Source organism: Homo sapiens, chromosome 8 (assembly GCF_000001405.40).
Source record: "Homo sapiens chromosome 8, GRCh38.p14 Primary Assembly".
Lineage (NCBI taxonomy): Eukaryota > Metazoa > Chordata > Mammalia > Primates > Hominidae > Homo > Homo sapiens.
This window is the reverse complement of record NC_000008.11, coordinates 98,059,906-98,988,982: the sequence shown is the minus strand read 5'-3', so window position 1 is coordinate 98,988,982 and position 929,077 is coordinate 98,059,906. Positions and strand designations below refer to the sequence as shown.

The following is a 929,077-nucleotide window of genomic DNA, read 5'->3' as shown; positions in this document are numbered from 1 at the left end:
TCATACTGATATGGAAGAGGCAGTTTTGAGAAGTGTTAGGAATAAAGACAGCACAAACTCATAGGATTTAAAGAGAAGAGTTAAGGCGATTTCAACATTTTTGGCCTCTTGGCTAGGTGCCACATAACTGAAATGGAAAATACAGGAGAAAGAGTAAGTATGGGAGAAAATTAGTTTAGTTTTGGTTTTGCTAAAAATGAGGTGTTTTGTGCCATCTAAGCAGATATGTCCATCAGGCAATTAAATATATGTCTTGACTTAGAGGGAATGTTGGGAGCAGAGATACCTAAAGGTGATGCCTAAGGATTTAAAAATAGAAGATATCTATATAGCAAGAATGGAAATGAGGGTGGGAAGACTGACAGCACACGGGGTGAAAAAGAGAATAAAGGACAGGAGCCTGGGAATTCCAACCTTTAGGGAAAATTACAGTGATGCACTGTGAAGTACAGTGAAGTACTTCACAGTGAAATACTATGAAGAAATAACAGTGGTCTAAGGAGATCCACAATAACACGGAAGAAAGTCTGTTGCTATGTTCTGTCCTTAGGAAAACAAAATCACTGAAGGAATTCAAAGATCAAAGAAGTGTAACAACAAAACTATAAACCATCCTTCTCCACTTAACCCTTTGTCAGACACCATTCCTGGGATGCCTAGTTCAGAATGCCCACAGCCTCTTCAACAAAGGGTTTGGAATTCCTTTCTCCAACATCAATGAGGCCAACATTAATTTATGCTGCAAAGCTTCTACAGAGAAGGGAAAACTGGAATCAATTGTTCATACACATACCAAAAATCTAAAAGAGGACTATCTTGGAAGACAATCTAAGATAATACCAACCAAGTAGCTGTTGTCCCAAAGTGAATTTTATTTTTATCTGTATTACCTGGTTTGGATGCCAAGGCAGTTCTGATTTATTGGATAATTTCAAGTCTTCATCTCATTTTGGATATTTACCACCTCTATAACAACGGTTTTTTGAAAAAAAGAACTGATAAGCAAAATTTCTAGAGGCAGAAACTACCAGACTTCAAGTCATTTTTGAAGGTAATAATCAAGAAATAAAATAAAAAGGTAACTAAATATGAAGAGTCAAGATTTTCAGGAAGGCAGGAAGGGTTTTTGGGGTTTGCTATGATTAATTGGTTGATTTTTATTAGAACCTGTATGAAAGATAAAGTAACTAGAGAACAGAATTAGGAAAACAAAATACAGTAATTTTAGGAAATAACTTATGACACAAAAAGTAAATAAAGGACTGATAATATAGTCAGCAAAATCCTGATTATGAATCTGTGCAAACCAAAAGTCAAGTACTAACCTGTAGCGAGTTTGGAAACACAGTTAAAGATCTTCATTAATGATACAGTGCTGAGGAGAAGAACAGACATTCTCTTGGTTAAGAAGACGATGTAATTATACTGAAGGAAATAGAAAAACAGATGAAAAATTAACACAATTTTAAGAAGTCAGCAATCAGGTAGATTAAAATGTAAGCTAACTCAAAATTAAGCCCTAGATCTCCGTCTCCAAAAGCTGTGGTATTCAAACATCAGTTGGAAGGCTTGTTTTGTTTTGTTTTCTGTAAATGGGTGCCATAAAAATTCTGCCAGTCAGGTACTTTAAAGAGTAGGGAGGAAACTTACTTGACTTAAAAATCAGATTTTAAGAATTTCTTAAAATAGGATTGCATGGTTTCCTGCCTTCAGAACATTCATAACAACATCTGCATCTTGAGGATTTGGACAAGCATTTTCATTACTTTTGTAGATGCTCCAACAAAGCATCACACACACACACACACACACACACACACACACACACACAGGCATACACACAAACGTTTTCAAACCTGTTTTAATTACTTAGCCTTTCAAAATGAACAGATGAAAAACCAAAAGAATGAAAATAAAGTGGTGCTGAATGGGAAATCCAACTAAACAATTAAAAAAAATAATGTGCAGGAATTGGAAGCAAAACTTTTTCTTGCTCATGTGAAAAGACAGCCAAAAAACTTAAGCTGATGTTGGATTATTGCACATAAACAGTTCCTGACTCCTTCACCAAGTGAAACAAAAGTTGCCAATGTTTCTCTGTCCCTCTGCTAACATTTTGGGAAAGGTTCCCGGAAGGAAAAAAAGAATAGTAATTTAATTAAATCACACAAACACACACACATGAACACTTTTTTTCTTCTTTAGAAATAATTAAACTATTTGAACAATAATCCATTTATATAATTTTGAATTGCAAAGGCTTGAATTATCAATGTTTAAAGTAAGAAGTCTCCAATTACTATAATGGAATCACTGTTTTAGCAGAAAAACAAAAATACAAATAGTTTGAGGACAACAATATGAAGAAAGCCATAGAAATATTATAAATAAGTAAAATATAATTACCTATATAGGTCTTAAATTGTTAAATTTAAATTGTCTTTATACTTTTTATCTTCAACTGGCTGAAATTTCCCCTTCTGGGTGAAGTATCTGTTGCTAATTTTTTTAAATGCAACATAATTTTATTATCTGATATAGGATAAAATATAATCAGAGAAAATTGTATAATTCAAAGGAACTGCTATTACTCAGATAATTAAATGTCCTCTTATTACATGATTAAATATTGAATAATCCAAATTATCAGAATTCAGAATAGGGAACTCAAATTTTTCAATACCACAGAAATAACTGTCAAAGAATTACTGTGAATTTTTTAAATTTTTAATTATCCAATTATGAATTTTAACAATTTTATATACAAAAATTTATAAAATGGAAAATAGGTATAAGAAACAAAACAATGGACCAGATTTGGAGAGAAAGATCTTTCTATTTAAGAGAGCCACAGAAAATAAGAAACATAAAAAATAGATTTATAAAAAAGTAATATTTTTTAGACTATTAAGCAAAAAATGTGAAATATAAAATGACTGAAATTTATAAATCCATATTCAAGTTAAATAATATTATCAGCAACCACCATTATTAAGTGTTCACTCTGTGTCAAGCACTGTGCTGGGCATTTTATATATATACATCATCTCATTTAATCACCATAACCATGCATGAAGGGCCTCACTAACCATTTATGCGTATCAAATACTTTTAAATTTTAAAATAACATTCTTATAATTATCTCGTATTATCTTCACATTATGCTATGAAATAGACCATAGCAAAAGCAAATATTAGCCCTATGTAAATTACAGACAATAAAATGTTCAGAGAGGTTAAAATCACTGAGTTAATTAATGAAAAGAAACAAAATTAGAGTTTGTTTTCTAACTTAAAACCCTGATTCATTATACACTAGATATTATTAAAATCAGAGAGCCTTAGTGAGACTAAATTTTCGAGGAAATCATTCAAGATTAATCAGCAAGCATTCAATGAGTTTCAATATTATATAGAGCACAGAAGTATTTGTGGATACAAAAGAAATAGAGAAAAATGGGGAAAAAGAAAGGAAAAAAGTGGAAACAGAAAAGAAGGAAAAGAGGAGTCCATTGGAGAACTTAGTATCTGGCTGAGAAGAAAACATTAATTTTTAGAATAATAAGTAGTATATCATTAAGTACAAAGTAACAGTTGTGAAAATTACCTGAAATAATTTAACCCTGATCAACTCTGCTACCAATAAATTATGTATCTTTTGTTTATTTAAATTAATCAAGTCCCAGAAAATGTTTTTGAATTAACCTAATTCTTTGGCTAAACAAAACCCTATTATACAAATTACTGCTACAAAGAAAAAGGTCACCAGCTGGAGAGTAACTGGCAATCTTTGCAGAAATTTTTGTTCTGATAGAATTTGTTATCATAGAATTTTATTTCAGTTGAATTTATAAGGTGGCAAAATATTTATCAAAATCTCCACAAAGAAACTATCAATAGGTATAGATGAAAAAGTTTAAATTCATTACCATACTTAAGTTATATCAAGAAAATATTACTATGCAGAGTGGGGGAAACTTTGTACTCTTAAAAAATCAAAAAAGAAAAAATATAATTTATATACAAATAGTATTTGGCTTGGAGTACTGTTCAAAGAATGGTAATAAAAAATAAGTTAAAGCTTACAAGATATTTCTTAGAAAAAAATAACACTTAATCAAAATGCAACTTTACACACATACACTTATGTACATATAAAAGCAGTTAGGTGAAAGACACTATATGGTTCTGAGATAATAGCTTCAAGATAAATTACAGGAATAAATTCATTCTGTAAAGCCAACATTCATTCTGACTTTTAAATAGTGGCCTCTGAAAAAGATACAATTTAGCACTTAATTCTATAACTTCTTACACAGAACCAACACATTGTTACTGTGTTTTTATAAAATGTATGGTGACTTTCATAAATGTTTCATGTTCATCTTCTAATTACAATAATTTTCTTCTACTCTCTTTCAATAGCTTCACACAGCCTGCATAGATAACTGTTTTTTTCCTTATTCTCTTCTTTCTTTCTTTTTTTTTTTTCCTTTAAGATAGAGTCTCACTCTGCCACCTAGGCTGGAGTATAGTGGCATGCTCTTGGCTCACTGCAGCCTCAACCTCCTGGGCTCAAGCCATCCTCCTGCCTCAGCCTCCCGAGTAGCTGGGACTACAGGCACACAACACCACACCTGGCTAATTTTAGTATTTTTTTGTAGAGACCGGGTTTTGCTATGTTCTCCAGGCTGGTCTTGAATTCCTGGCCGCAAGTGATCCTTCCACCTTGACCACCCAAAGTGCTAAGATTATAGGCATAATCCACCACACCCAGCACAGTAACATTTCTGAAACTAGATCAAGTACAATTAAAACACTCAACAAACATTATTTGAATACCATTTATGTGCTGAGCACAGACTTAGGCAATGGAGAATAAAAAGTAAATAATACATAGTAAGTATCTTCAAAACAGAGTTTAGCTAAAGCTTTTCAAACTGCAGATTATGTCCCTTCAGGGAGTTATAAATCAATTTAGTGGGTTTCTGACATAACAATTTTAAAAGAATAAAATAAATCAGAACAGCATTTAAAAATTCTTGTGTATCACACACAGTAAGGTAAGTACTACTTCACAGAAGTTTTGTTTCAGTTACCTGTATGTGTACTGGGTCACAATGCAAAATTTCTTTCATACTGTGGGTTGCAGGCAAAAGTTTGAAAAAACCCTTGTTTAGGAAAGCACCAACAAGAAATTTTCACAAAAAGGTTCATTCTGTAAAGATTATCACAAACTGGTAACTTCAAATTTTTTAATCTAAATTAACTGTCAAGACTGAATAAACATCTTACAGAACAGGTAGTCAAGCACCAGCAATGTCTTTCTTTTGAAAAATGTTATCTTTATTTAGATCTCCTTTATTAAAATGTTCACCAGTCAATCACAATGCTATGCAGTTCCAACCAAATATTTTTACCATTAGTTAATACAACATAAAGTGAAATGAATATGATACTCCCCTAACATGCTTGAGACTCTGACGAAAGAGATTGGGGATACAGTTATAATATCCTTGATGATAATAAATTAGAAACATTATACTCTTGCATTAATCTGTAAGGGTTACAAGTTTTTTTCAATGATGGCAAACCACTTCATGTTAATCAAGGAGGGCATGGTATCAAAATATTTACATTATGAAATGCTAAGTAATTTCAACAGTTCCAACAAAAGGTTGAATAGCCAGTCATACCGCACTTTTAGAGGCTGATTCATTCCAGCTGAACATAATCTGAGTTCCATAGAGCTTGTTGTGTTTACTTAGTTTTTTAACTATTTAAAGTAAACTCTTAATTAAATCCTAAACAACTTGAAAGCAAAAGAACATACCTTATTCGGTGCTTTGCATACACACAGTGAATGTTAACTGATTACTGTTGAATGCACTGTTGGTATTAATTTATTTTGTATTTTCATTTCACCAAAATATCTGAGTCTATATTCCAGATACAGATTTAGATTTTCCAAGGAATATATCTATGCAGAGATATCTGAATATATTACCTATGCCTTTGTCATCCTTAATTAAAATGAGTGATTGTTAATGGAAATTATTTTGTCTTAGCAAACACAGAAACAGATCTAAATGACAGAATAAGAGAGTTTAAAGGTCACCTGATCCTACCTTCTTTAAAGATGAAAACTGAATCTCAGAGAGGTTCACAAGGCTGTTTAGATAATCTGTGCAGGGCTAGAACTAGAACCCAGGTCTTACAATTCCCAGTGGTATTCATCAAAGTACTTAAAAACAGGAAAATATACACAAAAATACATTTAGAGATTTATGCAGAATTAAGTTTTTGCAAATTACTATCATCATCAAGTCTCATTATTTTCTGAAAAATAATTCCTGACCACTCGAAACTGCAATACTTTCTCTCTATAGCAGTAGAAAAAGCACCAGATAGGTAACATGAAACCTGGGTTTGTGTGTAGCTTAATCACTAACTAGATGTTGGAAAAATAATTATTGAACTTTATGTTACTCATTTGTAAAACAGGGAGGGGGTGCAGGGGTAAATGATCTTTAATTTAAAGGCCCCTTCCAGATCTAAGATCCTAGCACCAATTGTCTATACCAGTTCAATTGTCTATGCTGCACATCACAGCTATCCACTGATATCCATAGGTTGCAGATAGATCTATGATCCTCATTTGAGGCAACTGTCTGGGACTCTTACCCTTAATTCCTCTCTTTTCCAGTGTCTCTTTGGTTCCTTTCTTGGGCCATCTCTTAACCCCTTGATGACTAAACTCAGTTTCCCTGTTTTGACTGTTAGTGTTCCCTAAAGAACTTGGTTTGTACAGATATTCTGGCTCTTATGCCTGGACACGTCAGAAAATACTCCCATTTCACCTGCCTCTGGCCTGGGATCTAGGGCTGAGTACCTGCCTATTTGCAGGGACACCCCACAGAGACACTATCACCTAAGTACTGGCAATTTTCCAAATACTGATTTTAAATATTTCTATTACTATATTATTTGATATTTAAATATTTTATCATTTAACTTTTTGTACATTAAGAGATTCCCAAAAGTCATGAGGTCTGATGTATTTTGGAATTTGGAAATTTTCACATTTTGAAAGGTAATATAGCACATATATTATGTAAAACATAACATTATAATCAAAAACATTAATATTTCTGCAGTGAAACATATGAATATTCTTCTTAAGTAGAATAAATGAAGACTATAGCGTCACACCAGTTCAGTCACACCAGTTCAGGTTTCTCTACCAAATGACTTAATCTCGGGTTAGATTTTACTGCCAAATACTTTATCAAAAATAAATAAGTAAATAAATTTTCAGAAATTTTTGGACTTCAGAATTATGCATAAAGGGGTTCTGGATCTAATAAATGATGTGGATCTTAGTATGACTGCTTTTCTCCTGGCTAAACTGCATCTATCACAGAGGCAGAGATTACGTATTTTAATTCTTCATATCTCTTTGCCTTACAGAATACTAAAAAAAAAAAAAAAAGTTGATGTTTGAAGAATTCTTCACTGAGTGAGTACCACATGCCATGCCAAAACTACACTCAGGAGTTGTGAGGCTTTAAAAAAAAAAAAAATGTATAATACATAGAACGTGACCTCAGGGGCTTTACAGTCTCAAGAGGAACAAAGCATAAAACAAATATTAAAATGGAAGTCTCTGATTAAGTGCCAAAATCAGTAACTCAGGCAATAAGGTTGTCAGAATTAAGAGTAGTAAGTTAAATGTGAAAAGTGTGATTTAGTTTAACAGTCAGAAGCTGTCAATATCTCACAACTGTCAAAGCTGGCATAATGATTTATAGCCTGGAAAGGAAGTAGTGTGTAATTTGGTAAGAGAATTCTATTAGTAATAAAAGGTTACATTGAAAATTCCTATAACTTTTGCTTTGGATAGTTTCAGGCACAGTTTTATTCACATTGATTCCAGAAATGGACACTCAGAGGGATGACTCCACAGGCTTAAAAATGAAGGGCCATAAGACCATGGAGAATTAGCACTACGGAACTAACCTAGATGAGACAATCTAACTCTGTGCAAAGAGGAAATTGTTTTTGACAAAATGAAATTTCAGTTCAACTTGGGTTTTTTGGTCGGTTGGGTCTACTTTGAAAGGAGTGGTAGATTCTGGTAAAATTTAGTATCTTTTTGAGCCAAGAGCAAAGCAGAGAATAATAAGACACATTCATTCAGACCATATATCATTTGTAAACCACTGAGCAACTTTAAAGATACAAGTGATCTAATAATTGGTTGTAATGTATTAAATGTATTTTTATAATAGAACTTATCTGGCATCTCTTCTATTGAAATGTTAAATATTCCTCAAAGGTGATAAATATGATTATGCCTATTTTATAAATGAAAACCTTGAACCTGGCGATATTGAATGACTAAAGGTCAATTTGATAATCAGTACCTTATAATAGGTTTTATTTATTTATTTTTAAAAAGTTATGTAGAGAAAAGATCTTACTATGTTGTCCAGGACTTGAACTGCTAGACTCAAACAATTCTCCCACCTCAGCCTCCCGAGTAGCTGGGATTATAGGCACTTGCCACCATGCTGGTGCTGTAATGGATTTTAAATAAAAGAATATTAACTCCAGCTTCACTGAATTAACCACTAACTACCAGTAAGCAACCTAGACAAAGCAATTTGAAAATTCCGTGACCTGACTTTTTTCCCAATATATATAACTACCTTTAAGCAGCCAAATAAGTCAATATAATCACATGATTTGTCCATAAAAACACTTCCTAAGCCTTACTTGTCAGTTCTTTAAGTTTCTGGAACATAAAGAAGCAGCAGTAATAAGCAAGATATCAGACAAAAAGTAAAGTCTATTCTGTTGTTTCCTATAGTATTCTCTACATAGGCTTAAAGCAGTAACATTCTAGTATGGATTTATGAACCAAGTAATAATAATCATTTGTTTTATTTAAGACAATTAATTATAACAAAGAAAAAGTATCTTTTCATTATAATCCTCTTTAGGAAGCTGCTGTCATTTGAATGTTTATCCCTTCCAGAACTACTGAAATTTAATTGCCATTGTAAAGGTATCGGGTGGTGCGGCCATTAAGAGGTGATTAAGCCATATGAGTTCTGCCCTCATGGAGGAGTTTAATACTTTTTTTTTTAAGGCTTTCAGAGGGAGGTCTCCTTTGCTGTCTCACACTCTCTTGCCCTTCCACTTCCATCATGGGATGGCATGACATGAAGACTCTCACATGTGAGCCCCTTGACCTTGGACTTCCCAGCCTCCAGAGCTATGAGAAATAAATTTCTTTTTATATCCAGCCTGTGGCATTCTGTTGCAGCAACACAAAACAGATTAAGATAGAAAACTGGTACCAAGAAGTGAGACTGTTACTAAAACAAATACCTGAAAATGTGAAAGTGGCTTTGGAACTCAGTAACAGGTAGAGGCTGGAAGAATTTAAAGGAACAGGGTGGAAAATGGCTAGATTGTCATGAATGAAGCATTAAGGGTAATTCTGGTAAGGACTAAGAAGAAGAGAAGAGCTATAGGGAAAGTCTGAAACACTTAGAGATTACTCAAGTGGTCATGATCAGAATGCTGGTAGAAATATGGACAGTAAAGCCCATTCTGATGAGGTCCCAGATGGAAATGAGGAACAAGGTATTGGAAACCCAAGTAAAGGCCATCCTTGTTATACAGTTACAAAGAACTTGGCTGAATTGTGTCCATGCCCAAGAGCTTTATGAAAGGCCTTATTTAAAAGAAATGAACTAGGATATCTAGTAAAAGAAATATCTAAGCAGCAAAGCAGTCAGTCTTCTGCATGGCTACTTTTAACCACATAGAGTAAGATGTGAGAGGAAAGAAATGATTTAAAGATGGAATTTGTAACTAAAAGAGAAACTGAGTGAAAGATTTGGAAAGCTCACAGCTTGGCCATGTTAAGAATAAAAAAGTGTGTTTTTACAGGCACAGTGGCTCATGCCTGTAATCCCAGCACTTTGGGAGGCTGAGGCGGGTGGATCACTTCAGGTCAGGAGTTCAAGACCAGCCTGGCCAACATGGTGAAACCCCGTCTCTACTAAAAACACAAAAATTAGCCAGGCGTGAGGCATGCGCCTGTGATGCCACCTACTCAGGAGGTTGAGGCTCAAGAATTGCTTGAAACTGGGAGGCAGAGGCTGCAGTGAGCCGAGATCACACCACTGCACTCCATCCTGAGTGACAGAGCAAGACTCTGTCTCAAAAAGATAATAATAAAATGAAATAAAATAAAATAAAAATTAAAAAGTGTGTTTGGGAGAGAATACTAAAAGTGTGGCCAAGGATTGTTTGCTAAAGAGATTAGTATGGATAGAAGAAAACTAGGTGCTATTCATCAAGAATGGTAGGAGAGACCCCCAAAGGCACTTCAAAGATCCTTAAGGCTGCCCCTCCATTCACAGGCCTAGATCTCTAGGAGATCAGAATAGCTTGGGGGATGGGCCCAGGGCTCAATGCCCCAGGGCAGCTAGGGACTCTGCTCCCCGCAATCCAGCACAGTGCTCTTTGGCCACCCCAGCTGTGGCTCAAGCAGGCCCAGTGTGGCTCTGGCCACCACTCCAGTAGGTGCAAGTTGTAAGCCTTGGCAGCATCCATGGGGTGTTATGTCTGCAGGCTAGCAGAATGCAACAGCTGTGGGGACATGGCTACCTCCACCTAGACTTCAAAGGATGTAGCAGACAGCCTGGGAGCCCAGGCAGAAACTTGTAGCAGAGGCAGAGCTGCTGGAGAGTATCCACTAGGGCAATGCTTACTAGAGCCATGGGAGTGTAGCAGTCCTCAAGACCTCACAACTGTAGGTCCACCTCTAGCCTGGGAAAGCTGGAGGCGTAAGACTCAAGTCTGTAAGAGCTGCTGGGTGTCTAAGCCCAGCAAAGCCGTCAGGATAATGCTGCCTGAGGTCTTGAGGGCCCAATACCCACCCTAGTGTATCCAGGATACAGGACATAGAGTCAAGCAAGATTATTCTCCAGTTTAAGATTCAATGCCGTTTTCCCTATTGGGTTTTGGACTTTCTTGAGACCAGTTATCCCTTCCTTCTTGCTATTCTTCCATTTTGGAATGGGTATGTCTATACGCTGCCTGTTCCACCTTGTATTTTGGAATTAGATAACCTGTTTTGATTTCACAGGTTCATGGGTGAAGAGAATGTACCTCGGGATGAATCATGGCTTGACTTTCACCTATATCTCATTTACATGCAAACTTGGGGCTCTGAGTTGATGCTGCAACAAGTTAGGACTTTGGGGGGTACTGGGATAGAATGAATGTACTTTGCATACGAGAAGGAATGAGTTTTGAGGTGCTAAGCGTGAACTGCTATGATTTGAATGTTTATCTCCTCCAAAACTCCTGTTGAAATTTAATTGGCAATATAATAGCATTGAGTGGTGGGGCCTGTAAGAAGTGATTAAGCCACAAAGGCTCTACCCTCATGCGTGGATTTAATGCCTTTTAAAAGGAAGGCTTTGGGGATCAGTTCTCTTTTGCACTCTCACACTCTCTTGCCTTTCCACCTTCCATCATCGGATGATGCAGCACAAAGGCCCTCACCAGATGTGAGCCGCTCGGCCTTGGACTTCCTAGCCTCAAGAGCTATAATAAATAAATTTCTTTTCCTTGTAAATTACTCAGCCTATGGTATTATGTTATAAAAACAGAAAATGGACTAAGACAAAAGCTAAATTCATTATCTGATTACAGTGAATTATGAGATATTTTTAGAAGAATTTTTTTCTATCAATTGAAAAAAGAAAACATCCTAGCTGTCCAAGTAGGAAGAAAAACCTGGCCAAGACTATTACTGGTAAAAATGAAAGGAAACCTATAAGTAATATCAGATGACATCTTCTATGGGGTTATTTTAGCAGGGATATCATCTGACATCTTCTATAAGGTTATTTGAGGTGAGTGTGACATTTTCTTAAATGAGATGATTAGGAAGTTGCCCTAAAACAGCCTTATATAATGTATAAGGCCAAGGAACATATGGATAAAGTGTTGCTGGAGAAGTGTAAATATGGCTCTTGAAGTAGTAAATGAAGGTTAAACATAAACAGCTGGTCTGGGGGAAATGAGGGGGAAAAAAAGTAAGCTGTCTGTTTCAGACTAGTGTTTCACTAACCAGTAAGTCATCTTTATCTGTTTTCTATTTCAAGTCACCTGGCCAAAATATATTGCATTTCAAAGTTTAAGGAAATAAACTTTTAAAAGTTGCTTTGATTTAGTTGAACAAACCTAAAAAGACATTCTAGGATTATGACTTTAAATTTCAAGTTGTATAGGTTTTTTCCAAAGAAAGCAGAGCTATTTTAGCTATAAATCTATCACAGTATTGGTTTTTAAAGACACACATTTTGTACTTTTATATATTAAATCTTAGACTAGAAACATCATCTCTCCCCACACAACTCTCACTTCAAAACTATATCACAACTTGTTTCTGCATTCTCTAGCTCCAAATCCAATCATTTGGTTCAGGGACACCAAGTCTCCCACGCAATTTGAAATCAAGATATTACTGGTTGCTGGTTACTCCAGTTGCACAGCAGAATCACAATTCAATTACGGTTAATTGAATTAAATGTAAGAATGAAAGCCGGACACCGTGGCTCACCCCTGTAATCCCAGCACTTTGGGAGGCTGAGGTGGGAGGATCACTGGAACCCAGGAATTCTAGACCAGCCTGGCAACATAGTGAGATCGTGTCTCTACAAAAAAATTTTTTTAATTAGCCAGGCATGGCAACACACACCTGTGGTGCTAGCTACTCAGGAGGCTGAGGTAGGAAGACCACCTAAACCCAGGAGATCAAGATCACAGTGAGCAGTGATTATGCCACTGCACTCCAGCCTGGGCAACAGAGCAAGACCCTGTATCCAAAAAAAAAAAAAGATACGAATCAAATGTCCCAACAAACTAACTACTGAATATTATTCCAAAGAGCCCATATGTAGTGCCCATTCTGCAGGGGTACAGAATAAATTTCAGTCAACAAATATCTATCTATCTATATATATATATATATCCCTGGTACACTTCTGTGAGTAGGATATATATAAAATCACTGGTGTGAAAAGTAAGAATTTTCCACTAAGACCAAATCATTACCAACTTTGGAAGCAGAATAAATGAAGCTGAAAAAAAATAAAAAAACTCCTTTTGCCTCAAATGATTTTCTACTGGTTAAAAAAACCTGATGACTTGATTTTTTAAAATCTTGCCATTAAACTGCTAATTTCTTTATAGAGTTAAAAAATAAATGTAATAACCAAATGTTAATCAGTCCTTGAAAAATATATGCAACAGTCTTGTTATAGCATACATTTCTGCTCTTTATAGTCTGGAGAAGTACTTGTAATTTGGTGAATGAATTGTTAGTCATAAAAGGTTATGCCAAAAATCCCTGTAACTTTTGCTCTATATAAGGTTAATGTTAACAGTTGCAGTAAATATAATGCCAAATGCTGAATTTTATATCATGAAGCAAAAAATTGGTTTTCTCCTACTGAAAATGATTATGAACAATATTGAGTGTATAAGTTATTTTTCTAGGGCAAATTTATATTTACTTATACATTATAAAATATATAAGCAAGTTATATGAATTCACATTGGATAGTAAATGGAGACAGTTTCGGTTTTATTCACTCAATGCCTTGTACCGTGTTAGACAAAAAAACCATCTCTGCCCACAAGAAGCTTACAGTCTAGAAGACAAGATAAAACATGTACACAAATAACTGTTACACAATTAGAATATAATGCATGCTCTAAGTATACTATAATATATTATAATAAATACACTGGAATTCCAATTACATATTGGAAGTACAGGTACTTTACCTTGTTCTGTTACTGATATGTGATCTTCTCTCAGAAATAAGCAGAAATAGTCCTCTTATATAAATCTTTATTTCAACAAAAGAATTAGAAGCAAACTTTACGAATGTGTCTGTCTTATAAGACAGTGTTTATAAAACCTTAGGATCTTTAAAAAATGGCAATCATAGGCGAGCCCTTCACAGATAGTCAAGGATTAGAATGTCTGCCTTACACCCTTCCTTTAAGTGCCTATGTCAGCATATCTAAAATTTTAAATTTTACACACACACACACACACACACACACACACACACACACACACACACACACTTTTAACAGGGGAGGGAGGCGGTGGAGGAGACCCTAACGCCCCTAAGGTCCGAATCGGGTCACTCAACTAAGAGTAGCGTCCAAAGGCAGGATGCGGTAACACCTCCACTACGAGCTTTTCCTTTTCTTTTAATTCGCCCGCGCAGCGCCTCCTGCCGGTCCCGAAGGCGCAGGGAAGGGCGGACTCCCGGGACCCTCTCCTCCTCCCGCAGGGCCCCTGGGTTGCTCGCGGAAGGCGGGAAAATGCGAGTGGCCTTCGCGCCCGACCTCGGACTCGGCGACCTGTCCCCCACCCGGAGAGGGAGCGGAGGCCCGAAACTCCCGTTCGCCCCCTCGGTTATCCCGTGTGGCCCCCGCTCCGTCTCGGGTGCGGATCCGGGATCCAGCGGCCTTGCAGTGGCCTCAACTGCGCCCACCGACGTCAGGCCCATCGCCCAGGGCCGCTCCTACCCAATCCATACCGAACGCCTCACCGAGGACGCTCCGCGGTCCGAGCACTTGTGCCGGCCGAGCCCAGCCCCGCGCCCCTGGCCTTGCCGCGCGCGCCGCGCCTTCCCTCGGTGTCCCGACCCTGGGCCTGTGGGGAGGGTCGAGCTGGATGCTCCCCAGCTGCTTCCGTGCGGACTGCCGCGAGAAGTCCCTATTTCTGCTCGGGTCTCATTGCCTCTACTTTTCCGCAGCCTCCCTGGGGACACTGGCGGTCACACTGCAGTATAGTCCCCCAGTGCGCTTATCCATGAGCAAGCGCATAGACGTGGCTCAACGGAGCGTTCACCGACTGGAGAAGCAACTCCCGGGCCCTTTCTCCCAGGGCCAGTCCGCAGAGTTGGATAGGGCTTCTCTGCGACCTGGGGCCTGCGCCATCTGTAGCCGCAGAAGCTTCCTTTCCCCGCGGCGTCGGCGGCCAGGGTTAAAGGCCCCGGCACCGGCGGTCCTGGGGACGCGCGTGCCTCGCTGAGGGAGGGGGAGGCCGCCGGCATCAGGCTCCGGCCGGGCGTCCGCTGGGCCTAAGGCCCTCGGGGAGCGGGAAGCACACGCCCAGAGTCTCGGGGCTGCCAGGGGAGGGGTGGGCACGGCGTCGCGGGCGAGGCTGTGAGGGCTGAGGGCTTGTGGGACTTCTCTAAGGGAAGTCGGCCACGTGGAGAGGCTTCATGGACACGAACTAGGCCTAGGCCTCTCATCCCTTCTCCATCACCGCCGACTTCAGCCCTTCCATCACCGCCGACTTCAGCCCTTCCCCCACCCGCGTCTTCCCAGCTTAGTCCTACTCCCGCCGAACAGCACCCGGCCTAGTTCTCCACCTTCCAGCCCCCCCATCTTGCCCTCCCTTCCCCGCCCCACGTCTCCTTGCCCTCCGCTTCCTTCTCTCTTAACCGCTCCCCTCTCACGTCTCTAACCCTCCCCTTTAGCGCTTTCTCCACTTAATCTCACTCCCCCTCGCTTGCTTGCCCCCAGGCGCCCTACTCAGGTTTGAGCGCTCACTTTGTTTGTTTGTTTGTTTGTTTGTTTGTTTTTGAGACAGGGTCTGTTGCTCGCCCAGGCTGGAGTGCAGTGGCAAGATCTCGGCTCACTGCAACCTTCTTCTCCCAGGCTCAGGCGATCCTACCACCTCAGCCTCCCGAGTAGCTGGGACTACAGGCGCGCGCCACCACGCCCAGCTAATTTTTGTATTTTTAGTAGAGACAGCGTTTCACCATGTTGGCCAGGCTAGTCTCAAACTCCGGACTTAAGTGATCCGCCCGCCTCGGCCTCCCAGAGTGCTGGGATTACAGGCGTGAACCACCGCGCCCGGCTCCTCACTCTTTTAACCTAATTGTTTCTTAGTTTATGTGGAAATAAGCTGCCTCCGCCCCGCCCCCCCACATAAGGCTAACTTCGTCTTTTTTACTCACAGTGCAAAACAGTTTCTACTACACAAAAGATGCTGCACAGGTATAGAATAAACTCTCGAAAGGAAATCGATCTCCACACGAAGACGTTTTCCTCCGTTGGTCAAGCCGAAGGCCCTCTTTGGCCGTCGGTGAAACAGGAGAGATTTCTACATTGGTTCTCAGACAAGCCTGTTCTTTCACCCGGAGATTCAGAGACTGGGCCGCGGTGCTTCTTACAGGCTGCACGGGGGTTTGTGAGCACCTGGGGGCAGCGGTCGAGGCTCGTAAAATGCCCCGGCGCGAGCAGGGCGCGCAAGCATTGGGCACGGCCTGTCTGGCTGCCCGCCCGGGCCGCGGCTGCGGGACTCAGGCAAACACCCAGGCCCGCCGGCCACGTGCCCAGAGCCCCGCCCGAGCCCCAAATCTGTGGCCCCTAAGCCATGAGCCGGCGCCGGAAAGTGAGGCAAGCGCGGCTCTCCGCAGGCTACTCCTAACCAGTTCCCGGAAGGCACTGAAGGGCGCGCCTCCAGGTTGCTCAGGCCATCTGCTGTCTACGGCAGGCGCGGCCTTGGCTTTCCCTCCAAGCCCTAGAGGAGCAGTGGTTCCGTGCAGCCCGAGGCTCCTGGTGTCCGAGAGCCTGAGGTCCTTTGGCAACCTTTCTTACCCTCCCAGGGGCAAAATATAGAGAGCCGAATCTGAGCCCTGAGCATCGACAATGTGGCCTCTTCTCTTCTTAGTGTGATAAGGTCATATGTTTTTTATAATTATATATAATGTATGTTAGATATAATAAATATACGTTTGCCAATTACCTGGGCTTGCATAGACAGAATGTATTAGCTGTGGGCGCAAGTATAGAGAGTCTCCCAAGGAAAAGATTGCAAAAACGAACTTGGAGGATTTCGGGCCAAAATACTCTTGCTTTCAGCTGCTTAAGTGGTTTTGGGCAAGTCAGTAACCTCTTTCCCTTCATCTCATTATTTACTAACTAAAGTTATTGGGTAAGGTCTATGATTCCTAAGGTATTTTCCAACTCAGAGACTCTCCCCAACAAAAAAGCTTTTTTAAAAATTCGATTAACGTTTGAATTAGTTGGTTTTGCTTTTCCTTCTTTTTAACCCTTTTTCTCTCTATTACTTTCGGAAAGAGGTAGGAAACAGCTTCAAAAGGTGAAAACATCCAGAAAGATCTGAAAAAATGGAAAAACAGAAAGTGAAGAGATCGACTAAAGTCATAAAAATGTATCCAGTTTCTCCAGTGAAAATAAAACCAAACAGAGTCTTTTAGAGCTCAGCCTCTGGTTCAGGTTTTCACAGGAATATTGAATCTCAAGTTTGTAGAGGGCAGGATGGGTATTCCACTGATAGGTCCCAATCAGACTATCTTATTATCTCCCTAGCCTAGCAAATGAAATACTCAGGGTCTTAATTGTTTGTTCCATAGAGTGTGTCTAAAACCTGTTGTGTCTTCATGTTCCTAGGGTGAGTGGTGGAACCTGGCCATAAGTAAAGTGGAAAAGAAAGGAGCGTAGGAGGAATGAGGCTTAAGGAATCTCCAGTAACGTGCCACCTTAACTCAAAGTCTCAAAGTCCTACCTTTCGCTTAGCTTCTTTTTTTTTTTTTTTTTTTTTTTTTTTTTTGAGACAGAGTCTCTCTCTGTCGCCCAGGCTGGAGTGCAATGGTGCGATCTCAGCTCACTGCAACCTCTGCTTCCCAGGTTCAAACGATTCTTCTGCCTCGGCCTCCCAAGTAGCTGGGATTACAGGTGTCCACCATCTTGCCCAGCTAATTTTTTTGTATTTTTAGTAGAGACGGGGTTTTACCATGTTGGCCAGGCTGGTCTTGAACTCTTGACCTCAAGTGATCTGCCCGCCTCGGCCTCCCAAAGTGCTAGGATTACAGGCATGAGCCACCATGCCCAGCCAGCTTCTTAGGTTCACACACAACATAGCCAAGGGTTTAAAACTCTCTTCCTGAATTCACTCCTTCATTAACCAGCAGTCTGCATTGGTTATGAGCTAGGCACTAGGGATTAGGTAATGGGGACACAATGTGGAGTAAACTTTGGGGTCCATTTACAAACTAGTGACAGAGATGTGTAGTATGAAAAGTGCTGTCACACAGCAATGCACAGGTGTCATGGGAGCATTAAACAGAAACACCAGGGTCAACATCAAGGAAAACTGTCCAGAGGAATGCCCTTGAGCTGAGCTTTAAGGAAAGAGTTGAGGGGGATTTTGGAGTTAAGGGGATGGGTAGGCACCCAAGGACATGCCTGAAGGCCCAAGGCTAGAAATAGCTTCCTTTAGAGAAGTTCAAGTAATCCTTCAAAGCAGAAACAAATGGTGCAAATGAAAAAATACAGAATTAGTGGAAAATACAGCTAAAGAGGTAGGGAGCAGCTATATGCTGAAGGGCTTAGTGTGCTGAATTTGAACTTTATCCTGAAAGCTATGGGAAGCTCTTGAAAGAATTTTAAGTGAAAAATGTATAATATGAATTTGCTTTTTAGAAAGATCATTTTGACAGTAATATTGAGGACAGATAGGAGGGTTGGGTAAATTGTAGGGAAATGAGTTAGGAGACTGTTGCAGTAATGCCTGATAGACGTGATGAGTTTGAATTTAGGCAGTGATAGTGGCTGTGGAAATGAAATTGAGGGAGGATAGGGAGAGAGGGAGAGACTGATACAAATGATAAGAAGGGAGACTTAAGATAACCTGATGACTAATTGAGTGTAAGGGATGACTGAGAATGAGTAGACGAAGATTCCCAGGCCTTGGCTTAGGTATCTAGAGATTCAGTGATGCCACTTGCTGAGAGACAGGCCAAGAGTGAAACAGAAAGATGTGTTGTTTGGGACTTACTGAGTTCATATGTCTGTGAGACATCCAATAGAGATGTCAGCAGTGATCTAGCCTGGAGGTTCAGATTTAGAAGTCACTAGCATAAAAACAGTAGCTGAAGCCCTGGGTTTGGATGAAGTCACTCAAGGAGAGTGTTCATTTGAAGAACAAACTTAGGGAACACCAATTTAACAGGTCATCAGAGGAAAAGGAACCCTTGAAGGATATTAAGAAGGAATGGCCAGAAAGGCAGAAGGAAAACATAAGGATAAGCACTATTTGGGGGATACCTATTATCTTCTAGTTAATGGCCCAGAATCTTTATATGCATTGTGTCATGGAATCCTTATAGCAACCCTAGAAGGCAGATGTTTTCAAATAAAAAACTTAAGGTATGAGAAGTTATGTAACTTGACTAGAGTATGTTCAGCCTCTGGAGTCAGATGAAACCTCGGTTCAAATTCCACCTCCCAATAGCTATAGGATATATCCAAATACTTAATTTCTCTGAGTCTCAGTTTCCTCATCTGCAAAATGGGACTAATAAAACCTATGTTTGAGAATTCTTGTGAAGATTAGATGAGATAGCATAGTGAAATGCTGGGCACAGAGTACATAACTGATGGTTATTTTCCTTAGTAATAGCCATAACCACATATCTCTATGTTAACTCGAGTTCTACCATCTATTCTTTAGCCCTTTGGCCCAAACATGGACTCCAAATTCTCATGGTGTTTAATGCACAACTCGGACCTAAGCAAGACCAAAGTATAATAATCAGACTTTACTAAAGGTTTGGGCATAGCCAGATGAGAATGAACATAGAGAAACATAAAGCTAGATAATCTGAAAGTTTATCACTTCATTTTTAGGATCCCCTGCAAGGGTACTGCCTTCTTAACTAGCCCTAGCCCCTGGGAGAAGCCATCTTTTCCATACCACCAGAGAGCATCCTCAAATAATCCATTTACCTGAAAGTCCAGCAAGAACATGATTCCAGAGGAAGTCAGGAGTTTTTGCTGAAGACCAAAACCCATCTTGCAAGATTCTATTACCTGTCAGAGGACCTGCCCCTCCCAGACAAGTGATACAGAGAATGTGCACTTTCTTCAGAAAAGGTCATGTCTACCTCTAAGGGTATGACCTTTTTATATGGCCTCAACAGTAGAGCCTTAGAACACAAAATAAGTCTAACATTCAAATAAAGGTTATACACTTTTCATTATTCCTAGAAAAGATAAGACTTCTCATCTGAATTTTTCTTAATCTTTCACGACCCTTAGGTCTTCTTTTATGGAAAAAGATGCACGCAAAGACTATAGGCCAAGTACAACAACAAGATATTACAGCAAAAGGAACCTCTCAGACTGAAGGTAGGAGAAAGATTTTGTCGGTATAATTGAGAAAAAAAACCACAGTATTTATGTTATCAAAATTAAAAGATATGGAAATGAATAAATAATTGGTTAGCGTTCACTGATGTGTTTTTAATCCTCTAATATGATTAGGTGTTTCAAAGTATAGAGACTTTTGATCATGGCTTTAGTACAATTCATGATGGCAGTTCTTTAATTTTTTTTCTTCACACTTGTTTCAAGGAATGTAGAGACATATTCTGCCCTAGGGCTTTAGTCTGTTCACCTCTAAGGTGAGGATCCTATGCAGATTTTTTGAGAGTTAGGCACACAGCTTCAGCAAGCTAGAGACTCCAAGTCATGGCCTATTTTGCCCATTATAAAAGCTATCCTCATTAACCATTATTTTAGTCACCTGTAAAACATGGACAAGATAAAATGTGTTGTTTGATTTTATTTAATTGACCCATAGCATCCATTTTTCATGGGAATTATCCTCTTTAGGTTAAGAATTTTAATGGTGGGCCACATGCGGTGGCTCACGCCTGTAATCCCAGCACTTTGGGAGGCCGAGGCGGGTGGATCACAAGGTCAAGAGATCAAGACCACCCTGGCCAACATGGTGAAACCCTGTCTCTACTAAAAATACAAAAATTAGCTGGGCGTGGTGGTGCACGCCTGTAGTCCCAGCTACTCGGGAGGCTGAGGCAGGAGAATCGCTTGAACCTGGGAGGCGGAGGTTGTAGTGAGCCGAGGTCGCGCCGGTGCACTCCAACCTGGTGACAGAGCGAGACTCCGTCTCAAAAAAAAAAAAAAAAAATTTAAGACATCCTTCAGGATGGCAATAGGTCTTCCCCCAGGTATCCCCCCAACAACAAGAAAGGATGGTTATGGTCAGGGTAGTATGGGAAATGCTGGGTTATACTGTGTTAATCAGGTTTCTTTACTGCCAGACTGTTCAGAGACATTAGTTGTTAGCATACATTGTTAAGTTTCAGATGTATTTGACTACAAAATTCCTTTTTCTCAGAGCGTCTAAAAAGAATTTTGTGTCATGGATTATGCTTTAAAAAAACCCTGCTATTTGCCATTACTATGATCATTACCAGGAGAGCATACTTCATTCGGAGAAACTCACCTGAATGTTCTCTCACCATTGAAACCACATTTACCTTCTCCAGTGAGTCTTCCTTATCCCCTCTCTTCCACCCTCACTGACAGGGGAACCTTCTACATACGTCCATAGAAGCCTACACATACCCAGATCATAGCATATTTATTTCCTTATTGATGTTTTTCTTTATTTGCCTCTTATAATAAATCAATACAACGCCTAACACACTGAGATACTCAAATATTTGTTGAATGTCTATCAAATGAATGATAAGTATTGGAAAAATATATATATATATATATATACATTTAATCAAAGAATTTCCTAGTTACAGATATGTCCTAGGGTTCTTCATAGGACACCAGGTTGTAGAAAGATAAAAAAAAAAAAAAAAAAAAAGGACACCCTCTCTGTTGACACACCCACTAGGCAAACACCTATTCCATATCCTTCTGTCCAGGCAAACTTAATCATTACCAAGAGCTCCTGTGAGTCAAACCATAGCTATATAATTCCACTGGATTGTTTCCATAAGGTTTTAACTCAAGAGAGAAAACATGACTAGAGGAAAGGAATCCTTAATTACAACTTTAAAATATGATCAAAAGCAACATTGAAGAAAAGTGTTTCCAGGGAAGAGCCGAGGATGACACCCAGTTTATAATAATTCATTTTCCCAAACCTCAGAGCATGTGATCAAAGCTGATATACATTATCTCAGTCTTGCTACCAGGGTGACTCTTTTTTTTAACTTTTTTTGAAGTTATTATTTGGATGAATAAATAGATGAGGATGTGCCAAGCCAGAGACAGTCACTAAGAGTCCTGCGGCATGATCTGTAATAATTCTTTTTTTTTTTTTTAATAAAGAAGCTGTGGCCTTTGGCAGCTTGAGATATTATCATGCAACTCAGGCCGTTTCGAATGAAGATGGGAACATAACATGTTAGAACTTGCAAGAGAAGGACAATGGAACCTCCTAATTACAGTTGGAGGAGGTTGCAGTCAGATTAGGGTTATTAGGCAAATCAATGTGATACAAGTACCCTTGACAACCTGTATGCTCAATACTGGGATAATTCAGTTAATCTGGGCCAGGTATCTAAGAGATTTATACCCAGTAAGGCTTCAGATCAAACCAGTTAATCTTCCTTCCTACCACACCATCAGAGAAGGAAATAAAACCATGAAACTTCTAGTTCCTTCTCTCTCCTCCCATAAGGTATGCTAACGTTGATTTATTGGTAATTGTTGGCAGATGTCCCTGAAAGACTGAAAATTTGCTAAATTCCTTGGCATATTTGGATGAGAGAGACGAAAACTTCCTACTCTAGAATCTGCATAAAGAAGGAATATGCAATGTATTTTTCCGAGGATCTGGTGGTGTGGTGACACCACTCCCTAAAAATTCTAAACATTTTACAAAGTCCAGCTCAAACATCTTTTCATCTCTTTATAAAAGAGGAATTCTCCCCTTCTCCCAAGTTTAGAGCTTAGAGAAAGTACAGGGCAGGACTGGGACCAATCATTGGAAGGTGCAATGAGGTGGATTTTTGATTGAACATAAGACTTCTCCAGCGTTCAGAGTTACCTAATAATGGTACCTACGACTTCACAAAATGTAAGTGCCCCTACCTTTAATAATACTGTATAAGGGATGAACAAAGACTCTTTTTTTTTTTTTTTTGAGACGGAGTCTCGCTGTGTCGCCCAGGCTGGAGTACAGTGGCACAATCTCGGCTCACTGCAAGCTCGCCTCCTGGGTTCAGGCCATTCTCCTGCCTCAGCCTCCCGAGTAGCTGGGACTACAGGCGTCCGCCACCACGCCCGGCTAATTTTTTGTATTTTTAGTAGAGATGGGGTTTCACTGTGTTAGCCAGGATGGTCTCAATCTCCTGACCTCGTGATCCGCCCGCCTCTGCCTCCCAAAGTGCAGGGATTACAGGCGTGAGCCACCGCGCCCGGCCGAACAAAGACATTTCTGAAGTTCCTTCCATTCAAAGACATTGCTATTCTTGAAACATAATAAAGATTACAAATTTAAAAATGTGCTAGCTGTTCTGACTAGCAATCCTGTGACCCATCAGCTTTGTACCTCACCTTCTTTGATAAGTAATGGTTTCTTCTTCATTGGTTCTGAAGACCTGAGAGGAAGGAGGAGATGAAAGGTAGAAAAAACAAAACAAAACACCTTTTGAGCAATGTAAACATCTTGAACTAAATATTCACCATTTTATATTTTTAGCAGAAAATGTAAAAGTTGTTCTCTGTTTACAAAAGGAAGAATTATATTGGAATGAATATTCCTTGGTCACCCAAATTGTGAGAGTCCTATAATAAGTAGAAAGCTGACGGGAATCATCATTTTACTCCACAAAACCAATTTTCTTTTTTTTTCTTTCTTTCTTTTTTTTTTTCTTTTTCTTTTTTTTTTTTTTGAGACAGAGTTTCGCTCTGTTGCCCAGGCTGGAGTGCAATGACGCGATCTTGGCTCACTGCAAGCTCCGCCTCCTGGGTTCACAACAGTCTCCTGCCTCAGCCTCCCGAGTAGCTGGGACTACAGGCACGCACCACCACACCCAGCTAATTTTTTGTGTTTTTAGTAGAGACAGCGTTTCACCGTGTTAGCCAGGATGGTCTCAATCTCCTGACCTCGTGATCCACCCGCCGCGGCCTCCCAAAGTGATGGGATTACAGGCGTGAGCCACCGTGCCTGGCCACAAAACCAATTTTCAACTGTTCTTTAATAATTGTACTCTAAGAAGGGCCTAAAAATGAATTTTTAATCTGATGTTTTTCCAATCGTGTTACTCGTGTAACAACATATATTATTTATAATATCAAAGAAAAAGAGTTTTTTAAAAACTTTAAATTGGCTCCTGACTATTTTAGGCATAGGCTAAATTCTTTTAGCCTTTAAACCCTATACTAATATATATAACTTGACTCTATCAATTGTACCTTAACTTTTTTTGTTTTTTAACATTTATTTGACACCTATTCTATTATATGCCACCATTGTGCTAGAAGCTTTTACATAATTTGTATTTGGATAGATAGCTTTTACATAATTTGTGTCTGGATCAGTAAGTTAGCAGAGGAGATTAAATTATTAGTTTATAGGAGGACTTCAGAGAATTTATAAAGTTAAGCAGTGCATGTAATAGTATCTATAATAATTATAACTATCTAGATTTCATGTTGCAGTTTATCTGTCCAACACTTATGTAAATTCCTGTAGTTTATTCTCTTTTTCTCTTTCATTGCTTTCTGTTCTTTTGTAATAGCTTACTAGCTTTATTAAGATATAATGCATATACCATAACCTTTACTAGTTTCTAACCTTTTTTGTTGTTGTTGTTTATTTGAGATGGAGTGCCAAGGCTGGAGTGCAGTGGTGCCATTTTGGCTCACTGCAACCTCCATCTCCCAGGTTTATGCAATTCTCCTGCCTCAGCCTCCTGAGTAGCTGGGATTACAGGCACCCACCACCACACCGACTAATTTTTGTATTTTTTTAGTAGACACGGGGTTCACCATGGTGGCCAGGCTGGTTTCAAATTCCTGACCTCAAATGATCCGCCTGCATTGGCCTCCCAAAGTGTTGGGATTACAGGCATGAGCCACCGCACCCGGCTCTAACCTTATTTAAATCGTAAGAGATAAACTTGATGCTAAAGAACAAAAAGAGGCCTTAACTGTAAAACAAAAATTGACAACTCAAACAGTCCATTTTCCACTAATATTTACAGTTAAGTATGTTTTTAAGAACAGATGAAAATACTTTGAGGCAAAAAGAGAAAGACAAAGTTTGAGGAGAAAATAAAGGCATCTGAAAAATAGTATAGGAAAAGTTGATGACATGCAGTATGTATATGAAGAAGGTGGAGAGTGTGGAGCCTGGATACTGAGTTTGGTTTGGTAAATATCAGAAGGGTACATCAGGGCTTTTGAGAGAGGATGGGAAAAATTAAGAGACCAGCCAAGTTAATTTGGAAACAAGCCAGGTTCACATATAATAAGCTAAAGAACTGTCTGAGAGGATAGGTAATTCAAGAAGGTGGCTAAGGAAAGTTTGCTGGAAAAGGAGCAAAGATAAAGTAGACATGCCTGAAGTTTAGCTAAAGGGAAAGAAATAACCTGTATATACTCCTGTGATACAAAACAAAAACAAGTGGCAGATAGCCTATTAGTCAAAGATTCATGTTGTATTTCTGCATTCTGTCTTTTGATTCCAGGCTAAGTGTGTGATTCACAAGGAAAACCACATTGAAAAAATGTTAGTTAACCACATTGAAAAAATGTTAGTTCAATGTGTACTAAATAATCTACTTTTAAAACCAAATGTAATTATAGGAAGATCCAGTTAAAACAACACTTTTAAAAAATTGTATGCAGAGAAGAAATAACACGTTATATTTTAATTTAAAATATGACATCTTAAATTTTACCAAATGTCCCAAGTCTAAATGGAACTAGAGTTAGTGTAATGATGATCAGATTATTTGGTATTCATTTAAAATGTTACAAAACTTAAAAATATCCAGTGGCTTTTTCACGGCAGAATTTATTTCACTTATTGTTGTTTATAAAATGAAACTGCTGTTTTTACTCAGTGGATTGGAGTCATAATATAAATTAATTCATGCCACTTTACTATAATTAGAGTATAATTAATTAACCAAATAGAAAACTTCTATTATTACATGTAATAAAAAAATTTTCAAGCTGCTTTGTTTTTTTACGGCTTTGTACCACCAACACAAGGTATCTTCACTGTTCACTACTCTTTTTATGTTGTTTCTTTTAAATAGCTAGTCAGGTTATTTTTATTACACCTGGTTAGATCAGATTGTATATTTAGGTAAATTAGTTATAATTGAGATTTCACAGATTACCAAAAATTCTGGTCATTTGTTAATGTTTAAAAATTAGTATATCTTACTTGCATTTTAAAAGTCATATACATTTATATATAGTGTGTTTTTAATAAAAAGAGAAATATAAAACTCTGCTTATTCAGATACTTTGAAAATTTTAAGATTCTTAAATAAGTAAGAAAATAAACCATTTCTTAACCTTTTTTGAATCACAGATGTCCCTGAAAATCTGACGAAAGCTAGTTTCCTCTCCCTAGGGGAAAAAAAAACACACATCTGTATACGCAAGTGAAATTTTGCTTACAATTTCACAAAGTTTATGGACTCTCTGAAGTCTGCCTATGGACCACTAAAGGTCCATGAACTCTAGGTTAAGAACTTCTGCAATAAACCCACACTTTGTTTTGGCAAGATGAAAAACGAAACTATTACAAAGTATGACTGTTTAAGCTTTCATTCTTTAGGGGCATGTATCTGAAAGGAATAATTTCTTTTTTAATCTCCCATTCCCTAAAAAAATTTGGCTCTGTTATCCCTCCTTTTTAGCCTTAAAATGAGGACCAATTTCCTTTGGGTCAAACCCCAAACTCTTAGTGTCTTGACTTTCTAAATGCTTGACAACTATAGACACTTTAATGAAATCCAAATGGGTGAAATTCAACACTTCATTCTGATGCTCTTTACAGATGTTCTTAATAAGAACACTGAAGAAGTCCTTAGAAACCTAGCTTCACACATCAACCAAGGGAAGAAAGAATTCATTGGAAAATGAAGATAATAAGTAATTCCGGATAATAAGTATCTGTATCCTGTACCAGTCAATATTGTGCACTTACAACATAAACCTGTAATCAGCTTTGTAGGGAAGTATGTGACACACAGGGTACAGTCTGCTGATGGACTCCTGGGTAGCAATAGTATTACATCATAGTACCTTCTGATGTTGGATATTTAAATTCTGCTCAGAATAATTTTTCCCCATAAGAGCTTCATTCCTACAAGCGACCATTTCTTTTTTAATAAACTCCGGAAGAAGAAGAAGCTGAAACAATCACCTTCAGCTATCATAATATTAAAATAATTATTTAAATAGAAATGAAGATAATTACTTTAAAATAAACTTTATGAATGCTAGAGTTTTGTCAGTAGAATGAATGTCATAACACCATCTAGGTAGCCTAGGTTACCATAATCATTTTGTTCTTCTACTCCCTTTATTTTCCAACAGTCGATAAAAGCTCACCTGATATCTGTCTTCAAAGCTCTGAATAGAACAGTTATGGTTTGGAAAATGATTTCCCTGAATGTTCTTTGAGGCCATCTGGAGAGAAGAGTTTGCACACTTAGATGGACATAAAAGTTTACATTAAACATGTTTACCAATGAATTCAAAACTTTGAAGGTGAAAAATACTCAATTTATCTGACAAGGTATTAGTGGTAAGGGCCCTTTTCTTACAATTTTCAAGAGTGTTAGCTTTACAGGAATGTGTGGAAGTGAGGCACATTAACCTAAAAGGGAAGATCAGCAAGAAAGGTACTCCAGATTTTGCATTAGATTAAGTCAGAGTTCTGAATTCTGATCCAGAACCTGTCACTCTTGTTTCCTACAGAGCCTTAGGCAATTTACTTCACCCCACAGCTACTCCCCCATTCATCTCTTTCTTCACCCATGAAACAAAGATAATGCTGACCTACCTAATATGAGAAGGTTGTAATTTAATGTCATGTTCAAAATATTCAACAATTTTAAAGCTATTTAGTTAAGTTTTAGTATTTGACAAATTTGTACCTATGCCAAACAGATGGCTACAAACAAGTGAGACACTGGCAATGTGCTTGTGCCTAACACCATCAATAATTAGAATAACATTAGGTTAGAGGGAGACCAGAGGAAAATAGAAGTATGTAGAAAGACAGAGAGGAAGGCAAAGTTCTAGAATTGGCTTGTACCTTGGGAAAATCACTTGACTTTTTTGCACCTCAATTTCTTCATCCTCAAATGAAATGAAATCCTCTGTATGGTCCATGTTAATATTCTGTTTAATTTTAAATTTGGTCTCTTTCTGGTAGAATGTAAGCTCCAAGGGTGTAGAGCCCTTGTGTCTCTGATGCACCAGAGTAATCCTAACATCATCAGAGTAATCCTAACATCACAGAGTAGCTACTCACTAAAAATCCAATTATTAGACATTTCCTAAAGTCCCTTTCAGCTCTAATATCTGATTCTTTTTTGAAAACGGTTTATTATGAAAATTTCCAAGTATATAGGACAGTAGAGAGACTAATATGACAAACACCCCTCTATTTATCCCTCAGCTTTTCCAAGTCTTAATTTCTATATTTGCTTCAGATATAATGAAGAAATAAAATATCATAAATACAACTGAAATCCCCCCTCAATATGTACTGGTCTCTAATTTCTTTCCTCTTTCTCTCCAAAGGTACCCACTATGCAGACTCTGGTGCTTATTATTTCCAAGAACATCTTATACTTTCACTACAGTTTTATGAACTACATGTCTCCAAAATTTATATGAATGATAGGTACTCATCATTCTGCAAATTATTTTTTTCCCATACAACATTATGTGCTTGAGATTAATCCATGCTGATACGTTTACTGCTAAACGGGTCATTTTAACTACTATATGGTGTTCTATTATGTGAATATTGATTATTTATTTACCCATTCTCATGCTAGGGGACATTGATTTTTTTTTAGTTTTTCTCTATTACAAACAATATTTCAGAGAATATTCCTGCCCATGTATCTTTCTGCAGATGTGTTTGAGTTTCTCTAGTGGAATCACTGAGTTAAAGGGATATGTATCTTTAATTTCACTGGTCTAGGCCAAATATCTGATTCACTTGCCCATATTCTTACTGAGATGGTTGGTCAAGTTATGTATTTATTTTTTCATTTTCTTTTTTTATTTTGCCCCGGGCAGGAAATGAAGTGTTAATCAAGTTGACAAGAGCATCATCTTTCTATTTCTAACCTTTTCTAGATTTAAACAGATAGAAATATGGCAGAATTCTTTTAGAAGTCAAGAAGACTAACATAAAATAAGGAGCTTTCAGATGGATCTTGATCAGAACCACATAAAAATATGGCCATGTCCTGTCATCGCATTATGAAATTTACAACACAGCACTGTCAATATGTGATGTTGCAAAAACACAGTGCCACATGGTAAACATTGCCGAGGTCTGTGAATAAATCCCTCTGAGAGCTTATGACTCTTTATGACCCAGTTCACAAATGAAATAACTTTTAGAGTAGAGAAACATTGACTTTTTAGATCAAGATAATGGGAAATGTTAAATTCTGACCCATAACACCAACTGAACTACTGTTTTAATGCTGTCCTTAAATAGGCAACATGTCTATTAGTTTAATTTGGTGTTCTAAATGCTGGATCTTATGCAATTCCTTTAGCCTTGTATTTAAGATGATCTATTTGGAAAGATAGGTTATGGGAAAACTTTCTTAGTCTCAGCCCCTGCAATTAAACAGTTTATGTTTCCTCATTCAACAAATATTAAAATATAATAAAGAATATGAAAGTATTTATATTATCTACTTAACATAGTTTTTTTCCCTATATTCATTTTCTTATTTAGATAAAAGATGTAGGGCATGAACAATGCAGTTTCACTGGGAGGTTTACCTTGGTAAAAAGACAGGAGCTATTACATTCTATCTTGTCAATGATCCATGGATAATGGGTCAGCAGGGGATTTAAGAACTGTATCTTTCAGTTCTTGCCAGAGAGATACATCAATGTGCACTGATGTGAGCTATAATATGACACACCTTGCAGAACCCTCAAAACCCTTCAGGCACTCTAAGCTGCTTTTATGAAGATACGGGACTAAAGGTTGTCAGTTAAGGATGGTATTTTGTAAATAATTTCGGTAACAGAATGATTTCCCTATTTCTCCATATTAAATTCTAATGCATAAGAATTAATCCTCAGGTTTAAAAGTCCTTAGTTTTGTTTTGATTATTTCCATTACATTAGCAGCAGATCTGTTTTTACCGATAGGGTAAAACAGACCCAATATATGCGTTGGTTTATACATACATTATTTTATATATACATTGTTTATTGTTAAGTGGGGGTGGAGGGAAGCAAGTTGAAAAATAGTATTACAGTAGATCCTATTTGTGTGTGATTGTCCAGATTAGTTGGGGTGGGAGCAGATAATAAGAAATTTACCTTATACACTTATATACTGTTTGAATATTTTAAAATAAGTATGATTGTTTTTATCATCTAAAAAATAAGTAAATTTACTTTTCAATGTAAAAATATTACTTTCAATTTACAGTCTTCTGTGTGGTCTTTAAAATTTTAAGAAAGTTTTAAGAAATTAAATTAACAGTCTTCTGTAGGGTCTTTAAAATTTTGAGAAGTTTTAAGAAAATAAATGATATGTGTTTCAAGTAGAAATCACATTGATTTTTATTGAGTTAATAAAAATTTTTATGGGACAAAAGTGATCTGATTTCTTGATATTTTCTAACTTTTGTGAAATCATCAATACTTTTCTAGAAATGCTCTTTTCTCAAAACCTTATATCTTACGAGCTAGAGAGGACCTTATAAATTGTGTAGTGCAAATTCTCATTGTACAGATGAGAAACTGGGTCTCAGAGAAGTTAACTGTCTTGTCCATAAACAGTTTCAGAGCTTAAAAAAAATAAATCCATCTCTGACCTTCACGTTTATGACTCTTTCTGTCAAAAAATGGCCTCCTCCAGCTCTAATTTTAGTGTGATGATAACATAAATAATCTAAAAGCAATGTAGTTTAGCTCTGATCCTAAAACCAGCACACATCCACACCTCAATACGTAAAGCATTACTGCAGCAAATGAATGCTGTTTGTACAAAAGCTGAAGTAAGAAGTCATTTGGTGACAATATTTTCATTAGTAAATTGAAAGAAAATTATTTTTACTCTGTGATTTTCCCATTTCAGCCAATTATTATAGTCTCTTTCATCTGCTGCTTCTTTAAATTAGGGAGCAGATCAAGAGAACAAAGAAGAATGAATGAATAAAATATCAAAGCCAAACATGTCTATTAATGAAAAAATTGAAATTTGGGACAGCAACAATAGAAAATAAAAGTACATGGGAAAGACCACGGAAGGGCAGTAAGCGTCAAAGCAGAGGAAAATTTGACAACTTCAAGGACAGTGAGTAAATAAGTAAAGAAAAGGGGGTTGAGATTTGTTTTATGTTTATTATGGTAGGCACATAGTAAATGGCTGATGGATAAGATAAAGGGAATGATGGTATCAAAGGCTAACGCAGAAGTTCTATCTCTAATACACATAAGAACTACCTGAAGTGTTTGTTTAAAATAGAGTACTTATTCTTTATCACCAGAAATTCCAATTCACCCACTGGATTAGGGAAGACACAGAAATAAGTACCTTGGGTAATTGTAATGTTCACACATGAGGAACCCTGGGTTAGAATTGTCGAAGCTCTAAAAAGAGTGAAAATATGGAACCAGGATAAAGAAACCTAGAGAAGAGAAAAGATAGGAAAAGGAGCTCTGAATGCTCATAAAAGTAACATGTGCTCATTGTGGAAGAGTTTAAAAATTTAAAAAGGAGAAGAAAAGTGTACCCTTAGTTTGTCACTCATGAAGCTGCTGTTAACATTTTGGTATATTTTCTGCTAGTCTTTGTTTCTGCTTAGTTTTTTAAAGGTTTTGTTTGTTTTATATATTTGAGATAATAGTGTCTCTGTCTTTTTATATAGTTGAGATAATACTGTCTAATACCAACATCTCCTAACACAAGGTATTTAATGGAAACTTCATTTTAAACATCTGCCTAGTATTAACAATAGCCAGTTCTCCTTTCTTTCCTGCTAACAGAACTCAGGTTTCTTCAGGTGGTCAAGGGCTTCAGGCTTAAAGGCTAACTCCATTTCCACTCATAAAAGGTGATTTTTTAATTTAGTTTAAGCCAATCATGGTACAATTCTATTCCCCTTATCAGTGATTGGCCAAGGAAGGGACAAGTGACATACTTCTGACCAATAAGATATAAGGGCAAATCTACAGGTTAGATTTGTGAAACAGATTCTTAGTTCCTTAAAAGTGATACAAGGAAGAGATAATCCCTTTTTCTGCCTATGGAATGTGTGTAAGGAGGGAGCAGTGGAGCTAGTGCTTGGTGCTGTTGCAGCCATTTTGTGGCCATAAAGGAAGTCCAGTATACACACTAAAGATGGAAGAACAGAAAAGTAGGAAGAATTGATCCTAGTTGATTGTGACACTCCAATTAATTACACATCCCTGAACCCTACTTGGAGACTTCTTGTTATGTGAGAAAATATCTCCTATTATTTAAGCCCCTTTGAGGTGGGTTTTCTGTTCTGTGCAGTAGAAAACATCCTAACGGATATAGCATGATAATTTACTTACCAATTTTCCTCTTGTGGGCTATAATATAAGGTTACTTACAATTTTTCACTATCAGTTTTTGCCTGGGATAGTTTCAAGAAAAAAAAGTTACATAGCATAGATAATAAGGTAGCTTGTGTTGGGTGAAAAAAACCAACAAGCAATAAAAAAAAAAAAAGAAACAGGAATGAACTTGAAATATCTCAGGTCATCAAAGCTGAATCATTCTGAATCTCCACACCCTTTATTGCTCATTGCTGTCAGCAGAGGTGGTTATCAGTGACAAGTTACATTATAGAAGAAAAAATTGAGAAATATAGTATCCATATAACACACTAATAAAGGCAAACACAAATAAACCCCTAAAATACAAAAGTCATTCCTGTTTGCAATGTGTTATATGGTTTCATCAATTGTTTAAATCTTTCCTTATTATAATAATATTAAAATCACTTTGGTAATAAGAAAGACAACCCATTATGCCAATACTTTTCTTTTTTTTTTTTTTTTTTTTTTTTTTTTGAGACGGAGTTTCGCTCTGTCGCCCAGGCTGGAGTGCAGTGGCGCGATCTCGACTCACTGCAAGCTCCGCCTCCCGGGTGCACGCCATTCTCCTGCCTCAGCCTCCCGTGTAGCTGGGACTACAGGCACACGCCACCATGCCCGGCTAATTTTTGTATTTTTAGTAGAGACGGGGTTTCACCGTGTTAGCCAGGATGGTCTCGATCTCCTGACCTCGTGATCCGCCCGTCTCGGCCTCCCAAAGTGCTGGGATTACAGGCGTGAGCCACCGCGCCCGGCCGCCAATACTTTTCTTGTATTAAAATTTGCTGTTGATTCTACACAGTGTTTAGTGCAAATGCATCTATTTTGTCATGTTGACGATCCTCAAGAACTAATGTTTCCCAAGTGCCTTCCAAGGGTAGGCTGCCCCTCCAGAATCAAAGTTTGGGTAAAAGTATCTGACTGAACATTATTTAAGTGAAGAGGACCAAATGCCTGGGCTAACATCAGCAGATGAACAGATGAAATTCCCAGTAACCACCTCTGGTTTTATCACTAGTGGTAGTTGGGCCTATTTATAATTTGAGATTTTAGATTTGTTGACTTTTTAAATATTTTGTTGTTCTACAGACAGATTTTAAAAATGCTTCCTCATGTAAAAAAGGGTGTGCCTGTGCAAAATAGCAATTGTAATTGCTACAATTATAAAGCACTAGTACCACAATGACCTACATTTCAAGGTTAGCATCAGTAAGAGCACCTAACACACATTCATAATTTTATATTAACAGTTGATTACAATGTAATTCGTTTCTAGAAATTATTTTTAAAACCTTACTGCATAGACTACAAAATGAGATTACAGTCACAGCTCGAGAGTAAATACCTAACTTGTGCATGAAGTTCTTCAGCACTGTGGTTATGACTTGCGATATTTCCAACTCCTGGCCGGTCTCTTGCCAGGAGCATTGATTCATGAGTTGACTGTGGTAGAGGGTGTAAGGAAAACACAGGCTAATCTAAAACTCAAATAATGACTCTTCTCTGAACCAAAAAAACCCAGCAGATCAATTTCCTAAAATACAAGATATTTTCCCTATGATGTCTCATAAATTTGTTCATTTCCTGTACACTTGGACAGTCTAAAGAAGAAGAAAACAAAACCCAGAATTTGGAGAGGAACTCACTGTTTAAAAGTTCACCTGGCTGGGCATGGTGGCTCACCCCTGTAATCTCAGCACTTTGGGAGGCCAAAGCAGGCAGGTCACTTGAGGTCAGGCATTCAAGACCAGCCTGGCCAGCATGGTGAAACCACATCTCTACGAAAAATACAAAAATTAGCCAGGCATGGTGGCAGGTGCCTGTAATCCCAGCTACTTGGGAGGCTGAGGCAAGAGAATCATTTAGAACCTGGGGGTGGAGGTTGCAGTGAGCCAAGATTGTGCCACTGCACTCCAGCCTGGGCAACGAGTGAGACTTTATCTTAAAAATAAAAATAAAAGTTCACCTAAGATCATGAAGAGTATGTAGAAAAAGTCTACCCTGACAGAAGCTAGAACCTTTCTGAGCCTAGATGAATGCTGGATTTAAGTGTCTAGATTGAGGGGAGTTGTTAAATTAGCCCTATCATAGGTTTTTAATTATCTAAGTAGCCAAGATTCCAAAAATGTGTCACTAGATATAGAAAGGCAGAAACTGATCATGAAAATCAGTGGAGCTTAGCACATGGTTTGGCATATGAGAAGCATAAAATAAGCATTTATTAAATTAATGAGTAAATAAATTAATTATAAGTAACCTTAACTTTTAAAATAGTATGTGTATCAGATGGGGAACTGCTTTCTCCACTTTCTCCTCTCTTCTTTCTCTTTCCCTTCTGATTCCCATTTCTTCCACTAAAATAAATGGGGAGGAACAGTTCTGTGGTTATACCTATCTATGTATTCCTGTAATAGGGACTTCAAGGATATGCCTGTAGCTTGATAGTGAACAAGGGTCATTCTTTGATAATTGGACTGAACCCTGTGAGATGGAACTGTAACACTTGTAGTCAGTAGGGGTGGGTGGGGCTGTGAGATTGACTATGTAGAAAAAGCCTGCAGGATTAGTGGGGCTCTAGGGACAGTCAATGTTAACTCTGCCCTAAAGTATTCAAATCTTCTGTACCAACGTGGGCAGGATCTTGAGAGAGGAGGGGCAGGGAGGTCACTGAGTTAATTCTGTACAAACAAAAGAAAGCAAACAGCTGTTTCATTCCTCTAAATAACACAAGCACATGCACTCCATACTCCATCCCTACCCCTACTCCTCAGGAAGACTTTGGGCTCATCCCACGCTGGGGAATGCATTTGTGTGAGCATTAGGCACACAGGCTGGTGAGTGGACACTTTGTTGGAGAGAATTAATCTCTGGTGAGAGATAAACATGACTTCTAGCCAGCTCCCCTGAAAACAGAGGAAGCAATTAGTCAGGAACACTTTTTGAAACCTCTTAGTAAGTTGAATTGAACAAGGTACTGTTGAGAAATTTTGAACCTAGTCCTCAAGTCTCTATCTACTTTTCTGGAAGATTCTAAGGTACAAACATAGGACATGTTGCTTGGAATCACCCTGAAAGTGAAACATGCCATCCCCACACAAATATACAAATTTTACATAAATCTGATAATGCCTTGTTTAACCTGTTATTCCATATTAAACAGTTTGTGAGAGCCTACTGTGCCACAGGTTTCTCTGTCATTCCCCCTTTAAGTTAAATCACTTTCCTTCCAGTCTCTGAATAGTACTACTCTTTATCTCCTTCCAAAGCCCTCCACTCAAATCCTACACTATACTTCAGGGTTGTCACTATACTAGAGTCATGTTCCCCGGGAACCATTTAGGAAAGGTTGAAATGTCTCAGAAGGTGATTACATGTTTGCCATGAGCTCTATACATGGAGTAACCTGCACTTCTGGCATTTTCCCAGGGACAAAGACCAACCAGTGGTGGAAACCTCACTGGTAACCCAACTCAGTTTGCTTTGCAGAGAAATCCTAACCTTCTAGAAGAAAGGATCCCCACCCTTGGAAAAAAATATTTTGTGAACATAGCTTAGTGGTTTCTCCTTTCTCCTCTTCTCTCCCGTCTTCTTGAAGGTTGTATCTTCCTGTACTCTTCTGTCGGATTTTAGACTTCTGTCCTGAAGGCAGGATAAAGTCTCTGTCTACAGTGATAAATCATAGTGTTCAAAGTCTAATGGTAAGAGAAGTTGCCCATCATAAATTGTGACAATAGGCCAAGGACTTTTCAAAAATGAAGTGGCAAGAAGCTCCCACCTCTTCTATGCTTCCTGCTTCTTCCCATCCTGTGCTTTCAAGTAGGACAGCCATGGAAGTTGCATGTTATATTAAGATATTGCATTTATCTGAAGGAATAATACGCAAGTCATTGAAATAAACAAAAGGGGATAAAACCTTAGGGGCATCAATGTTTTTAATATCTTTGAAAAACAAGCAGCCCAATTGTCTAATTCCAAAATGCCACCATATAAAAAGGGAAGGGCTGAAGTTGCAGAATGAGAATTCTGAGAAATCCTATTTTTTAAACCTAGGGATAAAGAATGTCCTTCAGTATTGAATTTTATAGAGGCAGCCCACTCTTCCAGAATCTAGAGGAAAAACAGTATTTAAATAGCAAGACACCTTTGCAGGAGTTTTGAAACAAACAAGAAAAAGTTTTATTTTGAAAATACAGTCTTTAAAGATAAAATTTGGCTTCCATTTTCCATATCTAAGTGCATCCAACAAGATCCCAAAGCAAACAAAACAACAAAACAAAGACCCACAACATTATGTACAGAGCTCTAAAATGAGCTGTGAATATCTACAAGAAACTAGCATATACTCTTTGTGAAGGGATGTAGTAGTGTGTGGCTTTCTACAGTTCTCAGTCCCCCAGAAGAAGAGTTAACTCCCTGGAGCTGCAGGTGCGGCTGCAGCAAGGGAAGAGCTGGGGTCAGTGAAGGGCTAGGGATGCGACCCCCTGGGTAGGAGACGTGGAGAGGTGTCTGGGGAGGGGAGCAGCGGCGGCACGGGACAGATCCTGGGCTTCTCTAGAAGTCCTGCCGCGGGGTGTGAGTCAGGCTGTGCCGCCGCAGATCACAGTTTCGCCTGAACACTTTGCCGCACTGCTCGCAGCTGTAGGGCTTGATGTCTGTATGGGTGAGAAGGTGAGTTTTCAGATTACTTCTCTGATTAAAGGTTCTTCCACATGTGGGACATTTGTGTGGAGATTCCTGTTCAGATGTGAAGCAAGCAAAGGATTAATCCTTCACACCACCACTGCACCCTTTTCAATAGTTTCTGTCTTATCGTTATCACAAGCGTTAACATAACACTCTCATGACAACAAAAGAGGAGACTTGCAGGAACAAATCCGTGCTCCTAATCTTCCAATCATGAAAATACACGTGCAGGCATACACAGAGGCCCGATTACACTGATAACTTCGGAGGCAGACCCGCAGCCACCTCGGTGGGCTTTGTGATTTCCAGCTCTTCACATTTCATCACCATGTCATAGGCAGGAAAAGGGGGAAGGAAAAACTCTAATCCTCTCTTAAGGAACAACATTCTCCTGGGTAATAAGGCTCCTCTTTGCTGGAAAACTAAACTATTCCTCAATGTCCTGAAAGCTACAAATTATGAGGCCCTTGGGAAAGAGAACGTATGGGATTTCACTATGCCTCCATTATCAAAATTACCTTTATTTCCTCCTAAACACGAAAGCTTTAAATGCAGGACAGATTGGATGAAAAAAATTCTAAAATTAGGATTTATGATAATCAAAGTGGCCGTTTTTTGAGAAAAATATAAAAATGCTTTATGTTAAACAAGATTAATTTTATGTATTAAAGAAATCAAGTGTTGCTTTTCCCCACCTAGAGAACTAATCTAAATAGAGCCTTTTAAGAGAAAGAGTCTGCCATTGAACACCTTTTGCAAAGCAGTAATGATAACACGAACCAGCCACTGTTTTTAAACAAGAAAACAAACTTACCTGCATGTGTAAAGTTTTGTGAACTGCTAGAGTTCTAGACTGACAAAATCCTTTCCCACACTCCTGACATTTGAAGGGTTTTTCTTTGGAATGGATGTATCTGAAAATCAATATAAGGTTTCATTGAAATAACTTTGCCCCATGGTGAAGAGTTACTTTTAGCAATTACTTAAAAGGAAGTCGTGGAAGAACAAAAGAAACAAGATTTCCATTTACGTTTTTAGATTTTTTTTTTTCCTGTGTAATTCTCTTTATGGTTAATCTCAACTAATTCTCTTCAAAATATTCACCAGCCCGCGGGCTTTATCTACACTTGATCGCCCTCTCTGGCGTATTCTGGAGCTCGAAACCCCGCTGAACGGGCCTTTCTTGGCCTCCATGGTTTTCTCTGGGATTTAAATTGGCCAAATCAGGATGTAAGGCAAGGCTGAGTTTAGAAGTGCTAATTTTAGTGAATCCCTTAACAGCCTCGCAGGATGGGTACAGAAGTCTCATCTCTGGGGAACAGCAGGTAGAGTCCAGAAAAGATACCGCTAAAAAGGTCTCCCCAACTCCTGAGAAGTTTTTACCCAATGATAACACTTACATTATTGAATGCCTTCAATTGCCTTGTATTAATGCAGAGTTTAAGGTCGCGGAAGGGAGGTGGGAGCTGTTTGTAAATTCGGTGACCTCAAGACCTCCTCCCCCTCTCAACCCACAAATACAGCTTAAAAGAAAGGTCCCCACGGCAGGCTCTGGGGCGCACCTGGGTGGAGGGTGGGGGGTGGGGGGAGGGACGAAACCCAACAGAAGTAGCCCGACTGCAGCCAGGACCGGCACCCCAGGGTACCTGGGTTCTGCCTGCACCACTCCCCACAGCACCGGGAGGAGACAGGATAACCATCCCAGGACTAAGGCCAACAGATTGTTCCTGTCCAAGACTGAGGAAAGGCCCTCCCTCATTCCAAACAAGAACGTAGCAAGAGCCGCTGGGGGAAAGAAAGGGTAGATGTTGGGAATTAGCTGAACCGGGCTGAGGAGCGTGACTGAGGGTGTATTTTAGATCACAGGGGATTATAATGACACTGGGAATGTCTATCAGGACTCGGTGTGTCCAGGACAAATTCGCTTTCCCTCTCCCAGCCATCCTCCTTGCCCGCCTCACCTGTGATCCCGCAGGTGATCTTGCCTCCGGAAGGCCTTGTGGCAGATGTCACACGTGTACGGCCTCTCGTCCGTGTGGGTCCTCTCATGGATGAGCAAATTGTAGGATTTGGTAAAGTGTCTGCCGCAAAACTTGCAGATAAACTCTTTTTTCGTTTTGGAGGGCAACCTTCCTCGAGAGGGCTTTCTGTCCGGAGTCAATTTACTGAGGCCCGAGATGGGGCTACCCAGTCCTGGGCTCAGCTTGCTCAGGTCTCCCATCTTAGGCGGATCCTCTTGCGTGGCAGCCACCGCCAAATTGGCAAAGTCAAAACGGGGCCGGTCCTTGTGCAGGGCTGGGAGGACGTGGGCAATGGCCCCCTGCTTGGGGTGGAATAGGTGGGTGGTAAAAGGCAGGGCCGGGAAGGGGAAGCGCGCGTCCACGAGGCCCTGCGCCGCCGCCATCTCCGTGATGGTGGAGCGGGTGATCTCGTGCACATTGGGATACCCCAGCGTCCAGTGGTTCATGTGCATGGTCTGTACCGCGCTGAGACCGTACAGGCCCTGCAGGTGGTCCACCGTGGCCGGGAAGGTGTTCACGGCCTGCAGGAAGGAGTAATTGGTGAGCTGCAGCGACGGGTGGAGCGGGATGGGCGCTGGCAGAGCCTTGCTCCCCATTTTCCGGGATGCTGGGGGTGCTGAGGGGACCAACCCTTTCTTCCAGGAATCAGAGGCCGGAGGGCGTGGGGCTCCGACAAAAACCCAGTGAGACAACAGCACGTAGAGAAAGCCCTAAAAATGGCAGGGAAGAGAGGGAGAGACCGTGACTATAATCCAAGGCTGCTCCTTCTGCCCTTTGGCACCTGCGCAGGTTACCACACCTAAGTCTCCCTCCCCACCCGACTCCAAGACCCCCCGAAAGCCGTGAGGGGACTGCGTGGCACCTTGGCACCTGCTCAAGTCCGCGTGCAGATCAGCCCGGGGCCAGAACAAGAAGTGCTCCACTGGCGAGCGCGTGCCCAAAGGAAAGAAAGTCGGATTCAGACTCTAGGCAGATACGGAGCGGAAGACTCCTCGGTCCCAGGAAAACGAAAGGCGGACAGCCGGGCAGCACCCAGCCCAGCCCAGCCCAGCCCAGCCCACCCTCCCCAAGCCTGTTAGGCGAAGCTCAGTCAACCGCAATGCCAATGCTAGCAGGCCGGGGCGAACCTCTGTCGCCGCTGCGCCTCGGAGCTCCTGGGAACGGTGGGTTAACGGATGGGTCGTGAGATCCCACGCGCTGCGCTGCCGCCGCGCCCTGTGGCCGCCTTTCCCGCGCTTACCCGGATGGCAAGCCGGCGTGCAAGAGCGAAGCCGGCGCGCTTCATCCTCCTGGGCCAGAGGGCCCTGGGAGGGGCTCACCTCGCCCCGCACTGACCTCGGAGGTTTTCTTTTTCCTTCCTCTGCCCTCAGCCCCATCTATCAGCGGTGACGGGCCGCAGGAAAGAAAAGTGACACCTCAGGGGCTGGATTCGGCCTAGAATCGCCCCCTCCTCCTATCCACGGGCTCTCCTCCCAACCCCCGACTAAGATCCCTTCCAGATGGTTCAGGCTCCCAGGGGGTGGGGTGGGGGCGGAGAACGTCCCTGAGGCCAGAGGAACCCCTTTTCCCAGACTGAGCGCCAAGCTCTTGGGAGGCCTGAGCTGCTTCCCGGCCTGGCACCGAGGAGCGACCCCTACATCCCTCCACCCGGGATGCCCCAGGAGACGAGAGAGGAGAGAGAAGAGAGGGGAGAGGAGAGAGGAGAGCGCTCCGGGGAGGGAGAGGAAAGGAGCTGCAGGGGAGCTGCAGTAGGCCAAGCACAGAGTGGCCCTGCTGGCTTGCAGGAACCTTGTCCGTTGGCCTGGAGGTGAGTGCGGCTGCGGTCCCACCACCAGGACGCCCGGCCTGGGCCTAAGCAGGGCGCTTCCCCTCTCTCCGTGCTCCCAATGGCAACACAGGTCTGATTTCAGACCCAGGTTCCCGGGATCACCTCACCTACATTCACAGCGGGCCCACCTTCTCCCACTACCAGCCCCTTTTTAGAAAGGAGTTCTGCCAGTTCGGGGGACCAGGGCCTTCCCTCTGAGGGCAGACCCCCAGGTGTAGGAGTCACGTTTCCCAGTCTGTGCCACCAACCGCCAAGCCTGGCATTTGAACCCAGCAGGAAGGCAGGAGAGACTCCAGCCTTCCCTTCCCACCCAACCCCTTCCTGCGTCTGACTTGTCCTCTCCAGCGCGTTATGAAGTATTGCCTATGGTTCCATCTGTGAGCAGACTTAGGGGGCTACGCTAATGACAGAGCGCTCTGGCAAGGCAGGATCTGGCTGCCTCTGCGGGGCCCACACCTTCCTCTGGAAGGGCTCGGGACAGAGATTTATTAACGAATCGCTTCTGCTTGGTGGTATGCGGTCTGGGAGTTCAGGCTAAGAGTTAATGAGAGGTGGGTAACAGTCAGAGGGTCTCAGTCAGACCATTCAACCGCAACTGCAAACCCCCATTAGTAATCAACTTTCCCACCACAAATCACGATTCATTTTTGCTCGGTGGCAAGTCTCTTAGGGAGGCAGGGGAAAAGGATTCTACTAACATTCCTGGTAATCTACCTGATTATTTCCCTTTCAATTAAAAATAATAATTTATACCTTTATTTCCTTCTCTTTGCGTAATGAGGATTTTCCAGAGATTCAAAATATTATTTTTCCCTTCGTGTTGAAAAGCAACCTCTTTCCCATAGAGAGGAAACCGAAATTATTATTTGGGTGTATTCCCAGACTAGATTTCTTAGAAATAAATACAGGAGGCAAAGCACAACTCCCACCACAGGGTGTATGCGTTGGGGAGGGGGGAGCGGGCATGTGGGGGAGTGGTGTTGGCTAAAGTACTGTTGTGACCTGTGATTTCTATACCAAAGGCACAGCGAACTCTGCCATAAAGGTTACACTGCCACAAAGTTGAGTGCCATCTTCTTTCCCTTTTCTCTGAATGGTTTATAATACAGAAATTAACGACTAATATAATTCAGGTTCATGTTAGTAAAAAAAAAAAGTGCTATTTCATAGTACCTGTTTGTTTTAATTTGTAGGGCAGATAGTTTCTTCATAGAGGAAGAGCAAACCATTGGTCCTTTTGAAACCCTTTTACAAACAGAACAACCTTAAATATCCACCAATGGCTCTTGCCACAAATAATTAGGAAGGTTAAATTTCCACACTCCCATTGAGTTGCTGGAAATGTATGTCAAAAGAAGTATTTTAAGTGAATGCAGAGATCCTAAAGTACTTTCGTTTTGTCTAGAGCTGAGCCTTGTAGTTCCCACACTCCCTTTCAGGAAATAACAGCGATCATCATCTGCTGTCATTTCTCCACCGTCCCGTTTCAGACCACTGGTTACTTTTAATCTTGCAAGGAAAGAAACTTAAACCAATGAAAAGTCATAAATATGTTGGTGGAGCTGAGGCTACTTTTCTTTCATCAGTCTTCTTCACAGGAATTTCCAGGCATGTGGAGAAATTTTGTAAAATTTACTTGACTGGCTGTCACCAAGGAAGATGTGTACACACTTATTTCAGTTCAGTGAAGCTTTCAAAACATTGGAGAAAAAAATTAAGAAGTAACTTGATAAGGAGTTTCGCTCTTTGGTAATGGTAATATTACACTGAATTATCTAAAAATAATATACAGTCAGGGTTCATCTGCTAAAACCTGTGCACTGGTATATGAGATAAATGACTGATGGTCGGATAGGTAGGCTCACTGAATTTCAGCCCAAACCACAGCAGAATTTTATATAAATTAGAGAGCTATAGACTAAGTAGATCAAAGAAGATCATTAAAAAGAAAAAAAATTGTTAAAGGACAGATTGTTAGGGCCAGACTGTATCAGGTGAATAGAGAAACGGCTGCGAAGTTCCTGCCCCTTCAGAGCGCCTCTGCCTTCCCAAGGAGTTAATTAAATTAAGATGCCTTCCGCATAATCTAGGTTCTGTTTCTCTGTGCTCCCCTTGCTCCCCCTGCGTGAGTAATTTTCTTGTTCTGCCCAGGACTGCAGTTTGTTTAGCAGAGAAAGTGGCTGTCTGCGCCCTTTCGCTTCGGGAAACGCCAGCCCCCTTTTGTTCTCGGCTAACAGGTAGGAAGACAGATCCGGGGCTCCCTCCACAAACACCTTTTCCTCGCTCCTTCTTCGTACAACTGCAACTCCTTTCTCACTTGCCGTTTCTCAGGAATCCGAGCGTTTAAGCCCCCGGGGAGTTTGCTTTTGGGCCCCCTCAGTCAGGACTAGAAGGTGGGAGGAGAATTTTAAAGCCAGCACGAGGTTGACAAATTACCGAGGACTGAACTATTTCCCTCTTGAAATGTGCCTTCAGCGTCGCTGGCTGGGCAGGCACCGGGTGTCCGGGCCCGTCCACGCTGCGCTGCCGCGGCTGCCCCGGGACAAGTCGACCCAGGCTTGCTAGGGCAGGAGCAGAAACACCATGGGATTGTGGGGTTTGATCTCAGTGTACGTAGACCAGCTTTTATAAGAAGTCTTGCTGACCGCTTAGATTAAATATCCCAAAACAAAATTAAGAAACAGTATGTAGAAATGTGTGTGGTTGGGTGTTAGCTGGGAGTCGCGTGCCAGGGACCCAAGGAAGTGAGAAATACAGTGCCCTGGGATTGCATCCCCATGATCTATTTTCACATCTGAATTTGGGGCACACCAGACCGAGAATCTGAACGCCTCTTACACCCCCAAACCCTTCCTTCCAAAGGGCAGCTACAGCCCCTTCCCAGAGCGAACACTCACCTCCCGCAGAAAGGTCAACCTGGGCAGCCGCGCTCAGACCCGGTCCAGGCAGCGAGGCGCACAGCTTGGAAAGGTCATTGAGTCCACGCCTGGCAAACTTTTTTTTCCGCGCGGAGTCGCAGGAGTCGCGGACATGATCTGGAGGACCGCGAGCAGCTAAAGCGAGAGCAGATCCACGTCTTCGTCAGAGTCTGTGGACGCGGACTGTGTAAAGACCCGGGGTGCTTGGGGCCGGCGTTCAGCGCTCGCCCAGAACCTCGCTCTTCGGCGAACCTCTCGCTGTCGACTCCCGGTGAGGTCGGAGCCCACAGCCTTGCAGGGCCATCACCCTCCAGCAGCAAGCACGCCGAGCTCCGTCCCCGCCCGCGTCCCTCCCCAGGCTGCCCCAGGCCGGGAGTCTTGGGCTTTAGTAGCGGCCCCGCCTCCCCTTCGGGCGGGCGTCCCGCCGCCGCGCGGGGCCCTCAGCGCCCTGGCTCCGCCTCCGCGCCCGGCGTCTGCTAATGGTCCACTCTGTTTACTTCTGTTTGGATAGCAACTGAGTCTTAAAGGCACAGGTTTGCTCGAGGTTTCCCTGTTATAGAGACGCAGCCGTAGGTGACTCAGTTCAAAACTCACACACAAACACAATACCCACCCCCTTTCTTCTCGTTGCCACTTTTCCTTATACCATTAGAAACTCAACAACTGCTTCTCTGCCTCTCAAAGACTCCACAGAGAATCCCAAAGGGCATTTAGTATTTTTATTTGGTTCGCTCGCCGGCTTAATTTGCACATCTTAACACATTCAATACAACTACCTTCACCGTAAAGTAAAATAATTCAGGTCTAGACTGCATTCTCCAGCATAAATCACTCTTTCCCCAATTTTAAACAGTTTTGTACATACTTTTGGTCAATTATGACTACATGTGTAGTCTGCTTTCGCCTGCTGTTTTCTAAACGAAGTTTGTTTACAGAGGTGGCAATTGACTAATTTAGTAATTATTGCAAAGACGCGTGGAATGCCCCAGGAGAAATTTCTTCCAATATTTAAGCTTTAATCGGCAAATGTTCATTTCATACGCAGTAAACCAACTTGGTTAAAACAGTGGGCATCTGCAACCCATTGGCAAAGAATAAAGAATCCATCTGGAATTGGTGAAGAACAATCATTTTTAAAATTTAGGAAAATGCGATTCTAGTTTTTCAAAACATTTACATCTTCATTCCCAGCAAAAATTGAGTTCAATGTTCAGTCTCCAGGAAAGTTAATAGAATTCAAAGTGCAGTGATACATTTTTCAGGTCCTTCTAAAGGTTTGGTCTTGTGTGAGTGTAACTGCAAAAAGCACTTCAACCTCTCTGGAATAGGGGTGACCGAGTGACAGGAAGGGAATGATACACACCCATTTTAAGCAGCTTCTTTTCAGATGTGATTTGCGTGATCAACACTAAGCAAAAACGCCCTTCGTCCCAGACGAGTTGCCAGAGGGGATCTGTGTTACTCCACGGCAAGCCCGCACTTTGAGGACGTAGATCTTCAACCAAGAGGCTGTACAATTCAAAAGTGTTCCGTCGAAAGATGGTTTTGAATGAGACGCCCCAAAGGACAATTCAAAAAATCTCAATCGTGCGGGGAAGTAGATAAATACAAGCAGAGGCTAAAAACTGTCAAAAGGTTAAGCAGTAATTGGGGAGTCAAGCAGAAGCTCCCAGATATTATTTTATTAAGATAAAATTCTTTCTATTTTATTTATGCCGAGGTGGAGAGAATTTTTCGTTCCTTTGGTAAAACATAACAGGGGTCGCAGATTTTTTTTCTGTCTTTCCAATTTTAAGTTCGCAAAGATTAAAAAGTGAGCTTGAAACGGAGATTCGAGTGTTTAATATCCTGCAGTACTTAACTGCTTCAAAGTAGATTTGACACACAGAATGGAAGCAGCAGAATGCCTAAGCATTCAGATTTTTTTTTTTTTTAACGTTTTGCCTGGTGGGTCCCATAGGGGTGCTTTCATTTTAGAGCTCAGTCCTGAGCCTCAGCTGCGGGATGCCTGCGGTCCTCTCTCTCCAACTGCCTCATTCCTCCTGCAGCTTTTCTCAGTTTGGGAGATTTGGAGGGAGCTTTCTCTTCCTTCAGACTCCCCAAGCCTCCCACTCACGGGGTGGTGACCTGAAGAGCGTTCCTACGCTTCGCACTTCCTTTTCATCAAAGGGGAGGCAACTCCCCAGCAGCGGGCTTCACACCTTTCCCGCCCTTAAGTATGTGTACGTTGGGTGCAGAACCGTTTGGTTTTCCCGAGGGGTAGGCAGAATTTCCAACCCCACGAGCTGCTCCCTCTTTCCGCAAACCTCCTAACCCCGGGGTTTTTCCATAAATGTGTTTACTTCGTCCACGCCAGCCTGCGAAGTTCCAAAATGGAGTCTGGGCCACGCCGGCGTTCTGGGCACGACTACGGTCTCTTGAAAAGGTAGGGAAGAGTCGGCGAGCTCCAGCTTTGGGGGATGCCGCGTGGCCCGGCCGCGCCTAGGCCGCCTGCTGGCCCTGCCGCCTCGATGGGCAGGTGCGCGCCGAACGCGGGGAGCGGCCCGGAGGCTGAGCGCAGCGCAGCACCGTCCGCGGGCCCTCCTGGGCCACCTCTGCGCCCACTGGGGGCTGACCCTTGTGTTTCTCCAGGCTCAGACCCAGCCAGCCCCTCGTCCCGGCCGGCGTCTAGGGCGCAGGCATTGCGGGGCCCACCCAAGAGCAGGTCACCCGCCAGGCTCGCCGCCCGCCCCCAGCAGCCCTCGGCGCAGAAAGGCCACGCGGCCCACGGGCGAGTTGTGGGTTTCGGGTGTGCGGAGAGGGAAGTCCCGGAGTCTGCAGTGGCCCGGCTGTGCCCCCGAGGCTGTCTCCGCGGAGCCGTTCCATTCCTGCCGCGGCCCCGGGGACCTGAGCTGCTGGCTGGCTCTGAAATTTCCGCTGACCCGGTCATCTGCTGTCCTCGCGGCTCTGGACTTGCGACACCAAGGACGCTCTCAGGGAAATGGCTAACTGACGAGGGGCGCGCGAGCAGCGGCTGCCTGAACCCCAACCGCTGCAAGTTTACGCCCCGGGAGGCCGGGATGAAGGCCAGGGACAGGAAACGCGGAGGAGGAGGTGGAGGAGGAGGGGGCGCGCAGCGCAGGCCCCTGCCCCCCGGCCCACCCAGGAGGCTCTGCCAGCTAAGCAGCGAGCAGGTGTCAGACACAGACTTCCCTGGAGTTGACTCTCAGCCTCTCCCACTCGGACCGCGCGCCTCTCCCACTCGGACTCGGATCCTCGAAACTTTTAATCTTTAAAGAATACAATGTGAAAACCTTATCTTTTTCCAGGGATCCCAGCCACTACCTCCGGGGACTCGCCTCCCTTCTCCTCAGCCTTCCACTGCCTCTGCGGGGCGGGGACCTTTTGCATTTGAACTTCCCGCACTGTTGGCCGTTTTTCGCCAGAGCCTGGAGGAGTAGGGAGCTTGGCTCTGCTCAGGGTGCGTGCACCCTGGCCCTGGAGTAGCAAGGACGCCTGGGGAACCCAGAGGAGGATTGCGTGTACTAGGCCGAGTCGAGGGTGCGGAGACAAGGGCAAAAGGCTAAGAATTTTATCTTTTAAAACAGCGCGTCAGCGCCCGTGCTCTCAGCAGGGCTGAGGTGGGAAAGCGCAGCCGCGGGCTGCAGTCCGCAGCCGGCGGGAAGGGCCGCAGCGCCCCCTGGAGGCACCGGCCGAGCTCTGCGTGGCGCGGGCTGAGGGGGCGGCCACACCGGTGGTGGGCTCCGCTGCGTGAGGGCTTGGCCAACAGCTGCCCCGCCGGCCCAGCGGCTCCCTGTACCTGGGCCCGAGCCCCTTTGCTGCAGAGAAAGAGTCGCGTGTGCGGTAGGGGTCCTGTGGAGAGGGCCTGGGCCTATTCTCAGGGCCAATAAGCTTCTCCACACCCACCGTCGGGTCCTTTGTGGGAGCCCCACATGGTGTCCCCCACCCCAGAGCCTTTTCTCCTGGTGGGTTTCTGAGACGGATTTTTCGGACCCACGACGCCACTCCGGGCTGCCCTGACTTCCCCAGAGGAGGAGAAAGATACCAGTTCTGACCCCAGCGCAGGGAGTTCGCAGGCGGTCGCGTGCGGGGCGGCGCAGATTCCAAGGCCGGGGACCTTGTCCGGGCGGGAGATGCAGAGGGGTTTCCCAGGGGACCGCGTGCAGACAGGCTGCCCCACTCCCACGGATGGCGCGGGGGCCTTCCCGCGTCTGCGGGAGCTGAGGGTCGTTCCTCACTGCAGGAACCCCGCCACCCGGAATCGGGCCGGGCCAGCCAGCCGCAGGCACCCTTCCGGCCACCAGCCTGCGAGGCACTGAGTCACAGGGAAGGGGAGCTCAGTGGGAAGGCCGAGCACGGGGTCTCAGGGCAAGTTGCGTGGCCGTGGCCGTGGTGGTCTAGCCTGGGGACAGAAACCTCCTTGAGCCCAGGTCCAGCCCGGGTTTGGATTTCCCAGCTGAGGCCCTCGGCTGCCGCAGCGGCGGAGCCCAGAGCCGGCGCAAGGCCACCCAGGCCACCGTCAGCCCCTCGCTAGTCGCAAGATGCCTCCGCGACCCTGGAGCGTGAGGATGGTCCCGGGGGAGGAGCGGGCGGAAGGGCGCACCGGCTCCTGCACAAGCTGGATACGGCTCGGGCTCCGCGGTCTCCAGGCCCGCGCCGCACGCCGAGGGGGTAGGAGCGGGCTCCCGGGGCGGCGCGCGGGCACAGAGCGTGCTTTCGCCTTCCGGTGACTCCAGGGAAGGGGATCTCCTGCAGTTTGCCTCGTCGGAGAGAGCCAGGCTAACGCCCATGATCCCGCGTCCAAGGCTGCTTCGAATTCATGGTGCTTTTCGAACCAAGCGCTTCAGTGTCCGTGACAAGGAAGACCAGGTTTACCGATGACATCGCAGTGAAGGACAGGCCCCAGACACATCCGGGGAGAGGGGGGCTCTCCGCACCGGGCCCCTCTGGGAAGGCCCCAACCGCCCAGGGCGGGACTGGCCCGGCTGTCGTGCTCAACGTGGGTAGACGATGGATGACAGAAAAGAACATCCTCGGAAAAGACTAGGGCACGGTCTGCAAACCTATATTTTTATTAGGCTTTCATATTGTGTGTGTTTTTCAACGCACTTGCCAACGCTTAAACTTTGGGAAAATTCAAACGGAAATCTTGATTTCCGATGACCTCCGTTCCTACGCGGCAGTGAGTTGGCTGGAGCTGAGCAGCGCTACCCTCCCGTCTCCAGACTTGTTTTTAAAAGGCCGGCTGAAGATTGCCTTGGACGTTCCATTTCTCACTGCAGATTTCGTTTCCCTGGGACGCTGGGATAGGTCCGAGTTACCCTCTAGAGCAGCGGTTCTTAAAGTGTGGTCCAACAGCATTCGCATCATCTGGAACTTGTTAGAAATGCAAACTCTCTGGCCTCACCTACTAAGTCAGAAACTGGGAGTGGGGCCTGGCAATCTGTGTTTGAGCAAGCCCTCCAGGTGATTCTGATGCATGGTAAAGTTTGAGAACCACTAACCTAGATCAGATTGACATTGGGGTCCATCGCGGGCGGGCGCGATTTATCTTTCCCGCGCGTGCTCTCTCTCCTCCTCCGTCCCTACCTCTTCCTTCTTCCTTCACTCGAGAGAATGCACGCATAAACGCATCTGCTTTAGGCAGCTTATTCATTCATTCACTCGCTCACTTATTTCTCATTCATCAGACTTTCCAAAGGCACCTTCAAGTACTTGGAAACGAGCTTAGGATACCTAGGGGAACAAGGCTGTACCCCTCCCCGCAAGGAGTCGGCATAAGATGGTGGGGAGAGCAATGGAGAAAAAGTGCGGGTGCCTTCTTTCACGGCCAGTTGTTGTTAATTAGTATTATCTAATACTAGATCTGACTGATTTCCGGAAATGTCGCACCTCATTTTACAGTTTCTAACTATTTGTAACACTTGCCTGCCTTCCTTGTCCGTGCCGATGTCATTCTTTTATTTTCATCACATTTTAGGGATTCTGTGTGTCTACTGCACACCTTCCACACACATCTTGACACACATTGCCCACACCTTGCCAACCCTCCCTGCAGTAGGTCAGAGTGCATGACACTGGGGGTGAGGGAGTGTCAAAATCCGAGGGACCACGGGTGGGCCAGGGCTCAGAGTCTCTGTGCCCCTGGATTACCCTGAGGCTGGGCAGGAGGGTCTGAGGACAGCTGGAACTGACTCACATGTTCCCCTCACCCACTTGGTGCACACTGGCTCCCACCCTGCTTCCTGCTGCCTCAATCTGCCTAGCTCTCCACCTTCAAGTGCATCCAGCATTGGCGTCCTGATTTGTCACCTTAAGATGGAATCAAGTCCCTTTGCTTTTCTTGAGGGAGTATAAAATAGTCTCCCTTCTCCCCCAACTAAAAATCTGAATGACACTGGCACTTTCTAGTCTTCTTATGCCAAGTCAACTTCCCTTATGATTGTTCACTTTGCACTTTCTCTCTAGGACCTTCACTTGAACTTCTCTCCTCGGCCAAAGAGCTGCCTCCACTGGACCATTTGCTTCCCTCCAGGATTTTCTAGTTTTGGGCAGTGAACAATAGAAGGCACTTTGCCTCCCCAAAATCCCGTCTAACTGGAAGCCTCTTGTCATCATCTATTTTCAAGTTTTTTTAGTTTTTTTTTTTAAGCTTTAATTTTAGTGAGTCAGTGCAGGGAAGCCACTGAAAACGCATATAAACAAAAATGAATTTTCATACTGACCATAGTCATAAATTGTACAAAAGTATTCATCATCTCCACTTTGACAAAGGGTTGCTATTTTCAAATGACCTTTTCTTATGGGGATTCTCAAAATATAAGATGTTACAGTGGTCAGGAATGTGGTAATCTCTTTACTACCAGTGATTCTATTTCTTAACAGAATTTTGCTTCCCAGTGCAGATGGTTTGATATAGTAACATTCAAAGCAGCCAGCCCTTAGGAAATGCCAAGGCCAATATTTGAATGCAGATACAAGTTTTAACAAAGGAAAATGTAGTATATCCTTGTAGCTGTTTGCCTGTGAATATTCCCCTGGAGGGCTAATACACTATTCTTGAATCTAATCCAAGTCAAGCCAACTCTAAAAATCCTGTGAAGTACCGACTAATAAGGCACATACAATTCCTTTTCAACAGTTTTCTTGAGTGTCTACTATGTACCAGGTAAGAGGCAATTGTGCTATTGTTTGAAACCTTGAACTTTCATCCTGACTTGGGGGTAGAAGTGAGGACAAGGAAGGTGGAATTTTAAGGTTGGATCCCCTTGGTTTTGTTAAATTGTTAAAGTATTTGTATTTAATGGCAATCTTTAAAACATTTATTGAATTCTGTCTTACATTTTTAGTCATTTTTATAAGTCAAGGAGAGAAAATCAATGTTTAAGCCAGCCCATTTATTAGAAAGTGAATGCCAGCACAGGCTTAACTTCTGGCTTTCCAACTGGAAGACAACATTTTATAATGATGTTATTTCACTTCATGCCAGGTGATAATTCCACTGTAGCTTCATTGTGATTGGTGACCATAGCTCACTCAAGCTGATTCTCACTTCCTGACTGTAAGGAGCCACAGAGAAAAAACAAATCATTCTTCTTCTGGCACCCTTGCTGGAGGAGGAGTAAGGGAAGAGGCAGACGGCTAGATTGGCCCCATCCTCATAGTTTTTTGGGAGAATTTGGAGCAGGACCAGCTCAGATCAAAGTTTCAAAGAATACTGGTCTTATAAGAAGTGATGAGCTCTGTTATCTTTGCCTCTGAGCCCAAAACACAGAAAACTTCAATGGATCTGGAGACATACCAGTATGAGAAGCCCCCCTCCACTCTTTACAGTGTCTGCTCATACTGCTTGTCTTAGCCACATACTTCACTTTTCAGTCACCAAACCCCTCTTCCCTTGTCCTTTCCCCCATACCATCCCTGGCCCATGCTTTGCAAGTGGGCTTGCCTCCAGGAATCAAACTGGGTGGATGCTATGATGTCAGAACACCAGGCAGCAGTGTTTCTAACGTGTTAGACCATGGTTGTCTTTTTCTTTTCCTGGAAAAGTACACTAAGTGCAAGTTGTCTCCCAGGCCATGAGGCACACATCCAAATGCCCTACGTGGTGGGCCCGCCCAGGCCCAGGAGAGTGTGGAGAACAAGTGTGTCATATGGGTGTGTTCACTAGTCCTGCTCCCCCTCTGTCTCATCATTGACCACATTCTCTTGACAAGCCATATGGCCTGGGAGTGACCTGGAATATATTAAGGGCATTGGTTTGTAGAACACTTGCAGAGCAAGGGAGCAATAGCAGAGTGGTATTTTAGAGTTGGTAATTCATTTAATGTACATTTATTGAGGATGTTTGGTATGGTAGGCCTTGTGGTAGGTACTGGGAACGCAATAATGAATTTGGAGCTATGGTCTACTGGGAAGATGTACAAGTAAATAGGCAATTATGATATCGTATGCATCAGAAACCCTGGATCCAAGATCCCTAGTTAATAGCTCTATTATGTTGGGCAAGTCATGTTGCTTGTTGAACCCTCTGTGTCTGAATCTGCAAATTAAGGATATTCTGAGGGTTAAATAACATGGATGCAGGCCAGGCATGGTGGCTCACGCCTGTAATCCCAGCACTTTGGGAGGCTGAGGTAGGTGGATCACAAGCTTAGGAGATCGAGACCATCCTGGCTAACACAGTGAAACCCTGTCTCTACTGAAAATGCAAAAACAAAATTAGCTGGTGTGGTGGCGGGCACCTGTAGTCCCACTACTTGGGAGGCTGAAGTGGGAGAATGGCATGAACCCGGGAGGTGGAGCTTGCAGTGAGCCAATATTGGGCCACTGCACTCCAGCCTGGGCGACAGAGTGAGACTCCACCTCAAAAAAAAATAAATAAATAAAAACAAAAATAAATAAATAAATAACATGGATCCATATTAATGCTCTTAGTAGTTATGACTTTTTCTTACCCATTAACATGAACTGACCTTACAAAATTATTCCTCCTATCCATGTAAGAAGTTGGAGAGAAAACCAAGGGGAAGAAATTTGACTCAATACCTATTATCTGGTTATCAAGAGTATACAATTTAAGCTGTTGGAACAAATGTTAGAGAAAAAGTTACTCATCTGCTTTGACAGTAAGACTTTTACCAAGAGAAAATGTCTACATTTTCATTTTTTACTGAAAAGTAGGAATACAGTACCATGCATTATATTATAATCTTGTTTTAATTGCAATTAGAGAATACATGGAGTGAATCTATAATGAATAGGTTGTTTTAAGCTTCTAAGTTATTATTTTGGATGCTATTCTCTAATGAAATAATGATGCAATTAATTTGGGGATACTATTGATGTATGAGGCCTTGAGGAAGGAGATTGTATTAAAATACAATTGAGCTGTGTGTATCAGAAAATCCAAATTAACATGGGTTTAAACAACAGAGAAGTTGACTTCTCCCACATAAATATAGACAAGCCAGCATCAATATGGTGGATAGCTTCTTCATTATCAGGTACTTGGGCTCATTCTATCATGTGTTTTCACCAACTTCAAGCCATGACTCTTACTTTATGGTCCAAGATAGCTGCATTCTGACCCACAGCAAGAAGGAAGGCATGAAGGAGGGCAAGCCCCCCACCCCCACCTCTAAGGAGACTCCACAGAAAGCAGAACCTAGTCACCAGGCATATCTAGCTGCAACGGAGGCTAGGAAATGTAGTCTTTACTCTGGGTAGCCATGTGCCCAGTTTAAATTCAGACTTCTATTACTAAAGAAAAGGAGAATGGATATAGGGAGACAACCAACAGTTTTAGCCATAGGATGTCTAGGCTTGTGCTTTGCTCTTTATATATGTCATGTTATTTTATTTTATTTTATTTTATTTTATTTTTGAGACGGCGTCTCGCTCTGTTGCCCAGGCTGGAGTGCAGTGGCACAATCTCAGCTCATTGCAACTTCCACCTCCTGGGTTCAAGCTTATTCTCCTGCCTCAGCCTCCCGAGTAGCTGGGATTACAGGAGCATGCCACCACACCTGGCTGATTTTTGTATTTTTAGTAGAGACGGGGTTTCACCATGTTGGCCAGGCTGGTCTCGAACTCCTGACCTCAGGTGGTCCATCCACCTTGGCTTCCCAAAGTGCTGGGATTACAGGTATGAGTCACCGTGCCCGGCCTACATATGTCATCTTATATGTGTTGGCACCATAATCACTGTCATTGGTTCTACATCGTTTTCACTGACACCTTTGCTGCTTTTATGGTTTTAAGCACTATATGCATTGGCAGGATTCTACTTTGGAACCCCTGAGCATATTGCCACTACTTGCCCCTTTTTGTTCACTCTTAGTTGTGGCTTCCGATATGCAGCTTTCTTCTTAGAGTGGGGAGGTGTGAACAAAGAAGGTGGGTCGGACTTGGAAAAGAGAGGTTTCAGGAACCTGGCTGGGGATTGTTGGGGAAGGCCACTTGTACCACATGGCAGCATTCCTTTTGTCAGATATGTACTAGGTGTCAGGTGGGCCTAGTGACTGGGTCTTCTGCAGCAGGACTTCATTTTTTCCTTGGAAGATGGAATAGGAAATGAAACAAAACAGTACATACTAGTGGAAAAGTCCCTGTACTGAAGCCCTGGATTCTTCCTGGCTCTGTTGCCATATAAAGCAGACTTGGTCGGCAACTGCTAAAGGCAGGAATGGCCTTTTTATTAATATAACCTCATAGTCAGAGGCTGCAGAAAAAAATGTGCAGCTTGGGTTCCCCAGAGGGGCAGAGTCAAAACTGCAAGCAGACCCCACACACAGCAGGGAAGGCCCTGCTCAGCCAGAGCCCAAGGACAATCTCTAAAGATAAGTGTGGAGAGACTTAATTACCATTTAAAATTGTCCTGGCCTGACCTCTCTGCCTGGTGGGTTAACTTTGCTTCTGAGCCTTGTCCTGTGTTAATACTTACAGGCTCTATTCTCTCTTCCAAGTCTAGAAGTATATTTAGTAACATAGGTATGGAAGGAGGGTGGCAGGAAGGGCCTAGAGCTCCCCAATCTCACCTGGAATCACTCTTCAGGATGCTGCTTGGCTTGGGGCAAGTTTGAGTATGGAGGTTACATGCAGGGTGTTGATGCCAATATATGGGGAGAGGGATTATTTCCCTGCAAAAACATCTGGAGTGACACTGAAGACATACTTATATACAATTTACATGAGCCCCAAGGGCTTCCCATGCCTGAGAGAATTGGATAGATAGTTCCTATTACACATTTATTTCCTTAAAGGAGATATTTTATATTCTACCCTGTAATTCAATTCTTTTGACTCCCCACTCTGCTAAAAAGAAAAAGGACATATAGTCCAAACAATTTTTAAAATACATTTCCCCCTCCAAATAGTAAATGTGCACAATTTGTGCAGATTTACACACATCTGTAAGCTATGCCTTGTTTATGCCAGTGCTTACAATATTTTAAAAATAAAGGATAATGTTTTTCGGTCTGTATACAATAGTATTTTCTTTTATCAACTCCCCACATACAAATGTATTTCGCTTTTTTAGGGTGTTATTACATGTCTAAATAGTAATGTACACAACTGATACATAGGAAGGACACATATGTTTTACAACAAACATACCAAAGGATGTAAAATACTCATGCTGACTCTTTAGAATACAATACCTAATAACCTGCAGAGTTAGAAAAGGCCATGTAACTTGGTCTGACCCCATTCTATGTGTTGGAGTTAGAGGATTTAGGATCATGGAATGTAGTTTAGAGACGATATAACCCAGGTCTCTCATTTTACCTATGTGGCCACAGAGGCTCAGGAGGAAAGTAATTTCCTCAAACTAGCTGACTTTTCCACAGCACAGACCTGGGGCTACTGATTTCAGGCAAAAGGCTCTTTCTCTTATGACCAGGTAACAGTCTAGATTGAAGCTGGAATTTGGCTCTGGGAAAAAGTGGTGACTTGATTCCAGCAGAGTAATTGGCTGTATCAATAGCCTCTGAGTATCAGAATTCCATTCAACCCCAGCTGTCCTCCCAGGGCCTAACTTTTCGAAGTATGGCTGGAGGACCAGGAGCATTGGCCTCACCTGGGGGCTGTTTAGTAATGCAGCAGACCTCCTGAATGAGAATCTGAATTTTAACAAGATAGTTCCCTTGGTGATATGCCTATAGACTAAATTTGGAAACAACTACTCCAGGCCACTGTGCCTCTATTGCCAGATAATTTCCTTAAAGCCCTTTTAAATCACTTTCCTCTGATTCATTAAACACCTACAATGGCTTCCTATTGCTTATCTCTTCCTATCCAAATGTTTTTGAAAGTCGAGTGTTTATCTACTAAACCTGGGGAGTACTGTTTCCCTGGTTATATACTTGACTTGCTCTAGAGCTAGACCTGGGAATCCAGCTATTGATATTTAAAGACCTCCTCCAATGACTAGCCTTCATGGGTCCTTAAATTGGCTGTTTGAGAACTATTGATCCAAAATGTTGCTTAGGAATAACTAAGAATAGATAAATCTTAGAAAACAGTAAGCATTACTCCCAACTACCTTGTTTTTCTTAGATGCCAAATCATAAAAACTGTTTTCCTACTCATAGTATTTTCTCTTATTTTTTTTTCCCCTTTCATTGGCTTCTCACTTGCTCCCAATCTGAGATGATAAACTCTGCATGATTCCCAAATTATCTCTTCCATTTTCCACTGTTAATTATTGTTACCATCAGGAGTGAACTATCCTGGAGGCCTGTTTAGATCAATTGGGGATCCAGGCATTTCGTTGATCTGGCTTCGGTATCTGACTACCAGAATTTATTTGGATTATCTGGTTTGCTAACTGCAAGTCTCCACTTACCTCATCATTTCATTAAAGTACCACCCAAAATTGTGCTTTGGTTAAAAGGAACAACATTCCTGGAGCAAGAGGGACCATTCATTAGTGAAGGCGAAATCAATTAAGGAGCTCTATCTTTTAGAGTAAAAGAAAGTATACTTAACCACAGTTGGGGCTCTTAAGTTGCACTGACATATCCAGGAAAGGAGATTGTTGTGTATTCCAGAGTCATCTAGTACAGCATGATTGTTTTTGTTCTGACAGGGCTCCTTTCTTACAAGGCAATGATTTAGGGCGGGGCCAGTCAGCAAAGTTTTTTGTACTTAACAAAAATGGCTGTTATCAAAAGCCAGTGCCTCTCCTGGCTGTTCACTGTTACCTCATTACAACCATGATGTTATCTGCTGGGTATCTGGGTTTACCACTGACCACAGCAGAGGCTTGGACATTATTTGCTCAAATGATTTTCTTCTCCTCTTCCTTTTGTTTTAATTATGTGCATGAGGGATCAGGCTGGCGCAGGCCGGGTCGGGGTAGGAGTGGTTATTCCACAGAGCACAATGTGTACTTTTTCAGCATTCTACTTACTTCCATAAAGTAGACTTTATGAGCTGTGTGCTTGCATTTTTGTTTTCTGACTTATTGTTCTCTATCCTACAATTGTTCTATTAATTTGATAGTATATGGTTTCAGCCAAACATTTGTTCCAAATTCTGCCAGATTAAGGGGAAGTTTCCAGACAAAACACTGCCCAGGGGCCTTCCTATACAAGCAGAACTACTTCAGCTCATCCCTTGGCCACTGCACTATCTCCTTGGAAGTCTTCAGGAGTGGAGTGGGGTCAGTGGTTGCACTTGAGCTCAGCCGATTTCAAGGATACCTCATCTCTCTGTGGCAGGGCACATCCACAGGCAATTCTGGAACCAGCTCAGTGGCAGAAACATGGGTCAGACAGAAGCTGTGGGTTAGGAACTTGATCTGAGTGTTGAGAAATGAAGTACAGAAGCTTGTAGGGTCAGCTCCATCCTTCTTGGGCTAAGCATTTTCCTTCAGGCGCTGTGCAGGCCTGTTCTCAGAATGACATTCACATTCCACTCAAGTAGTCTGCTTTTGTAATTCCCTGGGGATTTTCATGAGTATAGAGGTCACTGTCTCTGACAATTAAGCTTTGAAGTTAATTCCCAAGATAAATAGAGCAAATTGACACCAGTTTGGTTGTAATTTTTCTTGCTTCAAATTCTAGAAGACAACAGTGAACCGGCTGCCAGACTCAGTTCCTGGAAATCCAAGAAACATGGGCATTTTATTTTTTACCCTTCCTAAATGAGGCAATTTAAGGCTGTTAGAAACAACAAAATCCATGTAAACATCTTAATTCTACAATTTTGCTTGCATTTCTGAGAGGACAGACAATCATTGTTTCCATTTTTTTTTAAGCTACATAAGTAGTGGTTTCTTTTAAAACTGGAATGATAGAAGGTTATAATCTTTTTAATTCAGACCTTGCAGCAGAAAAGTTGGATTTACTTGTGAACTGTATTATTCAGTAACACACTCTGCATGGAACAGGGAAAGTAAATAACTGAACACATACTTTATAATTACACATGGGAGGAATTCAAAGCTACAGTGAAGGGAATGGAGTTTGGGGGCCTGGGGCGGCAGCTGCAGTTTCTGGCTTCTCCCTCCCTACATGCTGAGGGCCTGAGAGAACAGGAACCTGGAGTTCCCAGTAGGCCTCCCATTCCCCCCACAACCGCCTTCCCCTCCTCCCCAGGGTAGTGAGGGAGTTGAGATGAAGGATTTGTCACTCTAGGCCTCAGCTTACAGGGACATAATTAGGATTTACAGAACAAAATGTGAGCCCAGGATGGGACTAGAGATTTATTATACCACTTCCTACATGTTGTTCAGGACACCTCAAGATCTTAATAATTTTGAGGAAAAAAGATTCCATTGTCAAATAAGTTTGAGAAAGGTTATATATTGGAGAATCAAAGTGCATGCTAGCACAACAAAGACTCTGAGAAGGCCTACGGTAAAGACATCTGTTTAATCCAGTCTTCCTCACCCCTATTTGATTTCTAAACTTCCTTTCAGCTACAAAGTTCTGAAGGTTCTTGCTGACCAAGCACTTTCTGCTTTTCAAGTGAGTTTATGGGAAGACAGAGAAAATCATGATAATTAATTCAGATTTTAAAACTCAGATTATAACACACTAAAAAATAGGGATATAATTAATTTCATTGTCAAGGGAGACCAAGAGGCTGGCACAATTTAATTGTACTAACCTGATCTTTATTCCTTTATTTATTTATTTATTTATGACAGGGTCTGGCTCTGTCACCCAAGATGGAGTACAGTAGTGTGATCTTGGCTCACTGCAACCTCCACCTCCTGGTCTCAAGTGATCCTCCCACCTTAGCCTCCCAGGTAGCTGGGACTGCAGTGGTGCACCACCACACTCAGCTAATTTTTTTGCAGAGATGGGGTTTCGCCACGTTCCCTAGGCTAGTCTCAAACTCCTGAGCTCAAGCAATCCTCTGCCTTGGCCTCCCAAAGTGCTGGGATTACAGGCATGGGCCAGCACATCTGGTCTCCCAACCTGATCTTTGAATCACAACACTGTTACTCATCAGCTGTGTGACTCTTGGCATTCATTTGCCTTAGTTTCTCTAGTTAGTTTTTTTTTGTTGTTGTTCATTTTTTGAGATGGAGTTTTGCTCTTGTTGCCTGGGCTGGAGTGCAATGCTGTGCTCAGTTCACTGCAACCTCTGCCTCTCGGGTTCAAGCAATTCTCCTGCCTCAGCTTCCCAAGTAGCTGGGATTACAGGCATCTGCCACCATGCCTGGCTAATTTTTGTATTCTTAGTAGAGACGGGGTTTCACCATGTTGGCCAGACTGGTCTCAAACTCCTGACCTCAGGTGATCCACCCGCCTTGGCCTCCCAAAGTACTGGGATTAAAGGCATGAACCACCATGCCCGGCCTGTTTGTCAAGCTTTGACCTTTGAATTAAAAATCTTTTTCAGCTCAACTCTTGTCCATGTGTGGGAATATTGATTGGAGCTTCTCCCAGTAGTCCATACAGTTGTTAAAGCCCCCCTCATTCTAAACCTGTTATCAGGTTTAGAAATTGCTTCTGGTCCATAAAGCCAGTTTTGCAGGGAATTATTTCCAAGTGAGGAATTTGTGCTTCCTTTGGGGAGAATCAGCAACTTATTATAATTTTTTTAATTGGAAAGGTAATACCAGTATTGTAGAATCTTTGGAAAGCCAAGAAGAGAAGAAAAGAATGGTGCTTGGTTAATGAGCACTTACTATGTGCCAGATATAGCTCTAAGAGTTTCGCTTGTATTAACCTCAAGGCCAAGCCACACAAAGGCTCACTGCTCTGCAGTGCAGGAACCTAGAAAGGATACTTCAAACTAGTCAAAGGTGGAATAACTATTGAATCTGTCTAGCTATTCCTGAGGGACTAACTAACCATCCAATTGCCAAATCCCCCAACCTTTTAAAGGAGATGCATAGGTATATTTTAAAGCACAAGCTTTGCAATTGTCTTGTTTTTTCACAGTTTCTTGGGTGTGGCCTTTTTGTGATCAACCAGCATTCTACAGGTTATTTGCAGTATGCTATAAATCCAGGTATTGATAAGGCAGAGTAAACATTTTCTCCTGGTGAGGTGATAGCCTTGCATTGCTTTAGCTTTAGATTTCTCTCCAGTGGACTGTGTCTGTGCAGAGACAGTTGGTTTATAGACCGTCAACTGAAGCAGGGCACAATAATAAGGTAAGGACAACTGGAGCCGTGGAATGCCACAACAATGGCATGCGTGTTGTAGGATGCCAACCTGCTTTGAACACATTCTGACTCATTTCTCCTGTTCTCATCTTCTCTAGGCTCCCCACTGCATACTGAAGTACCCTACAGACAAGCCTGTATTAGTCAGGACTCTTGTTTGCAAGTGACAAAAACCCAACTCTAGCTAGTTTAAGCAATAAAGGGAGTTTAGTGGTCCATGTAACCGAAAAGTCCATGAGTTGAATAGCTTCAGGCATGCCTAGATCCAGGCACTCAAACCATATCATGAGGATCTCTTTCCCTTCTTTTCATAATATATGGCCTCATTCTCTTCTACTGCAGACAGCTCCCACTCTGTGGCCTAGGAACGTGGACACTTATAGTTCCAGCTTATGTTATGTGATCATTATAGTTTACAATCCTAGAGCAGGGAAGTGTGTCTTTCCTTTCATGTTAATAGCACAAGCTCTGGGACAAGACTGCCTAGTTACACAGTCTATCTCTACCACCTAGGTGTATGATCTTAGACAAGTTACTCTATCTTTGCTTCAGTTTCTTTATCTGTAAAGGGGTGATAATAATAGCATTACCTTATCAAATTATATGATAATTAAATGAGATAATGCATCTGAAGCATTTAAACTGTTCCCAGCACAGGGTAAGCACTCAATAAACACTAGTAGTAGGAGAAGACCTTCCATAGAAGATTTGGCTCAGCTTGTGCCATATGCGTATCTCTGGATTAATCACTGTAGGTTGGGGAATAAAGGAATCTGACTGGCCAGATCTGAGACATAGTCCCACCCTTTTGCACTGGGAGGGCAATGCCCAAACCACAATGAATCACAGAAAAGTTATTCCCAAAGGAAGGACTGTTGAGCAGACAAATAACACTATAGGGCCAACACATGGTCCAACCCTGAACAAGACAGGTAGCCTCAGCTCTGCCCTCCAGTATGATTTGAAATAAAGTTGGATTGCCAGCATGATCTCACATTCAGAGATTGAGCCACAGGCCTAATGTAGCCCTAAAGTGGAAGTATCATCTCATCACCCTCATTCTGTCAGAACTGCGCCCATCTAGATATCTTGATTCTAGCTTGATCTGCTTGGTTATCCTGCCTAGAACTCCTGGCTCTGCATAGAGCTAGGACACACTATAAACTTCATTTTGCCTGGCTGTGGCCCTTACACAGCCTAGTCTGCATTCGGGCCCCATGCCCCTGCAGTTCTCACTGTCACCACACAACCACCCACCACTGCTGCCTGGAACTTCTCAGTACCTTGCCTTGCCTACTGGTTTTGGGCCAGCTGGTACCATAGCACACCTAAGCTTGCTGTGTCCTAACATACCATGCCATAGCTATCCTGGAGTCAGTTTCCTCTACCCTGCCCTAACTTCCTCTTTTGTTGTCCCAAATCCCAATGTGCTTTGGCCCCATTTTAAGAAGATCTGGCTATGCCTTATTTCTTAACGGCCTTAATTTTACAACTGCATTTGTATGTTGTCTTTTCTTTGCTGGTTATTCTTTTACGGCTTTGGTTCTTATTCAAAAACCTCTTCCCATTTCCCTGTCCATATTACTGCATTATAGATGTGTGTGTGTGTGTGCATGTGTGTGTATTGTTTTACTTTCTCTTGAAGAGAGTATTATTTTCAATGTCTTAGCCCAGGGCACTAATATGGGGGCATCACGGGGTATGATAAACTTGAGGGTCCATAAGTGGCATCTTGGGTAGAATGAAAAGTTCCGTATTCCATATGTTTGCATTAATAGACAACTAGTTCTGTAGCTGACTAATAAATCACATTTCCAGGTCAATGAATAGGTTTTTATTTCACAATGAATGATTCCCCAAATATAAGAACTTCTAAAGAGCAGATAAAAGCAGCTGCAAATGTGATCTAGGAATAAATATCACGAAAAGAAACCCAAGCAGCCTGCAGAGTTCCAGCTGCTCTCCCCCCAACCCTTATCAGCGTTCTAATGGTCAGGCGCAATTTGAAGTTAGAAGGCACATTTCCAACAGCTTTTGTCCTTATATGTGGTTCTTGAAATAGTGCAGACATTCTGGTTCCTATCAAAATAGTAGTCACTGTCTCCAAAATTATTCACTTCCTTCTCATCCTCTCTTCTCCCCCGGCCCCTCTTTGGCATCTGCATCTTCCATCCTGATACTCAAGATGACAAATCCTGATTATGAGGAGGCTCTGATGCTACATACTTTAATATGAGCTGAGCAGAGCCAAGTTTAGCCTGTGATTTATGTGGTCATTCAACTCACTAGGGCAAACAAGGGTTTCCTAATCCCATACCTTTAATCCTTGCCTCCTCCAAACCACATTTCCATCTTATTGTTGCAGCTGCAGCGGGTTCCTTGAAACTAAACTGCAGTTTTCCAGGGATGGTAATTCCATCTTCCTGAGCTGATTCAAAGATTAAACAGAGTGCTTTAGAGATTGCATTCACAGCAAGCAGCAAGGGCAATCAAAAAGTGGTGTTTGGGCCAACAACAATACAACTTTCAGATGAAAAAAGGGGGCTGAAAAAATCTTTAAAATTAGAGGGGTTTGAATGAGTTTTTATTCCTGACATTGAAGGCTATGGAGCTGCCTTCTATACAGTAAAGTGCTAAGGATTTGGCATCTCTATTACCTCAAAACCTGAGTCCCTCAGGTAAATGAGTGAGTGAGGCATACAGTACAGAAAACAGTTTCTCTCCAATTCTGCTGCCAATCTGCTCCATGATCTTGGGAGAGCTAAGGAACTTGTTGCAGAATAGTCACGTATCTCTCTTTAGATTTTCAGTAATTGTCTTTTCCTGCCTTGTGATGCAACAAGTCTGGATGCCTTATTTTGCAGTTTTTACTTGAAATGTGAGCAATCACTATCAATAAGCCAGGCAGAAAAATCAGAATTGTTGAGCCAACAGAAAGATCAAAAATTTCTTATGGGTTTTCAGGAGACCAATGGCAGCCCTGCACATAGAGAGAAGTAGCATTGAGTCTGATGAATGACTTTGGGAGCAGATGGGCCCCAAAGCACCCACTCTGTCTGGTCAATCTGACCTTCTTGTGGTTACTTTTGAGAAAGTTTTGGACTTTAACATCATTCTCATTACAGGATGACATTTCAGAGGAAACCTAGCTTTGAATCATTGGTGTGAGTAGTTTTCTCCTTTGTCCCTCATTATTTCAAAATCAGAGGATTTTGTCCTCTCCCTTCTTGTTGGTACCATACCGTGCCTTACACCAGCAACAATTCTGAGGCATTTTATGGGCACAGTGTCCAGGCTCCACTATCCTATGGGAAGAGAAAGAGAGGTTCATCCTCATTCCTCTGAACTCTCACAGCCTCTCATTGCACCTTCTGCTTTCCGCAGACCTAGCTTCTAATACTGAGTTTACCTCCTTTTAATTGTTTGGTGGTAAGCCAGTAAATTAAACTGTGCCTCAGGTTTGTTCCTCAGTTCTGGCTTTTTACAAGGACTGTTGCCTATGTGGTATGACTTAAGATTGTCATTCTCAAATATAAACCCACTTCCATGCCCAAAATTCAGTCTGTAGTGATCATTCCTTGGGCTAGTCCCTCTTTTGTTTTGATTTAAAGAATCCTGGGAAGAAATCCATTGGTTCCTTACGAGGTTGATGCAAGATGAGCATAGTGGTTTCAGGAGCCATCTGGGCCTTTGAAAGAGGGAAAGTATGCATAAAGAAGAAGAAGGAGCCCATAGAAATAAACTGTACTGACTTCACAACTCTACCCAGGGCTGCCTGCTTACACAACCTTGTCATTTCTTTTTCCTGTGTACATAAAGCCTTTATATAACCAGTTAGGGTAAGCAAAAACTCAATTTAGCAGAGAAACAGAAGCAGATAATGTTTATTTATTGACAAGGGAAGCAATCAGGCTTTGTTCACAAACTTATTAAACAGACAAGGTTCTCCCTGCTATCTAAACTGCAGTGTGAAGAAACAAGAAGGCAGAGGCCTGCCAAGGACGGGGAACAGCCTCCACAAAATTTTCAGGGACAAAAACGGAATCTTTGTCTTCATGCTTCTCTGCTTTCTTCAAATGGACTCTCTGAACCTGCAAACCTCCATGAACTCAAGAAGGCCTGACAACTCTTTCAGGGTACAATGACTGGTTTTAGTGCTATGGTTTTTCTTTTCTTTCCTTTTTAATATCATGAATCTAAACAAATTCCACAGGGGGAAAAAAATAAAAAGAACTGGCTGGCTCAACGTAAAACTATTGATATGGTTCCAAATTCTCTCCCATCATTGTCAACGCGCGCGCGCGCGCGCGCGCGCACACACACACACACACACACACACACGTTTTTGCAAAACTGTAACCTGCATATACACAGAGTTTTATGTTCTGGTTTTTCACTTCACTTTATTCCATATACACATTTCCATGACTTGGAGGGTACCCCAGACTTCAACACTTTTAATAGCTAAAGGGTATTCCATCTTATTTATATCTCTGGTTGAGTGACCATTCACCCTTGTACTGTGGGCTTCTGGGTTGTTCTAGCCTAGGGAGACTCCGTCGTTCTGTGCTTAAGGACATGCCCGTGGGGTTTCTCAGGCCATGTTCACAAGTAGTGCTAGGGTTTAGGTTTGTTTGTTTGTTTTCATGATTTCTTCTGTCACAGTTTTCATTTTATGTTTGCATGAGGTTATTTCTGGATTTGGTTGCTTTAAAAAAATATCATATTCATCTTTGCCAACTATCAATGCATTTGTTCTGAAATGCAATCAAGGCCTACTCTAAAAAGCAAACAATACAAGTGTTGCCACCTGTTGATGGAAATTTTATTACTCTTGTTTCACTGGAGCTCTGATGAAGAACAGCGTGAAAGGAAAAAAGAAACTTTATTATAACTCCCACAAACTCAATCCCCAGACTTATTAACATAATATTTGCATTATTACTGTTCTTTTTTTATTTCATACCTTCTTCTAACATGGGTCATTGACTGTAAGCAAGTATACATTTTGCTTCATTACAATTTGCTTTAGATATATTTAAAACCTTTCCATTTGATCAAGGCTCCACATTTCTTTTTAATTTAAAAGTTTCAAACATCAAACATTTTGAAACCCCATGGATGGTGTATACCCTAGTGCTCTACATGAAATGAGGTCAGCAAACAGCCAGAGTTTGACAATCCTCAGCGGAACCAATTTTAACTAATTTCAAAGAAGAAAAAATAGTTTCCATATTTCATAAAAAGGGTTTGCTAATAAACATAATAGAGGAAATAGAGGAAGTTACTTTTCTTAAAGCTTCAAGAATGAATGAGTATGTGTGCATTAAGAAAATAAGCAAACAGCATGTACTTTGATAAACCATAATTTATATAAATCAAAGGACAAGAGCCAAGAATTACAATAGTTTGTAACCAATGCCTTATAAATACTATAGTTTAAATATGCAAGTAAATAATAAATTCTAAGAACAGCCCTCACTCAGCGATCAGCAGTGCCTTGTATATAATAGAAGAGCAATAAATAAACTTCTGAATCCCTTTTTATTTGTTTCCTGTTTTGTTTGTTCATTCGTTTAATAATATTTGAGCTCTTACTATGTACCAGGTTCTGAGCTAGGTGTGCAGGAATAACAAGCTGAATAAAACACCATCGCTGTCCATGTATCTAATGTGGAAGTAAGAAAAGTCCCAGTTATGAAATATTCAAATGCAGGTAATAGAAAATAAAATGAGACTAATTGTGACTCAAACATTACAGATGTTCCTGTTATCTCACTTAATAAGAAGGCTGGAGGTAGGTGGTTCCAGAGATGATTCAGTGACTCTCTGAAGCCCAATAACCCAGAATATTTTTATTTCTCCTCTACAATCCTTAGTTAGGTGTTGCATTTTCCTCTTCATGCTTGTCACTACTGGTTGCAAGATGACTGTCACAGTGTCTGGCTTTACAGTCCACATTCACAGCAAGAAGAAGGAAGAAAGGGCAATGCCAGAAAGTGATTTTATTTGAGTTTTTTTCTTTTTTTAATCAGAAAACAAAATATCTCTCCCAGAAATACGCCAGCAGTTTCCCTCTTAAGCCTTATTGGCCAGAACTGGCTACCCCTAGCTGCAAGGGTGCTTTCCAACCTCTGTAGTGAGAAGGAGAAAGGAGATAGAAATGACTGTTGATAGGCCGGGCGTGGTGGCTTATGCTTGTAATCCCAGCATTTTGGAAGGCCGAGGTGGGTGGATCACTTGAGGCTAGGAGTTCAAGACCAGCCTGGCCAACATGGCAAAACCCTGTCTTTACTAAAAAATACAAAAACTTAACCAGGCTTGGTGGTGCGCACCTGTAGTCCCAGGTGCTTGGGAGGCTGAGGCAGGAGAATCGCTTGAACCCGGGAGGTGGGGGTTGCAGTGAGCCGAAATCATGCCACTGCACTCCAACCTGGGTGATAGAGTGAGACTGTCTCAAAAAACAAAAAAATAAAATAAGAGAAAGGAAAAAGAAAAGAAAGAAATGGCTGTGGATACCCAGCTAACAAAGTTTGCCACAAGGGACCCAGTGTAGTATGAAATGCCTCCAGGCCATCATAGGCTGTAACAACTTGAACATTAAAGATTCAACATATTTGCATGCAAGGGTGATCTGGCTGTGACATCTGTCATCTTATTGACCACCAGGATTAATTCAGCTGATCTGGCTGGCTAGGCAGGTGTCCCCTTCCTCCCTCAGCACTCCATGTGCCTCTCTCCTGAAGCTGTGCGCTCAGTTGAAGTGGATGACCATCTCCGACAGAGGAGGACCGGCCTTCGGTCAAGGGTACAGAGTAGCTGAGCTCCCCTGCTAGAACCTCCAGACAAGCTCTCAAGATTCAACATATTCATTCATGCAGTAGAGTTTTATGTTTTTTTTTTTTTTGAAGGTTTTGTCTGAGCCAGACCCTGAAGATAGAGCAGTGAATAAGATAGACACAACTCCTTCCCTTGAAGAACTGAAAGTCTAAAAGGGGAAATAGATAGTAGACAAATAATTACACTAAAATATTGTGAGCATATCATCACCAGATACTAATGACCTCCACCAGGATTTCACCCTAAATCCATTTGCACCAGGCTGATCTGCAGCTTAGAAACCCAGAAAAGATCTTATCAACTAAATAGATATAGGGATTCTTTTAACTAGATACACCCACCCAACCACTCAACCAACCAACCAACTTATTTCAAGGGTGTATTTCAAACAGAGGTATTACAATTAGGCTTTTTTGTAGTTTCACAGGTATGCCTGTAAGAGGCAGTTTTTGTGTTAATTTGCCTCCTCCCAGCTCTTTGCACTGTGTTAAGAACCTGGACCCTGACAAGGCAGGTCAAACAGTTTCTTAGGGTGAGGTTGTAACCTTCTGCTGTTCTAACCTCAGCCTCTTGCCCTGCTTCTCCAGGGGCTGGAGGATGCTGCCAGGCAGTGAGCATGGCTGTAGGCCAGCACAGGAGCATGGGGGGCTTGCAAACTGCACATGGGTAACATTTGAACAAACTAGAGCTTCTGGAAAAATCAAAGAACAAAGCCCCATCCCTGAGAAAAACCTACAATGGACTCCGCCAGGTCCAAACAACGGCTGCACCACTTGTGGCAACATAAAAGGCCAACTTCCCGGCCATGAGTAATGTGCTTTTGGCAGCTGTTAAAAGGGGCCTAAAACCCCACTGGCTCCCAGACCCAGCCGGACGGGCCAGGTGCAGGCTGACAGGAGAGCTGTGTTGATTCTAAAGGCCAGAGATGTTATTTTGAGGTTTGACTGTTTATGTCTCATTACTGCTAATTTCCATGAGTTTGCAGGCCTCGTTCTGTCAGCTCTATCCCCTGGTGGAGAAATCTATCTACACATGAAGACTATTCACTAACCTACCCCAACCTCCAATTTTTTTGTGTGATGAGAATCATTTCTGGGAATACAACAATCTACATATGGAAGTTTCTTAAGCAATTTCAGTTTAGGTTTGTGGGTCCCTCTCCTCTGAAGTTCTCTCACTTGGTATGAGCAGGGCTGGCCTGGGACACATTTAAACCACGTTGTAACCTTCTAGTTGCCCTCCTCTTAGGAAGCTTGTAACTATTAATACAGTGGCCTGTGCAAACACATGAAAATATTAGCTTTCTTTTATGCAGTTAGAAAATGAAATGGAAAAAGATTGGATTCATAAGGCAAAAGCATATATAACACGTGGGATTAAATTTGACAAGAAATGTGCAGGGGACAAAAGGCTCCTTCCTCCCTCCCCCCAACATTTTTGTGTATTCCCCATGCAGTCCTTTGACTGTGTCGGTCCTCATCCCACAGAGCCCCTTCCTGGTCCCCAGTCCTACCTGCTGCTGCTCCTAAGACTTTTCTTAGCTTTTTTATCATGGAAAATTCTAAACATATACAAAGTAAATCCAATAGTATAATGAACACTCATGTACCCATCTCATTCTGCCATCTCTATATTATCTATTCCTCCACTCTTCCATTGCATTATTATTTTTCTTAAGAGTTGTTTAAGGTAAAATTTACGTACATTGAAATATTCAGTTCTTGGGCTCTTAGCGGTCCAAGTTTGACAAATGGATACATCACCCATGTAACTTACTCCCTATCACAACATAGAATTTCCCCCTCCCCTGATTCCTTCTTGTACCTTCTCAGTCAATCCCCCCTAGGCAACCATTGTTCTGATTTTTTTTTAAACCTCAGATTTATTGTTATTTTTTGGCCTGTTTTAGAACTGACAGCGGTTTTTCTGATTTGTGTCCTATCTCTGAACTCTACTCTTAGTTTCCTAACATGAGAGCTGGCTTATCTACTAAGACAACACACTGATTTGTGGGTAGGTGAATGGACAGATGTATTACCTCTCTCAAGTCAGACCTTGGCATTTCACAGAGGTCTTTGGAGATAGAGACATTAGCCTCAAAATGTCCCTCTTCTAAGATGAGATCTTGTGGCAGGCTGTGGTAAGGGAGGCATATGAGGGGTCCCTCAACTCTTATCCCCTGGGGCCTGTTGGATATGGTACAGTATGTATGGCAGAATATAGGGTTCATAAACTGTTACACAGGCAGATCTTGCTTGCGAAATCTTGGCTTATGAACACTCTCTACTTCTTTGCCTTATTACAAGGTGTCATTCTCACTGTTTTGAGCCCATCTCCCTTAGCCAGCTCCCCTAACCCTTTCTTCTGCTTGGCCATGACACTGTTATTGCCTCTTACTCTCAGGCCGGTCCTGATGTGGCTGACAGAGGTGCCAGGACCCCTCTTCATGTTCTGATTGTCAAATTCTCTGCTGAGGCATGAATTTGAACATTGGAGAGTAACACCTTAAACAAAGGTTTAGATTTTCTTTTTTAAAGTTTTGTTTTTGTTTTTGTCTTTTTGAGACAGGGTCTCACTCTGTCACCCAGGCTAGAGTGTAGTGGTGCAATCAATGACTCACTGTAGCCTTGACCTCCTAGGCTCAAACGATCCTCTTGCCTCAGCCTTCTGAGTAGCTGAGACCACAGGTTCATGCCACCACCACAGCTAATTTTTTATTTTTTGTAGAGTCGGGGTCTTGCTATGTTGCTCAGGCTGGTCTCAAACTTCTAGGCTCAAGCGGTCCTCCTGCCTAGGCCTCCCAAAGTGCTGGGATTACAGGGATAAGCCACCACACCCGATCTTCTTTTCTACAGTTAATAAATACTAAGTTGTATTCTCTGAGCTACCTTTTCAGGTAGTTCTGGATCTCAGCAGAGAGGAAAGAATATTTGTTAAGCATTGATTATGCTCCAGGCTCTTAATCAGTCTCTAGGATAAGTTAGCAGCAAGATATACCCCAAATACCTGACTTTTGCAAGTCATTCAGCAGGGCTTTGACCCCCCAGCTAAACTAGGGCTTCACAGAGGGAGACTTGATAACATCATTATTATTATAGCTATAATATGTTGGGCACCCACTATCGAGCAAGCAATTCATACACGTTATCTCTTCTAGTGCTTTTGAAGGCAGACATTTTAGTCTTCACAGAAAAAGGGGGAGGGAACAAACATTGATTGATTTGCAATTCACATCTCAGCCTATGAAGTAGGCACTATTATTATCCCTTCTTAAAGACTGAATGAGATAATACATACAAGGTCTTTAGAACAATGTCTGCCCTATAGAAAGCACTACATGAACACTTACCTTTATTGTTACTAGGTAATTCACTTGCTCAAAGTTGCATTGCTAGAAAGGAGTAGAGAATGGGTCTTGAGCTGTTGGTTTTTTCCCTCCCACACTCCCCAGAGATGGCTTCGAAGTCTTGGCACCCAGAAGACATGACACTAACCTTGAGCTCAGTTCTTGGTGTTTGGCAGGGTGTTGGTGGAATCTGCAATTTACAGTGAAATAGGAGCGGTTTCTTCCAAGATGGATGATGTCTTAGCTTGTTTGGGTTGTTATAACAGAATACCATAGACTGGATAGCTTATGAACAACAGAAATTTATTTTCTCACGGTTCTAGAGGCTGGGCTATTCGAGATGAAGGAGCTGCCAGATCCGGTGTCTGATGAGGGCCTCTTTCTGGTCCTTCCCATGTCCTCAAATGACAAATAGTGCAAATGAGCTCTCTGAGGTTTCTTTTAAAAGTGTACTAATCCCGTTCTTAAGCGGTCCATCCTCGTGACCAAGGCTAACCTCCAAATACCATCATCAAATTGGGGGTTAGGATTTAAAGATATGAATTTTTGGGGGTCACAAACGTTCAATCCATTACAGATGAGAAGCCCACCTCTGGATTCTGCTCCCTGGAATGCAGCCTGCATTACTGTCCTCTTTAAAAAGGCTATGCTGGTACATCTGCCATTTGCTCAGAGCCCTGGTCAATTAGATGACTGTTAGATCACATATTTATCTAAGACATTATGTCTGTAGGAAATCAATGAATATAAATATTTGTTAAGTGCCTATTGTGTGTCAAGGCAATTAAACAGGAACATCTGCATTTCAGCAGATTTCTGGAATAATCCTTACCATGACCTAGATGCACTGGTTTCCGTCTGTTTTCTGACTTCATCCTCTGTCCCTCTCCCTTGCTCATTGTGCTCCAAGAACATGGGCTGTCTTTCTAGTCCATTGACATGTCAATCTCATGCCCAACTCAGAACCTGCATGAAGAAGTGCAGATGCTCTTCCCAGAACAGATGCTCCTCCTCCACATCTGTTCATGATTGGCTCTTTCCCATTGCTCAGGACTCAGCTCCCAAATCCCCATCAAAAAGGACTGACTAACCTAGAACCACTCCCATCTCCACCCTGTTTATTGTTTTGTTTTGTTTTGTTTTTAATTACTTTGCTCTGTTTATTTTCTACTTAGAACTATTCCCAAACTAAAAATATCTTACAATTACTTAGGAAGCTGCACGAGGGGCAGACATCTTAGTCTGATGATTTAATGCTATATCCCCAGAGCCTAGAACAGTGATCTCAGTATTTGTTGAATGCATGATGAATAACAATAATAATAATAACTTAGGTAATGTATTGCTGCTACTCATGGTCATGTGGTCCTCTCAATAACCAGTGGAGACAGGGAGGGCAATTATATTTACACTGCAGGAAGAGAAACTAAGTCTCAGTTGTGAAGACTGTAGACACAGTGCTTGTTCCATTTTCCTTCTTAAACTTTTTGGCATCCTTCACTGCATGTCCAGCACTACGCTAGAAGCTGAAGTGGTTTTTTGTTTGTTTGTTTGTTTGCTTGCTTGTTTTGAGGTGGTGTCTTGCTCTGTCACCCAGGCTAGAGTGCAGTGGCGTGATCTCAGCTCACTGCAACCTCCGCGTCCTGGGTTCAAGCTATTCTCCTGTCTCAGCCTCCCAAGTAGCTGGGATTACAGGTGCCTGCCACCACACCCAGCTAATTTTTGTATTTTTAGTAGAGACGGGTTTCACCATGTTGGCTAGGCTGGTCTCGAACTCCTGACCTCAAGTGATCCACTCGCCTCGGTCTCCCAAATTTCTGGGATTACAGGCGTGAGCCACCACGACGGGCCAGTTTTCGTATTTTTTTAAACGGGGTTTTAACACTCCCTTTCTTTTGAGGACACTTGCTCTCCTTAGCTTTTGCAGGGTTATGCCAAAGCAGGAAAAAAAAATGCATTTGAGACAGTGAATAAAGGCTTCTTGTAGCATCTGCAGCAGAAGTTGGTGAATCTGCTACTGCTTTGTAGGTCTTTGAAACAGGAGGAATTTTCTTCTGCCTTTCATAGTTTCTGGAAAAGCTATCCTAAAATAGATAGGTAAAATGATATTGGTCACTAGTAAAGGAAATATGAGCTAACCATGTTGGCATAAAAAGGAAGGGAGAAACTTCTTTTGGATAAGAACTTGATGTGTGTGGAGGGGCGGAGGATGGATATTTTCTCTGAGTGGTGGGTGCCCTGTGTGACAGAATGATGAACACGTCTTATCTGGAGAAAATTTTTATAAGACTCCATTTTAAAAATCACACGCACACACAAACACACACACACACATATCAATCAATCAGCATTAATTATTATTTGCATTTCAAAAAGATTTCTCAAATGATAAAATAATTATTTTAATATCCAAATAAAAACTTTTGTGTATATTAAGTACTATACCAGGCACTTTTATAGTTTCCTATTCAATCTTCAAAACCATTGTATTAGGGTTCTTTAGAGGACAGAACTATATATATATATATATATATATATATATATATATATAGGAAAGTTTATTAAGTATTAACTCACATGATCACAAGGTCCCACAGTAAGCCGTCTGCAGGCTGAGGAGCAAGGAGAGCCAGTCCAAGTCCCAAAACTGAAGAACTTGGAGTCCGATGTTCGAGGGCAGGAAGCATCCAGCATGGGAGAAAGATATAGTCCGGGAGGTTAGGCCAGTCTCTCTTTTTATGTTCTAGTGGTGCTGGCAGCTGATTAGATTGTGTCCACCCAGATTAAGGGTGGGTCTGCCTTTCCCAGCCCACTGACTCAAATGTTTATCTCCTTTGGCAACACTCTCACAGACACACCCAGGATCAATACTTTGTATCTTTCAATCCAATCAAGTTAACACTTAGTATTAACCATCACAACCACCCTTTCCTTTGAGGTGGGTGTCTAATCTACACTTTTAGAGAAGAAACCAAAGCTCAGAGACAGTGCTTAAGGATCTTGCCCAAAGTTGCACAGTAAGTAGCAGAAATGAATTTGGACCTAAATCCAGTGTTCTTTTTACATTTACATTTTTAAAATGTAGTCCTGGATACTTGTCCTACAACACATAAAATTTGATTCTGTTTAGTGAAAGATGTATTTGCCTTCAATTTTTCAGGAATTTTTCCTTCAATCAACCACTGTTTATTGTCCTTGTGTCACATCCATCTTTCAGGCACATATTCAGCATATCAGCACGTTTAGCTCTTACATGCCCCCAAGCATGTGGGGCTGGCTCCACCATCCTGTTTTGAGGACCCATGTTTAGAAATCCATTCTGCTTAAAGAGAGATGAGGACAGTTGAGAGGACAGAAAACAATCCAGTACAATTAACATGTCAATAGCGGCAACATGAAACCCAGTGTTGAGCAATTTGGGCCTGTGTGAACAAACAACTGAAATAATTTCAAGCCCCGTATTTTAAGAGTGAAGAGAGAGAGAGAGAGAGTGTGTGTGTGTGTGTGTGTGTGTGTGTGTGTAGGCATGTGCTTGCACACAAGTGTAGCTTACAGGTTTTTTCATTTTTTTGTTTTAAGACAGGGTCTTGCTCTGTTGCCCAAGCTGGAAGGCAATGGCACAATCACAACTCACAGCAGCCTCAACCTCCTAGGCTCGAGTGAGCGATCCTCCCACCTTAGCCTCTATTTTTGTATTTTTTGTAGAGATGAGGTATTGCCATGTTGCCTAGGCTGGTCTCAAACTCCTCAAGGGATCTGCCTGCCTCACCTCCCAAAGTGTTGAGGTTACAGGTGTGAGCCACCGCACCTGGCTGGTTTTTGTTTTTTTAATATATTTTTTATCTTTATAGATTTAGGGAGTACAAGTGCAGATGTGTTACATGGACATATTGCATAGTGATAAACTCGGGTTTTTGTTTTTTTTTTTGAATTGGCTTTAACTGAATAATCAATCACTGCAATAAATTTCACCTTAATTTATTGGATTACCATGAGAATGTTTGGATAGAAACAAACTAAAGTATCATAGAATCTTAAAGCAGTTCCCACCTGATAAATCCAGCCTCCGTGTTTTTGCGATGAGAAAATAGAGGCCAAAAGAGGCTTAAGGGTTTCAAGGTCTCTCAGTAAAGACAGACCCCAGGTATCTCAGCCTGTGGCTGCCAGAGGCAATTGCCTTGGAGAACTCTGTTCTCACTCCTGGACTTCTGGTTGCTCCTAAGCAGAAATATTCATTTGTGCCTGGTGTGGAAGATTATTTTCCTCAGGTTCAGTCACATTGCAGTGTGGAAAGGGATTCAGTTTAATACCTGAGTGGGCACATGTGGTGCAACAGGTTTGTACACTGAAATACCTATGTGAAAATCTTCTTACCTGGCATCTCCTTGGCGGCATTCAGGTGCATGTGGACACCTTGTCCCAAGGAGTCTGGATGAAGGCCAGGAGTCTTGCACAGCAAGTGTGTGTGTTGAACCAACATTTCTGGTTATGACTCTCCAGGGACTCTTCTTTGAAGATTATGCAACTCCAGCTAAGAGGATGGGCTTTCCTTACCAGCTTTGCACACTGAATTAACTTTTAAAGAACAAACAACAGCTTCTCTACCCTCTTTTATAGAAGTTTTTATTTCTCTGTTTCTGGCTAAGTAGTGTTTAGAGAAGGGAGAGAGAATTCTGTTAGACATGACAATGTTTTTCTAATTTTTGTTTTAATTTGCAAGTCATTTTTAATTTGTGGAATTTGAAAGAAGCATAAATCAAGTGAAAATATTATTGCACATTTTTAAAAAAGAAAGCTCTTATTTGTTTTTCAAAATACAACAGGTTCCTCTGCTTAATGATTTTTTTTTTTTGCCATTTATGTGAACCCCTAATTTTTAAAATCAATTTAGTTTCAAAAATAGCCAAAATGGGCTGTGTGTAGTGGCTCACGCCTGTAATCCCAGATATTTGGGAGGCTGAGGCACAAGAATTGCTTGAACCCAGGAGGTGGAGGCTGCATGAGGCAAGATCATGCCACTGCACTCCAGCCTGGGGGACAGAGTGAGACCCTGTCTCAAACAAACAAATAAACCACAACCAGTGAGACTTTGTCAAAAAAACAAAAAACAAAAAAAACACAACCACTCAAAACTATTTCTTAGGATCACATGGCCCTGGTTACCTGGCTGGAGTTTTTACCATTTATTATTGCTTCAGGTGGGTTAGGATTATTCATTTCCCTTGGTCTTATAGTTCTGAATGGAAGACTTCTTTTCTTAAAGTAACATCCCTGGTCTCTCTTTACCCCCGCTACCTCTGGTGTTTGGGCATAAGAACTGGGCATGCATGACTCAGCCTCTTGGACTCCACTTCCCTGTTAGCCTGGCTGCCTGCAGAGAGTATGTTTTTTAGTCTGTTCTCTGCATAGTGTTGTTAGTGGGGCACGTTCCATCCCTATGAAGAGAGCCTGTGGCTTTCCAACTCTTCCTGTGACCAAGCAGACACGTTTAATTTGGGGCAAAATGTAAGTCACAGATTTAAAACCATGTTCTCCAATCCAGCTTTACCAGCGATCAAGATAAAGTTTTTTTTTTTTCGTTTGTTATTGTTGTTGTTGTTGTTGTTGAGATGCAGTCTCACTCTGTCACCCAGGCTGGAGTGCAGTGGCGCGATCTTTGCTCACTGCCACCTCCTCCTCCCGGGATCAAGCAATTCTCCTGCCTCAGCCTCCAAGTAGCTAGGATTACAGGCGTGCGCCACCACATCGGGCTAATTTTTGTATTTTTAGTAGAGACGAGGTTTTGCCATGTTGATCAGGCTCATCTTGAATTCCTGACCTCATGTGATCCACCTGCCTCTGCCTCCTAAAGTTCTGGAATTACAGGTATGAGCCACGGTGCCCGGCCCAAGATAAAGTTCTGATCTTCAACTGTCTGACTCTTGTGTCTATCTCTCAGTTGGTCTTAAACTCAGGTGAGGAAAAAGGGCTTAGTTCTGTAAAACCTCAACACATATAATGTTGTATAGACAAATTCTTAATGTTTTTCTATAACCTAATTATTTGGACTGGAAGTAATCTATTTTGGTCAATATTTCAAGGGTGGAAAGCACTACTATAGAAACTAACAAATTTGAATCATTTAGGAATAAGCTTTATTTTTTATTTTATTAGTTTTCATTTTTTAAAAAATTCCCATTATGTACAATTAGAAAAATAGAAAAAAAGTAGGATAAATACTCTTATTATAAGGCCCCCATTCAAAATATACTAACACGATTGTTTTGGTGTATTTCCATTAAGAATATTTTCTGGGGTGGACATGGTGGCTCATGCTAATCCCAGCACTTTGGGAGGCCGAGGCGGGCAGATCACTTGAGGCCAAGAGTTCGAGACCAGCCTGGCCAACACGATGAAACCCCGTCTCTACTAAAAATACAAAAATTAGCCAGGCATGGTGGCGTGTGCCTGTAATACCCAGCTACTTGCGAGGCTGAGGCACAAGAATCACTTGAATCTGGGGTCAGAGGTTGCAGTGAGCCAATATCATGCCACTGCACTATAGCCTGGGTAACAGAGCAAGACCCTCTCTCCAAAATAAATAAATAAATAAATAAATACAATACAATATTTATATGAGTAATACATCCTTGTGGCTGCATTAGTAATTTTGTAAGGGAGGCTGCTGATGTATTATTGATCATGGCAAAAACAGAATCTTGACTTAACAATTAGTTGTGGTCTACCTAATTTATCTATACATAAAGAGCTTTTTAAATTTAGAACTTGAGGAAGACAATAATTTGTTGAGAACGACCAATCCGCTCATTGTGAAAAGAACTAGAGTTTGCTTACAAGATTACATGCAACAAACTACAAAAAATGAACAGTGACATCTGACTCCAGACCCTAGTTCTTCCTCACAAAGAACTAGTGGTAACCTTTTTCCAGCATGTGTTTCTTCCAGCAGTCCACAAAACTGCTTGTGGCCTGTTGCCTTGCTATATATGGACCTCACCAGAAGCCATGTGATGTGTCAGCTCTGTTTCCCTTGCTAAGTGCGATGGCTGACCACTAAGCTGGCTGGAGTGGGCTATTCACCTATGCTCTCCCTGGGGCTATAATCTCTCTGCCCAGTCAGTTTTCTCTTGAGCACTGTAACCGTGGGAGGGACATGTTTAACACCTTTCAGTGGAAAGACTCATTTCCTCTGGAGTCTAAGTTGAAGAAGGATATTCTCACAGGCAGGTCGTAGACTGTGTTAAACACTTCCTGTGTGATGTCATTTAACACTGCAATCTCCCACAACCCAGCAGTAATGCACAGGGACTAATGTCATCCAATAATGCGGGCTACATGGGCTTTATTTTAAAACACAGTTGTAAATTCTGTAATGTACCACATATATCCAATAAAAGACAGGATTTTCGTAAAAATATTCCTCAGAAAAGAGTCACCATATGTTCAAGTCCTTACAAAGTTGATCACACTATAGAAGTTTCCTTCTCAATATTTTGTTTTGAATAACAACTTATTGTTTAGGGAAGACATGTTAGTTTGAAAAAAACTTCAGCCAATGTTAGTTCTTCACGTTTATTGAGCTCATCTGCTGGAATATTTAAAAGTTACTAAAAAACTTAATATGGAGTCAATAATTAATCCTGAGGTTATTACTACACAACTTTAAGTCCTGGTTACATTTTCAAAGTAAGTTTAAAAAAATTACTTTAAAAAGTATAAGTGGTTATATTAATACATACCTATGTGGCAAATGAGAAAAATTATCTATCCTACAACTCAATAAAAAAGACAAATTATCCAATTAAAAATGGGAAAAGGATCTGAATAGACATTTCTCCAAGAAAGCTGTACAAGAGACCAATAAACACATGAAGAGATGCTTAGCATTATAAGTCACAGAAGGACAAATCAAAACTACAATAAGATACTACTTCATACCCACTAGGTTGGCTGGAAACAAAAAGTCAGATAACCATGAATATTGGTGAGGATGTGGAGAAATCACAATTCTCATACACTGCTAGTGGGAATGTAAAATGGTACAGCTGCTTTGAAAAAAAGTCTGGCAGTTCCTCAAATGATTAAACATAGTATTACCATATTCTACTCCAGGTATATGCCCAAGCAAAATGAAAACATATGTCCACATAGAAATATGAACATGAATGTTTATAGCAACTATATTCATAATAGCCAAAAGCTGGAAACAACCCAAACATTTATCAACTGATGAATGGATAAACAAGATGTTGTATATTTATACAGTGGAATATTATTTGGCTGTAGAAAGAAATGAAGTACTGATACACGCTGCAACATGGATAACCCTTGAACATATCATGCCAAGTGAAAGAAGCCAGTCACAAAGGACCACATAATATATGATTCAATTTGTATGAAAGTCCAGAAGAGGGAACTCTACAGATCAGAAATTAGATCATAGGTTACTTGGGCCTGGGGGAGGGGATGGGTAGATAAGGAGGTGGTAGTTAAAGATTACGGAGATTTCTTTTTGAAGTGATGAAAATGTTTTAAAGCTGATTGTGGTGATGGTTACATATATCTGTGAATATACTAAAAAACATTGGATTGTACACTTTACGTTTGTGAGTTGCGTGGTATGTGAATTCTATCTCAAAAATTCAACATCTGTCGATAAAATATGATTATCTACTGAAAAAAAGGTCAACTATCCTGATAGTTTATAACTGGTTGGTTGTAGCTTATAATAAAAATTCCACGGCCAGGAGCCTGTATAAAATAAAAAGTAGTATATCACAAATAAGATAAAACAAAATTAAGTTTTTGTTTTTGTTTTTGTTTGAGACAGAGTCTCACTCTGTTGCCCAGGCTAGAGTGCAGTGGCGTGATCTCAGCTCACTGCAGCATCCATTTCCTGGGTTCAAGCAATTCTCCTGCCTCAGCCACCTGACCTGAATAGCTGCGATTACAGGCACGCACCACCATGCTTGGCTAATTCTTGTATTTTTAGTAGAGACAGGGTTTCACCATCTTGGCCAGGCTGGTCTTGAACTCCTGACCTCAAGTGATCTGCCCACTTCGGCCTCCCAAAGTGCTGGGATTACAGACATGAGCCACCTCTCCCAGCCTTGTTTTTCTTTTTTTTTTTTTTTTTTTTTGAGAAGAAGTCTCTCTCTTGTCCCCCAGGCTGGAATGCAATGGTGTTATCTCGGCTCACTGCAACCTCCGCCTCCCGGGTTCAAGGGGTTCTCCTGCCTCAACCTCCTGAGTAGCTGGGATTACAGGTGCCTGCCACCACGCCTGGCTAATTTTTGTGTTTTTAGTAGAGACAGGGTTTCACCATGTTGGCCAGTCTGGTCTTGAACTGACCTCAGGTGATCCGCCCGCCCCGGCCTCCCAAAGTGCTGGGACTACAGGCGTGAACCACCACGCCCAGCCATTTTTGCTTTGAGACAAGGTCTTGGTCTGTTGCCCAGGATGGAGTGCAATGGTGTAATGATAGCTCACTGGAGCCTCAAACTCCTGAGCTCAAGTGATCCTCCCACTTTGGCCTCCCAAAGTTTTGGGATTACAGGCATGAGCCATCATGCCCACCCAAAAAGAAAACTAAGTAATACCTAGACATTAGGTCACTCTTGATGGATGTTAGGAAACCAACCCATTATTCTGAAAACTAATAAAAAGAAGGAATCACACATTTATCTTGCCTTTCCTGAAGACTGCACCTTAGGATAATCAAAAGTTGATAAGAGAACATTTTTCCTTAGAGAAGTATTCTAGCTAATAAATGAAGAAGAAATGATAGAATCAGAGTATCACCATTTTGCACCCTTTCTGAAATAGTGAATCTAGGTAGTGATGATTAATGGCTATAATAACACAAAAAGAAAAACAACCAACCAATTAGCCTCTTGATGAAAGTGCTAAGAAATATTCTTGCCAATAAATAGAATGTGAATGTGATAAAGTCTCCAGAGCCACCTACTATTTCCCAGGAGATAAAGGGGAGTAGAGGAACATGATACAAGACACCACAGGAATGCAGTCAGCAAAATTCCAGGTATGGGAAACTCTAAAGGGCGGATCAACAAATGAATTGCATGCAAGGAAAAAAGAGCCAGAGGAAGGAGGACACCCATAGATTAAAAGATAATTAAAAAACATATCAACTAAATGCAAGTTATGGACCTAGTCTGGATCCTAATTTAAACAACTTTATGACACAATTGGGGAAATCTGAACACTTGCTACATGTTTAATGATGTGAAGGCATTATTAATTTTTAGGTACTATAATGTGATTGCAGTTATATTTCTCAAAAAGAGCTTTCTCTTCGGGATACATATTGAAATATTTTTGGGTGAAATGATAAGATATCTGGGATTTGCTTAAAAACAATTCAGGAAGGAGGGCATGGAGGATTATGAACGAAACATTGGCCATGAGTTGATAGTTGTTGAGGTTATTTTTTTGTTTGTTTGTTTGTTTTGAGATGGAGTCTCTCCCTGTCGCCCAGGCTGGAGTGCAGTGGCACAATCTCGGCTCACTGTAACTTCTGCCTCCCAGGTTCAAGGGATTCTCCTGCCTTAGCCTCCCGAGTAGCTGGGACTACAGGTGGTGCCACCACGCCTGGCTAATTTTTTTGTATTTTTAGTAAAGACGGGGTTTCACCATGTTAGCTAGGATGGTCTCGATCTCCTGAACTTGTGACCCGCCAGCCTCAGCCTCCCAAAGTGCTGGGATTACAGCCATAAGCCACCGCACCCGGCCTTTTTTGAGATTTCTATATACTTCTATTTGTGTTTGAAATTTTCTGTAATAAATTTTGTTTTTTGGTTGCTTTTGAGACAGAATCTTGCTCTGTCGCCCAGGCTGGAGTGCAGTGGCACAATCATGGCTCACTGGAGCCTCCAAATCCTGGGCTCAAGCAATTATCTCACCTCAGCCTCTGGAGTAGCTGGGACTACAGGTGCATACCACCATGCCTGGCTAATTTTTTTTTTTTTTTTTTTATTGGTAGAGATGGGGTTATCCCTATGTTGCTCAGGCTGGTCTCGAACTCCTGGTCTCAACAGATCCTCCCTCCTTAGTCTCCCAAAATGCTGGGATTACAGGCGTGAGCCTCCACACCCAGCCTGTAATAATTTTTTTGTTTTTAAGAAAAAAGTACTATGTGGCAAATAGTTTGGATAGAAGTGAAGATGAGGTGGTCAGGAAAATTGGTAGAGAACATCTCTTTAGAGGTGATGGAAGACACTGACATGAAACATGCCTTTAAAAAGTTTGAATAAAATGTTTTCATGAAATGTGTGAGTGGGAAAAGGCAATTTTTAAAAATAACATTTTTTAATACTTGCAATTTTGTATATGCATTTTAAACTAAATTACCAAGTTAAATATTGTAAGAAGATAGTTAAACATTTCATCTTTGCATCAGTGGCCAAAACGACTTGGCTGTCTGATGAGTGCAGCCCCAGGCTCCAAGTTCCTGACTGCCCTCCTCTGTTGCTGTGGCATTCCTGGAAGGCAGTGGATCTGGAAGCACTGGCGGCCGCGCTGCAGACCATGAGAACTACTACTGAACAAGCGTGTCCTATCTGACCACGGGGCAGGAGCACAACCACGCTGTGGTGCACAGGGCTGAGGCCTTCCATGCCGTGAAGGCAGTCAACACTTCCAAGTTCTGCCCTCATAGATTTGTTGTAGACCAGCTAAACCATCACAATGTCACCAAGAAACGGCCCTAACTCTGAGCCATAACTCTAGATTTTATAGATCATGGTGCTGCCCTGTTTTTACCTATCCTTGGAATTGAAAAACTGTAGCTTCTATAGAAATGTGAGCCTTTGGACAGGGATCTTATTAAGATTGTTAAATCAAGTTTAGCCTAAAGCTGCCTCCTTACATATTTTAATTTTGGCCTAGGTTTCTCCGTGCATAATGAACTATAACAAGTGGAGGTGTAAACAGACCGTAGCCCACACGTGTGCCAATCTCTGAGTTTTGACCAATCACATGTAGCCAACTCTTTGAACTGTGTTCAAATAAGGCAAAAGCTGAGCTGTAACCAATCTGGCTGTTTCTGTACCTCACTTCCGTTTTCTGCACATCACTTTCCTTTTTCTGTCCATAAATCTCCTTCTACCATGTGGCTGCGCTGGATTCTCTGATCCTACTCTGGCTCCGAATTTGTGAATCGTTCGTTGCTCAATTAAACTCTTTTAAATTTAATTCGGCTGAAGTTTTTCTTTTATCAAGACAAACGATTTTGTAGGGTTCTCTCTGACGCAGGAGCTACCTCCGCCGCTGCCACCCAGAGGTGCTTGTCCGGATGATGAAGCTGTTCATCAGAAACCTGCCCCAGGAGGCCACAGAGCAGGAGATCCGCTCTCTTTTCAAGCAGTAGGGAAGGTGCTGGAATGTGACATCATTAAGAACTACGGCTTTGTACACATAGAAGACAAGACGGCGGCTGAGGATACCATACACAACTTGCATCATTACAAGCTTCATGGGGTGAACATCAACGTGGAAGCCAGCAAGAATAAGAGCAAAGCGTCAACCAAGTTACACGTGGGTAACATCAGTCCCACTTGTACCAACCAAGAGCTTCAAGCCAAGTTTGAGAAGTATGGTCCAGTCATTGAATGTGACATCGTGAAAGATTATGTCCTCATACACTTCATACACATGGAGTGGTCAGAGGACGCAGTGAGACCGTCAGGGGCCTTGACAACACAGAGTTTCAAGGCAAGATAATGCATGTGTAGTTGTCCACAAGCCCGACTTCGGACTGCCCCTGGAATGGGAGACCAGTGTGGCTGCTATCAGTGTAAGAAAGAAGGTCACTGGTCCAAAGAGTGCCCAGTAGATCGTACGGGTCGTGTGGCAGACTTTACTGAGCAGTGTAATGAACAATATGCAGCAGTTCACACGCCTTACACCATGGGCTATGGGGAATCCAGGTATTACAACGATGCATATGCAGCACTCCACTACTATAAGCGATACTGGGTCTGCTCTTACGAGGCAGTAGCAGCAGCGGCAGCAGCTTCTGCATGTAACTAGGCAGAGCAGACCATGTCCCATCTGCCTCAAGTCCAAAGTACAACTGTGACCAGCCACCTCAACTCTACTTCTGCTAATCCCTAAGACAGATACCTATTGCCAAGTTCTTGTGCTGCTGCCACTTCAGCTACTATGGCTGCCGCTCCGGCCACCACTTCCTCCTATTGTGGAACCGCGTCATGCTGCAGCCATGCTCCCCACAGTTGGAGAGGGCTACGGTTATGGGCCAGAGAGTGAGTTATTTCAGGCTTCAGCAGCTACACGGAATTCTCTACACGACATGGCCCGGTATGAACGGGAGCACTATATGGACCGAGCCTGGTACTCAGCCTTTTAAAAACTGGAGGTAGAATAATTGCTGACTGAACCCTCGGGCTGCGGGCATATATGAGAACTTGCTCCGTGCGGTCCCCTTTGCCAGGATGTTTCCATTGCTTCACGTTTCAGTAAACAAAAGGAGTTTGTGACCAACTATGTTTTCTTTCTTAATTTAATTCTTCTAAGTTGACTTTTCTTTCCTCCTGATACTAGTCTCTGTAGCCTTTTTTACTCTGTTCCTTATATTCTCAGCCTCTGAACAGCCCTAGGTAAGGATTATGCTGGCATCCCCTTTTTCCTGTGCAGTGGAACCCCTCTTATCTTGCTTTCCCTAGGAGTTGAATACTTCTCCCTGCCTACCTGCAGCATCTCCTTTCTCTTTCAAATGACCATGTAGTGGCAAGCAGCCTTTTACTCTTCTCTGTTAGTTCTGGACTCTAACATTGAAGTTAATCTTCTGAAATTGCTAGGACCATTGGGGGTTGTGTTGTTTGTTTTTTTATATCTGACCTGTGATCGTGGTACAGCATTAGCTGAAATTTAGCCTTGTTTTACTCCACTCCTCCCATTTTTAAATAATTTTTTGACAAATAAACATTTCTAACACTTAAGAAAAAAAAGACATAAACATGAGCATAGTGGTCTGCATATAGAATATCTGGGGCTCTAAACTCCCTAATATTTAAAAGTATAATCACTGTCCTATTGTGTTTCTTATTTCTTTAGGCTGATAGGAAGATATCAGGTATCAGGGTTTTCCTGTGTGACAGATGATAAAAAACGTATTTTGAATGAAAGCTGCAGTAAATCTACAAACTATGATTTGGGGTCTTTGCTTAAGTATGAGATATTTGATGAGGACTTTATAATGCAACATTAGTTTCCATACCTTCTGTCAAAAATAATTGCCTAAGGCCAGGCACAGTGGTTCACATCTGTAATGCAGTGTTTGGAAGGCTGAGGCTAGAGGATCACTTGAACCCAGCAGTTGGGCTGCTATTGTGTCACTGCACTCCAGCCTGAGTGACAGAGCAAGGCCCCACTTAAAAAAAAAAAAAGGAAGAAGAAGAAGAAGAAGAAGAAGAAGAAGAAGAAGAAGAAGAAGAAGAAGAAGAAGAAGAAGAAGAACTTCCTAAATTGAAGTGGAAATATAAGCTTTTTCAGTTAAACATACTAAAAAATAGCATTTTCTTCTGGGATTTGACTACTAAAAAGAGCATTCTCTTCTGGGATTCATTAGAAAAAAAAATCATCCCCATTGCTAAAAGTTTATTCAAGTTTTCTATCACCTGCCCATAAAAACTCAATTGTTTTAATATTTTCATCAGGATAACTTGGGACTGTATAATAGTCAAAGTTGCTCATATTCAGGCATATATGATATAAGCAATTATGTGTTTTCATTTAGTGCATTCAATGTCATATCCTAGCCATTTCCCTGTGCTATAATGAAATTGTAGTAAACATAATTTTCATGGCCCCTTAGGGTATTAGAGTCACTGAAAGGAGACCCGCATGGCTAGAACACACTGAAAGATGGAGATGCAGAAGGAGATGGTGCTAAAGAGGCGGTAGAAGCCAGAGTCTTTTAGGTTATGTTAGGGAATTTGGGTTTTGTCTTAAGTGAAAGGCAGGACAGTGGTGATTGAGAGGCTTGGGTTTTGGAGTCAGACTGACTGAGTTCAAATCTTAACTCTACACTGTTCTAGTTGTCAATTTGGGCAAATTAATTTCTCCAGTCCTCAGTTTCCTTATCTGTAAAATAGGATGGTAATCACAGGGTTGTGAAGACTAAGATAATGCACCTGTGTAATGCATGATAATCTCTGCAAAGTGCCTGACACATTGGCTATTATTAAGTGCAATGGGAAGCCATTGAAGTATTTTTGTGTAGGATAGTGACATGACCCCATTTACTATGTTTTTAAATGATCCCTGGTTTCCATATGGAGGGCTCAGGGTGATTAGCTAGCTAGCTATCAGAAGAGAAGGCTTGGGCCAGGACGGTGACAGTGGGAAGACACAAGAAATATTGTAGAGGAGGAATTGAGAGAGATTTGTGATCAACTGGATGGGCGTGGTGAGGGAAGAGGATGAATCAAAGATGACTTCTAGGTCTCAGGTATGCTTGAACTACTGAGCAGATAGGAATCGCTGAGATTTACTAGGAGAGTAGCACTGAATGAAGGGACACTTTGGGGGAATGTGTATTGGGGTGTTAAGATCAAGAGTTTCAGAAATGTTAAGTTACAAAAGATCTTAGAGACATTTAAGTGGAGATGTGTGTATCCATGGTATTGGACAAATAGGTCTAGAGCTCAGAAAAGTCTGAGCTGGAGATAAAAATTTAGAATTAGATATTTCAAATCATGGAAATGGATGAGGTCATCTAGGGAGATGGAAAGTTCATAAAGAGGACAGAACTTAAAGCCATCCCGTAAGGAGCTCTGACATTTAGAGGTCAAGTAGAGGAGAAATGGCAGACGAAGGAGGGAGAGATGGAACATCCAGAAAAGCAGAAGAAAGCGCGGGAGAGGATGACATCATGGCAGCCAAGAGAATAGAGTGTTTCCAGAACCAGGGAGTGCTCAATTGTGTGGAATGTTTCTGGAGACTTCCTGGGCAGCAAAAAGCATCTTGTGTGTTGCAGGCAATGGAGTAAGGAAGTAGAGGGCACATGTGAAGTCCGTCCTTCTGAGGAGGGTTAGGATTGACCCTTTGTCTTCTTTACTGCCCATTCTTTCCCAGCTTGCCTATTAATGATTTATTTGACTCACAGCAGTTTCACATTTCTGGGTAGGGATCAGCTCTACTTTGAAGGCTGAGGATTTCAGACAACTGAGAAGCTCTCACGGAACACAGAAAGCTGCCCTGACCTCCCCAGCTGCCTCTATCCCAGGCCACAGAGGCTTCGGTCATCCCAAGGGAGCCAGTGTGGAATGAGGCTGCCTGAGGGAGCAGGTGGGCACAGCCCACACATCCCAGCAGTGACCAGATCTGCCCTGTGAGCTACCTGAGAATGGAATTTCAGCCTGGGAACCCCTGCTGCTCCTGCAGTTGCAAGAGTTGCAAGAAAAGGTCTAAGGCAGGTGTGGTGTGCAGTCAGAGAGCCTAGCAGAGCCTTCCCGCTCCCAGGCTTTCTTTTTCTCTCCCCTTTCACCTCTCCCTCTCTTAAACCAATGTAATCTCTAAGCATATTTCTCTAAAGCCATTGATTAACAGAAAATGTGAAGTAATGCTGTTTGGATGGGGGAAGGAGAAGCCTCTAGTTAAGAATAGCTAGAGTTAATAAAAGCTTATTGTGAATAGTAAAAGCATAGGGGCTTTACAAGTGTTACCTCACTTAATCTTCACAATAATCCTCTGATGTAGGAATCATTATCCCTATTTTACAAGTAAGTAAACAGAGGCTTAGAGAGTTAAGAACTTTCCTAAAGTCATGTGGTGATAAGTGGTGGAGCTGAGGATTCTATTCTAGATTTCTCTCACACAGGGCCCAAACTCATCCAAAGGAGAAAAAAATATTCCAGAATGGTTCACTGATTTTGTGATTAAAGATGCTAAGCATAAATAGGATGTAGCATAGTATTCATATTATTTATGATATTCATATTTATGATAATGCTAAGTGAAAAAATATAATATAAAACTATAGGCCGGGTGCAGTGGCTCATGCCTGTTATCCCAGCACTTTAGGAAGCCGAGGCAGGCGGATCACTTGAGGCCAGGAGTTCGAGACTAGCTTGGCCAACATGCTGAAATCCTGTCTCTACTAAAAATACAAAAATTAGCTTGGTGTCATGGCGTGCACCTGTAATCCCAGCTACTTGGGAGGCTGAGGCAGGAGAATCACTTGAACCCAGTGGGGGGAGGTTGCAGTGAGCTAAGATTGCACCACTGCACTCCAGCCTGGGTGACAGAGCAAGACCCTGTCTCAGAAAAAAAAAAAAGAAAAAAAGAATATAAAACTATAACAATCTTTAAAAAAAGACACGTGGGAAAACAGCAGAAGAAAATATACAAAAAACTATGTGTAATGTATACATATATCAAAATATCAAGTTGTATACTGTAAATATATACAATTTTTGTCACTTATACCTCACTAAAGCTGGGGAGGGGAAACTATATATGTGTGATTGGATGTGGGGCGATTTCATATAATTCTACATTTTGTGCTTGTGGTAATGTTCAATTAGACTTCTTAAAAAAATGTTTTTAAAAAGCAGACTGAAGGCTGGGCATGGTGGCTCACGCCTGTAATCTCAGCACTTTGGGAAGCCGAGGCAGGCAGATCACTTGAGGTCAGGAGTTTGAGACCAGCCTGGCTGGCCAACATGGTGAAACCCTGTCTCTACTAAAAAAACAAAAATTAGCCGGGTGTAGTGGCGGGCGCCTGTAATCTCTGCTACTCGGGAGGCTGAGGCAGGAGAATCACTTGAACTTGGGAGGTGGAGGGTGCAGTGAGCCAAGATCGCACCACTGCACTCCAGCCTGGGCGACAGAGGGAGACCCTGTCTCAAAAATAAATAAATAAATAGCAGACTGGAAATCAAGGAAACCAGTCTGTGGCCAGCAGGCCCTTTTGTGACTTCAGTATTTCATGTATACATTTATATTACTAGCCAACAGTTATTAAGCAATCACTATGTTCCAGGCATGTTTACAATAAAACAAAATGGAAATCTCCCTACAGTTTTCTAAGGGAGGTGTTATTATAGCTATTCTATAAATGAGGAAATGAAGTCTCAGAGAGGATGAATAGGAAAGGCAGTAAGGAGCTTCAGACCTGGCTTTGAATCTTGGCTTCCCTCCTACACGTTAACTGGCTATGGGAAGGTTACTATCTCAGAGACCCAATAATTTTTACCTCCCAGGGTTCTTGTAAAGAGTAAATATCATTATGCATATCATGCCCTTGGCACAGAATAAAGTACAGTTATCCCCCAGCACCCATGGGAAATTGGTCCCAGGACTCCCCATGGATACTAAAATGCAAGGATGCTCAAGTCCCTGATACAAAATGGTGTCATATTTGCATTTAACCTATGCATATCTTCCCATACTTTAAATCATCTCTAGATTACTTGTAATACCCAATACACTATAAATGCTATATAAATCATTGTTATTAATATAATGTATTGTTTAGGAAATCACAACAAGAAAAAAAGTCTGTGCATATTCAGTATAGATACAATTTTTTTCCAGATATTTTTGATCTGAGGTTGGTTGAATCCAGATATGTGGAACCCATGGATAAGGAGGGCCTACTGTGCTTGATGAATGGTAACTACTATTAATATTAAGCACTTTGCAAAAAATTTTGCAAACTGGGGAAGGCAAAATAGGAATTCAATCCTAGGGCTGTATGAAAGCCAAGTCTAGGCTCCTTTCCCCATGAAATGCTGCCTGGGTGATCCTGTGGCATCTTCTGTGCTATCTTCTGGGTGTAACAGTAATGATCCTGACATTCTTAAATCTGCTTTTGAAATGATAGTTGAAAACATAGTGCCATATTTTGTTTCTTTCTATTTATAAAAGTGTATCCATTGCCAAAGGCCTTGGACTCAAGGGTCAGCCCCTGATTTCTCTGCTTAAGTGAGATGTGTGGGCTAGCACACTCCAACCCATTCTGGAAAGCACACTTGTGTCTGGATCCTAGGAGAGGGGACTGGGGATTGGTCCACAGGCTGGAGATTTTGTTACTGGCTGTGGCCGAGCACGTACCAGGCAGGCTGTGTTTGAATTAGCTACATGTCAGAAGGTTATAAAACACTTTTACTCCCTGTGTACTCTTAAAAATATTTCTTTCGTTTTAAATACTGGAGGAACACTACATTATGTTTAAGATCTCTGGATCCCAAAAAGTCTTTTGGGGAGTTGGTTTCCTGCCATTTGTGAGTTAGCCTCTTCTCTAGGTCTTTCTGTATGCGTTTCTACTGTGCAGAAAGATTAAATTACTGCTAAGTGAATAATGTAATCTTTCATTCATGCTGCACATTTCTTAATGCTCTTTATATTGATTGTCAGTATTTGGTTAATTCTCATAAAACATTTTAGAAAGAGAGAGAAAAGAGTTTATGGAGCTGTAGGTTATGCCACACCTACAGCCCCCTTTTCTGAGAATGATGACCCAAATCAGTTATTCCCTACATAAAGTGGCTTGACTATTCCCTGAGTGAAACTGACCCTATTGTTTTGGCCCTAGCTGATTAGACCAGGGTGTCCTAGGCAAAGACAATCATGGGAAGCCAGGTATGCAGGAGGTTAAAAGCCTCAACAGAGTTTGTTGTGAAACTCTACCCGACCGACAGAGTCTGTTTGACAGGAATAAACTGATGATGCTTTCACACAGAGAAGGGTAGTCACACTCCATGGCAGGAAATGTTGTGCCAGTTCTCCATAAGGTCCGGCATCAGGCCATGACTGGGAAGTCCAGGAACTCAGAATACAGCTAGGGACATGGAGGATGAACTCCACTCCCACAGGCAACCTGGTAATCTGAGTGCTTCTTCTCCTAGCAAACCTGAAGAACATCCCTAATATTGACCCTCAGAAATAATATAATCAAGTTCCTTCTTACAGGTGAGGAAAACCGAGGCCCAGAAGATAAAAGGACCACATGACTAGTTAGCAGTGCTCCTGGGGCAGAAGAGCTCTGATTTCTTGATTCCTAAAGTAGTTATTCAAGCTGTAAGGGGCTGTCTCGTGTTTTGATATGGTGTGGTGATCATATCAGTATGCTTTAGAAGACACAAATTAATAGTTGTCAACATTTATTCATTATGTATGTATTTATTTAATACCTGCTAAGAGGCTACAGCTTAGCCAAAAATCCAGGGGAAAGAAGAGAAAATACAGGCCTTAGCCTCCAGTCATTTATAATTGAACTAAGGAATCACACACATCAGACTCTTTTATAATTAAGTGCCAATGTGAATCCATAAAATGATGGAATAAGGGCTGTATTTACTGCAGAGGATAAAAAGACTTTTTTTTTGTTTGTTTGTTTGTTTTTGAGACGGAGTCTTGCTCTGTCACCCAGGATGGAGTCCAGTGGCACGATCTCGGCTCACTGCAAGCTCCGCCTCCCGGGTTCACGCCATTCTCCTGCCTCAGCCTCCCGAGTTCACGCCATTCTCCTGCCTCAGCCTCCGGAGTAGCTGGGACTACAGGCGTCCGCCGTGACCACGCCCGGTTAATTTTTTTTTGTATTTTTAGTAGAGACAGGGTTTCACCGTGTTAACCAGGATGGTCTTGATCTCCTGACCTCGTGATCCGCCCGCCTCCACCTCCCAAAGTGCTAGGATTACAGGCGTGAGCCCCCACGCCCGGCCAAAAAGACATTTCTTTTGCGTGTTAAATAATAGGATTGATAGTGGTTGACTGATGTGATGCATGGAAACAAACTGTGGAGCTACCAAACTCAGAGGAAGTGAGACTGATGGATTGGGATCGATTGGTCATGCCTGCTATGTGGATGCTGGGAGTGTGTGTTCCATGTTGTTTTCAGGTTTCTAGTGGAGGTGTATCTGTTTTGCATAGACACAGACATGGACACACAGCTTTTCTTATTTCTTTCTTTCTCTTTCTCTTTCTTTTCTTTTATTTTTTTATTGTTATTATTTTTTTATTTTTGAGACAGGGTCTCTGTCGCCCATGCTGAAGAGCAGTGACACTATCAGAGGTCACTGCAGCCTCCACCTATTGGGCTCAAGCTATCCTCCCACCTCAGCCTCCCGAGTAGCTAGGATTACAGGCATGAGCGACCACACCCAGCTAATTTTTGTATTTTTTGTAGAGATGGGGTTTCACTATGTTGCCCAGGCTGGTCTCAAACTCCTGACCTCAAGTGATCCACCAGCCTCTGCCTCCCAAAGTGCTGGGATTACAGGCATGAGCCATTGCACCTGGCCCAGACATTTCTGATGCAAGTAATAGCCTAGGCAAAGACTTGAGTGTGTATGTTTGAAGGGTAGTGGGGAGGCTGGACTTGGTCAAATCAAGAATGTGGGCAGATAACAGAGGCAGGTAATAGAATGACAAGTGGAAATTTTTAATTTTACCCTATGACAAGGCTACTGTTTGTGAAACTATGTGAAGTGAAGGCACCAGTTGAACTCTACCACTCCTCAGGAAGTGGGTGTGTTGGGAAGTGAAGTAGGAATGGGGTTGGGGAGGGGATGAGATTCTGGGTGTCCCTCACTTCTACAGCACAGCACTAGTTTGTCTATTTAATACATTGTGACTTTGTATAATAACCTTTTTTGCTTTTGAAGAAACAGTTTTTTGCTTTCATAAAGCAAGCTTGAAAATCACTGCTTTAAGCAATGGAGGGTCTCTGGAGAATTTTCTCTCGTGAATTTGATGCTTTAGGAAGATTAATAGGGTACTAGTTTGTAGATTGGATCTGAGAGGGGTGTTAGGGTACTGTTGCAATTTTCAAGCGTAAGGAGACAAAGCTCTGTTTTAGGATGAAGGCAGTTGTACTAGGGCAGAGATGACTAATAAAGAACTATTTCAGGGGCAGGGCTAGGGAGGGAGAAGTAGTCCCCATCCAAGAATATAAATAATTTAAAATGAAATCGTGCTCATCTCAGAAATTTGAACTCTATCAAATTAATTTATCATCTAGGCTATAAATTTTACGAGGGTAGAGAATTATGCCTGTCTTATTTTTCTGGTGCCTGGGACATAGTAGTATTCAATAAATATTTGTTCCCTAAACAAATAAACAAAAATCAGATGTAACCATTAGGATAATTTCTGCTGCAAGTAGAAGCCTTGACCTCAAATTGGCTTGAACAATAAGGATATTTATCATTTCACATACCTGAAAGATCAGAGGTAGAGTAGATTCCAGGATCAACACAATCAGCAGCTAAGTGATCATCAAGGACCCAGGTTCTCTCCCCCTCTCCACTCAGCACCCTTGGCATTCGGTTCATCTTGAGGCTCATGCTTCTCATGTTGGAGGATGGCTGCCTGTAGCCATCAAGCCATACGCTTCTTTGTTTAAGGACAGCAGCATAGAAAGGAAAACCTTTCCCCTAAACAGATCATGCATCCTTACTTCCCATTCCCATTCTCACCCAGTAATCAGTCAAAAGAATGCCTTGTCCTGATTGGCCAAGCTCAAATCCAGTCTAACCCTGGAGCTGGGACTAGAACCACTTCCTCTCCATACTGGAGGAGGGAGTGTTAGATACATAGACAAAATTTTAGTCTAGTAAAAAGAAATAAGGGGGATGGGTGCCGAGTTGTGTACATTTGTCAGTCAGTGTGTGGTTTGAGGACCAGCAGCCTCAACAACACCTTGTTAGAGATGTGAAATCTTAGGGCTTACCTCAGGCCCATCAAACCAGAGTCTGTTTTAACAAGAGTCCCCAGGTAACTCATATGGAAATAACAGTTGAGAAACATTGCGCCATACCATACACTTTAATCCCTTTGTGGCCCTTTACCTGGCACAGGGAGCAGATAAACATCTGTGTCTTCTTTCAGACTCAGGCGTGAAGAATGATCTTCAGTGCCATTGCTCCTGAGTTCCCATGCCATTTTGTTCCTACTTCTATTATTTATATTTATCCCATTGCATCATAGTTAGTTATTTAAAATATCTAGAATCCCCAAGCACCTCACTTAGTACTTGGTACTAAAAGGTACTCAATGAGTTCCTATCCATTCGTTCATTTATTCAACAGATTTTTATTGAACACCTTTGCTACCTGGTGCCATTCTAGATTCTGGGGACACAGCAGTGAACAAAGAAGTCAAAGACCTCTACTTCACAGAGTGTAAATTCCAATTAGAGGAGTAAGGTATTTTAAGTTACATTATTTGTTATATTAAGTATATACTTGTAGAGTGAATGAATTAATTGAACAAATATTTATTGAGCACTTACTGTATGTCGGGCACTGTTATAAGCACAGGGATGATATCTGTGAACAGAAGTCTCTGTCTTCAGTGGTGCTTACATTCTAGTAAGATTTGGGGACAGAATGAGAAATAATAAGTAGATAGGTAAATTATGTAGCATACTAGAAAACAATAAATGCTGGGAACAAACAGAGCACTTTAAGGGGGAATCAAGAATGCTGGGGCCATAGAGATGAAATTTTAAATGGAGTAGTCAAGGTGGCCCTCATTGATGAGGTGACAGTTTATGTTCTAGTGGAAGGAGTGAGTTTTCTGACATGTGACTAGGAGATTAATGATGTACTGGAAAAAGTTAGGATGTTGCAGCTGTGGCTCAGATATTTTTTTGGAGGAAGGTAAGATAACAAGGTAGTTTGGGCTTGTTGAATTGATTGATGAGCTGTCCAAAGGAAAATGTCCTACAGACAATGAAATATGTGGGGGTGGATTCTGTTTATGAGGTCAAGGTGGATGTATTAGATTTAGGCATCATCAGTATGTAGAATTGGTTCACCAAGGAAAGAAGAGAGAGGAAAAAAAGTGGGGGCTCATGTCTGAGGCTTAGAAAATACCCCCTATCACGGGATAGAAGGAAGAAGATATTTTTGTATTGCCCAGAAACATCACCGGGTGATTGACTGAGGTCAGTAGTATAACAAACTAATAAACCAGTGAACACATTTTACATCTTATCCTTCCGCTATACTGATTATAGGTAAAAGGGTATACTTGGGGAGGAAAATACATGAAGCATGGGCTGCTGAAACTTTAATACTTTTCCGAAAGGCTGTGATAAGCAAAAAATTATTCATAACCATCTGTGACTAGATAAGTTTGGTCAAATTGGCCAGGGTGACACAGACTGTCCAGTCCACTCTGCCTTGTTCTTGCAGCTTCTCCATGGCACAGGCCACAGTCATTGAGCCAGCTGTGGGTGGAGCCACAGGCCAAGTGCGGGTACTTCACTGTACAACCCATGCAGAGGAAAACCACCTTTCTTGGTGGTAACCTTGGGGATGAAATCAGGAACAGAACTCAAGCTTTGGTTGCTTTTTTTTTTAAGTTCTTTTTCCTTCCTCTTTCCTTTCCTTTCCTTTCCTTCTTTCTTTCCTTTCTTTCCTCCCTCCCTCTCTCTTTCTCTTTCTCTTTCTTTTTCTTTCTTTCTTTCTTTCTTTCTTTCTTTCTTTCTTTCTTTCTTTCTTTCTCTTTCTTTCTTTCTTTCTTTCTTTCTTTCTTTCTTTCTTTCTTTCTTTCTTTCTTTCTTTCTTTCCTTCCTTCCTTCCTTCTTTCTTTCTTTCTCTTTCTTCGCAAGTCTTGCTCTGTCACCCAGGCTGAAGTGCAGTGGTGCAATCTTGCCTCACTGCAACCTCCACCTCCTCGGTTCAGGCACTTCTTCTGCCTCAGCCTCCTGAGTAGCTGGGACTACAGGCATGCACCACCATGCCTGGTTAATTTTTGTATTTTTAGTAGGGATAGGGTTTCATCATTTTGGCCAGGCTGGTCTCGAACTCCTGACCTCAAGTGATCCACCCAACCTTGGCCTCCCAAAGAGCTGAGATTACAGGCATGAGCCACCGTGCCCAGCCGCTATTTTCTTTTTATCTAGAAAGGACCCCTATCTAAGCAATCCCAATAGAACCTGTTCTTACCTTCCTTCTCAGTGCCTTTCTTTCTTGGCTAACCATTGCCTTTATACTGTCCCCTGGTTTTCCAGAGCCAATTCTGCCTTTATTTCATTAACCGTCTCAAATATATTCTTAGAGAGCTGTAGTAAGAAAAATCACACTGAAGTGTGAATTGCTAACGTTGTTAATAAAAGATAAGACATTTACTGATTCACTTGTTCATTTAGTCAACAAATATTTATTGAGTGACTGCTATGAGACAAGTATTTGCTAGGTCCTGGAAATAAAGTAGTGAATAAGTAAGAGTTCTGGCATTTGTGAAATACATAGTCCTAATTCAGAAAGAATTAGAGTCAGATGGATAAAGCTTACATAGTAAGAAAGTGCTAAAGTAGGGATAAATTTAGGGTCATGCAGTCTTTGGGAACAAAGGTAGGAAACGGGGAGAGTGTACCAAGCAAAGGGGACAATGTGTACAAAGGCCTGGAAGCAAAAGTAAGGGACTAAGGAAAGGTGAGTGCACTGACGGGGAGGCAGTGGCATAGGAGAGCCCACAGTGGTCAGCCATGGCCAGAGCATAAGGGCTTGTAAACCCCATTAACGAATCTGGACTTCATTCTGAGGGCCTTGAGGACCCAGCTAATGGTTTTAATCTGGGGACTGTCATAATCAGATCTGCATCTTAGAAAGATCACATTTGTTGCAGTTGCAGTGTGGAGAACAAATTGGAGGCACACAGACAGGTCAGGAGGTAACCACAGTCATCCTGGCAGGAGTCGATGGTGACCTGAACTATGTACTGTCAGAGGGAATGAAGATAAAGGGACAGAGTCAAGCTAGGAAGGAGGAATTCATGATTGATTGAATGGGGTCAGAGAAGGAGAGAGAGGAGTCAAGGATGATTCCTAAGTCTCTGACTGGGATGGAAATACTCCCTAATGGTAGAATTGCAGGCATCCGTGACCTGGGTCTATAGCATAGATTTTTTTTTGGGTGGAGTACGTGCTTGTCACACTTAAAATCACATTATGCAAACAGCTGCCTACCCCAGATATTTACCTTTGAGGATGGCTCTGGCACTCATTTTTACTTATTGGCATAGGGAGGTCTTTTGTCATGCTAGGACTGGGAGAGTTTGTGGCCTGAGTACTTTCAGAGTCTAGTGAAGGACCAGAGTATTTCCTAGAATTATTCAGGGTATTGGCAGTTTTCACCTAAATAGATGATGACTTGAGTCCAACCCCCGGCCCTCACATCATGAAGTTTCACTTTTATGCAATCTCTATTCCCTCTAGATCCCATTCTTCCCGCCTCCTGTTTATAGTGGAAGCACTTGACAGCTGGAAGTCTTAACAGTGTAACATACTGAATTGAATCAGCTTTCTTTTACTACTGTTTATATCTAAGCACTGTGTATCTCTCTCTCTCTCTCTCTCTCTCACACACACACACACACACAGTTTTATTTAAAGATAAAGTCTGCACAACTTACAAAACTTTTAACAAAACCCCAGGCAACCTAAATTGCAATCCCTGCTATGTACATATCAAGAGTGCTATACCATGGATATTTAAATGTTATACATCTAAAGGAATCTACCTAGAAATCATGAATTATCATTAAATATGTTTTATAAAAGTTCTCGTTATAATTTATAATGTAACAAAGGATGGTTAATGTTGCACATAAAGAGTGTTGGAGCCATAAACGAGAATACTTGACAAAGCAATGAGATTTAAAAAGAAAATAAGTGCACCTGGTCTGCCTTAAATGCTTTTTAAAAGACTCTTTCAGGAAAGTTCCTGCAAGTGAATTAAGTCTCTGTTTCTCCCGGGGCTGCCAGCACTTTCTTTGGCCAATACAACAGCTGCACCATGCGGTGCTGAGCTGCAAAAGGCGCAGCACGTGGCTGTGGTCACTGCCCCAGCCCTGGTAGACTGACCTTCAGAGGCTCTTAGCTGGCACATTTAACAACTGTTAGGAGGCCAGATTTTCCACTTGTGCAACAATGTATAAGCCATTTGCTTTCAGCAGTCCCTGTTAACTGAGTAGAAGGCATTTGTAAGTCGGACATCATGACCATCTTTCAAATTAGGCCTCTTAGTTACTGGCATTGATAACCATGCTCAAGGCTAGGACGATAAAATGATATCGTTCTTCAATTCAAGGACAAACACAATGCCAAGCTGACTGGTGTTTTAGAAGATGTATCTTTACAAAAATAATGGTTTATCTGTACATCTGTGCTTTCAGATAATGGATTGTCATGAACCCTGGCCTAAACTCCTAAAGGGTTTCATGTCTCTGGAATTAGAAAAAAATATAGTTTTATAGGTGTTTTCTTTTCTTCTTCAAGGGATTCTTGCTGCTGAATTATGTGTTCTACCAAGGCCTGTGGTGGAAGAGGGTAGGTTTGTGAATTAGAAAGGTCCAGTGAAAACTTCTATTTATGTGACCCCTGGTGGCTGGTGGGAGTGATTGGTAAGCCTAGACAATTTTTCTTAAAGGCTAATTTCCTTCTAATAACAGAGTAGCAGATTGATGCCTGGGTCTGGTTGGTGTTTCCTGAGATTCTAGTTGCTTGCTGTCGCACAGACAAGGTACATAAAAAAGTAAATAAATGGGTCTACATTCATTAATGTGTCCTCCAGATATTGTAATTAAAGGCTGTTGTGGCTGTCAGCTGTCCCATTTTGACTGCCTGTCTTAGGCTACGAAGACATGAACGAAAGCGAGAGTAAAATTCCTGGGTTGGGGATTATACTTTTACCAATGCAGAGAAAAGGCAGAAGGCTGTGGAGAAATTGGGATGAATCAGAATCATGTTGGCGTCCTTGTTCCTTGCCAAGCCCAGGTGTCCCATTTTACTCCAGCAAGGGCCAGAGCACTGGAGTGGAAGCCAGGACAACTGGGTACTTTGTCCCAGCACAACCACGGACTCACTGGGAGACTGCACAAATTGATTCCCTCTAAGCCTACATTTCCTCAGTGGGAAAATGAAAATGCTGGACCAGGCAGTGCCAGTTTCTGGATCTTCCGGAACTAGAGGCTTTGCCTTTTACTCTTCCCCACACTGCTAGAGATGGCTGGGGTCTTCTCCTTAAAGATACTGCTAGTTCAAAGCTTGCAGAAATCAGTAACTGTGTGCCTTCTTTCTTGATAGATTTGGAATTGACCATGTAGATAATCTCTGAGAGCAGTTCTTAAAGTGTAATCCAGAACCGGTGGAACTTGCTAGAAACGCATATTCTTCGGACCCCCTCCAAATCTGCTGAATCTGAGATTGTGGAGGTACGGTTCAGCAATCTGTATTTTAACAAGCCCTGAATTCAGGTGATTCTGACGCATGCTAATATTTGAGACCGCTGATCTAAATGAAGTATAATGCATTCGTTGAGGGTAAAAAAACATTGGACCCTTGTTCCATTATACCTTGACGATCTTGGTCACATTTGGTATTTTTATCTTTTAAAACATGCCCAAGGACACTGGAGATAAGATGAAATTTGAAATGAGCTGAGTCAACTCTGTATGTCAAAAGGTTGTCACATTTAAACATTTCTGCTTTTCTGGTGGGGGACAATTACAGAGTGGTTTAAAATATAGCCCCAGGCCTGAGCAAAGAGAACTTTGGGAAATGTAGTTTATTTATTTGTTATAGGAGTGCTTTGCAGGGGAGGGAGGTTTCTGGGAACTGTCTCCCTGGAGAGGTATGAAGTTTTCCAGGGCACCCTAGACTTGGCTGAAAGAGAGCCATTTCTGCTGTCGCTGGCAGCAGCTCTCTGTAAAAGCCCATGCATTTTATCTTTGCATGTTTGTTTGTTCTGCCTGTTGAACACTGGCTCTCATACCATCTTGTTCTGTAATTCAAAACTGACTTTTTAATTAGGTCTGAAAAGGAATGGTTCCCAGGCAATTCCTTTACAAAACTGGTAAGGACAGTTGCATTTGCTTTGACTTGTTTTGATGTAATTTGTCTGAGAGGGCTGCAGGGTCGCTCTGTTTTAAGTTATATTGGGCTGGCCTCTCTCCTGTGTTTGTAGTGGGAGGGGAGGAGGGCTGAATTCTGCTCTTGGGAACTTTGTGGGGACGAGGAGAAGATCCTGGCAGACTTTTCTCTTTCATTTTTAGACAGTAAACTGAATTGGTTCATGTGTTTAAGTCCACCTGGCTCAAGTTTAGCTGTTTGGCCAGAGGAAAAGCCTTAACTAGCTAAATTACAGGGGCCATGGGGCCTGCTGAGAGAGCAGACTGGAAATGGTGACTGGTGTGCTAGTTCAAAATTTCCGTTTTCAGGTTCTATCTAACACAGACTGGAGACATTCTAGTTAATTTGCATACTTGAAAATTGGGTTTCTAACCTAACTTCTCAATAAAGAAAATTACTGCATTTTTGAATTCCTTTTTGCTTCAACATCTGGATGTGGGACCCTCAGGAGGCCTGGAAATCAAGGATGCAGTTGCTACCAGAGCAACCCCACTTTGTTTTGGTGGTTTACACTTTTATTTAAGATTTACTTTGGAGAAAATGTTCCACTGCTTTACAAAGTTTGAAAACTGTTGATTTAGACTGGGGGTGTCCAGCCCAACCTTGGCCCTATAAATCAGGTTTGTCTACTCCCTTCTAGTCCACAGAGCAAGCCTCAGACACCGGAGGCACTGAGACCACTCTTCCTCAGCCCCTGTGCTATTTGATTTTTCCCAATAGCTCTGACTTTATTTATTTATTTTAAAATTTTTTATTTTTGAGACAGAGTCTCACTCTGTCGCCCAGGCTGGAGGGCAGTGGTGCAATCTCGGCTCACTGCATCCTCCGCCTCCCAGGTTCAAGCGATTCTCCTGCCTCAGCCTCCTGAGTAGCTGGGACTACAGACACGCACCACCATGCTCAGATAATTTTTGTATTTTTAGTAGAGATAGGGTTTCACCATGTTGGCCAGGCTGTTCTCGATCTCCTGACCTCAAGTGATTCACTCACCTTAGCCTCCCAAAATGCTGGGATTACAGGTGTCAGCCACTGTGTCTGGCCCCCAATAGTTCAGACTTTAGATCCACCACTAGCCCCATATTCAGCCATCCCTCTGCTTCCCCCCAGCATGTGAACACTTACTTGGGTCTCCAACTGTCTGGCATCTTGTCACATTGCTAAGCAACTGCTTCAGAGACAGAAAGGCCAGCGAATGCCTCGAGCCATGTGTTCTCCATAGCTGCTTGGCTTTGTGGTACTTTGTCCAGGCCTACATAACAGGTCTTCTTAGTGGCCTTGTCCAGAATGGAGTCATCCCTGCTGACTGCTCCTTGCTCTGGGGTCATCTCTACTACTACGGTTTCACAGAAACCTACTATAAATAGTTATCTCATGTACATCTATTTTCCAGTTTCTATATTTTTACAGTCATCTCCATTTCTATGGTCTCATACTGGGGTGGGGGTGTGTGGTTGTATACTTTTATGTTTATAATCTTTTCTTTACTCCATTTAGTGGGATTTCAGAAGTAAATGAAGGCAAACATATATGCTGAATGTTGTTTTACTAGAAATAACTTATATTGCATAAAATAAGTTTTTATTTTGAAGCCATTATAGATTCACAGAAAGTTGCAAAAATACAGGTTGAGTATTAATTATCCAAAATGCTTAGGACCAGAAGTGTTTTGGATTTTGGATTTTTTCGGATTTTTTCAGATTTTGGAATATTTGCATTATACTTACCAGTTGAACATCCCTAATCAAAAAATCTGAACTCCAAAATGATTCAATGAGTATTTTCTTTGAGCATCATTTCAGCACTCAGAAAATTTCAGATTTTGATTCGGGGGGAAAATGGATGGTTGTTTCTGTACTGAACACGGACAGACTTATTTTGGTCATTATTCCCTAAAAAAGACACCATAACAACTATTACGTGACATTTGCATTGTATTAGGTATTATAAGTAACCAAATGATGATTTCTTTTTTTCTTTTTTTGAGGTGGAGTCTCGCTCTGTTGCCCAGGCTGGAGTGCAATGGTATGATCTTGGCTCACTGCAAACTCCGCCTCCTGGTTCAAGCGATTCTCCTGCCTCAGGCTCCCAAGTAGCTGGGATTACAGGCGCGCACCACCATACCCAGCTAATTTTTGTATTTTTAGTAGAGATGGGGTTTCACCATGTTGGCCAGGCTGGTCTCAAACTGCTGACCTCAGGTAATCCACCCACCTCTGCCTCCCAAAGTGCTGGAATTACAGACATGAGCCACCGTGCCTGGCCCAAAAGATGATTTTAAGTATTCAGGAGGATGTGTGTAGGTTATATGCAAGTACTCCACCATTATGTATAAGGACTTAAGCATTTGTGGATTTTAGGGTGTCCTGGAACCAATCTCCTATGGATAATGAGAAATGACTGTTTCTCTCTTTTTCTGGGCACAATATTTTTAGTTTTTACATTATAAAAGTAGTATAACGATGTTGAAATATCTAAAGAAAAAGTTAATGTGTATTTCTTTACTCCCAGGGCAACCACTTGTAACAGCTTAGCATGGGTATGCCCTCATTTCATTCCATATTATCCTAATATTGCATATAAATAATTGGCCTAACTCATCCCTTACTGATGAGCATTTATATTGCTTAAATTGTTTTGCTCTTGCAAATACATTGCATTGAACATTTGTTTTAATAAATTTCAGATTTTGAGCATTTCAGATTTCAGGTTTTCAGATTAGGATTGCTCAACCTGTCATGTGGAGGTTTCGTGTATACTTCACCCAGATTCCACCAATGCCAAAATCTTACCCAACTCTAGTACAGGATCAGAATTAGGAAGTTGACATTGGTACAATTGACAGATCTTATTCAGATTTCACCAATTTTAGATGTAGTTGTGTGTGTGTGTGTATGTGTACATAGTTCTGTGCAATTTTATCTAGTGTAGACATGGGTAACCACCACCACAATCAAGATACAGGACTGTTCTACCATAAAGATTCATTATACTGCTACCTTATAGTCATGCCTTTCGCCCTCTTCTCACTCCCAACCTCTGGAAATCACTAATCTGTTCTCTATGTCTATCATCTGGTCATTTTAAGAATGTTATATAAGTGGAATCATACAATATGTATTTGATATTGGCTTTTTTCCCACTTAGCATAATTCCCTTGAGATCCATTGGAGGAGTTGTGCATATCAATAACGTGTTCCTTTTTACTGCTGAGTTGTATTCCATGATATAGGTGTTCCACAGTCTAACCATTCACCCAACTGAAGGACATTTGAAATGTTTCCAATTTTTGGCTGTTACAAATAAATGCAATGCTTTTCTATTAAATAAAAACCGAAATCAGCCTGCTGCGGTGGCTCACGCCTGTAATCCCAGCACTTTGGGAGGCCGAGGCGGGCAGATCACCTGAGATTGGGAGTTTGAGACCAGCCTGACCAACACGGAGAAACCCCGTCTCCACTAAAAATACAAAAAATTAGCCGGCCTGGTGGCGCATGCCTGTAATCCCAGCTACTTGGGAGGCTGAAGCGGGAGAATCGCTTGAACCTGGGAGGCGGAGGTTGCTGTGAGCCGAGATCGCGCCATTGCACTCCAGCCTGGGCAACAAGAATGAAACTCCGTCTCAAACAAAACAAAACACAAAACAAAACAAAAACAAAAACCTAAATCATAAAACTCTAAGAAATGCCACAAATGTTGAATTTGACACCATCTTTGCACTTTTAAAAGAGAGGGTAAAGTTTGGCTTCCATATGGCTAGTCATTGGCAAGTCCTTGGTCTGAAGCCTCCTTTACTCACCATGAAACATAAATTGTGCCCTCTTGAAATCAGTGCACATCTGTGCTGGGGCAAGGAGGCAGGCCTGGTCTTGGTTCAGTTAATTACCCATTGATTTTATACTCCTGGTAAGACCAGACTCTGGTATGTTATGAGAAGTTTGTTCAAGTCCCTAAGGCCATTCTCCATAATAATGTGGCCAGTTACAATGAGTTATAGGTGATTTGGCTAACACATTCCTCATTGTTAACAGGGTAGTTCATTTGTTTGAGATTTATTTCATCTGTTTTACAACACCATGCCCAACCACACGGGGAACCTGGAAGATGGTATTGCAGTGTTCTTTGAGTTTTTAGGCAAAAACAATTCTCTTAACAATGGTTCCCAGCATCATAAAATGTTTTAAAGGAATTTATTCATTTGTTTAATAAATATTCATTGAGGACATAATATGTGCTAAACACTATTTTAGGTACTGGGAATATAATGGTGACCAAAGCAACCTGACATGATTACTCCCATCATGAAACTTATATTCTAATGGGGGAGACAAATTAATCAAATCACAAGGAGAAATCTGAAGTTACAACTGGGATACATTCTATACAGGAGAGGTGTTATTAAATCGTATAATGACCTGATTATTTCCCAAAAGCCCTAGCTCCTAATGCTGTCATCTTGGGGGCTCGCATTTCAACATATTGATTTTAAGGGGACATAAGCATTCAGTCCACTGCAATCCTGAACCAGGAAAAGAAAATTAATAGGACAGTTGACAAAATTTAAATAAGGTCTGTAGGATAAGCTATTGTATTGTTAATTCCTTAGTCTTGATAAATTATGCTTATGTACCAAGTTACATTTGGGGAATCTGGGAATTCTTTATACCATATTTACAATTTTGTAAAAAGTCTGAGATTACCTCCAAATGGGGATTTTTTATTTAAAAAAATTAAAATGAAGATTAAAAAGGGGGCTCCCTGAGTAAGTGCCCAGAGCAATAAATAAAAATAGACTCACATCTTAGAATATCATCGTGAAGTTTTAGAGCAACACGGATAAAGAAATATCCTGAAGACTTTCAGAGAGGGGAAAAAATAGATCACATATATAGGAATGAGAATCCTATGGGCACAAAACTTATCAATGGCATTACTGAAAACTAGAAGTTACAGCAAAATAGTCTTGGTGGTAAGGGCTCAGTGACGTCATTCCTTACAGTAGCTAATAAGTGCTACCTTGGAAGATTTCCTTGTCCACATTGGCTGTCCGGAGCTTACAGGATGTAGTAGTAGTACACCTTGGGAGAACTCCTGCTCTTCTCAGGATGACTCCCTTAATTGCTTCCTTTGCTCTCCCCTCCCTGTTCCCAACATGCTGAAGTCATCCCCGGCAACCCTATTTGTATGTGACTGCCCCTCTGGCTTCAGTTGACTGAACTAAGGAGTGAATCTTTTATTCCAAATAGGCCATTCAATGTCCCTTCTTCAGGAATTTGGAAAAAGGATGGAGAGATCTCTCTGAGCTAGACTCTTCAGTGGAGGAAATGTTACAACTCATGGACAGTGGCATTACCATCTGCCTTAGGAACGGAGCAGCCTCTGTCTTCAAGAAAAAAGAATGGAGCACACAAGGAGAAGAAAACAAGCAAGACAGGTAAAGAAATGCCTGGTTGCAGTCCCTCCTCAGACCAGGCAGCAGTTTTGGTGTTGCGTTCCTTTAGATGTTTATTGTCCTTAAAATAAATTCTTCTTTTTATTTATGTTAAATTGATGTGTTACTTGGAAACAAAGGACTTCAGTAATACAGAAGAGTGTTTGGATTTCCTTGCAGATATTTTAGCCCAAGAGAGTGATTTAGATAGTTTCGATGAAATTTTGTAATATGCTGTATTTTCCTTCTGGCAGGCCAGCCTAATCCATAAGTAATGTGATGAATGGTGGAGAGTGACCTCATCAAGCCCCAATGAATGTACATTGTTGGGTGGTTTCCAAACTGGATGGTTAATCATCAGACTTGCCTGGAGGCACTTTTTAAAAAATCAGATTCAGGACTCCCCTCTCCCCCTTAGCTGTGGAAGGAGAACAGTAGAGGGAAAACAGGAGAGAAATTAGTTTTGCGTAAGCGTGCCTGGATAGTTTTGAGAGATTCCATGTCAGACATTCAACTTTCTTTTAATATTTTCTCTTAAAAAACAAAACAAAACAAAACAAAACCCTTGCTGATAACGTGCTTGTGCTTACCATAGGCCTTTTCTCACTTTACAAAGAAAGACCCATCACCATCCCAAATCAAGCTGGCCTTGGGTATGAGAACTCCTAGGACACCAAAGAGAAGGTTCCTACGATGATGTGGTTCCCAGATAAGGCTTAGAAACTCTCATTTAGAAAACCTTATTTCTGAGAGTAAAACCAGCATTAGAAATGGCCATTTTGGTATTGAGATATTTGGTTGAGTGTGATGGTAGGAGTAATGATAATTGTTGTTTAACATCTTTCTTCCTTAATCTGAGTGGCCCTGTCCTAGTGGTTCCTCTAAATAAGGCAGCTGTTAAAGAATGCATCACCTGGTGAGTAAAAAAAGAGGATATTGGGCCAGGCATGGTGGCTCATGCCTCCGGCACTTTGGGAGGCCGAGGCAGGTGGATCACCTGAGGTCAGGAGTTCGAGACCAGCCTGGCCAACATGGTGAAACCCCGTCTCTACTAAAAATACAAAAACTAGCTGGGCATTGTGGCGTGTGCCTATAACCCCAGCTACTTGGGAGGCTGAGGGCAGGAGAATGGCTTGAACCTGGGAGGCAGGGGTTGCAGTAAGGTGAGACTGCACCATTGCACTCCAGCCTGTGCAACAGAGCAAGACTGCCTAAAAAAAAAAAAACAAAAAAAAAAGGATATTGGTATGAAGGAGTGACTGTCAATATATTTAAGTATATGTAAATATTGATTATTTTTTACCTCTTCAATTACTTATTCCTAAAATGTATCATTGATTAGAAAGGAACCCATAAACATATACATCTACTACGTACCCACAAAAATTAAAAATAAAAAAATTTTAAAAAGGAAAGGGAAGCAACTATAAACACCCAAAGCAGAATAGGTGAATGATTCTGACTATTTTAAATGTTTTTCATGACTACCCAATTTTTCAGGAATAAGTCATGGATAAATTTTTTATTTATTTTGGACTTGCTGTATATTATTACATAAAGAATATAGTTAGAATTGATTATCAAATCATCATGAAATATTTATTTCAAATATGGTCAATTCTCATCTTTAAAAATATTTTTTGAATGAAGCAATTTTTTTTTAGAAACAGGGTCTTGCTCCATCACCCAGGCTGGAGTGCAGTGGCATAATCCTAGCTCACCATGGCCTCAACCTCCTGGCCTCAAGCTTCTAGCCTTCTCCCTCTTTGGCCTAATTCTCATTTTTATTTATTAAATTTTGCATATTTCCTTCTTTCGATTAATAAGAAATAAAATGCTAGCTTCTGGATTTTTTTAGCAATGCATACACTTTTCTTTCATTAATTCATAGGGAAATTTTGATCATATATTTAAACAAAATTACAGAGTTTGATATTTTTTAAATTAACAGACTGTTTTTTAGAGCAGTTTTAGGTTTACAGAACAAATGAGTGAAAAGTACAGAGTTCCCAAATCTCTTCTTGTTTCTCCCCCTCCCAACATTTCCCTGATGATTAATATCTTGCATTAGTATGTTACATTTGTTATGATTGATGAGCCAATATTGATTCATTATTATTAACTAAAGTCCACAGTTTACATTAGGGTTAATTCTTTGTGTGGTACATTCTATGGGTTTGGACAAATGTCTAATGACATATACCCACCACAACAGTATCGGACAGAAGAGTTTTACTGCTCTGAAATGCTCCTGTGCTCCACCTGTTCATCCATCTCTCCCCCACAACTCCAGGAACAACTGACCTTTTACTGTCTCCATAGTTTTGCCTTTTCCAGAATGTCATATAGATGGAATCATATAGTATGTAGCCTTTTGGGGTTGGCTTCTTTCACTTAGTAATATGCATTTAAGGTTCCTCTATGTCTTTTCGTGGCTTGATAACTCATTTCATGTTAGTGCTGAATAATATTCCATTGTATGGATGTACTACAGCCTGTCCATTCACATATTGAAGGAAATCATTGTCATGTTCAAGTTTTAGAAATTAGAATGAAGCTGCTATGTTTATTATTAACTAAATAATAATATGCTATATGTTATTGGCATAAATATGTTATTTATTAACTAAACATTCATATGCAGGTTTTGGGTTAGTCATAAGTTTGGGTGATACCAAGGAGCAAAACCATTGCTGCATAATTAAGAGTATGTTTAGTTTTGTAAAATACTGCCAAACCGACTTTCACACTGGCTGTATCATTTGCATTCCTACCAGCAATGAACTGAAGTTTCTGTTGCTCCACATCCTCATCAGCATTTTGTATTGTCAGTGTTTTCCATTTTAGCTATTTAAATAGGTGTGTAGTAGTTTCTAATTTTTTGTTTTAATTTGTAATTCCCTAATGACATATGATGTTGAACTTCTTTTCGTATGCTTATTTTCCGTCTGTATATCTTTTTTGGTGAAGTGAGATCTTTTCATGTCTTTTGCCCATCCTTTATCAGATATGCAAATATTTTCTCCCAGTCTGTGGCTTGTCTTTTTATTTTCTTAATGGAGTTTGATTTGTATTCTTGGTTCTTATTCTTTCTCAACAAATGAACACCAGAGTTTGATCAAACTAAATTTTTCAGAAGAATACTATGCCTTTTATGATACCTCTAACTTCACAAATAACCTAAAAGTTTAGTCACACATTCTATTACATTTTTACAAAGTATCACGTTGGTGGGAAAAAGTTTTTGCTTTGTTGAAATTTGCCATTTGATATTGGAATACATTCTTAAATAAATGTGGTTATGTTATAGATCATTTTAATGCACATTTCTTACTTTTTTTGGCTAATGAATTATTACTTGCATTTATTTTATATGTATTTTATTTATTTTTGAGATGGAATCTCCCTCTGTCACCGAGGGTAGAGGGCAGTGGTGCAATTTTGGCTCACTGCAACCACCACCTCCTAGGTTCAAGCGATTCTCCTGCCTCAGCCTCCCGAGTAGCTGGCATTACAGGCATGTACCACCACACCTGGCTAACTTTTGTATTTTTAGTAGAGACGGCATTTTGCCACATTAGCCAGGCTGGTCTTGAACTCCTGACAGGTGTTCCACCCACCTCGGCCTCCCAAAGTGCTGGGATTACAGGCTGACCCACTGTGCCCAGCCTATTTTATATTTATTTTTGACTATGGAAATGATGTTAGACAAAAAGCAAATTCAAGTGATTTTCTTATTCGAGTTCAAAATTGTTGAAACAGCAAATTGATTTATTATCTTGCTTAGCACGTTTGAATAACATGTTATAAAATGATATATTAATTATCATGTTATTGATTTAATCTTTTTTAGTAATATTATGTGGTACTTCCCTGAAGATATTTCTCAGTTGTTTTTAACAATGTTTTTGAGATATGAATTAATACATTAATTTGAATTGAAAAACAAAGTTATTGCACACTGATTAATTTTTGAGAAAAAAAAGAAAAAGTCAGGCTTTATATGAAAGTGAAATAAGGCTGATTGGATTGACATAGAGGATTAGCTCTTTAGGTTTTGTGGCAGGTATTTTCCAAGACTTGAATGTATTCTTTCCTCAGCACCCAGTTTTGATAAAAGTATATGTAAAATGTATTAATAACAGTTTACTGAAAAAAATTGAATTGACAGAAGTGTAATGGAATTAAAATTGATATGGATATCCTAGTCCTGTCTAAATCCAAAGGATAAAACCTGATGCCTCGAAGTGAAAGAGTAACAACCGTGGTCAGCCATCCGTATCCGTGGGTTCAGCATCTGTGGATTCAACCAACCTCAGATCAAAAATATTCAGAAAAAAAGTTGTCTGTACTCAACATGTACAGACTTTTTGCTTTCTTCTCATTATTCCCCAAACAATATGGTATAACAACTATTTACATAGCATTTACACTGTATTAGATGTTACAAGTAATCTACAGATGATTTAAAGTATACAGGAGGATGTGCATGGGTTATATGAAAATACTATGCCATTTTATATTAGGGACTTCAATATCCGTGGATTTTGGTATCCAAGTGTGCATACACAAATACACCAATTTATGGCCGGGCGCGGTGGCTCACACCTGTAATCCCAGCTACTCGGGAGGCTGAGGTAGGAGAATTCCTTGAACCCAGGAGGCCGAGGTTGCAGTGAGCAGAAATCGCACCACTGCACTCCAGCCTGGGCGAAAGAGCAAAACTCCATCTCAAAAAAAAAAAAAAAAAAAAAGAAAAAAGAAAATAATTCTCTATCAATAGACTTTTTTGGCCAGGAGTGGTAGCTCACCCCTGTAATCCCAGCACTTTGGGAGTGTTATAAATAAAGTTTTGGTGCTACAAAAGAAATAGCACTCGAATATAAAATTTTCTTTTTAATTCTCAGCAAGGCAAGTTACTTCTAGAGAAGGGTGCACCCTTACAAATGGAGCAATGGTGAGCGCACACTGGACAAGAAAGGGGAAGGTGTTCTTATCCCTGACACACGTGGCCCCTGCTGCTGTGTTCTTCCCCTATTGGCTAGGGTTAGACTGCACAGGCTAAACTAATTCCGATTGGCTAATTTAAAGAGAGTGACGGGGTGAGTGGTTTGGCGGGAAAAATGGTTATGACAGAGCTGGTAATCGGAATTTGTCTGGGTGGAGTAGGTAATCAGAATGAGTCAGGGTGGTGCAGGTGATTGAAATGAGTCAGGGTGGAGCAGTTAATCCAAAAAGGTTGCTTTATGAGGAAGTTAAGTTTAAAAGTAGAAGGCAAATAATTGAACATACTGACATATTGATTCTTTGTAAAGAAATTTAGAACTCATATCTGACAGGAGGCAGAGGCGGGTGGATCACTTGAGGCCAGGAGTTCGAGACCAGCCTGGCCAACATGGGGAAACCCAGTCTTTACCAAAAATACAAAAATTAGCTGGGCATAGTGGCTCACACCTGTAATCCCAGTTACTCAGGAGGCTGAGGCACGAGAATTGCTTGAGCCTGGGAGGCAGAGGTTGCAGTAAGCTGAGATCACACCACTGCACTCCAGCCTGGGTGACAGAGCAAGACTCAAAAAAAAAAAAAAAAGATTTTCTTTTGTTGTTGTTGTTGCTGTTGTTGCAACAAATTTGGTTATGATTTGCTAACACCAGTTTGAGCAGGTCAGTTCACCCAAAACTCTGGGGCCGGTTTCTTTGTTTGTAAAATTAGACCAGTGACTATTTCTTTTAGGTTTCCTCAATCTCTATAATTCTTTTATTTTATTATTGTCTTAAAAGTGTCTGGAAAACATTTTTAAAGTACTACATAATAATTATTTCAATATTTTTTCAAGTTTTTTTCCCTCACAAAACATGGAATGACTGGGCTGGGCACGGTGGCTCATGCCTGTAATCCCAACACTTTGGGAGGCCGAGGTGGGCAGATCACCTGAGGTCGGGAGTTCGAGACCAGCCTGACCAACATGGAGAAACCCCGTCTCTACTAAAAATACAAAATTAGCCGGGTGTAGTGGCATATGCCTATAATCCCAGCTACTTGAGAGGCTGAGGCAGGAGAATCGCTTGAACCCGGGAGGCGGAAGTTGTGGTGAGCCGAGATCATGCCATTGCACTCCAGCCTGGGCGACAAGAGCGAAACTCCATCTCAAAAAAAACCAAAAAAACAAACAAAAAAAACACATGGAATGACTGAATTTATTAACATAGTATTACTGCTAATTTTTTTTAAGTGAGCCTAGGAGTGAAAAGTCTAAACAATCAGTTGAAGGCATTTGTTCTAACACCTTAAGCTTTGGAGTTTGAAAAGTAGACTGTATAGTCTCCTGAGCTAGAACAGAGACAATATGGAGGATGTCAGACTGCCCATTATTTTAAATTCCAGACTCACATTGAATTGTAAGTGCTGACCTAATACTGCTTTGTTATCAAAATGCCCGTTTGTATTGTCATTACATAGCCTAGATAAACCTTAAAAGACCTGTTTACTTTGAATCTTTAGTTACATAGTAATGCATGTTGTTTCTAAAACCTTTTGGAATAGATGTCATAGTTCAAAATCACAGTTATCTATCTAATCAGTCTAGCTAACAAAGCTTACAAAGTGTGTAACAAATTCTTAGATAACACTGCAAGGCTATGTTTTAATGGAATAGCCAGGATCTTTTTGTTCTGGGCGGAACAAAATTTTCTTTATCTTTTCTGCAAGGAGTTGGCAGTTTACTCAAGGGCATTTCTAGCTTTTCAAAATGCAAATTTACAAGCACATTGCCTACATTTAAAACTACATATATTTGTCTGTTTTCATCTGCACAGCAGTTCTCAGCAATAGACAGGGTTGCTGCTGTTAGTCACATTTGGAGAAGCTGAAACAGAGAGACTGAGGCTTTCTCACTTTCGCACAGCTTCTTAGAAACGATTAAGCAACAAGTTTATTGAGCCCTACTAGGAGCAAGTCATTGTTCCAGTCCTAGAAGTCATCTATAATATCCTGGCCTCAAGAGACTTTCCTCTAGACCTGGGCAGGAGAATAAAGCTTTGTGGAGCCGCAGTGTAGTGAGAGTGTTCCTGTGGTCCTTCCCAACACAAATGCCTCTCTGCCTCTCTTGCCTATGCCTTTGGTTTATTATGGACATTCCTGGGCACTACTTGGCTTGTTAGCTTCTCAAATGGCAGACAGAGATCTGACTCTAGGGCAGACTCAAAAGTCTGGAATTTAGGGACATTTCTCCTGAATATGATAATGTGGTGGCTGGATCCATTGAGAGATTAATTTCTCTTAGGTTTCTTACAGTAAGAAAACATGAAAACAATAAGTAGAATTTTTCTCTCTTGGTCTTTGACCCACTTCAAGCAATCAAGTGAGCCTGCTTTTGTTTTCTGGTGTCATTAAAAGGCTTTTCCTTCCCCAACCTCTCAAGCCCTAGGTTCCTAAACGTGCTAGATTATCCAAGAAGTAGAGGGACCCCAAAGGCTGAAGGGGGCTAAGTGGAACAGCTGCTCCCATGTTGTACCCCAGAAGGGATTGGACATTTGATGGGAATGGGGAGCAGTGGTCCTGGGGAACCAGACTGAACACCAAGAACCACTGCCTTTAGTGCCACAGTGGAAGTTTCCTATGACTCTGCTTGGCACTAAGCATAATGGAGAGAATAGGGTCCTTTGCCTTTGAACAGACCCTGCAGGCTTGGTCAATAAGCATCTGCTACTGTGATGGCCTGAGAAATAAAGGCTCTTCTACCATTTCCTGGGTACCACATTATCCTACCCCTATCTCTACTGTTGGACTATCCAAAGGAGGAGGAGAAAACTCATACTAATCATTGTGATAATGATCTACCATGCATTGAGATACACCATATATTTGGCACAGTGTTTACTTAGCAGGACAATTTGTGAAAAATTTCACGTGGCAGAATAACTTGATTACAGAGTTAACTGTGTCTTGTGTTCAAGGTTGTAGGCTCATCAGCAAAGAATGAGAGGAATTTTTCCATGTCTCTTCCAACAAAGAAGCCTAGGCATTGTGTTCTGAAACCTGGATTTCTTAACCTCTGGGAAGAATGAAATGGTCTTTATTTATGAAGGTCTAAATCCCAAGTGGAAACTTAAAGGACTGAGCTTCTGGATTTTATTTGGCCTGAAAAATGTTTTAAGAGAATGTGAATTAGATGCTTGTGTTTAAAAAACAGAAGTTTTCATATAAAAACTGAAATTTCCAGTACCTCTTTAAAAATCAGAAGATTTGGTAACATTCAGCCTGACTTCCCTGTGACAACAGGCAGTTGGGGATGAGCTGGAGCTCCAACTCAAGACAAGAATGTTCTTTCCAGTTTGCCACAGTACCTAAGATACCTGAATGTCTTCTATGGTACCAACATCCTTAAAGAATATTTCTGCCTGGCTACTATAGATATTTGAGTTTTTGATCTCTGGTCTGGGTCTATTGATGGGAAAACAACTGAATATTTCCACATAATTGAGGAAGACTGGCTCAATCTCAGAAGTGACTTCCTCAAATCTGGACAAGAGAATAAGATCTGGGACCTATCCATTGATACTATATGGGTTTAAAGCCTTCTAATTATTTATTCAGAAAAATATGTAGTGCAAACACTCACTGGGTAATGGATAGTTGTCATGTATTGTTTCAAAATCAAAATTGGATCATACTGTTTATGACTTGTATTTTTAATTTACTGAATATATTTAAAAATCATAAACAAGGGCCAGTTGTGGTGGCTCATGCCTGTAATCCCAGCTGTTTGGGAGGCTAGGGTGAGGGGATTGCTTAAGGCCAGGAGTTTGAGACCAGCCTGGGCAACATAGTGAGACCCCATCTTTAAAAAAAAAAAAAGTAGCAGGATGTGATGGTGTGCACCTGTAGTCCCAGCTACTGGGGAGGCTGAGGTGAGAGGATTGCTTGAGACCAGGAGTTCAAGCCTGCAATGAACTATGATCTCACCACTACCCTCCAGCCTGGGTGACAGAGGGAGAACTTGTCTCCAAAAACAAAAAAAATTATAAACATTTTGATGGATAGCACATATATATATATGTTTATATATAGATAGATATAGATATATAAAACATGGGTTATAAAGGAAACAATGAAACAAGACTATCCATTTGAGTTGGCCAATCTTGGTGTATTAGTTTCCTGTGGCTGCCGTAACAAATTGTCACAAACTTGGTGGCTTAAAACAACAGGAGTTTATTCTTTCATAGTTTTGGAGGCCAGAAGTCTGACATAAAGGAGTTGGCAGAACATTCAAATTCAGGAAATACAGAGAATGCCACAAAGATACTCCTTGAGAAGAGCAACTCCAAGACACATAATTGTCAGATTCATCAAAGTTGAAACAAAGGAAAAAATGTTATGGGCAGCCAGAGAGAAAGGTCAGGTTACCCACAAAGGGAAGCCCAACAGACTAACAGCGGATGTCTTGGCAGAAACTCTGCAAGCCAGAAGAGAGTGGGGGCCAATATTCAACATTCTTAAAGAAGAGAATTTTCAACCCAGAATTTCATATCCAGCTGAACTAAGCTTCATAAGTGAAGGAGAAATAAAATCCTTTACAGACCAACAAATGCTGAGAGACTTTGTCACCACCAGGCCTGCCTTACAAGAGCTCCTGAAGGAAGCACTAAACATGGAAAGGAAAAACCGGTACTAGCCACTGCAAAAACAAGCCAGATTGTAAAGACCATTGATACTGGGAAGAAACTGCATCAACTAATGGGCAAAATAACCAGCTAACATCATAATGACAGGATCAAATTCACACATAACAATATTAACCTTAAATGTAAATGGGCTAAATGCTCCACTTAAAAGACACAGACTGGCAAACTGGATAAAAAGTCAAGACCCATCAGTGTGCTGTATTTGGGAGACCCATCTCACATGCAGAGACCCACATAGGCTCAAAATAAAGTGATGGAGGAAGATCTACCAAGCAAATGGAAAACAAAAAAAAAAAGCAGGGGTTGCAATCCTAGTCTCTGATAAAACAGACTTTAAACCAACAAAGATTAAAAGAGACAAAGAAGGCCATTACATAATGGTAAAGGGATCAATTCAACAAGAAGAGCTAACTATCCTAAATACATATGCACCCAATACAGGAGCACACAGATTCATAAAGCAAGTCCTTAGAGACCTACAAAGAGACTTAGACTCCCACACAATAATAATGGGAGACTTTAACACCCCACTGTCAACATTAGACAGATCAACAAGACAGAAAGTTGACAAGGATATCCAGGAATTGAACTCAACTCTGAACCAAGCGGACCTAATAGACATCTACAGAACTCTCCACCCCAAATCAACAGAATACACATTCTTCTCAGCACCACATCATACTTATTCCAAAATTGACCACGTAGTTGGAAGTAAAGCACTCCTCAGCAAATGTAAAAGAACAGAAATTATAGCACACTGTCTCTCAGACCACAGTGCAATCAAACTAGAACTCAGGATTAAGAAACTCACTCAAAACCGCTCAACTACATGGAAACTGAACAACCTGCTCCTGAATGACTACTGGGTACATAATGAAATGAAGGCAGAAATAAAGATGTTCTTTGAAACCAACAAGAACAAAGACACAACATACCAGAATCTCTGGGACACATTTAAAGCAGTGTGTAGAGGGAAATTTATAGCACTAAATACCCACAAGAGAAAGCAGGAAAGATCTGAAATCGACACCTTAAAATCACAAATAAAAGAACTAGAGAAGCAAGAGCAAACATATTCAAAAGCTAGCAGAAGGCAAGAAATAACTAAGATCAGAGCAGAACTAAGGAGACAGAGACATAAAAATCCCTTCAAAAAATCAATGAATCCAGGAGCTGGTTTTTTGAAAAGATCAACAAAATAGATAGACCACTAGCAAGACTAATAAAGAAAAAAAGAGAGAAGAATCAGATAGACGCAATAAAAAATGTTAAAGAGGATATCACCACCAATCCCACAGAAATACAAACTACCATCAGAGAATACTATAAACACCTCTACACAAATAAACTAGAAAATCTAGAAGAAATGGATAAATTCCTCGACACATACACCCTCCCAAGACTAAACTGGGAAGAAGTTGAATCCTTGAATAGACAAATAACAGGTTCTGAAATTGAGGCAATAATTAATAGCCTACCAACCAAAGTCCAGGACCAGATGGAGTCACAACAGAATTCTACCAGCGGTATAAAGAGGAGCTGGTACCATTCCTTCTGAAACTACTCCAATCAATAGAACAAGAGTGAATCCTCCCTAATTCATTTTATGAGGCCAACATCATCCTGATACCAAAGCCTGGCAGAGACACAACAAAAAAAGAGAATTTTATACCAATATCCCTGATGAACATCAATGCAAAAATCCTCAATAAAATACTGACAAACTGAATCCAGCAGCACATCAAAAAGCTTATCCACCACGATCAACTTGGCTTCACCCCTGGGATGCAAGGCTGGTTAAACATACGCAAATCAATAAACGTAATCCATCATATAAACAGAACCAAAGACAAAAACCACATGATTATCTCAATAGATGCAGAAAAGGCCTTTGAAAAAATTCAACAGCCCTTCATGCTAAAAACTCTCAATAAACTAGGTATTGATGGGATGTATCTCAAAATAATAAGAGCTATTTATGACAAACCCGCAGCCAATATCATACTGAATGGGCAAAAACTGGAGGCATTCCATTTGAAAACTGGCACAAGACAGGGATGCCCTCTCTCACCACTCCTATTCAACACAGTGTTGGAAGTTCTGGCCAGGGCAATCAGGCAAGAGAAAGAAATAAAGGGTATTCAAGTAGGAAAAGAGGAAGTCAAATTGTCCCTGTTTGCAGATGACATGATTGTATATTTAGAAAACTCCATCATCTCAGCCCAAAATCTCCTTAAACTGATAAGCAACGTCAGCAAAGTCTCAGGATACAAAATCAATGTGCAAAAATCACAAGCATTCCTATACACCAATAACAGACAAACAGAGAGCCAAATCATGAGTGAACTCCCATTCACAATTGCTTCAATGAGAATAAATACCTAGGAATCCAACTTACAAGGGACATGAAGGACCTCTTCAAGGAGAACTACAAACCACTGCTCAATGAAATAAAAGAGGACACAAACAAATGGAAGAATATTCCATGCTTGTGGATAGCAAGAATCAATATCGAGAAAATGGCCATACTGCCCAAGGAAATTTATAGATTCAACGCCATCCCCATCAAGCTACCAATGACTTTCTTCACAGAATTGGAAAAAACTACTTTAAAGTTCATATGGAACCAAAAAGAGCCCGCATTGCCAAGACAATCCTAAGCAAAAAGAACAAAGCTGGAGGCATCACACTTCCTGACCTCAAACTATACTACAAGGCTACAGTAATCAAAACAGCATGGTACTGGTACCAAAACAGAGATATGGACCAATGGAACAGAATAGAGCCCTCGGAAATAATACCACACATCTACAACCATCTGATCTTTGACAAACATGACAAAAACAAGAAATGGGGAAAGGATTCCCTATTTAATAAATGGTGCTGGGAAAACTGGCTAGCCATATGTAGAAAGCTGAAACTGGATCCCCTTCCTTAAACCTTATACAAAAATTAATTCAAGATGGATTAAAGACTTAAATGTTAGACCTAAAACCATAAAAACCCTAGAGGAAAACCTAGGCAATACCATTCAGGCCATAGGCATGGGCAAGGACTTCGTGACTAAAACATCAAAAGCAATGGCAACGAAAGCCAAAATTGACAAATGGGATCTAATTAAACTAAAGAGCTTCTGCACAGCAAAAGAAACTACCATCAGAGTGAACAGGCAACCTATAGAATGGGAGAAAAATTTTTAAATCTACCCATCTGACAAAGGGCTAATATCCAGAATCTACAAAGAACTTAAACAAATGTATAAGAAAAAATCAAACAACCCCAACAAAAAGTGGGCAAAGGATATGAACAGACACTTCTCAAAAGAAGACATTTATGCAGCCAACAGACACATAAAAAATGCTCATGATCACTGGCCATTAGAGAAATGCAAATCAAAACCACAATGAGATACCATCTCACACCAGTTAGAATGGCAATCATTGAAAAGTCAGGAAACAACAGGTGCTGGAGAGGATGTGGAGAAATAGGAACACTTTTACACTGTTGGTGGGAGTGTAAACTAGTTCAACCATTGTGGAAGACAGTGTGGCGATTTCTGAAGGATGTAGAACTAGAAATACCATTTGACCCAGCCATCCCATTACTGGGTATATACCCAAAGGATTATAAATCATGCTGCTATAAAGACACATGCACGCATATGTTTATAGCGGCACTATTCACAATAGCAAAGACTTGGAACCAACCCAAATGTCCATCAGTGATAGACTGGATTAAGAAAATGTGGCACATACACCATGGAATACTATGCAGCCATAAAAAAGGATGAGTTCATGTCCTTTGTAGAGACATAGATGAAGCTAGAAACCATCATTCTGAGCAAACTTTCACAAGGACAGAAAACCAAACACCACATGTTCTCACTCATAGGTGGGAATCGAACAATGAGAACACTTGGACACAGGGTGGGGAACATCACACACTAGGGCCTGTCATGGGGTTGGGGGAGAGGGGAGGGATAGCATTAGAAGATATACCTAATGTAAATGACGAGTTAACGGGTGCAGCACACCACCATGGCACATGTATACATATGTAACAAACCTGCACATTGTGCACATGTACCCTAGAACTTAAAGTATAATAATAATAATAAAAAAAAGAAAAAATATATTATCCCAAAGCAAAGAAAAAAAAAAGAAAATCTTCTTCAAAGACAATGATATTTATTTCTGTTTTCTTATAGTATTTCTGAAATGTATGATAAGTCTGTATAAATGGATTCAAATTTTAAAAAAATAAAATAAAAGATTTGGCAGGACGGTGCTCACTTTGAAGTCTCTAGGGGAAAATCCTCCCTTGCCTCTCCCAGCTTTCGGGGGCTCCAGGCATCCCTTAGCTGTGGCTGCATAACTTTAATCTCTACCTCTGTCTTCACATGGCCTTCCTTTCTGTGTTTCTCAAATCTCCTTCTGCCATTCTCTATAAGGACACCTATCATTGAATTTAAGGCCTGCCCATATTATTCAGGATGATTACATCTAGAGATTCTTTATTATTTTATTTTATTTATTTATTTTTTGAGACAGGGTCTCACTCTGTTGCCCAGGATGGAGTGCAGTGGCACAATTTCGGCTCACTGTAACCTCTGCCTCCCGGGCTCAAGCGATTCTCGTGCCTCAGCCTTCTGAATAGCTGAGATTACAGGTGTGAGCCATCACATCCAGCTAAATTTTGCATTTTTGGTAGAGATTGTGTTTCACCATGTTGGCCAGGCTGGCCTCGAACTCCTGGGCTCGAGTGATCCACCAGCCTCAGCCTCCTAAAGTGCTGGGACTACGGGCAAGAGCCACCAGACCCAGCGTGAGATTCTTATCTATCAACAAAGACTCCTTTTCTTTTCTATTTTCTCTTTCTCTCCTTCCTTCCTTCCTTCCTTCCTTCCTTCCTTCCTTCCTTCCTTCCTTCCTTCCTTCCTTCTTTCCTTTTTCTCTCTCTCTCTCTTTCTTCTTTCTTTCTTTTTTTTGAGTCAAGGTCTCATGCTGTCATGCAAGCTGGAGTGCAATGGCATGATCATAGCTCACTACAGGCTTGACCTCCCAGGCTCAAGCTATCCTCCCACCTCAGCCTCTCGAGTAGCTGGGACCACAGGCATGCGCCACCACAGCTGGCTATTTTTTTTTATTTTTTATTTTTAGTAGAGACAAGGTCTCACTATGCTGCCCAGGCTGGTCTCGAACTCCTGAGCTCAAGCCATCCGCCGGCGTCGGCCTCCTAAAATGCTGGGATTTACAGGCACGAGCCACTGCACTAGGTCCCTTTTTCTAAATAAGTTCACATTCACAGGTTCCAAATGGATACATCTTTTTGGAGGCCACAATTTAACCCACTATGCTTGGTTAAATGATTTTCTTCTTAAGAATTATTTTTTAAAGGAGTGATTGATTTAAATTTCCAAGTCCTTTTATCACATGGCTACATGGTAGGCAGAACTGAGCTGTGGCAGAACTGAGCTGTGGCAGAACCCACTGAGTGGCTCCAGCGGGGCTGGGGGATACACAGTAACAAATGGGCCACACACCTAAGAAACATGCACTGAGGGTTTAACTCCCTGAGTGTTGCTATCCAGGGGAAGTGGTGGTGAAATTGCAGCAATAAGGTTAATGATCTTTCTCCTTCGGCTGTGGGATTTGGATTACAAAACTCAACTGAGACTTCTTTGAGAATTGAATAGCTTCCACTCATGCACTGTCCAAGATTTCTAAAAAGTTGACTTCAGTAAAAGGTATTTTGTTTGGCAGACAATAAGGAGCTGTTTTTTTAAAGTTTTCTTTTATTTATTCTGCCTCCAGGATTATACATTGGAGGTGTAGGTGTGGTTGGCACTTGTTCCCTTTCGTATTTCAGGAGTCACCCTGACCACCTAAAAGCTGGGTTTTTAAAATTATTCAGATCCATGGAACATCCAGAGCCTTCACTGGTGATGAGGCTGTGTGTGGTGCTCAGAGACAGGCATCATTCTTTGAAATGTTAGGCAAGTCTCAGCAGAGCCCCTAAAGAGAGTATTTCCTGTGCTGTCAAAAGAGTTACCATAAATGGGAATGTTATAATAGTAGCTAAAGTTTACCAGGGGCTTATTATAGGCCTGGCACTGTCCTAGGCCCTGGCATGTGCTGCATTTATTCTTTCATTTAAGCTTTGTAATAACCCTGTGAGGCATGTACTGTTATTATCTCCATTTCACAAATGAGAAAACTGGGGCATGGAGAGGTTAAATTCTTGCCGAAGGTTGGTAAGCAATGAAGCTGAGATACAAACCAGTTAGGGTAGCTCCAGAGACTGTGCTCATAACCACTCTGTAATCTGCATCTTCTGATCCATTTCTGACAAAATTGTGCAGTGGGTGAAGCTGTCTCCAGCTTTTTTTTTTTCCATGCCCTCCCTGCCTTATTTTTTCCTTTCTGAGGCAGGGTAGTGTAGTAGAAAGCATATGGAGGTTTTAGTCAATCTAACCCAGCTATGTGAGCCTAGACAAGTTAGATAAACATCCCAAGCCTCAGTTTCCCCTTTTAAAAAAATTATTTTTTCGAGACAGGGTTTCACTCCTATCACCCAGGCTGGAACGCAGGGGCGCGATCTCGGCTCACTGGAACCTCCGCCTCCCAGGCTCAAGTGATCCTCTTGCCCCAGCCTGCCATGGCTGGGATTACAGGCATGCGCCACCACGCCCAACTAATTTTTGTATTTTTTGTAGAGGCAGGGTTTCACCATGTTGCCCAGGCTGGTCTCCAACTCCTGGGCTCAAGCAATCTACCCACCTAGCCTCCCAACGTGCTAGGATTATAGACATGAACCACTGCGCCAGGCCAGTTTCCCCATTTTAAAATGGTAATTATAATGACAACTTCATAGGATGTCCTGTGGATGAAATAATATAATGTAGTGGATGTCGTGGTGTGCTGCCCAGATCACCCTTTCAGGATCAAGGCACTCTTCCCCTCCCTCCCCTCCTGTCAAGAGAGTTACCTGTTAACAGTTCACAACTGAGCCTCTTCCAGAAGTTGCCTTCAGCTGAAGGTATTAAGTCCAAAATTCTGCCCCTCCCCAGGGGCATCTGGCATCTGATGACTTATCAATTGTGTGTAGAAAGGGCAAGAAGGCCCACTCCCTTCCACTTAGGACACCTCTGAAGGACCAGCTACCGGTAGGAGGATTGGTTGAAACCTCTATTGCAGCTGTGCTATTCTTCCACTTTTTCCTCTGCCCAATCCTGTTTACTTCAGTCCTCTCAGGCACTGGTGCTGAGATCACTTCCCAATGAACCTCTACATTCAGACCTCCATTTCAGAATCTGTTTCCTGGGGAGCCTGACTTACAGCAGCTAATGTATAGAGAACATCTGACACACGGTACGTATTCAATAAACTCTTTCCAGCGTTCCTACTCACCTTGTATTCTTCCTACTGCAATGCCTCACCACCCCAGAGTGCTTGTGCCTTGGACTACCTATGTCTCAACGAAATTTAGCAGCCCCACATCTTGCCACAGGGAAGCATCTTATCAAAAGCTGGTTAGTCATGGGTCAATTAATGTCTCTATTCAGCTGGGTTGAGGGCTTCATAACCTCCTAGACTACATTAAGCAGTCACAGGGTGAGAGCCTGATTCTAGAGGAGATCCAATTACACTACATAGGTAGCTGCCCACAGCCCTAGACATAAGAGGCTTTCAGCGAATGTTTATTGTTGATGATGTAAGGCCACTACTGACCCTGCAAAATGAACACTCAGTTTGCAGATTCCAAATAGGTGGAATTCAAAAACTAGACACACTCTCTCAACAGGAGGTGCTTTGAGAACTTAACAAAATTTGGAATTTCTGCTCCATCAGCAACATGCCTGAGAGATCTGAGCATGATGGTCTAAAAACTGTAGGGTGTAGATAGGGAAGAAAGCAGCAGCCACAGTGTGCAGGCAGCAACATACAGCAACGGGGCACATGGTCCTGCATCCCAGGAATGTTGCTTGCAGAGCCTCTGCCCACTCCAGACTGCAGGACTGTGTGGCCAGGAGGAAGAAACAGTCTGGGGCAGCCCCATGTGTTGCCCTGTGGGCAGGCGACAGGCCTTGCAGAAAACCTAGTGGGCTATTTCACACAGTGACCACTGCAGGGCACTAACGGGGCTTTGATACTCCACTGTGTTGCAACGTAATATAGACTTAGATGGACTTTGATGTCCATAATGATACTCCACAGCCAATGGCATTGGCCTACTGCTATTTTAAAGGCACGTCGTATAACTTTATTAGAGAGTACCCCTGAGAAATGACCTGTGCTTTAAAAATAGCAAACTAGGCTGGACATGGTGTCTCATGCCTATAATCCTAGTGCTTTGGGGGAATAAGGTGGGAGGACAAAGACCAGCCTGGGCAACACAGTGAGACACCATCTCTAAAAATATTTTTAAAGATTAGCTGGGTGTGGTGGTGAACACCTGTAGTTCTAGCTACTTGGGAGGCTGAGGCAGGAGGATTGCTTAAGCCCAGGAGGTTGAGGCTGCAGTGATATCATGCCATTGCACTCCAGCCTAGGCAACAGAGTGAGACCCTATCTTTAAAAAAAAAAGTAGTAAACTATATGGCATAAACTATATGGCCATTTTGGATTGCTTATGTTGGGAGGCTGAGAGGTATAGGGGAAGAAACACAAGCTCTGGCAAAATTAACCTGGTTTCAAACTGGGTCTGCTACACTCACCTAATTGTTAAGAAAGTTTTTGTAGAGACAGGTCTTACTATGTTGCCCTGTCTGGTCCTGAACTCCTGGTCTCAAGTGGTCCTCCCACTTTGGCTTTCTAAAGCACTGGGATTACAGGTGTGAGCCACCACGCCTGGCCTCTTCTTCTACAGTAATAAATGCTGTATGGCTTCTATTGGTTGCCCTGCAAAAGACTGTATTTCTGATCCTTCCTGTCATCTAGGTGTGACCATGTGGCTGGGTTCTGTAAAGTGGGATGAGAGCTGAAGTGATATGTGCAAGTTCTGGCCCATGTCCTAAAGAGAAAGGAGATTGCTTTTTCTACCTCTTCTTTCTTTCTGACTGAAATGTAGCTGTAATAGAAGGAGTGGAAGCAGCCAATATGGACCACAAAAAGCTGCTTGTTGAAGATGAAAGTAGTAATAGAATAGGCCAGAGTTTACCGTATTAGCCTTGGGCCCTTATGTTCAGAGTGTTATGTGACAGATACAAACTTCTATCTTATTTAAGCTACTGTTATTCTGACCTTTGATGTAGCAGATAAACAAGTATTTTACCTAAACTCTTAAATCTCAAAAAGTTTGCCTGTGATGTACATTTCTCATGAAGTTACCTGGGATATGCTACACCAACACAGGGGAATCAACCAAGAAAAAGGAAACCATGTGGTTTGGGAAACAGAGGATTTAATACAAGGTAGAGACAATGGAAGTACTCAGGAATCTAGTTTAGTTATATGAAAACAGACATTACCAATAGCTAGTGGCTTCAACAAGAAGAGATTTTCTCTCACCAAATGAAAGATCCAGAAGATAGCAAGCAGTTCCTGGTGCATACAGCTGTTCTATAATGTCCTTAGAGACTTAGTCGTTCTTGTTTTGTATTCCACCATCCCCATGGTGTGCTTTTTATACTCAGGTTTACAAGTTGATTGCTGAAACTTCAGCCATCACTCCCATGTTTTAGACAGTAGGAAGGAGGAAGATTGATGACAAAATGGAATAAAATCCAGCTGATTGAGACTTTTTTTTTTTTTTTTTTTTTTTTTTTGAGAAGGAGTCTCGCTCTGTCGCCCAGGCTGGAGTGCAGTGGTGCAATCTAGGCTCACTGCAAGCTCCGCCTCCCGATTCATGCCATTCTCCTGCCTCAGCCTCCGGAGTAGCTGGGACTACAGGCACCCGCCACCACACCCGGCTAATTTTTTTTTGTATTTTTAGTAGAGACGGGGTTTCACTGTGTTAGCCAGGATGGTCTCCATCTCCTGACCTCGTGATCTGCCTGCCTCGGCCTCCCAAAGTGCTGGGATTACAGGCGTGAGCCACCGCGCCCGTCCTGATTCAGACTTTTTTTAAGGAGCTTTCCTAGAAGCCCCACCCAACAACTTCCATTTGCCATAAATTAGTCACATGCCTGATCTTATTTGCAAGGAAGGCTGGAAAATATAGTTTGCTACCCACAACAAAATCAAGGTGTGGTTAATAAGGAAGAAGGAAAGAATAAATATTACATAGTTAAATGGTTGTTTCTACCTTGTACTTCTTTCCCAAAATGTTGCCATTGCCTGTGGATAGTGAGAATATGGATGGTAATGGGTTGTTTTCATTTAAAATTTTTTTGTATACTGGTTGTTTTATAGCAAATATGTATTATTTTTTAATCAACCACACAGAAATATAATAACCAACTTTATTAATTACCACATGCTAGGCGTGCTCTAAACAGTTTGTGTGGTGTGTGTGTGTGTGAGCATGTGTGTGTTTATGAATTCCTCAAAGTAAATCTTTGAGGTAGATGCTACTGTTATCTCTATTATATATGGGGAAACTGAGGTACATGAAGGTTAAGTGACTTGCCTAATATCATTCATTTAGCCAGTGGGAGAGCCAGTGTTGAAATCCAGGGAATCTAGCTGATAGTCTGCCTTCAGCTCAATGTTGTACTGCCCTTCCTAAAAGAAAATTAAACAAAGAAAATAAAACAAAAAGGCAAATGCTGCTCTTATCAATGATAACACCAGTCTCACTATTTTCACAAAGACAAGAGCTGCATCTCTATCATACTTCATATTATCTTGATGTTGTCTGTGTCAGGTAAGATCCTTGGCTGGGGACCTCCTGCTCACACCATAAAAAAGGAACCATATCCTCCTGAAATCGACCATGTCTCCACCCAGAGGGCAGCAGGCTTGGGCTCCACTCACTTTTAAATACATTTGACATCCTTGGCAGCCCTGGCCATCATCAGTACCACTTAACATATTTCCAAGGAGTCTGGTATGTTTGGGAGTGCCTCCTTGCCTCAGACTAAATTGGCCAATCCACCAAGTGAATGCCTGAATCTCTACTAGGCTGGTTTGAACCTGTTGTGTGTACCTTAAGAATGAAAAATACTAGACATCTGTCACTTCATCCAATTAAGTCCTACCTTGGTTTATTAATAGAACTAAGAGCCTCACATAGGTCACCTGACTCCTTCTTCAGTAGATGCCATTTCAATAGATTTTGCAATCCCTCTGATACCAGCGCCCTCCTTTCTGCCTTCTCAGTTCTTCAAATGATTGCATGAACTAAAATCGCATGAGCTTGAAATTGCATTGACTGTGACTGGTGATATTTGAGAGTTCCAATGTCTCTAAAAAGTCCTGTTCGGTCTGGCATTGAGCCATCTCCAAATGAAAAACCCATTTTCCTGGCAAGAAACAATTGATGTGAACCTAGACTAACATGGTATTAAAAGGGCCTATGAATTTACATAGCTGAAGATTGTTTGCTGGAATCCCAGGTCAGGCAGTGTAAAAAATGTTTTCCCGTGTTGGATATACTGTGCATTGATTTGAGCTTAACTTGGTTTAAATTCTTGCAAGTGGGGTTGCTAGTTCTTATGTTTGGATTTTGTTATCAAAATCTTGGCAATAAATGATTTTAGCCCTATTATATTTTAACACCCTTGAAACCAATGTCTGTGTTAGCTTCCTGCATTAAGAAGGGAGAAAATGCATTACTCCAGAAGTTCCAGAGTTTCTCTTCTCAGAATCCTTTTTGGAATGAAGATAAATTTCATTTTTCACACATCTTTCCTCAATTCAATGCCTCGTAAGTAGTACCAGCTTCTCCTAATGATCTCATCTTCTTTCTGCCCTTTCTCCTTAGGGTCTGTGGACTCCCTATTCCCCACCCAGAGTGGGCCTCAAGGATTTGGGTGAATTGGGGCCACAGGTTTGAGTGGGAAAAAAGACCCCTGCACATTTACTGAATCTGGCAGGCACTTTCATTTAAATTATCCAATTAAATCTCTGTAACAAATCTCTCAGGCTGACATTCTTTCAGATGAGGAAACTGGGACTTCAAATAATAAATTTTCTCTAGGTTCCACAATGAGGCAAGTCCATGAACAGTGTACCTGGTTCACAAGGCTGTGAATGCTGCCTCCTTAAAGCAATCTCTTTACTCTGTTCTGATTCAAAAGCTGCAAGTGCCTCATTACTATCTCTTGCCTTGTTATAAAGATGGAGGGACTATAATTGCATTTAAAGTTCATACCAAGGTGCTGCCATTCTCTCGTAACAGAGACCTCTTGAAGACTAAATATCCAAATAAATGGGTCCTGGCATGGTGGCTCACGCCTGTAATCCCAGCACTTTGGGAGACCAAGGTGGGCGGATTGCCCAAGCTCAGGAGTTCGAGACCAGCCTGGGCAACACTGTGAAACCCCGTCTCTACTAAAATACAAAAAATTAGCCGGGCATGGTGGCGTGCGCCTGTAGTCCCAGCTACTCAGGAGCCTGAGGCAGGAGAATTGCTTGAACCTGGGAGGCGGAGATTGCAGTGAGCCGAGATAGCACCACTGCACCCCAGCCTGGGCGACAGAGACTCTGTAAAAAAAAAAAAAAAAAAAAAAAAAAAATCCAAAGAAACAAAGCCCTAAGAATACATTGCAAGACGTGACATGTTAATGACATGTAAAGTGTTTCACCTCCCCAGAGTGAGTCCTGAGAGGTTTCTGGTGGAAAAGAAGATGGATTTGATTGACCTTTTAGGGATCATTCAAACCCTGTAGTGTAAGGAGCTTAGCCTTGCAGCCCCTGTCCCAGCCCTGGACAGTACCCTCTTTGCCCACTTCTGCAGCTGCTTCTGCTCCCACGGTACAGCTTATTCTTAGCCTAGTGTCCAGATTTTTTCTTTTTCTTTTGGGATAGAGTCTTGCTCTGTCCCCCAGGCTGGAGTGTAGTGGTGTGATCTTGGCTCACTGCAACCTCCACCTCCTGGGTTCAAGCAATCCTCCCAACTCAGCCTCCCCAGTAGCCAGGACTACAAGCATGCACCACCACACCTGGCTAATTTTTTATTTTATTTTATTGTAGGGATGGGGTTTCACCATGTTGCTCAAGCTGTTCTCGAACTCCTGGACTCAAGGTGTCTGCCCACCTCGGCCTCCTAAAGTGTTGGGATGACAGGCATGAGCCACCGCATCCACCCCGTGTCCAGATTTTTGTGTGTTTGTCGTATGCTGGTCCATAGTGTCCATAGTCCCTCTTCCTCAGCATTATGCTCCTAGTTCTTTCTGAAAATATAATTCATAACCTATGATCTTTCACTCCTGTTTCACATTTAAAAAAAATTGATCTCCTTTGTAAATCTGTGCAATCTGCGCGTTATCATGTACTTACTGACATGTTCTTTTTTTCTGTTGGGCTATGAGGGTTGAGGGATCCACAAAAGGAAGAACAAGGTCTTCTTCCAGCCTTGTCTGTCTGGCTTCTCCAGGCTTGCTGAGCTATAACTGGTCTTTCTTCTGATTTTCAAGCACACCAAGCTCCTTCCCACCTTAGGGCCTTCACACTTGCTGTTCCCTCTGCCTAGAAAGCTCTTCTTGGGCGTCTTCCCACAGCAGGCTCCTTCTAATCAACAGGTATCAGACGTCACCTCTCTGGGAGACTTGTTCTGATTCCATATAAAGGAACCACCAACCTCCAGCCACTCCATCACATCCATTTGTTTTGTTTTCTTCATAGCACTTATCTATTTCATGTTATCACATCTATTTTGATCCTTTAAAAATAATCTGTCTTAACTTCATGAGAACAGGGACCTTGTCTTTTTCACCGCTACATCCCAGCACCTAGAAAAGTGGCTCGCACATAGTAGTAAATAAATATTGATTAATACATGAATGAATAGTGGTACTCAATACATGTTAGTTGAACTAACATGAATAAATGACAGAATTTGGTTTCGCTTTCCTCTGAACACCCACAACCACACCTCTCAGCATAATTACCAACTCCTCCATATTGCAATAGTTTTATTTCTCTGAGTAGGCTTGGAGCTCAAGTAGGTAAGCACACTGTCTAATTTATCTACATATCCTTCCTAAACCCAGCAGAGTGCCTTTCACGTTGTAACTTCTCAATAAACGTCCTTCCATTTTCTGGTGACTATCAGAGCCCAAGAAATGCTGTCTGGGTTCTTACCAGTGATGTGGCCAACACACATTCTGTCCTTATACATAAGCATGGTCATGCTGTGTGATATGATTGCACAGGGTAGAAAAGCATGCCCTGGATGGCCAGCTCCTTCTATTCATGCTTCTGGGTCTCGGAGCCAAATGTGCTGAGAGGAGTCATAAGAGCTATGTTGTTCATGGATAGGAAAATCAACAATGTCAGTTGCCTTGTTTCCAATAACCTTGTGCTGATTTTTTAAATGTCAACAGATCATTGGGGTATCTTTAAAAAGCAGCCTCAGTGACGCCTAGATTCCTGTGCCCCATTGTGACTCAGCAATCAAATCCATGTATAACTAGAGCTTGGATGATTTTCCCACTAATGTGCTTGTTAACTTATATATAGGCCAAAATTGTCTGCTGTTTTCGCTTTGCCTAGTTTATCCTTGTCATTTTGACATCTCACTCCCCATAAAAATGTAGTATCATTTTCAAATGTAGAGATTTTACTGTCTTTTCCAAAACATAATAAACCATTAAATTGGACTGACCCAGAATTGCTTCCTCAGGAAATACCACAATTTACACTTCTCCATTTAATAATGTCTCTGCCCTACTACCTTGATGTTAATTCTTTTCTCATAGTGAAACCCTAGGCTAACTCAACTAAGGAATAGCTATTGGTGTGAAAATTTTTCAAAGATTTTTCCAAAAATCAAATAAATTCATTATTTCTCCCCTTTCTCTGTAAATTTGCTTTCCTTCTGAAAGAATAGTCAAGAATGATTTATTCTTATAGACACTGAGTTGGCTTTTCTTTAACTGACAAATATTCAGTAATCCTTAGTCCTTTTATTTATTCACATTGCTGCCAGTGTGCAGAGATTGCTTTTTTTTTTTTTTTTTTTAGATGGAGTCTTGCTGTCTTGCTCTGTCACCAGGCTGGAGTGCAGTGGCATTATCTCGGCTCACTGCAACCTCCGCTTCCTGGGTTCAAGCAATTCTCCTGCCTCAGCCTCCCAAGTAGCTGGGACTACAGGCATGCACCACCACGCCCAGCTAATTTTTGTATTTTTAGTAGAGACAGGATTTCACCATGTTGGCCAGGATGGTCTTGATCGCTTGACCTTTTGATCCACCCGCCTTGGCCTCCCAAAGTGCTGGGATTACAGGTGTGAGTCACGGCGCCTGGCCCAGATATCTCCCTTTTAGAGGCTTGACCCCTCCCACTATCCCTTCAGCCAGGGAAAATAATGATTAAGTCTAGCAACTCAATTTTCAACCTTTTTCGGTTAAACATAAGATACAGGTACAAGAGAGAGTTTAAAAAAAAATTACCGGATGGATGTGGTGACTCACGCCTGTAATCCTAGCACTTTGGGAGGCCAAGGTAGGTGGATCACGAGGTCAGGAGTTATGTATATATACTATATACTCTCTCTCTGTCTCTCTCTCTCTCTCTCTCTCTCTCTCTCTCTCTCTATATATATATATATATATATATATATATATATACGTATGTATGTATATACTGTAGCTGGGACTATAGGTGCATGCCACCACATCCGGCTAATTTTTGTATTTTTAGTAGACACTGGGTTTCGTCATGTTGGCCAGGCTGGTCTCGAACTCCTGATCTCAAGTGATCTGCTCACCTCGGCCTCCCAAGGACTGGGATTACAGGCATGAGCCACTGTGCCTGGCCCTACCTTATATTTTTAAAATTCATTTTATTACAAGATAAAAAATTGTTGTCCATTTGCACATCCAGCCATTGGTAAACATGTGAGAAAATTAGTTTTAAAAAGTGAGCCTATCAAAATTATCATATTTTTCAACACCCAGTTAAATATTTCACACAGGCTTTTCTTTTCCTTTTCTCCTTTCTCCAGTTTTGCTTCTAACTGATTCTGTTATTCTCCTCCTATCAAAATATTGTTACAGCTCTTTCATCAGCTTTTTTTAATCCTGTAATAAAATGATTTACATTTTTATTTTCTTCTTATCCCCATCTCAATAATTCTGTATTTAGTTTAATTGCTTATAGCCAGTAGTTGGTCTAGTAAATAATTTTAACTTGAAATACTCATTCAGCTTCTATTTTATGGTCATTGATGTCACTTTTAGAAGTTTTAAATGGACTTTAATGCATTATTCCTTTTTTAAGAACTTGAAATGCTAGTAACTCTTACAGAAGTTTAAACCTATTATTCACTAGCATACTTCTCTAAACAATGAGCAAATAAGCCATTTAATCTTTTTTTTATTCTGCTCTTTTGATAGAAACTTAGTACTCTTGATTTGTTAATAAGGCAAATACATTTTCCTTTGAAAGACATGACAGGTGCTGTTCTTGTGCATAGATTCATAACTAGAAATTCTAAGCTCCCAAGTAACAGTTTTCGAGAGGCTGGAGAATGCTCCTTTAACCTTCATTAATTGCAAAATAAACAGATCCATGAAGCTAAACTTTCAGGAATCTGCACTAGATGTTCAAAGCTTTTTAATGTTCTGAAAAGTCATCAAATACAACCCTTGGGTGGATTTGGTTATTGTTTGTTTGTTTTTAACAGCTTTATTGAGATATAATTCACATACCATAAAATTCACCCTTTAAAGTGTGTGATTCGGTGGCCTTTAGTACGTTCACAAATATGTGCATTACCATAGTCAATTTTAGAACATGTTCATCATCTCGAGAAGAAACCCCCTATTCTTTAGCTATCTGCTCTCTCACTGTCTTCCCCCTGTCCTCCCCTGCCCTAAGCAACTATTAATCCAGGTTTTTTCTTTATAGATTTCTCTATTCCGGACTTTTATATAAATGGAATCCTATGGTATGTAGTCTTTTGTGACTGGTTCCTTTCCCTTACTGTAATGTTTTCAAGGTTCATCTATGTTATGGCAGTATATCAGTACTTTGTTCTGTTTTATGGCCCAGTAACATTTAATTACATAGATGTACCACATTTCATTTATCTGTTCATTAGTTGATGGACATTGGGTTGTTTCCACCTTTTGGCTCTTATAATAATGCTGCTACAAACATTTGAATACAAGTGTCTGTGTGGACAGATGTTTTTATTTCTCTTGGGCATATACCTAATAGTGAAATCACTGGGTCTTATGGTAATCTTATGTTTAATAGTTTGAGGAGCACCCAGACTGTCTTCCAAAGTGGTTGTGCCATTTTACATTCCCACTAGTAGTGTGTGAGAGTTCTAATTTTTCCACGTCTTCGCTAACACTTAATTGCTATTTGACTTTTTTATTCTAGCCATCCTACTGTGTGAAATGGTATCTCACTGTGGCTTCAGTTTGCGTCTCCTTGATGACTAATGATGTCAACCATTTTTTCATGTGCTTATTGGCCATTTATTTGTATCTCTTTCTTGGTAAACATCTATTCAGACATTTGCTCATTTTAAAATTGTGTTATTTGGCTTTTTATTATTAAGTTGAAAGAACTCTTTTTTTTTTTTTTTGAGATGGAGTCTCACTCACTCTGTCACCCAGGCTGGAGTGCAATGACATGATCTCAGCTCACAGCAACCTCCACCTCCCAGGTTGAGACCTCAGCCTCCTGAGTAGCTGTGGGATTACAGGCACCTGCCATTACTGCATGGCCTTTTTTTTTTTTTTTTTTTTTTGAGATGGAGTCTCTCTCTTTTCGCCCAAGTTGGAGTGCAGTGGTGTGATCTCGGCCCACTGCAACCTCCGCCTCCTGGGTTCAAACTTCTCCTCCCTCAGCCTCTTGAGTAGCTGGGATTAGAGGCACCTGCCACAATGCCCAGCTAATTTTTGTACTTTTAGTAGAGACGGAGTTTTGCCACGTTGGCCAGGCTGGTCTCGAACTCCTGACCTCAGGTGATCCACCCACCTCGGCCTCCCAAAGTGCTGGGATTACAGGCGTGAACCACCATGCCCGGCCTAATTTTTGTATTTTCAATAGAGATGGGGTTTCATCATTTTGGCCAAGCTTGTCTCAGACTCCTGATCTCAAATAATCCTCCCACCTCAACCTCCCAAAGTGGTGAGATTACAGATGTGAGAGATGTGAGTCACTGTGCCCAGCCTGAAAGCCTCCTTTATATAGTCTAGATACAAGCCCCTCAACACAAAAGTTCTTAATGTTGACAATGTCTAATATATCTATTTTTTCTTGTGTTGCTCTTGCTTTTGTTATCATATCTAAGAAGCTATGGCTGAATCCAAGGTCATGAAAATATACCCCTATATTTTCCTCTAATAGTTTATAGTTTTTGCTCTTCTATTATGTCACTAACCAATTTTGAGTTAATTTTTAAAAATAGTGGGAGGTAAGGGTCCAGCTTCATTCTTTTGCATGTGGCTATCCAGTGTCTCAGCACCATTTATTGAAAAGACATTCTTTCCCCATTGAATGATCTTGGTTCTTTTGTCAAAAATCAGTTGATTGGCCATAGATATATAAATTTATTTCTAGACTCTCTGATCCATATGTCTGTCCTTGTGCCTGCACCACACTGTCTTGATTACTGTTGCTTTGTAGTAAGTTTTGAAATTGGGAAGTATGAGTCTTCCTACTTTATTCTTCTTTTTCAAAATTGTTTTGGCTACTCTGGATCCCTTGAACTCTATATGAATTTAAGAATCAGCTTGTAGATTTGTTCAAAGCTGTCAGGTGAGATGATATTGGAATTGCATTGAATCTATAGATCAGTTTGGAGAGTATTAACATTTTGTTGTTGTTGTTGTTGTTGTTGTTTTGAGACAGCGTCTCACTCTGTCACCCAGGCTGGAATGCAGTGGCGTAATCTCAGCTCACTGCAATCTCCGCCTACCAGGTCCAAGTGATTCTTGTGCCTCAGCCTCCCCAGCAGCTGGGATTACAGGTGCACACCACCACGCCTGGCTAATTTTTGTATTTTTAGTAGAGACGGGGTTTCGCCATATTTGCCAGGCTAGTCTCAAACTCTTGACCTCAAAGTGATCTGCCCACCTTGGCCTCCTAAATTGCTAGGATTACAGGTGTGAGCCACCGTGCCCAGTTTTGGAGAGTAGTAACATGTTAACAATGTTAAGTCTTTTGATCCATGAACATGGGACATTTTATTCATTTATTTAGATCTTCTTTAATTTCTTTACAGAACGTTTTTAGTTTTCAGAGTATAAGTTTTGTGCTTTTTTTGTTAAATTTATTGTAAATGAGTTTTTTATAATTTTATTTTTAAATGATCATTGCAAGTATATAAAAATACAATTAATTTTTGTATATTAATCTTGTATCCTGCAGCATTGCTGAATTCATTTGTTAACTGTAATTTTTTAGTGGATTTCTAAGGATTTTCTATATACGAGATTACATCATCTTTAAAAATAGTTTTAGGCCCGGCATGGTGGCTCATGCCTGTAATCTCGGCATTTTGGGAGGCAGAGTTGGGCAGATCACTTGAGGTCAGGAGTTCGAGATCAGCCTGGCCAACATGGTGAAACCCCATCTCTATTAAAAATATAAAAATTAGCTGGACATTGTGGTGGGCACCTGTAATCCCAGCTACTTAGGAGGCTGAGGCAGGAGGATCACTTGAACCCGGGAGGCAGAGGTTGCAGTGAGCCGAGATCATGCCATTGCACTCCAGCCTGGGTGACAGAACAAGCCTCCATCTCAAAAATAAATAAATAAATAAATAAATATAGTTTTACTTCTTCCTTTCCAATCTCAATGTCTTTTATTTCTTTTTCTTGCCTAGTTACATTCATATTCATAAGAGATATTGGTCTATAGTTTTCTTGTGGTATGTTGGTGTGATTTTGATATCTAGGTAATATTGATCTCACAGAATGATTTGGGAAGTGTTCCTGCCTCTTCTATTTTTGGAAGAGTTTGTGAAAAATTGGTATTCCTCATGGAATGTTTGGTAGAATTCAGTGGGGATAACATGTGGGCCTGGGTCTTTCTTTATGAGCATTATAAAAAATTACAAACTAATTATTCATTACTAATTCCTAATTCATCTTTCTGACATATAGTTCTATTCAGACTTTCTATTTCTTCTGGAGTCAGTTTCAGTAGTTTGTATCTTTCTTTTGGTTCCTGATTCTGTCTGAGCTTCCCCACTTCATTATCTCTAAGTGTTGACAGATGTGATGAATCAGCACTAGCATTGTGGAGCACAAATGAGTGTGGCTAGATGCAAGACCTGGATGGATTAAAAAGCAGTCAGGGGTCAGCAACCCATGGAGCAATAGAAGCCAGAATGTGCATTAGCAGAGAAGTCAGGACCAGCCATAAAATAGAGCCAGTGGGAAACTAGACCCAGAGGGAAAGTAAGAACGAGGAGGTGTGCAAAGCAGGGGAAGGAAAACAGCAATAGAAGAAAACACAGACCAAGGCTTAGGCAGACAGACCAGAGACCAGCAGTAAGAACAGAGCTCACTCCCTGGTACTGAACCAACTTCTGCCTCAATCCAAGACCTTTTCTGAACTGTGTTGAAGGCAGGAACCACTCCTGAGCTTGGTGCCATGGGACTCAAAGATACAGATATGTGGGACCTATCTGACAATATTAGGTAATGAAATAATTAGGTATTTCAATTAGTGATAATTGAAATAATGTGAGAGCCCTAAAAAGATCTATACAACCTGCTCAAGTCATACCCTATACCAAATTCTTTTAAGCGTGAGAGTGATACCCTAGGAAAAATTAATTTAATATTAATATATATATAATTTCATATTCCTTAGAACTACACATGACTATACCAAACAATGCACAATTAGATTGACATTTTATATGTCCCAGAAAGAAGAAATTTTTTTTCATATTTTGGAATATAAAAGCTGAGCCTTTATTCCAAGTTAATTATCTTCCAAAAAGAATGGGTAACATAAATCCATTAAATGAATAAAAGAAGTAAAATGGAAAATATTTTTGATTACACATTTGATTAAAGTATTTAGTATGATGTGTATCTGGAAAAAATGGTCCCTTGAGGAATACAAATTCCAAGTAACATGGGGTTTATTTTAAAGGGAGAAAGCCACAGCTATGCTAATAATCCCTTTTAAGATTCTGTGGATAACATGAGACCCACAGTAGTATCTTACATAAACATGTAAGGAGATTTGAGAGAAACACAAAAATAAACTGTGAGAATTGCCCCTGCAAAGTTTTTTCCACCCTCTGGCTTTTTTTTAAATCTCAAGGAAAAGATGAGAGTAGAAAAGATAAAGGAAATTAAATCAGAAGAGTGAATTGTCAACTATGTCCTTGAAGAACATATTAGTAGATAGGTATAGGGATAGATTGATTATTTGATTTATTATTAACTGGGTCAGGGTGTTTTTACTTGAAAGTCCCCAAAGCCAGTGTAAATTAGCTTAGCTCCAGGCTGGGCACAGTGGCTCACCCCTGTAATCCCAGCACTTTGGTAGGCCAGGGTGAGTGGATCACCTGAGGTCAGGAGTTTGAGACCAGCCTGGACAACATGGTGAAACCCCACCTCTACTAAAAATGCAAAAATTAGCCAGGCATGGTGTGGGCACCTGTAATCCCAGCTGCTCGGGAGGCTGAGACAGAATTGCTTGAACCTGGGAGGCGGAGGTTGCAGTGAGCCAAGATCACGCCATTGCACTCCAACCTGGGCAACAAGAGCAAAACTCTGTTACAAAAAAAAAAAAAGAAAATTAGCTTAGCTCCAAAGGCAACTTGTTAGTTCATAGAATTGCAAAGTCTAAGAGATGTAGCTGAATGCTATACATCATTCTCTTGTCTTTCTGTCTCTTGGCTCTGCCTTCTTCTTTCTTTTTCTTTTTCATTTATTTATTTATTATTTAAGAGCAGATTTCACTCTGTTTCCAAGGCTGGAGTACAGTGATACAATCATAGCTCACTACAGCCTCGAACCTCTGGGCTCAAGAGATCCTCACACCTTAGCCTCTAGCTAAGTAGCTAGAACTACAGGTTTGCACCACCATGCCTGACTGTTTAAAAAAATGTTTTTGTAAAGACAAGGTATCTTCAAAAAAAATTTAAAAGCCTGATATGTGGACTAGGCTGGTCTCAAACTCCTGGCCTCAAGCGATTCTCCTGCCTCTACCTTCCACAGTGTTGGGATTATAGGCATAAGCCACCATGCCCTACCCCTCCTTTTTCTATTCCTCCTCACCCTCCTTTCCTCATCCTTCTCTGTCTTCTCCTTCTCTTCTTCTTTTTTTAACCTCATGTTTCTTCACTCTAAAAATGGATTTTTCCGTGTAGTTGAGGAAGATAGTTTTTGACAAAAATGCAGTTTCATACTCCTTAGAGCTAATTGTTGATTACATTAAGGAACACACTTCAGGCCAGTAGAGCTGTAGTAACACAGAAGGCAAGATAAGATGCTCAGAGAATGGTCATATCTGAAGGCCCCTCTGACTCTGCAACCTCTGTCTTTTCAACCATGACCTTGCCACAAGAGCCTTTCTCTATACTAGCGTGGGCTCGAGGAACTTCCGCACATTGCCTGAAGATGAGAATGGCTTCAGTTCATTCGACATTCACCCACTAAACACATGCTCTTAAGCTCCTACTCTGTTTGGGCTCTGGAGTACAGAGAACAGTAAGATAGATGACTCCCTGTCCTCATGGAAATTATACTTAAGTCAGTGCTGATGGTTGGGGGTGTTGCTTCCCTAGAATGGTGAAGGCCTCTTTGAGATGTGACATCTCAATGTGAGCATTGAGCTCAGATGCTTAAAGGTGAGGAGGTTTTAGCTATATGAAGATCACTTTCTAGGAGAGCAGAGAAAATCTCCTAGGAGATGCCAGGTGAGCTTCTGACTTAATCACAAGAAGGAGCTGGGCATGTGAAGGTTACACACCTGCCACACTTTCATAATTGAGTTCCTCACCCTCTCTCACCATTGTGGCTGCAGTAATCTCTTGGACAATCTTCTTGATTCTGAAGGGCCCTGGAGCTGCCTTTCTAAAATGCGGCTCTGATCATGACACTCTCCTGTTTAAACCCTTCCACTGCCCCAGGTTAAACTCTGAACCCCCAGGCACACAGGTGTGGTTGATGACCCGGCCCCTGTGCTCCTCACCAGCCTCATTCTTGCTGCCCACCACGCACTGCACGTCGCAGTCACACTGAAATCACTGGTGTTCCTCTTTCATGACAGGCCCTTTTACATCTTCATGCCTTCGTACATACTGCTCCAACACCCGAAATTCCCTTCCTTCTTTGGCCCTCATTCCCTGTGTAATCAATACTCATTCTTGAAAGATGTCACCTCCTTTAGGAAACCTCTGACTACCCCCAAGCTGGGTTGGATGTCTGTGCTGTGCGCTTGTAAGCCCCATGAGCTTACCTTAATCATATCATCTTATTGTAATTTTCTGCTTCTTGGCTTCCTCCTCCATTAGACAGTAATCTCTCTGAAGACAGGGTCCTTGTCCCAGCCCAATACCCAGAGCAGAGGAGACTCACAGTAAACATTTAAATACAAGTGTAGTGGCATGTTGACTGTAGTCCCAGCTACTTAGGAAGCTGAGGAGGGAGGATTGCTTGAGTCCAGGAGTTCAAAGCTGTAGTGTGCTATGATTGTCCCTGTGAATAGCCATTGCACTACAGCCTGAGCAACATAGACTCCATCTCTAAAAAAATTAATTAAATAAATAATAAATACGTAAATCATTTTTTTAAATCTACACAGAAACCAAAGTGCGGAAGGTGAATTATAGACTTCACCTTGCAGAAAACCGAATAAATGATGTATAGGGCAAATTTGAGAAACATTTCATAGGAAACCCATAAAAGTGATAAAGAGATAAAAATGAAAATTATGAGATTGAATAATAGATACAGAAAGTGTTGAACAGTTGTTTCTTTTCTGTTTTGCAGGCATATTTTCCTTTCAGTAACCTCTCATGCCATACCTAGTGTGTATAGCAATCATTTGACCCCCTGATTCCTGCCACAGGAATGGGCCTGTAACCCAGGCTGACCACCCTATTCCTTTGGACCTGGAAATTGAACAAGGAGTAAAAATAATCCCCACCCCCACCTCCAAGGAGGGCCAGTTAGCAATTTATGAAGAGATTGATACGGATCTCTTTTGGTATCTGAAATTATGAGCTTCTAAGAGCACTTTTGTTGTCAAGCAGAGCAAGCTCACCTGAGAATTAAGCCAAAGCAGAAAAAGGATTGCTGAAAAGTAGAAAGCTGGCATCTGTCTCTATTCAGTTTGAACCCTTGCATCCATCTATATCTGAAGTCAGGTCTCCCAAACTTCTCAGTTATGTGAGACCTAACTGTTTGGTTTACTTGCAATCATAAGATAAATATTGGTAACTAGAAGTGGAGTGCAGCAAGTCTTAGGCCCTAACATGAAGAACTGGGTGAGTTGAGGTATGTAAGTGGGAATAAGGATTCTTCTGTCCCCATCTAAGAACTGAACACTTGGATTATAGGGTAACCACACATGTTATATTTGAGAAATCTGATCATGTGCCTTCTATAGCTAGTGCTTTAGTGACTTGTAGAAAATATACAGATATTGGAATAAGTTGATGATTTTTTATGCTTTTAAGAATTTCTTTTTTTTTTTTTTTTTTGAGATGGAGTCTCACTCTGTCACCCAGGCTGTAGTGCAGTGGCGTGATCTCGGCTCACTGCAAGCTCCGCCTCTTGGGTTCACGCCATTCTCCTGCCTCAGCCTCCTGAGTAGCTGGGACTACAGGTGCCAGCCACCACGCCCAGCTAATTTTTTGTATTTTTAGTAGAGACGGGGTTTCACCGTGTTAGCCAGGATGGTCTCGAACTCCTGACCTCGTGATCTGCCTGTCTCGGCCTCCCAAAGTGCTAGGATTACAGGCTTGAACCACTGTGCCTGGCTGCTTTTAATAATTTCAAGAAAATTACAGCCTTCATCAAGCAGTTAAACATGCTATTGGCATATGGCTCAGCAATTCCACTCCTAGGTATTCCACAAGAAATGCAAACACATGTCCACATCAAAGCTTGTACATGAATGTTTACAGCAATATTATCATAATAGCCAAGAGTAAGAAACAACCAAATGTCCACCAACTAATGAATGGTTGAGGAAAATGTAGTACATCCACACAAAGGAATATTATCCAGCAATAAAAGGAGAAGTTCTGATATATGCTACCACAAGGATGAACCTTGACAATGTTATGCTAAATGAAAGAAGCCAGTCACAAAGCACCACATTTTATATGATTCCATTCATATGAAATGTCCAGAATAGGTAAATCTGTAGAGACGGAAAGTAGATGTGTGGCTCACACCTGTAATCCCAGCACTTTGAAAGGCCGAGGCAGGCGGATCACCTGAGGTCAGGAGTTCGAGACCAGCCTTACCAACACGGAGAAGCCCCATCTCTACTAAAAATACAAAATTAGCCAGGCATGGTGGCGCATACCTGTAATCCCAGCAACTTGAGAGGCTCAGGTGGGAGAATCACTTGAACCCAGAAAGCGGAGGTTGCAGGGAGCACTGAGAAGTCACCATTGTACTCCAGCCTGGGCAACAAGAGCGAAACTCTGTCTCAAAAAAAAAAAAGAAAAAAAAAGTAGATTAGTAGTTGCCAGGGACTGGGAGGGATGAGGGAATTGAGAGGTGAGTGCTAGGTTTCTTTGGAGTGATAAAAATGTTCTAAAATGGATTATGGTGAGGGATGCACAACTATGTGAAGATATTAAAAAGTCATTGAACTTTACACTTTAAATGAGTGAATTGTGCGGCATGGAAATTATATCTCTATACAACTGTTTTTTTAAACAAGAAGGCTTTAACCTAAACAGCATGCTGAATAAACAGCATGCTGAAGGGGAATGACATATAGCTCTGTGGAGAGGCCCTTTCTGTCTGTAACCAGCAAGATATCTGAGATACCTGTAGGATAACTAAGAAGCAGCTGATCATGTGCATTTGGAGAAGTCTAAGGACTCTATTCCCTACTTGAACCTGGAGCTAAAGTTAGTGAGAGGTAAGGTAGGCAGGTGGGAATTGCAGAAGATAAAACTGGCTGGGGTTAAGTAAGCACATAATTAGGAAGAAATATTTTTAAAAGTAAAAACAAACAAACAAAAAAAAACCTTTTTTTTAAAAAAAGAGGGAAAAAGATCCTGGCTGTGGTAGAAGCTTGACCCCCAGGCCTCCTCCAGACACCTCCTGCTGTTACTTCTCAGCACTACAAAGGTGACAGTAATTCTGCTACTAAAGACAACCACTGGGATGTGGTCTGAGAAAGACTACTGGATCTTGGGGTGTTGGGACACAGCCAGGAACAATACAGTTAAACCAAGAGCGAGGCGTATGGGCACAGCATCAAGGTCTGTGGCAAAGAGAAAAAGCCATTGGGCTGTGGGTTCGGGTTCAAAATTCAGGACCTGGCAGATCTTTGGCTTTGGTTACTAGCTCATGGAGTTGACAGTGCAAGATTCACCCTACTGCTAGGGCAGACTCCTTACTTTTTCTTTTAGCAGCACAGGTATATGCTATAGAATGGTGGCCACTGGAAATTGGCTCTCAGTTTTCAAATAAGAGGTTTTGTTGTGGTCTTCTGATTCACCTCATATATTGCAAAACTGAGTATTCAGGCCAGAGCACAGTGGCTATTCACAGATGCAATCATAGCGTGCTGCAACCTCAAACTCTTGGCTTCAAGCAGTTTTCCCACCTCAGCCTCCTGAGTAGCTGGGACTACAGGTACTCGCCACTGTGCCCAGCCTATATTTTTAATTTATCCATTGGTTATTAAATGAAGAGTCATATCTAGACCTAAAATTCTGGGACTTTAGAGCACAATATGGTGACTAGATGAGTTTTGAGGTTTCTTCTTTTGGGGAGAAAGAGAGTGTGTTTTCATTTGTGGAAGAAAAATTTGCATTGTCATGGGGGGGCACTTTTTAAAGTATATGAAAATGTGTGTGTGTGTGTGTGTGTGTGTGTGTGTAGGATCCTGAATAGTTTAGGAATGAAACGGACATCAACTCTATCTTTGTGGTTTCAGCACCTTTTGTGTTTGGGAACAGTCTCTCCACATCCAGTGGACATATGGTACATGCCCCTCAATACCTGATTGGTCTTGGATACATCATATAATAAAACCAATTAGAATCTTTTTATTGTGTGGAATTTATAGGGCTTTGGGGGAGGAAAAACCTTTCTTCTTGTGATATTTCAAGCACTAAGTAACCTATACGCTTGGAGCTACTGGGAACTAGTTTTGCTGCCATTTTCAAATAATCTGCCAGAAAACAAAGCTCTCCCAGAAAACAGGACCAAGGGGGCAAAGACTTATGTATGTTTTGTTCACTGCGGCATCCCAGCACTTAGAACAGTGTCTGGAACATAGTAGTTGCTTAATAAATGTTAGTTAAATGAATAAAATCAGAACTGAAAAATAGGAAGAGAGAAAGAATGCCTGTGTCATGGTTTGAACTTTTGCTTCCATTTGTTTCTAGAGTCAGCTCTATTCCTTGGCCTTCCCAGGGACATGGGTGAACAAATTTGTTTTATTCTAGTGAGTGTGGCAGACACTATCAATTGGTTCACTCAATACTGCTCCAACCCCATACTAATGAGACTTCGTGTACATCAGAGGCTGGAAGATGGAAGTCTACATTACCCATAGACCTTTGCAGTGAGGATTTCTGCATGGGATGTAGCATCCATCACATAGATGCATCTGAATGAGATTTGGAAGAGGGTTATGGGTCCTATGAGGTGGCTATTCCAGCAGCACAGTGGCAGAGGCATTTTGGTGCTTTTGCAGCAGCTGTCAGAAGCTCTGATGTCTTGTCAGTTCCTAGCTCTGTGCAACCAGCAGTGACAACAGCAACTTCCTACTCTGGCAACTTTCTTGACCATGGCTTAAAGGCAGCCTGGTCTTTAAGTCAGTAGTGGTGCAGCGGCAGTGGTAGCAGCAACTTTGCTGAGGTAGATTTCAATGTAGCTCCAGGAGTTCCTGAAAGTCCAGCCTCCTGCTACAAGTCTTCCAATCATTCTGCAGCAAGTTAATACACTTTAGTAAGTATCTCTCTGCTTAAACTGGCTTCAATGAATTCTTTTGCCCACAATTGAATGCTGATCAATTTGAAGTTGATTTTCTGTCATTAGCAACTGCAAGAGTCCAGACTAACTGTGTAGAACTTATAAAGGTAAAAATAACAAAGGAAGCAGAAATAATAAGAAAACATATGAGAAAACTTCCAAGTATATGAACGTGGAAAAATGGTTACTTTCAGCGGAAAAATATCAGATTGGCCTCAGGCTTCTGAGTAACACCAAATACCATAAAACAATAAAGCAATACCCATAGAAACTGAGGGTGGGAGTGCTGTCATGTGTGATGTCAAAAGAATGGCATTCTCAGTTATAAAAGATCTCAGAATTAGACCATCTATGTGTTCTGTCTGAAAAGTTTCTTAAAGATGAGCTCTATTACATTGAGAGACTCGTCAAAACTTAAGAATTTAAGAATGAGGAAGTTGTGGTAGAAAAGAACTGCTGACATGTAACAAAATCAAGTAAGCACATAAGACATAAAATTGATAAATATATTATAAAACTGAATGCAAAACAAAAACTCAGTGAAATAAATACGTGGTTTAAAAAAATAAGTCGGTATAGCTAGTAGGGTTCTTGCAAGTAACAGAAATGAACTCTAAGTAAAAAAAGAAAGTTATTAGAGGGCCATGATGTAGCCATAGAATCGAGGCAAAAACTATAGAATAGGGTCTCAGAGAGGATAAGAACCAGAGCAAGTCCAGGGATCCAGAAGGAACTAAGTGACAATCTCAAGTCATTGCCACTGGGATGCTCTGCTCCAACCATTGTCAGTTTTTGTCACGTGAAAGCAAAGTGCTTCTGGTGTACTTTGCTTATTGGAAAGTAGAAAAAACACTTCCTAGCTCCAAAGCTGTATACCAGTGACTGAAGCTGTAGCATTTTGCCCCAGTGCATATTTAGAAGAACAGCTGCAGTTGGAATAACCATCTGATCATGCTAGCAATAATCATTGACATTCTTTAAGACTGTGTTTGGGCCGGGCACAGTGGCTCACACCTGTAATCCCAGCACTCTGGAGGCTGAGGCAGGAGGATACCTTGAGCTCAGGAGTTGGAGACCAGCCTGGCCAACATGGTGAAACCCCATCTCTACAAAAAGTACAAAAATTAGCTGAGCATGATGGTGCGGGCCTGTAATCCCAGCTACTGGGGAGGCTGAGGTGGGAGGATGGCTTGAGCCCAAGAGGTAGAGGTTACAGTGAACCGAGATTGCACCAAGGCACTTCTGCTTGGGCAACAGAGCCAATCCCTGTCTCAAAAAAAACAAAAACACACACACACAAAACCAAGCTGTGTTGGGATACTGTCAGCCCCCTTGCAGGCTGTGTTCTCTTCTATTTCCTTTCTTCTCATCTTATTGGCTAGAATGACATCATATTCCCATAGCTGAACCAATTATTGCAAAGATAATGAAATTATTTAGATTTGGACATAGTCTAATTAAGATTTCTTCTCATGTAATGGGAAGGAGTTTGGTCTCCTTGAAGCCCATGGCTGTTTTATAATTTTAAAATAAAAAAGGTAGGACTGGGCATAGTGGCTCACAATTTTTTACTTGCTAAACAAAATGCCTTTTTAAATTTTATTTTATTTTAGAGACAGGGTCTGTTCTGTCGCCCAGGCTGGAGTGCAGTGGCACAACCATAGCCTTGAACTCCTGGGTTTAAGTGATTCTCCCACCACAGCCTCCTGAGTAGCTAGGACGAATGTGCCACTGCACCTGGCTTAATTAATTCATTTTTCTAAGAGACGCAGTCCCATTTTGTTGGCTATGCTGGACTTGAACTCCTGGGCTCAAGCGATACTCCCACTCGGCCTCCCAAAGCGCTGGAGTAGCTGGGATTACAGGCATGCACCATCACGCCCGGCAAATTTTTGTCTTTGTAGTAGAGACGGGGTTTTGCCATGTTGGCCAGGCTGTTCTTGAACTTCTAACCTCAAGTGATCCACCCGCCTCAGCCTCCCAAAGTGCTGGGATTACAGGCGTGAGCCACCAGGCACGGCTTCCATCCCTCTTTCCACAAAGATTTATTCAGATAAGCCAGTTGTTGTTTCAGGCGTAAACTAAATCATTGCCTGCTAGGGAATGGTCAAGCCGACAGTTTGAGCCAATGACAAGAAGAGGTTGTGGAAGCATTCTGGAAGAGGAGGTTTCTCCTTCTTATATAAAGGAGCTACCAAAAGATAGTATTTTTCTCCTTTGGGGCAGTTTTGTGTAAGATTTGGAGCTTGGCAAATTCGGCAGCCATTGAAGTCTTAGGAAGCAGCTGACACTGCCTATGTCAGAATGAAGAGGCAGAAAAAGAAAACATAAAACAAGTGAATAAACAAAAACTCCAATGTCTTTCATGTCAGTACTGAGCCACCAACTCAAAGCAAATCCTAAATTTGGAATTGCTCTATTTCAGGGTCTTTCAGTTAAATGGGCCCTTTGTTGAGTAAGGCAGTTTGGGCTGGATCATCAATTGCTTGCAATATAAAGAAGCCTAACTGATGCAGAGTTATAGAAACAGAGATCTAACTTTATTTTATGTATTCCAAAAAGTCACCTGTTTCATCCTAATTTATTGAGTGATCTGTTCTCTGTGATGTAAAATGTCACTTTATCATAAACAACATTTCCAGATAAAAATGGTTATGTTCTGGGCTTATTATTTATTATATATTATATATATTAATTTATCTATATCTAAGTTAATACCACTTTATTTATTTATTTATTTTTAGGGAGTCTTACTCCATTACCCAGGCTGGAGTACATGGTAGCATGATCTTGGCTACTGCAGCCTCCACGTCCCAGGCGCAAGCAATCTTCCCACCTTAGCCTCCTGAGTAGCTGGGACCACAGACGTGCTAATTAGCTAAGGACCATGCCTAGCTAATTTTTTTTGTATTTTTGACAGAGACAGGGAGGTTTCACCATGTTGCCCAGGCTGGTCTCAAACTCCTGAGCTCAAACAATCCACCTGCCTCGGCCTACCAAGTGCTGAGATTACAGGCATGAGCCACTGTGCCCAGCCAATACCACACTGTTTTAATTTCCATTGTTTTGTTTTGTTTTTGAGACAGGATCTCACTCTGTTACCCAGACTGGAGTGCAATGGTGTGATCAAGGCTCACTGCAGCCTCAACCTCCCAGGCTCAAGTGATCCTCCCACCTCAGTTTCCTGAGTATCTGGGACTACAGGCGCATGCCACCACGCCCAGCTAATTTTTTGCATTTTTTTGTAGAGACTTGATTTCCCCATGTTGCCCAGGCTGTTTTCAGACTCCTGAGTTCTAACGGTCTGCCTGCCTCAGCCTCCCAAAGTGTTGGGATTATAGGTGTAAGGCTGGCCAATTTCCATGGTTTTATTCCATGTTTTGCCACCTGCTAGGACAAGTCTCTCTTAATTGCTCATTTTTTCAAAACCTCATTGGCTCTTTTTATGTATTTCCTTTTCCATTTTAACTTGAGAATTAACTTGTTAAATTCTGTAAAAGGTCCTTTTGAGACTTTAAAAAATTGCAGTTAACTAAATTTATATATTAATTCAAGGAGAATTTAAAAATTTTAAATATTGCATCGTCTCATTTAGGAACATGGTATATCTTTTATTCAGAGCTTCTTGCATGCCCTTCACTATTTTTTTTAAAATTCATATAGGTTTTATATAGTTTTCTTTTGGATTATTTCTATGTATTTTATGGAGCTTGTTATATTTGTGAATGCTATCTTTTTCTTTCCCAATTTCTAGTTGATTATTGCTGATGAACTAGAACACTGATTCTGAAAGTATGGTCTCTGGACCAGCAGCATCAACATTTCCTGAAAACTTAGAAATGCAGATTCTCCAAGTGATTTTAATGCATACTAAAGTTAGAGCCACTGGATTAGAAAGATACTTTGTCTTTCCTGATTGTTGAAGTCCTATTTTTCTTATAGTCTGCAGTAGACAACCTTGTATTTTTTATTACTATTATTATTTTCATCTTTTTCCATTTTCCATAGAACTGTCAAGTCCAAACTTTTTATTTTTATTTTTTACATTTTTAAATTTTTTTTTTTTTTTTTTTTTGAGACCAGGTCTCTCTTTTTTGCCCAGACTGGGGTGCAGTGGAGGTCACTGTAATCTCCAACCCCTGGGCTCAAACAATCCTCTCACTTCAGCCTCCCAAAGCCATGGGGTTACAGGCATGAGCCACCATGCTAGACCCTGTACTTTTTTTTTCTTTTTTTAGAGTTCTTAAGGTGAAATGGTAGAATTATTGAAATAGTTCCTGCTTTAAAGAACCTCAGTTTTGCACACAGATAAAATAATGCTTTATTTTTGAAACAGCTTTGTGGAGATATAATTGACATACAATAAACTGTACATAATTCAAGTGCAGTTTATTGTACATCAATTGTTTGATAAGTTTTGATTTATATACACATTTGTGAAGCCATCACCACAATCAAGACAATGAACATATCCCTCCCTCCCAAAAGTTATCTCTTGGTACTCAAGCTCTGTGTAATCCTCTCTCTTTGAGTGTGGGCTGGACATAGTGATTTGTTTCTACCTGATAGAACAGAGAAAAAAATAATAGGATGCCACTTCTCTGATTAGGTTGCAAAAGACTGTGACTTCCATTTTGCTTGCTCTCTTGTCTTCTCTCCACTTGTTCACTTGGATGAAGCCAGCCTCTATGCTGAGTGCTGCCCTCTAGAGACGGCCACATGGCTGGGACCTGAGGGGCCTCTCAAAGGCCAACTGGTAGTAAGGAACAGAAGTCTTGAGTTCAGCACCCATGAGGAACTGAATCTTGCCAAAAACACCTGAATGAGCTTGGAAGTGGATCCTGTCCCAGTTAAATCTTGAGGTGACTATGGCCCTGGCCATCACCTTGACTAAAGCCTTGGGAGAGACACAGGGCTGGTGCCTCAACTGCAGCCTTTTGAGAGGCCCTGAACTGAAGGGTCCTGATAAGTTGCACCTGGATTTCTGACTTACAGAGACTAGGAGGTAATAAATGTTAAATGGTTACATTTGGGGATAATTTGATATTCGGCAATAGGCAATTAATACAGATAGGAATTAATAAGTTATGTGTGTGTATATAAATATATATAAAACGTATGTGTGTGTATATATATATATATATATATATATATATATATATATATATATATACATTTTTTTCTTGAGACAGGTTGTCACTCTGTTGCCCCAGGCTGGAGTGCAGTGGTGTGATCATGCTCACTGCAGCCTCCACCTCCAGGGCTCAAGAGATCCTCCTGCCTTAGTCTCCTGAGTAGCTGAGACTACAGACAGGTGCCACCACACCCAGGTAATTTTTGTATTTTTTGTAGAGAAAGGGTTTCACCATGTTGCCGAGGCTGGTCTTTTTTTTTTTTTTTTTTTTTAACCAGAGTCTCACTCTGTTGCCCAGGCTGGAGTGCAGTGGAGTGGTGCGTTCTTGGCTCACTGCAAACTCCACCTACTGGGTTCAAGTGATTCTCGTGCCTCAGCCTCCTGAGTGGCTGGATTACTGATATGCACCACTATGCCCAGCTAATTTTTTGTATTTTCAGTAGAGACGGGGTTTCACCATGTTGGCCAGGCTGGTCTTGAACTCCTGGCCTCAAGTGAACCACCTGCCTCAGCTTCTCAAAGTGCTGGGATTACAGGTGTTAGCCACGGCACCCAGCCTATATTTTTAATGCCCTTACTCTTTATTTTTTTCAAAATAATTTCCATTTACTAAGCATAAATCTGTGGTGTTCAGACCCTTCTCTATTACTTTCTCCCCTTATTTGTGGCTAAATATAAAGAGATAATTCAACAGTTCTTTGTCGACGGTATTTTATAACAACTGATTATATGGCAGAAAAATCTATTTTTTTTACTTTTGAGTTACTCAAAACCCTTGGATGATGATTTATTCGCAAGGTGCCCCTGAGATAACTTTCCTAATATCTTTGACTTTGTTTCAAAGGAAATTTTAGAAGCCACAGTCATCTTACCCTCTTTCTCCTAAAGACTGAGATTGAAATCGTAGTTTAAATACCTGAGGGAAATTAACCACGTAAAAGTATTCCATGGATAATTTTTTGTAAAATAATCACTTTATTAAGCAAAAAATTACCTTTTGTAAGGGAATCACTCCCTTTGGAAAGGAATTCCAAAGAAAGAGCAAAAAGAAGATTGTAATGGGGATGGATATTCCATAGTGTCAGGTTAGGGACCACACTTCATTATCTGTGTCTGGCAACTTAATGAATAAATGTTGGTAAAAAGAATGTTTGAAAGGAACAAAAATATTAAAGTTTGAATATTCAGTCTTTCTCCCTTTACTTCTCCCACCCACTGAAGGAAGGATCCTTCATTTCTTATCTCTCCATCTATGTTGAGTTAAGGAAGAGGTTAGTCTGGGCATGGTGGTTCATGCTGTAGTCCTACCACTTGGGAGGCCGAGGCAGGAGGATTGCTTGAGCCCAGGAGTTCAAGACCAGCCTGGGCAACATAGTGGGAATCCCTGGTGCTACAAAAAATTGTAAAAATTCGTCAGGCCTAGTGATGCACACCTGTAGTCCCAGCTACTCCGGAGGCTGAGGCAAGAGGATTACCTGAGCCTGGGAATTTGAGGCTGCAGTGAGCCGAAATCACACCACTGGACTCCAGCCTGGGTGACAGAGTGAGACCTTGTCTCAAACCGCCCCCCCCCAAAAATCAAACAAACAAAAAAGCCACAAGCGCACACACACACACACACACACACACACACAAAACAAACAAACAAAACAAAAACAAAGAAGAAGGTTAAATTATTATTTTGTGTGTTGGGGGAAAGGTCTTGAAGTAATAGCCAAGGAAGGTAAACGGCCTCGATGGTAGGGTGGGGGCGGGATTGCGGGGAGGGAGAGAAGGGTGAGTATGAGAAAATGGAATAACCTTGAGAGTTTGGTGAAGTTATTTGGAGAAGTTATTTGGGCAGGTTTTCAGGAAAACTTTAGGGAAAAAGACCGGTAAAGAGGATTTTTGGGAAGTTTTGCTGTGTTAATATGCATACAATTCCTCCCTCGGCACTTCTGTGAGATTTTTAGTAAAAATTTTCATCTTTCCAAACTTTTTGCAATTGAATTTGAGCTTACTTTGAATGTATCACATGCTCAGACTGGCCTTAGGGCAGCTGAGTTTACTGCAGCTTCTCTCTGTCTACTAAGCATCTACCTCTCCTCTTTTTTCGCTCCTGCTCTAGGCCTCATTGCCCTGTTTTCCAACAGCATTAACTGATGCCACCAGTACACATTTATCTAGGGGTATTCTTACTTCCCTAACTCTCCTCGCCTAGAAGTAAACAAGTCTTCTTTCTGCTTAGTTCAGTCAAGACACATTAGAAATTATTCATAGAGGCCACAGGCAGGAATAAAAAGAAATTGAAAGATCAAAAATATATAAAGAAAAATGATTAAAGCAAGAAACATTAGTTTATAGAGTTTAGGTTTCTTATATATTTTTTAACTAATTAATTTTGATGGAGTCTCATTTTGTCACCTAGGTTGGAGGGCAATGGCATGATCTTGGCCCACTGCAACCTCTGCCTCTAGGGTTCAAGCGATTCTTCTGCCTCAGTCTCTCGAGTAGCTCGTACTAAAGGTGTGCCCTACCACATCTGACTTTTTTTTTTTTTTTTTTTTTTGTATTTTTAGTAGAGACACGGTTTCACCCTGTTGACCAGGTTGGTCTCAAACTCCTAACCTCAAGTGATCCACCCACCTTGGCCTCCCAAAGTGCTGGGATTATAGGTGTGAGCCACCACACCAAGACTAATTTACTTATTTTTAGACAGGGTCTTGCTCTGTCACCCAGGCTGGAGTGGAGTGGTGCAATCATAGCTCACTGCAGCCTCAAACTCCTGGGCTCAAGTGATCCTTCCATGTCAGCTTCTCAAGTAGCTAGGACTACAGGTGTGTGCCACCATGCCCAGTTGACTTTTACATTTTTTTGGTAGAGATGGGGGTCTACACTATGTTGCCCAGGCTAGTCTTGAACTCCTGGCCTCAAGGGATCCTCCCGTCTGGGCCTCCCAAAGCTCTGGGATTACAGATGTGAGTCACCATACCTGGACAAGTTTCCTTATATCAATGTAACTAAAGACTCACTATGAAAGGGCTTCATCTTATGGAGTCTTTCAGATTCTTAGTGTTGGTTCTTTTCTCTTCCTTAGCTCTGTGGCTGTGTTTAGTGTCTTAGCCAATCATTGCTGTGTTTTGAGAGATCTTCAGCTTGTTCTGGAACTTAGGTTTGTACATAAAGGAAACGTTTTTTCTCCTTGTAACTACTGTATAAGGAGGGTGAATTTTATAAAATGAAAGCCATTTTTTTCTTTCTTTCTTTTTTTTTTTTTTTTGCTGAGCTCCAGCCTGTTATCAGCCTGAACTACAGCACTTTTCTGAATGATAGAACTTACTGATAGTTTATTACATACAGAATTGAATTGTTATTTTACTCTTTCATGAATATATACTCTATATCTTCAACTAAGCAGTTCTGAGAGGGCAAGGGCCATATTTTCTATATTTTCCCTTCATAGGTCTTAGTTATTGTGTTTATATAAAGTTAGTTTAGATCAATAGTTCTTAAAGTGTGATCCAGGTACCTCCGGGGGTATCTGAGACCATTTCAAGGGGTCCACAAGGTCAAAACTATTTAAAAACAAGGTTTAAATATTATTTGCCTTTTTCAGTCTCCTTCTTTCATGAGTGTATGATGGAGTTTTCCAGATGCCACATGGATATGTAATGATATCATTGATCTGATGCCTAATGAAATGTGTGCTTATGTATCTTGTGTTTTAAAATTTTCTCAGTTTTAATTTCTTAATATTGATAAATATAATCCACATAAACAAAAGCTCTTTAAGCTTCTCCATAGTTTTTAAAAGTGTAAAATGGTACCGAGACAGAAAAGTTTGAGATCTGCTGATGTAGATAATTATGTGTTGAACTGAAAGTGAAATCAATCTGATCTTATCTAAATCATTTTTCTGAGTTTATAGTGGGGCCTGGGATTCTTTGCTATTACTCTCTGTCTCAGTCAAGGTCCAATCTGATACAGAAACCACAAGAGATAGAGACCACAGTTATTTGAACAGGAAAAGTTTAATATAAAGAATTATTAACTATAACTGAGGACTGGAGTAACAAGGGATTGGCTAGTAAGAAGCAAAGACACCTCTAAAGAATATAGGTGCTATTGTTTGAATGTTTATTTTCCTCCAAAATTCATATGTTGAAATCCTAACCCTGAAGGTGGTGACTTTGGAGATGGGGACTTGGGAGGTGATTAAGTCATGAGGGCTACCCTCATTAATGGAATTTGTCCCTTACAAAAGAGGTCTGAGGAAGCTGTTTACCTCTTCTACCATGTGAAGACACGGGGAAAGATGGCTGTCTATGAATCAGGAAGTTGGCCCTCACCAGGCACTGAATCTGCCAGACCTTTGATCTTGGACCTCCCAGCCTCCAGAACTGTGAGAAATAAATTTCTCTTGTGGGTTTTTTTTTTTCTGTTGAGACAGAGTCTTACTCTGTTGCCCAGGCTGGAGTGCAATAGTGCGATCTCAGCTCACTGCAACCTCTGCCTCCTGGGTTCAAGTGATTCTCCTGCCTCAGCCTCCCAAGTAGCTGGAATTACAGGCGCCCACCACTGCGCCCGGCTAATTTTTGTATCTTAGGTAGAGACAGGGTTTCACCATGTTGGGCAGGCTGGTCTCGAACTCCTGACTTCAGGTGATCTGCCCACCTTGGCCTCCCAAAGTGCTGGGGTTACAGGCGTGAACCACCATGCCCAGCAAATTTCTCTTGTTTATAAGCCAACAGTTTATGATGTTTTGTTATAGCAGCCTGAACTGACTAAGACAACAGGAATAACAGCTACTCCTCCCTGGGGCTGAGCTAGAGCATCCAAGGAAGAGGCCCCCCAGGATTGAGATCCAGACCTTGTTGAAGAGGACACAGCTGTGTCTCACTGAATGGCAGAGAAGTTACTGTAGTGCCATGCTGACAGAACTTGCTGGAAATCTTCCTTCTGGAACTTTGCAGAAATCTTCCTCTTAGGTTTCTGGGAAAGCTGTTCATGGTGAGGTGTCTCAATGCGGGCACTCGGTAGCAAAATTGCCTGAGGGAGGAGTGGGGTGTGGTGGGAAGGAAACTGTTGGCCACTGGGTGCTGTTGCTGCTCTGCACTGCAGGAACCAAAGGCTGATGAAGGTACATGTGTTGCAGGACCTGGCTGGACAATGTTGAAGTTGCCCATTTAGTAGGACCCAGAAAAGCAGCCCTGGGTGCAGGAGCCTGCAGAGGGAACATATGCCCACCAGGAAGGAAACCTTTTTCTTTTGCAATGTCTCTCCAGTGCTGTCCACTGACAAAGTTTACCATCATGCCATCTGGTAAAGAAAAATTACTTAAAGGACCTAGCTCTATTTTAACAGAGCAGGCAATGAAGGATCAATCTAGAGTTGAGAAGAAACAAAATCACAAATGGCATACTCATTTTCTCTTATGAGAAAAGAAAAATAGCTCAGAGTAGTCTGAGCTATGTGAGGTATGCAAAATGACTCTCTTAGGCCCAGAGAGTCATGAGTATGGAACTTCAGTCATGCCTCTTCCAACCCATGCCCAGGGGCAACTGTGTAAAAGCATTTTGTTCCTGTCTAGCTGCCTCACCCACTATCTTTATGTTCCTGAACTTTGTGATACAAACAAAAAATGAATAGCCAATCAAGAGCTTATGTTATTTCAATGTAAATTCCTGGTAACAATTTAGGAATTGCCTCTTCTTTTTTCCTTACACCCCACTTGTAACTGCTATTCATCAGAAGGTCATTCTCAAGCTTTGGGCTGGAGTAAACTCTATACTTAATCATATTTTCTGAATCTCATCATTTAAGGTTGACAAAATATATAGTTTATGAATTACGGTGTCTCTTTAAATTCCTTATATCTTACCCCTGAAGGTGATGGCATCTGGAGGTGATTAAGTCATAAGGGCTACCCTCATGAATGGAATTAGTCCCTTACAAAAGAGGTCTGAGGAAGCTGTTTACCTCTTCTACCATGTGAAGACACGGGGGAAAATGGCTGTCTATGAATCAGGAAGTTGGCCTTCACCAGACACTGAATCTGCCAGGCCCTTGATCTTGGACCTCCTAGCCTCCTTATGTTTTCTTTGCTTGGAAATCCATTCATTTATCCAACAAACATGTATTAATTGATTATAACGTTCTGAGTACTTATGTGTAGCAGACATTGTAGTCTGTTGTCTAATTACAATTTCCCCATTTTTTCTACATAATCGGATTCCAATTTTGTTCTGTTGACCTAAAGGAAGAAGTGGAGACAAAATTAATATAAGTAGAGAGTTTATTTGGGTCAAGTTGGAAGATTGCAGCCTGGGAGCACAGATTCAAGTTGCCATGAATATGCACTCCAGTTAGCAGCAGTTATAAGTAGAATTTTAAAGGGAAAGAAGAGGCAGTTCCATTGCCAAGAATGTATATTAAAATAACATAAGCTATTGATTTGCTATACATTGTTCAACTATAAAGTGTGGCTTATGGTGTCTGGTGCTACATTATTAGGTACACTTATAGCTACTTGTGGCAATAGCAAGCAGTTTTAAGAGATGAATACATAGCTAAACAGGTGGTTGCAGGGGAGTAGAATGTGATTGCTGTCTCAATGGGCTTGATAATTTTTAAAGATTCACATCCCTCAGATAAAGGTTTTTTTTTTCTCAGTTCTTCTCTGCATGGTTCTCTTTGCCATAAACTTCAGGGAAGTCTAGTCCCAGCCTCAACTCTAAACCCACCTCCATGGGGTGAATCACAAATGGTCGTAACAGGTTTTGGTTATCCCCTTTTCTTTGTCAGAGATGGGGCTATAAACCAAAAATAAAATCTAACCCCCCTCAACTGACTAAATGGACCCGCTTTTGGCCAAGGGATTCCAAAGAAACCTGAAAAACTAGTTCAGGTTATGAAGGAAGTAGAGTTTAGGCACAACTGACCAGTGTTAACATTAAAATAGCAATCCTCAGATTGACAGAACAGACTCTTTATAGCAATAAGATACCAACTCCAAACTGCCTCTGGTCACATCACATGACAAATAACAGGCCCTAAAGGAAATCAAAGTATTTTTACCCCCAAATATATTTCTTTGAGATATTTTGGAATGGCCCTGCAAAGCTGTCTCTTGTGGGAAAAATTTACTTTCTCTAGAGAATCCTCTTCCCTTTCCATATCTTTTCCTGATCCAGGAGAGATTTAACTGGTAAATATCTGATAAGAGACATTTACCATCTATTCCCTTTGAAGTCAGCTACCTGGAGGCTCCATCTACATAACATGAACCTTGGCTCCCATAACCCCCCTTATTTTAACTACAAGACTTTCTTTCTGCTGATTTGAACTCTTTAGGCAAAACTTAACTCTTTCAACCAATTGTCAATCAGAAAATCTTTGGATCCTCCTATGACCTGGAACCCTCCCCCTGCACCCCCCAACTTTGAGAAGCCTTTCCAGGCCACACCAATATAAACTTTATGTATATTGATTTATGGTTTTGCCTGTAGTTTCTGTCTCTCTAAAGTGTGTAAAATCAAGCGTAACCCAACCACCTTGGGCACGTATTCTCAGGACCTCCTGAGGTCATTGTCCTTACATTTGGCTCAGAATAAACCTCTTCAAATATTTTACACAGTTTGGCATTTTTCATCAACATGTCTGTGACACATTTCTAGCCAATAGGACATGTAGGGAAGTCTGCAGAGGGGCTTCTGGAATAGACTTTTCCTACCATCTTATAAAAGTTGTATTCAGAAATAACTAATTATCTTCTGGTGCTGGGCATTGTCATGTCTCCATGTAAGGCCTGGAACATTGGTGGCCATATTTGTCCTCTGAGGGGAGGGAGATAGTTTGAGGAGACAACTAGGTCTGCTGTGCACAGCAGAGCAGTGAGAAATAGAAATTAAATCCTAGGCCCCGCAGCCAACTGAATGGACCCCCCCTTGGCCAAGGGGACCCCAGAGAAACCTTAAAAACTAAATTCCCAGCCATGACAGGATAGGCGGTCAGACATACCTCATTATACTTCTTCCCTTGCTAATTGCCTTTAGACTTTCTTTCCTGAGTTAAACAGGAACTATTCCTTTTGAAAGACTTGCTGGACTCCTTTTTTTGTGGTTTTGACAATACAACTGACCAGCATTCCTTTCTGGTAAGTGACCACCATGGATTGGTTGTGGCTGATTTACAGAGGATGCACACAGGATGCCTCTGTGTCTTCGGTTTCACCTTTTGAAGTATATAGCTTAATTTTAATGCATGTAAATGTTAAATCTCCACCCCAAAGTGAACATGGGACATATATAATATGCATGTTTGCTTATTGTGCATGTGAGTGTCTGCCTTTGTGAATATATATATAGATATCTATATATATATATATATTTTTTTTTTTTCACGAAAAGGAGGCACTATAACCTATTGAATATGTACACTTAGCCAATCCGTCTCATTCTTCCTTCTTTAAAATGCCTGCTTCCGGTTTCTGACAGAGGCTATGCTTCCCAGATTGTGGGATGGCCAGCCTGCAGGCTGCAACCTTTTACAACAAATAAAGCTCTCCACTCCAAATTTATGAACCTTGTGATTCTTAAATCAACAACAAGAAATGGAAGTAAATTGAAGAATTATTCAAACCTAGAAACACCTCCTTCTAGTCTTCTTGTTTTAAAAATCATTTTGAGTTGTTACTTGTAGCTAATAGTTATGCTAGACTCCTGACATGACAAATAGGAAGAAGATACTGTCCTTATTCCCAAGAGGTTCACAGTGTGGTCTGAGAAACAAGTTAAATAATAGTTTAAGATTGTTATGATAAAGGAGGACAGTGGTTAAATTCAAATGCAACATGCTAGTTTCAAACTAACTATAAAACTAAGTTAGAAAAGAGAAACAGATCAAGAGAAAATGTTTTGTAAAGTTACCTCTTGAAGGAAAACATTTCCAAATTTTCCTGCAAATAAAAACCTACACAATATATTTGATTAGTGATTTCTCTCTTCCCCAAACTGTTCCTTATTATAGCAGAAAAGATTAATTAACATTTGTTAATTGATATTATTTTTCCAACAAATATAAAAATGAGGCTGGCCATGGCGGCTCATACCTATAATCCCAGCACTATGGGAGGCTAAGGTGGGAGGATTGCTTGAGACCAGGAGTTCGAGACCAGTCTGGGTAACATAGTGAGACCTCTGTTTCTACAAAACTCAAAAGTAAACTTAGCTGGGCATGGTGGTGGATGCCTATAGTCCCGGCTACTTGGGAGGCTGAGGCAGGAGGATTCCTTGAGCCTAGGAGTTCAAGGTTGTAGTGGGCTTTGATTGTGTCACTACACTCCAGCCTAAGAGAAATACAAAGTTGTAGTTTCAATGAATAGCTGCAACTAGTATGACAAGGAAAAATTTTTACCTTAATATGTTTCTATCTTAATATTTTAAACATGGTGGTGTACGTATTCAGTTACAAAGAACGTATGCTTTTTGTTATTCAAAGGCACTGGATCTCAAATTGCAGATTTCTTTCCCATTTCTCTTAGAGCACTCAACTGAGAATTGTAATCAGCTGTTTGCTAGTATAATTAAAGTGTATATTTAATCTCGATTCCAAATGGAGCTGTTGGAAGCAGAAACAGATTACCTTACTTTCCTTTTTTTTTTTTTTTTTTTTTTGAGACAGAGTCTTGCTCTGTCGCCCAGGCTGGAGTGCAGTGGCACTATCTCGGCTCACTGCAAGCTTCGCCTCCCGGGTTCACGCCATTCTCCTGCCTCAGCCTCCCGAGTAGCTGGGAGTACAGGTGCCCACCACCACGCCTGGCTAATTTTTTGTATTTTTAGTAGAAATGGGGTTTCACCTTGTTAGCCAGGATGGTCTCGATCTCCTGACCTCGTGATCTGCCCGCCTCGGCCTCCCAAGGTGCTGGGATTACAGGCGTGAGCCACCGCGCCTGGCCGATTACCTTACTTTCACAGTTAAGTGAAGCTGGGTGACCCTTACCTGTATCTCAAATGTTCCTGCAGCTTTCCTTTGTTCATGAATGCTGCTGCCTCTTATTTGCAGTTTGAATGGTGACTTCTATGCTTTCTTCCTGGAATCTTCAGGTTGGTTTTCAACAGACAAAGTAAAACAGAAGCTTGAAGCATTTTTTTTTCTTCTTCTAAGTAATTCAGGAGAAAAACAATTCCTTTATTGAGTAACACACAACACACCAGGCACAGTCCTGCCTCTGGGCCTTAGCACTTATTGTTCCCTTGGCCTCACATTCTAACATTCCCTTGGCCTCACATTCATGCTATCTGCATGGCTCTGGCCTCCACTTCCTTAGTCACTCTCTCGTTGAGGCCTTCCTTTGCCATCCTACCTGAATTTCATCCCTTCCCCTCCACTTTATTTTTATTTACTTTTTATTTTTTTGAGGCAGAGTTTTGCTCTGTTGTCCAGGCTGGGGTGCAGTGGCGCAATCTTGGCTCACTGCAACCTCTGCCTCCCAGGTTCACGCATTCTCCTGCCTTGACCTCCTGAGTAGCTGGGACTACAGGTGCCCACCACCACACCCAGCTAATTTTTGTATTTTTTTAGTAGAGACGGGGTTTCACCATGTTGGCCAAGCTGGTCTCAAACTGCTGACCTCAAGTGATCCGCCCACCTTGGCCTCCCAAAGTGCTGGGATTATAGGCATGAGCCACCACGTCCGGCCTCTTCCCCTCCACTTTATATTCCCTTTTTCCATTTCACTTTTCTTCCTTACCAGTTTTCAATCTCTAACATGACCCATTAGGTACTTTTTTATCTTATTATGTTTCCCCAACCAGAATGTAAATCCCCTGAAGGCAGGGATTTTTGTCTATTTGTCTCTTTTCTTTACTGATGAATATCCAGCACCTAGAACAGTGCCTGGCATACTTAAGTGCTCAATAAATATTTGTTGACTGATCTACAGTGGAATAAGTTCCAGCTTTGGAGTCTTAAAGGCCTGGATTAGAACACAGACATTCTGTTTATCCTAGGGTAACTCCTTTCACACTTTTGAACCTCAGTTTTCTCACCTATAAAATGGAAATAACTACTTCACAAGGTTGTTTTCAGGGTTTAATGAGAAAATGGAGGCCTAGTGTCTGATCCTATTGGAGTCGTATGATAATTATTAGTCTTCTCCCTTTTCAAGTTGAGGAAAGACCTCAGAAATTTATTTTCTGATAGTATTCCTCCTACTTCCACAATTCTTTATGGGTGTATCAGTCAAGATCATAAGCCCTTTAGAAGGTGCAATCAAATTAGTGTCAATTGAAAAGAGTTTAATTTACAAAGCATCAGTTGAGGATTGAGGTTAGGGGAACATAGGACATAGAGAAGAAACCCAGGGAATAGCAGAGCAGCCATGATACTCAGGCCCAAAGGGTCAAGGGGAAGGAGGAATAATTAGGTAGAGTAGTTTGCCTTGCAAAGAGCCATGATTCTCTGGAACACAGCTAGCCCTAGGTCACCTCACAGGAAGGGAACCAGGGCATCCAATAGTCTGACCTCACCCTCCTTTCTCCCTCAGATGATCTCTTGCTGGGTCTATCATCAGACCCAACCATAAGCCAAGGGGCTTCTGATGTCAGCCATACATATTAGCTCTCAGAGCAGAGAGCAGATGGAAAAGGATGGAGAATGAATCTGCAGGACCAAAAGGATGCTATCCAGCCCAGTGCCCTTACGATTTATCAGGCACTTGCTATGCAAGGTATAGAGAATAAAGATATGGCTCAACTTTCAATCAACTCATAGTTGGGTTGGGATGACAGCCTAATAAACAGAACTTCAATATAGTGTGACAAGTTTCATACAAAAGCCAACACAGGGTACTACGGACATATATACAAGACAGTATCTCTATCACAACTTAAATGTGACAGATAGTGGGTGATGATGCTGGTGGTTTGACTGGGAAAGGCTCCCTGGAGATTGCTGTTGGTAAAACAATTCAGGGATCATTTATTTTCTTTCTTTCTTTCTCTCTTTCCTTCCTTCCTCCCTCCCTCCCTCTCTCTCTCTTTCTTTCTTTCTTTTCTTTCTTTTGAAACAGGGTCTCACTCTATTGCTCAGGCTGGAGTGCAGTGGCTTGATCATGGCTCACTGAAGCCTAGTAGTTGGGACTACAGGTGCATGCCACCATGCCCAGCTATTTCTTTTGTTTTTTTTTTTTTTTTTTTTTTTTTTTTGTAGAGATGGGTTTCACCATGTTTCCCAGGCTGGTCTCGAACTCATGGGCTCAAGCTATCTGCCTGCCTTGGATTCCCAAAGTGTTGGGGTTGAAGGTGTGAGCCACCTCGCCCAGCCTTCCTCAAGAGGTTTCTCTGATGAAACACAAAAAGATGGGAGTGAGCCTGGCATAGTGGCTCATGCCTGTAATCACAGCACTTTGGGTGGCTGAGGTGGGTGGATTGCCCGAGGTCACGAGTTCAAGACCAGCTTGGCCAACATAGTGAAACCCTGTCTCTACTAAAAACACGAAAAATTAGCTGGGCGTGGTGGCGGGTGCCTGTAATCCCAGCTATTAGGGAGGCTGAGGCAGGATAATCTCTTGAACCAGGGAGGCAGAGGTTGCAGTGACCTGAGATCACGGCATTGCACTCAAGCCTGGGCAACAAGAGTGAAAGAAAAAAAAAAAAAGCTGGGAGTATGGCATGGAAGTGAAGATGAGAGTTGGGGGGGTTAGAGTGGAGTAATTTCAAAGATTCTTCTCAGCTTTAACATTTTAAATATTTAGGTTTTAAAATTGTTGTTGTCCTGTTATTTCTGAACAGTCAGACTGTGGATCTTTAATAAATGCAAACAAGTATAAAATTTTGTAGCCGGGCATTGTAGTCCTAGCTACTTGGGAGGCAGAGGTGGGAAGATTGCTTGAGCCCGGGAGGTTGAGGCTGCAGTGAGGCATGATCACACCACTGCACTCCAGCCTGGGGAACAGTGAGAACCTGTCTCAAAAAAACAAAACAAAAAAAACCCTTTTTCTTGTTCTCAGAATTAGAGTTTCAAAAATGAATGGTCTTAAAATAACTAAATTTAGGAAAGAATATAATGGTTTGAAAATAGTGTAAGTTTATTACATAGTGAAACTTAAAATAATGCAAAAAGAGGACTAAACTAAACTTGTATTAGCTGCTAATAGTCAAGTTTAATTTGGGCAAATATTCACATTATTCAACATTCTCTTCAAATTGGTTTCCTTTATTTAACATTCTCTTCATATTTATTGTTCTAACCTCCAAGAAAATTCTATGTAACTCTACATCTTGACAATTTCTTTCTTTCTTTTTCTTTTTTGAGACAAGGTCTGCTCTGTCACCCAGGCTGGAGTGCAGTGGCGCGATCTCGGATCACTGCAACCTCTGCCTCCCGGGTTCAAGTGATTCTCTTGCCTCAGCCTCCCAAGCAGCTGGGAGTACAGGCGCATCACCAGGCCCGGCTAACTTTTGTATTTTTAGTAGAGACGAGGTTTCACCATGTTGGCCAGGCTGGTCTTGAACTCCTGAGCTCAAGTGATCCGCCCGCCTTGGCCTCCCAAAGTATTGGGATTACAGGCGTGAGCCACCGCGCCCGGCCCATCTTGACAATTTCTGACAAAAACAAGTAAACTCATGTAGCAGCTGTATATTGTTATGTGAAAGGTATATATGGAATTTAAGGTTAAAAGCAACCTCTGCCTCCCGGGTTCAAGTGATTCTCTTGCCTCAGCCTCCCAAGCAGCTGGGAGTACAGGCGCATCACCAGGCCCGGCTAACTTTTGTATTTTTAGTAGAGACGAGGTTTCACCATGTTGGCCAGGCTGGTCTTGAACTCCTGAGCTCAAGTGATCCGCCCGCCTTGGCCTCCCAAAGTATTGGGATTACAGGCGTGAGCCACCGCGCCCGGCCCATCTTGACAATTTCTGACAAAAACAAGTAAACTCATGTAGCAGCTGTATATTGTTATGTGAAAGGTATATATGGAATTTAAGGTTAAAAGTATACCCACAATATGGATGCATGCAGTGGTCAGATTACAATGGGATGAGGGCTGCTGGAATCAGGTTGGGGGAGAGGACCAAAGAGGGGAGGAAACAAACTTTTCTTGAGTATTCTTCCTGGCAGCATAATTTGTGACAGGCTTGCCAGGTTACCCAATGGGACAGCTGCAAGGGCCCAGTGCAACTGAATTTGGTGTACCGAGAGATCTCACTGTACGAATTATTTTCTCGGTAATTAGATGTAATTATTGTGAAATGTAGCGAGGAGCTTGTCCACAATAAAAATCAAACAAGAATTTCCAGAAGTATCCCTAGTACTGTGGCCTACACATGTCAAATGGCTGGGGGAAAACATAACCGATAATTATAAACAGAACTAGAGAGGGAAGCGTGGGCAGTGAGAAAGTAATACTTCAAACGGATTCACACGATGTTAGGATGTGTCGTTGGGAAAGCCAAAGAAATGAGTCAAATTGGATCAGGGCAAACCGTAGTGAGGGCAGGCTAGGGGCGGAGCTCTGGGCCAGCTCAGAGGGACTTGCCCTTCCCCAGCCTAGAGCGGCTCCGGCCTCGCCCCCTAGCTCTAGCGGAACCTTCTCCTTTTCCCGGTCACGGGGCTCTGGGGCCAGCCAGGCCTTCGTCCCCGGCCCCGCCCACCCGCCGCGGCACCGGCCCCGCCCGCCAACCCAGGCCGCGGCAGGCTCCGCCCCCCGCCGCGGTGCCCGGCTCCGTCCACCTTCTCTGGGCCGCCGCCGCAGGCTGGCGGCCGGCGCGGCCGGGGGCGGGGCGGGGCGGCCGGGGGCGGGGCGGGGCGGCCGGGGGCGGGGCGGGGCGGCCGGGGGCGGGGCGGGGCGGCCGGGGGCGGGGCGGGGCGGCCGGGGGCGGGGCGGGGCGGCCGGGGGCGGGGCGGGGCGGCCGGGGGCGGGGCGGGGCGGGAGGAGCCGCGCTCCTAAGCGGGAGGGAGATCCGCCGCGGAGTTACGGGAAAGTTGGTCCGAGTTCCCAGAGTTTCCCTCTGTGGTGCCCTAGGCTCGGCCGGCCGGTGCCCCGGCTCCTTTCCTCCTTTCGGCCTTCGCCGTCCACCAGGTCCCTCTCTCTGTCCCCGGCCGCCATGGAGCAGCCGCCGGCGCCTAAGAGGTAACGAATCGGGGAGCGGGAAGAAGGAGGGAAGCGGCGCCGGCGGCCGCGGGGCGGGGGTGGCTAGGCCAGGCCCTGCTGCGAGCCTCTCCCCGCCCGCCGGGCCCCGAGCCGGGCGCGCTGAGGTCGGGAGGCGGGTCCGAGTGTCCCGCCGCGTCTGTCCACGGGCGAGGGGACCTGAGGGGAGCGGGAGCCGGAGCCTCCCCTGCGGCCGGCAGGCCTGGCGCGTGGAAAGTCGGGTGGGCAGCGCCGGGCTCCCTGCGGCCTGACCTCCCGGGGCGGGAGGAATTAAATATTAATAGCTACACAGTCTGTAAAACATTGTGGATGTGCTGCTCTGACAGGTGTTCTTCCCCCTTCCCCCTCAAGTTCAAAAGTATTTATGGATGCAAGACAGTGGGAAGTTTAAATTAGAACCCCCTCCCCCAATATAGTTTTGCGTGTAAAAATAGTGCTGCTTTGGTATGGTATTTACTGTTATTAATAGTTTATATTTAATCTTTGACACCTGTGTTGGAAATGTATGCATACAAGAGTGGGATGTGTTTGAGCTAATATTTGCAATGATCTTAGGAAGCCAAATCTAGGTTGTCCATTGACAGAAGTTCATAATATGTATTCCTCTCTCCCCAAGAATGAATTAACGAATTGTTTGATGTTGCTAAAATATTTAACCTCAGTCTTTCATTTTTAACTTATAAAATAAGGATAGTAATCTCTCAGATAGTGCTGTTGTGAAGATTAAAGAGTTCGTATGCTTTGACAGCTAGAGATCTTTAGATGAAAGGTGTGTTCAAGAACATGGGATAATTGAAAAGTTAGGAACTTTGGGAGCTATTGTGAATTGTGTGACTAGACATGTGAGCCTTGAAGCCTGGAAGCCATCTGTTCAGGTGAAAAAAAGGGGGGGTCGTGAAGGAGTTTCCAAAAGGGACCTGCTGTCAGAGCACTTGAGCAAGTCAATTGATAGATTCTTTTCTAGCATTTTGTAAGTTACCTGCATTCTACTCATTGGGCACCGTTTTAATACAATATAAGAGAATTGGGCACTTTTTTCTTTTCTGGAAGAACTGGAAGGAGCACCTCTGAGAAAACACAGTAGTCCAGTTTGAACAACTCTGAATTGAAGTGCAGCTCTCTATTGATTAGCTGTACTGTAAGTTATCAGAGTTTCATTATAGGTGTAAGAGAATCCTTGCCCTTGTGGAGACATTAGAGAACCTGGAGGAGTCAGGGGCAGGTGTAGGCAGCAATTCTGTGGTGATTTATACTTTTCAAAGTGGTGGTTGCACTTTTAACAGACTTATTTTTAGCTTATTCAGAGTCTTATTTTGAAGTAGTGAACAAAAATGCCGCAAAAGCATTTTTGAAGGCGAAAGATATGTGACAGCAATCCCTGATATTTGAATGTCTCAACATTTTTTATAGAATTTTCATATTCATAATATTTAATCCTCACAGCAACCCTATGGAGTAGATTGGATTATAGGCATTAATCCTAATTTATAGATGAGGATGTTGAGAGAGTTTGCCACATGGAAGGCTATGACAGGAATTACTGGCAGTTTTGCCCCTATTGATTATTATCTCCTAATAATGAAATATAGCTACTCGTTTTGAGGTCATCCTGTTTGCCAGGAAATTTAAGTATACATTATTTAAATCCTAAGAAATAGTAATCCTGGCTCTGCTACTTATTATGCTAGTTCTAAGTTTAATTTCTTCATCTGTGAAATGTATTGTGGGGATTAAATGAGGTGATATGTAAAGCACTTGGGACAGAGCGAGACCCTGTCTCAAAAAAACAAAAACAAAACAAAAACAACAAAAGATAATGGGGACTAATTTAATAAATATTTATGTATCACGACTGAGCTTAAGAAATAAAATTTGACAAATATATTTGAAGCCCCTATGTGTTCAACAGTGTTAGTTGTTAACTTATGTTTTCCTTATTATATGAGGCTCAAAGACGTTAAATAACTTGGTCAAGTGGAGAAAGTGCCAGAATTCTGCATCTGATTGGCTACAAAGGCTGTGCACCCTCTTGTTGTATACAGTGATGGCTCTTTTTGAAACTCTCTTTCTTATCATTCCATGATGTAGTGGTCCTCTTTTTCTGTAATCTCCTGGTCTCTGTTGCTTATTCTGCTCTTAATCCTTATAAAAGTGCCATTTTGCTTTTCTGCCTTGAATAACACTTCCTTAGTGCTGACTTTTACATGGCCTTATCGATGTCGTTGATGTTCAAGTATGACTAGAAGCTGCTGCTCAGTTGGCATTTTTTATTTTTTCAGGTAGGTCTTACTCTTTCATTATCCCATCTAGTTTGTCACTATAGCCTATCAAATTTTCTATTAAAAAGTTGGTGGATTAATTTTTTCTGTTTTCTTTCTCAAGAGTACTACCCCATAAAACCCATTCCATGGTTTTATGACCCTCACTTTTGAATTGCAGCAGTACCTTCTAGCTGGACGCTTTAGTCCAGTGGTTTTCAAAACTATTTTGTTTTGTTTTGAGATGGAGGGGTACAATCTCGGCTCACTGCAACCTCTGGCATCCTGATTCAAGCGATTCTCGTCCCTCAGCCTCCTGAGAGGCTGGGATTACAGGCGGGCGCCACCACGCCCAGCTCATTTTTGTGTTTTAGTAGAGACAACGTTTCGCCATGTTGGCCAGGCTGGTCTCCAACTCCAGACCTCAGATGATCCACCTGCCTCGGCCACCTAAAGTGCTGGGATTACAGGCATGAACCACCGTGCCTGGCCCCCGTTGTTCTTTATTTATGTTATAGGCTGTGGGTACTCCCAGCTTTACCTTTATTCACATTTTTCCTTTAGAAAAGTTTGTGTTACTTTTTGCCTGAAGAATAATCTATGTTTTATTCTTCCATCAAAGCCTACCTCATCAAGTATGTTTTCTGAGTACTTTCTAGCCTGAGATATTTCACTGAATTCCTAATGTGATATACATTTGATTATATACCATCTTTTTATTCTATTTTATTACAAAATTTTAGATATCCAGAAGATAATGAGGGCCTACTGCGATGGTGCACGCCTTGTAATCTCAGCACTTTGTGGGGCTGAGGTGGGAGGATTGCTTGAGCCCAGCAGTGGGAGGTTTCAGTGAGCTATGATTGTGCCACTGCACTCTATCCTGGATGACAAAGTGAGACCCTGTCTCAAAGAAACAAAAATAAAAATAAAAACAAAACAAAAAGAAAAAAGAACAGAGCCTAATTTAATAGATACTTAGGTATTACCATCCAGTTTAAGAAATATTAATAAAAATATTACCAATACATTTGAAGCCACCATGTGTATTTCTTCTCAATTACACTCCCTTCCCATCCCCCAAAAGGTAATCACTGACATGAATTGGATATTTGTCCTTCCCATACATGCCTTTATATTTTTAGTATGTTACATATATATGTGTGTGTGTATGTGTGTGTGTGTATGTATGTGTGTGTATATATATATGTATGTATGTACACATATCAACACATAATGTTAGGCATGGGTATTAGGCCTGGCCTTGTCACTGACTTTGAAATTTGCTTCTTTGGGCATCTTCTTCTCCTCTGGGAGTTGGAGATTCCAGTGTGTAGCCCAGTTCAAGAATCATGACTCAGAGACCTAGATGATTTTTAAGGCACCTCTCACCCTCATATTCATTGATTTGGTCTCCTTAACAAGGTTTGTGTTAAACATAGGCAATAGATGTGGTCACCCATGTCACCAACTTGAGGTACCAGAGTAGTTTTTAGATTCCTTAGATTTCGTTAACATACTTGTCACTGAGGTCTTCAGAAGTCCTTTTTTTTCTTTTTAACTTTTTTTTTTTTTTTGAGATTGGGTCTTACTCTATCGCCCTGGCTGGAGTGCAGTGGCACAATCATGGCTCACTGCAGCCTTGACCTCCCTGTGCTCAGGTGATCCTCTCACCTCAGCCTCCCTGATTAGCTGGGACCACAAGCACGCACCACCATACCTAATTTTTTTTTTTTTTAATTTGTAGAGATGAGGTCTTGCCATGTTGCCCAAGCTGGCCAAAGTCGTTATTAAAAGGATTTCCCTCTGGGAAGGGAAATTCATTAAATCATAGATCCCCAACCATTTTGGCACCAGGGACCAGTCTCGTGGGAAACAATTTTTGCACAGATGGTTTGGTTGGGGGCGAAATGGTTTCAGGATGAAACTTCCACCTCAGATCATCAGGCAATAGTTAGATTATCATAAGGAGCGTGCAACCTAGATTCCTTGCATGCACAGCACAATAGGGTTCGCACTCCTATGAGAATCTAATGCTACTGATGATCTGACAGGAGCTGGAGCCCAGAGCAAGGGCGGTAATGCTCGCGTATAGCTCACCTCCTGCTGTGTTGCCTGGTTCCTAACAGGCCATGGACCAGTACTGGTCCACTGTATTGTGCTGTAAAGGAGTTGGGGACTCCTTTATTAAATGATCATTAATTAGCATTTTGGTTAGATGGAATTTGTTGGATTTATTTTATTATTTTATTATTTTTTTTGAGGTGGAATCTTGCTCTGTTGCCCAGGCTGGAGTGCAGTGGCACAATCTCGGCTCACTGCGAGCTCCGCCTCCCAGGTTCACGCCATTATCCTGCCTCACCCTCCTGAGTAGCTGGGACTGCAGGCGCCTGCCACCACACCAGGTTAACTTTTTTGTATTTTTAGTAGAGATGGGGTTTTACCGTGTTAGCCAGGATGGTCTCGATCTCATGACCTCGTGATCCACCCGCCTTGGCCTCCCAAAGTGCTGGGATTACAGGCTTGAGTTACCGCGCAGCCGAATTTATTGGATTTTTTATAGGGGAACTGCTAGCTGAGAGAAAAATGACCACATAATAGTCCAGCTTTGATAGGTAGAAAGGTAAATGACCAGAAAACATGGGCTCTTCACCAGGTGGAACCTTCATAGAAGGGAGGTGGGTCTCTATGATAGACAGGTGGGCAGCATGAAAATATATTTAATACTTGTCAAAGAGAGGACAGAATATCACTGCTGGAGTGAGACACTTTACCAGATAGGCTTGTTCCTCAAATAGGTTATAGTGTTAGTAGTTATTTAAAATGTGTAATTCGTTGATTAAGGTATGGTTGGAGGGCAGGTTAGCATTGAACAATGAAAACACTAAAAGGATAGTAAAAGAATAAGCTATTGAAGCATACTTACTCTCAAGACAGGTGAGTTCTTTAATTTAAGCTATAGTTGGATTCTGTGGCAATTTTTTATTATTATTTTTAATAGTGTGAAAGGGTAGTTTGGGGGAAATAAAATTGAAGGTTGAAGTCATATGTTAGGGGTCCTTCACGCAAATGGAAAGCTAGAAAACACTAATTTCATAAGGGCAAATGAGTGTTTGGATGGATTACCCATCAGAAAACAGATTATTATGGAAAGAAAAAGCAAAGGGATCGGGTTGAGAATATAGAGGAGTTAAGCAGAAAGTACTCATGAATTCTTCAGCATGAAGAGCCCACATCAACTTGTAGCATCTGTAGCCCGGATCTCAGGCCAGGAATTAGGAATGGAGAGAGATAGCAGATAACTCTCAGCGCTTATGAATGGAAGTGGGTGAGAGAAAGCAACACACCAGTTAAGTAGATAGTAGGAATATCACAAAGATATTATTGCAGGGAGAAGAGGGGTGGATGTCATTTTATGTGTATATTTCTAATTTATGTTTCCTTGGAATGTTGGAAAGTAAAATTGTGTGTATATCAGAGAGATTGACTAAATAGAGAGCTGGAGTTGTCTTTGAGAAGATGAACTCTAAGAACTCTTAAAAAAACCCCAGCAGACTCAGAGGAAGGCCCTAGGGAAAATTTCCAATTCTAGAGGTAGGCAAGTGGACAAAATATTCAAAGTAGTTAGTCCAAGGGGAAAAGAACCAACCAAACAGGAGCATCTCTGAATTAACAACTTGGTCCCTAAAGCATCTGCTGTCTTCCCTTTGGCTTTTCTTGGTTAATTTAGGGTGGCATTAACTTGATTAGGATTGCTTTAGGCCGTGCTGATGGGAATAGTCAGTTGGCTCTTCCTTCTTGGAGAGAGGGAGTGCGACAATAAAATTTGCAATACTTCCGGTAAACAAACTTCTGTTGCATGTCAACTAGAGAAACTCAGTCTTTAGTTGACTCTAGGAACACTTCAGGCCATCATATATTACTGGCTTTCAACATTTAAAAAAAAAAATTCATTGATACTGAGACTCAGTACAGACCCACACATTTACATAAATGGGAGGTAGAGGTGGGACAATTGCTTGAGCTCAGGAGATTGAGGCTGCAATGAGCCATGATTGTGTGGATGCATTCCATCCTGGGCAACAGAGCAAGACCCTGTCTCAAAAACGTTCATTGGGCTGGGCACGGTGGCTCACGCCTGTAATCCCAGCACTTTGGGAGGCTGAGGTGGGCAGATCATGAGGTCAGGAGATCGAGACCATCCTGGCTAACATGGTGAAACCCTGTCTCTACTAAACAAAATACAAAAAATTAGCCGGGCATGGTGGCGGGCATCTGTAGTCCCAGCTACTTGGGAGGCTGAGGCAGGAGAATCGTGTGAACTTGGGAGGCGGAGCTTGCAGTGAGCCGAGATTGCGCCACCGAACTCCAGCCTGGGCGACAGAGACTCCGTCTCAAAAAAACAACAAAAAAAATTCATTGTTTGCATACATACCGTGAATATCGACATGAAGATTACCTTGAATTTCTGAAAGTACATCATAGGAGTATATCTTGAAAAATGACTCATAGCAAAATGAGAATTACAAAGTGTTAACATTAATGATAATTAGTTTAGGTAGTATTATTTTGAGTTCTGAATTAGTTTATAGATTTATATAATACCAGACATCTTAGTATAGAGGTGAATTGAGTAAATTTTTCAGATGTTTCTGCTATCTTGATACACACACACACACACACACACACACACACACACATTTATAATTTATAATTGGCAGCTAATTTTCTTGACTCTGTTTATGGAACCAAGCCACATAGTCTCCTGTTCTCTGTTGTGTTGCTCTGTTCTTTCTGAAAACTGGCTTTCTTTACTTACTGATCACTACTCATGGCAAAATTGGCATTCGGCCTTTACTTCATTCATTTCCTCATTTATTCATACATTCAGTAATTATTAATTGTTTTCCACATTCCAGATGCTCATTGGTGAATGAAACAGGTGGGTTCTTTGCCCTCATATAACATACACTCTTGTTGTAGCTTGAGCTATGAAAGATATAAGTAGTGTGTAGAGAAAGATGGTGAAACCTGCTTAATAGGGCAGTTGGCAGAGGCTTCTCTGAGAAGGTGATATTTAAGTTGTAACCTGACATTGAGAAGTTATCCATGTGAGTAGCAAGGGAAAAGTATTCCAGGCAGGGGGGAAAGCTATGAGAAGGCCTGGAGGTGGGAAAGAGCTTAATGTGTGGGAGGAATTGAAATGACACCAGTGTGCCTGGATTGGAGAAGAGGACAGTGGCTAGAGATGAGCTCAGAGAGATGGGCACGGATTCAATGATGCCGGCCATGGAAAGGAATTTGGATTTAAGTCAGAGCTCTGTGTGCTGTCATTAAAGGTTTTTAAGCAGTTTATGTTTTTAAAACATCCTTTTGGCTGCTTTGGGTAGAGTAGATTGTAGAGGGTTAAGAATAAAAGAGAAACAAGTTAGGAAACTATTTGAATAGTTTGTGATTTGAGATGGTAGAGTCAGTGGAGATAGAAGTTGAGAGATTTGCGATATTTTGGAGTTATAAATGAAGGACTTGCTGATAGACTAGATGTGGGGAATGAGGGGAAAAAAAGAATCAATCCTGGCTCCTATGTTTTGAATTGAAACAACTTGGGGAATGAGGAAAGACCGGGAGAACAGGTTTGGATATCTATAGTCTCTTTCTTGGAATTTCATAATCCCAAGAAAGTGAATCTGATTGGCCTAAAATGTGATATTAAGTGGTTCCTTTAGAAGAGGAAGTGGGTAGGGAGGAAATGATGCACACTGATTTCTATTTTTTTTTTTTTTTTGAGATGGAGTCTTGCTCTGTCGCCCAGGCTGGAATGCAATGGTGCAATCTTGGCTCACTGCAACCTCCGCCTTATAGGTTCAAGCAATTCTCCTGCCTCAGCCTCCCAAGCCGCTGGGACTACGGGCGTGTGCCACCACACCCAGCTAATTTTTGTATTTTTAGTAGAGATGGGGTTTCACCATATTGGCCTGTCTGGTCTCGAACTACTGACCTCAGGTGATCCACCCACCTCGGCTTCCCAAAGTGCTGGGATTAAAGGCATGAGCCGCCATGCCCGGCCTGATTTCTATTTTTATCCTATTGTTTTCACTCAGTTAGAGTAGAGAATGGAAAACATATCTAGCCGTTTTTAGGTGTTGACATGTTCAGGTGTGCTGGTAACCTGCTATTTTAAAAAAAATCTTTTTATTGCAAAATAAAACATTAGTACAGAACACATGTATGGCTTGGTGAATTATTATAAGGCAGATACCTTTGTAATCACCCCTCAGGTTGAGAAATAGATCACAGTGGCCTTTCCCTATAAGTAATCATTTTCCTGACTTGTGTAGTAATAACCCAAATGTGCATTGCTAGATACTGTAGGTTAGTCTTGATGATTAAGAAATAGTAAGTTTTGGCCAGACACGGTGGCTCACACCTGTAATCCCAGCACTGTGGGAGGCCGAGGTGGGTAGATCACCTGAGGTCAGGAGATCAAGACCAGCCTGACCAACATGGCAAAACCCCATCTCTACTAAAAATACAAAAATTAGCTAGGCATGGTGGCAGGCACCTGTAATCCCAGCTACTCGGGAGGCTGAGGCAGGAGAATCCCTTGAACCCAGGAGGTGGAGGTTGCAGTGAGCTGAGATTGCACCATTGCACTCTAGCCTGGGCAACAAGAGGGAAACACTGTCTCTAGGTTGTGTTTTGTTTGTTTGTTTGTTTGTTTGTTTTTTGAGACAGGATCTTGCCCTGTCACTGAGGCTGGAGTGCAGTAGTGCAATCTCAGCTCACTACAGCCTGACCCTCCTGGGCTCAAGGGATCCTCCTGCCTCAGCCTTCTGAGGAGCTGGGACTATAGGCATTGGCCACCATGCCCAGGTAATTTGTGTATTTGTAGACATGGGGTCTTGCCATGTTGCTTAGGCTGGTCTTGAACTCCTGGGCTCAAGTGGTCTTGCCTTGGCCTCCCCAAGTGTTGGGATTATAGGCATGAGCTACAGCACCCAGCCCAAAAAGCAGTTTTGATATGAGTTGTCACTTTTAATCTTTAGTTTAGTCCTCCATCCTTTTCCTTTTCCTGTTGGAGAACCCAGGTTGTTTGTACTAGTTTCCCAGAGTTGGATTTTGCTGATTGCTTAATATAGGTCAGTTCAACATGTTCCTTTGTCTTCTGTATTTTCTGCAAACGTGCAGCTGGATCCAGAGATGGAGCAGACTCAAGTTCGATCCCTTAGGCATTGTGATATATATATATATATAGATGGGGTTTGGCAAGACCATGGGAATATCATAATGTCTAATTGTCTTTCTTTTTTGTGATGTTAGCGGCTGTGGATGGTTAGTGGGTGTTGCAATATAATGAAATTCTAAATACATCATTTTGCTTTCATTTATTAATTGGAATGTTTTTATAAAAAGTAACTTCCCCTCATCTTCTGTTTAGTTACCCAGTGGTACTGTTGATAAAGGAAAGACAGGATAAATGTTTGATTCTTTCCTTTTATTTACAAGTTTTCAAGATAACGAATTAGTTCCCTGTCTTTCTCCAAAGGTGGCCATTTTTTTTTCTTTTAAATGCCATTATGAGAAGATGGATTTAAACATACTTGATGGATTTAATCCATTGGAATCACTTTCACTGAAGCGCAAATTGTCTCACCTTTGGTTAGTGGGAGTCTCTTCAGGAGATAACATGACCCTAGTGGTTTTTGATAGTTTCCTTGTTGTCTGCTGTGATATTTGGGGCCCATCTTGTATACTTCTTGTCCTAGATCTGGAATCATCCATTTCTCCAAAAAGCCGTGGTTTCTCTTAGTAAGAAATGATATTTCAAGATCCTAACCTGGAGACTAATATCCTAATAACTAATATCCTGTTATTTTTAATAGCATTTTATTCATAGATAGGATAACTGATTTTTTCTTTCAAACTATGGATATTCTGCCAAAAGTGATGACACTGGTGGTTTTGAGCTCTTTTCTCTGGATAGTCTCTCCACTACACATTTATTTTCTAAGTTTGAGTCAGAAATTGGGCATATATAAATTCAAATTACGTGATATAGACTATTCAGAGCAGACTTTTATCTTTATGTTCTTCCTATTTGCTCTGGTTGCTCTTTGACCCACTATAATCCTAATACCCAGTCTTACTTTTTTCTCACCACTAAATATTTCAGATGACCTAGTGTCATTTTAAATGAAAAAGATAGAAAATAAAATAATCCAAGACAAATAACACCACTGTTGATAAGAGCAGATTTTAGGCTGGGTGCAGTAGCTCATGCACTAATCCCAGCACCTGGGAGGCCGAGGCAGGCAGATTGCTTTAGTCTAGGAGTTCAAGACCAGCCTGGGCAACATGGCAAAACCTGGTTTCTACAAAAAAATACAAAAATTAGCTGGGCATGGTGGTGCACACCTGTGGTCACAGCCAGGAGGCTGAGGTGGGAGCATCACCTGAGCCTGGGACGTTGAGGTTCCAGTGAGCGATGATCATGCCACCGCACCCCAGCCTGGGCTACAGAGTGAGACCCTGTCTCAAACTAAAGTAAACTAAAAATAAAAAAAATTTGCCAGGTGTGGTGTTTCACGCTTGTAGTCCCATCTACATGGGAGGCTGATGTGGAAGGATTGCCTGAGCCTGGGGGGTTGTGGCTGCAGCAGGCTGTGATTGTACCACTGCACTCCAGCTTGGGTGACCTGGTGAGACCCTGTCTCTACAACAAACAAAAAATTAGCTGGGCGTGGTGGCGCATGCCTTTGTCCCAGTGACTTGGGAGGCTGAGGTTGGAGGATTGCTTGAGCCTAGGAGGTTGTGCTGCAGTGACTTGTAATTATACCACTTCATTCCAGCTTGGACTGCGCTTGGGTGACAAAAAAAAAAAAAAAAAATGCTGGGCGCGGTGGCTCACGGCTGTAATCCCAGAACTTTGGGAGGTTGAGGCAGGTGGATCACCTGAGGTCAGGAGTTCGAGACCAGCCTGACCAACATGGTGAAACCCTGTCTCTACTAAAAATACAAAAAAAATTAGCCAGGTATGGTGGCAGATACCTGTAGTCCCAGCTACTCGGGAGGCTGAGGCAGAATTGCTTCAACCCAGGAGGTGGAGGTTGCAGTGAACTGAGATCATGCCACTGCACTCCTGCCTGGGCGACAGAGTGAGACTCCGTCTCAAAAAGAAGAAAAAAATCAATTAAAGATTCAGTTGCCTTTTTTAGTTCTCAAATCTAGGTATGGTTATTTCAGAATACTTACAACGAACTGGATTAAAATGTATGAGCCTTATAGGTGTCCATATTTCTAATAAAATTATTTTTAATTTTTATTTTACTAGAACATGAATATGTTAGGGAATTTTCAAATTTATTTTAATAGGACGTGAATATGTTAGAGCATTTTCAAATTTGTCTATATTTTCTGAATTTGTGATTTTTGAGTAATTAGTAATTAAGAAAGCGAATGTAATAACATGTCTTAGGGATAGGGAGTATGTTGCAGTGTTTGTTAATTTTGTATAGGTTTGTTACAAGAAATGTAAAGAAATCATATCACTTTCCAGTTTATGATAAGTGGAGAAAATTCTTAGATAATAAAAATTAGAGTCCAAGGGTGAAGGAAGAAGAGAAAATTTCAGCTTCTTTTAAAACTCCTTGCCAGAAAATTATAATTTTAGAGTACTTTTGGGCAAAGAGCCCAACTTAAGAGGAAATGGTATGATAGAGTTGAAAAACAAGACTTTCATATAATTAAAAAAGCTCTTCTGTCTATTGCAGAGCATTTATTTTCTTAGGTGGTTTCAGGTCTTTATGGTGCCAATAATTAATTAAACCCCCATAAATTTAATACTGTTTTATAAAAGTAAATACACTATGAGATCATCAGATTACATCTATTTTGCTATCAAAACAATGATAGAAAGTGAAGCAATTAAGAGCTGGTGCTTTAGAGTCCGATAGATGTTGGCTCTAATCTCAGCTCTGCCATTTACTGAAATGCAGTGGTGGGCAAGTTATTTAGCTTTTCTGTCTGAATTTACTCGTAAAATGGAAGTTATATACTACCTTCTCCTTGAGTTTTGTGAAGATTAAATGAAATATTGATTGTAAAGCATTTGTCTCTGAAGACAGCTTCCAAACTGTTTAAAAAGTGTGTCTGACGTCGTCAGCATCTTTTGAAGAAACACATCACTTTCTTTTTTTTTTTTTTATTGTGCTTTAAGTTCTAGGGTACATGTGCACAACGTGCAGGTTTGTTACATATGTATACATGTGCCATGTTGGTATGCTGCACCCATTAACTTGTCATTTACATTAGGTATATCTCCTAATGCTATCCCTCCTCACTCCCCCCACCCTACAACAGGCCCTGGTGTGTGATGTTCCCCACCCAGTGTCCAAGTGTTCTCATTGTTCAATTCCCACCTATGAGTGAGAACATGCGGTGTTTGCTTTTCTGTCCTTGTGATAGTTTGCTCAGAATGGTGTTTTCCAGCTTCATCCATGTCCCTACAAAGGACATAAACTCACCCTTTTTTATGGCTGCATAGTATTCCATGGTGTATATGTGCCACATTTTCTTAATCCAGTCTGTCATTGATGGACATCTGGGTTGGTTCCAAGTCTTCGCTATTGTGAATTGTGCCACAGTAAACATATGTGTGCATGTCTTTATAGCAGCATGATTTATAAACCTTTGGGTATATACCCAGTAATGGGATGGCTGGGTCAAATGGTACTTCTAGTTCTAGATCCTTGAGGAATTGCCACACAGTCTTCCACAATGGTTGAACTAGTTTATAGTCCCACCAACAGTGTAAAAGTTTTCTTATTTCTCCACTTCCTCTCCAGCACCTGTTGTTTCCTGACTTTTTAATGATTGCCATTCAAACTGGTGTGAGATGGTATCACATTGTGGTTTTGATTTGCATTTCTCTGATGGCCAGTGATGGTGAACATTTTTTCATGAGAAACACATAACTTTCTAAGAGTATAAAAAGACGATGTTCACTTCTAGTTCTAGTTGAATTTTTTAAGAAAAATCAACTTTATTACTTCAGAGCTAAACATTTGCTAAATATTTATAAAATGTTGAGCTTTTAAAAGGCAAAAGGGAGCAGGATTGAAAAAAAAAATGGCCAGGCATGGTGGCTCACCCCTGTAATCCCACCACTTTGGTAGGTTGAGGTGGCCAGATCACTTGAGATCAGAAGTTCGAGAACAGCCTGGCCAACATGGTGAAACCCTGTCTCTACTACAAATACAAAAATTAGCTGGGTATGGTGTCCCATACCTATAATCCCAGCTACTTGGGAGGCTGAGGCAGGAGAATTGCTTGAACTTGGGAGGCGGAGGCTGCAGTGCCACTGCACTCCAGCCTGGGTGACAGACCAAGACTTCGTCTCAAAAAACAACAACAAAACCTTTCATTTTACTAGTTTGAGGTAAAAATGTACTTCCTGTAGTTGATGTAGAAAAGATGTTTTATTTTGTGGATTCAAGATCAGACTCCTCAATGTATAATTTAGAAAATGCTTGTTATTTAACGCTAACTTTGAGACTTTTTGACATCGTTTAATAATGTTACATTGAAGGACTAAAGGATGAAAACCTTTCATGTGTTTTAAAGATGTATTTTTTTTTTTTTTTAACAGTATTCAAGATGAAACTGCTAGGGTACAAGAGGTTTTTTTTTTTTTTCTTTTTTCTTTTCTTAAATGGAACACTTAATGAATTTGCATATCATCCTTGTGTAAGAACCATGATAATCTTCTCGGCATCATTAGTAGGACTTAATTTTAAATGAGATTTCACATATGAGATGAAGGATCATGCCTAGCACATAGCAGTAACACTTATGACTCATTAAGTAGCTACTATTAGTAGTGATACAGCTACCAGCAGTGTGGTCATTAAAACCTATGCTCTAGTGGATAGGGAAATCTGCCAGAAGAGAAAAAGAGATTGACAGTTACAGAGCTGAAATCAGGTAGAAGGCACTTTATGAAAAAGAAATCTCTGTTCTCAGGGGTGGAAGTTTTTTCTCTTCTGCTGGGTTAGCACTCTTGCCAGTGCCTCTTCTCCATGATTAGTTTCCTAAAAGATCTAGAGGGCAGATACCAATTGTATTAGTCTGTTTTGTGTTGCTAGTATAAAGGAATGCCTGAGACTGGGTAATTAATGAAGAAAGATTTACTTGGCCCATGGTTCTGCAGGTTGTACAAGCATGGCAGCAGCATCAGCTTAGTTTCTGGTGACACTTCAGGAAGATTTTATTCATGGCAGAAGGCATGGGGGAGCAGGTGTGTCACATGGGAAGAGAGAGGGACCAAGAGAGAAGAGGAGGTGCCAGGCTCTTTAAACAGCCAGCTTTCTTGTGAATTAATAGAGTGAGAACTCACTCATCGCCAGGGACAACACCAAGCCATTCATGAAGGATCCTCCCCCATGACCCAAACACTTCCTACTAGGCCCCACCTCCATCATTGGGAATCACATTTCAACATGAGATTTGGAGGGGACAAACATGCAAACTATATCACCAATTATTTTTGACTAGAGAGCTAGATCTGATTGTACAGAAAGCTTTCCTCTGTGTCTCTCTTTAAAAGCTTTTCTCCAAAACAAATAACCCAAATAAAAAGTGGGCAAGGAACTTAGAGATTTCTCCAAAGAAAATGTATACATTGGCCAATAAGCACATGAAAAGATGCTTGACATCACTAGTAATCAGGGAAATGCAATGGAAACTACAATGAGATGCCACCTCATAGTCTTTAGGATGACTATTATTAAAAAAAAAAACAGCAGAAAATCACAGGTGTTGGTGAGGATGTGGAGCAATTGGAGCCCTTGTGCATTGCTGGTAGGAGAGTGAAATAGTGCACCCACTGTGGGAAACAGTGTAGCAATTCCTCAAGAAATTATAAACATAGAATTACCCTGTGACTCAGTAATTCCACTTCTGGGTATATACCTGATATGCTTTGGATCTGTATCCCTGCCCAAATCTCATGTCAAATTGTAATCTCCAGTGTTGGAGGTGGGACCTGGTGGGAGGTGATTGGATCATGAGAGCAGTTTCTCATGAATGGTTTAGCACCATCCCACAGTGCTGGTCTTGTGATAGGGTTCTCACGAGATCTGGTTGTTTCTAAGTGTGTAGCACCTCCCCATCTCTCTCTCTTCCTCCTGCTCTGGCCACGTGGCCATGTGAAGTGCTACTCCCCCTTTGCCTTCCACCATGGTTGGAAGCTTCCTGAGGCTTCCCCAAAAGCAGAGCAGAAGCTGCTATGCTTCCTGTATAGCCTGCAGAACCATGAGCCAATTAAACCTCTTTTCTTTATGCATTACCGAGTCTCAGGTATTTCTTTATAGCAGCGCCAGAACGGATTAATGCAATACCCAAAAGAATTGAAAGCAGGGTCTCAAGATATTTGTGTGCCTATATTCATAGCAGCATTATGTACAACAGCCCAAAGGTGGAAGCAACTCACGTGTCCACCAGCGGATGAATGGATAAACAAAATGTGGTATATATATATACAATGGAATATTATTCAGCCTTAAAAAGGGATAAAATTCTGATACATGTTACAACATGGATGAACCTTGAAAACATTATGCTAACTGAAGCAAAGTACACACAAAAGGACAAATTTGTATGATTCCACTAGAATAGTCAAAGTCATAGAAACAGAAAGTAGAATAGTGGTTACACGGGACTATGGGGAAGTGGAAAATGGAAAGTTATTTAATGGGTATAGAATTTTGGTTGGAGATGATAAAAAACTTTTTCTACACTTATAAGACTTCTGACACCAAATACATGGGGTTTTCTCCCTACAGCTCTCAGTTCTCTGTCCTAGCATTTAATTCAATTTTGATACTATCTCCCTGGAGTGAGTGTCAGACACCACAGGTTAAGGACTGAGTTGTATAAGACTTCCACCACTTCAGATGCCAGTTGCAAGCCCCAGGCCTCTGGTACTTCTGACTTGGCTACAAATCAAGTTCAGTCATTGGCTACAATGATTCATTGAATGCAGGGAAACACTTTACTTACTATTACCAGTTTATTATAAAGGATATACAGATGAAAAGGCACATAGGGTGAGGTCTGGAAGGGTCCCCAGTGCAGGAGCTTATGTCTCCATGGAGTTGGGGTGCATCACTCTTTCAGCACGTGGATGTGTTCATCGATCCAGAAGAAATTCTCTGAGTCCCATCATTTAGGGTTTTTATGGAGGCTTCACCCTGTAGGCATGATTGATTAAATTATTGGTCATTGGTGATTAGGTCAGTCTCTAGTCCTTCTCCCCTCCCTGGAGGTGGGGCTGAAAGTTCTGACTATGTAATCACATGATTGATTTCTTGGGTGACCAGCTTCCCTACCCACTCCCCTGCAGCTTTGTAGGGGCCTACCAAGAGTCATCTCTTTAGCATAAGCTCAAATATGTTTGAAAGGGACTTATTATGAATAGCAAAAGATAATTCTTCCACCCTTATCATTCGGGAAATTCCAAAGGTTTTAGGGGCAGTGTGCCAGGAATTTCTTACTAGATCACCATATTATAGATGATGAAAAAGTTTGGGAAATGGATAACAGTAATTGTTGCACAAGAGCTGAATGTATGGATCACTGAATTGTACATGTTAAAATAGTAAACTTTATGTTGTGTATATTCTGCCACAATAATAAAAAAAAGCCTTTAGCCAATCATAAACAGCTCTCTCCTTTCTTCTGAACTTTTCCTGAGTCTCTTCAAAACTGAAGAGACATCCTTAGCAGAAGTTACAACCTGTCCACAAACTTGCAAACTGCTGTTCCAAGGTTGGAAACAGAGAAAATAAAGAAAGAGGACCAAATATAGTCCCTTCATTTTTTCTGCCGTAAGGCCTTTTATGACTGACTGAGCTGTTTCATGTGTTTTGGTGTTTGCAGACTTTTCAGAAACAGCTCCAGTCCTCTCACTTCACACTTTCTTTCCTGTCCTGCCCTCATGTTTTCATATAATTTAACACAGATGCTTTCTGCTACTTCTTAGAGAAGATTGAAATACAGTGGCTGTTAGGAAGAGGTGCTGCCTTATGTACTTTCATCTTAATTTCATTTGATTATTGTTCTACATAATTTTTGCTTCTGTCACACGACAATTTTTTCTCTTCTTCCTTTTATCTGACCTTTGAACATGTCCCTTTTCATAGCTCTTAGGACTTTATTCCTGTAATCACACTTTTGCCCCCCAGTTTAAAAATCTGTTTCTACGAGTGTATTCTGTTTCAGCCTTCCAACATGGTCAGGCCTTGTTTATTAATGAAACTACTCTAGGTTGCAAATTAGTTATTGTTTTGGCAAGACCAGAAACTTTTTCTCTGTTCTTAACATTCCTCATATCTGTTTCTTGAAGTTTTCTCTGGCATTTTGATTCTCCTGTTGCCTCTGTTTCTCTGCCTGCTTTATGTTCGGTTATGAACTGATCTTCACAGTGCATAATTGACAGTGACTTTGCATTTTCTATCTTTTCCTCCTTTATTTATTTATTTTGCATAGTTATTTCCTTGGTGAGTTTATCTACTCTAATGGCTTCAATTTGATTGAAATGACCCACAAATACTTTTGAGACTTGGAATTTTTGTACTCAGTCTTATTCACTATTTCCAGTCTCCTAAATAACATTTGATTACTGGTCGGGTACAGTGGCTCACACCTGTAATCCCAGTACTTTGGGAGCCAGAGGTGGCTGGATCTCTTGAGGCCAGGAGTTTGAGACCAGCCTGGCCAACATGGCGAAACCCCATCCCTACTAAAAATACAAAAAATTAACCGAGCATGGTAGTGTGCTTCTGTAATCCCAGCTCCTCGGGAGGCTGGGGCACAAGAATTGTTTGGACTCAGGAGGCAGATGTTGCAGTGAGCCAAGATCATGCCATTGCACTCCAGCCTGGGCAACAGAATGAGACTCTGTCTCCAAAACAAAACAGAAACCCCCAAAACCAAAAACCCAAATATTTGATTACTGTCTCCTTAAAGGCATTATGTTCAGAACTGAATCCTCACCTTCTACCTAATCCTTTTTTTTTTTTTTTTTTTGAGACGGAGTCTCGCTTGTCGCCCAGGCTGGAGTGCAGTGGCACGATCTTGGCTCACTGCAAGCTCTACCTCCTGGGTTTGCGGCATTTTCCTGCCTCAGCCTCCCAAGTGGCTGGGACTACAGGTGCCCGCCACCACGCCTGGCTAAATTTTTGTATTTCTAGTAGAGACGGGGTTTCGCTGTGTTAGCCAGGATGGTTTCGATCTCCTGACCTTGTGATCCGCCTGCCTTGGCCTCCCAAAGTGTTGGGATTACAGGCGTGAGCCACCGTGCTCAGCCCACCTAATCTTACCGTGTTCAGCCCACCTAATCTTTACTAATTGGCGTTGTCACTTTTTCCAGTTCACATTTGGTGTGTGATTCTTTCCTCTGCTTGGTTTCCTATATTATTTACTGTTACTTAGGTCTCTTAAGACTCAAGGTAGAGAAGTACATAGATTATCTTCAGTAATAGAAGTTTATTGTGAGGATACTTGGGAAATGTGCATGGGGTAGCATGCTCCCTCTGAGCTCCAGTGTTTTCTAATACTGGGTTGTTTAACAGGCTCCATTAACACAGGGACTAACAGCTTAGAGTCACTTGGAATAATGACTTGAGCTCCAGTGACTTTTGTCTTTGTTCAGTTAGCATGTATACTTTGCTGAAATCTAAGATTAATTGGGTCATTTTGCAACCATAAAATTTGGAATATCCCCATTGGCCATTTCAGCCCTGGTAGGGATGCTTTTGGCCTTTGCATCGACTTCTAGCCATATATGTGTATTTTTTATTGCTGTGGTAGCAAAACTGATTTAAGTTGAAGCAGGTCATGGTTAGCCATAAGCGTTTATATAGGAAGATATATTTTTTTTTTCCCATAAAGGCATGTTTTAAGTCACAGACATTTTGAGGTTCCTTTAGGTCTCCAGGAGTTAGCAAATTTGTTTTCATTTGTTTATTCATTTATTTATTAGATATGTTATTTAAACAGTAGTGTGTGAGGTTCTGTGGTAGGTATTTAATGGAAATAGGCTAGATAAGACATGATCCATATCTTTATGGAATTCATATTCTAGCTCTAGTGATATTCTCATACAGTACATAATAATGAAAGGAATAATGAATCACTGTACTAAGTACTACAATGAGGCAGGTGCCAAGTGCTGTGGGACCATAGTAGACAGTGGGACTAGTTCTTTGTGTATGTGTGTGTGCTTGTGTGGATGGGTGGGGACAGTGGTAGAAGTGAGGAGGTGATTTCTTTAAACTTCCCAGAGAAAATTTTTGATTGTGTCTTTAAGGAGGTGGTTAATTTTGACAGGCAGAGAGAAGGGGAAGATCATGTTGTAAGAGAAAATGGTGATATAGAGGTAGGGCCTGTATTATCTCATCATGAAGAGATAGCTGCTAGTCCCTTCTCAAATCAGTTATGAAGGTCTCCTGCATTATCTTCATTCATTCATTTTCCAACACAAAATTTGAATGCCTTTCCCATTCCTGTGTTCTACTGTCTATTTCTTATGTAACATACAAGTGACTGCACACTATCTGCTTTTTATATTACAGTTATTATTATTATTATTATTATTATTTTTTGGAGATGGAGTTTTGCTCTTGTCGCCCAGGCTAGAGTGCAGTGGCATGATCTTGGCTCACTGCAACTCTGCCTCCTGGGTTCAAGCAATTCTCCTGCCTTAGCCTCCCGAGTAGCTGGGATTACAGGCACCCGCCACCATGCCTGGCTAATTTTTGTATTTTTAGTGGAGACGGGGTTTCACCATTTTGGCCAGGCTGGAACTCCTGACCTCAAGTGATCTGCCCGCCTCGGCCTCCCAAAGTGCTGGGATTACAGGCGTGAGCCACCGCGCCCGGCCTATATTACAGTTATTGTGGGAGTTTTAAAATGTTATGTGAGAATTCAGGACCTTTAAGAAGTAGTTCACTCTGGCTAGGCTGTAGGAAACAGAAATGAGATGACTGAGAAGGTCTTAGGTTCCGCAGTTAGTTATGAGTTTTGTCTTGCATGTAGTGAGAAATGATTCTGCTTTTGAAATATCTCTTGAATTATTTCCCATCATTCTCGCTATTTTTAGCTCAGATCTTTATCACCAGATTTTTGCAAGAAACAAAACTACCCCCTAGTTTTGCACATTTCCAGTTCTCTTATAAAATTTGGCTTATAGGACATTTAGAAGATTAGGAAGAAGTCCCTGGAGGAAGAGTATCTTGGTTCATCTTATACAGTCAGCAGTGTTCCGCCATTAGCATAACCACCATAATTTAGCACTTCAGAATTTTATTCTCTGATTCTCTCATACCACATTTTCCTAATAACATAAATGAAATTGCTATTGACCTAGACCAACTATTATGTAATATGGCATAGTGATTTGGAATTTAGGAAGCATAAAAGAAGCTAAAAGTTCATCTGTTTAATATTTCTTGAGTGCATACATTGTATAGCACTGGGAGAAGAGAAACTACTGAATCCTGTGCTCTAGAGGCTCATAGGTTAATGGTTGTAATAGTGTATTTCAAAGTGGAGATAACTAGTTGAGTTGAAGATAAGAAATTCTTGGGAAGACTTCCAAAAGGATATCTACCTTAAAAAAGGTGACTATTGTGTTATACTTGATAGTAACTGATGGAACTGATAGAGTCCACTTTGGTGTTTACTAGCATCCTAATAATGAGAGACACTATATTGTATCTGGGACAGGGTTTATTTGGTTTGATTCTGTTTTGCCATTTATTACTCAAGTGACTGAGGAAGTCATTTAAGTCTTAACGTTTTCTTATCTAAAAACTGAGAATATCGTAGTAACTACCAAAAAGATTGTTATAGGGATTAAATAAGAAAATGCTTGTTTGGCCAGGTGTGGTGGCTCACGCCTGTAATCCCAGCACTTTGGGAGGCCGAGGTGGGCGGATCACTTGAGGCCAGGAGTTCAAGACTAGCCTGACCAAAATGTTGAAACCCCATCTCTACTAAAAATACAAAAATTAGCCAGGCGTGGTGGTGTACACCTGTAATCCCAGCTACTTGGGAGGCTGAGTTGGGAGGATTGCTTGAACCTGGGAGGCGGAGGTTGCAGAGAGCCAAGATTGCACCACTGCACTCCAGCCTAGGCAACAGAGTGAGACTCTGTCTCAAAAAAAAAAGAAAGAAAATGCTTGTTAAGTGTCAGCACAATGCCAAAAAAAGAACCTAATAAATGTCAGCTACCTTTATTATTATGTTTCATTTAGCTTTTATTCATCTATCTTTCCCACTAGATTGGGAGCCTCTTGGTTATCAAGGGCTACAACTTAATTTTCTTTGGATTACCCTAGCAGGTAACTTATTGTCTACAAATTCAGTAAGTGTGTATTGAATGAATATAATGGACTAATTTTTTAAAACTGATTTTATAATTTTTTGTACCCGTTTTAAAGATTCATTTTAGAAGTATTAGTTTCCTAAAGATAGTAAGGTTATGTTATTGCTCAGCAGCAGAATTCACTCACAGGGATAAGACTGATTAACAGGTTATTGTTTTTACTATTTCTTTTCTTTTTTTTTCTTTTTTTTTTTTTTTGAAACAGAGTCTCACTCTGTTGCCCAGGCTGGAGTGCAGTGGCGCGATCTTGGCTCACTGCAAGCTCCGCCTCCTGGGTTCATGTCATTCTCCTACCTTAGCCTCCCGAGTAGCTGGGACTACAGGCGTCCCCTACCATGCCCGGCTAATTTTTTGTATTTTTAGTAGAGACGGGGTTTCACCATGTTAGCTAGGATGCTGGTCTCCATCTCCTGACCTCGTGATCTGCCTGCTTTGGCCTCCCAAAGTGCTGGGATTACAGGCGTGAGCCACCATGCCTGGCCTGTTTTTACTATTTCTGATTGCCGTGGCCAGTTTATTCATTCAAAGTATAGAAGAGGCCTTTCTTTTTTCAGTGTATAAGATGATTTTATTGAATGCATTTCATGAAGTAATTATTGAATCAGGCAAATAAATTTTAATTTTGTTATGTGAGATACAATTTTAAAGGTTTTCCCCCAATAACAGAAAAAACTGAATGTTTATTTGAGAAACCGTATGAAACAAAAGCGTAGAGAGAATCATACCCCAAGGGAAACCCTGTTGTCTGGAATTCTAAAACCTTTACCTGCAACAAGTATGTATTGTTCTTATTATGTTCCAGGTACAGTTTTTTGTGCTGGGGATAAAGCAGTGAATGAAACAAAGTCTGTCAGTATTTGGCAGAAATACACACATATGCAAACACGCACATACACACACAGATGCTCACATTTAAAAAATGGTTCAATTCTGTACATATTATTTTGTAACCTGCCTTTTTTTCTCTTAGAAGTATATTGTGAATTCTTTTTATATCAATGAGTTTTCTGCAACATGATTTTTAGTGGCTACTTGGTATCTCATGGAATGAGTGTTCTATAACTAATTAATATTTTATGTTTGGACATTTAATTTCCTTCTAAATTTTGTTATAAATAATTTACAATTAATACTGTTTTTTGTGTCTAATTATTTCTAAGAACAATTTAATTAGATTTAATACCTATTGTTTACTCTTTAAAAATCTTTTTATTAGGGAGAACTTTAAACATAGTTTAGCAAAGTTGAGAAAGTGAACCTATATGTATTCATCACCCAGTTTCAACAATTATTAATTCCTTGGCCAATCTTACATAATATATTCCCCTATATATACTGCATCCTTTATTATTTTGAAGTTAATCTTAGATATGTTCTTAACTTGTAGCATGCATCTCTAAATGATAAGAATATTAAATAATTTATCACCATATTAGCATTATCTGTGGTATAATTTGAAATGTAACTTATTCTTGAAATTATAAAAAATTAGGAAGAATTTGGAGAAAATGGAGACTATTCTATACAGAATCTTCACCTCCCCTCAAGATTTAGAAAACTTTGTATTGAGAGCTAGGAAAAATTTTGACAGAATTATTTTTTCCTTTTTTATTTTTTTAAGAGACAGGGTCTTGCTCTGTAGTCCAGGCTGGAGTGCAGTGGCACAGTCATAGCTCACTATAACCTCATACTCCTGGGCTCAAGGGATTCTCCTGCCTCAGCCTCCTCAATAGCTAGGACTACAGGCACCCATTACTATGCCTGGCTAATTTTAAAATGTTTTGTAGAGACAGGATCTTGCTACATTGCCCAGGCTAGTTTTGAATTCCTGGCCTCAAGCAGTCATTTCACCTCGACCTTCCAAAGTGCTGGAATTGCAGGTATGAGCCACTGTTTCTGGCTGGAAATTCTTACATTGAACAGGAAACAACAAAAATGAGATACAACAAGCTTACTGTTTTGAAGTGCTAGAGAATTTGGATGTCACTGAAAAAAAAAAGGCATATCCTAATGTGTCTGGAATTGGTGGGTTCTTGGTCTCACTGACTTAAGAATGAAGCTGTGGACCCTTGTGGTGAGTGTTACAGTTCTTAAAGATGGTGTGTCCGGAGTTTGTTCCCTCTGATGTTCGGACACGTTTGGAGTTTCTTCCTTCTGGTGGGTTCGTGGTCTTGCTGGCTTCAGGAGTGAAGCTACAGACCGTTGCGGTGACTGTTACAGCTCTTAAAGCAGTGTGTCTGGAGTTGTTCATTCCTCCCGGTGGGTTCATGGTCTCGCTGGCCTCAGGAGTGAAGCTGCAGACCTTCGAGGTGAGTGTTACAGCTCATAAAGGCAGTGCAGACCCAAAGAGTGAGCAGCAATAACATTTATTGCAAAGAGCGAAAGAACAAAGCTTCCACAGTGTGGAAGGGGACCGAGCGGGTTACCACTGCTGGCTTGGGCAGCTTGCTTTTATTCCCTTATCTGACCCCACCCACATCCTGCTGATTGGCCCATTTCACAGAGAACTGATTGGTCCATTTTATAGAGAGCTGATTGGTCTGTTTTGATAGGGTGCTGATTGGTGCGTTTACAATCCCTGAGCTAGACAGAGTGCTAATTGGTGTATTTACAATCCTCTAGCTAGACACAGAGTGCTGGTTGGTGTGTTTACAAACCTTGAGCTAGACACAGAGTGCTGATTGGTGCATATACAATCCTTTGGCTAGATATAAAAGTTCTCCAAGTCCCCACCCAACACAGGAACCCAGCTGGCTTCGCCTAGTGAATCCCATGCCAGGGCCACGGGTGGAGCTGCCTGCCAGTCCCGCACTGTGCGCCTGCACTCCTCAGCCCTTGGGCGGTTTATGGGACCGGACGCCGTGGAGCAGGGGCCAGCGCCTGTTGGGGAGGCTCCGGCTGCACGGGAGCCCACCTTGGTGGGGGGGGCTCTGGCATGGGGGGCTGCAGGTCCTGAGCCCTGCCCTGTGGGGAGGTGGCTGAGGCCTGGCAAGAATTCGAGCTCAGCGCGGGAGGGCCGGCAGTGCTGGGGTACCCGGTGCCCCTTCCGCAGCTGCTGGCCCGGGTGCTAAGCCCTTCACTGCCCAGGGCTGGCGGCATCAGCTGGCCACTCTGAGTGCGGGGCCCATCAAGCCCACACCCACCCGGAACTCGTGCTGGCCCATGAGTGCTGCGCGCAGTCCTGGTTCCTGCCCACGCTTCTCCCTCCACACCTTCCCGCAAGCAGAGGGAGCCGGCTCCGGCCTTGGCCAGCCCAGAGAGGGGCTCCCACAGTGCAGCGGCAGGCTGAAGGGCTCCTCAAGCGTGGCCAGAGTGGACACCGAGGCCGAGGAGGTGCTGAGAGTGAGTGAGGGCTGCTAGCACGTTGTTACCTCTCAATCCCCCCTCTAAACAGGACACCCCAACTGCTGTTGGGAATTTGGCCGATGACCGCTCTAACTACTTCCTGCTGGATAGGGGCTTTGAAGGGGCCCTGCAGTTGTAGTGTCCTCCAGAGGGGAGCTCTCTAGGCCATTGAAAGTGCCAGCAGGTCGGTCCAGGGGTCCTCGGTAGAAGTTGTTAGTTGAACTCATTTGAGGTTCCATTTGTAAGACCATCTGTAGCTTGGTGGCCTCAATTCTAGAGGAAACAAAACAAGGAGGTTAAAAATATAGGGTCCAAAGGCGAGTAGCGGCAAGATGGCTGCCACGGGACCTAGAAAGGGGAGAAGCCATGTTGCCCAACTCCAGAGGTTGGTATAAGAATTTGAAAGGCGTCTGATTTCAGAAGCCTTTTCCTGTAAACGCTGGGTGGCATCTTGTACTATCCCTGGCTGATTAGTGTAAAAACAACACTCTTCCCCTAGGAAGGTGCAGAGTCCTCCTTTCTCAGCAGTGAGGAGGTCTAGGCCTCGGCAGTTTTGGAGAGTCACTGCTGCTAAAGAGTCTATTTGGGATTGTAGAGTAAGGATAGATTTCATTATTTCTTGAAAACTGTCTGAAAAATCCTTTGAGAGTGTGTGGTAGTAGGATAATGAAGTAGATAAACTGGCTCTTCCGGTTCCTGTAGCAGTAGCCATTCCTAACCCTATTAAGTAGGGGTATTAGTTGTATGGCTCTGTGCTGATGGACTTGAGCTTTGAGGGGTACTGATAGGGTCTGATTTCCTGGGGCAATGTTAATGTTGGAACTTGGAAAGACTAAGGTGCAGGTGCCGGTCCAGTTAGTGGGGAGGCAGATATAGGTAGACATTCCACATAAGAAGAATATACCTTGGCTGGGTAGACAGAACCTTACCCTGGCTTTTAAAGGAATAGGGTACACTGCTTTTTTCTTTACTAATTCTATCTCCCTTTCTTTTTGACTTCTTTGTTGTCTCTCTCTTTCTCTGTGACTCCCTCTTTTTCTCTCTGTCTCTTCCCCTGTGTCTCTCTGACTTTGTCTCTTTCTCTCTTTCCTTTCTGCTTGTCTTTCCCTGCCTCTGCCAGCAGCTTATGCTGCTGTTCTTCCCTCTCCTTCCCCTTTTGATGGCTTTGGCAATGTAAGACTGCCGTCACTTTGGGTTTTTGCACTGCATGTAATACTAATGTTTAAAAATGATTGCTTTTATCTTTGATTCAGTATATTTCCATTGCCAGTATAATAGGAGATTATGCTCTTGCCTAAACTTAATGAGATAGTCAAATGATAGATGTCTTAAGTCTGTTTGTGCTGCTGTAACAAAATGCCATAGACTGGGTAATTTATAAAGAAGAGAAATTTATTTACTCATGGTTCTAAAGACTGGGAAGTCCAAGATCAAGCTGCCAGCAGGTTTGGTTGTCCAATAAGGGCTGCTCTCTGCCTCCAAGATAGTGTCTTGTTGCTATATCCTCTGGTGGTGAGGAATGCTGTGTTTTCACATTGTGAAAGGACAGGGGTGAAATCTCTTTCATTAGGGTCTTAATCCCATTCACGAGGTGAGGAGCCCTCATGACCTAATTACCTCTTAAAGGCCTGATTTTTTTTAAAGGGTCTTGCTCTGTTGCCTAGGTTGGAGTGTGGTGGCATGATCATAGCTCACTATAACCTCAAACTTCTGAAAGTACCCCACCTTTTAATACATGACATTGACCGTTTAGATTCAGCACCTGAATTTTGGAGGGGACATATCCAAAACATAGCAATAGGAAAACCAGATTGCATTTGCTAGTTGCTTATTTTAAAAAGATGATTCTAGAGTATGTCTGCCTAAGCATATAAGAAATCCTCTGTTTTAACTTCCAGGAGAGGTACTTTGTGGGTAACTTGTTCTCCACAAAATTCCCAAGCAACTAGAAGAGTACATGCTCTAAAGCCACTCAGTCAAGAATAACGTTTTTGGGGGCCTTTGATTAAAAACATTACCTTTATGATGATATTCTGAGGTGTTAAAATTCACAATATGTCAAAGACAGATGAAACTCTGTACATTATATTGTGTTTGCCAAGTCAGGAAAATAGAAAATTGTGTTGTATGTGTATTTTATATTGACATAGAAATATAGAAATATAGAAAATTCTCGTGTTTACTGGATTCATTTGGGGGATCTTTGACTTATTTGTTTAAAGTGAGCCAGATTATGAGCTGCCTTGAAGCAAACTTTTTACTCCTGGAGAATAATGTAGCCATTAGATTACTTGTTTGGTTTAATATTAATGAGATTTGTTAGTATAGTGCTGCCTCTATTGCTGTATCATGTGGATGGCTTCATCTTGAGCTTAGCCATGAAGGTGAAGTCTCTTTGATTTCTAAGGCACAATTGTCAATTTTTAAAAAAGATTGCTTCTCTTTCTATAGGAATATGCTCTTTAATCGTTCACAAAATGTTTCTACTTTATTCCTCTCCCTGCTCATTAGTTCCCCTCCCTCTTTTAAAATTTCTTTCTCTGCTCGGTCTATTTCATCAACCATTCTTTTGCTAATATCTTTAACTCCCTTATATCATTGTTGTTCTGTGGCATCTGCCTGGAAAATGCTAACTCTGGACAAATTCTACTGTCAGAGTTCTGAGCAGCATTGAAGAAAATACACAAACTCTAAGATTGCCAGCTTGTCAATTTCTACTAGAAAAACTGGCTGAAGTTTTAAAAGATAGGATCATTAATATTTTTATATAATAAAGTTCATGTTCTCTAAGTGTGCAGTTTGATGAGTTTTGACAAAGTGTGTATAATCCTGTAACTCACCCAAATCAAGATTTAGAACATTTCTACCACCTCAAAAAGTTGTGTTGTGTTCCTTTGCAGTCAGTTATCTTACTTTCTCTCAGTTTTGGCATGCACCTTTCAAAGTGATGTGTAATGACATACCAGAAAGGCTTCTGGGATTTTGATTCTTATTGCCTTGATCTAAGCTCAAACTGGGGAGGATTGAGTTTAAAAATATTGTCTTCCAATCCTTGCACATGATATACTTGTCCTAAGGGAGAGAGAGAGAAGGAAAAGCCATCTGCTGATGGGGGAAGGATAGGAATATTTTTCATTCTGACTCCAGGCAAAAAATCATGTTTCTGATGGGCAAGTAGAAGCAAAAGCTGTCTGCCCTTCAGGTGGGCCAAGAAACCACCCACTAGCAGCAAATGCTGATATAGAAGCTGCAATAAGTTATCAGAAGATCTAGTTAAGGTAATCGATGAGTGTAGCTGCTGTAAACAACAGAGTTTCAATGTAGATGAAACAGCTTTCTACTGGAAGATGGTGTCATCTAGGACTGTCATAGCTAGGGAAAAGATGTCAGTGGCTGGCTTCAAAACTTCAAAGTACAGGCTGACTTTCTTGTTAGGGACTGGTGAGGTTGGTGACTTTAAGTTGAAGCCAGTGCTCACTATCAGTCCAGAAATCCGAGGCCTGACTTTTTAATAATTGTCATTCTGACTGGTACAAATGGTATATTATTGTGGTTTTGATTTGCATTTCTCTTATGATTAGTCATGTTGAGCATTTTTTCATATGTTTGGCTACTTGTATGTCTTCTTTTGATGAAAGTTTGTTCATGTCTTTTGCCGATTTTTAAAATGGGATTATTTGCTTTTTACTTTTTGATTTAAGTTTCTTACAGATTCTAGATATTAGACCTTTGACGGCTGCATAGTTTGCAAATATTTTCTCCTATTCTGTAGATTGTCTGTTTACTCTGTTGAGAGTTTCTTTTGCTGCACAAAAGCAGCTCTTTAGGTTAATTAGGTCCCACTTGTCAGTTTTTTGGTTGCAATTGCTTTTAGTCATAAATTCTTTCCCAAGGCTGATGTCCAGAATGGTGTTTCCTCTTTTTTCTTCTGGGATTCCTACAGTTTGAGGTCTTCTGTTTAAATCTTTAATCTATCTTGAGTTAGGGGTCCAGTTTCATTCTTTTGCGTATGGCTAGTCAGCTATCCCAGCACCATTTATTGAATTAAGGAGTCCTTTCCCTATTGCTTTTGTCAATTTTGTTGAAGATCAGATGGCTGTAGGTGTGCAGCTTTATTTCTGGGTTCTCTTTTCAGTTCCATTGGTCTATGTGTCTGTTTTGGTACCAGTACCATGATTTTTTGGTTAAAGTAGCCTTATAGTATAGTTTGAAGTTGGGTAATGTGATATCTCTGACTTTGTCCTTTTTACTTACAGTTGCCTTGGCTGTTCAGGCCCTTTTTTGGTTCCATATGAATTTTAGAATAGTTTTTTTCTAGTTTTGTCCAAAATGATGTTGGTAGCTTGATAGGAATAGTGTTGAATCTGTGTATTCCTTTGGGCTGTGTGGCCATTTTAATGATGTTGATTTTTCCACTTCATGAACATGAAATGTTTTTTATTTTTAATGATATTGATTTTTCCACTTCATGAACATGAAATGTTTTTCCATTTGTTTGTGTCATCTCTGATTTCTTTCAGCAGTGTTTTATAGTTCTCCTTGTAGAGATCCTTCATCCCCTTGGTTAGATGTATTCCTAGGTATTGTATTGTATTGTATTGTATTGTATTGTATTGTATTGTATTGTATTGTATTGTATTGTATTGTATTTTGTGGCCATTGTAAATGGGATCGTGTTCTTGACTTGGCTCTCAGCTGGAACGTTACTGGTGTATAGAAATGCTACTGGTTTTTGTTCATTTTGTATCCTGAAACGTTACTCAAGTAGTTTATCAGTTCCAGGAGCCTTTGGTGGAGCCTTTCAGGTTTTCTAGGTATAGAACCATATTTTCCGTGAAGAGATATTGTTTGCCTTCTCCTTTTTCTATTTGGATGCCTTTTATTTCTTTCTTTTGCCTTATTGTTCTGGCAAGGACTTCCAGTACTGTGTTCAATAGGGGTGCTAAGAGTGGGCATCCTTGTCTTATTCCAGTTCTCAAGGGGAATGCTTCCATTTTTTGCTTATTCAGTATGATGTTGGCTGTGGAGTTGTCATAGATGGCTCTTACTGTTTTGAGGTATGTTCCTTTGATGTCTAGTTTGTTCAAGAGGTTTTTTTTTTTTTTTTTTATCATGAAGGGATGTTGGATTTTATTGAAAGCTTTTTCCATGTCTGTTGGGATGGTCATATGACTTTTATTTTAAATTCTGTTTATGTGGTGGATCACATTTATTGATTTGCATATGTTGAACCAACCTTGCATCCCAGGAATGAAACTTACTTGACCACAGTGAATTAAGTTTTTGATGTGCTGCTGGATTTGGTGTACTAGTATGTATATATATATATATATATATATATATTTTTTTTTTTTTTTTTTTTTTTTTGCGACGGAGTTTTGCTCTTGTCTGGCTCTTGTTGCGCAGGCTGGAGTGCAATGGCGCGATCTCGTCTCACAGCAACCCCTGCCTCCCGGGTTCAAGCCATTCTCCTGCCTCAAGCCTCTGGAGTAGCTGGGATTACAGGCATGCACCACCACGCCTGGCTAACTTGGGTTTTTTAGTAGAGCCGGGGTTTCTCCATGTTGGTCAGGCTGGTCTCGAACTCCCAACCTCAGGTGACCCACCTGCCTTAGGCTCCCAAAGTGCTGGGATTACAGGCGTGAGCCACTGTGCCGAGCCTTGGTTTACTAGTTATTTTACTGAGGATTTTTGTGTCTTATGTTCATCAGGGATATTGGTTTGTAGTTTTCTTTTTTCTTTGTGTCTTTGCCAGGTTTTCGTATCAGGGTGATGCATCCTTCGAATGAGTTGCAGTGAGTTCCTCCTTGATTTTTGGAATAGTTTCAGAAGGATTGATACCAGCCCTTCTTTGTACATCTGATAGAATTCGGCTGTAAATCCATGTGGTCCAGGGATTTTTTTGGTTGATAAGTTTTTAATTATTGATTCAATTTCAGAATTCAATACTGATGTCTGCTCAGGGTTTCTATTTCTTCCTGATTCAATCTTGGGAGATTGTGGGTTTCCAAGAATTTATCCATTTTCTCTAGGTTTTCTAGTTTGCGTAAATAGGAGTGTTCATAATTGTCCCTAAGGAACTTTTGTATTTTTGTGGCATTGGTTGCTTGTCACCTTTGTCATTTTGATTGTGCTTATTTGGATCTTCTCTCTCTTTTTTCTTTTGTTAATCTAGCTTGCAGTCTGTCGGTCTTGTTTTTCCTCTTAGAAAACCAACTTTTTGTTTCATCGATCCTTTGTATTTTTGGTCTTAATTTGATTTAGTTCTTTGCTTTTATTTCTTCTGCTGTCTTTATGGTTAGTTTGTTCTTTTGTTTCTAGTTCCTCTAGATATAATAGATTGTTGATTTGAGATTTTTCTGATTTTTTGAGGTAGGTGTTTAGTGTTGTAAACTTTCCTGTTTATACTTTTTTGCTGCTTCCCAGAGATTTTGATACTCTGTTTTCATTTATTTCAAAGAACTTTTTGATTTCTGCTTTAATTTAATTGTTTACCCAAAAGTCATTCAGGAGTAAGTTGTTTAATTTCCATGTAATTATGTGGTTCTGAGAGATCTTCATGGTATTGATTTTTATTTTTATTACACTGTGGTCTGAGAGTATGGTTGGTATGATTTTGTTTTTTTTTTGAATTAATTGAGACATGTTTTATGGCCGAGCATGTGGTTGATCTCGTAGTATCTTCCATGTGCAGACGAGAACAGTGTATCTTCAGTGGTTGATGGATGAAGTAGTCTGCAGATGTCTGTTAGGTCCAATTCATCATGTGTTGAATTTAAGTCCAGAATTTCTTTGTTAGTTTTCTGCCTCAGTGGTCAGGCTAATGCATTAGTCAGTGGGCTGTTGAAGTCTCCCATTATTATGTATGGTTGTTTAAGTCTTTTCCTAGGTCTAGAAGTATTTGTTTGCTTGTTTGTTTTGAGACTGTCTCACTCTGATTGCCCAGACTGGAGTGCAGTGGTACAATTTCGGCTCCAACCTCCCAGATTCAGGTGATTCTCCCATCTCAGCTTCCTGAGTAGCTGGGGCTGCAGGCTTGTGCCGCCACATCTGGCTAATTTTTTGTATTTTTTGTAGAGATGGGGTTTCTCCATTTTTTTATTAAAATTTTTTTTTAATTTCCATAAGTTATTGGGGAACAGGTGGTGTTTGGTTACAGGAGTAAGTTCTTCAGTGGTGATTTGTGAGATTTTGTTGCACCCATCACCTGAGCAGTATACACTGTACCCAATTTGTCGTCTTTTATCCCTTATCCGCTTCCCACCCTTTCCCCCTGAGTCTCCAAAGTCCATTGTGTCATTCTTATGCCTTTGCGTCCTCATAGCTTAGCTCCCACATATCAGTGAGAACATATGATGTTTGGTTTTCTATTCCAGAGTTACTTCACTTAGAATAATAGTCTCCAATCTCCTCTAGGTTGCTGTGAATGCCATTAATTCATTCCTTTTTATGGCTGAGTAGTATTCCATCATATATATACATACACACACACATACACATATATGTACACACATATGTAATACACACACACACACACACACACACACACATACAGTCTCTTTATCCAGTTGTTGATTGATGGGCATTTAGGTTGGTTCCACATTTTTGCAATTGCGAACTGTGCTGCTATAAACTTGCGTGCAAGTGTCTTTTTCTTATAATGACTTCTTTTCCTCTGGGTAGATACCCAGGAGTGGGATTGCTGGAGCAAATGGTAGTTTTACTTTTAGTTCTTTTTTTTCTTTGAGACGGAGTTTTACTGTTGTTGCCCAGGCTGGAGTGCAATGGTGCAATCTCAGCTCACCGCAACATCCACTTCCTGGGTTAAAGTGATTTCTCCTGCCTCAGTCTTCCAAGTAGCTGGGATTACAGGCATGCGCCACCATGCCCAGCTAATTTTGTATTTTTTTTTAGTAGGGGCGGGGTTTCTCCATGTTGGTCAGCCTGGTCTCGAACTCCCAACCTCAGGTGATCTGCCCACCTCGGCCTCCCAAAGTGTCGGGATCACAGGCGTGAGCCACTGCTCCCAGCCCTACTTTTAGTTCTTTAAGGAATCTCCACACTGTTTTCCATAGTGGTTGTACTAGTTACATTCCCACTAGCAGTGCAGAAGTGTTCCCTGTTCACTCCATCCCCGACAACATCAATTATTTTTTGATTATGGCCATTGTTGCAGAAGTAAGGTGGAATCGCATTTTGGTTTTGATTTGCATTTCTTGATCTATTAGTGATGTTGAGCATTTTTTCCTATGTTTGTTGGCCATTCGTATATCTTCTTTTGAGAATTGTCTATTCATGTCCTTAGCCCACTTTTTGATGGGATTGTTTGTTTTTTCTTAATTTGTTTGTGTTTGTTTTAGATTCTGGATATTAGTCCTTTGTCAGATGTATAGATTGTGAAGATTTTCTCCCACTCTATGGGTTGTCTGTTTACTCTGCTGACCGTTCTTTTGTCGTGCAAAAGCTCTTTAGTTTAAGTCCCAGCTATTTATCTTTGTTTTTATTGCATTTGCTTTTGGGTTCTTGGTCATGAAATCATTGACTAAGCCAATGTCTAGAAGAGTTTTTCCAATGTTATCTTCCAGAATTTTTATAGTTTCAGGTCTTAGATTTAAGTCCCTGATCCATCTTGAGCTGATTTTTTATAAGGTGAGAGATGAGGATCCAGTTTCATTCTCCTACATGTGGCTTGTCAGTTGTCCTAGCACCATTTGTTGAATAGGGTGACCTTTCCCCACTTTGTTTTTGTTTGCTTTGTCGAATATCAGTTGGCTGTAAGTATTTGGGCTTATTTCTGGGTTCTTTCTGTTCCATTGGTCCATGTGCCTATTTTTATACCAGTACCATGCTGTTTTGGTGACTGTGGCCTTAGAGTATAGTTTGAAATCAGGTAATGCGATGCCTCCAGATTTGTTCTTTTTGCTTAGTCTTGCTTTGGCTATGTGGGCTCTTTTTTGGTTCCATATGAGTTTTAGGATTGTTTTTTCTAATTCTGTGAAGAATGATGGTGGTATTTTGATGGGAATTGCATTGAATTTGTAGATTGCTTTTGGCAGTATGGTCATTATCACAATATTGATTCTACCCATCAATGAGCATGGGATGTGTTTCCATTTGTTTGTGTCATCTATGATTTCTTTCAGCAGTGTTTTGTAGTTTTCATTGTAGAGGTCTTTTACCTCCTTGGTTAGGTGTATTCCTAAGTATTTTATTTATTTTTGCAGCTATTGTAAGAGGAGTTAAGTTCTTGATTTGATTCTCAGCTTGGTCGCTGTTGGTGTATAGAAGAGATACTGATTGTGTACATTAATGTTGTATCTGGAAACTTTGCTGAATTCTTTTATCAGTTCTAGGAGCTTTCTGTGGGAGTCTTTAGGGTTTTCTAGGTAAACAATCATATCATCAGCAAACAGCAACAGCTTGACTTCCTCTTAACCGATTTGAATGCCTTTTTTTTTTTTTTGAGACGGAGTCTCACCCTGTCCCCCAGGCTGGAGTGCAATGGCGCGATCTCAGCTCACTGCAACCTCTGCCTCTGGGGTTCAAGTGATTCTCCTGCCTCAGCCTCCCAAGTAGCTGGGATTACAGGCGCCTGCCACCATGCCCAACTAAGTTTTTGTATTTTTAGTAGAGACGGGGTTTCACTATGTTGGCCAGGCTGATCTCGAACTCCTGACCTCGTGATCCACCTGCCTCAGCCTCCCAAAGTGCTGGGGTTACAGGCGTGAGCCACCACACCCGGCTTAGATGCCCTTTATTTCTTTCTCTTGTCTAAGTGGTCTGTCTAGGACTTCCAGTACTATGTTGAAGAGGAGTGGTGAGAGTGGGCATCCTTGTCTTGTTCCAGTTCTCAGAGGGAGTGCTTTCAGCTTTTTCCTATTCAGTATTACATTGGCTGTGGGTTTGTCATAGATGTCTTTTATTACATTGAGGTATGTCCCTTGTATGCTGATTTTGCTGAGTTTTAATCATAGAGGGATGTTGGAGTTTGTTGAATGCTTTTCTGCATCTGTTGAGACGATCATGTGATTTTCGTGTTCGATTCTGTTTACGTGGTGTATCATCACATTGTGTATGTTAAACCATCACTGCATCCCTGGTATGAAACCCACTTGATCATGGTGGATTATCTTTTTGATATGTTGTCGGATTTGGTTAGCTAGTATTTTGTTAAGGATTTTAACTTATATGTTAATCAGGGATATTGGTCTGTAGTTTTCTTTTTTGGTTACATCCTTTCCTGGTTTTGGTATTAGGGTGATACTGGCTTCATAGAATGATTTCGGGAGGGTTCCTTCTTTTTCTGTCTTGTGGTATAGTTTCAGTAGGATTGGCACCAATTCTTCTTTGAATGTCTGGTAGACTTCTGCTTCTGCTGTGAATCTCTCTAGTCCTGGACTTTTTTTTTTTTTTTTTTTGAGATGAAGTCTCCTTCTTGTCCCCCAGTCTGGAGTGCAATGGCGCGATTTCGCCTCATTGCAACCTCTGCCTCCCGGGTTCAAGCAATTCTCCTGCCTCAGCCTCCCGAGTAGCTGGGACTACAGCTGCTTACCACCACGCCCAGCTACTTTTTTCTATTTTAAGTAGAGACAGGGTTTCACCATGTTGGGCAGGCTGGTCTTGAACTCCTGATCTCAGGTGATCCACCTGCCTCGGCCTCCCAGGTGCCTTGTTTGTAATTTTTAAATTATCATTTCAATCTTGCTGCTTGCTGTCGATCTGTTCAGGGTATCTAATTCTTCCTGATTTAAGCCAGGAAGGTTTTATCTTTCCAGGAATTTATCTATCTCCTCTAGGTTTTCTAGTTTATGCACATAAAGGGGTTCATAGTAGCCTTGAATGATCTTTTGTATTTCCTTGGTATCAGTTGTAATATCTCCCTTTTCGGTTCTAATTGAGCTTATTTGGATTTTCTTTCTTCTTTTCTTGGTAATCTTGTTAATGTTCTATTAATTTTATTTTATCTTTTCAAAGAACCAGCTTTTTGTTTCATTTATCTTTTGTATTTTTTTTGTTTCAATTTAATTTATTTCTGCTCTGATCTTGGTTATTTCCTTTCTTATACTGGGTTTGGGTTTGGTTTGTTCTTGGTTCTCTAGGTCCTTGAGGTGTGGCCTTAGATTGTCTGTGCTCTTTCAGACTTTTTGATGTAGGCATTTAGGGTTATAAACTTTCCTCTAAGCACTGCCTTGCTGTATCCCAGAGGTTTTGATAGGTTGGGTCACTATTGTTGTTCAGTTCGAAGAATTTTTAAATTTCCATCTTGATTTCATTTTTGACCCAATGATCATTTAAAAGCAGGTTATTTAATTTCCATGTATTTGCATGATTTTGAAGTTTCCTTTTAGAGTTGATTTTCCATTTTATTCCACTGTGGTCTGAGAGAGTACTTGATATTATTTCAGTTTTCTTAAATTTATTGAGGCTCGTTTTGTGGCCTCTCATATGGTCTATCTTGGAGAAAGTTCCATGTGCTGTTGAATAGAATGTATATTCTGCAGTTGTTGAGTAGAATGTTCTGTATAATCTGTTAAGTCCATTTGTTCCAGGGTATAGTTTAAATCCATTGTTTCTTTGTTGACTTTCTGTGTTGATGACCTGTCTAGTGCTGTCAGTGGAGTGTTGATGTCCCCCACTATTATAGTTGCTGTCTCATTTCTTAAGTCTATTAGTAATTGTTTTATAAATTTGGGAGCTCCAGTGTTAGGTGCATATATATTTAGGATTGTGATATTTTCCTGTTGGACAAGGCCTTTTATGACTCTCTTTGTCTTTTTTAATGGCTGTTGCTTTAAAGTTTGTTTTGTCTGGTATAAGAATAGCTATTCCTACTCGCTTTTGGTGTCCATTTGCATGGAATGTCTTTTTCCACCCCTTTAGCTTAAGTTTATGTGAGTCCTTATGTGTTAGGTGTGTTTCTTGAAGGCAGCAGATGGTTGGTGAATTCTTATCCGTTCTGCAATTATATATGTATTTTTTTTTTTGTTTGTTTGTTTGTTTGTTTTTTCTGAGATGGAGTCTTACTCCATCACCCAGGCTGGAGTGCAGTGGTATAATCAGGGCTCACTGCAACTTCCGCCTCCTGGGTTCAAGCAGTTCTCCTGTCTCAGCCTCCTGAGTAGCTGGGATTACAGGCGCGCACCACCACGCCCGGCTAATTTTTGTATTTTTAGTAGAAACAGGGTTTCACCATGTTGTCCAGGCTGGTCTCGAACTCCTGGCCTTGTGATCTGCCTGCCTCGGCCTCCCAGTATTGAGATTACCCCCGTGAGCCACCATGCCCGGCCAGTTCTGTATCTTTTAAGTGGAATGTTTAGGCTATTTACATTCAACGTTGGTATTGAGATGTGAGGTATCATTCCATTCATTATGCGATTTGTTGCCTGTATACCTTGGTTTTCTTGTTTTGTTTTGTTTTTTAAATTGTATTTTTGTTTTGTAGGTCCTGTGAGATTTATGCTTTAAAGGGGTTCTGTTTTGATGTGTTTTCTGGCTTTGTTTCAAGATTTAGAGCTCCTTTTAGCAGTTTTTGTAATGCTGGCTTGGTAGTGGCAAATTCTCTCAGCATTTGTTTGTCTGAAAAAGACTGTATCTTTCCGACATTTATGTAGCTTAGTTTCGCTGGGTGCAAAATTCTTGGCTGATAATTGTTTTGTTTGAGGAGGCTGAAGACAGGGCTGCAATCCCTTCTAGCTTGTAAAGTTTTTGCTGAGAAATCTGCTGCTAATCTGATAGGTTTTCCTTTAAAGGTTACCTGGTGCTTTTTCCTCATGGCTCTTAAGACTCTTTTCTTTGTCTTAACTTTAGATAATTTGATGACAGTGTGTCTAGGCGATGATCTTTTTGTGATGAATTCCCCAGGTGTTCTTTGAGCTTCTTGTATTTGGATGTCTGGGTCTCTATCAAGGCTGGGAAGTTTTCCTCAATTATTCCCCCAAATATATTTTCCAGACTTTTAGATTTATCTTCTTTCTCAGGAATGCTGATTATTCTTAGGTTTGGTCGTTTAACATAATCCCAGACTTCTTGGAGGCTTTGTCCATATTTTCTTATTCTTTTTCCTTTGTCTTTGTTGGATTGGGTTAATTCAAAAACCTTGTCTTTGAGCTCTCAAGTTCGTTCTTCTGCTTGTTTGATTCTATTGCTGAGACTCTCCAGAGCATTTTGCATTTCTGTAAATGTGTCCATTGTTTCCTGAAGTTTTTTTATTTATGCTATCTATTTCATTAAATATCTCTTCCTTCAGTTCTTGTTTTTTTTTTTTTTTTTTTTTTTTTTTGAGGTGGAGTCTCGCTCTGTTGCCAGATTGGAGTGCAGTGGTGCGACCTCAGCTCACTGCAACCTCCAGCTCCTGGGTTCAAGTGATTCTTCTGCCTCAGCCTCCCGAGTAGCTGGGACTACAGGCATGCACCACCACACCAAGCTAATTTTTGTATTTTTAGTAGAGACGGGGTTTCACCATGTTGGCCAGGAAGGTCTCGATCTCCTGACCTCTTGATCTGCCCGTCTTGGCCTCTCAAAGTGCTGGGATTACAGGCGTGAGCCACCGCACCACATTGACCTTGGACGGCCTGGTGAGTATATGCCTTGGTGATGTTCATTTTGTATGTTATCTCACAAGTGTTGTCTGGATTTGTATATTATCTCACAGTTGTTGTCTGGATTTGTTGTATCTGGATGTCTACTACTCTAGCAAGATTAGGGAAATTTTTTTGAGTTAGTTCCTCAAATATATTTTCCAGGTTGTTTGCTTTTTCTCTTTCTGTATCATGAATGCTAATAATTTATAGGTTTGATCGCTTTACATAATCCTGTATTTCTTAAAGACTTTGTTCAATTTTAAAAGTTCATTTTCCTCTATTTTTGTTGACTGGGTTAGTTCAAAAGATCAGCTTTCATTCCTTTCTTCTTTTTTCCTTTTGTTCATCTGTTTTGCAGTGATGTGATCATGGCTCACTGCAGCCTTGAACTCCCAGGCTCAGGTGATCCTTTCACCCCAGCCTCCCAAGTAGCTAGAACGATAGGTGCAAACCATCATGCCCAGCTAATTTTTAAATTTCTTTGGAAAGACACGGTCTCTTTATGTTTTCCAGGATGGTCTCAAGCTACTTGGCTCAAATGGTCTTCCTACGTCAGCCTCCTCAAGTGTTGGGATTATAGGCATGAGCCACCATGCCTGGCCTGAAATTCTTTCTTTTGCTTGGTCCAGTCTATTGATAAAGCTTTCAGTTATATTTTGAAATTTCTTAAGTAAACCTTTTTCATTTCCAGAAGCTCTGATTGATTTCTTTTAAAAATCTTTACCTCTTATTTCCTGGATTTCCTTTGAAGTTTTTTAGTATTGATTTTCAATCTTGTCTTGGATCTCTGAGCTTCCTTGCAACCCATGCTTTGAGTTCTTTGTCATTTCTGAGTGTCCTTGTTGGTTGGGGACCATTGCTGGAGAGCTAGTGTGATCCTTCTGTGGTGGCACTACATTCAGATTTTTTCATGGTGCCAGTATTCTTGTACTGGTTTCTTCCCATCTGGAGACACTGGCACTGCTAATTTGTGTAATTATTTTCGTACTGGTAGGATTTTTTCTTTCTTGTCTTACAATGTTGTTTTTTTCTTCTTTCCCTTTCCCCTACTCCTTAGGGGTTGTGAGTGGAAATAATGCTGTGTAGAGTCTTTTGGCTTTGTTTTTATAGTCCTATGCACTTCAGTTGGCAGGTTTTATATTGGGCTGTGTAGTTTGGCCTATAAGCTTATGGGTAAGAGCCAGGTGTTGCCAGTGTGACTGGGTATATATTTGATCCTTGTTTACTGGGAGCAGCTCTCCGTTGCCTCAGGCAGTGGGCTGATTTGTGGAGTGTACAGTAGTCTGAGTTTCCTGCTCAGCCCTGAGGGGGCAGAGGGAAAGATATGCAGGGCTGGACTGGGCAGGCTCACCGCCAGACCCTCCAGTGGCAAGCACAAGTGTCAGCGCATAGGGAGAATCCAGTGGGTAGTCACCAAGCACCCAGAGGTGTACCTGGGTATGAAGCTGGGAGACCTCCTTGGCCCTAAGTTCTCTGCACAGGGATGGGTGGCAGCTTAAACTCCTAATCCTGAAGAGTAGGTGCTCCAGATGGCTGGACATCTGCCTGGATATGAAGTGGAAAGGGTCCCCCTGCCACCCCACCACCACTAAGATTTCTGCGGAGGAGGGTTGGGGTGATGTAGGCTGCTGAACCAGGCAAGCAGGTGCTCTGAATGCCTGGAGTTATGCCTGGGCATGAAGCAGGGAGGGCCTGCCTGTACCCAGATCTCTTCATAGGAAGAGTGGCATGGCCCAATATGCCAATTTGGGCAAATAGGTACTTTGAATATCTGGAGATCTTCTTGGGCAATGGAGTGGAAGGGCCTTGCTGCACCATAATCTATGTATAGAAGGATGGAGCAGTTCAGGCTGCTGATCCAGGTGAGTGGGTGCTCTGAATGCCTGGGAGATCTGTCTGAGTGTGAAGCAGAGAGGGCCTCCCTACACTAGGATCTCTGCACAGGAAGGGTGAGGCAAGTCAGGCTGCTGATTCAGGTGAGCAGATGCTCTGAATGCCTGGAGATTTGCCTGGGCATGGAGCAGAGAGGGCCCCCCTGCACAGAATCTCTGCACAGGAAAAGTGGGGCAACTCAATCTGCTAGTCCATGTGAGCAGGTGCATTAGATGCCTGGGTATCTGTCTCCATGTGGAGTGGAGAGGGCCCCACTGTACCACAATCTATGCACACACAGGAAGGGTAAGGCAACTCAGACTGCGGTTGCAGGTGAGGGGGTGCTCTGAATAGCTCTAGATCTGCCTGCATGTGGAGCAGAGAGGCCTCCACTGTGCCATGATCTATATCCATGAAGGGTGAGGTGGTTCAGCCTGCTTGTCCAGGCAAACAGTTGCTCCAAATGCCTGGATTTTTGCCAGGGAGTAGAGCAGAGAGGGCCCTGCTGCACCACAGGGGAACAGGCTGTGGCAACCAATCATGGCACATGCAGACCAGTTCCAGGTTGCTAAGCTGGATCTGGCTTGAAGTCTGGTTGTCCAGGAGAAACAATAGCTGTAGCAGCTCTTCTCTCATCCTTGACCTGCAGTGGAGGAGAGCACAATCCCAGCACCTACTGCTGAGGCACTAACTACAGTGTGGCTGTGAAGACCTCTGTCCTGCTCCAGAGCCAGAAGCCTATGTGGCCATGCTACTGGGTTGCCAAAGAATGGTTGACTTGCATGCACCCACATTTAAAATAGTGTCCTGCTCTCCATCCTGGGTCTGGGAAATGCCAGTAGCTTTTCCGAGTGTCTGTCCCTCACAGCATCTCCAAATCAGCTTGTCCCCAAGTTAGATCCAGGGCTTAGAAGAAACAAAGTGCTCTTTCTTGACCTGGGTTGCTCAGATCTCCAGTGGAAAAGTGAGTCACAGAGGGAGGCTTTCTGACTGTCTTGCATACTTGGGCTTCCCTCACTTTTATCAATTGGATGCCATAATAGGGGCTGTTTGTGTTTGTGTGTCTTCCTTGGATCTGAGGTGTCTGTCACGATTCCAGTGGATTCCTGTTTTCCTTTGTGAATTAAAGCTCTCAGAGTTGGCCTTTGTACACTATCTTGCTATTTCCAAGTGAATGAGGCCCACTAAAAGCCTCTAATCTGCCATCTTGGAAATAAAAAAGGATTTAGAATATTCCATAATCTTAATTGAGAAAGCAGTGGCAGGGTTTGAGAGGATTGATTCCAATTTTGAAAGTTCTACTTGTGAGTAAGATGCATCAAACAGCATCACATGCTATAGAGAAATCTTTTGGGAAGGAAGAATTAATTGATGTGGCAAACTTCATTGTTGTCTTATTTTAAGAAATTTCCACAGCTAACCCAACCTTTTGCAACCACCACCCTGATCAGGCAGAAGCTATCAACATAGAGGCAAGATTCTCCACCAGCAAAAAGATTTTGACTCGTTGTAGGCTCAGATGATCATTGGCATTTTTAGCAATAAAGTGTTTAAAATCTTTTTTATTTTTAATTTTTATGGGTACATAGTAGGTGTATATATTGGGTACATGAGATATTTTGATACAGGCATATAATGCATAACAATCATCAGGGCATAGTGGGTATCCTTCACCTCAAACATTATTTTTATATTAAGGTATGTACGTTGTTTTTTCAGACATAATGCTATTGTACACATAATAGACTACAGTATAGTGTAAACATTTATATATCCTGGGAAAACAAACATTTTTGTGTTATTTGCTTTATTGTGGTATTTGCTTTATTGTTGCGGTATGGAACTGAACCTGCAGTATCTCTGAGATATGCCTATATGTCTTTCCTGTGACTACTTTTAGTATTCTTTCTCACTGATGTTCAGCAATTTGATCATAATATATTTTGGTTCTCTCTCTCTCTCTCTCTCTCCCTCTCCTTCTTTCTCTCTTTGTGTGTTTTATCTTTTCAAATTTGTTGAATTTGATGCATCTGTGTGGGTTTATGGTTTACATAAAATTTGGAAAATGTTTCTCCTTATTTCCCTCCTTCCTTTCCTTACTTTTCTTTCCTTACTTCCCATCCCATTTGTTTCTTTTTCATGTGGGACTCAGGCTTTTTGTTTCTTCCTTTATTTAAATAACACTTTTTCCTTTTCAAATGATTTCATCTTTTGTGCTGCACTGTCTAATCTCCTTTTAATCTTATTCAACAAAATTTATATTTCAGATTTTTTTTTTTTTTTAGCAGATAAAGGCTTGTTTTATTTTAATGATTGATCTGTATAATCACCAAGACCACTATGTACAGACAAGAGAAGGGGAGCTTTATTTCCTCGTCTCTTCCTCCTTGGACAAAGTCTTGATGCTCTCTTCCTTCTTGGCCTGGAGGCGCTCTTCATGGTACTTGCATGCTTCCTTGGTCTTAGACCAGCAGGCCTCTGCCTGGTCAGCCAGGAGCATCTTGTGGGTCTGTGTGCCTTCAGCAGGTGGATGTGTTCCATGAGAATCCACCTGTTTTTGAACACACTCCCCTTTACCTTCAGGTACAGGCTGTGATACATGTGGCGATCAGTCTTTTTAGATTCACAGTATCTTTGAGCAGCTGATGCAGAATTCCTATTCTCCTCACCCAGGTTACCTTCTCTGGCATTTGAGTATTGGCTGTACCCTTTTTGTTTACCTATGACCATGTACCTGCCCTTCTGGCAGGCCAAGGTGCTTTTTTGGCAGTGAGCCCAGGAACGGACAGTCGCAGGCTTATGGATAATCAGCCCATCTTTGATCAGCTTCTGGATCTGCTGACAGGAGTTGGCATGGCCAATTTCATTGGTCTCATTGGTGTCCAGCCAGATCTTCTTTTTGCCACAGCGGAGGACACTAGAGGCAAGCCTCTTCTGAAGCATTGAAAATACTCACAGCGTCTGCTGCAGCAACGAAAGCAAATATTTTATTTTTTATCTCTTAAATTTCCATTTATCTTTCCCCCTACCTTCCATTTCCTTTAACATCTGTGAGTATGTGAAAGTATATTCATAAGAGGTTTTCTTAAGATTTTTATCAATTTCACCACCTCGTTTCTGGGTCTGTTTTATTGGCTAATTTTTCTCTTTATGAGTTATAGTTCCTGATTACTCATAGGTTTAATAATTTTTTTTTTTATTTTTTTGACATTGTTAATTTTACATTTGTGAATGTTGAATTTTGCTTTGCTTAAGAAGTTACAGACTCGTTCTGGTAGGCAGTTAAGCAAGTTGTCTTGTGGTTTGGCTTGATGCTTTTGAGGTTAGTTTTTAAGCTCCTCTAGGGAGAATCTGGAATATCCTTTATCTTTTGGTAATATAATCTCCTTTCTAAAATAATGCTGTTCTGAGTTCTTTTCTGAATGACCTTTGTATTCGTGGAGTTCTTTCAACTCTGGATAGTGGGAAAGATTCCCTGCCTTGTGATATTTTGTGATAAATTGCCTTGTCTGGGAATTTTGCTTTTTATTCCTCCCTGGTCATTTTTTTTCGCCTTAAGAAACTGGTTTTGCTGGGCTTTGAGGAGTGTTTTGTAAGCATGCACAGATTGGCATTTCATGGAAACCTCTAGATAGATTGCTGAACCTTTTCCCTGCATAGCTCCCTTCTCCCGATACTCTGTAATGGAATTTCCATTTGCCTTGATTCCTCACCAAACTCTAAGCTCTATTTCTTCAACTCAGCAAAATTACTTGGTTCTCTTTGAGTTCTTCTTTTCCTGTGCTACAGTCTGACATAGTCTCTAGATCTAAAGCCTGGGCGATGGCAGGGCTCATCTTATTTCTTCTCCTTCTCTTGGGGACCTCAGTATATCCAGTTCTGGAATGCCTGATAGCCAGCATCTGAAAATAGTTTCTTACATTTTGTTGAGTTTTGTAGCTATTTGCAGCTGACAGATAATTCTGCTTCCTGTCATAAACCTGGTGGCTAGAAGTGGAAGTTCTACAATGGATACTTAAACTTTCAAGCTGCTTGCACTTTTGGTAGCTTTTGATGTAGCCAAATATTACCTTCTTGTGCTTCATGACCTCATTTCTTAAATATTGGTGTTTCCTTGATATGTGTTTTGTGTTTGACTCTTATTTTTTCTTAGACATTTTCTTGATGATTTTGTCTCTTCTGAAAGCTTTAAGCAATGTGCTGATGACACCAAAAATTATATTTCTAGTTCAAATCTCTCCTGAGATTTGTAAATCCAGTTGCTTACCGGAAATCTACTTTTAGATGACTAGAATTGAGCCCATCTTGTTCCCCTCCAGACTGTTTTTTTTTTCCCCTGTGTTTCTTACCTTAGTAAATGGCATTACCATCCACTCATTTGCAAAAATAAAATAATGACATTTTTTATATGGCAAAAAATCAAATAGACTGCAAAACTAAAAGCTTATAAGTGAAGTCAAAATCCAAATGAAAATGTTTATAATCTCGAAAAAAGGGCTAGTTTCCTTTGTATACACATAAGAAAAGGACCGAAAACCCAGTGGAAAAATGAGCAAAGAACAAGTAGGTGATTTAGCTTCTTAATCATATGAAAAGATGGTCAACTTCACTCATAATAATACAAGTTAAGTCTACACTGAGCTAATAAGTTTTCATCACAGATTGGCTAAAATCCAAATAATTTCATTAAATACCCTATTGATGGAACTGTGGGAAAGAAGGGCTCTCATATATTACTTGTTGGAGAATAAATTAGTACAAACTCTATGGAGGACAACTTGCTGAAATCAGTGTATATGTATATATATTTATATAACATATAATTATAATAGGTAAAATATACCATAATGTAATCAATAATTTTAATAATTACCATATAGTTATGACAATAGTGATCTTATGTTATACTACATTATTAAAATTATATTATTACATGATTATATACTTATTTGTCAGCATATCTACTTTTATATTTATGTGTGTGTGAATGTGTCTGTATTCTCAGTTTCATTTCTGGGAATTTATTCCACATATATACTAGCACATGACTTATTCATTCATTGACTTATATATAAGTTTATATATATTCATTCATTCATTCATTCATTCATTCATTCATTGACTTATATATAAGGTTACTCAGTGCAGCATTGTTTATCATATCAAAAGAGAACCTGGATGTCCATAAGCAAAAGACTGGGCAAGTAAGATATGCTATATCTCTGTAATTGAATAGGATGCAGCTGTAAAAAAGAACATTGATGCTTTATTCAGGTTGAGAATCCCTTATCTGAGATGCTTGGGACCATAAATGTTTCAGATTTCTGAATTTTGTTTTGTTTTGTTTTTTGGAGTATTTGCATATACATAATGAGATATTTTGGGGCTGGGACCCAAGGCCAAACATGAAATTTTTGTATCTACCTTATACACATAGCCTGTAGGTAATGTTATACAATATTTTAAGTAATTTTCTGCATGAAACAAAGTTTGCATACATTGAACCATCAGAAAGGAAAGGTGTCACTATCTCAGCCACCCATGTGGACAGTCTGTGGAGTTGTTTGGCATCACCTTCATTTCTGACTCTGAATTTACATGCTACTGATAAGCAATCATTTTCTTATACTTGCTCATGCATAAGTACTTAACTGCAAAAAATATGGCATAACATTAATACAGTGGAAAAAAAATATGTTCAGGGTAATGAAGCAGCACAGTGGCATTACCAGAATACCTCTATCAGCTTTTAAACAACAGGAACAACAAACAACGGCAGGCTTTTAGTTTTCACCTATGATGCTGATTTTTGATTGAAAGGTTACTATTATACACTGTGTGGTTTTTTTTTTAGTTGAGAAGAAACATCAGAAGCAGCTGAGGGGCCAGGAAATAGGTCTGCTAGGGATAAGGAAACATTCTGCTGGATGGCTTTTTTATTTTATTTTATTTTATTTTATTATTATTATACTTTAAGTTTTAGGGTACATGTGCACAATGTGCAGGTTTGTTACATATGTATACATGTGCCATGTTGGTGTGCTGCACCCATTAACTCGTCATTTAGCATTAGGTATATCTCCTAATGCTATCCCTGCCCGCTCCACCCACCCCACAACCGTCCCCGGTGTGCGATGTTCCCCTTCCTGTGTCCATGTGTTCTCATCGTTCAATTCCCACCTATGAGTGAGAACATGCGGTGTTTGGTTTTTTGTCCTTGTGATAGTTTGCTCAGAATGATGGTTTCCAGCTTCATCCATGTCCCTACAAAGGACATGAACTCATCATTTTTTATGGCTGCATAGTATTCCATGGTGTATATGTACCACATTTTCTTAATCCAGTCTATCATTGTTGGACATTTGGGTTGGTTCCAAGTCTTTGCTATTGTGAATAGTGCCGCAATAAACATACGTGTGCATGTGTCTTTATAGCAGCATGATTTATAATCCTTTGGGTATATACCCAGTAATGGGATGGCTGGGTCAAACGGTATTTCTAGTTCTAGATCCCTGAGGAATCGCCACACTGTCTTCCACAATGGTTGAACTAGTTTACAGTCCCACCAACAGTGTAAAAGTGTTCCTATTTCTCCACATCCTCTCCAGCACCTGTTGTTTCCTGACTTTTTAATGATTGCCATTCTAACTGGTGTGAGATGGTATCTCATTGTGGTTTTGATTTGCATTTCTCTGATGGTCAGTGATGATGAGCATGTTTTCATGTGTCTTTTGGCTGCATAAATGTCTTCTTTTGAGAAGTGTGTGTTCATATCCTTTGCCCACTTTTTGATGGGGTTGTTTGTTTTTTTCTTGTAAATTTGTTTGAGTTCATCGTAGATTCTGGATATTAGCCCTTTGTCAGATGAGTAGATTGCAAAAATTTTCTCCCATTCTGTAGGTTGCCTGTTCACTCTGATGGTAGTTTCTTTTGCTGTGCAGAAGCTCTTTAGTTTAATTAGATCCCATTTGTCAATTTTGGCTTTCGTTGCCATTGCTTTTAGTGTTTTAGACATGAAGTCCTTACCCATGCCTATGTCCTGAATGGTATTGCCTAGGTTTTCTTCTAGGGTTTTTCTGGTTTTAGGTCTAACATGTAAATCTTTAATCCATCTTGAATTAATTTTTGTATAAGGTGTAAGGAAGGGATCCAGTTTCAGCTTTCTACATATGGCTAGCCAGTTTTCCCAGCACCATTTATTAAATAGGGAATCCTTTCCCCATTGCTTGGATGGCTTTTTAAAATGTTTCCTCGAGAATCGTCTGCCTCATTAACAGTGGCTTTTGTCTTAGAAGTCTCTCTTTGATGTTATAAAGTGACGTGATTTCCTATTCTGTTAAGAATGCACTCTAGTCCTAAAATAAGCCCATCACACCATGTTGTCTTCCGGCACTTTTTCTGCAATGTTAACATCATCTTCATTGTCATTACTACTACCATAACCTTGATTCAGAACCATTTCTGCTATTTCTTTTTTCTTTTTTTGAGATAGGGTCTAACTCTGCCACCCAGGCTGGAGTGCAGTGGCGTGATCTCGGCTCACTGCAACCTCCATCTCCCAGGCTCAGTCTCCCAAGTAGCTGGGACCACAGGCATGTGCCATCATGCCCACCAAACGTTTTGTATTTTTTAATAGAGACAGGGTTCCGCCGTTTGCCCGGGCTGGTCTCGAACTCCTGAGCTCAAAGGATACGCCTACCTCGGCCTCCCAAAGTGCTGGAATACAGGCGTGAGCCACCGTGCCCAGCCCATTTCTGCTATTTTACCATTGGTCAATGAATGAGCAACTGGAGACTCATTATCAATGTTAAAAACTTATTTGATATCCATTTCTTCCAACTTACTGACAGACTCTGAAGGTATTTTTTTGTATATGTAAGGAAGTCAAACACCTTTTTATTTTTATTTATTTATTTTTAAAATTTTTAATTAATTTTTTTTTTTTGAGACGGAGTCTTGCTCTGTCGCCCAGGCTGGAGTGCAGCGGCGCGATCTCGGCTCACGGCAAGCTCCGCCTCCTGGGTTCACGCCATTCTCCTGCCTCAGCCTCGCAAGTAGCTGGGACTACAGGTACCCGCCACCATGCCTGGCTTATTTTTCGTATTTTTAGTAGAGACGGGGTTTCACCGTGTTAGCCAGGATGGTCTCGGTCTCCTGACCTCGTGATCCACCGCCTCGGCCTTCCAAAGTGCTGGGATTACAGGCGTGAGCCACCGCTCCTGGCCTATTTTTTTTTTTTTTTATCTTGACATACAGAATCCTTCAAAGTCATTGCCTTGTTCATCATCGTTACTGAACATAGTTGCAAGCTAGAGATTGTGCCAGGTATGCACAACTGTGTCTTTAGATACTGTGTTCCAGTCATCGACAATAGCATATACAGCATTCTAAATGCTGAACTGCTTTTGAAAACCTTCCACGCTCATATTTCTGTTCACTGCTGCAAGTAGGCTGTTCAAGAAAGTGTTTTTATTTTTATTCTTTATTGATCTGAGGATACCCTGCTCACTTGCTGAATTAATGAAGTCACATTTGGGGAAAAGTACATGGAATAAACATTATATTTAATGAGATTTTTCAGCTGGAGGATGAGCAGAACAGTTGTCAAGGAATAACAAAATCTTGTAGCCATCATCCAGTCCAGCTTCCCTGCAGCAAACCTGAACCACTGCTACAAAATGTTTGTGAAACCAATCAGAAAAGATGTCCCTAGTGACCCATGCCTTTTTGTTAGTCTAATAATGAACCCAATCTTTCCCACACAGCAGGTTTACACTTAGTGTGCCTTCTGCATTAGCACCTCCCAGGACAGTTACTCTGTCCATGGCATTCTTATCCTGTAGGGGCTGTAGTCAGAGTCTTTCTGGGGAACTAACACTAAACTGTGATGTTTCATCAGCATTATAGACTTGTTCTGGTGTCAGATTTTCATCAGTGATGGCCTTGGCAGACTTGTCAATGAATTTTTCTGCTTCTTCATGATCAGCAGTTGCTTTATTCACCACAAATCTTTGAAAAATTAATGTGTCTTTTCTTAAATTTCTGCAATCAGCCTGTTGAATATTCATAGTTCCCTTCAATTTTCAGTTCATCATGATATATCTTTGCTTGTTTCATGAGCACCATACCATTAAGTAGTATGTTTTCTCTGCCGTGCTGACAGATTTACTCTTTCAGTACACATTTGAGATCTTCATTTGGTTTTCTGCAATTAAGAAAAATTTTTCATTAACTTCTGTTCATTGACACTTCAGCATAGAACTTCAACAATTTATCCTTCTGTTTCTTCAGGTTGTATATGGTGGTCATTCCAACACCATGCTCTTTTGTAAGACATTTCCCATACTGCTTTCCAGTTTATCCAGCAGCTTGACTTTTTGGCTAGAGATAAGCATAAATGCTTCCTCTTTTTCTGTCACTTACTCAGATTTTCAACATTGTCTTTATCCAACAAAGCAGAGAATAAGCAAAAAAACCCACAGTGAGTAATGCACAGTCTTGGCTCCGTGTGGGGCATCGTGGGGAACCTATCATTGGTGCGTCTGGCGTGTACCTGTGCCATTTTATTACCCTTCTTTGGATGTGCTTGGGTGGGAGAATCTGTGCATGCATGGAAAAGATATGTCAGAGCTGAAGGGGGCTGGGGAGGATCTTTTTTCCTTAAATTGTGTTATGTGCTTACAGTTTGACTGTGACTCATTACATGAGGTCAGGTGTGGCATTTTCCATTGTGGGTATCATGTTGGTGCTCAAAAAATTTCAGATCTTGGAGCATTTTGGATTTCAGATTTTTGGATTATGGATGATTAACCTGTATGGAAAGATCTCTAACATAGTTTTGTCAAGAGAAAACAGTAGACAACATGACAATATTTATACAGAAGGGTGTGTATATGCTTCTTATATATTCAAAGGGGAGGAATTAAGAATATGTATTCATATTTATATAAAGGTTTCACAAAAAACTAATAAAAGTGATTATTTTTGGAGGTGTTGCTGGGCACATGAGGAACAGGGCTTGAAAGGAGAATGTTTACTATGTATGTTTTTATATTGTTTGAGTCTTCTGAATATATTAAAATAAAATTAAAAACTTGGTAAAATTTTAAAAATTAAAAATTTTGTAAAAGGTCTTTAAAGAAAATATTTTCTTTCTTCTTTCTTTTTTAAATCAGTAAACTAAAAAAGCTGAGTGAAGACAGTTTGACTAAGCAGCCTGAAGAAGTTTTTGATGTATTAGAGAAGCTTGGAGAAGGGTAAGTACAAAAAGTATGAAAGCATGTAAATAATTTCAGAACAATTTAAAAAATATTATATGATGTTAATCTTTCAACTAGAGTATATTCGTATGAATTGAATAGTATTTAATAGTAATTAAACTTGGCAGGTGATACTGAATTTTAAAGATTAGTTTGTGCTAAATCTGGTAATAGTGTTTTTTCAGAGAAAGTAGGCCATATATATATATAAGGGAAAAGCAAGAAATGTGCTGTGAAATGATGTTTAAGAGTTTTGTTAGTTCATCCCTTACGGCATTCTTATTAATACGTTTGAAGGTTTTGACTTTGTTAGGCAAGTGACCATAAGGCCATCCTTTTAGATCTTGAGGCTCATTTTATTTTGGAAAAGGTAAGTAGTCTTTGTCTTGATATGACAAGAATATCTTAGTGAGGGAAACAGTTTATATAGGCAGAAGAATAGTTGACATGATTTCAAAATAACAGTAGAGAAACGTGCCGGTTTGAGCAGAGAGAAAGGTAGGGAGCATTTAATGGAATGGCAAAGTATAGGAGAATTTCCAAAATAATAAAGGTACAAAACAGAATTAAAAGAAGCTTATAGATCAGCAAGAACAAGGACAAGGAAATAGAGAAAATGAAAAGGTAAAATAATAAGCTAGGCCGGTCGCGGTGGCTCACGCCTGTAATTCCAGCACTTTGGGAGGCTGAGGTGGGTGGATCACTTGAGGTCGGAAGTTCAAGACCAGCTTGACCAACATGGAGAAACCCCATGTCTACTAAAAATACTAAATTAGCTGGGCGTGGTAGCGGGTGCCTGTAATCCCAGCTATTCGGGAAGCTGAGGCAGGAGAATCGCTTGAACCCGGAAGGTGAAGGTTGTGGTGAGCTGAGATCACGCCATTGCACTCTAGCCTGGACAACACAAGCGAAGCTCCGTCTCAAAAAATAAATAAATAAATAAATAAATAAATAAAAAATAAAAATAAGCTGAACATGATGGAAGGAATAAAATCAAGTGTACTTTTCAGTAAATGTTAATTTTCCCATTAAAAGACAAACTGTTAGAGTAAATGAACATGCGAAATCTACCTATATTCTGTTTATAGGAGATGCAAGTAAAACAAATAATGGAAATATAAGGCTATTTATTTATTATTAATAGAGATGGGATCTTGCTATGTTACCCAGGCTGGTCTTCAACTCCTGGCCTCAAGTGATCCTCCTTCCTTGGCCTCCCAAATTGTTAGGATTATAGGTGTGGGCCACTGTGCATAGCCTATAAGGATATTTCTTATAAAAATATTATAGATAAACATACAAATAAAAAAACAGAAAGTAATAGTAGCAATATTTATATTAGATACATTAAAGTTTAAAAGGTTTCAACTAAATAAAGAGATATATTAGGTAGCAATATCAAGGACAATTTATAACAAAACATGTCAGACAACATGGCAGCTAAATTTATGACAGAAAAGCTATTAGTGATGTCAGAGGCATCTAATAAAAGTATAATTGCATGGGAGATTTCAATGTATCTCTTTTAGAATTGGACAGATATAATAGAAAAAAGAGAAAGGACATAGAGGGATTAAACATTATGATGAATACACTTGATTTTATAGAAATGTAAATATATATAAAGTAAAAATATATAAAGTACCTGTATGTCTATATAACTATGCATATATATTCTTGCAGACCTGCTTTTCTGGTGTATGTTCAAAGGACCATTGATAAAAGAAAAGTTACAAATTCTAAAAAATAAGAGATTTTTACAGGTCACATTTTCTGATTGTATTAAGCTGTTCTTGTGTTGTTATAAGAAAAATACCTTAGGCTGGGTAATTTATAAAGAAAAATTTAATTGGCTCACGGTTCTGCAGACACTGCAAAAAGCACGGTGCCGGCATCCGCTTCTGGTGAGGGCTTCAGGAAGGTTATAGTCATGGAAGAAGGCAAAGGGGGAGCAGATGTCTCACATGGTGAGAGCAGGAGCAAGATAGGGCAGGGGAGGTGCCACGCAGTTTTATTTTTTTTTATTTTAAAATTTTTTTGAGACAGAGTTTCACTCTCGTCATCCAGCCTGGAGTGCAATGGCGTGATCGTGGCTCACTGCATCCTTCTCCCGGGTTCAAGGGATTCTGTTGCCTCAACCTCCCGAGTAGCTGGGATTACAGGTGCCTGCCACCACGCCCAGCTAATTTTCATATTTTTAGTAGAGATGAGGTTTCACAATGTTGGCCAGGCTGGTCTTGAACTCCTGACCTCAGGTGATCTTCCCACCTCGGCCTCCCAAAGTGTTGGGATGACAGGCACGAGCCACTGCACCCGGCCTGCCACACCGCTTTAAATAAGCACATCCTGTGAAAACTCACCATCTCAAGGACAGCACCAAGCCATGAGGAAACTGCCCCTGTGACCCAAACGTCTCCTAACAGGTTCCATCTCCAACATTAGGGATTACATTTCAAAATGAGATTTGGAGAAGACAAATATGCAAACCATATCACTGATTATACTCACTAAATTAGAAATAAGTAATTATAATATGACAAAATCCACACCAACTAGAAATTAGGAAACATAATCTGAAGTAACCCATTGATTGAAGAGGATATTATAAATTATAAAACAATGAAAAGGAGAACACATTGTGCCAGTATCTATGGAATATAGCAAAACTAATTAAAAGTTTTAGTTCTAAATTCTTTCATTAGACTAACAAAGAAAGGCAAAAAATAAACTTAGTGCTTACTTAAAGAACTTAGAAAAATTATGAAACATACCAAAAGAAACTGAAGATTGAATTAAAGAAAAAGCTGAAATTAATGAGATAGAAAAAAAATTAGAAATGATAAATATGGGCCAGGTGCAGTGGCTTACACGCTGTAATCCCAGCATTTTGGGAGGCCGAGGTGGGTGGATCACTTGAGGTCAGGAGTTCGAGACCAGCTTGACCAATATGGTGAAACCATATTGTCATTTAGTAGAGTAGCCATCTCTACTAAAAATACAAAAATTAGCCGGGCGTGGTGGCATGTGCCTGTAATCCCAGCTACTTGGAAGGCTGAGACAGGAGAATTGCTTGAACCCAGGAGGCGGAGGTTGCAGTGAGCCGAGATTGTGCCATTGCACTCTGGCCTGGGTGACACAGCATGACTCTGTCTCAAAAAAAAAAAGATACGTATATGTTTGTATATATAAAAGCTTTTGAAGAGATCAGTAAAATAATTAAACCTCTTACAATGTTGACTAAAGAAAATAGAAAATACAGAAGATTTGGAATAAGAAGGAAGATATAGCCAGTGATAGAGAAATGATTAAATAACTGTTAATTATAAAGGTACCAACTCATAGCATATTATTTACAATAGCCAAAATGTGGAAACAACTCAAATGTCCATCTGCTATCCCAGGTGAATAAACAAAACGTGATATGTCTGTACAGTGACCTTTTAGCCATAAAAAGTAGTGAAGTACTGGTACATTTTACAGTGTAGTTGGACCTACAAAATATTATGCTAAGTGAAGGAAGAAGCCAGATATAAAAGGTCACATATTGTATGATTTCATTTATATGAAGTATCTAGAATAGATAAATCTGTAGAGACAGAAAGCAGATTCTATATATTTTGGAACTACATACAGATAATGGTTGTACAGCATTGTGAATGCACTAAATGCCATTGAATCATACACTTTAAAACAGTGAATTTTATGTTGTGTGTATTTCACCTCCTCCCCTCCAGAAAGGTTCCACTGTATTAAACACTGTTTTATACAGTGTTTAAAGGACAGTTAATTATAGTTTTTTTTTAAATGAAGCTAGTGTAACTTTAATATCAAGACCTAAATGTACAATAAAAGAAAACTGTAATTCAGCCTTGCTTTGTTACTCATTATGGTAACTGTTCCCACTTTGTCTCAGGTGAATAGCTGTTGCCACTTCTCTTGTGCTGGGATCCTGTTATCTATTAAACTCAAGGAGCCAGTTTCACTGTTGGCATATTTGTCATCTTTCCCCTGCACTAATAGAGCTTTGGTCGATGCTGGTATCCTCTGGACCCTTTTTGTCAACATAGTTAGGGAGTATGTGAGCATGGCACTTATAATATATATCCATTCTAGTATCCCATTTCCTTGAGCCTTTGATATGCTTCCTTTGGTGTGTACTGAGGCTCACTTAGCATCTCACTTAATATGGGCCACTTTTGAGTCCAGGTTTCAGTTAACTGGCTGAGCAACTGTTAGGGACACCCCCAACTGTTTGAGCTAACATGCTGAGTCTGGAATTTCTGGTCTTGCATCCATATCAGTACATTTCTTCCTCTCTGGAAATCTTAGAATTTGTTCTCACACATATTCTTTAGGGTTCTGATAAAAATTGGCAAAATCTTGCAACTTTTTTAGTGTGAATAGTAGCTGCTTGGGTTAAATTTTATACTTGTCTCCCTGGTGTCTATGGGAGTTGAGTATAACTTTGGGTCTGGAAGCAATAAGTGGTGGTGGAGTGGTCTGGAGGACCACTGCATGCTGCTGAAAAGTGACTGCCTCAGGAGGTAGATAGAGTCTTCAGGCATTGTAAGGTTAATTTTCTCAGACAGGAGGGCAGAGTTGCTTTTGGTATCAAGGGAGGCTTGATAGGATTTGGGGATTCAAGGTACTCAGATTAATGAGAATCTATCTAAATGTCCTAATACCAGTTCTCTAGGTACTTCTCTTTATTGTTAGATACCTTAACTTTAACATAACAGACCTGGTGCTGATGTGAATTCAACTTGAAATGTAATTCAACTTCCAGTAAGACTATACCTAGAGTTTGTTTTTCAGAAATCTCAACCCTGTTTCTGTAAGAATTAAGAAATTCAGAAGTTTTCTGGTTCTCTCAGTCTTGAGCTGGACATTTAAGCCTTTAGCTTGCTGTGTTTGTTCTATAACTTTTCCAGTGCAGGCAGAGGCAGCAGCCCATTCTATAGTCCTTATACTTTATTTTCACCATACATTGTATTGATACAGCTACTTGGTCTTTTAAAGCTTTGCTTAGACTCCAGGCAACTAAGGGTGATAATTTAAATAACTGTTTGCCACTGAATGCCATAGACCATCAGTATACTATTTGTTACTTGTATTGAAGTCATTACTGTCTACACATCTGTATTAGTCTGTTTTCACACTGTTGGTAAAGACATACCTGGGACTGGGCAATTTACGAAAGAAAGAGGTTTAATTGACTTATAGTTCCACGTGGGTAGGGAGGCCTCACAATCATGGTGGAAGGCAAGGAAGATCAGGTCACATCGTACATGGATGGCAGCGGGCAAAGAGAGAGCTTGTGCAGACAAACTCCCATTTTTAAAACCATCAGATCTTGTGAGACCCATTCACTATCATGAGAACAGCATGGGAAAGACCTGCCCCCATGATTCAGTCATCTCCCACTGAGTCCCTACCACAACAGGTGGGAATTATGGGAGCTACAAGATGAGATTCGGGTGGGACATAGCCAAACCATATCAACATCTAAGAAAGAACTAATTCAAGATTCTCATCTTTAAGATTCTTTCCCTTGGAAACACTTCTTCTACCAAAAACTATATTGCTATCAAGGAAAAGATAAGCTACTGTATGTACTCTATAGATATGAAGAATTTAGTAATGAAGTTAGGAGCTCAAATGAATTGTGGAGGGGCCAGGGATGCAAAGTTCATGAAAACTGTTGCCAAAGGTTGAAGGTCGAAGTCAGCATTGAAGATCTCAGCCTGAAGCACTGAAGTGGGTGTTTCTCAAAAGCTCTCTGGGAATCTGCTGGAATCCTGCAGTCTTGAGAAACTCCCACCAACTACCTCAGTCTGCAGCAGTGGTGGCTGTTGGAAGCTCAGCAGGAAGCTGCTGTGCACTTCATATCTGTCAGTCCATCTGCTACAACTGTATCTGGAGAAAAATGGTTTCTCCTTTCGTCATTCACACATACGTGTTTTTCTCACTGGCAGACTTTTAATGAGGAACCATTCAGGGAAGGGGATTCTGGGAAGTGGGGATTGCAGCTTCTCTTTCGTAGTGCTGAGGAGTCCTTAGAAAGGAGTGATGGTGTTGCCTAATTGACAGTAGATGATCTAGCACTGAATTCTATGTTAGCTTTTGAGGGAATATACACACATACACACATATGGCTTTCAAGGGGAGATACACACACATACATTCCCCCACACCCAGCCCAATGTGACTTTGGGTACCAAACCAAATTAAATGACTTCAGAGAGCCCAAAGAAACAGAGGAGAGGATAAAATGTATTTTATTGAAGTAGCCGCGTTATCACTTATTTGTCTCTTTTTCACTTATTTTAAAAGATTATAAATTTGGAAGGGCTTCTGCATAGATTTCTAATATTAGGAAACATTCGATGTTTTCCATTGGCTTGCTCTTGTTTCTCTTCTGTAGAAAAATATGGTGAGAAAAACCTGATTTTTGGGGTGGGAATGTGTTTGAATTCTGGCCCTACTGGTCTGTTTCTCATCTTTTAATGACGATAATAGTGTTTTTCCTTATGATTGTGAGGGTTGAATTTCATAATGCATGTAAAACACCTAGCATAGGACCTGGTTTATAGTAAGAACTCAGTACATAGTAGTGTTTAACCTCGTTTTTAAGTTCATACTAAGGTACAAATGGCTTCTTCCTTCTTTGTTTTTGCTTTTTAAAACACGTGAATATTCAGTTGGCAAAGTTTCAGGAGTTGTAGCAGAGACAGGTTTTGGGCAAGTGACTATTAGACCCTGTTCCTCATTTTATTTACCTGTGAGTTTGTAGTTTTTCTCTTGAGGAAAAGGTAATGAAAGGAACTTTTTAAAAAGAGACCTTGGATCTGTAAATCAGGTAGAAGCAGATGGCTGCAGATTCCTTGCTTCTCTAACTTTGATGTTAATATGGTCCCCAGCTGAGGGTTTTAACTGTTAAGGTACTCTGAACAGAAGTGTGACTTTTTGATATTCTGGGGGTCATTTTCCTTGAGATCAGCCTTTTCTCCTAATTTGAGGCTTTGGCTATTTTTAATCTACATTTCATTCTTTTAATTTCCATTTATATCTTCTTAATGCTGCATTTGTTTGAGTTGACCAAACGCAAGTCTGTTTCTTTCATTCATAAGAAAAATAGCTACTCATTATATGTTAACTTGACTATTTTAAGTCTGTAGTTGAAGCAATAAAGCTAAGATATAATTCATTACCTTTTAAAATTGTTACTTGTTTACTTTGATTTTTTAATCATTTAAATAGTGTTTTAAACTAGAAAAGACTATCCACAGAAAACTCATAGTAGACTTTTAATCTTATAGTTACGATGTTTGATAGGAAAAAAATAATGTCTTGGTTTCTTTTAGGTCTTATGGAAGTGTATTTAAAGCAATACACAAGGAATCCGGTCAAGTTGTCGCAATTAAACAAGTACCTGTTGAATCAGATCTTCAGGAAATAATCAAAGAAATTTCCATAATGCAGCAATGTGACAGGTATGAAGAGATTTTATTTCTTTGCTTACCCTTGTTTTGACGAGTTTTGCTAATAAAATATAACAAAATTTATTCTTTGATCATCTGTTTAGTTTTCATTTCTTTTTCTTTTCTTTTTTTTGAGACAGGGTTTTGCCGTTGTTGCCCAGGCTGGAGTGCAATGGCGCCATCTCGGCTCACCACAACCTCCGCTTTCTGGGTTCAAGCGATTCTCCTGCCTCAGCCCCCTGAGTATCTGGGATTACAGTCATGTGCCACCATGCCTGGCTAATTTTGTATTTTTAGTAGAGATGGGTTTCTCCATGTTGGTCAGGCTGATCTCGAACTCCTGACCTCAGGTGATCCACCCGCCTTGGCCTCCCAAAGTGCTGGGATTACAGGCGTGAGCTACCATGCCTGGCCTAGTTTTCATTTCTGACTTCCCATTGGAAGTGAGATTAATCCTTTAAGGCAGATGAGGATGGCTTTGTCAAGTGTCTTTAGGACTTACAGCTCTTTGCAGCTTTTCTGCTTAAAAGCAGAAATGAGGCTGGATGTGGTAGATCACGCCTGTAATCTCAACCCTTAGAGAGGCCAGAGCATCGAGGGTAAAGGAGCCCAGGAGTTCAAGGCCAGTCTGAGCAACATAGTGAGACCCTTTCTCTACCAAAAAAGAAAAAATTATCCAGGTGGTAGCTTGGACTTGTAGTTCTAGCTACTTGGGAAGCTGAGGCGGGAGGATTGTTTGAGCCCAGGAGTTCAGGGCCACAGTTAGCTATGATTGCAGCACTGCACTATAGCCTGGACTTTTTTAGGACAAATTTATGGATGAGAATGAGTTTTTGATGTTAAAGGGGTCATTTAACAGTCTGTATTATGTAATCACTTTTACTAATTAAGAAGTCATGTTTTATGTAAATCTAATTCATTCAACATTCACTGAGCATCCCCAGTTGACCCGGTACTGTGCCAGGATCTAAGAATGCCAAAAGAACTAAGATACTTTTTTCTTTTTGAGGGGTCAGTAGTGTAGTTGGGAAGACAAATATATAAATAAATAGCTGTAATATAGCACACTCATTGTAGTGACTGGTGCATGGGGTAATGTGAAAAGAAGAAGGCAGGGCATCTTCCTCAGCCAGTGGAGCCAGGAAATCTGGAATGCTGACGAAGAGTTAATTGGGTGAAGAAATGGAGTGATAAGGGAGAGTCAAGGGGATGACAGGTAGAAAGGTAAAAACAACTCATTGGGGTGTGCTCATCTGACAAGATTTAGAATTATTGGAATGGAAAGTATGGGACAGAGAACAGAATGAAATGAGGTTGGATAGTTAAATGGAGCTGATGGTGAGAAGCATCTTATGCAATGTGAAGTAGCCTAGGCTTTATTCTATAAGGGATTCAGAGTATATAAATTATGACTATGTTTAGCCTAAAGTTACTTAACCACAGAGGGATTTATTATTCTCCCTTAACAAAAAGTCTGCTAGTACAGCAGCAACAAAGGAACAGCCATGTCTCAGTCTTCTTTTCTTGTACTCTCTCATCGTTAGCATGTGCTTTGTCCTCATGCTTATTATCTCATGGCTACAACAGGGCTGCTACAGCCCCAGCTTTATGTCTACATTCCAGGCAGGAGGAAGAAAAGAAGAAGCAGGGAAGGGGCTTTCCCAGAAACCTTCAACTTCAGTCTTATTTGTAAAAATTGTCTCGTGTGACTTAGAGCTGGTGACACAGGGTAGTCTGGGCACATTGTCTCCCCTTATCAATTCAGGGCCCTGTAATTAGAGATTTATGGAAAGCTTTCACTCCTAACAATACATAGGATCTATAGATTGTAAGCTTTTTGGCTAATGAAGTGATTGCATAATCCTAGAGGAACTTTGCTGCTTGGATCTGTTCAATTTTGCTTTTCTTTAGAATATGCTGTATATTTAAATTATGTTACATATTTCCCATAGCATGTGAAATTCAAGTGGTTATAGGAAAAAAAAAGATACATTCCTCAACTGTGGTTCCCACAATTTGATATAGAATAAGAGATGAGATAGCATAGTGCTCGGCCACCAGGTATGCTTTATACTTGCCTGATGCGAGTATTATTTTGTTATTATGGTTAAAAATAGTTCAAGGATTAGCATTGTACTTTGAGTGTTGTCTAGGAAAGTCAGGGTCTCAAATATTACTATTACATATCTCTTCCCTCAAATCTTGTTCAGATTTCTGCAACAGCATCTTATTTGTTCACTTTGTTTGCCTCCTCCAACCCATTATCTTCCTTGAAGCTAGAGCGTTCTTTCCAAAATGCAAATGTAATCAAGCATTCCCTGTTTAAAACCCATGGTTCCCCATTGCCTCGAGAAATCCAGTCTCCTAAGAGTGGCATACAAGGTCCTTCATGTTCCATCTAGTGCTTACACCTCCAGTCTCTTACCTGAGTTTCTCTTTTAAGTGCCTGTTTACTTGTATTCTCTATCATCTAAGTCTTAAGTTCCTTGAGTTCGGGGATTGTATTTTACTCAGTGTCCTTGGATCCTGCCACATAATGGTTACTCAGATACTAATGAGTACTTCTATTTAATAATTTCTGTTTGGGCAACTCAACTAGACTATCCAGAGGGAATTACACATTTAACATTCTAAAACCAGTTTTAAACATTCCAGACAAGCCTTTCAAATTCCTGTGTATCAAAGGCATCATCATCTACTTAGTCTTTTAGCAAGGCTGAGAATCATCTTTATTCCTTTTTATGATACTTCAGATGATACTGAGTCTTGTAGATTTTCCTTCTGAAATGTCATCACTATCTTTATTCTTCTCTTCATTCCTTAAGGAAAGGAACCATATATTTTTCTTTATTAGCACCTGTTCAGCGCCTAGCAGTATACTTTTTGATGAATGAATGAAAGGGTGTGGTATGTATGAGGAGTACAAGGAAGAGCATTACAGATTGAGGGAACCCCAGGGAAATCAGGTACTTATTCTTGTTATGCACTTTAAGCTTTTAAAGGGAAAGAAAAGTAAAGAATACAATGAGAAGGAAATGTTATAGAATTCTAGAACTTTTGTACCACTTTATAGCAGAATGCCTTGCACATAGTAGGTACTTCTCAAATATTTGTTGAATGAAATAAATGCTGAGGCAAATATTGATGAAAAATGGTTTCTGCCTTTTAAGATTTTACTGTCAAATTCATATTGTAAGTATGAAGTTGCGAAGGATCAAAAAATTAGTTGGTTAAAAGATCCTAAAATGCTAAAAGATAGGACTAGTAAAAAATAAATTAGGGCCGGGCATGGTGGCTCACGCCTGTAATCTCAGCACTTTGGGAGGCGGAGGTGGGTGGATCATCTGAGGTCAGGAGTTCAACACCAGCCTGGCCAACATGGCAAAACTCCATTTCTACTAAATAGATATAAAAATTAGCTGGACGTGGTGGCAGGTGACTGTAATTCTAACTACTTGGGAGGCTGAGGCAGGAGAATCACTTTAACCTGGAAGGCGGAAGGTGCAGTGAGCTGAGATTGTACCACTGAACTCCAGCCTGGGTGACAGAGTGAGACTCTGTCTCAAAAAGAAAAAAAAAAGAAAAAGAAAAACAATTAGGAAATGACAGGGAGAAACTTAGATTTTAGCTACCAATAACTAGTATTAATGTAAATGTGTTATTAAGAAATTAGCATAAAAATGATTGGAAGAAAACAGTATGAATTGAAAAATTCCCAAATAATACACTGAAATTTTGATAGGGAAAATGAGATATGCATTTCTGAAATTTAACTATTTTCTTAATACATTCAGCTATTTGTGAATTTGGTAAATTGTCTTGTTTTCTATACTCTATAAAAGGACCAGAGGTGGTGTTTTAATCTTTTTTTGTTCATTTTAAGTGAATATTTAATAATGGGCTGAATACTACATGTTAGCATAAATATCTCAGGGAGCCCATCTGCTTTGTTTATTGCTGAATGTGCAGTGCCTAGTTCAGTACCAGGTACAGAGTATACATTTAATGAGTATTTATTAAATGGATAAATCATAGAATATTAGTGCTAGATTCAACTTCTGTGGGTCAGCTAGTTTAGTGTTTTCAAATCATACCCTGCTCTAAGAAGGTACTTCTAGGGGCATTTTCTTCACTGAAGAATTGAGTAGAATGAGAACCTCATTATTGCTTTTATCTTTTTTATATATGGGACTCTTTTGAAATTTTTATTTGAGGAAAAGTCTTCTAGTGCTAAAGCATATTTAAAAACAATTTTGCAGATACAGAAAATGAGACCTAGAGCTTTTACATGAATTGCCCAAAATCACACTGCTAGTTAGTGACTGAGATGCAATAAGAACCCACATTTACCCTACTTCAGGGCCAGTGTTGAAGAAAGCAATGCCTGTAAAAAGATTCCAACAGTTCAAAGTGAAGCACTCTCAAGGCATTCCTAGGAGTAGAGGCAACAGCTGGTTAGCAATACTATGTGGCAGGTAATATGTACACAAGGTAATCACAACTGACATAGTCCCTACCCTCCTGGTGCTTATATGCAGAGAAGGAACTTTTCATATCTAAACAAAGATAAATATGTTGTTATGAATCAGGGCACACACTTATCCCCTTTTTACCTGTTCAACTAGTATGTATTGAGTACCACCTACTCCTAAGTGTAGGCCTGATGTGCTCTCACAAGAGATACAACAAAGAATGGGTCTCGGCCGGGTGCCATGGCTCACGCCTGTAATCCCAGCACTTTGGGAGGCTGAGGCGGGTGGATCACAAGGTCAGAAGTTTGAGACCAGCCTGGCAAACATGGTGAAACCCCGTCTCTACTAAAAATACAAAAATTAGCTGAGCGTGGTGGCAGGCACCTGTAATCCCAGCTACTGGGGAGGCTGAGGCAGGAGAATCACTTGAACCCGAGAGGTAGAGGTTGCAGTGAGCCAAGACTGTGCCATTGCACTCCAGTCTGGGTGACAGAGTGAGACTCCATCTCAAAAACAAAACAAAACAAAAAAAAGAAACAAAAAAGAATGGGTTTGAGGCTTTAGAGAGACTTTCACTCAGCTGGAAGAAACAGACGAATGGGTAGGCTGTTTCAGTACACAGTGTGGTAACAGCTGTGATGGGATAGATATGGGGAAGTATGTGGGTTGGAAGAGATATCTAACACCTCATGTTTGGAGGTTCAGGGAAAGTTTTCCCAGGGAGGTCATACCTCAGCTGAGTCCTGATTGATGAGTTAGATTTGCTGGGCAAAGAGAAGAGATAACTCTTATGGTGAAATAGAGCATTTTCAGCTGGCCTGTTCAGGGTGTCACTGAGCACCCCTTGGCTTCTACCAGAGTATTCTACATTCTTACCTGTTCTATTTCCTCATGTTTCTAGATAAGATTCCATTTGAACACTGTTTCTGAGGCAAATAAATAAATAAATAAATAAATAAAAAATCAAAAGTTTCAAAATCACCATGTTGGAGGATTATTGATGAACTTTGGCAATTTGTATCAGCAATTTGAACTTTGGCAATTTGTATATTCAGTTTTGGGTGGGCCAAGAAATAAATTGCTGTGTGATTGAGATTTATGCTGGAAACAGCTCAGTTTTAATAGAATATCCACATTGCCTTTGTAAAAACACTGTATTACCATACTAAGTTATAGAACACTACTAAGATTATAGTAAGATGTTGATGAAAATGATGTAATTAAAAATAGCCATTTCTTTAGTATTTTAATTATCACATGCTCATATTAGGAAGACTTTTAAAAAGTATACCTTTAGCTATATATGGTTTTCTTCAATTAGAATGAAATTCAAGTTACTATTTAAAAAGTCACCTTTTGATTGTATGTGGTGGCTCATGCCTATAATCCTTGCACTTTGGGAGGCCGAGGTGGGCAGATTGCTTGAACTCAGGAGTTCAAGACCAGCCTGAACAACATGGCAAAACTCTCTCTCTAAAAAAAATACAAAAATTCACCAGGCATGGTGGCACGTGCCTGTAGTCCCAGCTACTTGGGAGGCTGAGGTTGGGAGGATTGCTTGAGCCCAGGAAGCAGAGGTTACAATGACCTGAGATCATGCCACTGCACTCCAGCCTGGGTGATAGAGCCAGACCCTGTCTCAAAAAAAAAAAAAAAGAAAAAGTCACCTTTCAAGCAGTATTTTCAAATAGTATTCCATTTTCTTTATTTAATTATATGATGTTGTTGATGGACACTTAGATTGATTCCATATTTTGGGTGTTATGAATAGAACATTTGGATTTTTATAAGAAGCTTAAACGTAATGATTCAGTCCGTATAATTTGTATCATGCATAGTGTTTAAGTAAGGTACAATTAGATAGGAGTATGTAGTCCTTTTTCCATTTTTCCCCTTTGGTTTTTCTCATTTTTTTTTAATACTCTTTCTATTTTGAGTTGTGATACTAGAGGAGGACCATTAGGATAAAGAGTGTAGGGAGCTGTAAAGTGAAGATGGAAATGGAAAGGATGTGATCATTAGGTATGAGATGAGAGGAAGCCCAGAAGCCCCCCACCCCCTCAAAAAAAAGAAAACGAGAACAAGATACGTCATTTTATTGGATTGAAGGCGTTAAATAGGGGAAGGAAAAAATTAATGAGACAGGAGGATGAAATGGAGAGAAGATGCATAAGAGAAAGGCATAGAATGTGGCTCATGATTGGCATGCTAGTTATTAAGGCATCATATTTCACCTCTGCTTCCTGGTGTAGTCTGTAATTTCCTTTGTGTTTTCCTGGTTCTTCCACCCAGTGAAATTTTCAAAGACATAGCTGCTTACTCCTCTTTAAAAGAGACAAAACTAGCCAGGCACAGTGGCTCACGCCTGTAATTCCAGTGCTTTGGGAGGCCAAAGCAGGAGGGTCACTTGAAGCCAGGAATTTGAGAGCAGCCTGGATAACGTAGTGAGACCCTGTCTGTACAAAAAATAAAAAAAATTAGTCCGGGTGTGTGCATGTTTATAGTTGCGGTTACTTGGGAAGCTGAGGTGGAAGGATCACTTGAGCCCAAGAGTTTGAAGCTACAGTGAGCTATGATTGTGCCACTGCACTCTAGCGTGGGTGACAGAGTGATACCCTGTCTCTTAAAAAATAAAAATAAAAAATGTAACAAAACTACAGTTAGCCCTCTGTATCCTGCTTGTTCTGCATCCACAGATTCAGCTAACTGCATGTTGGAAATATTGGGAGAAAAAAAGCAATAGAAAAAAACAATAAAAAAAAAAACCAATGCAGTATAACAATTATTTGGATAGCATTTACATTGTATTAGGTGTAATAAGTAATCTAGACATGATTTAAAGTATACTGGAGGATGTATGTAGTTATATGCAAATACTGTGCCATTTAATATAAGGAACTTGTGCATTCATGGATTTTGGTATCTGTGGGGTTCCTGGAACCAGTTCGCCATGGATATTGAGGGATGACTGTGTATAGAATTGCTGGGTTCTGATACAACCTGCAAGTCCATATACTGGCTTAGTCAAAATTCTTAGGCATATGGCTGAATTAAAACTTTCTGCATTGCTTAAAATTTATATACAGGTATACCTTACTCTGTTGTACTTCTTCACTTTGCAGATGCTGCATTTTTTTTTTTTAATTGAAGGTTTGTGGCAACTGTACTGAGCAAATCAAGTCCGTCAGCACCATTTTTCCAATAGTTTGTGCTTGCTTCATGTCTCTATGTCATGTTTTGGTAATCCTTCCCATATTTCAGACGTTTTCATTATTATTATATCTGTTATGGTGATCTGTGATCAGTGATCTTTGATGTTACTGTTGTAATTGTTTTGAGGTGCCACGAACTGCACCTTTGTAAGATGGTGAACTAAATTGATAAATGTCGTGTGTGTTCTGACTGTCCCACTGCTAGGCCGTGGGCCCCATCTCCCTTCCTTTCCTCAGGCTTTCCTATTCCTTGAGACACAATATTGAAATTAGGCCAATTAGTAATTCTACAATGGTCCGTAAGGGTTCAAGTGAAAGGGAGAGTCACACAACTCTCACTTTAAATAAAAAAGCTAGAAATGATTTAGCTTAGTGAGGAAGACAGGTTGAAAGCCGAAATAAGCTGAAAGCTAGGGTTCTTGTGCCAAACAGCTAGCCAAGCTTGAATGCAAAGGACAGGTTGTTGAAGGAAATTAGAAGTGCTACTCCAGTGAGCACATGAGTGGTAAGAAAGTGGAAGAGCCTCATTGCTGATATGGAGACAGTTTGAGTGGTCTGGATAGAAGTTCAAACCAGCCACAGCATTCTCTTAAGCCAAAGCCTAATCTCGAGCAATGCCCTTACTGTCTTCAATTCTATGAAGGTTGAGAGACGTGAGGAAGCAACAAAAGTTTGAAGCTAGCAGAGGTTGGTTCATGAGGCTTAAACAAAGAAGCTGTCTCCATAACATAAAAGTGCAAGATGAAGCAGCAAGTGCTGAAATAGAAGCTGCAGCAAGTTATCCAGAAGATGTAGCTGAGATAATTGATGAAGGTGGCTACATTAAGCAACAGATTTTCAATGTAGACGAAACAGCCTTCTACTGGAAGGAGATGCCATCTAGGACTTTCCTAGCTAGAGAGAAGTCACTGCTTAGCTTCAAAGGACAGGCTGACTCTCTTGTTAGGGGCTGATGCCTCTCATGACTTTAAGTTGAAGCCAGTGTTCATTGCCCATTCCAAAAATCTTAGGACCCTCAAGAATTTTGCAAAATCTCCTCTGTTTATGTGGCAAATCACATTTATTCATTTGTGTATATTGAACCAACCTTACATCCCAGCAATAAAGCCTACTTGATCGTGGTGGATTAGTTTTTTGATGTACTGCTGCATTTGGTCTGCAGGTCTTTTATTGAGAATTTTTGCATTTATGTCCATCAGAGATATTGGTCTGAAGTTTTCTTTTTCATTTTGTCTCTGCCACATTTTGGTATCAGAATGATGCTGGCCTCGTAGAATGAGTTAGGGAGGAGTCTCTCTTCCTCAGCTTTCTTGCAATAGTTTCAGTAGGATTGGTACCAGCTCATCTTTATACGTTTAGCAAAATTCAGCTATGAATCTGCCTGATCCAAGGTTTCTTTCTGGAAAACAAAAATTTGTGTGACTCACTGTATTGTGATATTTGCTTTATCCAGGTGGTCTGGAATCAAACCTGCAATATCTTATAGATTTGCCTGTATATAACACTAGAGTGTTACAGTGTTTTGAGTGAAACTCTCTCCCCTTCTTCCCTAACCTTTAATAATCAACATGCTGGTTTAAAAACAGATGTTAGAACATCTAAATAATTGTAGTTAGTTAACTTGCTGGCTAGAATGAACAACATCATGTTTGATCCTTGACAATCCTGCTCAGGATAATGTTTAAATGCTAGTTTGATTGTATTATTTCCTTATATAAATTTCTTCAGGGGTTCCCCATTGCCTGGACTGCCCTTTCTTCTTTGTCACTAGTCTAATGTTTTTCCATTTTTCTCCCTAGCTTCTGCTAGTAGGCTTGTTCAGTGAATATTTGTTGTTTGAATTACTTAAAAAAAAAGATAAATAAATGTGAATTTGAATGCATATCTGTGTTAATGGAAATAGACTTGAGTTTAGAAGTCTCAGGTCTTGAACTGTCTGAGCCTATTGGTAGGCTTTTTTTTTTTTTTTTTTCTTTGAGATGGAGTCTCGCCCTGTTGCCCAGGCTGGAATGCAATGGCGCGACCTCGGCTCACTGCAACCTCTGCCTCCCGGGTTCAAGAGATTCTCCTGCCTCAGCCTCCTGAGTAGCTGGGATTACAGGTGCATGCCACCAGGCCCGGCTAATTTTTTATATCTTTAGTAGAGACAGGGTTTCACCATGTTGGTCAGGCTGGTCTCGAACTCCTGACCTGGTGAAACCCCATCTCTACTAAATACAAAAATTAGCCGGGCATGGTGGCGGGTGCCTGTAATCCCAGCTACTCAGGAGGCTGAGGCAGGCGAATCGCTTGAACCCGGGAGGCAGAGGTTGCAGTGAGCCGAGATCGCGCCAATGCACTCTAGCCTGGGCGACAGAGCGAGACTCTGTCTCAAAAAAAAAAAGTATGCTTTATTATTACTCACATATCATGAGGCCAACAGATCAAGAGACTATTGCTATGGAAAAGATATATTGTTATATATACAGCTCACAAGAGAAGGAGGCGTGCTGTGTCACAGGGGCTCCACGGGGAAGTACCAGAGTCAGTTAGGAGGCAGAGAAAGAGGGGGGAAGAAGTGGACAAGAATGTTTGTGTGGTTTCCCTGGGAAGGGACAGGTGAGATAGGGTAAACAGGTTTAGGATTGGCTACTTTGAGTATTTTGAGTGGGTTCTGGGGCATAGGGCTTTCTCTGGTTGTCTGGTACCTGGCCCTGGGGCAATTTGGGCAGGTGAAAAGTTGACCCTAGAGTGTAACCATAGAGGTGGTTGGAGGTTTGGGCTTTAGATAGGTTGGTGTGCATATGAAAGACATCCTTCCATGGGAGTTAGTTTGCTGTCTCTAGGAATTAGCTTACCCTGAGAGGGGCAGTCGCTTCAGTTTTAGCAAGGTCCCAGATACCAAAGCATCAAGAATACAGAAAATAAAAAGATATGCTTACTATAATCTCTGCATGGACTAACATTACTTTTTAATTGGTCTCTCTGTATTCACATTTGCTTCCCTACAATCTAGCTTTCATTCAGCAACCACAGAAACTTTACATCATGTTATTCGTCTGCTTAAAATTCTTCACTGATTTTTTTTTCTGTATTTCAAATAAAGCCCAGTCTCTTTACCTTGGTTTTGAGGCCCTTCATGGTCAGGCTTCTGCCTACATATGCAACTCCATTATGTTCTACTGTATCCTTTACTCACTTTATCCTGGGCCCGCTAATCTTTCAGTTCTTTGACCGTGATTTGTTCTGTCTTTCAGGGCCTTTGCAGGGCAGTTCTTAGTGCTTAGTTATCTGGCTAACTTCTCGTTAAGTTTTGCATCTTAGCTTAAATATTATTCCCTTGGAGAGTCCTAAATTAGGTCCTGTCTTAGTTTTTTGTGTGATTTATTTATTCGTTGGTTCTTTTCTTTCTTTCTTTATTTTTTAATTTTAATTTTTCTTTTTTTTTTTGAGGCGGAGCCTCACTCTTCTGCCAGGCAGGAGTGCAGTGGCACGATCTCGTCTCTCTGCAACCTCTGCCTCCCGGGTTCAAGCGATTCTCCTGCCCCAGCCTCCTGAGTAGCTGGGATTATAGGCCCCTGCCACCACGCCCAGCTAATTTTTTTTGTATTTTTAGTAGAGACAGGGTTTCACCATGTTGGCCAGGATGGTCTCGATCTCTTGACCTCATGATTCGCCTGCCTCGGCCTCCCAAAGTGCTGGGATTACAGGCATGAGCCACCGTGCCCGGCCTGCTTCTTTAGTTTGTATATAGGAGAAGAGAGCTACTGAGGATAAAATGGAAAGCGAGACAGATTGGTACCTATCTTTATGGAGCTTCTGTTCTTCTGGGGGAGGCAGATAAAAGTCAATGACAAAGTCCTTGCAGGATGTAATAAGTGCTTTACAGTATAAAAGGTGCTGACTTAGAAAGTGTCAGAGGATGGCCACTGTATACATATGAACTCTGGAGTTTAAGCATTTCTTTCTTTTCCAATCTGTGGATTTTGTAATTCACAGCAGTTCAGTGGAGAAAGGACATTTTATTGTTAAAGCTCACTTATCTGCTTTCAAAGGTTTTTCACATACTCCAGTGCCTTCCAAGTCTCAGAGGCTACCATGGAATATGAATGCATTCCATTCCTTCATATGAACTAGGAGCAATTTTATTTGCAGAAATGGTGAATACAAAATAAAGTCACAGCCAGTTTATCTTATAGCACCCTTTCTTCTTTTCTTGCCATGGTTAGTAATCATATTTATTTGTGAGTTTACTTCCTTAATTCCTGTATATTCATGCTAGTGTATTCGGTATGAGGGTCCAAATTGTGAATGTGTGTTTCACTAGTGCATACTGAACATCTGGTGAAATGCCTGGCCCGAGTAGAGGGTCAGTGAATGCATGTGGCTGTTTAGTTCTAGTTGCTTAAATACTTTGCTGGGTTAAAGTTAGTGAGGCCATGTTTTATGTTATAGAGGTGTTGGACTTGGATCCATCTACTTACGTGGGTGTTAGATGGGCCATGAATTATTTTTTTGAAGAGAATTTTACGTTTTGCCAAAGTTTTCTCTTGACTTACTCTTATGGAGAGATAGGGCTGTGTTTTCAGGTGGCTGCCCAGGTTAGAATTCCTAATTTTCATGAGTTGTCACTTCTACCCTTAGCATTGCTGATTAGTGTGTATGGCAAGAAAAATGTACATTTTTTTGTATGCTTTTCAGTGAACATAATCGTCAATTCATTGTTACTTAACACTTTTCAAAATTTTGAATGAGAACATTCATATTTAAAGAATTTTTTTTTGGCGGGCATGGTGGTTCACACCTATAGTCTCAGCACTTTTGGAAGCTGAGGCAGGCAGAACACATGAGGCCAGGAGTTCAAGACAAGCCTGGTCAACATGGCAAAACCCCATCTCTACCAAAACTACAAAAATTAGCTGGGCGTGGTGACACAGGCCTGTAATCCCAGCTACTTGGGAGGTTGAGGCACGAGAATCACTCGAACCCAGGAGGCAGACATTGCTGTGAGCCGACATGGTGCCACTGCACTCCAGCCTAGGTGGCAGAATGAGATTCTGCTTCAGAAAAAAAAAGAGAGAGAGAGAGAGTTTTTTTTTTTTCCCCTGAAGGATATACAGTCTATTCACTGGTAGAGTGAAGCTTAACTCTGGGTCTATGTCAGAGTCACCGGTAGAGCTTTTAAAAACCTACTGAATCAGAACCTCAAAGGAGTGTGGGCTTGGGTCACAGGTGGCTCTCATGCACAGCCAGGTGTAGGAACGCTACTCCCTATAAAAGTTTCCACATAGGCGCCATACCTTAAAGGAGTACATGTAAAGAATTTTTTTTTTTGTTTCTCATATGTTGCAGTTCTAAGTCTGTATTTAGTTTCATTTGTTTGTAAACAAGCACTTTTCTTAAATGGTTCAGTGAACATTTATGAACTCCAAATACATACTTTCAATTCCCAAGACCTAGCAAAGCTGAGTGTGTCTGGAAATTTAAGGTATGAGATGGAGAGTAATCAGAGATACGGGTAACAAGGTAGACTCTGAAATAACTTGTATGCGATATGAAGCAGTTAAGAGCTTTTCCTTTGGGTAATGGAGAGCTGTTAGAGTATTTTTGTTTAACTAGGAGAGCAGTATGATCAGCTTGTTTTACTTTTGTTTTAAAGTAAGGTACCTTGTCAACTGTATGTAGCATAGACTAGAACAGGGGAGAAAACTAAGACAAGGAGACCAGTGGGGAGCAAGTCTGTGCAAGAGGTAACGGAGTAGCAGTGGGGATAAAACAGGTTTGAATTCAGGCCCTTCAGCTCCAACCACTCTGTTCTACCTTTGACTTCAAGACATAGTTATTTTTTTTTGTATTTATTGCCTTTGTTTTTAATATAAAATTTAATTATAATGGGAAAATTTTAAACTTTTGTTTTTTAGATGACTGATGTTTTTATTATTTATTTATTTATTTATTTTTAACTTTTATTTTAAGTTCAGAGGTACATGTGCAGGTTTGTTACATGGGTAAACTTGTGTCATGGGGGTTTGTTGTGCAGATTATTTTATCACCCAGGTATTAAGCCTAGTACCCATTAGTTATTTTTCCTGATCCTCTCCCTCCTTCCACCTTCCACCTTCTGATAGGCCCCAGTGTGTGTTGTTCACTCTGTGTGTCCATGTGTCCTCATCATTTAGCTCCCAGTTATAAGTGAGAACATGCAGTATTTGGTTTTCTGTTCCTGTGTTAGTTTGCTAAGGACAATAGCCTCCAGCTCCATCCATGTCTCTGCAAAGGACATGACTTTGTTCTTTTTTGTGGCTGCATAGTATTCCATTGTGTATATGTACCACATTTTCATTATCCAGTCTATCATTGATGGGCATTTAGGTTGATGCCATGTCTTTGCTATTATGAAGAGTGCTAGTTACAAAGAACATAAGCATGCATGTGTCTTTATAATAGAACAATTTATATTCCTTTGGGTATATATCCAGTAATGAGATTGCTAGGTTGAATGGTATTTCTGTCTCTAGGTCTCTAGGTCTTTGAGGAATTGCCACACTATCTTCCACAATGGTTGAACTAATTTACACTCCCACCAACAGTATATAAGCATTCCTTTTTCTTCACAACCTTGCCAGCATCTGTTTTTTTTTTTTTGACTTTTTAATAATAGTCATTCTGACTGGTGTAACATGGTATCTCATTGTGGTTTTGATTTGCATTTCTGTAATGATCAGTGATGTTGAACTTTTTTTCATATTCTTGCTGGCCACATGTAGGTCTTCTTTTGAAAAGTATCTGTTCATGTCCTTTGCCCATTTTTTAATGGGGTTGTTTGTTTTTTTTTTCTTGTAGATCTGTTTAAGTTCCTTATAGCTGCTGGATATTAGACCTTTATTGGATGCATAGTTTGTTCAAAAATGTTCTTTCATTTTGTAAGTTATCTATTTACTCTCTTGATAGTTTCTTTTGCTGTACAGAAGCTCTTTGATTTTACTAGATCCCATTTGCCAATTTTTGCTTTTGTTGTGATTGCTTTGGGTGTCTTTGTCGTGAAATCTTTGCCTATGTCCTGGATGGTATTGCCTAGGTTGTCTTCCAGGGTTTTTATATTTTTGGGTTTTACATTTAGGCCTTTAATCCATCTTGAGTTAAATTTTTGAACATGATAATAAGGGAGGGGTCCAGTTTCAATCTTCCGCATATGGCTAGCTGGTTATCCCAGCACCATTTATTGAATGGGGAATCCTTTTTCCTTTCCATTGCCTGTTATTGTCAGGTTTGTCAAAGATCATATAGTTGTAGTTGTGTGGTCTTATTTCTGAGTTCTTTATTCTGTTTCATTTGTCTGTATGTCTTTTTTTGTATCATAACCATGCTGTTTTGGTTACTGTAGCCCTGTAGTGTATTTTGAAGTCGGGTAGTGTGATGCCACCAGCTTTGTTCTTTTTGCTTAGGATTGCCTTGGCTATTCGGGCTCTTTTTTGGTTCCATATGAATTTCAAAATAGTTTTTTCTAGTTCTGTGCCGAATCTCAAATAGTAGTTTTAGTAAGAATAGCATTGAATCTATAAATTACTTTGGGCAGTATGGCCATTTTAATGATGTGTGTTTGTGTGTGTGTGTTTATATATTATTTTTTTATTTTTTATTATTATTTTTTTGAGATGGAGTCTTGCTCTGTTGCCCAGGCTGGAGTGCAGTGACACAATCTCAGCTCACTGCAACCTCCGCCTCCTGAGTTCAAGTGATTTTCCTGCCTCACCCTCCTAAGTAACTGGGATTACAGGCATGCGCCACCATGCCCAGCTAATTTTGTATTTGTAGTAGAGATGGGGGTTTCACCGTGTTGGCCAGGCTGATCTGAAACTCCTGACCTCAAGTGATCCTCTCAAAGTGCTGGGTTTACAGGCGTGAGCCACAGTGCCCAGCCTCATTTTAATGATATTGATTATTTCTATCCCTGAGCATGGAATGTTTTCCCATTTCTTTATGTCATCTCTGATTTCTTTGAGCAGTGTTTTGTAGTTCTCTTTGTGGAGATCTTTCACCTCCCTAGTTTGCTGTCTTCCTATGTAGTTTATTCTTTTTGTGGCAGTTGTGAATGGGAGTTAGTTCCCGATTTGGCTCTCGGCTTGACTGTTGTTGGTATATAGGAATGCTAGGGATTTTTGCACATTGCTTTTGTATCCTGAGACTTTGCTGAAGTTGCTTATCAGCCTGAGAAGCTTTTGGGCTGAGGCTATGGGGTTTTCTAGATACAGGATCATGTCATCTGCAAACAGGGGTAGTTTGACTTCCTCTCTTCCTATTTGGATGACCTTTATTTCTTTCTCTTGCCTGATTGCCCTTGCCAGGACTTCCAATACTATGTTAAACAGGAATGGTGAGAGAGTCCATCCTTGTCTTAATGCCGCTTTTCAAGGGGAATGCTTCCAGCTTATGCCCATTCAGTATGATTGTTGGCTGTGGGTTTTTCATATATGGCTCTTATTATTTTGAGGTATGTTCCTTCAATACCTAGTTTGTTGAGAGTTTTTAACATGAATGGATGTCTGATTTTATCGAAAGCCTTTTCTGTATCTATTGAGATAATCATGTGGTTTTTGTCTTTAGTTCTGTTTATATGATGAATCACATTTATTGATTTGTATATGTTGAACCAATCTTGCATCCCAAAGAGAAAGCCTACTTGACTGTGGTGAGTTAGGTTTTTTATGTGCCACTGGATTTGGTTTGCTAATGTTTTGTTGACGACTTTTGCATCAATGTTCATCAAGGATATTGGCCTAAAGTTTTCTTTTTTTGTTGTATCTCTGCCAGGTTTTGGTATCAGAATGATGCTGGCTTCATAGGATGAGTTAGGGAGCATTTCCTTCTCCTCAATTTTTTGAAATAGTTTCAGCAGGGATGGTACCAGCTCTTCTTTGTACATCTGCTAGAATTTGGCCCTAAGTCCATCTGGTCCTGGGTGGTTTTTTTTTTTGGATGGTAGGCTGTTTATTACTGCCTCAGTGTTAGAGCATAGCTAAAATTTTAAAGGCTGTACTGAGAAGTCTTCCCTGACAGTCTTCTCTTAACCTCCACAATTGATAGAGTCTCTACGTGTTCTTTTATTGTACTTTCAATTTTTTTTTTTTTTGCTTATTTGTTTTTCTGTCATATTTATCTTACATTTGTGCCCAGCAAAATGGCTACTGTTTTTGATTGTAGCTATTACTAGATAGAAGTATTTATTTGAACAAGTTGTCCTCTTACATGCCATACTTGGTTTTTCCCTTTCTATTTGTGTACCTTTATTCATGGTCTTTCTCTTTTCTAGAATTTTCTTATCCCTCTTCTCCATCTACATTTTGGAGTTTAAACTTTTCTTTCAAAATCTCATTCAAATCCCACTCCCTTCCACAAAGTTCTCTTTGGATGATTCCAATGTTATTTCCTCATTTGAGCTCTTGTAGCATTAAAGTTGTGTCCTATTTAGTTTCTGCTGTCTTGTATTTTCTATCTCTATGCATTTTTTGAATATGATATTCTGCCTCTTTGAGATAGGTTAGATTTCTCATACATCACTATATGTAGTTTATCCATAATATACATTATTGCTGATGGTCATTTGTCCCTTTCTAAATCTTCCTGAAGACAGCTTGGCTATAAACATAGTTTATTCTGCTCTGGAAGACGTAAGACCTCAGTTTAGAAATTAAATTGCTAATATTTTAATTCTATAAATTTAAGCAGAAAAATTTATAATTTTTTTTCTCTAGAATTTTCAAAAGCCAGAATGAAAGAAAATTTAAAATAACTTTTTGGCCTCATGGAAATATAGATTATTTTCGAGTTGATTAATATTTGACTGAATGCAAAATCCTTTAGAAGACATATTTAAAATGCTTTAGTTAAAGGGAAAAATTTTCATTTGTTCCTCATGTTAAGTAGTAAGTTCTTTGCCAAAATGAAGTCTTATTTTCTTCAGAATCACTCAAAACATTTGGGCCTCTTCTGGTTTGTAATCCTGTTAAATTTCGTCCATGAAGTAAAGCCTAATTATGCATAGTTGGTGAACTCCAGATATTGAGAATTTGATGTGCAATAGAAATTTACTTATTTAACTTATTGGAACAGTATGAAATGTTGAAAATACTTTGTATTGGGATTAAGAAAAAAATTTCTTTGGGAATTAACTAAATTTAATTGTTTATGTATTTTCCTTTAGCCCATATGTTGTAAAGTACTATGGCAGTTATTTTAAGAATACAGACCTCTGGATTGTTATGGAGTACTGTGGCGCTGGCTCTGTCTCAGACATAATTAGATTACGAAACAAGACAGTAAGTATTTTAAAATTGTTTTGCTAATATCATTTCTAAAGATTGATATTTTAGAATCTGACTAGTTGGTATTTTGTTACACAGAAAATAATAGCATGAAAAAAGAAAAGGTTTTAAGTGGTGTAAAGATATCTAGTAGGAGGTGTGAGAACCAGCCACATATCTTTCTGTAACAAATTTAGGAATTACATGATTGTTTAATTTATTTATTAGGATAATTTTTGGTGTGTCACAGAGAAACTACCATGGTACTTCTCTTCTTCATTTGGAATCAGCGTGTGTGTGTGTTGTTTAATAATGTGAGTTTCATAAATTATGGCTAGAATTTTATTTAAAGTTTATAATATTCATGGTATTTACGTATCTTAAATTTTATGTATTATAATTTATGGCTGGAATATTTGAAGAAATTATATACTTCTGAATTAAAAAAAAACATTTTTGTATTTATTTTCCCAAATATTGTCAGGATGTGTGAAAGTGATAGAAATATATATATTTCTATAAATTTAGCTTAGTGAAATGTATTGTTTAATAAAAGCTTTTTATGGTTATGTTTTAACTCTAACTAGAAGTGCTATTTACAAAATTGTTTACTTTAAGCTAGTAATACATCTAGTTTATTTGGACAATTTGTATGGACCAAAGTGACCTTTTTTTCTTGAATAGGAAGAGTAATCAGTGAAATAATTTGTAATTCTGTAGCAGTAACATTATTATATGTTGTCAGCCATGTTTCAGTAAAATACATTCAGAAAAAATACTTCAGTCAATTTGTAGTTAACCAGAATCATTTTAAAGTTTGATTTGGGAAGTACACTGTAAGTTTATTTTACTAATTTTTTTTCCCTGTTAGAGAAAAGAAAGTAAATAGGATTTCTTTTAAGGGAAGTGAAACAGAAGTTGAAATAATCCCTGTTTTGACAGAGTAGATTAAGTGATCTGTGACATTCTGCTAATGATATATTTTAGAATTTCTATGGTGCTTAACTAGCATTTATGTAAATCAGATGATTCTTGAGTGGCAGAAAAATGCTTCAGTGGAAAGTAATTATATCCCAGTTAGAGAATTGTTTTAAACTCATTTCAGGGCTAAACTCAGTGCATTTGGTATTTAAAGTTATCAGGTAGGAATATGAAGTAGTGTGTGAAATGGAAAATTTTAAACATCTCTATTTTCTTAGTTTTAAGTGTTAATGTTACAATTTTGAGTAGATATGAAGTATTTGATCCAAGAAGTTTAATGCTTGTTGCCAATAATTACAACTGTGAAGACATACTATAGTTCTTAAAGATAGGTATGGATCAGATCATTATCTTCAGAAAACTCTTTGTCAGTTATCAAAGGAAAGATTTTATCCATTCATATTCTTTGTTATAAGACACAGTCCACTGAGCATGTTGGGGAGTTGTACACTTGGAATAACATAGTTGTTACGCTCACACAACAGGTACCCTGGGTTCTGGGATGGCATGGTAAGAGTCTAATTTCCATATATGAAAAGGAACCCAGAGCTGCACAAGAGATTGATCAGGAGCTGTAGGTATATTGTTTCTGAGTGTTGCCTTGATGACAGCTCCTATTAAGTCTCAAGAATATTTGTATCTTTCTTTTCTAGTGCAAGGACATTTTTCTTCATTTATTTATTATCCAAAAAGAGTACCATTATTGTTAAGGTTAATAATATAAAGATACGTAACATCCTATTTAAAAAATATCTGGATGTTGTAGGCCTTTGTTCACTAGAGTGTTAACTCTTGATTGTCTGAATTTCAGAAGCATGACTATTACTGACTGACTGGCTTTCAAAAATTTGACGAGTCTAACAGTCGTCTTTGATTAAACAGGTGTAAAACTCACTCTAGTAATTGTTTTCATGGTCATGAAACAATCTTTTCCTAAGAATATGGCAATTTGTTTTTAAGAGCTTGTATGGTCTGTTGTTTTTTTTGTGATCTGCTTTGTTTCTTTAAATTCTGTATACATTTTAAATAGCACATGGAATTCTTGTTATTTTATATTGTTATTCTTATTTTGTATTGCAAATGTTTATATTTACTCATATATTTATGCTTTTTATTGTTCTTTATTTCTTTCTGTGTTTCTCAGTTGTCTGAAGAATATCTGTTAGTATTTCCTTATGTGTGGTGGGTATGATGATAATGTCTTTTTTTTTTTTTTTTTTGGTGAAAATGTTGTTATTTTACTTCATGTTTTCTTTTTTCCTTTTTCTGAGACAGGTTCTCGCTCTTTTGCCCAGGCTAGAATGCAGTGGTGTGATCACAGTTCACTGCAACCTTGAATTCCTGGGCTCAAGCGATCCTCCAGCCTTAGCCTCCTGAGTAACTAGGACTTCAGGAGCATGCCATCATGCCTGGCTAATTAAAACAATTTTATTTTGTAGAGATGGGGTCTGGCTATATTGCCCAGGCTGGTCTTCAACTCCTGGTCTCAAGCAATTCTCCTGCCTTGGCTTCCCATAGTGCTGGGATTACTGATGTGAGCCACCATGTCTGACCCTCACTTCACTTCTGAACAGTATATTTGCTGGGTAAAGAATTCTAGGTTAGTGATTCCTTTTAGCCTTTTAAAGATATTATCCAGAAATCTTGTATTTTATATCCAAGAACATAATTTATTTTTATTTTTTATTTTTATTTTTGAGACAGGGTCTTGCTCTGTCACTCAGGCTGTAGTGCAGTGGTGTGATCATGGCTCACTATAGCCCCGGCCTCCTGGGCTCAAGTGATCTTCCCACTTCAGCCTCCTGAGTAGCTGGAACCACAGTCGTGTGGTACCATGCCTGGCTAATTTTTTTGATTTTTTGAAGAGATAGGGTCTCACTTCGCTGCCTAGGCTCATATCCTAGAACATATTAATTATAGTCTAATTCTGTCTGCTAATCTTTTAAATGTTAATCTCCTGTGGGTCTCTTTCTATTTTATATTGTTTCTCTTGTTTTTTATTGTTTTTGTCTGTGCCTTGTGATCTTTGATAGAGTGCTAGACATTGCGTAAAACGTGATAGAGGTTATTTGAACTTCTGAATGTTGACGTATTTTACTTAAGGTTTTTGTTTCTATCTGGTGGCTAGAACTAGCAATCCTGGATCACTTAATTCAATTGGGGTTAGAGATAATTTGAATCTGGGCTTCAGTACAGTTATGTGCTACATAATGATGTTTCTATCAATGATGGACTGCATGTAGAATTGTGGTCCCATAAGATTATAGTATCGTATTTTTACTGTACTTTTTCTATGTTTAGATGTGTTTAGATACACGAATACTTACCATTGTGTTGCTGCTGCCTACAGCATTCTGTACGGTAACATGCTACACAGGTTTGTAGCCTAGGAGCAATAGGCTATACCATCTAGGTTTGTGTAAACACACTCTGTGATGTTCACACAATGATGAAGTTGCCTAATGATGTCTTTCAGAATGTATCCATGTTGTCAGGTGACACATGACTGTACTTTTGAGGGTTGATCCTCCTTTACATCTAGGATATGGTCCTTTGGCATTATAGGGCTTCTCAGTTTCTCGGTAGGTTTTGATTTCCAGTCTTTGACCTTCTCATCTTGTAAGTCAGTCAAAAGGTCTGCTCTGCTTATTAGCCTCTTGGCCTCTGTTCCATAATTGATAGATGCCTCTTGGGGAAAAGCAGCCCTTATTGCTAGGCTTACCTCTTCTTTTTTCTTTTTTTAATATTTTGTTTTCAGACAAAATACACTGCTCGTGTGTCTTCATTAGCCTTAACATAGACTTTTAAATGTATTTTCTCCAGACATTTTAGTTCTTTAAGCAGGAGAGTGGTCTGAATTATCTAGTTTATCACTACCAGAAGTGGAACTCTTTCAAATAGTACAAGTTTTGTTATTAGCAGTTCTGTTCTGCTATGAGCAAACATATGCAAAGCTACCCCCAAAGGCTAAGGGAGCTGAGAGCTGAAGAAAGACACTGACAAATCCAGTTTCTTATAAAAAAACATTTATTACAGACTAACAAACAGAAATAATGTTTTGGGTGGCCAAGAGGTGGTGTATTCCCACATCCACCCTCCCGAAAATATCCTTTATATAGCAAGCTTTTTTGGTAAAACATATGCAGCTGGTTACACCTCAGACTTTGTTGCTACTCATGACCACTGGAGAGGTTAGATAAACATCTTTATGAGGGGTTGTCTATGCTACAGGCATTGTTTAAAGACCTTGCTGCTGGAGCCAAACTCCTGTCATTATGGTGGTTTTGCTTTGAAATGGTGTCACTCTTATCTTGCAATAGGCTGGCTTTTTACCTACATCTTTAATCTAGCTGGAGTTTATTTCTGTATATGATAGGAGATAGGGGTATACAGCACTTTTTTTTTTTTCTGTGTGGAAATCTAATTGTCCTAACACAATTTTCTATCCCTTTTTAACTGGCTTATAAGCCTGTCCTACTAAAGTTATGTATATATTTGTCTCTATATTTGGTCTGTCTGTTCTAGCAGAGATTTATTTGCCTGCTTCTGCAACAGAAATATGTTTTTTTTAATTATTATTATACTTTAAGTTTTAGGGTACATGTGCACAATGTGCAGGTTAGTTACATATGTATACATGTGCCATGCTGGTGTGCTGTACCCATTAACTCGTCATTTAGCATTAGGTATATCTCCTAATGCTATCCCTCCCCCCACCCCCCACCCCACAACAGTCCCCAGAGTGCGATGTTCCCCTTCCTGTGTCCATGTGTTCTCATTGTTCAGTTCCCACCTATGAGTGAGAATATGCAGCGTTTGGTTTTTTGGTTCTTGTGATACTTTACTGAGAATGATGATTTCCAATTTCATCCATGTCCCTACAAAGGACATGAACTCATTATTTTTTGTGGCTGCATAGTATTCCATGGTATATATGTGCCACATTTTCTTAATCCAGTCTATCATTGTTGGACATTTGGGTTGGTTCCAAGTCTTTGCTACTGTGAATAGTGCTGCAATAAAGATACGTGTGCATGTGTCTTTATAGCAGCATGATTTATAGTCCTTTGGGTATATACCCAGTAATGAGATGGCTGGGTCAAATGGTATTTCTAGTTCTAGATCCCTGAGGAATCGCCACACTGCCTTCCACAATGGTTGAACTAGTTTACATTCCCATCAACAGTGTAAAAGTGTTCCTATTTCTCCACATCCTCTCCAGCACCTGTTGTTTCCTGACTTTTTAATGATTGCCATTCTAACTGGTGTGAGATGGTATCTCATTGTGGTTTTGATTTGCATTTCTCTGATGGCCAGTGATGGTGAGCATTTTCTCATGTGTTTTTTGGCTGCATAAATGTCTTCTTTTGAGAAGTGTCTGTTCATGTCCTTCGCCCACTTTTGATGGGGTTGTTTTTTTCTTGTAAATTTGTTTGAGTTCATTGTAGATTCTGGATATTAGCCCTTTGTCAGATGAGTAGGTTGCGAAAATTTTCTCCCATTTTGTAGGTTGCCTGTTCACTCTGATGGTAGTTTCTTTTGCTGTGCAGAAGTTCTTTAGTTTAATTAGATCCCATTTGTCAATTTTGGCTTTTGTTGCCATTGCTTTTGGTGTTTTAGACATGAAGTCCTTGCCCATGCCTATGTCCTGAATGGTAATGCCTAGGTTTTCTTCTAGGGTTGTTATGGTTTTAGGTCTAACGTTTAAGTCTTTAATCCATCTTGAATTAATTTTTGTATAAAGTGTAAGGAAGGGATCCAGTTTCAGCTTTCTACATGTCGCTAGCCAGTTTTCCCAGCACCATTTATTAAATAGGGAATCCTTTCCCCATTGCTTGTTTTTCTCAGGTTTGTCAAAGATCAGATAGTTGTAGATATGAAGCATTATTTCTGAGGGCTCTGTTCTGTTCCATTGATCTATATCTCTGTTTTGGTACCAGTACCATGCTGTTTTGGTTACTGTAGCCTTGTAGTATAGTTTGAAGTCAGGTAGTATGATGCCTCCAGCTTTGTTCTTTTGGCTTAGGATTGACTTGGCGATGCGGGCTCTTTTTTTTTTTTTTCCATATGAACTTTAAAGTACTTTTGTCCAATTCTGTGAAGAAAGTCATTGGTAGCTTGATGGGGATGGCATTGAATCTATAAAATACCTTGGGCAGTATGGCCATTTTCACGATATTGATTCTTCCTACCCATGAGCATGGAATGTTCTTCCATTTCTTTGTATCCTCTTTTATTTCATTGAGCAGTGGTTTGTAGTTCTCCTTGAAGAGGTCCTTCACGTCCCTTGTAAGTTGGATTCCTAGGTATTTTATTCTCTTTGAAGCAATTGTGAATGGGAATTCACTCATGATTTGGCTCTCTGTTTGTCTGTTATTGGTGTATAAGAATGCTTGTGATTTTTGTACATTGATTTTGTATCCTGAGACTTTGCTGAAGTTGCTTATCAGCTTAAGGAGATTTTGGGCTAAGACAATGGGGTTTTCTAGATATCCAATCATGTCATCTGCAAACAGGGACAATTTGCCTTCCTCTTTTCCTAATTGAATACCCTTGATTTCCTTCTCCTGCCTAATTGCCCTGGCCAGAACTTCCAACACTGTGTTGAATAGGAGTGGTGAGAGGGCATCCCTGTCTTGTGCCAGTTTTCAAAGGGAATGCTTCCAGTTTTTGCCCATTCAGTATGATATTGGCTGTGGGTTTGTCATAGATAGCTCTTATTATTTTGAGATATGTCCCATCGATACATAATTTATTGAGAGTTTTTAGCATGAAGCGTTGTTGAATTTTGTCAAAGGCCTTTTCTGCATCTATTGAGATAATCATATGGTTTTTGTCGTTGGTTCTGTTTACGTGATGGATTACGTTTATTGATTTGCGTATGTTGAACCAGCCTTGCATCCCAGGGATGAATCCCACTTGGTCATGGTGGATAAGCTTTTTGATGTGCTGCTGGATTCGTTTTGCCAGTATTTTATTGAGCATTTTTGCATCAACGTTCATCAAGGATATTGGTCTAAAATTCTCTTTTTTGGTTGTGTTTCTGCCCGGCTTTGGTATCAGGATGATGCTGGCCTCATAAAATGAGTTTGGGAGAATTCCCTCTTTTTCTATTGATTGGAATAGTTTCAGAAGGAATGGTACCAGTTCCTCCTTGTACCTCTGGTAGAATTCGGCTGTGAATCCATCTGGTCCTGGACTCTTTTTGGTTGGTAAGCTATTGATTATTGCCACAATTTCAGAGCCTGTTATTGTTCTATTCAGAGATTCAACTTCTTCCTGGTTTAGTCTTGGGAGGGTGTATGTGTCGAGGAATTTATCCATTTCTTCTAGATTTTCTAGTTTATTTGCGTAGAGGTGTTTGTAGTATTCTCTGATGGTAGTTTGTATTTCTGTGGGATCGGTCGTGATATCCCCTTTATCATTTTTTATTGCTTCTATTTGATTCTTCTCTCTTTTCTTCATTAGTCTTGCTAGCAGTCTATCAATTTTGATGATCCTTTCAAAAAACCAGCTCCTGGATTCATTAGTCTTTTGTGTCTCTATTTCCTTCAGTTCTGGTTCGATTTTAGTTATTTCTTGCCTTCTGCTAGCTTTTGAATGTGTTTGCTCTTGCTTTTCTAGTTCTTTTAATTGTGATGTTAGGGTGTCAATTTTGGATCTTTCCTGCTTTCTCTTGTGGGCATTTAGTGCTATAAATTTCCCTCTACACACTGCTTTGAATGTGTCCCAGCGATTCTGGTATGTTGTGTCTTTGTTCTCATTGGTTTTAAAGACCATCTTTATTTCTGCCTTCGTTTCATTATGTACCCAGTAGTCATTCAGGAGCAGGTTGTTCAGTTTCCATGTAGTTGAGTGGTTTTGAGTGAGTGTCTTAATCCTGAGTTCTAGTTTGATTGTACTGTGGTCTGAGAGACAGTTTGTTATAATTTCTGATCTTTTACATTTGCTGAGGAGAGCTTTACTTCCAACTATGTGGTCAATTTTGGAACAGGTGTGGTGTGGTGCTGAAAAAAATGTATATTCTGTTGATTTGGGGTGGAGAGTTCTGTAGATGTCTATTAGGTCCACTTGGTACACAGCTGAGTTCAATTCCTGGATATCCTTGTTAACTTTCTGTCTGGTTGATCTGTCTAATGTTGACAGTGGGGTGTTAAAGTCTCCCATTATTATTGTGTGGGAGTCTAAGTCTCTATGTAGGTCAGTCAGGACTTGCTTTATGAATCTGGGTGCTCCTGTATTGGGTGCATATATGTTTAGGATAGTTAGCTCTTCTTGTTGAATTGATCCCTCTACCATTATGTAATGGCCTTCTTTGTCTCTTTTGATCTTTGTTGGTTTAAAGTCTGTTTTATCAGAGACTAGGATTGCAACCCCTGCCTTTTTTTGTTTTCCATTTGCTTGGTAGATCTTCCTCCATCCTTTTATTTTGAGCCTTTGTGTGTCTCTGCTTGTGAGATGGGTTTCCTGAATACAGCACACTGATGGGTCTTGACTCTTTATCCAATTTGCCAGTCTGTATCTTTTAATTGGAGCATTTAGTCCATTTACATTTAAAGTTAATATTGTTATATGTGAATTTGATCCTGTCATTATGATGTTAGCTGGTTATTTTGCTCATTAGTTGATACCGTTTCTTCCTAGCCTCGATGGTCTTTACAATTTGGCATGATTTTGCAGTGGCTGGTACCGGTTGTTCCTTTCCATGTTTATTGCTTCCTTCAGGAGCTCTTTTAGGGCACGCCTGGTGGTGACAAAATCTCTCAGCCTTTGCTTGTCTGTTAAGTATTTTATTTCTCCTTCACTTATGAAGCTTAGTTTGGCTGGATATGAAATTCTGGTTTAAAAATTCTTTTCTTTAATAATCTTGAATATTGGCCCCCACTGTCTTCTGGCTTGTAGAGTTTCTGCTGAGAGATCAGCTGTTAGTCTGATGGGCTTCCCTTTGTGGGTAACCCGACCTTTCTCTCTGGCTGCCCTTAACATTTTTTCCTTCATTTTAACTTTGGTGAATCTGACAATTATGTGTCTTGGAGTTGCTCTTCTCGAGGAGTATCTTTGTGGCGTTCTCTGTATTTCCTGAATCTGAATGTTGGCCTGCCTTGCTAGATTGGGGAAGTTCTCCTGGATAATATCCTGCAGAGTGTTTTCCAACTTGGTTCCATTCTCCCCGTCACTTTCAGGTACACCAGTGAGACGAAGATCTGGTCTTTTCACATAGTCCCATATTTCTTGGAGGCTTTGTTCATTTCTTTTTGTTCTTTTTCTCTAAACTTCCCTTCTCGCTTCATTTCATTTATTTCGTCTTCCATCACTGATACCCTTTCTTCCAGTTGATCGCATCGGCTCCTGAGGCTTCTGCATTCTTCACGTAGTTCTCGAGCCTTGGCTTTCAGCTCCATCAGCTCCTTTAAGCACTTCTCTGTATTGGTTATTCTAGTTATACATTCGTCTAAATTTTTTTCAAAGTTTTCAACTTCTTTGCCTTTGGTTTGAATTTCCTCCTGTAGCTTGGAGTAGTTTGATTGTCTGAAGCCTTCTTCTCTCAACTCGTCAAAGTCATTCTCCGTCCAGCTTTGTTCCGTTGCTGGTGAGGAGCTGCGTTCCTTTGGAGGAGGAGAGGCACTCTGCTTTTTAGAGTTTCCAGTTTTTCTGCTCTGTTTTTTCCCCATCTTTGTGGTTTTATCTACTTTTGGTCTTTGATGATGGTGATGTACAGATGGGTTTTTGGTGTGGATGTCCTTTCTGTTTGTTAGTTTTCCTTCTAACAGACAGGACCCTCAGCTGCAGGTGTGTTGGAGTTTGCTAGAGGTCCACTACAGACTCTGTTTGCCTGGGTACCAGCAGCGGTGGCTGCAGAACAGCGGATTTTCATGAACCGCGAATGCTGCTGTCTGATCGTTCCTCTGGAAGTTTTGTCTCAGAGGAGTACCCGGCCGTGTGAGGTGTCAGTCTGCCCCTACTTGGGGGTGCCTCCCAGTTAGGCTGCTCCAGGGTCAGGGGTCAGGGACCCACTTGAGGAGGCAGTCTGCCCGTTCTCAGATCTCCAGCTGCGTGCTGGGAGAACCACTGCTGTCTTCAAAGCTGTTCAGACAGGGACATTTAAGTCTGCAGAGGTTACTGCTGTCTTTTTGTTTGTCTGTGCCCTGCCCCCAGAGGTGGAGCCTACAGAGGCAGGCAGGCCTCCTTGAGCTGTGGTGGGCTCCACCCAGTTGGAGCTTCCCGGCTGCTTTGTTTACCTAAGCAAGCTTGGGCAATGGCGGGCGCCCCTCCCCCAGCCTCGCCGCTGCCTTGCAGTTTGATCTCAGACTGCTGTGCTAGCAATCAGTGAGACTCCTTGGGCGTAGGACCCTCCGAGCCAGGTGTGGGATATAATCTCCTGGTGAACCGTTTTTTAAGCGCGTCGGAAAAGCGCAGTATTCGGGTGGGAGTGACCCGATTTTCCAGGTGCCCTCTGTCACCCCTTTCTTTGACTAGGAAAGGGAACTCCCTGAACCCCTTGCGCTTCCCGAGTGAGGCAATGCCTCGCCCTGCTTAGGCTCGCACACGGTGCGCTGCACCCACTGTCCTGCGCCCACTGTCTGGCACTCTCTAGTGAGATGAACCTGGTACCTCAGATGGAAATGCAGAAATCACCCGTCTTCTGCGTCGCTCACGCTGGGAGCTGTAGACCAGAGCTGTTCCTATTCAGCCATCTTGGCTCCCGGATCCAGAAATATGTTCTTAATTATATGGTGGCGTGCTTGATGTTTGGGATGCAATTCCCTTGTCTTTGTTTTCCTTGATCTCTCTTATAAGTTTTATTTATTTATTTATTTTATTTTTTATTTTATTTTGAGTCGGAGTTTCGTTCTTGTTCCCCAGGCTGGAGTGCAATGGCGTGATCTTGGCTCACTGCAACTTCCGCCTCCCAGATTCAAGTGATTCTTGTGCCTCATCCTCCCTAGTAGCTGGGATTATAAGCACCCACTATCACACCCAGCTAATTTTTATATTTTTAGTAGAGATAGGGTTTCGCCACGTTGGCCAGGCTGGTCTGGAACTCCTGACGTGGGGTGATCCACCCGGTCATCTAAAGTGTTGAGATTAGAGGCATGAGCCACCGTGTCTGGCCTCACATAAGTTTTAGAATAAGTTGTCAAGCTCCACAAAAAGTCTTGCTGGGTTTGTGATTGGAATTACATTTAACTCATAATTTGTGTTAACTAATATTTTCCAATGCATGATCATAGAATATCTTTGTGTTCAGTTCTTCTTTTTTGTATTTAAATGCATTTTTAAATCCTCTTGAAAATCATTCGGCCGGGTGCGGTGGCTCACGCCTGTAATCCTGGCACTTCTGGAGGCCAAGGCAGGTGGATCACCTGAGGTCAGGAGTTTGAGACCAGCCTGGCCAACACGGCAAAACTCTGTCTCTACTAAAAATACAAAAAAATTAGCTGGGTGTGCTGGCAGGTGCCTATAATCCCAGCTACTCTGGAGGCTGAGGCAGGAGAATCTCTTGAACCTGCGGGGCAGAGGTTGCAATGAGCTGAGATTGCGCCACTGCAGTCTAGCCTAGGCGAAAGAGTGAAACTCCATCTAAAAAAAAAAGAAAAAGAAAATTATATACGTTTTAAATTTGATTTGCTTCTAGGAGCTTTGTCATTTTTACTGCTAATGTGAATGATCTTTTGTTGCTGTTATATTTTCTAGTCGGCTAATGCTAGTATCTAAGAATGCTGTATCTCATATATTTTTGTTATTCACCATAGCAGTTTTTACCGTTGTTACTCCTCTGACCCTGTTCCTTGATTTTACTAATTAGTCATTTGCTTATTTATTTTCTATTCATGTACCTTTTTTGTAATCCAGTTAATAATCCTGTGTGACATTTTGTATTATTCTTGCCTAGTACCCCATTTATTTCTCTTAATCTCTTTTTAGGAGTTTTATCTTGTCCTTGAAACTCATGCTTTATGTTTGGGGCCTTTTCCTTGGAGTGAGTATCTCAGATACTGGTTTACTCATTTGCTTGCATCTCTTTTTACTCTTGTTCATTTGGGTATGTCAGGTAGAGCCCTTGAATTGACTTTTCTTATTATTATATTCACTTAAATGAATTCATGTATGATCTGTGGATGTAAAACTTTATTGACAGCTTTAACCTTTATAAATCTAAAAAAAGATATAAAAACATGATTACTGAAATTGTTTTGTGCTTATCTTTAAATTGTTAATAAAAACTATAAAATATAGGTTGAGAACAAGGTTGGATTGGTGCTCAAGTGGACCCAGATGGATGTTGTTGTGACAGCATAATCCTGTTCTGATGTGAGACCTTAACTTTATAATTCATTTGATTATGTATATACTACATATATTAACCACATTAATAGTAAGCTTTCTCAGAGTAATGGACAGTTTAGATTACATTATTAGAAACTTTCTGGATATTGTCTATGTATAATTTGCATATTCTATTTGTACATATTTATATATAGTGAGCTTCATTTATTATAGAGAAGAAACAAAATTATGTGATGATTTAGGGAGTTGACAATAGATTCTAAATTTTTAATTTGTTTTAAGAGTAGTAAGTCTTGGAGAACCACCTAAGTAACATATTTATTTTGTGTGTGGAATTGTGCTTGTCTTTGAAAGAAATCTTATTAGGGGTAAAGCGTTCTTGATTCTGAATTATTGACTATTGTCTATTTTTGAACAAATATTTCCTTGAAAATTGAAAATAAAAGGCACAGGAAAGAGCAAGTCCAATTAAGTTACATGTCTTTTAAATAAAACATTTAAGTTCAAATTTTTTAGCCTGATGTATAAACAGAGTTTATGTATTACCTCCTTTCTTCCTGTACAGTTTCATACCTTGTCACTGTTTTATCAGGTACTTTCCAGTTCAGTGTTACAATGAGAACTGGCTCCTAGAATAAGAACTGGCTTCATATTTTGGTGATTATATGTATGCCCTTGCCTCATCCTCTGCACTTCTTTTAGTGTTATCCCTACCCCCAGTCTTTGCCTAGTGTATTTGCATCCATGAAGGCCCAGCTGAAAATGTTACCTCTTATTTGAAAATTTGCTTATTTTCTCAGGTAGTTTGTTGTCTATTTAGTAATTCATTGATTAATTAATTGGGTGTTTATTGCATATTCACTCTTACATAAAGAAAGCACAATAAATGCTATTTTTACTGTGATGATGATGTTTATTTTGACTATTAGGTAGGCTATCTTTTCATATTTGTATTGGCTGTTTCATGTTCTTTTTGTGCCTGTTCTTTGCTGTTTGTTGTTTCTGTTGGCCTTTTTTTTATGTTTTATTGCTTGACAGTTTGCTAATAGTTATATGAGTACTTCACATATTTTAAAAGTCATAAAACAAATTATCTGATTGTCAGCATAGATATTAAAGAAGGACCTTCAAAATCTGATCTATACTTTTCCTTTGGGAAACATGTAGGAAAAGATGAAGGCATAGAATTAAGTTGTGGGTTAATTAGACATATTCCAGTGATTGTAACTGAGTCTGAGTTGTAAAGGGTAGAGATTTTGTCTATTTAAGTGCTGATTCTTACTCAACATGGGCCAGATCACAGAGTTGGCACTTGAGCTGGTAACGAATTGTGGTAATTAATGGTAGTGGTACTAGAATTAGGAAAAAGGTAAAACTCCTGTATTCTAATGGGTGATAAAAGTTTCTCTGACTCTTCTGGTTACATTATGAGTAAAAATCACTGTAAGATTAGTATTCATTGAGTCCTTTTGGTTTTTAAGTATTTGGGGCTCTATAAAATAGTATATGTGACTTAAATTTCTGATTTTTGTGATCAGACTCACAAACACAGCTCAAGTCCTCGTATCATTCACATTCAGTAACTGATTTTTTCACAGTATTTTAAACTATCTTTTAAGTTTGATGAAACTTCTTTGTAGATAACCCAGTCATGGTATCCTATATATGGGAGTTACATTTAATTAGTCAGCTTTTAGTGTTTGGGAGAAGAGTAGTTGCAGTTGCCCAGGAGTTTTAATATATTAATCTTGAAATATTCCAAGTGCCTAGAATAGCTTTTGGCACCTACAAGCCTTTGATAAATGTTGAGCTGAAACAGCCAATTTTTTGGCTTCTTGTCCTGTGAATATAAAATTACCCTACCTCTTTATTCAGTGTTATATTTTTGTGGATAAGTTATAATTTGCATGGCTACTATTCGGTATTAATAATGTGGATTGCTGAACAAATATGGTCATATACCAAAGACAAGCCATAAAAAGTATGCTTACTAGTAACCTTGGCATGTGTGAAATACCAGAATGTTTCATTAGTTCCCTGATTTTTACAAAAGTTATATATGTGTCTGTTTAATTTTTTGCTTAATTTTAAAAATGTGTATCTTGATAATTTTAACCATAGGCCTTCTGTGACTCATGAAAAAGCTTTTTGTTGTTGTTTGTGTAAGGTAATATGAGCTTTTTTTTTTTGAGGAGTCAAGTGTTTTCAAGTTTTAAAAGAATAAAAACTTTAGTATATTTGTGGTAGTAAGTTTTGAAGGTTTCCCATGAAGAAATTTTTTAAAAACCAATTTATATTATATTAAATGCCGTTAAACATCTCGAAACATTTATGCATTTCAAACATATACTGCAGAGTAGAAATGCATAACTCTGTGAAATTGAAGCTCTTAAAAGATAGGTTAGATTTTTGATTAGAGGCTTTCCAAATGATCTTTACATAATTGTAAAGCTATGTCTTGACATATGGAAGAAATAGAGTCTATATTTTGGATGTTTATTGTATACTTAAAAACATTCTAAGAAAATGCCTAAGGTTATTCTTTCCCATTTAGGCCCATTTTTTGATTTGACTACTTGTTTTCATTCAACCTAGTATAGGAGAAACGGCATGAACCCAGGCTTTCAGCAATATGGGTTTTAGTTTTGGTTCTTCTACAGACTAGTCTTGTGGTCTGTAGCAAATCATTCAACTGACAAGGACTTCAGTGTCCTCATCTGTTAAGTAATAAGTAACATTTGCCTAGTGCTTTACATTTTACTTGTCAGTTGATATGGTTTAGCTCTACGTTCCCACCCAAATCTCATGTTGAATTGTAATCCCCAGTGTTCGGGGAGGGACCTGGTGGGAGGTGATTGGATCATGGAGGTGGATTGGAGGTGATTGGATCATGGGTGCAGATTTCCCCCGGCTGTTCTTGTGATAGTGAGTTCTCATGAGAGTGTGTAGCACTTCCCCCTTCATCCTCTCTCCCGCTGTGCCATGAGAATTCGGTGTTTGCTTCCCCTTTGCCCTTCCGTCATGATTGTGAGTCTCCATGGCCTCCCCAGCCATGCCTCCTGTACAGCCTGTGGAACTGTGAGTCAATCAAATCTCTTTTCTTCTAAATTACCCAGTCTCAGGTAGTTCTTTATAGCAGTGTGAGAGTGGATGAATACAGCAGTTTTATTTACATTTTGGTTGAATGGAAAGGTTCAAAACACATTTATTGATTTAGGCCCAGTGCTGTTCACTAGAAGTACAAATAACTAATAAATGTTGCTGTCTTGCATTCTTCACACACTAGATGAGGTAATAGGTATGTAAAAAGCCAAATTCTGTTTTGCAAAGAGTTAGAGTTCTTTAGGAGGAAAAAAGGAGATGCACATAGCCTAACAATTTAGAAAAAGTTTCATTGGTGAGAGAATCCGTTAGCACAGTGGTCCTCGACCTTTTTGGCACCAGGGACTGGTTTCATGGAAGACAATTTTTCTACGGATGGGGGTGATAGTTTCAGGATGAAACTGTTCCACTTCAGATCATCAGGTATTAGATTCTCATAAGGAGTGCATAACCTAGATTCCTTGCATGTGCAGTTCACAATAGGGTTTATTCTCCTATGAGAATCTAATGCTGCTGCTGATCTGACAGGAGGAGGTGGAGCTCAGGCAGTAATGCTTGCCCACCCGCCACTCACCTGCTGCTATGTGGCCCAGTTCCCAACGGGCCATGGACCAGTACCCAGGGGTTGGGGACTCCTGCTTTAGCAGATTCTTGAAAGAATAGGAGTTATTGAATATAAGCTTCAAAAGGGCAGGTGTTTTTCTTTTTTCGTTCACTGTTTTATCTTTAGCTCCTAGGATGGGTGCTCAGTAAATATTGAGAGAGTGAATGAATAAATGAGTAAGTCAGAGAAGAGAGGGCAAAGAACATCTTGGAAGAGGAAACAATGATATGCTCAAATTTTATTTCTGTCTCTAAATATCCAGTGTTGTACCCCTAGGTTACCCAAAGAAGAATGTTCCCAGCATGTGGTCTAAATGGATTTACTTTTCTCACAATTAATTACTCAAAATCATTGCCACATTTTAGGTTGATGGCTCTATGTTAGGATCATGTTGTTATATAATTTTCTGTTTCTGGGAGTTTTTTCTTTTTTTGTTATTTTGAAAAAAGCAATGTATGCATCTTTTATCCCTTTGGTAATATCTTTGAGCTTCTTACTCAGTGTATTTATTTCCTGAAATGTATGTGATTCTTCTTTGAGATTTCTTTGGAGCTTCCTGATTTCTTGTTCTAATGTGGACTTATTGCTTTGAGGTCTGTTTTATAGCCGTATCCTTAGAATTTCTTTTCACTTGACTCTTGGGTTAGTGCCACCATTAAAAAAAGGATATTTCCTGTTTTCTTGGTTTTTACCTTTGTTTTGTATTCTTCCTAAACTGTCTTCTTCATGATACAAGAATAAGGGGTCAATTATTATTTGAGCCTTTGCATATCTGAAAATGTCTTTATTTTGCTTTTATGCTTGGTTGATAGCCTACGTAGAATTTTACAGTGAAAATAATTTTCTCTCAGAGCTTTGAGACTTTCCTCCATTTATCTTCTAACATCTAGTGTTGCTAATGGCTGTCAGAGTCTTACTTATTTGTAGGTTTTTTCCCCCTCTGGAAATTTCTGGAGTTTTCTTTTTATCTTGACGTTTCTGATATTTCACAAGAATGTGCCTAGATGTGAGTCCATTTTATTAGTTATGCTCAGCATTCAGTAGTTCCTTTTAATATATAAACAATTGTCTGTCTTCAGCTTTGGAAAATTTCTATTTTCTTTATTGAAAGGTTGAATCTCCTGAATTTGTTTTTCCTCTTAGATTATCCGTCTCTTTTTGTCTTTTTGCCTTTTGGAGGAGGCGGGGTGCTTTATTTTGCTTTATTTTCTGACTTTTCTAACTGAACTTTTTATTTTAGCAGTTATATTTTAATTACAAGAACTCTTTTGATTATTCCTTTTTCATAACATATTGATGCTGACATGGATAGAAAAGCTTTTGAAATTGCTTTAAGAATAATACGTTTTTTAAATAAATGCTATTGTCTGTTTCCTGAATCATTTCTGTTTCTTCTAGGGTTATGGATTTCCTTGTTTTATTTATTCTGGTCTTGCCCTTGGGACTGGAAGGCTGCTCAGGTCTCACCGTAAGCACTGGGACAATGCCTTTTGACTGACAGGCATAATATTAGGGTGAATGGGTTGGGAGCTAGCTTTTAAGGGAAAGGGCCTACAACAGGTTTTTATTGAATTTTTTTTTTTTTTTTTTTTGAGACGGAGTCTCACTCTGTCGCCCAGGCTGGAGTGCAGTGGCGCCATCTCGGCTTACTGCAAGCTCTGCCTCCCGGGTTCACACCATTCTCCTGCCTCAGCCTCCCGAGTAGCTGGGACTACAGGCTACTGCCACCACGCCTGGCTAATTTTTTGGTATTGTTTTTAGTAGAGACGGAGTTTCATCATGTTAGCCAGGATGGTCTTGATCTCCTGACCTCGTGATCCTCCCACCTCGGCCTCCCAAAGTGCTAGGATTGCAGGCGTGAGCCACTGCGCCCGGCCCCCTGAATTTCTTTAGAGAGGAACCCTTTCCCCTTTTTTTTGATCTGGGGATAAATGCCAGAATTCATGTAATCTGCATGTACATGGGAGCAGGGGCAGACTGGGGTCAAGGAGCCAACTCTTGTTCCATTTTCTTCTTTACAGCTTCCGTGAAAAAGTGAACTCCCTTTCCCTCTTGCTCTCCCTACCCTATGGTTCTAAGCTTGGAGTCCTTCTGGGGTTTACTTGGTAGATCACTTCTTTGTCTGCTCTTGGTTATGACCTTCTCCATAGAAATGCTTCCAAATTTATTGTACTCACTTGTGCCTTATATATACTCTATATGCTATCATACTCTTAGGAATTTAAATTAGTACAACTACTTCAAAGAGTAATTTGATAATCTCCTGTCGTTGAATATGTATGTACTCTAGGCTCTATCCAGTGGTTTTCCTCCTCCTTCTGTACTTTTGAGAAATCTTGGCACAATTGTATAGTGGGGCCTGTGCAAGAGTGTTGTCACAACAGAAAACTATTAATAGAAGCATATTTAAATGTCGATCAGCGTTAGTCCCTGGGTTAAAGGATGGTTGTAGTTCCCTCAGTCTTCACACTTTGTAGCTCTTTCGTGAAGCCAAACTCTGGGAGTAGTATTCTGATTCAAGAGTACCCAGCATCCAGCTGTATAGATGAGAATTACATTAAAATACCACACAGGTGTTTTTTTTTTTTTTTTTTTTTTTGAGACGGAGTCTTGCCCTGTTGTTCAGGCTGGAGTGCAGTGGCACTATCTTGGCCCACTGCAACCTCTGCTTCCCATGTTCAAGCAGTTCTCGTGCCTCAGCCTCCCGGGTAGCTGGGATTACAGGCATGCACCACTATGCCTGGCTAATTTTCTATTTTTAGTAGAGATGGGGTTTCACCATGTGGCCAGGCTGGTCTTGAACTCCTGACCTCAGGTGATCCACCCACCTCGGCCTCGCAAAGTGCTGGGATTACAGATATGAGCCACCACACCTGGCCTTTATGTCTTAAAAGTTGTATAAACATTCAGTTTGATATATAAGAGACATTTTCACTATATACCTTTATCAGGATGAGATCTATTTCTGTAATATTGGGTGGGTGTGAGGGAACACAAAATAATGGAGAAGAAATTCCAGACTGAAGATAGCAACTCTTAAATGATTTGTATATTTTCTTGAAGGCTGGTGGTGGACTTGTTTTATATTGAAAATAATTGAGAAAGTCCAGTTTTCTTTAGTTACCAGTGTAAGGGCACATTAAGACTATTCTGCTTGGTAAATTCTCACTGTTACAGTTTTAGAACAATGGTTCTCAACTCCAGTGACAGACATTTGGTAGATAAAATAACAACAGAAATATGTATTACTTTTATGTGCCAGGTACTTTTCTAAATACATTATGTATATTATGGCATTTAATCCTCATGAGGATTGGAGAACTCTATGAGGTAAGAACTATTAATGACCCATTTTCCAGATGAGAAATGGAAACATATGGAGGTTAAGTAGTGATATGGAAAGAAAGGATTGGAATTATAGCTGAAGACTAGAATTGAGCTGAGAACATGAAATGTGGAGCCAGACTGCCAGGATTTGAATCCTGGCTCTGCTACATACTACCTCTCTGAACTTGGGCAAGTTTTTAAACTTCTCTGTGACTTAATTTCTTCATCTGATATATGGGACAAGATATGAGTTGTTATAAAGATTACATGTATTTAAAGAATAACACCTGGCACATAAGTGGCCCTATATATATTTGCTTTTGACATTGTCATCCTTATCCTATCATCTCACTTAGGTAGATAAAAGTGTCTTTGCATTTTGGACATGATCATCTACCAGATGTATTTGGGTAGAAGAATGCAGAGAACTATAGAACCAAGGATAGAATCTTAGTATTCACCATTGGTACTTTGGTACTTTGAATTATTGTTGTTAATGAAGAAAGTATACATTCCATAACATAGACCTCACATTTTTAGGTACAGTGTTAGTTTCTTTAATAGAATCAAACGGTGGTGGCTGGGCGAGGTGGCTCACACCTGTAATCCCAGCACTTTGGGAGGCTGAGGCGGGGAGATCACTTGGGCTCAGGAGTTTGAGACCAACCTGGCTGACATAGAGAAACCCCGTCTCTACTAAAAATACAAAAATTGGCCTGGTGTGTTGGCATGCGCCTGTAATCCTAGCTGCCGGGAGACTGAGGCATGAGAATCACTTGAACCCAGGAGGCAGAGGTTGCAGTGAGCCTAGATCTCGCCACTGCACTCCAGCATGGGTGACAGAGTGAGACTCCACCTCAATAAACATATAAATACATAAATAACCAAATAACCAAATAAATAAAAGAGTCAAGCAGTGGCTATTCAAAATATACTAGCATATTTTATCCAAGTGCCCTTAGAATCAATACCTTGCATGTAATAGCCTTTATGGTAAACATTTGGTTTGTTATATTTTAAAAATATGTATATGTTCTGCCTTGATGTTAAGTGCTTCTTCAAACTTTTTTTTCTTGGTAAGGGCATATCAAGTTTGCATTATTGATTATTAAGATTAATTTGGAGTTTAAAAGCTTGATATGTCATTGTTAATAGTAGACATCTTTTTGATATGTGTGGATTTCTGTTCAATAAAGTGCTCTTTGGGGTTTATATTTACCTTTGTGTTATTAGATTAATTCATGTTTGACTTTCCTAATCACTTTGTTGCATGTTCCTCCTTTGTGTAATAGATACTGGTTCATACTGGATTTACAACTCCATATATATTGAGTGCTTTTCTGTTGTCTTCTGATCTCTTTTTCAGGAATCTTTTCATGTGGGAAAGGATTTTAAAATGTGTACCCACTGACCATTTTCACAGTAGAGTATCAGTTCTCTTTCTCTGCAGATCAAGGGATTATAAGCAGCTTGTATATATATATATTTACATATGGTGTAAGTAGTGAAAGCTTTCATTTTGAATCACTAGTTGTGGGGCTTTGTGATAGATTATTAATCTTTTTTTTCCTTGCCAGACATGTGCAATCCAGATTTCATGAAAGACAACCTCTCTCTGCCCTCTCGAATAATGGTTAAAATATTCTAGTTATTTTTCCTAATGTATGTACTTTGTGTTGAACAGAAGATTTGTGTTTTTCTGGACAAATTCCATAACTTTTTTTATTGTTTATAACCTTGGATATTTTATATTTTCAAGTCTCTTCTTTAGGGGGGTGGAATGAAATAGATTTGTGAGGGTAGAAGGGAGTTAACTGAACAGCTGTGCTGTTTTTCCCAGAGTATTTTCCTCATCCAGGATACCTGGGAGCCCCAATTTAATGTGTGTATTCTTTATCCTAGGAGAGGAGGAGGGGGCAGGGAGAAATTTTGGTTGTTAAGAAGTTGGAATATGAAGCTTGATGAATGATCAGATAAAATCTTACATGTAAGCTTAAGTATTACTTTTGAGATTTAAGTATTTCAGAAATTGCTACATATTCACCAAGTTTCTCGAAACCATTGATTTTTCTGTAAAGGGTTTTGGTAACTATTGTGTGAGTTGATTATGCCATAAAAATGAATGGAAACTGAAACATCTGAGAGTTCCGTAAAATGAGAAATCAAATGCAAATGAATACAATGACAAACTAGCTAGGGGAGGTGCTAGTAGGAAAATGAAGGCAGCAGGAGACTTTAAAAAAATGACTGTGCATGTTCCTTTTAAAAAATATGTTTATTCTACTTTTCTTTCCGCCAATTATTGTATCCCTTTTTTTGATGGGCCAGAAAGTAGAAAATAGATCAGACATCTAAAGCTGTTATACATCTGGAATAACCTCTAGCATTTCTGGAGTTAGTCAGTGGTTTGTGCTTTACACAAACCTCTTTTCCAAGAACTTCTCCTGTTTGGTATTTACTTCAAGTTTACTGAATCAGTTTCAACTTTTGGTTATAAGTTACAGAAAACCCAGCCTAAGCCAGCTCAAGCCAAAGAGGGAATTTATTTGTTCACATAACCCTTGCTCATTGCAAAGTTAGTTTGTGCATGGCTTGATTCAGGGTGAGAGGAATTACTTGAATTCATGTTTTTGTTCTGATACCTCTTTCTTGGCCTCACTCACACAAGCTCTTCCCTCAGTTACAAGATGTCTGCCAGCAGTTCCCTGGGTTATATCTTTCTAGTTGAAATCCAGCAGAAAAGAGTGATAATCTTGTGCCTCTGCGTGGGTCATGTGCCCTTCTCTGAGCAAATCATTGTGGCCATTACAATGTGATTTAGTAATTGACTTAGACCTAGGTCATATGTTCAATCTGGAGCTAGGGTAGACTTGACTACCAGAAATACATGGTCTGAGAATGGAGAAGTAGTGATTTCCTAGAGGGAAATCAGAATATGTTTAGCAGGAGAAGAGCAAATGAGTGCTAGACTGGCAAAAAATAATAGATGTTTCTATATATTTACTAAACTTCAAAACACACCAGGAATAAAGGACAATAATTTAAAAACTCTAAAATAGCTCACAAAATGAATCTTAAACTGTGGAAGATACATCTGGTGACATTGAGTCAAAGCTTTTGGGTCCCATCTCTTTTTTCCTTCTGTCACAGTAAGGGACAGTAAGGTTGATGTTTCTCAAGGAGCCTGTTCCTGCTAGGTCAGCAGTAAATGTTTGCTAAAGGATTTTCCTGGAAAGTACTCAGTGGAAAGACCCATGGTTCTCTTTAGTCCAGGATGGCTTGATCCTGGTGTTATTTCTGGTGTCCCTGGCCCGTTCTTACAAGGATTTTCTGACTCTGAGTGGGTACTAATGATCAGTGCTGTACTAGAATCTTAGGAGAATGAGTTCTTTTGTGTAGAAAGTGATACTTTTTGCTCCTTATTTCGGGTGTCCCATGGAGTGAGTATGAGTTCTGAGTGTACTTCACACTTGCCTCTTAAAGTTCTAAGCCACAACATTAACAGGATATGCATTGTGGGATTAGACCATTAAAATTTTCATGGCAGTCATGTGCTGCCACATTGTAATCTCTGATTAAATACAGCATACACATCACGCTTCATTACATCTTTTCTAAATCTTTTGATTGAATTATAAACACTTTATGATTTTTCCACATTATAATATATAGTCCCCTACATAGACTATCCCTTCTACCTTAACTAAGTAAATTAAGTTTACAAAGGTATTTCCTTGGCTTCCCTTATTGGTAAGTTGCCCAGTTTTCACCTTTGTTATTCTTCTTGGCATTTCTCCCAGTTCTACTTCCCTTTCGTCAGTCAGGCCCACCTTCATACACTTTATTTTTGTATTGTACATTCCTCTGCAGGCAGACTGCCTGTCATTGCCAGATCTGTAGTGAGCCCTTCTTCCCTGTCAGAAGCCTGACCCCATAGCACGCTGTAACAGTGGTTATTTGGAGTGATGTGGTTTAGTGGAAAGCCCTTTGGATGTGGAGCAGGAAGACCAAGCTTCAGTGCTTGGGTTGTTACTTATTAGCTCTGTGACCCTGGGTACATTGTGTAACTCCTCTCAGCTTCAGTTTCCTAATCCTGAAATTGATCTAATATCATATTACTTGCTTTACCTACATCAGTGTTTTCTTGTGGGAAAAAAACATGGTAAGTGTCAGAGGACTCTGTAACCTGTAAAGTTCTATACAAATGTAAATTGCCACTTTTTACTGTTAAGGTAAAAACTTTAAAAAGTGGTATTTAGTTTTAAATCACAAGTGATTTAAGAATTGTATGATGTTTGTTGAAATAGTGGATATTCTTCAGCATTAGAAAAAACATATGAAAAGATCATTGTGTCTTATCTTACTTTTGTTTAATCTTAGGAAATCAAGAAATATATATAAGTTAATATTCCAGGAAATGGAAAGTTAGTTCCTTGGATGGCAAATTTCTAATTTTAACAGTATTATATGGAGATCTTCTAAAATTGCGTTGCATAATTATCTGTACTTTTAACTAGAGTGTACTTTTAACTGCTTCATTCCTTTTAATTATATAAATTATAGAGAAAAACATAACACGAGCACATTGTAAAAATTTCAAATAATACAAAAGGGTACAAAAGAGGAAGTTAATGTCTTCACATCTACCCTTCAATTTTACTTCCTTGAGGTTGTGTCAGTTAATTTCTTGTGGATTCTTTCACCACATATGTATGTATATCTTGTTTTACACAAGGGATTAATACCATATGTGATGTTTTATACCTTACCGTTTTTCATTTTCAACTTCTGATATATTTTAGATACCTTCCCATACCAGTACATATAGGTCTTATGTGTGTGTAACAGAATGTATTTTTTTCAGTCTCCTGGATGAAAGTGACTTCTAACTTTTTAATGTTTTATTGCTACACTCAAAGCTGCAGGGAACTTTTGTACATAGGTATTGGCATATTTGTGTTGTGGTCATTGGATGTATTAATGAAATGGAATTACTGAGTCAAAGGACATGTTCATTTTTTATAACAATTTTTTGGGAGAACTGAGAGGATGCTAACTAAGCAATATATGATTCTTTAGTGCTAAGGCACTTTCAGTTGTGGGAAAAGACTCTAGATAGTCTTTAAGACCTACGTAAATTAGGAAAGATGGATTTTGCTTTTGGCACCTTTTGGCTTCTCTGCATGGTCTGACTCTTCTTCGTCTTCTGAATAATTTTGCTTAAGGTGTTCACTATTAATTCTACCACACAAGTCTCTCTTAGGATTCTAAGCAAGGTTATAGACCTGTTACTATTACTCCTACTACTACTACTGTTATTTTTACGAATTATTTTATTATTAAATTCTCCACTTCTGTTTTCCTCCTTTTAGTCTTTGTCTGAGAGCCTGCTGTCAGAGTTTTCTTCCTAAAAGTTCAGATATGATCATGTCATCTTTCCACTTAAAAATATGTGGGTGTGTAAAACAGTTTGGCCCTAATCTGACTTCCCATTTTGCACTATTTTACCATACACACTATGTTCAAACACAAAGAACTATTCATTGGTAATGCACTTTATGTATTTTTATGCTCAGTGCCTTTGCACATGCCTTATGTATCTTTCCCTCTTTGGTCACCTGATAAACTTTGTTCACTCTTTTAGAGTCAGCTCAAAAGTCATCTCTGTGAAGCCCTTCCTGAGTGGTAGAATGGTAAGGTAGATGGTCGAGGCTGGCAGGAATTGTATCATTCAAGGCCTTAAATGTTGTATTAGATGGTTTGGATTTTAAGAGTACTGGTTCTTATGCATAATCAGCTTTAAGAACTGCTGTCCTGGAGTGCTCCTATTGCTAATCCTGTTGTTGCAGGCATCGCTTAGTATTGTAATTAATTGTTCCTATTCCCTTCCCACAAAATTCTGAGTGTCATGAAGACAGTGATCATGTAACAGACTTTCAGTAAATCCTTGTTAGTGCCTACCTTCTACAGTTCTGTTTGGGTGTTAAATGAAATGAAACCTGTGGAGTGGCTGACTAGTAAGAACTCAATAAATGCAAGCTGTTATTGTTATCACCATTGTTAACACTGGATAGATTAATCCTGACTCGAGGAATATAGGGTGATTTCTTGAAAGAGGCAAAGTTTGATCCAGGCCTTAAAAGACTGTGTAAGGATTACATTGGTGAGTTTCGATCAATTTTTAAGACCTTATGCAAGTGCCTATGAAAGTAAAACTTAAATGAAGTACCTGTACTTATCTATTTATGGCATTTGAAAAGGGGGGCGTATGTCTAATTTTTTGTATCCTTACTATCTAATAGGTATTAAATGTAGAATTAATGCGTCATTTTATATGCATAAGTAATTATGTCCAAAAGGTGTTTAGCTAACATTGCGAAAGACTTATTAGAAAATTAAAATTCTTAATTTTGTGTGAACTTAAAACCTCACTTGAATTCATTTTTACTGATCTAAAAACATTAAGGCAGTATATGTATTTTAAAACCATTTGTGCATGTGCCCTTGAGACAAGTTGGTGGGTGTATTTTTATCAAAACCATATACACAGTGACATATTAAATGTATCATATTATTATACTAATCATGTGACTAAAGAAACAAAAGTAACCAGAGGACTAAAGCCTATCAAAACCATCTTTTTGTTTTCGTACAATGAAATTCTTCTTAAATTTGCCAGTGAATTCATACCAATTGAAACCAGATGTAGACTTCCATCTTTTAACGTATTAGCTCAGCTATAAATGTCTTACTTTTATCCCTGATTGCTGAGTATTTCATTCATGGTTTATTATCTCTCTACCACCCTTCTTTAAAAAAATACAGCAAAACAGACTATAAAATGTGATTCAGAGGATTTAAAAATGACATCGCACCATTTGTATAGTGACCTAAATGAAATGAAATCTGTAATGTATTGAGGATAACCTAATTAAATCCACAAATGAAGTATTCTGTTGATAAAATATTTTGTATTCCAATCAATGGTGTCCACAATTTTTTTTTTGTTTGTTTTAAGGGATTCTTAACAGATACCACTGAAGGAAGTGCTAGCTGTGATTTGAGAATGGATCTAACGCTTTTCCATCTTGGAGCTGAATTCTTACATTACCTTCTTCTATATGAAGCAGATCCTCTCTCATGTGTTTTCTCCCTCTTGGTGTTTTCAGTATAAATCTGACCATTTTGAAATAGTTGGGTATGGACCTATCCAGCCTCATGAAAAGTCTTACAGATATGAGAAAGGTACTGCTTTAAATTTTATGTCACAATGGAAAGAAGTAGTTCTCTTTGTTGCCAAATAAAAATCTAGCTACTTTTGGTAATTGGCTGTGCTTATATGTGAATGAAATTTGTTAAAACAGCTAGAGATTATTTGAAAACAAAACTCCATCTATCTAGGAAAATGACTGTCAACTTCTTTATTTTTTAATAACAAAAAGGTTAACATATGTCCAAATGACATGAAATGAGCATGATATAAACATCTAGATCAGAACCTGCTGTATGGTGTCCACTAAGTATACGTTCTTATTTCCTTCCACTCTCCTCCTTTTCCATTAGTGACACACAATACTTGTAGAGTACCTTAAACCTTGATACAGATATTTCTCTTGTCCAAAGTTCATTTGGCACCATTGATATTTAAAAGAGACCAAGTAAACATTTATCTTCCAAATTTGCTAAGATTTGTCTCCGTTTTGGTACAAGGCTGAAATTTGGACTATCGCTTTTTGTCATTTTTCTTATTGTAGTGGAAGGAAGAAAACTGGGCCTTACTTGGTTTCTGAGTGCCATTTTATAATTGTTATATTTCTATTCTTTAGTTCATTATTTGAGTTACTCTATTAGTAGTCTTTCCTTTCTCTGGATAGTGAGCTACTTTTTTTATTTAAAGCTTGATTTTAATGCCACTTCCTCTATCTGTTCCTAATTAATTGCACTCCTTTTTGGTTATGTTTCACTTTGAAAGAGCTTTTTATGATCATTTATGAGTCTCTAAGTCTGTATTTCCTGCTAGATTGGAGCCCCATGAGGTTAGGTTAGAGATTTAAAAAAAAATTAAATCTAGAGTAGGTGCTCAATAAATAATTTTTCAGTGGATCAATGTTTCCTAGTGCTTCTTGGAAAATACTTCTGAATTCTTATGTCACTTTTACACTCTGGTTTACATTCTGGTTATATATGTGCTGTTATTCACAGCAATATTGTAACCCCTGGGGTAATTTTATATTTGGTACTTTATTGTTTTAATTTGCCTTTCTTTGATAATTAGAGCAGTTTAGTAGTTTCCATGTATGTTAATTAGCTCTTTTTTTTAGTTTTGTGAATTTTATATTCATTTCTTAGGCCTGTTTATTTATTGAGATTTTATTGTTTTTCTGAAGGTTTTATATGAGCTCTATGTTCTAAATAAATAATTATATATATTAATATCTTGCTATGACTATTTTTTTCTTTTTAAAAATTTATTTAGTTTTTTTTAGAGACGAGGCCTCACTATGTTGCCCAGCCTGGACTTGAACGAACTCCTGGGCTCATGTGATCCTCCCACCTCAGTCTGCTGGGTAGCTGAGACTATAGGCCTGTGCCACCATAACTGGCTATTTTTCTGAGTTTTCTAAGGTTATGTAGAACCTTGTATGTATTCTAAGCTTATGTATTTTAAGTTTTTGTGTAGACAAAACTAATAAGTTCTCATAATTCTTTCTTTGCTTTTTTTGATTAGAAACTATCTTTCCTGCTTAGTGATTTGAAACTTACTTTGGTTTTCTTCTAAGTATTTTTAAAATGTTTAAATCTTTGATTTATATATTTGTTTTAGCAGAATTAAGCATCTGTTTTCAATAAAATGCTCATAAAGCCACCCATTAATGTACTCAGGGTGAAAGGAATCAAAAAAATTATTGGCCAGGTGAGTGTGCTTACTTCTACAATTCATTAACAGGTATATTTGTTTTGTTTGGCTGGCATACCATTGAAAATAATTTAAATTTGAATGCTGAGCTGGGGCAGGTACTCTGTCTGATATTCAGGGATGATTTTTTTTTACTGCCTATTTATGGCTGGTATCTGTTCTTACTGTTGTTTACCACTGGTAGCTGTTTTGATTGGTTGGTATTGTGGTTGGCAACTGTTCTAATTAGACATTTGCTTTAATGACTGTCAGATATTTTGAATATCACACTTAGAACAAGTCTCAAAACCCCCAGTTTTTCTTTTTTTTTTTTTTTTTTTGAGACGGAGTCTCGCTCTGTCACCCAGGCTGGAGTGCAGTGGTGTGATCTATGCTCACTACAAGCTCCACCTCCCGGGTTCATGCCATTCTCCTGCCTCAGCCTCCCGAGCAGCCGGGACTACTGGTGCCTGCCACCACACCTGGCTAATTTTTTTGTACTTTTGGTAGAGACGGGGTTTCACTGTGTTAGCCAGGATGGTCTCGATCTCCTGACCTTGTGATCCACCTGCCTCGGCCTTCCAAAGTGCTGGGATTACAGGCGTGAGCCACCGTGCCTGGCCCCAGTTTTTCTTATATTAGACTAATTCATATATTTATGTTTGTGACATCTGGCAGTGGTGGGATGGAAGTAATATTGATTGTTGAAGAAATGTGAGGTTTGCTACTTAGTAGTTGTATGACATTCGGTAGTCCATTTAATTTCTCTGAATTCGTTTCCTCGTCTGTTAAAAGGAATAATAATAAGTGTTTCTGCTTACTTACTTAAGTAGAGAAATCACATAAAATACTTTTTATAAACTGTAAATAAATATAAAAATTTAAGACAACAGTATGCCTTTACGTTCTAGAAAATATTTCTCCACCTGTTTATTGTTGTTTAAAGTGATTTTATTGAGGGATAGGAACCTTTCATTTCATAATTGAATTTAAAAGTCTTAAAGTACAGATACTGCTTATAAGCCTTAATACTAAATTGGGTTGTTAAAATAAATTTAAATTAAGCTCTATTCATGTACTTGTATGAATGACTGGATATTGCATCATTTTTTGATTAAGGAGGATATGAAGCGAATGGGAAGACATTGACTCTCTGAAGTAGTGGGAGGGATTTGTTACCAAAGGGAAGCATAATGAAAGAGAGGCTGTATAAACTTCAGATCTGCACTCTCCACCTTTAACAGTTCAGAGCCAAATTCAGGTTATGCCCTCAGATATTCTTGTCTGCTCATTAGGACTGGGATTATCAGTTTCCCTGTCCGTGTATATCCAGCACCTTGAAGAGTATCAGCGCTGTGGTAGAGCCAGTCAAGAATATATTTACTAAATGAACACATAGATTGATGCCCAAATGAGTGAGAATTTTATTTAGTGAAGATTGCCTCTACATGAAGATACTTTGATAACATAGAATCATAGAGTTGGAATGACCCTTTCAAGTCATTGAGCAAAGCCAGACAGTTCATGAATTAGTATAATATCCCTGGAAAATCCTCCTTTAGACTTGCTGTGGATTTGTCCAGTGGCTTTATAGCATTAAAATCAGACAGATCCTAAGACCCTGAAGTACAGTCAGTTTATTTAATTCTGAACATTCTTTAGTAGAGCAGTGATATATAGGGTACAGGAGCAGAGATAACAAATCAGAGTTAATAGAAAATTAGTGACTTATTGGTTGGAAATAGAATGTTAAGAGATAAAAATTGAAGTCTAGGTAACTAAAAAGGTCTGTACTGAAGTAACTAAATAAGACACAATTTTATGGGCTGATGCTGCCTTTATTAACACCCCAAGCTTTTTAGTCTTTATACAAAGAGTGGAGGATGAGGACAGACGAGAAAAGCTAGGTGCACATGACAGCACCACCACCTTGCCCACCGTCTGTAGTGGTCCATTATGGTGGCCCTAAACACACTCCTACCTCCCACTCCCCCACATTTGGCTGCACACCACTAACTTAGAAAGATTGGGAACATCAGATGAAGGTGTCTCCTTTCTTTTTGTATCGACAAGTCTGTACCCATTCATTCATTATTTATCAAGTGCTATCTGTACGCCAGGCATAGTTCCAAGCATTGTGGATACATCAGTGAACAAAGTGTTCACAAAACATTCTTGTGGACCCTTTCTAGTGCAGTACTGTCCAAAAGAAACACAAGCCACATGTAATTTTAAATTTTTGAGTAGCCACATTAAAAAAAGTGAAATTAACTTTCATAATGTATCACACATATTAATAAATAACAATATTATATAATATGAAATACCATATTTAATACTTACTATATTAAACATTAACATTTTATATGTTCAACATTAATATATTAATATCATAACATAATATGTAAATATTTAGTGGGTAATCAGTATGTGAATTTTTAACAAAATAGCTTGCATTCTTTTTGTACTAAGCCTTGATCTTTGGTGTATATTTTACATTTATAGCATAACTGAAATTAGAATACCCACGTTTCAAATGTTTAGGAGCCATGTGTGGTTAGTGGTTACTCTGTTGGATGGTGCAGCTTTAGAGTATGGTGCTTGCTTTCTCTGCGCTGTCAAGTCAGACCATCTAGTCTGAAGGAGAGAATAAATTCCTGGAAGTACCGGAATTTTCAGATAATCCAGACTGCTTACCTATGGCCAGGAAAGCCTTACATGATCTGGTCCTTGCCTGTCTCTCAGATCTCATCTAGAGCTAGTCTTCTGGTGCATTAAACTTCAGCCTTCTTTATTCAACTCAAATATGGTGAGCTTTTTCTTGAATCAAGGCATTTCCCCCCCTCAGTTTTATTTTTATTGTGCCAAGATACACATAAACAAAATTTGCCATCTTAGCCATTTTTAAGTGTGCAGTTCAGTGGCATTAAATACATTTATAAAGTTGTGTAAGCATCCCCATTATCCATCCCCCTAACTCTTTTCATCTTGTAAGACTGAAACTCTGTACCCATTAAGCACTAACTGTCCATTGTGTGCTACCTCGGCCCCTGGCAACCACTGTTCTACTGTCTATCTAGATGTGTGATTTTGGTAACTCTGAGTATTTCATATAAGCAGGATCATACATTAGTTGCCTTTTTTTGTGACCGACTTACTTCATTTAGCATAATGTACTCAAGGTTCAGCCATGTTGTAGCATATTGCAGAATTGCCTTCCCTTTTAAGGCTGAATAAAATTCCATTGTATGTTTCTACCACATTTTACTTATTCATTTGTCTGTCGAATGACATTTGGGTTGCTTCCACTTTTTAGCCATTGTGAATAATGCTACTATGAACATGGGTGTACGTTCATCGTGAGGTGAAACTTGTTCAAAAACACCTCTTTGAGACCCTGCATTTAATTCTTTTGAGTATTTACCCAAAAGTGGAATTGCTGGGTCAAAAGGTAATTTTATGTTTAACTTTTAAAGGAATCTTCATACTATTTTCCACAGAGGCTGTACCATTTTACATTCCCATTAGCTATACACAAAGTTTCCAATTTCTCTACTTCTTTGCCAACATTTGTTCTTTTCTGTCTTTTGATAATAGCCGTCATAATGGGTGTGAAGTGGTATCTCATTATGTTTTTGATTTATATTTGTCTTATGATTGGTGATGTTGAGGATCTTTCCACGTGCCTCTTGGCCATTTGTATACCTTTGGAGAAATGTCCATACGAGTCCTTTACCCATTTTTGAATTTGATTTTTTTATTGTTAAGTTTTAGGAGTTCTCTATATATTCTGTATATTAATGTCTTATCAGATACGTAATTTTTAAATGTTTTCTCCCATTCTGTGGGTTGTCTTTTTACTCTGTTGATATTGTCTTGGGATGCACAGGTTTTTTTTTTTAATTTTCATGAAGTCCAATTTGTCTGTTTTATTCTTGTGTTCTCTGTGCCTTTTTGGTCGTATCTGAGAAATCATTACCAAATCTGGTATCATGAGGTTTTTGCCCTGTTTTATTTTTTCCCAAGAGTGGTATAGTTTTAGGTCTTATGTTTAGGTCTTTGATTCATTTTCAATTAATTTTTGTATATGGTGCTAGGTAAGGATTCTACTTATTCTTTAGCACACGGATATCCAGTTGTGCCAGCACTGTTTCTTGAAAATACTGTTCATTTCCTATTGAATGTTCTTGACACTCTTGTTGAAAATAATTTGATTATATATACAAGGGTTATTTCTGGGTTTTCTACTCTGTTCCTCCCATCTATCTGTCTGTGTTTATGCCAATATCACATTGTTTTGATTACTATAGCTTTGTAATAAGTTTTGAAATCAGGAACTATGAGAATTTTAGCTTTGTTCTTCTATTTTCAGTGTTGTTTTGGGGCCCCTTGAGATTTCATACAAATTTTAGGATAAGTTTTTCTATTTCTGCAATAAACATCATTGGGATTTTGATAGGGATTACATTGAATCTGTAGGTTGCTTTGGGTAGCATGGGCATCTTAAAAACATTAAATTTTCTTATCTATGAAGATATGATAGGTTTTTATTTATTAATGTCCTAAAATTTTTTTTCAGCAGTGTTTTGTAGTTTTCATTGTACAGATATTTCACCTCCTTGGTGAAATTAATTCCTAAGTATTTTATTCTTTAAAATAAAGAAATTCTATTTCTATTGTAAATAGAATTTTTTTTGTAGTTTCCTTTTCAGATTGCTCATTGGTAATGTATAAAAATATATCTGATTTTCTTGGGTTGATTTTGTATACTGCTACTTTGTTGAATTTATTTATTAGTTCTTTTTTTATTATACTTTAAGTTTTAGGGTACATGTGCACAACATGCAGGTTAGTTACATATGTATACATGTGCCATGTTAGTGTACTGCACCCATTAACTCATCATTTAATGTCAAGTATATCTCCTAATGCTATCGCTCCCCACTCCCCACACCCCACAACAGGCCCCGGTGTGTGATGTTCCCCTTCCTGTGTCCATGTGTTCTCATTGTTCAATTTCCACCTATGAGTGAGAACATGCGGTGTTTGTTTTTTTTTGTCCTTGCAATAGTTTGCTGAGAATGATGGTTTCCAGCTTCATCCATGTCCCTACAAAGAACATGAACTCATCATTTTTTATGGCTGCATAGTATTCCATGGTGTATATGCGCCACATTTTCTTAATCCAGTCTATCATTGTTGGACATTTGGGTTGGTTCCAAGTCTTTGCTATTGTGAATAGTGCCACAGTAAACATACGTGTGCATGTGTCTTTATAGCAGTATGTTTTATAATCCTTTGGGTATATACCCAGTAATGGGATGGCTGGGTCAAATGGTATTTCTAGTTCTAGATCCCTGAGGAATCGCCACACCGACTTCCACAATGGTTGAACTAGTTTACAGTCCCATCAACAGTGTAAAAGTGTTCCTATTTCTCCACATCCTCTCCAGCGCTTGTTGTTTCCTGACTTTTTAATGATTGCCATTCTAACTGGTGTGAGATGGTATCTCATTGTGGTTTTGATTTGCATTTCTCTGATGGTCAGTGATGATGAGCATGTTTTCATGGGTCTTTTGGCTGCATAAGTGTCTTCTTTTGAGAAGTGTCTGTTCATATCCTTTGCCCACTTTTTGATGGGGTTGTTTTTTTTTTCTTGTAAATTTGTTTGAGTTCATTGTAGATTCTGGATATTAGCCCTTTGTCAGATGAGTAGATTGCAAAAATTTTCTCCCATTCTGTAGGTTGCCTGTTCACTCTGATGGTAGTTTCTTCTGCTGTGCAGAAGCTCTTTAGTTTAATTAGATCCCATTTGTCAATTTTGGCTTTCGTTGCCATTGCTTTTGGTGTTTTAGACATGAAGTCCTTACCCATGCCTATGTCCTGAATGGTATTGCCTAGGTTTTCTTCTAGGGTTTTTCTGGTTTTAGGTCTAACATGTAAGTCTTTAATCCATCTTGAATTAATTTTTGTATAAGGTGTAAGGAAGGGATCCAGTTTCAGCTTTCTTCATATGGCTGGCCAGTTTTCCCAGCACCATTTATTAAATAGGGAATCCTTTCCCCATTTGTTGTTTTTGTCAGGTTTGTCAAAGATCAGGTAGTTGTAGATATGCGGCATTATTTCTGAGGGCTCTGTTCTGTTCCATTGGTCTGTTTCTCTGTTTTGGTACCAGTACCATGCTGTTTTGGTTACTATAGCCTTGTAGTGTATTTGAAGTCAGGTAGTGTGATGCCTCCAGCTTTGTTCCTTTGGCTTAGGATTGACTTGGCAGTGCGGGCTCTTTTTGGGTTCCATATGAACTTTAAAATAGTTTTTTCCAATTCTGTGAAGAAAGTCATTGGTAGCTTGATGGGGATGGCATTGAATCTATAAATTACCTTGGACAGTATGGCCATTTTCACGATATTGATTCTTCCTACCCATGAGCATGGAATGTTCTTGCATTTGTTTGTATCCTCTTTTATTTCATTGAGCAGTGGTTTATAGTTCTCCTTAAAGAGGTCCTTCATGTCCCTTGTAAGTTGGATTCCTAGGCATTTTATTCTCTTTGAAGCAATTGTGAATGGTAGTTCACTCATGATTTGTCTCTCTGTTTGTCTGTTATTGGTGTATAAAAATGCTTATGATTTTTGCACATTGACTTTGTATCCTGAGACTTTGCTGAAGTTGCCTGTTGGCTTAAGGAGATTTTGGGCTGAGACAATATGGGGTTTTCTAGATATCCAATCATGTCATCTGCAGACAGGGGCAATTTGACTTCCTCTTTTCCTAATTGAATACCCTTAATTTCCTTCTCCTGCCTAATTGCCCTGACCAGAACTTTCAACACTATGTTGAATAGGAGCGGTGAGAGAGGGCATCCCTGTCTTGTGCCAGTTTTCAAAGGGAATGCTTCCAGTTTTTGCCCATTCAGTATGATACTGGCTGTGGGTTTGTCATAGATAGCTCCTATTATTTTGAGATACATCCCATCAATACCTAATTTATTGAGAGTTTGTAGCATGTAGGTTGTTGAATTTTGTCAAAGGCCTTTTCTGCATCTATTGAGATAATCATGTGGTTTTTGTCTTTGGTTCTGTTTATATGCTGGATTATGTTTATTCATTTGCGTATGTTGAACCAGCCTTGCATCCCAGGGATGAATCCAACTTGATCATGGTGGATAAGCTTTTTGATGTGCTGCTGGATTCGGTTTGTCAGTATTTTATTGAGGATTTTTGCATCGATGTTCATCAGGGATATTGGTCTAAAATTCTCTTTTTTTTTTGTTGTGTCTCTGCCAGGCTTTGGTATCAGGATGATGCTGGCCTCATAAAATGAGTTAGGGAGGATTCCCTCTTTTTCTATTGATTGGAATAGTTTCAGAAGGAATGATACCAGCTCCTCCTTGTACCTCTGGTAGAATTCAGCTGTGAATCCTTTTGGTCCTGGAGTTTTTTTGGTTGGTAAGCTATTAATTATTGCCTCAATTTCAGAGCCTGTTATTGTTCTATTCAGAGATTCAACTTCTTCCTGGTTTAGTCTTGGGAGGGTGTATGTGTCAAGGAATTTATCCATTTCTTCTAGATTTTCTAGTTTATTTGCGTAGAGGTGTTTATAGTATTCTCTGATGGTAGTCTGTATTTCTATGGGATCGGTGGTGATATCACCTTTATCATTTTTTTATTGCTTCTATTTGATTCTTCTCTCTTTTCTATTAGTCTTGCTAGCGGTCTATTTTGTTGCTCTTTTCAAAAAACCAGTTCCTAGATTCATTAATTTTTTGAAGGGTTTTTTGTGTCTCTATCTCCTTCAGTTCTGCTCTGATCTTAGTTATTTCTTGCCTTCTGCTAGCTTTTGAATGTGTTTGCTCTTGCTTTTCTAGTTCTTTTAATTGTGATGTTAGGGTGTCAATTTTAGATCTTTCCTGCTTTCTCTTTTGGGTATTTAGTGCTATAAATTTCCCTCTACACACTGCTTTGAATGTGTCCCGGAGATTCTGGTATGTTGTGTCTTTGTTCTTGTTGGTTTCAAAGAACATCTTTATTTCTGCCTTCATTTCGTTATGTACCCAGTAGTCATTTAGGAGCAGGTTGTTCAGTTTCCATGTAGTTGAGCGGTTTTGAGTGAGTTTCTTAATCCTGAGTTCTAGTTTGATTGCACTGTAGTCTGAGAGACAGTTTGTTATAATTTCTGTTCTTTTACATTTGCTGAGGAGTGCTTTACTTCCAACTATGTGGTCAATTTTGTAATAGGTGTGGTGTGGTGCTGAAAAGAATGTATATTCTGTTGATTTGGGGTGGAGAGTTCTGTAGATGTCTATTAGGTCCGCTTGGTGCACAGCTGAGTTCAATTCCTGGATATCCTTGTTAACTTTCTGTCTTGTTGATCTGTCTAATGTTGACAGTGGGGTGTTAAAGTCTCCCATTATTATTGTGTGGGAGTCTAAGTCTCTTTGTAGGTCAGTCAGGACTTGCTTTATGAATCTGGGTGCTCCTGTATTGGGTGCATATATATTTAGGATAGTTAGCTCTTCTTGTTGAATTGATCCCTTTACCATTATGTAATGGCCTTCTTTGTCTCTTTTGATCTTTGTTGGTTTAACGTCTGTTTTATCAGAGACTAGGATTGCAACCCCTGCCTTTTTTTGTTTTCCATTTGCTTGGTAGATCTTCCTCCATCCTTTTATTTTGAGCCTATGTGTGTCTCTGCTCGTGAGATGGGTTTCCTGAATACAGCACACTGATGGGTCTTGACTCTGTATCCAATTTTGCCAGTCTGTGTCTTTTAATTGGAGCATTTAGTCCATTTACGTTTAAGGTTAATATTGTTATGTGTGAATTTGATCCTGTCATTATGATGTTAGCTGGTTATTTTGCTCGTTAGTTGATACAGTTTCTTCCTAGCATTCATGGTCTTACAATTTGGCATGTTTTTGCAGTGGCTGGTACTGGTTGTTCCTTTCCATGTTTATTGCTTCCTTCAAGAGCTCTTTTAGGGCAGGCCTGGTGGTGACAAAATCTCTCAGCCTTTGCTTGTCTGTAAAGTATTTTATTTCTCCTTCACTTATGAAGCTTAGTTTGGCTGGATATGAAATTCTGGGTTGAAAATTCTTTTCTTTAAGAATCTTGACTATTGGCCCCCCTGTCTTCTGGCTTGTAGAGTTTCTGCCGAGAGATCAGCTGTCAGTCTGATGGGCTTCCCTTTGTGGGTAACCCGACCTTTCTCTCTGGCTACTGTTAACATTTTTTCCTTCATTTCAACTTTGGTGAATCTGACAATTATGTGTCTTGGAGTTGCTCTTCTTGAGGAGTATCTTTGTGGCGTTCTCTGTATTTCCTGAATTTCAATGGTAGCCTGCCTTGGTAGGTTGAGGAAGTTCTCCTGGATGATATCCTGCGGAGTGTTTTCCAACTTGGTTTCATTCTCCCCATCACTTTCAGGTACACCAATCAGACATAGATTTGGTCTTTTCACCTAGTCCCATATTTCTTGGAGGCTTTGTTCATTTCTTTTTATTCTTTTTTCTCTAAACTTCTCTTCTCACTTCATTTCATTCATTTGATCTTCCATCACTGATACCCTTTCTTCCAGTTGATTGAATCGGCTACTGAGGCTTGTGCATTTGTCACGTAGTTCTCGTGCCTTGGTTTTCAGCTCCATCAGGTCCTTTAAGGACTTCTCTGCATTGGTTATTCTAGTTAGCCATTTGTCTAATTTTTTTTTCAAGGTTTTTAACTTCTTTGCCTGGGTTCGTACTTCTCCTTTAGCTCGGAGTAGTTCGATCATCAGAAGCCTTCTTCTCTCAGCTTGTCAAAGTCACTCTCTGTCTAGCTTTGTTCCATTGCTGGTGAGGAGCTGTGTTCCTTTGGAGGAGGAGAGGCACTCTTATTTTTAGAGTTTCCAGTTTTTCTGCTCTGTTTTTTCTGCATCTTTGTGGTTTTATCTACCTTTGGTCTTTGATGATGGTGATGTACAGATGGGGTTTTGGTGTGGATGTCCTTTCTGTTTGTTAGTTTTCCTTCTGTCAGGACCCTCAGCTGCAGGTCTGTTGGAGTTTGCTGGAGGTCCACTCCAGACTCTGTTTGCCTGGGTATGAGCAATGGAGGCTGCAGAACAGTGGATATTGGTGAACAGCAAATGTTGCTGCCTGATCGTTCCTCTGGAAGTTTTGTCTCAGAGGAGTACCGGGCTGTGTGAGGTGTCAGTCTGCCCCTACTTGGGGCTGCCTCCCAGTTAGGCTACTTGGGGGTCAGTGACCCACTTGAGGAGGCAGTCTGTCTGTTCTCAGATCTCCAGCTGTGTGCTGGGAGAACCACTACTCTCTTCAAAGATGTCAGACAGGGACATTTAAGTCTGCAGACGTTTCTGCTGCCTTGTTTGGCTATGCCCTGCCCCCAGAGGTGGAGTCTACAGAGGTAGGCCAGCCTCCTTGAGCTGTGGTGGGCTGCACCCAGTTTGAGCTTCCTGGCTGCTTTGTTTACCTACTCAAGCCTGGGCAATGGCAGGCGCCCCTCCCCCAGCCTCGCTGCCGCATTGCAGTTTGATCTCACACTGTTGTGCTAGCAGTGAGCGAGGCTCCATGGGTGTAGGACCCTCCAAGCCAGGCGCGGGATATAATCTCCTGGTGTGCCGTTTGCTAAGACCATTGGAAAAGCACAGTATTAGGGTGGGAGTGACCTGATTTTCCAGGTGCCATCTGTCACCCCTTTCTTTGACTAGGAAAGGGAATTCCCTGACCCCTTGCACTTCCCAGGTGAGGTGATGCCCCGCCCTGCTTCAGCTCATGCTCAGTGCACTGTACCCACTGTCTTGCACCCACTTTCCGATACTCCCCAGTGAGATGAATCTGGTACCTCAGTTGGAAATGCAGAAATCATGTGTCTTCTGCAATGCTCACGCTGGGAGCTTTAGACTGGAGCTGTTCCTATTCAGCCGTCTTGTCTCCATCCCTATTTATTAGTTCTAATAGGTTTTTTTTGTGGAATCTTTAGAATTTTCTACATATATGATCATATCATCTGTGAACAGAGATAATTTTACTTCTTTTTTTCCAGTTTGGATGCCTTTATTTGTTTTTCTTCCCTAATTGCTCTGTCTAGAACCTCCAGTACTATATGTAACAGAAGTATTAGGCTGGTGCAAAAGTAATTTCGGTTTTTGCCATTACTTTAAAAAAAAAATGGCAAAAACTGCGATTACTTTTGCACCAACCTAATAGCATCCTTTCATTGTTCCTGATCTTTGTGGAAAAGCTTTCAGTCTTACTGCTTTGAGTATGACATTTACTTTGGGTTTTTTGTATATGGCTTTTACTATGGTGAGATAGTTTCCTTCTATTCATATTAGTTGTGTGTTTTATGAAAAGAAGTTAAATTTAATCAAATGCTTTTTCTGTTTTCATTTGAAATGATCATGTGGTTTCTTCTCCATTCTGTTAAGGTGGTGTATTGCATTGTTCGATTTTGTATGTTGAATCAACCTTGCATTCCAGGAATACATTCCAGTTGGTCATAGTGTATAACCTGTTACAATCCTGTTGAAGTGAGTGTGCTATATTTTGTTGAGGATTTTTGTATCAATGTTCATAAGGGATATTGGTCTTAGTTGTTTTGTGGTAACTTTGTCTGGCTTTGATATCAGAATAATGCCTCTTAAAATGAGTGTGGAAGTGTTCTCTTTTCTTCAGTGTTTTAGAAAATTTGAGAAGTTGAATCAAGATATTTTAATCTTTTTTTTTCCTTTTTGTGGAGTGTATGTTCCCAGATAGCCATTCACATGGTTGGCCCCATTATATCATTTAGACTTCAGTAAAATGTCTTTTGGGCCTTCTTGAATGTCAATCTAAAGTAGCTTCTCAGTCGTTCTCTATCAGTAGCTCTCTATTGTTGTCCTCATAGCAATTTTCACAGACATTTTCCTGTGTTATCCTATTTTCTATCAAATTATCCCGTTGCTTATAGATAGAATATAAGCTTGAGAGCAGTCCCTAATCATTTAGAATTTTTATGGTTGATTCTGTTACATAGGCATGATTGATTAAGTCTTTGGACATTTGTGCTTAACTAAATCTCTACCCCCTCTCTCCTTGCAGCCCTCCCGTAAGTCAGGGGTCAGGCAGAAATTTCCAAACATCTAATCACTTGGTTGGTTTTTTCGGCAACCAGCTCCCATCCTGAAGCTATCTAGGCTCCCACCAAGAGTCACCTGATCAGTATAAATTCTGGTATGGTTGAAAGGAGCTTATTATGAATGACAAAAGACAGCCCCTCTCACTCTTGTGAGAGGGTGAGAAAACAAAGATAAAATATCTTGATTCAACTTCTCACTCACTCAGTCAATTCACAGGGTCTTAGGAGATTTTGTGCCAAGAACCTACAAAGACCAAATATTTCCTGTGATTTCATAATATCACACTACCTTACAAGGTTGTTTTAAGAATAAATGAGAGAATGCATGCATAACTCTTAGCACATTGCCTGGTACAGATAGCAGTGGCTCTACTGCTACAACTGTTAAGAAGATTTTCTTTCTTTCCCATCCGTCTCTTCCTCGGCCTTCTCTACTCTCCCCTTTTTCCCTCCTCTGATAGTCTTTGCTTGTGTTTCCATTTTCCTAATCTTTCTCTGACGTTTTTTCTTCTGAGTTCTCAATATTAGGTCAGAAGTCCAGAACTTGGAAGGGTTAGGAGTGGCATTGGTGTAGGAGCTTCTCGCAGAAGATTCATTGCAAGCCTCCCTCCCTCATTTACTTTCCTTTATGTAAAGCTGTTGGTTTCATTTTCATCAAGAATCTGAAATATCTCAGGGGAAGTATCTGAATTTACTTTTTCAGAACAGATATTAGCTGTGATAGTGCCCTCCCAGTATTAGAAGATGTGGGAAATCACTATTATGATTCCTTATATCAGGCTGATTCTTGAGATATGTTGTTTGCTTTAGGAATGATACTGATAATTTTTTTTTTTTTTTGAGATGGAGTCTCGCTGTGTCGCCCAGGCTGGCATGCAGTGATGTGATCTCAGCTCACTGCAACCTCTGCCTCCCAGGTTCAAGTGACTCTCCTGCCTCAGCCTCCTGAGTAGCTGGGATTACAAGTGCACGCCATCACGCCTGGCTAATTTTTGTATTTTTAGTAGAGACGAGGTTTCACCATGTGGGCCAGGCTGGTTTTGAACTCCTGACCTCAAGTGATCTGCTCGCCTCAGCCTCCCAAAGTGCTGGGATTACAGGTGTGAGCCACCACGCCCTGCTGATACTGATAATCTTAAAGAGAGAAATTTGATCATCCTTTCATTAGTAAAATGTGTAATAAGAAAGCTTATTGTGGGAAGAAGAGGTTCTCGATTATTTACCCCTTTAGCATTTTCCTGGAGGTTTAGCGGTCATTAGAAAGAAGTACTTGTGGCTAGGCATGGTGGCTCACACCTATAATCCCAACACTTTGGGAAGCTGAGGAAGGAGAATTGTTTGAAGCAAAGAGTTCAAGACCAGCCCGGGCAACATAGCGAGATCCCCATCTCTACAAAAATAAAAATAAGTTAGCCTATTGGGTTGGCATGTGCCTGTAGTTCTAGCTACTCGGGAAGCTGAGGTGGGAGCATGCCTTGAGCCCAGGAATTTTAGGCTGCAGTGAGCTATCATCACACCACTGCACTGTAGCCTGGGCAACAGAGTGGGGTCTCTTAAAAAAAAACACACACACACACACGGAAAGACATACTTGTTACTAGTGCTCTTTCGTAAGATTTTATCTAACGTGGCATTTTAATTATGGTTTTAAAAATATTTCTTTCCAGTTAATAGAAGATGAAATTGCAACCATTCTTAAATCTACATTGAAAGGACTAGAATATTTGCACTTTATGAGAAAAATACACAGAGATATAAAAGCTGGAAATATTCTCCTCAATACAGAAGGACATGCAAAATTGGCAGATTTTGGAGTGGCTGGTCAGTTAACAGTAAGTTAACTTTAATGGTTTTCTAAACACTTGGCTAATTTGTTCAGATTTGATTATAACTAAACTTCAATTACTTTTTGAGGGGGAATGGAAAGAAATGTGTAGTTTTTTAATTTTTGTGGAGAAGGAACCATAATTGAGCCAAATTTGAGTATTATTTAATTTATAATTTAGGGTGATTGAATGTGAAAATATATCTTATAATCAAAATGCTTAAATGTTCTAAAAGGGAAGCTACGTAGCTCATTTCTGTAGCTTTTATCATTGTAGCACTATCTTTAATGACTGTGTTTAATGATGGTAGTGTGGATAAGTTACCTGTGGACTCTTGGTTATTTTCAGAATTCGGAATTCCTAAGTATGTCATAACTAGTTGAAATTTTAGCAAAATAGTCAATTTCTGATATAATCTGTGGCATTGGAGGTTTTAACATTTTTTAAAAGTATGTTTGGCATACAGATTTCCTTTGTGCTTTTGTAGTAGCATTTATGGCTATGTAACATTATTGCAGGATACAATGGCAAAACGCAATACTGTAATAGGAACTCCATTTTGGATGGCTCCTGAGGTGATTCAAGAAATAGGCTATAACTGTGTGGCCGACATCTGGTCCCTTGGCATTACTTCTATAGAAATGGCTGAAGGAAAACCTCCTTATGCTGATATACATCCAATGAGGGTAAGAAAATTATGGTTTGCTGAAAATGTTAGCCTTATATAAGTGTTGCCGTTTTGTAATGTCAATGTAAGTAAATATAAACTAAATAAGTTCATTTAAATGTATTCTTTTTAAAAATGGTAAAATTACCTCTTAAAGATTAGTAACTGTTAACTTCTCTTCCTTCTGCATTCTTAATTGTGAGAAAAGAACTGAAGGCTTTGTATATCTCTACCATCACTGTTCTCCTCCCCCAAAAATATACTTGTAAAATTTTTGCTTGCTTTTCAATAGAAGAAAGGGTTGGTAAATCCTCTTTGCTCTTCAGTTTATTGTTTTCTTGATTGTGGTAGTGAAAGAGTTGGAAGTAATCATTTCTCACTTTTTTACCCACTCTGTGATTTATACCTTACTGTGTGTTTTTTTTTTTCTGCCTTTTCTCTTCTTTGGTCTGAGGATGGTATTAAGCAATCCTAATTTCTAATATTACTATGCACATATAAAGGAATTCGGCTAATTTTTTTTAATGAATGCATGCTGAGAAAATGGAATTCCTTTTTTGAACATCATTATATGCTTCTGTGAACTCTGCAGGATAATTTTTGAGTTTGAAATATATATTTTGCATATTCAAGTCTAATTGCCTGTGTTTCAGGGTTTGTGATGATATACTTTTTAGGTTTATTACTATGTGAATCATATAGATAAGTTCATCATCATAAATAGGTACACTGATCTTTGTATACTTATTGCCCTCTAGTGGCTGTAGTTATCTCAATAAGGATGTAGGAATGAGGGGAGGAGTGTATGTATGTGTGTATTTGTAGAAAAGAGAAGATAATATCATGGTGGCTGGAGGAATGTGAAGTAAATAGATAGAAAGAGGAAGAATGCATAAAAATTCAGATATTTTAGAATATCTGAAGAAGAATAAATTGGAATTACATCTGATATTATAATGCCATTGTGGGTTAAATTTCGATAATATAGGTAACAGTGTATTATACAGAAAATATTTAAAAATCTGTCTGCTGTATTGAAACATTTTAAAGAGAGTTTTTTTTTTTTTTCTTTTGAGATAAGGTCTCACTCTGTCACCCAGCCTGGATTGTAGTAGTGCGATCATGGCTCACTCGAGCCTCGACCTCCTGGGCTCAGGTGATCCTCCCACCTCAGCCTGCAGAGTAGCTGGGACTATAGGTATGCACCACCATGCCCAACTAATTTTTTGTAGAGACAAGGTGTCGCCATGTTGCCCAGGCTGGTCTCCAACTTCTGGGCTCAAGCGATCCGCCCACCTCAGCTTCCCAAAGTGCTGGGATTACAGCAGTGTGCCCAGCCTAGAGTTCTTTGAGTAATGTAATTGTATACAATATGTATCATCTTCCTGGTGTATATAAATTCCTTTTGGTAAATGAAAGATAAAAATGCATCAATTGTTTGAAAATAACTTGAAAAACAACAAGGTCAGCATAAAAACAGGAACACAAAGTCTTATTTCATCTCTGATCATTAGTTATCTGTGGTTCTTTTAGTTAGGATGTTTGTAGGGTGATCCTCAAAGTAGGTGTATTTGAGTTTGAATCAGTGAGGTTTACTAAATTACCCAAGGCAACCTAGGTAAGTACAAGAGCTGGGATTTAACTTAGGACTTCCATTATTACTATTCTGCTTCTTCCCTGTGTAAATCTTATTTTTCCAACCAAATAGTTCAACATGTTAAATTTGATCCTGTGCTCAGATAGCAGAGAATTGTAATATGTGGCCTCTTCCTTTAAGGATCTTCTAATATTACCTGAGAGTTTGAATGAATACATTATACATTATTAAAAATATACCTGAAAATAATATTTCTTTTAGAAAAAAATATACCTGTATTGCAAACTTCCTAGGATGCCTTGCTCACTGTTTTTTTTTTTTTAAATCTAAATCCTACCAGTTTTTCAAGTCCCAACTTGGATTTTATGCCTGTGTAGAGCCATTCTTGACAGCTATCGCCCAAGTAAATTTCTCTTTTTCCTCATATTTTGTATATAGGCAATTTCTTCACAGTCCAGTTCTTTGGACAGTTAATCAAGTGTTGCCTCGTGCATTTCCAAACATAATATAGTTTATTTCCTATTTAAATAATATCATTATTTAACTTTTCTTGTGTTTGTGAGCTGTCTTACAAAGTAGAGTATTGAACTGCAAGTATTGGAAGCTGTTGAGATCATGTAACAGATAGTTTTATCACTGGTAACAAGTACTGCCTTTTGTTTTCCTTGAAATGACAGGTTCACTTGGTTCCTTTTTGAGAAAATGTCTGTCAAATACCCAAGTCTGTGTAACCTTAGTTTTCTGTTAGTTATTCTTCAAGTAAAAATGATGTTCTTTGAAAAGAGCCTTGTAGTTTATTTAGCTTGCAGCTCAGTCACACAACTGCTTTTTTTCAGATTATTGTTGTTCTTTGATATGTGGGGAAGTGCTTTATGCATATTTTCCATTTTGTCAATGTAGAATATTAAAAATACATATTCAAGTGTAGAAATTTAATAGAATTAATAAACTTTACTGTTTCATCAAGGTTTACAGTAGTTTTGTGGGGGGTATAGTGAGGGCAATGAAAGAAAGAGCTGTCCAAGAGAGAAAAATTGTTGAGGGCCCAGCTAAAATTGGTAATTGGGAAAGTATAGTGTAATTAATCCTGGTTTGTGGGCCTTCCTATGGTAGTGTGCTCTGCTGTGCAGTAGAATGCATTATGGCCTTGATATGGAGGGTTTGGGTTTTAATGAATGAGTGTCTTAGAAGGATGGGGCTATAGGGAATTTAAGGATGCTGCTGAGAGACAGTTCAAGGGGTTACTAACAGGGCACAGTCTGGAAAGAAAAGAGAGAGTGTAAGGAAATGGGGTGATCAAAGAATAGGTAGTGTTCTCCATGCTTGCTGCATAGCCGTCATGTGGGGAGCCCTACCCTAAACAGATTAAATCAGAATCTCAGGAGGTTAGAGAGGAGATAAAGTGGTAGTTAAGATATGAGAAAGCTGGTAGGATATGACACTATGGTAAGTGAGTGAAATATTGAAGTTTTTTACCAACATTTTTTTTTGTACTGTAGTAATTTTGTGAAATAAATATTTTATCCTCCATTGGGTGGATTGGATGAAATGGATAAGATTATGTTATTTAAGATGACATAACTTGTCAGTGGCAGAACTGAGATATGAACTCAGTTTGTTCTGTGTTTTTGCCTAGACACCAAAGAAATATCCTCTGTGTTAATATCCCAACTCAGTGCAAGTGGAGGAGCGGCTAACAAAAATAAGACATTTTAAAACCATGTAATCACAATATTATAATTACTGATTTAAAATCTGAACCCTCTAAGTTTTCCAGAGTAGCAGGAAATATGGTAACCTAGGTAAGATTTCAATTTTTAAAGTTTTGTTTTCCAGCCATGTTTTGGTAGACATATAGGCTAATGAGGTAATCAATAATCTACAAAGTTGCCACAATGAGACAAAGATGTGATTGACATGAAGACCCCACAGCTGATAACAGGCAAAAAACCTGATAGTTATTTTAATATAAGTAAATGATACAATTTACTACATATACATGGCTATCTAGAACAAAGTTAGAGACAAAGTTAGGATGTGGTGGGTGAGTTTCCCCAGCCTCCATCTATAGTGGGGTGCCCAGCCACTGGTGGTATTGCCTAATTGGAGTGAGGATTCTAGCCAGTCTTTCTGAAATGCCTTGCATTCATCCTCACAGAGTTCTAGCCCTTTCCACTATGCCTGCCCACTAGCTGTATATAATTAGGAACACTCCAGAACAGTGGTGCTGCCTTGTAGACTGAGTGAACTGGGATTTGGTTTCCCAGTCATTTTCTCAGCCTTTTACCGTGTTTAGGTACCAGGCCTGTTTGTAAAGTAGTATTGCTTAGGCCAGCAAAAATTAGGGGCAAAAAGAGATGCCTTGAGCTTGGATAATTTAGAATGGAGTTGCTTCTCCTTAAGTGGCCACAAATTAATACTGTTTTTCACTGATTAAGGTTTTTGTAGGACATATATTTAGGGTGTCATAGTCTGAGGGATACGAAGAACTTAAAGATGGCACTAAATTAGAAAATGAAAGTGGTTAAATTGGAAATTTGCAGTTATTTGAGAATGGGTCTTTCAAAGGTGTTAAGTCTGAGGTCATTTGTTTTATATGCTTTAGTTTATCAGTTTGTCAGAGATTGATTATTTCTTTTATCATTCCTGGGCAGAATAAGGAATATTTGGAATATAGATGTTCAAGGAGAAATTTTCTAATAAGAAGAACTATTAAAAACACTGGATTTGTTTGATGGCAAGGAGTTAACCAAATTTGTTAGTTTCCATACAACTTTTTCTTCCCCCCAAAGAAACTTGTAGTATATGTAAACCGAATCTTCACTGTGGTAGACAGTAATGATTATCTGTTTAGTAAAGGGAAATGATGATGTACACATTGAAACATATAAAGCTTTTAAACAGGAGAGGGATAAAAGTGCTTATAAATTTATATTCAGCTATGAGATTAAAATTAGTGAGTAGTGGCAAATGGGAGTAAGTCTAATCAGAATGTTAAGTGAAACAAATTTTTTTAAATTAAAACTCAGTTTATTTTATAAAGTTAAATATGAAACCACCAAATTAATTTTGATCAGTTAGATAAATAGAATAGTTAAAAAAATTTAGTTTTGAATTCAGTTAACCACATACTTTTGAGGAGATCAGTCTTCTCTTTTTCTCAGGCCTTTAGGAAGTGAGTGTGAGAGAGAGAGAGTGTGTGTGTGTGAGTGTGTGTGTGTATATATATGTGTGTGTATAGATATATATATATATATATTTTTTTTTGAGACAAAGTCTCGCTCTGTTGTCTGGGCTGGAGTACGGTGGCAGTCTTGGCTTGCTGCAACCTCTGCCTCCCGGTTTCAAGCGATTCTCCTGTCTCAGCTCAGTCTCCCAAGTAGCTGGGATTACAAGTGCGCACCACCATGCCAAGCTAATTTTTTGTATTTTTAGTAGTGACGGGGTTTCACCATGTTGGCCAGACTGATCTTGAACTCCTGACCTCAAGTGATCCACCTGCCTCGGTCTCCCAAAGTACTGGGATTATAGGCGTAAGCCAGTGCACTCAGCCTTAGGAAGTATGTATATATATGTATATATTTTAAATCAGGAGATGAATAAATAGTATCATTTCCTTCCTTCCGTCCTTCCTTCCCTCTTTCTTTTCTTTTCTCTTTACTTTTTTCCTTTCCTTTCTTTTCCCTCCCTCCCTCCCTCCCTTCCTTCCATCCATGTGACAGGGTCTCACTGTGTCACCCAGGCAGGAAGGAGTGCAGTGGCACAATCACAGCTCACTGCAGCCCTCAACCTCCCAGGCTCAAGCAATCCTCCCACCTCAGCCTCTCGAATACCTGGAACTACAGGTGCACACCACTACACCCAGCAAATTTTTGTATTTTTTTCCTTGATGGATTCTCGCTGTGTCACCCAGGCTGGAGTGCAGTGGCGCCATCTAGGCTCACTGCAATCTTCGCCTCCCTGGGTCAAGCAATTATCCTGCCTCAGCCTCCTGAGTAGTTGGGAGTACAGGCGTAACCTGTAAAAACCCTTTGTGTTTGCTTACCTGTTGTTCAGCATAGGGAAAGGGGTAAGGAAAGAACTGTATGGATCACTCTGTGGACAGCAGGAGAAGTACCTGATGATTTCTTGAATCAGGCAAAGGAAAGAAAATAGAAATCAAACCAAGAATTTTTACTTCTATGCAATGCAATACTGAATGTTTATAACTTTAAAAAAAGATGTGTAAATAAATAGTGTATTTTGGAAGATTTATGTCAAATGTGATTTAAGGAGATAATTGGAGGCACTTGTCAACTTTCTGGAAATTTAACTCACATAAAGCATGACAATCTCTGTTTAAGAGTAAATTAAGAATTATTGATTTTATTGGGGAAGCAGCCAAGATGGCCGAATAGGAACAGCTCTGGTCTACAGCTCCCAGCGTGAGCGACGCAGAAGACGGGTGATTTCTGCATTTCCATCTGAGGTACTGGGTTCATCTCACTAGGGAGTGCCAGACAGTGGGCGCAGGACAGTGGATGCAGTGCACCGTGCGCGAGCCGAAGCAGGGCGAGGCATTGCCTCACTCGGGAAGTGCAAAGGGTCAGGGAGTTCCCTTTCCTAGTCAAAGAAAGGGGTGACAGACGGCACCTGGAAAATCGGGTCGCTCCCACCCTAATACTGCGCTTTTCCGAGGGGCTTAAAAAACGGCTCACCAGGAGATTATATCCCGCACTTGGATCAGAGGGTCCTACGCCCACGGAGTCTCGCTGATTGCTAGGACAGCAGTCTGAGATCAAACTGCAAGGCGGCAGCGAGGCTGGGGGAGGGGCGCCCGCCATTACCCAAGCTTGCTTAGGTAAACAAAGCAGCCGGGAAGCTCCAACTGGGTAGAGCCCACCACAGCTCAAGGAGGCCTGCCTGCCTCTGTAGGCTTCACCTCTGGAGGCAGGGCACAGACAAACAAAAAGACAGCAGTAACCTCTGCAGACTTAAATGTCCCTGTCTGACAGCTTTGAAGAGAGCAGTGGTTCTCCCAGCACGCAGCTGGAGATCTGAGAATGGGCAGACTGCCTCCTCAAGTGGGTCCCTGACCCCTGACCCCGGAGCAGCCTAACTGGGAGGCACCCCCAAGTAGGGGCAGACTGACACCTCACACGGCCGGGTACTCCTCTGAGACAAAACTTCCAGAGGAACGATCAGACAGCAGCATTCGCGGTTCATGAAAATCCGCTGTTCTGCAGCCACCGCTGCTGGTACCCAGGCAAACCGAGTCTGGAGTGGACCTCTAGCAAACTCCAACACACCTGCAGCTGAGGGTCCTGTCTGTTAGAAGGAAAACTAACAAACAGAAAGGACATCCACACCAAAAACCCATCTGTACATCACCATCATCAAAGACCAAAAGTAGATAAAACCACAAAGATGGGGAAAAAACAGAGCAGAAAAACTGGAAACTCTAAAAAGCAGAGTGCCTCTCCTCCTCCAAAGGAACGCAGCTCCTCACCAGCAATGGAACAAAGCTGGACGGAGAATGACTTTGACGAGTTGAGAGAAGAAGGCTTCAGACGATCAAACTACTCCAAGCTACAGGAGGAAATTCAAACCAAAGGCAAAGAAGTTGAAAACTTTGAAAAAAATTTAGAAGAATGTATAACTAGAATAACCAATACAGAGAAGTGCTTAAAGGAGCTGATGGAGCTGAAAGCCAAGGCTCGAGAACTACGTGAAGAATGCAGAAGCCTCAGGAGCCGATGCGATCAACTGGAAGAAAGGGTATCAGTGATGGAAGACGAAATGAATGAAATGAAGCGAGAAGGGAAGTTTAGAGAAAAAGAACAAAAAGAAATGAACAAAGCCTCCAAGAAATATGGGACTATGTGAAAAGACCAGATCTTCATCTCACTGTGTACCTGAAAGTGACGGGGAGAATGGAACCAAGTTGGAAAACACTCTGCAGGATATTATCCAGGAGAACTTCCCCAATCTAGCAAGGCAGGCCAACATTCAGATTCAGGAAATACAGAGAATGCCACAAAGATACTCCTCGAGAAGAGCAACTCCAAGACACATAATTGTCAGATTCACCAAAGTTGAAATGAAGGAAAAAATGTTAAGGGCAGCCAGAGAGAAAGGTCGGGTTACCCACAAAGGGAAGCCCATCAGACTAACAGCTGATCTCTCAGCAGAAACTCTACAAGCCAGAAGACAGTGGGGGCCAATATTCAACATTCTTAAAGAAAAGAATTTTCAACCCAGAATTTCATATCCAGCCAAACTAAGCTTCATAAGTGAAGGAGAAATAAAATACTTTGCAGATAAGCAAATGCTGAGTGATTTTGTCACCACCAGGCCTGCCCTAAAAGAGCTCCTGAAGGAAGCACTAAACATGGAAAGGAACAACCGGTACCAGCCACTGCAAAATCATGCCAAATTGTAAAGACCATCGAGGCTAGGAAGAAACTGTATCAACTAACGAGCAAAATAACCAGCTAACATCAAAATGACAGGATCAAATTCACACATAACAATATTAACTTTAAATGTAAATGGACTAAATGCTCCAATTAAAAGACACAGACTGGCAAATTGGATAAAGAGTCAAGACCCATCAGTGTGCTGTATTCAGGAAACCCATCTCACGTGCAGAGACACACATAGGCTCAAAATAAAAGGATGGAGGAAGATCTACCAAGCAAATGGAAAACAAAAAAAGGCAGGGGTTGCAATCCTAGTCTCTGATAAAACAGACTTTAAACCAACAAAGATCAAAAGAGACAAAGAAGGCCATTACATAATGGTGAAGGGATCAATTCAACAAGAAGAGCTAACTGTCTTAAATATATATGCACCCAATACAGGAGCACCCAGATTCATAAAGCAAGTCCTGAGTGACCTACATAGAGACTTAGACTCCCACACAATAATAATGGGAGACTTTAACACCCCACTGTCAACATTAGACAGATCAACCAGACAGAAAGTTAGCAAGGATATCCAGGAATTGAACTCAGCTGTGCACCAAGCAGACCTAATAGACATCTACAGAACTCTCCACCCCAAATCAACAGAATATACATTCTTTTCAGCACCGCACCACACCTGTTCCAAAATTGACCACATTTTGGAACAGGAAGTAAAGCTCTCCTCAGCAAATGTAAAAGAACAGAAATTATAACAAACTGTCTCTCAAACTACAGTGCAATCAAACTAGAACTCAGGATTAAGAAACTCACTCAAAACCACTCAACTACATGGAAACTGAACAACCTGCTCCTGAATGACTACTGGGTACATAACAAAATGAAGGCAGAAATAAGGATGTTCTTTGAAACCAATGATAGCAAAGACACAATATACAAGAATCTCTGGGACACATTCAAAGCAGTGTGTAGAGTGAAATTTATAGCATTAAATGCCCACAAGAGAAAGCAGGAAAGATCCAAAATTGACACCCTAACATCACAGTTAAAAGAACTAGAAAAGCAAGAGCAAACACATTCAAAAGCTAGCAGAAGGCAAGAAGTAACTAAAATCAGAGTAGAACTGAAGGAAATAGAGACACAAAAAACCCTTCAAAAAATTAATGAATCCAGGAGCTGGTTTTCTGAAAGGATCAACAAAATTGATAGACCGCTAGCAAGACTAATAAAGAAGAAAAGAGAGAAGAATCAAATAGACACAATAAAAAATGATAAAGGTGAAATCACCACCAATCCCACAGAAATACAAACTACCATCAGAGAATACTACAAACACCTCTATGCAAATAAACTAGAAAATCTAGAAGAAATGGATAAATTCCTCGACACATACACCCTCCCAAGATTAAACCAGGAAGAAGTTGAATCTCTGAATAGACCAATAGCAGGCTCTGAAATTGTGGCAATAGTCAATAGCTTACCAACCAAAAAGAGTCCAGGACCAGATGGATTCACAGCCGAATTCTACCAGAGGTACAAGGAGGAATTGGTACCATTCCTTCTGAAACTATTCCAATCAATAGAAAAAGAGGGAATCCTCCCTAACTCATTTTATGAGGCCAGCGTCATCCTGATACCAAAGCCTGACAGAGACACAACCAAAAAAGAGAATTTTAGACCAATATCCTTGATGAACATTGATGCAAAAATCCTCAATAAAATACTGGCAAAACGAATCCAGCAGCACATCAAAAAGCTTATCCACCATGATCAAGTGGGCTTCATCCCTGGGATGCAAGACTGGTTCAATATATGCAAATCAATAAATGTAATCCAGCATGTAAACAGAACGAAAGACAAAAACCACATGATTATCTCAATAGATGCAGAAAAGGCCTTTGACAAAATTCAACAATGCTTCATGCTAAAAACTCTCCATAAATTAGGTATTGATGGGACGTATCTCAAAATAATAAGAGCTATCTATGACAAACCCACAGCCAATATCATACTGAATGGGCAAAAACTGGAAGCATTCCCTTTGAAAACTGGCACAAGACAGGGATGCCCTCTCTCACCACTCCTATTCAACATAGTGTTGGAAGTTCTGGCCAGGGCAATTAGGCAGGAGAAGGAAATAAAGGGTATTCAATTAGGAAAAGAGGAAGTCAAATTGTCCCTGTTTGCAGATGACATGATTGTATATCTAGAAAACCCCATTGTCTCAGCCCAAAATCTCCCTTAGCTGATAAACAACTTCAGCAAAGTCTCAGGATACAAAATCAATGTGCAAAAATCACAAGCATTCTTATACACCAATAACAGACAGCCAAATCATGAGTGAACTCCCATTCACAATTGCTTCAAAGAGAATAAAATACCTGGGAATCCAACTTACAAGGGACATGAAGGACCTCTTCAAGGAGAACTACAAACCACTGCTCAATGAAATAAAAGAGGATACAAACAAATGGAAGAACATTCCATGCTCATGGGTAGGAAGAATCAATATCGTGAAAATGGCCATACTGCCCAAGGTAATTTATAGATTCAATGCCATCCCCATCAAGCTACCAATGACTTTCTTCACAGAATTGGAAAAAACTATTTTAAAGTTCATATGGAACCCAAAAAGAGCCCGCATTGCCGAGTCAATCCTAACCCAAAAGAACAAAGCTGGAGGCATCACACTACCTGACTTCAAACTACAAGGCTACAGTAACCAAAACAGCATGGTACTGGTACCAAAACAGCATGGTACTGGTACCAAAACAGAGATATAGATCAATGGAACAGAGCAGAGCCCTCAGAAATAATGCTTCATATCTACAACTATCTGATCTTTGAGAAACCTGAGAAAAACAAGCAATGGGGAAAGGATTCCCTATTTAATAAATGGTGCTGGGAAAACTGGCTAGCCATATGTAGAAAGCTGAAACTGTATCCCTTCCTTACAACTTATACAAAAATTAATTCAAGATGGATTAAAGACTTAAACGTTAGACCTAAAACCATAAAAATCCTAGAAGAAAACCTAGGCATTACCATTCAGGACATAGGCATGGGCAAGGACTTCATGTCTAAAACACCAAAAGCAATGGCAACAAAAGCCAAAATTGACAAATGGGATCTAATTAAACTAAAGAGCTTCTGCACAGCAGAAGAAACTACCATCAGAGTGAACAGGCAGCCTACACAATGGGAGGAAATTTTTGCAATCTACTCATCTGACAAAGGGCTAATATCCAGAATCTACAATGAACTCAAACAAATTTACAAGAAAAAAACAACCCCATCAAAAAGTGGGCGAAGGACATGAACAGACACTTCTCAGAGAAGACATTTATGCAACCAAAGAACACATGAAAAAATGCTCACCATCACTGGCCATCAGAGAAATGCAAACCAAAACCACAATGAGACACCATCTCACACCAGTTAGAATGGCAATCATTAAAAAGTCAGGAAACAACAGGTGCTGGAGAGGATGTGGAGAAATAGGAACACTTTTGCACTGTTGATGGGACTGTAAACTAGTTCAACCATTGTGGAAGTCAGTGTGGCGATTCTTCAGGGATCTAGGACTAGAAATACCATTTGACCCAGCCATCCCATTACTGGGTATATACCCAAAGGACTATAAATCATGCTACTATAAAGACACATGCACACGTATGTTTATTGTGGCACTATTCACAATAGCAAAGACTTGGAACCAACCCAAATGTCCAACAATGATAGACTGGATTAAGAAAATGTGGCACATATACACCATGGAATGATATGCAGCCATAAAAAATGATGAGTTCATGTTCTTTGTAGGGACATGGATGAAGTTGGAAATCATGATTCTCAGTAAACTATCGCAAGAACAAGAAACCAAACACCACATGTTCTCACTCATAGATGGGAATTGAACAATGAGAACATATGGACAAAGGAAGGGGAACATCACACTCTGGGGACTGTTCTGGGGTGCGGGGAGTGGGGAGGGATAGCATTAGGAGATATACTTAATGCTAAATGACGAGTTAATGGGTGCAGCACACCCGCATGGCACATGTATACATATGTAACTAACCTGCACATTGTGCACATGTACCCTAAAACTTAAAGTATGAAAAAAAAAGAATTATTTTAGCCTAAAAAAAGGTCTCTATCTCTGTGTCCTTACACTACCTACTTACAAATAAAGGAGCCCTGCAGATATTTTCAAACATAAGGAGTCATTTTTGATGAATGATGTTTTCAAAAATAATGCTATCCTTTCCTGAAGAGTCTTTTCCTTAACCCACCATATTTTCCAACTGGCTTCCACCTCCCTTTTTGGAGAAACATAGCATTTAAATAGATGCAACAAATGCTTTAGTATAGGCAGCGTAAAAACAGACATGGGTTAGAAGATCATTCTTTATAGTGCATATCAAAAAGTAAAACACAGTAGCTCTCTCCCATTGGAAATCCCATGGCACTACTTTTTTCACAAAGAAAGGATTTTAAAAAAAGAGACAAAAAATGTGGTTATGTCCACATGTGAAGAGTGAACACTTAGTTAACCGTTTTTTAATATTTAAAAAAACCCAACACCAAAAAAGAGAAAAGCATCCATGTCCTCCTTTCCTGCTCAATTAATAATAAAATTTGCTTGAGAAATTCTGGAAAACTGATTCTCTGTAGTGGTGAGACTTGAGTAATACCACACCCAACACACTTAACACACCTTCCATCTCCCAGTCCCTGCTGTGTAGGTATTTGTAGATACCTTGGATGTCTTAGTGTATGTGCACCTGTGTTTGTCTGACACCACCTGTTGGAAGATTCCTTGCAAGGATTTAACACAGTGGTGAATGGCATAGAGGAGTATCTTCATTTAGCCTGGGAAACCAGAAGTCTGAAATCAAAGTGTTGGCAGGACTGTACTCCCTCAAGGGGCTCTACAGGATAATCTATTTTTCACTTTTTCCAGCTCTTGGTGGCTGCCTGCAATCCTGTTTTCCTTAGATTGTAGTTGTCTTACTCTAATCTCTGCCTACATCTCCATATTGCATTTTCCTCTGAGTGTCTGTGTCATCATCATCATCTTCTTTCTTCTTTCACAGGGTCTTGCTTTGTCACCCAGGCTGGAGTGGCGTGAACATGGCTCATTGCAGCCTCGAATTCCTGGGCTCAAGCAATCCTCCCGCCTCAGCCCCGCAAGTAGCTGGGACTACAGGCACAAGCTACCATGGCTGGCTAAATCTTATATTTTTTTTGTGGAGATGGGGTTCACCATGTTGCCCAGTCTGGTCTCGAACTCCTGAGCTTAAGCAGTCTGTCTGCCTTGGCCTCCCAAAGTGCTGGGATTACAGGTGTGAGCCACTGCACCCAGCCCTGTGTCTTCTTTTTTGTCTATCTACCTCAAATTTCTCTCTGCCTTTCTCTTATAAGGGCACTTGTCATTGGATTTAGGGCCCACTCAGATGATCCAGGATGATCTTCTGCTTTCAAGATTCTTAACTTAATTATATCTGCATAAATTGTATTTTTCCCCCCCAAATTGTGTAACATTTAGAGGTTTCAGAGATTAGGATGTGGACATATCTTCTGAGGATGGCCATTTTTCAACTCACTACACTCCCCATAATATGTTCTCTTCTTTCAAATAGAGAAAGAAAATTTAAGATTAATAATTATGTATAATTTAAGATTAACATTTATATAGTATAAGTATAATTACATAATTTAAGATTATAATTAGGATTAATGAGTAATATATAACATAAAATTTATCATTTTAACCATTTTAAAGTACTCTATACAATTCATTGCCATAAAGTACATTTACATTATTGTGCAATCATTACCACTATTTCTAGAAATTTTTTAATTATCTCAAACTGAAACCCTGTACCCATTAAACAATAATTCTCCATATCCTCTTGCTCCAACCCCTCGCAACCAGTATTCTACTTCCTGTCTCTATGAGTTTGACTGTTCTAAATATTTCATATAAGTAGAATCAAACAATATTTGTTCTTTTGTGTGTGTGTGTGTTTTATGTAGCCTAATGTTTTCAATAATTTATACAAGTCATAGAATGTGTCAGAATTTGCTTCCTTTTAAAGCCTGAATAATATTTCTTTGTATGTATATAGCATATTTTGTTTATTCATTCATTTGTTGATGGGTACTTGGGTTTCTTCCTCCTTTTGGCTTTTGTGAATAATGCTACCATGAACTGGATCCACAATCATCAATTCAAGAGTGTTTTATTTTTTGAGGAACCTCCATACTGTTTTCCACAGCAGCTGTACCATTTTACATTCCTACCACCAATGTACAAGAGTTCCAGTTTCTTCACGTTCCTGCTAGCACTTGTTATTTTCTGTTGTTTTTCTTTGCTAATGGCCATAGTAATGGGAGTGAAGTGGCATCTCATTGTGATTTTGATCTGCATTTCTCTGATGACTAGTGATATTGAACATCTTTTCATATGCTTATTGTCCATTATCCATTATGTATATCTTTTGGGAACTGTCTATTCAATTCATTTGCCCATTTTTTTTTTTTTTTTGAGGCGGAGTTTTGCTCTGTCACCCAGGCTAGAGTGTAGTGGCATGATCTCGGCTCACTGCAACCTCCACCTCCCAGGTTCAAGCGATTCTCCTGCCTCAGCCTCCCGAGTAGCTGGGATTACAGATGCGCGCCACCACGCCCAGCTAATTTTTGTATTTTTAGTAGAGACGGGGTTTCACCATGTTTGCCAGGATGGTCTCGATCTCTTGACCTTTTGATTCACCCACCTTGGCTTCCCAAAGTGTTGGGATTACAGGTTTTGAGCCACTGCGCCCGGTGCTGCTTTGCCCATTTTTAAATTGGGCTTTTTGTTTAACCTCTCTCTAGTACTGACCTGCTTGTTGTTTCTATGCTGGTGAAGGTGTCCTACTCCTTTAACTTTTTACTGCCTGTTTATTGTCTTTCCAGTTGTCCCCATATCACTTTCTCCACCCCAATTATAATACACAGTCTGAGTCCCTTTGTATGTCTTCTTTGTAATCACTATATTGAGAGATCTTTCAATCAGAATGCTTTTCACTGTTTCTATGCAAATGACTTAGTTGTCTACCAAGTAGAGGATTATTTTTATTAAATCATATATATGTACTTTGCATTATGCAATAGGTGTGTTCTGAAGAAGTTGTGTAAATATTTAATAATTGTAAATCAGCATTTCATATTCTTTGGAAATTATTTTTTAAAAATATTTTTTCACAGTTTGTATTATTTAAGTTTCCATTTTTATTTTAGGGTACATGTGCAGGTTTGTTACAAGGGTATATTGCATGGTACTGAGGTTTGGGCTTCTGCTGATCCTGTCACCCAGATAGTGAACATAGTATCCGATAGGAAGTTTTTCAGCCCTTGTCCTCTCCACTCCTTCCTTCCTTTTAGAGTTCCTAGCGTCTGTTGTTTCCATCTTTATGTCTGTGTGAACCCAGTAGTCAGCCCCCACTTATAAGTAAGAACATGCAGTGTTTGGTTTTCTGTTTCTGTGTTAGTTTGCTTAGGACTATGGCCTCCAGCTGCATCCACATTCCTGCAAAGGACATGATCCCATTATTTTTTTATGCCTCTATTCTGTTCCATTGGTCTGTGTGTCTATTTTTGTACCAGTACCTTGCTGTTTTGGTTACAGTACCATGTAGTATAGTTTGAAGTCAGGTAAATTGATGTCTCTGGCTTTGTTCTTTTTGCTTAGAATTGCCTTGGCTATTTAGGCTCCTTTTTGGTTCCATATAAATTTTGGAATAGTTTTTTTCTAATTCTGTGAAAAATGATGATGGTAGTTTGATAGGAATAGCATTGAATCTGTAGATTGCTTTGGGCAGTATGACCATTTTAACAATATTGATTCTTCCAACCTGGGAACGTGGAATGCTCTTCTATTTGTTTGTGTCGTCTCTGCTATCTTTTAGTAGTCTTTTGTAGTTCTCCTTGTGGAGATCCTTCACCTCCTTGGTTAGGTGTATTCCTAGGTTGTTTTTTTTTTTTTTTTGGTAGGAATTGTAAATGGCATTGCATTCTTGACTTGGCTCTCAGCTTGAACATTATTAGCGTATAGAAGTGCTACTGATTTTTGTACATTGACTTTATATCCTGAGACTTTGCTGAAATCATTTATCAGGCCTAGGAGTCTTGACAGAATCTTTAGGATTTTCTAGTATACAATTATATTGTCAGTGAAGAGAGATAATTTGACTTCTTTTTTTCCTATTTATATGTCTTTTACTTCTTTCTCTTGCCTTATTGCTCTGGCTAGGGCTTCCAGTGACATAATGGATAGGAATGGTAAGAGTGGACATCTTTGTCTTGGTCCAGTTCTTAAGGGAATGCATCTGGCTTTTGCCCATTCAGTATGATGTTGGCCGTGAGTTTGTAATAGATACCTCTTATTATGTTAAGGTATGTTCCTTTGATGTCAAGTTTGTTGTGGATTTTTATAATGAAGGAGTATAGGATTTTGTCAAAAGCCTTTTCTGTGTCTATTGAGATGATTATATGGTTTTTGTTTTTAATTCTCCTTATGTGGTAAATCACATTTACTGACTTGCATATGTTGAATCATCCTTGCATCCTAGGAATAAAGCCCACTTGATGGTGGTGAATTAATTTTTTGATGTGCTGCTGGATTTGGTTTGCTCATATATATAAATTTTTTTTTCTTGAGACAGGCTTACTTTGTCATCCAGGCTGGGGTGCAGTGGTGCAGTCATGGCTCACTGCAGCCTTGACCTCACAGGCTCAGGTGATCTTCCCATCTCAGCCTCCTGAGTAGCTAGGACTATAAGCATGTGCCACTGTACCTGGCTAATTAAAAAATTTTTTTTGGAGAGATGGGATCTCAATATATGTCCCAGGCTGGTGTCAAACTCCTGAGCTCCAGTGATCCTTCTGCCTCAGCCTCCCCAAGTGCTGGGATTATAGATGTGAGCCATTCCACCTAGCTCAGTGTGCTAATATTTTGTGGAGGAATTTTGGGTCTTATGTTCATTAGGGATATTGGCCTGTAATTTTCTTTTTTTGTTATGTCTTTGCCAGATTTTGATATCAGGATGATACTGGTTTTGTGGAATGAGTTAGGGAGGAGGCCCTCCTCTTCGATTTTTTGTAATAGTTTTATTAGGACTGGTAGAATTCAGCTGTGAATCTCTCTCTTTGGGGGATTTTGTTCATTGGTAGGTGTGTAATTTCTGATTGAATCTTGTTACTTGTTGGTCTGTTCAGGATTTCTGTTTCTTCCTAGTTCAATCTTGGAGGTTTTGTGTTTTCAGGAATTAATCAATTTCCTCTAGATTTTCTACTTTGTATGTACTGAAATGTTCATAGTAGCCTCTGAACATCTGCTGTATTTCTGTGGGCTTCGTTGTGATGTCACCTTTGTTATTTCTGATTGTGCCTATTTGGATCTTCTCTCTTTCCTTTTTTAATCTAGCTAGCAGTCTGTCAGTTTCATTCATCCTTTCAAAAAACCAATTTTTTGTTTCATTGATCTTTTGTATGGTTTTTTGTTCTCAATTTCATTTAGTTCTACTCTGACTTTACTTATTTATTTTCTTCTCCTAGCTTTGGGTTTAGTTTTTTCTTGTTCCTTTAGGTGTGAGGTTAGATTGTTAATTTGAGATCCATTTTCTTGATGTAGGCATTTAGCATTCTAAACTTTCCTCTTAACACTGCTTTTGCCGTATCCCAGAGGTTTTGGTATGTTGTGTCTCTGTTTTCATTTTTTTCAAAGAACTTTTTTATTTATGCCTTAATTTCATTGTTTACCCAAAAGTCATTCAGGAGCACGTTGTTTAGTTTTCATGTATTTATGTGGTTTTGAGAGTTCCTCTTGGTGTTGGTTTCTATTTTTATTCCATTGTGGTCTGAAAAGATGCTTGGTATGATTTTGATTTTTTTGAATTTATTGAGACTTCCTTTATGACTGAGCAGGTGGTCAGTCTTTGAGTATGTTCTATGTACATATGAGAAGAATGTATATTCTGTGGTTGTTTGGTAGAGTATTCTGTAGATGTCTATCAGGTTCAGTTGGTCAAGCATTAAATTTAAGTCCAGAATTTCTTTGTTAGTTTTCTGCCTTGATAATCAGTCTAATGCTGTCAGTGGGTTGTTGAAGTCTCCCACTGTTATTGTGTGGCTGTCAACATCTTTTCTTAGGTCTAAAAGTAATTGTTTTCATAAATCTGGGTGCTCCAGTGTTGAGTGTGTATATATTTAAGGATAGTTAAGTCTTCTTGTATAACTGAACCCTTTAAAAATTATATAATGCTCTTTTTTGTCCTTTTTTACAGTCGTTTGTTTAAAGTCTATTTTATCTAATATAAGACCTCTGCTTTTCTTTGTTTTCTGTTTAACTGATCTTTCTCCATTCATTTACTATGAGTCTATGGGTGTTGTTACTTGTGAGATGGTTCTTTTGCAGATAAGAGAAAGAGGGATTTTGTTTGTTTTTTCCAGTTTGCCACTCTATGTCTTTTAAGTGGGCCATTTAGGCCCTTTATATTCAAGGTTAATATTGATATGTGAGGTTTTGTTCCCATCACAGGGTTGTTAGCTAGTTGCTTTGTAGTCTCGATTGTATAGTTGCTTTATAGAGTCTGTGGGTTATGTGCTTTACGTGTGCTTTTGTGTTAGTAAATGTCATTCTTTTGTTTCCATGTTTAGACCTCCCTTAAGCATCTCTTGTAGGGCTGGTCTGGCAGTGATGAATTTGCTTAGTAATTGCTTGTCTGGGAAATACATTATTTTTCCTTCATTTATGAAGCTTAGTTTGGCAAGATATGAAATTCTTGGCTGGCATTTCTTTTAAGAATGCTCAAAATTGGCCCCTAATCTTGTCTGGTTTGTAGGATTTGTGCTGAGAAGTCTACTGTTAGTCTGATGGGTTTCCCTTTAGAACAGGGGTCCCCCAACTCCTGGGCCACAGACTGGTACCGGTCCATGAACTGTTAGGAACCGGGTCACACAGCTGGAGGTGGGCGGTGGGCGATCAAGAATTACAGCCTAAGCTCCGCCTCCTGTCAGATCAGCACTGACATTGGATTCTCTTAGGAGCGTGAACCCTTTTGTGAACTGCACGTGCAAGGGATCTAGGTTGTGTAGTCCTCATGAGACTCTAACTAATGCCTGATGAACTGAGGTGGAACAGTTTCATCCCTAAACCACCCCCTCCAACCCTATCTATGGAAAACTTGTCGTCCACGAAACCGGTTCCTTGCGCCAAAAAGTTTGGAGACTGCTGCTTTACAGGTCATATGACACTTTTCTCTAGCTGCCTTTAAGGTTTTTTCTTTTGGGTGACCTTGGATGGTCTGATGACTGTGTACCCTGGGAATAGTCATTTTGTGTAGTATCTTGTAGGAGTTATCTGGATTTCTTGTATCTGCATGTTGATCCCTCTAGCAAGATTGTGGAATTTTTTCTGAATTATATCTATCTTCAAATATGTTTTCCAAGTTGCTCACTTTCTCTTCTCTCTCAGGAATGCCAGTAAGTCACATATTTGGTCATTTTATATAATCTCATATTTCTTGAAGGCTTTTTTCATTTTTAAAAATTATTTTTATTTTTATCTGACTGGGTTGATTTGAAGAACTGATCTTCAATCTCTGAAATTCTTTCTTTTGCTTGGTTTAGTCTGTTGTTAAGGCTTCCAACTGTATTTTGAGATTCCTCTAGTAAATTTTTCAGTTCCAGAGGTTCTGTTTGGTTCTTCCTTAAAATAACTGTGCCGTCTTTCAAATCTTAGATTATTTTTCTGTTTCCTTTGTGTTGGATTTCAACTTTCTCTTGGATCTTGTTGAGTTTCTTTGCCATCCATATTCTGAATTCTGTATCTGTTATTTCATACATTTCATTCTGGTTAGGAGTAATTGCTTGGGAGCTAGTGGGACCTTTTGGAGTACAAATAATTTTTAATGAATCTTTTAGCAACGAGAATGACACTCTTGAAATTTTCTGCCATGTAAATGTGTATCTTCTCATGATGGGACAGTCCCATGTTTTCGTCAATACTAAATTTAATCATTAATATTAAATTATTTTTGATTTAATATTGTTAATGCAAGAAATGCATATTCTAACATAAAGGCAATAAATTTGGCTTTGGGACCAGTTGGACAGTATCTCTTCTCTCCCAAATTGGTTGTTTTGTGTCAGAGAAATTAAATGTCATCTAGAGTGCCTTCTGTATTCTTTTACTCCCTTTCCCTTTCCTTTATTTCCTTCTGTAGATACTTGGTGCACACTTATCAGGTACCACTTGAGCTGTTAGGAAGTAGTAGTAAGCACAGCAGACATGTTCACTGTTCTTTTGGAATTTATAGTTCAGTGATAACTAGCATTTTAATGTTAGAATCATTTAGATTTCTGTTTTATTTAATAGGAAAGGGTAGATAAGAGTTTTGTTGATTAGAATAGGAAGCTATACACTGTAAAACGTTTATTCAGTTATATGTATATATTATCTCAAATTACATAAGATCATATGGTTGTAGATAAAAATTTTATTATTTTGTCATTACATACTTTACTTGCATTTCTCCCTTGAACCTGCCCTTATCTTCCTTTTTTTCTTTTCTTCCTACTGTTGTCTTTTCATTTTTTTGTTTCCTGACAGGGTGTGTAGGTGAATACTCTCCCCTCACCCCCCTCTCTACCTTTGGTTTCCTTTCCTTTCTCTTCCCTATTTTTTTGCCTATTTTAGGTGATACCTTGATTCTATTAACCGTACTTTCACATCATCCAAGGATCCAGAGGAGTGGGAGAAATGGGATCATCAGGGAATTTCAGTACTGCTTCCAAGACATGGATTTTTACTCCATTTGAAAGTTAAGAGTTCTCTGCTTTGTGGTCCTGATACACATTGAAGGGTGGTGGTGGTATAAGGCATCCTAGACCCTAAACTGGGGATTAAGGTTTATTACAGTGACAGTTTCAACATATTTTTGTCTTGTCAGAGTTATTATTCTTTAAGACATGAACAAGTGAAGAGAATAAACAGGTCTCAACTTCTCTAGATTAAGCCTGCTGGGGTCACCCCTGATACTTACACAGGAAAGAGGCATTCCTACTCTTCGTCTGTATTCTAACCTTGCTGTTGGTATTGCCAAGTGCTCTGTACACATGATTAGTTTGGTAATATTGAGGAAATAATTATCATTTTCCTACTGACATACAAATTATATAAATATGAATTATAGTTTTGGAGACGTGTTTCCATTAAGTATTGCTTAGAGTAATACTTACTGAGAAAGAATTATACTACATTTCATCTTTTTAGGATTTTAATGTGGGATACTGACAAATGCAATATTTCTCTGTATTTGTGTGGGAGAATTTAAAGGAGATGAGTTAAATTGATTTATTAATGATTGAAAGATGACATTTACATTTCAGACTTTTAAAATTGTGGTCCATGGTAGAAATATTTTCACAGTGTGATCCATTATGCACATGTGTACAGACACACACACACACATAAGTGAAACAAAATATACATGAAACCATACTTATTTTCCTTATTTGTGATTCACTCTGACTTCTGTTCTATCACAGTATTCTATTCTGTTTCATCTTTTCGTTAAAAAATGTGTGGTCCAAATCCATTACATTGATTTTATGACCCAGTAATGATTTGCAACTTGAATCTATAGAGCAATAATTACTGAACCAGGTGTTGGAAATCCAAATTCTAACAAAGTCCGAATGCTTCTATTGTTGCTACGTAATAATGGTGTGACCTGATGTTTGAGACTTGTGAGGCTTGAATCAATTTTGTTATCTCTGAATTAGTTATAATGGACCCTCATCCATCTACTTCACAGAGTTCTTTTTGAAGATCAAAAGGGATAGTGTATATGAACAATACATGTAAAATACTAAGTACTGTAGAAATATGAACTAGCTTTATGAAGTTGCTTTTGAAGTAACATATTGAGACTATAAATTAGTTCAGGTTCTTACAGAGGATGCCCGTTTAATATTTACTATTGTTACTTAAGGAACTTTGAGCTGTGGAAGGATCGAGCAGTTGTTTTTCATCACCTGATTTTGTTGTAGGACATTCAGTAGGATGGGAGGTATTGGGACGTTACACAGTACCCAAAGGAATTACTGTTTCTGTGCCTGAACCTGCTTATTGACAGTTTATTGCTAGCCAGGGGAGATTGCTGAAAACTTTTAAGTTCTTGCTTATGGCTGCTGAGATGTCTTCTGCAGCCTCTACTGGAAGCAATATGAAAATAATGAGCCTATTAGGACTGTGATACATTTTATCTTTTCTAATGATGAAAAACAGTTATTTTTTACTTCTTCATTTTCCCCTATACTGCATACTAGCCCAGTAATGGAAACCATGATTCACAAGAGGGTAGAATGAGCTGTTTCTGGGGCAGAGAATTCAGTCAGCACATCTTATGAAATTGCACTTAAATATTGATGTTTGTGCAGATATGTATTTTTCTGGTAAGATAGTTCATAGTTTTCCATCAAATGAAAATAATAACTCCTTGAAACAAGGATTCCTTGATCGAAAATAACTGAGAACTGTGGTTCTTAATATCAGTGACCCTCAAGAGTGTATCTTGTTACATTGTGTATTTAGGGTAGTGTTTTGTTTACTATTTTCTTTATCATAGCATATTACAGTTCTGCATTTCAACCTGGAACCAAATGTAGATTATGATGTCTTCCTCCCGTAATCTTTCTACTTCTGGAAAGCTTAGTTTTAGATAAGTCTAATTATTGTTAGAAGTTCCTCATCCCACTGATTTAAAAAATCTTTTCTTTCTTTGAATTCTCATATCACCTTATCTATAATTTTCTTATGGCACTTTTAAACTTACTGTGTATTATCATAGTTATTTTGATATAGTTGTCGTATTTCCCTACTAAATCTAAGTTTTAAATTCAAGTATGTTTCATCTTTGTGTGTCTAAATGAATCTAGCAGATTCTAACATAAGAATATCCAATAAATATTTTTGTTGAATATGTGCTTATTTCCTTTCCTATCTCAAAGATACTTCTGTGGTGTTAATACTGAAATCTGGTAAGCTCAGATTTTTCTTTCTTAAAATAATAAGTGTTGTACTTACAACTTAGCATAAGAATCAATGAAATAAATTAAAAAGTGAAAGTAATTAAATGCTAATCAAATCCAACTTGAAAGAGCTGTCATCCCTCACAGCTTGCCTTTCAAACTTTTACTTAGCACAATTTATTTATTTAACATTTAAATTTTAAATTGATATAATTTATATTATTTATTTATTTTTTGGCACTTTAGTTCCTGTTCCTTATTAGAGATCAGAAAAATCAGTAGTGGGCACCCTTAATTTTGGCCTCAGGATATAGTAGCTTTGGTTTGCTAATTGGGGATGAAAACTGTTTTAACAGACAACCATTAAGCATTATTGAAGATATATATCTTAAAAGCAATTGTGTGGACTTACTCTGTTGGTCATAGTAAGTTTTATTTTATTCTAAGCCAGTAATAGTAACTATTTGTGCCAGAGATTTAAGCTAGCATTTATTTTAGGAGACATAAATAGCTAGGTGTGCATAGGGTAGGAAGGTGGAAGGAGGTATACTGAGGGCAGGTATTTACTCTAATTTCATGTGTATAACACTTAAAAATTTACATTTTTGGAGGAAATGGTGTCTCTATCAGGTTTAAATTTTGAAATTATGTGTCGATTGATATTTTTAAAAAGAAAGACAAGTCATACCTGACTTATAAAATAAATATGCATTTTAGTTAAATTGCTGTAGAATAGAATTCAGCTGTCCTAGAAGACTATATTAATTACAGATTAATTATTTAATTTTGTTAACTTGGTTTTAAGTATAACTTTCACATGAATAGAACCATCTTTATTACATCTGGGATCATTTAATTTGCATAATTAAATGTAGTTGTGCTATGCAATGCAAGGTAAGAAATAAATGATTAGCGGTGACTTTGTAAGCATTTCGGTAAGTGACTTATAAACTGAAGGTCACCATTTTAATTGGAATGCTCGTGAATCTCTTACATTCTGTAATCAAATGAATGATATCAAAGAAAGAAGTAATTTAACATAACAATTGTGGCTTACACTGAAAATATGTTCCTGTTAATAAGTTGCATCATGATCTTTAAGGACTTGTATGTAGTTAGTACATTTTGGTTCATTTGATATCCATGGTTTTTCTTCATTTTTATTAGTGAGTTGTTACAGTGGTTAACAAGAAATACACAGATTTAAGCTGCAATAGTTTTCCCAGGGTTATATGATCTAACTTCACAAGCTTCTTGAACATATGTAGATGCTTTTCTATTTTGCTTTACTTATGACATACAATTGATATAGGCAAGCATGAAAGCTTGGGCAGATTTTCATTGCTTTTTCTGGATCTTGCTCAGGTTCTGTGGTATTTATGTAAAGCACAATTTTGTTACTTGGGAATGCATGTTGAAATTATCATGTGCACTATTTTGCTGTAGGCCCGTTGGCACTGCCACAAAGGTAATACACTGCTAGTAGGCCATTTCCTTGTCGACTGCATTTACAATTTAATAGAAATATTACATGACTTTTTAAACAAGTGTTTTGGCAGGGAGGAAATGGCAGATTCCATACAAACAAGCATAGCTTCCTTTCCTAAACCACACTCCAGCTACTCAAGAAATTGTAGTTGGTTTCAAGTTTGGGAGTTTAGGGGTAGAATGGGAAGTCAGGTTGAAACAGGAATGACATTGATATTTACTGTAAAATAGTTATATATTTTTAGCTGCTGAATTTCATTACTGTATAGTTTGAGTGACACTAGTATATTTCTGAATAAGTGCTGAGATTATTTTCTTAAACATTCATTTTAAGTATTATGGATATGTAGTAGTTGTACATATTATTTTTATACAGTTCATCTGACTGGCCTGGTTTTGATTGGTTGAAAAGGTCAGGACCACCAGATAGGCTTTAACACTTAAACATTATTAAAAAATTTATATTTTTATTTTTTTTTACAGTTTTGGCTTTGCTGTGTAAATTGGTCCTTCATGATACTTGCCTAAGTTAAGCTCTACTTCTTTTATGTCAACTCTTATTGTATCTTGAAGATGAATCGCTTTGGGGGTTAGAGAGTATAGAAAGGTGGAGGTTAGAGGCCGGGTGCAGTGGCTCACGCCTGTAATCCCAGCACTTTGGGAGGTCGAGGTGGTTGGATCACAAGGTCAGGAGTTCGAGACCAGCCTGACCAACATGGTGAAACCCTGTCTCCACTAAAAATACAAAAATTAGCCGTGTGTGGTGGCACGCGCCTGTAGTCCCAGCTACTTGGGAGGCTGAGGCAGGAGAGTTGCTTGAACCCAGAAGGCGGAGGTTGCAGTGAGCCGAGATCATGCCACTGCACTCCACCCTGGGTGACAGAGTGAGACTCCATCTCAAAACAACAACAACACCAAAAAAAAAAAAAAAAAAGAAAGGTGGGGTTAGAAACTATAGAAGGAAAATTTGGTAGACTAATTAAAACTGATGTAAAACATAATGGATTCCCACCACATCTTTTGTTCAGTTTCTTTTTATACTCTATTATGTATTTCAAAACTTGAAAGGTCATATTTATAATTTTTTATTTGGAAGTTATTCCATCTTATTCCTCTGTTATTTTATTTAGTTCTCTGGATCTTAAATCGTTTGTAGTTTTGGATAAAATGTTGCCTTCTTTAATTCCAAAGTAGTTTATACTTTTAGAAACTGTCTACAGAGAAAAAATTGTGCTTTACTTTCAGCCTTTATCGTTGCTACATTCTACTTTCTAGTATAGATCCCAACTTTGTCTTCTGTAGGGAAAGAGAACAGTTTATAGTTAGTTCTTTCTCCTTTTTTTCTTATTGCTTCTGACTTCTTAGCCAACTTACCTGGCAGCTGTAGTAAGTTATGCTGCTGCGGTGTGGTAGAGACTGGCATTGGGTGTGTTCTTATAGCCATCATAGCATCGGCTTTTGTTATTTTCCATGTTTCAGTTTGTTGGTAATGGACATATGGACATCATATGTTCCACAGAGTAGTGTATGAAGCCAATTTGAACTGTTTCCATTTGCCTCAAGTTCAATCATGATATTTATTTTTCCATGGCACTTACCCAGATTATCCATACCTCCTGCTTAGCTCTGTCACTGCCACCATGGACTGTATTTCTTCTGATTGCCTCCATTTTTTCACAGTATCTAATTGCCTTTCCCTCTTAGCTCTGTCTGCACAGCATTGATTGATGTTTATAAAAGATCCAAAGATCTTTCAGATAACAGATACTCAGGTGCATAGTAGTATGATATTCAGCTAGTTTTTTGTTTGCATAAGGAAAGTTATATATCCAGTTTCACAGACTGGTATTGAATATTCTAATGGAAAAGTTAGAAGAGTAACAATATGATTTTAGACAGTTTTGCTTACTTTTTAGTACCAACAATAACAGCAATATGATCTCAGGGTACCTTACCTTTGTTATACCAAATCAAGTCATAATTTTATTCATAAATTTTGAAGCTAAGATCCTAGATGCTCCCTTTTAGGCTTGAGAAAATATGTCTACATTATTGTTTACTATAGCTGTTCTTCAGCTCTCTTGCCCTATGCAAAGTCACTTAGAAAGTCATTGATTCTCAGAATATGAATAAATGTGTTGCTATCATTTCATGACATTCATTGAGCCAACTATTACTGTAACTGAGAAGCTGTGGGTTTAAGCTTGTGGATTCACTGGAATGCATTTATCCATTTATTCAGTAGATATATATTGAGTACCTACCATGTGCTTGGGACTATTCTAGGTACTAGGGATGCAGCAGCAGGAAAAACAAAGGTAAAAATTTCTCTTTATTGAGTTTATATTCTACTGAGGGAGGGAGATAATATCAAAAATAAATAAATACATCATGTGTCTTAGATAGTCATAAGTGCTAGAGTAGAAAAAATAAAACAGGGAAACAAGATAGGAAATTTCAAGGGTAGGGTGGAGTGGTTGATGTGTTGTGTTGGATTGCCAGTGAAGGCCTCATTGAGAAGATGATACTGGAATAAAAAGCTGAAGAAAATGAGGGTATCTGGATGTAGAATATCTAGGCAGAGCCAACTTACTGCAAGTTCTGTGGTGCTGAAGTGGGAGTGTGCATGGTGATTCCTGGTCCAGATCATAGAGCCTAGAAGGTCACAATCAGTGCTTAGACTTTTATTCTGAATGAGATGAGAAGTCACAGAATTTCTAAGTAGAGGAGTGACATTAGAGCCAGAAAGGTGGTAAGGGTGGAATTACATAGACTAGTTAGGAGACTTTTGCATAAACCGAGAGATGACGGTGACTTCTCTTGAAGAAGCAGTGAAAATAGTGAGTAGTTGAATTCTGTTATATTTTGTAAGTGGATTAACAGGATTTGCTGATGGATTAGGTATATGAGAGCACTGACAATGCTAAAGAGTTACTCTGCACAGCTTTGAAAGATGGTCCTTTCCTAGTCTATCAAAATATAAGCAGGAAGGCAGAAATGGAATGAAATATAGAGTTTATTCTTCCACAAAACTCAACTGTAAATGTGATGCATGTTTGCTATAGAAAGGAATAAAGGTATAAAGGAAGAAAACAAAGTATAAGGAAGAAAATAAAAATACTTGTACTACCTCAAGATTTACCATTAACATTTTGATATATGGGCTTCTGTGTACTTTGTGTATCTACTGTGCCCATTAGTACATACTGGTTTTTAACCAAAATTGGAATCATGAGATTACATTGTTTTATAACTTTCTTTTTTTCCTCTATCACTACATCTTGATCACTTTCCCATATCCTTAAGTTTTTGAGCCTTAAAATACTTTAAAAATTGCTAAAGTGAAATAATTTCATATACATTCTGTTTTTATGATAAAACTTTAAAATGTATGGTTTCTTTGTTTAAGGCGAAAGGAAGCAACTTATGCAAAGAAGCCATTACTAGTCATTAATCCTAAAGTTTAAAAAAGTCCATGGTTTTAATTTTTCATACTCATAAATTATTTATTAAATATCATAAATTATACTTTTTAAGAATTTAAGTATTCTGATGATAAGTTTTAATTTAAGGTGTAGCATATCAATTCTCTATGGATTTCATTTTTCTGTTTCTTTTCTACAAATTTTATTTCCACATAGAATGTTAAGAACTCTCTATTGGAGGAAATTATTATTTTTTTTAACCTTAAGAAACTGATATTTAATTGCATTTGTACATCCTATCTTTAACTTTGTATCAGTAAGCAGTCTTAACCAGCTGAGTGATTACATCAAGCCTAAATAATTAACCATATCAGAAAACATGCAATTAATAATGAACAGATTGTTAGATACTTCCTTCTATCAGTACAATCATTTTGAAAAGAAAACATTCTAAATGTTTTTTTCATTTAAAATGTATTGTACCTGCCAAAAAATACAAATGTGGTTTTCTTAACCTTGGACACTGATATATACATGTGCAGTAGGGAAGCATACTTCTGTTGCCAGCTTCTTAGTTACTGGGGTAGGCAGAATTGTTCTCCAACTACCTGACTCCTTCTGCAACCTCTTGTGCTGATGGTATTCATATAAAATGTAAAAAACATTTTCAAATGTTTTGCGAAGTTTTGAGAAGAAAAGTTCTGAAAAATTCCTAGGAGAGGGAAGAAAAAGGGTGAAGGCAGAATGACAAGTACCCATATTTGGAGATTTGGTGGAAGGAGATAAAAGAGACCAGAGAGTAAGAGAAGAATTAGGAGAGTTTCAGCCAAGGGAGAAAATAGTTTTAAGGAGGTTGTGATTGATGACCTTTTACAAATGTTTGTCCTCTTCTCTGTCTCCATCTCCATCTCCGTCTCCTTCTCCTTCCTTCTTCCTTCTTCCTTCCTCTTCCTCCTTTGTCTTTCTTCTTCTTTCTTCTTTTTTGCCTTTAGTTTGGGTAGTATGAATAATAGGTTATCAGATTGGAGGTCATGGTTAACTTTCAGGAGTGTAATTCAGTCAAGTAGCAGGCTGAAGTCAATTCCTGGGGGATCCAGAAATGAAGTTCGGTAGCCAAGAAGAGGAGTAAGTTGGGTGGCGGTGGGGGCGGGGGGTGGGGGTGCGGTGAGATTTGAAGGTTTGAGAGTCCAGGGAAGATTTTAATGGCATGAGGAGACTTAGTCTGATTTTAGAATGAGATGTAGGACCCAGAGGAGAGGATTAAAGATGTAAGGAGTAGGGCCAAGGGCGACAGATAATGAAACAAGGCCCCAGTCAGGTAGCAGGGAATGTGACTGAGGATTTAAGTCTAGTCATCAACCATGGGGAAAGTAGATTTAAGCATACTATGTCTATAACCTGCTCCTGCCCTGGACATCAAGTGTTACATTTGAAGAGCTCACTGCTTATTAATGCAGAAGCAGTATCAAGCATTTTATATGGTTGCCAGACTTAGGCAGGGCCAGTGGGTTGAAAGGCAGTAATACTTTGCTAGGCAATAATTGGTTTAGGGGTGCTGGTTAGCTGTAGTGGTGGTTCAGTTGCTTACAAAGTATTTAGAAGCCTCTGAGCAACTATATTCTGATCTGCCTTAAAAATAATTTAGAGTGAAGCTAATTACTGAAAGACCTTAACCAGCTTTTAAAAATATTGTGGAAATAAGCATAAATTCACCATTTTAACATTTTTAAGTGTACAATTCAGAGATGTTATATACACATTTACACTGTTGTACAGCCGTCACTACCATCCATACACAGAACTTATTTTTTTTTACTTTTTTATTGTGGCAAAATACACTTAACAAAATTTACCGTTTAACTTTTTTTTTTTTTTTAAAGATAGAGTTTCACTCTTGTTCCCCAGGCTGGAGTGCAATGGCATGATCTTAGCTCACTGCAACCTCTGCCTCTCAGGTTCAAGCGATTCTCCTGCCTCAGCCTCCCAGGTAGCTGGGATTACAGTCATGTGCCACCACTCCTGGCTAATTTTTGTATATGTAGTAGAGACTGGGTTTCACCATGTTGATTGGGCTGGATGGTCTCTAACTCCTGACCTCGGGTGATCCCAAGGTGCTGGGACTACAGGCGTGAGCCACCGCGCCCCGCCCCATTTAACTGTTTTTAAGTGGCATTAAATACTTTCGTATTACTCTGCAACATCACCACTATTCATCTCTAGAACTTTTCATCATCCCAAACTGAAACTCCATGCCTGTTAAAACAGTTACTTCCTACTACTTTCTCCTCTAGCTTCAAGTTAGAACTATTGTATTTTCTGTTTCTATAAATCTGACTATTCTGGGTACCTCATGTAAGTGGAATCAAGAAATATTTGTCCTTTTCTGTCTGGCTGCTTTCATATAGCACAATGTATTCAAGGTTCATTCATCTTGTAGTAACTGTCAGAATTTCATATCCTTTTTATGGCTGAATAGTATTTCATTTATGCGTACACATCATTTTGTTTATCTGTGCATCTATTGATGGAAACTTCGATTGTTTCCACCTTTTGGCTCTTGTGAATCGTGCTATGAATGTGGACACACAAATATTCTGTTTGAGTCCCTGCTTTTTTTTTTCTTTTTTGAGACAGAGTCTCGCTCTGTCACCCAAGCTGGAATGCAGTGGTGCAATATCGGCTCACTGCAAGCTCCGCCTCCCGGGTTCACACCATTCTCCTGCCTCAGCCTCCCGAGTAGCTGGGACTACAGGCTGCCCGCCACCACGTCTGGCTAGTTTTTTGTTATTTTTAGTAGAGAGGGGGTTTCACCGTGTTGGCCAGGATGGTCTCGATCTCCTGACCTCGTGATCCACCCACCTCGGCCTCCCAAAGTGCTGAGATTACAGGCATGAGCCACCACGCCCAGCCCGAGTCCCTGCTTTTAATTCTTTTAGGTATATACCCAGAAGTGGAATTGCTGGATCATATGATAATTTCATGCTTACTTTTTTGAGGAACCACCATACTGTTTTTCCATAGCTCAGCCATTTTTTTTATAGACATACAGATAAGATGGCATATAAAATGCATAATATTTGTATTCAAAGATTTATGGAACTCATGACGTGCAAGAAAATCACATCTTTAGGTTGAATCACATTTACATCATTTCAGGAAGCTAGCTGACTTATTTGTTTAAAGATGTTAACAGAAAAAGATAACATGTATATTTTTAATATAACAATTCTTGTAGTTGGAGAGTTCTTTCTCATATATAGTGTAGTGTAGTGTTATTAACATTCTTGGCATGTTTGATATAAAATCTGTACAGTGCTTTATTTTCCACAAGCCTTGTTCATTTGAACTACTTTTATTCATGAAGCACTTTATGTATATTTTTCTTTACTTGTTAAAACATTTGGCTGTTTTAAGGAGCTTGACCTAAACTCTGTGCTTTTGAAACAGTGAAGGCTACATGCATCATGCCACAATTCTTTGACTGGTCAACATATGTTTGAAAGTTTATTCTAATAATTTAATTCCATATTAAAATTAATGACAGTTTTCTCTTTTGTTGTTTATAAATGTGTATGTGAAATGTAGTTACCATTCCCGACAGGAACTTTTGGTAACACATTTAATAGAAATTTATAAGATAAACATTAGTCATGACAAAGAAAACAAAAAAACAGCCTTCTTCTAATAGTAAAACAAATATGTGAGGCAAAGAAACGGAAGATACGAATTATTCTCTTGCTTTTGAATATTTCATGAGTTTTCTTCTGAGATATTAGTAGAAAGTACCTCATAGTCTCTCCTAGTAGCTTTTTATTTGAAGTGAAGGGTTTTTAGACTTGACCTTTTGGCTGCTATAATTATTTGGGAACTGTGATCTCTTCATTTGTTGACATATTCTTTAAACTATAGTATAAATGTGTTAAGTTTGATATATAGAATGCTTTTTTACTTTGACCTTTTTTTGCCTCAAAAATGAATTCATTGATTTCTCATATCCACAAATCTAGCCCTATGATTTTGTCTTTTTAAAATTTGCTTTCCCCAGGCTGATCCAGTTCTAAATTCCATTTTTGTATCCCATTATGAAGATGTTTTCTCATTTTTTTCTGATTCATCACAAATTGAACATTTCATTGAGTTTATAAATATGTGTATGAGTCTTTTAGTGGTATTTTATATATTGTTTAAACAACTGAATGTAACAATATAATATTTATAATTTGTGGGGTTAAATTTACAAAATAATTCTTTGGTTGTCCTTTTGTGTATATTTTCTTCATGCATGTCATCTCTTTATTTCCCAGATAGTTTAACACATAAGCACTGTATGTTAAAATAACATAACTTGGATGACATATAGCAGTAAATGTACAAAATAAATTTTTAGTTTCCATTTTTCATATGTATTTTCTCTCTGAGTGTCTCTTTTGGAGGAAGCGAGAGTTCCTTGTAGATGAATTACATAATTTCATGCTGAATTTAGGAGAAATAAATTGTTAAAATGAGTACTTAAAAGAAAACATAAACTCCAAACCTATGTATATTTATTTTAATCTTTGGAATGTAGCATAGTATTCTACATATTTACCAGTTTATGTGGCATTGATAATTATTACAGTGTACATTTACTGAACTCATTTTGTATCACTGCTATTGTTCTAAGTATTTTTTTGGATGGTGTTAATAAATTGTTTTTTATTTCTTTTTTTAAAATTTGAAATTATTGAGATGAATTTCATATAACATATAATTAACCATTCTAAAGTGAACAGTTCAGTGGCCTTCAGAACTCTTATCTAGTTCTAAAACATTTCTTTCACTCCAAAATACAACCCGGTACTTGTTAAGCATTTTATCCCCATTCTCCACCATCCCACCTGCCCCTCCCCACCCCTCCGATCCTGGCAACCACCAGTTTGCATTCTGTCTTTATGGATTTATATATTTTATCTAAATGGAATCATGCAATATGTGACTTTTGTGTCTGGCTTCTTTCACTTAGCTTAATGTTTTTGAGGTTCATTTATGTTGTAGCACGCATTTTATTCCTTTATATGGTTGTGTTCTGAGTATTTTTTGTATACTAACTTATTTGATTCTCACATCAAACCCTATTTTGTGGGTGTTAGTACTATATCTACAGCTTACAGATGATCAAAGTAAGGTATAGAGAGAATAAAGAACTAGTAATTGGTAGAACCAGGATTAGAACCCAGACACTGGACTTTATATCCTGGTCTTATGACCTAGATGTAAAATAGTGTTTTATTCATCCTTGTATAAAGTAGATCCTAAGTATGACTGAACAAAATTGAAAAGGGAATTATATAACATTGAGGCAACTGGAAAAATTTAGGTTGAATAGCTGAGTGCCTGGGCTATGAGAAAGTTTAGAAGCCATAACCAAAATATGTAATACCAAATATTAAATATAGACATTATCTTTCTGATATTTTTGATATTTTTGGAACTAAATACCACTCAAAGTCAGTAAATGTGCATTTTTTTTTAAAGAAACACAGCAAACTGTCATAGCTTCTTCTTGAATCCCTTGAAGTATTTCACAATAATTATATGGCTTCTCTGTATGTAAAATTTAAACCTGCATAAAAAGTTCTTAGTGACTGCCCCCGACCTCCACTAAATAGTAATAACTTGATGGTTAGAATGTGCCTGAATTTGGCAGTTTTCCAGAATTCTGGTCATTAACTGTATAGCCACCTAACTTTTCACTTTTTTCTTTGAGAAAATTAAATCATCTTAACCCTTTACTCTTAAATTATATGGCTTTGCTAATAGGAAAGCATTCTTTTGATTTACTGAGGCAATTGCTTTGAAACCTTTGGGAAATAATTGTTTCTTTACTTAGCTGAACTTTGAGTACAGGAAAAAAACAAAACCCAAACCTCTTTCTTTTCTAAATGTGCTAGTGCCTGTGGAAGAGATGGTGATGTTGTTTAAGTAATTAGCTTGAGGACATGTAGATGAGAGATTTTATGTAAAACAAATTTTTGAGTCATAATTTTATTGTAATATCAGATATATGATTCTATAGAAAAGATCTTTCCCAAAGCTGTAAAACAAAACAAAACAAAAATTCTTTCTTTCCCATACAAGGTTTCTCTCTGTTGCCCAGGCTGGAGTGCAGTGGCGGGATCGTAGCTCTTTGAGACCTCAAGCCCCTTGGCACAACACCCCCACCAATCACACCCCCTAACCCCCTAACCCCCCACACCCACCGCCCACCATGTCTCAGCCTTCCAAAGTGCTGGGTCTACATATTTGGGAGGCTGAGGTTGGGGGATCACTTGAGCCCAGGAGTTCAAGACCAGCCTGGGCAAGTTTGAGAGACCCTGTCTGTGTTAGTTCATTCTCATGGTGCTATGAAGAAATACCCGAGACTGAGTAATTTGTAAAGAAAAGAGGTTTAATTGATGCACAGTTCCACATGGCTGAGAAGGCCTGAGGAAACTTATAATCATGGTGGAAGGCACCTCTTCACAGGGTGGCAGGAGAGAGAATGAGTGGCAAGCAAAGGGGGAAGCCCTTTATAAAACCATCACATCTCATGAGGACTCACTTACTATCATGAGAACAGCAGGGGGAAACTGCCCCTGTGATTCAGTTATCTCCACCTGGTCCCACCCTTGATACCTGAGGATTATTACAATTCAAGGTAAGATTTGGGTGGGGATACAGAACCAAACCATATCACTGTTATCTACAAAAGATTTTTTAAAAAGTAGCCAAGTGTGGTGGTATGTGCCTATGGTCCCAGCTACTCTGGAAGCTGAGGTGGGAAGAACTTTTGAGCTCAGGAGGTCGAGGCTGCAGTGAGCCATGATTACACCACTGCACTCTAGCCTGGGTGACAGAGCGAGAGACCCTGTCCCAAAAAAACAAAAAACAAAAAAAAACCCCAAACTAAAAAATTTATATACAAAAACCTCAGCATATTTGTCAAATAACTGTGTCAGTGAGTTCTTAAGCATTTTGTTTTCATATAATATAAAATATTTTATTTCCTGCTGTCTTTCTATGTATACAAATAACCAAGTTGCTAGTTTCTTTGTTGTATGAGCTTTTATGTAATTTATGGCATTTCCATTTGTATGTAGCTGTAATGAACTTTGTCTCTGCTTTGTTCCTTACCATGGAAATGGGTTTTTTCCCCCTCAGATGGATTCAGACAATAGTTCTGGGTGGTAAGTCTCCATGTAAGGAGTTAGCCCTTCTATTTACAAAGGCTGTCCTTAATTTCATAGGTAATGTTTCTGGAAGTTCAGCCATTGACAGAATGTTATAAGAGAAGGTTCTTATCCCACAGAGCTTTATTATACATTCTCTAATTTCATTTTGCCTTATCATTAATATATTTTTAGTGTGTTATACATGTTACTTATATTGACTTTTCCTTTAACATTTAAATAGTGTTGATGCAGGATTTTTCTTGGCCCCTTTGCTGGGCTCGCAGGAGCAGGTGCCCCATTTACTCAGCCTGCCAGGCCGCATCTGGCTTGCACTCCAGTGTGGATCCCACAGCTGCCACAACTGCACACTCAGCCCCCACATTCAGTGGGTCCCGAGTTCTTGTCCCATGTCCAAGAAGAATGAGGTCTCACTGACAATTGAAGGGTGATGAGGACAGAGAATTTTATTGAGTGATGAAGCAGCTCTCAGTCTAGAGAGGGGACAGGAAGGTGGTCTCTCACTCGAAGTTGGGTCATCTCCCTCAGTGTGGCTGGATCTGGGGTTTTTATGGGCACAGGATCGGGGGGGCCCATGGGCCACAGGTAGTATTGGAAAAGGCAACATTTGATTGGTTAAAAAGCATTATTCAGAAAGAACCAGTTGGGAAAGAGCAGGCAAACAGAAATAGAAGTTCTCTCTCTGGGTCATGGGTTTCAGGCTGTTTTTGACTTGAAGGTGGGGTTTCACCCTGTCTGACTAGGATTTTTCTGCTTCCTGCCTCTATCAGTGTTGATTGACTTAATATTTAGTGAGCTTCCATTTGAGCCTAAAGATGTTATATTAAATCTAATGATTTTTATTTGCATCTAGATTATTGCTTATCATGTGTCAGTACTTCTTTCCTGAGTCCATACTTCTTTCATTTTTTTTCTTTTTTTGAGATGAGGCCCCACTCTGTAACCCAGGCTGGAGAGCAGTGGTGCGATCACGGTTCACTGCAACCCCTCGAGCCTGGGCACCTGCTCGCCTCAGCCTCTGGAGTAGCTGGTACTATAGGCACACACCACCACGCCTAGCTAATATTTCTATTTTTTGTAGAGATGGGGTTTCACCATGTTGCCCAGGCTGGTCTCGAACTCTTGGACTCAAGCAATCCACTTGCCTTGGCCTCCCAAAGTGCTGGGATTTACAGGCATGAGCTACTGCACCTGGCCTCTATTCATTTTTATATACAGTGTTGTGAGTACTAATTTTCAAATATTTGTTAACCTGAAACCCTTCAAAAGGGTTGAAAAGTTATCTAAAAGTACAGTTATCTACTACAGATATAGGTGGAGAAGCTTATGGTGGAAGAATGCTAGCAGCTACAGCCTTCTGAACATCTCTTCATTTTATCATCTATCGTGTGAAAGAGATCTTCTATCGTTTGAAAGGGATCTTTAATCTTTCCTGTGTTTGGGTATCTTCGAAGGGCTAGGCCATACATAGAACAGGGTAGGAGAAAGGAGGTAAGTAAGGTGAAAGGAGAAACAGATTTGTTTGACACAAGTGTTGTAGGGACTGATACTTTGTTACCCTCAGTTGTGTAACATGTTGCTTGATTCTGTTGAAGACCCTGTATTCCGGGTGTTCATTGATTTTTTTTGGGATACTTCCTTGACGATCTGTATGAAGCACCCTAAGAGAACATGTTAGAACATGTAGTTTCTCTAAAAATTCCACTTTGAATTTTTGGAAGACTGCTATGTATTAGTCAAAAAATATTTTAGATAAATTTCTTTCCCCTGCCTTCTTATTCTTTGACTAATTAGTCAAATGTATACAAAGGGTGTCTTCCTGTATTTGAACCAACCAAAAACACACATCTGAACTGTCAGCTAAGGGGTAGGCTTGGTGTTATGATCAATTAGAGGAGTCTTGCTTCTAGAACAATACCCACTAGAACAATAAAAAATCCAAGTCTTTTTTTAGAACTGTTGATATGATTTAAAAGATAAGATTAATGGGCCGGGCGCAGTGGCTCACGCCTGTAATCCCAGCACTTTGGGAGGCCGAGGTGGGTGGATCATGATGTCAGGAGTTCGAGACCAGCCTGATCAATATGATGAAACCACATCTCTAGTAAGAATACAAAAATTAGCCAGGTGTGGTGGTGCGTGCCTGTAATCCCAGCTACTCAGGAGGCTGAGGCAGGAGAATTGCTTGGAGCCAGGAGACGGAGGTTGCAGTGAGCTGAGATTACACCATTGCACTCCAACCTGGGCAACAGAGCGAGAGCAAGACTCCATCTCAAAAAAAAAAAAAAAAAAAAGACAAGATTAATTTGGCACGTGTAATCAAGTAGCAGAGGCAGTTTGAAAGCTGAACACAATTGAAATATAATTGGAATTATACAGAAAACACTTATTTCATATTCTTAAACAAGGTTTTAATTAAAGTAGAATTGACTCATCTTTTTTTGATGTGCCTCTGAGAAGGAAATTTGTAACACACTTCAGTTGATGGTTGGCTTTCTCTGACTTTGATTAATCACTTTCAAAGTAAGCAATAGATGAGTATAGTAATTTTATAATTATATGCAAGTGAGATTATTTTAAACTAACTGTAAAGGAAGTTTTATATTGTTCAACATTATATAATGCTGTATATTTTTCTTTTACTATTAAAATACATGTAGTAATCTGAAAAAAGATTTTGTATTATTTTTATAAATACAATTTAATGGAAACTTTAAGCTAGAAATATTAGTTTCAAAGACATTTATCTATTAATACTGAAACTTTAAGCTTTTTTGAAAACTAGTTGATGAAACTAATAAATATTGGAAATAATCCAACTGGTGGAGCTGACTGTAAGTTATGATTCCACACTAGTGAACCAACTTGTGCCTCCCTGAAGCACTGCTAAAAATAAAACTTTGAACTGTCTGAAAGATTTGAAATGACAATGGAATTTGATTATTCACAGTCAAGATAAAAGGACTCTCCTCAGTGCAAGATTAAATGCCCCTAAAAGTTTAAGAAGTTTTCACCTGTCAAAACTAATACAAAGAGAAATTAATTCTGTTTAAATTAATAATACTGAAGAATGTACACCTCATCTTACCTGTATCTAGAATCCTCACTGGGTAAGTATTTAATCCATTCTGAAAGAATCTTAAACAGTTTTATTAAGAAGAACATAACCAATCTGCAATATTACCTATTTAAAAATTTCTTATATGTTCATTTCTTAATTAAAGCTTTTAACAAAAGTAAGTGTATTTTGTCACTGAAACTGTATTAAACAACTGAGAAAGTGTCTAATACTCTAATGTATTTTTAAGCATTGATTAACTTTTATATGGTGAGTCACTTGCTTCATCATCTCTTTTAAGAGTAAAAATAAGTGCTATTTAATGGTAGAAACCAAGTATTTATACTCTTTTCATTACCAAAATAAGACACAAAAATTAATGGATTTTTTTAACATTGAAGATTGTAGTTCAATTAAGTTTATGAGGAAAAGTTATGATTGTCATGTTACTAATTGTATCACTTTTTCCTTATATGTTGTGAATTTAACATTTGTTTTGTACTTCGTTTTTTATTTTTAAAACAGCATAGGCTCAAAACAAAGTAAAATCTTTCAGAAAAGACTATCAGAGTCTATACTTGCTCTCTTTTCTTATTTTGACTTGCCTTTTATACATTCAATTTTTAAAATGATGCTGCATATTTAATGAAAAAAGTTTTTTAAAAGGAAGTGTTGCCAATCAGTCAAAATTTGTTACAGTTAAAATTTGATGGTCTACAGACAATTTATAATCCTTTTCTTGTTATAAAATATTGTCAAATTTATAGTAGTATCAGTTAGAAAGTTTATGGAAACATTGTTTAAGGTGGTTTAAAATAGAAGTAAATCTTTAATTTGAATTTGATGACACCTGTTTTCATTTTGTTCCCCCGGCAACACTGCTAGTACCAAAATTGCCCATAGACCACCCTGGTTTTTGAAAAGAATGAAATCATTCTGTTTTTTAAAAATTTTATCCTTTTACTGACTAAATATTTAAACAGGGTTATAAAACATCTGTCAGAGTTTGTGAACTCATGTTGGAGTAAAAGAGTTTAGGACACATAATTGGAAGTTTTGCATGAAAATTCCTGAGTAGTTTTAGTTTGTCTTTCTTAGTTATGCTGAAGTTTTTATTAGAATTATAATTAGAAATTAGAAAAGTAATTGACAGCAACAATGGAAAAAATATCTGGACTCAGTTGTTTTGGAAAGCTATGCTTGCTTTCCTTCAGTTATTGACAATTGAGATTTTTTAAAAAGACAATATGATCCTTTTCTCTGGAAGGCTCTGGGCAGTCAAGATATACGAATTAAGGTTTACACTGTTGAGACTCCTGTGAGAGAGAGGTAAAGCTGACACAAATGTTATCTTTTCTAGCATTTTTTCCACCTGCTGTATGATTGATTCATGTGTTTGGGACATTGTAAAATGTCATTATTCTATCTTTTTTAGTTGTGAATAATTGAGACTTAGATGTAATAAAACAAGTGGCTGAAAATTATTAGTTTTTCATGTCCAGAGACCAGAATTGTTTATAATAGGCAAACTGAGCCAGACATGTTAGATCAATGTGTATTCTTTTGATAATTTCCTTCATCAGATGGGATTTATTCCTGTGTTCTCCAAAGGAAAATTTATATGGGAAAATTTTGGTTTACTTTTAAAGAATTGGGTATTTAGACCAGCAAATCTTTGTTTTATTTACATTTGCCTTGTGTATTAAGAAATATAGGTTATATTCTGTTATAGAAATATTTATGAGGCTAAATCTCTACACTTAACATGATTAGGTATAACTGTATATAGAACTAACAGAGACACTAAATATTTAACATCTATTACAAGTAATATTCTGCTGCTGTTTTTTACTATAAGGTTACTTTTTCTTACAGTAGATAAATCATTTTTCTTATTGAGAAGCATGTGGCTGAATATATACCTGTCTACCCCTAAGTTTTCTTGTATATTACTTTATTCTATATGTTACTAGGCTAATATAGAAAATGTCCTTGGATGAATCAGAATACCTCTGTGTGATTTTTTTTTTTTTTTACATTTACAAAAACCATTGTGTCAAGGTAAGGAGATTATTCTGGTTTAATATAATGCCATTTGAATGAGGAGTCAGTTTTCTTTCTGGATAAACCAGTTATTAGGTGAAATTTACTTCTTGACAGTGTCCATCATTTAAAAGGGACTGGAAGAACTCGTGTTGAAGTTTCCTTAAAAATCAGGATGGGGCCAGGTGCGGTGGCTCACGCCTGTAATCCCAGCACTTTGGCAGGCTGAGGCAGGTGGATCACGAGGTCAGGAGATCGAGACCATCCTGGCTAACATGGTGAAACCCTGTCTCTACTAAAAATACAAAAAATTAGCCGGGCGTGGTGGCGGGCACATGTAGTCCCAGCTACTCTGGAGGCTGAGGCAGGAGAATGGCGTGAACCCAGGAGGCGGAGCTTGCAGTGAGCCGAGATCGCGCTACTGCACTCCAGCCTGGGCGACAGAGCAAGACTCGGTCTCAAAAAAAAAAAAAATCAGGATGGGTACTGGGTGTGGTTGTGGCTCATGCCTGTAATCACAGCACTTTGGGAGGCTGAGGTAGGAGGATTCCTTGAGTCTAGGAGTTTGAGACCAGTTTGGGCAACATAGTGAGACCTTGTCTCTACAAAAAATAAAATTAGGTGGGCGCAGTTGCACATACCTGTAGTCCCAGCTGCTCCGGAGGCTGATGTGGGAGGATTGCTTGAGCCTGGGAAGACTGAGGCTACAGTGAGTCATGATTGTGCCACTGCACTCCAGCCTAGGCAGCAGGGCAAGACCCCATCTCAAAAAACAAACAAACAAAAAGAAACCTTGGTGGTTTATGTAACCAGCTACTTCAATGGGGATACAACCCTCTGATGACATTTTAAAATTTTGACTTCTGCTTCATAGGATCAATAGTGTGGTGAAATAGAAAGAACTGCCTTTGTAGTCAGACCTTTAGTTTCAGCATTTTGTTCTCTCTAATACGATCTCTGTGAATTACGTAACGTAATCATCTGTAAAAAAGATGTAATACCTTTCAAGTTTGTTTTGAGAGTTAAATGAGAAAGTAGGTAAAGATAGTGTTTGACACACAGTAGGAAGTTAAAGTTAGTGCACATACATTCTTACACTTTTCATTCTTTCTGGGAATTTGCCTTCTTAGTGCTGAGTACCTTGGCAAGAAAGAACAGTACATACAATTATAAGAATGTTGTGTCCTAGTGGAATTTAGGGTAGGAATTGGGATCCATGTTTCTAAGACTGTTTTTAGTTAAACTACTTACTATACCTAGATACTTTTTTTTTTTTTAATTGAGACGGAGTTTTGCTCTTGTTGCCCAGGCTGGAGTGCAATGGTGTGATCTTGGCTCACTGCAACCTCCGCCTCCCGGGTTCAAGCAATTCTCCTGCCTCAGCCTCCCAAGTAGCTGGGATTATAGGCAGTACTTCTAAGAGAATTCTCAAAGCCAGAGATCATTCTCTCTCCTCTTAGTCATTTATGCTTTCGGTGAACTTATTAGTTCATCTCCTTTTCAGTTAATATGGAAAGCATTTCTTATGCATAGTAATATAAAGTACCCTTGAAGGGAACACCTTATAAGATGTCGTTTTATATATCCAAACCAAACGAAGTTGGGCTAAAGAGTCAAGACCTGGTTCTGAAGGAAGCAAAGACAATCTGCTTAAAACGTAGAATATTTATTATTTGGCATTGTACAGCAATAGTATTATTAGTCTGTATTTATGAAGTATTTTCAAGCTTAGCAAACAATTCTACATAAATTATAATCTTTAAATTCTCACAGATAGTTAACCCTATGAGATCCGATAGGAACTGTGATTGCCATTGGACAGATGAAGAAATGAAGACCCAGACCGGGGTAGCATCTGATCACTCATATTGCAATCCAGGATTGCGATTAAGTGCTGATCCCCTTTTTTTTGGTGGTGGTTAAATTTTCATAGGACTTTATTAGTGAAGTGATTTAAGAGTCAATCCACAGCAGAATACTACTAAAATCTTTCTTCAATTAGATGGGAATCAGTAGAAAGAAATGGGGGCAGGTTTGGTATGTAGATATATTCATTAATGAATATAGACTTATCTGAGTGGTGTGTTTTCTTTTCCTTTGCAGAGTATACTGCTGATAACTTTTTGGGACTTGGATATGTCATAATAATTATAGTAATAATAACACCTAAACATGTAAAAAGTTTTTATTGTGCATGAGGCAAAAGTGTGGTACGTGAATTCTAGTCTTCTCAACAATCCTTTGAACAAAAGGTACTATTTTTGCTGTATTTTATATATAAGGAAAAGTTTGTTGTAAAGGAGAAAGTATTAAAGACTATGTAACCTTTCTCCTACCTTAGAAATACAACTTGTGTTCTCATTGTTCAGTTCCCACCTATGAGTGAGAAAATGTGGTGGTTGCTTTTTTCTTCTTGCAATAGTTTGCTGAGAATGATGGTTTCCAGCTTCATCCATGTCCCTACAAAGGACATGAACTCATCATTTTTTATGGCTGCATAGTATTCCATGGTGTATATGTGCCACATTTTCTTAATCCACTCTATCATTTTTAGACATTTGGGTTGGTTCCAAGTCTTTGCTATTGTGAATAGTGCTGCAGTAAACATACGTGTGCATGTGTCTTTATAGCAGCATGATTTATAATCTTTTGGGTATATACCCAGCAATGGGATGGCTGGGTCAAATGGTATTTCTAGTTCTAGATCCCTGAGGAATCACCACACTGACTTCCACAGTGGTTGAATTAGTTTTCAGTCCCACCAACACTGTAAAAGTGTTCCTATTTCTCCACATCCTCTCTAGCACCTGTTGTTTCCTGACTTTTTAATGATTGCCATTCTAACTGGTGTGAGATGGTATCTCATTGTGGTTTTGATTTGCATTTCTCTGATGGCCAGTGATGATGAGCATTTTTTCATGTGTCTTTTGGCTGCATAGATGTCTTCTTTTGAGAAGTGTCTGTTCATATCCTTCACCCACTTTTTGTTGGGGTTGTTTTTTTCTTGTGAATTTGAGTTCATTGTAGATTCTGGATATTAGCCCTTTGTCAGATGAGTAGATTGCAAAAATTTTTCCCGTTCTGTAGGTTGCCTCTTCACTCTGGTGGTAGTTTCTTTTGCTGTGCAGAAGCTCTTTAATTTAATTAGATCCCATTTATCAATTTTGGCTTTTGTTGCCATTGCTTTTGGTGTTTTAGACGTGAAGTCCTTGCCCATGCCTATGTCCTGAATGGTATTGCCTAGGTTTTCTTCTAGGGTTTTTATGGTTTTAGGTCTAACATTTAAGTCTTTAATCCATCTTGAATTAACAGGAAGGGGAACATCACACACCGGGGCCTGTTGTGGGGTTGGGGGAGGGGTGAGGGATAGCATTAGGAGATATACCTAATGTTAAATGACGAGTTAATGGGTGCAGCACAACAATGTGGCACATGTATACATATGTAACAAACCTGCACGTTGTGCACATGTACCCTAAAACTTAAAGTTTAAAAAAAAAAAAAGAAATACAGCTTGACATATAGCACATTATACATTTTTAGGTCTGTTGGAAATTTTGTGGTTTCAAAGCCTTCATAACACATTTGCAAAACAGTAGATAGAGTGTTATTTAAGCTTTACTTTTAAAAAACTCATTTTCACTTTTTAATCCATGGTGTTAAAAAAATCCCTCCAATACTGTTAATAAGACAAAATAAGTTTAATAGTCAAGGCCTACATATGGATCATAGATCATATTGTTTAATTTGCTGCAAGATTACTTGGGAATTCCACATCAGAATTTGAAAGAAGCTCATTTTCTGGTTGTAAAAGTTTTGGGGAGGGTCTCCATTTTTTTGCTGGATCCCACTTGCTTGAATAAAATATTTTGAAGAATGAACTACAAAAATTAAGAATTACATTAGTATATCGATTTACTTATTTTTACTGATTACAAAGTAAAGATTAATTTTGGTATTTCAGTTTTATCAGATTATTAATTTTGATGTTTGTCTTTGTTATAGATAGTAAAAATTGAACAGCTTCTCCATGGGTCTCTCAATGTACAACCTGCTTCATCCTTTCATTCATTTTTTTCAAACATTGATTAAACACTTACTCCATGGCAGACATTTTTTGCGTATACTAGGGACAAAAAATAGGAGTAAGGAAACAATCTTTATGCTTAAGAAGCTTACAGTCTGTGGGATAAATACATAGCAAGCAGGTGTTTATAGTACATTTTGGTAAGTACTGTGGTAATTGTGACTAGAATCTATGAGATGATATAACTCAGCATTATTGGGAGTTAGGGTGGGTGGTAGGTATAGGCACTGAGTCCTGAAGACTAAAGAAGTAGAGATGGGGGTAGACAAAGTAAGGTTTTTCTAATCAGAGAAGGTAAGCATGTATAAAAGTAGATGTGTGGTATTCTGGGATCCTAAATAACTCTTAAGGGCTGTAGCAGAGAATGTGGGTGTAGATTATTTATGTATGTGGTGATTCTAATACTGGAGACAGAGGTAGTGGTCATGTCCTGACCTGTATATTATTTGGGAATTTAAATTTTTCCTCCCCGAAGATTATGGGAGGCCACTTGAAAATTTTGAGCAGAATGGTGGGATCTGATTTTTGTTGTTGTTGTTATGTCACTAATGGCATCAGTATAGGAAACAGATTAAAGTGGAGCAGGACTAATATTAGGAATACCCATTAGGAGGCTGCCAATAATCCAGGGGAGAAATGATGATACCCTGGATTAAGGTATTAGCTGCGGTGATAGAGAAAAAGGGACAGGTCCCAGAGATATAAAAGAGGTAAAATAAGATGTGGTTAGTATTTTAAAACTTCATTGAGCTAAATAATCAAGTTATAAGAGTACTATATGCCTATGACATGTGAGGGATAGTTCATCTACCACAGATTTGTTTTGAAGCATTTCCTTATTTTCAAAGAGGCTGTATTTCCTTTAGTTATCTCTATTCTAGAAGTGAAATATAAAACGTACTTCTTAAAACAGGTTCAGTATTTACCTATTGAATTGTAGCGTGACATTTTAAAAATTGTAATTTATACTTATGGTAGGAGTGCTCTAAAGAGTTACAAAGAAAAGAAAAAAATACATTTATACTGTCTTTTACATTTACCTCTGTAGTTACCTTTGCTGTACTCTTGATTTCATTGTGTGGATTTAAGTTAGTATCTAGTGTCCTTTCATTTCTACCTGAAGAACTTCCTTTTTGTTTTTTGCAGGGCAGGTCTGCTAGCAGTGAATTCTCTCAGTTTTTGTTTATCTGGGAATGTCTTAATTTCTTCTTCATTTTTGAGGAGGGAGAGGAAGTCCCAGGTAGCAGAGGCTTCTACAGTGATGATGGGAAAGTGAAGAGAAGAGGGAAGGGAAAACCTAATGTGATATCTTGACTGACAAATACTGGATGGAAAGTTGTATGTTGGGTACTGATTGCATTGGTAAAGGGCTTCAAAGCAGAAAGTCTTGGCTTGGAATCCTACAACATTGGTGGGAGAGGGGTGAATGAATATGGCTAAGGGACAGTTTTAAGAAATAAAGTTGATAGTGTTTGTCAGAATTGATATGGAGAGAGCTGCTATATCACATTCATGGGGCATCAGATATTAAAACCTTTGGCTTCCCTAAAGTTGTAACACATAACATACATGTTTTACCTGTAAGATGTACCATTTCTTTGCCCGTAAGAAAAATTGTGCACAGATCTTCCATTTTTACTTTACATTCTTTTAAAAAGCTCTTATTTTTAATTGTGGTTAAAAAAATTTACCATCTTAACTGTTTTTCAGTGCACAGTTCAGTAGCGTTAAATGTATTCAGATTGTTGTACAGCAGATCTGCAGGATTTTTTCATCTAGCACAACTGCAACTCTTACCCATTAAGTAACCACTCCCCATTGCTTCCTCCCTCCAGCCCTTGGTAACTACCATTCTACTTTCTGTCTCTATGATAATTTAACTACTTTAGATACTTCCTGTAAGTGTAATCATAGAGTATTTTTCTTTTTGCAATGGGCTTATTTCACTTAGCATAATGTCCTTAAGCTTCATCTGTATTTAGCATGTGATTTTCTTCCTTTTTAAGGCTAAATAATATTCAATTATATGTTTATACCACGTTTTGTTTATCCATTCATCGTCTTCGTTCATTTTTTGGTTTTGTTTTTAGTATAGATTATCTTTCCTTTTTACCCACTAAATTTCTTTATCTCTAGGCTTCAGCTTATTTAGGGACATAAACCATTTGCCTGGTTTGTTCTTTGGAAGTCATTTTATTTTTTGTTTTTGTTTTTATTTTTATTTGTTTTTTTAAGCTACTTCCTACCGAAAGGATGGAAGTCATTTTAATGGTTATATTTTCCACCTGTTTTGCAGCTATATTGCTAACTTATGTATTGCTATGTTAATTATACATCTAGAAAACTTTGAGTTATTTTATTAGTTTTCTTAGATATTTAATTGATTGGAAGTGTTTTTAAGAAAACTTGGAGTTTGCTAGTTAAATAATTATCAACAATGTAGCTAATAAATTCTTTTCTACTAGCATGCAAACTCTACACTGCATCGGTTCAAATTATAGCACCTAATGCTGCCTCAAGGCTTGTGACATTATAACTTTTCAACTGAGCAATGCTTAATTTGTTATGAAAGTAAAAAAAAAAAAAGTTAAGTAATTCCATCAAAATTGTATTGCTGACATCTGTTTCTGATAAAATTTTAGTAATATGATAAGAATTAAAAGCATTGTGTGATACTGGTTTCTGAGTCTCATGATAGTAAACTGTAGAGGACTTGTCTTTTGTGAATCATTTGTATATGTAAGGTGTTATTAAGTCCAAATGGAAAAGAAATTTGGTGCTGAGAGACATTAAAGCAATAACTGAGTTTCTTTTTGACACCAATCTTCTGAAATATCCTGTTAACATTTGTTAAATAAGTGATATATTACTCCTTGAATTTTGCAAAAATAATGAAAAATTGTATGAAAGAATTTTTAATACAGTCATGCATTGCTTAATGATGGAAATACATTCTGAGAAATCTGTGAAGAATATCATAGAGTGAACTTATACAAACCTAGATAATATAGCTGTCTGTACACCTAGGGTATATGGTATAGCCTATTGCTCCTAGATTACAAACCTTTACAGCATGTTACTGTACTGAATACTGTAGGCAATTGTAACACAATAAGTATTTGCATATCTAAAGGACTAAAATGTTGTTAATGCAGTTGTTAATGCAGCGCATGTTGTATTTAGGGCATAATTTTTTTCTAAAGCCATATAATATTTTAACATAAACAGGTCAGTGTGTTTGACCCATTTTTTAACTCTGTGACATGTGGAATTGTTTCATGTTAACCTGTGGATTTGTCTCATTAGTAATTCTTAAATTACTAATATTGGAAGAAGAGCTATGACCTTTGAGATCAAAATGTATTTGGAGGTAATGAAGTTATTTAAGAATCCTCTTGAAACCAAACTGGTGGTGAGAGGGAAGAAAGCAGTTCAATAGGGGGTGATTGAAAGGAAAAAAGAGACCTAGAAGGGAAGCGTCAGCAAGAAAGAGTCAAAGAGCAAGGAAAGAAAGAAAAATGAGGTAGTTAACAGGAGGTAAAAGTAGTAGTATTGAGAAGAGAAGAGAATGAGGGCTGAAAGGGAGTAAGGTTCTTAACTTCTTACATAGTTTGGGTTGGTTGCCTTTTGATCTCTCAGAACTAGGAACAGATATGTTTGCTTTAGTTTGCTGTTGTTGCTGAGCAACTTTGTCACTGGTGCATCCACTAGGGTTATTGCAAGCATGACCCTGCAGGTACTAATCTCAGCAGCACTCCCTCTTCAGTTAACTCCATAGCCTTCTCTGCCTGACCTGAATCAAGCATATTTTGCTCCAAAGCTCATTTTTTTTCTCTACCGCACAGTCCAGCTTCAATAGGGAATTACTTTTTTGGATTTACCATATATCCTATAATTTTGCTGAACTTATTTACCATAGACAATTGATTTTCTTGGATCTAATAGTCTGTGCTCATGCCATCATACAAATTCATATGTTCAGCAGCTTTATTGAGATATACTGACATATAAAGATTTTATATGTTTAAGGTATACAGTGATGTTTTACAAATTTGTATTTTATTTCTTCCCACTTTTCCTATTATGTGACTTTAGGGCAATATACTGATTCTCCTAAATTTTACTTTCTTTATATATTAAATGGACACAATAGATTTATTGGAATCACAGGCTTATTGTAAGGACTAAATGAGAAATTGTGTGTAAAGGATCCATTACAGTATTGGTACATAGGGGTGGTAGGTAGACTGTTATTCTAGTTTTATTTCCATTTTTATTGAGAATGTGTCTGTGTTTCTTCACTTTATATAATTCTAGCATTTAGTTTTAGAAATAAATTTTAAGAAATCACATTAAGATACTCTTAATACTCTTTTTTTTGCTTTTTTGCATTTTAATCCTGAGTACTTTATCTGATCAATTCTTGAGTGATAAGGTAATATAACCTAAACATTTCTCTATACATGTGAGGAATTGTTTCAGCCACATATTTTAAGGTTGAGTCTAAGATTATAATACAAATATTTTAATGTATTTATATCTATTTTTCATGGCGTTTATAAGATTTGTGGTGGCTTTTCTTTTCGCTAGGAATTCTATTCTTCCATATAACCCTATGGGTCTCTCTCCTGCCCTCATTTCCTTTCATTATCTACTGAAATGGCATATTATCAGAGAAGCAAGAAAACATAATGGTTAAGAGCTGGACAGCTTGGTTCTACTACTTATTTGCTGTTTTACCTTTGGTAAATCAACTTGTTTGTGCCTCAGTTTCACCAGTTATAGCATTTTTATTTTCATAGTAACTATCTCGAAGGGTTGTTTGTGATTGAATGATTTGATGTGTGTCCAGTACTTACCACAGTACCTGGCACTTAGAAAGCACTATATATGGGTGAATGGCCATTATTGTCAAAATCAGAGGTCGGTCTTGACTGTTATGTATATATTATAGAAGATTTTCCTTTCCTTGCCTTATTTTTTCTTAGCTCTTCTAACCATTTTATATTTAATTAATTGATTCATTTATGTGCTTATTGTCTGTCTTTGTCTGCTGGAATATATGTATTCTTTAAAGGCAGGGAGTTTTTTGTCATTTTGTATCCATCTGTATTACGTAGAGTAATTCTTATTAAATAATAAATGAATGAGTGACTCAACCAGTATTTCATCCACCTTTCAGAGTAAAGATATGTTTAGATATTCAGAGATTGACAGAATATAACTCTCATTTGCTTCATTTGAGGAAAATACTTGAACTAACTATAACCAAACAGCAAATGAATCAGAATTGAGGCCTTGAAAGATTATGAAGAAGAAACAGTTATAAACAATAAATCTTTCTATATATATTACCAAATCCCAATGGATAATGATAGAGTGACTGGAAGCATACTAAATAAGAATTTTTGAAATAAAAAGGACGCACTAATTAATAGCCTTTAACTGAAAATAATTCTGCATAAATTAAAGAATATCAAGTAGGGTGTATCAAATTGAAGAAGGAAAATTAGATGATGATAATGGATGCTGAAAAAATTGAATAAAATTCAACAGCCTTTCTTGAGTACATAAATATAAAGTATATAAAAAAGGAAACTTTTTTTTTTATTATACTTTAAGTTTTAGGGTACATGTGCACAATGTGCAGGTTAGTTACATATGTATACACGTGCCATGCTGGTGTGCTGCACCCATTAACTCGTCATTTAGCATTAGGTATATCTCCTAATGCTATCCCTCCCCCCACCTCCCACCCCACAACAGTCCCCAGAGTGTGATGTTCCCCTTCCTGTGTCCATGTGTTCTCATTGTTCAATTCCCACCTATGAGTGAGAACATGCAGTGTTTGGTTTTTTGTCCTTGCGATAGTTTACTGAGAATGATGATTTCCAATTTCATCCATGTCCCTACAAAGGACATGAACTCATCATTTTTTATGGCTGCATATCATTCCATGGTGTATATGTGCCACATTTTCTTAATCCAGTCTATCATTGTTGGACATTTAGGTTGGTTCCAAGTCTTTGCTATTGTGAATAGTGCCACAATAAACATACGTGTGCATGTGTCTTTATAGCAACATGATTTATAGTCCTTTGGGTATATACCCAGTAATGGGATAGCTGGGTCAATGGTATTTCTAGTTCTAGATCCCTGAGGAATCGCCACACTGACTTCCACAATGGTTGAACTCATTTACATTCCCACCAACAGTGCAAAAGTGTTCCTATTTCTCCACATCCTCTCCAGCACCTGTTGTTTCCTGACTTTTTAATGATCGCCATTCTAACTGGTGTGAGATGGTGTCTCATTGTGGTTTTGATTTGCATTTCTCTGATGGCCAGTGATGGTGAGCATTTTTTCATGTGTTTTTTGGCTGCATAAATGTCTTCTTTTGAGAAGTGTCTGTTCATGTCCTTCGCCCACTTTTTGATGGGGTTGTTTGTTTTTTTCTTGTAAATTTGTTTGAGTTCATTATAGATTCTGGATATTAGCCCTTTGTCAGATGAGTAGGTTGCGAAAATTTTCTCCCATGTTGTAGGTTGCCTGTTCACTCTGATGGTAGTTTCTTTTGCTGTGCAGAAGCTCTTTAGTTTAATTAGATCCCATTTGTCAATTTTGGCTTTCGTTGCCATTGCTTTTGGCATTTTAGACATGAAGTCCTTGCCCATGCCTATGTCCTGAATGGTAATGCCTAGGTTTTCTTCTAGGGTTTTTCTGGTTTTAGGTCTAACATGTAAGTCTTTAATCCATCTTGAATTAATTTTTGTATAAGGTGTAAGGAAGGGATCCAGTTTCAGCTTTCTACATGTCGCTAGCCAGTTTTCCCAGCACCGTTTATTAAATAGGGGATCCTTTCCCCATTGCTTGTTTTTGTCAGGTTTGTCAAAGATCAGATAGTTGTAGGTATGCGGCGTTATTTCTGAGGGCTCTGTTCTGTTCCATTGATCTATATCTCTGTTTTGGTACCAGTACCATGCTGTTTTGGTTACTGTAGCCTTGTAGTATAGTTTGAAGTCAGGTAGTGTGATGCCTCCAGCTTTGTTCTTTTGGCTTAGGATTGACTTGGCAATGCGGGCTCTTTTTTTTTTCCATATGAACTTTAAAGTACTTTTTTCCAATTCTGTGAAGAAAGTCACTGGTAGCTTGATGGGGATGGCATTGAATCTATAAACTACCTTGGGCAGTATGGCCATTTTCACGATATTGATTCTTCCTACCCATGAGCATGGAATGTTCTTGCATTTGTTTGTATCCTCTTTTATTTCATTGAGCAGTGGTTTGTAGTTCTCCTTGAAGAGGTCCTTCACGTCCCTTTTAATTTGGATTCCTAGGTATTTTATTCTCTTTGAAGCAATTGTGAATGGGAGTTCACTCATGATTTGGCTCTCTGTTTGTCTGTTATTGGTGTATAAGAATGCTTGTGATTTTTGCACATTGATTTTGTATCCTGAGACTTTGCTGAAGTTGCTTATCAGCTTAAGGAGATTTTGGGCTAACACAATGGGGTTTTCTAGATATCCAATCATGTCATCTGCAAACAGGGACAATTTGCCTTCCTCTTTTCCTAATTGAATACCCTTGATTTCCTTCTCCTGCCTAATTGCCCTGGCCAGAACTTCCAACACTATGTTGAATAGGAGTGGTGAGAGAGGGCATCCCTGTCTTGTGCCAGTTTTCAAAGGGAATGCTTCCAGTTTTTGCCCATTCAGTATGATATTGGCTGTGGGTTTGTCATAGATAGCTCTTATTATTTTGACATACGTCCCATCAATACCTAACTTATTGAGAGTTTTTAGCATGAAGGATTGTTGAATTTTGTCAAAGGCCTTTTCTGCATCTATTGAGATAATCATGTGGTTTTTGTCTTTGGTTCTGTTTCTGTGCTGGATTACATTTATTGATTTCTGTATATCGAACCAGCCTTGCATCCCAGGGATGAATCCAACTTGATCATGGTGGATAAGCTTTTTGATGTGCTGCTGGATGCGGTTTGTCAGTATTTTATTGAGGATTTTTGCATCAATGTTCATCAAGGATATTGGTCTAAAATTCTCTTTTTTGGTTGTGTCTCTGTCAGGCTTTGGTATCAGGATGATGCTGGCCTCATAAAATGAGTTAGGGAGGATTCCCTCTTTTTCTATTGATTGGAATAGTTTCAGAAGGAATGGTACCAGTTCCTCCTTGTACCTCTGGTAGAATTAGGCTGTGAATCCTTCTGGTCCTGGAGTTTTTTTGGTTGGTAAGCTATTAATTATTGCCTCAATTTCAGAGCCTGTTATTGTTCTATTCAGAGATTCAACTTCTTCCTGGTTTAGTCTTGGGAGGGTGTATGTGTCGAGGAATTTATCCATTTCTTCTAGATTTTCTAGTTTATTTGCACAGAGGTGTTTATAGTATTCTCTGATGGTAGTTTGTATTTCTGTGGGATCGGTCGTGATATCCCCTTTATCATTTTTTATTGCTTCTATTTGATTCTTCTCTCTTTTCTTCTTTATTAGTCTTGCTAGTGGTCTATCAATTTTGTTGATCCTTTCAAAAAACCAGCTCCTGAATTCATTAATTTTTTGAAGGGTTTTTTGTGTCTCTATTTCCTTCAGTTCTGCTCTGATTTTAGTTATTTCTTCCCTTCTGCTAGCTTTTGAATGTGTTTGCTCTTGCTTTTCTAGTTCTTTTAATTGTGATATTAGGGTGTCAATTTTGGATCTTTCCTGCTTTCTCTTTTGGGTATTTAGTGCTATAAATTTCCCTCTACACACTGCTTTGAATGTGTCCCAAAGAATCTGGTATGTTGTGTCTTTGTTCTCATTGGTTTCAAAGCACGTCTTTATTTCTGCCTTCATTTCGTTATGTACCCAGTAGTCATTCAGGAGCAGGTTGTTCAGTTTCCATGTAGTTGAGCGGTTTTGAGTGAGTGTCTTAATCCTGAGTTCTAGTTTGATTGCACTGTGGTCTGAGAGACAGTTTGTTATAATTTGTGTTCTTTTACATTTGCTGAGGAGAGCTTTACTTCCAGCTATGTGGTCAGTTTTGGAATAGGTGTGGTGTGGTGCTGAAAGAAATGTATATTCTGTTGATTTGGGGTGGAGAGTTCTGTAGATGTCTATTAGTTCCGCTTGGTGCAGAGCTGAGTTCAGTTCCTGGGTATGCTTATTAACTTTCTGTCTGGTTGATCTGTCTAATGTTGACAGTGGAGTGTTAAAGTCTCCCATTATTATTGTGTGGGAGTCTAAGTCTCTTTGTAGGTCACTCAGGACTTGCTTTATGAATCTGGGTGCTCCTGTATTGGGTGCATATATATTTAGGATAGTTAGCTCTTCTTGTTGAATTGATCCCTTTACCATTATGTAATGGCCTTCTTTGTCTCTTTTAATCTTTGTTGGTTTAAAGTCTGTTTTATCAGAGACTAGGATTGCAACCCCTGCCTTTTTTTGTTTTCCATTTGCTTGGTAGATCTTCCTCCATCCTTTTATTTTGAGCCTATGTGTGTCTCTGCACGTGAGATGGGTTTCCTGAATACAGCACACTGATGGGTCTTGACTCTTTATCCAATTTGCCAGTCTGTGTCTTTTAATTGGAGCATTTAGTCCATTTACATTTAAAGTTAATATTGTTATGTGTGAATTTGATCCTGTCATGATGATGTTAGCTGGTTATTTTGCTCGTTAGTTGATGCAGTTTCTTCCTAGCATTGGTGGTCTTTACAATTCGGCATGATTTTGTAGTGGCTGGTACCGGTTGTTCCTTTCCATGTTTAGTGCTTCCTTCAGGAGCTCTTTTAGGGCAGGCCTGGTGGTGACAAAATCTCTCAGCATTTGCTTTTCTGTAAAGGATTTTATTTCTCCTTCACTTATGAAGCTTAGTTTGGCTGGATATGAAATTCTGGTTTGAAAATTCTTTTCTTTAATAATCTTGAATATTGGCCCCCACTGTCTTCTGGCTTGTAGAGTTTTGCCGAGAGATCCGCTGTTGGTCTGAGGGGCTTCCCTTTGTGGGTAACTTGACCTTTCTCTCTGGCTGCCCTTAACATTTTTTCCTTCATTTCAACTTTGGTGAATCTGACAATTATGTGTCTTGGAGTTGCTCTTCTCGAGGAGTATCTTTGTGGCGTTCTCTGTATTTCCTGAATCTGAATGTTGGCCTGCCTTGCTAGATTGGGGAAGTTCTCCTGGATAATATCCTGCAGAGTGTTTTCCAACTTGGTTCCATTCTCCCTGTCACTTTCAGGTACACCAATCAGACGTAGATCTGGTCTTTTCACATAGTCCCATATTTCTTGGAGGCTTTGTTCATTTCTTTTCATTCTTTTTTCTCTAAACTTCCCTTCTCGCTTCATTTCATCTTCCATCACTGATACCCTTTCTTCCAGTTGATCACATCAGCTCCTGAGGCTTCTGCATTCTTCACGTAGTTCTCGAGCCTTGGCTTTCAGCTCCATCAGCTCCTTTAAGCACTTCTCTATATTGGTTATTCTAGTTATACATTCGTCTAAATTTTTTTGAAAGTTTTCAACTTCTTTGCCTTTGGTTTGAATTTCCTCCTGTAGCTCAGAGTAGTTTGATCGTCTGAAGCCTTCTTCTCTCAACTCGTCAAAGTCATTCTCCGTCCAGCTTTGTTCCGTTGCTGGTGAGGAGCTGCATTCCTTTGGAGGAGGATAGGCACTCTGCTTTTTAGAGTTTCCAGTTTTTCTGCTCTGTTTTCCCCCATCTTTGTGGTTTTATCTACTTTTGGTCTTTGATGATGGTGATGTAGAGATGGGTTTTTGGTGTGGATGTCCTTTCTGTTTGTTAGTTTTCCTTCCTACAGACAGGACCCTCAGCTGCAGGTGTGTTGGAGTTTGCTAGAGGTCCACTCCAGACTCGGTTTGCCTGGGTACCAGCAGCGGTGGCTGCAGAACAGCAGATTTTCGTGACCGCGAATGCTGCTGTCTGATCGTTCCTCTGGAAGTTTTGTCTCAGAGGAGTACCCGGCCGTGTGAGGTGTCAGTCTGCCCCTACTTGGGGGTGCCTCCCAGTTAGGCGGCTCCAGGGCCAGGGGTCAGGGACCCACTTGAGGAGGCAGTCTGCCCGTTCTCAGATCTCCAGCTGCGTGCTGGGAGAACCACTGCTGTCTTCAAAGCTGTTCAGACAGGGACATTTAAGTCTGCAGAGGTTACTGCTGTCTTTTTGTTTGTCTGTGCCCTTCCTCCAGAGGTGCAGCCTACAGAGGCAGGCAGGCCTCCTTGAGCTGTGGTGGGTGCTACCCAGTTGGAGCTTCCTGGCTGCTTTGTTTACCTAAGCAAGCCTGGGCAATGGCAGGCGCCCCTCCCCCAGCCTCGCTGCCACCTTGCAGTTTGATCTCAGACTGCTGTCCTAGCAATCAGCGAGACTCCGTGGGCGTAGGACCCTCCGAGCCATGGGCGGGATATAATCTCCTGGTGCGCTGTTTTTTAAGCCCGTCGGAAAAGCACAGTATTAGGGTGGGAGTGACCCGCTTTTCCAGGTGCCCTCTGTCACCCCTTTCTTTGACTAGGAAAGGGACTCCCTGACCCCTTGCGCTTCCCGAGTGAGGCAATACCTCTCCCTGCTTTGGCTCGCGCATGGTGCGCTGCACCCCCTGTCCTGCGCCCACTGTCTGGCACTCCCTAGTGAGGTGAACCCGGTACCTCAGATGGAAATGTAGAAATCACCCATCTTCTGTGTCGCTCACGCTGAGAGCTGTAGACCAGAGTTGTTCCTATTCGGTCATCTTGGCTGCCCTCCGGGCCATTCTTCAAAAGTAAACATTTTAAACAGTGGAATGCTAATGTTATTTCTAATAACAAGTATGTCCTCTATTATCATTATTATCATTATCGTTATTTAGTTTTGTTCTAGCATGTTGAATGAGGTAAAAAATGAAATAATCTGTATGAACATTAGAAAAGAAGAGGAAAAATACATTTTATTTTGCTGATATGATTGTATGCTTATGATATCCAAAAGGTACCAGTAAAATATTATCAGACTTAATAACATAATTTGGTGAATAGTTGTATATAAAATACACAGAAATTGGTAGCCTTTCTCAGTGCTGATAATAATGTTATTAAAGAAAAATTGGAAAAAGTAATCAATTAAAAGTAGTTTCAAAAACTAGAAAATCCTTAGGAATAAAGTTAACAAAAGAAGTACACTTCTGTAGGAAGAAATTCGTAAAAATCTAATTGAAAGACATTACACTGGAATTGAAATGAAGGAAAGAGCATGCTGGCTTTAAAAATATGTTCCCAATTCTTATAATATTGTGTTGCCATGCAAAAACTATATCATAATAATCTTTTACCAAAAATTGTTTAAAAGTTAATTGCAGTTCTAGTTAAAATTCCTTTATGGTTTACATTGGAATTGGGTAACATAATGTTCATACTTGTTGACTAAGAAAATTATGGAGAAAAAAGTGAGAAATGAATAGCTTTACCAGATATTAAAATAAATTCTAAAGCTACTGTAATTACAATAGTCTGTTGGGAATTTAATATGATAAATGTGAAAATTTGAGCTCAATGGGAAAATGATAATCATGCATTTGGAATTATCTGTTCATCTGAAAGAAAATTGAATCTTTGGTCTCTTACAATACCTAAATAAATTCTAAGTATACTAGAGACTTACATGGAAGAATATGAATTCTGGACTATATGCATGAATTAGAAACTTGGGAGAAGTTTCTAACCAACATAGGAAATGCAGGAGCTATGAAAGAAAAATAAATCTAATCATATAATGATTTTTTTTGTAACTTATATGTGGGATCTCATTGGCAGCAAACTCAATAGATAAGCGGTAGGTTGGGAAAAATATTTATACTTCAAATTACAGATAAATGGTTGATATCTACGATATTAAAAAAAACTACAAATTAGTGTCAAAAGACAATCCAGTATAAAAAACAGGGAGAGAGATGAATAGTTGACAGAAATGCAAATCCCAATAGACTAATGACACATAGGAAGATGATTAATAGTACTTTAGGATATGCAGATTAAAGTAACATTGAGTTTTTTTTTTTTTTTTTGAGACAGAGTCTTGCTCTTGTTGCCCAGGCTGGAGTGCAGTGCACAATCTTGGCTCACTGCAACATCTGCCTCCTGGCTTCAAGTGATTTTCCTTCCTCAGCCTCCCAAGTAGCTGGGATTACAGGTGCCCGCCACCATGCCCGGGCTAATTTTTTTTTTTTTTTTGAGACGGAGTCTTGCTCTGTCACCCAGGCTGGAGTGCTGTGGCACAATCTTGGCTCACTGCAACTTCCGCCTCCAGGTTCAAGTGATTCTCCTGCCTCAGCCTCCCGAGTAGCTGGGACTACAGGTGGGTGCCACCACAGCCGGCTTATTTTTGTATTTTTAGTAGAGATGGGGTTTCACCATATTGGCCAGACTGGCTTGAACTCCTGATCTCAAGTGATTCATCTGCCTTGGCTTCCCGAAGTACAGGGATTACAGGCTTGAGCCACTGTGCCTGGCTGAGATATCATCATATATCCAAAATTAAAAATGTTATGGCTCCACTCAATATTGGTGGCAAATTAGAGCAAAAGGCATTTGTGGTAGAAATGTGACATTTACTTCTTTTCTTGGAAAGCAGTTTTGGCAGTTTTACCCCTAGAATTTATCTCATAAAAATAAAAGCATAAATATGTAAGGATATATGCATTTTTCAAAGCAAGGATCTTTTTGCAGTATTTTTATTAGTGGTAAAAAACTGGAAACAAGGTGGGAAAAGTTGAATACATTTGATACATTTTGGCCTTGTAACATGCGGCCATTAAAAAGAATGGAGTTCTGTGTATACCAATTAATGTAGTTATATTCCACTGTTTGCTATGAGATGAGAAAAATAAGATGTGAAGGAGCATATATGGGGACAACTTCATTCCCAAAGAAACAAAATAGAATTTTAAATCTCTACATATGTTTGTACGTGGTTATTTAAGGATGGAGAAGAAGGTATGGAGTGATACATATTAGGTTGTCATTGCTGGTCACCTGGAGTTGTAGAGAAAGGTAGGGGAAAAATCAAGAATGGGAAAGTAGGAGGGATGGAAAAAGATTCAGTAGTTTTATAGGCTTGTATTTGAATAAAGCCCAAGTAGAATACTGACAGTGCATTAATAAAAGGCATTGAGGCAAAAAAGATACCTCCTGATGCACACAGGATTTATGGGACACATTAATGGTCTAGAGTTGTATTGTAAAAGGTATGTTAGCCACAATTTATTAAGGGTTATTAACAATTTATTAAGGAGGAGACATTAGATAATGACATCAAGGCTGGGTGCAATGGCTCATGCCTACAATCCCAGCTACTCAGGAGGCCTAGGTGGGAGGATTGCTTGTATCAAGGAATTCAACACCAGCCTTGGAAACATGGCATACTGTGTCTCTACAAAGAAATACAGAAATTATCTGGGCGTGGTGGCACCTGCCTGTGGACCCTGAGAGGCTGAGGTTGCAGTGAGCCGAGATCGTGCCACTGCAGTCCAGCCTGAGTAACAGAATGAGACCCTGTCTCAAAAAACAAACAAAAAGAACATACTATATATTTATTGTATTTTAAGATAGTCTAGTATATTTTCATGTATTCAAATTTTTATTCGGTGTCTACTCTGCCAGATACCTTTCTAGGCATTTGGGATATATCAGAGATTACATCCTAGAAGGAGGCAATAGATATAAAACAATATATAATAAGTAATTTATATAGAATATGAGAAAGCCATAAGTGTTTTGGAAATGATTAAAGAAAACTAGAGTGTACACTAAGAAGGATACAGGGAGTTTTGGTGGACAAATTTGTGATTTTAAATATGGTGTTCAGAGCCTCCTTGGGAAGGTGATATTTGAGTAGAGGCTTGCAGGTATTGTGGGAGTAAACCACACATATACCTGGGGAGATCATTTTGGGCAGATGGAATGGTCAATGGAAAGCCCTTTTGTGTTTGGAGAGGCAGAAGGGAGCAGAGTGATCTAGGGACAAAGAAGTAGGAGATAATGTCAGAGAAAGACAGGAAGTAAGGGAGGTGATGGAGGTAGGTGAGATCAGTAGTGCCTTGTAGACAGACCCCTGGCAGGCCTTGAGCAGCAGAGTGATAAGATCTGATTTACATTTTTAAAGGATTACTTAGGTTTTGTTGAGAACAGATTGTGGGGGCGGGGTGGGCAAAGATAGAAGGAAAGAGGCCAGTTGGGAGGCCTCTGCAGTAATCCAAGTGAGAGATGATCGTGGCATGTGTTAGGTTGGTAACAGTGGAGGTGGTAAGACCTAATCAGGTTTTGGATATATTTTGAAACAAAAACCCACAGAATTTTTTTGGACACATTGGATGTTGTATGTAGAAGAAAGAAGAGTGAAGTTAGCTGGAGAGAATTACTGTAAAACAGAAAAAAGCAGGAGGTAAAGAGTGACAGAACAATTGAGAGGGACAGAGGGAGAATAAGAACCTCAAGAAGCAGGAGTTTAACACAAAGAAATGTATCTCTAATTTTGGTTTATAGCAGGTGTGTGTGTTTGCATGTGTATGTGTTTGTATATATTAGGGTTGGGATCTTTCTGTACTAAGTAAGTCACATCTGAAGACTGCTGTCTTCTCTTTTGCATAGGCTAGCTCTGAATAGAGTTACTACAATTAAATAGAAATAAACAATTGAATAGATAATAGATAAAATACAATTAAACAATTGAATAGATAAGTGGGTTATTAATATTACAAATATTAAGATACTAAGTGAGAAAAGGAAAACTGGGTGTTTTCTGGGAACTAGGTCAAGTACAAATTGAAACCAGTGTGTAAAGTGCAGTCAAGAAGGGAATGAGATAATAACAGGAATTCTTGTCTAGAAAGGGGAAGACCAAGGAAAGGAGGTAACACTAGCAATGAAATAGTTCATTACAGTGGTAGCATTTGAAAAGTTATAACCTTGAAGAGTTTAGTCATAGCAGTCAGAGAAGAGACTGATGTCCAGCTGGCTGGCTGACTTTTTATTTTCCCACACATTATGTCATCTGCTCTTAGTGTTGATTCTTAGCAGTTTAGGGTAGACTTAAAGTTTGTTCAGAAAGGTGCAATTTTCATTTTCTTGAAGTTGACATTGAAAAGTGGTGAAGCACGACTGGGCATGATAGCTCACGCCTGTAATCCCAACACTTTGGGAGTTCGAGGTGGGTGGATTGCTTGAGCTCAGGAATTCTAGACCAGCAACATGGCAAAACCCTGTCTCTACTCGATATCTATATCTGTATCTATATCTATCTATATCTGTATCTATATCTATATATGTATATATATATAATTAGAAAAGTAGTGAAAGTGTTTTGTAAAATCAGAAATCTCATTACATAGTTATTCTTCAAGTTGTATTTACTCATTTTTCTATTCAATCAGTGTTTACTGAATATCAACTTTGTATTCAAGCACTAGGAATTAAAAGATGAATGAATCACACACTCTGTCATAAAGTACCTCACAGTTTAGAGGTATGTCATTATGTGAGTACTTGAAAATTTCATTTTGATTTTCCTCATAGATTCATTCACTTTTGCTACAGTTTAATATATAATACAGTGTTTAGCAAGAAAGGGTGTCTAATATAAAATGTGCCGTTTAGCCTATAGCAACTTTATATACTTTAAAACCTTATTAACTCCACAGTATTTGAGACAGCAATTATTTCTTAGGCCTTGTGTGTTCCTTTAAGTCAGAGATCCAGGTTTGACATATTTTTGCTAGACATTCTGAAAATGTTTTGAAGCTAATATTGGAGTCCCTGTATGTTTAAGGACTCTACTGAGTAGGAGGATGAACACGCTGCTAAGACATTACTGGTGATTTTTGATTACAAGTTGATATTTAAGTCTCTGCTTCTAGTTCTGCTGTTTAAATGAGTCTCGTTCAGCAGAGCAAAAATTGAAATGTTTTAAATCATTTTGGTACCTGTAATTGTCCATAAACAATCAATTTCAACTTTATGAACTCCCAAATCTTTGGTACACCAAGGGTTGTACTAATAACTGTTCTAATTGGTCTTTGTGGCTGCATGTTTAAATGTTGGAAATGAGACTTTAATGTGAACATGCAGTAAATCTTAACCACGGAGGCACACACAGGTCCCCCTGTAATGTGGACCGGGAAAGAGACACATGTAAACAGACATATTCCTCATCTGAATACGTGGAGCCATACTTTCATAGAATTGCATTCAATGTTTATATATAGAGAGATGGCAATGAAAAACTGCTGTTTGTATGGGTTTACTGTGTATTTTGATCTCTAGGTTATTTACTTCTTCTAAATGTGTAGGGATGATATTAAAACATGCTGGTATCAGTTAATTTAATTAAAATAATAAAAAGTTATATAATTGGGGAGGAGTCATATGCCTTCATTGACCTTAGGAGAAAAAGATTGTTGAGTAAAAATATTTTAATATAATAAATAGTTTTGGATAATAGTTTTTTTGTTAAACATAAAAGACATGAATAATTTAAAGCTTAAGTTATGATGTGATTATAATTTCTGTTGCATTTGGGACCCTTTATTCATGTGAATGTCCTAAAAATATTTGGTCACAGACTGTAAACAACATAAGGAAATCAATTTTCTCAGAAGCTTTTCTAAAGACTTAGAAATATTAAACAAATGCATTCAATACAATGGATGCCGTAAAGCATCAGATAAAATATTAATTTTAATTTTTAATCTGTGAGTTGCTCTCTCAAAAGATTATGGATTTAATAACAGTTTATTGAAATGAGAGCTAAAAGATGTGTCTATACAAGTTCGGTTTCATTCATACTTTGACTTTTAAAGTCAAACACTGATTTTCATCATGTTAAACTTCTAAAGAGCAATGAAAAGAAGATTTTTGGCCAGAGTAAGGAGGCAAACATTTTATAAGAAGGGGAAGTTCAGTAGTGCTAAATAATATAAAACTTGGCTTTAAAAGAAGTCTTTAATTGAATTATTTATCAGTGATGAAATTGAACTTATACAATTCCTCTTTAGGTTCCAAATAATGAAGTTCATTTAGTATTATTATTATTGTGGTTGTTATTATTATTGTTGAGTTGGGGTCTTTGTCTGTTGCCTATGCTGGAGTGCAGTGGTGTGATCATAGTAACTACAGCCTCAAATATCTGAGCTCAGGAGATTTTCCCACTTCAGCCCACATTGACCTGAGTAGCTGGGACTACAGGTGCATGCCATCACACCCAGCTAATTTTTAAGTTTTTTGTAGAGGTGAAGTCTCAGTATGTTGCCCAGGCTGGTCTCAAACTTCTAGGCACAAGCTATCCTTCCTTTGGCCTCCCAGAGTGCTGAGATTATACACATGAGCCACTGTGCCTGGTCACAAAGTTCATTTATTCATTCAACAAATATTTGTTGTGCATCAGCCACTTTTCTATGGGCAGGATATATAGCCTTGAGTAAAACAAAAATTCCTGCCTTCATTGTGTTTATATTCTGGTTGGGTTAGACATAATAAATATAACACATACATAAAATATATCATTGGATGGTGATTAGGGAGTATGAAGGTCTGATTGTACTTTTAAATGGTAGTCAAGGATGCCTTGTTAAGAAGGAGATATCTAAGCTAAAGACTGAAGCACACAAGGGAGTGAGCCATCTGGGGTAAGACTGCCTTGATTGGAGGGAACAGACAGTACAAAGTCTGTGTGAGATGGGAACATGCTTGGCTCTTTGATTCTTAACCAGAGGCCAGTGTGGCTGGAGTGAGCCAGAAGGACATTAATAGAAGATGAGGTAATAATAGGGATAATAAAGGTGTTACAAAGATCTCAAGGTAAGTTTATTTTTTGTTTAATTGTGCTTTCATTTATTGTATTTTATTTTTTGAGCTCTCTGTCGCCCAGGCTGGAGGGCAGTGGAGAGCAATCATGTCTCACTGCAGCCTTGATCTCCCAGGCTCAAGTGATCCTTCCACCTCAGCCTCTGGAGTAGCTGAGACGACAGGTGTGTGTGCCACCACACCCAGCTAATTTTTAAATATTTTTGTAGAGGTGAGGGTCTCACTATGTTGCTCAAGCTGGTCCCAAACTCCTGGGCTCAAGTGATCTTTCTGCCTTGCCCTCCCAAAATGCTGAGATTACAGACATGGGCCACTGTGCCTAGCCTAATTGTTCTTTTAGAAATAGTGTCAGTCAAATGGACTTGCCATTGAAGATTTATAAGAACACTGTGCAGTAGATTTAAACAGTTTGGATGTCATTATACTTGAGATTTTGTTCATTCTTCCATCTGCCTGTCCATCCATCTGCCTGTCTGGGTTAGCAGGCTAGGTAATCATATGTGATCCTGTTTTCAACAAGGATGTAAACTGTTTTAGATCAGTTTACATATTTATCTACATATAGGATGGTTAAAAATAATCATAGAAGAGGAATTAATATCCCTCAATATTAGATTCTTTATGGGAGTGGGCAGCTATCAGGTAGAGTGAAAAGATCCTTGACTTTGTGTTCGTATGGATTTCTTTTACATTCCAGGCCAAATGGTGTACAACCTTGGGCAAATTATACAATCTCTCCCACTCTCAGTCTTCACATGTGAAAAACTGGGTAATAAAAATACTAATCTTCTAAAGGTTTAAGCCTTAGAAATAATGTTATATAAAGGGTGTACACAGTGCCTCTCCTGCTGGAGGCACTTAATAAATGGTAACTAATGTCTTCATGTGAATAAGAGATAAGGATGGTAAGGATAATTATTAATATTATTATTGAAAATATTTTAAAAATTAACCATCTTTACCATTGTTAAGTGTACAGCTCAGTGCCAATAAATACATTTATTTCCCTTTTCCCTCCATTTCACTCCTCCCTCCCCGCTCCCCTTCCTGGCCTCTGGTGATGGCAAGTGTACTCCATATGTCATGAGATCCACTGGTTTGAGCTCTCACATATGAATGAGAACTTGTGACATTTGTGTATTGGAATGGTAGGGATTATTGAGGCCCACGGTTAACCTAGAAAGTGTATACAAGTTAATTTTTTAAATTGTCATTCTTTGAGAACTTTTCTTGGCTACTAAAAAGTGTCAACATGTAGTGATTAGAATTTTCCCTCCTTTTCCATTAACTCTTGAAGATGCTAAGGGGACATTAATTATGAAGGTCTGTAAAGCAGCACCTTGATTTACCTCTAAGAAAGACAACATAGAGTTAGATATAAAGCTGTATTGGGCATATCTGTTCTCAGGTTGGAATGCCTGTGTTTGATTGTTATAGGCAGAGAGAATTATACTCCTTGTGATGTTGTACTCAGTAACATCTGCACAGAGGCTTCTTCCCCTCTACTCTTCATGGCACTTTATATATGCTTCTGCTACCATTTACATATGCATATTTTAGCATTATATGATAAGTTGCATTGAGGACATTTTTCTTGCCTTTGATTAGATTAAATCTTCTTTAAGTAAGGGGTAGTATCTTCAATTTTGTATTTTTAGTGTGGAGCACAGCACAGGGTTGGTAAATTGGCAACATGAGGGCAGGAATTTCTTATTTCTTTTGTTCACTAATATATGTTAAGCACTAGAACAGTGCTTGGCCCATAGTAGTTACTCAGTATGTATTTGTTGGATGAATGAATCCTGTATGCCAAAGATAAAAGTCTTAATATTTAAGAATGTTCTTTTGGCACTATATTGGTTCAGATTTGACAAAATGGTGTAGAACTGATTAATAGGTAAATTCCACCAGAACTTGCAGTCAACCAACACCTTTGCTTTAGACTGCCTCCTGTTTGGGAGGGCAAGAATTTAGCTAATTTGGATCTTGAGCTTAATAAACACTAACATGGTCAAAAGTCAATTAGCAGGAGAGAAAAATGGAAATAAAAGAGCTAAATATTTTGCAGATTCATTAACCAATCTATCATTAATTAATCCTTAAACATTGTATGTTAGTAGCCACTAGAAAGGGAAATCTTCTTGTGGGGAAGATATAGTGCTGGGAAATTTGTAAATTATAAACTACAAAGTTAAAGTAGTAAATAAAGGAAATTAGGAAATGTATTTAAAAAGCCAGTATTATATATAGTAGTATATTTTTATACTATATAAATACATATTACTATAGTTATAAATGTGTTAATATATAGTCTGTATTTATAACATATAAATATAGTAGTATAAACATATTATACTCTTAAATATTTAAGACTGGTAAATAGTTTGATCATCCTTTTTTATGTTTTTTCAATGAGCTAAAAATTAGATTTTATAGTTAAATTCCATTATTTGAGCATATGTTTTCTTTATTAGAATAAAAAATTGTAAAATGTGATAATATTTATAATTATGCTTATTATTTGTTAGGTATACTGTATTTATATTTAAGGAAACATGAGCAAATGACCAAGAATAATTAAATTATATTGGAATGTTCCTTTCAAGTAGGTGCTTTGGAGTTTTAAATTTAATACTTTAATAATAAATGCAAATTGTTAATTATTGTATTGTTGTTTATTGGTACAATGAAAGTGTTGAAGATATTTTCATAAGAAGAATGGTAGTATAAAATAGATTGAGAATAAAATCAAAGTTAATTGAATATTAGGAACCCTTCACTAGTATATCATTAACTTTTATGTTTTTTTATATCACATTTTTCCACTAGATTACAGAACTACAAAAGAATATATTCTTCCTTGAAGTTTTGCCACAATTTTGTGTATAAAATTCTTTTGAATAAAATGAATATGGAGGTCAGGCACAGTTGCTCAAGCCTGTATTCCCAGCACTTTGGGAGGCCAAGGCAGGCAGATCACTTGAGCTCAGGAGTTCTAGACCAGCCTGGACAACATGGTGAAACCCCGTGTCTACAGTACAAAAATTAGCCTGGCATAGTGGCTTGTGCCTGTAGTCCCAGCTACTTGGGAGACTGAGGTGGGAGAATCACTTGAGTCCAGGAGGTCAAGACTGCAGTGAGCCGTGATCGCGCCACTGCACTCCAGCCTGGGTGATGGGGTGAGATCCTGTCTCTGAATGAGTAGAATAGAATAGAATAGAATAGGGAATATGGAATAACATATAACAAATAACAGCCTCTCAAGCAGCTGGGATTGCAGGCATACACCACCACTCCCAACTAATTTTTGTATTTTTAGTAAAGATGGGGTTTCACCATGTTGGCCAGGCTAGTCTTGAACTCCTGACCTCAGGTGATCCATCTGCCTAAGCCTTCCAAAGTGCTGGGATTACAGGCGTGAGCCACCGCGCCTGGCCAGGAACCAAAATATTTAAATTGAACAAAGGCGTGTCTTTGTTTCTTGCTATGTGAAGTTAAGAAACACACCTTCACGTTAACATGGAAAAACACTTAAAAAGATATGAAAGGTAACATTGACATCAGATGAAACCTGATTGTAAAAGCATAATGAATTATTACTATATGCCTTTGGTTTTGAAAAGCAAATAAAGAAACAAAAAGTAAGTTTTCCCCAAAGCATTAATAGTCATGAAGCTTATTGAAAGTATTAAACATTATGAAAACTTGTGTGAAGGTCTAAAAATTCCTGTGTTAGAAGAAAGCTTTCACAGTGTCATGTCATTTTCAGTGAAAGAAGAGCACATTTCAACATTGAAACTGAGTATTGCATTTTAAAATCCCATCTATTTCAGGAGGATTAATATCCATATTGGACCAGGCATGGTGCCTCATGCCTATAATCCCAGCACTTTGGGAGGCTGAGGTGGGTGGATTGCTTGAGCCCAGGAATTTCATACCAGCCTGGGCAACATGACAAAACCCTGTCTCTACAAAACATACAAAAACAATTAGCTGGGTGTGGTGGCATGCGCCTGTAGTCCCAGCTACTCAGGAACCTGAGGTGAGAGGATCGGTTGAGCCCAGGAGGTTGAGACTGCAGTGAGCTGTGATCATGCCACTGTGTTCCAGTGTGGGTGACAGAATAAGACCTTGCTCAAAAAAAAAAAAAAAAAAGTGTATCTCCTTATTGTAACTTTTAGAGTACTGTTTCTACAGACTAGTATAACTATTGCCTTTTCACAGCTTTATGCGTAGTTGTTAGAACAGTAATCCTTTCCCATAATATGTCTATTTCAGACCATAAGCCCATTTTAATTATTGTTAATTTTTACTTAATATTTACTATATTTGCCCTTGTCTAAATAGTAATTACTACATTAAATAAGATTTTTATATAACCAACATTTCATTGTAACATTATTTCCAAGAACTGTCCTATAAATAATTGAGTAAAACTGACATTTTAAACCACCCCCTCTGTGCTCTATGTTTAACTCTTAATACTGTTCTCATGCTCTGACCCCACTGCTGCCTGTCTCTTTGCTGGTGTTGCTGTCCTCTGTCCTTTGCCTCTTAGTGGTCTCAGTTTTCTCTTAATATGAACAAGCAATGGGAGGAATGGTGCTGCTGTTTCTTCCACCTTGGTCACAAGCTAACCTCTACATTTTTGTCTAAAGAAGTCACTTTTATTCACTAAGTCCTTTCTATTCCCATTCTGTTTCAGTAATGCCTTGATTGGTTGTGTCACCTGTGCAGTAGTTGAAAATGGATATGAGTACACAATTTCAGGACCTCCCTGCTTCCTTGTAGATCATTTGGCCGTATGTAAGTGATTTAACAGTCATGCAGTCAGAATTGTTAGAGTAAATAATTTCCATCTTCATTACTGTATCTTTGTATTCATGAACACTTGCAGGAACATAATATTCTTCAGTTAAATTTAGGCAAGTTTAAAAAAATTAGGCTAAATAAGTAACAAATTTAAAAATCAAGCTAGTTTACATATTTGGAGACTTCCATTTTTGTAATAATGGTGAATGAAGAGTTTCTTTTGAGTACTTTTTAAAATACCAACAATTGATAAAGTGTAAATTTACTTAAGGAATTAATTAATGTAGGTTTTTTGTATGAAAGCAGTCTTGATATCAAATTATGATTATATGTACATTTTAACTTAGTTACATTATAACTTTCAAAAAATTTCTTAGCCAAAAAAAATTAGCAGAGAGTTTAGTATTTATTTCTAGAAACACACCTAAAGTAGCATGAGTAGAGAGTTTAAAAGGAATAGTAAAACAGATTTCTTTACATGATAGATTATAAGAAAATGTTGGGTGCCAACACCTAATAAGATATTTAAAAATAATATTGCTTTTAGTTATGAATATTTCTATTACTTAGTTTGTCATATACCTAATTGTATGGTGGTTCAGGTTGATTTGAGATTACAAACATTGATGTTGAAACTTCATAGCTTTAGACCATCTTTTTTTGTGTGGGTTTGTGTCAGCTAAATTATCAGTTTCATTTGCTCATTTAAAACTGTAATACATAAAAAAATTGGTTAAAAAGGATTATTATACTTTTTTAGACATTGTGCAGATTCCATTTTAGTAGCTCCAAAATAAGACATTGGAGTTGAATTAGGGGAAAACTGATATTATGCAGGAGTGCTGTCCTCACTTTCACCAGAAAATTATTTAAATTGGAATTTCCAAATGTGAGAAATCTGAAAGGAATAAAAAATGCTAGTCCTTAATGTTAGCCGTATGGTTGGTGTTAGCCAAAATGAAGTTCAGGCTGTGATGCTCTGTAGCCACTGTATGACCTACCCAAAGGCAATCAGAACTCACTCGTTTCTTCCTTTTTTCTTTTCTTCCTCTTTTTTTTAAACTAATTGGCCCATGTTTAGTTTACTGAATGTCATCTGGACTCAGTAAAAAGCAAGTGACCTGCATTGAATTAGTGTAATTGTAATACAAACAGAATATTGCATAGTTTTGGTCTTATACAGGAAAGGAGAAAGTTGGAAAGATTTTTCTGTTTGATAAATAGAAACTGAAGATGTGGGAATCCAGGCCTGGTTCATACTTGATTTTACCTTTCATGTCTCTTTGTAAGATCAGTATTTGGACTTTTAGGCATTTTTCCTCTGTAAAAAAACATTGGTTTTCATTTTGAAATTTATTATGAAAGAAGTCTGCTTTTTGTAAAAAAAAAAAAAAAAAATCTTACAAATGATGTATATTAAGTCATGGATCTAATTCAATCATAAGAAAGTTAGCATTGTCCAAAATGGAAGTACTTTATGCACTACTAGGATTGTCAGGAACTTGGCATATTATTTTACCTTTATCATGACCAATATTGCAAGGACATTTTCAAATGCTATTTTATTAGTTTTGGATAGTTTATATTTATTACATTCTGTGTCAGATGCGTAATAGCTCCATTTGCTAAGGGGAAAAATAAAGAGCTGACATATTTAAATTTCATTTTAAATAATATGTTTTAAATTTTAACTATATGACTTTGGTCTTATAATTAATTAATTTGATTTTGAAAGCGTCATTTTGAAATGGAATTATTTGGCATCCTGAAATGCAAATTCTGTGTAACTTATACTCTTGTAATAGGACACTGCCAGTACAATAACTATAAACAGCTTAGATCTTCCTATTATAATCTTGGAGTGCCTTGTACTTTTTGTCTTTAACACATATTTCTTGAAATATTTCTCTGATTTTTAATTTAATGTTTGGTTTTTCCACTGGATTCCATGTCTCAAGAGAGCAGGTACTGGGTCTTCCCTTGTATTTTAACATGATAGTCTTTCGTGCCTAACACAATGCCTGGCATATGATAGGCAGTCAGTAAATGTCAGTTAAATAAGTGTAAAAATGAATAAGGAAATTATTTACATTAGTACTTAGAAAAATCTAGTATCTAAATAGTATCCAAGTACTGAACAATCTAGTAATTGCTTATATAGTATAATTGCAGTGGTAGAATCCTAGCTTTTCTACTTGCTGATTGTATTACCATGCCCAATTTAACCTCTCCATGTCTCACTTTTTTCCCATATGTACAGTGAGAATAATTATAATCTTTATCCTGAGGAGTTGTTATGAGGATTGAATGAGGTAATTCATGTTTCCTTGGGAATGCCCCACAGAGTTAATTGATATTATTATCATTGTTCTGTTTTTTACTATTTTAGAGGTGCTTTGGAATCATAGAAGGAATGTATGGCTTTATTAGGAAGGGTTGTATTAGGGAAAGCATAAAAAAATAGGTAATGTACTAAAAACTTATTGAAAGATGGTTAGACGATGCCTCATGGCCAAAGGTAAGCCATGCTGAAAAGAAGTTGTACTTTATTTCGTAAGTAATAGGGGAAAGATTGGGGTTTGAAGTAGGGGTTCAGCAATCTGCATTTAACAAGCCCACCAAGAAATTCTGATGCATAGTAAAATTTAAGAACAATTATTATATGTACATATTTATATAGATGAGAACTATTGTTATATATACATGTTTATACAGATTAAAAATGTACAGATGTTTTAAATAATATTTTAATTCTGTGTGTTTTTTTACTTAATAATGTAGTCTAGCAAGTTTCTGATCAGTAAACTCAATTTTCTCCTACATGTATTGTAAAATTAGAAATATTTCCTACTAGAAAATAGTTGTCTTCAGATTAAGTTAGTAACCAAAAGTATTCTTTATCCACCTGAAAAGAGGTAGTATAACTTGATGATTAAGATCATGGACTTTGGAGCTAGACTGCCTGGGTTCCATTTTCAACTCTGTCCTTTATTTGCTGAGTATTTGAGGGCAAGTTATTTAACCTTTCTATCCCTCAGTTTTCTCATATATAAAATGGAGAAATACTTCCTCATAGGGTTTTGGTGAGGATTAAAAGAAATAATTTTTGTAAAGCTACTTAGTACATTGCCCCATACATAATAAGTGCTATATAGAGAAAATGTAATAGTAACAACAATAATTACAACATATGATAACATGAATGTATCAAAAGTTACATAATTAAAGCATTTAACAATAGTGCTGAGACAGCCTAAGCACAGCATGCTTATTGCTTAAAAAGTCCTAGTTAAATGGCCATATACATATGCCTGAACTTTGGGGCCTCATTTTACCCTTTTCTGGCTGTAGTATTATAGAAGGGTATGCCTCTTTCTTCTTGTTTTTTTTTCTCCTACCCATCACTTATTTCCTCTCTGCTATGGAACTTTACAGGCTCACGTGCTCCTTGATTTAGGAGACAAACAGTTTTCCTTTGGGAGAATGAAAAAACAGTGAAAATAACCTGGGGATATTGCATTTGAATTCTCTCAAAATAGTATAAAAACGCATGCCTGTAGTCCCAGCTACTTGGGAGGCTGAGGTGGGAGAATCACTTGGACCCAGGAAGCAGAGGTGCCAGTGAACTGCTTTTATATGTGGCTCTGAAAGAAAGGGTTAAGACAGCAGTAGAGAACACTGCTGTCTCCATTCCCTGGCTTTCCTCCAGCTTTTATCTCTGTCTTGAATTCTAGACATATTTCTAGTAATCTGCTTATATAATTTTCTTTACTATTTTGAGATAATTCAAATCCAATATCTCCAAGTTGTTTTCACTGTTTTTTCATCAGGCTTGTTTCTCCCTTTATATTTGAACCAACTATGTATTTGAAACAACTGGTTAGATGGTGGTGCCATTAACCAAGAGTATCCTCCCTCTGTCCAATCTTCCGCCTTTATTTTTTATTTTATTTTGAGACAGGGTCTCACTCTGTCACCCAGACTAGAGTGCAGTGGCACGATCTCCGCTCACTGGAACCTCCGCTTCCTGGGTTCAAGTGATCCTCCCACCTCAGCCTCCCGAGTAGCTGGGACTACAGGCATGCACCACCACCCCTGGTTAATTTTTGTATATATATATATTTTTTCTTTTAGAGACAGGGTTTCACCATGTTGCCCAGGCTGTTCTCAAACTCCTGGACTCAAGTGATCCGCCTGCCTTGGCCTCCCAAAGTGCTGGCATTACAGGCCACTGTGCCTGGCCCAATCTTCTGCCTTTAATCAGTCACCAGGTCCTGTTGATGTTTCCTTCCCTCCTTCCTGTCCAGCTCCACTGCCACTGTGCTGATTCAAGTTTTCATTATTCACCAGTTCCCATCTCTGTAACTTTCTTAATATCTCTCAAGTAATATCCCCTTCTTTTCGTCCACATCTTTATTTTTCCTTCCAGATTTTTTTAATACTCCACATCACCAACTAATTTATTTGGAATCGAGATTAAAAGAACATTTGACAGTTGTGAATGTATGTTTATTCTGAAACTTCTAGCTAGTTGTACAGCTAACCCTTGACAACTTACCAGGTTAATTTTACTTTATTTCTTCAGGCCTGGGGTTTTTTGATGACTTCAAGTTTGGGATCTTCAAATTTGAAGTTAGGGAATGTATTCATGTCTGCTTTACCATACACTTGCTTGAGCTTAAAAAGCTTCTTCTCTGGCTCTTGCTGGTACTCTGGATCAGTATCAACAGATCCTCCAGATGTCTGTCACTTAGATTTGTATTCTCTAACCTTGTACATAAAGAGTTTCTGTACAGGATCAAGTTCCTTATTAAACGCCACTGCTGTAACACCAATGTTCCTCCGCAAATGGACTGAGACTGCTGACTGAAAGACAGAGGAGAACCTGAAGAGCCTCTGGAGAATCTGGCTGATTCTCTGTTACTTGCACTCAGTCCTGAGCTGGCAAAGCCAACGCCACCGCCATCGTTCTACCTTCTTCTGGATCAGTACCAACTGATTTAATAATCTGCAGTCTCAATCTCCTCTCTAAAGTAAACTTCATGATGCTGCTAGATTGATCATCTTAAATGAAACACAACTCATATTACTGTCTTACTTAAGATCCTCCCCATTAATAGCCAAATTTTTAAGGGTGTCATGTAAGACCTTGGGCTCTGCATACATCTTTATTCATGTGATATTTCCTTTCCTTTAGCCATACTATCATTTGTAGGTAGTGTTAGGTTTACCTCTGCCTTCTTCTAAGTGTTACTTTATGCCTGCATTTTCTCCCATCTTTTTTCTACACATTCTATCTTGGGAACTTTTCTTCTGGGCTTCCTTTGCATCTTGTGTGCCCCAAGACCATACAAGTTATCATCTTCTGTTATAGTTTATATGACTTCTCTACCACATTATGAAGTTATTGATAGCAGCATGTGTAATTTTTATTTTGTGTCTTCAGTATCTAATACTACGCTTTATGACATACTAATTATTAAATAAATGATTAATACATTTATATACAAATTTGGGGTACATAATTTTCATTTGCATTTTTTAATAACTGGGAAGGTTGAGGTGGACATATCTATATTTAATAAACCTTGAAGGAAAGAATATTCTCTCTCTTATCAGTGAACAGCTTGAGTGCTACCATGTGTTCAGCTGTGGGTGAGGCACTACATGAATGAAATCAAAATACGAGGGAAGGACTGGTGTTATAAATTGCTTTTTCTTTGACAAAATATTATTTAAAATAATTCATTTTATACTCATAATGCATATTTTTTTAGTGCAGTTTAGTTTTAGGAAAACAAATCATTTAGGTTAACATCTAAAATGTTAATGTTGAACTTTACTGACTATAGTATGGCATATGTCCAATAGAATCTGTTAAAAATTTTCCTCTGCGTCAGATCTAAGTTGAGAAGAATGAGGTAACTTTAATGTGAACCTAGATTGTAATGCAGTCTTTCTCTCCAGTGAATTGCCAAATTCACAATTTCATTTGTATCTGGAATTGGGGAAGCTGAGTTTAATATGGATGTTTGCCAAGTTAGCAAATCTTGGCAAGATAGTCTTATTCTCTGTGCTTAATTATATAGTTTTATTATAAAGTTTTTCACATGTTCATTTGTAGGTATCTATTATTCTCTTGAGGTGAGTTCACATGGTCGCCAATCTCTCATTTATACTTTATTCTTTTGGTAGTTAATCATTTACTGTCAAGCCTTCTATCTTTCTTAGAAGACTACATTTTTATTTTTACATTTTTATATATTACCACTAGTGATCCAGTTTTGTCTCTTTGCGAGGTTTATGGATTTTTGAGCAGTACAAGTGTAAATCCCTCAGAAAGGCTTTGGTATATTAATTTATTTCATATTTATTGAGTGCCTGCTCAGACACTGTTTTAGGCACTCATACATAACAGTGAATGAAACAAAGTTCCAATCTCTTAGGTACCTATTTGTAGTGGGGAAAGACAGTAAATTACACACAAAAAGCTGGGCACAGTGGCCCACGCCTGTAATCCCAGCACTTTGGGAGGCTGAGGCGGGTGGATCACCCAAAGTCAGGAGTTCAAGACCAGCCTGACCAACATAGTGAAACGCATTTTCTATTAAAAATACAAAAAGTAGGTGGGCATAGTGGCGTATGCCTGTAGTCCCAGCTACTTTGGAGGCTGAGGCAGGAGAATTGCTTGAACCCAGGAGGCGGAGGTTGCAGTGAGCCGAGGTCGTGCCACTGCCCTCTAGCCTGGGAGACAGAGTGAGACACTGTCTCGGGAAAAAAACACACAAAAAAACGAAAACTATAGCATATCAGGTACTGATAACAGCTATGAAGAAAAAGCAGGATAAGAGGGATACAGAATGACAGATATGTTTGTGATATTATATGTAGGATGGTCAAGAAAGGCCTGTCTAATAAGGTGACTTATAGTAGAGATGTGAAGGAGCTAAGTAAATGAGCAATGCAGATTTCTGGGGAAAGAACGTTCTAGTCAGAGTAAACTGATGTGTGACTGTGTTTGATGTTTTAGAAACAGTAAGGAGGTTTAAGTGGCTGGAGCTGGATAAGATGGTGAAAGAAGTAGGAGATGAGATCAGAGGGATGGCAGGGAACCAGATCACTTAGAGCCTTCATAAACCACGGCAGGACCTTTAGCTTTTACCCTGAGTGAAACAGGAAACCATTGCAGGGTTTTGAGCAGAGGAATGGTATGGTCTGATGTGTGATTTAAACGGCTCGTTCTTCATTGAGAAGGGATTGTAGCAGGACAAGAATGGAAGCCAGGTGAATAGTGAGGAGGTTACTTCTTCAGTAGTCCAGGTAAGAGATAATGGCGGCCTGAACCAGGGTAGTAAAGGTAAAGTTGTTGAGATGTGGCCAGATTCTGGATATTTGTATTTTCTGATTATCTAAATGTGGAATGTAAATGAGAGTCAGGATTTTTGGCCTAGGTTTTTGGCTCAGATATCTTGAATGATGAAGATAAGAAATGATGTTAAACATATTTATAGTTAATGTGTTTTAATAAAAAAAAAGAAATGTTTACTATATGTCAGGTTTATCTCTTAAAACATTCTGCTTTGGCATCTCTCATAACTAGAAAATCTCATCTTTATACTGTTTCTTTCTTTCTTCTTCTTCTTCTTCCTCTTCCTCTTCTTCCTCTTCCTCTTCCTCTTCTTCTTCTTGTTCTTCTCCTTCTCCTTATCCTTCTTCTCCTTCTTCTCCTCCTTCTCCTCCTTCTCCTCCTTCTCCTCCTTCTTCTCCTTCTCCTCCTTCTCCTCCTTCTCCTTCTCCTTCTCCTTCTCCTTCTTCTTCTGTTCCTCTCTGTCACCCAGGCTGGAGTACACTGGTGCCATTAGGGTTCACAGTAGCCCTGACCTCCCAGGCTCAAGTGATTCTCCCACCTTGGCCTCCCAAGTAGCTGCAACTTCAGGCGTGTGCCACCACCCCTGCTAATTTTTAAAATTTTTTTGTGGAGATGGGGTCTCATTGTGTTGCCCAGGCTGGTCTCGAACACGTGGGCTCAAGCAGTCCTCTCGCCTTAGCCTCCCAAAGTGCTGGGATTACAGGCATGACCCACCATGCCCAGCCTTAATACTGATTCTTAATACTTCACATTTTATTCTCTAAGTACGTGCTGTTTGTTTGGTGCTTGGTCCTGAACTATTTTTAAAATGTGGTTTATATTATTATTCAAATATGGTGAAACTAACACGTCAGGAGACAACTGCCATTGAAAAGATTGATACAGTTTCTAAGTGGAGAGGGCATGGCACATCAGACAGGGTGGCATATATGCCACGCCACATAGTGCTCATAGGGAAGCACCAGGGTTGTTTAGGAGGCAGAAATAGCTAGGGAAATCATGGGGGAGAGCCTTTATCATGATTTTAGTGAGAAGGAACAGGCGAGGCAGGGTAAGGAGGCTTAGAATTGGCTGGTTTTAATAATGTCGGCATAGTCACATATAAGAGCAGCCCCCAAGTTGTTTGATACCTGGCCCTGGCGTGATTATTAGAACAGGGGACTATTCTAATAGTCCCAGAATATAAGAGTTCTGTGAGAGCTGAATACTGGGGATGGATGGGAGGTAGTTTTAGATTGAGTGGTTTGCATGCGAAAAGCACTCAAGGAGGGGTAGTTTGCTGTCTAAGAAGTAGCTAGCCTTGGGAGGGGCAGTCTCTCCTGGGTCAGCATGGTTCCCATCAAGAATACGGAAAACAAAGTGAAAACAGTTTCTGTATGTTATATTTGCTTGGCTTCTGTCTTTTTAATACTACCATCCTAGTTTATGCCCTCCATTGGTCTGGTCAGGAAAATTACAGTAGGACCTTCCTTTCCATCTTTAGTTTTTATCTTTGTTTCCTCCCTAGCATTTATTTTCGAATCAGTAGCCACAAAGGGGAATCTTGGTTGTATGACTTTACCTGGATCCCTCTAGATTAGTAAACTTTTGACCATGTTCTAAAGTAGTGTTTAGGGTTCCCCATATTTGATTTGAAGTCCACTTGATTATATGAACCAATGTTTGTGAGAGGAAGGAAGGTGGGTGTGTGGGGTCTCCAGTTTTTTTCATGCCCCTTTCAATTATTGTGGGTTTAAAAAAGGTTTCTGTACTAGGGTTCCATGTATGAGTTTATTTGGAAAGTAGATTTCACTGCTCAAAAGTTGGTAAACTCTCGTAAATGACTGTCAAGCTTCCTTATTATAGCATGATTATTTTTTTCTTCTGTGTCTAGGGTGATGGGCCTACCAGCTGAGCCTATCATACTAAAGAGATTAGTCTAATTTTGTGTATGAAGTACTTGAGTCTTTTCTGAGTCAAATAATTTAGCCAAAGTCACAAATCTCTTATTGGGGGAAAAGAGAATTGGTATAATCTGTGTCTAAAAATCCATCAAGTTACCCTAAAAAACTATCACTGTACAAATTCCTCACTTGGCCTTTACTCTTGCTGTCCCATCCAGGTTTCCAGGCTTCTCTCAACATCCCCCTATATAGACAATTTTTCCTGCCAAACAAGATGATTTAATGTTTTCCAAACCTGTTGCCTTCGTCTACTTTATTCCTTTACCTTCGTCACTGTCTTCCATTTATAGGCACATTCCTTTTTTTTTTTTTTTTTTTTTTTGGAGTGTGGAGGGGAGTGGAGACAGGATATTCCTCTATTGCCTGGGATAGAGTGCAGTGGTGTGATCATAGCTCACTGCTGTCTTGAACTCCTGGCCTCAAGCTGTTCTTCTGCCTCAGCCTCCTGAGTAGCTGGGAACATAGGCACATACCACTAGGACTGGCTGATTTTTAAAATTTTACTTTTGTAGAGATAGGGTTGCGCTATTTTGCCCAGGCTAGTTTCTAACTCTTGGCCTCAAGTGATCCTCCCACCTCTGCCTTCCAAAGTGCTGGGATTACAGGTGTGAGCCACCATGCCTGCCTGTGTATTCCTTTAACTTAGCAAGTGTTTATGAAACACCTGCTTTGTGTTGGGCACTCTCCTGGACTCTTGAATATAGGGATAAATAAAATTCTTTCTGCTTCAGGGAACCCCCAGGTTAAGGAAAGCCAAAAGTCTAGCATGAGTAATCTACAGAGTCTTTCAAGAGTACTTCACATCAGATGTGTCTAGTAACATTGTGTAGCCAGACCAAGTGGTTGGGAACAATGGTAAGAGATGAGCCTGGAAAATTGAAAAGAGAGGAAGGAGGCCATGAGCGAAGGATTGTGGATAGCTTGTATAAACTGGAAAAATCAGGGGCAAGTTCTGTCTCAGAATTTCCAGAAATTCTAATTCTGTCAGCAGTAGGTATCTTTAGTTTTATGTAGAGTTGTTGCATTACTGGACTGTGTTTTACACAGATATAAAACAGATATTAAAGGAGAAACTAGAGACAGGAGAATTAGGTTACATGTTTGTTGTAGTATTCTACTGAGCTGTTTGCTTAGTACCTGAATTTTAACAACCACAAATATTTGTAGTATCAAATTATCTTATATATTTTCTCATTTGATGTTAAAACAACATAGTGTGCTGGCACAATTAGATACCCACATGTACAAAAATGAAATTAGACTCCAACCTCATACCCTGTAAAAATGTTAATTCAAAATGCACCAAAGACCTAAATTTAACAGCTAAATCTATAAAATTTTTGGTAGTAAACATAGATGTAAATCTTAGGCTTTGCTGTGTGTGTGTTAGCTTGTTTTTGCATTGCTATAAATAAATACCTGAAGCTGGGTAATTTATAAATAAAAGAGGTTTAATTGGCCTACAGTTCTACAGGTCATACAAGCATGATGCCAGCATCTGCTTGGCTTCTGGTGAGGCTTCAGGAAGCTTTTACTTCCTGAGGCAGTGGGGGCATGAGTATGTCACATGGTGATAGCAGGAGCAAAAGAAAGGGGAGGAGTCTCAGGCTCTTTTAAATAACCAGACCTTTTTTTTTTTTTTTTTCTTTTTTCTTTTTTTAGTGCAGTGGCACGATCTCGGCTCACTGCAACCTCTGCCTCCTGGGTTCAAGCGATTTTCCTGTCTCAGCCTCCCAAGTAGCTGGGATTACAGGCACATGCCACCACGCTTGGCTAATTTTTATGTTTTTAGTAGAGACAGGGTTTCACCATGTTGGCCAGGCTGATCTTGAACTCCTGACCTCAAGTGATACACCTGTCTCAGTCTCCCAAAGTGCTGGGATTATAGGCATGTACTGCTGTGCCCGGCTAATTTTTATATTTTTAGTAGAGACGGGGTTTTACCATGTTGGCCAGGCTGGTCTTGAACCCCTGAGTTCAAGTGATCTGCTGGGCTTGGCCTCCCAAAGTGTTGAGATTACAAGCATGAGCCACTGCGCCTGGCCTATGATGACTCTTAAGACTTGAGTCCAAGCCACATAGCCATTAGAGGTGGCATGGAATGTTTTTCCAGGTATGAAGTGGGGACAGAATTTTTTTCTCTCTTCTCAATCTTTTCTCTCTACATTCTGTACTCTTAAATTGTTTTACTCAACAAACATTATCTTTTGTATACTAAGCATTGCACCTGGAACTGAGGATACAGAAAGCAGTGTGGAGCTAGAATCACTTACCAAAATTCTGCAGTTTCTAGTTTGGGAAGCTGTTTGGTTGGTGATTAAAGAGAGTGACTCCAAGAGGAGGAAGATTGGTGAGATCAAGAAAATTTCTTATTTCCCCATGCAGACTTGCATGTAGTCTTCCTTTGTTCCTAGAGGCTGTTTGAAAGAATACCTTATCCTCATTGTCTCTACTTTATTAGAATACATTTAGTTTCTTTTAAACTTCTTTTAAATTATTTCTTCATATTTGCCAGAGATCACTTATTATCAAATCCGATGGCCTCATCTCAGTCCCCTTCTTACCCCTGACCTCCTAAAGCAGGGCCTTTTTTCTGTAAAGGGCCAGATAGTAAATATTTTAGTCTTTACAAGTTATATGGTCTCTGCTGCAGTCATTCAGCTCTTCCATTATAATGTGAAAGTAGCCATATAGACAGCACATAAATGAATGAGTGTGGCTGTGTTCCCATAAAACTTTATTTACCAAAACAGGAGACTGGTTAGATTTGGCATGTGGGCCGAAGTTTTCTGATCCCTGCTCTGAAACATTTGATTGTATTTCTACCTTTTTTGGGAAGAGAGTGTTTCTTTTCTTCAGTGATACTTTTCCCCCTTTTCTCATTGAATGGCACCTTTTCCTGTATAGTCACTTTTTCATGTGATTCTATCTACAGCTATTTTCTTGCTTTATACTCAGGCTTCTGTTAAGGCTTCTATGCTGCAGATTCTTTCCCCACTTCTAACAGGAAATAACTAAGATGGAGAGTTCACTCCTGCTGCTGCCTTTATGGCTGCCTCCTTTTTCCCCACCTCCTTTTATCAGGGGAGCATCTGGGGGGCAGGGTGAGGGGCAGCCTCTGTAATAAAGGGAAGAGAAAAGAGAGTCATTACCATGACGTGGTAGATGGTTCTGAACCACTTTTTTCAGGGTTATAGTAGGGTAGATTGCTTCCTCATGTTTGCTATCATAAGCCCCCCACTTCAGCATCCTATGCAGGCCTGTACACCTAAAAAGTACCCTTAAGTGTAGCAGTCTAGCATTCTGAGCTGCTGTGGATGTTTTTTCTGTGGTGGTTGTCTGTTGTCAGTTACGACAAACACTTCTTTTTCTTCCTCACAACTTTAAAACAGGGAAGAAAGAAAATCTCCTTGCCCCAAATTATCCCCTTTCCATTCTGCCTGAAATTTTGCCAAATAGATTCGTTTCAATTTTTAAGCCAAACACACTTGGGAGGTTTAAGCACAGATGAGTTACTGTTCATCCTGGCATCATTATGAAAAGGCATAATCAGTTTGCCTTTTCCCTTGTTAAACTGAGATAGACTCAGTGGAAGTTTTAATAGGTGGGAGGGAGGGAAGAAAGGTCAAAGAGAAACATGGCACTTTGGGCTTTTTCTGGGAGCAGAGCCAGCAGTGAGAGCTGGGGTTTTTGGGCTTGTAGAGGTGGGACTGGGAGAGGGAAAAGGGAAGTGGGAGGATGCACAAGACAAATGTCAGTTTTGAAAATGTGCCTTCTTTCCAGATCTTTGCTCTTGTTTACTGCCTTTCTTGATCTTTACTATAATGATGAGTGTGTATGTGTGTATGTGTGTGTTGTCGGAGAGAGGGTACAGTGGAAGTGGAATAAAGGAGAAACCAGAGGTAATTTGTCAGTAATCCTCAAATAGCAGTAAGGCTCACAGTTTAAGCGCCTTCTTTCAAGATACACTGCTAGCTAATGACAAGGCCACGACCATTTAGCTGGCTTTCTTTTTTTGTTATGTTTCTCTGTGGTGTTACATATAAGAAGTAGCTGCTGATTCACACTCAGCAGTCTTCTCTGGAGGATTTTATTTTAATTACCAATCTTTCGATCTTTCTCATTTTCTTGGGTTTAAAATTCAACTGGACTTCATCCTCAGGCCATTTAACTTATTTTTCCTCCTGTTTTCCAGCTTGTCAGTATCCTCAGGCATTCACTTTACTCCTCTATCTAGCCAAGACTCTACTCTGTCACTTGAACCACTTTCTTTTTTTTTTCTTTTTTGAGACAGAGTTCCACTCTTTTTGCCCAGGCTTGAGTGCAGTGGCACGATCTCAACTCACTGCAACCTCCACCTCCCAGGTTCAAGTGATTCTCCTGCCTCAGCTTCCCGAGTAGCTGGGATTACAGGTATCTGCCACCATACCCGGCTCATTTTTTGTATTTTTAGTAGAGATGGGGTTTCACCATGTTGCCCAGGCTAGTCTCGAACTCCTGACCTCAAGTGATCCCACCCGCCTTGGTCTCCCAAAGTGCTGGGATTACAGTCATGAACTACCGCACCCGGCTGAACCACTTTCTTTTAATTCCTTTTTTTCCTTCTCTTTTTTGCTGTATCTTCCTAACAATGTACCAATACTACACTAATCCCATAGTAATAAGTATAGTAGCTATTATTTATTGTCTACTATCTGACCAACTCTATGATAAAGTTTTACATAACTCTAAAACAACTCTAAAAGGAGTAGATATTATTATTGGCACACTCTATGTAACTATCATTATTATAACTCTAGATAACAACCCAAGACACAGCTACACTGATAGAGCTAGGTTATCACTCAGACTTAAAAAACCTCAAAGGTTTTTACCTTTCCCATTTTGCTGTGTTCCTCGTAACCAGGCTGCTTAACTGCAATTATGTAACTGTGAAGACTGATGCCCCCAAAAGATTGATTTCTAATCTGAAATGGACAGTTGGCAATCCTTTCACATGTTCCCCTACGCCTACCACCTCATTCTCTTCTGGGTCTGTTGCAAAATTTCTTTACCCCATCTCTCCTTGGTTTTGTCAGACTTGCTTTCTGGTCCAAAGAAAAACTGGAGACTATTAGCAGTTCACTGTTTCTGTCCCTCCGTCTAACTTAATGTATTAGTCTGTTCCTGCTGCTATAACAAAATGCTAAAGACTGGGTGATTTAAACAACAACAGTTTATTTTCTTACAGTTCTGGAGTCTGGACTTCCAAGATCAAGGTGTTGGCAGGTCTGGTTTCTTCTGAGGTCTCCCTCTGGCTTGCAGATGGCTGCCTTCTCTGTGTGTTCTCACATGGCCTTTGGGTTTTTGTTTTTGTTTGAGGCAGGGTCTTGCTCTGTCTCCCAGTCTGGAATGTCATGGTGTGATCACAGCTCACTGCAGCCGCGACCTCCTGAGCTCAAATGATCCTTCCACCTCAGCCTCCTGAGTAGCTGGGACTACAGGTGCACACCACCATGCCTGGCTAATTGTTGTATATTTTGTAGAGACGGGCTGTCGCTACGTTGCCCAGGCTGTTCTCAAACTCCTGGGCTCCAGTGATCTGCCTGCCTTGGCCTCCCAAAGTGCTGGGATTACAGGCATAAGCTACTGTGCCCAGCCCTGGCCTTTGGTTTTGAATGTACACATTCCTAATGTCTCTTCTTCTTCTTATAAGGACACAAGTCATATTGGATTAGAGCCCCACCTTTATGACCTCATTTAACCTTAATACCTCTTTAAAGGCCCAATCTGCAAATACAGTAACATGGAGCATTAGGGCTTTGACATAAAATTTGGTAGTGGTGGTGGTGGGGGGACAGGACACAATTCAGTCCGTAACAGTCAATATCTATACTTTTCCTTCCTTCCTTTATGTCTTTTTTCCCCCTCTCTTTCTTCCTTTCTTCCTTCCCTTTATTTTTTCTTCGTTTCTTTTTCTCCTCCTTCTCATCTTATTCTTCCCTCCCTCACAATATGTTCCATGTGGAGGAAGAGGGTTCCTTCTCTGCTCAAGTCCAATCTCTCAACCTCTATTCTGTATCCCATTCTTTCTTTTTCTTGTATTTTGGAGCATTACTCATCATTTGTTCACTCTAGCGTTTATTTTCTTCAGTTTCTTCTACATGGGTTTTCTTTTATCGGTATGTAAATATACTACTGCTCAATCATTATTACTACTACCGTTGTGTTCTATTATGCATATTAGTCCCATGTAATTTATTATTGTAAGATGTAACAATTAAATGCTGTAGAAGTAATCCTTCTGATTTTAAAATGGGAAATAGTACAGGTTTTTGCAATTTCAGAGCAATTTCTATTTCTTAGTTTGATAGAATGTTTCTACCTTAATGTTAAGCTAAAAATATACTAAAACTATTGTAATAAAAGTTTAATACATTAGGATAGGCGAACACATAATTTCCGTCTTCTTCTGAGATATAGAAATGTGTTGATTACTTTAAATGTAGCAATTGTAGGGAATTCTCTGCCAAGTTACAGAAATCTATGTATTAATATAGTTCTTCTTGAACTCGGTCCTCGATAATTTGATTTTTTACAGACCCTTGAGTTTACCATGATGAATTGTCATTGCAATACTTATTTGCACTTACTATACCAAACTTCAGTTGTGCTATATCATTAAAGTTTGTTACTTTTAGATTGCTTTGGGAAGCTGTATATTATAGTCTAGCTGTAGGAAATTTACATACAATGAATGAATGGCAATGTAATATACATCCTTATGTTTATTTATGAGTCATAACTAATCCTATTTAGTATTTGGTTTATTGTATTCAGTGATTAATAGAATCAGGGAAAGTAAACCAAAAAAATCCAATTTTTTTTTTTTTGGAGATGGAGTCTCATACTGTCACCCAGGCTGGAGTGCAGTGGCGCAATCTCAGCTCACTGCAACATCTGCCTCCTGGGTTCAAGAGATTCTCCTGCCTCACGAATAGCTGGGAACACAGGCATGCACCACCACACTCAGCTAATTTTTTTTTTTTTTTTTTTTTTTTAGTAGAGACAGGGTTTTACCATGTTGGCCAAGCTGGTCTTGAACTCCTGACCTCAAGTGATCTGCCTGCCTCAGCCTCCCAAAGTACTGGGATTACAGGCGTTAGCCACCGTGCCCAATGTCTGATTTTTTTTTTTGTATGTAGAATTTTTCATTTGACGGTCTTTTTTTCTCAGCCACAGATATATTTTACTTGCAACAAGAAGGTTTTTCTCATGTGTCCACAATCTGTATCATCTGGCCATACGGAGCTTCTTATGTAAGCAATTACCAGTGATTCTGGGACTAGCTATATAGATATGTTGCTTTATTCAGGGTCATAGTGTTAAAAAAAACAACACTCTGAGCTTCCACCTTAAGAACATACAGACAGCTGGGTTGTTGGGTGGGGAGAGTACCATTCAGCTGAATCAATGTAATGCACCATATTAACAGACTAAAGAAGAAAAGTCACATAATGTAGAAAAAAAAATTTGATGCAATTCAGCACCCATTTACGGTATTGAATGATCTCAGAATAATAGGAATAAAGATAACTTCTTCAATTTGATGAAGAATACCTATAAAAACCTTTCAGCTAACATCATAATTAATGGTAAAAGACTGAATGTTTTCCCCTAATGTTGGGAACAGGAACGATGTTCACTCTCACTACTCATTCAGCACAGTACTGGGAGTTCTTGCCAGCTCAAAAAGGCAAGAAGTGAAAGGAAAAGGCATACAGATTGGAAAGGTAGAAATGAAACCATCTCCTTTTGTAGATGATATGATTTTCTACATAGAAAATACCAATGAATAAACTCATAGAATTAATGAGTAAGCGCAACAAGGTTTCAAGATGCAAGATATAAAAATCAGTTGTTGGCCGGGCGCGGTGGCTCATGCCTGTAATCCCAGCACTTTGGGAGGCCGAGGCGGGCGGATCACGAGGTCAGGAGATCGAGACCATCCCGGCTAAAACGGTGAATACAAAAATACTAACGGTCTCTACTAAAAATACAAAAAATTAGCTGGGCGTAGTGGCGGGCGCCTGTAGTCCCAGCTACTTGGGAGGCTGAGGCAGGAGAATGGCGTGAACCCGGGAAGCGGAGCTTGCAGTGAGCCGAGATCCCGCCACTGCACTCCAGCCTGGGCGACAGAGCGAGACTCCGTCTCAAAAAAAAAAAAAAAAAAAAAATCAGTTGTTTTTCTGTGTACATTAACAATGAATTCATGGACATTGAAGTTAAAAATGCAATACCATTTACAGTTGCTTAAAAAACAAAAATATATTTAGAAACTTTACTACTCTTTTTGTCTTTTTTGTCATTTTGGAAGAGGTTTGTCAATTTCTTGTGTGTGTGTTTTTTAAAATAGCTGTTTGTTACATTGATATTTTTAACTTTTTTCATATTTTAAATTGTATTGATTTCTACTCTTTATTATTTTCTTTCTTCTTGTCTTGCATTTATTTTTGTTCTTCTTTGTCTAGGCTCTTCAAGTAGCAGCATGTGTCCTACAAATTTTAACAGGATTTGTTGTATTTTCATTTTTATTCGGTTTAGTGTATTTTTTTTAATTTCCCTTGAGACATCTTCTTTTTTTTTTTGATGTTGACCTTTTTATTTATTTATTTATTTATTTATTTATTTTTTTTATTATACTTTAAGTTTTAGGGTACATGTGCACATTGTGCAGGTTAGTTACATATGTATACATGTGCCATGCTGGTGTGCTGCACCCACTAACTCGTCATCTAGCATTAGGTATATCTCCCAATGCTACCCCTCCCCCCTCCCCTCACCCCACCACAGTCCCCAGAGTGTGATATTCCCCTTCCTGTGACCATGTGATCTCATTGTTCAATTCCCACCTATGAGTGAGAATATGCGGTGTTTGGTTTTTTGTTCTTGCGATAGTTTACTGAGAATGATGGTTTCCAATTTCATCCATGTCCCTACAAAGGACATGAACTCATCATTTTTTATGGCTGCATAGTATTCCATGGTGTATATGTGCCACATTTTCTTAATCCAGTCTATCATTGTTGGACATTTGGGTTGGTTCCAAGTCTTTGCTATTGTGAATAATGCCGCAATAAACATACCTGTGCATGTGTCTTTATAGCAGCATGATTTATAGTCATTTGGGTATATACCCAGTAATGGGATGGCTGGGTCAAATGGTATTTCTAGTTCTAGATCCCTGAGGAATCGCCACACTGACTTCCACAATGGTTGAACTAGTTTACAGTCCCACCAACAGTGTAAAAGTGTTCCTATTTCTCCACATCCTCTCCAGCACCTGTTGTTTCCTGACTTTTTAATGATTGCCATTCTAACTGGTGTGAGATGGTATCTCACTGTGGTTTTGATTTGCATTTCTCTGATGGCCAGTGATGATGAGCATTTTTTCATGTATTTTTTGGCTGCATAAATGTCTTCTTTTGAGAAGTGTCTGTTCATGTCCTTCGCCCACTTTTTGATGGGGTTGTTTGTTTTTTTCTTGTAAATTTGTTTGAGTTCATTGTAGATTCTGGATATTAGCCCTTTGTCAGATGAGTAGGTTGCGAAAATTTTCTCCCATGTTGTAGGTTGCCTGTTCACTCTGATGGTAGTTTCTTTTGCTGTGCAGAAGCTCTTTAGTTTAATTAGATCCCATTTGTCAATTTTGGCTTTTGTTGCCATTGCTTTTGGTGTTTTGGACATGAAGTCCTTCCCCACGCCTATGTCCTGAATGGTAATGCCTAGGTTTTCTTCTAGGGTTTTTATGGTTTTAGGACTAACGTTTAAATCTTTACTCCATCTTGAATTGATTTTTGTATAAGGTGTAAGGAAGGGATCCAGTTTCAGCTTTCTACATATGGCTAGCCAGTTTTCCCAGCACCATTTATTAAATAGGGAATCCTTTCCCCATTGCTTGTTTTTCTCAGGTTTGTCAAAGATCAGATAGTTGTAGGTATGCGGCGTTACTTCTGAGGGCTCTGTTCTGTTCCATTGATCTATATCTCTGTTTTGGTACCAGTACCATGCTGTTTTGGTTACTGTAGCCTTGTAGTATAGTTTGAAGTCAGGTAGTGTGATGCCTCCAGCTTTGTTCTTTTGGCTTAGGATTGACTTGGCGATGCGGGCTCTTTTTTGGTTCCGTATGAACTTTAAAGTAGTTTTTTCCAATTCTGTGAAGAAAGTCATTGGTAGCTTGATGGGGATGGCATTGAATCTGTAAATTACCTTGGGCAGTATGGCCTTTTTCACGATATTGATTCTTCCTACCCATGAGCATGGAATGTTCTTCCATTTGTTTGTATCCTCTTCTATTTCCTTGAGCAGTGGTTTGTAGTTCTCCTTGAAGAGGTCCTTCACATCCCTTGTAAGTTGGATTCCTAGGTATTTTATTCTCTTTGAAGCAATTGTGAATGGGAGTTCACTCATGATTTGGCTCTCTGTTTGTCTGTTGTTGGTGTATAAGAATGCTTGTGATTTTTGTACATTGATTTTGTATCCTGAGACTTTGCTGAAGTTGCTTATCAGCTTAAGGAGATTTTGGGCTGAGACAATGGGGTTTTCTAGATAAACAATCATGTCGTCTGCAAACAGGGACAGTTTGACTTCCTCTTTTCCTAATTGAATACCCTTTATTTCCTTCTCCTGCCTGATTGCCCTGGCCAGAACTTCCAACACTATGTTGAATAGCAGCAGTGAGAGAGGGCATCCCTATCTTGTGCCAGTTTTCAAAGGGAATGCTTCCAGTTTTTGCCCATTCAGTATGATATTGGCTGTGGGTTTGTCATAGATAGCTCTTATTATTTTGAAATACGTCCCATCAATACCTAATTTATTGAGAGTTTTTAGCATGAAGGGTTGTTGAATTTTGTCAAAGGCTTTTTCTGCATCTATTGAGATAATCATGTGGTTTTTGTCTTTGGCTCTGTTTATATGCTGGATTACATTTATTGATTTCTGTATATTGAACCAGCCTTGCATCCCAGGGATGAAGCCCACTTGATCATGGTGGATAAGCTTTTTGATGTGCTGCTGGATTCGGTTTGCCAGTATTTTATTGAGGATTTTTGCATCAATGTTCATCAAGGATATTGGTCTAAAATTCTTCTTTTTGGTTGTGTCTCTGCCCGGCTTTGGTATCAGAATGATGCTGGCCTCCTAAAATGAGTTAGGGAGGATTCCCTCTTTTTCTATTGATTGGAATAGTTTCAGAAGGAATGGTACTAGTTCCTCCTTGTACCTCTGGTAGAATTCGGCTGTGAATCCATCTGGTCCTGGACTCTTTTTCGTTGGTAAACTATTGATTATTGCCACAATTTCAGCTCCTGTTATTGGTCTATTCAGAGATTCAACTTCTTCCTGGTTTAGTCTTGGGAGAGTGTATGTGTCAAGGAATGTATCCATTTCTTCTAGATTTTCTAGTTTATTTGCATAGAGGTGTTTGTAGTATTCTCTGATGGTAGTTTGTATTTCTGTGGGATCGGTGGTGATATCCCCTTTATCATTTTTTATTGTGTCGATTTGATTTTCCTCTCTTTTTTTCTTTGTTAGTCTTGCTAGCGGTCTATCAATTTTGTTGATCCTTTCAAAAAACCAGCTCCTGGATTCATTGATTTTTTGAAGGGTTTTTTGTGTCTCTATTTCCTTCAGTTCTGCTCTGATTTTAGTTATTTCTTGCCTTCTGCTAGCTTTTGAATGTGTTTGCTCTTGCTTTTCTAGTTCTTTTAATTGTGATGTTAGGGTGTCAATTTTGGATCTTTCCTGCTTTCTCTTGTGGGCATTTAGTGCTATAAATTTCCCTCTACACACTGCTTTGAATGCGTCCCAGAGATTCTGGTATGTTGTGTCTTTGTTCTCGTTGGTTTCAAAGAACATCTTTATTTCTGCCTTCATTTCGTTATGTACCCAGTAGTCATTCAGGAGCAGGTTGTTCAGTTTCCATGTAGTTGAGCGGCTTTGAGTGAGATTCTTAATCTTGAATTCTAGTTTGATTGCACTGTGGTCTGAGAGATAGTTTGTTATAATTTCTGTTCTTTTACATTTGCTGAGGAGAGCTTTACTTCCAACTATGTGGTCAATTTTGGAATAGGTGTGGTGTGGTGCTGAAAAAAACGTATATTCTGTTGATTTGGGATGGAGAGTTCTGTAGATGTCTATTAGGTCCGCTTGGTGCGGAGATGAGTTAAATTCCTGGGTATCCTTGTTGACTTTCTGTCTCGTTGATCTGTCTAATGTTGACAGTGGGGTGTTAAAGTCTCCCATTATTAATGTGTGGGAGTCTAAGTCTCTTTGTAGGTCACTCAGGACTTGCTTTATGAATCTGGGTGCTCCTGTATTGGGTGCATATATATTTAGTATAGTTAGCTCTTCTTGTTGAATTGATCCCTTTACCATTATGTAATGGCCTTCTTTGTCTCTTTTGATCTTTGTTGGTTTAACGTCTGTTTTATCAGAGACTAGGATTGCAACCCCTGCCTTTTTTTGTTTTCCATTTGCTTGGTAGATCTTCCTCCATCCTTTTATTTTGAGCCTATGTGTGTCTCTGCACGTGAGATGGGTTTCCTGAATACAGCACACTGATGGGTCTTGACTCTTTATCCAACTTGCCAGTCTGTGTCTTTTAATTGGAGCATTTAGTCCATTTACATTTAAAGTTAATATTGTTATGTGTGAATTTGATCCTGTCATGATGATGTTAGCTGGTTATTTTGCTCGTTAGTTGATGCAGTTTCTTCCTAGTCTCGATGGTCTTTACATTTTGGCATGATTTTGCAGCGGCTGGTACTGGTTGTTCCTTTCCATGTTTAGCGCTTCCTTCAGGAGCTCTTTTAGGGCAGGCCTGGTGGTCACAAAATCTTTCAGCATTTGCTTGTCTGTAAAGGATTTTATTTCTCCTTCACTTATGAAGCTTAGTTTGGCTGGATATGAAATTCTGGGTTGAAAATTCTTTTCTTTAAGAATGTTGAATATTGGCCCCCACTCTCTTCTGGCTTGTAGGGTTTCTGCCGAGAGATCCGCTGTTAGTCTGATGGGCTTCCCTTTGAGGGTAACCCGACCTTTCTCTCTGGCTGCCCTTAACATTTTTTCCTTCATTTCAACTTTGGTGAATCTGACAATTATGTGTCTTGGAGTTGCTCTTCTCGAGGAGTATCTTTGTGGCATTCTCTGTATTTCCTGAATCTGAACGTTGGCCTGCCTTGCTAGATTGGGGAAGTTCTCCTGGATAATATCCTGCAGAGTGTTTTCCAACTTGGTTCCATTCTCCCCATCACTTTCAGGTACACCAATTAGACGTAGATTTGGTCTTTTCACATAGTCCCATATTTCTTGGAGGCTTTGCTCATTTCTTTTTATTCTTTTTTCTCTAAACTTCCCTTCTCGCTTCATTTCATTCATTTCATCTTCCATTGCTGATACCCTTTCTTCCAGTTGATCGCATCGGCTCCTGAGGCTTCTGCATTCTTCACGTAGTTCTCGAGCCTTGGTTTTCAGCTCCATCAGCTCCTTTAAGCACTTCTCTGTATTGGTTATTCTAGTTATACATTCTTCTAAATTTTTTTCAAAGTTTTCAACTTCTTTGCCTTTGGTTTGAATGTCCTCCCGTAGCTCAGAGTAATTTGATCGTCTGAAACCTTCTTCTCTCAGCTCGTCAAAGTCATTCTCCATCCAGCTTTGTTCCATTGCTGGTGAGGAACTGCGTTCCTTTGGAGGAGGAGAGGCGCTCTGTGTTTTAGAGTTTCCAGTTTTTCTGTTCTGTTTTTTCCCCATCTTTGTGGTTTTATCTACTTTTGGTCTTTGATGATGGTGATGTACAGATGGGTTTTCGGTGTGGATGTCCTTTCTGTTTGTTAGTTTTCCTTCTAACAGACAGGACCCTCAGCTGCAGGTCTGTTGGAATACCCTGCCGTGTGAGGTGTCAGTGTGCCCCTGCTAGGGGGTGCCTCCCAGTTAGGCTGCTCGGGGGTCAGGGGTCAGGGACCCACTTGAGGAGGTAGTCTGCCCGTTCTCAGATCTCCAGCTGCGTGCTGGGAGAACCACTGCTCTCTTCAAAGCTGTCAGACAGGGACATTTAAGTCTGCAGAGGTTACTGCTGTCTTTTTGTTTGTCTGTGCCCTGCCCCTAGACGTGGAGCTTACAGAGGCAGGCAGGCCTCCTTGAACTCTGGTGGGCTCCACCCAGTTGGAGCTTCCTGGCTGCTTTGTTTACCTAAGCAAGCCCGGGCAATGGCGGGCTCCCCTCCCCCAGCCTAGCTGCCGCCTTGCAGTTTGATCTCAGACTGCTTTGTGCTAGCAATCAGCGAGATTCTGTGGGTGTAGGACCCTCCAAGCCAGGTGTGGGATATAGTCTCGTGGTGCGCCGTTTTTTAAGCCGGTCTGAAAAGCGCAGTATTCGGGTGAGAGTGACCCGATTTTCCAGGTGCATCCATCACCCCTTTCTTTGACTCGGAAAGGGAACTCCCTGACCCCTTGCGCTTCCCAGGTGAGGCAATGCCTCGCCCTGCTTCGGCTCGCGCACGGTGCGCACACCCACTGGCCTGCGCCCACTGTCTGGCACTCCCTAGTGAGATGAACCCGGTACCTCAGATGGAAATGCAGAAATCACCCATCTTCTGCATCGCTCTCGCTGGGAGCTGTAGACCGGAGCTGTTCCTATTCGGCCATCTTGGCTCCTCCCCCGATCGAGACATCTTCTTTGACACATAGATTATTTGAAAGCGTGTTCTTTAGTTTTCAAGTGCTTGATTTTCCTATTATGTCTCTGTTATTGATTTCTAATGTGATTCCATTGTGCTTGGAGACTCTACTCTGTTCAGTTCTTTAAAATTTGTTGATGTATGTTTTATGCCTCAGTATATGTTCTCTCTTGGTATATGGTCCATGATTACTTGAAAGTAATAAGTACTCTGCTGTTGTTGAGGTGGGGTATTCTATAAATTTTGTTGATGGTGTTGTTGATTTCTTCTGTATCCTTGCTGATTTTCTGTCTATTTGTTTTATCTCTTGTTGTTAGAGGATATTGACATTTCTACTGATAATGGTGAATTTATCTATTTCTCCTTTCAAGTTTTAGTTTTTGCTTCATATATTTTATAGCTTGTTGGTTGGTACATATACATTAGTGCTTGTTATATTTTCTTGGTGAATTATGTCTCATCACTATGTAATGTCCCTCTCTGTCTCTGGTAATTTTCTTTGCTGAAGTCTCCTTTATCTGTTATTAATATAGCCACTTCTGCTTTGGTTTGATTATTGTTTGCATGTTATATTTCTTCCATCATTTTTCTTTCAACATGCCTGTATTTTTATATTATAAGTTAGTTTCTTATATACTACATATAATTGAGTTGCATTTTAAAATCTACCTTTTCAGTTTTTGCCTTTTAATTGGCATATTTAGGCGATTTACATTTAATGTAATTATTAATATGTTATGGCTAAAGTTTTGCATTTTTTTAATTTCTGTTTTCTTTTTTTTTACTTCCTGTGGGTTACTTGATTTTTTTTAAGAGTTTTCTTTTGATTTATCTATAGTGTTTATGAGGATATTTCTATGCAAAACTTTTTGGTGGTTTATTTTAGTATTATTCTATATGTACATAAATTATCACAAGGTACTGGTAAAGCTGAGGCTTTCTATTTTTACATTGTTTCAGTTATTTTCATGATTGTTCATTGAAGCATTTTTTTAAAGACTCTTAAAATATTTGTCAGATACTTCTGACATGTCTTTTTTTGGTGTTGACTTTTATCTTTTTTGTTTTTTTGGTCAGTTTGTGATTTTTTTGACTCTTGGTCTGATGAGTAATTTTTGGTTGAAAACAGGACCTATTTCCCCATTATATTCTGAGACTGGATCTTATTTAAACCTTCTGTTTTAGGTGAATGTTTATGACATTACTTTAAGAGGGGAAGGGAGCTCATCACTGCCAGGTAGAGTTTGTTGAAGTCCAGATTCCCCTTTCAGTCTCTGTTGCCCTACTCAAGTAGCAGGAGTGGCTCCTCATTATTGCTGAGTCAGAGTGGTGATTCTAGCTCTCCGTGTGTAGTCTCTATTGTATTGGTGCTTACCTAATTTCCACTGGTTAGTGAAAGTCTTAATTTAACTTTTTTCTAGTCCTCCTCAGTGGGTAGTGGGAGGATCACCTCATTGCTGCCAGTTTGGAGAGGAAGTACAGGTTCTACTTGCTGTCTACTGACACTGCTAGGGGGGGCTGTCCTTTTACTTTCCAGAGGGGTGAAATTCTTGGCTCCCTACTTGTTCTTTTCTCACCATGTCAGGAGTATTGTGGGACCTTGTTATAGTCTCATGAGGATAGAACTTTAGGCTGTCCACTAAGCCTTTCTGACATGGTTAGAGTGGGACTACAGTTTTTTCTGTGGTGTTTGGCTGACATAGAGTGAAATTTGCCTAAAGTTTTCTTCTTTCCATGGTGTTCTTCTCTTCATCTTTTGGGCAGGGTTTTGTCGGAGCTTTTTTGTTTGTACCTGTTAGCTTTTTCTGGTTGTTGGCTTATCTGGCCCCAAGTGTGGAATATATAAGGGACAAAGAAGATCCAGGGAAGTCATCAGTTATGTTCCTTGGGTTCCAAGATCCCTAGCTGTTCTGCCTTCTCTCCATCTTTCATATATATATATATATATTAGAATCTCTCTATATATATGGGTTGATATATATATAGAATTGATATATATGTATATATAGAATTCATATGTGTGTGTGTGTATATATATATATATGTTTAGAAACAGTGGTCTTGAACTGGTCTTGAATTCCTGGTTTCAAGCAGTCCTCCCCACTCGGCTTCCCAAGTGGCTGGGATTATAGGCATGAGCCACTGTGCCCAGTCTGGATCTTCGTATGCTTGTTTATTCATAATGTCCATGGTTTTTGGTTGTACTTAACGAGAGAAATAGGAAAATGTACATCTACTCTATCTTCCTAGAAGCAGAAGTTACACATAGTTTTTAAACAGCAATGACTTTCTAATTTATGGAATTTTAGATGAAATATAAAATATAGTGACATACATACACATATATATTTATATAAATGTCTATTATATGTATATTTATATATATTTTATATACTATATATGTATTTATTTATTTAGCAAGGGGAACAGTTTGATTGTTGTTGCCTAGAGTTGGCCCCTGAATTAGTTTTCCTAGTTTCTCCCATTCTATTTATGAACTCTGTCTCTAAAAATGGTAAGTTTTTATTCCCCAAACTTGTGCTAAATGTAGTGGGAATTTGGATCCATACTGTTTGATTCATGCAGTGATCTTTGACCCTTGATACACCTTACACTCATATAGGACATTTTTTTAAAAACCAACCAACCTAGGCCTAGACAACACCAGATTCTTTGGGTTGAGTTCAGGGAATAAGCAATTTTAGAATGCTTCCCAGGTGATTCTAATATGTAGCCAGTGTTAAGAACCACTGGCATAGAGTTTGGAATTGGTTGGTTGCTTGTGAATCATAAGGTTTTCTTAAAGAAATTTGGAGTTAGAAACTAATATATGAATTTTTTTTTATCATTTTAATTAACTTATGGTAGAATCTAAGGGTTTATTTATCTGGCAATCATATTTGGCCAAGGCTGTAGATTAAGCCTTATTTTCCCTAGGCACGAAAATGAGGGGCTGTGTTGACAGATTTCTTTTCTTTCTAAAACTTACTATTTACTCTTAAATTTCACACTAAATTTCTGAGATCTATTGTTTTTTTCTGATTGTAGACTTTGATGTATGTATATATGTCTGTGTGTCTTTTTTTAATTATAAACTTTTCATATTTTCAGTTGTTTCTTTTTTGTTCTTCATATATTTTTTGTTGTTAATTTTGATTTTCTTAATCCTAATTTACATTGACTTCTATTATAGATTTTTGTGAAATTGATTTGTACTGGGCATTATACTGTTTTGGGACCAGAGCCTCACTTATTGCATCATATTCTTGCTATCTTAGGACTAGTGTATTGTTTTATTGTGATTCAATCACAGGAGCTCTGTGCTGACCTCTGCTTGTTTAGCTTTAACCCAGTTCTTTGTATCAGTTTGAGTTTATAGGCCTTTGTGTAAACATCTGCTTAAGTTTTGTAGTCTCTATTAGATATGACTGGATTTTGAATGATGTGTTCTTTATAATGAGCATTTTTATATTTTACTATGTTTTGATTACTTGATTAACTTTCACAGATTCTATAACAACTTAGTCTTTGCACTTTGGTTGTAAAGTGACATAATATTTTAACTCGAATCAGGATGATTTTATGCTAAATGATAATTTTGAGGATAGTATGTCAATTATAGGCACTAGGCCCGGTAACTGGAGCCTTTGCCCAAAGATTATGCCCTGCATGGGCCATGCTACATCTCTGTGCTAGAGCCCATAGTTTTCCCTCCTAGATCATGCTCTGCAGACCCAGGATCCCAGGATTCCCCATTTAAATGGTCCTGAGCCTATGCGGGCATCTTCCCTGCTTTTCCTCATTAGGACAGACTGCACCAGGCTAGTGATGGACAAGACACAGCTATTGCAAGGGTGGCATATGGTGGTGGGGGCACTGGGATAGAGCTAAGACGTGTGTGCCGCACTGTTTTAGGAGTCAGAGGTGGGAATAGAATAGAAAGAAAATCAATGGATGCTATTGATTTACTTTGGATTGAATTGAATTATTGTTGCACTTTGGTAAAATGAAGCTAGGCAGTATTGCATATAATATTCTGATCTTCTAATAGTACTTCATGGTGTTGAACTTCTTGTCCTTGGAACTCTTTTACCAGATGATACAAAAACTGCTAATGACTAGTATTAATTTATTTCCCTAATCTTATGGTCAAATTATACTAAGTTACATTACATGAATCTTTTGTTCATTATTTCCTTTTTTCTCATTTTGTAATCATATGGTTTTTTTTTTTCTGTTTTGAAACATTTTGGTACATTCCAGATAGTTCCTTTGGATGGGGGTATTGGTTCTTCTTTCTTGCTTTTGAAGCTCTGATTCATTTTCTGTTTTATTACTAAGATAAGTTACTATGAAAGTTTTCTTCCAGATTCTTAATTTTATCATGCTTCTGAAATTGTTTTGATAATACATGCAATTAGTTTATCTGATATATGTCAATTATTTCTTTTTTTTTTTTTTTGAGACGGAGTCTCACTGTGTCACCCAGGCTGGAGTGCGGTGGTGCGATCTCTGATCTCGGCTCACTGCAAGCTCCACCTCCCAGATTCATGCCATTCTCCTGCCTCAGCCTCCTGAGTAGCTGGGACTACAGGTGCCCGCCACCACGCCCAGTTAATTTTTTGTATTTTTAGTAGAGACGGGGTTTCACTGTGTTAGCCAGGATGGTCTCGATCTCCTGACCTCGTGATCCACCCGCGTCAGCCTCCCAAAGTGCTGGGATTACAGGCGGAACCACCATGCCTGGCCACTGATTTCTAATATTTTGTCTTCCCTTAAGTTTTCTGATACATTCAAGGCAATTAGTTCATCAGCTTTATTTTTCAATCTATTTTATTGATGTTTTTGTACTGTCTTCTTATTTTTTGTAAACTTCTAGTGGTTGTTCTAGTATTTTTTCCGCATAGTCTTACCTTTCATTTTGTTCTTTTTATATGTAAATGTTTATGATCCATTATTTATTGTTATAGCTAATGCAGTGTAAAGTATACATTGTACCATATTTCAGATGAGATACTTTATTTAAATAGCTGAGATAAAAATTTCATGGCTTAAAGTGACATCCAAACCATACACTTCTTTTTTTGAGGAGTTATTATGCTGTTAAAATGCCTAGAATTATTCTAAAATTAAACATTAAAAGGCCTTATCTCAAAACTTATTTAACATTTAAAATATTATTTTATTCACTATTCTTAGTAAAGTTTCACTCTTATTCCGTTATTCTGAAATATATAACTTAATATGCTTTGTTATTGGCAGAGCCCTCTTCTTTGTCAGGGTGTGAATTTAGGTAATCAGTGATGTAGTATGAGCATAATGCTTGCGGAAGGGTTGTGGTTGTGTATTTTCTAAGGAAGATCAGTTGGCTACCCAGACAAGATCACAGAGCAGCATTTATTATTCGAAGACCGATCTGCCAATGTAATAAATATAGAACTGTCTCATAGGATGGACTTAACCAAGTTCACTGATATACAAATCAAAATTCCAATTTATTACTTTAAAAATAGATATTTAACCCTCAAGTAATCAGATGTTCATCACCATATTCTCTTCTGAAGTCAGTTTTACATGGGAATCCAAATTTTGACCAGAAGGCTGTCAGGTGAAAATGGTTACTAGAATAAGGTGATTAGTTGGATGATCTTATTGACTACTGCATCAAGCTATGCTCATCCGTGTCTACCACTTGAATTTATCTATTGCAAGGACCAGGTATATTTTTTAGTGGTCCAGGGCATCCTCTTGGACAGAATGGAGACACATTACCAATTTCATTTTTCTGGATGCTCTTTTGATGTCTTGTGAACCATGTCTCTTCATTATTTTTTCAGGCATATTAAAATACAGTTACTTAGAAAAAATAAACTATATACCAAATTTTATCTGTGTTAAAATTTCAAATATGTAAAAAAGTAAACAAATTAGAAGGACATAATATAAAATGAAACAAGTTTGTGGTACTGTTGCTGGTGAACATGCATCAAACAGAAGAAAATATTCCTGTTAGTTTCCCTGGTTTGCATTCACTATAGAATAGTGGTTTTCAGGCTTTTTGGCCTGAGCAGTCCTTTTCACTTTAAAGAATTGAGGACCCAAGAGCTTTTGTTTATATGAATCAATTACTATTTTCATAAAAATAATGAGTGGATAGCTTAATAGAAGATGGTTGAATTTTTTTTTTTATTTGTGAGTGTTGTAACACATTATTTCAATGGAAATGTATGAAAAATATCTGGCCTAACACATATATGATATGTGATTAAGATGGAGCAATATTCTAATCATTTGTTTTCTGGTAATTATGATATTCTTCCTTTCATACTACACCAAAATTCAACAGTGATAATTTTCTAAAGATTAATTCCAGTATTAGAATCTGAAACCATAGTAGTGAGTTTTTCTATTTTGTTACATTAAAATCTATTTCTCTATCTTGTACTTGGAATAGATCTTTATTCATATGTGAACGGGTAATGTCATGTATTTGTCATTTGGAAAAATCAGAAAAGTTTCTAAATACTAGGAAACTGTTAAGTTCATGGTGGCAGATAGAAGCTTTTGAAAATTTGACTTTTCAACTGAAAGCTTAAATTTTATAATTGTTATCAAAAACCATCTGTGTTTCCATGATGTCATAGGTTCAGTTGATTCATTTTTGAGAAAATGTCTGTTGAGTATCCAAATCTGAATAATCAAAGTTTATCTCTCAGTTTTTCTTTCAAATGAAAAAGATGATTCATGAAAAAAGCTGTAGTTCAACATGCAATTTAATCACAGATAATTTTCCTTGAGACAACCATTGTACTTCATTATGTAGCAGGTATAGTTTATGCGTATTTCTCATTTCACTACAAAATGCTAAAAAGATGCTAAAAAGATTTGCTAAAAAGAGTATTTTTTAAATCAAGGATTTTCTTAATCAAAAGTGTCTTTTTTGTGAATTCACAGATTCAAAAAAATTGTGAATGCATGACAATGAAGAATACAATGATTACAGTTTTGTTCCACTGTCTTCATTGGTGCTAGGGAGCCAGCAATTTTATCTGTCATTGCTTTTGTACCTGTAGTGCAAATGTCAATTGAGAGAAAAAGGAAAAGAATGGCTTAGTGTTTTTATGAAAAAAAGATTTGACTTGGTAGATCCCTGAAAGGGCCCAGTGAAGGAGTTCATGAACACCTCGAGAACCACAACTGTAGAGAAAAGCTGTTAGAGAAACAGTATTTTTCACCTTTGTCTAAAAAGTGCTTCTTATATCAGTTGCTTATCAATTTCACTATTTTGCTATGTTTGAAAAACAGTGAAAATACATTTGAATACCACCTGAATTACAGTATTCTATTTCAACACAAATTGAGTGTACTGTGGTTCTGTTCTACTGCTAACCATCCAGAGTTAGCTCAGACCCCACAAGTTCAAGGGCATGATCCCCAACATGACCACTCTTCAGATACCAGCTACACTTAATTTGTCCCTAGGTTACCCATACTTCTGACTAAATGGTTATACATTCAGCAGTTCCTTTGATCCCCTCAGGTTTGATAACTTGCTAGAATGACTGGCAGAATTCAGGAAAGAACTATACTTAGAATGACAGGTTTATTATAAAGGATGCTAATCAGGAGGACCAGTCAAATGAAGAGACCCATATGATTGTCTGAGAGGGAACACAGAGCCTGTGTGACTTCCTTTTGTAGAATCAGGACATGTGAATGTGTTTGCCAACCAGGAGGCTCTGCTAAGCCTAGATGTACAGAGTTTTTACTGGGGTTTCATTAAGTAGTAATGATTGATTAAACCTTTGGCCATTTGTTTGAGCTCAGTCTTTAGTATCCACTCACCAGAGGTCAGGCAGCTAAATATACTAACCTGCTAATTACATGCTTATTCTTTCTGCTGACCATCCTGTATCCTGAAGCTATCTAGGGGCTTCAGTTGGCATGTGTCAACTCCTTAGCATAACAAAGACATTTATATCTCTGGAAATTCCATGGGCTTTTGCAGCCTCTTGGAAAAGAGCTTCAAAAGTGTTCAGAACACTGCAAAAGAGAAATGTTGTGTTGGACTTCCAGGGAGCCTGGGTAAAGAGATCTGATTAATACTCTATATTGCCATTCCCTTCCCCTTTTTTTTGAGTTCTGGAGTCAGTGTGTGGTAATGTTCAACCACCCATCTTAAACCATGAAGTAAATTGGAAGGTGGAGACCACATACTGATGGCACTACAGCAGTATCATACTAGCCTGATACTGCCCATTTATGGAGATAACAGCTTCTTCAAGCAGTTCTCTTGCCTCAGCCTCCCAAGTAGCTGGGATTACAGGCACCCACCACCACACCTGGCTAATTTTTGTATTTTTAGCAGAGATGGGGTTTTGCCATGTTGGCCAAGCTGGTCTCAAACTCCTGACCTCAGGTGATCCGACTGCCTCAGCCTCTCAAAGCGCTGGGATTACAGGCATGAGCTACCGCACCCGGCCACAAACATATCTTTCATGGCTAGAGCAGGAGGAAGAGAGAAAGGGGGAAGGTGCTACACACTTTTAACAACCACATCTTATGATAACTCACTATCATGAGAACAGCACCAAGGGGATGATAATAAACCATTCATGACAACTCCACCCCCATGGTCCAATCACCTCCCATCAGGCCCCACCGCTAACATTGGGGATTACAATTTGACAGGAGATTTAAGCGGGGACACAGAGCCAAGCCATATTGTACTTCTAACCTAAAGAGCTGTAAGATAATAAACTTGTGTTGTATGAACCACTACATTTGTGATAACTTACTACAGCAGAAATAGAAAACTAGTATAGACGGATAGCTGGGGGCAGGGCGAAGACAGAGAGGGAGGAAGTAAGAGAGGAAGAAGTTGTTATCACCATAAATGGGCAGGCGGATGTTGCAGTGAGCCGAGATCATGCCGCTGCACTCCAGCTTGGGTGACAAGAGTGAAACTCTGCCTCAAAAAAAAAAAAAAAAAAAAGGTGTGCTTGCTTCCCCTTCACCTTCCACCATGATTGTAAGTTTCCTGAGGTCTCCCTGAAACAGAAGCTGCTATGCTTCCTATACAGCCTGCAGAACCATGAGCCAGTTAAACTTCTTTTCTTTATAAATTACCCAGTCTCAGATATTTCTTTATTGAAATGTGAGAATAGACCAATACAGAAAATCAGTGCCAAGGAGTAGGGCATTGCTATAAAGATACCTGAAAATGTGGAAGCAGCTTTGAAAGTGGGTAACAGGCAGAGGCTGGAAGAGTATGGAGGGCTCATAAGAAGACAGGAAAATGAGGGAAAGTTTGGAACTTCTTAGAGACTTGTTAAATTGTGACCAAAATGTTGATAGTGATATGGACAATGAAATCCATGCTGATGAGGTCTCGGATGGAGATGAGGAACTTACTGGGAACTGGAGCAAATGTCACTTTTGTTATGCATTAACAAAGAACCTAGTGGCATTTTACCCCTGCCCTGGGGATCTGTGGATCTTTGAACTTGAGACTGATGATTTAGGGTATCTGGCAGAAGAAATTTCTAAGCAGTAAAGTGTTCAAGAGGTGACCTGGCTGCTTCTAACAACCTGTGCCCATATGCATGAGCAAAGAAATGATGTAAAACTCAAACTTGTATTTAAAGGGGAAGCAGAACATAAAAGTTGAAAATTTTGTAGCCCAGCCATGTGGTAGAAAAGAAAAACTTATTTGAGGGTGCAAAAGCCAGCTGCAGCCATTTTCATAACTAAAAGGAAGGCAACAGTTGAGACTTGGGAACCCCAGCCTAGATTTTAGAGGAGATATGGAAAAGCCTGAATGTCCAGGCAGAAGTCTGCTGTAGGGCTGTAGCTTTCATGAGAACCTCTACTAGGGCAATGCAAGAGGGAAATATGGGGTTAGAGTCTTCACTGGAGTACTGCCTGGTGGAGCTGTGAGAAGAGGGCCACCATCCTCCAGACCCCTCCAGATAGAGCTACCAATAGCTGGCACTATGCACTTGGAAAACCCATAGGCACCCAATGCCAGCCCATGAGAGCAGCCTCAGGGGCTGAACCCTGCAGGGCCATAGGGATGGAGTGGCTGAAGGCTTTGGGAGCCCACGCCTTTTATCAGTGTGCCCTGGATGTGGGACATGGAGTCAAAGGAGATTATTTTGGAGCTTTCCAAAATACAGTGTCTAACACATATCTCACTAGGCTACATCTGAAGTGGTGGCAGGGAAGCTTTTTTATCCTGGAGTATCTCAGAGAGAATTTGTTTCCTTGCTTTTTCAAGCTTCTAAAGGCTGCCCACATTCTTTGGCTCATGGCCCTCTTCCTTTATCTTCAAAGCAGCATTATTTGAAGACTGCTTCAAAGCAGACCATTATTCCAAACTCACATCTCCCTCTGACTCTCCTGGCTCCCTCTTCCACTTTTTAGGACCCTTCTGATTACATTTGGCCTGCCTAGATAATTTAGGATAATCTGTCCACCTCAAGACTTTTAACTTAATCTTATCTTCAAAATCCTTTTTGCCATGTAAAGTAACATATTCACAAGTCCGGGGATTAGAACGTAGACATCTTGCGGGGTGGGGGCATTATTCATTCTATCTCTCTACATCATCTTTCCCTCCTTCCCTTCCCTTCTTCCTTTCCTTCTTCCTTCCTTTCCTTCTTCCCTTCCTTCCCAGGCCCCGCTTCCAGCATTGAGGACCACATTTCAACATGAGATTTGGAGGGGACAGATATCCAAACTCAAGTATCCATTGGTGTTCCTTGCCTGAATTGATCATTAAATTACATTGAGGGTGCAATATGTTGATACTGTATTTCAGTTACTGTGTATTTTTAGAATTTTTCTATAAAGAACAGCTTTTCTTAAACTCTTTGAAAAATATTGTCATAGGCCAGGTGCGGTGGCTCACACCTGTAATCCCAGCACTTTGGGAGGCCAAGGTGGGCAGATCATTTGAGGTCAGGAGTTTGAGATTAGCCTGGCCAGTATGGTGAAACCTTGTCTCTACTAAAAATGTGAAAAATAGCCAGGCATGGTGGCGGGCACCTGTAATCCCAGCTACTTGGGAGGCTGAGGCATGAGAATCGCTTGAACCTGGGAGGTAGAAGTTGCAGTGAGCCTAGATCATGTCACTGCACTCCAGCCTGGATGGGTGACAGCGAGACTCCATCTCAAAAATAAAAAAAAAAAACACTGTAGACTAATTGTTTTCAATTTGTTATAATCAGTTATAGTCATTATTACTATTATTATTTTGATGCTCAAATTATCCTAAATTTGGTTATTTATATGTCCTTTTGACATAATACCATTAATCTTTGAGTGTTTCCTTACCTTCTGGCCTAGCAAGATACCCAGAGCTAACCTTGTGATTTTCCTATTTTGACCTTTGAAATTAGTCATTTCCTCAAGGAGCATAGGTTTCTTTTACTGGGGATTGGCATTTTAGAAGCCAAGATCTTGGTACCAGGTGTGCTCCTTGTTACAGGTGTCCACTATCTTTAGATATATTTGGTACTTCCAAGTTCTTAGGCTTTTTTTTTTTTTTTAGTTATTTGGAGGGAATTGATGTGCTTCTTACTGATTTCTCAGATCTTTTGAGTCAGTTATGACTCTTTCATCTACTTTCTATTTCCAAAATTTTATTGCTGTCTCTTATTTTCTATTGCCCTTCTCTCTTTGGAGGTTAAGCCTTTTTAAAATTCTTACTGTACTTTAGCAGGATTTTGGGGAAGGAGTTGAAGTAAATCAGTATGTTCAGTTACCATACTTAACTGGATGTCTTTATATCAACACTCTCAGTATAAATTTAGGTTTTACTATGGAGAAGTACTATGCCTAATGCAGTTGACATATAAAACTTAAGTGATTGTATAGTCTGTTTGGGTTGCTATAACAAAATACCTTAGACTGGGTAATTTATGTACAAAAGATATGTATTGCTCACAGTTCTGGAGGCTTGGAAGTTCAAGATCTAGGTGCTAGCAGATTTGGTGTCTAGTTAGGGCTTGTTCCTCATAGAAGGCACCTTCTATGTGTCCTTATTTGGCAGAAGGGATTAGATGGTTCTGTGGGGACTTGTTTATGAGGGCATTAATTCCATTCACAAAGGTGGAGCCCTTATGACCTAATCGCCTCCCAAAGGCCCCACCTTCTAATACCATCACGTTGGTGATTTGCTTTGAACATAAGAATTTTGCAAGAGACACAAACATTCAGACAATAGAAGACACTGTCTTGCCTTCAGGTAGTTTTCATGTTATCCAGGGCATTTAGAATGAGTTTATAACTAATCAGAGTACAATATTAAAATATGGAAAGTTCTGAAGTTGAGATATTAAACAGTGATAGCACTTGTCTTGTATTTTATATTTTAGAATAGTGGTTCTCCATGTTACTCACATATTGGAATTGCTTGGGAGATGTAAGAAAATATTGTGCCTTGTCGTCACCCCAGATCAGTTAAATCAGACTCTTTTATGGCTGATACTAAGTTCTACAAGTGCTGAACTTCTGATGTGATCCAGTTAGTATTTGAGTGATTTCTTTCTTTATGGGCAACAAGATGCCTTTGGCTCACCTCGTAATTTCCCTGCCCTACATCTGAAATAAGTCAGTTTCTCTCACAGCTCCATGAGGTTTCAAACTTCACAACTGAGAAGATGCTGGTCTCCTTTCTGTGCTTCACTGACTCACTCATTCTTTATGACTCAGCTGAAATCTCATCTTCCCATACCCATTTAGCTCACATACCTATTTGGGCTAAGTCATCCTTTGTAATACCTATTGCTCACATGTATTTGAGCACTTACACTATTTTATTAAAATGATCTGATATACATTTTTATATTCCATTAGACTCTAAATTTCTTGAAGAAGTTAATATATTGCAGGTATGGATACATTTATGTGCTTACAAAAGTCAGTTGAACTGATCATAGGACTTCTATCTGAGAGAGTGAAATTTGTGATAAAGTTCTTTAAGTGTTGGCTTTTGTTCACTTTTGCTTTTCTCTACAGCCATGTTTTATGATATTGTTGGATTGTATTAAAGGGATATTATATTTCAGTCTTGAAAGATGGTTAAGATTTACAATTGATTGTATTGGGATTTAAATAGTGCATGAGTAAGAGGTGGTTGTGGGGCAGACTGGAATAGGTGACAGCTTAAGGGGTGGTATCAAATGAAGCTTTTGCAATTGCGAGTATAATTTTTAAATACTTTTAAATATATGTATATATATTTAAATAGAGTCAGGATCTCATTGTGTTGCCTAGGCTTGTCTTGAGCTCCTGGGCTCAAGCAATCCACCTTCCTCAGCCTCTCAGCTCAGGGACTACAGGCATGAGCCACTATGCCTAGCTGCAAGTATAATTTTTAAAAGTAAAAAAAAATTTAAAAACCATCATAGTAAAAATAAATTTTAAAGACACTTATACAATCTTGTACATAATTGCTGCTATGAATTGACAGTTTAAATTTTTAAGATTCTATACCATCTTTTAGTTTTTATTGCTGCATACTAGTCATTTTTATGTGAAAGCAGTCTTTACTGTTTTACTCCCTCATTTTTGCTTTTTAAGAACTTTTCTTTGTGGTTTTGTAATTCACACATTTGTCAGTTTTTATGGCAATATGTTACTTTATGTTATTCATATATAGTTTACTTAGCACCCTCAATTGTTTGACTTTTTTTTTCTTCAGTTTTCCACCGTTAGAGACAGTAAAACTATAATCTTCTTTGTTACAAATACTTTTCCACTTTTTTCTAGAGACTGAATGTATATAACAGAGCCTTTATCTTAAAATAAAATTATGTGCAGCAGAAATCTGATGGAAGCAGTGGTAATGTGAGGTAGCATATGCTAAGGAATCAAACTTGTTCTAATTTTGACATTCACTTTACTAGCTGTGTGATCTTGAATAAGCTAGCTTACTCTTGTGAGCCTCAGTCGTAAAATTAGGTTAATAATAGCTCACATTATTGAGCATTTACAATTGTGCCAGGCACTATTCTAAGTGTTTTACATGTATTAATCTATTTAAAATTCAGAACAGCCCTAACATTCCCATATTAAGATATGGGAACAGAGGCATAGAGTAGTTAAATAGGTCAGATAGTTACTAATAATGGTGCTGTTATGTACCCAGTGCCATCTAGAGCTGGTTCTCTTATTTGCTTTGTACTTCCAGAATACCAGCTGCACCCTCTCCCTTAATTTGGTTTCCAGGCTGGCACATTGGCCTTTCTTGGCCAGATTAATGATTGCTACTGGAACTGGAGTGAATTGTGAGTTCATGTTCCCAATACTTTAACTCTGTGCTTACTGTGGAAACTTTATTATAGGAGAAAGTTTCACTTTAGATTTACTATTCTCTTCAAAATTTCTGTATATTTCATATTTGCTTTTGAGGGAATGGTGATAAAAATTTAGATTCACATTTTTTTTCTTTTTTAGATGGAGTTTCCCTCTTGTTGCCCAGGCTGTAGTGCAATGGCGTGATCTTGGCTCGTTGTAACCTCCATCTCCCAGGTTCAAGCAATTCTGCCTCAGCCACCCTAGTAGCTGGGATTACAAGTGCCTGCCACCATGCCTGGCTAATTTTTGTTTTTTGGGAGAGACAGGGTTTCACCATATTGGCCAGGCTGGTCTCGAACTCCTGGCCTCAGGTGATCCACCTGCCTCAGCCCCTCAAAGTGTTGGGATTACAGGCATGAGTCACTGCACCTGGCCTAGATTCACATTTTTATATTAACATCTAAAAGGCCTTTTCCTGTCCTTCCCTCTTTTTCCTCTTCTCCATCCCTTTCCTAACTAGCAATTTAATACTTGTTTAGTATAATTTTACCCTTCAATTGCTAGGCAGTTAGAGTGCCAGGGTTTTTTAATACGTGGTAAAGAGTGCCAGGGTCTTTTTATACCCAGTACGGGACCTGATAAACATCCAGTTCAACCTCCTTACTTGGAAAAAAAAAACAAAATGATACTAAAGCCACACAGTCAGGTAGTGATTTAGAACTCAAGCCAGTTTTTCTGACTCATGTCCAGTATTGGCCTCATCACATTGTACTGTTTGCTTTTATTTGTACTGTCTTTTATAAATTAGTGTAATTACTTTATTTCCTTTCCAGAAATTATTTTAAAATTTTATTTAGCTTGTTACCTGTGTATTATGTTTGCTATCAGGAAACAGCTATATTTGTTTACTTCTTTATAGTTTTATAGTGTTTTCTCATCCTTTATCTCATTTATTTGTTGTGAAGATAACCTTTTGCTCATATATCTGAGGTTCTTAAATAATAGCATGAATTTCTTTGTTATTCTGGCATGCCCATCACTTCTATACATTCACAGACTCAGCTGCTGTAGAGTCAGACATGTGTTGACTCATTCCACTGAGATTATAAAGTTCAGTCATTGTTGATTCTCATTTTCAGCCCTTTCCACATCTCCTGGGTACTCTTGCAGTCTAAGGCATGACATTTCAGGCATGAAGATAATTAGTTGTTTTGAAGCACCTAGATTTCTTGCGTTATTAAACTGCTTGTGATCAGAGTAGTTCTTTTAGAAACATAATCAGAGGTTTGGTATGTAGTTAAGCAACACATTGTGTAGAAACAAACACAAGGATAATCATGTCATTTATTTTACTAACATTCTTCAATCAAAATGGTGTTAGAGATAAGATAAATTATATGGCTGTAATGTGTGTCCCTGTGATTTGGTTGGTGGCAAGGGAATGAATTGTTAGTCTAAAGTGAGCCACTGATTGCCAAAACTTTCTATAGAAGGGGCCTAATACCTAATCAACTCATATAAAACCTAGAGATTCTTAAGAGGATCCTCTGTGGTTCATTATTAGGTTAAATTAGTTAAATTAGTACAGTAAGGCTGTCAAGAAAATCTATTATTGATGAGCTAACCTTAAAAAATGGAAATAAATGGCATAGTGGTTTTCCTGGAGACATTTTGGTGTAGATCATACGCTAAGACTTATTTGTTTGGACTGTATGCTCGGTGTTCATGCTTGTTCAATGCATATTTGAGGGTAGAATGTGACATTTTAGGTTCACTTTATGAGAGTACTGGGTAAATAAGAGTTAGAGTTAAGCTTTTTATCCTTGGGTTTCTAATAGCTACTGCTAAGGTGAGCCTTATATGTTAAGATTATCTCAAGATAAGACTGCAACTCATTGCCTCAAAGTTCAAAGGAGAGCATTGGCTTCAAGGACATAAATCATTGTGTTATCCACCAGTTTACAACAGAAGTGCAGATGAACAATATTTATCTAGACAATCTAGTATAATTTACCTGCAGTTTGAGGTCAGTCTATATAGGGGCTTATGTAAGTCCTTTGAACTGTTTCACAGAGATGAGAGTTCAAATTTATTTTTATTCTCTAGTTGGAAGTAGCAGGTGGTTTTGTGTGCCTTTTCCAGCAGCTGCTTTTAACCCCATTTTACTCATTTTTTAAAGCCTTATTAGGTTCTGCCTCAACTGTGGAGCTGTCTGAGATTAATTAGGTTATTTGCAGGCAGAATTTCATTGTCTGGCACTCAGTTGTTTGCTATTCGTTTCATATGTGTTTTTTTTTTTTTCTGCACAAGTTGACTGTGAGCTCTGGGGGTCTGAGATATGTATCCTATTTTAAAAACTGTAATAGCCGGGTTTATAAGGTCTGATATTTAAAGGGACCATCACATAAAGTAGATAATTGAGCCAGGCTAGATAGAGCTCACGCAAAAGGAAGAACATATGTCCTAGTTTAAATTAGTCTAATTACAGCAGATTCATCTTGTGGCAATGTGAGATTGATTTTGTCTGAACGAAGTAGGTCCACTGGCACTATTTGGCCTGTGGCCCTTTGTTTTGATACCTCTAAATTATAGCATTGTTCTGAACACACAGAAATGCTTTATAAATATTTGTTTGATTGAAAGATGTTTATTGTTTTGTAATACTGGCTACACTGCTTTTGAAAGACTATCATAGATGTAATATGTATAACATGACGTGAGGTATATAAAATATTCTAATCTATTAAAGAATTTACGTTTTTTGAAAGAAGATGCATATACTGGTAAAAAGATTGACTCTTAACCTATAATCAACAGACTTGGATATTGAGTCTTTGCTGCTGTGTCCACAGAAAGTCCATTTGATCACTTTCCAAGTAAGAAACCAATGATAATGCATTATATTAAATGGCTGCATATTCTGAGGGCATTCAAAAGAATGATATAGGCAATTATTAAAATACCTGAGTGCCTTGCAATTTAAGGTACCTATTTCTTATTTCTTGAATTCTGGAGTAATTTTTCATGCTTCCTTTTTTCACCTCTCCAAAACAATATTATTAGCATGTACTCTTGGTTCCTCCTTTGAAGTATCTCATGCTTCATTTCTTCCATTTCATTCCTGTAGATACTATTCTAGTTTGAACATTTTATTACTCATGTTGGGACATCTACATTAACCCCCTAACTGACTTGTATTTCATATTTAGAATGTCTTCAGGTTTTTGTTTTTGTTTTTTTAATCTACTTCTTGGGTCATAAACATACTCAGATTAAAAGCAAAAACAGGCCAGGGTGACTATCTAGGAGGCGAGAGATGAGATGGACTCTTTTTATGGCTTTTGATTTTTGAGGTTTCTGAATGTATTATCATTACCACTAAATTATAAGTACTCAATCATTAGTAATAAATTAAAGTAGTATATTACCTTTGAAATTTTTCATTTGAAATTTTGACTCATATTTAAAAAGAGAAAAGTCTTGGCTCTGTCAAGTATTATTTCAAATTATAGCAGTAATTTTACTTAAATATTCTGGATTGCAAAAGCAAATTGGACTCCTACTACCCATTTTAAGCAGCAATGCTTATATAAAACTGAAACAAGAAGTAAATCTGGCATGTAGTAGCAAAATTTGGGAATATATATGTTTAGGGAAAGTCCTTAGTGGGTCAGAAATATAGTCTTCTTTAGAGACTGATAAAAAAAAGTAATAGGTAAAATAAAGAATGATGTGCTCAATGAGCTACAATTCAAATAGAGGAAATTTAATGGGAAATGATTACATTAGTAGCAGATGGACTGGCTTCCTGAATTTCAGTGTTACTAGAAATCCTAGAACAGCTTAAATTTGTTTTTCAAATTTAGAGTCTGATAAAAAGACAGATAAAGAGATTTGTTTATTTGATTGTGCTAGTGTGATTCTTACTGTCTTTTGGATATTTCATTTGTACTAGGCTATTTTTATGATTCCCACAAATCCACCACCAACATTCAGAAAGCCAGAACTTTGGTCCGATGATTTCACCGATTTTGTTAAAAAGTGTTTGGTGAAGAATCCTGAGCAGAGAGCTACTGCAACACAACTTTTACAGGTCAGTGCTTGTGCCTCGAAGGGAAGGATATTTTCTTCATACCTTTCAGCTTTCTGACATTGGCCAGAATTGCTGTGTGTTTCATAACTGATTTCTAAAGATGTAAACCTCCCCTCCCCTCCTGTTTGCTCCCTTCTTTTCTTTCCTCCCCTCTCGTCCCCTCATTTCCCCCAGAGTCATTTTAAAACAAAATTTCCAAAGCATTCTCCTTTCAGAAAGGAATCTTTGTCTTCATAGTTACTATTTCTCATGTTTTTTTTTTCTTCTGTTCCTTGACTCAGCATTTATCCTTTGACTTTTTGCTCCACCATAAAATATGTAAGTACAAGATCCCTGGACTCCTTGAAGAGATTATCACGTTGTAAATATCAGTTACAGGATTATCTAAATGAAGAGCTTCAGAGTTTCAATTTTTTTTGATAGAATAATTGTAAGTAGACTTTGTATCCAGAATGTCAGTAGATTTTAAAATCTACCTTAAAATTTAATGCAAATAGAAATAATTTAATATTTATAATAGGTGTTTGTGAATCTTAATTTCCCCAACAGAATAGTCTTAGAACTTTCAGCTAATAATAAGTATGTCTCACATTAACAAAACTTGATATTTGCTAAATGATTTCTATTGTTAAGTGACAAAAGGATGAAAAACATGGTTCTTGTAAAAAGGGACTTCCCTGTCTCTAAAGGAACCATTGGGTTAAAAGAACAAAAAAAGAAAAAAGGAAAAAAAAAAAAAAGTAACTTTCCAAAGTCCCATTTTTCCAAAAGGATGTATTGAGGGGTATGGAAAACAGGCTCTTAAGTATAATGTTTATTGTTATGAAAGTGTAACTTGGTACTCAATCTCCATAGATGCCAGTACAGCAATATCTATTTAAAATAAAAATCCATATATTCTTTGATCCAACAGTTGCACTTCTAGGAATTTATTCTACAGAAATATTTAACCATGTGTGAAATAACATGTGTAAAAATATTCGTAGAACATTGAAATTGTAAAAGATTGGAAAGATCCTAAATGTCTGTCAACAAGTTGGAAACAATTTAAAGTACAAGAAAAAGAGTTACTGGAAAAATACACCTATGTACACACAACATATATACATATCTTAATGCTTATAATGAAGTATCTCTGGAAAAATAAGCAAGAAACTGGCCTCCAGAAAAGGTAACTAACTATGGATGGGGCAGGACTGGGATGGAGACTTGCTTTTTGATGAAAACTGTTTATGAGACTTTTGCGATTTGGGTTATGTGCAAATACTACCTTTCAAAAAGTAATGGTTAAGATGGTAAAATTTTATTTTTCCACAAAAATTGATTAAAACATTTATTTTGAAATATTGTCAATATTCATTTGAAATATATATGTATGTGTTATATATGTATATTATATGTGTGTGTATATATTTTATTTTATTTTTTATTTTTTTGAGATGGTATCTCACTCTGTCACCCAGGCTAGAGTGCAGTGGCACCTGGCTCACTGCAACCTCTGCCTCTTGGTTTCAAGTGATTCTCGTGCCTTAGCCTCCCAAGTAGCTGGGATTACAGGTGTGTGCCACCATGCCTGGCTAATTTTTGTATTATTAGTAGAGACAGAGTTTCGCCATGTTGATCAGGCTGGTATCAAACTCCTGACCTCAAGTGATCCGCCTGCCTCAGCCTCCCAAAGTGCTGGGATTACAGACATGAGCCACCGTGCCCGGCCCATGTATTTTTTGAGATAGGGTCTCACTGTATTGCCCCCGCTGGAGTGCAGTGGCATGATCTCGCTCACTGAAACCTCTACCTCCTGGGCTCCACCTATCCTCCCACCTCAGCCTCCTGAGTAGCTGGGACTACAGATGCATGCCACCACATCCAGCTAACTTTTGTCTGTTTCGTAGAGACAGGATTCGCCATGTTACCCAGGCTAGTCTCGAACTCCTGGGCTCAAGTAATCTGCCCACTTTGGCCTCCCAAATTCCTGGGATTATAGGCGTGAGCTATCTCGCCCTGCTGAAATATATATGTATTTTAAAGTAGTCCAAAGGGTACTACCTTTGGACTCCTAGTATCCAGTACTTGTACATATTAAAGTTAATATGTGTGTATTTAACCTAACAAACTTCTGATTTAAATTTTTTTTTGGGGGGGTAGGATAATTATCTTTGGCCTCATTAGAGTCTTATTTAGCAGGAAGCCTAGGAACCATTCTGTCTCTTCAAGGAGTTTTGTATGTCTTATCTGTTATGATTTAAATTAGTTGTCCCCAACCTTTTTGGCACCAGGGACTGGTTTCATGGAAGACAGTTTTTCCATGGATGGTGAGCAGAGTTGGGATTGTTTCAGGATTAAACTGTCCTGCCTCAGATCATTAGGCATTAGTTAGATTCTCATAAGGAGCATGCAACTTGGATCCCTCACATGTGCAGGTCACAATAGGGTTTGTGCTCCTGTTAGAATCTAATACCACTGCTGATCTGACAGTAGGCAGAGTTCAGGCTGTAATGCTCACTCACCTCCTGCTGTGCAGCCCAGTTCATAACAGGCCAAGGCAGGTACCAGTCTGCAGCTGGAGGTTGGGGACCCCTAATTTAAATCATAGTTTAACTCTCAGTGGACAATCTGATTACCAAATTTTAGTTGACATATATCTATAGCTTACGTGTACAGATTATACCATATTCATTTCCAGTAAACAAAGAAACAATATTTAAAAAGAAATTCCTGATGGATTTTTAAAATAGTGATTGATTTTCTATGACACAGATAGATTATTGTATACATTTTTAAAAATCATAGAAGGGAAGGATCCTTTGAGATTATTAAATTGAAATTTTAGTAGTTTTTAAAGATAAATTAAAACCCTGGAGATGTTAAAAGACAAGGTTCAGTTTCAGTCTATTAGCACCGGAGTTCCTGATCTGAAGATGATCCTTATACCTGCTGGTGGGCAGCCGAGATTCTAAAGTCAGTAAGTGGCCAGGCACCGTGGCTCACGCCTGTAATCCCAGCACTTTGGGAGGCCGAGGCAGGTGGATCACTTGAGATCAGGAGTTCAAGACCAGCCTGGCCAACATAGTGAAACCCCGTCTATACGAAAAATACAAAAATTAGCCAGACATGGTGGTGCACGTCTGTAGTCCCAGCTATTTGGGAGGCTGAGGCAAGAGAATCACTTGAACCCGGGAGACAGGGATTACAATGAGCCAAGATCGCACCACTGCACTCCAGCCTGGACAACAGAGTGAGACTCTGTCTCAAAATAAATAAATAAATAAATAAATAAATAAATAAATAAATAAATAAAGTAAGTCAGTGAGCAGTCTTCCATGATCTCTTCCCTTTTTATCAAGTTGGAAAACAGAGGTACTTACAACACAACTTCAAACAACTGTAAAGACAAAGACAGTGTCCTAGAGGAGTGTAGAGCAATAAGAAAGAAAAGACTCCTGTCCTACTCTAAACATTTTTGACAAACTAGTAGAAAGGTCACACACACACCCCAAAAACACACAAAAAACTGAAGTTATATTCTTTGAGAAATGAAAGACAAAAATGTTAAAAAATTATAATACAATGTAGAAGTTACATTCATGATGCACAGCCTATATGATTAAGAAATGTAAAAGTAGAAGAATGGATATGGTAATCACAGATACCTCATACAGAAGAAGCAGATCATTTTAGGGAGGAGAAATGGTATGAACAATATGAACAAAGACACAAAAATGGGAGATGTATTTTAGAACACAGTAAGATCTGCTTAGCCAGAATAGAAACACCAGTTAGAGAAGTGGTGTCTGAGTTTAGATACAGACAACAGTGAAGCAAGAAGGGTATTCTGATGCCTAGGATGAGATGCCTCAATTTTGTCTGAGAGCCACCTTACTTACATATGTAAACAAGAGAATGTAAGAAAAGAATGTCTTTGATAACATAATATTGCAACAAAGTATAGAAATAGAATGAGGAGGCACTGTAATAATACAGGTGTGAATTGTTAAGGACCTGAGTTTAAAAAAATAGTTGCCAAAATAGAAAATAGTAAATCTGATGAAAGAATGAGAAGGATTTAGTGACTGATTATGTATTAACAGAAGTGAGAGAAGACCAACACTACAGAAACTAGAAACCAGTAGAATTATATTTCTTTAACAAAGTATAGAAAATTCAAACTACATTATACTTTATCTTCTCAGGGGAATGTATAAACTACCCTTCTAAGCTGCAGTTATTTTTAAGAAAAGCCAATATACTTATCTGGTTCGTCCAATTTACCACAACCCTGCTTTTATGCAATTCATTGTCAATTCACTATAGTGTTATGCTACAGTTAGTCTATAGAGCTTAACATTCTTAATCTCAAAATCTCGGTATGTCCAATTTCATTTGTACTCATGCTTTCCCTACATAACTGCTGCAGACATGGTTTTGATCAACAAAGAGGAACTGGCTAATAAAGTTAAAAGGGTACATGAAGAGCAAGACCATATTATTTGAGTATTCTTGAGTCAGAAGAGAAGTTTTATCAGACAAATTGCCAAGTTTTTAAGTACAAGTGCTCCTTAACTTACAATGGAGTTAGGTCCTGATAAACCCCAATGAAGGTTTAAAATATTGTAAGTCAAAAAGGTGTTAAAATACACCTATCCTAGCTTAGCCTAGCCTACCAAAAACGTGCCCAGAACACATACATTAGTGTAGTTGAGTGTTTTGTAGACGCAATTGAATGTGAAAACACAAAACACAATATCCAAAAAATGCTGACAACACAGTACACTATAGAATATTGGTTAATTACCCTCATGATCGCATAGCTCACTGGGAGCTGGGACTTATTAATACCTCCATGCTCAGCATCAGAAGAGAGTATTGTACCACATATTACTAGCCTGGGAAAATATCAAATATCAGAATTCCAAGTATGGTTCCTACTGAATGCATATCACTTTTGCAGCATTGTAAAGTTGAAAAATCCTAAATTGAACCTTTGTAAGTCAGGGACTATCTGTATATTTTTAAAGGCATTTTAAGATTAGCAGGTGGTAAAATTAAAACTGCAAAGCAACGTAAAAAAGAATGCAGAAAAAACAAGATGGCAAATGTAAAACATTTATGATAGAATATTATGATAAAACATGTATGTTTTACATAATGTAAAACAATTGTGATAAAATGGCATTAGCATATAATTATATACTAACATAAGTGGTTAATTTTTTTAAATAATATTTAGTTAAGTACTAAATGGTTCACTTAGTTCATAAGATAAATGCAACTCCATGCTTTCTACATGAGATAAACTTACAAACTTACATAAAATCCAACTCATGTTTCTACATGAGGCATACTTAAAAGAATTTGGGTTAAAAGTTAAAAACAGCTGTTTAGTGGTCTCTTCACACGGACGTGCATGAAATTTGGTGCTGTGACTTGGATCGGGGGGCCTCCCTTGGGAGATCAATCCCCCGTCCTCCTGCTTTTTGCTCCTTGAGAAAGATCCACCTAGGACCTCAGGTCCTCAGACCGACCAGCCCAAGATACATCTCACCAATTTCAAATCCGCCACTCCCAGAGCCCCTGGAACTCTGGCCCAAGGCTCTCTGACTCCTTCCCAGATCTTCTCGGCTTAGCGGCTGAAGACTGACACTGCCCGATCGCCTCGGAAGCCCTCTACCCCATCACGGACGCCGAGCTTTCGGTAACTCTTACGGTGGAAGAAAGGAACGGCATCAGGGCACATTGAGGCTCAGAAATTTATATTCCAAGAAGAGGTGCACAGGAACAGAGCAGATCCAAAGACAACCACCTGGAAGCACTCATAACAACAGAAATAGCAAATCAATGCTGGTTATTTTCTTTTGTCGGAAATGAGAAATCTTTATTTGTCCATTCACTTTTCTCAAGAGAAGATTTTCGGAGGAGCCAAGATGGCCGAATAGGAACAGCTCCGGTCTACAGCTCCCAGCATGAGCGCCGCAGAAGACAGGTGATTTCTGCATTTCCATCTGAGGTACCCGGTTCATCTCACTAGGGAGTGCCAGACAGTGGGCGCAGGTCAGTGGGTGCGTGCACCGTGTGCGAGCCGAAGCAGGGCGAGGCATTGCCTCACTCGGGAAGTGCAAGGGGTCAGGGGGTTCCCTTTCCTAGTCAAAGAAAGGAGTGACGGACGGCACCTGGAAAATCAGGCCACTCCCACCCTAATACTGCACTTTTCCGACGGGCTTAAAAAATGGTGCACCACGAGATTATATCCCGCACCTGGCTCAGAGGGTCCTATGCCCACGGAGTCTCGCTGATTGCTAGCACAGCAGTCTGAGATCAAACTGCAAGGCAGCAGCTAGGCTGGGGGAGGGGCGCCCGCCATTGCCCAGGCTTGCTTAAGTAGACAAAGCAGCCAGGAAGCTCGAACTGGGTGGAGCCCACCACAGCTCAAGAAGGCCTGCCTGCATCTGTAGGCTCCACCTCTGGGGGCAGGGCACAGACAAACAAAAAGACAGCAGTAACCTCTGCAGACTTAAATGTCCCTGTCTGACAGCTTTGAAGAGAGCAGTGGTTCTCCCAGTATGCAGCTGGAGATCTGAGAAGGGGCAGACTGCCTCCTTAAGTGGGTGCATGACCCCTGACCCCCGGGCAGCCTAACTGGGAGGCACCCTCCAACAGGGGCACACTGACACCTCACACGGCAGGTTACTCCAACAGACCTGCAACTGAGGGTCCTGTCTGTTAGAAGGAAAACTAACAAACAGAAAGGACATCCACACCAAAAACCCATCTGTTCATCACCATCATCAAAGACCAAAAGTAGATAAAACCACAAAGATGGGGAAAAAACAGAACAGAAAAACTGGAAACTCTAAAAAGCAGAGTGCCTCTCCTCCTCCAAAGGAATGCAGTTCCTCACCAGCAACGGAACAAAGCTGGATGGAGAATGACTTTGACGAGCTGAGAGAAGAAGGCTTCAGACGATCAAATTACTCTGAGCTATGGGAGGACATTCAAACCAAAGGCAAAGAAGTTGAAAACTTTGAAAAAAATTTAGAAGAATGTATAACTAGAATAACCAATACAGAGAAGTGCTTAAAGGAGCTGATGGAGCTGAAAACCAAGGCTCGAGAACTACGTGAAGAATGCAGAAGCCTCAGGAGCCGATGCGATCAACTGGAAGAAAGGGTATCAGCAATGGAAGATGAAATGAGTGAAATGAAGCGAGAAGGGAAGTTTAGAGAAAAAAGAATAAAAGGAAATGAGCAAAGCCTCCAAGAAATATGGGACTATGTGAAAAGACCAAATCTACGTCTAATTGGTGTACCTGAAAGTGATGGGGAGAATGGAACCAAGTTGGAAAACACTCTGCAGGATATTATCCAGGAGAACTTCCCCAATCTAGCAAGGCAGGCCAACGTTCAGATTCAGGAAATACAGAGAACGCCATAAAGATACTCCTCGAGAAAGCAACTCCAAGACACATAATTGTCAGATTCACCAAAGTTGAAATGAAGGAAAAAATGTTAAGGGCAGCCAGAGAGAAAGGTCGGGTTACCCTCAAAGGGAAGCCCATCAGACTAACAGCGGATCTCTCAGCAGAAACCCTACAAGCCAGAAGAGAGTGGGGGCCAATATTCAACATTCTTAAAGAAAAGAATTTTCAACCCAGAATTTCATATCCAGCCAAACTAAGCTTCATAAGTGAAGGAGAAATAAAATCCTTTACAGACAAGCAAATGCTGAGAGATTTTGTCACCACCAGGCCTGCCCTAAAAGAGCTCCTGAAGGAAGCGCTAAAAATGGAAAGGAACAACCGGCACCAGCCGCTGCAAAATCATGCCAAAGTGTAAAGACCATCGAGACTAGGAAGAAACTGCATCAACTAACGAGCAAAATAACCAGCTAACATCATCATGACAGGATCAAATTCACACATAACAATATTAACTTTAAATGTAAATGGACCAAATGCTCCAATTAAAACACACAGACTGGCAAATTGGATAAAGAGTCAAGACCCATCAGTGTGCTGTATTGAGGAAACCCATCTCACGTGCAGAGACACACATAGGCTAAAAATACAAGGATGGAGGAAAATCTACCAAGCAAATGGAAAACAAAAAAAGGCAGGGGTTGCAATCCTAGTCTCTGATAAAACAGACTTTAAACCAACAAAGATCAAAAGAGACAAAGAAGGCCATTACATAATGGTAAAGGGATCAATTCAACAAGAAGAGCTAACTATACTAAATATATATGCACCCAACACAGGAGCACCCAGATTCATAAAGCAAGTCCTTAGAGACCTACAAAGAGACTTAGACTCCCACACATTAATAATGGGAGACTTTAACACCCCACTGTCAACATTAGACAGATCAACGAGACAGAAAGTCAACAAGGATACCCAGGAATTGAACTCAGCTCTGCACCAAGCGGAACTAATAGACATCTACAGAACTCTCCATCCCAAATCAACAGAATATACATTTTTTTCAGCACCACACCACTCCTATTCCAAAATTGACCACATACTTTGAAGTAAATCTCTCCTCAGCAAATGTAAAAGAACAGAAATTATAACAAACTATCTCTCAGACCACAATGCAATCAAACTAGAACTCAGGATTAAGAATCTCACTCAAAACCACTCAACTACATGGAAACTGAACAACCTGCTCCTGAATGACTACTGGGTACATAACGAAATGAAGGCAGAAATAAAGATGTTCTTTGAAACCAATGAGAACAAAGACACAACATACCAGAATCTCTGGGACGCATTCAAAGCAGTGTGTAGAGGGAAATTTATAGCGCTAAATGCCCACAAGAGAAAGCAGGAAAGATCCAAAATTGACACCCTAACATCACAATTAAAAGAACTAGAAAAGCCAGAGCAAACACATTCAAAAGCTAGCAGAAGGCAAGAAATAACTAAAATCAGAGCAGAACTGAAGGAAACAGAGACACAAAAAACCCTTCAAAAAATTAACGAATCCAGGAGCTGGTTTTTTGAAAGGATCAACAAAATTGATAGACCGCTAGCAAGACTAATAAAGAAAAAAAGAGAGAAGAATCAAATAGATGCAATAAAAAATGATAAAGGGGATATCAACACCGATCCCACAGAAATACAAACTACCATCCGAGAATACTACAAACACCTCTACGCAAATAAACTAGAAAATCTAGAAGAAATGGATAAATTCCTCGACACATACACTCTCCCAGGACTAAACCAGGAAGAAGTTGAATCTCTGAATAGACCAATAACAGGATCTGAAATTGTGGCAATAATCAATAGCTTACCAACCAAAAAGAGTCCAGGACCAGACAGATTCACAGCCTAATTCTACCAGAGGTACAAGGAGGAACTGGTACCATTCCTTCTGAAACTATTCCAATCAATAGAAAAAGAGGGAATCCTCCCTAACTCATTTTATGAGGCCAGCATCATTCTGATACCAAAGCCGGGCAGAGACACAACCAAAAAAGAGAATTTTAGACCAATATCCTTGATGAACATTGATGCAAAAATCCTCAATAAAATACTGGCAAACCGAATCCAGCAGCACATCAAAAAGCTTATCCACCATGATCAAGTGGGCTTCATCCCTGGGATGCAAGGCTGGTTCAATATATGCAAATCAATAAATGTAATCCAGCATATAAACAGAGCCAAAGACAAAAACCACATGATTATCTCATTAGATGCAGAAAAGGCCTTTGACAAAATTCAACCACCCTTCATGCTAAAAACTCTCAATAAATTAGGTATTGATGGGATATATTTCAAAATAATAAGAGCTATCTATGACAAACCCACAGCCAATATCATACTGAATGGGCAAAAACTGGAAGCATTCCCTTTGAAAACTGGCACAAGACAGGGATGCCCTCTCTCACCACTCCTATTCAACATAGTGTTGGAAGTTCTGGCCAGGGCAATCAGGCAGGAGAAGTAAATCAAGGGTATTCAATTAGAAAAAGAGGAAGTCAAATTGTCCCTGTCTGCTGATGACATGATTGTATATCTAGAAAACCCCATTGTCTTAGCCCAAAATCTCCTTAAGCTGATAAGCAACTTCAGCAAAGTTTCAGGATACAAAATCAATGTGCAAAAATCACAAGCATTCTTATACACCAACAACAGACAAACAGAGAGCCAAATCATGAGTGAACTCCCATTCACAATTGCTTCAAAGAGAATAAAATACCTAGGAATCCAACTTACAAGGGATGTGAAGGACCTCTTCAAGGAGAACTACAAACCCCTGCTCAAGAAAATAGAAGAGGATACAAACAAATGGAAGAACATTCCATGCTCATGGGTAGGAAGAATCAATATCGTGAAAAAGGCCATACTGCCCAAGGTAATTTACAGATTCAATGCCATCCCCATCAAGCTACCAATGACTTTCTTCACAGAATTGGAAAAAACTACTTTAAAGTTCATATGGAACCAAAAAAGAGCCCGCATCGCCAAGTCAATCCTAAGCCAAAAGAACAAAGCTGGAGGCATCACACTACCTGACTTCAAACTATACTACAAGGCTACAGTAACCAAAACAGCATGGTACTGGTACCAAAACAGAGATATAGATCAATGGAACAGAACAGAGCCCTTAGAAATAATGCCGCATATCTACAACTATCTGATCTTTGACAAACCTGAGAAAAACAAGCAATGGGGAAAGGATTCCCTATTTAATAAATGGTGCTGGGAAAATTGGCTAGTCATATGTAGAAGGCTGAAACTGGATCCCTTCCTTACACCTTATACAAAAATTAATTCAAGATGGATTAAAGACTTAAACGTTAGACCTAAAACCATAAAAACCCTAGAAGAAAACCTAGGCATTACCATTCAGGACATAGGCATGGGCAAGGCCTTCATGTCTAAAACACCAAAAGCAATGGCAACAAAAGCCAAAATTGACAAATGGGATCTAATTAAACTAAAGAGCTTCTGCACAGCAAAAGAAACTACCATCAGAGTGAACAGGCAACCTACAGAATGGGAGAAAATTTTCGCAACCTACTCATCTGACAAAGGGCTAATATCCAGAATCTACAATGAACTCAAACAAATTTACAAGAAAAAAACAACCCCATCAAAAAGTGGGCGAAGGACATGAACAGACACTTCTCAAAAGAAGACATTTATGCAGCTAAAAAACACATGAAAAAATGCTCATCATCACTGGCCATCAGAGAAATGCAAATCAAAACCACAATGAGATACCATCTCACACCAGTTAGAATGGCAATCATTAAAAAGTCAGGAAACAACAGGTGCTGGAGAGGATGTGGAGAAATAGGAACACTTTTACACTGTTGGTGGGACTGTGAACTAGTTCAACCATTGTGGAAGTCAGTGTGGCGATTCCTCAGGGATCTAGAACTAGAAATACCATTTGACCCAGCCATCCCATTACTGGGTATATACCCAAAGGACTATAAATCATGCTGCTATAAAGACACATGCACACGTATGTTTATTGCGGCATTATTCACAATAGCAAAGACTTGGAACCAACCCACATGTCCAAAAATGATAGACTGGATTAAGAAAATGTGGCACATATATGCCATGGAATACTATGCAGCCATAAAAAATGATGAGTTCATGTCCTTTGTAGGAACATGGATGAAATTGGAAATCATCATTCTCAGTAAACTATCGCAAGAACAAAAAACCAAACACCGTATATTCTCACTCATAGGTGGGAATTGAACAATGAGATCACATGGACACAGGAAGGGGAACATCACACTCTGGGGACTGTTGTGGGGTGGGGGGAAGGGGGAGGGATAGCATTAGGAGATATACCTAATGCTAGATGACAAGTTAGTGGGTGCAGCGCACCAGCATGGCACATGTATAGATATGTAACTAACCTGCACAATGTGCACATGTACCCTAAAACTTAAAGTATAATAATAAAAGAAAAAAAAACTTTAAAAAAAAAAAGATTTTCACTACCTTCTCCACTAGCAGAGATACATGTTTGCATTTTGTTAAATTAAAAGACATACTTTTTTAAAATTGTGAAACCCTACAGAGAGAAGGTTTAGGTTGAATTAAAAACTAAAATACAAATAACTCCTATTTTTAAAAGAAGTATTTATTAATCTCTAAGTTACCTTCTCTCTCTTTCTTCTCTCTGTCTCTCTTACACACACACACACACACACACACACACATACACTCTCTCTCTTACCCATAGGTTTATTTTCCTGAGCTTATTTTCTCATCTACTTCTTAAACTAATATAGACTATGAATTTCATAAGATAGCTCAAATTGTTTTCAGAACAAGACAAGATAAAGATTAATAATAATATCAGAATATTCTGCTTGGAAAGACGCAAGAAGCTGCCTTAGCTGTATTCTCAAGGAAATAACCTTGAAAAGTTTCATTACCATGTAACTGTTTATCAAGAGATACAGAAGAGCTTATTGAAAAGGTACTTCATCCAAACCACAGTGAGGATGACAGTGCTGATGCTTCCTGGGCTGCTATTTCCCATGACCTTGTCCCACCCCAGCCCACCCCAACCCTGCTGTTAACTTTCAATCTTCAGAAGACTGGGATGGAAAATGTCAATGCAGTATTTTTAATTTTGGTTTGCATAAAAATCACTTGGAAAGAAATGCTAAAATGCAGATTCTATGGCAACATTCTTAGAAATTCTGATTCAGTTTGTCTAGGGGAGGCCGAGAATTTGAATATTTAGAAGTAACCCTCTGCCCTCGCTCCCATGATTCTAACACATGTGATGATACACACCAAATTTTGAGGAATATGATTTAAGTAAACTTCTTAATTGTATTCAATGGTATTGGTATTTTTGTTATTGTTGTAGTAATGTAAAAAGTGAAATTAACCTAATAAAAATGTTTCAATTGTCTGTTTTTATTTAAAAAAAAAAGTTAAAAACAGGCAATGAAATTTTAATAAAATATAAAAAGATAGTATGAATAACATGATCAAAAAAGCAAAATTGACAGCAGAAATCAGTAAATGAGGATGGAGTCACTTAATATTGATAAAGAACATAATATAAAGGAAGATATAGTTATAAACTTGATATATTAATATAGCATTGTATGTTACAAATTAAAGACATAAGAGGTTGCTCTAAATAAATAAATTGGGATATTTTGATATTCCGTTTTCAGTCACTGAGTAACCATATAGGCAAAAAATAAACATCATCTGAATTATATAGTGATTGATTTAATAGAAAAATCAAATTTTATGTTTAATAAACAAATTACATCTTTTTGTTAAATGCTTAGAAAAGTATGTAACGCCAGTATGAGATAGAATAATGAAGCAGAATTAAATGCCCACAAATGGTATATAATATACAAAGGAAACTAGCATATTATGAAGATAGCATTTCTAATCAGTGAGGGAAAAACAAAGTAAAAATGGTGCTGAGATAACTGCCTGCCTTTAGGGGGTGTTGGGAGGATTAACTTAGATCTTCACCACAGAAACACCAAAGTAATTTCCAGATAGATTAAGGTCTTAAATGTTAAAAAAACTAAAACAAAAAATGGAAATAGGAAAGAACTAGGGGTTAATATAGGAGAATATTTATATATTCATTCCGGTGCAATAAAGCAAAAGAAAAATGGATGATTTGAATACATATAACTTAAAAAATGCATGAATGGCAAAAAACGGAAACTAAAAAATATATATATATATTTATGTCAGGCAAGGGGCTGATTATATGAAGGGTTTTATAAAGTATTTCAACAAGAAAAAGATGAATGTACCAGATTCTAATAGGCAGTAAAGTTTTCCTATTTCTAAATGTGTCTAAAATAAAAATTAAAGAGGGTGAGGATTCTTAAACCACCTAAAGTAATGAGAAGACAGAAATTACTGCAGATCAACCTATCACATTCTTGATGATGTATTTTAAAAATTGAGACTGCTTGAAAAGTTTATTCTTTTAAAATCTGAAATATTTCCTCTTAAATTTTGTTCATGTTCTGAATTATCAATTTCTAAACTGATAGTGTTCAAAATTAATGATTTATACAAAAACACTTCAGATAAAACAAGTGCTTAAAGTGAGTTGAAGAAGGCATTTCTGCCGCTGGACAGATTGAGTAACCATATTTTTCTCTATACTTCCTCATTAAAGTACAGCTAAAACCATGGACATTGTAAGTATATAAAACAAGCATAAAAAGACTCTAAAAGGTGGAAAGAAGGCAATAGACTGCTAGAGATGGTGGGACTCAAGGAAAGACATAGCTGTGAGTTCCCTGGGGTTTCTTTTTCCCTCATTTATCCCACACTGGGTAGTGGAGAAGCCAACAACCCAGAAACAACATTGGACACAAACTAGAAATAAAAACCTGCTCTTTCAAGCAGAAGGACGGAGAAATGGACAGCCTAGTAAGACTGAAAACTTTCAGATGATAACCGTTCTACTCTAGCCAAACACCACCAAGAAAACTATGGCCTACCCCGGTCACCAGCAAAGGCTAAATGGAGAACCTAGACTTCTATCCTTTTGAGGCTGTCCAGTCCTTCTCAGGCGGTGTCAGAGAAGGCTGTCATGCTAAGGCATTCATCTCCACAAGGCAGTGTAGAAAGTATTCCCTCCCTAAGTGGGGAGTGCCAGTGAAGACCATGTGGGAGCCTAGACTTATACTCCTACCAGGCAGGAATAAGAACCCAACAACCTCCCTGTTGGAGTGGGGTCAGAGGCAGTCTGGTGAAGGGTCAGGACTTTCATCGCCAATCAGCTAAAATGAGACTACTTCCCACAGTACCAGTACAGGACTCTGGGAGAACCTGACCTCTCACCCTTATCCATTAGTAACAAGGAGCCCTCCATAGCCCAGGCCAGGAAGTGGAACACAGTATTTGCTCCCGCATTCACTTAGTCGCATATAACCACCTGAATGGGTTAAGTTGAGAAACGTAGGATCCAGTTGGGCAATTGTCGGTCCAACCACAACTCTATTTTTGGTGTATGACCAGGAGTCTCTACCACAGATATGTTAATAGGACTTAATTTGTTTGGTAAGATTAATCTATAACTGTTCTAAAATAATTTATTGGTTCTTTACAATTGATTTTAGTATTTCTGTACTCTGAAAAAGTTCTTTCTTATAGTTGTCCCAAATGATATGTTTGCCATTTTAAACCCTCTTTCAAGTATCTATTTCTTCTTCAGCACAATTTTTTTTGTCTTTAAATATATTTTTGTGTTCTCTTGAAGTTTATTAAAATAACTCAGGGCTGGGTGCAGTGGCTCATGCCTCTATTCCCAGCACTTAGGAAGGCTGAGGTGGGAGGATCACTTGAGCCCAGGAGGTCAAGACTATAGTGAGCCATGATTGCACCATTGTGCTCGCATCTGGGCAACAGAGCAAGCCCCTGTCTCAAACAAACAAATAAACAAATAACTCACTCACTCAGTCAGGTCACTTTTACCTGATGCTATCTACTGACATGTAACTATGAAAATTACTGAAACTGATTGCTGCCCCAAATTTAGGTTATCTATCCAAAATTATAACCTTTCACTCTACTTTCTCTCATGTCCCTCCTTCTCAATAAAAAGAAATTCAAAACCTAGGTCTATTCTGATAGTTTTCCTTCTCTTTGTCAGAATGATAGAGAGCTTAGCTATTTTAGCTAGATCAGGGTGATATTTTTTAAAAAGTGACAAGTTATTTTATATATAGTAAAGAAATTAGGCAACATTCATTTTCTGAAAAAATATTTTTGTCTTGGTTAAATTACTTAAGATACAATAAAATAGAAAATATGTTAAAGAAGTAACAAAATAGTTGCTCTCCTTTTGGCCACTGATTTTGGCTGTCAACTTATTAAGATTAATTAAATTACGTAACTCAGTACCAAAATAAGTTTATTTCTATGTGTAATATAATCTGTAATCCTATTTTTAACTTAATCTTTTTTACTCCTAATGTACACTTCCTTTGGACAATTAGATCTTTAAGGATATTATAGTTTTATTAACAGGGTTGCATTTTTGCATGTGTGCTTTAAGTTTTTTTTTTAAACAAGCCCCAAAGCAAATTCTTTATTTCTAGGCAGTGGCCATACTCTCTTTTCTTAACCTATACATTTAATTCTAGATGAAAAAACAATCATTGAAGCCTGTGATCCTGGTTAACATTTACATGTTGTTTTAACATTTGTTAGCTATAATTCGGAAAAATCTTTTGAATTTATACCATTGAATTTTACTTTTTTAGCATCCTTTTATCAAGAATGCCAAACCTGTATCAATATTAAGAGACCTGATCACAGAAGCTATGGAGATCAAAGCTAAAAGACATGAGGAACAGCAACGAGAATTGGAAGAGGAAGAAGAAAATTCGGTTTGTAATTATCTTCAAAAAGTTGATTTTTTTCTTCTGAGTTATTTGTCTGTAATTCTGTTAAAATATATTAAAAGCACTTACTGTTTTACTATACAAGTAAGATATGTTTTTTCATTGAATCTCAAAATATATTTGGTTTGCCTTATATGTTTGCTATCTTTTTCTGATGTCTTAAGAATTAGTGATTAGTGGAATGTAATGTTGATAGGATGAACTTCCACAGTACCTAGTATCTAGTTGATACTAACTCTGGGTTTGTTAAATAAATATTGTCTTGAATTTATACAGTTTTGTGTCATATCTTCTGGAATTTTCTTTTAACTGGTCACCAGCTATGCTGTAGATAAAACGTACCATAGCAGGAGTTGCAGGTGGGACATAAAAAGGCCTAGCATATTAAACTAGCTATTAATTCCTTTTACTTTATATTGATGTTACTACATTTAAATAACGAAATAAAATAATTGTATTTATTTACCACATTTTGTAGTGTCTAATACTTTTTTTTTTGAAACAGAGTCTCACTGTGTTACCTGGGCGGGAGTACAGTGGCACGATCTTGGCTCACTGCAACCTCCACCTCCCGGGTTCAAGCGATTCTCCTGCCTCAGCCTCATGAGTATCTGGGACTACAGGCGCACACTACCATGCCTGGCTAATTTTTGTATTTTTAATAGAGATGGGGTTTCACCATTTTGGCCAGGCTGGTCTCAAACTCCTGACCTCAAGTAATCTACCCACCTCAACTTCCCATAATGCTGGGATTACAGGTGTGAGCCACTGCACCTGGTTTGTAGTGTCTAGTGCTTCTATACCTTGCTAATTATTTTTTGCCTTTGTGTTTCAAGTTATATATTTTTTTCTGGATAAAGATATAGAGGAGAATAACCCTTGGTATTCAAATAGTCATAAAATCTGAAAACACATGTATTATTTTATGTTTTACTGATTGAAAATGTATTTCGTAACAGTATGTTCTCCCATAAAAGTTCATTTTAAAAATCTTACAGTTTCTGTATACAAATGGAATTATTTTGCTAAATTAAATTCAGTTTTAATTTCAGAGACTGGTTATCCAGTTGGGAATTCTTTTGAAATTCTTTTACTCTTTTTACCAATTATAAAACCTTTTATCACATGGTAGCCCAGGACAAGGAGAAATGTGCATCTTTGTAGAGCTGATTTATAATCATGTTCTTTAGATATGCAGCTACATGAGTTATTTATTTGGCCGTTGTCATGGACTACCTAGTGAGGAGATACTTGAAGCCTGTATTCTAGACTTAAAATCTTTCACCAATGAATTCATTACTTAGAATTTTAAATAGTGTCTTCAAAAGGTATTTTTTTCAGGTTTGTCATTGTGCATTAATTCTACAAAGATGAGTAGGTGATATGGGAGATGTAAAGACCCTTGGTTCTTGCTCTCAGGGGGTTTCATATTTCCTACCCTGGATTCCTGTGTGATGATAGATACATTTAGTTTCAGATTTCTCTCCAGTTAATGTTTCTAAATGTTAAATTTTTGTAGTTGTTTCTTGTGGTTTCAAAGGCACTTTATCATATATTATCAGTTTTTACTACTTTTTAAGACTTTGTTATAGTAATTTTGGTTTCTTTCTGCCCCTTTGGGGGTCTCTTTCTTCACTATTTTTCTTTCCTTCGCTGAGCTTAAGTCACACTAGTCTTTCAGATTTTTAATTTTTTTTTTAACATGCTTAAGATCTTTCCTTACTCAGGGCCTTTGCATGTGCTATACCCGGTACTTGAAACACTCTTTTTCTTAGAACTCTTGGAGTGGCTAGGTTCTTTTCTTTTGAGTCTCAGCTTTAAATATCATGTACCCCCAAAACATAGCACCTTAAAACAACACACATTTATTATCATGGTATTTGTAGATTGCTATTTCAGGAGGGTCTTAGTTACGTGATTCATTCTCAGGGTTTCTTATGAGATTGCAATCTAAGTGTTCATCAGAGCTGCAGTCATCTGAAGGCTTGACAAGGGCTGGAGGATTCACTTCCAGGATGGCTCATTCAGGGGCTCTCAGAGTGAGTGGTCCAAGAGAGAGAACAAAGAGGACCTCTCACTGTCTTTTATGTTGTAGTCTCAGGAGTTAAATACTGTCACTTCTGCCACATTCTATTTATTTATTTTTATTTTATTTTGTTTTTGAGACCGAGTCTCGTTCTGTTGCCCAGGCTGGATTGCAGTGGCATGATCTTGGCTTACTGCAACCTCCATCTCCTGGGTTCAAGCAATTCTCCTGCCTCAGCCTCCTGAGTAGCTGGGACTGCAGACTCATGCCACTATACCCGGCTAATTTTTGTATTTTTAGTAGAGACCAGGTTTCATCATATTGGTCAGGCTAGTCTTGAACTCCTGACTTTGGGTGTTCCACCCACCTCGGCCTCCCAAAGTGCTGGGATTACAGGCATGAGCCACTGCGCCCGGCCCAGTTTTTAAAAGCAAGTGAGTGGTGGAGCAAGGAGCTCTAAGAATCAGTTACCTCCACAGAAGCAACTATGTTAAACTGGAAAAAACTGACAAATCAACTTTTGCATAACTCTGGAATCTGATAGAAAACTTAACAGCATCCAGGGGAGTGCCAGATTTTGATAAGAAAGCATTATGACATTTTTGCTTATATACCTAATATCCTTTATTTTCTAGCTCAGCAGCAGCTATGGGGCCAGCAACCCATATTCCCGGTGTAGCTCACTGGTGCCAGGACGGGGACAATAAGATCCTTGTTCTGAAAAAAAATTGTAGTTTTCATTTTGACCTGTCTGGTGGTTCCCTGAGGGACTGGTGCAGATACCTTTGTTTCAGCCCCCCATGAGCTAGAGCAACTTCCTGTTTGTTATCTGTCAACCATCTAAATCTGCTAGAGCTAGTAAATAAATTTGGCAAAGTTTCAGGGTACAGCATCAACCACAAAACTCAGTTGTATTTCTAGGCACCAGCAATGAAAAATGTAAAAAGGAAATTAAGCAAACAATGCCATTTATAATAGCATCCAAAAGAATGAAATACCTAAAATATAAATTTAACCGTGGAGTTAAAAAACTTGTACAGTGAAAAGTACAAAACATTGCTAAAAGACCTAAATCAATAGAAAGACATCTTGTGTTCAGAGATTAGAAGACATTATATTGTGAAGATGGCAGTACTCCTCAAATCAATTCACAGATTTTAAAGATCTATTTCCAAATTTCAGGTCATTTTTTGCAGAAGAGGAAAAGTCAGTTCTCAAATTCATATGTAATTGCAGGGGGCCCCAAATAGCCAAAACATATCAAAAAAGAAGAACCATGTTAGAAGACTCACACTTCTGTTTTCAAAACTTAATATGAAACTGCAGTGATCAAATCAGTGTAGTACTAGCATAAGGATAGGTATGTAGACCAAGGGAATAGAATAGAAAGTCTGGAAATAAACCCATAAATCTATGGCCAACTGATTTTTAACAGAGTTGCTAAGACCATTTAATGGGAAAAGAACAATCTCTTCAACAAATGGTACTGGGATAGCTGGATAGCCACATGTAAAAGAATGAAGTTAGACCCCTATGTTTTATCAAATACAGCAGCCTTTTAGTATAAGATCTGATTGGCTGGATCAACACCCTACATGTAAGAGCTAAAACTTTAAAACTCTTATAAAAAAACATAGGGTTATTCTTCATGACTTTGGATTTGTCAGTGAATTCTTAGAGAATGATACTAAAGCAGAAATAACAAAAAAGATAAACTGAACTTCATCAAAATTAAACATTTTTGTGCATAAGAGAATAAATTATCAAGAAGTGAAAAGACAGCCTGTAGAATGAGAGAAAATATTTACAAATTATGCTTCTGATAAGGGTCTAGTATCCAAAATGTATAGAAGCTGGGTGCGGTGGCTCATGCCTGTAATACCAGCACTTTGGGAGGCTGAGACGGGTGGATCGCCCGAGCCCAGGAATTCAAGACTAGCCTGGGCAACATAATGAGACCCCATCTGTTTAAAAGAAAAAAAAAAAAGCAAACTGTATAGAGAACTCTTACAACTTACAATTGAATTATAGGCAAATTGTTGTTGGTTACCAGAGACCAGGACAGGGCCCAGTTGTGGTGTGCAGGGTGTGGGAAAGAAGGAAGGATGGAGAGCAACTCCTTAATGGGTACAGTGTTTTCTTTTGAGGTGATGAAAATGCTGTGATACTAGATAGAGGAGATGGTTGCACATTGTGAATGTACTAAGTGCCACTGATTTGTATACTTTAAAATGGTTAATTTTTTGTATATGAAGTTCACCTCAATTAAAAAAAAAAAAACAAGTCACTAGGTCTGGCCTGCACTCAAGGCAATAGGAATGAGGCTCCACCTTTTGAGGGGAGAATTGCCAAAGAATTTATGGTTATGTTTTAAAACTGGCTCAGACTATCCTCTGGCCGCACCTTATTTACATTCCTTGCCCATGCAAAATACACGCACTATCCCATCTACCCCAAGTATTATTTCTTTACAATATCAGCTCAAAATCTAGAATGTCATCTTCTAAATTACATTCAGATAGAGATAATGTTCCTTGGGTCCAGTTCCTTTCAATCTGAAGACCTATAAACAAAAGAGATGTTTCTTACCTCACCCCCACCACCCCGAATAGCCAATGTACAATGGTGGGTCAGGCATAAAATTATATCATTATGGGTAGTTCTGTTTAAAAAAAAAGGAAGACAGGAAGTGCACGAGTCACTATTCCATAGCAGTTTTGGAATCCAGCCAAGCAAATGTTAGAAGTTTCTTCATTAAAACTAAGTTCTATTCCTACCTCAGGATAGTTTTTCATGGCTCCTTTCTGTGTTCTCTGAGTTTTTTGCTCTGCCCACTGAGTTCTTCCTTTTTCATGGAAGGTAGCCTGTGTGTTGAGCTAGATAGTTTTCTCAGCCTGCTTCCTGTGGTTAGAAATTTTGGAGTCCAAAGCCCTCTTTTCATTTCGTGCATCTCTGTGCTATGCAGTCAATGCTGGTAGTGTTTCTGCCAAAAACACTTTGTGGGTCTCCTATAAATCTCATTGCAGCTTACTCCATTAGAATAATCTATACTCATACATTTTGTTGAGATAATTGTTTCCCTGATTTTGGCCTCTTGATGAGATTGTGCAGGGACAATGCCTTTAAGCTTCTTAGAAGCCCTGTTGAGGAACTGCATGGATCTGTCAGAAATCTGAACAAAGGATTTTACAGTCACCTTTTCAGCTTGATATTTAGACCATAATTTCCTGACTATTGCCTGGATTTGAGGTTTGCTTGCAAGCTGTCTCATAACTGTAGCATGGTTTGCTGTCTATAGAGGCTGGAGATTTACAAAATCGACAAGTCTCAGTCCCTCTTTTGTTTAATTGTCGTTTCTTAAGCTTATCTCTCTCCTTTTGTGTTTGATTATAAGCAGCAAGAAGAAACCAGGCAACATCTTACATGCTTTGCTAGACCACCCAGTTCATTAGGTACATTTTTTACTTTTCCTGTTACTTTTCTGGTTCCTATAGCCAACAGTTGATATGGTTTGGCTGTGGCCCTACCCAAATTTCATCTTTAATTATAGTTCCCATAATCCCCATGTGTCATGGTAGGGACCTGGTAGGAGGTAATTGAATCATGGGGGCAGTTACTCACATGCTGTTCTCATGATAATGAGTGAGTTATCATGAGGTCTGATGGTTTTATAAGGGGCTTTTCCCTCTTTGCTCGGCGCTTCTCTCTCCTGCTGCCCTTTGAAGAGTTGCCTTGTGCCGTGATTATAATTTTCCTGAAGCCTCCTCAGGCTTCATGTGAAACTGTGAGTCAATTAAGTCTCCTTTCTTTATAAATTAACCAGTCTCAGGTATTTATAGCAGCGTGAGAATGGACTAATACAGTAAATTGGTACCAAGTAGTGGAGTGCTGCTGTAAAGGACTTGCCTTGTCTCAGATGAGACTTTGGACTTGTACTTTTGAGTTAATGCTGGAATGAGCTAAGACTTTGGGGGACTGTTGGAAAGGCATGATTGTGTTTTGAAATGTGAGGACATGAGATTTGGGAGGGGGCAGGGGCAGAATGATATGGTTTGGCTGTGTTGCCACCCACATCTCCTCTTGAATTGTAGTTCCCTTATTCCTCACGCGTCATGGGAGGGACCTGGTGGGAGGTAACTGAATCAGGGAACAACCACCCCGTTCTTGTGATAGTGAATGAGTTCTCAGGAGATCTGATGGTTTTATAAGGGGCTTTCCCCACTTTGCTCAGCAGTTCTCTCTCCTGCTGCCCTGTGAAGAGGTGCTTTCTGCCATGATTGTAAATTTTCTGAGGCCTCCCCAGCCATGTGGAACTGTGAATCAATTAAACCTCTTTTCTTTATAAATTACCCAGGTATTCCTTCATAGCAGTGTGAGAATGGACTAATACAACAGTTTCTAAATTTTCTGCCACCACATAAGAATCTCCTTTTCTCCAGCTTTCTAATATTTCCCTTACCTTCCTGAAACTTTCTTAAAGGCTGTCAGGCTTCTGACAGTTTTTTAATGACTCTTCAGGCTCTTACTAAAACTGTCTTCAAAGTGCTTCTAGCTTCTGCCCACTGCTTAGTTTCAAATCCAATGATACCAAGTCGTTTTAGGTATATGTTACTTGGTCCTGTCCATATTCAAGGTGAGGGGAAATATTATGAGCACTTAAAAATTATGTCAGGTTTTTATGATTTTTTTTTCCTGAATAAACATTTATTCTCTGGGGCAAAGCTTAGTGTTTCTGGGTAAAACTCTTATAGTCTTTTTTACTGAAATTATAAGAAAAAAGTAAAAAGTTTGGAGAGTCACACATTGAGCAATATTCACATGCTTTCTTCAGATTATTTTTTCAGGCAGTAGCTTCCATTTTGAGGTTATTTTATCTGTTGTTGCCCTGCATAGAAAATATACAATATGTACACACATACACTCTCACAAGCACTTAAAAGAACGAGATAGGCAGAATGAATCTGAAGTCTTTCTACAGTAAATGTATATCCTACATTGCCATTTATTTTTAGCAACTTTTAAAATTAGTAGATGTAATTTCTCAGGAAAGTTTATCCACATTGAAGGCTCAGAATCTTAAATAGTTTATATCATTTATTCCTTTGGGATTCTTTTGTGAATTGGCTTAAATTGAATTACATATACAGTTTTAAATCAGCTAATTTATCATAGACTACACATCTCTTGATGTTCAGTAGGACAATTTATTTCATTGAAGTGATACTCTTTTTCATAAAAGTAAAATATTTTTTATAAAATTTACATTCATTTTTGACTAAATGAACACAAAGTTTAATCTAGGTTGTGTATATAAAAAGCAGGCATACAGGATTTGTGCAGTTAGTACTAGTTTAACTCTAGTATTCAAAATGTAAGCATGCAGTTTGGTAATTTGGTAGTTACACAACAAGCAGTATTCATTCTTATGTATTTCTTGAACTTAGTTGATGATTTTTAAAATACTAATTTGTAAGTTTGCTGGTATGGCTTATTGAATATTGTACAGGTACTTGAATGAGTTTTTAAATATTTATACAGTAAAAGAGTACTTGTTTTTAAGTAAAACAGCAAAGCAAATATTCTACATGTGGTACATTGGATGATGATTTTCAAAGCAGAATGATGTTAATTGAATTTATAAGATAAGGCATAGAATGTAGCATTGACATGCTATTTTTAAAGCACTTTAAAAGACTGATAAGGAGTTTAGAAGAATTGCTTGTCACTGGAGCTCAGACGTTTCTTAAGGATCACAATGTTAAGTAAAATACAAGGAGTTAAATGGATGTAGAAGAATTTTAAGTGAAATGTTGAGCAAAAAATGGGATACTTTTTGATGTTAAGCTTGAATGAAATCTTTTCACTTTTATGCATGTATCAGGTCCTTTACTTTTATCTGAAGAAAGGTGTTATTTGACTTCATATTAACTTATTAATGACTCAAAGAAAAGAAGTCTAATTGGTCTTAGACTATGTCTTAGAGCTTCTATCCTTGGAAAAGAAATGAGGACTTTCTGGTGACCTCTTATGGTCTGAACTCAGAGCTGTTCAGGTTGCGGTCCTTAATGTCTGAATAATGTCATGTTCTCTTTAAACATGCTTCACTAAAGCAATTAATTCTCAGCATGGGTGTGGGGAGAAATGCCAGGGTGCTTTGAATAACCCATTCCCCTCAGGTGGTGATACAGTTTCAGGTGAGCATTTCTTAGACAGAAACTTCCCCCGCCTTCCCCTCTTTCCCCTTACCCCTGTTCAATAGGGACCTTCAAAAGTCTACCTTCTTTTTTTCTTTGAGATGGAGTCTCACTCTCTCGCCCAGGCTGGAGTGCAGTGGCGTGATCCCCGGCTTACTGCAACCTCTGCCTCCTGGGTTCAAGCGATTCTCCTGCCTCAGCCTCCCAGGTAGCTAGGGTTACAGGCGTGTGCCACCATGCCCAGCTAATTTTTGTATTTTTAGTAGAGACAAGGTTTAGCCATGTTGGCCAGGCTGGTCTTGAACTCCTGACCTCAAGTGATCCACCCGCCTTGGCCTCTCAAAGTGCTGGGATTACAGGCCTGAGCCACTGTTTCTGGCCAAAAGTCTACCTTTTGAGAACCTTTTGAATTAGGTAAAGAAAAGAACAGCAGGAGAATTAGCCCAAGTCAGTCCAGAAGCCTGTAATGTACTTACTTGGTAAAAGGGAGGTTGCATTATCTAAAAATAGATCATACTATCTGGATGTGAATTCTAGTTCTGTTCCCAAATAACTTTATGTCTTTGGGCAGGTTACTTAACCTCTCTACTTCAGTTTTACCATCTGCAAATAGAGTTGTTATGAGGATATAATTACATATATACACACCTAGAACAATGTTTTGCACATAGTATGCTCAATAAAGTTTAGCTTTTGTTTTTATTAATGCCACTACTTATACCATCACTACTGCTGTTGTAACATTTTGGCCAGGTTTTTTGTTTTTGTTATTGTTCTGTTTGTTTAGTTTTCGGGTTTTTTTTGCTGGTTGCCCTTACTGGTTTTGCCCTACCTTGTGGCCACCAAAATAACATTACTGATCTGGTGTGAACTGATATAGATTCAATTTTTTAAAAAACATTTTAAAACAAATTTTAACTGGTCAAATATGTTTGGAAGAGTTGGTAGATATTAAATCTAGTTTTAAAATTAAAAATAAATATATTTGGGCCAGGCACGGTGGCTCACGCCTGTAATCCCAGCACTTTGGGAGGCCAAGACAGGCTGATTGCTTGAGCCCAGGTGTTCAAGACCAGCCTGGGCAACATAGTGAAACCCTGTCTCTACAAAAAAAAAAATTAAAAAACACAAAATTAGCTAGGCTTGGTGATGCATGCCTGTAGTCCCAGCTATTTGGGAGCCTGAGGTGGGAGGATGGTTTGAGCCTGGGCAGTTGAGGCTGCAGTGAGCCATGATCATGCCACTGCACCCCAGCCTGGGTGACAAAGTGAGACTCTCTTTATCTCTCTCTCTCTCTGTCTAAAAAGAAAAAACATATATATATTTATATATTTATTATATATTTATATTTTTACAATATATATTTTTATATTCTTTAATATTTTTATTTTTATTAATATGTAATATGTATTTGTTCTTTACTGGTTTTCCTAAATATAAGTATAGATATGTATATTTGTATACATATATTTGAAAATGTGTATAAATATACATACACACACACACACACACACATATTTTTTTTTTTTGAGGAAAACCAGTAAAGAACATTTACTTATTCTCATTCCTTTACATGGTAAAAAGTAAATTTTATTTAATAAGAAATATTTCAGATAAAATTATTTACCACAAATTGAAAACTTGTAAAAGAATTGATTACTTGTTATGTCTAATTTTTCCTATGTAATCACAATTAAAACAAATTCTTATATAGTTATAACTGTGTAAATACTGTTCACTTATATCATATTATCATTACATGTTATTTCTTTTTGTGATTTTCAGAACCAATAATTGTCTCCGTTTTTGTTACTGTTGTTGTTTTTACAGTTTTCTAATCACTAGTTTGTTCCCAAATGCTATATTCCCAAACTCTCTGCTGGATCTCTGAGCTCCTCTGTGTATGTTCAAACACAATTTATTAATGCCGTACTTTTTTTTTTTTATTGATTCATCCCTTCAATAGTCTTCTGTCCTTTACTAATCGGAACTAATTCCTCTTTAGGAGTGTTGAGCAGCTGTCATCCTAAGACTTCCTTTCAACATCAACCTGTGGAATGTCCTCTTTTTTTTCTTCTGTAATCTCTTTATCCCTGATGCTGTCTTCTGTCTTTCTTGTTTTACTTCCTTATTTTTATGTATCATATCTCCCAGTAGCTTCCTGACAGCAGCAGTTTTTTTCAGTCATTGCATATCTGACCGTGTCTTTATTGTACATTTACCCTTAATTGATTGATTGATTGATTGGGTGTAAAATTTTGGATTGAAAATAACTTTCTTTTATAATTTTGAAGACCTTGCTCTTTTTCCTTGCTCAGCAATAATGCTGATGAGAAGATAGATGCCATTCAGATACCTGATTCTTTGAATGTTTGAATGTGGGAGTTTTTGGATCTTTGCATTGTCCCTGTTATTTAAAACTTTCCTAATAATGTGCCTTGGTATACATCTTTTCCCCATTCATCGTATGGAGTGTCTTTTGACTTTTTAAATCTGGAAACACCCTTCAGTTCTATGTGATTTCATGTTTGCTATTTCTTGGTAATTTTCACTGTCTCTCCTCTCTGTCTCTGGATCTCCTTTTATTTGGTTGTTGAACCTTTTAGGTTAGTCTTTCAATTATCTTTTCTGTTTCCTTTTCCCTCTTTTTCTCTTTTTATTCTTCTGAGATTGCCTCAAGTTTATCTTCCAAACTTGCTATTTTTTCATATCAGATATTTAATGTCTAAGATAGCTTTCTCTTCTACGTTATTATTTCATTATTATTATTTTGAGTTATCTTTTGCTCCCTGCCTTGTGTCTGTTCTTTTGTGTTTGTTTTGATCTCTGACATTTCACTTTATGGGCTTTCTTCAAATGTACGGGGATTATATTTGAGAGAAGCACTAAAATTACCTCTGGCAGCTCTGTGTGTAAGAGTGGAACTAGTTGACCAGCAAATTTTGCTGTAAAAGATGTTAGGGTTCACTACTCTGAATTCACATGCTTCTTGTGACTTTTCTCTTTGCAAGCTTAAGTCTTATTTTTGGTCTGCTGAGTTAGCTGCTTACATATTTATCTGTTTTCTAACTTCCAAACATTTTTCTAGCTTCCACATTTTTGACATCTCCCATATACTGTTATCTATTCAATTCCTGTGCTGTTTGTCTTTTGGGGTTTATCCTTTTCTGTGGCTTTATTGTAGTTTTGAGAGGGTTTTGAGAGGGATAGGTGTAAACCTGTGTGTTCTAATCTCCATTTTGATGGGAGCTCCTGCCATTTGTAATTTCTTGGACTGTTCTAAAATTATAATTTTTATTTTATTTTTTAAATCAGTCTATCTATCTATCTATCTATCTATCTATCTATCTATCTATCTATCTATCATCTATCTAAGACAGTCTCACTCTGCTGCTCAGGCTGGAGTGCAGTGGTGTGATCTCAGCTCACTGCAACCTCCACCTCCTGGGTTCAAGCAGTTTTCCTGCCTCAGTCTCCCGAGTAGCTGGGATTATAGGCGCCTGCCACCATGCCTGGGTAATTTTTGTACTCTTAGTAGTGACAGAGTTTCACCATGTTGGCCAGACAGGTCTTGAACTCCTGACCTCAAGTGATTTGCCCGTCTCGGCCTCCCAAAGTGCTGGGATTACAGGTGTGAGCCACTGTGCCTGGCCTAAAATTATAATTTTTGATATTGAGTTTGTAATATGATCTCTTTATAAATCTATAAAACCCTCCGTATATTTCAGTGATTAACAAACTCCTTGAGTGCCCATAAATTAGAACAATTCAAAGAAAAAATCATAGTTTGTTCAATTCTGATTTGTTTTAGACAAGTTGTCAAAGTGACAAGCAGGGAAGGGAAAACTTCTGTAAGGTAGCATTACAAGGAATCAGGACAATTAAAGCAAATCATATCCAAATTTATAGTTGATTAGAATAGAAGTAAATGGTCCAGGCACGGTGGCTCATGCCTGTAATCCTAGCACTTTCAGAGGCCAAGGCAGGTGGATAGCTTAAGCTCAGGAGTTCAAGACCAGCCTGAGCAACATGGCAAAACCCCATCTCTACCAAAAATTCAAAAATTAGCCAGGCATGGTGGTGCTCACCTGTAGTCCCAGCTACTCAGGAGGCTGAGGTGGAAGGATTGCTTGAGCCCAGGAGGCTAAGGTTGCATTGAGTCGACTTTGCGCCACTGCAGAGCTAGACCCTGTCTCAACAACACAACAAAAAGAATAGACATAAATGATATTTTTCTTTTTCTTAACCACTGTGTCTTTTACAATAATTTTGTCTAGGTTATGGAACGAAAGTACAAGCTTGGACCCCTTGTTATCTAATTGATACTGTGCTTGACTTAACATGTGTATCTGTTAAGTCAAGGTTGTTGCATTGCAACCTCTTGTTTGTGTTCACAGCTTAGCTTGGTTACCTTTGGCCCATGAAACTTTCTGGTTCTTTTCTTTTTTTCTTTTGCTTTAGTTTGAGGGATTCATTTGGCCATTACCTACTTAGTTTTGGTACTGGGGAACTGACTTTCTTTTAGGATATGGCGGAAAGTTTTAGATGGATATTTTGGTGTCCCAGTTGTTTTCAGTGAAATTTTTCTCCATTCTTTTTTCTCCTTTTTGATTATTTCATGGATGAAAGGTCTTTTCAGCATGGTGAGAGATCTGTATTGCCAACTTTTGCTTCTGATTTATTTTCAGCCCAGAGGACCTGTATTCTCTGGCAGCTTTTACTGTAGCTGTTTCCAGTCCAGACTCTGGATTGGTCCTTAAGCAGTGGTGGAGCAAATAATGACACAGAGCAAGTTTAGCATTGGACCATTGAAAAATTTCATAAAACTAACTTTTTAGATAATGTAGATCAAATTTTTTCTCTGATTTCAGAATTTCAGAACTGAAATTCGCTGCTACATTAAGGGAGAGATTTATATTTCACATCAAGTATTGATACTTGGGTCTATTGTGTGTGGATCCTGCATTCTTAACATAATTTTCAGAAAATGTATGGGTTATAACAATATAAAGAAAAATTTCCAAATTTAATTTACTTCTATCTAGTTTGGCTTATTGCAGTTGGGGAAAAATTAGGGGCCTAAAATTAAATTGCCATTTTCATCAATTTATAATGTGGCTTTTAAAAAGGAAATGGTATATGATAACCATTACAAGATATGTTGGTTTTTAAAATTTTAGTGCATACACCTGTGCCCTGGGTAACTATTATAAACAAATCTTTTAAAATATTTTTTATTCAAGAAAAGTATGGAGCATGATTGGAAATAGTGCCTTATGAATTTGATTTTTATACCTATTATAGAAAAAGCTTGTCTGATGAGAATGTATCTTGACAAATTGACATGTTTTGATAGGTGCTGAGGTAATTGTACAGATTTCTAAAATTAAACAAATTGCAAACAGAGATTTCTGTAGAAGGTTAATCCAATATCAAAGTTTTTGTGTTAGTTTAAGTGTTGTTAAATATGACAAAGATCTTCTTTTGGCATTTCTGAGTATGTGATGTAAATTAGGTGTTGAGATGGGTCAACTGTATTACATAGTAAGAATTCGTTTTCTGGATATTAGTGGAAGATATTCCCAAATCTTTAGCATGAGTTGATTAAATAATATATCTGTTTGTTCATATTTACTGTAAACACTTGAATTGCTTATGGCAAGTCCACCTTTAAAGAGTATGTATTAACAAAATTGGTCTTTCTATGCAATAAAGCTTCAAAATGCAACATTTTGTTGTTACCAAGGAGCATTCTACGGTAGTGTTGTGTATGATATAAAGCAAATTTATGGGAATTGTCTCTGCCATATGAAAGTTTAAAATATATTATTGAATAAATGATGCTATTTTGAAAATAGAATGTACTTAAGTGCATTTTTTAAAAGCATATACATATTGAAATTTGTAAAATATTTTAAAAATACTCTGAAAAGAAACTGCAAAAAGTTTTTGGTGAAGTAATGGAATACAGAGTTCTTGTCAATATAAAAATTGTAGACATTAATCACTTAGAGTTTATATGCTTTATTACCTCTAATAGAAACATGATTCTTTGGGATTTGTGATACTCGATATAGTATGTAAAATATTTAATAAATTGCTATATCATTTGAGCTTTCTCTTTGTGGTAGTGGTGGCTTTTGGAAAAAGCAAACAAAAAACAATGCTTGATTTTTATTCTGGGAAATTTCTCATTTAATTTTTGTAGGCTAGGGCCTAGGCATCAGGATTTTTTTAAAAACCTTCCTAACAGATTCCAATGTGTGGCCTGGGTGAGAACCACTGACTTATGGGTTGTAGTGTTGGGCCTTGTGATAAAACAGATAATAAATATTTGCTCAAATTAAAAAGCAAAGGATTTTCTCAATTTTTTAAGTTAACTTTTTATTTTTGAATAGTTTTAGGTTTATAGAAGAAATAGAAAAATAGTTTAGAGAGTTTCCATATACCACCCACATTCAGTCTTCCCTGTTATTAATATCTTATATTCGTATGATACATTTGTCTAAATAATGAACCAATATTAATACAGATTTGAAACTAAAGTGCCTATTCTTTTCAGATTTACTTAGTTTTTACCTAATGTTCTTTTTGTGTTTTAGGACCCATCAAGTTACCATATTACATTTAGTCATCATGTCTCCTTAGGCTTCTCTTTTTTAAAAAAAATTGATATATAACGATTATACATATTTACAGGGTAAAGTGTGATATTTTGATACATGTATACATTGTGTAAAAATCAAATCAGAATATTTAGCATTTCCATCACCTCATGCATTTATCATTTCTTTGTGGTAAGAACATTCAAAATCTTCTGCCATTTTGAAATATACAGTATTGTTGACCACAGTCACTGTACTATGCAACAGAACACCAGAACTTATTCCTCCTAACTGTAATTTTGTATTTATTGACCAATCTCTCCCTACCACCCCTAGCCTCTACAAGCCTCCCCTACCTCTGGAAACCACCATTTCTACTCTCTACTTCCATGAGATCAGCTTCTTTAGTCTTTCTGTGCTTGGCTAATTTCACATGGTATGTATATACCATAAAAATGAATGAAATTTTGTCATTTGTGGCAAGCACGTATTTACCTGGAGGACGTTAAATGATATAAGCCAGGCACAGAAAGGGTTCATGATGTCGCAGCCTCTCGGAATGTCCTTGTTTTTGGTGACCTTGAGAGTTTTGGGTAATAATGGTTAGACATTTTGTAGAATGTCCTTCAATTGGGATTTTTTTTTCTAATGATGAGACGAGGCTTATTGGTTTTTGAAAAGACCCAGAGATAAATATAAGTCTCATCACATCAAGAGTAAATTATTCTGTCAACATGACTTACCACTGTTGATGTTAACCAGGATCACATGACTGAGGTAGCATGTCATGTTTCTTTACAGTAAAATTATTCTTTCTTTCTTTTCATACTGTACTCTTTGGAAGGAAGTCACAGTACACAGCTCACATTTAAGAAGTGGGGGGTTATTCTCCACTTTCTTGAGGATGGAGTATTTAGAATTTTTTCTACACAGGAGATTTGTCTCTTCTCCCCATTTATTCAGTCATTCGCATCAATATTGACTCATGGTTATTAGTTTATATTTTGGATTATAATCCAATACTACTATGTTTATTTATTTATTTATTTTGCTTAAATTGTTCCAGCTTTGGCCATTGGGAACCTTTTGTTTTGACTCCTTTGTCCCTATGACATATCCCCATCATTGTGCGGTTTTGTTTTGTTTTTAGCTCTTCCTTACTCTCTGACACTATAAGATATTCTAGGCTCATCTTGTATATTTCCTGTTCCAGTACTAGAATAAGGAGCCTACTTCCTTTTACTGGAAAACTGTAGGAAATCAAGTTTGGATTCCAGGGGGACTTTTTTGTACTGTGGGATGTTGTTGCTTCTGTGCCCTCTCAGCTTATGAGGCAAGGAGATATATGTGTGTATACTAGCCTATGTATATACACATTTATAACTATATATGTAGGCACGTGTGTGTGTGTATATATATGTATGTGTATACATCTGTATCTGTATTAAACTAAACATTAATTTATACTGTTGTGTCTGACTCTAATCCATTATTATTCTAGATGGGTCCTCTTGCTTGTTTATAACCTACAACTCCAATGGTGAGAAACCTGGCTCCTATCATTCATTTACTAAGTTTCTCAACTCCAGTATACATGTATAGTGGTTTCAGAATTCTTAACCCATGTGGAAAACATGGAAAACAACATTATCAGTTACACTGCTTATGTATCATTTCTTTTGTCTTTAGTCTAACAGAATTCACAGTTCACTTACTCCAAAGTTACTTAGGTTAGTACCTTTTCTTCTCACCTCCTTCAGTGAATTTGTTTCAATATATTTTTAATACAGTTACTTTTTTTTTTTTTGCCACATTCTACATTTCACCCTGGGATCCCCTGACCTCCTAAATTTTTTTTTTTAATTTTGCATACATTGGGTTCACTCTTTTTGTTATTGTTGTTGTTGTTGCTTTTGAGACTGGGTCTCTCTCTTTCACCCAAGCTACAGTTCAGTGGCACAAACATAGCTCACTGTCTTGAACTTTTGGGCTGAAGCGATCCTCCTGCCTCAACCTCCCAAGTAGCTGGGACTACAGGCATGCACCACCAGGCCTGACTTTTTTTTTTTTTTTTTTTTTTTTTTTTCATTTTTTGTGGAGATGGGAGTCTTACTATATTGCTCAGGCTGGTCTAGAACTCCTGGTCTCGAGGGATCCTCCTGCCTCAGTAGGTTCACTCTTTATGATGTAAAGTTTTGACAAACGCATGGTATTAGGCATCAAAACGATACACATGATACACTGTACTGTCAAACAGAACAGTTTCATCACCCTTAAAAAAAATCCATTGTGCTTCACATAATCAACTCTCCCCCAACCCCCTTTCAACCGCTGATCTGTTTACCATTTATAGTTTTGGCTTTTCCAGAATATCATATAATTGGAATCATATATTATGTAGCCTTTTCAGACTGGCTTTTTTCATTTAACACTACGTTTTTTGTAACAGTCATCCATGGTTTTTTTTGTGGCTTAATAGCCCATTTTATCACTGAATAGTATTACATTGCAGAGATACATGACAGTTCATTTATCCATTAACTTATTGAAGGCCATCTTCAATAGTTACTTATTAGTTTGGGGCAGTTATCAATAAATAAAGCTGCTGTATACATTCATATGCTGGCTTTTGTATGGATATAAGTTTTCAGGTACATTGAGTAAGTATCTAGGATCATAGTTGCTGGATCTTATGGTATGTTCAGCTTAGTAAGAAACTGCCAAACTCTTTTCCAAAGTTGTATCATTTTATATTCCTACTAACCAAGGAATGAGAGTTTCTGTTGCTGCGCACCAGTAGTTTGTATGGTCAGGGTTTTTGTTTGTTTGTTTTTGCATTTTAACCATTCTAAAAGGTGTTTAGTGGTATCTCGTTTTAATTTGCAATTCCTTAGTGATGAAGATGTCGGGCATCTTTTTATATGCTTATTTGCCATTTATATATCTTTGGCAAAGTGTATGTTCAATATTTTTCCCCATTTTTAAATTGTGTTGTCTGTTTTCTTATTGTGAATTTTTAAGAGTTTGTGTATTTTGGATACGAGTCCTTTATAAAGTAAGTATTTAACAAATATTTTCTCCCATTTTTGATTTGCCTTTTCATTCTTTAATAGTGTCTTTCACAGAGCAGAGATTTCTAGTTTTTAGTTTTTGCCTTTTGTTTTTTTAGAGACAGGGTCTCATTCTTTCGCACAAGCTGAGTGCAGTGGATGATCATAGCTCACTGTAGCCTCAAACTACAATCCTCCTGCCTCAGCCTCCTGAAGTACTGGGATTACCAGGCATGAGCCACCATGCCCAGCTGAAGTGTTTAGTTTTATTATGATGATACCAGCTTTTTTCCATGGATCATGCTTTTGGTGTCTATAAATTCACTACCAAACTCAAGGTCCCATAGATTTTCTCCTGAGTTTTCTTCTATAGGTTTTATGGTTTTGCATGTTATATGGGTCTTTGAAGCATTTTGAGTTAATTTTTGAGAAAGCTGTAAGGTCTATATCTGGGTCCTTTTTTTTTTTTTCCGTATGGATATCCGGTTGTTCTAGCACCATTTGATTAAAAGACTGTTCTTTCTCCAATGAGTTGCCTTTGTGTCATTTTCAAAAATCTGTTGACTATATTTGTGTAGGTCTGTTTCTGAGCTCTTTATTCTGTTTCAATGATACATCATTGATATATGTGTGTATTCTTTTGCCAGTACTGTGCTGTTTTGATTACTGTAGTGTTATAGAAGTTTTAAGATTGGACACTGAATCTTCCAATTTTCTTTTTCCTTTTCTTTTCTTTTTTGGACACGGCATCTTGCTTTGTTAACCAGGTTGGAGTACAGTGACAGCAATCACGGCTCACTGCAGCCTTGACCTCCTGGGCTCAAGTGATTTTCTCACATCAGCCTCCCAAGTAGCTGGGACTGTAGGCGCATGCTGCCACATGTGGCTAATTTTTGTATTTTTTATAGAGATGGTGTCTTGCTGTGTTGCCCAGGCCGGTCTCAAACTCCTGGGCTCAAGCAATCCACCCACTTCAGCCTCCTAAAGTGCTGGGATTACAGGTGTGAGCCTCTTCTCCTGGCCAAATTTTGTTTTTCTGATTCAGTATTGCCTTGGCTGTTCTAGGCCTTTTGCATTTCCATAGAAAGGATCATTTTGTCAACATTTCTAAATTAACTTCCTGGAATTCTTATTGGGATTGAATGAAATCTATACATCAAGTTAGGAAGAAATGGCATTTTAACAGTATTGAGTCTTCAAATTCATGAACATGGGGTGTTTCTCAATTTATTTAGATCATCTTTTATTTTTTGCATCAGTGTATACAGATCCTGTACATGTTTTAATATGTTAGACCTAAGTGGGTTTTTTTTCTGTTGAAATTTTTTTTAATTTCAAATTTCAGTCATTTATTGCTGGTATGTAAGAAAGCAATTGACTTTTGTGTATTGCCCTTGTATCCTGTGACGTTGCCACACACACTAATTTTTATTAGTTCTAGGAGTTTTTTGTAGATTCTGTGAAATTTTCTACACAGACAATGATGTCATCTGCAAATATAGATAGTTTCTTTCCAATCTTTATAACTTTTTTCTTATTGTACTAACTAGACCTCAGTTTTCTTTTAACTTTAATATGTTTCTGTATCCTCACTATGTTTCCTTGTCTCCCTGGTTCAGAGGTTATATATTTTTCCCATTTATAAATATGGATATGGAAGAAAAATAAGACATGGTAATTGCCTATAAGAAGATTGCAATCTAATGAGTGAGACAAATAAACTGATAACTGATCATAATGCAATGTAGCAAGTACTGTGATAGAGGTATGCATGAACAGTAATTGTTTTATTGCTCTTGGTTTTCTTTTTACTTCCCTCAAAAGGCCCCTTCTCTGCTTGTTTCTTTAGTCAGCTACATTATCCCTTTCTTCTGGGCCCTTTTTCCTCATTCAAAATATAGTTATCCTTTGACCATTTAAAAAATAAGGGAAAAAACAACAAATTATTTACAACTAAACTTCTTGATAGCATAGTCAGAGCCTTTGTTTTTTCACTTTGCACTTACACTGTGGCTGAAGTATTCTCCAGCAGTATTCTCTCCAAGGCGTATTTCTGTGTAAGATGAGATCACTTTAGCAGTTATTTAATTTGCGATGTCCATAGGTCATTTAAGTCATTTTGTGTAGCAGGCAGTTGGATACAGCGGTCTGAATCCCAAGGGAGAACTCAGGCAAATTAGGAAATCAGTGCTTTCCGCAGTTGGTAGTTAAACCATGAGCATAGATTGGATTGCTCAAAAAGTGGTTAAAGAAAAGTGTAGGTTGCTGCTTTTGTCTTGACATCCTAGCCATTGCCTCCTCTGGAAAGAGGAAGCCTTTCATGGGGCTCCTCCAGGCTTCAGTTTGGCAAGTGCTCCTCTGTGTTCACCATGGAATACTGCGTTTAGCTCTGAGAATATTTATCTCACTGTGTTTGTCTATTTTGTAACTCCCCATTAAACTATACATTTCTCAAGGAAAAGATTATACCTTAACACACTTGCCTGGCACACAGCAAACATTTATTACATAAATATTTAATTGGTAAATACTTATCAAATCAAGAAACACGTGTATAAAACTGTTTTAAACAGGTTTTGCCTGACTTTTACTCATCATTAAGGATAGTGCCAGCCACAAAATCATCAACACAGAATGTATTTGCATTTAATAATTAATAAGGTGTATACTTGCACATGAAGTATTTCTTCAGCAATGCTTAAGTCAAATGTGTGAAAAATATTTGGGTTGTGGGGGAGATTGTTTTTTGTTGCCCTGACATTTTTCTGCCCCAGAATTTCATTTTTATCAGGAAGTTCAGTGATGTAAACTGTATGTTAAAATCAATATTGTTACTTTAGCATGTTTCAAGTAGTCTTCTTTTGAATTGTATGTTTTGGAAATTTTCTAAAATTATTTTACAAAATTATATCTAAGTTTATGTAGGTGATATTTCTGTTGTTAAAATTTAAACAATAAAAATACAATTTATGTATTAAAATTTCTGTTTACTACCAACAAACCAAAAAGAACAACAACAAAATTTCTGCTAACTCTTAAAAATACTATCATAATGGAAGAGAAAAGGAATGAGAGAAAGAAAGAATGAAGAAAAGAAAAAAATCTTTTTAAAGACCCTTTAGCCCTTAGTTGTATTTGTTCTAAGAACATAAGATATATACAATCATAAATCTTTTCATATAAAAGCAATTTAGAATGAAGTTTTGATAAATTAATATGAATATTCATTATTTACTTTTGTATACTTCTATAAATTTTGTGGAATCACCACCTGTTCATTGAGTTCATGCTATTATATGCAAGTGGAGGTTACTGAATGTGAAAGACATTTGTTGTCCTTGAGGAACATAAACATTGCTTATATAAAGGTATCAACATGACAGTGGTTACAGTATTTTTAAATATATCACTGCTTAAAAATGTATCAAGAAACCATTAGCCTATTTCTGAAAGCTATTGATGGTATGTTAGTTAATGTAATAACCTATTTTATAAACCTATTTGTGTAAATCTCCAAATAGTGGAATTTTAGTCTTTTGTCTTTGGTTCCCTCTTGTGGATGTTTTATAAACTGCTTGTAAGAACACAACAGTTTTTAAAGGTGTCATTCTTATTTTAAAATATTTGATTTTATAAGTTTCTTTATATTTGTCAATCCTTTGACATGCTTTTGGCTGTGAAAGAAAAAAGAAATGTCACGGTTAAGGTTGCTTTTACTTTTAATTTACTCTATTGTATATTAGTATTGTGCACAGGAGATGTAAGGTAATCTTTTGTTTGGAAACTTCTCCTATAATGCCAAAAACTTGTACAGTCTTGCATCATGGAGCCTCTGAAGTCCTGCCCACATGCCTTTTCACCAATTAGGCTTGTTATACTGATGAATAAGTCTTTTATGACGTTTGGAGATCCTGAAAGCTTTGATGTAACTTTAAAACATGCCTGTGAATGTGCAAAAAGTTAGGATCCATGAAGTTTCTGTTTGCTAAAGACAGGTATGTCAAAGACAGCAGCTGTATAAGCTATTAAGCTGATTTCGTAGTGAAAGGGAAAGACCACCTACTTACAGCAGTGAGAAGACAATTAATTCTTTTTATAGATTTTCAGATACTGTAAATCTTAGTTTTTAATGGGTGAATACCAATTTGTTACTTTTTTCAGCCCGTCAGACATTGAAGTGGCACTTAAGGGCGGCTATTTGAAAGAGACTATTTTTGATGTTTTCTCAGTAATTTTTAGCTCAGTTGGATCAGAGTTACCAGTTGATCTACTGTGGGCAATTTCACTTGGAACACAGAAACAACAAACAGGTACAACCTTGTGTATTAATAACAAGGACAATGGGATAACTGCTATCCTTTACCAGAGTTGGAAGTACAGTTTCAAGGTAATGCTCTGTTGGTCACATCAGTAGTTTCACCTTGCTATAGGAAAGAGTGTTTTTAGTTTAGTAGGAATCTTACATGATTCGAGACATACAAGCAAATGTACGATAGTACCCTTTGATTTTTGCCTTTCTAACTCAGTGATTAAAATATATTTATCGACCTAGGTTAACATGTTAGCATCAAGCAGTCACCAGCCCCCGAATTCCGTTATGCATGAGGAAAGAAGTGAAAGATTCTTACCCTAGTTTTCCCCAGTTTTGTGCTCATCTTGCAGTTGCATTGGACATGCCTTGTTGATTTCTTACTTGATGGGAAAATGAATAATTAGATTTCATTTCCTTGATCATATGGTCAAGTGACAAAGTATAGTAAGTCATTTTTTGATTACAAATAACTGGTGTTACCTATTTTATTCAAATTAAAATCTCTCTCAACTTTCTCTTTAGATTCAGTTTGATCTCTTTAGGTTCTGAATATTGGAGTTATTGTTGATCCATTATATTTGACTGCCTAGAAACTTTCTAGAAAATGTTAATTCCTCTTTGGTGATTTCTTTCAGATTCAGCTTGTCATTTCTGTTACTATATGACCCTTTTTAGTACAGGCTCTAATTAATTATCCTCAAATCTGGATTCTAGTAATAACCGTCTGATTCTAGTCTTTCTCCAGTCTTTCCCTTCTCCAAATCATCTTTTAGTTCCCAAGGTTCCTATCACTCCTTTGCCAAGCAACTTATGCTGGGCTCCCAGTGTTGAAAGCATCCATGAGCTGTAGGACATTCCCTAATTCAATCAAACTTACTCATTGCTTTCCATTCTAGCTGGAATATTTCTACTTTTGTTCTCGGTTATTTCTGCAGTTTAGAATGCCACTGTCTATTCTTCCCTAATTTTACCCCAAGATCCAGCTTTCTAAGGGGACTAAATTAATTCTAAGGAGCAAGGGCATCTTAATTCTGTTGTTTGTTCTTTCTACCCATTCTCAGTGGCTTGTTTACTCATGTATTTATCTTTGGGATAGTGAGTTCACGTTTGGCTAGATTTTATCTCTGAGAATGGTGTGAGTTGAGGGTTCAGTATGCGTCCCTGTAATATGGATTTGTATTTGTTTCTATCAGGCACCTGGGGTGCTACCTTACTGGGGCTATATTTGGTTAACTTCTCAGTTTGAGGTTCCCCTAGAGCGTGTGAGTGATGTAAAATTGAAGGCCTAAACCATGGTTATAAATTCTAAAGGGAGGCTTCCCAATCCCTGTCCCCTACCTTAGGGAGGCTTCCCAATCCCTGTCCCCTACCTTACCTAGCTCAGGTAAGACTTGTCATCTCCTTTGCCACTGGGTAAATTGTTTCTTGCCTATCCTTTTGCTGAGGATGTAGACTTTCAAAATTCCCAATTTTAAGTGGAGGTTTCATTTCTACTTTGGAAAGAATCCAAATACTTCCCTTTTCCCTTTTATCTGTTAAAATATAAACCTTATTTAACCACTAATCCCCCACCCCCATCATCACATGCCTCTAAAGAAGCCTTCAAGTTAGATTTGGCTTATTACCATAGCTCCGTTTTGAGCCCTTACTATCTTGAAAACTCAGCTATGTATTTGTAGTATGTTTGTTACATTTATTGTTTGCTGTTTAATTAGCACCTTTAAGAGGTTTTAAAAATATTTAGACCACTATAATGCAACTTTTTGTATAATTGTTTCAAGTATATATTTTACACGTTTTTTTCTGAAGAATATTTTTTTCATGCTATAGCAGAATGCATACTCGTTAGAATTGTCCAGTTGAATGAAAGCCATTAAGATCACTGCTCTGATACTGATACTATGCTGTTATGTGATTGCATGTGCAATAAAGAAGTGTTTAATGTCATTTTAAGAAGAAAAATAAAATTAGAATATTTTCCGTTTAGGACACCTGTTTAAGGAGTAGTCTAACTGTCTCACTAAACAGGTATCCTAACTGAGAAATATTCTATTTTTATATTCTAAACATTTTGAGAATATAGAAACAATTTTATATTCTAAAGTATTTGTCTTTTGTGACACTAATGACAAATTAGTCTCACAAGTGATAAATACTTTTTATCCTTAATTCAGTCAATTACTGAGTATTTAGAAAATGCTTTAAGGTAGTAGATATTACAAATATCTACTAGTAGATAATGCAAAATCTCTGATTATTTCTCAGGCTGTTTTAGCATAAGCATGTCTTAGCAGTGGAGTAGGATTTCCTAATAATGTTTTCAAATATTTGTATTCCATGTGGATTTTATGATTCATAAACTGGATTATCATCAGTACTGTGTTTTGCATTCCTGGCACATGATGGCCACTGATTGAAAATGCTATTGTATTCCTTACTGGAATTGGCTGCTTTCTACAGTGGGGAAGCATCTGTTCTGCAGACCTTTTTCTATGAAGTATCAACATGTTTTTCTTCTGCTTTTCTTTTGTGAGGAATAACAGAGTATATGTAAGTGAAATATAATTTTGAAAAAACATAAATGTTTCATTATAAAAATATAAAAAGTATCAAATGAAATTATAATACTAATCTAAAATATCAAGAATAAGTTAAGAATTTTAAAAAGTAAAAGCTGTGGCTTAAAAGTTTTCAACACCATCACCAAATTATAAGTGAGTTTTCTAATTTCGTTTAACTAGTTATCATTCCATCTGTACTTTATTAATTTCTATTTGTGTGTCACCCTCTCATTAGTGAATTGAGTGTTCATGCTATTTTTATTGCTATTTTTTACTGTCAATTTGTAAATTAGATTAGCATTCTTTAGCAAATTGACTACGTAAGTAAAAATAATATGCAGTAAGATCAATCCCTTCCAAACTTAATTCAATGTTTTTACAATTTTATCTAAGCCAATTGTGTGAATCCAGAGGTTCAGGCTTTATTGTCCCTTTGTAGATTCAACTCTAATGTAGAATATAGGGAGGCTAAGGACTATTTTATACCAATCAGATGTTATGTTTCTTGTTAAGTTTAATGGTCACAGCATTGAATCTCACAAGGATAAGAGAAAAATGACTCACACGTGTTAAAATAGAGTTAGTGTTTTGGGAATAAACTGGTTGCAACCGTGACAAAATAAGATATTCAACCAGCAGATTTGAAAAAAGGAACTGATAGAAAATCATCTTCATCTCTTTACTTCGGAAAATGAAACATGTTCTTGCAAACCTGTAGTATGAGTTAAATGGGGCTTGAGAAATGCTGTAGATAGTTTAAAAGCCTTACATAATTAGAAGGTAGGTCTTAGGCTTTAGAATTAGACCTGCCTAGAATTCTTGCTTCTCTACTTATTTGTTGTATGACCTTGGACAAATTATGAAACCTATTTGAGCCTCAGGTTCCTTTGCCTAAGAGGAATAATAGCACCTCTGAGGGTTAATAAGAGACTTTTTTTTTTTTTCCCTTTGGGATGGAGTCTCACTCTGTCTCCCAGGTGCCATCTTGGTTCACTGCAACCTCTGCCTCCCGGGTTCAAATGATTCTCCTGCATCAGCCTTCTAAGTAGCTGGGATTACAGGAACGTGCCACCATGCCTGGCTAATTTTTTGTATTTTTAGTAGAGATGGAGTTTCACTATGTTGGCCAGGCTGGTCTTGAAATCCTGCCATCAGGTGATCCAACCACCTCGGCCTCCCAAAGTGTCGAGATTAAAGGCGTGAGCCCCCATGCCCAGCCGAAAGAGAATTAAAAAGACCTTAGCATAGTGCTTCTAACTCATTGATAAGTGTTTTTTCATTATTAAATAAATGATCAACTGAATAATTGTAGTTAATGGCATTATTTCCTGTCCCAAAGTATAATATCTTTAATAGCTATTCTATGTTTTATAATAAGAACATGTTACTAGAACCTCATAAAATTGTCCTTCATTCTGTGTTTTGGCATTACCTCATAATGAGGCATTTAACATTCATTCAATAAATTACATAATAAGAACATTGCTTTTTACCAGACATCAGGAATACAACTGTAAACAAGATGTGGTTACTGCCCTTATAGATTTGAGAGTCTAATGGGGGATTTAGACAAGGTAAGTGAATAGACAATTACAGTACTGTAAAATCAGCATAAGCACAGAGTACTATGGGAATACAGAGGCATGACACCTAATTCAATCTTGGGGTGTCTGAGCTGAGAAGGAATGTGTCTGAGTGTAGTTCTAATGTAAAAAGTTGTAAAACACTCCACCCAAATGTATCTGTTGTATGTTAAATATATAGTCTACTCATCTTTTAAGAGCTGACTCAAGTTCAGCCTCCTCTGTGAGACCTTCTTCACTTTCTAAAGGCAGAGTTAGAGGCTCTACTCTTGGTATTCCCATTTTACTGTCAACACTTTTCTTGTAGCACTTAATAGATTGTCCTGTAACTTATTGTTCACATGGTAGTAGATTTCCCTTAGATCTCAAACTCCCTAAAAACTGAAATGGAATTAAACTATCTTATTCATCTCCAATGTCTGGTGTACTACTTGATGTACAATAAATGCTTGTTGGATGATTAATAAGTGAAAATATAAATTGATTTATTCATTAAATAAATATTTATCAAGTACCTACTGTATGCTAGGTGTTTTAATAATGAGGATTCAGAGGTTAAAACAGTCTCTTGTCTTCATCAGACTTACATTCTAGTGGTCGTAAAGGCCAGATATAGACTGTGAAGAATACAGAAGAATGGAAAATGATGGAGGCTTTAGTTTAGATTGGTGGTCAGAAAAAGCTTCACCGAAGAGGTCACAGCTAAATAGATACCTGAGTTAAATAAATTATCAAACTGATTTATGGATGAGCATTCCAGTCTGAGAGATCAGCCAATTTAAAGGCTCAAAAGGAAGAACATGTTTAGAATGCTCAAGAAACAGCAAAGGAGGTCAGCTTGGTTAGAGCTTGGTGAGCAAGAAGGAATGTGATAGGAGATGGGATTGGCAGATATTACTAGATGGGATAGGCCAGATCACATTTGGACATGATAAAGGTTTTGGATCTTATTCTAAGTGTGATAGGAGGCCAAATGCAGAGTTCTTAGCAGGAGAGTAACATGTCATTTGTCTTCTGAAGGGATCAATCTGCCTATGTGAGTGAGACTAAAAGGGGCAAAAATGGAAACAATAAGAACAGTCAGTAGGCTATTTTCATGCTCCAAGTGGGAGAAGATGGTGGCTTGGACTAGAATGGATGGAATAATTTATATGGGACTCTGGGAATAGAAGGTGGTGATATAAGCTTTTAAAAATTGTGAGCTTACATCTCCAACTTAAGCATTTGAGTAGAGAAAAATTTAAACATAATTCAGGTACATGTATATAGTAGAATAATGGGCTAAGAAATAAAAGAACTTGTTTCTTAGTCCCAGACCTACTTTTAAGTAGGTGTGTGACCTTAGGGAAGTCTCTTATTTTCTGTGGACCTCAGTGTTTTCAGATATAAAATGATGGTTTGAATTAGTTTCTCTCTAACTGTAAAGGTCCTTGATTTTATAATTCCATGAAAAAGTCAATATGTATTGAACGTGTCAACCTAAATAGCAAAGACTCTCTAAAAGAAAGTAACATTTATTTTAGAATAGGGCAGTGCGAGTAAAGGTGCTATACAAAACAATGTGCATATTCGGGGGGTAAAGGAAGACAAAGGTTTTTAAAGGAAAAATGGGGAGAACTGCCTAATTGTTTTGAAGTGCTTATCCTTGTGCGCCAGTCTGTGGTTGGATAGGCAGTTGCTGGGTAGATGTCCTCGCAGTATTTTTCATGTAAGATTGCAATGGCCTTTGTGCAAGATAGTGGTTCTGGCAGTCTTTTGTGATAGCTTTCGCTATCAGGCATTTATGCATGAGGACCATCTCTTTATGGCTTTCCCTTGCTCCATTTGTCAGGGTTGGTTTTTGTTTGTTTTTTTGTTGTTTTAAACAGAAATGACTTCATTTTGATTCTGACAACTTTCACAAACCCTTACTGTGTTTTGAATACTGAATGAAGCACTTTAGTGGATTCAGAGGTACTCTAAGACATTCTTGTCCATAGGGTACTTACATTTATAAAAGATTTTGCAAAACAATTGCTTGCAATATGAGATCATAAATTGAATACAGAAGTGTCTAATGCCGGTTGTAAATTCTATGGAAGTTTAGAAAAGAGAATAATTAACAAAGACTGAATTAGCCATGGAAGTAGTAGATACTTGATCTGAAACTAGGTATGATTTAGTTAAATGGATAGAGGGGAAGGACCTTCTGGATAGAGAATAAGACGTACACAAAGGAAGTCTTTAATGAACATAGCATCATATGGAGTTATGGCAAAGAGATTCAGTTAAAGTCCAGCCTGCCTGTATTGGAGGTTATATGAACAATGGGAAAATAGGATTGGTCCATAGAAGACATTGAAATTTAGGCAGAAATGTTTAGCTTTAATGAAGGCAGGAACTGGGAGCCATTGTAGATTCTTCATTAGAATGATAGAAATAGTATTCAAGAAAGGTTAGTATAATGCCGTGTACTTTGAGGAAGGTGTGAAACTACCTTGTTCCAGGTAGCATGCAGGCATTTTGCTTACCTTTTTATTTAATCATCAATCTTTGGAGACAAGGATCCTATGCCTCATAAGTGATTTGAGCCAGGATTTGAACTAATGTCTGTCTGACTCTAGAAAGTTAGATGGGAGAGTCCTCAGTCAGGAAGCATTAGCTGCAGTAAACCACCTATGATGTAGTGAGGATTATACCCAGTAGCAGTGGGAATGGAAAAGAAGAGATGGAGCTAAGAGAGAATTATTTAAAGAACTAGTTGACTGATGCATATATAGGGAATGAAAGAGAAAATAAATGTAAGAAGACATTGAAGTTTTATGTAGCAAGTGAAGATTACCATGCTTTGTGGTGGTTGTTGGGGATGGAGACAGATAGGAGAGACTGGAGAGATAAATGAAATAATATCTGATTTGGGACTGTCAAATTTTAGACATCTTTAAGTATTTACGTAATAAGTAAAGACATAGGAAGATTTCAGGATTTGAGACTCCTCAACTTATTAGATAGTTGAAGGCATGAGAATGAAGAGGTCTTCTAAAAGAGAAAGGATCATGAAAGAAGTGCAAACGACTTTGAGACCTAATGCCCAAGCTTAGCATGTAGGTTTAGGAAGAGGAAAGGTATCAAACAGCTGTCCAACTGTTGTTATATTATACAACCCAAGTTGCTGAAACTCAACATTGATGTTCTCAGATTTGCATTTTGACCTCTGCCAGAACTAGATTTTGCTTATATGTTTCTACTAAAAATGGAATAAATATAAATGAATTTCCGTGCGTAATCAAGTTTTTCTAAATAGCAGATTCTTTGGTCCTTTCTTTCTTTTTGAAATGGGGTCTTGCTCTGTCACCCCGGCTGGAGAGCAGTGGCACCATCATAGCTCACTGTAGCCTCAAACTCTTGAGCTCAGGCAGTCTTCCAGCCTCAGCCCATCAAGTAGCTAGGACTACAGGCACACCACCGTGTTCAGCTAATTTTTAAATTTTTTGTGGAGGCAAGGTCTTGCTGCATTGCCTAGGCTGGTCTCAAACTCCTGGCCTTCTGCCCTGACCTCCCAAAGCACTGTGATTATCAGTTGGTCTTTCAAACAGGATTTGTTAATTTATTTTTATGACCCTATTCCAGTATATCTTTGGTGAATGTTCTAAAGAGCACTTTTAATTTGTACTTTTATTACTGACTTGATTCTTCTGTGAAACATTTAAAAGCTGAGATTTGTCAACAAAAGCAAAAAATTGATAAATCAGACTTCATCAAAATTAAAAACTTACATCAAAAGACGCTATAAATGAAGTAAAAAGCACACAGAATGGGAGAAAATATTTGCAAATTATATCTCTGGTAAGGAATTAATATCCAGAATTTGTAATAACAACAGAAAAACCAAACAACCCATTTTAAAATGGGTAAATGGATATTTCTCCAAAGAAGATATACAAATGGCTAATAAGCGTGCGAAAAGATTGCTCAACATCAGTAGTCATTAGGGAGATGCAGATCAAACTACAATGTGATAACACTTCATGTTCATTAGGATGGCTATTATTTTTTAAAAATGGAAAATAACAAGTGTTGCCAAGGATGTGGAGAAGTTGGAATCCTGTGCATTGCTGGTGGGAGTGTAAAATGGTATAGCCACTGTGGAAAACAGTTTGGGCACTTAAAAAATTAAATATGAAGTTACCATGTGATCCAGCAATTGTACTTCTAGGTAGATACCCAACCAAACTGAAAATAGGGATTCAAACAGATACTTGTAGGTCAGTGTTCACATTAGCACTATTCACAGTAGCCAAAGGTGTCAACAATCCAAATGGCCATCAACAGATAAATAGGGAAACAAAATGTGGTGTATTCATACAATGGAATATCATTCAGCCTTAAAAAGGAATGAAATTTTTCTACCACAATATGCATGAATCTTGAATGCATTAGGCTCAGCAAAATATATTGTATGATTCCACTTACATGAGGTATCTAGAATAGGCAAATTCATAAGTATAATAGTAATTATGAATTAGTACTATGGTATGAATAGTAGTACTCATGAATTTGCCTATTCTAGATACCTCTTGTAAGTACAATAGAGGTTGCCAGGGCTGGGGAAAGGGGGAATGAAGAGTTCTGTAAACATATAATGGTGGTGGTTGCACAACATTGTAAATATACTTAGTGCTACAGAGTTATACACTTAAAAATTGCTAAAATGGTGAATTTTATATATATGTATTTGTATATTTTGCCATAATTTAAAAGAAAAAGCTAATGGCTGTTTTACAAGGTTATAGACATCATTATGCCCATTATAATACAAAGTGTCAATGTGTTCTGTCTTAAAGGTGCTCTCATATATATTTAGTTGTTTTGTCACCATATTCTTTGTTATGCATTTGCTGATAGTTTACCTATCTTAATCCTTATTTTAAAAGCAACTAGCAGCCTTCTACTTCATCAGTTTCTGTTGCTTGATCTGTAATTACCTAAAGCTTTAGGTTATTTTGAATAATTTTCACTCTTAAAATAACATTTGTATGTATGTATTTATATTAAAATCAGTACTAATAGTATTTTTAATAAGTATTAAAACTATAATATATTCATTCTCTTGTTAAGAATTAAGAAATCCAGCTGTCATAGAAAAGTCTTCCCTCATTGCAGTATTTTGCTTGCAGGATGAAGATGAGCTGGATTCCCACACCATGGTGAAGACTAGTGTGGAGAGTGTGGGCACCATGCGGGCCACAAGCACGATGAGTGAAGGGGCCCAGACCATGATTGAACATAATAGCACGATGTTGGAATCCGACTTGGGGACCATGGTGATAAACAGTGAGGATGAGGAAGAAGAAGATGGAACTATGAAAAGTATGTGGCTTTTTTACATTAAATATTAGTTTTCTAATTCGAAAGGATACTTTTATAGGAACCAGGCTAGTTCTGTGTTACTTTTTATAGCCAACTGTGGAAAATTTTGTTTCTTAGATTTATGTAACAGTAAAAAAGAGTATGGCACAAGTCACCTTTTTAAAATTGTATTTTAATATAGCAGAAAACAACACATCTTCAACTTAGAGTTATGGAACTTTTTTCTGTTGAAGGTTGCTAACCCACGGCTTAATTTGCAAAGTATTTTAGAGAGAAAAAGATAGTGTTCCTAACATTTACTTTCCCAATTAAAAAAGTGAACCTAAAATTATCTTCCAGTAAATTCAACAGACTATTATTTTATGTTGTCCAAATTATCAGTTAAACCACAAAGAGCAGTGCGAGCTATGGGAAGAAATAAGGTGGGAAAATAAGAAGCACTAGAAAGAAGGATTAAGAGACAGGGATGCTCATACAGAAGATTCAGTTGCATGAATATTTACTGCTGCTTATCATATGTGAGGCACAGTGCTGGGGGTGCTGCAGTGGCTAAAATGATGATCAAACATTCTCTCTGACCTCTGTTGCTTACAAAGTGATGACAATAGGAATGCTTTCACAGACTAGCACTTCTCTTTTTTAAAAACAGTTTTTTAAGATACTGCAGTTAACATCGTAGGTCATTGTGATTTCACAGTTATAGGCAAAAATGAATTTTCTCTTAGCACCAACTGACCTTTTTCTTCCTGTCATGCTCCTACCCTAGTCCTGTGTGGTTAGTGTCAAAGTCTAAGCAAGCACTAGGCTGCTTTCCACTGAAGAGTATTGCCTCTCCATGGCAGAACAGCAGAATTACATGACTTCTAGCATTGTAGAACCTAGAAAATTGTAAATATTCAAGTGATTTGCTGGTACTGCAAAATGGATACCAGAATTTTCTCTCAGATACTTCCATTTCCTTTTTGCCCACCCTTTTCTTTTTGCTACTCCGCCATGAGGTCTGACCCATAACTTCAAGTCACGTGGCTCAGTACTGCTGCTTTCTTCACATTCCCTAGTTCTGTGTAGCCCACTATGGTTGCATATGTACTTTGGATAGAGAGGATCATGAAGCACAAAATGTAATAGATTGCTATATTGCCATAATCCTGGGGGTGGAGTATGAATTTTCTATCTCCTGCCATTGGTGGGTCTTCTGTGCCTTTTTCCTGGAAAGCAGCCTACATCTTGGATTTCCTGAAATTCCTAGCTGGGCATCTGACTAGAGTAAGTTTTCTGCATCCATAACGTGCCTCACTCCACTGCAGAGGATGGTCTTATGGCCTCCAGAACCAGCTAGTGTTGGGGTACAAGTGGATCACAAAGACTCTGTGGTAAAACAGTTAACACATTTTTCATCAACATGTAATATCAATTTTCCATAAGCTGATATAATTTTTAACTCAAATTTTATGATTCTTAACAGATCAATTAGATCATTGAGTGCTTTTTTGTGTCTTTAGGGAGTTACTGAGCTCCTTATGAAACTATATGAACAACTTTTCATGCAGTCATATAGTTGAACATCAGCATATATATAATAGTTAAGAAAAATGAGTCTTTATAGAATCTAATTCATTTAGATTGCAGTGTATTATATTTCAAGGAAGAGAGACTAATGATGATGTTTCCGACATCATACTTTATACCACAGATTTCTGACATTTTGTATAGTGACTTTTAGATTTGACATCCACAAAAATCAATACATGTTATAATTTTGTTATAACTGATTGTATAGGTATGACTTTTTGTCACAGAGATTTTAGTGAAAACCAATTTTGAAGTTGAACAGATAAGTGGTTTTTATAGCTGCAGTTGTTTTATGGACCTCAGCAAATTTTAAATCCCATGAGCCAACTTTCTGTGTTTTTTGTTTTTACAAGTTAGACATCATTCTGTAATGTGAGACTTCAGTGTTTCCAAAATTCTAATCAAGTGATGTTAGTATAACCCCTAGGGATTGTCATATTGTAGTATAGCAGTAGTAAAGTATGTGAAGAAGTTATTGAGGGAAGACTTACTTTTTCTGAAACCATATAATTATTGTAGTTTTGTTTTTCTCGTGATCTAAATCTTTAAAACTTCTTAAATTAGTTGGTATGAGGTCTCAGCTTATGTCACATCAGTCAAAGCCACATTTGCTAATGTGTCTTTAGCATTTTTGTTCCCTAATAAGATGATAGCAGTATATTATTTTTGGTTTTCTAAAATCTCTACAATGTGTACTGAAGATTTAGAATTTCATCTCTTTTTCCATTGGAGTTTCAAGTGAGTTGCCTGATTTAACATCCTTGTCAGTTTAAATTATGTTTACACTTACTCTTTTATACCTTTAACCATGAAGCTAGAAATTATGGGCCTATTTTCCTTACCTCTAGAAAGGAAAATTACCCACAGACCCTTTGAAGGGAAGTGGAGAAAAATGACAAAAAGTATTTTAAAATTTGATCTGCCTTTTAAAAAATGGACGTGGACCCTATGGGCATGTCCCAAGAATAACTTTCTAAACCTGTTTTTAGCAATGATGGCATTACTTTTACCCTCCCGCTCCCAGTCTTCCTATTCAGATATCCCTAAGGCCTCCTCATTCCCCATGGAATGTCCAGGCTTCAGCTGTGTCACCAAGATCCTTCACAGTCTGGCACTAGCCATTATTTACATGTGGATCTCTACTTCTTCCTTATGGATTATGTTTTATCCATACTAGTCTGTGCCAGTTGGAATTCTGAATGCTTGACACTGGGTAAAAGCAGGTTGGTTGTCATTCAAGAAAATCAATTTAGGATTTATTATCCTGGAGTAGATTAGGACCAGGTCAAGAATCTATGTCATCAAACTGATGGGGTAGGAGAGATTATTTCATCATGGGTGACTCTGGGAGAGTAGTAGCTTCAGCAAAGAAAGACTGGGGCTTTTTAGTTTGTTCAGCTCAGATCTACTCAGTTAGCTCTGTTTTTATGGAGGAACTTTCTGATCTTACAGAGCTGTGGCTAGATTGGTAGCACTAGTTGCCCTGGAGGGAAACTATGTCTTATGGGTATCTGAGGAAGAGCCATATTTTCCAGCCAGGTTTTTATTTTTCATGTGTGTATCTGTTGTTTCTCCAGATAAGTCACGAAGTTTGTCCTGGTAAGAATGCTGTATAAATCTCCTCTGCCACATAATAGTACATGCTCTTGGAATATTGGTTTCATGAATGAATACTAATTACAGTAGAGTCAGAGTCAAGCTGTGTGTGTGTGTGTGTGTGTGTGTGTGTGTGTGTGTGTGTGTGTGTTATAGTAGAATTAAAGATACATAGCTCTGGAAGCTAAGAGAACTTTCAGGTAAACCTCCTGCCTTGGTAAGATACTTTCTTTTCAAGTGTTCTACCATCCCTGCTTCTCATTTCACAGAGCAGACCCTCTGAAAATGTGTTCCTTAAGATACCCATTCAGTGAAATTCTCTGATAAATATAGATAAATAATATACAGTAATCAGAATTATTTGGGAAATGCATATTTATCCTAGAGATAAATTATTAGAGAACTACAGTATATATTATTAACTTATTAAATACAAATAGTACAGGAAGGAAACAGTTTAAAAATTACATTACCCAAACTTTCCTTCACTTATTTGACCATGAAAAGCTTTTAATGAGGAACGTATCAGTGATTAACATCCTGTGTAATAAGCATCTGAGAAACACATTTTGGGAAATGCTATCATGAGAGCCCTCTAGTTCCCTGACCCTAGTTCCTAGTCTGCTTTCTTTTTATTAGCACACCCTCCCTTCACTTCTATATCCAGCTTAGAGGCTATATTTCATTATTTCGTTGCTTCTGCCACTCTCGTATGTTCTAAACTCCTCTTAGAGGCTATATTTCATTATTTCATTGCTTCTGCCACTCTCTTATGTTCTAAACTCCTCTTAGAGGCTATATTTCATTGCTTCTGCCACTCTCTTATATTCTAAACTCCACTGCCCTAATGTCTTGTCTTTTCTGCCTCTCCTGGAAAACTTTGATATGGTCCAGTCTCAGTGTTCATCTTCTCTGCATCTTTACCCTGGCTATTGAGTGCTGCTGGAGATAATCTTCCATCTGCACAGATGAGGGCTGCCAGATCAAGACCTTCTCCCCCATTTGGGCCCTCAACTTTCCTGGAGGCCTGTGTTTCTCTGTTCAGCAATTCCTCATTCTACAGAGTGGCTAGTTTAGATCTTCACTAGATCTCTTCTTCCTGCCTCCCATCTCAGTTTCAGTAGATGACGTTGCTCCCTACTTTACAGAAAAAAAGTGAAATGTTATCATGCAAGTACCTAGAGAAGCTGTATAGGTGTTTTAAATGTGGTCTTTGGAATAAGGTTGAAAAATTGAGTCATTCTTAATTTCCGTTTCTTCCTTCACCCTTCATGGAAGTAACATCTCATCAGTTCTGCCCCCTAAATATCCCTATTCTCTTCTCATGATCTCTGCTTGCATTTCTTTAGTGCAAGTCCTCATAGTTTCTCACTTGTGAGGCTTCTAAACTGATCCTCTGCCTCCAATCTTCATTCCCTCCCCACCATACAGATTTCAGCACATTTCTCTTCTGCTTATGCCCTCCCAGTGACTACCAATTGCTTATAGGCTAAAGCTCAACACCAGTTAAGAAGCAGTATATGCTCTGGTTCCTACTTACCTTTCTATTCCCTCTTCATCCTTCTTCCAGCTTCTCAGCTCTTACAGAGCTTTTTTACCTTTGGCCACTTGCAATGCCTAAATCCTCCTGTGGGATTTATGCTTCTTTTGCTAAATCATATTCATTCACTCAGGCTCAGTTAAGAGGTTGCTTCCTCTATCAACCCCAGGTTAGGAATAAGTGCCCCTCTAATAGGCTCCCATCTCACCCCAAGCTTTCACTCTTACAGCACTGTCATGCTTTATTGTGAGCGTGTGCTTTTGTTTATTTCCCACTGTATTTTTGATACCTAATACAATACCTAGCACTTGGTAAGAGTTCATGAAATGTTTTCTGAACAAATGATGTGGTATAGTGAAGAGCATGGGATGTGAAGCCAAATCATTTAGTAATTGTGTTGCTTAATTCTGTCTGAGTTTCAGTGATAAATATTTGTCTCTCTGTTGTGTGTATATGTGCAGGTGTGTGTATTAGGTAAATTCAAAACATGCCTAGCAGTGTTTTAAATATAGTTGATAATCAATAAAGGATAATATTCATCTGTCCACCCTATTAATTTATCCTTCCAACAACTTGATAAGAGGGAGCATCCGGGAAGCCCTGGGCATTGTCAGCCCTGCTTCCCATGCGGTGATAAAAATCATATCTTCCTGGGACCAGAGATGCTGAGCTATCGAGCAACTCTGTTCTTCCCACGGCAAATTCTTGCCTCCACCTTTCCCTGCCTCCTCCAAGACCTTGCTCCATCTCTCTTTTTTTTAGTAAGCTAGTCAAAGGGGCTTCTATAGAGAATGATGATCTCCAAAATGAACTGAGTAGCATCAACATGAATAAGAGGGGTTTGAATGGCAAGATGAGCAAATGCTAGAGAAGTACTCAGCGCACTTGGCATCTCCTGACCGAGAGTGTGTTTGATAATATCTATTGATACGACTTGAGATGAGAGAACTGTTTTCCACTGTTTGTGAAATTTGACATCTCTTTGAGAAAATGAGGAGAGTGTCATGGAAGTATAAAAGTACATTTACATTTTATTTTATTTTATTTTTGGAAATGGAGAAAAAGGTGAATTTCTCAGGTTATAGCTGTTACTAATTGAGCTCCTACTACAGGCCAAACACTGTGCTTAGGATTTTGTATATGTTATCTTATTTACTCCTCACAAGGATCCTATAAAATAGCATTTCACTACCATTTAGCACTAAGGAAACTGAGACTTGGGAATGCTGTTCAAGATTTCCTAGCAAGTAAGTGATGAAACCAGTATATAGACACAGGGTTGACACTAGAATCACATCACTACTCTGGGGCCAGTGAGCTCAATGTCCCTCTTGGGCAGGATTCTAGAACATTTAAGAGTCCTTTAGGAAAGATCAGGATCGTTATAAGTCAGCATAGATTACTGAGAAGAAATCGTATCAGAATAATATAATTTCCTTTTTTGACAGCATTGCTAAACTTCAAGGTCAGAGAAAATGCAGAGTTTGAATATTGTATCTTAGGATATTAGGAAAGTATTTGACAAGGTCTTTCATGATACCCTTGTAGACACTATGTAGTGTGACCTAGCTGGTGGTCCTGTTATGAGAGTGCAACAGTTATACTCAAATGTGCTTATATCAGTGAGAGTTTATTGGAGGAAACAGAATCTACTCCAGGTATTCCACACACAAAGCAATTTAAGTCAGAGATTGTATTAATGTGTTCTCATATTGCTATAAAGAACTATGTGAGACTGGGTAATATATAAAGAAAAGGGGTATAATTTGCTTATGGTTCTGCAGGCTGTACAGGAAGCATGGCTAGGGAGGCCTCAGGAAACCTGCAATCATGGTGGAAGGGGACGGGGAAGCTGGCACGTCCTACATGGCTGAACGGGAGAAAGAGCAAAGCGGGTGGGGCTATACACTTTTAAACAACCAGATCCTGTGAGAACTCAGCCACGAGACAGCACTAGGGGGATGGTGCTAAACCGTTAGAAACTACCCCCGTGATCCAATCATCTCCCACCAGTCCCCCCTCCAGCACTGGGAATTAAAATTCAACGTGAGATTTAGGTGGGGGCATAGAGCCAAGCCATATTAAAGATGTAGAAGTTAAGAAAATCAATGGAAAGCCTAGAGGAGAAGGCTGTGTAGCATAGGCTTCAAGAGTGACTCCCACAACACCACAAAAGTGAGCATATAAGGAACAACTACTACTGCCACAACGAGGAATAGCAATCCAGAGGCTACCGCTGGCGCCGCTGAGTTCAGTAATACAGATTGAAATCAACCCTCACTGCTATTTAGGGATTAGAAAGCTACTAAATATTACTGCAACCACTCCTCAGTACCTGTGAAACTGGTGACTAGATGCTAGAATGCTGCTGTAAATAATCAAGCCTCTATGACAGGGCTTGTAAGAAGGAAATAACTAAACTAGCAGGCATATAGCTTCTGTTTGCTTCCCCCCACCGCCCCCACCACCCCAGTTGCGAAAGAGTGCACTTACCCAGAACTCTAGTTGCAAGGAATTCTGAGAAATGTGGTGTTCAGCTCTCTAGCCTCTATGATACAAAGGCTCACCAGGGGCACACGGCAGTGGTTGCTAAATTTCAGTCGACTACAATGTTAAATAATAAATTGTTTACCGGAAGATTTCTCATTTTGTGATACAGGACCTCGGCCTCCAGCCCTGGCTAGCTCAAAATTTTTCATAGAAACTTGGATGAAGCTATAAGGTGAAGGTCCATCAGAATTGCAAATAACATGAAGTGGAACAAAATAAAAATATGTTATAGGATAGAACGAGGATCCTAAAAGATCACCACAGGCTGGAGCAGTGGGCTTGATTTACAAGATAAACCCTGCTTTTGGGTCCAAATAACCAGCCTCACAAGTATGTATTGTAACAGTCGCTCTTCAGAGATGCTGGTCTGAAGACTAGAGCAGGGCTTGGGCATCTCTGCTTTTAAAATACGTTTTTTAAAATTTAAAAACTCTACAAGTGCTTCTGAGGTGCAGCTAGGACAGATAACCACTTTTTAGAACAAGGAAATAAACAGCTTCCCTCTGCTCTCAGGAGCCAGAACTCACCTGGAGTATTGTGTTTAGAACTTACCTGGAGTATTTAAGAAGGCTGGAGATACACTGGAGCACATTGAACAGAGAGGCAGCTGGATGGCGATGTAGGTGGAGACCATGTTGTATTAAGAATGGGTGGAGAGGCCGGGCGCAGTGGCTCACGCCTGTAATCCCAGCACTTTGGGAAGCCAAGGCAGGGGGATCACCTAAGGTCAGGAGTTCGAGACCAGCCTGGCCAACACGGTGAAACCCCGTCTCTACTAAAAATACAAAAATTAGCTGGGCATGGTGGCATGCACCTGTAATCCCAGCTACCCAGGAGGCTGAGGCAGGAGAATCGCTGGAACCCAGGAGGCAGAGGCTGCAGTGAGCTGAGATCCCGCAACAGCACTCCAGCCTGGGCGACAGAGCAAGACTCTATCTCAGAAAAACAAAAAAGAATGGGTGGAGAAATAACCGGTTATGTTTAGGTTGTATATTATTTACTTATATTAACCTTTCATAAATGTTTATCATTTCTTAAATACTGGGTTAAATAATATTTACTAAATATACATTTTAAAAATGTCTTACCTGTATATGCATATAGTATTTGTTGATTTTGAAAATTTCAGAGTTTATTTTGGACAGCACATATATGCAGTTTTACTTAATTAGTAAGAGAAAGCAAATGAAGTTCTGCTTTAGCTTTTTAGGAGTTACTCTGGAAACGATACTAGATATTAGTGTCAGTTGAGGAGAGATACCAAGAAGAGAAGACTGACTCTACTCCCTGGTTCATCCATTGTTCCTAGACAAAATCGTGAAGTATGAGGCAATTTGTTTTGTTCTGAGCATCTACTTCCATGCCGTATTCTTTGCTTAGTAATATCTTTCTCTCGGTTCTCATATCCTTTCCTTCCTCCCTTTTTTCCCCCAAAATCTGTTTTGGAAAGAGACCAGATACACAGGAATAAAATGCCTAATAATGTTTAATGCTCATGAAATACATTTTCTCCCAGAATCGTACAGCCTTGAGCCAAAGGAGTAAATCACTAAGGATGGAATTTGAGATGCCAAGAAATAATTGGCAAGGGTAGGAGAATGTGTAGGGGAACTACTTTCTCACTTACCATTCTTTTATGAAAAACTGTTCCATTCCTCTTTAACTTAGGAGGTTAATGTTGCCCGGGATATGACAATAAAGGTGACAGCAGTAAACTACAGGTCCCTCTTGCAGCTGGGTGCAAATACCCATCATATTTCTGGGCAATTAGAAATCATTCATTTTCCTTTACAAAAGTACGAGGAATCCAGGTAAGGTGTGGCTGCAGTGGTTTGGAGTTCCCTGTGGGCACTGAGTATAGTCTACTATTCTGTGTGCTCTTGGTCCGTGGGACGTTTAACGAAGTATAACCCAGCTCAGACCTGCTGGTGTATGCATTTTGGTTGTAGGATACCTCTTTTATTAGCACAAAACACACACAAGGATGTAAATATTAGTCTTCCCTGTAAAAATGAAAATATCTTTCCTGTACAGGCCTTGGAAGAAAGCATTTTCATAGATACAGTGACCATTACAATATTCATTACTCGCACAGGAACTCCTTCCTTTTATTTAACTAAAATCTTTGGGCTTCAATTTTTGTTTCCTTCTATTCTGACTTCATTGGAGATTGAAAACAGCTGGTCACTATTTTCTGTGCAAAGAACCCTTCATAAATACTTGGATACTTATTAAGTTCTTTCTCAGACTTGACTTTTCTTGGCTGAATAATTTCAGTCTCTTTAACCTTTGTGCAGGTATTATTTTCTAAGCTTTTTAATCTTTTATGAATAGTCTGTGGACCTTCTCCATGTTATGTTTATCCTTCTTTGTTTTAAAATACAGTATGGTGAAGTTCAGGAAAAAACTGATGTCAGTAGCTTCTGTGTTAACATCCTGGTTTTTATATGTATTCACTATACTCTTGGCAGCAAATTAAAGGACACATTTCGAAGGCCATTAATGAGGTGGAACCACCCACATCTTAAAATATTTTTAGAAGAACAAATTAGGTAATCTTCATAAATCTTTTTGATGTTGACACATACTTTACTAAAGTTATGATTGTTATTTTATTCTCTAAACTTGAATATCTTTGTCATAATCATGCTAAGAAGTTAAAAATTAAATTATTTTGTTAAAGTATTTTTAAAAATTACTTTATATATTTAAATTTTTATGAGGACTTTTTACTTGTTTAGAAGATGTGCAAATTAGGAAACTTAATGAATAATTGTGGGTGGACTGACGTATTTTCTACGGTATTATATTTCTCACAATTTAGTTTACTTGTAAATGTTTTGGGGATGCATGAAGGAGATGAAAAGCAACCTTTTTCTTTAAAATTTCTTATCCACAAAGAGAATGAATGATAGTTACTTTATTCTTTATTGCTAATAGGTTTTTAGTTCCATGAGCAACTAGTTGAAGGAATTAGGGCCAAAATTGAGGAACTAGGTAATTCTGAACGTTAAAATTATTGTTAAAATAAAATGTTTTTGTAAGCTGGGGTCAGAATTCGGCTGCAGCTGGAGAAATTGATGTCAATTTTATATGATTATTCTTTTTGTGCTTAAAAAAAGTATTTGCCATAGCAACCACATCACATATGACAGTGGTTACTATCTTGAGATTTCCTGCTTTATTTTCTCATTGAAGAGCCTAGTATTTTTTTTAATAAATTGTAAGTCAGAAACATCATCCTCTCTGTCCCACTTCTGTGAACATGTATCTCCCTGGAGACTCAGCTGCGCATTGTGGCATGTGTTTCATATTGTGTAGTTAAACATTACTGGGCAATTGCAGCTGCCCCCTCCCATTAACTTTTAAAACAAACCTAACCTGTTTTCCTCTTTAAAATTTTTTAAAAATTGTTTTTTAATCTTTTTTTGTGTGTATGACAAAGAGATACTCTAAATGTTAATACTAGGTTTTAAATTAAGCAATGGAAAATATTTAGAAGTATAAGCACATACATTATACATTTGAATAAAAAATTAAGTGTAAACATATCTTGGTTAATAGTATCTTGTTATTAAATCATCCAAAAAGAAAAATCTGACAGAATAGACTCCTTCTTTTATTTAAGTTGCTTTTAAAACTTTTGTTAACTCTGTAAGAATGTTTATTTTTATCTTAGGAGTGGGTTATTTTTAAAATTTTTGAGTATGGAAGCCAAAAGGCATTTTGCCATAGGTTTTTTAGGTCAGCCTGTAAAAAAACCTTTAAAACTATAATGTATCTGAGACGTAGTGATATTTAAACTACTCTGTATAATAGTGGACTTCAAGTTTGAAATTGGGATGTTTCTGCAGTGAAACTGCAGATTGCTGCTCCTTCTGCTTCTCCCTACATCCTCCATTTGGGAATAGAAATGTATCAGTTAAGGACTGAATTTGACTGTATGTACCAATAAACCCAAATAACAGTGATTTAAACAAAATAAGATTAATTTCTTTTCTCATTTGATGAGAAATCCAAAAGCAGAGTATCCGGCACTGGCAGAGTGAGTTCATGATGTCATTAGAAATCATTTCTGTGACACCATCTTTTAGGGTATTATGCTTGTTCTCCTGCCTGCAGAGTAAATGTAGGATCTCTAGCCATCAAGTCTGTATTCCAGGCAGTAGAAAAGAGCAAAAAACAGAAAGGATTGTGCCTATATCAAGAAAACAGAACTTTCCTAGAAAACCTTACTTGATTTTTTTTTAAGAGAAGGGTCTCACTCTGTCATCTAGACTGGAATATGGTGTTTGTGATCATAGCCCATAGCTTATTGCAGCTTCAAACTCCTGGCCTCAAGCAATCCTCCTGCCTCAACCTCCCAAAATGCTGGGATTAGAGGTATGAGCCACCATACCTGGCCTAAACCCTTATTTTTATGTGTCATTAGCCAGAATTGTATTACATGGCCACTTTTTCCAATGAGATAGATACTTTCTCACCCCTAGTCAGGAAGCTAGGGATTATAGATATTAGGGAGGCAAATTTTTCACTTTGAGACACTACAACATTGGTGGTGGCTTATGTGACTTCAGTTAGAAGCTCCTGATTGGGATGTTGTCAGGAGCACGCACAAGGCTGTTGGGGTTGGAAGAGTAGATTCCTGGAATGAAATTTCCTAGTAATTTCCTTTCTTTATTTAGTCAACACCAAGGAGTAGTCTGCTTCTCCCCTTTCTGTTGCTACCACTTCTCTCTAATCAAACTGTTTCTTCTCTGACTCATTGCAGAAAAGAACATTGTCTTTCCTTCAGCCTTTTTCTTACTCTCCTCATTTCTAAAGGAAATGCCTGCTCAGCCCATCTTTCTGTTTTGAAGGTTTTTATAGAAGATTAAAATTTCCCCCACTCTGTTCTTTGTAGTGAAAAAAGCAACTTCTGAGATTTTATTTTTCTCCTTCTCCTTCCCAGTGTATGCTGCTACTCTTAATATGTAGGTCATATTAGAATAGGTGCTCTATAAATGTTAGTTTCTGGTAGGAAAAGATTAGTTTTTAATTTACTCCAATAATGGTTTGGGTGAATTTTCTCAGATAGAGGTCCAAAGTAAGAGTCAGTGGTATATCAAGAGAACCCTGACTGTTTATTACAGCACTGGGGAGTTTGTAAAGATTCTGGGATGAAGAGTTTCTTATCTCCCAGTTGAGGAGAAAACAAGACCATAACGAGAGCCTCAGCAGTGAAGCCAGTGCTGGATGAAAAAAAAAAAAAAAATTAATGAAAGCAATGTGGTCCTGGCTTGGTGTGGAGAGAGGAAGATGATCTGGGGAGGAACATAGGTCACAGAGTGCTGTTGTCTTCACTGGATTAGTAGTGCTACAATGCATGCTTTTTGTAGTTTCTATTGTTTTTGTTTTGTTCTTACCAAAGCACCTACAAATACTAAATTTACTTTTTAAAGAATGCTATCTAGAAATACGCTTCAGTGAAACCTTTCTTTTCATTATCAAATGCAGTTGATAATGGTGGTTTAGGAGTTTCTTACTTTTCCAGCAGTTAGTTTCTAAAGAAACCATTTTTTCTCTCCTCCCTGATTCTGACTTTCCTTGACAAACTTGATAACCCTTATTATATAATACTGAATGTTAAAGTTTTCAGATGTATTTATGTGTGTGACACATTTTAAGACTTCTTGATGAAAACAGAACTTACAACTAAATATATAATTCTATTACAGAATTAATCTTCCCTTTAAAAAGAAAAAGAAACAAAAAGAATATTGAGCAAAGAATTTCTTTAAGGGATTATCCCCCTTCTCCCAGCTTTATGGTTTGATTTACTCAATTGGTTTATAAAAAATATGTGTAAGTTGAGCTACACTTGTAATTTTTTTAAACTTACAAAATGGGGCAGAAATGGAGAATAACAGGTTAAATTCCTAGACTCTATTTTAGTATAAGAGGTTACCATGGGAACCGAGTTTCAATTCTGAATATAGAGAAATACGTCTTGTAATGATGAAGCCTAGAGACAAATCAAAGGTACTAAAAATCTGCTGAAAATGTTAATGGAATGTATGTGTCCTGTCTAAATGTCAGTAATGTAACCCATCAAATTAACCAATTTCTATTTTTGTTGTTGATTTCAGGGAACAAAGTTGAAGATGAACACCATAGACACCATATCTTTATTTTTAGCATATTTATTGATCGTTGAAATATTACACCTTCTCTTCTATATATTTTGTTCATTTTTAACATACTTGTAAAGTCTGTTATGACAGGAAATCTAAAGGCAGCTTTGGCTGTTTTCATGCTGAACTGTCTCTAAGGAGTTTCTTTTTCATGAGCTTTGAATGTGAGATATGAGAGTGTTCTAAGTTCTAAAGGTTTACCACAAATATTGGTGTTTTATACTATCTTAAATTTCATAGAATGTCTCAATATCTTTACAGTGGGTACCATTTGGGTCCCAGATGTCTTGTCACATTTTCTAGCCATCTAAAGCTGGAACAGCTGTAATTAGAGGATTGGTCCTTAGATAAACAGTTGTGTTGAGAGTCTTTTTCTATTTTTCCACTAATACATGTATATTCTGAAAATCAGGTTCTTTCTGACTCTACTGGGATAGATCATTCTGTTATTACTTGCACCAGCCTAATAATAATTGTAGTAGTCACAATACTTTCTCAAATACATTATCAGCAGTGCACCAATGCTAGTAATGAAATACATATAGCATCTACTAATTCAAAAGTAATGATGAAAAACCATGGCTCCTGCTGTTGTTCATAGGTATTCAACATCTGGGTAGACAGTCAAAAACACAAATTAATAGAGTTATCTGTGAAATTATTTAGGTAAAGGATTTGGAATTCTACATTAGGGAACTTACGGTTTAATGAAAAGTAAAGATGGAAACACATTTAAAAGACATAACTCAGCGAGGTATGGTGGCCCACACCTGTGATGCCAGCACTTTGGGAGGCCAAAATGGGAGGATTGCTTGAGTCCAGGAGTTTGAAACCAGCCTGGGCAACATAGTAAGACCTCATCTCTACAAAAAGTAAACAAAAATTAACCGAGTGTGGCGGTGCATGCCTGTAGTCCTAGCTACTCAGGAGGCTGAGATGGGAAAATCGCTTGAGCCCAGAAGGTCAAGCCTTCAGTGGGCGGAGATCATGCCACTGCACTCCAGCATGGGAGACAGAAGGAGAGACCCTGTCAGGCAATCAAATCAGTCAGTCCACCCACCCATCCATCCATACATACATACATACAACATACTCATAGGGTAAAAATAAAAATTACTTTTACCAATAATTATATTATTCACATGTTTACATTGTATTGTAATCATTCATTTAATCAGAGATTAGGCTCAACCATCAAAACACCCATTAGAAAGCAAAAAAGGCCTCTGGATAGATATTAAAAAATAAGATTACTTGCAACTAAAGATCTGCACATAGAGAAAAACTTATTTAAAAAAGAGTAAATAACACAAAGCCACATAATTAGCAGGATCTCTAAGATGTATTTCTATACTCATGTTCATAGGAGCATTATTCAACAATATTCATAGGAGCATTATTCAACAAAAGTAGAAAAACCCAAGTGTTCATTGACAGACAAATGGATAAGCAAAATGTAGTATATACATAGAGTTGAATGTTATTTATTCTTGAAAAGGAAGGAAATGCTGACACATGCCACAACATGAATGAACCTTGAGGTCATTATGTTAAATGAAATAAGCCAGTCATAAAAAAAACAAAGAAAAACAAAAAAATACCACTTTAATGGATTATACTTATATGACATATCCAGAGTAGTAAGATTCATAAAAACAGGAAGTAAAATGGTGGTTGCTAGAGGTAGGGGAAAATGGCAAGTTGTTCATTGGGTACAAGAGTCTCCATTTTGCAAGGTGAAGATTGGTCACACAATACTTCATGCTACTGAATGGCACATTTTTGATGGTAATTAAAAAAATTTTTTTTATTGTGGTAAAATACATATAACCTAAAATTCACCATCTTAACCATTTTTAAACATAAGCATACCTCATTATTGCAATTTGCTTTTTTGTGCTTCACAGACATTCTGTGTTTTACAGATTGAAGGTTTGTGGCAACCTTGTGTCAAGCAAGTCTATTGGCACTGTTTTTCCAATGTTATGTGCTCACTTTGTATTTCTGTGTCATAGTTTGGTACTTTTCACAATATTTCAAACCTTTTCATCATTATTATGTCTGTTACACTGATCTGTGATCAGTGGTCTTTGGTGCTACTATTGTAATTGTTTTGGGGTACAACAAACTGCGCCTATATAAGATGGCGAATTTAATTGATAAATGTAGTATGTGTTCTGACTGCCCCACCAGCAGGCCATTACCTTGTCTCTGTCTCTCTCCTCAGGCCTCCCTTTTCTCTGAGACATCACAATATTGAAATTAGGCCCATTGATAACCCTGCAATGGCCTCTATGTGCTAAAGTGAAAGGAAGAGTCACACATCTCTCACTTTAAATCAAAAGCTAGAAATGATTAAACTTAGTGAGGAAGGCATATTGAAAGCTGAGACTGGGTGAAAGCTAGGCCTCTTGCACCAAACAGCCAAGTTGTGAATGCAAAGAAAAACTTCTTAAAGGAAATTAAAAGTTCTACTCCAGTGAACACATGAATGATAAGAAAGTGAAACAGCCTTTCTCTTTCTGATATGGAGAAAGTTTGAGTGGTGTGGATAGAAGATTAAACCAGTCACAACATTTCCTTAAGCCAAAGTCTAACCCAGAGCAAGGCTCTAACTCTGTTTAATTCTGGAAGGCTGAAAGAGGTAAGGAAGCTGCAGAAGAAAAGTTTGAAGCTAGCATAGGTTGGTTCATGACGTTTAAGGAAAGAAGCTATCTCCAGACCATACAAGTACAAAGTGAAGCAGCAAGTACTGATGGAGAAGCTGCAGCAAGTTATCCAGAAGATGTAGCTAAGATAATTGATGAAGGTGGCTACCCTAAACAACAGAATTTCAATATAGAATAAACAAGTCTTCTATTGGAAGATGTCATCTAAGACTTTCCTAGCTACAGAGGAGAAGTCAATGCCTGGCTTCAGAGCTTCAAAGGACAGGCTGGTGGTGGTGACTAAGTTGAAGCCAATGTTCATTTACTGTTTTGAAAATCCTAGGGCCCTTAAAAATTATGCTCATTCTGCTCTGCCTGTGCTCTATAAATGGAATAATGAAGCCTGGATGGCAGCACATTTGTTTGCACTATGGTTTGCTGAATATTTTAAGCCCACTGTTGAGACCTACTGCTGAGAAAAAAAGATTATCTTTGGACTGTTACTGCTCAGTGAGAATGCACCTGGTCACCCAAGGGGTCTGATGGAAATATGCAAGGAAATTAATGTTGTTTTCATGCCTGCTAACACAACATCCATTTTGTAGCCCATAGATCCATGAGTATTTTAGACTTTCAAGTCTTATTATTAAGAAATACATTTTATAAGGCAATATCTGCCATAAATAATGATTGCTTTGATGGATCTGGATCAAGTAAGTTGAAAACCTTCTGGAAAGGATTCATCATTCTTCATGTTATTAAGAACATTTGTGATTCATAGGAGGAAGTAAAAAGATCAGCATTAACAGGAGGTTGGAAGAAGTCCATTCCAACCCTCATGGATGACTTTAAGGGGTTAAAGACTTCAGTGGAGGAAGTAACTGCAAGTGTGATGGTAATAGCGAAAGAACTAGACTTGGAAGTACAGCCTGAAGATGTGCCTGCATTGCTGCAATCTCATGATTAAACTTGAACAGATGAAGAGTTGCTTCTTATGGATGAGCAAAGAAAGTGGTTTCTTGCGATGGAATCTACTCCTTGTGAAGATGCTGTGAACATTGTTGAAATGACAACAAAGGACTTAGAATTTTCCATAAACTCAGTTGATAAAGCAGTGGTAGAGTTTGAGAGGATTGACTACAATTTTGAGAGACACTGTGCTGTGGGTAAAATGTTACGAAACAGCATCTCATGCTACAGAGAAACATTTTGTGAAAGGAAGAGTTAACTGATACAGCAAACTTCACTGCGGTATTATTTAAGAAACACTACAGCCACCCCAAACTGGACTTCTAAGCAGCACAGGTGCCTCTGCACTCTCTCGTTATTCTCCAGGGTTCTCCCACTGACACTCCAGTCAAATCTTAGCTATTTATCTGTTGCCTCGGTCTTTTTTTGTTGAGAGTGGACTAGCACCAGGCCTCTCTTGTCAGCCATCTTTCTGATGTCACTCCTAAACATAACTTTTAGAAAACCAAATACCGCATGTTCTCACTTACAAGTGGAAGCTAAATGATGAGAATACATGGCCACATCTGGGGAACAACACACACTGGGACTTTTCAGAGAGTGGAGGCTGGGAGGAGGGAGAGGATCAGAAAAAACAAATGGGTACTAGGCTTAATACGTGGGTGATGAAATAATCTGTAAAACAAACCCCCATGACACAAGTTTACCTATGTAACAAATCTGCACATGTACCCCTGACCTTAAAAGTTAAAAAGAAATTTTTAAGAAAATTGACGTTGTGAAGGCAAACAAACAAACATAACTTTTATGTGCACTGGGAAACCAAAAAATTTATGTGACTTACATTATTGCGATATTCTCATTATTGCAGTGGTCTGGAACCAAACCTGCAATAACTGCGAAATATGCCTGTATCTAGTTCAATAGTATTAATCTTAAGCACTTCCATAAAGTTGTGCAGCCATCACCACCATCAATTTCCATAACTCTTTTCATCTTGTAAAACTCAACTGCTGTACCTGTTAAACGCCGACTCCCCATTTCCCACTCCTCTTAGTCCCTAGCAACCACCATTCTGTTTTCTGTCTCTATGATGTTGACTACTCTAAATACCTGACATAAGTGGAATCATACAGTATTTTGTTCTTTTGTTACTAGCTTATTTCACATAGCATAATGTCCTCAAGGTTCATCCATGTTGTAGCATGTGTCAGAATTTCCTTCCTCACATTTTGCTAATGGGCACTTGGCTTGCTTCCATGTTTTAGCTGTTATGAATAATGCTGCAATAGACATGGGGTTACAGTTATCTCTTCAAGACCTGGCTTTCAGTTCCGGATATATACCCAGAAGTAAGATGGTAAATTTTATCTTATAAAAATTTTTTTAAAACACATAAGGTGAAGTCAATAAAACCTCTGTTTTGATATGGCAAACCATTTTATTTTAAGGCAATGAGACAGAATTCTTTTGATGAATAAATATCACCATTACCACTCTCTCTTATAACCTCACCTAAGCCGCCTCACCTAGGCTTCCAATCTGTCAAATAACACACATAGAGATCCAAAAGTAGGGAGAAAGGAAAGAGGAGATAGGACGTTTACCTGTCAGTTCAATCTCCGTCCCCCCCCCTTTTGTTTTTTGAAGTTTGATTAAGAATTCCGGACTCTCTGATTTGCCACATAAAGTAGGCATCGATTTAGGCTTCCCTCATATTTTTAAAGACTAAAAATAAGTCTTAACATGCTTTCTTTTGACCAAAATGACCTTAAAGCTCGTCCCAACTAACATTGTTACTTAGTTGTCATAGTAGTAACTGTAGTTTTCAACTGTGCTAGGACTATTACAAATGCAATCTAGGTTGGTCAGATAACTGTTATGAATATTATGTTTCTTTTTAGAGGAACAGTAGACTAGAATGTCTCCATAGGCAAGTAAACAAGTTGATGATGAATCTGAAACATATATCCTATGAAAGGAACTGGGGATGTTTTATATTAAAAATAGACAGCCAAGACAGGAGCCATTACCTCTGTCTTCAGATATTTGAGGGACAATTATACGAAAGAGTAATTTATTTGGAACATGAGTGTAAATTACGGAAGGAAAGATTTCAATTTTACGTTTTAAAAATACTTTTTGTAACTTACAGTTGCCCATCAGGGTCCCTTGTGGGGAGGTGTACTCCCCACAAAAAATTCTTAAGAAAGTAGCTTACTGCCTGACCAACATGGAGAAACCCCATCTCTACTAAAAATACAAAATTAGCCGGGCATGGTGGCGCATGCCTGTAATCCCAGCTACTTGGGAGGCTGAGGCAGGAGAATTGCTTGAACTCAGGAGGCGGAGGTTGCAATGAGCTGAGTTCGTGCCATTGCACTCCAGCCTGCACAACAAGAGCGAAACTCCATCTCAAAAAAAAAGAAAAGAAAAAGGAAAGTAGCTTACTTTCTATTTGGAGAATTATATGGGAAATGCCTTCTTGGTGGTCTCTGGGACATTTATTTGGAGCCCTGGGGCTTTAAGGATCCAATTTGAAAACCACTGATCAAGACCAATATAGCCAGATTAAAAATCTAGTTATTCCAAATATTTATTTCCTATTTAGTCATTCAGTATAAAAAATGAAGAGCCATTGAAAGATTCTGAGCAGAATGACATCTTTTGGTTTGTATTTAGAAAGGTCACCACTTTGACAATATGGAAATTAAAATCAAAACTGTGATATTGGAAGCAAGGAGACTAGTTTGGAGGCTGCTACAATGGCCTAAGCAAGAAGTGATTAGAAGCTAAACTAAGACAGTTGCAATGATAAGTAGAGAAAAGGGGTTATAGTTAACTGTACTGAGAAGTAGAATTAAAAGACCTAATAATCAGTTTGCTATGGTGGGAAGGGAGGAGTCTGAATTAATTCTCAACTTTATTATTTTGGGGATTGAGTAAATAAGGTTGACTTTAGTGGAGATAGAATATGTCGGGGGAGCTGTAGGTTTGAAGGGAAAGATCTTGAATTTAGTTTTAGAACTGGTAAATTAATTGGCAACTCACCTCAGATTAAGTTGTCTAATAGCTAGCAAAGTTAGTTATGGAACTTAGGCGCAAAGTCTGGGCTAGAGAAGTAGTGTTGGGAGACATGGATGTAAGTGTGGCAGGCGAAGCCATGGAAGTCCAGGGACAGAGGGAATCAGAAAGACTGAGGAAGCAGTTTGATAAATATAAGAGGAAACTGAGTAAGTTCTTATGATTTTTTTTAATTTTTTTAAAGTTTATGTATTTCATATATATATATTTTTTAATTTGAACAGGGTCTTGCTCTGTTGCCCAGGCTGGAGTGCAGTGGCACAATCATAGCTCACTGCAGCCTTGACCTCCCAGGCTCAAGTGATCCTCCCGCCTCTGTCCCCAAAGTAGCTGGGACTACAGATAGGTGCCACCACACCTGGCTAATTTTTTGTATTTTTTATAGAGACAGAGTTTCACTATGTTGCTTAGGCTGGTCTTGAACTCCTGGGCTCAAGCATCCCTTCCACCTTAGCCTCCCAAAGTTCTGAGGTTACAGGCCACCATGCCTAGCCAAGTCCTCATAATTTCTTACAGCTGAAAATGTACAATAACAATAGCAATGCAGGCTTAAATGCAAAGAAAAAAAGCCCACCAAAAACACCTGAGTTTTTAAAATTTACTTTCTTTGAGAAATTTGAAATAAAGCTGAAATGATTTTTAATAAAATTCTGATAATGATTTTACTAAACTTCTGAAATGTTTCTACAATCTAAACATTCCAGACCTTTGCCTAATCATCAGCTTAATTTTTATTTGGTCTGGGTATTTTTTAATTCTTATTTTATTTCACTTTGTTCTTTATGAAATTAATTATGTTGGCCTTGAATCTGACCAGTGCAAATTTATTATATGGCTTCATAAAAAAATCATACTTCAAAGAAAATACTTCCTTAAATGTAAGAACTTATACCTTCCTTATGTTCTTTGTTTACCTAAGGAAATGCAACCTCACCACAAGTACAAAGACCATCTTTCATGGACTACTTTGATAAGCAAGACTTCAAGAATAAGAGTCACGAAAACTGTAATCAGAACATGCATGAACCCTTCCCTATGTCCAAAAACGTTTTTCCTGATAACTGGAAAGTTCCTCAAGATGGAGACTTTGACTTTGTAAGTACATTTTAATTCTTCAATTTATGTTTTCTCCTTCTATATTTTATCATCAAATTGAGAAGCATAGTTCATATGTATATGAACTGTGTGTATGTATATACAATTATAGACCATATGTTAATATTCATTATACAGCCATATACATGGTTAGAGAAATTGTGAAACTGTAGCTTGCTTATAGAAATGTACTTGCAGAGAAATACTTTTTTATAGTTAAATAAATCATAGCTCAAATTTAAATAAATATTCAGGACTCCTTAAAACTAAAATGACAACTATTTTAAAAGATGTTTTCAATAATGCAAATATGAGATACTTCTGACATTCAGTAAACTCAGTTGCCAAAATTAATGAAGCAAAGGTATTTATGACATAGAGTTTGAGAATTTGCTTCAATTTTTAAAGTATATGAGTTGGTTTCTATTTGAGTAAGTGTTAATTCCACTTGGTTTCTCAGAAATAATAGTCCTATTCTGTACCTAGGAGCATATAAACTTCAGTATAAAACTGCCTTATCACCTATTTTGTTACATTTTCTCATTATTTCTTCTACCCTGGTTCTTCTTACTTCTTTTAAAGAATACATAAAATACAGATGAACTATTTTAAAGTAACTGTTTCCAGAACTTGAGAGAGTAAATTCTCAAAATGAGTTATTTAATGGAGTGAAAATTTTATGGAGTAAATTTTTACTTAACCACATTTTAAATAATAATGTTACTTTTGCATATTGTTCTGGAAGATTTTTTTTCCCAAACAAAATAACTTTATAATCCTTTATAGTTTTATTTATTAATAAACGTATGGATAAGTAAATACAATTTTAGATAAATATAAATATGTACATTTTTTAAATTTAAGAATTTTTAAGTAATAATAAACCATTTTGCTTAGACAACATGACTCTAAATGCTTTGCAATTATAAATATTTTAAGTACTTTTTTCCTCAATATTGTGATTGAGTTTTTAAATAATCAGATAATAAAGTTTCAAAATCTATCCCCAATAAATTTAGTACTAATTGCTAGCAAATATTAGCAGTATAATTCACAGGTTAGCTTGCAAACATCATTGCAATGTCTACTTAATATTTTTTCAATATTGTAGTAAGCAGTTAGAAAAATAAAATCAATACATCTTTAGTCCTAATAAGATTTCATTTTAACCTATCTACTTTTTTAAAATTATAAATTATTTAGAATGCTGACATTTAAGCTTTAAATTATTCATGAATATAATGAATAATGTAGAGTATTTAGCCTCAAAGAGTTGTCTTGTGTCAGTTGGAATAAATCTTTTTTTTTTTTTTGGCATAAATTTAAGGGTACGATTGCTGTTTTTTAAATTTACATGGATATATTGCATCATGGTGAAGTCTGGACTTTTAGTATAACCATTACCCAAATAATGTGCATTGTACCCTTTAGGTAATTTCTCATCCCTGACTCCCTTCTTCCCCTCTCACCCTTCCAAGTTTCCATAGTCTATTATTCCGCACTCTGTGTCCGTGTGTACACATTGTTTAGCTCCTACTTATACGTGAGAACATGCAGTATTTGACTTTGCTGTTTCTGAGTTGTTTCACTTAAGATAATAGCTACCAGTTCCATCCATGTTGCTTCAAAAGATAAGATTTTATTCTTTTTTATGGCTGAGTAGTATGGAATACATCTTAATGGGCTCTGAGAAACACTTTGAAATGAGCTACAAAGTAATGAATAAATTATCATGGTTAAGAAATGGCAAATAAAATGATTTAACTTTGCTTCAGTTAATCTTTCTACCACCCCAAAATTTAATGGCTTAAAATAACAACTATTTTACTTTCATCAAAACCACAATTTTGTAGGTTAATAGTTTGTCTAGGTTTATCTAAGTGTTTCTTCTGCTGGGCTTACCTGGGGTTTCTTAAGTGACTGCAGTCATCTGCTGACTTGAATGGGGCTGAACACTCTCTCTAAAATTACTTCCCAAATGTGTTGGCAATTGTGCTAACTATTGGCTAGGTCATATGATCTCATCAGGCAAGCCTGGAGTTTGTATGTGGCAGTAGTAGCCTTCCAAGAAGGTGAAAACAAGGTTGTAAGGCCTCTTGACATCAGCGTAGGATCTGCACAGTGTCCATTGATAATAGCATCAAAAAGAATGAGATACTTAGGAATAATCTTAACCAAGTAGGTAAAAGACTTGTACACTGAAAACTGCAAAAATATGGGTGAAAGAAATTAGATATCAATACATGAAAAGACATATTCATAGATTATAAGCTTTAATATTGTTAGGATGTTAATATTGCCTAAAGCAATCTACAGAGTCATTGTCATCTCTGTCAAAATCCTAATGATATTTTTTACAAAACTAGAAAAAAACTCATCCTAAAATTCATATGGATTCTCAAGGGACCCTAATTAGTCAAAACAATCTTGAAAAAGAAAAACAAAATTGAAGATCTCATGTTTCCTGATTTCAAAACTTACTACCAAGCTACTGAAATCAAAACAGTGTGGTACTGTCAGAAAGACAGACATGTAGACCAATGGAATAGAGAGCTGAGAAGTAAACTTTTCACATCTATGGTCAAATGATTTTCGGCAAGGATGCCAAGACCATTCAGTGGGGGCAAAGAAGAGGCATTTCAGCAAATCGTGCTGGGAAAACTGGATATCCACATGCAAAAGAATGAAGTTGGAGTCTTACTTTACACCATATACAAAAATTAATTCAAAATGGGCCAAAGATCTTACAGTAAGAAATAAAACTAAAAAATTAGTAGGAAATACATATGAGAAAAACTTCGTGACATTGGATTTAGCAGTGATTTCTAGGCTATGACACTAAAAACAAGTAACAAAAAATAGATAAATTGGACTACATCAAAATGGAAAACTTGTGTGCATCACAAGACACTATCAACAGAGTGGAGGGCAACCAATGGAATGAGAGAAAACATTTGTAAATCATATATCTGATAAGAGGTTAATATTCATAATGTATAATGAACTCCTACAACTCAACAGCAACAAAAAAAAAACCCAAACAGTCCATTTCAGAAATGGGCAAAGGGGCTGGGCATGGTGGCTCATGCCTGTAATCCCAGCACTTTGGGAGGCTGAGGCGGGTGGATCACCTGAGGTCAGGAGTTTGAGACCAGCCTGACCAACAAGGCGAAACCCCACCTGTACTAAAAATACAAAATTAGCTGGGGTGTGGTGGTGCATGCTTGTAATTCCAGCTACTTGGGAGGCTGAGGCAGGAGAATCACTTGAACCCAGGAGATGGAGGTTGCAGTGAGCCGAGATCGTGCCATTGCACTCCAGCCTGGGTGACAGAGCGAGACTCTGTCTCAAAAAAAAAAAAAAAAAGGGCAAAGGACTTAAATAGATATTCCTCCAAAGAAGATAAGCATGGCTAATAAACACATGAAAAGATTCAATAATTATCATTAATCATTAGAGAAATGCATATCAAAACTACAATAAGATACTACACACCCATTCAAATGACTATTATCAAAACACAAACACATAAAATAACAAGTGTTTCTGAAGACGTAGAGAAATTGGAACCTTTCCTTGTGCACCTGCTGGTGGAAGTATGTTGTAGTCACTATGGGAAGCAGTATGGTGGTTCCTCAAAAAAACTAACATAGCATTATCATATAATCCAGCAATTCTACCTCTGGGTATGTACCAAAGAAGTGAAAGCAGGGTCTCAAAGAGGTAGTTGTACACCCTTTTTCATGGCAGCATTATTCACAATGACAAAAAGGTAGAAGCAACCCAAGTGTCCATTGATGGATGAATGGATTAAAAAAATGTTGTAATACATAAAATGGAATATTGTTCAGCCTTAGGAAAGAAATTGTGCAATATGCTACAACATGGATAAGCACTGAAGACATTATGCTAAGTGAAATAAGCCAGGTCACAAAAGGACAAATGCTATATGATTCTACTTATATGAGTTACCTATAATAGTCAAATTCATCGAGATGGAAAATAAAATGTTGGTTCTCACGGGTGAGAAATAGGGAGTTATTGTTTGATGGGTACAGAGTTTCCGTTTTGCAAGATGAAAAACGTTCCAGAAGTGGATGGTAGTGATGCTTGTATGAGAGTGTGAATGTAAATAATGCCACTTAACTGAACACTTGAAAATGGTTAATTTTGTGTTATGCATTTTTTTGCATAAAAAATGCATAAGAGAAGAGGGGAAAGAATTTGCACAGTGTCACTGTTGTCATAGTCTGTTGTCAAAATATGTCAGAAGTCTAGTCCTAATTCATAAGATATGGAAATAAATTTCACCTCATGATGGAAGGAACAGCAAAGTTACATGGCAAAGGGTGCTATGAGATGGAAGGAATTATTACAGTATACTTTGCAGACAATCTAATAGAAAGGGTGTTAATTAAAATTCAACAGAAATTAGAATGTTGAATTTAGGAAATCAGAGTTCATTAATGATTTTGATAATGACCATTGCAGTACTCTACTTTCAGATTTTTCACATACACACAATTTTTGACATGTAGCCTTCTACTGTCTGTCTTAGACTCATTTTAGTTTTGTGAATCTATTTTTCCAATGGCTAACTCCTGAAAGTAACTTTTGGAAACATTTTTAGCCCCTCATAGATTTTGTAGTCATTCTATCTGGAAATTCCAAAATTTGTTAGAAAACATTAAGCTAATTTAACAAATATTTTACTTTGGATTGTGCTAGGCACTGTGGGTAAAAATAAATTATACTGATTTATTAAGAGGACAAGGTATGAGTTAATGAAGTGGTAAATTGTAATCCAGAACAATAACTCAGACATTGCCATGTGGTTTTGAATAAGAGGGAGATTTGATGAAGGCTGGAGTTGTATATGAAATTATAATGTGGAAGAGGACTTTGTCTAAGCATTGATAAATGGATAGCAGAAAGAGAGAAGGCAGGAACTACAAGGAATGATGTGTAATAAAAAGCTTAGCAGTAGGAAAGCATAATCTGTGTTGGGTGGCAATGAAATAGAGACCTTCAAGTCTGTGGTAGTTAATCTGGAAAAATACGAGAGATAAAATGGAAAAGTAGATCCAGATCAGAGGGTGAAAGCTTGCAAGGTTACAGAGTCTGAATATTTATTTAATAGACAGTGGAAAGCCACTGAAGGTTTTAAGTTGGAGGATGACATGATGAAAAGTATCTTAAGAATATTAATATTGAAGATAGCATGAAGGATTGATAGGAAGAGACTCAGGGTAGGGGAAATCGGTTATGTGGCACAAGCTTAAAATAATATAGGAATAAAATTGAAAAGAAAAACAAGAATGAGGAGGAAAGATTAACAGAAATAGCTGAAATACTAGATTGAAGAGTACTATTTTGATTAGTTAAGGTGAGGAACCAAATGATAAATGGTGACAGTACCAAAAAAAAATAATAAAGGAAGATGTTCTCACAGTTGGAAAGGGATATCAAGAGATCATATGACTGGATCCAATTTTTGCAGAGTTATTTATTTTTGACTTATATAGGGCAGATAGCCTTAAAAAGGGAATTGCAGGAGGGACGGAGTGACTAGAACAGTTCTTCCTTTCTCAACATTTATTACACCTGTCAACTGGAACTGCTCAACCCTCTCATCACTTTGAGGAAAGTGGAAAATGTTTGTAATCGCCACTGAGCGGAATGGAAATGGAAATAAATAAGAGATGAATAAAGGAAGCATTGCCAGAAGATGAACAAATAATTGCCAAGAGTAGTAGTGAGTATGGCAAAAGACAAGGAAAAGGGTGTAAGAGGGGCAAAGAGAGAATGGTTAAAAGAAGAAGCATAGGTGGAGCACAGCGTAAGTGATTTGGTGGACTGCTTTGCTCACAAAATGGGGAAGTGGACTAAAAGCAAAGATACCAGCTGTTAATGAGGGAAATCTGGTCTTATTCATTCCCTCATCTATTAGTTACAGAATGTTAAAAAATATGACTCATTAAAGTATAAAGCATACTAAGGTTTATGTGTTTATCTTCCCTCTTCATGATGCATCTCGAGGCCGCCTTCTAGAAGAGAACTGTATTTTATATAATTCCTAAGTCTATTTGATAGAAGTTGCTTAAAATAAGCCAAAGTTGTTTTGACCATATTTTCAGGACAGAGAAGGCTTCATCCTTCTGCCTTGAGGAAAATGGGTTCTAAGAAAAAAAAATGAAAGAGAACACTTTATTGTCTTTTGAGGTACTCAGAGCAGATTCCTAAAGGACAAAACTTATTCGGAAAGGCACCTGCTAGACAGATGTGCAGGGTAGGAAGCATTCCTTGTCTTAAAGCCTGTATGCAATAGAATTTGTGTACTTCCTTTTAAATCGTTAGCATTTGTCTTTGGGATTTTCTATGGATTTTCTTATGTTATGTTCCTGAATGTAAGGAGATGATAAAAGAATTTATGATGTCACCAAATTGGGGATTATCATAAAAAGATAGGAGATAAAATATATTTGGGCTAATTGAATTATTTTTAACCCTACCGGAAAAAAGTTATGTTTAGGATGTGCTTATGAAGATTTCTAAAACAAATGTAAAAGGCAAGTCTGTTTATTATAGCACTAGTCTAATGTTTCAGTTTTTGTTAGAATTATTTCCAAACAGCCTTAACATCCAGATTGTTTAGTGTTAAATAGAGAGCATGTAGATAATGTTTTGCAGAAATTACAGTATCATATTTAAATAGATATATTTTGGGTAATGTAAAGATTTTGGAATAAGAACAAAAACTTCAAAAGCCATCTGTTAACCCACTACATTGGTTCCAAATTTTAAAAAAGAAAGAAATTGGATTGACAGTAATTACTAGTATAAGAGAAATTAGGTAAATCAACCATTTTTGGTTGTGACTCATACTGAATAGTAAGTTAACATTTCTTAATTACTCTGATTCTTAAATATTTATTCAGTTGGTGGTGTTCTTTTGAGCTAAGGGACACAAGAATCCTCCAGGGCCACACTGAAGAAAAAGTCCCAAAAATTGTGGCAGAGAAGGGAAAAAAACTAACTTTGCTCCCCAAGTATAAAGTTGCCTGGGGCTTTCCTAGTTTTTCCGCAGTCCTACCTTTGTTGCCTGCATTAGCAAGTGAGTATGATTACAGGGAAACAAAACAAAAGTCACTGTTGCAAAATGCAGAAAACAGTAAAGGGTTGGCAGAGAAAGTACCAACCCTGCTGCTGGAGCTGCCCATGGACATTTTAGGAATCTTCACTTGTTCTGGAGAAATGTTTCTTTCTCAGGGTCTTTTCACCCTCCTCTATAGCCAGCAACTGTGAAGGAGTGATAAAGAAACTAGAGTAGCCCCGAAAAAGAGGAGCAGGGCCACCCCTTTAGTAAGCCCTCAGCAACACAGACCCTGTAGACAGCTTAAGGTAAAAACTTAAGCCAGCAGCATCTACCAGTTTTTTGTTTGTTTGTTTGTTTGTTTGTTTTACCAGTATAGCAGCATGTTATCTGCTTTGTTTAAATGCAGGTAATGTTTCTGGTTTTAAAAGAGATATTGGCTATAGTTTTCCTTGTAGTGTACTCCTTAGTCAAAGAACTGCTTGTTCTCTACAGTCCTTAGTTCTGTGGACTGAGGAAACCACTTCAGTTGAGTGAAGTATTTAAGCATATTGTCATCGATTACCTTTGCATTAATTAAATGATTATTGTCAAGTATTTCCAGATGTTTGCAAGAGTATTAACAAAGTATGAAAAGACAACTATAGATATTTCAGATTTATTTCTTCTAGGGTAAAGAAGAAATAAACACACAAAATCCCAAATGTTCCAGTGGATAGCTTTGGATAAGAGTTTATGATTACAGGTGTACATGTGGCATGAACTCAAGTGTATGTGGCATATTGTGCTTTCACTACTCAGTCATTCCTTGTAGAGCCAACAGGAAATTAAAATTAATGAGAAGCCTGCACTTTGAAATAGTTGCAGAATTCTTGACTATTTCAGTCCTTTGCCAGCTCACGAAATCTGTGCTGGCAGTCATATCCAACAGATGGTGTGGCGTGTGCACAGTTGTGTCATGTGATTGTCTAGGTCCATGTAGAATTTTTATGAGGTTTTGACCATCCGTCTGCTGAGGCATTTAAGATAGTCATAACCTTTGTTTTGAAAGGAAAGTGACCTGCTTCAAAGAAAAGTGTTTATGTACAAGTAGAAAATAATAATTTAGTCACTGGGCAGCTAAACTAGATTTAATTGATTCTTCGGTAAAAGCAACAAAGATTTTAGTGTCTCTGAACTGCTGCACTGGTTTTTAAAATTTTTTTCTTTAGTAGAATTTAATCCACTTGGCTATCTGAGGTAGAATGAGCGTTTCACTTTCTTATTCCTAATGGTGCTGTTTAAGGCTTCCATAATTTCTGAAATTTTTATTTGGTGGTTGTGTCTAGGCAAAGTCTACTGAAACATTAAGCTAATTCTGCTTATTTAGGTAATTAATACCTTAAGTTAAAACTCATTATATCATCATTTCCCTTACAAATTTAAGTGAGCAGGCCTGTACTTATTGGATTAATTAAGATAGAAAGCACAGGTGCAGTATGTGGTTTCTTGTCAACATGTTATAATTTATTAAGATGTTTAAAGCACATGGCAAAAGAAAAATGACTTACAAAAAGAGCTCCAAGAAGCACAAACTCTCCTCATAGTAGTTTGCTCTTTTTAAAATGTCATTTATTTAGAAGATTACATTGAAAAATTGACTACTCTACATTTTAAAACAAGATATTGTACTCCAAGCATATGTTGTGGCTAATGTTGATGTCTAAGGAAGTTATTTTGACTATGTGGGCTTTCTATTCATAACCCAATTTTGGATGTTTAGTCAGTAAGCACTGGGGACTATTGGGGTGATTACATCAAAAGAGATGTTAACCAATAGTGGAATTTAGGATCAAAGAGTGGACAATGTAATTTATGATCTTCTAATTTAAGACTGATAGCCCAACAGTGTTTACCTTTTGAAATAAATAAAGCATTCGATTTCAAAAAAGTTTTAAAAATTGATTGAGGAAACTAGTAATGCATATATCAGGTTGTGTTTTGATGATGGAATAGTTTTGTACTTGAACTGTCATGAAATTTCTTTAAATCTAAAATTATTTTTGTAATTTTATACTTAATTCAGGTTTTCTGAGTATGCATAGTAGTTCACTATCAGAAATCTTTCTATAACTGACTTCCATCATACTTCTCATGTCTATCTTCCACAGTTAGAAGTATGCACATCATTGTTTGGGGGCCTATCATATTTGTTGGCCTACTTGAATTAATGCTGACACCTTTTCCTCCTTCCTGCCATTAGGTTGGTAGCCTTTTCCATAGTACCTCTCATTCATAAAAATAGAAAGCCCTCATTAGGTTGGTTTCTTCATGTTGGAAGACTTTTCAGTAAATAATAGACTTTTTTTAAAAATCCAGAATCTAGTTGTCTTGATTCAAAACCAAAGTAGTCTTGTTTTGTAATTGTGTTCATCAGTTGTTGAAACACCTTTCCAGAACGATAGACAGACCTTAAGGAGATAAATGAGTGATAGGGGCATTCAAACTAATGTTGTTTCTCATAGCAGATGAAAGTATTTTGGAAAAAAGATACCTTACTGATTTATTTTGAAGACACATTTACATGGTTCTCAACAGACCTTTTTTTCTTCATGAATTCAGTAATGGTGCATGTTGAAATTTGATATGCAGTATAGTATTATTAATTATTAAGGCATCTTATAAAAGGCTCAGTAACCTGGGTTAGAGTATCAAGTTTCATTCTCACAGACCTTCAGTTTAGTTTTTAACTCTCTATCTTAATTTGAGAATGCAAATGAAACTACCTAATAGCCAAGGCTACAAATATATAAATATATAAAAAGTTAATTATCGGCCATATTCTTGTACTAACTAGTCCAGTGGAACGACTAGCGAGTTCTGGATTATCTTTGCTAATGAAAGATCTAAAATTGTCATTTTAATGCCTATATTCTTTGATGAAAAGAAATATACTAATTCATTAGAACTTCAGTGATAGTACAGAATTCCTGAAATTGCGTTGCTTTTGGTTTTGACCATTTAATCATTTTTGTTTTGATTATGAACATTAAAATACTTTCCCCTTAGCATATCTGTATAAGGCACAATAGAAATAAAGTGCAGATAATTTCCCCTTGCTTTGTGGAACAGTGAATTATAGCTCAAGTCTGCAAATAAATTCTATCTTCCATCTTTTATTATAAAATTAGAGGTATATTCTTCTAGAAAAAATATTCTTCAAATAACTGAAGAAGATTATTAAGTATCTGTAACCCTTGGGTGTCTAGTAGTCATCATTTAGTAGCAGCTCTTTCGATATGTGGAAATTCATCTTTTTTGTTGTCATTTTTTAAAGAATTTTCCAGAATTAGTCAACCTGTGGTGTCTTTCCATATTGTATATCAGTTACTCTCACCTGTAAGAATTTCTTCCTTGTCTATGGTCATTTATACTTTTTTTTCCTCTTGACGCCATATTTAAACTATTAGGCTTCTATTAATTTGGGCAACTATGCCACATTTTGCTATGACTCATGATAGGAGGCTGTTTTAAGTTGGAAACTTCAGCATCTGAAATTGTTTTTCTAAGTAGCCAGTCTTTATATTGAAAATGGTGTGTGAAGTTTATCTACATATATAATTTTATGGCTCAGAGGGTGTCCTGTCCTTTTGTTTTGGCTAATAAACTAATAAGTATTGGGAAAAACAGCAGCTGACACATATTGAGATCTTAGTATGTAGTGAGTACTTTTTAAAGCACTTTCCTGACAATGCAGGAGATCCTTTACAGAAGGTACTATTATTATCCTTTAAACATGGCACATGTATACATATGTAACAAACCTGCACATTGTGCACATGTACCCTAAAACTTAAAGTATAATAATAATAAAATTTTAAAAAAGAAAACTTTCATAAAAGCTGCAAGAATAAAAAAAAAAACTGAAGAAACTAATGCCTGGAGAGATTAAGTTCAGTGGTCAAAATCTCATAGCTTGTAGGTGGTAGAGCAAAAATTTGAACCCAGGAAATCTGACTTAAGAGTTTACTTTGTACTATTTAACAATGATACTATCACTAAGCCTTTAGTGAAGAGGTTAGCCTGAGCCAGAAGTAAAGCCATCAGTCAAGAGAAAGAGGAGATGCATAAATCATAGCACTGAATCCAAACTCTGGGTAGTAGCAAAACTGAAGCCCATTCGAATAAAGTAGGAATACAGACATGGAGCAGGCCGAGGTGCGGGGTGCAGACTGAGTTGGCTTAGCCAGCAACACAGAATGCTTTTTTGCACATTTCAGCTGGGTCAGAGAACAGGTCCTAAAGGCAACCATGTCTGCTGAACAGACTAGTATTGGATATGATGCAGTAGTAACCTAGGTGGTAAAGGCTTTAACTGCCAAGCTGAGGCTTCTAGGTTTAGCCGTAATCCTATGAGTAATGGATAGCTAATAAAAAATTTTTATGAGGGGAAAACTCTTATCAAACTTGTTTTTTGGTGTCAAAGTGAAGCATAGAGAGGAACTGGAGACCCTGGAGACCTAGGATAACTGGATTAAAGACTGTTGAAATTGTTAAAAGTGGATTAAGGCAAAGATAGTGGAATTAGAGAAGAGAGTCTACATTCAAGAAATCATCTAGATTAGATCATTTAGAATCATCTGGATCTGATCATCAGTTTTATATAGAGGATTAGGGTGAAGAAGAAGGTTTCTGATTTAGATAATTAGATTGATGGTTTTGCTATTGTTTGAGATAAAGAATAGAAAAAGGGAAGAACAGATTTTAGAGACTGGGTGTGTGTGGAGGATAAGCTAACAAGATATGTTATGGATGTATAGAGTTTTCAGTGTCTGGAGGACATATAAATCTATTAGATAGTTGAAAGTACAGAATGGAACCATGAATTTGGGACTATTTGGCATGGAAAAAAGTATATGAGATCAACCAGAGAGACCCTTGAAGAGAGATGATTACCAAAAATGGATTTCTAGGGTATCCCAAATGTAAGGTGAGTGGGGCAGGAACAGTGAGCAGAGGCTGGCTCTATCTACCCATGGATATATTGAACCAAGCTTAAATGTAGGCCGATTACAGCTGTCACCTGAGAATTTACCATGAGTAGGATTTCACTGTTTTTTTTTTTTGTGGGGAGGTAGGGGGAGTGTGGGGGCAGGTATCAGTCTATGCTTGAACTTAAAGAATAGTTTTAGCTATCAAGTTTTTTGTTAGCAGTTTTTTGAGCATTCATCCTACCACAGGGTGTAAATAACTTTTAAACAGTTACAACTCATTGGCAATATATCTGAAATTACTTTTTTTAAAAAACATACTTTGAAGCATGCTCTTTCTAATCTCCCTTTTCTGACTCTTAACTATGCCTTTGGACAAATGCTACAACTTTTTGGTCACTTTCATTTAGTAAAAGTCTGGGTAGTTTAAGATTTTAATCTCAAATTTGATTTAAGTCTCACTTGATCCTTCCCCACCCTACATCTTAGAGAAGACCACCTAAGTGGCCTAAGACTGTTGGCATGCTTTCTCCCCTCCTAGGTCTAATTCTTGGAGAGAGAGGGGAAGGAGGCAGCATGGAGGAAGGACAAGAGAGGCAGAGGTCATCATCTGAGTGAACGTGGTTATCTGAAGATAGTGGGTCTCACTCTGGCATAATCTGGTTCTAAGTGCTGCAAAATGTCTCTGACAATATGATGTTCATGTGGTTGGAATATGTGGTTTTCTTGGGATGATAGCTTTATCTTGGCTTCCTTTATCACTGAGCTCTTCCTCAGAGATGGGTAGCTATATCTCCTTTCTGTTTCATAAGTTCAAACTCCTCCCCTCTCTCTAGATGGGGCATTGATGTGTTTGACCAGCAGCCCTTGCTTCTTCCCCAGTCCTGGTTCTCTCATATGAGCCATGGGAGTCAGTGGTGTTCTTTTTCTAGGGTCTCAGAGAATTAGTGGGTAGATAGGGGAAATGTGAGAGGTACTCTCCACTTCTCCCCCGCCCCACCCAGGTATACTATTTCTGTGGCCCTATTAGGTCTGCTGCTGCAGGCTGCTCTACCCAAGCCTCCCATCTTCAGAAATCTCTAGATAAGAAGTAGACAAGTTTCTAGGCCAATATATTTTCCCCAACTTCTAGGGACATATGCCAGGTCATCTATGAACACTTCAGCAGGCTAAATTCTACTCCACTGGCAGCACCAGGGCAAGTTTGCAGGTTCTTTATTCAGTATTCAGTCCAGCTGGAAAGTGAGATGCCAGTCTCCTCTTCTTGCAGGAAACCACAACGTGTCTTTGATGTAATATCTTGGTGCTGTGCAACTTGGCTTGAGTGAGGAAGCTCCTATGACAAAAACTGCACCCCAGTGCTCCTGATGTACCCTTGCCCTCTTATGTAGGCTGGGTGATGATTTGGGAGTGGTGGGGCTCATTCAACCTCTGAGTAAACTCAAGGTTGGCGATTTGGCCCCATTTGGTTGGTGGCTGTCTTCAAGATAGGTGGTGCTTGTACATTATTTTTGTCTTTGTTGTGAGCCTTAGTCTCACAATTCAGGGGACAGTTAAACACTTTCAGTCAGCATTCTTCTGTAAAAATAAACATTACTGACATGACTGACATTTTAGAGCATTTCATGTTTCTTTCTCTACAGAAATATTTTAGTTTATTTTTTCCTTCATTCATCATTTATTCAGTAAACATTTTTTTGTGACAGCCTTGTTGCATGCCAAGCGGTAGGCACTGCCAACTTAAGCAAATTGCTGCTCTGGAGGAGCATTTGGGTATAGACATATGAACACTTAATTATTTTACCCATAGATAAATTGACCAGACACCACTGATCTGGAAAATCAGGTTGTAGTGAAAATAACCAGACTTGGAAATAAAACCATGAAAGTGAAAATACGAAATTTTAATACAAGTTATTTTTTATTGAACAGCAATGTCTAACATTCAGAATTCATGCTATCTAAGCTTACAGAATTTCCAGTGGCCCTGGGTACATAGGACCATGTAATCACATGGACCAGACTAAGAATTCTTATAGATCATTTACTTAAAGATTTAGTTTTAGGTTTTTTCAAGGAAGGAATAATAATAATGTCTATTTTTACTAACTTTTTGGTAAGAAATTTTTAGCTTCATACAAATATTTTATTAAGTGCATACTGCTCACATGTGGCACATATTGTTTATGTATTAATTCTTTATGTCATCTAAAATTCTAAACTGAGACTTCTTCAAAAATTATACTTATCTTGTATCTCCAAAGTAATATTTTATACTTTGTCTATTTGCCTTAAACAAGTTGAGTCTAAGGCTTAACTGTGAAACAGAATTCATACTAAGGAACTTAGAACAATTCAGACCAATCAATTACTATAGTCTCTATTTATTGTTTTATTGTTCTGAAAGTTAAAAACAAATTACATCTAGATTACAAGCTAAAGGTTGTTTTAAAACATTATGCAATGTTCTCACTCATAGGTGGGAATTGAACAATGAGAACACATGGACACAGGAGGGGGAACATCACAATCCGGAGCCTGTTGTGTGGTGGGGGGAGGAGGGAGGGATAGCATTAGGAGATATACCTAATGTTAAATGACGAGTTAATGGGTGCAGCACACCAACATGACACATGTATACATATGTAACAAACCTGCACATTGTGCACATGTACCCTAAAACTTAAAGTGTAATAATAATTAAAAAATTTAAAAAAAAAATTATGCAAGTGGGATTTTTTTCACTTCAGTTTCTGTTTCGTAACTAAAACATTAAAACAGTATCACTGGCAACAATTTAATACATAACCTCTAACTTAAATGAATATTTCTTTAAAGTTACCTTTATTTTGTAATTTAAGGAAAACCTGTTTTATATTAATATTTAAAACAAGCATGGAAAAATCAGCTGCTGAGGAGAGGCGAAATATTTTTAAAACACTTGAGCTTCTCTCTTCAGGTTCTGTGTTCTGTGTTCAGATTGATAATACATTTCCAGGAGAAAGTGGATGGTATTTATACACCCATATATTTCCATGAGTCATTTTTAGGAAACTATTATTTTAATTCATGGTAAATTATAAAATGAATTAGTAACAATGTAAGAGAAGGCATTCAGGAAACATACCAGTTCATACTCCATTTCATATTGATGTACTTAATATATTTAGCTTCTTGTATTTAGGGTAGCATCAATTAGCTCTCCTTTAAGCGAAAATGTTCTAAAATACTTAGGTATGACTATATTTAAAATATAGTCTTTTTTTGAATTTTAGAATAAAAAGAAATTTAATATTTTTAATCCTTAATAGATGCAAATTATAGGTGTGCAAAACATGTAGTAGCTACTTGTATGTTTAAGATTCAGTATCTTACATTGTTATATTTTTAAAGTTATGGGATATGTAAATACTGAATTATTAGATATTCCATTTGAAGTGATTCAAATTCAAAAAATATGAATAAGCATTTGTCTCAATAGATTTTATTCATTTATTTAATAAGAACCACTTTTGTTTTAATTAATTTTCCAGAACATGAGAAAATATTAATAAGGTATACACATTGAGGTTAGAATATGTTATTATTCATATTTTTTGAGACCGATTTAGGATTACTTGGTTTAAGTATAAATTAATATTTAATGTTCTAATTTTATATTTTTTTCTAGAATAACACACTAACAAAACTCCTTTTTAGTTTTTAATGTTCGTTTGTTCAACAAAAGTATTTTCAGTGACTTCTATGTGCCTTTCACCTCCCTTTAGAAAGTAATGCAGTCAAGGGAGCCACTTGCAAAATATCTCTGTATTATCAATTACTTCACCCACCTTACTCACAGGGTATCCTATTTTACCTATTTTATGTCACCGTTAGGCTTTAAGGTCTAACACAGTCAAGCTGATTTTGCCATCCAATCAAATCAAATGCTTGCAAAATTGAAGCAAACAGCATTTTTCCTGTTCCCAGCTGTGCTAGCTACTTTATTAAACTTAAAACATACTTATTTATAAGAGAAATTTTTAAATTGATGTATTTACCTTCAGTATGACATTTTCTTGTTTGTTCAAATGAGAATTCTAGTTGTAAAAAAAAACTGCATTTAAATATTTTATAGAAATTATTAATAGTGGAAAAGGATACTAGTTCATAATATCATTGAGAGCAGCTGTGAATAAATCATAATTAGTCAGGATTTATTTACAGTTTTAAAAAAAAACCCTCTGATGTTACAGGGGCTGAAAATGAAGGCAAATATATGGGTGAGGGTAGGGAGCAGGGGGCTGTTTGGCCTGGTAAAAATTTTGTAACTATTTGCAAAACTGATTAGGAAATTGGAAGGAGAAAAAGAACACACATAACCGTCTTCAGACATAGACAAAAATAGGACTTGCATATTTGTGGCATGCCTCTGGATTAGGCATTAAACTAAATGTGACTGTTCAATAATACTTAATAGCAGCATAACAAAAGGGGCATCTATTGTCTCTAGTAATTCTTCTTTACAGAAATCCATTACGTATTAGAATAATGTATGTCAACATCATTCTTTTATTTTGCCAGTTTCTGCTTTGATTTATAGTTGTGTGTAACCCGGACACCAATATTGATAGGATCATTTAAAAGCTTAGAACTTTTCTTTTTTAAACCTTTCTTTTGAATTTATTCTAAGTTACCATTTAACAAAATACCTGATATTGAGTCCTACAAAATTTCAAAATAGAGAACTTGTTTTTATTTAAAAAGAAGTGATTTGAATAAATGTCAATAAGCATTAGATATTATACTTTAAATAAAATGTTAGTAAGTTTTAGAAAAGTATTAGATTTTCACATCTTTGTTATTGAGGTAACTTATGAGTAGAAAAATAGAATTTTTAATAGAATATGGTAGGTGAATCCTTTAATATTGGTAAAATAAGGTTTATTTACAGTCTTGTTAAAAAGCTGTTGGCCATAGTACTTCTCTTTCTGTATATGTCTTATTCCTCAGTGTATACTTTAATTTATGATTAGTTTAAAGTTTAAAAGTTTTAATCTGTGATGAACTCTAGGCTTAAGTTTATGGTATAGTTTATTTTATACACTGTTCTTAAAAAGCTATTCGATTACTAGGTAGGATTCTTTCAAGTAAAAATTTAAATGTCAAAGTAATTCTCCTTAATAAAATAATTCCATTAGGATGTTTTCATTAAACTTACCAGTCTCTTAATAATCTGCACAATAGTCATCTAAGTAAAACTTGTATTTTTGTTTGTAGTTTATATAAAACAGCCTAAGTATTTTAATGCTGTGAATCTAGATTTTTAAATGAGTACACTGTACATTTTACATAGACACATCTATTTATAATTATGAGCATAAATTATAAGTGTAATTTCTGAGATGCTTAAAGATATAATAAAATTTATATTGTTATACCAATCTTAAGAGTGCCTAGGAAAACTTTAAAGAACCACCCAAGAAACTGCCATTTAATTCTGTCTAAATATATTTTGTCCAAGTTAAGAAAAGGAAAGATATTTTGTTCGTATAATTATTTTGCCTTCTGCAAGCTCCCTTTCATCATATGCTGAATCTCTAGCAGGTTAGATCATTAAACTTTTCAGATGAAAAAAAAAGATGGTTGGGGAAAGACTAGTTAGTACCTGATTGGGCAAATGTGGGTCGAGTTTTGAAAACCTTTTTATTTTTTTAGATGAGTTTCCCTGAGTTTTTGTTTACTCAATTTATAAGGTATGTAAGAATACATCATTAGTTCTTACCTTGACCTTTCCTAAATCTTTTGTGTCATTAAATAGAACAAGGCTATGCAGTTAAAATATTTATTTGAAAGTTTTTAGAATCCTAATAATTTTGCTTACTTTAATTAATTACTGTCAAATTGTGATAGTAATTGTTAGTCCTAAATTGTTAAGAACTTTATTTTAAATTTGTTTTCCCATAATTTTCCCCAAAATTGTTTTATTTCTTAAGCAATCCAAAACATAACCAGCCACAGCCACATAAAAATTTTTAATAAAAACTTTATTGAGATATAATTCACACACCATATAACTCACCCATTTAAAGTATGTAATTCAATGGTTGTTTAGTACATATACAGTTTTGTAGCTGGCACTATAATCCATTTCAGAATATTTTCATCATTATCCCAAAAAGAAACCCTGTACCCACTAGTAGTCACTTCCCATTTCCTCCCAACACCCTTTTCTTTTTCTAGTCCTAGGCAGCCACTGGTCTACTTCTTGTCTCTGTGGATTTGCCTGTCTTGACATTTTGTGTAAGTAGAATCATACAATATGAGCCACAACTATTCCTTCTACCTTTCTAGTAGATAGGTGATTATTACAGCAGGGTGACTGTAATATTGCTGTAACTTAGGAATTTGCCACCTATGATAATAGTTAACATAAAGTGTTTCCTGAAGCAGTATAGATAAAAACTTGAAGTCTGAAATAAAATATTTGTAATGGATTCATCAGGACCTTAAATACTAGGGTAGTGCAGTCTACTTCCTATATACTAGAAATCAGTTATATGTAATACATGCCTGGCACTGTTCTAGATATTCATGATATAGCAACAAATAAACCAGACAAAAATCTCTACCTTCACAAAGCATATACTGTAATGGAGAAAACAGTCAATAACCATAATAAATTAGTAAAGTATACAGTTTGCTAAAAGACGATAAGTACTTTGGAGAGAAAAAAGAACCACGTAAGGTAATGAGGCCGGTGTTGGGGTAAAGGGCTTGCAATATTGAGTAGAATGGTTGGAGAAGGCTTCATTGAGAAAGTGACAATTGAATAAAGACTTGAAGGAGGTAAAGGACCAAGCAGGGAGTGAGCCATCCGGATATCTGAAGGAAGAACATTCCAAGTAGAGGGACCAGCAAAGACTCTGAAGTGGAAGCTTCCTTTGGTGTGTTGGGGGAACACTAAAGTGATACATTGATTTTGGGCAGCTGAATGAGTGAGGGCCAGAACATAAGAAGATGAAGTTGGAGAGCAGGATAGGGAAGTGGTAGGGTGCACCAGATGGTAGGCTTCTGAAGGTATTGTAAAGATTTGGGCATTTGTTCTAAAAGAAATATGTAGCCATAGAGAAATAACTTGATCTCTAACTGACTGACTTTAAAAAGTTTACTCTGACCACATTTCAGAATTGATTGAGTGGGGCAAGGGTAGAAGCAGTCATCCGGGCAAAGAGCACCAGAGACAGTAAGAACTGGTCAGGTTCCTGATAACTTTTTAATATATAGGCAACAAAATTGTATAACTGACTGAATATGAGAATGAAAGATCCGGGATAATTCCAAGGTTTTTTGTTTGAACAGCCAGGATGGTGTTGCCTATAACTGAACTGGGGAAGACTGTGGGTGGAACTTGTTGGCTGGGAAGTTCTTCTGCATCCAGGTGGGCATACCAAATATACGATTGTGTGTCCAAATTGGGAGTTCAAGGGAGAGTTCTAGGCTGGAATTTGTGGTAATCAGTATATAGATGGTATTTAAAACCATGAGACTGAATGGGATCTTCAAAGGACTCTCCAAAGAAATGAGTATATATAGAGAAGAAAAGGGGTCTGTATTCATTTCCCATGGCTGCTGTAACAAAGAAATGAGTATATGTAGAGAAGGGAAGGGGTCTGTATTCATTTCCCATGGCTGCTGTAACAAATTACCACAAATTGAGTGGCTTAAAACAGTAGAAATGTGTTGTTTTACAGTTCTGGAGCCAGGAATCCAAACTAAATCTTAACGGGGCTAAACCTGAGTTGTAGCAGGGCCACACCTTCTCTGGGGAAATTTGAACTAAGTGTTATGAGGCTAAATCATGCTATCAGCAGGGCTACAATCCCTCCAAATACTCTAGCAGAGAATCTCTTTTACTTTTCAGTATCTGGAGCTGCATTCGTTGAGTCTTTGGTTCTTTCTCCATTTTCTTTCTTTTTTTTTTCTTTTGATGGAGTCTTGCTCTGTCGCCTAGGCTGGAGTGCAGTGTGGTGCAATCTCAGCTCACTGCAACCTCTGCCTCCTGGGTTCAAGCAGTTCTCTTGCCTCAGCCTCCCAAGTAGCTGGGATTATGGGCATCTGCCACTTCACCTGGCTAATTTTATTATTAGTAGAGACATGGATTCCATTCCAAGATGGCCAAATAGGAACAGCTCCGGTCTGCAGCTCCCAGTGTGATTGACGCAGAAGACGGTGATTTCTGCATTTCCAATTGAGGTACCTGGTTCATCTCACTGGGACTGGTTGGACAGTGGGTGCAGCCCACGGAGGGCAAGCTGAAGCAGGGCAGGGCATCACCTCACCCAGGAAGCACAAGGGGTCAGGGGATTTCCCTTTCCTAGCCAAGGGAAGCCGTGACAGACTGTACCTGGAAAAACGGGATGCCTCCACCTAAATACTGTGATTTTCCAGTGGTCTTAGCAGAAGGCACACCAGGAGATTATATCCCATGCCTGGCTTGGCGGGTCTCATGCCCACGGAGCCTTGCTCACTGCTAGTGCAGCAGTCTGAGATCAACCTGCAAGGCAGCAACCTGGCAGGGGGAGGGGCATCCGCCATTGCTGAGGCTTGAGTAGGTAAACAAAGCAGCCTGGGAAGCTCAAACTGGGTGGAGCCCACTGCAGCTCTGCAAGGCCTGCTGACTCTATAGACCCCACCTCTGGGGGCAGGGCATAGCTGAACAAAAGGCAGCAGAAACTTCTGCAGACTTAAACGTCCTTGTCTGACAGCTCTGAAGAGAGTAGTGGTTCTCCCAGCATGGTGTTCGAGCTCTGAGAACAGACAGACTGCCTCCTCAAGTGGGTCCCTGACCCCTGTGTAGCCTAACTGGGAGACACCTCCCAGTAGGGGCCAACTGACACCTCACACAGCCAGATGCCCCTCTGGGATGAAGCTTCTAGAGGAAGGATCAGGCAGCAATATTTGCTGTTCTGCAGCCTCCACTGGTGATACCCAGGCAAACAGAGTCTGGAGTGGTCCTCCAGCAGACTCCAACAGACCTGCAGCTGAGGGACCTGATTCTTAGAAGGAAAACTAACAAACAGAAAGGAATAGCATCAACATCAACATAAAGGTCATCTACACCAAAACCCCATCGGTAGGTCACCAGCATCAAAGACAAAAGGTAGATAAAAACCACAAAGATAAGGAGAAACCAGAGCAGAAAGCTGAAAATCCTAAAAACAAGAGCACCTCTTCTCCCCAAAAGGATGGCAGCTCCTCACCAGCAATGGAACAAAACTGGACAGAGAATGACTTTGATGAGCTGACAGAAGTAGGCTTCAGAAGGTTGGTAATAACAAACTTCTCTGAGCTAAAGGAGGATGTTCGAACCCATTGCAAGGAAGCTAAAAGCGTTGAAAAAAGATTAGACTAATGGCTAACTAGAATAAACATGTAGAGAAGACCTTAAATGACCTGATGGAACTGAAAACCATGGCAGGAGAACTACGTGACACATGCACAAGCTTCAATAGCCTATTCGATCAAGTGGAAGAAAGGGTATCAGTGACTGAAGATCAAATTAATGAAATAAAGTGAGAGGACAAGGTTAGAGAAAAAAGAGTAAAAATAAATGAACAAAACCTCCAAGAAACATGGGACTATGTGAAAAGACCAAATCTACATTTGATTGGTGTGCCTGAAAGTGATGGGGAGAATGGAACCAAATTGGAAAACACTTTTCAGGATATTATCCAGGAGAACTTCCCCAACCTAGCAAGGTGGACCAACATTCAAATTCAGGAAATATAGAGAACACCACAAAGATATTCCTCAAGAGGAGCAACCCCAAGACACATAATTGTCAGATTCACCAAGGTTGAAATGAAGGAAAAAATATTCAGGGCAGCCAGAGAGAAAGATCGAGTTACCCACAAAGGGAAGCCCATCAGACCAACAGTGGAACTCTGGGCAGAAACTCTACAAGCCAGTAGACAGTGGGGGCCAGTATTCAACATTCTTAAAGAAATGAATTTTCAACCCAGAATTTCCTATCTAGCCAAACTAAGCTTCATAAGTGAAGGAGAAATAAAATCCATTACAAACAAGCAAATGCTGAGAGATTTTGTCACCACCAGGCCTGCCTTACAAGAGCTCCTAAAGAAAGCACTAAACATGGAAAGGAACAACTGGTACCAGCCACTGCAAAAACATGCCAAATTGTAAAGACTGTCAATGCTAGGAAGAAACTGCATCAACTAACGGGCAAAATGACCAGCTAACATCATAATGACAGGATCAAATTCACACGTAACAATAGTAACCTTAAATGTAAATGGGCTAAATGCCCCAATTAAAAGACACAGACTAGCAAATTGGATAAAGCGTCAAGACCCATCAATGTGCTGTATTCAGGAGACCCATCTCACATGCAGAGACACACATAGGCTCAAAATAAAAGGATGGAGGAAGATCTACCAAGCAAATGGAAAGCAAAAAAAAGCAGGGGTTGCAATCCTAGTCTCTGATAAAACAGACTTTAAACCAACAAAGATCAAAAGAGACAAAGAAGGCCATTACATAATGGTAAAGGGATCAATTCAACAAGAAGAGCTAACTATCCTAAATATGTATGTACCACCCAATGCAGGGGCACCTAGATTCATAAAGCAAGTCCTTAGAGACCTACAAAGAGACTTAGACTCCCACACAGTAATAATGGGAGACTTTAGCACCCCACTGTCAATATTAGATCAACAAGACAGGATATCCAGGACTTGAACTCAGCTCTGCACCAAGCAGACCTAATAGACATCTACAGAACTCTCCATCCCAAATCAACAGAATATACATTCTTCTCAGCACCACATCACACTTATTCCAAAATTGACCACATAGTTGGAAGTAAACCATTCCTCAGCAAATGTAAAAGAACAGAAATCACAACAAACTGTCTCTCAGACCACAGTGCAATCAGACTAGAACTCAGGATTAAGAAACTCACTCAAAACTGCACAACTACACAGAAACGGAACAACCTGCTCCTGAATGAGTACTGGGTACATAACGAAATGAAGGCAGAAATAAAGATGTTCTTTGAAACCAATGAGAACAAAGACACAACGTACCAGATTCTCTGGGGCACATTTAAAGCAGTTTGTAGAGGGAAATTTATAGCACTAAATGCCCACAAGAGAAAGCAGGAACGATCTAAAATCAACACCCTAACATCACAATTAAAAGAACTAGAGAAGCAAGAGCAAACAAATTCAAAAGCTAGCAGAAGGCAAGAAATAACTAAGATGAGAGCAGAACTGAAGGAGATAGAGACACAAAAAACCCTTCAAAAAATCAGTGAATCCCCAAGCTGGTTTTTCTGAAAAGATCAATAAAATAGACTGCTAGCAAGACTAGTAAAGAAGAAAAAGAAGAAACAAATAGACTCAGTAAAAAAATGATAAAGGAGATATCACCACCGATCCCATAGAAATACAAACTACCATCAGAGAATACTATAAACACCTCTACGCAAACAAACTAGAAAATCTAGAAGAAATGGATAAATTACTGGACACATACATGCTCCCAAGACCAAAAAACCAGGAAGAAGTTGAATCTCTGAATAGACCAATAACACGCTCTGAAATTGAGGCAATAATTAATAGCCTACCAACCAAAAAAAGTCCAGGACCAGACAGATTCACAGCCTAATTCTACCAGAGGTACAAAGAAGAGCTGGTACCATTCCTTCTGAAACTATTGTAATCAATAGAAAAAGAGGGAATTCTCCGTAACTAATTTTATGAGGCCAGCATCATCCTGATACCAAAGCCTGGCAGAGACACACAAAAAAAGAGAATTTTAGACCAATATTCCTTATGAACATCAATGCGAAAATTCTCAATAAAATACTGGGAAACCGAATCCAGCAACACATCAAAAAGCTTATCCACCATGATCAAGTCAGCTTCATCCCTGGGATGCAAGGCTGGTTCAACATATGCAAATCAATAAACGTAATCCAGTATATAAACAGAATCAATGACAAAAACCACATGATTATCTCAATAGATGCAGAAAAGGCGTTTGACAAAGTTCAACAGCGCTTCATGCTAAAAACTCTCAATAAACTAGGTATTGATGGGACGTATCTCAAAATAATAAGCTATTTATGACAAACCTACAGCCAATATCATACTGAATGGGCAAAAACTGGAAGCATTCCCTTTGAAAACTTGCACAAGACAGGGATGCCCTCTCTTACCACTCCTATTCAACATAGTGTTGGAAGTTCTGGTCAGGGCAATCAGGCAAGAGAAAGAAATAAAGGGTATTCAAGTAGGAAAAGAGGAAGTCAAATTGTCCCTGTTTGCAGACGACATGATTGTATATTTAGAAAACCCCATTGTCTCAGCCCAAAATCTCCTTAAGCTGATAAGCAACTTCAGCAAAATCTCAGGATACAAAATCAATGTGCAAAAATCACAAGCATTCCTATACACCAATAACAGACAAACAGAGAGCCAAATCATGAGTGAACTCCCATTCACAATTGCTACTAAGAGAATAAAATACCTAGGAATCCAACTTACAAGGGATATGAAGGACCTTTTCAAGGAGAATTACAAACCACTGCTCAACGAAATAAAAGAGGACACAAACAAATGGAAGAACATTCCTTGCTCATGGATAGGAGGCATCAATATTGTGAAAATGGCCATACTGCTCAAAGTAATTTATAGATTCAATGCCATCGCCGTCAAGCTACCAATGCCTTTCTTCACAGAATTGGAAAAAACTACCTTAAGGTTCATATGGAACCAAAAAAAAGCCTGCATAGGCAATACAATCCTAAGCAAAAAGAACAAAGCTGGAGGCATCACGCTACCTGACTTCAAACTATACTACAAGGCTACAGTAACTGAAACAGCATGGTACCAGTACCAAAACAGAGAAATAGACCAATGGAACAGAACAGAGGCCTCAGAAATAACAACACACATCTACAACCATCTGATCTTTGGCAAACCTGATGAAAACAAGAAATCGGGAAAGGATTCCCTATTTAATAAATGGTGCTAGGAAAACTGGCTAGCCATATGTAGAAAGCTGAAACTGGATCCCTTCCTTACACCTTATACAAAAGTTAATTCAAGATGGATTAAAGACTTAAATGTTAGACCTAAAACCATAAAAACCCTAGAAGAAAACCTAGGCAATACCATTCAGGACATAGGCATGGGCAAGAACTTTATGACTAAAACACCAAAAGCAATGGCAACAAAAACCAAAATAGACAAATGGGATCTAATTAAATTAAAGAGCTTCTGCACAGCAAAAGAAAATACTATCAGAGTGAACAGGCAATCTACAGAGTGGAAGAAAATTTTTACAATCTACCCATCTGACAAAGGGCTGATACCCAGAATCTGCAAAGAACTTAAACAAATTGACAAGAAAAAAAAAACCATCAAAAAGTGGGCAAAGGATATGAACAGACACTTCTCAAAAGAAGACATTTATGCAGCCAGCAGACACATGAAAAAATACTCATCATTGCTGGTCATTAGAGAAACGCAAATCAAAGCCACAATGAGATACCATCTCATGCCGGTTAGAATGGCGATCATTAAAAAGTCAGGAAACAACAGATGCTGGAGAGGATGTAGAGAAATAGGAACGCTTTTACACTGTTGCTGGGAGTGTAAACTAGTTCAACCATTGTGGAAGACAGTGTGGCGATTCCTCAAGGATCTAGAACTAGAAATACCATTTGACCCAGAGATCCCATTACTGGATATATACCCAAAGGATTATAAATCATGCTACTATAAAGACACATGTACACGTATGTTTATTGTGGCACTATTCACAATAGCAAAAGCTTGGAACCAACCCAAACGTCCATCACTGATAGACTGGATTACAAAGATGTGGCACGTATACACCATGGAATACTATGCAGCCATAAAAAAGGGATGAGTTCATGTCCTTTGTAGGGACATGGATGAAGCTGGAAACCATCATTCTGAGCAAACTGTCACAAGGACGGAAAATCAAACACCACATGTTCTCACTCATAGGTTATGACTAAAGCACCAAAAGCAGTGGCAACAAAAACCACCATAGGTTGGAATTGAACAGTGAGAACACTTGGACACAGGGCGGGGAACATCACACATGGGGGCCTGTCATGGGGTAGGGGGCAGGGGTAGAGATAGCATTAGGAGAAATACCTAATGTAAATGACAAGTTAATGGGAGCAGCAAACCAACATGGCACATGTATACCTATGTAACAAACCTGCACGTTGTGCACATGTACCCTAGAACTTAAAGTATAAAAAAAATAGTAGAGATGGGGTTTCACCAAGTTGGCCAGGCTGGTCTCAAACCCCTGACCTCGGATGATCCACCTGCCTCGGCCTCCCAAAGTGCTGGGATTACAGGTAAAAGCCACCACACCAGCCTTCTTTTTCCATTTTCAAAGCCAGTGATATAGCATCTTTTCTCTCTTATCTGTTTCTTTTTGTTTTCTTTTTTTTTGGTCACATGACCTTTTTCTTTTGTGTAAAACCTCTCTGCCTCCCCTCTTCTAAGGACACTTGTGACTGTATTGAGGGCCCACTGAGATAATCCAAGATAATCTCCATATCTCAAGATGCTTAAGTTAATCACACTTGCAAAGTCTTTGCCATATGAGGTAGCATTTTCAGGTTCCAGGCATCAGGGCATGAATATCTTGAGGAGCTTACCACAGTCTGCCCTCTTGTCTCCAAGGATTTACATCTATCTCACATGCAAAATATTCACCCCATCCCAGTATCTCCAGAAGCCTCAACCCATTTCAGTTTCAACCCAAAATCTCACCTAAATATAATCAGCTCAAAAGTCCAAGATCTCATCCAAATCATCTAAATCTAAGTTCATCATTGTATATAATTGTAGGACACACATCAGCTAAGCTTTCTGCCACTATATGACAAATCTCCTTTCCTACAGTTTCTAATAAAATGTTGCTCATCTCCTTCTGAGCCCTCACCAGTACCATCTTTACTGTGTTTATATTTCTACCAACATTCTGCTTATGATGATATATGTGTTCTCCAAGATGAATTAGGATTTCTCTACCATGCTCCTCACTTTCTTCTGAGCTGTTACCAGCAGTGCCTTTAATGTTCAAATTTCTACCAAAAATCTGTTTTAGGCAATCTGAGTATTTTCTATCATGCACCTCCCACTCCTTCTAGCCTCTGCCTACTGTCAAGTCCAAAGCCACTTTCATAGTTTTAGGTTTTTGTTTTTGTACCACCCCACTTCCAGGCTCCAAAATCTGTATTAGTTTCCTATGGCTGCTATAACAAATTATGACAGACTTACTTGGTGGCTTAAAACAACAGAAATTTATTCTTTTATAGTTATGTGGACCAGAAATCCAAACTAAGTCTTATGGGGCTAAATCAGGGTTTCAGCAGGGCCACACTTGCTCTGGAGACTGTTAAGGGAGAATCTAGAGTTTCTTGCCCTTTTTAGTATCTAGATCTGTATTCCTTGCATTCCTTGGTTCATAGCCCTTTTCTCCATTTTCAAAGCCAGCAGTGTAGCATCTTTTCCCTCTGATTCTGCTTCCAAGGTTGTCTTTTTCTGTTTGAATTCCTATCCTGCCCTCTTAAAAGAACATTTATGATTGCATTTAGGGCCCATCCAAGTTATTCAGAATTATCTCCCCATTCTTAGGATCATAAGAGACTTAATTTAATCACATTTGCAAAGTCTTTGCCATATGAGGTAACATTCAGAGATTCTAGGGATTAGGACATGGTATCTCAAGGGACCATTATTCAGCTCACTGCATGGTTTAAGGACTGATCCCCAGGGCACTCTAACATTGAGAGATTGGGGAGAAGACGAGGAATCAGCAAAGGGGACAGATAAGGAACAAATCAGCGAAGTAGGAAAATAACTAGTAGAGTGTGATATTCTGGAAGCCAAGAGAAGAAAGTGTTCTAAAAAGAGGGATCAGCTGGTTCAGATTTTGTTAATGCCCAAGAAAGATGAGGACTTATAATTTACTATTGGATATTTAGCAACAAGGAGGTCATTGGTGATCTTGACAAGAGCAATTTAGGTTCATAAACTCTTTTGTTGCAAAAGATCCTCCTTTTTGCTCCAGATAATGACAAAAATTATTACAGTAACATGAAATAGTGACTTATCTTATGGACAAAATTTCTTGGAGGGCAGGGCCATGTCATGCTTTGCTTAGGATCTACCACAGTGGGAGTGTTCACCCATTCTCCTATTGTATCACTCATGGTAGAGAGGACATGTTACTGCAGAATGGAACACAGGAACTAGCTTCTGGGATCTCTTCTCATTAGCAACTTACTGAGAGTTCTCCTCTCCTCTTCCTGCCTCAGCACCATCCGACACCCACCCCATCTAGGCCATAGACATAGGGAAGAACTTGATGATAGGCATTTTCTCTACCCCTCTACCCCTGCCTCAGCCCAGATCTTCATGTCAGGATTTAAAGACAGAAAAGTTTGCAGCATTATTCATAATAGCTTTTAAAAAAAAAAAGGTAGAAACAACCCAGATATCCATCAATTGATGAACAGATAAACAAAATGTGGTGTGTTCATACATAATATGGAATACTATGAGGCCGTGTAAGGATGAAGTGCAGATAACACTTTATTCCTTTCACTATTATGAATAATGCTGTTGTGAACAATTTTGTACAAGTTTTTGTGTGGACATCGTTTTCCTTTTTCTTGAGTATACCTAGGAGAAGAATTGCTGAATAATATGGAAATGCTCTGTTGAGGAACTGTCAGGTTGTTTTTCAAAGTGACTGCACCATTTTACATTCCTGTCAGCAGTGTATGAGGGTTCCAATTTCTCTACATCCTCGCAACACTTGCTATTGTCTATCTTCTTGATTATAGTCATCCTAGTGAGTATGAAGTGGTATCTCGTTCTGGTTTTGATTTGCATTTACCTAATAGCTGATGATGTTGAGCATCTTTTTGTGTGCTTATTGTCCATTTGCACATTGTCTTTGGAGAAATGTCTATTCAGACCCTTTGCTCATTTTTAAATTGGTTATTAGTCTTTTTATTATTGAGTTGTAAGAGCTCTGTATATACTCTACATACAAGTTCCTTATCAGATATTTTATTTGCAACTATTTTCTCCCATTCTGTGGGCTGTATTTTCACTGTCTTGATGGTGTCCTTTGAAGCACATTTTTAAATTTTGATAAAGTCCAGTTTCCTTTTTTCTTTTTTTTTACTAGTGCTTTTGGTATCATAGCTAAGAAAATTATTGTGTAGCTCCAGGTCACAAAGCTTTACACTTACATGTTCGTCCAAGAGTCTTATAGTTTTAGCTGTTACATATAGGTCTTTGATCTATTTTGAGTTAATATTTGTATATGGTGTTAGATAGAAGTAACTTTGTTCTGTTGCATGTCAATATTCAGTTGTTCCAACACCATTTGTTGAAGATTATTCTTTCCCTCATTGAGTTATCTTGGTACCCTGCTAGAAAATCAATTGACTCTAAATATGAAGATTTATTTTTGGACCCTCAATTGTGTTCCACTGATCTATATGTCTATCTTCATGCCACTACCACACTGTCTTGATTGCTGTAGCTCCGTAGTAAGTTTTGAAGTTGAAAAGTGTGTGTCCACCAACTTTGTTCTTTTTCAAGACTGTTTTGGCTTTAAAAATTTTTTTTATTTTGGTTAAAAAAAACCATAAAATTTGCCATTTTCATCATTTTTAAGTGTACAGTTAAATAGTAAGTATATTCACATTGTTATGAGACAGATCTCCAGAACTTTTTCATCTTACAAATCTGAAACTTTAAACCCACTAAATAACAGCTCCCCTTTCCCATCAGCCCCTGGCAACCACCATTATACTTTCTGTTTCTATGAATTTAACCATTTTAGATACCTCATATAAATGGAGTAATACAGTATTATCTTTTGTGACTGGTTTATTCTACTTAGCATAATATCCTCAAGGTTCATCAATATTGTAGTGTGACAAATTTTGTTCCTTTTTTAAGGCCGAATAGGATTCCATTATATGCTTTTACTATTTTGAATTCCTTTAATTTCCATATGAATTTTAGGTTTAGCTTGTCAATTTCTGCAAAGAAGTCAGCTGGGATTCCATAGGGATTGCATTGGATCTCTAGATTCTGTAGATCAATTTGAGGATTATGGTTTTCAGAGTATAGGTTGTATATTTCTTTTGTTAAATTTATTACAAAATATTTTAACGGTTTTGATTGTAAATGGAATTGGTTTTCTTAATTTCATTTTTGTTTGCTCATTGCTGCTGCATAGAAATACAATTGATATTTATATATTGATCTTGTATCCTGCAACCTTTTGGAACTTGTTTATTAGTTCTAATAATTTTTTGGTGAATTCCTTATGATTTTCTACATATAAGATCATATTCATAAATTGAGATAGTTTTACAACATTGTATTTTAATACATTAATTCAGCAAATATATATTGAGGACCTGCTCTGTGCTAGGCACTGTGCTCCATGTTGGCAAGATAGAGATAAAAGGCATAAACTCTGCTTTCATGAAGTTTGCAATCTAGTTGGGGGTCAGATCTTTAAACCAATAACTATTCAGCATTATAAATACTGTGATTGAAAATATATAAGGTGCTATGATAACACAGAGAAGGGCTACTAATTTACACTGTGAAGAATTAAGGAAAATTCTGAACATGAGTTTTTACAAAGTTCTGGACCATTTTGTAAATAAGTAGCCATGGTTATGATAACTTGTCATTTCAAGGCCAAAATGACTATGGATATTTAAAAATTATTGTGTAGTATGAACTTCAGCTTTAAGATTTTTAAGTCTATCAAAACTTAAGCATATTTGCATTAATAGTGAGACAAAAGTATATACAGATGTTTGATTATGTAGTAAATCTGTTGCTATAAAAGCATATGATCACATTTGGAAAATTGCTATTGCATGTCTTGGCAGTTTGTTAAGAACTAAAAACTTTAAAAACTAACTGGTGTTTTGATAGATTAAGTTCAAGGCCACCTTTTGTTTAAATGATGTTTTGTTTTATGTAATTAGACCATGCTAGGTGAATTAAGTATGTAATTAAAAACAGAAGGTTTGGCTAATTCAGAGTAAATGAGTACAAAATACAAGGTCATTATCCATCTCTAGTGAGACTCCAGATGAACAGTGCACATGGAACTATTTATAAAACATTTTTCATGGTCAGAGCTCCTCTAGGTTGCTGTCCATGGCCTTTGAATTAAGTATTCACAGACTTTCAGGAAAAAAAAAAGTACCTGTAATATAGAAATATGATCCCACTTAAGGTGCTCATCTGAGTGGAAAACCAAAAAAGATTAGAATCTAATCTTCTATCCCAGATAGAAAAGGTAAAATGTATTCCTCCTGTTTGAAACGTGAACATTTACTATGTTGCTTGGCACATTGCGTTGATGGTTAGAACTGTGAAACTTTTGAGAGTCCTGACTCTCATTTGTTTTCATTTCATGCAGCCTGGAGATGTACGGGCAAAATATCCCTAATTTAATCTGTTTCCTCCGTGCTTAGTCACAGTGGGTGACATGGGATGGATTTTTTCTTCTGGAAAGCCTGGAAAGTATTTTATTTGAAATATATTTTCTTTTATAGTATGAGAATGTGCAGCTTTTAGAAAGCTGGTGTTTAATTTAGTGGTTGGATTCATGAAGAAAGTTTGAATCAGTGACTGGAAGCACAAAGCTGAACCTTCTCTTAGCAGTCCCTTCACAGTTGGGCTCCTGGTGTCTCTCCAGTTTTTTCCTGCTGTTCTCTCTTCCACAGTAGCTGTGCTTCAGTTTGCCTGGGCTTTTCCAGCATCACCACCACTGTCTTCATCCACTGTCTTTGGCTTGCCTTTCTTGGCACTGTTTAAGATTGGTTTCCTGAAGCAAAAAATGGGTTAGGTCTCCCAGTAAATGTTTTCATAATCTCTCTCTCTCTTTTTTTTTTTTTTTTTTTTTTTTTTGAGACAGGGTCTCACTCTGTCACCTAGACTAGTGTGCAGTGGCACCATTATAGCTCACTGCAGCCTTGAACTCCTGGTCTTAAGTGATCCACCCACCTTAGCCTCCCAAAGTGCTGGGATTACAGGTGTGAGCCACTGTGCCCAGCCAATGTCTATTTTAATTCCCTAATCTAAGCCAGTTAAGAAGTTAAGATGCCCATGCAAACAATTATAATGCAATAAGATCATTGTTTAATGGAAGAGTCTTCAAAACTACAGTTAGGAATATATAAGGAACACCAAAGTTCACCTGAGAGAAAAGGGATGCTGTTAGAGAAGTTAGCATTTAAACAGATACCTAAGAATGAGTAAGAATGTACCAGATAGACAAGTGGAAAAAATGGTGCTGCAGTATTTACAGAAGGACTAGCCATAAGAAAGCATGTTCAGTGTTGCTAGAGCATGAAATTGAGTTGGAAAGTGGTAGAAATGAGGCTGGAGAGTAGGCAGCAGCGTTTATACCTTACAAGGAGGTTGGGAGTTGGGCTTATGGATAACTGAAAGCCATTGAAAAATTACAGCAAGCTGACCTCTTGAAACAGAATTGCAAAAAATTGAGATTGGAAGTAGAGAAATCATTAAGGGGATTGTTGCAATATGACATAGTCCAAATGAGAAATGAACAAAAGCAATGAAATTGATATTAGGGGACAGTTTTGAGAGAATCTCTAGTCCTTAGTGATTAGATCTGGGAAGTAAGAGAAAAGGAAGATCTCAGATAAGTCCCAGATTACCTGAATAACTAGGTGAAGGAGAGAAGAGGGGTTGGTGGATCCATTCAATTTAAGGAATAGTGACTTTTTAAGGTGGAATATGATGAATTCATTTTGGTTATATAAGTACCATCAGACATTCAGAAAGAGATGCTTCTTAGACATAACCAGAATTGGAGTTCCACAGAGATCTGGGCTAGAGATTTCTGGATTGTGAGTCATCTTTTAATTGGTATAGTTCAAGTCATCAGTATAGAGGGAGAATAATATTAGACTGAGATGGGTCCCTGTGGAGCAACAACAGAGAAAGGAATGTGACATCTTAGATACTGAGGGAGGAGAACATTTCAAGAAAGAGGAAATGAATGTGTAAAAAGCTTCAGCAAGATCGAATCATAGGAGAGCTAAAACCCGAAGATTGGATAAGGTGTTAAGGAGATCAATGTTGCTTTTAAGTGAAGCAGCCTCCATGAGATGGTGACGCCTAAAGCCAGACTGCTTCAGAGCGGGAAGTGAATCAAGGAGGGAAGAAGTAGACTTCTTCCTAGAAGTTGCTTGTGAAAAGAAGAGATATAATAGTTAAAGGAGAACATAAGATTAAAGAAACTTTTTATTTTATTTTATATTGCTTTTAGATATGAAACGCTTGATGATTTTTTTTTTTTTTTTTGAGACAGGGTCTTGCTCTATTGCCCAGGATGGAAATGCAGTGGCACAGACACAGTTCACTGCAGCTTCGACCTCCTGGGCTCAAGCAATTCTCCTGCCTCATCCTCCCAAGTAGCTGGGACTACAGGTGCACACTACCATGCCTGGCAAATTAAAAAAAAAAAAATGTAGAGTTGGGTCTCACTATGTTACCCAGGCCGGTCTCAAACTCCTGGGCTCAGGCAATCCTCCCGCCTTGGCCTCCCAAAGTGCTGGGATTACAGGTGTGAGCCACCATGCCTGGCATACTTGATGATTTTTATATGCTGAAAGAGCTAATGGCAGGAATTGGAGGATTGACTGAAGATAGTCAATGGAATGAAGTTCCTAAGGAAAGAGGAGGGGATGGGACCTAGAGCACTAGTAGAGAAACCACATCTGGACAGGAAGAGGGAGAAGTGTTACTCTGGGTCAAAGGAATTAGAGGATAAGAGTGGGTGCAGCCTTCAGGGTGTGGGTGACACCTGATAATTACTCCCCTCTCTTTTTATCAGTTCTCTTGCCAAATATCTAGCAATTTCAAATCTTAACTGCCATTGTAGGTCTTCTTGATTTATCTAACCATAAAATCCATTCCATTCCTGCCAAAAAAAAATACAAAACACTATTTTTAATACCACTTCTTTACCACACTGAATGTTGTTCCCTTTCTTTAAACTATTTCCTTTTTAAAATTATTACTATCTTCAGCATATTTGCATTTGATTTTTAGGCCTTTCTCCAATTTCACACCTCTTCTAGATTAACTTAGTTCTCCCCCATGTTCTCTTTCCTATTCCAACTTCACAGAATTAAATATACTTCTAACACACTCCTGACAGGCAGAAAGACATCATTTCTTAAAACTCTTTAAATCCTGCCTGCCCAGAAAGATCCTTTTGGAGTAAATCAGAAATTGCAACTTAATTTAAGATATCATATTACTGCTTGCTTTGTTTTTACTTCTCTCTCTCATTGTTCTCTGCAACTCCCACACTGTCTGCTAATTTACAGTACTGGAGAATTTAGAAGTATTCATTTGCATTATTTAACAATTATTAGTGTGTGTCATTGAGCTTTTTGGAGATGCTTTATGAAAATTTAATAATAACAAACGAATGATGTACTGATTTCACCAAAATCATGGCTTAGTCTTCTAAAATATGATGTTTCTGTCTTAGCCAGTAATTTACATTCCTTTTATTAGTAGTTCTATTTTAGAATTTTTATTTCTGGTGTACATTTGAGTGCTGCCTTTTATGTTTTGTTAAAGCATGTAAGTGGAGATCAGTTGTGCCTTAGTTTTGCTTTTGTATTAAAAATATCTTTTATCTAAAAAATGAGTAATAGCTAAGCATAAGTAACATAAAAGGTTTTCTTTTTGTAGCTTTTAATTACTTTATTATAAGTATAGAAAAGAAGGCTTTATATGCCATTTTTAGCCTTCCTGTATTAATACTGTCCTCCTGGTTTTTAAGATGCTGTTTGACCTATGAACCCATATCCTTTAGTATATTAACTGATAGTTTTAGAATTTCCTAGGTGATGAGGTTGGGCGTTCAAGACCAGCCTGGCCAACATGGTGAAACCCCATCTCTACTATAAAAATTAGCCGGGTGCAGTGGCACACGCTTGTAATTCCAGCTACTCAGGAGGCTGAGGCAGGAGAATTGCTTGAACCCGGGAGGTGGAGGTTGCAGTGAGCTGAGATCGTGCCACTGCACTCTAACTTGGGCTACAGAGTGAGACTTCGTCCCTGCCCCACCCCCGCAAAAAAAAAAAAAATTTCCTAGGTGAATCTTCCCAAATTGTTCCTATACCTGCTAAAGAATTAAAAATGAAATGAAAATGTTTTTATACTCATCGCTAAATTTAAATCTATATAGACAAGAGAACAGATATTGGTTTCATCATCATTTATTTGAAATAACATTTTTTTAAATACTACCAAATTACAAAATAAGTGTCTGATTGTTTTAATAAAAACAGAAAGAGTACTTCTCTCTCTCTCTCTGTCTCTCTCTCTCTCTCTCTCTCTCTCTCTCTCTCTCTCGTGTTTATTTTGTGTAAGCAAGAAAAGAGGGATGGAAGGATGCCACTACACAGTAATAAATGGCTACTTTTAGAAGATAGAGGTAGGAGAGATTGGCCTTTTCTTTATATATCTTGCTATCTTTTCCACTTTTGTATGTGAAAAATATACAGACAACATAAAGGAAAAAAATAAAACTCTGATCCCTTCTTTGAATTACTGTCTAACCCAGTAGTTTCCAAACCTGCTTCTATCTGAATCATCTCAGGAAGATTTACTAAAAATCAGGCCCCTGACTCTGAAACAGAATCTCCGGGAGTGATAAAAATACTAGACTAGTGGTTCTCAAACCTGTGGGCCGTCAGAAATCATCTAAGAAGCTTTTGACACGTCTAGATTCGCACCCCCACGAACAGGGAATTTCTGACTTGTAAATGGTTTGTGAAACTTGCAGTTGGTTTTTTTCAAAGGCTCCCATGTAATTCCAGTGACTCACCAGTTTTGAGAACCATCCGTTTAATGATTTATTTTCTCTGTGCCAGACACTGTGCTGGATGCTACAGTGATTTAAAAAATTAGCAAAACACAGTTTTTGCCTTCAAGGAACTTACAGTATAGTTAGGGATTGGGGGTTGGGACCAGTGTAAAAACAGATGAAAGACTGATACGATGCAGCTGTTTTATGGGTTAAAATAGGAAAATGTCCTAAGAAGTAAAGTCAGGGGTGGAAAAAAGAGTGTCAGCTATTACCTCTATTATTTAATATTGTTTTGAAAGTTTTGTCTAATGCAATAAGACAAGAAAATGAAGTTTAAATATTGCAAAGGAAGTGAGAAGTGTCATCATTATTTGAAATTGAAAATACAGTTATCTAACTAGAAAACCCAAGATAATCAACTAACACTTATGAGCATTATTAAAAACATACCAGTAAGATGATGGTCAATTACAAAATAAATTCAGAAATTAGTGTTTCCTCTATACCAGCACAGACAAGTATGTGTTTAAAGATCCTACTTATAATAGCACAAATATAAATAAAAGATCTGTAACTAAGGAAACTTGCCTCAAGTTTAAGCAAGTAAACTCTACGACTAACTATAAGAAATAAACTATAGAACATAAGGGACATAAAAACAGTTTAAGAAATGGGGAAACATCTCATATTTGTGGGAATAATGGGGAGAGTTAATGTTTTAAAGTTATGCATTCCCTACCCCAATTGCTCTCTATTGATCATTAATACAATTCCAGTTAAAATTTCAGGTGTTTTTTTCTTTTTGCCAAACCTGACAATGTGTTTCTAAAGTTCACTTAGAGGTGTAAACCAAACACACTTTTGTAAAAAAAAGAAATAATGTGAATTAATTGCATAAGTGAGTATAAAATTTTTTTCTAAAGCCACAATAATTAAAACAGTCTAATAATACTAATTCAAGATATCAGAATAAATAAAAGTGGAATTTTCAGTTATTAGGAATAGTTATATTCAATAGCATCTATTATTGAATGTGTGGAATCTTGGTGTTGGTACAATCGGCTAAATGTGTGGAAAAATAAATTTCATGTGGATTAAAGGTTAAGTGAAAGCAAAAAGGTAATAGAAAAAATATAGGTGGATATGTACATAATCTTGATACGTGGGAAGACTTTTTACTATATAATAGTAAGGGCAGAAACCACTTTTTAAAAAGGTTTATTACATAAAGATTTTAAGTTACTGCACAACAACAAAAATAGTAACTAAATTGAAAGGTAAATTAATTGGGAAGAGGTATTTATAACATGGTATTCACACCCTTAATATAAGAGAGCTCTTACCAATTAATGATAAAATTAACTCCTGACATTGGGCTGGGAAGGCATGTAGAGAACATGTAAATTTAAACTTTCAGAAGAACAATTTCACCATATGTGTTGGGAGCTTTAGAATGTTTTCATATTCTTTTTTTTTTTAACTCTAGTTCCATGACAGATTATGTTTTCATATCCTCTCACTCACTTCTAGGAATGTAATCTAAGGAAATAGATATGTGCAAAAGATAGTTTTTAGGGCCTTTTTGACAGCATTGTTTAACAAAAATGGAAAAATCAGTTTCTGCATCGAGAGCCCCACTCCTTCCAGCTCACCACTCACCATGCCTAGGGTGAGGCTCTCAGTTTCATGGTCAAAGGTGGAGGCATCTCCACTTCAGGCAGCTGGTTGGAGAAAGGGGTGAAATGGGCATGCCCCAGCCATCTTTTGAGAAAGGTGCCCAGAAACGTCCATATAATGCGGGTCAGTACTTGGTCATAGGGCTACATGTAGTTGCAATAGAGACCGAAAGTGTTGCTTTTATTCCGAATGACTGTATGCCTGGCTAAAACGATATTTCTATGGAAGAAAGGTAGAATAGATATTAGGGGATAGCTACCAATGTACCATACCACTTCTCTGCATTTTCATCTTAGTTTTGCTGTTATTTTTAGGACTGTGTCTCCTCTTTCTCATACCCTGCAGCTACGTATCTACCTTTAGTATCAGTCACTAAATTTCTGTCAGTAGTTCATTCTTTGAGACATGATGCATTTTTTTCTACCCAAATACGGGAAATTAGTTGCAGTGCCTAGCAGACGAGGTTGTGACTACTAAACATTAGCATTGGCTTATAACATTAGAAGCAGGAAAAGAATAAACTCTAGATTTTCTCTTCTTCCTTTCATTTCCTCCCTACCCTACCCTAGTAACTAGGAAACAGTTTTGTTACCACTAGGGAGAATAGTCCTTGTACCATTGTCTATCTTTTAATGCATTTAAGGCACCGTACAAGTTATAAAACTGCATCTGAATCCCACCCTCAAGGACATTTTTTTCTAATTAAAGCATCTGTGCCTTATTTTATGAAAATTATTTTCAATGTTTTATCTCAATAAAATGACTGCACTTTTGCCAGCAGCTCTATTAGCACAGGTCATTTGATGAAGCCATGCTTCACCATTCTTCACAGGTTATCTGGAAAAGCCATGTCGCCCAGTCTTTAGTATTTCACAGCTGTCACTCACAGACTAGTTATGCCAGAGAGGAAGAGAAGTGGGAGAGAAAGACAGGTGCTGCCATCTTTTTCAGTTTTGCAACTTTTCCTCTTATGATTCAGTGCCAGCTTAATGTGTATAGAGAAACTCTAGTGTTCTGACAGTTACACCAAAAGTTGTGCCAATTCTTGATCATAGTTATTGGCCATTACGTTGAATGGAAGGCATGAAGGACATAAACATTCCCATTGTCTAAATAAACACACAGATTATCTAAATTAAGTAACTTGGCTCATGATCACACACCAAGTGAATGTTGAAGCTGAGATTCACATCCAGGCCCATCTAATTCCGGAGCTTATTCCCCAACTATAGTGATTACTGAGTGCCTACTAGAGTGGGGGACGTGAGGATTGTCTTCATATATGTGAAGGATGATCACATGGCCACAGGATTCTATTTGTTCTGTGTAACTACAGGGGGAGCCACTAGAGCCACTTCATTTTTAGTTAAAAATGAAGGCAACTTTTAACTAAATGTTAGAAAACACATTTTATAACAAATTAATTTATAAGTGGAATGGAATGCCTTTTGAAATAATGATTGTACCTGACAAAAAATTTAGACTGAGTTTTGGAGGTGACAGGGTAAGTAGTAGAAATTATTGGACTTGCAGACTGGAGATATCAATTCAAATTGTATCTTGGCCTTGAATTAGCTATTTAGGTTTCCGAGTTTTCATTTTCTAGTGAATTAAGTGAAGGAATTGGACTAAATCACCTCAAAGTCTCATTGCATTTAGGTAAGTGCATGCACATTGTATGTGCTCAGTAAATGTTTGTTGCATGAGTAACACAACATAGTCCCCTCTGTCCTAGTGCCAGTGCCAAATCCTTATCCTCCCAGCTCAAAGTAATCTCCTTCCTTTATACTGTGTGGCACTTTATCTGTATACTTCTCATTGAATTTATTACCTTCTACTTTATAGTGAACTTATGAGACTCAGACCTTCTTGGTGATAAAATCTATATCATATTATATTCTCTCATATTCCCCACTGGGCCTTATGCACAGTAACTATTCAATAAATATTTGTTGAATAAATTAGATAAAATTACTTGATTCATGAAAAGATTAAAAAATAAACATTTTTGCAATCATAGTTTTATCTCACTTTCTCGAGAAAGAGGTTATTTTGCCTCTTAGCAGCAGTAGACAAATATATGCAAACAGTCTAAACAAAAGCCTATGTATTGCTTGAAGTTAAATTAAAACTTGTTCAGACAGGGCATTGACACTGACAGTAGCCACCTCAACTCAACTTCACCTACTGAAAAAAATCTACTAAACGACACCTGGAACTCATTACATTCTTTCATTTGAGTTTTGCTGCCTTAATATTGTATCACACTGAGAATCTAAGTATTATCTGGCTTTCTTTCAAGTATTGTTTCCTGAGAAGTTATTTGCCTAAAATTCATTCATACTCCTCTAATCTTTCTTCCTCTCCCCTCACCTCCCCTTTTTTCCTCCACCATTTCCTTTGGACTTTCACACTCCAGAATTCAAATGATACCACTGGGTCCTAGGGGGTTGTGTACTATAATTTATGTGGTGAAGGACCTGGTGATTTGATGTGAAAATAAGAAACATTAAAAGTTGTGAGTAGCCTGGTTCACACATCACCTCTGTGGAACTTCATTGAACCTTTTCAGCACTTTTACACGGTCTTTAGTGGCTTTACACACACCTTATCCTCTGTGTTTCTGTTGGATCTTACTCCTAATATAGGTCCAGTTACATCAGATCATTGTCACTTTAGTTGTTTGTATGTCTGTTTCCCCAACCAGATTGGGGCTACGTTTTATTCTTTTTATCATTATATGATGTTGAATAAATAAGTGTGTTGACATGAATTATCTAGACAACTTTCTGTATTTTTCTCACAGTTTTTTTTCCCCCACACACAGGCAAGTGCATTATTCCTGTTTTATAGATAAGGAAACTATATGTTAAAGGAGCTAAGAAACATGCCCAACGCCAAAAGGCAAATAGTTGGAGGAGCCAGAATTCAAATCTTTAGCCTGGGGCCTAAGATCTTTTCCTTATGTCAACTTGCCTTCAGAATGTGTCTTTCGGTCTGTTTCCTTTATCCAGTTTTCATTGCTACTGTCCTTAATCTACGCAACATTACCTCTTCTTTGGAGCTTTGTCATGGGTCGTACTCTGCCTAACTGTTCTTTTCCATTTTAACTCATGCATCATTATTCTGATCATGTCATTCACTTTGAGACTTTCATGGCCCCCTACTTCTGTAATATAAATGCTAAATTTTTTGGTTTATAGCTAATAGGCTCCAAAATCTGCCCCCATCTACTTCTCCAGGCTCATCTTCTATTCCTGCCTTCTCTGTGCCCCCGAACTCTAGTCTTGCCCTGCCACTTCATTATCCTTCACATGTACATGGCAGCCTCCTACTTCTTTGTCTTTACTTGTACAATTGTCTGTACTATTTCCTTGTGCCTTTCTGTGCTGTTTTCAAGCACCCTTCATTCCTGTGTTGCTAGTTGAAATCTTACCCAGCTTAAACCTATCTGTTCTGTTAAACGGTCTCCAGCCCCACCAGTGGTAATTAATTTCTTTATCTGTGTGCTACTTTCAAATTGTAATTGCTTGTGACTGTGTATGTTCTTGATAATGTGTTGGAAAGCCTTTGAGAAGAAGGACTGTCTTCTGCTGACTATTTTCTAGAGCTTCATACAATGCTTTGTTTATAAAACACACTCCATAAAATTTAGCTGACTAAAGTGAATCTGGCTTTCAGGGCAACAGTAATGGTTCTAGATAAAATTCAAATTGACCACTTGTATGTGGGTTGTCTCCTGGTCTGCCACTAAAGCATTAGATTTATAAATACATTTTTTTTTTTTGAGACGCAGTTTCCCTCATTTTGCCCAGGCTGGAGTGCAATGGCACAATCTCGGCTCACTGCAACCTCTGCCTCCTGGGTTCAAGTGATTCTCCTGCCTCAGCCTCCCAAGTGGCTGGGATTATAGGTGTGTGCCACCACGCCTGGCTAATTTTTTGTATTTTTAGTAGAGATGGGGTTTCACCATGTTGGCTAGGCTGATCTTGAACTCCTGATCTCAGGTGATCGGCCCACCTCAGCCTCCCAAAGTGCTGAGATTACAGGCGTGAGCCACCGTACCCGGCCAATAAAATTCTTCTAGATAAATCAAATGATGAAGTTTACTTTTTTCAAGAATATCCAAAAAGATCATATTCATTGTGTTACTCAGTATTTTGTATGCTGTAATATGTAGTTTGTGTATATGTATGTATACACATGTACATATGTGTATTATGCATATAGATATTATTTGTCATAACAAGAAGATCTTAAAATTTTAAATCTTATATTTTCTATTATATATAGTATTTTCTAATCCTTATTAACTGCACCATTGAAAATCTAGTTCCAGTGTTTTCTTTATATTTACTTTTTTTCTTTTCTTTTTTCTTCCCCAAAGGTACCTGTCTTTATAGTTACTTTGAAAAAGAAAAAGCATAGTAAATGGTGAAATCGTTTAGTCACATTGAAAGTACATATATTGATGTAAAAAGTCCATAAACTTGTACTGTTATATTCTAATTTAATGTGGACTCTTCGCTCCCTTCACTTCAACAAATCACAGTAGTTTTCCCTGGTGAGTTTGGTAGCTGGGGGTTCAGAGTCAAAAGTGAACTTACACTATTTAGTACATTTTTATATTGGTATTGTTTGAATTTTTTCATTTAATGTAGACTACTTTTATAACTTCTAAGTGAACAATAAAATAAAATATGTTGGTGTCCCTGCTCAAAGTGTTAATAAGGATACTTTGGTATCAAACTAAAACTATTTTGAATGACAAAGGTTAGTATTTCCCCTGATTTTTGTAGGAAAGAAATTATTTTCTTTGTTTAAATGGCCTCCTGGTCTTTCTGAAAAATTGTGGGACTTAGACTAAAGTGGACTTTAGTCTAAGTCTACTTAGTGGACTTAGTATTAAGTCTTTAATACTTAAAGACTTAGTATTAAGTCTTTAAGTCATGGTGGCACATGTGTTGGGAAACTAAATCTTCTCATTCAGTCTATGTTCAAGGCCAAATCAGTGGAGGCAGCTCTTAAAGGGTAGTAAAAAACTGACTTAATTTTCACTGAACAGAGGTGGCACTCTTAGCTTTTTGGAGACTGTCCTACCCGTCTGTGTTCAAACACACTCCTGTGTTCTGTTGTATAATTTAAATCTATGACACCTAGCAGCTGGTCTTAATCACCATGGTAAACCATTTCTTCTGAGCCCAGACCAAATTAAGTACCAATTTAAGATACCCAAGATAATTCACCACACCCTAAGTTAAATTGGTTATCCCACCTTTTACTTCCTTATCTTTTTTATGGACCAGGAAAATTGTCTTACTAAAACAAAGTTTGTTGAGCCTTCAGAATCTTGGTTATTTTAAGGTCTTTTTAAAATTTTTTCACATGGTCCAACTGCCAGACAGATTGTACATCAATTTCCTGCAGCATTTGGCAGGACTATGTATTTACTGCCTTAAAAACAATTTGAATTTATTGATTTTGAAATTTGTGATTGCTTTCTAAAGTTTTCCCTCCTCACCCCCATCTAAATTTACTTTGGGGAAAAAGGCAAAACAGAGCACATTGGCCCATTTTTATGCCAAGACTTTCAGGGAAACATTTTATATGATTAATATTGTGTGGCTAATCTGGTGTAAAAAATCAATTTTCTCCATTTTAACTTATGAGAGCATGACCATCCTGTATGAACTATTTAAAGATCCTGTGACATCACTAATCCAAAATTAAGTGTTTGTTACTGCCTTTATTTATGTGTGTTATATTAATCATGTAAGTTAATATTGGGCCCCATTTCTTTATAAGAATTGAATTACATTTCTTCAGCAGTTCCATATCTTTTCTATCACGGCAGCATCCTAGCCTTGACTTGAGCAAGCTGAAATTAGTGGACTCTGGACTTGGCCCCAGCTCAATGAAATACATAGGTCATGGTACCTGGTCGCCATTTTAATAGGTCTGGATTCAGTTAGAGAGCTTCTCCCTTATCTGTCTATTCCTTTAAACCCATTTGTCCTAAAAGATTGTTCTCTCTCACTAATAATCAGAAAAGAAACAACATTATAAAATCCGTATGCTTTCATTCCATCAAATTCAAACTGTTTTATAAAATATTAGACTATTTGTTACTAGGTGAGTATATTATTCTGAAAGATTTAATGTCAACACTTTGAGGAATCGAGAAATACCTATTTGTAATGCTTGTACAATACTCTGTTATCCTTAGAAATACGGCACCTCACAAATAACATAACTTCTACCCAGGGAATAATTGACTCACCATGGAGGTCTGGCTCCCTGCCTCATTAAATCTTCTAGAATTGCTGGGAGGTAGCTAGCAATTATTCTTCCCTCTGTTTGACATATGTGGAGAGTTAGGCACCAAGCAGTCAGAGGTCATGCGTAGAGTCTCTAAGGGAGTGCTGTTTGAATATTGGTCATTGAATCAAATCACTGCTGAGCAAACGTCGAGACAACTTCTGAGGGTCATCTCATAGGGGACAAAGTTACCTAAATGCGAGAAAACATGTCTTTATCCATCCTGGCATTGCTAATCCCGGCCCTCATTTACAAATTGTATTTTATACTTACATGTATTTTTTATCTTTACGTAGTTTATTCAGAAGATCCATAAAAACATTTGACTGTCTCTTATTTGTCATTCTTATTTAAAAGTTGGTAAAGAACATTTAGAATGAGCTATGTAAAATTGTTTTGAGAACATTTAGCTTTAACTTCAGTTGTTCTTAGGAATCACAGCCTTTGGATTCATTTTTATTCAGGGAGAAATAATGCTTTTAAAGCATATAACTGATCTGGAAGAATGCTATATTGTTTTATCTTCAAGACTTGCATGTCAAAAATTCACCTGCAGGTTATTTTCTTTTTAGAGCTCCTTGGGAAGGGAATGCTGTAATGAAGTGACATCAGGATGTGTTTATATTTATTTCAAAGTGTCAAGATGGGCATGCTGGAAATTTGAATTCCTTGAATTTGAATTCCTTCATGACCTTTTAAGTTAATCTTTGATGCCAGCTCAAGGGGAGTGTGAGAAACGTGAGAATTCAACTAGCTTCAGTTGAATACATGTTACACTTCAATGACTAAATTTTTTTAGTATAGAAGGTTACTAAGTGACAAGTAAAGGAGAAGTCTGATTATCAAAACATCATTCTATCCTTGAAAAAATACCAAACAAACGTATTCCAGTCAACAGTTTTTCCAGATAATGTTCAGAATTTATGTTAAAAAGTCGTGTCTTGAGATTATAAAGTCTAGGAGGCTTACTAAGTTTTTTTTTTTTTTTTCAATAGCTTTAGGGATACTAGTGGTTTTTGGTTGCATGGGCAAGTTGTATAATAGTGAAGCTGGGCTGCTAGTGTACCCATCACCCGAATAGTGTACCCAGTAGGTGATTTTTTCAGTCCCACATCCCCATTCTGAGTCTCCAATGTCCATTATACCACTCTGCATGCCTTTGCATATCCGTAGCTTAGCTCCCACTTATAAGTAAAAACATGCAGTATTTGGTTTTCCTTTCCTGAGTTACTTCACTTAGGATAATGGCCTCCAGTTCCATCCAAGTTGCTACAAAAGATGTTACTTTTTATGGCTGAGTAGTATTCCATGATATAGATATAACACATTTTCTTTATCCACTCATCTGTAGATGAGCACTTAGGTTAATTCCATATCTTTGCGACTGTGAATTGTGCCACAGTAAACATACAAGTGCAGATGTCTTTTTTATTAAACATCTAGGGTAGCTATTTTTCATTTATTCATTGAACATTTTTTCCTTGAAAATATACTAGATGCAGTAATGGACAAACTAGAAAAAGTCCTAGCCCTCATTCTAGCATTTATCCATGTGGATTTTCTAGCAGTGGTTGAAATATACCAGAATCATGTGACTTTTTTTCGTATCAAAAGATACAGTTAATATCCTGATACACCTCCCCAACAAGAATATATCAAAATGTGAAGGAAAGAGAGGGGAAGGTATTTTGAATAAAGCTCTTCTGGCTAATTTTTCTCTTTTTTCAGTATAAAAAATTTTAATATATTCAAAAAGCTGAAAAATAGTACAATAAACACTTAACATTTACTACTTAGATTCAACAATTTTGAACATTTTGCTGTATTTGCTTTGTGTGTATGTATATGTCTATGTGTTTTCCCCACCAATTTTGAGGCAAGAGCATAGCCTGAAACTTTCCCCCAAATGGAGTCCCTCTGATGTAGTAGACTATTATTAATTTTGTTTGATTTCACTGGGAGGGTGGGAGGACAGTCGTGTACAGCATACCAAGGTTGGATTTCTTGTCAGTAGCCTCTGTAGTAATTGTGATATATGCTGGTCAGGATTGTTATAGAGAGATATTGTCATCGCTGTTATCAGATACAAGTTTGAATTCAGTTCCATGGTCTATTTGAAGAGGTTTTTTTGTTTGTTCTTGGTGAATGTTCTTGTTTTTTTTGAAATCATACTGTGGCAGCTAGGCAGGTGATATGCTTCCCCCTCCAATATTAGTACGATAATCATTCACTGTTTGCATGCTCTTTTTACATCCATTTACTTTAACCTGTCTGTGCCTTTATATTTAAAGTGAAGTGTGCTTCTCCTATCTCAGAAAGTTTAAAATATTGTTCCAGGTGTCTTCTGGACTTCATATTTTCTAAAGAGAAGTCCGATGATTCCAATTGTTGCCCTGTATATGTTTTTTTCTCTCTGTCTCCTTTCACAACTTTTTTATTTTTGGTTTCTATCAACCTAGGCATTTATTTTTGTGATTGATGTTGTTTTTAATCTTCTTTACAGTTCATGAGCTTCTTGAATTTATAAATTTATCTCTTGCCAAATTTAGGACTGTTTTTAGCTATAATTTATGCTGATGTTTTTTCCCACCACTTTCTCTCATTCCCCACCTTCTGGGACTTCAGAGGGTCCTGAAACACTTTCTTTTTAAATTTTTTTCTCTCTCCTCTTCAGATTGGGTAATTTTCACTGACCTTTTTCCAATCAATTTTTTGTCATCTTCATTCTGCTATTAAGCCTATCCAGTAAGCTTTTTATTTCAGATATTGAATTTTTCAAGTTTTAAAGCTCCTATTTGTTTTTGTTGTTGTTATATTTCTAGTTTCTCTGCTGAGATTTCCCATTCTTTTCATCCATAATGAGCATGTCTTCTCTTACCTCAGCAGTAATTATAGCTGCTTTAAAGTCTTGTTATTTCTGATATCTGGGTCGTATCAAGGTTGGCTTCTGTTGATTGTCTTTTCCATTGGGGGTGGATTGCATTTTCCAGATTCTTCATATGTCAAGTAATTTTGGATTACATCCCAGACATTGTAAATGTTTTCTTGTGGAGGGGGAAGAATGTGTTTTTGTTCATTCTTTAGAGACTTCAGTAGTTGGTTTTTGTGTTTTGTCCACAGTTTATTATCTGCAAAAGAGTTAGTCTGTTAAGAACTTTCTCTGACCTAGCAAAAGCTGAACTCCTGATATGCTTCTTCACCTTTCCCGCCCCCCCCCCCCCCCCGAGACGGAGTGTTGCTCTGTCACCCAGGCTGGAGTGCAGTGGCAGGATCTTGGCTCACGGCAACCTCCACCTCCCGGACTCAAGCAATTCTGCTGCCTCAGCCTCCCGAGTCACTGGGATTACAGGCACCCACTGCCACACCCAGCTAATTTTTGTATTTTTAGTAGAGACAGGGTTTCACCATGTTGGCCAGGCTGGTCTCTAACTCCTGACCTCATGATCCGCCCCACCTTGGCCTCCCAAAGTGCTGGGATTGCAGGTGTGAGCCACCGCACCCGGCCGCTTCTTTGTCTTTTAACTGCCTGTCAAGTTTCCTGCTAAACTACACACCTGCACTATCACGCAGAAAGAGATTTTTTCATGTCTTCATGCAGGTGGAGTGAGAGCTGCCAAGGGTAAAACAGTGATGAAGTATGTCATCCTCACTATGGCATTCTTTTTCCTGCATCTTCTCCACTGCTACCTCTCACATGAACTCTTGTCACCAGTGATGAAAGGACTTAGATGTATTTAGCAGCAAGTACCACTGCCACCTCATCAGGAACATAGGGAGAGAGGAAAATCGCAGAACAAGATAACGACAGAAGCTCGTAAATATAGTGTATAAGAGCAGATAGAGAAAGCTCTGGTGGCACAGATGTGGGCATGTGGTGCATGAGCCCAAAGAAAACTAAAAATGAAGGAGAGACAGAGGGTAGGGAGCCACCTATGCCACCTTTGTGCTAGGCCCTTTAACATCTGTGGTCTCATGTAATCTTCAGAACATCTCTGTGACATGTGTTTATAGTATTTCCACTTTATTTTAGAGGCTCCGAAACTGAAAGAACTTCAGTGATTTTCTGCAAGTTAAAAAACTTTATAAATGGCTAGGCAGAAAAGAAAATGTCTTTTTTCTTTCCTGCAGCTAGTTTTAGTCATCTGAAGTCCCTCTGCAAATTTGAGGGAGTAATAAGGATTTTTCTAGGTTCTGCCAGCTTCCTCAGTGAGAACTCCAGGCATCTGGCTTGGAAAAGTTGGCTAAAATGCTTCACAGCAACCCTCTCGCATGTTTCAGTTCTTTGCTCTGCTCGGGAGGCGAACTCGATGGATCTTAAGCCCAAGCTTAGTTTAGGTAGGGGAAACCCTTCTCTACCTCCCAACTCCCCTTCTTCCACCCCACCCCCAAATCTCAGTCTGCTTCCTGATGGCCTTTATAAACCAGCGCCTTAAGAAAAAGAGTTTGAGTACTCTTCAGTAGATACATAGGGATCACCTTGTGAGTGAGGGGCAGAGTATTTGGGTTGGAATTCTTCCTTACAGATTCCTCTCATTTCCTGACTTCCATTCCTCTTGTCCTTGTGCTCACTCTCAAATTTCCGCTACATTGAGTCATGTTCACAAAGAGCAGCATGTGACCAAGAGCCACTTGCTTCTTCTACACATAGCCCAGGGGTCTGTCTGAATTCAGGTTCTTTCCTCTGTTTAATTTTCTTCCTATACCTCTCTATGCTCAAGACTCTAGAGTAGACTGCTGGTTCTCAACCAGGGGTGATTTATTTGGGTTGTCCAAACTTGGGGAAAGCTACTGGCATCTTGTGAATAGACGCTGGGGATGCTGCTAAACATCCTACAAAGCACAGGACAGCCCCTCACAACCAAGAATTACCCCTGACCCCACCAAACGTTCATTAGTGCCAAGACTGAGATGCCCTGAAACAGACTCCTGAAGGCTTTTCTCTGTGTCCTTTCCCTTCCCTCTCCCTTGCCTTCATTAGGGCCCCCCCCCGCCCACCCCCCCCCCCCCCGCCAAGTGTGATGATTATGCGAGGCTAGCCATTGAAACCTTATACCACAGAATTTCAGCTTCCCAAGCCCCTCAAGCATTTCAGAGCTGCAGGGGTGGCCCTTTCTGGTGGAGACTGAGATAGGAAATGGCTGAATGAATTGCTAATGGACATTTGGTGAAGGACCCATGAGTGGGATTTGCAGAGGAGAAAAGCTCAGGAACCCTTAATTCTCAAACACGGACATTGAGGGTGCACCATGGCTGCTAGGGAGTTGGGGTTGAGAAAGATGTTTTTAAAGGATATGTATGTGTTGTAGGTGAGGTGAAATTGTACCTTTACCAGTTTTTGGGGTATTTCAGCTAGGCCTAAGAATTAGATTGACATAGATAGATCAACAGGAGAAAAACATAGAAATTTATTTCTTATGAATTTTACATGGCAAGGAGCCTTTGTAAGGAAATGAAGACCCACAGATGCAGTTAGAATTGAAAACTTATATACTGAATTTACTACTCTTTTGGCGAAAGAGTAGTAAATTGTGAAACTGTGACAAGGCAGAGGAGCTTGGGCAGAGTAGGTAATTGGGCAGAGAAGTAACGAGGAAGATAAGGGTTAGCTTAACAAGGTTTGTTTGTACAGATTTTCCTCGGTCTCAGCTTCCCGTCCTTGATGATAAGAATGATGCTTTCCTTCTGGTAGAGGGAGGCTGTCTTTCACACGGGAATTTCATTTCCTGCTTTTATGAAGAAGAAAGGTCAGAGAGTTCTTGCAGTTGCTGTTTTTCAAGTACCTTTTACTCAAAATAGTCAGTATGCCAGAGTAATGTATTTTGGGGTGACATATTCTAAATTCCTTTGTTGTAAAAGTATTAAGCCTTGCATGGTTGTAGTGGAAATCATCAAGAGTGATTTAATTTATAGATGTTAGAGAATTTGGAAACATTTTGAGTTGACTGTGTAAAAATAATTTTGGCTATGGCTGTTTTTGAAATGAAATTAATTATGAATAATTACCATTTACCCAGAATCTATTATTCATATCATTAACAAAGCCACATTAGTTTTGTGGTAAGTTTTGTTTTATGCAACACTAAAATCTGTTCATGCATTTGCCTTTTTCATTTTATAACATGATTGTCAACTCTGAACTGAAAAAAGGGTGGGGAAGCAACATTGGTTCCACCTGGAATCAGTTTTTTTCCTTTTTCTGTTGGAATGAAAATCCTGCTTTTCAGGGGGCCGCAGAGCCAGAACATTTACCCATAGCCGTCTAAGACTGCTGGTAAATATAAAGTATAACTTTATTACAGTGACCCCGTGTCAGTGTCCTTTGTAATTCTAATTAGTCCTGATAATTACCTTGGACTTTTCATCACCTAACCAGTAAAAACCCAAGTCTGCCCAATATTAGAGTTTGTGGGGCAATAAAAGTCTCTTCACTGGACTGAGTTGCTCCCAAGATTTCATATCTGTAAGCAAATCACAGCCTGATTCTCACCTTCCTTGCATGCCTCTGATTTTGATGAATTATCTGGATAAAACAGAGGATATTATATGTTGAATACACAGGTAACATTAAACTTTTCTCCCCCAATGTTTTGAATACAAACTTCCAGTCTACACTTAGGTACATGTTGGAGTAAAAGTCAAATCTTGGTGTTTTCTCTGCCCAGTATCCCTACCTTTGCCTTGAAGTGTATCTAAGGCCTAGATGGAATTTATAGTCCTAAATAGTTTGCTTTAAAGTGAACTAGAACATCGTGATACTCTGCTTACCGTATTTGATTATGACAAACTGTCAAATAACAGTTCAGTCAATGAATGGTGCTGCTTGTGGGTGAGCTGAGAAGGTCATAGGCAGAAAAAGCAAGAAATTCTAGAGGAGGAACTAGCATAATTTGTTTCGCGTCTGGCAAAAGAATGGAAAGGTTATCATTGTTAAATCCGCCATTTATAATTCTCAAAGTTTTAGCTCATAGGGGCATGGTGACAGTGTTTTGTTTCACTTCTTTAAACTTGATGCTGACTTTTATCATAGCGTAGATATCAGATGATGCTTTAAAAAACCTCCTTAAGAGAGTTGTCTATTTTTATTTTTAAATATTTCAAATGGATGGTGTTTCAGGTCAGACCTCATTTTTGTAATAGTACATGGAGTCTGTTCTTTAACAAATTGTATTCAACCTTATTGTGGATTAATATTCTGGTAATATGGTTTTACTTTCTAAAAAACTAGTCTTCAGAACAGTCTAGCAAAAGATCTATTGTAGTCAGCTCTAAAATTGTTTTCCTGGTGCTTGAGAATTAAAGGCTTTTGAAGTAAGTTAAATAGGCCATCTCTGTTGTCACTGCCTCTTGTATAACAATGGATGTTCTACATTCTCTCTTCTCACCCCTGTTCTTGGTGCTTCTGAGCAAGATCATGCACACACTTAAGCACAGGACTTTCAGGTGCATGAACCTGAGAGTCCACAAAGCTTCCGGCTCCTACTCAGCATTAAGATGTCAACCATAGAAATTATGGTCCCTAATAAGGCTTGAGAATTGTGCTAGCCAATGAATTGATTGAGACATTCAAGTCATTGGATATGGGTATACAGATGAGCTCAGATTTCAGGAAACTTCATCACAGTAACGTCTTTAATTATTAATATTGACTCATTTTTCTGAATATGTGTATGTCACCGTGATGACAAACACTAACAAGTTAATAAATACAATCTTCACTAGTGGTTGTTGCCATGTAAGATGGCTCTTATTCTTAAAGCAATATTAATGGGTGACAGATTGGATGATGTTAGGCACCTGCTAAATTTGGGGATCTAAAGAAGGCCCAGTCCTATATTCACGTATCTCATATTGTACAGTTCTAATGTGGCAGAAATTTAAAAAATGATTGCAGTACGGTGATAAATGTTATAACAGAGACATATGCAAAATTATCTTTAGGTATATGGAGAAAAAAGTAACTCAGTATGCTTACAGGGAAAATTTGACCAGGAAGACTTTATGAAGATGACATTTAAGATCAGTCCTAAAGATGAATAGAACTTCATCAGGCAGAGATGAGGGAAAGGACACTCTCAGTAGACAGAACTGTGTTAACAAAGTCTTGAAGCCAAAGTGGGGAGTGTGGAACAACATTCTAAGCAAAGGAAAGGCATGTAATCATTTAATCCTAACCTCTTAATTTTTGGACGATTTTACTCCCAATTCACATGCAAAGAGCTTGGTGAATCTGAGAAACTGAAAGAGAATCAGTCATGATGGAAACATAGGAGTAATGGCTAGAGTAGCACAAGCTGAAGCTGCAGACCTAGGCAGGATTAGATTCAGGCAAGGCCGCATTTGGATTTCATATGCAAGAAAGAGCCATTTCCGTATCTTAGGGGCAGGACATGACCCAGTATACATTTTTAAACAATAATTCTGGCTGCTGTATGGAGAGTGAATTGGAGGGGAGCAAAGATAGAAGGAAACTAGTTAGGAAGCTATTGAAACAGTGTGCTCAAGATAAGAGGGCTTTGACTGGGGAGATGACAGCAGATGAAGAGGAGGACATCGATTTGACATATCTTGGTAAGTAGTATGAACACCACAAGGCATGGCAACATTTGAATATGGTAGGTTCTTAGCATTTGCAACTAGTTGGATGGTGGAAGAGCCATTTAGTGAAATAGGAAAGGTTAAAAGATAAACAGTTTAGAAGGTCTCTGTCAGATATGAACTTACTGAGTATTGCAATACCCAGGAGACATCTAATAGAATTGCTAAGTTCTGGAACTCAGAAGACAGATCTATATTAGAGATACTATCAGATAGATGGTATTTAAAGCCCAGGGCATGTATGAGACTGCCTAGGAAATGGAGTATATAGTAAAAGCCCAGAGTCCTGAGTAGTTCTAACATTTAGTAGTTGAGAAGAAGCCAATAAAGGAGATTGAGAAATGGCCATAAATTTAGGAGAAAAGAGAGCATGGTGTTGTAGGAGCCAAGAGAGGGAGGTTTCAAGAAGGAAAGGTGTGGACAAAGTATCAAGTACAGCTGGAGGGGCCAAATAAGATAGAAACTAAAAAGAATTCATTTAACTTTGGCGACCTAACAAGAGGAATTTGGAGAGCATTAGGGGATCAGAAGCCAGTATGGAGCAAGTTGAAGTTTGATTGCCAATTTAAAATATGGTTATTGTTTTCTCCATACTTTGAGAAGTTTGACTTTCTAAAGGAGAAGAGGGATGGAATTGTGACAACTGGAGGAATGGCCGTGAGTCAAGGCAGGGTTTTCTTGAGATAAGAAAAAACAATAAAAGTTTAAGATGGGAAATATCAGAAAGTATATCATGTTGATGCTAAAGACAAAGAGAGTTTGAAGATGCACAAGAGAAAGAAGCTAACTGTGTAGATAGGTTTCTGAGAAGACTACTTTGGGGCAATCCAGCCTGTAATCGGAGGCAGGTATGCGAATTCATTACAACAGGGGGTGTAGAAGATGGGTGCAGCAGGAATGTTTGTAAATGGCATTGCTTATATTCAGAAAGAATTTCGGGCTCTTGTGATTTAGAATCACAAGATGTTTTCTTTTAAACAAAAATAATAACTGAATTTCATAGTACTTTCAAAATGTTCTTCATCTGCTGTGTAAAGGCTATTATTGTCTCTCAGTGATCTCTTAGGGATTATAAAAGAGTAACAAATTTTTGAAGGCACTTTACAAATTTAAGTAATTACAAAAATGCTGAGTGCTTTATGTAATCATTGATCTTAATCTCATAATTTTTGGACCATTTCGCTCCTAATTCTGGATTTTATGATCCATACTTGTTCTCATTCTCCTTACTATAGCTTTTCATGTTCTGATTTTTATTTTGTTATGTGGGTTTTGCTAGTTCAACAATAGTAATTACTGTTGAATTATAATATTTATTGTAGATAAAGCAGAAATAAAATAAAGTAAAATTTTATTTTGGTTTATTGTGAGAAATCTTTTTTTAAATGTTATGTGACAGATGATAAAGCCTATGATAGGCTAATTCATAATGCATTCAGTCATTTGGAACATCTTAGATTTTGAGAGAATTGTGTTATTTAAGGAAATGACTTATCATTGTAAGCCTCATTAATCATCTATAAAGTTAAGAATAATGCCTGTTTACAGAATTATCTGCCCCATTTCACAGCATTATTTTGAGGTTCATGTGATACAATGTATGTAAATATGCTTTGTAAATTGTGAAGTACTGTAAAATATATTATGATTTCAAAAATATTAGGTCTCAGGCTCTGTGGCCAATTATAAACTCCCCTCTCCACCATAAGGTGTATGTGAGTAAACATTCCAGGAAATAAACACTCAACTGGCATAGGGTTTTAGTTTAGTTTTTAAGCATCATTGACTTGCAAGTGTCTATACTAATCTGAATCTAATTTAAAATTTTTAAGAAGCCATCTCTTTTTTGGAAAAATTTATTATGGGCAGTAAACTACATATATTTAACTGCATTGTATAGTGTTTAAGAGTGCCAGCTCCAAAATTCAGTTCCCTTGGATTCAAATCCTGGCCACATTTTTTTATTAGCTAAATGTCTTAAAGTTCAAACTCTTGGTGCCTCTGAAAACTTAAATTCTGAAAAATGGTGATACTAATAATACTAATTCATAGGATTATTGCCTATTAAATAACAGCATAGTGTCTGCCAGTGGTAAGCGCATGTTAGCTATTATGTACATATTTATAGCAATATGAATCTCTCTATATAAGAATACTTCTTGTAAAGTAAGTACCTGCAAAGAATTAAATTTTAAATAGCTAAGTACTCACCAGATTTCTTCATTTAAGTAGCTACACCCATGGGATTTTAAACACATTCAGAGGAACATTTTCTCCCTTAAAGCCACCATAATTTACTTTTTTGGTTGACAGATTTACACCTAGTAGGTAGTTGCCCACCTACCCATAGCCCAGCAGTGCTACTGGTGATTCCTTCCTTGTCTAGAAAGATTTTGAATTACAGACAGTCCCAGGTATATGATGGTTCCACTTAAAGTTTTTTGGTGATATGAAAGTGATACACATTCAGTAGAAACGGTACTTGGAGTAGTCGTATAGCCACTCTTTTTCACGTTCAGTACAGTATTCAATAAATTACATGAAATATTCAACACTTTATTATAAAATAGGCTTTGCGTTAGATGATTTTGCCCAACTGAAGGCTAATGTTAATTATTCTGAGCATGTTTAAGGTAGGCTAGGTTAAGCCATGATGTTTGGTAGGTTAGCTGTACTAAATGCAGATATTTTTAGTTTATGATGGCTTTATCAAGACGTAACCCAATGGTAAGTCTATGCATTAAAAAAAAAAAAAAAAGAAAAGGAAAAAAACCAGGCCTCTTTTCTTAAAAGGCAGAAAAATCTGCAGTGTCAAATCTGGCCACCAGAGGGTACTGTATAGCCAGCGACTTAGCCCTCTCTTAGAGGTTGAAATCTTGCCCTTATGAGCGGGTTCAGTGGATGCCACTATTCATATCTGTAGAGCTCAGTGACTTCATGTTTCTCAGTTTCCGATACCATTGATCTGATAGTGGCCCAGCTTCCTAACTTTTCAGGAGCCAGTGATCGAGCTGTAAGCCACTCATCCTCTACAAACCTATAAACTCTCTGAGCCAGTCAAGCTGTAACTTCATTCACCCTTACCCTTTTCAGAAGCCACCTGCCTATTCAGAAGGCTTTGGTACATTGCAGTTGATTTAGGATCATTTAATTTTATTCTGTTGTACTGCTTCCACTTTTACCACTCTCCCTCAGGTGTTCTATCAGTTAATTTCTAAGTGGGATATAAAAGATTTTACGAAATTGTTACCAAATATTCAACACTTGGTCACCCTGCAAGATTAAAAACCCACACCTCTTAAGAGTCAGTAAACAGTGTCTTGTTTTTTATACTTAGAGCAGAGATTTACCAAGGGTTGGGGAAGCTTATGCTGTCACCCTAGCAAAATTGTCTAGGAAAAATGTCATCTTTAAAATTAGTTGATATAATTAAGGATGACACTCACTAAAGACCAATGAAAGACAGTTTCTGGTCATTGAAAAATTAAAAAATAGCTAGCAGAATCTGCAATTTCCTCAGTATTTAAGAGTTATCTCTCCCTTCTTTTGACAGCTTGGTCCAGCACAGCTGACTATTCTGACTATAGAAACAACTGTGAGAGTGAGGGTGGCCTACTTAAAAGGCCTTGTACTGAGTACGGGTGAGATGAGGCAGTGAACACCCCTGTGAAAAGAAAATGATTAAGACTATGACTGTCTCTCACAACTGGGGTAATTAGAAGAGATCTGTGGGTTGGCGGTGGCAGGGCTAGGGTGGACCTGACAGAGTCACAAGATCATGCACTGTGGTTAAGAGAACTGTAGCAGGAGGAGGTTCATTCAAATGGGCATTCCTAACTGAAAATAGGCTAGAAGAACTTAGGTAAATCATGGGTATCCAGAAATGGGCAGTGTTGTGTGGACCAGCTTGCAGTGTTTTTGGCAGTTTGAAGGTAATTTCTTTGCATGTGGTATTTTTCAAAATTAGTTGATCATTTCTGGTATTGCACCGCTACTCTGACTCTAATAATGGAAAGTTCACTCACGGTGTTCTTGTCTAAGAATGCTTTGGAGAATTCTAGGATCTGTTAGTACCAGGTACTAGCAGCTCAGCACTAGGTCTGCTGGGTCATTTATTTCAGATTGAGAGTTACATATATTGTATGTGAATATAAACCAGTTTCAGAATAATTATCCAGTGGATAAGCTCTTCCTTGAATAACAGTGTATGTCAGTCAGTTACTAATATTTTTTGGAAAGTTCCTCAAGAGCACATTGAATTCAGCAGCCACATAGCTGTGTTATTACTTTTTCCACAGGAGGTAAACCAACAATATGTCTTTCATATGGTCAATAATTAAAGATGCATTTTTCCTTTTATCCTTATTAAAATGGACTTTTTAAGACTGAACTGAAATTTCATCTTGTAAAATAAAAATGTGAAGATTTACTAGCAAAACTACTCCATATTAATGTATATTATTCAAACCAGAGCTGAAATTCTGATCCCCAAATTTCCACTCATGACCACAGTCTCCCGGCTTCCCAGTAGATGTAAAGTAAGATCAGCCATTCTTTGTGCTGTCCCCCAACCTCAGTTCTCTGCCTCTGCTTCCATGTCCACATTAGTAGTGAGGCCACTCAGAAGGCAGGTGTCTGGCTCAAGGGAGGATAAAACCAAAGCCTTGCTGCCTTTGCAAGAGGTGCAGCTTGGTCCAGCCCCAGCGCTGAAGACTTGCAGGAACATTTGGGAACACACTCATTTTGCAAGGTATTATTAGAGATAAAATTTTGATGCCATGTTCTCTATTAAATTAGTTGATACCGAAAAACAGTTTCTAAAAATCTAATTTGGCGCCATTCTCAGACCGCCCCCCCGCCCCCGCAAAGAAAAGCCTTTTTGGACCATTCGTGTATTATAATCATCTAAGTGTGAAAATTTTAGTTTGTAATCAATGTTTACTCAGCCTTTTGGAAGTAATGGTGGCATATTACTTTCTCATCTTTCTTTTCTTTCTTTTTTTTTTTAAAGATGGAGTCTCACTCTGTCACCAGGCTGAAGTGCAGTGGCACGATCCTAGCTCACTGCAACCCCCGCCTCCCAGGTTCAAGCGATTCTGCTGCCTCAGCCTCCCGAGTAGCTGGGACTACAGGCACCCGCCACCTCGCCCAGCTAATTTTTGTATTTTTAGTAGAGACAGGGTTTCACCATGTTGTCCAGGATGGTCTCGATCTCTTGACCTCGTGATCCGCCTGCCTCAGCCTCCCAAAGTGCTGGGATTACAGGCGTTAGCCACCATGCCCGGCTCTCATCTTTATTTTCTGTGATTTCTGCATATTAGTTGCGCAGTCTAAAATGCTGACATAACCCACAAACACTGTTGTCCTTTCCCCAATTCAGAAAGTTGAAGATTTGAAACATTTACATTTGAAAGTTGATTCTTCCCCCATGAGACACATCTAAGTTAATAACTAGCAGGACTTATGTTCATTTATTCTCATTCTCTACCTTCTTTTACCTTAAATTCATAGCATTTGTGAGCATATTTTAAAACAAATATTAATGAAAAAACAATAGAATCTCAGTTTCATTCAGGCGACGATTTTGCTTTTAAGTTTGCACAAGACAGCTTATTTATTATTAAGGTAGACAAAATCAATTTTGCTTTTTAAACATTTTCATAAGAGCCTCCTATCCTTTTTTCTTGTGTCCTTACAAATATCTGAATCTCTTCATGGGTGTTTTAGTTTAATTTGTACATTTGTCTGTCAGTAGCTGGGAAAATTAAATATTGTTTCAGCCACAAACCATGCCATTCTAAAATTGAGAATGCTAAAATGTTTCCTTTTTGGTACATTTTATCTTCTAAGGCCCATGTGGCAAGTGAGAATGCAGAACTATGATCGAATTTATTTTTTCTTTTGAAGTGTTTTAGAAACATTTTGGCATATTTTGAGTTTTATTGTTTTAAAAATAGTTAACAGACCACGATTCTTATTCTGAACTGTTTTAAATGAACTGTGGATTTAGATGCTTCGAAACTAAAATATGAGACTCTTGTTTATTTCTAGATGTTGCTTCACTATTAAAAATTATCTATTACAATCTAAATTGCATGATTTGTGGGTTTTAGCTAACCTCTTTCATTTTAAAACTACTTTATAGATTTTCAAGAAACAAATATTTACATTTTTATGATATGAAGATAGTATAATTTAAATTGTTAGACTAAGTATTGTGATGTCAGTGAAGCAGAAAATTGTGACATTAGTAAGAATGATGCTCTTCCAGCACACTTCACTCCATGCATGTTTCCTCAAAGAGTCAACTATGGTATTTATTATTGTTTTGGAGAATTTTTTGAGAGAAGCCATTATTCTAAGAAAAGGATGAGCCCCTTATTATTGAAATAAATGTATCATCAGACATGCAGAATAAACATGTAGTGGAGCATGAAACTATCCTGTAGTAATATTAATTAAACATGCTGAAAAAATACCCTCATCTTCACAGATACTCTTTTTGCTTTACTTCAACTGCAAATTTACCAACTTGATGCCACACACACACACACACACACACACACATTTTTTAAATAGAGTTAATAGATGTGTACTATGACATCAAAAGGGACTTTCTGTTACCACAAAATTGTTAGTAGAGTCCACAGCTGAAAACAGCAGGTGTTAAGTACCCGATATTCTAAAGCATGCCACCAACAACTGAAGCCAGCCGCCTCCCTCCAGCGATTACTAAGAGACCCACCATTTTTCATTCATTCAATAAATATTGATTAAGCACCTACTATGTTTCAAGCAGTGTTCTAGGCACTAGAGATGTAGCTGTTTACTAGACAAAGGCCCTATCCAAATGGAATTTATAACCTGGTGGGAGGGGAAGAAAATAGTTCTCTCCTTACCTAAAGTCAAATAAGGAGCCTTCCAGAGATCCATTCACAGAGAATGGTGGTGCCTGCAGGAAAGGGATACGGTTACCTGGTACCCCAGCAAGGTGCTTACTGAGCTAGCTGAATCTGTAGACCCACTGGTGTGCCACTAAAGGCAGAGCCTTTAGTTCCTGGAAGTTTGGAAGGTATATTAGCATAGACACTGATATCTGCTTCTCTCCCAAAGATTTTTGTAGGTAGGAGACTTCTGTAGGTAGAGCCGAGGCCTGCGGGATAACTAAGGGCCATTGGAGTAGTGACCCTTACCTTCCTTGGGTCCCACTAGTCCCTGGAGAGTGTAGAGAACTTCCATGATCTCTTTACTCCAAAAGAGGAGGTCAGAAGTCATAATGCTGCCCAGGTGGCTTTCAGGTCAGAGGAGACAATATCTAACTCAGAAAAGATGTTGGGCAGCCCCTCTATAAAAGGGGTGGGCACTAGGATAATACTAACCACAACATCAGGAAATACATACACACGCTTTCTGTGCACAAACCACTAGTAATCAAACAAACCAGAGCAAGACCAGGGAAACATACCTCACTGACAAGTCACCATTTACATAATAACATCCGGTCTCCTTCCTGCTCCCAGCACTAGAGGAACCAGACCTTAGAAAGAGACGGCGAGAAGGTTCTAGATATAGACATCATCCTTCCCCACTGTAAATTGGTGCAAGCTCATGCTAAGGGAAGGGACAAAATTTGCACTTAATAAGAGATTGAAGTTTATATTTGGTCTGGACTTTTAATAAGTAAAAGTGACCAGAAATCAGTGAAATCATCCCAAGATTTACTGTGGGATATGTCAAGGAAATTTGACTTTGCATAGCCGAAAGAGTGTAATTGGAGAAAAATTAAATTACTTTAAGTTTATATTATTGCTCCACAGAGGTTTGACTACCCAGTAAGCTAGTTACAGATATACTTTAACCACTGTTGTTTTTGTAATGTTTGTGATCTTCCATAACAAATATTTCTCATATAATGTTTTTCTTAAATTGAAGTATAAAAAGAAAATTAATCACTTAATTTGTTAACCTCTTATTTACGGCTTCATTGGTGTTTTAAACTATTCAAAGTGCTAATCAGAATCGCTGAGATAAGAAATCAAAGGTAATACAATTTTTCATCTGCCCTTAATAGATCCAGAAAGATTTAATTACTGGTTGCTTTTGAGTTACTTAAATTTTGTTGTCCTGGGCCTAGAATGTTAGAGCTGCTTACAATATATCAGAAGTGTGCCCAAATTAAGTATTTCCTGATATTTTTAATAAGCAAAGCTACTTACCAGAAACGGAAAATGCACATAAGAAATGGGTGCTCAGCTGCCATTGAGGAATGCAACGAAAATTTCATCATTCCTTTTTTAAATGGGTGGCCGAGATTTCTCTAAGACAAGATAATTATAGTAATGCTCATCAGTTTGTAACTCCTGCACTAGATTCAAGGTAAACACAGCACCAAACCAACTGTGGAACAGTCTGAACAGACATAGGCAAAGTCTCACTGGAATGTGAAGGAGACATGTTTTATTGGTTTTGTCAGGGTATCTCTGTTACATTTATTGATAACATTAGGAAATCTATCCCAAAGGGCTATGTAGAAATGTGTTTCTTTGGCTAAAGAGCTGGTTAAATAGAAAAATGCTTAATTAACACATATGCACTTATTTCATATGGCCAGTGATGGCTAAAATACATGAATAGCTTATAAGTAAAATGCTTCACCAGGTACAATCTGACAGGAAAGTTGGGATTTTTAAGTAATTTTTTCTATTTTTAACCTATAAACAATTTGTGAAAAAACTGTTTCACATGATCATTGGATTTTGTAGTGCTTTTGTAGTTCATGGGAAACCCATGAAACAGCTATCAGTAGACTGCAGTTCAAATTTATGTGGGTTAGATGTTGCCTTTGAGGGCCTACATAAGCACCTCTAGCTGAGAGACCTAGGGTGGATCATTTGATCTCTCTAAGCATCCTCACCTGTCAAACGGGGTTGGTAATATCTGCCCCCTAAGGTGATTGCTAGGCTTCAATGACTTAGTGTACAGGACCTTAGGATAGTATTCAGCACATTGTAAATAATCAGTAATTGGCACTTTCTCCTACTCCTTCATTGATATTCATGAGAAACCGTATTCTTCCTTTTCTTTGGGAATGAAAATCTAGAATCCTAAGTTTCTTCTAGGTGCTCTGAAGTTAAACAGCCAAAACAGAATGATTCATGGTAGTTTCCAATTGTAATCCCAGAATATTTTTAGTTATTCAGTCAGCTGAAGACCTGGGCCTCTCAGCTCAGAACAGGATAAATAATGTCTGTTTGGGGAAGGGGGGTCTGCCAGTAGATTTGATGTTAATGCAGCTTTTAAGATCACATTTTTACAGTGAGGAATTCAGCTTTTCTTCTATAGTGTTATCAAGTGCCTGAAATTATCACTATCTTATTTTTGTAAATGCATATTTTAAATGTATATGTAGGGTTTTCTTTAAACAGGCTTCATAGTAGTTTGGATTGACTAGAATGCTCCTTTTTTGTATGCTTCTCAGTGCCAGGAATTAAATCAGGAAAATGCCTTAATATATGAATGTTTTCTTTTCTTTTTTTTTCTTTCTTTCTTTCTTTTTTTTTTTTTTTTTTTTTTTTAACTTTAAGTACTACCTGTTATCCCTGTGGCTCAGCCTTATGGGCAAAAGGCCCCTTGCCTGTTTATGTATATCTAAACCAATCAGTGGACCTGACTGGATTTTTACTAGTGCTTTGTTGTGTTTCCTGTTCTCATTGTTAGTTAAATGTGTGGCAGCCTCCATCAACAGTGTTTTCTAAAACCAAACAAGATTCTGTTCAACACAGTAAAAATTTCAGCTAAAATGGAATATTAAGGGAAAAAAGAGTATGTTGCTCCAGGCCACAAGAAACTCAAAACAGTCTGAGACATGCACTGGTAAATCTTAAAAATGCTATAGGCAATTCAGCATCAAAACTGCCATAGAAAATTCTTGTTGTTAGCCATTCTGTTGATAGTTCATATTGTTAGAATTGCTAGCAGATGGGAAAATAGATGAGTCAGGATACAGTATTAGCAACCCATATTTTTTTAATCAAAGGCCACTAATAAGGTCTGTAGCATCTGCAAGATTTATTTAAACAGTTGCTAGGAAGAGTTTGTTTTCCCAGTAAACACAGCAAACCTTAGGATTCTCTTGATTGACTGTTTGACTAAATGTGTTAACATTAACATGTAAGACCATTTGCTTCATTGTAGTAGTGTCTCATTTATTTTGACAGACTGATTGTTCCAGCAACTCATAGAATCATTAGGTCTTGAAATGTTATTACATTGATGTATTCAAAACCTTCATATTCCCGTTTCTGCTATTTGAGATTTGACTTCTTAAAAATCGCTCATGTAATTACGACTATTTTTGACAAAACAAAATTATATAGAAATCTTAGTGTTTTTCCCCAGAGATTTTAAGATGAATTATTTTATGAAGTAAGTTTTATCACTTGACTGTGATATTTTAGGTTTTTATAGTAGACTAGATATGTAAACTTAAAGGAAGTTCTAATTTTACTGACAACTCTTTCTGATCAGTAATAAGCAGACTTTCAATACTTCTTGTAGAGTTCAGAAATAATTCTAATTATTAAAGGTTTGAAATGTCAGAATTATCAGTGAATTGATTTAATCTTATTTTCCACCCTAACTTCTCATATCACTGAGTTTTTTATGCTCCTGTTTTATACAAGAGCTAGTAACTGAGTTATTAATTTGCGTATCTTTTACTTGGTTTTTTTTTTAGAAATACTGAGAAATGTCATAGTTTTGTATATTGATCTTTCATCTCCTGAATGAAATGTAATTATCAAGGGCTATCACTAACAAAATGAATTTCTTATTTAAGCTGTCACTCATGTACCAAACCATATCAATTTACAAACAAAGTGTTGACTCATATTAAAAAGTAGTTTTGACTTTTTAATTTAACTAAAAACAATATTCATCCATCCATAATAAAAATAATGATAACTCATATCAAGGAAACTGTTTTAGGTTCTATGTCCTCTGCTTAGAAGGCAGTATATTCTGTGGAACACTTTATAAAGATTTTCTGTTCAAAACAATTGAGACGGTGCTCACTTCAGCAGCACATATACTAAAATTGGAATGATACAGTGAAGATTAGCATGGCCCCTGTGCAAGGCTCACATGCAAATTCGTGAAGCATTCCATATATTTCTACCTAAATGAGAAGGAACCAGAAAAACAATTCTGGCAATATGACATAACAGGGTTCTATAACACCCCTGAAAAGATCACATTAGCTCTCCAGCAATTGATCTAAACCAAGATGAAATCTTTGAAATATCTTTTTATAAAGAATTCAAAAGGTTGATTATTAAGCTACCAAAGGAGATACGAGAGAAAGGTGAAAAACAACATAAAGAAGTTTGAAAAACTATTCAAGATGTGAATGAAAATTCATTCTACTATGCTTGGTCCATAGAAAAATCTCAATAAATATGTCAGTGAGTACTTTGAAGTTCTCTGACAGCCCACCTGAAGACCTAGCGATATATGTAGCTTATGCAGAAGTCAGATTTCCTGTAAACTCAACCTCATACAACCACAAAACTGAAATCAGATATTTTTAAAATAAATACAGCATAGTAGGTTCGGAGATGAGTAAAACACTCTATCTCCCACAACAAGATTGCAATCTAGCTGGCAAGATAGGCCCATGCACAGCTAACTCACTGAAGGATGAGTAAGATGATAAAATGGGAAATAGGATAGAGAAGGAAAACAGCATGAGTAGAAACAGATATGGCACACGAATGTACTCCATTGTGTATATGTACCATATTTTCTTTATCCATTCATATTTTGATGGACATTTTTTGCTTTCTCATCAGTTGCGGTGAGCCGAGATCACACCACTGCACTCCAGCTTGCGTGACAGAGTAGACTCTGTCAAAAAAAATAAAAAATAAAAAGAATGAATAAGACCTACTATTTGATAGCACAACAGGGTTACTATAGTTAATAATAACTTAATTGTACATTTTAAAATAACTTGAAGAGTGTTATTGGATCGTATTCAAAGGATAAATGCTTGAGGGGATGGATACCCCATTCTCAATGAGGTGCTTATTTCACAATTGCATGCCAGTATCAAAACATTTCAGGTACCCGGTATGCACCCACAAAAAAAAAAAGTGTTTTAATTAAAAAAGAACTTCTAGGAGATTCGTTGCAAAAAAGATGTCACCAAGAGCAGTGAGACAAAAGCGTTATGTAACCTGTAAAGGAAAACCTATCAGACTAACAGCAGATTTCTCAGCACAAACCTTACAAGCCAGAAGGGACTGGGGTCCTATCTTTAACCTCCTTAAACAGAAAACCGTTAACTAAGAATTTTGTATCCAGCAAAACTGTTCCATAAATGAAGGAGAAATAAATTCTTTTTCAGACAAGCAAATGCTGAGAGAATTTGTCACTACCAGAGCATCCCTACGAGAAATGCTAAAAGGAGTTCTGAATCATGAAACGAAAGGTAGATATGCACCAGAATAGAACCTCTTGAAAGCGTAAAACTCACAAGGCCTGTAATACAATAACACAATGAAGAAAACAGAGTATCTAGAAAACAACCAACGTGATGACTGGAACAGTACCTCACATTTCAGTATTAATGTTGAATGTAAATGGTCTAAATGCTCCACTTAAAAGATACTGGTTGGCAGAATTGATAAAAAATTACAAACCACATATCTGCTGTCTTCAAGAGACTTACCCAACACATAAGGATTTGTATAGACTCAAAGGGGTAGAAGAAGATATTCTATGCAAATGGAAAGTAAAAGTGAGCAGGGGTAGCTATTCTTATTTCAGATAAAACAGAATTTAAAGCAACATCAGTAAAAAAAAAAGACAAAGAATGACATTATGTAATGATAAAAGGATCAATCCAACAAGAAGATATAGTCCTAAATAAATATGCACCTAACTCTTGAGCTCTGAGATTCATAAAACAATTACTCTTAAATCTAAGAAAAGAGATAGGTGCAACCCAGTAATAGTGGGGGACTTCACCACTCCACTGGCAGCACTAGACAGATCATCGAGGCAGAAAGTCAATGAAGACAGGACTTAAACTTCACTGTAGAACAAATGGACATAACAAATATTTACAGAACATTCTACCCAAGAATTGCAGAATATACATTCTTCTTATCCAAAATTAAACATTCTCCAAGATAAACCATATGATAGGCCTAAAACAAGTCTCAATATGTTTTTAAAAATCGAGTTGATTCATAGTTCTGCGTGCCTGGGGAGGCCTCAGGAAACTTATAATCATGGCAGATGGTGAAGGTGAAGCAAGCTTGGACCTTCTTACATGGTGGCAGGAGAGAGTAGAGAGTGAAGGAGAAAGAGCCCCTCATAAACCCATCAGATCTTGTGAGAATTCACTCATTATCATGAGAACAGCATGGAGGAAACTGCCCCCATGATCCAGTCACCTCCCACCAGGTCTCTCTCTAGACACATGGGGATTACAAACCAAGATTATGGAGATTACACTTCAAGATGAGATTTGAGTGGGGACACAGCCAAACCATATCATTCTGCCCCTGGCTCCTCCCAAATCTCATGTCCTTACGTTTCAAAATACAATCATGCCTTTTCAATAGTTCCCCAACGTGTTAACTCATTCCAGCATTAACCCAAAAGTCCAAGTCCAAAGTCTAATCTGAGACAAGGCAAGTCCCTTCCACCTAAGAGCCTATAAAATCAAAAGCAAGTTAGTGACTTCCAAGACACAATGGGGGTACAGGCATTGGATAAATGCTCTTATTCCAAATGGGAGAAATTGGCCAAAACAAAGGGGCTAAAGGCCCCATGCAAATCTGAAACCCAGCAGGGTAGCCATTAAATTTTAAAGTTCCAAAATGATCTCCTTTGACTCCATGTCTCACATCCGGGTCACATTGATGCAAGAGGTGGGCTCCCATGGTCTTGGGTAGCACTACCCCTGTGGCTTTGCAGGTTACAGCCCTCCTCTCAGCTGCTTTCACAGGCTGGTATTGAGTGTCTGCAGCTTTTCCAGGCATATGGTGCAAGCTGTCAATGGATCTACCATTCTGTGTTCTGGAGGAGAGTGGCTGTCTTCTCACAGCTCCACTAGGGAGCACCCCAGTGGGGACTCTTTATGGGGTCTCCAACCCCACATTTCCCTTCCACACTGCCCTACCAGAAGTTCTCTTTGAGGGCTCTGCTCCTGCAGCAAACTTCTGACTGGACATCCAGTCATTTCCATTACATCCTCTGAAGTCTAGGTAGAGGTTCCCAAGCCTCAATTCTTGACTTCTGTGCACTCGCAGGCCCAACACCATGTGGAAGCCACCAAGGCTTGAGCTGAAGCCATGGCCCGAGCTGTACCTTGGCCCCTTTTAGCCATGACTGGAACTGAAATGGCTGGGATGCAGGGTGCCATGTCTCAAGGCTGCACAGAGTAGCAGGGCCCCTGGGCCTGGCCCATGAAACTAATTTTCCTCCTAGGCCTCCATGCCTGTGATGAAATGGGGCTGCTGGCAAGATCTCTGACATGCCCTGGAGACATTTTCCCCATTGTCTCGGCTCCTTATTACTTAACGCAGATTTCTGCTGCAGGCTCGAATTTCTCCCCCAGAAAACAGGTTTTTCTTTTCCATCACATCATCAGGCTGCAAATTTTCCAAACTTTTATGCTCTGCTTCCCTTTTAAACATAAGTTCCAATTTCAAACCATCTATTTGTGAATCCATAAAACTGAATGCTTTTAAGAGCACCCATGTCACATCTTGAACACTTTGCTGCTTAGAAATTTATTCCCCCAGATACCCTATCATCTCTTTCAAGTTCAAAGTTTCACAGATCTCTAGGGCAGGGGCAAAATGCCACCAGTCCCTTTGCTAAAGCATAGCAAGAGTGATCTTTGCTCCAGTTGCCAGTGAGTTTCTCATGTTCGTCTGAGACCACTTCAGCCACGGCTTCATTGTCCATATCACTAACAGCATTTTGGCCAAAACCATTCAACAAGTCTCTAGGAAGTTCCAAACTTTCCCACATCTTCTTAACTTCTTCTGAGCCCTCCAAACTATTCCAACCTCTGCCCATTACCCAGTTCCAAAGTTGCTTCCACATTTCAAGTATCTTTATAGCAGCGCCCCACTACCTCAGTGCCAGTTAACTGTGTTAGTCCATTTTCACACTACTATAAAGAAATACCCAAGACTGGGTAATTTACAAAGGAAAGAGGTGTATTGATTCACAGTTCCATGTGACTGGGGAGGCCTCAGGAAATTTACAATCATGGTGGAAGGTGAAGGTGAAGCAAGCCTGGACCTTCTCACGTGGTGAGAGGGGAGAGCAGAGTGAGATTGAAGAAGGAAGGGCCCCTTATAAAACCATCAGATATTGTGAGAACTCACTCACTATCACTAGAACAGCATGGAGGGAAACTGCCCCCATGATCCAATCACCTCCCACCAGGTGTCTCCCTAGACACATGGGGATTATGAGGATTACAATTCATGATGAGATTTGGGTGGGGACACAGCCAAACCATATCAGTAAAGTCTTAGGTTACAAAATCAGTGGTACAAATCAGTAGCACTATTATATACCAACAGTGACCAAGCTGAGAATCAAATCAAGAACTCAACCCCTTTTACAATAGCTGTAAAATAATTAATAATAATAATAGTAATAGCAATAAATTACCTAGGAATATACTTAGCCAAGAAGGTAAAAGATCCCTACAGGGAGAACTACAAAACACTGTTGAAAGAAATCATGCATGACACAAATGGAAATACATCCCATGCTCATGGATTGGAAGAATCAATATTATGAAAAAGACCTTACTGCCCAAAGCAGTCTACAGATTCAGTGCATTTCCTATCAAAATACCAACATCATTTTTCACAAAATTAGAAAAAAATCCTAAAAGTCACATAGAACCAAAAAAGAGCATATGTAAATACATGTGTGTGTGCACATGTGTGTGTGTGTGTGTGTGTATATGTGTGTGTATGTGATATTGAGACAAAGTTTTATCACTTAAAGAACTAAGATTTAGGTACTTCATTAATTTACTTACATGAACACCTAATTCCTTAATAATGTTAGATAATGTTTCTCTAATATCACAGACCTGTTTTTCACAAATTTTACGCATTGATAATATAAAAATCTGTTAAAGGAAGAAAATTTTTCTTCTAAGTAGCTTCTTTTTCTGAGTTCAGTCTATTACTGCAATACAATATTTATAAACCTATTGGCAGTTTGCCCCAGTAAAAGTAGTACAAGATATTTACAGGAATATCTTAATTCAGAATTAAAGTAATGATAATTGTTTGCTTTATATAATATGTTAGTTCTTCTGATCTTAGAGTAACCCACTCCTTTGGGTCATATATTCTTATTCATATTTATCTATCTACGTTTACGTCATGTTATTTGCAGTATAGTAGGATAGTTTCTTGGTGTATGTACAGTCTCTAAAGTCTAAGTATTTTTTGGAATATCTAGGGACATGAAACTCATGCATAAAAATCAATTATAAAATAGTACATGATTTAGAATCAAATACTAAATTGTGTTGTTTAAATTATGAGTGTTACATAGAAATTTAGAAATGGGAAAGATTAACATGGGCTGAAATAGAGATGATGTTGAAGAACACAGAAGTGGAACTGGATCCTACATAGACATAGTTGGGCATGTCTTTCTTGGGAAATGTGGTTGTGTGGTATACATTGGCCTTTCAATGTGGCCATTACCGATGTGTACAGTTCAAAGTTTGGAGTTTCCCTGTTTGTCTTATTCTGTATCTCCACAGTGATTTGAACAGCACTGAGCATGTAACAGATGCAAGATCACTACTTGGATTAAAAATCAATGAAGAAAGTGTATAATACTACATATGATATATAAATGTATGTTTTATGGCATAATATTAAAAGCTAGGTTCTTTCATGACATATGACTACAAAATAACAGGGCTGATTATTAATATACATACCAGAACTTCTTATGCACCGAAGTGAGTGGCATTCACCTTCAAAGTCATCATCATGGAAGCCTGCATACTCTTCTCCATAACACTGTCATTTCTCAAAATATTTTTGGAACTCCTTTTTTGAATTTCCTTCAGAGAGTCTATGACTCATTCTTTTCAGTATCCTCAGAGTCTTTTTCAGCTAAGAGTGAATTTGGTTTTTGGAAGCAGAAGTCACGATAGGGCCAGGGATGGCGAGTAAAAGGATCTGCTGAGAAATGCTACTTTGGATGACTATAAGTAATGAGTATTTTTCCTAGCTTGACTCATAAAATAACCAAAGGCAATTATCTTCTTAAAACAAAAAGTAAGTTGCAAGTTTTATCATTTTAAAACCAAGCCTGAGCTGGGTGCAGTGGCACATCCCAGCTACTGAGGAGGTCAAGGCAGGAGGATCTCTTGAGCCCAGAAGTTTGAGACCTTGTGTCAAAAAAAATAAGAAGAAGAAGAAGAAGAAAAGAAAACCAAATCTGGATTACTCTTACATAACTGTCCTACTCCAGAATTGATCATGGCTTCCTGCTTTTGGGGCCCCACCAGGCCTATTCAGCCTTACTTCCCGCCCCCTACCACAGTCATCTTCTTTATTAAGCATTTAGTAAAATGGAGGATAGAATGGTTAATTTAACCTTTATTCAGTCTTGTCACATTCTTGAGTGATCTCTGCAAGTGTTCATGATTATTGTAGCACTCAGTAGCTGGCAAAGATGTAAAAAGTTAGAGTGAATATACCTGGAACATATTCTGAAAATCTGTTTGTTGGCAGTGGTGGATTTGTCTTTGTACCTTTTTACAAATTCCATCAGCGTATTTTTCTCATTTGCCCTTTATTAAAGGCAGAGGATCGGATTGCTTCATTGCAGATTACTGGAGGTTCTTGCAAGATATGACCTCTGAGTTCTTCAAGGAAGAAATTCCTGTTTTAATTGTTGAACTATACTTCAAAGATGATGTAAAGAATTTGCTGAAATATTTATGTTAAAACTCATTAGACATTAAAGTCTAATTTCATTGTATTGATTGTGGATAATGTGGATAATTTCATTGTATTGGTATCTTTCTTTCTGTATCTAGTTGAAAAATCTAAGTTTAGAAGAACTACAGATGCGGTTAAAAGCACTGGACCCCATGATGGAACGGGAGATAGAAGAACTTCGTCAGAGATACACTGCGAAAAGACAGCCCATTCTGGATGCGATGGATGCAAAGAAAAGAAGGCAGCAAAACTTTTGAGTCTAATTTCCTCTCTGTTTTTAACTATTCTGGAGACCAAGAAACCACTAGGAATTGAAGGAATATTTGGATATTTTTAATCCTAAGATTTTGCCCTACAATTAGGCAGAGGTCAAAAAGTGACAATGGTACATGCCCAGGTAAATTCCCAAAAGGCAGAATTGACAGTTGTATCTGCTGTGCATTCACTCTAAGATGAGGAGAACAAAAGAAGTGTATTCTCTTGTTCTGTCAGCTGCATACCAGTAATAAAACTGTTATGAAATGGATTTTCAAGGTCTCTAAACCTTGAAAATCCAAAGCTATTGTTGCATTGTACAGCACTGAAGGGCTTTATGTTACAATATTCTTTATTCCTATCTAGTATACTAGGCTATTTATTGTATCCCCTTAGGTAAACTTATTTATTTATGCTATTTTGCTTTGTTTCATTTTTTAAGGACAAGATCAGGATAGCTTTGGTGAAGGTAGGGTCATATTAATATGATGATAATGTGCAACCAATTTATACTTTCTGCAGGGAGCTATGGGGTACATTCCTTGATTTCCAGGATAGTTTTTCAAATAGGAAAGCAATAATGGCAGTAGTTCTCAAATGGGCTAGGCCTTTTTTATATTGAAGCAATAATTCCATTTTTACCCTTTGAAATTTTGTTTTTTTGATTTTTGATGTTTGGTACAAATAGAACTATATATATTTAGGTAAAATAGATCTATCGTGTTTAAAACCAAAGAAATCAATGGAACCCTTGCACAAAAAAGTGTGATAAATATTTTTAAATAAAAACTTAATACAAATGTAATTTGTTAATATTGTTTCATGTTTTATGTGTAGATCTAATAGCTGAACTGATTCAAACTGTAATAAGCTCATCAATTTCATTTCTATGAAAATGTGCTCTGTTGTCACAGGATGTTTCTGTTGATTTTATTCATTTCCTGGGAATTGGTAAACATCATGTTCCTGATGATAACCCAGTAGCAAAAACATTTGTACTGAGTGGTACAAGCCTTGGGGACTGAAAAAAAAAAGATTAAAACCATTAAAAAGAAACTCATTTTTACGCTGAATGAACATTTATATGATTGCATTGGGACCAGTCATTTCCTAAGCTACATATGGCCATCTTGACAGTGTTTTTTCTTTTGTGTGTTTAATTATTATGTGTAAATCATAAAGACAAATAAATTTCACTGTGCCACCCAGCATATTTCGTTTCTGTATCTTTGTTAAAACTCATGACCTGGACTCTGCATTTTCCAAGCAAGGGACGTATATTAGTTAGGACAGGCTAGATTATGCAGTGCTGACAACCCTCACCCTTCAGCGGCTTCACATAATACAGGTTATTCCTCACTCTTGCTCCAGGCCCACCCCAGTTTGGCAGGGCGCCCTGCTCCTATCATCCACACCCAGGGACCTGCTGACAGGGCCTCAACCATCTGAGATATCTGTGGTCACCACAATAAGGAGAAGGGGAGCTGGAGAGTTTCATACTAGCTCCAGCCAGTAGTGATACATGTCTGGTTGGCCACAACCCAGTATTCAGAATTAGTCACATGGACACTCCTAACTTCGAGGGAGTCAGGAAGAGTAGCATCACCACGTAGCTGGAGGGGAGAGAACAGGAAAAGCTGATGAGTTCACTAATGTCTGTCACAGAAGGTATATTGTCTCTGGAAAGCTTCCATTCCTTTTTAAAAATGGTATTTGTACCCTAGGTAATGCCTCAAAGTGTCATTTGTCTCTACCCTGTTGAGCCCTTACAAATAATAATAAATTGTATAATTGGATACAAATTATAAGATTATAAAAAGAACGATAAGTATGAAACATACAAAGATTATTAAAAAATGAAGAACTGAATTTACAATATATGCTTCAGCAAATCTATACTGGAGTCTGTTGGGGACAGTTGTGTGAGTTGATCAACTGAAACACCCTGCCCTTTTTTCTTTTCCTAATTATTTTTCTTTTTACTAACCTGTTCGATATCTTGCCTGATTTGATGGAATCAAATGACTGATTTGCTGTCATCCAAGCAAAACCACCTACATGACATGGACAAGAAACCTATGAAGATGATTTCTCTTCAGTTTGCTAAATTAGAAAATGTATGCAAATTAACTCAGCGAGGCCTGTTAACCACTCTTAATTCAATCTCGAGAGTCCTCCTTTTAATATGTCAAGTGTTCCACTCACATTGCAATTTTCTGCAGTTAGACTTTATATCCTATTATATCTATGTCTATTTAAGTGTATGTACACAAATACACACATATATTTAAGAGAATTAAGAGGAATGGGCATTGTTTTATTTTAGAGCCCTAGGAAACTCCAAAACATTTTAGGATGACCTACTTTTAAATTTTTCCTATCTTCTTACTCTTTGCCCCTACCAGTCAAAGGAATTTAAGATATGTTTTGAAGAATCACAAGCCATGAAAGAAATCTGCCTGGGTGCAGTGGCTCACACCTGTAATCCCAGCACTTTGGGAGGCCGAGGCAGGCAGATCACAAGGTCAGGAGTTCGAGACCAGCCTGACTAATATGGTGAAACCCCATCTCTACTGAAAATACAAAAATTAGCTGGGCGTGGTGGCACATGCCCGTAATCCCAGCTACTCAGGAGGCTGAGGCAGGAGAATCACTTGAACCCAGGAGGCAGAAGGTTGCAGTGGGCCAAGATCACACCACTGCGCTCCAGCCTGGGTGACAGAGCGAGACTCTGTCTCGAAAAAAAAAAAAAAAAAAAAAAAACAAGAAAGAAATCAAGTCTAGGCCAGGCTTGGTGGCTCATGCCTGTAATCCCAGCACTTTGGGAGGCTGAGGCCAGCAGATCACTTGAGGTCAAGAGTTCAAGACCAGCCTGACCAACATGGTGAAACCCTGTCTCTACTAAAAATACAAAAATTAGCTGATCGTGGTAGCAGGCGCCTGTAATCCCAGCTACTTGGGAGGCTAAGGGAGGAGAATCGCTTGAACCTGGAAGGCGGAGGTTGCAGTGAGCTGAGATCACACCACTGCACCCCAGCCTGGGCAACAGAGTAAGGCTTTGTCTCAAAAAAAAAAAAAAAAAAAAATCTTCAAGTCTAGTTAAGCCTTGATTAATCATGATGCTTAGGAAAGACAGTTTTCTAGTTATTTTAATGAGTTTAAGAAGAAACCTATTTTAACCTGGTTGCTGGGAACTTTCCAAAAATAGGTAAGTGTACTTTTCTGCACACCTCATCCTTTAATAAATACAGTATCGTGAATGTAACTGAAGCTAGTGAATCAGGGTTTCATCTTGCTGAAAAGCTAGTATCATTGTATATATTGTCCTGTAGATGATAAAGTTTTTTCTTTGGTGTAATGAACTTAGATGACTCATTTCTACAGACTTAAAATACACTTAGCTTATTTTAGCAGAAATAGTTTTATGTTCAAAGTATGAACTAATTTGGCAAATACAAATTGGAGAAGAAAGTGTATTCAAATGGATTTCAAAATAATAACACCTGTTATTCGGGGCACTTACTATATGTCAGACACTTTGATGAACAACCTTAAATACATTACTTACCGCTGTTATATTTTTCCTCCGCTTATTTACTGAATCACCTCCCCAGTGTTCAAAATCATGCTCTACTCACTGAAGGATGTGCAGTTCTGTAACAAATTATATAATACATTAATAAGATGTTTTTTAACTTAGTCACAGGAAATCTTTTCAAATTACTGATTAGCATTCAATAGGATTGCTATTTTCATTTCCTATCCTGTATGTTAAAGATTAATGATTAAAATAAATCCTGAAAATGCTAATAACATTCTAAGTAGAACATCATTAAAGAAAAATAATTGGAGTTATATCGCATTACTAAACCATTATTAGGCATAGGCATTTAATTAGATATTTCATCAAAATGCAATTTTGGAGTACCAGGGTTTTTTTTTTTGTTTTTTTTTTTTTGGCCTGAAAGACTAGGAATCTGGAATCTAATGAGAACTATTTTTCTTTGCCGTTTGGGCAACATGATGGGACCTGGACCCAAGGAAGTTTTACAGACCCTGGTCGGGCAGTCTGATGCCACTGAGTGGTGACTTCCAGGGAGTCAGTCAGTTTTGCCCTGTTCCATACAAACCACCTTCAACCTCAGCCAACTACCTTCTACTTCCTTTTGGGGTCCCAGAAAGACTCCAAGAGGGGAAGCAGAGAACCAGCTCAATTCTTCCACCAATCTTGGAAAAACAATTCCTACTTCATGCTCTTCTCACACTGGACCACATCATTAGTCAGACTCTTTGCCACCACTTTCTTCACTTGATAAAGCTACCTAAATAAAAATTAGGATTTTTTAATTGCTTTTCTGCTCACAGAATTTTGCCAAGTTGAGAATGAACTCTGTCTCCTGGCATTCAAGACCTGCAACAGGCCTCAAGTGACGTTTATGACCTTATCTCCATTATTGTTTTATTTGAGCCCTTTCCGCCAACAAACTGAACTGCTTCCAAACTCTCTATATCATTATTTTATTTATGGGTTGTAAAGTTCCTGACGGCAGAGACTTGGTGTTTATCCATCTTGTTTCCCCACAATGCATGCCAGTATATTAGATATAATTTGGTATTAAAGTTTCATTGAACGCCATGAGCTCAAACAAAAAAAAATTGTCATTAATCATACAGGCTGTCTTTCTCCTTGGCATCCACATAATCACCATAACAACAATAATAATAATTTTGTGAGCATCTACTAACCCATGCATTTTTGATACACCATCTCAAACCTCCACAAGAAGATGCATATTCCCTTTGGTGAAAAAGAAAGGGAGGACTGAAAAGAAAGAATTAGAGAGATTAAATGAGGTCACACAGCTAGTTAATGCCAGTAGTGGCCTTACACTCCCATCTGTCTCTAAAATCTTTGCATTTCCGCTAGACCACATAGCCTAATAAACAGGAGGTCTAGCTTTAGAATGTTAGGGTTGCTGAGCCTGCTTGCTGATGGCTCTTCAGTTACAACTTAGGACTGTTGTTGGATGACTTTACCTCTTTCACATTTCAGTGGAATCTATATTTTCTGAAATGGCATCCTTCCTACATGTAGAAAAAGGATGCAGGGTGCATGCATTCAAGCTTCCAAGATGAGTCGTACAAGATTTTTTTCTTTTATTATTTTAGGATATACGTGGCGTTCTTGTGCCTTGAAATCTATGTTTTGTTGTAAATGATAATGTATTATATTCTCTCTTATCAGTCTTTCTTTGATAATGATTGCTTTAGAGAAACATTAATCAGCATGGCGGAAGGAGCCTGGCATCAGAAATTAAATGATCTGGGTTCAAATCCCAGTTGTTCTTTTGCACTTTTGTTGTCTTGGGCAGAAATAACCATTTAATCATTCTGTGTTTCAATATCTTCATCTGTAATACAGCAATTGGGAAGATCAAATGTTCTAGGACATGTACAATATTTAGCAAAGTTCTTGACATATGACACGTAAATACTAAATTAAAAAACAAACTTTTAACTCTTTTTAGTTTAGTGCCATGTTTTTGCAAGAATGAAGAAGGGGGCTCTGTTCCTTGATAAGCAAGCTGATTGTTACTTCGAAAGTGAATTAGAGTCACCTAGAACCCAGTTAGGCCTTCTCGTAAGGGCCTGACCTACTCTCTGGTGGTGATTTGCACTGAGGAGAATCTATCATGCTCAATTTTTTAAAGTATTCTCTATACACGGAGGAAAGAAAGTTGTATATCTTAGTCCATTTTGTGTTGCTATAATGGTTGAGACTGGGTAATTTATTGAATACCTGAGACTGGGTAATTTAAAGAAAAGAGTTTTATTGGGTTTATGACTCTAGAGGCTGGGAACGTCAAGAACCATGATGCTGGCATCTGGTTGGCTTCTGGTGAGAGCCTCATACTGTGTCACAGTGTGGCGGAGAAACAAAAGGGAAAGCGAGTGTGTTTGAAAAGGGGTAAATATGAGAGGACATCTTTCTTTAGAATAGCCCATTCACTCAGAGACCAATCCATTTCCGGAGAACTAACGCAGTATCAAGAGAAAGGCATTAATCTATTTTAACATCCTAATCACCTCCTAAAGGCACCTCCTCCCACCACTGGTACATTGGCAATTAAATTTCAACATGAGTTTTGGCAGGAACAAACACATCCAAATCATAACATTATGTTATGCTAAACTTTCCCCCTCCTCTTTAAGATGATTATTGTAAGGATATTGTTAAGGCCAGCATAAGTTGCCCCATTTGTGATGACCCATCAGGAAATATCAAATTTATGTTCTTAAAGTTTTGGTTCACTGAAGTTTCATCGTTCTTGGTCCTTACAAATATGAACCATGTCATTGACTTGGCCTCAATTTGCTTTGGTCCCAGGAAGTTCAAAATTAAATTTATGTTTTAATAGTTTGTAGGATTCTATGCTGTATATATCTACATTTCTCTGATCCTATATTTATAACAACTGAAAATACCTTTTTAAAGGAACTATCTGGAGGCATGGGTTCTTCCACTAAAAAACATCTGATCAACCATGTGTAATCTGTGTATCTTCTCACAGAGTTCTTGTGAGTGTCAAATATGGCAATATGTATCAAGGTGAGTTGTAGTTCAATTGCTGGAATCTTCTGTATGGGAATATTACCATCCAGGAGGAAAGGGAACTCTAGAATATAAGGTTCCCAGAGACTGAGATAACTTCTCTTCTTCTTCTTCTGGAAGGAGCCAAGATAGAGAACATCACAGTACCTTTGGCCCTCACACCTCCTGTCCTCACAACCTGTTTTCAAATCACATTAACACAAAAACTGATTCAAGCTTACCAGGCAAGCACCTTTCAGTCCCAGGTCAGCCAACACATCAGAAAGAATTTCTTATAAAAAAATCTACCTCTCTGTATTTTTCCATTTTTACTATTCAATTCATAAGTTACTTAATGTTTTCTATAGAAAGAGAAGGATATGAAGGAAAAAAAAGATGAGAGCAAAGAAAAATAGTTTTTAGCATGATACAAATGACATTTTAACCAAAAATTACAAATCTATGTCATACCCCATGTTTCCTCAACAGAAAAGTGAGTCTATGTCATTTTATGAGAGAGCACTAAGAATTAATCAGTTCAAAATTTTTCTGGTAGAAAATCCAGTGCCTGCCTATGTTTAAACCAAGCAACTAGTTGTCTTTTAAATTTTTATAGAATGTCCAAGGTGAACTGTAATTAGTTGAGTGGAAGCTAAATAAAACCTGATACTAAAGCACTGAGCTTTTAAATATTCCCTGATGTTCAGTGTATACCGACCATGTTAGATAGGGCACTCCTGCACCTGCGCATTTTTCAGCCTTTCCACTTATTCTATGACAGCTTTCTTTCCCATTTGGAAAGAAAATATTCTTGGCAAAACATTTGAATGAAAAGACGTAATAGCACTTGGAACAGAAGTCTTTGATGTCAAGGAAAAACAAGGTACATGGAGGAATCTGAAATGTGGAATTGTTTCATTATTAATCAATCAGTGTGCAAATTCATGAATTCCTTCTCTGTTGTCCTTCCATAAAGTATATAGGAGTTTATTTTAAAAGCACACCAGCTGACGACCATAAATCAGTTTGCATGCTTAGCATGTCATCTTTAAAAATTATATGTGATATTACAGCCTGATAGTAATGAATGAATGAAATGGACCTTTAAAAGTTTCAGCAAAGCTTTTTGATTCTGAGAGTAAATTAATTGCTTTAACAAGTAAGTAGTGATTTGGAGTTTGATTTGAATTTGAATGTGTCAGGCAGTCAAAAAAGTCCAAGCAGAATGTTTTTAAAGTTCTTTTTTTTTTTCAGTTTATATTGCTTTATTATTATTATTATTATTATTATTATTATACTTTAAGTTTTAGGGTACATGTGCACAATGTGCAGGTTAGTTACATACAAAGTTCTTAATGTAAAATTATTTCAATTTCAGAGTAATCTAATGGGTTGCTAGTTTTTTAATCTTGTTCAATGAATCCTGGTGCCTTGCTCAGTTCCCTGACATTCATCCACAGCAATGATAGCAAACATATATATAATATTGTATATATTTTACAAATATATACAAATACATGCAACATAATGTATTGCAATATATAGATACTATATATAGTATTGCAATATATAGATACTATATATAGTATTGCAATATACAGATACTATATATAGTATTGCAATATATAGATACTATATATAGTATTGCAATATATAGATACTATATATAGTATTGCAATATATAGATACTATATATATATATAGTATATATGCAATACGATATATACAAATACATGCAATATTTGTCTGTGGTATTCTTTTCTAACTTGCCTGAGAGAAAACAATTTCTTCTGACAGAAAAGGCCTATCCTTACTCTGTCCAATTAGAAGTCAATTCATTTCCTTAGTTCTTGAGGTTGTTATAAAAATATAAGAAAGATTATATCTTTTACAGATTGGAAGTCCTCAAAGGTAGGTATCTTTGAAGCTCTGCTGCCTAACTTACTGCATGGCCATGAGTGAGTTCCTTAATCCTTTTTATAAGTCTCACCTTCTTTTTTTAACCTTCTATTTTAGGTTTGGGGACACATGTGAAGGTTTGTTACATAGGTAAATCCATATGTCATGGGGGTTTGTTGTACAGATTATTTCATCATTCAGGTACTAAGCCTAGTACCCAATAGTTATTTTTCGTGTTCCTCTCCCTCTTGCCACCCTCCACCCTGAAGTAGGCGCCAGTGTGTGTTGTTCGCCTCTATGTGTCCATGTGTTCTCATCATTCAGCTCCCCCTTATAAGCAAGAACATGTGGTATTTGGTTTTCTGTTCCTGTGTTTGTTTGCTAACGATAATGGCTTCCAACTCCATCCATGTCCTCACAAAAGACATTATCTCATTCTTTTTTATGGCTGCATGGTATTCTATGGTGTATATATACTGTATTTTCTTTGTCCAGTCTGTCATTGGTGGGCATTTAGGTTGAATCCATGTCCTTGCTATTGTGAGTGATGCAGCAATGAACATTTGCGTGCATATGTCTTTATGGTAGAATGATTTATATTCCTCTGCATATAAACCCAGTAATGGGATTGCTGGGTCAAATAGTAGTTCTATTTTTAGCTCTTTCCACAATGGTTGAACTAATTTACACTCTCACCAACAGTATATAAGCATTCCCTTTTCTCCGCAACCTCACCAGCATCTGTTATTTTTTGACTTTTTAGTAATAGCCATTCTGCCTGATGTGAGATGGTATCTCAGTGGTTTTGATTTGCATTTCTCTAATGATCAGAAGTCTTACCTTCTTTATCAAGCAGAGACAACCTCAGAGGGTTATGAAAAGTAAATGAGAGATGCACAGAAAACCCTTCAAACACTACCTGGCACCCATGAGTACCCATGACTTGCACTTTCTTTACTCATCAACAAGCATCTATTAAGCACCAACTGTGTGCCAGTGTCTAAGCTAAGTGTGAAATACAGAAATAAAGGCAGCTTTGTTCCTACCCAAGAGCTGGTGCTTATAGCCTGGTACAGGCATGGACACCCACGTGTGGTCATTGCAATAAGAAAGATGTAAACAAAGCCCTGCAGGAGTAGGAATAGAGGAAGTCTTCACTAATGAGATATTTGAACTGAGTCTTGAGGCATGTAAGGCAGGAAAGGGAGAAAGGCACTTTGAGGAGGGCAAAGCATATATAAAGACAGAGATGAGAAAGAATGTCTAGCATACCTTTCGGTGTCTGAGAAAGTTCATTACACAATTAAAGCAGTGAGGGTAGTTTGTCTTGCTTACTCTCTCTGCCCTGCAGTTTAGGAGAGGTCATGGAATCATGTGGTCTGTTTTTGTTTTTGTTTTCCCAAATCACTGAATGTTTTCCAGATAAATTAACACCAGTTGGAGCTAGCCTATTTTCTGGTGCCTTTAGATACTGGTCACACTCGGCTGTACTCAATTCTACTGTTTAATAAATATCTAGAAATAGTGATGTCTGCAGAGGCTTGCTGAGGTTAGGTGTTGGGGAAAAAGGGGCAGAGAGAGGTAGGTAGAGAGTTGGCAACAGCTTCTGAGGAGACAGGTTTATATTCAGTTCCTCAAATCAGTTCACTATCTGCATGCTCCGAGTGAAAAGCTTATCTTCTTTTTGTCAGCAGTTTTCTTCTTGAGGCCATCAGCATTTTCCATTTTTAATTAAGGCAATTTACAAAGAAGGATGCATAAAACATAATAAAATAGCTAAATTAAGAACAAATGAGAAAAGATATGACATACGATATTTTACTGTGAAAATACAAAAAAATACAAAAAAAGTAAAATATCTCAATAATCTTTTATATTTATTATGTGTTGAAATAATAATATTTTGGATATGTTTGGTGGAAATATATTATTAAAATTAATTTCATCTGTTTTTCTTTTACTTTTAAAAAATGTGGCTACTAGAAAATATAAAATTATATATGTAGCTCACATTTGTAGTTTGCGTGACATTTCTATTTGACAGTGACAGTCTATTAGCTAAACGCATCCATCAGCTGATGAATGGATAAATGAAATGTATATCCATTCTGGGGAATATGATTTAGCAATAAAAAGGAATAAAATAATGGGGACAGGATTTTTGGGGGAGGTGATGAAATTGTTCTAAAATTGATTATGTGATGGTTGCAGAACTCTGAATATATTAAAAACCGTGGAACTGTACGCTTTAAAAAATGAATACATTGTATTAAGCTATATTATAATCATAAAAATAAAAGTTTTTGAACTACAGAAAACAAAAGATAAAAGTATACTCTGTTGCTCAGAAGAAAGCCAACTATTCTTAGTACCAAGATAAGAAGTGTCTCTCTAATGGCACCCATAGGGAAGCATGCCATCAAAATTGAATTCAACAGCAATATTCAATTATCACTATTCTCAGAGTAAACACAGGGGTAACTCCTGCAGGCCCATCTTTTGTGATGTTTTTAATATTTACTGGTGGCTCAAACTCAGTTTAGTAACTCATGTGCAAATGATTCCCAAATTACTGCCTTTGACCCAAACTTCTCCTTAAAACTTCACATCTGCATTTTTAATGTCCCACACGTACCTCAAGTTCAACATGACCAAACGCCATTCCCCTTGTATTTTCTGCCCAGTTGGTGCCACCATCTTCCATCCAATCACTAATGCTAGAAACCCGGGAGTCCCCCTTAAATCTTCATTGTCTTTCACCCCATGCCATTCTACCTCTGCCAGTTCAGTCTTCCAAGATGTTCCCAAATCTGTGTCCTCTATTCTACCTCCACTACCCTTCAGGCCTCATTGTCTCCTGCCAGAATATCACAGCAGCCCCTTAACTGGGCTCTGTGCCAGGCTTGTTCCTCCTCAGTCGATCTCACCCTGCTCCATCTGCCAGCATGTGAATCCAGGATGCAGTGAATTTCCATCACATGCAGGATAAGGGTCATTAAAGCCTCTCTGACCAGGGCCCCACCTCCCTCTCCTCATCTCTTGACATTCCTTTAAGTGACCTACATCTGCCTAGCTCCTGCCCACCCTCCTGAAATTGAGGCAACCAAGTCTTACTCATCCTTTCAGCTTAGCTCAGGGACACCTCCTCTGTATACCCAGATATAGATCACTGTCACCGCACTTTCTGTATTGCATTATGGTATCTACTTACTCTTCTGTCTTCTCTGCTGACTGTAAGCTGCCTGAGGGCCAGGACTGTGCCCACGTTTTCCTCATCTCTGTAGCACCAGCACAGGCCCTGACAAAGTAATGCTGAATAAACGTTTGTCAAATGATGGGTGGAGGAACCATAGGTAAAATAAACGTGATTTAAATTTTGGATCTAAGCAAATGGTTAAGAAATCTTATTTATTTATTTACTTATTTATTTATTTAGAGACATAGTCTTGCTCTGTCGCCCTGGTTTGATTTCTTATGATGCATGTCTTCAACTATTGTGGAATTACAAATTAACACACTTTAAAACTACATTTGAAATATGCAGTGGTGTGATCTCGGCTCATTGCAATCTCCGCCTCCTAGGTTCAAGCGATTTTCCTGCCTCAGTCACCCGAATAGCTGGGATTACAGGCACGTGCCACCATGCCCGGCTAATTTTTGCATTTTTAGTAGAGACAGTGTTTCGCCATATTGCCTAGGCTGGTCTCAAACTCCTGACCTCAACTGATCCGCCCATCTTGGCCTCCCAAAGTGCTGGGAATAGAGGCATGAGCCACCATGCCCAGCCTATGGTTAAGAAGCCTTAGAAACCCAATTTTTAACTACTAAATGCCTTTGCTGGCCTCCATGAGGACACAGATTGTGTCTATCTTGCTCATCACTATGTTGCCACTATCATTCAGTGTTTGCTGGAAGGGTGGTTGGGAAGACAAGCAAACTCATGAACATAGATACAGGCAGAGAAATGCACTGGAAACAAACTGCCATTCACAAAATCATACCTGTTATCGCCCAAACCTGAGTTAGATTACTCAATAGCCAATACCCTGAAAGCTTGGGAAGCATTTATTTTGGCCTTGAACAAATAATTATCCAATTGAAAGTGAAAATTTAGGTGGCAAATACTGCTGTATTTCCTGAATTCAACTACATTGTCAGGCCTGAAAGAATATACCCCAGTTTCTAAAGGGAGAGACATGAGTTTCTCTATTGTCTTATGGAATGAAAATAGTCACATCTCTGGAGTTCTTTAGAAAGCATGTCTAGACCGTTTAATTCACACAAAACAGACAGATGCCTCACATCTGCTTTACAAAAATGAGAAAAACAGAGTCTGGGTTTTTTGTTGTTTTTTTTTTTTGCTTTAGCTAAGAGCCAGTTTAATTTTTATTCCTATAATTCTGTGGTCGTTGGTACAAAAATCTGTGTGAATATTGAGGGATATCTTAATAGTCTCAGGACTTCCTGCACTGTGAGGACCCAACCACAGTACTAAAAAGTGCTTTATAGAATACATACAATCCTCAGTTGAGGTGTTGAGAAGATAAAAACATACTTGCAAGCAGCACAGTAAATGCAATAATATATCTTTTTGCTACCAGTTCTAGTTCTTTATTTTATACATTTGTTATATGTGCAATTACAATGCAAAAATCAAGGGTGAATGACAGACCAACAGCTACCACACAGAGATAGTGGAAATGATATTATTCGTAATGCTGCTAAGCCGCAACACTGAGGAACGAGTTTAACAGTAAGAAGTGCTCAGTCAGCTTCAGCACACATGCAGATGTAGGAACAGACATTCTGCTCTGTCCTTATTCCTACACTTTCCCTAAAACCATAATGTAAAAGGTGAGGGCCTGAAATAACGCACCTTGGTGGTTTTATCTAGCATTTCTGGAAGTGCCATTGGTGCTAACATTTCTTCAGCAAACATTCAGGAAAACTGTGTCTAAACAATTATGTACCAGAGATATTAAGATGATTGGACTATGGCCCATGCCTCGACCAGACATAGACCTGTAAGTTCCGAGTGCTGAGATGAGGGATAACAGGAATGGATGAGGTGCTTTGGGAGCTTGGAGAATTGGAGAGGGGAAGGCTTTTGTTCTAGTTCAGGGAGAGGGGCTGGGGGCTTGAATTATGATAGGGCAGTGGTGTTAGAGAAGAGAGGGCAGATCCCAGAACTATTTAGGAAATTGAGCCAATGGAGCTGGTTCACTAAATGAATTTGTGGGACAAAGAAGAGTGAGAAGATGAAGTTAGCCCTGCAGACTCAACTTGGGCCGCCCCAAAGCAGTGATGCCGTTTATTGGAATAGGAGTGGGTTTTAGGGATGCGAGAATGAGTCCAGAATTGGACATGTTGAATTTTAGATGGCTATGGGATATGCAGGAGCAGGTATCCTGGGGGCAGCTGGAAACATGGGTCTGGAGCTGAATGAGAGAGGGAGACCTGGAAATGAAGACTTAGTAATCAGAGGCATGGATGGAAAGGCCCACGGGAGCTGTGCCAAGTGAGGAAACAAAAAGGGAACAAAGATAAAATTTTAGGGGGCAGTGGAGCAAGAGGGATGGCCAGCAAATTTGACAACAAGCCAGGAGGCATGAGATGGAGTTGGAAGCCAAGAGGGGAGACACTTCAAGGTGGAGATTCTCCACCACTGGTTATAGTACATAGTGGATGCTCAATAAATAAGTGAGCATTGAACAAATAAATGTAGTCAGTAACTACTGAGTTTCCATCTGACTTGAAAACAGACTTTATGTTTGTGCTGATTTATACTATAATGGTGATGGCTGTTGGGTTTGGAGCCAGAAACGAGGGGGCTAGAACCCAGCTCTGCCACTTGCCAGTCAGATGGCCTTGGAAAAGGTACCCAGGCCCAAAGGAAGATATTGCCCACCTCAGTAACTGATCATCAGAAGGAGGTGGCTAAATAAACTTTGATACAACCACACTGTGCAGTGAAAAAGAATGAGGTTGATTTTTATGAACTGATATGGAAAAATATCTCTGAGTGATATTGAGAAGTTTCCAGAACAGAGCAAGCTGCAAAAGCATTTTTCAATTCTCCGGGTATAAAGATGTGTCTATTCATAGAAAGGTCTGGGAAGACATACAGTACACTAGTGCAATAAGAGTAGTTACTCTGGAGCAGGGACTGAGTTTAGAGGGCGGTAGTCATGTGAATTTTGAGTTCTCCCTGTAAGGTTTGATTTCTTTGATTTCAACTATCGTGGAATTACAAATTAACACATTTTGAAACTACATTTAAAATATCTACCTTCTAGTGTTGTGGTGAAGACTAAAATGCAATGACTCTAGACTCATTGCTGCACAAAGGATGCTCCGTACACAGACTATATAAACCACACCTGGTAAGGACTCCTGAAAAAGGCAACGGGAACCCTCATTTTTGAGCATGGGCTCTGTACCTGGCACTTTCTTCACAGTGACCTTCTCTCTAAGGTAGATGTTAAATGTGGCCTTGGGATACATCTCTGTGCTTCCGATTCCTCATGTACCAGTGAAAATTATACTAGAACCTATTTTATAGGGTTTTTGAGAAAGGGAAATGCACGGACATGTGCCTAGTGAATGTTAGCTATTAACATCATCATCCTCCTCCTTAGATTTTAGCTGAGAAGACAAATGTTCAGAAAGATGTTACTTAACCGAATTCTCACAGTAGTAAATGTCTGACCTAGAATTTTAATGAAGATTTATGTAAGTTTTTTGCACTGTACCACTGGTTAATGGTACACACACACACACACACACACGTGCTTATGTAATAAAATTGAATAGAAAACTGAACCAGGGACAGGGGATTGGGGAATGAGGAACTATTGTTTACTGGGCACAGAGTTTTTGTTTTGCAAGATGAAAAGGGTTCTGGAATTGGATGGTGGTGATGGTTGCACAATAATGCGAATGTACTTAATGCCAACAAACTAGACACTTAAAATAGTAAATTTTCTGCTATTTTATCACAATTAAAATTTAGAAAATAAATTTTTAAAAAATGGAAATGGGAGAAATTTGCCTTAAGACTGCCAGCCCAGGAGCTGGAGCTGGAGCTGAAAGGCCCTGCCTGTGTCCGGGGCTCTCAGGGCCTCTGGTCACACTCTCGGTCTGGATTCCTGCCATCTCCCAGTCCCCAACCTTTTGTCCGTCTGTGCCTCTCAGGAGGGCCCCAGGAGCAGCCTACCCTCAACTCCTTTATCCCTTTGGGGCTAGACTGGCCCGCTGGAGCAGATTTGATGCTGGCAGCAGCTATCCCTGGTCCTGCCCCCAGGAATCAGTACGCACATCCTCCCTCTGATATCCCTCCTCTCCCTGCAAGTCCTAGCTCAGGCGTCACCTCTTCCCTGAAGGCTAGAGAGGTGCCGTGTTGTGCCCAATATCTCACTGCTAGTGCATGGCAGATGACAAATGCACACTGCAAGCTCTTCTTCCCACACCAGCACATGCGCTGCCAGCTTCATTTGAGATCCAGCCAGTGAACCACAGGGCTGAATCGGTATGCAGACTTCATTGTGCTGAGCTGGCCACAGAGGATACATTTAAATGAAGGGCTCAGGTTTGGGTTTGGGGTTTAGATTTTGCTAGAGGATCAGCAATGAGACATTAATTAATGTTAAGCCTATCCCTCTAACTAGTATAAAGTAATACCTGCCGACCCAACTGTGTGCGCATGTGTTGACCACTGCTCTGATGCCTAATAGTGTGTGATTTCCACTGAACCCTGCCTCAGAGGGATTGGGGGCCTATATAGTGATTCCTTTTGACATTATTCACCTGGGAACTGGTTCGTGCATTAGTCATTACCTGAGGGGAATATCTGGCAAGCTTTCCTCAGTTCTGGATGTCATTCAGAAATGTGCCTCTCAGGAAAGCTGTCCCTTCCAATCTCATTGTTGGTGGCAGTGCCTGGCTAGCATGTCACAGGTCTCCAGCCTGGGAGGCTTTGCTAAGGATGTCGGTGCCCTGAAACTCCTGACTCTTGATGCAGCTATGTACCAGGTCAAATCGACTCCACAGGGACCCGCAATTTATCCAGAAGGGCAATGACAAGGCCCTTCTGACCTCGTTTCATTTATTATTTGTCAGCATTTATTCTGTGCCAGGCATTGTATTGGGCACTGGAGATAAAATATCCCTGTATCCATGGAGCTTCCAGACTAGCGGGGGTGACAGACATCACCCAATAAATAAAAATGACAAATTACAATAACAGCTAAGAAGGAAAAGCATTGGATGCAGTGAGACAACACGAGGGAGAGATATTGGCTGGCAGAAAGCAGAATTTAAATTGGAAGGAGTGCAGAGAAAGCCTCTCTGTGGAAGTGATGTCTACCAGGAGCCCTGGAGAGCAGCTGTTTCCATCCCCTTCTCCCCACGGGTGAGGCTGTCCCCTTCCATTCCACCCCCATGTTCACAGACACACACAGATGCACAGACACACCCACATGCATACACTCAGACACGTGGACACAGAGATTCACACACAGACACATATACACATGCACACACAGATACACACAAGACTCATAGACATCCATATGGCCACACAGAAACACACAGACATCCAGGCACACAGACATAATGGACACACACACACACACACACACAGAGACTCACACAGAGACCCACATACACACACATAGATACACACATGCACACCGGCACACACACACATATGCATCTCTCAGTGACATGTCAAACCTGCTCCTGAGGGGCTGTCTGAGGGGCCGTTTCACCTGAGGGCACCCACAGGAAAGTTGAGGGGAGGCACTGAGGGCTAGGGCAGCCAGCACAGGGCCTGGCAAATGGCTTTGCCCTCAGCGAAACAATGGCTCCTGGTTGACGTGGTTCCACCTCTTGGTTCTTCTCCTGGCATTGTTTGCTGAGGCCAGCACTTCAGTCTCTGAATATGCAACATCTGCACATTCCAGTTTCTAGGCATCAAGCTCTTCCCTGAAATATCAGCACAAGTGAGTCCTCAGACTCGGGAGCTCCTTGCAGGCTCTAAAGCTCTGACACACATCTACACATTCTCATGGGGGCTCAGGAACAATGGGAAGGTCGGTAGGATATCTCAGTTTGACTGAAAAGGCTTTAAACACACACACGCACACACAAACATACACACAGGAGGGCTTTGTAAAAAAATGGGGAAGCTACTGAATAATCAGTGATCTCATGTTTTAAAATTGGAAAATTACATAGCAATATATTTAAACTGTGCATAAAACCTCACCATCCTCCTTCTGAGCCTCCAATCGCTGGCTCCCCGGTTCCCAGTGTAGAGGAAAGGACAGGGTGGAAATGGTTTGCCTCTGGGCCTCTGTCAGCTCCCATCAGTCCCTCTTTCCAAAAGTAGCCCTCAGTCCCTAGCCCAGGACAGGCATGTAGAGAGCTGCCTGGCTTCCCTTCAGCAGGCAGTGGGGAAGCCCAGGGACACCCTTGGTTTTGTGGATTGTGGTTTCCCTCCTCTCCTCCCACATTCCCACAAAAAGAAATGCAGAATCCGATCCTGTGATGGTGGCCTTTGTAATGACTGACTCTGGACGCAGTGGGTTACAACGTAGCCGCTCCTGGTGGAGTCAACCCTGGGCAGACCTACAAAGTTTGCCAGAAAAATCAATACAAAGCTGACAGATCAAAAGTGAGTCATGCCAGTTCTCCTCTTAGGAAACAGTTCGATGGGTGTCTGACTGCTGGCACCTCAGTTCTTTTCATAGTAGGTCTGAAAATAGCTCAGAAATCTTTAAATGTCTGGAGACGTAGGCGACAAAAAGAGTTTTAAGTGGAAAAAAACCTCCCCAAGAACCCCAATTCTGTTCCTGCCACACATACCCCCAGCCTGCCCGCTCATGCCGTGTAGGCTGCATTCCTGGGTGCCCAGGGACTGCTGGGCAGATGGACTGGCTGCTGTGGGAGGCCAATAGTCTAGGGCACAGGCTCGGTCATCCCTGGATGGATGATGAGCCTGGTCATCCAACCTTCAGAGGCCCAGGCCCTTTGTGCTGCCAACTCTGTGTGTCCCTTGTTACAAAGCTCTAATGTCTCTTCTGCCTGTGCCTGGTTGCTGGTTGAAAGGCAACTCCTTCCTAAATCCTTTTCTGTCTTTTAGATAGAGCCTTACTGGGCCCGTGCAGATTTTCCACTTCCTCGGCTGTGGCCCTTGGCATCTGCGGTTATATTCAACAGGAGCACCAACGGTGGCCAAGAAGTCACTAGTAAGTCTAAGACACTGGAAAGAGAAAGATTAGCCTGTGTGTGAGGGGAGTGGAGGGGTTGCAGAAAAGGATGGGTTGTTGGGGGAGAGCCTAGGGATGAGTCTGTTGGGAATGAACATGAGTTAACACGGACAGAAGCGGGGTGAGAGCCTTAGGATGGATACAAGAGGACCGATGTGCAAGATACCGAGGAAAGTGTGGGTGACACCTGGTCCGGTGGGTGCAGGTGAGGAGACAGAGGCACTACTGCAAGGGGCACCCCTGAAGTAGTGTTTCCCCATGAGTGGTCTGAAAGCCACCTGAACCCAAGTCACCTGGGAGCCTTTAACTGCAGATTCCTGGTTTCACCTCAAGAGTCTGAATTTGTAGATGGGTGATGCCCAGAAATCTACATTGTGAAGAGCTCCCCAGAGGATTCTGCTGCACAGTAAAGTGTCTCTCAAGTCTACACTGCTTATGACTGTGCGCAATGCCCTTTGGATTTATTTCCCTTGCATCTAACATGGTACTTGGCAATTACTCAGCTGCCAGTAAATAATCAATATTGTGAGTAAAGGGATACATACATTGGGAGGATTCAAAGATGACCGAAATTTCAACCTGAAGGGCCAAGAACACTGTGGTTCCATTGATAGAAATGAGGAAGAAGTCAGAAGGAAGAGCAAGTTTGGAGTGAAGTGGGAAATTCCATTTTAGAGAGGGTGAATGCCAATGCACATGGGTGATGTGGGTGTGGGGCTCGGGAGTGAGGGCGTCGGGCAGGAGACACAGGGGTCCTTTGCAGGTGGGTTGAGGCTGCAGTTGGATAAAGGGTGTGGCAGGCTCCTATGGACATTGTGGCTGTGGACAGAGCTGTGGGAGAAATGGAAGAGGGAGGGGTCAGAGGAGAAGGAAGAACCATGGGGTGATGGGAGGGAAAAGCAGAGCCTGCAGCACACAGCGCCTCAAAATCACAAAGGAGGGAGTTCCCAGGACTTAGAGGTTGATCTGTGTGGCCAAAGAATTCGGGGGAGCTTGAGGACAGGCCACTGAATTTGGCTATTAGGAAAGCACTGGTGACCATCAGGACAGCAGTTCCAAAAGGGTGGTGGGAACAGAGGCCGGTCACAGAGAAAACACAAGGAAGTGACAGGAGAGGAAAGCCAAGGTCGCCAGTAGAGATCACCCCCTCAGGATTTCTCAGGGAAAGGGAGAGAAATAGGTTGGCAGATAAGGAGTCAGCTGAGAAAAGCAAGGCTATGGCCTCACTCATCCCCAAGGGCCCCTTCTCATGCCAGGCTCCCTCAGGGTGCTGCCTGGCCTCCAGGCCTCCCTCTGCCCACTGCACACCCGCTCTGTGTATCCCAGGCACTCGGGCAACATGGCTCTGAGTATTCCCTGTCTCTCCAGGTGGCACCACCATCCATCCAGCCACCAACCCAGCCAGAAACCCAGAAACCATCCTCCCCTCCCTCTCCCTCATCCCACATCCAGTCACTGATGGAGTCCTGCAGAGCCGCCTCCCCGTCCACCTGCACTGCCCCTCCTCCCCACCCCACTCCCTTTGTATCTGATCTATACTGTGACCGTGACCTCAAATCAGCCACCTGTCCCCTCTCACACTTCCAAGCTGATGCTAGAGTCATATTCTGACAACATTCATCTGGTCAGGATATCTGTACCCTGGTGACAAAAGAATGAAGCTCAGGCTCTTCAGATGGCTTACTTCTGCCCCCCATCTGCACCTTGCTTTTCTCTAGACTTACTGACTTCGATGTTCTGCACACATGCTGGTGCTTCAGCCTCCTTCTCTCTGCCTATGCAGGTCCCTGTTACTGGAGGAAAAGGTTTTTTCCTTTTCCCTTCCCTCCACCTGGCCAGCCCTGACTCCCAGCACCATGCCCTGTCTGGCTGGCTCCTGGAGTCCTCTTTCTGTTTGTAGCCCAGAAGTCCTGTCTTCACAAAGGAAATAGTTATTCCTCTTTCCTCGTGTCCTCATTGCCCCCTTCATCCAAAAATGCTTCCAGGGGGCTCCTGTGCTCTCTATTCTACCAGATTGTGGAGCCCTCTGGCAAGCAGGGATGGGGGCCAGTCCAGGTGGAGAGCAGTGGGAGCAGCCCCAGTGATCGTTGCCCCCAGGAGGACTTGCTGGGCTAGGAGCACACTAGGTTAACTGGAAATAAAATAGACTCAATGGAAGGCCTAGAATAATGTCACTAGACATTGCCTCTCTTTTTGCTCTCTGCTCTTTTCCCTTCTTTCTTCTCTGCCCTTTCCTTTATTCACTCTATCCTGTTCCCTCTTTTTTTTTCTCTCTTTCCCTCCGATTTCTGGTTTCTTTTTATCCACTGTTCCTTCTGTAGGGCCTTACACAACTCCAAGGCATGCCAGCCTTCTTCTCCCCTTCTCTTGTATCTCTTTCCCCTCCCTCTGTTTCCCCTCCACGGGTCTCTGAGGCCTTGTTTGCATCTCTGTTCTGAATGCATCAGCTGCCAGCTGCAGATGCAGTCATTTGCTTGGGAGAATTTACCCAGGAGGATGGTGCTATTGACAAGTGAGGTCCCAGAAGGAGGAAAATGTTGCAGAGTTTCAGACCTGCACCATTGACCGGATGTAACAGCCATGTAAGGGCCTTGGGTGGAAATGCTAGTTTAAATTTCTCCTAAAAGTAGGAGGAGATAATAACCGTGTACATGCAACATTTAAGTTCTTCCCTCAAGGGGAGGTGTTTGTTTTTCCTTTTAAGATGTAAGGCATCCTGGCCCTAAAATACCCCCTGAATATCCATTTATACCCTTGCTGCAGGGATGGTGGCTAAAGGGGAGGAGCTGAGCTACACCCCACTTGATGGAACGCAAAGACTGTGGTGAGGTTGGAGAGCAGTGCTGTGCGTCCTTCCTCAGCCTTAACGAGTGCGGGGCAAGGTTAACACAGATTTCTACACCCTTTTGCTGCATACACAGACGAGGCCACCTGCAGATGCCACCACTGCTCAGTGTGAGTTGAGTGTTGGATGGGAGAGCCATCTGCTCCATACACCTCAGGGCCCCTTCTGGGGCCCAATAACCTCATGGGAACAGGTAGGGGATCTCCTAGCCTTCACAAAGGCAACAAACCAAAATGAGCAAAGAGTTAGCCCTGAAGTCGAATGGGATCTTATTGATTTTCCTCTGCCTAATGATTGTTAATAGGAGGAATCTGGATTCCGTGTACATAGGTGGAAATAGTGGAAATCCCAAAGGAGACAAGCTGATGATTTTAAAACTTGATTCACTTGGATCAGAACCTAGCTCAAGCATTTTCCTGATTGCATTGTCCCTGCAACTGTCGTCTATTGTAGCTGACTGCTGAAGAGGAAATGAAACCAAATAGAAGGTTGTTTGTAAGCAATCTCTCTGCTCTTCTTAAAAATAAATTAGGGATATCAGGATCGGCTCATGGCTAGAATGAGGACATAGAGAGACATGCAGAAATTCTGTTTTTATATTGAGGTGAAGAAGTGGGTAGGGAGGGCTTTAAGGATTATCTAATCCAACCTTCTCATTTTGCAGCAGTGGAAGGTGAGGCTTGGAGAGGCCACAGGATGTGCCTACAATCACAGAGCTGGAGGCAAAACCCAGCAGAACCAAGTCAGCCCAGTGGCCTTCCTACCGATTCACCATGGCCTTTGGACCGGCCCATACTCAGTCTATTTTAAGTAATGCCAAGAAGTGTCTCTATGTATCCCCCAGCAGTATTCATGCCCAACCAGCCAGGACACTCAGGGTTCCCCAATTTACTATTAGGGAGCCTACTTCGGCAGCAGGGAGAGTGGTACTTTGGGACAGGTTGGGGCTGGCAGGGCAGGCTGACAGAGGTGCTGAGCAGGAAAGCATGCAGGAGGAAAATCCTGCAGGGGTGTCTGTTTCACAAGAGTTACAAGAATACAGGACCATTCCTTCTACCAAGGAGGCTAGTGGTTCGAGATCCTAGAAAACTAGGACTCCGCCTTTACCAAGAATAAACAACAGCTTCTCCTTCCCCAAATTGCAAAAACAAACAAACAAACAAACAAAAAAAACACCCAGGCTTTCTCAGGAAATCTGGTCCCCAACTTTGAATGCCCTCCTTGTTTGCTACTGCATATGTAATTGAAATGCCTCCAAGAGATGCAAATAATTTTTGTCTATTTAATCTGCACACTTTTTGAGGCTGGAGTCCCGAGTGTGTCAGTATTACTGCCCATTCCCGAATCGAGGCACAGAGATGAAAGTGCAGCAATCAGACATAATGGTTCAGTGCAGCCTGTGTCAATGCTTGCACAGTAGTGTGTTAATGAGTGTTAAAACTGACATCTCAAATATGGCATCCTCAATTTTAAAAATTACAGCTCTGTAAGAAGTCATGCTGTTAAAACACACAAGAAATACCAGTTACGCCTTCAAGTAGCTAACACACAGCCTGTACAGATCACCACTATCCCAAAGTGCATAACAACTTATTTTCTTTGAAATGCGGCAAGAATTAGCAGGTAGTTCAATTATTTGAGTGCTAAGATAAGTAGAAATAACAAATGCAAATGTTAAATACCAATTACTACCTTACGAGCTACAAATCAGCTTGGCATTACAACATGCCCTTCCTCACTCACAAACCCGAGAAATGTGGGGGTTTGGCAGAAAACACAAACCTATAACCAATATGCATTTGTGCAACAGACGTGTCACTTCCCAACCCAGCACTTCCAAAATGCACATCACAGATATCAAAGCCTGGCCCATATATTTGGCCCACTGGCATTGAAAACAATAACCTTCAAATGCTGGGAGTGACACTTCTCTCAAGCTCACAGCTGGAAACAAGTCATCTCCAGTTTCTACTCTGTCCCCCTAAAGGAGGTTTACAGGTCAGTCTGACAGCCTGGTTGCCAAAGATGTCACCTCATATTTTTACAGAAAATTAACCTGACTCTCCCTGGTTAGCTTCAGGGACTAAAAGAAACTGCTGGTTAGATGTTATCTAGCAAGGTCGATCAAAGACCCAGTGGAGAGCACCTGTAAACTTCAAACCTTAGTGAGACTTTAGGGGAGAGGAAGATTATTTCTCCCTGGGTCACCATTCAGTCTACATTCCTTGTGGGAATTAGCTCCAGGGTTTAAGCCAGCCGGGTTGTTCTTTCTCCCACTTATCTGAAACCACCACTTGAAAAACTCAATGCTATTGGGACATTCTCATGCTCAGAAGTGAGTAAAGGTCCAGTTGGGCAAGATAATATTTTATATAAGTATATATGTATGTACAAGAGATGTTAAAAAGATAGTCTCTAAAGCACGTTGGGATTCCTCCAACGAAAGGCACCAGATAAATGCAAGTCATTACCAAAAAGAAAAGTCAAGTTTTCCAGCTTTCACATCTGCAAAGGGTAACCACTAGGGTACCTCTTTTTTGGTGGTAAGCCTTCTTGTTTAGAAAAATCTTCATGAAAGTGACTGAGTTATTCTGCCTTGTTCCTTGCTTCCACTTTGCATAAGCTTCCTGGTCAGCGGCCATGGATACCAGGCTCAGTGACCCAATACCATCAGCCTTGGCAAACTGATCCGTCCTCATAAGTCTGTACCACCACCTGCCTTCAGTGCAGCTGGGGATGAGTCCGTAAATGTTATGCCTTCCAGGGCTGGAAGCACCAGCCAAATCTAAGTGTTCCATGTGCAAATTCTGAAAAATAACTCTGCTCCTCTGATTCAGTGCCCAGTTGCCTCTAAGTCATCTCACTTTTCCTGATGCTTCAGAGACACGGATGTAGACACTAGGAGACAGCCACCTCCCAGCCTCCCACAAGCCTCCAGTCCAATGGAAAGATTTGAACTGGGGGCTCCAGGACACAAGTGGCTAGTGAATTCATTCAATAAATCACCCACACTGTAGTAGCCATGACAACTACAAGAACACAAAGCCTTCTGATAAGATCCTTGCCACACCTCCAATGAGGTAAGTATCATCTTCAATCAACTGAAACACAAAAGGACCTCTTAAGAAGAGGCCCAACCTTTGGATGAAAACCCTGGATAGCTCCATGCTCAGACCCCTGGGTTCTATTGCCTTTTCAAAGATGGAACAATAATGAAAGCCACCTGGAAAACCATCAGATTACCTTAAAGATGATGGAGAAGAATTATCTTATAGAGGAACCCAGGTTCCCCATCACAATGTTATGTGCTGGTTAACCGAACAAGAGGAGCAGGAGCATTTTGGAGGAGGAAACAGTCGTCTCCCTTCAATACAAGTTTGGAAGCTTGAAGGTCTTTTGAATAGCATTAAGCTTTTCAAGTTTACAATTTTTTATGACATTTTATGAACTAGCAGTTTTTTATTTTACAACTCTTTCCTTTCTCCTGGCCTCTACCCAGTCACCCCCCATGAAAGGCAGTGGGAATGCAAGTAAGAACTGCAGTGTTTCCATCCTGGGTAAGCCACACCACCATCGTGCACGTCTATATTTTGAGTACATGCTTCCATACCACCAGGTTTCCATGTCATGGCAGGAACTCCAGGGCAATCACAGCATCATATACAACATACTATATCCTAGAAGCAAAATTATCTGACTAAATTCTGCTTGGAAATAAAAGGGCTCTCATTTGATGAGCTTTCAGAGTAGGCAACAAAAGTATTTAAGCTACTGCCCTTGCTAGCAACCCAACAACGTTCACCTCAGGGAGACGATACAACAGTAAACTTCTTTTTAGTTGAGGAAGACAACACGACCTTACTCCTAAACATCTTAAAAAATAAATATTTCAAAAACATGCTAATATCTTAGACACAGCAAAGTTTGGTCAAATGGCCTAGATCAGAAACCTCATCCGGAAATACATTTCTCTACAGTCACCCTAGGAAACAAGGAGGCTTGACTGTGAACCAAGGGGCTCAGCCTGCACTAACTTGGCTTTAAGCACCCTAGGGTTTGGACTATTTAGCTGAAGCCCCTCTCCCTAACACATCTGTTCTTGGGAAAAAAATTCGATCTTCACTGCATGTTTAACTAAGTAACATTCTCTAAAGAGTGACATTTATGAGATGAACATCAGTGTACATCGTTCTAAAGATGATTGGTGCACCCATGCAAGCCACGGAACTACAGATCATTTATAAAAACAACTTAGAGACTTGCATTGGTCAAGTCTGCTTAACTTTGCATTCTCTTTGTTTTGGTACTAAAACTAAGTGAAAGCAATGGATAAAGAGCTGAGATTTTGTTTTCACATGACTGTGAGCAAAATCTCATCATATCCTTGCTGACCTCATAGATGCATTTCTACTGGACGACTTGTGGGGGCTTTTTGTACAGAACTCACACGACAACCTCAGAAACAGGAGCACGACAACTCATAGACAGTACTGGGCCACAAGCACTAGAATAGCGTACACGATGGACAGAAAAATTAGCATTCTGGGTGTACTCATCTGGCAAAAAGGTGAACATTTTATGCCCACGATGCAAAGACCAGTGAGTGTCATTTCATGGAAAGGTGCAAAGGCATGGTGTCAGACACACCACCCTCTAAAAACGATTCTAAAAACTGTAAAAGAAACCTGGGTGCATATCCCATGCATCTCTCCCCTCAGGGGCTGGGCATACTCCTTACACCATAACCATAAGGTGCCTGGGCTGTGCCAGAGGCACAAGAGGCAGCTCAGCAATGTGGGGTGGAGGGTGACAAGTCCTCCCGGCTAACGTAGGGAATCATTTAAACTGAGTTCACTTGGTGAGCTCCTGCTCATGTTCGTCAGGCTTGCCATAAGGGATTTAACTTTATGGGCATAATAGTCCCTTAAATTGACCGAAGGGACCTCCTTCATTCCATCTCCAAAGTCACAGCTGCGCATGGCACTCTCAAGTTGCTTTTGGCGCCGGTAAAAGTGGGAGAACTTATTGAAGATCAAGGTGATGGGCAGGACCACCACGAGGATGCCTGCCAAGATGCAGGCAGAGGCAGTCAGCTTTCCTGCCGTGGTCCCTGGGACCACATCCCCGTACCCCACTGTGGTCATACTGACGGTAGCCCACCACCAGCAGGCAGGGATGGTGGCCAGGCCCTCGTTCTCCTCCTTTTCAATGGTGTAGGCCACCACGGAGAAGATGGAAATCCCCACGGAGAGGTAGAGCAAGAGCAGCCCTACTTCTTTGTAGCTGTATTTCAAAGTGGCCCCCAGGGAGCGGAGGCCAGTGGAGTGCCTGGCCAGCTTTAAGATGCGGAAGATCCGCATCAGCCTCAGGACCTGGGCCACCCTGCCCAAGTTGGCTAAAGTAGGTGTGCTCTCCACCACCAGGTTCACCACCAGAGTGATGTAAAAGGGGACGATGGACATGAGGTCAATAAGGTTTAGGGCATTCTTGAAGAACTTGAGGAAGTCAGGGGCCACAGCAAACCTGGCCACCAGCTCAAATGTGAACCAGGCAATGCCAAAGTGCTCCACGATTTCGAACCTAGGGTCCTCGCCAGGGTTGCCCTGGCTGTCAGGGATTTGGAAATCGGGCAGGCTATTGAGGCACATGGTGATGATGGACCCCATCACCACCAGGATGGACAGGATGCTGAAGACCCTGCTCAGCACTGAGTAGCCGGGGTTGTCCAGCGCCAGCCACAGCTGCCTGCGGAAGTTGCCGAGGGGCTGCCCATCGAACTTGGAGGCGTCGTTGTAGAAGGCAAGGATCTCATCGAAGGAAGACGTGGTGCTCTCCTGGTCACTCTGCTCGTCCCACTTCTCCTGCTCGGGCTCTACTTTGCGGCCATGGTAGCTGTAGCTGCAGCAGGAGTCAATGAAGAACTCGTTGATGCCCCAGTACTCGATCTCCTGGCTGAAGGAGAAGACACATAGCTCAGCCATGACGTGAAGCTTGCCGGTGTGATAGAAATGCAGCACGTAGGGGAAGAGCTCAGGGTTGCGGTCGAAGTAGAACTCCCGCTGGACGTCGTCGTAGTCATCGCAGAGCTCCAGAATGGCCTCGCGCGAGTGGCAGAGCAGCAAGCGGCCCAGGCGCGTCTCGGGGAAGCGCAGCAGCGTGTGCGAGCGCAGCCTCCTCTTGAAGCCGCCCACATTGATGCGGATCTCCCCGTCCTCGACGTTAGCCTCCGACACGTCCCACAGGCTCTGGCCGGTCATGCTGGAGGCGCCGGCCGCCCGCGCCGCGCGGGGGCGCTACACCTGGAAGCGGAGGGAACAGCGTCGGCGAGAGCGCCGTGCGCCCTGGCGGGGCCCCCTCTCCCTACCCATTACTGGCGGGCCCAGGCCTCCTGGTGGGTCTTGGGTGCTGAAGGGCTGGGCTGGGGCAAGAGTTTGAGGGGTCTGATCCCCTCCCAGGAAAGGCTGGGGGTGGGTATGTTTCTATTAGCACAGCTCCACCCCAGGGGTCTCGGTGGGCGCTTTGCGCGTGCGGGGTCGCGTCCCCGCGGCTCTGAGCGCCCAGGGGGCTGCATGCTGACCTTGTCCATGGGCAGGCCCGGGAGACGCCCCCGCCCGCTCGCCGCAGACAGGCGGGACCGGAGCTGAGATACGCACGGGCAGGGCCGGGCCGACACGGGGGGCGCGTAGCTTTGGTGGGGTGGGGGGGATGCGCTGGAGTCTGGAAACCCGGGCCGCGGGAATGAGGGGGGCGGCCCGGCCTCCCCTGGGTCCAGATCCCACGCCTGCAGCCCCCGCGTCCCCGGCCCAGGTCTCCCTGCCGGCCTGGCGCTATGCCCCGGGGCCGCGTGCGCTGCGCCTCACCCAGCGGGGCTGCCCGGGCTCGCCCTGCGCGTTCTGGAAGCGCTTACCTGGGAGCACGGGTGCCCGCGGCCGAGGCCGGCGGGAAACTTCCCCAACCCGCGGGCGAGCATCGCGGCGGTGGCCGCTGCCTGCTGGCGGTGCGTGCGCGGGTGCGAGTGTGTGCGCCCGGCGGGCCGGCGGGCGGGGGCCGCCGAGCGTCTCCTCCCGTCTCGGGCCGGGTACGCCGCCGCCGCCCGCAGCTGCCGAAGGCTCACAGGTGGCTGCGTGGTCCCGCCGCTCCCGGAGCCCCCTCTCCGGATCCGCGCGCCCCTCACCCACCCAGAGAGGCAGGAACCCGCGCCGCATTCGCCCCGTGAGCCGGGGCGGGAGCAGAGCGGGTGTGACGGGGCGCCCGCCCTGCGCGGGGCGCGGCGCGGTGGTGCTGAACGGACAGCTCCGCGTGCCTCGGCCGCCGCCCGGGCTCGGAAGGCGCAGCCGCCGCCGCCGCTGCTTCTCTGCGCTTCCCCGGCGCGTCACCGCGACCACCTTGCGCCCCCGGCTCGGCGCGGGGCCGACACCTCTCCCTTCCCCCCGACCATCCCCCGGTGACAGCTGTTATTATCACCACCCCCAGGGCGCAGGCAGGGGGCTGCCTACGGTGACCTTTCCCCGCTGGGTCTGGCGGGAGCTGGGCTGGGAAATAAAGGGCGGCTTGCGCGTGTCCGGGGACAGGGCGGGACCGGAGGAACTCCAGGTGTCCCCTTTTAGGGACCTGAAGAAAAGTTTCCCGAAGCCCGGGGGTGGGGTTGTTGGGGAACAGGAGCTGGAGGGGAAAAGAGGGGGCCGGGAAGTCCAAGGTGGAGATCGGCTTAGTACGCGGGGGGCGGGAGCGCAGGCCGCACGGCGGGGGCGGGAGTCGCTGAGTTCTGGTCGGGAGCTCTGTGTGGGCACAGTTTGTGTCCAGGCCGGTGTGGTGTGCTGGCTGTGCGGGACTGCAGGGCGCTGTGTGTGTATGTAGGCTGAGGACAGCAGGACTTTTCAGTGTCTGTGTGTACCGCGTTCATTAAAATGGGTCCTCTGTCGGATGGGAAGATGCGTCGGCACAGGGGGGACCTGGGACGTGTGTCAGCGCAGTGTGTGGCATGGGGAACCGTGTGCTGTGTGTACATGTGCTGTGTACAGTGTAGTACTCTTGGGACTGTGACGGGCTCATGTGTGTGGAATATGTTGAGAGCGGTGTGCTTGCCGACAGTGGGGACTGGGGGGTTCAAGCTGGAGTGGGGACTGGTAGATGTGCTCAGGATCTGTGTCCCTATTCCTAAGAAGACTCGTGGCCCAGATCTGAGCTCTTGGTCTGCTGGGATTGTCCTTAAGGCCCTGCCTACTGGGCTGAGCTGAGAAATGGACCCAGTCCCTGGGGAGCCCCCTCCCTTTGGTGTTTCTCTGTGGTGTCCACTTGCAAAGACTGGAGCACCGTGGTTGTGTGAGCTTAGCAGGGAGCTAGCGTCTACATGTCTCGGTCAGAAGTCCTGGGAATGCCCTTGCAGGGTGGCTCTGGATTCATGGTGCAACCACCACTGCCACAGTGGGAAGTACATTCTTTCTTTACGCAATCCTGGCAATGCCGTCCCAGCTGAAAAGGTGCTCTGTGTAGCTCTGGAGGGCTTGGGGCCTCCTTGGAGGACCTGTAGAGGACCGTTAATCTGGCTTCGAATGGGGGCTCCTGCATCCAAGTCTGACCCATCCCTGTGACCCACTGGCTTCTGGACATGTGTGTGGGTGTGAATGCAGGTGTGTTTCCTGCTGAGAGGGCTTCACACCCATGCCCCTGCAGGCCTCTGCAAATGTGGTGGATTCCACAGAGGCAGCCACATGGGAGAGGGATAGTAGGGTAGTGAGGGCCACACACACTTCCTCTTTCTTGTGTATGACCTTTCCCCAGGCTTTGGGAAACTTTTCTTCAGGTCCCTAAAAGAGGAATCCAGTCCTCCATTCTGCCCTACCCTCAAACACACACAAGCCACCCTTTATTTCCCAGTGTGTTTGTGTGTGTGTGTGTGTGTGTGTGTCTGAGAGGGAGAGACGGAGAAAAATCTGATCTTGGTTATCCTTGTCTTCATCTCCCTTTCTTTCAGGGTCTGTGTGTGGACAGCAGCCTCTATCTAGGTCTGCTGGGTCCATCATTGGAGGTCTGTGGCTCCCACACACCTGGCTGCAGTCTGGGAGCCCCTGGATCTCCTTCATCCCCATGGGGGTGCTGTGGAGAGAGTGCCACCCTTGCTGAGGGGGTGTGTGCTTCAGTGCATTTATAATCCCTGTGTCAGTGCCTCTTTCACCCTTTTCCAATCCCCCCTTCCACACCTTCGGCGGGGTGATGGTGGCTGCAAGGTGTCTCTGCTGCAGGGGCCTGAGCAGCAGCACCTACGGGACAGCCTTCATGGGCCCTGTGGCTCTCCCTAGCTCTCACCCCTATCCTTTCACTACGAGCTGCCTGCCTTCCGGCCCCTCCAGAGCTCACAGCCCCCTTCTGTGGCTTCTGCCACATGTCGCCATTCCCAGCCGCTCCCATTCCCTTGGCCTTGGCTCCTGGCTATTCTGGTTTAGCTCAGTGCATAAATCACCTTTTTCTGCTGCATTTGGAGGGTCCTTCCTTCTACACATACTTGAGTTTGATTCCTCCAGGGCTTTCCTCCCTCCCCTGCTTCATGTATCTGCCCGCCTCCTTCTGTTCCTGTCTGTTGTTCTTTCTCCTTCATCCTCTGTGGTCGTGGGAGATTTCACCCATGGAGAGAGAGCCCTCTGCCTTCTGTTTTTCTTTGTTTCTTCCACACCCACGGCCACCCCACCTGCAGACCAGGCTCTGCCTGGGCCCCTGGGGCTCTCACCCTCCCATCTCTCTAACAGAGGCCACTCCTTGCCCCTCTCAGCTCTGCCCCTGCTCTTGCCAACAACCCGACCTCCTACCTTCCTCCCTCTCTCCCTCCCCCTTGTCCCCTTCCCCAGCTGAGAGAGCTGTGCCAACATGCTTCCAGCTACACTAGGGCCCTGTGTCTAAGCCTGCCCTTTGATAGCTCTTTCTGTGAGTTTGGGGTCAGGGACAAGCCCCCCTGCTCACCTTTCCTTGAATGGCAGAGTGAACTTGGAGCCTGCAGGGAGAAGCCCAATGTGGGGCACATCAGTTATTTATTGGAAAGGCTGAGACAGAAGCTCTGTGGGTCTGACAGATGCCTTTGCAGAGGTTAAGTGTATGTGACAGGCAGAGCCACTTGTTTATTTCCCAGTCATCGTGCTGAAAAGAAATGGAGCCATCTCCCTCCTTCCATACCGGGGAAGCTGGCTTTGTTTATGGTTTATTTAGAGGTCTGAGCCCTGATCTTAAAATACAGCCACTGCTCCAGGCGCAGGTTGAGGCCTGCCTCTGGGCTGGCCTGGCTGGCCTGCTGGGAAGATGGTGAGGGGGTACAGGTGTGCAGGGAGAGGCACCCTGGGAAGGGGGATGAAGAGACCTTAGTCAGTGGCCCAGATCCTTGCACCTGGCCGACTGTTATCTCTGCCTTCACTGCCAATGATGATCTCTCAGCTGAGCCCACACATCTCAGACTCAGCTTTTCTCCCCCTGACAGGCGAGGGGGCTGCACTGGCAGCTTGGCTGAGGGAGCTGCCTGACCTACATTCCCCACTGTGAGGAACAGTTGGGTCCTTGACCTTCCCCCTGGTGTTTCAGCACAGAGGTGCTTTCCGCCCTGAAGGACTGGACAGTTCACCTGTGTCCATCCTGCTCCCCACCAGCCATCCTCCCCACAGCAGCCAGAATGTCTTTTAAAAACACAAACGAGGTCATGTCATTCCCTCCTGAAAGCCTTCCAGGGACTTCCCATTGCACTGAGAATGAAAACCATCTCCTAACCACAGCTCCAAGACCCCCTATGATACACTCTGCCCACCTCCCAAACTTCGGCTCACTGCTCTCTTCTCCACCAGCTGTGCTCCAGCCGCATGCCCGCTTTGCTCCCTGTGCAGGGCCTCTGCACTACCACACTCCCTGCTTGGCATGGCGGTTCACGGGGCAGGCCCCTTCTTGCCACTCAGGTGATTTAAATATCACCTCCTCAGAGAGGCCTGACTCCCCAGTCTAAACTGGAGCCTTTGGTCAGTTTCTCTTGTGCCTTCACGACACGTATATTAAATAGTTATTGAATACAGGATTGGATGACGAATGAATGAGGCCCCAGCTGCTATGTTAAGTTATTCTGTGCCTGCCAGAGTCTTGGCCCCAACTCCTTCCTCCTGATGCATCAAGAAGGGAACTGGATGGGGAGGGAGTCACTGTGCTTGGAGCTGTGGTCTGGAGCCCCCAGGCTCTGGGGTGCTCTCCTGAGCAACTGATCAGCTTAGTAGATCTCAGTCCTAGCTGCATATTCGAATCACCTGGGGAGATTTTAATTTAGCCAATCCTCCTAGATGCCTTGGGCCTCACACCAGGCCAATTAGATCAGAGTCTCTGGTGAGGGCAAATCGGCATTTCTTAAGCTCCTAAATGATTCCAGGGTGGAGCCAAGGTTGAGCCCCTGAGCAGCCTGACTTTGGGGGTGCGGATCGAGAGCTGTGTGTCCATGAGTCTGCACCCGGCGGTCAGTATCAGGGATGGGGTCTGCGTCTCACTCGGTTTGGCAGACACCCACCCACTGCCCCAGGTCTTAGGGCAGGGCCTGCCTGCGGTGGGAGCACTGTGAGGGCTGAGTGCCTTTGTCGTCGCCTCCCTCCATGCCAGACTCCCAGACGGTTTCCTGTGCCTGCTCCTCCCAGAATTCTTTACCTTGGAAACAATTTGAGATTAGGATCTGTCACAGTTTCTCCTCCTCCTTGGAAGAGGATCCCCTCTTGAGCCGTTTTGATGTTGATGGTGGAAATGGGGACGGAGGACAAGGGAGCTAGCCAGCCTGTCTGGGTGGCTTTACAGTAGCAAGGGCGCAGGGGCGTTGCTGGGGATGGAGGCAGGCCTGGAGATGAGGGAGGCAGGAGAGCGAGACCCTGGAATGAGGGAAGCCAGGTCTAGGCCCCAGTGAAGTTGGAGTGGGGGGAGGGGAGAGATTGAGAGGAAAATTGGAGAACAAAGGATTTTAGAAGTTTTGCTGCACGTTACAAATGCAATTCCTCATGAAGTGTTTTCTCAGGAGGCAACAGTAAATGTTTATATGGCTTTTGCATTGTTCCTGGATGCTGGACTGAATTTGTTTTATAGGTGAGTCCTTGCCTGGGCCATTTGGCTTTATCTGCAGAGGCCACTCCCCCATTTGACTACAGCCCTTCCATCCCTGTGTGCTCCCTGGAGGCCAGCGATGAGGCAGAGAAGGGTGTGGTTGTGTCTGAAGAGCTTCTCTAAGAGTCCTTTAATGAAAAGGGGCCCAGATCCTCCAGTCTGGCCTGCACAGGGCCCACACCTGTGGGGTTGGAGCCCTCAAGTTCCCTCCTCTGATGCCTCCTGCTCCAAGTTCCTTATCCTTGGAGGGCTCTTCACCAGCCCCACTAGGCACTGCTCCCTTGGGGGCCCTCCACTGAATTCCTCAGGACATCCTGAGACAAGACTGGAATAATTAATTTTTTATTTATTTATTTATTTTTGAGACAGAGTCTTCCTCTGTCACCCAGGCTGTAGTGCAGTGGTGCGATCTTGGCTCACTGCAACCTCCACCTCCCGGGTTCAAGCAATTCTCCCACCTCAGCCTCCTGAGTAGCTGGGACTATAGGCACCTGACACCACACCTGGCTAATTTTTGTATTTTTAGTAGAGACAAGGTTTCACCATGTTAGCCAGGCTGGTCTCAAACTCCTGACCTTAAAAGTGATCCACCTACCTCAGCCTCCCAAAGTGCTGGGATTATAAGCATGAGCCACTGCACCTGGCCCAAGGTTGGAATAATTAAGAGAAGTTTGATTAAATTTAAACTTAGAGTCACCACAAAGGAAATGAACAAGAGGACAACATGGCTGCAAGGGTAGGGGCAACCACCTCCCTCCAGGGCCCCTCTCAGCCTCAGGGGTCTGGCCATCTTTCCCCTCTACCCTAGGTCCTCCTGAAGACCACTGTGCAGAAGTTGAGGCCCAGGGACCCAGAAGCTCCCTCTCCCTTGGCCTCAGGCATATCCTATGCAGTCAGCTGTCTCTCCTCTCCTGAACTTTCTGTGGGAGGCTGACAGCTGAACTGAAGCCCCCATCCCCTCTCACTGGCCCTACCTTCTGGGACCAGTGGAATGCCCAGATCAGAACAATTCACCCTGAGGCCCTCCGGTGCGTTCAGGGAGTGGAGGAGCCTCAACTACCACCCACCACAACAGGTGACTACGGAAGATGAAGATGGCAGAGAAAATGAAGAGCCAGCCCCGCACCATGAAGCTAGCTGTCCCAGTCCTGCCCTTAGCCATGAATCCTTGGGTGAAACATTTACTCTCTCTATGCCTCATTTTCCTCATCTTGAAACCTATGAGAGTCCCACACTCATAAGATTACTGTGAGAATTAAAAGATGCATTAAAGAGCTATATACCAAGGCCTGACACATAGCAAGTGCTGAAAATGTTAGCCATGACGAGTGCCAATTGCTGAGTGCTTGTGATGCGTCGGCCCTGTGCCAAGCTCTCTGCTTGCCTCTTGCCCTCACTTGGGTACTATTATTACCTCATTTAATGATGCCCATTAAGTGGGGTGTTTAGACTCAAACATGTCTCTGTGGTATCCAAATCTGCCCTCTTAACTGTCTCAAGTAGGTGCAGGACCAATTAGGGTAGGCTAATTGCTGTAACAAACAACCCCCAAATCCCAGGGACTTAACATAATACAGCATTCCCCCCTTATCTGCAGGGGATACATTCCAAGTCCCCCAGTGGGTGCCTGAAACTACAGATAGTACCAATCCTAGAAATTTTTTTCTATACACACATACCTATGATAAAGTTTAATTCATAAATTAGACACAGTAAGAGATGAACAATAACTAATAATAGAATAGAACAATTATAACAATATGTCAATGTCACCACTCTTGTGCTTTAGGGCCATTATTACAAAAAGGGTGACTTGGACATCACTGTGGCCCTGAGGCAGTTGATCTGATAACCAGTGTGGCTGCTAAGTGACTAAGGGGTGGGGAGCACCTGTAGCATGGATTCGCCAGACAAAGGGAGGATTGCTGTCCTGGATGGGACAGCAAGAGATTTCACCATGCTACTCAGAAAAGCACACAATTTAACATTTATTAATTATTTCCACAATTTTTCATCAAATACTTTCAGACTTCAGGTAAATGAGACCAAAGAAAGTAGAACCTCGGACAAGGGGGAGGGCAACTAGAAAACAATGATTTCTTGCTTGTGTTATGGTCCAGTTGGGTGTTTGGAAAGCGTCTTCCCCACATGGTGATTCCAAGATCAGTATCCTTCCATCTAGATCTCTGCCAGCTCCCAGGGCCCCAGAATCCTTTCCCGGCATCCTCTGTATTAAGTTGAGCGATAAGGGAAGAGACAGAGCATGGACAATGACACAAAGATGCTTTCGAGGCCAGGTCTGAAAGTGGCAGACTTCACCTCTGCACAGCCCCTGGCCAGAACTCAATCATATAAAACCACAGGGTGTCGAGATTATAGGAAGAAGCAGATCATAGAAACTGGGGTCCCTGGCATTCTCTGCTGCTGATGGATGAGCAGAAGCTGGTAGACATCCTGCATCCATTTCTCCCAAGGTGGAGACAGGGGGCACAGGAAAGTCCTCATTGCTATCCTTGGCTGGAAGGACCTCACTCCAGGTCCAGGATGCAGCCCAGGATGCCCAGGCTCTCTAGGAGTCCTGGTTGGCACTGAGAAATGTTCTCTTAGTCTTCAATAGGACTTTGTTTTCCTTTTCTCAGAATAAAGTCTTCCACTGTGAACTTATCCGCACTGCATTTTAGAAGGGTGCCATTCCACGTTCCCACTGAAGCTGGAGGGGTTTGGGCAGAAGAATGTAGTGAGGGATTTTAGGTAGATCACAGACTCTTTTTTTTTTTGAGATGGAGTCTCGCTCTGTTGCCCACACTAGAGTGCAGTGGGGTGCTCTCAGCTCATTCCAACCTCTACCTCCTGGGTTCAAGCGATTATCCTGCCTCAGCTTCCCAAGTAGGTGGGATTATATGTGCCCACCACCACGCCCAGCTAATTTTTTTATTTTTCGTAGAGACGGGGTTTCACCATGTTGGCCAGGCTGGTCTCGAACTCCTGGCCTCAAGTGATCCTCCTGCTTCGGCCCCCCAAAGTGCTGGGATTTCAGGCGTGAGCCACCGTACCTAGCCAGATCACAGACTCCTGGGGCCAGAAGCCAGACTTGGAAGCTACAGAGCCAGGACATACATGCCGTTGGTGGCAGGATGCTGCAGTCCCAGCACAGTGCTGCACACAACACCATGCAGGCACCAAGGGTGGTGGGAGGTGCTTGGAAGCTACTGCTCTAAATGCACTGACTGCATGTCTTTGTCTGCAGGTTGTGGCAGAGTGGAGCACAGAGGGCTTGGAAAAGCCTGGCTGGTATAGATGGGAGGGAGAGGGCAGGGGGAGCTATAACATGTAAGAGTCTAGATGGGGCAGAATTCACCTAGATATGGAGTGGAAGCTCAAGGACCCTGCTCCAAAAACCCACCCCGCTCCTCCTCCCTTGACCTCTACTCCTTCCCTAGGCTGGGAAGTTGTGAGAAATCTCTCAGGGTAAGATCCCTTTCTGTCCTGGTCTGTTTGTCTTTATCATGCCCAGCTGTCTACCCTAGGACACATTCCAAGCTCCCAAACCTCCCTCAGTTCAGAGGTGCTCACAGCTGCTGCCCCAGCCCTCGCCCTTCTGCTGTGAAAGTGACACCTGCCCACCCACCTACCCATCCGCTGCCCATCGATCCATCCATCCATCCACCCACGTACCTATCCCACACCCTGGATGCCTCTGTGGGCTCCTGTTTCCATGGTTACTTCCAGGGCCTGAGTTGGCTCTGGGTTTTCTGAAAGATTCTCCAGCTCTAGGCTATTCCCCATGACAGCTTTGTTGCTGGACTCAAATCCTGGATAGCTTCTGAGATACCACGCTGCTTGTAGCTCTCCCTACCCACAGATCAGGCATTGCCTGCAGATTGGTCCATCAAAGTGATCAGTTTTCTGGACCAAAATAAAATCAGAACTGGACACAGTGGCTCATGCCTGTAATCTCAGCACTTTGGGAGGCCAGGGTCGGAAAATCACTTGAGACCAGGAATTTAAGACCAGCCTGGGCAATATAATGAGATCCCATTTCTACAAAAAAATTTTTTTAATTAGCTGGGGATGGTGGTACACACCTTTAGTACCAGCTACTGGAGAACCTGAGGCAGGAGGATTGCTTAAGCCCAGGAGTTCAAGGCTGCAGTGAGCTACAATTACACCACTGCACTCCAGCCTGGGCAACAGAGTGAGACCCTGTCTCTAAAAAAATTAATTAATTAAATTAAATTAAAAACTCTCCACTACTTGAACAGCGAGGCGTTCTGGAAGGAGAATGCCTGGGGGGCTGCCACAGGAAAGCAGGTGGAAGTTCCCAGAGATAGGCAGGTGCTTGGCTGGGACGGCCTCTTTGTAATAATAACAAAAGCTAGCATTTATTGGGCACTTACTGTAAGCCAGGCACTGTTATAAGGATTAACGTCTAGTAACTAGGTTAATCATCACAACAACATGGTGGGGCATGTGCTAGGATGATCTGAGGGGGAAACAGGCACAGAAAGGTTGAGTACCGTGTTCACAGTTACAGAACTCACCAATGATAGAGCCAGGATTCAAGGCAAAACAGGGTGGCTCCAGAAACTGTTTGTTTGTTTGTTTATTTATTTATTTATTTTTTGAGACAGAGTCTCGCTCTGTCACCCAGGCTGGAGTGCAGTGGCACAATCTTGGCTCACTGCAACCTCCGCCTCCCAGGTTCAAGCAATTCTCCTGCCTCAGCCTCCTGAGTACCTGGGATTACAGGTGGGCGCCAACACTCCTAGCTAATTTTTTGTATTTTTAGTAGAGATGGGGTTTCACCATGCTGGCCAGGCTGGTCTCAAACTCCTGACCTCGTGATCCACCCACCTCGGCCTCCCAAAGTTCTGGGATTACAGGCATGAGCCACCGCACCCGGCCAAAACTATGTTCTTAAACATTGCATTCACTGCTTCTCTACAGCCTTCCACTCCCCCACCCCTGGGATTCTGGAAGTTTCCCTGAGTCATTTTTTCAAGACAAGAGGTTCCTGAACACCTCCCCAGCACTCAGCTCTGCTCTGAGCCCACATGTGAGAAGCCCCCCTTTCCATTCTAGGCCCACCTGGGAGCAGCTGTCAGTTACTCAGAAGCCTGGAAGGGTCACAGCTGTTCTCAGGAGGAGTCCCCTGGATTCTGCCATCTGGCTGGTCTGTCTGTGGGCTCTGGAGGATTCCCCCAGGACAAAGCCAAGCTGCAGCTTGTCCTTAGAGACCTTCGGGAGGGTGGGAAGAAGCAATCCCATCAGAGAAACCCAGCTGAGGGAAGACACAAGATGTTCCCCACGAGTGACAAAAAGCTAATTCACACCCTTCCCTGCAGCCAAAAAATTAAGCTAATTTTTCATTTCTCTGCTTACGTGTGACTCAACTAAACATAGGCATCTAGGAATGCAAACAATGACTAGATTTTCTAATTTAGGGCAGTTTAATTAAATCTTGCTAAAATGACGGAGGCTCTAGGTATTTTTATCGTGGTAGAAAGCTCTGTGACTTGGAAAGAGGAGGGGTGGGGAACACAATGCTGGAAGCACCTCCTCTCCTGACCCTCTCCCACCTGCACTGGCCTCCAGGCCTGCCCAGTGGAGTGTGTCTCCTGAGAGAAGGAGCGGTCCTCTCTTAGGGTTCTAATTTCCTTTGCTCTTGTTTATATTAAAGGAACATGTTTCCTTACATTACATTCATTCTAATTAGCTGGGGCTAGAAAGAAAAAGTCCAAATCACTTAGCAAAAAAAAAAAAAAAAAAAAAACAGTTTCAAACACAAGATTATTTTTGAGAAAAATTTAGACTTCCCAGAAGTTTAAGGTATAAATATTAAGAAACAAAAATAAAAGATGTCAAAGCTAGAGTCTTCTAGTGCATCTTGATCGCCCAAATCCAGCTCTCAGTCCCTTCTGGGCATATGGAAGGATGACATTTCCCTGGCCCCTCTTAAGTTTGGAGGAACCACGTGGCTTGCTCTGGGCAATGAGCTGTGATCTGAGGTGGCAACTTGCATATGGGCCAGAGCATTGAATGGCCCAGCTTGTGTGAAAGCCTACAGTGTTTTCTCCCTCTGCTGTGGAAGTACATGTTGACATGATGGTGCCCCAAGGCCAAAGCAGCCTGGATCTCTGAGCTACCCCATGGAGTACAAGTGCCCTAGAGTCTCTGGGACCTGAAACAGACTGTGTGCATACAGCTGGGTCACATCACTGAGATTTGAGGGGGACTGGCTGTCTCCTATGGCAGAGTCTCTCTTACCCTGATGAACAAATAATGCTTTTGTAATAATCATTGTACAACAATACCACATTATTTTAATTATATTAGATTACTTTGGAATTTCAAAAAATCATCTGTTCAGTTAGCCTGGAATAGGATGAAGTTTACTTTTATTGAGTCTAGAGAAAATTGTTGGAGAACATGTTTAACCTATTAAAGCAAACTTTCTGTGTTCAGATGAAGGCTTTAAAATTTACCCACATTTCAGGGTAAAGATAATGGCAGCCTCTCAGAAGAAAAGGGGTCAGAATAAGAGTGGGATTATATTTCTCAAAGAATTGTGGTTGCAGGCACATCCATGAGTGGGAAGCAGACTCTTAGGAGGGAATAGAGATGGAGTGGTTGGGAAGGAGATGAGAAGATGTTTGAAGAATTTTAAGAAGGTTTTCTGTGTGATGTGCTGCCACATCAGGAAACCACTCATTATAATGTTTTAGATGAAGTAATGCCGACTACTATCATCAACAAAAGTATCGTGGCTCAGTCATGATAGAATTTCACTTCTTATTCACATAGAGTCTGTCTTAGTTGATTTATGCTGCTATAACAAAATACCCGAGACTGGATAATTTATAAAGAACAGAAATTCGTCATAATTCTGGAAGCTGGGAGGTCCCAGTTCAAGATTCTGGCAGGACTGGTGTCTGGCGAGGGCTGCTGTCTGTTTCCAAGATGGTTCCTTATTGCAGCATCCTCCAGAAGTGGAGACGTTGTGTCCTTACATGGTGAGAGGGTGGAAGAGAGTGAACTCACTCTATCAAGCCCTTTTATGAGAGCCTAATCCCATTCATGCAGGTACAACCCTCATGATTTAATCACCTCCTAAAGTCCCCACCTGTTTATCACATTGATCATTAAGTTTCAACATGTGAATTTTGGGGGACAAATTCAGATCATAGTAGAGTCCAAAATATTTGTTCTAAATTAGTGGGCATCTCTCCTACAAGTGATGATTCAGGGACTGGGCACCTCCCCATCTTCAACACATCCTTCCGATAGTGCAGAGCTCACTTACATCAAGCCAGGAGAAGGAGAAAGGGAGTAGAGATGGATACAGGATGTTTTTATAGTCTAGGCTCAGAAGTGGCCCACATCATACCCACTGGCATGTCATTTGTCAGAACACAGTCACATGACCAATCCTAGTTGCAAGGGAGGCTGGGAAATTTATCTACCTGTGTGGCCAGGAGGAAGAGGAATCAGGCGGGGTGAAGAGCTAGCCAGTTTATGTCACAAAAGGTCCCCACTGTTTCGAAGTTGGATTTGAGTATGCTTTAGCAAGCAACCCAATGTGGAAAGAGCTACAAACAGACCCAGCTTTGTGTAGGTTCTATTTGTGGGGTGGAGGGATGAGTGGGACTTTGCCTGAGGCACAATCTTCTGTTTCTTAGATTAAAATAATAATCATGACCTGACTCACAGAGACACCTTCTGGGATTGCTAAGTTGTTGGAATTGTAATACAAACAAGTGTAGGTGAGTCAGTTATAAGGACCAAATAGCATGGGAAAGCCTGAGAGGAAATGGTAGACCCTATTCTGGTGTCGAAATTACTATTTTATTTTATTTTTTTATTATTATTTTTTTGAGACAGAGTCTTGCTCTGTCGCCCAGGCTGGAGTGCAGTGGCACGATCTTGGCTCACTGCAACCTCCGCCTCCCAGGTTCAAGCAATTCTCCCACCTCAGCCTCCTGAGTAGCTGAGAATACAGGCATGCACCACTATGCCTGGCTAATTTTTGTATTTTTAGTAGAGACGGGGTTTCACCGTGTTGGCCAGGCTGGTCTGGAACTCCTGGCCTCAGGTGATCCACCCACTGTGGCCTCCCAAAGTGTGGGGATTACAGGCATGAGCCACCTGGCCTGGCCAAAATTACTCTTTTAGAGAAGAATATGGTTTTCAGGTCTCAGTACCACACACAGAATCAAATAAATATAGGGCCCTGTGAACCAGTTAAATGGAGGATGCCTACGAAAACTCCCTCTTGACACACCATTACTGGCTTGGGCGGCCCCATCTGGGAGGGGTTTGTGGGTGAACCCTGAGGCCCCCACCCTCGGAGAAGATGGATGACGATGGGCTTCCTCTCATGGGGTCAGGCATGACCTGACCAAGGTGCCAACTCTTCAACAGAAAAGAACGGTGGCTTTTCTAAACCAATTTGTGGTGCACACTGTAGAGTTCCTCAACTGCTTTTCTACGGTTTGTGAGGAGAAACTGGCAGACCTTTGTCTTTGTATCCAACAAATTGAAACAACTCTCAACATTTTAGACACAAAGTTGTCATCTGTCTCTGACCTAGATGATGTCACAGTTGAAGTATCTCCTTTAAGTGTCACTAGTGTCACAAATGGACTTCGGCACATTCTGAAGCCACTTCAGAGCAGTTACAGAACAGTACACAAGACTCTGGACCCCAGGAAAGTGAGGGATCAGCAGGAAATAGCTTAACTGTAGCCAAGGATCCAAGATATGCCAGAAATCTCAAAATAGCTCAAGTAGGTGTACCAGCAATGGCAATCAAAAACAAAATTAGGCCAGGCATGGTGGCTTGCGCCTGTAATCCCAATACTTTGGGAAGCCAAGGCAGGTGGATCACTTGAGTTCAGGAGTCCGAGACCAGCCTGGCAAACATGGTGAAACCCCATCTCTACCAAAAAATACAAAAAATAACCGGGCGTGGTGGCACATGCCTATAATCCCAGCTACTTGGGAAGCTGAGGCAGGAGAATCACTTGAACCTAGGAAGTGGAGGTTGCAGTGAGCCAAGATCGCGCCACTGCACTCCAACCTGGGTGACAGAGTGAGATCCTGTCTCAAAACAAAAACAAAGCAAAACAAAAAGCAAAATGATATCAGAAGGACTAGTCCCAGACCTTCCTGAGAGGCCAGATGCTCCAGTGCCTGATGGTGAAAGTGAAAAATTATAGAAGAAAGTTCAGATAGTGAATCTTCTTTTAGTAACTAAGCTTAATTTTGGTAAGAATTACATATGCATATGTAGGGATACATTTATATTCTATAAGAGAGAGAGCCTGAACTGTAACTTTTAGTCATAAAAACATCAAATGGCCACGTACACGTCCACCACCGAGCTTCTTCTATGTTAAAAAAGTAAAGCATTTATAACCTGAAAATCAAAAACCCTCTCTCTTGAGATTGCAAATCGGACATTAGCACATCCAATCCTGATAGATATGCAACTGCTTTAAGAAACAGGAGCTTTGTGCAAGGAATGAGGAGGTCAGTGATAAGGACAGTTGGACTCATTCACATTGTTGCCCTGCTGTAGCTGGGACCACCTCCCCGGGAGCACAACAGCTACTGTAAGGTTGGCAATCAAGTTGGCTTTGAAACTGTTTATACAAGCTGATTGCTACTAGAAACCTAAGAAATTCACAGGAAGTTCCATGCAAGGAACCAGAGAAAAAGGCTTTGAGCTGTGTTAGCGGCTCCATTTGAAGGTTTCAGGGGTGGTATGCAGCAAAGGCAGAGGAAAGATGTTGTTAGATGAGGCCTGAACAATGGAGACTGTTTGCAACTCTAACGCAGCCAGATGTCTGTTCTAGTGGCCAACCACCTCACTGCCCTAGAGACAGTAGAGGGTAGAGAGGAGGTTAGCTAGGATTTATGTATTTAATTCATAAGTAGGAATCTGTTACTGGCACAAATATTTTCCTGTGTTGTGGTAGGAGGAGCTACTATCGCAGGCAGCACCTCGGGAGCAATAGAAGCTAGCTTGGATAATGAGAAGCACTTGGATCAATCCTTGCGGGAGATAGATCAGCAACTTTTGGCAAAGAGTGGCTGTGCAATTTGAGAGCTGATTTTAAACTGGAGGGGCCTTTTGAATTCCCTCTGTTGATGTGGCTAATCAAGCCCAAGGAACAGAAAGAGGCAAAATGGCAGCTTCTGCAAGCAAGATGGAATAATTGAGTTTAAACTAGGGCAGTGGGGTGGTTTGGGGGCTGCTGTGTCTTAAGCTGAGAAGCAAGACGAATGGGAGAGAAGCTCCCTTGGTCCCACTCAGGGAACACTTCAGATCCAGCCTGGGACTTAGTACACCCTGATTTGTCCCTCGAGGAGTGATGTTGGTCACACATAAGGCATTTCTCAGGCCTCAGCATAAATGAGACAGTGTCGCCCCCCTGGGTACATTAAATTTTGGAGTAAGTAACTTGTGTTTTATTTGTGGCAAGAAACAACATTTTAGCTTGTAACTTGGAGTAAATGTGGTCTGTGGATATCGCCAAGGGGCAGAGTCTTTTGTTGGAAAGACTGGATGTTGTGCTCAGATGTTAATGATGTGGCAGGGGCAGGGCAGGCTGCAGAGGCACCAGACCCCACCGCCTTAAATCCCCAAGGCTCCACACTCTATAGGGGAAGAAGAAAGGAGAAGCTAGGTTGAATGAGGAGACGTATTGAGTGTTGTGAGGGGGCCTATTGGCCTTAAGTGAAGATGTTTTCCTGTGAATATGTTTCCCGCATACTTCTAAAAGGGAGTTATGCAGCCTAGTTGTTGGCTCTAGAAGAGTTGTAAGGTGATAGATTTTGTTGCACTAAATTCAAAGCACAGGCCAGTGGCTTCTCATGAGAAGAGCAGTTAGAGCAATGCAAAATCCTTGTGCCACATCATCAGAAAACCCATCTCCAAATCTTCATTTTTTCCTCAAGGATTTAGGAGTTGAATGTTTATTTCTTTTGACTATGCAAGAGCTGAAAAGGCCATGAGGACACTCAAATTTATGTGGGTTACACTTAGTAGGCGTGTACAAATGGGCATGGATGGTTGAAAATAAGCCTCATCTAAGTGTTGAAACCAATTGGTCAGACTTTCTGGGGGGTGGTGATGGATGCTTTGCTAGTACATAATTCATTGCAATAAGGACATGTTGTTGTCAAGAATACACTGCTAGAAATTATATTCCCAGTCTTAGGACTTTGAGCTGTACCAAAACTCCTATTGATCTGAGGGTAAATTATTAAGTGAAAAGAAACACTTAGAATCCACTCTTCCCCTTTCTTCTCTCTGTTAGCACCTGTACCATCTGTGAAAGATTTTGTTTTTGTAGACACGCAAATGTCTGTGTGTTTGTGGAGGGAATACTTTCTGGAGGTGAAGAAAGATGTAAGGAGGATGATAGAAAAGAGCAGGGAGGGTCATATCATAGACATACTTAATACTATTAATTCAATCACACACTGTCGACAAGAGAGATGGTGTCAGTGTTCTATCAACCATATCAATTAGTGCCAATTTGGTTATTCATCTATTTCTTTATATATCCACCCATTTGTAAATGTTTATCTAACTCTCCAAAAAAGCATCTGAGTCAGCTGAAATGTATTTTATCCCATTCCTCCTTCCTTCATTTATTCAACAAATATTCGTTAAGGTCTTACCGTGTGCTCATGAAAATACAGCTTTGAGCAAGGCAGACAGATAAAGGGTCACAGATAGGGCCACATGTTAGTGATGCCTGGGGGTCCCCAATCTGAACAGCAGTTCCTAGCTCTCTATTTCATTATCTCCAGAAGTAGATGAAGGCGAGAGGACGGCGTTCACATGAGTCCACATGTGTTTTCACTAGGGAGGGAGGGAGTGCATTTAGTGTTTCCGCTGCTCCTTGGCCTGTGGACTCTCCCAATTTTGATTTGCACAGTGTTTGAGTCAGATTGCCTTCTAAGATCTTCCAAACCGATTTTAGCCAGCTGGTTTTTAATGCAGTAACCACCAAGATATTCCATTATCTCTAGATCCTTGGTTTTTAATTTTTCCCCTTTTCTAACAGCCCAAATTAGAAATAATGTGGAAAAACTTAGGAAACACAAGTGCAGAGAAAATAAATTAGACCAGTTCAATGGCCTTATATCCTAAACAAAACTTGATTGTTGGACCTTGGACTGGACTGGAGTCAACTTTTTCCTTCTGGGCACATGGCACTCTCCGGCTGAGGAAGGGACCAACGAGGGTATTTGAGAGACACAGGTCTTCCCTCCAGCACCCAGCCTGGCCAGAAGGCATCTGGCAAGGGAGGTGTAGGAGCCTGCTCTGTGCTGTAAGACAGCTGGGCATGAGTCAGAAGGGACTTAAGGGCAGTGCAAGCCCCCAGAGCCAGGCTGATCATATTTTTCAAGATGTAAAATGGAAACACATGGTTTGACACATAAGTTACAACAGGACAGAGAATCTGGAATTAGAAAATTCACATTGCAAAATTCACATTGCAAGGTGCGGTAGCTGGGTCCAAAGTGGGATTCAGAGAGATGAGAGGTTTGCTTTTGGTTGAACTGATAGCCCATCTGTGGAACTCTGAGCACCTGTCTATGGGCAGTGACATGCACAAGGCCTTTGCTGGCCAGACAGCATGGAAGATGTCGATGGCAGAGTTGCCTTGGGAAGGAAGAGAAGTAGAGACTGAAGGATGCAGGGAATGGCAGAGGGTCAGTGCCTCACGGGCTCCTCGTGCAGACAGAAGGCTTAGAAGGAAAGCCAGAGGGGCTGCTGTTATAAGGAGGTTGAGGACACTGGTATAAGCAGAGGTGCTTTGAGGCTTATGGACTAAATGTGGGAGACACTCTTCTTCTATCTCTGTATGGAACTCAGCATTGCTCTCACATCTCATGGGCTGGTGAATTTAGATGCTCCAAGACATGGCACCTCTCCTCACCCAAAATAATCAGCATTCTCCAAGGGGCATCATCAGCAGTGAATTCTGAGAAAGCTTCAACTGAGTGGACTGGGGCATGGGGCTGAGGAGACCATTTCCAGTTGAGAGATCCTGTGTGAGAAGAGAGAGGCAAGTAGAGGAGTGCGAGGTCAGGGTGTTCATGGGGTTTCAACAAGGCGAGCAGAATCACAGATACAGTAGAAGACAGCATAGCAACAGGGGACGTTTTCTTTCAAACTCAAAATTGGGTCACATGGTAGGAGACACAGCTGGATAATAGGATAGAGTATCTGAATTCAGGACTGGTCCAGAAAAATGGCCAAAGCTGTGTCAGATTAATTTAATGGAAGGTTTCATTTGATTAGATTCCCAAGCCCTGGCTATGCATGCTCATTTATCCAGCCTATTGTCTAAGCAGAACGGGAACCCACAGTCAACTTGATAGAACAGCAGGAGCGCTGCCAGCCAGCCTCTGGCTTTGAATTCTTTTTCTGATCTAACATTTTAAGGAGGATGTGTCAGGAAGGCCTATTTAGAATACAAATGATTGCCTAAACTCTCTTAAACGCTTTAAGAGTATATTTTAATCATTGAGTCTTCCCTTAAGCCCAGCAGAGTATTTGAGAATAAATTGTTGTGCGTTTGAGTCAACCAAAATTGGGTAGACTTGCTGAATTTATGAGCCTTTCTCTTCTCCTGGTCTTTCTCATGGCCGTGGCAATGTGCACTTCCACTAGCTTGTGAAATGCATATGAAGTATAATTTTCCCCAAATTGATCTGTTCTACATCACTGAATCTTAGCCATTGCATTTTTATGCCAGAATCAAATTTAGCTTATTATTATTGTTGTGGTGGAAAATAATTATAATCCTTTAATTGTCATGGCACTTCATAATTTTATAAGAATTCACAAATGTTATTTAATTCCATCCTCACTATAACACTGAGGGCCAAGGAGAAGGGGAATCATCATCTGGGCCTGCAACTCCAAACTACCCCCTTTTTCCAAATGGCCAATTGAGGTTCTTAAAGGCTGGGTGACTTGCACATAGCCACACAGATCTAAGCTGTGCAAGCAGGAAATGTGGAAGCTCAGGGGAGCTGCCCTGCCAGTGGTGAGTTCTGGTCTCATCAAGTGCGTCTCATCAAGTGCTCTCTGCAAAGCCGATGAAGTGGGTTTGATCATCTCTAACTTGCAGGTTCACTGCGAGTATAATGGATATGCAGGTGCCAGCACAACGCTAGACCCGTGCCAAGGGCTTAGTTGCTCCCTTTCTTCCCCCATATCCAAGTGATTGCAGGTTCCATTTAGAGATTCTGAAGCCCACTGGTGCTGAGATGTGACAGCATAAAGCTTTTCCCTCAATCAGCCTGGAGGCTAAGGGGCCAGTAGTCATACCATGCATGCGCGCGCGCGCGCACACACACACACACACACACACACACACACACACACACACACATGCACTCATCTGAGTGGGCTAGAAGGTGAGCTCCTCTCGGAATTTAAAATCTGCAGCAGGTTAAGAGGAAGACAGCTCTTCCCCATCAGCTACTGTTCTGGTCTGTAGAATCAGCTCCATAAATATCCCCACCCTCTCTCCACTACACTCACATTCATGGCAGTTCCCTCTTCAGCTCTAAACTTTACAGCTCTCTAAGTCTTTGCCTTTCAAGTCGAGCTGGTTCTCACACCTGCCTGCTGACTTACGCATGGCGTTTGGCCTCCTCCAGTCCCAGTGACTCTGCTGGGTGTATCCTCACTCCCTCCCTGTCCAGTGCTCCCTTTGCTCGCAGGTTGGTGAAGGACGTAGGAATAGCCTGGAACACTCTCTATTTGAGCCTTGCACTCTCTTAGCAAGTTCAGCTTGAGTCAGGAAGGGTGGGGATCACAGGATGTCACCACTGTGGCCGCCTCTTCCAGGCTGGACTCCAGGGCGACAACCTTTGCCATCACCTGGTCCAACTTCCTTTTTTTACAGAAGGGAAATTCTATGCTTAATTCTGGACTTAAACTACCTGAGCAAGATGTTTTCATTCATTTGTGGCAGGATAACTGGATAAACATCTCTTATTTATCCCTCCTCAGGCTCCTCTGGAAAGAGAGGTGCCCCATCTGGTTTCAGTGAGGAATTAAATCCAGAAGACTTAACTGGAGTCCTTTTAGCCAATAGCCTGCAGGCAGATGTCTGGAGGCACTGGTTCATAACTCAGGGACGCTAAGGCTGGCTCGTGGGTGACTGTCTCAGTCTTTTCCTCACACTGTCACCTCATATTTTCAAGGGGGCTGCTGTACCCCCAGGCATGTGTCTGTATATCGCACAGGAAGAAGGAAAGTAAGGACATTGCCAGCAAATATCTTACATCTCATCAGCCTATACTGTGTCTCCTGACCACTCCTAACTGCAAAGGATGCTGGGAAAAAAAGAGCATTGTAGCTTTTCCAGCCTCTGTGGTAGGCGCAGATAAGGGATTAGAGTTGGGTGTTACTGAATCAATGTATCAGACACTTCTCAGTCAGGCTAGAGCCAGATTTAACTAGATTTAGCAGGAAAAAGTATGTTTCTTTCACCTGCATGTAATGAAGGAAATCTATGTCCTTCATACACTTAATAAACCTGTAAGTCTCTACTATGGGCAGGTACTGTGCTAGCTAGACATTACAATGTGTGGGGGCAGACACAAAGATGGGAACAGTAGACACTGGGGAACCCTAGAGGGGGGAGGTTGGGAGTAGGGGAAGGGTTGAAAAATGATTGGGTACTATGCTCACTACCTGGGTGATGGGATCATTTGTACACCAAATGCCAGCAACACACAATTTACCCGTGTAACACACCGGCACGTGTACCCCCTGAACCTAAGATGAAAGCCGAAATAAATAACATAAAATAAAATAAAATAAAATAAAATAAAATAAAATAAAATAAAATAAAATAAAATAAAATAAAATGCCTGGGGGGAAGATAAGTAAGCCTATATTCAGTTAGCAAATACTTACTGGATGTTTATTGTGTGTCAGGCCCTGGAGGATTGGAGAATGAAGATACATCCTTGGTTGCCCATAGCACCCAGTCTACTTTGGAACAAGAGTGGTGTACAATGGGAACATAGAGGAGGGTGCCAAATTCAGATGGTTAAAAAGAGCCCTCCTGGTGGAGGTGACACTGACCTGGGTCACCTTATGATATGGTTTGTCTGCATCCCCATCGAAATCTCATGTTGAATTCCCATGTGTTGTGGGAGGGACCCAGTGAGAGGTAATTGAATCATGGGGGCAAGTCTTTCCCATGCTGTTCCCGTGAGAGTGAATAAGTCTCACGAGATCTGATGGTTTTAAAAAGAGCAGTTCCCCTGCACAAGCTGTCTCTGTTTGCCTGCTGCCATCCATGTAAGATGTGATGTGTTCTTCTTTGCCTTCTGCCATGATTGTGAGGCTTCCCCAGCTGTGTGGAACTGTAAGTCCATTAATCCTCTTTCTTTTGTAAATTGCTCAATCTCAGGTATGTCTTTATCAGCAGCATGAAAATGGACTAATACACCTTAGTATCACCATTTCAGGAGAGGCATCTGTATTTCCTGACCCACTGCTAATTAGGCTCTGAGGCGTCTAGGTTCTAGGCCATGACGGAGGGCATCCTTCCAATTAAGTTACATTCCACGCACAGTGATTGAGTTCCTACTCTATGCTTATGATATTTACAACTAAGAAGAGAGAATAATAATAAGATAATAATAATAACAATATTACCACCACCACCATTTATCAAGGGCTTACTATGTGCCTACATGCCAGACAAATCCTAAGCACTTTATGTGTATTAACTTATTTAATCCTCAGAACAATCTGGAAACCTGGCATCTCCCCACTCATCCAAAATTGTCACCCCTCTCCTAGGGGCACCATCAGAAGTGGATTCTCAGAAAATTTTAGCTGAGTGAGAGAGGGTGGGATAAGGTTATGGGGATTAGTAGACTTGTAGACTTTCTGGGGACAAGAAGTCCTATATGAGAACATTGGGGCAAGAACAGGAACTGTTGGAATATTGATATCTCTGGGGCCAAATAGGGATTCATTACAGAAATAATAAAAGGCTACATAGCTACAAGGGCCTTTTTTTCACCCAAACTGAAAGTTCAGTCATGTGGTTGGAGGCATGATTGGACAATGAGACAGGTTATCTGTATTCAGGACTGGTCCTTAACTTGATTGTGGGTTTTATTTGATTGACTCTCTCAACCCTAGTTATTGTGTGCTTATTCATTCAGCTTATTGTTAAGCAGAATGGTAACCTACAGTCAAGTTTTATTTTATTGATTTATTTTTGAGACAAGGTCTCACTCTGTTGCCCAGGCTGGAGTACAGTGGTGCGATCATGGCTCATTGCAGCCTTGACCTCCCAGACTCAAGCAATCCTGCCACCTCAGCCTTCCAAGTAGCTGGGACTACAGGCATGCACCACCATACCCAGCTAAATTTTTTTTTTTTTTTTTTTTTGAGACAGAGACTTGCTCTTTCACCCAGGCTGGAGTGCAGTGGCACCATCTCGGCTCACTGCAAGCTCCGCCTCCCGGGTTCACGCCATTCTCCTGCCTCAGCCTCCCGAGTAGCTGGGACTACAGGCATCCGCCACCGTGCCTGGCTAATTTTTGTATTTTTTAGTAGAGACGGGGTTTCACCATGTTAGCCTGGATGGTCTCGATCTCCTGACCTCGTGATCCACCCGTCTCGGCCTCCCAAAGTGCTGGGGTTACAGGCGTGAGCCACCACACCCAGCCATACCTGGCTAATTTTTGATTGTTTGTAGACATGGAGTCTCGCTATGTTGTCCAAGCTAGTCTTGAACTCCCAGCCTCAAGTGATCTTCCTGCTTCAGTCTCCCAAAGTGCTGAGATTACAGGCATGAACCACTGCACCTGCCCCACGGTCAACTTTTAAAAAGCCAGCAGGAGCATGTCCCATAGAGAGATGCTAGAATAGAACTCTGAGAGACAGCATATAGTTTTTCTGGCAAAAGGACAGGGTTTGAGGAAACTAGATTCGCTGTAAATGGAGGCAATATCATTGAAAAGACTGATCAAAAGAGGATAAGCACTAAATTCAGTGCATAAACTCTGCCTCAATCTTGGGCTGACCTCTGAATTATGCATTTGTGGGGGTTTGACCTGCCACCCAGGAGACAGAATATGCAGTGTGAGTTCAACCAAGTCAACTGCCTACTGAAACAAATCAAATAAAACAAAATCTGCATATATCCCCACAGCCATCCTAAGCAGCCAGTGTCATTTCTCTTGTTTTAGAGGTGGTGGTAGCAGAGGCTGAGGGTGCCCCACCATATCCCCTTGGCACTTACCAGAGCACTGGAGGGCACTGGAGGTTTGGAGGATGAAGACACGTCCTTGGTTGCCTATAGCACGCAGTCTACTTTGTAACAAGGGTAGTGTGCAAGAGTAGTGTGTGACTCTGCCTTAGGCTATCTCTTGTGGCTGGAGCCTGCTCTACCTGTGCATAGGGCAGGCCAGAGGGACACAGATATGATCCCTGTCCCCCTCCCCAGGGGCAGCCCTCAAACAATGACTGGTGGGAATTGGTGGATCAATATGCCAGCTCCTTTGCCCTGGGGTTAGGGAGATGGGGGATAATTCCAGGACATGTATTTTCCACTGCCTCTAAGAGTTCCCCAGCAGGATTAAACTTCTGTTTTGTCACTGGCTTGACAATGATCTTTCATTGGCTTACTTCCCTTCCTTACCTGCTCCCCTGCTGGGGCTTCCTGGGATCACCTCCCAATTAAAACACCAGCACCAGAACACCCATCTTAGGGGGTACTTCTATGGGGGAGACAAAACTAAGATGATGGGGAAGCCCAGGCTCAGAAGAGTTAAGCAAACTATCCTGGGTTCAAGTAATTAAGTGGCAGCCAGAACTCAAGTCTGGGGTTTTTGGATTCACAGCCTAACTTCTAAACGCCTACCCTGAGCTGGGAGTGTCTGAGTCTCTGGAGTCAAAGGGGACCTCCTGCAAGGCAGGCCCACCTTCAAGTGGACAGCTGCGAGTGTGGTTGTGTGGTGGGGAGGAGTCCACTGCCCTTGGCCTCCCTCAAATGTCAGCAGCTGTGGGAACAGCTGGAGACTGATAACTCAGTTTTTACTTCTTCACAATTAGTGCAAGGCCCAAGAAAGTCAACAAAGGAAAGGTCAGGCCCTCCCCAGAGGCTGCTCCTCCTCTTCTGGGGCTGCGGTGTCCCCATTGTGGGGTCTCCTCTCTCAGCCTCTCACCCAGGGTTTCTCTGGAAGGGGTCAGAGAAGATGCTAGTCCCCTGGGGCTCTGCTTGGAACATGTGCTCATCAGTAAAGGTTGACAGAGAACATACTGCAGGCTCCTCCCCAGGGAAGGGCAAGTACCACCTGGCAGAGTCTCTTCTAGGGCTGAGGGAACAAGCACAGACTGTTCCCAAGGCATGTCCTCCTCGCCTGGCTGGCCCTGCACAGATGAGGCCCTCAGGAGTTGGGACAAACACTCCCTGGGAGGAGGAGGCAGATGATTCAGGCTGAACTCATGGGAGACCACCCCAGACTCCCAGGACAGCAGGGCCCCCTCCGTCCCGGAGGGGACACGGAGGCAGAGGAGAGCACCTATCTGGCTTTGCTCTGCTGTACTGGGGACACAGAACCCTCCCTGTTTCTCCTGTGGGGCCCAGACTTTCGCTTCCTTTCAGAAACTCAGCCTCACCAGGAATGAGCCAAACACAGACTCCAGGGAGCTCCGATCCCTTGGACTCTCTGAAAGAGGACACAGGAATGTGTTAGGATGCTAGATCTGGCTCAAGATATGCAGGCCAGGATAGTCTCTCCACAGTGGTATGCAGATCTTGGGGAAAGATTCTGCTATGGCTGAATGGGTTAGTGGCAAGTGCACCGGCCTTATGGCTGGGTGGGTCTGGGTTCAGGTCCCTGCTCTGACTCTCCCTAAGATCCCTTAGGAAAAAGAAGATAATGATGTGATGAGGATGCTACCTTTATATAATTGCTAAGTACTTAGTAAGTGCTAAATAAATGGTAAAGCTATTATTAATACCAATTATACCTGGGGAAGTATAGAACAGCAAGGATAGTATAATCTTATGTATATAAAATTGTATATAGATAGGATGTTTACCAAACATTAATAGTGGTTATCACCGTGTAGTGGGATTTGGGGGTAATTTTTACTTTCTTCTTTTATTTTTCTGGGTGTTCCTTGAATTTTTTTTACAATGCATGCGCACAAGAATAATTGCTCGTCTGTAACCTCAATTAGCTCCAGTAAAGGCTGGATTCTTGATATGCTTAAGTTTGGAAGTTTGGGATTAGGCACTTGAGGGAACCTGAATTACTCTTCATAGCAGGGAGAGAAGAATGTGGGTTCCCAGAGCAACCTGAGAGGAGATGAGACTGGGAAGAGGTAGGGGAGAAAAGGGAGCAAGTTGACAAAATCCCATGTGGTCGGCAACATAATCTTAAATCTCCCACGTGGTCTACTACCCACTCAGATGCTTGGTGTGAGTGATTGTTGTTGTGGGATATGAAATTGGAGCCACATTTCACATGTTGTGTGGGGTCAGACAGAGGCAGCATCTGAACACATACAACCCACAAATGAACAATCCATTCTGTTTTTCCAGGAATCAGCAGAAGCCTTGGAAAGCCTTGTGAGTTCCACAGGACACAGAATTGCTTGAGCTTGAGCCAAATTGTCTCTGTTATCCATTGCTACATTAAAAAAACACTTCAAACTTATTGGCATCAAACAACAATAATCATTTATTATATCTTTCCAGGTTCTGGGGGTTGGCTGGGCTCCGCTGGGTGGCTCTTGCATGGGGTCTCTCCTGCAGTTGCAGCTGGAGTCCCAGCAAAGCCTTCCCCATCCACATGTCTGGTGTCTGGGCTGGAAAGCCTCAGGCAGCTGGAGCTGGAGCACCTGGGGCTTCTTGCGATTTCTCTCCATCTCTATGTGGTCTCTGCATGGTGCTGGCAGCCGGGCATCTTCAGGGGGCTGGACTTCTTACGTGGCTGTCCATGGCTCCTAAGGCATGTGTCCCGAGAGAGAGAGCCAGGTGGAAGCTGTGTGGCCTTCCTAACTTGCTTTTTGGAAGTTGCACAGTCAATTATATGCACTCCATCAGTTGGAGCAGTCAAAAGGCCCACCCAGATTCAAGGAGAGATGACACAGCCGCCATCTCTCGATGGAGGAATTGCAAAGTTCTGGAATGAACATATGGGATTGAAAATAATGTTGTGGCCTTATTTGGAAAATACAGTCTGCCACAGGACATTTCACAGATGTTGAGGGGCAGGGCAGTCCCCAGCTGATATCTGAGTTACAATCAGGAAAAAACAACAAAACTATTTTTTTTTTAAAAAAGACAAAATATTAACTGAAATAGACTTCAAATCAAATCTAAGATTATTTAGAAGAACATGGATGAAGAATAGGGACTTTTATTGTAGCAGATTTACTGGAATTGGCTGTGAAAATCATCATGAAAGTGAACAAGCCAGAAAGAAAAATGTTACTCTTTTGTTCAAAACTTTCTGGATGGAGCCAGCAGTGCTGGAAATGGAACAGGAGAAGCCTGGAAGAGGGCCCGAGGGTCAGAAGGGTCAGACCTTGGCTGTTGGCAGGGAAGGCAGGGATCTGCGTGAGAGAGATTGCTGAGCTGAGACGTTCAGGACAGAGCCCGGGATGGGTGCAGGGAGGGACAAACCTCAGTACGGCAGGCGCCTGCTGTGTCTACATGTCACCTGCCTTTGCTACATGTGTGTTCCCTCGTGGTGACACCTGGGGGCACAGCCTTGGGGCCTGGGAATCTGTTGCCTTGCTCTGGGCTTCAATAAATGAGTCCAGGGCTCACGGGCTTGCTCTTCCTTTCATTATGGAATCCCTGGACTTGGACTTCAGTAACCATCTCCTGCAAACGATGGCCCTTCACTTCAAGGAACTGGCTCCCCCTCTGGGGGCTCTGGCTTGTCACTGACTCTGACTCTGCATTCTTGCATCTCTACAGTCAGACCTGGAATCCCTGAGCATGGGTCTGGAGGGAGCCTGAGTGTCATTTGGGTTGGAAAGCAGCTCTTGCTCACCACCGGGATCTGATGCGTGGGTAGCAGCTTCTATCAAGAAGGATCATGAGGTTGCATTTGGGATCAGAGGGGAAAAGGGCCTCGATCAATGGGCAGTGGAAGGTGGAGTGGTGATACAAGTTTGCAAACACTTCTGAACTCTGTTTTATTTCTGGGCAGCAATAGAGGGTGACCCTCCCGAAGCACGTGGTCATCTCTCCTTTCCTCCCAGATCTCAGGGCTGGCATTCCATGGCCTCCTGTAAGCCACACCCCATTCTCTACTGCTCTCAGTTGGTGACATAGTGGCCAGTTCTTGCTCTGGCTTCCTTTTGGAGATGGAGGGCAGTAGATCGGCAATTCATTCTCTTTAGGTGAATTATCTTTAGATGAATCACCCCTTTGATCTTCTTGAAAAGACCTCAGAGATCGTCTAATTTTACCTCTTATTTTGCAAATAAGGAAACTGAGGCTAAGAGAGATAGAAAAGCTTTGTTTGCCAGTCTTCCCTTCAGCATCTCAACAAGACTTTGCCAAGGGGCCCGCTTGGGGCATGGCACAAAACCCCCTTCCCACTGTCAATATCTCCCCTCCAGTCTCCTTCCCTGCCGTGGCCAGGCCACGTGGAAACTCATGCCAAAGAGCGTCAACCGGGAATGTGTCTTCTTTCTTGAAATACGTTATGGATCAGCAGGCAGCCCCCTCAAGACCCCAGCAATGAAGCTCGCTTGTAGCCCGGCACACAGTAACCCAGAAACATATGTGGTGAGCAATAACAGTCATAAATTTTATGAGATTATGTGTTCCTAATGTGAGATTTCAGGCTGATCTGTTTGTTGAGTTATGCCAAACTTCAGCATGATTCAATCAAGTTTTGCTTAATCTTCCCTTATTTACTCTGGGTGGGGGTGAGTCACGGAGTATGTCTCTAGTCCAGTCTGCTGAACTAATTTACCCCAAGGATTTTGATGGACTGGTGATTTGTTCTCTTTGAATATTCAGTTTATTTGCTTATAGCATTAGACGAGGTCTGGATTACATGCAGTGAACGTCTGTAGCCATGCTGGGGACCAGGACCTCTTTGGAGAGTCCACACTAGGGACAGAGAGCACCTTGAAGATTTCACAGTTTCCTTTCAGTCAAGGCCAAATCATGCAAAATATTTTGTTACCTGTTGATGAACTCACGGGATTTAACGCTGTGGCCTCTTTATCACAGAGAAAGGCGTTTTGGCCAGCTCCCTGCATCTCTGACCCTAGGCGGTGTGGATCTGGAAGAAACAGGGAATATTACCATCTTCTCCAAAGATGTAAAAGCCTGGAAAATTTGCCCGAGGCTGGGAGTGACTCCAGCTGCCAAGCATCTCCATCTCCCAGTGTCCAATTTTTGGCAGCCTCGGGGGAGATGGGAGCATGCAGATGGAATGTGAGGTCTGTGTCCTCAATGCCTCATCTCAGTGCACTGAGGAGATGTCAAGTCCCCTAGGACTAAGAGCGGCGAGGCACAGCCTGTAGTCTGATGGTGAGGGTTTGGGATCTCCTGGCTTCCATGGGATGGGAGAATTGGGGGTTTTGGCCTTCCATATTTAAGGCTAGGGTGGAAAGGGTTTTCCTTGATTTCATCTTTGATCATGATGCCCACTGTTCCAGTTTGCTCGGGACTGAGGGGTTCCCAGGATGTGGGGCTTTCACAGCGAAAAAGGGGAAAGTTGTGGGAAACTAGGAGAAGTTGGTCACCATAATTTTGATGTTCCTTAACTTTGGTAAGTCATGCCCTAAGATGCATCCAAAGCTTTGGGTAGGAATGGGAGGGTCACTCTTTCCTTCCCAAGTAGCTGCTGCATGGCCTCGGGTCTGGAAACAAAGATTCCCCATCCACCCCAACCACTGTAAGAGTGAAAGTTTTCCTGCTCAGTTTCCCAGACACGTGATGCCCTTCGCTCTCTGCTGAGGGGTGGCAGCAGGTTTTCCTGCCAATGTGGGGCATTGACATGCTCTTAGCCCACACTAAGAGATAGGGAAGCCCACAGCTTGCTTGGTAGGCTATATTAGTCCATTCTCACACAGCTATAAAGAACTACATGAGACTGGGTTATTTATGAAGAAAAGAGGTTTAATTGACTCACAGTTCCACAGGCTGTGCAGGAAGAATGGTTAGGAGGCCTCAGGAAACTTTCAATCATGGTAGAAGGTGGAGGGGAAGGTGGCACGTCTTACCATGGTGGAGCAGGAGAGACAGAGAACAAGCGGGCAACTGCCACACACTTTTAAACCATCAGATCTTGTGAGAGCTCACTCACTATCATGAGAACAGCATGGGAGAAACCGCTTCCATGATCCAATCATCTTCCTCCAGGTTCCTCCTTCAACAAGTGGGGATTACAATTCAACATGAGATTTGGGTGGGGACACAGAGCCAACCCATATCAGAGACAAACAAGCAGAAGCAGTTTCTGAGGCTGGACATCAGCATTCCTGAAACCTTGATAATCTGAAGCAGTTCTTTTCTTTTTATTTCCTTTTCTTTCTTGTCTTTTTTGAGACAAGGTCTCACTCTGTTGCCCAGGCTGGAGTGCAGTGTCATGATCACGGCTCACTGCAGCCTTGACCTCCTGGGCTCAAGTGATCCTCCCACCTCAGCCTTTCAAGTAGCTGGGACCACAAGCACCTGCTATCCGCCCCCTCACCCAGCTAATTTTTGTAATTTTTGTAGAGACAGGATTTCACCGTGTTGCCCAGGCTAGTTTTGAACTCCTGGATTCAAACAATCCTCCCACCTTGGCCTCCCAAAGTGCTGGGATTACACGCATGAGCCACCACACTTGGTCCAGAAGCAGTTTCAAGCTAATTGTAAGCTGGCAGCAGGTTTTGGATTTATCTGTCGGACAGAGGGATGGGGGACTGTGTGTGTGTGTTTTCTTTCTAGGAGTAAAACTCAGAACACTACTGTGAACTGTTTGGTTATAAGGGTAACGTTCAGATTCTGTTGCACTCTGGTTAAAAGTGTGGACTCTGGAGCCAGACTCTGTCATTAATTTGACCTTCGGTAATTAGTGTAACCTCCTTGGGCCTTAGTTTCCTTATCTATAAAATGGACACAATAGTGAGGTGGCTTCAAGGATTAAACTAATTAATATTCACAAAGAACTTAGAATAGGGCCTGGTACATAGTAATTACTCAAAAAATCTTATCTATGGTACTAGGATGAAATGGCAGAGTCAAACATGTTAAATTAACTTTGTGCAGTCATGTGTGAAGTTGCCTTGGTTGTCATCAGAACTGCACACCAGCAGTCAGCGTGGCTGCTTGTCACTTCAGCCAGATGTTCTCACTGCATCTCTCATTCTGTCTTGCCACCCAGTCACTGCCTCCCAGGGAGTGGGAGTTTGAGTCTGGACCTAAGTAGAGGCTGTGGAGTTTGACAAAGTTTTATTGAAGGCCTGGATTGGCAGAACATCCATGCAGAAAAGATCACTGGCCACTGGCCATCAGACATGAAAATTCCAGGATCTCAATGGCAGAGGCCCTTCACCAGGGACCACTCCTGGCTGGTCTCCTGCCTACCATGCTGCAGGGCAGACTGCCTCCTCCCAAGCCATGGCGTCAACCACCCCTCTTACCATGAGTCCAGATGCCAACAACCTTCTTTCTTCTTTCAACAGGAAGAAAAGCCTCCACTCTCACCCCATCTCCCAGTAGACACAATAAGCATCTGCAGATACACAATTGCTTTGGATGCTTCTTAGGGCAATATGTTGAATTTCAGCTCCTGTATTATTTTGGATATACATAGCATTAATTTTATGTAAAACATCTTCCCAAATGAGTCCTGAGCAAATAAACTTAACAGCGGATGTTTTTGAAAGCTTACCTTTGGCTTGAATTTTATAATCCTTGTCTTTATTAATATATCAAAATTTTCTAAAGAAGAATTGGATAGAGTCTCTAATTGAGTTTTTAGTGCCATAATGGCATAAACTCAACTCTCCCATCATGCATTTGACAGTGTTTCAAATTTATGTTTGGTAAATGTGTTTTTAATACACAACATTTCACTGAAGCTGAAAGGCAGTTGTATAGATCTGGATGGTACAAAAAAATTCAGTGGTGTCAGAAGAGATTTTTCCTGCACCATTCACCACTAAGATTAAAATATCTAGTCAAGAAAGAGAAAATGCCCTAGAATCATCTCTTAGAATCATCTGTTTCATTCTGTCCTGTTTTCCATGCATATTTGCAACATTGTGATATTCAAGGCACTTCAAATTATTTTATTCTTGATTGGTTTTGTAGGTGGTTTACTAACATTGTTTGTAATCCTTCCCCAGTTGTGACATTTGCTGGAGAAAAAAATCCCCAATATGTTTGCATATAGAAATATTTGCATTTTGAGAATCCACAAATCCAACAACAACAAAAAAGTTATCTGTTCTATATCTGTCAGGGATTGTGTCTCAAACACATCAAGGTTGTAGCCAAAATAATGAATAATAGTTAGCTCTTTTTACCTTATTCAGACTATTTCACTCACTGCATCTGCTACAATTTTAATTAGTTTTGTATTTCATTCTCCAAATAGGTGCAATATTATTTAGTGTCAACATTTATGTTATGCAGAAACATTCTGCCATAATATTATCAAATTTGGCTGTGGCTTCTGCCAAATGGATAAAATTTCCATTATCATGTGCATGCTCACAAAGTTTTTTGGATGCTCCTCTGAACACTAGATCTTGCTTGCCAAAAATTAAACCATGTAAAATCTGCAGTGAACAATAGCACAATAATTTTTCCTCGTTTTTGTAATGTATTTGCAACATTGATAGTTTTTTTTTTTAATCAGATGCCAGCTTTTCAATACTGTATTAGTCAGACTAGGTCAGGCAATGCTTCAGTAACAAGCAATGCCAAGATCCCAGAAGTCTGACACAATTGAAATAGATTTCATATTTGTGCAATACCTGCTGCAGGCCTGGGTAACTTCTAAGGCAGCTTCACTTCATGGCCTGGCTCAGCGATCCACACAGACAGAGACACCACCACCCTGTGGCTTTGCCATCTGGAACACAAAGCCTCCTCAGTCCATGTGGCAGGCGAGAATGGTGGAGGGTTCTAAACAAACATTGAAATGCTTCAGCTCAGAAATGACAGGATCCCTGCTGCTCACTGCCGCATTGACTCCACTAGTCATGTTTCTTCTCTCTGTGGCAAGGGGAGTGAGCAGAGATGTGTAATCTTCACACTTGCCTGGAAGGAGAAGAGAACCCAATATAAGTAAGCACCAGACTTCTTTCTTTGCCACAGTAACTTAGTATTTGTTGGTGTGCTCTTCACTTTCTTCATGTGTACAAAGAATATGTGATAAATGCTGCTAGTCTTTGCAGTCATTTCTCAATTTTTATTCTTCTTATCCCCAAAGAATTGGAAATAAAGAATCCTTTGAGGATGAATAAAGTAAACACAATCTACCAATATTTTTTTCACTATTTGGAAGAATTCATGTGTAACAAATCTGCTGAAACTTTCTATTTCTGTTTTATTTTATTTTGTTTTTTTCTAGAGATGGGGTCTTGCTGTGTTGCCCAAGCTGGTCTCAAATTCCTGAACTTACGGGATCCTCCTGCCTTGGCCTCCAAAAGTGCTGGGATGACAAGTGTGAGCCACTGTGCCTGGCTGAAAACTTCCTATTTCTAATGTCTTTTGGAAAGTTACAATCTCTCGTTTGAGTTTAAAAAAAAAAGTTCAATCAGAGTAGCCTTGGATGTAATGTTAAAATTACATAGTCTTTCTGGCTCCAACCACATTGTCTCCATAAGACCTCTAGCCTTTCATCTTTCTCCTAAATATTTCTGGAAGTCCCTGAGATGGTTTTAAGCATGCTTCTCTAGCCACTTCTCTGGGCTCCTGTTTGCTACATTCTCTTCCTGCTTTGGCTCCTCCCACTACTTGAGAGTTCTGAGACTACAGCAACATCTCCCAAGACACAATCTTATCCTGCTGCTCACTCCACCCCCATCCCTTCCTGTCTCTATCCATTGACTGACTGGTACCACTAAAGCCTTGTACTCCAATATCCCAAGAAATGGTAGACAAATAGCTCTCTTAGTGCTTCAGCCTCTACAGTGGCTAGTTAGTGCTATAAAAGAAATGACTCCAGAATTCAGTGGCTTAAAACAATAAGCATTTATTTTGCTTATGATTCTGTAGGTTGACAATTCAGGCTGGAATTAGATGGGCTTCCTCTTGTATCTGTGGCCAGCCATGGGTCAACTTTGCTGACCTTGACTGGATTCTTTCACCTGCCTGGGGTCTCTGTTGGGAGGTAACTGGGCCAACCAGCTCTGGTTCCCCAGCCTACTGGAGGATAAGAGGATATAAAGGTCTCTTATCCTCCAGTAGACTAGGGAGCCAGAGCTGGTAATAAAAGTCCTCTTATCCTCTAGCAGACTAGCTCAGGCTTGTTCAGGTGGTTGGGGCAGGAATCCCAAGCAAAGGGCAGAAGTGTGTGAGGCCTCTTAAGGCCTGGGCTCAGAACTGGCAAACATCACTTGTATTGATTCTATTGGCCTTATTACACTGAAAGTTACAGGACCAGCCCAAAATCAAGGAGATGAGGAGTCCACCTCTTGATGGGAGGAGCTATAAAGTCACATTGCAAAGGGTATGGACACAAGAAGGAGTGAAGGACTATTGCCATATCTGTACCCTTCCAGAGCCTCTCCTTGGAATTGAGGTGGCGATCCATAGGAATTGGGCTGAGGACATTGGAGTGACAGGCCCAGGGTCACTCAGAGTCATCCCTGACTCTGGTACTGGTCTGTAGACCTTGACCATGTTCAGACATGCCAGTACCAGGCAGTGAGCTTAGTCCAAGTTCAACTAAGCCCCAGGAATGTGTGGCTGCTAAAGTTGACCTGGGAAGGGGGCAAGGGACCTTTCAAGAAGCCTCCTGAGTGCTCTCTCCTTCCTAGCCTCCTGCATATTAGTGTCACTTCCTAGAACTGTCAGAGGCAAGTAAGTTGCCCTTGGGTGGACTCCCCCTCAGAGAGAAATGGCTGCAATCTTTGTCTCCTGAGTGTCACTAAGCGAGAGAGGGAGGGAAGAAGAGAGGCCCATCTGAGTGCTAGGTTCTGCCTCCCTTTCTGAACTGAAGGGGGGATCCAGGATACAGCTGAATAACAGGCAAGGGTCATAGTGATGTTTTTCTGTGTGCCAGCTGAAGTGGTTTCTGTGCCTACCTTTCAGTGCCAACCCATGAAGAGGTACTTGGCTTCATGGACAGGAGAAGAAGTGGAAAGCCCCCCTCAAGTGGACAAGATGACCCTACTCAGGAGATGAGTCCTAATTCCAAGTCATATTGGAAGGAGTAGAAACCAGTATCATGTTTCCTCAAGTGACATCAGGCCTCCAGTTTCTCTAGGGATCCCTGGACCCCAAGGGCAGGCATTAGCCACTGATGGGGCAGTCTGAGAAGAGAGGGCCTGCTGGGAATGTCCTAGACTGAGAGTTCCTAGGGCATGGGGTCCCAGAGGACACTGAAATTCTCAAAACTTCTTTTCATCTTGGTATAACATTCAACAGAAGATAAAAATGGGAACAATTCATCTCGGTTTCGGTGGGAGGGGAGCCCAGAGGATCCCCAAGTCAGTGCTGCCTGGGCTGGGCTTTTCTGATGAGGAGCCTCATGCTACCTTTCTTCCTCACTAATATGGGGTATTGTTTAGGATGAAATATGGAAAGAGGTGTAGAAGCAGTTTTAGAAATAGGAAGCATTCCATGAATACAGTATTTTTGTCATCTATTTGTTCATTTATGCCTTGACTACTTCCAAACAATTTGAGGCAGTGTAAAAGATTAATAGGATGAAAATAAGTCCCCAAACGACTATCACAGAACTGCAAGAGAAAGTCAAGTAATAAAAGGCGTGGGAAGAGTCAAATTATATTTTTTTAAAAAAACAGACTCAGAAAGATTTCTTTTATTGAGTATAACATTTAGTTCTTGGGGGATAAGAGGAGAGATAGACAGGTATGGAGATGACTAATGTTTACTAAGCACTTCCTATGTGTCAGACACTGCAATTAGATTGTGTGAACTAAATCATGTTTTCTGAGTTTTTCAGTAACTGGGATAAAAAGGGGGAACTATCAGTTTCATAAAATAAATCTGTAGAAATTCATCAGGAAACTACCTTTACCTGACTTTGAGTTCTAAGATGAGTCTTTAGGCACATCTTCAGAGGCACATATTGAAGAATGTCCTCTAAAACCATTCTATTGTGTCCCGGTTCTAGTTAAGATGGAGTAAGCACACTCTACCCTGTCTCTCCCAGTGAAATGCAGCTAAAAACCTGGAAAGACTGCACGAGATGCTATGCAAGGACGCTCAAGAGCAAATAGTAATAGGCAGATTGGAGAAAAAGGCACAAATTTGGTGTACCATTAAACTGGTGGTGAGTTTACTTTTTCCCTCCAGCTTGGACTTGAAGGTGGGTACAGTTGTGGGAGGTGCACAGCAGAGTAGGGTGACCAAAGCCCAGCTTTCTGACCAGAGAACTGCAAAGGGGAGCCCCAAGGAGTGGACAAGTAACAGAGAGATCGTGGAGAAGGAGACTCATGGGAAGTGACCGCATAAAGGTGTTTATGAGCTGCATGTCTCATCCCTGAGCTGCACATGTGTGGATCTGATCCCCAACAGCAGAGAAACACTAACAGATAGACCATTGCCCAGGTCCCAGACTAAACACTAGGGGAAGAACCTAGGGGCAGAACTGAATGGCACTGCAAAGACTTTGAATTTGAAAACAGAATTGACACTGGAACTACAGCCCACAGAAGGCAGGTTGGAAAGTGAGGCCTGAGCTTAACCAGGTTCATTGCCTGCTAAGACAAAAATAGCAACATCCTTCATAGAATTTAAGCAAGACACAAAGTCTCATAGTCTAATAATCAAAATGTCCAGGATACAATTCAAAATTACTTGGCACATAAAAAAACAGACAAATCTCAACTTGCATGGGAAAAAGCAGTCAACGGATGCCAATGCTTAGATGACACAGAGTTAGAATTATCTGACAAAGAGTTCAGAGCAGCTATAATAAAAATAATCCAAAAGTAAGGGTGAATTTGCTTCACATGAATAGAAAGAATAGAAGGTCTTAACAAGGAAATAGAAAATATAAAGAGAACAAAATGGAAATTTTAGAATGTAGAAATGTAATCATAACCAAAATAAAACACATGGGATGGACTCACTAGCAAAACTGAGTGACAGAGGAAAGAGTCAATGAACTTAAAGATAAATAAATAACCATGACCTAATCTAAAAAACAGAGAAAAAACCCATAGTGAATACAGATTTAGAGACCTATCACACAGCACCAAAAAGTCTGACATTTAAGTCATCAGAGACCCAGAAAGGAAGGAGACAAAGTGCATTGCTGGAAAAAAACAAAAAACAAAAAAAAACTTGAAGAAATAATGCCTGAAAAATTATCAAATTTGGTGAAAGACATAAACCTACAGATTCAAGAAATTGAATGAATCCCAAACAGAATCAGCCCAAAGAAATCCATACCCAGCCACTTCATAATCAAATGGCTAAAAACTAAAGACAGAGAGAATCTTGAAAATAATTAGAGAAAAACAACATACTACTTATAGTGGTATAATTCCAATGCTTGAGGACTTCTCATCAGAAACCCTGGAGGCAAAAACAAAGTGGCACAACATTTTTCAAGTGCTGAAAGAAAAGAACTGTCATTCCAGAATTCTATATCCAATGAAAATATGCTTCAGGAATGAAGGTTAAAATAAAAACATTCTGTGAATCAGAATAAAGAAAACTAAGAGAATTTGTTGCCAGTGGACATGCTCAAAAAGAATTGCTAAGGAAGTTCTTCAGACAGATGAAAAATTATACCAGATGAAAACTTGGAACACTGAGAATGGAGGAAAAGCAACAGAAATGGTAAATGACTGGAAACAGTTTATTGAAAATGCAAAGGTATTCCAATTTTGGCCAATTTTACATCAGCCCTGAGGGTACTCCAAGGGCACATGTTAACCGCAGTTCTAAAACTCAGTGCTGTGGGGAAAGGGGGGCTCATGCAGAAAGTGAGATCATGTCAAATCACATCCCTCCTCTGCTCAGTCGCATCCCATCTCATGGACACTTCATAGTTTAGCTGTCCGGTTCTTCTCCCTCCTTCTGGTGGCTTTGGCTCATTTGGGGAGGCAACAATTCCTCTTCCTGTCTCTAACACATAATCCAAATAGAAGCTTCATCTCACTTCCTGGCTTTGGTGGTTGGTCTAGGGGTGGCCACTAGATCAAGCCAGACCAATCAGAGTTCTCTAGGACTCTTGAATTGGAACTAAGCAGGGAGATATGTGACAGGAAGCTGTCCACAGGTATGCTTGCTGTCACATGGAAAGGTTTGTCTGCATGCAGTCATAGGGAATGAGATGACAGCCAGTCCTGCACCCCAATCCCTGGTAGCAGTCATCCTTCAGGGCTAGCACCACCCATGCCCTTCCTGTAATTTGATTATGTGAACTTGTTAATTTGTCTTCAGTTAAGCTACACTGAGTTGTGTTTTCGTGACTGTTAAGAGTTCTGAATAATTTTTTATTTGAAGCTTTAGCTATCTTGTAATTAAGCATTGTGCTAGACTTCTGGTGGAGGGGAGAATTGATAAAGAACAGAGAGTCCCTGTTGTCGAGAGTCCTTCAGTTTAGTTGGGAAGAGAATTTACCCAGAAATGTCATTTCGGAGTGCCAAGTGAGCATTACAGACAATATGGGCTATGAAAAGAAAAGGGAAAAAATTGCTGTGGGCTGAAGTGATTCAAAATGTTTTCATGGAGAAGGTGAAACAGGCTGGAGGTAAAAGGAAAGGTGAGACATCCATAGGATGACAAGAGAGAGGAGAATATTCTGAGTAAGGGGAAATCACTTGAACAAAGGCAGACAATCAGCCATGCTTGAGAGAATCATGGAGCTCAGTCATGGGAGGTGGCTTATATGGTTTATAAAGTGCTCTCATATTCATCATCTCATATTTTCACAATGACTTAACAAGGTGGTATATTATGATGTTCCCACTTCACAGATGGTTCTGAGCCATTCAATGACTTTCTCAGTAATGTAAGTGGCAGATCTAGAACTTAAATCAGATGTTTTTGTTCAAGTGAAAGATGTTGAATGTCAGGTCAGAAAGTAAATTTTTCATTATAATGGCAAAGGACATCAGCTAATATTTGACAACAATTTCTTAATATTGTCAACTAGTCAATCAGCAAATTATCTAGTCTTTTAAAATTTTTTGACGTTTGACTCAAGATCCAAACAAGGTTCACAAATTGAATTTAGTTGGTAAGTCCTCCAAGTTGCTTTTAAAATTTCTAGATTCCCTTCCCCTTTTTTCTTGCAAGTTATTTGAAATATTCTGGATTTTACAGACTTCATCCCAATAGTATCAATTACATATTCTTTTATCTCTTGTATTTCCTGGAAACCATGATTAGATCTTGGGGCTTGATTAGATTCAGGTTCATTTTTAGAAGAATACTTCATAAGTGGTGGTGTGTGCTGCCAAATACATCGCATTAGAAGACATGCAATGTTTGGTCATCTCTCTTTTCATCATCTTAACATTGATCATTGGGTTCAAGTATTGTCAGCATGATCCATTCATTATGAAGTCTCCCATCAGTTATTCACCTAAGGGTTTTAGCAGCCATTGATATCATTGCCTAGTTCCATTATAACAGTGGGGGCTACAATATGATGACAGTCTAATTCTATCATTCTTTCTTCATTTATAGGCTAGAATTCTCCCATAAAGACCATTTGCACATCAACTATTTGGCTACCTGAAAAGGTAAAATAGATGCTTCTTTCCCTTTATTTGTAAGTTTTCAGAATACTGAAGTAGTTATCTAGCATATTCCAAAGGTAACTGATTAGTTTGTTTTATTATTATTATAGACTCAGGTATTTTAATATTTTTGATATGTTTCAATGCATTGCAATTACTGTTCATTTCAGTGCTCAAATTGTCCCATTTTGATCAATGGGAACCCCTTCAGGTAGTTTCTGGGTCATTTTGTTGTGATTGCCATAGTCTTTGCTATCTTTCTTGGTTTCCAGACTTACCTTGAATATTCCTGCTCCGTATCTGACAAAAAAAAAAAAAAAAGGGCATTTTACAAAGAGCTCTGGTTTCTTTTTCTGGGAAGTAGTATTTAGAGACAACAATCTGGGCCCTGGGGTGCTCACCGTTACTAGGTAGGTTGTTGTCTCTAGGTCTTTTATTTATTTATTTTTATTTGACATGGAGTTTCGCTCTTGTTGCCCAGGCTGGAGTGCAATGGCACAATCTCCACAACCTCTGCCTCCCAGGTTCAAGCGATTCTCCTGCCTCAGCCTCCTGAGTAGCTGGGATTACAGGCATGCACCATCATGCCTGGCTAATTTTGTATTTTTAGTAGAGACGGGGTTTCTCCATGTTGGTCAGGCTGGTCTCCAACTCCCGACCTCAGGTGATCTGCCTGCCTTGGTCTCCCGAAGTGCTGGGGTTACAGGCGTAAGCCACCACGCCCAGTGTCTCTAGGTCTTTTAATCAGAGAAGGGAAATACTTTTTATTTTAAAGAGAAAATACATCATGGACTCATGCTTAGGTTTCCAATTCAAGTTTAAAATGACGTGGCTTTTACTTAGCTTCTGTGACTTTATATTTGTATCTATTTTCTCTTATTCTGAAAATCCTTGGTCCTAAAGTGAATAACTTATGTGCTTTGTTCTACTACACATATATTTTAGAATAACAATAGAAACATTATTATTAACAATGTAACTGAAAAAACCGCTTTGTATTTCTATGCAAGATTTTTTTTAATCTTTATGTCATATCTTACTAGGGTTATATAATCAAATTACTGTATTTTAAAGTCACTTGAAATAACTATTCCCTATGTAAGTAAGTCACCAAATTGATACACAGTTAGGCTTGTTTTATTTATTTTCCATTTTTAAGAATTGCATTTTCCTAATTAATTTTTGTTTTATAATTATGTAAAGCATTTACATATTTTTTGTTTGTTTGTTCGTTTTTGAGACAGGGTCTCGCCCTGTTCCCCAGGCTGCAGTGCAGTGGTACAATCTCGGCTCACAGTAACCTCCACCTCCGGGGTTCGTGCAATTCTTCTGCCTCAGCCTTGCGCACCACCACACCTGGTTAATTTTTGTATTTTTAGTAGAGACGGGGTTTCACCATGTTTGCCAGGCCGGTCTTCAACTCCTGACCTCAGGTGATATACCCACTGTGGCCTCCCAAAGTGCTGGGATTACAGACGTAAGCCACCATGCCCGCTGGCATTTACATAGTTTTAAGGTAAAAGTCTATAAAACAAGGTACATTGAGGGAAGTCTTGCTTGCATCCCTGGCTTTTCTGTTTTATTTCCTACTTCCTTTATATATAACCACTATTAGTTTTTGTTATCCTGCGTTTAAAAAATATATAACCAATATGTATATATAATCTAATAATCTCACCTTTCTCAGGTAAAATACTTCCCTATAAACAGTATTCTCTGCCTTTCCCCACTTTTAATAGTATGTTCTTAAAATCACTTCATAGTGGTATATAGAAATATTTCTCATTCCTTTTTATAGCTGCATAGTAATCTATTATGTATTTCAGTAATAATAAACTCCATCATTTACTCAACCAGTTTCCTACTGATAGGCATTTGGGTTGCTTTCAATTCTTTGCTATTATAACTAGTGCTGCAATTAATTGTCTTGTGCACATATCCCTTCATACTTTTGTCAATATTTCTTTGGTATAGATTCTTGCAAGTAGATGGACTTGTTCAAATGGCAAATATATATATCATTTTAGTAGGTATCGATAAATTTCTTTCTATAGGGGTTGTAATATTTTCCATTTCCAATTGCAATATACTGAGTGCCTGCTTCCCCACTGCCTACCTAACAGAGTATATTGTCAAACTTTCAGAGCTTTGCTTGAAAAATGGCATTTTGGTGTAATGCTATTTTTCGTCTTTCTTATTACTCTCAATTTAAAGTTTTAATCCCCTAACACATCTCTTGGCTCATTGCAACTGTTCAATAATTATTCTCTGAACCCATGAAAGCATGAAGTGGCACTGGAAGAAGATTAATCCAGCCACAGAATACACAATCATTTGGAATACGGGGAGAAGAGGCAAGGAGCGCTGGTGAATTTCAGGACCCAAACTCAGGCCATAAAAATAGTGACTTGATTTTTCTACAATTCCTAAATATTTTCTCTTTTTCAGGGTGTGGGGGGCACACATTTAATCTCTGTCTGTTCAGATTTTGCTGCATCTCCCCCCGCCCACTGAAGTTGTGTCTGAATTCCAGGCTCTTGGAGCAGGGCTACAGTGACGGACGGGGGCACTGCGAAGGGGAGTCAGGTTCCTGGTCATCATTTGCCCATTCAGGCACCAGCTGAGACGCCCTCCTTCCTGGAGGTCCTCAGTCATTGAGGCAAGGAGGTTGCAGCTGTGTGTGGCTTCCACTTTCATCCGGGGTCTTTCTTCGGTTGGCCCTTAGTTCTTTCAGGCCTTTCTCGTGAACTTAAGGACATCTGGCTGTTCTCTGTCACCACTTAGGGACCAGAGGAGACTCTGGGAGGACATTTAAAGTCTTATTTCCCGGACACCCCATGTAGCCATTTCTACTGCTCAGCTCTTGGGCTGTGCTGAGTTCCTTCACAGAAAATGGGACTTGTTTCCTTTGCTTTGAATTGCACGACCTCCCCCCGACCCCCACTCAAACCCCTCTGCCACCCACCCTCCAAATCTATCTAGGGCTCAGCCCAGGTGTGGGAGGAAGGCACAACAGGGTTTCTTCTCGGGGACCCATCAAACCTTTTACACCTTCCCCAGTGCCCAGCTTGGGAAATATTTCTCTCCTGGGGAAAAGGGGTATGATGAAAACTGATGACTGGCTTTTGAAATTCAAAAACCAAGAACTTGACTGCCTTTAACAACCCTCCCTTGAAGCAATGGATGGATGCCTGCTGTGTGGGAGGGCCATAAGGTGAAAGAAAGGAATGTGGAGGAGGGACTCAGCTAATTTCCAAATGTTATCCCGGTTACACCAGTTAAGAGCATATAGCAATGGCCCAGGTATGACGTGATGAGAGGTGGAATGAGATATTGGCTAGGGTTTGGGGCTGATTATTGAAGGAGGAAAGCAGAAAGGATTCAAGAATGATGCTGGGATCTGGAGCTGCCCAAGCAGAAGAATGATAGTGCAAGTGGCAGACATGGGGCCAGCAGGAGGGTGGGCACCCTGATTCTGGGAGGAAGATTGAGAACTTGGCTTTAGGCTTGGGTGAGGTGTAGAGGTGATCATCAAATCCATGAAAGGGCCTGAGATCCCTTCTTTCTGGAAGATGAGACAGAGAGAGTTGCTGAAGTTTCAGGACTGAGCCTTGGAAACTTCCCCATGTAGGAGGTAGGAAGAAAAAGAGGATGGTTCACAGAGGCCAAGTCTTTGTATTACTGGATGGAAGGTCTTGACAGTGAGTTGTCCAGGTTCTTGGAGTGTTAAACAAAGAGTTGAATAAATAATTGAACAAAACGCAGAAACAAATCAACGAAAGAACGAAGCAATGAAAGACAAAGCAACAAAAGAATGGAGTAAGAAAGCACACTCCACAAAGTGGAAGCAGGCTGGGACAAGCAGCTCAAGAGCCCCTATTGCAATGGTCTTTAGGGTTTTTATTAGGCTAAAAGAATTTGGTTACACCCCTAGGTGTCCTTTAGAAGCCTCCAGTTGGTTACACCTTATGAAGGATTGGCCTGTGACCAGAGGTAGTGGAGACTTGGCTCACAGCCAATCAGAGGCCAAAGTGGAAACGTCTTATTATCACATGAGTGAGGATGTGGCCTGTATGGTGCCTAATCTTGCCTAGAACTGGCTGCACCTGCTGTTCTTTTGCTTATGCCTTAACCCTTGGTTACCCTAAATCTCTATTCTCCTGCCTCATTTGCTGGGCCAAGCCACATGTGAATGTGTCTTTCTTCTAACGATGTGGTCTCACCTGGATATGTGGGAGGAGAATCCATCTTAGAGCATCTCATTAATACACTAGCCTGGTCTATATGTGCATTTGATGACCATCTGTTGCCCTGGAAGGCAACATCTGCACTGATCATTCAAAATTGTACATCCTTGGGAATATCTGAGACTGTACGTTTTTCCTCCTGTAGATACAGATGTTCCTAGAAGTAAGGTTGGTTTTACTTTAAAGCAAAAAACATTCACTACACACCTAATATGCACAGAGCACAACATGGTACAACTACGTGGTACAGAATTTTTAAACTGCTGGCTTATGGGCTATATCTGACCCAGTGACTTCTGTTGTTTAGCCCACATAGTGTTTGTTTTGTTTTGCTTTGCTTTGCTTTTACTTTTAACTAGTTACCCAAATTTTAAAATCAGGACGTTTCACCTAGAAATGTGGATCTCAGGCTATTCTTAAAAAATCCATTTGGCCACGGTGAGCCAGTATTCACAAGAGGCAAAATCAGCTCGAAGGTTGGAGCAGCTGCTCCCTCAGACAGACATGCACCTGCTATTCTATAATAGATCCTGCCTGTTCCATGTCTCTCATTTATACATCTAGTCTGACACCTGTGAGCCCTGATGTCTGAAATGCCTGGCTTGAGGATTCAATGCATGGGCTTTCATAAAACACAGGCTCAAATCTTGACTTGGCCACCTACTGGCGACTTTGGGCAAGTTATTTGACCTCTTGAAGCTTGCCTCCCTATCTGTAGAATGACAATGAAAAGAATTGCCTATCTCCCAGGACAAGGAGCACAGAAGACAAGTAGAAATTGCTCAGCAAATGGCAGTTATTGCTGTTAAGGATGAATGAGACAAACTCCCTGCTGACAAGATTCTAACCCTTCGAAGCAAGTAAGAACACAGGCACCTGTGAGCCAAGGCAGAATGGGCTCTGTTAGGGGGAGGCTAGGAGCAGGCAGAGCCCTCACGCTGTGGCACAGAGAAGGTTCCCAGAGTAAGGAGGGGACCTTGGGGCCTGGATTTCTTTCCTCTTCTGTGGGAGGCAGGCGGCCCAGCTGCGGCCTGCCTGGACTTTGAAACGCTGCCATGCAGGACGGAGCCCAAGCCCTGGGAAGGCTGGTCCCCACCCCAGCCGGCCGCCTCTTTGCTGGGATTCCAGGAACCGGCCGTATCAGTTGGGCCCAGTTTCAGGAATCGGGTTTCTTGCCTTTTCCCCTCAGTCATGTGGCCGCTGGAGTGGACGGTGCAGGCAGGAATGTGATGAGCTGTCAGGCCGCTTTCCAGGCAGGGGAGTGGGAGTATTTCAGATGGGGAATCTGGTTAGAATGTGGGGATACCAGGCAGACCCCACCTCATGGAGCAGCCCGGGCAGGTCTCTCAAGTCTGAGAGCTAAAAAAGCAGGCTCCCCCCGCCTCCAATCTTAGAACACAGACCACCCCTGGCAAGACTTGTTTCTGGGCTGGAGGAGACAGCCTGAGAGAACAAGGAAGGCTTTTTCTCTCACCACCCTGGGGCTGGGAATGTCTCCTCTGACCTCCTCTGCCTTCTGGGACCCTGGGCTGGGAAGGAAGTGTGCCTTTTAAACAAAATGTTATGTACACTGCGATAATTTAGAATGCTGCTCATCAGCAAACGTCAAAATCATGTGCATTTGTGTGGAAGACCTTTCTTCTAAAGAACTCCAAAAATAGGCAAATGGAGCACCAGGTTCACTTTCCAGGCCTGCTTCTCAGGCAGGGAGAAGCATATCTGCTGCTGATAAAACAAGAGACGCAGAAGGCCAGCCTGCTGCACAGAGCCAGGAAGGGTCACCGTGGCAGTGTGTCTCCACCCAGGGCTCCTGCCCCAGTCTGCACTCAGCTCCCCAGCCCACCACCTCCTAGGTCCCCAACTATTTTTCTTTGAAAAGGATGGAGGTCCTTCCCCTTTAGAGTGAGGTAAATAAAACAATCTCTTGGGCACAAAATTTAAGTGGGGGGAGGTGACAAAAAACTCAACACTCAAGATAAATAATATTTTAATGCAATTTAATTTTAAAAAGCAAAATGAATGGAAAAATCTATGATGTACAAAATATCAAACTTTGAAATAAAGGTAGGATCCAGCCATGTATCTACATGACCACCTCATTCACCTTCATTGGCCTCAAGTTTGCTGCAAGCACCATCCCCAGAGCCTGGGTAGAGGGCAGGGAGCACTGGGCTGGATCCTATTCTGCTGCTTAACAACTGGTTGACTTTAGGTTAAGTGAGTGAAACTTTTTTAGCCTCCATGTACTCATCTGTAAAATGGGGACAGTAACACCTACCTCAAAAGGTGTGAGAGTTAAGTGACGGACAATAGACAAAATGCCCAGCACAGAGCTGTAGCCATTCCCTAAGAACTGACTCCCAACCCTGTGGTTTCCCACCAGGCTTTTTCTCCCGAACCTCACAGGAGACATTGCGGACTAGAATTAATCTGCTCTATCCCCTAACCCAAGTGCCTGCACCTGGCAAATGAGTCACGTATGTCTGTTTAATGCCCGGATTAAATATGGAAAAGGAAATTGATCCAGAGCTATCAATTAAATGATCAGTGAAGTGAATCTACAGTTAAGATTGAAAGAAGTGGTAGGAGCCCCATCACAGGGTGGAAATGCAGATCTCAGGGCCCCTGGAGTAAAAATGTGGGTCAACAAAATGGTAAAATTAAAATACACACAATAGACCACATGTGGTGGCTCACACCTGTAATCCCAGCACTTTGGGAGGCTGAGGCAGGTGGATCACCTGAGGTCAGGAGTTTGAGACCAGCCTGGCCAACGTGGTGAAACCCCGTCTCTACTAAAAATACAAAAATTAGCCGGACATGGTGGTGGGCATCTGTAGTCCTAGCTACTCAGGAGGCTTAGGCAAGAGAATCACTTGAACCTGGGAGGTGGAGGTTGCAGTGAGCCGAGATTGCGCCATTGCACTCCAGCCTGGGAAAAAGGAGTGAAACTATCTCAAAAAAAAAAAAAAAAAAAAAAAAAAGGAGAGAGAGAAATTAATTAATTAAAATAAAATAAACACAACAACCTGAGGGAAGTATTTGGAACTTATGTGATAGAAAGAAGATTGACTTTCTTGTTATAAGATAACCTACAAGAAAATGATAAAGAATACCCAATGAGAACATGAACAACAGACATAAACAGGTAATTTACAAATGAAGAAATGCAAAGGACCCAAAATCCCATGAAAGCATGCTCAACTTTTCTAATAATCAAAGAAATGCAAATTTTTCATGGATTAAACTATCACCTTTTTAAAAAGTTACAATTTCTGGTACTAGTGAGGGTCTGAGGAAAACAGGTAATCCATACATTGCTGAAAGAAGAGTAAATAGGATTTTTCTGGAGGCCAACTTGAATACAAAGTTTTTAAAATGTGCAGACTCTGACTCAGAAATAGCATTCCTCGAAATAACATCTATTCTAAGGTAATAATAGATGTGAGAAAAAATGTTAGTTTCAGCAAAGAATTGCTTAACAGGACGCTGAACATCACTTGAGTGTCCTACAATAGAGGATTTTTTAAAAGTTTATAAAAAGGTAAGTAGATGACATCAAAGTGTTATCGGTGGTTATCTCTGGGTAATAAGATTGTGAGCTGTATTTTCTATTTTTTGCTTTTCCTTTTTAAAATTTATTTTATTGTGGTAAGAACACTTAACATGATTTCTATCCCCGTAATAAGTGTACAATACATTATTGTTGACTGTGGGTACAGAGGAACGTAGAGCGTATTCACCTTGCTTAACTGAAAACTTACACCTGTTAATTAGTAACTCCACATCTGCACCACCCCCTAACCCTACCCAGCTTCAGGTAACCACCATTTTTTGACTCTATGAATTTGACTATTTTAGATACCTCATAAAGTGGAATCACACAGTATTTGTCATTCTTTGATTTGTTTGTTTCTCTTAGCATGGTGTCCTCAAGATTCATCCATGTTGTCCCATATTGTGAAATTTCCTCCTTTATTAAGGCTAAACAATATTACATTGTATGTAATTACCACATTTTCTTCATCCATTCCTCTGTTTACGGACATCTGTGTTGTTTCCATATCTTTGCTATTGTGGATAGTGCTGCAATGAACATGGGAGTTCTAGCATCTCTTCAAGATCCCGATTTCAATTCTTTTGGATAAATACCCAGAAGTGGGATTGCTGGATCATATGGTAGTTCTATTTTGCTTTTCTGTGTATTTCCAATTTTCTACAATGAACACATGTTGCCTTTTATAATAATTTTGTTTTAAGAATGAAAGATCTCAAGGGTCTGATTATCCTGGGGAGGAGAGTGTGCTGTGGGTGACCCTGCACCTGTGACTTCTGGATCTGCTGTGTCCGGTCCTCTAGTCCCTGAGCACTTGAAGAAGGAGTGGGGTTGGGGAGGATTCCAAGCTGCACCACAGGTCATTGCAAACCAAGATGGTCAGCACAGTGTGGGAGCAATCTGTGAGCCTGGTGTAGGTTTCTGCAACATTTGGCTGATTTGAAGTAACAATAAAGAACAAAGTTTTTGAGTGGAGTGATTGCATTATCTAATACTACAGAGCCTGAAAAGAAACGTGCTAATAATTGTTTTAAGCTAATTATTCTGTAAAGGTCAAATAGTGCTTGTGAACTTTAGCTGCTATACTTAGGGCACTTAAGCAAACAGATCAGTCCGTTGTTGGGAGTATAATAAATCAACTTTTGAGTTTAACATATTTTCACGAAGGTTATTTTTCCTTGCAGGAGCTTTTCAGCCACTGAGAATTCAGAGCCTTTAATGATTCTGGAGACCTCTTAGGTATTAACCCTTGAATTGCTTGGCTTACCCAAACCATGCTTCCCCTAACCCCCATCTGAGCTAGGTGAGAAGCAGATTATCTGAGACCGACATCAAGTGAACCCACAGACCTGGGATCCTTGGTGCCTCCAGCAGCCAAGGCTTGGAACTTCCTGGGACCCTGGGTCTGCCCTAGCTTCCTCCCCACCCCAAACACCACAGGGTTCTCAGTGGGGTTTTCATACTATTAATTATTTCTGAGCTTTGAAAGGATTGCAAAAGGCCCATGGGGATCAAGGAGGCCAAAGCCCATCTGGTGAAGAGATGCTTCATGATGAGGGAGGGGCCATGTGGAGAGTTGTGTTTTGTAGGCAGGACAGATATTTGCAGGTGATGCTGGATCAGTGGTGTTTGCATCCTGGGCCCTTCCAATATGAAAGCAGCCAGAGAAGGGACTGGAGCCTGAAATTAATAATAATCATGATGATGATAAGGAAGCGGGGAGGAAGAGAAGGCGGAGAGGAGGTTGATAAAAACAGCTATCATTTATTCACACGTATTCACACTGTGTATCAGGCAGTATGTTAAGTGCTTTGCACACATTCCTCATATACTCACAATCCAAATACTATTCTTTTATCCATCCTAGAGATGAGGAAATCAAAGCTTAGGAAATGTAAATAATTTGCCCAAGTCACACAGACAGTAAGCAGCACAGTTACAGTATAAGCCCAGATCTGTGTGACTCTGAGACCTAAGTCTTAACCACCGAATGACATTGATCCTGAAACGTATAGGATAAAGCTAGTAGAAAGAGAGGCAAGTAGAGTGTTCTGAGGCATTTAAAAAGGTGACAAAGTAACTCTTCAAGAAGCCAAGTGCTGGAGGTCTTTGTTCAGCTCTTGACTGTAGAGAAAGGTGGATGCTTGCAAAGGAACAGACCTCAGGGTGATGTCTTAGCTGGATGTGAATGGGGCTGTGGGGTCAGTTCCTCGGTTCCCCCGTAACCTCTTGCCATCTAAATCCATTGTTTCCTAAATGAGTTCAGTGAAACACAACTCATTCTTAAACCCGTGTTCTCTCTGAAGCTGTCTTGCTTCTTTTCCTCCTCTCTCCTCTGGATCTGAAGGAGATATGACTGTATGTGGCACTGCTGGAGACACCTCTTGAAGTCAACTGGGCACCTGGCAGGTAGGGGCAGAGCCTCTACTCTTATGTCCCTGCATTCACGGCTTCCCCACAAGAGGCAGGAGAGAGCAGTGGAGCTTCAACCTTACTAGCTGCTAAAGAAACACGTTTCCCTCCCTGAGGCCTGCAGTATCCACATTCTGCAAAGCCTCGACTACAGGGGAGTGGCTGAGGCTGGAAGTCCCTGAGACTCACACCTTGTCCATGTCCCTGCTGATTACCACCAAGAGGCTGGAACTGCCCCAGCCTGAGAAAGCAAGAAGCAGCTCTCAGGATGGCAGAGTTGGGTGTGGGCCTTTAAACCTATTGGCCCATAAGAGGGAAGTGCCCCAAATTACTTTTTCCAGTGCTCACAGTGCTGGATGGTTTAACAGGACACAGAAGTTGTGCATGAGGTTTTTTTTTCTTATATTTTCAATGAATGTTTTTAGTATAATTATTATGAAAATTTATAATATATTTGTCTTTAATTAGACATTTACTATTAATATTATAATAATAATTCAATAATTCAATTCAGAAGAAAATGTTTAACATTTGGAACTTTATGGTTCCTAAAAATAATGTATTGAAATTTCTATTTGGCTGCAAATAAATATTACAGAGTTAATATAAAAACTTCCATGCATAAAATAAATTACATAAAATTTAAATTCTGCCGAAGAAGTGAAATTCAAATATAAAATCAAGGGGAAAAAGAATTAATATAAGATTCTGACTCCTAACAAATAGCAATGTTGATGCATTTTTTAAATGGGTGCTGGTGAGTATCATATCACCTTATTGGATGAGAGGTGCTGGGAGGGAAGGTAGATAAGGTTAAGGGGAATTGATTGCTGTGTTCATTAACATGGCTAGGCTAGGCCTCACTGAGAAGTTGATGTCTAAAATGACAGCATTAGCAGATATCTGGAAGAAGAGTCTTCCAGGTAATGCAAGGCCCTGAAAGAGGGAAGGAACGTGCCCAGCATGTTCAAGGAACACCAAAGAGCCCAGTGTGGTGAGACTGGCAAAAGAAAGAAGGAAAAGATGTCAATGGTAAAAGTTTATTTTTCAAAGTTAAGGAATCAACAAGCAAAATAGGTTGAAGATCATTGAGTCATATGTTATAAAACATGGTGTTATGAGACATTTAACCCAGGTTCCTGGCTACCGGTTACATCTATTCCTCACAAATCATACACTCTCACCCAAGTTAATTGCAAGCAATTGGATGTTGGATATTTTTTAAGAGATATTTCACTCTTAAGTTATAAACATACGTTTTCCATTGAACTCTAAATATCTTTGTACTGGGAGGGAAGTTAAGTAACGTACATTCTCTTCCCTTTAGAGTAGATGGAACAATTGGATATCTATATGCAAAAGCTGAATCTCCATCTAAACATCAGCCCTTAAGCAAAAATTAACTCAGAACATAAATCTAAATGCAATGCATAAACTAAAAAATTTTGAGAAGGAAACATAGGAAAAAATCTATGCGACCTTGGGTTTGGCAATGAGCCCTTAGACATGGTATTAAAATATAATCTTTTTTATAAATGATGAGTTGGACTTCATCAAAATTGAAAACTTGTGCTCTGAGACAGACACAGCTAAGAGAACAAAAAGCCAAACTACAGACTAGGAGAAAATATTTGCAAATCACGCATCTGACAAAGGACTTGTATCCAGAATATAGAAGGAATTCTCAAAACTCAACAGTAAGACAGCAAACAACCCAGTTTTAAAATGGGCAAAAGACATTAACAGACATTTCACCAAAGTGGAAATAAAAATGACAAATACACACATGTAAAGATGCTTGATAAAATTAGCCATTAGGGAAATACAAATTAAAACCACTACAAGATACCACTACAACCCCTGTTAGAATGTCTCTAGAAATATATACTGATAGCACCAAGTGCTGACAAGGATATGGAACAACTAAAATGCTCATACATTGCTGGTGGGAATGCAAAATGGGATAGCCCCAGTGAAAAGTTGTTTCACAGTTTTTCATGAAGTTAAACATATACTTACATCCCAATAACCCCACCCCTGTGTATCTACTCCAGAGAAATAAAAATGTATGCATACACAAAAACCTATACATGAATATTTATAATATCATATAATAAGTACCTTTATTTATAATTGTCCCAACCTGAAAACAAACCAAATGTCCTCCAGTAGATGAAAGAAGGACATCTGTGTTGCATCTATAATCCATACAATGGAAGAGTTTTCAGTAATGAAAAGGAATGGGCTTTTGGTACATGCAACAACTTGGGTGAATGCAAAGATACTATGTTGAGTAAAAAAAAAAAGTTGCAAAAGGGTACATAGTACATGATTCCATTGACATGACATTCTTGAAAAGACAAAATTATTAGAATGGAGAATAGATCAGTGGTTTCCAGGGATTAAGGCCTGGGGAAGCAGTGACTATAAAGGAAGGGCACAGCAGGGCTTTTACAGGTGATGAAACAGTTCAGTATCCTGATTATAGTAGTATTAAATGAATCTGTATGTTAAAATTCTACTCTACAAAAGGGTCTCCAAGAAAGGATCAGTTTTTAAATAATTTGGAATTTTCTAGGTAGATATTCATGCCATCTCTGAAGACAGAGAGTTTTATCTATTCCTTTCCAACCTGTATGCCTTCCATTTCTTTTTCTTGTCTTATTGCACTAGCTAAGTATAATAGGTTTTTTTTTTTGTTTTTTTTTGTTTTTTTTTTGTTTTGGAAACAGCTTCTTGCTCTCTCACTCAGGCTGGAGTACAGTAGCATGATAATGGCTCACTGCAGCCTCAACCTCCTGGGCTCAGGCAATCCTCCCATCTCAGCCTCCCAAGTAGCAGGGACTACAGGCATGAGCCACCATGCCTGGCTAATAGTTTTTTTTTTTGTTGTTTGTTTTTTTGTAGACACAGGGTCTCACTATGTTGCCCAGGCTATTTTTGAACTCCTCGGCTCCAGTGATCCTCCCACCTTGGCCTCCCAAAGTGCTGGGATTACAGGTGTGAGCCATCATGCCCAGCCTAATAATTTTGAAAATAAAAAAATTTAAGGTATGTAATAGGGTCTTCCTGCCACCCTGACCTCCATTTATTCCATTCCTACCAACCTTCTCTAGCCCCTCTAGCTTCTCATGTATCCTTCCAGAGTATCTTTATGTATATACAAGGAAATCTGGATATTATTTTCATTTTCTCCTGCATTCTCATGAAATGTAGTTTACACAGTACTTATTTTACTTAATATATCCTGAGTTCTTCCCACATCCATGGTAGAGAGCTAAATTCTAGGAGAAGGTTTAGTTGCAGCCTTGGATCTGTTTTAGCTGATGTTTTTCACACACTGCATGCAAAATTCCTGAGGAAGAAGCATTTGCTCTCCAGGACTGACTGCACCCAAAGGCAGGAAGGATCTATTTACTAAAGTGTTTAGCCAGGTACACAGTGCACATAGTCCACTGCCATGTGCAGGGCTAAGCTACTGCCAGAAATCAATGTTCACATTTGAACTAATGTTTCAGACTGCCTGGCTTATCTGGTGAATGTTTGTAGAATAAATGGGTTGGAAGGGAACTCGGGCACTCTATCTAATGCCTGGGCCTTGGCTTTCCATTCTGTAAAGCCACCAGATATGAGTGGTTGGTACCTGGACTGTTGGCTTAGACAGACGGCCTCTTTCCATGGCCAGATCAGCTTAGCTCACCTGTACCCACCCCTCAGTTGTTCAGACCAGACAGCCTGCATCTCTGCCATGCTTCTCCCAGGATGCTTTTTCATTCCAGTGCTTGATCTTCACTGATCCTCAACCTTCTGCACTTTCTAAAACCTGTAAAACGTTCCCTTCATCACGCTTCTGAAATATAATACAAACGTTTGCTTCACATAAACTCTTGATCAAGCCTCGACAAGAATGCTACTGTTTTCACACTTCTCCATTGTGGGTGGGTATCTAGATTTTAGATTCTAGACTGATCATTCCATTTCAGATCTAGAAAAACAGAGGCCTCCATAAATCAGCAATATGCAATGGGAGGAGACAGTGTGGTATGGTGGAAAGATGGAAAGAATATAGGTTTTGGAGTCCAATATTCAAAATCTGAGATTAAATCCCATCTCTGCTACTTACTAGTTGTGTGACTTCGGCAAGCCACTTAGGTTTTCTGATCCTGTTTCCTCATCTATAAAACTCCTGTGTGGTCATAAGGATGACAGGATAAGTTATATAAGACATTCACAAAAAAAAGGAAAGAAAAGAAGCAGATATTACCTTTTGTGTCTTTGGGCAGAAGGAATTTCTACCACCTTCCTCCAGCGGTGAGGCAGCATGGTGAAGCGACATGGTCAGGCAAGCTGACTGCCTGGGTTCAGTCCTGGGTCCATTACAGTGTGACTTGGGGCAAGTTAATTATCTCTCTAGGCCTCAGTTTTTAATCTAAAAACTGGCATGAAAATAGTACCTGCCTTACACAGTTGTGATGATCCAGTAAGAACATTTAGCTCAATGCCCAGCACACACATGTTCAATAGACATTATCAGGAATGTAAGAGAATAAGCCAGACCATAAGTAAATGTCATGACTGATGACATTTCATTGGCCAAACCAAGTCATGTAGAAAGCACACTCTGCCCACGGTGGGAGGAAATGCACTTTACATGGAAAAGAATGTGGATCTAGAATCCTGTTACAGGAGGGTAGAGATTGGGGAAAAGATCCAATCATCTGGCTCGGACACAGAAGGAGATGTTAAGGGCACTGATATGGCTCAAAAACAGAAACTCATAAACAGCAATCACAAAAAAAGCAAGAATAATAACTGCCATTTATGGAGCACCAACTCTGGTGGGAGGGGCTGTTCTCAAATAATCACAATATAGGCTGGGCAGACCCAACGAATTTCCTTCCCCTCATCTGACTCTCTCTGTCTTTCCCCTCCTACAGTGCTTTAATTCATGGTGAAATTCCATTTCAGGGAAGTTAATTATAAAGAAGAAATAATAGCAACCATTATAACCAGAGTAAGACTGATAATATTTATCAGTTACTTCATGCACATTATCTCATTCAATTCTCATCATAACCTCAGGGCATGGTGTTATTTTTCTCACATTGTAAATGAGGACACCAGGCTTAGAGACCAAGCGCTTTCCCAAAGCCACGCAGCTGGAAGGGAGCAGCGCTAGACTGTGAATTGTTAGAGTTCACAACCCATGCTCTTCTCATTATCCTGCTCTGCCTCCTCCTGGTGCACAGCACAAAGTCTCCAGAGCCTCTGTTCCCCAGACTGAAGCGGAGCCAATGTTCTGGACCCTCTGCCTACAATGTGGAAGTGGATAAATAGTAGCGAGGATGTTGGTGCTTATGTTAACAGAAAGCTGTTTGTATTATCTCTCACGTCAGTGAAGGATGTTCAGAGCCAAGAGTTAAGGGGAAAAAAAAAAACAAAAAACCACTGGGTGTTCAGGTAGAAAAGCCTAGGAAAAATAACAACAAAAAACCCCACTGGGCAGAGCTGGGTTTGGAGCTGAAGTCTGCGTCGTCTCACAGGAGTGGGTGGAGGGGCCGGGGAGCTGTGGCGTCCTGGCTGTTGGAGTCTGCGGGCCTCCCCAGCTGATGGCTGAGGCATAAGGCTCTGGAACTTGGAGGCTGCCCTGAAGAGCCCTCTGCATTAGTTTCCCAGGGTTCCTTAACAAAGTACTGCAAACTGAGTGGCTTAAAGCAACAGAAATGGATTCTCCCACAGTTCTGGAGGCTAAAAGTCTGAAATGAAGGTGTCAGCAAGCCATGTTCCCTCTAAGACCCAGAGTCTGAGACTCTTTCCTTGCCTTTGCCTAGCTTCTGATGGCAGCTGGCAATCCTTCATATTCCATGCCTTGCAACTGCATTACTCCAACCTCTGCCTCTGTCTTCACATGGTGTTCTCCCTGTGTGGGTGTCTGTGTCCACATTTCCCTCATCTTAAAAGGGCACTAGTCATATTCGGTTTAAGGACCCCCCTCCCCCTGATCCCACTCAGTATGACTTTATCTTAACTTGATTAGATCTGCAAAGACCATATTTCCAAATAAGGTCACTTTCCACTGGTACTAGGGGTTCAGACTTCAACACGCAATTTGGGGAGAGACAATTCAAGCCATAACACCACCATGTCCTATGTCCTAGGACTTGGTATAGGGTAAAAGTACTGTCTCATGTGGCCCTAGAGCCCTCAATGCAACTGAGACGAAGGTTCCAGCAGTGGCCCTTAGACAAGTTAAAAAGCATAATCTTGAGGGGTCAGCCTCTAAAGTTCTGTTCTCCTGCAGGTGTGGGGACTATCCCTAGCTTTGTGACTGAAGACTTGCCAGGTCCTGGAAGCATCTGGGAAGTGTTTTGGTTGAGGAGAGTTGAATGTTTGAAGAAGAAAATATCAGAGTGACATTCCTGCTGCTGGCTCCCCTCTGATGTACCGCCCTTGTGCTTTCTCCTACTGCACTTGCGATCCAGCAGCCTACAAAGAACATGTGCTTTCGAATGAAAGCCCTGCTCCAGCACTCACTAGCTAGTTAACCTTAGGAGTATTATTTCAAAGCTCTTGGAGCCTCGGTTTTCCTCATCTGTTAAAATGGGACCATAAATACTTAACTCAGTGTTGTGAGAGTGAAATTATGTTATGTACAGGGAAGTACACATAGCAAGTATTTGATATGTGTTAATTTCTCTTTCTCGTCCTTACTGGATGGGATCAGAGGGATGGATAAACCAGTTACCACTTCACCAGTTCGGCAAATGTTTATTGAGCACCTACTACACAAGTGGCTTTAGGCTGGGCCCTGGGGATGCAATGAATAACAAGATCAAGTCTTGTCCTGCAGGCACAAACAACCATGTAACAATGTAGTAAGTTTTGTTTCTTTTCTGTCCTGGGTGCTCCTCTGGGACCTTCAACATCCTAGGAACATTTTGGGTCCAGTGGTCTGAGATCTTACCAGAGCTCCCAATCTCTTTCCTAAAATATAGTGTAAGTGTTAAGTGCCTACTCTAGGCAAAGTCTTTCACATATAATACCCCTACATTTTACAATATTTTGTATGGTCCTAGCATCTGCATTTTTCAGGTGAGGAAACTGAGACTCGGGTGTAAAGAAAACAACCAAAGATCATCCAGATGGGATTTAACCTGACTTGTTTGGATCCCAAGACCTCATCTCCTTGATACCATTTACAATTTCAAAACTGTGACTCTAAGTAGACAAGCTTACATTTTATCTGGCTCTGAACCTTATGCAAAGGGAAGCTGGTTCCAAGAACAAGAGAGGTAATGTCAGCATTCCTGGATGATGTGGGCCCCTGAGTCCAGCTCAGAAGGCTGGCACACATTTGTGCTGACACCCCACTGTGTCTTCTTGGTTTTAGTCCTACTCATCCTTGGGTTTATGTGCACTTGCTGAGTAGCCGGGAGATGATGGTCCTTACCTATGGAGCTACCACCCAGTCCTCTCTAGCATATTTCGGCTTTTCAGGCATAAGATGAGTCTGTTCTGATTAAGATGCCCAGTCATTTCATTATGCAAGACTCTGAAGCTTGGGATCAGTGTTAAAGCCAGTGTTCTCTAAGGATACACACACACACACACACACACACACACACACACACACACACTGCAGAGGTCAGGGGGTCTGTGGAGTTAGGATATATTTTTAACAGGCCTCTCTAGTTCCTAAAAGAATGAAAGTTCCTGGTCCACTGGCCTGAGAATGCTGAAGTCACTTCAGCCCCCACCCAACAAACATTAAAGACCTGGGAGGCCCAGGGTTCCCGGGGGCTACTGGTGTTAGGGAGAGGCTTGATGGGCCTTAGAGACAAACTGGATCTGTTGCTGCTTCCCAGCTTGTAAAAAAAAAAAAAAAAAAAAATCAAAATCCCATTTTTGATGTCTGACTGTGAGGCCCCATCCATCCCACCCCTTCTGCCCCATATCTGTGCAGGTGGGTGAGAATGCCTGGGCTCACCTTCCTTTAGCACTAGCAGGAATTGAAGCCACACAACACATAAACCTTTGCCCACACGCAGGAACCCTCACCCCATCCCCACACCATAGGCACCATGAAAGCCCAAGCCACATTTCAGATGTGCTTGGGAGCTTGCCCTGCTCTCCCTAGAAAACCTCATTACTTGAGCAATAAACCTTTTTAATACCCTCTTGGTGCATGGGTGGTGTCATCAGTCTTAACATTTGAACAAAATTTTGGGTGGGGGTACTTCCCGTCTCCATGGAGTGACTCAACAGAGCCTCTTGTTTTATCACTGAGGCCTGCACTGCTCTAACATGTCTAGAATTCCTTCTGATTTCTTTATTGGGCCCCTCCTCCTCCCTGCAAGGGAGCTCCCAGTGCAAGGCAGACCCTCATCACAATTGTAGGGCACATGAAACTTATTTTCTGGAATCCCAGGCCTGCCCTTTGTTTTTTTCCCCTTCAGGACATTCATCTTACATCCTCCAGCTGCTAAACCACCTAGCCTTCTGCCCAGCCTTCACACTCACCTCCCCTGAACCCCCGTATTAAAAATACACAAAAAAAGATCCAAAAAACTCCCTCCTACCAAGGCCTTAAATGACTGCTGAATCTTAATACATTGCTTTTGTGGGGAGAAGATCCTTAATAGTAAAAGAACTTAGTTGCTAATGGTAGCGTTTTAGGCTTCAGCAATAGGATAGGCATCTATGTAATTAGGGTCCTAACTCCCAAATACCTTCCCCTTCAACTCACCAGCTGCAATTATGCAATTAGGGCTTCACTCCTTTGGTTCAAAGCTTCATTCTGTTAAAAGGTAATTCTTCCTCCTGCTTTAGTAATTGATACTTAGTGGGCACACAATTATCACATCCTTTCCTGAGGACAGAATATTAGGGGGAAGGGATGGAGATTAAGAGGATATTTGGCAATCAAGGGAGCAGAAAACTTCCACTGGAGAAGGGTTGCAGGACCCAGCAGGAATAGCGAGAGAGTTGGAAATTCTGGTACATCCTCATTTCCAGGGATCTCAGACATGTCCAGTGATGCAAAGTACAATAGGAGCTTGACCTAGAGAATGTTAGTTATGCCAGTGCCCTTGAGGCCATCAGCCCCAACCTCACTCTTTCACAGATGAAGAGCTCAATGTTCCGAGAAGGCCTACGTAAGGTCACCAAGTTACAGCCAGGACCAGGGCTGGAAATCAGGTCTGCTGCCTCCAAGATGGCACCATCAGATGTGATGGCACCATCACAGTTCATCTGTGACAAACAATCAAGCATGATAATTGTGAGTTCCTTTGCTGTTACATTACTGGAACTTACCTTCATTCTGACACGCTTTTGTGAATGCAGGAGACATAGGTTTGGTTGCAGCTGCCATTCCCTAGATTTGACCTAACCTAACCCTGGACATGTCCATGGAGGTGTGGGTGCATATGCAAGTCACCTGCCATGTGTTAGGGGTTTGTGTGGGAACCTGTGTGCTCCCATGTTAGCATGTCAAGGAACGGGGGCCCCTTTATGATCCTATAATGAACTGCTTCTCCTTCAAATCTCTGCAATCCTAAATGCTGGTTGGATGTCTCATTCTTCTTAACCATGTAGACATGTTATGGGGGCCCAGGATCCCCACCCACTTTTGAGAAACTGCAGAGACTGTTTCAGCGAGAAGTCCTGCCCTTTCCAAGTAAGTCAGTTTCCAGAGGACTCCCGTGGCAGTGAGCACCTGCCTCCATACCCCAGGCCAGATCCCAGCAAAGGAAGATAGGCTATAGCTCTTTCAGATTTCTCTCTCAGTAACTGACGTAGTTTTCACCTCTTTTAAAATTCAACATATTGCTTCTTGCAAGACTCAGGCAGGAGTTCCAAGTCAAACAAGGGAGAGAGTGTGCTGTCCTCCCCACTGCTGTTTTTCTCTGTTTATTCTGACCCCTGCAGAGTGCCCTGGGGCCATGGCCAGAGCTGTCAATGACACAGCGCAGATGTGAGTGGTGGAGTCAAAGAAAGCCAGCAACCAAAGCATTCAGCCCACTGCTTCTGAAATACAATCAGCGTGCAAGTTCATACATACATGTGTAGATATGTGTTTGCTTTTCCTATGAAAACTTTAATTAGCAAGAAAATTGCAAGTGGCCATAATCCTCCAGCCTTAAAGGCAGCCTGCATGCTGGTGCTGGATTTTTCAAGTCAGTCGGCTTCCTTCATCAATGTGCTTCCCATTAGCCAGAGAGTTGCCCCGAAAGGCTGTCTTCTTTCACCTGCCTCCTCTGAGGGAGGTCTACAGTTGCCTTGTTGACATGGCAGTCACTAAAGAGAAGGAGACTCTGGCTATAGCCTTAGTCCAGGCAGCCCAAACAGGGAGGAAGAAACCCCGCTCCAGCCCCAGGTACCTGGAGATGTGAAATCTGGGTCGTGATGGCCATTCAGTAGACAGGCTTGCTGTGCAAGTCCAGAACTTCAGAACAGCAGTTGGCCTGCAGCCTCTGAGGTTCAGCAGGGACTCAGTATGATTTCTAAGGGTTTCCTATCCTCATCAGCTTCCCATATTCTGGCCTTCCTGTTGCTCTTGGGAGCCTCTAACCAGAAGAAGAGTGGAAGGGGGAGCGATCCAAAGATTATTTCTATCCCTAAGCACTCACCCCCACTGACTCACTCATCTCCTGCTGGGATTCTAAAGCCAGGATAAATGGGCTGGGGTAAGGTTTGACTTTTTAAGAAAACTTTTAGCAACTGCTGCCTGCTTCTTATTCAAATTTGGCTGATGATTATTGAATACTTACTATGGGCTAGGCATTGTGCTAAGTGCTTTCACATATCTAATCTCACACAATTCTTATAACAACCCTGAGAGGGAGGGATGAATATCCCCATTTTACAGATGGACAGATTGTAGAGGTAGAGAATGCTGGAAAATGAAACTGGAGAGCCACCAACACTTTGGAGACAGACCTGAGTTCCAGTCTCTACTTTGTCTTTTACTAACTGTGTGACATGGGAAAGTTACTCAATTTCTGAGCCTTGATGTCCGGATTGGCAAAATAGGCATTGACTTACAGGGCAGTGACAAACAAATGAATAATGCATGTGTAGTTGGCATGCTGCCTAGCATACAGTGGGCATGCAATAAATTAGGCAATGATGACTCTTGGAAAGATAGGTCTAGTAGACGTGTGTGGGGCAAAACTGGGGAGGCTGATGTTGGACATGGGAGTCAGGATAGAAAGCCATGGGTTTTATGTGACAGTCTCAGCTGAAGCCAGGTGGGGGTGGGTGGAGCAGGAATAGACAGATAGATCAGTAAAACAGAATGGAAAGCTCAGAAATAGATCCACCATAAAATGGAGCTTAGTTTATGATAAAGGAGGCGTTATAAATTAGTGGACAAACTGAACCATTCAATAAGTATGTTGGCTTCCTATGTGGAAAACAAAAACAAAAACATTAGATCCCTACCTCACACCACAATTAAAAATAAACTTCAGATGGCTTAAGGACCTAAATGCTCAAGAGAATGTTTTTATGGTATGGAGATAAGACAGTAATGTCAGAAATCATAAAGGAAAATGTTAAAATTATAAACTTCTGGAAAAGTAAAAAACAAATTAAAAAGGATTAATATTCAAAAAATATAAAGAATTTCTTTAAGTCATTATTTTAAAGGACAAAGATTCCAATAGAAAAATGAAGACTATAAGCCAACAATTCACAGAAGAACCCTGAATGTCCAATATACCTATGAAAAGATGTCTGGGCCTCAACAGTAAGTGAGAGTATTTGGTTTAAACAAGGAAATTCAATTGCACATTATTAGCTTGGTAAAAACAGAAAATCACAACAATACAAAGTATTGGTGAAAATATAGGGAAACAGGAATTCAGCAGGTAGGAAAAACCATTTTAGAGAACAATTTTGGTAACATCTAATAAAATTGCAAACACTTGTACCCATGACTGAACTCTCCTCTTCTAGGTTATATCTTAGGGAAATTCCTGTACATGTTTTATAAATACTGCTTATAGAAACAAAAAAAAAATGGAAACCACAAAATGCCCACAATTGAGGATATGAGTAAAACAAATAAGTCTGTATGATGAATTACTGTACAGCAACTAGAAGGCATGGAGCCAATCTACATATATCAATATAGCTAGATCTAGAATACACAATTTTGAGCAATAAAAGCAAGTTGCAGAATATTATGTATAGGATGATACATTTTTTGAAACAAATTTAAAAACATGGAAAAATGTTATATATTGTTTATCAATACATTCATGTGTGGTGAAAATATAAAGACATGAACTGGGACACATGGAAACCATCATAGGGTTGCTCTGGGGAGGGAGGGAGGGGAACAGGACTGGTGTGAGGACATGAGATATTTTAATTCTGTAATGTTTTATTTCTTTTTAAAAAGATCTGAAGTAAAAATTTACAAGTAAGCATGTGTTCATTTGTGGTGGCAGGCACATGGCTTCTTTCAGGGTGATTTTTCCTTTTAAAAATAAGCATACCTGGGGTCACTCTGTCTCACTCTCTTCTTCCAGAGCCTGGCCCTCCCTCCCTTCTCTTCATCAAGGAGTTAGAATCAAGAATGTCATCAATCATGGGAACAACTTCTTGCTGTTCTTGTAGGACCTTTTTATCTTGTCTCTGAGACAGTGTCTTTTCTTCCCCTGGCTTTATCAAGGAATTTAACCTTTCTAGCATTCGTCTAGAACTTGTAGTAAGCGTGATATTAAAAGCAAAGCATCCACTCCAGTGATCTTGCTGGGAAAAAATTACATGATTTCTAAAGTGCTGTGAGTCAAACTCTGAAATGAAAGCTAGAAGACTACTGCATCGGTATGGTAATATTCACCCCAGAAGGCTCAGACACGTACATAAAAAGACTATTCACAGTGGTGTAGGCAGAGTTGTGGGAATGCACCGGGATGGTGAGGCTCTGGGGACCAGCAACAGCGGAAGTCATTACTACCCCAACGCTAAAGGGAGGAGGAGAAAAACAGTGTAAAATTGTGGTCCAGTAAAAACGGAAACTCCGGAGGAGGGGATGACTGGTGGCAACTGGAGTCATGCAGGGCAGCACCTAAGACCAGTACATGACACCAAAGCAGGGAGAGGGTGGAAAATCGGTGAGAAGAAATACCGTGAGCTATCTTTCCTCCCAACTGCTAACCTCTTCTGGGTGCCTCCCGTTGGCTAAGTCCAACTGGAAGGCAAATACGAGGCATTCTGGGAGATGTAGTCCACAGGAGTCACCCCGCATCCCCAACCTCCTCTCTCCCTAGGAGGGCAGAGAACGAATCTGGCATAGGGGTGGGGGAAGATGGAGAAGCAGCAGCCTAAGAGCTAAAGGAATCCAAGTCCTGGCACTAAGCTAGTGATAGCCACATAATTGCGTTTGGAAGAGCAGAGGGAGAGAGGCGCATGCTGGGGCATGCTGCCCTTGGACAGAGGTCACTGTTAAGGAAATAGAAACCAAAGAAGAGAAATATGGCTTGGAATTGGGGCTCTTACTCAGCCTCCGGGGAAACAGACTGGCAGGCCTCCCGAGACCCAGTGTGAGAGGCAGAAGGAGAGGGACAGGGGACTTCAAGATAGGCCCAGAGGGAGTTGGCAGCCAGTGGCTATAAAGCACCATCTGCTTCTTCCAAGTGGGAATTCATAGGTAGCCACGGCTGCTGAGTGCACAGATGTGGAAGGAAGCGGGCGGCTGATGGAAAGCAGGCGAGTGGGAGTGAGAGGCGCTGTATGTGAGACCCAGCATCTGCCGGATCCTAACGCCAAGACGACCCTCCAGCCTGAGGCCTCATAGGAAACTGCTTGTCCCACTACCCAGGCTCCAGGCTGTCTGGAGATGCCTCCAGGAACCCCAGGCTCGCTGCCTCCCACAGTGGCCCTCCAGCAGACAGTGACACCCACCAACTCACTAAGATTTCTCTCAGCTCCGGGCTTCCCAGCTGAGGTCTGTTTGGCCTGACTGTGATAGAGAGAACAGCGCTGGGCAACAGCTCAGGCCAGGGCAGCATCTTGACCATCTGTACTCCCCTCCCATCCTGCCTGGCACTCTTGAGTGTCTGGTGGGGTATATGAACTTAGAGGCTCCATACTATAGCAATGGCCAGTGGCAGAAGAAGGGGTCCTCAGGCCCTCCTCTGGCTGTGAAATCTCCGCGGTGACATCACTTCCAACCTGAGACTGCTCAAGTCAGGGAGGGATGAGATGAGACCAGGAGGCTCTGCCTCCTAAATCTCAAAGAGGTGAATGTCACTCAGCCCCCCTTGGGGCCTCAAGTTCTAACCAAGCAGTACCATGGCTAACCAACTGCAACTAGACTGCATGTTCCTTGAGGACTGGAGCTGAAATTTGGCTTTTTTCTTTTTTCTTTTTTTCATTCCAACAGAACATTTCCCCTGCACATATCTGGTACTTAGTGATTGTTTAATTTAATCTGATCTAGCCCTTTCCTTTCAGAGACAAGGAAACCAAAGCCCCATGATGGTAGGCATGGTCCTTGGGGGAGCACAGTAAGGGCAGAGCCTGTACCGGAACCCGGGCCCCTTCTTCCTTGTCCATTGCTCTTTCTACTCCAGCAGCATGAGTCTCCTTGTTATTCTGCGAAGTGATTTTCTGGGGGTGCATTTCCACCAGGTGAAGGGCATAGCATTTAGCCTCATATGTTTCCTGACCACTGGCTCCCCACCAGAGATAGATGGACCTTCTCTGGCATTGAGCTGGGTGCCATGGAAAGCTCTGAACTTGATTTGTTATAGAAAAATGCATGCTGCTAAGTCGGTCTCCCCAGTGGACATTTTAGCTACATGACTCATGGGGTCTTCAAAGACCCTGCTCCATTTAAGGCTGATCTATTTGCAAGCATGTGTAGGCTTTGAGAATTTTACAGTGGTTTGTGAAGAGGGTGGAGTATACATTCAGAATGCATGAGCCTTTCCTGGACTGTAGATAACATGGTATGAGTGTGTGTGAGAGAGAGACTGATAATGATTGTGTCAAAGCTTTTTAGAAACAGATCACTAACTCTTGTCAGATCTGAAATGATTTTCTGCAAATGGGAATTTGCTGACCCAAATTAGACCTGCAGAATATCTATCCTTCTGGGTTGCTGAGGTGCCCAGCTGTGGGAGCAGACCCAGGGAAGAGGTGTGGCTAAGGAAGTGAAGGGAGCGGCCTCTTCTGCACAGCCCTGGGCTTAGCTGTGACTGTGTGATAGGAATTTAGGTGGAAGCATCATACTTTTGCCCCACTTCACCCCAGCTTCTAAGCCTGTGCTGCAGGAATTTGTTTGAGGTAAAATAAATGGATGCTCTCCTCCCATAAGCAGCCTTTGCCCTAGATCTGGGGAAGGATGGACATTCCTGGCAATCCACCTCGGGAATCAGCTAGACGCTGGGTGGATGCAGATTTGACTTCAGGGAAAAGTGTCCCCCCACAGTATCGCCCATCACCCTGGATCTTCTAAAGCGCAGTGGATTTGTCTTGACCTTGGGGAGGGTAGCTTTGACCAATAGAATAATAGAAGCAGGACCAGCAGAGCGGTCACAGCCCCCCAGCTCAACCTGTAAAGGGAGTGTGCAGACAGTGGCACGCCAGCACCCAGTGTCTCAAAAAAAAGTGTTGCAGCCATTCTTGAGCCCACTCTCTCTTACCCCTCACATCCAAGCCATCAATAAGTGCTGTCAGTGCTTGCTCCAGTAAAGATCCAAACCGGGCATTTCCCTTCTCCCCACTGAGCAAGCTTCACCCAAGCTCGTCTCTACATTCTCTCAAAGGGATCTCTTGACTATTAAAATGAGCCTAACTTCCGCTCTTCCACCCTCCTTTGCTCTCTTCTAGGTAGACTTCTTTGTTGGTTAACCGACCTTCCTTCTGGGAGGAAGGAACACTTTTGCACAATCCTCCCCAGAGGGACATTTGCCACCTGGAATCCAACCAAATGGAGTCTGCCAGGAGCTTGTGCAGCATCTGCAAAGCCAGTTCCAGTTGACAGAGGATTCAGGCTGGCAGTGAGGACTCAGCTGAGATCACCAAACCCTTGGGACTGGCTTGAGTTCAAAATGCTAGGTGCCCTGAGCCAAGAAGCTACAGAACCCCCTTGTGGCTCCCTTGTTCTGAAGCCACAAGGCCACATGTTGAAGGCCTGTCCCTGCAGCTCTCTCCAACCTCATCAGACCAGCAAAACCACCTTGTTCCTAGGTCCTTTCTAGAAGCTGGTGTGCCTGGGGTGAAAACATCCAGTGTCCCAATGAAATATATGCCATTTATACAAGGTACGCTGCTTTGTCGTTGTTAACACAGAGAGGGGACTGGAGGCAGGCATTTTGAACTCATGACTTCAAGGCAACCCAAACAGATGTTAAAGCCTGACCATCCTTTTTGTTAAGATCATAAATATAGCTCAATTTATTGTAATGCTCAGAGGTGTCAGGCACTATTCTGAGTACTTCATTAACCCTCTCAACAACCATGAAATTATTATTACCTGCATGCCACAGATGAGGAAACTGAGGCACAGAGAGGTTAAATAACCCACAGGTTTACAAAACTATCAAGTGCCAGAACAAACTACAAACCATCAGCCCAGCACCAGAGCCTATGCCCTTAACCACACCATAATATATATATATGGGGGTCATGCCTTGTTTTAAAAAGAAGCACTGCATTTTTTTTTCTGCAGCTACCACCTCTGGCACCGTGGGCAGGAGGCAAGGCCTGGTCTGCAGAGTGTGTGGGCCTTAAACTCCCAGCATGAAGCTCTTCAGCCTCCAAGGGCGCTGGCCACTTCTGAGCACTCATTAAAGTCAGGTGTAAGTTCTCTCTTGTCCAGTCTGGTTGGGAAGGGGGGTACTCAGTGTAATCTAATACCTTAGTTTATACATTCTGCAGGGTTTTGGGTCTACAGGAGTGTGAAAATAGCAGATTATCAGACTGACAAAATCCAATTTTGACCTTGTGATTTTGTGTCCTGTGGAGCTTGGGTGCTATAGATGTGGAAGGTTGAAGAGAGTGAACTGAACGTTTAGGGACACTCTGACACCCCTGGAAAATGTTTTTGCAATCCATGATCTTTATTTGTTTATGGATCATTTTGCATAGAAGTAGCTGAGAGCGTGTAATCACATAGCCTCAGCCCAACTGGCCTGTTAACAAAGCTATCTAATCACTGGCATGCCAAGAGAGCCACTAGCCTTGACTACTTTACTTTGACATTTAGTTAAACAGAGATGATGCCCTTATGTCTTCCAAAATGGCTGCATCGTAAAATATTAAAGTAATGAAAGTGTCTGTGAGTGAGAGCTCTCAAGGAAGGAGGAATATTCCTTGCAAGTACAAACAACGGCCAAATGTATCTGACAATGAATGCATCATTTACAGGCCAGCTTGTGGCATCATTAAAAATAGATCTTACTGTTTGTTGGGGGCTTGGGGAAATTAATGAAAAAAAAAAAAAGAAAGAAATTGGCTCAAAAAGACATGGTTGTCTTCGTAGCCTTGGAGAAAGGAATATGATCATTCAGGAAATATTACTGAGCTCCCACAGTATGACAGGCACTGGACTAGGCATGGAGACACAGAGGGAAGAAGGTCCCACCTTTGTGGAGCGCAAGTTTACAGGGTGGATGGGATGGGCAGGTCTGCAGGGAGTTACACACAGTGTGCAAATGGTGCAAGAGAGATAAGCACAGGGCAACGTGGGAGAGAGATACCAGGTGTCCCTCCCAGTTTTGGGGAGTCAGAATAGGCTTTTCTAATGTAATAATTTCTAATTCAAGATTTGAAGGACAAAATGGGGAGAAAAGGATGAAAGGGGAACCCCCAGGTATTTGCAAAGACCCCGAAGGTAAGTAAAAACCATACAGGGATACAGCAAAGAGGGGACAGAAGAGACCATATGTCCCAGTTTATGGTGGGCCCTCAAAGATGAGAGTCTTGGCAACTTCCAGCCAAGATAAAGAGAAAGGACACAAGGTACATTACAACGTCCCCAGCACTGTTTACCCTTCCCATGCCCCTGAAAACATGGCACATTCAGGGAGCTACAAGGTCCCCAGGACTGTTTACCCTTCCCATGCCACTGGAAACATGGCACATTCAGGGAGCTACAGGGTTTCAGAATGATTAGAGCAGAAAGGGCAAGACCAAGAAGTGGCAAGAGATGAGCCTCTGAGATTTCCCCAGAGATGAGAGTCTGGAGGGCCTCATGACTTATATCAAAGATTTGGGGTATGCGAGCCACTGAAAGATTCTAAGCAGATCAGATTAGAAAGATCCTCCTGGCTGCTCTATGGAGGCTGAATGGGAGAAGGAAGTCAAGATCAGAGGTAGGCAAACCCATTAGGAGACTATTGCAGTGAGGGAGATCACAGTGGCCTGATTCTGGTAGAAAGCATTCAAGAAAACACTCATTTATCCTTTTCTTTCTTTCTTTCTTTTTTTTTTTTTTGAGCCAGAGTCTGGCTCTGTTGCCCAGGTTGGAGTGCAATGGCTTGATCTCAGCTCACTGCAACCTCCGCCTCCCCGGTTCAAGTGATTCTCCCGCCTCAGCCTCCCAAGTAGCTGAGATTACAGGCGCCCACCAGTACACCAGGCTAATTTTTTTTTTTTTTTTTTTTTTTTTTTTTAGTTGAGATGGGTTTCACCATGTTAGTCAGGCTGGTCTCAAACTCTTGACCTCAGGTGATCCGCCCGCCTCGGCCTCCGAAAATGTTGGGATTACAGGCGTGAGCCACCGCGCCCGGCACTCATTTCTCCTTTTCATCACTTCCTCTTGGGTGACTCTGTCTTTTGGAGCTCTCTGAAGTCAAGATATTTGCTTTTGCTATTAATATTCAGCAGGAATAGCGGGATGGTGCCCAGTTCTTGCCCCTGGGAGCTCACATCTCTTCCCTAGAATGTCGTAACTCTGTTCTTCAGCACAGGAAGGAAATACCATTTCCCCAGCTCTTTCTTCGGAAAAGTCACTCTTGATTTGCTTCTGGGAGATGTTTGTCTCTGGACAGGGCTTGGATTCCATGAGCATGTGCGTGTGTGCGCTGCAGTCCAGCTCAGGGGTGGCTCTGCTTTTCTTGGTTTCCTGGATGCCGGCAAAGTTAAAACAGTGACGTTTCCTCTTGATGCTTATCTCCACAACACTTTCTCAAAATGTCTTGCCCATTAACTTTCTAACAGCACCATTTTTGGTGCCAAGCTTCTTGTTTGAAGGCTTGGCGCTTCACTGCAGCAAAAAACAATAGCATTTCTGCCTGTCACTCCCCCCTCATTCCCCTAAACCATGCCTACCTTTCCTCTGAGTCAACACACGAAGCTATGCACTTCTTGAGAAACACCCCTAAGCTTGAGCCTGCCCTGGGTCCCTGGAAGGTGGCTCATGGATCATCACTGTAATGCATTTTAAAAGAAGAGCCGAAAATGCAGGGAACACCATCCCTGGAAATAGATTCCTCAAAGAAGTCACAGGCACTGGGCAAGAACGACTGGAAGCCCTGATAGAACCCTACACATCTCAGAATCCTCCGTGGCTCCCCATTGCCCTCAGGATAAAGCACAAGCCTACTGGGCATCTGTGGTGTCTTTTTTTGGACAGCAGGGTTCAGTTCTGTTCCTCCCTCTTGAAACTGCAGCATGTTTTTATTGGGTAACGGGCGTGTGATTGGACCTGCCATGGCTGCCTGACCCGGGGAAGAGCTCCCCCTGCTGGTGGGAAGTTCTGCTGCACCTTGGCCCCAATTGCCCGTGTACCTCACTTCACGCATTGTGTTCCTGGGGATTTGCACATTAAGCTGAATCAGCTGCTGAGTGTTCTTGGGGTGTGCACTTTTAAAAGGAAATCCGTAGCAAATTCTTGTGTGAGGCGAAAAATCCTTTTTGGAGCAAAACCTGATAGCATCTCTGCCCTTGGAATAATCACTGCCCTTCCCCATCCCCTCGCTTGTTGATGTTCTGAATGTTGGAGTTTATTGAAGGGGGTCTGTTGATGCTGGAGTTCAGGAAGAGGACCCTGGGCATGGGTCCTGGGGAAAGGCCACAGTAGCTGAAGCTGAGCCCCAGATGCTTGTACATCTGACATTTCCATGCTTTGCCGAGGCTCCTTATATCCTGAAGCTTGTCTCTTAAGGGGTGGATGTGTCTCAAAGTCTGATGAGGGGGTGTTGTTCACAGCTTCAAAGGCCCCCCACTGGCAGATTCAGCTGGACCCACTCACACATTTGGAAATGGGTCAACTCCTGTGGGCCTTGGCCAAATTATCAGGAGGAAGCAGAAAGGAGAAGGCAAAGAGAAACACGCCCTCCATTAGAAGGGTATCAACTATGTTACCCAAAGGGGTTGTGCCTATCACAATTAGAGTTGTTTTTCCTCCCTCCAGATGTTGTGTGTTACAGAGTCCTTTATTAGTAAGCACACACATGGCAGCCTCAGCCACATCCAGTGCCAGTGCCAGCCTTACACCTCCAACCATGGTGGCTGCAGTTAAGCATGAGGTACGGTGTGCTATGCACTGAGGTATGAATCCCGTGCTTCTGGGAGTACCATTCTGTGAAAATGAGACTCCCATTAGAGTCTGGACACTTGGCCCAAGAGAATCGGATTAAGCTTCAAGGCTTGATCTCTTTTGAGATTAGAATCCTTGCTGTGAGAACCCACCTTCAAGGCCAGCATCCTGGTTTTACCTGGAGACCCAGGCAGGTAAACCCTGGGTCATTTCCAGACTAGGCTCCTTAGGAGTCAAAGTCTGGAGACCCAATTTGCATCTCTATAGTTGATTGGAGTGCTGGATCCCTGCTAATCCAGTCAGCTAATAAGGCCAGAACCCACTGGACTTGAAAATTATGTTCATGGCATCTTAAGCTCAGGGCATGAAGGAAAACCCAGAATAAAAAGCACAAAGACTCTTTCCTTCTTCAATTCAGAGGGCAGACAGGCTACGTGCACTTGAAAATGGTTATAAACACCAGACCCACCAATTACAATTTAGGAGGTCTTATATGTAATCTGCCCAGTTCCAGATACTTTAATTCTATATCGCAGAGAAGTAAGTGCCAGCTGGCCACAGACCGACCACGCTCAGGGTTCAGTTCTAAACATCACTGTTTGGGAAAAGCACAATCTAAAACAGACAGCTCTGGATGTGTTTAGGTTTTGCTTTCTTTCCACTTTTAAATATTAAAAATTGACTCCAGCTGTGGGGTTGAAAGTAACGCCTAACCTATAAAAACATTGACAAATAAATCACAATGCAATTTGCCGCGCATTTTTGTGAGGTCTAAACACCAGTTCTTGAAAGGAATTTTCCATTATTGCATCTTGGGAAGATAACTTCTTCATGAAAAATTCATTTGACTTTTGTATTTCATAAAATCATCACATAGCATTCCCACATTTGGGATCTGCATGTACTGGAGCCCCCCTGGCTTTCGGCTTAGCTTTCCAGACTCCTCAGCCTGACTTCCATGAGTTTTGCAGGAAGGTGGGACAGCATTTGGATCCTTACCTGGTAGTTTAGAGCTAAGCTGCGCCCCCTACCCTGGCCTCTGTCCTTTTGCGAACTAAGCTGAGCGTCAGCTAAGAGACAGCTCTCTCTGAGTCTGGTGTGAGCACCAAACTCCCCTAACCAAACTCTGTCCATGTGTCCAGCACACCCCTGGGCACCACCCCTGTCCAAGCAAGAAAGAAATCTCCAACTTTATTGCTCCTTGATGCTTTCACTACTAGGAAACAGCACTTTCCTTTCTGAAGTAGGGACAAGGGATTCAAGGGGGACCCAGAACAGAGGAAGGAAAAAAAGTCTGTGTGACAGGCTTGGTTGTGAGTTAGAATCTTCAAGTGTCTTCTTCCAGCAATGCTGCTAACCCCAGCCCAATCTGCATGGTATCACCCATGGTAGGATAGGCATGCTGCAGTAACAAGCACTCACAAATCTCAGTGACATCTTTCTGCTTATATTCTGTCCATCACAAGCCCATTGCATTATAACATCTACATTAGGATCCAACTGATGGAGCAACCGCCATCTGAAACATTACCAATGATCACGGAAGAAGGAAAGAACCATCTTAGAAGCCCCTTCACCAGTAATTAAATGCCATAATGACCAGAACTGGTTACATAGCGCCATCCAACCTCAGGGGACCAGGAAATAAAATTCTACCCATCCAGAAAGCAGAGAGCTGGAAAGATTTGGTGATTGGCATTGATGGGTATTACATCCATCTTGTCTACCTACAATATCTGGTGGTCCTTCTGCAGTATCTATACTGGGCAGTGACCCTTCTGGGCCCTGGCCTCAGTAAGATCACAGCCTTGGGAGTATAGCTATGGGGACCAGGAAGCTAGTATGTATCAAGTGCAGTCAAGCTTATAGCAGATGCCCTCTTGGGGTGTCTGCCCAGTTCCTGCACTTCTTCTCTGAGTGCTACACCCAAACTTCTCATAGAGATGCCCCCAGCAGTTGCTATCATGTAGGTACTACACAGCCCTCCTCGACCCAGTTTATTGGATCAGAGGAATGTACTTAACTAAAGCAGAGCCAGTATCACTCTCAGAAATTTAGAAATGTGGTTCAGAAACAGCTAGTCTGTATGGTGCATGTCAGTTGGAGAGCTTGGGCAAAGCCATTTTCTGCCACATGCAAAGAAAGTTGTACAGCAGAGCAGGAAGAATGAGCCAGACATGCAGAGAGGAGTAGGTATAAGTAACCATGTGGAGAGAGAGAAAATTCCAGCCTCATCTTAGCACACAGACACGTAATACCAGAACAAAATTAACACTTTGTTGGCAAGGGAGAAGGAGTGCTGTACAGGCAAATAAAAGTGTCTACCACAGAGGTTAATTACCTAGGCCTAGGGCATTGAGAGTCTGGAAGATTCCTATTGAAATACTGACACTCTTGGCAGGTTGCGGTGGCTCATGCCTGTAATCCCAGCACTTTGGGAGGTTGATCCCAGCAGGCGGGTCACCTGAGGTTAGGAGTTCGGGACCAGCCTGACCAACATGGTGAAACCCCATTTCTACTAAAATACAAAAATTAGCCAGGCGTGGTTGCAGGCGACTGCAATCCCAGCTACTCGGGAGGCTGAGGCAGGAGAATCGCTTGAACCTGGCAGGCGGAGGTTGCATTGAGGCGAGATTGCACCACTGCACTCCAGCCTGGGTGACAGAGCCAGACTTCGTCTCAAAAAAGAAAAAAGAAATACTCACACTCCTGCAAAAGTAATACCTGCTGCCATTACTCACTATAGTGCTCTGTGTTTATCAGTTTAGGCAGCCATTTGATGATGTCCTTAGGGGAAAGAGCCCAGGATTTGCCTATTTTACCAGATTGGAATGTATGGGGGTTATAACAATGAGGAGAATAGTCAATTGTATATAACAGAAAACCTCCAAATAACTGTGGATTCTTTCTGTTTCACACAAATCTAGAGGTAGGTAGCCTGAGGCCAGCACAGCAAGTTGATGAAATCATCACCGACACTGTTTGTTCCCCTAGTTTTCTCTGCTCTGCCTTCCCTTTAAACGTCTCATTCTCATGTTCTAAGATGGCTGTAGGAGTCCACCATATTCTTGTTTCTGGAAGCTGGTGAAGGAAGGAGAGGAGGGTGTGTCCTCTTCTTTTAAGACTTCTCAGAAGTCTCATTGGCCAGAGCTTAGTCCTTGGATGAGGAAGGTAGAAAAATCTGCCCAAGAAGCCCTTCCTAAATGGTGCTTCCAGTAAAATTAGCTCCATTACCCTGGCTCCAACTAATTGGACCAGGACTTAGGACCTAAATCAAGACAACCATTGGTAGACCAGACTTGAGGAAAGTTTATCTTGAAAGTAAGTTGATTTGAAATTTCACCTGGTTGAGCTTTTCTTTCCAGTGGGGGCTTTCCATAAATGAATGGTGACATAAAGACCAGATCAGATCCTCTCTTTAGGACACCACACAAAGGGAAGGGGGGCACACAGGCTCAGGCCTGCCCCAAATGGTGCCAAGCTATTGCTCCACAGCTCTATGAGTTCTTTTTTTTAAAAAAATATATTACTAGAGTTGAGTCTTGTTATGTTGTCCAGGCTGGAGTGCAGTGGCAGTGGTCACTATTATTTCTGTCTGCCCAGAGAACAACAAAAGTATGTTTTTCCCATACCTCTCCTCCTGGTTCCTTTGGTCTCTATACCCATACCTATTATATCTACCTATACCTATATCTACTACATCTACCTATATTTGTTCATTCATTAGAAACTGCAAGTTGGTGATATCCTAATTTTCATTTATCAGTTGGGAAATGCTTTTATAGAGAGATTATTGCCTTCATCTGCTACATGTTGAATATCCCTCATCTGAAATGGTTAAGACCAGAAGGGTTTCAGATTTCAAAGTTTTTTGGATTTTGAAATATTTGCATATACATAATGAGATATCTTGGGAATAAGACCCAAGTCTAAACACAAAATTCACTTATGTTTCATATATACCTTACTATTATTATTTTTATTTAGAAACAGGGTCTCACTCTGTCACCCAGGCTGGAGTGCAGTGGTGCAATGACAGCTCACTGCAGCCTCGACATCCCTGGCTTAAGTGATCCTCCCGCCTCAGCCTCCCAAGTAGCTGGGACCACAGGCATGCACAACCACACCCAGATAATTTTTCTTTCTTTTTTGTTTTTGTTTTTTTGTAGAGATGGAGGTCTCCTTATGTTGCCCAGGTTGATCTTGTACTCCTGGGCTCAAGTGATCCTCCTGTCTCTGCCTACCAAATTGCTAGGATTACAGGCATGAGCCACCACACCCAACCTATGTTTCATATACACCTTATGCACATAATCTGAACGTAATTTTATATAACATTTTAAATAATTTTATGCATGAAACAAAATGTGTGTACATTGAATCATCAGAAAGCAAAGAATCACTATCTCAGCCATCCATATGGACAATCAGTGGTTGCTTGGCATCACCATCATTCCTGACTCTGAATGTATATGCTACCAATAAGCAATCATTTTCCCACACTTATTCATGCATAAATACTTAGCAAAAAGTATATCATTGACACAGTGAAAAAATATGTGTTCAGGGTAACTAAGCAGCACAGTAGCATCACCAGAATACAGGCATCAGCTATGAAACAGCAGTAACAACAAAGGTAGACTTCAGTCTCCACCTAAGATGCTGTATTTTGGTTAAAAGGTTACTGTACATTGTTTTTTTTTTCTTTTAGGTAAGAAGGAACATCAGAAGTAGCTGAGGGACCAGGATATAGGTCTGCTAGGGATGAGAAAACATTCTGCTGGATGACTTTTTAAAATGTTTCTTCGAGAGTCATCTGCCTCATTAATTACAGTTTTTGTCTTGCAAGTCTCTCTTTGATGTTACAAACTGCCTTTATTTCTTGTTCTGTTGTGAATGCATGCTGCTGTAGTCCCTCAATAAGCCCACCACACATTTTCAGCAAGTCATCCATAGGCATTTTTTCTGCAGTGTTAACAATGCCATCGTCATTCACTTGCATCATGTTGGAGCTCAGAAAGCTTTGGATTCTGGAGTATTTTGGATTTCAGATTTTCAGATTAGGGATGCTCAACCTGTATGTGTGCTCACAGGTACAGTTCATATGGGGAAAGCAGGATCAGTCAACAGCCCACCTCCTCTTTAGATGACTAATTCTTTCAAAAATTTTAAAGACCATTGTGAATTGTGGATTTAAACATGTGTAATGACTTTCATTCCCTTGAAATTATTGTTGTTGAAGCCAAAATGTTCCTATCTTTTGTTATGGGATTCTCTACAATTTGGCTGTTGAGGCCTTTTGTCAGAACTCCAGTAGTCTCTTTTTTTTTTTTTTTTTTTGAGACAGAGTCTTTCTCTGTCACCCAGGCTGGAGTGCAGTGGCGCGATCTCAGCTCACTACAAGCTCCATCTCCCGGATTCACACCATTCTCCTGCCTCAGCCTCCCAGGTAGCTGGGATCTGGCTAATTTTTGTATTTTTAGTAGAGACGGGGTTTAACCGTGTTAGCCAGGATGGTCTCGATCTCCTGACCTCATGATCCACCCACCATAGCCTCCCAAAGTGCTGGGATTACAGGCGTGAGGCACCACGCCCAGCCAAACCCCAGTAGTCTTTAATAGCTTCCTTGCTGACTGGTGTGACAAATTGTTCCTCTTGGACACTTTCTAACTTGGATTTGGAATTAGCCATTTCTCTAAGGAGATTTGCATCTTTTGAGTAAAAATTGGTATTTCAGAATCAGCCTGAATGCTAGGGATGTCCCTTGCTACTAGGTTGATCATTGTTTCTAGACCTTTTCAGTGAATGGAGGTGGGGGTTGCAGAGGGAATACATGTATATAGTCCCTCTGCAGCCCCCAGCTCTGTTATATAGCAGAGAAAGCATATTTGATGACAGAACTTTTATTAACCTCTTTCATCTATATATCCTTTCTTCCATGCCAAGAATCCTATTCTCAAGGACACAGAGGATGATAGAATTAGAATATCCTACAATTACTCATTTGTTTTATCCCATATTGCATACACAGCAGACTCAGAATAAAATACTAATCCTACCATCATTATTATGACCAAAAACATTTTAAAAGTGTTTTACATAAGATCTCTCGATCCACCCCACTTAAAAAAATAGTTGTACTATGTCTCCATTGTCAGGACATGGAGCCATTATACACTTTATCATTAGCACTCATTTAGTCTTAGTTTCACAAGTAACTGTGTATTTAATGCTCTACACGAATCTCTCTCTAGTTATTTTGGTTACCCAAGGTTTGTGCTCTAGAAGACTTCTTAGGAGGGACTTATGGAGCCAGTTTCCCTAAGTTGTTGATAAACAGTATGTCTGTACCCTTTATGTTTATGTTGAAAGTCAGTTTTGCTGAATATACAGTTTTGGGCTCACATTTTCTGTCTTGGATACCTTAAATATGTTATTTCATTTTCTTCTGGCAAAAAGTGTGATAATAATCTAATTTTCTTTCTTTTTCATGCCACGTACTCTTTTTTTCTAGATGCTCAAAGTATTTTTCTTTCTCTGTAAAGTCCTGCAATTTTATTAGAGTGTATCTTAAAGTTGGTCATTGATACAGTTGTGCTGTGTACCCACCCAAATCTCATTTTGAGTTGTAGCTCCCATAATTCCCACATGTTGTGGGAGGGACCCAGTGGGAGATAACTGAATCATGGGGGCAGTTTCCCCCATACTGTTCTCATGGTAGTGACTAAGTCTCACAAGATCTGATTATTTTATAAGGGGAAATCCCTTTCATTTGGCTCTCATTCTCTTATCTTGTCTACCATCACAAGATGTGCCTTTCACCTTCTGCCATGATTGTGAGGCCTCCTCATCCACGTGGAACTGTGAGTCCATTAAACCTCTTTCTTTTGTAAATTTCCCAGTCTCAGGTATGTCTTTATCAGCAGTGAAAAAATTGACTAATACAGTAAATTGGTACCAGTAGAGTGGGGCACTGCTGAAAAGATACCCGAAAATGTGGAAACAACTTTAGAAGTGGGTAACAGGCAGAGTTTGGAACAGTTTGGAGGGCTCAGGAGAAGACAGGAAAATGTGAGACAATTTGGAACTTCCCAGAGACTTTTTGAATGGCTTTGACCAAAATGCTGATAATGATACAGACAATGAAATTCAGGCTGAGATGGTCTCAGATGGAGATAAGGAACTTGTTGGGAACTGGAGCAAAGGTGACTCTTGTTATGTTTTAGCAAAGAGACTGGTGGCATTTTGCCCCTGCCCTAGAGATTTGTGGAACTTTGAACTTGAGAGAGATGATTTAGGGTATCTGGCAGAAGAAATTTCTAAGCAGCAAAGCATTCAAGAGGTGACTTGGGTGCTGTTAAAGGCATTCAGTTTTATAAGAGAAGCACAGCATAAAAGTTCGGAAAAATTGCAGCCTGACAATGCAATAGAAAAGAAAATCCCATTTTCTGAGGAGAAATTCAAGCTGGCTGCAGAAATTTGCATAAGTAACATGGAATCAAATGTCAACCACCAAGACAATGTGGAAAATGTCTCCAGGGCATGTCAGAGACCTTTGTGGCAGCCCCTCCCATCACAGGCCTGGAGGCCTAGGAGAAAAAAATGGTTTCATGGGTTGGGCCTAGGGTCCCTCTGCTGTGTGCAGTCTAGGGATTTGGTGCCCTGTGTCCCAGCTGCTCCAGCCATGACTAAAAAGGGCCAATGTACAACTCAGGCCATGGCTTCAGAGGGTGCAAGTCCCAAGCCTTGTGGTGTTGAGCCTGCAGGTACACAGAAGTCAAGAATTGAGGTTTGGGAACCTCAGCCTAGATTTCAGAGCATGTATGGAAATGCCTGGATGTCCAGATAGAAGTTTGCTGCTGGGGTGAGGTATTCATAGAGAACCTTTGCTAGGGCAGTGCAGAAAGGAAATGTGGAGTGGGTCCCCCATAGAGAGTCCCCACTGGGGTGCTGCCTAGTGGAGCTGGGAGAAGAGGGCCACCATCCTCCAGAGCCAGAATGGTAGATCCACCAACAGCTTACCCTGTGCACCTGGAAAAGCCATGCTCAACACCACCCTGTGAAAGCAGCTGGGAGGGAGGCCACACCTTGCAAAGCCACAGGGGCAGAGCTGCCGAAGACCATGGGAGCCCACCTCTTGCATCGGCATTACCTGGATATAAGACATGGAGTCAAAGAGTAGTTTCACTGCCCTACAAATCCTCTATACCTCTCCTTTTCATCTCTCCCTCTCCCAACCCCTGATGACCACTGATCTTTTTACCATCTCTGTAGTTCTGCCTTTTCTAGAATGTCATATAGTTGGAATCAAAAGTATGCAGCCTTTCAGACAGGCTTCTTATAGGAATACACATTTAAGTTCCCTCTATGTGTTTTCATGACTTAATAGCTCATTTCTCTTTAGCACCAAATAATATTCTATTGTCTGGATGTACCACCATTTATTTATCCATTCACCTACTGAAGGACATCATGGTTGCTTCCAAGTTTGGGCAATTATAAATAAAGCTGCTATAAACATCATGCACAGATTTTTGCATGAACATAAGTTTTCAACTTCTTTTGGTAAATACCAGGGAGCATTATTGCTGTATTGTTTGGTAAGAGTATGTTTAGTTTTGTAAGAAACTGCCAAAATACCTTCCAAAGTGACTGTACCATTTTACATTTCCACAGCAATGAATGAGAGTACTTGTTGCTCCACATCCTTGTCAGCATTTGGTGTTATCAGTGTCTTGAATTTTCAACATTCTAATCAATGTCTCATTGCTGTTTTAACTTGAAATTCCCTAATGACATATAATGTTGAACATCTTTTCATACACTTATTTGCCATCTGTATATTTTTGTTGAGATGCTTGTTCAGATCTGTTGCCCACTTTTAAATCAGGTTGTTTGTTTTCTTAATGTTCAGTTTTAAAATTCTTGGTGTATTTTGGATAACTGCCCTTTATTAAATGCGTCTTTTGCAAATATTTTCTCCCCATCTGTGGTTTGTCTTCTCATTCTCTTGACAATGTCTTTTGCAAAGCAGAAGTCTTTAATTTTAGTAAACACCAGTTTATCAATTCTTTGTTTCATGGATTGTGGTTCTGGTGTTGCATCTAAAAGTTATTGCCAAATCCCAGGTCATCTAGATTTTCTTTCTTTCTTTTTCTTTTATTAACTCTTCTAGTTTTATAGTTTTGGATTTTACATTTAAGCTTATGATCCATTTTGAGCTACTGTTTGTGAAGGATGTAAAGTCTTTGTCTAGTTCCATCTTTTTATATATGGATATCCAATTATTCCAGTATCATTTGTTGAAAAGACTGTCTTTTCCTCATTGCATTGCCTTTGCTCATTTGTCAAAGATTAGTTAACTATATTCATGAGGGTCTATTTATGAGCTCTCTATTCAATTCCATTGTTCTATTTGTCGATTCTCTCACCAATATCAGTCTTGATTATCGTAGATTTATAGTAAGTCTTGAAGTTAAGCAGTATCAGGTTTACTTTTTTCTTGTCCCTCAATATTGTGTTGGCTATTCTGGGTCTTTTGCCTCTCCATATAAACTTTAGAATCTCTGTTGATATTACAAAATATCTTGCAGGGACTTTTAATTTTTTTTGAATTGTGATGAATCTTTACAACAAGCTGGAAAGAACGAATATCTTGACAAGACTTTGTCTTTCTATCATCCTATTACCTTTAATCTATTTGTATCTTAACATTTAATGTATGTTTCCTATAGGCAACATATAGGTCAGTCTTGCTTTTTTATCCACTCTGACAATCTCTGCCTTTTAATTGAGATTGTTTCAACATTTATATTTAATGTATTGTTGATATGGGTAGACTTTAGTTCATCATTGTAATTTTTTTCTATTTGTCCCAGCTGTCCTTTGTTCCATTTTTCTCGATTTCTGCCTTTTTTGGATTAATACGCTGTGGTTTTTTTTGGTTTTTTTTGTTTTTTTTTGAGACGGAGTCTCGCTCTGTGGCCCAGGCGGGAGTGCAGTGGCGCAATCTTGGCTCACTGCAAGCTCTGCCTCCTGGGTTCACGCCATTCTCCTGCCTCAGCCTCCCGAGTAGCTGGGACTACAGGCGCCCGCCATCACGCCCGGCTAATTTTTTTGTATTTTTAGTAGAGACGGGGTTTCACCGTGTTAGGCAGGATGGTCTTGATCTCCTGACCTCGTGATCCGCCCGCCTCGGCCTCCCAAAGTGCTGGGATTACAAGCGTGAGCCACCGTGCCCGGCCAATACGCTGGTTTTTTAAAAAATATTTTTATCATCTTTTTCCTTGGTTTATTAGCTATAACTCTTTGTTTTGTTATTTAGTGGCTGCTATAGGGTTTATAATATACATCTCTAACATTTTACATTCTACCTTCAAGTGATATTATAGCATTTTTATGTATAGTATAAAATCCTTTCTTCCACTTCTCCTTTTATGGGCTTTGTGGTATTGTTAGCTATACATTTTGTTTTCACATATATTGTAAACCCTACAATACAATACATTATTATTATTTTTGCTTAAAAATATAATTATATTTTAAAGGCATTTAAATGATAAGGAAAAGTTTTATACACATATATATGTAGCTACCATTTCCAATGTTCTTTATTCTGTTGTGTAGACCCGTATCTATATGTGGTATCTTTTTTTTTTCTGCCTGAAACTTCCTATAACATTTCTTACAGTGTAGGCCTGCTGGAGATAAATTCTTTCAGATTTTTGTGTCTGAAGAAGTTTTTATTTCACTTTTGTTTTTGACAGATAGCTTTGCTGAGTATAGTATTCTAGATTGATACAACTGTCTCACTTGTATTTCTCCCAAGGAGAAATCTGCTGTTATCCTTATCTTTGTCCCTTTGAATGTTGTGGTCTTTTATCTCTGGATGATTTTATGATTTCTCTTTATCAATGGTTTTTGACACATTTTATACTGATGTGCTTTTATGAAATTTTATTTTCATATGCTTTTCTTCATGTTTCTTTTACTTGGTGTTCATTGAGCTTCTTGGATTTATGAGTTTATAGTATTCATTAAATTTGAAAAAAAAATTTGGACATTATTTCCTCAAATATTTTTTCAAGTCTCCTACTCCCCCTCCTCTCCTTTGGTGCTCCAATGACAGTTATATTAGGCTGTTGGAGTTGTCCCACCACTGATGCTCTGTTAACATTTTTTTTTTTTTTTTTGAGACGGAGTCTTGCTCTGTCACCCAGGCCGAAGTGCAATGGCGTGATCTCAGCTCAGTGCAACATCTGCCTCCCAGGTTCAAGCAATTCTCCCTCCTCAGCCTCCTGAGTAGCTGGGATTACAGGCACCCAAGATCATGCCTGGCTAATTTTTGTATTTTTGTGGAGATGGGGTTTCACCATGTTGGCCAGGCTGGTCTTGAACTCCTCACCTCAGGTGATTAGCCCACCTTGGCCTCCCAAAGTGCTGGGATTACAGGTGTGAGCACCCACCATGCCCGGACAGCTCTGTTAACTTTTGAAACTATTTCTTCTCTCTGCGTTTCATTTTAGGTAGTTTCTATACCTCGATCTTCAAGTCCAATGAATCTTTTCTCTCCTGAAATGCCTAGTCTGCCATCAGTTCCATCCAGTGTATTTTAATCTCAGGCATTGTAGTTTTCATCTCTAGAAATTCAATTTGGATCTTTTATATTTTCCACATTTCTATTTAACTTTTTGAAATATAGAAGAACTCAAAATAAAAACTATTTTGGTGTCCTGTTCTGCTAATTCCAACATCTGTGTCAGTCTGGGGATGGTTTCTACTGATTAATTATTTTCCTCATTATAGGTTGTGTTTTCCTGCCTCTTTCCATGCCTGGTTCAGAACAGACACTATTTCCAGTCCTATGTGAACATCAGATACTGTTCCCTCTAATATTTTCAGACGATTCTTCCTCCAGCCTTTAGGTGGCTCTTTTTTGGACCGCCTTTCCCTAGATGACATCACTCCAATTTCTTCCAAATCCTGTATCTGGTGTCCAATATTTTGAAAGGGTCTCTTCCTCACTGGCAAAGCCTGAGGCTTACCAAAAGCAGAAAAGGGGAGTAAAAAGTGTGACTCCTACTAAGATGAAATGGAGAAAAGCACTCAATAGTTACCTGATGCCTTCAGTGTGTTACATGCAAACGAGTGGTTTTGGTATTTGGGAAAGGCAGGTTAAAGAGGCTGCTTTATTTATTTCTTCTCAATGAATATGGGATCATCTTTCCATGATTAAAGTCAAGAGGACCTGCAGTATTTGGGACATACATTGCTAGATTAAGCATACATAGATCTCAAACCACTTCAGGCTCAGTAGATTGCAATCTTTTGTTTTGTTTTAAGCTAAAATGGCCTATTTCCACATTCTCAGAGACACCTAGGATTTTCAGCTATAACATTCTGTGCTTCTAAGGGTCTCAAAATATTTGATAGATGTTTTATTTTATACCTCCTTTATAACCTTGGAGATAGAATTCAAGCTTTCACCTGCCTTGCAACATTACTATAGGTGATGGGATTAGCACCACAAGGTGAGAATTTGGAGAGTCCCATATTTTCTTTTTTTTTTTTTTTTTTTTTTTTTTGAGACGGAGTCTCGCTCTGTCGCCCAGGCTGGAGTGCAGTGGCGGGATCTCGGCTCACTGCAAGCTCCGCCTCCCGGGTTCACGCCATTCTCCTGCCTCAGCCTCCCAAGTAGCTGGGACTACAGGCGCCCGCCACTACGCCCGGCTAATTTTTTGTATTTTTAGTAGAGACGGGGTTTCACCGTTTTAGCCGGGATGGTCTCGATCTCCTGACCTCGTGATCCGCCCGCCTCGGCTTCCCAAAGTGCTGGGATTACAGGCGTGAGCCACCGCGCCCGGCCGAGGGTCCCATATTTTCTACTCATGGCTCCTGTGCTCCAGCCATGTATTGCCTTTTCCATCTGAGTTTGCCCAACCCACTCTAAAAAATAAACCCAGGCCATTTGCCAAGGGGATTAAAAGGCACTGGGCAGCAAGGATGCCTAAACCATGCAGAATGTATTGTCCCCTCCTTCTCCTTCCCAGGCTCTTAGGCTTTCCTGGCAGCCTGACTTTGTGGAGATTCTCAGAGTTTTGCTATAGGTAAATGTTTGTATTTCTTTTGCATTGCAGATACAGGGAGCCAAGGATGGAAGGATTCCAGGTGAGGAGGACTGCAGCATTGAAAAACATGGTAGAATTTAGGTAAAATTTATCTTCAGATGAAAACAGTACCTTCCTAAGGACTTGTCAGATGATAGTTTGCAAAACAATTATGTTTTCTTCAGTGGCCTGGGGCAGTATCCACATGTGGTTTTTATGGTTCTGGAGTTCCACATGGCCCAGTCTCTTTCCAAAATCACATTCAAATAAATGCACTTCAGAAACTAAAAGTAATTTTAGTAACCATCCTTTCATTGTATCTCTTAAATATGGGGAATCCTGTGTATAATCCTAGGCAACATGGTGTGTAATAAATAATATAATAATGATAATAAATTTTGACTCCTTTTAAATTCTCTCATACTCCAAAGCTGCCCTCTCAATCTACACCTCTCAATCTGCTCTAAAACTTTCCCTGACATTCATTGTGAGGGTCTTTCCTCATCCATGATTCTCTCCACTATCACTATTTTCTACCTTGCTACCGCAGCAGAGAATGCCACAGGAGTTACCACACCTCCCAGGCTGCACTAGGAAAGCTGGGAGACCTTGAGGCTTCATACTTCCTTTGCTCTCCACAGAGCGAAGCTGGGAGGACCTCTGGGAATTGTATTTTTCCCTTGCTCTGAGTGCTTTTCTTGCAAGTCAGTGCAAGAAAGAATTACTAATAATTAAAGCTTTTCTCCCTTATATATTTAATCAATAATGGAAAATGCATTGGAGAAAGCTTCCAAGTGAACCCCTGGGGTCAGCAATAGTGATAAGAAACGGCCTAAGAGGCTGGGTGGGATCATTAATTGCCAGCCCAGTGGGTGGCCAGAGTTTCCAAAAGGCAGATCTCTAAGGGAAGACTTGGGGGATGGCTCTGGTCAAGGCAGAAGTAGAAATGTGTGGTCCAGACTCCCTGGCACCCCTTTAGGAAAATTCAGGCTTGCTTGTAGGTCTCTTACAAATGCTTCAGTGGCACCTGGAGTGGTTCGGACCTAGGGGACAGACAGGACATGTTGATGAGGCATTACACAGTGGCTAGGGATGGCCAGATGCTTACAGGTGGGCTGAGGATAGGAGCTTGGAGATCAGAGAGAGGCAATGTGGATCAGGGAAGCCGACTGTCAGCAATGGGGGCAACTAGTAAGTGGTCATTGTCTATAAATCTAGAAGGTGGCACTGGGGGACTAAGGTCCCAGTAGCTGGGACTTAAAGGCAACAGTGGAAAGATCAGGGTGAATATTTTGTCCTAGAGGAATGGAGATCCTGGTCGTGAGCGGCACCTGATGAAGAGGAATTAGATAAGGATGCAGTTATCAGAAATGAGACCTAAATCAAGGTGACCAGCCACGGGGAACAAGACAAAGCCTTATTGTTAGACTCAAGAGATAAGATCAGTCCTGGACTATCAGAAAACTCAGGCAAATGAGCCCTTGAAGTACAAAGTATAAGCACCCAAGGTGCCTTTTAGGAGAGGTTGCTGGACACTGGTTAGAGCATGGGGTAAATGAGAATCCTGGCTCTTTGACCTCCCCTCCACCTGTGAAACGTTACCTAATCTCTCCCAGTCCAGTTTCCTTATCTCTTAAAGGGTGTCAGTAATTCCTACCTACGGAGTAGTTATAGACATTCTGATACTCGGTAATGCAGAATGGGGTTGGAAAACCTGTCAGCTCTTAATACTACGCTTGATACTACCAAGTGGGATTTCATTCTCCAGAGCACTTTATCCTACTGAGCTGGCCTTGATGCTACAGAGAAGGGTCGTAAAACACATCGGCTCCTCTCCTCCTCCTCCCACACCGCCACTGTCATATCATGTCTCATCTACCCATTCAGATCAGGAATGGCCCCAGAGCCTGGGTGTGGATTCTGCAGATGAGTGTTGGGGACATGCTGGCATGACATGCACACACATGTACAAACACGATGGCCCCAAATTACTCAAATTTGTTTGTCAGTCAGTCGTTTGGCACTGGAAATCCCTGTCCATAAAAGCGATATTATGAACAATGGTTTGGTTGCCAGACTGGCCCACAGTGCCTTTCTTGCTCAGGGTAAAGAGGGTAAGCATAGCATCACATGAGGTGGGGACTCCATCTGCATTCTTGCTTTTAGAGCCAACATTTAGAGGGAGGACTTGATACAGGGAAGTTGTGGGAATCCACCCGGAGCTAAGGGGAGCTCTAAAAGCCACACAAAAGCTCTCCCAGGCCCACACCTCTCTTGGTTCCATACTGTGACCAGCTCCTGGTGAGCTGCAATAAGACTCCCAAAGTGGAAGCCCAGATTTTCCAGGATTGAGAGTGGCGGATAAGGGAGTGTCTGAACCTTCCTTGCTGGTATCCATTATTCTCTCTCTTCTCCACTGCTCCTGCAGAAGCTGCTTCAGTGGGTGAGAGCATCTGTTCCTGCCATTTGCCAGCTGTTGTAAGAGAATTAAAAGTCTCGTCTGAGGCTATGATAACAATTTAATGATGAGCCTGTGAATTAGGGCATAACAGCAGAATTGCCGCTTCATTTTCGGGCTTAGATTAGTGGAGCTGACTTTATCCTGCCTGACCACGCAATGAGCCATACAATGCTCCTCTGTGGATGAGGCAGGTGAAATTCTCCAGGAGGGGGGCAGGAGGAGGAAAAGCAATATCAAACTTGATCAGGTGATACTGAACCAGAGGAGAGGTAACAGAATCTGATGCTCAGATGAAATGGGATCTGCAGCAATATCCAACTCATCACGAGTTGTTGGAGAAAGAAGAGGTTTAAATTAATGGATTTTTTAGACAACTGAAAGCAAATGCTTTTTCCCAAAAATGGAAACTTCTAAAAGCGCATTCATCATTGTTCCATGCTGTAATGGAGTTGTATCCTGAGGAGCTTTTGAGGCATGTAAGGCTATTTGCCCTGGCACTAGATGACCCCCTCCTAATATGTTTTTCTATTTGGGGACTGTTCTCTCTCACTCTTTCGCTGTCTTTTGCTGCCAGCTACCACTTCTCAGTGTGTCATCTCTCAGCATTTCCTCACTCTGCTTGCTTGTCTTTTTAACTCTGCAGGAACTGAAGGTTACCAGGGAAAACCAGAAAATCAACCTGCTAGAGCATAACCTTACATCTCACTGGATTCTAAGGCAATTGAGTTGGATTAAGGTGGATCTTCACCTTTATTTCCCCTATATTTATTTATTTCCCCTCTATTTGCTATCACTGCCACCCATATTCTCAAAACACACAGACACACACACACACACACACACACACACACACATTCATTGAAGACCAAGGCCCTGACTCATATCCTTTTTCTGCATCTCTAAACCTGCCATTACTGCCTTTAGATCTAATCCACCAGGGTTCCTACCCTGGGCCCCTTTTTTAGAGGACCCTGCTCTCTAAGAGACAAGAAATCTAAGGGGCCAAGGGAAGAGTCTCACAGACAGCCCATGCCCCCTCTTTCAAGACTATGTTCTGGATACCTAGGACCTTCAAAGTGCCTGCCCATATGGCCCTGAGCCCACTTCCAGGGCCTCCTCCATGGGTCTGTCCTCCAGAGGGTGAGCAGCGCTACTGGTGTGTGCACTCCTAGAGGCATCCAAGTAGCTACTGGTTGGGAAGGTGTGAGTGGAGCTTGGATGTTCAAGCCCATCCCACCTGCCCTGTCCTCCTTGTTCCACATCTCAGAATAGATGGGGGTGGGTGTGGGAAAAGAAGGCAGGCACCTCCATTTGAACTCTTGCAGAGGCCACACCAATCTTAGGGGTGGACTGAATCTCCATTCAATTCTGGGACATGTCAATGCCTCCGAGGATGGTCCATTCAACACACTACCAGCCTTATGAGTTCTTGACTTGCTCAATTCTAAGCACTTTCACCTGCACTCCAGATCTTAGCATTGCACTCCAGAACTTCACAAGTAGTCCTGAATTCACTGGTATTAAGTATATCAAATATAATTTTCCGACTCAGATCATTCCCCTTCCAGCATCTGTCATGTTAGAGACACTAACTTAGGAATCTAGGCCTCTCTTCCTTTCAAAATCTGGACCCTCCCTCTTTTTCCCTCCCATCCCTGTAGCTCTACCCTTTGGGGACACCAGCTGCTCCTTCTGTGATATCCAACTTCACCTCTTTGATGAGCTTAGAGACCTTGAAACCACAAAGGCCTCTATAAGGAATATCTGTAAGATAAGGAATATCTGTAAGATAGCTTCTCTTCTCTACCTAAAATGACACAAAAATCAGAGAAAGAGAGAGCAGCATAAAGGTAAGGAAGAAATCCTTTTCACATCTCCACAGATCTTTCAAAGGCCACCCAACCACCTGTGGGCTCTCCCTTGTTCAGAGGGTTTCCACTTGTGGTTCAGTCTATTTGGACATCCTGCTCCATTTCTCAGCTCTGCACCACCCACCTTTCATTACTTAGAGCAAGCCTCTGCGACCTCTCTTCTTGAGTGTCATGGCAGTGCCTGATCTGACCTTTGCTCTTTAAGCCCATGCTTCCTGCTGCACAAGACACAAATCGTGTTGCCTCATCCTCTCGCTTAAACCCTTTCTGTGCCCTCCCCATGCAGAAGAGGGCCCCCACTCCCTGGTAGGGGTGTCAGGTCATCCATGACCTGGCCTTTCCATGTCTCCAGCTTCATCTTCCATCATTCCCAGCCCCTGCAACATCAAATCATACATGATGGTCCTCCCATACCAATCATGCCAATAAATGCTTTCGTAACTTTGTTCATGCTATTCCTCTGCCTGGACTGTCCTTGCCACCATCCCACCCCTTCAGTTCCCACCCCTTCACATGCCTACTGTCCCTTGACATAGCTCAAGTATTATACCTTCCAACCCTGCTCTCACCTCCTTGCAAAGGCTATGCTGGTGCCCCTCTACTGGGCTCCCACAGAGCTGTTTAAGCCCCTCTGTCTTAGAATGTCCCATATTGCACTGAAATTATCCACTGAAGTATTTTTATGTGCTTTTAAGTGCCTTGAGAGTCCCCACTGCACAAAGCACTCAATATATGTCTGCTGAACCAATCTGAACTGAGAAAAGCAGGTGTATTTCTGTGATACTTATTTCCTTACTAATGACTCACTCAAGTAAAGATACTCATCTAGAGGTCTATTTGCTTGTTTCTGGGTTTTTCTATGGCTGCTGCTTCTATGGCTGAAGTCTAAATGCTAGTTGATCCATCTCAATCAGTTAATCATTATGCATTTATTGAGTATCTACTATGTGCTGAGCATTGTGAACAATTACAATCAGAAGTACAAAACATAGTCCTTGCCTTTAAGGAGATTGTAACTTTGACAATTTTCCTGGAAATTAAAAATAATATAATTTGCAACAGATCATTTTTAAAAGGAAGGACATAAAAATTTCTTTTCCTTTTTACTATATAAAAATGTCTGATTATCAGCTCACCCAAGGTTCCCAACCACAGGGGTCTAGGTTTTGTTCAGCAGCCATGGTCTGCTTGAGAGGCCTGAGAAAAATCAAATAAAGACAAAGTATTGTAGGGAACTGTATATTTTTGGGCAATAAAAAGGCTCTAGAAGTTAGAAAGCAACTACAGACCAAAGCGGGGAAAGGTGAGGACCTGTTTTTTAGTGTTTTGTTTTTTTTTTTAATTTGGATAAAAAACTGGAGTGACCTCCTGGATTATGTGGAACAAGTTTGCTTCCATAGCAGCAAGTTTTGTAGCCCTATGTCATTTGTTCTTAAACAGGGGTGATTTTGTCCCCCAGGGGATATTTGGCAATGCCTGGAGATGTTTTTGGCTGTCACAATCTGGGAGGGGGCATCTGTCCAACGGATGGAGGCCAGGGATGCCGCTAAACATCCTACAATGACCAGGACAGCCCCCATGACAAAGAATCCTTCAGCCCAAAATGCCAATAGGGCCAGTGTTGAGAAACCCTGCCCTGTGTCACAGGATGGGACTGACACTAGCTGCATTCCAGCATCCCACAAAAATAACCAAATGCAATAATGGCTCTTGACAGTCACAAGCTTAACCCCTGGGTGCCTCTGACTCATGCATAAGGACGAAGCTGTGACTTTAACAGAGGCCGGAACAGAGCACTCTTGGATGATTTTTATGCTATAATTAGTTTTAAAATATTCTTACCTTTCTCTCCCTTCCTTGCTCCCAGCTGCATTTCTTTATTTTAAAAGAAGGAAGTTAAATAAACAAGAACAACTCCCAAAAGATCCTTTATTTTTATCATTGGGGTTTTTCCCCTTTTTTCTTTGCCCATGAGGTAAAACACAAAATAATGGAGAAAGAACATCATCAAGGCTGCTGCCAAGATTAGTGGTGGCTCCTGGAGCCTTGCTTAGGCGACCTACTCAGAGAGTCAAACACCTCAAACACAGATGCAGTGCACAGATGGAATATGATCATCATAATTTGTTCATTGTGCTTTCCCCCCAGGGGTATTTCTGGGTTATTTATTTATTTAAACACAGTGGTATATGTTTGAAGTAAGAATATCCCAATCCATATTGTTCTCTTTTCCCCTGTGAGGGTCATGTTTCTTCTGTCAATAACACAGGCTCTGTTTTCCTTGAGCCCCAAATTACACTTCCTCATAAGAAATGAAAATGCCGCAATTTCCTTGAGGTCTTTATTCCACATGATTCTGCTAATGACTAGGGTAAAATTGAGAAGTTCAGGAAAAGGAAATCTCTCCTTCCATCAAAGTGGGTAAACAAACTAAGGGAAAACAAGAAGCTAAATTATGTAGAGGGTTTAAAACATGTCCCATAAATCTGGAGGCTAGCCGAGACCCCCAATGGGACCTCCTTGCCTGTCCACCCAAATAGCCCCACAAGCTACACTCAGCACCTGTTACATGGGCCCAGAAATGTGTGTGTGTGTGTGTGTGTGTGTGTGTGTGTGTGTGTGTGTGTGTGGTGAGGGGATACTGCAGATCAGAGATCAGGAAAATGGTCAAAGGGTTTTGTCAGCATTGCCACGATGACAAAACCTTTTATCTTGGCCACAGCTGACAAAACCCTTTCACCAGCTTGCTGTGGATTTTGTTTCCCAGCATTGGAAAGATGTAGTGCAAATGCTATCAAGCCTCAGTAGTATCATCTCACCTTGTGTCTCCTTCCCCTGCAGGCTTATCTGTACCCATCTGCTTGGGATATTTCACATCAGCACACTAGTTCACATCTCTAAGCCCTTGTGTATAATGTCCCATCAGTCTGAAACACTTTCTATATCTGTCCATCTGGGAGAATGCCTATTGACCTTCAAAAGCTTGCTAAGACAACACTTCTATGAACAATTTCCTAATTTACAATACCCTCCCCTTCCCCCACACACATTTCTGTGTCCATTTAACAGGTGTTATTGGTGCCTCACTCATATCCCCTGGGACTATCCCAGAAACCATCTGAAGACCAAGTGAGCAATTCCTGTCCCTGTCTATGGCTTCATTTCTCAAGCATTTCTGTCTTGACTTGAGGGCTTTCTCTGACCACAGGAGCATGTCATCTCTACATGGGTTAGGCAAAAGTGCCAGGGAGTTAATGTCTCAGAAGCAACTTTTAACCAGTGAGGGACAGGAATTCTTTGATAAACACCCCAGCTTCCTTGCTCCACAATGGGACAATTCCAAAGGCTGCCCTCCACGTGTCTCAGAGGGCTGTCAGTGGGACTGAGCCCCAGTTGCCCACAGTGTTCACCTACTGATCAATACACTCCCGATTGGCTTCTGCTTCCTCACTGTTTCACTTTCTCACTCCCTCATTGTGCTTCCTTGGATCACCTCTCAAATAAATGAATGGCATCCACATCCCTATTTCAGGGTCTACTTTTGGGGGAAATATGTACAAACATCCATGATCTTTTCATCGCTCTGTGTTCTATCTGCTTCTGTGTGTCTAGGATACCTCCTTTGAGGATAGGCACTATTTGTTACTCATTTTTATTTATCACCAGTGCCTAAAACACAGTGGACTCTCTGTAAATGCTTATTGAAGTGAACCATAGGGGAGACTGAGAAACATAGGGGACCATCCGCAGAAGACCTGTAGGGGTGAACCATTGAGCACAGGGATGAAGAGGAGAAAGAAGTTATTTACAGAAACTGTTGTGAGGGAAAACCGGATTAATTAATGGGGATTGAATAACTCTCAGAAACAGCAATTAGAAAATGCATCTGCAGAGGGGAATTTGTCAAAGCAGACAATAATGTGATAAATGAGTGAAAGGTGGACTGCGGAGTGGGATAGTGTCCACACTGGGATTTCAGTGCCTAAGGAGAGGGGATTTCCAGCTGAACCAAAGATGTGGACTGGACTAAACAGAGTCAGGGTGAAGGGGTGACTTGGCTTCTTCTGAGGACAAAACTCCTTGGGATGGTTGAGCCCCAGATTGATGTATCAAATGACACCAAGGTTTAGCCACTCAAGGCTTGCCACCTACTTGCATATACTTACTGCTTAGCACTGAATGTTAACATGGTGGGGGAAAACCCACTATTATTTGCTGTCTAAATAGCTAAGCATATGCTGGGCTGCAGACCCATTGTGAAGGAGTCAGTGGAGACAAGATAGGGGAGAAAGACTATGCTTTGAGACAATGTGCCGCACGTTCCCCTAGGGAGGAAGCAGACAGCCCCAGGAGCAGAAGGCTGGGTGTCTTTCTGGATATCGTACATTGTTTCATCGCAATGCTACATCTTTCCTAATTTTTTCTCTTTGCATCCTTCAGTTTCTTCCATTTGTGATGATGTAATCCTAATGAAAAGCCTCAGCTGATGTGAATGGACAGGTGATGTGAAACACAGTATTCAATTCCACAAATGTTTATTGACAGCCTACTAGGGCCAGGCCCTGCACCAAAGACTAAGCTTGAAGTGGGTAAACATAGAATCCTTGCCACTATTTTGTAGAGCCATATTTGTAATCCTGCTAAATATACTATCTATCTATCTATCTATCTATCTATCTATCTATCTATCTATCTAATAGCACATTTTCCAGACGAGAAGGGCACTGTTAATTCCACAGAGGGGACGGGACAAGGACAGCTTTAGAGGCAGAATGAGGTTGGAGCCAACTTTTGAAGCAAAGCAGAAATTTCTTCAGGAAGTGAAGACAGAGCAGGCATTCCAGATACTCATTCATTTGTTCATTTGGTCACTTTCTTTACTGGACATTTATTGAGTTTGCTATGGTGTGGCAGGTATTGGGGCAACAATAGTGAATAACAGTCCTGCCATTTAGGGAATGCAGAGTCCAGTGTTAGAAGCTGGCAAGAGCCAGGCCATGACCACACAGTGGGAGAAGAGCAACAATGAGTAGCTGGCATGATGTGTGTGGCCCTCTTTATGGCCCCGCATGCTTCCAGCCTGGAAAACATTTGTAGGGGTGAGTCAAGGATGGTGTCCTAAGGGAGATGACATCCCAGCTGAGAACTAAAGGTTGAGTAGGCATTGTCCATGTGAGACTAAAGCAGAATATTCTAGGCAAAAGGGCCTTTTCATGCAAAGGCTGAAGAATGAAGAGGCCCATTTAGGAGGATAGTGAGAGATGAGGCTGGAGAGGTAAGCTGGGACGAGGTCATGAGGGCCGTTTGAAGGAATCTGGACTTTATTCTTATGGCAAGGGGAAATTATTAGAAGCCTTAAGCATGGACATGCCATGTTCAGGCTTGCATTTTAGAAAGATCATTCTGGCTACTGAGTAGAGGATGGTTTGCAGGGGAGAAGGAAGACCAGTTCAAAGGTGGCGGCAGTAATTCAGGTGAGAAATGATGAGGGCCTAGGAATGGGTGGTAACAGTAGGCAGGGATGGAGAGAAATGACCCAAGTAGCACCTGCACATGCCCATAAGCACCAAAGAATGCAGTGGAGCTGAGAGATCCCACGTAAGGTGGTCATAGCCCAGAGTAGAGAGCAGAAATGGATGGGAACCGAGGCTGGAGCCAAATGTTGGGACCTCTAATGCTACACTAAGAAGTTTGGAATTCACTCCAGAGGCAACAGTAAGCCATTGAAGGCTTGAAGGAAAAGAAGATTATAATTCTGATATCCCAAAAGGGTAGATTCGCAACAGAAGAAACAGTTGCCATTTTGGTTAATGTAACAGTCTAGGTGCAAAACTTGAGCCAAGTTGTTGACTCTCTCAGCCTATCAGATGATATCTCTACCTCAACTGTAATGTGGACATAGTAGTCTTTAAAATGGGTAAAATGGGTAAAAATCTATTTTATAAGACTAAAGAGGATTATGAAGGTTCATGAGTTAATATGTAAAATGATTAGGATCATGTCTGATACATAGTCTATTAATCAGAGTTCTCTGGAGAAACAGAACCAACAGGCTATGTCTATATATGGTTTTGGCTCTATGGAGGCTGAAAACTCTCAAGAGGGACCATCTGCACACTGGAGACCTGGGAAAGTTGGTGGTGTCATTCGAAGGCCTGAAAGCTGGAGGGCAGGTGGTGTAGTTTCCAGTCCAGACCTGAAGGCCTGAGAACCAAGAGCGCTATGTCCCAGCTCAAGCAGCCCGGCCAAGAGCATATTTGATCTTCCTCCTTTTTGTTCTATTCAGTCCCTCAACAGATGAGATGTGACCCACCCACATTAAGGAGGGCCATCTGCTTTACCAATTCAAATGTTCATCTTTCCGCAAATACTCCCTAGATAGATACACCCTGGAATGATGTTTAACTGTGCCCCAGTCTGAGCATCCTGTGGCCCAGTCAAGTTGATGCATTAAATTAACCTTCACACATAGTAAACATTTGGTGTTAGCTTTATTTGTTTACTAATTGTCATGAGAATTAAATTACATGGTGTATATAAAATTCTCAGAAGTGATGGTCCATACACATTAATCAATAAATAATAAGTATTGCTATTAGTTTTTTTATTTTGTTATTAGTGCTGAGGTTATGAAGTTGGGCTATGACCCTGGAGAGCCAAGAGGAGTGAATCACGTCAGCAATGTCATGCTGAATATAAATCTTGATTTAAAAACACTCCCCAAAAATAAAAGAGAGAGAAGGGCTCTCTTTTCATTATATCAGGGCAGTTGGATGTAAGAAAGCTGGCGAATTTATTCTGAAATATTATGATAAGATTAAGAAAAATGGGCATATGGTGAGAATTATTTGTTAGGTTTCAAACATCTCAAATTCCTATATTTGAGTATCCTAAAAAAAATTGTATGCACAGACTGTATTGTCAGTACAAATATTTGCAAAAGTGAGTTACTTCATTCCAGACTAGATTCTTTTTGTTATATGAAAGTTTCAGAGCTTGCCCTTTCTAGGTCAGTGAGACATAAAATTGGCTGATTTTTTTTTTCCTTTACCTACACACAGAAGGGTGTTTACCCTAAAAATCAAACAAAGCAGAAAATGTGCAGTATTTGAAATCTTTGGCTCCACACAGGGAGAGCCTCTGACAGCAGCTCTGCAGCTGGCCTTAGGAATTGCCACCATGCTGTGGAAGTCTGCACCTTCCAGAGTGATGCAAGGACTGTGACCCAGGTTTTGGCATATTCCTCACCAAAGACCGTGTTAGAGAGACGAGCCAGGGTAAGCTCTCATCTCCTGCACAAAATATGCAAACACACAAGAATGAGACCTTCTCTTGCATTGTGTCAGAACAGCAGGAATTTTTACAAGACAATTTTGAAGGCTATAGCTGGGCACAGTGTTGAAAACCCCCCACAGGACCGATTGCAGAGTGAACACCCTGATCAAGATGGTGTCTTAAACTCCATGAACTTCCCCTGTGGGTAACAAAGCAATAAGTAATACTTGTGCAACCCTGTGAAATTATTTTCCTTTCTACGCTCCCTGGTTACTCATGTTCTCTGTACACTCGAGAACAAAATGGTGACCATTAGGCTGTGTTTACTCAGCAAGTGCTGGTGTCCTTAGGAGCCTTTTTAGCCCAATAGTCTGTGATTTTGAGAGCTGGCTCCAAACTGGCCCCAGGAAGGATCTTATTACTTTTCCAAAACACTGGAAATCATCATTTGGACACAAAAGTTAGAAGCTGCCTCAATCATCCAGTTAAAAGCAAACAGCTATGTGGTTAGGAAAGAGGTTGATTTCCCATTGCTTCCTCTGTATTGTGGTCTGTACAAGAACTTGGTACCACCTAAATCTATTGAGATCCACGCTGAATAAATAGGATGAGTTTTTAAATATGTCAATGTTTTGACCCTAGACTTGTCAATGCAATATCAACCTCACATAACTTGATACTAAGATTATCTGGGGCCAGGTGCGGTGGCTCACGCCTGTAATCCCAGCACTTTGGAAGGCCAAGGCAGGAGGATCCCTTGAGCCCAGTAGTTCAAGACCAGCCTGGGCAACACAGTGAGACCCTGTCTCAATAATAAATAGATAGACAGATGATAGATAGATAGATAGGTAGATAGATAGATAATCTGGGTATATGCACTCTTGTTCCCTCCGCCCCCCGCTTTCTCTTTCTCTTCTGTTTTGGAAATGATGGTTTTGAATTTAAATGAGATAGAGGAAAGATGAGTGAGAACAAGACATTTGGAGTACCCACAACCAACGTGAAGTTTCTGAGTTCATATTCCCTCTTCATGCCCCATTCAGATTGATTCATGAGCACACAGAAGCCTGCTGACCATATCCACAGTGCATCTAAAACCACATTTGAATGGCATTTCTTGCTGTGGTTTTGTTTGTCTGTTTGAGACAGGGTCTTGCTCTGTCATTTAAGTTGGAGTGCAGTGGCACAATCACAGCTCACTGCAACCTCGAACTCCTGGACTCAAGAAATCCTCCTGCCCTAGCCTCCCAAAGAAGTAGCTAGGACTACAAGTGCATGCGTCACCATGCCCAGCTAATTTTTGCATTTTTTGTAGAGACAGGTCTCACCATGTTGCCCAGGCTGATCTTGAACTCCTGGCCTCAAGTAATCCACCTGCCTAAGCCTCCCAAAGCACTGGGATTACAGGGTGAGCCATTGCATCTGGCCTGTTCCAATTTCTTTACATTTTGTTTCCTCAGTGATTTATGGACTGAGCCTCTCAGGGTGGCTTACAGGATTCAAGAGAAAGCAAATCTATGATTTAGTTAAGATATTGATTCTGTAGAGTAAATCAGACTGGCAATAAAAGAGAGAAAAAAATGTAGGATGTTGTTGGTTGGTGAGGAGGAGTTGTGCTGTTGGACTTTATTGTGAGGATTCCATTCAAACGTACTCCAGTGCACTGGCAGTGAGTTTTGTGTCAATTCTATTATCCCTCATCATGTAATTGTGGATAAGTAATTTAAATGGAAACATCTTGGGCTGGACAGAGAATGGTTTTTGGAGTCAGACAGATCTGAGTTTAAATCCTGGCTCTCCTACTTAAATAGAGAGTGATCTTGGGCAGGTTAATTACCCTCTCTGAGCCAGTTTCCTCATCAGTCAAATGGAGAGGGTAATCTTACCTCATACATTTTATGAAGGATAAAAGAGATGATGTATGTGAAATGCCTTTCACTTCCTCCTGTTTTCTTTTTCCAGCTTTGAAAAATCAATTATACCTACCAACTATTTGTCCAACAGCCTCTTGGGAAGATTAGTTATTACCTAGAAACCAGCTTTAGTGAGTAAAATAAATTAGTTCACAAAATCATGGCGATTAAAAATTAAGTAGTGCAAATGCCCAGGGTCCTGAGGAGTGGGTGACAGTCCCTGTATTTTGTGAAATGCATTTTGATAGGGAAAGGTTTGAGGACAAGTAAGATGTGTTTAAGAGTGATTTTTGTAGCACTTGCTTTCAGGTACTAGGTCAAATTTTCTGATTTCTAAGGCTTCATGATTATACGTGAGAGCAGATATTCAAATACAGTAACTTTGGGGAACTGTGTCATAAAACACATATGTTACCAAATTAAAATTTCTTATTTGGCATTATTCCATAGAGAATCCTTAATTATTTGGTTCAATGATCTCTGTGTACCAAAGAAACAATATGTGTGCATGTGCATTTATGGAGAGAGAGAGCTCTGTTTGTAGTGAATTTCACAAATGCCTTAAAATTAGATAAACTTTAAAAAAAATCCAAGTTACCTTTTCACAGACACAATTACAGGTGTACAAATGTTTTAGTAGAGTCCAAGAAATTTTGCAGTACTTTTCTTTCTCTTTTCATCAAGGACCAAGACTATAACAATTTTTCTTCTACTGAAGATTAATATTTCAAAGGATTTCTCTTCAAGGGTAAAGCTCACAGAAATATCAACTTCTAGGATAAAAGAGGATTCTTTTATTCCGAGGATAAAATGTGCATTCTTCATTATGCAGCAGGAAGCCTAGCTGCCTGGCAATGCTGTCCCCAGGGCCATGCCCAGGATAATCTCCACAGTGAGACTGTAGAATGTGAAGTTCCAACATGGCTCTTGTTTATGCAAAATTTATTTTTCCTGAAAACTAGCAAAGTGCCAGGAACTTTGAAGATTTATAGAGTTTATAGTTCTCAAAATGCACATATACTTCACAATTACAGGCATACTATTAAATAACATTTTAGATCTTGTCCTTACTACTTCTTAGAAAGCTCCCGGATTTATCCTTTCAACGAATGGATCAGTTGTTGCATAAAACTAACTTAAAATGCAAAATGTTTCCAAGTTTACTAAGACCCTTAATTTTTAAGAGCACTACATCACTTTGTTAACCAAAGAGAAAATTCTAGAAGGCTTGAGAACTCAGTGCTAATAAGTTTAAATCCTTCCTATTGTCAAAAAGTGGCACACACCAGACTTTTATACTTCAAACACATTAAACTTTTTTTGTCTCATCTTCTTATTGTTTCAGTAGGTATACATCCTAGCACATATCCAGTAAAAGTTATCTTCGTTAATAAAAATTCCACTTATCTAGCTGAAAAGTCCCTTGGGTGAAAGGCCAAACCCAATAAGATATTTCCATAATGGAAAAACAAGGCCAATAGGATCAGCAGGTCACAGAATTCGTGGTCTTAGACTTGACCTGCTGAAGCTCTACTCACGTCAGTGTTCCTCAACATGCTTTAGCTCCACCACCAAGCATCTTTTTCAGAATACGACATTCTTGCTTTCAAAGCCTCAATGCTGAGATTTATTGGGGACTTGGGAGTTTGCATCTCACTGAAGGGGGGCCTCTATCATAATATAACAGTGCTGAGGAATGGGATTTATCATCCCCTAGAGAGCCTTAATTATTTGGCTACAACATCATTTTTATTAACTGGAATGAAAACTCTGGATGTTTTTGAGAACTCAATAGTAATCATGTAGGATATACTGACATCTGGTGGCATTGATTAAGCAAATCTTACAAATTAATAAGCAGTATTATAATTAAAATCATTTACTGAGTTGTTTTTAAATATTTGTAAATCTTTTGGAGTTTTTCTAATTTCTATTTGAAAAGACTTTCATTTTCCCCTTATACTATTTAACAGCTAGCCTAGTCCATTCATGTAAGCATTCGGTAAAAAGTTCTATTTTAACTCAAGAGTAATTAATCCTAGATTAATAACAATAGCTACAAACTATTGACTAACTTAGGGCTCCTGTTTTAATAACATGGTCTAAACAATAATCAATTTTTCTGATTTTTAAAGAATTTGTTTTGTTTTCAAGGAACACTTTAACATGGAATAAATGTGATTCTTCTAGTTTCCTGCTTAAAAGCCAAGAGTGGAGAGCTGCCTACAATAAAAATGGGGTGTGGTGTGTACAATTTCATGCTACTAAATCATTTGACTTTTCAAAAATACATCTAATCAAATCTAGGAGAGAATTACCACTGCCTTCTTATTAGCATGACTCCAGAGTTGTCCATCAAGAGAAGTAAAACAATAGTTTCCACCCTGCTTTTCAGAGTGAAAAATGAAGACAGATTTTTTTACTTGTCCAAAGTCAGTGTCAAGTCCATGAATAGAATGCGGGAGTTGCTAAATCCTGGTTCTTGCCACCTTTTGATGTGTGTTTCCATTTAAGATGAGTGACATGTAGTGAGTTGTCATAGTTTTAAATAGATCTCTGTAAGGTCTGGCTTTTGCATCAAATTCTGGACTAAAATCATGTTTAAATTTTGCTTCCTCTCATCTTTTCCTGGTTTTGATTATTTTTTAAGAGTAGTTGATGGTCTCATGACACGAGCCTTCTCTTTTGTGTTTTGTGTTTCGTGTTTTGAATTTTATGTGAAATTGTGGGTTTGATCTTTGACCCCTGTTTACTCTAATACTGATTTGCCACTAATTTGATAGCAAGCCATAGGGATCTACTGTAAACATGCTGCTCACTTTACATAGCTCTGTTTGACTCTTAAGTGAAGAAATATGTGTGTGGAATATAATTGAGAGGCTCTTGCAGGAGTAATAAAAACCACATAAGTTTTCGACTTCCCAGGTAGCACTCAGATTAATATAATCAGTTTCTGTGATGGAAGGACCTAGCAAATTGAGAGGAAGTCATCAATGTAAACAGGTATAACCTAGCATTTAGTTTTAAGTTGGTCAATAAACTCATCCACAAACATAGAATAAAGGTATAGACCACGCAGCCCTGCCTAAGCTGCCTGGGGCTCTGAACTCAGAACTCTGATTACAGGTGTGGCCAGCATGGGAGGCGAGATCAGGCCTGAATCATTTCATGCCCTAATCCTCGAGGGTCAGGGCAACTGGAAAGGAAATCACAACACAGAGATGTGGTGGGGAGGGAAGGGGAAACATTGGCTGAGTGAGGGTGCAAAAAGAGGGCATCAGGTGGGCTTAGTCAAACCTGCACTGCAAGAGGCACCCAACCTGTGAGGTGATGCATCCCTGAATTTATTTCCCATTGACCAGACCTTCCAAAGGCAACTATGTTTAGTCCATTTTTTTTCTTTTCTTTTTTTTTTTTTTTTGAGTTGTAGTTTTGTTCTTGTTGCCCAGGCTGGAGTGCAATGGCGTGATCTCGGCTCACTGCAACCTCTGCCTCACGGGTTCAAGCGATTCTTCTGCCTTCGCCTCCCAAGTAGCTGGGATTACAGGTGCCCACTACCAAGCCTGGCTAATTTTTTGCATTTTTAGTAGAGACAGTGCTTCACCAGCTTGTCCAGGCTGATCTCAAACTCTTGACCTCAGGTGATACACCCGCCTCAGCCTCCCAAAGTGCTGGGATTACAGGCATGAGCCACCCACCTGAGCAACTGTGTTTAGTTCTTAATCCCTCAGCTGAAGAAATGAGAAGATCTTGGAGACTCTCCAAGGCAGGGTTTGCCTTGTCGCAGATGCACCTTTGGGCACAGGCCAGGGAAGTATAGAGCAGTGCTAGCCTTAGGAAGAGAGGATATGGCAAGACCCATGTTTTGAGAGGAAAACACTGTCTTTCTCTTTCTCCCCATTAGGCCAAATGCCTGGGACTTGCTGGCCTGAGAATGAAAAGGTACAAAAGGATTCTCTTGTCAATGTATATTCCAAGTCTTAATTTCTTGTGGGTGGGTTTATGTTATGCCCAGTTTAAGAGCAGTCAGCCTTCATGATTCTGGGCTTCAGCTAAACATGGAGCATCAGTTGTTGCCCTTGGAATACTTCGATTCAATAGAAAAGAATTTGCTATTAAAAACACATTTGTGGTATTCAACTGGTCTCTCTTTTTCAGTTTCATCTCATTTCTCTTAATCATATTCAGAGATTGCATGAGAATGAAATCATTTGTTTGTCCAACAAATGATTATTGAGGCCCTGCTTTCTTTATGCACTATGCAAGGTATCAAAGGAGAAAAGACATATAGAGTACTTAGGTACTCCCTCAAAGAGCGTGCATTTCTGTTGGAGACATGGAACATACACACATGCAAAGTTCAAAAGCAATTCAAGAGTCTCACTGTGCAATACAAATATCCAGCAGACAGGAGATGCTGCAAAGTGGATAGGACTCTGAGGAAAAGTAGTGGGGTCAATAAAAAAGAGTTCAGAGGAGAAGACGCACACTGAAGACTGGAGTTCAGGAAAGGTTTGCTGGTAGAGATAGCAATTGAACTAGAAGGGTGGCATTCCATGTAGAGAAGGGGAGACATATTTTGAGAACAAATCTAACTTAGAGGAAAAAGACTCAGGGACATGTCGTATGGTGCAGGAGACACAAGTTCCAGCCCTGACTCAGTGGCTTGCTGCTGCATGACCTTTAACCAGTCTGTTTCATTGGCTGTAACTGAGCTTATGTGTCTATAAAATGGGAACACTAATGCCTTCCCTGACTTGCATGAGCCGTACTGTAAAGATCAGATGAGATAATAGGCATGAAAATGCTTTGTGATACCAGCATAAGACACAGATTAAAGAATGCCTGAAATGCCAGTCTGGGTTTGACTTTAATCCTTTAAGTAATAAGAAGTCGCTGAAGATTTTTGAAGGAGGGAGTGAATGACATGATGAACAAGGTGTAAGGAGCCGAATTCCTCTCTCCAACTCCCTCCTGTAGCCTGGCAATCAGTCTCTCTTTTCTGCTGACAATTGCTTGTGATGTCAATTCAACATCTTCTGTAGACGCTGGGAAGAAAATCCATCCCAGCCCTGAAGAAGAGCTGTGCACGCCTTGAAGTAATCATGCTATGTAAATCAAAGGCCTTGCTACAGCTCAGTCCTCCCATTCACTTAAGCATATCTATTGTTCCTGGAACTTCTTCCAATTTATTCACATTTAAAGATGCCTCATACTGTGTACAGAGCATTCTTGTACTGTATCACCAGAAAGCATCCTTGTTTTATGATGTGCTGTCTTTGGCTAGGCAGCCTTAAAAATCATTAGCCCCCTCCCCGTTTTGCTGCTTTGCTGAATTCAAACACACTTCCAAGCCCCTATAATCTTTTAAATATTATCCTAACCTTTTGAAGTGAGTATGTTTCTGAATATATTTACTTTTTCTTATATTTGAATTTTACTTTAATGACTGAGCTACTAAATTTACAATATTACAGATACTACAGAGCTTAGTTTAGTGATGAATCATTTTGCTGCAACAAGTTGGAAAACCATTAAATGTTCAAAACCTCCACTGAATGCAGTTATTTTTTTTTAAAAAAGAAAACATATCCAGCTTAGTTTTTTTTCCTCGTTTGAAGCAATTGAAAGGTTTAAAGAAAATTTAAAGGCAGTGTCTACTGTCCTTTTTAACCCCATAAGTGTTTCTAAGTTTTTTTAGTTCCTATTTGTCTAGGCCAATGAATGAATGAATGAATTGAAACAACTGGGTCTGGAACAATGTATTTATATTATTCATCTAGTTCTGGGGCCAGCAAACTTTTCCATAAAGGGTAGGACAGTAAATAGTCTCAGGTTTGTGGTCATATGATCTTTGTCCCAACGATTGACTCTGCCATTGCAGCATGAAGGCAGCCATAGACAATTCAGAAATGATGGGTGAGGATATTCCAGTCAAATGTTATTTACAAAAATAAGCAGTGCTGTGAGAGTGTTTGGCTCTTGGGTTGGTCTAGTTACTTGTTTTCAAATGTTGATGTGCATCAGAATTACCTGGGTAACTTGTGAGAAAAAAAAAAAAACTCAATCCCCAGATTCTGATGTCACGGATTTGAATTGGGGCTGGGGCTGGGGCTCCCCAGATGATTCTGATGGAACATAATTTGAGAACCTCTGTTCTTTTTCCTCAAGAAATGCAGCTCTGAAGTCTTAATTTAGCTGCCAACATTTTGATAAGGGACTCATATAAGGCAGGTTTAGGCAAGAGAATCAAAGCTGGACCAGTGAAGATGAGCATATTTTAAATGGAAAAAATAAAGCAATTTTTGCATTTATACAAATTTCAGAGCCCAGTAATTTTACTCTATTATTCTACCTAGCATTAATTTTTGTAGTCTAAATGGTGATATTTAAATAAATCATAAAACTATAGCAATAGCCAAATAATATTTTGGATTTTAATGTGTAAATTGAATTTAAATAATCTCAATTGATTTTAAAGGATTTATTAGCCTTCCAACCTGTAAAATAGTTTACTACTACTATTATTAAAATTACCATAACCCCAAAAAATTACTTAATAATAAGAGCTTTACAGCCCATAAAATCCTCCCATTGTTTGAGCATCACATCAGTTGATACTTTATAAATCTGGAATGAGACTTTTTCCAAAAGCTTGTTGAAAGCTACTCAGCAAAGCAATGAAAAAATAGAAAATATTTTTTTCCATATAGAAATTGAGAGGAGCATGGGTCCCGCCCTGTACAAAAGCATTTCTCATACAAAGAAAAGACACTCAAATTATAAACAGATGGACAATCACATGGCAATCAATTAAAATATATCAGGTGAGGTCTGGTTCCAAATTTGAATTCCAGTTTTGTTGGCTAACCCCACAGTTTCCTTAACAGTGAGATGAGCTGCTACGTGGAACTGTAAGCTTCGGTCCTCTCTCTGTCCTCCTCTTCCTGTATGGCAGGGACACAGACTGCTGCATAAGCAGAGAACTTGCCATCTAAGGAGACTTACATTAGTCCCGAGCCCATCTGCCAGCTGGTGGTGATGGATGGAAGAGTGAACTACCGCCCTTCTTGGCTAGTGGATAAGTTTCCATTTGTTGCTCCTTTGTGATTCAACTCAAAGCTAATAATTTTTTATTATTGTCCTGCTTTTCTCTTAGCAATATGCTGCCTGCCTGGCATACGGTACAAATGCAGCCTAGGTTAAAAAAAAATCGGAGCTCAATTCTTGAATTTTAACAGTGGACTGATGAATATATATGTACTTCATATAAACTGCCTCATTTATCTGAACTTCAAATTTTGATAAATGGGAAAAATAACATTTTTTAATTTATTAATTACAGGACAATAAACAGGTTAATCTTGGCTGGAAGGCATTTGGCCACTAGAACAGAGGAAATTCAATAATCTGATATTTTAAATTGTTTTTGTAAGTGATACAAAGTGGTTTTAAATATGTGGTTAATGATGCAAGACTTTAATGCCTGTATAATTAAGAAATGATTTTTATATTTGCATTTGGCAAATACAAACTAACTTATGAATGCATACTTAATAACTTAATAACATAGTAATGATCCTTGTATGTGTCTAAATCCTCTTAAGACCCAGAGCCCCACCTCCCAGTGAAGACATTTAGTACTTTCTGGTTTTTATTTTGAAAAGCTGCTAATCCTCAGCTTGTCCTCACTAATGTGAGTACTGGTGATCTCACCGGTTTCATTAGAAGCAGAGTGAACAACACCAGGACCATTTCTGAAGCCACTGATAATGGCTAACAAAAAAATTCTCGGCAATGAATGAGTCTCTGTCACACACCAAAGCTATTGATCCCATTCCAATATACAGTCAATAAAGCCCATTGTATTCTGGAACTGATTCTTGGAGGTAAAACTTGTAACTGTATTTTCCCAAAAGAGTGGAATAAAATGCCTTTATGTTTGCTTGATTTAATTTTTTTCCCAAAAGAACCAGCATCATGACCCAAGAATGTTGGTTTACTACCAAACTGATATTTTATCTTTAAAGTCACGATACTCTAAAACAGTTATATTCCTCCAGATTGTATTCCCTCAGTGTCTCGCTTCATTTTGAAATCAATCCCTGTACTTCTCTCCTATTGCAATCCAGGAAGATACACATTCATATCACATCTAATATATACCTCCCAAATCGCCATGTATGACTTTCACTTTTGTTCTCTAAATTAAATAATGAACTGCTCATTTTTATTCAATATCTCCTACTTATAAAGTGAGGGAATTTTAACATGGTTGCTCAACTTTCTACATAAAGTGCTACTAACTTCCTTAAGAATAACCCAAGGAACATCTGTTGAAAACTTTCAGAGTACATTTCTAAAATGAAAGTGAATAAAGTAAAATAAAGAACAACCTATTCATCCTACAGGAAGACTTTTTACATAAAAGTATGCTTTGTTCCTTCTTTTTCTTCTTACATCAAACATCATACCATATATATATACCATAGTATATCAACATCTCAAATAAATATCTCAACATCTCAAATAAGCAAGAAAACAGTTCAAAAACAAGGAAAAAGGGAACAAAGATTCTTTTTCAGGGGAATTTATGTCTTTGATTCTTTTTTCTCCAGATGAGGAATCATCGGTTTTTAAATCATGTATGCACCCTCCACTATCGTACCTGCCTAAATCCTATTAATCCTTCTATACCCTACTTGAGTTCTATCCACTTGATAGTGTTCTCTAATTTCCTCAAAACAGACACTTATGCTCTTTCTGACCTGATATAATTCTTGCAGTATATTTCACCAGATTAGACTTCCAGTGTGCTCTAGTGGTTTCATATGTGTATTTTGTGGCTTGCCTAAAGTCATATAGCTAGTAAGCACTTATGAGGAAATGAAAATCCATGACTGCTGGCCCCAAATTCTATGATGTTTCTTTTCACATCATGCATCCCTGAACACTGTTGTCTGTTACTCTTTGCTCAGAAGATGAGAGTTGTCCTTTCCCTAAAGGACTATAACTTCGTATAATATTTCACGTGCTACCAAATTACTTTGCCTCTGCAAGTTATATTTTTCTAAGTGGTTCTCCTGCTATTTGGATTTCTCCTTCTGTCTCCTTCATGGGCTCCTCGTCCTCTTACTGCTCTTTGGGCTTTGAAGTCTCCCAAATGTAGCCTTAGTTACCTTTTTATTTCATGTGCTCTAAATCAGTGGCTTCATTTATATCCAAGAGTTTAACTCATGTCCTGCATGCTCTCAGCTTCCACTACAATATATTCTGGTGCCTGGTGAATATCTCCAATATGTTTTAGAAAATGAACTCATCATTTTTCCTGCATGACCTCCTCTTCCTAGCTTATCAATTTCAGCCACAATACATTCTCAGTCATCTTTTTTAACTTCTGCATCGCCAATCCAATCACTAGCTAATTCTTATGGATCTGTCCCCTCTTTTCCATTCCCACTGGCTTCTTCCTAATTAGGGACTCTTCAGCTCTTTTCTGAACATCTCACTTTCAACTGCCTCCCTCTGCCATTCCTTCCTACACATCTCTTGAAGCCAGGGCAGTAAGTGAGGCCAAAGCAAAGGAGGCAGGACCAGGCAGGTACTTTGACCTTAAACACAGGGGTGATGTGGTTTGGATGTGTCCTCACCCAAATCTCATCTTGAATTGTAGTTCCCACAATTCCTACGTGTTATGGGAGGGACCCAGTGGGAGATCACTGAATCATGGGGGCAGGGCTTTCCCATGACATTCTCATAATAGTGAATAAGTCTCATGAGATCTGATGGTTTTTTAAAGGGAAGTTTTCCTGCACAAACTCTTCTCTTGACTGCCACCACGTGAGACATCCTTTCACCTTCTGCCATGATTGTGAGACCTCTCAAGCCACATGGAACTGTAAGTCTATTAAACCTCTCTTTCTTTTGTAAATTGCCCAGTCTTGAGTATGTCTTTATCAGCAGCATGAAAAAGGAATAATACAGTAAGTTGGTACTGGGAGTGGGGTGCTACTGAAAAGATACCCAAAAACGTGGAAGTGACTTTGGAACTGGGTAACAGGCAGAGAGGTTGGAACAGTTTGGAGGGCTCAGAAGATAGGAAAATGTGGGAAAGTTTGGAACTTCCTAGAGAATTGTTGAATGGCTTTACCCAAAATGCTGATAGCAATACGGGACAATACAGTCCAGGCTGAGGTAGTCTTAGATAGAAATGAGGAACTTGTTGGGAACTGGAGCAAAGGTGACTCTTGCTATGTTTTAGCAAAGAGACTGGTGGCATTTTGCCCCTGCCCTAGGGATTTGTGAAACTTTGAACTTGATAGAGGTGATTTAGGGTATCTGGCAGAAGAAATTTCTAAGCAGCAAAGCATTCAAGAGGTGACTTGGGTGCTGTTAAAGGCATTCAGTTTTATAAGGGAAGCAGAACATAAAAGTTCAAAAAATTTGCAGCTTGATAATGCAATAGAAAAGGAAATCCCATTTTCTGAGGAGAAATTCAAGCTGGCTGCTGAAATTTGCACAGTAACAAGGAGCCAAATGTTAATCCCCAAGACAGTGGGGAAATGTCTATAGGGCATGTCAGAGGTCTTCACGGCAGCCCCTCCCATCACAGGCCTGGAGGCCTAGAAGGGAAAAATGGTTTCATGATCTGGGCCCAGGGTCCTTGTGCTATTTGCAACCTAGGGACTTGGTGACCTGCATCCCAGCCGCTCCAGCCATGGCTAAAAGGGGCCAACATAGAGCTTGGGCTGTAGCTTCAGAGGGCAGAAGCCCCAAGCCTTGGCAGCTTCCATGTGGTGTTGAGCCTGTGAGTGCACAGAAGTCAAGAACTGAGGTTTGGGAACCTCCACCTAGATTTCAGAGGATGTATGGAAATGCTTGGATGCCCAGGCAGAAGTTTGCTACAGGGGTGGGGCCCTCATGGAGAACCTCTGCTAGGGCAGTGAAGAAGGGAAATATGGGATCGGAGCCCTGATACAGAGTCCTCACTGGTGGACCACGTAGTGGAGCTGTGAGAAGAAGGCCACCGTCCTCTAGACCCCAGAATGGTAGATCCACTGACAGCTTGTACTGTGCACCTGGAAAAGCCATAGACACTCAATGCTAGCCCATGAAAGCAGCTGGGAGGGAGGCTGTACCCTGAAAAGCCACAGGGGTGGAGCTGCCCAAGACCATGGGAACCCACCTTTTGCATCAGCATGACCTGCATGTGAGACATGGAGTCAAATGAGATTTGGCACTTTAAGATTTGACTGCCCTGCTGGATTTTGGACTTGCATGGGGCCTGTAGCCCCTTTGTTGTGGCCAATTTCTGCCATTCGGAATGGCTATATTTACCCAATGCCTGTACACCCATTGTATCTAGGAAGTAACTAACTTGCTTTTGATTTTACAGGTTCATAGGCAGAAGGGACTTACCTTGACCCAGATGAGACTTTAGACTGTGTACTTTTGAGTTAATGCTGAAATGAGTTAAGACTTTGGGGGACTGTTGGGAAGGCATGATTGGTTTTGAAATGTGAGGATATGAGACTTGGGAGGGGCCGCAGTGAAATGATATGGTTTGGCTGTGTCCCCACCCAAATCTCATCTTGAATTGTAGCTCCCACAATTCCTATGTGTTGCGGGAGGGACCTGGTGGGAGGTAATTGACTCATGGGGGTGGAGCTTTCCCATGCTATTCTTGTGATAGTGAATAAGGCTCACGAGATCTGATGGTTTTATAACAGGGAAGTTTCCCTGTACAAGCTCATCTCTTGTCTGCCACCATGTGAGACGTGCCTTTCACCTTCTGCCATGATTGTGAGGCCTCCCCAGCCACATGGAACTGTAATTCCATTACACTTCTTCTTTTGTAAATTGCCCAGTCTCGGATATGTCTTTATCAGCAGTGTGAAAACGAACTAATACAAGGGGGTGCAAGGATCAAGGCTTTTTTTAAAAAGAGATTGAAAAAAAAATAGTAGGAGAGATGGGGGGTGTGGAGAGAGAGAAGGGGAGAGAGACAGAGATCCTGAGAGCCAACTAAGAGAAGCAGGGAGTGATCAAACACTCAAGAGGGAAAAGAAGACATGCATTTATCTCAGATATTCTATTTTCTTACTGCCTCTCTGCTAATATTATCACCAACAAAAAGTAATACTTAACTTTAAAGCAGGAAACCAAAATTGACACTCATTTTATTCTGATTTTTACAATTAGTTGGATCTGAGTAATGATTCTCAAAGGATTGGCAGAGTAGGAAATTAGGGCAGTATCAAATAGAACTCATGGATGGAGATGGAGGCCATTATCCTCAGCAAACTAACACAGGAACAGAAAACCAAACACTGCATGTTCTCATTTATGAGTGTGAGGTGAACAATGAGACCACACGGACACAGGGAGGGGAACAACACACACTGGGGCCTGGGAGAGGGGGATTAAAAAAAATTAAAAGAAAAAAACAAATAGGATATAAACCTAGATCCTGAAAAAGTACTAAGGTGGTTTTTGTTTGTTTGTTTGTTTGTTTTGTTTTGTTTTGTTTGTTTTTAAATGAGAGTAATAATAACTATGGTACCAGCCTCAACACAGCCTCCTTAGTAAGGGTTGATTGTGTATATTTATCCAACAATGCTGAAGAAAAAGTGTCAGGTTTTAAAAACCCCGGGTAAACATGTAGACTTTCTAGAGAAAATAAAATCAAATATGTATTTCACATAATAATATACACATTACATTCTTGAAACTAAGTATTTCTCATTTGACCCACACCCTAAAATCATTTGAAAATGAATCAAGAAATGGCGGAATGGGCAACTGTTAAAGAGTCCTGGTTACCTCTGGTTTTAAACCAAAGGTAATCAGCCCTTAGGAGGTTTATAGTAAGCTTATCAAACCGTGGCCTGCGGGCCACATGCAGCCCAGGATGGCTTTGAATGCAGCACCTCACAAATTGGTAAACTTTCTTAAAACATTACGAGATTTTTTTTAAGCTCATTGGCTATCATTAGTGCTAGTGTATTTTTTGTGTGGCCCAAGACAATTCTTAATGTGTCTCAGGGAAGCCAAAAGATTGGACACCCATGGTTTATACATTACAAAATGAAAGCATCTTTATTTAGAGCAAGTTTTTTTTCTTTTTTTCTTTTTTTTTCTTTTTTCCTCTTTTTTTTTTTTTTTTTTTTTACCATCTGTGGTTTCCAACCCATTGGTGAATTATGAAATCAATTTAGTGGGTCATGACAAATTTTTGTTAAATGAAATAGAATAAAAATTTTTTAAATGTTAGCATGTATTACAAATTTTAAGGGTATTATTTCATGAAACTTTTATTTCAGTAAATATATCTGTATGTGTATACTGCCTTAATGTAAGAAATGTTTCTTCTTGTGTATTACAAACCAAATGAGAAACTGATTTAAGGCAGTATAACAGGCTTCCTGCTGCTTAAAATTAAAAAGCCAAACATTTCATCAAATTAGACTGTCTTACGTTGTTCTACCTGTAGCTGAAATCACTTCTTTAAAAGGATACCCTGTGTATTAGTCCGTTTTCACACTGCTATAAGGAACTGCCTGAGACTGGGTAATTTATGAAGGAAAGAAAAAGGAAAGACTCACAGTTCAGCATGACTGAGGAGACCTCAGGAAACTTACAATCACGGTGGAAGGCAAAGGGGAAGCAAGGCACCTTCTGCACAAGACAGCAGGAAGGAAAAAGAATGCAGGAAGAACTACCACACATACAAAACCATCAGATCTCATGAGAACTCACTATCACAAGAGCAGCATGGAGGAAACTGCCCACATGATTCAATTACCTCCATCTGGTCTTTCCCTTGACCAGATGGTCAAGATGGTAGGGATTATAGGAATTACGGGGATTACAATTCAAGATGAGTTTGAGTGGGGACACAGCCAAACCATATCACCCTGCCTCTCTCCGCTGCCCTACCTTCAGGGCATTTCTTATGCCAGTGATTCTCAAAGTGTCCATGGATCCTTGGACATCCCTAAGACCTTTTCAAGGGAGTCAACAGGTTCAATACTATTTTCATTATAAGGTGGGGCTATTATTTGCTTTTTCACTGTGCTGACACTAGCATTGGTAAAGCAATGGCAAAATGAGTAAAACTGCTGGGTAAAATGGGTAGAACTCATCATTCCTGAGGCAGTGGCACCAAATTGTACTGGCAGTCTGTGAATTGTCACTGCCACGTGTTCACAGATTTTTCTTAAAGCACTGATTCATTTAACAATGACCTTGATAAAGCTGTGAAAAGTATTCATTGTATTAAATGTTGGCGCTTGTGCACATACCGTTTTAATATTCTGTGTGAGGAAATGAGTTCTCATAAATACTTTGATGCATACCGATTACAATGGTTGACTCAAGTAAAATCATGTGTGTGATTATTTGAGTTGTGAGCTGAACTAGTTGCTTTTTAATGGAATTCCATTTTTACTCGAAAACAAACTATGGTAATTCAGATGTGAGGATTTGGCAGACATTTTCCCTAAAATGAACAAAATGAGACTATCACTTCAAGCAAAACAACTGAAAGTACTTATTGCCAATAATAAAATTCCAGCTTTCAAGCAAAAATGAGAACTTCTAAAAAAGTTGACAGCATACCAATATTTAAAGGATTTATGATAAAATCCGTGGTGATATTATCATAGTGATTATTTGATACCATATAATGAAATGTGTCAACATCAAGAAGACCTGCATTACTCAGGGAATCAGTGTTTTCCAAATGACCTATGCATAATGCCAATACATGAGAGACCAACGGATTTTAATGCAATGAAGGACAAAAAGTCATTGATACGGTTTCAGAATCTACCAATTCTACCAGATTTAGGAGATCATCCTTGAAGAAACTATCACTTGTTGAGTGTTGATGTCAAATCTAAAAGAAATATCCACAATTATCTAAAAAGGGTGTTAAAGTACTCTTCTCTTTTCCAGTTACAGGTTTGTGTGAGGCCCAACTTTCTTCATCTACTTCAACCAAAACAATGTATCATCTCAGACTGGGTGCAGAAGCAGCTATGGAACCACAGCTGTTTTCTATTAAGCCAGACATTAAAGCAACTTATAAAAATGTGAAACGATGCCACTCTTCTCACTAATATTTTCATTGAAAGTATCTTATTTATATTATTATATAAAGGGCTTATTTTAATAAAGAAATAAATTCTTAAAATCTTTCTTAACTTTAATTTCTAGTACAATAAACATTAGCTATTAATATAACCCATGTAAACAAAAGCTCTTTGGAGTCCTCAATAATTTTTAAAGAGTATTCATGGGTCCTGAGACCAAAATGTTTGAAAATCATTTCCTTGACCTTGGTTTGATTCCTTTCTAAAAAATCACCAAATCTAAAAATATGAACTACATAGTTGAACCTGTAAGTCAACAATCAATTGTACTGTTTAAGAAAATCTTACTAACAGGTATGGATTGGGGATTTTTTTGAAGCCTCTCTGGGTTAAAAAAAAATGAATTTCTTAACTAAAGACTATTTAACGCATATGTCATATAGTAGGCAAGAATGACCCAGGGCCCAAAAAGGACCCTCAGTGTTTTCTCCCCTGCTGATCTTGATTTTAAAATGTTCAGTTTTAGTTACTATACTGTCAAGATGGATGTAATGTACAAACGTAACCTTTATTCATCAATAGAGAACACAATTCTAATCTGACACTTCAAATATGTCATCCAGCCTGAGAAGTGTAACACACATGATGCAAAATGCCTACCATCAAGAGCTGTTCTTGAAATGTCAGTGCACAAGCCCATGCACCCATGCCCCCAGAACATTCCGGAGCAGGCATCATCCTGCAGTGAAGGCCGTATGAAAGCAACATGACTTAATTACATTCATCACACTGAAAATCAAATTCTATGCCAATGATACATGGCACTTGGAGCTTATTTTACAAACATTAACTAATTAATCTGTGAAACATCCCTGAGAGGCAAGACATAATGATATACGAGCTGACAACCTAATTATGTCTAATTATTCCTATTTCCCCCTTCCAAGGGTTTTTTATTGCTAGTTCAGAGAAGTGGGCCTGCTATGTTCTTAGTATTCCATCCAGAATTCTCTTGCTACGAGAGAATTCTCTAGCATTCACCTTTCTTTGTGGAACAGATCAACCTGTACCATTTTTCACTGGAATCGTTTATAGAAGCTTGAAAGCACCCAAACTTTAATTTAGTGCTGAACTCACAATTCTGCCTCTTAAACTACATTCTTTGCTCCTTTTTCACCTCCAAATAATTTTGATTATTATCCTCAATTGCTTTGACCAATTTTGCTCTGCTGTCCTCTTTTCTTTCTATAGTTTCTTTCTGCTGGAAACATACTCACAGGCACAGGCCCTATTATCCATGCAGTTCGTTTTCCCCAAATTTTGTAATCGGAAGGTCAAAGTTGCCTTCTCTGTGCCTTTGTCCCTGTTGTCTCCCTCTTTTGAGACCTTGTTAGCTTTCCTCAGGCTCCCTGCATTCCCTCATTTCTCATTCCATTTAAAATTCAGACAATTTTGTTTCATCTGAGAATTCCACTTTGGCTTCTAAATTTTCTCCTCAGCAGCAAGGTGGGCCTTGAAAGTGAAAGGCCCCTATGTTTAAAAACATTGCTAGGCCGGACACAGTGGCTCACACCTGTAATCCCAGCACTTTGGGAGGCTGAGGCAGATGGATCATCTGAGATCAGGAGATTGAGACCAGCCTGGGCAACATGGTGAAACCCCGTCTCTACTAAAAATACAAAAATTAGCCAGGTACAATGGCACGTGTCTGTAATCCCAGCTACTCGGGAGGCTGAGACAGGAGAATCTCTTGAGCCCAGGAGGTGGAGGTTGCAGTGAGCTGAGATTGCGTCATTGCACTCCAGCCTGGGCGACAGAGTGAGACTCTGTCTCAAACAAAACAAAACAAAAAAAACAACAACAACACTGCTAGAAGATGTATTGTTAAAAGGGATGTCACCATTTATGGAAAAAAAGATATAATTATGTTTTAAAATGCATCAATTATATCAGGCATTAAAAATAAGTAACAATTCTTATAAGAACCATATTAGAATTATCCAAAGAAACAGAACCAATAGGATGTGTGTACACACACACACACACAGAGAGAGAGAGAGAGAGAAGGAGGGTGATTTTAGGGAATTGGATCATGTGACTGTGGGCCTGTTAAGTCCAAAATTTGCAGGGCAAGCTGAAATTCTGGCCAGAGCTGATGTTGCAGTCTTGGGTTTGAAGGCAGAATGAGGCAGAATGCCCTCCTGCTGGGGGAAACCTCAATCTTTGCTCTTAAGGCCTTCAACTGATGGGATATGGCCTACCCACATTATGGAGGGTAATTTGCTTCACTCAAAGTCTACTGATTGAAATGTTAATCCATTCTAAAAAAATTAAATAAATACCTTCACAGCAATGTCTAGGCTGGTATTTGACAAACAACTGGGCACCATAGCCTAGACAAGCTGACACATAAAATTGGCCATCACAAGAGCCTACCTTGTTTGAGAAAGTATTTAAGGTGACTATTTTCTCATTGCTGTAATCCTGCCAGCTAACAAAGTGCCTCCTTTGCTAGTGTTCACTTACTCTTCATTCAGTGGCAAAGTCAATGAATGTGTGTTATGCTTATGTTTCCAATAAGTTGTAAGCTTGAGGAACAATGTTTCTCTTGCATTTCCTGTAGCGATTGCAATTACATAACTCACATTTTCTGGGACAGGAGTGTTTTCAGGTGCTCTGTTTACTGTCACATCATGTGTCCTGATTTTTAATTTTAGGAAACATGGTCACCATACTTCTAACATGTAATTGCATGCTGGACATCGTCAGTAAATTTCAATAAATACTTACTGCTTGAAATGGAATTTCCAGCCAGTGGACATTTTGTTTAAAATATGACAAAATACAACTGGGGGAAATTATCATTTCTCTTCTCATTTATTCCTGAGACATACAATGCAATCTGGTTCTTGTGTTTTAAATTTTCCATGTCCAGTTTTCAGGGTGTGGTTATAATGAATTGCCAAACCAATATGAAGTAAGATATTCAGTAATCAAGGACAAGTTCAAACAATGTTGAACTTTTTTTTAGGGTGAGTGAATGTGCAGGTAATGTATCCGGGGAAGGGCTTGTATATAAAAGGAGGGACACAATTAGACAAATAAAAATACCTGTTTATGGTTTCTCTATGCAGATAATAAAACTTTATGACTCCAGGAGGAAGGCGGATGAACTTTATTGTACATAAGAAAATGGCAGAATCTAAGCATAAATACAACATTAAGAATTTTTTTCCAATAAAAATTACTTGGGGCTTTTCTGGACTGCTGAAATTATTTTTCTACTGTATAATCTGATGCGATTTTTTAAGCTGCTGGTTTGTTCCAAACTGATATCTCAAAGGAGTACAAATTATAGCGCTTGGAATTTAGATAGGCCTGGTGAAAATTTAAAGCTATTATAGAAAACTGAATGATGAATTATCTTCAGGGAAGCCAGAAAGTGCCTGAACCAAAAGCCTTCAGATACTCAGTCAAAAAATTAGCAAGATTTAGTGACAACTTGGCTACATGGAATGAAGATATGAGAGAGACGAAAGATGTTTTAGTCTAGGTAGGAGACTGGAACTATGCTTATCTTATTATTAGAGACAGAGAGATTAGGACAGATAACCAGTTTGGAATATTTAGTAGTGGAGTGAAGGTGCTGAGTGATTTTGAACATGTGTCGGAGTGAAACATGGAGATGCTCCATACACAGCTGGAAGTGCAGAATATGAATGCAGGTGAGAAATCAGAACCAGAGCTGCGTTCCCAGAACCTTTATTACAGAATTTAAATGAAGCCTAAACTATTGACTGTGATTATCGCTTTTCACCCCTATGTCTCCCCTAAGCCACAGATTTCCTCTTCCTGGACTCCAGCTAGATGGAGTGATTGGCAGGCCCCCTACTTGATCTTTGCCCTTCTGGAACATGTGCACACTCTATCCTCACCTGGAATTCTCTCTCTTTTCCCATCCCACACCTCACAACCCACACCCCAACTTCCACTCAGGTCTCACTTTAGATGTGGCTTCTCTGAGTGCCTCCTTATACACACACATGCATGCATGTGCACAAACACATATCTATGTGCAAGTGCACACACACACTCCTCCTGGGTTAGGTTAGTTACCTTCCTATGAGGTTCCAGAACCCGTAGGATTTATTTCCCCCATTACTCTATGTTATAAAATTCTGCTCACTCTTCCTCCCAACCAACTTGAGTTTGAGGTTCCCCAGGGCAGGGATTACATCCTTCCTGCTCGTTATTGTATTTTTAACTCCATAACACACAGTAGACACTCAACAAATTCAATGAATAAATGAATTATCAGAGAGGACTGAATACAGGCAAGATTACAGTGGATGAAGCTCTACAAAAGCATGTGGGGAAAAGAGAAGGGTGATAGTTGCCTGCCTCAAATGACAAGCCTGGAAGTGCTTGGAAATGTTAATTACCTGTTGTGTGTATTACCTTATGGAATGAATGAAGAGGTTATGGTGTTGCATTCTGATGTGGTTTTTCTGGTGAGATGTGTAAAGTAAGGCACACCCATGTGTATGGGTGGTAGGCATGTCTTCCAAGAAGCTGGAAGCCATTCTGCAGAGCAGTCACCTGGGAAAGAAGGGTGTTCTCAGACAGGAAGTGAGCTGAAGGGTGGCTTGGGTGGGTGAAAGGACAGGCTTGATCTTGCTCTCTTGGTCTGGAGCTGTGCTTTCCAATAGAGCAGCCACTAGACACATGTGGCTATTGAGCACTTGAAATGTGCTGATCTGGATTGAGATGTGCTCCAAGTATGATATACACACTAGATTTCAAAATGAGTACAAAAAATATAAGGTATTTTATTAATAGTTTTTATATCGATTACATGTTGAAATGATATTCTGGGTATGGTGGGTTAAATAAAATCCAACATTGAAATTAATTTCACCTGTTTCTTTTTGCCTTCTTAACGTGGCTACTAAAACATTTAAAATTCTATATATGGCTTGAGTTACATTTCTATTGGACAACGCTGGTCTAGACTTAAGAGGAGATTTGGACATTTCTGAATGTCCTCCTGGGTGTGAGACAGAGCAGAGACTCTTCTTAGGGGACTGCCACCCTGCCCCAAGCATGGAAATAAAGGAAAATCTGGAGTTCCTTCAAGGGAAATTCCAAACACCTAGCCAGCCCTGAGATGTAAATAAGCAACCTGATAAGCAAGAGGGTAATAATTGCTGAAAACAATAGCAAAGGAAGTTAGAGCCACAAGATGTTCGGTTCCCTATAGAAACTAAAGACAGGTCGGGCATGGTGGCTCATGCCTGTAATCCTAACACTTTGGGAGGCTAAGGCAGGAGGATCCCTTGAGCTCAAGAGTTCAAGACCAGCCTGGGCAACATAGGGAGACCTTGTCTCTAAAAAAGAAGAACTAAAGATAACATCTTCACATATGTCCCTGAGTTGTTTTTCAGAAACTCACACCCCCCACCAAATGGAAAATGTCGTTCACTGGCACATAGACCTCAGGTAAGGGAGAAGTGAGGACTCAGTGCCATTCTTTGTTCTAAATTTCTTCCTGAGGGGACTTGAAGAGTCACATGCAGAGGCCAGACCTCAACATTCCTTTCTGCTGACCCCAAGTTTTTAGACAAAGCTTTGCTTCCTTAACCGGAGAATCTTTGAATCCCCCAATGACCGGTAAGCCCCTGCTTCAAGATATCCTATCTTTTTAGGCCAAACCAATCTCTAACCTCCATGTGCTGATTTATGATTTCACTTCTGCTTTCCTGAAGTGTACCCCTGCCTTTAAAAACCTTTGCCTGTAAGTCAGCAGGCAGTCTTAAGCACAAGCTGCCCAATTCTTATTCCTTGGTGTCCTGTAAATAAATGCCCTCCTTTCCCTCACTGCAAACCTCGGTGAGGGTGTTTGTCTTTAGTGTGCAGGGTGAGCGGACCCAGGTTTGGCTCAGTAACAGGTGGAGCTATTAAGGCAGCAATGGAACAAATCTGAAAACCTGAAACGTAAGCATATCTTGTAAAGGTAGAATGATTTATGAGCATCTCTGTCTTGTTTGCACCATTGTAAAGGATTTCTTCCTAGTGCTCTATGTGCTGGACACTGTGCTAGGTGTTGGGGCTACAGGATAAACCAGGCAAAGGTGGTCCTGCCCTCCTCAAGCTTGCTCTCTAGCTACGTGATTCAGTCTCTCCCTTCATCAGGAGAGTTTCTGCTACTGCTGTCTTTGGAGGAGAATGGATAGGGAAGCATGACATTTGATATTTATTTGTTTTTCATCATGACTAAATGTATTGAATGTTTACTCTGTATCAGGCACTTTTAATTCCTTGTCTCCTGGAATCCTCATTAATCAATCACCCTACAAAGCAGGAACTATTATTATTCCTGTAAAAAGGAGTAAACTGAGGATTGGGAAGTAAAATAAGTTGCCCAAAGCCAAACAGATGGTCAGAAACAGAGCCCGAATTGAAACCCAGATCTGCCTGAATGCAGTGTTCCACAGCTAACCACTATACACATACTACACTGGCTAACTTTCTTTTTTTAGAGAGAGAGGGCAGGGGCGGTGTGGGGGGGGATGGCACGGGTCTCTCACTTTGTTGCCTAGGCTGGTCTTGAACTCCTGGCTTCAAGAGATCCTCCTGCCTTAGCCTTCCAAAGTGCTGGGATTACAGGCGTGAGCCACTGCACCTGGCCTGTTGCTATTTTACAACTGAGGAAACTGAATCCCAGAAAAGTGAAATAACCCAGCCAAGATCATGGAGCTACTAAACTGTGGCAACATTATTTGAATCTTAGTCCTCTTACATGTAAAGTTCTTTAAATATTCCATCTCTCTAAAGTTCCCATAAAAATATATATGTTGGTGGCACTGCCTGTAACCCCAGCACTTTGGGAGGCCGAAGCGGGCAGATCACTTGAGGCCAGGAGTTTGAGACCTGCCTGGCCAACATGGCAAAACCCCATCTCCATAAAAATGCACACACACAATAATAGCCAGGTGTGGTGGCGTGCTTATAATCTCAGCTACTTGGGAAGGTGAGGCATGAGAATCATTTGAACCTGGGAGGCGGAGGCTGCAGTGAGCCGAGATTGCACCACTGCACTTCAGCCTGGGCAACAGAACAAGATGCTGTCTCAAAAAAATAAAAATTAAAATTAAAAAAGGTATATTTTAAACGTGTGGAAGATAAAAGCTAGCCTTCTTAGCTTGGTGTGTTGGTGAACACCTGTAGTCCCCTGTAGTCCCAGCTACTCGAGAGACTGAAGTGGGACGATCACGTGAGCCCAGGAGGCCGAGGTTGCAGTGAGCCGTAATTGTGCCGCTATACTCCAGCCTGGGGCACAGAGCAAGCCCCTGTCTCAAAGAAAAGGAGAGGATCCAGTTTCAGCTTTCTACATATGGCTGAAACTGGATCCCTTCCTTACACCTTATACAAAAATCAATTCAAGATGGATTAAAGATTTAAACATTAGACCTAAAACCATAAAAACCCTAGAAGAAAACCTAGGCATTACCATTCGGGACATAGGCATGGGCAAGGACTTCATGTCCAAAACACCAAAAGCAATGGCAACAAAAGACAAAATTGACAAATGGGATCTAATTAAACTAAAGAGCTTCTGCACAGCAAAAGAAACTACCATCAGAGCGGACAGGCAACCTACAAAATGGGAGAAAATTTTCACAACCTACTCATCTGACAAAGGGCTAATATCCAGAATCTACAATGAACTCAAACAAATTTACAAGAAAAAAACAAACAACCCCATCAAAAAGTGGGCAAAGGACATGAACAGACACTTCTCAAAAGAAGACATTTATGCAGCCAAAAAACACATGAAAAAATGCTCATCATCACTGGCCATCAGGGAAATGCAAATCAAAACCACAATGAGATACCATTTCACACCAGTTAGAATGGCAATCATTAAAAAGTCAGGAAACAACAGGTGCTGGAGAGGATGTGGAGAAATAGGAACACTTTTACACTGTTGGTGGGACTGTAGACTAGTTCAACCATTGTGGAAGTCGGTGTGGCGATTCCTCAGGGATCTAGAACTAGAAATACCATTTGACCCAGCCATCCCATTACTGGGTATATACCCAAAGGACTATAAATCATGCTGTTATAAAGACACATGCACACGTATGTTTATTGCGGCATTATTCACAATAGCAAAGACTTGGAACCAACCCAAATGTCCAACAATGATAGACTGGATTAAGAAAACGTGGCACATATACACCATGGAATACTATGCAGCCATAAAAAATGATGAGTTCATGTCCTTTGTAGGGACATGGATGAAATTGGAAATCATCATTCTCAGTAAACTATCACAAGAACAAAAAACCAAACACTGCATATTCTCACTCATAGGTGGGAATTGAACAATGAGATCACATGGACACAGGAAGGGGAATATCACACTCTGGGGACTGTGGTGGGGTGGGGGGATGGGGGAGGGATAGCATTGGGAGATATACCTAATGCTAGATGATGAGTTAGTGGGTGCAGCGCACCAGCATGGCACATGTATACATATGTAACTAACCTGCACAATGTGCACATGTACCCTAAAACTTAAAGTATAATAAATAAATAAATAAATACATAAATAAATAAAAGGAGAGGAGAGGAGAGGGGAGAGGGGAAAAGGGAGAGCGCAGAGGAGAGGAAGAAAGAGAGAAAGAGAGAGGGAGGGGGAGGGAAGAGGAGAATGAGAGAGGAAGGAAGGAAGGAAGAAAGGAAGGAGAGAAAGAAAGAAGGAGAAAAAAGAAGGAAAAATTGGGGGGGGAAAACTAACCCTCTTTGACTAGCGACTACCAGATATCCCAAGATGTTGTAGGAAGACGGATTAGTACCTTCTAGAGCCATTCTCTCTTCCCCTAAGTAGCCAGGGGTTAAAAAAAAAAAAAATCTGCTATAATGTGAAGAAGATAAAAGTTCTAGACTCATACTTCAGAGTTGGAAACATTTGGAATGATATAGTCCAAGCCTCTCATTTCACAGATGAGGCCCAGGGAGATACAGGAACTTGCCCAAGGTCACCCAGCTAGTTGGTGGCAGAACCAGACCTGGAGCACGTGCTGCTTTGCACAGTGTATGCCTCTCTTCATAACCCTCCCTGCCCCCAGGAGCACCCAAATGAGGGCCTTGGGGAATTTCAGGGCGGTGTGTGTGTTTGGGGGGGAATTGCTAGGGGGTGCCCTATTGGTTGACAGGAGGCAAAGCTTACTCTGCCTCATTACACATGTAGTTTTCATCACAACCCCAAGGCACTCGTGAAGAACCCAGAGAGGCCACAGCACACAGCAGGGCCCTGCAGAGAGAACTACTGGAGTAGTCCCTGCTTTCCTTATCGTCTAAGACACACCAGTGCTGTGGATCCAGATAACAGGACAAATAGTATAAAAACAAGATTCGCTCAGAACCTGGAAACAAGTGGAGGGTTTCGCTTTCCTTGCTTTTCTTCCCTTTAAGCACATGCAAGTCCAGGAGAACAGCTTTTTAGAGGAAGCCTGTATAACTCGGCAGAGCAGCTGTGGGGCTTGACTGGCAAGACAGGTTTAGGAAGCCGTGTTTGGGAGGAGACGCCTGCAGGAGACGCAGATGACACTCCATGCTGATCCTGGAAATTTCACACACAGTAAAAAATTCTAATTAGCAATCTGGGCCAAAAGCTGTTTCTGGGAGTTGCTCTCCAGGCATCAAGCTGTTCCATGGCACGGGTGCCCACCCAGCCATGACTCGCTGTCCCTGCACACACATTTGCACTTCCCACTTCCCTCTGGGTGTTCTATATTCCTGCCATACTCTCTCCTTGTCACACTTGCGTCAGCCACACTCTTTTCTCAGGCCCTGCTCAAGAACCTCGACCTCCTTGAAGCTTTTCCAGACCCTGTCCAGCCCGAAAATCACTCCTTTTTTTGGAATCCAAGATTCATATCCTCCTGTATTTAGCACTTAGTTATCGAGTTCCTAGTTGATTTATACTTATTTATCTTTTTATGTATGTTCTGTCTCTTAAACTGGAATTAAGCCACTTACAGCAAGGGACAGATCCATTTTCCTCCATGAATTCCAAATTCCTTCTTGGTACAGAGCCACGTGAGTGCAGGCACTCCATACACTTTGGATGTTGATTATGACAGTGACAATGATGATGATAATGGTGATGGAGGAGAATGAGGAGAGAAGAAAGAGAGAAAATAAATTTGTCCTAAGGGACAAATTGAATGACTATTGAGATCAAACTCCAGGCAAAGAAAAATCTGAGAAATGCTCAAATTTATGTCTGTGACACTTCTACTTGCCACGTTTGTCACGTCTGGTTTCACAGGCCATTGCATCAGTGCTAAATGCAAAGCTGGATTGTCTCTTTCATTCCTTTCCTTGAGGACCCCACTGTGATGGTGACTTTCATGTGTCCACTTGACCGGGCCACAGGGTACCCAGACATTTGGCCAAACATTATTTGGGATGTGGCTGTGCGGGAGTTTCTGGAGGAGCTTCATAGCTGAATTGGTAGACTGAGTACAGCAGACTATGCTCCCTAATGTGGGTGGGTCTCATCAGTTGACTGAAGACCTGAATAGAACAAAAAGACTGAGTCAGAGGGAACCCCTGCTGCCTGATGGCTTGAGCTGGAACATGGGTCATTTCCTGCCTTTGAAATCTAACTGAAAAATCAGCTCTTCTTGGGACTCAGGCCTGCCCACTTTTGGGCTGGAACCTACCCCACTGACTCTCCTGGTTCTCAGGCCTTCAGACTCAGACTGAAACTGCACCATTGGCTCTTTAGGGTGTTCAGTTTGCCAACTATAGATCTTGGGACTTCACCTTCATAATCATGTGAGCCAATTCCTCATCATAAGTCTGTGTGCGTGTGCATGTGTGTATGCCTATCTCCTATTAGCTCTGTTTCTCTGAAGAGCCCTGATTAGTATACGCTTCTACCTGGACATCTTCATTGAGCAGCAGAAGTCTTGGCTCCACCACAAACCAGCAGTGAACATTAGGTAAATAATTTAGTTTCTCTAAGCTGAGGTGTTTGCTTTTGCTTTTTAAAAATGCAAATTTTCACCAGGCATGGTGGCTCATGCCTATAATCCAAGCATTTTGGGAGGCCAAGGCGGGTGGATCACTTGAGGCCTGGAGTTCAAGACCAACCTGGCCAACATAGCACATAGCAAAACCCCATCTCCACTAAAAATTAAAAAAAAAAAAAAATTAGCTGGGTGTGGTGGTGCCTGTAATCCCAGCTACTTGGGAGGCTGAAGCATGAGAATCGTTTGAATCTGGGAGGCGGAGGTTGCAGTGAGCCAAGATTTTGCCACTGCACTCCAGCCTGGGAAACAGAGTGAGACTCTGAAAAAGAATTTTTAATTCAAATTTTAATGAAGAGAGGTTGGTTAATAGGTACAAACATACAATTAGGTAGAAGAAATTAGTTCTAACATTGGACAGCAGAGTAGGGTGACTATAGTTAACAACAATGTATTGTATATTTCAAAATAGCTAGAAGAGAAGAGTTTAAATGTTCCCAATACATAGAAATGATCAAAAAATCAGGGTGATGGATACCGTAAATGCCCTGACCTGATCATTTCACATTCTATGCATGTAACAAAATATCACATGTACCTCATAAATATATACAAATATTATGTATCAATTAAAAATAAATAAAAATACAAGACATAAAAATGCTTTCTAAAAACACAAATGTTCTGCTTACTTTACAGAGCTTTTGAAAGAATCAAATGAAATAATAGAGGTGACAGTATTTGTAAACTATGAACTGGAAGGGAAAGATAATACTATGATGTGGCTGACTACTTCTTTTTTTTTTTTTTTTTTTTTTTTTTGAGACAGGGTCTTGCTCTGTTGCCCAGGCCGGAGTGCAGTGGCATGATCATGGCTCACTGCAGCCTCAACCTCCCAGCCTCCAGTCATCTTCCTCTCAGACTCCCAGGTAGCTGGGACCACAGGCACATGCCACCACACCCAGCTAATTTCTCTTATTTTGTAGAGACGAGGTCTCACTATGCTACCCAAGCTGGTCTCCAAACTCCTGGGCTCAAGCAATCCTCTGACCTTGGCCTCCCAAAGTGCTGGAATTACAGGCATGAGCCACTAAGCCTAGCCAGTAACTACCTCTTGACCTCTGACCTGTGGCCATTTGTCTACCTCTATATTTCTCACTCCAGGGGATTTTTCATTTACCAATTACATCTAAGATCTGTTGTGTCATCACCCCAAATTAAATATTTTATTTCTAAAATTAAGGTTTTTATCTCATTCCCCTCAATATTTCTCCAATTCACAAGCAGCCTTCACAGTAACAAACCTATTATGTAGTAAGATTTGAGGGGCAATTTTGCCCTTCCCACCTCCATCTATCCAAATTCTTACCATGACTGATATACTCCTTTGGGTTAAGATCTTGTGTTGCCAGGAGAGTCCATTTAGAAAGCAAATAGACACAGAAGATCTATTATGTCCATATCTTGGCATGGATTCATTCTTAGACTACTCTTTGAAAGTAGAGAGCAAAGGAATGCGAAGTGAGACGGTATGATTTTAGACAAGGCAGGGGAAGAGATGCTGTCTGTGGAGGACTGGCCTGGATGGGACACAGCCTTGGGAAGCCCTGCATAGCCAGAAGTCAGTAAATGCAGGTGGGATGGGGTATGGAGGGAGGACAGGAGTTGCGGAGGGTTATGGAAAAAGGCTTCACAATAAGTCAAGGAAAGGTCAGTCTTAAAGCAGGGTGGGCACTAGATTAACATTTTGTCCATTGAATACTTTTGTTTAGGGCTGGATCTGTTCTTGTTTCTCCAGGCCTGAGACCAGATATTCTTATCAGCTCTCTCCTCCCTTGGCCTATTCTACCTCCCTCAAATCATCTCTCACTGCTGTTTTTAAATTCCACGTTGCTTGGATCCTGCCTTTGCGTCTGGTTCCCAAAGATGCAATTCTGCCTCAGGCCCTGAGGGTCACACCAGGACTGTGCAGCCTTGGTACTCCCCTTAATGGGTTTCCCCCACTCTGAGCATTGTCTCCCTTGAGTATGGACTGATCCCAACATCCCTTTCCCAGAAGCCTCCTATGGCTTCAAAGTGATAAAACTCCTGGCTCTCCCCTGATTCCTAACCTCTTCCTTATCTAAGGTTATTTACAGTAATAACTGACATTCCTATGGTGAATTAGAGTTTTGTGAAATTTTATAGTTAACTATGATCTGACTGTCACCCCAACACTCTACTGAAACTCTCAGGAAAAGATCACCAGTGACCACCTATTATTGTCAAAGCCAATAAACACATTTCATTTACTGTCTCAGTACCCTTTCTGCAGCTGACAGCTTTATTCAACACACCTTCATTTTTGTAGTTCTCTCCTGTCCAGGTTTCTACAGCACTGCTCTATGCTGGTCTTCCACAATGTTGGCAATTGCTTTTATCTGCTCAGCATCCCTTTTCCTCACCTTGATAATGCCCCATCACCTTGAATAGAGTGGGTGTATGATCCAGGTGGGCCAATCATACCACCAAATCCTGTCCTCAGCGATTGGTGCAGGAATGGGTCACATGTCACAAAGCAGACCAGTCAGAGATTTTTTTCCCTGAACTTTCTAACTGAAGCTGGTTGGGAATACCCTTAATCAATTGGTTTTGCTGCTTAATACATACCTTCAAAATCTCAGTGGTTTTTAACAATCTAAATTTATTTTCTTGCCCAAGAGTCTACAGGTCAGATATGGCTCCATTGAAGACAGCCAGGATTGGCTTTAGGTCCACTTCACAGGTTTCTTTTTCCTCCCTGGACCAGTGGCTATTTGGAGTTATCTTTTCAGAGAGGAGCACAGGAATGCCTCTAAAAACCTTGGCCTGGAATTGTCACCCTCACTCCATCTACGTTTCTATTGGCCAAAGCAAATCATGTGCCCAAGCCCACCATCAATGGGAAGATGCCTCTGTGGGAGAAATTGTAGTCACTGAGCAATGGGTGGGGATGTACAAGGCAAATATTCCTGTGTCGGGGGCATGAAGAACTGTGTAGTCCAATCTGCCACACTCCCCCTTTCCTTTGTCACTCTAAGGATGGCATCAGGAGCCCCTGTGGCCATAATCTCACCATGTGAAGCTGATCTGAGGATGAAGCCCAGATGGCACAATCAGGTTCCCAGATCCAGTAGTCCAGCTCCACCCCTGCCTTCCCAGGTTGTAGTTAGGAATTAATGTATTTCCCTTTGAACTGGGATCCTGTCTCGAATTCTGAGAACCCTAAAAATCCATGCTCTTACCTCTTAGGCAGTTTTTGTTGGCCTTGTGTTCTGTACTCTATCTGGAACAGGGGTCAGCAAATTGTGGCCTATGGGGCGAATCCAGTGAGCATGCTGTTTTTGTAAATAAAGTTTTATTGGAACACAGCCACATCCATTTATACACATGTTGTCTGTGGCTGCTTTCACGCTGCAATGGCAGAGTTGAGTAGTTGTGACAGAGACCATATGGTCCACAAAACCTAAAATATTTACTATCTGGCCATTTACAGAAAAAGTGTGCTGAACACTGCTCTAAAAGATATTGGCTACTTGCTAGCCATGGCCAGTCTCATCCACCTGTATGCTGGTGAGTCCCAGATCTATTTCCCTGGCCCTGACCTCACCAGCGCACCTTAGAATAAATTCTGTACACCCTTTCCTGCTTGAATATTATACAAGTTCCTCAAATTCAATGAGTCTTGAAACCAAACTCCGGTTCCCCTACACTGGTTCCTCTTTCCTATTCCCCACATCAGTGAATGGTGCTGCCTTTTTACTTAATAGCCCCAACTACAACAATCTTAGACTCTCCCTTCTCCCACCTTTCCCTGCCCCATCAGCAGGTCATGCCAATTTTACTTCTAAACGTTTCTTAATCCCTCTCCTTCTCCCCAGCCTTTCTCATATATCCTCATTTGAGCCATAGCAGTCCCTAACTTGTCTCCTATCTTGTGTTTCTCCCCTTAAACCACACCCAGCCACACCTGTGCCTCCAACAAGGGAGATTTTACAGCTCTAAGCTTGCCCTGCTGCCCTCTTATCTTAAGTTACTCAGTGGTTCCCCGTTAAGAGTCAAGACTGACCTTGATCATCCAACACACAAAGCCCTCAATTTCCTGGCCCTGTCAGCCTCTCTATCCTTATGTTAGTGTATCACCTAAGGGTAATGTGGAATTGCTTCATGTGGATACATACATACTCTGCTGTCTTTGCCTGTGTTCTGCCTGCTGCAAGCCCTGTTCACCCTTGACCTCCCTTCTTCATGTGGCTAACTCATCTCAGGGCTCTCAATAGTCATCACCTCTTCTAGTTAGCCCTCCCAGGCTGCACCTGCCTGCCCAACCTGAGCTGGCTGCTTCTTCTTTCTTTCCTCCCACCCTTGTGCTGAAGTTAACTTGTAACATTGAGCCTACCTATTGGCATGTTTGCCTGCTCACAGCCAGTTAAGCTCCTCATGCCTTATCCAATTTCATGTCCTGGGCTCCTGGCACAAACTTAAGTATTTGGTGAACTGAGCTGAAATACAGCTCACATTACTTAATGTTCAAAAAAGCCTTTAAGATAAATATTATCATTCCCACTTCATGAATTAGGAAACTTAATCTCAGAGAATTCGCCCAAAGTCATACAGCTGATAAAGGTCAGAAGACCACACTTTAATCCAGGTCTACCAATCTTGAACTTTTCAAACCTCTAACCACAAAACCTCGGTTTTTTTCTGGATGGGTCTTTTTGTGTTAGTTGTAAAATATATTATGGTTATAAAAAAGCACACTTGACATAAGTGTATACCTTTAAGAATAATAATAGTACAAATGCCCATATAACACATAACCCAATTTAGAAAATAGAACGTTGCCAAACCTTTCAACCACTATCAGAATTTTTGTGTTTATCATTTTTTGCCCCTTCCTTCCTTCCTTCCTCTCTCTCTTTTTCTTTCTTTCTTTTTCAGACAGGGTGTCACTCTGTACCCCAGGACAGAATGCAGTGGAGCCATCACGGCTCACTGTACCTATACAGATCTCACCATGTTGCCCAGGCTCGTCTTGAACTCCTGAGCTCAAATGATCAGCTCGCCTCCGCTTCCTAAAATGCTGGGATTACAGGCATGAGCCACAGCACCTGGTCTATCCTTTGCTTTTCATTAGGTCTTCCCACATATAGATAGATGTACTTCTAAACAATATATTGTCTAATTTTGCATGCTTTTGAATAATACTGAATATAATCTTCTATGGATTTGCTATTATTATGTTTGTGGGATTCATCCATGTTGCTGTGGCTGTTAGGTGGTTGTCATTCAGGTAATTTCATTGCTGTGTTCCATTATATAAATGTATCAAAATTCATTTGCCCACTATTCCTGCTAATGGACATTTGAGCTGCTTCCAGTTTTTTGTTTGTTTGTTTGTTTGTTTGTTTGTTTGTTTTGCTGTTACAAAGAGTGCTGTTATTCTTATACATCTCTTCTGCTGTCCAGGTACGGAAGTTTCTCTGGGGTATGTACATAAGAGTGAAATTCACATGTACATCTTCATCTTTACCAAATACTGTCAAACTCTTTCCAGTGTCAATAGCATCAGCACTAAATAAGAGTTTCTTTTGCTCCACATCCTTATCAACACTTGGTATGCAAATTAAAAATTTTTTTTTTTGCCAACCAGCAGGTGTAAAATGGTTCTCATTGGAGATATTATTTTGTATTTTTCTGATTACTGGTGAAATGGAAGTATTTTATATGTTTATTAGCCATTTATAGTTTTTCTTATGAAGACCACCTGTTTATATTTTTGCCCATTTTTCTACCAGTTGTCTGACTTTTTCTTATTGACCTGAAGGAGTTATTTATATATTCTGGATGTGAATCCTTGGTCAGTCACATGTATGAGAAATAAAAGTTCTGAGTTTGACTTTTGTTTTGTTTTGTTTTGTTTTGTTTTTTGTGGCAGGGTCTCACTCTATTGCCCAGGCTGGAGTGTAGTAGCATGATCACAGCTCAGGGCAGCCTTGACCTCCCGGGCTCAGGTGATCCTCCTGCCTCAGCCTCCCCAAGTAGCTGAGACTACAGGCATGCGCCACCATGCCTGGCTAGTATTTTTGTATTAAGATTCTCAGTTTCTGACTTATCTTTTTACACTTTATGGTGCCTATTGATGTATAAAAGTTCTTAGTTTGGCTGGGCATGGTGGCTCATGCCTGTAAACCCGCACTTTGGGAGGCCAAGTAGGCAGATTGCTTGAGCCCAGGAGTTTGAGACCAGCCTGGGCAACATGGTGAAACCCCATTTCTACAAAAAAACCCAAAAATTAGCTGGGCGTCATGGTGTGAGCCTGTAGTCCCAGCTACTCATGAGGCTGAGGTGGGAGGATGGATTGAGCCTGGGAGATCAAGACTTCGTCCTGCCAAAATTGTACCACTGCACTCCAGCCTGGGCAACAGAGCAAGACCCTGTCTCGAAAAAAAAAAAAGTTCTTAGTTTTATTGTAATTGCACTTATGAATCTTTGTCTATGTGGATTGTATTTTTTAATTTGTTTAAGGGATGCTTCCCTATTGTAAGGTTATAGCCGGCACCTATTGAGTACTTTCTATGTTTCGGGTACTCCTTATCATCTCCCTTTTACAGGTGATAAAGACAAGGCTCAGAGAAATTGAGCAACTAGATGAGGTCATACAGCAAATAAGCAGTGGAGTCAGGATTTGAACCCAGACAGTCTGCCTTGTGTTTGCACTTTAACAATTGCCAAACTGTTGTTTATAGAGATGATGTCATATGTTATTCTATAAGATTCAAAGTTTCGCCTCTCTCATCAAAGTCTCTAATCTGGACTTGGCTTATGATGTGAGATACCTGAATTAATCCATACCCTTCTCTACTTTGGCCCCTTAAAAGCTCCTAACTTGAGTAATGCTTATTGTAACACAACTAGTATTGACTGAATTGTGCTAGAGATGAATTTTAAAAAAAACATTTTATTCATGGGAACAATCAACAATGCGGACTACTAGAGAGGGGAGGGAAGGAGGAGGGCACAGGTGGAAAAACTACCTACTGGTACTATGCTCACTACTTGGTTGCAAGAAACCCATGTAACAAACCTGCACATGTACCCCTGTATCTAAAAAAAAAGTTGAGAGAAAAAAAAAAGCTGTTTTGTTAATGCTGCCAGTGACTGATCCCAGGCAAGGTAGGCAAAATCTAACCCTGCTCTCTAAGTAAATGATTTGGCACCAGAGTAGAGTTCTTCAAATTAACTGAGGAAGACAGACTTCCACGTTTCAGCCCTTTTTTTAGCTTTTGGCATCCCGTAAAGTGAACAGGATATCCCCTGAAGAAATCCCACGAGAGGTAGAGGCCGTCACAAAGTACGGAACAATCTCCACAGCTCTGCCTACACTGCTGGGACCAAAATAGTTCACATGGCATTCCTGCCGCCTCCTTGTGAACTGTGTGGGAAGGAACGCTGGTCACGAATTCTTCGTTTCAACCACCCACACACACTAGGACAGCAGCAACAGCAGTGACATCTTGGAATCTAGAGAACACCACGTGGTAGGCTGTACATCAAATCTTCTCTGCATCATGTACCATCTTCCTCCAAAATTAGAGGTTTTAAACAAATGTAAAGAAATTGAAAATGTTTTTTTAAATTAAGAAATAAAATGGGAACAAGTTGAGTATAGCAGAGTATCAACTAAAGGGAAAAAAATCAAGCTTTTAAAGAATTAAACTTAGTTTTATTCAGAAGTCTCACTGAATTGTTTGAGGCCAGGAGTTCTAGACCAGCCTGGGAAACATAATGAGACCCCATCTCTACAAAAAATTAAAAAAAAAAAAAAATTGTCTGGGCGTGGTGACTCACGCCTGTAATCCCAGCACTTTGGGAGGCTGAGGTGGGTGGATCATGAGGTCAGGAGATCGAGACCATCCTGGCTAACACGATGAAACCCAGACTCTACTAAAAATACAAAAAATTAGCTGGGCGTGGTGGCGGGCATCTGTAGTCCCAGCTACTCAGGAGGCTGAGGCAGGAGAATGGCGTGAACTCGGGAGGCGGAGCTTGCAGTGAGCCGAGATTGTGCCACTGCACTCCAGCCTGGGTGACAGAGCAAGACTCTGTCTCAAAAAAAAAAAAAGTGTGGACTTCATTATGGCAATAGGGAGGCTTCAAGGCATTTTAAACCAGAAAGTAACACAATCCATTTAGTATTTTGCTTGTTAGCAACTGTACAACTACTTACAATCTGGCTGATAGAAAAATACTAGAGTGGTTGTACCAGGGTTGACTGGTTCCCCTCCCCCATAACCCCATGGCATTCCCACTCATCCTGGTTGGTAGAGCTTACCTCTCACTAGGTTGGAAATACCCAAGAATCACTTTCCCAGCCTCCCTTGCTGGTAGAACATGGGCATGTGACCCAGTCCCAGCCAATGGGATCTGAGGTGAAAGGATGCCAGGAGGATTCTGGAAAAGGCTTTCCTCCCTCAATGGACAAGACCAGTACCTCAGGGATAGCAGAGCAGAAAGGTGGAAGTGACGACATAATAGAACCACATAGAGACACATTCCTCTGGAGATAGCAGATAATTATTGTTTAAGCCACTTTTATTTGGATACTCTGTTACTTGCACCCTAAAGCATGTGAAGAGAAAGAAGCATTAATGAAGTCACCAATATCAATGAATGTGATGTTATAGAAAACTTATCAGACAAGGCATGGCAGCTCACACCTGTAATCCCACCACTTTGGGAGGCCGAGGTGGGACAACTGTTTGAGGCCAGGAGTTCTAGACCAGCCTAGGAAAAATTGCGAGACCCTGTCCCTACAAAAAAATAGAAAAATATTAGCCAGGGCCAGGTGTGGTGGCTCACACCTGTAATCCCAGCACTTTGGGAGGCCAAGACAGGGGGATCACTGGAGGTTAGGAGCTTGAGGCCAGCCTGACCAACACCGTGAAACCCTGTCTCTACTAAAAATACAAAAATTAGCCGGGCTTGGTGGTGTGCACGTGTAGTCCCAGCTACTCAGGAGGCTGAGGCAGGAGCATTGTTTGAACCCAGGAGGCAGAGGTTGCAGTGAGCTGAGATTGTGCCACTGCACTGCAGCCTGGGCAAGAGAGAGAGACTCTATCTAAAAAAAAAAAAAATTAGCTGGGCATGGTGGCATGCACCTGTATGTAGTCCCAGGTGGGAGGATCACTTGGGCCCAGGAATATGAGGCTAAAGTGAGTCAAGATCACACCACTGCACTCCAGCCTGGGCAACAGAGCAAGACCCTGTCTCAAAAAATAAAATAAAATGTAATATAACAAATAGAGACCTTTTTCCTTCAGATATTTATTTGAAGTAAATCAGCCTCTTAAAATTGGGAATAGTTACCTACAATTGTTAGCTGTTCACTGAACATCTCGAGTGCTTAAGCAAGAAACTACACAATTTCTGAGACGACATGTCTTGTTTTTTCTGTATGTGAAATGACTTTTTCTCACTCTTTTCTCTCATTTGCACATTTCCCCTAAGAAACACTGAAAACTGTCCCTGCTCCCTTCTAGGCAGCAATTCTCTTTTCTTGAAGGTCTCTCTTTCATGAACTCATGGAAGTCAAAGCACATTATCTAAGAAAAACCTCAGCATTGTGTAAACAAAAGAAGGCAACTATCAGCCTTCAGGCAACAGTATAGAATCATGGTTTTTTTAAAGTGAGAAATACCCTACAGATCATTTGTGGTCACACATTAGAATTTGAATACAGGTAAAACCAGAACATCTCGTTAGAGTTCTTAAGATTAATAACAACATTTATCTTTCATCCTAAATTCATATATACAGTAGCTGGCAACTTTTCAGCAACTCCACCTGATCCCATCTGAAGCAAACCCAATCCAGTCATCGCACACTGGGGTCCTATGGCTACCACATTCCTCATTCAAGGAATATTTACTAAGGATCTATCAAGCACTGGCACTGAGATTCAATCGCTCGGATCTTTTTTTCTCATATTGCTTACAATATTTCTGGGAACTCATGACTTTTTCATATGCAATCAATTTTTAAAATATCGGTGAGAAACACTACATATGTGATAGAGGACTGGAATTGCCAGGTAGAGATGGGAGATGATAGCTGCTTTGGGTTAGTCAGTGTCTCCTCCTCTTCCATTGACTTGGACAAATGTTTACAACGGAGATGATCTGATTCTGGCCCCGACAGGCGCGGGGACCCGTTGCGGACGGCCGCGGGGATTGCCCCCTTGGGCAGTGCGGCCCCGAGGATGCAGACACTGGCCCAGCGGAAGGAGGGCGCGGTGCGAGCTGGACGGCCCCGGGAGGCCGCAGACCGCCGGGCTCCCCGAGGACACCTCGCACCGGAGGAGGAGAGGAGGCAGCGCCCGGCCAGGCTGGGAGCACCTACGGCCGCGCGGGGGCGGGAGCCAGGTGGCCTCGGCGCGCCCGCCTCGCCCGGGCACCGAGCAGGAAGTGGCTGCGGCGCGGCCTCCTCGCGGTGCAACAGGGCGGGGAGGCGGCCGCAGCCCGAGCCGGAGCCCGAGCGCCGGGAGCGAGACCTCATGGCAGCGGTGGCGCCCGCGGGCCCCGGGGACTCCGCCTCGGCCGCCCTGGACGAGCTGTCACTGAATTTCACGTACGGGGCACCAGGCGCCGGCAACGGCTCCCTCTCGGGCGACTGGTACCGCAGGAACCAGGTAAGGGCCGCCCCGCAGCCACCGCAGCCCGGTGGGGACGCGGCCAGGGCGGCTGGCTCCGGGCGCCTCTGCGCCTCGGCCGCTTTCCTGCCAGCTCTCAGGAAGACACCCGGCCTCTCCGAGTGGGAAGAGGTGACATGCAATGTTTCCCGCATTGACCTAAGTCCGCCTCATCCGGAAGCGCGGGGGTCCGCCCAGTCTTCCTCTCCCGGGCACCCGGCACTGGGAGTGGGCGCCCAGGTCTTCGGCCTTGACCTCAGCCACCCGTTCCTGGGACCTCCGGGTCCCGATCCCGCCTCCCCAGCCTGCGTCCGCCCTCTTCTCCCGGAAGGAATCTAGGAGTGTGGGGGCAATTCACTCATTTTCACCCCAGGATCCTTTTACAGTTAAAAGAAAAGAAAAAAGTGACACCCTGTTATCAGAAGCAGAAAACTCATTAAGGGCAGCCTAATGTCACCTCGCGCAGATGCCCTGCGTGTGTCCCTGGTATCTCAACACAGCTCTTCCATTTCCGTGCGAGGAACACATTTTCTCAGGTTGCATTTGCAGGACTCTCATTCTTTCCCACCGGCCCTTTGGGAAAACTTTGTTAACTTAAACAACGCCAGTTTACACTGGAAATATACATTTAACAAAATCAAAGGGACTTGGAGCCGCCCATTTATTTTTGGCTTGGTTTAAGATGAGGAAGTGTTCTGGCCAGCCCTTCCTCTAGCAGCGTTCATATTGCAACTAAGTTTTATCACGGTGGATTCCAGGCTTCCTCCTGTTTTCATTAAATGTGTTACTTTGTTCTTGTTCTTTAACAAAACCATGGATACTTTTATTTTTGCAACAATATAATCAGAAAATATTTGTTGCTGTTGTCCTAAATCGGAGAGTTTAACCAATTATCAAAGATCTGGATTCCTTTTATGCCTGAAGTGTTCTAAATATTAATTTCTGAATGCAGAAGAGAATATATTTGTATAAAGAATAAGTAAGATAAATAAGCATGTTCACTTTATTAGTTTTCAAGAGGGGAGAGTATTGCTTTAAGTCATTTCATCATAAAAGATATAAAAATAGGAAAAATGAGGGTACTCAGAGCCTCTTGATCAATGTTTGTAATCCAACCCCATTTCTCCTTTCTTCTACCCACAGGAATTACAAAGAAAAGCATCATTTTTATGGGAACTTGAATCTATCTATTATATTATTCTTTTATTAGAAGTATTCCCAATATAAGTTTAAGAATGAGTTATCTATCCCCTCTTGATTAAAAAAAAAAAAAAAATAGAGGGTTAGCAGATGTGATCATCCAAAAACAGGACATTGTTTTCACAGTGGAAACCTCTGTAGTCATTAGTTTTCTTTGACATTTCCTGGAATTCTTGATTGTCTTGGCTGTCTGATATCCAAACACAGATTATCATGTGACATAAATGTGAGGCAAATAAATACTGTTTGCAAGGCTTAATTTGCCTTTGACAGTGTGTATTTGTACAGGTTAGAAAGGATGTATCCAGAATGTGCTAATTGAAATTACTGAGCTGACATCTAAACTTTGCTGGTTTGAGATAAAACTGTATCAAGTTTTGCCATTATTGTGCAAATTTAGGCCCTCTTATAAGATGGTGGTATTTTATCTTTTCAGTAATTGCATTTGTGTTAAGCAAAAGTAAAAATTAATTTTTAAAAAGTTTACTCGAGAAGCATTTTATTGAGTGCCTCTGGTGTTGTCCAGGCCAGTAAAAATAAAATTGAGTCTAATTTTTCTTGTCTTTTTTGACACTGAATAGAAATGGCTGAAAATGGGTGTGGATACAGAAAAACAAAGTGTGAGATATAAATGTGTCACTCCCACAATCAAAATGAATGTTGGTTGCTAACTAGCCACAGCTTAATGATGCTTATTTGCTTGCCTCCATTGGTTTTATCACAACTAAAATATTTGCACAGTGTGTGTTGGCTGATAGCCTAGTTCTCTGTCCCTTTATCCCTTCCAAAGTGATTATCATCAAATCTGATCAATTAACCTTACTACATAGAAAAAGACAAACTTCCCTGGAATGCTTTCATGTAATACATGTTTAACAGTGGCCACTTAGAATCAATGTTGTCTAAGACAAAGGTGTGAGTGCTTCTGGAGGAAGAAACCTCAAAGCAACTCAAAAGTAGTAGTTCAGTGGGGGAAGATGTCTTAGGAGCAGGGAAGTGAAGTCTTTGCCCTTTGCACTACTCAGACGCTGTGTGCTTGGTGAAAAGCCTGGCCTATAGAAGTATAGAAGTGATGGAGTTGTGACAGGTAAACAAAAGGCACTTTATGTTTGATCCACAAGTTTTCAGTAGAGAAGGATAATGTTCCCAAGATGTTTATTGAGCTCCATGCTATGTACAAAGCACTACAGGGATATTCAATATAGTGCAAAACCCAAACTCTTCCTTCTGTGAATATTATTAGGTGTTTGGGAAAATGAGCTATGTAGGTAATGCCAAAACAAGGCAGTATGTTGTAAGTGTCATGTGAGTGATATAAAGTCCCATGGAAATTCAGAGCAAAGGGGCATTTGGCTGGGCCATCAGGGATGTTTTGTGGAGAGGTGGTATTTGAGCTGGATGGTTAATGATGGACAGGGTTTCATTGATAGGCATGCACAGTGTAGGGCACTGCAGGAAAGGAAAAAGCTTAGGGACCCAGAAGCAGCCCTCATGGCCAGGACTGGTGCCTTTCTGAATATTTTCCTTCCTAGAGTACAATTCAACTATCATTCTGGTTGCGGTGGAAGATGGAGACTGACTATAAGGTAGAAATATGGTTTGGGGTCTTGGATATAGTCATGGGTTGCTTTGAAGGACTGGTGACAAAGTTTGGACTTTACCTTGCAGACAGTGGGGAGCCATTGAAGATTTTTTTGAGCAGGAGTGCAGGAATCAAAGCAAATTAAATTTAAAAAAATTTAAATTAAGGCTAGCAGGATTCAGTTTTCAAACTGGCCAGCTGTGGACTAAATCCAGCCTACAGATACATCTTGTTTGACCAGCAGAGAGGCTTCAAAGTCTTCAATACATTGCCAACACTTAAAAATGAGAAGATTAAATATAAAATTTCAAGTTTCCATCATCTTTTTAAATATTAGGAGTTCCAGCAATGCCGGGCCTTTTCCCCCGCATGATCACTGAGCTGGATCTCATGTTTAAAGCAAGCTGTGCTCCCCGCTGCAGCTCTCTTGGTTCTCTTTTCTTTTACCTACTGACCCCCATATGCATTTTTAAAGATTTTTTAATTTTTATGGATACATAATACTTGTACATATTTATGCGGTCCATGTGAAATTTCAAAACATAGGCATTTAATTTGCAACCAGTGCTAGAGTCTGTCACCTCTGCTGTTAACTAGCATACTTGGACAAGTCACTTAATTCCTCTGGATGTCAGTTTCCTTATTGGTAAAAATTAAAGTTGGACCAAAAGATCTCCAGCTTCCCTCATGCTATGTGGTTGAATAAATAAGAGCCAAACCAGCGAAGTTTGTAGAGAGAATGGACAGAAGAGGGAAAATGTGGGAAATAATGAGAAGGAGGATTTTGTTGTTGGTTCTTTAAGTTTATGCATATTGTTAAATGTCTAAATTCACAAGGACATAGTCAGAAAGGTTTATTCTGCATAGGGTGAGATGAAACTTCAGGATTTTTTATGCCCTTTCTTTGAACTTTTGATTTTCAATGGCTTGGATTTTAAAGTCAACATATTTAAGGGAAAATTGATACAACTTGGCAGGGAGGAGGACAGTGAGGAGACTGACATTTGTTATGCATTTACTATGTGACACTTTATAGCTGTTATCTCATTTGAGCCCCCCTCAACCTCAAAAGGTATGTGTTATCCTCACTGCTCATGTAAGGACACTTGTGTTAAATATCTTGCCCCAAGATCTTACAGCAAGTGGGTTTAACTGCAAAACTACTTTTATTCCATGCCTGAAGGCCATTGCTAGAAACTAAGGCTTGAAAACAATGTGGTAAGAGTCCATGCGAGGGGAAAATGATTAAGGCTTCTGTCTTGCTGGACTTGAGAAAAATCATGCTGAGTTTTATATTACCCTTTTATTAATTTTGCTTTGCTACCATCTATCTCTTTTCTACTAGTAGCTGCATATGACTATCCCTTAAAGAAAGAATAGTGCAAAACTTTCAAATAATCAAAGGGCTGAGTAGAGGTTGCTTGCTGGTCCTTTCCATTTCCTTCCTAAGAAAAATCCTTTTTCTATTTTGTTTTGTTTATACTTGATTTTGTTCCCTTCCTTATGTATCCAATGTGACATTTTTTCCTTTATCAGATTTTCTAGGAGATGTATGTATAAGGCAGCAAGAAGCCAAGCATGGTAGCTCGTGCCTGTAGTCCCAGCTACTCAGGAGGCTGAGACAGGAGGATCTCTTGAGCCCAAGAGTTCAAGACCAGCCTGGGCAACATAGAACGATGCTGTCCCTTAAAAAGAAAAAAAAAAAAGCAAGAAGAAGGAAGAGGGAGGAAGAAAGAGATTAAGAGATTACCTCAAAGCAACTGTTCAAAACTTTTGTAAATCAATAAATAAGTCCCCGGGGCCCTTGTTAGAGGAACTGAGTTTTAATATACTTGTATATGTGGCAGACTAGATATTTCCATTTAAATCTACCTGATACCCTCCTTATGGCTTGAGTCATGCTACATAGTTATAATATTCGCATTGATGCAATCAGCTGAATCCAGGCTATGGGAAACTGCCAGATTACAGCATACATGGCCTGGTTTCTTAAAAAATCATTTATATGAGGAAAAAAAGGGGAAAAATGGATAGTTGGATGACCTATAGATTAAAATAGACCTAAAAGACACAGCAGAAAAAGACACCATTTACTATAGTATTTAGGGTTTCTTAAAAAATCATTTTTATGAGGAAAAAAGTGGAAAAAATGGATAGTTGGATGACCTATAGATTAAAATAGACCTAAAAGACACAGCAGAAAAAGACACCATTTACTATAGTATTTGGGAGCACACACTTGGGTGATAAAGCTATAAGGAAAAGCAAGAAAGTGATTGCCACAAAGTCAGGCCAGCGATTCCTCTGGGGAAGAGAGAGGGTTGTGATGGGAGGAGGGAAAGGGAGGGTTTGTGTGGGGACCCAATTTCTATTCTTGATCTGGATATTTCCCGTATGACAATTTATTGTAGTAATTTACTCATCAAAATAATTATCTTCACAGTTGTCTATGTAATACCACAATGAGATACCATCTCACACCAGTTAGAATGGCAATCATTAAAAAGTCAGGAAACAACAGGTGCTGGAGAGGATGTGGAGAAATAGGAACACTTTTACACTGTTGGTGGGACTGTAAACTAGTTCAACCATTGTGGAAGTCAGTGTGGCGATTCCTCAGGGATCTAGAACTGGAAATACCATTTGACCCAGCCATCCCATTACTGGGTATATACCCAAAGGACTATAAATCATGCTGCTATAAAGACACATGCACACGTATGTTTATTGCAGCATTATTCACGATAGCAAAGACTTGGAACCAACCCAAATGTCCAACAATGATAGACTGGATTAAGAAAATGTGGCATATATACACCATGGAATACTATGCAGCCATAAAAAATGATGAGTTCATGTCCTTTGTAGGGACATGGATGAAATTGGAAATCATCATTCTCAGTAAACTATCGCAAGAACAAAAAACCAAACACCACATATTCTCACTCATAGGTGGGAATTGAACAATGAGATCACATGGACACAGGAAAGGGAATATCACACTCTGGGGACTGTTGTGGGGTGGGGGGAGGGGAGAAGGATAGCATTGGGAGATATACCTAATGCTAGATGACGAGTTAGTGGGTGCAGTGCACCAGCATGGCACATGTATACATATGTAACTAACCTGCACAATGTGCACATGTACCCTAAAACTTAAAGTATAATAATTAAAAAATATATATGTATAAAATAAAAAATAATACTAGCATTGCTATGACTATTCAACTTGCATGCTTCACCTAGGTAGCATGGGAAATGGTATGTCATATTCATTTTGTTAGCTTATGAGAATTAAACAATTTCTTTTTCCAGTGTTGATGATTGTTCACACTGACATTTGATAACTTACCTTGGAAAGGCTGGCATTCCCCAAAGCTATCCTTTTTGTTCCTGTATTGTGCTGTTATAAAAGCTTCAGCTCTTTACTGGATGTGTTGCCAAGTTTCTCAATTTCTCCATTTCTCGGCTTTCTCTATATAAATGGAAATAATAATAATACATATGTACCTTATAGAGTTGTTGTAGGCACAAAATAAGATAATGCATGTCAAATAGTTAGCAAAATGCCAGACACATAGCAAGTACCCAATAAACACTAGCTATTATTACATTGCAATCAACCTATATTATAGGACATGTCATAAAAATATATATCTAATAATCAGTAATTTTTGGACTCAGCTCATTGCAAATGGAAATAAGAAAAATTATGTCAGTTATTTAATGTAACTTTGCTTTCTTTAAACCATAACCACTATTTCTCTGCATCTAGTGCCTTCCTCACGCTCTTTGATGTTTGCCTCCCTTTCAGTCACATTTCAGAACACTTCCTAATGAGAGTCATTTTCTAATTGGAGCACTTGATATCTCGAAGTACTAAGGCAGAGATTCTTCCCATGTCTTCAGCCACTTTCCAGACTTCTAGGTTAGAAAGGTGGTGCGTGTAGCACTGGGAACAGCTGATAGAGGTGTTTGGTGGCAATAGTGTCATCATATTTCATAGACCCTGACTGTAGTTTAACCAACCAGTAGGACCACCACCCCAGCCTAGGAAAGCTCATTTAGTGTTAACATAAGACTTTGTGCCATTTATTTTAGCTTGTTTTTTTTTCCTGAAAGACCGATATTCCTCTATTCCATTTATAACTTCTGTTAACTACCCCCTTCCCCATCCTATGTTCCAATAGACTTACATTTTACATAAAGTCAAATCTCTTCACCCAGTCTGTCATGGCCCACCAAAGCGTCCTAATTGCATGAGGCCTGACAGATAGCACTCTACTGCCCCTCCATATAGCTCTCAGGATGTACACACTACACATTTGCCTCACCATGTCACTTTCCCAGCCCTTGGTCAGTCTCAACGTGTTTGTTTGTTTTTGGTTTTTTTTTTTTTTTTTTTTTTGACAGAGTCTCACTCTGTCACTCAGGCTGGAGTGCAGTTGCAGTTGTATGATCTCAGCTCGCTGCAACCTCTGCCTCCTGGGTTCAAGTGATTCTCCTGCCGCAGCCTCCTGAGTAGCTGGGACTACAGGCGTGTACCACCACGCCCAGATAATTTTTGTATTTTTAGTAGAGACAGGGTTTCACCATGTTGGCCAGGCTGGTCTCAAACTCCTGACCTCAGGTGATCCACCTGTCTCGGACTCCCAAAGTGCTGGGATTACAGGTATGAGCCACCATGCCTAGCCTCAACAAGGTATCTTGCCATCTTTGGCACATATCAGGAGGTGCTGACTGATCCCTAATGTAAATATGGGCTAACATATATTTAGTTATGAGCTCCATGCCTCACTGAAGATTGCATTTGCCCCAACATGACTTCTTCAGAGACCCACCCTGAGCTTGGCAGGTCATACCAGGTCTGCATAAAATGAGTGTCTGGCTGCTTGCCTGTGGCCTCAGCACTGGTTCCCTAAATCAGCTTAGTCTTTTTTGAGCTGCTATAATAGTATACCACAGACTGGGTAATTGATAAACAATAGAAGTTTATTTGGCTCATGGTTCTGGAGGCTGAGAAGTCCAAGGTCCAGGGGCTGCATCTGGTAAGGGCCTTCTTGCTGTGTCATAACATGAGGGAAGGCATCACATGGTGAAAGAATGTGCAAGAGAAAGCAAGAGAGGGCCAAAGTTGCTTTTATAAGAAACCTACTCCAGAAACAAAGACATTAATCCGCTCATGAAGGCACAGCCCTCATGACCTCATCACCTCATAAAGGTCACACCTTCAATACTGTTGCATTGGAGATTAAGTTTCCAACACATGAACTTTGGGGGACACATTTAAACCATTTCATCACTTGACCCCACTTCACCTTCTTTGCAACTCTCAAATTGTTTCCTCCTTCAGGAACTTGGACTATTGACCTGATTTCTTTAGCTTGCAAGAGGAGTCAGTCTCTCTTCTGGTCTTTGAATTCGGCTTCCCTACCATGAATGCTTTGTAAGTTAAGAGGCTTTAGGTTGCAAGTTACAAAAAAAAAAGAAAGAAAGAAACTAACTTTAACTGACTTAAATAAGAAAAGAAAGTAATCCATTTGGATGATGTAAAAGGCCAGAAGAACTCTAGGTTCAGTCAAGCCTCCATCCAGGGGGGCTTTAAAAATATGGTGAATGCTCAGTTCCTCACTCTCATTTTCAACTTTTGTTCTTCAGGGTTGTTGGTTCCACTTTTAGCAGGCTCGCCCCTCTAGGGTACATACTTCCTTTCACCCCCCTGGAAGAAAGAGCTTGACTTTCTCAACCACTAGTGAAAAAACATGGGCTTTAGTCTGATTGGATGATGTTAAGACCATGTCCTGTCTCATACCAGTCGCCAAGGCTGGAGTTACCAGGCTTAGTGTTCCCAAAGCACATGGGCACCCTTGAGAAGGACTGGACACCCACCTGAAATAGGAGTCCTGTAAACAAGAGAAAGGGCACTGTATGCCCCAACAGCAATGTCCCCACAGGTGGGCTCAAGTCCTCCTCCTATGGATTTTTGTCTTCATGGGACACCCTTGGGCTAACACCACTCCCAGCTCACCCAGGACCTTTCATTTCTGTGTCCTGGCTCACATGAGCGGCTCCCCAGAATAACCCACTTACTCTGCCTTGTCTTTGTTGGTGGGACCTGAACAGTACTCTCCTTAGAAGCTTAGATTATAGGTTTAATTTCTGAAATATTTTCAAAAGCATCATCCCTAAGCAGTGACTATTTCCAAGTTCTAAATATATCTCTCCTTACCCCCAAGGAATTCTAGAAAGGCCTCTACTTATTCTTACTGATAGAAAAATTAAAGGGAATAAATGGCAAAGGTAGTGTCCTCTGCTTGGTCTCTATCTTGCTTCTTGCTTGGCAATTTCTCATCAACAAACACCTCTTCAGTAGGTAGGACAAGTTTAGTGCATTTAGCTGACTTAGGTTATGGTGTGAAAATATAATGCTGTATAGAGTCCTAGGGGTCATGTTAGCATTGTGAATATCTCATTCAAGTTTGAGGTGAATCCTGTGAATTCTGGGGGTCTTTATTTCCTCTTCAGCCTCTGGACTTGCAGGGCTCTGATCGTTCCAGGGCTGTTTTGGGGCTGTCTGCATTGTGTTCCCTCTTATCACAGCCCACATTAGGCTGGGTCAGTGAATCAATGAGGGTCCAAAATGTAACCAACATTCCATTCAAGAAAAACCGTAAGCAGAGAGGCCTTCTCTATAAGGCAGTGTTACCAAAGAGTCAGAAAACATGGACTATGACCTCAAAAAGTAGCTGTATTTTTTGTAATATACATTGTGTGTGTATGTGTGTGTGTGTGTGTGTGTGTGAGAGAGAGAGAGAGAGAGAATGCCTTAGAAATACTTGAAAAACATTTGAAAGAGTGGTTAGAAGTCACCTTCCTTATATAACCTGGTGAGCTATTTACATTAAACTTCCAGAACTAACATGGTACTGTTTTGTGATTGTGAACAAGAGAGCCAAAGCAGAAGAGGAAACATTGTGATATACATTTGGATATGGCCGCTGGAGTCACAATGGTAGAGAAATGGGCAGTTTGACCCAAATGACAATTGCCATCAGTGAATCGTGTGGGTGTCATATGAGCATTGACCATGAGCTGTGTTGGGACCTGGCTGCTATGCCAGTAGGATGTGAGGCTTTTGCCAGGAATAGTGGGCTTGGGGATGAGGAAATTAGCCTGGCTGTGAGGATTGGCCCTTTAGAGGTTGTGAAGAGCCCAAGTCACAATGTCTAAGGGGTATAGCACACTTGAACTTGATTGTCTGCCTCGATTTCAGAAAGGTCTAATCTGGTGGGTGGTGAGGGCCTCAGGAGTCTCTGGCAGAGATCAGTGAGTGAGTGGCAACATCATCACAATCCCTCCCCATATCAAGGCAGAAACTCACCCAGTGGCTGATACTTGATATAGGCTGTAGAGTTTAGTCTTTGGGGAAAGATGCTGACAAAATACTGTTGGAGTTCAAGGCAGGCATTGCTCCCAAATAGAGTATGCACTCCGGAAACCCAGGCAGGTGTGGGGTAGAGCATTGCAGCTGACAGAGCTCACAGCATCCAGCTTTTGCAGAGGAAGCCTTGTTCCAAACCTGGGCTGGGCCTGCAAAAGGTGGCCTGCAATCCTGCTTCTTTGGAAACAAAGGATTATGGGTTGTTAAAACTATTATAATAAACATGTTCTTGTAAAACATGAAAATTATAAGGCCCTATATTGACCTGGACATAGACAGTGGCATTCTTTGTGTTCAGCATGTCTGTTTTTGTTTCAAAAATTTCCTCCCCAATATTATACAGGATTAAGCTGTTTTGTAATAGAACCAAGTTTAAGACTTCCTTAACTGGAATCTCACCTTTTCTTGACTATTGTTGCTCTCCATTTGACAAAGTGTTAAAAGCCCTCAAAGGGTGTGTTATTAAATGTATTGCTTTTTCCATAAATTTGCTCTGCTGAGACTTACATTTCTCAGAAATGAAAAAACCTGGTGGCTTCTTAGTAAAACTCAGGCTTATTCTTAATGAAATTTTGTTTTTAAAAACAAAGAATGTACAATTATATAAATAAATGTGTTCCCTAGTAAAAGACAAATGTAATCGTTCTTAATTGCATGGGAAGGCAATATGTTGGGGTTTTCTGCCTAGGCTTTAAGGTTGATTAAAAATTGGCATGAAACAGCTTGTAGAATAGCAATGATGTACTGTGTTATGTAACCCTGAGCCTTTATGTTGGCTTTTAAATAACCCGATTTGGATCTGGTGTTGTACAGCTTTCTCAGGATAGGGACACAACAACCCAATAGCATACAATAACCAAGATAACAAATTAAAAATCTGCTCCTGACTGAAAATTTTTCTTTCTTCTTTTTCACATATAGGATTATAGTTTTAACTCGGTTTGTGTTAGTATTGCAGACAACTCAATTATCTACAAGAACAAAGGAGATTAGTGGTAAAAATAGCACAACCCACCCAGTAATCTAAAAAGCATTACCGTAGTTCAGATTGTCTCCAATGTTTGCTGCTATGAATATTGTTTCTTTTTTCTTTTCTTTTTTGTTTTTAGAGACAGGGTCTCACTCTGTTGCCCAGGCTGGATGCAGTGGTACAATCATAGCTCACTGCAGCCTCAAACTGCTGGGCTGAAGTGATCTTCCCACCTCAGTCTCCTGAGTAGCCGGGACTACAGGTGCGTGCCACCACGCCCAGCTGGTATTGTTTCTTTAGGACCCTGTTTTAATTAACTATCCTCATTGCCCCTACTTCTTGTCTGAACTCCTAGATCTATCTCCTGCTTGGTCTTCCTGTTCCCTGGTCTCCTTGCCAGTCCATCCTCCACACTGCAGCTAGGATGAGTCTTCCAAAAGCCAAACCTGGACTTATCCTTCTCTAGTTTGTATCTTTGTGTTCTTTGAGTTCTTTGTGTCTTAGCACCGCCTACGGATCCGTGGCACAGAACATCTCCTGCTTGCCTCTCCAGACCAGCTATACTGCAGTCCTCTGCTTTCAGGCCTGCAGGGCCCCTTGTTTGCTGCACCTTGGGCCCCTGTACTTGCCCTGCCCTTTGCCGGAATGCACTCACCCTGGTGAGATATCACCCTGCGAGGCTTCCCTAACTCCATCCCTGGAGTAGGCTGAACAAAGATCCCCCAGCAAAAGATATCTGCATCTAGATCCCAAAGTCTTCTTTGAATGTTACCTTGCCTGGCAGAAAGAGGGCTTTGCAGATGTGATTCAAGTAAGGATCTTGAGATGGAGAGAGTGTCCTGGCTCACCCAGGTGGGCCTAAATGCCATCACAGGTATCCTCCTGACTCTTTGATTTCAGCCCAATAAAGTTGAATTTGGACTTCTAGCCTCCAGAACTGTGAGAGAATAAATTGTGTTATGTTAAGCCACCATGTTTTGTGGTAATTTGGTACAACGGCCACAGCAAACAAGTACAGTCCCTACCCTAGACAGATTTGTACTCTGTCTTCTCTATTCCCTGGGGTTTTGCGGAGCACACCTCTATTAGAGATTGAACAGGCTGTGCTCTGCTTGTTAGTGGTTGCTTTCTCTACTTCTTCTCAGCTTCCCTTTTAAAATTTTTTAATTTTTAATTTTTGTGGGTGCCTATTAGGTACACATATTTATGGGGTACATGAGATATCTTGATACAGGCATGCAATGTTTAATAATCACGTCATGGAGAATGGGGAATCCATCCCCTCAAGCTTTTATAATTGCGTTACAAACAATCCAATTATACTCTTAGTTATTTTTAAAGGCACATTTAAGTTATTATTGGCTGTAGTCACCCTGTTGTGCTATCAAATAGTTGATCTTACTCATTCTTCCTGTTTTTTGTACCCATTAACCATCCCCACCTCACCGCCCCCTACCCCAGTACCCTTCCCAGCATCTGGTAACATCCTTCTACTCCTTCTGAGCTTCTTGGGGGTACTTTGCATCCTTGATTCCTGACATAGGACCTAACATTTAGCAGTTGCTGAATGAATACCAAATGGATGCATGACTGAATGGATAACATCCTGATGTGAGCTTGCTGAAGTTGTCTGTCCCCTACATCTCTCCTCTTCTCTCTAATCACTTTCATTTCATGTCCTTTCCCTCTACATAGTGTGTTTTTCTCAAGCAGTGCCTACATGCGGTCTTCAGTTGCGCAATGGTTTTATTTTTCTCCTTAACATCTTTTCTTGGTTCTGCCAGCTTCCTTTTCATTTCTTCTCTTGTTATCATCTCCTCTTAACTCTATTTTTAAATAAATCCATCTTCTCCTTAATTTCACTGAGCCTGCAAAGGAGGGTGTATTTAAAATTTTTTAGCTTGGAAAATTTTAAACCTATAGAAAAGTAAAAAAGAGTAGTACAATAAATACCATATGTCCCTCACCTGGAGATTCACCAATTGTTAACATTGTGAAATATTTGTTTCTCTCGCTTTCTCTCTCTCTCTCTCTCTCTCTCTCTCTCTATATATATATATATATATATATATAGTAATGGACTATTTGAAAGTCAGAGGCACATGTTATAAATCTTTACCCCTAAATGCTTAAAGATGTATCTCTAAGAGTTTGGATGTCTTCTTGTCCTGTCCTAACTGTCCTGGAGAGATATCATGTGCCTACCTGTCTACTGGGTACAAATGCAAAACAACTCCAGCTCATTCCTAAGAGTTCACCATGAAATGGGGTGAGCTGAACACCCATGTCTCAGACACGTCCCCTGGTGTGTACAGGCCATTACAGTCATTTCTGCAGTAATTAGTTGACCTAAATCACTCAATCTGTACTATTGCTGATACAAGACACTAGATCTCATTTCCAGTTCATGCATGTTTTATTGCCAGGAACAAGAGATAGCATTATTCCAGTTGTGAGTTGCATACAAAGCGTTATTCCAGTTGTGGGTTGCATACAACCATTACTGTGTTCAAAACGAGCTCAGAATCTGTGGTGCTTTTCTGCCATGTACTAGCTCCACTGGGATCTGATTTTGAATTTATGGTTTGAAGACAGAGCCAGGAATATGGTTGAGTTCAAAGCCAGAGCTGGGACAGATCACCAATTCCACACACCCCTGTATTACCATATCCTGTCTCCATACGGCCAAATCACTGCTTTCGCTCCACAATGGATTACAGGTCAATAACACAGTACTACAGGTCAATTTGAAATATCTAAAGATCATTCTGGCTAATAAAAGTAGGATAGAAAATTGTTATTCCAAATACAATTAAAATATCTGAATACTTATCAATGCTGCTATTTTGAACCTCATTCTATATAAATTGTATGCTGTGGCTGCCACCACGTATTTGCCAAGACATCCTGGAAAAGCCAGAAATTACGCTGCAGTGGTGACAACAGTGAGCACTGCAGACATTAATTAAAGACATCTTCCTGTGTTTTGGCCTCTACTTATAACTACATTATTAAGATGTGGAACAACCTTTCCTCCTAACTATTGTCATTGCTTTATTTCATTTGTATTGAGAAAAAGAAACAAATTCTGCTAATTAAAAAATTGTGGTACATTGACATTGACTAGCCAAAAAGTTATCTATTGCATTCTGCAGATAAATAGTGATTCAGACTTGACCTGGGTGCCTTGGGCTCAAAATTTGGCTGCTATCTAGCTGTGTGACTTTGCATAAGACACTTTCCTTCTCTGGCTCTGTTCTCTTCCCTGACCAGTGAAAGGACAGGGAAGTGGGGGAGTAGAAGAAAGAGAAAACAAGAGAAAGAGAGAGATGTTTAAACTTCCATTAATTCTAAAATGTTAGAAAAAGAGATAATGTGCTGAATAAGTAATGATGTAAACTAGACATTTTTAATCTAATGTAATGGGAAGTTTCTAAGGGCCTGCTCAATGTATGCAAATGATACTTCTGATTGCAGGAATTTGTAGTCATTAAAGTACATTTACCAGAGCTTGTAATTGGAAGCAGTATTTAGTAATGGTTACCTCAAGTTACTGTATGTCTTTGAAGGTAATCAAACCACCATCTTTTAAAAGCATTGCAAATTTGAAGTTTTCCTCCCCAGTAATTAGGGGAGTTAATGAGGATTTACTGTGTTACTACCATTCAAAGAAATGTATTAAATAAATTTAATAAGCATGCAATCAACCTTGAATAATTAGACAAAATTTCAGAAAAAATATAGAATAAGATGTATCAGTTTATACAGAGGATTATCAGGAAACTTTCTGACAGCTGCTTTATACCAATATGTTTCTTGCTTTTTTTAGTATAATTCAAATTCACTAGATTTTAAAAGTCAGCAAGTAGCTTTTTACTACACTTTTAATTGTTGAAATCTGAACTCTGGGACAAATTTTGCTCTCACAGAAACTGTGTGTTTGGTATATTCAAACCTCGGTTATTATAAAATAGTTACTCACTGAGATCCTTCTAGTGCCAAAGGTCAAAATGTCCTATTTCTAGACAGTTTATATTTGATCCGATAGTTTAGTTCAAATGGTATTTAATAAACAATGTCTCTGTGCCAGGTCTATACTAGTCATTAGGGTTTAAAAGATGAGTTGGTGTGTAAGTCACAGCTCTGCCTTCAAGGAGCTTATAGTCTAGTGGAGAAATGGCCTTGTAAAAATTAATTGCAGTATTGTATAATACATGTCCTGATAGAAATATGTAAGACTCAATTCAGAAGAGGGAAGTCAGGAAAGGTAAACTGGAAGATGGATCTAAGGAAATTATGCAGAATTCAGTACAAAGGGATAAAGAGTTAGAAAATATAGAAGAGATCTTAGGAAACAAGGGGTTAGAATGAAAAGACCTAATGTATAAGAGGAGTTCCATATGGAGAAGAAAGAGAGAACAAAGGGTAGATGACATTTAAAGGGATAATGGTGGAGAGCTTAACAGAATTAGTGAAGACATGAATCCTCAAATTGAGGAAGCATGAGTCCCAAACAAAACCTAAATCACATATACAGAAACTGTAGTAAAATTGCAAAAACAAAACAAACAAACAAACAAACAAAAAACCATGATAAAGAAAATCTTAAAAGCATTCTGAGAAAAATAACAGATTGCCTACAAAGGAGCAACAATTAGACTAACAACCTACTTATCAACAACAACAATAAGGGCCAGAAGTCAACAGAATAATAACATCAAAGTGCTGAGTAAAATTACTGTCAGCCTATACTTCTCTACTCAAGAGGAAAGATGAAGATATTTGCAGAGTGACAGAGAGTTTGCAATTCAAAGAATTTTATTGAAAGAGCTACTAAAGTTTTCTTCAGGAAGAAGGACACTGAAGCCAGAAGAAAAAAAATAAGATGCAAGAACATAATATCCAAAACATGAAAACAACCCAAATATCTATCAACGGATGAATGGATAAATAAAATGTAGTATGTTCTTGCAATGGAATATTACATAGCCATAAAAAGAAATAGTACATGCTCTAGAGGTGATACATACTGGTACATGCTACAATGTGATGAGTCTTGAAAACATTATGCTAAGTAAAAGAAACCAGGCATAAAAGGCCACATACTATATGAGTCCATTTATATAAAATGTCCAGAATAGGCAAATTCATACAGACAGAATGTAAATTGATGGCTGCCATGGACTGTGGGGAGGAGGGAATGGGAAATGACTGCTAATGGCTATGGAGTTTCTTTTTGAGGTGATGAAAATATTCTTTTTTGGTTTTTTTTTGAGACAGATTCTCACTCTGTCGCCCAGGCTGGAGTGCAATGGTGCGACCCCAGCTCACTGCAACCTCTGCTTCCCAGGTTCAAGCGATTCTCCCATCTCAGCCTCCCAACTAGCTGGGACTATAGACATGTGCCACCATGCCCAGCTAATTTTTTGTATTTTTTATTAATAGTAGAGACAGAGTTTCATCATGTTGGCCAGGCTGGTCTGGAACTCCTGACCTCAAGTGATCCACCCACCACAGCCTCCCAAAGTCCTGCAATTACAGGCTTGAGCCACTGTGTCCGCCCAGGTGATGAAAATATTCTGAAATTAGATCGCGGTGATGGCTGCACAACTGTATGAGTATATTAAAAACTATTGAGTTGTACACTTTAAGAGGCTGAACATTGTGGAATGTAAATTATATCTCAATAGAGCTGTTATTTAAAATAAGAACAGTGGTGAGCAAGAAATGGGTAAACATGGGCTGGGTATACTGGCTCACGCCTGTAATCCCAGCACTTTGGGAGGCCAAGGCGAGCAGATCACTTCAGGTCAGGAGTTCAAGACCAGCCTGGCCAACAGGGTGAAACCCCGTCTCTACTAAGAATACAAAAATTAGCCGAGCATGGTGGCATGCACTAGTTCCAGCTACTCAGGAGGCTAAGGCAGGAGAATTGGTTGAGCCTGGGAGGTGGAGGTTGCAGTGAGCCAAGATCGCGCAACTGCACTTCAGCCTGGGCAACAGAGTGAGACTGTCTCAAAAAAAAAAGAAAAAAGAAAAGAAAAAAAAAAGAAAGAAAGAAATGGGTAAACATGGATAAGTAAGGCAAGCATTGACTGTATGGAACAATAATAATGACCAGGAACTCTTATTCATTGCTAGTGGGAATGCAGGTATAGCCACTTTGGAAGACAGTTTGGCAGTTTCTTACAAAACTAAACATTCTCTTACCAGACAATTCAGCAACCTTGGTATTTACCCACAGGCACTGAAAACGTATGTCTGCACAAAAGCCTGCACATGGATGTTTATAGCAGCTTTATTCATAATTACCAAAATTTGGAAGCAACCAAGGTGTCCTTCAGTAGCTGAATAGATAAACTGTGGTACATCCAGATAATGGAATATTATCAAGCCATGAAAAGACATAGAAGAAGTTGAAATGCATATTACTAAGCAAAAAAAGTGAATCTGAAAAGGCTACATACTATATGATTCCAACTATATAATATTTTAGAAAAGACAAAACTATAGAGACAGTAAAAAGATCAGTGGTTGCTAGGGGTTGTGGGTAGGAAGGGATGAATAGGCAAGCACAGAGGATTTTTAGGGCAGTGAAACTATTCTGTATGATATTATAATGGTGGATACATGTCATTGTACATTTACCAAAACCAATAGAGCATGAAAAACTAACAGTGAACCCTAATGTAAACTATGAACTTTGGGTGATGATGATGTTTCAATGTAGGCTCATGAAATGTAACAAATGTATTACTCTTGATTCATGAGAATGGGAAAGGCTGTGCATGTGTGGCAGCAGGGAGAAAATAGGAAATCTGTACCTTCCTCTCAATTTTGCTGTGAACCTAAAACTGCTCTAAAAAATAATACTGGTTAAAAAATAATGATAATCATGACTAGTTTGAGGATATAAATACAAGGTAGAACTGATACACTAGTCAGCAACATATGAGATAGGACAGAAGAAAGATTGTAGTTAAAACAAATGGAAGCTTTTATAATGCTCAGGAGGCTGGAAATATTGATTAACTTTACAATTTATGTCAAGAATGCAGATAAATTAGTGGAGAAACTGGATCACTCATATATTGCTGATGGGAAAGTAAAATTGTACAACTCTGAAAAATAGTTTGGCAGTTCCTTTCAAAACTAAAAATGGACTTACCACACAAACCAGCAATTACACTTTCGGGCATTTATCCCAGAAAATGAAGATTTATTTTCATGTAGAATTTGTACACGAATGTTCATAGAAGCTTTGTTCAAAACAGCCCCAAACTGGAAACTACTCAAAAGTCATTCAATGAGTGAATAATTAAACAAACTGTGGCATATCCATACCATGGAATACTACTCAGCAATGAGAAGGAATGACCCAACAGCTTAGATGAGACTCAGGGAAATTATGCTTAGTGAAAAAAGGCAACTTCAAAAGTACACATACTTCTAGATTCTAGGTATGTAACAATATTTTTGAAATAACATAGAAATGGAGAATGGATTGGATTGTGGTTGGTAGGGGTTAGGAATGGTGAGGGAAAGAGGATATATCTATAACGGGGTAATACAAGGGAGTCTTATGGTGATGGTACAGATGCATATTGTGATTGTGGCAGTGGTTACACACACACACACAAATGGGTTCATATATAATTGGTGAAATCTAAATAAGGTATTTACCAATGCCAGTTTCTTGGTTTTGATATTTTACTGTAGTTGTGTAAGATGTTAACATTTAGGGAGGGCAGTTAGAGGAAATATGCCTGGGAACCCCCTATACATTTATTTGCAACCTACTATGAATCCATAATTATTTCAAAATTAAAGGTTTAAAAAAATAGCAGTACTTACTAAAATAATAGAAATAAGATGTATAACTTCCTAACCAGAAGAGTGAGAGCAGAGGGAGGGATAAAGAACACTCAACCAATTCTAACAGGATATAGGAAAGAAGAAATTGGGATGCAAAGGAAAACCAAGATAACTACAAATACAGACACACACAAAAGATAGTAGAAATAAATGAAACTATGTTGACAATCACAATAAGTGTAAATGGACTAAGTTTCCCATTTGACAGAAAATTTCAGTTTAAAAAATCTAGTTATTTTCTATATATAAGAGATCCAACTAAAATGTAATGACAAAGAAATGTTGAAAGTAAAGTGATGGAGGAAGAGGAAATATCAAAAGAGTGATTATATTATATTAATATCAGATAAAATAGACTTTAAAACAAAAACATTATTGAGATTAAAGAGTCATACTGATAAAAGGAACAATTAACTGAGGAGATAAAATAATCCTGAACTTGTACATACCTAACAGTATAGCCTTAAAATATGTAATTCAAAATTCAGCAGATTTAAAAGGAAAAAAAGTCTAAAGCCATATTTGTGGTAGATTTTTAATATATCTCACTTGGCAACTGATAGACAAAGCAGTCCAAAATTTAGTAAGATTGTTGAAGATTTGAGCAATGTATTAATGGAGATAGATGGGATGGATGGGTGGATGGATAGATAGATAGATAGAGAGATAGATAGATAGATAGATGATAGAATATGTAGAATATATATATAATGTTAACAACTAAATACTTTCTTTTCAAGCATACATGGAAACTTATAAAACTTGATCACATGCTACCTGGTCACAAGACAAATTTCTGTTTATACCATGTATTAGGTCATAAAGCAAATGTTGATTCACACACAGCACATTTCTGACCCAAACTCAATAAATTAGAAATAATTTAATAAAATTAGAAATAATTAAAGTGGCAACCAACTTCATTTGGTTGATAACCAACTACCTCATTCACTTAGAAACTTTTTCAGAAAACATACTTTTGAATAATATGGAGGCTCAGATGAAAATCATGAGATAATTAGAAACTATTTAGAACTAAATGACAATGACTATGTACGTCCAAACTACACATGAAGCTGAGACAGACAGTGTACTTAGAGGGAAATGTATAGTGGTACTTTCATATATTATTAGATAAGAAGAAAGGGAAAAAGCTAATGAGTTAAGAGTCCAAATGAACAAGATGAAAACGGAAAAATTGAGTTAACAAAATAAAGATAATAAAAATCTAAGGAAGAAATATATTTATTAAATATATCAACCTCAGAAAATTACGTATCTCTGAGAGGGAGAAGAGACTGAAATAGCAATAGCTACATTTGTAGTATCTTGTTTCTTTGGACAAATATCTCTATCTACCTATAGTGTTTTTTAAAGTATTCTATTTTCAGTAACAACTTTATTGAAATGTAATTCACATACCATAAAATTCACTCATTTAAAGTGTACAATCTTTCGGTTTTTAGTATATCACAAAGTTATGCAACTATCACCACAATTAATTTTAGAACATTTTATCACCTCAAAAAGAAACCCCCTCACCCTTTAGCTGTCATCCCCAAGCCCCTCATTCATCCCAGCCCTAAGAAAACCCCTGATTTATTTTCTGTCTCTACAGATTTGTTATTCTGGACATTTAATATTAATAGAATCATATAATTTGTGATCTTTTGTTACTGAATTCTTCCACTTAGCATAAACTTTTCAAAGTTCATCTAGGTTGTAGCATGTACCAGTACTTCACTCCCTTTTATGGCTGAATAATCTTCCATTATATAAAATGTATCACATTTGTTTATTCATTCATCAGCCAATAGACATTTGGTCATTTCCACTTTGGGGCACTAGGAATAACGGTGCTATGGATATTTGTGTACAAGTTTTTATGTGAACATATGCTTTATTTCTCTTGGATCATTTCTTCTCTGTAATGATAACCTTTTTATGGACACTTTCAATCCTTTGTTTATCCCAAATATCACTGTGGAGTTTTGTAGTGGTAGTTAATATCACAATGATATTGAGCATTATTGAAATATTCCTGGAAAAAATAAGCATTTCCTTGGTTTTCAGACATCATAAGTTTATGACTCTATTTCAAGTGGTTTTTTGATTCTATAGAATTGTGTAAAATAGCACACAGTTATAAAAAATTAGCCAGGCATTGTGCCACGCGTCTGTAGTCACAGTTACTCGGGAGCCTGAGACAGGAGAATTGTTTGAACCCGGGAGGTGGAGATTGCAGTGAGCCAAGATTGTGCCACTGCACTCCAACCTGGGCGACAGAGTGAGACTCTGTCTCAAAAAAAAAAAAAAAAGATAGCACACACTATGATGCTTTTTCTAAACTGGTGTTAAGAACAAACGCATTAATTGTATTGAAACTGTTTCTTAATACACTACATTAACCAGTAATAATATTTTAAATAATAGGCCATTTCTAATAGTCTAAAATATTTATGCATTTTATCAAATGAAATTAAACAAGTTAACTGGTATTCAATAAATCTCCCTTCCTTTTTCCACACCTCAGTCTATGATTATACATTTAACCACAATTTTTCGCAGCACAGTCTTATCCAGTTCCATTATTGGGGATGCAAAGATGAGTAAGGAATGAAAACAGGACAAAACCTCCGCTCTTGATGATCTTCATTTAGCCAGAGAGAAGTAAGAAAAGAGTTAACATCAATCATGAGGTCCTGGAAGGAAGATAAGCTCTGAAGTCAAATAGACCTGGGATCCACCAGTAATGATGGAAATTTAGAAGGTAACTTAAACCTCTCAGGTTCAGTTTCCTCATCTATAGGAAGCGAATACAAATCATTACAAATACTAGCAAACTGAATCCAGCAGCACACCATAAAATTAATTCACCATGATCAAATGGGCTTTATTCCTGGGGTGCAAATTTGGTTCAACATACTCAAATCAGTAAATGTGATTCACCACATAAGCAGCATTAAAAACAAAACAGACATGATCATCTCAATAGACGTAGAATAAGCTTTTGATAAAATTTAACATCATTTCATGACAAAAAAAAAAAACTCTCAACAAACTAGGCACCAAAGGAACATACCTCAAAATAATAAGAGCCATCTATGACAAATCCACAGCCAATATCATGCTAAATGGGCAAAAACTGGAAGCATTCCCCTTAAGAACTGGAACAAGACAGAAATGCCCACTCTAACCACTCCTATTCAACATAAAAGTCCTATCCACAGCAATCAGGCAAGAGAAAGAAATAAAGGGCATCCAAATAGGAAAAGAGGAAGTTAAATTATCTCTCTTCACTGACGATATGACTCTATACTTAGAAAACCCTAACAACTCTGCCAAAAGGCTCCTTGACCTGATAAATGACTTCAGTAGAGTTTCCAGATACAAAATTCACAAAAAATCATAGCATTTCTATGCACCAACAATGTTCAAGCTAAGAGCCAAATCAGGAACACAATCTCATTTACAATAACCACACACAAAAATAAAATACCTAGGAATACATCTAACTAAGGAGATGAAAGATCTCTACAAGGAGAACTACAAAATACTGCTGAAAGAAATCAGAGATGACCCAAATAAATGGAAAAATATTCCATGTTCATGGATTGGAAGAATCAACATCGTTGAAATGTCTATCCTGGCCAAAGCAATCTATAGATTCTATACTATTCCTATCAAATTACCAATGTCATTTTCCACAGAATTAGAAGAAACTGTTCTAAAATTTATATGGTACCAAAAAAGAGCCTGAATAGCCAAAGCAATCTTAAGCAAAAAGAACAAAGCCAGAAGCATCACCTTACCCAACTTCAAACTATACTAGAAGGCTATAATAACAAAAACAGCATGATACTGGTACAAAAATAGACATATAGACCAATGGAACATAATAGAGAGCCCAGAAATAAAGCAGCTTACCTACAACCAACTGATCTTTGACAAAGTCGACAAAAGCAATGGAGAAAGGACTTCCTATTCAATAAATGGTTCTGGAAAAACTGGCTAACCAAATGCAGAAGAATAAAACTGCACCTCTCCCTCTCACCATATAAACAAATTACCTCAAGATGGATTAAATATTTAAATGTAAGACCTCTCAAACTATAAAAAGCATGAGAAGAAAACCTAGGAAATACCCTTCTGGAAATTGGCCTAGGCAAAGAATTTTGACTGAGTCCTCAACAGCAATTGCAACAAAAATAAAAATTGACAGATGGGACCTAATTAAGCTAAAGAGCTTCTGCACACCCAAAGAGACTATCAACAGAATAAAAAACCTATAGAAAGAAAAAAATACTTGCAAACTATGCATCTGACAAAGATGTATTAGTCTAGAGATTTTGAACTAATATCCAAAATCTATAAGGAACGTATACAAATCAACAAGCAAAAACCAAATAATCCCATTGAAAAGTGAGCAAAGAATATAACAGACACTTCTCAAAAGACATTCAAGTGGCTAACAAACACGGAAAAAATGCTGAACATCACTAATCATCAGGGAAATGCAAATGAAAACCACAATGAGATACCATCTCATACCAGTCAGAATGGCTATTATTAAAAAGTAAAAAAACAACAGATGCTGGTGAGGCTGTGGAGAAAAATAAACACTTATGTATGGTTAGTGGGGATGTAAATTGTTCAGCCCCTGTGGAAAGCAGTTTGGAGATTTCTCAAAAAACTAAAACTAGAACTACCATTTCACCCAGCAATCCCATTACTGGGTATATACCCAAAGGAAAATAAATTGTTCTACCAAAAAGATGCATGCACTCACATGTTCATTGCAGCACTATTCACAATAGCAAAGACATGGAGTCAATCTAGGTGCCCATCAACAGTAGACTGGATAAAGAAAATATGGTGCATACACCATAGAATATTATGCAGCCATAAAAAAAGAATGAAATCATGTCCTTTGCAGCAGAATGGATTCAGCTGGATACTGTTATCCTAAGCAAATTAACACAGAAACAGAAAACCAAATACTGCATGTTCTCACTTATAAGTGGAAGCTAAAATCTTGTGTATACATGGACATATAGTTGGGAACAATAGACACTGGGAACTCTGGAGGAGGGAGGGGGCAAGAGTTAAAAAAACTGCCTATTGAGTACTATATTCACTGTCTAGACGACAGGATCAATACGAGCCCAAATCTCAGCATCTTGCGAACATACCCTTCTAACAAATCTGCACATGTACCCCCTGAATCTAAAAGAAAAATGGAAATAAATAAATAAAGCTACAGTAACCAACAACAGCAACAAAAACAATAACCAAAAATAACAATAATCTACTTTACCTGTACTCCAGAAATGGAACATCTAAGCCTGGATGACAGCGCATCTGTTTATGGCATGGTTTACTTAATATTTTAAACCCGCCATTGAGACCTACTGCTCAGAAAAAGACATTCCTCTGAAAATATTACTGCTCATTGACAATGCATCTGGTCACCCAAGAGCTCTTATGGAGATGTACAAGGAGATGAATGTTGTTTTCATGCCCACTAACACAACATCCATTCTGCAGCCTATGGATCAATGAGTAGTTTTGACTTTCAAGTCATATTAGTTAAAAAATACATTTTGTAAGACTATAGCTGCCATAAATAGTGATTCCTCTGATGGATCTAGCCAAAATAAATTCTGGAAAGGGTTCACCATTCCATATGCCTTTAAGAACATTTGTAATTCATGGGAGGAAGTCAAAATATCCACCCTCACAGGAATTTGGAAGAAGTTGATTCCAACCCTCGTGGTTGACTTGGAAGGGTTCAAGACTTAGTGTAGGAAGTAACTGCAGATGTGGTGGAAATAGCAGGAGAACTAGAAGTGGACCCTGAAGATGTCATTGAATTGCTGCCATCTCATGATCAAACTTGAATGGAGGAGGAGTTGCTTTTTATCGATGAGCAAAGAAAGGGGTTTCTTAAGATGGAATCTTCTTCTTGTGAAGATGCTGGGAATATTGTAGAAATGACTCAGTGTAGGTTCAGATGATAATTAGCATTTTTGGTAATAAAATATTTTTTAATTAAAGTATGTCTAACATTTTTAAACATAATGCTATTGCAGTATGTTTATTAAGTGTAGGTTACACTATACTTAATAAACTACAGTGTAGTGTAAACACGACTTTTGTATGCACTGGGAAACCAAAGACTTTGTGTGACTCACTTTATTGTGGTGGTCTGGAACCAAACCTGCAATATCTCTGAGGTAAGCCTGTATAATTTTGCTCATTCCTACTTTATTTTGTGGGGTTTTTTTCTTTCTTCTTGTTTTTTTTTTTTTTCTTTGAGACAGTCTTGCTCTGTTGCCCAGGCTGGAGTGCAGTGGTGCAATTTTGGCTCACTGCAACCTCCACCTCTCGGGTTCAAGCAATTCTCCTGCCTCAGCCTCCCAAGTAGCTGGGATTAAAGACATGCACCACCATACCCAGCTAATTTTTATATATTTAGTAGAGATGGGGTTTCACCATGTTGGCCAGGCTTGTCTTGAACCCCTGACCTCAAGTGATCTGCCCACCTCAGCCTCCCAAAATGCCGGGATGACAGGCATGAGCCACCGCACCCTGCCTTGACCCTACTTTGAACTCGTGGTAATTATTGGACCTGCCACCAGACATTGTTTCTATTGTGTTAGTAAAGACACACATATATTACCAAAAAAAATGCATCATAAGTATTCAAGGAGAAATAGTATAGGGTATCCTTTGATAGATGAGAAGGGCTAGGAAAGACTCAACTAAGGTGATATCTACCTTCAGCATTCTTTATGAAAAGAAATTATTTGTATTCAATTATCTCTGCCCACTTGTTTCTGCTCACTAATTTAAAAACATGTGATTCACTCAGGTACAGTTTATGGTTGCTCTACCTCTGTTAATTATTGTATAATATTCAGAACTAGACTCGGACTGAAGAAAGGACAATCTTCTTTTCGTGGTTTCTTAGGACGTGAAGTTGAACTCCCACATGATTTTGACAACTATTATTTAATTGTGGGGAATGTGTATATGGCTAATTTTAAATCTCTAAATTTTTGCCTCATGTAGGTTCCAGGGGGTGGGGAACAAACTTCAAAGTTAATTCTAACTTCAGGAACTATAAAGTAAGTTTTATATTCAGGTCACTTTGAAATATGAGTAAATTTTATAATAACCCATAAGCTTATGGGGAAATGGTAAGAAAGGAAATATTATAAGGTGAGCTCTTTTAACCTTATAATGATGGCTTAAAAAGTTAAAATAATAAAATAGTATGATTGGCATTACTGATTAGAAAATATAGAATATTGGCCAGGTGCAGTGGCTCATGCCTATAATCCTAACACTTTAGGAGGCTGAGGCAGGAAGATCACTGGAGCCCAGGTGTTTGAGACCAGCCTGGGAAACATAATGAGACCCCATCTCTACAAAAATAGAAAAATTAGGTGGGTGTGGTAGCACACCTGTAGTCCCAGCTACTTGGGAAGATGAGGTGGAAGATTGCTTGAACCCAGAAGGTCAAAGCTGCAGTGAGCTGTCATCATACCACTGAACCCCACCTTGGGCAACAAAGTGAGACCCTGTTTCAAAAAAAAAAAAAAGGAAAATAGAATATCCCCTCTAGTTGTACCTACATCTGTAAGTCAAGTCGTTTTCTGAGAAAAATAAATAAAATGCTACATATTTTTATTTCTGGTTCTACAGCATTAAAAAAATTATAATTGGTAGTTTCTACCATCCCTCTATTAAGAAAACCAAAATATCACCTACATCTTACAAATATTTTCCATATTCATTGGATTTGGAAGACATTATTGAAAACAAAATGAATGTTGCAATAACATATCATAAAGTTGGTGCATACACCCTGAGGCAAAAAAAATGGGGAATAAAGAAACAGCAAAACCTTCATTTACTATGTCTGCCAAACAACAGGTTGGCAGTTTTTTTTTTTTAAAGGAACCATTTATATGATTGCTTTGTCATTTTAGATACAGATAAACAAAATAAAGCTTTATTATTACCTCTTAGTATCACCTTAGCCTATCACTTTGGATTACTAGCATGTTGCATCATAGTTTCATAAGCGGACCTCATTCATTTAGGTCTCCAAACTCCTTATGGTATTGTTTTCTTTCTTTATTTTTTTTTTAGCATTTACATGATTTTATTTCATTTCAAAATAAAATTGGTGTTTTTGCTCGCATGTGTAATGGTGAATTTCTGATCCTTTCAGAATTTTCAAGTGAATTCTGGCCCTCTTTGATCAGCCCATCCGCTTGAGGTCCATTTATTCTCTTACTGGGCACATTGTTGGATCACAGGATTTAGACATGGCCTTCACAATCTTTGAATGGCTTTTTTTTTTTTTTTTTGGAGACAGAGTCTTGCTCTGTTGCCCAGGCTGGAGTGCAGTGGTATGATCTCGGCTCCCGAGTAGCTGGGATTGCAGGTGCACGCTGCTATGCCTGGCTAATTTTTTATATTTTAGTAGAGACAGGGTTTCACTGTGTTGCCCAGGCTAGCCTCAAACTCCTGAGCTCAGGCAATCCGCCCATCTCAGCCTCCCAAAGTGCTAAGATTACAGGTGTGAGCCACTGCGTCCAGCCTAATATAACTTTTTTTTTTCATTTTCTTTTTTTTTTTATTATACTTTAAGTTTTAGGGTACATGTGCACATTGTGCAGGTTAGTTACATATGTATACATGTGCCATGCTGGTGCACTGCACCCACTAAGTTGCCATCTAGCATTAGGCATATCTCCCAATGCTATCCCTCCCCCCTCCCCCCACCCCACAACAGTCCCCAGAGTGTGATATTCCCCTTCCTGTGTCCATGTGATCTCATTGTTCAATTCCCACCTATGAGTGAGAATATGCGGTGTTTGGTTTTTTGTTCTTGCGATAGTTTACTGAGAATGATGTTTTCCAATTTCATCCATGTCCCTACAAAGGATATGAACTCATCATTTTTTATGGCTGCATAGTATTCCATGGTGTATATGTGCCACATTTTCTTAATCCAGTCTATCATTGTTGGACATTTGGGTTGATTCCAAGTCTTTGCTATCGTGAATAATGCCGCAATAAACATACGTGTGCATGTGTCTTTATAGCAGCATGATTTATAGTCCTTTGGGTATATACCCAGTAATGGGATGGCTGGGTCAAATGGTATTTCCAGTTCTAGATCCCTGAGGAATCGCCACACTGACTTCCACAATGGTTGAACTAGTTTACAGTCCCACCAACAGTGTAAAAGTGTTCCTATTTCTCTACATCCTCTCCAGCACCTGTTGTTTCCTGACTTTTTAATGATTGCCATTCTAACTGGTGTGAGATGGTATCTCATTGTGGTTTTGATTTGCATTTCTCTGATGGCCAGTGATGATGAGCATTTTTTCATGTGTTTTTTGGCTACACAAATGTCTTCTTTTGAGAAGTGTCTGTTCATGTCCTTCGCCCACTTTTTGATGGGGTTGTTTGTTTTTTTCTTGTAAATTTGTTTGAGTTCATTGTAGATTCTGGATATTAGCCCTTTGTCAGATGAGTAGGTTGCGAAAATTTTCTCCCATTCTGTAGGTTGCCTGTTCACTCTGATGGTAGTTTCTTTTGCTGTGCAGAAGCTCTTTAGTTTAATTAGATCCTATTTGTCAATTTTGGCTTTTGTTGCCATTGCTTTTGGTGTTTTAGACCTGAAGTCCTTGCCCATGCCTATGTCCTGAATGGTAATGCCTAGGTTTTCTTCTAGGGTTTTTATGGTTTTAGGTCTAACGTTTAAGTCTTTAATCCATCTTGAATTGATTTTTGTATAAGGTGTAAGGAAGGGATCCAGTTTCAGCTTTCTACATATGGCTAGCCAGTTTTCCCAGCACCATTTATTAAATAGGGAATCCTTTCCCCATTGCTTGTTTTTCTCAGGTTTGTCAAAGATCAGATAGTTGTAGATATGTGGCGTTATTTCTGAGGGCTCTGTTCTGTTCCATTGATCTATATCTCTGTTTTGGTACCAGTACCATGCTGTTTTGGTTACTGTAGCCTGGTAGTATAGTTTGAAGTCAGGTAGTGTGATGCCTCCAGCTTTGTTCTTTTGGCTTAGGATTGACTTGGCAATGCAGGCTCCTTTTTGGTTCCATATGAACTTTAAAGTAGTTTTTTCCAATTCTATGAAGAAAGGCATTGGTAGCTTGATGGGGATGGCATTGAATCTGTAAATTACCTTGGGCAGTATGGCCATTTTCACGATATTGATTCTTCCTACCCATGAGCATGGAATGTTCTTCCATTTGTTTGTATCCTCTTTTATTTCCTTGAGCAGGGGTTTGTAGTTCTCCTTGAAGAGGTCCTTCACATCCCTTGTAAGTTGGATTCCTAGGTATTTTATTCTCTTTGAAGCAATTGTGAATGGGAGTTCACTCATGATTTGGCTCTCTGTTTGTCTATTGCTGGTGTATAAGAATGCTTGTGATTTTTGTACATTGATTTTGTATCCTGAGACTTTGCTGAAGTTGCTTATCAGCTTAAGGAGATTTTGGGCTGAGACAATGGGGTTTTCTAGATATACAATCATGTCGTCTGCAAACAGGGACAATTTGACTTCCTCTTTTCCTAATTGAATACCCTTTATTTCCTTCTCCTGCCTAATTGCCCTGGCCAGAACTTCCAACACTATGTTGAATAGGAGTGGTGAGAGAGGGCATCCCTGTCTTGTGCCAGTTTTCAAAGGGAATGCTTCCAGTTTTTGCCCATTCAGTATGATATTGGCTGTGGGTTTGTCATAGATAGCTCTTATTATTTTGACATACATCCCATCAATACCTAATTTATTGAGAGTTTTTAGCATAAGGGTTGTTGAATTTTGTCAAAGGCTTTTTCTGCATCTGTTGAGATAATCATGTGGTTTTTGTCTTTGGCTCTGTTTATATGCTGGATTACATTTATTGATTTGCGTATATTGAACCAGCCTTGCATCCCAGGGATGAAGCCCACTTGATCATGGTGGATAAGCTTTTTGATGTGCTGCTGGATTCATTTTGCCAGTATTTTATTGAGGATTTTTGCATCAATGTTCATCAAGGATATTGGTCTAAAATTCTCTTTTTTTTGTTGTGTCTCTGCCTGGCTTTGGTATCAGAATGATGCTGGCCTCATAAAATGAGTTAGGGAGGATTCCCTCTTTTTCTATTGATTGGAATAGTTTCAGAAGGAATGGTACCAGTTCCTCCTTGTACCTCTGGTAGAATTCAGCTGTGAATCCATCTGGTCCTGGACTCTTTTTGGTTGGTAAACTATTGATTATTGCCACAATTTCAGATCCTGTTATTGGTCTATTCAGAGATTCAACTTCTTCCTGGTTTAGTCTTGGGAGAGTGTATGTGTCGAGGAATTTATCAATTTCTTCTAGATTTTCTAGTTTATTTGCATAGAGGTGTTTGTAGTATTCTCTGATGGTAGTTTGTATTTCTGTGGGATCGGTGGTGATATCCCCTTTATCATTTTTTATTGCATCTATTAGATTCTTCTCTCTTTTTTTCTTTATTAGTCTTGCTAGCGGTCTATCAATTTTGTTGATCCTTTCAAAAAACCAGCTCCTGGATTCATTAATTTTTTGAAGGGTCTTTTGTGTCTCTATTTCCTTCAGTTCTGCTCTGATTTTAGTTATTTCTTGCCTTCTGCTAGCTTTTGAATGTGTTTGCTCTTGCTTTTCTAGTTCTTTTAATTGTGATGTTAGGGTGTCAATTTTGGATCTTTCCTGCTTTCTCTTGTGGGCATTTAGTGCTATAAATTTCCCTCTACACACTGCTTTGAATGCGTCCCAGAGATTCTGGTATGTTGTGTCTTTGTTCTCGTTGGTTTCAAAGAACATCTTTATTTCTGCCTGCATTTCGTTATGTACCCAGTAGTCATTCAGGAGCAGGTTGTTCAGTTTCCATGTAGTTGAGCGGTTTTGAGTGAGATTCTTAATCCTGAGTTCTAGTTTGATTGCACTGTGGTCTGAGAGATAGTTTGTTATAATTTCTGTTCTTTCACATTTGCTGAGGAGAGCTTTACTTCCAAGTATGTGGTCAATTTTGGAACAGGTGTGGTGCGGTGCTGAAAAAAATGTATATTCTGTTGATTTGGGGTGGAGAGTTCTGTAGATGTCTATTAGGTCTGCTTGGTGCAGAGCTGAGTTCAATTCCTGGGTATCCTTGTTGACTTTCTGTCTCGTTGATCTGTCTAATGTTGACAGTGGGTGTTAAAGTCTCCCATTATTAATGTGTGGGAGTCTAAGTCTCTTTGTAGGTCACTCAGGACTTGCTTTATGAATCTGGGTGCTCCTGTATTGGGTGCATATATATTTAGGATAGTTAGCTCTTCTTGTTGAATTGATCCCTTTACCATTATGTAATGGCCTTCTTTGTCTCTTTTGATCTTTGTTGGTTTAATGTCTGTTTTATCAGAGACTAGGATTGCACCCCCTGCCTTTTTTTGTTTTCCATTTGCTTGGTAGATCTTCCTCCATCCTTTTATTTTGAGCCTATGTGTGTCTCTGCACGTGAGATGGGTTTCCTGAATACAGCACACTGATGGGTCTTGACTCTTTATCCAATTTGCCAGTCTGTGTCTTTTAATTGGAGCATTTAGTCCATTTACATTTAAAGTTAATACTGTTATGTGTGAATTTGATCCTGTCGTTATGATGTTAGCTGGTTATTTTGCTCGTTAGTTGATGCAGTTTCTTCCTAGTCTTGATGGTCTTTACATTTTGGCATGATTTTGCAGCGGCTGGTACCGGTTGTTCCTTTCCATGTTTAGCGCTTCCTTCAGGAGCTCTTTTAGGGCAGGCCTGGTGGTGACAAAATCTCTCAGCATTTGCTTGTCTGTAAAGTATTTTATTTCTCCTTCGCTTATGAAGCTTAGTTTGGCTGGATATGAAATTCTGGGTTGAAAATTCTTTTCTTTAAGAATGTTGAATATTGGCCCCCACTCTCCTCTGGCTTGTAGGGTTTCTGCCGAGAGATCCGCTGTTAGTCTGATGGGCTTCCCTTTGAGGGTAACCCGACCTTTCTCTCTGGCTGCCCTTAACATTTTTTCCTTCATTTCAACTTTGGTGAATCTGACAATTATGTTTCTTGGAGTTGCTCTTCTCGAGGAGTATCTTTGTGGTGTTCTCTGTATTTCCTGAATCTGAACGTTGGCCTGCCTTGCTAGGTTGGGGAAGTTCTCCTGGATAATATCCTGCAGAGTGTTTTCCAACTTGGTTCCATTCTCCCCATCACTTTCAGGTACACCAATCAGACGTAGATTTGGTCTTTTCACATAGTCCCATATTTCTTGGAGGCTTTGCTCATTTCTTTTTATTCTTTTTTCTCTAAACTTCCCTTCTCGCTTCATTTCATTCATTTCATCTTCCATTGCTGATACCCTTTCTTCCAGTTGATCGCATCGGCTCCTGAGGCTTCTGCATTCTTCACGTAGTTCTCGAGCCTTGTTTTTCAGCTCCATCAGCTCCTTTAAGCACTTCTCTGTATTGGTTATTCTAGTTATACATTCTTCTAAATTTTTTTCAAAGTTTTCAACTTCTTTGCCTTTGGTTTGAATGTCCTCCCGTAGCTCAGAGTAATTTGATCGTCTGAAGCCTTCTTCTCTCAGCTCGTCAAAGTCATTCTCCATCCAGCTTTGTTCCGTTGCTGGTGAGGAACTGCGTTCCTTTGGAGGAGGAGAGGCACTCTGCTTTTTAGAGTTTCCAGTTTTTCTGTTCTGTTTTTTCCCCATCTTTGTGGTTTTATCTACTTTTGGTCTCTGATGATGGTGATGTACAGATGGGTTTTTGGTGTGGATGTCCTTTCTGTTTGTTAGTTTTCCTTCTAACAGACAGGACCCTCAGCTGCAGGTCTGTTGGAATACCCTGCCGTGTGAGGTGTCAGTGTGCCCTGCTGGTGGGTGCCTCCCAGTTAGGCTGCTCAGGGGTCAGGGGTCAGGGACCCACTTGAGGAGGCAGTCTGCCCGTTCTCAGATCTCCAGCTGCGTGCTGGGAGAACCACTGCTCTCTTCAAAGCTGTCAGACAGGGACATTTAAGTCTGCAGAGGTTACTGCTGTCTTTTTGTTTGTCTGTGCCCTGCCCCCAGAGGTGGAGCCTACAGAGGCAGGCAGGCATCCTTGTGCTGTGGTGGGCTCCGCCCAGTTGGAGCTTCCCGGCTGCTTTGTTTACCTAATCAAGCCTGGGCAATGGCGGGCACCCCTCCCCCAGCCTCGCTGCCGCCTTGCAGTTTGATCTCAGACTGCTGTGCTAGCAATCAGCGAGACTCCGTGGGCGTAGGACCCTCCGAGCCAGGTGCAGGATATAATCTCGTGGTGCGCCGTTTTTTAAGCCCGTCGGAAAAGCGCAGTATTCGGGTTGGAGTGACCCGATTTTCCAGGTGCCGTCCGTCACCCCTTTCTTTGACTCGGAAAGGGAACTCCCTGACCCCTTGCGCTTCCCAAGTGAGGCAATGCCTCGCCCTGCTTCGGCTCGCACACGGTGCGCGCACCCACTGAGCTGCGCCCACTGTCTGGCACTCCCTAGTGAGATGAACCCGGTACCTCAGATGGAAATGCAGAAATCACCGTCTTCTGCGTCGCTCACACTGGGAGCTGTAGACCGGAGCTGTTCCTATTCGGCCATCTTGGTATTGTTTTCATCTTACAATTGAGAAAACTGAGAGTCAAAGAAGATAATGGCTTTGCAGGGGTCACTTATAGTGAATACCTGTCAGGGACAGGTCTCCTGACTTTTGGAACAGCGCCTTTTGGTCTGACTTTTACAATAGCTTGCTGCCTCTATGCCATGGTAACCCTCAGCAAAATATCTCACCTTTTTTTGTACCCCCTTCTTCTCACTGTAAGTGATCCACAGTATCCGCACTCCACTCTCTCACCTTCTTAGTCAACCTTAGTCTATTATTTCTTGTTGTGTAATAAATCATCCTAAAGTTTTGTGGTTTAAAATTACAACCATCAATGAGTGCTTTGGAATCAATTCGTCAGCTGGGGGTTCATTGATATGGGTCAGACTTGGCTGAGTCCACCTGGGTTCATTCATGCCTCTGCAGCCAGCTGGTATGTCAGCTGGGGGCTGGGTGCTCTAGGGATGGCCCCCCTCTGGGGTTGGACATTGACTATTGATTAAGGCCATAGACACAAGCACAGCAGGGTTGTGTGTGTCCCCATCTGTCATCACCCAGCAGGCTAGCCTGGGCTTGTTCTCAAAATATTTCATAACCAGAGGCGTGCAATACTTTTTGAGGCCTAGTCTTGGAACTAGCGTACTTTCGCTGCATTTGTAGCCTGAATTCAAGGGATAGGGAAATAGACTGTTTTTCCTAACAGGTGGAGGTACAAGACTACCTGGCCAAGGGCACGGATATAGGGAGGAGTAAGGAATTGTGTCCATTTTTGCAATCTGCCATACTCTGATTACTTTCAAATAACTTGTCTGATACATTAAGATATTAATAATGTAATAGTTTATACCTTTCCAGGAATACCTGCTTTGGGCAAAAATAAACCTGTGAGAAGAATATTTAAAGGAGGCCGGGTGCGGTGGCTCACGCCTGTAATCCCAGCACTTTGGGAGGCCGAGACGGGCGGATCACGAGGTCAGGAGATCGAGACCATCCTGGCTAACACGGTGAAACCCCGTCTCTACTAAAAATACAAAAATTAGCCGGGCATGGTGGCGCGCGCCTGTAGTCCCAGCTACACGGGAGGCTGAGGCAGGAGAATGGCGTGAACCCGGGAGGCGGAGCTTGCAGTGAGTCGAGATCGCGCCACTGCACTCCAGCCTGGGCGACAGAGCGAAACTCCGTCTCAAAAAAAAAAAAAAAAAAAAAAAAGGAATATTTAAAGGAACAGCAGCATAATGCTGTCTTGATGAAAAATTATGTATTTTTTTATTTTGTGGCCTGTGTATTTGGTGTCATAGCCAAGAAATTATTGCCAAATCCTGCCACCATTTTTTTTAATACGCAGACTGTTAAAAGAAAAACTTCAGCTGAATTGAATTTAAAGGCGCTTAATTAAGTAACGAATGATTCAGGAGTCGGGCAGCCCCCAGAATCACAGCAGATTCAAAGAATCTCCAGGGATGCCTTGTGGTCAGAACAAATTTATAGACAAAAAAAAAAGGGAAGTGGCATATAGAAATCAGAGGTGAGATAGAGAAATAGCTGAATTGGTTACAGATTGTCATTTACCTTATTTGAACACAGTTTGAACACTCAGAAGCATATGACTGGTTGAAGTATGGCTTCTGGTATTGGCCAAGACTCACCTATTTTTACAGGCACATACTCCTAAGTTCGGGTTTCAGTCTTGTTACCCACTAAGTTGGGTTACAGTTCATCCACAAGGACTCAAATGTAGAAGTACGGAGTCCTTCTCAGGCCATATTTAGTTGGCTTTAACACTGTTGACCCTGGGCCAGGGATCTATTCTGCAGCAGGTGAGTTTTTCCTTACTTCTCCAAGTCAAAGCACACTCTGACTTACTTCACCACCAATTTTGTATTGTTATAAAATATAAGTAATATAAAATTTTGCCATTTGTAAGTGTACACTTCTGTGGCACTAAGCACATTGTCATTGATGTACAGCTGTCATCATATCCACCTCCAGAATTTTTTCATCTATCCCAGCTTTATACCCATTAAACACAAACTCCCCATTCTTCCCTCCCCCAACTCTGGCAACCACCATTCTACTTTCTATCTTCATGAATTTGACTATCTGAGATACCTCATGTAAGTGGAATCACACAAGATTTGTTCTTTTGTGATTGGCTGATTTCACTTAGCATTATGTCTTCAAGGTTGTAGACAAAAGTAGTCAAACTCTGTAAAATATTTGAGGAGATTTATTCTGAGCCAAATATGAGTGACCAATGGCCTATGGCACAGCTCCAGGAGATTATGAGAACATGTGCCCAAGTGGTCAGGCCACAGTTTGGTTTTATACATTTTAGGGAGATATAAGACATCAATCAATACACATAAGATGTGCATTGGTTCCGTCTAGAAAGGCGGAACAACTGGAAGTGGGGGCTTCCAGGTCATGGGTGAATTCAAGCTTTTCTGATTGGCAATTGGTTGAAAGAGTTATTATCTAAAGACCTGGAATCAATAGAAGGGGAATATCTGGGTTGTGGAGACCATGGTTCTATTATGCAGATGAAGCCTCTGGGTAGCAGGCTTCAGAGCTCTCATCAGACCTAAAAAGGTGCCTGAGTCTTAGTAAATTCTCTCCTGGATCAGGGAAAAGACCTGGAAAAGGATGGAGATTCTCTACAGAACATTGATTTTCCCCATAAGAGACAGCTTTGCAGGGCCATTTCAAAATATGTCAAAGAAATAGGCCGGGTGTGGTGGCTCACACCCGTAATCCCGGCACTTAGGTAGGTCAAGGCGGGCAGATCATGAGGTCAAGAGATCGAGACCATCCTGGCCAACATGGTGAAACCCTGTCTCTACTAAAAATACAAAAATTAGCCGCTGAGATCATGCCACTGTATTCCAGCCTGGTGACAGAGCGAGACTCCATCTCAAAAAAAAAAAAAAAAAAAGAAAGAAAGAAAAAAATATATAGGGGTAAAATACTTTGATTCCTTTCAGGGCCTGCTATCTGTCATGTGATGCTATACTAGAGTCAGGCTGGAATTTGGTGTCTTATTGCTATAAAAAGTCTGTTTTGTCAGTCTTCAGATCTTTGTTTTAATGTTAATGCTGGTCAGCTGTGCCCTAATTCTAAAGGAAGGAGGGTATAATGAGGTATGTCCCAACCCCCACTTCCCATCATGGCCTAAATTAGTTTTTCAGGTTAACTTTGGAATGCCTTTGGCCTAGGGGAGGGTCCACCAGTCAGTTGAGGGGCTTAGAATTTTATTTTTGGTTTATAAGGTTCATCCATGTTGTAGTGTATATTGAAATTTCCTTCCTTTTTAAGGCTGAATAATATTCCATTATATATATGTACTCTATGTTGTTTATGCATTCATCCATTGAGGGACACAGGTTTTTTCCACCTTTTGGCTATTATGAATAATGCTGCTATTATTGAATATAAGTGTACAAATATCTGTTCAAATCCCTGTTTTGAGTTCTTTTGGATATGTACCAAAAAGTGGAATTGCTAGACCATATGGTAATCCTGTGTTTAATTTTGAGGAATCTCCACGCCATTTTCCACAGTGGCTGCAGCATTTTACATTCCCACCAGCAATGCACAAGTGTTCCAGTTTCTCCCCATCTTTGCTAACACTTCTTTTCTCTTTTTTTTTTTAATTATAGCCATCCTACTGGATGTGAAGTAGTGACTCACTGTGGTTTTGATTTGCATTTTCCTAATGATTAGTGATGCTGAGAATCTTTTCATGTGTTTATTGGCCATTTGTGTGTCTTCTTGGAGAAACAGCTATTCAAGTCCTTTGCCCATTTTTTAATCAGGATGTTTTTGTTGTTGAATTGTAGGCATTCTTTAAATATTCTGGATCTCAATCCAGATATATGATTTGCAAATATTTTCTCTCATTCCATGGGTTGCCTTTCACTCTGTTGATAGTGTGTGTTGATGCAAAAAGTTGTTAATCTCAGCCAGGCATGGTGGCTCATGCCTGTAATCCCAGCACTTTGGGAGCTGAGGCAGGCAGATCACTTGAAGTCAGGAATTCGAGACCAGCCTGACCAACATGGCGAAATGCCGTCTCTACTAAAAATACAAAAATTTGCTGGGTGTGGTGGTGCACGCCTGTGGTTCCAGCTACTGGGGAGGCTGAGGCACGAGAATCGCTTGAACCTCTACCTCTAGGAGGCAGAGACTGCAGTGAGCCGAGGTCATGCCACTGCACTCTGGCCTGGGTGACAGAGCGAGATTCTGTCTCAAAAAAAAAAAATAAGTTTTTAATCTTGATGAAGTACAATTTATCTATTTTTTTCAATGCCTATGCTTTGGTGTCATATCCAAGAAATTATTGCCAAATCCTGCCACCAATTTTTGAATACCCAGCCTGAAGCCATTTAAACTGCTCAGTGAATGACTTAAAGAATTTTAAAGTAAGTTATTTCTATTCAACAATGTACTTTTATAATTATGGGAGATGTTAATAAATATCCATTCATGGCCAAATTTTTTTCTCAGTCTTCATTTTCCTGATTAATGCCAAGTACATTAGATGTAAATAGCAAGCATGGAAATAGTACATTGCATTGTGCCTCAATTGTTTCCCCATGAGGGATAGTGATCAAAATTATTACCAAGTGCCTCTATTAGGAAAAGAAAATTCTTAACTGATTAAAGAATATGGATATTATATATCAACTATATAATGAGTTTTCCACTTTTTACTTCATTTAAAAAATACTAAATTTCATTTCTAAATACTAAATTTCATGCTATACTTGAGTCAGGCTGGAATTTGGTGTCTTATTGCTACAAAAATCACATATAATAAAGCTCTAAAACTTCAAAGACATTTTGCATTCTGAAAAGGGTTCTTTGTGGTTGCAATGCTCATTTGAAATTCAAATAACTTCTTGGAATTTGAAGCTAGCTAGAAGTTATGTGCTGTAGAATAAGAGGGAGATGATCCTTTGTATCATTGCTAATTTACACTAATAGCAGATATTATACTTTTGGACCTAGATGGGAGCAACAAATGCATCTTTTGAAATCGTTAAATAATACATGAGCTATCTATGATAAACATCTTGGGCAACGTGTAAGAACTTACCTTTTAACATCTATAGTTCTTGTGTTACACGATTATATATTTTTTCAAGCAGGTGTTTATTAAATCTTCAATTTTATATAGCAGTAGATGATGCAGAAGACCCAATAGAAAGAAGCAGAAGACCCAATAGAAAGAAGCATAAGACTTGGTTCTTTTCCCTCAGAGAATTTGAGCAAACATGATAATATAAAAGAGTAAATAAGGGAGGCTTACCACTTAGAATCTGAGAAAGTCAAGGTGGGCCAAGGTGGTCTGAGGAGGTCTCAAGGAGATGTACCTCTGCAGGCCAGGAGGGCGAGGTTTGGTTGGAGTGAGTGAGAGGCATACCTGCATGACCTAGGAGAGCAGTGGCATGAGAAAGTGTCACATCTGGCTAGAGGATGGCGCGTGCCACATACCTGAGATAGAGGAAGCACATTAAAAGTAAGTCATGGACAGAGGCCTGGGTGAGGACTAATTGTGGTGAGCTGGTATAGCAGTTTATTGTTTGATATAGTAGACTGCAGAGAATCATTTTAGGTTTTTGACCAGGGGAGTAGTAGGAAAATTTAGCCCATCTCCAGTGGAGATCATAGAACCTTAGAAGTAAGGGATTTCTGGAAACATCTTATCCAATATCCCATTTTTACTTAGGCCAGAGAAGTGAAATAACTTGCTCAAAAGGTCACCCAGTTAGAAAAGAGCAAATCTGTGTCTCAGATTTATCCTTTACCTTGTAGTCCGATGATCTTTCTTTCATATCACAGTCCTCCAAAAGATATTAGAGAAAAGAAAATAAAAAGAAAGGATACGTAAGAAGCAGCATCTTGATTGGAAAAACCCGAATAACTATTTAACTATTTTATTTATTTTAGTAAATGAGGCAGAAAAATATCTAGAGAATTCATAAAGGACCAAGTGATTTCTTAAAAATAGTGTTCGAAAAAAGTGAAAAACTAATTCTAATTAAATCCTATTAATATCCCAAACCTACCCTGGGAAATGGGTGCTAGGCTAAAGCTGAATTACTGAACAAATGAATGAACACCTAAATTTGTCTTTTTTCTTCCAGTAAATATCTTACAAGTATTATTTAAGGAAAACATTTTCTTTTACAGATTCACCTTTTTGGAGTTTTGCTGGCTATTTTAGGAAACTTGGTGATCAGTATTTCTCTAAATATTCAGGTAAGAAAAAAGCTTATTTTTCTAACACTATAGATTGATCCAGGGACACATTATGACTCTCATGGGCATTGGGCACTTTTGTCTTTGTGGCTCTTTTCTCCATAAAAATTATAAAAAATATATATTTTATGACCTCATTGGTATAAACACAAATATAATTCAGGCTGGAGTGCATTCATTTTTCCTCTTCTTCTTCTGATTTTAAAAGAAATTAATTTTGCAGGATGGAGTGGTCTCTGACAGTATTGTAGACCCTAGGTAAGGGGCCGACGGTGTCTAATGGATAAATAGCACTGGTTTGATTTGCAGTACTTTGATTTCTTCCATAGCCTTTACCCCAGATGGGATTCGGACACTTTTTAGAAGCAGTTCATGAAAGTACAGATTATAGGGTTTTTTTCCCCTTTCTTTAAAATACTGTTAAATATGCCACTATAGACTAATGGTCTTGAGGAAAGAATGTAGAATACAAAATAGGAACTATAACTGAACATGAATTAGAAACATGAATAAATCGCTGATTTGCTAAACTGCAAACTGAATGAAATATGAATTTTTAACCAAATCATGAATTAAATAAAAAATTTTAAATCATTTCATGAATCACTTTTAAATAGAATCAAATTAGTGCAGTCTTTAAAACGATTTGAATCAAAATAAACCTGAGCATCAAAATATCTCCCAGGATGTTATATGGTAATTCCCTCTTATCCTCAGGGAATGCATTGCAAGACTCCCAGTGGATGTCTGAAACGAGAGCTAATACTGAACCCTATTCAGTATATACTATGTTTTTCCTATACATACATACCTATGATCACATTTAATTTATAACTTAGGCACAGTAAAAGATTAACAACAATAACTAATAATAAAATAGAACAAGTAAGTAAAATAAGGGTTACTTGAACACAAGCACTGTGCTACTGCAACAGCTGATCTGATAACCGAGAGGGCCACTGAATGACCAAGGGACAGGGAGCATCTGCAGCATGGATACGTTGGACAAAAGGAGGATTCACATACCAAGCAGGACAGCAAGAGATTTCATCCTGCTACTCAGAAAAGCATGCAATTTAAAATGTATGAAATGTTTATTTCTGGAATTTTCCATCTAATATTTTCTGACCATGGGTAATTGAAACCACGGAAAATGAATCCGTGGATCGGGGGGTAACTACTATATTTGTTTATACAAATCTTTGCTAGAAAATGACCTAATATAATTTTCAATAATTCCCCAAAAATGTATTCGTTCTTAAAAAAAAATACAAAAATAAATTAGCGTTCTTATAAAAAGAATTAAAGGAATACAAAAGAAAAAAAGTGGCATTCCCCTCATAGCTCAGAATGTTTTCTTATTTGTCTTCTGATTTACTTTCAGAAATATTCTCACCTTCAGCTGGCACAACAAGAGCACCCAAGGCCATACTTCAAGAGTGTGCTGTGGTGGGGTGGTGTCCTGCTGATGGCCGTGGGAGAGACGGGGAACTTTGCAGCCTATGGATTTGCTCCCATTACTCTGATCGCTCCGTTAGGCTGTGTGTCTGTTACAGGTAAGCCATTCTGTATTTTGACAAATAGAAACTTAAAGAGCAGAATAATCGGAGAAAAACACACAACTGAAACAACAAATGCACCAAAGAAGAAAGTCTATTGCCTGGTTTCTTATCACGTTAACATGGAACAATTATTCTGCTAATTTCAGCGATCCATTGTCATGCTGTCACATTAACCATGAAGAAACTTGCATTTTGTGACTCTAACACCTATGTGTGAAAGCCTGATGCCTGAGTCTTAATAAATTAACGGTGACAGAAGATGTTATACTGTGCTTGTAATCATTAATGAGTTACCTAAAAGCATTTGTAATGCAATGTTTTATTCATATGTTAAACTGATAATGCCTGTAGTTAGAGTCTTTGATGCCTGGTCTTGACTTCATAGTTTAGTATCTCTTTGACATTAAGAATTAAATATTGGTTAGTCTACATTACTATAAGAATGTGTAATTTTACAGTAATGTCACAAATATCTACTTTGAAATTTTATGTAATTTACTAAATACATTTAGAAAAGAAAAAATGAGATGTGAAAGACTGAAAAAAATGAGCAAAAATCATTGCTAAAAAGGAGAACAAATTCTCTAAGCCCTGTTAAAATCAATAAAATCTTTTTGGTTTTACTCTTTATCTGCTGCTATGGAAACAGAATGTTTCTAAATTTGCGTGAATTTAGAACTTCATTGAAAGAGAAACAAATTGATAGTCATTAGCTGTTAACAACTAGATCAAGCATATCACATGTTTACATATCCCAATTTAAATGTTCCTCCTAAACAACTATATGATATTCTTAAAGAAAACATCATTTAAACTGAAACGATGTAGATTCGAAGAGAATTTTATTTTGTAAGTCATTTATCTCAATCATTTAAAATATTTTATTTAAAATACTTTAATGAGGTCTAATAGAATATTTAGCAAAAAACACTTACTTTGCTTTCTAGAAATTGCCTACTTAAAAGAGCCATCCTGTTACTACTCCGAAGAGGCACACAATTTATGTAATCATTTACTGTTTTTAACATTCCAATAGAATAAGCAAATTGGGTAAACCTCACTTTCTATTTAGTAAACCACTAACATGTACATAGACATTTTAGACGTTTTATGTTTTCAAAATCTGGGAAATAACAGATAAAAGATCTAGTTATATGATGAACTTGGGATCCCTCCAGACTCCTGCTGTCTTGAAAATGTTGTTTTATTCTCCATAATGACAGTGTATGTCATGCTGATCTTTAGTTTTTTTCCTTACTTTATGCCGTTTCCATGAAATAGCCAGAGAAAAATGTGTCCAGGCATATTAGATAGATAACTGGGGAAGGCTGGTGGTGAGTGCACCATATCGTATTGAAATTCTCCATTTATCTCATGTGTCCTGGTCCTGGGAAGCCTTTTGCGGGAGTGGGATATAAGAAAAAGGGTGCTACCTCAGGTGGTTCAAACAAAGGGGAAATATTGTAAAGATCAGAGATTTCACAGAAATGCGATATAGCCAGACCTCATGGGGCCTGAAGTGAGAATGGGGCAGTTTTCAGCACTTCAGGGTCAGCAGTGGCACCCTTCCTAGACCTTCAGTGAAGCTGCCTGTGAGTCTGCCCACCTTGGCAAGACTTGATCCAAGCTCTCATCGAAACCTGAAAGCTGAAGCTTTCCAATCTTCCACTCAGAAAGAATGTCCTATTCTCCCCAAGTCCTCTGTGAGCTGGTCCACCCACCTTAAAACTCTGAGCCCACTGCCTTGACAGATGGGCTTTTTCTTCATGCTACAGATTATTTTTCTTTGTGTGCTGTTAGCCCCAATTAATGTTTCAGCTTCAGAACATTTTTAGCTACCTCCCTCTCTGTCCATCTGAAGTGATTCAAAGATGTGAACTTACAGCCTCAAACACAACTCATTTCCTACTTTACAATCTTTGCACACAGTAATGTATGTTCATAAATAGTATTCCCACGGCAGTCCTGAGCTGGATTTAAGTCATTGTAAAGCTTTGTGGGTGGGTGAGGGACTGCTGGTGATGGAGGATTTTCCCTAGAACAAACCCCTGCTACCCTGAGATTCTTTATAAAGACTCTAGAAACTCTAGAGAATTTGAAGGAAAAGGGAAAGTATAAACCAGATGTCTCTTATGTCTGTGTCTACAGATGAAGCAGAAAATCCACACTTTCCTATGTTATAACTTTTTTTCTGTATCATTTATTGGGAGCTTTAAGAAATCAAATCTCCCGTTGAATTTTAATAAAAAATAAAACCTATTGCAGTGTTGCTTGGGAAATTGCATATTCTTTTCTGATTTTTCTTCTATCTTTTGTTGCTTTTCTAAGAGTAGGAGACAGAGAGAGAGAGAGACTATTAAAATCCAGAACACTTACAATAGTTTTAGTCCTTAAGTCCAAGTGTGTTAAGTCCCTTAAGTCTTTCATCTTCCTCCCTCTCCTTAGACAGTCTGGTTCACACCAACACATTGCGCTCCATTTTTCCTTTCCAGAAGCAGGGAGAGACTGTGCGGGTAAACATGTGGACTAGTTTTACTACACTGATGATTGCTAATATACCAGACTTGCTATTTTGTCTCACATAATCAAAATTTCTGCTCCTTTTGTGTACTTTGAGTATAATATATATTTGTATACTTTGAGTGTAATATATTCGATTATATATTATATATAATTATATTAAATATATGATATTTAATATATTTGTATTAAATAATGTAAATATAATTTTATTGATTATGTTTAATATATTTAATATAATTATATTGATTATCTTTAATATATATTTAATATATTAATTATATTTAATATAATTATATTAAATTGTATTATGTTATACATTTAATATATATTAAATATAGTTACATATTAATAGATAATATATTAATTGAATATGTGTTCAATTAAAGTATACATGTCATATGATTGACATGTATATACGTATGACATATATGACATGTATGTCATATATGACATATGTCTGACATATACTAGTCATATATAGGACTCATTTGTAAGAAGCACCACAGTTAGCAATATAGGCATTTCAACTTGCCCTCTACCCATGTTTTCCTTTCTTGAAGCATCTTTCTTCTGTGCTTTCTTTCCCTCTCTCTGTGTGTCCTGCTGTTCCTCACTGACGTGCTCAGCTTCAGGCAGCATTTGTCCAACATTAGTTTTACAGGTAGATTCATAGGTGTTCTAAGAAACAAAGAATTCCATAATCAAACAGGATTCTGCAATTTGGGGTTTTAAAGGCGACACAGGTTTCATTAGTGTAGAGCTTCTTGGGGCCCTAAAACAGGCCTATGCACACTATGAATCTTTGAGGGGCAGATGCAGTACGCCAGGTCTCCAAAACATACTGAACACATCTGAGATTCCCTTGATTGTATCTCAAGGGACAGCAGTTCTGCAGAAAACCCTTTAGGGAATTCTTAAGGCAAAGCTCACAGGCAGTCACATTGTGCTAGAGACTCAGCCTAAATAACCCGTCTATGCTTCACTGTGAAGACGGCACAATGGGGAAAGATCTCAGTGCACAGGGATGCCCAGGCCTGGGTCCAGCTTTTTGAGAGAGTCAGAACCTTTGTATCCTTGTGTCATCTTTTAATTTTACTTTATTTTTCTCACTGGAAGTCTTTCTCAATGAATAATACGTCCAAAATCTATTCTGACTAAAATGCTAGTTTTACTAGCAGTGTGGTTAATTCTAGATGTGGATTAGTGTTTCCATTAATTCACAAAGCTTAATTAATGATTTTCAATTTCACCTAGAGGCTAGGTTCAATACTCGTCCAAATAAACCAGGGCAGCAGAAAGGTCAAGAGCTCTAGGGCCACACCGCCAGGGTTCAAATATCAGTTCTGCCATTGGCAAGCTCTGTGACCTTAGGCAAATTATTAAAACCAATTTATGCCTCAGATCCCTAGCCTGTAAAGTGGGAATGAAAGTAGTTCCCATATGAGAGGTCATTGTGCAGAAGAACTGAGTAAACTCAAACATCTAAGGACAGTGTTGGTATTGGTTAGATAGTATTTGACATAATGACAACACTGGCTATTGTCACTATGATTTGTAATTATTATCGTGTAGATAAATAAAATACCTTATTCTTTATAATGGAGCATACTTCCATGCCTCCAAAGATGGCTGATGGTTAAATTCTCTAAAATGGAGAAACCAATTCAAGAAAGGCTTTTTATTGTTCTCATCTATGCAGTGGCTAAATTTACAGAGAGCAATAAAGTAGGATCCTCACAGCTCATTTTTCATCTAATTAAGTAGCAATTACCCTTCAACTCCTTCACATATTCCCTACCAAAACACGGTGGAAAATAGAAGAATTTCCAAATAACCTACCAACACGAAATACATTTTAAAAACCAATACAGGAGTTTGTCAGAGGAAATGCTTAGCAAGCTAGATGTATATACGGTTTTCCATCTTCTTGCTCTGGCTTCAAAGCACTTGTGTTCTCTTGTTCATTAACTACAGAGAGGCCGAATGGCAGATTCCTTTCAGATCAACTGTGATTTGAGGATACGTTTTCTGGGAAACTATTAATATACCAGAAATCCAGTACAAAGAAATAGGTTAGATATTCTGTGGAGTTTGTAATAAAATTTCAAACTGCTGCTAATCCTTCTTGTCTCAGGTAAACCCTTGCTCAAGAGGCCTTCCCTGGCTTTCAGACTAAGGTAATTAAACAGACTTACTCTCTGCTCTCTTCACACCCTACGCAGGCCCTCCTCTCATCTGTGTGGTGCCGTTTTGTGAATTAGAAAAAGGGAGCCCTTTCTCAAAATACTTTATTTCTGTCTGTCTGCAAATGATTGTAATACATTAATTTTGTTAGAGCAGGACAATCTGGGACCATCTGTCAGAGAATTGTGCTGAGAAATACACAAATCAACAAGGTGTGAGATGCGGGTGGTGCCACCTCAGATGTGGAGACTCTCTGCATTGCAAAACTTACACAGCCCGCCCAACCACACACAGCAACCCTGCCCTACACTTCCCCTTTGGCACCTCTCAGCATGCGCACAATGACCTGTTTCATGTCCTTCCTCACCATTTAACTGAGACCCAGGGGACTGGTGACTGACTGTGTGTCTCGTTGCTTGACATTTGCCCTTCCTGGGAGAGCACAGCACGGGGAAATCACAAAATGCAGCCTGCAGAATTGGTTCAAATTTGAATTTTGACAAAACAAGGATAGGATGTTCCGTTCTAGGGTGTTGGAAGAGATAAATACTTGCTTAAAAGATTTCAATTCCTAATGAAGCACGGTGGTTAAACAGTTCATTGCAAGAGACTCATGAATATTCATGCTTGTGAACACTCATAGGTCTATAAGCCTGTCCTTTGGGGATTGAGTTCAGTTATTTGTGCATCTCCAAAGCGTGGGCTTACATTTAATGTTTTCCTTTTTCTGTTTATCCCCATGACTGTGATCTATGCTATGCCTAAACATTTAGAGATGATTAAAAACAATGAAGTTATCAACAATCCAAAGAATTGAAGCCACATGGAATTAAATAGCTTCATGGCAGACTTCTCTCAGTATAAAATTAACTTGTCTATGGGGCGGCAAGGAAGTGGGATATGGAGGGAGATCATTGCAGGGGCAAGGAGGGAGGGAGGGAGAAATAGAATGTGATGGAAGCACCGGTGACATTTTTCAGTTCTATGCCTCTGAGTATATTGATTAAAAGTAACTAGAAAAGAGTGCAAGAACATATCAGCTTTTTCCAAGTTAAATTCGGGCAATACTTTAGACAAAGTAATAAAGGTAAGAAACTAATATTGAATGAGCATCCACTATGCCAGGTATGAGACACATAAACTCATTACCTCAATCATTGCCCAGCTGAATGGAAATGAGTAATAAATAGATTGACTTTGGGATAAATTATATTAAATTAAGCACTTGAAATTTTGTATGGAAAGATAATAGCAGCAAGATCTCCATGGCCCTAGAGTAAGTTCCTAAGAGAAGTAGTCGCACTGTTACTGAGCTAATTTGTATTAAGGTTGGAGAGCTAACTGCACTGAGAAAATGAGGAGAGCATGAGTCTGATAAGTCTTTTCCATCTCTAATTTTCCCCAATATGCTGGTTTTTGCTCAAATCAAAATTCATGATGTGGAATACATGTTGTTTTGTGTATTTCTGTGGTGCTGTTATGAAGCCCTAAACTGAAATGTATCTGTAATCCATTAGACGACGGTCATAGCAGAGCCAGGAAGCCCTGGTGAGGCCTTTTGGAATTCCAAAGAAATCATGTCAAGGAGAAACTTTGGTCTCCAAGATTTTTATTAGAAACAAATGAAAGGAAACATAAACAGACCAATGAGCAAGTGACCCATAGCGTTACACAAACCTAGATGCTGCGAATTCTCTTTGTCCCTTAGAGCAGTGTGCTTACTGCCAGCCTGGATGAGGTCACCGGAACTCTAAAACCTCACAGGATGCCTGTGATAGTGTCACTTCACACGGACATTGATTTTAATGTTCAAGATATGCAGAAAATATCACTTTTCTTAGTGGCTTGATGAGTTATCTGCTTTTGCGTGTTTGTCCAAAAACCAGCCTACATAAAATGTGTGAAATAAAACTCTGAAGTTTTAATCTATGTCTGCTCATATACGCTCAGCAGAAAGCATTCCTGAAGCCTAAACACTTTATTTGAAACATCTTTTCCACTCATCCTTATTTTTTCAGCATGCCACAAGAGTATTTCTAGAGAGGCTGCTAATGATGAAGTAACACACAATTAAATTTGTAATACAGAATTAATCTAGTCAGTGGTAGTATTTTTACTTTTTTGGAGTCTTTTCAACTTTAACATTAACGCATGCCAAGAAAAATGTAGAAAAGAAAGGATTATTGTTCTTAATCCAGGTAAGTTCCCTCGTTTGAAATTATGCAAATTGTCTCTGAACGACAGTTCCTTCATTATCTTCAGTAAATGACAATAGCAATTTTTTTAATCAACATGAATTACTTGACACTTTTCTTCCTGCCAACATGAATGGTAGAACTTTTCCCGCTGTAAGATGACATTTTTCAAACTGACATATCCTCAGATATTCAAATCTTAATTCCATGGAATACATTGTAATTGACATACCTCTTTTCCTAAAGTTCTACAACTAACGGGGAATGATAATTATGTAGTAGTACCTCAATATGGTTAGAGTTGACTCTGCCTGTGAGCACGCTCGATGTGTCCACGTGTTTGGAGCTTGATTGTGACTGACATGAAAGTGTTTTTGTGGTTTGCTTTTTAGCAGTACAATAAAGTTGCCATTATAAGTGGTCAGAAACCACAAGCCAGATATTTACATGTGAGGTTCTGTTTGTAGCATTATTATGTAAATATGTTCTTTTCATGTCATGGGTTATTTTCTTTTTATAAGAGAGAGTTTTCCTTAGTGTTTTATCTTCTATTTTCCTATATTATAAATATACATCCTGGTTTCTCTTTATATCACAGAGATGACGTAATAAATTGAATGTCCAGGAAATGAAAATGGATGAAATTTTTATTTGTAGGCTAGATTAGAGTTCACAAACTTGCCTGTAGACCAGAGTTGGCCCATGTTTTGACTGGCTCAAACAATGCTTTTAAAGAATACTAATTAATTTCCTATGGGTAAAAATTGGACAATAACACACACACAAAACTGAATTTTTGGCTAAAGAATCAGATTTGGTAGTGCTGGATTTGCAGTTGGCTAAGGCTGATTCAGGAGTGCCACCTTTCACTGATCTTGAATAGTTCACCACGGCCCCACAGCCCATCACCACCATGGCCAGCACCCCCCATCACCACAGCCCACCCTCTCATCACCACAGCCCACCCTCTCATCACCACAGCGCACCCCCCTTATCACAGCCCACCCTCTCATCATCACAGCCCACCCCCCTTATCACAGCCTACCCGCTCATCACCACAACCCACCCCCTCATCATTACAGCCTACCCCCATCACCACGCCCACCTCCCTCATCACCACAGCCCACCCCCTCATCATTGCAGACTACCCCTCATCACCACGCCCACCCTCTCATCATTACAGACTACCCCTCATCACCACGCCCACCCTCTCATCATTACAGACTACCCCTCATCACCACGCCCACCCTCTCATCATTACAGACTACCTCTCATCACCACGCCCACCGTCTTCATCACCAGAGCCCATCCCCCTTATTACTGTGGCCCACACCCCCCTCATTTTTTTTTTTGTCTTCAGAGGATTACCTTAAAGGCCCTTATAGGCATTTGAGTTTGTAACCTGTCAACCAAACGTTCTTTTTCTCCCCAGCTGAATCAGATAAGAATATCATATCCATAATCACATTTGAGTAAAGTATAATTAATTGATTGTCTTAGCTTTGGGTTAGATTTGTCTTTAAGAAGTGATAATAAAGGGTAAAAAAACAGAAAGAAATAAACAAAGTGAACAAAATCATTTAAAAATAGCCATGCCCTAAACATTGAAACAGTTATTGAACAGTCTTATGTACCATTAAGCTTTTAATAAAAAATTATTATTTTAGGGGAAGAGAGTTTAAATAAAAAGCACACATATGTCTTAATGTTACAAATTTAAAAAGGGAATGCCCATTTACCTCTTATTCTACAGACACAGGGTTCTAAACTGACATGTAAAAATCTGCCCTTGAGCTAAATTGCTAACAGAGAAGTTTGGTATTTAACTTCTCATTTATTAATCCACATTAGTAGCTATTACAGAAGAACCTCAAACCAAGTATTTACAACTTTTCTGAATACTCATGCATCAGGTTAATTTATGGTTGGCTTTTTCTCTCTTGTGGCCTGCTATGGGTCTTAGAGCATCAAGTAACTCTTCCATAATAAGAGCTGGTCTTGGACCGAGTCTCATAAACTGAAGGATTTCAGAGAGTAGGTGAATGAAGGACAAACCGAGGGTTGATTCCTAAGTAAATCAAGAAGCACGAGGAAGTGCAACACCAAGACACATACCTCGCTCTGGGACTGGCACCCTCCCCCACATCTAGACATGGTTTGGAAGGCACCGGAAACTTGCTTGGCCTTTATTTTATCTATTTTCATCTGGAAACCTGAATCCAAATGCCCAAGTGTACGTTTCCTTATATGAACCTTGAACAGAATGAATCTCCATTTTGATTGCCAACCTAAGTGACACTTAATAGCCAAAAGAACAGATGACTCACCAATAGGAGTCAGTCCACAGTCAGCAGTCAGCAATTGCTGCTGAAAAGCTTCCTTAAAGCATTAGAGCTTCAAGGGCAACTGGATGCATTAAATACATTAGACTGCTCCATGGAGGTACCATTTTGCACCAAAGGAAACACTAGAAGAAGGTTGCATGTCCTTTCCCCTTACGGATAGTATTCCTGCTGTCTTCCTCCGCCCTGCCCCCCATGACTCCTACAGAACCACCCTTTGGGTTTTGGCATGTTATCTTTTCAAACTTTTTTATTTTTTAACGTAATTTTTAAAATTGTTTTAATTGACAAATAATTTTATATGTTTATGGGGTACAGTGTGGTGTTTTGATAGTTGTATATGCTGTAGAAACATTACATCAGGCTAATTAACATATTTATCATCTCATCGACTTCTCATTTTGTATGGTTAAGAATATTTAGGCAAAAGACCGGGCGCGGTGGCTCACTCCTGTAATCGTAGCACTTTGCGAGGCCAAGGCGGGAGGATCACGAGGTTAGGAGCTCAGAACCAGCCTGGCCAATATAGTGAAACCCCATCTCTACTAAAAATACAAAAATTAGCCGGGCATAGTGGTGGGCTCCTATAGCCCCAGCTACTCAGGAGGCTGAGGCAGGAGAATCGCTCGAACTTGGGAAGCGGAAGTTGCAGTGAGCTGAGATCGCCAATGCACTCCAGCCTGGGTGACAGAGCCAGGCTCAGTTAAAAAAAAAAAAAAAAAAATCTGTCAGGTGCAGTGGCTTTTGCCTGTAATCTCAGCACTTTGGAAGGCCAAAGTAGGAGAATCAATTGAGCCCAGACGTTTGAGACCAGCCTGGGCAACATAGTGAGACTCTGTCTCTACAAAAAAAATTAAAAACTAGCCAGGCGTGTTAGTACACGGTATTGCCTATAGTCCCAGCTCCTTGGGAGGCTGAGGTGGGAGAATCACGTGAGCTCAGGAGGTCGAGGCTGCAGCGAGCCATGGTTGCGCCACTGCACTCCAGCCTGGGCAACAGAAGGAGACCCTGTCTCAAAAAAAAGAACTTTTAAAATCTACTCTTTTAGGAATTTTGAAATATGTATCACTATTAACTGGGTCACCATGCTGTGCAATAGATCGCTAAAACTTATTCCTCCTGTCTAAAGGAAATTTGATAAATTGGTATATTATCAATGGTACATTACCTTTTGCCTTTTATGCCATGGTATACCAATGGTGTATTACCTTTCACCTTTTATTTTTTTAATGCATTATGGCCATTGTGGTCTAGTGCCTGACTCTGGAGTCACTGTGTGACATTGTGTAATAAACTTAAACTCTCCAAGCCTCAGCTTTTTTATCTGTAAAATGAGTATAACAATGCCAACTATCTCATTGAGACGCTGGGAGGATAGAAAGAGTTAATTATTCCGTGTCAAACCCTTAATAAGTAGAATATTCAGCCACCCTTATTGTGTATATATTTTCCTGTCATAATCATTGTATAAATATAATTTTCTACCTCTTTTAACATAATAGCATAAAATTATCAATATCACTGTGTAATTTTCCATAATAATTTCTATTAGCTGCATAATATCCTACTGATTATTGCTGAACGTTTAGATTATTCCAGTTTTCCACTATGAAAAATAATTTTGCAATTGACACCTTTAGGCTTGAGACTCTCCATTTTTTGGAATACTTCCTTAGGACAGATTCACAGATGCAGAATTACTAGATCAAAGAATTTGAATAGTTTGATGCTGTTGATAGATATTGTAAAATCACTCATCAGAAAGTTTCTATCAATTTACAGTGACTCTAGCAATGTGAGGGAGTACTGACTTTACTTCTTCCTTGTCAATACTCAGCCTTAAAATTGTGTGTGGAAAAGAGCACCTGGCTCTAAATTATCTTTATTACTGATGATTTGGACTTTCCCCTATGTGTTTGTCTACTCTCATTTGTGAATTACTTGTGTTCCTGCCCATTCATTTATCCACTGGGGTTGTGTTTCTTTGCATACTGGTGGGTATACCTGTTCACACATATCATCACTAAGTAAAGAAAAGATGCTGTGTCAAATCTTGGTGTTTTCAGTTATACCTACACACATAGACCATGGTCATCTTGGAAAACAGAGGACCTGTCTCTTTTCCCTCAAATACTCAAAGCCACCTGGGAAAACACAAAGAGCACAGCTTGGTCCATGCACTCTTATTTCTAGTAACTGACTGTTTATAAAATGTTCAAGCAAGGAGAATAATTAGAAAGGACGAAGCACAAATGCTTCCTTTCACCGGTTGAGGAAATAAAACCGAGGCTAGCACATTAACATGTGCTGTATTCCATAGCTGGTTCTGGACAGAGCAACACTCAAACCCAGGTGTTCTACATCCCAGCCCAGCACCCGGCCACCTAGGCAGTATTGTGGAACTTCAGTTCTTCAACAGGACCTTCTTCTTTTCACCTGGAGTGATACTCTGAGTAACAAAACAGTAGGGAAGTCTTTTTGGCTAATTCCTGTCCATATTCCACTTCCCAGCATTCTCATGAATCAGCCTTAGCCTTTCCAATAGAGCATTTCCTTAAGAATAATGAAGTAAGGATGAGTTGAAGACAGCTCAGCTCAGATTAGACCCCCTTTTGCAAATTTTATATATCGGCCCCAAGATAAGATGATTCTTGGACAACTGCAATAGCACCATCCGCCATCACTTGTTGATAAGCTTGTAGGGAAAGGGTGTCACATTTTATAAACATCTCCCACCTGCCAAGAATAACAGTTCACTGACTATGGGCAGTGAGTTTTGGCTGGGAAAATAGCCTGTCTGAATCAGGGACATTTTATTAACCTGCTAGGACTATTGTGTGCTTAGGAGAGCCCGCATCTTCCTCCTGGTTTTTCTTACATCAGTTTTCCCCCCGAAAAAGTACTTTTTAATAAAGCACCAAGATCAGTGAGCACTCTCTGTAGACCCATGTCTTCTGAAGGCCAGAGGGAAAAGCATTCATGAGTCTCTGCCCAAACATGTCTCAAACCAAAAATGCACACACAATTGATTGCTTAAGTAAATATCCAGTCATAACTATGGTTTAACCATAACTAGTACAAATCTGTTTAATTTACAGCTATGTTCTGTTTTCATGCTTTTTAAGTGATTAATCTTGAAATGCTCTATTTTTGAATATTAAATTTTACTATAGGAATAAAAGTATAATAGATTTTCCCCTTTTCTAGGTGTTCATTAGGCAATGGTTATTGTGATAGCAACTACTAGAAAGTGTTGGGCTTGATAGACCTCTGATTACAAACATATATGCGAGTACTTCAGTTGATGTTTTTCTCATTTGAAAAACTTACTACTCTACTTAAAAGTCATGTTATTAGCTGTTGCTCAATACTGCCTTTTTGCTCAACACAGCTCTCATTTTAGCATATTTGCAAGATAAATGAGTTGAAAGTAAATGTATCTTAATAGAATGTTCTTTTTTTCTTGCCTTTTTTACTAGATAAATAAAACTAAAAAATCTTGTTCTATTACCTAAAAATTTTGTAGAAAATCTCAAGTTCTCTTAAAACAGAAAAAAAATGTTATTGGCTGAATGTGGAAGTGCATTAGACTTCTATTATCTTTCAGAAAGGAAGAGTAGCATATTTATGTTTCATAAAATTCTGACAATTGTTTTATAGCAATTGATATAATTTGATACAAGTAGTGTATTTCCAGTTTTTTGTTACCAATCATGTCCTTTTTGCTTTTAGCAATGAAATTATTTCCCATATAACATTTTCCCCTCCTCCTTCTGAAAGTAAATGTATTTATGAAACTGTGGCTTGGCAACAAGAAAAGTAAAATGATGTGTTTTCTTACTTCAAGGGAGCCAATGGGGTATAGTGTACTAGAAAGAGCTCTGGACTGAGAGCAAGGAAATATGAGTGCCAGTTCCAGCTCTGCTGTAATGTAAATGTGTTTTAAATGGATGGATCAGTGAATAGACAAACAAATTCTTTGGACCTCAGTTTCCCAATTATCAAGTTTAGAACCTGGAGTAGATTATGTCTATGTCTCCTACTACCTTAAAATCTCATTCCATGTAAGCAATGTTTCCCTTCTTACTATAATCCTTTGTAGTGAAATGGTCATTTCAAGGATTGTTATAATGGAACACATTTGGTATGTGTTAATGTAGCGACACTTCACCTATTTTTTATTGCTAATCGATCTCCTACTTAGAAACATCCCTTACTTAATTACACAGGAAGTCTGTGATTGGAGGGTGGGGTAGGGGTTTGGGTTTTTAATACCTTTTCTCATGCTCTACCATGGGAAATTAGTTTCCCTGGATTATTTTGGCCCAAATCTGAAATAGAAAATTTGCATACATTTTCATACCTATCCCAAATTCATTTCTTACTTTAATGAGCCATGTAGTCATGCATTAGTTTATCTACAGAAAACCTTGCTTTAATGTTTTAAAACCAAAACACTCAAACTCATGCTTGATGAGCATTTCCCATGCCTGGTTTACCCTGTGTGAAACTTCCATTCCTGTAAGTAACCTGCCCGGGAAAAGTTTTGAAGGACAAAGATCAACCAGAATGAGAAAAAGCTAAGTTGAGGAAAAAAAAAAAAAGGAAACAAATAGCATCTCATCTTATCCTGCATGAGGGTTTCTGGTGTGGACTTATTTTGTTTTCAATAAATTGCCGGAACATCAGATATAGTCACATTCAAATTTAACCACAGCATCTGTTTAATGGATTATTATACCAACATTAAAATTATGTCTATGAAGAATTCTTGATGACATGGCAAATTGTAATGTGTTAACTGAGGAAACTGAGAAAGGAAATTTGATATTAAAGTTTGATCTCAACTGAAGGGAAATAAAAACACCAATATATTAACTGCAATTTTCTTTACAGGATGATATTATTTTATGATAACTTTTCTTTCCTGTACTTTTACTTTTAAAAAACAACCAGCAAATAGTTTTTGTTAAAAATTTACAGCATATATTATGTTGCATATCTTTTTGTATTATTGCAATTTTGGATTTTCCCATGCCTATACTCATAAATGACCCCATAACAGGGACAACTCAGAGAGGTTCAGTTTAACCCTGGTACCTGAGGCGACAGTAGCAGACGATGGCTCGACTGTGAGGGAGAGAGTCCAGTAGTGTCACTAATGGGAAAGAGAACAACTGCAAGGCTGAGATCCCATACTCTTTCATTTCATTCAATGAGCATTTATTGAACACCTTTTATGTGCTAGATACAGCTACTCACTGGAGATCTTAGAAGAATAAAAAGACATATCTCAGATTAAAAGGAACTGATGGTCTTTCGGGGAAGACAGGCAAATAAATCTTAGGTGTAGTGAAAAAGCTATACACAGGGGTAATCAGAGCATAAGGGTGGCGGGATCAGCTCAGCCCAGGGGAATCCAGAGGTGACACTTGAGTCTAGAGCTGGTCACAAGGACAGGGCAGAGCTGGACATGTAAAAGCCATTAAGCATGAAACTGCATGGTGGATTCTGGGAATTATAATTACTTCAGTAAAGGTGGGCTACAGATTATCAAATAAAGACAAATGTGGTGACCAAAGCATCAGAAGCAAAATCATAGCTCTTTGAGTGTTCTGCTTGGTAGTGTGGCCTTTGTCCTGTAGACCAGCCACTTAGGGGTTTGAAAGCAGTGGATTTACATTAGATTTGCATTTTAGAGCGATTACTCTGGTGGTGGTATGGGGAAAGGGGAAAAGGGGGAAATGGGAGGTCAGAGGGAAGCTAAAGGTCTAAGCCAGAGAAGCTGCCCTGAGCTTGGGATAGGGCTGGTGATCACAGGAATGAAGAGTTGGGAACAGACCTAACAAAGAGTGAAATAAGGCTGGTTGCGGTGGATTACGCCTGTAATCCCAATACTTTGGGAGGTCGAGGCAGGAGGATCACTTGAGCCCAGGAGTTTGACACCAGCCTGGGCAACATAGTGAGACCCCATTTCTAAAAATAAAAAAATTTTTAATTAGCTGGGAGTGGTGGCATGAGCCTGTGGTCCCAGCTACTCGAGAGGATCACTTGAGCCTAGGAGTCCAATGTTGCAGTGAGTTATGATCTTGCCACTGCACTCCAGCCTGGGCAACAGCGCAAAACCCTGTCTCAAAAAAAAGAAAAAAATAGAGTGGACTATAGATTTAGACCCAGTGACCTGTTGGATGTGGATCGTCAAATAGAAGAGAAATAGGAGCAGTCCTGGGATTCTGGTGTTAAGTAGATACAGGAATTGTCGGAACAGGAATTATAGGAGGAGATGCTGGGAAATCATGAGTTTCAGTTTAGCACATATTTAAAGTTCTTCCTGTCCTTTTTTTTTTTTTTTTTTTTTTTTGAGACAGGATCTCCTTCTGTCACTGAGGCTTCAGTGCAGTGGTGCCATCATGGCTCACTGCAGCCTCAACCTCCCAGGCTCAAGAAATCCACCCACCTCAGCCTCCCCAGTAGCTGGGACTACAGGCCCACGCCACCATGCCCCACTAATTTTTTGTATTTTAAGTAGAGATGGGGTGTTTCACTATGTTGCCCAGGCTTATCTTGAACTCCTGGACTCAAACTCCTCCCAAAGTGCTGAGGCTTACAGGCATGATCCACTGCACCCTGCCCCATCCTTCTTTCTTTCCTTCCTATCTCTTCCTGTCTTTCTAATCCTTCCTGCTCTTTCTGCCCCTTCCTGCTCTTTCTGCCTTTCTTCTTTCTTTCATTTGTTCTGTCTTTTAGCAAACTTTTATTAAGCCTTCACTATATACAAGACACTGTCTCAGCCACATCCATTGTAAACCACACCAATTTCCACATATCCTCAGCCACAGGGGGAAGAAAGGCCTTTTTATAGCCACAACTGCTGAATGTCTCTGATCAGGACATAGCTCATCAGGCATAAGGCACAAATTGCTTAACTTCTTTCAAATGGCATTGCGTAATAGACACTTTTATATTGGAACTACCACTAATGGCCATTTTCTTTATAGGTAGTGCCATTATTTCTGTTACATTTCTGAAAGACAATTTGAGAGCCTCAGACTTACTCGGTAAGTAATTATTTAATTCATGTAATTGTAGCATTGCTTGATCAGGAAATAAATAATACAATCCATAAAAAATATGTGCGATAAAAACTGGAAACAAATTACTGAAATGGGTGTAAGTCTCATTTAGAGTCAGGCATTATTCTGTCTTGGAGCTGCCATCTCTTCTCGCATAAAATACTTCCATTTCTATTGTGACTACTGCTAAATGTGATCAATTTTTGCTATAGCAAATTATTAATTAATAATTATAATGAATTATTATAAAATAATTTATGATTATAATATTAATCAGTTGAAGGGATTATATTATTATAATGCACTGAATTATAATTTCATAACATTTTATTATTATAATAACCCATTAAAATACAAATACTTTAGGCACTTTAAATAAAACAATGCCTCCCTTCTTCCAGGGAGATCATATTTTTTTTAAAATTTGAGCTCTAAATGTGACACTAGTGTTGGTATGTTGAGCATTTGTATATTTTATAATGGGTTATTATAATAATATTAATGTTATAAAATTTTATGAACACCATAAAATTCAATGAAAACATTTGTGTTACCTAATAGACTATTACACTCCAAAGGATATATTTGTTATATTGTTACACGAAAGTATTGCATAAAAATGAAAACCACAAAAAATTTGATGCATCAACTAACTAAAATTTATATTTGGCTTTTCCCAAAAGTAGCACAGACCATTGTTCTTAAATATTTTATTTGGAAATACAGTTATTAATGGAAAATGACAGTAGCCTTCCTGGCTGTAAGAAACATTTCTGATGTATGGCAAAGCCATCACTTATGTGTTGAATTTTCCAGCTATTGTTGGACATATCATTGGTGAGAAGAATTATAGAGATTCATATTTTCTTCCGTGACAAAATCCTGTTTGAATTGCTGCTGACATATGATAATGAATACAAATACTTTAGGCACTTTAAATAAAACAATGCCTACCCTCTTCCAGGGAGATCATATTTTTTTTAAATTTTGAGCTCTAAATGTGACACCAGTGTTGGTATGTTGAGCATTTGTTTTCCCTGATCATGTTTCCCTTGAGCGTAATGTCTTGAAAATGTTTTCTCTTTTTCTTTTCCTCCTTGGTTTGATTCTGCTAGCAGAGTTTTTAGTCAACATTGTCAAATTTTTCATGGTTAAATGTTTTTCTAAATGCATTCATATGTGGATTCTATCTCTTCCAACATATTATTTTTCTATACCCTTTTTTATATATTGTGGTTTGTAGAATCATTTGGGGAAGTTGTATGGACTCAGAAATAAGAATGGCCAATGCCTGATGCAGTGGCTGATGCCTATAATCCCAGCACTTTGGGAGGCCGAGGCAGACGGATTGCTTGAGTCCAGGAGTTCGAGATCAGCTTGGGCAACATGGCAAAACCCCGTCTCTACTGAAAAAAAAAAAAAAAAATAGACAGGTGTGGTGTCATGCACTTGTAGTCCCAGCTACTTGGGAGGCTGAGGCAGGAGGATCACCTGAGCCTGGGAGGACGAGGCTGCAGTGAACCAAGATTGCACCACTGCACTCCAGCCTGGGCAACCGGAGTGAGACTCTATCTCAAAAAGAAAAAAAAATGACCAATACCTGAGTTTTATAAACTAAAAATTAGGTCCTAGATATATTATTTTTCTCATTTATCAAGTGGCTTAAGGGAACTTTAAATCCTTTTATCTAATATCTGTCACCTTTTATAGTTAATGATTGAATAATGATCAAATTAATCTAAGGTATTTAATGAGAGAATGCAGATATAAAGGGGGATTTGCTGACTAATCTTGAATATTAGTGATAAATGATAATTAAGACAGAATCCCCGTCCACAAGTAATTTATAGTCCATGATAATATAGATTCATAAATAGGTTTTTTTTTAAGTAGAAAAGAATATGTGCCATAATGTCATGAGTCTTTAGTTTAGAAGTGTTTCTGAATCAGCATTGCTGACATTTGGGGCCAGATCATTCTTCATTGTAGGGGCTGCCCTGTGCACTGTAGGATCATTAAGATCCCTCCTGACCTTTACCCACTAGATCCCTCTAACATCCTCCCACTCAGTTATGACAACCAAAAATGTCTCCAAACATTCCAAAATGTCTCCTAGGGGACAAAATTACTCAGGTTTAGCCCTGTTCTTCTCTAGCTGAGAAGATCAGAGAGAATTTTTTACAGCAGAGATAACATTTGAATTGGTTCTGACAGCTGGGCAGGACAGGCATAGGCTACATCCAATAATTTGGAGGAGGACATACAGAGGGAATAACATGAGAAATGTTAACAAAGATACAAAAAGGTAAAGTAAGTTTCTATTTCATACTGCACCTTAACTCCTGCCTGTAAGGCTTAGGAAAAAATAAATGCAAGTTGTAACTATGGAAAGGAAGAAATAAAAATATCAATATGTACAGTTTATTTTCTTATATACTTAGAGAACGCATGATCAACCAAACATTACCAGAAGCAATAAACCAGCTCTCAACATTAAAGGATCTAAATTAAACTGACTCTCATAACTTCAGATCTGGATTCAACTCTGGCTATCAACTGTACAGGCAACCTAGTATTACTTAACTTCTCTAAGCCTCACTTTTCTGGCAAATATGTAAGACAGTTTTGAAGATCACATTAAATAATTCATATATAAGTACTTTGAAAAATGCAAAGCTTTGTCAATATAATTGTCATAATTTCTATTACCACCTTCATTGCTGAGAGATTCCTAAGAGGTAATACTAAAAATGTAATATAAGGAAGGGGAAAACACACACACACACACACACACACACATCAAGAAAACAAACTAACAAAATAAAACCTTTAATTAATTATTTGGGATTCTTTGCTAATTCCTCACCTTTTTTTTTTCTTTTGAGATGGAGTCTCGCTCTGTTGCCCAGGCTGGAGTGTAGTAGCGTGATCTCAGCTTACTGCAACCTCCACCTCCTAGGTTCAAGCAATTCTCCTGCCTCAGCCTCCCAAGTAGCTGGGATTACAGGCATACACCACCACGCCCAGCTAAATTTTGTATTTTTAGTAGAGACAGGGCTTCACCATGTTGTCTAGGCTTGTCTCTAACTCCTGAGCTCATGATCCACGCACCTCTGCCTCCCAAAGTGCTGGGATTACAGGCATGAGCTATCACGCCTGGCCTAATTCCTCATCTTTTAAAAGCAGCTAAAATTTATTAAACATTTACTCTTGCCAAATACTATGTTAAGTGTTTTGCATGGATTATCTCATTTGAATGTAGGAACAATCCATTTACAGAAGCAAAATCTGATACTTAGCAAGGTTAAGTAACCTGCCCAAGGTCATATAACTAGTACATGATAGACCAGTATCCTAACAATGGCAATCTGGTATAGCTATAGTATAAAGTTAGGGTGAGTCTTTAGTATCAGAAAGCTATTATGTAACCTTATATAACCTTTCTCTTTTTTCTTTTTTAAGACCACACTAGAGGAACCTTATGTAACCTTTGCCAAGTTATATAAATAAGCTTTTTAAGCCTCAATTTTCTAATCTTTAAAATAAAGATAATATTACATACCTCACAGGATTAAATGAGTTCATATATGTAAAACTCTAACAACAGGGCCTATCACATAATGTGTTCAATAATATTAGCTATAATTGTCATTATTACTACTACCACCATCACCCACCACTGTACTCTACTAATTAATCAGAGGAAACCTAGATTAGGACATTTTTGCAAACTTTAGTAATCCAGGTAACCTTTCCCACAACTCTGATTGGGTGCTCTGTTTTGTTTTTTCCTACCTAACTTAATGCTTTTGGAGTAGGGCTATGTAACTCATAAGTCACATTTATTTCATACCATAATTAAACGTGACCAATTTTTGCCTTTAATCTAGTGTCATAGGAATGAAAAAAGGATTTAGTCACCTATTCTATACCCTTGCCTCCAACAAGCGATATCCTAAGATTATCATCATCTGAGATGTCGTAACCCACTTCATATTTACGGAAGTCCAAGGAAGGACTTTTCCCCAACCCCTCTCAGAAATGTGTCAAGTCACATGTATTTTCTTTGAGCCTTTGTTGCCGTTGCCTTGAGAAAATGTAGCTTTTTCTGCTAAAAGCAAAAAAAAAATTTTTTAAAAAAAGCATCTTTTTCTTTATAGGGACTAAAACCAAACAGGTAAAAGAGTAGTTAGTGGTGTTTTTTAAAGATTAACATATGAACATGCTAAAAATTAAATTATCAAAATGTGTAAAGGAAAATCATTTATTTTTCTCTGTTTCAAGCAAATGAAAGTTTGTTTTTCATGATGGAACAAATGAAGATTTGGGGACCATGTGGAAACAAGCTGAACTAATTTATTGCCAAATGTTACTCTGTGACTGTGAAGCTTTTCATCACTAGTCTCAAAAAATGACCTCACAAAGCTATTTCTGAAAGCAATCGCCAGGTTATTAAGTCAATGACAGGTTTGGACTGTGCTCTGATTCTTAGTGGATTAATTATTTTAATGATTATTTTTCCTTTTAAAAAAAGCACCAGATTTCTCTCCCCTTCAATCGGCTGAAAACTATAGGATTTTCTTCTCTCTTCTCCCTTAGACGTCAAAAGCACCAAATCATCTGTGAGATCCTAGTTGATTTAAGACCAGATAGAGTCATCATGGAAATAAAAATGACAGTCAGCCTAAATAGAATATCAGGAGATTAACAGTGAGAGGAGGGCCATTTCCTTCCTTCCATTTCCCACACCAGAAGTCAGCTTGATTTGGAGCCAATGTCTAGAATACTAAACTAGCTAAATGACCCATCGTCTCTGGTTGAGAAGACAGATTGACTGTTTTGGTTGCAGAGCTGCCTCAAGAATGGGAGCCTTTCTGATGGAAGGTCTGGGACTACTTGAATTCACCACATCACCGAGATTTTCAATCGAGGGGTCCTTCAAGGTTTAGCTACCATAAGCCTGAGGAATCCAGAGAGACTGTACTTATGGGAGGGTATTTCCAAATGGTTTGATGTTAAGGAGTCCAATTTATTCTTTGACTCCTGTTATCCCACAAAAGCAATAACTGGACTCCCACTGACCAGGAGACATACTGCAGGGACCAAAGGGATTAGACTGCAATCTTTCCCTTGCAGTCAGGTTAGCTGAATAAGAAAAACTCTTAAGGCTCCTAAAAGTCAGGTCAGACCAGATTCCAGAAGTCAGCAAATGGGCACTTAATATTAAGTAGCATCCAGCTGGAAAGTGGACAAAATTCAAGATTTCAGGTTTTAGTTCGGGGAGAGAGGAGCTTGGGAACCAGGATATCTGTTGTGGAAGAACTGTGCAAGTACATCTTAGATTCCAAGACTCCGCCAGCTAGAGGTGCCAGTGAACAGAAGCTTCAGAAGGAGCCTGATTCTGGGGTGTTTTCCTCCAACCACATTTTTGGTGCACAGGTATCTATAGAAGACTTTTGCAACAGAACACTAGTAGCCTCCTGAAACAAAGGCATGCTCACAGCTGGATCCAGTTAAATATCAAGTATTTCCCAAAATATAAAATATTCCCCCAAAACACTACTTCAGTGCAATATAAATGGTCAAATATGTTTAGAAAATATGACAACCATATCCTCCTCTGGGAGATTTACGGTGAATGCTAATACATTAAGATCTGAGAGGTTTTCCAGTAAAAGAATGATTTAAGTTTGTTTAATTCACCTCTGCTCAAATACATTTGCCTTGGGACCTTTTTTGGTGGAGCATCTACCTTATGAAACTGGTTCCAGGGAACACCAGTTTGAGAGTGCTCTTCTAAAGGAAACTTAAGGCCAGAAAAATAACCTGAGACCAGTCAAGGACCCCAGGGTCCTCTGCCAGGAACAATCAATTCCTTTAATCCCCAATGAGGATGCTGCATATGGCCTCAGGTTGTGCTCTGTACAGCTCCTAGGGGTGCCACTCATATAGACTTCAATGTAAGTGACAGCCCTGAGCTGTCCATTCAGTGGCCTTAATTCTTAATGCAAATAAGAGGCTGTGGAGTATAATAGTTAAGAAAATAGACTACCTAGGTTCCAATCCCAGCTCTCCTCTTCTTAGCTGGAAAATCCCAGGCAAAATAGTTATTTCTTCTGTGACTCAATTTCCTCACTTGTCAAATGTAGATGGTAACAATTTAAGAGTATACATTATATAGTATTCATATTATATGTCATATACTATACAACTTATGTGTAGTATAAGTTGTAACAGTGTAATAACACAAAGGTAAATCATTTTCACAGATTTGTTGTGAGGATTAAATTAGTTATGTATAAAGCATTTAGAACTGTGCTTACAAGTATTAGTTATTACTATTATAGTTATCATCATCATCATATTTTAGCATGATGCTGATTATACCATAACTCTCATGTCAGCCATACATGTCTATGAACTCAATAATTTTAAGAACATCACCTAAAAAAAATTATTACTGGCTGGGCATAGTGGCTCACACGTGTAATTCCAGCACTTTAGGAGGCCAAGGTGGGAGGTTCACTTGAGACCAGGAGTTCGAGACCAGCCTGGACAACATGGCCAGACCCTATCTCTGCAAAAATTAAAATTAAAAAATTAGCCAGTCATGGTGGCACATGCCTGTAGTTCCAGCTACTCAGGAGGCCAAGATGAAATGATCACTTGAGCCCAGGAATTCGAGGCTGCAGTGAGCTATGATTGCATCACTGTACTCCAGCATGGGTAACAGAGTGAGACTGTGTCTCTATTTAAAACAAAAAAGATTACATTCCCTTGGCATATGCTCTCCCAGTATAACTAGTGTATCTATTATAAAAGGCAGGGATTTGCTTGTTTACCTGTTTTGCACAAATATCAAGTTTATAGGGAGAGGTTTTATTTAATATTTGTGTATGTTATCAAGCTAAATCTAAGATTCCCACCAGACGATTATAGACTTCTAAGTGACTTGAGTTGTATTTGATAAGAAAAATGTATTTGCTGCAGGTTTGGGCATGAGGGCAGAGGATGGCATCCCATGCCTGCATTGTGGGTAGCATCTAGCATCTAGACATTGGCTCTTACCTGCAGCTTACCCACAGCTGTCTGGCTGCTGTTTTATGTCCCCTCCAATATCCAGATCTTGGGACTCTATGCACTAGTTTCCTGAGGCTAGCTGTGGGTAGAAAACATAGGACTGCTATTTTTTCCTTCTTCTTTGTTATGTCTGTTAGTTATGCCATGTCCTTCTTTCTGTTTTCTTTGAAAACCAACAGCAAGAAGTCTTTGCTAGGCATTGAGAAAACACCAGCCAATTCCTTCCTGCTCATTCCTTCCATTCTCAAATTGGGTTATCTCCTTAGAGACAGCCCCAGTGATGGTCCCTGATCATCCCAAGGCTATAATATCAGAGACATCATTTTGGACTAATTTTTAAGCTTAACTCAGATGGCCATTGGCTCATGGCATGCCTGCATCCTGAGATGCATCCTGAGATGGATCTATCCAGGGTCTGCTGTCATGTCAGGCCTCTCAGTGGGCTTTGAAGCGTATTCAGTTCCTTAGACTGGCCTCTTGCAGAGCCAAGTTCCTGGGATTTTGCAAGTATGATGACTTAATTTGTACCTAGAGATGAGGAAACTGAGTCTGGAGTAAATAACTTGCCTAAGCTCTTCCAGGTAGCAAGTAGCAGTGAAATGTGAATTTTGTGGGGGCAGTTTCAGCTTGGATTAGGCTTCTGGGATCCAAGTCTTGACCTAAAATGCAACATTTCTGCGGGTGAGGAACATGTTGGTGATACCCTGCTTCCTTTTGGATCTTACATGACCAGACAAAGGAAGTGGAGCAAGATGGCTGAATAGAAGCCTCTACCAATCGTCCTCCCTGCAGGAACAGCAAATTTTACAAGTATCTACACACGAAAAAAGCACCTTCGTAAGAACCAAAACTCAGGTGAGCAATCACAGTACCTGGTGTTAACTTCATATTGCTGAAAGAGGCACTGAAGAGGGTAGGAAGGATGGTCTTGAATCACCAACACCACCTCTCCCACATCCTCCAGCAGTGGCCAAGTGGCACAGAGAATCTGCACACTCGGGGAAGAAGAACACAGTGATTACTTTGCACTGGAACTCAATGCTGCCAACACTGCGTAGAGCTCAGCTGATGGCCACAGAGGGAGCATTTAGACCAGCTCTATCCAGAGAGGAATCAACCACCCCAGAGGTGTGAACTTGAGTTTTGGCAAGCCTTGCCACTGTGGGCTAAAAGGCTCTGGGGTCCTAAATAAACTTGAAAGGCTCTCTAGGCCACAAGAACTGCAACTCCTAGGCAAGTCCTGGTGCTGTGCTAGGATTAGAACCAGTGGACTTGAGGGGCATGCGATCCAGTGAGACACCAGCTGGGCAGCCAAGGGAGTGCAGGCGCCACTCCTCCCGCAGCCCCTGGCAGCTCAGCTCACAGCTCTGGGAGAGCCTCCTTTCTTCCACTTGAGGAGAGGAGAGAGAATAAAGAGGACTTTGTCTTGCAACTTGGATACCAGTTCAGCCACAATAGGATAGGGCATCAGGCAGAGTCCTGAGGCCCCCATTCCAGGCCGTAGCTCCTGGATGACATTTCTCGACACACCCTGGGCCAGAAAGGAAGCCACTGCCTTGAAGGGAAGGACCTAGTCCTGGCAGGATTCATCACCTGCTGACTAAAGAGTATTTGGGCCCTGAATAATCAGCAGTGATAGCCACAGTACTCACTGTGAGCCTTGGGTGAGACTCAGAGATGTATTAGCTTCAGGTGTGGCCCAGCATATTCACAGCTGTGGTGGCTATGGGGAGGGACTCCTTTTGCTTAAGAAAAGGAGATGAATGAATAAAAATGATTTTGTCTTGCAGCTTAGGTACCAGCTTGGCCACAGTGGGGTAGAGGACCAAGAGGGCTCTTGGGGTCCCTGATTCCAGGTCTTGACTCTTAGATGGCATTTCTAGACTTCCCTTGAACCACAGGAGAGCCCACTTCCCTGAAGGGTAGTGGCAGGTCTGGCAGCATTCACCATCAGCTGACTGAAGAGCCTTTGGGCCTTATGTCACCATTGGCAGTACCCTGGCAGTACCTGAGGGTGGTGGACAGAGGAAAGACTCCTCTGCCTGGGGAAAGGGGAGGGACAAGTAGAAAAGACTTTGTCTTGTGGTTTTGGTGTCAGCCTAGCTGCAGTAGAATAGAACACCAGGTAAATTTCTAAGGTTTCTGACTCCAGGCCTGGCTCCTGGACAGCATCTCTGGACCCACCCAGGGCCTAGGGGAACTTGTCACCCTGAAGGGAAGGACACAAACCTGGCTGGGCTTTGCCACCTGCTGATTATAGAGCCCTAGGGCCTTGAGCGAACATAGGCAGTAGCCAGGCAGTGGATACAGCAGGCCTTGAGCAAGACCCAGTGCTGTGCTGGCTTCAGGTCTGACCCAGTGCAGTCCCAGTGGGAGTGGCCACAGGGGTGCTTGTGTCATTCCACCCCTCGCCCCCAACTCCAGGCAATTCAGGACAGAGAGAGAGAGAGAGAAAGAGAGGGAGAGAGAGAGAGACTGTTTGTTTGGGAGAAAGTAAGAGAAGAGAACAAGAGTCTCTGCCTGTTAATCCAGGTAATTTACCCAGATCTTATCCAAGACCACCAACATAGTACCTCTACAAATCTGCAAGAACTACAGCATTACTGGGCTTGGAATGCCCCCTCATGTAGATATGGCCACAGTGACCAAAAACTTAGATCACAATACCCAAGTTCCCTAAAATACCCAGAAAGCCTTCCAAAGAAGGATGGGTACAAACAAGCCCTGACTGCAAAGACTACAATAAATATCTAACTCCTCAATGCCCAGACACTAACAAACATTCACAAGCATCAAGACCATCCAGGAAAACATGACCTCACCAAACAAACTAAATAAGTCACCAGGGGCCAATCCTGGAGAGGCAAGGTTATGTAACCTTTCAGACAGAGAATTCAAATAGCTGTTTCGAGGAAACTCAAATAAATGCAAGATAACCCAGAGAAGGAATTCAGAATACTATCAAATAAATTTAACAAAGAAATTGAAATAATTCAAAAGAATCAAGCAGAAATTCTGGAGTTGAAAAATGCAACGGACATACCAAAGAATGCATCAGAGTCTCTTAACAGCAGAAATGATCAAGCAGAAGAAAGAATTAGCGAGCTTGAAAACAGGCTATTTGAAAATACAGTCAGAGGAGACAAAAAAAGAATAAAAAGGAATGGAACACGCTTACAAGATCTAGGAAATAGCCTCAAAAGAACAAATCTAAGAGTTATTGGCCTTAAAGAGGAGGTAGAGGGAGAGATAGGATTAGAAAGTTTATACAAAGAGATAATAACAGAGAACTTCTCAAACCTAGAGAAAGACATCAATATTCATGTACAAGAAGGTACAAGAAGGTTCATGTACAGAACACCGAGCAGATTTAACCCAAAGAAGCTACCCCGAGGCATTTAATCATCACATTCCCAAAGGTCAAGGATAAAGAAAGAATCCTAAAAGCAGCAAGAGAAAAGAAACAAATAACATACAAAAGAGCTCCGATACATCTGGCAGCAGATTTTTCAGAGGATCTTACATGTCCAGATTACTCCTTTCGGCAAATGGGCCAGCAGAAGGTAAACTAACAAGTTTCCTAAGTCAGAAATCTGTCTTTCAAAAGAAGGAATATATGTGGCTTTACCGAAATAAAAATGGGGGCAGGAACTGACGTTTCATACCACTTTTAGAAAAAGGTGGAATATAAATAAGTTTAAAAGGAATTTATTTAAGGAAGTGCAAATGACTAACACTTCTAAACACTTATGAAAAATGTGCATACAACTCATAAAGGGGACAGTAAATCACATAAATATAAATGACACCAAATAAACAAGCATGCAACTGGTGGCAGCTACCCAGAACTGCCTTTGTAATTATTGCAGATAGCTGAAATAAAAATTATTAAGAAGAAAGAATGTGTGACCTGCTGAACTGCCATAGTTACGTAGCAGATGCACAGTGATGTGAGGCCCAGATGAAATAATATATGTGAAAGGGACTTAGAAAGTATAATTGCAGCCGGGCACGGTGGCTCACTCCTGTAATCCCAGAACTTTGAGTGGCAGAGGCGGGCAGATCACCTGATGTCAAGAGTTCGAGACCACCCTGGCCACCATGGTGAAACCCTATCTCTACTAAAAATACAAAAATTAGCTGGGCGTGGTGGCACGTGCTTGTAGTCCCAGCTACTCGGGAGGCTAAGAGGAGGATCACTTGAACCCAGGAGACGGAGGTTGCAGTAAGCTGAGTTTGCACCACTGCACTCCAGCCTGGGTGACAGAGCAAGACTCTGTTTCAACAAAAAAAAAAAAAAAAAAGAAAAGAAAGAAAGAAAGTATAACTGCAAAAGCATCAGCCATTTTATATTTTTAAAAAGTTTTGAAATGCAGTGAAATATACCCTGTAAATATATACACCTCCTACGTACCCACAAAAATTACAAAATTTAGAAAGAAACGCAACGAAGATATACATTGATAGGGACAGTCATGGAAGGCAAATGCAGACGTGGATGTGAAGTAGGGAGGGATATGTCAGGATGTGAAACAGGGACAATATTGGAAACTGGTTCAGTAAACAGTACTACCTCCATGAGGTAGAATACCAGTAGATTTAAAAAGAATGAAGCCACCCTGCATTTACTGATGTGAAATGTCCTCCAAAATGTTCTAAGCAGAAAAAAAAAGCAAGATACAAAAAAGTTTATATAATACGCAATTATTTATGTAAAAAAAAACCTCATGTACACTTATACACACATGCATAAAACATCTCTGAAAAGAAAACCCCAGGAACTAGTGGTAGTAGTTAACTTTGAGGAGGAAAACTAGTGAACCACCAGGGTACATGAGATTTAACTTTCCACCAATCACCCTTGTGTATTGTTGGAATTTTGCCATATACATGTGTTGCCTACTCAAAACTAAATTTAAATACAAGAAAGTTAATAGAACTGGATACTATTAGAAGAGATAAAGGAGTGTCTGGCAGAGGAGCTTGATATAACTAGAAATCTGGATTTCACAAAAGAAACAGAAGTATCTGAGACATCTTAAAGTAATATGCTACTTTACCATACCAAGTTTAGAAAACAGTTTTTTTGAATCTCTTCCTCCTAGGAACCTGCTTTTGAACAATTATGTAATTTTTTTTCCAAAGAAAAGACATGACTGACCAATAATTTTCTCCCAAGTTCTTATATATGGTTTTATTATTTAGTGTTTAATAATGTATACTGTTTTTTGTTTTTAAAGTTCTTATTAGAAATAGCTTTAAAGATTGCATATAATCTGTCTTCACAAAGTATTACAGAATAAATTGTTACATTATAGGAAACTTCCTTGTAGCTCTACGATACCCTGAATTGCTGTTGTCTAGCTTTTGCGAAAAATCAAATGCTATTTGCTTCCAGGAACTAGAGTTCAAAACCTAAGTCATTTGCATACGAGGAACAGGAAATTGGTGCCTTCAAATTGTGAGACTTTGTAGACAAACCAAATTGTTTCAGGTTGGAGTCTATGTTGGTTATAAATTATATCCACAATAGCACTGACCTCAGAGATGAAGCAAGTTGAAGCAAGTTTTCAAGTGTGCTATCTAAAATATGCTACTTATACCACGGGTGTTTTGTCAGACTGCTAATTATATATAAATAAGCAGTTTTCAACATTATTTGGAAGGGCAAGTCCTCCCTTCACCCCTTCTTCGGTGGCCTCACCCCCTAATCCCCCTACACACATTCCCTTCTGTCATTTTAAGTAATGCTAAACCGATGGCAGTAACACATTCCTTACATAGGTTTATGACGTGGTTTCTATTTTATTTTTATTTTACTAAGCTAACCTTGGAATTCTATATTCTAGATTGGATTAATTAAACTCCTACAGCAAAGCCAGCATTCACCTTTGTTATTGCTGCTAAAAGGACTCCAATAAATGGCAGTGATTAAAGATGCTCATTACCAGAGTTTCAAATTGTTAAATCACCTGAGGGTGCTTCAAAGCCCCAGGGATGAGTGAGTGTAGAGCAGATCATCATGTGATAGTTTCCCTGTCCTCTGGACTGTGCCATCTAGATCTAGACAGATCTAGATGTGTCTAGATCCATCATGCACTTACTGACCCATGAGGAAACAGTCAGCTTAGGAGGTGTTTTCACGTCTTCGTAGCACATATTCTGATCTTCCCAATCATTGGGGAAAGTTTCCCTGAAGATGCTGGGATTTATCCAGAACAATAGAGAAAAATTGGAAGTTATGTCCTGCCCCATCCATCCCCCGGCTCTATTCCCCTGTAAAGGGAATGCCTTCAGGTGAATGTGGACGCTATCCAAGGATGGTTTGATGAAACGGAGTATAATAGGGAGGGGCGATTGGCACTTTTACAAGTAATGCGCAGTCTCTAGGCAATGTCTGCGTCAACAAAAGCTTTAGGTTGGTTTCAATTTGGTTTTTCTTTTCAATTTTATTTAAAGGTACGACACTGGCATTTGCAGGAACATATTTACTGGTGAACTTTGCTCCAAATATAACTCAGGCAATCTCAGCAAGAACAGTACAGTATTACCTTGTCGGATGGCAGTTCCTGATCTATGTGGTAAGAATTCTAAATATTTTACTATCCCCGAAGCTATATTATCCAGACCACTGGTCCATGCAGATATTAGAGAACATAATCTTTTCCTTACCAGCACTAATATCTTATTAAAATCTAAATGTATTTGACCAATACCAAAGTATTTGAAATACTAAGTCAGCAACAGAAGCACCCTTAGTTTCCCAGGTATCCTTTCCTGGAACAATTTCCACATCGATTAATCCACCAAGTTCCAGAGCAATACGTTTTAGGAAAACTCAGAGTAAAAAAAAACATTCCCTTCCAAGTTGAAGGGACAATACTTAAGGACACATTTTGCTTTACTGAACTTTATTCAAAATAGGGGTTCTCTTCAAAAAAGTCCTTGTTTTTTATGGCTACATAGTATTCCATGGTGTATATGTGTCACATTTTCTTTATCCAATCTATCATTGATGGACATTTGGGTTGGTTGCAAGTCTTTGCTATTGTGAACAGTGCCACAATAAACATATGTGTGCATGTGTCTTTATAGTAGAATGATTTATAATCCTTTGGGTATATACCCAGTAATGGGATTGCTGGGTCAAATGGTATTTCTAGTTCTAGATCCTTGAGGAATCGCCACACTGTCTTCCACAACGGTTGAACTAATTTACAGTCCCACCAACAGTGTTCCTGTTTCTCCACATCCTCTCCAGCATTTGTTGTTTCCTGACTTTTTAATGATCGCCATTCTAACTGGCGTGAGATGGTATCTCACTGTGGTTTTGATTTGCATTTCTCTAATGACCAGTGATGATAAGCATGAGGGATAGCATTAGGAGAAATACCTAATGTAGGTGACAGGTTGATGGGTACAGCAAATCACCATGGCACATGTATACCTATGTAACAAAACCGTACATTCTGCACATGTATCCCAGAACTTAAAGTATAATAATTTAAAAAAAAACTTGATAGATGTAGACAAACTGCCCTCCAAAATTTCCATATTCATTTACATTCCCATTAGTACTCTCAACCAATATAAAATATTTAAACTTGTATATTTTTCTCTTTTATTATATTTTAAATTTTATATCTTTAATTTTTCCAGTGAAAAAGATTAAAGTGATTTATTTAAAAAAAAAAAAGTCCTTGTTGAGATCAATGCCACAGACTGTCTGAGAGGAGCACACAACAGTACTACAATGCCAAGAGATGTATAAAAGAATGAAATGAGGCTGGGCACGGTGGCTCACGCCCGTAATCCCAGCACTTTGGGAGGCCGAGGCGGGCAGATCACTTGAGGTCAGGAGTTTGAAACCAGCCTGGCCAACATGGTGAAACCCCATCTCTACTAAAAATACAAAAATTACCCAGGAGTGGAAGTACACACCTGTAAACCCAGCTACTCGGGAGGCTGAGGCAGGAGAATCACTTGGACCTGGGAGGCAGAGGCTACCGTGAGCCAAGATTGTGCCATTGCACTCCAGTCTGGGCGACAAGAGCAAAACTCTGTCAAAAAAAAAAAAAAAAAAAAAAAAAAAAAAGAATGAAATGAACTGATAGAGAAATATGAAGGTGTTAACTGGGTTATCTTGTTTGATGCAGTGGCTGTATCTGTAGGTATAAAAAAGAATATGATCGAAAGGGCTGATATGCAACTTGTCACAGAAGTTAGTATAGATTGGGGAATAATAATATTCTAGGAAGGGTATGTAATAAGAAGAAAACTGGGATAGTCTAGCTGAGTATTTAACCAAGAACCGGTTTGGTAAAATGGTTGCGAAATCAATAAAAAGAATTAGGCTGGGCGTGGTGGTGTACATCTGTTACCCAACACTTCAGGAAGCCAAGGTGGGAGAATCACTCGAGCCCAGGAGTTTGAGACCAGTCTGGCAACATGACAAGACCTCAACTCTACAAATAATTTTAAAAATTAGCCAGGCATGGTAGTATGCACCTGCAGTCCCAGCTACTTGGGAGGTTGAGATGAGAGGATCTTGAGCCCAGGAGGTCAAGGTTGCAGTGAGCCATGATTGCAGCTCTGCACTCCAACCTGGGTGACAGAGTGAGACCCTGTCTCAAGACAAAAAAAAAAAAAAATCAAAGCACACAGAATTATACATTTTTAGAATTAGAAATGACCTCAAAAGCTAACTGGTCTAGCCTTCTGCCATTAAAACAGGTAAAATAGTATGATCCTACTTTATATGCCTAGTATTGAAAAGTGTGACATTGGCATTTACAGGGACATGTCTACTGAGGAAATTTTGCTCTAAGTACAGGACCGAAGCAGTTCCTAGTGTATATGACAAGAATTCTATATATCCTGCCATTTCTGATATGTATTCTGACCACTAGAACACAAATACTTACAGATCTTTTTACTTTCATTTCCTTTGTTTCCTTTTCTACTCCTTTCTCTTGCCCTACAAAGATACTTAGGTTTCTCTGTTTAAAAAAAAAAAAATTCTCATACACTACACACCCCTTTAATAAACTGTCCAATATCCCTCCTGCCATTTATACCAAGAATGTCTTCAAATAGTCTACTCTTGCTGGCCCTGTCCACTTCCTTAGCTCCCACTAACTCTTCACTCATTCCAATCTGTGGATGGGGCTGTGGGTCAAAGGAGGTAGGGGACTTTGCTAGCAGAGGGAACAGCAGACAGATAGAACAGCACTGCGTTATGTGGCTGGAGGGGGCTCACCGGTCAGATTTGTTTATTAGGAGGAGCTTGTACACACAGTGTTGATGATGAACAGCAGGGGAGGCAGCCTTGTTAAGAGGTTGCAGACACAGTCCAAGCAAGAGATGATGGAAGCCTGAATTAATGCAACAGGAATGGGAACGTAGAAAAGGACCAAGTTCTAGAGTATTTACATTCCCAACAGGAAGGGGGCTAGGAGTGACGAATGAGGGTGTAGGAGAAGTCTGGGGAAGTAAATTCCTCTCCATGAATTGCCAAAGGAATTGCTTTTTTTGGTCCTGATTCTTCTTGAACCTTATGCAGCATTTACTCCCTGGCCCATCATCTTCTGGAACCTCTGTCCTCCTTGCTTCCTCCAAATGTTTTCCCTGTCTCTCTTCTTCCTCTCTGACTAATCCATGCCAGGCTCTTGAGCACTTCCTCTTCCTCTGCCTTGCTTCTATTGATGCTGCACACTCTTCCAACGTCTTCTAAAAGAATCCCGTTGCCCATCCACCAGCATCCTTTTGAAATACTTCCTAATCCAGATCTACCTCTCCTTCCCAGGCCCCTCCTGAGCTCCAGATCTATATTCTTATCTGTCCACTTATTACTCAACCCTGGATGTCCCACAGTCTCCTTAAATGTAACATATCAAAAACCAAACTATCTTCTCCCCCAAACTCTCTCTTCTCTTCCATGTCAGCCTCCCATACTGGAAACCTAAACTACACATGACTTCTCCTTCACCCTCATTCCTCACTCCTACCCCTGATCCTGTTGGAAATGTAAAGTCTCTTGAACTTGACCCCCTTTTCACATTCCCATTCCTGTTGCATTAATTCAGGCTTCCACCATCTCTTGTTTGGACTGTGTCAGCAGCCTCTTAATAAGGCTGCCTCCCCCTGCTGTTCGTCATCAACACTGGTACAAGCTCCTCCTAATAAACAAACCTGACCAGTGAGCCCCCTCCAGCCACATAACGCAGTGCTGTTGTACCTGTCTGCCTCCCCTACCTCCTTTGACCCACAACCCCATCTCCTTATGACCCCTGAAAACTCACCCTCATGGGCATGGCTCAGATTGGACCTCTTTATCTATTTACCTGCCTGTCTTATTCCAGAAGACCCTGCACTTCTTCAGGATATGAACTTGTATTGGTTGCTCAATGTATCACTCAGGCCATCAGTCATAGTGCCCTGCCTATTTAAATCCCTGATCCTCATATGTTATGGTCCTGAAATTCATTTTCATAGGCCTTATTTCTACCCTAGTGCTGTCACTTCCTAGCTCTTCCCCTCACCACTGCCCTCCTTCAGGCTTTAAGATTGGGCTTCCCAACTCAGATTGCCTGTCTCGGGTCTGTCATACTTTGTGCCAACCCCTCTGCCCCATTTATCTTCCTACTTTTATGCCACACTCAGTTCTTTAATTATCACAGCTTTCATCAGTCCGTGATAAGCACTAGAAGGAGTTCTAATCTCTGTGATTTAGTTCTGTTTTTTATACTTTACAGAAAATTTCATGATAGTCCAGACTTGAAGCCTTACCAACAAATTATTACTCTTTGCCTGCAGGCAAAATAAATTCTTCATCTAGTTAAGAAAAGGGTCACATAGCCTGAAACGAGAAAATTAATGGCGTGAGTTAAATCCTTTGTATATTAAAGATGCATCAAGACTTACTTCCTGGAATAAACAGCATTGTTTAATGATGATCTATCTTGTATTGCTTTAACACCAGAGAAAACATTTGAAGAGATCCAAACTACTTTTTATTAAGCTGTGTATTTCCACAAAAAGTACTGAGATTAATTGCAGTTTGCCATTTTTCCAAAATCAACTCTTAAAATAAATTTATTCGTTCATTTATTCACGTATCCATTAAGTGGTGGTTAGACACCAAATTTAGAGAAAGGAATTCCCGTAGCAGGAATTTTACAGTTCTGGGAGAAACCCATATATCTGAAAAATCATATTAAGATAAAGAAAGTATATTTGAAAGTAAATGCCACAGAGAAAAATGTAAATAATTTCAGGTATTTATAACATAGCATAAAATAAACCTTTAATAAAGTCACTTTTGAATAATACTGTTGGCATTAGACTCTAAGGAGAATAGATCTATATTATATTCATTTGTAATCTAATTCGTTATATAATTGCATCTCTAAAGACTCTAGAAGTGATGAATTTTATACTAAGATTGTGAGCTGAAATTTGGTTTGAATCTGTTAAACATCTAAGTAATATTTAATCCTCAGATGTGGCAAATTCTGTGCTTTTCTGCAAGCCCTGGCTGCAAAGATAATAATTACAGTAATTAAGACTATTCTTTGACATATCATTCATCTAACTCTATGTATTATACCAAGTATAAATAAGAGCACCTGAATTGGCTTTCGGGACTGATCAAATAACTTCTAAAATATGTATAAGCCTGAATACATTTTATATTTCTCACAAAAGGAATCATAATAGTGCGGCACCCACTGGCTCACATCAACCCCTTGTCTTGTGTGTTTGCGTGCCCCAGACAGATGTCTGTTTTTCCTTCAAGATTTACATTAAATGGAAGCCTCACAGAGACAAGGCTCAGGAGCTTTTCCTCTGATCTGGTACAGAAAAGAAAGGAAGGAAGATTTGAGAAGCCCAGTGTATACCAGCCAGAGAAGAATAAAGTGCACTCACTAAAACAGCCTTTCCCAGCCTGTCTGCTGCAGATGGGCAATCCCCATCCTTGCCAAAATGCAAAGAGGAGTGGAGTTTTCAAGGTCAAACTAGGTGAGAAAGATTCTGCATAACATGGCCTGTCTGAGAAATTCATCATCTCTGTTAGCATGTTAAAAGCTATAAGTCCTGTAAGAATGAGAAAGATTTGATTTTGTTAATCCTACATGCCCAGGCTTATTTGACCATGAGGCCCTTTTCTTGGAAGGACCTTTTGTTGAGTAATACCTATGAGCAAACGTGTTCTGCAAAAACCATGTTAGAAAATGCAGCCCTGATTCTCAATTACTTCATGTTCTTTGGCAGGCTTGGTCATGGCTATTTTGCTCACCCAGATTTTCCAAAAGATTATTCAAATGGAACCTCTTTTGTGAACATAAAATCCTTCACAAAATAATCTGCACATTGCTCATTTTCTCTCAGACAAAAAAATTAAATCAGCAGATGCTGGGGCCAAGCCTGTCATTTGGTGTCATTCTGTACCCTAAACCGGATTATTAAGTCAGCCTTTCTGGCAAAGCTGCAACAAAACCCACCATCAGGTATTAGAAACCTAAGGGAGAAAACTGTATGTTTTTATAGGACATCAATATCTATGGCATGATGTTATTTGCTTTATTGTCTGAATGCAAATAGCACTTGTGTGTCCACACAAGGGTCCACTTCTTCGGTAGCAGAGTGGCTGAGCCCTATGTCTAGCTCAGACTACATTCTGTTCTTTACCTGCATACTGGCCGTATACATGGGCCACTGTTATCCTCTGCATCTGATAGATGGGGAAGTTGAGGCTGGAGAAGGCCCAGGAACTTGTTTAAGGTCACGTAAGTACTAAGTGATAAAGCCAGAATTCAAAACCAGTTTGTTCACTTCTGGGGTGCACAGGCCAATACACCTCACTCAATGCCTCTCTGCAGAATTAATAAACTGACTACCAAGGATCAGATCTTTGTCCAAACATGGCCTTAGAGAGAACCTTTGCAGAGCTCATTTGTTTTAGACAGAGAAGCCATATGCTATGGCCATAGGCTATGCATTTGAGAACTTAGTGAGGGAAGATGAGGTCAAATCGGGCTCAGATATTGGTACTGGCAGTGGGGCATCCAGTGCTAAAATTTTGTCTATCTCTTTTGCCACACACCCCTTCAGCTGCCAGTGCTCTTTGTATTAGGTTGATGCAAAATTAATTGAGGTTTTTCCCACTGAAAGTAACTACTTTGACAAATTGAAAATTGTCTACTTTTGTCTATTTTTCCTTCAAGGCTTACATCAAATGGAAACCTCACAGGTACAAGGCCCAGGAACTTTTCCTCTGATCTGGTACAGAAAACAAAGGAAGGAAGAATTGCACCAACCCACCAACCTAATACAAAACCCCTTTGCTGTGTAAAGTAACATCATCACAGCTTCTAGAGATTAGACCAGGGACTTCTATGGGGGCCATTATGCTGCCTATCAGAGCTGCATCATTTAGCCCCTCTGAGCCTCAGTTTCCTCACCTGTAAACTGATGATAGCACCTACCTCCTAAATGGTTGTGAGGATTCAACGAATTCGTAACAGGAAGCTCTGAGAACAGTGCACAGGGTATGGGGGACACACAGTAAGTGCTGTTACTTTTTCTAACCTGTGAGATTGCAATCAATAATGCAGCCTCTTCCTGGGGCACCGCAACCTGCAGAAATCACAGCTTCTTTAATATTGATGTTTTCAGGGAGAAAAAAAATGTTGCTAGAAAAAAATCAGCATTAATTCATACTGCTTTAATATTTTATTCCTAGGAGCAGTGTGACTTCTTGCCACAAGGCAGAACCAGGGCAACTATAGTTATTCTGTGAATAATGGGAACTCATGTTTTATTTATCTGAAGCCACAGAGATGGAATTTAACCACACATGAAAAAAGTCATACATGGTTTCTAGAACTGATAACAAATACCTGCAAAAATTAATAATCAGCATGAGAATCGATTTACCTAATAGGCTCTGTGTGTTAACACAGGAAGAGCTTTCTTTTCTCCAGCAACAAATACAGCGGCCCAAACGCTGCTGTGAATTGTCTATAATTGTCTCATGCGAGAAATGGAAGCCTGTGGTTGAGGGGAGACTGGGCCCAGAGGGATATTTCTGTTAACAATTGGTGAAATGGACAGAAATTAGGACACCCAATGTTTTGATGGCTGTTTTAGGGAAGGCAAAGAGATACGAGTTTAATAGCTTTTGTAGCACTACTCAATTAAATCAAAGGTCTGGCAAATAAGTCCCATAAGAAACAGTTAAAATAATTGGTTTAATTTACCCGGAGAAGAAAAGACAAAGGGATGAGTTCATCTTCCATATTAGATGAAAAGGTTTTTAAATGAGGAAGATAAGGGCCTGCTGTTTCCCATGCCCACAAAGGATTAGAGAAAAAAACAAACCCACAAGCAAACCCTTGAATGGAAACAAATTTAAGTTGATTTAGAGAGGGCGTTGTAGGTAGAATGCATTCCTCAAAAGAGTGAGGTCCCTAACTCCTGTGGTTAAAAAAAAAAGAAAAAAAATTAGTGATGGTACTGTCTGCTGTTAGATAAGTAAACATTCATACTTACAAATTCAGCCCAAGAATACCATCTCGTCAAAAATAATAGCCTGGGCCGGGTGCGGTGGCTCATGCCTGTAATCCCAGCACTTTGGGAGGCCGAGGCAGGTGGATCACTTGAGGTCAGGAGTTCAAGACCAACATGGCCAACATGGCAAAACCCTGTCTCTACTAAAAATACAAAAATTAGCCGGGCGTGGTGGCGGGCACCCATAATCCCAGCTACTTGGAAGTTTGAGGCAAGAGAATCACTTGAACCCAAGAGGGAGAGGTTTAAGTGATCTGAGGTTGTGCCATTACACTCCAGCCTGGGCAACAGAGTGAGACTCCATCTCAAAAAAAAAAAAAAGATGTTAAAACAAAAATAAAACTGAGAACTCAAAATTACACTAAAGTTCTTAAGGACAGGAAAATTTTAGACTTTCAGTCAATTAATATTTATTGAACAGTTTATTAGACATTAGGTCTTTTTTGGCAACTTATTCATAATAAATTTGAGGTGTGATTTACTCATTAATTCCATCAGTACTCATTGAGTGACCGACTGTATGCCAGGCACCAGAGATTGGGTGGCAAAAAGAGTAGGTAAGATTCCTGTTCTAGGGCTGGCATTCTAGTAGGGAAGACAGACAAGAAACACATAAACATATGAACAAGAAATGATGACGGCAAAATGCTCCACAGCAACCTGAAGCTGGGGGTGTGACAGGATAATGAGTGGCTCTGTTAGATCAGAAGAGTGAGAAAAGAACTCTCAGAGAGGTGGCATTTGACCTGTGAGCTGAGTGACTTGGAGGAGGCATTGTGCAAAGATCAGTGAAAGAGCATTCCAGGCAGAGTGAACAGTTAGTGCAAAGGCCCACAGGCAGGAGCAATCTGAAGATTGCAAAGAACTAGGAAAAAAAAAAAGAATTTTTAAAAATTGCCATGAGGCTGGCACAGAGTGGACCATCCAGGAGTGAGTGGTACAAAATTAGGTCCAGGGAGTTGCCTATGACTTTATGATCCAGGAGGGAGTTTGGATTTTATTCTAAATGTGATAGGAAACCACAGGAGGTTTCAGCAAAGGAATGAATGGGTCTAGTTTATATTTTTACTACATGCATCATCCTGGAAGAATGTCACAAATATAATACATGGTGAAAAAAAGCAAGCAAGTGAAAGCAAGTATGATTCCACTTGTATAAAGTCCAAACATGCAAAAATAAACTGGGTACCATTTAGGGACATATAAAAATGTGATAAACCATAAAGAAAGTGAATGATAAACACAGATTTTCCGTGTAGTGGTTCCTGGGGAGGTTGAAGGAGGAGGGGAGTGCAGCTGGAGAGGGGCACATGAGAGACTTCAGAGGTGTCGGTACGTTCTGTTTCTTAGGTTGGGTAGAGACTCTGTGAGTGCCTGTCATATTACTCTAAATCCCTTTGATGTGCATCATATATGTTCTCTATGAATAAAATATTTCATTATCCAAATTGTGTTTTTAAATGATTCCTCTGGCTGTGGAATGGCTGGATTATAGAGAGGCAAGAGTAAAATCAGAGATGAGTTAGAAGCAAATGCAGCTGTCTAGAGAGGAAGGCAGGGAGTGAGGGAAAGGGGTTTGGGGTTTGTGCAACACGGAGTGTGGGAATGCCACTAACTGGCAGGCAAAGGCCCTGGAGGAACAAGCTGGGAAGGTAGGGAATCTAGTGGGAGGTGTTACCCACATTATTGTGGCGTGTCTATTAAACATGCATGTGGAAATGTCTCATAGATACTTGGGGAAATGAGGCTGAACTTCCAGGGAGGTTAGGACTGGAGATCTAGATTTGGGCATCCCTGGCAGAGAGGGACGTTCGAGCTCTGGGTCTGGATGGCCGAGGTGCTTATACTGCTCTCCTGTGTCATCCCTAGGAACCTCAGTCACCCTCAACGCTCATATGAGAATTGCTGCAAAATCAAAATGAGAAGTGTGACATTTTGAAGACTTTGCATAGAATAACTTACTCTTTTCCATCTTTTTCATTTCTAGATTTTAGAAATATTAATTTTCTGCATTCTCCTGTATTTCTATAAAAGAAAAGGAATGAAGCATATGGTGATTCTGCTAACCCTGGTGGCAATTCTAGGTAAAGGCATATTTTGTTTTCTTATTCTTTAATTGAGCTGTGCTGAGTCATAAATGAGGTTTGAAGGAAAATACTTAAGCATTCTACTCCTTTCTCATGGTTTATATTTTTCAGCTCTGATCTATAGGAAGAAACTGAGTCTAAATTATAAAAATTATATGTTGCCTGTCCATTACTGCAATTGATATATATTTAATTTTTAAAAAATACATTTAAGGATTTTTTGCTTCTTGATAACTTTATTTGCTCCCTGATAATTTGAAGATATTTTGTTAATAAGTAATTGAAAATCTTAAAAGAGAAACAAATTAATGATCCCAATTAAAACTCTTGTGTCAGGAATTGGTTAGCAAGACCTATACTATTTATATTTTCTTTAAAAACTCTATAATATGACTAATACGAAATGTAGATGTAAGCAGTATGATTTTCTTAAATATCACATTTCTTTCATTCATTGTTTACCAACCCATTTACTTTGTTTTTCCAGAGGCACCTTGTTAGAGTTGAAAATGAGTGCTTAGATAAGCCCACTATGTATTTTTAATGTATCTTCCCTCCCTTCTCCTTTTCTGTGTCTTTCTGTCTCTCTGTCCCTGTCTCTTTCTTTCTCTCTCTCTCTCTTTCCCCCACCCCTACACACACACACACACACACACACACACACACACTTTCTCTCTCTCTCTCTCTCTCACTCATATATACCAACACTAGGAGATCTCACTAATCATTTAGGAAATTCCCTTTAAAAAAATGTATTTGTAAATCTTCATTTCCTCTTAGCCAGTCAGATGGCCCACACATCATGTGCTGTTTGCCATGACTTGGAAGGCTGTACTCATACCCCTGGGGCAGTATGCAGCCTCCATGTTAACGAGGTGCTGGGTTTTCATGTTCCTATCTCATCAACTAGTTCTCTCCTTTGTACTAGAAAATTTGTGTTTTTGATAGTTACTTATAGAAACAGATGTACTCTGTGCTATATTCAGGTATGCTATAGATCAAGAGAACAGAAAGAGAACTTTATATTTGTTTCTTTCCAAATTACCAAGTAGGGAAAACAAAAGCAGACAACTAAGAAACAAAATGTACCTTATATAAGAAAATAATGAAAATGAAGCCAACTTTAAATAGGAATGTAAGATAACAGAATTAAGATAATGCATAGCAGTTATGATAATAAATGTAAATGGAATACGTTTACCTAGTAAAAAAAAGAAAAGAAATATTCTCAAATTGGACATCAGGGAAACTTCCAGATTGATTTTGAAAATGATTCTGAAATTGGATTCAGCCAATTTGCACTAGTACAGCTGTAAGGATTATTCAAATAGCAGCCACCATGCTTCCTTCCCCTAATATCTGCTCCTCTCAACCCCAGCCCCGTCATGATAAATACTAAGACAGGGGTTCTCCAGGACCCTCTTCCAGCAGTGCCACAGCCAGCACCCTTTCTGATTGGCCCTTGCAGGTTGCGAAGTGTTTTGGCTACATGCATAAATTTTCATCTAAAACAAGGTAAATCAGCTTGAAAGTAAAACAAAGCAGGAGGTCATGATATTACTAAATGAAAATTAAGGCAGAAGATATTAAGTGAGATAAAAGGGGTAATTTATCCTGACAAAAAGAGCACAATCCACAAAATATCATATCCAATATGCAACAGAAAATCTGCAGAAAATGCAAAACTACACTAACAGAAATATAAGGGGGTTAGGAGACTTCTCTCAGCTCATGGAAGATAATTAGACAGAAACCCATATAAAGACAGAGGATCTGAATAATTAATCATGAACTGGTACCTCTAATATTGAACTCTAAATCCTGAAAACAGAGAATAAACTTTCTTTCAAGTGCCTGTGTAACGTTTACAAAAGTTGATCCTATAATTGGCCATAAAGAAATCCTTGATAAATTCCAGGAAGTTGAAAGAATACAGACCACATCCTCAGATCACAGTGAAATAAAAACAGAAAAATAATAACAAAAATAGAAACCAGTAAAACCCTACCACCTGGAAATGTTAACACTACCCTTAAACTGCAGCTGTGCAAAGTACAAACCAAGATTTAATTGCAGCATATTTTTAAATTATTATTAAAGCACTTAATATTAAACCTAGAGTTCATGACTAATGCTGTATTCAGAGAGATTGATTGCTTTAAATGTAAGTCAATTAAGCATTCAACTCAAGAAATTAGAAAAAATACTGAAATAAAGCTAAGGAAAGCAGAAAGAATTAATTAAAATTAATTAAAAAGGCAAAAATTAATGAAATAGAAAAGAGAAAAGTAATGGATTTATAACTAAACACAACATGTTCTTAAAAGACAACTAATAAAATAGATCCTCCATCAGAAAAAAAGAAAAACCACAAATACCCCAAAATAGAAATGATAGATAGATATGCATATATATAAATTTGAATGAATTGCTTATTTTTTAATGAAAATAACTATGGAGGAAATAAAGGAGTTGTTAAAAAGCTATATCCTAAAAAAGAACCAGGCCTAGAGAGTTCCAAAGGTAATATCTTCAAATCCTTAAGGAATAGATTATTCTGATGCTGTTGCAACTATTTGAGGACATAAGAAGAAAGCTTTTACTTTTTAGAAAACATAATCAGATGAGACTCACCTCCCAAAATGGGAAACAAAATAGGACAAACAAAAAACACTATGAACTAATATCACTGCTAAATATTGATACAAAAATCCAAAAAAAAAAAATTAGCAAATAAAACAGAGCAAATCATACTCAGTGACAAAATGGTCTTTGTTTTGTTTTGAGACAGAGCCTTGCTCTGTCACCCAGTCTGGAGTATAGTGGCACAATCATAGCTCACTGCGGCTTCAAACTCCCAGCCTCAAGTGATCCTCCTACCTCAGCCTCCTGAGTAGCTGGGACTACAGATGCGTGGCATCATGCCTGGCTAATTTTTTTTTTTTTTTTTTTTTTTGGAGAGACAGGGTATCCCCATGCTGCCCGGGCTGGTTGCAAACTCCTAGGCTCAAGCAATCCTCCTGCCTCACCTTCCCAAAGTGCTAGGATTACAGGCATGGGCCACCACACCTGGCCCAAGTGGTCTTAATAAAACTGGTTCTTCTCTGTAACACTTACAACAATTTGCACTTACATATTCTACTTATATGTTTATATGCTGTTATGAGCCCCTCTTCCTGGCCAGATTAGAGCATGTCTATTATTTACAGTATATATTCTTTAAGTAGAATTGAGCACAGTAATCACACAGTAAACATTTGAATTTAATTAACTATGGGAATGAAAGAAGGATTCTTTAAGAAATTCATTAATATAGTTCATCAAGTTTCATATGCACTCCTGATAAAGAACTTGTTGGTGAAATACCAGAAGCGTTCTCATTACAGCAAGAAATGAGAACCAAGATGCTCACTCTGCACTGTGTGCTCATCTTGAATATTGTAAATGAGCATTAGTACGTTTTAAAAAAGTAATTATGAAAGTCATGTTGTATCCATGAGACGTAACAAAGTACATGATATTGCTTGTGTGATTGATAAAAAATGGAATTAAAAAAAAGAAAATAGCAAGTGAGGGTAGTCAGAAGAAAGAAACCTGGCTTCTGGCGAGTGGCCCACTTTGCCAGTAGTGGTGATCATTCTTAAAGGACTCCAGGCCTGGTGTGATGGCTCACACCTGTAATCCCAGCACTTTGGGAGGCCATGGCAGGTGGATCACCTAAGGTCAGGAGTTTGAGACCAGCCTGGCCAACATGGTGAAACCCCAGCTCTACTAAAAATACAAAAATTAGCCAGGTGTGGTTGTGGGTGCCTGTAATCTCAGCTACTCAGGAGGCTGAGGCAGGACAATTATTTGAACCCACGAGGTGGAGATTGCAGTGAGCCAAGATCGCACCATTGCACTCCAGCCTGGGCCACAAGAGCAAAACTCCACATCAAAAAAAAAAGTACTCTAACGCCTCTGGGTTGATCAGGAAACCAGGAAGGCCAGGAAGTCCTTCTCTATCCATGGAATGCTTTGGTTATCAGAGACAAATTAGTAAATAAAATGTTTATGGCTCTCATAAGGAAATGTTGATGGCAACCTAGAAAAATTTTTGAAAGGAGGTATATTGATGAAAATCTAAGAGGGAATTGAGAGGGCCAAATTTCAAAAACAGGTCAGCACATGTTTAGAAAAAATGGTGTTGTTCTAATGATGAAAGTATACATGGTAATTATTGACAATTACGAAAATAGAGAAAGATACAAAGAAAAATACAAAAATCTGTGCAATTGAGCACTGTACAACAGAGTGTGACTGGTACTCTCTGGAAGGCAGTTTGCTAGTATATTTCACAAGCCTTCACAGTGGCTGTAGTCAGGAATTCCCCTTTGGTGGTTTTCCTAAGGAAATAGGCAGAGTGATAAACAAAGACTTACGTTCAAGAATATTCATCACAGCCCCGCTTTTAATAGTTAAAAAAAAAATGGATACAACCTAAATATCCAAAAATAGGGAATTGCCAAAATAAATTCATACAAATTCATGGTTTAGAAGAATACTTAATGAAATAGAAAATACTTTAGGTAAATAGGTTCCTAAGTGGTATATACTTGGAAAATGAGCTCCTAAGTAGCATATACCTTATGATTCACATGTTGTAACCTATTCATACTTATAGATAGGAAAATAACAACATGTCCAAATGTCAAAAATGATTTGAGGTGAGTGCTGAAACTACAGGCAATTTTAATTTTCCTTTCCAGGCTTTCCCACATTTTCCAAAAATTTTTAAATGAATATGTTTACTTTTGTAGATTTTTTTAATGAATTTCAAGTTAATTCATTATCCCAGTGCTAGAGATAACCACTGACAATATCTTGATGTAGTTTATTCTCATCTTTTTTTCTGTGCTTACCTAAGTACCTTCTATTTTTAAGTATAATGTTAGAAGAACACTGCATTACAATTATGTATTTCCACCTATCCTCATCAACCACCCCCCAAAAATACTTAGAAGTACTCAACACCAGCCTAGAAATAATTTACAGGTTAAAATAGTGATTAATCAGTTGACAATTGTGCATGCTTTGAAAATGTAACGATTGGCTACAGAAATTGATAGTTTGTTTAGCTATCAATAACAGAGAATTCTAGTTTTGTCTTTGTCTTGTGTTTAAGTATAATATAAAATCAGATAGTGGTTAAATCAGATGACCTTTAAGGTCCTTTGCAATTCTGAGGTTCTGAGGCTAATGGAACAGTACGTTCAACTCCTTCTCCATTAATTGTCCCGTTGGGAAACCTGGCTGTTCAGACCACAAGATCATAATCACACTGTGTTCTAATTTCAGGCAGTGTTTAGAAGGAAATCAAGGTCCCTCAAGAGCTAACCTACAAACTTAAACCATCAAGTGACACACAGATCTCTATAGATATTTAAAATGCCTAGTTTAGCTAAGATGTGGCTACTAGCATAATCAGTAGGAAATATGTAAAAGAATCAGGTCAAAAGACATCTTAAGATGGAGAAAGGCCTGATTGTAAGGGCCTCTTTGTTGAGAAGTGGGGTTTGTTTTTAGAATTTATCACCTGATCTCCTCTGTCAATTATGATTTTTTTTTCCTTTTTTTTTTTTTTTTGAGACAGAGTCTCGGTCTGTCACCCAGGCTGGAGTGCAGTGGCCCTCTGCGAACTCCGCCTCCTGGGTTCACGCCATTCTCCTGCCTCAGCCTCCCGAGTAGCTGGGAATACAGGCATCCACCACCATGCCCAGCTAATTTTTTGTATTTTTAGTAGAGACAGGGTTTCACTGTGCTAGCCAGGGGATGGTCTCGATCTCCTGACCTCATGATCCGCCCGCCTTGGCCTCCCAAAGTGCTGGGATTACAGGTGTGAGCCACCGCGCCCGGCCAATTATGATTTTTAACTAAAAGAAAATGCCTAATTTGGAAGTGTGCCCTAGTACCCTTCAAGTTAAAGTATATTTTCAGTTTTTGGAAAACGATATTATGGGAGGCTTTTCTTGGCTGGCCACCACTTGCTGTTTTAAATATATATATATTTCAAATACATACATACATACATACATATATATATATACACACACACACATACATAAAATACCTTTTCAAATAAAATGAAGGAAACTCAGATATATTATGACCAAGTAGATCAACAGCAACAAAAGGAGTATTTCTCCTTCGCATTGCCTTTGACTTATAGTTTTTTTATTTCATGTAAAAATTATTTTTGAACTTTCAGTGAGTTTTAGCTAAATTATGGAATTATTTGCAACAGTAACTTCGAGGGACATAAGACAGAAAGCATTCTTTTCTTCCTTACAGAAAGATGATGTTGCCAGAAAATGCTCCATTACTTTCATAGTGATATAACCTTATCAAGTTACTTTTTCTTAATTGCTGTTTGGAACCTACGAAAAGTTTGTTCTCATAAGGGATGAGTTCCACTTTAGCATAGAACATAAATAGCTATTGCTTATGTAAACCTTAAATTGATGGTCCACCCTGAGAAATGAATACTCAACTCTGCTCCTGCTTCCAATTATTGTCATTGTCAAAAATATTCTTAATGAAACTTCTAGGTGTCTCCTAACAAAAGGGCTCACATATAGACTTAGTACAACTCACTTGATTTTAGCCAAAAGGCTGAGAAGCAATGACTTAGTACAACTCTAAGTAAACTCAAGAAGTGAGTTGCATTTCACTTTCCAGTCTTCTCATCTACTTGGTTTTTAAATTTTCAGTATAGTTTAATAGTTATTTTCTCATTAATGTCACATGGACAATCTGACTTTTCTTATCTCCTCCCTCCATTGTTTTTGCCTTTCCCATCTACTAGTAATTATAACCTCCACAGCATTCTTTCAACAGTTAGGGATGGAAAAGAAGCATCTTGCTCCACAGATAAAAAAAAAAAACACACAGTCACACAGCAGATCTTTAGCTGATTTAAGCAAATTTGATATCCAGCACGGCTCGAGCAACAAGGCCACTGCTTACTAATGTCACATCCCTTCCTACACCTCTCACAACTGTGTTCATTCTTAAACCATAATTGGTATATTTGCTACTCTACTACATAAGCTTAAGATATTTGTTAATTCAATCTGAAATATGTTCTTTATTTGTGTTTTTTGTTTTCTTTTTCAGCCTCATTGACTGTTATTTCAGTAAAGGCCGTCTCAGGCATGATCACTTTTTCTGTGATGGATAAAATGCAACTAACTTACCCCATTTTCTATATCATGTTTATCATCATGATAGCATCTTGTGTTTTCCAAGTCAAGTAAGTTAGCTTCTGCATACTCACTAATCTTTCAACATTCCGGTGCTTCTCTGGGCATTAATCTTTACTGGCTTCAGATGATAATTAAAATGAGATACAACTGATTTCTAAGGGTGAAGGGCCTGTAGCTTGTCCTCAGCCAACATGCCTTGCTTCCTCCTTTGCATCCAATAATGAGTTTTTATGAAGCGTTGCCTTCATGTCTTGTGAGTTCTAAAGCGCAGCCTTAATCCAGCTAAGTGCACTTTGATACTTTCCTGATGCTCTTCTGCTTGTAATTAATATCTGTGGTACACAGGTTGTCATTAGCAATAAATCAAAGGGGCAGGTCCACATCCAGGCTTTCATTCTAAATATAGGACACACATGAACCCTTCACCTTCATTTCTTAGCTCATGCTCACTAATTGCCCAGAGAAGGACGAAACCAGACATTTGGCCGGGAGGGAAATCCTTTCCCCAAAATTTTGCATCTTTGGCCAGAATTTCCTTTGTATCCATGGGATTGCGGAATGATTGTTTTATGTTTCTCTTGAGGCCTAATAGTGGTGACATGGAACGTTTTTAATTTCTGCTCTTCCCTGCCCCCACTCCATCAACTCTAATCACTTCCCCTCTATCTCTCACATTGGGATTGTGCCTTTGCCTGCTGGGCTTTCTTGAGTTGACCTGAAAGTTTTCTGTTCACCCCAAAATGCTATGCAAAAGCACCATCCCAGATAAGAAATCAGAGCTCAAAATCAGTACAAGAGTGGTTCCTTCTGTAGGTGTGAGAAATACCGTCTAATTGTTATGGGCTGAAGATAGGCCCTGTTACAAGGTCTATGGAGAATTACTGGAAAAACCCAATGTTTTGTCACTGGTTTGTCATCTCCTTATAAGCCTGTGTTTCTAATACTTGCATTTGCTATTTCATTTATCTGTTTCTTCTGAATTAATTGGTACTGCCACAGTATCTTTTGGGATTAGTGGCATTATCTTCATACCATACTTTGTAAATTTGACAGGCAGACACAATTGGGGGTAAACTGCATCCTGTCACCCTTGTCTCAGTCTCCTGCACCCATCACACTGTACGACTGTGGTTCTCAGCCCTGGTTGCCCATTAAAATGACCTGGTTTTTGTACATACATATGTACATGCATGTATATGACCTGGCTTTTGTACGTATATGTACTTGCAGGCATACATGCACATACATGCATTTACGTATACCTACATATGTGTATGTACACACACACACACACACACACACACACACACAGGCTCTACCCACAAAGTACTTTTTTCAATTTCTCTAGAGTAGGACCTAAGCATTAGTGCTTTTTAAAAGCACCCTGGTGATAGTGCAATTCACTGCTTCAAAAAACAATCTAGTCCCTAGCAGGGCAGCACAGCACAGTTGTGGGAACTGCATTTGTGTTGGTGGCCAGAATGAGAAGCTGAGCTCCCACATGTGCTCTGCAGCTGGAGCACTGAGCATTGTTTTTGAAACATTAAACATTCCTTTACTTCTCCATCTTCTTTCTTGGCACGTGGCATGTCAATGGATAGCTCTACTATTCCCCAGATATGATATTTAACAGATTCTGGGGTCTATCCTAATGAATCAGGCCCAGTGTGATACTGGTCCAGCAGCTTGAATCGCTTCCAACTCAAACTTCTGTGGCCTCGGAATATGATTAATTGCTTTTCATTGTTACTGTTGTTGGTTTAAACAGACCATAGAACCTGACATCTGATCTCATACATCAGATGCATATAAGCTATGACTGCTGATTGGAAATGCCCTTTCACTGCACCTCCTTTCCCTTTGTAGTTGTAGCTAAAGAACACGTGTTTCTTGAAGTTATTGTTAACTTATTGCTGAATGTCTCCTAAAGCCAAAGCTCCAGTAAGTGCCTTCTGCCCTAGGTTCCTGAATCAAGCCACGAAACTCTACAATACGACAACAGTGGTGCCAGTTAATCATATTTTCTTTACAATCAGTGCCATCATTGCAGGTGAGTTTTGGTTTTCTATACATTGGTGATTCCAAGCATAAATGAAGTTTCTCCCAGAGTAAATGAGAGAATCCAGAAATCTTTAGGTTGTAAGGATCTGTGTTGCCTCCACCTGGTGTCTGAATTTCCCCTATGACAATCTTCCAGGAGAGGTTCCTCTACTTTGTGTGAATGCTCTCTGCCTCCTGGGTCAGCTCAGTCCTGCTTTGGATCACTCTCATTCTCTGGAGATTTCTAAGTAGAAAGTGTTTTCTTATATTGGAGCTGAAATGAGTTTCCTTGCAAATTTAAGACACTCATCTTTGTTCTTGTTGGAGTCTTTCCCTTGCCAGCCCTTGGATTAGTCCATTTTGTGTTGCTATAAAGGAATACCTGAGACGGAGTAATTTATTTTTAAAAGAGGTTTATTTGCCTCATGGTTCTGCAGGCTGTACAGAAGCATGGTGCCAGCATCTGCTTCTTGTCAGGACCTCAGGAAGCTTTTACTCATGGTAGAAGGCAAAGGGAGAACAGACACGTCACATAGCAAGAGATGGGGCGAGGGAGAGGGGTAGGTCCCAGTCTCTTTAACAACCAGATCTCATATGAACTCAGTACTGACAGAGGACACCAAACCATTCGTGAAGGATCCACCCTCAGGACCCACACACCTTCCTCTAGGCCCCACCTCCAGCATTTGGGGATCACATTTCAACATATGATTTGGAGGGGACAGATATCCAAGCTATATCAGCCCTTCTGATCATCAAAGCAACTGAAAGGTCCTCTTGAGTCTTGTCTCTGGGCCATACATGCCCAATTCTACTAACTCTTCCCTATATGCCCCTCACCAGCTCGATCAGACAGTACAATCCAAAACTGAATTCAATGTTCCAGGGCAAGCCTGAGAGACAAGAATAGAAACTACTGCCTTTGCTATTCTGGCCTCTATTTTTCTACTATTGCAGTTCTTTTATTAGTATGGACCATTTTTTAAAATATGACAGGCATGATAGCATTAAAACTAAAAGTATAAATTTGAAACTCGGTCCAAACCAAAAACAGTTGATTTGAGTATACCATTTCTATATTTGGTACTGGTATGCCCTCATTCATTGGCTTATCTGATGTATTTACCACCTTCTTGATCTTGAGAGTTCATTTCTCAATGTAAAGTTTATGTATTTGGAGGAGTAACTGAGGATTGTCTGTTTCCTAACTGGCACATTTTTTTTTCATTTTATGGAAAACAATGTGACTGTCAGTGGGTAGTTCTTTAAAGTAATTAATGCATTTTCTGTTTCCCAAAATTGAAACTTAATATTTAAAGAAAATATTCTATCCCATGACATCTAATTTTTTAGTATTTTAAGCTAGTTAATAAATTAAGAAAAGATTGCATATTGATGTGTCTTAGAATTATTGGAAAAGGAAAATAGGCCAAAAAGAGACATAGAAATGACATAAGCCTGATAGTTAATATTAATGTGCATAAAGAATATAGTTGCCCTGATCGGAAGATTTTCTGCAGCCTGGGAACATAGCAAGATGTCATCTCTAACAAATTAGGGGGAAAATCAGCCAGGTATGGTGGCACGGACCTGTATTCCCAGCTACTCAGGAGGCTAAGGCAGGAGGATCGCTTGAACCCAGAAGTTCGAGGTTACAGTGAGCTATAGTCACACCACTGCTCTCAAGCCTGGGTGACACAGCCGGACCCCATCTCTAAAAAAATAAAAGTTAAAAATAAATAAATAAAGATTTTCTAGGAGGACCAACAGGGCTGGGTCTTAATACTCAGCATACAGAGTAATTGATGAGTCGGTGGGATGGCAAGACCTTTTGGGAGTCATAAGAGTCCCTCTGATGTTATTGGTGAGTGGAATGGTGGTGGAGCTTGCCAACTACTTCTCCTCTCTGCCTCCATGAGAAAGCATAGCTTACAATTAAGATGAGACCGTATTTTGCCTACTAATTAGTCAAGTTTTGTTTGTTCTTTTTATTGCAATATCCAATGCTGATAAGGCTACAGTATCACAGGCATTCTTATGGGCTAGGTAACATGCCGCCACCCTCCTAGAACTGAGTTTTGTAGTTTTTATCAAAAGCCTTAACAATATTTCTACTCTTTGATTCTACAAGTCAACAACAAAAACCCAAATAACCTGATTTTAAAATGGGAAAAGAACTTGAATAGATGTTCTTGAAAAGAAGATACACAAATGGCCAAAAGATGTGAAAAGATGTTCAACACTTCTAATCATAAGGGAAATGCAAATCAAAACCACAATGAGATATAATCTCACACCCAATAGGATGGCTGCTATTAACAAGAAAAAACAACAAATGGTGGTGAGGATGTGGATCAACTGGAACTTTTGTACACCATTGGTGGGGATGTAAATGGTGCAGCCATTATGGAAAACAGTGTGGCAGTTCCTCAAAAAATTAAAAATGGAATTACCATATGATCTAGTAATTTCACTTCTAGGCAAGAGAATTAAAAGCAAGGTCTTGAAAAGACATTTGTATATGTATGTTCATAGCAGCATTATTCACAATAGACAGAAGGTAGAAGCAACCCAGATGTCCATCAACAGATGAATAAATAAACAAAATGTGGTATATATATACAATGGAATATATTCAGCTTTTAAAAGGAAGGAAATTATAACACATGCCACAACATAGATGAACCTTGAGAACATTATGGTAAGTGAAATAAGCCAGTCACAAAAATAAAAATATTCTATGATTCCACTTATATGCGATATCTAGAGTAGTGAGATTTATGGAAACAAAAGTAGAATGAGGGCTGCGGGGAGGAGGAAATGAGTTGTATAATGGGAATAGAATTTTAGTTTTGCAAGATGAAAAAGTTCTGGAAATTGGTTGCAAAACAGTATGAACCTACTTATCACTACTGAACTATACACTGAAAACAAAAGATCGAGATGGTAAATTTTATGTTATGTATATTTTACTACAACGTTTCTAAATTGGGAAAAAATAGCCAGGTGTGGCAGTGCACACCTTTAGTCCCAGCTACTCAGGAGGCTGAGGCGGTAGGATTGTTTGACCTAGAAGTTCAAGGTTACAGTAAGCTATAATCACGCCACTACTCTCCAGCCTGGGTGACGGAGCAGGACCTTATCTCTAAATAAATAAAAGTTAAAAATAAATAAATAAAGATTTTCTTGGAGGACCAAGAAAATCTCTGGAAACAGAAATTCCACTTCTAAAAAACCCCACAAAAATTCATAAAATACCTGGGAAAATGTGTTGATGAGGCATACCGCATTTTATTGTGCTCTGCAGATATTGCATTTTTTACAAATTGAAGGTTTGTGATAATCCTGCATCGAACAAGTCTGTTGGAATCATTTTTCCAACAGCATGTCCTCACTTCATATCTCTGTGTCACGTTTTAGTAATTCTTGCATTATTTCAAGTTTGTTATTATTATATCTGTTACGGTGATCTGTGATCAGTGATCTTTAATGCTACTACCATAATTGTTTTGAGACACCACAAACTGCACCTGTGTAAGACTGCCAACTTATCAATAAATGTATGTGTTCTGATGCTCCACTGACCAGCTGTTCCCACATCTCTCTCCTTCCCCTTGGGCCTCCTTATTCCCTGAGACACAATAATATTGAAATCTGACTATATTATTAAATATAATAACCCTACAATGGCCTGTAACTGTTCAGATGAAAGGAAGCATCCCACAATCCTTCCCTTAAGTCAAAAGCTAGAAACGATTAAGCTTAGTGAGGAAGGCATGTCAAAAGCCAAGATAGGCTGAAAGGTAGACCTTCTGCACCAAACATTTAGCCAAGTTGTGAATGCAAAAGAAAAAAGTTTTTGGGCCGGGTGCAGTGTCTCATGTCTGTAATCCCAGCACTTTGGGAGGCTGAGGCGGGCGGATCACCTGAGGTTGGGAGTTCGAGACCAGCCTGACCAACACAGAGAAACCCTGTCTCTACTAAAAATACAAAATTAGCCGGGCATGGTGGCACATGACTGTAATCGCAGCTACTTGGGAAGCTGAGGCAGGAGAATTGCTTGAACCCAGGAGGCGGAGGTTGCAGTGAGCCAAGATGGCACCATTGCACTCCAGCCTGGGCAACAAGAGTGAAACTCTGTCTCAAAAAAAAAAAAAAGAAAAGAAAAAGAAAAAGAAAAAAACTTTTTGAAGGAAATTTAACATGCTACTCCAGTGATCACATGAATGATAAGAAAGTAAAGCAACCTTATCACTGATATAAAGGAAGTTTGAGTGGTCTGGACAGATCAAACCAGTCACAACATTCCCTTAAGCCAACACCTAAACCAGAGCAAGGCCGTAACTCTTTTCATTCTATGAAGGCTAAGAGAGGTGAAGAAATGACAGAAGAAAAGTTTGAAGCTATCAGAGGTTGGTTGATGAGGTTTAAGGAAAGAAGCCATCCTCATATCATAAATACAAGATGAAGCAGCAAGTGCTGATGTAAAAGCTGCAGCAAGTTGTCTGGAACATCTAGCTAAGATCATTGATGAAGGTGGCTACACTAAAATACAGATTTTCAATGTAGACAAAACCACCTTCTATTAGAAGAAGACACCATCTAGGACTTTCATGGCTAAAGAGGAGAAGTAAATGTCTGATTTCAAAGCTTCAAAGGACAGGCTGACTCTCTTGTGAGGAATAATGCAGCTGGGCACTTTAATTTGAAGCCAATGCTTATTAACCATTCTGAAAACCATAGGGCCCTTAAGAATTATGCTAAATCTACTCTGCCTGCACTCTTTAAATGAAACAACTAAGCCTGGATAACAACACATCTGTTTATGGCATGGGTTACTGAATATTTTAAACCCACTGTTGAGACCTACTGACCAGGAAAAAGAGTCCTTTCAAAATATTACTGCTTATTGTCAATGAACCTGATCACCCAAGAGCTCTTGTGGAGATGTACAAAGAGATGAATGTTGTTTTCATGCCTGCTAACACAACATTCATTCTGCAGCCCATGGATCAATGAGTAATTTTGACTTTCAAGTCTTATTATTTAAGAAATACATTTTGTAAGGCTGTAGCTGTCATAGATAATGATTCTGCCGATTGATCTTAGCAAAGTAAATTGAAAACTTTCTGATTTTCTTGATGTCATTAAGAACTTTTGTGATTCATGGGAGGAGGCTAAAATATGCACATTAACAGGAGTTTGGAAGAAGTCTATTCTAACCCTCCTGGATGATTTTGAAAGGTTCAAGACTTCAGAGAAGGCAGTAACTGCAGATGTGATGGAAATAGGAAAAGAACTAGAATTAGAAGTGGAGCCTGAAGATGTGACTGAACTGCTACAACTTCATAATCAAACTTTAATGGATGAGGAGTTGCTTTTTATAAAAGAGCAAACAAAGTGGTTTCTTAAAGTGGAAACTACTCTTGGTGAAGATGCTAGGAACATTGTTGAAATGAAAACAAAGGATTTAGAATATTTCAGTAACTTAGTTGATAAAGCAGCAGCTGTGTTCGAGAAGATTAAGTAGAGATTTTGAAAGAATTTCTACTGCAAGTCAAATGCTGTCAAACAGTATGGCATGCTACAAAGAAATCTTTCATGAAAGAGTTAATCGATGTGGCAAACTTCATTATTGTCTTATCTTAAGAAGTTGCCACAGCCACCCCAACCTTCAGCAACCACCACCCTGATCAATCAACAACCATCAACACTGAGGAAAGTCCCTACAACTAGCAAAAAGATAGGACTCACTGCAAGCTCAGATGATCATTAGCATTTTTAGCAATAAAGTATTTTAATTAAGGTATGTACTTTTTTTAGACATAATGCTATTGCACATTTGATAAACTACAGTACAGTGTAAACATAACTTTTATGTACACTGGGAAACCAAAAATTTAGTGTGACTTGCTTTATTGAGAGATTAGCTTTATTGTGATGTGGTCTGGAACCAAACCCACATATCTCCAAGATACACCTGTACGAAGAAGTACATTGCTGCTTTACTGAAGAAAAAAATTGAAAAAAAAAAAAGAGAAAAAAGATGTAGAACCAACTTGAAATGCCCTTAAAGAAATGAATATTATGGTATATCGTTTAAAATAACATGAAAACATTAAAATGATTATAAGGAAGTATGTAATAACCTGGAGTGTGCTTCAGAAAGTTTCATTCATTCAACAAATATTCATTAGAACTGGACATGGCTTCTTCCTGTAAGAAGTTCATTCCCTAGGTAAGGAGATAAGGTGAAGAATGAGAAAGCTCCTTGAGGATAGGTCTCTGTCTTGTCATTTCTCCAAGACCTAGAGCAGTGGCTGACGCACAGCAGACGTTCAATAAATATTGGTTGGCTGGCTAACAAGGATAACACCACACACATAAAAAATTAATTCCAGGCAACATATAACTTAAAGATATCTTAACAAAAACTCTATGAAGGCTTTGGAACTTTACAGAAGAAATCATTGAGACCAAGACGGAGAGAAGCAAAGTTCATCAAAGTAGATGATGCATCCTTGTTTACCTTTGGAAGACCAGAAGAAGATGAGAGGGGGCTTGGCAGTGGGAAGTAGAGCTAAGGTAGCACTTCAGCTGCTAGAGTGTGCTTTGGCACTTGAGTCGCCATGTGGCCAGACCAACAGATCACTGGGCATCTCCACGAGTGACAGCATGGGTGGCAGCAGCTGGCCTGAGGTGGACCTGCCATGTCAGAGGCCCCAGAGTCTACCCAGACTCTCAGGCCAGGCTGGCTGACCCCTGACCTAAAACTGCAGGTGGGGAATAGTTGCTAGAGTGTTGTTTTCTTGTATGTTCCAGTTGGGCAATCCTGGGCTGGATGAGAAATTTCTGCTTGCAAATATATGTCAATTATGTTTCTTTTATAATAATGATAATTATATCAGATTTACAAATCTATGTTCTTTTTGGAATAATTCAGAATGTGTGGCATGCAAATTTTCTTAAACTAAACTGCTGAATGTGCATTTTAAGGATGACTAAATTTACTTTGAAAAAATAACATATTAACATAATTTTACAAACAATATTTAGCTATTATAAATAACCTTACTTCAAAATCAATTTTGTCTTCTTTTCCTGTGTTACAGGTATCATATTTTATCAGGAATTCCTTGGTGCTCCTTTTCTCACTGTATTTATATATCTTTTTGGGTGAGTAAATGTCTCAGAGGTAAAGCATGTGAAATTCTATTACTTTTACGTAGGATTTTCGGCATTGTACCGGAGGTATAGAAAATTGGAAAATAATATAAGAAACATCAGTTTCCTGAGCTCCTAAAAGAAACATATTTTTTAACTTAAGGCCCTAAACAGGGCTCAGCGTCTTTGGCTTTGTGACTTAGGTATATCTCTGCTGTTCTGAAACATTGGGGATTTCCAATTCCAGGCCAAAGACAAGATACATCCACTGGCCCTTGTAGTTACTGCACGACCTTTCTGTACTGTATCAGACCTACTTCGCTCTTGGGAACCCCTAGATTAGATCTAAATTAGAGAATCATGATCCTCTAGGGTCGCCCAAAATAAAAGGCCAAGATGGGCAGATCCCTTGCTTTAGTCATGATAATATCAGGTTGGTAGCATCCCTTTCTTGTGTTAAGAGTGTGCAGCTTGAGCTCTCCCTAGAGATTTGGTGGGCATCATTGCTAGCATTGCTTGCAAACAGAGAGCAGAACTTTGACAATATATCACCAGTGTATAGGAGCTTCCATGACTCCATGAGGCACTTCATTAAATGTTTAGCTGCTCCTTGATCTAGTAGTCAGCATGATCATTGTTATGCAAACTTGAGCCTAGGCTATTTTCGGTGTAGGAAGCCATCTATCTTGAAAATTCAATTTCATAAGATAATTGGGCAAGGCCAAACTTCTGAGGTCTGGAAATTATGACTACTCTTATGGCCAAGGAAAACTAGATTTCTTAGAAAATTAAAGAATAAATTATTTTTTCTCTTGTGTCACATGCCAGAAATGGATCTGGGCGTGCATGGGCAGAAAATGAGACAGGGTGTCCCCAAGGGTTTTGAGCCTGAGTTAGCCCCCAGATGGTAAAAACCTGGGCCAGAGATCTACTGGAATCTGCCCAAGTCTTGGTTCTGGGTAGAACTATTGGCTGTGCTAATTAAGACAAGTACTAGGAAGCTTACCATGAGAAACTGGAAGAACAAAACCAATGGGATTTATGTCATCATGTAGAATATGGAGCTCAGTTATTTAATACCATGAGTCTGTTTCAGTGTTCTTGTATTCTTTATTAATATTATCCTTACAGGTGTTTTCTGTCATTCCTTGGTGTATTTTTGGTCACAAGAAATCGAGAAAAGGAACATCTGCAACAGTCTTATATTGATTTTGGAAATATTCCTGGTAAAATCATATATTCTTTATAGTGGAAAATTTGATCCTTATAAATGAATAGTTATTGGTATTATTTTGGGTGGTAAGTTAATATAAAACATAATTCTTATCCTAAAAAATGTACATTTAATAATGAAACCAAAGGTGCTATTTTCAGTGTAAATGTTTCTAATAATTTATTGAATGTCAGTTTTGCACAGAACTGGGGATATAAAAGAACTGACCATGTTTCCTCGATTTGGGTGATTTGGAGGATTTCCTTTTTGGGTTTCCTTAAATTGGAAAAGGGTAGAGAAAAGAGTAGCAATGACTACCAGCAGCAGACCCCTGCCACTTTGAGAGCCTTGAAGGAACATCCAAGGACAAAGGGTAGGCAGCTAAGGAGCATGTCTTGGGGGAAGCCTGAGGTGGCCTGTGCACTGTGGCTCAGGACAGTCACCAAAACATGAGTAGTTTCTTCCCCCTTCCTCACCCCGCCTACCCAGAGAGCAAACACTCTTTCCCGTTCTCACTCTCACTGAGAAATAACTCGCCTAGTCATGTAGACAACAAAAGCCAAGTCCAGGACAAAGGAAACTGTCTGCTGTGTCACCTCTTCCCCTGTCCACCCGCCCTCAGCACTCTCCAGCCTTACTGGGGATGTAGGGGGACCTATAGGTTTCCAGGCAGGAGTGGAGACATTCTCACAGCTTTCTCCACCATTCTGTTAGCACCATGCCTGTGAAGCAAAAACTAGGGAAGCCTCATCCCTAAGACTGAGAAATATGGCCCCATGCAATGAATTCTGTGTTCTCTTTGCCATTCGAGCCATCTTATCTGCTGGGAGCAGTCAATGAAAGAATTGGCATCAGTGGCAAAGGTGCTTGTGATAGAAGCCTTATATGGTTAGAGGTTCTTTGATAGGAAATAAAGTTTGACTTTTTTTTTTTTTTTTGAGATGGAGTCTTGCTCTGTTGCCCAGGCTGGAGTGCAGTGGCACAATCTCAGCTTACTGCAGCCTCCCCCTCCCGGGTTCAAGTGATTCTCGTGTCTCAGCCTCCCGAGTAGGCACCACCATGCCCGGCTAATTTTTGTATTTTTAGCAGAGGTGGGTTTTCACCATGTTGGCCAGGCTGGTCTCGAATTCCTGACCTCAAATGATTCGCCTGCCTCGGCCTCCCAATGTGCTGGGATGATAGGTGTGAGCCACTGCACCGAGCCTGATTATTTTTAACTCTATTTTTTATTTCACAAAGCTCAGTGCATAGGCTCCGTAGTAGCTTTAGAAGTCACTATCAAAGGCTATTTTTCTATGTTGTTATATGCATTCGACGTGGAAAAGAAGACACAACCCCAGAGAGAAAGGCTTGGAGGTGAGTGAATGCTTCATGTGAATCTCCAGACTAAACCCACCTGATTTCCATGGCCAGCATGTAGATCCTGTGGGGTGGGGATAGTGGCTCTGACACAGACAATTCGCTATCACATAGCTACAGACATGGCGTTTCAAGGGCCTTTTCTTCCTTGATATTCATCTCTTCTCTTTAGAGAGTGCCCACATAGTATAAAAGAGAGGTGATAAAATGTGGCCTAGATTGAGGAGAAATTATTAAGACTTATTTTTCTGTAAGACCTCAAAAGATTCTCTATGATTATTATCTCCACAGGGAAACAAATGTTGGACAAAATACAACCAGATTCACATAGCTTATCCTATGGAACTTTGCCTGATGGAAGTGACTCAACAAAGAGCCAAAGTGGAGAGAAGAAAGAGGTCTAAATGCTGAGAAGGATGGCTGTTGGCCTGTTATTCGATACCACCTTTTTAAAAAATTGCACATGTTCAATTTGTGTCAGCAGCTCTTTTATAAGCTAACATGTGCTAGCATTCATTTCAGTCCTTTCCCCCACCTCAGCGTCTATGGACAATCGGGGACTTCCTAAGCTCTGACAGTCTAATATTTCCATGGAATGTGATTTGGAGTGTTCCCCACACCCTGGACCTCTCCCTAGTGATTATCTAGCCAGCTACACCTTACTCAGAGCCCGGCTGCTCTAGCAGGAATGTTGCACAGAAACATACATTTGCGGTTTGGCCACAGGTCGCATAGGTGGCTTCTCCCACGGGTAGTGTCAGTTGCTTCACTTTAAAAAGTCACTTCAGCCCCACAACCTCACTCCCAAAAGAAAGGTTTGAGAGCGCTCATTTTTTTTCTAAGACACCTTTTATAAGCCTCCCTATAAAAATCTCACCTTTCAAGTACTAAGTTAGAATTGCAAGTCATCTTTTCTGAAAACTAATGCTATCAAAGTCCTCCTTTGAAAATTAAGGGTCTCTTTAAAATTAGAATTTATAAATGGCATTCAGTGATAGTGTACACCAAAATTAAAAGACCTTGACTGGTGGGCTTTTTACGTGTAAGGAAGAGGAAGTTTAAGAAGTAGGACTCTGCTTGTTTCAGTAGCCCATGTACTAAAATAGGAACAATGCAGAGATTAGCACAGCCCCTGCACAAGGCTGACACATAAATTCATGAAGCGTTAGAGACAAAAAGTAGGACTAATGTTTGTTTATTTTTTAATAAAAATCTAGAATGGTGATGTTTTCTTCAGCTGTATGATTCTATCATACTTGAAACTGAAGAAAAATTTAATATCCTATGTCTTTTTTATAGATCTTATAATTTATCAAGTGGATTTATATGTCTTATTCTCCATATAAGTCTAAAAAATCACATTTAAATTCTTAGTGATAGTTTCACTACACATCATTTCTTCCCAAAGTCATTACCTCAAGCTTTGTAAATTCTTCTAGATAAAAGGAGAGTTGTGATTAGAGAACTGAATTTCAGCCATTTAAACCTGTAGACATAGAAAACAACCCAGTGGTCAAACCTGAGCTTCAAGAGGAAGCCCAAGTCCTCCTGTTTCCTGAATGGCTTTTCCACTCCAATTCATCACATATCTGCTAAGACACATTTGCAGGTAGAATCCATAATAATATCTGTTATTTATGATCTACCTAATATTTAAAGGAGAAGAAAAGAAGTAGCCTTCGTTGCAGCCAACATCCAACAATAAGTCCCACCCTTAATGACATTTCAAAGCCTTCAGATCACTTCTGACATGTCTGTCCAATATCATTCCAATCAATAGTCTTGCATTTAAATAGGTTGTTTAACTCGGTGGTATTGAGACTGTAACCTTAATGGCTCAGGTCTTTTAGCTTTGTTCTTTGTCATAATCTGCACTCCTGGCCAGACTGACCAAACCTGGCTGCAAAGGAAAGAGATTTGAATTGATCACCAATGTATGAAAAATACAGAACCCATGTCTGGCTCCTAAACTCCTGGTAATAATTCCCGCCATCGTAGCAAGTGTCCCATGCATTCAGATAAAGCAGTCATAATTTATGGTGTATTTTACCGAATTGGTCCAGCATATTGGTCCTACAAGGCTCAGCCAAGAAATGTATCTGGTGCCTTAAACTACAGATTTCTGGTGACTCTTAAAACTGGTTTACAAAGATTGAGAAAACAATTAGATTGAAGAGTTTTGCTTCAAGTAGACCTGCATTCATAGCTAGAGTGCATGAGATTTTCAGCACTGTAGAATTTCACACAGGCACAAGCATAACACCAGTACTTTAGCAGCCGCCAACAGTTGCATCTATTAAACGTTTTGAGAAATGACATTGACTTATGCACATTTAAGCAATCAACAATGTTTTAGAAGTCCAGGTAACATATAAAATATATTCAGACCTAGTTTTACTTTCCATATTGTTGCTCCAAAGTAAGGTAAATAGGAGTTTTAGTTGTACTGGCCTGTAAGATTTTTTAAATTACACAGTGCATGACAACAACTAAAGCCAACTCAGTCCTTCTCTTGGCATTGTGAGTTGAGGACCTTTAGCCAACTGTTAGCTCATCTGACTATCTGTCTAGACCAAGGGTCGGCAAAGTTTTCAGTAAAGACCCACAGAGTACATATTTTGGAGTTTGTGTTGTCTGTACCAACAGACAGACATGGTGTCTGTCCCAACTACCCAACTCTGCCATTGTAGCACTAAAGCAGCCATAGACAAGATGTAAACAGAAGAGCATGGCTGTGTTCCAGTAAAACTTTATTTACAGGCCAGGCATGGTGGCTCATGCCTGTAATCCCAGCACTCTGGGAGGCTGAGGCTGACAGATCATCTGAGGTTAGGAGTTTGGGACCAGCCTGGTCAACATAGTGAAACCCCATCTCTACTAAAAGTACAAAAATTAGCCAGGCATGACGGTGGGTGCCTGGAGTCCCAGCTACCTGGGAGGCTGAGGCAGGAGAATCACTTGAACCCGGGAGGTGGAGGTTGCAGTGAGCCGAGATCATGCCATTGCACTCCAGCCTGGGCGACAGAGTAAGACTGTCTCAAAAACAAACAAACAAACAAACAAACAAAAACAAGTGGCCAGTCTGTGAGCTATAGTTCCCAACACCTGGTCTAGACTCTTCTGCCCTTGCTCTGCAGCTTCTTTCCTGTTGATTGGGCATTCAGGGAAGGAGTTTAAAAAGTGACACTCATGGCTCATGACAAATGAGATACTTTGGGAGTGTGGAAACATGGCTTGATATTTGCCTTCAGATATTTTTGCTTATATAAGTTCTAAATGGAAGTGATAAGTTCATTCTTAGGGTCCAAGTTGAAAGGCAGTGGTTCTTTTGTGAACACCACTAACTACATTCGAAAAGCCTCTCCAATTCCACATTCCAAGTCTATAACAGCTTTGGAAATGAGTAACAATGACCTCTCATGTAGTAGATTAAAGCAGAGGCCTTTGCCATATGATTGTTTTTTGGCTTAAATGTTTGCTTGCCCTGTAACTGTAATACTTTGGTTACCAGAATCACTTGAAAACAAATACAATAAAAAAATTTCTCAAGCAGTGACCCAGAATGTATTCTTCCCCCTCTTCAATACCCCACACACTCCTAGAGATTCTGTTCTGTGGCAATGTAAGAAAGAGAAAGGCAGATTTCATAGATGAGTACAATTTCAGTGCTATGAAAGAGTAATGGTGGTAATGTGTAAGTTTGGCTCCAAAGGACGCAGGTGTAATGGTGGACATAACTCAAAGAGATAGAAATGTCGAGCCAAGTTCCCTAAGCCAAGCACCCTCTTTGTGCTCCTGTTTCCAAGCACGCAACTCATCCAGGAATGGTGAGTGTACACACTCAGCCATGCTGAAGGCTGCCTCAGTGCTTGCCAATTTAACAGTGATATGGTGGACATAAATATAGCAGTTACTGACATGAACCTTCCCAACACTCTTCCAGACTGCTTTACTTAAACTCTGTGGCTGGTTATAGAGGCAGTCTTTGCACTGGGCGGCTGCAAGGCTAATGCACATGTTTGGCACCAGTGAATGTGAGTCCTTTAGTGAGGTTGCTAGATAAACACCACACATTTTGAACTATTAGAATAAAATCTCAAAATTGAACCCAACGTGATTGTATGGGGAATTTAGAGGCTGCTTCTAATCGTTAGACTCATCAACAGTCTGGCTCTTATTATGACCATCTTGAAGTAAAACAATAAAATAAAATTCCACACATACACAGTTTCCATGCAAATATAGACCAGCCTTGAGCTATTAAACCTAGCATTTTAGCAATTGTGGTAAATGCAGGGAAGAGCCTTTCCACCCAGGAATTTTTGAGTCTGTTCCCTTTCTCACCAGCCTCAGGGTACCACACAACATGATGTCCTGTGCCAGAAGAGCAAATCAGTTACAGGAGCTGTGGCCCATCCAAGGAAGCTTTTTTTTTTTTTTCCTGAGAGGGAGGAAACTCCTCCTTTAATGTTGGTCCTTATTGAGAGTTAATGAGTCCCAACCACAATGTAAAAGAGAAATATCAATCCCAATATCAAATAAATGTGGTGTTTTGGGGTGCACCCTGCTGGGCCAGGTGCTGCCAAGAGTTTCATGGAGTTCCAGACAAGATGTCAGATAGTCTCCATGTTCCAGGAAAGAATCTCCTTCCCAGGGAGCTGACAAGTGCATAGCCAAGAAAGAGCCCTCCATTCCTGGTGGGACCAGCAAGCATGGACCGAAGCCACTTTGCACATTTGAGCTGCTGCTATCCAAACATGAACAAATCCATCCAGTGTGCACGCATCCCACTTTCAAGCCTTTCCCTCATGGTTCTAATTTGAAAACCAACCTCAGAAATGTTCTGAGGCTTGGGCTCTACTCCCTCTATCCAAAGCACCTCACCTAAACCTTCTAAACACTGTGCATGAACAAGGAGATGAATCAACTCAAGAACTCTTGACCCCAGGGACTCAAAGCCTGGGTTATTTGCCTGATTATAGACTACTAGCTCAATTACCACATGACTCAATCTTAGCAAATGTTCATTAATTCACTCAAATATAATCAATCACCTACAATTTTCAATGTAACATGCATTTTTTAAATAGACTTTATTTTGTAGAGTAGCTTTAGGTCACAGCAAAATTGAGCAGAAGGTACAGAGAATTGCCATCTGCTTCCTGCCCCTTCACAGGCACAGCCTCTCCTATTAGCAACATCCCCCACCAGAGTGGTACATTTGTTACAATCAATGAGCCTACATTGGCACATCATTATCACCCAAACTCCCTGGTTTACGTTAGGGTTCGCTCTTGCTGTTATACATTCTACGGGTTTGGACAAGTGTATGGTGACATGTGCCCATCATGATAGTATCATACAGATCAGTTTCCAAAACCCTCTGTGCTCTGCCTAGTCGTCCCTCCATCCCTGCACGCCCTGGCAACCACTGATCTTTTTACTGTCTCCAAAGTTTTGCCTTTTCAGGAATGTCATATGTTGAAATCATATAGTATGTAGCTTTTTCAAATTGGCTTCTTTCACTTAGTAACATGGATTTAAGGTTCCTCCATGGCTATTTACACTTAGTTGCCCATTTCTTTTGAGTGCTGAATAGTATTCCATTGCCTGGACGTACCACAGTTTATTCGCCTATTCGTCTACTTGGTTGGACAAGTAGATAAATAGATATCATCTTGGAAGGACATCTTGCAATTGCAAAAAGCTTCCAAGTTTTTGCAATTTAAAGTTATTGGGAATATGATGATGAATTAGACCAGCTCTTTGTGAGTTGCCTGTCTAGTTAGAGAAACCATAGCTATCATTTATTGAGCCCTTACTGCTAATCTTTTACTTGTGTTATTCATTTCATCCTTAAAATTCTCTATTAGAGAGGTCCTGATCCCCACTTTACAGATTAGAAAACCATGATAAGAGGCAGGGCAGGGATTAGGGTAAGTCAAGAGAGGCCCAAGGCACACAATTTAATGAAGCTTATGAAAATCTGACTTGTGGGGTGGTGAGAGGACCCTGAGAGTGAGTGCCTCTTTAAATGTTGTGCCCTAGGTGCCTCACTGTGTCCCAGTCCTGGGAAAAGGAGTTAAGTGACTTGACCAGTATCATTCAGCTGGCAAGTGGCGGAGCTGGGATTTGAACCCAGGACATCTAGCTCTGTAACCCACACTCTTAGCACAAGTGGCCAAAGTACCTACACTGTGCAACTGAATGTTGAAAATGCCTTAAGAGACTTAAAGGGCATGGGAGCTTGGAGGAGAGAAAGGTCTAGGGCACAGTCTTCAAAGGGATTCAGGATTGTAGTGGGTTAAATGGTGGCCCCTGAAACAATATGTCCATGTCCTAAACCCTGCAACCTGTGAATGTGACCATATTTGGAAATAAGTTCTTTGCAAAAGAAATTCAGGATCTTGAGATGAAAGCAACCGGGATTACCTGGGTGGCACCTAAATCCATTGACAAGTGTCCTTAGACAGAAAAGGCAAGACACAGAGAGGGCCCTGTGAAGATAGAAGCAGAGACTGGAGTCCTGAAATCACAAGCCAAGGCAGACCTAGAGCCATCAGAAACTAGAGGAGACAGGGCAGGACTCTCCCCTAGCGCCTTCCGAGGGAGCACAGCCCTGACTACTCCTTGATTTCAGACTTCTGACCTCCTTAGTGGTGATTTATTGTGGAAACTCTAGGAAACTAAAACAGGGATTGACCTGGTCTTTGAAGTGCATGTAGAATTTGGACATAAGGGGAAGCCCCATGAGCAAAGAAGAAACTGAATAGTTCAAGCCTGGTAAACATCTATAACATGGGGTCACACGAAGAGGAAGGCAACTCGGTAAGGCTAGAAAAGCAAGTAAGAAGGCCCTGAGTGGCCAGCTATAACACAGATTTAAGAGTTCAGGCTTGATTTGAGAGGTAAACGATTGTATTAACTTCATTTCCAGGGATGCAGACTGAACTTAACGAACATAATCAGTATCTTTCCAAAAACTCACCTATCCATGCACACTGGCAAATAACACTCAAAAACAACAACAATAAAACTCACCTATCAGAATTTAAGGGCTGGGCGCGGTGGCTCACGCCTGTAATCCCAGCATTTTGGGAGGCCGAGGCGTGTGCATCACGAGGTCAGGAGATCGAGACCATCCTGGCTAACACAGTGAAACCCCGTCTCTACTAAAAATACAAGACATAAGCCGGGCGTGGTGGTGGGCGCCTGTAGTTCCAGCTACTCGGGAGGCTGAGGCAGGAGAGTGGCGTGAACTTGGGAAGCAGAGCTTGCAGTGAGCTGAGCTGGTACCACTGCACTCCAGCCTGGGTGACAGAGTGAGACTCCGTCTGAAAAAAAAAATTTAAGGACGTTACTCCACATCTTCCTTAGGCAGTCACTCTCAGTATAAGATGGCATAAAAGATATTCAGGAAATAATGACTGAACTCTACTTTTGCATTTGTGGCTCATCACATCCTACCAGAAATGATCAAGCATAACGAGGCTATGAGCTGAACAGTGACCTCTGAGATGGCCTCGAGCAAAACAGCTGTCTCCAGAGAAGAATGGGCTGGGCCATCCAAAATCTCACTCTCCAGAACTTGGGGTGAGAGGCATGGAGACAGTCAAGGAGGTAGGAGTGGGAGCCGATACTGGAAGGCTTCCCAGAGAGATATAAAGGTACAAGGGGACCACAGAGGGCCTTGGCAAGCCAAGGTTAATAGTATACAAGGAAGAGTGAATCATGAGAGTAAATGAGCTAAGAGCCAAATCTGTTGGCAGAGACAGGGGAAGTAAGAAAATACTGCAAGGAAAACAAAGACTCTGAGAGAGGTGACCAGGAGAGCAAAGCCCAGGACCTGTTGCAGGTGTATAAAGTTCATGGCACACTTACAGTAACAGCCAACTCCCTCCAGCTGGCTGGAGAGACTCTTCCGAGCCACCAAAGGGCCTGAGTTCCATGGGAGTCACTGGGTTTCCAGAAGACAATAGATAGATCAGGCTGTTGGCACCAGACAGGGAAGGGATGAGTTCATTTGAGAAATACTTCATGAAAACCATCATTTCCAGTATTCACACTATGGTGCAGGACTGTTCAGTGAGAGTCCATAGTGGCAGGGGACAACCTTCAGATAGAAGATGGAAGAAAGTGGGCCCAAGAAAATGATCAGGAGTCCCTGGTGGATCCCAGGCCTAATCTTAATGAGCGGTATACCCTTATTTTTTAAAGGTATGTAGAGTACTCTCAATGCATGGTCACTGGATGACGGCTGAGGCATCTGCTGAGTGAGTATTTGTGTGTGTGTGTGTGTGTGTGTGTGTGTGTGTGTGTGTGTGTGTGTGTGTGTTGGGAGTGGGGTGCGATGATGCATAAAAAGACATTGAGGGAGCAGGGGACATACTGGGAACCCTTTTCAGTGTGGAGAGAAAGGTCAACTCCCTCAGCCACAGACAGGATAAAAATGGGGAGCACAACAGCAAAAGAGCCCTTTAAACACCTCCTTCCTTGACTCTCTGTCCACCTAGGAATGCAAATCTGAGCAGGTGGCTCTTAGGGCAAAACCAGAGAAATGAACCGGGTCGCGGGAGAAGAGGCGCCTCCAAGTAGCGCAGCCCCATCCCCTGGGCTCTCACCACCCCCAAGCTAGGAACTCCTGCACCAGGTTGTGGCTCCGCTGCTGTGCCTTGGAACAGGGTGGGCACCCCCACGGAACCTGGTACGCAATGGCCACCTTTCTCCTTTGGCTTGGGGGTCTCGGGGTGGCAACCTGGGACACTGCTGTCCGGAACATGACAGGGCCCACCCTGCTTCTCAGTCGCTAACAGGAAAACAGGATTCTGCAGGGGAGGACAGAAATCTGTCACCCGGGGCACAGGGCTTGCCTTGCTGGCCTTTCCACGGGCCTTCTCTAAAGCAAACCACCTGTTTCCTGCCCAGCATGGGCCTGAGCCTTCCAAGATGTCCGCAGAAAAGAAACGTGTCCAAACCACTGCTGAGGAATGACAGTCTTGGCACTGCCTCCAGTTATATTTGTTGTTCACTAAGGAGTTTTGTGGAATTCAGACTCATTTTCCACTGAAACAGGGGAAAGTAAAGACGGCACCAAATAAAAATAGCTTCCCGGCGTTTCCTGTTTACTCTGCTCTGCGGGCTTCCCACGGCCTGGGGGCTTCACTGGACGTCTGCACAGAAAGCCCCTCTCCAAAGAACACCGCAAGTGACGATTTGCTTTCTTCTTCTGTGTTTCTAACTCTCTTCCTTGTGTTCCACAGAAGTTTAGTTTGGGGGTCTGTTGGGTTAACTCCCAAGTCTCCTTTTTCTAGCCCTTTTTAGAGGGAGACAAGGTTGCAGGGTGTTTCTCTGCTTTCCACGGCCCTGTTCTCTCACAAAGTAGAGCCAATCATGTCCGGCCTGCTGGGCCTCAGAAGGAAGATGTAGGAGAAAGAGTAGGTGACACAAATATAAAAGGACTGTGGAGAGAGGGGCCCTGGCCAGGCACAGTGGCTCATGCCTGTAATCCCAGCACTTTGGGAGGCCAAGGTAGGAGGATCACTTGAGCCAAGGAGTTCCAGACCAGCCTGGGCAACACGGGGAGACCCCGTTTGTGCAAAAAAAAAAAAAAAAAAAATTAATTAGCCAGGTATGGTGGCACATGTGTGCCTGTGGTCCCAGCTGCTTAGGAGGCTGAGGTGGGAGGATCCCTTAAGCCTGGGAGGTCGAGGCTGCAGAGAGCTATGATCTCGCCACTGCACTCCAGCCTGGGCAACAAAGCAAGACCCTGTCTCAAAAAACAAAACACAACAAAAAAAGGGGGTTTAGGCCTGGCACAAAGATTTCACATCCTCCTTCAGAATAATGTTCAGGAGAGAACAGAATTGACAGCAAAGACACAGGTGACAAGACAGGAAAAGCTCATCCAACAGAAGAGCAGAGGTGTCCCAGACATCGAGCCTAACGGAGCTGTGTGTGACTCTAAGCTTTTGCTTAAAACCACGGAGACATCAAACATGTTCGGGGAGAGTTCCGTCTGAGGAGCAAGCAACTCCTGGGTGGGCCAGGAGTGACGGGTCTGTGCTGCAAATTGGTGTTTGGCCCCTGCACACAGCCCACGTGCTGAACATGTTTTTTCGGTCCAAAAACAATGGGAGCAGCCTCACTTTCCCTACTGATTTTTGCACCACAACAATAAAGTTAATAATGGAAAAAACATATCCCATGGCCAGGAACACTCTGAGCGAGCACAGCAGAGTGTTGGATCTACCATCTATCAACAGAAACTGCTGAGAGCAAACCAAAGCCTGTTAACTGATTTTTATGAATGATTGAAAGAGCAAAGCAGATTTATTTGATTTCCATCATATAAAAATTGACAGTTACATAAATATATCTCTAAAACTGTCAGGATGAAAACCATCCCATTCTTGACAGGAAGTGAAGTCACAAAAAAAGCTAAACTGACACTGCTATCGGGGGCCTCTTGTGGATTGAATTGGGGCCCCCACCCAAAATAAACATTAAAGTCCTAACCCCCACTACCTCAGAATGTGACATTATTTGGAAATAGAGTCTTTACAGAGGTAAGCAAGTTAAAAATTAGGCCATTAGGGACTGAGCCCTGACCAGTTCAGCTGGTGTCCATAGAAAAAGGGGAAACATGCTCACAGAGACACACTGAGTGAAGCCAAGGCGAAGACACAGTGAGACACCATCAACAAGCCCAAGGGACAACTGTGACCACCTGAAGCCAGCAGAGAGGCATGAAACAGAATCTTCTTCACAGACCTCAAAAGGAACCAACCCTACCAACACCTTGATTTTGGACATCTAGGCTCCAGACTGTGAGACAATAAATTTCTGTTAAGTCCCCCAGTTGATGGTACTTTACTACAGCGGATGTAGCAAACTCATACAAGGACTTTCATCTCCTTTGCTCCCAGAGGCTGACGCTCTGCTCTGTTCGGAGAATCTGCCATGGTGCAAACCTTGCTGGGAAGCAGAGCCACCCCGCACCTCACTATAAAAGCTGAAAGCCAAGATTTCCCTCTCCCCCACCCCTGGCAGATGATGCTCTGTTCCAGGGCACTGGGGCTAGAGCACTGGGCAGTTTAGAATGGATTCTTTCGTTGCCTGCAGTGGTGGCTCCTAACCTCCAGTTGTAATGATGCCAGGATGCCACCCAGCATTTGCCAGAAACCTGACCTTGGCCGTACATCTGGCCATTTGGTTTCACTTGGTTCCTTCCCCTTTTCCAAGCCCAATCCTGCAGACTTCCCATGGATTCTGTAAGCACCTCAGCAAACGAGGACATCAGTGCAGATCAATAAAAAGCCGAGCATCCCACACAGTTTGTCTGGCATTTTCCACCCCCTTGACCATGGCCTGTGAGACATCCTAATCTCAGTGCAAACAAAGGCAAACTCCCCACATTTACCCTCCATCTTTTCTCCAGTCGCCACCAAACTACCTCTGTTCACGGCACCCCTGTGCTCCCCTGACCACCATGAGATAGGTCCCATACAACACACGCTTCCCCTTTTTCCCAGGCTCCCAGCAGCCACCCTTATGTCAGGTCCTCCCACCTGAAACACCACGCCAGCCCACACACTGGTCTGAGCCATTGTCTGCATCTCAGATTCCCATGCATGCTGGTGGGGGCAGTGAGTCCTGGAGAGAGAGAAAGATCTGATCCTACCCCCAGCATGCATTTCCCCTGCTACTGCTCCTGGCCTCACCATCTGCTCACCTGCACTCCACTGGAGTCCAGCCCTCCTTCAAAGCCCATCTCTAATACGGATAAAGAGTTTTATAATTTTTCTTCTTGAAACAAGATCTGGCCCTGTCACCCAGGCTGGAGTACGGTGTCACAATCTCGGCTCACTCCAGCCTCAACCTCCTGGGCTCAACCGATCCTCCCGCTTCAGCCTCCCAAGCAGCTGAGACCACAGGTGAAGGCCACCGTGTTCTGCTAATCTTAGTATTTTTTTGTAGAGATGGGGTTTTGCCATGTTTCCCAGGCTGGTCTCAAACTCTTGGGCTCAAGCAATCCACCTGCACCTGCCTTGGCCTCCCAAGGTGCTGGGATTACAGGTGTGAGCTACTATGCCTGGCCAGTTTTATGATCCTTATCAGCCAGAGGTGCTCCTTCCCACCTTCAAATCCCCTTTACGTTCTTGGATGCAACTCAGTGTCTTCCACGTTGCGTTACAGTCATCTACATGCTCATCTGGTTCCTGCTATTCAATTGCCACTATCTATGGGACAGGATTTGCCCTGGACTCCTCTCCAGCTCCACTACCACCACCGTCACTTCTCAGTGATGATCACTCACAGCCCCCTAGCTGATCATTCAGTAGAAAAGCCCCAGTCAAAAGACTAGACGTGATCCAACCTCCATGACCTCCCTGCCCAGAAGGCCTCCTCCTTGCTCCATCCTTCCCTACTCTCCAGCTTCACTGCTTCCTCCCTGTTCACTGAACACACCGGGCACACTCCTGCCTCAGGGCCTTTGCACAGGGTAAGTCCCTCAGCTTAAGTTTTTGCCCAAATGTCACCTTCTTGAGGAGGTCAGCCCTGACCTCCTTATTTATAATCTTGCAACCCACCCCACCTCCACCCAGTACCCTTAGTCCTGTTGCCCTGCTTTCTTTCTCTCTGTAGCAAAGATCACCTCCTAGAATAATGAATAATTTTTTATTATGTTTATTGATCATTGTCTGCCTCCCCATCCCCACCTGCCACAAAGTGAGCCCCTCAAGAACAGGAATCTTGATCTGTTATGCTCGCTGATGTATCCTGGGTGCCTGGTACGTGGGGGAGACCCAATAAATATTTGTTACATAAACAAATCTCTGAATTCTGCATACTCCTGACTACGACAGTCACTAGGTTCCCAAATCATGCTACTTTTCTTTTTAAGCCTAGCTGCCTGTTTGCTTGGCTGCTCTTCCCTGCGCTGCCATGGAAACCAACAGCCTAGGGACAGGTTGCTTTTCATGAAGTCAGGCAACGTGCATCACACCCCGCAGAACACACGGACCTGCACCATGTCCTCCACAGCCAGGGGACGGGATGCTCCGCCCAGTCAGCTGGACGTGTAGGGGTGCAAATGGCCCTGGGGCCAGCACCACCCCAGCTCAGGCAGTCTCGGGTCCCCATGCAGTGAGCAGTGGAGGCTTCCCAGGAGGACTCACCCCTGACTGATGGATGCCCACACAGACCACATTCTGTTCTCAGGAGAGGCTCAAGTCAGAATGTTCCCATTGCCACCCACAGGCACTTTCTTTCTATCCCCAATAATAGCAGGTATTTATGGGGCACCTACTATGGACGAGGCACTTTGCATATATTACCTCCAATCCTGGTGGCACTGAAAATTCAGTTATTATGACTTTCACACTTGAGGGAACTGAGGCTCAGGGAGACTAATCAGCTTTGCCTTGGGTCACAGCAAGTCAGTGAAGGAGGTAGATTGGAATCCAGGCACCGAAATGTGTAGCCTCTTCCCACGCCATGAGCTCCCACCTGCGCTGCTGTCTGCAGGCTCCTCTGCTGTGATTGTCTCAGACCCTGTGCCTGAAGAAGGGCGGATAGAGAGCAAGTGGTGGGGGCAGAAATCACTGTAGAAACCCAGCGTGTACACATGACATGCATGCACACACACACACACATGCACACACACAGATCAATGACATGGCCCCAGCAACATTGTAACGCCAGAGTAGGTTTCTGAAGGAGGGGGAGCTCTAAGCTCTCTCTGGAGGCCTTTAAAAAATAACAACAAATAAAAGATAATTCCATCTCATTGGAATGACGTAGGTGTGGTCGTGTCTAAAAGCAGAGATCAGCTGACCCCAACAGTCAGCTTTATGACTATGATAAACCATTACAGAGCAGGCGGACTAACTACTTGGAGCATTGCTAAATCTGTTTTTAATAATGTCACCATCCCAGGACCAAACCCTGCCCTGTCGCTGCAATAAAGGTTCATCATTGCTGGAGAAAGAGCACTGGGTCACAGAGGGCAGAGGCGGGGAAGAGGAGACAGCCTGTTTGTTCTCAAGCATGGGGCTTCATGAGTCATAGGCTCGCTCAGGCGGTGGGGGAAGAGCTTGAAGATTTATCTCAGCTGAGGTCTGAAGGATAAAGATGAAAACAATAGCAAGGAGACCATGTCAGAGCAGCAAGGACAACAGCCCTGCTTGAAAACTGCTCAGCAAAGGGACATGGGGGCTTTGTCGGTGCTGGCATGCACACAACTGTGTAACGTGCACAGTGCAAACACAGGAAGACACCCCTCGAAGGTGTCTAAGATTGTCACGCAACATTTGTCTCAGGCTGTCTCCAGAAGTGGCCAAGCACCTACTACGTGACTCAGGTGGTGAACATTACATTGAAGTGACATCAAAGGCAAAAACTCTGGTCAGCGCTGGAGAAGCAGAAGGGGCCTGCAGAGGAGAAGAGGGCCTGGCAGCCACCCGCAAGAGTTGCCAAACCAAACGTGGTGACATGAGAAGTGACCAGAGGAGATGAGTGTGAAGGGATCTCAGAAAGCAGTGACACCAGTGTCCAAATGTGAGCATCCTAGGCATTTGGCCACCTGGCCCGGGGTCCACAGATCCTACTAGTGTTGACAGCTCTCATCACCTTCTGCACCCACCAGAATCCAGGCCTTTCTGTATCACATGAGAAGGGTGGAGTTCATGCTGGGCAAAAGAATAGTGAGAATGAGCAGGGGACGCCCTGGCTTCTGTGCCTGCATGGGCTTACAGGTGGATAAGAGCCATATCCAGAGGTGCTTCTTGGTGGAAAGATGGGGTTAGCCGGGTCCCACAGCAGTGTCCATGGGCACAGAGGTGACACAGGTGTCCCAGAGATGGGGGGAGATGGTCTCTTTGCTGCCCCTGCACAGAGTCTACACTTTGCCAGCTCCCTGGGAGAAGGCGACTTAGGAGCACCCACATGGGTGCTCCCACAATGGGCTTCAGCAGTGAGGCCCTGGTAAGGCTGCTCCATATGGCTCTCAGAGAATGGATGTCAGGGATTACAGAGGCCCAAGCTGGCACACCTGCACATCTGAATGCCCACACACTTGCATATCTGCTACCTGCAACCCTTGCCAAGGGCCTACTGTATAAATACACCTGACACTCCATGGGCAGGGGAAGGGTGGAAGGCCCTGCATGAGCAGATGGGAACTGGAACTTTAGGTCCCTGTCTGCATCTCACAGGAGACATCAGGGTAAATGAGACACAGGCAGAATGTGCTCTGCCACAAAACACTGCTGCCAAGATTCTACATGGCTCCCAGCTCACTGCGAGTAAACGCCCACGTACCACATCTTACCCCCTGCCCCGTGACCCCAGCCCCTGCTACTCTGGCACTTGCTCACAGGGCTCCAGCCACAGAGGCTTTTCACCAGCTCTGGAAAACTTCTGGGTGCTCCCACCGCAGGGCTTCTGCACGAACTGCTCCTCTGCCTGGATTCCCTCAGGAATCACAGGACTTTCAGGCCTCACCTCGGTCAGCCTGTCCTCAATGTCACCTGCTCAAAGAGGACTTCCCGGCTCACTCACTAACATGGCAGCCACCCCCTGACACTTGCTCTCCACCTTCTCCTCTTTATTTTTCTTCACAATATGCTTTGCCAGCAAATATTCAACTTGAGTATATTTTACTTATTTTTTTGTCTATTGTAAGTTCCCCAAGGGCAGAAATTATTAGCTGTTGCTGTCTCTCCAGTGTTTATCATTGTGCCTGATAGCTAGTACTTGCATGCACATTGTTGAATGAATGAATGAATGAATGAATGAATGAACGAACAGGTGGACAAATGAGTGAACGAATGAGAGAAAGGGAGAAGACACACACAGTGCCTGCCCTCAAGGCCTTTGCTCTCTGGTTGAGTATGTCTTTTTGCTTAGAATAACTTAGGAGCAAAATAAGTTCATTGGTCATATAAGATTTAAAAATTTTTTCAGCATTTTCAGCTCTTCTTCCCTCCAGATTCTAGCAGGAAATTATACCTAACCTGGTTCTTTTTTTTTTTTTTTTTTTTTTTTCCCAAAACAATCATGGAAACTGTGACTGAGAATCTGAAGGGTTTCGGGAGGAAACTCATCTGTTGCATTGTGGTCCTCACCCAAACCAGCCTGGCCTGGGGGCTAGGAAGAATATTGACAGCAAGCAGAGCCAACCATGCTGACAGTGCCAAGTGCTGGGGCAGGGCCTGAGGAATCCAGGCACAGGGAGTGGGGAGCAATGCCAAGGCTGCCGAAGCAGGGGGCAGGCAGGGGGGCACAAACACAGAGCACATACAGCAGCAAGATGACTGTAGCCCACTCTCAGACCACACAGCCCCTGCCTTACTCTGGAAGTGGGCAGTTCAATTCTGGGAGGGGTCTTTATATCTGAAATTCTACTATTGGAGTTCCTGTCTGTCTTAGCTAATGCTGCATAACAACTCACACCAATATTCAGAGACTTACACAATAACCACTGATGATCTCTCATGATTTCTGTAGGTCAGGAATTCAGGGACAGCTTGGCTGGGCAGTTCTGGCTCAAAGTCACTCACTAAGTTGTAGTTGGATGTCAGTTGAGGTTGCAGTCATCTGAAGGCTGGACCGGGACTGGAGGTTCCCCTCCCAAGGTGGCTCACTCATGGCTGGCAGATTGGTGCCGGCTGTTGATCCGTGCCCGGTGTCCCTGGGGCCCCTCCACAGGGCTACTTGAGCATCCTCATGGGATGGCAGCTGGCTTCCTGCAGAGCAGCTGACCCAAGGGCCATGTCAGAAGCTGCAATGCCTTTTTGACTTCGCCTTGGAGGTCACCACTTTCACTTCCATCATATTCTATTCATCACACAGGCCAGCCCAGATTCCATGTGGAAAGGGGCTACATGGGGTGTGAATCCCCAGAAGTGAGGATCACTGGGAAATGTGTGTATGGGGGCCCATTACCACACACTGTCTTTTGTGACATCAAGTCACTGACACAGTTGGGGTGCAAGGGCCTCCGGGAGACGTAGCTGCTAAATCTTATCAATCCAATTCACATCTTATTAGGACTGACTTCATGACACCATCCTTTCCAACTAGGTTTAGCCTCCCTTCCCCCATCCCACTCCAGCCCCCCAACCCCTTACCCCGACCCCCACCCCCACCACAGGCAGCAGAGGAAATCAAAGAGGAGAGTGAAATGATATAGCAGTGAGAGTGAGGTGGGGGCTGGGAAGGGAAGTGAGAGGAAAAGCCAAACGAGGGTCTTCTTCCCTCCACACTCAGGACCCCCTGTTGAATTCACCTATTGAATAAATATTAATTGCATCAACAATGTGCTGGGGACCCAGTAGTAACCCAGACCTCCCACCCAAAATTGATTCTGTATGGCATACGTCCTCATGGAGGTATGTTCTAAGGTCCACCAGGAGCACAGAGGAAGAAGCGCATGAAGTCTATGCTGGGGAAGATTGGGAGGGCTTCACAGAGGAGGTGTCACTCCACACACCCATGAAGTAAAGCTTCCCAGCCCTTGTACAGTCAGAGAGACAGAACGAGGCTGAATATCTTATTCCTTGTCACAGATAGGAGCATCACAGCCTGATCTTCTGCCCTCAGCACCCAAACAGCACATCCCACAGACTATCATGTTCGACACAGCTCTCATGCTGTGGCAAGGAGACTGCGTGTGGCAAGGTTGGAGCTGCGTGGCCACCACCGCCATTTACCAACATTAGGCCCAGGACTACGGGCTGGCGGCTTTCTATCCTATCACAAAAATAACCAGGGAGAGAAACCCTGGCAGTATCCTCACCCAACTTCGTCTAGGCAAGCAGCCCTCGCTCACAGGAAATCCTCCCAAAGGCTCAAGTCCAGTCTCTCTGGCTAGATGTTCAAGGCGGTTCCTCTTACCATGAGAATTCTAAGAGTTATTACACAGTGTTTGTCTTTTTGACAGGCTTATTTCATCTTGACTTACATCCTCCAGGTTCATGCATGTGGCAGCAGGCATTAGAATATCCTTTCTTTTTAAAGCCAAGTAATATTCTATTACATGTATATACCACGTTTTGCTTCTCCATCAATCTGTCAGACGGACACGTGAGTTATTTTCACCTGTTGGCTATTGAAAATAATACTATGAGCATGGGTATAAAAATACCTCTTTGAGACTCTGCTTCCAATTCTTTTGAGTGTATACCCAGAAATGGAATTGCTGGATCAGATGATAATTCTGTCTCTACTTTTTTGAAGGACCACTATACTGTTTTCTGTAATCGTTATTATATAATAGTTATTAATATTTTAATGATTAGTGAACAGTAGCCATCCTGCAAAGCCCTGTCACTCATTCCAGGTCTTTCTCATCCAATCTCATTGTCTAAGGCAATACCCCAACAGACAGTCTTCATTTGCTGGCACTCAGTGTTGCCATTAACCTTCCCAAATTATGCATATTTCACAGATGAAAATCCTGAGTTGCACTGATGAAAGGGAACTTGCCAAGGGCAACAGAGTGAAATGTCAGAACTCCAGACTTGAATTCAAGCAGCCAAGCTTCTCATCTCCCCCCAGGAGGCGTGTTTCAAAGCCTGGGATGGAACTGGGGCTTGCAGGCCAGGTGTGGTGGCTCACGCCTGTAATCCCAACACTTTAGGAGGCCGAGGCAGGCGGATCACCTGAAGTCAGGAGCTCAAGACCAGCCTGGCCAACATGGTGAAACCCCATCCCTACTAAAAATACAAAATTACCCAGGCATGGTGGTGGGTGCCTGTAGTCTCAGCTACTTGGGAGGCTGAGGCAGGAGAATTGCCTGAACCTGGGAGGTAGAGGTGGCAGTGAGCCAAGATCATGCCACTTCACTCCAGCCTGGGTGACAGAGCAAGACTCCATCTCAAAAAAAAAAAAAAAAAAGAATTGTGACTTGGATACCTGTGTCACCTATATCATGTGACTTAAACTCCCTTTGCCTCAGTTTCTTATCTTGAATATGGGTCTAATGATGATGATCTGGAAGTCATTTAAGGATTGAGTTAGGTAACTGCCAGTCGGCCTGGGATGCCATAATTAAATACCACAGGCTGGGTGGCTTAAATAAAAGAAATTTATTTCTCACAGTTCTGGAGGCTGAGAAGTCCAAGATTAAGATCAAGGTGTCGGCAAGGTAGGTTTCATTCTGAGGCCTCTTCCCTTGGCTTGCAGGAGGCCACCATCTGGCTATGTGCTCTCATGACCTTTCTTTGTGCTTACATTGGGGGTGGGTGACACAGCAAGCTCTCTGGTGTCTTTTCTTATAAGGGCACTAATCCCATCATGAGGGCCCCACCCTCATGATATCATCTAACCCTACTGCCCTCCCAAAGGCCCTACCTCCAAATACAAATACCATCACATTGGGAGCTGGGCTTCCTATGAATTCTTGGGGGCATACTGAGTCCGCAACAGTCCATAACTTACCAGAGGAGTCTCCATGTGCCAGACTATGCTAACTGCTTTACCCCTAGCCCAGGCTCACAGGGCAGCGTTAAGGAGCAGAGCTTTGTGGCTAACAGCACAGGCTCAGAAACCAACTGCCTGACATATGGTAAGTGCTTAACGAACAGTTGCTATTACTTGCTCCACTTTGCAGATGAAGAAACTGAGCCTTAAAAACATCAAGAAACTTGCTGGAGGGGTAAGCTGGGCTCCCTGATTCTCAGCTACCTTGGGAGAGCCTTTGGTACAGTTCCTCACACAAGGTAGACACTCTGAGGCGTAAGGCTGGCTGCTGCTGACAGTCATGATGTTTCCTTCTCATTCAAGCAGCTGCCCCTGCTGCTGCTGCCTGGATTCCAAGGGAAGACCCCAGAGGGATAAACCCCTGTCCCCATCTCTCCCCCCCGCAACCACGCCCACCACCCCTCTTAAATTCTTGTCTCAGCTTCTGATCCTTCCTCCCTCCAGTCAGCCATGGCCCCACTACAAGATGCAGCTTCCTAAACAGCTGATGTGGGGGCTTCTGATGGTACAGGGGACGTTGAATGTCATGGCAGGCAGAGCCGCCAAGTTGTGGCTCCAGCCTCCCTCCCAACCTTTTCATTGACCTCTGGAGTCCGCTGCACCCTGCAGCACTCCCTGGACAACTCCTGGATGCCTTCATGTATGTTCTTCTCAGGTCCAGAGGAGTAAATCCTACCCACTTTCCAAGACCTCCTTTGGAGACTTCTGAATCACTCCCCATTAACTCCACACAACCCGCCGCCCCGCCCATCTCTGCAGAATTCCCCACTTTCTTCTGGCTTACAGATATTAAAGCACATGTCTTCTCTCTCCTGCCAAACCGCAAGCTCCCTGCAGGCAGAAACTACAAGAACATTGGGGGCTGAGCACCCAGAGAGGTACCAGGCTCACAGGAGTCACTCCATGAATATTGATCAAATTGGGTTGAACTGTTGAAGTGAAATCCAAAACTCCCAGGGAAGCTCATTCTCCCTGAGCAGGACCAGAAATGCCCCAGCAAAAGAAGGCCTTTGTCCCCCACACTCACTCTAGATCTCCTGGAGAGAGAGAACGCGAGATCAATCAATGCCAGGGGCTGCCAATCTTTGCTGTTTTTCCCCTTAAGTCATGTTTATTGATATAATTGGTCCAAATATTTTAATTCCCACACAAATGTGTCACCTCCAGTCTCCACAATGTCAAAATGTCATCAAGTAACCTCCCCAAAGTCGCGTTTAACCTCTGTGGCGGCATCAACACCCACACAGCTGCGGCGCCACAAAGCAGCGGTGAGGCAGTGGGTGTATCATCCCCTCTGCCTGCCTCTCTTGTTTCTATATATATATGCAAAATAGTTATAAGAAATAAAACAATTGTCTCTGGCTCTCAAGCTAAATCTTGCAAAGATTATGTCTCACTACTCTCTATATGAACCGCCCAAGAACTGCTTGCCTCCAGAACTCTATTATCCTCAAAAACAGAGAGAACATTATCATCTCTTCTTTGTTGCCATTGCTTTTGCCTGCTGTTCTTTTTCTCCCAAAACATCTTTTTTTTTCAGTCCTAAGCATACAACTTTGCCAATAATGGTGAAAAAAAATCTTCTTTAAGAAATGCAGCCCTTCTCACATGGGGATTATTTTGCATGTGCTTTTTGTTGGACACATGATGTTCTGCAGGCTCCATGTGTCTATGTAGGTCACTGTAATATTTATTACATGTGTTCGGGCATGATTGATAGGTATGTACCCTTGTGTATGCATATGTATGCGGATATGTGTGCATTTGTGGATACGGGCATGTATGCACAGGTGTGTGTGGCTTCGTGGCAGAGTTGGATGGCGCCCACCCACTATGCCTGTGCTTCTTACGTTTCTCAGCCCCCCTGGTCTTTATACTGGGGCAGTATGGCTAGTTTTGGCCAATGAATTGTGAACAGAAGTGACTTCTGGCCAGGGCAACTTAGTGCCCACATGCCCTTGTAGTGGCAGCTGTCATGAACTAAATGTTTGTGTCCCCTAAGATTCACATACTGAAGCCCTGACCTGCAATGTGACGGTATTTGGAGGTGGGGCCTTTGGAAGGTAATTAGGTGTAGATGAGGTCATGAGGGTAGGGCCCCATGATGAGATTAGTGGGTAGGGCCCATGACGGGATTAGTGCTCTTGTAAGACGAGAAAGAAAGACCAGAGTTTTCTCTCATTCAGTCATGTGAGGACACATGTAACCCAGGAAGAGGGCCCTCACTAGGAATTAAATTTACTGGCACCTTGATCTTGGACTTCCCAGCCTCCAGAACTGTGAGAAATAAATGTCTGTTGTTTAAGTCACCCAGTCCATAGTATTTTGTTACAGCAGCTCAAGCAGACTAAACCAGGAGCTTTGGAGACATGCATGCTAGATGAATTAGCATGAAGATGGAAGAAGGTGCCCAACTCACACAGGCTGTGATGTGAGATAGAACCTCTGAGTGTGTTAAGCCATTGAGATTTCAGGCTTTCTCTTTTGCAGCAACCAGCATTGCCTCATCTATAAAATAATGCAGATAATCTTCCAGGATTACAAAAATAATAATAATAATGTAGATAATACCAAGTACATAGGGTTTTTGTTAGAACTGAATTAGCTAATAACTTAAAAATCATGTGTGCATTCTCCAAGTAGTGTGGGGTAACTGCAGTAAACAACAATGTATTCTATATTTATTTCAAAAGAGCTAGAAGTAAGGACTTGAAATGTTCTCAACACATTGAAATGATAAATACTCGAGGTGATGGATAGCCCAGATACCCCGACTTGATCATTACACATTCTATGCATGTTGCAAAATAGCATATGTATCCCATAAATATGCAAAAATACTACTTATCAATTTTTAAAATTGGACAAGTGCCTAATAAGCACGCTCTACTAGCCTGGCCCTGTGCCAGGTGCTGGGGATACAAGCCCAGGGACCCTGTCCTCATGGACATTTTATTCTTGCAGGGCAGATGTGGAAACTGACCTACATGGTAAATGCACAATTCCGGGAGCGGGAGCATATACAACACCAAGGAGGCAGCAGTTCATTCCGAAGGATTCAGGAAACGCAACACTATAAAAGGGTGGGATGAGCAGCATTTTGAGGAAGAAGTAGAGCTTGCCAGGTTGAATGAGCCAGGGTGCCCCAGGGGAGATGCGGGGAATTGGTTATGAATGGTGGGATGTGTGTAGCAGGGCCCTTTGCTGGTTTTTAGAACCTTCAAGGAAGGCCTGGGATTCTCAGATGCCACATTCTGTTGAGGCTGGGTCACTCCGAGTGGCTCCAGGGATAGGGTGAGGGTCTGGGAAAGCGTGAAGGTGTCATTTACTCTCGGTACAGAAAATGCGAGCTTTCTTTTCTTTTTTAAGGCTATGGCAAAATGCCCTGCTTTCTTCATATTCATCTAGAAGGGAGCGTGTGTGGGGGCGTCTGCCACCGTCCCCCAGGCGAATGTGCGCTCCCAGAGGCAGAAACAGACCTGGTCATGTAGCCCCCTGGGTTTCCTGAGCCGAGGGCCTGGGCTGCGCCTGGAGCCCCTACAAACGCCTGTTGGATGGAAAGGAACACAGGTCTCCTGCTGGGCTGCAGTTTGGAACAAACAAAACTGAATGCCCACCCCAGGGTGGCATCCACGTCAGCCCCAGGGCTGCACGGAGGTTTCTCTCCCGGGAAGTCTGCAAGCGCCGGCGCCGGCGCACCGCGCCACCCCGCGGTCACACCTGGGAACTGCACCTTCCCGGACTACACCGGGGAGCCCCGCTCTCCCGCCATTGTCACCCCTTCTGGGGCTGGCATCCTCAGCCGACCTCCTTCCCTCTATAAAGTCTCCTACAATGTCCCGGCACTGCTTCACCATGGTTATTGGGGTCCTGACATCCTAAGCCCCGCTTGTCAGATTATGAGTGGGAGGTGACAATGAGAATTCAAGGCACATGTGAGAGAAAGGGACAAAGACAGGACGTGGTAATCCCTTACTGAAGAGCATGCTGGTAAAGAATGCTGGCAGAGAGGGGTTTGAGCCCAACCCAACCACTCCCTAGCTCGGACCCTGCAGAGCTACTTCACCTCGCCGGGCCTCAGTCTCCCTCTCTGTAAAATGGGGATGATAGAACCCAGAATCGCTGTATTAAAAGACACAATTCATATAAAATAAGCTAAGGCTCCATGGCTGGCACATAGCAAGTGTTCAACAAATACAAATTCAAAGCACCTATGCTTCTGTTGCTCCATCAGAGCCTTGCTTCAGGTTAGTGAGGTGAACATTAATATTTCCATTTTATTGACAAGTACACTGAGGCTCAGAGAGTGGAAGGCACTGGCCCGAGGTCTTTCAGCCAGGGAATGATGGGCTTGAAGCCGTGCCTTTTTGTGCTTGCCAACATTCCAGGAGCCCCCTGAAAGAAGATGCAGAGGGCAGAATGCTGAAGGAAAGCTGGGAAGGTCAAAAGAGAGAAGAGAGAGGAGACACAGTGTTAAGTCCAAGACAGCAAACTGCTCTTTTCCCTTATGGATGTTAGACCCTCTTTCTGGGGGGAAAAAAATGCTTTATTCAAAAAGTTCAGCCAGGCATAGTGGGAGGCTGAGGGCGGGAGAATCCCTTGAGCCCCAGGAGTTGGTGACCAGCCTGGACAACATAGCAAGACCCCCATCTCTACAAACAACAAAAAAAAAACTAAAAAACATGGTGAAACCCCATCTCCACTAAAAATACAAAAATTAGCTGAGTGTGGTGGCGCTAGCCTGTAATCCTAGCTATTTGGGAGGCTGAGACATGAGAATTGCATGAACCCAGGAGATAGAGGTTGCAGTGAGCCAAGACTGTGCCGCTCCCCTCCAGCTTGGGCAACAGAGTAAGACTCTGTCTCAAGAAAACAAACAAACAAACAAACAACAACAAAAAAAAAAACTAAAAAGACAAAAAGTTTGTCCTGAGAAGCACCCAGCACTGTTAGGAGGCCTGGGCTCTGGTCCTGGCCCTGCTACTAAGCAGTGGTGTGACTGGGTGACTTTGGACACATGATACCCCCTTTCTGCGGCTCAGTTTCCTCCTTGACAAAACGACGGAGAGGGTGGGTCAAGACGCCTGCTCTGGGGCCTTTCAGCCACATACTGGTCCCTCCCCATGCCTTTCAGTTGCCCTGTGGGGAAGCTGCCCACTGCCACTCTGTGGACGTCCATGGCCAAGGGGTGTCACCATTTGCCCTCAGAGACCTCCGAGGAGGAAGAAAGGACCCAGAACTGTGCCCCAGGGCGTGACAGATGGAAAGAATAACTCTTAACTCGATCATATGAACAGGAGATTAGCATTAATCCCCAGTGGGGACTGAATCACTGTGCCCAAAACGCTGCACGCAGGGCCAGGAGCTCGGCAGGCGCAGAGCACGGCGGGCGGGGAGCCCGGCCGTTCACTAGCCAGATTAAAAGAATTCAACCTGCAGAGGCTCCAAAGGCCGACCCACGGCAGAGCAGAGCGGGAGGAGAGGTCACTGCTCGCTGCCACCTCTCACCTGAGAGGAGATCGCCGTGTGGTGTACCCACGCCTTTCTGGGTGCGGGACAGCTGTGTGCCTATGTTTCATTGTTTTGCTTTTGGCTGATGTTTCAGACAAGAGCGGGCCAATTGGTAGACGTAAACATGGGCCTTTCATAGCTGCCTAACTAGGCAAAGATGAATGGCTTGGGTGGTGCTCTAGTCGAAAATAACAGCAGCATATCAGGGCAGAATTAAAGAGAGAGAAAAACAAACAAAATAAATCTATCAGGACTCCAGGGCCATCTTTCTGAGGAAAACGTCAGGATGAGAAAGACCGGATTCCTGTGCCAGACCAGGGGTCAAAATCCTCGACACTCTACACATGGCCCTGAAGCAGGGAGTTGTTGTTGTCCTCGAGCTGCCTAAGGACAAGTCGGAGCCTGTGTAGGGAAGACTCAGTCAGTGTCCCTGTCTTCTATTCCTAATGACTGATTAAAGCCGTTGAAAATGTTAAAAGCCATTCCAAATGCCACGCTGGTGGAACAACTGTGTTTTCTTCACACTCAGGGAGATGGAGTCTGAGGAAGCACTGGTGACTATGAGGATGGGGGTCTCATGCTGGCGTTTGGGGAACCCTAGCTGTCTCTGTTCCCAGCTTGACTCTGTGGTCACCACAGTAGGGACAGACACTCCCCTCCAACCACTCCCCAATGCCCTCCAGACTTAGGGGAGGGTCCGCAGATTCTGCTTGGGAGCACGGTGGAGGCCCAGACCACAGCCACCCCTGCCCCTGGCCTCAGGGTGGAGGGGCAGAGCCAGGCAGCTCTGTGAGTGATGTTGGCCCCATGCTGAAGGCCAGCTTCCCCTTGCCTGCCACTTGCTTTGCCTTGGAGGGTGCCCCTGAGCCAGTAACAAGTGTTTGCGGGAGCCACGCTCTGCCCTGAGTAAGAAGAAATTTCTACCTTTTCTCCCTGCTCCACAAAGAGAGCTCTACAGCCCCTCACAGGCAGAGAACAATTAGTGACTCAAAAAGGAAATGTATGGGATGAGACACTTACTTAGGCTTTGCAGGGGACCCTCCGCTTCAGGAGGACCTTCTAAGGAAGGCTTTCTATTGGTTTGGAGCCTCCGATACGTTCTAACATCTCAGCTTGGTGGGGGTGCCCTTGAGGTCTTCATCCTCTCTCTGCTCACCTGGAAGTGCCCTGTGCTCCCTGGGGCCAGTTAGTGCCCCATCCGGCAGGTTTTTCTCCTCTCATGATGCCCAGCCATGGGAGGTGGGGGTGCCTCCAGATGCCCCAGCCAAGGCTCTCAGGGCAAAGGATCGAGGTTACTTTCTCGAAGGTCACTCAGGCTTGTGTGGGGTGACGCAGCGGGACAGGAATGACTCCAAGATGCCAAGACCGGAAGAAAACACACTCTGTCCGCCCTCTGCAGTTCCCCCAGGCCTCATCTCTCAACAGCCACACAGAGAGTCAGGACAGGGTGTCTCAGAAACATCCCCTCCAGTGTCTAGCAGCTGAACGAGGGTGGCAAAATGCCATCCCAGGCTCCACCAGAACTTACATGTCCCTGCAGAAGTGTGATGCCGTGGGAGCCTACAGGGCATGGTGAAATACCCAGAAGTTACGTAAAGGGGCAGCTGCTAGATGTTAGAAGAAAGACAAGTTCCCGGCCAGAATATTCAGTCTTCAGCAACCAGAAGCTAGGCCTCACTGTTTAAAAAAAAATAAAAGGAAAGGAAAGAAAGAGAGAAAGGAGGAAAAGGCCTACAATGATCCAGATCTCAATGTTAAAAAAAAAAAAAAATTTTAACTTTTGTGCCCTAATTCATAACACCCAAAAAGAGTGACATTCAAATTTCTGAACAGTCAATTCTGGCAAAAATATCAGAATCTTACAAGTGGAAAAAAAATTCAAAAGATTATCTTTCCTGGTGATTCTCAAACATGATCCCATGAAATCACATTGGGAGCCTAATAAAAATCACAGGTTTCAGGGCCACCCTACAGACCTAGTCGGGCTGGAATCTCTCGGGACCGATGCCAAGGTATTTGTGAGTTTAGCAAGCTCCCCAGGTGCTCTGATGATAATGAGGTTTGGAAACCACTGGTGGCCCACTGCTCCTGAACCTTTCCTGTGCATGCGAACCACCTGGTGATCTTGTTCAAATGCAGATTCTATTCCAGGTCTGAGTGGAGCCTGGGATTCTGCATTTCTGTTGCTGATGCTGCTGGTCCTAAAGCCATACTTGAAATATCCGGACTGTTCTCCAACCTCCCTCACTTGACTGAGAAACAGATAAACTGAGTAGCAGATATAAGGGAAGCCGAGAGGAGAACTGCTGAGTTAAAAGAGAAAAAAATGACGTGGGTGGGAGGTGAGCGAAGAGAAAAAAATGACGTGGGTGGGAGCTGAGCCGAAAGGAAGCTGCAAGCTAATTGATCAAGAATGATAGTAATCTCAGCACTTTGGAGGGAGGCCAAGGCAAGAGGATTACTTGAGTTAGGAGTTTGAGACTGGCCTGGGCAACATGGCAAAACCCTGTCTCTACAAAAAATAAAAAAATTAGCCAGGCATAGTGGCTCACGCCTATGGTCCCAGCCACGTGGGAGGCTGACACAGGAAAACTCCTTGAGCCCAGGAGGCGGAGGTTGCAGTAAGCCAAGATTGTGCCACTGCTGCAGCCTGGGTGACAGAGCAAGACCCTCCCCCCAACCCAAAAAAAAAAAAAAAAAAAAGAATGATGGTAAAGCTGGTTTCAAAGCCAGCCCCAGAATCTCCACTTGGTCATTTTCTTACCAGACAACAGTCTTGGGGCTTGTTTCCTAGTGATCATTGCAGGTATACAATGGGAACTAGAATTCTGCACAGGCCCCTGGGACTGAGAGCTTGCTGTGCAGCTGAACCATAACTGCCCCACTCTTTGGCAAAATCAACTTTAGAGTCTACATGCCGACCTCTGGCATGTGTTCCAGGGTGCTCATCAGGCACTCCCTGACACCCTACCACCCTGTGTATACAAGTGTGCACGTGCACACACACACAGAAATGTGGCTCCAGACACCCCTCCACCTGGTGTATACAGTGTGCACATACACATGCTTCACAAGTGACAACAGGAAATAATCACCCTGTCTTCTGAGGGCCCTGTGCTGGACATCTATCCCGTCTCTCATTCCCTTGACCCACTTTGTGCTCAGCCCTTGCTGCAGCAACTGGCTGGGCACAGGCGTAGGCCAAGGGCACCTTGCCTTAGCCACCCCTAGTCTTCTGCCCCTGGGGCTTCTTGGCCTGCCTTCCGTGAGATGCTCACTGAGCAGGCCAAGCCATTCTAGCACCTGTGCAAACCTGGCGGAAATGAACAGTCCCTGGGGGAACTGTTCATTTAGGCAATAGGAATGGGAGCTGGTAAATAAAGACTTTCCTCTCCCGGGCCTCATGTAGACAAAGCATTCCATTCATCAGACTGTCCCCAGAGGGATGGAGCCCCAATTGCCTCCAAGGGTAACCAGCTCACAATGCACACTTGGATTGGCTTTCCTCCTTTCCTGGTTCACTTTCCCAGCCTCCCTAAAATAAACTCCCTACATGAAAGCCATGCCAGGCTCTGTTTTAGAGAAAAACCTGACTAACCCATGCCCTCCAGTGGTAGTGGCTAAATCCTGCAGAACAAGGAAGGAGGAGGCTGCAGACTTCAGAGAGGGCTGGCCCACAGTGACCCAGAACACCAGAGGCTCTCCCTAAAGCCACAGCCCCTGCCTGAGGCTCACTGCAGCTGTGCAGGTTTCTGAGAACAAATTATGTTGAGTCCAAAAAATAATTTAAGGTCCTCTGTGCGACGTTGGAAACAAGAGAAGGAAAGCTAAAGAAACAAGGCTTGTTTAGCCTGGAGAAAAGGTTAATAACCAACTTCATAAAAATAAATGGGTGCTTCTCAATGTTAGCTGATGTAAGAATGCAGGGAGATAGGACTGACCTGGAGCTGAAGGGCCATTTCACCCGTCGGTATGCTGCCAAAGTGGAGATGGCATCTCCCGGTGAAGTAATGAGCTCCCCATCATCGGAGGCATTCAGCTTGTGATGCAGAGGGGTAGACTTACTGGGGATAATGTGGATGGGATTCATTCTTTGGATAAAGCTTTTAAAGTTATTCCTTTTTTTTTTTTTTTAAGATGGAGTCTCACTCTGTCACACAGGCTGGAGTGCAGTGGCACGATCTTGGCTCACTGCAACCTCCGCTTCCCAGGTTCAAGCGATTTTCTTGCCTCAGCCTCCTGAGTAGCAGGGATTACAGGTGTGAGCCACCACGCCCAGCCTAAAGTTGTTCCTTTTCTAGGCACCTCTTTAAAAATCACGGATCCTTTTCAAACTAGGATTCTGTTAGTATAAGTCTGCCCCAAAAAGGGGGAATGTCAACTGATAAGTGACCTCACAAACTCCCCCAGTCCAAGGACATTGAATTGTGCTTTTCCGCTGTTTTTTCCTGAGTAGGCTGTTTACTCATGAGGTCTTGGCACCACCTAGTGGGCTCTTTTGTTCATTACAACATGTGCCTGGCCAACAAGAGTATTAACTGTAAAGTTTAATACATACACCCTTTTTGATTAAAGCATCAATTCAACAAAAATGTATTAAATACAAGTTACGGGTTAAGCATTGTGCTATCACCTGGGGTGCAGCATTAATCAAACAAGACATGGTCTCACCTTCATGAGGCTCATATTCTAATGGACTAGACAATAAACATGTAAACAACAAAATAATTAATTGCTATACATTGTGATGTCAGGAAATAAACCCATTGTGTGATATAGAGTAATGTAAGCAGGAAGAGGCTATTTTAAGTAGGATTGGCAAGGCCAGTGCGGTGGCTCACATCTATAATCCCAACGCTTTGGGAGCCCCAGGTGGGTGAATTACTTGAGGTCAGGAGTTCAAGACCAGCCCGGGCAACATAGTGAGATGCCTGTCTCTACAAAAAATATAAAAATTAGCAAAGTATGGTGGCACCTGCCTGTAATTCCAGCTACTCAGGAGGCTGAGGTGGGAGGATCACTTGAACCCGGGAGGTGGAGGCTACAGTGAGCCAAGATCATGCCACTGCACTCTAGCCTGGGCAACAGAGCGAGACTGTCTTAAAAAAAAAAAAAATTAGCTGGGTGTAGTGGCACGCATGTGTGGCTCCCAGATACTTAGGAGGCTGAGGCAGGAGGATCACTTGAGCCTGGGAGGTCAAGGCGACAGTAAGCCATGTTCACGCCACTGCACTCCAGCCTGGGAGACCTAGCAAGACACTGTCTCAAAAAATAAAAAATAAAATAAAATAAATGGTGGGCAGAGAAAGCCTCTGCATGTGGACAATCGTGGAGGAGCCAAGAGCTTGGCCATTCAAGGAGCTGAGGCCAGCATGTTCAGAGCCCAGTGGGTTAGCCCAGAGGGGCGCAGTAGGACTGGAGAGAGAAACGAGGGGAGTTCCATGTTCGTAAACATTTCCTCAAGTGAAAGCACACAAATGGTTAGGGTGGGCTCTTCCAGAACAATATCTAATTAAATTTAAATTTTCAAAACATGGGGAGAGGGAAAATGCCTTGACATGAACTTGGCCACGTGCCCAAGTCCAGGAGGCCCCTACCAGGGCCATGGGTCACAGCTGTGTGCCCCACTCAAGAGAGCTGCATCTGCTCCCCACACCCTGCTTCAGGGTCCCCATTACTGATAAGCTGCATCTTTGATTATTTATTTTGGAACCTCATTTTTAAAGTCTGGAAGAGTGGTTCTCAACCTTGGCTGCAAATCACCTGGGAGCTGTTAAAACCCCCAAAGTCTAGCTCACACCCTTGACCAGTTAAAGCTTCATCCCAGGAGGGTAGGCCCTGGGCACCAGTGCTTTGAAAGCCTGCAGGTGATTCCCATGTGCAGCCAAGGCTGAGAACAGCTGGTCTGGAAGTATACTCACCAAAAGAAAAACAAGAGACCTCATTTGATATTCTCAAGTAGAGAAGGCTACAGAAGTAATGAGGCTGTTTTCTTTTTCACTACCAGGCCTCTTCCCCAGGTGGAAGCCCTGACTCTGGGCCACCCAGCCCTCGACACTACGCTCTCATTACGTTCCCACCTGGACGCTTCACCATGCAGTCAACAGACCGTGTGAGCGGACTTTGCAGACATGTACTTTTTCGTAATGGCAAGCAGGCCTGCTACAGGCACAGGAGTTCTTGGGTTTCCATGGCCTTGTTACTCAGTCACACTTCCCCAAGGTGCAGAGGGTCCAAGAGCCAGACCTCCGAAAGCGGCGATTCTCCACTGAGCGGCACATCACAACGGCCTGGGGAGCTCATAAATACTGATCCTTGGGCCCAACCCAAGATTGATTTCTGGGCTGCAGCTTGGGCTATTGGGTGATTCTAAAATGCAGCCAAAGGCCAGGCACAATGGCTCACACTTGAAACTCAGCACTTTGGGAGGCCGAGGTGGACAGATCACTTGAGGTCAGGAGTTCGAGACCGGCCTGACCAACGTAGTGAAACCCCGTCTCTACTAAAAAATACAAAAGTTAGCCGGGTATGGTGGCGTGTACCTGTAATCCCAGCTACTCGGGAGGCTGAGGCAGAAGAATCGCATGAACCCGGGAGGCAGAGGTTGCAGTGAGCCAAGATCGTGACACTGCACTCCAGACTGGGCAGACAGAGTAAGACTGTAGGAGAGAAGAGGAGAGAAGAAGAGAGGAGGGGAGAGGAGGGGAGAGGAGGGGAGAGGAGGGGAGAGGAGGGGAGAGGAGGGGAGAGGAGGGGAAAGGAGGGGAGAGGAGGGGAGGGGAGGGGAGGAGAGGGGAAGGGGAGGAAAGGAAAGGAGAGGGGAAGGGGAGGGGAAGGGAAGGGTGCCAAGACTGGAAGCTGCTGTTGCCAAAGAAAAGGCAGTGCCTGTATTCCTCTGTGTCCTCAGGAGGCCTATAATAACCAGAACCGCTGTGAAACTGGGGTTGATGCTTGAGTGGCCCACAGTTGCTACAGGCTATGTATTCTCTGCTAAACAGCTCAATCCTGGACCTATCTCTGTGCTCCCCAGGCCTCAGATCGGCTGGCTACGAGTAGGCCAGTTAAGACTATGAGGGAGTCCATATAGCTTGTCAACCGCCCCCCTCACCTCCCACTGGTTGGGAAGAAAGAACTCACGCAAGGCATGTGGCCGCCAAGACGGCAATGCTACACTTAGTACATGATGGGTGGTTACATACTAACTTCCCATTTAAAAAAAAAAAAAAAAAAAAGGAGTATTATCCTTAAAGCTCTTGCCAGTCAAGCACCAACAAAAAAACTGGTAACATGCACTCTGCTGCACTTGCATGGTATAGCTCTTTATATAAGCAACGGCTTATGTTATTAAAAGAAAACTACCCACATACATCTTAACGTCTAGGATACATAACAGAAGGTAACTAGTTATATTGCATGGTGAAAATCCAGGTGATTTAAATTTTGTTATTGTTGCTCATCTTCATTTTCTAATTGTTTTATGATGAATATGGATGACTGATATGAACAATATTACTAGAGCATAAACACCAAAAGGAATCCATTGTTTCTTACAGAACTCAAGTGCATAGCTGGTCTGTAAGTGTTCAGCTCACAACTCTGCCTTTTCTTTTCTTTTTTTTTTTTTGGAATGGAGTTTTGCTCTTGTTACCCAGGCTGGAGTGCAATGGTGCGATCTCGGCTCATTGCAACCTCCGCCTCCCGGGTTCAAGCAATTCTCCTGCCTCAGCCTCTCAAGCAGCTGGGATGGCAGGCATGCGCCACCATGCCTGGCTAATTTTGTATTTTTGGTAGAGACAGGGTTTCACCATGTTGGTCAGGATGCTTCAAGAACCCTAAAAGCATTGCTCCCTCAACAAGAGGACAAGGGCCACATTGCACTTATTTGGTAGCTATGTAGCTCTAGTACAGCATGGCAGGCACTTGGAAGGATCAAGATCAACACGCTAATCAATTCAACTGCCAGAAAGTAAGCCATTCCCCTATCAGTCTTTTTCATAAGGAACATGGATTCTTTACTGCCTCTGCAGAGTCTGTTAGTTTTTCAACGTATCTTCTGTGAAACTAGTGTTCTCTGGACAATAGGTATGCAAAAACCAAAAAAGGTACGTGTGTGGGAGTCTGAAAGACAGATTTCTTTCCTAAAGAGCTTTGCAGAGCTTTGACTCTGCAAGTATTCATTGTGAATCATAATAGGAGGATACCATATATAGCTTTTCCCATATTTATTTAGCCATAAAATACTTTTCTCCAGGAACAGCTGCAGGGACTAGTACTCCCAGGAATACATTTTGGGAAATGCTAATCTATCTTTCTGGTGCGCAGCTCTTTGACCTACCACCCACCAGGCAGAGTGGCTGCAAACGTGCCCTGTCCCCTATAATGAGGGCGGGGCAGCAGGCCCTAGGCAGGGCTGTACAGAATGAGGTTAGGTGACCACGCAGCACACTCAGACTTCTGTCATCGAGTGAGCTCAGCCACAAATGAGGTGACTGAGAGCCCAGAAAACAAATAAGGAATGGTCCAATAAATATAAATATTCACAACTGAACATCAGGTGACATTTTCATTTATTCTGTTTACAGATGCCACTTAGTTACACTGTTTTTTTTTTTTCAGTCTCATCTGGGTTGGATCCAAAGACATTCAGAGGCATGGTAAGAGGCAAAGCATCAGACATCTCATTGGTGGCAGGTACTTCCTGACTACTGTACCACCTGCTGTATCCTTCCCCACCTCATCACCCCCAAAGCCATTTAGTGCCAAATGCTACAGTAAAAACCCAATGCATTTACATAAAATAATGCCTAACTGCATATTTACATTTTTTAGAAAAAAAATCCCATTAAGCTCTTCTAGAAAGTTATGGCAGGAAAGGTAAGGACCAAGGCTATGAGCAAGCCATATGTGGAAACTTAAAGTAGATGAGCACTGAGTTTCTCCATAGTTGGAAAAAAGCCACACTGAGCCCACTCTTCCTGTGAGGCAAGATGAGACCTTCCTTTTATACCCTGTTGAGAATCTCAGGTGGACAACGTGACTGCATGAGTGTTGAAAGGCAGCTTGCCGGCTTAGTTATCACCTTGCAGAGGTAGCTATGCACTACACAGCCACACTGCCCAAAGCGCGCTACTAAGAACACTGGTCCTACAAAGGGCTCCTTGTAAGAGAACTTTAGGAATCACAAGTATTTAGAAAATACTATACACTATCATTTCCTTCCTAGAGATCCGCAATGCACATTATCACATGGAAGTTTCCAGAAGTTCTTTCATAAAGAAATGCTTAACTTTATTTAACCTAGAGTTTCCATATCAACCTGACCTTGGAATCTCTTACTTTTTTAGGTGACACATATCATAGAACATATTCTGAGAAATGCTCCTCTATGGCTTTGAGAAAATCTTTGCAGAAACAAAATAATAATAATTTTTTACTTAAAAAAATTAAGTAACTAGTAGGATCAAGTGTTGGTCAACAACAAAGAGATCAAAGAGTCAGGAAGTCCACGTCATAGACCCCCACTTTCTAATTCCAGCCTAGCACTGACGCCATAAACTGTGCCTGCCTGAAAACAGGCAGAAATCAGTTGTCCATGATTTCTCTCTTTAAGGCTTGAGTTGTTCGGCATGGAAATCACAGTACAGAATTGAATGAGGTCCATCAGGAGCCCATATTTCATGTACAGAGGCCAAGCGTCTTCTCTTGTCTTCTGCTATAACAGTGAAATCATTAAACATCTATTGTTGCTTATCACATGACTATGAGGTTTTTCAAATAGACCTGACAAGCCCTTTGTTTCTAACAAAAAAAGGGGATGATAACTCGTAGAGCTTCTCATTATTTTCAGCCACAACTACACAGACCAAGAGATCATAATACAAAGCTTTTGGCCAAATAATTTAAAAGTATTACAGCAAGGACAGGGAAAGATGAAAATCAATGACATTACTGGAATGATGTAAACATTTCATCATCTGCATAATACATAATTTTTTATTCTTGTTTCCAGGGAGTTTCACATGATATTTTAAAGCAGAAGCAGATTCTCCACATGTAGAACTTGGCAGACAATAATAACGTATTATCTATGCCCTGCTGGGATACAAGCACGCATTCACACCTCAATAGCAATCCTCGCAAATCGATACTGCAGAGAGGCGGGAGGCCTCAGTAGCACTAAGCCCCTCTGCGCTGCAGGCTGGCTGGACAGCATATCCAGCAAGCCTGTCAAGCTAACAAACCCCAGGGCTTCTCCACAGCCAACAGCCATGGAAAAATCTCCCTGAGTCACAAAGCCTAGGAGAGTTCTGGAGCAGTGCAACGTCACACGCGGCAGAGGGCCTGACCACAGCCCTAGAGTCAGAGCTTCCTGCCCAGCCACGGGCTCTTCCCCCGCCGGGCCATCAGAAGAGGCACGTCCTGGCTTCTGCCTCTTCTCCCTTTTCTTCTTCTCTTTCTGTTTCAGGATCTTGCTCCTGAATGGGTCACTGTGTTTGGATTCCTGGGGCCCACAGTAATGCCAGTCCTCATGGAGCTGGAGGAAGTCCTCCTTGGCTGGGACACAGATCATGGTGTGAGGCTCGGGGCTGCCCTTGCTGAGCAGGGACAGGCTGACCCAAACCAGGGCCCTGGGGAAGTGGCCCAAGATGGACAGGCAAGCCTCTCTGGTCAATCCTTGCTGGCCTCTGCCGGGAGCTCGCCGGCCTCCCCGACTATCCTCAGAACTGGGCCCACACCAGGCTGACAGTTGCTTCAGTAATTTTCTACTCCTACATGAAGTTGGAGACATACGTTTGAGGATATTTTGTTCCAGAAAAAAATATGCAATCAGAAGATTAGACACTGCTAGAATTAATTTGATTCTTTTATACTATATAAGAATCAAAACTACAATTTTTTAAAAATTAGAAATACACTGTAGTACATTTTAGTACTTATATTTTTCTTTTTATGTGTTTGCCATTCTGAAACTCAGGGACTAAAGATTTAAGAAGTTGAAGGCAGGGAAAACAAGACAGTGAGATAGAATCTAGGATTGTAATCACAGTGAGGGTGAAAATAAAGAGCCACTAAGATTTCAATGAGTAAAGGAACTGTAAGGGACTGTTACATGTAAAGTAAGAAAGAATGATAGGAAATTATGAGGCTACTATACGGAAAAGTAAGCACAAGGCTAGAGGGATAAGCACTTTTTAAAAATCAAAGCACAGGCCGGGCGCAGTGGCTCACACCTGTAATCCTAGCACTTTGGGAGGCTGAGGTGGGCGGGTCACCTGAGGTCAGGAGTTCGAGACCAGCCTGGCCAACATGGTGAAAATTAGCCAGGCGTGGTGGCATGTACCTGTAGTCCCAGCTACTTGGGAGGCTGAGGCAGGAGAATCGCTTGAACCCAGGAGGCCGAGGTTGCAGTGAGCCAAGATCACACCTCTGCACTCCCGCCTGGGTGACAGAGCAAGACTCCATCTCAAAAAAAAAAAAAAAAAAAATCAGAGCAAAGCACAGAATGCAGGGTCACTGATGAGCAGAACCTGGCCCACACCAATACTGAGAGGAGAACATAGTGTATCCGGTAGCCTCTCTGGCTAGGACTATATTACATCTAATGGGTTGCTGCTCTAACACAAATCCATATAATTCAAAAGGAACTAGAAGAAATCTAATTTGGTAATTTAAAGCAAAGAATCCTTGCTCAAACTGCATAAAATATGTCAGAAAAAAAACTGCCTTGGCTTGGATCTATTGATGACAATATTGTAAATCATTTCATCAATTAGCATCATGCCTTACATCAAATATTATTAAGCTGTTTCCCTGAGCCCTCTATGAAATATAAAAGACTGGCTTTCCCTTCCAGAAAGCCTATAAATTCACTTGGATTTTGCATAAACAAACAGTGATAACGCTTACATCCTGTAGCCTCTTCAATATTAAAATAAATAATCCAAAATGTACCCAGAAGTCACCGACACTTACCTGAGAACGCAGAGGTGACTCCCTGTGGCAGCAACATGGTTTTCACTGGCCTCCTGGTCTGTGATCCTCTCAGGCCCTGCCGATTCTTGACACCCTGCATCCATTACCTCCTCTGCCTCCCTGGGGTGCTCTATGGATGTGCCCACTTCATCAGATGGCTGATGAGTTTTTTTAGGCATGGGAGCACAAGGCACCTCAGATCTTCTTAGGTCACTCTCCTTACCATTTGGAGATGAAGCTACAGAAGGTTCTTCGTAAGCCTGGACTCTTGACTCCCAGTCTTGAGTTAACTGCTCCCAGGGACAGCAGAAAGGTGCCAGAGTGCCAAGCTTAACGTAGTTGGGCCGTTTTGCAGGAGGGCGTCTAAAGAAAAACATACAGGAGAACCAATGTTGAACAATTTAGGATTGGAAAACTAAAATAATTATAACCATTATAATGCATCTCTATTTTAAAACACACACACACACACACACACACACACACACACACACACACACACAAAAGCTTTCCAAGAAACATATGATAAAGAATAATAGGCTGGGCTCAGTGGCTCATGCCTGTAATCCCAGCACTTTAGGAGGCCAAGGCAGGCGATCACCTGAGGTCAGGAGTTCGAGACCAGCCTGGCCAACATGGTGAAAGCTCTACTAAAAATACAAAAATTAGCCGGGCATGGTGGAGGGTGCCTATAATCCCAACTACTGGGAGGCTGAGGCAGACGAATCACTTAAACCCAGGAGGCAGAGGTTGCAGTGAGCTGAGATCACACCATTGCACTCCAGCCTGGGCAACAGAGTGAGACTCCGTCTCAGAAAATAATAATAATAGGCCAGGCATGGTGGCTCATGCTTGTAATCCCAGCACTTTGGGAGGCCCAGGCGGATGGATCACGTCACGTCAGGAGTTCGAGACCAGCCTGGCCAACATGGTGAAACCCTGTCTCTACTAAAAATACAAAAAAATTAGCTGGGTGTGGTGGCACATGCCTGTAATCCCAGATACTAGGGAGGCTGAGGCAGAAGAATCGCTTGAACCCAGGAGGCAGAGGTTGCAGTGAGCCAAGATCATGCCACTGCACTCTATCCTGACAAAAGCGAAACTCCATCTCCAAAAAATAAAAAATAAAATAATAATAATAACCAATTCTACTGGCCAAGCTTTTTTGTTTTCTTTGGTCTTCAATAAACAATGTAGCCCCATGTGGCCACTGAACCACACCAGGGGATCCATTCCTGAAAGCTACAAGGAACTGGTGCCCCTAGAGTTGTGCCACGATTTTCCTGTACACTTACGAGGTTCTAAGCTCAAGGCTACATGAAGTTTCTGTCTTACTCTTGACCTCTAGTGACCCAGCTATCCTCCACAAAGGTAATAAATATCATTATCAGTTTCTTACATAGCCTTCCAGAGACATCTTATGTACACACAAGCAGATATTACATATTTCTTTCTTTTTATTTATTTTTATACAAATAGCAGCATACTAGGTACAGTACTTTTTGCTTAACTTCACTTTTTTCATTTAACAAAATATCTTGATTACTTTATACCAGTACTGAAAGCTCCCTCATTCTTTCTTTTTAATAGGCTGTGTATCTTGTATCTTACTCTACTGAATGAATATGCCCTAATTGATTTAGACAGTCCTCTATTAAAGGACATTTTGATTGTCTTTAAGCTTTTGTTCCTCCAAACAAGGCTGCAATTAATGATCTTGACGGTCATGCTGCCTTCCCCTGCACCACTATGACTCTTGTCACTCCCAGTGGCTTCAGCATCTGCCTAAATCATCCTTCCAATAACCCACCAGTCACCTTCCCACCCTCACTTCGCATGTCTTACTTCACCCCACCTCAAGCACCCACTCCCTGCTCATACCTTAGGTGTGGTCACTGCCAACACCTGCTCCAGCTTCAAACTGCGATGTCAGTATCCTGCTCTCAGAGCCATGCCTCCTGTTTTCCACCCACTTACCCTCCCACAACAATGCCCCAACCACCCATTTACACTAGCACCTCCCTGCGGCTCGCAGCAGCTGCCTCGCTCTTCATCAGCCTAGATGGCTCACACCACCGTCCCTCCCCTACAAACACCCCCACTCCCTCCACTGGAAAGCTGACCTGGGCGCAGCCAACTCTCCAATGACCCCATGCCAGCCCGAGTGGCAGAGCACAGCGGAGGAAGAACTCATGATGGTTCTTAACGGTCTTCCTTTATAAACACAAATCTCAAGTAGGTGCCCTCTACATCTTACAGATCCCATGTTTCTCCTCTCAATTCCGTCTTCCACTCTCCCAGAAACTGCTTACAATTCCTCTCTCCTCAAATCTCCAACAGCCTCTCTCCCCTTCTTACTGCTGGCTGATAGCTGTGCCTCTTTTTTCATGAAGACAGTCACAATCAGGAGTGTGCTACTTAATCCCCCCACTGCAGAATCTAACCTAGCTAAATAAATCCATGTTCAGATGTCAGTGGCAGGCTAACAGCCTTATATTAATTTTTCTGAGGAAGGAGAACTAGCCAACTTAAGAATTACAGAAAGAAAGTGGTTTGGAAAATAGGATTAAGAGCCAGGGCCGGGCACGGTGACTCACACCTCTAATCCCAGCACTTTGGGAGGCCGAGACAGGCAGATCACAAGGTCAAAAGATCAAGACCATCCTGGCCAACATGGTGAAACCTGATTTCTACTAAAAATACAAAAATTAGCTGGGCATGGTGGTGGGCACCTGTAATCCTAGCTACTCGGAAGGCTGAGGCAAAAGAATCGCTTGAACCTGGGAGGTGGAGGTTGCAATGAGCCGAGATCACGCCACTGCACTCCAGCCTGGCAACAGAGCAAGACTCTGTCTCAAAAAAAAAAAAAAAAAAAAAAAGAGTCAGAACTGTTTGTAAATCTAGTTGGAAGATAGCCAAAGAAATAAAAGCAGATTAAACTGTATCAGTGGCAGTCTCACAGTCTTATATTCAGAAGAACTGAACTCAATCCCAATAGATGCTGCCTCCTCCACGTGTGCCCTGAATCCCCCCCTTCTTCCTTGTCCAAGGACTTCGCTCTTACATTTTAGCTTCCCTCCCCTCTCCTGGGTACCCCCAACCAGCCTAGAAACTTGTGCCTCCATCAAGAACATAAGCTACGTGGCCAGGTATAGTGGCTCATTCCTGTAATCCCAGCATTTTGGGAGGCTGGGATGGGAGGACTGCTTGAGGCCAGGAGTTCAAGACCAGCCTGGGCAACAAAGCGAGACGCTGTCTCTACAAAAAATTTAAAAATTAGCCAGGAGTTGTGGTGCACACCTACAGTCCCAGCTACTCAGGAAGCTGAGATGGGAGGATTGCTTGAGCCCACGAGTTGGAGGCTGCAGTAAGCTATGATCGCACCACTGCACTCCAGCCTGGGTGACAGAGCGAGACCGTCTCAAAAAATAAAAGAAGAATATAAGCTCCATGAAGGCAGAGACAGACTTGTCTGCCTTGTCCCTGCTGTCACCCCACCGCCTACAATGGTGTTTGACACACAGTAGGCTCTAAAGAAATGTATGTTAAATGAAGGAATAAATGAGACAAATATATAAAGATGCATACAGGAAGATGTTCACAGAAACACACAGCAAAAAGTCAGAAATAACCTCAAAAGCCACTGATAAATTACAGGACATCCACACTGCAATTGCATGTGAGCATTCAAAGTGACATTTTGAACAAAGCTGGCAGGCTGACTCACAAGCCAAATGTGGCCTGCTGTCTGTTTTTGTATGACCCATGAGCTAAGAATGGTTTCTACGTTTTTAAATGGTTGAAAAAGCAAAAGAATAATATTTCACGACACATGAAAATTATATGAAATTCAAATCCGAGGGTCCATATATAAAGCACGATTGGAACACAGCCGTGCTCGTTCTCTTACGTGTCATCTGCAGCTGCTTTGGAGCCACAGTGGCAGAGTCGAGTAGTTGCCATGGAGACCGAGGGCTCCACAAAGTCAAAAATATTTATCATCTGGCCCTCTACCAAAAAAGTTTGTCAACACTTGGTTTAGAGTCATATTTTTTGATATGGTAAAACCATACATACCATATTGTTAAACGAAAAAGACAGGTTTCAAAATAATGTATGTAATACCATTCTTTAAAAAAATATGTATATCTATGGAAAATTTGCATGCATAAAAAGCTCTGAAGAGTAAGAAATAAGTATTATTTTTAACTATTATTTAACAAACACATAGAAGCCTCTCAACTACATACTATGGGAGGCACAAGGATGTATAACATGTGATTGCTGCCCTCAAAGAGCTGGTAAGGTAGCAATCCAGGAATACATCACTAGTCACTCATTCATCCACCACTCAGCAAATAGTTTGAAACGCAGGCACAGGCCAGGCAGGGTGGCTCACACCTGTAACCCTAGCACTTTGGGAGGCCAAAGGAGGTGGATCACTTGAGCCCAGGAATTCAAGAACACCCTGGGCAACATGGCAAAACCTCATCTCTACAAAAATTAGCCAGGCATGGTGGCAGGTGCCTATAGTCCCAGCTACTCAGGAGGCTGAGGTGGGAGGATCACCTGGGTCCGGGAGGTGGAGGCTGTGGTCAGCCATGATCACGCCACTGTACTCCAGCCTGGGTGACAGAGTGAGATCCTGCCTCAAAAAAAAAAAAAAAAAAAAGCAAGCCAGGCAGACTGCCTGTCTCTATAGTTATGGTTGCAGCAATGAACAAGAAAACACAATTCTGCCCTCATGAAGCTCACCATCAAGGAACTACAATATTCAACCAGTCATTCATCAGACAACAAATAAAGGTTATTAAGACCTACTGTGCACCAGGCACTGGCTAGACACTGCAAATGCCACAATAAAGAGAGACAGCTTCTGTGCTTCCGGGAGCCTACAATTTAGGGGGCAACAAATTCCCAATGTTAGAATATACTTTGCAATATAAAGGAAATCATGACCCTCATCGGCCACACTTCCAATGAAAAAAGAAAAGTCTAAATGGATAGGTACTAAGATATAAAAACAGTGCTTGGCCAGGCACAGTGGCTCACACCTATAATCCTGGCACTTTGGGAGGCCAAGGCCGGTGGATCTATGGAAAATTGGTATCGAGACCAGCCTGGGCAACATGGTGAAACCCCGTCTCTACAGAAAATACAGAAGTTAGCCAGGCACAATGGCACATGCCTTTACTCTCAGCTACACGGGTGAGGTGAAAGAATCGCTTGAGCCCAGGAGGCAGAGGTTTCAGTGAGCCAAGATCACGCCACTGAACTACAGCCTGGGCAACAGAGCAAGACCACCATCTCAAAAAACAAACAAACAAACAGTACTTATCTCTCTGGGTGGCAGGACTATACCAATTTATCTTTTTATATATTTTCATAGTTTAATTAAATTTTGATAACTATATATTACTTCTATAATAAGTTTTAAAAACACAATTTCCATTTTGGAGGGAGACACGGGTTGGTAGTAGAAATCTATTAACAAGTGTCTGAGACTCATGTCCAAGTTTAAGTGTACATCATTATTGATAGAAATAAATAACAAACAGAAGGGTTTATAACCAAAATGGGCCTACAAAAGCCAAATAGATATAAGACAATCTCCTCACTTAAGTAATATCTTCTTAATTATTTCTCAGTAATGCTGAACTCACTGAAAAGTCTATGAAATTACCAAAGCCATCCTAATGTTTGGGATACCAATATAAGCAGGCACTTCTCTTTTCCTTAATACATTATCAAATTAGAGAAGCCAGTTTCTTACCTTTTGTACTTTTCAAGAAGATTCTTAGCTTGCTCTTCCGCAAACAGCATCCCGGCAGGGCAGTCTGGAAAATCGCCTGGGACATTAGGCGACCTCTTATACTGAGAATGCACTGCAGACTCTTTCAACCCTCCGACTCTCACACCTCGATAAATCTAAAAGAAATGTCAAAAAGATACTGTCAGTCTACCAACTTAAAGTGAATTGCTTAATGTTTATATGGGGGAAAATGGAAACAACCTAAACGCCCCTCAAAAGGAGAATGGATAGAAATACACACAATGGATTACCATGCAATAGTAAAAATGAATAAAATCGAGCTTCGTCATGCTTCATTAACCAATATGGAAAAGAATCTCAATGCCAAGTGAATACAGCAAGTTGCAAAATCATATATACAGTAAGGTATATACTTTAAAAACATGTCAAGTCTAAATAGTTATTTTATTGTGGGATACAAACATACTTTAATAAAGCTATAAAAATATGCATGGTAGTAGCAAATACCGAAATCAGCGGAGTGATTATTTTAAAAGGAGGGAGGGAAATGAAACTGGAGAGAGGTACACAGGGTGCATCAATGCATCTGTAATGTTATATTTCTTAAGCCGGATGGCGGGTAAATGGCACACAGGCATTCACTATATCAGCATCTATTCTTTTTTGTATGCTTGAAAGCATCTCATAGTAAAAAATTAAGTAGGATTATTTTTAAATATTCCTACTCCTGAATGATTAACTGGATGTCCCTTGCACTAGGCATGCTAAAAATTAATTACCGGCATGAATCTAAAAGTCTCACATGCCTTTTACACTCTCTAGAATCGAAGTAATATTTATTTATTTATTTATTTACTTATTTATTTTATTTATTTATTTATTTTGAGACAGAGTCTCGCTCTGTCGCCCAGGCTAGAGTGCAGTGGTATGATCTCAGCTCACTGAAACTCCGCCTCCCAGGTTCAAGGGATTCTTATGCCTCAGCCTCCCAAGGAGTTGGGATTACAGGTATGCACCACCACACCCAGCTAGTTTTTGTATTTTTAGTAGAGATGGGGTTTCACCATGTTGGCCAGGCTGGCCTCAAACTTCTGACCTCAAGTGATCTGCCCACCTCGGTCTCCCAAAGTGCTGGGATTACAGGAGTGAGCCACCACACCCAGCCTTCAAAGTAATATTTGAAATAACCAGGAAAAAAAAGACACATTCGATTCTAATAAAATTTTTAGCTGCAGTTGATAAATAGGAGTATATGGTTATAGTTAACATTTCAAAAACAAAAAAAAAAGTATTCTATCCATCTGTAAAAGTTAAGTCCTTTGCTTTTAAACTTATAACAAATTTCTTCAAATCAAATACCTCAACATTTTTGTTGCCACTACTATTCGAATATCAGGCCACTTTAAAAACCTCAACAATTGACGATATGTCAGCACAGGTCTTATAATGAGAACCTGGCTCCAGGGACTATATGTATGAAGTATCTTGTATCCAGGACTATAGCTCTAAGGGCAGAAATACACCACTCAATTCCTCCTAAGTTGTACATAAAGTCTGGAACATTTTGAGTACTTAGCATTTATTAGGAATGTATTTTAAATATTGCAACTGTTAGAATCAAAAAGTAACTTACAAATGGAATCCAGAAAGCCATGCCCCAGCCCTTTGGGAGTAGGACATCCCAGCCACTTCCCCAGCCTAGTCGATCTTCACCAGTCACTTTTCCTGGCTGCTGAATCAAAAGTATAGGTATCTTGGATTCATGGGGACCTAAAATAAGCTGTGACCCAGGCACCAGCAATTCACTCCTCATCCGGTTTAAATCCTAAAGTGGAAGAAAATAATTCAAGACAAATAGCCCTAGTCTTCTGGGAGATCCTCCTGGGTCTCCCTATAAGCAGCTTTAGAAAATTAAATGCTCTTTTAAAAAAGCAAGAGAAAAACGTTCTAAATAAATAAATGTGAGCCATTTTAAGTATAAGGTATTCCTCCTACAGATATTTTCCTCTATACAAGTGCTTAGGTAGAAATTCGAAATTATCTTATATCATTCATTATCAGTATTCATTCTGCTGATCTCTTATATCAAGATTAATCTTGTATGTTGATATTCTGTCCTTACATTGATTTTGATTAAGATTTGGTGTCATGAAGTAAAAAAGATATAAACAATTAAGTGACACCTTCTCAAGGATGGGCAACTAGAGAAATGCACTGCCTCTTGAGAAAATTGCTCATCAGATCTTCAAGAATTAAATAGAAGATGTTTAAAATTATTGTTAAGGGGAATGTAGGGGGTGGATAACATCCTTTCAGACTTTTCTTGGAGCTGTAAAAAGAGATTAACAGGTAGGTAAGAGGGCTATCACTGTTTAGAAAAACTATGCAAGAGACTGCCTCCAGGCCATAGTCTAACTGCTACCTCATGAACGCTCTTCAAGCCAGGTCCAATCCTGATTCTTCTTTTTCACTTTCGGAGTTTCCACTACCATCTATGTGTTAGTAATTCCAAACTATATCTCTTTAGCCCCGACTTTTCCTCCCGGGATCAAAACCTGTCTCCTGGACCTCTGCTCTTGGGAAGTCCCACAGCCCCTCAAGCTCAAGATTGAACTCATCACCCTTCCCACTGTATTTGCTCTCTTCCTATATTCCTCACCTAGCTGAATGACACCACAATTCACACACTCCATTCATTCAGCCATTCAAATATTTACTGAGCACTTCTATGTGCCACACACTTTTCTAGAACCTGGAAATACATCAGTGAGCAAGTAAGACATGGTTCTGGCTCTCTTTTAGCTGAAATCCTAAATCCAAGCTAGAATATCAGGACCTAATCGACACACCTCCTCCTTTCTTACCTCCTATCTTCCAACCAACCACCAAGCCTTGTCAATTTCACCTTCCAGGAATATGCGTTAAACATCACCCTCTCCACTCTAGCCACACTGCCACAATTCAGGCCCCCATTATGTCATACCTAGAATATTTCAAGGGTCTTTTTAAGGCCATCCAACCCACAGTCTCTCTCCAGCTTCCTCACCCCCCATCTCCAACCCCACACTGCTGTCAGAGTGAAATCTCATCATGTCACAGCCAACCTTAAAACTTTCAAGGGTGTCCCACATCTCCAGTCCAAATCCTGAAAAGGCTTCAAGGTCTTTCATGCTGTAGCCCCATTTGTGTCTTCAGCTTCCTCTCTCACCCCATTCCTGATTCCTAGCTCCTGATCCACTTGTAGAGTCTTCCTGGTTTTTGCCTGGGCTCCTGTACATGCTTTTCTTACTTCCTGCAATCTTATCTTCACTGAAACCTTGACCCTGCCCCCAAGAAGTCTGGTGACTTCTGGCTCCCATCTGAGAGTCAGTTCAAATGCCTGCTCTTCCATCAGGAGGCTGGCCTCATTTTTCTCATCTGAGCTCAGTACCCCTTCTAGAGGTTTCCTGAGTGCCCTGTACTTCTTTGACCACATCTAAGTCATCTATCCCAGCATCTTACACAATGTCTGGCCCTGGAAGGTCCCCAGTCATAGTAAAATTAAAGACAGAGAACATTTAAGGGAAAAGAAAACAATAAAAGAAAAACATATTTCAACCATGAGATCATCATTTCAAGAAAAAGTCTTTGTATTAACATTTTCTAGAGATTATTCTTACTTTATCTCTAAGAACAGAAAAAAATCACAGTATGTATCTTTATTCTTAGATTCTTATCCTTGGATAATAGACAAGATCCTTATCTTATTCTTAGATCCCTATCCTTATTCTTAGATTATCCATAAGAACAGAAGAAAATCACAGTACATATCATGAGTTAGGGATCAACAACTTGTTTGAAAACAAAAGAAAGTCTATGGAATTCTATGAAGTATGAATAACTTTTTATGGTCTCTAGAATGATATATTTAACCTGTCATTCATGACTTTACCAATAACCCTTACACTATTAGTTACCTGATCCGAGATTTTATTCTCTGTGACACTCTTACAGATATCTTGGTTCCAGATAAAGCTATGCGTACATTCCACAGGCACACCCTCCAGAAGCAGCTGTCTAACTTTCTCATTATCTAAGAGGGAAAAGAAATAGCCTTCAAACCACATCCTTCAGATCAATGAAGTCAAACTCCAAACATTGGCAATAGGCCTTTTGTTACAAAACAATATTTCATAGGCATTTACTTAACTTAGAAGAATTTACTTGACAAGAAATTAAGTTATTCTTATAGTCGGTTTTACAGTCTATGACATAGCAAAGGCTCCTAAGCAGTTTTTTCTGGTATTGATTTTTCATGTATAAGATGCAAATATCACAATATTAAATTGCCTCCAAATAACTGTCTAATTCCACATGTAAGATAATCAAATTCTAGGAGCCACGGCAAAGGCAAATAATACGGCACATTAAGGCAGGCATGGTGGTGCACACCTGTAATTCTAGCCACTTGGGAGGCTAAGGGGGGAGGGTGACTTAAGCCCAGGAGTTTAAGTCCAGCCTGGGCAACATAGCAAGACCCCATCTCTAAATAATAATATGCCATATTATAAATACATGTCATATTTCAACTACTGGCTTCAGGGCTTTGTGTATCATTCCTCATCCAATGGTGGTGAGCCAACAGATATCATCATCTTCTCTTCTGTCCATTATTTTAAGTCTCTGATAACCTATTTATATTGAACTATTTATTCGTTTCTGTAAAATGTATTTTTTCATCCTTTTTTTTTCTTTGAGACAGAGTCTTGCTCTGTCACCCAGGCTGGAGTGCAGTGGCGCAATCTTGGTTCACTGCAACCTTCGCCTCCCAGGTTCATGTAATTCTCCTGCCTCAGCCTCCCAAGTAGCTGGGATTACAGACGCATGCCACCATGCCTGGCTAATTTTGGTATTTTTAGTAGAGACAGTATTTCACCGTGTTGGCTAGGCTGGTCTTAAACTCGTGACCTCAAGTGATCCACCTGCCTCGGCCTCCCAAAGTGCTGGGATTATAGGTGTGAGCCACCGTGCCCAGCCTCATCCCTTTAAAATAAACATATTTTCAGTGATACATAGTGTTTTATCCCTTTAAATAAGCTGTACCGTGCTAGAAAGTACTCAAGCAGGAAGGGGAACAAACTTTATCAGTGACAAACTTCTATATTGATAGAAGGAACTTCCTACATGCAGTCATTTAATCCCCAGGGAAAAACATCTCCCAAATCTTATTTTGTTGAACTGAAGAATTTTCATTAGAAAAAAAGACAATTTGTGAGTTTGCGTTATGGTTCTAAACTGTCCACACAGAAACATCACTCAAAGGCACATACCTGCCTGCTGGGTCTGATGGCTAGGAAAGAATAAGTTGGAAGCAACTGGGCCATAGTGTGACAGATTTTAGGGCAGAACGAAGTTAGAAAAAATTAAGTTGATGAAAAGATCTGAGATTAAAACTGTTTAAAAGCCACAACAGGCCAGGTGCAACGGCTCATGTCTATAATCCCAGCACTTTGGGAGGCCAAGGCAGGCAGATTGCTTCAGCTCAGGAGTTCAAGACCAGCCTGGGCAACATGGCGAAACCGTGTCTCTACAGGAAAATACAAAAATTAGCTGGTTGTGGTGGTGTGTGCCTGTCATCCCAGCTACTTGAGAGGCTGAGGTAGGAGGATGGCTTGAGCCCAGGAGGTGGAAGCTGCAGTGAGCTGAGATCGCGCCACTCCACTCCAGCCTGGGTGACAGAGCCAGACCCTGTCTCAAAAAAATAAAGTAAAATAAAAAATTTTTAAAAGCCACAGCAGCTTCATTACACTGCTCTTCCTCACAGAGATAACCACCATCAGATCCTCAAGCCACAGTGCTGTGTGCTGCAAGTTCACATGGCCTGTCTAGGGGTAGTCAAGCTCCACTTCCAACAGCCTGGGTACCCAGAGTGCTTTCCTGTGGAGCACTGCCACGGATTTCGGGAACATGATTGGGATTTTAGTCAGACTAAGCTGCAGACAAAAGAGATAGTTGATACTCACAGTGTAAAGATACAGGAAAGTACTACCTCATCTTCAAATATTCTAAAAGATAATAATAGATAGGTCTGGCAAAAGTGGCTCACGCCTGTAATCCTAGCACTTTGGGAGGCTGAGATGGGAGGATCACTTGAGCCTAGGAGTTTGAGACCAGCCTAGGCAATTTAGTGAGACCCTGTCTCTACAAAAAGTTAAAAATTAGCCAGGCATAGTGGTATGTGCCTGTAATCCCAGCTATTTGGGGGGCTGCGGTGGGAGGATCGCTTGAGCCCGGGAGTTCAAGGCTGCAGTGAGCCATGATTGCGCCACTGCACTCGGGTCTGGGCAACAGAGTGAGACTCTGTCTCAAAAATAAATAAAATAATATTAATAATAATAGATAAAACAAAGTAGACAGTATGTCCAAAGGAGTATTATTGAGCTAAAAAGAAATGTGCTATTGAGCCATGAGAAGACACAGAGGAAATTTTTGGGTTTTTTTTTAGATGGAGTCTTGCTCAACTGTTGCCCAGACTGGAGTGTGGTGGTGCGATCTCAGCTCACTGCAGCCTCTGCCTCCCAGGTTCAAGCTATTCTCCTGCCTTGGCCTCCCAAGTAGCTGGGATTATAGGCACCCACCACCATGCCAAGCTAATTTTTTTTTTTTTTTAGTAGAGACAGGGTTTCACCCTGTTAGCCAAGCTGGTCTCGAACTCCTGACCACAGGTGATCTGCCCGCCTTGGCCTCCCAAAGTGCTGGGATTACAGGCGTGAGCCACCATGCCTGGCCTACATAGAGGAAATTTAAGTGCATATTACTAAGTGAAAGAAGCCTATCTGAAAAGGCTATGTATTGTATGATTCCAATTATATAATATTCTAAAAAACACAAAACTATGGAGGTAGTAAAAAGATCAGTGGTTATCGGAAGTTAGGGGGAAAAGAGGGATGAATAGGCAGAGCACAGAGGATTTGGGGGGCAGTGAATCTATTCTGTATGATGCTATTATGGTGAGTATGTCATTACACCTTTGTCAAAATCGGTAAGAGTATATATACCACCAAGAGTGGACCTTAATACAAACTTAGAGTATATATATCACCAAGAGTGAACCCTAATACAAACTAAGGACTTTAGGTGATAATGATGTGTTAATGTCGGTTCATGGATTGTAACAAACGTACCACTCTACTAAGGACATAGACTGTGTGGTGGCGGTGCATGGAAGGGGATGGAGGTTCATGGGATCTCGGTACTTTATGCTCAATTTTGCTGTGAATCTAAAGCTGCGCTAAAAAATAATAAAGTCTATTTACAACAAAGTGGAGTACGTCTGAAGGCTAAGGGGAAGGCCCTCTTAGGTCAATAGTCTTTACTGGGAAGAGAAAAAGAATATCCCCAGCTGAGTCAGCACACACATCAGTGGGCCTAGAATGACTGCCACTTCTGAATGTAATTCTAAGTCCTTCCCCCAGACTCAAAGCATGTTTTCTTTCATACACAGACAAAAGTTCTTGAATTGATTATATTAACTCCAGAATGTGACTTGAAGACTGAAGGGAGGAGCTTGCTTTCTCCTTTCTTAAATGTATTTAAAGATCACCAAATGTTAAATTGAACTTTCTTTTAATGAGTTTTACTCAGAGAAGCAAAGGTAACCAGTAAAAGGCTTTCTCATTTGGAAATCAAATAAAACCAAAGTTACAGCCTTCAGATTAAAGTATTTTAAATAAAATATGTAAAACAGTTCAAAGGGCCCAGGGGAAGCAGAGAACATGGCTGCTAACTGGGCACTGCTCAAGTCTGCTGCAGATCAGTGCTCTCAAAGTGCTTGCAAGAGCTATAAAATATAAAGGGATGACCTCTAACCTATCACTCTAAAGGCAGCTATCCTCCTTCCATGTTTTGGGTAGTATGGGAAAGTCATACTACCAAAGAGTGTTTAAAGGGAAAGATCATAAGCCCACGAGCACAAGGTAAATTCAGTATTTCCTAAAGGAAATTGATCTCTCACAGATAAGAACTAATCAAAATAATCCATCAAAGCAAATTGGCAAATACTAAGGATAGCAAATAAAACAACAGCTAGTACGGCAGAAACTATATTTTTAAATCTCATCTAGAAAACCAGTTACCTATATAGTGAAATATTGTGTTAATAAAGTTGAAAAGATTTGCAAAAACACATTATTAATATTTAATTCAAATTCTAGAACCAGCTATCAAGCAAACTTTTTCAAAGCATCTAAGAATATGCATTATCACTTCATTTTCTTCATGTACCTTCCCTTTTAAAAGCTCTCTAGCTGGGAATGGTGGCTCACACCTGTAATCCCAGCACTTTGGGAGGCCGAGGCAGAAGGATTGCTTGACTTCAGGCGTCAAATTAAATCACGTTTTTCAAGATAGACTTTAATTTTCCTTGAGCTGATTCATATTAAAACAAAAGCCTTAGAGAGGATTTAATAATCACCTCATTCCAAAAAAGGATTTGAGGTAGCAAGAGAAACTAAGTAGAGTTTATAGCTTCAAGGCAATTATAATAGTCAACATTTAATGGTGTAGTAAATGCTGCAACTTTTACGTTGCACCAGACCACATTCGTAGTAAAAAAGAAAAGAAAAGAAAGAGGCAATGACTCATTGAGTAAAGTCTTAGGCTTCATAATTAACTAACTTACCTATATATCTTCAAACTCCTCTCTCATCCAATCCACCTTTTATGTGAAGTTCTGACAGAGTAATTTATTGCCCCATCAATAAGCTATCTAACTACATTAAAAAAAAAATTCTGGGCCAGGCGTGGTGGTTCATGCCTGTAATCCCAGCACTTTGGGAGGCTGAAGTGGGTGGATCACCTGAGGTCAGGAGTTTGAGATCAGCCTGGCCAACATGGTGAAACCCCATCTCTACCAAAAATACAAAAAAAAAAAAAAAAAAATTAGCCAGGCGTTGTGGTGGATGCCTGTAATTTCAGCTACTCAGGAGGCTGAGGCAGGCAAATCACTTGAACCCAGGAGGTGGAGGTTGCAGTGATGACGCCATCCATTGCACTCCAGCCTGGGTGACAAAAGCGAGATTCCATCTCAAAAAAAAAAAAATTCTGAAGTCGTTACAACACAAACCTTTACTTTATCTCCAAAGACTCACATGGTAATTTTAATTATTCTTCCAATTAATCATGTTTAAATGACAGTAAATACAATGAGACATTATCAAAATTGCTGCCAATCTCATATCAGAACAAAATTTTAGCCAGCCCCTTACCCACCTCCTGTGCCACCCCAGCCAAACAACTTTCTCAGGCCTCTAGTACTACTTAGTCTAAACCAAGACATCTTATACTTCAGCACCTGGGATGGCCTTGCCAGGATTCGAACCTGGATCATCTGTATGGTCAGACAGAGGCTTCCACTGAGCACAAGACCAGCTTCGGGTGCAGATCCCTTCCTCACAATTAAAATTCTGAAACGCCAGACATTTTCAGAGAACGTAGTTTGCAGAGAGACAGGTTTTACTAGATACTAAAAAAAGAGAACTCGGAAAATAAAATGAACATAAGTATCAGGCTACGTGTTTTACTGCTAAAAGACACTTCCACACCTACCATTTCCTTAGATCATAATCAGCTTGTAAAGTGGGCAGGTAAGGAGACTGCCCTAATTTTTTACAGATGAAGTTACTGGAGAGGTGTCAGAGAAAGAACTCTTCTTCTAATAAGACTGGACTGCTCGAAATAGTAAGGAAAACCTGGGGTGTTTTTGGAACTTTACCTTGGCATTTTTCTGGATTGGGCAAAGCTTTGGACTTCTTTTGGGGCAAATTTATTCGAGGATCCCCAACTGTCAGTCCCAGAATAGTACCTGCCGGAATTTCTGCTGGTGATGTTATTCCTTTAACAACAACAAAAAGAAGTTTACAGAAAGTCATTCATAATACATCTGTATTTGCTTGTATTTTTAAATCTTTCAGATTTCCTAATGAAACGTTTTTCTTGGACTAATTACTTAAAAACATGTATTCCCTCTCTTCCCATTGATACTTTTAGAGAATAAGTTAACATTCATAAAGAATGAGGTTTCTTGCAAAAAACATGAGGCCAACATAAAAAAAGGTTCTTTTATGAAATGAACACATATGCTTCTATCAGTGATAACTACAGCAGCTATGAGCAAAAATGCAGTTGTGTGCAGGTAAGCATAGAGTTTAGGTCAGTACCTGGTGTATGCATTTATCTCCACTATCAGAATGCCAGTTACTTAGAATATGAACATACCATTTGTTTGTTGTTTCATAACCAGGCATGAATATAGTGTTTATTCACTGAGTTCAGTCCCTCTCTTACTTGGTTCTCTTGCTGTGTCACAATAGCAGCAGGTTAAAAAGCAATACTACATGTTGGAGGCCCAACTGCAAAAGGCTCTTTTGGCCCCCTTCCCTCCCCAACACAACCCAGTCTTCCCTTTGTATACCTCCCAACAACTCGAAAATGGCTTCTTGTCTGCAATGAAGGGAAACGCTGTCAGGTTTCTTACAGGTTTCTATCCACCAGCGGTGAGGTGTCTCCTCTGTGTCCTCTCCCACCTGAAAAATAACAACTACTATTCACTGGACGAACAATGAATCCACCTTCATAATTTTGTCATGGTTGTGATATCAGCCCCCACTCTTTCTTCTTCTATGTGTGGAAATGTATGTGTTATGGGATGAACCAGGGAAGTTGCCACTATACTTAACATAGTAATTAATACCAGACTAACTACCCTTTGAATTAGCAGCAAGGATATAGTATTACACTTCTCTCAAGATTTCACATATGAAGAAAATCATCTATGGTTTTCATAGACTAACTCACTAAGATACTTCACACTCAAAGTCTCTCCAGAGCGCAGTACCAACAAAGGAGGCCTCGCTCCTCTCTCTTTTTTTTCTTGACACAGTCTCACTGTCACTGAGGCTGGAGTGCAGTGGCCTGTCATGGCTCACTGCAGCCTCAATCTCCCAGGCTCAAGTGATCCTCCCACTTCAGCCTTTCAAGTGGCTGGGAGATGGAACCACAGTCACATGCCACCATGCCCAGCTAATTTTTTTTAACTTATTTTTTGTAGATATATGGTCTCACTATGGTGCCCAGGCTGGTCTTGAATTCCTGGGCTGAAGCAATCAACCCACCTCAGCCTCCCAAAGAGCTGGGATTTCAGGTGTGAGCCACACGCCTGGTCCTCTTCCACTAGAGCTAACTTCATCATCTCCAATGTAAGCAATAAAATGTTCCTCACCAAAGGAAAATCAAACCAGTACCTTTTGAAGAACTTTCCAGATAAAAGATATACTACTACTACATTATTCCTAGAAATGTATATTTTTTCCACATGGAACTAGGAATTGAGGAAGATTTCAAAAAGTCCTTCAAGTATCACATGCATGGCAAGAAGGGAATCTATAGCCACAACTCATGCTGAAGTTCACTGAAGTAGGATGTGCACTTACGGATCCTAAAGAAGCAATCATGGCCGGGTGCAGTGGCTCATGCCTGTAATGCCAGCATTTTGGTAGGCCGAGGCAGGCGGGTCACTTGAGGCCAGGAGTTCGAGACCAGCCTGGCCAACATAGTGAAACCGCTACTAAAAATACAAAAAATATTAGCCGGGTGTGTTGGCTGGCACCTGTAATTCCAGCTACTCGGGAGGCTGAGGTATGAGAATTGCTTGAACCTGAGAGGTGGAGGTTGCAGTGAGCTGAGATTGTGCCACTGCACTCCAGCCTGGGTGACAGAGTGAGGCTCTGTCTCAAACAAAAAAAAAAAAAAAAAAAGCAATCATAACAAAGGTACCATTTACTCACAGAAACTCAGGTAGCACAGCTTAGTGGTTTACAGTACAGGCTCTGGAACCAAACTTCATTGGTTCAAATCTTTGCTCCACAACTTATTAGCTACTACGGGGCACCCTCTCTGTGCCAGACATTGTGCTAAGCACTGGGGAGAGAGTGAAAAACAGGACCAACTCTATCCTCACCCTTATGAAGCTCACAGTCTCATGAGAGACATGGACATTACATAAATACACAAATCTATATAAATAAATTGAGGGAATTTGCAAGATGCTCTCTCTGAAAACAACAGGAGGGATCTAGTTTAACTTGGGGGATCAGGAAAGGATGCTAGAGGGAAATGCTAGAGACTGAAATCTGAAGAATGAGGAAGGTTCAGCAAAGTAAAGAGTGGTGGAGGCAGAATGCTCAGTAGTTGGAAGGAAAAAACAGGTGCAAAGGCTCTAAGGGAGACAAGAACTGACATTCCAGAACCTGAAAGAAGGTCAGGGTGGCTGAAGTGTAGAAGGGTGAGGAGAAATGAGGCCTCAGAGGCAAGAAGGCACAAGATTACACGGGTCACATTGAGCACTTTGGATTTTATCTTAATTACAATGAGAAGCTATTCAAAAACTTTTCATCAGGAAGCAACAAGAGGGAATAAATTATCAAAAAATCACTCTGCCTCTTGTGTGGAGAATGGGCTGAAAAGGAGGAAGGATGGAGGAAACTTAAGGTTCCCTCTAGAATCCTTTCCTGATCCCCCAATTGTTCAGGCAAGAGACAACACTGGTTGAGAGTACAGCAGAAGCAGTGAAGATGGAGAAAAGTAGCTTTTGTATTTTAAAGCATCTTTCTTCTAAAAACTCAGAATCTGTTCAGCTCTATCATCGTATTTGACCACGTCAAGTCAGTGAGAGGCACAGGCATTGAAAAGTTAATTGCACTAAGACCAGAAAACGAACAGGATCTGAACCCAGGGTGCAGATTCCTAATCTAGTCTCTATGCTAGCCACTTGCCAATAGAGCTACTCAAATTTAATTTTTAGTTAATTAAAGTTAAGTAAAGGTATAAATTCAGTTCCTCAGTCACTCTAGCCACAATTCAAGTATTCAACTGCCACATGTGGCTAATGGCTGTCGTACTGGACAGCACAAAGGAACATCATCCTCACAGAAAGCTCTACTGGAAGTGCTGCCCTAGACATACTGCTCTTAACCTTTTTAGAGATTCTAGACCCCTAAAACTAGCCCCAGAAAACCAGCCAGGTGCGGTGACTCATGCCTGTAATCCCAGCATTTTGGGAGGCCAAGGTGGGCGGATCACCTGAGGTCAAGAGTTCCAGACCAGCCTGTCCAACATGGTGAAACCCTGTCTCTACTAGCTGGGCCTGGTGGTGTGCACCTATAGTCTCAGCTACTCGGGGGGCTGAGGCAGGAGAATCGCTTGAACCCAGGAGGCAGAGGGTGCAGTGAACCAAGATCGCACCACTGCATTCCAGCCTGGGCAACAGGATGAGACTCAATCTCAGAAAAAAAAAAAGAAAAGAAAACCTACATGGCACACGCACACATCACAAAATCTGGCACACAATTTCAGGGATTTTAGAGACTCCCTACCTATGAAGCAGAAGTTAAGACCCTCTACAAGACTCACAGATGCAAGAGCAGTCTGTATTTAAGTAAGAACAGTCAGTTTACTGATCATATCCACTTAGTTGTGGTCTTCTAGGAGAAGTGAAAGATAACAAAATCTTTGATAATAAGCATAATAAGTAGGGAAATAAACATCTAAAAGCCATGGCCCAAAATGTTACCAAATTATATATTAGGTTTCACAAATTTGACAGGAAAAACATGATTAGAATAAAACACTACAGTCACTTTTACTCTTACAGTGTGGACAGAAGCAGCTTTTATTGCTTCAGTTAGGATGGAGTGGGAAAGTGGCCCAATCAGCCGGAATCTGTTCATCTCCATCGTCAAATCGCTGAAAAAGAAAGAACATCTTAAAATGGAAACTTTCATCACACAACATCTGTGCCACTGACAAAAATGGAGCAGGTCTTCACTGAAAATGTTCAGTAGGTTCAAAGCAAATTCAACTCATACCTGATTATAATGCCTGTGGTTGGAGAGATCCAAGAGTATGGTAGACATGGATCTCTAGTTCCATCACCGATAATTTTTTTAATTGGTTTAGCATTTTCTCCATCATCTTTCCTTTTTCTTTTCTTGCCAATTTTCTCGTCAGGCAATTCAGTTTGGCTTTTTTCTTGGGATGGTGTTGGAAGTGGGTCAGCGATGCAGACAGCTGATTTGATGGGTTCCACACACTGGCACGCTGCTTTTATTTCCTCTAAGATATCCTAAAAATATATTTAAACATTCACTTTAAAATCTTGAAATTTAAATATATTACGACAAATTTAGTTGGGTTTTTTTTTTTAAATCTCTTTAAAAATTAACATTTTTGGCCAGGCACGGTGGCTCATACCTGTAATCCCAGCACTTTGGGAGGCCGAGGTGGGTAGATTACCTGAGATCAGGAGTTCGAGCCCAGCCTGACCAACTGGCAAAACTCCATCTCTACTGAAAAATACAAAAAATAGTTGGGTGGCAGGCACCTATAATCTCAGCTACTCAGGAGGCTAAGGCAGGAGAATCACTTGAACCTGGGAGGCAGAGGTTGCAGTGAGCTGAGATCGTGCCATCGCACTCCAGCCCGGGCAACAGAGCAAGACTCCGTCTCAAAAAAAAATAAAAAATAAAAAATAAAAAAAAATCACATTTGTATTCCCTCACAAATTAACTTAAATTAAATTTATCATCAAAAAGCTTTTTTCGGCCAGGTGTGGTGGCTCACGTCTGTAATCTCAGCACTTTGGGAAGCTGAGGCAGGAGGATGGCTTCAGCCCAGGAGTTTGAGACCATGGCCTGGGCAACATAGGGAGACCTTGTTCCTACACAAAATAAAAAAATAATTAGCTGGACAAGGTGGTGCACCCCTGTAGTCTAAGCTACTCGGGGAGGCTGAGGTAGGAGGATCATTTGAGCCTGGGAAGTAGAGGCTGCAGTGGGCTATGACTGCACCACTGCACTCAAGTCTCAATGACAGAGCAAAACCCTCTGGGAAAAAAAAATTTTTTTTAATTTAATTTTAATTTTTGAAAAAAAGCTTTTTTGGGTGTTCTGAGTAGTGTATGCCACTTTAAACAAAAAAAAATTTTGAAACTGAAAATTTCAAATGGGTTAATTAGGGCTGGGGCTAGGGGTAGGGTTAGTCAAATATTATGAAAACAACATGATCACTCTGACTACATTTTTTTAAAGTAGTGAGTATGCTAAAGAAGGGAAGCTAAGCTAAATTCAGTGTGAAAAATCATTAGAATTACTCAAAAATAGCTTTTCATTATCAAATAGCCCCTAGATACTAGTGAACCACTTCAGTCATGGTAGAAACATTAGTTCAAATTCAACATTTCAAATAATTAGCATAAGGCTGGTTTTTATCTCTACTTCTGCTTATGACTTACTAAAAATATGAGATGTCAAGATTAGTTTTTTTTTTTTTCGAGACAGGGTCTCACTGTCACCCAGGCTGGAGTGCAATAGCACGATTTCATCTCACTGCAACTCTGCCTCCTGGGCTCAAAGTGATCCTCCCGCCTCAGCCTCCCAAGTAGCTGAGACTACAGGTGCATGCCACCAATCCTAGCTAATTTTTGTCTTTTTTGCAGAGACAGGGTTTCACCGTGTTGCCCAGCCTAGTCTCAAACTCTTGGATTCAAGTGATCCAACTGCTTCAGCCTCCCAAAGTGGTGGGATTACAGGCATGAGAAACCATGCCCCGCCCTGACTTCATTATATTTGATAAACAAGTTCCGGGGATATAATGTACAGCATGGGTGGTGATGGATGTGTTATTTGATTGTGGTATACAACATGTATATCAAATCATCATATTATATACTTTGAATATATTTGCTTTTTGTCAATTAGACATTTTTAAATACAAATTTTTAAAGTTTTTTAAAAATTCACTTCATTCAATAATCATAGAGCCCCCCATATACAAATATCAGACTATCAGACAAACCTTTACACTATTTACATTTCTACAGTATTGACTTCCAGCAGTAATTAAAAATGCAGTTTCAGAATGACGGGAGATAACCTGAAGGATTATACCTGTTTAAGGGTTGGATGCAGCCAGATCCACAGCTGCCTGCTCTCAGAAGGGTCACCCGGGGTCCTCTGGGACTTCCAGATAAACGTAACAGGCCCAAGCATTTCTCTGGGATATTTATTCACCCGATAAAGCACAAGGCTCCCTTGGCGCTTTCCAGACAAGCAGTGAACTGCTGCAAACGTCAGCCCTGACATCAACAAAAGCAAAATTCCATAATTCCGGGTGTTGAGACTGCAGTCCTATTTCCTGATAACCACACTGTCATTTACTGTCTGCCTCCATGAGAGGTGAAGTTTTGGTTGTGAGGATTGCTCAGATCAAAGCCTGGCACACAATAAGTTCTCAACAAATATGTGTTAAATGAGTAATGAGAGCTTCAAGTTTCTTTCTGTCAAGTTCACTCCACCAGAAAAATGACTCTATCACTTTACACTTGACAATGTTAGAAATTATTTAAAAGCCAACCCAACTGTTTTTAAGTTAACATTTTCATTGGGAATGATTAGTGTCTCACACACTTTTCTATATGTTTGAATTCCAAAATGCTTACAGTAGACACTTCTTTATGAAATGAATAAATATACATAGACTAAAATAGAACTCAGCTTTAAAACAAGTTTACCTGTGTCTATGTTACACATTCCAGAAAGCGCCTTTAGTATTTCTTCCTCTTTGCCTTTCAACTCCAAACAACAGTAATAGGATAAATCCTGCACAAAGCGGGAGACACAATTAAGTACTTAGGAATTTACACAGGCAAAACTGCTAAGAAGCCAAAAGCCGTATCACAAAACCTTTAGAGGCCTAAGACACAAAACAAATTGCTAAAGCTATGTTCTCATAAGTCAAAATCTAAACCTTCTCCTGCCCGATGGTTTAGTGGAAAAAATATCTAAACCTGTCCATTCCTGTCACCTTAACAAATATTTTTAAACCAACCCGAACCAAAATAAAAATGAATCTCCATTTAAAATGTAAGTTACGGTATCCTACTTTTTAGGTAATCTATGTTTTATCCCATATTCATAGACAGGTTCTACGGAGGGTACATAACTGTTGCCTCTAAGTAGAGAACCATTCACCCCCAAAGTCTACCTAAGGTAAGAAACCAGAGTAAAATAAGCAAAACAGTAATGAATTCTGCAAAATTATGCTCAGGTTGCTCAATTTGGTTAGCTAATTCAGGACCTCAAGATTACTTAACACTAAGCCTAGAGATACAATATTGCAATTAATCCATCCCATATTTCTCCCATACTCAGTCTTGACCATGATATGCAACTTTAAGCACAGTACAAAGAAAGTAAAAGTAATAACATACAATTTCAAGTAAGATGAAGAGAGATCAGACTAAGCTAATGAAATCAATGTTAAAAGTTTCAATAGTTATAGTATCCATAATAATAATTATAATAATAATTCTAACAGTTTGTTTTGTTTTTGAGACAGGGTCTCACTCTGTTGCCAGTGCTAGAGTACAGAGGCGCAATCACAGCTCACAGAAGTCTCAACTTCCTGGGCTCAAGCAATCCTCCTGCCTCAGCCTCCCAGGTAGCTGGGACTACAGGCACGAGCCACCACACCCAGCTTTTTTTTTTTTTTTTTTTTTGCAGAGACAGAGTCTCACTATGTTGCCCAGACTGGTCTTGAACCCCAGAGCTCAAGCAATCCTCCTGCCTCAGCCTCCCAGGTAGCTGGGACTACAGGCACGAGCCACCACACCCAGATTTTTTTTTTTTTTTTTTTTTTTTTGCAGAGACAGAGTCTCACTATGTTGCCCAGACTGGTCTTGAACCCCAGGGCTCAAGCAATCCTCCTGCCTCAGCCTCCCAAAATGCTGTGATTCTAAGCATGAGCTGCCATGCCTGGCCTATAATAGTTAATAGTCATTGAAGGGTTACTGAGTGCCAGCAATGAGTTAACTCCTTACATGAACAGTCATTTAGTCTTCCTGACAACCAGATGTACCTAGTATGGTTATCTTATCTGACAGACAAGGACACTGTGACACAGAGATTGTTACTTGAACAAAGACACAGTCATTAAGTGGAGAAGCCAGCATTCTAATCAGGCTCAGTGATCTGCCAAACCAACCCTTCTGCTATAGCATCTTTAAGCAATTTCAGTGCACTCAGTAACTAGAACTAAAAGGGAAATTATAGCTATGATTCTGACAACGCATGTCAATCAATATGATCACTCACACAAAGAAATCTTCCCATCCAGTGACCAGCTCTCAGCTGTCAGTGGCCAGAGGAACCTCACCCAAACAAGTGACAGCAGAGAATAATGGTTCAGAGTGTGGAACCCTGGAGTCAGGCAACTGGGCTCAAATCTGAACCTCAACACTCATTGGCCATACAATCATGGGTAAACTACCTAACCTCTCTGTACCTCAGTTTCCCCATCTGTAAAATGGAAATAATGGTAACTCCTTACTTCGTACTATTCTGAGGATTAAATGAGTAAACACATGCAAACCATTTAAAACAGGGTAGGGCATATATTAAGCACTCACTAATATTTGTTATTATTAGCTATTAGTTTTATTACTTAGGGCTGATCAAATTTTAGAGAAAATATCTGATAACTTCAGCAAAAATTATGCCCAAAATGAAAAGTAACTCATTGGCAGAGGACAGTGGAAAAAGCACAAGCCAGGGGAATCAGCCACCCAAGTGCTATGTAGGCCACCAACAAGCTGTGTGAGCCCAGGCAAGTCACTTCATCTCTCCAGAACCCAGCTTCCTCAATGTGAATGAGGAACTTGACTATTATCTATGATTTCTGCTGCTGAGTTCTCAAATCAAAGACTCCTAAAAGGTCCTCTTATTCACTTCACACTCATTAGAATGACTGTGATCAAATAAATAAATAAAGTAACAAGTACTGAAAAGGATGAGGAGAAATTGGAACCCTTGTGTATTGCTGGTGGGAATGTAAAATGATACAGTTGCTATGGAAAATGGTAAGGCAGTACCTCAAAAAATTAAACATAAAATTAACATAGAATTATCATATGATCCAGCAATTACACTTCTGGGGATATATTCAAGAGGACTGAAAGCAGGGACTGTAACGATATTTGCATATCCATGTTCACAGCAGCATTATTTACAATAGCCAAAAGGTGGAAGTAAGCCAAATGTCCACTGACAGATAAATGAATAATCAAGATACGGTATATACCTACAATGGAATACATCTTCAGCCTTAAAAGGGAAGGGAATTCTGACACATGCTACAACACGGATGAATTTTAAGACATTATGCTAAATGAAATAAGCCAGTCACAAAAAGACAAATATTGTATGATTTCACCCCTATGAAGCACCTATAGGATCAAATTATTGGATAGACAATAGAATGGTGGCTGCCAGGGGCTGAAGGAATGGGAGTTAGTGTTTAATGAGTCGAGAGTTTCAGTTTGGAAGGATAAAAAAGTTCTGGAGATGGATGGTGGTACTGATTACACAACGTAAACGTACTTAATGCCACAGAACTATACACTTAAAATGGTCAAATGGTTTTGTTATGTATATTTGACCACAATTTTTTAAAAAGATTCTTGTATTGCTTATTCTACCACATTACTCTCAAGGGGTATCAAAGGACACCAATAGTAATGGCTTTCAAAATTTGGCCAAGGCCATTCTGCCACTGAAAGATAGGCCCTTCTGCAAAGAACAAATGTCTAAGTATGTATTGGAAGAAATAGAAAGCAACTGAATTAGCTTCTGAGAGGAGGGAGCAATCAGATAAATACTATTAAGAGGCTCTAACATAATCTGTCCTCTCAAAGCGTTTAAAATTTAAAACATCCTTCCCAGCATCCCACTGACCCATAAACACCTAGACCAGCATTCTGAACCCTGTTCAGGGTACACAGTTGATTCTCAAATATCTGTTATTGATGAACGACTGTTAGATTAATCTATAGTGAATAAAACTTGACATGATCAACAAGACCTGCACGACCTGGTTCCTACTCTTTTCTCTAGGCTAACCTTGCCCTGATGTTGCCTTGTTCTCCTTCTCTTCTTCTCTGTCACACAGAATTGATTCCAGTTCTTCACTCTCACCTGGCTTCCTTCTGCCTTCCCCCTCTCCTCCCATCTTATCCCTTAGAGCTCAGCTCAAACAGCACTTCTGGGGGACGCCTTCCAGTTAGGTTAGAAATGCTCATCATACTGTATGCTTTTCCCTTACAACCACATATCTGGTAAATCGTTTGATTAATGTCAGTCACCCCCCTAACTTTAGGCTGCCTGATCTCCAGCATCTGGCAAAGGACCCGGGCTTCATGCTCAGGAATTATTTTTAAAATGAATAATCACATAAACGGGGCTTGGCACATCATAAACTATTCTAAAGGCCTCTATGGAAAAGGATCAAACAAAAATAACAAAAAAAGCCCACTGGAAAAGCTCACCTGCAGGAGGCACCGGTTCGTCATGGCTCGATAGCAGGCTCTGTGGCTCTTGACTGTTGGCCTCTCCCCAAGGCAGTAGCCCCACTTCTTGACCATATGAAACCGCTTGGCGTGCCAGATGTGAGTTTCTAACCAAATGTTCTTCTTTTGTCTACGGTTAAATTCTAGCGTCCGGTTCATGTGACATCTTCGAGCTTTATGGCATTTATTTTTTGAATGTTCTTTTTTCTGATGTACGGCTTTCTCCGCCTATAGTTTCAAGTAGAGGGACATATCCCAGTTTGTAAGAATCTCAAAACAGAGTTAACGGTCAGGAATGCAAACAAATAACTTTAGATTAAGTGGAATATTTTATAGATCCCATTAGTTTGCTTAAATTGTTAACTTAGTTTCTTCAATGTAAGTAGAGAAGGAAGACAATGGAAAGAGTGAATGTTTTAGAGCTAGGAGACCTAGGAAGGAGGCACAGTTCCATCACTCACTAACTAGGCAAGTTTCATGGAATATGAAGATCAGAATACTTATAAAATGTTCAACACAGTAACACAAGCTTAATATGGCTATTAGTATTAGAGGGCAAGAAAGAAGAAATCAAATGCTAGCTTCTTGTTGTCATTTTAACCTGTAGAATTGTAACTAAAACCAAAAACTTAAGACCAAAAATAATACAAGTGAGGAAAACCCATACATTTCATCTCAGTTAAGCTACAGACATACACATGCTGAATGCTATCACTGGGAAACAGATTTTATATTAAATCTAGAAAGTATAAAATTCCTTGTTAGTTTTCCCTCTTGAACTCAAACCCCACCACCAGCATAGCAATGGTACATAGAAGGCTGCTCAATAAATAGGTTTTAAACCAATTAGTAAAGACATGGGCTTAATCTTAGAATGTTCAAGTCTAGAATTCTGGTGAAGCCAAAACACAATTAGACTTGTACAAAAATTAAAACCCAGTTCAAGTTTTCAACTTCGAAAAAGTCAGAAAGCAAATGCTAAGCATTGACATTGCTTTTTTTTAACCTTCCTACCCCAAGCTGGGCACACCCTAGAAACACAGATCCAAAACCACTCGGTAAGAGGGTCAGAGTTTTTTTTTAACATCTGGGAAGGGAACATCAACTATTCAACACCCTTACAAGAGAGGAGTATCAAATCCTATATTTCAAAGCACCCATAATAGCCAATTGCCTGTGAATTTCGTTTGAAGGGAAGAAGTTTGGATAATGATTAAATCAAATATATGCAAAACAAAAACAAAAACCATAAGGGTGATGTTTTCTGAGTTTTTTTTTTCTTTTTAGACAAGGTCTCACTGTCACCCAGGCTGGAGTACAGTAGCATGATCACAGCTCATTGCAGCCTCAACCTCCCCTGGCTCAGGGTACCCTCCCATCTCAGTTTCCAAGTAGCTGGGACTACAGGCACACATGTACCATCACGCCCAGCTAATTTGCGGATTTTTTTGTAGAGACAAGGTTAGGCCATATTGCCCAGGCTGGTCTTGAACTCCTGGGCTCAAGCAATCTGACCACCTCAGCCTCTCAAAGTGCTGAGATTACAGGCGTGAGCCACCATGCCCAGCCTTGGTTTTCATTTTTAATAAATTCTATTAGGTCAATACTTCTCAATTTCTTCTAGGAGCTACTAATCTAAACATTTACACTAAGTGGAACTCCTACCTCTTTCTGGGCAATCTCCTGTAACCGTCTGGGAAGGCGTTTGACGTTGTGGCTCATGGCTCTTCGTCGCATGTGCCGTGGCAGAGTCTGAAAAACCAGTGAATTCGAAGACTTCTGGGTCACAGCTTTTAACATAGCACTGATTTCAGCAGCTCGTGCTTGAGCAAAAGTAGAAGCTGTTGAAGGAGATGACAAAGTCATTAAACACCAATCTTGAATTAACATTGGAGAATAAACAGGCTGCTGGGGAAACTTAACTGAATTCCTCCACCAAGAAGGCGTAAAGAGAGACCAGAAAGCATATCTAAGGTATAGGTACAAGGTACAAGGAATATAGGGTTTAATTGTGGTAGTGTGGATGGGGATCATAGGGTGAAGAACAGAAGAGGATGGAAAGGGCCTGGAGACAGGCCCTTTAAATAAAGGTTTGGTTGCCATTTGTGTGTACTCAATTTTCCATCCTTGGAGAATGCTGTGCTGAGTGTGGATGGCATATTTAAAACAAGAGGGGCACGGGGGCTAAGACAAAGAGGAACAGTTCACAAAGACTTGTAAGAAGAAGAGTAAGAGACAGGGAGAGAAACTGAAGAAGGGAGAGCCATCAAGCCCAAGGAAGCTCTGGCCAAAGTCCAGGCTAGAGGCGAGAAGGGTCTAAAGTAGGAGGAGGAGAGGAGAGGTAGGGGAGGCAGAGCCAGGACCACAAGGAGGGCAGTTTGTTGCTGCACTAGACACGAGAGTTCAAAATACAAGCAAACTGCACCTCTTTATGAGTACCCACCAGTTATATACTTGGGGATCTCCTGAGACGTGCCCTCGGGACCTGCTTTCCATCCTCCCTTTTTTCTAAACATCCCTTTGGAGGAAGACTGCTCATTCACTTCAGGGTCAGGCAGAGAATGGGGGTTGACTCTGGTTTGCCGCTGTCGTGAAGTTCCAGGATGAGGCTCTAGTATATTTTCAAAAAGAAACATGTCACCTTTATCAGAGATAAACATTATAGTGGAGAACTAATATTTGTTGGGTGGCAACATTGACCATGTTTTTAATCCTATAGTCACCCTGTAAGGTGGCTATTACTACTTATTTTTAAAGAGGAATCTTACGTAGGAAGGTGAATTAACTTGCTCGAGGTCACAAAGCTAGTAGGTAGCACACAAGGTAATCATGTCAGGATGACATATAAAGGACCTTGGATATAACAGATACAGGTGAAATTTTCTCCTATAAACGGTGCAACATGAATTTCAAATCTAAGCTCCCTGCTATGGTCTGAATGCTTATGTCCCCCAAAATTCCAGTGTTGAAATCCTAACCCCCGAGGTGATGGTATTAGGAGGTGGGGCCTTTAGGAGGCGATTAGGTCATGAGGGTAGAGCCTTCATGAATGAGATTAGTATCCTTATAAAGGAGTGCTCACAGAGACCCTCGCTCCTTCCACCATGTGAGAACCAGTGAAAAGGTGCTGTATATGAACCAGAAGGCAGGCCCACACCAGTCACCAAACCTGCCCGCTCCTTCATCTTGGACTTTTCAGCCCTCAGAACTGTGAGAAATACATTTGTTATTTATAAGCTACCCAGTAAGATACAGGTTGTGTATCCCTCATCTGAAATAACTGGGACCAGAAGTGTATCAAATTCCAATTTTTTTGGATTTTGGAATATTCGTATATATATAAAATGAGATATCTTGAGGATAGAACACAAGTCTAAAGACAAAATTCAATTACACTTCTTTCGCCTTATCATACACAGCCTGAAGGTAATTTTATACAATATTTTTAATAATTTGTGCATGAAACTTTTTGCACATTGTATACTTGAACCATCAGAAAGCAAAGGTGCCACTATCTCAGCCACCCTGTGGACAATCTGTGGTTGGCTGGCATCAGCATCCTTCCTGACTCTGAATCTATATGCTACTGATAAGCAATCACTTTCTTACACTTACTCACATGTAAGTATTTAACAGTAAAAATTACATGTATTTTATTTGTCTTTGTGGGTGTGCTTACGTGGTGAAATCTGGGAGTGCTTGGAAATATTTATATCACAGCTGAAGGGGGCTGGGAACATCTTTTTTCCCATGGGAATGCTGAATAAACTGTGTGTTATATGCCTTCATTCTGACTGTGACCCATCACATGAGGTCGGATGTGCAATTTTCCACCTGTCATGTCATGTCGGCGCTCAAAAAGTTTTGGATTTTGGAGCATTTTAGACTTCAGATTTTTGGATTAGGAATGCTCAACCTGTATTTTGTTACAGCAGCCCAAACGACACTCCCTTAATACTATAATCCACATGATTGTGTACAGTCTTTTATCCTAACTCTCTGCCACACTCAAATTGAGAGCCACTATACTAAATAAATAACTAAAAGCAAAGTTCCAGGATGGATGTGGTGGCTCACACCTCTAATCCCAGAACTTTGAGAGGCCAAGGTGGGCAGATCACTTGAGTCCAGGAGTTTGAGACTAACTGGTCAACGTGGCAAAACCCTGTCTCTACCAAAAAAAAAAAAAAAAATTTGCTGGGCATAATGGCACATGCTTGTAGCCCCAGTTACTCGGGAAGCTGAGGTGGGAGGATCACCTGAGCCCAGGAGGTCAAGGTTGAAGTGAGCCACGATTGTGCCATTACCCTTCAGCATGGGTGACAGAGTGGGATCCTGTCTTAAAACTTTAAAAAGCAAAATTTCCAGCCAGGCACAGTAGCTCATGTCTGTAATCCCAGCACTTTGGGAGGCCAAGGTGGGTGGATTGCCTGAGCTCAGGAGTTCAAGACTAGCCTGGGCAACATGGTAAAACCCCGTCTCTACTAAATACAAAAAATTAGCTGGGTGTGGCAGCATGTGACTGTAGTCCCAGCTACTCGGGAGGCTGAGGCAGGATAATTGCTTGAACCCGGGAGGCAGAGGTTGCAGTGGGCCAAGATCGCACCACTGCACTCCAGCCCAGGCAACAGAGCAAGACTCCATCTCCAAAAAAAAGGCAACATTTCCATACAAGTGTCTGGGCATTATGACTATAAGACAACATTAAATATCTGTCTGTGGCCGGGTACAGTGGCTCACGCCTGTAATCCCAGCACTTTGGGAGGCCGAAGCAGGTGGATCACTTGAGGTTAGGAGTTTGACACCAGCATGGCCAATATGGTGAAACCCTGTCTCTACTAAAAATACAAAAATTAGCCAAGAGTGGCAGCACACGCCTGTAGTCTCAGCTACTCAGGAGGCTGAGGCAGGAGAATCGCTTGAACCCAGGAGGTGGAGGTTGCAGTGAGCCGAGATCGCACCATTGCACTCCAGCCTGGGTGACAGAGCAAGACTCTGCCTCAAAAAAAAAAAAAAAAAAAAAAAACTGTCTGTAAATTAAGGGAGAGATCAGTAGAGAATTTTATAGTGTTTCTGCTTATTTCAATTGTGGTGTTAATTATTAAGCCACTATAAATCTTAGAACATTGTGAGGTTTAAATGAGATAAAAAAAATGTGAAAGCCTTATCATATGGCATGGTAGGCATCAACTGTAGGATCTGAATCTAGACCTTATGAACTTGACTCTAAAATTTACTTAATCAGACCCAATGCAGTTTTTTAAAGCACTCCAAACAAGTCCTTGGACACTTGCTTTTGCTGTCTTCCCAAATTAGCACTTTCTACCGCTGCCCTAATGAACAACTGTGATCTTCCTATCACTTCATAAGGTTCTAAAATCAGCACACCAGTGAAATACAGATATGATGACTATACTGCACTTCTCTTAGGAAACACAGAAGTATAATAATCATTGATGTTAAGGTAGAAATAAAATATACCAGCTCTAAAATATGCATAGCCAATTTTCATTATTTATAGTAGTCATGTTTCATACGTCCCTGAATTACGTCAATGAATTAGTGAATACTGAACCATTCCTCCTAGTGGGGATACATACATATCTTCATCTCACATAGATTATAATCTTTTTTTTTTTCCTTTTTTTTGGGACAGTCTCACTGTCACCCAGGCTGGAGTGCAGTGGCACGATCTTGGCTCACTGCAACCTCCACCTCCCGGTTCAAGCAATTCTCCTGCCTCAGCCTCCCAAGTGGCAGGGACTACAGGCACACACCACCATGTCTGGCTAATTTTTGTATTTCTAGTAGAGACGGAGTTTCGCCATGTTGGCCACTCTGGTCTCGAACTCCTGACTTCAGGTGATCCGCCCGCCTCAGCCTCTGAAAGTGCTGGGATTACAGGTGTGAGCCACCGCCCCTGGCCATATTATAATCTTAAATCCAAAAAACAACTCCTCCTGGTAGAGTTTATTTCCTTTATTTTACAAAAGAGAAAATGAAGTCTAGAAATGCTAAGTGACCTGCATGAGGCTGCCCCAGGGCTGAGATTCAAACCCCAGGAGAGCTGGAGCTTCCTGCACTGTACTGCCCTGCCCTTATACTGCCTCCATCCTCTGCCCATTTCTGCATGACAGCTGGGAAGCTCGGCTGGGAACGTAAACACAGGGAAACTCAAATTTTTCCTGCTCTATGTATGTCCACAAATGATAGCCAAAGCTTCATGGGTATTAATATTGGGGTTACAAATAAGCTTTGGCAAGTAGGCAAACTTGCAAATAGGAAACTCAAAAATAATAAGGGTCTACTGTATCTGTTTTTAATTCAGCTCATTTACTATTTAGATAATGACTATCAAAAGAGCTGACAAAAGCAATTTGATCAAAATGGGAGTGGAGAGAGCATCATGTGTATCTTTTTTTTTTTTTTTGAGACACAGTCTCACTCTGTCTTCAGGCTGGAGTGCAGTGTCATGATCTCAGCTCACTGTAACCTCCACCTCCCAGGTTCAAGCGATTCTCCTGCCTCAGCCTCCCAAGTAGCTGGGACTACAGGCACGCGCCACCACACCCAGTTAATTCTTGTATTTTTAGTAGAGACGGGGTTTCACCATGTTGGCCAGGATGGTCTTGATCTCTTGACCTCATGAACCGCCCACTTCAGCCTCCCAAAGTGCTGGGATTACAGGCGTGAGCCACCATGCCTGGTCTCTTATGTGTATTTTACCTTGTTTTTGAGCTTGGAAAGGTTTTTCACCTCCACTGTGGTGCTTTACACCTCTGTCAGCCACAAAGCCAGAGGACAGAGTCACATTGGTAGGCTGGTTTCTCATTTTCTTGGCGTGTTTTCTTTCTTTTGCATTTGACATTTCTGGAAAGGAAGTAATACATTTAATACAGGGAAAGGAAACTTCCACTCAAAAATAAAAATAAATTTAATGAGTAAATATTCATGTGATTCAAAATAAGTCTATTGATGGAAGAGACCCTATTAGTATATTGCAGTTTGCACTGTCAAATAATTAAATCATATACAACTGTTGATACCACATAAAGTCTGTTAGAAGAATGAAAAATGAGATAAGATTGCTATGGATGATAAAAAATTAATTAGTTCAAATACTTTACCTTGATTATTAGATGAAATAAGAGCCACCTGAATCAATGAAATACAGAACACCCTATTCCAAAAGGAGAAACTCTATTAAAAACAACACAAATTACTGACGCTTTCATTTCTACTACTCAGATGATGCCAGCTATATATTTAATTTATAATAGCAATAGATAATGATTTCAATTTGAAGCAAGATAAAGGACAAAAACAGTGGGACCCCGACTGATTTACCAGTCAGTAGTTCCCAACTCTCAAACTCAACATCCCCTATTTTTACTGATTCAGTTTGAAGCAGCTGTTCTCTATTTTTAAATGAAATGAATGTTATAACCTATTAGACACATATCGAGACATACCCTACAATAGATGCCCTAAATGTAACATAAAGGAGACCTAAGAAGTAATTTTAATAAAATAATATGTATTTCTGTATGTAACTATTTCACCACAACTACACTAGATGATATTATGAATAGATTTTGAACCCAGGGAATAATAACATCCACACAGGCACCAGCACAGGCATTGGCACAATCCATAAAGCTGGATGGTCCTGGAAGCCCTTCAACCCCAAGGTACCAGTGATTAACTCTTTCATTGCTAACTGCAGGAAATCCGAAGGGCCCTATACATGGACACACTAGGAGGTAGGGAAGCTCAGAGCAGCTGGTATTTACCAAGCTGTTCTCAAAGCAGTTCAGTATTTTAATACCAGTCTTTACTTCTACCTATACATAAAATTACCATGAATTCAACAGCTACAAAGGCAAAGCAGCACAGGTGTGTTGTACCAGTGCCTCAAAGAGAAGGTAGCAATGCCACTAATGACGTAATTTTCCAAATTGGTCAACACTCCTTAGTAAACTACCCCCACCCCCGCCACCCTGCCAAAAAAAGTACAAACTTGCTTTGATTTACTGCATTACTGGAAAATTCAGTGCATATTAAAACGGTGTAACCAGGCCAGGTGCGGTGGCTCATGCCTATAATCACAGCAGTTAGGGAGGCTGAGGCAGGCGAATCACTTGAGGTCAGGAGTCCGAGACCAACCTGGCCACCATGGCGAAACCCCATCTCTACTAGAAATACAAAAATTAGTTGGGTGGGCCGGGCGTGGTGGCTCACGCCTGTAATTCCAGCGCTTTGGGAGGCTGAGGCGGGCGGATCATGAGGTCAGGAGATCGAGACCATCTTGGCTAACACAGTGAAACCCCGTCTCTACTAAAAAAATACAAAAAAATTAGCCAGGCATGGTGGCGGGCGCCTGTAGTCGCAGCTACTCAGGAGGCTGAGGCAGGAGAATGGTGTGAACCCAGAAGGTGGAGCTTACAGTGAGCCCAGATCGTGCCACTGCACTCCAGCCTGGGCAACAGAGCAAGACTCCATCTCAAAAAAAAAAAAAAAATTAGTTGGGTGCAGTGGCGCGCACCTGTAGTCCCAGCTATTCGGGAGGCTGCGACAGGAGAATCGCTTGAACCCAGGAGGTGGAGGTTGCATTGAGCCGAGATGATCACACCACTGCACTCCAAGTTGGGCAATAGAGCAAGTCTCCATCTCAAAAAAAAAAAAAAAAAAAACCCGTGTAACCAATAATTTTATATAAATTAGGTACTGGGCTACTGTGGGGCTTTTCTGCACATAGCAGGCTGTCTAATATCCCTGGTCCCTGCCCAATAAATGCCAGCAATGTTAGCCCAATTATGCCAACCAAAACACCTACACAAACTTCCAAAATGCCAGCCACATCAGAATTTGCCCACTTCCACTGAGAGCCACTAAATTACCCCCCATTCACTTACTTCCTTTTCCAATGCAAGACCTCACACAAAATTAAGACTTGCCTATATGGTATAGTGTTTAAGGGCTTTCACTATGGAGTTTGAAAGATGTGGGTTCAAATTCCTTCTTTACACTTTTTAGTTACATAATCTTAGGAAAATTACTTTCTCACTTTCAGCCTCAGCCTCTTCCTCTACAAGTTGCTGTGAGAATTAAACATTATATACAGGCCAGGTGGGATGGCTTATGCCTGTAATCCCAGCACTATGGGAGGCCAAGGCGAGTGGATCACTTGAGGCCAGGAGTTCAAGACCAGCCTGGCAAACATGGTGAAATCCCATCTCTACTAAAAAATACAAAAATGAGGCCGGGAGCGGTGGTTCACGCCTGTAATCCCAGCACTTTGGAAGGCCGAGGCAGAAGGATCACAAGGTCAGGAGATCAAGACCATCCTGGCTAACACAGTGAAACCCCGTCTCTACTAAAAATACAAAAAATTAGCCGGGCGTGTTGGCGGGCGCCTGTAGTCCCAGCTACTCGGGAGGCTGAGGCAGGAGAATGGCGTGAACCCGGTAGGCGGAGCTTCCAGTGAGCCGAGATCGCGCCACTGCACTCCAGCCTGGGCGACGGAGCAAGACTCCGTCTCAAGAAAAAAAAAAAAAAATACAAAAATGAGCCACGTGTGATGGCATGCGCTTGTAATCCCAGCTGCTCGGGAGGCTGAGGCACGAGAATCCTTTGAACCCAGGAGGCGGAGATTGTGGTGAGCCGAGATCACGCCACTGCACTCCAGCCTGGGCGATAGAGTGAGACTCTGTCTCAAAATAAAAAAATGAACAAACATATACATACTGTACATGGTTTTGGCTTTGCAAAATGCATATACACAACTCACTTAGCATGGGGCTTTATGCTAACTAAATGCTCAGTTTATGGTAGCTATTATTCTTAAATAATAAATGAAATAGCAGGGATTGATGCCATTTCACTGTCTCACTCCACTAATTTCAACTAAATGAAAGACAGCTATATCTACATGCAAAAACATTTTTCAAATTAAACAGTATGAAGGAAGTAAATGGAGTTCTGCAGAACTGGCTGGCTAGTGAAGCACATGATTCAGATCGGTCTGCATTAAAAGCCATTCCAAATATTTTACAAAACAACTTAGTTAACCTACTGTTACCTGCTTGAATCAGAACTCACCAGCAAGGCTAGACAAGAACACCATAGAAACTCTAGCTCCCCTCAGTATTAGAATGGTCCAAGAAAAGGTTGGTGCTGGAGGATTAGGATAACCTTGGGAACATCCCTGAGCTTTGGGTCCAGACTAAAATATGAGGAAATCAAACTGGCAGTGGTCCTCTAACAGCAGAAGGGAATGAATATAGGATGCATCTTTATGAAGTCTGAGGATTTAATTTAAAAGTTTCCAGAGGCCTGGTGTGGTGGTTCACATCTATAATCCCAGCACTTTGGGAGGCCAAGGCGGGAGGATTGCTTGAGCTCAGGAGAAACCAACCTGAGCAACATAGTGAGAACTCATCCCTACAAAGAAATCAAAAAATAAGCTAGGCATAGTTATGAGCTTGTGGTCCCACCTACTCGGGAGGCTGAAGTGGGAAGATCGCTTGAGACAGGGAGGTCAAGGCTGCAGTGAGTGAGCCTTGATCACATTACTGCACTCCAGCCTGGGTGACAGAGCAAGACCCTGTCTCAAAAAAAAAAGTTTCCAGAAGGAATCTTAACTCTTACCTTCACCTTCAAGTCAGTTTTGTCAAACTTTAATAAGCACTAAATATGTGCTGCCTTTATAAAAATATTTTCGCCAAATCTTCAAATAAAATGGATACGTTATGTTTTCTGATACAGCTTAGTATCCTCTGGCCAGACACAACCTTTGGTGTTAGTTAGTTCCCAGTTTGAGAACCTGGGAACTAACTAGATGATGTCTATTTTCTTCCAGATCTAAAAAGTTGGTGATTCAGACTTGATATAAAATCTGTCTTAAGAATAAAGGTACCTTGTTTCACAAGAAATATTTTACACAAGTTGAATCATTTGTAATGCTCCAAAATAGCTTCTTATTTAAAAACTTAAATGGTGAATTATTTTGTAAATAAAAATATGTCTTAATTATCTAGTTTAATCAGATTTAATAAACTTTTGGGCACCTACTATGTGCCCAATAGTTTCAGGCTGTGTATAATTCCAAAGTAGAATAAGAATTTTGTCATCTTAGGCAGCATTGAGAACTTGATGTGGCAGGCACTATTCTACATGACTTATTCATTTAATTCTCACAACTCTGTGGTCACTAGTATTATTCTCATCTTATAAATGAAGAAATCGAAGCACAGAGATTTTATATACCAGTCCAAGGCTACTAAGCTTGTGATTGTGCTGAGATTCAAACCAGGCAGTCTGACTCTATCCACTATTCTTTTTTTTTTTTCCACCCCTTCCCTCTCCAATCCACTATTCTTGAAACACATAACAATTAGAAAATAGGATCTCATATAATAAAATACTAAATTATGCGGTACAGCACAATAGGAAACAGGACAAGGGAAAGAAAAAAAATGAGGCCGGGCATAATGGTTACACCTGTAATCCCTGCACTTTGGGAGGCTGAGGTGGGAGAATTGCTTGAGCCCAAGAGTTGGAGACCAGCCTGGCCAATATGAAGAAGCCCCGTCTCCACAGAAAATACAAAAATTAGCCGGGCGTGCTGGTGTGCACTTGTAATCCCAACTACTTGAGATGCTCAGGCTGGAGGATTGCTTCAGCCCAGGAGGTCAAGGTTTCAGTGAGCCAAGATCATGCCACTGTACTCCAGCCAGGGTGACAGAGTGAGATCCTGTCTTGAAAGAAAGAAAACAAAGAAAAAGAAAAGGAAAGGAAGGAAAGAAGAAAAAGAAAAAAATGTGAATTGGTAGGAAAAGTCAAAGAGAAAATAGAATTTCAGTTAGCTGGAATTTGCACAGATAAGGAAGAAAGAGTATTCAGGAATCCACAGTGTGAATACAGGAGGACTCTAGTGGGAAAAGGGAGTAGATGACAATGAAACTTGAATAGGCAAGGGGAGGCCAGACTGAAAGGTCTTTTATTCCAGGCCCCAAACCAATGAAAAAGATCAGAAGGTTCCTGAGCCGGAAGTAGGAAGGCCAAAACCTTAGCAGTATGTAGGACAAAATGAGAGGGAATAAAGCAGATTTTCTTGTATTATCTTTAGGAAGCAGGGAAGGCAGAGATTTTATTATTATTTTTTTTAACTGTTGCATTCCTCCTAGCATCTAGCAGAGTGCCTTACACAAAGTAGGGACTCATATATCTATGAGTGCCCGCATAAATGAAGAAACGAAGCGTACTTACAATGCAAATATTAACAGGATAAGAAATATTTAGCCAAGTACCACCCCTTCTGACACAGCAGAATACTTACAAGGGATCTGGGCCATTCCAGATCACCATCTTTCTTTCTGAAATGATATCCCAATCACTAGGGCTCTGTTCAGACAGTGACCTTGTAAAGCCCGAGGAGCACCCTAGAGAAGGGAACACAGGAGGAGCAGGAAAGGGAACACGGGAGGACCAACGCCCAGATCTCAGCGTGGTCGCCAGAATGACCCATATTAGTCATTTGGGGTTGCAGAAGAGGGGATGCAAGCCCATTCCCAGGACGGCCTCCACCCGGCGGGGCAATGAAGGGAAATGACTGACGTAGGGGGCTCCAGCGCAGGGGCCGAAGGAGATGCGACACCAGGGAGAGGGGCCCCGGGCACAGGCAGCAAGGAAAGAGGTCAGCGGAGTCTGAGAGAGAAACGATGAAGAGGGGAGACGGGCGCCGGGAGGGGGGCCGCCGCATACAGTTCCCCCGACACTCGCATCCTGGAAGGCACCAGCCCCTCACGACCAACCTGCCAGACGCTGTGAGGAATCCCCGGGTCAGAATGACAAGCCTCCGCGACAGTACCCACCGAGCCAAAGCTCCTGGAGAGCGCGCTGGAGAGCGCATGCGCCAGACCGGGCGCTTCCTCCACGTGGCCTGGAGCGTCGCCGAAACTACAGTTCCCAGAATGCCGCACGAGCCCGCCCCCAGCGGGAGCTGTGGGGCAGAGGCGCTGCTGTGGTTGGTCAGTCCAGTAAGAAGCCAGCAGGGCTGGTGCTGGGGCTTCTTCTCCTGAAGGGGCTGCAAGAGGGAAGGCTTAGCCATGTCGTCCTTGATCAGAAGGGTGATCAGCACCGCGAAAGCCCCAGGGGCCATTGGACCCTACAGGTAACGTGGCTGGTGGAAGCTGTGTCGGACCCAGGGCGTGCGGGTTCGGGGATTCGGGGTTGGGGCCACTCCGGGCCGGAGCCCCAGCTAACACGCAAGGAAATTGAGCCTGGAAAGTAAGCAACGCGCCCGAAGACCCACAGAGAGTTGGGAGCCACGATGGGACCAGGAACCTGCACTCCATGGGACTTTGCTCGTTCTGGGGCTGCCTCGCTGCGGAGCACAGCCTGCCAGAAAGCTCTCCCCAGTTAGAAGCCTTCAGACCCTGTGTTTTGTTTTGGGGGAGGGGGTCGTTTTTGTTTTCTTGGTAACAGCTTTATTGAGATATAATTCACGTACCGTAAGATTCACCCCCTTTAACATGTACAATTCAGTGGTTTTGACCATACTCACAGAGTTGTGCAGCCATCACCACTTTCTTCAGAACATTTTCATCACCCCAAAAATAAATCCCATCCCCATTAGCATTCACTCCCCATTCTCCTCTCCCCCGGCCCCTGACAATCTACTTGCATCTTCATGGATTTGCTTGTTGTGGACATTTCCTATAAATTGAATCATAAAACATGCAGTCCTTTATGACCAACTTCTTTCATTAGCTTCATACTTGGTCTGCCTCTCTCCCAACTGAAAAGAGCCCCATCAACAGCTCCCTCCTTTAAACCTACTGCTGTGAGAAAAGGCACTGAGATGTGGCAGAACAGGAATTATTATAGAAAACTTGGAAATAAATAAAATGCAGTAGAAGTGAGAGGGCAAGTGGGGTAGGGAGTAAAGGAGAAAAAAGACAAATTGATTTTAACTTGGGGTGGAAGAGGAAAAAGAAGATTTAGGAAGGTTCCTTGTGAGAGGTAGTCCTTTGGTTTTGAAGGTTGGTTTTGTCATTTATAGTAGTGTTGTAAAGTTTGATTTTTAAATTAATTTATTAAGGATTTCAACAGGAAGTCATTGAGTGAAGGGCATGGAGGTAGAAGTCAGGTAGAGGGAATGGCTTGAGTGAGGGCATGGAGGTAGAAGAATGCATGGTATAAAGATTTTGGGGAGAAAGTTTTCATAATTCAAGTGCTACTTCTGTCTTTTTTGTTTGTTTGTTTGCCAAATCTGTATATCACTTATAATTTACTTAACCTATTTCTTTGAGATGGCTCACTTCATTTTATTTAACAAGTTAATTGAAAAAGGAAACTTTACAACAGTACACTAAATAGAAAACAATTCAATAGAAAGTAATAGTAAAAAATAAACTCAATTAAAAAAAGGTATTATTAAATTTTAGCTAGATATTGCAGTTGGCTCAAAACCTGAGGCCTGCTCTCTCTTTGTTAAGAGTGATGTTTCTTTAGCCGGGTACTGTGGTTCACGCCTGTAATCCCAGCACTGTGGGAGGCCGAGGTAAGAGGATTGCTTGAGGTCAGGAGTTCAAGACCAGCCTGGGCAACATAGTGAGACCCCCATCTCTATTTAAAAAAAAAAAAAAGTTTAATTAAAAACTTTCAAGTGATGTTTTAATTTGTTTTCTAAAGATGATTTTTTTTCTCCTTAATGTAATCAAACGGGGTAGAGTCATCATTGCTAACATTTACTGATGCTTACTCAGCAGCATTGGGCACTATCCCTTTTTTTTTTTTTTTTTTTTTTTTTTTGGAGGCAGAGTCTCACTCTGTTGCCCAGGCTAGAGTGCAGTGGTGCAATCTCAGCTCACTGCAACCTCCACCCCACAGATTCAAGTGATTCTCATGTCTCAGCCTCCCAAGTAGCTGGGATTACAGGCAGGTGCCACCACACCCGGCTAATTTTTGTATTTTTAGTAGAGACAGGGTTTCACTGTGTTGGTCAGGCTGGTATTGAACTCCTGACCTAAAGCGATCCACCTACCTCGGCTTCCCAAAGTACTCGGATTACAGGTGTCAGCCACCATGCCTGGCCAGCACCAGGCACTGTTCTAAGTTATTTATGTGCATGGTTATATTATAGTCCCTATTTTTCAGATGAAGAAACTGATGTGTGCAAAATTAAATAATTTGCCAAAAGTTACACCACTAAAAAGTGATGTAACAAAATTTGAATTTAGGAAATGGGTACTAGAGCCTAGTCTTAATCATTTACTTTGTTGTCCCTGGTGTAGATTGAAAAAAAAAATTGGAAAAGGAATCATTTTCTTACTATGTAAGACTGTGTATAAGTCTTACTGTGTATGACTGACTCCTTTGAGAAATACTGATTAAGAGTTGGACTTTGGATTTGAATTTTTGTTTTGCCTCTTTTTAATTATATGATCTTGCAGAGTGACTTAACCTCTCTTAGTTTGCTTCTTTGTCTTCTCAATGGGCATAAATAATACCATTTGATAAGATTATTGTGGGAATTAAATAAAAGTGACCAACAAAAATTAGATTTTGGCCAGGCACAGTGGTTCACACCTGTAATCCCAGCACTTTGGGAGGCCGAGGCAGGTGGATCACAAGCTCAGGAGTTCAAGACCAGCCTGGCCAAGATGGTGAAACCCCGTCTCTACTAAAAATACCAAAAAAAAAAAAAAATTAGCTGGGTATAGTGGCGTATGCCTGTAATCTCAGCTACTCGGGAGGCTGAGGCAGTGAATTGCTTGAACCTGGAAGGCAGAGGTCGCGGTGAGCCAAGATCGCACCACTGCACTCCAGCCTGGGCTACAGAGCGAGACTCTGTCTCAAAAAAAAAAAAAAAAGATTTTAGCAGGGTACAGGTTGTGGTGGTTTCCAATACTAAATGGAAGAATATAAACTTTATTTTGTATATAATAAGGAACAATTAAATGTGGTTTTTTTCTTGTGGTTGTTGTGGTTGTGTGTTTGTATGTGTGTATATTGAGACAGTGTTTCGCTGTGTCACCCAGGCTGGAGCCGGGATCACAGCTTATTGTCGCCTCAACCTCCCGGGCTCAAGCCATCCTCCCACCTCAGCTTCCCAAGTAGCTGGGGCTACAGGCTCAGGCCACCATGCCCAGATAATTTTTGTATTTTTTATAGAGCTGGGGTTTTACCATGTTGCCCAGGCTAAATGTTTTTAAGCAGGGTGGAACATGATCAGATCTTTTAAAAAGAATTCTGATAGTAATTCTGATAGAAATTTGGAGGTAAAGAAAGTGAGAATAGTTAGGGGATATTATAAGTAAAAATTTGTGATTTTTTTTCTCCTTCTGCCCTAATGTCTTTCTCTCAATCACACAGTGGTAGCATTTAGAAAAACATCTTTACCTCCAAACAAGAGGGACACAACCAAATCAAAGTGATTATTAGAGACACTTTGTCCTGGAGCCTGCTAAAGAGCATACCCCTTCCTTGACCTATTTAGAGATACTCTGTGGACTTTGTTCAGGAAAGAAAGCATAACAGTAATGTTCCTGGTTGACTTGAAGGTAGGTGGGAGTCAACTGTCTTTATAAAGCTGAAAGCTAAAAAGAGGGGAATCATCATATGAATGTGCCAGTATGACAAGAAAAAAAGCCACCAGCCAGCTTCATGGTGTGGAGACTTCCAGGACATTGTGCCTCTTGTGCACTAGGTGACTAGAAATGGTGCTTATTTTCAATAGTTAATGTTTAAGAAAAAAAACAGACTGCAACTAACTACTTATGTTAATTGGACATGTTTTAGGAACCTTTTGGGAACAAGAGTTTTTGTGCGTGGAGTGTGTAGTGAGTACACTTTTTGAAAATCCTGGGTCCTCTCCAGGAAGAATTCAAATGTGTTGAACTTTCAGTCCCTGGCATTGGGATGGATGGGGTGTTGTCACTAATTAGCCAATCAGCTCAGCACATTTCAGGAATACTTCCAGACAGAACCTTGAAAGATTTCAACATTGCATTGCTTTGCATTGCGCATTTTGCACACCGTCCTCATAATTATAAATTTTTGAAGCAGTAGCCCGTGTGGTATAGACTATGATGTGAGAATTATTAGAATGCTTTTGAAAGTGTGATTACCCTTTAACCTGGTAGTAGAACAGTGCACTTTTAAATTTTCTGAAGTCCAACCACTTGTCTTTGGATAGTAGGATTCTTATGCTCAGAAAGTGTCAACTAGCCAATTATTCTTATGAACAAACCTCTTTAGATCTGTAAGAGATAACTCACATAGCTCAGATGGTCTCAGCTCCAGTGCTTGCTTTTTATATTTTGAAAATAAAAGAGTTTCTTTTTACTATCATGAAGTTTCTGATAAATAATAATGCATATGGTCTTAAAGTGTGTTTCAGATATGGGGAAAGCTGAAGGCACTTTGCACAGGACCTAGGGCAGACGGCCTAATTCTACACAGGACAGTTAATAAAAAACAGTGTTACTGATGGTATTATTTAACCCGAGAAAAGATTACAAATTAACAAACTCAGTAGTTATCTATTTGTGGGCCAGTATGAAAGCCAGATAGTTGAGAAGACTTTCTAGACTTTCTGAATCATGTTATCAAGTTTAAACATACCTCCTTAGCTCTCTCCAAAGCATTTGCTGTAAGTCAACAGGTCCTGCTAAAAAGAGATTCACTGACAACCAAAATTGTTTATGCTACTAAGTGGTTAAAGAGCAAAACATCAGCAAGTAGTTATAGTGTGCCTACTGTATGCAAGGAATCACCTACACCCTACACAGCTACAGAGACATGGTAAGACATTACCCTGACCTCAAGGAGTTTAGAGTCTAAGATACCTTGGGAGACAGGATAATAACAGGATGAGTTACAACACGAGGCAGGATCCTGTACATAGTATAAGGAAGATACAACCAAAGCACTCCTGGGATCCAGGGGAAAGAAAAGCTTAGTTACTTAGAGAAAGTGTGTGTGTGTGTGTGTGTGTGTGTGTTTAGTATAGTTTTATTTATGATAACAAAATATCAGAAGCAATGGTGACTCATTAAATAAAGTACATCTATATTGTAAAACATATGTAGCTGTTAAAAAAAATGAGGAAGCACTCTACATATACTTATGGAAAGATCTTCATGATATTCTGTTGAGTGAAAAAAACAAAGTGTACAAGAATGTTTAATATACCATATTTTATGTAAAAGAAGAGAGAAAATATATATTTGTTTTGGTTATCTGTTCATTAAAAAAACTGGATGAATACATAAAGAAGAACAATGGTTCTGGGCTGGGAACTGAGCAAATAGGGAACAAGAATGGAAGAAAGACTTTTCACTGCAATTCTTTGTGTATTTTCTGGATTTTTGAACCATATGAACTCCTATTCAAAAATAAATTATAAAGGGAAAAAAAAGATGTGGTCAAGAAGACCAGGAAAACTTCATGAAATAAAAGAGGAAAGTTTGGAGCATGTTGGAAAATGGAAGAATAGGGAACTAAAAGAAGATGATTAAAATGAGACTATCTTAAATTTATAAATAAGCATAGAAATTTTAAAACAAATTTCACTTCTTTTTTTTTTTTTTTGACACAGAGTCTTGCTCTGTTGCCCAGGCTGGAGTACAGTAACGTGATCTTGGCTTACTACAACCTCCACCTCCCAGGTTCAAGTGATTCTCATGCCTCAGCCTCCCAAGTAGCTGGAATTACAGGTGTGCACCACCACTGGCTAATTTTTGTGTTTTTTAGTAGAGACAGGATTTCCCCATGTTGGCAAGGCTGGCCTTGAACTCCTGGCCTCAAGTGGTCTGCCCGCCTCAGCCTCCCAAAGTGCTGGGATTATAGGCATGAGCCACCATGCCCTGCCACATTTCACTTCTAAATTAAAATTACATTAAGTCTTCTTTCTTCAACATTTTAAAAAAACAGATAGGCTTTCTTCATCCCAAAATTAATATCATTCCTATAAAAAGTAGACTTGTTTGGCTTTTTTTCAGGTATCAATGTATTGTTTTCTTTTTCCTGTGATTTTATCCTACTTCTGAAATTTAGCATCCTCATAACAGAAAAAGTCAGTTACAGAAGTAAGCACTTTGCAGAAATGAAGTTGTATTAGTTCGTTTCCACACTGCTATAAAGATACAACCCGAGTATTTATAAAGAGGCTTAATTGACTCACTGTTCCACATGGCTGGGGAGGCCTCAAGAAACTTACAATAATGGCGGAAGGGGAAGAGGCACATCGTATATGATGGCAAGCAAGAGAGAGTGTACATGTGTAGGAGGAACTGTCAGACACTTATAAAACTGTTAGATCACGTGAGAACTCACTATCATGAGAACAGCATGGGGGAAACTGCCCCCATGGTCCAGTCACCTCCCACCAGGTCCTACTCTCAACATGTGGGGATTATGGGCATTACAATTCCAGATGAGGTTTGGGCAAGGACACAGCCAAGCCATATCAGAAGTGGACCCTCAAAAGTATATCCTTAATTGATCCTCCAATAAGCAGTGACTAATCTTGTCTGAAGATGACTACTTATGTTTTTAAAAGTGCTCTTGAAATTGCATTTTTTTGCTTTACAGCTATATTGAGGTATAAGTTACTTATAAAAGTTACCCATTTTAATGGCTGGGTGTGGTGGCCCACGACTGTAATCCCAGCACTTTGGGAAGCGGAGGCAGGCGGATCACCTGAGGTCAGGAGTTCAAGACCAGCCTGGCCAACATGGCAAAACCCCATCTCTACTAAAAATGCAAAAATTAGCTGGGCGTGGTGGCTCACACCTGTAATCCCAGCTACTTGGGAGGCTGAGGCAGAATTGTTTGAACCCGGGAGGCGGAGGTTGCAGTGAGCCAAGATTGTGCCACTGCACTCCAGCCTGGGTGACAGAGTGAGACTCCATCTCAAAAAAACAAGTCACCCATTTTAATTAAGTGTAGTGTTCCATGAGTTTTAGTAAATGTATAGAATCATGCATCCACTATAATAGTCAAATTTTAGAATATTTCTATCACTCCCAAAAAATTCCCTTGTACCCATTTATGATCACCCCTGGCCCTAGACAACAATTAATAATCTGCTGCTGCTATTTTCTTTTCTAAGGTTTCATTTAAGTGAAATAAGACAATATATAGTCCTTTGTTGGATCTATCAGTGGGTGCATGTGTGTGTGTCTTGCTTTTTTGCTATAAATAATGCTATTCTGAACATTCACGTAAACTCTTTGGACATATGTTTTCATTTCTCTTGGATAGTTGCCTAGGAAAGAAATTGCTGAGTTGAGGCTCAAGCCTGTAATCCCAGCACTTTGGGAGGCCAAGGCAGGAGGATCACTTGAGTCCAGGAGTTTGAGACCAGCCTAGGCAACATAGCAAGACCTCATCTCTACAAAAAATAAAAATAAGTAAATAATAAAATAAAAAATTAGCCAGGCATGGTGGTGCACACCTTTAGTCTCAGCTACTTAGGAGGCTGAGATGGGAGGATCACTTGGGCCTGGGAGGTCAAGGCTTCAGTGAGCCAACATCCTACCACTGCACTTCAGCCTGGGTGACAGAGCAAGATCCTGTCTCTAAAAGAAGAGTTTGCTGGGTTGTATGTTAAATATATGTTTAAATTTTTAAAGAAACTGCCAAACTATTTTCTAAAGTGGCTGTACCATTTTGCATTACTACCGACAATGTATGAGGGTTGCTCCCCATCATTGCCAATGCTTACTTTATCAGTGATGTCTTAGTGTGTGGTTTTGCTTTGCATTTCTCTAATGACTACTAATGTTGAGCAAATTTCATGTACTCTAACTCTTTGTATATTTTCTTTTGTGAAGTATCATTTGCTCATATTTTATTGGGTTTGTCTTCACATTATTGACTTTTAAGAGTTCTTCTTATATTCTGGATATAGGTACTTTATTAGGTATATGTTTTGCAAATATTTTTCTCCCAATCTATGACTTGCCTTTTCTTCCCCCGACCCCTTTTTTTATTTTGGGTCTTTCTCTGTTACTCAGTGCCACTGAGGCTGGAGCGCAGTGGTATACTCATGGCTCACTTCAGCCTTCAACTCCTGGGCTCAAGCAATTCAATCACCCTAGCCTCCTGAGTAGCTGGGACTACGGGTGTGCGTCACCATACTTGGCTGTTTTTTATTGTTTTTTGTAGAGACTGAGTGGTTGCCCAGGCTGATCTCAAACTCCTGGTCCCAAGCGATCCTCCTGCTTCACCCTCCCAAAGCACTAGGATTACAGCACCCAGCCCCTTTTCATTTTCTTAAAGATATCTTTGATAAACAAAAGTTTTCAATTTTCATGAAGTCCAATGTATCTGTTTTTTTTTTTTTACAATTTATACTTCTCTGTCCTATCAAAAAAGTCTTCTAGCATTGAATTTTATGTTTTATACTTACATAAATACACTAGCTTTCTGTTTATTGCAGTCAAGCTGTATTAGTCGACAGGACCATTTACATTTCAGGACAGATAGGCATGGACCCTTCAAGTGGACAGCTTGTGTCAGGAGGGGTAGCAGAAGAAGCTAAACAAGTAAGTTATTTTCCACATTTAAGGTTCCCTTTTCTACTACCTTTTTAATGTTGAAGAGCATTAAGAATCCACTTGCCTGATTTGTTTTATAGAGATTAACAGATAAATGTTTTTTAAACTACTTACTGCTTGATTTAACATAGTTTTTGATCTAAGAGTTGGAAATTTGATGGATCATGAATCATCTAACAACCAAAAGAGAGATTCCACCTCCTTAACACTAAGGTGACCTTAAACCTGAATTATTGACGTCAGATGACATGTTGCCACTTCCACATGGATTGGGAAATTTTCTTCTCAGGGCCACTGACCTGCCCCTCTTCAAAAAAAAAAAAAAATTACCACCACAGAAGTAAAAAGTCAACATTTTTAAAAATAAGAATGGGGAATATAATTTTAATCCAATAAATATAATTAAACCATAATTTAGGCCAGGCACGATGTGGCTCACACCTGTAATCCTAGCACTTTGGGAGGCCGAGGCTGGCAGATCACTTGAGGTCAGGAGTTCAAGACTAGCCTAGACAACATGGTGAAACCCCATCTCTACTAAAAATACAAAAATTAGTTGGGGGAGGCCAGGCACAATGGCTCACACCTGTAATCCCAGCACTTTGGGAGGCCGAGGCGGGCAGATCACCTGAGGTCAGGAGTTCAAGACCAGCCTGGCCAACATGGTGAAACCCCGTCTCTACTGAAAATACAAAAATTAGCCAGGTGTGGTGGCATGTGCCTGTAGTCCCAGCTACTCGGGAGGCTAAGGCATGAGAATCGTTTGAACCCGGAAGGCGGAGGTTGCAGTGAGCTGAGATTGTGCCACTCCACTCTAGCCTGGGCAACAGAGCAAGAACCCTGTCTCAAAAAAAAAATAGAAAAAAAAAGTAACCCAGTCAGGTGGCACATGCCTGTAGTCCCAGTTACTCAGGAGGCTGATGCAGAAGAATCGCTTAAACCTGGGAGGTGGAAGTTGCAGGAAGCCAAGATCGTGCCACTGCACTCCTGCCTGGGACACAGAGCAAGACACTGTCTCAAAAAATAAAATAAAATAAAACAATAAACTATAATTTACTGCATTTACTGAGTCATATAATGCTGAAAGTTTGTTTTGTTTTGTTTTGTTTCTTGAGACAGCCTTGCTCTGTCGCCCAGGCTGGAGTGCAGTGTCGTGATCTCAGCTCACTGCAACCTCTGTCTTCCAGGTTCAAGCAATTCTCTTGCCTCAGCCTCCCAAGTAACTGGGACTACAGGCACACGCCACCACACCTGGCTTATTTTTTGTATTTTTAGTAGAGACGGGGTTTTACCGTGCTAGCCAGGATGGTCTCGATCTCCTGACCTCATGATCCACCCACCTCAGCCTCCCAAAGTGCTGAGATTACAGGCATGAGCCTCCACACCCGGCCTAGCTGAAAGATTTTTAAAAACCTAAATATCCACTCATAAAGAACTGGTTGAATAAATTATGCTAGATCAATACAACTAAAGTAATGTGGAAAGATCTCCGAGGTAAATTGTTCCATGGTAATAAAACCAAGATGCAGAACAACATGCACAGTATGCTACCATGTGTGCTTGTGTGTTTAAAAATATGTAACATAAGCATTGACTGTACCTAGAAGGATATACAATAAATTAGGAACAGTGGTTACCTCTGAGGAGGGAAACTTGGGAGAGGGAGAGAGGGGTGAGAGATATCTTTACACGGTATATGCTTTTTTAATAGCTTTTGAGTTTTTTTGTTGTTGTTGTTGCCATATCCATGTATTACCTATTTAGAAGATTATTTTAAAAGACACAAGAATATAATGAAATATTGCATTGTGACCAGCAAAGTGGGAAGAGTGAATCCAAAAAAAGATAAATGTTTTTCCAGAAGCCAGTGTCTCCAACTGTTATATAATTTACTAATATTGTTTTTTTGAGAAAAAGGAAAAAGAACCCTTTGAAGTCAAATATTGCTTTAAAAGAAAATATGTTTTAATGCTTACTAGCTCATCCTTATCCTTGACGTGATATCGAATGAAGAACACCAGAAATTATTTCTGTGGACATTGGCTGAACAATTAACACATTTTAGCACTGAAGAAGGAACTTCAACCTAGTCTTTTTACGCACAAAAGGAGACAACATTTTCACCATATATCAGAAAGACTCATTCTATTAAAGGAAAGCCAAGAAACACACTTGTAAGCGAGTAGGGAGGATTTTTCTGCAACATAGGCTATTTAAGGAGGTATTAGTAAAAGATGATTAATTGAATTTAATTAAAGCTTTAAATCTAACATCAGTGACTTAGGCCTTTCTTGGCTTGGTTCACAGGCTCTTAAAAACATGGGTGAAATTCTGAAAGCTGCAGGCTGTGACTTCACTAACGGTGAGCAATTTGATATTATTTCACATTTCTTTTTGATATTTCTTTGGTCTTTTTGAAAAATATATGGCATCCAGTAAGATGCCGTGCCATATCTTTGTTGCTATTTAAAAGTTGTTTTAAATAGCAACTGTTCTACTTCACTTCTTTGGTCCCATTTCAGTCCCATTTTAATCAAGACAGTCTCAGATTCATACACTCTTTTTCTAAGTAATGTTTTGGGTCAGACCAAATAACTAAACCTAATGACAATGTTTATATCTTCTAGTGGTGAAAACAACTGTTCTTCTGGCTGACATAAATGACTTCAATACTGTCAATGAAATCTACAAACAGTGTAAGTAATTTGGCTTTATTCCTATTTTCCATTTTTAAAAAGAAAGAAATCTGGTCACATTAATGAATGTGCATTATGAATTAAGAGTGGTAGGAGATGCTAAAGAAATGGTCATAGATCTTAAAAGAATTAATAATCTGATTGGAAATATGTTGTATACCCCCCATGAAAAAGTTCTAAGACATTTCTATTGCATTCCCTAAAACAATATACTGAAATCCTACATATCCATTTTTCAAAAGCTTAATTTCATTAAATCCTTCTCAGGCTTTTTAAACTCTCCTAACAAGTTTTTTATGCATAGATTTTATTTACTGTGGCTGTATGGTGCAGCCACCATCTTTATCCTGGCTCTCTCAGACTCATTAGTTAGTTACTTAATATTTCTATGCCTTGGTTTTCTCATATGCAAAATGGAGATAATATACTCCTAACTTATAGGGTTGTTGGAATGATTAAATGAGTCAGTACAACATGTAAAGCACTTAGATGCTGGTGTGTTATAAGCACTGAGTAAATGTTAGCTATTATTAACATTGATGTTATAGTAGGGAAAATTGGTGTCCCCAACACCTAATGGGATGAGGCAAAGGTATAACTTGGAAAAAGCATCGTTACTTATTCTCTCCTGAAGAAATTATTAGAAAAGACCAAAGTTGGCAGAGGAAGTACTTGCCAAAATTTCTGGAGATGGGCACTTGTTCCCTATTTAGATAAATAGTTTATAAATATCACTTTAAAAACAAAACTCCATTCACATCAAACAAGATCAAAATGTTAGGGTATGTATTTCTTTTTTTTTTTTTTTTTTTTTTTTGCCAGAAAGCTAAGAGATTTTAAAAAGTATTAACTATCATAGGAATCATATGGCAAAATATTTTATCAAACAAATCTGATAGTGAGCCTCTTTTTTAAAATGTTGCTTAAGGCCAGGAGCAGTGGCTCACACCTATAATCCCAGCACTTTGAGAGGCTGAGGTGGGTGGATCACTTGACATTAGGAGTTTGAGACCAGTCTGGCCAACATGGTGAAGCCCCGACTCTACTAAAAATACAAAAATGAGCCAGGCATGGTGGTGCACACCTGTAATCCCAGCTACTCGGGAGGCTGAGGCAGGAGAATCTCTTGAACATGGGAGACAGAGGTTGCAGTAAGCTGAGATCGCATCACTTCACTCCAGCCTTGGGCGATAGAGCAAGACTCTGTTTCAAAAAAATAAAAATAAATGTTGCTTATATCTAAGAACTGACTAGTATATGAAATATTTGCCAGATTATTAATTGTAGATATTGAATAACAATAGAATATCTGAAAACTAAAATAAAAATTTTCACTTGATCTTTATTTTTTCAACTCTTCTCTATTAAAAAAATGAAATTCTTTTAAATTCAGATTTCAAGAGTAATTTTCCTGCTAGAGCTGCTTACCAAGTTGCTGCTTTACCCAAAGTAAGTACACTTTAAATGACTAATGTACACAGTTTTCAGTTTCTACATTGTTTTCCTTCTATAAGTAAACTAAGCACTGTGAAAGGAAACTTAAAAGAAGTAGCCTGGGCAGGGTGGCTTACCCCTGTAATCCCAGTGCTTTGAGAGGCCAACACAGGAGGATCGCTTGAGGCCAGGAGTTCTAGACCAGCCTGGGCAACATAGCAAGACAGCCATCCCTACAAAAACAATTTAAAATTAGCCATGCATGGTGGTGGTGCACACCTATAGTCCCAGCTACTTGGTAGGCTGAGGTGGGAGGAACACTTGAACCCAGGAGTTCAAGGCTGCAGTGAGCTATAATCGAACCACTGTGCTGCAGCCTGGGTAACAGTGTGACCTTGTCTCTTAAAAAAAAAAAAAAAAAGAAAAGAAATAGACCCTGCTTCCCCAGGGACTTAAAGTCTGAAAGGAAATATCCCATATTACATGCATGAAAAAAAAATTAAGAAACCTTTTAAGACAGCACATGAACATAGAATCAGAATCAAAATACTTAAATTGTGAGAAAAGGCCAGGCGCGGTGGCTCACGCCTGTAATCCCAGCGCTTTCGGAGGCCGAGGCGGGCGGATCACAAGGTCAGAAGATCGAGACCATCCTGGCTCACATGGTGAAACCCGTCTCTACTAAAAATACAAAAAAAAATTAGCCGGGTGTGGTGGCGGACGCCTGTAGTCCCAGCTACTCGGGAGGCTGAGGCAGGAGAATGGCATGAACCCAGGAGGCAGAGCTTGCAGTGAGCCGAAATCGCGCCACTGCACTCCAGCCTGGGCGACAGAGCGAGACTCCATCACAAAAAAAAAAAAATTGTGAGAAAAAATAAAATAGCAGCTGTACTGTTGTAGTGTTACTTAGGGGACTATAAATTTGAGCCAGGTTTGTTTGTGAGTTCTGCAGTAAAAATTTCACCTGGATATTGTACAATTAAAAATCTAAGCCTTCCACTAGAAAAATAATCTCTAAACCAGGGGCACACATATTTCTCACCATTTTGATTTTGCTACTTTTAACTCAAAGCTTAGCAGCACAATATTCCTGCCTATAAAAAAGCAGCTCTTACTGACTTCCACTTGCAGTTTCTACTAAAGAAAATTTATGTTTTAAGAGTGTCATTTGTATTGCTTTAATTAGTTGTTACTTGGAATGATCATTATCAAACCTATTAAGGTACTGGGTGTAGTAGAAAGAGCTCTGAACTTGGAATCACAAGACAAGGGTTCAACCTCTGCTATCTAGCTTGTGACTTGGGATGACTTAATTACTCCTTCTACACTTCAGCATATCATTCTGTGAATTGAGGGGAAAATACGTCTCTAATAGGGCTTCTGTGAGAATCACATAAGCTAATATAGTATATGAATATACCTAGCATGGTAACCTGGTCTGTTATAGGTTCTTGGTGAATATTTCCTTCTCCTTTCCTTCCTTGAAAAGTTTAATGTTAAAAATGTTATATTGCTGTTGGTTGCATGTTTTTAGTAGGTATTATAGAGTTTGCAATTTGTACAAAATGATTACAACAAATTCTTTCATTTTCCTCACAGGGCAGCCGAATTGAAATTGAAGCAGTAGCTATCCAAGGACCACTGACAACGGCATCACTATAAGTGGGCCCAGTGCTGTGTAGTCTGGAATTGTTAACATTTTAATTTTTACAATTGATGTAACATCTTAATTAACCTTTTAATTTTCACAATTGATGACAGTGTGAGTTTGATGAAAATATCTGAAGCTATTATGGAAATACCATGTAATAGGGAGAGTTGAACATGAATATTAGAGAAGGAATCCAGTTACTTTTTTAAATTACACCTGTGTGCACCTGTATTACTGAATATAGGAAAGAGATACCCATTACATAGTTACTCAGTAAACAAAAGAGAAATACCAGGTAGGAAAGAAGAGTTACTATTCCTGAGAAATAATCAAGAACATATTTAATTTAAACTAATGATGTGAACTATTTAGTTTTGATGTCCGTTATGTGATTCTGCTTTTACTTGAGTAAAATTAAAGTGTTTAAATTTGAGATCAAGGAGAAGATAGTGGAACAAAATGTTATATAGATAATATTTTTCTAATGGAAATAAAATAGGCAGATTTCCTTTGGTGTGATTTTGTTCACTTATTTCTTAACAGTTTATACATTAAAACGTATTGCCTAGTGGGGGCAGGTAAAGTTAAAATCTCCAACTATTTCATTTTTCAAAGCCTACTTCTGACTTCATACACTTTTTTTTGTTTTTGTTTTTGTTTTTTATTTTTGAGACAGAGTCTCGCTGTGTCTCCCAGGCTGGAGTGCAGTGGCGCGATCTCGGCTCACTGCACGCTCCGCCTCCCGGGTTCACACCATTCTCCTGCCTCAACCTCCTGAGTAGCTGGGACTACAGGCGCCCGCCACCACTCCCGGCTAATTTTTTTTTTATATTTTTAGTAGAGACAGCGTTTCACCGAGTTAGCCAGGACGGTCTCGATCTCCTGACCTCATGATCCGCCTGCCTTGGCCTCCCAAAGTGCTGGGATTACAGCTGTGAGCCACCGTGCCCAGCTGACTTCATACACTTTTATACAGTTTATTTTTTTCAACAGTTATGGCCAGCTATTACATGAAACCTCATTTAAACTTTCTAGTCTTCAGCAGTTTTGGCCATTTACAGTGTTGCAGAATTTGCATGTAAATTTTCACATTTGTAGACATCTTTTTAATCTCTGCTATATCTGTCCCCCCTTTTCATCAATGATATGATTTATTTGGGCTTCTTTTTTTTTTCTTTATCTGTCTTTGCCAGAAGTTTATTAATTTTATTAATCTTCTTAAAGAACCACTTTTTGGCTTTGTTGATCCTTTCTATTATATCTTTCTTTTCTTTATCATTATTTCTGCTCTTATATGTATTATTTTCTCCAGCTCATTGATAAGTCATTTTTTTCTACTTTTAATATTAAGAGTCTTTTATTAGTAAGTTACAGAAACCCAACTCAAACTAGTATTAAGTGGAGAAAAGAGATAAATGCATAGGCTTAGGCCACAGAGGCCAGAGTACAGCTGGCTTTAGGCACATGTAGCCCAGAAACCTCGTGGCTCCATCCGTCTCTTGGGGGAAGATGCTGCAGACCCCAGATACAGGCTATGAGTGCACTAACCCCAGCAGAAAGATAACCATTTCCTGATCTCTCTGGCAGGAGAATCTCAGGGAAGCCTCTGGTCCAGCTCAGCTTAAGTTCCCGTTCCTAAGCCAAAGCCAGGAAATTAGACACCCTGGCCAGGTTGGGTCTAGGGGGAATACTTGTATATACGTCATGACTTCAAAATCAAACTCTAGAATGAAAGAGCTGGAAATAAGATGCTGGTACCCATGTTAATTAATTTGTTAGTGGCTGGGTCTTGGCTTGGCTTTTTTTCCACACTGAAGGAGAATCACTAGAATTTGTTAAATTTTTGTGGGGGAGTGGGGAACATTGCATGTTGGTCTTTTTATTTTTTTTATTTTTTGAGATGTTCTCACTCTGTCACCCAGGCTGGAGTGCAGTAGCACAATGATGTCTCATGGTAGCCTCAGTCTCCTGGCTGAAGCATTCCTCCCACTTCAGCCTCCTGAGTAGCTGGGATTACAGACACATACCACCACACCTGACTAATATTTTTATGTTTTTGTAAAGACAGGGTCTCATTATATTGCCCAGGTTAGTCTTGAACTCCTGGCCTCAAGCAGTCCTCCCACCTCAGCCTCCCAAGATTAATTTAAAGTCTGCTTTTTTTTCTGAAGAACACAACAAATCAAATGAAATGGTTTCTGTAAAACAATTCAGATAAAAAATACAGCAAGATCAACTTTTTAACACTTTATTAGTTCTAATAACATATTTATTCAATCAAAATTATAAATGTTGACCCAGCAGTATGAATAATTTCATTAAAATTTTGGCCATAATTTCCCATAAAGCCAATTATTTTTAGTTATAAGGAAATTGCCATGATTACATAAGAAAAAAGAGCATTTGTTACCAACAAATACTTACAGAATGACAAACTTGTACTAGACTTAGGGGAGGAGAATGAAGTTTGAACTAACTTTCCTATCCTCAGAAGAGCTTACAATTTTTCTCACTTCTGCCATGTGTTTAGCAATTGGAAAGCATGAAAAATAACTCCAAATAAAGGATTCCATTTCAGTGAATTATTCATCTGGCATAAATCATAAATTGTGGTCAGCTAAGTGCTAATGTGCTTAGGCAGAGTTGCTTACTCTGCAGCACTAATCAATGTTTATGAATATAGCAAGAATTACTGGAACATTCTCTATGACCTATTATCTCCAATGGATTAAGTGCTGACTCATTGACTCAACAGACTCAAAATTCTATTGATAGTTGTGCTTTGACTAACTTGTTATTGCAACAAGTTTTGCAATTAAAAAAATAATCCCTCATGTCCATCAACATACTAACAGTGATCATCTTTGATGAATTATGGGTAATATTTCATCTTTTAAAGTTTATATTTTCTGAAGTTTCTACAGTGAACATGTATTGTTTTATACTAAGAAAAAAGTAATTATTTTAATAACATCCTTCTTTTGTAATTATTGCCTAAAATAGTCATTCTGTTACATATAAGTACCTAGGCAGAAAGTGTTATTTCTACCCCCGCCAAGAACACCAAAAAAATGTTGTTTAAAAACTCTTATATCCAGAAACTTGAAGATAATCTATACTGATCCACTAAATAACTGCTATCTGAAATCACTATTACTTTGTTCTCCACTGAACTGCTAAGGGTGTGGTGGTGGTTGGAAAAGTCACCATTGGGCCTTGTGACTTTCTAGTGAGGTGCTGGGCCCCAAACCCTCTCTCCAACCCAAAGCTACTCTACAACAGTACAGCTGCCATGGAAAGCCTCTTCTCTTGTCATTGAACGACTCTTTTTTTTTCTTTTTTGAAATGGAGTCTCACCCTGTCGCCCAGGCTGGAGTGCAGTGGCGCATCTCAGCTCACTCCAACCTCCGCCTCCTGGGTTCAAACGATTCTCCTGCCTCAGCCTCCCGATACAGGTGCCCGACATCACACTCAGCTAATTTTTGTATTTTTAGTAGAGACGGGGTTTCACCATGTTGGCCAGGCTGGTCTGGAACTCCTGACCTCGTGATCTGCCTGCCTCGGCCACCCAAAGTGCTGGGATTACAGGCGTGAGCCACCGTGCCCAGCCAAAATGACTCTTTTAAAAGTGTTTAGAGGCTATAATCCCAGCTACTCAGGAGGCTGAGGCAGGAGAATCGCTTGAACCCGGGAGGCGGAGGTTGCAGTGAGCTGAGATCGCACCACTGCACTCCAGCCTGGGTTACAAGGGTGAAACTCCATCTCAAAAAAAAAAAAAAAAAAAAAAAAAAAGAATCAGGGCTGGGTGTGGTGGCTCATGCCTGTAATCCCAGCACTTTGGGAGGCCAAGGCGGGCGGATCACCTGAAGTTGGGAGTCCGAGACTAGCCTGGCCAACTTGGTGAGACCCCGTCTCTACTAAAAATACAAAAATTAGGTGGGTGTAGTGGCGTGCACCTGTAGTCCCAGCTACTCGGGAGGCTGAGGCAGGAGAATGACTTGAACCCAGGCGGCAGAAGTTGCTGGAGCCACTGCACTCCAGCCTGGGTGACAGAGTGGGACTCTGTCTAAAAAAAAAAAAAAAAAGTGTTTAGAATCACACAAATCAATTCAATACAACATGCATCATTTTAAATTTATGTGATAGTATGAATCGCCATACTTACTTTTATTAAGAAATTTTAAGGCCAGGCGTGGTGTCTTATGCCTGTAACCCCAGCACTTTGGGAGGCTGAGGCAGGCAGATCACTCGAGGTCAGGATTTCGAGACCAGCCTGACCAACATGGTGAAACCCCTCGCTACTAAAAATACAAAAATTAATCGGGCCTGGTGGTACATGCCTGTAGTCCCAGCTACTTGGGAGGCTGAGGCAGGAGAATGGCTTGAACTCACGAAGTGAAGGTTGCAGTGAGCCGAGATCATGCCATTGCACTCCAGCCTGGGAGATAGAGCAAGACTCTGTCTCAAAAAAAAAAAGAAAAGAAAAGAAAAGAAATTTTAGAAATGTCTATATTCTATGAGAAAACAAAATGAGGCAGATCTCAAAACAAAATTGGTATCCCCAGTTGGTTTCTCAGAAATCTTTTTCTGGAAATTAGTGAGGTTTGCAGACCTCTGTCCGCAGTGGTGGATGGAAGTAGCATGTTTATTAATTTCAGTAGCACATTATTAAACCGAAGGAGTATTTTAGAATAATATAGGTTGGCCTTTCTTCTACCTTTGGGAGTTATTAAACCCTGGCTTTGATGTCCAGAGACCTCTTTCATTAGGCACAAGAATAATGATATGGTTGTTAACTTTTAACAACTCAAATGTTCCCCAATAAATGTGCTGAGTGGTGGTACTGACCAGTAAAGCAAAAAGCCTGCAATTTGCCTGTACATGGATTACTAATGCCAACTTTTGTTGATACTAAAAGGAACTGGAAGGGAAATTCCATACTTGTCAGCTGCTCTCTAAAATTACACCAATTCTGCATAGGCAATTAAAGCCTTGAGATTATAACCAAACACTCATAAGTTTATAAACTCTGGAGAGGTGAAAAGCTGACATAGTTTTAGATGTAATGACATCTTATAAGCAAATGCTTTCAACATTTCAAACACAGCATGCCTTGCTATCTGGTGTGGGAAGAAAGAAGAAGGGAAGGGTCATTCTCCTTTTACCTTACAAATGTGTGTGGGCAAATGAATGGCTTTATGATGTCCACATCGCTGGCCTTTGTGAAAGAGAATTCGGAATTGGATCACCAAACTATCTTCATAAAAATAGGATACTCAGCCGGGTGCAGGGGTTCAGCCTGTAATCCCAGCACTTTGGGAGGCCAAGGCAGGAGAATTGCTTAAGCTCAGGAGTTCAAGACCAGCCTGGCCAACATAGTAAGATCCTGTCTCTACTAAAAATGCAAACATTAGCCAGGCGTGGTGGCGCCTGCCTGTAATCCCAGCTACTCAGGAGGCTGAAGCAGGAGAATCACTTGAAACTGGGAGGCAGAGGTTGCAGTGACCAGAGCACACCACTGCACTCCAGCCTGGATGACCAAAAAAAAAAAAAAAAGATATTTGCCATCTCTAACAAGCTATTGTATTTGCCAAAAGAGTACATTGTAAACCCTACTAGGATTATTTTACCATGACCATCCAACATTCTTTGATTAGTTAAATGTGGAAAGAAACATTTTCTTAATTAAGCAATTCTTAATTCAAGGCCCAATGTGGAATAAAGCATTTGTTCAGAGTGGTGTGGGTGTTTTGACTGCTCAAAATATGGTAAGAGCTTTTACTCCACAGTCTAAATGGAAAAAGCAGTAAGGTAATATAATAGGTTGACCGCACATTTCTTCTTTTAAAAAAATAAATAAATAAAATAATTTATTTATTTATTTAATGTAGAGACAGGGTCTCCCTATATTGCCCAGGCTGGTCCCGAACTCCTGGGCTCAAGTGATTTTCCTGACTTGGCCTCCCAAAGGGCTGGGATTACAGGTATGGGCCACCACACCCAGCCATTGACTACACATTTCTACCCTGTGGGTGCCTCAGGGGGTTGGCACTTCTGGCCAAGAATTTGAGTCTGGTCTGGGTATTTCCTAGATTTGCAAACTGGCACCCACTGCTGGTAAATGCAAATGTTCACTCCCAAGAATGAGAGTTGGGAAATTTGTTCATTTCCATCCCAGTTAGGTACATCAGGTACAGAAATAATGAAGTTATCTTAATTAAAAGAACACAACTGGACTACAAAGTGGTTGCACAGCACCCCAGGGATAGAAAAATCCAGCCCTGCTGGCAGTTTCTCTATGAACAACTCAAGCCTTTTGTCCATCTTGTGCATTTTGAATCTGAGGGCAAAACCGGTAATCTTCTTTCAGGGTCTGGGGACCTATGATCAGAATACATTTTGCTCTGTTAAGACTCAGTCTTGGGCAAAAGGAAAAATTTCTAACATAGGAAAGGATCAAGCAGTGGTTTTACATGCAGTCTTCACAGTACAGGGGCTATGTAAATTGTCATTTGTGTTTTAAAATGTGGATATGTAGACTGAGCGTGGTGGCTCATGCCTGTAATTCTAGCACTTTGGGAGACCCAGGCAGAAGAATCATCTGAGGCCAAGAATTTGAGACCAGCATAGACAACATAGCAAGACCCCATCTATAAAAAAGTCAAAATGTAGATATGTAAATATACACTTATATTTTAGCATATACATATAGCCTGGTATATACATATACCTTTTTTTCTGGAAGTATACACAAGAAATATTATTTTTTCATGGAAGGACTAAAGGATATGGGAAGGAAACTTCACTACCTATTTTATACCCTTCTATATTTCACTTTTACCATAGATATTTATTACTTTTTAAAATTAACAGGTTATTTTGATGGAATATTTAAATTTTGGAATGTTCAGATATTGTGAAATATTTAAATTTTCCTTATAGGTTTTTAATGTTAAAACTGAATATTATCTAAAAGAATAAAAAAAAGTTTCCAAAAGTGTTTTAGTTACCACATTAAAGAATAAAGACAAAAGTAGAGAAAGTACCAGAAATTTTTATAAATTTCCAAAATTTTATGAAAATAAAAGATTTGAGTCTCAGCCTCCTGAGTAGCTGGGACTACAGGCACATGGCATCATGCCCAGCTAATTTTTTATATTTTTTGTAGAGATGGGGTCTCACCGTGTTGCCCAGGCTGGTCTTGAACTCCTGGACTCAAGAGATCCACCGCCTTGGCCTCCCAAAGTGCTGGGATTACAGGCGTGAGCCACCATGCCCAGCCAAATTTATATTTTATATGTATTATTTTTTAATGAATTAAGTATAAATGGGACTCCTTGGTATTTGTTATTCATTTACTGATTCAACAAATATTTATCAAGTATGTACCACATTCCATTAAAGGAGCTAAATGCCTGAATTCAAAAATACATAAAACACAGTGCTTGCCTTCAATGCAATCACAATCCAGTGCCTTTACTTTGCAGAAAGGATGATGTCATCTCCTCAGGGAACTCCTTTTATTGTCTTCCTCGGCACTTTACAGTCAGAACATAAATTAATATTAAAATCAGAATCAAGAGAATATGTTTTTCCCTGTATCCTATATTCTTATAATTAATTATAGGCCATCTTAGTAGTTATTTTAATGTAGAAGCTAAAGTAAGAGACTAGTTAGGCCGGGTGGCTCACGCCTGTAGTCCCAGCACTTTGGGAGACTGAGACAGGTGAATTGCTTGAGCTCAAGAGTTCGAGACCAGCCTGGGCAACATGGTGAAACCCTGTCTCTACTAAAAATACAAAAATTAGCCCGGCATGGTGGCACATGCCTGTAGTCCCAGCTACTCAGGAGAGGTGAGGTGGGAGGATTGCTTGAGCCCAGGAAGTCAAGTTTGCAGTCAGCCATGATCACACCACTACACTGCAGCCTGGGCAACAGAGCAAGACCCTGTCTCAAAAAATAAAAAATAAAAATAAAGAGACTAGTTAATTCATCTGAGCAGTTACCTTAAAAATACATATTTACTTAGGAAATAGTAGGAATTTTTTTAAAAAAGAAAAATACCTATTTACAAACAAGATAAATAAACAAAATGTTTCCAGAATTCTATTCTGATACTCAAACACACAAGACACTCACTGGTAGGCAAGTTAGCTATTATTTTTATTATTCACATACAATCATTTGCCAAAATCCCTTGCCAACTTCAGAAGAATTCTCAAAAACTGACTCTGTGGTGCATCACTAAAGAAATCTCATAAATGCTTCTAAAATCTTGATTTCTTAGCCTTTTTCCATCACTAAAGCCTACCATTAAATTGCAGTCATCTAAAAAAGAATAGAGTGGCCAGGTGCAATGGCTCACACATGTAATCCCAGCACTTTGGGAGGCGGATCACAAGGTCAGGAGTTCAAGACCTGCCTGGCCAGCATAGTGAATTCCCATCTGTACCAAAAATACAAAAATTATCTGGGCATGGTAGCAAGCACCTGTAATCCTAGCTACTCGGGAGGCTAAGGCAGGAGAATTGTTTGATCCCAGGAGGCAGAGGTTGCAGTGAGCCGAGATCGCACCACTGCACGCCAGCCTAGGTGACGGAGCAAGACTCCATGTCCAAAAAAAAAAGAAAAAAAGAGTAGAGCCCAGGAATAGACTCTACATAAGCAACAATCTAGGTTTTAATCCTTGCTGTTTATTGTCTCCAAAATACATTTAAAAGTGAATTAATTAAAAATACTTTTAATGTTATTCAAAAGGATAACACCAATTGAAAAACCTCATGTGAGTATAAAATCAACAGCTGATTCGAAATGGCACATGGAAAATGTGTAGCCTTTCATCATGAAAAATGTCTAACCTTGTGATAGCACCAGAGTTGCAATCCTTTGCAAAGGATTCTGTTAACATATTTAATATTCCATGATAAATAAGGATCTGTGGTAGTTGACAAGCTTAAAGGAGAGCAAATGTGTAGATGACATACTTCCTAAGGTTCTTATCAGCTCTGAATTCTATAACAAGACAGAAATATTTGGTATAGTTCATCCTATTATTTTTGCTGTTGTTCATTCTCATTCCATCATGATTATAATTGTGTGACTTTATTATTGTGAGTTCCCTAAAATTTGCTAACTCCTTTCTCTAGCCACTTGTACCTAAAGGTTTACACTTTCTTTTTAGGGTCTCATTTTCTATACTGAATGGCCCCATGGCCACAATGAAGAAAGTCACCCTCACACTCTTAAATAATCACATCATTTTTATTGGCTTTGGTTTTTATACTTTTAAATGTATAACCATTCTAAGTAGCTAAGAAAACTGTTCATGGCTTAGCAGTTTTGCAGAACAATATAATCAAGAACACAGAAACATCCTTCTCATGGTTCCAACAGTCTCTCTATAACCACACTCCTTACAGAAAACATGTAAATGTAGAAAGATAAGATACATAACCACAAGCTTCACTACCATTTTTGTCTCCTCTATGATAACACACTGTGTCGGTTCACTCTTCTATCTATGTGGCTGCTGAAAGGTCCACCACTTCTCCTGTTTCTTCTTCTTTGGTTTCAGCCCCTTCACTCACTTTCTCATTCTCCATGTCTGTTTCCACCTTTTCCCCTGTCTCACCTGGAAAAGTAACCAAAGGAGATACTAAGAGACATTTATTTAGAATTAACATAAATTATCCCACAGTTTGTCTCCAATGGGGGCAGTTCTTGATCTTCAGGTCTAAGCAGTAAGTTTCTCTGGGGGTATCAAGAAAAGTAATCATCTCAGCTGGGCACCGTGGCTAACACCTGTAATCCAACACATTGGGAGGCCAAGGAAGGCGGATTGCCTGAGGTCAGGAGTTCAGGAGCCTAGCCCAAAGTAATGAAACCCCGTCTCTACTAAAAATACAAAAATTAGCTAGGCATGGTGGCACAAGCCTGTAATCCCAGCTACTCGGGGGGCTGAGGCAAGAGAATCACTTGAAGCCGGGAGGCAGAAGTTGCAGTGAGCTGAGATCACGCCACTGCACTCCAGTCTGGGCGACAGAACGAGACTCTGTCTCAAAAAAAAAAAAAAAAGGAAAAGAAAAGTAATCATCTCGATTCTCTCAGAGCCTCTGAATGGCTGAAATGTCGAGTCAATTAACATCTCGAGTCTTGGCATACTCTTATGAAAGAAATGCTCTCTATAAAATCAGGATGCAAAATTACCAAAGAAATGGTGGTAGAACAGATTATAATAGAAAGTTCATGGCCAGGTGTGATGGTTCCCACCTGTAATCCCAATGCTTTGGCAAGCTGAGGCAAGAGGATCACTTGAGGCCAGGAGTTCAAGACCAGCCTGGGCAACAAGACCTCCTGTCTTTACAAAATATTTTTCAAAAATTAGCTGGACAGCTGGGCGTGGTGGCTCACGCCTATAATCCCAGCAATTTGGAAAGCTGAGGCAGGCAGATTGCTTGAGCCTAGGGTCTGAGACCGGCCTGGCCAACATGGTAAAACCTTGTTTCTACAAAAAATACAAAAATTAACCAGGGATGGTGGCGCCCAGCTACTCAGGAGGCCGAGGAGGGAGAATGGATTGAGCTGGGAGGCAGAAGTTACAATGAGCTAAGAATACCACTGCACTCCAGCCTGAGTAACAGAGCAAGACTCTGTCTCAAAAGTAATAATTTTTTAAAAGAAAAAAAAATTAGCCAGGCATGGTGGCACATTCCTGTAGTCCTAGCTACTTGAGAGCTGGGGCAAGAGGATCCCTTCAGTCCAGGAGTTGGAGATTATAGTGAGCTGTGATTGCATCACTGCACTCCAGCTTGAAGATCTTGTCTCGAAAGGAAGGAAGGAAGGAAGGAAGGAAGGAAGGGGAGAGAGAGAGAGAAGAAAAAGAAAGAAAAAAGAAAGAAAGAAGAAAGAAAGAAAGGAAGAAAGAAAGAAAGGAAGAAAGAAAGAAAGAAAGGAAAGAAAGAAAGAAAGAAAGAAAGAAAGAAAGAAAGAAAGAAAGAAAGAAAGAAAGAAAGAAAAAGAAAAAGAAAGAAAAAGAAAGTCTAATTTGTATCTAAATCAAAGGGTGGTCCAGGGGTGCCCCTAAACCTGTCTGGCTTGGCCATTATGTGTTTAAAAACAATCGTTAAACATTTACAGACAGCCAACACTAACAAGTCTGGACATTGCACACACTTGCAGGAAACCCTGTTTCCCTGAGAAGTTGGCTTTGGCAACATTGGCCCTAGTTCCATGGCTGGAGCTGTGCGGAGCTTCCTCTTTTGACAAGGCTGTGCTCTCCTGTTTGCCAAGGTCCCCTGGGCTCCCACAGTATGACATGTGTCCTTCACCTCACTCATTTTCAGTATCCTAGGCCTAAAGACTTTTGAGTTTGCCAATCCTGATGTAAAAACTACCTGCTTTTATTTGCCTCTCCCAAGTTGTTCCCAGGGCCCTTCTTACACATTCTTAGGAAAGCAGTTCCCACAACAGACTATGGTGATGCACGCACATCCTGCCTTCCCACACTAGACAGTGAGCCCCTTGAGGACAGAGACTATCTCTTCCTCAGTCTGCATCTCAGCACCTAGCATATGTTTAGGCATGCCAAAAAATGCTGAGTTAATAAATGAAAGAATTGGCCAGACATGGTGGCTCATGCCTGTAATCCCGGCACTTTGGGAGGCCGAGGCGGGTGGATCATGAGGTCAGGAGCTGGAGACCAGCCTGGCCAATGTGGTGAAACCCCGTCTCTACTAAAAATACAAAAACTAGCCGGGCATGGTGGTGTGCGCCTGTAGTCCCAGCTACTCAGGAGGCTGAGGCGGGAGAATCGCTTGAACGCAGAAGGTGGAGGTTGCAGTGAGCCGAGATCACTTCACTGCACTCCAGCCTGGGCAACAGAGCAAGACTCCATCTCAAAAAATAAATAAATTAATTAAATAAAATAAATAAATGAAAGAATTAAACAAAAACAGATGGATGATTATAATGAATGCTTCACTTAAGTATACTGAACTGTGAAGCTAAAATTTACCAAAATGTAAATCATACCCCAGAAGAAAATATTTTTTTAAATTATAACACCAATAAAGAACACTGTAAACATCATTTGTTTTATGCTGGTAAAATACAGTTAAAATTTTAAAACACCATATGCTAAGACATAGTACATTTTCTCTGGTCTTCTCATACAGATTTTAAAACTGCAGAAGAACAAGAGCAGACTGACAGTCATTTTCTTTTTCCTTTTTTCTTTCTTTTTTTTTTTTTTTCTGGAGAACAAGGTCTCACTATGTTGCCCAGGCAGGTCATGAACTGCTGGGCTCAAGCTATCCTCCCACCTCTGCCTCCTGAAGTGCTGGGATTACAGGTGTGAGCCACTGCACCCTGTCCTGACAGTCATTTTCTAAGATAAGCTTCACAAAGATGAAAATAACATTCTAAGATCCATTATGTATATATCATTTCATTGGAAGGTGAATTCCTCCAGTAATCATCTATTCACCTTTACTTTGGATCCTGATTTCATACATGGGGCCTGATGAAGTGTCAACTTGGAAAAATTCAGAAAGTTTCACATGTTGCCTTCAATGTTAGACACTATTTAAACACTAGGTTAAAATTTTGGACAGAGATGATGTTTCGGAAAAGTTTTGCTGACAAACTGAGCATTAATAGAATGCCTCTTTCCCAGGCACAGAAGCCTTTTTGGTTTGGTCAAACGAACTTCAACCACCTGAAAGTGACTTCAGGGACTGTGTGTCAGTCACCCCATCCCACTCCCCAGAGCTGGTCTCCTATGGAGCACATCTAAACATCCAGGTTTGCCAGCATAACTTTTACCTTCAATGCGTTGGTCCTCTTCATTAGTATGGATGTTCCTGATCATTTCCACATATGCTCCTGCCTCTACATTTCGTGCTGGATGCTCCATGCTTCCAACTATTCCTTCAGGTTGAATCTGCTCCATGTTTCCTGGACCTTCAGGAGTTTTATGGAATGGATCATTCATAACAGGCTTTTCCACAAGCTGACTTCTGTCCAATACTTCTGGTGTTACATTCTCTTTGGGAATTCTTTCTAGAAGCTGGGGCTGCTCCTCTTTTCCCAATGTTGCCTGAAGTTGCTGCTCTTCAGCTGTTTCCACAAACTGACTTCCTTCCAATATTTCTGGAGATTCATTCTCTTTGGAAATTGTTTCTAGAAGCGGGGCCTGCTCATCCTTTCCCACTGTGCCCTGAGGTTGTAGCTCTCCAGCTATTTGCAGAGTCAGAACGTTCTCAGTTGTTCCTAGAGGCTTCATCTCTGCAGCAGTTTGTGGATTCTCAGTGACCTCCACTGCTCTGAGAGAGTCCTTCTCTACTGCTGCCTGCAAAGGCTGACCCTTGGCTTCTGGTCCTAAAGGCTGAGCTTCAGCATTTCCTTTTAGAGACTCGGCCTCTGTCCCTGCTCCTGCATCTTTCTTCTTTCCTTCTGCTGCTGGGGCATCCTCTTTGCCACCTGGTTGAGGCGGCCCAGATTCCTCCAGTCCCTCTCCAGGCTGAGTCTTTTCTGTGGACCCTGATTGGTCTGTGGCATCCCTTCCAGGGGCTACGTCCTTGGCCAGGGGCTGTTCTTGGAGGGGTTTAACACCATTAGCTGTAGGCTCTGCTGAAACCTTGAGCTTTTGTAAGGGAGGACGGCTTTCCCTTTGTACATTGCCATCAACAGTAGATTCTCTTCCCAGTGCATGTGGCTTTGGTTGGGCAAAGCAGGACTCACTTTCTTCTGCAGTTGAAAAATGCTCATTTGAAGTTACTTTGGTTATTCATTTGAAAAAGAAAAAGAAAAGAGAAAACACAAATTATTGTTTAGTTTTATCTTGAAAAGTGAATTGACATCACAAAGTAGATTTAACAGTTCAAGACAGTTCCAAATATATCTGAGTACAGAAAGGCCATACCATGACCCTAACACTCTCCCAGTCAAATCCCTTTATTGTCTTCAGCTCAAACATTTAATCTTAAGCGCTGAAGTCCTCCAAAACCACAGTTTTCTCCTGTTTGCTCCTTGTGCATCTTTTCATGGCTCCTGTCCCAGATTCTAACTGAGCTTACTCTGTTTCTCTCTTCTTTTCCTTGTCTCACACTTTCTCCTCTTGAGACTTAGAAGGTTTCCTTTTTAAAAAATTTTTTTTCCATTTTTGTTTTGGCGGGGAGGGCAATAGAAGATTCCCAAACTTAGAAGGTTTCATGATGCGAGGTCCTTGGGCTGCTAGAGAGGTCTTACTTTCCTTCTAACACAGGAAAGCCCCCAGCAAATGGAAAAAGGACTGTGGCAGAGAAGCCCTAATAGGTAAAGGCTAAGATGTCTGGGAAGGGAAGTAGCAGAGACAGTTCAGCCTGAGTTTCATGTCATTTGGGGGGCACAGTGGGAAAAGAAATCAACAGAAAGCAGAGAAACATGCATTTTACTTCTGGCCATTGTTCCAACTGTATGAGCTTGGAAACTTAGCTCCCAATGATCTTGTCTCTAAAACAGCAGTGAATCTCTCTTCTCTCCTTCATATTGATCTCAGAGTTGCATGAGGCGTGATAGTTTAAAAGATGCAAAAGTGAGTTGGATAGTTTAAGATAAGCAATATGTTTAAGATTGGCAATATGTTAATACTCTTTGACCCAGCAGTTCTGCTTCTGGAAATTTTTGTTGTTGTTGTTTTACTTCTTGAAAATTTAATCTAAAAGCATAAACCTTATGAAGATGCTTTGGGAGAGAATATATATATATATAATCCCAATATTCTTCCATTTTTTTATTTTTGTTTTACTTTTCTATTTAGAGACAGGATCTCACTATGTTGCCCAGGCTGATCTTGAACTCCTGGGCTCAAGTGATCCTCCTGCTGCAGCTTCCCAAAGTCCTAGGATTTATAGGCATGAGCCACCACACCCACCCCACATTGTTTTTTATAGCAGCAAAAGCTAGAAAACAACTTAAAAGTCTAATAAGTTCAAGAACACATAAATATTCCATGGTGTGGAATATTATTATACCATGAAAAAAGATGATTATGAAGACCATATGCTAAAATAAGAAAATAATTATGATACAATAAGTTTAGAAATCACTCATGATTAGGTTGATCAAATAAAGTAATGCATATAAAGTACTTATTAACCCAAAGTCTACTGTGTGATTAAGTGCTCAACAAGTTAGCTATCAATTTTATATAAAGTATGATTATGGCAATGTTGAAAGAAAGGCAGGGAGGGGAGGGAGGGCAAAAGGGGGAAAACAAATCACAAATGATGGGGGAGGAAAGCTGGAAGAAAATAAGTCAAAAGTTAAAGTGGGTCTCTAGGGGATCTTTTTCTTCATCTTTTTTCCCCCAAAGATTGTTTTTCTTCTTTTCTTTTTTCCCAAAGATTGTTTTTCTTCTTTTCTTTTTTCCCTCTAAGTTACCATCCACCTCAGTCATATGTGCATGCAGTTTAAAGAGTTATCTGCTTATCTAGTGTAAGCTAAAAACAAGTAATACTCGGGTCTCCTCTCCCATTTACCCTTCTAAAAAAGAAATATTTGCTTATAGAAGCAAATATTTTAATTCTTTTAGCTGTTTTGGAGGAATTTTTTTTCTATGTTGCTAAATGAATTGTGCTTCAGGATTTTTCAGTTTGGACCTTTCAATTAACTTTTTTTATTTTTTAAATAGAGATGTGGTCCCACGTGGTTCGAGTTGCCCAGGCTGATCTCAAACTCCTGGGCTCAAGTGATCCACCTGCCTTGACTTCCCAGAGTGCTAGGATTATAGGCGTAAGCCACCACGCCCGTCTCAATTAACTTTTACTATGGAAGATAAAAACTTAGCTCTTTTCCTATTCTCCTTGACCACCAGCCACTCTCTCCAATTACACATTCACATTTCCTTTTTTTTTTTTTTTTTGAGACGGAGTCTTGCTCTGTTGCCCAGGTTGGAGTGTGGTGGCGCGATCTCGGCTCACTGCAAGCTCCGCCACCTGGGTTCACACCATTCTCCTGCCTCAGCCTCCCGAGTAGCTGGGACTACAGGCACCCACCACCACGCCCGGCTAATTTCTTTGTATTTTTAGTAGAGATGGGGTTTCACCATGTTAGCCAGGATGGTCTCGATCTCATGACCTCGTGATCCACCCGCCTCAGCCTCCCAAAGTGCTGGGATTACAGGCGTGAGCCACCGCACCCGGCCCACATTTCCTTTCAGTTCAGTGATTATATATTAATTATTTAAAATACTAATGTTGTAATTTGGATTATATCAATATCCAAATGTATGTCTGTATAATGACTGTGTCTTCTATGAAGAACTGAGCCATATATTAAGCTATTACAATTTTTTATTTTTCCCCGAGTTAATAATTATCATACTTTTTCATTTCCTAGGAGTTCACGTATTATCATTTATTCAACTCACTGCCATTTTTCTCTCTTTTGAACACATGTATTCATATCAAACAGCCTATCAATTTAATCTTCATGAAGATGAAGGACTTACTGAGGTACCAAGCCACCAGCTCCAGAGCATTTTAAGGATCCTGCGGTATCAGGGGTGGTTCTCAGTTTTCTCTACTGCTAATCAAATTAAGCTTTCCTTGGCATGTTAAGTGAGTTATCACATGTCTGTCTGCTTCCTAAACTCCAGTATTGTTCTATTATTGTCTTTTTTTCTGTTCTTCCTATCTCTGTGGGTTTAAACTATTTTTTAAATCTCTTTACTGTCATTTTAGTGGTTTTTCAGGAAGGCACAAAATTAGATCCATATCTTCAATCTACCACCTTCACCAACACCTCCGAAGATGCTTTAATGATTATTTATAATGAAAAAAAGAAAACTTTCCAAATGAAAACATGGGATGTACAAAAGCAGTTTACGTACAAAGATGAAAACTACAGGCTCTGCTCTCTGGTACCACAGGTGAAGCCATCAGAAGCAGTAATCTAACAAAAACAATCCCATGCGATAAACGCTGTGTGACCCCTGTGTGCACACAGTGGCAAGAAGTCACACATGAGTTGAGTGTGCTGAGATAGTTTGCGAGCCCCAGGAGAACACGTGGGGAAGCCTGGAGGACTCAGGAAAGGATAGTGCGGCTGGAGGCTGGCGCAGAAGCCAGGTCATGGAGGGCCCTGCAGGTGGTGCTAAAGAGTTTAGATTTTTATCCTCGAAGCAAGAAGAACAAGAATTTCTAGCAGGACTTTTTTTAAAAGTTAAATAAATATACATGCACCATATAGCTCAGCCATTTAACTTATAGGTATTTTCCCAAGAGAAAAGAAACCACATGTCCATACATTTATACACAAATGTTCATAGCATCTTTATTTGTAACAGCCCAAACCCGGAAACAACCCAAGTGTCCATCAACAGGTGAATAGGTCAAAAAATCTGTGGAACGGCCGGGAGCGGTGGCTCACGCCTGTAATCCCAGCACTTTGGGAGGCCGAAGTGGGCGGATCACGAGGTCAGGATATCGAGACCATCCTGGCTAACACGGTGAAACCCCGTCTCTACTAAAAATACAAAAAAAAATTAGCAGGGCGTGGTGGCGGGCGCCTGCAGTCCCAGCTACTCGGGAGGCTGAGGCGGGAGAATGGCGTGAAACTGGGAGGCGGAGCTTGCAGTGAGCCGAGATCGCGTCACTGCACTCCAGCCTGGGCGACAGAGTAAGACTCCGTCTCAAAAAAAAAAAAAAAAAAAAAAAAAAAAAAAAAAAAAAAAAAGGCTGTGGAACGTTCACACCAGGGAATACGACCCAGTAATAAAAAAGAAATGAACAATTGATAAGTGCAACAACATGGATGATTTTCGGAATAATTATGCTGAGTAAAAGAAGACAAAAAGATTACATAGCATATAATTCCATTTATATAAACTCTAGAAAATACTAACTTATCTACAGTGGTAGAAAGCAGAACGGTGGCTCTTTGGAGACTGGGATTGGGTAGACAGGAGGGAGATTTCAAAGGGGCACAATCTTGATTGTGCTGATGCTCCCATGGTGTACAGATAAACCAGAGTTTACTAAAATGTACACTATAAATATGTACAGTTTATTGTAAGTGAATTATACCTCCAAAAAACTGATCATTTTTGAAATATAAAAATAAAAGATAACTAAAAAAAAGAATTGTGAGCAGAGAAATGAATCAATCCAATCTGGATTTTAAAAACCTCCCAGCTGGGTGCGGTGGCTCACACCTGTAATCCCAGCACTTTGGGAGGCTGAGACGGGTGGATCACCTGAGGTCCGGAGTTCGAGACCAGCCTGGCCAACATGGTGAAACCCAGTCTCTACTAAAAATACAAAAATTAGCCAGGCGTGGTTGCATGCACCTGTAATCCCAGCTACTTGGGAGGCTGAGGCAGGAGAAAATTGAACCCGGGCGGCAGAGGTTGCAGTGAGCCAAGATCACGCCATTGCACTCCAGCCTGGGGGACAAGAGCGAGACTTCGACTCAAAAACAAACAAACAAAATACTCCCGCTGCAGAATGAATTAGAGGCAGGCAACACAGAAGTCAATGTGTCCAGTGACACAGGGCAAATAGGACTCAGAAATGAGAAGTAAAAATGACTGGACATAATGACAGTTCAGGGGCTGAAAAGAGCGACAGGGAGGGTCTAGAGAAACACTGGTTCATAGCTCTGATGCTGGAGATAGAAAATATAGGATAGGCCGGGCACAGCATGCCTGTAATCCCAGCACTTTGGGAGGCTAAGGCAGGAGGATCACTTGAGGCCAGGAGTTCAAGACCAGCCTAGGAAATATAGCGAGACCTGATGTCTACAAAAAAAAAAAAAAAATTAAAATTAGCTGGGCATGGTGGTGTGAACCTGTAATACCAGTTACTTAGAAGGCTGATGGGGGAGGATCACTTGAGCCCAGGAGTTTGAGGCTGCAGTGAGCTGTGATCGTGCCACTGCACTCAGCCTGGGCAAGGGAGTGAGACCCTGTCTCTAAAAATATGTGTTCGAGGGATGGGAAGAGGGATAGATGGATTTAGGGCAGTGAGAGACACATGAATTGCTCAGGCTGGGGCATGGTATCTTGGAGATGGTTGTAGATTTTACATCCTGGTGGCAAATCCGGGAGGCTGTTGGACGTATAAATCTCGGCTGGAAATATATGTAACAGCCTAGAGCTGAGCTCTCTATCTTATTAACAAATTTGCTTTTTGAGAAAGGGGTAGTTTTACATAGAGGTTCCTGTGAGGAGGGGAAATGAGGAGGGTAGTGGTGTGTGTGTGTGTGCATGTGTGTCAATATCTGCATCCCCACCCTGCCTCAGAGACTAGGTGTGAATCCTCCTGCAGAGAGGGAATAGAGCTGGAAGTAGAGAAGCAGAACTCAAGAAAAACCTGATGAGACTTAGGGCTCAATTAGAATTGAGGGGAGGGCTATTTTTCACCTCCCCCTCCTGCCTCATCATGAATGAAGACTTCAAATTAATTGCAAGTAAGGTGACTTAATCAAGGTGATTTTTCAGGTCTAAAAAGAAATTCATCCTGAGAAAACAATGCATTTAGATATCACACAAATGATGGTCTGGTGATAATTGCCTTAGGGAATAAACCAGGAAATGTGTTAATGTACTAATCACAGATGTCTGCCAAATTATATTTTCTGGTAAAATTGTTATTACAGTGATTAGTATTGTCGGTTAAGTGAGACAAACCATTTTCATCCACCTGTGCCAATCATGAGTACATTCGAAAGGCATTATTCTCCTAGAGCAAAAATTGTGCAGAAAAAAATGTGCCGACACACCCAAAACACAGCCACACAATTTTACATTCTGAAAAACATATTATGCTATCAGTCTAAGTTTTCTCCCACAATAAAAAGCTTTGCGAAAGTTTGAGAAAATTGATTTCTCCACAGATGGTGTCATAAGTGTCCAAGTGATCCGTCAATTTTTGCCATAGCTATAATATTTATACCCATGATCACAATATCCATTCACTTTCATTCTTTTATTGTCGTTGTTGAGACAGGGTCTCAATCCGTCACCAAGGCTAGAGTGGAGTGGCATGACCATAGCTTACTGCAGCCTCAACCTCTCAGGTTCAAGTGATCCTGCCACCTTAGCTTCCCAAGTAGCTGGGACTACAGACATGTGCCACCACGCCAGGCTAAGTGTTAAATATTTTTAGAAACAGCGTCTCTCTATGTTGCCCAGGCCGATCCATTTTCATTCTTTTTTTTTTTTTTTGAGATGGAGTTTTGCTCTTACTGCCCAGGCTGGAGTGCAATGGTGTGATCTTGGCTCACTGCAATCTCTGCCTCCCAGGTTCAAGCGAGTCCCCTGCCTCAGCCTCCTGAGTAGCTGGGACTATAGGCATGCGCCACCACACCTGGCTAATTTTGTATTTTTAGGAGAGATGGGGTTTCTCCATGTTGGTCAGGCTGGTCTCGAACTCCCGACCTCAGGTGATCCACCCACCTCCACCTCCTGAAGTGTTGGGATTACAGGCAGGAGCCACCGTGCCCAGCCAGTTCTTATGTAACTTTCCCAATTTTACTGGTACACTGGAAGTAGGCAAGTGTCCACAGCGTATACTTTTATAAAACACAACCTGAAAATAGTCAACCAAGTTGGGCAACTTTACAAAAGAATGTCATTGTCTTTTAATATTTTTTTTGTGGTAGCCCAAAGGACATATAATACCTTTAAAATGACCATACACACACAAAATAGGGAAAATGCTAGAAGGGCAGGGCCACATTTACTTCGTAATTTATATTGATTAATTGCACTCTAAATTTTGAAATGGCTGTATTTCAGAGGCAGTAGCTCTCAAGGAATAGCTCAGAAGTTCTTTTCCCTATGTGATAGAAGAGACAAATCTGCTCTAAGAGGACAGACACTTTATGACCTTGAAAAGGACACCTATAGACCTACAGTATAGGGGAATTTTTTTTTTTTTTTTAGACGAAGTTTCATTCTTGTTGCCCAGGCTGGAGTGCAATGGTGCAATCTCAGCTCACTGCAACCTCCGCCTCCTGGGTACAAGCAATTCTCCTGCCTCCGCCTCCTGAGTAGCTGGGATTACAGGCATGCACCACCATGCCTGGCTAATTTTGTATTTTTAGTAGAGATGGGGGTTTCTCCATGTTGTTCAGGCTGGTCTTGAACTCCCGACCTCACGTGATCTGCTCGCCTTGGCCTCCCAAAGTGCTGGGGTTACAGGCGTAAGCCACAGCACCCGGCCAGTGTAGTGGATTATAACTCCAGTTCCTGCACTTACTAGCCTCTCTCTGCCTCAGTTTCATCACCTGTAAAGTGGGAATAGTGTTATTACTGAACCAGGGAACTGACATGAGGATTACATGAGATAATACTCAGAAAGAACTAGTACAGAGACTAGCACCCACTAATCTTGTCAATCTTAGCATCACTATTGTTATACCTCCCGTAGTGGCCCAAACAAGGGTGAAATTAGGTGCACAGTGTCTGGGTGTGGTGGCTCACACTTGTAATCTCAGCACTGTGGGAGGCCAAGGCAGGTGGATCACTTGAGCCCAGAAATTCGAGACCTGCCTGGACAACATGGCGAAACCTGTCTCTACCAAAAAATTTAAAAATTAGCTGGGTATGGTGGTGCAGGCCTGTAGTTCCAGCTACTCAGGAGGCCGAGATGGGAGGATAGCTTGAGCCCAGGAGGTTCAGATCACAGTGAGCCATGATTGTGCCACTGCACTCCAGCCTGGGAGACAGAGCAAGACCCTGTTTCAAGAAAAAAGAAAAAAAGAGAGAGAGAGAGAGAGAGAAAGAAATTATGATGTACAAACAGAAAAGTAAGGTGATTTCATTCATTCCAATATTGGTACATTTCTGTGATAGAAGAAAGATTAGGCTGGGCACAGTGGCTCACGCCTGTAATCCCAGCACTTTGGGAGGCCGAGGCGGGCAAATCACTTGAGGTCAAGAGTTCGACCAGCCTGGCCAACATGGTGAAACCCCATCTCTTCTAAAAAAATTAAAAAATTAGCTGGCCATGGTGGCGAGTGCCTGTAATCTCAGCTACTCGGAAGACTGAGGCTGGAGAATTGCCTAAACCTGGGAGGCAGAGGTTGTAGTGAGCCAAGATCATGCCAGTGCACTCCAGCCTGGGCAACAGAGGAAGAAGGAGAAGGAGAGGGAGGGGGAGGGGGGACGGGAGGGGGAGAAGAAGAAGAAGAAGGAGAAGGAGAAGGAGGAGAAGAAGAAGGAGAAGGAGAAGAAGGTGAAGGAGAAGAAGAAGGAGAAGGAGAAGAAGGTGAAGGAGAAGAAGGAGAAGGAGAAGAAGAAATGAAAGATTGGAAAACAAATAGTTGTTTTGAACCATCTCTCAGAGAACACAATAAAGTCTACAATTACCACTCAAACTTCCTTTCTGGCTCCAGATTACATAACCCTCAGCTTATTCTTACTCTTGCGCTGCTGAAGGAAGTTCATTTTTTAATGTGTTTGATCTCCCTCCCTTCCCTCTAGCCTAAAGCAGAGCATTGAGACTGTTCTAGCACTGGGTGTGAATCCTGACTCCACCATTTACTTACCTGTGCAATCTGGACAAGTTAGTTCCTAACCTCTCTGGATCTGTTTCCTTATCCATAACATGTGGGTATTGTTTGCCTTTCAGGCTTGTTAGAATTGACAGAGTGGATAATGTGTGTAATTTGCCCAGCATGGTATCTGACATGAAAAGGTAGCCACACTAAACAGGGACACAGCGCACAGCTGTACAAGCTTCTCACTGCACGGGGCAGAACTGCATGCAGCCTTGGTGCATCTGCAAGGGTGCATGTGATGTTGGTGGGGAAGGCCTCTTTCTAATTGTACAAAGTTCCCTTGAGTACCAGGAGTGACCTGTCAATAAATTATAGCTAAATTAGCAACAGAAAAGCTAACTTGCAACATTAAAGGGCTTAGATACACAGTCTCCTAAACACTATGAAGTTGTCAGTGTTGACCTACAAAGTTGTATTGTTATCATGGTACAGTTTAAAACATGATTATTGATAAATAATGGAAAAGTAGGCCGGGCACGGTAGCTCACCCTGTAATCCCAGCACTTTGGGAGGCTAAGGCAGGTGGATCACCCGAGGTCAGGAGTTCGAGACCAGACTGGCCAACATGGTGAAACCCCGTCTCTACTAAAAATACAAAAAATTAGCCGGGCTGGTGGTGGATGCTTGTAATCCCAGCTACTCGGGAGGCCGAGGCAGGAGAATCACTTGAACCCAGGAGGCGGAGGTTGCAGTGAGCCAAGATTGCGCCACTGCACTCCAGCCTGAGCAACAAGAGCGAGACTTCATCTCAAAATAAATAAATACATAAATAAAAGTACTTATAATGTTAGCAATGATTTAACTAAACTTGATTGGTGTTAATAAAGGCCATTCATAAATTATATATAAATAAATGTTTCATTCTGTTTGCTGGCTTTGATTTCACTCATTCATCACATTTTCATCAAGTGCATACTACAGGCAAGATCTGGGTGGGCACAGGGGTTCTAGCAGGTAACAAGATTTGGATTAGCTGGGCATGGTGGCATGCACCTGTAGTCCCTGCTACTCAGGAGGCTGACGTGGGAGGATTGCTTAAGCCCCAGAGGTCAAGGATGCAGTGAGCCATGATTGCGCCACTGCATTCCAGCCTGGGCAACAGACAGAGACCCTGTCTCAAAAAAAAAAAAAAAAAAAAAAGGAAAAAAAAAAAGAGGAAAATGTGGTCCCTGGTATCCTAGGGTTTACTGTCTTCGGGGAAATTCAAATAGCTACTCCCTTCATTAAGCACAACTTGGTGGCTACACATTACCTCTTACCCAAGTATTTCTATACACTCTGTCCGTATGATTTTGTGAATCCTCACCATACCTCCTCAAAGTAGAAAAAGGTACTACATCATTTCTTCTAGCAGGCTAACTTGAAAAGCAATGAGATATATTTTTGTCCACAAACAGGAGACATTCTATGCCTAATCTACGTTATTATATAATAAATATTGTAGACAGATGCGTTGTTTTCACATCTGAATTTGTTTAAAGATGTGTCTGTTTTCTGAACTCCACATTTCATCAAATCATACACTGCTCTGAGCCTAATCCTTTGGTGCTCATTATCTCCCTTGATTCTGTTGTAAATTGATCCATGCACAAATTCATTGTGACAGCTGAACTAACAGAACCCTTGTTATAAGCACCGTTGTGATAAGCACACAAAGAAACTAAATACTAGGCAACATTACAGAAGGGATTAGAACTAAAGCTAACATACCTGAAATTCACATTATGATGGAAGCTTTTCAACTCAGTTCATTACCCTAATCGGAAATGAAAAGTTTCTACCCAACAAAAAGAAAATCTTGTCAATATTTCCTATGACTATGCCATATCAGACATCCTAAAGACTTCACTGGCCTGTCTGCTGGGTTTTTGAGCGAATTTGTAAGGAAGGGGGTCCTGGTGTTTTTCCTTGCTGTCATCATTTCTAGGTTCCTGGAGCTTTTGAGGTTTTGGAACCAAGAATGTAGCACGAGTCAACCCCAGAGGAGTAGTCCACTCATCTTCCTTCTCATTTTCTTACTTTGCTTTTGCCTTAATTCCATTCTATCCTTCATCCATCCATCCAATCAACATTTGTGGAGCAGCATTATTCTAGATGTTTTTTCCCTTTTCCCACATCAAAGCATGTACGAACACTCTTCTGTGCCATGGCACAAATGCTAATTCCCAAGTGTGCATTCCATCAGCTGGTAGATGCTAACAGGGCACTCATTTTGAAGAAAGGTGAACTTAGGCTATATTCCATGTAACTGACATATAAAATTATCAACCAAAAAAATGATTTGAGGGTAAATAAAAATCAGTCAGACCACTTTTCTTTTTTAATAAAAGCACCTGAATTTACATATCTAGAATTCGTTTTGATCATCACAAAGTAAATGCGATGAAGTTGGATGATAAACTTAATGTTGAAATTTAAATATAGAGAAACAAGAATAGGCTAGGCATGGTGACTCACGCCTGTAATCCCAATACTTTGGCAGGCTGAGGTGGGAAGATTGCTTGAGCCCAGGAGTTTGAGATGAGCCTGGGCAACATAGTGAGACCTCATCTCTACAGAAAGAAAAAGAGACAGAGAGAGAGAAAGAGAAACAAGAACATAATTAGTAATTAGAAAGGTACTCTTGGAACAATTGTTGAACTCACATGGAGATGTGGACGCCTGCCTAGGGGAGAGGCTGAACTTTAAGAGCTACAGAGGCAAGTCTGTCATCAAACCATGACAAAGAGTTGTTTCCTTCAGATATACTTTTCCAATTTTATTTTCTTTAATTTCTTTTAGATTCCTATAAGATAAACTCTTATTTCAAAAACATGATAGCACAAAACATCACTTTAGAAATTATTGACAGCATTCATCACTGAAAAAAGAGAGTTTCATTGATGGATGGTCATTATTAGCACAAGGAAATCCAACATTTGCATAGAAATCCAGTTTATAAAATCAAAGCCATCTCACTGAACAAGGAAAGGAGACAGGAAGGAAGATGATGTCTGTCTCTGTATATATAATGACACTTCACCAACCCAAATAGGACTTGCCACCATGCTCCTCTGGGAAGGGGAACAGTGGTTGACATTCACTGAGGCACTGAGCCTGGAGCTTTGTGTGGATTATCTCATTCAATCTTTCCAACAACTCCATAGGGGGACTATTGTTATCCCCATTATATAGTTGAGGAAATTATAGCATCCTTTTTTTTTTTTAATAGAGACAGGGCCTCGCTATGTTGCCCAGGCTGGTCTCAAACTCCTGGCCTGAAGCGATCCTCCTGCGTTGGCCTTTTAAAGTGCTGGGATTACAGGCATGAGCCACCATACCCGGCCATTATAGCATCTTTATCTAAGAGGGGCACACAGCTAGTGAGTGGCACAGCTTAGGCTTAACCCCAAGGAAGTTTGATTCCACTTTGAAGATTTAGCTGCTTTTAAAAGCAAATTGCGGTCCCAGAGCCTGCACCATCAGCATGACCTGGGAATTTTTTTTTTCAATGCTGAATCTTGGGCTCCACCCCAGAATCTTAACCAGATTCTTCTGTATTTTAACAAGATCCCCAGATGATTAGGTTACCTATGGAGTCACCAGGGAAGGCATACAGGAGCTACTTGGAGAGACTGAACTAGATTGAACAATCCTATATGAATATACAGGATTGCTGGATGGGGATGTCCTTCATTCTCCACAGGCGTTGCTGCCTATCTTAGTGTGGTCTCTGTCCTCACACTAACATGCCATGGTCAGCATGAAAGATAATATAAGGATATTGATTTAGCCATGAATCAAAGGCCTGAGCTGGTTTAAGTGAGCTCCACGCTGGGGAGTGAGATTTTTTCCCAAGCTTCCTTCACTTCACAGAATTAGCTGGGTTTGCTAAGCCTCTGCCTTGGCTAGATCACGAGGAAAAAAAAAAAAAAAAGGCCTTCTAATTTCTCTTCTGAAATTAAGGTTAATACGGCTGGGCACGGTGGCTCATGCCTGTAATCCCAGCACTTTGGGAGGCCAAGGTGGGCGAATCACTTGAGGTCAGGAGTTCGAGACCAGCCTGGCCAACATAGTGAAATCCCGTCTGTACAAAAAATACAAAAATTATCTGAGCATGGTGGCGGGCGCCTGAAATCCCAGCTACTCAGGAGGCTGAGGCAGGAGAATCGCTTGAACTCAGGAGGCAGAAGCTGCAGTGAGCTGAGATCGCGCTATTGCACTCCAGCCTGGGTGACAGAGAGAGAGAGACTCCATCTCACAAAAAGCGTAAATGCTTGCTCTGCTTTGCACTCTAAGAGGGGTGGACAGACCCACCTCACCAATGTGATGTGGCTGCTTGCCAGGTTCGGTCACTGTGTCTATGTTTCACTCTGTCTGAGTACAGAGTACAAAGGCCCATGGTCAAAAGCAGGTGTCTGTGGCCAGGCACGGTGGCTCACATCTGTAATCCAAGCACTTTGGATGGGTGAATAACTTGAGCCCAGGAGACAAGCCTGGGCAACATAGCAACACCCTGTCTCAAAAAAAAAAAAAAAAAAAGGCAGGTGTGCTTGAGATGGGAGTTAGCAGTTAGCAACTGTGTGGCTGGGATGGAAGACTGAAATTTTACAACAGAGCAGTCCTATTCACACCAGACATTTGGGCCTCAAGCGTGGGGGCTCTGTGCACCCTGAAAGCCACTGGCACCAGAGAGAGCACTGGGGAGACCCAGGAGGAGAAAGATCTAAGGTCTTTCCGCTGACTGATTGCTGCCACCACTCTCTCAGGTTAGGCACCTACATGCAATTCAGATGACTTCAGTTCCATGCTTAGGAAACATAATAGATCACATTAAGCAAAGGGGGGATTTTCTTTTCCAGAATGAAAAGCCACTTGTAACAAAGCACAGGTTGTCCACTCACAACCTGATACACCTTTGAGGCCACCATTAAGCCTCCTGGTGTAAACATTTGAAAACTGAATTGAACGAGCTTCTTCATAAAGCAAAGCATAAGAAAAAGCTGCAACTTAGGAAGTAGGTTTGACCAAGAATCATGAACATAATTAAACTGGAAGATTTCAATAAGATTAGAACAGAAAATAAAAATCTGCCTTTTCGCCCATCATCAAACTTCAGAGTCTCCAGGAGGAATATTAGAGAAGTCTAGGGGGCAGTGAGAAGTCAAGTCAACCACATGTACCTTTGAGATGATGTGATGAGAAGGGCAGTTTATCTCTGTGGTCTTCCTCCCAAAAACCCATAACTCCAGTGTCATCATGAGAAAAATACCAGACAAATTCCAGTTGAGGAATCTTCCACAAAATACCTAACCAGTGCTCCTCAAAACTGTCAGAGTCATCAAAAACAAGGACAATCTGAGAAACTCTTAGCCAAGGGGAGCTGAAGGAGGCATGATGACTACATGCAATGTGGGATTCTGGATGGGACGCTGGAAGTGAAACAGGACATTAGAGAAAAACTAAGAACATCTGACTAAAGCATGGACTTTAGTTAGTAATCATGTAACAGATTTGGTTCATTAATTGTGACAAACATATCCTACTAACATAAGATGTTAAGAGGAAAGTGAGTGTGCAGTATATGAGAACTCTCTGTACCAACTTCATAATTTTTCTGTAAATCTAAAACTATTCTAAAATAAAATTTATTTTTAAAAATTATAGCAGGGAGGCCAAGGCAGGAGGATCACTTGAGGCCAGCAGTTTGAGACCAGCCTGGGTAACATAGTGAGACCTTGTCTTTACAAAAAATAAAAATATTAGCTGGGTATGGTGGTGCACAGCTGTAGTCTCAGCTACTCGGGAGGCAGAGGCAGGAGGATCACTTGAATCCAGGAAGTTGAGGCTGTACTCAGCCTGGGTGACAGAGTGAGACCCTGTCTCAAAAAAAAAAAAAAAGTAAATTAAAATGAAAAATAAAAAAATTATAGAAGCAAAAATATAAGAGCAAGTAATCTAGCTAAATAAGAAGACCTGGTAGCCTTAGAAAAACTGTCTCATAAACTGTAGCCATTCGCATACCACTTTTATGATTTTTGAATATTTCTTTACCATTTGTGCTATTATTGACTTAATATTTTTGTCACCATTTTTCTTTAAATAAATTTACTTTTTTAAAAAGTGAGGAAGGCCAGGTGAGGTGGCTCACACCTATAATCCCAGCACTTTGGGAGGCTGAGGCAGGCGGATACCTTGAGTCCAGCAATTAGGGACGAGGTTGGGCAACATGGCAAAATGTCAACTCTCCAAAAAACAAAAAAAAATTAGCCAGGTGTGGTGGTGCATGCCTATAGTCCCAGCTGCTGGGCTAAGGTGGGAGGTCGAGGCTTCAGTGAGTTGTGATAGCGCCACTGCATTCCAGCCTGGGTGACAGAGTGAGACCCTGTCTCTAAAAAAAAAAAAAGAAAAAGAGAGAAAAATTTAAAAAGTGAGGAAATCAACAAACTCAGGGATCTAGAACTTGATTTTAAACAAACACAAAAAGCTGGGTGCAGTGGCTCACACCTGTAATCCCAACACTTTGGGAGGCCGAGGTGGGTGGATCACCTGAGGTCAGGAGTTCGAGGCCAGCCTGACCAACATGGTAAAACCCTGTCTCTACTAAATATACAAAAATTAGCCGGGCATGGTGGCACCCGTCTGTAATCCCAGCTACTCCGGACGGTGATGCAGGAGAATCACTTGAACCCGGGAGAAGGAGGTTGCAGTAAGCCAAGATCACAGCACTGCACTCCAGCCTGGGCGACACAGCAAAACTCTGCCTCAAAAAAAAAAAAATTATATATATATATATATATATATATATATACATATATATATATATATATATATATATATACATATATATATATATATATATATATACATATATATATATATATATATATATATAGAGAGAGAGAGAGAGAGAGAGAGAGAGAGGGTCTCACTATGTTGGTTAGGCTGGTCTTGAACTCCTGGCCTAAAGAGCAAGCTTCCTGCCTCAGTCTCCCAAAGTGCTGGGATTACAGGCATGAGTCACCGTTCCTGGCCCAGACTATATTCTCAGTGCATTATATGTATTAACTTATTTATTCCTCAACTCTATGAAGTACTATTGTTGATCCTATTTTGTAGATGAAGCAGCATGGAGAGGGTCAGTACCTGGCTCAAAGTCACACAACTAATAACTGATCCTGAACGAGGATTTGAACCCAGTCTAACTCCAGGCCCACATTCTTAATCAGCACTCTATACTGTCTTTCAGTTGAAATGAAATGTTGAACTTCATACCCATACATTAATGCAAGGTGTACAGGTAACCAGAACCTCCCATAACATCTAGTCTACAGGTGCTATACCTTTAGATTAAGTACTAAGTAAAGGAAATTAGCAAAAAAGAAACTCTGTGGTTTATATCAGAGTCTTGAGAAAATGGGAAGAGGCAGAAACAGGCACACACACAAAAATCACCTTACAGAAAAAAAATAAAAGACAAAAGGTTCATTATAATTATCATTAACAGTGAGGAAAAGAAATAAGCAAAGAGAATGTTTTAGGGAGAACATTTCAACAAAAGTCCTTGCTGGGGTGGCTGAAGGCAGATGTTATCTCTAAGCAAAAGAAACTACTAGTGAAAATGACAGAGCAGCTGGAATGCACATCCCAACACTTCCTTTTTAATTTTAATTTTAATTTAATTTTTTTTTAGATGGAGTCTCACTCTGTCACCCAGGCTGCAGTGCAGTGGCACAACCTCGGTTCACTGCAACCTCTACCTCCCAGGTTCAAGTGATTTTCCCGCCTCAGCCTCCTGAGTAGCTGGGACAACAAGCGTGTGCCACCATGCCTAGCTAATTTATTTTGTATTTTTAGTAGAGATGGGGTTTCACCATGTTGGCCAAGCTGGTCTCCAACTCCTGACCTCAGGTGATCCTCCTGCCTTGGCCTCCCAAAGTGCTGTGCTCACAGGCATGAGCCACTGCACCCGGCCACCAACACTTCCTGATCCTTTTCAATGTCATGACATACACAGAATATGATATTTGTGCATCACACTTCAACAAATGGAGGAAGCTGCTTCCAGATGGCTCAGGCTGTCAGGATCCCACCTGGCTGCCCTAAAGGCTAGGAGAAATGCTGGCATGGCTATAAACCATTCTCACAGGCTGGGAAACTCTGATATAAACAACTTAGGTAGTACTAAATCATGCACTCCAGCATTGACTGTCTTATTTCACCCACCTTCATAAGGTTTAATTCCTAGGGGGTTTTAGCTGCTAAAAACCATGTGGGGCTGGGCACGGTAGTTCATGCCTGTAATCCCAGCACTTTGGGAGGCTGACTGAGGTATTAGGGTTGCTTGAAGCCTGGAGTTTGAGACCAGCCTGGGCAGCATAGTGAGAACCAGTCTCTACCAAAAAAAAAAAATAAAATAAAACTTAAAAAATAAAATAAAAACAATGTGGATTGTTGTTTTTTTCAATATTCATCCTTAAAGGACAAAGCTCAGACACCCTTGATTATATACAATGAATGAACTTGAGAGCCCGAAGGCAATTCCCAAGAAGTGGTTCAAGGACTGTGAAAAACAGCAATAGCCCTGAGATGGGTGAAGAAGCTTCTGAAGTCATTACAGGACTTTCAAGACATAAACACACCTGGAGAGCTATAGTCTGGCACTTTGCTTTAAAAAAAAATTACAGTGGGGCACAGTGGGTCATGCCTGTAATCCCAGCACCTTAGGAGGCTGAGGTGGAAGGATAATTTGGGTCCAGGAGTCCAAGCTGCCGTGAGCTATGATTGCACCATTGCACTCCAGCCTCGGCAACAGAGCAAGACCCTGTCTCTAAAAAAGAAAAAAAAATTACCTAGTACTACTCACACACACTCTAGGATTAGAAGCCTCATCAAGTTTTTATCAGCTTTGGTGAGACTTTCATTAACCCCCACACGTATTCAGGGTTTCTTTCAACTTGATATTGTAAAACATTAACATAGAAGTGAAACTGTACACATGAGCTGGTTGTGGGGCCACCTTACAGAAGCATGATTTTTTCTTTTTTTTTGAGAGGGAGTTTTGCTCTTGTCACCCAAGCTGGAGTGCAATGGCGTGATCTCTGCCCACTGCAACCTCCACCTCCCAGGTTCAAGAAATTCGCCTGCCTCGGCTTCCCGAGTAGCTGGGATTACGGGTCCTAGCTACCACCAGCTGCCACCACGTCCAGAAAATTTTTGTATTTTTAGTAGAGACGGGGTTTCACCATGTTGGCCAGGCTGGTCTTGAACTCCTGACCTCAGGTGATCCACCTGCCTCGGCCTCCCACAGTGCTGGGATTACAGGCATGAGCCACTGCACTCAGCCCAGAAGCATGATTTAATGGCAGACAATCAAGCGTTGTTTTACAGTGCTAACCTTTTCCTGCATAGCTAGGAGGCTCTATACACAACCCGACACTCTTTCTAAGCCCATCTTGGCCAATATTACCTTTCAGTTTCTGGTATTCATTAGGTTCTGATTCCTCCTCTGCTTTTCTGAGTAATACTCTTACCTCCCTGAATCCCCGTCTCTGTCAATCACCCATTCACCCATCCATCTACTCAACAGTTATTGCTTGCTTTTTTTTCTTTTCTTTCATTCTCTTTTCTTTTTCTTTTCTTTTCTTTTTTTTTTTTTTTTTTTTTTGAGATGCAGTTTCACTCTTGTTGCCCAGGCTGGAGTGCAATGGCGCGATCTTGGCTCACTGGTTCAAGCGATTCTCCTGCCTCAGCCTCCAGAGTAGCTGGGATTACAGGCATCAGCATACCAGTAAAAAATTAGCCACCACACCTGGCTAATTTTTTGTATTTTTAGTAGAGATGGGGTTTCTCCATGTTGGTCAGGCTGGTCTCGAACTCCCAACCTCAGGTGATCTGCCCACCTTAGCCTCCCAAAGTGCTGGGATTACAGGGGTAAGCCACTGCGCCCGGCCTCTTTTTTCTTTTCTTTAGAGAGAAGTCTCACTGTGTTGCCCAGGCTGGAGTACAGTGGTGCTTGACCTCCTGATTCTCCCACTACGGCCTCCCAAGTAGCTGGGATTACAGGCTCGAGCGTCCACACTCAGCTGATTGCATATGTTCTATGTGTAAGGCCACACTACAAGTTTCTTGCAGAACTAGGACCAGATCCCAGATGGAACTGGAAGTTGTGAAAAGAACAGGGGCTTTGGAGTCACACACATTAGCCATGTGCCCCAGGTCCATCCATCCATCTAGTAAGTAGGCTTACTAGACCTACTAGCTCTGAGACCAGGGCAAGTGACTTATCTGTATTAAGCTTCGTTTTCTAGCTGTATTTGGTGCAATTAATGTTTGTGTTTTAAGGCTATTGTGAGGATTAAATAAGATCACAAACTAAAGCACCTGAAACCAAGTGCATGCTCCCTCCTTATCTCCTGACTTCTGTCCCATGTGTATGTTTCGATGTGGCTGCACAAATGTCTGAAAGTTTTCTGTTTTAGAAAAAGATTTACTTTATTGTTGATGACAGTGTAAACTGCTTCAAGTCTTACAGAACACATTTAGGCAGTTATCTATCAAAACTTTCAGTGCGTACACCCTTTGACCTAGTAATGCCACTCCTGGGAAACTGTCCTACAGATATACTTGCACACATTCAAAATGATGTAGGCACAAAGGAATTCATGGCAGTCTTGTCTGCAACAGGGAAAGACTGTAAACAAATTAAATGTCCCTCAATAGGGGGGCTGGTTAAATAAATCAAGGAACATATTATTATGCAGGTATAAAAAAGGAGAAAGAAGTTCTCTGCATATAAATGTGGAAAAATCTCCATAGTGTTAGGTGAAAAAAACAAAGTGAGGAACGGTGGGTATAGTACACTACATTTTATAAATAAAGATGAGAGAAGGAAATAATATTTGCAATGCATAAATAAACTTCAAAAGAATATATAAAAAAAAAAACCCTAAAATAATAAGTGTGTATTCACAGGTGTGATTCGAACTAAATAGATGATGAGGATGGGGTGGAAGGTATACTTTTCAGACCTGCCTTTTCCAAATATTTTCACATTTTTGAACCATGTATGTAGTTTTTTTATTCCATTTCAATTAGCCATATGCAATCGCCAGGCCTATCACAAAGACATACCAAATGCTATTTAAGTGCCAGGCTCCAGAAATGACACAAGGCACACATTTGAAAGAAAAAAAATCCCATTTATATAATTTCTATATGCAAGAAAAGCCTATACAAATTAAATTTAATGTTTATGATGTTTGTTCTTCAATTCAAAAGGAAAACTTTTGTCTAGTTAGGACCAGATGACCTAACTAGATGTCAGAGTGTGAAATATTGGGTGAAAACTGAAGGTATGACTGCAGTACAAAGAACAATTCACATAACTGTGAAATTCAAGCTTCATCTGATTGCCTAGGCCGCATGGACAGCAAGCAGCTAGTGAAAGTTCAGGTTAGAACAAACAAATGATTATAGCTGTCAGTGGAAATGTACACATTAACCTAGCAATGAACTTGTCAATAATTACCACCTATTTACTTTGTCCATGTTTGGTGCTTGGGCTGTAACACCTTGGAAAGAAGTCTGCCAAAACAGATCCCATTTATATTAGGAAAGATTCGAGCAGTGATTATCCATGTTAGCAGAGGGCTAGGAACACTGGGAGGAGGGTTTGGATGTGAACGTCTATAGACACCTTCAGGCACATTAAGGTCTGTGGAGTCAATAAAACCTTTGTGTTCAGATTGCATCGGATCCTCAGGACACTCAAAACAACAGAAATTGTCCTAATATTTAAAACTTGCTTCCAAAAACACAAGAAATTCCAAACTCAATCTGTCTAATTATCCTTTGGAATGAAAAGTCTCTTTCCTCACACATTTCAGGGCACGTCATAAAAATCGATGTGTGACTACCACATATTAGGCACTGTTCTACGCTGTGAGGAGCACTAATAATTGTTAACAATCAGAGTCTTCACCTCTGTTCTCCCAAACACACACACCTATCTGGTCAGTCATCTTGGGAGGTGATAGGAAGCAGCTCCGTGAGATTCAGTGTCTAATGGGTCAGGGCAAATGTCCCCACATAATCAGTAGAATAGATTATTCCTGTGCAACCTAATGTCTACCTACTAGTAGCTGCTGTCTGATTTAAATTTATAACATAGGCTGGGCACAGTGGCTCATACCTGTAATCCCAGCACTTTGGGAGGCCGAGGTGGGAGGATCACTTGAGCTTGGAAGTTCAAGACCAGCCTGGGCAACATAGCAAGACCCTGTCTCAATTTTTTAAATAAAAAATAAAATAAATATATAATATTTGTATAACACATTATACTATATATCTTATTTAGGGATTAGACTAATATTTAGAATCATAATAAGGGATTATTCTATCCCTAAATAATATATATAGTATAGGCCACGCGTGGTGGCTCATGCCTATAATCCCAGTACTTTGGGAGGCTGAGGCGGGTGGATCACCTGAGGGCGGGAGTTCGACCAACATGGAGAAACCCTGTCTCTACTAAAAATACAAAATTAGCCGAGTGTGGTGGCACATGCCTGTAATCCCAGCTACTCGGGAAGCTGAGGCAGTAGAATCACTTGAACCCAGGAGGCCGAGGTTGCAGTGAGCCGAGATCATGCCATTGCACTCCAGCCTGGGCAACAAGAGCGAAATGCCGTCTCAAAAAAAAAAAAAGATACATAGTATAATTTGTTGATTGTATTGTATTGATTTCATTGTTTTTAGATAGTGGGTGACCACACACCTAATGGGGATCCAGAGTGATCTGAGGCAAAAACAGATTTAAATCTAGTTAGCAGAAGCTGGTTTAAACATATAGTTTCTTTTTTTTTTTTTTTAATTGAGTCTCACTCTGTTGCCCAGACTGAAGTGCAATGGCTCAATCATACTTCACTGCAGCCTTGAACTCCTGGGCTCAAGCAATCCTCTCACCTCAGCCTCCTGAGTAGCTGGGACTACTGGCCTGTACCACCAAGAGTTACATTCCCTGAAATACATGTTTTAATTTTTTTACAAAAATTTTTAGATACAGGGTCTTACTATGTTTCCCAGGCTGGCCTTGAACTCCTGGCCTCAAGCAATCCTCTCATATCAGCCTCCAGAGCCATTGGGATTATAAGCATGAGCCACTGTGCCCAACAAAGCATATGAGTTCAAAGCCCAGCTCTGATTCTTAGAAGCTCTGTGACCTTGGATAAATTATTTACTCTTATCTGTAAAAACAGGACAACCATAATATTTAGTCATAACATTGTTATAAGGATTAAATGAAGTAATTCATTCAACAAATAATTACTGAGGACCTATTATATGCCAAGCGTTGTTAGGCACTGAGAGTACAGTGAATAAATGCATGTACCAGACATGTAATAAACTTGAACTGTTTTTGTCTAAAAGTATGTACACACAAGCTTGAGGTTGTATATAGGATTTAAAGAAGTTGCAAGGTGCAGAAACAGGAATGAATTATTTATCGGGCCTAAGATCATGAAGCTGAAATGTTGATGAACACAGAATAGTATCTAATTACAAGAGAGTATTGTTTGATCGAGGGTTAGAAGCAAATAGACCTGTTGATTGATTCAACGTGTGTGTTGAGCAATTTACGCCGCATATTAGGTTAATTTTCTAAGGGCTAGAACTGGCTGTCAGGCATTTTAACATCTCTTCCATAACAACACCTATGAAAACTCAGAACAGCAATGAAAGCAAGAATAAAAAATGGAAGAGTGTAACTCACGTGGAATAGTTATTAATATTGATGATAAAATATTTTTAAAGATAAAGTTATTCATTATTTTCTGAGAGGATTAAAAACTGCATTCCACCTACTGAATACTTTTGCCCCAAAGTTACATTCCCTGAAATACATGTTTTAATCAGTTTAAAACTATGTAATGGTGACTCAGTACTCTGCTTGTTAAACCAGGATGCTACTCCTAGGATAACTGAAGCACAGCATGGGGTAGAGAAGTCAGAATAATAAAATGTATCTTCCTGAAGCATCTGTTTTCCCTCGGCTTTTCATATTGAAACCCACAAAAATCTATCATAGAACAGAATGCAAAACTCTACTTAATTTCATAACATAAAACACGAAACATCGAAACATCGGAGAAACTCCTTGCTCTGTCCTCTTGTTGCAGGTATGGAAGCTCTGGGTTCTTTAGGAGAAAAGTTAGTGAGCACTGTGCATTAGAAATGAATTTTTCCATCTTTTCACATTGTTGTCAGTGAGAAGGGGTTTACTTTTATAATGCTTTTAATTTTTTGTTTACTTCCTGACTTGTCATTGCTTTCCGTTATCTATGGAAACTAGAAATAAATTCTCATACACCACAAAAATAACAGCAACACAACATATTTCTGACTAGGACACAGCGGCTGAGCTTTGAAAAGCATTCCTCACCGTCTGGTGCGCTCTACCAACAACATCAGAGGAAGACATTTCTGTTACTGCAATAACACAAGGTGCTAAGAGAAAATCTGTGAAAAGGAATTCACTCCAGTACAAAATCCCCGCTAAAGTTCGCCTTGCAGAAGACTGTAAACTAGCTTGACGGAGTTTGCTTAACCTCCATAGCATTGTCCAAAATTTTAGCCATTCAAAATCTAAGAAAAGTGAGTCGGCTGTAAAACCCTGTCATTCTCTAATTCATGTAACTGCGTTTATACTTTTCACAGTACTTATCACTGTCAGAAACGATCTTAGCCAATTGTTTCACGTGTTTCTTTTCTGTCTCTTCTATCTTCAATCTCTACAAACAGGGTCACTTGTATCTCCAGCATCTAGCCAAGCACTGGGGTATTATATAGCAGATGCTCAAAATGTCCTTGTTGAGTTTCTTCAGCAAGAGTCAGTGATGACCACTTTTGATCACACATACTTCTCAACTGATACTTAAGCCGAAGATAGGGGAAAGTGTGTCTGACCTATTCAGAGTGCAGGGACCCATTTGATGGAGTGAATGCTCCTCTGGATTCTCCGCATCTTTTGCCATCTTTGATGCTGAAACGCTAATGGGAGGGTAAATGGGGAAAAGTCTTTTTTGTTGGTGTTTTAGTAGAGACGGGGGAGCGGAAGATCTCGCTTTGTTACCCAGGTTTTTCTCGAACTTCTGGTCTCAAGAGATCGTCCCGCCTCAGCCTCCCAAAGTGCTGAGATTGCAGTCGTCAGCCACCGCCCCCAGCCTTGGTAGAAGGCCTTGATAGGACATTTCTCCTGTGTTTAAGGCAATGCCGAGGCTAACCGCCTTAGGGCCTCAACACCAACTCCCCGAGATCCCATCAGCGGACAGGGTGAATCCAGCGCCCGGCCTCGGGCCCCGCGCGTCTCGCAGCGAGCGCCGCGGAGCGCACCAGGGCCGCCGCACCCGCGGTCACAGCAGCGCCGCTCCAGATTTGGAAGGAAATCGCGCTTTGTCCCGGGTTCTGCTCGCATCCTCCGGGACAAGGCCCGGCTCCTGCCAGGCGGGGTGGCCACGGGACACACCCTTTGGACCTCCTGGGGAGTTAGCCCACCCGAGTCCCCAGCCCGGGCGCGGGCGGCGCCGGTACCCTGCTCACCGCTGGGGAACCTGCTGCTGTCGCCGGCCTTGTTGAGGGCGCTGCTGGAGCAGCCCATTGCGGGGAGCGCAGACACCTGTCTCAGCCCTGCGCGGGTGTCGGCCCGGAACCGGGAACCGAAGGCAACTGCACCCGTAGCCGCGGAAGTTTCTCCAGCTCTGCAGCCCGGCTCCCTTGGGCGTAGAGCGCAAGCGCGCAGCGGGGCTAATGGTAGGGGGTGCGCACCTGGAGGAGGAAGGGAGCTGGCAGGAGGTGGAAGGAGCCTGGGAGCGCAAAGCGGAAGAGAGCGGGAGGGCCAGGACGCAGAGGAGGGCAGGGAGGAGTAGAGCCCAGGAGACAGGAGGGGAGACGGTGGAGGGTATGGCACAGTAAGAGAGGAAAAGCCCCTAAAGCAGGGATAGGGAGGATGTCAGGGGGCGAGGGCGAAGCGCTGGGAGGTATCATCTGACTCATCACTAAATAGCCAGGGAGGCGAGGCGGCCTTGGGACTAGGGGCTATTGATTGGTAGACTAGATGTGCGATGACAGTCTTATTTTCTTACATAACTACAATTACCACAAGGAAGTTTAACTTTGATACAGTACGATTTAATCCACCCTCCATGTTCCCTTTTTGCCAATTGTCCAATCCAGGACTGCACGTTGCATTTAGTTGTGTCTCTCTTTAGTTTGCTTTAATCTGAAGTAGTTCCTCCAGTCTTGCTTTGTCGTTATGACTTTGACATTTATTAAGAGAATAGATTTTTTTTTTTTTTTGAAACCGAGTCTCTCTCTGTTGCCCAGGCTGGAGTGTAGTGGCGCAATCTCGGCTCACTGCAACCTCTGCCTCCCGGGTTCAAGCGATTCTCCAGCCTCAGCCTCCAGAGCAGCTGGGATTACAGGCGCCTGCCACCGTGCCCAGCTAATTTTTGTAATTTTAGTAGAGACGGGGTTTCACCATATTGGTCAGGCTGGTTTCGAACTCCTGACCTCAGGTGATCCACCCGCTTCGGCCTCTCAAAGTGCTGGGATTACAGGCATGAGCCACTGCGCTCGGCCTTTTTTTTTTTTTTTTTTTTTCCGGAGATGGAGTCTCACTGTGTCACCAAGACTGGAGTGTAGTGGCGAGATCTCAGCTCACTGCAACCTCCACCTCCCTGGTTCAAGAAACTCTCCCTGCTTCAGCCTCCTGAGTAGCTGGAATTACAGGCATGCGCCACCACGTCTGGCTATTTTTTGTATTTTTTAGTAGAGACGGCGTTTCACCATGTTGGCCAGGCTGGTCTTGAACTCCTGATCGCAGGTGATCCGCCCGCGTGGGACTCCCAAAGTGCTGGGATTACACATGTCAGCCACCGCACCCGGTGAGAACAGGCTTTTTTTTTTTTTAATTTGAGACACGGTTTCATTCTTGTTGCCCAGGCTGGAGTGCAATGGCACAATCTCAGCTCACCACAACTTTCGCCTCCTGGGTTCAAGCAATTCTCCTGCCTAAGCCTCCTGAGTAGCTGGGATTACATGCATGCGCCACCACACCCTGCTAATCTTGTATTTTTAGTAGAGATGGGGTTTCTTCATGTTGGTAAGGCTGGTCTCGAACTCCCGACCTCAGGTGATCCGCCTGCGTCAGCCTCCCAAAGTGCTGGGATTACAGGCATGAGCCATCGCGCCTGGCCAGGCCTTTTTTTAGAGAGAAAGAGGCTGGGCGCGGTGGCTCATGCCTGTAATTCCAGCACTTTGAGAGGCTGAGGCAGGAGAATCTCTTGAACCCGGGAGGTGCAGTTTTCAGTGAGCCAAGCCTGCCCTCCAGCCTGGGTGACAGAGCAAGATTCCATCCAAAAAAAATTTTTTTATAGAGACAGGAGTCTTGCCATGTTGCCCAGGCTGGTCTTGAACTCCTTACCTCAGGGGATCCTCTTCCCTTTGCCTCCCCAAAGTGCTGGGATTACAGGCATGAGACAGTGTGCCTGTGATTTTCTAATTACATTATTCCTTCTATATTGATTAGCTGCCATTCTACTACAAAGTAAGGAAGTGCTTTTCCTTCCCCCCATTTATTCACTTACATCAGTGAGCACTCATGAAGTCTCACACTATCCAATGTAGTATGTTACCATCTGTGAGAGTTTGCTAGGGGTGCTATAATAAAGTACCACAGACTGGATGGCTTGAAGTACAGACATGTATTTCCTCATAGTTCTTGAGATTAGAAGTCAAAGATCAAGATGTCAGCAGAACTGGTTTCTTCTGAGGGCTTGTCTTCTTGGCTGGTAGATGGCCATCTTCTCCATGTCTTCACTTGATCTCCCCCTTGTGCTTGTCTGTGTCCTAATCTCCCCCTCTTATAAGAACACCAGTCATATTGGATTAGGGCCCATATAACCTCATTTTACCTTAATTACCCATTTAAAGGCTATATTTCCAAATACTGTACAGTCACATTCGTAGGTTCTGGGGGTTAGGATTTCAGCATATAAGTGTCCAAGAAGACAATTCAGCCCATAATAACATCATTTTAAAATATTTGAGACAGAGTCTCACTCTGTCACCCAGGCTGGGGTGCAGTGGTGCAATCATAGCTCACAGCAGCCGTAAGCTCCTGAGCTCAAGCAATCCTCCAGCCTCAGCCTCCTGAGTAGCTAGGATTGTAGGCATGTGCCACCATGCCTGGATAATTAAAAAAAATTTTTTTTTAATAAAGATGGGGTCTTGCTATGTTGCCCAGGCTGGTCTCAAGTTCTTGGACTCAAGTGATTCTCCTGCCTTGACCTCTAAAAGCTGGGATTACAACACCATAATTATTTACTTTGATGCTCAAATTGCCTAAAATTTGCCATATTTGTCTATACGGCTCATTGGATACACAGCCCTGGGCTTTACTATATGTTTAGAGGTCCCTCCCTTCCTTCTTTTTTTTCTTCTCTTCCTCCCTCTCTCCTTCTTTCTCCTCCTCCTGTTCCTCTCCTTTTTTTACTTTCTCTGTCTTCCTCTCCTTCTCTCCCCTGTAATTCAGGCCTGAAAAATCTTGGCCACCCAGCAATTGAATCACTAATCCCTTTGAATGCAGGGAGACTGGGTACCTTTGAAGAAGTGTCCTTCATAACAATACCAATATGTACAGTGATTCTACCTTCTAGCCCTCCACCAAGGGTTATTGTGCCTCAAGGAAAGAGAAATATGTTGAAAGTGGCTAATGATTTGGCCGTATGGTTACAGACGTGGAAGGAACAAGATTACAGGATTGGCACAAGGAGTTTAGGGGAAAGGAATTAGATGGACCTTTCAGAGTGAGTCTAGGTTTGGGGAGTATTTGTGTCTTATGTAAATGCTTACAAAAGGCCCTGTATTAGTCAGCTTGGACTTCCATAACTAAATTCCATAGACTGGGTGGCTTAAACAACAGAAGTTTATTTCTCACAGTTCTGGAGGCTGGGAAGTCCAAGATCAAGATGGGGGTCAATTCAGTTCCTGATGAGGCCCCTTTTCCTGGCTTTGCAGACAGCCATCTTCTGGCTCTGTTCTCACATGGAAGATCTCTCTTTTTTTTTTTTTTGAGACAGAGTCTCCCTCTGTTACCCAGGCTGGAGTGCAGTGGCACGATCTCGGCTCACTGCAACCTTCACCTCCAGGGTTCAAGTGATTCTCTTGCCTCAGCTCCCCGAGTGGCTGGGATTACAGGTGTGGGCCACCATGTCCAGCTAATTTTTGTATTTTAGTAGAGACAGGGTTTCACCATGTTGGCCAGGCTGGTCTTGAACTCCTGACCTCAGGTGATCTACCTGCCTCAGCCTCCCAAAGTGCTGGCATTACAAACATGAGCCACCACGCCTGGCCTCTCTCTCTCTTTCTTATACTTATTCTCTTACACTTATTAGGCCACAGTCCTATTGACTTAGGGTCGAACCTTATGACCTCATTTAACCTTAGTTACCTCCTAAAAACCCAGTCACATTGGGGTTAGGACTCCAATATATGAATTCGGGTTGCAGGCGGGGGGACACAATTCAGTTCACAGCAGGCTTCTACTTCTGATGGAGCATTTTAAAATTAAAATCACATTTCATTTTATTAGATAGTGAAATTTCTAAAAACTCCATTCTTCCCAAAAGAGAAATGCAATAACCTCACAGATTAAATATCAATATGTAATTTAAAATTCTCTGAATCTTAATACTTTCATGTTAAACCAGGGCTTATTGAGCCCAGTTAAGTTCCCCACTTTTCCCCGTCAATTATCTTTTAGGAGTTCCCTGGGATCTCTCACTTTTCCTTAAGGGTAATTTGTCAGCCAAGCCATGGTATCTTCTATTTTCTTCAGAGGAAGCATTTTATAATTAGGTGAACCACCATAATTCTGGGCTCAACACCATGCTCTTCCTCTTACCAAGGTTTACCTGGCTAAGTGCCTAATTTGCCAGCAGCAGCAAGAAGCTGAAATGGTACCATACTTTGAGAGGACAGCAGATGATCTTTACTGTAATGGACACTGCGTTAGATTTGCTTTTCCTGCCTATCATGCCTCTGCCAGCGTCACCCAATAGTGTGCATACCATCAAGATGGTACATTCAGTACAGCTGGCCCTTCATATTTGCAGTCTCCACATCTACCGAGTCAACCAACTGTGGATCAAAATAATTCAGAAAAAAACAATAAAAATAACAATACAACAATAAAAAATACAAATAAAAAACAATACAGTATAACAACCATTTGGAGAGCATTTACATTATATTAGGTATTATAAGTAATCTAGAGATGATTTAAAGTACACAGGAGAGTGTGCATAAAATATATACAAATACCACACCATTTTACGTTAAGGGACTTGTGCATTCATGGATT

General features: G+C 40.3%; 8 protein-coding genes, 4 long non-coding RNA genes, 1 other non-coding gene and 9 pseudogenes across 58 annotated transcripts, besides 48 other annotated features; 11 read left to right on the top strand and 11 right to left on the bottom strand.

The window, feature by feature from the left end:
• Positions 14,729–14,778: a silencer, noted in NCBI's record as "silent region_19405". NCBI's record gives its function as "represses an Ori minimal core promoter by ATAC-STARR-seq in GM12878 lymphoblastoid cells {active_cell/tissue: GM12878}" and the evidence as "EXISTENCE:reporter gene assay evidence [ECO:0000049][PMID:35858748]".
• On the bottom strand, positions 21,107–33,173 carry LOC107986872 (uncharacterized). The gene is made up of 3 exons (XR_001745657.2): positions 27,499–33,173; positions 23,476–23,519; positions 21,107–21,512 (listed from the first exon to the last, which is right to left on the bottom strand). It is a non-coding gene; the product is annotated as an uncharacterized LOC107986872 (long non-coding RNA).
• Positions 32,796–32,996: a silencer, noted in NCBI's record as "peak7120 fragment used in MPRA reporter construct". NCBI's record gives its function as "represses an SCP1 promoter by STARR-seq MPRAs in K562 erythroleukemia cells {active_cell/tissue: K562}" and the evidence as "EXISTENCE:reporter gene assay evidence [ECO:0000049][PMID:32103011]".
• A 3,709-nt stretch (positions 33,174–36,882) lies between the features above and the next one.
• OSR2 (odd-skipped related transciption factor 2) lies at positions 36,883–44,541 on the bottom strand. Of its 10 annotated transcripts, none has more exons than NM_001286841.2 (5): positions 44,160–44,541; positions 40,562–40,810; positions 39,375–40,144; positions 38,228–38,327; positions 36,883–37,464 (listed from the first exon to the last, which is right to left on the bottom strand). In NM_001286841.2, the coding sequence occupies exons 2-5, from the start codon at positions 40,808–40,810 to the stop codon at positions 37,282–37,284; spliced, it is 1,302 nt and encodes a 433-aa protein (NP_001273770.1). In that variant the 5' UTR covers positions 44,160–44,541; the 3' UTR covers positions 36,883–37,281. The 10 variants fall into 10 exon arrangements, with proteins under 10 accessions (NP_001273770.1, XP_005250835.1, XP_011515127.1 ...); XM_005250778.5 differs by having other exon boundaries at positions 36,883–37,382; XM_011516825.3 differs by having other exon boundaries at positions 40,754–40,810.
• Positions 40,446–40,595: an enhancer, noted in NCBI's record as "active region_27681". NCBI's record gives its function as "activates an Ori minimal core promoter by ATAC-STARR-seq in GM12878 lymphoblastoid cells {active_cell/tissue: GM12878}" and the evidence as "EXISTENCE:reporter gene assay evidence [ECO:0000049][PMID:35858748]".
• Positions 41,088–41,693: an enhancer, noted in NCBI's record as "H3K4me1 hESC enhancer chr8:99959518-99960123 (GRCh37/hg19 assembly coordinates)". NCBI's record gives its function as "activates a minimal SCP1, AML or CMV promoter by ChIP-STARR-seq in naive H9 embryonic stem cells {active_cell/tissue: H9 hESC(naive)}" and the evidence as "EXISTENCE:reporter gene assay evidence [ECO:0000049][PMID:30033119]".
• Positions 43,276–43,776: an enhancer, noted in NCBI's record as "H3K4me1 hESC enhancer chr8:99957435-99957935 (GRCh37/hg19 assembly coordinates)". NCBI's record gives its function as "activates a minimal SCP1, AML or CMV promoter by ChIP-STARR-seq in primed H9 embryonic stem cells {active_cell/tissue: H9 hESC(primed)}" and the evidence as "EXISTENCE:reporter gene assay evidence [ECO:0000049][PMID:30033119]".
• Positions 43,777–44,277: an enhancer, noted in NCBI's record as "H3K4me1 hESC enhancer chr8:99956934-99957434 (GRCh37/hg19 assembly coordinates)". NCBI's record gives its function as "activates a minimal SCP1, AML or CMV promoter by ChIP-STARR-seq in naive H9 embryonic stem cells {active_cell/tissue: H9 hESC(naive)}" and the evidence as "EXISTENCE:reporter gene assay evidence [ECO:0000049][PMID:30033119]".
• Positions 44,423–44,782: a silencer, noted in NCBI's record as "silent region_19404". NCBI's record gives its function as "represses an Ori minimal core promoter by ATAC-STARR-seq in GM12878 lymphoblastoid cells {active_cell/tissue: GM12878}" and the evidence as "EXISTENCE:reporter gene assay evidence [ECO:0000049][PMID:35858748]".
• LOC112268016 (collagen alpha-1(I) chain-like) lies at positions 46,373–66,358 on the top strand. 3 transcript variants are annotated; one of them, XM_047422523.1, is made up of 2 exons: positions 46,373–51,348; positions 64,781–66,358. In XM_047422523.1, the coding sequence occupies exon 1, from the start codon at positions 46,640–46,642 to the stop codon at positions 47,453–47,455; it is 816 nt and encodes a 271-aa protein (XP_047278479.1). In that variant the 5' UTR covers positions 46,373–46,639; the 3' UTR covers positions 47,456–51,348; positions 64,781–66,358. The 3 variants fall into 3 exon arrangements, with proteins under 3 accessions (XP_047278479.1, XP_047278480.1, XP_047278478.1); XM_047422524.1 differs by lacking the exon at positions 64,781–66,358 and having other exon boundaries at positions 46,373–49,646; positions 50,649–53,108; XM_047422522.1 differs by lacking the exon at positions 64,781–66,358 and having other exon boundaries at positions 46,373–49,662; positions 50,649–53,108.
• Positions 46,373–645,008, top strand: STK3 (serine/threonine kinase 3). 21 transcript variants are annotated; one of them, XR_007060752.1, is made up of 15 exons: positions 163,295–163,468; positions 214,164–214,244; positions 221,612–221,740; positions 239,593–239,707; positions 281,672–281,836; positions 282,349–282,516; positions 392,814–392,951; positions 409,194–409,319; positions 440,822–441,014; positions 462,066–462,241; positions 551,775–551,880; positions 600,736–600,791; positions 626,853–627,286; positions 627,694–627,823; positions 644,643–645,008. XR_007060752.1 is itself a non-coding variant. In XM_017013756.2 (13 exons), exons 1-13 carry the CDS (start codon positions 46,513–46,515, stop codon positions 554,727–554,729), a joined length of 1,743 nt encoding a protein of 580 aa, XP_016869245.1. In that variant the 5' UTR covers positions 46,373–46,512; the 3' UTR covers positions 554,730–559,047. The 21 variants fall into 21 exon arrangements, 17 of the variants coding, with proteins under 17 accessions (XP_016869245.1, NP_001243241.1, XP_011515550.2 ...); XM_017013756.2 differs by lacking the exons at positions 163,295–163,468; positions 600,736–600,791; positions 626,853–627,286; positions 627,694–627,823; positions 644,643–645,008 and adding exons at positions 46,373–46,605; positions 105,149–105,336; positions 554,665–559,047; NM_001256312.2 differs by lacking the exons at positions 163,295–163,468; positions 551,775–551,880; positions 600,736–600,791; ... (1 more) ...; positions 627,694–627,823; positions 644,643–645,008 and adding exons at positions 46,373–46,605; positions 99,081–99,208; positions 105,149–105,336; positions 532,983–534,350.
• Positions 46,635–46,894: a silencer, noted in NCBI's record as "silent region_19403". NCBI's record gives its function as "represses an Ori minimal core promoter by ATAC-STARR-seq in GM12878 lymphoblastoid cells {active_cell/tissue: GM12878}" and the evidence as "EXISTENCE:reporter gene assay evidence [ECO:0000049][PMID:35858748]".
• Positions 47,145–47,294: a silencer, noted in NCBI's record as "silent region_19402". NCBI's record gives its function as "represses an Ori minimal core promoter by ATAC-STARR-seq in GM12878 lymphoblastoid cells {active_cell/tissue: GM12878}" and the evidence as "EXISTENCE:reporter gene assay evidence [ECO:0000049][PMID:35858748]".
• Positions 47,745–47,994: a silencer, noted in NCBI's record as "silent region_19401". NCBI's record gives its function as "represses an Ori minimal core promoter by ATAC-STARR-seq in GM12878 lymphoblastoid cells {active_cell/tissue: GM12878}" and the evidence as "EXISTENCE:reporter gene assay evidence [ECO:0000049][PMID:35858748]".
• Positions 48,665–48,914: a silencer, noted in NCBI's record as "silent region_19400". NCBI's record gives its function as "represses an Ori minimal core promoter by ATAC-STARR-seq in GM12878 lymphoblastoid cells {active_cell/tissue: GM12878}" and the evidence as "EXISTENCE:reporter gene assay evidence [ECO:0000049][PMID:35858748]".
• On the top strand, positions 67,433–67,750 carry RN7SKP85 (RN7SK pseudogene 85; annotated as a pseudogene).
• Positions 76,109–76,608: an enhancer, noted in NCBI's record as "H3K27ac hESC enhancer chr8:99924603-99925102 (GRCh37/hg19 assembly coordinates)". NCBI's record gives its function as "activates a minimal SCP1, AML or CMV promoter by ChIP-STARR-seq in naive H9 embryonic stem cells {active_cell/tissue: H9 hESC(naive)}" and the evidence as "EXISTENCE:reporter gene assay evidence [ECO:0000049][PMID:30033119]".
• Positions 76,609–77,110: an enhancer, noted in NCBI's record as "H3K27ac hESC enhancer chr8:99924101-99924602 (GRCh37/hg19 assembly coordinates)". NCBI's record gives its function as "activates a minimal SCP1, AML or CMV promoter by ChIP-STARR-seq in naive H9 embryonic stem cells {active_cell/tissue: H9 hESC(naive)}" and the evidence as "EXISTENCE:reporter gene assay evidence [ECO:0000049][PMID:30033119]".
• Positions 82,456–82,728, top strand: MRPL57P7 (mitochondrial ribosomal protein L57 pseudogene 7; annotated as a pseudogene).
• LOC643494 (RNA binding motif protein 4B pseudogene) lies at positions 83,247–84,783 on the top strand (annotated as a pseudogene).
• Positions 97,789–98,289: an enhancer, noted in NCBI's record as "H3K4me1 hESC enhancer chr8:99902922-99903422 (GRCh37/hg19 assembly coordinates)". NCBI's record gives its function as "activates a minimal SCP1, AML or CMV promoter by ChIP-STARR-seq in naive H9 embryonic stem cells {active_cell/tissue: H9 hESC(naive)}" and the evidence as "EXISTENCE:reporter gene assay evidence [ECO:0000049][PMID:30033119]".
• Positions 137,565–137,715: a silencer, noted in NCBI's record as "fragment chr8:99863496-99863646 (GRCh37/hg19 assembly coordinates)". NCBI's record gives its function as "represses an EF-1alpha promoter that drives an FKBP-Casp9 reporter gene in an ReSE screen in phorbol 12-myristate 13-acetate-treated (for megakaryocytic differentiation) K562 erythroleukemia cells {active_cell/tissue: K562(+PMA)}" and the evidence as "EXISTENCE:reporter gene assay evidence [ECO:0000049][PMID:32094911]".
• Positions 145,901–146,400: an enhancer, noted in NCBI's record as "H3K4me1 hESC enhancer chr8:99854811-99855310 (GRCh37/hg19 assembly coordinates)". NCBI's record gives its function as "activates a minimal SCP1, AML or CMV promoter by ChIP-STARR-seq in primed H9 embryonic stem cells {active_cell/tissue: H9 hESC(primed)}" and the evidence as "EXISTENCE:reporter gene assay evidence [ECO:0000049][PMID:30033119]".
• Positions 162,809–163,148: a silencer, noted in NCBI's record as "silent region_19399". NCBI's record gives its function as "represses an Ori minimal core promoter by ATAC-STARR-seq in GM12878 lymphoblastoid cells {active_cell/tissue: GM12878}" and the evidence as "EXISTENCE:reporter gene assay evidence [ECO:0000049][PMID:35858748]".
• Positions 163,219–163,728: a silencer, noted in NCBI's record as "silent region_19398". NCBI's record gives its function as "represses an Ori minimal core promoter by ATAC-STARR-seq in GM12878 lymphoblastoid cells {active_cell/tissue: GM12878}" and the evidence as "EXISTENCE:reporter gene assay evidence [ECO:0000049][PMID:35858748]".
• RPL19P14 (ribosomal protein L19 pseudogene 14) lies at positions 206,273–206,971 on the bottom strand (annotated as a pseudogene).
• Positions 220,008–220,302: an enhancer, noted in NCBI's record as "tiled region #12470; K562 Activating DNase matched - State 5:Enh". NCBI's record gives its function as "activates a minimal TATA promoter and a strong SV40 promoter by Sharpr-MPRA in K562 cells {active_cell/tissue: K562}" and the evidence as "EXISTENCE:reporter gene assay evidence [ECO:0000049][PMID:27701403]".
• Positions 243,044–243,113: an enhancer, noted in NCBI's record as "active region_27680". NCBI's record gives its function as "activates an Ori minimal core promoter by ATAC-STARR-seq in GM12878 lymphoblastoid cells {active_cell/tissue: GM12878}" and the evidence as "EXISTENCE:reporter gene assay evidence [ECO:0000049][PMID:35858748]".
• Positions 249,499–249,998: an enhancer, noted in NCBI's record as "H3K4me1 hESC enhancer chr8:99751213-99751712 (GRCh37/hg19 assembly coordinates)". NCBI's record gives its function as "activates a minimal SCP1, AML or CMV promoter by ChIP-STARR-seq in primed H9 embryonic stem cells {active_cell/tissue: H9 hESC(primed)}" and the evidence as "EXISTENCE:reporter gene assay evidence [ECO:0000049][PMID:30033119]".
• Positions 337,682–338,292: an enhancer, noted in NCBI's record as "H3K27ac-H3K4me1 hESC enhancer chr8:99662919-99663529 (GRCh37/hg19 assembly coordinates)". NCBI's record gives its function as "activates a minimal SCP1, AML or CMV promoter by ChIP-STARR-seq in primed H9 embryonic stem cells {active_cell/tissue: H9 hESC(primed)}" and the evidence as "EXISTENCE:reporter gene assay evidence [ECO:0000049][PMID:30033119]".
• Positions 338,293–338,904: an enhancer, noted in NCBI's record as "H3K27ac-H3K4me1 hESC enhancer chr8:99662307-99662918 (GRCh37/hg19 assembly coordinates)". NCBI's record gives its function as "activates a minimal SCP1, AML or CMV promoter by ChIP-STARR-seq in primed H9 embryonic stem cells {active_cell/tissue: H9 hESC(primed)}" and the evidence as "EXISTENCE:reporter gene assay evidence [ECO:0000049][PMID:30033119]".
• Positions 355,017–360,021, bottom strand: ATP5PFP3 (ATP5PF pseudogene 3; annotated as a pseudogene). Its single transcript, XR_007060780.1, has 2 exons — positions 359,971–360,021; positions 355,017–355,446 (listed from the first exon to the last, which is right to left on the bottom strand). The product of XR_007060780.1 is annotated as an ATP5PF pseudogene 3 (transcript).
• Positions 375,781–375,870: an enhancer, noted in NCBI's record as "active region_27679". NCBI's record gives its function as "activates an Ori minimal core promoter by ATAC-STARR-seq in GM12878 lymphoblastoid cells {active_cell/tissue: GM12878}" and the evidence as "EXISTENCE:reporter gene assay evidence [ECO:0000049][PMID:35858748]".
• Positions 398,071–399,270: an enhancer, noted in NCBI's record as "BRD4-independent group 4 enhancer chr8:99601941-99603140 (GRCh37/hg19 assembly coordinates)". NCBI's record gives its function as "activates an origin of replication core promoter dependent on BRD2, P300/CBP, MED14 and CDK7 cofactors, and independent of BRD4, by STARR-seq in HCT116 cells {active_cell/tissue: HCT116}" and the evidence as "EXISTENCE:reporter gene assay evidence [ECO:0000049][PMID:35650434]".
• On the top strand, positions 525,933–526,039 carry RNU6-748P (RNA, U6 small nuclear 748, pseudogene; annotated as a pseudogene).
• KCNS2 (potassium voltage-gated channel modifier subfamily S member 2) lies at positions 556,130–562,025 on the bottom strand. Its single transcript, NM_020697.4, has 2 exons — positions 561,654–562,025; positions 556,130–561,045 (listed from the first exon to the last, which is right to left on the bottom strand). Exon 2 carries the CDS (start codon positions 561,001–561,003, stop codon positions 559,570–559,572), a length of 1,434 nt encoding a protein of 477 aa, NP_065748.1. The 5' UTR covers positions 561,004–561,045; positions 561,654–562,025; the 3' UTR covers positions 556,130–559,569.
• Positions 561,926–562,125: a silencer, noted in NCBI's record as "silent region_19397". NCBI's record gives its function as "represses an Ori minimal core promoter by ATAC-STARR-seq in GM12878 lymphoblastoid cells {active_cell/tissue: GM12878}" and the evidence as "EXISTENCE:reporter gene assay evidence [ECO:0000049][PMID:35858748]".
• Positions 566,325–566,933: an enhancer, noted in NCBI's record as "H3K4me1 hESC enhancer chr8:99434278-99434886 (GRCh37/hg19 assembly coordinates)". NCBI's record gives its function as "activates a minimal SCP1, AML or CMV promoter by ChIP-STARR-seq in naive H9 embryonic stem cells {active_cell/tissue: H9 hESC(naive)}" and the evidence as "EXISTENCE:reporter gene assay evidence [ECO:0000049][PMID:30033119]".
• Positions 571,779–572,730: an enhancer, noted in NCBI's record as "VISTA enhancer hs908". NCBI's record gives its function as "enhancer in: neural tube[5/6] | midbrain (mesencephalon)[4/6] | dorsal root ganglion[5/6] | trigeminal V (ganglion, cranial)[5/6]" and the evidence as "EXISTENCE:transgenic organism evidence [ECO:0001131][PMID:17130149]".
• Positions 575,170–575,668, top strand: LOC100131849 (WASH complex subunit 3 pseudogene; annotated as a pseudogene).
• MIR9903 (microRNA 9903) lies at positions 595,245–595,338 on the top strand. Its single transcript, NR_162095.1, has one exon. It is a non-coding gene; the product is annotated as a microRNA 9903 (primary transcript).
• Positions 603,612–604,279: an enhancer, noted in NCBI's record as "OCT4-NANOG-H3K27ac hESC enhancer chr8:99396932-99397599 (GRCh37/hg19 assembly coordinates)". NCBI's record gives its function as "activates a minimal SCP1, AML or CMV promoter by ChIP-STARR-seq in naive H9 embryonic stem cells {active_cell/tissue: H9 hESC(naive)}" and the evidence as "EXISTENCE:reporter gene assay evidence [ECO:0000049][PMID:30033119]".
• Positions 605,580–606,197: an enhancer, noted in NCBI's record as "H3K27ac-H3K4me1 hESC enhancer chr8:99395014-99395631 (GRCh37/hg19 assembly coordinates)". NCBI's record gives its function as "activates a minimal SCP1, AML or CMV promoter by ChIP-STARR-seq in naive H9 embryonic stem cells {active_cell/tissue: H9 hESC(naive)}" and the evidence as "EXISTENCE:reporter gene assay evidence [ECO:0000049][PMID:30033119]".
• Positions 605,580–606,322: a biological region, named in NCBI's record as "Sharpr-MPRA regulatory region 12621".
• Positions 606,028–606,322: a silencer, noted in NCBI's record as "tiled region #12621; HepG2 Repressive non-DNase unmatched - State 4:PromP". NCBI's record gives its function as "represses a minimal TATA promoter and a strong SV40 promoter by Sharpr-MPRA in HepG2 cells {active_cell/tissue: HepG2}" and the evidence as "EXISTENCE:reporter gene assay evidence [ECO:0000049][PMID:27701403]".
• Positions 606,028–606,322: an enhancer, noted in NCBI's record as "tiled region #12621; K562 Activating DNase matched - State 5:Enh". NCBI's record gives its function as "activates a minimal TATA promoter and a strong SV40 promoter by Sharpr-MPRA in K562 cells {active_cell/tissue: K562}" and the evidence as "EXISTENCE:reporter gene assay evidence [ECO:0000049][PMID:27701403]".
• On the bottom strand, positions 621,082–621,469 carry LOC124901988 (uncharacterized). The gene is made up of 2 exons (XR_007061024.1): positions 621,386–621,469; positions 621,082–621,302 (listed from the first exon to the last, which is right to left on the bottom strand). It is a non-coding gene; the product is annotated as an uncharacterized LOC124901988 (long non-coding RNA).
• Positions 629,808–630,102: a silencer, noted in NCBI's record as "tiled region #13929; HepG2 Repressive non-DNase unmatched - State 22:ReprW". NCBI's record gives its function as "represses a minimal TATA promoter and a strong SV40 promoter by Sharpr-MPRA in HepG2 cells {active_cell/tissue: HepG2}" and the evidence as "EXISTENCE:reporter gene assay evidence [ECO:0000049][PMID:27701403]".
• Positions 645,264–645,765: an enhancer, noted in NCBI's record as "NANOG hESC enhancer chr8:99355446-99355947 (GRCh37/hg19 assembly coordinates)". NCBI's record gives its function as "activates a minimal SCP1, AML or CMV promoter by ChIP-STARR-seq in primed H9 embryonic stem cells {active_cell/tissue: H9 hESC(primed)}" and the evidence as "EXISTENCE:reporter gene assay evidence [ECO:0000049][PMID:30033119]".
• Positions 682,641–683,840: an enhancer, noted in NCBI's record as "MED14-independent group 3 enhancer chr8:99317371-99318570 (GRCh37/hg19 assembly coordinates)". NCBI's record gives its function as "activates an origin of replication core promoter dependent on BRD2, BRD4, P300/CBP and CDK7 cofactors, and independent of MED14, by STARR-seq in HCT116 cells {active_cell/tissue: HCT116}" and the evidence as "EXISTENCE:reporter gene assay evidence [ECO:0000049][PMID:35650434]".
• LOC105375659 (uncharacterized) lies at positions 683,294–734,080 on the bottom strand. Its single transcript, XR_007061023.1, has 6 exons — positions 734,012–734,080; positions 707,894–708,041; positions 706,946–707,110; positions 705,144–705,380; positions 701,115–701,237; positions 683,294–683,814 (listed from the first exon to the last, which is right to left on the bottom strand). It is a non-coding gene; the product is annotated as an uncharacterized LOC105375659 (long non-coding RNA).
• Positions 694,509–695,228: a silencer, noted in NCBI's record as "silent region_19396". NCBI's record gives its function as "represses an Ori minimal core promoter by ATAC-STARR-seq in GM12878 lymphoblastoid cells {active_cell/tissue: GM12878}" and the evidence as "EXISTENCE:reporter gene assay evidence [ECO:0000049][PMID:35858748]".
• NIPAL2 (NIPA like domain containing 2) lies at positions 694,748–799,157 on the top strand. Of its 9 annotated transcripts, NR_135746.2 has the most exons (13): positions 694,748–694,980; positions 734,896–734,964; positions 736,349–736,520; positions 752,769–752,828; positions 757,128–757,291; positions 760,657–760,778; positions 766,383–766,504; positions 776,482–776,578; positions 783,737–783,872; positions 785,787–785,875; positions 792,978–793,041; positions 794,161–794,255; positions 795,893–799,157. NR_135746.2 is itself a non-coding variant. In NM_024759.3 (12 exons), the coding sequence occupies exons 1-12, from the start codon at positions 694,846–694,848 to the stop codon at positions 795,930–795,932; spliced, it is 1,107 nt and encodes a 368-aa protein (NP_079035.1). In that variant the 5' UTR covers positions 694,748–694,845; the 3' UTR covers positions 795,933–799,157. The 9 variants fall into 9 exon arrangements, 5 of the variants coding, with proteins under 5 accessions (NP_079035.1, NP_001308564.1, NP_001308565.1 ...); NR_135747.2 differs by lacking the exons at positions 757,128–757,291; positions 760,657–760,778 and adding an exon at positions 771,721–771,944; NR_135745.2 differs by lacking the exon at positions 760,657–760,778.
• Positions 728,170–729,369: an enhancer, noted in NCBI's record as "MED14-independent group 3 enhancer chr8:99271842-99273041 (GRCh37/hg19 assembly coordinates)". NCBI's record gives its function as "activates an origin of replication core promoter dependent on BRD2, BRD4, P300/CBP and CDK7 cofactors, and independent of MED14, by STARR-seq in HCT116 cells {active_cell/tissue: HCT116}" and the evidence as "EXISTENCE:reporter gene assay evidence [ECO:0000049][PMID:35650434]".
• Positions 728,442–729,292: an enhancer, noted in NCBI's record as "NANOG-H3K27ac-H3K4me1 hESC enhancer chr8:99271919-99272769 (GRCh37/hg19 assembly coordinates)". NCBI's record gives its function as "activates a minimal SCP1, AML or CMV promoter by ChIP-STARR-seq in primed H9 embryonic stem cells {active_cell/tissue: H9 hESC(primed)}" and the evidence as "EXISTENCE:reporter gene assay evidence [ECO:0000049][PMID:30033119]".
• Positions 739,615–812,513, bottom strand: NIPAL2-AS1 (NIPAL2 antisense RNA 1). 2 transcript variants are annotated; one of them, XR_928444.3, is made up of 3 exons: positions 812,075–812,513; positions 808,939–809,161; positions 739,615–739,727 (listed from the first exon to the last, which is right to left on the bottom strand). It is a non-coding gene; the product is annotated as an NIPAL2 antisense RNA 1 (long non-coding RNA). The 2 variants fall into 2 exon arrangements; XR_928443.3 differs by lacking the exon at positions 739,615–739,727 and adding an exon at positions 808,212–808,389.
• Positions 796,676–796,768, top strand: RNU6-914P (RNA, U6 small nuclear 914, pseudogene; annotated as a pseudogene).
• Positions 821,176–821,787: an enhancer, noted in NCBI's record as "H3K27ac-H3K4me1 hESC enhancer chr8:99179424-99180035 (GRCh37/hg19 assembly coordinates)". NCBI's record gives its function as "activates a minimal SCP1, AML or CMV promoter by ChIP-STARR-seq in naive H9 embryonic stem cells {active_cell/tissue: H9 hESC(naive)}" and the evidence as "EXISTENCE:reporter gene assay evidence [ECO:0000049][PMID:30033119]".
• Positions 822,160–823,359: an enhancer, noted in NCBI's record as "P300/CBP strongly-dependent group 1 enhancer chr8:99177852-99179051 (GRCh37/hg19 assembly coordinates)". NCBI's record gives its function as "activates an origin of replication core promoter dependent on BRD2, BRD4, P300/CBP, MED14 and CDK7 cofactors, with strong dependence on P300/CBP, by STARR-seq in HCT116 cells {active_cell/tissue: HCT116}" and the evidence as "EXISTENCE:reporter gene assay evidence [ECO:0000049][PMID:35650434]".
• Positions 824,199–824,298: a silencer, noted in NCBI's record as "silent region_19395". NCBI's record gives its function as "represses an Ori minimal core promoter by ATAC-STARR-seq in GM12878 lymphoblastoid cells {active_cell/tissue: GM12878}" and the evidence as "EXISTENCE:reporter gene assay evidence [ECO:0000049][PMID:35858748]".
• On the bottom strand, positions 829,148–871,690 carry POP1 (POP1 ribonuclease P/MRP subunit). Of its 4 annotated transcripts, none has more exons than NM_001145860.2 (16): positions 871,593–871,690; positions 865,504–865,647; positions 861,221–861,388; positions 860,443–860,618; positions 858,757–859,005; positions 854,947–855,034; positions 854,324–854,511; positions 852,245–852,501; positions 852,029–852,122; positions 848,794–848,905; positions 848,095–848,214; positions 842,300–842,415; positions 839,977–840,168; positions 838,344–838,498; positions 832,571–832,933; positions 829,148–831,366 (listed from the first exon to the last, which is right to left on the bottom strand). In NM_001145860.2, the coding sequence occupies exons 2-16, from the start codon at positions 865,643–865,645 to the stop codon at positions 830,712–830,714; spliced, it is 3,075 nt and encodes a 1,024-aa protein (NP_001139332.1). In that variant the 5' UTR covers positions 865,646–865,647; positions 871,593–871,690; the 3' UTR covers positions 829,148–830,711. The 4 variants fall into 4 exon arrangements, with proteins under 4 accessions (NP_001139332.1, NP_001139333.1, NP_055844.2 ...); NM_001145861.2 differs by having other exon boundaries at positions 871,653–871,690; NM_015029.3 differs by lacking the exon at positions 871,593–871,690 and adding an exon at positions 871,118–871,143.
• TRUND-NNN2-1 (tRNA-undetermined (NNN) 2-1) lies at positions 847,681–847,749 on the bottom strand (annotated as a pseudogene).
• Positions 871,418–871,587: an enhancer, noted in NCBI's record as "active region_27678". NCBI's record gives its function as "activates an Ori minimal core promoter by ATAC-STARR-seq in GM12878 lymphoblastoid cells {active_cell/tissue: GM12878}" and the evidence as "EXISTENCE:reporter gene assay evidence [ECO:0000049][PMID:35858748]".
• Positions 871,658–871,707: an enhancer, noted in NCBI's record as "active region_27677". NCBI's record gives its function as "activates an Ori minimal core promoter by ATAC-STARR-seq in GM12878 lymphoblastoid cells {active_cell/tissue: GM12878}" and the evidence as "EXISTENCE:reporter gene assay evidence [ECO:0000049][PMID:35858748]".
• Positions 871,812–886,639, top strand: RIDA (reactive intermediate imine deaminase A). Its single transcript, NM_005836.3, has 6 exons — positions 871,812–871,951; positions 880,232–880,337; positions 882,657–882,711; positions 882,977–883,045; positions 884,439–884,494; positions 886,079–886,639. Exons 1-6 carry the CDS (start codon positions 871,887–871,889, stop codon positions 886,139–886,141), a joined length of 414 nt encoding a protein of 137 aa, NP_005827.1. The 5' UTR covers positions 871,812–871,886; the 3' UTR covers positions 886,142–886,639.
• Positions 886,640–895,373: 8,734 nt separating this feature from the next.
• Positions 895,374–924,415, bottom strand: ERICH5 (glutamate rich 5). Of its 2 annotated transcripts, NM_173549.3 has the most exons (3): positions 924,256–924,415; positions 898,954–899,907; positions 895,374–895,762 (listed from the first exon to the last, which is right to left on the bottom strand). In NM_173549.3, exons 1-3 carry the CDS (start codon positions 924,311–924,313, stop codon positions 895,650–895,652), a joined length of 1,125 nt encoding a protein of 374 aa, NP_775820.2. In that variant the 5' UTR covers positions 924,314–924,415; the 3' UTR covers positions 895,374–895,649. The 2 variants fall into 2 exon arrangements, with proteins under 2 accessions (NP_775820.2, NP_001164277.1); NM_001170806.2 differs by lacking the exon at positions 898,954–899,907.
• Positions 902,989–903,038: an enhancer, noted in NCBI's record as "active region_27676". NCBI's record gives its function as "activates an Ori minimal core promoter by ATAC-STARR-seq in GM12878 lymphoblastoid cells {active_cell/tissue: GM12878}" and the evidence as "EXISTENCE:reporter gene assay evidence [ECO:0000049][PMID:35858748]".
• Positions 918,107–918,216: a silencer, noted in NCBI's record as "silent region_19394". NCBI's record gives its function as "represses an Ori minimal core promoter by ATAC-STARR-seq in GM12878 lymphoblastoid cells {active_cell/tissue: GM12878}" and the evidence as "EXISTENCE:reporter gene assay evidence [ECO:0000049][PMID:35858748]".
• Positions 923,975–924,034: an enhancer, noted in NCBI's record as "active region_27675". NCBI's record gives its function as "activates an Ori minimal core promoter by ATAC-STARR-seq in GM12878 lymphoblastoid cells {active_cell/tissue: GM12878}" and the evidence as "EXISTENCE:reporter gene assay evidence [ECO:0000049][PMID:35858748]".
• Positions 924,275–924,374: a silencer, noted in NCBI's record as "silent region_19393". NCBI's record gives its function as "represses an Ori minimal core promoter by ATAC-STARR-seq in GM12878 lymphoblastoid cells {active_cell/tissue: GM12878}" and the evidence as "EXISTENCE:reporter gene assay evidence [ECO:0000049][PMID:35858748]".

Coding starts and splice junctions, on each gene's coding strand:
- STK3 (XM_017013756.2), top strand. CDS start 46,513: ATGTGTTTACTTCGTCCACGCCAGCCTGCGAAGTTCCAAAATGGAGTC. Junction 105,337..214,163: donor GAAGAAAACAAGCAAGACAG/GTAAAGAAATGC, acceptor TTTTTAAATCAG/TAAACTAAAAAAGCTGAGTG. Junction 462,242..551,774: donor AAGATGGAGACTTTGACTTT/GTAAGTACATTT, acceptor TCTGTCTTTTAG/ATAGAGCCTTACTGGGCCCG.
- POP1 (NM_001145860.2), bottom strand. CDS start 865,645: ATGTCAAATGCAAAAGAAAGAAAACACGCCAAGAAAATGAGAAACCAG. Junction 860,619..861,220: donor GATCCCCAAGTATATAACTG/GTGGGTACTCAT, acceptor CTCCTTCAACAG/CTTCTACTTTTGCTCAAGCA. Junction 832,934..838,343: donor CTTCTTGAAAAGTACAAAAG/GTAAGAAACTGG, acceptor GTTTTTCTTTAG/ACGCCCTCCTGCAAAACGGC.
- NIPAL2 (NM_001321635.2), top strand. CDS start 694,846: ATGGCAGCGGTGGCGCCCGCGGGCCCCGGGGACTCCGCCTCGGCCGCC. Junction 776,579..783,736: donor AACCCTGGTGGCAATTCTAG/GTAAAGGCATAT, acceptor TTTCTTTTTCAG/CCTCATTGACTGTTATTTCA. Junction 794,256..795,892: donor TGATTTTGGAAATATTCCTG/GTAAAATCATAT, acceptor TTATCTCCACAG/GGAAACAAATGTTGGACAAA.
- RIDA (NM_005836.3), top strand. CDS start 871,887: ATGTCGTCCTTGATCAGAAGGGTGATCAGCACCGCGAAAGCCCCAGGG. Junction 871,952..880,231: donor GGGGCCATTGGACCCTACAG/GTAACGTGGCTG, acceptor TGTTTATTGCAG/TCAAGCTGTATTAGTCGACA. Junction 884,495..886,078: donor AAGTTGCTGCTTTACCCAAA/GTAAGTACACTT, acceptor TTTTCCTCACAG/GGCAGCCGAATTGAAATTGA.
- ERICH5 (NM_173549.3), bottom strand. CDS start 924,313: ATGGGCTGCTCCAGCAGCGCCCTCAACAAGGCCGGCGACAGCAGCAGG. Junction 899,908..924,255: donor CAGCAGCAGGTTCCCCAGCG/GTGAGCAGGGTA, acceptor GAATAACCAAAG/TAACTTCAAATGAGCATTTT. Junction 895,763..898,953: donor AGAGGACCAACGCATTGAAG/GTAAAAGTTATG, acceptor TTACTTTTCCAG/GTGAGACAGGGGAAAAGGTG.
- KCNS2 (NM_020697.4), bottom strand. CDS start 561,003: ATGACCGGCCAGAGCCTGTGGGACGTGTCGGAGGCTAACGTCGAGGAC.
- LOC112268016 (XM_047422523.1), top strand. CDS start 46,640: ATGCCGCGTGGCCCGGCCGCGCCTAGGCCGCCTGCTGGCCCTGCCGCC.
- OSR2 (NM_001286841.2), bottom strand. CDS start 40,810: ATGGGGCTGAGGGCAGAGGAAGGAAAAAGAAAACCTCCGAGGTCAGTG. Junction 40,145..40,561: donor GAGGCGCAGCGGCGACAGAG/GTTCGCCCCGGC, acceptor TGCCATTTTTAG/GGCTTTCTCTACGTGCTGTT. Junction 37,465..38,227: donor ACAAAACTTTACACATGCAG/GTAAGTTTGTTT, acceptor ACATCTGAACAG/GAATCTCCACACAAATGTCC.